Here is a 911,574-nt window from a genome sequence, read left to right on the forward strand (position 1 = left end):
GTGGCAGTATTATAGTAGTTATATTCTTGTACATAGGAGCAGTATTATAGTAGTTATATTCTTGTACATAGGGGACAGTATTATAGTAGTTATATTCTTGTACATGGGGGACAGGATTATAGTAGTTATATTCTTGTACATAGGGGCAGTATTATAGTAGTTATATTCTTGTACATAGGAGCAGTATTAAAGTAGTTATATTCTTGTACATAGGGGCAGTATTATAGTAGCTATATTCTTGTACATAGGGAGCAGTATTATAGTAGTTATATTCTTGCACATAGGGGGGCAGTATTATAGTAGTTGTATTCATGTACCAAGGGAGCGGTATTATAGTAGTTATATTCTTGTACATAGAGGCAGTATTATAGTAGCTATATTCTTGTACATAGGAGCAGTATTATAGTAGTTATATTCTTGCACAATAGGGGGCAGTATTATAGTAGTTGTATTCATGTACATAGGGGCAGTATTATAGTAGTTATATTCTTGTACATAGGGGCAGTATTATAGTAGTTGTATTCATGTACCTAGGGAGCGGTATTATAGTAGTTATATTCTTGTACATAGAGGCAGTATTATAGTAGCTATATTCTTGTACATAGGAGCAGTATTATAGTAGTTATATTCTTGCACATAGGGGAGCAGTATTATAGTAGTTGTATTCTTGTACATAGGAGCAGTATTATAGTAGTTATTTTCTTGTACATAGGGGACAGTATTATAGTAGTTATATTCTTGTACATGGGGGACAGTATTATAGTAGTTACATTCTTGTACATATGGGTAGTATTATAGTAGTTATATTCTTGTACATAGTGGCAGTATTATAGTAGTTATATTTTTGTACATAGTGGCAGTATTATAGTAGTTATATTTTTGTACATAGGGGCAGTATTATAGTAGTTATTCTTGTACATAGGAGCAGTATTGTAGTAGTTATATTGTTGTATATAGGAGGCAGTATTATAGTAGTTATATTCTTGTACATAGGGGGCAGTATTATAGTAGTTATATTCTTGTACATAGGAGCAGTATTATAGTAGTTATATTCTTGTACATAGGGGCAGTATTATAGTAGTTATATTCTTGTACATAGGGGCAGTATTATAGTAGTTATATTCTTCTACATAGGAGCAGTATTATAGTAGCTATATTCCTGTACATAGGGGCAGTATTATAGTAGCTATATTCTTGTACATAGGGAGCAGTATTATAGTAGTTATATTCATGTACATAGGGAGCAGTATTATAGTAGTTATATTCATGTACATAGGGAGCAGTATTATAGTAGTTATATTCTTGTACATAGGGGGCAGTATTATAGTAGTTATATTCATGTACATAGGGAGCAGTATTATAGTAGTTATATTCTTGTACATAGGGGCAGTATTATAGTAGTTATATTCTTGTACATAGGGGGCAGTATTATAGTAGTTATATTCATGTACATAGGGAGCAGTATTATAGTAGTTATATTCTTGTACATAGGAGCAGTATTATAGTAGTTATATTCTTGTACATAGGGGCAATTTTTATTATAAAACCCAAACATAAATACAATTATAATAAAACAAAAATCATCCAGTATTACAAAACACAAACCACTTAGGTAATATATACACAGCACTAATAATCAGATCATATTCATCAATAAATTAAAGTGTCCACACCTGGGGATGGAAAAAAAAAGTTAGAGGGAAAAAAAAAAACAAAAAAAAAAAACAAAAAAAAAACATTATCATATTTTCTAACTGAATTTTACGTTTCTCCATAACGTTATGTTTCTTGGACTCCTTCCAACTTCTAGTGATTTTATCCACCGGAGTTCTGACATAACCTGATTGGCGGCAGCGGTGTGATCGAACGGCTCATTGTGCAGTGACACCCGGGTTCTCATGTGCCAGTGATAGTATTTGATGACACTGATTATAATGTACATTGTCTCTCTGTTGATGTTACTAACAGTGGAGGGGACACCATAGATTATGTCAGGATACTTTAGAGTCCGCAGTCTGGGGATTTTTAGATTATCTGACACTTCCTCCCAGATCTTCTTCCCTCCCCAGCAATCACATATAAAGTGCTCCATAGTTTCCTCCTGCTGACAACCAAGGGGACAATTCCGATCAGAGACACACAGATGTTTCAGGTTCCCTCTGACAAAGAGCCGACTATGCAGTGAAAGCCAAGTGACATCAAACAGTTTAGGAGGAAGCCGTTTCCCGTTTAGGAACCTAAGGCTTTCCTGCAGGGTGGTGGTGACACAATCTCTCAGGGCCAGTGGAGAGTAGAAGAAAGTCCTACATACACGAGCATACAGGTCTCTTCTCGTACTGCTCTCAATGTAAGACCTCTCCAGTCCCCACCTCCTAACACACTTCAGACCATAGTCCAGATACTGGGGGAGGTGGTCACCTGTCCATCTCCTCCTCTTGAGACTGCCGCCTCGCACCCAAGATTCTGCAAAAGGCAATATCCAGTACCTGATACTATTTACCCACAGGGAGCTACTGTTTGAGTCCATGTTCCCAAAATTCACCTTTAGAAACAAGGAGTCAAAGAAAACCCTTGGATTCAACATATCCAGCCCACCCTCTCTCCGCCGTAGGTATGTTATTCCCCTCTTTATCAGGTTCATCCTATTCCCCCACAAGAGCTGGAAGAACAGGCTGAAGAGCCTCGCTGAGAAAGATTCTGGTAAAGGGAAAATGACAGAGACATACAAGAAAACGGGGACCAGGTAAGTCTTCAACATTGTGACCCTTTCTCTGTAGGTCAGCCTCCAGTTCTTCCATCGCTGAACCTTTGCATTTCCGGTTTCCAATTTCTCCTCCCAATTTAGCGTGGCATTATCATCCCTCCCAAATTTAACCCCTAGGATCTTAATATGGGTGGAGGCTTTGGAAAACTGCGGCAGATCAAAGCTGGGCTCAGTATCTAATGTCCACAGAGCTTGACTCTTTTCAAGGTTGACCAGAGACCCGGAGGCCTCTGAGTAGCTTCTGATGGACGCAGATAACATCTGCACCTCACGAGGATTGGAGATCACCAGCGTCACATCGTCCGCATAGGCAACAACATTCAGAGGCGGGCAGTGGGGGACCGGCACCCCCTGAAAATCGCACTCCTGCAGAGACCTCAGAAACGGGTCTAGGGCAAAAACATACAGGAGCGGACTCATTGGGCAACCCTGTCTCACCCCCGCCCCAACTCCAAAAGTGTCACCCTGCCAACCATTAATCAGAGGAAAGCTCACCGCCTCTCTGTACAACGTCTTCACCCAATCCACAAATTGTCCCGGAATACCGTACTTTGACAAAGTGGCCCACAGATAGTCATGATCAACCCTGTCAAAGGCTTTAGCCTGGTCCAGACTAACAACATATCTCCCACACCGCAGAGCTTTACATCTCTCAAACATCTCTCGTATCGAGATGACTGCTCCAGAGATGTTCCGCCCTTTTACTGTGCCAAACTGAGAGCCTGCCAACAGTGCCGGGGACAAACAGACTAATCTAGAAAATAGGATCTTTGCTAGAATCTTCCTGTCCACATTCAAGAGGGCAATCGGCCTCCAGTTCTTGATGTCACTCGGCTCTTTACCTTTAGACAGCAGAATTAACGAGGACACTCTCATGGATGGAGGCATCAGGTGATTTTCTAGACAATTTCTATACACATCCACGAGAATTGGAGCCAGGAGGTCTCTGAATTTCTTATAAAATTCTGCTGTTATACCATCTGGACCTGGTGCCTTCTTCAGATATAACTTATCAATAGCCTCCTTAACTTCTTCCACCGTTAATTCTGCTGTCAAAGGAGAAAAGTCCAGATCATTAGTATCAGGCGCTGGAGTTGCCTCCAAGAATTGAGCCATCTTATCTTTATCCAAAACTTTCCTCTGAAACAAGTCAGCATAGTAAGATCTCACCACCTCCAGGATACCCTCCCGTGAATCCTGCAATACACCCTGGGAGTCAATGAGACCCGTGACCATTTTTTTGGCCACCCTCTCCCTGCAATTCTCAAAGGGATCAGGGGCCCCTAAGGACCCATAATCCCGTTCAAGAACCAGGGAGGTATACCTGCTATACTGATACTGCTTTATCTCAGATTTCAGCCGGTCGATCTTCACTTTGTCATCCCCGCCCGCCGAATACAGTGACTCCAATTCTTTGCGCAGCTTTAGGTACTGGCTGTACTTATTCCTCCCTTTATTAACTGACAGTCTCTTTAAGAGGGATCTGATATCCTCCTTGACGTCCTCCCACCAGTCGGTCATGTTGTCATAGAAGTCAACCCTGTCTAGATGAAGCTGGATAAGGGAGTGAACACGGCTCTGAACATAGGCATCATCCAGGAGACTGGAATTAAGCTTCCACAACCCTCTACCAATGTCCGGACGGTTAGAGGAACCCAAAGAGAAGCACAAGGCGAGGTGATCAGAGTAAGGGACGACCTTCTCACTCAGGGCGCCGACAGCCTCAGTAGGACTGACAAAAGCAAAATCTATCCTACTGCTCCTGTTGGAACATGAATACGTGAATTTTGGCTGTCGCCCACCCTGTGTGAAAACGTCGGTCAGTCCTGCCTGCATTATAACGTTATGTAGGACCTTACCGTCCCTGGTCACTGCCCTGCCCGAGGAGCTGTCACCTGATGTCATTATGGCATTAAAGTCCCCCGCCATCACCACTGGAAGAGAAGTGAAGAGGTAAGGCTTGACGTCATTAAACAGCTGGATCCTGTCCGTCACTGTCTGTGGCCCATAGATGTTAATAAGCCGGAGTCGCCTCCCATGGACAGTGACTTCCAGGACCAGACATCTTCCCATGACCACCTCCGTCATCCTATGCACAGTCACATCATTGGTGTTAAACAGGACAGCGACCCCGGCGTAAGGCTCCACAGCCAGTGACCAGAAAGAAGGACCGGACCGCCATTCCCTCTCAGCCTCTCTCATAAGCCCCAGAGATGTCAGTCGTGTCTCCTGCAGGAAGATGACATCTGTGTCCAGATATTTGAGATGTTCATACACCGTGTGTCTAGTTCTCCTCAGCTTAATGCTATTCACATTGCTCGAGGTCACTGTCAATGAGAACCCCGCCATCACAACACAATATAGAAAGAGCAGAGTAATAGCCATCATCATGAGTCAGAGATGTTCTGTCCACCACTGGTGTCCATGTCAGACTCTACCTGAGGGTCTACAGATAAGGGCTTCCGCTTTGGTGGGGGATGGTCCTCTATGTCCCTGTCACACTCAGAATCAACTTTCCTCAACTCTTCCTCATAATCGTCACCATTGGAGTTAGATAAAACTCCATACTTGTTGGACACGACCATCACTCCTGCAGAATTCTGAACCTTCTTACTAGCACTCTGACCAGTGTCATATTCTGCCTCAGGTTTACGGGAGGATGTGTTCTTTTTCTTCCTTTTATTATTATTAATGTTCCAGTCATCAGATACAGACAGCGATGCTGAAGGGGGGGCTATCTGAGGCTGCTGGACCTGATGGACGACCTCCATGTTCCCCTCTGCACCCTGCTTCTCTGGTGCTGCCTGAGTGGACTCCTGGTGGGCATCTGAGCTGGTCAACATCTCTCCTGACATTAAACACTCCTCCTCATGTGTCCCTGCCACCACATCCTCATCCTCCTGAGCCTCTGCCCCTGCCATCACTAACTCATCAGTGAAGACTCTGCAGATGTTGTGCCAGGCGTCTGGACAGTCCCTGTGAGGGTGGCCCATCCTACCACAGAGGTTGCACCTGACGTCCCGGCAGTCTGCAGCGACATGGCCGATTGCCCCACACAGACTGCACTTCACCACAGTACAGGCGTTAGCCAGATGACCTTTCCCACCACATTTGAAGCACTTTCTGGGTTGCCCGGGATAATAACACCTTCCCTTCTCCCTCCCAATGAAGAAGGAGTTGGGTAAGTGGTCAGTGATGTTATTACATTGCCGCAATTTTACCAAGACCCGCCACCCCATTGTCCAGATACCATCCTCATCTCTGACCTTGGTGAGTCCAGAGACGAGGTCACAGTGTCTCCGGAGCCACACCTCGATGTCCTGTGGAGGAACGGCCTCATTCCAGAAGGTGATATTCACTGTGACAGTGTCCGGCCTGGAGATAGGAACCAAGACAAACTTATTCCAGCCCTCAGCATCTCTGAACTTGGGGTAATTGGCCCAGAATCTATCCAGGTCAGACATGAGCTTGAAGCTGACCTCGTAGCCCTGCCTGTCCTGAAGATTAGACACTGCCAGTATCTCATTTGCCACAAACCCCATCTGGCCGCAGAGCAGCTCTCTCACCACATACCTGCGTTGTGGCAGATCCTCCTTGGCACCTATGTATTTAAACCGCACCACATTAATGCGCTTGAATGTCTGGCCGGTATACCTGGCGCTGGAAGTGAAGGATGGGGCGCCGCGGCTCCAGGCATTCCTGGGGGGCACCTGCCGGGTCACACTGGGCTGACTGACAGGGAGAGGGCCTGCAGCAGGGGGGGCTGTCACACCTTGTGGACTAGATGGCAAAGGGGGATAATCACACATATCATGCACATTATCATGAGCAGCATCATTATCATCAGACAGTGCGACGTCCAATACAGAATATGAAACCCCTCCAACCCCCGACCCCATGGGCACAGCATCCCCAGCCACAGTCTGTGCTTCAGCCTCAGCCTCGGCCTCATCAGCACAAACAGTCTCACAAACACTGTCCTGCTCCTGTGTGGGGCATTCTGGGACCTGTGGTGCCTCTGCTGGAGTCTGCAGTGTGTGTTCCTGTTCACACTCGGCTGCCTCAGCCTCATCAGCACAAACAGTCTCACAAACACTGTCCTGCTCCTGTGTGGGGCATTCTGGGACCTGTGGTGCCTCTGCTGGAGTCTGAAGTGTATGCTCCTGTTCACACTGAGCTGCCTGCTGCTGCAGTTGTTTACCCTCCTGGAAGCAGAAGCGGGCAGCCTGTAACACTGGCCGTGTCCGCTGCTGGGGGGTCCCGTCCTGAACATCAGGGGTCCTGGCCTCTACAGCACAGTCCTGCTTATAGGAGGCGAACCGCTCGCGGTTCCTGTAGGTCTCTGCCAGGGGCCCCATGCTCTCCAGCACAGACTCAGTGTCCTGCACAACACTCGCCAGCTGTACTCCCAGTGTGTTCAGTCTCAGGTCATAGGCGTCATTACTGGCAGGATTAGTGGTCTTTAGACTATAGATGAAGTCTACCTCCATTTGCAGCGCTTTTTTTTGCTGCTGTAACTCACCCAGTTTTCGGACAAGTCCTGGTATCTCATCCGCTAGCTGCAGCTCGGGTGCACGCGCCGGCTCCACAGGCTTAGTCTTGACAACGGGTACAGGGGTTTTGAACACAGTCTTGTGCGGGTCCACCACGGATGGTTTTGTGGCCCCTTGGCTGGATGCAGGCTCCGCAGCAGGTTTATCGCTGCCACCTGACTGTGACCGTGTGCGTCCTGACCGCGCCATACTGCCATGTTGCTGTAGGTTCTCCTGCATTGTCTGCCTTTCCAAAGACGTCCGTCTCTGCCTGGAAGCAGCAGAGGTGATCTGCACAGCTGGGGCCGATCTCACCTGTGCACCTGGCAGGAGCTGCTTACTGACTGGGGAGCTACAAGGCTTCACATTCAGCTGGTTTCCATCACTCACCAACACTTTTCCTTCTGGCTTCTTTGCTGGAACTGGAGAAGGTTTTCCTCCCAAAACTTTACTCACAACTGTTTCCTTCTTCATAGAACTGCTGCAGCTTTGACTCGCTGCATTCACTGGACTCACAGCGGCTTTGGGATTAACATTCCCATTAGAAGCCTGGGAGGCTAGTCCCAGTGTAGGCCGGGAAGCCTGGGCCTTGCCAGGGGAGCTTCCCCGCCCAGGGTGGCCACTCCCTGGGCTTGCTCCAGACATCAGGAGAACCACTGACACACAACCTCACAGCTAGGAGGCAGTATTATAGTAGTTATATTCTTGTACATAGGGGCAGCATTATAGTACTTATATTCTTGTATACAGGGGCAGTATTATAGTACATATATTCTTGTACATAGGGGCAGTATTATAGTAGCTATATTCTTGTACATAGGGGGCAGTATTATAGTAGTTATATTCATGTACATAAGGAGCAGTATTATAGTAGTTATATTCTTGTACATAGGGGGCAGTATTATAGTAGTTATATTCATGTACATAGGGAGCAGTATTATAGTAGTTATATTCATGTACATAGGGGCAGTATTATAGTAGTTATATTCTTGTACATAGGAGCAGTATTATAGTAGTTATATTCTTTTACATAGGGGCAGTAATATAGTAGTTATATTCTTGTACATAGGAGCAGTATTATAGTAGTTATATTCTTGTACATAGGAGCAGTATTATAGTAGTTATATTCTTGTACATAGGGGCAGTATTATAGTAGTTATATTCTTGTACATAGGGGCAGTATTATAGTAGTTATATTCATGTACATAGGGAGCAGTATTATAGTAGTTATATTCTTGTACATAGGGGCAGTATTATAGTAGTTATATTCTTGTACATAGGAGCAGTACTATAGTAGTTACATTCTTGTACATAGGAGCAGTATTATAGTAGTTATATTCTTGTACATAGGAGCAGTATTATAGTAGTTATATTCTTGTACATAGGGGACAGTATTATAGTAGTAATATTCTTGTACATAGGGGGCAGTATTATAGTAGTTATAGTCATGTACATAGGGAGCAGTATTATAGTAGTTATATTCTTTTACATAGGAGCAGTATTATAGTAGCTATATTCTTGTACATAGGGGCAGTATTATAGTAGTTATATTCTTGTACATAGGAGCAGTATTATAGTAGTTATATTCTTGTACATAGGGGCAGTATTATAGTAGCTATATTCTTGTACATAGGGGGCAGTATTATAGTAGTTATATTCATGTAGATAAGGAGCAGTATTATAGTAGTTATATTCATGTACATAGGGCGCAGTATTATAGTAGTTATATTCTTGTACATAGGGGCAGTATTATAGTAGTTATATTCTTGTACATAGGGGCAGTATTATAGTAGTTATATTCATGTACATAGGGAGCAGTATTATAGTAGTTATATTCTTGTACATAGACAGCAGTATTATAGTAGTTATATTCTTGTACATAGGGGCAGTATTATAGTAGTTATATTCTTGTACATAGGGGCAGTATTATAGTAGTTATATTCTTGTACATAGGAGCAGTATTATAGTAGTTATATTCTTGTACATAGGGGCAGCATTATAGTAGTTATATTCTTGTACATAGGGGCAGTATTATAGTAGTTATATTCTTGTACATAGGAGCAGTATTATAGTAGTTATATTCTTGTACATAGGGGCAGTATTATAGTAGTTATATTCATGTACATAGGGAGCAGTATTATAGTAGTTATATTCTTGTACATAGGGGCAATTTTTATTATAAAACCCAAACATAAATACAATTATAATAAAACAAAAATCATCCAGTATTACAAAACACAAACCACTTAGGTAATATATACACAGCACTAATAATCAGATCATATTCATCAATAAATTAAAGTGTCCACACCTGGGGATGGAAAAAAAAAGTTAGAGGGAAAAAAAACAACAACAAAAAAACACAAAAAAAAAAAAAAAACATTATCATATTTTCTAACTGAATTTTACATTTCTCCATAACGTTATGTTTCTTGGACTCCTTCCAACTTCTAGTGATTTTATCCACCGGAGTTCTGACATAACCTGATTGGCGGCAGCGGTGTGATCGAACGGCTCATTGTGCAGTGACACCCGGGTTCTCATGTGCCAGTGATAGTATTTGATGACACTGATTATAATGTACATTGTCTCTCTGTTGATGTTACTAACAGTGGAGGGGACACCATAGATTATGTCAGGATACTTTAGAGTCCGCAGTCTGGGGATTTTTAGATTATCTGACACTTCCTCCCAGATCTTCCTCCCTCCCCAGCAATCACATATAAAGTGCTCCATAGTTTCCTCCTGCTGACAACCAAGGGGACAATTCCGATCAGAGACACACAGATGTTTCAGGTTCCCTCTGACAAAGAGCCGACTATGCAGTGAAAGCCAAGTGACATCAAACAGTTTAGGAGGAAGCCGTTTCCCGTTTAGGAACCTAAGGCTTTCCTGCAGGGTGGTGGTGACACAATCTCTCAGGGCCAATGGAGAGTAGAAGAAAGTTCTACATACACGAGCATACAGGTCTCTTCTCGTACTGCTCTCAATGTAAGACCTCTCCAGTCCCCACCTCCTAACACACTTCAGACCATAGTCCAGATACTGGGGGAGGTGGTCACCTGTCCATCTCCTCCTCTTGAGACTGCCGCCTCGCACCCAAGATTCTGCAAAAGGCAATATCCAGTACCTGATACTATTTACCCACAGGGAGCTACTGTTTGAGTCCATGTTCCCAAAATTCACCTTTAGAAACAAGGAGTCAAAGAAAACCCTTGGATTCAACATATCCAGCCCACCCTCTCTCCGCCGTAGGTATGTTATTCCCCTCTTTATCAGGTTCATCCTGTTCCCCCACAAGAGCTGGAAGAACAGGCTGAAGAGCCTCGCTGAGAAAGATTCTGGTAAAGGGAAAATGACAGAGACATACAAGAAAACGGGGACCAGGTAAGTCTTCAACATTGTGACCCTTTCTCTGTAGGTCAGCCTCCAGTTCTTCCATCGCTGAACCTTTGCATTTCCGGTTTCCAATTCCTCCTCCCAATTTAGCGTGGCATTATCATCCCTCCCAAATTTAACCCCTAGGATCTTAATATGGGTGGAGGCTTTGGAAAACTGCGGCAGATCAAAGCTGGGCTCAGTATCTAATGTCCACAGAGCTTGACTCTTTTCAAGGTTGACCAGAGACCCGGAGGCCTCTGAGTAGCTTCTGATGGACGCAGATAACATCTGCACCTCACGAGGATTGGAGATCACCAGCGTCACATCGTCCGCATAGGCAACAACATTCAGAGGCGGGCAGTGGGGGACCGGCACCCCCTGAAAATCGCACTCCTGCAGTGACCTCAGACACGGGTCTAGGGCAAAAACATACAGGAGCGGACTCATTGGGCAACCCTGTCTCACCCCCGCCCCAACTCCAAAAGTGTCACCCTGCCAACCATTAATCAGAGGAAAGCTCACCGCCTCTCTGTACAACGTCTTCACCCAATCCACAAATTGTCCCGGAATACCGTACTTTGACAAAGTGGCCCACAGATAGTCATGATCAACCCTGTCAAAGGCTTTAGCCTGGTCCAGACTATCAACATATCTCCCACACCGCAGAGCTTTACATCTCTCAAACATCTCTCGTATCGAGATGACTGCTCCAGAGATGTTCCGCCCTTTTACTGTGCCAAACTGAGAGCCTGCCAACAGTGCCGGGGACAAACAGACTAATCTAGAAAATAGGATCTTTGCTAGAATCTTCCTGTCCACATTCAAGAGGGCAATCGGCCTCCAGTTCTTGATGTCACTCGGCTCTTTACCTTTAGACAGCAGAATTAACGAGGACACTCTCATGGATGGAGGCATCAGGTGATTTTCTAGACAATTTCTATACACATCCACGAGAATTGGAGCCAGGAGGTCTCTGAATTTCTTATAAAATTCTGCTGTTATACCATCTGGACCTGGTGCCTTCTTCAGATATAACTTATCAATAGCCTCCTTAACTTCTTCCACCGTTAATTCTGCTGTCAAAGGAGAAAAGTCCAGATCATTAGTATCAGGCGCTGGAGTTGCCTCCAAGAATTGAGCCATCTTATCTTTATCCAAAACTTTCCTCTGAAACAAGTCAGCATAGTAAGATCTCACCACCTCCAGGATACCCTCCCGTGAATCCTGCAATACACCCTGGGAGTCAATGAGACCCGTGACCATTTTTTTGGCCACCCTCTCCCTGCAATTCTCAAAGGGATCAGGGGCCCCTAAGGACCCATAATCCCGTTCAAGAACCAGGGAGGTATACCTGCTATACTGATAATGCTTTATCTCAGATTTCAGCCGGTCGATCTTCACTTTGTCATCCCCGCCCGCCGAATACAGTGACTCCAATTCTTTGCGCAGCTTTAGGTACTGGCTGTACTTATTCCTCCATTTATTAACTGACAGTCTCTTTAAGAGGGATCTGATATCCTCCTTGACGTCCTCCCACCAGTCGGTCATGTTGTCATAGAAGTCAACCCTGTCTAGATGAAGCTGGATAAGGGAGTGAACACGGCTCTGAACATAGGCATCATCCAGGAGACTGGAATTAAGCTTCCACAACCCTCTACCAATGTCCGGACGGTTAGAGGAACCCAAAGAGAAGCACAAGGCGAGGTGATCAGAGTAAGGGACGACCTTCTCACTCAGGGCGCCGACAGCCTCAGTAGGACTGACAAAAGCAAAATCTATCCTACTGCTCCTGTTGGAACATGAATACGTGAATTTTGGCTGTCGCCCACCCTGTGTGAAAACGTCGGTCAGTCCTGCCTGCATTATAACGTTATGTAGGACCTTACCGTCCCTGGTCACTGCCCTGCCCGAGGAGCTGTCACCTGATGTCATTATGGCATTAAAGTCCCCCGCCATCACCACTGGAAGAGAAGTGAAGAGGTAAGGCTTGACGTCATTAAACAGCTGGATCCTGTCCGTCACTGTCTGTGGCCCATAGATGTTAATAAGCCGGAGTCGCCTCCCATGGACAGTGACTTCCAGGACCAGACATCTTCCCATGACCACCTCCGTCATCCTATGCACAGTCACATCATTGGTGTTAAACAGGACAGCGACCCCGGCGTAAGGCTCCACAGCCAGTGACCAGAAAGAAGGACCGGACCGCCATTCCCTCTCAGCCTCTCTCATAAGCCCCAGAGATGTCAGTCGTGTCTCCTGCAGGAAGATGACATCTGTGTCCAGATATTTGAGATGTTCATACACCGTGTGTCTAGTTCTCCTCAGCTTAATGCTATTCACATTGCTCGAGGTCACTGTCAATGAGAACCCCGCCATCACAACACAATATAGAAAGAGCAGAGTAATAGCCATCATCATGAGTCAGAGATGTTCTGTCCACCACTGGTGTCCATGTCAGACTCTACCTGAGGGTCTACAGATAAGGGCTTCCGCTTTGGTGGGGGATGGTCCTCTATGTCCCTGTCACACTCAGCATCAACTTTCCTCAACTCTTCCTCATAATCGTCACCATTGGAGTCAGATAAAACTCCATACTTGTTGGACACGACCATCACTCCTGCAGAATTCTGAACCTTCTTACTAGCACTCTGACCAGTGTCATATTCTGCCTCAGGTTTACGGGAGGATGTGTTCTTTTTCTTCCTTTTATTATTATTAATGTTCCAGTCATCAGATACAGACAGCGATGCTGAAGGGGGGGCTATCTGAGGCTGCTGGACCTGATGGACGACCTCCATGTTCCCCTCTGCACCCTGCTTCTCTGGTGCTGCCTGAGTGGACTCCTGGTGGGCATCTGAGCTGGTCAACATCTCTCCTGACATTAAACACTCCTCCTCATGTGTCCCTGCCACCACATCCTCATCCTCCTGAGCCTCTGCCCCTGCCATCACTAACTCATCAGGGAAGACTCTGCAGATGTTGTGCCAGGCGTCTGGACAGTCCCTGTGAGGGTGGCCCATCTTACCACAGAGGTTGCACCTGACGTCCCGGCAGTCTGCAGCGACATGGCCGATTGCCCCACACAGACTGCACTTCACCACAGTACAGGCGTTAGCCAGATGACCTTTCCCACCACATTTGAAGCACTTTCTGGGTTGCCCGGGATAATAACACCTTCCCTTCTCCCTCCCAATGAAGAAGGAGTTGGGTAAGTGGGCAGTGATGTTATTACATTGCCGCAATTTTACCAAGACCCGCCACCCCATTGTCCAGATACCATCCTCATCTCTGACCTTGGTGAGTCCAGAGACGAGGTCACAGTGTCTCCGGAGCCACACCTTGATGTCCTGTGGAGGAACGGCCTCATTCCAGAAGGTGATATTCACTGTGACAGTGTCTGGCCTGGAGATAGGAACCAACACAAACTTATTCCAGCCTTCAGCATCTCTGAACTTGGGGTAATTGGCCCAGAATCTATCCAGGTCAGACATGAGCTTGAAGCTGACCTCGTAGCCCTGCCTGTCCTGAAGATTAGACACTGCCAGTATCTCATTTGCCACAAACCCCATCTGGCCGCAGAGCAGCTCTCTCACCACATACCTGCGTTGTGGCAGATCCTCCTTGGCACCTATGTATTTAAACCGCACCACATTAATGCGCTTGAATGTCTGGCCGGTGTACCTGGCGCTGGAAGTGAAGGATGGGGCGCCGCGGCTCCAGGCATTCCTGGGGGGCACCTGCCGGGTCACACTGGGCTGACTGACAGGGAGAGGGCCTGCAGCAGGGGGGGCTGTCACACCTTGTGGACTAGATGGCAAAGGGGGATAATCACACATATCATGCACATTATCATAAGCAGCATCATTATTATCAGACAGTGTGACGTCCAATACAGAGTGTGAAACCCCTCCAACCCCCGACCCCATGGGCACAGCATCCCCAGCCACAGTCTGTGCTTCAGCCTCAGCCTCGGCCTCATCAGCACAAACCGTCTCACAAATACTGTCCTGCTCCTGTGTGGGGCATTCTGGGACCTGTGGTGCCTCTGCTGGAGTCTGCAGTGTGTGCTCCTGTTCACACTCGGCTGTCTCATCAGCACAAACAGTCTCACATATACTGTCCTGCTCCTGTGTGGGGCACTCTGGGACCTGTGGTGCCTCTGCTGCAGTCTGAAGTGCATGCTCCTGTTCACACTGAGCTGCCTGCTGCTGCAGCTGTTTTCCCTCCTGGAAGCAGAAGCGGGCAGCCTGTAACACTGGCCGTGTCCGCTGCTGGGGGGTCCCGTCCTGAACATCAGGGGTCCTGGCCTCTACAGCACAGTCCTGCTTATAGGAGGCGAACCGCTTGCGGTTCCTGTAGGTCTCTGCCAGGGGCCCCATGCTCTCCAGCACAGATTCAGTGTCCTGCACAACACTCGCCAGCTGTACACCCAGTGTGTTCAGTCTCAGGTCATAGGCGTCATTACTGGCAGGATTAGTGGTCTTTAGACTATAGATGAAGTCTACCTCCATTTGCAGCGCTTTTTTTTGCTGCTATAACTCACCCAGTTTTCGGACAAGTCCCGGTATCTCATCCGCTAGCTGCAGCTCGGGTGCACGCGCCGGCTCCACAGGCTTAGTCTTGACCAGGGGTACAGGGGTTTTGAATCCTGTCTTGTGCGGGTCCACCATAGATGGTTTTGTGGCCCCTTGGCTGGATGCAGGCTCCGCAGCAGGTTTATCGCTGCCACCTGACTGTGACCGTGTGCGTCCTGACCGCGCCATACTGCCATGCTGCTGTAGGTTCTCCTGCATTGTCTGCCTTTCCAAAGACGTCCGTCTCTGCCTGGAAGCTGAAGAGGTGATCTGCACAGCTGGGGCCGATCTCACCTGTGCACCTGGCAGGAGCTGCTTACTGACCGGGGAGCTACAAGGCTTCACATTCAGCTGGTTTCCATCACTCACCAACACTTTTCCTTCTGGCTTCTTTGCTGGAACTAGAGAAGGTTTTCCTCCCAAAACTTTACTCACAACTGTTTCTTTCTTCATAGAACTGCTGCAGCTTTGACTCGCTGCATTCACTGGACTCACAGCGGCTTTGGGATTAACATTCCCATTAGTAGAAGCCTGAGAGGCTAGTCCCAGTGTAGGCCGGGAAGCCTGGGCCTTGCCAGGGGAGCTTCCCCGCCCAGGGTGGCCCCTCCCTGGGCTTGCTCCAGACATCAGGAGAACCACTGACACACAACCTCACAGCTAGGAGGCAGTATTATAGTAGTTATATTCTTGTACATAGGAGCAGTATTATAGTAGTTATATTCTTGTACATAGGAGCAGTATTTTAGTAGTTATATTCTTGTACATAGGGGACAGTATTATAGTAGTTATATTCTTGTACATAGGGGGCAGTATTATAGTAGTTATATTCATGTACATAGGGGACAGTATTATAGTAGTTATATTCTTGTACATAGGGGGCAGTATTATAGTAGTTATATTCTTGTACATAGGGGCAGTATTATAGTAGTTATATTCTTGTACATAGGGGGCAGTATTATAGTAGTTATATTCTTGTACATAGGGGGCAGTATTATAGTAGTTATATTCTTGTACATAGGGGGCAGTATTATAGTAGTTATATTCTTGTACATAGGGGGCAGTATTATAGCAGTTATATTCTTGTACATAGGAGCAGTATTATAGTAGTTATATTCTTGTACATAGGAGGCGTATTATAGTAGTTATATTCTTGTACATAGGAGCAGTATTATAGTAGTTATATTCTTGTACATAGGAGCAGTATTATAGTAGTTATATTGTACATAGGGGCAGTATAATAGTAGTTATATTCTTGTACATAGGAGCAGTATTATAGTAGTTATATTCTTGTACATAGGGGCAGTATTATAGTAGTTATATTCTTGTACATAGGGGCAGTATTATAGTAGTTATATTCTTGTACATTGGGGCAGTATTATAGTAGTTATATTCTTGTACATAGGAGGCGTATTATAGTAGTTATATTCTTGTACATAGGGGCAGTATTATAGTAGTTATATTCTTGTACATAGGAGCAGTACAATAGTAGTTAAATTCTTGTACATAGGAGCAGTATTATAGTAGTTATATTCTTGTACATAGGGGCAGTATGATAGTAGTTATATTCCTGTACATAGGAGCAGTACTATAGTAGTTATATTCTTGTACATAGTGTGATAAAACACTCCGGGATCGCCTTTGCTGGGGTCAAAGGTCACGTGCGTTCCGCATGAAACTGAGGCGCAGAGCTGGGATTCGTGTATAACTGACCCTGGGTCAGGTTTATTAATAGAGAAAGCAATGCAAAAGGAAATAAAACATAAAACAAATCCTTGCCTGTCCGGCACTAACTAAACAATGGACAACCTAATTACCAACTGGCGGGCTTCTCCCGTCCAGCCAAACCACAGTTGCAGTGGGCACTGCTTCCACTCACGTGTGTCTCTCACACAGACAGGCTCTCTGTGTTCCCAGGCTGAGACACTCACACAACCACCTGGCATCCTTTTATATCCACCTCCCATTATTCATTAGTAAGCAGGTGCGATACTGACCAGACTAGGCCACATAGGAAAGGAATCTGGGCGAGATATACCTGCCCTCATCCATTATTCCCACATGATTCTCACATATCCCCCCCCTCTGCTCAGACCACTCCGGTCGAGCAATGACACCCGCCAAACAGTGCACTCGGGACAGGGCATCTGCGTTTCCCATCTGTACCCCTGGGCGGTGCTCCACCGTAAAAGTGTAGGCCTGCAGGGCAAGGAACCACCGGGTCACCCGGCTATTCCGTTCCTTGTGCAAGTGCATCCACTTGAGAGAGGCATGGTCAGTGATCAGCCTGAACTTTCGGCCCACCAGGTAATATTTGAGGGCCTCTAGAGCCCACTTAATGGCGAGGCACTCTTTTTCTACGACTGCATACCTTTGCTCGTGTTTATTCAGCTTCCTGCTGAGATAGAGGACTGGGTGTTCCACTCCGTCCCTCACTTGTGAGAGTACAGCCCCGATACCGGTATCAGAGGCATCCGTTTGTACCACAAACTCACTGCGGAAGTCCGGAGTCACCAGTACGGGCTGAGAGCAAAGTGCCCGTTTTAGGCTATGGAAGGCTTCTTCAGCCGCTAAACTCCATTTAATCATGACGGAGTCTTTCCCTTTTGTAAGATCCGTCAGGGGGGTAGCGATGGCTGCAAAATTGGGTATGAACCGGCGATAATAGCCGGCGATCCCCAGGAAGGCTTGCACCTGCTTCTTGTTGACAGGTTGTGGCCAGTCCTGAACCGCCTGAATCTTATCAACCTGGGGTTTAACAACACCCCTCCCAATTACATACCCCAAATACCGGGCTTCTTCTAGCCCGATGTGACATTTCTTGGGGTTCGCGGTTAGACCTGCCTCCCACAGGTCGTCAATCACAGCTTGTACTTTCTGGAGATGAGTCTCCCAGTCCAAGCTGTAAATGACAATGTCATCCAAATAGGCCGAAGCATACCGCCTATGTGGCCTCAAGACTCGATCCATCAGTCTCTGGAAGGTCGCCGGTGCTCCGTGCAGTCCAAACGGCATATACACATACTGAAATAAACCTTCCGGTGTAGCAAATGCTGTCTTTTCTCTGGCAGCCTCCACCAGAGGGATCTGCCAATACCCCTTTGTTAGGTCTAGGGTCGTAATATACCGGGCTTTTCCTAACCGATCTATTAACTCGTCGACCCGGGGCATGGGGTAGGCATCAAATTTTGAGACCGCATTCAGTTTCCTGAAGTCATTGCAGAACCGGATGGTGCCGTCCGGTTTAGGAATTAGCACAATCGGGCTGGACCACGCACTGTGCGATTCCTCAATGACTCCTAACTCTAACATTGCCTTCACTTCTCGGGAAACGGCTTCACGGCGCGCTTCCGGGATTCGGCAGGGCTTTACGTGAACTGTGACACCAGGTTCCGTTACGATGTCATGTTTCATTAGCATAGTCTGCCCGGGTTTTTCTGAGAAAAACTTTTGGTTGTGAAGTAGAAACTGCCTGACTTCCGTCTTTTGCCGCTCTGAGAGAGTCTCTGCAACCCGTACCTCCGGTACGGTATGCGAGCAGACAGGACGGGCCAGCTCCGCTGACAAGGCAGACCGATCCTTCCAGGGCTTTATCAGATTTACATGATAAATCTGTTCAGGTTTACGTTTACCTGCCTGGTATACTTTGTAGTTTACTTCACCAACTCTTTCCTTGATCTCAAAGGGGCCCTGCCACTTTGCCAGGAACTTACTGTCCACCGTGGGGACCAGGATAAACACCCTATCTCCGGGTGCAAACGTACGGATATTGGCGCCCCTATCATAGATTCTTTTTTGGGCTCCTTGAGCCTGTATCATGTGTTCTTTGACGATAGGCATAACAGCCGCAATACGGTCCTGCATTTGTGTGACGTGATCTATCACTGTTTTAAACGGAGTGACCTAACCCTCCCAGGTTTCTTTTGCAACGTCTAACAGTCCGCGAGGACGTCGGGCGTACAATAACTCGAAAGGCGAGAATCCCGTGGAAGACTGGGGTACTTCCCTGATGGCAAAAAGCAAATACGGAAGTAAATAGTCCCAGTTCTTCCCATCCTTGTCTATCACCTTTCTCAGCATCTGCTTCAGAGTTTTATTGAACCGTTCGACCAACCCGTCTGTTTGAGGGTGATACACGGATGTGCGTAACGGTTCAATTTGTAACAACCGGCAGAGCTCCTTCATTACCCTGGACATAAAGGGGGTCCCCTGGTCGGTGAGTATCTGTTTTGGTATACCGACCCGACTAAGCACATGCACCAGTTCCTTGGCAATCGTCTTGGTGGCAGTGTTACGCAAAGGGATGGCCTCCGGGTAACGAGTGGCATAATCCAAGATGACCAGGATATGTTGGTGTCCACGTGCAGACCGTGGAAGGGGCCCAACTAAATCCATCCCAATCCTCTCAAACGGGACTTCAATAATAGGTAGGGGTACCAAAGGGCTACAGAACCGGGGCTTAGGTGCAGAGGCTTGGCAGTCAGGACAAGACTCGCAATATACACGAATATCATGATGCATGCCTGGCCAAACAAAACAGTGTAATATCCTTTCGGTGGTTTTCTGGACTCCCAGGTGACCTCCCATCACATGTCCGTGGGCCAGGTCCAGCACCTGCCACCGGTAGGGTTTTGGCACGACTAATAGTTGCACCGTATCTTCCCCCTTTTTCTCTATCTGATAGAGTAAATCATTCTCCAGAACCATGTAAGGATATGCCAGCCTAGAGCCAGGTTCAACGGGTACCCCATTTATCACTTTTACATTTGTCCTAAGGGGGTTTTACACTAAGCGATATCGCTAGCAATATCGCTAAAACGTCACTGGTTTTGTGACGTTATAGCGATATTGCTAGCGATATCGCTATGTGTGATACTTACCAGCGACCGGCTCCCCTGCTGTCCATCGCTGATCGCGCGAGAATGTCCGGCTCCATTTCTCGTCGGGCGCTTCCTGCTGAGACTTCCTGCTGTGACGACGAGCGACGCGTGGACGCGGGCGGGAGGACACCAGGATCGCTGTGTGTGAAAGGTAAGTATCGTGCGCTGCGTCGCTGCTGAATCGCTGTGAGGTCTTTCTGTATGAAAGCTCACTAGCGATCATTTAGCGATGCACCAGCGATCCTGTCCGGGTGGGATCGCTGGTCGGATCGCTGGTGTATCGCTAAATGTAAAAGGGCCTCTAGCCTGAGAAAGGGTAGGATCCTTTATTTGCTCGCTTTGGAAGTCATCTTTCTGAACTTCCAAATCCGGCAAACGGGGAGGTGGACGGCTGTCGGCCTCCTCCTCTTCCCCGGTCTCCTCTGTATCACCCGCCATGACTGAAAACGGGAACTGTAGGTCATTTCCAGCAGACTCTTCCCCCGAGTCTTCCGGGGAGACCTCTTCCAGGGGTTCGGGACCCACACGCGCCCTGGGAGAAGAATCATGTACACTATTACCCGAGGGCATCAACTGATTCTCCCACAATTGCCAGAAGTGGGGAAAATCCCGGCCCAGGATAACATCATGCAATAACGCCGGGACGAGTCCCACTTTATGTTGCACAGACCCATAGGAAGTAGTAATGCATATGACCGCTGTGAGGTACGAACAGGTGTCTCCATGCACACACGTTACAGAAAATTTGTCTGATGGTCCAGTCGGGGCTGACACCAGACTGGCCTTCACCAGAGTCACCACACTTCCCGAGTCTAACAATGCCACCACATTTTTGCCATCAACAGTTAAATCACATAAGTGTTTTTCCACATCCTTTTGACCGGCATTCACACTCACTACCCGTGCAACCATAGACATGCGGTTTTTAGAGTCTGTGACGTCGCACTGCATGGGTTCAGTAGTGAGCGGACAGTTCGCAGCAATATGTCCCATCTCTTGGCAGCGGAAACACCTAACGGGCTCCTTGCTTAGACCATAGTTCGTTACTCTCGGCCTCGCAGTGCGGGCAGTCCCATTTTCCTCCCCCACTGTCTTAGGGATTTTTCCATCTCCCCTATTCCCTGGAACAGTCTTACCGGTTCCACGTGGAGATGATGAAGAACGAGGTGGGGTAGCGTCGTCTCGGAGTCCTTCCGCCACGGAGTAACGTTCAACCAGATCCACCAGTTGATCTGCTGTCGTAGGATTTCCATGGCTTACCCACTTCCTCAGGGCTGGCGGTAGAGCTCTCAGGTACTTGTCCATGACGACTCTCTGGATTATCTCTGGCGCTGTCAACACCTCGGGTTGTAGCCACTTCTTCGTCACGTGGATCAGGTCGAACATCTGTGACCGCGGTGGTTTATCCGGCTGATAAGTCCATTGATGCACTCTCTGTGCACGGACAGCGGTCGTCACTCCCAGCCGGGCCAAGATCTCGGCTTTCAATTTGTCAAAGTCCTGCGCGGCTTCAGGCTCTAAGTCATAATAAGCCTTTTGGGCCTCACCGGAAAGAAACGGGGCAATCAGGCCGGCCCATCGTGCCTTCGGCCATTTTTCTCGTACCGCTGTCCGTTCAAACGTGGTCAGGTTGTCACGTCCGCCATGTCTGTTTGTCTCAAGAACTCCTGGAGCGATGTGCATGCGCATGTTTTGTCTGCTGTCCTGCATGTTCGCTAGAGCTGTGTGCAGACTCACCTCATGTCTGAGCTGCAGGATCCCTGCGTTTCTGCTCTGCCTTCTGTGATCTTCTCGTCATGTCTGGAGTCCTTGATCATGTGATGTTTCTTAAGATCCTGCACTGTCTGGTTCTGCAATCATCTCGTCATGTCTAGAATCCCGGATCATGTGTTCTTCCTAGGATCCTGCACTGGTTGGTTCGGTGATCATCTCGTCATGTCTGAAACCCTGATCATGTGACGTTTCCTAAGATGCTGCACTGTCTGGTTCTGCTATCATCTCATCATGTCTAGAATCCCGGAAGTTCTCCTCTGGTCCTGACCTGGAGGAGGAGGTGCTATGCCCTATATCAGGCCGCCTCTTCCTATGCTCAGGGCCTGATTATTGTGTTGCTTCCCTGCAAGGCTCTGGGTCTGTGGGGTTGCTCCCTCTATTCTGTGCCCTTGGACTTTGCTCTGTAGTGCGTCTCTGCACACGCTCCGTGCTCGTATTCCGCCTCTTGTCTTGTGCCATGTCTTGTGTTGTCTCTCATGCCATGTTTGTCTTTGCCTTGTAGTCCTTCTGCTGTTCTTTGTCTTAGTCTGTTTTGCTATGTCTCGCCTTAGCTATGCTTTGACTTGTAGTCCTCCCTGTGTTCTCTGCCTTGCTATTCCTTGCTTTGTGTTCCTCCCTATGGTCTCAGTCTTTGCTTGCTCTGCCTCGCTCTCTCCTATGGTGCTCTGTAGTGCTCCCTGGCACACGCACCATTTCTCCTCTCCTTAGTGCTCGTTTCTATGTCTAGTCCCAAGGTTCTCCCTTGGCCTGGCTCTGGGCTTCGCCTACGCTCCGCTGCTAGACTCTTTCCTATTATGCTCTCTTGCACGTTTCTAGGCTAGTCCCAAGGTTCCCCCTTGGCCCGGCTCTGGGCTTCGGCCTACGCTCCGCTGCTAGCTCTGTTCTTGCTCTGATCTGCTTCCGTTCCTGGTTCTGTACTCTGCTTAAGCCCTGCCTTGTTTCTCGTCTTGTCTTCCCCTGGCTCTGTTTCTGCCTGTATTCTTTGCCTTGTTCCCTGCCTTGTCCTTGCATTGAACCCCGGCGTGGGTTCCCCTTGGCCGTCTCCTGTGCCGTGGTAAGTGCCACGTGTTTGTGTACAGCCGTGTGTACTGGCCAGTGTGGCGTGCCCCCTGCGTGGCTCCTAGCATGCAGCCCTTCCTTGTGCCCTGGCGTGGCTCCTAGCACGCACCCTGCCTTGAACCCTGGCGTGGCTACTAGCACGCACCCTGCCCTGAACCTGGCGTGGCTCCTAGCACGAAGGTTCCTTTGCCCCCTCCTGTGCCTTAGTCGTGCCTCGTGCTGGCGTTACAGCCGTGTGCATTGGCCAGTGAGGTGTGCGTCCCTGCGTGGCTCCTAGCACGCAGCCCTTCCTTGTGCCCTGGCGTGGCTCCTAGCACGCACCCTGCTCTGAACCCTGGCGTGTCTCTACACGCACTCTGTCTTGTGCCTTGGCGTGTCTCTACACGCACTCTGTCTTGTGCCTTGGCGTGTCTCTACACGCACTCTGTCTTGTGCCTTGGCGTGTCTCTACACGCACTCTGTCTTGTGCCTTGGCGTGTCTCTACACGCACTCTGTCTTGTGCCTTGGCGTGTCTCTACACGCACTCTGTCTTGTGCCTTGGCGTGTCTCTACACGCACTCTGTCTTGTGCCTTGGCGTGTCTCTACACGCACTCTGTCTTGTGCCTTGGCGTGTCTCTACATGCACTCTGTCTTGTGCCTTGGCATGTCTCTACACGCACTCTGTCTTGTGCCTTGGCGTGTCTCTACACGCACTCTGTCTTGTACCTTGGCGTGTCTCTACACGCACTCTGTCTTGTACCTTGGCGTGTCCCCTACACACGCACCTCGCTTTGAACCCTGGCGTGTCCCCTACACACGCACCTTGCCTTGCACCTAGTCTTGAACCCTGGTGTGTCCCCTACACACGCACCTAGCCTTGGACCCTGGCGTGTCCCCTACACACGCACCTAGCCTTGGACCTTGGCGTGTTCCCTAAACACGCACCCTGCTTGGATATCTGTCGTGCCTCCTTGCCTGAACCCTGGTTTGCCTGCCGGATGCCCGGAACCTGCCGACCGTTGCCAGAGGTCCGGAACCAGATGACTACGGCCTGATGTCCGGACCTGACGTCCGCAGCATGATCCCTGGACCCTGTCGGTTTGCCAGCAGTCCGGAGTCTGATGCCATCTTGCCATTACCTGTTCCTAGGCGTGCCATCTGGCACGTACCATGTTATGGACCTTGGCGTGCCCACGCGCGCACCTTGCACATTTTGCTTGTGTTCTCTGTATGTGATCTTGTGTTATTCTAATGAAGATACCTTGCACCTACGTCTAGTCTCGTCTTGCTTCCTGCTTGTCGTCAGACACTCGTCTAGTGTCCCCTGAGCCGGCCGTCTGGTCCCAGCAGTCGTGGTGGCTCACCCCCTTGGTCTTGCCCCTGACACTCCCTGTATAGGGGGTGGATTCTCACAAGGTCAGCTCGCCCTCGGTGGGTGGGTGCCACGACCCAGAGGGTCCACTCAAAAAATGGGCTCAGCAGGAGCTGAGTCCGTCACACAGGTATGCCTCGACGTCATCTTCGGTCGTCATCTTCTGCCAGTACCGACTCACGTGAATCACTCTCGACTCGGCTTCCAGGTTAACCTCATGTAGGCTTGCCAGGCGCTGCGCCACCTGCTGGAGAAGCGAACGATCGGTAGCTGTCATGTCCACCAACTCCTTCAGCTGGGCCATCATCACCCGATTAGCTTCTTGCTGGACGGCGGTGGACTGTACCAGCGCTTTCACCACGTCCTCCATGCTCATGCTTGCAACGTGATGCCCGCGTTCTCCACCACAATGTGATAAAACACTCCGGGATCGGCTTTGCTGGGGTCAAAGGTCACGTGCGTTCCGCATGAAAATCAGGCGCAGAGCTGGGATTCGGGTGTAACTGACCCTGGGTCAGGTTTATTAATAGAGAAAGCAATGCAAAAGGAAATAAAACATAAAACAAATCCTTGCCTGTCCGGCACTAACTAAACAATGGACAACCTAACTACCAACTGGCGGGCTTCTCCCGTCCAGCCAAACCACAGTTGCAGTGGGCACTGCTTCCACTCACGTGTGTCTCTCACACAGACAGGCTCTCTGTGTTCCCAGGCTGAGACACTCACACAACCACCTGGCATCCTTTTATATCCACCTCCCATTATCCATTAGTAAGCAGGTGCGATACTGACCAGACTAGGCCACATAGGAAAGGAATCTGGGTGAGATATACCTGCCCTCATCCACTATTCCCACATGATTCTCACAATAGGAGCAGTATTATAGTAGTTATATTCTTGTACATAGGGGCAGCATTATAGTAGTTATATTCTTGTACATAGTGGCAGTATTATAGTAGTTATATTCTTGTACATAGGGGCAGTATTATAGTAGTTATATTCTTGTACATAGGGAGCAGTATTATAGTAGTTATATTCTTGTACATAGGGGGCAGTATTATAGTAGTTATATTCTTGTACATAGGGGCAGTATAATAGCAGTTATATTCTTGTACATAGGAGCAGTAATATAGTAGTTGTATTCTTGTACATAGGGGCAGTATTATAGTAGTTATATTCTTGTACATAGGGGGCAGTATTATAGTAGTTATATTCTTGTACATAGGGGCAGTATTATAGTAGTTATATTCTTGTACATAGGGGCAGTATTATAGTAGTTATATTCTTGTACATAGGAGCAGTATTATAGTAGTTATATTATTGTACATAGGAGCAGTATTATAGTAGTTATATTCTTGTACATAGGAGCAGTATTATAGTAGTTATATTCTTGTACATAGGAGCAGTATTATAGTAGTTGTATATATGGGGTGGTTTTACAGTAGGAGGTGGCTTCCCCGGCTCGTAGGTTAATGGACACTGCATCTCACTGTGATTGTTATTCTATTCATGGAGTGACAAAACTTTTATGCAGTCTGGATGTGATGTTATAGAGAGTTTTTAGAGTAACCCACCTGCCCTGAACTACAACATAATTCATCGTTTTGCAACCACAACAAACACAGCAGCACATTCCTTTTGACTGTAACCGGTGACCTGAGGTGAAAGTTGTTTTTTTTTTTCTTATGGTAATTGGCAACATCAACCTTTAGTCTTTTTTCTTTACTGATTTCAATGCAATTTTGTGTGTAGATTAACTTTTTAAGAATATGTCAGCTGTTGGCAATTATGCTGATATGCTTGTCACGCAGATCTAGCAGAAATGAGGAGTATGTCCATTAAAATCTTTTTTTTTCAAAAAAAGTAGGCAATCACATTAAATACATGTAACAGACAAGATAATAAAAAAGACTCAAATAATAGGGGTGAGGAATCAACACTTACATGTAGAGACATGGAGAGCAGGTAAACAACAGATGCTATATAAACATGTATATCTACAGGAAGTGGGGGCGGGTCTTTGTGTATCTACAGGAAGTGGGGGCGGGTCTTTGTGTATCTGCAGGAAGTGGGGGCGGGTCTTTGTGTATCTACAGGAAGTGGGGGCGGGTCTTTGTGTATCTGCAGGAAGTGGGGGCGGGTCTTTGTATATCTGCAGGAAGTGGGGGCGGGTCTTTGTATATCTGCAGGAAGTGGGGGCGGGTCTTTGTGTATCTACAGGAAGTGGGGGCGGGTCTTTGTGTATCTGCAGGAAGTGGGGGCGGGTCTTTGTGTATCTACAGGAAGTGGGGGCGGGTCTTTGTGTATCTGCAGGAAGTGGGGGCGGGTCTTTGTATATCTGCAGGAAGTGGGGGCGGGTCTTTGTATATCTGCAGGAAGTGGGGGCGGGTCTTTGTATATCTGCAGGAAGTGGGGGCGGGTCTTTGTGTATCTGCAGGAAGTGGGGGCGGGTCTTTGTATATCTGCAGGAAGTGGGGGCGGGTCTTTGTGTATCTGCAGGAAGTGGGGGCGGGTCTTTGTGTATCTGCAGGAAGTGGGGGAGGGTCTTTGTGTATCTGCAGGAAGTGGGGGCGGGTCTTTGTATATCTGCAGGAAGTGGGGGCGGGTCTTTGTATATCTGCAGGAAGTGGGGGCGGGTCTTTGTGTATCTGCAGGAAGTGGGGGCGGGTCTTTGTATATCTGCAGGAAGTAGAAATGTGCTTCTGTCTCTCTGCTGCAAGTGGAGTGGGTCTTTTTCTTTATGTAGGAAGTGGTGATGGATCTGTGTCTTTCTTCAGGAAGTGGAAATGAATTTGTTTTTCTGTGTGAAGTGGGGCTGAGTCTGTCTATAGGAAGTGTGGGTGGGTCTGTATCTCTATAGGAAGTGAGGGCAGGTCTGTATATCTACATAGGAATAGCAGAGCTGGGTAAGCATGCTGGCACTTTGTTGCGTGAGTGCAGTGGCACATAGGAATAGCAGAGCTGGGTAAGCATTCTGGCACTTTGTTGCAGGAGTTCAGTGGCACATAGAAATAGTAGAGCTGGGTAAGCATTCTGGCACTTTGTTGCATGAGTGCAGTGGCACATAGGAATAGCAGAGCTGGGTAAGCATTCTGGCACTTTGTTGCAGGAGTTCAGTGGCACATAGGAATAGCAGAGCTGGGTAAGAATTCTGGCACTTTGTTGTAGGAGTACAGTGGCACATAGGAATAGTAGAGCTGTGTAAGCATTCTGGCACTTTGTTGCAGGAGTGCAGTGGCACATAGGAATAGCTGAGCTGGGTAAGCATTCTGGCACTTTGTTGCAGGAGTGCAGTGACACATAGAAATAGCTGAGCTGGGTAAGCATTCTGGCACCTTGTTGCAGGAGTTCAGTGGCACATAGGAATAGCTGAGGTGGGTAAGCATTCTGGCACTTTGTTGTAGGAGTGCAGTGGCACATAGGAATAGGAGAGCTGGGTAAGAATTCTGGCACTTTGTTGCATAAGAATTCTGGCACTTTGTTGCAGGCGTTCAGTGGCACATAGAAATAGCAGAGCTGGGTAAGCATTCTGGCACTTTGTTGTAGGAGTGCAGTGGCACATAGGAATAGCAGGGCTGGGTAAGCATTCTGGCACTTTGTTGTAGGAGTGCAGTGGCACATAGGAATAGCTGAGCTGGGTAAGCATTCTGGCACTTTGTTGCAGGAGTGCAGTGGCACATAGGAATAGCTGAGGTGGGTAAGCATTCTGGCACTTTGTTGCAGGAGTTCAGTGGCACATAGGAATAGCTGAGGTGGGTAAGCATTCTGGCACTTTGTTGCAGGAGTTCAGTGGCACATAGGAATAGTAGAGCTGTGTAAGCATTCTGGCACTTTGTTGTAGGAGTGCAGTGGCACATAGGAATAGTAGAGCTGTGTAAGCATTCTGGCACTTTGTTGTAGGAGTGCAGTGGCACATAGGAATAGCTGAGCTGGGTAAGCATTCTGGTACTTTGTTGCAGGAGTGTAGTGGCCCATAGGAATAGCTGAGGTGGGTAAGCATTCTGGCACTTTGTATGAGTGCAGTGGCACATAGGAATAGCAGAGCTGGGTAAGCATTCTGGCACTTTGTTGTATGAGTGCAGTGGCACATAGGAATAGCAGAGCTGGGTAAGCATTCTGGCACTTTGTTGTAGGAGTGCAGTGGCACATAGGAATAGCTGAGGTGGGTAAGCATTCTGGAACTTTGTTGCAGGAGTTCAGTGGCACATAGGAATAGCTGAGCTGGGTAAGCATTCTGGCACTTTGTTGTAGGAGTTCAGTGGCACATAGAAATAGCAGAGCTGGGTAAGCATTCTGGCACTTTGTTGTAGGAGTGCAGTGGCACATAGGAATAGCAGAGCTGGGTAAGCATTCTGGCACTTTGTTGTAGGAGTGCAGTGGCACATAGGAATAGCAGAGCTGGGTAAGCATTCTGGCACTTTGTTGTAGGAGTGCAGTGGCACATAGGAATAGCTGAGCTGGGTAAGCATTCTGGCACTTTGTTGCAGGAGTGCAGTGGCACATAGGAATAGCTGAGGTGGGTAAGCATTCTGGCACTTTGTTGCAGGAGTTCAGTGGCACATAGGAATAGCTGAGGTTGGTAAGCATTCTGGCACTTTGTTGCAGGAGTTCAGTGGCACATAGGAATAGTAGAGCTGTGTAAGCATTCTGGCACTTTGTTGTAGGAGTGCAGTGGCACATAGGAATAGTAGAGCTGCGTAAGCATTCTGGCACTTTGTTGCAGGAGTTCAGTGGCACATAGGAATAGTAGAGCTGTGTAAGCATTCTGGCACTTTGTTGCAGGAGTGCAGTGGCACATAGGAATAGCTGAGCTGGGTAAGCATTCCGGCACTTTGTTGCAGGAGTGCAGTGACACATAGGAATAGCTGAGCTGGGTAAGTATTCTGGCACCTTGTTGCAGGAGTTCAGTGGCACATAGGAATAGCTGAGCTGGGTAAGCATTCTGGCACTTTGCTGTAGGAGTGCAGTGGCACATAGGAATAGCAGAGCTGTGTAAGCATTCTGGCACTTTGTTGTAGGAGTGCAGGGGCACATAGGAATAGGAGAGCTGGGTAAGAATTCTGGCACTTTGTTGCATAAGAATTCTGGCACTTTGTTGCAGGCGTTCAGTGGCACATAGGAATAGCTGAGCTGGGTAAGCATTCTGGCACTTTGTTGCAGGAGTTCAGTGGCACATAGGAATAGCTGAGGTGGGTAAGCATTCTGGCACTTTTCTGCTGGAGTTCAGTGGCACATAGAAATAGCAGAGCTGGGTAAGCATTCTGGCACTTTGTTGCAGGAGTTCAGTGGCACATAGGAAAAGTAGAGCTGTGTAAGCATTCTGGCACTTTGTTGTAGGAGTGCAGTAGCACATAGGAATAGTAGAGCTGTGTAAGCATTCTGGCACTTTGTTGTAGGAGTGCAGTGGCACATAGGAATAGCTGAGCTGGGTAAGCATTCTGGTACTTTGTTGCAGGAGTGCAGTGGCACATAGGAATAGCTGAGGTGGGTAAGCATTCTGGCACTTTGTATGAGTGCAGTGGCACATAGGAATAGCAGAGCTGGGTAAGCATTCTGGCACTTTGTTGTATGAGTGCAGTGGCACATAGGAATAGCAGAGCTGGGTAAGCATTCTGGCACTTTGTTGTAGGAGTGCAGTGGCACATAGGAATAGCTGAGGTGGGTAAGCATTCTGGCACTTTGTTGCAGGAGTTCAGTGGCACATAGGAATAGCTGAGCTGGGTAAGCATTCTGGCACTTTGTTGTAGGAGTACAGTGGCACATAGGAATAGTAGAGCTGTGTAAGCATTCTGGCACTTTGTTGCAGGAGTGCAGTGGCACATAGGAATAGCTGAGCTGGGTAAGCATTCTGGCACTTTGTTGCAGGAGTGCAGTGACACATAGGAATAGCTGAGCTGGGTAAGCATTCTGGCACCTTGTTGCAGGAGTTCAGTGGCACATAGGAATAGCTGAGGTGGGTAAGCATTCTGGCACTTTGTTGTAGGAGTGCAGTGGCACATAGGAATAGGAGAGCTGGGTAAGAATTCTGGCACTTTGTTGCATAAGAATTCTGGCACTTTGTTGCAGGCGTTCAGTGGCACATAGAAATAGCAGAGCTGGGTAAGCATTCTGGCACTTTGTTGTAGGAGTGCAGTGGCACATAGGAATAGCAGGGCTGGGTAAGCATTCTGGCACTTTGTTGTAGGAGTGCAGTGGCACATAGGAATAGCTGAGCTGGGTAAGCATTCTGGCACTTTGTTGCAGGAGTTCAGTGGCACATAGGAATAGCTGAGGTGGGTAAGCATTCTGGCACTTTGTTGCAGGAGTTCAGTGGCACATAGGAATAGCTGAGGTGGGTAAGCATTCTGGCACTTTGTTGCAGGAGTTCAGTGGCACATAGGAATAGTAGAGCTGTGTAAGCATTCTGGCACTTTGTTGTAGGAGTGCAGTGGCACATAGGAATAGTAGAGCTGTGTAAGCATTCTGGCACTTTGTTGTAGGAGTGCAGTGGCACATAGGAATAGCTGAGCTGGGTAAGCATTCTGGTACTTTGTTGCAGGAGTGTAGTGGCACATAGGAATAGCTGAGGTGGGTAAGCATTCTGGCACTTTGTATGAGTGCAGTGGCACATAGGAATAGCAGAGCTGGGTAAGCATTCTGGCACTTTGTTGTATGAGTGCAGTGGCACATAGGAATAGCAGAGCTGGGTAAGCATTCTGGCACTTTGTTGTAGGAGTGCAGTGGCACATAGGAATAGCTGAGGTGGGTAAGCATTCTGGAACTTTGTTGCAGAAGTTCAGTGGCACATAGGAATAGCTGAGCTGGGTAAGCATTCTGGCACTTTGTTGTAGGAGTTCAGTGGCACATAGAAATAGCAGAGCTGGGTAAGCATTCTGGCACTTTGTTGTAGGAGTGCAGTGGCACATAGGAATAGCAGAGCTGGGTAAGCATTCTGGCACTTTGTTGTAGGAGTGCAGTGGCACATAGGAATAGCAGAGCTGGGTAAGCATTCTGGCACTTTGTTGTAGGAGTGCAGTGGCACATAGGAATAGCTGAGCTGGGTAAGCATTCTGGCACTTTGTTGCAGGAGTGCAGTGGCACATAGGAATAGCTGAGGTGGGTAAGCATTCTGGCACTTTGTTGCAGGAGTTCAGTGGCACATAGGAATAGCTGAGGTGGGTAAGCATTCTGGCACTTTGTTGCAGGAGTTCAGTGGCACATAGGAATAGTAGAGCTGTGTAAGCATTCTGGCACTTTGTTGTAGGAGTGCAGTGGCACATAGGAATAGTAGAGCTGCGTAAGCATTCTGGCACTTTGTTGCAGGAGTTCAGTGGCACATAGGAATAGTAGAGCTGTGTAAGCATTCTGGCACTTTGTTGCAGGAGTGCAGTGGCACATAGGAATAGCTGAGCTGGGTAAGCATTCCGGCACTTTGTTGCAGGAGTGCAGTGACACATAGGAATAGCTGAGCTGGGTAAGTATTCTGGCACCTTGTTGCAGGAGTTCAGTGGCACATAGGAATAGCTGAGCTGGGTAAGCATTCTGGCACTTTGTTGTAGGAGTGCAGTGGCACATAGGAATAGCAGAGCTGTGTAAGCATTCTGGCACTTTGTTGTAGGAGTGCAGGGGCACATAGGAATAGGAGAGCTGGGTAAGAATTCTGGCACTTTGTTGCATAAGAATTCTGGCACTTTGTTGCAGGCGTTCAGTGGCACATAGGAATAGCTGAGCTGGGTAAGCATTCTGGCACTTTGTTGCAGGAGTTCAGTGGCACATAGGAATAGCTGAGGTGGGTAAGCATTCTGGCACTTTTCTGCTGGAGTTCAGTGGCACATAGAAATAGCAGAGCTGGGTAAGCATTCTGGCACTTTGTTGCAGGAGTTCAGTGGCACATAGGAAAAGTAGAGCTGTGTAAGCATTCTGGCACTTTGTTGTAGGAGTGCAGTAGCACATAGGAATAGTAGAGCTGTGTAAGCATTCTGGCACTTTGTTGTAGGAGTGCAGTGGCACATAGGAATAGCTGAGCTGGGTAAGCATTCTGGTACTTTGTTGCAGGAGTGCAGTGGCACATAGGAATAGCTGAGGTGGGTAAGCATTCTGGCACTTTGTATGAGTGCAGTGGCACATAGGAATAGCAGAGCTGGGTAAGCATTCTGGCACTTTGTTGTATGAGTGCAGTGGCACATAGGAATAGCAGAGCTGGGTAAGCATTCTGGCACTTTGTTGTAGGAGTGCAGTGGCACATAGGAATAGCTGAGGTGGGTAAGCATTCTGGCACTTTGTTGCAGGAGTTCAGTGGCACATAGGAATAGCTGAGCTGGGTAAGCATTCTGGCACTTTGTTGTAGGAGTTCAGTGGCACATAGAAATAGCAGAGCTGGGTAAGCATTCTGGCACTTTGTTGTAGGAGTGCAGTGGCACATAGGAATAGCAGAGCTGGGTAAGCATTCTGGCACTTTGTTGTAGGAGTGCAGTGGCACATAGGAATAGCAGAGCTGGGTAAGCATTCTGGCACTTTGTTGTAGGAGTGCAGTGGCACATAGGAATAGCTGAGCTGGGTAAGCATTCTGGCACTTTGTTGCAGGAGTGCAGTGGCACATAGGAATAGCTGAGGTGGGTAAGCATTCTGGCACTTTGTTGCAGGAGTTCAGTGGCACATAGGAATAGCTGAGGTGGGTAAGCATTCTGGCACTTTGTTGCAGGAGTTCAGTGGCACATAGGAATAGTAGAGCTGTGTAAGCATTCTGGCACTTTGTTGTAGGAGTGCAGTGGCACATAGGAATAGTAGAGCTGCCTAAGCATTCTGGGCACTTTGTTGCAGGAGTTCAGTGGCACATAGAAATAGTAGAGCTGTGTAAGCATTCTGGCACTTTGTTGTAGGAGTACAGTGGCACATAGGAATAGTAGAGCTGTGTAAGCATTCTGGCACTTTGTTGCAGGAGTGCAGTGGCACATAGGAATAGCTGAGCTGGGTAAGCATTCTGGCACTTTGTTGCAGGAGTGCAGTGACACATAGGAATAGCTGAGCTGGGTAAGTATTCTGGCACCTTGTTGCAGGAGTTCAGTGGCACATAGGAATAGCTGAGGTGGGTAAGCATTCTGGCACTTTGTTGTAGGAGTGCAGTGGCACATAGGAATAGCAGAGCTGTGTAAACATTCTGGCACTTTGTTGTAGGAGTGCAGTGGCACATAGGAATAGGAGAGCTGGGTAAGAATTCTGGCACTTTGTTGCATAAGAATTCTGGCACTTTGTTTCAGGCGTTCAGTGGCACATAGGAATAGCTGAGCTGGGTAAGCATTCTGGCACTTTGTTGCAGGAGTTCAGTGGCACATAGGAATAGCTGAGGTTGGGTAAGCATTCTGGCACTTTGTTGCAGGAGTTCAGTGGCACATAGGAATAGTAGAGCTGTGTAAGCATTCTGGCACATTGTTGTAGGAGTGCAGTGGCACATAAGAATAGCAGAGCTGGGTAAGCATTCTGGCACTTTGTTGCAGGAGTGGCACACAGGAACAGTAGAATTGTGAGTGCAAACATCACCAGGATTGCAGAGATGCAGGGCCGGCGTTATGGGCAGGCAGACCAGGCAGCTGCCTAGGGCCCCTGCTCCTCCAAGGGCCCCCAGCCAGCAGCACATCACACAGCCGCTATGGGGCCCCTGTGAGGCAGGGGGTCCCCGCCTGCCCCCAGCGCCGACTCCCGCCGCCGCACTGAAGGAGGCAGTGATGGAGGAGAGAGCGTCAGCTGACGCTCCCTCTCCCATCATTCCCCGCTCTGCCTCTGACACAGCGGGGGCCCGATGACGTCATTGCGCTCTTACAATGTGCCACTATGTGCCAGACAGCATTCTGGGGGAGCTATATACCATGCTGGGCTGTATTATACCATTCTGGGGGGGAGGGGGCTATATACCATGCTGGGCTGTATTATACCATGTTGGGCTGTATTATACCATGCTGGGCTGTATTATACTGTGCTGGGCTGTATTATACTATTCTGGGGGGGCTATATACCATGCTGGGCTGTATTATACCGTGCTGTGCTGTATTATACCATTCGGGGGGGGCTATATACCATGCTGGGCTGTATTATACCGTGCTGGGCTGTATTATAGCATTCTGGGAGGCTATATACCATGCTGGGCTGTATTATATCGTGCTGTGCTGTATTATACCATTCTGGGGGGGCTATATACCATGCTGGGCTGTATTATACCATGCTGGCCTGTATTATACCATGGGGGGCTATATACCATGCTAGGCTGTATTATACCATTCTGGGGGGTATATACCATGCTGGGCTGTATTATACCATTCTGGGGGGGCTATATACCATGCTGGGCTTTATTATACCATGTTGGGCTGTATTATACCATGCTGGGCTGTATTATACCATACTGGGCTGTATTATTCCATTCTGGGGGGCTATATACCATGCTGGGCTGTATTATACCATGCTGGGATGTATTATACCATTCTGGGGGGGCTATATACCATGCTGGGCTGTATTATACCATTCTGGGGGGGCTATATACCATGCTGGGCTGTATTATACCATGCTGGACTGTATTATACCGTGCTGTGCTGTATTATCCCAATCGGGGGGGGGCTATATACCATGCTGGGCTGTATTATACCGTACTGGGCTGTATTATAGCATTCTGGGAGGCTATATACCATGCTGGGCTGTATTATATCGTGCTGTGCTGTATTATACCATTCTGGGGGGGCTATATATCATGCTGGGCTGTATTATACCATGCTGGCCTGTATTATACCATGGGGGGCTATATACCATGCTGGGCTGTATTATACCGTACTGGGCTGTATTATAGCATTCTGGGAGGCTATATACCATGCTGGGCTGTATTATATCGTGCTGTGCTGTATTATACCATTCTGGGGGGGCTATATATCATGCTGGGCTGTATTATACCATGCTGGCCTGTATTATACCATGGGGGGCTATATACCACGCTGGGCTGTATTATACCATTCTGGGTGGGCTATATACCATGCTGGGCTGTATTATACCGTGCTGGGCTGCATTATACCATTCTGGCGGGCTATATACTATAATGGGCTGTATTATACCGTGCTGGGCTGTATTATACCATGCTGGGCTGTATTATACCATTTTGGGGGGGCTATATACTATGCTGGGCTGTATTATACCCTGCTGTGCTGTATTATACCATTCTGGGGGGGGCTATATACCATGCTGGGCTGTATTATACCGTGCTGGGCTGTATTATACCATTCTGGGGGGGCTATATACCATGCTGAGCTGTATTATACCGTGCTGTGCTGTATTATTCCATTTTGGGGGGGCTATATACCATGCTGGGCTGTATTATACTATTCTGGGGGGGCTATATACCATGCTGGGCTGTATTATACCGTGCTGTGCTGTATTATACCATTCTGGGGGGCTATATACCATGTTGGGCTGTATTATACAATGCTCGGCTGTATTATACCATTCTGGGGGGGGCTATATACCATGCTGGACTGTATTATACCATGCTGGGCTGTATTATACCATTTTGGGGGGCTATATACCATGCTGGGCTGTATTATACCATTCTGGGGGGGCTATATACCATGCTGGGCTGTATTACACCATTCTGGGGGGGTGCTATATACCATGCTGGGCTTTATTATACCATGTTGGGCTGTATTATACCATGCTGGGCTGTATTATACCATACTGGGCTGTATTATTCCATTCTGGGGGGCTATATACCATGCTGGGCTGTATTATACCATGCTGGGATTTATTATACCATTCTGGGGGGGCTATATACCATGCTGGGCTGTATTATACCATTCTGGGGGGCTATATACCATGCTGGGCTGTATTATACCGAGCTGGGCTGTATTATACCATTTTGGGGGGCTATATACCGTGCTGGACTGTATTATACCATTCTGGGGGGGGCATACCATGCTGGGCTGTATTATACAGTACCATGCTGGCCTGTATTACACCATTCTGGGGGGCTATATACCATGCTGGGCTGTATTATACCATTCTGTGTTGTATTACACCATGCTGGGGGGCAATATACCATGCTGGGCTGTATTATACCGTGCTGGGCTGTATTATACCATTCTGGGGGGGCTATATACCATGCTGGGCTGTATTATACCGTGCTGGGCTGTATTATACCATTCTGGGGGGGGCTATATACCATGCTGGACTGTATTATACCATGCTGGGCTGTATTATACCATTTTGGGGGGGCTATATACCATGCTGGGCTGTATTATACCATTCTGGGGGGGCTATATACCATGCTGGACTGTATTACACCATTCTGGGGGGGGTGCTATATACCATGCTGGGCTTTATTATACCATGTTGGGCTGTATTATACCATGCTGGGCTGTATTATACCATACTGGTCTGTATTATTCCATTCTGGGGGGCTATATACCATGCTGGGCTGTATTATACCATGCTGGAATGTATTATACCATTCTGGAGGGGCTATATACCATGCTGGGCTGTATTATACTGAGCTGGGCTGTATTATACCATTTTGGGGGGCTATATACCATGCTGGACTGTATTATACCATTCTGGGGGGGGCATACCATGCTGGGCTGTATTATACAGTACCATGCTGGCCTGTATTACACCATTCTGGGGGGGCTATATACCATGTTGGGCTGTATTATACCATGCTGGGTTGTATTATACCATGCTGGGGGGCTATATACCATGCTGGGCTGTATTATACCATACTGGGCTGTATTATTCCATTCTGGGGTGCTATATACAATGCTGGGCTGTATTATACCATGCTGGGCTGTATTGGGCTGTATTATACCATTCTGGGGGGCTATATACAATGCTGGGCTGTATTATACCATGCTGGGCTGTATTATTCCATTCTGGGGGGCTATATACCATGCTGGGCTGTATTATACCATTCTGGGGGGCTATATACCATGCTGGGCTGTATTATACCATGCTGGGCTGTATTATTCCATTCTGGGGGGATATATACCATGCTGGGATGTATTATACCATTCTGGGGGGGCTATATACCATGCTGAGCTGTATTATACCATGGTGGGCTGTATACCATGCTGGGCTGCATTATACAGCCCACTATGGTATACAGCCCAGCATGGAATACAGCCTGTATACCATGGTGGGCTGTATTATACCATGGTGGGCTATATACCATGCTGTGCTGTATACCCTGGTGGGCTGGGCTGTATAACATGTGGTGCTGGGCTATATACCATGTGGTGCTGGGCTATATACTATGCGGCTGTGTTATATACCATGGGGGTACATTTTACATTATATTCTATAGGGAGAGGCTGTGTTATATAATATGGGGGGCTACATTATATTCTATGGGGAGGTGGGCTGTATTATATTCTATTTGGGGCTACATTATATTCTATGGGGGGTGTATTATATTTATTATATTCGATGGGGGCTGCATTATACTATATGAGGAGGGCTACATTGTATTCTATGGAGGGGCTGCATTATATCCTATGAGGGGGTTTGCATATATTCTATGGAGGGGCTGCATTATACTATATGGGGGGTGGGGCTGCATTATATTCTATGGGGTGTTACATTATATTCTGTGGAGTGGCTGAATTATACTCTTGGTTAGCTGCATTATTCTCTAAGGAGTGGCTGCATTATATTTTATGGGGGTTGCATTATATTGTATGGCGGGGCTGCATTATATTGTATGGCGGGGCTGCATTATACTCTGGGGTGGCTGCATTATGCTGTATTGGGTGGCTGCATTATACTATATGTGGGCTGCATTATACTGTATCGAGGACTATGGGGAATACATTATATGAAGAACTATGGGGTGCATTATGCTATGGGAAGTGAATTGTACTACATGGGTGACTATGGCGGTTCATTATACTATATGGAGAACTATGAGGAGTGTTTTATACTATATGGAGGACTATGGGGAGTGTATTATACTATATGGAGGACTGAGCAGTGTATTTTAATATATGGAGGGCTATGAGGAGTGTATTATACTATATGGAGGACTGAGGAGTGTATTATACTATATGGAGGACTATGGGGCAGATTATATTATATGGAGGACTATGGGGTGTAAACTGTAGATGTGCTGCTGATAACATGATACTGTATGGTGATCTGTTAGGGTGTGTGCACACGTTGCGGATTAGTCTGCGGCTTTTTCTGCAGAGAATCCATATCTCTTGGCAGAAACTGCAGGGTAAAGCACATGCATTTTTCCTGCAGATTCCTAGCATGTGTACATCGGATTTGATGCAGCTTCTAGTGCGGTTTGGCAGTGTGGATGAGAGATTGATTGATTTGTATGTCCCGGAATGTACACTGCAGCTGCGGTTCCGCAAAAAAGAAGTAACATGCTGCGGAAAATAAACCGCAGCAAATCTGTGCAGAATTTTCCGCAGCATGTGCATGGCGGATTTGGTTTTCCATAGGTTTACATGGTACTGTAAACCGCATGGAAACTGCTGCGGATCCGCAGGACCAAATCCGCTGCGGATCCACAGCAAAAACCGCAACGTGTGCACACACCCTTAGTGCCTAAGTGATCCATTAGTGATCGCTCTGTCCCCATCATTCTTTCTCAGATGGTGGAAAGAGGCCGGGAAACAAGTGTTGAACGACTTCTTCAATTTTGTCGATCATTTAGCGGCCTGAACTCAGCGCATGTAAATACAACCAAAATGCTTCTGTGTGATGTGCAATATGTGAGCATTTGGGGCCCCATTTTAAACTTTGCCTAGGGCCCCACTTTGCCTAAAACCGGCCCTGCAGAGATGAGATGAAAAGATAAGTAGCCACCTAGCACAGCCAAGTGAAAAGTAAAACATGACCTCAGGAAAGCACTGTGCACTACCCCCTGGATACTCAGGCAGCACACAGCCACCCGAGCCGGCGTTCAAAGGCCAAATGATATCAGAGGTGTATTACAATAGTAACCCAGCACAGACTAAGGAACACGGAGCTGGCTATAGGGGAAGGAAGCGGAGCCTGGACAGAAGAGAAACACTGGTGCTAGGAAGAGAAACATATTATATGGGATTAGCACGTGGGGCATCCCACAGTAGCCCGGATGGTGGTTGTTTTGGCTTCTGCCAGATGTGGATGTAACTTTGTATCTGTGCCCTGAAATACAAACACAAAAAACTTGTTACATATTTTTAGCCCAAGCTCCAGAACATGCAGGGGTGACTGACAACAGACGGCCGGGTGTGGATGTAAAGAACAGCTCCGGACTCTCATTAAATCACGCTCTGCAGATTTCCTGCTCTGAAGCTTCGTACAGAACTTACTCATTACACCGTCAATATAATACAGACACCCACACACCACTCCCCAGGGTGTCCTGGCTTCAGTGCATGGTTAAAAGGGAAAACTGCAAACATTAGAAACAAATATCATGTTATCATGTATCCGAGACCAGAGTCAGCGGAGGACACCATCACCCTGGCGCGCTTGTGGCACCCCCAATCATTTATGAATTTGTACTTTATGTGTCATGTAATAAAGAAATGGAATAAAAATATGTATCAGCTGTTTAATATAAAACCAGTCCACAAACACATACAGAAAGATGGACAGATAAGGAGCAACTAGGCCACCAGGGATAATATTATTAATACTGAGCACCAGATTACATTCTAGGCCTTCCTTTCTTAGGAAAGTGATATGAGATGGTAAGACTCAGTGTAATATAGCAGAGGATGAAGTTGCTGGTGTCTGCAGAGATAAAATGCCACTAGGCCACCAGGGAGAATATTATTAACATACTGAGCACCAGATATTTGCCAGTCCCTCTTCTGCTAAATTGAGGAGGGTGCAATGGGAAGAATCGGTATAGTGCAGCCATTGCATACTTAGAGGATGGTGTTCCACCTGCCTGAAGAGATAAGACACCACTAGGCCACCAGGGACAATATTAGTAACATGCTGAGCACCAGTTACATGCCAGGCCTTCCTTTCTTCTTTTCCAACAGTTTATTGGGTTTTTAAATTTAAAGTGTAGGGAGGGACGGAGAAGGAAGGGCAGGGAGGGGGGGAAGGAACGAGGAAAGAGGGAAGGAAAGGGGAAGGAGAACTCAAAACAGAACATACATAACAAAACATATAGTTAAAGGCTAGCAACATTTTAGCCTGAAAAACAAGGGAATCATCCCTTGACAAATAGCAGTATCATAAAGTCATAAAGATACACAGATCAGAAGAGACAGTGCAACGACATAACATTAGACTAGTGAGGGTGGAAAGGCCTGGTCCCACCTAGACCATTTCTGGTAAAACTTACCGAAACTATTATTAGATAAAGCAAATTTAAGTTCCAGTGCTCTGTGTTGAGAGAGTAATTTGATTATGAAACTAGAATTGGGTAAGGTGGGGCTTTTCCAATGAAAGGCAATACAGTTCTTAGCCACCATACAAATGTGTAGGACAATAGATTGCAGAGTTCTATCTAAGCATTTGGTATCCAGAGAAAGTAAGGCCAATTGAGGTGATAGAGTAAATGTAAAACCTGTGAGTTTAGAAATAATGGTAGAGGAAATCTCAGACCAGAAAGCCATCACTGTAGGACAGCTCCAGAAAACATGTAACAGGTCCCCCCTGAAACCGCATGTTCTCCAGCAAAGTGGAGAATTTGAAGAGTTCATATGAGCCAATCTAGATGGTGTGTAGTACCATCTGGAGCACACTTTGAAGTGCGACTCCAGAAGGGGCATAGAAATTGTAGCATTGTTGGAAAACGTAAAAGCATCTTCCCACTCCTCTGAGGAGACAGAAAGGCTGAGGGATTTCTCCCAAGCGTTCATATAAGAACTCTTAGTTACAGATGAATCTTTATTAAAGCAATTATAAATAAACTTATGTCCCCAAAAGATCCGGTGCATTGGGTTGGTCATAATCTTTAAGGACGCCTCTGAAAATCTCGGTTTCTTGTTAAGAAACGTCTTTGCGTATTCTTTTAATAACATGTATTCGTGGAAGGCGGAGGATGGTACTTTGAATACAGTTTTAGGCCTTCCTTTCTTAAGAAGTTGATATATGATGGTAAGACTCAGTGTAATATAGCAGAGGATGAAGTTCCCGATGTTTGCAGAGATAAAGTATCACTAGGCCACCAGGGAGAATATCAACATACTGAGCACCAGATATTTGCCAGTCCCTCTTCTGCTAAGTTGAGGAGGGTGAAATGGGAAGAATCAGTATAGCACGGCCTGTTGTGAATTCTCTTACTTCTGAGTCGGGGCTCCCTCTGGTGGTTACAGTGGGTAGTGGAGCTGGCCGGATTGACAGAGGTCTTCCACCTGATGATGATGATTGGAGATCTGGGGTCACTGACTGGGAGTATTTAAGTGAGCAGGCTTCCCTCAATTGTTGCTGGTGATTAGTTCTTCCTGTGCACTCCGAGGTCTGCTGTGTCCTGCCTGATCCTGCATTTTTCCGCTAAGTCGTTCCTTTGGGATCTACTCCGGGGCAGTTTAGATTTCACCTTTCTTGCTTTAGACCTAGTTAGTTCTCCGGCTCTATCGAGGCGTCTAGGGCATCGTAGGTATGCTCCACGGCTACTGTTAGTTGTGTTGTTATGATTAGGGGTCTGCAAGTGACCAACCTTTCTGGTTTCCTGGTGGCCTAGCCTATTCCTGCCATCCTCCTCGGTGACCTGTTCATAACAACGGCCATTGCACATTTGGAGGATGGGGTTCCTAATGCCTGCAGAGATACTGCACCACTAGGCCACCAGGGATAATATTAGTAAAATACTGAGCACCAGTTAGGTGACAGGCCTTCCTTTCCAAAGGTGAGATGTGATATTAAAGAGAAGCATAATATAGCAGAAGAACGAGTTCCTGGTGCAAAGATAAGGAGACACTAGGATGACATGGATAGTATTTTTAAAGAGCATCAGTTATTCGACTGGCCCTCCTTTGCTAAGATGGCGGGTTGCACTTGCAAGAATCAGTATAGCATACCAAGGGCACACTTTGGTAGAAGGGGTTTCTAATTGCCTGAATAGATAAGGGACCTCTAGACTACCAAGGATAATATTATTAACATAGTAAGGTCCAGATATGGGACAGGTCCTCATTTGCTAAGATGTTGGAGTCTGATGGAACGAATCAGTTCAATGTAGCAGTGGCCAACTCTGGGAAACACAATCCTAGTGCCTGATATGTACCAGGCCCTCATTTCTAATGAGCCACTAGGCCCCAGGAATAATATTATTTATTACCATACTGAGCAACAAAAACATTCTAGAGCTAGCATGAACCACAATAACATAGTATTGGCACATTGTGGAGAATGGGTTCATAGTGCCTGAACAGATAACGATCTAACGATCCACTAGGCCACCAGGAATGATATGATTAATATAGTGATCACAAATATGCAGCACCTTTTCTAAGATGGTGGAGCGTGATGGCATAAACCAATACAGCATACTAGAGGCAATCTTCATGGAAGGAGTAACTGGTATCCGGACAGACAGAGAGCTGATAGACCACCAGGGATAATACCATTAGCATTCTGAGCACAAGATATGTAGTATTATGTGCCAGGCCCTCCTTTCCAAAGATGGTGAGGTATGATGGCATAAACCAATACAGCAAAGGGAAGGAGATCCTAGTGTCTGGACAGACAGGGAGCTGATAGGCCACCAGGGATAATATTATTAACATACTGAGCACCAAATATGTGTCAGGCACTCGTTTCCTAAGATTATGGGTTGTAATTACATGAATCAATATAACATAGCAAGGGCTAACCTGAGGAAGGAGATTCCTAGGCCTGGACAGATAACGAACCACTAGGTTACCAGGGATAATATCAAAATATTGAGCAAAATATATGAACCAGACCCTCCTTTCCTAATTATATGGATTAGTATAACAAAGCAGGGGCACACTTTTGGGGAAGGAGACATTATGCCAACAAGGATCATATTAATAAACTGAGCACCAGAAAAAAATGCCAAGCATTCTTTTCCTAGTATGTTGTCTTGTACTGGCATACGTCCATATAATATCGCAGGGGCAAGCTTGGGGTAAGGGGTTCCTAGTACATAACTGAACAGATAAGGATCTACTAGCCCACCAGGGATAATATTATGTTTTAGAGCAACAGAAACATTCCAGGGCTTCTTTTCCTAAGATGATGGGATGTGACGGCATGAACCACTATATTTGCAAATTTTAGGGAAGGGGTTTGAAGCGCATGAACAGATAAGCAGCTACTAAGCCACCAGGGCTAATATTATAACTATTATTATAATCCTGAGCACCAGATATATGACAGTCTTTCCTTTGAAAGAACGGGGAGATGCGATGGCATTAACCAGTGCATCATTACAGGAGCACTCAGCTGCTGAGCGATCATTGAGCAGCGCTCTGCCACCACTAGGGGGAGCTCATTGTATATGGATTTATTATATTAAGCGCCCCCTAGTGGTGCACTGAAGGCAGATAGAATTTTAGAAATTTCACTCTATGGCTGTTATGATGGGAATCAGGAGATCTGGAGCTCTGTCGTCGCAAAACAGAACGCTGCTCAATTGCCTCCTCGTGAATATTTAGTGTTAACCCAGGTTACCAAACATCCATAAAATCCTGGAAAATTCATATAATGGGAATTCCAACGCTTTAGGATCCCCTTTAAGAACCCTATAAGGTATCTCCCTCTTATGTATGCATACATAGGTTGTAGCAGTTGCTATGTACTCTGGGCGCAGCAACCTGACGGCTTCTATAGCCCGAGGCCTATAGTAATACCGTACATGTGCGATCCGTCATAATACTCGTCAAGCTTTATTTGCTATTGAGGACGGGCAACGATGGGAAAGTAAATATCCCGAATAAAAGTCACAAATGTCGGACTTTCTGAGAACAGATTGGTGGTGCAGTGCTACCCTGTCCGCTCTTCACGTGGCCATCCTGCCAGCAGACAGGACCAAGGTAGCCGAGGACAGTGAACCCTCAGTGTTGTAATCAGATGATCTGAACGGCTCGTTTTTTATTCTTGTACTCCTCCCAGAGGCGATTGCTGTTGCAGAGAGTACGACCATGACCAGGGATGTGCGGGTGGGGGGCTCCATCGACGCCAGTGTCTACAGAGAATTTGTTTTTCAGCCGCCAGAACTGGATTTAGAGTTAAACTTCCGCCAAAGGCATTTCTTCCGGGCATGCGCAGTGTACAAATGCGGATCCGGCCACCAAAAAAATGTTTCATTGTCCGTCCTGTCCTGTCAGTGGATACCAAAATTTTGGCGGATCCGTAAAAAAACGGATGACCATCCGTCAAGATCCACCGATAATGCAAGTCAATGGGAAAAAAAACGTATCCGCCAAGAAAAATGGCGGATCCGTTTTTTTTTTTGCAAAACGGCGGATTTTGACTGATGGAGACAAACAGATGTGTGAAAGAGGCCTAAGGATGGACATCCAGCTGAAATGTATTGCAGCAGAGAGACCTGCCAGCTACCTGCTCTGCAATACATGCCGCCAGATGGAGGACATTATACCAGGAAGGGTCTCGGAATGAGGAACATTATTAGTGTAAGGGACTAGGATGAGGGTCATTATACCAGGAAGGGGCTCAGGATGGAGGACTGTCACGATCCATTTTTGGATCTGTCAGATTCTGGATTCTCTTTTATAAACGTTTTCTCTTTCAGGCCATCGGGGGTTAATGTAAGTTTTGCCCCCAAGTGGCCGCTGGTGTTACGACAACTGTAGTTGGTCGGCTGATGGGTTTTTCGCCCCGGTGGCTGCTGGTGTTACTGCATGGTGATTAATTATCTATGCACGTGGGTGATACTCCCTCTTCCATTTATAAGGCCACCTGGTGCTGCAGATCACTGTTGGTAATACTGGTCATTTGCTAACCAACCTTGGTGAAGACTGGACCTACCTGGTGCAGAGGGGGTTCAGCTTATCTGGTGCATGACTGCAGAGCAAGCTAAGTGTTGTTGTTTTTCCCTGTCTGTTAATTTCCCTGGTGTCTTATTAGTGCAGCGGTGGGACCAGTGTCTGCACTTGCCAGTTTCCTAGTAAGGGATAGGTGCAGGGTAAGTGAGGGACCTAGGTATCCTGGTCGGCGACAGGTTGAAAGAACCTGTATAGGGAACGTGAGGAGAGTTCAGGGCTCTTCCTTAGGAGAGTGCAGGAGGTGTCCACTTCCTCATTCCCTATTGAAGTGCCCACCATTGTAAGGCTACTTGCACACCTGCGTTATCAGTCGCAGCGCTCGGCCGCAGCTAAGCTCCGCCCCCGGCTGCGCCCCCTCCGGTCAGCTCCTCCTATGGTTGCATGATGCTGCATGCCATCAGCGTACCCTATATTTAGCGTTGGGTATGCTGGCCATGTGCTGGTATGGATTTGCATGCGCCCTTTTTGCGCTGCGCCGAGTGCACAAAAATACAACATGGTGCGGTTGGCGCACATCGGCGCAGCGCAAAAAGGGCGCATGCGCCGGCAAAACCATACCAGTGCACGGCCTGGTATGGTTTTGACCATACTGGTATGATTTTGACAAGCTGTGGTATACTGCGTCTGACACAGGCATGCTGACACACTGAAGCACTCGGACTACTAATCCGTGGGGTTTTGTGCAACAGTACCCCCAAGTCTACAAATTCACATTAACCGAGACGTGTCCTGCCTTAAATATTCAGGATTCCCATGAATCCACAACACTTTTAAACAGTCTGTAATTGACAAAGGCCGGATGTGGCCAAAACGCTTTATTTTGGACTGCATTAAATAAACACCAAAAGCATCTCTCTAAGTTGAGTGCCTAGTTTTTCATTATACATTTATACTATATGGTGTGGGATTCTACTACGGCACCCTCTTGGGTAGTGCACACAGTTTTTCTTACATCAACTGTGCAGTAAAAGGCAAAGTGAGCAGCAAAACTATGAGGCCGATTCATCTTTGGTTTTGCACCCTTTTTCTGGAGTAGGAGTCTAAACATCAGATACCTGTTGGCCATTTTTTCTCATTTTGGTCATTTTTTAATTTAGCTTTATTTAGTTTTATCCTTTTTTTTGCAACATCATGATTGTGGATTTAGTCATCCAGATGTTTTAAGCTAATTCATCAATTGCAAGTTTTTGAAATGTTGCAAAATTTTACATGTTGTGCCCAAGTAAATTCAAAATCTGTTTACACGTTGATTTTACTCTGCTGAGAACTAATGTGAGTGATTTTATCCTAAAATGGCACATAGCTGTAGAAAACGACATGGACCGCACATCCAAAAATTACCATACTCCAAAATGGCACAAAGCTATAGAAAACGACATGGAACGCACATCCAAAAATTACTCCAAAATGGCACAAAGCTTTAGAAAACGACATGGACCGCACATCCAAAAATTACTCCAAAATGGCACAAAGCTGTAGAAAACGACATGGACCGCACATCCAAATATTACTCCAAAATGGCACAAAGCTGTAGAAAAACACATGGACCGCACATCAAAAAATTACTCCAAAATGGCACAAAGCTGTAGAAAAACACATGGACCGCACATCCAAAAATTATTCCAAAATGGCACAAAGCTGTAGAAAAACACATGGACCGCACATCAAAAAATTACTCCAAAATGGCACAAAGCTGTAGAAAAACACATGGACCGCACATCCAAAAATTACTCCAAAATGGCACAAAGCTGTAGAAAAACACATGGACCGCACATCAAAAAATTACTCCAAAATGGCACAAAGCTGTAGAAAAACACATGGACCGCACATCCAAAAATTACTCCAAAATGGCACAAAGCTGTAGAAAAACACATGGACCGCACATCCAAAAATTATTCCAAAATAGCACAAAGCTGTAGAAAAACACATGGACCGCACATCCAAAAATTACTCCAAAATGGCACAAAGCTGTAGAAAACGACATGGACCGCACATCCAAAAATTACTACAAAATGGCACAAAGCTGTAGAAAACGACATGGACTGCACATCCAAAAATTACTCCAAAATGGCACAAAGCTGTAGAAAAACACATGGACCGCATATCCAAATATTACTCCAAAATGGCACAAAGCTGTAGAAAAACACATGGACCGCACATCCAAATATTACTCCAAAATGGCACAAAGCTGTAAAAAACGACATGGACCGCACATCCAAAAATTACTCCAAAATGGCACAAAGCTGTAGAAAATTACATGGACCGCACATCCAAATATTACTCCAAAATGGCACAAAGCTGTAGAAAAACACATGGACCGCACATCAAAAAAATTACTCCAAAATGGCACAAAGCTGTAGAAAAACACATGGACCGCACATCCAAAAATTACTCCAAAATGGCACAAAGCTGTAGAAAAACACATGGACCGCACATCCAAAAATTATTCCAAAATGGCACAAAGCTGTAGAAAAACACATGGACCGCACATCCAAAAATTACTCCAAAATGGCACAAAGCTGTAGAAAACGACATGGACTGCACATCCAAAAATTACTCCAAAATGGCACAAAGCTGTAGAAAAACACATGGACCGCATATCCAAATATTACTCCAAAATGGCACAAAGCTGTAGAAAAACACATGGACCGCACATCCAAATATTACTCCAAAATGGCACAGAGTTGTAGAAAACGACATGGACCGCACATCCAAAAATTACTCCAAAATGGCACAAAGCTGTAGAAAAACACATGGACCGCACATCCAAAAATTACTCCAAAATGGCACAAAGCTGTAGAAAACGACATGGACCGCACATCCAAATATTACTCCAAAATGGCACAAAGCTGTAGAAAAACACATGGACGGCACATCCAAAAATTACTCCAAAATGGCACAAAGCTGTAGAAAAACACATGGACCGCACATCCAAAAATTACTACAAAATGGCACAAAGCTGTAGAAAAACACATGGACCGCACATCCAAATATTACTCCAAAATGGCACAAAGTTGTAGAAAACGACATGGACCGCACATCCAAAAATTACTCCAAAATGGCACAAAGCTGTAGAAAAACACATGGACCGCACATCCAAAAATTACTCCAAAATGGCACAAAGCTGTAGAAAACGACATGGACCGCACATCCAAAAATTACTCCAAAATGGCGCAAAGCTGTAGAAAAACACATGGACCGCACATCCAAATATTACTCCAAAATGGCACAAAGCTGTAGAAAAACACATGGACCGCACATCCAAATATTACTCCAAAATGGCACAAAGCTGTAGAAAAACACATGGACCGTACATCCAAAAATTACTCCAAAATGGCGCAAAGTGAGCAGAAGAAAAACATCTCTGAATTTCTACAACTGTTGACAAACAGCGAGCGCCATTTTAGTCAATTTGGTGCCAATTGCCAAATTCACCACTCGAGAATAATTGAAAGATAAGACAAAAAAACTGAGACTTCAGTATAACCGCGAGTGATGAATCGACCTCTAAATCTTAAAGTAGTCAAGGAAGAGTTAATAAAAAAATTTACATTGAAATTAAAAGTAATTGCACTCTAGAATGATGATAAAGTTCATTATGCTTTTATAGTTTTTCATTTTTTGTTTTATTTTAGATTTCTTTTTTATTACACTTCGATGTATTGTTTGTATTTTATTAAATATATTCATTTAAATGTTATATTATATTCTGTTACATAAAAATATACTACTTTATATGCTATGTTATAGAGCATTAGATTATGTTACTTTTTTATTCTTACATGTTATTACATCTGATACATTTTTTTTGTTTTCACTTATGCCATTTGAAGAACATCCTTTTTTTCTCATGAATTACATCAATATTTCTTTTTTTTAATGTGTTACTAAATTAAAATCTGGAAGTTGTCCTGAACTTCTTAGACTGTTATTGATGTGTAGGAAACATTGAGCAGCTTCATTACAAGTCAATATCACAAATTAACACCGAGGCGAGAAGCGAACCGTCTGAGTCAATGTCTGAGGTTTCTTCTTGAAATTTTAAAAAAATACAATTCAGGTTTTGTTTTTTGGATTTAATTTTTATGGCATTTATAAAATGGCCCAGGAACACAATTGTCCAGGTCAAAACAATATATATTAGTGGTTAAAAAAAAGCTGAACTTGGGGGGAAAAAAAATGTATTGTTTTACCATTTACTGAGACCCATAAGGCTTGTTGTTTGCAACGTGAGCTGTTGAGTTTTCCTTTTATGGTATCTTTCATTTTTATGAAGATCTCGTAGAAGACTTGAACCTGTGATCATCTGATCACTTATAAGATCACTGTCTTCTATGAAGGAAGTATGCTCCAGAATCACCATCAGTACAGAAATACACCACCAGATTCAGTACATGAATATTATACCAATACCACCATCAGTTAACTTCACCAAAAGCACCATCAGTAAAGGAATATATCACCAGAACCACCATCAGTACATGAATACATAAACAGAACCATTAATAGTACAGAAATACATCACCAAAACCACTATCCGTACATGAATACAGCAACAGAACCACCATCAGTACAGGAATAAATAATCAGAACCACAATTAGTACAGAAATACTTCACCAAAAACACTGTCAGTACATGAACATGGCACCAGAACACCATCAGTACATAAATAAAGCACCCGAACCACCATCAGTGGAAGAATGCATCACCAGCACCAACATAAGAACATGAACATCACTATAACTACTGTTAGTACATGAATACATAACTATAATTACCATCAGTACATCAATATATCACCAGAAATACCATTGGTATATGACATTACCAGAACCACCATCACTACATGAATATATCACCAGAACCACCATCAGTACATGAATACATCACCAGAACCACCATCAGTACATGAGTACATCCCCATTCTTAGTACAGAGATCAATTGTAATGTCAGCTCAGCCCCGTAAATAATTGTATCGCATGAACCTATAATTCCCACTGTGTACTTAACAATGGTAAGAAGATACTAGGAGTTGTTGTTAACAGCCATCATCAAACTGAGGACCATACAGAAACTACAATTCTAATTATGTGTAGTCAATATCACAACTAAATATCCAGGTACCTCATAGATGACATCTCTGATTTGTTCTTCTTATTCAGATGCCATCATGACTTTTCACATCCACAGCTCGTTTCTATAGGTGGCTTCCATCTTCTACAGTCTCCGGCAGCACATCCTGATACGGCGCACATAAAAATAGGAGGGTCCTTATAATTGCCCCAGGTTAAAAATACTATGCCACTGAATATGCAATTGCCTTTCACTGTGCTCAGTGCAGAAAATACTTCTCCCTCCCACACTGTACCTGTTATTGTACATGGCTTCCACGCTGTCCTCTTCTATAAAATATTACCTCCACACTTTATGCTTTTCAAAAATGCCACACTTTATAAGCGTACTGTCCACCAATATGAACTACAACTGCTACACCATCCTTCCTCATAAACTACAACTGACACAGCATCCTCCCTTATAAACTATAACTGCCACAGCATCCTCCCTTATAAACTACAACTGACACTCCATCCTCCCTTATAAACTATAAATGACACACTATCCTTCCTTATAAACTACAACTGACACTCCACCCTCCCTTATAAACTATAACTGCCACAGCATCCTCCTTTATAAACTATAACTGACACACCATCTTCCCTTATAAACTATAACTGCCACAGCATCCTCCCTTATAAACTATAACTGCCACTCCATCCTCCCTTATAAACTATAACTGACACTCCATCCTTCCTTATAAATTATAACTGCCACAGTATCCTCCCTTATAAACTATAACTGCCACTCCATCCTCCCTTATAAACTATAAATGACACACTATCCTTCCTTATAAACTACAACTGACACTCCACCCTCCCTTATAAACTATAACTGACACACCATCCTTCCTTATAAATTATAACTGCCACAGCATCCTCCTTATAAACTATAACTGACACACCATCATTCCTTATAAACTATAACTGCCACAGCATCCTCCCTTATAAACTAAAACTGCCACTCCATCCTCCCTTATAAACTATAACTGACACTCCATCCTTCCTTATCAATTATAACTGCCACAGCATCCTCCCTTATAAACTATAACTGCCACTCCATCCTTCCTTATAAACTATAACTGCAACAACATCCTCCCTTATAAACTATAACTGCCACAACATCCTCCCTTATAAACTATAACTGCCACTCCATCCTCCCTTATAAACTATAACTGACACTCCATCCTTCCTTATAAACTATAACTGCCACTCCATCCTCCCTTATAAACTATAAATGACACACTATCCTTCCTTATAAACTACAACTGACACTCCACCCTCCCTTATAAACTATAACTGACACACCATCCTTCCTTATAAATTATAACTGCCACAGCATCCTCCTTATAAACTATAACTGACACACCATCATTCCTTATAAACTATAACTGCCACAGCATCCTCCCTTATAAACTATAACTGCCACAGCATCCTCCCTTATAAACTAAAACTGCCACTCCATCCTCCCTTATAAACTATAACTGACACTCCATCCTTCCTTATCAATTATAACTGCCACAGCATCCTCCCTTATAAACTATAACTGCCACTCCATCCTTCCTTATAAACTATAACTGCAACAACATCCTCCCTTATAAACTATAACTGCCACAGCATCCTCCCTTATAAACTATAACTGCCACTCCATCCTCCCTTATAAACTATAACTGACACTCCATCCTTCCTTATAAATTATAACTGCCACAGTATCCTCCCTTATAAACTATAACTGCCACACCATCTTCCCTTATAAACTATAACTGCCACACCATCCTCCCTTATAAACTATAACTGCCACACCATCCTTCCTTATAAACTATAACTGCCACAGCTTCCTCCCTTATAAACTATAACTGCCACAGCATCCTCCCTTATAAAGTATAACTGACACACCATCCTTCCTTATAAACTATAACTGAGACAACATCCTCCCTTATAAACTATAACTGCCACAGCATCCTCCCTTATAAACTATAACTGCCACAGCATTCTTCCTAATAAACTATAACTGCCACTCCATCCTCCCTTATAAACTATAACTGACACACCATCTTCCCTTATAAACTATAACTGCCACAGCATCCTCCCTTATAAACTATAACTGACAGACCATCCTTCCTTATAAACTATAACTGCAACAACATCCTCCCTTATAAACTATAACTGCCACAGTATCCTCCCTTATAAACTATAACTGCCACAGCATCCTCCCTTATAAGCTATAACTGACACAGCATCCTCCCTTATAAACTATAACTGCCACAGCATCCTCCCTTATAAACTATAACTGACAGACCATCCTTCCTTATAAATTATAACTGCAACAACATCCTCCCTTATAAACTATAACTGCCACAGCATCCTCCCTTATAAACTATAACTGCCACAGCATCCTCCCTTATAAACTATAACTGCCACAGCATTCTTCCTAATAAACTATAACTGCCACTCCATCCTCCCTTTTAAACTATAACTGCCACAGCATCCTCCCTTATAAACTATAACTGCCACAGCATTCTTCCTAATAAACTATAACTGCCACTCCATCCTCCCTTATAAACTATAACTGACACACCATCCTTCCTTATAAACTATAACTGCCACAGCATCCTCCCTTATAAACTATAACTGCTACACCATCTTCCCTTATAAACTATAACTGCCACAGCATCCTCCCTTATAAACTATAACTGCCACACCATCCTTCCTTATAAACTATAACTGCCACAGCATCCTCCCTTATGAACTGTAACTGACACTCCACCCTCCCTTATAAACTATAACTGCCACAGCATCCTCCCTTATCAACTATAACTGCCACAGCATCCTCCCTTATAAACTATAACTGCCACAGCATCCTCCCTTATAAACTATAACTGCCACACCATCCTTCCTTATAAACTATAACTGCCACACCATCCTTCCTTATAAACTATAACTGCCACAGCATCCTCCCTTATGAACTGTAACTGACACTCCACCCTCCCTTATAAACTATAACTGCCACAGCATCATTCTTTAAAAACTATAACTGACACAGCATCCTCCCTTATCAACTATAACTGGCACACTATTCTCCCTTAACTGGCACACTGTCCCCACTTTACTGTTCCCCTTCATGCTGTTTCCATATCCACAGTGCACCCTCTTCACACTGTCCCCTCACACTCTACCCCTTATATCACATTGCCTCTCAATACTGTGTCCCCCCAGATACTCCCCCCCCGCATATTGTTCCCATCATACTTTACCCACCCTATGAGATGCCACGCTCGTCTCACCTCATGGCAGAAGCGGCCCTTCATCTATCCATCAAGCTTGTGGTGACCTTGCATATAAACAAGAAAATGATAATAATTTTTTCTGTGTAAGCAACTTTGGGCTTTTATTATTTCTCCAAAGATAGACACTCAACCAGGATTCCGAAGAGTTGGAACCCGACCGATCAGACAGTGATTGCCTATCCTAGTGCGTCATTTTACACTAAATTCCACTCCATCTGTACAATGCCCAGTCTTGATCCTTCCCGGAAGGTATACAGCTTATCACAAATTAATGACAGCAATTCATCTGTAGGTAGAAAGTTTACTTTAACCTTGGAAAACTAATAATAATAATAATCTTTATTTTTATATAGCGCTAACATATTCCGCAGCGCTTTACAGTTTGCACATATTTTCATCACTGTCCCTGATGGGGCTCACAATCTAAATTCCCTATCAGTATGTTTTTGGAGTGTGGGAGGAGTGCCCGGAGAAAACCCACGCAAACACGGGGAGAACATACAAACTCCTTGCAGATGTCGTCCTTGGTGGGATTCGAACCCAGGACTCGAGCGCTGCAAGGCTGCAGCGCTAACCACTGAGCCACCGTGCTGCCCATAAAAACAAAGGTGAAGGAAGTTCTTTCATCTATTAATAAAGCGATAATGTTATTTGAGATTCTGGTCATTAAAATCTGCAGGGAGGACGCTATATTAGGCAGATAACTGCACTAGACACATTCACTTCCATTGTTTTTAATTAAAACGGAGTTAATGGATTTTTTTTTTTGCATAAATGGACCTCTTTACCATTCCTGATATCTGAAGTTGTAGGGCATTTTGAAATTTAAAGGCACAGTAGCATAAAAAAGAAAAAGTCTTGGGGAAAAAAACAGTGATTTAGGTTTTAGCATGTAAAATGCAGAAACAAATTAGATATTTATTCAGTTCTACTCAATGCTCTTCATCTTGTGGACTATACGGGGAGTTGAGATTATTTAATGGGGTTGGACTTATGATTATTTTTTTTTTTTCATTAAAGGGGAATCTAAACATATTTACATTGAAATCTGCTTGAAATAAGTGCTAACATTTCTGCCTGCGTCCTCCTCCTGGCAAATTGTCAACAACACGGCCACTTTGTGTCTTGAATTTACCACCTAGGCCACATGCTTCCACGGGCAAAAAAAATGCATAAAGAGTTAATCTCATTGGCAATAATGGGTATTATCTGATAGGGTTTGTAAATACAAGCAATTTATCCTGAGGACCCCCTCCCCCATCACTTGTATCACTCCTGAGGTTTCCCTCCTCCACAACCCATATCACTCCTGAGGTCCCCCTCCCCACAACCCATATCACTCCTGAGGTCTCCCTCCCCACAACCCATATCACTCCTGAGATCCCCCTCCCCACAACCCATATCACTCCTGAGGTCTCCCTCCCCACAACCCATATCACTCCTGAGGTCTCCCTCCCCACAACCCATATCACTCCTGAGATCCCCCTCCCCACAACCCATATCACTCCTGAGGTCCCCCTCCCCACAACCCATATCACTCCTGAGATCCCCCTCCCCACAACCCATATCACTCCTGAGGTCCCCCTCCCCACAACCCATATCACTCCTGAGGTCTCCCTCCCCACAACCCATATCACTCCTGAGGTCCCCCTCCCCACAACCCATATCACTCCTGTTGTCTCCCTCCCCACAACCCATATCACTCCTGAGATCCCCCTCCCCACAACCCATATCACTCCTGAGGTCTCCCTCCCCACAACCCATATCACTCCTGAGATCCCCCTCCCCACAACCCATATCACTCCTGAGGTCCCCCTCCCCACAACCCATATCACTCCTGAGGTCCCCCTCCCCACAACCCATATCACTCCTGAGGTCTCCCTCCCCACAACCCATATCACTCCTGAGGTCTCCCTCCCCACAACCCATATCACTCCTGAGATCCCCCTCCCCACAACCCATATCACTCCTGAGATTCCCCTCCTCCACAACCCATATCACTCCTGAGGTCCCCCTCCCCACAACCCATATCACTCCTGAGGTCCCCCTCCCCACAACCCATATCACTCCTGAGGTCCCCCTCCCCACAACCCATATCACTCCTGAGGTCTCCCTCCCCACAACCCATATCACTCCTGAGGTCTCCCTCCCCACAACCCATATCACTCCTGAGGCCCCCCTCCCCACAACCCATATCACTCCTGAGATTCTCCTCCCCACAACTCATATCACTCCAGAGATTCTCCTCCCCACAACTCATATCACTCCTGAGGTCTCCCTCCCCCACAACCCATATCACTCCAGAGATTCCCCTCCCCAAAACCCATATCACTCCTGAGGTCTCCCTCCCCCACAACCCATATCACTCCTGAGGTCTCCCTCCTCCACAACCCATATCACTCCTGAGGTTTACCTCCCCCACAACCCATATCACTCCTGAGGTTTACCTCCCCCACAACCCATATCACTCCTGAGGTTTACCTCCCCCACAACCCATATCACTCCTGAGGTCTCCCTCCCCCAAAACCATATCACTCCTGAGGTCACCCTCCCCCACAACCCATATCACTCCTGAGGTCTCCCTCCCCCAAAACCATATCACTCCTGAGGTCACCCTCCCCCACAACCCATATCACTCCTGAGGTCCCCCTCTCCACAACCCATATCACTCCTGAGGTCTCCCTCCCCCACAACCCATATCACTCCTGAGGTTTACCTCCCCCACAACCCATATCACTCCTGAGGTCTCCCTCCCCCAAAACCATATCACTCCTGAGGTCACCCTCCCCCACAACCCATATCACTCCTGAGGTCTCCCTCCCCCAAAACCATATCACTCCTGAGGTCACCCTCCCCCACAACCCATATCAGTCCTGAGGTCCCCCTCCCCACAACCCATATCAGTCCTGAGGTCCCCCTCCCCACAACCCATATCAGTCCTGAGATAGAGAAGTGCCAGAAGACTGGAGAAGAGCAAATGTTGTTCCTATCTTCAAAAAGGGGAAGAAGGTGGACCCAGGCAACTATAGGCCGGTGAGTCTGACTTCTATACCAGGAAAGATCTTTGAACAAATTATTAAACAACATGTATGTCAATACCTGGATAAGAATGAAGTGATTAAACAGAGTCAGCATGGGTTTGTAACTAATAAGTCATGTCAGACTAACTTAATTTCCTTCTATGACGGTATCACTGATTGGGTGGATCAAGGAAATGCTGTAGATATAGTATATCTTGACTTCAGCAAAGCATTTGACAAAGTCTCTCATACAATCCTTATTGAAAAAATGACTAAGTATGGAATGGACAAGGCAACTGTTAGGTGGATTCATAACTGGCTTAGTGATCGGACCCAAAGAGTGGTCGTAAATGGCTGCACATCCAGTTGGAAGAATGTCTCAAGTGGGGTACCACAGGGCTCTGTCCTGGGCCCTGTATTGTTCAACATCTTTATCAACGATTTAGATGAAGGAATTGAGGGTAAACTGATTAAATTTGCTGATGACACAAAGCTAGGAGGGATAGCTAATACTAGAGAAGAGAGAGAGAGGATTCAAAAAGATTTAAATAAACTGGAGAAGTGGGCAGCAACTAACAGAATGGTTTTTAACAGGGAGAAATGCAAAGTACTACATCTGGGCAATAAAAATGAAAAAAGCATATATAGAATGGGAGGAATAGGGCTAAGTGACAGCACATGTGAAAAAGACTTGGGTATACTAATAGATCACAGACTGAATATGAGTCAACAGTGTGATGCAGCAGCAAAAAAGGCAAATGCAATTCTAGGATGTATTAACAGAAGCATACAGTCTAGATCACGTGAAGTCATTATTTCCCTCTACTCCTCTTTGGTCAGACCTCATCTGGAATATTGTGTCCAGTTTTGGGCACCACATTTTAAAAAAGACATCAACAAACTGGAGCAAGTTCAGAAAAGAGCGACCAGAATGGTGACCGGTCTGCAAACCCTGTCTTATGAGGAAAGGTTGCAGGATTTGGGAATGTTTAGTTTGCAAAAGAGAAGACTGAGAGGAGACTTAATAGCTGTCTACAAATATCTAAAGGGCTGTCACATTGTAGAAGGATCAACTTTATTCTCATTTGCACAAGGAAAGACTAGAAGCAATGGGATGAAACTGAATGGGAAGAGACACAGATTAGATATTAGAAAAAACTTTTTGACAGTTAGAGTGATCAATGAGTGGAACAGGCTGCCACGAGAAGTGGTGAGTTCTCCTTCAATGGAAGTCTTCAAACAGAGGCTGGACAGACATCTGACTGGGATGATTTAGCGAATCCTGCTTTGAGCAGGGGGTTGGACCAGATGGCCCAGGAGGTCCCTTCCAACTCTACGATTCTATGATTCTATGATTCTATGATTCTATGATTCCCCTCCCCACAACCCATATCACTACTGAGATTCCCCTCCCTCACAGCCCATATCACTCCTGAGGTCCCCCTCCCTCACAACCCATATCAGTCCTGAGGTCCCCCTCCCCACAACCCATATCACTCCTGAGGTCCCCCCTCCCCACAATCCATATCACTCCTGAGGTCCCCCTCCTCCACAACCCATTTCACTCCCGAGATTCCAACCCCACAACCCATATCACTCCCGAAGTCCCCCTCCTCCACAACCCATATCACTCCTGAAATTCCCCTCCCAACAACCCATATCACTCCTGAGGTCCCCCTCCCCCACAAACCATATCACTCCTGAGGTCCCCCTCCCCACAACCCATATCACTCCTGAGGTCCCCCTCCTCCACAACCCATATCACTCCTGAGGTCCCGCTCCCTCACAACCCATATCACTCCTGAGGTCCCCCTCCTCCACAACCCATATCACTCCCGAGATTCCAACCCCAGAACCCATATCACTCCCGAGGTCCCCCTCCTTTACAGCCCATATCACTCCTGAGGTCCCCCTCCCTCACAACCCATATCAGTCCTGAGGTCCCCCTCCCCACAACCCTCATCACTCCTGAGGTCCCCCCTCCCCACAACCCATATCACTCCTGAGGTCCCGCTCCCTCACAACCCATATCAGTCCTGAGGTCCCGCTCCCTCACAACCCATATCAGTCCTGAGGTCCCCCTCCCTCACAACCCATATCAGTCCTGAGGTCCCGCTCCCTCACAACCCATAACAGTCCTGAGGTCCCCCTCTCTCACAACCCATATCAGTCCTGAGGTCCCCCTCCCCACAACCCATATCAGTCCTGAGGTCCCCCTCCCCACAACCCATATCAGTCCTGAGATCCCCCTCCCTCACAACCCATATCAGTCCTGAGGTCCCCCTCCCTCACAACCCATATCAGTCCTGAGGTCCCGCTCCCTCACAACCCATATCAGTCCTGAGGTCCCCCTCTCTCACAACCCATATCAGTCCTGAGGTCCCCCTCCCCACAACCCATGACACTCCTGAGATCCCGCTCCCTCACAACCCATATCACTCCTGAGGTCCCCCTCCCTCACAACCCATATCACTCCTGAGGTCCCCCTCCCCACAACCCATATCCATATCACTCCTGAGGTCCCCTTCCCCACAACCCATATCAGTCCTGAGGTGCCCCTCCCTCACAACCCATATCACTCCTGAGGTCCCCCTCCCCACAACCCATATCACTCCTGAGGTCCCCCTCCCCACAACCCATATCACTCCTGAGGTCCCCCTCCCCACAACCCATATCAGTCCTGAGGTCCCCCTCCCTACAACCCATATCACTCCTGAGGCCACCATCTCCTGTGACTGATTAGGGCCCCCTCCCCCAATATCCATATCACACCTTGTATCCTCTACCCCGGCACTCATATCCCCCCTAACAGGCTGATGGTCCACAAATATTGTATATACGATATGAGGATGGTGGTCCCTCAGTCACTTTCCACTGTGCTGTGAAAACTGTCAACATCCTCCTCACAATTTCTAACTTGTCAGCGGACATAAGCTTCTCCATGTGTGAGGAGAAGCTAAGGAAGGAGGTTCATCAGAGGACACAGGGAACTTTATTGAGCAAGCTCTAGGAGCACACACTGGAGAGAGTAATGCCTCCCTCAGATCCTGCAGGACGATGCATTCGACAGTTTTGCCACTGACTAGGGTCCACCGGAGAATTCTCCGGTCATCCGGTGGGCCAGTCTGACGCCGAAGCCAATGGTACTCTAAAATAATAGTACAATGTCTGTGCAACCTTAAACCGCGCAGATCCAATAAATATCACTGCCATATAGTGCCATAGAGTTTATTGAAAGACTTCTGTCCACCATCGGCCACCACTAGAGGGAGCACACTCCATACATACATATACATCTCCCATTAAAGTCAATAGGAGCAGCCGCTGACATCCTTTTCCTTTCTTGCCACAATGGTATAGCCCTTTAAATGAACATGATTTTATAATTCCGTCACCAAACAGACTTGCTAGACAAGCGATTTTTAATCCTTCGCCTGCGATCCGGTAACATGTAAGGAGCGCTGCTCTGGGAGACATTATACCGCACCCTTCATGCTAATGGATCCGCTCATTAAATTGATGTATTTTCTGAGCTGAAATTCAGACATAAATGCCGTCTATAGAGCTAAAGTGCCGTCTCTCGGGGAGGGGGATTGTTTATTTGCTAGCACCCCTGGCTCTGTAATTGGATTTCTATTTCAGTTCTCCATCACGAGTGTCACTTTAGAGACGACTCACTATATTTCCTGCGCTCCGTGTTCTGTTTTGATCGTTCTTAGGTGGAAGATTTATTTTTATACCGTATATAATGTGTAGTCGGAGAGCACAGAGCGCCTGGGTGTATATTACAGGATGAATGGAATAAGAGGTCACTTTATTGGAGAACAGCGCCATCTATTGGCCGCTTTCTTGGGAAAAATAAGCCACAGATTAAGCTTTTTTTTCTGTCCTAGTAAATGGTACCCCCAAAAAATAATTTTTCATTCCATGTTTATGCCTAAGCGGTGCTTGGCCGGAGATCAGTGGCACCCGTTTAGGAGTCCTGGACATAGGCTCTGCCAAATCCAATGCTAGTATCTATTTTTTTCTTTACACATTTTGCACCCATGGATCACCCGCCCTGTGCCTGTTTTTCTCTGCGCAGTGTTAAAGGATCTGTCTGCCGCTGGCTTAAAATACTACTGGAGGCGCTTTTCCATTTGTGTCTATGTCTATGGAAAGGAATAACTGACACAGTGGTGACAAGGGGTACTGCAAGTCACAGCAAATCCAATATACTCATGATTTGTCCAATTATATTATTTGGATCTAAAACGATAATAAACGGAATAATAAAATCATCTATGTTGACAATATTGAGCCTTCAAAAGTCTAATGTTGTCATTTTTTTATTGTCCCCCAAATAGAATGAAGGGACCCATATTTTTGTTGCTTAAAGGGAATGTGTCATCAGAAAGTGGCCTATTGTTTAAATCAAGTTTTTGTGTAATGTATTAAAAAATAGGTGTTTTTTTAGGTCACAATGTCTATTTAAAAAAAAAAAACGTTTGTAATTGTGCAATTTTCACACTGGCCAAGGGGGCTATTTCATACTCATACTTCCTGTAATTTCAGGCAGAGTTTACAGCAGTTTTATCATCAGAGACAGGATTAGAATGACTGAAAACATCTCTATACAAAGCTAATAAGGCAGAATCCACTAATCACAATATGCGATGTCACAGCTCACCTCCTCTTCCTGTAGAATCACTGATAACACCTCTATATACAGTAGATAAATCAGGATGCACCATTCACAATAGGTGATATCACAGTTCACCTCCTCCTCCTGTACAATTACTGACAACACCTCTATATACAATAGATAATACAGGAGCCACCATTCACAATAGATGATGTCACAGCTCACCTCCTCCTCCTGTACAATGACTGATAACACCTCTATATACAGTAGATAACACAGGATCCCCACTATTAACAATAGATGATGTCACAGCTCACCTCCTCCTCCTGTACAATGACTGATAACACCTCTATATACAGTAGATAAATCAGGATGCACCATTCACAATAGGTGATATCACAGCTCACCTCCTCCTCCTGTACAATGACTGACAACACCTCTAAATACAATAGATAATACAGGAGCCACCATTCACAATAGATGATGTCACAGCTCACCTCCTCCTCCTGTACAATGACTGATAACAGCTCTATATACAGCAGATAACACAGTATCCACCATTCACAATAGATGATGTCACAGCTCACCTTATCCCCCTCCATTCATAATGACTTTTTCACGTGCTCATTACATGCTTCAGTACAAAACATAAGATCAGAGTCTGTCCATTGTGGCTAATATACATGTGCATTTCCTGAAACGATGGTAAGTTAAAGTGGCCGATTGCGAGATTTCTATTTTTTAATGGTTGATAAATATTGCCATTAGTCATTTTCTGATGACTCACGTGACATAAGTCCGCACCTCCCAACATCGGAATCCCAGAACATAGTGAGCTCAGTAACGCCCCGACCAGCGGAGCAACTCTGGTTTTTATGCAAATCTGCCCAACTCCTCCATGGAGTAATCCCACTGGAAACAGTCATGCTGGGAGTTCTTGATGTCCACGTGGTTTCCAGAGTATACCATCCCCATACTGAATATCAATGGGAACCCCCATAAGTGATGAAACACTGCGAGAAAAAGGAAAAACGCGCGGCCCCCAAAATACCAGAACCATCAAGACAGAGACAAAAGCACGGATGGCAGAAGACTGCGGCCTCCCTGGTTTAGAGACGAAAACAGCTGAACTTATTGAATTTTGTGTTGCTGAAAATGAATCTGATGCTTAGATTTCTGAATTGTTAGTAGCTCGTCTATTAGATCATCTGTTTAGTTTATTGAGCTTTCAGTATTCCATCATCTTAGGGCGACCGATCATAAACCGCCAACTCCGCTCCGATGACATGATCCTAATTGCAGCTGCATCACCTTCTCTTATAAATGCTCTCCGTGTAAGGTATACAGTTTTTCGACTTTTTAGCTGAGTGTCTTAGCCCATAGATATGCTTCTATATGTTTTGTTTTTCAGATCTGCATCATTCTTGCATTAACAAAGCGGACAGTTTTTGCGACAGTCACTTTTGCGTCACATAGGCGAAACTTGACTATTGTGATATGGAAAGCCTACAACCCGTACTTTGGCTGCAGACTAGGAGTTCAGGACAGGAGTTGGGCTTCACACATATGTTGCAAAAGATGTGCAGCACATTTTACCCAGTGCTTGCATGGGAAGAGGTAATCTATACTTTTTAATGTCCTAATGATCGAGCACGAGCCAACCGATCGCACTACCAACTGCTATTCCTGCATGGTGCCCCCCAATTAGGAAAGGAGTTTCAAGGAAGAAGACGTGGACTCTACAGAAAACCTGATGGTTCCAAAAGAACCAGAAATATTTTCCTTCCAGTCAAGTGAGGAAGAAGAGGGTGCTTGGTGTCATGAACAGGGTTGGACTGGCCCACCAGAGAAGTGGAGAATCCTCCGGTGGACACTGGCTTCTTCTTCAGGAGAGTTCATAATGCAAACCTTTAGCAACAAAACCCAGTTGCATATTAATGCGAGGGAAAGGAACACCCAGTGATGTGCCTCCCTACAATGAGCTTCACCAACTCCAAAATACATGAGGAACCAGAGAAAAGGAGCAAGAGATGATAAAAAGTCATGAAAAAATAGAATAAATTTTAGTCAAAAATTCATTAAAACTTCACACAGTAACAAAGTATCAAAGAAAGTGCACCAAAATTAGTGCCAATAGGACGGGAAACAGGCCTACAGAAGTAGCACCACTACATATAAGGGAGTCAAGGTCAAGTGACCAGAGAGTAGAGTAAGCACCCTTCTAAGACAAAAGAGTCATTTTAGCTAAATAGCTCGGGGCTGTTACGTCCGTCTGATGCGAGTCTGGACTGCAATTGAGACAGCACCCAGAGCAACCCCGAGACCCTTTACTCCTATACAGGGATCTGGAATTACAGCAGAGCCCAGGAGGTAGCTGTCTGTATAAGAGCAGCGGACCAGAGCAGGACGGTCGCCTGAAATGGATAAATTAACGGAACTGAAGGAGTAGTCAGGAGTCCAAGTCGCTGCGCTGCGGGATATGTTGGCGCTATATAAATAAAGATTATAATTATTAGTCGAGGCGGGAGATAATTAGGGCATGCACAAGCATTTTGGTAGAGTGAGGGTTGAGGAAAGGACAGATTCAGATTTGTCCACATTGAGCGTGAGGAAACGAGAGGAGAAGAAGGAGGATATGGCTGATAGACACTCATGGATTCTGGACAGCTGAGAGGTGACATCTGGGCCAGAGAGGTAGGTCTGAGCGTCATCAGCATAAAGGTGGTACTGGAAGCCATGGGACTTTATGAGTTGTCCCAGGCCAAGGGTATAGATTGAGAAGAGAAGGGGCCCTAGGACAGAGCCTTGAGGGACACCAACAGAGAGAGGGCAAATCTTGGATTGTTAGTATTAGTTTCATACTGCCAGTTTCTGGAGTTTGAGGTGTTGGTTGTTTGAGGAGGCGTTTGGAGTGTTGTTCAGAAGACTGTTGCTTGTTGATTTGTCTGTGTGCATATCCTCATCCTCTCCAATTTGTTTTTTCCTTCTTTTACTTCCCAATGTTCTACTCTGTTGTTTGTGACTGCATATATATGCATGATTGGTATTTTCATTTATCCCTGTACATCTTCCATTGTTAGTCTGTGTGAAGGATGACACCAGAGAGATAACACAGAATTCCTCTGCTGCCACATGTGACAAACCCGTACCTCACCACCTCGCCTAACATCACTATTACGTCAGCGAGATCACGTCGGATGATCTCCTCACTTGCAACAACATGTCATTCCGCACCTCCTGGGGACACGTAAGGTCAGCTTGGCGCAATTTTACACACATTCCCATGTCCACACGGGTCCAAGGAGGCACAGGAAGTCAGAAAATGTGGCTTACATAGTCATTGACGTGGCACCACACTTGCTGACAACCATGACAGGCTGAGAGGTCCCTTTCACTAGCACCAGTGAAACAGAGCACTTCCAGCCCAGTAGGAGCGCCACCAGTTCCTTGTTAGATATAAGCCCAGTCCGTTAACTGGATTTTATATCGGGCCAGAAACCAGCCCGGTAGCATCAAAAGTTAAACCAAGAAAAGGAGAAGTGGATTTGTGGATCGAAATAAAAGAGCAGCCCAAATTTAAATTATATACAGTATTTAATTGCCTTAAAGGCACACTAGACAATACACTATATGCACGATGGCTGCAAATATACAGTGGTCATATATGCAAATACAAATAGTGGTATGGCAAAAGAAATAAGCAGAATATATATGTCAATTACCAGGTGATGTTAGATGACTGCTGCCCTGGGCCACAAGGGGGCATGGGCCGTCAGCTCACTCCTAGGTCCTCCACAGCATATTACTCGACTCAGCCCCCACTGTCGAAGTGGACCACATGCATAACAGAGAGTGAGACCACACGGACTTACACTAGCCTTTATCCCCTTTGAGTCACTCCCCTCCTGCCCTCTGGGCTTAACCTAAATACCCCCCCCCCTCTGCAGCTAAAAACTCCAAACCCTATGAAAGATCATAACTCCTTTCTGGACGGTCGAAGGGTGTCAATTCTGGTGCCATCGGATACAGCCAGGCCCTTGGTACGTGTGGGGAACAAACAAGCCTTTGCTACTTGGCTTCTACCACAGCTCTGGCAAAACTTAAGAGACCGCTGCAAAATTTTCCGGTTGTCTGATTTTTCTCTTTATATTTTTGAGTAAAGTGTAAATTGCTCTTTTATTCTATAAACTACTGACCACATGTCTCCGAATTTCCAAACACTAAATTTTGTATTTATTTTCAGAAAATGAGAAATGGTCAAAATAACAAAAAAAATGCAGACCTCAAATAATGCTAAGAAAACAAGTTCATAATCATTTCGAAACAACAATACTAATGTTTTAACTCAGGAAGAGTTCAGAAATCAATATTCTGTGGAATAACCATGATTGTTAATCCCAGCTTTCATGCGTCTTGGCTGCTTTCCACCGGTCTCTCTTACTGCTTTTGGGTGACCTTATGCCACTCCTGGTACACATATGTCAGCAGTTCTTCTTTGTTTGATGGCTTGTGACAATCCATCATCCTCCTGATTACATTCCAGAGGTTTTCAATGGGGTTCAGGTCTGGAGATTGGGCTGCCCATGACAGGGATTTGATGTGGTGGTCCTTCATCCACATATTGATTGACCTCGCTGTGTGGCATGGTGCATTGTCCTGCTGGAAAAACCAGTCATCAGAGTTGGGGAACATTGCCTGAGAAGAAGGAATCAGCTGTTTTTCCAGGATAACCTTGTATGCGGCTTGATTCATACGTCCTTCTCAAAGATTAACCTGCCCAATTCCAGCCTTGCTGAAGTGGGTCGCCCTCTCAGGGCTGTGCGGTACTCGGTACTGGGCCGGTGTCAGTGGGATGTGTCATAGCAGCGGTGACCCGGTCCGTGGCCCTGGGCGCCCAAGTAATGGGGGAATGTAGTTAATGGAATGGAATAGTTCGTGACGCCACCTGTGGTGCTCGGCAAGGGAGGTGTTAAGCCGACGCTGCATGTAGATCCGCTGGGACTGATGGTAGGGTGCAGCAAGGATGTAAAAGCTCCCAACAGGTGAAGCTATAGTCCCAGGGCAGTGTAGAGGTGGTTGGCACGGGGATGTAGCAGTGCCGTAAGGGTAGGAAGCAGACAAGACACAGCGGGGTGCAATTTCTGAACCTTTACTTGATAACTGCAGTCCAGGGTCCTGATTACAGATGGTATTGGAGCAGGCTAGCCTGGAAGCTGCTCAGGGATTCTCTCTCAGCAGACGGGCTGTGCAGTCTCCTTACTAGCGCCTATTTGAATGAAGTACTCCTAGTACCGAGCTACTCTGAAGATCCTCCTGTCAGATGTTCCCAAGAACCTTACTTGCACGGCAGACAGCTGTAGCCTATCTCGGGGGCTCCTTTCTCCTGAGTCCCGGCTCTCTATCCAAGCTGCTGTTGTGCCTCAAGTCTTAGATGGGAGTAGGGCATTTACAGCCTCCTACTCCTCTGGTATCTGTTGTAGGACCGTTAGTATCCGTACAACCGTGGAGACCAGGCTCCAGTTTATGTGCTCACTGTGAGGGAGCTCTCCTTTCCCAGCTCAACCTCCAGCTTCTTTCTACACGTCTGCACACTTCACCCTCCACAGACTAACTGACCACTCCTTCCTCTTGGCCCTCAGAGAGCACTCCTCCCCTTAATCCCGGTTCAGAGTTCCCCTGCTGGCCTGGAGTGGAACTGTGTTGCATGTATGGATTGACTGCGAGAGAGACCCATCATTGCCTCCAAGCCTGGCATTATCCTCCCCTGGAGGAAGGCAAAGCCACTGTGGCAACCATACTCCTGGGGGCGCCACAGAAGCATCCCCAGATCATCACCGATCCTCCACCAAATTTCACAGTGGGTGCAAGACACTGTGGCTTGTACGCCTCTCGGGGGCTCCGTCTAACCATTAGAAAACCAGGTGTTGGGCAAAGCTGAAAATTAGACTCATCAGAGAAGATTACCTTACTCCAGTCCTCTATGGTCCAATCCTTATGGTCTTTGGCAACCTTCAGCCTGGCTCTCCTTTGCTTCTCATTGATGAATGGCTTTTTTCTAACTTTACCTGACTTGAGCCCTGCCTCTAGGAGCCTGTTACAAACGGTTCTTGCCGTGCACATCACTACAGCTACCATTTGCCATTCCTTTTGTAGGTCACTTGATGTCATCCTGCAGTTGCTGAATGACATTCAAATAAGATGACGGTCATCCCGATCAGTGGAGAGTCTTTTTCGTCCTCTACAGGTCTGTAGCTTTGTTGTCCCCAATATCTGCTGCTTGACCTTGTTGTAATGGAGAGTTTTAAGGATGGAGGCAACATGACGCTTACTGTATCCCTCTGCTAGTAAAGCCAGAATTCAGCCCTTCTTTTCCTCACTCAAGACTTTTCTTTTCAACTCCTTTGGTATGGTGAAAAGTTATTTTTTCATTCCTACTACTTTTGGGATATTACTAGCATATGTTTTACCATCCAGCTTGTCCTATTGCTAGAGGATTGTGAACACCACAGCAGGGTTTTTTATACTGTTCCAGCCCTATTTCCATCAGTCATTGTTGTTCCAGCTCTTCTGTATTGGTCATCACCAGTGCTCTGTTTTGCTGCACCAGATCGAGGACTGCTGATTCGGACCAGGGTCTTTGAGGATTGACCCCACCAGATAGGACATAAAACTATCCTTATGCTGAGAATCGAGAAAGGTCAGCAAATGGAAGTTCAGTTCTCTCCTTGCACTGATCATAGATATCTAGTGAACTGATCACAACATTGCCGGGATGTGAGGATACAGAGGCAGCTGCTGGGTCTAACTAGGACTGATTTCGGATGACCCTTTCTCTCTATGGGGAAAAATACAGTGAAAATGAAAAATAAAAATAAATTAAGGTTGCCCAAGCCAGCCCACTGCAAGACAAGGTAGAAGAGGAGATGGAGGCAGTATTGTCATCACACTGTATGGGGGCATTTTTTAGGCATCATAATTTATGGAGACCATGGAAAGAGGTATCATAGCAGGTGAGGACACTAAGGGGCTTCAGTAGGGGCAGAATAACTTTATAAGTTCTGCAATAAATATCCCTCTCCATGTCTATAAAAGTTGGGAGGTGACAGCGCCTATGTGCGGTGATAGGATCTTACCAGGCAAAAGTCTCAGTGAGCCCCATTAACATACTGTCATGCCCGCCATGTCTGTTATGCCGCATGACTCCTGGAGCAGTGTGCATGTGCACTGAACTTTCATGTCTGTTAAGTCTTATGCTGCAAGATCCCTGGAAGCAGTGTGCACACGCACCTCGTGACTGTTGTGCTGCAAGATCCCTGGAGCAGTGTGCACGCGCGCCTCATCTCATGGCTGCCTGCCATTGCCAGTGCGCATGTGTGTTTTACCTCATGGCTATACGCCGTCTCTGCTCTGCCTGCAGCAATCCTCTCTGTGTTCCTGGAGCCCCTGATCATGTGACCTTTCCTATGTTCCAGCACTGATCCAGCAATCCTCCCTATGGTATTGGAGGACTCGCCAATGTGACCCTCTCTATGATCCTGGAGGATCTGAACCGGAATTCCTCTCCTGGTCGTGACCCGGAAGTGCAGGTGCTAATGCCCTATATCAGACTGCCCCTTCCTATGGTCAGGGCCTGAGTATCGTGTTGCTTCCCTGCATGGCTGCTTGGTCTGCTCGGTCGCTCTCTGTATTCTGTGCCCCTGCACTCTGCCCTGTAGTGCGTCTCTGCACACGAACTGTGCTTGTACTCTGTCTCTTGTCTCGTGCCTTGTCTTGTGTTGTCTCTCATGCCATGTTTTGTCCTTGTTATGCTTTGCCTTGTAGTACTTTCTATGTTCTCTGCCTTGCCTGTTTCGCCATGTCTGGTCTTTGCTATTCTGAGCCTTGAGGTACTTCTCATGTTCCCTGTCTTTGCCTGGTTTTCCTTACTCTGTCTTCTGGTGCTCTCACTGGCGTAACTTCCGGGGTAGCAGCCGAAGCGGTTGCTTTGGGGCCCGGCCTATATAGGGGCCCGGGGCCCCGGCTCCGATTGGCACTACCCGGGTAGTGCAATTAAGTACATACTCACCTCTCCTGCATGTGTCTTGCAGCCTCCCCCCCTGCTTATTCCATCTTCTCACCACTGTTAGTCCTGCTTTCAGTGGCCGCTCATTACATATGCGCATATGTAATGAGCGGCTCATTACATATGTAATGAGCGGCTCATTACATATGCGCATATGTAATGAGTGGCACCATGTGGACACTGAAAGCAGGAAGAACAGCGCTGAGATGGAATAAGCAGGGGGGGAGGCTGCAAGACACATGCTAGGAGAGGTGAGTATAACGGAGGGAGCCATATTCACCTGTCCCCCGTTCCACCGCTGCACGTTGCTCTGCTGTCTTGCTTTCTCTGGCAGTGACGTTCAGGTCAGAGGGCGCCATGACGTAGTTAGCAGGCGCCCTCTGCCTGAACAGTCACTGTGCAGGGCCGGCAATACTGAGGAGCAGCAGCTGCAGCAGCAAAGACAAGGTGAGTATATAGGTTTTTTTTTTTCTTTGAGACAGCAGCGGCAGCATTACAAGGGGCCACTAATCACTGCAGCATTACAAGGGGCCACTAATCACTGTGCAGCATTATAAGGGGCCACTAATCACTGTGCAGCATTACAAGGGGCCAATAATCACTGTGCAGCATTACAAGGGGCCACTAATCACTGTGCAGCATTACAAGGGGCCACTAATCACTGTGCTGCATTATAAGGGGCCACTAATCACTGTGCAGCATTACAAGGGGCCAATAATCACTGTGCAGCATTACAAGGGGCCACCAATCACTGTGCAGCATTACAAGGGGCCACTAATCACTGTGCAGCATTACAAGGGGCCACTAATCACTGTGCAGCATTACAAGGGGCCACTAATCTCTGTGCAGCATTACAAGGGGCCACTAATCACTGTGCAGCATTACAAGAGGCCAATAATCACTGTGCAGCATTACAACGGACCACTAATCACTGTGCAGCATTACAAGGGGCGACCAATCACTGCAGCATTACAAGGGGCCACTAATCACTGTGCAGCATTACAAGGGGCCACTAATCACTGTGCAGCATTACGAGGGGCCACTAATCACTGTGCAGCATTACAAGGGGCCACTAATCACTGTGCAGCATTATAAGGGACCACCAATCACTGCAGCATTACAAGGGGCCACTAATCACTGTGCAGCATTACAAGGGGCCACTAATCACTGTGCAGCATTACAAGGGGCCACTAATCACTGTGCAGCATTACAAGGGGCCACCAATCACTGCAGCATTACAAGGGGCCACTAATCACTGTGCAGCATTATAAGGGACCACCAATCACTGCAGCATTACAAGGGGCCACTAATCACTGTGCAGCATTACAAGGGGCCACTAATCACTGTGCAGCATTACAAGGGGCCACTAATCACTGTGCAGCATTACAAGGGGCCACCAATCACTGCAGCATTACAAGGGGCCACTAATCACTGCAGCATTATAAGGGGCCACTAATCACTGTGCAGCATTACAAAGGGCCACTAAATCACTGTGCAGCATTATAAGGGACCACCAATCACTGCAGCATTACAAGGGGCCACTAATCACTGTGCAGCATTACAAGGGGACAGTAATCACTGTGCAGCATTACAAGGGGCCACCAATCACTGCAGCATTACAAGGGGCCACTAATCACTGTGCAGCATTACAAGGGGACAGTAATCACTGTGCAGCATTACAAGGGGCCACCAATCACTGCAGCATTACAAGGGGCCACTAATCACTGTGCAGCATTACAAGGGGCCAATAATCACTGTGCAGTATTACAAGGGGTCACTAATCACTGTGCAGCATTATAAGGGGCCACTAATCACTGTGCAGCATTATAAGGGGCCACTAATCACTGTGCAGCATTATAAGGGGCCACTAATCACTGTTCAGCATTACAAGAGGCCAATAATCACTGTGCAGCATTACAAGGGGCCACTAATCACTGCAGCATTACAAGGGGCCAGTAATCACTGCAGCATTACAAGGGGCCACCAATCACTGCAGCATTACAAGGGGCCAATAATCACTGTGTTAGGGTCGGCGGAACGCACCAGATATAAATAATGGAAGGCGCGTTCGCCGCCCGGGGTCCACCGTGCGGTAGATGACAAGATCGCTGCTGGACAATGGCAGATACGCTAGAAGTGCGATACAGCGCTCGGGTTAACGTCACCCGAGAGCCTGAGGACGGACTCTGTTTAGTCACAGAGACGCCAAAGTATGAACTAGACGTAAAGGCTGAACCTGTTAGCTGCACAGGTCAGCCGGCGTGTGGCGTCGCAGCCGCGAACACCAAAAGCTGCTACTACTGCAGCGCGGCCGTAACTGAAGCCGCTAAGCGACGATGCCGGAGGAGCCGGGCACCGACGGACGCTAGTGTAGGTGAGGAAGGCTCAGTGGCGTGTAGCCTGCCACAATCTGGAGCTGACTAACCCAACATACGGTCACCATTCGTAATATCCGAGGGAAGGGGTTTCATAATAAGTCAGTCACCAGTCCATACATCCATCACCATACACACACAGCATAATATGCTACACTAGCACATGGCCGAGCCGCCATGCAGGCTTTTTATAGCCATGCGCTTCCGGGACCTTCCAGTACTATAGGAAGGACCAATCAGATCCGACATAGGACCTTCACATGTGACCCCTGCTCTCCACTGAGAGGACAAGTTGCGGGCATGCCCAGTCGCACGGCCCGAGGACTTAGCCTATAGAGCAGTTCCCTGCAAAGCAGGTTGTGTTATCATTGCTGCACCAGAGGTGGCAGCAACATCCAGGCTCACAGAACGAGTCTGCGGGGAATGCCTGGTTCGCCGAGATTGCTGAGCAGGAGTCCGAGCGGTCGGAGGAGAATGGGAGACCGCAGGATGTCTGGCTCTGGATTCCTGCTGTGCAGTGCCAGGAATCCGACGCCTAACATTGCCCCCGCCCCACTGCGCTCAAAGGCCACGATCGGTGCGTGAATATTTTCCACCAGGTCCGAGCCTCGAGCCCATGACCCTTCCAGTCCACCAAATAAAATTTTTTGCCACGGACAAACCTGCGCCCTACGATGGCGTTAACCTCAAACTCAGCAGACGATAAGTCTGATGACCCGGCAGATGACTCAGAAAACCGGACCATGTGAACTGGTTTGAGGAGGGACACATGGAACACGTCCGAAATGGCCAAATGTGGAGGAAGAGCCAGGCGGTAGACCACCGAGCTAAGTCGCCCGAGGACCTTGAATGGTCCAATGTATCGCAGTGCGAACTTGGGAGACTCAACCCGCAGTTTAATGTTTCGGGTGGAGAGCCATACCATGTCGCCAGGGGAGAAGCTTGGTGCGGGCCGCCGATGCGTGTCGGCGGACGCCCTCATCCTTTCTTTAGATGCCCGGATAGCATCCTGAGTGCGATCCCAAATGTCCCGGGCCTCCACTGCCCAGTCTGCCACCCTGGAGTCGGTGGAGGACACTGGCATCGGGACAGGGACACGTGGATGTTGGCCATAGTTTAGGAGAAAGGGCGTCTGACCAGTGGAATCAGCCACCGCATTGTTTAGGGCAAATTCTGCCCAAGGTAGCAAGGATGCCCAGTCATCCTGCCTGGCAGAGACAAAATGTCGTAAATAGGTGACCAAGGTCTGATTGGCTCTCTCGACCAAGCCATTCGTCTCGGGATGGTAAGCGGAGGATAGATTTAGCTCGATGCTGAGTAAACTGCAGAGCTCCCTCCAAAACGGAGACGCAAACTGGGGACCACGGTCACTCACGATTTTGTCCGGCATGCCATGTAGACGGAATACGTGTTTAATGAACAAGGTGGCCAGACCTCGAGCGGAAGGCAGGCGTGCGAGTGGCACCAGATGCACCATTTTGGAAAAATGGTCGGTGACCACCCAGATGACCGTACTGCCACCAGACTTGGGCAGGCCAACTATGAAGTCCATGCCAACCATCTCCCAAGGTCTATCCGCCACTGGCAGGGGAAACAACAGCCCCGCCGGCCTCTGTCTAGAGGGTCTGTTCCGAGCACACGAAACACATGCCTGCACGTACTCCTTGACATCTCGAGCCATATGTGGCCACCAATATGACCTTGCCAGGAGTTCGGCGGTCCGTTTTTTACCAAAATGGCCACCCACTCTGGAGGCATGTGCCCAGGCGAGGACCTCCGGCCGTAGCTGAGGAGGCACAAGGTCTTGCCCGGTGGTACCGACTCGAGCGCAACTGGAGCCACGGTCGTAAAACTCTCCGGCGGGAGAATTAACCAAGGCTCAGCTTCTCCTTCCTCCGCTGAGACCACTGAACGTGAGAGAGCATCCGCACGGACGTTCTTCTCTCCAGAGAGGTAGTGGAGGGTGAAGCGGAATCGTGAGAAGAAGAGCGACCACCTGGCCTGACGGGAATTCAGGCGTTGGGCCGTCTGTAGATAGACCAGGTTTTTATGGTCCGTATATTCCAGAAAGGGAAACCGGGCTCCCTCCAGGAGATGTCTCCATTCAGAAAAAGCCAACTTCATGGCTAGCAGCTCCCTGTCGCCGATGGAGTAATTTTTCTCCGCCGGTGAGAAGGTCTTGGAATAGAAGAAGCAGGGGTGCTTCCGACCTTGAGCATCCTTTTGATAAAGGACTGCTCCTGCACCGACGGAAGAAGAGTCTACCTCAAGGATAAACGGCTTATCCACATCGGGACGATGTAATATGGGAGCGCCAGCAAAATGTGATTTTATAGCCGAGAAGGCCTTGGAGACATGTTCTGACCAAGCATTGGGGTTAGCTCCTTTCTTGGTGAGAGCAACCAAAGGAGCCACCAGTGTGGAAAAGTGTGGTGTGAACTGGCGGTAGTAATTCACGAACCCCAAAGAGCGCTGCACCGCTTTGAGGGAATGGGGTTCCTGCCAGTCCATTACCGCTTGTAGTTTGGCCGGATCCATGGCCAGCCCCTGGGCCGAGATGATATAGCCCAGGAACGGCAAGGACTCCTGCTCAAACTGGCACTTCTCCAGCTTGGCAAATAACGAGTTCGCCCGCAGACGGTCAAAGACCCTGCAGACGTCTCTCCGGTGGGTGGTCAAATCTGGCAAAAAGATGAGTATGTCATCCAGATAGACCACCACCGAGGTAGAGAGCATGTCGCGGAAGACGTCGTTGACAAAATCTTGGAAGACAGCTGGGGCATTACAAAGGCCAAAGGGCATAACCAGGTATTCGTAATGGCCATCCCTGGTATTTAAAGCTGTCTTCCATTCGTCTCCTTCGCGAATGCGGATCAGGTTGTATGCACCCCGCAGATCTAGTTTAGTATAGATCCGGGCCCCCCGCAACCTGTCAAATAACTCCGAGATCAACGGTAGGGGGTATTTGTTTTTAACCGTGATAGCATTGAGACCTCGGTAGTCAATGCAGGGGCGTAGCTCTCCGTTCTTCTTCTGTACGAAGAAGAACCCGGCACCAGCCGGTGACACCGATTTTCTGATGAAACCCCTAGCCAGGTTCTCCCGGATATACTGGGACATAGCCTCCGTCTCAGGGAGTGATAGAGGGTAAACACAGCCTCGGGGAGGCTCTGTGCCTGGCAGGAGATCAATCGGGCAATCATAGGAACGGTGCGGTGGGAGCGTCTCCGCAGACTTCTTAGAGAAGACGTCCGCGTAATGGTGGTAGGGTTTAGGGAGCGCAGAGAGATCCGCAGGCACTTCTGTGGAAGCCACCTGAACGCTGCCCCTCAGGCACCTTCCCTCACAGTCCTTGCCCCAGCCCAGTATCCTCCCTGAAGCCCAGTCAATATGCGGGGAGTGGCAAAGAAGCCAGGGAACTCCGAGGAGCACCTGATCGATGCCATTGGGCATAATTAGCAGGGACAGAGTCTCCCGATGTGAGGGTGAAATAGAGAGTCCGAGTGGGGCTGTCTGATGGGTCACCTGAGACGGTAACGGTGCCCCATTTACCACCCTGATGGTCAGAAGTTGGGGGAGTATCACTAGAGGGATAGCGTGTCTCTGGGCAAAAGTTGAGGACATAAAGTTCCCCTCGGCCCCGGAATCCAGGGTGACCTCTGCCTCCCAGGAGGAGGACCCACTATCTAATGTACCCCGGAACACCGGTTTGGGTGAAAAGGGTCCCACCTTGGACTGACCACCACCTACGGCCACTGAACATGGTCGTCTTTTCGGCCGCTGAGGGCATGTGCCAGCTGAGTGGCCCAACTGTCGGCACTGATAACAGCGCACAGAGGTTCGCATCGGACGCAACTTAGTGCCGGTGCGAGACACCTCCATAGGCTCAGAGGAGGGGTGCTCCTGTGCGGGAAATTTCAGCGGCTTAGTAAAGGTGGGAGCCAAATTAACCCTACGTTTGGATTGCGCTCGTTCCAACCCGCGCTCCGTGTAGCGGAGATCAATGCGGGTGGAAACGGCGATCAACTCCTCCAGACTGGTGGGAATCTCCCTAGTAGCTAGAGCATCTTTTACGTGCTCAGCCAGGCCTCTCCAAAACACCGGGACCAACACTTTGTCCGGCCACTCTAACTCGGAAGCCAGTGTCCGAAACTGGACAGCATGATGGCTAACCGAAAGTGACCCTTGTGTTAAAGATAACAGTTGGAGAGCCGTATCGTGGGTGACCCGTGGTCCCAAGAAGACTTGCTTCAGAGCCTCGAGGAACTGAGCAGCCCCCTGTACCACGGGATCACCACGTTCCCACAATGGCGTGGCCCACTGTAATGCCCGGCCAGACAACAGAGAGACAATAAATCCCACCTTAGCCCGCTCCGTAGGGAACCGTGCAGCCAGCAACTCCAGCTGGATGGAGCACTGACTAACGAATCCCCTACAGGAGGCACTATCACCCGAAAACTTATCGGGGAGCGGGAGGCGAGACATTGTCGGCAGGGGCAAAAGTGTGGGCGCACGTGAGACAGCCTCAGCGACTGTATGAGCAGCAGCTAGCGCAGCATTCGCAGCTGAGTTGGTGCTCTCAATAGCCGCCAACCTGCTCTCCAGCTGCCGAATGTAGCGCTGCAGCTGCTGCACGTCTGCCATTGCCAGCCAGACCCTGGCGCTAGTGTAATGTTAGGGTCGGCGGAACGCACCAGATATAAATAATGGAAGGCGCGTTCGCCGCCCGGGGTCCACCGTGCGGTAGATGACAAGACCGCTGCTGGACAATGGCAGATACGCTAGAAGTGCGATACAGCGCTCGGGTTAACGTCACCCGAGAGCCTGAGGGCGGACTCTGTTTAGTCACAGAGACGCCAAAGTATGAACTAGACGTAAAGGCTGAACCTGTTAGCTGCACAGGTCAGCCGGCGTGTGGCGTCGCAGCCGCGAACACCAAAAGCTGCTACTACTGCAGCGCGGTCGTAACTGAAGCCGCTAAGCGACAATGCCGGAGGAGCCGGGCACCGACGGACGCTAGTGTAGGTGGGGAAGGCTCAGTGGCGTGTAGCCTGCCACAATCTGGAGCTGACTAACCCAACATACTGTCACCATTCGTAATATCCGAGGGAAGGGGTTTCATAATAAGTCAGTCACCAGTCCATGCATCCATCACCATACACACACAGCATAATATGCTACACTAGCGCATGGCCGAGCCGCCATGCAGGCTTTTTATAGCCATGCGCTTCCGGGACCTTCCAGTACTATAGGAAGGACCAATCAGATCCGACATAGGACCTTCACATGTGACCCCTGCTCTCCACTGAGAGGACAAGTTGCGGGCATGCCCAGTCGCATGGCCCGAGGACTTAGCCTCTAGAGCAGTTCCCTGCAAAGCAGGTTGTGTTATCATTGCTGCACCAGAGGTGGCAGCAACATCCAGGCTCACAGAACGAGTCTGCAGGGAATACCTGGTTTGCTGAGATTACTGAGCAGGAGTCCGAGCGGTCGGAGGAGAATGGGAGACCGCAGGATGTCTGGCTCTGGATTCCTGCTGTGCAGTGCCAGGAATCCAACGCCTAACACTGTGCAGCATTACAAGGGGCCACCAATCACTGTGCAGCATTACAAGGGGCCATTAATCACTGTGCAGCATTACAAGGGGCCACCAATCACTGTGCAGCATTACAAGGGGCTACTAATCACTGTGCAGCATTACAAGGGGCTATTAATCACTGTGCAGCATAACAAGGCGCCACCAATCACTGTGCAGCATTACAAGGGGCCACCAATCACTGTGCAGCATTATATGGGGCATATGTTATTATGGAGCATGTTATAGGGCCACCATTATTCTCTGTGCAGCATCATTAGGCATATTTTTGTATGGAGCATCTTATGAAACCCATCATGAACTTTATGGGGCCCATTTTATTTTTGAAATTTACCAGTAGCTTCGGCATTTTCCACCCTAGGCTGATACGCGAGCCAGTAAGTTTTCCCAGTTTTTTGTGACAAAATTAGGGGGGTCGGCTTATACACGGGTCGGCTTATACACGAGTATATACGGTACATTACTGCGGCGCTCCGGCGGGTGCTGTGGCCAACGCTGTCTTGGGGGCCCGCTGGCCCGATGTGTGTATTGTAGGGGATCCGGGGCCCCGGTGGAAAAAATATGTACACTATGATTTCGCAGCCTACGCTGCATTTCTGTGCCTTCTGTGCGGAGCGAAGCACATATTGGGCCCGCCTCCCTGCCTGCAGCCAGTGTATTGCTTCAGACTAGTTCAGTCCCGCCCCTTCCCTGAGCCCTCGCTGTCTATTAGCTCTTTGCAGAGCTGCCTGCCGCATGGACCTCTGGGAAATGTAGCTCCTGGAGGTCGGTTTGTGCGGAGGAAGGCAGGCAGCCCTCACTGTCTCAGCTTAATTAATGCCAGGCCAGCCACTCAGCCAACTCTAGTATGCATTATCGGTAAGAGGGTGCGTCTTGAAGGGGGTGCGTCTTGAAGGGGGTGTGTCTTGAAGGGGGGGTGTCTTGAGGGGGCCCCGTTTAAAAGTTTGCTATGGGGCCCAATCAGTTCTAGTTACGCCCCTGGGTGCTCTCTTGCACATTCCATGTCTAGTCTCAAGGTTCTGCCTTGAACCAGCTCTGGGCTTCAGCCTACGCTCCGCTGCTAGACTCTGTCCTATGGTGCTCTCTAGCATATTTCATGGCTAGTCTCAAGGTTCTCCCTTGACCCGGCTCTTGGCTTCGGCCTACGCTCCGCTGCTAGCCCTATACTCTCTCTGACCCAGCTCTGTGCTTCTGCCTACGTTCCGCTCCTTGTTCTGTACCTTGTCTAGCTTTGCCTTGTTTCTTGCCTTGCCTTGTTTCTTCATGTGCCCTTTGCATGTGCCTGGCCTTCCTAGCCTCCTGTCTGTGCCTAAAACGTGACCGCCCTAGCCGTGCCCGCCTGCTTGTGCCTCAGCCGTGCTCGTCGGCCAGTGACAGCTGTGTCGCCTGTTATGCCCCAGCCGGGTTCGCCGGAGTCTTGCCCGTCTGTCTGCCTCAGCCCGACCAGCTAGCCAGTGCCCCAGCCGTGCTCTCTGTGCTTCCTTGCACCCATGCTGTCTCTGCACTGTGCTTTGCGTGCTTCTCTAATAGCATGCGCAGGCCCTAGCCTGCTCCTTGGCATACCTCCCTGTGCTTCTGTAAAAGTACGCGCAGGTCTTGCCATGTACCCTGTCGTGCCCTCTTGCACACACAGGCCCTAGCCTATACCCTGTCGTGCTCTCTTGCACGCACAGGCCCTAGCCTGTACCCTGTCGTGCCCTCTTGCACGCACAGGCCCTTCCCTGACCCTGGCGTGTCCCCCGGCACACGCAGGACCTTGCCTTGAACCCTGACCCTGGCGTGTCCCTCGGCACGCGCAGGACCTTGCCTTGAACCCTGACCCTAGCATGTCCCTCAGCACGCGCAGGACCTTGCCTTGAACCCTGACCCTGGCGTGTCCCTCGGCATGCGCAGGACCTTGCCTTGGACCTTGAACCCTGGCGTGTCCCTACACATGCACCATGTCTTGTAGTTTGAACCTGGCATGTCCCCTTCACATGCACCTTGCCTTGCACCTTGCCCTGGACCCTGGTGTGCCTCTAGCACGCACCCTGCCTGGAACCTTGCCTTGGACCTTGGCGTGTTCCCTAAAACGCACCATGTCTGGAGATCTGTCGTGCCTCCTTGCCTGAACCCTGGCTTGCCTGATCGCTGCCAGAGATTGTAAGCCGGATGATTGCGGCCTGATGTCCGGAGCTGATGTCCGCAACCTGATGCCCTGATCCTGTCGATCGTTGCCAGTTGTCCGGAGTCCGATGCTATTGAGCCCTTGCCTGTACCCAGGCGTGCCACCTGGCACGTACCATGCCATGGACCTTGACGTGCCCACACACGCACCTTGCTGTGTTTTCCTGTTATCACGTCTTGCACCTTATGTAACCCTGAGTTTGCCTTAATGAAAATACCTTGAATTCACGTCTTGTCTTGTCTTGTTTCCTGCATGTCCTTTGTCGTCAGACACTCGCACTTAGTGTCTACCTGAGCCAGCCATCTGGTTCCAGCAGTCATGGTGGCTCACCCCCTTGGTCTTGCCCCTGACACTCCCTGTATAGGGGGTGGTTCCTCACAAGGTTAGCTCGCCCTAGGTGGGTGGGTGCCACGAACCAGAGGGTCCACTCTAAAGAAAACGACTCAGCGTAAGCTGACTCCGTCACACACATACCATGATTCATGATGCACGGATAAGAAATATAGGTGTAGTACAATGCCAAAGATTTCACTTACTTCTTACATTACATGAGTGATATCTATTGTAAATTCTAAAATAGGTGACTGCAGACTTATCAATTTAGACCTGATAGTATAGTCCTCCATACAGTATTATGGGTATCACATAGTCCTCCATATAGTATTATGGGTACCACATAGTCCTCCATAGAGTATAATGAGCCCCATATAATTATCCATGCAGTATAATAGCCTCATATAATGCTCCATACAGAATAGGCCCCATATAAAGCTCCATACAGAATAATGGGCGCCATTTAAAGCTCCATACAGTATAATTGGCCCCATATAATGCTCTATAGAGAATAATGGCCCCACATAATGCTCCATATAGAATAATGGACCCCACATAATGCTCCATACAGAGTAATGGGTCCCGTATAATTCTCCATACAGTATAATTATTATTATTTATTTATATAGCACCATTGATTCCATGGTGCTGTACATGAGAAAGGGTTACATGCAAATTACAGATATCACTTACAGTAAACAAACTAACAATCACAGACTGATATAGAGAGGAGAGGACCCTGCACTTGCGGACTTACATTCTACAGGATGGTGGGGAAGGAGACAGTAGGTTGGGGGGTTGCAGCAGCTCCAGTGATGGTGAGGCGGTAGCTCCAGTAGTGGTGAGGAGGCAGCGGGGATCATTGCAGGCTGTAGGTGGGTCGCCCTCACACCCAGGGCGGCGGGGTACTCGGTACCGGGCCCGCGGATCTCCACGAGTGGGGTTGTTGTCACGGCAGCTATGACCCGGTCCGTGGCCCCGGGCACCCAATGTAAATAGCAGGAATGTTCATTGAATGATTCGTGACTAGAGTTGAGCGAAACGGGTCGAAAAATTTCAAAAGTCTACGACTTTTGGCAAAGTCGGGTTTCATGAAACGAAACCCGACCCTAGGATGAGGTCGGCCACGAGGTCGGCGACTTACGCGCCAAAGTCGCGTTTCAAGTTTGTTTTGCGCTCTTTTTCAGCCAATCAGGATCCACGGACACTGTGGGCAACGTGATGACATAGGCAGGGGTCACCACCATCTTTCAGAAGGGCATGCAAGTGATTGGCTTGCTTTGGTGGGCGTCACAGGGGGTATAAAAGGTCGTGCACGCCGACCGCCATCTTACTTCTGCCGATCTTAGCATAGGGAGAGGTTGCTGCTGATTCTGTAGGGAGAGCGTTAGGCAGGGAAGAAGACAAAAAAACTGCTTCTGCTGCTAGCGATTTGGCCTGCACAACACACCAGTCACTGTGTGTGCAGTGCAAGGGGAGGCTATATAGTGGTGTATCAGTGGTGTTGGTTGTTGGGCTGCCTTCTAAGGCTTCCTGACAGGCTGGCATTGCTGTTTACCCACTGCTCCGCAAACTGCTTTTTTAAAAGCAATCCAATCTCCCTTATCCTCTAGTCACTTTGGTCACAGCTGTGCCATCGAGCCTGTCACATAGCGCTCAGATATTCATTGGGCCTCAAACTGCTTTTTTAAAAGCAATCCCAATTTTTTTTTTGTCCTGATGAGAAGAAAAAAAAACTGCTTCTGCTGCTGATAGCAATTTGGCCTGCACAACACACCAGTCACTGTGTGTGCAGTGCAAGGGGAGGCTATATTGTGGTGTATCAGTGGTGTTGGTTGTTGGGCTGCCTTTTAAGGCTTCCTGACAGGCTGGCATTGCTGTTTACCCACTGCTCCGCAAACTGCTTTTTTAAAAGCAATCCAATCTCCCTTATCCTCTAGTCACTTTGGTCACAGCTGTGCCATCGAGCCTGTCACATAGCGCTCAGATATTCATTGGGCCTCACACAATCCAAAAGTGTCCAGTGTCCAAAAGTGTGTGCAGAGATTCAAAATCTCCCTTATCCTCTAGTCACTTAGGTCACAGCTGTGCCATCGAGCCTGTCACATAGCGCTCAGATATCAGTGGGCCTCACACAATCCAAAAGTGTCCAGTGTCCAAAAGTGTGTGCAGAGATTCAAAATCTCCCTTATCCTCTAGTCACTTAGGTCACAGCTGTGCCATCGAGCCTGTCACATAGCGCTCAGATATTCATTGGGCCTCACACAATCCAAAAGTGTCCAGTGTCCAAAAGTGTGTGCAGAGATTCAAAATCTCCCTTATCCTCTAGTCACTTAGGTCACAGCTGTGCCATCGAGCCTGTCACATAGCGCTCAGATATTCATTGGGCCTCACACAATCCAAAAGTGTCCAGTGTCCAAAAGTGTGTGCAGAGATTCAAAATCTCCCTTATCCTCTAGTCACTTAGGTCACAGCTGTGCCACCGAGCCTGTCACATAGCGCTCAGATATTCATTGGGCCTCACACAATCCAAAAGTGTCCAGTGTCCAAAAGTGTGTGCAGAGATTCAAAATCTCCCTTATCCTCTAGTCACTTAGGTCACAGCTGTGCCACCGAGCCTGTCACATAGCGCTCAGATATTCATTGGGCCTCACACAATCCAAAAGTGTCCAGTGTCCAAAAGTGTGTGCAGAGATTCAAAATCTCCCTTATCCTCTAGTCACTTAGGTCACAGCTGTGCCATCGAGCCTGTCACATAGCGCTCAGATATTCATTGGGCCTCACACAATCCAAAAGTGTCCAGTGTCCAAAAGTGTGTGCAGAGATTCAAAATCTCCCTTATCCTCTAGTCACTTAGGTCACAGCTGTGCCATTGAGCCTGTCACATAGCGCTCAGATATCAGTGGGCCTCACACAATCCAAAAGTGTCCAGTGTCCAAAAGTGTGTGCAGAGAATCAAAATCTCCCTTATCCTCTAGTCACTTTTGTCACAGCTGTGCCATCGAGCCTGTCACATAGCGCTCAGATATTCATTGGGCCTCACACAATCCAAAAGTGTCCAGTGTCCAAAAGTGTGTGCAGAGATTCAAAATCTCCCTTATCCTCTAGTCACTTAGGTCACAGCTGTGCCATCGAGCCTGTCACATAGCGCTCAGATATTCATTGGGCCTCACACAATCCAAAAGTGTCCAGTGTCCAAAAGTGTGTGCAGAGATTCAAAATCTCCCTTAACCTCTAGTCACTTAGGTCACAGCTGTGCCATCGAGCCTGTCACATAGCGCTCAGATATTCATTGGGCCTCACACAATCCAAAAGTGTCCAGTGTCCAAAAGTGTGTGCAGAGATTCAAAATCTCCCTTATCCTCTAGTCACTTAGGTCACAGCTGTGCCACCGAGCCTGTCACATAGCGCTCAGATATTCATTGGGCCTCACACAATCCAAAAGTGTCCAGTGTCCAAAAGTGTGTGCAGAGATTCAAAATCTCCCTTATCCTCTAGTCACTTTTGTCACAGCTGTGCCATCGAGCCTGTCACATAGCGCTCAGATATTCATTGGGCCTCACACAATCCAAAAGTGTCCAGTGTCCAAAAGTGTGTGCAGAGATTCAAAATCTCCCTTATCCTCTAGTCACTTAGGTCACAGCTGTGCCATCGAGCCTGTCACACAGCGCTCAGATATCAGTGGGCCTCACACAATCCAAAAGTGTCCAGTGTCCAAAAGTGTGTGCAGAGATTCAAAATCTCCCTTATCCTCTAGTCACTTTTGTCACAGCTGTGCCATCGAGCCTGTCACATAGCGCTCAGATATTCATTGGGCCTCACACAATCCAAAAGTGTCCGGTGTCCAAAAGTGTGTGCAGAGATTCAAAATCTCCCTTATCCTCTAGTCACTTTTGTCACAGCTGTGCCATCGAGCCTGTCACATAGCGCTCAGATATTCATTGGGCCTCACACAATCCAAAAGTGTCCAGTGTCCAAAAATGTGTGCAGAGATTCAAAATCTCCCTTATCCTCTAGTCACTTAGGTCACAGCTGTGCCATCGAGCCTGTCACATAGCGCTCAGATATCAGTGGGCCTCACACAATCCAAAAGTGTCCAGTGTCCAAAAGTGTGTGCAGAGATTCAAAATCTCCCTTATCCTCTAGTCACTTAGGTCACAGCTGTGCCATCGAGCCTGTCACATAGCGCTCAGATATCAGTGGGCCTCACACAATCCAAAAGTGTCCAGTGTCCAAAAGTGTGTGGAGAGATTCAAAATCTCACTTATCCTCTAGTCACTTAGGTCACAGCTGTGCCATCGAGCCTGTCACATAGCGCTCAGATATTCATTGGGCCTCACACAATCCAAAAGTGTCCAGTGTCCAAAAGTGTGTGCAGAGATTCAAAATCTCCCTTATCCTCTAGTCACTTAGGTCACAGTTGTGCCATCGAGCCTGTCACATAGCGCTCAGATATCAGTGGGCCTCACACAATCCAAAAGTGTCCAGTGTCCAAAAGTGTGTGCAGAGATTCAAAATCTCCCTTATCCTCTAGTCACTTTTGTCACAGCTGTGCCATCGAGCCTGTCACATAGCGCTCAGATATTCATTGGGCCTCACACAATCCAAAAGTGTCCAGTGTCCAAAAGTGTGTGCAGAGATTCAAAATCTCCCTTATCGTCTAGTCACTTTTGTCACAGCTGTGCCATCGAGCCTGTCACATAGCGCTCAGATATTCATTGGGCCTCACACAATCCAAAAGTGTCCAGTGTCCAAAAGTGTGTGCAGAGATTCAAAATCTCCCTTATCCTCTAGTCACTTAGGTCACAGCTGTGCCATCGAGCCTGTCACATAGCGCTCAGATATCAGTGGGCCTCACACAATCCAAAAGTGTCCAGTGTCCAAAAGTGTGTGCAGAGATTCAAAATCTCCCTTATCCTCTAGTCACTTAGGTCACAGCTGTGCCATCGAGCCTGTCACATAGCGCTCAGATATCAGTGGGCCTCACACAATCCAAAAGTGTCCAGTGTCCAAAAGTGTGTGCAGAGATTCAAAATCTCCCTTATCCTCTAGTCACTTAGGTCACAGCTGTGCCATCGAGCCTGTCACATAGCGCTCAGATATCAGTGGGCCTCACACAATCCAAAAGTGTCCAGTGTCCAAAAGTGTGTGCAGAGATTCAAAATCTCCCTTATCCTCTAGTCACTTTTATCACAGCTGTGCCATCGAGCCTGTCACATAGCGCTCAGATATTCATTGGGCCTCACACAATCCAAAAGTGTCCAGTGTCCAAAAGTGTGTGCAGAGATTCAAAATCTCCCTTATCCTCTAGTCACTTAGGTCACAGCTGTGCCATCGAGCCTGTCACATAGCGCTCAGATATTCATTGGGCCTCACACAATCCAAAAGTGTCCAGTGTCCAAAAGTTTGTGCAGATTCAAAATCTCCCTTATCCTCTAGTCACTTAGGTCACAGCTGTGCCATCGAGCCTGTCACATAGCGCTCAGATATCAGTGGGCCTCACACAATCCAAAAGTGTCCAGTGTCCAAAAGTGTGTGCAGAGATTCAAAATCTCCCTTATCCTCTAGTCACTTTTGTCACAGCTGTGCCATCGAGCCTGTCACATAGCGCTCAGATATTCATTGGGCCTCACACAATCCAAAAGTGTCCAGTGTCCAAAAGTGTGTGCAGAGATTCAAAATCTCCCTTATCCTCTAGTCACTTAGGTCACAGCTGTGCCATCGAGCCTGTCACATAGCGCTCAGATATTCATTGGGCCTCACACAATCCAAAAGTGTCCAGTGTCCAAAAGTGTGTGCAGAGATTCAAAATCTCCCTTATCCTCTAGTCACTTAGGTCACAGCTGTGCCATCGAGCCTGTCACATAGCGCTCAGATATTCATTGGGCCTCACACAATCCAAAAGTGTCCAGTGTCCAAAAGTGTGTGCAGAGATTCAAAATCTCCCTTATCCTCTAGTCACTTAGGTCACAGCTGTGCCATCGAGCCTGTCACATAGCGCTCAGATATCAGTGGGCCTCACACAATCCAAAAGTGTCCAGTGTCCAAAAGTGTGTGCAGAGATTCAAAATCTCCCTTATCCTCTAGTCACTTTTGTCACAGCTGTGCCATCGAGCCTGTCACATAGCGCTCAGATATTCATTGGGCCTCACACAATCCAAAAGTGTCCAGTGTCCAAAAGTGTGTGCAGAGATTCAAAATCTCCCTTATCCTCTAGTCACTTTTGTCACAGCTGTGCCATCGAGCCTGTCACATAGCGCTCAGATATTCATTGGGCCTCACACAATCCAAAAGTGTCCAGTGTCCAAAAGTGTGTGCAGAGATTCAAAATCTCCCTTATCCTCTAGTCACTTAGGTCACAGCTGTGCCAACGAGCCTGTCACATAGCGCTCAGATATTCATTGGGCCTCACACAATCCAAAAGTGTCCAGTGTCCAAAAGTGTGTGCAGAAATTCAAAATCTCCCCTGTCCTATAGACACCTTGTACCTTGTTTTACATACTATATAGTTTGTTGGATTTTGTCTACATTTCTACCAAAAATGAGGAAGGCTGGTGGAAGAGGCCGTGGAATTGGGCGGGGGTTGGCAGCTGGTAATGATGGTGTTGGTGGTGGATCTGATGGTAGTGGCAAGAGCAAAATAGGACCGAATGCAGGAGGTGTTGAGCCTGCGTCATCGTCTGGCTACATAAGGCCTCGAACGCTTAGTTTTCTAGGAGTTGGCAAACCGCTTTTAAAGCCAGAGCATCAGGAAAAAGTTTTGTCTTACATTGCTGACTCAGCCTCCAGCTCTATCGCCTCCTCTTCTTCAGTTGTAAAAAGTAAAAGCACTGAGTCGTCATTGGAGGCTCATGTTCATGAACCACACCTTTCCTTGTGTCCTTCACCCCAACCAAGATTGAAGGATGACGCAGGCCATACTACTGATTACTCCATGGAGCTGTTTTCACATACCATGCCTGGATTATCAAGTCAAATGGTGAATTACCCAGGCCAAGATGAATCTGACATGGAGTGCACTGATGCACAGCCGCTGATGGATGATTCTGCTGGTACATTCACTCAGAGCACTACATTGTCCTCGCAGTGTACAGAGCCAGATTCTGACCCTGATGAGACTCAGGTGCCCCTTCCCGCACACTATACCACCATACACGGTGACACAGAGGAAGGTGCACATGACATAGAAGAGGAGGTGATGGATGACCCAGTTGTTGACCCAGATTGGCATCCATTGGGGGAAGAGGGTGCTGCCTCCAATAGCTCAGATGAGGAGCATCCACAGCAGACATCGACATCGCAACAGCTGTTATCTGGCAGGCCCGGAGCACTCCAAAGACAGGTTCCAAACTTCAAAAAAGTTGCTGGACAGCTTGTCCAGAGGGTCAAAAGATCACAGCGTGCTAGGCCGCAAAATGTCTGCCAAAGTAGGAAGAGTGCAGTGTGGCACTTTTTTGAACAAAATCCTCATGATCAGGCCAAGGTTATCTGTAAGAAGTGCGCAAAGACCTTTAGCCGAGGGAAAAATCTGAAAAATTTGAATACCAGTTGCATGCTTAGACATTTAACCAGCATGCACTTGCAAGCGTGGACACAACATCAAACCTCAAGTGCCACATGTGCAACTGATCACAACGAAGGTAGTCAGCAACCCTACATTGTTTCCCCCACTGTAAGCCCACCGGTTAGCACAGCAGCAAATGTTGAGGTGTCGTTGCAAGGCCACAGCAGTCAGGGAATCTCACTGTTATATCAACGAAAGACTGATTCTAGGCCATCAGAAAGAACACCAACTCCATCACCATCATCAACCCTCTCTCAGTCCGCCCTGACCACCGATACTTCCACCATATGCATCTCTCAAGTCCAGCTCACCCTCCCAGACACTATGAGTAGGTCAAGAAAGTACTCAGTCTCTCATCCGCGTACACTGGGTTTGAACGCCCACATTGCCAAACTAATCTCGTTTGAGATGATGCCCTTTCGGTTGGTGGAAAGCACAGCTTTCCGCGAACTCATGGCCTATGCAGTACCACGCTATGACCTACCCAGTCGCCACTTCTCTCGCAAAGCCATCCCAGCCCTCCACCATCATGTGAAAGACCCCATTGTCCATGCACTCAAGCAGTCAGTGAGCGGAAAGGTGCACCTCACAACTGATGCATGGTCCAGTCGGCATGGCCAGGGCCGTTACGTGTCCATCACTGCGCACTGGGTTAATGTGGATGCAGGGTCCACAGGGGACAGCGGTGGTGGGACAGTGCTGCCTAGCCCACGGTATAGGAAACAGTTGGCTGTAGGCGTTCCACCCTCCTCCTTCTCCTCCTCCTCCAGAAGCGAAAGCTCGTCCACAGAGCGCAGTCGTACGAGCACTCCATCTGCAGCTGCCACTGTTGCACACGATGTGTCCCCCTATCGAGCAGCTAGTGGAAAGCGTCAGCAGGCTGTGTTGCAGATGATGTGTTTGGGCGACAGACATACCGCCGAGGTGCTGGCCGAGTACTTTCAGTGACAAACTGAGTCATGGCTGGGCAGTGTACATCTTGAGGCAGGCAAGGTAGTTAGTGATAACGGCCGTAATTTTGTGGCAGCCATAGCCCTTTCAAAACTCAGCCACATACCTTGTTTGGCTCACACCTTGAACCTGGTGGTGCAGTGCTTCCTCAAAAATTATCCGGAGTTAACAGCCCTGCTCCAGAAGGTGCGAAGACTGTGCGCGCACATCCGCCGGTCGCCTGTACACTCCGTTCGTATGCAGAAGCTGCAGCGATTGCTCCACCTTCCCAACCACCGCCTCATTATCGACATTGCAACAAGGTGGAACTCCACCCTGCACATGGTGGAGCGGCTGTGCGAGCAGAGGCAGGCCATAATGCATTTGTGGGAGGATACACGGCCAGGCACTTTGAGAGCAGACATGGAGTTGACAGGTGTGCAGTGGTCGAAGCTGAAAGACCTCTGTAAAGTCCTTCAGTGTTTTGAGGAATGCACACGGCTGGTAAGCGCAGACGACGCCATCCTAAGCATGAGCATCCCACTTATGCGTCTGCTCATGCAAACTTTGACGCACCTTAAGGAGCAGGCGTCTGCAGCCAATGTTGATGAGGAGGAAGAGGAGGAGGGAATCCTTGATGACATTCAGCCATTGTCTGCTCAGGGACCTCTCCTGGACGAGGTGGAGGAAGAAGAGGAGGAGGAGGATGATGATGGGGATGATTACTTAGGGGAGGAGGATGCATCTCGTGGGGCAAGTGAAAATGTTGGCGTGGCAAGGTCTGGTACAGGGTTTGTGCGTGACTGGAGGGATGTGGATTTGCCAGAAAGTGCTCCTCCAACCAGCACTCGCAGTGCATCATTGACACCGGGAACATTGGCCCACATGTCAGATTATGCCTTGCGGATCCTAAAAAGGGACCCCCGCATTGCCAAAATGATGAACGATGACGACTACTGGTTGGCCAGCATCCTGGATCCACGCTATAAAGGCAAATTACAAAACATCATGCCACAGGAGAACCTTGACCTAATATTGGCTAATAAACAAGCAACTCTGGTAAATCGGTTGCTTGAGGCATTCCCAGCACACAGCAGCGGTGATGGTTCTCACACGAGCCGTACGGGCCGGGGGCAGCTTGGCAGAGGTGTTCATGGTGCACGCAGCAGAAGTGGCGTTGGAGACAGGGGTTTCATGACAATGTTGTGGACTGATTTTTCAAATACCGCTCACACAACTGGTAATACTGCATCGATGGAAAGTGACAGGAGACAGCAGTTGTCAACTATGGTTACAAACTACTTTTCCTCCCATATCGATGTTCTCCCACACAGGTCATTCCCCTTTGACTATTGGGCCGCTAAACTGGACACCTGGCCTGAATTGGCCCAATATGTCTTACAGGAGCTCGCTTGCCCAGCTGCAAGTGTGCTATCGGAAAGAGTCTTCAGTGCAGCTGGATCAATCCTGACAGAAAAAAGGACCCGTCTGTCAACCCAAAATGTGGATGATCTAACCTTCATTAAAATGAACCATGCATGGGTTTCCAAGGATTTTGTCCCACCTTCCCCTGATGACACATAGGGTGACAGAAAAATGGCTTGCTTTGGTCCACCTCTTCCTGGGACTTCACCTATTTCGCCTTTTGCATCAGCTGAATGTCCAACATCAACATATGCCACTTTCTAAAACTCCCTAACTGTGCTGCCTCCCCCCCCATGGCCGGGGTCACCACCTAGCGCACGACACCGTGCGAGTGCCGTTGCCCTGGACAGGTGGGTAGGCCGACTCTTGGGCGCGGGCACTGGCACAGGGTCCCTCATAGTGCAATCAAGTGTCTCTGATGGTGGTGGTGCACACCCGCCGTCAGACACACCGCTGTACTATGAGGGGCCCAGTGCCAGTACCGACGCCCACGAGTGGGCCCCCCTTGCTTGGGCAGGGCCCCAGCATTTGCAATGTTTACCTCTCCCTGCTCCTCCGCTGTGTAATCTGGGCCGTCAAATCCATACTGTGCCTGACACTGTCTGAGCCTGCCTCCTGAGACATATATTTTGAATGTGTTCGCTATCCATACATGTTATCTGGGGATACGGTACCCTTTCTAACCTTTGTGCAATCACGTGCAATCCATACTGGGCCTAACACCGTCTGAGCCTGCCTCCTGATGTATAGACATATATTTTGAATGTGTACGCTATCCATATATGTTATCTGGGGATAAGGTACCCTTTCTAACCTTTGTGCAATCACGTGCAATCCATACTGGGCCTAACACCGTCTGAGCCTGTCTCCTGATGTATAGACATATATTTTGAATGTGTACGCTATCCATACATGTTATCTGGGGATTCGGTACCCTTTCTAACCTTTGTGCAATCACGTGCAATCCATACTGGGCCTAACACCGTCTGAGCCTGCCTCCTGAGACATATATTTTGAATGTGTACGCTATCCATACATGTTATCTGGGTTTACGGTACCCTTTCTAACCTTTGTGCAATCCATACTGGGCCTAACACCGTCTGAGCCTGCCTCCTGAGACATATATTTTGAATGTGTACGCTATCCATACATGTTATCCGGGGATACAGTACCCTTTCTAACCTTTGTGCAATCACGTGCAATCCATACTGGGCCTAACACCGTCTGAGCCTGCCTCCTGAGACATATATTTTGAATGTGTACGCTATCCATACATGTTATCCGGGGATACGGTACCCTTTCTAACCTTTGTGCAATCACATGCAATCCATACTGGGCCTAACACCGTCTGAGCCTGCCTCCTGATGTATAGACATATATTTTGAATGTGTACGCTATCCATACATGTTATCCGGGGAAACGGTACCCTTTCTAACCTTTGTGCAATCACGTGCAATCCATACTGGGCCTAACACCGTCTGAGCCTGCCTCCTGAGACATATATTTTGAATGTGTACGCTATCCATACATGTTATCTGGGGCTACGGTACCCTTTCTCACCTTTGTGCAATCACGTGTAATCCATACTGGGCGTGAGAACGGCTGGCAAGCTGTTAAGCAAGCTACAGCACCTGTGGTTTGCACACGTAAGTTTTTCATTTTTTCAGGAATGACGGTTAGGCCTAATTCCGGAACTGCGGTTGACCTGCACTTACTGGGAAATCATTGTTCGCGGGTAATAATTGTAATCAGTGATCCCCATCACTAACGTTGTTCAGCGGGTTATCTGCACCTGTAAGCGACAAACGCTGGCCTTTTCAGTGTAGCGCACATGCAGCCACGGACATGTAAGGGCATGACACACCTATTATTGGCCAATCTCATGTGCCAGAGCCTCACGTGTCCCTCTAGTAAGCCGGACTCGGACCGCGGGGCATGACGGAGTCTCGTTCGTTAACGAAATTAAGCTTGCAATGTGTGCATCTGTTCTGTAGCTGGCATGTTTGAGGTTTCCCAGGTGGAGTCGAATTTAACCGTAGGCTCCACTCCTGGTGGTGCCCTTCTGGACATTCCTTTAAGGTTCAGCTTTGCAACCATACTGCCCACGTAAAACAAACACTTTGCCTTCATGAACGCTGTTTGGAGGGTCATGACTCGTGGGAATAACGCCGCCCAATCAGTTAACCTGCTAGAGAGATCGTTCGTTGCTCCCAAGCATGACATTACACTCCCTAGGAGGAAGGTAATGCCACTGTGGCGATCGTACTCCTGGGGGCGACACAAGTGCACTGATGCCCAGCCACTGCTCGATGAATCTGCTGGTACATTGACCCAGACCACTACATTCCCCTCGCACGCTACCCGGCCTGAATCTGACCCTGATGAAACTCAGGTTACCCTTCCCATACACAGTTCCATCTTACACGGTGACAAAGAGGAAGCTGTAGATGAAAGTGCAGGTTCGGCCCGCCCGCCGTCAGACACACCACCGTACTATCAGGGGCCCTGTGCCAGTGCTGTCGCCAACGAGTGGGCCCCCCCTGCTTGCTCAGGATCATAGCACTTGCAAGGTTGAAATACTGTGCAGTGAGATGGAAGATGGGGACGACGAGGAGTCCAGACTAGTACATGGATTCCATAGCGAGGAGACTTATTTCATTGTTTTCAATGTTGGGACAGCAATTTTTGGGGAGCACTATACTCTGGAGAATGATAGATGGGGCCCACCATACACTGGAACATTCCAAAGGTGGACATCAGATACTGGAGCAGCATTTACAGGGCCCATTATACACTAGAGCATTAGAAATGGGGCCCATTATGTTTGGAGCATTATTTGGGCCCATAACACAGTGGAGCTTCATCCATGGGGACCAACATATACTGTAGCATTATGTGGAGCTCATCACATACTGTTTCGAACATTATATGGGACCAATGATTCTGTATGGAGAAATAGATGGGCCTCGTCATGAGATGTAAAAAGTGAAGTATTTTTCATTGTACTATACCGCTATTTCTCTGCCGTATCGGAGCATGATGAGTTGTGGTATGTGTTAAAGGGGCGCTCTTTCGCCCAGGGCACATGAAAACCTGTAGCCAGCCCTCCCCCCCCACAACTATAGCCAAATAACCCCCATTTTTCAGTGCGTAACTTGTATTATGAAGTTAATTAAGGTTGACAAGCTTAAGTAAGAAGAATTGATGCTTTTGGCATTCAAATGGGCACTGTAGGTGTGTTTCCTGTCCTCCTCTCACTGCCGACTTTTATTCCCCATTGACTTACATTGGATTTCGTGTTTCGGGACGACCCCGACTTTTCCCTATAATCGGACGATCTTGCTCAACCCGACTTTTGGAAAAGTCTGGTTTCACGAAACGAAATGTGACCCTAAAAAACCAAAAGTCGCTCAACTCTATTCGTGACGCCACCTGTGGTGTTCGGCAAGAAAGGTGTTAAGCCGACGCTGCAGACAGATCCTCTGGGACAGATGGTGTGGTGCAGCAATGATGTTGTGGCCCTCCACAGGTAGGGCAGTAGTCCCAGGGCAGTGTAGGTGCAGAGAAAGGGGAGAGACGTAGATGGTGCAGTGTCAGGCACAGAGATGTATCAGTGCTGATGGTGTTGGCGCAGAAATAAGTGGAGGACACCAGGGCATGTAGTTCCAAAGTTTTACTCACAGTCTGTTGAACATACAGGTGCCACATCCGTGCCGTGTCCTACAGGTCAGGAGCTCAGCCAACCTCCAGGCAAGATGAAGTACTCCGTTCCAACACTCCGCCAACATATGTGCCTTTTCTGAACGTCTCCCTTTTGCGCCTATAGTGAAGTACTCTCAGTACTGAGTTACACTGGAGTTCCTCCTGTCAGATGTTCCTATGAACTCTACTTGTACAGCAGACAGCTGTATCCTGCTTCGGGGACTCCTTGCTACTAAGTCCTGGCTCACTCTCATTGCTGTTGTGCCTCCAAGTCTTGTGTGGGAATAAAGTGGTGACAACTTCTATTCCTCCGGTGTCTGCTGCAGGACCATTAGTATCCATACAACCTCGGGGAACGGACCCCGGCATTGCGCTGTGAACTTGGAAAGGGTTCTGCTCTAACTCTAATCCTCAGTCGTCCTTTTCTCCTTACCTTCCGTTCAAATCTATCTTATGAGGAGTCAGGCTTTCCATCAATGTCTCTTTCCTGTGCCAGCAGACCCAGGTCACTGAGGTCCGCTGCAGCACTTCCCTCGTCCATCCCTCTCCGGGCATCTTCCCTCACAGACTCTCCGAGTCCGACTGACTGACTGACTGAGTCAGACTGACCAAATCCTAAATTCTTCCCAATCTTTTGGTGCTGACTAAGCTCCACCCACCTCCCAGCACTCTTCGTGTTCCAAGCAGGGAGCCACCAAAGGGTGCTTTGCTACACTACTATGTTGTGTGGGATGCAGGTGTTGGAGTGTGGTTAGGTGTCTCCACCTTACCTGAATAGTGGGACACCACACCTCACGAGGAGGTGCCGTTCCTCTGTGGCGACTGAACCCTCAGGGGCGCCACATACCCCCCCGTTAAACACAGCATGTCCGCGGGCTACAAGTGAACAAAGTTAGGAACATACAAAAGTTTTTGAATGCTGATAAACAATTCTTATCTAAACTTCCCAATGTCGGAGGTACTCACTCTTGAACGTTGCAAACAACTTAACTAACTATGATTTATTGCATTACCTTATCTTAAAGTGCTATTCAATACCCTTTATCACATTTCACATTTTCACTTCTTCTTAACCATAAGTGACAACCGCTGGTACCTGGTTCGTCACCTGAATATTCTTTGTTTAAACTTTTCATCTTTATTAAAGTACTACCATTTAGTCAAAATATTCACTCCTAATCAGATACCTAGTCATTACTATCAGTTTAAACTTTATATAAAAGCTATTCGGTAACTATGAATACTCTCATAAGACACATTATATAACTCCACATTAAAACATCACAATTCTTGTAAGTGCTGGACACTGCTCCCAGCCGGGATTTCTTGCAGTGTCCTTAGATTGAAGCAATGCTCCAAGTTGAGGTAGTCTTCACTCTTAGAAAGCCTACGTAAAACCAAGAAAGGGCACCTAAAGAGGTGCAACTATATACAAGAAAGTTTGTGATTCACGCCAAGTTGATGATCACAGCAGTTCAATTTTTCATAATAAAGGCTGCCAACGCAACTAGGCAACTTGAAGAAAACTGGAACATAATTGTAAACAATGGGGAAAAATAACAAGGCAAACGTGCCAATACCCTCCTGGGTAACAGTTAGTTAGTTTTGGGCATGTTCTTTAATGTGGGTTCCCTCCTGGGGTGATGGAAGCTGGTTTCTTGAGCTTCTTCCAGGGGAGAACTTGTGGACTTCCTCTTCCTGCTTGTGGGTTAACATTCGATGAAGTGGCAACTGGGGTAACTGTTGCCGATGATTCTACAGGAACCATGGTAGGTACTAATGGCTGTTGCCTGTGGTGTAGCTCAGCAGCTTCAAGTGGTATCTCTGCTGCCTTGGTTTTTGGTCGGACCGCGGGTGAAACTTTTGCCTGTGGTCGCTTGTAGGGTGAAACGCAGGGATCATGAATCTCTGGTAGGGGGAACCCATGATGCATAGTAACACCTATCAGCTGTTCAGACTCCTCTGCTGAGATCAGAAGATGTCGAATGGGACGCGCTTGCTCCAGCCTCACTCTTTTCAACAGGGACTTCTTCCACTTCCCCATTGCAGTCAGCTTAGTGCTTCTAAATTGAGAACACAGCTCTTCCATTCGTCCCTTGCGGAGCTCAGGCATGCTGGTCACAGTAAGCGACAATTCAGGGGGCAACCCGATGACAGGGGCAACGGTCATACCTGGAGCCTCCTGGCATGGTGATATCGGCTCCGGTGAAGGCTCTGGACGGCTACCGGTGGCAGAGGTGGTGACGGAGGCTGCCCAGTCCAAGGTGGGAGATGGTGGTGGAGCACATGGCGGCTCCGGGTCCGCAGGGGTCTCCGGTGGGACCTGCGCAGCCGCGCCAGGTCCAGGCAGGAGCGTAGCTTCAGCTCCCAGGCCCTCCGATAACTCCTCCAGACAGGCAGCGCCCAGCGGCGGTGGCAGCGTGGAGGTGGTGACAGATGCGGCCGGCGATGTCTCAACAGCCGCGGGCTCCACAGGTGCTGCCAGACGAAGAACTGTAGCAGCGACGGTGGGTACCAGTGGTGGGGGGTACCGGAGATATAGGCCCCTCATGGGCGCGCTGCAGGTTCAGGGCCCAGAGAGCCTCTTGTCTCAGTCGCAGGCGGTGTGTCAGCTGGGCAATCTCTTCCTCCAGCTGCTGGCGGTCCATTTTGGAAGCAGGGTCGGAGCCTTCAGCTTCTGCACCGGGGAAGTTCTGCTCAACCTCCTCGCACTCTTTGGGCCTCCTTCCTTCTTCCATCGTGGCATCCTGGCGGTCTTCCTTCCCTGGCTTCTTTCCCGCCACAGGGCCTCGCTCCCCCTTCTGGGGGCGGCATCTGTTGGGAGTTCATTTTCCCCTTCACCATTGAGGTCTGATGAACTCCCTCTTCTGGTGAAGGAAGGTAGTGAGGCTGATTACCAAGCACCTGGATATGATGATGATGACTGGGTGACGGGAATTGCTGACTGGATATAAGGTATCCGACGCCCTTCTGCCTTGCTGGTGATCTCTCTGAGGGATTCTAGGAGACCAGTCTGATTCCTGCTCCTCAAAAGCTAAGTTTTCTGCACTGCTTTTTGCATTTGTGTTTTGTTTTGTTTTGCCTTGTTTTTCTGAATTTCTGCCATTCCCTGCTGGGGTGAGTTGAATTCCTTTTTGCTCTGTCTTCAGAAAATACCTGAGTGCTGATATAGTCTTTTTGAAGCCTAGCGTCTTCAGGGCCTTTTTTCCTATCAGCCTGTTGGCCCTTGTTTTGATAAGGGTTTTGGCGGATTGCAGACAGCAGCTTTCCTATCCTGTCCTATTTAGTTAGCTTGGGCCCCATCATTTGCTCAGCCTATCTTTCTATCTGTGTAAGTGTTTTTCATCTTGCTTCACCATCATTATATGTTGGGGGCTGCCTATTGCTTTGGGGTCTGCTCTGGGGCAGTTTAGTTTTTCCCTTTCTGTCTTTAGGCTATGTAGTTCTCCGGCTGTGATCGAGGGGTCTAGGGCGCCATAGGTACCCCCCACGGCTACTGCTAGTTGTTGTTGATAGGTTCAGGGGTCTGCAATCCGATAGCTGCCAACTTCTCTGGTTTTCTGGACTTAGCTAGTATTTCTGTTTTTGCCTCCTATGGTGACTCATTCATAACAGGCATCTTCTTCCTACTCCTCCATACCAAGCCAGTATACGAACCCCTCTGGGGGTGGGCCATGTTGCTGTCGCATAGAAGTTCAGGCAGGGGAGGCCCAGGACAGTTTGCGCTCTTCTCTTAGGGCCACCCATGTTGTCATGCCCTTCTTCACAGCTCCGGTGGCCATTTTGAGAGTCCATTTTACAGTCTATTAAATTGGTTATTTTGCACATTCTCAGCAATTAAGTCCAATAAATCTTCGGCACACAGAACCCGGTGGTACCGGGCTTCGTTATCCTGTTCGTGACGCCAAGAAATGGGTCGCCCTCTCACCCAGGGCGGCGGGGTACTCGGTACCGGGCCCACGGATCTCCACGAGTGGGGTTGTTGTCACGGCAGCTATGACCCAGTCCGTGGCCCTGGGCGCCCATTGTAAATAGCAGGAATGTTCATTGAATGATTTGTGACACCACCTGTGGTGTTCGGCAAGAAAGGTGTTAAGCCCACGCTGCAGACAGATCCTCTGGGACAGATGGTGTAGTGCAGCAATGATGTTGTGGCCCTCCACAGGTAGGGCAGTAGTCCCAGGGCAGTGTAGATGGAGAGATAGGGGAGAGACGTAGATGGTACAGTGTCAGGCACAGAGATGTATCAGTGCTGTGGGTGTTGGCACAGGAATAAGTGGAGGACACCAGGGCATGTAGTTCCAAAGCTTTACTCAGTCTGTTGAGCATACAGGTGCCGCATCCGTGCCGTGTCCTCCAGGTCAGGAGCTCAGCCAACCTCCAGGCAAGATGAAGTACTCCGTTCCAACACTCCGCCAACATATGTGCCTTTTCTGAATGTCTCCCTTTTGCGCCTATAGTGAAGTACTCTCAGTACTGAGTTACACTGCAGTTCCTCCTGTCAGATGTTCCTATGAACTCTACTTTTACGGCAGACAGCTGTAGCCTGCTTCAGGGACTCCTTGCTACTAAGTCCAGGCTCACTCTCGTTGCTGTTGTGCACCCAAGTTTTGTGTGGGAATAAAGTGGTGACAACTTCTATTCCTCCGGTGTCTGCTGCAGGACCATTAGTATCCATACAACCTCGGGGACCGGACCCCGGCCATGCGCTGTGAACTTGGGAAGGGTTCTGCTCTAACTCTAATCCTCAGTCGTCCTTTTCTCCTTACCTTCCGTTCAAATCTATCTTATGAGGAGTCAGGCTTTCCATCAATGTCTCTTTCCTGTGCCAGCAGACCCAGGTCACTGAGGTCCGCTGCAGCACTTCCCTCGTCCATCCATCTCCGGGGATCTTCCCTCACAGACTCTCCGAGTACTAAATCTTTCCTCCAGAGAGGGTAATATTAGTAATACAGACCCCAATCTGGGAAAGGGGGAAAGGGGATGGGAGCAGCACTATGGAGACAGCGGCGTGCACATTACGGTCACACCATCCCCTACTTTGAGAATAGGTGAGCAGGGAACCCCCATTATCTTATAAGTTTCTGCACCGGAGCTGCCAATTATCAGACTTTTTATAGCATATACTATTAAATATATTGTTGAAATTACTCTTAAAATGTTCAGTCTCTTCAGAAAACTTTAAATATGAAAGATCTTCATGAGAGGAGAAGAGGGCTAGTGCCGCCCATGGGAATTAGCACTCCTAAAAGTCAATATTCTCCTTTTAAAAAGCCTTGCCACATGACTTGACACTTCTCACAAGGAGGAATGTTCCCATTTAAGCCACCTGTCAAAGACCTCTCATCCAGCCAAATCAGACATCCTGCACTAATGAGTGACACAATTATGCTCATACCTGCTAGAGGTGATGTTGTTCAGAACATCAAAATTAATGGGTAACTCCCCATAAACATGGAAACCTTCATAGAAAATCGGAGTCAATGAACCCAACAATAACCACTTTTCAAAATCACATCAGTAAAACATTCATTTTTATTAGTGCACATTTCTTACAAAAATATAAATTTAAACAAAATGAGTCAGTATCAAAGTGGAGACATAATAGAGAGACAAATAAGGTACCAGGTGGAAACACCTATCAATATTGAACCCCTCAAACAAGAAGGGGAAAACATTGTAACACCCTAATTGGGACATAGGGGAGGGTGAAATGGGAGCAAAAAATTTTTCTTTATGTAAACATTTTTATATAAACCACCTTCACTGGTGTGGGAACAGCACATGCCATAGTCACCAATAAATTCAAAAAAATATATATATCAAGGCAAAATCATAGCCCAAGGTTGTTCACACACACAGAAAGGTGAAAAGAAGTAATAGTCTTATACCTATGCTCCCATTATGACAAACACCTCACCCACCATCCCTAGTCAGGGAACCGCTAAAGTGCTATTGATAGTGCAAAATGTACATCACCTTACCCATGAAGGGTCCTAGAGAGTCTCTCTACTGCCCGACGCGTTTCGCCCTGCTGGGCTTCCTCGGGGGGCTGTGTGCACTGCGCAGTGCAGTGTCCGATGTGATAGAATAATCTAAGTGCACAGAAGACATTACGGCGCATGCACCAGTCCAGCATATTCCGGAATGACAAAACTACTTCTTGAGCATGCGCTGAATGACCCACACGTGCATTCATGTGGATCATTATAATAGCGCTGCAAGAAGTACACGGAATGCCGACCATGTATGCGCACTGTCTTCAAAAATAACTAACTAATAAAAGAGCTACTCTATTATAATAGATAATGTCTTCTGTGCACTTAGATTATTCTATCACATCGGACACTGCACTGCGCACTCCCGGAAGTATGGGGTCACATGATAGGGATTCAGCTTATTGATTGGCCGTATATGGGTATAAAAGGAGATCCCTAATTAGGTTTGGGTACGCTCCCGGAAGAAGCTAGAGGGCGAAACGCGCGTCGGGGCACGGGGATTCCTGCACAGGACCATTTATCTCTGCATGATCGGTCTAAGGTAATTATTAGCCTGGTGATTTCTTTACTATGTTATCCTATTGGTGACAAGCTCTTTCCTGCCTATGCCATATTGGTGCTTTATCATTGTGGGGATTTATCCCTTCCCGATGGTTTTATATGGTACTGATACTGTGTCTCACGTCTGCAATTATACAAGGTGTTTGTACCTTAAATTCTAATACACAGAGTGAGACATATGATTATATATTATAAACGTCGGAGATGCCCTATAACGACAAGGCTAGATTGTTTTTTTGTTTGGGAGAGCTATAATATTGGATTTTTGTCATTTATTATGCAGGGATATTATGATTATTCATAGAAGAATGTCTGTATTTATGGCCTGTGCATTTTCCCCGTTGGGGTATGTTATTGGCTAAGTATTATGTAGTCTGCAATTTTTTATGAAAATTGGTGTATTTGATATTTAATAAAATAATATTTCTATTAATATGGTTAGCTGGTTCGCTTCTTTTTGGGATAATTAGTAAATTCTTCTTATCCCTATGTGTACTATTGTGTCTGAAGTGCCAAAATTAGTTGTAAGGACAGTTTAGTGTCTTGACCTATGTGCACACGTAGTTGAAAAATCCGCAGGTAAATCCGCAGGTCAAAATACCTGCGGTTTATCTGCGGATTAGCCTGCGATTTCACACCTCACAATGGTGAAGGTGTGAAACCGCAGCGGATTCCGCACAAAGAATTGACATGCTGCGGATTGTAACCCGCAGCAAATCCGCGCGGAAAAATCCGCAGCATGTGCACAGCGTTTTTGGTCTTATCTTTGCAAAGAATGGTACTGTACAACGCAGCAGAAACTGCTGCGGACCCGCAGGGCCAGAAACGCTGCGGATCCGCAGCAGAATCCGCAACGTGTGCACATAGCCTTAGGATTGTAATCATCGATAGGTGGCGCTAAAGTTCTAGTCTTCTTCCTTTCTGAAGAAGATTTTTGCATATTTAATTTCCCAAAGGCACATGGCATGGCCTATAAGTCTCCTTACGCTGGCCTAGCACTCTCCACAAAGAGAAATGGTCACTAAATCCACTATAAGAAACTTTGTAATGTATCTTATCTGAAAAATGTGCTTTCTCCACTAATGAGCCACTTCTTTTCCCCCCTCAGCTCATCAATATCTGTTAAAAATAGTTCAAATACATCTTGGGCAAAACAAGGGTAAGTGCATATAACATCTTGAAAAAGTGCTAAAAAATGGAAAAAAGATTCACGTGTTCCATCTTTTGTAACTTATATTATCCACAGTTGAAGTCTATGCAGAGGGGATAGGTGGTTATTGAGGTTCGGAAGTAGAAGTAGTGAGACAAACTTCTGCTAGGTGTTTCATCTCATCCGTATACTGGATTTACATCTTCACTGCTAAGAGTTACTGTACAATATCCTCCATTATTCTGATTTCTAGTAAATGTTTTATCTCACCAAAGTTCTGGATTCACAACTACACTACTCAGCACTACTGGATCATGCCCTCCATTATTCTGATTTCTAGTCAATGTTTTATCTCACCACCTTGCTGATCTCACAGATACACTGCTCAGAACTACTGTATTATGCCCTCCATGCTTCTGATTTTCTAGTAAATGTTTTATTTAACTGCAGTTCTGAATTCACAGCTACACTGCACAGCACTACTTTATAATGTCCTCCATGCTTCTGATTTCTAGTAAATGTGTTATCTCACCACAGTGCTGGTTTCACAGCTACACTGCATAGTGCCAATGTGCAATGTCCACTTTGTTTCTGATTTCTAGTAAGTATTTTATCTCACCACAGTCCTAGATTCACAGCTACACTATTGAGTGCTACTGTAGAATGTCCTGCATTATTATTTCTAGTAAGTGTTTATCTCACCATAGTACTGGATTCACATTTACACTGATCAGCACTACAGTATCATGTCCTCAATGCTTCTAATTTTTTCATATTTTTTTATTTCACAACAGTACTGGATTCACAGCTACACTTCTCAGCACTACTGTATAATGATTTCCATGATTCTGATGTCTAGTAAACGTTTTCTCTCACCACAGTGCTGGATTTGAAGATACGCTGCTCAGTGCTACTGTACAAAATCCTCCATGCTTCTGATTGCTAGTAAATGTTTTACCTCACCACATTTTATGTAAATGTTTAATCCGTGCTCCATTCACAGCTACACTGCCACGCCACTGCTCGGATCCTTCAAACGGAACCTGAAAACCCATCTCTTTGGGAAAGCTTACAGCCTGCAATAACCATTCTGCCGCCTCACCACCGCCCGAGCTGCCGCCTCATCACCACCAGAGCTGCTGCACCCTCGATCTTCTGTCCCCACTGTAAGTCCGCAAGGACAGGGTCCTCTCCCCTCTGTACCAGAATGTCATTGTAAATTTGTTTACTGTTAACGATATCTATAGCTTTGTATGTAACCCCTTCTCATGTACAGCACCATGGAATTAATGGCGCTATATAAATAAATAATAATAATAGTAACATTGTTCAGTGCTGATGTACAATGTCCTCAATGTTTCTGATTTCTTGTAAATGTTTTATTTCACCATAGTTCTGAATTCGCAGCTACACTGCTCAGTCAGCACTACTGTATAATGTCCTCCAAGCTGCTGCTGAACATGTGTTACATAGAGACAGAAAAGAAGGAATCCCTGATGTCTATGGGAGACCTCATAGCAGCTTGTCAGGAGCCAGAAGCTCAGCGACAATTAGGCTGTGTTCACACACAGCGTTTTTTTAGCGATATTTTTAGCGGTTTTGCCAATAAAACCGCTATAAAACCGCTAAAAATAAGCTTCCCATTTATTTCTATGCATTTTGCATTTTTTGTGCATATTGATGCGTTTTTTTACCACAAAAAAACGCATTGCGGTAAAAAACGCAGCACGCTCATTAATTTTGCTGATTTTTCTGCGTTTCTGGCTAGTTCTATGCTTTTTGAAAATGCGCCTGGAAAAAACGCATCAAAACCGCGCAAAAAAACGCGGCAAAAACGCGAAGACAAAAAAGGCGTGGTTTCTGGGAAGGGAGCCAGGTTTTTGAGCAGAAATTTTCTGCTACGTGTGCACTCAGCCTTAAGGACATAGCCTGCAGAGTGGGACATGTGAGGCTACAAGTCATATATATAATGGTCTGAAATCGTGTTATGCTTCATGTGCGCGCACAGGACAGCTTAGGCTGAGTTCACACGTAGCGGAAATTACCGCGAGAATTCCGGAATTCCATTGTGGAAAGTAAGCAGAACAATGCATTCCTATGGGTGCGGGATCGCCGCGATTCCACTAAATTAATGAGCATGCTGCGTATTTTACCACAAAGCAATTCCGCCGCGGTAAAAACCGCAGCATTAGCACAGCATTGCGGAATCCCATAGGAATGCATGGGATGCTTATTTTTTGCGTTTTCGTGGCAAAATCGCGCTGTAAAAAAACACCGCGAAAAAAACGCCACGTGTGAACTCAGCCTAAGTCTGAACAGTCACCAGAAATGACAGGCATGCCATAAGTTGTATGGAGTAAAAAAAAAAAAAAAAAAAAAAAGAGAGCTGGTGTACCCCTGTAACAGAGCATGCTGCCATGTCTTCACAGCCTTACATGAGCAGGGCTCTCTCTAGGGGGTGGCAAATAAACCCACCCAAAAAGGCGACCACCTGCCCTCCCCCACACTCAGACTTCTATTGAAACCTTTTCCTTCTTTGTGGAAGATTTCAAGCTGCAAGAAAGAAAAAAAAAATCAACTCTCTAAGAACACAAAAAAAAAAAAAGTTGCAAGGAAAGAATGAACAATCTGGGCTTGACTGGTGCTGCTCTGTGATAGGAGCAGCCTGGGAGCCGCCAGCCCACACACTGCTGCTGCTGCTCTCCCCGGCCCTGCTCTTGGCAGACGCTCCCTCACTCCACTAGTGTGTGCAGGAGAATGCAGGGCTGACTCCAGCCGAGGACAGGCAGCAGCACTCACACTCCGGGGAGGGAAGGAGCCTATAAATGAGCGCAACATCTGCAGAGTGGGAGCCCAGAGAGGATGACACAGGACTGCGCCCCCTGATCCCGAGGACCCTGCTTCCCCCTGGATCCAGCGCACAGCAGGTAAGAGGGGGGAGGGCTACAAGCTTCAGCAACTTCAGTGCATGGCTTCACTAACTTCAATGAAAGCTTCCTGGACCCTGGATTAACCCCTGCAGAGCTGGCCTGGCTTCTCTAACTTTCCTTATACCTCCTATACATAGTGTGTTAACCCCCCACATGCTTCTACTTCCCACACATTGTCCCCCCCCAGTACAGCAGGGAGAGAGGGGTCTCACATTTGCTTTCTCTGCACCCTGAATACCACTGCCTTATATTAACCCCTTCCACCCCGCACATGGCATCACAATAGATCTGCACCCTTCCCAAAATCTTCAACTTAATCCCTCCATGGTGGAGGGGGGGGGGGGGGGCGCTGAGGGTCACCCTTTAACCCTTTCCATACTGCAATGGAATCTTTCCTTTTTACATGTCCACAAAACTTCTGAAGATCAGACTTTATCCCCCATGTGGCATCAGTAACTTTTATCGCAAACTTTTGGATTCATTGTGTTAACCCCTTTATTGCCACACCTTGCTCTAATATCTTTATTGCAATACAGGCAGGCATGGGTTCACTAACATTGTATGCAAACTCCCCTTCTAACATACATTCACCCCACCCCAGGGGGCTTCATTAACATCACTGCCATTTTTTTTTTTTTTTTTGCATTCCAATTAACCCCTTAGCACTTCACCTAGCTCAGCTATGCCTATTACACTCCTATTACCTACACATTTAACCCCTGCCTCTACTGACTTCCATGTACAGAGCATTTCACACCATGCAGGGATCCTCTGCACAGAGGGCTAACTGGGACCCCCTCTTCCCATGCTGGACCCCCTCCCCCTGCTCACCAGATGTGACCTGTTTCCTGTTGTCTGGATTGTTAGTAAATATCACTTGTAGCTTTTGCTTGTTTAAGTTTTCGCTGATGAAAGGCTGGATGCACAGATGCACACCGCCCATGTTGCATAAAGGCTAAATATTTAGTTTTTATCATCTTTTGGGAACTCTGGGGATTTTTTTTTTCTTCTCCACAAGTCTCTGTATTTGTGTCTGGGGTTTCCTCCCAGCAAAAATCAGGACAAAAAAACTCTTTAAATTGAGACCGCCTCTATATCTTGTAGGAGGACTCTGAACCCATGTTATAATAACAACCCAGTGTCCCATAAATGATTAATGACTAATTGTTCAAGTACAGGGTCAGCAACTTCAACCTGTGTGGCAAAGGAGAGACAGGTAATGACACAAAAAAGTATATATTGTAATTTTTGGAAATAGAATGAATATATATATACACACACAAAGGTTTCAATAAGTCAGATTCCAACTTGAAGGACCCCAATTTTTTTTTTTTTTTTTTAGGAACATTCACCAACCCCCAAATATTGTAGAGTGATCCCATCCATAGTGAACTATCGTCTGGTGTATATATTGTAACTTTTTGAATCCAATTTACTTTTGGAAATATATGTGTTCCTAAAAAAAACAATTCAAAAATAAAAAAAAAAATTGGGGTCCTTCAAGTTGGAATCTGACTTATTGAAACCTTTGTTTCCACAAAACCTAAATGGTTCCCTGTTTGTGGCCACTAACCCCCCCCCCCCCCAGATTCTTTTAAATGTTGGTGACCACGTGGGGTGATATTTCCTCGTCCTTAGTGACCTTCTATGGACTTTGTTTTTCAATATTTTTATTCACTTTTTATCATTAAATTGAAAACGTGTATATATATATTATATCCATAGGGAAAATGAAGGGTAAGGGCAGGAAAGGACAGGTACATTGGTAAAGAACTCTGGTTGGTAAATAGTTCTGGGCATGGTAAAATTACAAAGATAACATAAAATTAATCCCAAATTATCAACAAAATCCCTAATTTGGGAAACTATATACAAACAAGGAGTACTAGAGTAGTGACGCAAAACAATCCATAAAGTGAGTATACGATGTATTTATATTTTTATGGAACCTATCTTTAAGAAGAACTTTATACTTGGAATCTGGTTTGTTCCTCGTCATCATGGTCCTTCCCAATAACAAGCTATGACCTAGGAATTTTTTTGAAAAATCGGCCCTTAAGGTAACAAGATAATTTTTCATTTTGGGTATATTGGGGGTTGGCAATGTGGTCAGATTTTAGGCAGTCATGAATATTACCCAGTGGGTGTTCTTTTGACAGTTGCCTTAGTTCACCTTAGGGGGATGTATAGGGAAGACCTATGTATGTGGTTTGGGATATATCCTAATTTTTCCCTTATTTCTTGAGTTGAAATTGCCACGGCTGCAAGTAATTTGATCAGCAGCTGCTGAACTGTTCCTCCTCCTCTGCCCAGTGACTGCAAACAGCTGCCCTATGGCAAAACTACAGGAGTCAAGTTGTACCAAAATTTTCTAAATTGGGGGAACAGGAGTTTTGGCAAAGCTGGACGCGCCCTTCTCTATAATGTATTGACCTAAATGCTCCAGATGTAGCAGAGCTGAAGTGGTTACTTTATTTTGCTCAGCCATTCAGTTTTGTCCTGGGTGGTGGTTTGGTTTCTTCACACATTGCGGCTGCTGTTGGCGTTATTTTGCTGCAGCCATAGCCAAAAAAGTACTTTTTTTTTTTTTTTTTTCTGAAAATCTTCCAATTATTGAAGGGGACATGGGGGGGAGTGGATGTAAATCCATCACAAAGTCTGAATGCAGCCTTATCTGCACGCTTCTAATAACTGGAGATCTGTTCCTTACTTTCAGCAAATTTGGATATAGTAACTGGTAAGATTTCCTGTAACTTTTTTGCAAAAATCACCGTAGTGTTTTTTTTAATTTTGCAAAAGAAGCTGGAAAAAAAAAGTATGGAGTTTTTGTTTTTTTGTTTGTTTTTTTTTCTCCCCCCCCCCCTACTGTCTATAAAAGCCATCACATCCCTTCCCCCCACCTCCATTAGTTAAAGCCCCTCTCATCCTCAGTGATGGACCTTTGATTCTCCCCCCCCCTGCATAAGTCGGTGCATTCCCCATCTTTATATTTTCCAGACTCCGTCGTTCTCTCCCCAGAGCATATTTCTAGAATTACAATATTCCCCAAAAATCTGCTTTTCATCCTTTCCAGGCAGCATTGGCCACAAAAAGGGGGAGGAAGGGAATGGGGGGGGGGATGGGACGGGACTACAGCTCTCACCATTTTCTCGACCAGTAAACTCTTCCCGCCACCATACATTCCCTTTTAGGCCGGGTCTTGGGTTTCTTAGACTTCCCTTATCTCCTTATTCTGCTCCCCATCTTGCAGCTCCTTGCCCCCCCAGGTAGGAGAGATCCTCCATCTTGTAGTAGCAGAGGTGACTGGTTGTATGCTCTGCAGATCTGACAGATATTGGATTGCACTGAGTCACTGATGTGGTGACAGATTGCAAAAGTGTTTTTTTTAGTCTTTGATTTGACCTTTTTGATAAAAAAAAAAAAAAAAAAAAAAAAAAGCTGTGTATCTGTGTCTTCATTTATTATGGGTGCAGTGTTTAGTCGCTAGGTGGGGTTGTGAGGTAGGTTTCTAGTAAATGATGGGAAAGTTGTCCATGTCCTCCCACAAACATGAGGTCAGTGTCCGCCCAGTGTTTAGTTGGCCATCAAGGCCAGATTTCCCATTAGGCCCTCATTCATTAAAGGAAGTCTGACCTTGTTGCCCATGGCAACCAACCGGAGCAGCTTCAGAAACTGCTGGTTGCTATGGGCAGCAAGGCCTCGCTTCCCATTAGGCCCTATATTATATATATTTTTTTTTTTTTATCACCTTGTTGTCCATAGCAACCTTTAGTTTGTTTTTTTTTTGGAACTGGACTGGAAAAAAAGGTTGCTATGGGCAACAAAGCCATATTTCTAATAATCATGTCCCTAAAATGTGGCCGGCATAGACTGTCCGATAACAATACATGTCTATGTAGTTTTTAGTAAGCGATGTTAAACTACAGGACCTTTTGTGGTTATTCAGGGGTTAAGAGGCTGCTCTCCACCAAAGAGCATACAATGGGGTGTGGTGAGACCCCACAATGGTGCCATTAGCATTTTCATTTAGGTCTTTATGTAAGACCCACGCAATTACTGATAAGGGATAAGCCAGATCTGTCTGGACTGATTAGATTACAACGAATCTTGTGACCGTTTTTTACGTGGTGACATTTTAAAGGCATAATGTCCTAAAGATCTGTCATCGCATTGTTTGGCCGGACCCATTTATCATAGCAGTGTCCAGTCATCCTTGCTGGAGGGAGGGCCGGGTGTCAGTCATGGTGAGATGTGATAATCTAATAATTTGTTGGCTGGGGTAGAACTGTGGGTGATGTCATTATGGTAAGGTGTGATGTCACTGATGGGTGTGATCAAGGACAGGCAGGGTCCTGCAGAGGCAGCTTTAAAGGCTTAAATTGCCGCAGTCTTTCTTTTATATTTGAGTCTTTTCAATGCAACAAACAAGGCTGTCTCTTCATAATTTACGTTATATTATTGTTGTGACCCCCAAGATGTGAAGACTGTGCACACAGCTGCATTTTTGGTGTCCTGTTGTGTGGAACCGTAATGGGGTACCCACCAGGCCATGTTCATATGTAGCACAAACATTGTATTTTTATTCTGTGTTGTGCAGAAAATCTACTCAAGCAAACTGGATATGCCTTCACGAAACTCATGCACAGACGCTATCCTGTGTGTTTTGTATCTTTGGGAGTTTTGTCTTTTCTTCCCTTTATAGGCTTTTACAGGGAGCCTGGGGGAAGGGGGAACTGCAACAATCAGAGCAGACTTCTATTCTGTGGCTTTGTAAGGGCGCCTGCAGAAAAGCACAGTGGGGAAAGGAAATAAGTGTCTTAACACTGGGAAGAAACATGGCTTACAGGTCCATTGTACCTTATTTTATCTCTATATGCCACCAAATAAGTGACCCACTAGGACCCGGAACACAATAATGAAAGTCTTACAAGCTCTGATGTATTAATCCCCTCCGCCCAAAAAAAAAAAAATCCCTCTCCCAACTACCTGCTGTGTATCAGGGCGCCACTGGACTATCTCCAATAGACGTCCGAGGAGAGAAGGATTGGGCAATTGGGATTTCAGTACATGTCACCTTGGAGTAGAGCCAGAACATAGGGAGTGCAGAAGGAGGCAATGTCCTTCCAGTACTCCAATTCTTCCTAGTGGAGGGGCGTTTTCAAGTCCATTTGTACCAGGGCCTGGGCATGACTGTAACTAACCTCTGCAACTGTATAGCCAGATCACTGGTGACCCACAGAACTTTGGGTAAAACCAATTAGGCATTTTCCTAATTTTATTGCTTAATTCTAAATAATTGATATTATACCTGAGTTCCAAAGTCTGGTAGGCTTACAAACAAAGGGATTCTCTTGGACAGATTTGTAGCATTGATTATTAAAACTACTGCAAGAAATAGGTAAATATTTGAAGAAGAAAAAATCCACATCAAAAGTGATTCATAAATTTTAAGTTTTCTTCCTAGGAACCATTTTCCGGACATTTTTCGACTCCTGTTGAATCTTGTCCCATTTTTGCACAGTCCTGAGCGTCTTGCAGCCTCCAGCCTTGGCTCGCAGTCCGTTCTTCTGCCGCTTGGAGAGTGTGGGCTGGAATACTAAGTGCCCCCTGCTGTTTATGGCCCCTGTTCAGCATGTAAGATCTTGTTTTATGGTGGGCGACAACTTGTAAAACTGTTGCCAGTGTTCAGTAGACTATGGCGGAATGGCGCTGAATACGTCTTGCGCATTGTGTACGTGAAACAACCTTCTTCGAGTGGCGAATTCTGATTAATGGACCCTCAGGCGCACGTTGTGTTTGTGCCCCATTCCAAAAATTTCCTGAATGTAACCGTTACATTACTACAAAACTGCACAAGTAACTCTGTTCTAAAATAATGTTTTCTCTTAATTCCTAAGTCGTTCTATCAATTTTTCGGAAAAATTGGTCGACAACCAATGTGACTGGTCTTATACGGGTTGTTGCCCAGTTCTTCCCAGTCAACTGGATAGCTTGTTGTGTTTGTTGTGTTTGTTGTGTTTGTTGTGTTTGTTGTGTTTGTTGTGTTTGTTGTGTTTGTTGTGTTTGTTGTGTTTGTTGTGTTTGTCCCCCACCCCTACTACATTGAGAAACCTGGGTACAAAACAGTCGGTTGTTTCCATACCCTCCTAAATTTGACAACATGAATGTCTTGTTTATAGCCACTATAAAGGGGTTGTCGGGAATCCATCAGTTAGCTTGCTTGTGGTACCTTTGCAAAAAGCATCTCACTTTTGAGGATTTTATGTGATTGTTTCATTTTGCGCCATGTAATGCTTCATTTTTCCTGCGGAGGCGCTGCAGCAAAATTGAACACTTTATACTAGGTTCTTTAAAAAGTGATCCCTGGAGCTCCGAGCAGTAGGATACGTACAGATCCGTTTATTAGAAGACCTTTCTGACAAAATTAAAAAAAAAAAAAAAATGGGACTGTGCAATATGGAGACCCCCTTTAAATTTCTGTAGTGGCGCAGTTGCATGACGTAAATATACGGTATATCTTCTCTCCCTTTCGTTTCCCAGTAATTTTACTGCTAGTCATAATATTGCCTGTCGCCCTGTACACCGCCCTGACAATTACACCCACTCATCCTTGTAAATCTTTGACTTCTCCTTTTCTAGTGTCAGTCTTGTAAACGCAATGTTTTATTAATTTTACTTTTTATAGATAGGATAGTCTCACTTTAGTAAAAAGTAGCCGCCCGCCTCGTAACATCAGACTTTGCTATGAAAAGTGGGAAAGGTCCTAAAATATATTGCCCACTTCTTACTTGTTAAAAAAAAAAAAAAAAAACTTTTTCTAATGTTGAGATGAGAAAATCAAAATATTTTAATGATCTGAACTTTTTACCATTGACCCAGCAATGATGGGAAATAATAATGGGAGTTGGATGTTGGCTTCTCGTGCTTTGCCCATTCATTACTATTAACGCTGCAGGATAGGTCTTGGTTGTGTGTATTACTTTTTTGCTGCTTTTCTGCTGCAGTAAGTGATGGCCGGATAGTAGATGGAAGAAGAGATGATTTGTATTCTGCTTGGAGTCAAGGAATTAGAGTCTTCACAACCCCCCCAGGCCTTTCAGTCCTGGTTTCACACAAGGAGCTTTTGTCTTTCTTGCCTCAGACCTAAGTGACTCCTTCCACTTTCACAAGTTTGTGTCACTTTGCCTTTTGTTCCTGATCTGTAAAACAACAGGGTCTTGTTATCTCCCAGGCACTGAGCGGACTCTGCTCCTCCATAGACACCATATGACCCAGTCACGTTTATCCGCATGGAAACAGATGGGGAAGAGCTGTAGTTTTACATGGGACTGCAGGTAAACTTCTCACATTCTCTTCACTAATGAATATTTTACATTTGGGCAACTTGCAGTATTTAAAGGAAATTCTCCATTAGAACTAATCATTAGTGATTTCTTTACGGGATCATCCTCATTAGACAATCCTCTTCTTATCTGCAAGCATTTCCTTATAATAAGCTGATCATAACACGTTTTCACTGTTCGGGGAAACCCCACCGATCATCTGATCGGTGCAGCAGCTGAACAGAAAGTATCCAATGTCTCTACAGTGCCACCCCAGGGAAAAGGAGGTATTGCATCGATCCGATCAAAATCCTTGAATTTCCTGTGTGAGATACTGACACCCCGGGTCGTCCAGAGTGACTATGGGCTATGCGGACATTAATCAATGGGGGTCCTAATGGTGCATTTGAAAAGGATTCATGGGAAAAGTGGACCCTTCTGTTCTATGAATTTTTGTGCTGGGTCTGTATGTATTTTCTAGAGCAGGAGTTCACCTAATTCTCCCCCTTTTGACAGGTTCCACTGCTGCGCATGCGCCGCTCTCTCCATTTGCAGTTGTTCCGCTCATGCGCTTGCTTGTACTCTGAGCTCCCATAGCGGTGCAAGGGCTGTAACCTCTCCGGTCACTGGCCGCCACACCAGTCAAAACAAGGGCTAGGAAGACCCTTCAATCTGGCAGTAAAAGCCTGTTATACATCTGGGACTTGCATTTTTGGCTATTTATGCCCTGTAGCCTCCTGTATAGGAATCACTTGGGTAAAATTATCAATTGCAAATTATTCCTAAATCTTCCCGTCTTAAACCCCCCTATTCCAGTGGATTTTCTATTTTTCTAAAATATGTGATGAGTGATCTCGCCTGGCTACAAGGTGGCCCCCGGAGGCTACCAGCCCATTGTCATCTAACGAGCTATTCCCAGTGCGGCGCAGTCGGGGTTTGTGCAGGGATTCGGCTGTCCTCACATCCCAGGGCCGCTGAAACCAGCAATTTGCCAGTAAAGGCGGCAGCCTGATATCAAACCTGCAGGAAACCCAGAGCATGTGCTTGTACTGCCGTGTCCCTGCATGTGTGCTCCCATATTATTATTATTTTTTTTTTTTTTTTTTTATCCCATGTTGACCTTGCGTTTAGGAACCCATCTCAAAAAGCTAGAGCTGCTGTGCTGGACCCGACTCATCCCATGTATTGAATGGTTGCCATGTAATCCTGCAAGACGGGGGTTGGAGAAACCAGAACCGCCTTTATAAGGGAGACGTATCCTCAGAAAATAAGCAAAACAAAATTGGCCCCTAGATCCAATAAGCTGTATAGCTTAACTTTGCTGTGTAGACTGGGATAAGATAAGCAGAGTAATCTCCATATCACTAGCAGGTGAGTGAGTTAATGCTGGAGACCTAGGGTGGTAATACTGAGCACACAGATAATAAATCTCTGTATGTGTTCGTTCGCTCTTTCGCTCTCTCTGTTCGTTCGCTCTTTCGCTCTCTCTGTTCGTTCGCTCTTTCGCGCTCTCTGTTCGTTCGCTCTTTCGCTCTCTCTGTTCGTTCGCTCTTTCGCTCTCTCTGTTCGTTCGCTCTTTCGCTCTCTCTGTTCGTTCGCTCTTTCGCTCTCTCTGTTCGTTCGCTCTTTCGCTCTCTGTTCGTTCGCTCTTTCGCTCTCTCTGTTCGTTCGCTCTTTCGCTCTCTCTGTTCGTTCGCTCTTTCGCTCTCTCTGTTCGTTCGCTCTTTCGCTCTCTGTTCGTTCGCTCTTTCGCTCTCTGTTCGTTCGCTCTTTCGCTCTCTGTTCGTTCGCTCTTTCGCTCTCTGTTCGTTCGCTCTTTCGCTCTCTGTTCGTTCGCTCTCTGTTCGTTCGCTCTTTCGCTCTCTCTGTTCGTTCGCTCTTTCGCTCTCTCTGTTCGTTCGCTCTTTCGCTCTCTCTGTTCGTTCGCTCTTTCGCTCTCTCTGTTCGTTCGCTCTTTCGCTCTCTCTGTTCGTTCGCTCTTTCGCTCTCTCTGTTCGTTCGCTCTCTCTGTTCGTTCGTTCGCTCTCTCTGTTCGTTCGCTCTTTCGCTCTCTCTGTTCGTTCGCTCTTTCGCTCTCTCTGTTCGTTCGCTCTTTCGCTCTCTCTGTTCGTTCGCTCTTTCGCTCTCTCTGTTCGTTCGCTCTTTCGCTCTCTCTGTTCGTTCGCTCTTTCGCTCTCTCTGTTCGTTCGCTCTTTCGCTCTCTCTGTTCGTTCGCTCTTTCGCTCTCTCTGTTCGTTCGCTCTTTCGCTCTCTCTGTTCGTTCGCTCTTTCGCTCTCTCTGTTCGTTCGCTCTTTCGCTCTCTCTGTTCGTTCGCTCTTTCGCTCTCTCTGTTCGTTCGCTCTTTCGCTCTCTCTGTTCGTTCGCTCTTTCGCTCTCTCTGTTCGTTCGCTCTTTCGCTCTCTCTGTTCGTTCGCTCTTTCGCTCTCTCTGTTCGTTCGCTCTTTCGCTCTCTCTGTTCGTTCGCTCTTTCGCTCTCTCTGTTCGTTCGCTCTTTCGCTCTCTGTTCGTTCGCTCTTTCGCTCTCTCTGTTCGTTCGCTCTTTCGCTCTCTCTGTTCGTTCGCTCTTTCGCTCTCTCTGTTCGTTCGCTCTTTCGCTCTCTCTGTTCGTTCGCTCTTTCGCTCTCTCTGTTCGTTCGCTCTTTCGCTCTCTGTTCGTTCGCTCTTTCGCTCTCTCTGTTCGTTCGCTCTTTCGCTCTCTGTTCGTTCGCTCTTTCGCTCTCTGTTCGTTCGCTCTTTCGCTCTCTCTGTTCGTTCGCTCTTTCGCTCTCTCTGTTCGTTCGCTCTTTCGCTCTCTCTGTTCGTTCGCTCTTTCGCTCTCTCTGTTCGTTCGCTCTTTCGCTCTCTCTGTTCGTTCGCTCTTTCGCTCTCTCTGTTCGTTCGCTCTTTCGCTCTCTCTGTTCGTTCGCTCTTTCGCTCTCTCTGTTCGTTCGCTCTTTCGCTCTCTGTTCGTTCGCTCTCTCTGTTCGTTCGCTCTTTCGCTCTCTCTGTTCGTTCGCTCTTTCGCTCTCTCTGTTCGTTCGCTCTTTCGCTCTCTCTGTTCGTTCGCTCTTTCGCTCTCTCTGTTCGTTCGCTCTTTCGCTCTCTCTGTTCGTTCGCTCTTTCGCTCTCTCTGTTCGTTCGCTCTTTCGCTCTCTCTGTTCGTTCGCTCTTTCGCTCTCTCTGTTCGTTCGCTCTTTCGCTCTCTCTGTTCGTTCGCTCTTTCGCTCTCTCTGTTCGTTCGCTCTTTCGCTCTCTCTGTTCGTTCGCTCTTTCGCTCTCTCTGTTCGTTCGCTCTTTCGCTCTCTCTGTTCGTTCGCTCTTTCGCTCTCTCTGTTCGTTCGCTCTTTCGCTCTCTCTGTTCGTTCGCTCTTTCGCGCTCTCTGTTCGTTCGCTCTTTCGCTCTCTGTTCGTTCGCTCTTTCGCTCTCTCTGTTCGTTCGCTCTTTCGCTCTCTCTGTTCGTTCGCTCTTTCGCGCTCTCTGTTCGTTCGCTCTTTCGCTCTCTCTGTTCGTTCGCTCTTTCGCTCTCTCTGTTCGTTCGCTCTTTCGCTCTCTCTGTTCGTTCGCTCTTTCGCTCTGTTCGTTCGCTCTTTCGCTCTCTGTTCTTTCGCTCTCTGTTCGTTCGCTCTTTCGCTCTCTCTGTTCGTTCGCTCTTTCGCTCTCTCTGTTCGTTCGCTCTTTCGCTCTCTCTGTTCGTTCGCTCTTTCGCTCTCTGTTCGTTCGCTCTTTCGCTCTCTCTGTTCGTTCGCTCTTTCGCGCTCTCTGTTCGTTCGCTCTTTCGCGCTCTCTGTTCGTTCGCTCTTTCGCTCTCTGTTCGTTCGCTCTTTCGCTCTCTGTTCGTTCGCTCTTTCGCTCTCTCTGTTCGTTCGCTCTTTCGCTCTCTGTTCTTTCGCTCTCTGTTCGTTCGCTCTTTCGCTCTCTCTGTTCGTTCGCTCTTTCGCTCTCTCTGTTCGTTCGCTCTTTCGCTCTCTCTGTTCGTTCGCTCTTTCGCTCTCTCTGTTCGTTCGCTCTTTCGCTCTCTCTGTTCGTTCGCTCTTTCGCGCTCTCTGTTCGTTCGCTCTTTCGCGCTCTCTGTTCGTTCGCTCTTTCGCTCTCTCTGTTCGTTCGCTCTTTCGCTCTCTGTTCGTTCGCTCTTTCGCTCTCTCTGTTCGTTCGCTCTTTCGCTCTCTCTGTTCGTTCGCTCTTTCGCTCTCTGTTCGTTCGCTCTTTCGCTCTCTGTTCGTTCGCTCTTTCGCTCTCTCTGTTCGTTCGCTCTTTCGCTCTCTCTGTTCGTTCGCTCTTTCGCTCTCTCTGTTCGTTCGCTCTTTCGCTCTCTGTTCGTTCGCTCTTTCGCTCTCTGTTCTTTCGCTCTCTGTTCGTTCGCTCTTTCGCTCTCTCTGTTCGTTCGCTCTTTCGCTCTCTCTGTTCGTTCGCTCTTTCGCTCTCTCTGTTCGTTCGCTCTTTCGCTCTCTCTGTTCGTTCGCTCTCTCTGTTCGTTCGCTCTTTCGCTCTCTCTGTTCGTTCGCTCTCTCTGTTCGTTCGCTCTTTCGCTCTCTCTGTTCGTTCGCTCTCTCTGTTCGTTCGCTCTTTCGCTCTCTCTGTTCGTTCGCTCTTTCGCTCTCTCTGTTCGTTCGCTCTTTCGCTCTCTCTGTTCGTTCGCTCTTTCGCTCTCTCTGTTCGTTCGCTCTTTCGCTCTCTCTGTTCGTTCGCTCTTTCGCTCTCTCTGTTCGTTCGCTCTTTCGCTCTCTGTTCGTTCGCTCTTTCGCTCTCTCTGTTCGTTCGCTCTTTCGCTCTCTCTGTTCGTTCGCTCTTTCGCTCTCTCTGTTCGTTCGCTCTTTCGCTCTCTCTGTTCTTTCGCTCTCTCTGTTCGTTCGCTCTTTCGCTCTCTCTGTTCGTTCGCTCTTTCGCTCTCTCTGTTCGTTCGCTCTTTCGCTCTCTCTGTTCGTTCGCTCTTTCGCTCTCTCTGTTCGTTCGCTCTTTCGCTCTCTCTGTTCGTTCGCTCTTTCGCTCTCTCTGTTCGTTCGCTCTTTCGCTCGCTCTGTTCGTTCGCTCTTTCGCTCGCTCTGTTCGTTCGCTCTTTCGCTCGCTCTTTCGCTCTCTGTTCGTTCGCTCTTTCGCTCTCTGTTCGTTCGCTCTTTCGCTCTCTCTGTTCGTTCGCTCTTTCGCTCTCTCTGTTCGTTCGCTCTTTCGCTCTCTCTGTTCGTTCGCTCTTTCGCTCTCTCTGTTCGTTCGCTCTTTCGCTCTCTGTTCGTTCGCTCTTTCGCTCGCTCTGTTCGTTCGCTCTTTCGCTCGCTCTGTTCGTTCGCTCTTTCGCTCGCTCTGTTCGTTCGCTCTTTCGCTCGCTCTGTTCGTTCGCTCTTTCGCTCGCTCTGTTCGTTCGCTCTTTCGCTCGCTCTGTTCGTTCGCTCTTTCGCTCGCTCTGTTCGTTCGCTCTTTCGCTCGCTCTGTTCGTTCGCTCTTTCGCTCGCTCTGTTCGTTCGCTCTTTCGCTCGCTCTGTTCGTTCGCTCTTTCGCTCGCTCTGTTCGTTCGCTCTTTCGCTCGCTCTGTTCGTTCGCTCTTTCGCTCGCTCTGTTCGTTCGCTCTTTCGCTCGCTCTGTTCGTTCGCTCTTTCGCTCGCTCTGTTCGTTCGCTCTTTCGCTCGCTCTGTTCGTTCGCTCTTTCGCTCGCTCTGTTCGTTCGCTCTTTCGCTCGCTCTGTTCGTTCGCTCTTTCGCTCGCTCTGTTCGTTCGCTCTTTCGCTCGCTCTGTTCGTTCGCTCTTTCGCTCGCTCTGTTCGTTCGCTCTTTCGCTCGCTCTGTTCGTTCGCTCTTTCGCTCGCTCTGTTCGTTCGCTCTTTCGCACGCTCTGTTCGTTCGCTCTTTCGCACGCTCTGTTCGCTCGCTCTTTCGCACGCTCTGTTCGCTCGCTCTTTCGCACGCTCTGTTCGCTCGCTCTTTCGCACGCTCTGTTCGCTCGCTCTTTCGCACGCTCTGTTCGCTCGCTCTTTCGCACGCTCTGTTCGCTCGCTCTTTCGCACGCTCTGTTCGCTCGCTCTTTCGCACGCTCTGTTCGCTCGCTCTTTCGCACGCTCTGTTCGCTCGCTCTTTCGCACGCTCTGTTCGCTCGCTCTTTCGCACGCTCTGTTCGCTCGCTCTTTCGCACGCTCTGTTCGCTCGCTCTTTCGCACGCTCTGTTTGCTCGCTCTTTCGCACGCTCTGTTTGCTCGCTCTTTCGCACGCTCTGTTTGCTCGCTCTTTCGCACGCTCTGTTTGCTCGCTCTTTCGCACGCTCTGTTTGCTCGCTCTTTCGCACGCTCTGTTTGCTCGCTCTTTCGCACGCTCTGTTTGCTCGCTCTTTCGCACGCTCTGTTTGCTCGCTCTTTCGCACGCTCTGTTTGCTCTTTCTTTCGCACGCTCTGTTTGCTCGCTCTTTCGCACGCTCTGTTTGCTCGCTCTTTCGCACGCTCTGTTTGCTCGCTCTTTCGCACGCTCTGTTTGCTCGCTCTTTCGCACGCTCTGTTTGCTCGCTCTTTCGCACGCTCTGTTCGATCTCGCTCTGTTCGATCTCGCTCTGTTCGATCTCGCTCTGTTCGATCTCGCTCTGTTCGATCTCGCTCTGTTCGATCTCGCTCTGTTCGATCTCGCTCTGTTCGATCTCGCTCTGTTCGATCTCGCTCTGTTCGATCTCGCTCTGTTCGATCTCGCTCTGTTCGATCTCGCTCTGTTCGATCTCGCTCTGTTCGATCTCGCTCTGTTCGATCTCGCTCTGTTCGATCTCGCTCTGTTCGATCTCGCTCTGTTCGATCTCGCTCTGTTCGATCTCGCTCTTTCGCATGCTCTCTGTTCGCTTTCTCTGTTCGTTCGCTCTGTTCGCTCGCGCGCTCTCTGTTCGCTCGCTCTTTCGCGCGCTCTGTTCGTTCGCTCTCGGTTCGTTCAGTCTCTCTTACCCCCCCCCCAGGGAGGAGCTGCCTGTGGGTGACCAAGTGACGGATATTAGCCCCATGAAAGCCAGTATGGCTGATTTCAACATCCATAGCTTGTTCCTGTCCCAGAAACTGCAGACAGGAGCAGCGACAGCTGGGAAGGACTGGGGGGGGGGGGGGGGACAGGAACATTTATTTTTAGGTGAAGTTCACTTTAAGATTAAGTGATTTTTAAAAAAAAAAAAAAAAAAAAAGGGTTTCTTTTACAGCAAAAGTTTGGCCTGCAGGAAGAGCGAGAAATGGGTTTATTGATTTTGCATGGTGCCATTTTATCAAACCTCCTCCGGTGTGACAGGCCCTGTATTTTCAGTAGCCGCTGAGGACCTAAGGAGAATATGTTCTATATTACGGACGGTTTTCTTAGACTTTTATTTCTGATGAAAATCGTTAAGGTATTATTTCTTATCTTTCTGAAAAGCTTTTTTTTTTTTTTTTTTTGTGTGTAATTAGCCATTGTACTTCCAGAGCTGTATTCATAATTCAGCTTGTTCCCTCTTACTCATCCCATTTACTTCTCACTATATGGTGTCTTATGCATTTTTTTTGGGAGAGTTGTGATCTCTTGCACCATTTACTTCTCTTACAATTACCGGCATGCTCACGCTATACATTTTCTGTTCCTCATAGGCAACTTCTCAGTTGCACGTTTTTCCCATGGAACAATCGCAATTGGACTCCATAACCCCTCTGCGCACCCTGGTATAACTATAAGGCTGGGCTCAGAAGCCGATCCTGCTCCATAATGGGCCAGTGCCGGCTGTGTTGTACAGCCAGCTTCTCCCTCTGTCAGCAGTGACTGGAGCTAGCTCTGATTGCTGCTGTTTAGCCATTTGCATGACGGGGGCATACAAATTTTGTTTGGTTGCCGGTGCCCACCGTTCAGACTTGCCAGACACACCTAACTTTATGTCCTTCCAAAATGGTACATAAATGGGCTACAGTTCTCTAGTTCCTGCTGACGGGAGGACACAATATATGGTCGGCAGCACTTGTGGGTTTTTTCTGATGCCCCCTATGAAGAAGACTTCTCACACCTTCATTCGCTACTGGAACTTCCAATATTCTATTTTTTGCCTCTGTAGCTAGAAGACTTGTAGTGCCACCTAGACGGAGTATTTCTTGAACCTAGTTCCTCTTGATGGTGCCGTAACCTAATTTTTCACCTTTTTAAATTCTGACCCTCTGAAAACATTCCTGGAGTAGTTGTCCCCTGGAATAGACCTGGTGTTAATTGGGCAGGATGTCTTCTGAAGTGGATGTGAATTCCTGCCTGGACCAGTTTCCGCATCAATTACCACCTTCTCCACGGTTCTTATCTCTCCCAAGGCGCTTTTGGTACAAGATTTCCCCGGTGGCCAGTGTCTCTTGTGAACAGAACGTGAGCGATAAATTTTACACGCTTCTTAATAACTAGACTCCTAGAAGGTGTTCAAATCTTGGAAGACGCAGCTCTGTAGAAGCTGCAATAAAGTCCAACTTAAGGGCTATTCTGGGTGGTCCCATATATGGTAGATTGCAGCAGAGCTGTGGTGTTGGTAAGCCAAACCTCTAACTCCGTCTCCTCATTTTTCATTCTTTTTTTATCCTCTTAATATATCGTAATCCTATTATGTCAAGGGTATGCAGCCGAGGGAGGTCACTCAGATCCCACCACTGCCACCAGTTTGTCAAGGGACTCAACTCCACTGCCTCCAATCGTCAGGAGATTTACGCAATTGGCTGAGTGGTGGACGAGGCTTCAGCTGCTTCCACTACTAGGCTGATTATTGCGGAATTCCAACACATGGAACACACATGCATGGCCCGGGACGGACACTGCCAAATTCACAGTAACAAAAGGCAACTACTAGCTGCCACCACCAATCGTTTATACAGGCTGATCGGACACCCATTACAGGTAGCGCATGGCTTCAGGGGTGCGGTTTACAGATCAAGAGGCACAAAGCTATTAAATTTTATATATTTAATCCATCAAGGAAAGTGATTTTTGTGGATGGTTTCCGCGCTGCTGACATATATACCGGTAGATGAGTTGAAAATGTAGTGGTTTATTATTCTAAGCATTCCAAAGTACAAAATTGCTTTACGCCCACATCTCCCCTTGGTGGGGGCTGGTTGTGGGATGTGCTGAGGATTTCAAAATTTTATGAGAGATCCTGTAAGTTGGGGGGGGGGGGGGGGGTGTATCTTGGCCCCTGGAGGTCCCAGGTGGTAGATACTATTATGTTTTTCTATTATAATTTTACAGAGCTAAAGCATGGCATCATCCATCAGACCCGTTAAGTTGGAAGGGTTAGAATGGCTTTACAGTGATGTGAGTGAATGCGTTATGTTCATTCCTTCGATGTCACAGCAAAATTGAATTTCTCATATATCTCATCAGTATGAACCCCCAATATTCATCACTGGCCTCTGGCTCCAACACATCTGCGATCAAAGGAAGCTCATGCCTGAGAAGCATACTTCCCTGACTTCGTGTCTGGCTTTAAGAGCCGATACTGTTGTAATTTCTGGTCACTGCAGGGGGTTCATACTCCAATGGAGGTTGAAGTGTCATCTCTCGCTTCCCCAGTTATAATTCTTTCCATATGTTCAATGTAAGGGTGATGTGTTCCCTTTCCGGAGACGTCTGCATGGATTTTTTTTTATATCCTCTACAACGTTGTACAACACCGTGTACTTTTGCCCTTGTACCCAGATGATTCTTCTTTGCTCTATGTAGAAACTGAATTTATTTTCCCTGCACGAGTCATAACCAACCCCCAAACTGAGACTTTGCAGTAATGTCTCATGGAGGCAAAATTGTCCATCTGTTACTACATAGGATTCAGCTAGCCAGTTTTCCATCTTATGTCGTCAACCTAAAGGAAAAGAGAAGAATTAGCTGAGGAGAAGGCAAAATGAGCAATTGTAAGTACACAGTGCTGTATAATATGATGATTGCAATATATTAAGAGGATAATTTTGATGGGAGGGGGAATACTGCTTCTTTTATCCACTCCTTCTTCATGGACAACAAACACCTTTTTTTAAAAAAAAAAAAAAACCTTCAATTGAAAGAACAAGTTTTCTCCTGTAGATTTACATGGCACAAAAAAGGGGATGGAACCTGGGCTACCTGAGATTGCTCCCTAAAGAGCATTTGCCCTAAAAATCTAAACCCTTTTAGGTTGAAAGGAGTAATAAGCATCATGGTTATCATCTTGGAAGCCCTTGGTGGCAACCCTTATGCCAGATTAGCGGTCACAAAGGATAACTGATGAGTTTCTAAGCTTCTGTCCAGATGTGGAACATCAATAATATTTGCTTTATAGATAAAGGAGCTTCATTCGTAAGAGTCCAGGAAACCTTTAATTTCTGCTTCTGGGGGTTTGCTGGAATATAAAGGCTGCCGTTTCTACAGATAATAGGGCTCCATCCTTTTGTGTTCCAGAAAATAATTGCTTAATATTTACACATGGTGCAGGAGATGTCCGTAAGAGACGGGTAATGTGGACGCATGCTGTGCCCGAGCTTGGTGCCGTAATAAAATGTGGCCACTTTCTAGGACGAGGTATTATCAGGGGACAGATTACCACAAACTGCTTAGGCTTCTGAAATGTTGTCAATTATGGAGGGTAAAAATTGGCTTTATCGACATGCTGCATGCTGTGCTCGCTCCATATATGACATCCGCTGTGAGGCTCGACGTGATCAGTGATGGGAAAGTGTATATAGCTCGTAAGATGGGTAATGTCTTATGGCGTGGCTTAGTGTCTGCTTATTATATCAACCTTCAGTAGAGTGGAAAGCGGCTCTTACTGCCACCCTAAGCCATACTGGTATAACCTGGGCTTCTCCTTTTATATAACTTTACTTGTAAAGTTGGTATAAGTTTGTACAAGTTTATGTGACCTATTTCTTTTTGGTAATTATTTTTGCTTTTTTCCTTCTAGGTATAACCATGGGGCTATCTCCCTGGTACAGCATACTGTTCCTCACCAGCCTCATTACTACAAGTAAGACTTGTTTCCCGGGATGTTCCTGTGAAGTTGAAACTTTTGGGCTGTTCGATAGCTTCAGCCTGACCAAAGTGGATTGTAGTGGTGTTGGTTCCCACATTGTTCCGGTTTCTCTCCCACTGGACACAATGTACCTGGATATTTCCTCAAACAAACTGGAACATGTCAATGAATCTGTGCTGTCTGGACCTGGGTACACAACTTTGATCAACCTAAATTTGAGTTACAACCAAATAGTAAAAATTACTTCTTCCACGTTCTCCAAATTAAGATACTTGGAGTCTTTGGATCTGAGCCACAACCGTCTTGAGGCTCTTCCGGAGCATAGCTTTTTTTACTCTCCTCTTGTAGAACTCGACTTAAGTTTTAACAAATTGGTGGAGATTAATATCGGTACATTCACCTCCCAAAATAATGGGAAAGCCATACAAATCGACCTTTCCAACAATTTGATTAGCACTCTATCGAAAGGATCGGATAATCCTCTTCCAAACATACGAAGCTTGAATTTGTCAGGAAATAAACTACGGTCTGTCCAAGGCCTTCAAGGAATTCCTTTACAGTCTCTTAATCTGGATAAAAACCCAATTTCCAAAATCGAGGGCCATAACTTTTTAGGACTTAAAAGTTTAACCCATTTGTCGTTGAGCAACATGCCAAATTTGAGCAAGATTGATCCACAAAGCTTCCGAGAATTAACGGCTCTCCAAGTTCTTGACCTCTCAAATAATCCTAACCTGCTATCTCTAACCGAGAAAGTCTTCTTTGGGTTGAGTTCTTTACATGAGTTGAACTTGTTGAATTCCGCTGTAGTGTCCTTGCCCAAGGATACTCTTCATCAGTTACCAGCTATGAAAAGCATTACCTGGGGAAAAAATATCCATTGTATAAAGACGATGAAAGAAGATCAATTCCATCTCCAAAACGGCCTGGTCCGGAGAGAAGTCCTGGTCTGTCGTAACGATCGCGGTGCTGTATCAGCACAAGATGTTTTGTAAAAGTTCCGAATTCTCATGTGCAGGTTGCCTTTTTGGGAGATTATGTGCCTTTTTGGTAAAAGTTGATTTATTTATAAATTTTTACAAGCGATTTTACTTGACTTCTTCTCGGAATAACGAATGCACATTTTTGTACGGATTTACAGTGTAACGAATTCATGCCAATCAACTTTCCATTTCTAATCAGTTCGAGTCTTTTGCTTTGTTTTTTTTTTACTTGCTATAGTTAAATAAAAGTTTACAATTCAGAGATGTGTCATGTTGGATTATCTGCTTGTTAAGGCTGCAATTTTAGAGGTGTGTAAAATTTGCTTTTTGGATCCGGATTTCCATCATATAGATTAATAATACTGCCATATAGTATGCAGATGGGCCCTTGAAATGTCCAGTAGTGAACATTTGCATCTGGAGGCTCCTGATGCTCTCCCTGACACATTATGTAGAAGCATTGGGCAAGTTGTCTTTCAGCCATTTATTCTTGGGGTGTGGGAGGGGGGATCACATCCAGAGAGGTATCTGACAGCAACCTTTTCCCCTCTCCCTTTTGAAAACGCATGCATGCTCAGCCCAGTGTGCCTATGCCTGGCTGCCCAGGGCATTCCTTTGGGAATACAGTGGCGCTCATCACTACACATGCATTGGTCCCCACTCCTTGTAAAGTTGCGGCCCATGAACCAGAAAGAGATTTTCACAACTAGATGAGAACAGATCCTAAAGCCTCGTGCACAAGGCCCTATAGGAGGTGCATGTTGTACAAGTCTGTAATACTTCACCCTTTGAATGCAGTAGGTCCAAGGTACCAATTCAATGTCTGCCCACATGAAGAGGATTCATCTGGAAGCCAAGGGAGAAAGTGTCCTCCTCCATTCTCATCGTATGTACCTCTGTCCATATACCCTTTAGGGATGACTTCTAGCACCTATAGCTGCATAGAGGTCCAGTTTGTTAGTTACGACAGGACATTGGGAAAGCCCTCCTCGGCATCGGAGTGTCATCAGTAAATTCCGAAACATAAAATACATTGCTCACATTATTTATGGCTGGTAATAAAATGACTATGTAAAGATTACGTACCACAGATGTAATACTAAGTATTGAACATGTCAGCAATTTTCTAAGTAAATATATTTAAAAAGGTGCTAATTGATATGAAGATTCTCGTCAGATGTTGGTAACAACCCATCCAATCCACACGGGCAAAGAAATCAAACCATAGAAGCTTCAAGATGCTTTCTGTATGGAGAAACTAGTCACAGGCATTTCTCAGGTGTGGGTTGTTTTTTTTTTTTTTTTTTTTTTTTTTTTTTTTTTTTTTTTTTATACCATTCTACCACACACACGCTCCTCTTCACATCCTGAAGCTTTCGTGTACACCATTTATGAACTCTGAGCTTTTAGTTCCTTCCATAAGTTTTCTGTTGGATTCAGGTCCGGTGATCGGCTCGGCCATTCTAGCAAATTTGTCTGTTTCTGAAACCAATGAATAGTTTCTTTTGGCTGTGTGTTTGGGATCATTGTCTTGCTGAAGTGTCTGCCTTCATTTTATCATCTTCATCCTGGTAGATGATGGCAGATTTTCATCATGAATGTCTTGGTAAATTTATTGATTCATCCTTCAATTATATGCAGTTTGTCAGTGCCATATGCTAAAAAAAAAAAAAAAATAAAAACCGTTTCAGACCATAGTGCTACCATCTCCCAAACTTCACTGTTGGTATGGTGTTTTTGGGGTGACGTGCAGCGCCTTTTAGCTTCCAAACATGGAGTGTATTATGGCATCCACAGAGTTCAATTTTGGTCTCATCTGAGCAGGCAGATTATGTTCTAGTATCTCAGCCTCATCTTAGGGCCCCGTCACACATAGCGACGCACCAGCGATCCCGACAACGATATAACCTTGTCAGGATCGCTGATGAGTCGCTACATGATCGCTGGTGAGCTGTCAAACAGGCAGCTTCACCAGCGATCAGCACCAGCGACACGCGGGTAACAAGCGACGCACGTTGCTTAGTTACCAGCGCGCTGGTGCAGGGAGCTGGTAACCAAGGTACTCATCGGGTTTCTAAGCGGCGCTTAGAAACCCGATGTGTACCTTAGTTACCAGCTCGCTGATCGCTGGTCTCCGGCCTGCAACGCGCAGCGATGCGTGCTGGCCAGCCGGAGACCAGCGATCAAAAAAATCCTGGCCATTCCAGGACGATCAGCGATATCCGGCAGGGGGGTCGGTCGCTGGTAAGTGTCTCACACAGCGATCTCGCTGGTGAGATCGCTGTTGCGGCACAAAACTTGTGACTCGGCAGCGATCTCGCTAGCGAGATCGATGTGTGTGACGGGGGCTTAAATGTTGAGTAAACTAAACGCACTTGAACATGCTTTTTGTTCAGCAATGGAGTCTTGCGTGGTGAGCGTGCATACAGGCCATGGACGTTGTGTGGTGAGCGTGCATACAGGCCATGGAGGTTGAGTGCATTGCTTAGTTTTCGTTGAGGGGGGAAAAAAATTGTACCTGCTGATTCCAGGTCTTTCTGTTCCTCTCCACAGGTGGTCCTTGGCTCTTCTTAACTAATTAACAACTCTTCTGAATTAGCTTTATTCCCCTGTCTGAAATTTTGCAGGGAGCATCTGGTCGTGGCCGGTTTATGGTGAATGGCCCCCAACAGTGCTCACTGGAACCTTCAATAGTTTAGACAATTCTTCGATCAATGTTTTGCAACAATAATGTTGCAAAGGTCTTGAGATGACTCACTGATCTTTACCCACCATGAGATGTTTATTGTGAGAAACCTATTTTTAATTGGCCATCTGGTGAACTAGTTGATAATGTTTTTTCACTAAGGGCCCCGTCACACATAGCGACGCACCAGCAATCCCGACAACGATATGACCTTGTCAGGATCGCTGGTGTGTCACTACATGATCGCTGGTGAGCTGCCAAACAGGCCGATCTCAGCAGCGATCAGGACAGCGACGACGCGGGTAACGAGTGCGCACGTCGCTTAGTTACCTGCTGTGTACCTTAGATACCAGTGTGTTGATGCAGGGAGCTGGTATCCAAGGTAAACAGCGGGTTTCTAAGCACCGCGTGGCGCTTAGAAACCCGCTGTTTACCTTAGATACCTGCTCCCAGCACCAGTGCGCTGGTATCTAAGGTACACAGCGGGTAACTAAGTGACATGCGCCCTTAGTTACCCACGGTTTACATTGGAAACCAGCGTCCAGCTTGCTGATCGCTGGTCTCCTGCCTGCCACATGCAGCGATACTTGCTGGCCAGCGGGAGACCAATGATCAAAAAAAATGTCCAGGGCTTCCGAGCACGATCAGCGATACCCGGCGGGGGGGGCGGTCGCTGATAAGTGTCACACACAGCGATCTCGCTGGTGAGATCGCTGTTGCGTCACAAAACTTGTGACTCAGCAGCAATCTCGCTGTGTGTGACGGGGGCTTAAGTGGCAGGATACTGAGATTTCATCTGGTGACAGGACGTCTCATTTTGCACCTCATTCTTTGTGTTTGTAGGGTCGGTGGGCCGGACTGGGGGGTGGTCCCTCTCTTACCGCGCAGAGACACAATGGAGGCAAGTGTCGGGTACAACAGGTCCAAGTTTATTCTCTTGCCGTCCGCCTGACGGCCTCCGAAGTACACCGCACTTCAATTCACTTATCGGCCCTCCGTTTCCAGGGCCGCTTCACGCACACCGTACTTTACACCGGGGACGTAGATCTACGCACAGTCCCCTCTTCACTCTTCGACGCCCCTGTCAGATCCGTCACTTTGGCCGCCTTAGGCCCCTAAACCAACAGTACTTTTACTGATCAGTCGTCTCTCTCAATACGGTATGCTTTACCTCAGTGCCTCGTCTATGCTGCGGTACTTTTGTGTCAGGGCCACCCCCCCGACTTTCTGAGTCCCCCTGGTTTAGTTTTCCTCACAGTGCATAAACTGTCGTAGTCCTGTCACTGGAGCTCCCCCTGGGGACTGGAACTTTCTGGAACCCTCCTGTCAAATTCATATCATTCCCGGTTCCCTGTAACTCCGCCCCCCATGACCAACGGTTTCCTAAGCTGATGTCAACTCCTTTGCTCACACTCCTCCCTGCCCTCTAATGGTCAACCCAAGGTACTGCATGTCCACTACACTTTCTCAGCTGTTTCCCCACTAGTAACTGACACCTGTCTAAACTGTGCAAACTTTCCTTTCGCTATTCTGACAAGTCTGTCCGTCCGTCAGGTCACCTTCCCTACTGTTGTGAGTTCATTTTCCCCTTCGTCACTGAGGTCTGGTGAACTCCCTATTCTGGTGAAGGAAGGTAATGAGCCTGATTATCAGGCACCTGAACCTGATGAGGATGACTGGCTGAGTGGAGTCACGGACTGGATATAAGGCTGCCGACGCCCTTCTGCCCTGCGGGTGATTTCTCTGTGGACTTCTAGGACACCAGTCTGATTCCTGCTCCTCTAAGCTAAGTTTTTATGCTTTGCCTGTTTGCATTAGTGTTTTGTTTTTGTTTTCCTTGCTTTTCTGGATTCTGCCATTCCCTGCTGGGGTGAGCTGAATCTCCTTTTGCCTGTAGCTCTGTCTTTAGAATATTCCTGAGTACTGACATAGCTTTTTTGAAGCCTAGCGTCTTCAGGGCCTTTTTGACTGTCAGTCTGTTGGCTCTTATTTTCATAGGGTTTTTCACGGATTGCAGACAGCAGCCTTCCTGTCCTTTTTCTATCCAGCTAGATTGGGCCCCGTCTTTGCTCAGTCTATCTTTCTGCCTGTGTTAGTGTTTTCATCTAGCTTCACCGTCATTATATGTTGGGGGCTGCCTATTGCTTTGGGGTCTGCTCTGGGGCAGTTTAGTTTTCCCCTTTCTTTCTTTAGGCCTAGCTATTTCTCCGGCTGTGATCGAGGGGTCTAGGGCATCGTAGGAACCCCCCACGGCTACTGCTAGTTGTGTCGATAGGTTCAGGGGTCTGCAATCCGATAGCCGCCAACTTCTCTGGTTTTCTGGACTTAGCTAGCATTTCTGTTTTTGCCTCCTACGGTGACTCAATCATAACACCCTACACTCTTCCTTTGTCTATTGTCGTCCTCCACAATCGTAATCCCTGCCTTCGTCATTCTGAAGCTTCACCTACACTCTGTTGTCGGACCAGTTGTTGGGCCAAACCCACTACCCGCGGGGGCCGAACCATACTGGGAGCACCATGCTCTGAGCAGCCTACTGCTACTCACCAGCGCGCACGCCACATGACAACGTCTTTCAAATTGGGCTAGGTACACCCATATTCTCTCTATGGCGTGTACCTTCACCTTCTGTCACCTTCCACTGTCCAGTACGCCATGATTGAGGCCTCACACCTACCAGATCATTGCCAGCGTCCATATTCCTCCTTCAGGGGTGTCCGTGGTGTCGGGGACCTGACCTAGGACGGCTGTCTTTCTCACGTCTTCCATCTATTTTACCTTTCTTTCAGTTACATGTCATGGTCGGCATCTCTGTCTCCCAGACCTTCTCCACACACAGACCCCTTTCGGATCTCACACTTCCCTTTGGTCCCTCAGACCTTCTCTTACCAGGACCTGTTGCATTTACTTGTGCATATTATACAACAATCAACTTTACAATATCACAAGTACCCCATTTTTTATATTTTTTTTTCATTTTCCTTTGCTTTTTAAAACCAACATATAACATAACATATTGCATATCTTCTTTTTCCACCCTCCCCTTCCTTGGACATGGACACTCCCTCTCTTCTTCGTATCACCGCTCCGTCAGGCAAACATATTTACGAATACTCTCCTGTTGTGAGTTCATTTTCCCCTTCACCATTGAGGTCTGATGAACTCCCTCTTCTGGTGAAGGAAGGTAGTGAGGCTGATTACCAAGCACCTGGGTATGATGATTATGACTGGGTGATGGGAATTGCTGACTGGATATAAGGCAGCCGACGCCCTTCTGCCCTGCTGGTGATCTCTCTGAGGGATTCTAGGAGACCAGTCTGATTCCTGCTCCTCAAAAGCTAAGTTTTCTGCACTGCTTCTTGCATTTGTTTTGCCTTGTTTTTCTGAATTTCTGCCATTCCCTGCTGGGGTGACTTGAATTCCTTTTTGCTCTGTCTTCAGAAAATACCTGAGTGCTGATATAGTCTTTTTGAAGCCTAGCGTCTTCAGGGCCTTTTTTCCTATCAGCCGGTTGGCCCTTGTTTTGATAGGGTTTTTGGCGGATTGCAGACAGCAGCTTTTCTGTCCTTTCCTATTTAGTTAGCTTGGGCCCCATCATTTGCTCAGCCTATCTTTCTATCTGTGTGAGTGTTTTTTCATCTTGCTTCACCGTCATATGTTTGGGGGCTGCCTATTGCTTTGGGGTCTGCTCTGGGGCAGTTTAGATTTCCCTTTCTGTCTTTAGGCTATGTAGTTCTCCGGCTGTGATCGAGGGGTCTAGGACACCGTAGGAACCCCCCCACGGCTACTGCTAGTTGTTGTTGATAGGTTCAGGGGTCTGCAATCCGATAGCTGCCAACTTCTCTGGTTTTCTGGACTTAGCTAGTATTTCTGTTTTTGCCTCCTACGGTGACTCATTCATAACACTCTCCTTTAAAAGGAACATAGACCAAAAGAAATCGAAACAACAGTTAAACCACAACAACAAAAACATTGTTTTTTAAACATAACTGTCCATATGACCTGCCCAACGGTGCATTGAACTCCTGACAGTCTAACCCACTTTTAGTGGTCAGAAGCAAGGGGCTCCACAGCCGTGGAGCTCCTGGGCTACCGAGGGTGTCCATACAAGTCCTCTTTACGGGGGTTCACATCCTTCGGGCTCTGCAAGTACGGCCACCGCATAATAACCGCGGGGGCAGTACTCTTTGTAGTACGACACTGTCTCCTTCTTTCAAAGCCTGACCGTGTCGAATGGAAGTCACATTTATATAAACTTTCTGGCCAGTCTCATCCAGAATAAAGCCGTATTCTTTGGCGATGTTGGTATACACCAGCCGCCCCATAGATATCTTAACGGCCATACCTGCCTCTCCCTTTTCATAGAGCAGGCTCCATATCTCCTGTTTCCGGGCCTTCTTTTTCTTAACCTCTGCGACCCAGATGGAGGGTACAGCGCAGGCTCTGGAGTCCGGTGGGCGGGGCTCCGCCGAAGAAGAGAGTCGGCCGATGTCAGCGGCCTAGCAGCCGGGTGGTGGATGGGAGCAGCCGTGTTCCTGGAAGATTGGGCCACAAGGCCTGTCAAACAGGCCGCAGCTGGTTCCAGTGCTGACACAGCAGCCGCAGGGTAGGCCGCACCTGAATTTTCAGCTGGGGCAGCGGCTGCCTTTGAAGATGCGGTCGCTAGCGGCAGAGAGGATGCAACAGTGTCTTCTACGGTCAGACTCCGCACCGGTGACACCGAGCGTGGTGGTTCGGGACCAGGAGCGGAGGCCCTGCTCAGTTCTGCATAGATGGTAGGGCCTTCCTTGGCCGGGCTCTCGGGGACATAGGGTGCTGCGGCTGAATGGTAGGAGCCGCTTGCGGAGCCACTGTCGGGGCCGGGGGGAACTCTCACCTTCCCCAGCCTTTGTCACGTCATCACGCGGCTCTTCCCGCAGTCTCCACTCTTCACCCTGCCATCCGGCAGGGCTAGCCTCCAGGCCCTGGGGCTCCGAAGGGAGGCTCTCCGCTGGTAACTTCGGCGGCCGTTCCCGCTGGTTCCGCACAGGCTCCGCTTCTCCAATCAACAACCAGCTGCCTGCCCGTGGCTCAGAGAGGGACGCTTTCTGGCGAAGCTTGACCTCCCGCCGCCATCGCCACTCCAGGCGCCCGATGCCTCGACACCCGCAGCGTCTCATACCGTTCGCTGGGCAGCAGTCGAATGGCGCCAAGCAGCCGCAGCCAAGCTTTTCCTCTGTGCCACTCCCTCTGCTGGGTGGGGCGATGGCAGACCTCTCCACCCATCTGCCAGGGTCCAGTATATGGGAGCGTCGGCCTCCGGGTACATACCGCTTCCCCCTGGGGTACGTTGGAGGGGGTCCCAGTCCATTCAGAACAACTGCAAACACCTGGACCTCTCCTCTGCGCGGAAGCAACACGGCCATAGTGCACTGCACCTGGTACCGCCCCGGATCCTCTGCTGGCAGCGCAGATCAGCCACAGCATTCCCAATTTGTACTCCACAGGTGTTTGTAATCCAAGCAGTGTAGTCCAAGTCTTTCTCCATTCTTTTGGGCAGGCCTGCCGCAGAAGATGACGTATTAGCGGCGGCGATCCTCCGACTACGCCAAGTGTAGGGTCGGTGGGCCGGACTGGGGGGTGGTCCCTCTCTTACCGTGCAGAGACGTAACAGAGACACGATGGAGGCAAGTGTCGGGTACAACAGGTCCAAGTTTATTCTCTTGCCGTCCGCCTGACGGCCTCCGAAGTACACCGCACTTCAGTTCACTTCACTTATCGGCCCTCCTTTTCCAGGGCCGCTTCACGCACACCGTACTTTACACCGGGGACGTACATCTACGCACCGTCCCCTCTTCACTCTTCGACACTCCTGCCGGATCCGTCACTGTGGCTGCCTTAGGCCCGTAAACCAACAGCACTTTTACTGATCAGTCGTCTCTCTCAATACGGTATACTTTACCTCGGTGCCTCGTCTATGCTGTGGTACTTTTGTGTCAGGACCACCCCCCTGACTTTCTCTCTCCTCAGTCCCCCTGGTTTGGATTTCCTCACAGTCCACAAACTGTCGTAGTCCTTCTGTCACTGGAGCTCCCCCTGGGGACTGGAACTTTCTGGAACCCTCCTGTCAAATTTATATCATTCCCGGTTTCCTGTAACTCCGCCCCCATGACCAACGGTTTCCTAAGCCCTAAGCTGATGTCAAGTCCTTTGCTCACACTCCTCCCTGCCCTCTAATGGTCAACCCAAGGTACTGCACATCCACTACACTTTCTCAGCTGTTTCCCCACTGTAGTAACTGACACCTGTCTAAACTGTGCAAACCTTCCTTTCTCTATTCTGACAAGTCTGTCCGTCCGTCAGGTCACCTTCCCTACATGTTCAGTACAGATTTTTTTTTTTTTTTCTCTCCTTGTCTTTTCTCTAGATCTCCACAATTATGTGTAATAAACAGTTTGACGACTTCTTTGCCTGTGTGGATTGGATGGGTTGTTACTCACATCTGGTGAGAATTTTCATGGCAATGACACCTTTTTTTTTTTTAGAAAGAAGCTTACTTTGAAAATTGGTGATGTGTCTATTAATTTTATTCACCACAGTCCCCATTGGGGCTCACTATCTAGATTTCCTAAGTGGATGTCTTTGGAGTGTGGAGGAAATCCACGCAAACACTGGGAGAACATACAAACTCCTTGCAGATGTCGTCCTTGGTGGGATTTGAACCCAGGACCCCAGCGCTGCAAAGCAACAGTGCTAACCACTGAGCCAGTTGTTTCTCAGCTGCTGTGTGTAGTAAAATAACAACAGGTGAAAATAAACCTCTGGCAAATGAAATATATATACAGTACAGACCAAAAGTTTGGACACACCTTCTCATTCAAAGAGTTTTCTTTATTTTCATGACTATGAAAATTGTAGTAGTAGAGACAAACAAGGCACTCAAATATTAATAAGTCCGTGAAGGTGCACAAGTAGGGTCTCCAGCCCGTAGAGTAATAGAAAAGAACTTGGCACTCAAAATTATGAAAAAAGTGATTCTTTGTTTATCGGCATCCAGATAAATATTAATTTACTAAACATTTTCGATCCAAACACTGGACCATCATCAGAGATTCTCAATTGTTTTGCTGAAAGAACACATATTAACGAGAACAGCAGTTAATCTCGATGTCATGGAGGTTTCATTCAACATTAAAGAGAATTCAATATCATATGATGCATAAGGAAAATCATAATTGAAAACCATCAATCTGTCGAATCAGAGAAAGCTCATCAAGAGAATGCCAAGAGTGTGCAAAGCAGTAATCAAAGCAAAAGGCGGCTACTTTGAAGAACCTAGAATATAAGACATATTTTCAGTTGTTTCACACTTTTTTGTTAATTATATAATTCCACATGTGTTAATTCATAGTTTTGATGCCTTCAGAGTGAATCTACAATTTTCATAGTCATGAAAATAAAGAAAACTCTTTGAATGAGAAGGTGTGTCCAAACTTTTGGTCTGTACTGTGTGCGTATATATATATTTTTTTTTATTTATTTCTTGGGCATCTGAACAAGTACATAGCAAAAAAAAAGTTTTATGGGCAGAGGACCCCCAGTACAACCAGCACGGCACAAGGCCCCCCCCCCCTATTGTCCATCCCTAGTTAATACTATAATGAAATACAGATATACAACCTGTGTGAACAATATGGCGATATTATAGCATATGAAGCTTTGACGTCCAGATTCTTTACATTTTGCTTAATACGGACCCTAAATTTCAGCCGTATGTCAGATACATTAGAAGTTTGTGTTTTTGCTTTACTATTTTTAAAGTGGAAACCAACATCCCCTGTAAAAAAAAAAAAATACACTGTTCTAACCATTCCAACACTGAACTCTGTAAGTGCACAATGCAGACAAGGCCTTTGTGTTCGGGTTGTTGACTCACGGATCCCTCATTGTATTCGGCCGTCTCAGTATGTAAAGGCTCGGTGAGGAAAGCGTGTGTTTTTGCGTTTTTATTTTGCAGAATAAATGCCCCTGGGACTCCGTTTGCAGATCCCACACATTCTAAACTTCATACACAAAGTCATTATCTCAGCTGGAGATTTGCAGTCAACATTTGCTCAAATAAAAGTTCAGCTGATAACTGTGTTTGTAAAAGATCAACACTAATTCCCCAGTCTGTTGTTCCTTACAGTAAAGTAACACTACAAGTTATGTCTCTCAGCACAGAGCCTAGGACTCGTAACGCTTTACTGGAATTTAGTTGATGTTGATGATGGCTCTAAATTATGAGTTCTGTCAAAGATTTTCACCTTCCTACTATAAAGGCCCCTTTACATTTAGCGATGCACCAGCGATCCCAACAACGATATGAGCCGGTCAGGATCGCTGGTGCATCGCTAAATCGTCGCTAGTGAGCTGCCACACAGGCAGATCTCACAGCGATGCAGCAGCGATACAGCGGACGATACTTACCTTTCAGACGCGGCGAACCTGACGTACTCCTGTCCGAGTGTTGCTCACAGGAAGCACCTGAAGAGAAATGGAAATGGACGATCTCGCGCATTCAGTGACAGACAGTGGGGAGCCGGTCGGAGGTAAGTATCACACATAGCGATATCGCAGCTGCGTCACAAAATCGGTGACGCTTTAGCGATATCGCTATGTGTAAAGGCCCCATAATTCTGCTCCTATGTACAAGAATATAACTACTATAATACTGCTCCTATGTACAAGAATATAACTACTATAATACTGCCCCCTATATACAAGAATATAACTACTATAATACTGCCCCTATGTACAAGAATATAACTACTATAATACTGCCCCTATGTACAGGAATATAACTACTATAATACTGCCCCTATGTACAAGAATATAACTACTATAATACTGCTCCTATGTACAAGAATATAACTACTATAATACTGCTCCTATGTACAAGACTATAACTACTATAATACTGCCCCTATGTACAAGAATATAACTACTATAATACTGCCCCCTATGTACAAGAATATAACTACTATAATACTGCTCCTATGTACAAGAATATAACTATTATAATGCTGCCCCCTATGTACAAGAATATAACTACTATAATACTGCCCCTATGTACAAGAATATAACTACTATAATGCTGCCCCCTATATACAAGAATATAACTACTATAATACTGCCCCTATGTACAAGAATATAACTACTATAATACTGCCTCCTATGTACAAGAATATACAGTAACTACTATAATACTGCCCCTATGTACAAGAATATAACTACTATAATACTGCCCCCTATGTACAAGAATATAACTACTATAATACTGCTCCTATGTACAAGAATATAACTACTATAATACTGCCCCCTATGTACAAGAATATAACTACTATAATACTGCCCCTATGTACAAGAATATAACTACTATAATGCTGCCCCCTATATACAAGAATATAACTACTATAATACTGCCCCTATGTACAAGAATATAACTACTATAATACTGCCTCCTATGTACAAGAATATACAGTAACTACTATAATACTGCCTCTATGTACAAGAATATAACTACTATAATACTGCCCCTATGTACAAGAATATAACTACTATAATTCTGCTCCTATGTACAAGAATATAACTACTATAATACTGCCCCCTATGTACAAGAATATAACTACTATAATACTGCCCCTATGTACAAGAATATAACTACTATAATTCTGCTCCTATGTACAAGAATATAACTACTATAATACTGCCCCCTATGTACAAGAATATAACTACTATAATACTGCCCCTATGTACAAGAATATAACTACTATAATTCTGCTCCTATGTACAAGAATATAACTACTATAATACTGCTCCCTATGTACAAGAATATAACTACTATAATACTGCCCCTATGTACAAGAATATAACTACTATAATACTGCTCCTATGTACAAGAATATAACTACTATAATTCTGCTCCTATGTACAAGAATATAACTACTATAATACTGCCCCTATGTACAAGAATATAACTACTATAATACTGTTCCCTATGTACAAGAATATAACTACTGTAATACTGCTCCTTTGTACAAGAATATAACTACTATAATACTGCCCCTATGTACAAGAATATAACTACTATAATACTGTCCCTATGTACAAGAATACAACTACTATAATACTGCCCCCTATGTACAAGAATATAACTACTATAATACTGCTCCTATGTACAAGAATATAACTACTATAATACTGCTCCCTATGTACAAGAATATAGCTACTATAATACTGCTCCTATGTACAAGAATATAACTACTATAATACTGCCCCCTATGTACAAGAATATAACTACTATAATACTGCCCCTATGTACAAGAATATAACTACTATAGTACTGCCCCCTATGTACAAGAATATAACTACTATAATACTGCCCCTATGTACAAGAATATAACTACTATAATACTGCCCCTATGTACAAGAATATAACTACTATAATTCTGCTCCTATGTACAAGAATATAACTACTATAATTCTGCTCCTATGTACAAGAATATAACTACTATAATACTGCTCCCTATGTACAAGAATATAACTACTATAATACTGCTCCCTATGTACAAGAATATAACTACTATAATTCTGCTCCTATGTACAAGAATATAACTACTATAATACTGCCCCTATGTACAAGAATACAACTACTATAATACTGCCCCATATGTACAAGAATTTAAGTGCTATAATACTTCCCCTATGTACAAGAATATAACTACTATAATACTGCCCCTATGTACAAGAATATAACTACTATAATACTGCTCCTATGTACAAGAATATAACTACTATAATACTGCCCCTATATACAAGAATTTAACTGCTATAATACTTCCCCATGTACAAGAATATAACTACTATAATACTGCTCATTTGTACAAGAATATAACTACTATAATACTGCCCCTATACACAAGAATATAACTACTATCATACTGTCCCTATGTACAAGAATACAACTATTATAATACTGCTCCTATGTACAAGAATATAGCTACTATAATACTGCTCCCAATGTACAAGAATATAGCTACTATAATACTGCTCCTATGTACAAGAATATAACTACTATAATACTGCCCCCTATGTACAAGAATATAGCTACTATAATACTGCTCCTATGTACAAGAATATAACTACTATAATACTGCTCCCTATGTACAAGAATATAGCTTCTATAATACTGCCCCTATGTACAAGAATATAACTACTATAATACTGCCCCTATGTACAAGAATATAACTACTATAATACTGCCTCCCATGTACAAGAATATAACTACTATAATACTGCTCCCTATGTACAAGAATATAGCTACTATAATACTGCCCTTATGTACAAGAATATAACTACTATAATACTGCCCCTATGTACAAGAATATAACTACTATAATACTGCCCCCTATGTACAAGAATATAGCTACTATAATACTGCCCTTATGTACAAGAATATAACTACTATAATACTGCCCCTATGTACAAGAATATAACTACTATAATACTGCCCCTATGAAGAAGAATATAACCACTATAATACTGCCCCCTATATACAAGAATATAACTACTATAATACTGCTCCTATGTACAAGAATATAACTACTATAATACTGCCCCCTATGTACAAGAATATAGCTGCTGTAATACCGCCCCTCTGTATAAGAATATGTGGCGCCCCTGAGGGTTCAGTCGCCACAGAGGTACTGCACCTCCTCCTGAGGTACAAGTAGAGTTCTAAGTAACATCAAGAAGGAGAAACTTGAGTTTAATACGCAACTACAAGTACTTCAGATTAGGCGCTAGTGTGGAGACGTTCAGAGAAGGCACATGTTGGAGGAGTGCTGGAACGTGTACTTTACCTTGCCGGGGAGTTGGCTGAGCCCCTGACCTGGAGGACACTGCACCGAAGCAGGCACCTGTATGTGTAACAGACTGAGTAAAGCTTTGGAACTAAATCCCTTGTGTCCTCCACTTATTCTTGTGCCTTACACCCGGTTCTGCTACATCTACTTCTTTACACCATCTCCCCACTTGCCAACCTCATCTACTCTGCCCTGGGACTACAGCTCCACCTGTGGGGAGCTTCAACATCATTGCTGCACCACAACATCTGTCCCAGAGAAGCAACCCTGCAGCGCTGGTCAAACTGACCAGAAGCCACAGGTGGCGTCACGAATCATCTCAGCAACTTTATCCCCATCACTCTACCCCTTTTACATTGACCGCCTGAGGCCACGGACCGGGTCACCGCCACTGTGACATCTCCCATTGTAATCAACGGGCCCGGCACCAAGTACCCCACAGCCTCTGGGGGCAAGTCAATTTTGGCGTCACGAACAGGATGACGAAGCCCAGTACCACCGGGTCCTGTGTGCTGAAGATTTATTGGACTTATAATTGCTGAAAATGTGCAAAACAACCAAAATGATAGACTGTAAAATGGACTCTCAAAATGGCCGCCAGCGCAGTGAAGAAGGGTGTGACAACATGGGTGGCCCTAAGAAAAGAGCACGAACTGTCCTGGGCCTCCCCTGCCTGAACTTCTATGCAACAGCAACATGGCCCACCCCCAGAGGGGTTCATATACTGGCCTGGTATGGAGGAAGAGGAAGAAGGCACTGCCCCAGGAAGGAGGAGCAAAGCCCTGTGGCGGGAAAGGAGCCCAGAGAGAAGCTAGAATGCCAGGATGCCGTGATGGAAGACGGACGGAGGCCTGAAGAGCGCGAGGAAGAGGATCTTGCCTTCCCCGGCGCAGTAGTCGAGGCTCCGGCCCTGCTTCTGTGATGGACCACCAGCAGCTGGAGGAAGAAATCACCATGCTGAACCGCAGTCTGCTGCTGAAGCAGGAAGCGCTGTGGACCTTGGACTGGCAGCGCACCCAGGAGGGGCCTGCACCACCGGTACCCTCCGCCGCTGCACCAGTTCTCCCTCAGGCAGCACCTGTGAAACCCGCGGCCGCTGCTATGCCATCGGCAGCGCCTGTCACCACCTCCCAGCTGCTGCCGCCGCTAGACACTGCCTGCCAGGAGGAGTTACCTGAAGACCCGGGAGCTGAATGTGAGGCAGAAACTGTGATCTTGCCTGGACCTGGTGGGGCCGCGCAGGTCCCACCGGAGGCCTCAGCAGACCCTGAACCAGCATCTGCTCCACTCCAGTCGCCGCCCGCTGACCAGGCAGCTCCAGCAACCACCGCTGCTACCGGCTGCCATCCAGCACCTGCACCGGAGCCGGAACACCGTCAGGAAGCATCAGGTATGACCGCCGCCCCTGCAGCTGGGGAGACCTCTGAGTTCCCGTCCGCTCCAACGACCGGGCAGGTTGTGTTGGACCTAGTCTGGGACCGGGATACTAGTCCCTGGGGGGAAACACCCGAACCCCTGGCAATGGTGCCCCTGTCCACTGTGGGCAGAGGCCGGCCCCAAGAGGTGGAGGAGGAAGAGCCTTACTAACAGCGGACTATCCGCCAGCTAGCAGCAGAGCAGTGGGAGCAACGGAGACTAGCAGTGCTGGGCCCTGACCTCGACAGGAAGCAAAAGGCCCGCGTCGGACACTATGGTCCCCGGGACTCAGCTGGATGGGGTCAGGTCCTGAACTTTAATTTGGAAAGGGGGTTTGGTTTCATCTCGGACCCCCAGAGAATCTCTGACTTGTTTGAAAGCCGGAGGGATGTAGAGTCTCACCTCCGGAGGGGACACCCCGCTCGTGATCTATACCCGGGAGATTACATCACCTTCACCCGTCACGAGGGGCTACGCGGCTGGTATGCTCTGAATTTGCGCTGCATCCCGGAGGAGTTCATAGCGGCATACAAAAAGGACAAGGCTTATGTTCCACCGGCAGAGGCAGTTCTCTCCGTGGTATTTGTACCCACCAAGGCCAAGCAGGCCACATCCAGTGAAGCACCCCTGGGTACAAGTTGCTATGCTGGCTGTGCCACAGGCAGCAGTTCCACCAGCTGTCAGACCAAAAACCAGGGCAGCAGAGATACCACCTGAAGCTGCTGTGCTACCCTCACAGGCAGCTACTGCTCCAAGACCAGCTGCCACCCCATCTGCACGGGCAGCCACTAATCTAACTCCTTGGGAGGAAGAGTACCTGCAATTCGTTAATCCGCCAGGAGGTGGACACCCAGACAGTCTTCCCTGGAAGCAGACAGGGCATCTACTCTGCCCTGGGACTACAGCTCCACCTGTGGGGAGCTTCAACATCATTGCTGCACCACAACATCTGTCCCAGAGAAGCAGCCCTGCAGCGCTGGTCAAACTGACCAGAAACCACAGGTGGCGTCACGAATCATCTCAATAACTTTATGCCCATCACTCTACCCCTTTTACATTGACCGCCCGAGGCCACGGACCGGGTCACCGCCACTGTGACATCTCCCATTGTAATCAATGGGCCCGGCACCGAGTAACCCACGGCCTCTGGGGGTGAGTCAAATACAATGCCTACAACGCTGCTCCCTATCTACTGGAATACAATGATTATAGCACTGCCTCCGCCACCTACTTACAGGAATACGACTATATCGTCCCCCCCCCTACGTACCTGAATACAACATCTGTAACGCTGTCCCCCTATGTACAGGAATATAACTACTATAATGCTGCCGTCTATATACAGGAACTTACTATATTAGAAACTTCAAAGGGAACACTTAAACAGTACAATGAAAGTCAATCACACGTCTGTGAAATCAACCTGGCCAGTTATGAAGCAACAACGATTGTGAATCATTTTCTCCTGCTGTTGTGCAAATGGAACAGACAAGAGGTAGAAATGATAGGCAATTAGCAAGGCAACCCTTAAAAAGCAGTGGTTCTGCAGGGATGACCACAGACCATTTCTCTGTTCTCATCCTTTTTGGCTGTCTTGGTCACTCTTGCATTTTGTCATTCCTCTCACCTCTAGAGGTACTGTATAGTAGCATGAGGCGGTGTCTACAACCCACAGAAGTTGCTCAGGTAGAGCAGCTCATCCAGGAAGGCACATCAATGAGAGCTGTGACATGCAGTGTCCAGAGCATGAAGCAGGTACCAGGAGACATGGAGGGGCCATAGGAGGGCAAAAACGGATCAGCAGGACCGCTACCTCCTCAAACTGTCAGAAATAGACTCCTTGAGGGCGGTATGAGGGCCTGAAGTCCACAAGTGAGCGCTGTGTTTACAGCCCAACACTGTGCAGGGCGATTGGTATTCTCCAGAGAACACAAGATTGGCAGATGCGACATTGGTGCCCTGTGCTCTTCACGGATAAGAGCAGGTTTACAATGAACACATGACAGACGTGAGTCTGGAGACGCCATGGAGAACATTCTGCTGCCTGCAACATCCTCCAGCATGATCGGTTTGGCAGTGGGATAATAATGGTGTGGGGAGGCATTTCTTTAGAGGGCCGCACAGCTAGAGGTACCCGACTGCCATTAGGTACCGTGACTAGATCCTCAGACCCATTGTGAGACCATATGCTGGTGCGGTTGGCCCTGGGTTCCTTCTGATACACGACAATGCTAGGCCTCATGTGGCTGAAGTGTGTCATCAGTTCCTGCATGATGAAGGCATTGATAATATGGACTGGCCTGCCATATCCTCAGACCTGAATTCATTCGAGCACATCTGGGACATCATGTCTTGCTCCATCCACCAAAGTCACGTTGCACCACAGACTGTCCAGGAGTTGACCGGTGATTAATCCAGGTCTGGGAAGAGATCCCTCAGGAGAACGTCCACTCATCAGGACCATGCCCAGTCATTGTAGAGAGGTCATACAGGCACGTGGAGGCCACACACACTACTGAGCATCATTTCCTTGTCTTGAGGTCTTTCCACTGAAGTTGGATCAGCCTGTAATTTGATTTTCCACTTTGATTTTGAGTATCCTTCCAAATTCAGACCTCCATGGGATATTCATTTTGATTTACTTTGATCATTTTTGTATTTTATTGTTCTCAACACATTTCACTATGTAATGAATAAAGATTTACAACTGGAATATTTAATTCAGTGATATCTAGGATGTGGGATCTTAAAGTTCCTAGAAATTTTTTTGAGCAGTGTATATTTTGAACCTTGTAAATACCCAGGTACCTTCACCTGCAGTAAAGGTTTTTCTACATTCTCCACCTGTAATAGATTTCCTGTCTGAACTGATAGTATTGCCCAACCTATAGGAAAGTGGTATTATTAGGTGGTGCAGCGCCACCTGATGGACTTGCCCAACTACAACTATCATGTGGGCACTTAAGTTTCCGAGCTGCACGGTTTATCATTTTTCTATACACTCGTGTATATACTGTTAGACGCCCCATTTCAGATTATGGGTGCGTGCCCAATTTCTTAGTTTCAGTTCTTTACTTTTGGCTAGACCTCTGCTTGCTGTCATTGAATTACAATCTTGTTCCATTCATATGCAGTAGCCATGTACACATTTATTCCTGCGCTCAGCTGACAAGTGTATTTAGTAGTAGATAATGCTCTGTGAGCTAAACAGCCCGTACTCTAGACTGATACATTGTAGCAAACTATCAGAAATGTGTGTAAATACAGCTGAGACGTGGATACAATTGTATCTAGTGTAGACAATGCTCTGTGAGATAAACTGCCTGGACCCAGACTGATACATTGCAGCAAGCTGTCAAAGAGTTGTATGCAGCAGCTTCTGGGCTGTTTTTCTCACAGAGCATTGTCTAGCCTAGATATTACTGTATCCACTTCTCAGCTGAGAGCAGGACCAGCTACATACAGACTTTGGAAACAAGTGCGCTCTCATTACCTGACGGCAAGCAGAGGGCTCAAACAAAATTCATCCATTAGTTTTGCCCATTATATAGGGAGGGGATCCCGATGACATACCTCCCCCCTCGCTACTTCCTTAGCGGGCCCTAACATGAGATGTCCGGTGTGATCCTGCCGCCATGAGCTTAGCAGTGACCCTGTATCATCATTGCCATTGATAAACGCCCTGGCTGTGTAAAGCGGAATTTACATAATGGACGTGTTCATTCCTATAGATAAAGGGGTGTGTTCATTTTCTGCCCTGGTGGATACCTGATCCAGATTAAGCTGCAGATACAACATCTCATCGGCCGCACTATAGAAAGTATCCTGCCCACGCTTCCTGTACCAAACGCAGGAAATGACACTGCTGCTAAGATTCCTGGCGGCAGAAAAGTGCCGGAATAAAGGCTGGAGCACATGGGATATACCAGGGCAAGGAGAGGTGGACGGCGTAAGGTTTATTGCAGAAACCTGGGTTTATACTAGCCAGACTAGAAGGAATGCCTCCGGAATAGTGTTGTAAATTCTTTGTGTAAAAGTGTCACAAAGTATCAAAATAATACTGTCATATGGTGATACAGAATACTGTATACATAGAATAGTGCCATAGTCCAGCCGAATAATACTGCCATATACAGTAGTCCTACGCATAACTATATGCATACAATAATGGGGTCCATCCAAATACAATATCAAATACCAAACACAAAATCGGTGACGCTTTAGCGATATTGCTAGTGATATCGTTATGTGTAAAGCCCACTTAATACTGCCATATAGTCATACAATTTGCTATATCTGTACAATGTTGCCATATGTAGTCATACAAATTGCAAAAGGTTGGAGATTTGTGCGCTCAGCTAACTTTGACCAAGGTTTCAGCCCTTAATTAGCCTGTTAGGGTTGCGGCTTGTTCACAATCAATGTTAGGTAAGGCCAGGTGATGCCAATTTCCCAGCTTTATAAACACCCAGCCTCCTCTATCCTTGTGCCAAAAACCAGCAGCCATGGGGTGTTCTAAGCAGCTGCCGAGCGCTGAGCATGGTGGAAGCCCACAAAGCAGGAAAAGGCTGTAAGACCATAGCCAAGCGTTTTCAAGTTGCCACTTCCTCAGTTCCAAATGGAATTAAGAAATGGCCGTTACCAGGAACAGGGGAGGTCTGTCCCATCTCAGGAATATTGGAGGGTCAATTGGCATCTGATACATGGACGGCTCTATTTTATTGCTCTACGTTCTGATGATGGCGTCCAAAAGGTTGCTGTCTATTCGACACATCAGTTGTGTCCTGAATGTATCTGGGTGTCTCCTTTACCAGTGGTTTAAGAACGCCCTCCACCCATCCAGAAACGGATGGATGCCTCAGAATGTCCGATTGTCTCTCACATTTTGAACCTTCAGACAACCTGAAAACTCATTTCTTCAGGAAAGTTTCCAGCCTGCAATGACTCTGCGGCCACCTCCCCACCATCACCGGAGCCGCTGAAACCCCCGACCTACTGTCTCCTTCTCCATCATCCTGTAGATTGTAAGCCCTCATGGCAGCGTCCTCTCCCCTCTGTACCGGTATATGTATGTAACCTTGTCACATGTAAAGCACTAGGGAATTAATACTGCTCTAAAAATAAATAATATAATAGTGCCATAGATTATCCAAATTCTATATAGTCATACTATATACACATAATAGTGCATCCAAATATTACTGCAATATAGCCATACAATTGCATTTAATAGTTCTGTAGTGCATACAAATAATACTGGTATACAGCTGTGTGAAAAACTCTTTGCCCTCTTCCTAATCTTCTATTCTTCTGCATGTTTGTCACACTTAAATGTTTCCGATCACCAAACAATTGTAAACATTAGACAAGTAATCACAAAATGTAGTTTATAAATGATGATCTTTATTATTAAGGGAAAAATAAATCCAAACCTACAGGGCCCTGAGTGAAAAAGTAATTGCCACCCTTAAAACATAAAGTAACTGGTTTATCACATCTTTGGGAAGCTGAGTTCAAATTGCCTAGCCACATGCAGGTCTGATTACTGCCACACCAGTTCTCAATCAAGAAATCACTTAAATAGAACCTGTTTGACAAAGTGAAGTAGACCAAAAGACCCTGAAATGCTAGACATCAAGCCACTATCCAAAGAAATTCTGGAACAAATGAGAAACAGTAATTGAGATCAGTTTGAGAAAGGTTAGAAAGCCATTTCTACAGCATTGGGAGTCCAGCAAATCACAGTGAGAGCCATTATCCACGAATGGTGAAAACATTACACAGTGGTGAACCTTACCAAGAGTGGCCGGCCGACCAAAATTACCCCAAGAGCGCAGTGACAACGCATCCAAGCGGTCACAAAGGACCCCATAACAACATCCAAAGAACTGCAGGCCTCACTTGCATCAGTTAAGGTCAGTGTTCATGACTCCACCATAAGAAAGAGATAGGGCAAAAATGGCCTGCATGGCAGAGATCCAGTTTTACCAGAAAACATCTTGATGTTCCCCAGGACTTTTGGGAGAATACTCTGCGGACTGACTAGACAAAAGTTGAACGTTTTGGAAGGTGTATGTCCCATTACATCTGGCGTACAAGTAACACAGCGTTTCAGAAAGGGAACATCATACCAACAGTAAAATATAGTGGTGGTAGTTTGATGGTCTGGGGCTGTTTTGCTGCTTTAGGACCTGGAAGAATTTCTGTGGTAAATGGAACCATGAATTCTGCTGTCTACCAAAAAATCCTGAAGAAGGATGTCCAGTCATCTGTTCGTTACCTCAAGCTGAAGTGCACCTGAGTTATGCAGCAGGACAATGATCCAAAACACACCATCAAGTCCACCTCTGAATGGCTTAAGAAAAACAAAATTAAAACTTTGGCGTGGTCTCGTCAAAGTCCTGACCTTAACACCTTAACGACCGCCGATACGCCATTTAACGGCGGCAGTTAAAGGGAATCTGTCACCCCATTTTCGGCCTATAAGCTGCCGGCACCGACATCAGGGGCTTATCTACAGCATTCTGTAATGCTGTAGATAAGCCCTCGATGTAACCTGAAAGAGAAGATAAACAAGTTAGATTATACTCACCGGGGGTGCGGTCTGGTGCAGTGGGTGTCCAGTCCGGCGCCTCCCATCTTCTAGAGATGCCATCCTCCTTCTTGCTTCTGCCGCGGTTCCTGCGCAGGTGTACTTTCTCTGCCCTGGTGAGGGCAGAGTTAAGTACTGCAGTGCGCGAGGAGCCGGGGAAGGTCAGAGAGGTCCGGCGCCTGCGCACTGCAGTACTTTACTCTGCCCTCAACAGGGCAGAGAAAGTACACCTGCGCAGGAGCCGCGGCAGAAGCAAGAAGGAGGACGGCATCGTATGAAGATGTGGGGCGCCGGACCGAACCAGACGGGATGCCCGGGTGAGTATAATCTAACTCTATTTCTTATCTTTCAAGTTACATCGGGGGCTTATCTGCAGCATTACAGAATGCTGTAGATAAGCCCCTGATGGCAGTGGCCGCAGCTTATAGGCCGAAAATGAGGTGACAGACTCCCTTTAAGGGTACTTAAACCACAGTTCCGCTTTTTAATGGCGCTGAGGTTTAAGGTTATAGCGCCCCAGCATTGGAATTTCTCTGGGATCTTCACCGCCGGGGGTAGCCAAGACACCAGAGAACATGATTTGGGTTGGCTTTTATCGACCTCGATGTTGCGATCGCCGTTATTAGCAGTATAACGGTAACAGCAAAGAAAAATCTGATGTTCCATTTAATTTCTCTCTCCTCTGATGTGATTGCACATCAGAGGAGAGAGAAATAGGGTCACCCCTCCTGATACCTTTAGTGTCCCTGCATGCCCCCTAACGTCTCCCGGGCCGCAGGCATCTTCTTCCAGGAGAAAATGGCGGGCGCAAGCGCAACAATAGGAGATTTTTCCTGTTGGTTCATTTTGATCACTGTGATAGTCCCTATCACAAGGCTCAAAATAAAAATAATAGTAAATCAAGCCCCCCTTTATCACTCTCTTAGTTAGGGAAAAATAATAAAATAAAAAAATGTATTTAATTCCATTTTCCCATTAGGGTTAGAGTTGGGCTAAAGTTAGGGTTAGGGTTGAGGCTAAAGTTAGGGTTAGGGTTGAGGCTAAAGTTAGGGTTAGAGTTGGGGCTAGGGTTAGGGTTAGGACTGGGATTAGGGTTAGGGGTGTGTTAGGTTTAGGTATGTGGTTAAGATTATGGTTAGGAATAGGGTTGTGGGTAGGGTTACGGTTAGGGTTGAGATTGGGGTTAGGGTTGGAGTTAGAATTGGGGGGGTTTCCACTGTTTGGGCACATCAGGGGCTCTCTAAACACGACATGGCGTCCGATCTCAATTCCAGCCAATTCTGCATTGAAAAAGTCAAACAGCGCTCTTTCCTTTCCGAGCTATGCCATACGCCCAAACAGTGGTTTACCACCACATTTGGAGTATCCGCGTACTTAAGACAAATTGCACAACAAAGAGAAAGAAAAATGTTGTGAAGAAGAAACGGAGAGTGGTGGTCATGGGGGATTCCCTGCTGAGAGGAACAGAGGCCGCTATCTGCAGACCGGATATAACTTCAAGAGAAATGTGCTGTCTTCCAGGTGCAAAAATTAAAGATGTGTCTGACAGGATATCAGGACTCTTCAGACCTACAGATGACTACCCATTCCTGCTACTACATGTGGGGACAAATGACACCGCAAGAAACGACCTGGAAACCATCTGCAGAGACTTTGAAGACTTAGGCAAGAAAGTGAAAGAACTGGGAGCGCAGGTGGTCTTCTCTACCATCCTCCCAGTGGATGGCCATGGAACAAGGAGGTGGAATAAGATTCTGCAGGTGAACAACTGGCTATGTCGATGGTGCCGTCAGCAACGATTTGGATTTCTGGATCACGGAGTGAACTACTTATACGATGGACTACTTGCTAGAGATGGGGTGCACCTTACGAAGACTGGAAAGCATGTATTTGGAAGTCGCCTTGCTACACTTGTAAGGAGAGCTTTAAACTGGAACAACATGGGAAGGGAAGCAAAAGACCAGAAAAAGCCATACACCTGACAAATGCTACTGAGAACTCTGCTATTAGAAGTGGAAAGGAAGAACAAAGACGAAAGAATCTAATTAATAAAAATATTGGAGAAAGAGAAACCAATCACAAACTAAAATGTTTCTATACTAATGCACAAAGCATGGGCAACAAACAAGGAGAATTGGAACTACTAACACAGGAAAAGAAATATGATGTCATTGGAATCACTGAAACTTGGTGGGACAATACACATGATTGGAATACAAGACTAGAAGGATACAACTTATTTGCAAGAAACAGACTTGATAAACGAGGAGGGGGTGTCGCATTGTATGTTAGAAACGCATATATCTGCACAGAGATTGAAGCTTCAGAGACTGGGAGTTCTGTGGAAACTGTTTGGGTAAGAATACAAGGACAGAACAATGGAAAGGACACCATTGTAGGCATTTACTACAGGCCGCCTGTGCAAGCCGAAGATATGGATGAACTCTTTATGCATCAGATGGCCAAGTTCTCCAAAAAATATGACATAGTTGTCATGGGAGATTTCAACTATCCAGACATTTGTTGGGAATCTCTCTCAGGCAAAACTAACAGGTCAAGGAAATTCTTATCCTCTCTTGCTGACAACTTTATCTTCCAAAAGGTAAGGGAGAAAACAAGGGGAACTGCTACCTTGGATCTAATCCTTATAAACAGGGAGGAAATGGTTGAGGAGGTAAAAGTGGCTGGGACCCTAGGAGGTAGCGACCATGCTATTTTAGAATTTTGGATAACTAGAGGCGGAAGACCTGTGAAGACTCAGACGTCAAGGTTAGATTTCAGAAAGGCAGATTTTAAGGGATTCAGAAAGAGAATTGGAGGGATCCAATGGCTGGATATCCTTAAAGACAAAAATGTCCAGGAAGGATGGGAAATCTTGAAAAATGAAATTCTCAAAGCACAGTTGTTAACAATTCCGAAAAGAGGGAAGAATAGGAAGCATTTAAGGAAACCAGGATGGATGAACACAGAACTTAAGCACATGCTAAAAAGGAAGAAAAAAATGTTTATAAAATGGAAAAAGGGAGGCATATCTAAAGAAGAATATAATGCTGTCTGCAGAACCTGCAGGGCACAAATCAGATTAGCTAAAGCTGAAAATGAATTGAGGCTTGCAAGAGATGTCAAAAGCAATAATAAAGGATTTTGGGGATATGTCAAAAGTAAAAGAAAAGTCAAAGATGCTATAGGATTTTTACAGGATGAAAATGATGAAATGGTAAGACAGGATGTTGAGAAGGCTGAACTTTTAAATTCCTATTTTGCATCTGTTTTCTCTCAGAAAGGAAATATAACATCAACTGTTATTCACTGTCCTATTAAGGGAATAGAAGAATCCAGGATATCTATAAACAGAAAGATAGTGAGGAAACACTTAGCTAACCTAAATGAATTCAAGTCTCCAGGTCCAGATGAATTACACCCCAGAGTACTGAAGGAGATAGCAGAAGAAATTTTTGAACCCCTCTCCATAATCTTTGAAAATTCTTGGAGAACAGGAGAAGTGCCAGAAGACTGGAGAAGAGCAAATGTTGTTCCTATCTTCAAAAAGGGGAAGAAGGTGGACCCAGGCAACTATAGGCCGGTGAGTCTGACTTCTATACCAGGAAAGATCTTTGAACAAATTATTAAACAACATGTATGTCAATACCTGGATAAGAATGAAGTGATTAAACAGAGTCAGCATGGGTTTGTAACTAATAAGTCATGTCAGACTAACTTAATTTCCTTCTATGACGGTATCACTGATTGGGTGGATCAAGGAAATGCTGTAGATATAGTATATCTTGACTTTAGCAAAGCATTTGACAAAGTCTCTCATACAATCCTTATTGAAAAAATGACTAAGTATGGAATGGACAAGGCAACTGTTAGGTGGATTCATAACTGGCTTAGTGATCGGACCCAAAGAGTGGTCGTAAATGGCTGCACATCCAGTTGGAAGAATGTCTCAAGTGGGGTACCACAGGGCTCTGTCCTGGGCCCTGTATTGTTCAACATCTTTATCAACAATTTAGATGAAGGAATTGAGGGTAAACTGATTAAATTTGCTGATGACACAAAGCTAGGAGGGATAGCTAATACTAGAGAAGAGAGAGAGAGGATTCAAAAAGATTTAAATAAACTGGAGAAGTGGGCAGCAACAAACAGAATGGTTTTTAACAGGGAGAAATGCAAAGTACTACATCTGGGCAATAAAAATGAAAAAAGCATATATAGAATGGGAGGAATAGGGCTAAGTGACAGCACATGTGAAAAAGACTTGGGTATACTAATAGATCACAGACTGAATATGAGTCAACAGTGTGATGCAGCAGCAAAAAAGGCAAATGCAATTCTAGGATGTATTAACAGAAGCATACAGTCTAGATCACGTGAAGTCATTATTTCCCTCTACTCCTCTTTGGTCAGACCTCATCTGGAATATTGTGTCCAGTTTTGGGCACCACATTTTAAAAAAGACATCAACAAACTGGAGCAAGTTCAGAAAAGAGCGACCAGAATGGTGACCGGTCTGCAAACCCTGTCTTATGAGGAAAGGTTGCAGGATTTGGGAATGTTTAGTTTGCAAAAGAGAAGACTGAGAGGAGACTTAATAGCTGTCTACAAATATCTAAAGGGCTGTCACATTGTAGAAGGATCAACTTTATTCTCATTTGCACAAGGAAAGACTAGAAGCAATGGGATGAAACTGAATGGGAAGAGACACAGATTAGATATTAGAAAAAACTTTTTGACAGTTAGAGTGATCAATGAGTGGAACAGGCTGCCACGAGAAGTGGTGAGTTCTCCTTCAATGGAAGTCTTCAAACAGAGGCTGGACAGACATCTGACTGGGATGATTTAGCGAATCCTGCTTTGAGCAGGGGGTTGGACCAGATGGCCCAGGAGGTCCCTTCCAACTCTACGATTCTATGATTCTATAACAACTTTGGGGGTCTAATTTCTCCTGTTACCCTTTAGAAAATAAAAATTTGGGGGTGAAAAGATAATTTTTGTGGAAAAAATATGATTTTTTATTTTCATGGCTCTACATTATAAACTTCTGTGAAGCACTTGGGGGTTCAAAGTGTTCACCACATATCTAGATAAGCTCCTTGGGGGTTTAGTTTCCAACATGGGGTCACTTGTGGGGGGTTTCCACTGTTTAGGTACATCAGGGGCTCTCCAAACATGATATGGCATCCGATCTAAATTCCAGCCAATTCTGTGTTGAAAAAGTCAAACGGCGCTCCTTCCCTTCTGAGCTCTGCCGTGTGCCCAAACAGTGGTTTACCCCCACATATGGGGTATCGGCGTATTCAGGAGAAATTGCACAACAAATTTTATTGTTCATTTTCTATTTTTACACTTGTGAAAATAAAAAAAAATTGGTCCTGAAGTAAAATCTTTGTGAAAAAAAGTTAAATGTTCATTTTTTCCTTCCACATTGCTTCAGTTCCTGTGAAGCATGTAAAGGGTTAATAAGCTTCTTGAATGTGGTTTTGAGCACCTAGAGGGGTCCAGTTTTTAGAATGGTGCCACTTTTGGGTATTTTCTGTCATGTACACCCCTCAAAGCGACTTAAAATGTGATGTGGGACTCATTGCTGGGTAGTAGGTTTAGGAAGCAATCACTTTTTCACACAGGACCCTGTAGGTTTGGATTTCTTTTTCCCTTAATAATAAAGATCTTCATTTATAAACTGCATTTTGTGATTACTTGTGTTATCTTTGTCTAATATTTACATTTGTTTGGTGAACTGAAACATTTAAGTGTGACAAACATGCAAAAGAATAGGAAATAGGGAAGGGATGAACACTTTTTCACACAACTGTATACTCTTATTAAACTCATATAACAGTGCAATAGTACATGCAAATAATACTGGTATATAGTAATAAAATATTTTCTTATAATAGTGCCATAACACATCCAAATAATACTGTGTATTGTCATACAATATACTAGATAAGTATGATAATGCCATAGTGAATCCAAACAATATCACCAAATAGTCATATTATTTACTCGTAATAGTGCCATTGTGCATCCAGATCATACTGTCATGTAGTCATATAATATACTATATACATGTCATAGTACATCCAAATATGGTGGTAATAATGGTGTAATACATTCTCCATATATTAGTGCCAGTCAGCACCCATGTAATATTATCCAGATTCCCTAAGCAGTAATTTCATACATTCTTTATCAAAGAGTAGATGGCTACTGGCTGCTATGATGTCTTCCATACACAGCACACACAGACATGAGAGATTCCTGGTATTCTGTCTTTATGAAAAACATTTTCAAAAGCAGCAGCACCTTGGAGGACATTAAACAGCATTATACTGAGCAGTGCAGCTGTGAATCCAGCTCCGAGGTGAAGTAAAACACTTGTTAGACAGCTCAGCACGATCTTGCTACTATGCCTCCCTCTGCTACTCACTCATCATCCTTCTTCTAATCTTCATAGAGTACAATAATCTGATATCTGACTGTTCTGGCTGTCAGTCTTGTCTTGACTGTCAGTGAATTTGAACAATTGGTGCGCGTGGCATAATGCGAATGGCCTGAAATGGCTGCTCTTAATTTACACATTGCAGAAGATTGAATCAGCCAGAGAGGGCTCAAGTGACCTTGGTCAAACTTTGCCATAATGCTTTAAAGGTATCACATCACATGAAAGAGCACAGCTAATAAGGAGTAACTGTCATAGCAGCCTGTATAAAAGCAGGGGAAGGGAATTCAGCAGCCAGTTTGCAGTGAATCTGGATAGTGAGAGGAAATCACAGCTCATCCATAGTGATAAGGAAGAGAAATCCATAAAAGCACTGAAGAAATTGTACAGATAGTGTGTGGCAGCACAGCAGTGAAGAAGATTAGTGTTTGAGGAAATGACAATTCTGTCACAAGCAGAGGCAGGGAACGCAGCAGCAAGTTGTGGTGAATCTGGATGGTAAGGGCACGTCACAATTCACAGCTGAGCCATAGGAATAGATAGAGAAAGCCATCAAACATCTAAAAAATTGTACAGATAGTGTGTGAAATCACAGCAGTGAAGAAGATTAGTGTGTGAGGAAAAGAGAATAGTGTCACAAGCAGAGTCAGAGTTAATTTGGATAGTGATACAACATCACATCTTACAGCTGACCTATAGAAATATCAATGAAGATTAGTGTGTGAGGAATAGAGAATAGCGTCATACACGTAATCAGGACAATTGGGGCCTTTGGATTCCCCAAAAATGAGTTATCACCATTATTATACGTTATTCTCATAATAGTGCCATAGAGTGCACAGGTAACGTCCTGAAATAGTAGTGTCACACCCTGCCGTCCAGCCAATGACTGGTCTCTTCATCATTGCTGCCATATACCTTTCGTGCATCTTTGTCACTGGCGCACACCATAGTGTCCATACAGCACGATACGTGCCAGATCCCAGCGACGTCCAGCATCATTTCATAAAGTTCTGCAAAAATGCAATTTACATTGTGAAACGATCCAGTGTCCACAACTGCAGCAGGTAGTAAGACGTCCCATAAGGCAGGAGGAGATTGCGCTTCTCTCACTTGTAATTGTTCAATTATTTCCATTGGCGCGCTGCCTAATTACAGACGGTATCTAGCGCATAATGACTTCTCTTCTGACTGTCCTGGAATGTCGGCCAAGCAGCGAGGAGCAGGAATACTAATGTATACAAGAGCCTACAACTCCGAGCCAGACACTGATCGCATCCTAAAAGGTTCATTAAGAGTCAGGAATGGTCACAGTTCTCTAAGGACCAAGGAAGGTTCTCTCACCTACATTTCAACTTTTTTTATGTCAATCTAACAGTTTTCCACAGATCCCCTTAACAGCGCAGCATCCATAGATCCCCCATAACAGGGCAGAATCCATAGATCCCCCATAACGGTGCAGCATCCACAGATCCCCATAACAGTACATCATCCACAGATTCCCCATAACAATGCGGCATCTGCAGATCCCCCATAACAGTGCAGCATCCACAGATCCCCCAAAACAGTGCAGCATTCAAACATCCCCCATAACATTGCAGCATCCACAGATCCCCCATAACAGTGCAGCATCCACAGATCCCCCATAACAGTGCAGCATCCACAGATCCCCATAACAGTGCAGCATCCACAGATCCCCATAACAGTGCAGCATCCGCAGATCCCCATAACAGTGTATCATCCACAGATCCCCCATAACAGTGCAGAATCCATAGATCCCCCATAACATGGCAGCATCCACAGATTACACATAACAGTGTATCATCCACAGATCCACCATAACAGTGCAGCATCTGCAGATCCCCATAACAGTGCATCATGCCCAGATCCCCATGACAGTGCAGCATCTACAGAACCTCCATAACAGTGCAACATCCACAGATCACCCATGAGAGTGCAGCATCCACAGATCCCAATAACAGTGCATCATCCAAACATGACTCATAGCACTGCATCATCTACATATCCCCATAGCAATTCTTCATTCACAGATCCCCCATAACAAGGCGTCAACCACAAATCCCCCTGTGAAGAATATGGGGGGATTTAATGGCAGCATAAAATCCTTCTTCAGCAAGTGGTTCAGCCACACCAGCTACAAGATTTCATAGATTTAAGGAGAATATGGAGTAAAGGGGGTTTTACACATAGCGATATCGCTATAGCTAACTGATTTTGTGACGTTATAGCGATATCGCTATGTGTGATACTTACCTCCGACCGGCTCCCCCGCTGATTATCGCTGATCGCGCGAGAATGTCTGGCTCCATTTCTCGTCGTCCGCTTCCTGCTGGGCTTCCTGCTGTTTGAGATGAGCAACGCTGGAGGCGGGCGGGAGGACGTCAGGATCGCTGTGTGTGAAAGGTGAGTATCGTGCGCTGCGTCGCTGCTGCATCGCTGTGAGATCTGTCTGTGTGGCAGCTCACTAGCGATCATTTAGCGATGCACCAGCGATCCTGACCGGGTCGTATCGCTGGTCAGATCGCTGGTGCATCGCTAAATGTAAAAGGGCCTTTATTGTACATCCTAGCCACAAACCGGTTACATTTTGTAGATCTCTGGAACGGGCCAATTGCCTTCCAAGATTTTGATCTGTTCTAGCACCCTAGGGTGTGGAGATGCACAGAATGACTAGTAGAAGCCAGGTAGCGAATCTGTATTGGGTCTCCAAGTGTAACAGGGGCCCGACCAGATATGAAGGCGCCAAAACTGTCCTATAACCTTCCATAGAGAAGTTATGATCCATCATACATTTTGCAGTTTCAGCTGCCAGAGCAAGCGAGAGAGAGTAGGGCCATCCCAGGTGTCACGCTCGCGCCTTGGCTGAATGGCGCCAGCCGGGGGGTTGTGGCCCCCACTGTGCCACAAACCAGACTACCCTGGAAGGGGCGTAACTACGGCAGCTACCTTGGTCTTCACTGGAGCCTCTGATGGTGAGGTCAGGCTTGTGCGGCAGGTAGCTGCCGGGTGCCACTCCAGGGTGGTGTCTGGCTGTGGCTGCTGATCCCACTCGGGAACAGGACACCTGGACAGGTGTGAGTGATAAGCAGGCTGAGACACAGGACAGGCGGGCACGGCTTGGAGACACAGGACAGGCGGGCACGGCTTGGAGACACAGGACAGGCGGGCACGGCTTGGAGACACAGGACAGGCGGGCACGGCTTGGAGACACAGGACAGGCGGGTGACGGCTTGAGACACAGGGCAAGCAGGAGTGGTATATGAGAGAACAGGTTTGGACCTGTCCACACAGGAGGTGCAGGTATGGATATAGGCAGGAAGGAGTGGAATATGAAGGAACAGGTTCACACAGGAGGTGCAGGTAGGCAGAGCCGCAGGAGTGCGGAGCAGGCAGAGCCGCAGGAGTGCGGAGCAGGCAGAGATGCTAGGGAGCCGAGCAGGCAGAGCTGCGAGGGTGCAGATGCACAGATAAAGCTGCGAGGGTGCAGATGCACAGATAAAGCTGCGAGGGTGCAGATGCACAGATAAAGCTGCGAGGGTGCAGATGCACAGATAAAGCTGCGAGGGTGCAGATGCACAGATAAAGCTGCGAGGGTGCAGATGCACAGACAAAGCTGCGAGGGTGCAGATGCACAGACAAAGCTGTGAGGGTGCAGATGCACAGATAAAGCTGCGAGGGTGCAGATGCACAGATAAAGCTGCGAGGGTGCAGATGCACAGACAAAGCTGCGAGGGTGCAGATGCACAGACAAAGCTGCGAGGGTGCAGTTGCACAGACAGGGAGGACACAAGGAAAGACACAGCAGAGAAGGAACCACAAACAAGGAGACTGACAGACAGAGGTAAGACTGAGTTCAGACAGAGGCACAGGGACAAAGACACAAGGACCAGGATATTCCGCCTCCTGGCAGGCGGACAGAGTACAGACGAGGTACTGGGAACAAGACTCAAGGGCCAGGATATTCTGCCTCCTGGCAGGTGGACAAGGTACAAAGCGAGACAGAGTATTCCTACAGAGAAGGAGATACACAGAACAGGGCCTGGCTTCCTCAGCAGCAAGATACTAACTGAGATTAGACATTGCACAGGCAAAGGTCAGTGGGTGTGGCAAAACTAAATAGTCAAGGGCTCTAGGTGATTGGTAAGGCCTGTTTCACACTTCCGTTTTTGTGTCCGCCAAACGGATCCGTTTCCGTTTTTTTGACGGAAACTGATGCAAACGGATCCGTTTTTTTAAAAACGGATCCGTTTTTTTGACGGATCCGCGGTAACCGTAATGGAAGTCTATGGGACAAAAAAACGGATCCTGCAAAAAATGGCGGATCCGTTTTTTTACGGAAAACAACGGATTTTGACGGATTTGAAAAAACGGAAGTGTGAAACAGGCCTAAGGGACAGATTACACAGGTGCACCCTGACTGCATAAGAACCAGAGAGTTCAGGCGCCGCCCCCCTATACACACAGTCTGGAAACATGGAGAGCAGAGGCACAGAGCTGGCAACAGACAGAATTCACAGCATGGCTTGAAGCAGAAAGTAAGTTGGTGTGCGGGGGATGGGAGGCCATGCAGTGATGCCAGCAGGGTTGTTACACCAGGGGCTGGGAAGGGAGTGATGACCAAGGGGTTAAGTGCACGTGCGACAATTTTGGTCTTTGTTCTCTGCCAAGGAAGTCGTGCTGTTCAGTGTGTTGGAAGGAACCAGAAATAGCTGGCCCCCACACCTCCCATGTGGTGGCCAGCATCCAACAGCCGAACATCAAGCCAGTAACTGACTTTTGTATCATCTGCTTATACTTTTGCATTACCACCTTTATTTGAATAAATGACCATTGTATATGTAACCATCGTGTATATAGTGTATTGCCTAGAGCAGGGGTCCCCAACCGCCGGTCCGCGGCCCAGCACCGGGCCGTTGCAGTGCCCTTGCCGGTCTGTGGACACAAGAGGAGCCGGGGGGCGGTACAGCAGCTGATACTCACCCTGCATCCTGCAGCGGCTTCATCCAGCGCTGAGCGGTCACGTGCTACCGCTCATTTAAGGTCATGAATATGGATGCCATAGGCGTGGCGTCCATATTCATGGACCTTAATGAGCGGTAGCACGTGACCGCTCCGCACAGGAAGAAGCTGAAGCGCCACGAGATGCAGGGACGTGCAGCAACAGGAAGGAAGTTCAGCGACAGCGACGTGAGGGTAAGTATGATGGGGAGGATGGGGGAGCCGAGCGGAGCCATAAATATAAGGGAGAGAGAGTGGGAGCGGAGCCATATACACAGGGGAGGGAGAATGGGAGCGGAGCCATATATACTAGGGAGGGAGAATGGGAGCGGAGCCATATACACAGGGGAGGGAGAATGGGAGCGGAGCCATATATACAGGGGAGGGAGAATGGGAGCGGAGCCATATACACAGGGGAGGGAGAGTGGGAGCGGAGCCATATACACAGGGGAGGGAGAGTGGGAGCGGAGCCATGCATACAAGGGAGGGAGAATGGGAGCGGAGCCATATATACAAGGGAGGGAGAGTGGGAGCGGAGCCATATATACAAGGGAGGGAGAGTGGGAGCGGAGCCATATATACAAGGGAGGGAGAGTGGGAGCGGAGCCATATATACAAGGGAGGGAGAGTGGGAGCGGAGCCATATATACAAGGGAGGGAGAGTGGGAGCGGAGCCATATATACAAGGGAGGGAGAGTGGGAGCAGAGCCATGTATACAAGGGAGGGAGAGTGGGAGCGGAGCCATATATACAAGGGAGGGAGAGTGGGAGCGGAGCCATATATACAAGGGAGGGAGAATGGGAGCGGAGCCATATATACAAGGGAGGGAGAGTGGGAGCGGAGCCATATATACAGGGGAGGGAGAGTGGGAGCGGAGCCATATATACAAGGGAGGGAGAGTGGGAGCGGAGCCATATATACAAGGGAGGGAGAGTGGGAGCAGAGCCATATATACAAGGGAGGGAGAGTGGGAGCAGAGCCATATATACAAGGGAGGGAGAGTGGGAGCAGAGCCATATATACAAGGGAGGGAGAATGGGAGCGGAGCCATATATACAAGGGAGGGAGAGTGGGAGCGGAGCCATATATACAAGGGAGGGAGAGTGGGAGCGGAGCCATATATACAAGGGAGGGAGAGTGGGAGCGGAGCCATATATACAAGGGAGGGAGAGTGGGAGCGGAGCCATATATACAAGGGAGGGAGAGTGGGAGCGGAGCCATATATACAAGGGAGGGAGAGTGGGAGCAGAGCCATGTATACAAGGGAGGGAGAGTGGGAGCGGAGCCATATATACAAGGGAGGGAGAGTGGGAGCGGAGCCATATATACAAGGGAGGGAGAATGGGAGCGGAGCCATATATACAAGGGAGGGAGAGTGGGAGCAGAGCCATATATACAGGGGAGGGAGAGTGGGAGCGGAGCCATATATACAAGGGAGGGAGAGTGGGAGCGGAGCCATATATACAAGGGAGGGAGAGTGGGAGCAGAGCCATATATACAAGGGAGGGAGAGTGGGAGCAGAGCCATGTATACAAGGGAGGGAGAGTGGGAGCGGAGGCATATATACAAGGGAGGGAGAGTGGGAGCAGAGCCATGTATACAAGGGAGGGAGAGTGGGAGCGGAGCCATATATACAAGGGAGGGAGAGTGGGAGCGGAGCCATATATACAAGGGAGGGAGAATGGGAGCGGAGCCATATATACAAGGGAGGGAGAGTGGGAGCGGAGCCATATATACAAGGGAGGGAGAGTGGGAGCGGAGCCATATATACAAGGGAGGGAGAGTGGGAGCAGAGCCATAAATACAAGGGATGAATCCAAAGGGAGTTTGTAGCTATATTCCGCGCTGCCGCTTTAGACAAATTCCAGGAGAATGCTATATGATTGCAGTGGTTTTATTCTACGCGTTTCAGGGGTCTCATGACCCCTTCATCAGGAAATACCACAAATACATACAGGTATCACAGACATAAATAGGTTTGAAAGGATGCTGGATTTCAAAAAAATCAGTGCCAGCAAGTCAGATGGTGCAGTGTCAAAGTTCAATGACACCACATGATTAACAGTTAACCTAAGATATATTACAAAAGAATACGTATTTTAAAAGATTTTTTGATTAAATTTTCATTCACAAAACAGATGATAAAGTCAAATTTACGATTTAAACAAAAAAAAAAAAAAAAAAAGGGAGGGGGGAGTTTATTCCTGTTTAGAGGTGGATACCTTACAAGTGGACTATCGTATGGAAACAGCAAACCGCTTTTTTTTCATTGAAAGCATTGCAATATTTATACAAAAAGGGGAAAAAAGTAAAAACATAATTTTAATTCTTTACCAATAAAAAATATATAATTTTAGTTAAATTCTAAAAAATTAAATATAAAATTATTTTTTAGTATAGAGGAAATGGGTTAAAAAATAATAAAGGATGCTAAAAGCAGCAACACACGAGAAGCTGCACAGCAGTCAGCGCTGCTCAGAATGAGAACGCAAACAGCATGGATTCATTACTTCACTGATACAAAGATCATGGGCAAATTTTAGATTTAACACGAAGCACATAAAAAAAGGGGGTTAATATCAGATGCAGCAACACACAGGACGCTGTGCAGGAGCCAACTACTGCTCAAAGAAAAAACGCAGGATAAAGTGGCAGAGTGAATGGGTGGCTTCATTAATAGATAAGATCGCAGGCAGTTTTTGTGTTCAACACGTGACACATAAGTCTTTACACTGTGAAGGAGTGGCAGTAACATTCTTACACTGTTCACTAATCTCTATGGCTAGGCAATATATGCATGGGAGCTGAGTTAAAGGAGAAATAAGATACTATTATCAGCCGGGGTCATTCTTTCATGTCAGACTAGTAGAATTAGTAGCGCTTACCCGGGCTTAATTAAAGAAGGAAAAAAAAAAACTCTTCAAAAAATTCTTCAAAAAATGCAACTAACAGAGATAATGTTTAAGACAGAGGTATGAAAGTGATTGCTCCCAAGGGCAAAAGGAGCTAAACCTGATAGGAGGCTATACAGGATTTTCATATATATAACACTCTTTTAGAGCTAAAGCACAAGCAATATTTAAGCAAATACATAAATATTTTTTTTTTTTTTTTTCATTAGACCAAGGAGGCACAGTATTGTAAAATTAATTATAAATATAAATATAAAATTGCAATTAGGTATTGCATTAAGTGCAAACAAATCTATAAAAAATATATAAAAAACCACAAGGCGGGGACTGCATAACTAGGTTGACATTATCAACAAGGGAAACTGACACAAATAGTGCAAATAAAATTTTAAATTTAAATAGAACAAAGAGAAATTATCGCAAAGAACTCAGAAGCCATCTATACACATGAGGGTTGTTTTTTTTTTTTGTTTTGTTTTTTTTTCCCCTTAAGGTTACAGAGCATGTGAATATGGGTGTAAACAAAAATTCCACTGTCTAGGTAAAAACCTCAGTTATTTCATTTAAACCCTGTGGTTTCAGACTCCCTAATTTGTAGATCCAATAGGCTTCCTTTCTATTTAGTTTCGTTGATCTGTTCGGTGCACATTTAGGTATATGATCGATAGGGCTAATTTTTATTAATTTCGAATTCTTATCATGTACCAAAGCGTAATGTCTGGACAGCCCATGAGTAAGCAGGCCTTTTTTAATATTATGCCGATGGGAGTTCAATCTGAGGTGTAGGGGTTGTGTGGTCCTCCCTACATATTGCTTACCACAGGGACATTCAATGACATAAATGACAAAGTCAGAGTTACAATTTAGAACAAAAGGGATCATAAATTTCTCTTTAGTAGAAAATGAAATTATATAATCAGCTTTATGATTTATATTAAAACAGCATAAGCAGTCTAGGTTTTTACCTAGACAGTGGAATTTTTGTTTACACCCATATTCACATGCTCTGTAACCTTAAGGGGAAAAAAAAAAAAAAAAAACAACCCTCATGTGTATAGATGGCTTCTGAGTTCTTTGCGATAATTTCTCTTTGTTCTATTTAAATTTAAAATTTTATTTGCACTATTTGTGTCAGTTTCCCTTGTTGATAATGTCAACCTAGTTATGCAGTCCCCGCCTTGTGGTTTTTTATATATTTTTTATAGATTTGTTTGCACTTAATGCAATACCTAATTGCAATTTTATATTTATATTTATAATTAATTTTACAATACTGTGCCTCCTTGGTCTAATGAAAAAAAAAAAAAAAAATATTTATGTATTTGCTTAAATATTGCTTGTGCTTTAGCTCTAAAAGAGTGTTATATATATGAAAATCCTGTATAGCCTCCTATCAGGTTTAGCTCCTTTTGCCCTTGGGAGCAATCACTTTCATACCTCTGTCTTAAACATTATCTCTGTTAGTTGCATTTTTTGAAGAATTTTTTGAAGAGTTTTTTTTTTTCCTTCTTTAATTAAGCCCGGGTAAGCGCTACTAATTCTACTAGTCTGACATGAAAGAATGACCCCGGCTGATAATAGTATCTTATTTCTCCTTTAACTCAGCTCCCATGCATATATTGCCTAGCCATAGAGATTAGTGAACAGTGTAAGAATGTTACTGCCACTCCTTCACAGTAAAAAGACTTATGTGTCACGTGTTGAACACAAAAACTGCCTGCGATCTTATCTATTAATGAAGCCACCCATTCACTCTGCCACTTTATCCTGCGTTTTTTCTTTGAGCAGTAGTTGGCTCCTGCACAGCGTCCTGTGTGTTGCTGCATCTGATATTAACCCCCTTTTTTTATGTGCTTCATGTTAAATCTAAAATTTGCCCATGATCTTTGTATCAGTGAAGTAATGAATCCATGCTGTTTGCGTTCTCATTCTGAGCAGCGCTGACTGCTGTGCAGCTTCTCGTGTGTTGCTGCTTTTAGCATCCTTTAATATTTTTTAACCCATTTCCTCTATACTAAAAAATAATTTTATATTTAATTTTTTAGAATTTAACTAAAATTATATATTTTTTATTGGTAAAGAATTAAAATTATGTTTTTACTTTTTTCCCCTTTTTGTATAAATATTGCAATGCTTTCAATGAAAAAAAAGCGGTTTGCTGTTTCCATACGATAGTCCACTTGTAAGGTATCCACCTCTAAACAGGAATAAACTCCCCCCTCCCTTTTTTTTTTTGTTTAAATCGTAAATTTGACTTTATCATCTGTTTTGTAAACGAAAATTTAATCAAAAAATCTTTTAAAATACGTATTCTTTTGTAATATATCTTAGGTTAACTGTTAATCATGTGGTGTCATTGAACTTTGACACTGCACCATCTGACTTGCTGGCACTGATTTTTTTGAAATCCAGCATCCTTTCAAACCTATTTATGTGTGTGATACCTGTATGTATTTGTGGTATTTCCTGATGAAGGGGGCATGAGACCCCTGAAACGCGTAGAATAAAACCACTGCAATCATATAGCGTTCTCCTGGAATTTGTCTAAAGCGGCAGCGCGGAATATAGCTACAAACTCCCTTTGGATTCATGATATCTTTGGTCGCTGAAGACCTGTGGATCTGCAGCAGCCGCTACCTACACGCTCTTATCTCATCCTAACCAGGTGAGCAGATTTCATGATATACTGTCTCTTGTAACGTGGATAAGACCCTATTGCGCTTTTTTGTCTCCCCCTTTTTTTGCAATAAATACAAGGGAGGGAGAGTGGGAGCGGAGCCATATATACAGGAGAGGGAGAATGGGAGCGGAGCCATATATACAAGGGAGGGAGAATGGGAGCGGAGCCATGTATACAAGGGAGGGAGAGTGGGAGCGGAGCCATATATACAGGGGAGGGAGAGTGGGAGCGGAGCCATATATACAAGGGAGGGAGAGTGGGAGCGGAGCCATATATACAAGGGAGGGAGAATGGGAGCGGAGCCATGTATACAAGGGAGGGAGGGTGGGAGCGGAGCCATATATACAAGGGAGGGAGGGTGGGAGCGGAGCCATATATACAAGGGAGGGAGAGTGGGAGCGGAGCCATGTATACAAGGGAGGGAGAGTGGGAGCAGAGCCATATATACAAGGGAGGGAGAGTGGGAGCAGAGCCATATATACAGGGGAGGGAGAATGGGAGCGGAGCCATATATACAAGGGAGGGAGAGTGGGAGAGGAGCCATGTATACAAGGGAGGGAGAGTGGGAGCGGAGCCATATATACAAGGGAGGGAGAGTGGGAGCGGAGCCATATATACAAGGGAGGGAGAGTGGGAGCAGAGCCATATATACAGGGGAGGGAGAGTGGGAGCGGAGCCATATATACAGGGGAGGGAGGGTGGGAGCGGAGCCATGTATACAAGGGAGGGAGGGAGGGTGGGAGCGGAGCCATATATACAAGGGATGGAGGGTGGGAGCGGAGCCATATATACAAGGGAGGGAGAGTGGGAGCGGAGCCATATATACAGGGGAGGGAGAGTGGGAGCGGAGCCATATATACAAGGGAGGGAGAGTGGGAGCAGAGCCATATATACAAGGGAGGGAGAGTGGGAGCGGAGCCATATATACAGGGGAGGGAGAGTGGGAGCGGAGCCATATATACAAGGGAGGGAGAGTGGGAGCGGAGCCATATATACAGGGGAGGGAGAGTGGGAGCGGAGCCATATATACAGTCGAGGGAGAGTGGGAGCGGAGCCATATATACAGGGGAGGGAGGGTGGGAGCGGAGCCATATATACAAGGGAGGGAGAGTGGGAGCGGAGCCATATATACAAGGGAGGGAGAGTGGGAGCAGAGCCATATATACAGGGGAGGGAGAGTGGGAGCGGAGCCATATATACAGGGGAGGGAGAGTGGGAGCGGAGCCATATATACAGGGGAGGGAGGGTGGGAGCGGAGCCATATATACAAGGGAGGGAGAGTGGGAGCGGAGCCATATATACAAGGGAGGGAGGGTGGGAGCGGAGCCATATATACAGGGGAGGGAGAGTGGGAGCGGAGCCATATATACAAGGGAGGGAGAGTGGGAGCGGAGCCATATATACAAGGGAGGGAGAGTGGGAGCGGAGCCATATATACAGGGGAGGGAGAATGGGAGCGGAGCCATATATACAGGGGAGGGAGGGTGGGAGCGGAGCCATGTATACAAGGGAGGGAGGGTGGGAGCGGAGCCATATATACAAGGGAGGGAGAGTGGGAGCAGAGCCATATATACAGGGGAGGGAGAATGGGAGCGGAGCCATATATACAAGGGAGGGAGAGTGGGAGCGGAGCCATATATACAAGGGAGGGAGAGTGGGAGCGGAGCCATATATACAAGGGAGGGAGGGTGGGAGCGGAGCCATATATACAAGGGATGGAGGGTGGGAGCGGAGCCATATATACAAGGGAGGGAGAGTGGGAGCAGAGCCATGTATACAAGGGAGGGAGAGTGGGAGCGGAGCCATATATACAGGGGAGGGAGAATGGGAGTGGAGCCATATATACAGGGGAGGGAGAATGGGAGCGGAGCCATATATACAAGGGAGGGAGAGTGGGAGCGGAGCCATATATACAAGGGATGGAGGGTGGGAGCGGAGCCATATATACAAGGGAGGGAGAGTGGGAGCGGAGCCATGTATACAAGGGAGGGAGAGTGGGAGCGGAGCCATATATACAGGGGAGGGAGAATGGGAGCGGAGCCATATATACAGGGGAGGGAGAATGGGAGCGGAGCCATATATACAAGGGAGGGAGAGTGGGAGCGGAGCCATATATACAAGGGAGGGAGAGTGGGAGCAGAGCCATATATACAAGGGAGGGAGAGTGGGAGCGGAGCCATATATACAAGGGAGGGAGAGTGGGAGCGGAGCCATATATACAAAGGAGGGAGAGTGGGAGCGGAGCCATATATACAAGGGAGGGAGAGTGGGAGCGGAGCCATATATACAGGGGAGGGAGAATGGGAGCGGAGCCATATATACAAAGGAGGGAGAGTGGGAGCGGAGCCATATATACAGGGGAGGGAGAATGGGAGCGGAGCCATATATACAGGGGAGGGAGAATGGGAGCGGAGCCATATATACAGGGGAGGGAGAATGGGAGCGGAGCCATATATACAAGGGAGGGAGAGTGGGAGCAGAGCCATATATACAAGGGAGGGAGAGTGGGAGCGGAGCCATATATACAAAGGAGGGAGAGTGGGTGCGGAGCCATATATACAAGGGAGGGAGAGTGGGAGCGGAGCCATTTATACAGGGGAGGGAGAATGGGAGTGGAGCCATATATACAGGGGAGGGAGAGTGGGAGCGGAGCCATATATACAAAGGAGGGAGAGTGGGAGCGGAGCCATATATACAGGGGAGGGAGAATGGGAGCGGAGCCATATATACAGGGGAGGGAGAATGGGAGCGGAGCCATATATACAGGAGAGGGAGAATGGGAGCGGAGCCATAAATACAGGGGAGGGAGAATGGGAGCGGAGCCATGTATACAGGGGAGGGAGAGTGGGAGCGGAGCCATGTTTACAGGGGAGGGAGAGTGGGAGCGGAGCCATATATACAAGGGAGGGAGAATGGGAGCGGAGCCATATATACAGGAGAGGGAGAATGGGAGCGGAGCCATATATACAGGGGAGGGAGAATGGGAGCGGAGCCATATATACAAGGGAGGGAGAGTGGGAGCGGAGCCATATATACAAAGGAGGGAGAGTGGGAGCGGAGCCATATATACAAGGGAGGGAGAGTGGGAGCGGAGCCATATATACAGGGGAGGGAGAGTGGGAGCGGAGCCATATATACAAAGGAGGGAGAGTGGGAGCGGAGCCATATATACAGGGGAGGGAGAATGGGAGCGGAGCCATATATACAGGGGAGGGAGAATGGGAGCGGAGCCATATATACAGGGGAGGGAGAATGGGAGCGGAGCCATATATACAAGGGAGGGAGAGTGGGAGCAGAGCCATATATACAAGGGAGGGAGAGTGGGAGCGGAGCCATATATACAAGGGAGGGAGAGTGGGAGCGGAGCCATATATACAAAGGAGGGAGAGTGGGAGCGGAGCCATATATACAAGGGAGGGAGAGTGGGAGCGGAGCCATATATACAGGGGAGGGAGAATGGGAGTGGAGCCATATATACAGGGGAGGGAGAGTGGGAGCGGAGCCATATATACAAAGGAGGGAGAGTGGGAGCGGAGCCATATATACAGGGGAGGGAGAATGGGAGCGGAGCCATATATACAGGGGAGGGAGAATGGGAGCGGAGCCATATATACAGGAGAGGGAGAATGGGAGCGGAGCCATATATACAGGAGAGGGAGAATGGGAGCGGAGCCATATATACAGGAGAGGGAGAATGGGAGCGGAGCCATGTATACAGGGGAGGGAGAATGGGAGCGGAGCCATATATACAGGGGAGGGAGAGTGGGAGCGGAGCCATATATACAGGGGAGGGAGAGTGGGAGCAGAGCCATATATACAAGGGAGGGAGAATGGGAGCGGAGCCATATATACAGGAGAGGGAGAATGGGAGCGGAGCCATATATACAGGGGAGGGAGAATGGGAGCGGAGCCATATATACAAGGGAGGGAGGGTGGGAGCGGAGCCATATATACAAGGGAGGGAGAGTGGGAGCGGAGCCATATATACAAAGGAGGGAGAGTGGGAGCGGAGCCATATATACAGGGGAGGGAGAATGGGAGCGGAGCCATATATACAGGAGAGGGAGAATGGGAGCGGAGCCATATATACAGGAGAGGGAGAATGGGAGCGGAGCCATATATACAGGGGAGGGAGAATGGGAGCGGAGCCATATATACAGGAGAGGGAGAATGGGAGCGGAGCCATATATACAGGAGAGTGGGAGCGGAGCCATATATACAAAGGAGGGAGAGTGGGAGCGGAGCCATATATACAGGGGAGGGAGAATGGGAGCGGAGCCATATATACAGGAGAGGGAGAATGGGAGCGGAGCCATATATACAGGAGAGGGAGAATGGGAGCGGAGCCATATATACAGGGGAGGGAGAATGGGAGCGGAGCCATATATACAGGGGAGGGAGAGTGGGAGCGGAGCCATATACACAGGGGAGGGAGAATGGGAGCGGAGCCATATATACAGGAGAGGGAGAATGGGAGCGGAGCCATATATACAGGGGAGGGAGAGTGGGAGCGGAGCCATATATACAGGGGAGGGAGAATGGGAGCGGAGCCATATATACAGGAGAGGGAGAATGGGAGCGGAGCCATATATACAGGAGAGGGAGAATGGGAGCGGAGCCATATATACAGGGGAGGGAGAATGGGAGCGGAGCCATATATACAGGGGAGGGAGAATGGGAGCGGAGCCATATATACAGGGGAGGGAGAATGGGAGCGGAGCCATATATACAGGAGAGGGAGAGTGGGAGCGGAGCCATATATACAAAGGAGGGAGAGTGGGAGCGGAGCCATAAATACAAGGGAGGGAGAGTGGGAGCGGAGCCATGCATACAAGGGAGGGAGAGTGGGAGCGGAGCCATATATACAGGGGAGGGAGAATGGGAGCAGAGCCATATATACAGGGGAGGGAGAATGGGAGCGGAGCCATATATACAGGGGAGGGAGAATGGGAGCGGAGCCATATATACAGGGGAGGGAGAATGGGAGCGGAGCCATATATACAGGGGAGGGAGAATGGGAGCGGAGCCATATATACAGGGGAGGGAGAATGGGAGCGGAGCCATATATACAGGAGAGGGAGAGTGGGAGCGGAGCCATATATACAAAGGAGGGAGAGTGGGAGCGGAGCCATATATACAAGGGAGGGAGGGTGGGAGCGGAGCCATATATACAGGAGAGGGAGAGTGGGAGCGGAGCCATGTATACAAGGGAGGGAGAGTGGGAGCGGAGCCATAAATACAAGGGAGGGAGAGTGGGAGCGGAGCCATAAATACAAGGGAGGGAGAGTGGGAGCGGAGCCATATATACAAAGGAGGGAGAGTGGAAGCAGAGCCATGTATACAGGATGGGAGCAGAGCCATGTATACAGGATGGGAGCAGAGCCATGTATACAGGATGGGACAGGGGAGCCATGCATACAACAGGGGGAGCCACACAGAGCTGGACAGGACTGGGGGAACCACACATACATTTTCTGATGATTAGAAAATAATCAGCATGTACAGTACTCCAGTACAATTTTTCTTAAGTGCTCAATGCTCCATTTCCTTGTAGGTTCCAATCATCATTAGCAGTGACGGTCATCAGTAGAAGTAGCCCACTGAAACAGAGAAACAAGCCAGGTGCTCCCACTCATTCAAAACCTATGGTGAGTTGAGTCACATTATAAATGTTATAATTAAATGATAAGTATGCACTGCTAAACTACAACCGCGTCCATAGCCCCGCCCCCTTATGACCAAAGCCCCGCCCCTGTCACACCTCCATCCCCGCCCTGCCGGGCCGTGGAAGAATGGTCTTGCTTGAAGCCGGTCCCTGGTGCAAAAAAGGTTGGGGACCACTGGCCTAGAGTACCCTTAAAGCGATTAAATGCATATTTTAACCTTGGGCTGCTATTTTATCACAGTGCATCATGAATCCACAAGTCCATGGTCTCGGTTAAACTTTCCATGCTACCGGGGAAGGTTTCAGGCCCAATATAATCCTGTTAATGGACTGGGCTTATATCTAACAAGGAACTGGTGGCTGTCCTACCGGGCTGGAAGTGCTAGTGAAAGGGGCCTCTTAGCCTGTCACGGTTGTGAGCGAGTGTGGTGCCATATCAGCGGCTGCGGGGGCCACCTTCTCTCACTCTCTGTGCCTCCCTAAGCCCATGCAGACAGGGGGTGTCTGTGTAAAACTGTGCTAAGCTGACCTTATGCGTCCCTACAGGGTGAGGAACGTCATGTTGGTGCAAGTGAGAAAATCATAACACATGATCCCTCTGATATGATAGTGATGTCAGGCGGGGTGGCGAGGTGCGTGTTCATTACACTTCCATAACAGTGCATCATCCATAGATCCCAATAATAGTGTGTCGTCCACAGATCCCCCATAACAAGGCGTTATGCACTATTCCTATTTCTCTTCTTTATTTATGGCACACATCTCTGACCTTATTTCTGTGTATGTCTTCATCACATAATTAAATTAGAATAAGTCAAATTTTGGAAAATGCATTTTGAATTGATGAATTGAGGTTTTCCTATTAAGGAGGCTTCTTTAAACCGGTGCCAAGTGGAAATCTTTGGGGCTTTACACCTTCTCAGCCATCACCTGGCATTGAGGATCGTGAGCTGAGATATCATTGATGCCCAGTCTCACATTAAAATCTTGAAATTGTTTTAACCCTGTTCTAAATTTAAACTAGAACAAAAAGTTAAAGAAAAAAAAAAGTGCAGAAGACGTGTCCGTACAATTCTATTAATTAGGAAACTCAACAGCATGAAACACATTCTAAGGGTCCTGCAGCGACCGCCTCCTTCTAGGAGGAAAGCCAGGTAATGATTGCACCTTGTACCTGTGATTCATCATCACCTCTCATCCCGACACTTTCATATCTTCCAGTCACAATCCACAAAAGATCAAGATGGAAAATATCATTAGAAGATCCCGACCTTTACCTGACACCGTGATATTCCCATCCAAGGAAAAAAAAAACTTCTATTGTATTTTAAACGCTTTGCTGAAACGTTCTGATGCCTGTGCTTCATACTTCGCTCCCAGCTTGTCCGGCCAAAAGGATCTATAAATGGTCAGAGTCGACCCAAATATACAGCACTGCACAAACTCATATATTACAGAGCCAGAAATAACTGACATGATTAAAATATGCAGTATACTAGTAATTATATTCCTGTGCATAGGAGCAGTATTATAGTAGTTATATTCTTGTACATAGGGGCAGTATTATAGTAGTTATATTCTTGTACATAGGGGCAGTATTATAGTAGTTATATTCTTGTACATAGGGGCAGTATTATAGTAGTTATATTCTTGTACATAGGGGGCAGTATTACAGTAGTTATATTCTTGTACATAGGGGCAGCATTATAGTAGTTATATTCTTGTACATAGGAGCAGTATTATAGTAGTTATATTCTTGTACATAGGAGCAGTATTATAGTAGTTATATTCTTATACATAGGAGCAGTATTATAGTAGTTATATTCTTGTACATAGGGGCAGTATTATAGTAGTTATATTCTTGTACATAGGGGGCAGTATTATAGTAGTTATATTCTTGTACATAGGGGCAGCATTATAGTAGTTATATTCTTGTACATAGGAGCAGTATTATAGTAGTTATATTCTTGTACATAGGAGCAGTATTATAGTAGTTATATTCTTATACATAGGAGCAGTATTATAGTAGTTATATTCTTGTACATAGGGGGCAGTATTATAGTAGTTATATTCTTGTACATAGGGGCAGCATTATAGTAGTTATATTCTTGTACATAGGAGCAGTATTATAGTAGTTATATTCTTGTACATAGGAGCAGTATTATAGTAGTTATATTCTTATACATAGGAGCAGTATTATAGTAGTTATATTCTTGTACATAGGGGCAGTATTATAGTAGTTATATTCTTGTACATAGGAGCAGTATTATAGTACTTATATTCTTGTACATAGGGAGCAGTATTATAGTAGTTATATTCTTGTACATAGGAGCAGTATTATAGTAGTTATATTCTTGTACATAGGGGCAGTATTATAGTAGTTATATTCTTGTACATAGGGGGCAGTATTATAGTAGTTATATTCTTGTACATAGGGGGCAGTATTATAGTAGTTATATTCTTGTACATAGGGGCAGCATTATAGTAGTTATATTCTTGTACATAGGGGCAGTATTATAGTAGTTATATTCTTGTACATAGGGGGCAGTATTACAGTAGTTATATTCTTGTACATAGGGGCAGCATTATAGTAGTTATATTCTTGTACATAGGAGCAGTATTATAGTAGTTATATTCTTGTACATAGGAGCAGTATTATAGTAGTTATATTCTTATACATAGGAGCAGTATTATAGTAGTTATATTCTTGTACATAGGGGCAGTATTATAGTAGTTATATTCTTGTACATAGGGGGCAGTATTATAGTAGTTATATTCTTGTACATAGGGGCAGCATTATAGTAGTTATATTCTTGTACATAGGAGCAGTATTATAGTAGTTATATTCTTGTACATAGGAGCAGTATTATAGTAGTTATATTCTTATACATAGGAGCAGTATTATAGTAGTTATATTCTTGTACATAGGGGGCAGTATTATAGTAGTTATATTCTTGTACATAGGGGCAGCATTATAGTAGTTATATTCTTGTACATAGGAGCAGTATTATAGTAGTTATATTCTTGTACATAGGAGCAGTATTATAGTAGTTATATTCTTATACATAGGAGCAGTATTATAGTAGTTATATTCTTGTACATAGGGGCAGTATTATAGTAGTTATATTCTTGTACATAGGAGCAGTATTATAGTACTTATATTCTTGTACATAGGGAGCAGTATTATAGTAGTTATATTCTTGTACATAGGAGCAGTATTATAGTAGTTATATTCTTGTACATAGGGGCAGTATTATAGTAGTTATATTCTTGTACATAGGGGGCAGTATTATAGTAGTTATATTCTTGTACATAGGGGGCAGTATTATAGTAGTTATATTCTTGTACATAGGGGCAGCATTATAGTAGTTATATTCTTGTACATAGGAGCAGTATTATAGTAGTTATATTCTTGTACATAGGAGCAGTATTATAGTAGTTATATTCTTATACATAGGAGCAGTATTATAGTAGTTATATTCTTGTACATAGGGGCAGTATTATAGTAGTTATATTCTTGTACATAGGAGCAGTATTATAGTAGTTATATTCTTGTACATAGGGAGCAGTATTATAGTAGTTATATTCTTGTACATAGGAGCAGTATTATAGTAGTTATATTCTTGTACATAAGAGCAGTATTATAGTAGTTATATTCTTGTACATAGGAGCAGTATTATAGCAGTTATATTCTTGTACATAAGAGCAGTATTATAGTAGTTATATTCTTGTACATAGGGGGCAGTATTCTAGTAGTTATATTCTTGTACATAGGAGCAGTATTATAGTAGTTATATTCTTGTACATAGGAGCAGTATTATAGTAGTTATATTCTTGTACATAGGAGCAGTATTATAGTAGTTATATTCCTGTACATAGGGGCAGTATTAAAGTAGTTATATTCTTGTACATAGGAGCAGTATTATAGTAGTTATATTCTTGTACATAGGGGCAGTATTACAGTAGTTATATTCCTGTACATAGGGGCAGTATTAAAGTAGCTATATTCTTGTATATACACTCACTGGCCACTTTATTAGGTACACCATGCTAGTAAGGGGTTGGACCCCCTTTTGCCTTCAGAACTGCCTCAATTCTTCGTGGCAGAGATTCAACAAGGTGCTGGAAGCATTCCTCAGAGATTTTGGACCATATTGACATGATGGCATCACACAGTTGGCGCAGATTTGTCGGCTGCACATCCCTGATGCGAATCTCCCGTTCCACCACATCCCAAAGATGCTCTATTGGATTGAGATCTGGTGACTGAGGAGGCCATTTGAGTACAGTGAACTCATTGTCATGTTTAAGAAACCAATCTGAGATGATTTGAGCTTTATGACATGGCGCATTATCCTGCTGAAAGTAGCCATCAGATGTTGGGTACATTGTGGTCATAAAGGGATGGACATGGTCAGCAACAATACTCAGGTAGGCTGTGGCGTTGCAACGATGCTCAATTGGTACCAAGGGGCCCAAAGAGTGCCCAGAAAAAATTCCCCACACCATGACACCACCACCACCAGCCTGAACCGTTGATACAAGGCAGGATGGATCCATGCTTTCATGTTGTTTACGCCAAATTCTGACCCTACCATCCGAATGTCGCAGCAGAAATCGAGACTCATCAGACCAGGCAACGTTTTTCCAATCTTCTACTGTCCAATTTCGATGAGCTTGTGCAAATTGTAGCCTCAGTTTCCTGTTCTTAGCTGAGAGGAGTGGTACCCAGTGTGGTCTTCTGCTGCTGTAGCCCATCTGCCTCAAAGTTCGACGCACTGTGCGTTCAGAGATGCTCTTCTGCCTACCTTGGTTGTAACGGGTGGCAATTTGAGTCACTGTTGCCTTTCTATCAGCTCGAACCAGTCTGCCCATTCTCCTCTGACCTCTGGCATCAACATGGCATTTCCGGCCACAGAACTGCCGCTCACTGGATTTTTTTTCTTTTTCGGACCATTCTCTGTAAACCCTAGAGATGGTTGTGCGTGAAAATCCCAGTAGATCAGCAGTTTCTGAAATTCTCAGACCAGCCCTTCTGGCACCAACAATCATGCCACGTTCAAAGGCACTCAAATCACCTTTCTTCCCCATACTGATGCTCAGTTTGAACTGCAGGAGATTGTCTTGACCATGTCTACATGCCTAAATGCACTGAGTTGCCGCCATGTGATTGGCTGATTAGAAATTAAGTCTTAACACACAGTTGGACAGGTGTACCTAATAAAGTGGCCAGTGAGTGTAGAGGGCAGTATTATAGTAGTTATATTCCTGTACATAGGGGCAGTATTATAGTAGTTATATTCTTGTACATAGGAGCAGTATTATAGTAGTTATATTCTTATACATAGGAGCAGTATCATAGTAGTTATATTCTTGTATGTAGGGGGCAGTATTATAGTAGTTATATTCTTGTACATAAGAGCAGTATCATAGTAGTTATATTCTTGTATATAGGGGGCAGTATTATAGTAGTTATATTCTTGTACATAGGGGCAGTATTATAGTAGTTATATTCTTGTACATAGGAGCAGTATTATAGTAGTTATATTCTTATACATAGGGGGCAGTATTATAGTAGTTATATTCTTGTACATAGGAGCAGTATTATAGAAGTTATATTCTTGTACATAAGAGCAGTATTATAGTAGTTATATTCTTGTATATAGGAGGCAGTATTAGAGTAGTTATATTCTTGTACATAGGGGGCAGTATTATAGTAGTTATATTCTTGTACATAGGAGCAGTATTATAGTAGTTATATTCTTGTACATAGGGAGCAGTATTATAGTAGTTATATTCCTGTACATAGGAGCAGTATTATAGTAGTTATATTCTTGTACAAAGGGGGCAGTATTATAGTAGTTATATTCTTGTACATAGGAGCAGTATTATAGTAGTTATATTCTTGTACATAGGAGCAGTATTATAGTAGTTATATTCTTATACATAGGAGCAGTATTATAGTAGTTATATTCTTGTACATAGGGGCAGTATTATAGTAGTAATATTCTTGTACATAGGAGCAGTATTATAGTAGTTATATTCTTGTACATAGGGGGCAGTATTATAGTAGTTATATTCTTGTACATAGGAGCAGTATTATAGTAGTTATATTCTTGTACATAGGGAGCAGTATTATAGTAGTTATATTCTTGTACATAGGAGCAGTATTATAGTAGTTATATTCCTGTACATAGGAGCAGAATTATAGTAGTTATATTCTTGTACATAGGGGGCAGTATTATAGTAGTTATATTCTTGTACATAGGAGCAGCATTATAGTAGTTATATTCTTGTACATAGGAGCAGTATTATAGTAGTTATATTCCTGTACATAGGGGCAGTATTAAAGTAGTTATATTCTTGTACATAGGAGCAGTATTATAGTAGTTATATTCTTGTACATAGGGGCAGTATTATAGTAGTTATATTCCTGTACATAGGGGCAGTATTAAAGTAGTTATATTCTTGTATATAGAGGGCAGTATTATAGTAGTTATATTCCTGTACATAGGGGCAGTATTATAGTAGTTATATTCTTGTACATAGGAGCAGTATTATAGTAGTTATATTCTTATACATAGGAGCAGTATCATAGTAGTTATATTCTTGTATATAGGGGGCAGTATTATAGTAGTTATATTCTTGTACATAAGAGCAGTATCATAGTAGTTATATTCTTGTATATAGGGGGCAGTATTATAGTAGTTATATTCTTGTACATAGGGGCAGTATTATAGTAGTTATATTCTTGTACATAGGAGCAGTATTATAGTAGTTATATTCTTATACATAGGGGGCAGTATTATAGTAGTTATATTCCTGTACATAGGGGGCAGTATTATAGTAGTTATATTCTTGTACATAGAAGCAGTATTATAGTAGTTATATTCTTGTACATAGGGAGCAGTATTATAGTAGTTATATTCTTGTACATAGGGGGCAGTATGATAGTAGTTATATTCTTGTACATAGGGGCAGTATTATAGTAGTTAAATTCTTGTACATAGGAGCAGAATTAGAGTAGTTATACTCTTGTACATAGGAGCAGTATTATAGTAGTTATATTCTTGTACATAGGGGCAGTATTATAGTAGTTATATTCCTGTACATAGGGGGCAGTATTATAGTAGTTATATTCTTGTACATAGAAGCAGTATTATAGTAGTTATATTCTTGTACATAGGGAGCAGTATTATAGTAGTTATATTCTTGTACATAGGGGGCAGTATGATAGTAGTTATATTCTTGTACATAGGGGCAGTATTATAGTAGTTAAATTCTTGTACATAGGAGCAGAATTAGAGTAGTTATACTCTTGTACATAGGAGCAGTATTATAGTAGTTATATTCTTGTACATAGGGGCAGTATTATAGTAGTTATATTCCTGTACATAGGGGCAGTATTATAGTAGTTATATTCTTGTACATAGGAGCAGTATTATAGTAGTTATATTCTTGTATATAGTGAGCAGTATTATAGTAGTTATATTCTTGTACATAAGAGCAGTATTATAGTAGTTATATTCTTGTACATAGGGGCAGTATTATAGTAGTTATATTCCTGTACATAGGGGCAGTATTATAGTAGTTATATTCTTGTACATAGGGAGCAGTATTATAGTAGTTATATTCTTATACATAGGAGCAGTATCATAGTAGTTATATTCTTGTATATAGGGAGCAGTATTATAGTAGTTATATTCTTGTACATAAGAGCAGTATTATAGTAGTTATATTCTTGTATATAGGGGGCAGTATTATAGTAGTTATATTCTTGTACATAGGGGCAGTATTATAGTAGTTATATTCTTGTACATAGGGGCAGTATTATAGTAGTTATATTCTTGTACATAGGAGCAGTATTATAGTAGTTATATTCTTGTACATAGGAACAGTATTATAGTAGTTATATTCTTGTACATAGGGGCAGTATTATAGTAGTTATATTCTTGTACGTAGGGACAGTATTATAATAGTTATATTCTTGTACATAGGGGCAGTATTATAGTAGCTATATTCTTGTACATAGTGGCAGTATTATAGTAGTTATATTCTTGTACATAGGGGGCAGTATTATAGTAGTTATATTCTTGTACATAGGAGCAGTATTATGGTAGTTATATTCTTGTATATAGGGGGCAGTATTATAGTAGTTATATTCCTACACATAGGGGCAGTATTATAGTAGTTATATTCTTGTACATAGGGGCAGTATTATAGTAGTTATATTCTTGTACATAGGAGCAGTATTATAGTAGTTATATTCTTGCACATAGGAGCAGTATTATAGTAGTTATATTCTTGTACATAGGGGCAGTAATATAGTAGTTATTTTCTTGTACGTAGGGGGCAGTATTATAGTAGTTATATTCTTGTACATAGGGGGCAGTATTATAGTAGTTGTATTCTTGTACATAGGGGCAGTATTATAGTAGTTATATTCTTGTACATAGGGGGCAGTATTATAGTAGTTGTATTCTTGTACATAGGGGGCAGTATTATAGTAGTTATATTCTTGTACGTAGGGGGCAGTATTATAGTAGTTATATTCTTGTACATAGGGGGCAGTATTATAGTAGTTGTATTCTTGTACATAGGGGGCAGTATTATAGTAGTTATATTCTTGTACATAGGGGGCAGTATTATAGTAGTTATATTCTTGTATATAGGGGCAGTATTATAGTAGTTATATTGTTGTACACAGGGGCAGTATTATAGTAGTTATATTCTTGTACATAGGAGCAGTATTATAGTAGTTATATTCTTGTACATAGGGGGCAGTATTATAGTAGTTATATTCTTGTACATAGGGGCAGTATTATAATAGTTATATTCTTGTAGATAGGGGGCAGTATTATAGTAGTTATATTCTTGTACATTGGAGCAGTATTGGATTGCACTTGTCCAATTTAAATGCAGAAGAGTATGAGCCCTTATGGGGATCAGATCACAAGAAAAGGGAATATTTGAAAGATGCTCACTCTTTGGACCGGTGAACGCTGCTCTACGCTTAGCAGTAGGAGCAGCATCCAGCGGAGGTTGCACATAAGCCCTGCAGCCAATCAGCAGCTGATAAACAGTTGGAGTCTGTTCGAGCCACTCCAAAAGATATGGAAGTGCTGCTGGGTTTCTACTGTTGCTGGTAACCTCTATTGCTGCCATCTTGGTAAAAGAAAACAATCTGTTATTAATTTCTGTAAAAGGACTAAAAAAATAATCTAAATTGCTCGTGAGGCATCAGTGTGTCTTTATTACTTTTGACTATGTGGTTAGTAATGTGGGTGTCTGATAGACACCTCTGTATTACTATCCCCTGGGCTTGATGTCAGTGAACAAAAAACAGCTGACATCAACCCCAAAAGAATTACCCCACTTGCCAACACACCAAGGCAAGTGGGAAGAGACACAGACATTTCTGGGGTAGCTGAGAACTGGTATTATTAGTCTGGGAGGGGGCCAATATCCATAGCCTCTTTCCAGCCTATTAATATCAGCCCGCAACTGTCTGTTTAGCCTTTTCTGTTTATTAAAAATAGTAGTGAGCCCATGTCAATTTTCTTTTTGAGCCCCCCCTTTTTAATAGCCAGTCATTGTTACAGCACAACGGACACTGTAGAAGTGAAACGTGAAAAAAAAATGGGGAATTACATTTTTTTTCACCTCGTTTGAATTTTTGTTTCTGTCTTTCAGTATATTGAATGGAACAGCGAATGGTGTCATCCAAAACTACAACTCGTCCAATAAAAAAGGCCTCATATGGCTATGGGGATGGAAAAATCAAAAAATAATGTCTCTTGAGAAAAGGGGAGGAAATAACATAAAAAAATGCAAAAATGAAAACTGGCAGTGGCGGGAAGTGCTTAAAAGGAATGTCCAAGATTAGGAAACAGGAAGAATTCTGCATGGACCAGACACAGGCTGACGAAGGACGGACCAGAACCCAGACTGGAATTCAGAACTTTATAGGAAAATTTACTTTATTCTATTACTTTAGTTATTGTCAATCCAGTGAGTAAAAGATTAAAAAAAAAATGAAAAATGAGTCATAGAAAAACGTCAAAAGTTTTCTCCTCTCCGGGGGATGAAAAAGAACCGAACAAAGTGAAAAAGAAAAAAAAAAGGGAATTTTTTTTTGTGATTTTTTTATGTTTTATTCCATAAATGAAAAAAAATTACGTATATAGTCGAAGCATAAAGAACGATTCACGCACCGTCGGTGCGCCGTGCCTTTAAGGATGGCGAGGACTATAAAGGAGTAGGTTGAAAGGAGTACGAGGAACTTTCTTTTCTTCCCCTTGAATAACACAGCCGGGCGCCCGATAGCGAAGCCTTGAGGGAGAACAACATGTGCAGATAATTAGGACAGAGCTACCAGCAGGCGCGCACCAAATGCTCCTGTTTTATTCGAAGTCTTCTACTTGGCAGAATGTTGTCAGCAAACTGCTAAAACCAGCATTTTATAAAGAAGAGTAGATGATCTGCTCTGAACATCGACGTGGGAAGGGAAGAAAGCCTACAGCATTAGCACAATCGTGTGCTGAAATACTCTGTGCTGCTGGGAACAGGTTCTTTCCACTATGTAGCTGTTTTTGGTCTCCATTTTGCTGCTCATATCATGACTCTGCCCCAGACACATGCAGCCCAGTCCTCATTAATATTATCATTCCAGTAGACAGGTCACTACCATCCCACCAGGTCAGCACATTACTCGTCTGAAATACTCTGTGCTGCCGAGGTGACGGATAGCAGCGGTGACCAGAGCCGGTGGGTCAGGGCTCGCCGACACCAGCTAAAACTTCAACTGGATGTGGGTTCTCGGACGCACGTCCCCAGTTGAAGTCTATTTCACGGCACAGAGCCATCCAGCCAATGTGCAGCAATGCACCAATCAGAGGCCAGCAGCTGCCGTCGGTGTGCACATAAACTGGTGGCGCATAGCAGTGACGTCAGGAGCTCCCATCGCACCCTGAAGTTTATGGATGGCTATGGGCTGTGCACTATACTTTATGGATGACTATGGGGTGCATTATACTTTATGGATGACTATGGGGTGCACTATACTTTATGGATGACTATGGGCTGTGCACTATACTTTATGGATGACTATGAGCTGTGCATTATACTTTATGGATGACTATGGGCTGTGCACTATACTTTATGGATGACTATGGGGTGCACTATACTTTATGGATGACTATGGGGTGCACTATACTTTATGGATGACTATGGGCTGTGCACTATACTTTATGGATGACTATGAGCTGTGCATTATACTTTATGGATGACTATGAGCTGTGCACTATACTTTATGGATGACTATGGGCTGTGCATTATACTTTATGGATGACTATGGGCTGTGCACTATACTTTATGGATGACTATGGGGTGCACTATACTTTATGGATGACTATGGGGTGCACTATACTTTATGGATGACTATGGGCTGTGCACTATACTTTATGGATGACTATGAGCTGTGCATTATACTTTATGGATGACTATGAGCTGTGCACTATACTTTATGGATGACTATGGGCTGTGCATTATACTTTATGGATGACTATGGGCTGTGCACTATACTTTATGGATGACTATGGGCTGTGCATTATACTTTATGGATGACTATGAGCTGTGCATTATACTTTATGGATGACTATGGGCTGTGCATTATACTTTATGGATGACTATGAGCTGTGCACTATACTTTATGGATGGCTATGGGCTGTGCACTATACTTTATGGATGACTATGGGCTGTGCATTATACTTTATGGATGACTATGGGCTGTGCATTATACTTTATGGATGACTATGAGCTGTGCACTATACTTTATGGATGACTATGGGGTGCACTATACTTTATGGATGACTATGGGGTGCACTATACTTTATGGATGACTATGGGCTGTGCATTATACTTTATGGATGACTATGGCTGTGCATTATACTTTATGGATGACTATGGGGTGCACTATACTTTATGGATGACTATGGGGTGCACTATACTTTATGGATGACTATGGGGTGCATTATACTTTATGGATGACTATGGGGTGCATTATACTTTATGGATGACTATGGGATGCACTATACTTTATGGATGACTATGGGCTGTGCATTATACTTTATGGATGACTATGGGGTGCATTATACTTTATGGATGACTATGAGCTGTGCACTATACTTTATGGATGACTATGAGCTGTGCACTATACTTTATGGATGACTATGGGGTGCATTATACTTTATGGATGACTATGGGGTGCATTATACTTTATGGATGACTATGGCTGTGCATTATACTTTATGGATGGCTATGGCTGTGCATTATACTTTATGGATGACTATGGGGTGCACTATACTTTATGGATGACTATGGGGTGCACTATACTTTATGGATGACTATGGGGTGCATTATACTTTATGGATGATAATGGCTGTGCATTATACTTTATGGATGACTATGGGGTGCACTATACTTTATGGATGACTATGGGGTGCATTATACTTTATGGATGACTATGGGATGCACTATACTTTATGGATGACTATGGGCTGTGCATTATACTTTATGGATGACTATGGGGTGCATTATACTTTATGGATGACTATGAGCTGTGCACTATACTTTATGGATGACTATGGGGTGCATTATACTTTATGGATGACTATGGGATGCACTATACTTTATGGATGACTATGGGCTGTGCATTATACTTTATGGATGACTTTGGCTGTGCACTATACTTTACGGATGACTATGGGCTGTGCACTATACTTTATGGATGACTATGAGCTGTGCACTATACTTTATGGATGACTATGGGGTGCATTATACTTTATGGATGACTATGGGGTGCATTATACTTTATGGATGACTATGGCTGTGCATTATACTTTATGGATGGCTATGGCTGTGCATTATACTTTATGGATGACTATGGGGTGCACTATACTTTATGGATGACTATGGGGTGCACTATACTTTATGGATGACTATGGGGTGCATTATACTTTATGGATGATAATGGCTGTGCATTATACTTTATGGATGACTATGGGGTGCACTATACTTTATGGATGACTATGGGGTGCATTATACTTTATGGATGACTATGGGGTGCATTATACTTTATGGATGACTATGGGCTGTGCACTATACTTTATGGATGGCTATGGGGTGCACTATACTTTATGGATGACTATGGCTGTGCACTATACTTTATGGATGACTATGAGCTGTGCATTATACTTTATGGATGACTATGGGGTGCACTATACTTTATGGATGACTATGGCTGTGCACTATACTTTATGGATGACTATGGCTGTGCACTATACTTTATGGATGACTATGGGGTGCACTATACTTTATGGATGACTATGTGCTGTGCACTATACTTTATGGATGACTATGAGCTGTGCACTATACTTTATGGATGACTATGAGCTGTGCACTATACTTTATGGATGACTATGGGGTGCACTATACTTTATGGATGACTATGAGCTGTGCACTATACTTTATAGATGACTATGAGCTGTGCACTATACTTTATGGATGACTATGAGCTGTGCACTATACTTTATGGATGACTATGGGCTGTGCACTATACTTTATGGATGACTATGGACTGTGCACTATACTTTATGGATGAATATGGGCTGTGCACTATACTTTATGGATGACTATGGCTGTGCACTATACTTTATGGATGACTATGGCTGTGCACTATACTTTATGGATGACTATGAGCTGTGCACTATACTTTATGGATGACTATGGCTGTGCACTATACTTTATGGATGACTATGGGGTGCACTATACTTTATGGATGACTATGAGCTGTGCACTATACCTTATGGATGACTATGAGCTGTGCACTATACTTTATGGATGACTATGAGCTGTGCACTATACTTTATGGATGACTATGGGGTGCACTATACTTTATGGATGACTATGAGCTGTGCACTATACTTTATGGATGACTATGAGCTGTGCACTATACTTTATGGATGACAATGAGCTGTGCACTATACTTTATGGATGACTATGAGCTGTGCACTATACTTTATGGATGACTATGGGCTGTGCACTATACTTTATGGATGACTATGGGCTGTGCACTATACTTTATGGATGACTATGGGCTGTGCACTATACTTTATGGATGACTATGAACTGTGCACTATACTTTATGGATGACTATGGGGTGCACTATACTTTATGGATGGCTATCAGCTGTGCACTATACTTTATGGATGACTATGGGGTGCACTATACTTTATGGATGACTATGGCTGTGCACTATACTTTATGGATGACTATGGGCTGTGCACTATACTTTATGGATGACTATGGGCTGTGCACTATACTTTATGGATGACTATGAGCTGTGCACTATACTTTATGGATGACTATGGTGTGCACTATACTTTATGGATGACTATCAGCTGTGCACTATACTTTATGGATGACTATGGGGTGCACTATACTTTATGGATGACTATGAGCTGTGCACTATACTTTATGGATGACTATGAGCTGTGCATTATACTTTATGGATGACTATGGGGTGCACTATACTTTAAGGATGACTATGGGGTGCACTATACTTTATGGATGACTATGGGGTGCACTATACTTTATGGATGACTATGAGCTGTGCACTATACTTTATGGATGGCTATGGGCTGTGCACTATACTTTATGGATGACTATGGGGTGCACTATACTTTATGGATGACTATGAGCTGCGCACTATACTTTATGGATGACTATGGGGTGCACTATACTTTATGGAGGACTATGGGGTGCACTATTCTTTATGGATGACTATGAGCTGTGCACTATACTTTATGGATGACTATGAGCTGTGCACTATACTTTATGGATGACTATGAGCTGTGCATTATACATTATGGATGACTATGGCTGTGCACTATACTTTATGGATGACTATGAGCTGTGCACTATACTTTATGGATGACTATGGGGTGCACTATACTTTATGGAGGACTATGGGGTGCACTATACTTTATGGATGACTATGAGCTGTGCACTATACTTTATGGATGACTATGGGGTGCACTATACTTTATGGAGGACTATGGGGTGCACTATAATTTATGGATGACTATGAGCTGTGCACTATACTTTATGGATGACTATGGCTGTGCACTATACTTTAAGGATGACTATGAGCTGTGCATTATACTTTATGGATGACTATGGCTGTGCACTATACTTTATGGATGACTATGAGCTGTGCACTATACTTTATGGATGACTATGGGGTGCACTATACTTTATGGAGGACTATGGGGTGCACTATACTTTATGGATGACTATGAGCTGTGCACTATACTTTATGGATGACTATGGCTGTGCACTATACTTTATGGATGACTATGGGGTGCACTATACTTTATGGATGACTATGAGTTGTGCACTATACTTTATGGATGACTATGGGGTGCACTATACTTTATGGATGACTATGGCTGTGCACTATACTTTATGGATGACTATGAGCTGTGCATTATACTTTATGGATGACTATGGGGTGCACTATACTTTATGGAGGACTATGGGGTGCACTATACTTTATGGATGACTATGAGCTGTGCACTATACTTTATGGATGACTATGGCTGTGCACTATACTTTATGGATGACTATGGGGTGCACTATACTTTATGGATGACTATGAGTTGTGCACTATACTTTATGGATGACTATGGGGTGCACTATACTTTATGGATGACTATGGGCTGTGCATTATACTTTATGGATGACTATGGGGTGCACTATACTTTATGGATGACTATGAGCTGTGCACTATACTTTATGGATGACTATGGGGTGCACTATACTTTATGGATGACTATCAGCTGTGCACTATACTTTATGGATGACTAAGGGGTGCACTATACTTTATGGATGACTATGAGCTGTGCACTATACTTTATGGAGGACTATGGGGTGCACTATACTTTATGGATGACTATGAGCTGTGCACTATACTTTATGGATGACTATGGCTGTGCACTATACTTTATGGATGACTATGGGGTGCACTATACTTTATGGATGACTATGAGCTGTGCACTATACTTTATGGATGACTATGGGGTGCACTATACTTTATGGATGACTATGGGCTGTGCATTATACTTTATGGATGACTATGGGCTGTGCACTATACTTTATGGATGACTATGGGCTGTGCATTATACTTTATGGATGACTATGGGGTGCACTATACTTTATGGATGACTATGGGCTGTGCATTATACTTTATGGATGACTATGAGCTGTGCACTATACTTTATGGATGACTATGAGCTGTGCACTATACTTTATGGATGACTATGGGGTGCACTATACTTTATGGATGACTATCAGCTGTGCACTATACTTTATGGATGACTATGGGGTGCACTATACTTTATGGATGACTATGAGCTGTGCACTATACTTTATGGATGGCTGTGGGCTGTGCACTATACTTTATGGATGACTATAGGGTGCACTATACTTTATGGATGACTATGAGCTGTGCACTATACTTTATGGATGACTATGAGCTGTGCACTATACTTTATGGATGACTATGAGCTGTGCACTATACTTTATGGATGACTATGGGGTGCACTATACTTTATGGATGACTATGAGCTGTGCACTATACTTTATGGATGACTATGAGCTGTGCACTATACTTTATGGATGACTATGGGCTGTGCATTATACTTTATGGATGACTATGAGCTGTGCATTATACTTTATGGATGACTATGAGCTGTGCACTATACTTTATGGATGAATATGAGCTGTGCACTATACTTTATGGATGACTATGGGCTGTGCATTATACTTTATGGATGACTATGAGCTGTGCATTATACTTTATGGATGACTATGAGCTGTGCATTATACTTTATGGATGACTATGGGGTGCACTATACTTTATGGATGACTATGGGGTGCACTATACTTTATGGATGACTATGAGCTGTGCACTATACTTTATGGATGACTATGGGGTGCACTATACTTTATGGATGACTATGAGCTGTGCACTATACTTTATGGATGACTATGGGCTGTGCATTATACTTTATGGATGACTATGAGCTGTGTATTATACTTTATGGATGACTATAGGGTGCACTATACTTTATGGATGACTATGGGCTGTGCATTATACTTTATGGATGACTATGAGCTGTGCACTATACTTTATGGATGACTATGAGCTGTGCACTATACTTTATGGATGACTATGAGCTGTGCATTATACTTTATGGATGACTATGGGGTGCACTATACTTTATGGATGACTATGGGGTGCACTATACTTTATGGATGACTATGAGCTGTGCACTATACTTTATGGATGACTATGGGGTGCACTATACTTTATGGATGACTATAAGCTGTGCACTATACTTTATGGATGACTATGAGCTGTGCACTATACTATATGGATGACTATGGGCTGTGCATTATACTTTATGGATGACTATGAGCTGTGTATTATACTTTATGGATGACTATGGCTGTGCACTATACTTTATGGATGACTATAGGGTGAACTATACTTTATGGATGACTATGAGCTGTGCACTATACTTTATGGATGACTATGAGCTGTGCATTATACTTTATGGATTACTATGGGGTGCACTATACTTTATGGATGACTATGAGCTGTGCACTATACTTTATGGATGACTATGAGCTGTGCACTATACTTTATGGATGACTATGAGCTGTGCATTATACTTTATGGATGACTATGGGCTGTGCACTATACTTTATGGATGACTATGAGCTGTGCACTATACTTTATGGATGACTATGAGCTGTGCACTATACTTTATGGATGACTATGGGCTGTGCACTATACTTTATGGATGACTATGGGCTGTGCACTATACTTTATGGATGACTATGGGCTGTGCACTATACTTTATGGATGACTATGGCTGTGCACTATACTTTATGGATGACTATGGCTGTGCACTATACTTTATGGATGACTATGAGCTGTGCACTATACTTTATGGATGACTATGGCTGTGCACTATACTTTATGGATGACTATGGGGTGCACTATACTTTATGGATGACTATGAGCTGTGCACTATACTTTATGGATGACTATGAGCTGTGCACTATACTTTATGGATGACTATGGGGTGCACTATACTTAATGGATGACTATGAGCTGTGCACTATACTTTATGGATGACTATGGGCTGTGTATTATACTTTATGGATGACTATGGCTGTGCACTATACTTTATGGATGACTATAGGGTGAACTATACTTTATGGATTACTATGGGGTGCACTATACGTTATGGATGACTATGAGCTGTGCACTATACTTTATGGATGACTATGAGCTGTGCATTATACATTATGGATGACTATGGGCTGTGCACTATACTTTATGGATGACTATGAGCTGTGCACTATACTTTATGGATGACTATGAGCTGTGCACTATACTTTATGGATGACTATGGGCTGTGCACTATACTTTATGGATGACTATGGGCTGTGCACTATACTTTATGGATGACTATGGGCTGTGCACTATACTTTATGGATGACTATGGCTGTGCACTATACTTTATGGATGACTATGGGGTGCACTATACTTTATGGATGACTATAAGCTGTGCACTATACTTTATGGATGACTATGAGCTGTGCACTATACTTTATGGATGACTATGGGCTGTGCATTATACTTTATGGATGACTATGAGCTGTGTATTATACTTTATGGATGACTATGGCTGTGCACTATACTTTATGGATGACTATAGGGTGAACTATACTTTATGGATTACTATGGGGTGCACTATACTTTGTGGATGACTATGAGCTGTGCACTATACTTTATGGATGACTATGAGCTGTGCATTATACTTTATGGATGACTATGGGCTGTGCACTATACTTTATGGATGACTATGAGCTGTGCACTATACTTTATGGATGACTATGAGCTGTGCACTATACTTTATGGATGACTATGGGCTGTGCACTATACTTTATGGATGACTATGGGCTGTGCACTATACTTTATGGATGACTATGGGCTGTGCACTATACTTTATGGATGACTATGGGCTGTGCACTATACTTTATGGATGACTATGGCTGTGCACTATACTTTATGGATGACTATGGCTGTGCACTATACTTTATGGATGACTATGAGCTGTGCACTATACTTTATGGATGACTATGAGCTGTGCACTATACTTTATGGATGACTATGAGCTGTGCACTATACTTTATGGATGGCTATGAGCTGTGCACTATACTTTATGGATGACTATGAGCTGTGCACTATACTTTATGGATGACTATGGGGTGCACTATACTTTATGGATGACTATGAGCTGTGCACTATACTTTATGGATGACTATGGGCTGTGTATTATACTTTATGGATGACTAAGGCTGTGCACTATACTTTATGGATGACTATAGGGTGAACTATACTTTATGGATTACTATGGGGTGCACTATACTTTATGGATGACTATGAGCTGTGCACTATACTTTATGGATGACTATGAGCTGTGCATTATACTTTATGGATGACTATGGGCTGTGCACTATACTTTATGGATGACTATGAGCTGTGCATTATACTTTATGGATGACTATGGGGTGCACTATACTTTATGGATGACTATGGGGTGCACTATACTTTATGGATGACTATGAGCTGTGCACTATACTTTATGGATGACTATGGGGTGCACTATACTTTATGGATGACTATAAGCTGTGCACTATACTTTATGGATGACTATGGGCTGTGCATTATACTTTATGGATGACTATGAGCTGTGTATTATACTTTATGGATGACTATGGCTGTGCACTATACTTTATGGATGACTATAGGGTGAACTATACTTTATGGATTACTATGGGGTGCACTATACTTTATGGATGACTATGAGCTGTGCACTATACTTTATGGATGACTATGAGCTGTGCATTATACTTTATGGATGACTATGGGCTGTGCACTATACTTTATGGATGACTATGAGCTGTGCACTATACTTTATGGATGACTATGAGCTGTGCACTATACTTTATGGATGACTATGGGCTGTGCACTATACTTTATGGATGACTATGGGCTGTGCACTATACTTTATGGATGACTATGGCTGTGCACTATACTTTATGGATGACTATGGCTGTGCACTATACTTTATGGATGACTATGAGCTGTGCACTATACTTTATGGATGACTATGGCTGTGCACTATACTTTATGGATGACTATGGGGTGCACTATACTTTATGGATGACTATGAGCTGTGCACTATACTTTATGGATGACTATGAGCTGTGCACTATACTTTATGGATGACTATGAGCTGTGCACTATACTTTATGGATGACTATGGGGTGCACTATACTTTATGGATGACTATGAGCTGTGCACTATACTTTATGGATGACTATGGGCTGTGTATTATACTTTATGGATGACTATGGCTGTGCACTATACTTTATGGATGACTATAGGGTGAACTATACTTTATGGATTACTATGGGGTGCACTATACTTTATGGATGACTATGAGCTGTGCACTATACTTTATGGATGACTATGAGCTGTGCATTATACTTTATGGATGACTATGGGCTGTGCACTATACTTTATGGATGACTATGAGCTGTGCACTATACTTTATGGATGACTATGAGCTGTGCACTATACTTTATGGATGACTATGGGCTGTGCACTATACTTTATGGATGACTATGGGCTGTGCACTATACTTTATGGATGACTATGGGCTGTGCACTATACTTTATGGATGACTATGGCTGTGCACTATACTTTATGGATGACTATGGCTGTGCACTATACTTTATGGATGACTATGAGCTGTGCACTATACTTTATGGATGACTATGGCTGTGCACTATACTTTATGGATGACTATGGGGTGCACTATACTTTATGGATGACTATGAGCTGTGCACTATACTTTATGGATGACTATGAGCTGTGCACTATACTTTATGGATGACTATGAGCTGTGCATTATACTTTATGGATGACTATGGGGTGCACTATACTTTATGGATGACTATGGGGTGCACTATACTTTATGGATGACTATGAGCTGTGCACTATACTTTATGGATGACTATGGGATGCACTATACTTTATGGATGACTATAAGCTGTGCACTATACTTTATGGATGACTATGAGCTGTGCACTATACTTTATGGATGACTATGGGCTGTGCATTATACTTTATGGATGACTATGAGCTGTGTATTATACTTTATGGATGACTATGGCTGTGCACTATACTTTATGGATGACTATAGGGTGAACTATACTTTATGGATTACTATGGGGTGCACTATACTTTATGGATGACTATGAGCTGTGCACTATACTTTATGGATGACTATGAGCTGTGCATTATACTTTATGGATGACTATGGGCTGTGCACTATACTTTATGGATGACTATGAGCTGTGCACTATACTTTATGGATGACTATGGGCTGTGCACTATACTTTATGGATGACTATGGGCTGTGCACTATACTTTATGGATGACTATGGGCTGTGCACTATACTTTATGGATGACTATGGCTGTGCACTATACTTTATGGATGACTATGGCTGTGCACTATACTTTATGGATGACTATGAGCTGTGCACTATACTTTATGGATGACTATGGCTGTGCACTATACTTTATGGATGACTATGGGGTGCACTATACTTTATGGATGACTATGAGCTGTGCACTATACTTTATGGATGACTATGAGCTGTGCACTATACTTTATGGATGACTATGAGCTGTGCACTATACTTTATGGATGACTATGGGGTGCACTATACTTTATGGATGACTATGAGCTGTGCACTATACTTTATGGATGACTATGGGGTGCACTATACTTTATGGATGACTATGAGCTGTGCACTATACTTTATGGATGACTATGAGCTGTGCACTATACTTTATGGATGACTATGAGCTGTGCACTATACTTTATGGATGACTATGAGCTGTGCACTTTTCTTTATGGATGACTATGGGCTGTGCACTATACTTTATGGATGACTATGGGCTGTGCACTATACTTTATGGATGACTATGGGCTGTGCACTATACTTTATGGATGACTATGAGCTGTGCACTATACTTTATGGATGACTATGGGGTGCACTATACTTTATGGATGACTATGAGCTGCGCACTATACTTTATGGATGACTATGGGGTGCACTATACTTTATGGAGGACTATGGGGTGCACTATTCTTTATGGATGACTATGAGCTGTGCACTATACTTTATGGATGACTATGAGCTGTGCACTATACTTTATGGATGACTATGAGCTGTGCATTATACATTATGGATGACTATGGCTGTGCACTATACTTTATGGATGACTATGAGCTGTGCACTATACTTTATGGATGACTATGGGGTGCACTATACTTTATGGAGGACTATGGGGTGCACTATACTTTATGGATGACTATGAGCTGTGCACTATACTTTATGGATGACTATGGGGTGCACTATACTTTATGGAGGACTATGGGGTGCACTATAATTTATGGATGACTATGAGCTGTGCACTATACTTTATGGATGACTATGGCTGTGCACTATACTTTAAGGATGACTATGAGCTGTGCATTATACTTTATGGATGACTATGGCTGTGCACTATACTTTATGGATGACTATGAGCTGTGCATTATACTTTATGGATGACTATGGGGTGCACTATACTTTATGGATGACTATGAGCTGTGCACTATACTTTATGGATGACTATGAGCTGTGCACTATACTTTATGGATGACTATGGGGTGCACTATACTTTATGGATGACTATCAGCTGTGCACTATACTTTATGGATGACTATGGGGTGCACTATACTTTATGGATGACTATGGGGTGCACTATACTTTATGGATGACTATGAGCTGTGCACTATACTTTAAGGATCACTATGGGGTGCACTATACTTTATGGATGACTATGGGCTGTGCACTATACTTTATGGATGACTATGGGCTGTGCACTATACTTTATGGATGACTATGAGCTGTGCACTATACTTTATGGATGACTATGGGGTGCACTATACTTTATGGATGACTATCAGCTGTGCACTATACTTTATGGATGACTATGGGGTGCACTATACTTTATGGATGACTATGGGGTGCACTATACTTTATGGATGACTATGGCTGTGCACTATACTTTATGGATGACTATGGGGTGCACTATACTTTATGGATGACTATGAGCTGTGCACTATACTTTATGGATGACTATGAGCTGTGCACTATACTTTATGGATGACTATGAGCTGTGCACTATACTTTATGGATGACTATGGGGTGCACTATACTTTATGGATGACTATGAGCTGTGCACTATACTTTATGGATGACTATGGGCTGTGTATTATACTTTATGGATGACTATGGCTGTGCACTATACTTTATGGATGACTATAGGGTGAACTATACTTTATGGATTACTATGGGGTGCACTATACTTTATGGATGACTATGAGCTGTGCACTATACTTTATGGATGACTATGAGCTGTGCATTATACTTTATGGATGACTATGGGCTGTGCACTATACTTTATGGATGACTATGAGCTGTGCACTATACTTTATGGATGACTATGAGCTGTGCACTATACTTTATGGATGACTATGGGCTGTGCACTATACTTTATGGATGACTATGGGCTGTGCACTATACTTTATGGATGACTATGGCTGTGCACTATACTTTATGGATGACTATGGGGTGCACTATACTTTATGGATGACTATGAGCTGTGCACTATACTTTATGGATGACTATGAGCTGTGCACTATACTTTATGGATGACTATGAGCTGTGCACTATACTTTATGGATGACTATGGCTGTGCACTATACTTTATGGATGACTATGGGGTGCACTATACTTTATGGATGACTATGAGCTGTGCACTATACTTTATGGATGACTATGAGCTGTGCACTATACTTTATGGATGACTATGAGCTGTGCACTATACTTTATGGATGACTATGGGGTGCACTATACTTTATGGATGACTATGAGCTGTGCACTATACTTTATGGATGACTATGGGCTGTGTATTATACTTTATGGATGACTATGGCTGTGCACTATACTTTATGGATGACTATAGGGTGAACTATACTTTATGGATTACTATGGGGTGCACTATACTTTATGGATGACTATGAGCTGTGCACTATACTTTATGGATGACTATGAGCTGTGCATTATACTTTATGGATGACTATGGGCTGTGCACTATACTTTATGGATGACTATGAGCTGTGCACTATACTTTATGGATGACTATGAGCTGTGCACTATACTTTATGGATGACTATGGGCTGTGCACTATACTTTATGGATGACTATGGGCTGTGCACTATACTTTATGGATGACTATGGGCTGTGCACTATACTTTATGGATGACTATGGCTGTGCACTATACTTTATGGATGACTATGGCTGTGCACTATACTTTATGGATGACTATGAGCTGTGCACTATACTTTATGGATGACTATGGCTGTGCACTATACTTTATGGATGACTATGGGGTGCACTATACTTTATGGATGACTATGAGCTGTGCACTATACTTTATGGATGACTATGAGCTGTGCACTATACTTTATGGATGACTATGAGCTGTGCATTATACTTTATGGATGACTATGGGGTGCACTATACTTTATGGATGACTATGGGGTGCACTATACTTTATGGATGACTATGAGCTGTGCACTATACTTTATGGATGACTATGGGATGCACTATACTTTATGGATGACTATAAGCTGTGCACTATACTTTATGGATGACTATGAGCTGTGCACTATACTTTATGGATGACTATGGGCTGTGCATTATACTTTATGGATGACTATGAGCTGTGTATTATACTTTATGGATGACTATGGCTGTGCACTATACTTTATGGATGACTATAGGGTGAACTATACTTTATGGATTACTATGGGGTGCACTATACTTTATGGATGACTATGAGCTGTGCACTATACTTTATGGATGACTATGAGCTGTGCATTATACTTTATGGATGACTATGGGCTGTGCACTATACTTTATGGATGACTATGAGCTGTGCACTATACTTTATGGATGACTATGGGCTGTGCACTATACTTTATGGATGACTATGGGCTGTGCACTATACTTTATGGATGACTATGGGCTGTGCACTATACTTTATGGATGACTATGGCTGTGCACTATACTTTATGGATGACTATGGCTGTGCACTATACTTTATGGATGACTATGGCTGTGCACTATACTTTATGGATGACTATGGGGTGCACTATACTTTATGGATGACTATGAGCTGTGCACTATACTTTATGGATGACTATGAGCTGTGCACTATACTTTATGGATGACTATGAGCTGTGCACTATACTTTATGGATGACTATGGGGTGCACTATACTTTATGGATGACTATGAGCTGTGCACTATACTTTATGGATGACTATGGGGTGCACTATACTTTATGGATGACTATGAGCTGTGCACTATACTTTATGGATGACTATGAGCTGTGCACTATACTTTATGGATGACTATGAGCTGTGCACTTTTCTTTATGGATGACTATGGGCTGTGCACTATACTTTATGGATGACTATGGGCTGTGCACTATACTTTATGGATGACTATGGGCTGTGCACTATACTTTATGGATGACTATGAGCTGTGCACTATACTTTATGGATGACTATGGGGTGCACTATACTTTATGGATGACTATGAGCTGCGCACTATACTTTATGGATGACTATGGGGTGCACTATACTTTATGGAGGACTATGGGGTGCACTATTCTTTATGGATGACTATGAGCTGTGCACTATACTTTATGGATGACTATGAGCTGTGCACTATACTTTATGGATGACTATGAGCTGTGCATTATACATTATGGATGACTATGGCTGTGCACTATACTTTATGGATGACTATGAGCTGTGCACTATACTTTATGGATGACTATGGGGTGCACTATACTTTATGGAGGACTATGGGGTGCACTATACTTTATGGATGACTATGAGCTGTGCACTATACTTTATGGATGACTATGGGGTGCACTATACTTTATGGAGGACTATGGGGTGCACTATAATTTATGGATGACTATGAGCTGTGCACTATACTTTATGGATGACTATGGCTGTGCACTATACTTTAAGGATGACTATGAGCTGTGCATTATACTTTATGGATGACTATGGCTGTGCACTATACTTTATGGATGACTATGAGCTGTGCATTATACTTTATGGATGACTATGGGGTGCACTATACTTTATGGATGACTATGAGCTGTGCACTATACTTTATGGATGACTATGAGCTGTGCACTATACTTTATGGATGACTATGGGGTGCACTATACTTTATGGATGACTATCAGCTGTGCACTATACTTTATGGATGACTATGGGGTGCACTATACTTTATGGATGACTATGGGGTGCACTATACTTTATGGATGACTATGAGCTGTGCACTATACTTTAAGGATCACTATGGGGTGCACTATACTTTATGGATGACTATGGGCTGTGCACTATACTTTATGGATGACTATGGGCTGTGCACTATACTTTATGGATGACTATGAGCTGTGCACTATACTTTATGGATGACTATGGGGTGCACTATACTTTATGGATGACTATCAGCTGTGCACTATACTTTATGGATGACTATGGGGTGCACTATACTTTATGGATGACTATGGGGTGCACTATACTTTATGGATGACTATGAGCTGTGCACTATACTTTAAGGATCACTATGGGGTGCACTATACTTTATGGATGGCTATGAGCTGTGCACTATACTTTATGGATGACTATGAGCTGTGCATTATACTTTATGGATGACTATGGGGTGCACTATACTTTATGGATGACTATGGGGTGCACTATACTTTATGGATGACTATGAGCTGTGCACTATACATTATGGATGACTATGAGCTGTGCACTATACATTATGGATGACTATGAGCTGTGCACTATACTTTATGGATGACTATGGGGTGCACTATACTTTATGGATGACTATGGGGTGCACTATACTTTATGGATGACTATGAGCTGTGCACTATACTTTATGGATGGCTATGGGCTGTGCACTATACTTTATGGATGACTATGGGGTGCACTATACTTTATGGATGACTATGAGCTGCGCACTATACTTTATGGATGACTATGGGGTGCACTATACTTTATGGAGGACTATGGGGTGCACTATTCTTTATGGATGACTATGAGCTGTGCACTATACTTTATGGATGACTATGAGCTGTGCACTATACTTTATGGATGACTATGAGCTGTGCATTATACATTATGGATGACTATGGCTGTGCACTATACTTTATGGATGACTATGAGCTGTGCACTATACTTTATGGATGACTATGGGGTGCACTATACTTTATGGAGGACTATGGGGTGCACTATACTTTATGGATGACTATGAGCTGTGCACTATACTTTATGGATGACTATGGGGTGCACTATACTTTATGGAGGACTATGGGGTGCACTATAATTTATGGATGACTATGAGCTGTGCACTATACTTTATGGATGACTATGGCTGTGCACTATACTTTAAGGATGACTATGAGCTGTGCATTATACTTTATGGATGACTATGGCTGTGCACTATACTTTATGGATGACTATGAGCTGTGCACTATACTTTATGGATGACTATGGGGTGCACTATACTTTATGGATGACTATGAGCTGTGCACTATACTTTATGGATGACTATGAGCTGTGCACTATACTTTATGGATGACTATGGGGTGCACTATACTTTATGGATGACTATGAGCTGTGCACTATACTTTATGGATGACTATGAGCTGTGCACTATACTTTATGGAGGACTATGGGGTGCACTATACTTTATGGATGACTATGAGCTGTGCACTATACTTTATGGATGACTATGGCTGTGCACTATACTTTATGGATGACTATGGGGTGTACTATACTTTATGGATGACTATGAGCTGTGCACTATACTTTATGGATGACTATGGGCTGTGCATTATACTTTATGGATGACTATGGGCTGTGCACTATACTTTATGGATGACTATGAGCTGTGCACTATACTTTATGGATGACTATGGGCTGTGCATTATACTTTATGGATGACTATGGGGTGCACTATACTTTATGGATGACTATGAGCTGTGCACTATACTTTATGGATGACTATGAGCTGTGCACTATACTTTATGGATGACTATGGGGTGCACTATACTTTATGGAGGACTATGGGGTGCACTATAATTTATGGATGACTATGAGCTGTGCACTATACTTTATGGATGACTATGGCTGTGCACTATACTTTAAGGATGACTATGAGCTGTGCATTATACTTTATGGATGACTATGGCTGTGCACTATACTTTATGGATGACTATGAGCTGTGCACTATACTTTATGGATGACTATGGGGTGCACTATACTTTATGGAGGACTATGGGGTGCACTATACTTTATGGATGACTATGAGCTGTGCACTATACTTTATGGATGACTATGGCTGTGCACTATACTTTATGGATGACTATGGGGTGCACTATACTTTATGGATGACTATGAGCTGTGCACTATACTTTATGGATGACTATGAGCTGTGCACTATACTTTATGGATGACTATGGGCTGTGCATTATACTTTATGGATGACTATGGGGTGCACTATACTTTATGGATGACTATGAGCTGTGCACTATACTTTATGGATGACTATGAGCTGTGCACTATACTTTATGGATGACTATGGGCTGTGCATTATACTTTATGGATGACTATGGGGTGCACTATACTTTATGGATGACTATGAGCTGTGCACTATACTTTATGGATGACTATGGGCTGTGCATTATACTTTATGGATGACTATGGGGTGCACTATACTTTATGGATGACTATCAGCTGTGCACTATACTTTATGGATGACTATGGGGTGCACTATACTTTATGGATGACTATGAGCTGTGCACTATACTTTATGGATGACTATGAGCTGTGCACTATACTTTATGGATGACTATGGGGTGCACTATACTTTATGGATGACTATGAGCTGTGCACTATACTTTATGGATGACTATGAGCTGTGCACTATACTTTATGGAGGACTATGGGGTGCACTATACTTTATGGATGACTATGAGCTGTGCACTATACTTTATGGATGACTATGGCTGTGCACTATACTTTATGGATGACTATGAGATGTGCACTATACTTTATGGATGACTATGAGCTGTGCACTATACTTTATGGATGACTATGAGCTGTGCACTATACTTTATGGATGACTATGAGCTGTGCACTATACTTTATGAATGACTATGGGCTGTGCATTATACTTTATGGATGACTATGGGCTGTGCACTATACTTTATGGATGACTATGAGCTGTGCACTATACTTTATGGATGACTATGGGCTGTGCATTATACTTTATGGATGACTATGGGGTGCACTATACTTTATGGATGACTATGGGCTGTGCATTATACTTTATGGATGACTATGAGCTGTGCACTATACTTTATGGATGACTATGAGCTGTGCACTATACTTTATGGATGACTATGGGGTGCACTATACTTTATGGATGACTATGAGCTGTGCACTATACTTTATGGATGGCTGTGGGCTGTGCACTATACTTTATGGATGACTATGGGGTGCACTATACTTTATGGATGACTATGAGCTGTGCACTATACTTTATGGATGAATATGAGCTGTGCACTATACTTTATGGATGACTATGGGGCGCACTATACTTTATGGATGACTATGGGGTGCACTATAATTTATGGATGACTATGAGCTGTGCACTATACTTTATGGATGACTATGAGCTGTGCACTATACTTTATGGATGACTATGAGCTGTGCATTATACTTTATGGATGACTATGAGCTGTGCATTATACTTTATGGATGACTATGAGCTGTGCACTATACTTTATGGATGACTATGAGCTGTGCACTATACTTTATGGATGACTATGGGCTGTGCATTATACTTTATGGATGACTATGAGCTGTGCATTATACTTTATGGATGACTATGAGCTGTGCATTATACTTTATGGATGACTATGGGGTGCACTCTACTTTATGGATGACTATGGGGTGCACTATACTTTATGGATGACTATGAGCTGTGCACTATACTTTATGGATGACTATGGGGTGCACTATACTTTATGGATGACTATGAGCTGTGCACTATACTTTATGGATGACTATGGGCTGTGCATTATACTTTATGGATGACTATGAGCTGTGTATTATACTTTATGGATGACTATAGGGTGCACTATACTTTATGGATGACTATGGGCTGTGCATTATACTTTATGGATGACTATGAGCTGTGCACTATACTTTATGGATGACTATGAGCTGTGCACTATACTTTATGGATGACTATGAGCTGTGCATTATACTTTATGGATGACTATGGGGTGCACTATACTTTATGGATGACTATGGGGTGCACTATACTTTATGGATGACTATGAGCTGTGCACTATACTTTATGGATGACTATGGGGTGCACTATACTTTATGGATGACTATGAGCTGTGCACTATACTTTATGGATGACTATGAGCTGTGCACTATACTTTATGGATGACTATGGGCTGTGCATTACACTTTATGGATGACTATGAGCTGTGTATTATACTTTATGGATGACTATGGCTGTGCACTATACTTTATGGATGACTATAGGGTGAACTATACTTTATGGATTACTATGGGGTGCATTATACTTTATGGATGACTATGGGCTGTGCATTATACTTTATGGATGACTATGGGGTGTGCATTATACTTTATGGATGACTATGGGCGGTGCATTATACTTTATGGATGACTATGGGGTGCACTATACTTTATGAATGACTATGGGGTGCACTATACTTTATGGATGACTATGAGCTGTGCACTATACTTTATGGATGACTATGGGGTGTGCATTATACTTTATGGATGACTATGGGCGGTGCATTATACTTTATGGATGACTATGAGCTGTGCACTATACTTTATGGATGACTATGGGGTGCACTATACTTTATGGATGACTATGAGCTGTGCACTATACTTTATGGATGACTATGAGCTGTGCATTATACTTTATGGATGACTATGGGCTGTGCACTATACTTTATGGATGACTATGGGCTGTGCACTATACTTTATGGATGACTATGAGCTGTGCACTATACTTTATGGATGACTATGAGCTGTGCACTATACTTTATGGATGACTATGGGCTGTGCATTATACTTTATGGATGACTATGGCTGTGCACTATACTTTATGGATGACTATGGGGTGCACTATACTTTATGGATGACTATGAGCTGTGCATTATACTTTATGGATGACTATGGGCTGTGCATTATACTCCATGGATGACTATGGGCTGTGCATTATACTTTATGGATGACTATGGTGGTGCATTATACTTTATGGATGACTATGGGTGTGCATTATACTTTATGGATGACTATGGCTGTGCACTATACTTTATGGATGACTATGGGCTGTGCATTATACTTTATGGATGACTATGAGCTGTGCACTATACTTTATGGATGACTATGGGGTGCACTATACTTTATGGATGACTATGAGCTGTGCACTATACTTTATGGATGACTATGGCTGTGCACTATACTTTATGGATGACTATGGGGTGCACTATACTTTATGGATGACTATGAGCTGTGCACTATACTTTATGGATGACTATGGGCTGTGCATTATACTTTATGGATGACTATGAGCTGTGCATTATACTTTATGGATGACTATGGCTGTGCACTATACTTTATGGATGACTATGGCTGTACACTATACTTTATGGATGGCTATGGACTGTGCATTATACTTTATGGATGACTATGAGCTGTGCCCTATACTTTATCGATGACTATGGCTGTGCACTATACTTTATGGATGACTATGGGCTGTGCACTATACTTTATGGATGACTTTGGCTGTGCACTATACTTTATGGATGACTATGGGCTGTGCACTATACTTTATGGATGACTATGGCTGTGCACTATACTTTATGAATGACTATGAGCTGTGCACTATACTTTATGGATGACTATGGGGTGCACTATACTTTATGGATGACTATGGGGTACACTATACTTTATGGATGACTATCAGCTGTGCACTATACTTTATGGATGGCTATGGGCTGTGCACTATACTTTATGGATGACTATGGGGTGCACTATACTTTATGGATGACTATGAGCTGTGCACTATACTTTATGGATGACTATGAGCTGTGCATTATACTTTATGGATGACTATGGGCTGTGCACTATACTTTATGGATGACTATGAGCTGTGCACTATACTTTATGGATGACTATGGGGTGCACTATACTTTATGGATGACTATGAGCTGTGCACTATACTTTATGGATGACTATGGGCTGTGCATTATACTTTATGGATGACTATGGCTGTGCACTATACTTTATGGATGACTATGGGGTGCACTATACTTTATGGATGACTATGGGCTGTGCATTATACTTTATGGATGACTATGAGCTGTGCATTATACTTTATGGAAGACTATGGGGTGTGCATTATACTTTATGGATGAGTATGAGCTGTGCATTATACTCCATGGATGACTATGGGCTGTGCATTATTCTTTATATATGACTATGGGCTGTGCATTATAATAATAATAATAATCTTTATTTTTATATAGCGCTAACATATTCCGCAGCGCTTCACAGTTTGCACACATTATCATCACTGTCCCCGATGAGGCTCACAATCTAAATTCCCTATCAGTATGTCTTTAAAGTGCATTATACTTTATGGATGACTATGGGTGTGCATTATACTTTATGGATGACTATGGCTGTGCATTATACTTTATGGATGACTATGGGGTGCACTATACTTTATGGATGACTATGAGCTGTGCACTATACTTTATGGATGACTATGGCTGTGCACTATATACTTTATGGATGACTATGGGGTGCACTATACTTTATGGATGACTATGAGCTGTGCACTATACTTTATGGATGACTATGGGCTGTGCATTATACTTTATGGATGACTATGGGCTGTGCATTATACTTTATGGATGACTATGGCTGTGCACTATACTTTATGGATGACTATGGCTGTGCACTATACTTTATGGATGACTATGGGCTGTGCACTATACTTTATGGATGACTATGAGCTGTGCACTATACTTTATGGATGACTATGGCTGTACACTATACTTTATGGATGACTATGGCTGTGCACTATACTTTATGGATGACTATGAGCTGTGCACTATACTTTATGGATGACTATGGGCTGTGCACTATACTTTATGGATGACTATAGCTGTGCACTATACTTTATGGATGACTATGGGCTGTGCAATATACTTTATGGATGGCTATGGGCTGTGCACTATACTTTATGGATGACTATGGCTGTGCACTATACTTTATGGATGACTATGGGCTGTGCATTATACTTTATGGATGACTATGAGCTGTGCACTATACTTTATGGATGACTATGGGGTGCACTATACTTTATGGATGACTATGGGGTGCACTATACTTTATGGATGACTATGGGTGTGCATTATACTTTATGGATGGCTATGGGCTGTGCACTATACTTTATGGATGGCTATGGGCTGTGCACTATACTTTATGGATGACTATGGGGTGCACTATACTTTATGGATGACTATGGCGGCACGGTGGCTCAGTGGTTAGCGCTGCAGCTTTGCGAAGCGCTGAGGTCCTGGGTTCGAATTCCACCAAGGACAACATCTGCAAGGAGTTTGTATGTTCTCCCCGTGTTTGCGTGGGTTTCCTCCGGGTACTCTGGTTTCCTCCCACATTCTAAAGACATACTGATAGGGATTTTAGATTGTGAGCCCCATCGGGGACAGTGATGATAATGTGTGCAAACTGTAAAGCGCTGCGGAATATGTTAGCGCTATATAAAAATAAAGATTATTATTATGAGCTGTGCACTATACTTTATGGATGACTATGGGGTGCATTATACTTTATGGATGACTATGGGGTGCACTATACTTTATGGATGACTATGAGCTGTGCATTATACTTTATGGATGACTATGGGGTGCACTATACTTTATGGATGACTATGAGCTGTGCATTATACTTTATGGATGACTATGGGGTGCACTATACTTTATGGTTGACTATGAGCTGTGCACTATACTTTATGGATGACTATGAGCTGTGCATTATACTTTATGGATGACTATGGGGTGCACTATACTTTATGGATGACTATGGGCTGTGCATTATACTTTATGGATGACTATGGCTGTGCACTATACTTTATGGATGACTATGGGTTGTGCACTATACTTTATGGATGACTATGGACTGTGCACTATACTTTATGGATGACTATTGGGTGCCCTATACTTTATGGATGACTATGGGGTGCCCTATACTTTATGGATGACTATAGGCTGTGCATTATACTTTATGGATGACTATGGGTTGTGCACTATACTTTATGGATGACTATGGACTGTGCACTATACTTTATGGATGACTATTGGGTGCCCTATACTTTATGGATGACTATGGGCTGTGCATTATACTATATGGATGGCTATGGGCTGTGTATTATTGTAATGTAAAATGTCTGTAAGGTAGAACTTTCTAGACTCCTCAATTCTTTCAATAAAATCGCCTTGTCACACAGCAGCATCCTCCCTCTCCTTATCAGCTGTGTGCCCGCACTGGTAATAGGACACTTCCTCTATAGCATTTGGCCCCTCTCCACAGAAGGGAATGCTAATTAGTTAAGGGAAAGCATTTCTTTTGTTCTCAGATCTGTGGCTGAATGAAACTATGGGTGATATTAAAGAGACTGTACCACAAAAGCCATACACCGTTGAGATATAATAATCATATCACTGTGTAGGCAATGAAGCCAGCTTTCTAAACCCCTAAGTTTTATGATTCTCGGGCTTCCAGAAACTGAGATATGGATTGCTCCCAAATGGAGGGTCTTAATTATGGCATGCTTGGTGTCTTCGGATTCTATTCGGTAAATCACAAACAATGATGCCCCATGTGTGTTGGTATGGGCTTTTCTCGTTTAGATATAGTTATTCTAAGTTTTGTAGCCAAATCATAACTTGGAGAGAGGGAGGTTGGACCTCTCCAGACCGCCCATTTCGTGAGGTCACAGACCCTAGGCTATAGGTATTCCCTACCATAATTCCAGTCAGTTGGAGCTACAGAGTCCGTGCTGACAAGACGTGCAGATGAGTGGAGACATGTGGCTCCGCCTTCTCCCTCCACATGGTCTGCCTGATACCGACTGAACACATGTGAGTGTTACTTTCTGTCTTTCAATCCCTTTGTTTTATATTTGTATTTGTACATATGTAATGTCTCAATTTATTACAACTTTTGTATTTGTAATCACTGCCCGACTTTGGGGAATAAATCGTAAAATTATCAGTTTGACTCGGACCCCCTTAATTAACTCTTTGATTAAGTAAAGCGTGGCTGGTGGCAGGGTGGTATGCACGGCTGGCTAGGCTAGCTGGCAGTACAGACGGGTCTTACATGCTGAATGAGGGGCTGCGGCCACAGCATTGATAATTCCCTTACTGCAGTAGTCTAGCGGCCCATGCACAACAAGCAGCTCGTCTGGCGACTAATTATCCTAGGTGCAGTTCCCTGACTGACCTGAGGGTAAGGGGGGTGCCGGAGAGCTGCGAATTCCAAAAAGGAACAGAGAAAGTGGGATATACATAAATCCCCGCAGTTCTTGGAAGGTTGTTAGCAGTGGTGGGGCATCCAAAATACCCCCCTGCAGTAAATTGTTAGAGCAAGATTAGCTTTCTGTATTTTTGTCACGTGGTGCCGGTGGTGGGATAACTAAGATAAGCCCCCACTGTGCCTGTGATAGCCGCGTGCCGGCAGTGCGTCACGTCCCTCCGTCCGCTGACAAACCCGTGTCGGTGGTGGGATCGTGACATATTGGTGGCACAGGGTCCGCTGTCCGTCGCAATTTGGCGACGGCGGTCCGCCGTTCGTCCCATATTGGTGGCAGCGGCCGGGCTGTTCCTCACATATTGGTGGCAGCGGTGGGATGTTCCTCACAATTATACTTTATGGATGGCTATGGGCTGTGCATTATACTTTATGGATGACTATGGCTGTGCATTATACTTTATGGATGACTATGGCTGTACACTATACTTTATGGATGGCTATGGGCTGTGCATTATACTTTATGGATGACTATGGCTGTGCATTATATTACATGGATGACTATGAGCTGTGCATTATACTTTATGGATGACTATGGCTGTGCATTATACTTTATGGATGACTATGGCTGTACACTATACTTTATGGATGGCTATGGGCTGTGCATTATACTTTATGGATGACTATGAGCTGTGCATTACACTTTATGGATGACTATGGGGTGCACTATACTTTATGGATGACTATGGCTGTACACTATACTTTATGGATGGCTATGGGCTGTGCATTATACTTTATGGATGACTATGAGCTGTGCATTATACTTTATGGATGACTATGAGCTGTGCATTACACTTTATGGATGACTATGAGCTGTGCATTACACTTTATGGATGACTATGGGGTGCACTATACTTTATGGAGGACTATGGGCTGTGCACTGTACTTTATGGATGACTATGGGCTGTGCATTATACTATATGGATGGCTATGGGCTGTGTATTATACTTTATGGATAACTATGGGTTGTGCATTATACTTTATGGGTGACTATATACTGTGCATTATGCTTTATGGATGACTATGGGCTGTGCATTATATTTTATGGATGATTATGGGCTGTGCATTATATTTCCTGGATTACTATGGGGTGTACATTATACTTTATGGGTGACTATGGGATGTGCATTATACTCTTCGGGTGGCTATGTGGTGCATTCTATTCTATGGATGTGTCATGATCCCAGTGCAGGCTTTGACCTGCACACCTGGGGTTAATTATTGTGGCCTCTCTTCGGTTCGGGGAGAGCTTCTTATAGCTCTGGGAAACTCCAATCTCCGTCAGTTATACTTTTGCCCTTGACTGAGTGTGTTGACCCCTGTGTGCCTGTGCCTTGTGCCTGTCTTCTAGCTTGCTTATATGGTTCTGACCTGGTTCTGTCCCCCGTTGTGAGTTTGTCTTTTGATTCTGTACTGTATATCTGTTTCTCTGGTTTCTGACTTCTTGGCTACGTCCTGACTATCCGTTCTGTCTAATCCTTAGGTACTGTCATGCTATCTCGTGCTTTGACCCCGGCCTGATCTGGTTTACGTCTCTGTCTATGCCCCTTGGTAACTTTGTCCCGTAGTTACCCTTCTAGGAGTTTTCCTTCAGCTCCTAGCTCTCTGGAGTTTAGGCCACGCCCCCAGCAGTCACGTGCTTCAGGTCCTGTTAGTCTGAAGCATGCATCATCACCACTGCTGCTGTCCCGCTCCACAGGTATCTTAGAGCACAGTTTGTCTTACTCAGGACACACGCATTGGCTCAGTGAGCAGGTGCAGTGCGGTGTTCCTGACATTATGACTATGAGGTGTATTATAGTAAAAATGAGGACCAGTCCTCCTGCTGAGCCACAACAAAGCACCTTAACATTTTTTCCAAAGATTGATTTGCCCTTTCTGTCTGACCATTGGTTTCAGGGTGGTAAGCAGAGGAAAATAGTAAGTCAATCCTCAGTTTCTTACAAAAAGCTCTCCAGAATTTGGAGACAAGTTGCACTTCCCTGTCAGACACAATGTTAACCCCTTACCTACATTGGATGTACTATTCCGTCCATGTGACCTGGGACCAAAGTCCCAAGGACGGAATAGTACGTCCAGCGCGATCAACGGCGCTCACGGGGGGAGCGCCGCTGATCGTGGCCGGATGTCAGCTGTTTATCACAGCTGACACCCGACACTATGTGTCAGGGGCGGTCACGGACCGCTCCCGGCACATTAATCCCTGGCACACTGCGATCAAACATGATCGCAGTGCACTGGGGCACAGGGAAGAGTCGCACAGGGAGGGGGCTCCCTGCGTGCTTCCCTAAGACGCCCGGAGCGACGCGATGTGCTGCGATGCTCCGAGGGTCCTCCTCCCTGCAGGCCCCTGGATCCAATATGGCCACGGGGGCTTGCAGGGAGGCGGCTTCTTCAGTGCCTGCAGAGAGCAGGCACGAGGAAGCCTGCAGCAGCGCCTGTCAGATCGCTGATCTGACACAGCGCTGTTCTAAGTGTCAGGTCAGCAATCTGACACAAGACAGTAATGTCCCCACCTAGGACAAAGTAATAAAGTAAACAAAAAAAAAAATCACTTGTAAAAATAGTTTTAAAAAAATTCCTAAATAAATTTTTTAAAAAATGATATAAATGAGGTATCGCTGTAACCATACTTACCCGAAGAATAAAACCACTTTATTAATTTTACCACACGTGGAACGGTGTAAACGCACCCCCCAAAGGAAATTCATGAATAGCTGATTTTTGTTCATTCTGCGTCCCAAAAATCGGAATAAAAAGCGATCAAAAATGTCACGTGCCCGAAAATGGTACCAATAAAAACGTCAACTTGTCCCGCAAAAAATAAGACCTCACATGACACGGTGGGTCAAAATATGGAAAAATTATAGGTCTCAAAATGTGGTGATGCAAAAACTATTTTTACAATAAAAAGCGTCTTTTAACGTATGACAGCTGCCAAACATAAAAACCGCCATAAATAGTAAATCAAACCCCCCGTTATCACCCCCTTATTTATTTCCATTTTCCCATTAGGGTTATGGTTGGGGTTAGGGCTAGGGTTAGGGCTAGGGTTAGGGCTGAGATTAGGGTTAGGGGTGTGTTGGGGTTAGGGTTGGAGTTAGAATTGGGGGTTTCCACTGTTTGGGCACATCAGGGGCTCTCCAAATGCAACATGGCATCTGATCTCAATTCCAGCGAATTCTGCGTTGAAAAAGTCAAATGGTGCTCCTTCCCTTCCAAGCTCTGCCATGTGCCCAAACAGTGGTTTACCCCCACATATGGGGTACCAGCATACTCAGGAAAAATTGGACAGCAACTTTTGAGGTCCAATTTCTCCTGTTACCCTTAGGAAAATAAAAAATTAGGGGCAAAAATATCATTTTTGTGGAAAAAAATATTTTTTGTATTTGTATGGCTCTACATTATAAAGTTCTGTGAAGCACTGGGGGGTTCAAAGTGCTCACCACACATCTAGATAAGTTCCTTGGGGGGTCTAGTTTCCAAAATGGGGTCACTTGTGTGGGATTTCCACTGTTTAGGTACATCAGGGACTCACCAAATGCGACATGACACCCGCAGACCATTCCATCAAAGTCTGCATTCCAAAACGTCACTACTTCCCTTCCGAGCCCCGACGTGTGCCCATACAGTAGTTTTCTCCCACATATGGGGTATCAGTGTACTCAGGACAAATTGGACAACAACTTTCTCCTGTTACCCTTGGGAAAATAAAAAAATTGGGGACTAAAAGATGATGTTTGTGGAAAAAATATGATTTTTTTATTTTCACGCCCAGGCGTTATAAACTTCTGTGAAGCACGTGGGGGTTCAAAGTGCTCACCACACATCTAGATAAGTTCCTTGGGGGGTGTACTTTCCAAAATGTGGTCACTTGTGGGGGGTTTCCACTGTTTTGGTACATCAGGGGATCTCCAAATGCAACATGGTGTCCGATCTCAATTCCAGCCAAAAAAGTCAAATGGCGCTGCTTCCCTTCCAAGCTCTGCCATGCACCCAAATAGTGGTTTACCCCACATGTGGGGTATCAGCGTACTTAGGGCAAATTGCACAATAACTTTTGGGGTCCTGTTTCCCTTAGGAAAATAAAAATTGGGGTGAAAAGATCATTTTTGTGGAAAAAATATGATTTTTTAATTGTACCGCTGTATGTTATAAACTTCTGTAAAGCCCTTGTGGGTTCAAAGTTCTCACAATACATCTAGATAAGTTCCTTGGGGGGGTCTAGTTTCCAAAATGGGGTCACTTGTGGGGGGGTTTCCACTGTTTAGGTACATCAGGGGATTTCCAAATGCAACATGGCATCCGATCTCAATTCCAGCCAATTTTGCGCTGAAAAAGTCAAACGGCGCTCCTTCCCTTCTGAGCTCTGCCATGCGCTGAAAGAGTGGTGTCCCCCCCCACATATCAGGTATCAGCGTACTCAGGACAAATTGCACAATAACTTTTGCAGTCCAATTTCTCCTGTTACCCTTGGTAAAATAAAAAAAATTGGACCTGAAGTAATTTTTTTTGTGAAAAAAAGTTAAATGTTCATTTTTTTAGACATTCAAAAAATTCCTGTGAAGCACCTGAAGGGTTAGTAAACTTCTTGAATGTGGTTTTGAGCACCTTGAGGGGTGCAGTTTTTAGAATGGTGTCACTTTTGGGTATTTTCTAGCATATAGACCCCTCAAAGTGACTTCAAATGTGATGTGGTCCCTAAAAATAAAATGGTGTTGCAAAAATGAGAAGTTGCTGGTCAACTTTTAACCCTTATAACTTCCTAACCAAAAAAAATTTTGGTTACAAAATTGTGCTGATGTAAAGTAAACATGTGGGAAATGTTACTTATCAAGTATTTTTTGTGCCGTATCTCTGTGATTTAAGGGCATAAAAATTCAAAGTTGGAAAATTGCGAAATTTTCTACATTTTTGCCAGATTTCCATTTTTTTCACAAATAAACGCAAGTTATATGAATGAAATTTTACTTCTAACATGAAGTACAATATGTCACGAGAAAACAATGTCAGAATCACTGGGATCCATGGAAGCGTTTCAGAGTTATTACGTCATAAAGGGACAGTGGTCAGAATTGTAAAAATTGGCCCGGGCATTAACATGCAAACCACCCTTGGGAGTAAAGGGGTTAAGAGGAATTCCATATAATCTCATAACATGCCAAGTAAATAACCTGGAGAGTGTCTCAGCATTAGGTAACTCTGATAAAGTAACAAAACGAGCCTGTTTACTGAATCCATCAACCACCACCCAAATAACAGTTATCCCCCCAGAGGCACATCCATGATGAAATATATGGATAGATAAGTCCACAATCTTTCTGGAATTGGCAGTGGAGCTAATTCTCTGGCTGGCTGGTCATGACAGACATTAGAGCGAGCACAGACTTCACAAACGGATACAAATTCTTTAATATCATTATGCATGGACGGCCATCAAAAAAGTCTAGGAATGGCTTTCCACGTATCTGTGACCTCAATGATGACCACTTCAGAATGAGTCATGAAACTCCTGCAACAGACGCAATCTTAGGTACACAGGTACAAATAATTTGGACCCTGGAGTAGCGGAAGGAGCCAATGACTGGACTTTATGGATCTCAGCCTCCAACTCCGAGGATACCACAGAAACCACAATGCCCTTAGAGAGAATGGTGTTACTGGAGGAGAAACTGAACTAAAACTATATAATAATACATCAGCTATCACAGTCTTGAAACCAGTCCTGAAAGTAATATAGAAATTGAATCTACAGACAAATAAGGACCACCTTGCCTGCATAGGAGTTAGCTGTTTAGCTTATTCAATATAAGCTAAATTGTTATGGTCGGTGACCACAGTGAGTTGGACTGCCCCCCTCCAAAAAATGCGTTCATTCCTCAAAAGCTAATTTAACAGGGAGTAACTTGTGATTCCGAACATCTTAATTTCTTTCAGCAGACGAAAATGTTGTTGAGAAAAAAGCACAAGGACGGAAATTGGTCAGAGTTTTGGAAACTGTGATACAGAAAAATTAAAATCCTTAAGACATATTCAGAAAGGGTACATACCTCCTCACATTGAACATATGGGAATAATTATAGCTGGGGAAGAGAAAAAATAATTATAACTGAGGAAATGGGAGGGAGCTGACACTTCAACCTCCATTTAAGTAGGGACCTCCTGTCATGGGCAGGTAATTACGGCATGATTTGCTCTAACAGCCAGACACTAAGACTGGGATCCATTTACGCAGAGGCGGGGAAGTACACTTCCCAGGAATAGAGCTTCCTCTGATCAATGCACTGTTCTGAGACATTTTGGATCCAGTGGTCTCTGCTGAATATTGGAGTTTACATCGATCCAATATTTATGGGAGATATATTTTCAGCCTGACAATGAAGGGACAAACATAACGCATTCACTCACATGACCATAAGGGTAGCAGAACCCCTCCAGCTTAATGTTGGTCCGATGGATGGTGATATCCATGCCATGTTTCCTCTCTATAGACAGGTAAAATTGCAATAAGATACATGACGACAATATCCATTGCCTCCAGGGACGAAGCCTCCAGGGCTGAAAAGACCTAGTACATCTCACAATCAAACCCCACATGAGCTCACCAAGGGGGAGGTATGTGAGCATAACCTTGATGAAATAAAAAGCAAAGTTTGGGTTTCTGCAATTTGTCAGTCCTGGCAGGTACAATTTGCTGTGGATTCTGTCTGTTTTCCTAAGGAGTGCCTCCCTCTGCTAAGCGCTGATCCATTTTTGTGACATCAGGTTTAGTAATTTTTATTTTGGTATCCCTTTTATGTTATGTTATTTTATATACCATATTGTTTTCTTCCCATTTTGTATCATCTTTGTATATTTTTTATAAACACTGTCTATCTTTCCCGAATAAATATATAAAATGTAATAGTTCAGTTCCTCTTGCTCTGTAAACCGTACCTCTGAAGCCATACGCTACCTTAATAATAATAATAATAATAATAAATGTTATTTCTATAGTGCCGACATATTCCGCAGCACTTTACATTTCAGAGGGGACTTGTACAGATGATAGACATTACAGCATAACAATAATCACATAGATCATAACAGATACCAAGAAGAATGAGGGCCCTGCTCGCAAGCTTACAATCTATGAGGGAAAAAGCGGAGACACAAAGGGTGGGTGGTAACAGTTGCCCTGATTGTTTGTACCAGCCATAGTGTTAAGTGTGTAACTGTACAGACACAGAGGACTAATGGATGCATAAAGCATGTGGGAACATGATGCGGGGAACCTGGTTATGGTAAAACTTTTGACTGTGCCACACAGGGATAGTTAGATTAATGTGTTGAGGCGGTAGTCCAGTATGAATAAATGAGTTTTCAGGGCACGCTTAAAATTGTAGGGATTGGGGACTACTCGTATTGACCTGGGAAGTGCATTCCAAAGAATTGGCGCAGCACGTGTATAGTCTTGGAGACGGGAGTAGGAGGTTCTGATTATCGAGGATGCTAACCTCAGGTCATCAGCAGAACGGAGGGCACGGGTAGGGTGGTAGACTGAAACAAGGGAGGAGATGTAGGGTGTTGCTGAGCCATGGAGTGCTTTGTGGGTGAGGGTAATAAGTTTGTACTGGATTCTGGAGTGGATGGGTAGCCAGTGTAAGGACTGGCACAAGGTAGAGGCATCGGTGTAACGATTGGTGAGGAATATGATCCTGGCTGCAGCAATCAAGACAGATTGGAGGGGGGAAAGTTTGGTAAGAGGGAGACCGATTAGAAGAGAGTTACAGTAGTCCAGACGAGAATGAATAAGAGAAACAGTAAGAATTTAAGTCAAAGGTAAGAAAAGGTCGAATTCTAGAAATGTTTTTGAGATGCAGATAACAAGAGCGAGCCAGTGATTGTATGTGGGGGGTGAATGAAAGCTCGGAGTCAAGTATGACCCCAAGACAGCGGGCATGTTGCTGGGGAGTAATAGTGGAACCACACACGGAAATGGCCGTGTCGGGTATAGGTGCATTAGTTGAGGGAGGAAACACAAGGAGTTCAGTCTTTGACAGGTTCAGTTTCAGATATAGTGAGGACATGATGTTAGACACAGCGTTTAGACAATCGCTGGTGTTTCTAGAAAGACTGGCGTGATGTCAGGAGAAGAAGCGTATAATTGGGTGTCATCAGCATAGAGATGGTACTGGAAACCAAATCTACTGATTGTTTGACCAATAGGGGCAGTGTACAAGGAGAAGAGGAGGAGGCCTAGAACCGATCCTTGAGGAACCCCAACAGTAAGGCGAAGGGGCAATTAGTTTTCCCCTTTTCTTGCTTTAGGCTTATTTAGTCCTCCGGCTGTGACGAGGCATCTAGATTCATCATAGGAACGCTCCAAGGCTGCTGCTAGTTGTGTGGTTAGGATCAGGGGTCTGCAATCTGCATAGTTACCAACCTCTCTGGTTTTCTGTGACTTAGCTTGTTTAGTTTTCCTCCTCGGTGACCCATTCATAACAGGAGAGTTTATTACACACTGAGCGAGAATTCCAAAGGGCACAATTAAGAGAGACAGATGGCATGCAGGGAATATTAATAAGATTAGAGGGGTTTCTGAGTGTAGCAGTTGGGGGGTTTGACTTTCTATAACATGGGGGACCAGGGTTGGGAGCAATGTCTCCTGCGACTAGGAGAAGGAGGATAGAAAGAGTGAGCACATGGTTGAGTGATTTGTGGGAGCGTCTCTTATGTTGAATGGTGGGACTGAATGGATCTGTGCAATTTAACAATGTGAAAAGAGTGTGAGTGCTATACATAGGAGAGGAAAGGAGTGAGGGGCCGATATGGATGGATTGTGGAGAGTTAATGCCAGGGCGGTGGATGTGTGTAAATGCAGCGGCCAGGATATAAATTACACAAATGCACATGGTATATATTTATTGTACACCAAATGTACAGGGAGTAGATGTATATAAATGTCTTACCTGTCTCCTGCCCTGTCTAACTGCCATGTTATAACTGCCAGAACTTTGGACAGAGCAGAATTATCTCTTCATGTTACAGAAAGAGAAGAAATTCGAAGTGCACCTGAAGAAACAGAGGAATGGAGACATGTGACCCAGAGAAGCAGGAGGATCAGGAGGCAGTCAGCACCCATACTGCTCAGAAACCAGTACCAGGCTCTCACGCAGGAAAACGATGAAGAAATACATCAGGATAAGACTTTGCCAACAAACAGCAACCTTGTACGCCTTCAGAGTCCTCCTGGATGGAGAAAGAAAAATGTTGTGAAGAAGAAACGGAGAGTGGTGGTCATGGGGGATTCCCTGTTGAGAGGAACAGAGGCCGCTATCTGCAGACCGGATATAACTTCAAGAGAAATGTGCTGTCTTCCATGTGCAAAAATTAAAGATGTGTCTGACAGGATATCAGGACTCTTCAGACCTACAGATGACTACCCATTCCTGCTACTACATGTGGGGACAAATGACACCGCAAGAAACGACCTGGAAACCATCTGCAGAGACTTTGAAGACTTAGGCAAGAAAGTGAAAGAACTGGGAGCGCAGGTGGTCTTCTCTTCCATCCTCCCAGTGGATGGCCATGGAACAAGGAGGTGGAATAAGATTCTGCAGGTGAACAACTGGCTACGTCGATGGTGCCGTCAGCAACGATTTGGATTTCTGGATCACGGAGTGAACTACTTATACGATGGACTAGTTGCTAGAGATGGGGTGCACCTTACGAAGACTGGAAAGCATGTATTTGGAAGTCGCCTTGCTACACTTGTAAGGAGAGCTTTAAACTAGAACAACATGGGAAGGGAAGCAAAAGACCAGAAAAAGCCATACACCTGACAAATGCTATTGAGAACTCTGCTATTAGAAGTGGAAAGGAAGAACAAAGACGAAAGAATCTAATTAATAAAAATATTGGAGAAAGAGAAACCAATCACAAACTAAAATGTTTCTATACTAATGCACAAAGCATGGGCAACAAACAAGGAGAATTGGAACTACTAACACAGGAAAAGAAATATGATGTCATTGGAATCACTGAAACTTGGTGGGACAATACAAATGATTGGAATACAAGACTAGAAGGATACAACTTATTTGCAAGAAACAGACTTGATAAACGAGGAGGGGGTGTCGCATTGTATGTTAGAAACGCGTATATCTGCACAGAGATTGAAGCTTCAGAGACTGGGAGTTCTGTGGAAACTGTTTGGGTAAGAATACAAGGACAGAACAATGGAAAGGACACCATTGTAGGCATTTACTACAGGCCGCCTGTGCAAGCTGAAGATATGGATGAACTCTTTATGCATCAAATGGCCAAGTTCTCCAAAAAATATGACATAGTTGTCATGGGAGATTTCAACTATCCAGACATTTGTTGGGAATCTCTCTCAGGCAAAACTAACAGGTCAAGGAAATTCTTATCCTCTCTTGCTGACAACTTTATCTTCCAAAAGGTAAGGGAGAAAACAAGGGGAACTGCTACCTTGGATCTAATCCTTATAAACAGGGAGGAAATGGTTGAGGAGGTAAAAGTGGCTGGGACCCTAGGAGGTAGCGACCATGCTATTTTAGAATTTTTGATAACTAGAGGCGGAAGACCTGTGAAGACTCAGACGTTAAGGTTAGATTTCAGAAAGGCAGATTTTAAGGGATTCAGAAAGAGAATTGGAGGGATCCAATGGCCGGATATCCTTAAAGACAAAAATGTCCAGGAAGGATGGGAAATCTTGAAAAATGAAATTCTCAAAGCACAGTTGTTAACAATTCTGAAAAGAGGGAAGAAAAGGAAGCATTTAAAGAAACCAGGATGGATGAACACAGAACTTAAGCACATGCTAAAAAGGAAGAAAAAAATGTTTATAAAATGGAAAGAGGGAGGCATATCTAAAGAAGAATATAATGCTGTCTGCAGAACCTGCAGGGCACAAATCAGATTAGCTAAAGCTGAAAATGAATTGAGGCTTGCAAGAGATGTCAAAAGCAATAATAAAGGATTTTGGGGATATGTCAAAAGTAAAAGAAAAGTCAAAGATGCTATAGGGTTTTTACAGGATGAAAATGATGAAATGGTAAGACAGGATGTTGAGAAGGCTGAACTTTTAAATTCCTTTTGCATCTGTTTTCTCTCAGAAAGGAAATGTAACATCAACTGTTATTCACTGTCCTATTAAGGGAATAGAAGAATCCAGGATATCTATAAACAGAAAGATAGTGAGGAAACACTTAGCTAACCTAAATGAATTCAAGTCTCCAGGTCCAGATGAATTACACCCCAGAGTACTGAAGGAGATAGCAGAAGAAATTTTTGAACCCCTCTCCATAATCTTTGAAAATTCTTGGAGAACAGGAGAAGTGCCAGAAGACTGGAGAAGAGCAAATGTTGTTCCTATCTTCAAAAAGGGGAAGAAGGTGGACCCAGGCAACTATAGGCCGGTGAGTCTGACTTCTATACCAGGAAAGATCTTTGAACAAATTATTAAACAACATGTATGTCAATACCTGGATAAGAATGAAGTGATTAAACAGAGTCAGCATGGGTTTGTAACTAATAAGTCATGTCAGACTAACTTAATTTCCTTCTATGACGGAATCACTGATTGGGTGGATCAAGGAAATGCTGTAGATATAGTATATCTTGACTTCAGCAAAGCATTTGACAAAGTCTCTCATACAATCCTTATTGAAAAAATGACTAAGTATGGAATGGACAAGGCAACTGTTAGGTGGATTCATAACTGGCTTAGTGATCGGACCCAAAGAGTGGTCGTAAATGGCTGCACATCCAGTTGGAAGAATGTCTCAAGTGGGGTACCACAGGGCTCTGTCCTGGGCCCTGTATTGTTCAACATCTTTATCAACGATTTAGATGAAGGCATTGAGGGTAAACTGATTAAATTTGCTGATGACAGAAAGCTAGGAGGGATAGCTAATACTAGAGAAGAGAGAGAGAGGATTCAAAAAGATTTAAATAAACTGGAGAAGTGGGCAGCAACTAACAGAATGGTTTTTAACAGGGAGAAATGCAAAGTACTACATCTGGGCAATAAAAATGAAAAAAGCATATATAGAATGGGAGGAATAGGGCTAAGTGACAGCACATGTGAAAAAGACTTGGGTATACTAATAGATCACAGACTGAATATGAGTCAACAGTGTGATGCAGCAGCAAAAAAGGCAAATGCAATTCTAGGATGTATTAACAGAAGCATACAGTCTAGATCACGTGAAGTCATTATTTCCCTCTACTCCTCTTTGGTCAGACCTCATCTGGAATATTGTGTCCAGTTTTGGGCAACACATTTTAAAAAAGACATCAACAAACTGGAGCAAGTTCAGAAAAGAGCGACCAGAATGGTGACCGGTCTGCAAACCCTGTCTTATGAGGAAAGGTTGCAGGATTTGGGAATGTTTAGTTTGCAAAAGAGAAGACTGAGAGGAGACTTAATAGCTGTCTACAAATATCTAAAGGGCTGTCACATTGTAGAAGGATCAACTTTATTCTCATTTGCACAAGGAAAGACTAGAAGCAATGGGATGAAACTGAATGGGAGGAGACACAGATTAGATATTAGAAAAAACTTTTTGACAGAGTGATCAATGAGTGGAACAGGCTGCCACGAGAAGTGGTGAGTTCTCCTTCAATGGAAGTCTTCAAACAGAGGCTGGACAGACATCTGACTGGGATGATTTAGCGAATCCTGCTTTGAGCAGGGGGTTGGACCAGATGGCCCAGGAGGTCCCTTCCAACTCTATGATTCTATGATTCTATGATTCTTGATAAACTGTACTTCAATAAAGTGTGCATAAATGCCCCCTGCCTTAACTGATCTCCAATCGGCCTGTATAAACAATTGGTGATGGCAGCTAGTAGTTAATTTTGTTATTGTGGAGCTGGCAGTGACCATACCGGGTTATATATATACATATATTTCATGCATCAAAATCGGCTGTGTATATACCTTATTCTCTCTGTGAATTCCCCAATAACCGGCCTAGTAGTAGAAGCAGCCATGGCCTCGTCCATCACTCATCAGTTAATTGTGTAATTGCCCTGACGACTGGAGGCAGTGGAGCTGCATCTACCTGACAAACTAGTGACAGGATCTTTGTGCTCTCATTAGAATGCTCTTGCACTTTGTGCTGGTCATTAGAATGCTCTTATTCTTTGTGCTAGCCATTAAAATGCTCTTGTACGGTACTTTACGCTTCTCATTAGAATGTTATTGTCACGAATCTGCTGTCTGGTGTCCCGAGACCAGGGGCCCCTTCCTTCTCCCTGACGCTAGGGGCACCCTAGTTTGCCCTGTTCCCCGGATTACTTTCTATGGTAAAGACTCCAGAACCACGTACCTTGCCTTAGTTCCTGAATCCGCCTGCAGTCTGTACCCTTCCCTCACCCATGGAAGAAGGGAGTAGTATTATACTGTAGTACACCGACCAGACTAACAAGGTAATATCAGAAAATGCCAATCATACAAATATACTCACACAAACAACAGAGGTAAACACCATGGAATGGAGGATGGGGAAAAACCAAAGTAGGAGAAGGAGGGGAATTAGCACACACCCAAAACCTAGCAACAGTCACAGATAAACCCACCAAATGCTTTCTCCAATAATAACCACCAACAACCTCCAGCCATGCAACATAAGCTACTCTGACAATGAGTGCTAGCCAGGGCCCAGATTATATAGCAGATGGGAGTGGCTAACATTGCACAGCAGTGAGCCTTAAGGCTCCAGGAACTGTCAACAGAGAAGATTAACCCCTGCAATACTAAAATAAACTTACACAGTTTAATATGAAGGTGGAGTGCTTCTAATCAGTGCAGGAGTTGGAGAAATCAGATGCTGCAGTCTTCTGGCTCCTCTCTGTTGCAATAAACCCATGACAGACATTGTACTTTGTGAGAGTCATTAGAATGCTGGCCATTAGATTTATCTTGTAGTTTGTGCGCATCAATAGAATAGTCTTGCACTTTGCATTCTCATTAGAATGCTCTTGTTCTTTGTGCTCAACATTAAAATGCCCTTGTAATTTACACTTGTCATTGGAATGCTCTAGTACTTTACGCTTGTCATAAGAATGCTCTTGTACTTTGTGCTGGTCATTAGAATACTCTTGTCCTTTGTACTGGTCATTAGAATGCTCTTGTTCTTTGTGCTCATCATTAAAATGCCCTTGTACTTTATGCTTGTCATTAGAATGCTCTTGTACTTTGTGCTGGTCGTTAGAATACTCTTGTACTTTGTGTTCTCATTAGAATGCTCTTTTTCTTTGTGGTCATTATTAGAATTTCCTTGCACTTTTTGCTTGTCATTAGAACGCTCTGGTACTTTGTGCTGGTAATTAGAACGCTCTTGTACTTTGTGCTGGTGATTAGAATGCTCTTGTACTTTACACTTGTCATTAGAATGCTCTTGTACTTTGTGCTGGTCGCTAGAATGCTCTTGTATTTTTACGCTTGTCATTAGAATGCTCTTGTACTTTGTGCTGGTCGTTAGAATACTCTTGTACTTTGTGTTCTCATTAGAATGCCCTTGTTCTTTGTGGTCATTATTAGAATTTCCTTGCACTTTTTGCTTGTCATTAGAATGCTCTTACAATTTGTGCTGGTAATTTAATATGCTCTTGTACTTTGTGCTGGTCTTTAGAATGCTCTTGTATTTTTACGCTTGTCATTAGAATGCTCTTGTACTTTGTGCTGGTCGTTAGAATACTCTTGCACTTTGTGTTCTCATTAGAATGCTCTTGTTCTTTGTGGTCATTATTAGAATTTCCTTGCACTTTTTGCTTGTCATTAGAATGCTCTTGTACTTTGTGCTGGTCGTTAGAATGCTCTTGTATTTTTACGCTTGTCATTAGAATGCTCTTGTACTTTGTGCTGGTCGTTAGAATACTCTTGTACTTTGTGTTCTCATTAGAATGCTCTTGTTCTTTGTGGTCATTATTAGAATTTCCTTGCACTTTTTGCTTGTCATTAGAATGCTCTTGTACTTTTTGCTGGTAATTAGAATTCTCTTGTACTTTGTGCTGGTCTTTAGCATGCTCTTATACTTTACCCTTGTCATTAGAACGCTCTTGTACATTGTGCTGATGATTAGAATGCTCATGTACTTTACCCTTGTCATTAGAACACTCTTGTACTTTGTGCTGGTGATTAGAATGCTCATGTACTTTACCCTTGTCATTAGAATGCTCTTGTACTTTGTGCTGTCATTAGAATGCTCTTGTACTTTTACGCTTGTCATTAGAATGCTCTTGTACTTTTTGCTGGTTGTCAGAGCATACTGGGAACTAAACCTTCTAGTGGAGGATCAAGCAGAGTCCCACAGCAATGGAGCAAGCTACAATATGGTCTATAAAGTGTTTCAGAAGACAACTGATTTAAAGTGGGCAGCATATTGGGTCTCTTGCCCCTAGATGAGGGGAGGGTAGAAATACAGTATAAGTGGTCAATGAAACTGAAATGGGACATGGACATTTTCTGTAGTGCATCTGTGAGGCCCTCAGAATATTTTCTTCTGTTGGGTTTATGAGATTTTTGTTTGACATTACTGATGGTGGGGGAGTGATAAAATAGGGTCTGCATGCCCCCAAAGTTTATAGACAATCACTCCATGCGGTTTTGTTTTGGAGCACTTGGGGCCATTCCTCGCCCAGCTGACTTGTGATGCAATTTTTTGGAAAGAACTCAGGACTGCCTGAGTGAAGAATGTGTTCTGCTTATCGAAACTTGAGCCGTAACTAATATCCTCAGATCTCACGTCCTCGGGCTGCAGATTTTTCCATTTTCCTAAAGTTTACAACAAGCTCAAACAGTTTCCTCTAGCTGATAAATCCAGATTTTGCCAGCAGCTCCCACACACTGCTCCCTGCGGTACACAGCTGGTACAGGCAAGGAGGGGAACAAATCTAACAATGCTCAGCAATAGTCATAGGCATGGCAACAGGCTCCTAAACCCCAAAGCAAAAGTTATCACACCCACCACAAATTATCAAACCAAATTTTCAGCGTCGCTCGTCTATTTTCCCATAGTAAAGACTGAACCCTAAAAAAATAAAGCGGAACAGTAAACATGTCCCCCGCTCCGACTGCACATCTGCTGGAAGAGTTATATTCCTCCGTAGAGTCTTATAATAGAGCTCTGTCTTCAGCGAGGCTCCGGTGCACGACATTAACAATCTGGGCTATGGTCGCGCTGAATCTGGCGTACTCACTCTAAACCTTCCCCATAAATGGGAGAAGACTGGAATACAAAACAATTTGGGAGGCAAAATCAGTTAAAAGGGAGTAGAAATGGGTTTTTTTTTCCAATAAATAAAACTATTCGGTCATGAAATCGGAAGTCGTCTGTACTATAAACCCTTGTATTATGTATCCTCTTTATATATCTGGATGCAGCCTGCAGTGTAAAGCATTACGCTTTTGTCGACGATATTGTCTATATCTATAAATTGCACTTTTTCCTCTTTATAAGAGGCATCATCGATTTCTCATAAAATAAAAGTGGTGCCTTATACTTTGGCTTCTTCGAAAACAAATTGTTTATCCATTGGTGACATCAAATATTGTGATTGTAGTACGAGTATGGCAACTCACAGGCTCCAATATAAAAACATCTTTAACTAGACCCCCACTTAATCGTCAAGGGCTTCTGTCCCATAGATTCTAGGCACCAGAGTAGAGTGTCAGCTCTTATGTGCAGGGTCTTATCTACTTTAGAGTGTCTGCTCTTATGTGCAGGGTCTTATCTCTTGTAGAGTGTCAGCTCTTATGTGCAGGGTCTTATCTTTTGTAGAGTGTCAGCTCTTATGTGCAGGGTCCTCTCTCCTGTAGAGTGTCAGCTCTTATGTGCAGGGTCCTCTCTCCTGTAGAGTGTCAGCTCTTATGTGCAGGGTCCTCTCTCCTGTAGAGTGTCAGCTCTTATGTGCAGGGTCCTCTCTCCTGTAGAGTGTCAGCTCTTATGTGCAGGGTCCTCTCTCCTGTAGAGTGTCAGCTCTTATGTGCAGGGTCCTCTCTCCTGTAGAGTGTCAGCTCTTATGTGCAGGGTCCTCTCTCCTGTAGAGTGTCAGCTCTTATGTGCAGGGTCCTCTCTGCTGTAGAGTGTCAGTTCTTATGGGCAGGGTCCTCTCTCTCTGTAGAGTGTCGCCTCTTATGTGCAGGGTCCTCTCTCCTGTAGAGTGTCAGCTCTTATGTGCAGGGTCCTCTCTCCTGTAGAGTGTCAGCTCTTATGTTCAGGGTCCTCTCTCCTGTAGAGTGTCAGCTCCTATGTGCAGGGTCCTCTCTCCTGTAGAGTGTCAGCTCTTATGTTCAGGGTCCTCTCTCCTGTAGAGTGTCAGCTCTTATGTGCAGGGTACTCTCTCCTGTAGAGTGTCAGCTCTTATGTTCAGGGTCCTCTCTCCTGTAGAGTGTCAGCTCTTATGTTCAGGGTCCTCTCTCCCTGTCGAGTGTCAGCTCTTATGTTCAGGGTCCTCTCTCCCTGTCGAGTGTCAGCTCTTATGTTCAGGGTCCTCTCTCCCTGTCGAGTGTCAGCTCTTATGTGCAGGGTCCTCTCTCCTGTAGAGTGTCAGCTCTTATGTGCAGGGTCCTCTCTCCTGTAGAGTGTCAGTTCTTATGGGCAGGGTCCTCTCTCTCTGTAGAGTGTCAGCTCTTATGTGCAGGGTCCTCTCTCCTGTAGAGTGTCAGTTCTTATGGGCAGGGTCCTCTCTCTCTGTAGAGTGTCGCCTCTTATGTGCAGGGTCCTCTCTCCTGTAGAGTGTCAGCTCTTATGTGCAGGGTCCTCTCTCCTGTAGAGTGTCAGCTCTTATGTGCAGGGTCCTCTCTCCTGTAGAGTGTCAGTTCTTATGGGCAGGGTCCTCTCTCTCTGTAGAGTGTCAGCTCTTATGTGCAGGGTCCTCTCTCCTGTAGAGTGTCAGCTCTTATGTGCAGGGTCCTCTCTCCTGTAGAGTGTCAGCTCTTATGTACAGGGTCCTCTCTCCTGTAGAGTGTCAGCTCTTATGTGCAGGGTCCTCTCTCCTGTAGAGTGTCAGTTCTTATGGGCAGGGTCCTCTCTCTCTGTAGAGTGTCAGCTCTTATGTGCAGGGTCCTCTCTCCTGTAGAGTGTCAGTTCTTATGGGCAGGGTCCTCTCTCTCTGTAGAGTGTCAGCTCTTATGTGCAGGGTCCTCTCTCCTGTAGAGTGTCAGTTCTTATGGGCAGGGTCCTCTCTCTCTGTAGAGTGTCGCCTCTTATGTGCAGGGTCCTCTCTGCTGTAGAGTGTCAGTTCTTATGGGCAGGGTCCTCTCTCTCTGTAGAGTGTCGCCTCTTATGTGCAGGGTCCTCTCTCCTGTAGAGTGTCAGCTCTTATGTGCAGGGTCCTCTCTCCTGTAGAGTGTCAGCTCTTATGTGCAGGGTCCTCTCTCCTGTAGAGTGTCAGCTCTTATGTGCAGGGTCCTCTCTCCTGTAGAGTGTCAGCTCTTATGTACAGGGTCCTCTCTCCTGTAGAGTGTCAGCTCTTATGTGCAGGGTCCTCTCTCCTGTAGAGTGTCAGTTCTTATGGGCAGGGTCCTCTCTCTCTGTAGAGTGTCAGCTCTTATGTGCAGGGTCCTCTCTCCTGTAGAGTGTCAGTTCTTATGGGCAGGGTCCTCTCTCTCTGTAGAGTGTCAGCTCTTATGTGCAGGGTCCTCTCTCCTGTAGAGTGTCAGTTCTTATGGGCAGGGTCCTCTCTCTCTGTAGAGTGTCGCCTCTTATGTGCAGGGTCCTCTCTGCTGTAGAGTGTCAGCTCTTATGTGCAGGGTCCTCTCTCCTGTAGAGTGTCAGCTCTTATGTGCAGGGTCCTCTCTCCTGTAGAGTGTCAGCTCTTATGTGCAGGGTCCTCTCTCCTGTAGAGTGTCAGTTCTTATGGGCAGGGTCCTCTCTCTCTGTAGAGTGTCAGCTCTTATGTGCAGGGTCCTCTCTCCTGTAGAGTGTCAGTTCTTATGGGCAGGGTCCTCTCTCTCTGTAGAGTGTCAGCTCTTATGGGCAGGGTCCTCTCTCCTGTAGAGTGTCAGCTCTTATGTGCAGGGTCCTCTCTCCTGTAGAGTGTCAGCTCTTATGTGCAGGGTCCTCTCTCCTGTAGAGTGTCAGCTCTTATGTGCAGGGTCCTCTCTCCTGTAGAGTGTCAGTTCTTATGGGCAGGGTCCTCTCTCTCTGTAGAGTGTCAGCTCTTATGTGCAGGGTCCTCTCTCCTGTAGAGTGTCAGTTCTTATGGGCAGGGTCCTCTCTCTCTGTAGAGTGTCGCCTCTTATGTGCAGGGTCCTCTCTCCTGTAGAGTGTCAGCTCTTATGTGCAGGGTCCTCTCTCCTGTAGAGTGTCAGCTCTTATGTGCAGGGTCCTCTCTCCTGTAGAGTGTCAGTTCTTATGGGCAGGGTCCTCTCTCTCTGTAGAGTGTCAGCTCTTATGTGCAGGGTCCTCTCTCCTGTAGAGTGTCAGCTCTTATGTGCAGGGTCCTCTCTCCTGTAGAGTGTCAGCTCTTATGTACAGGGTCCTCTCTCCTGTAGAGTGTCAGCTCTTATGTGCAGGGTCCTCTCTCCTGTAGAGTGTCAGTTCTTATGGGCAGGGTCCTCTCTCTCTGTAGAGTGTCAGCTCTTATGTGCAGGGTCCTCTCTCCTGTAGAGTGTCAGTTCTTATGGGCAGGGTCCTCTCTCTCTGTAGAGTGTCAGCTCTTATGTGCAGGGTCCTCTCTCCTGTAGAGTGTCAGTTCTTATGGGCAGGGTCCTCTCTCTCTGTAGAGTGTCGCCTCTTATGTGCAGGGTCCTCTCTGCTGTAGAGTGTCAGTTCTTATGGGCAGGGTCCTCTCTCTCTGTAGAGTGTCGCCTCTTATGTGCAGGGTCCTCTCTCCTGTAGAGTGTCAGCTCTTATGTGCAGGGTCCTCTCTCCTGTAGAGTGTCAGCTCTTATGTGCAGGGTCCTCTCTCCTGTAGAGTGTCAGTTCTTATGGGCAGGGTCCTCTCTCTCTGTAGAGTGTCAGCTCTTATGTGCAGGGTCCTCTCTCCTGTAGAGTGTCAGTTCTTATGTGCAGGGTCCTCTCTCCTGTAGAGTGTCAGCTCTTATGTACAGGGTCCTCTCTCCTGTAGAGTGTCAGCTCTTATGTGCAGGGTCCTCTCTCCTGTAGAGTGTCAGTTCTTATGGGCAGGGTCCTCTCTCTCTGTAGAGTGTCGCCTCTTATGTGCAGGGTCCTCTCTCCTGTAGAGTGTCAGCTCTTATGGGCAGGGTCCTCTCTCCTGTAGAGTGTCAGCTCTTATGGGCAGGAGCGAAGCCTTTTACTCTTGGATGAGTTTTTTCTCTATGACCTTCATCATGGAGATTTCTATGGAACATTTATGCTTTAAAAAGATCAAAGGGAAGAGTTCGGACCCCGCAGAGGGGATTTCTGTGTCATATGGAAGGTCACATAACATGATTTCCCTGGAGATCCTCCTCCTACATTCTGCATGGACTTCAATAACATTGTCTGCACATCACACATCTCTCATCCTCAGCCGCTCATTTCATTCCACAGATTTTTATTTTCTTCGCTCGGCAACTTTGATTTTTATTAACAATGTGTGATGAAAAACTTTTCAAAACTTTTTCTTTCTTCCCATACTCCACAGACCTTCTGTAGGATCGAAGACCATAATCTGAGACAGTGGTTTCCAACCTGTGGTTCTTTATCTGGGAAACAACTCCTAGCATCCCCTGTCACAGAGGTGTAACCATCATCTGGGAACCTACCATCAGATACTTCTTAAGTGATAGAGGGGCATTTAGGACCCTTCAGACACCAGGGCTTGGGTGCAACTACAATTTATGGTTCCACTATCCACCTATATCAGCCAGAGGCTTTTGCAAACCTGATGTGTAGATTTATTACATTTATGTGCAGTACTCCTTGTCAACAGTAGTGGCCGCTGCAGTGAAATTGAACAGCCGGTGACAACTCACCCCTATACTTTACACTGCAGCTCTGCTTGAACTGAATACTCTCACAGCAAAGAAAGGATGATTAGTAACTACAAGTACAAGAAACTAAACCATCAACTGGAAATGTCTGCAGCCCACAGACAATGGGGGAGGGGGCACAATAAAAGGGGCGCTGGGAGTTCTGCCTTAAGATCCTCTCCCCAGGGGGCTCTTTTAATGATACTCGATCTTGATGAATATGAGGATGATTGAGTCCCATTAACAGAGAATATTACAGCGTATCCCATCTATACGGAGATTCTAGTGCTCTTGATTGGTATAAGCGCCGCTGACTTTTAATAAGATCCATTTTGCATGTTAAGCAAGTTAATTACAGAAAAAAAACCCATCCCAGTCCATCTTGTAATGAGGAGTAACAAGCACGTAATCACCCGAGGCGACGAATTTATCCTAATTGGAGAGCAGTCATTTATTTTTGTAAAAGATGTGTCTCATTAGGCGCTGGCGATGGAGCGGGAAACGCTCTGCTCCGGCTCTGATGCTTCATCCATTGGCAGAAATGCCTTTTTGATGCATCATGGACGGTTCTACAAAAATCTATTGTACATCAGTAAATTTCTGATGTACAACAGGTACAGTATATTGTCATAGAACAGATATTATGAGAGTGATATTTTACTTGGAGGTGACAGGAAGCTGCAGAAACATCAAAATGGGTGCTGCAATAAGGTAAACATAACTAAGGTACCTATACAGTAACATAAATACTTCTGCCATACTACATATGTAACTAGTGTCACCACACAGTAACACTGTACTGTATAAATCACTAAAAGCACCATGCAACATAAATAATGCTGCCATACTATACACATAACTACTGTCACTATACAGTAACATAGATAATGCTGCCATACCGTACACATAACTACTGTCACTATACACTAACATAAATAATGCTGCCATACCGTACACATAAATACTATCACTATACAATAACAAATAATGCTGCCATACTGTACACATAACTACTATCACTATACAGTAACGTAAATAATGCTGCCATACTGTAGACATAAATACTATCACTATACAGTAACATAAATAATGCTGCCATACTGTACACATAACTACTATCACTATACAGTAACATAAATAATGCTGCCATACCGTACGCATAACTACTATCGCTATGCAGTAACATAAATAATGCTGCCATACTGTACACATAACTACTATCACTATACAGCAACATAAATAATGCTGCCATACTGTAGACATAAATACTATCACTATACAGTAACATAAATAATGCTGCCATACCGTACGCATAACTACTATCACTATACAGTAACATAAATAATGCTGCCATACCGCACACATAACTACTATCACTATGCAGTAACATAAATAATGCTGCCATACTGTACACATAACTACTATCACTATACAGTAACGTAAATAATGCTGCCATACTGTACACACATACTATCACTATACGGTAACATAAATAATGCTGACATACCGTACGCATAACTACTATCACTATACAGTAACATAAATCATGCTGCCATACCGCACACATAACTACTATCACTATGCAGTAACATAAATCATTCTGCCAAACCGCACACATAACTACTATCACTATACAGTAACATAAATCATGCTGCCATACCGCACACATAACTACTATCACTATGCAGTAACATAAATAATGCTGCCATACTGTACACAAATACTATCACTATACAGTAACATAAATAATGCTGCCATACCGCACACATAAATACTATCACTATGCAGTAACATAAATAATGCTGCCATACTGTACACAAATACTATCACTATACAGTAACGTAAATAATGCTGCCATACTGTACACAAATACTATCACTATACAGTAACGTAAATAATGCTGCCATACTGTACACAAATACTATCACTATACAGTAACGTAAATAATGCTGCCATACTGTACACAAATACTATCACTATACAGTAACGTAAATAATGCTGCCATACTGTACACAAATACTATCACTATACAGTAACGTAAATAATGCTGCCATACTGTACACAAATACTATCACTATACAGTAACGTAAATAATGCTGCCATACTGTACACATAACTACTATCACTATACAGTAACGTAAATAATGCTGCTATACTGTACACAAATACTATCACTATACAGTAACATAAATAATGCTGCCATACTGTACACATAACTACTATCACTATACAGTAACGTAAATAATGCTGCCATACTGTACACAAATACTATCACTATACAGTAACGTAAATAATGCTGCCATACTGTACACATAACTACTATCACTATACAGTAACGTAAATAATGCTGCCATACTGTACAAAAATACTATCACTATACAGTAACATAAATAATGCTGCCATACTGTACACATAACTACTATCACTATACAGTAACATAAATAATGCTGCCATACTGTACACAAATACTATCACTATACAGTAACGTAAATAATGCTGCCATACTGTACACATAACTACTATCACTATACAGTAACGTAAATAATGCTGCCATACTGTACACACATACTATCACTATACGGTAACATAAATAATGCTGCCATACCGTACGCATAACTACTATCACTATACAGTAACATAAATCATGCTGCCATACCGCACACATAACTACTATCACTATGCAGTAACATAAATCATGCTGCCAAACCGCACATATAACTACTATCACTATACAGTAACATAAATCATGCTGCCATACCGCACACATAACTACTATCACTATGCAGTAACATAAATAATGCTGCCATACTGTACACAAATACTATCACTATACAGTAACATAAATAATGCTGCCATACCGCACACATAACTACTATCACTATGCAGTAACATAAATAATGCTGCCATACTGTACACAAATACTATCACTATACAGTAACGTAAATGCTGCCATACTGTACACAAATACTATCACTATACAGTAACGTAAATAATGCTGCCATACTGTACACAAATACTATCACTATACAGTAACGCAAATAATGCTGCCATACTGTACACATAACTACTATCACTATACAGTAACGTAAATAATGCTGCCATACTGTACACAAATACTATCACTATACAGTAACATAAATAATGCTGCCATACTGTACACATAACTACTATCACTATACAGTAACGTAAATAATGCTGCCATACTGTACACAAATACTATCACTATACAGTAGCGTAAATAATGCTGCCATACTGTACACATAACTACTATCACTATACAGTAACGTAAATAATGCTGCCATACTGTACACAAATACTATCACTATACAGTAACATAAATAATGCTGCCATACTGTACACATAACTACTATCACTATACAGTAACATAAATAATGCTGCCATACTGTACACAGTCAGCACAGTCAGCACAGTCAGCACCCATACTGCTCAGGAACCAGTACCAGGCTCTCACGCAGGAAAATGATGAAGAAATACATCAGGATAAGACTTTGCCAACAAACAGCAACCTTGTACGCCTTCAGAGTCCTCCTGGATGGAGAAAGAAAAATGTTGTGAAGAAGAAACGGAGAGTGGTGGTCATGGGGGATTCCCTGTTGAGAGGAACAGAGGCCGCTATCTGCAGACCAGATATAACTTCAAGAGAAATGTGCTGTCTTCCAGGTGCAAAAATTAAAGATGTGTCTGACAGGATATCAGGACTCTTCAGACCTACAGATGACTACCCATTCCTGCTACTACATGTGGGGACAAATGACACTGCAAGAAACGACCTGGAAACCATCTGCAGAGACTTTGAAGACTTAGGCAAGAAAGTGAAAGAACTGGGAGCGCAGGTGGTCTTCTCTTCCATCCTCCCAGTGGATGGCCATGGAACAAGGAGGTGGAATAAGATTCTGCAGGTGAACAACTGGCTACGTCGATGGTGCCGTCAGCAACGATTTGGATTTCTGGATCACGGAGTGAACTACTTATACGATGGACTACTTGCTAGAGATGGGGTGCACCTTACAAAGACTGGAAAGCATGTATTTGGAAGTCGCCTTGCTACACTTGTAAGGAGAGCTTTAAACTAGAACAACATGGGAAGGGAAGCAAAAGACCAGAAAAAGCCAAACACCTGACAAATGCTACTGAGAACTCTGCTATTAGAAGTGGAAAGGAAGAACAAAGACGAAAGAATCTAATTAATAAAAATATTGGAGAAAGAGAAACCAATCACAAACTAAAATGTTTCTATACTAATGCACAAAGCATGGGCAACAAACAAGGAGAACTGGAACTACTAACACAGGAAAAGAAATATGATGTCATTGGAATCACTGAAACTTGGTGGGACGATACACATGATTGGAATACAAATACTATCACTATACAGTAACGTAAATAATGCTGCCATACTGTACACATAACTACTATCACTATACAGTAACGTAAATAATGCTGCCATACTGTACACAAATACTATCACTAAACAGTAACATAAATAATGCTGCCATACTGTACACATAACTACTATCACTATACAGTAACGTAAATAATGCTGCCATACCGCACACATAACTACTATCACTATGCAGTAACGTAAATAATGCTGCCATACTGTATGCATAACTACTATCACTATACAGTAACATAAATAATGCTGCCATACTGTACAAGTCACTGATATGACTGTACATAACACCTAAATAACAGTCAGACTGTAGAAATAAATAAAACTGCCATGCAGAGCACCAAACCTCAGTCAGAAACCACCCACGAATCGAAGATACAATAATCAGAATATCTTCTTTAGCAATGCTGGCGTAGCCAGTAGGGCGCGCCGTGTAAACATTGTCAGCCCCCTGGAGACAGCTGTGTAATCTGTGTGGAACGTCAGCAGGTTAGAGGGCACATCCCTGGTGGTCTAGGGCGGTGACCTGGTTAGTGCCACTATCATCTTTCACTCAGTTAAACAGTTACAAAGAAAAATGGTCTATAAGTTCCCATAACTGCCACTAGGGGGGGCCCACTGCATCTAAATACAGAGTGACACATGTGCTTTGCTCCCCCTGGTGGTGGCCACCTGCATAACACTGTAAAATAATTCAGGAAAAACAAAGTAGTAAAAGTTCCTGTGTGCCATTAACAGTAAATATCTTGGAAAGTGCACGGTTTTCAGATGTTTTCTGCGGTTTGCTGCAGCTCACAAAAAGTAAAGTCATTTCCATCTAGCATACAGCAATGGTACAGTACAAAAGCCTTATTACCGCAGTGCCACCTGCTGGACACCACTATAAATGCACATCACTGAGCAGCACATTGTGACAAGGGGACAGCGCAAACTTCTGAGCCACGTTATCTGCTCTGTGTGAACCTGTCCCAACGCTCCTCATATCAGGCACCAGCTATCCAGACATCTTCTTGCCGCATAGCAATTTCTTGGAGCACAGTTGGATCATTTAGCCACCGCTGGTATGCATCTTAAATATAGTACTGACACCTTCAGGGGCTTTTTTTTTTACTTATTTAAATGGATTTTTTTTTACTAAATCATTTTTTCAATTGGGTTTCATTAAATATTTTGGAGCGTTTGGTTTCTACAGCCTTTATGTATCACAGTACATAGCAGACTGCAGAATGAGCTACCTAGCCTCTATGTACAGTGATACATAGAGGCTGTAGAAATCAATATTTTGGGTCAAAATTATCAACTTTCTTATACACCTTTGTTCTAAAACTGTATCCACCTCCGTATGTTTCATCCATTTGGAGAACTTCACAAATGGGGTGTACCAAGTCTAGTGTTAAAGGGGTTGTCCTATAAACAACATTTCTTACATATCCAGAAAAAGATTATAAATGTAAGATCTTTGGGGATTGGACCGTGAGGGCTTGGGTCCTAACGTCTCCTGTGTGAATGGAGCGGTAATGAGCACGTGCGACCACTGACCCAGTCATGGTCTATAGAAGCAGTGGTCGCACATGCTCACTACAGCTCCATTTACACAAGGGAGTGTGTGACCCCCCCGTTCTCGTCATTGGTGGAGGCCACAGTGGTCTTTAGGGGGTTGTCCAGTCCACTCTTTGTGACTGCAGATTTATGAATCCCCCCAGCATACGCACTGTGCGCTGCGGAGGTTCACGGGTTTCTGAGCCGAGACCGTTGGGTATGTATGAGTTATGCATACTCCCGGTCAGAGCCTGTCCAGTGGGCGTGGCCTTTTTCCATACTGTTGTATGGAGTGAGGCCGTGACCCGACTAGAGATGCGGCTGGCCAATGGGCTTGACCGACTAGAGGGTGCGTCCTCACTCCATACAAGTTTATGGAGCGAGGCCACGCCCACTGGACAGGCTGTGGCCGGGAGTATGTATAACTCATACATACCCTCCGGAGAATCCCTGCAGCGCACCGTGCGCGCACTGGGGGGATTTATAAGTCTGCAATCACACAGACTTATTGATTCTGACTGGACAACCCCTTTCATTATAGCGCTTTGATTAAGAACCAGGGAGTTAAAGTTTCGAAATGCGTAAATTTTCCAATATGTTGTTTTCTACTTAACTTTTCACATCAATTACTATTTGTGTACAGGGCTGCTCTTCAGTCTGTGTCTTCCACTGGTCCCTGGTGTATAACATGTGGCATCATTACCCCCCGGTGTATAACATTCACCCCAACCCACCCATGGTGTATAACATCCGTCCCATCACCCCCCCTGTATAACCTCCAGCCCCATTACCCCCCGGTGTATAACCTCTGGCCCCATTACCCCCCAGTGTATAACCTCCGGCCCCATTGCCCCTAGTGTATAACCACCGGCCCCATTGCCCCTAGTGTATAACCTCCGGCCCCATTGCCCCTAGTGTATAACCTCCGGCCCCATTGCCCCTAGTGTATAACCTCCGGCCCCATTGCCCCTACTGTATAACCTCCGGCCCCATTGCCCCTAGTGTATAACCTCCGGCCCCATTGCCCCTAGTGTATAACCTCCGGCCCCATTGCCCCTAGTGTATAACCTCCGGCCCCATTGCCCCTAGTGTATAACCTCCGGCCCCATTGCCCCTAGTGTATAACCTCCGGCCCCATTGCCCCTAGTGTATAACCTCCGGCCCCATTGCCCCTAGTGTATAACCTCCGGCCCCATTACCCCCCAGTGTATAACCTCCGGCCCCATTGCCCCTAGAGTATAACCACCGGCCCCATTGCCCCTAGTGTATAACCTCCGGCCCCATTGCCCCTAGTGTATAACCTCCGGCCCCATTGCCCCTAGTGTATAACCTCCGGCCCCATTGCCCCTAGTGTATAACCTCCGGCCCCATTACCCCTAGTGTATAACCTCCGGCCCCATTGCCCCTAGTGTATAACCTCCGGCCCCATTGCCCCTAGTGTATAACCTCCGGCCCCATTGCCCCTAGTGTATAACCTCCGGCCCCATTGCCCCTAGTGTATAACCTCCGGCCCCATTGCCCCTAGTGTATAACCTCCGGCCCCATTGCCCCTAGTGTATAACCTCCGGCCCCATTGTCCCCAGTGTATAACCTCCGGCCCCATTGCCCCTAGTGTATAACCTCCGGCCCCATTGCCCCTAGTGTATAACCTCCAGCCCCATTGCCCCCAGTGTATAACCTCCGGCCCCATTGCCCCCAGTGTATAACCTCCGGCCCCATTGCCCCTAGTGTATAACCTCCGGCCCCATTGCCCCCCAGTGTATAACCTCCGGCCCCATTGCCCCCAGTGTATAACCTCCGGCCCCATTGTCCCTAGTGTATAACCTCCAGCCCCATTGCCCCCAGTGTATAACCTCCGGCCCCATTGCCCCCAGTGTATAACCTCCGGCCCCATTGCCCCTAGTGTATAACCTCCGGCCCCATTGCCCCCCAGTGTATATCCTCCAGCCCCATTGCCCCTAGTGTATAACCACCGGCCCCATTGCCCCTAGTTTATAACCTCCAGCCCCATTGCCCCCAGTGTATAACCTCCAGCCCCATTGCCCCTAGTGTATAACCACCGGCCCCATTGCCCCTAGTTTATAACCTCCAGCCCCATTGCCCCCAGTGTATAACCACCGGCCCCATTGCCCCCAGTGTATAACCTGCGACCCCATTGCCGCTAGTTTATGACTGCCAGCCCCATTGCCCCTAGTGTATAACCACCGGCCCCATTGTCCCTAGTGTATAACCACTGGCCCCATTGCCCCTAGTGTATAACCTCCAGCCCCATTGCCACTAGTGTATAACCACCGGCCCCATTACCCCTAATGTATAACCACCGACCCCATTGTCCCTAGTGTATAACCACCGGCCCCATTGTCCCTAGTGTATAACCACCGGCCCCATTATCCCTAGTGTATAACCACTGGCCCCATTGCCCCTAGTGTATAACCTCCGGCCCCATTGCCCCTACTTTATGACATCCGGCCCCATTGCCCCCAGTGTATAACCTCCGGCCCCATTGCCCCTAGTGTATAACCTCCGGCCCCATTGCCCCCAGTGTATAACCTCCGGCCCCATTGCCCCCAGTGTATAACCTCCGGCCCCATTGCCCCCAGTGTATAACCTCCGGCCCCATTGCCCCCAGTGTATAACCTCCGGCCCCATTGCCGCTAGTTTATAACCTCCAGCCCCATTGCCCCTAGTGTATAACCTCCAGCCCCATTGCCCCTAGTTTATGACTGCCAGCCCCATTGCCCCTAGTGTATAACCACCGGCCCCATTGTCCGTAGTGTATAACCTCCGGCCCCATTGTCCCTAGTTTATGACATCCGGCCCCATTGCCCCTAGTGTATAACCACTGGCCCCATTGCCCCTAGCGTATATCCTCCGGCACCATTGCCTCTAGTGTATAACCACCGGCCCCATTGCTCCTAGTGTATAACCTCCGGCCCCATTGCTCCTAGTGTATAACCTCCGGCCCCATTGCCCCTAGTTTATGACATCCGGCCCCATTGCCCCTAGTGTATAACCACCGGCCCCATTGCCCCTAGTTTATAACCTCCAGCCCCATTGCCCCCAGTGTATAACCTCCGGCCCCATTGCCCCTAGTGTATAACCTCCGGCCCCATTGTCCCTAGTTTATGACATCCGGCCCCATTGCCCCTAGTGTATAACCACTGGCCCCATTGCCCCTAGCGTATATCCTCCGGCACCATTGCCTCTAGTGTATAACCACCGGCCCCATTGCTCCTAGTGTATAACCTCCGGCCCCATTGCTCCTAGTGTATAACCTCCGGCCCCATTGCCCCTAGTTTATGACATCCGGCCCCATTGCCCCTAGTGTATAACCACCGGCCCCATTGCCCCTAGTTTATAACCTCCAGCCCCATTGCCCCCAGTGTATAACCTCCGGCCCCATTGCCCCCAGTGTATAACCTCCGGCCCCATTGTCCCTAGTGTATAACCACTGGCCCCATTGCCCCTAGTGTATAACCTCCAGCCCCATTGCCACTAGTGTATAACCACCGGCCCCATTACCCCTAATGTATAACCACCGACCCCATTGTCCCTAGTGTATAACCACCGGCCCCATTGTCCCTAGTGTATAACCACCGGCCCCATTATCCCTAGTGTATAACCACTGGCCCCATTGCCCCTAGTGTATAACCTCCGGCCCCATTGCCCCTACTTTATGACATCCGGCCCCATTGCCCCCAGTGTATAACCTCCGGCCCCATTGCCCCTAGTGTATAACCTCCGGCCCCATTGCCCCCAGTGTATAACCTCCGGCCCCATTGCCCCCAGTGTATAACCTCCGGCCCCATTGCCCCCAGTGTATAACCTCCGGCCCCATTGCCCCCAGTGTATAACCTCCGGCCCCATTGCCGCTAGTTTATAACCTCCAGCCCCATTGCCCCTAGTGTATAACCTCCAGCCCCATTGCCCCTAGTTTATGACTGCCAGCCCCATTGCCCCTAGTGTATAACCACCGGCCCCATTGTCCGTAGTGTATAACCTCCGGCCCCATTGTCCCTAGTTTATGACATCCGGCCCCATTGCCCCTAGTGTATAACCACTGGCCCCATTGCCCCTAGCGTATATCCTCCGGCACCATTGCCTCTAGTGTATAACCACCGGCCCCATTGCTCCTAGTGTATAACCTCTGGCCCCATTGCCCCCAGTGTATAACCACCGGCCCCATTGCCCCTAGTGTATAACCTCCGGCCCCATTGCACCTAGTGTATATCCTCCGGCCCCATTGCCTAGTGTATGACATCTGGCCCCTCACTCCCCTAGTGGTTAACAACTGGCTCTATTGCCCCCGGTTTACAACCTCCCACCCCCCACCAAGCCATCTGCCTTTATTAACATGTGACAGAGCGACTGGCCACCGAGGTAACAAGTCTGTTCTTGATATTTCTTCCTCCTAGATCTTCCCCAATCTCCTGTGAGTGATATTATGGAGAAGTAGAAGGAACAGCAGCAAAATGAGCGATGAAGTGGAGACCCTGTAACATTACAGAGCGAGGGACTGAGTGCTGAGGAGCAGAGGTCAGAAGTGTCACCACCGCTCTTCTGACCCCATAACTGCAGAGTCCAGACCTTCTGCGCCCCCGCCGGGAGCGTCATAGTTGAGCAGCTGCATGCAGCCGTACATCACCAAGCACAATGCTGAGCGTCGGATGTAGTGGTGTAAAGCCGCCACCAATGGACTCTGGAGGAAACGTGTTCTGTGCAGTGACAGATCGCACTTCTGTATCTGCGTCTGATGGAGGAGTCTGGGTTTGGTGATTCCAGGAGGACTTACCCCCCTGACTGCATTGTGCCCACTGTACAGTTTGGTAGAAATCCTTCCCAGAAGAGTGGAGCCAGTATATGTGCAGAGGAGCGACTCCATATGAATGTCTATGGATGTAGGATGGAATGTCAAAAAAGTTCCTGGCGAGAGACGTGGAGGGTGTACATACTTTCTTCCATGTAGTCCCAGTGATGAGCGGAGCAGTTTCCCCTCCCGGACATCAGATCATTCCTCATTCCTCCATCCAGGACTATTAGGCTATGTTCACACGTGGCGTTTTTTTCGCGTTTTCACGGCGGTTTTAACAGCGCGATTTTGCCGCAAAAACGCGAAAAATAAGCATCCCATGCATTCCTATGGGATTCTGCAATGCTGTGCTAATGCTGCAGTTTTTACCGCGGCGGAATCGCTTCGCGGTAAAAAACGCAGCATGCTCATTAATTTCGCGGAATCGCGGCGATCCCGCACCCATAGGAATGCATTGTTCTACTTACTTTCCGCATGTGGCTTGTGCACACCAGACGAAAAGTAAGCAAAACATTTGCGGATGGTACCCACGGTCCGGAGGAGAGGAGACTGTCCTCCGGGTACCATATCCCTGTAAAAAATAGAATTTAAAATAAAAGATATTGTTATTCTCACCTTCCGACGTCCCGCGCAGCCTTCCCGCCTCTCTCCACGTTCCCGGTCCCAGTAAGCCTTTGTGAGCGATGACGTCCGTTCTTGCGGGATCGCGAAGTCTCGTGGTCATTCTCGCAACGTCATCGCGAATGACCGCGAGACTTCGCGATCCCGCGAGAACGGACGTCATCGCGGTAATTCTCGCAAAGGATTACTGGGACCGGGAGCGTGGAGAGAGGCGGGAAGGCTGCGCGGGACGCTGGAAGGTAAGAATAACAATTTTTTTTTTTATTATTATTTTTTACATCCTATCTTTTACTACTGATGCCGCATAGGCAGCCTCAATAGTAAAAAGTTGGTCACACTCGTCAAACACTATGTTTGACGAGTGTGACCAACCTGTCAATCAGTTCTCCAAGCGATGCTACAGATCACTTGGAAAACGCTAGCAATTCTGCAAGCTAATTACGCTTGCAAAATGCTAGTTTTTCAGCGGGAAAATCGCGGGAATTTAAAATACTATTTTCCCGCAGAATGGAATTCGGAATTCTCGCAGTAATTTCCGCGAGAGTTCCGCTACATGTGAACGTAGCCTCACAATAAGCCATCATTTCAAGGCTTCAGTCATCTATGACTCATGTCAGGGTGCGGGCTCCATATCACCGGCGACATGTAGGCAAACACATCCTTTGTTTCCTTGTCTGTGGACATGACTCATGGGTAGAGGAAGCTTCCCATACACACCGGGCTCTTGACATATTTCGCTCAGTTTTTCATAAAGTAGCGGTCTGTATGACACATTATGGCGGTATGTGGTGGGTTCTACCAGGACTGTATACATTTAGTTTTAATTGCGAGTGCAAAGAGTTAGTTCAGAGTCAGTAGTATATTACTTGTCCATGACAGGTAAGGCAGTAATATGTACAGTGGGGAAATAAGTATTTGATACTCTGCCGATTTTGCAAGTTTTCCCACCTACAAAGAATGGAGAGGTCTGTAATTTTTATCGTAGGTACACTTCACCTGGGAGAGACAGAATCTAAAATGAACACCAGAGAATCACATTGTAGGATTTTCACCAAATTAATTTGCATTTTATTACATGAAATAAGTATTTGATCACCGACCAATCAGCAAGAATTCTGTCTCTCACAGACCTGTTAGTTTTTCTGTAAGAAGTCTCCTAATCTGCACTCGTTACCTGTATTAACTGCACCTGTTTGACCTCGTTACCTGTATAAAATACACCTGTCCACACAGTCAATCACACTCCAACCTCTGCACCATGGCCAAGACCAAAGAGCTGTCTAAGGACACCAGGGAAAAAATTGTAGACCTGCACAAGGCTGGGATGGGCTACAAGACAATAAGCAAGAAGCTTGGTGCGAAGGCAACAACTGTTGGCACAAATATTAGAAAATGGAAGAAACACAAGATGACTGTCAATCTTCCTCTGTCGGGGCTCCATGCAAGATCTCGTCTTGTGCGGTAAGGATGAGAAAGGTCAGGAATCAGCCCAGAGCTACACGGGAGGCCCTGGTCAATGACCTGAATAGAGCTGGAACCACAGTCTCAAACATTACTGTTAGTAACACACTACCCTGTCATGGATTAAAATCCTGCAGGGCACGCAAGGTCCCCCTGCTCAAGCCAGCTCATGTCCAGGCCCATTAGAAGTTCGCCAATGACCATCTGGATGATCCAGGGGAGGCATTGGAGAAGGTCATGTGGTCAGATGAGACCAAAATACAACTTTTTGGTATCAACTCCACTCGCCATGTTTGGAGGAAGGAGAAGGATGAGTACAACCCCAAGAACACCATCCCAACCCTGAAGCATGGTGGGGGAAACATCATAGTTTGGGGGTGATTTTCTGCAAAGGGGACAGGACAACTACACCGTATTGAAGGGAGGAGGGATGGGGTCATGTATCACAAGATTTTGTCCAACAAACTCCTTCCCTCAGTGAGAGCATTGAAGATGGGTCGTTGCTGGGTCTTCTAGCATGTTAATGACCCAAAACAAACAGGCAGGGCAACTAAGGAGTGGTTCTGTAAGAAGCATTTCAAGGTCCTGGAGTTGGCTAGCCAGTCTCCAGACCTGAAACCAATAAAAAGTCTTTGGAGGGAGCTGAAACTCAATGTTGCCCAGCGCCAGCCCCTAAACCTCAAAGATCTGGAGAAGATCTGTATGGAGGAGTGGGCCAAAATCTCTGCGACAGTGTGTGCAAACATGGTCAAGAACCACAGGAAATGTGGTTTCTATTTTCCTTTTGTATCAAATAGTTATTTCATGAAATAAAATACAGATTACTTTGAGGGACCTATATGACAGAAAATACCCAAAAGTGACACCATTTTAAAAACTGCACCCCTCAAAGTCCTCAAAACCACATTCAAAAGTGTATAAACCCTTCAGGTGTTTCATAGGAACTAATTCAATGTGGAAGTAAAAAAAAATGAACATTTTACTTTTTTCCACAAAAATGTGTTTTAGCCCCTAATTTTTTTATTTTCAAAAGGGTAACAGGAGAAAATGGACCCCAAAATTTGTTGTGCAATTTCTCTTGAGCCGATACCCAATATGTGGGGGAAAAACTACTGTTTGCGCGCATGGCAGGGCTCGGAAGGGAAGGCGCACCATTTGACTTTTTGAAAGCAAAAATGCCTGGAATCAAGAGCGGACACTGTCGGTTTGGAGAGCCCCTGATGTGCCTAAACAGTGGATATTCCCCCCAAGTGACCCAATTTTGGATACTAGACATCTCAAAGAATATATCTAGATGTGTGGTGAATATTTTGAACCACAAAGTCCTTCACAGAAGTTTATAAGGTAGAGCATTGAAAATATAAAAATCTTTTCTTTCTCATAAAAATGTTCTTTTATCCCCATTTTTTTTTATTTTCACAAGGGTAACAGGAGAAACTGCACTGTACAATTATTTGTGCAATTTTTCTTGGGTGCGCCAATACCCTATATGTGGTTGAAAACTCCTTTTGAGGCACAGTGCAAAACTCAGAAGGGAAGAAACTCCATATTGGAAAGGTTTGAAGGTGCCATGTCACATTGGCAAAGCCCCTGAGGTGCCAGAACAGCAGAACCCCCCCATAAGTGACCCCATTTTACAAGCTACACCTCAATGAATTCATCTAGGGGTGCAGTGATCATATTGATACCACGGGTGTGTCACAGAATTTTATACCATTGGTCATTAAAGAAAAAATAATTACATTTTTGCCACAATTTTGTTTTAGCCCCAGATTTTACATTTCCATACAAGTGGGTAAAAATGGCATCAAAATTTTCCCACAATTTCTACTGAAAGTGGCAATACCCCATATGTGGCTGTACAGTGCTACTTAGCCATACAGAGAGACTCGGGAGTAACGGAGCGCTATTTGCCTCCTGGAGCGCAGATTTTCCTAGAACAGTTTGCTGACTCCATATACAGAGCCCCTAATTGCTAGAAAGGCAGAATCCCCCCTCAAATGACCCCATTTTGGAAATTATACCCCTTCAAACATGTGGACCCTATATGTGGTTTAGGTACAGTTGGGGCTCAGAAGGGAGGAGGGCATTTGGATTTGGAAGCAGAGAATTTGCTGAATTTCTTTTGGGGAGTGAGGCGCCATTTCGCTTTTCCAGAGTCTTTGTGCTACCAGTAACGTAGAAGCTCCCTATATTTACATTAACAGATGACGGACCTGAGTGAGGACTTGCTTTTTTTGTGGATTGAGTTGAAGCTTTTATTAGGAACATTTTACAATACATTTATTTTCACATTATCCTGTGCTCTACGCTCTAATTTTGGGGTTTCCATCTGAATTTCTGAGTGAAATGACACAGATGAAACCCCCGAAGGATGCATTCACTATAATGCGGAAGCTGAGTTACTCTGGACTCCATCTGGCCTCTGTTCAGTGGTGTCCTTCTTTTCAGAAATGCACAAAACTGTGGCCGGCGGCACTATTATGCAATCATAAAAAGACGGACACCACCGGATCACATGTCAGACGTCATCCACATTGCCTCCAGCTGCCTCATTATAGGGAATCTTCTGCTAGAGGTTAGTCCTGAATCACTTGTTTTAGTGGTTTAAATGGAAACCCCGGTGCAAGCGCTCAGCGCAGAGCGCAGGATAAATGTACTCCGAGCCTTACCGTGATCTTTGAGAGGCAGAATGAAAAAAATCAAACAGGTGAAAACTTAGTTTTTTTTTTTAGTTTATTACATGCGGTATGTGATTAGGTGACTTTATTCTTCGGGTCGGTGCGATTACAGCGATACCAGATTTATATTGAGTTTTTATGCTTGACTGCTGTTTTTGCATCACATTTTGAGAGCTATAATTTATCCATATTTTGGCCCACAGAGTCATGTGATGGCTTGTTCTCTGCGGGGCCAGTTGACGTTTTTATTGGCACCCTTTTCGGGCACATGACATTTTTTGATCGCTTTTTATTCCCATTTTTGAGAGATAAAATGAATGAAAACCAGCAATTCTGGACTTTTTAATGCGTTTCCACTTGTGGTAAAATTGATATGGCAACTTTATTCTTCGGCTCTGTATCATTACTGTGAAACCTTATTTATGTCATTTTTTGTGTTTTTGGCGCTTTTACACAATAAAAACTTTTATAGAAAATGGAATTATTTTGTAGTGCTTTATTCTGCGAGCTATAACTTTTTAATTTTTTCGCTGATGGCGCTGTATGGCGGCTTGTTTTTTTGCGGGACAAGATGACGTTTTCAGCGGTACCATTTTTATTCTCATTCATCTATTTGATTGCGTTACGATTCCACTTTTTTTCAGCGGTGATATGGTCACGTGATATAAATAGGGTGTGGTCATACAGATGAGGGAGGAGCAAATCTGAAACAGTTGCAGTCACATGCCGGGAGCCTGGTGGATATGTGCGCGCGGGAGGTTTGTAGGTGACAGCAGGACCCTGCCGGTCTGTCGTGTCATGACCAGTGTGTGGGATCCAGTGAACAGTCAGCGGCAGAGCCGTCATCGTGGTCCTCCTCTGAAGGGACACCTTGATTTTCAATATATACTGCAATAAGTAGAAGTTATCACAGGTTCAAGTCCCCCTTAGGGACTCTAAGAAAATGTTATCCAAATTATATTAAAAAAAAAAAACAATGGTGGGATTGTATTGTTTCACCAACTCAGGACAGAAAAATAAAAAATAAGAAAAATTCCCTGGTCCTTAAAGGGTTAAGTTTTTTCTTTTTTCTTTTTAACCCTCAGATGCAGCAAACACTGATCATCCCCAGAGGTGGTTGTTGTGCAAAGCTTTTGGCGGCCTCTGCTGATGAAAAGGTGGTATTACATCAATGGTCGACACTATAATAGCCGTGCTGCGCTTTACGCTGTGTCCAACGCTGAGAGCGCTGCGCAGAGAACTCTGCACATAGGAAAGCTGTCACATCCCCACCCACATCAGCAGTGAAAACAAATTCAAAGAAGCTTTATTGGCAGGACTAAATACACATTAGTTTTGCCAAAGCAAGTGTACAAAAGGGAATAGGGATAGGTGTTGTGAGTTCATTTTCCCCTTCGTCACTGAGGTCTGGTGAACTCCCTATTCTGGTAAAGGAAGGTAATGAGCCTGATTATCAGGCACCTGATCCTGATGATGATGACTGGCTGAGTGGAGTCACGGACTGGATATAAGGCTGCCGACGCCCTTCTGCCCTGCGGGTGATTTCTCTGTGGACTTCTAGGAGACCAGTCTGATTCCTGCTCCTCTAAAGCTAAGTTTTCTGCTTTGCCTGTTAGCATTTGTGTTTTGTTTTTGTTTGCCTTGCTTTTCTGGATTCTGCCATTCCCTGCTGGGGTGAGCTGAATCTCCTTTTGCCGGTTGCTCTGTCTTCAGAATATTCCTGAGTACTGACATAGCTTTTTGAAGCCTAGCGTCTTCAGGGCCTTTTTCACTGTCAGTTTGTTGGCTCTTATTTTCATAGGGTTTTTCACGGATTGCAGACAGCAGCCTTCCTGTCCTTTCCTATCTAGTTAGCTTGGGCCCCGTCTTTGCTCAGTCTATCTTTCTGTCTGTGTTAGTGTCCTTTCTTCGTGCTTCACCGTCATTATATGTTGGGGGCTGCCTTTTGCTTTGGGGTCTGCTCTGGGGCAGTTTAGATTTCCCTTTCTGTCTTTAGGCTATATAGTTCTCCGGCTGTGATCGAGGGGTCTAGGGCATCTTAGGAACCTCCCACGGCTACTGCTAGTTGTGTTGATAGGTTCAGGGGTCTGCAATCCGATAGCTCCCAACTTCTCTGGTTTTCTGGACTTAGCTAGCATTTCTGTTTTTGCCTCCTACGGTGACTCATTCATAACAGAATCACCCGCCATACCGCAGATCCTAGGGTACTCAATAGCAGGAAAGAATTGTGTTTAAAAAAAAAAAAAGAGTGTGTATATTCTTTCCTCTATATCTCTGAGGCCGTAGGGGGAAATTTTTTTTCTCTCAATGGAGATAAAGCAATTGTCTGATTATGTGGAGCAGCTCGCTGCGGAAGTGCGGGGAATTTCCGCCTACCTTGCTCGTTCGCATGCTGTTGAACCAAAGATCCCTACACCTGATGTATTTTTTGGGGATCGATCTAAATTTTTGAGTTTCAAAAATAATTGTAAATTATTTTTTGCCTTGAAGCCTAACTCGTCAGGGAGCTCCGCGCAGCAGGTTAAAATTGTCATCTCTTTGCTGCATGGCGATCCCCAGGATTGGGCGTTTTCTTTGAAACCAGATGATCCTATTCTGACTAATGTGAATGCATTCTTTCAATCTTTGGGGTTGTTGTATGATGAACCTAATCCTATTGATCAGGCTGAAAAGACCCTGTTGGCATTGAACCAGGGTCGAGATTCTGCAGAGTTGTACTGTCAAAAGTTCCGAAAGTGGGCGGTCCTTACTACCTGGAATGATAATGCCTTGGCTGCTCTCTTTCGGAAGGGTTTGTCAGAAGCCGTAAAAGATACTATGGTGGGATTTCCTGTTCCCTCTGGTCTGGACGATTCTATGTCATTAGCCATTCAGGTTGATCGGCGTTTACGTGAATGCAGGATTGCACGAGAGGTGTTGCCACCGGTTGAACAGACGTCTGAACCTATGCAATGTGATAGAGTTTTGTCTAAGGCGCAACGTCAGGAGTTCAGAAGGCGTAACAAGCTGTGTTTTTTCTGTGGAGATGCCTCGCATATTATTTCTGTTTGTCCTAAACGAGAGAAACGCTTTGCACACACGTTTTCTGTTGGTGGTGTTCAACCTAAGTTTCTTCTGGCAATTACTCTGATCTGCTCCCTGTCCACATTTTCCGCCAAGGCTTTTGTGGATTCAGGAGCAGCGCTAAACCTAATGGACTTGGATTTTGCTAAACGTTGTGGATTTCCGATGACACCTCTGCAGACGCCTATCCCTTTGAGGGGGATTGATGCTACTCCTTTGGCGAAAAATAAACCTCAGTTTTGGACCCAGGTGGTCATGCGGGTCGCCCCAGACCATCAAGAAAATTGCAGATTTTTGGTGTTGCATGGTCTGTATGATGCCATTGTTCTGGGGTTTCCCTGGTTGCAAATTCATAATCCAGTTTTGGATTGGAAATCTGTGTCTGTGGTGAGTTGGGGTTGTCGGTGTGCCTTTAGTGAGGCTCCGGTTTTTTCCACCTCTCCTCAGTCGCATGATGTTCCTGACTATTTGGCGGACTTTTATGATGTATTTAGTGAGAATGAGTCTGCGTCTTTGCCTCCTCATAGGAGTTATGACTGTGCAAGTGAACTGAGCCCGGGGTGTAAATTTCCCAAGGGTCGGCTCTTCAATTTATCTGTACCCGAGCACGAGGCTATGCGATCCTATATTAAGGAGGCGCTGGAGAAGGGTCATATTAGACCATCCTCTTCACCCTTAGGTGCCGGGTTTTTTTTTGTGGCCAAAAAGGATGGTTCTTTAAGGCCTTGTATTGATTATCGTGCCCTCAACAAAATTACTATTAAATATCAGTATCCGTTACCCCTGATTTCGGATCTATTCTCTAGAGTTAGAGGTGCTTGCTGGTTTACCAAACTTGACCTCAGGGGGGGCGTATAATCTTATCCGCATTAAGCAGGGGGATGAATGGAAGACGGCGTTTAATACTCCGGAGGGACATTTTAAGTACCCGGTGATGCCTTTTGGGCTCACTAATGCCCCTTCTGTCTTCCAGTGCTTCATGAACGATATTTTCCGAGACTTTGTCGATAGATTTTTGATTATCTATCTGGATGATATTTTGGTCTTCTCCAAGGATTGGGATTCTCATGTGGAACATATTAGGACTGTGTTCCGGATCTTGAGGGAGAATTCCCTGTATGTCAAAGGATCGAAATGCCTTTTTGGAGTACAGAGGATTTCATTTTTGGGATTTATTTTGTCTCCGTCAACTATTGAAATGGACCCGGCCAAGGTACAGGCCATTTATGATTGGGTTCAGCCCACTTCTTTGAAGGCCCTCCAGAAGTTTTTGGGTTTTGCTAATTTTTATCGGAAATTTATAGCAAAATTTTCTAGTATTGCTAAGCCATTGACTGATCTGACTAAGAAGGGTGCTGATGTGTTGAATTGGTCTCCGGAGGCTGTTGCTTCCTTTCAGGAGCTGAAGCGAAGATTTACCTCCGCCCCGGTTTTGCGGCAACCTGATGTCTCACTCCCATTCCAGGTAGAGGTGGACGCTTCTGAGATTGGTGCAGGAGCTGTTTTGTCCCAAAAGGATCCTGTAACATCTAAAATGAATCCCTGTGCTTTCTTTTCCTGAAAGTTCTCTCCATCTGAACGTAACTATGATGTGGGGAATCGGGAACTGTTGGCCATGAAATGGGCATTTGAGGAGTGGAGACATTGGTTGGAGGGAGCTAAACATCAAGTTGTGGTCCTCACTGACCACAAGAATTTGATTTACCTAGAGTCGGCTAAACGCTTGAACCCTAGACAGGCTAGGTGGGCCTTGTTTTTTACACGTTTTGATTTTGTGGTCTCTTTTCTTCCTGGAACTAAGAATGTCAAGGCAGACGCCCTCTCTAGGAGCTTCTTTGCTGATTCTCCTGTGGTGACCAAGCCTGCTACCATCTTAGGCGAAGGGGTAGTTCTTTCTGCCATCTCGCCCGATTTGAGACTTGCTCTGCAAGAGTTCCAGGAGGACAAGCCTGAGCGTTGTCCCAGTGGGAAGTTGTATGTTCCTGACCAGTGGAAGAAGAGCGTGATGTCTGAAGTTCATTGCTCTGCATTGGCTGGTCATCCAGGTATTTTTGGTACTAGAGATCTGGTGAGTCGCTCTTTTTGGTGGCCCACCTTGTCTCAAGATGTCAGGAATTTTGTGCAGTCCTGTGGGACTTGCTCCCGGTCTAAATCTTGTTCTCTCTCTAGTGGGTTGTTGATGCCTTTGCCGGTCCCCAGGAGGCCATGGACCCATATTTCTATGGATTTCATCTCTGATATGCCAGTCTCTCAAAGAATGACTGTTATTTGGGTGATTTGTGATAGGTTCTCTAAGATGGTTCATCTTGTACCACTCCTTAAGTTGCCGTCTTCCTCTGAGTTGGTGCCCCTGTATGCAACAGGTGGTTCGCTTGCACGGGATTCCTGAGAACATTGTATCTGACAGAGGAGTTCAGTTTGTGTCTAGATTTTGGAGGACTTTCTGTTCCAAACTGGGAATTCAGTTGTCCTTCTCCTCTGCTTTTCACCCTCAGATCAATGGGCAGACAGAGAGAAGAAACCAGACCTTGGAGTCGTATTTGAGATGTTTTATTTCCGCTGATCAGGATGATTGGGTTTCATTTTTGCCCTTGGCTGAATTTGCTTTAAATAATAGAGCTAGTTCTGCCACTTTGATGTCACCTTTTTTTTGTAACTTTGGGTTTCATCCTCGATTTTCCTCAGGGCAGGTGGAGCCTTCTGCCTGCCCAGGTGTTGACACTGTGGTGGAGAGAATGCACCAGATCTGGGACCAAGTGGTGGATAAGTTATCTCTTTCCCAGGAAAAGGCCCAGCGGTCCCCAGTTTAAGATTGGTGATATGGTGTGGTTATCATCAAAAAATATTGCTATGAAGGTGGCTTCTCCTAAGTTTAAGCCTAAATTTATTGGACCTTACAAGATTTTGGAGATTATTAATCCGGTCTCTTTTCGTTTGGCTCTTCCTGTCACATTTAAAATCCATAATGTGTTCCATAAGTCCTTGTTGAAGAGGTTTGTTGAACCAGTTGTTCCTGGGGTGGCACCTCCAGACCCTGTATTGGTTGAAGGTAACATGGAATATGAGGTAGAGAAAATACTGGATTCCCGTCTGGCTAGACGGAGACTCCAGTATTTGGTTAAGTGGAAGGGTTATGGTCAGGAGGATAATTCCTGGGTCTCTGCCTCTGATATTCATGCCAAAAGATTGGTGCGTGCCTTTCATCGGGCTCACCCTGATCGCCCTGGTGGTGTGGTTGAGCGTTCGGTGACCCCTCCTCAAGGGGGAGGTACTGTTGTGAGTTCATTTTCGCCTTCGTCACTGAGGTCTGGTGAACTCCCTATTCTGGTAAAGGAAGGTAATGAGCCTGATTATCAGGCACCTGATCCTGATGATGATGACTGGCTGAGTGGAGTCACGGACTGGATATAAGGCTGCCGACGCCCTTCTGCCCTGCGGGTGATTTCTCTGTGGACTTCTAGGAGACCAGTCTGATTCCTGCTCCTCTAAAGCTAAGTTTTCTGCTTTGCCTGTTAGCATTTGTGTTTTGTTTTTGTTTGCCTTGCTTTTCTGGATTCTGCCATTCCCTGCTGGGGTGAGCTGAATCTCCTTTTGCCGGTTGCTCTGTCTTCCGAATATTCCTGAGTACTGATATAGCTTTTTGAAGCCTAGCGTCTTCAGGGCCTTTTTCACTGTCAGTTTGTTGGCTCTTATTTTCATAGGGTTTTTCACGGATTGCAGACAGCAGCCTTCCTGTCCTTTCCTATCTAGTTAGCTTGGGCCCCGTCTTTGCTCAGTCTATCTTTCTGTCTGTGTTAGTGTCCTTTCTTCTTGCTTCACCGTCATTATATGTCGGGGGTTGCCTTTTGCTTTGGGGTCTGCTCTGGGGCAGTTTAGATTTCCCTTTCTGTCTTTAGGCTATATAGTTCTCCGGCTGTAATTGAGGGGTCTAGGGCATCGTAGGAACCCCGCACGGCTACTGCTAGTTGTGTTGATAGGTTCAGGGGTCTGCAATCTTTTTGACGGTGCGCCGGCGCAACCAAACTGCAGCAGGTTGCGTTTGGCGCAGGTCGGCGCACCGTCAAATGGACGCATGCGCCGCCAAACGCATGCTGCGCACGGCCTGCGCCCCCAGTGATAAAGATAGGGGACGCAGGGCGCATGCAGCGTCATGCGCCTGTAGGCGGAGCTACCGGCGGAGGCGCGGCAGGGGGCGGGGCTTAGTGGCGGCCGTGTGCAGGCTGTCGCTGCGCTCAAAAACGCTAGTGTGAAACTAGCCTTAGCTAGCATTTCTGTTTTTGCCTCCTACGGTGACTCATTCATAACAGATAGGGACTGTAGAGATGTTGGGTAGGGGCTGTAGGAAAGGTGGATGGGGGCAGATCCAGGATGGGGCTATAGAAGTCCATGGCATAGGGAAGGGGGATGGGGGCAGATCCAGGATGAGGGCTGTAAGAGCAATGGATGGGGGCAGATCCAGGATGGGGCTATAGAGGTCCATGGCATATGGAAGGTGGATGGGGGCAGATTCAGGGTGGGGTGGGGAAAACTGACACATAATAACTAATACGGTTAGTGGTTTGTTGGTGTAATTCCCATTTCTGCCACAGTAGGGCAACAAAGGAGGGCAACAATGAGAATAAGAAAAACCTCAGAGTGAAAAATATATGAAATTGTTGTTGCCTCCTAAGCAAAAAAAATAAAATAATGAAAATGGTTTTCTAAAAAAAATACCATTACCTTATAACCAGCAATGGATCAGTGCATCATTGACGTTCATATGAAAAGTGACCGTACGTGCCCTTTAAATGACCTATGGGGGATCCTCTGGTGTATAGGGAATGACCTCTGCCATGTACAATGCCGCTATAACTACACCACGCGGGCAGACTGCCAGTCGGCATCTGGTGCTATTACTAATGGAGGAAGTGATGAGAAAGTGGTGTGATGGCGCAAGAGCGGGGACTCCATAGTCACGATCTTGTGGTCTCATCTCATTCTGGAGGTTTGATGCTATTGAGCAAGAAGGAAATGCATCAGTCAGATGCTCCGCCGCATGGATGAATCACGGGAGAAGTTATGGGACGGGTTGATGGCGGAATAATTAACGCCCTAAGGCGGGGGGGTTCATGTGTGAGAGAGGGACAGAGCGGTAGTCGTGGCTGATAGCATTTGCGTTAGCGCATCCTGACCTCTCATCACATGAACACTCTGTCCATAACTCTGCATACCTGTGGCTCCTTCACCAGCACCGTCAGGGTCCTCTGGAGGTTTTTTCGATCCGGTATTATGCAAAATAAGCCACAGTCTAACTAAACTTTCAAACAGGTAACTTTAATGATTCTGGTACGCAGCATATTCCTATTCTTTCCAGTATCAACATCAGGTTTCATAACGTGCAGCTCCTCCTCTGTCCCTGTCCTTCTCTTACTCACTAAGCTCGCTTCAGGGATGGACCGTACCTTTCGATCCCTCAGCGTCCTCTCTGTTCAGCATTACTCCGTTTGGGGACTCCCTCAGCCGTTTCGCCCCAGTTCTGAGGGCATTAGCCACGCAATAAGCTGCCACATGATGAGCGACCTGCCCGTAATGGTTAGTCTTCTCTAACAACTGCAGTCCCACTAATACTGCACTGCTTACACTGTTGTTCCTTCTGATGAGGTCCTGGCCACAGATATTATATGGCTGGGCCTTAGACTTATTCAACGTTGTGTGGCATGGTAGTGCCCAGTCAGCCCACGTGAGCTAATGGGCGCTCTGGCCCTGAACTGAACACTATCAGGAAGTTCTCACTGCCTTATCCACCGTGCCCTTCCTATATTTAACTATTTACTATGTGGATTCCTATCTAATGACTAAACTGCCCCCATCTAGTGGCCAAACTACGGAACTACATTGTACCTACTTAACAGTAGATGCACAAACCACATTTTAGTAAATACACAGCAGCAATACAAATATATGCAACATATTATACAAATAGTTATATACATATCAGAACGCACGGGACCGGAACGAGCAGGACATAATATACCCCCTTACACATGTATGTGTAGTTCTGATTATATATTCATAATGCAGCCAGCTGACAGGTCACTGATCCCTCACTGACCGCCCCTAGTTTGCATAATGTATACCATCACATACTGAAGAAAAAAAAATCTATTTGAAAATGGCGCCTGCGCAGTAGCAGCTAACGGTGTCTAGCTGTGATCCATAGCTGCTACTGCGCATGCGCCGGCAGTGCCATTTTACTGGAGATGGGGGGGAAGGATTTCCCCTCCAAGATTGCGCTGCCCTTGCCTGTGATCGGTCAATGTGACCGACTGACCACAGCATGATCGCGCAGGAGGTGCAGAAATATCAGCAGCTCCCACCCCATCACAGCAGGAGCTCGGCACTGCCAGTGGCTGAGCTCCTGCACCTACAGCCAGGAATGGTGCAAGCACCCCCTCCCCCAGCTATTTAACCCCTAAATGCTGCAGCCTCTTCCCTCAGATTAGTGCCCATGGGGGTACGATCATTGCCAGGGGTGTAACTACCACGGTTGCAGGAGTCGCCACTGCGACCGGGCCCGGGGGGAGTCAGGAGCCCGGCAGGCATATCTCCCAATCGTCCCAATTCTCGCGGGACAGTCTCATTTTTGACCCCCACCCACGTCCCGCACTGCACTCAGCCGCCACGCCCCAATGTACCCCATCCTCACCCTCCAGCAGAGACCCACCGCACTGACAGCAGCCCGTCACTAGGCTGTTCTCAACAATGTGTGCCCAGGACCTGTGATGAGGTCACAGGAGGGGCGGAGTCAGGGGTCACATGATCAGGGGCTTCAGTAGCTGCAGGACTCTGCTGTGCTGGTTGTCATGGTGCTGGATGAGGTGAAGTTTATGCGTGGGGTCAGGAGGGGTTTACAGGGTAGATGTAGCAGAGCTGTGTGTGTATGAGGTGAACAGAGCCGAGCCGTGTGTGTAGAAGGTGTACGAAGCAGAGATATGCATGTATGAGGTGTACAGAGGAGCGGAGCCGCGTGTGTATGGGGTGAACGGAGCCGTTTATGTACAAGATGTACGGAGCAGAGCCATGTGTGTATGGGGTGTACGGAGCGAAGCCGCATGTGTACAAGGTGTACGGAGCGAAGCTGCGTGTGTACAAGGTGTACGGAGCGGAACCATGTGTGTACGAAGTGTACAGAGCTGAGCTGTGTGTGTACGGAGCAGAGCAGAGCCATGTGTGTACAAGGTTTACGGAGTGGAGCCACGTTTGTACTGAGTGGAGTCGTGTGTGTGCAAAGTGTACGGAGGGGAGCCATGTGTGTACGAGGTTTACGGAGTGGAACCATGTGTGTACTGAGTGGAGCCGTGTGTGCACCAGGTGTACGGAGCGGAGCCGTGTGTGTACGAAGCATACAAAGCGGAACCGTGTGTGTATGAGGTGTGCGGAGCTGTGCATGTACAAGGTGTATGATGGGGAGCATTCATACCTCCCAACCGTCCCGGATCCAGCGGGACAGTCCAGATCCATCACCATGTCCTCTGACAGTGCGGACAGCAGGATCGCCTTGGAATCAGGGATGCCATGTGAGCAGATCATGATATGTCCTGCATCGGGAGGCTCAGGTGGGCATTACAATGCGAGCCGGGCTACTATAGTATCTTTATAAAATCTCTCTCTCTCTCTGTTTCTTTCTCTGTTCTTTCTCTCTCTCTGTTTCTATAGGGGATGGGGGGTGCTGCCTTATACTATAGTCTGCCCATAGGGGAAGGGGGAGGCTGCCTTATACTACAGTCTGCCTATAGGGTGGGGTTGCTGCCTTATACTACAGTCTGCCTATGGGGGAGTGCTGCTGTGATGTTCAACGTGTGACTGGACACACCGCCTCCAGCAGGGCGAATTACTCTGACACGTGACCCTGGATACACCGTCTCCAGTAGGGTGAATTTAAATAATATAACGTGTAGCCGGATACACTGCCTCCAGCAGGCGAATTTCAGTATTACACGTGTATCTGGATACACCGACTCCAGCATGGCAAATTTAAATAATAAAGGGAAACACCAGGGAAACCGATACAATGGAGGGCCCTGCGATAGGGAACGGGAACGTGGAGACCTCCTGCACTCCCCTGAGTCAGTGTCTCTGCACTCCTAACTGTCCCTATGCGCAGGTTCCGCACCTGGCGATGAGCAGGATACCTAAAAACCCTAGCTCGCCCTGCACCTAGCCCTTTCTAGTGAAATAGACGGTGCAGAAACTAATCCCACCACTGCACTGAAACACACAAAAGGAAAGGTACAAACAGGGATAACACCACTTAGCTTTGCTCTGTTGCTATTGCTCCAAGCAACAGAGTACGACACCAAAGTTCAGCTTCACCCCTGAAGCTCGACACCTGAATTCAGCTTCCACCTGAAGCTATAACACAAGAGCTCCCTTGAGCTGCCAGGAACTCCTCTCTGTAGTTCCTTCCTCCACCAGACTTGGTTGGAAATGAGCAATATCACCAACAGTGATTGCAACCACCTGACACTCTTTTATAGGTAAGAGCCAGCAATCACACCTGCTTTATAATCACAAGCACTAAGCTAAAGTAATCAGAGTGCAATGACCCTAATGGCCACCGGGGGCAAAACCAGAACAGAAACCACCACAGTGCAATGACCCTAATGGCCACCGGGGGCAAAACTAACCCCAAGCACACAGCTTAAGGAGAAAAAAAAAGGTTACTAGTGCTTTTATCTGTCAAAATCCAACCTGGATCATGACAGTACCCTCCCTCAATGAGGGGCCTCTGTACCATCAAGACCGCTCCTCATCAGGGAACCACCTACAGCGGGGACACCCAGGTCCAGAGTTCACCCCAGCAACCACCTGCACTTCAGGTTTATGACAAACGAGCACCGCTGGTATTGGCAATATATGTTCCGGAGGCACCACCCATCTCCAAAGCGCCGATCTGGGGAACGAGAGGTGTATGGGCAAGTATGTGGGTAACTCCAGCTGGTAAGTCTCCGAGCCCTGGATAGCCGACACCAGATACGGCCCGATCACCTGAGAATTCCAGACCCCACAACACACTTCCACTGGATGTTTTTGGTGGCCACCCATACATGCTCGTTCACACACAGGTCCGGACCTGAACGTTTATTGCCACACATTCGTTTGTCAAAATAGGGTGAACTCTTTCTGGAACTGACAACAGTCACCACACTCACACCCCCGCAATTCACCAAGGGAAACACCACCTTCCAACCCCTCCTACTACGAGTTCTGCGCCTCTCAGGGTTGGCTAATGGCAAGGGTTGAGCCTTGCCCCTACTCTCCTGCAGCACCTCAGCTGCTCTCACTGGAGAGGAAGGGGGCGATTGTAGAGAGACGTCAGAGACAGTAGCCCCTAGGCAGCAGCCCTCACACGACTGCTCCCAGCTGACTACTTCCCTAGTCCGCCAATCTAAAACCGGGTTGTGTTTTTTAGACCAAGGGGGGCCCAAAACGACAGATGCTGGCTTTCCCTCCAAGACGTAGTATGGCTGGGACACATCCTGATGTCCGTTATGCAGCACAATGTCTTCTATGACTTGTTTTAACCCCCCCTGGCTCGGTGGGACAGAGTTAATAGCCTGGACGCTTATGGGTTTGTCCAGCGTCTTACACCTCAGACTATGAGTCTGGACAACCTGAGCATCCACCAGACTGACTTCTGCTCCACTGTCCACAAGCACCGGTATGCCCTCAGGTACCTCGCCAACCATCACCTCTGCTGACATAGTACCTTCTGAGGGCGAGGAGGAAATATACACTCCCAGGTTGTCTTCTTCCACACGACCAAGGGGACATGGCTTCTCTGACAATACAGAAGTTTCGGCGTCAGTGCCAAGGACTAAATCATTAGTCTGCTCACTACAGGGATGTACCCCTTCACCTTGGGGAACACCAGGCAGCACCATGGGGACACCGACTCCACCCACCTGCCTGGGTACGTCCGCCTGCATAAGCAAGTCCTGCTCCCCAGCAGGGACTCCACGGCACATCCTCGCCAAAGCCGTATATGGACCCTCTAGTTGAGGCAGAGGATAGGCCTCAGACCCATAATTCCACTGCAGGTGCTGCTGAAACACATCATTCAGCTCCTCACTAACCTCAGTGAAGGCCAGCAGCAACTGCTCACCGGTCTGCACTTGGCCCATGGCTCACCAGAGAAAAAAAATGTTGGGGTTGGTGATAATGTGATGGTCAACGTGTGACTGGAGACACCGCCTCCAGCAGGGCGAATTACTCTGACACATGTGACCCTGGATACACCGCCTCCAGTAGGGTGAATTTAAATAATATAACGTGCAGCCGGATACACCACCTCCAGCAGGCGAATTTCAGTATTACACGTGTATCTGCATACACCGCCTCCAGCACGGCAAATTTAAATAATAAAGGGAAACACCAGGGAAGCCGATACAATGGAGGGCCCTGCGATAGGGAACGTGGATGTGGAGACCTCCTGCACTCCCCTGAGTCAGTGTCTCTGCACTCCTAACAGTCCCTATGCAGGTTCTGCACCTGGCGACGAGCAGGATACCTAAAAACCCTAGCTCGCCCTGCACCTAGCCCTTTCTAGTGAAATGGACGGTGCAGAAACTAATCACATCACTGCACTGAAACACACAAAAGGAAAGGTACAAACAGGGATAACACCACTTAGCTTTGCTCTGTTGCTATTGCTCCAAGCAACAGAGTACGACACCAAAGTTCAGCTTCACCCCTGAAGCTCGACACCTGAATTCAGCTTCCACCTGAAACTAAAACACCAGAGCTCCCCTGAGCTGCCAGGAACTCCTCTCTGTAGTTCCTTCCTCCACCAGACTTGGTTGGAAATGAGCAATATCATCAACAGTGATTGCAACCACCTGACACTCTTTTATAAGTAAGAGCCAGCAATCACACCTGCTTCATAATCACGTGCACTAAACTAAAGTAACCAGAGTGCAATGACCCTAATGGCCACCGGGGGCAAAACCAGAACTGAAACCACCACAGTGCATTAACCCTAATGGCCACCGGGGGCAAAACTATCCCCAAGCACACAGCTTAAGGAAAAAAAAAAGGTTACTAGTGCTTTTATCTGTCATAATCCAACCTGGATCATGACAGCTGCCTTATATTACAGTCTGCCTATAGGGGGGTGCTGCCTTACATTACAGTCTCCTTATGGGGGGCTGCAATATACTATTGAGTCTGTCTATGGGGGGGCTGCATTATACTGTAGAGTCTGCCTGTGGGGGCTGCATTATATTATATTGAGGACTATCTGGTGTATTATGCTATACGGAGGCTATGTAGGGGGCCATCATACAGTGTGGAGATTACAGTTAGGGGGCCATCATGCAGTGTTGGAGCCATCATTGGGGGATGCTAAGGGGTCAGTATGTATAGAGTGAGGGGGCATTATACTGTGTATAGGGGAGCTGTACGGGGGGAGATTCAGGACATTATTAAATGTAAAGTGCGCACTTATTGTTATAGGGGAACTCAGGTTACTGTGACTGTCAAATGGGGCACACAGAGGGCAATATTACATTCTAGGGGACAAAATGTGGGCACTGTTTTCTAGGGCACTTGTACCAGGCATTACTATATTATAGAGGGATGCATCAGAATTTAGAGGTTACACAGAACCACAGAATAGGTGCAGTAATAGGGACACATACGGCAGCAGCGGCTCAGCTTTGGGGTATCAGGTGCAGTAATAGGGACACATACGGCAGCAGCGGCTCAGTATTGGGGAATCAGGTGCAGTAATAGGGACACATACGGCAGCAGAGGCTCAGTATTGGGGAATCAGATGCAGTAATAGGGACACATACGGCAGCAGTGGCTCAGCATTGGGGTATCTGGGGCAGTAATAGGGACACATATGGCAGCAGCGGCTCAATATTGGGGTATCAGGTGCAGTAATAGGGACACATACGGCAGCAGCGGCTCAGTATTGGGGTATCAGGTGCAGTAATAGGGACATACGGCAGCAGCGGCTCAGCATTGGAGTATCAGGTGTAGTAATAGGGACACATACGGCAGCAGAGGCTTCAGTATTGGGGTATCAGGTGCAGTAATAAGGACACATACAGCAGCAGCGGCTCTGCATTGGGGTATCAGGTGCAGTAATAAGGACACATACGGCAGCGGCTCAGCATTGGGGTATCAGGTGCAGTAATAGGGACACATACGGCAGCAGAGGCTCAGCATTGGGGTGTCAGGTGCAGTAATAGGGACACATACTGCAGCAAAGGTTCAGTATTGGGGTATCAGGTACAGTAATAGGGACACATACGGCAGCAGTGGCTCAATATTGGGGTATCTAGTGCAGTAATAGGGACACATACGGCAGCAGAGGCTCAGTATTGGGGTATGAGGTGCAGTAATAGGGACACATACGGCAGCAGCGGCTCAGTATTGGGGTATCAGGTGCAGTAATAGGGACACATATGGCAGCAGCGGCTCAGTATTGGGGTATCAGGTGCAGTAATAGGGACACATACGGCAGCAGCGGCTCAGCATTGGGTTATCAGGTGTAGTAATAGGGACACATACGGCAGCAGTGGCTCAGCATTGGGGTATCAGGTGCAGTAATAGGGACACATACAGCAGGAGTATTGGGGTATCAGCAGGATGAGTGGTTTGTGCAGGTTGGAGATAGATGGTGATGGGGCTGGAATATGAGAAGTGAAACATGTCGTTGTTGTATTCTCTGTAGCCGAGTCCTGGCTGGAGGAGTTGTCATGTCGGTCTGGGCCAGATGGAAAAGACGTGAAAAGTGAACGATTCCATCAGAAAGAATGTCAGCGGTAAGTCATCATCTATAACTGTGCAGTAATCACTTGCATGTTTTGTAGGACTGGTATTACCACTGACCATATGGCAGTAATATCCATGTTGGTCTTTATATAGAGATTATTTTCAGTAACAGCGCAGTCGTCTCCTACATCCACTATTAGGGTACGTCACCGAGTTGTAATCAAAGTTACCTAGTTAGGGGCCCACTCAGAAGTTTTGCCCCCCTGAACCAAATCCCTAGCTACGCCTCTGAGCACAGCCGTGTGTGTACGAGGTGGATGGAGCGGAGCCATGTGTGTAGTAGGTGTACGGAGCGCAGCCGCGCGTGTAGTAGGTGTACGGAGCAGAGCCGCGCATGTAGTAGGTGTACGGAGCGCAGCCGCGCGTGTAGTAGGTGTACGGAGCAGAGCCGCGTGTGTAGTAGGTGTACGGAGCGGAGCCGCGCGTGTCGTAGGGTAGGTGTACAGAGCGGAGCCGCGCGTGTCGTAGGTGTAAAGAGCGGAGCCGCGCGTGTCGTAGGTGTACAGAGCGGAGCCGCGCGTGTCGGAGGTGTCCGGAGCGGAGCTGCACGTGTCAGAGGTGTCCAGAGCGGAGCCGCGTGTGTCGGAGGTGTCCGGAGCGGAGCCACGTGTGTTGGAGGTGTATGGATCGAAGCCGCGCGTGTACGAGGTGTACGGAGCGGAGCCGCGCGTGTATGAGGTGTGCGGAGCGGAGCCGCGCGTGTACGAGGTGTGCGGAGCGGAGCCGCACGTGTACGAGGTGTTCGGAGCCACGCGTGCGCGAGGTGTGCGGAGCCGTGCGTGCACGAGGTGTGCGGAGTGGAGCTGCGGTGCCGAGGTGAGCGGAGCCACGCGTGCACGAGGTGTGCAGAGCGGAGCCACGCGTGCACGAGGTGTGCGGAGCGGAGCCTCGCGTGCACGAGGTGTGTGGAGCCGCACATGCGCGAGGTGTGCGGAGCGGAGCCACACGTGTACGAGGTGGGCAGAGCGGAGCCGCACGTGTACGAGGTGTACGGAGCGGAGCCACGCATGTATTTTGGCATGGGGGGCCCATTTGAATGTTCGCACCGGGGCCCTTAACATTGTAGTTATGCCACTGATCGTTGCCATGGTGACCCATAGTCAGCTACACAAGGTATACGTGAGAAACCCCAGACAGGGGCTAAGTAAAATGTTTAAAAAATATATATAATTTTTTTCATTACGAAATAATAAAAAAATAAATATTACACCAATAAATACACAATTTAACCCCTTAGCGACAGAGCCAGTTTGCAGCTTAATGACCAGGCCAATTTTTACAATTCTGACCACTGTCCCTTTATGAGGTTATAACTCTGGAACGCTTTAATGGATCCCGCTGATTCTGAGATTGTTTTTTCGTGACATATTGTACTTCATGTTAGTGGTAAAATTTCTTCGATAAGTCTTGTGTTTATTTATGAAAAAAATGGAAATATGGCAAAAATTTTGCAATTTTAAAACGTTAAATTTTTATGCCCTTAAGGCTATGTGCACACGTAGCGTTTTAAAACGCTTACTAAAAACCGGACTCCTTCCGAGAAATCGCGGCAAAAACGCTTAAAAATCGCTACGTGTGCACACAGCCTCAATCAGAGAGATGTGTCACAAAAATTTCTTAATAAATAACATTTCCCACATGTCTACCTACATCACCACAATTTTGGAAGCAAAATTTTTTTTTTTGTTAGGAAGTTATAAGGGTTAAAAGTTGACCAGCGATTTCTCATTTTTACCAGGGCTGTGGAGTCGGTAAGCCAAACCTGCGACTCCGACTCCTCAATTTCCCTTCCTCCGACTCCCACATATATTGCTTATATTTAAGTGAAAAATTTATTGTAGTACAATGTGAACATCAGACATTAAATCATTTTTATGATACAATAATCAAAATATTGAGATAGAACATAATATTTATTGGAATACAACTTTAGAACACAAAAAACTAATAAATTGTAAATATGTAATACACTATGTAATATCGATTATATATATATAGTGTGTGTATATATGTATGTGTATATATATATATATATATATATATATATATATATAACACTATGTCATAAACTATGTAAGTGGCAAAAAACAGTTTTCAACAAAAATGTACTAACATTTGTGCAGTCTATGAATTTGTTCTAAGAAATAGAATTGCCTCCATCAGATCCTTCTTCATAGATGACCTCACATCTGACCTAATAATTTTAAGGCCAGAGAACAACCTCTCTACAGTAACTTGGGTTGGAGGCAAAGCCGTAACCACATGGGCAACATCTCTAACAATTTCCGGGTATAAAGGATTTGCCTCATGCACAGTCAGTTTTGATGAACGGTTGAATTTTTCTATTTCTTTGAGAGCAAGTGAAACATTTTGCTGAAATTTGTTTAATCTGCTGCTATAGGAGATTGAGTGAAATCTTTTTCCTTCTAGCAAAGCTTTGCCTGCTCCATGTCACCCAAATACTTGTCAAACTCCCCATCTGATGAGGATGAAGATATGGCAGCAGTAGCACTGTCAGGACCCGAGTCCTCTCGCGCCTGGCAGTCCTCCTGTAGGCCACTCTTCCTAACTGCTACCTCAGTCAGAGCTTCTTTTCCTTTAGTAAGCTGTTGATCATCAAGCAATATACGATGACTCGGGTCCACATAAACAGCTGCCAGAAAAATTTTATTTTCCAATAGCTGTGTCTCTCTCCGTTTCATTGAAGCAGAAATGCCATCTGCGATTAAACCTCTTCTTTGGGACAGGCAAAATAGCAAGTTCTTCCACTCCCTCATGAAAATACCAGGAGTTAAATCCTCAGCTTGTAATTTTTTAGTCACAGTAAATGGGTGATTAAGCAATTCCTTCAATTCAGCCACCTGTGTCCATTGACCTTCATTTAGGGTTACCTCAGGGTTCGCCATATCTATAAGAAATGGTTTTAGTTGATCGACAATTGCCCCTTTCCCAGCACGTCTCTTCAAGATGGAATCAATTTTAGGGGTTCTGGCGGCAATAACCAATTTCCTCACTTTCCAATCAGATTTCCAGCATGCCCCTCTTGCAGACTATCTCTTATTGCCAGCGGCAGCGTGTGCACAACACAGCGCATGTGATGAATAGGAAAGTGTTTTGAAGCAGCTTCAACAAGTTCATCTATTTCTACAGTATAATTTTGCTGTTCTTCTGTAGTAATATGTTTGTTCCTCAGTTACATGAACAGCGCTGTGGCCTTCCATCTCAAACATACTGAATCCTAAATGTTCCTCTAGCTGTTGTTCATTACTCTCATTCATCAGTGTAATTGTACTTATGTTTGAAGCATTGTCCGTTACAATAGCAAGAACCAGTTCTTTTTTGAGTTCGTAATCTTGCAGAACTTTTTCCACTAAGGCCTGGAGAAACTGGCTGCTGTGAGGAGCTTTAGGATCTTTTACTGCCAGCGTGATGGTAACAATTTTTGTTGTCACAAACATATCGAACATTGATGGCAAAATAGTTCACTCTGTGACGTGTGCAGGCATCCAGTGTAAGAAACATGAAGCGTCTTTTGAGAGTCTTTTTAAGATCTTCCTATTGTTTAAGGGCTTCTTCAATCACTAATTTTCTAATACTTTCTCTTTCCAGAGAAACAAAGTTTGCGGCCATTTCTCCATTAAGAGCTGTAAAAGCTGGTCGTGCAAATAGTGATAATGGTACACCGTCCTTCACAACAAGCTGTATGAGCTGTCTGTTAGACATATCTGCTGTCATTGTTACAGTAACTTTGTCACTCACAAAATATCTTGCTAATGATGTTTGAGACGCTCTTTCCTCCTCCTTTGCCTGGCAGGAAGTGTTAAGCCCCCGTTACACACTGCGATATCGCTCGCTAGCAATATCGCTGTAAAGTCACCGATTTTGTGACGTTGCAGCGATATTGCTAGCGATATCGCTGCATGTGATACTTACCTACGACCGGCTCCCCCGCTGATTATCGCTGATCGCACGAGAAGCTGCTGGACCATTTCTCGTCGTCAGCTTCCTGCGGCGCTTCCTGCTGTGACGACGAGCGACGCGTGGAGCCGGGCGGGAGGACGCAGGATCGCCGCGTCTGACAGGTAAGTAGCGACCCCCGTCCCCAGCGATGTCGCTGGTGAGATCTGCCTGAGTGGCAGCTCACTAGCGACCACCCAGCAATTCACCAGCGATCCTGACAGCGTCATATCGCTGGTCGGGATCGCTGGTGAGTCGCTAGGTGTAACGGTACCCTTAGTCTGTGTGCTACCCGGCTTTCATTCTTTTTGGTACAGATAAGATATGGAGACAGATATGGATAAATGGATAGATAGAGCTCAAAAACCTTTCAAGTGATGCGGTTTTTTTAAAAATCTGATCTGGTTTTGCAGCTGAAAACGTATCCACAAAAAATGCAGCAAAAATGCTGTGTGTGAATGTAGCCTTAGATCAGGAATAGAACAGTCATTTATAGGACATTTCATAGCTTTCCCAAATTCCTATGAAAAAATATTCAGCACATTCTGCATTGAACTACTGTACCCAATTTATTATATATTTTAGGAGTCGGAGTCGGTCCATTTTATACCGACTCCAACTCCGACTGACTCCACCAAAATGAGCACCGACTCCACAGCCCTGATTTTTACAACAAAATTTACAAAACCATTTTTTTTAGGGACCACATCATATTTAAAGTCATTTTGAGGGGTGTACATGACAGAAAATACCCAAAAGTGGCACCATTCTAAATACTAGACCCCTCAAGGTGCTCAAAACCATATTCAAGAAGTTTATTAACCCTTTAAGTGCTTCACAGGAACTAAAGCAATGTGGAAGGAAAAAATTAACATTTAACTTTTATTACAAAAAATATACTTCAGAACCAATTTTATTTTCACAAGTGTTAAAAGAGAAAATCAACCACAAAATTTGCTGTACAATTTCTCCTGAATACGCCGATACCCCATATGTGGGGGTAAACCACTTTTTCAGCACATGGCAGAGCTCACAAGGGATGGAGCGCGTTTGACTTTTTCAATGCAGAATTGGCTGGAATTGAGATCGGACGCCATGTTGTGTTCAGAGAGCCCTTAATGTGTCTAAACAGTGGAAACCTCCAACAAGTGACCCCATTTTGGAAATTAGACCCATTAAGGAACTTATCTAGATGTGTGGTGAGCATGTTGAACCTTCAAGTGCTTCAAAGAAGTTTATAACGTAGAGCCATGAAAATAAGAAATCCATTTTTTCCACAAAAATGATCTTTTCGCCCACAAATTTTTATTTTTACAAGGGTAACAGGAGAAATCATACCCCCGCAGTTATTGTGCGATTTGTCCTGATTACGCTGATACCCCTTATGTGGGGGGAACAACTGTTTGGGCGCATGGGAGAGCTTGGAAGGGAAGGAGTGCCATTTTGGAATGCAGACTTGGATGGAATGGTCTGCGGGCATTGTTGTGAGTTCATTTTCCCCTTCGTCACTGAGGTCTGGTGAACTCCCTATTCTGGTAAAGGAAGGTAATGAGCCTGATTATCAGGCACCTGAGCCTAATGAGGATGACTGGCTGAGTGGAGTCACGGACTGGATATAAGGCTGCCGACGCCCTTCTGCCCTGCGGGTGATTTCTCTGTGGACTTCTAGGACACCAGTCTATTCCTGCTCCTTTAAAGCTAAGTTTTCTGCTTTGCCTGTTCGCATTTGTGCTTTGTTTTTCTTGCTTTTCTGGATTCTGCCATTCCCTGCTGGGGTGAGCTGAATCTCCTTTTGCCAGTTGCTCTGTCTTCAGAATATTCCTGAGTACTGACATAGCTTTTTTGAAGCCTAGCGTCTTCAGGGCCTTTTTCACTGTCAGTCTGTTGACTCTTATTTTCATAGGGTTTTTCACGGATTGCAGACAGCAGCCTTCCTGTCCTTTCCTATCTAGTTAGCTTGGGCCCCGTCTTTGCTCAGTCTTTCTGTCTGTGTTAGTGTTTTCATCTTGCTTCACCGTCATTATTTGTTGGGGGCTGCCTATTGCTTTGGGGTCTGCTCTGGGGCAGTTTAGATTTCCCCTTTCTTTCTTTAGGCCTATTTAATTCTCCGGCTGTGATCGAGGGGTCTAGGGCATCGTAGGAACCCCCCACGGCTACTGCTAGTTGTGTTGATAGGTTCAGGGGTCTGCAATCCGATAGCTGCCAACCTCTCTGGTTTTCTGGACTTAGCTAGCATTTCTGTTTTTTCCTCCTACGGTGACTTTTTCATAACAGAATCACCCGCCATACCGTAGATCCTAGGGTACTCAATAGCAGGAAAGAATTGTGTTTAAAAAAAAAAAAAAAGTGTGTGTATATTCTTTCCTCTATATCTCTGAGGCCGTAGGGGGAATTTTTTTTTTCTCTCAATGGAGATAAAGCAATTGTCTGATCGTGTGGAGCAGCTCTCTGCGGAAGTGCGGGGAATTTCCGCCTACCTTGCTCGTTCGCATGCTGTTGAACCAAAGATCCCTACACCTGATGTATTTTTTGGGGATCGATCTAAATTTTTGAGTTTCAAAAATAATTGTAAATTATTTTTTGCCTTGAAGCCTAACTCGTCAGGGAGCTCCGCGCAGCAGGTTAAAATTGTCATCTCTTTGCTGCGTGGCGATCCCCAGGATTGGGCGTTTTCTTTGAAACTAGATGATCCTATTCTGACTAATGTGAACGCATTCTTTCAAGCTTTGGGATTGTTGTATGACGAACCTAATGCTATTGATCAGGCTGAAAAGACCCTGTTGGCATTGAACCAGGGTCGAGATTCTGCAGAGTTGTACTGTCAAAAGTTTCGAAAGTGGGCGGTCCTTACTACCTGGAATGATAATGCCTTGGCTGCTCTCTTTCGGAAGGGTTTGTCAGAAGCCGTAAAAGATACTATGGTGGGATTTCCTGTTCCCTCTGGTCTGGACGATTCTATGTCATTAGCCATTCAGGTTGATCGGCGTTTACGTGAACGCAGGATTGCACGAGAGGTGTTGCCACCGGTTGAACAGACGTCTGAACCTATGCAATGTGATAGAGTTTTGTCTAAGGCGCAACGTCAGGAGTTCAGAAGGCATAATAAGCTGTGTTTTTTCTGTGGAGATGCCTCGCATATTATTTCTGTTTGTCCTAAACGAGAGAAACGCTTTGCACACACGTTTTCTGTTGGTGGTGTTCAACCTAAGTTTCTTCTGGCAATTACTCTGATCTGCTCCCTGTCCACATTTTCCGCCAAGGCTTTTGTGGATTCGGGAGCAGCGCTAAACCTAATGGACTTGGATTTTTCTAAACGTTGTGGATTTCCGATGACACCTCTGCAGACGCCTATCCCTTTGAGGGGGATTGATGCTACTCCTTTGGCTAAAAATTAACCTCAGTTTTGGACCCAGGTGGTCATGCGGGTCGCCCCAGACCATCAAGAAAATTGCAGATTTTTGGTGTTGCATGGTCTGTATGATGCCATTGTTCTGGGGTTTCCCTGGTTGCAAATTCATAATCCAGTTTTGGATTGGAAATCTGTGTCTGTGGTGAGTTGGGGTTGTCGGTGTGCCTTTAGTGAGGCTCCGGTTTTTACCACCTCTCCTCAGTCGCATGATGTTCCTGACTATTTGGCGGACCTTTATGATGTATTTAGTGAGAATGAGTCTGCGTCCTTGCCTCCTCATAGGAGTTATGACTGTGCAATTGAACTAAGCCCGGGGTGTAAATTTCCCAAGGGTCGGCTCTTCAATTTATCTGTACCCGAGCACGAGGCTATGCGGTCCTATATTAAGGAGGCGTTGGAGAAGGGTCATATTAGACCATCCTCTTCACCCTTAGGTGCCGGGGTTTTTTTTGTGGCCAAAAAGGATGGTTCTTTAAGGCCTTGTATTGATTATCGTGCCCTCAATAAAATTACTATTAAATATCAGTATCCGTTACCCCTGATTTCGGATCTATTCTCTAGAGTTAGAGGTGCTTGCTGGTTTACCAAGCTTGACCTCAGGGGGGCGTATAATCTTATCCGCATTAAGCAGGGGGATGAATGGAAGACGGCGTTTAATACTCCGGAGGGACATTTTGAGTACCTGGTGATGCCTTTTGGGCTCACTAATGCCCCTTCTGTCTTCCAGTGCTTCATGAACGATATTTTCCGAGACTTTGTCGATAAATTTTTGATTATCTATCTGGATGATATTTTGATCTTCTCCAAGGATTGGGATTCTCATGTGGAACATTTTCGGACTGTGTTCCGGATCTTGAGGGACAATTCCCTGTATGTCAAAGGATCGAAATGCCTTTTTGGAGTACAGAGGATTTCATTTTTGGGATTTATTTTGTCTCCGTCAACTATTGAAATGGACCCGGCCAAGGTACAGGCCATTTATGATTGGGTTCAGCCCACTTCTTTGAAGGCCCTCCAGAAGTTTTTGGGTTTTGCTAATTTTTATCGGAAATTTATAGCAATATTTTCTAGTATTGCCAAGCCATTGACTGATCTGACTAAGAAGGGTGCTGATGTGTTGAATTGGTCTCCGGAGGCTGTTGCTTCCTTTCAGGAGCTGAAGCGAAGATTTACCTCCGCCCCAGTTTTGCGGCAACCTGATGTCTCACTCCCGTTCCAGGTAGAGGTGGATGCTTCTGAGATTGGTGCAGGAGCTGTTTTGTCCCAAAAGGATCCTGTAACATCTAAAATGAATCCCTGTGCTTTCTTTTCCCGAAAGTTCTCTCCATCTGAACGTAACTATGATGTGGGGAATCGGGAACTGTTGGCCATGAAATGGGCATTTGAGGAGTGGAGACATTGGTTGGAGGGAGCTAAACATCAAGTTGTGGTCCTCACTGACCACAAGAATTTGATTTACCTAGAGTCGGCTAAACGCTTGAACCCTAGACAGGCTAGGTGGACCTTGTTTTTTACACATTTTGATTTTGTGGTCTCTTTTCTTCCTGGAACTAAGAATGTCAAGGCAGACACCCTCTCTAGGAGTTTCTTTGCTGATTCTCCTGTGGTGACCAAGCCTGCTACCATCTTAGGCGAAGGGGTAGTTCTTTCTGCCATCTCGCCCGATTTGAGACTTGCTCTACAAGAGTTCCAGGAGGACAAACCTGAGTGCTGTCCCAGTGGAAAGTTGTATGTTCCTGACCAGTGGAAGAAGAGAGTGATGTCTGAAGTTCATTGCTCTGCATTGGCTGGTCATCCAGGTATTTTTGGTACTAGAGATCTGGTGAGTCGCTCTTTTTGGTGGCCCACCTTGTCTCATGATGTCAGGAATTTTGTGCAGTCCTGTGGGACTTGCTCCCGGTCTAAATCTTGTTCTCACTCTAGTGGGTTGTTGATGCCTTTGCCGGTCCCCAGGAGGCCATGGACCCATATTTCAATGGATTTCATCTCTGATATGCCGGTCTCTCAAAGAATGACTGTTATTTGGGTGATTTGTGATAGGTTCTCTAAGATGGTTCATCTTGTACCACTCCCTAAGTTGCCATCTTCCTCTGAGTTGGTGCCCCTGTTTTTGCAACAGGTGGTTCGCTTACACCGGATTCCTGAGAACATTGTATCTGACAGAGGAGTTCAGTTTGTGTCTAGATTTTGGAGGACTTTCTGTTCCAAGCTGGGAATTCAGTTGTCCTTCTCCTCTGCTTTTCACCCTCAGACCAATGGGCAGACAGAGAGAACAAACCAGACCTTGGAGTCGTATTTGAGATGTTTTATTTCCGCTGATCAGGATGATTGGGTTTCATTTTTGCCCTTGGCCGAATTTGCTTTAAATAATAGAGCTAGTTCTGCCACTTTGATGTCACCTTTTTTTTGTAACTTTGGGTTTCATCCTCGATTTTCTTCAGGGCAGGTGGAGCCTTCTGCCTGCCCAGGTGTTGACACTGTGGTGGAGAGAATGCACCAGATCTGGGACCAAGTGGTGGATAAGTTATCTCTCTCCCAGGAAAAGGCCCAGCGGTTTTCCAATCGACATAGGACCATTGGTTCCCAGTTTAAGATTGGTGATATGGTGTGGTTATCATCAAAAAATATTGCTATGAAGGTGGCTTCTCCTAAGTTTAAGCCTAAATTTATTGGACCTTACAAGATTTTGGAGATTATTAATCCGGTCTCTTTTCGTTTGGCTCTTCCTGTCACATTTAAAATCCATAATGTGTTCCATAAGTCCTTGTTGAAGAGGTTTGTTGAACCAGTTGTTCCTGGGGTGGCACCTCCAGACCCTGTATTGGTTGAAGGTAACATGGAATATGAGGTAGAGAAAATACTGGATTCCCGTCTGGCTAGACGGAGACTCAAGTATTTGGTTAAGTGGAAGGGTTATGGTCAGGAGGATAATTCCTGGGTCTCTGCCTCTGATATTCATGCCAAAAGATTGGTGCGTGCCTTTCATCGGGCTCACCCTGATCGCCCTGGTGGTGTGGTTGAGCGTTCGGTGACCCCTCCTCAAGGGGGAGGTACTGTTGTGAGTTCATTTTCCCCTTCGTCACTGAGGTCTGGTGAACTCCCTATTCTGGTAAAGGAAGGTAATGAGCCTGATTATCAGGCACCTGAGCCTAATGAGGATGACTGGCTGAGTGGAGTCACGGACTGGATATAAGGCTGCCGACGCCCTTCTGCCCTGCGGGTGATTTCTCTGTGGACTTCTAGGACACCAGTCTATTCCTGCTCCTCTAAAGCTAAGTTTTCTGCTTTGCCTGTTCGCATTTGTGTTTTGTTTTTGTTTTTCTTGCTTTTCTGGATTCTGCCATTCCCTGCTGGGGTGAGCTGAATCTCCTTTTGCCAGTTGCTCTGTCTTCAGAATATTCCTGAGTACTGACATAGCTTTTTTGAAGCCTAGCGTCTTCAGGGCCTTTTTCACTGTCAGTCTGTTGACTCTTATTTTCATAGGGTTTTTCACGGATTGCAGACAGCAGCCTTCCTGTCCTTTCCTATCTAGTTAGCTTGGGCCCCGTCTTTGCTCAGTCTTTCTGTCTGTGTTAGTGTTTTCATCTTGCTTCACCGTCATTATATGTTGGGGGCTGCCTAATGCTTTGGGGTCTGCTCTGGGGCAGTTTAGATTTCCCCTCTCTTTCTTTAGGCCTATTTAATTCTCCGGCTGTGATCGAGGGGTCTAGGGCATCGTAGGTACCCCCCACGGCTACTGCTAGTTGTGTTGATAGGTTCAGGGGTCTGCAATCCGATAGCTGCCAACCTCTCTGGTTTTCTGGACTTAGCTAGCATTTCTGTTTTTTTCCTCCTACGGTGACTTTTTCATAACAGGGCATCATGTTGCGTTTGCAGAGCCCCTGATGGGCCTAAACAGTGGAAACCTCCAACAAGTGATCCCATTTTGGAAACTAGACCCATTAAGGAACTTATCTAGATGTGTGGTCAGCACTTTGAACCTTCAAGTGCTTCACAGAAGTTTATAACGTAGAGCCGTGAAAATAAAAAATCCATTTTTTTTCCACAAAAATGATCTTTTCGCCCCCAAATTTTTATTTTTACAAGGGTAACAGGAGAAATCATACCCCCACAGTTGTGCGATTTGTCATGAGTACGCCGATACCCCATACGTGGGGGGGAACCACTGTTTGGGCGCATGGGAGAGCTCGGAAGGGAAGGTGTTGTGAGTTCATTCTCTGGTTCACCAGTTGTGAGTTCTCCTTCCAGACTCCCTCTGGTGGTAACAGGAGGTAGTGAGGCTGATTTGATCGGTGGAGATCTGCCACCTGAGAATGAGGATGACGATTGGACCTCAGGAGTCTCAGATTGGATTTAAGACAGCTGACTCCCTATTCAGTTGCTGGTGATTCCTTCTGTTTGTCAGGTCTTGGTTCTCAGCTCTGTTCCAGTCAGCTCAAGCTAAGTTCCTCTGCTAATGTTCACACTAGATTTTGTTGCTCTATTCAGTTTTTTGTGTGGTCAGCCAGCCCCGGCTTGGACTGTGCTGAATTTCCACTCTTATTTATCTGTATTTGCCAATTTGCTTTGTGTCCCTTATTAGATTGGCCTCTTTTTGCAGTCTCAGAATATTTCAGAGTGCTGATATAGTGGGAGAAGTCTAGTGACTTCAGGGTTAATTTTGCTATCAGAAGTGTTGGACATTATTTTTGTAGGGTTTTTGGCAGATTGCAGTGTCTTTCCTTACCTATCCTATCTAGTTAGTTTGGGCCCCATCGTTTGCTCAGCCTATTTTCCTACCTGTGTTTTCATCTTGTTTCACCGTCAATACATGTGCGGGGGCTGTCTATTCCTTTGGGGTCTGCTCTGGGGCAGTTAGTTTTCCCTTTTCTTGCTTTAGGCTTATTTAGTCCTCCGGCCGTGACGAGGCGTCTAGGTTCATCGTAGGCACGCTCCACAGCTACTGCTAGTTGTGTGGTTAGGATCAGCGATCTGCAATCTGCATAGTTACCAACCTCTGTGGTTTTTCTGTGCTTAGCATGTTTAGGTTTTTTCCTCCTCGGTGACCCATTCATAACAGTACAAAAAAGTAGGAAAAAGTTGTAAAAAAAAAAAAAGTGTCCGAATTTTTATATATATATATATATATATATATATATATTCCTCTTTTTCTCTGGGGCCGTAGGAGGATTTTTTTTTTCCCGTAATGGAGATTAAGCAATTGTCTGATCGTGTGGAGCAACTTGCTGCTGAAGTGCAGGGAATTTCCACCTACCTCATTCAGTCACATGCTGCTGAACCCAAGATCCCTGCTCCTGATGTGTTTTCTGGGGATCGGTCTAAATTTCTGAATTTTAAGAATAATTGTAAATTATTTCTGGCCTTGAAGTCATCGGGGAGCTCTGTGCAGCAGGTTAAAATTGTCATCTCTTTGCTGCACGGTGATCCCCAGGATTGGGCTTTTTCTCTGACACCTGGAGATCCTATTCTGACTAATGTGGATGCATTTTTTCAGGGCTTGGGGTTGTTGTATGATGAACCTAAAGCTGTTGATCAAGCTGAGAGAACCCTGTTGGCATTAAACCAGGGTCAGGATTCTGCAGAGTTATACTGTCAAAAATTCTGAAAGTGGGCGGTCCTTACTACATGCCCCAGACCACCAAGAAAATTGTAAATTTTTGGTGCTGCATAATTTGCATGGTAATGCGGGTCGCCCCAGACCATCAAGAAAATTGCAGATTTTTGGTGTTGCATGGTCTGCATGATGCCATTGTTCTGGGGTTTCCCTGGTTGCAAACTCATAATCCAGTTTTGGATTGGAAATCTGGGTCTGTGGTGAGCTGGGGTTGCCAGTGTGCTCTTAGGGATGCTCCTGTTTTCTCCACCTCTCCTCAGTCTCATGATCTTCCTGATTATCTGGCCGATTTTTTGATGTATTTAGTGAGAGTAAGTCTGCATCTTTGCCTCCTCATAGGAGTTATGACTGAGCAATTGAGTTGATGCCTGGGTGTAAATTTCCCAAGGGTCAGCTTTTCAACTTATCAGTACCCGAACATGATGCTATGCGATCCTATATTAAGGAGTCATTGGAGAAGGGTCATATTAGACCATCCTCGTCACCTTTAGGTGCAGGGGTTTTTTTTGTGGCCAAGAAAGATGGTTCATTAAGACCGTGTATTGATTATCGTTCCCTTAACAAGATGACGGTTAAATATCAATACCCGTTGCCTCTGATGTCTGATTTATTCTCCAGAGTTAAGAGTGCCTGCTGGTTTACTAAGCTTGACCTCAGGGGGGCGTATAATCTTATTCGCATCAAGCACGGGGATGAATGGAAGACGGCGTTTAATACTCCAAAGGGACATTTTGAGTACCTGGTGATGCCTTTTGGGCTCTCCAATGCCCCTTCTGTCTTCCAGTCCTTTATGAATGATATTTTCCGAGACTTTGTGGATAAGTTTTTGATCATCTATCTGGATGATATTTTGATCTTTTCTAGTGATTGGGATTCTCATGTGGAACACGTCCGGACTGTGTTCCGGATTTTGAGGGAGAATTCCCTGTTTGTTAAGGGATCGAAATGCCTCTTTGGTGTGCAGAGGATTTCATTTTTGGGATTATCTTGTCTCCATCGACTATTGAAATGGACCCGGCCAAGGTACAGGCCATTTATGATTGGGTTCAGCCTACTTCTTTGAAGGCCCTCCAGAAGTTTTTGGGTTTTGCTAATTTCTATCGTAAATTTATAGGTAATTTTTCTGGTATTGTCAAACCACTGACTGATCTGACCAAATAGGGCGCTGATGTGCTGAATTGGTCTCCTGAGGCTATCTCAGCATTTCAGGAGCTTAAGCAAAGATTTACTTCAGCTCCAGTTTTACGGCAACCTGATGTCTCACTTCCATTTCAGGTGGAGGTAGATGCTTCTGAGATTGGTGCAGGAGCTGTTTTGTCCCTGTGACTTCTAAGATGAATCTCTGTGCCTTCTTTTCTCGAATTTCTCCCCATCTGAACGCAACTATGACGTGGGGAATCGGGAATTGTTAGCCATGAAGTGGGCATTTGAGGAGTGGAGACATTGGTTGGAGGGAGCTAGACATCAAGTTGTGGTCCTCACCGATCACAAGAATTTGATTTATCTGGAGTCGGCCAAACGCTTGAATCCTAGACAGGCTAGATGGGCCTTGTTTTTCACGCGTTTTAATTTTGTGGTCTCTTTTCTTCCGGGCACTAAGAATGTTAAGGCAGACGCCCTTTCTAGGAGATTCTTTGATGATTCTCTTAGTGTGACCGAGTCTGCTACCATCCTAGGTGAGGGGGTAGCTCTTTCTGCCATTTCACCCGATTTGAGACGTGCCCTGGAGGAATTTCAGGAGGATAAACCTGAGCGTTGCCCTATGGGAAAATTGTATGTTCCTGACCAGTGGAGAAAGAGAGTGATGTCTGAAATTCATTGCTCCGCATTGGCTGGTCATCCAGGTATTTTTGGTACCAGAGATTTGGTGAGTTGGTCCTTTTGGTGGCCTGCCTTATCTCGTGACGTCAGGAATTTTGTACAGTCCTGTGGGACTTGTTCTCGGTCTAAACCCTGTTCTCGTTCTAGTGGGTTGCTGATGCCCTTGCCGGTGCCCAAGAGGCCATGCACCCATATCTAAATGGATTTTATTTATCTTCCTGTCTCTCAGAGAATGACTGTTATCTGGGTGATTTGTGATAGATTTTTGAAGATGGTCCATCTTGTACCACTCCCAAAGTTGCCATCTTCCGCTGAGTTGGTGCCTTTGTTTTTACAACAGGTGGTTCAGTTACATGGGATTCCTGAGAACATTGTGTCCGACAGAGGAGTCCAGTTTGTTTCCAGATTCTGGAAAGCCTTTTGTTCCAATCTGGGAATTCAGTTATCCTTCTCCTCCGCGTTTCATCCCCAGACCAATGGGCAGACTGAGAGAACAAACCAGACCTTGGAGTCTTGAGATGTTTTATATCTGCTGATCAGGATGATTGGGTCTCATTTTTGCCCTTGGCCGAATTCGCACTGAACAATAAAGCTAGTTCTGTCACTTTAATGTCACCCATTTTCTGTAATTTTGGGTTTCATCCTCGATTCTCTTCAGGGCAAGTGGAATCTTTGTCCTGCCCAGGTGTGGACACTGTGGTTGTGAGAATGCAGCAGATATGGGACCAAGTGGTGGATAAGTTGTCACTCTCTCAGGAAAAGGCCCAGCGATTTTCCAACTGGCATAGGACCATTGGTCCCCGGTTTAAAGTGGGTGATATGGTTTGGTTGTCGTCTAAGAATATTCCTATGAAGGTTGCATCTCCTAAATTTAAGCCAAGATTTATTGGTCCTTATAAGATTTTGGAGATTCTTAATCCTGTTTCGTTTCGATTGGCTCTTCCAGTTACGTTCAAGATCCATAACGTATTTCACAAATCTCTGTTGAAGAGGTTTGTTGAGCCAGTGGTTCCTATGGCAGCACCTCCTGACCCTGTGATGGTTGAAGGCAATGTGGAATGTGGTAGAGAAAAATAGGTATTAGACCTACCGGTAATGATGTTTCCAGGAGTCCATCCTGACAGCACCATGGAGGACGTCCTCCTCCTCCTTACAGGGACAGGAAAGCACACGAGAGGTTAAAAGGCCATGTCCCACCCCCTTTCCCTCAGTGATTTGACAAGTACCACAAGGTGGATGATGCTAGTAACGGTTTAATGAAACAATCATATTACAGCATATGACATAACATAATACAACATAGTATAACATAACAGGGAGGGAACTACCCGTGCTGTCAGGATGGACTCCTGGAAACATCATTACCGGTAGGTCTAATACCTATTTTCCAGGACGTCCACCTGACAGCACCATGGAGAGTACCAAAGCACCTCCTCAGGGTGGGATTACTGCCTGGAGAACTTTTCTCCCAAATGCGGTTTGTTGGCCAGCTAACACATCTAGTTTGTAGTGTTTGCAGAATGTATTAAGACTAGCCCAGGTTGCAGCTCGACAAATTTGATCAACTGACGCCCCCGCCCGCTCGGCCCATGAGGTCGATACCGCCCTCGTAGAGTGGGCTTTTAAGGAATCAGGCGGGCTGGCGCCTTCAGCCTGGTAGGCATCCGAGATTACTGAGGTAATCCAACGTGCGATGGACGCCTTAGAGGCCTTCTTCCCTTTATTCCTACCTCCAAAGAGAACGAACAGGTTCGGGTCGACACGCCCACTATTGGTGGCCTCTAGGTATTCTATAACTGCGCGCCTCACGTCTAGCGAGTGGAGCCGCCGCTCCTTCTCATTTCGGGGATTATCGCAGAAAGAGGGTAACACTACCTCCTGGTTCAGATTTCTTGTAGAGGCTACCTTCGGGGTAAATGCCGGGTCTAACCTTAGGATTATACTATCCTCTCTTATCTGGAGGTATGGATCCTTAGTGGATAGGGCCTGGATCTCCCCTATTCTTTTGGCCGTGGTAATGGCTACTAGAAAGGCCGTTTTACGAGTGAGAGCAGGGATGGCTATCTTCTCACTAAGGGCGAAAGTGTCCGAGCAGAGGAACCGAAGTACCAGGCCCAGGTCCCATGGCGGGCTGAGCTGCCTAATCGTGGGGCGCAGGCGCTGTGTGGCTTTTATAAACCTTATCACCCAGGGATGTGCAGCTAACTGATAATCGAAGAAGGCGCTCAAAGCTGAAACCTGGACTTTTAGAGTGCTGGGCTTGAGGCCTTTATTAAAACCTGCCTGCAGGAACCCTAGTATGTTAGGGAGATCAGGGGTGCCTGCCACGAGCTCGGACCTGCCACCCTCCAGACAGAATCTTTTCCATATCTTCCGATAAATTGCCGACGTCACCGGCTTCCTGCTGGCCTGTAGGGTGGATATGACCTGCTCCGACAATCCTTTTGCCTTCAGGATGTCCCTCTCAGGATCCAAGCCGATAAATGGAGTCTTGCTGGGTCCGGGTGGTGGATCGGGCCCTGGTGGATGATGTTCTCCCACAAGGGCAGCTCGACTGGATCTTCTACTGCCATGGCTCCCAGAAGGGAAAACCAGCTTCTCCTCGGCCAGTATGGCACTATCAATATCACTCTTGCGTGGTCCTCGCGTATCTTTCTGAGCACTGCCGGTATGAGGGCCAGTGGTGGGAACGCATAAGAGAGGGATTCTCCCCAAGTCTGACTCAGGGCGTCTACGCCTTCTGGATGGTCCATCGGATTTAGGGAGTAGAATCTGGGAACCTTCGAGTTCTTCCGGCTTGCGAAGAGATCTATACTGGGGTTCCCCCAGCGCTGACAAAGCTGGTCGAAGATCTCTACGTTCAATTCCCACTCTGTCGGGTGGATCTGTTGTCTGCTCAGGTAGTCTGCCACTTCGTTTTGGGAACCCTCTAGATGTACCGCGGTCACGGATCGAACTGTCCGTTCTGCCCACGTGAATATCTTTTCCGCCAGTGCCTGTAGTGGTTGATGTCTGGTTCCTCCTTGGTGTTTCAGGAATGCCACTGTCGTTGTATTGTCGGATAAAATGCGAACATGACGACTCTTTAGTACCGACCGGTTTCTCCGCAACGCTTCCCAGACCGCGAAGAGTTCCTTGAAATTGGAGGATCTGGCCTTGATGCTTGCTGGCCACTTCCCCTGGAAGATCTTCCCTTCTATGTGGGCTCCCCATCCCCACGCACTTGCGTCTGTGGTGACTACCACGTATGGAGAGGTTGTCCAATGCACGCCCACCTGAAGGTTCCTGGCCTGTAACCACCAGCGAAGGGACTCCTTTACTCGTCCTGAGAGCCTTAGGGGTTTGTCTAGCGACGCCTGACTCCTGTCCCACCTCGCGAGAATCTCTCTTTGTAACAACCGCGAGTGGAATTGGGCCCAACGGACACACTGGATGCAGGCCGTCATGAGGCCCAGGACCTCCATTGCTTCCCTTATGGAGCATTGACGCTTCAACAGGCCTCTGGTTCTGGCCTGAATGGACTTCTGCTTCTGCTCGGGTAGCCAGGATATTCTGTCGGCTGAGTCTAGGAGGACTCCCAGGAATACCTTTCTGGTGTCTGGTGTGAGGTCCGACTTCTCCCAGTTGATCACCCAGCCCAGGAACTCCATCACAGTAGTTGTTCGGATCCTGTCTCGGATGAGCGCTTCTTTGGATCTTGCCACCAGTAAGAAGTCGTCCAGGTACGGCACAATCACAATACCCTGATCTCTCAGGTAGGCCACCACCTCTACCACCAGCTTTGTAAAGATCCTGGGAGCTGAGGCCAGCCCGAATGGAAGACCCTGGAACTGGAAATGGCAGGTCCGGGCTGGTGAACTGATCGCGAACCTTAGTAGGCCTTGGGATGAGGGATGAATAGGAACCTGATAGTATGCCTTTTTTAGGTCTAGGGTGCACATAACTGCGTCCCTGTCTATCAGAGGAATTGCGGATCGGATTGATTCCATCCGGAACCTCCTGTATCTGACCCAAGCATTTAGTGGCTTCAGGTTTATGATGGTGTGGGCCTCGCCGGATTTCTTTGTGATTGCAAACAGGGAAGAGTAGTGCCCTTTCCCTCTTTCTGACGGTGAAACTGGTATTATGACCCCTGAGTCTAACATGTCCTGAAGATCCGACCACATTGCGGAGTCCTCCTGGATGACAGTGGGGGCAATATATCTGTCGGGGGGAGGAGAATAGAGCTCTATCCTGTAACCTTCCCTGATGGTTCTGAGGACCCACTGATTGTTGGTGACTCGTGACCAGTTTGCTGCAAAGTGGCGAAGTCTCCCCCCAATGCCTATGGCGTCATTGTCTCCTCGATCTAGATGTCGATGCAAATGGGGGACCTCTGTTCCTCCCACTTTGGCTGAAGGAGCCTTTGTAGGAGCTTCTATTAGACCTCGCCCGGCCCCTAAACTCTGACTGTCCTCTGAAGAAGGAGCCTCTCCGAAAGGACTGGGACCGCCTGGGCTTTTCTTCCAGGAATCCCTTATTCTTATCGGACACCAGCTCAAGGATATTATCCAGGGCTGGACCAAACACCCTCAGACCCGAGAAAGGGATGGCACATAACTTTGCTTTAGAAGGGTTATCCCCCGACCAGGATCTAAGCCAGACTGCTCTCCGGGCCGCATTAGAGAGGGAGCTGTTTCTGGCCGCAAACCTAACTGATTCCGCCGACGTATCCGACAGGAACGCCGTGGCTGATTTCAAGAGAGGAAGAGATGCTAGTATCTCTGACCTCCGGGTCTTGTTGGTTAGGTGTTCCTCCAACTGCCCCAACCACAGGAACATAGACCTAGCCACCGAGGTGGCTGCTATGTTGGCTCTAATCAGGGCCGCCGACGTCTCCCATGCTCTTTTTAACAAGACGTCCGCCTTTCTATCCATCGGGTCTCGAAGACCGGATGAGTCCTCGGCTGGGATAGCCGACTTCTTAGTAACCTTGGCGACTGGGACGTCGATCTTAGGGACTTCTTCCCACGCCCGAGTTTCCTCGGGATTGAAGGGCAGTCTATTTTTAAAGTCTCGGGAGAGTGTCAACCGACGCTCTGCTTCTTTCCACTCCTCCAGGATCATTGCTTTGATGTGCTCGCTTACAGGGAACACCACCTGTTTGCGGGACACCAGTCCTCCAAACATTAAGTCCTGTCTGGACTGTGGCTTAGGGACTTCTTCCATCTGCATGCTATTTCTGACCGTGTGTACCAGCTCGTCCGTATCCTCCAGTCTGAATAGGTACTTTCTGTTCTGCTCCTGACTATCCCCCAGGATCTCGCCTTCTTCCTCCTGATCTGAGTCCCGGAAATCGGATTCCTCGCTAGGGCTCGCTTCTGATACTGGGACTGGTTCCCACCTCGGACGCTTGCGACTTGGCCCAGGGCTGGGGGATCGACGCCGGGTTGTAGAGGCCTGAATCTCTTCCCTTATCAGCGACCTCATTTCGGAAAGTAGAGATGGCTGTTCCTCTCCTATGACCCTGGAGGTACAGGGACCGCATAGGGGCTTGCTATAGGTGTCTGGCAGCTTTACTCTGCACACCGGACATCTGACTGATTTGGAGGTGGCTTTCGCCGGGTCCTTCCCCGAGGGGGACTCTGCCGGGGTTCCCTTTTCCTGATAACATAAGGGGCACCTCATCAGATCTGGGCTGTGGGGACGGGTGGGGAGGGTGGTCTGCGCTATGCGCACTTACCCCTCCACCAGATGCAGTGTTGCCTTCCATCCCCTGGCGTCCGATGCAGTCACACAGCCTGGAACGACCTGTGACGACTCTGGAGAACGCTGTGGTCCAGGAGCGCGCGCGCCCTGGATTTGAAACCGGCGTCTGACGTCACCGGATGTGACGCTGGTAAGCCGCGCCTCCACTTCCTGCCGGGCATCTGAGCGCGACCGCGCTCGGCGCGTGCAGGGAGCCGCCTCCCCGCCTGCTATGGCGCTCCGGCCTCCAATGCCCAGCCGTCGGCGTCATCCTGCGGGTACTCGGCCCGCCGCGGCCGATTGCGCCCACTTCTGTCGGTGCCCGCACGGCCAGCCGCCTGCGGGGAGCCGACCCGTCCTGGAGCCGAGAGCCCCCCCACCGGGAGGAACGGCTCCCTCCAGGAGCGTCGTCCTGCTCCTGGCCTTTGGAGCCGAGGGACTCCCCACCGGGAAGTTTCGGCCCCGGGACCTCTTGACAGGGGAAGGATTGGACCGGCCGCACGATCCCCTGGGCCCCTCCGGTAAGCTCTCGCGTGTCCCTCCGTGCAGGGACAGGAAAAACACTGAGGGAAAGGGGGTGGGACATGGCCTTTTAACCTCTCGTGTGCTTTCCTGTCCCTGTAAGGAGGAGGACGTCCTCCATGGTGCTGTCAGGTGGACGTCCTGGAAATATTGGATTCTCGTTTGGTTAGACGGAGACTCCAGTATTTGGTCAAATGGAAGGGTTATGGTCAGGAGGATAATTCTTGGGTCTCTGCCTCCGATATTCATGCCAATAGATTGATTCTTGCTTTTCACCGGGCCCATCCTGATCGGCCTGGTGGAATGGATGAGGGTTCGGTGACCCCTCAAGGGGGGGTACTGTTGTGAGTTCATTCTCTGGTTCACCAGTTGTGAGTTCTTCCAGATTCCCTCGGGTGGTAACAGGAGGTAGTGAGGCTGATTTGATCGGTGGAGATCTGCCACCTGAGAATGACGATTGGACCTCAGGAGTCTCAGATTGGATTTAAGACAGCCGACGCCCTATTCAGTTGCTGGTGATTCCTTCTGCTTCTCAGGTCTTGGTTCACAGCTCTGTTCCAGTCAGTTCAAGCTAAGTTCCTCTGCTAATGTTCACACTTGATTTTGTTGTTCTATTCAGTTTTTTGTGTGGTCAGCCAACCCCGGCTTGGGCTGTGCTGAATTTCCACTCTTATTTATCTGTATTTGCCAATTTGCTTTTTGTCCCTTACTAGTTTGGTCTCTTTTTGCTCTGTCTCAGAATATTTCAGAGTGCTGATATAGTGGGAGAAGTCTAGTGACTTCAGGGTTAATTTTGCTATCAGAAGTGTTGGACATTATTTTTGTAGGGTTTTTGGCAGATTGCAGACAGTGTCTTTCCTTTCCTATCTAGTTAGTTTGGGCCCCATCGTTTGCTCAGCCTATTTTCCTACCTATGTTTGACCTGTGTTTGTGTTTTCATCTTGTTTCACCGTCAATACATGTGTGGGGGCTGTCTATTCCTTTGGGGTCTGCTCTGGGGCAGTTAGTTTTCCCTTTTCTTGCTTTAGGCTTATTTAGTCCTCTGGCCGTGACGAGGCGTCTAGGACCATCGTAGGTACACTCCACGGCTGCTGCTAGTTGTGTGGTAGGATCAGGGATCTGCATAGTTACCAACCACTCTGGTTTTTCTGGGCTTAGCATGTTTAGGTTTTTTCCTCCACGGTGACCCATTCATAACAGGAAGGAGCTCCATTTTGGAATGCAGACTTTGATGGAATGGTCTGTCGGCGTCATGTTGCGTTTGCAGAGCCCCTGATGGGCCTAAACAGTGGAAACCCCCCACAAGTGACCCCATTTTGGAAATTAGACCCCCTAAGGAACTTATCTAGATGTGTGGTGAGAACTTTGAACCCCCAAGCGCTTCACAGAAGTTTATAAGCGCAGAGCCGTGAAAATAAAGTCTTTTTTATTTCCACAAAAGTGATTTTTTTAGACCCCCAAAGTTGGTAAATAGTGGAAACCCCTCAATTCTTGCTCCAACCCTAACCTCAACACACCCCTAACCCTAGTTCGCCCTAACCCTAAGTGCACACGTAGCAGAAATTTTCTGCTGAAAAACAGGACTCCCTTCCCAGAAACCGCGCGGTTTTTTCTGCGCGTTTTTACGGTGATTTTTGCTCTTTTTTTCCGTGCGGTTTCTAGACACATGAGAAACGAGGAAAAAAAACTGCGAAATTAATGAGCATGCTGCGTTTTTTACCGCGATGCGTTTTTTTTGCGGTAAAAAATGCATCAATGTGCACAAAAAGTGCTAAATGCAGAGAAATGAATGGGAAGCTTCTTTTTCCTGCGGATTTTTTGGCAAATCCGCTGGAAAAACAGCGAAAAAAACGCTGTGTGTGAACACAGCCTAATTCTAACCCTAGCCCTAACCCGAGTCCAACCCTAACCTTAATGGAAAACTGAAAAAAAAAATATTTTCATTTCGTTATGTTGGCCTAAGGGAGTGATAAACTGGGGCGGGGTGTTATGTACTATTTTGATCACGATGATAGTTTATCATCGTGATCAAAATGAATGAATGGAATCTGCCAGCTGGAGCCTGCAGACTCCCGGCGGGCGCACTGCGCATGCGCCCGCCATTGTCTCCAGATCCAAGATGGCGGCGCCCACCCGAGGACGTCGGCGGGACGCAGGACCACCCGATTCATGTTCTCTGGGGTCTCGTCTACCCCCTGCAGCCGAGACCCCGGAGAAAACCAGACACTGGGGGGCGCTATTCACTTTCTCCACAGCGCCGGGAATTAGCGGCGCTGTGGTTTATGTACACTTAATTACCGCCGTTAAAAGGCGAATCTGCGGTCGCTAAGGGGTTAATATTGAGGCGTCCGAAGTGGCCCAGTCTATAAAGCTGTCACTGCAGGTAAGGAAGGGAAGAGTCCAGCTTCAGAAGCTTCCATCATGAGGAGGAGGAAACTCTACAGTCCCTTCATTCACTGGCTTCCGCGCACCGGGCACCACACCTCACACCGGCACCTGCAAACCTCCCGCGCGCCTCCGCCCGGCTCCCGGCACGTGACTGCAACAGCCAGCTCTGCTCCTCCCTCATTTATATCACGTGACTGGCGGTGCCTTACAGGGATAACGCCCCGCCCCACCGTCATTGCTGACAGGGGGCGTGGCCCGGTATAAGTCCCGCCTTCTCCTCCTTCCCGGCCGGCGGTGACTGGCAGTGGCAGCAGAGCGCAGCATGGCTCCGGCGCTGGACAGGCCCGGCTACTGGGGGCCGCCGACATCCACCCTGGACTGGTGCGAGGAGAACTACGCCGTGTCCTACTACATCGCCGAGTTCTGTGAGTGACCGGTGTGTGAGCAGCTGTGAGCATGGACATCTGGTGTATGTGCACCTGTCCACACAGTATATACTGCCCCGTGCACTGTCCACACAGTATATACTGCCCCGTGCACTGTCCACACAGTATATACTGCCCCGTGCACTGTCCACACAGTATATACTGCCCCGTGCACTGTCCACACAGTATATACTGCCCCGTGCACTGTCCACACAGTATATACTGCCCCGTGCACTGTCCACACAGTATATACTGCCCCGTGCACTGTCCACACAGTATATACTGCCCCGTGCACTGTCCACACAGTATATACTGCCCCGTGCACTGTCCACACAGTATATACTGCCCCGTGCACTGTCCACACAGTATATACTGCCCCGTGTACTGTCCACACAGTATATACTGCCCCGTGTACTGTCCACACAGTATATACTGCCCTGTGCACTGTCCACACAGTATATACTGCCCCGTGCACTGTCCACACAGTATATACTGCCCCGTGCACTGTCCACACAGTATATACTGCCCCGTGCACTGTCCACACAGTATATACTGCCCCGTGCACTGTCCACACAGTATATACTGCCCCGTGCACTGTCCACACAGTATATACTGCCCCGTGCACTGTCCACACAGTATATACTGCCCCGTGCACTGTCCACACAGTATATACTGCCCCGTGCACTGTCCACACAGTATATACTGCCCCGTGCACTGTCCACACAGTATATACTGCCCCGTGCACTGTCCACACAGTATATACTGCCCCGTGCACTGTCCACACAGTATATACTGCCCCGTGCACTGTCCACACAGTATATACTGCCCCGTGCACTGTCCACACAGTATATACTGCCCCGTGCACTGTCCACACAGTATATACTGCCCCGTGCACTGTCCACACAGTATATACTGCCCCGTGCACTGTCCACACAGTATATACTGCCCCGTGCACTGTCCACACAGTATATACTGCCCCGTGCACTGTCCACACAGTATATACTGCCCCGTGCACTGTCCACACAGTATATACTGCCCCGTGCACTGTCCACACAGTATATACTGCCCCGTGCACTGTCCACACAGTATATACTGCCCCGTGCACTGTCCACACAGTATATACTGCCCCGTGCACTGTCCACACAGTATATACTGCCCCGTGCACTGTCCACACAGTATATACTGCCCCGTGCACTGTCCGCACAGTATATACTGCCCCGTGCACTGTCCGCACAGTGTATGCTGCCCCGTGCACTGCCCGCACAGTGTATGCTGCCCCGTGCACTGCCCGCACAGTGTATGCTGCCCCGTGCACTGCCCGCACAGTGTATGCTGCCCCGTGGACTGTCCGCACAGTGTATGCTGCCCCGTGGGCTGCCCGCACAGTGTGTATGCTGCCCCGTGGGCTGCCCGCACAGTGTGTATGCTGCCCCGTGGGCTGCCCGCACAGTGTGTATGCTGCCCCGTGGGCTGCCCGCACAGTGTGTATGCTGCCCCGTGGGCTGCCCGCACAGTGTGTATGCTGCCCCGTGGGCTGCCCGCACAGTGTGTATGCTGCCCCGTGGGCTGCCCGCACAGTGTGTATGCTGCCCCGTGGGCTGCCCGCACAGTGTGTATGCTGCCCCGTGGGCTGCCCGCACAGTGTGTATGCTGCCCCGTGGGCTGCCCGCACAGTGTGTATGCTGCCCCGTGGGCTGCCCGCACAGTGTGTATGCTGCCCCGTGGGCTGCCCGCACAGTGTGTATGCTGCCCCGTGGGCTGCCCGCACAGTGTGTATGCTGCCCCGTGGGCTGCCCGCACAGTGTGTATGCTGCCCCGTGGGCTGCCCGCACAGTGTGTATGCTGCCCCGTGGGCTGCCCGCACAGTGTGTATGCTGCCCCGTGGGCTGCCCGCACAGTGTGTATGCTGCCCCGTGGGCTGCCCGCACAGTGTGTATGCTGCCCCGTGGGCTGCCCGCACAGTGTGTATGCTGCCCCGTGGGCTGCCCGCACAGTGTGTATGCTGCCCCGTGGGCTGCCCGCACAGTGTGTATGCTGCCCCGTGGGCTGCCCGCACAGTGTGTATGCTGCCCCGTGGGCTGCCCGCACAGTGTGTATGCTGCCCCGTGGGCTGCCCGCACAGTGTGTATGCTGCCCCGTGGGCTGCCCGCACAGTGTGTATGCTGCCCCGTGGGCTGCCCGCACAGTGTGTATGCTGCCCCGTGGGCTGCCCGCACAGTGTGTATGCTGCCCCGTGGGCTGCCCGCACAGTGTGTATGCTGCCCCGTGGGCTGCCCGCACAGTGTGTATGCTGCCCCGTGGGCTGCCCGCACAGTGTGTATGCTGCCCCGTGGGCTGCCCGCACAGTGTGTATGCTGCCCCGTGGGCTGCCCGCACAGTGTGTATGCTGCCCCGTGGGCTGCCCGCACAGTGTGTATGCTGCCCCGTGGGCTGCCCGCACAGTGTGTATGCTGCCCCGTGGGCTGCCCGCACAGTGTGTATGCTGCCCCGTGGGCTGCCCGCACAGTGTGTATGCTGCCCCGTGGGCTGCCCGCACAGTGTGTATGCTGCCCCGTGGGCTGCCCGCACAGTGTGTATGCTGCCCCGTGGGCTGCCCGCACAGTGTGTATGCTGCCCCGCGGGCGGTCCGTATACTGCCCTGTGTACTGTCCGTATAGTTTATACTGTCCATATAGCATATACTGTCCTACGTACTGTCCACATACTATATATGTACACAGGAAAGTATATACTATGTACTGGCCATATAGTGTATACAGCCCTGTGTACTGTCCATATAATATATACTGTCCATGTAGTATATGTTCTCCTGTGTGCTGTCCATATAGTATATACTGTATACACTGCCTGTGTTCTACCCATACAGTATGCCCATCTAATATTGCCCATATAGTATATACTGCCCTGTGGACTGTATATAGTATATACTGCCCTGTGGATTGTCCACATAGTATATACAGCCCTGTGTACTGTCCATATAGTACATACTGTCCTGTGTACTGTACATATAGTATACACTGTCCATATAGTATATACTGTCCTGTGTACGGTCCATATATAATTTACTGCTCATATAGTATATACTGTCCATATAGTGTTTACTTTCCGTATAGTGTATACTGTCCTATGTACTGTCCATATAGTATATACTGTATACACTGGCCATGTTCTGCCCATACAGTATGTCCATCTAATATTACCCATATAGTGTATACTGTACGTATAGTGTATACTGTCCTGTGTGCTGTACTTATAGTATATACTGTCTGTATACTATGTACTGTCTGTCCACATAGTATATACTGTCCTGTGTACAGTCCATATATAATATACTGCTCGTATAGTATATACTGCCCTGAATACTGTCCATATACTGTAGGTGTATACTGCCCTATATACTGTCCATAGTGTATATACTTTACATATATTATATACTGTCCGTATATTATATACTGCCCTGTATACTGTCCGTATACTATCCATATAGTATATACTGTCCTGTGTACTATCCATATAGTATATACTGTATACACTGCCCATGTTCTCCCCCATCCACCTTCCCTATGCCATGGAACTTCTTTAGCCCCATCCTGGATATGCCCCCACCCACCTTTCCTACAGCCCCTTCCCAACATCCCTACAGTCCCTATCCCTACTCCCTTTTGTACACTTGCTTTGGCAAAACTAATGTGTATTTAGTCCTGCCAATAAAGCTTCTTTGAATTTGAATTACAGTATGTTCATCTAATATTACCCATATAGTATATACTGTCCATATTGTATATACTGTCCTGCATACTGTCCATCTTGTATATACCATTCGTATAGTATGTACTGTCCATATAGTATATACTGTGCTGTGTACTGTCTATACAGTATATGCTGCCCCGGTATACTGCCCATGTAGCAGATGCTGTCCATATAGTACCGTTGTGGGCCAAGTTTTGAGACTGACACTAATTTTGGCTTACACAAATTTGCAGCTTTTGTGTTTTTAGGTAGTTTGGTTAGTTATTTCTATTGTGATCGCCAGTCTCCTCCATCATCAGTATCTGGTGACCGTCCATCGCCTCTTGTCACTTGTACACAGGTTATGGAGGATCTTGTCAGGAGGTTGTGCCAAACATCTTGGAGAACTGACCCCAGATCTTCTGTGTATGAGGCTTGTCTGGATCCTTCTGTCTTCATGTGATCCTAGACAGACCGGATGATGTGAGATCAGGACTCTGTGGGGCCGGATCATCACCCCCAGGACTCCTCTTTCTTAATTACATTGGCTGGATGTTGGGGGTCGTTGTCCGACTGCAGAATACATTTTTAGCTGTTCAGGCGCCTCCTGATGGCATTATCTTACATGTAATTTCCACTTGATGCCCCATGAAATTTTTACTGTCCCAAGAGAAGATGCAAGTAGTGATTGGGGTTGTACCTGGGTGTGTATAAAGCCAGGAGCACTGCACTAAAAAACAATCATGTGCTTGAGGAGTGGAATGTGGTTGTACCTGGGCACAGACATTGCCTACAGCCACCACTGTGCTACAATGTATCTATAGGAACCTTGTAGAACGCTTGTCGTCATGGTGACAATGAATCCAGAAGCTATGGCTACTGTCCTGGTGCTGGGGGCAGAGGTGGTCTGATGCTGCCTCCAGATTCGGTGATGATGCCATGCAGTAGATCTCAGCATAGACTGGGGCTTGCGACTGGCAGGGCATGCTGGGAGTTGTAGTTATGTAACCACTAATGAGCCAAACATGGGGAAATCGCTTGCTGCTGCTGATATCTCGGCTTTACACCTGCAGGGAGGTCTGTAGATCATTACAGCAAGCGGAAGAGCCTGCGCCTAGGATGCAGCTGCTGGTATTACCCCTGAGATAATGGGGCCCATCCCTGCGCTGGATTCAAGGGTCAGAAAAAAGTTTTTTAAAAATTGCCACGTCTGTAAAAGTTCAGTATTCCTATGCATACTGTAAACGTTGTTCGGGGGGAAAAAAAGAAAAAACTCCATAATTTATTATTTATTTTTTTTTTGTATAACTTTCATATTTGGAAAAGAGGGTATTTTAAATATTTACATTCTTGTAACTTTTTATTTTTCCTTTTTTTTTTTTTTTTTTTTTTTTTTTTGTTTGTTTGTTTGTCACCACATCCTCCCCCACAAAAAAAAAAAGTGATCAAAGTTTTGGACTTCAATATGTTACCAATAAATTTTTGCTCACCACAAACAAAAACCATTCCTCCCCACCCACCAAACACAGCCTCATTGATGGTATGAATTAAAGGGTTGTGTGACTTAGAAGATTTGACACCAATACATTTTTCTTTTTTAAGCAAAAATAGTAATGGTAATAAAGTTGTCCAGGCGTTTTTCCAGTATACTGTATAAATAAATGTCAAAGTTTTGTTTTTTGTTTCTTTTTCCACTATATTATACAATAAAATGAATGGTGTCATTCTAACTACGAGCTGATGTGCTAAAAAAACAAAAAAAAAACAAAACAAGCCCTCATACGGGAAATGGGGGTAAAGAACGGAATGTTAGGCATTTAAATGGACAGTCTCGGCTGACAATCCCCAGGAAATGAGTTTGGGGAAGTGGATCGTTCAGTTATCGCTGCTGATAACAGGCGAAATGTGGAATTGCATCGGCCCGTTCAGATGTTATAGTGGTCGCCCCCTCCCCATATTGCTCTGAGATGAGTCTTGTGAAGTGCTGCTCTGGAGCACCACTAGATTACATGTAGTTTGGTCTCGGTTTTCCCTCTTCTGTGTTTTTGGTGTTATTGATGGCTCTTCGCATAACTCAAGTGCTTTTGTCATATCTAGGATACTCACCAAGTGGTCTCGTGATCGGTGGCACTCGTTCTGTGGGTAAAGTTGCGCTTTTGCTTTAATTGCTTAAATGGGAATTTTGCCTTTTTATAGGGCATTTCCATATGGTGATGAGTCAGAAGTCGGTCTCACCCAGAGAATCTCTTCTTGCTTGAGAAGCCTTTTGTGGCCTGCTAATAGGATATCACTTTACAGGGTTCCCCAGGCTTGGTCCTCACCTTAAGGTTCAGCTCCTGTCCCCATAACTTGAGTCATTGCACTGTATATGGGGGGGCAGCCATGTTTCTCACCAGGTTGGGAGTCTTATTGCTACTCAGCACTTCAAAGGGAGCCGACCTGCAGCACCAGACAGAGTCTGTGGGTAGGTGTGGCGCTGTTTCTGTTTAGAATCTTAGACAGCTCCTTTATTTATGGGTAGAGAGGCGCTGTAAGAGAGACCTACTTTCCTGCCACAAGTCATACCTGTGAAGTTATTCTATGTCTGCTCAGGAGTTCCTCCCATATCTCCTTTCTTTCCTCCCATGTGAATTAATATCTTTATCTTTTTTCTCTCTGATCTTCTCTCTGTGGCCTCTTGCTTCACAATCTTTCATGCTCCACCTGTTTTCAGGATCTTGGCTGTATAGTTACCTTGCTGCTGCTCTCAGACTGTGAAGGGCACGTTATCGCCTCCATCTCCAATAATGTACACATTGTTGTATAGCGAAAGCCATCTGTCATATACTCATATAAAAGTGCAGTCACTACTGATCCTGAGTTACATCCTGTATTATACTCCAGTGCGGCACTCACTATTCTGCTGGTGCAGTCACTGTGTGCATACATTACTGATCCTGAGTTACATCCTGTATTATACCCAGAGCTTCACTCACTATTCTGCTGGTGCAGTCACTGTGTGCATACATAACATTACATTACTGATCCTGAGTTACATCCTGTATTATACCCCAGAGCTGCACTCACTATTCTGCTGGTGCAGTCACTGTGTGCATACATAACATTACATTACTGATCCTGAGTTACATCCTGTATTATACCCCAGAGCTGCACTCACTATTCTGCTGGTGCAGTCACTGTGTACATACATTACATTACTGATCCTGAGTTACATCCTGTATTATACCCAGAGCTTCACTCACTATTCTGCTGGTGCAGTCACTGTGTGCATACATTACATTACTGATCCTGAGCTACATCCTGTATTATACCCCAGAGCTGCACTCACTATTCTGCTGGTGCAGTCACTGTGTACATTCATTACATTACTGATCCCGAGTTACATCCTGTATCATACTCCGGAGCTGCATTCACTATTCTGGTGTGTCGCTGCGTACATTATGGTTTGTTCTGGGAGCCCCTTGCTGATGTGAGGTTTTCAGTGTGAGCAGGGTTGGTGCCGTTTACAGGACCACACAGCGATCGCCTGTGTACTGTGACCCCCTACGCTCGGCTTGGCTGGGGGGTGCGGTGTGACCCCCCCCTACACTCGGCTTGGCTGGGGGTGCTGTGTGACCCCCCCCCCCCCACGCTTGGCTGGGGGTGCTGTGACCCCCCCCCCCCCCTACGCTCGGCTTGGCTGGGGGTGCTGTGACCCCCCCCCCTACGCTCGGCTTGGCTGGGGGTGCTGTGTGACCCCCTACGCTCGGCTTGGCTGGGGGTGCTGTGTGACCCCCTACGCTCGGCTTGGCCGTGGGTGCTGTGTGACGACCCCCTACGCTCGGCTTGGCCGTGGGTGCTGTGTGACGACCCCCTACGCTCGGCTTGGCCGTGGGTGCTGTGTGACGACCCCCTACGCTCGGCTTGGCCGTGGGTGCTGTGTGACGACCCCCTACGCTCGGCTTGGCCGTGGGTGCTGTGTGACGACCCCCTACGCTCGGCTTGGCCGTGGGTGCTGTGTGACGACCCCCTACGCTCGGCTTGGCCGTGGGTGCTGTGTGACGACCCCCTACGCTCGGCTTGGCCGTGGGTGCTGTGTGACGACCCCCTACGCTCGGCTTGGCCGTGGGTGCTGTGCCCTGAGATTCCTCCATTGTGCTCTGTGCACACACATCAGGGTGGCGAGGTGCAGCAGCTCTTTCGGAGCGCGGTCGTTCCGGCCTCTTTACCTCGCTGACTGATGCAGGGGAAACTCTCATGTTGGGTAAACACTTTTTTTGATCCAGATCCAAAGTGATATGTTACCTTTTTTATTTGTGCAAATCCCTGCTAATCCTCTGGTTGTCTGCCCACGTGAACTTGCAGCATGCTGTCTAAAATTTTAAAAAATATATATATCCTACTGTTTTGTGTATGCAGCTCCTGTGCAGAACTATGTCCCTTTTTACTTCTCTTAGCATGCCCTTGACTTGTTTGATTGCGGTATATTTGTCCCGGGCTCCCCGTTCCCGGCTCATGATGCATGTACGATGCTGCGGTGCGTATGGGATTAATTGTGCGAGGTAATGGGTGACACGTGAGAAATGTGTAGATGGAAGCTCGCTCATGTGTGTAATGCCCGATGCCATTGCTCCTGCTGACCACACAGGGGGCCGCTGCTGGAGGGGTTTCGGCTTCTCTGGGGTAGGCAGCTTTCGCTACAGAGCAAGGACATACATAGATGAAAAGGGGGTCCGATACCCAGCACTATAAGGGGGGAGGGCTAACGCCAGCTAGGTCTGAGGTCTGTTTCTTGTTTGCCCACCTTGACCTTCATGTTGATTGCCTCCCCTCTAAGAATCTTGAACAAGCAGAACTGCAGTGTAAAGCAAGGCGGAAGGGGGTGTAGGTTGCACTGAGAAGCAGTCAGCCCTATTTCAGGTCACACCAAAAGTTTCTGTAGAGAATGCAACTTCTCTGTAGTCACTGTTCATGACTGGGCATTAATAGAGCAAAGCTGGAATATAAAGCATGGGGGTCAAGCCAGAAGCCCAGGCTTCTGATTGCCTATTTTAGACTATGCATGATTTCTATAGAGAGAGGACCTATACCAGTTTTAGTTTGAGGACACAGTTGCATTTACTATTAACATTGCCCTGGTGCCAGTCAGGGGGGTGACACATCGAGTATGTTCCTTCTCCAGATAGAAGTAACTGCTGTTTCCCCACTATTTTTGCACTTTCTGAGAATCCTGTTTTGCAGCAAGCAGTAAAATGAGCTGGTGTTCCACACTCTGCGGCGCTCCTTGTAACACTGACATCTAGTGGCCAATGTGATGACTGCAATATTCTGCCATCCCAGGTGCTAACAGAATGGCAGGTCTGCACTAAGGTAGCCCCCCACTTCTGAGACTACAGACCCTTTATCTCTGGTGATGCATTGTGGGGTTGTACAATTTCCTGCACGCCAAGCTAATAAAATCTCCGTAGGTAAATTCTGGGGACGGATATGGAAATGTGTCCCGGCCTCTTGGTATCGAGTGTCGGCTAAATCCAGGGATTGCACGTTTTCATATTGAACCAGTAGCCACATTTATGGTCCTGATTGTGTGCTGCGGGCGCTGAGGCGGGGGGCAGGGTTACAGGGCGGCGCAGCCTGAAACGCAGCAATACATTGTTGCTCAGGAGGCTGGGAAAGCTGGGTGACCTCATATGTGTGCCCTTTACACTTCAACTGGGAAGTCACCTGTCTTTCCAAGCCTGCTGAATGGTACATTGTGTTCAGTGATTAGCCGGCCCTGCTTGTTCAGTGACTGCGCAGAGCTCGTTACATTACACAGTATTTATGTGTCCCCCATTCTCTCCATGTAGGGAACACGGTGAGCAACCTGATCATGATCCTCCCTCCTATCTGCGGAGCTATACAGACGGTCAAGGACAAGCTGGAAACCAGATACCTGATGGCCTTCCTGGGTTTAGCCGGTGAGTAGCCCGGAATGCTGTAGGACTACAACTCCCAGCATATCCTTCAATTTTACACATGAGATCATATACAATCACTTCTTTTTATAATGCCTTGACTGCACCTTCCTACACCAAGAGTGGGGGACAAGAGGCCACCAGGCCCCGCTTATCTCAGGCCAATGTTTATGGAGCATGTACACCAGACTTATAATTGTCACTGTGCTCTGTGTGTTACAGCGGTTGGGATGGGATCCTGGTTCTTCCACATGACGCTGCAGTACGAGATGCAGGTAAGAAGGGAGCACTGTCCAAGATGTCCTCCCATAACACAGAGGCATGACGGAGATCAACCCCACCTGACATATCCCTTATACATGTTGGCAGTATTATAGTAGTTATATTCTTGTACATAGGAGCAGTATTATAGTAGTTATATTCTTGTACATAGGGGCAGTATTATAGTAGTTATATTCTTGTACATAGGAGCAGTATTATAGTAGTTATATTCTTGTACATAGGAGCAGTATTATAGTAGTTATATTCTTGTACATAGGAGCAGTATTATAGTAGTTATATTCTTGTACATAGGGAGCAGTATTATAGTAGTTATATTCTTGTACATAGGAGGCAGTATTATAGTAGTTATATTCTTGTACATAGGGGCAGTATTATAGTAGTTAGATTCTTGTACATAAGGGTAGTATTATAGTAGTTATATTCTTGTACATAGGGAGCAGTATTATAGTAGTTATATTCTTGTACATAGGGGCAGTATGATAGTAGTTATATTCTTGTACATAGGGGCAGTATTATAGTAGTTATATTCTTGTACATAGGGGCAGTATTATAGTAGGTATATTCTTGTACATAGGGGCAGTATTATAGTAGGTATATTCTTGTACATAGGGGCAGTATTATAGTAGTTAGATTCTTGTACATAGGGGAAGTATTATAGTAGTTATATTCTTGTACATAGGAGCAGTATTATAGTAGTTATATTCTTGTACATAGGAGGCAGTATTATAGTAGTTATATTCTTGTACATAGGGGCAGTATTATAGTAGTTAGATTCTTGTACATAAGGGTAGTATTATAGTAGTTATATTCTTGTACATAGGGGGTAGTATTATAGTAGTTATATTCTTGTACATAGGGAGCAGTATTATAGTAGTTATATTCTTGTACATAGGGGCAGTATGATAGTAGTTATATTCTTGTACATAGGGGCAGTATTATAGTAGTTATATTCTTGTACATAGGGGCAGTATTATAGTAGTTATATTCTTGTACATAGGGGCAGTATTATAGTAGGTATATTCTTGTACATAGGGGCAGTATTATAGTAGTTATATTCTTGTACATAGGGGCAGTATTATAGTAGTTAGATTCTTGTACATAGGGGCAGTATTATAGTGGGTATATTCTTGTACATAGGGGCAGTATTATAGTAGTTAGATTCTTGTACATAATGGTAGTATTATAGTAGTTAGATTCTTGTACATAGGGAGCAGTATTATAGTAGTTATATTCTTGTACATAGGGGCAGTATGATAGTAGTTAGATTCTTGTACATAAGGGTAGTATTATAGTAGGTATATTCTTGTACATAGGGAGCAGTATTATAGTAGTTATATTCTTGTACATAGGGGCAGTATTATAGTAGGTATATTCTTGTACATAGGGGCAGTATTATAGTAGTTATATTCTTGTACATAGGAGCAGTATTATAGTAGTTATATTCTTGTACATAGGGGGGCAGTATTATAGTAGTTATATTCTTGTACATAGGGGCAGTATGATAGTAGTTATATTCTTGTACATAGGGGGGCAGTATGATAGTAGTTATATTCTTGTACAGAGGAGCAGTATTATAGTAAGTAGTTATATTCTTGTACAGAGGAGCAGTATTATAGTAGCTATATTCTTGTATATAGGAGCAGTATTATAGTAGTTATATTCTTGTACAGAGGAGCAGTATTATAGTAGTTATATTCTTGTATATAGGGGCAGTATTATAGTAGTTATATTGTACATAGGGGGCAGTATTATAGTAGTTATATTCTTGTACATAGGGGCAGTATGATAGTAGTTATATTCTTGTACATAGGGGGGCAGTATTATAGTAGTTATATTCTTGTACAGAGGAGCAGTATTATAGTAGTTGTACATAGGAGCAGTATTATAGTAGTTATATTCTTGTACATAGGAGCAGTAGTATAGTAGTTATATTCTTGTACATAGGGGCAGTATTATAGTAGTTATATTCTTGTACATAGGGGCAGTATGATAGTAGTTAGATTCTTGTACATAGGGGGCAGTATTATAGCAGTTCTATTCCTGTACATAGGAGCAGTATTATAGTAGTTATATTCTTGTACATAGGAGCAGTATTATAGTAGTTATATTCTTGTACATAGGGACAGTATTATAGTAGTTATATTCTTGTACATAGGTGCAGTATTATAGTTGTTATATTCTTGTACATAGGGGCAGTATTATAGTAGTTATATTCTTGTACATAGGGGCAGTATTATAGTAGTTATATTCTTGTACATAGGGGCAGTATGATAGTAGTTAGATTCTTGTACATAGGGGGCAGTATTATAGCAGTTCTATTCCTGTACATAGGAGCAGTATTATAGTAGTTATATTCTTGTACATAGGAGCAGTATTATAGTAGTTATATTCTTGTACATAGGGGCAGTATGATAGTAGTTATATTCTTGTACATAGGGGGGCAGTATTATAGTAGTTATATTCTTGTACAGAGGAGCAGTATTATAGTAGCTATATTCTTGTATATAGGAGCAGTATTATAGTAGTTATATTCTTGTACAGAGGAGCAGTATTATAGTAGTTATATTCTTGTATATAGGGGCAGTATTATAGTAGTTATATTGTACATAGGGGGCAGTATTATAGTAGTTATATTCTTGTACATAGGGGCAGTATTATAGTAGTTATATTCTTGTACATAGGGGGGCAGTATTATAGTAGTTATATTCTTGTACAGAGGAGCAGTATTATAGTAGTTGTACATAGGAGCAGTATTATAGTAGTTATATTCTTGTACATAGGAGCAGTAGTATAGTAGTTATATTCTTGTACATAGGGGCAGTATTATAGTAGTTATATTCTTGTACATGGGGGGCAGTATTATAGTAGTTATATTCTTGTACATAGGGGGGCAGTATTATAGTAGTTATATTCTTGTACATAGGGGGGCAGTATTATAGTAGTTATATTCTTGTACATAGGAGCAGTATTATAGTAGTTATATTCTTGTACATAGGGACAGTATTATAGTAGTTATATTCTTGTACATAGGTGCAGTATTATAGTAGTTATATTCTTGTACATAGGAGCAGTATTATAGTAGTTATATTCTTGTACATAGGAGGCAGTATTATAGTAGTTATATTCTTGTACATAGGGGGCAGTATTATAGTAGTTATATTCTTGTACATAGGGGCAGTATTATAGTAGTTAGATTCTTGTACATAGGGGGCAGTATTATAGTAGTTAGATTCTTGTACATAGGGGCAGTATTATAGTAGTTAGATTCATAGGGGCAGTATTATAGTAGTTGTGTTCTTGTACATAGGGGGTCAGTACTATAGCAGTTATATTGTTGCACATTCTTGCGGCTTTTACATAAGATACAGGTAGCTTGACGTCCAACAAACACTCTGGATAAACCTCTCTAACAGCTGTATCGCTGCAGTTCTGCAGTTTTCTGCCAGTAGTTTGGTGTATTCACCCTTTCTGGCAGGGAATGGGCAGATGAGTATTGTGTCAGTCTTCTCACTGAAGTGGTATCTGGAAGCCGACTTTCGGGCGTCTTGAGCCCTGTAGCAGAGGACATTCCTGGTGTTTGGTGGATGGTCGTCCTCTATACATTGTCTGCTTACTTCTGTGAAGTTACTCGTATGAAGATGCTCTCTATGGAGAGGTTGTGATAGTGACACATTTACCCCTAGACCAGGCGGTGTTATTTGGAGCCCTGGTGTCCGGTGGGTCGTTACTTATTACCCCTGGTGTCTATATTGTTAATAATAATTGCTGTTTGCCAATGACAAGCAGAGGTTGTGAAAGTGAAGAATTAAAACCCAGCGTATATTCCATTATTTATGAGACTACAGGTATTGTCGGAGGCCTTAAATCTGTGTAGATATATACCACAATAGTTTTGTGGGGTCTTTTGAGGAGGAAGTGAACTTCCTATCATTACCAGTGGCAATTTTAACCCTTTCTCAGTTGTTTTTGTTGTGTTTTGTTTTTTTTCTTTGCAGCTCCTGGATGAGCTGCCCATGATCTACAGCTGCAGCGTCTTCGTCTACTGTCTGTAAGTTTCACATTGTGTACATTAGGGGTGTACTCCTGAAAAGCAGAACAGTGCTGGAGTAATTACACTTTAACCCCTGTAGATGCTGCAGTCTTCCCCAACCTCGGCATCTAAGCGATTAGACAGATCGAAATCCTAGATACGTTGCTGAAAGTTTTGTCAACAGGCGGCCTGCCAGACAAGACTTTAATAGCAGTTTAAGGTGACAATACAGAAGTGTATAGCGGGTGAAATGAGTATTGAAGACATCACCAATTTTCTAAGTAAATCTATTTCTGAAGGTGCTACTGACATGAAATTCTCCCCAAATGGTGCTAACAACCCGTCCAATCCACACAGGGAAAGAAATCACCATAGATCTCCATGAACTATGTGTAATAATGAGAAATGACAGTGAAAAAGTATTGATCACCTGAAGAAAGAGAAGTGCAAAAAGCCCTGAAAAGTCCTGACATCAGCTGAAATCTATCTGTAATTAGAAAACAATCCTGCCACTTAGTGATAAATAATATCAGCTGGTTCATCTGATGGCCAGTAAAAAGGTGTCATATTACCAAGGTGCCACCCAAATTTCTCATGATGGGTAATAGCAGTGAGCTGTCTCAAGACCTTCACAACCTTATTGTTGCCAAACATACTGATGGCATTGGTTATAGGAGGATTTCTTAGTTACGGGAGGTTCCAATAACCACCGTTGTAGCCATAATCCGTAGGTGGGAAGAACATAATTTCACCATAAAAAGGCCACAACCAGGTGCTTCCTGCAAGATTTCAGAGGAGTGAATAGAATTATCAGATGTGTTATCCAAGAGCCAAGGACCACCTGTGGAGAGCTACTGAAATCTGTGGAATCAGCAGGTGGTACAATTGTTTCAAAACAAGCTATAAGTAATGCACTCCACCTCCATTGCTTGTATGCGCACAACCTCGATTGCTGAACGAAAAGCATTTGAGGCTCACTTAACGTTTGCTAAACATTTAGGCAGGCCTGTGAAATACTGGGAGAATAAGACTGATCAGGTGAGACCAAAATTGAACTCTATGCATGCCATAATACAAACCATGTTTTGAGACCAAAAGGGCACTGCGTATCACTCCAAAAACACCATACCAACAGTGAAGTTTGGAGGTGGGAACATCATAGTGTGGGGCTGTTTTTCAGCACACGGCACTGGTAAACTTCATATGATTGAAGGAAGGATGAATTGACAAATGTACCCAGACATTCTTGATAAAAATCTGCTGCCAACTACCAGGATTACGCTGATTACAGCAGCACCATGATCCTAAACACACGGCCCAGGAAACTCTCAATTGATTTCAGAGAAAATAAAGCTGCTTGAACGACTGAGCAGCCGATTATCGGACCTGAATCAGATAGAAAATCTATGGAAGGAACTAAAGCTCAGAATTTACAGAAGGGACCCACAGAAGCTTCGGGATAGGAGAGTGTTTGTGATGAAGAATGGTCCAAAATCACACCTGAGCAATGCCTGCGACTAGTTTCTCCATACAGGAGGAGTCTTGAAACTTCGTCACTTAGAAAGACTTTTGTACTAAGTATTAAATTTCAGTAACAGTGATCTATACTTTTTCCCTGAATCATTTCTCGTTATTACACATAGTTATGGACAGCTATGGTTTGATCACTTTGTCTGTGTGGATTGGATGGGTTGTTACCGACATCTGGCGAGAATTTCATGTCAATATGATCTTTAGAAATATATTTACTTATAAAATTGATGATGTGTTCAATACTTATTTTACCCTTGAAGATTTGTGTGCTAAGATAACTTTGACCAATGTTTCAGATCTTAATCAGCCTGTTGGGGTTATGACTTCTTCACTTTTCTTTTCAATGATCTTTTTATTGATTAATCAAAAGGTAACACCACATAGAAATAACCAGTTTAAGGTAACATGGATTGTAATGGTGTAAAATATTTAGCAAATGCGAAATATTTTCATTTATGAAAGAGTAGAACCGACAATAGAGATGAGGGGGGAAGAGAGTCGTAAAGAAAATGGGGGGGGGGGGGGAGGAGAGAGAGAGAGAAGGAAAGAGAGGTGGGGGGGGAGTAGAAGAGAGAGGGAAAGAGAGCTGGGGGCGGGAGTAGAAAGAGAGAGGGTAAGTGTTCCAAAACGTCACAGACCAAGTTTCGAGTTAATCAAATATTCATACTTGTAGAGGCTTGAGGGTAGATCTATACTTAATCCTGGAGCACCAGTTCTCTTCAAAATGACTTGTTCACTATCCTCATTAGGAAAAGCCAGGTAATGCAAATTTCTCAGCTTTATAAAAACTCAGCCTCCTCCAAAATCAGCAGCCATGGGGTCTTCTAAGCAGCTGCCTAGCACTCTGAAAAAAGTAGAGGCCCACAAAGCAGGAGAAGACTATAAGAGGTTAACATGTTTTCAGGTTGCCCTTTCCTCAATTCCAAATGTAATTAAGAAATGACAGTTACCAGAAACAGTGGAGATCAAGATAAGGTCTGGAAGACCAAGAAAATTTCTGTAAGAGCTGCTTGTAGGATTGCTTAAGAGGCAAATCAGAACCCCCACCTGACTACAAAAAAACCTTCAGAACGATTTAGCAGACTGTGGAGTTGTGGTTCATTGTTTTACTGCTCAGAGAAACCTGCACAAATATGGCCTTCATGGAAGAGGCATCAGAAGAAAACCTCTCCTGCATCCTCACCATAATCCGCATCAGAAGTATGCAGAAGAACATCTAAACAAGCCTGATGCTTTTTGGAAGCAAGTCCTGTGGACCAATGAGGTTAAAATAGAACTCTTGTGACCACAACGATCAAAGGGATGTGTGGAGGGGAAAAAAGGCACAGAATTTCAGGAAAAGGACATCTAGCCAACCATGGGGGTGGGTCAATCATTCTCTGGGATTGTATTGCAGCCAATGGCACTGGAAACACTTCACGGTTAGAGGGAAGAATGGATTCAATGAAATTTCAACAAATTCTTGATGCAAACATTTCACCATCTGTAAAAAAGCTGAAGGTGAAAAGAGGAAGAGGATGGCTTCTAGAAATGGATAATGATCCTAAACACACGTCACAATCCACAACAGACGACCTCAAAAGGCGCAAGCTGAAGGTTTCACAATGGCCCTCACAGTCCCCCGATCTGAACATCATTGAAAATCTGTGTCTAGACCTCAAAATTGCAGAGAATGGAAGACGCCCCAGGAATCTCACCGAACTGGAGGAAATCCCTCAAACAAGAATTGAAGGCCTCTTGTCTGGCTGCAGAAAGCAGAAATGTGTCCTCTTTAACTTTTAGGCCTTTCAGAAAAACTTTAATTTTGACCAGGGGTGCCCAAACTATTACATATGTATGTTTCTTTCTGTTTGCTAATGTGTTTATATCTTAAACTGAGTAGTGCTATTAAATAATACAACTTATCCTATAAAAAAGTATTGTGGAGGGGGGGAAAGCAGAGGACATCAGTAATCCTGCTCCGTTTCTGACCCCATCCATTTCTGATGTGCTTTGCTGCCATCTACTGGTCAAATTATGTAAGTGTTCAAATGCAATGTCAAGTTTTTTTATCACGTCTCTACGCGGTCATCCGTGGTCCGTTGTGATGATCTGGACTCTTGCAGCACTACTTTTTATCATCAGGGGGGCAATATTTGCCTCTCCACTCTCTTCGGATCAGTCTGTATCTTGCACTCTGTGACTTTTCTGCTTTTTGTTTCTCGTTTTCAGATATGAATGTTTCAAGAATAGAAACTCGTATAATTATTTGCTGCTCGTCATCTTAATGCTTTTCAGTGTAATAGTGACTACAGTAAGTGTGGGGATTGTCGTTCAGCCATGGGGGGGGGGGGGGGGGGAAGGGGTCTGGATTGTTACAGACCATTTTATAGAAGGCCAAAGCATAGTTAGTAATTGCCTATTTTATGTTGGTGCTGTGTAGAGTAAGTTGCAACTCCGTATAATGCATCACTTATCTTGTCCTTGTGCACCATTCACATCAAGAGCTGCATTCCTGTTCTGCTTGCCCTGCAGTAACATACAGGTGAATGATGCAGTGTGTGCAGATGGCGCCCTCTTGTGCCACATTGAATGAACTGTACTGATTAAATCAGAGGTCGTCGGGATAAAATATTTCCATTGGGTCCCCATTTGGTCCTCATTCCGTTACATTAATATGCTGCTATGTGCAGCTGACTGAGCTCTGCTGCATGTGTGTAGTATAGTACTGGGATGACATCTAATGCCAGAGCCTTCATCAATAATGCCTATTTTTGTTTTCTTATGTCAGGTTTACTTACTATGGAAGGAGCCAGTGTTTCATCAGGTAGGATTTCTGATCATATCTGTAATAAAAATCAGCACTTCATGCAGTGGTGGACTTTGGCTGCCATAAATCGGCACATCAGAGCTGCAGTATAAAGCATGGCGGGGGAGACTGCAGTAGCCAGAGCCTCTGATGAGACTAGGTAGATTACAGACTATCCCTGATTTCACTTGCCATTACTCCTAAGATGCATGTTGTGATTGTGCCCTAATAGAGTAGAACTGTAGTGTAAAGCACGGTGGAGAGTGAGTAGTAGCCTGTGCCTCTGACAAGACAAGATATCAGTTTCCTAATACTGCAAACTTCAATAGACAATTCAACTAAGAGGCTGTCACTGTTCATGACTTAATGGAGAAGATCTGTAGTGTAAAGTATGGTGGAGAGACAGCCTCTGTTAATGTAGAGGGCAGATAAGGATTGCATTTGACTTTAGTAGACTGATAAGCTAAGAAGCTGTGACTGATCATGGCTTTGTCCTAATGGATCAGAGCTGTAGTGTAAAGCATTGTGGAGAGAAGTGAGTAGTCAGAGACTGGGGAGGTAGACGTCAGACAGGTATAAAATGCCAATTATGGGTGTGATATAATGAAATGGCGCTGTAGCGTAAAGCATGGTGGAGAGACCGAGCCTGAAGCTCAGATGGAGCCACTTATCATAGCTGTAGTGTAAAGCATGGTGGAGAGACCGAGCCTGAAGCTCAGATGGGGTTACTTATCATAGCTGTAGTGTAAAGCATGGTGGAGAGACCGAGCCTGAAGCTCAGATGGAGCCACTTATCATAGCTGTAGTGTAAAGCATGGTGGAGAGACCGAGCCTGAAGCTCAGATGGGGTTACTTATCATAGCTGTAGTGTAAAGCATGGTGGAGAGACTGAGCCTGAAGCTCAGATGGAGCCACTTATCATAGCTGTAGTGTAAAGCATGGTGGAGAGATCGAGCCTGAAGCTCAGATGGAGCCACTTATCATAGCTGTAGTGTAAAGCATGGTGGAGAGATCGAGCCGGAAGCTCAGATGGAGCCACTTATCATAGCTGTAGTGTAAAGCATGGCGGAGAGACAGAACCTCAACCTTCGATGGAGCCACTCATTTCTTTGCCTGATAAGAACAGCAAACGCTGGAGGAAATGACCGCCGGATATAGATTATCCAGCATTACAAAGACCTATACAAAAGAGGCTAAAACCCCCAGCGACCTCTTGGTTCTCACAGCTGAGTGTTTGCTGCAATGCATCCAACCCCCTCCCCCCCCCCTTGCAAATCATCTGTGAGCTAAACAGCTAAACTAGATTCTGCACAAATACCCCCACCTGCCCTGAGGGTTTGTTACAGTGTGTCAGCCTGAAGTCTTATGCTATGTTTAGCAATACCAGCATTGCCAATACTGCCATCAGCCGTGCAATCAGGACTTGGTTCTCATTCACTGACAGCAAGCAGACCTCCTGAAAATGGTAAGGAATCTTAAAAAGGAAATTAAAAAAAAAAACATTGACCAAAAACTCCTAATCAGACCTATCTCTGGCTGCAGCAGGAGCCTCCCCCCACTGCTCTGTCTGCTATAGAAGAACTGGTATGCCATGTCCACCCCTCCCTGTTATAATGACGTGAGTGTGATGTCGTAGGGTGACTTCCTTTTTGTCTTCTCCCTCCGCAGGTGATGTACGGAGTGCTGGTGGGCTTCCTTGTCCTCCGATCTGTGTATATAGTTACATGGTGAGGCCTGACCCCGATCTGCCACTTTACATGTTGTTGTGTTTGTTATTCTCTCTTTAACCATACTGTCCTGGAGACTCGAGTCACTAGGGCACTTCTGCCACATGTGTTACAATCGCTTTTCACCCGCGATTTTTATTTTTTTATTTATTTTTTTTTTAATATCAGTACATTATATAGTAAAAAGTGTTTGTTCAAAACTAGAACTCGTCCTGAACGAAAAATAAAAAAGAAGCCCTAGTACGGCGATGTCAGTGGGAAAAAAATTTGGAATTTTGAAAGTTTCAACTTTTGCAACAAGTGGAGGAAAAAATAAAATGTGCAAAAAAACATTAAAATTGATTATCGGGAAGGGCTTAATGGAGCGTCCCATTTGCAAAACCTGGCACTAATAAAGGACACCTGTTGGGGGGGGGGGGGGGTTGTAGTCCAACCCCATAATGACTGGCCATACATACTTCTTCTTTTCTCACATAAAGAACAGCCTAAAAACCTACTTTATTCCTAAGCTTCCCACGCAGCCGTAATAACCTAAAGAATTAACAGGTTATTCAGTGTTAAACGTGAAGGGTAAACAATAAAAGGTTCTACATTTGTGCAGCAGAGAAGAGTTCTATAAACTTCAGTGTAACTTCTATGGAACTCCAAAATAAATGCAGTATTTTTCGGTTTATAAGACACACTTTTATTTTCTCCCAAATTTGAGGGGAAAAAGGGGGTGCGTCTTAGAATGCGGATATACCTTACCGGTACTGTTGCTGCAGGCCACAGGCTGGGATGGGGGGGGTGTCTGGTGGTGCTGTGGGTGCCCGGCGGTGCTACGGGGGGTCCAGCGCTGCAGCGGGTGTCTCCAGTGCTGCGGCGGCTCTGCTGACATTTTGTGAAAGGCCAGAGCCCCCCACAAGTTGCATAGTTTACGTGGAGTTTGCATGGATTATAAGAAGCGCCACTATTTTATTTTTTTTTAAAAAAAAATTACTATTTTTCTCCTTTAAAATTTGGGGTGCTTCTTATAATCCGAAAAATACGGCATGTGTGTTGTGTGAAAGTGTTTCGCCCCCTTCCTGATTTCCTGTTCCTTTGCATGTTTGTCACACTTAACTGTTTCATATAAACAAACAAATGTAAATATTAGACAAGTAACACAAGTAATCACGAAATGCAGTTTTTAAATGAAGATCTTTATTATTAAGGGAAAAAGAAATCCAAACCTACAGGGTCCTGTGTGAAAAAGTGATTGCCACCCTTAATTTATGTTTTAACTGCGATTTATCACATCTTTGGGAATCTGAGTTCAAATTCTCTAGCCACTCCCAGGTCTGATTACTCCACATCTGTTCTCAATCAAGAAATCGCTTCACTTTGACAGGCAAGTCCTATTTAAGGAGATCAAAAGGTCTTCAAAAGTTAGACATCATGCCGCGATCCAAAGAAATTCTGGAACAAATGAGAAACAAAGTAATTGAGCTCTATCAGTCTGGAAAAGGTTATAAAGGCATTTGTAAATCTTTGGGATTCCAGCGAACCGCTGTGAGAGACATTATACACATGTAGCAAAAACACGGAACACTTGTGAACCTTCCCAGGAGTGGCCGGCCGACCAAAATTACCCCAAGAGAGCAGCGATGACTCCTCCAAGAGGTCACAAAAGACCCCACAGTAACATCCAAAGAACTGCAGGCTTCACTTGCCTCAGATAAGGTCAGTGTTCATGACTCCTCCATGAGGCTTCTTTTACACTTACTGTGTTTTTGCGGGCCGTTTTTGCGGCCCCAGTAGGTTTCTATGGGGCCGCAAAATCGGCCCGCAAGAATTCCACGGTGTGCCGTACGGCCATGAGGGCCATATTTGCGGCCATGAAAAAAGATCGAGCTTGCTCTATCTTTTTCACTGCGTACGGACACGGCCCCCATTGAAAATCAATGGGGCTGCAAAAACAAACGGAAGTTTGTTTTTGCAGTGCACCGTGACTTCCGGTTCTGCGGAACGCCTTTTTTTTTTTTTTTTTTTTTTTCCGCGTTTATTTGAAGTTCGTTATTGTGGCAGACTGCCATTTTTGCGGCGATACGGCCCACAAAAACAGGCCGCAAAAATCCCAGTAAATGTAAAAGTAGCCTTAGAAAGAGACTGGTAAAAATGGCCTGCATGACAGCGTTCCAAGATGAAAACCACTGCTGAGCAATAAGAACATAAAGACTCATCTCAGTTTTGCCAAAAAACATGATGATCTCCCAAGACTTTTGGGAGAATACTCTGCGGACTGACGAGACAAAAGTTGATCATTTTGTCAGGTATATGTCCCTTTACATCTTGCGTAGAAGTAACACAGCATTTCAGAAAAAGAACATCATACCAACAGTAAAATATGGTGGTGGTGGTCTGGGCCTGTTTTGCTGTTTCAGGACCTGGAAGACTTGCTGTGCTAAATGGAACCTTGAATTCTGCTGTCTACCAAAAAATCCTGAAGGAGAATATCTGACCATCGGTTCATGAACTCAAGCTGATGTACAATTGGATTATGCAACAGAACAATGATCCCACCAGCAAGTCCACCTCTGGCTTAAGAAAAAACAAATTAAGACTTTGGAGTGGCCTAGTCAAAGTCCCGACACTTTTTCACACAGGGCCCTGTAGGTTTGGATTTCTTTTTCCCTTAATAATTAAGATCTTCGTTCATAAACTGCATTTTGTGATTACTTGTGCTATCTTTATCCAATATTTACGTTTGGCTGGTGAAGTATATATTATATAATTTTTATTTTTTTGAAACTGGGTAAGGCACATATAGTCTTGGCAGTAATGGTTTAAAACGTGTTCTGCAAGAGGGGAGTGATTAAAAAACCCCAAATCCCGCAGGGCCACATTAGTAGTCTATGACCACTGAGCCAGTGTTCTGTGCACCACTTCCTACCTGCTGGCTCCTCTGCTGATTAGAAAGCACGTTGTGACATGTGCATGATGTCGTGCCAGGACTGTTCATTGGAAAGGGTGCTGACTGAGATGCCGGTAGTTAGGCGGAAGATCTGATCCGACGGCCCCTGGACAAGGGTCATGTGACTTTTTCCTCGCCTCTGCATTGCCTGTCATCCGGAACAAAGCTGTCTGTTCTCTCGCTCTCCCTTTTTTTTTTTTTTTTTTTTTTTTTTATTTTGTCTTTTGCTGACTGCCTCTTGTTTTGTTGCAGGGTGTACCCATGGCTGAGGGGCCTGGCTTACACCTCGCTAGGAGTGTTTTTAATTGGATTTTTGCTGTGGAACGTGGACAACGTTTTCTGCGATACCTGGAGGTAAGGATTGTGTAGGTGGCTGCAGAGGGTGATGCCTCGCATCGGTCACAAACATGTCTCTCTGCAAAGATTTTACTGAAAAGTAGTGTCTCCCTATCTTAGTGAAGTATTTAGACAGAGTACTGCTTCCTTGTCTCTACATGATACAGGCACAGATAGTACTGTTTCACTATTTCTAAGCAATCTGGATAATTCTGCCTCTTACTGTAGAGAGATAGGAGTAGTCGGTACCATCTGCGCATTCATCACTTACATTGGAAGCCAAGCAGGCAGTACTATGTCAATGATAGATGTACAGCTAGTGCTGTCTCCTAGTTTTCTGTAAAGTGTGTGGAGTTATTGTCTTTGTTTCCCCTTATAAGTTATGTAGGTACAGACAGTATTGCCTCCCTGTCTTCCTCTGTAAGTGTAGAGATGGCGCTTAGTACGGTGTCCATCATCTACGTAAATGGTATAGACAAAAATGTATTGCAGCATGGCTGACTCTATGTAAATGGGGGGGGGGGGGGGGGAAGTGCTATCTGTGCCTACATAATCTTCAGGAAGAGAAAAGGAGGCAGCATTATCTGTGCTTCCATTATTTTCTGAGTAAAGACTAGGAAACCTTCCTATCTGTGCCTACGTGATTTCTGGAAAGAGACAGGAAGGCAGTACTATCTGTGTGTGAATCTGCATCCCACTGCAGCTTCATTGTTATGATGGAGGCACAGATAGTGCTGCTTCCTAGCTTTCGTTTGGGAGTACATGTGTTCCTAGCTGTGAATGATTTAGCACCACATACCTCTGTCCTTCTGACAGTAGTGTAGGCACAGATAGTACTGCCTCTTTTCCTGATCTCTTTAGTCTCCGACGTCTGTGTAACTGCTGATCGCTCAGATATCGCACTGGCGGCAGCTGTTATAGGCGCCGCACTGATGTTTCATGCGTGTCTATTACAGGGATGTCAGACAGAAGATGCCTCCAGTCCTAGGGGCAGTGACGCAGTTTCATGCCTGGTGGCATATACTGACTGGACTGGGCTCCTACCTGCACATCTTGTTTAGGTAATTTATGACCTTTTTTTTTTTTTCTTTTTGTCTGTTGGTGTTTTTTGCCTTTTTTCTTATGTACCCTTTAAGTCTGTTTTATGTGTTTGATTTTTTTTTTTTTTTTTTTTTTTTTTAATTTTATTTCACCATAACCATATTTAAACTTCTTGCTTCAATATCTCCTGATATTTATTTGTGTGCACAGCAATTATGCGTCTCCTCGCTTTCACACGGCGGTATTTGGGCGCATTCACTCACTGATGAATTGATGCCGTTTTTTAGTTCCGTTTCTGCACAAGAAAATTAAAGAGCAATATATGTAGATGGCTTTTTTACCCTTTCCCACCACGGCCAATTTTTAACTTTTTATACTTTCATTTTTATTCTCCTCCCCTTCTTCCTAGAGTCGTAATTATTCATTTATTTTTTTATTTTTTTTTTCCTTCGTTTTCTAACCCGTTGACTTGATTTTTACGGCACAAGTTTGGTTTTGTTACACAATTTTTCATTATATAGTGTACTGAAAAATGGGGGAAAAAAAATTCCAAGTGCAGTGAAATTGTTTTAAAAAAATTTTGATTTTTTTTGAAGAAAACAAAATGGCGTTTATTTGTGGGTTTTTGTTTTTGCAATTTCACTGCATTTAGATTTTTTTTTTTTTTTTTTTTTTTTTTTCTTTTTTTCATTTTTAAGTACATTGTATAATGAAAAATTGATATTGAAAACTACCTACTTGTCCCATAAGAAAACAGATCCGTATACAACTATATTGAGGGGAGAAAAAAATTGAGTCTTGAAAGGAGAGGAAAAAAGGTAAGCTTAATAACTGAAAATTGGCCGCGGCAGAAATATATATAAATATTATACTGACTTTTTTTTTATATTACCATAATTAACATTTATTATAAAACATACATATAGTAAAATGTATGAAAATATTATTTTTTATTTATTTATATTATTTTCTTTGTTAAAGAGGGGGGGGAAATGTTTTTATTTTTCCATCGATGCTCTTGGTGTGTGTGTGTGTGTGTGTGTGTGTGTGTGTATTGTTTGCCAAGCTTTTATTGACACCATTTGGAGCTACATAGGGTATTTAAAAGTCCCATCATATGTCAGGAAGGGGTTAAAAATTGTTAATTTTGGGGGGAACTCTGCAAATTTTCTAATCTGGAGTCTGTAAATTTATCTTGAAAATCTCGCAACAAACAGAATTAATACAAGGTTGGAATTTTTTTTAAATGAAATCAGCCACATAATCTGCTGCGGATTTCTTGCAGGTTTCGCCGCAGATTTCTTGCACGATCCGCCGTGGATAAGTGTTTAGTTTTGGAATAGGATAAATGTATGTAATGCTCCAGGTGTGAGACTCAGATCTGCTCTAACTGGATTTTGCGTGGTCTCTTTTAGCTTGTATACACGGACTCTCTACCTTAAATATCGGCCCAAGGTGAAGGTAAGTACCAGTTCAGGACTGGCCTCTGATGAGAGTTGTAGTTCTGCTTTACGACACGCAGCTTTATCCAGGAGCAGCTGATTGGGTGTAAGACATGCCCGGCTTGATAAACTTCCACCTAATTATTAGCTAAAGATGCAGAATGTTTCTTAAAGGGGGATAGAATTTCTTACAAAGTGACTGCAGGTTTAGTTAAAGGGCTTGTACAAGATTAGAAATAAATGGCGGCTGCAGTACCACAAACGACCTGTTGGCAGGTGTGGCGCTGGTGATCTGGTAATTCAGTGCTATTGATTCCTGTTTCTGGTCTTCTCCTGAGCAGTTCCTGTACGGGATGTGGCCGGTGATTATGGTGGAATCTTCCAAGAGGCAATGACCGAACGATAGGAGACGGAAAGACCAAACATTCCAAGGACTCCCGGCAGTCTATGCAGCATCTCGGACTACAACTCTACTTATTTCTATATCCCAAGCACCTGCTGAGAGTTCCTGTGCGTGACGGCGCCCCCGATTTACAGAGCCGTGGCGTATACAGCCTCGCCGTGTTACTGCCGACGGAACATGGTTGTCACATCGCTCCGTCATTGGCGACTGAACGGGTGGAGCGACCAACACTCCCATCATCCTTCCTTTTAAATGTGACACTTGACTCCTTTTTACTCTATTATTGCCTTGCAGCCGCAGAGTATAAACCTTCCGGGATCAAGTATTACCGCCTCAGCCCCGACGTGGGAATATTCTTAGCGCACAATCTGTATTATTGGGTCATGGTGGGGTCCAAGCGAGAGCAAAAACGCCAGGGGTGTGTGGAGGGCCGTGCCATGGAAATGGCACAGGATATAATCTATAGGGGCGCACTTGTCATGAAAATAACAATGGAACACAAGCAGGAGGTGTAGACTACTGGAGATCCAACTGTTCTGGTGGATTCAGTTCCTCTAAAAAGTATTCACGCCCACGCAATCATCGAATCAGTGCTGAAAAATCCTATCTCAAATTAGTAAGTGGCCAGTTAATGCAAGAATAGTCCAGTGCATAAGTATTCACCCCCTTACAGCTTTTGTATGTTCAGATTGGCCTCCAACTGTCTTTACAGGGGTCGAAATTTAGAGTTTCTTTAAATTGCTGTTGACGGTCAATCCCTTGCGGACCGCAGCCAGGTTTTTTGACCCGGATTTCTCTAATTGGTGCATTACGGTTATCCATCTTTAGTATCCTCCCTGCGTCTGCTGCCTAGAACTGATGAAGCCATCACCTCCATTGCTGTTTTTGATAGCATTTCATTTATTTTATGCCAAACTTTAATTTTGCACTTTTTTTTTTCTTTCCTTTCCCAAAAAAAAGTTTCTCCATTCCTTAGTCGCTGCTGTGTGCATACTCTCATATCTGTCGGTAAACCCTCTCCTCCTGAGGTGTCGGACCTATTGTCTGCCTCTTGCTAGTTTCTGCCTTTTTTAAAAGAAAAAAAACAATAAGCATTTTGCCATTAAATGCACTGTGGTTTTTTTTTTTACATGTACAATACACTAAGTGGTTGGGGGCGCTAATACTTTTTATAGGCACATTATATGCAATGTATACCTAGAAACAGTGCCTAACTTATTTTCTTAATAAATTTTGTGCCTATCCTTTTGTGTGTTTCTTTGTTGTCTAAAGTTTTTTGGTTGTTCATGCTGCTGTATGGAGCAGTTATTACCACAAGAGGGCAGCATCACGTTTTCATCTATAAGTTTTTGCATGCTGCCTTTTAATGGGAGGTGTGTGTGTGTGTGTGTGTGTGTATATACATACACACACACACGCACGCACGCACGCACGCACGCACGCACGCACGCACGCACGCACGCACACGCACGCACGCGCTGAAGAGCCCAGCACTGCCCGAGCATAGTAACTAACTGTGGTTAGTTATAACAAATTATAATTATCCACGATCCCATAGTCCCATATACCCATCATACATATCCTCCATCCCATAGTCCCGTGCCCATATACCCATCACACATATCCTCCATCCCATAGTCCCGTGCCCATATACCCATCACACATATCCTCCATCCCATAGTCCCGTGCCCATATACCCATCATTCATATCCGCCATCCCATAGTCCCGTGCCCATATACCCATCACACATCCGATAGTCCCGTGCCCATATACCCGTCATAATGAGGGGCGGGGCTTGATACACACACACACACACACACACACTTTTTCCCCATTATGTAGATAGGGGCAAAATTGGTGAATTGGAACGCGCGGGGTTAAAATTTCGCCTCACAACATAGCCTATGATGCTCCCGGGGTCCAGACGTGTGACTGCCAAATTTTGTGACTAGCTGCGACGGTGCGGATGCCTATCCCGGACACACACACACACACAGAGCTTTATATATTAGACTAGCTGAAGAGCCTGGCGCTGCCCACGACTTCTCGCAGTGATGTAACCTTATGAATGCCTATGCGCTAAAAGTGTGGCAGGATGCAGGGATTAGTTTTTTGGCCAGAAACGCGTTGGATAAAGTTCCCTTTTCACCTCCCTACATGGACATGCTTCCAGAGCAGACCACCTAAATTAAGACCTCCAAACCAATGCATACCCCAGAGCGGAAATCCTAAACTCGTGGGCGGACATATCATTGGTGCAACGTGTAGCTGCAGAGGGGCCCATTTATACCTCCAAAGCAGGTGTAATTTTGCTTTTTTACAAGCTCTTGGGCTGCATAGGGCCTATGTATTGTTCTTGCACAGGGGTCCTTTTCTGTCTGTGTCCACCAATGCCTAAACTAATACTGACCATAGAACAGAATCTTAAATAAAATCAACCCTCCTAAGCATAAGTCTATATAAGCATGCAGGGCCTAGGAAGCGGAGTAAAATAATACCTTGATACCTGTGATGCGATGTCTTACTCCAGAGAAATCCACGTTTTTCTTAATATGTAAATGAGCTGTTAAGATCTCTGGGCCGGACATAGATCTTCCCGAGAATCTGCCTTCAGAAATTGTAAGTTATAGGGGGAGTTACCAGTGTGAGACATTTTAACTAAGGCTCAGGCATATTAAAATGCAACATGGCCAACCTTTCTGTCTATTGTTCACATGTCCAGTTTTCATCCGTCTGCAAAAAAAGATCCCTGTGGTACAATAACAGAGAGCCGTTGAGAATGAACAGGTACAAGCTGCGCTGACTGTATAATGTACAAAGAAAAGAAGACGGCCGCCTCTGTAATCACCAGGATTTGCGCAAACTACATGACATTCAGCCCGCGTTACTTCTATATAGAATATACTTGTAAGATGAAGGTACTCAGCGCACAAACTGGCGCCAATTCACGAGAGCCCCATCAGCCATGACAAGGCGTCCTCTCTGATGCTACCCTAAACCTAAAATTTATCAAACGCCTCTCCCTAAGATTATTTTTCATTAGTGCAGCATCCTACTAGCCCTAGAGACTGGTAAAAGGACAATTGTTTTGGGGTTTTTTTTTTTTTTCTCTTCATGACCGTTCCTTATTTCAAACATCCGAAACGTTCCACTTCTCAAACTAACAAGTAAGGCCGGGGTCAGACTTGTGAGAAACTCGGACGAGTCTCACACGTCAATACCCAGCACTCGGATCGGAGCGTTCAGCTGCATAGAAATACATGCAGGAAATACATGCAGCTGAACGCTCCGATCCGAGTGCCGGGTATTGACGTGTGAGACTCGTCCGAGTTTCTCGCAAGTCTGACCCCGGCCTAATAGAGCGAGCGTCGTTACTGAGAAGAAGAGACAAAAAAAATCTATTACGGAGGGAGGTTTTTTTTTGGATTCGTGCTCTCTGGACCACCTGAGCAGCACCCAAGGAGTTAAACAGTATGATATTGCGCCCATAACATGAAACCTCAAATTTAAAGGTAAATACAATTCGGAAATGTTTTACTCTACATCTCATAGAATTGACTGAAGCATTACAGCGTGAGGGCAGGGAATGTTCTCTAATTATTTATGGACAAAGACCTTATCCACGTGCACCACGGAAAATGGACAGCCAAAATTGTACTTTATTTTCAGGTTACTGTTAGGGCTAGGGTGAGAGTTTGGGTTAGAGTTAGGGCTAGGGTGAGAGTTTGGGTTAGAGTTAGGGCTATTGTTAGGCTGGGATCAGACATGCGCGGAATACGGCCGAGTCTCGCATGTTAATACCCGGCCCTGCCGCCAGCACTCAGGAGCGGAGCGTGCGGCTGCATGTATTGCTATGCGGCCGCACGCTCCGATCAGAGTGCTGGCTATTAACGTGCGAGACTCGGCCGCATTCCTCACGTGTGATCCCGGCCTTAGGGTTGGCATTTGGACTTAGAATTAAGAGTTTGGATCAGTATCACAGTTAGGGTTAGGGATAACATTAGGGCTTGGCGTTCGTGTTACAGTTAGCGTTAGGGTTTGGATTAGTGTTAGGTTTGGCATTAGGACTAAGATTAGAATGAATAGCTTGGGTTAGTGTTACAGTTAGGGATAGCATTAGGGCTTGGGATAGGATTTGAGTTAACGGTTAACATTAAGGTTTGGGTTAGTATTCGGGCTATGGTTAGAGTTTATTTTAGGGTTTTGGGTTAAAGTGAGGGCATGGGTTAGCATTAGGGCTTGAGTTAGTGTTACAGTTAGGGATAGCATTAGGGCTTGGGTTAGTGTTAGGGATAGCATTAGGGCTTGGGTTAGTGTTACAGTTAGGGATAGCATTAGGGCTTGGGTTAGTGTTACAGTTAGGGATAGCATTAGGGCTTGGGTTAGTGTTACAGTTAGGGATAGCATTAGGGCTTGGGTTAGTGTTACAGTTAGGGATAGCATTAGGGCTTGGGTTAGTGTTAGGGATAGCATTAGCGCTTGGGTTAGTGTTACAGTTAGGGATGGCATTAGCGATTGAGTTAGTGTTACAGTTAGGGATAGCATTAGGGCTTGGGTTAGTGTTACAGTTAGGGATAGCATTAGGGCTTGGGTTAGTGTTAGGGATAGCATTAGGGCTTGGGTTAGTGTTACAGTTAGGGATGGCATTAGGGCTTGGGTTAGTGTTACAGTTAGGGATGGCATTAGGGCTTGGGTTAGTGTTACAGTTAGGGATAGCATTAGGGCTTGGGTTAGTGTTACAGTTAGGGATGGCATTAGTGCTTGGGTTAGTGTTACAGTTAGGGATAGCATTAGGGCTTGGGTTAGTGTTACAGTTAGAGATAGCATTAGGGCTTGGGTTAGTGTTACAGTCAGGGATGGCATTAGGGCTTGGGTTAGGGTTAGGGATGGCATTAGTGCTTGGGATAGTGTTACAGTTAGGGATGGCATTAGGGCTTGGGTTAGTGTTACAGTTAGGGATGGCATTAGGGCTTGGGTTAGTGTTACAGTTAGGGATGGCATTAGGGCTTGGGTTAGTGTTACAGTTAGGGATAGCATTAGGGCTTGGGTTAGGGTTAGGGATGGCATTAGTGCTTGGGATAGTGTTACAGTTAGGGATGGCATTAGGGCTTGGGTTAGGGTTAGGGATGGCATTAGTGCTTGGGATAGTGTTACAGTTAGGGATGGCATTAGGGCTTGGGTTAGTGTTACAGTTAGGGATGGCATTAGGGCTTGGGTTAGTGTTACAGTTAGGGATAGCATTAGGGCTTGGGTTAGGGATGGCATTAGTGCTTGGGATAGTGTTACAGTTAGGGATGGCATTAGTGCTTGGGTTAGTGTTACAGTTAGGGATGGCATTAGGGCTTGGGTTAGTGTTACAGTTGGGGACAGCATTAGGGCTTGGGTTAGTGTTACAGTTAGGGATGGCATTAGGGCTTGGGTTAGTGTTACAGTTAGGGATGGCATTAGGGCTTGGGTTAGTGTTACAGTTAGGGATGGCATTAGGGCTTGGGTTAGTGTTACAGTTAGGGATAGCATTAGGGCTTGGGTTAGTGTTACAGTTAGGGATGGCATTAGGGCTTGGGTTAGTGTTACAGTTAGGGATAGCATTAGGGCTTGGGTTAGTGTTACAGTTAGGGATAGCATTAGCGCTTGGGTTAGTGTTAGGGTTAGGAATGGCATTAGGGCTTGGGTTAGTGTTACAGTTAGGGATAGCATTAGGGCTTGGGTTAGTGTTACAGTTAGGGACAGCATTAGGGCTTGGGTTAGTGTTACAGTTAGGGATAGCATTAGCGCTTGAGTTAGTGTTACAGTTAGGGATAGCATTAGCGCTTGAGTTAGTGTTACAGTTAGGGATGGCATTAGGGCTTGGGTTAGTGTTACAGTTAGGGATGGCAATAGGGCTTGGGTTAGTGTTACAGTTAGGGATAGCATTAGGGCTTGGGTTAGTGTTACAGTTAGGGATGGCATTAGGGCTTGGGTTAGTGTTACAGTTAGGGATAGCATTAGCGCTTGAGTTAGTGTTAGGGTTAGGAATGGCATTAGGGCTTGGGTTAGTGTTACGGTTAGGGACAGCATTAGGGCTTGGGTTAGTGTTACAGTTAGGGATAGCATTAGCGCTTGAGTTAGTGTTACAGTTAGGGATGGCATTAGGGCTTGGGTTAGTGTTACAGTTAGGGATGGCATTAGGGCTTGGGTTAGTGTTACAGTTAGGGATGGCAATAGGGCTTGGGTTAGTGTTACAGTTAGGGATAGCATTAGGGCTTGGGTTAGTGTTACAGTTAGGGATGGCATTAGGGCTTGGGTTAGTGTTACAGTTAGGGATGGCATTAGGGCTTGGGTTAGTGTTACAGTTAGGGATAGCATTAGGGCTTGGGTTAGTGTTACAGTTAGGGATGGCATTAGGGCTTGAGTTAGTGTTACAGTTAGGGATAGCATTAGGGCTTGGGTTAGTGTTACAGTTAGGGATGGCATTAGGGCTTGGGTTACTGTTACAGTTAGGGATGGCATTAGGGCTTGGGTTAGTGTTACAGTTAGGGATGGCATTAGGGCTTGGGTTAGTGTTACAGTTAGGGATAGCATTAGGGCTTGGGTTAGTGTTACAGTTAGGGATGGCATTAGCGCTTGAGTTAGTGTTACAGTTAGGGATAGCATTAGGGCTTGGGTTAGTGTTACAGTCAGGGATGGCATTAGGGCTTGGGTTAGGGTTAGGGATGGCATTAGTGCTTGGGATAGTGTTACAGTTAGGGATGGCATTAGGGCTTGGGTTAGTGTTACAGTTTGGGATGGCATTAGGGCTTGGGTTAGTGTTACAGTTAGGGATGGCATTAGGGCTTGGGTTAGTGTTACAGTTAGGGATGGCATTAGGGCTTGGGTTAGTGTTACAGTTAGGGATAGCATTAGGGCTTGGGTTAGTGTTACAGTCAGGGATAGCATTAGGGCTTGGGTTAGTGTTACAGTCAGGGATAGCATTAGGGCTTGGGTTAGTGTTACAGTCAGGGATAGCATTAGGGCTTGGGTTAGTGTTACAGTTAGGGATAGCATTAGGGCTTGGGTTAGTGTTACAGTCAGGGATAGCATTAGGGCTTGGGTTAGTGTTACAGTTAGGGATAGCATTAGGGCTTGGGTTAGTGTTACAGTTAGGGATAGCATTAGCGCTTGGGTTACTGTTAGGGTTAGGAATGGCATTAGGGCTTGGGTTAGTGATACAGTTAGGGATAGCATTAGGGCTTGGGTTAGTGTTAGGGTTAGGAATGGCATTAGGGCTTGGGTTAGTGTTACAGTTAGGGACAGCATTAGGGCTTGGGTTAGTGTTACAGTTAGGGATAGCATTAGCGCTTGAGTTAGTGTTACAGTTAGGGATGGCATTAGGGCTTGGGTTAGTGTTACAGTTAGGGATGGCATTAGCGCTTGAGTTAGTGTTACAGTTAGGGATGGCATTAGGGCTTGGGTTAGTGTTACAGTTAGGGATGGCATTAGGGCTTGGGTTAGTGTTACAGTTAGGGATAGCATTAGGGCTTGGGTTAGTGTTACAGTTAGGGATGGCATTAGGGCTTGGGTTAGTGTTACAGTTAGGGATAGCATTAGCGCTTGAGTTAGTGTTACAGTTAGGGATGGCATTAGGGCTTGGGTTAGTGTTACAGTTAGGGATGGCATTAGCGCTTGAGTTAGTGTTACAGTTAGGGATGGCATTAGGGCTTGGGTTAGTGTTACAGTTAGGGATGGCATTAGGGCTTGGGTTAGTGTTACAGTTAGGCACAGCATTAGGGCTTGGGTTAGTGTTACAGTTAGGGATGGCATTAGCGCTTGAGTTAGTGTTACAGTTAGGGGTGGCATTAGGGCTTGGGTTAGTGTTACAGTTAGGGATAGCGTTCAGGTTAGAGCTTTGGTTAGTGTTACATTAAGGCTTGGGTTAGCACTAGGATTAGTATGTGTTTGGGTTAGATTTCAGGTTAGGCCACGTTCACCCGTTCAGTATTTGGTCAGTATTTTACATCAGTATTTTTAAGCCAAAATCAGGAGAGGAACAGTATAATAGAAACCCGTCACCACTTCTGGTTTTGCCTGACAAATACTGATGTAAAATATTGACCAAATACTGACTGTGTGAACATGGTTTTAGTGTTAGTGTTAGTTAGGTTATGGCTTGCTTTAGAGTTACTAGTGTACAAGACCGTATTGTCAGTATCAGTGATTTCTGTGAAGAAAACAAAAAACACTCGGATGTGTGAACCTGCCCTTTGGGTTAGATTTAGGATTAGTCTAAGGCCGGGGTCATACTTGCGAGTGTGATGCGAGAAACTCGCGCCTCAATACCCGAATCTCTACGCAGCCGCACACTCTGGTTCCTGAGCGCCGGCGGCAGCCGCTGGGTATTGAGGTAAGAGAGTTTCTCGCATCACACTCGCAAGTGTGACCCCGGCCTAAGAGTTAGGCTAGGATTAGAGCTAAGATTAGAGTAATCGAATGGTGATATAAAAAAAAATGTATAGAACAATGTATAACTTTTTTTTTTTCACAAATGTTACACATAAATACCCTTTAGTCCTTTTACTCATCGCTTTACAAAAGTGCTTAAAAAAAAGTCACATGATCTGCGAAAAATTTAATAAGTACATAAAATCACTCTCCCCGGGGGCAGGAGGAGCTGGAAAGCAAAAACTCCTGCTACAATGTAGAGCGCCAAGCGAACGCCTAAAAAAATGGTCACAAAACCAAAAATGCTCGATAATCCAGATTCGTTATTATGCTCGCCCTTTTTTATATTTTTATTTTTTTTATTTTTGCAGTTTCTAGATTTTGTTTCTCAATTGCAACGTGAGAAAATGTCACAAAATTTTGGTACGAATGGGCTCCAGCCCCCTTTTCAAAACGATTATATCAGCTCGTGCTCACTTTTTTTTTCCCCACACATTTAGCCTATCCTTCTTTTTTTTTATTCATGGACCGTGTGCGCCATTTTGAAGAACGTGTCTTTTCGCGTACGGTCGGCAAAGACCACGATGACGGCCTACTATACGCAACAAAGTCACTATGTAATCCCTCCTGTCGCTCAGGTGGAAGAAGGAAAGAAAAAATGTTTTTATTTTAGGGAAATAACGTGCACCCCCCCCCCCCCCCACAAAAAAAAAGGTCTAATTTAAAAGTTACATGTGCAATAATATTCTACTTATTTTTTATTTAAAATCCACGTTTAGATTGCATTATTACATATTCATTTCACAAAAATTGTCCTTTAATGATCAGTCGCATATTTTCCTGTCAGAGATGTATCTCGCTTTCACCACAGACATGGCGACCGCTATGTTAAAAAAAAAATAAACTACATTCCCCGTGGTGCTTTGCGGTGGGCACGCCCTCCGTCCACTCCCTGCCCTCATGAAGCCCCGCCCCCCTAGTAGAGTTGCTCTCCGGCGCTGCAGTCGCTGCTGTGATTGGCGTCTCCCGGAGAGCAGGGACCCGGCAGCTGCGCCTCATCCCCCCCGGGACAGGTGAGGCTGGAGCGGCGGCACAGACCGCGGGGTGCACGGCTCCTGCTCCATTATACACTTATTACACACCAGGCGCTGTTAACCCCTTCCAGGTGGACCTGTGGCGCGGCAGATATGGGGGTGCTGCCGCCACTCTGCTGCCCCAGAGCCTGTCCTATCGTTATTACACACCAGACTATTAACTCTTCTGTGTCCAGAGCCCACCGTATGCAGAGTGGTCAGTGCTGGGGTCAGTTCCACTTTATTAGGACCCCCAGCACCTCTTGGCGTCAATTATAATGTTATTACACTTCTTGGATTAACCCCTTTATTTGAGAGTCAGAGTCCATTTTTGGGAAGCCAGGGTGGTCCTGCATAATGGCTACACCCCCCTCCCCATACTTCCCCAGTGCTCAGTGTCTATTATAATGTTATTACAGACCAGGCTTAATTTCACTCCTGTGTGTCCAGTAATAGTTATTACACTCCCTCTAGTGTAATACGGGCTTGGTGTGTCTATTATACAGTTAGTACAGCACAGGCATTCACTTTATGGATTAACCCTTTTAAAGGGGTAATGGGGACTGTACTATTGTCCCCCCCCCCCCTTCGGCTCATTGTCTATTATAATGTTATTACAGACCAGGCAATGGGTGGACGCTGAATTTACCCTTATAGGTCTGTGGAGCCCTGCAGGGTGATCGCTGGACTTGAGACATGCTGGGAAGGGCTTGCCTCCTCCTCACCTCTGTTATAATATGCCCGAGCTCTGTGTTTATTATAATGTTATTACGGACCAGGCGATGAGACTGGGATTTACTTTATGGATTGATCTGGGGTGATGGATAGTGATGGGCTGGTTTTTTGTTTTTTTTTTTGTGTCTGTTATTAAGCTGTTATGCTACACTAACTTTCAGACCACCCCTCCCCATAGTAAGATTAGGGGCTTCCCTTATTAGAAGACCCCAGAGCAGTCCATTATATGGTTATTACAGTTCACCTATATAAAGGGATTGACTTGCGGAGGCAAAGCCCAGTATAATGAGGTCTGCGCTGGGGTCAGATCATTATATTACATTACCTCTCATTATAAAATCCAGCGCCGGCCTGTTATATAGTTATTACAGTTCAGTATTTTAGTGTGGGTTAACCATTAAAGAGCCAGGGATCCTCTGTACTGACCCAGTACTCCAGTCACCCAGGCAGGGGAGCAGCTCTGTGTACGAGGCTCTGCATATTACAATATTTGGAGCTGGCTGTCCATTATATAGTTATTACAGTTTGTGTATAGAAACTAATATACTGCATGGATTTGGTCCTTAAAAAAAAAAAAAAAGTCCAGGTCCTGTATAATGATCACAGCAGCTGGGGTATTACAGATAGGAGCAACAGCTGTGTATTACAGTGCTCGCCCCCCCCCCCCCGCTGTATATTATATAGTTATTACAGTACAGTTATAGAAAACCAGCATCTCTTGAATCAATTAACCCTTTTTTTTTTTAAGTTAATCACTTTTTGTTTCAGCTGGTGATGGAGCGAAATCTACCCTGGTTATAATAGCCAGAGTTCTAGGTACTTTATCTGTGTATTATAGCACAGACACTAACTTTATAGATTAACCCTTAAGCAGCCGCTCGCTGATCCCCTATCTGGATTGCTCACTGTAGTAAAGTGTGGCCACTTTTTGGGTCGCCCCCTGGTGGTTCGTTTCATGCAAAGTGTGCATATGATTTCAATAATCCGAAAAATTGCATTTTACTGAAAACAAAGGAGTATGTTTAGCTGATTGGCCGAGTGTCGTCCCATATTTGGAGTTTACACTTGTCATTTTCTTTAAAAAATGAGCCATATATCTATATTAAGAGAACATAATATCCATCAACCAGAGGAAAAGCCCCCTTGTGTACACTAAAAAGGTGAAAACCGCTGTTTAATATCTTCTTTCTAGGCTGAGATACAATTATTTGAAGTTACAGGCCCAAAGCTCGAGGCTGCACTACTGCAGTATCTACTTTCCGCCTCGTTGGAATAATGACCGATGTGTGATTATCGATATATTAGTGATTTTTTTTTTTTAGTTTTTTAATTTTTTTTTTACTTGTACGTGATTTCCGTGACCTCACAGAAATCTGAAGGGGGTCTAGGATGAGTCTTTCTCAGTAGTGCAGCCTCAGGCTTCTGGCCTATAACTTCATGTCGTCATATCTCCGCCTAGGAGTGGCGCATTGACAAGCGACTTTCACATTTGTAATCTACAAGGATCTGCGGTGCTGTTAGTTCGGGTCATTTGCTGCTGAGCTTTCACTTAATGGATGTGATGTCCTGTCCATGGTAATGCAGGCACGTTCAGTATTTTGTTTTTTCCATTCTATCTCGCCGTCCTGTCTCGTTTAGTGAAGTGGAGCTGTCACTTCAAGGAAATGAAAAGCCACAGACCCCGGACGGAGGAGATGTCTGTGCATTGGGGGACGATCTTGTAATGTGGTGTATTATAGCGCGTGCTTATTACGTCGCAGCAGCCTCTACGTGACACTGCATTTCCTCATAGTAATCGACAATGACATCTGTGTAATATGTCATCCTGATACTCGCCGATACGGAGTGACAGACAGTCTTGCAAACCAATAGAACTTCCTAATGTACAACCAATAAGCCGGCTTTATTACAGGTCGGCACCCAGCTTTTCCAGACTCCTGAATAACAAACATGCTCAGTGTTAAGGTGCTACGTCCGCCTTTAAATTTGCCATTCAGAAGTGAAACCACCTGTTGTTTCTATAGTGTTGGCCATATTGACTGGTACAAAATACAAAGATGCAAATCTATAAAACACTAGGAAACGAACATTCTGCAACTTTGTTTTACTTTCTTCCCATCTTCCATACCTCTGTTTGCTGTCGGTGAATTGGAGCATTCTGCGCACAGCGAACGACCTGTACAGACAGACATACAGCTCACAACCCTGAACTTCAGAGTGATACAAAGTAATACAGCTCACAACCCTGAACTTCAGAGTGATACAAAGTAATACAGTTCACAACCCTGAACTTCAGAGTGATACAAAGTAATACAGTTCACAACCCTGAACTTCAGAGTGATACAATGTAATACAGCTCACAACCCTGAACTTCAGAGTGATACAAAGTAATACAGCTCACAACCCTGAACTTCAGAGTGATACAGAGTGATACAAAGTAATACAGCTCACAACCCTGAACTTCAGAGTGATACAATGTAATACAGCTCACAACCCTGAACTTCAGAGTGATACAAAGTAATACAGTTCACAACCCTGAACTTCAGAGTGATACAAAGTAATACAGTTCACAACCCTGAACTTCAGAGTGATACAATGTAATACAGCTCACAACCCTGAACTTCAGAGTGATACAAAGTAATAGAGCTCACAACCCTGAACTTCAGAGTGATACAGAGTGATACAAAGTAATACAGCTCACAACCCTGAACTTCAGAGTGATACAAAGTAATACAGCTCACAACCCTGAACTTCAGAGTGATACAAAGTAATACAGTTCACAACCCTGAACTTCAGAGTGATACAAAGTAATACAGTTCACAACCCTGAACTTCAGAGTGATACAATGTAATACAGCTCACAACCCTGAACTTCAGAGTGATACAAAGTAATACAGCTCACAACCCTGAACTTCAGAGTGATACAAAGTAATACAGCTCACAACCCTGAACTTCAGAGTGATACAAAGTAATACAGTTCACAACCCTGAACTTCAGAGTGATACAATGTAATACAGCTCACAACCCTGAACTTCAGAGTGATACAATGTAATACAGCTCACAACCCTGAACTTCAGAGTGATACAAAGTAATACAGCTCACAACCCTGAACTTCAGAGTGATACAGAGTGATACAAAGTAATACAGCTCACAACCCTGAACTTCAGAGTGATACAATGTAATACAGCTCACAACCCTGAACTTCAGAGTGATACAAAGTAATACAGCTCACAACCCTGAACTTCAGAGTGATACAAAGTAATACAGCTCACAACCCTGAACTTCAGAGTGATACAGAGTGATACAAAGTAATACAGCTCACAACCCTGAACTTCAGAGTGATACAAAGTAATACAGCTCACAACCCTGAACTTCAGAGTGATACAATGTAATACAGCTCACAACCCTGAACTTCAGTGATACAATGTAATACAGCTCATAACCCTGAACTTCAGAGTGATACAATGTAATACAGTTCACAACCCTGAACTTCAGAGTGATACAATGTAATACAGTTCACAACCCTGAACTTCAGAGTGATACAAAGTAATACAGCTCACAACCCTGAACTTCAGAGTGATACAGAGTGATACAAAGTAATACAGCTCACAACCCTGAACTTCAGAGTGATACAAAGTAATACAGCTCACAACCCTGAACTTCAGAGTGATACAATGTAATACAGCTCACAACCCTGAACTTCAGTGATACAATGTAATACAGCTCATAACCCTGAACTTCAGAGTGATACAGAGTGATACAAAGTAATACAGCTCACAACCCTGAACTTCAGAGTGATACAAAGTAATACAGCTCACAACCCTGAACTTCAGAGTGATACAATGTAATACAGCTCACAACCCTGAACTTCAGAGTGATACAATGTAATACAGCTCACAACCCTGAACTTCAGAGTGATACAAAGTAATACAGCTCACAACCCTGAACTTCAGAGTGATACAAAGTAATACAGCTCACAACCCTGAACTTCAGAGTGATACAAAGTAATACAGCTCACAACCCTGAACTTCAGATTGATACAATGTAATACAGCTCACAACCCTGAACTTCAGTGATACAATGTAATACAGCTCATAACCCTGAACTTCAGAGTGATACAGAGTGATACAAAGTAATACAGCTCACAACCCTGAACTTCAGAGTGATACAAAGTAATACAGCTCACAACCCTGAACTTCAGAGTGATACAATGTAATACAGCTCACAACCCTGAACTTCAGTGATACAATGTAATACAGCTCACAACCCTGAACTTCAGAGTGATACAAAGTAATACAGCTCACAACCCTGAACTTCAGAGTGATACAAAGTAATACAGCTCACAACCCTGAACTTCAGAGTGATACAGAGTGATACAAAGTAATACAGCTCACAACCCTGAACTTCAGAGTGATACAAAGTAATACAGCTCACAACCCTGAACTTCAGAGTGATACAATGTAATACAGTTCACAACCCTGAACTTCAGAGTGATACAATGTAATACAGCTCACAACCCTGAACTTCAGAGTGATACAAAGTAATACAGCTCACAACCCTGAACTTCAGAGTGATACAGAGTGATACAAAGTAATACAGCTCACAACCCTGAACTTCAGAGTGATACAAAGTAATACAGCTCACAACCCTGAACTTCAGAGTGATACAATGTAATACAGCTCACAACCCTGAACTTCAGTGATACAATGTAATACAGCTCATAACCCTGAACTTCAGAGTGATACAAAGTAATACAGCTCACAACCCTGAACTTCAGAGTGATACAATGTAATACAGCTCACAACCCTGAACTTCAGTGATACAATGTAATACAGCTCATAACCCTGAACTTCAGAGTGATACAATGTAATACAGTTCACAACCCTGAACTTCAGAGTGATACAATGTAATACAGCTCACAACCCTGAACTTCAGAGTGATACAAAGTAATACAGCTCACAACCCTGAACTTCAGAGTGATACAGAGTGATACAAAGTAATACAGCTCACAACCCTGAACTTCAGAGTGATACAAAGTAATACAGCTCACAACCCTGAACTTCAGAGTGATACAAAGTAATACAGCTCACAACACTGAACTTCAGAGTGATACAATGTAATACAGCTCACAACCCTGAACTTCAGTGATACAATGTAATACAGCTCATAACCCTGAACTTCAGAGTGATACAGAGTGATACAAAGTAATACAGCTCACAACCCTGAACTTCAGAGTGATACAAAGTAATACAGCTCACAACCCTGAACTTCAGAGTGATACAATGTAATACAGCTCACAACCCTGAACTTCAGAGTGATACAATGTAATACAGCTCACAACCCTGAACTTCAGAGTGATACAAAGTAATACAGCTCACAACCCTGAACTTCAGAGTGATACAAAGTAATACAGCTCACAACCCTGAACTTCAGAGTGATACAGAGTGATACAAAGTAATACAGCTCACAACCCTGAACTTCAGAGTGATACAAAGTAATACAGCTCACAACCCTGAACTTCAGAGTGATACAATGTAATACAGTTCACAACCCTGAACTTCAGAGTGATACAAAGTAATACAGCTCACAACCCTGAACTTCAGAGTGATACAAAGTAATACAGCTCACAACCCTGAACTTCAGAGTGATACAATGTAATACAGCTCACAACCCTGAACTTCAGAGTGATACAATGTAATACAGCTCACAACCCTGAACTTCAGAGTGATACAAAGTAATACAGCTCACAACCCTGAACTTCAGAGTGATACAATGTAAAGGCCCCGTCTCACTAAGCGATCTCGGTAGCGAGATCGCTGCTGAGTCTCAAGTTTTGTGACCTAACAGCGATCTCACCAGCGAGATTGCTGTGTGTGACAGCGATCAGCGAGCGGCCCCCCTGCCGGTATCGCTGGAAGAAACCTCTGGACATTTCTTTGGTCGCTGGTCTCCCGCTGGCCAGCACGCATCGCTGTGTGTGACAGGTGGGAGACCAGCGATCAGCTGTAAAAAATAATAAAAAAAAAATAAATATAGTTATTCTCACCTTCCGACGTCCTGTTCAGTCATCCGGCCTCTCTCCACGCTCCGGCCCCAGTGATCCTTTGCATGAATGACCGCGAGATGTCACGGTCTCAAGGGATAACAAAGTCTCGCGGTCATTCATGCAAAGGATCACTGGGACCGGAGCGTGGAGAGAGGCCGGATGACTGAACAAGAAGTCGGAAGGTGAGAATAACTTTATTTTTTATTTTTTACAGCGATGGCCAGCGATGCCGCACGCTCGGCATCGCTGTGCTGATCGCTGGTGAAGCTGTCTGTGTGACAGCTCACCAGCGATCACATAGCGACTTACCAGCGATCCTGACACCTTGATATCGGTGTCGGGATCGCTGGTAAGTCGCTTAGTGTGACGGGGCCTTAATACAACTCACAACCCTGAACTTCAGTGATACAAAGTAATACAGCTCACAACCCTAAACTTCGGAGTGATACAATGTAATACAGCTCACAACCCTGAACTTCAGTGATACAAAGTAATACAGCTCACAGCCCTGAACTTCAGAGTGATACAATGTAATACAGCTCACAACCCTGAACTTCAGTGATACAAAGTAATACAGCTCACAACCCTGAACTTCAGAGTGATACAATGTAATACAACTCACAACCCTGAACTTCAGTGATACAAAGTAATACAGCTCACAGCCCTGAACTTCAGAGTGATACAATGTAATACAGCTCACAGCCCTGAACTTCAGAGTGATACAATGTAATACAGCTCACAACCCTGAACTTGAGTGATACAATGTAATACAGCTCACAACCCTGAACTTCAGAGTGATAGTGTATCAGTGCAGGTAAAATATAACACATAATCAGGGCAGGAGGGGTTTGTGCTACTTTGTTTCTGTGGGTGGTCACTATTGTCATACATCTGGATCCATTCCCCCCTGGTATAAGCTGTGCACATGCCTGGGAAGGATAGACTGCAGCTTTATCTTTTTCTTTACTATACTCAGGATTATTCTTTTTCTTTTATGCAGAGACTCTGCCCTCAGTGCAAACATTGACTCCAAGGATTGCAGTGTGTGCTGTGTACTCAGTCCTGGGCCGGTCCCATCTGCTTTGTATTACTAATCCGCACATTGTTGGGGTGTTCTGCCTGTATAAGAACATTGTAACGCTCCTCCCTCTGTGTAAAGTCGCTTTAATTCCCATGCCGGGAGGTCTGTTTTCAGTTCTGTTCTGCAGCCAAACTCTAATGTTCAGGCACCTTGTAGATGGATTGACTTTTAGTGACTTGTAGGATGACTTCTCTGAAGACAAGTATTCAAAAACTGCGCTCCAGCTGTATGAGATGTCAGTCCTGGATCTACTCACACTGATTATCGGGAGGATTTCCTGATATATTTCTCTTTTATAAACCTACTTGTTGTCCCTAAAAAGTGTTTGTTTGTTTTTTCGATGCCTTTGTGTGGAATAGACTGAACACTACGTTCACACCACGTGTGAATTCAGCCTTGATGCTGCTTTGGATGTGATTGGAGTAGAAGACAAGGCTGTCTAACAATAAAGTTTCTCTGTTGTGTATGTAGATTCAATCCAGACTTGTCCTTACAATATTCACATCACCCATTCCTTTACTATTAAGTAGATAAGCTCCAGTTCATATTCTTTTTTTTTTTTTTTTCTTTTTTTTTTTTGTTAATAAGTGACATTTCTTTTTTTGGAATTGCTGTCTTTAAAAACAGGGTGGCACATGTTAAGGAGCTGAAACTCCTAAACCCTTCATCAAATTTTAATGTGGATACCCTCAAATGAAAGCTGAAAGTCTGAACTTCAACTGCATCTGAATTGTTTTGTTTAAAATTCAATGTGGTAATGTCTAGAACCAAAATTAGAAAAATGTTCTCTGTCCAAATATATATGGACCTAACTGTAGACGTTGCCTGGATGGAGCAGATGTTCTAACTACCTCTATATGACGCTCCACATTGATGGCGGCTTTTGTGTGCACTGATGCCCCCTTACACCAGAGATAATGTGCTGAACGGCCCCTCTCCTCGATGACGAACTGGATGCCTCTGTCCCTTATGAATGAGCTTTGACCCCTAGAAGACGGCGCATTTCTGGATTGATGATATTTGGCTCCTTTTTTTTTTTGCATGTTTTTGAATTGCACAGAGAACCGTGTTCAGTCAATGATTTCTGGAAACATTCTTGAGCCTATACCATGATAGCCACGACTGAATCAGCCCATTATTAATGCAGAGCCGTCTGAGGACCCAGAGATCAGGAGCCTCCAATATTGACCGTCTGCTTTGTCCCTTGTGAACATGGAGTTCTCCAGAATTTCTGAATCTTTTTGATATTATGTCCTGTAGAAGGTGGGATCATCAAAGTCTTTGCTATTTTGCATCCAGTAACATTTTTATGAAACTGTCCCACAATTTTTAGATGCAGTTGTTCACAGATTGGTGACCTCTGACCTTCTTTACTTCTGGGAGACTCTGCCTCTCTAACACACTTGGATATTGACCTTCCAGCTGTTTTTATTAGTATTACTTACTTTTTCGAGCCTTTCTTAACCCTGTCACAACTTTTTTGAGATGTGTCGCTGCCATAAATTTCATAAGTTACTTTTTTTTTAATGAAATAAAAAAAAAAAAAAGTCCAACATTCAACTTCTGTTCTGTAGTCTCTGTTCTGCTGTGAATACAATATGGTAATAAGAGATTTTCAAATCTTTGCATTCTTTTTTGGTTTTATATTTTACACAGCGCCCAACTTTTTTTTTTTTTTTTTTTTTTGGAATTGTGGTTGTACTAATATGGAAATGAAAAAGGGATTGAATACATTATGCTCAATGTTGTACAAGTCTTCACTTGGCAAAGCTATCCGTCCAGGAATGGGGCTCAGCAGACTGGCACCGGGGTGGGGGGTTATTACAGAGCCCTCATTGTGTTTTTGGTGGCCCTGCTTATCAGGGCTGTGGAGTCGGTAAGCCAAACCTGCGACTCCGACTCCGACTCCGACTCCTCAATTTCCCTTACACCGACTCCGACTCCACGACTCCGACTCCCACACATATTGCTTATATTTAAGTGAAAAATTTATTGTAGTACAATGTGAACCTCAGACATTTAATCATTTTATGATCCAATAATCAAGATATTTAGATAGAACAGAATATATATTGGTGTACTACCCGGTTTTCATTCTTTTTGGTACAGATACGATATGGATAGACAGATATGGATAAATGGATATATAGATAGAGCAGATTTCTAATCTGCTTTTGCTATTGAAAACATTATCTATGAGCTCAAAAACCTTTCAGGTGATGCAGTTTTTTAAAAAGATGATCAGCTTTTGCAGCTGAAAAACGTATCCTCAAAAAACACTGGAAAAACGCTGTGTATGAATGTAGCCTTAGATCATGAATAGAACAGTCATTTATAGGACATTTCATAACTTTCCCAAACTCCTATAAAAAAATATTCAGCACATCCTGCATTGAATTACTGTACCCAATTTATTATATATTTTAGGAGTCGGTCCATTTTATACCGACTCCAACTCCACCAAAATGAGCACCGACTCCAACTCCACGACTCCGACTCCACAGCCCTGCTGCTTATACAGCCCACCCTGTCCTTGTCGTGCCACATGACGTTGTCCCTCTTGCATCTTCTTGATGTCAGAAATTTTGCAATCTAGTAGGCAGAATAGGTCTCCCAAATGTAAACTCTTACTATGTTTCTCGAGGCAAAGTTATAAATCTCTTGATTGTTTTAAAAGGTCTTACCCCCCCCCAGGAACTGTACAGGGGGTCTTGAGTTCAAAAATGGGGGCAGTAAATGGAAAAAGTAGGTCAGGACCTTGTTACACAATGTTCTAGCCCCCGGCTGTCAGGATCAGGAATAGTCTCATTATGGTCACGACGCGGTCGGAGCAGCTTCCTCTTCTACGTCTCTATGTATGTTGAAGTAACGGCGCTTGTGCTCGGAACATAAGACTGTGCAAGACAATGCAAAAATATAAGTGCAATCCCAGCCCTCCACGAATAAGAAGAGTCCCTAGTAAATGCAAGTCCATGTGTATATATTCACTGTACATAGCAGATTTGCTGCAGAGTTTTTCGACGCTTATCTGTAGCAAAATCCTAAAGGTTTTGCAACAGATTTGTCACAGATGGAATCGGAGTCCACTGATAACTGATCATATGGAAGGACACACCAAATACTATTAATCCTACAAAGAACTGGAGTCAGTGTCCATGAGAATTCTAATTAAAAATGTATTTAATAAGGCATAATACATAGGACAAATTTATTTAAAAAAATATATAAAAGCACAGATACAGGCTCAGGCATGAAGGACATCAATACAACATGTGTATATCAGGGTAGGGAAGAACTGGGCAAAGAGATCACTACAACATCATGATTGAGGTTCACCTAAAGTGCTTGGTGCATGCAAACTGCAACACTTGTGCCAGATAATGAGGTTATATAAAGGCATCCAACCCATGTGTATGAGCCTAACATGAGCTAATGCCAAGAAAAAGTAACATCAATTGCTTAGTGACTGCTGTAAAATGCATGTAAAGCTCAGGGTATAGCACAGAATTAAGTTCAAAATTGGAGTGATCAGAATAAGGCCAGCTTAGTCATACTAGCGCCTGTTGCTATGTCCAGTGAAGCCCCGACGCGCGTTTCGCATGGACTTCCTCAAGGGGCTGTGGGGATTTGTCACAGATGTTTGGAATGATCCTGCTACATTATGTTAAAGCATTTGTCGCTTCTCAATTTCTGCACAGAAATTTTCCACAAAAGATAGTTTGTTGCTGCAAGTTTTACAAAGCAAGACCCGGAACGTATGGTCACTCTTCACAAAGTAGAAAATCTGAAATAAATCCATTTTGTAACTTGAATTTTGCTGGGGATTGATTGCACGATTAAAGAGTTCGTACCAAAAAATGTGAAGTGCACTGCTTGATCGCCACACTCTGCTTTTTCCATAGAGAATGAACGCAGCGGAGGGGCACATGCTTCACCTCTTCTCCACTCAGACTAGGATCTGAAGTGCCCCGTTGTCGCGATTGTTTGGGTTCCCATCAGACAGACCGCCTTTGATCATAATGTTATTGCATCCTATTTACTGGGTGATGATTCTTCTCGTTTGCGCCACTTTCCTGGCTCCGTTTTTGTCTAGTTTTTCATACTTCGCACCAAGTTATTTTTCTTATTTCTGGTGGGTTCATTATTTCTCTCCCCCCCCCCCCCCCCCCCCCAAAATATTGGCTTGTGCAAATGCTGAAGACAGACTTATGAAAAATTTGAACTGAAAGCGCAACTGTTTGTTACATGGTCGGAATGTTAAAGACCCACCAAAATCATGATCAAGCATGCAAAAGGTGCCATCCTGTAAGCCTAGACAGGAAAAATGACTAAATGCTCCTTAATTTGTAATTTTTCACTTTTTTTTTTTTCTAAACCTCTATTAGAATAGAAATATTCATCCCGAGGCTTAACATCTGTGCTTTGCACAGTGAAGGATCTTTCCATAAAGACCTTGCAAAACAATTGATACCAAAGAACCTTTTGGCTTTATAGGTCCGCTCCAACCCAAATATATAGGATCACTATTGCTTGGTGGTGGTCGGTGGTGCGCTCCCCCACTAGTGTCCCTTGTTCCCCGTTTTGTATGGTCGTGGTTAGATGTGGTCCCTTATTTCTCTTGTCTATGTACAGAATGGTGATATGTAAATTCGTCACAAACTGGTACATTGTAGAAACCATAGTGTGCACTGACTGCAGGGAGCGCACGGCCTCTGCACGGTGCAGACGAGGACACCTTCACGATTGGCCATGTCCTGCTAATGCCTTAGAATCAGTGCTCTGGCTCATCAATAGTTAATGAGGTTTCGGATGGGTGTAGCTTGCGACTTGAGGTTTTTAGCTGTAAATTAATGTGCACACTTACAGTACATTAGCTACTTAGAGGTCGGCATTGATCAATCTGAGGACGGATCGGTGCCCGCAGGCTGGAAGCGATTAATGTGGAAGGTTTCTGTTTGTTTCCTGTGAGAATGCAGCAGAGCTGAGGATGCGAACTAATCTGTATGCATTGCATGTCCTAGAAAAGTTAAAGGGATTGTCCAGAATCGGGGGAAAAAAACGTGTCTGCTTTCTTCTCCAAGCAGCATCACTGCTGTCCATGTTCAGTGTTTTCTGAATCGCAGCCCAGCCCTATTGAAGTGCAAGCTGCTGAGATGCAATACCTTACACAACCTGTGCACAAATGTGGCGCTGTTCTTAAAAGAAATTTGACTTTTTTTTTTTTTTTTTTTTTTTAATTATAATCCATCTGATCCTGCTCTTTCCCATTTCAACACTTCCCCAATCTTCTGCTGGTCACGATATTCTGGCCCCCCTCTACACACACAGGAAATAACTCTCAGCCAATCATAGGCCACATCAGCGACCGGCTTTAGCCAGTAATTGGTTATAGCTAGAAATGAGCGACTTTGCCTTTTTTAGGGTCGAGTCGGGTTTCATGAAACCCGACTTTCTCAAAAGTTGAGTTGAACGAAATCTGACGACTATAGGGAAAAGTCGTGAAACACGAAACCCAATGCAAGTCAATGGGGAGAAAAGTCGGCAGTGAGTGGAGGACTGTAAACACACCTGGCATGAATTTTAATCCCAGAGGCGGAAAATCTTTCTCCTTTCCCCTTTCCCTCTTCCACTCCAGCTACGCTCCTCTCATTGGCTGAAAAAAGTCACGTTGCAAGCATTCGGCGAAACCCGACTTTGACGCTTGGGTCGCCGACCGCATGGCCAATTTCACACTGTGGTCGGGTTTCGTTTCATGAAACCCGACTTTGGCGAAAGTCGGCGACTTTTGAATCTGACCGACCTGTTTCGCCCAACTCTAGTTATAGCTAGTCATTAGGATGTCGGTGTAATAGCTGAAAGGGACCACTGGAGGTAGACTGGGCAGAATCGGAATGGTAGTGGTGGAAGATCGGTGAATATCTGTAATAGTAGTTGTTTTTTTGTGTTTTTTTAATATCCTATTTGGATCATTAAAAATTTGACAAATTTAAGTCATGAAGAAAAATGCCGTTGAGTAGCCACAAATTATAATTATTTATTCGGTCTCCCATGACCTCCTAATGAGAGAGAAGATCCGCCCTTCAGGGACAGGAAACTTACAGACGTAAAAGGGTGGCACCTCTCCCACGCATCAGTTGGTTTCCTGTCCCTGACGGGGAACCTTATCAGTATGAAGATTCAAGAGGATTCCCATGGCCGGCCGGTTCAGGCAGTGGGAGTTCCCTGCCTCGGCCGGCGAGGGGTCCCTGGAAGCGCCACGGTGGGTCCAGGGTGAACCGCACAACAGTGAGCGGAGCAGGTGGAGCGGTGTTGCGGGAGGATTACCAGCTCCAGAAGGTCAGCGCCAGAAGACAGGTACGTATACCACTGGAGTAGCAGCATGGTCTCCGGCATGGCGCCCCGCCTTGAGCGTTCGGCTGGGGGTGTATCCTGGGGCTTGGTGACGCGACCGAGGCGGTGCGGGGGCCCGGCTGGTGATGCGTCCTGGGCGGGCCCTATGACTCTGCCGGCGGACCCTGGCGACGCGTCCTGGGACGCCATGGTTACACTTTGGGGCCTGGGGGGGCACGTCTCAGTAAGCCGGTTGTAACGAACCGGTGCAGCTGGATTGCGCATCCGTGGTGCGCCGTGGTCGTGCACCTGAAGCCGTCGGGCTTGCGCTGTTGTCTGGAGGGGGCACCTGCGTCCATCTGCGCGCCAGTGGCAGGAGGCGCAGTCATGAGCCTGCGAGAAGAGCAGGGCGCTTGGGCGGTCGAATGGTGGTGATCTTTGGGGGGAGCAAGATAGTGCCAGGAACCTCCTGACCCGGATATCCGGGGGGCTGGGGAGGCATGCCCAATGTTTGCAAAAAAAAAAGCACAAGCATAGTCCTCATTGCTTTTGGGCCTAATCCTTAATCAAGAGGATGGAGTCATGCGAGCAGCAGAAGCAGGTACACCCTGCATAGCAGCAACATCAGCAGCTCAGTCAGAAGCCCCATGCAGCCCGGCGAAAAATCCATGAGAATGCGGGAAGTTGCCGTGCAAGCGAAGGTCTGGATTCTGCAGAGAGGTCCTGCCACAGGAGCTCCTCCAGAGTGGAAGTGTCAGCAGCATTGGCGGAGATGGGGCCCCCCCCTTCGTAATCCAGTACCTATTCATTTGCCACACTGGTAAGTGATCTTTGTGAAAGTTCATTTGGTGATGTAGTCTTCCCCTTATTTTCTCCTGATCCTGCCAGGGAAAGAAGTGCCCAGGGAAGTCAAGACATAAGGAGTGTGCCCTTTGCATGTCTCCCTTGCCGGACTCCTATCCAAAAAGATTGTATCAGTCCTGTGTCCGGTAGAGGGTAGCTGAGGAGACGTCTAACTTAGCCACAAGCCTAAGAGAAATTATTAGGGCGCAGATGAGGGAGTCCATGATGTCCCTATCCCAGGAAGAGTGCCTGAAGGGGAAAAGACGGGAGACTAGGTTCCCGGAGTCAGACTCCTCTAATGACTTTATTGGGTATGAGGACTCTTCCAGATCATCTCCTTCAGCATCCTCTTTTTTGGAAGATGACTCTGGCCGCTTCTGCTACCCCATAGACCAAGTGGATAAGTTGGTGAAGGTGGTCAGAAGCATTATGGGGATAGTAGAGTAAAAGCCTGAGCGATTTGTTCAGGATGTCATGTTTGGGGGGGGGGGGGGGCTAGACCAGAGGAAACGGAGGTCCTTTTCTTTGAAGGATAAAAACCATTCTCTAGTGTGGCGGGAGTGGAAGAGACTGAATAAGGTTCCCTTACCCCAGCTTTTAAGAGAAGAATACCCTTTTGATGACCCAGTAGAAAGCACCTGGGATAAGGCCCCAAAATTTGATGCGGCGGTGGCAAAAACGTAAAAAAACAAATTCATTGCCCTTTGAGTACCTGGGGACCTTAATAAATCCCTCTGGATAAAATGGACACTTTCCTTAAGGGGGCATGGGAAATGTCGGCAGGAGCCCTGACTTCAGCAGTGGCGTGTACATGTATGGCCAGGTCAATGATGATCTGGCTAGATCAGCTAGAGACTCAAGGGAAGGAGCCTTGAGAGAATCCATTCTAAATGCATTACCAGTGATACAAGAGTTGCGGCTTTCTTGTCAGATTCCTCCACGGACTTAGGATGGCGGCTAAAGCAGCGGGTCTCTCAAACGCGTCTCAGAGAATGTTATAGCTGAAGTGCTGGCCCGGGTATATTCGGACCAGGTCTAGACTTTGTTCTGTTGCATGTGAGGGGGATTACCTCTATGGACAGGTCCTGGATGAGCTTCTGGAGAAGGCAGGAGATGATAAAAAGAAATTCTCAAGTCTGTCGGCTCCCTCCTACAGGCGTCCCTTTAGTAGGAGGAGGTTTACTCGTCGGAAGCCTTCCAGGGACCGAACCAAGTGGGATGAGAGAAAAGGTACGGGGTTCATGTTTGAGAGCTCCTCGCAAGAGCGTAAGAAACCACCCCAATGACTGCCGGCCCCAGTAGGGGGTAGGCTGTCGGCCTTCCACCCGGCCTGGTCATAAATAACTAATAGTGACTGGGTTCCTAACCTGATATTATCAGGGCTGAAATGAGTTTTCTTCGATCCCACTGGACAGGTTCTTGTCAGCCCCTTCCCGGTCATCTTCCTCGGAACAGGGAGCCCTGTAACTGTGATGTAAGGCAGTTCTGGTGGATTTTCCTGGGCCAGAAAGGGGTTTTACTCTCCCCTCTTTGATTCGGAAGCAGGATGGCTCCTTGAGGACAATTATTAATCTTAGAGCTCTAAATCGGTTCTTGGAAGTGTGCCACTTCAAAATGGAGTCAATTGGATCAGCAATAAAGCTACTCTTCAAAAACTGTTTTATGGCGGTATTGGATCTAAAAGATGCGTACTATCGCATGCCTATTCACGTAGATCATCAGCAGTTCCTAAGGGTGGCGGTAGTCATAGAGGGCACTATTAGGCATTTCCAATTTAGAGCTCTCTCCTTTTGGTCTTGCCGTGGCTCCTCGCATTTTTACAATGGTGGTAGCCATGGACATGGCTCACCTGCATGAAACTAATCTCTTGATTATTCCCTACCTGGACGATTTTCTTATTGAAGGCAGTTCAGCGGATCATTGCTGAGCACAAGTAAAGGGGATAATGGCTACTGAACATTAAAAAATCACGACTACAGCCCTTAAGGGTGCAGCAGTTTCTGGGGCTTATTCTGGACTCAGATGCAGGAGTGTCATCTGCCGCCTGTTAAACTAGTTAACCTTCGACACCAAGTAATGAAAGCCTCAAACAATCCCACTTTGTCCCTTAGGAAGGCTATGTCCCTGTTGGAGGTCACTAACCTCTTGCATCCCAGCGGTCCAGTGGGCTCCGTTTCATGCAAGAACCTTGCAGTGGGACTTTTTTTTTTTTTTTTTTAATCACAGACCGCTTAATGGGTACCTGCAGGGACTTATAATCTTGTCCCCTCCTTCTATACATTCTCAGAAGTGGTGATCAGACCGGGATAATCTGCCTAGGCGGGTTCCTTGGGAAAATCACATAACTCGGGTGGTCACCACGGACGCTAGCCCTACAAGATGGAGGGCAGCTATGGGGGAGTTTGTAGTCCAGGGGCTTTGGGGGCAGCAGTTAGTTCTTCTAACCTGAAGGAATTGATGGCAGTGTAGCTAGCTGTAAGAAGTCTCCTTATATCTCTACCGGGTCATCATGTCAGGATCCTCTCCAACAATCAGGTTGCGGCCAGTAGCCTACATCAACCACCAAGGGACAACTCGGTCCAGACCCCTAATGGAAGTGGAGGAGCGGTTATTTCAAGTAGCAGAGGAACATCTTCTGTCACTGACGGCTCTGCACATAAGAGGAAAGGATACATCAGAGCAGACTTAAAAGCCGCAACGTACTCGGGCAGGGAGAATGGACACTGAAAAGTTCCATCTTCGATCCAGATTGTGCGGATGTGGGGTCATCCAGACGTTTATTAGCAAGATTAATTCCACAGCGCTTTACAGACATTATTGGCACTGTCCCTGATGGGGCTCACAATCTAAATTCTCTATCAGTATGTCTTTGGAATGTGGGAGGAAACCAGAGTACCTGGAGGAAACCCACTCAAACTCCTTGCAGATATTGTCCTTTGAACTCAGGACCCCCAGCGCTGCAAGGCTGCAGTGCTAACTACTGAGACATAAACCTTTTTGCCACCAGGAGGAACAGAAAAGTGAGGCAGTTCTGTTAACCCCAGAGAAAAACTTCTGGTGGTAGATGCCCTCCTAATCAGGTAGGACTTCAACTCTGGTTATCCCTTCCCCCCCAATAGCCCTTTTACCTCTAGTGGCGAGGAAGATCAGGGAAGATGGGGCAAGAATTATCGTGATTGCCCCCTTTTGGCCCAGAAGGGCATGGTTTTTGTGGTAAGGACCATGTCGGTCATTGAGCCGTGGGTACTACCGGAACTCCCGGATCTCCTCTTCCAGGGGCCGGTCTACCATCCACAAGTGGAAGGGCTTAACCTGACGCCGTGGAATTTGAGAGGCCGTTACTGAGGGATAACAGATTTTCCCCTAATTTGATAGCTACTCTCCTAAAGAGTAGGAAGGTGGTCAAAATCTACGCCAGGACCTGGAAGAAGTTTTTAGCTATCTCAGATTTTAGAGTTAGGGGAGGAGGTCCCGATACTTCAGGTCCTGGAATTTCTTCACAAAGGGCTGTGCATGAGTCAACAAGTACCTTTAAGGTCCAGGTATCAGTCAGCCCTGGGGGGCCTTGTTTAGTTGTGATATCATGGGTAATTACTGGGTCGCCAGGTTTATTAAAGCATCAAGTAGATTTAGGTCCATTCTTAAGGAGAGAATTATGTTGTGGGACCTGAAGTTGGTTCTCTCTGCTATGACAGATCCCCCGTTTGAACCCATTGCGTCAGCCGCTATAAAGGTGCTCTCCCTTAAAGTGTCTCTCTTGGTCGCGTTAACATCGGCCTGGAGAGTGAGCGATATCCAGGCTCTTACTAGGCTCCCTCTATATATCCCGTTCCTGGAGGACCGAGTTATACTTAAGCCAGATCCCTCTTACTTTCCAAATCAGCCTAAAAATTCTTATATTATAGGAAATAGTTCTCCTTTCCTTCCTTCCCAATCCTAGAAACCAGAAAGAGATGAAGCTTCATACTCTAGATGTCAGGAGGTGCCTGTTAGGGTATTTATCTGTCACGGATCCTTGGAAGAAGTATTCCTTATTTGTGTCCTTTCAGGGGGCCAGGAAGGATCTTAGGTTGTCGAGAAGAACTTTAGCTAGATGCATTAGGGAGGATATTTCATTAGCATATACTGTACGTCAAGTGGCAAGACAACACCAGAGGGTCTGAGGGCTCATTCCACTCAAGTCACGGCAACCTCATGAGCGGAGAGGTTGGAGGTCTCAGTCGATCAGATATGTAAGGCAGCTACATGGTCGTCGTCTTCCACCTTTTATAAACATTATAGGTTAGGTATGGATGCCTCCTCCGATCTGACATTTGGTGTAAGGGTTCTGCAGGCTGTGGTCCCTCCCTAAGAAAAATTTTGACCTCTCTATAATTCTCTTGTGGTGCTGTCATGGGAGGCCGAATAAAGTCTTACTGGCTTACGCAGGGCTGTGGAGTCGGAGTCGGTGCTCATTTTGGTGGAGTCGGTATAATATGGACCGACTCCTAAAATATATAATAAATTGGGTACAGTAGTTCAATGCAGAATGTGCTGAATATTTTTTCATAGGAATTTGGGAAAGTTATGAAATGTCCTATAAATGGCTGTTCTATTCCTGATCTAAGGCTACATTCACACACAGCGTTTTTGCTTCATTTTTTGTGGATACGTTTTTCAGCTGCAAAAGCCGATCAGATTTTTTTAAAAACCGCATCACCTGAAAGGTTTTTGAGCTCATAGATAATGTTTTCAATAGCAAAAGCAGATTAGAAATCGGCTCTCTGTCCATTTATCCATATCTGTCTCCATATCGTATCTGTACCAAAAAGAATGAAAGCCGGGTAGCACACAGACTAACACTTCCTGCCAGGCAAAGGAGGAGGAAAGAGCGTCTCAAACATCATTAACAAGATATTTTGTAAGTGACAAAGTTACTGTAACAATGTCAGCAGATGTGTAAAGACAGCTCATACAGCTTGTTGTGAAGGACGGTGTACCATTAACATTATTTGCACGACCAGCTTTTACAGCTCTTAATGGAGAAATGGCCCCCAAACTTGGTGTTTCTCTGGAAAGAGAAAGTATTAGAAAATTAGTGATTGAAGAAGCCCTTAAACAAAAGGAAGATCTTAAAAAGACTCTCAAAAGACGCTTCATGTTTCTTACACTGGATGCCTGCACACGTCACAGAGTGAACTATTTTGCCATCAATGTTCGATATGTTTGTGACAACAAAAATTGTTACCAACACGCTGGCAGTAAAAGATACTAAAGCTCATCACAGCAGCCAGTTTCTCCAGGCCTTAGTGGAAAAAGTTCTGCAAGATTACGAACTCAAAAAAGAACAGGTTCTTGCTATTGTAACGGACAATGCTTCAAACATAAGTACAATTACACTGATGAATGAGAGTAATGAACAACAGCTAGAGGAACATTTAGGATTCAGTATGTTTGAGATGGAAGGCCACAGTGCTGTTCATGTAACTGAGGAACAAACAGATATTACTACAGAAGGACAGCAAAATTATACTGTAGAAATAGATGATCTTGATGAAGCTGCTTCAAAACACTTTCCTATTCATCACATGCGCTGTGTTGTGCACACGCTGCAGCTGGCAATAAGAAATAGTCTGCAAGAGGGACATGCTGGAAATCTGACTGGAAAAGTGAGGAATTTGGTTATTGTCGCCAGGACCCCTAAAATTGATTCCATCTTGAAGAGACGTGCTGGGAAAGGGCAATTGTTGATCAACTAAAACTGTTTCTTATAGATATGGAGAACCCTCAGGTAACCCTAAATGAAGGTCAATGGACACAGGTGGCTGAATTGAAGGAATTGCTTAATCACCCATTTACTGTGACTAAAAAATTACAAGCTGAGGATTTAACTCCTGGCATTTTCATGAGGGAGCGGAAGAACTTGCTATTTTGCTGTTTAATCACAGATGGAATTTCTGCTTCCATGAAATGGAGAGAGACACAGCTATTGGAAAATGAAATTTTTCTGGCAGCTGTTTATGTGGACCCAAGTCATCGTATATTGCTTGATGATCAACAGCTTACTAAAGGAAAAGAAGCTCTGACTGAGGTAGCAGTTAGGAAGAGTGGCCTCCAGGAGGACTTCCAGGCGCAAGAGGACTCGGGTCCTGACAGTGCTACTGCTGCCATATCTTCATCCTCATCAGATGAGGAGTTTGACTTTGACAAGTATTTGGATGACATGGAGCAGGCAAAGCGTTGCCGCAAGGAAAAAGATTTCACTCTGTCTCCTATAGCAGCAGATTGACCATATTTCTGCAAAATGTTTCACTTGTTCTCAAAGAAATAGAAAAATTCATCCGTTCATCAAAACTGACTGTGCACGAGGCAATTCCTTTATACCCGGAAATTGCTAGAAATGTTCCCATGTGGTTACGGCTTTGCCTCCAACCCAAGTTACTGTAGAGAGGTTGTTCTCTGGCCTTAAAATTATTAGGTCAGATGTGAGGTCATCTATAAAGGAGGATCTGATGGAGGCAATTCTATTTCTTAGGACAAATTCATAGACTGCACAAATGTTATTTAGTTTGTTTTTGTTGAAAACTGTTTTTTGCCACTTATAGTTTATTACATAGTGATATATATATATATATATATATATATATATATATATATATATATATATTCGATATTACATAGTGTATTACATATTTACAATGTAGTACAGTTTTTGTGTTCTAAAGTTGTATTCCAGTAAATATATTATGTTCTATCTAAATATCTTGATTATTGTATCATAACAATGATTAAATGTCTGATGTTCACATTGTACTAGGATAAATTTTTCTCTTAAATATAAGCAATATATGTGGGAGTCGGTGTAAGGGAAATTGAGGAGTCGGAGTCGCAGGTTTGGCTTACCGACTCCACAGCCCTGCTGACGACACCCTTATATTCCCTCCCTTCACGTGTGGGTGTGCACTTCTTCTACTTGTAAGTATTCATGAGTGTAGAATTATCGGGTGTTAGGTGTATCGTATATTTCTGCCATTAACCATAGGAGGTCTTCTCCTGCTCTGTAATCCAACCGATGCGCGGGAGAGGTGCCTCACTTCTATGTCTGGTTTCCTATACCTTCTCTCGTGGTGCTGTCATGGGCTCCGAAAAATATGGTCAAAGGTAAGTAAGATTTTATGGGCAGGGGCGGTGCTACTTATGTTGCAGGCATGGCAGCTACTCGGAGGGCCGGCCACTGGGAAAGCCCACCCCCACAGAGCCAGTGTCATCACGTCTAGTGAGCTAGGGAAGAAAGCAACTTTTGAGGCTGTTTCCTGGATACGACTTTGATTTCCACTACTGTTTTAGCTTAACGTGATTCATACCATAAGATCATGTGTTAGACATGTGCTCAAAATCATCAGAGAAGAAACTGGAGCCAGAGTGGGGATTATGGATCACATTATGTTTGTGCATGTTTCCAGGATGTGCATTACTTATGCATGCTTACATATCAGGTGTTGATAATAATCATCATCTATCATGTCTGATGTAAGGAGCCCGGTTCTGACATTGCTGTATAAGACCTGGGAGGTAGATGTCGGTTCTTGTAGTCTGCAGTGATTGTCTCTTTGTGACACAGGACATCCTGTAGCTAGCCTTGCATCGCTGCAGTACTGGGCACAGCCACACCTGTGTGTGTGGCGCTGTATGCAGAAAAAGCATAATGTAAAAAAAGGCCACGGCTCTCCAGTCTCGTTGTATTAACCGCTGCCCCTCCTCCCCCCCCAGGGTGGGCACTGCCGGGCGGAGGGCACCCCCCAAGAGTCAGCACTGTCGGAGTTCTTTCTCGTTGTGCTGTTGTCACTTAGTTTGGATGTGTATTTAAATATTGCTCCAAAATCCATTTCTTTGCACAGGTAAATCGCAGGCAGCGTGCATTCCTGGAGAAAAGCAAAAACTTTCTTACAAGTCGGTGCACAATGAAATGAGCTTTCTTTGACCTCATGGTCTAAAATGGTGTTCACCCCCCCCCCCCCCCCCGACCACAAGCCGATTATTACAACATGATCTAGCGCCCTCAGCCACATGCAGTGGGTTTAGCAGTAATTTAATATTAAATATTTAAGGGAAGCACCGTATTGTTCGGAGACTGATGCTCTGCCATGTATATTGGCTGTTAGTTATCGATTGGTCTCAACTAGAAGAACCACACCTAATATTCTGCGGTTATGTCATTAGTTGGACTTTCCTCCTCCACAGTCAGCTCCCCGTTTATATTAAATCATTATATATTAAATATTCCATTACAAGATTAAAGAGCGTGCCGGACTAGCAGATATTCTGTGTCATTGGACATTTTCAGCCTTAACCAATGTCATCATTACATCCCACAGTTATCTCCCCCTTGGACATATTTTGTAGGTAGTTCACCTAATAACCCCAGGATTATACTAGATAAGTGACCGTGGGATACATACATGCGCAAGAGAATGTTGTATTAGCAATTTGTTATCAGAATAATTTTCACATTGTATATATTTTACTAGAATTCTCACATTAAGGTATCCTCTGCTCTAGAATTCTCTCCTCATTGTGGCTTCGACAAACTTTCTCTGCACTAAATTGCCTCCGTTATAGTGCTCGCTGCAGCATGTGCCACCCAGCTATAGTGTTCGTTGCGGCGTGCTGTCCCATCCCACTAGAGTGCTCGCTGCGGCACTTGTGACCTCACACCCTCTCTAGAGTGCTTGTTGGGGCATGCCCCCTCCCAGAGTGCTCGCTGGGGTGTGCACCCCCCTCCACTGGTGAGTGCTCGCTGGGGCGTGTGGCCTCCCCCCCACCCTTCACTGGAGTGCGAGTTGGGGAGTGTGGACCCCCCCCTTCCACTGGAGTGCTAGTTTGGGCGTGTGGCCTCCCCCCCCCTCCCCTCTCCACTGGAGTGCTAGTTGGGGCATGTGGCCTTCCCCTCCCCTCTCCACTGGAGTGCTAGTTGGGGCGTGTGGCCTTCCCCTCCCCCCTCCACTGGAGTGCTAGTTGGGGCGTGTGGCCTTCCCCTCCCCCCTCCACTGGAGTGCTAGTTGGGGCGTGTGGCCTTCCCCTCCCCCCTCCACTGGAGTGCTAGTTGGGGCGTGTGGCCTTCCCCTCCCCCCTCCACTGGAGTGCTAGTTGGGGCGTGTGGCCTTCCCCTCCCCCCTCCACTGGAGTGCTAGTTGGGGCGTGTGGCCTTCCCCTCCCCCCTCCACTGGAGTGCTAGTTGGGGCGTGTGGCCTTCCCCTCCCCCCTCCACTGGAGTGCTAGTTGGGGCGTGTGGCCTTCCCCCCCCCCCCCCTCCACTGGAGTGCTAGCTGGGGCGTGTGGCCTTCCCCCCCCCCCCCCTCCACTGGAGTGCTAGTTGGGACGTGTGGCCTTCCCCCCCCCCCTCCACTGGAGTGCTAGTTGGGACGTGTGGCCTTCCTCCCCCTCCACTGGAGTGCTAGTTGGGGCGTGTGGCCTTCCCCCCCCCCCCTCCACTGGAGTGCTAGTTGGGGCGTGTGGCCTTCCCCCCCCCCCCCCCTCCACTGGAGTGCTAGTTGGGGCGTGTGGCCTCCCCCCCCCCCCCCCTCCACTGGAGTGCTAGTTGGGGCGTGTGGCCTCCCCCCCCCCCTCCACTGGAGTGCTAGTTGGGGCGTGTGGCCTCCCCCCCCCTCCCCCCCCTCCACTGGAGTGCTAGTTGGGGCGTGTGGCCTCCCCCCCCCCCCCTCCACTGGAGTGCTAGTTGGGGCGTGTGGCCTCCCCCCCCCCCCCCCCCTCCACTGGAGTGCTAGTTGGGGCGTGTGGCCTCCCCCCCTCCACTGGAGTGCTAGTTGGGGCGTGTGGCTTTCCCCCTCTTTTAACTATGCTACCTACGTTGTATATTGGCCATGGGACTGCTCTCGTATTCTCCGCTTGCTTCATATGTTCGCTGTTTATTTGATTTCACCTCCAAAATCTTTTTTTTTTTTTTTTTTTTTGACATGTAAATCCATCAGATTTCATCAGTGAGATTTTGTCAGAAGAGATGATTTCTGAGAAGCGTCCGGTGTCCGTCTCCAGATTAGCTGGCCGTCCATGCAGAAGTAAAATCATCTAAGTAGTATTGGTCTTCCTGCCTTTGGAGTGGAGAGATCCCAAAGAGTGGGGAAATGACTCATGATCACTGCAAATATCGGATTCTTTTCTCGCTCGGTGGTTTGTGCTGTTTCAGCAATATTCCATTTCTCTGTCCTTTGGCTAATGATGATCCTCTCCGGAGAACATTCTGCTAGGAAAGTGATCAAACGTCTTTACCCCTGTAGAATTTTCCAATACTCTGCTACTAATAAGGGAAGTAATTATCCGTTCCTGGCTCCTGGGATCCACCCTTGTTTAGGAAACAATCCTCCCAGTGGGATGGCCGCTATATTTTAGAAATAATGTCAAAGCCGCTGAAATATTCCTCTTCACAACCAGCTGTGTCTTGTAGCTTGGTAACGCTCATGGCAAGTGCCAAAGTTCAGTTCTGTACCTAAGCACTGATCTTGGTGGTTCCTGTGAATCATATGATGCCGATGCCGCCTGCTGTCTGGGTTGCCGTGGCTACTCGCGCGTCATCCTAGGCAGACGCGACGCAGACTGACACGGAGTGGGAGGGGCTTCACTGTCAAGTCCATGTCTGGTATTCTGGTTTCCGTGGCTACACGCGCGTCATGGGGGCGGATGCTACGTCGTTTATGACACATGTTGGGAGGGGTTTCTTGCTATGCCCCTGCCTGTTATTCTACTATCCCGGTTACCGTGGTGACGCGCACGCTATCGGGGGCTGACATGATGTGGTCAATGACACACAGAGGGAGGTGTTTTGTTGGCTGAGCCCTCGGCTTCATTTATTTGTGTACAACCGCATATAGCGGTGCCGGTTAGCATCGCATATCAAACATTTCCTCCCCCCTCCCTCCTCCTATGCTACATCGTGGTTGATTTCTATATCTGGCACATTATAAATTGGAGGGGTGTAATATACTTGGTATTTCCATGGCGACAGGCGACATTTTATGGGAGGGAAATTAGATATTTGTTACCATTGGCTTATTCGATCATGTGTGCAAGTCTCACAGCCTCATTGGTGGACTTTTTATTTTAAATACTCCTTGTTTCCTACTTCCTATCGCCCCTTGATAAAGGCCATCTCGCCGAAACGTGCGTCGGGGGGGGGGGGGGTACGCCAGGGTGGACCTCATTTACAGACCAGGAAAGGTATATCTAGTGAGTTTACTCCTTGCTATTGATACCTCGTTTGTATATTTTATGTGCAGTTGCATTATTTGCCATAGGATAATGCAACTCATGTTTGGATTTTGCATACCAATCCTGGTCATGCTATTCTGACTTTGGGACAATTTAAGATATTTTGGATAATTTTGTAAATTTATTATGATACTATTTGTATTCCCTTGGTCCTTTTACCCTTCGTGTGCCCCATTTTTTGCCCATGTGCTTTCTATGGACATTTGACTTTTATCCCACTATTTCCTCTATTGCTGATACTTTGTAATAAAATGATTTTTGTATTTTCATATTTATTTGTATTGGACTTTTTTTGATCGTCTCTTTTCTTTATATGTGATATAGTTTTTGCGATCGTCCTATGATGTCCATATATAGACCCATTTTTTTATAGTGACACATTTTGGTGCGCTTTGTTCATCTTTTACTAATTGTCTAATGGGTATTGCTTTCATGAAACTATTATGGTTTATGTTTGATTGGCTGCCACATCTAACTCCAGAATGGATGATCCTTTTTTTGGGATGCCGGAATACCCCTTAGGGCAGGGGTCAGACTTGCAAGAAACTCAGACGAGTCTCGCATGTCAGTACCTGACGCTCGGATCGGAGCGTTCAGCTGCATGTATTTCTATGCAGCCTCACCCTCTGCTCGGCAGTGCCGGGAATTAAGATGCAAGACTCGTCCAAGTTTCTCGCATGTGTGAACTTGGCCTTGTACACGTTCCCGGCATTCCCCGTACATATACAGCGGATAATGACTTTTCGTGTAAGAAATGAGCCAGCACCCTACTTGACGGATGCAGGCTGTGTTATATAGTCAGCACCTGCCTCTAGCTAGCTCCGATACTTGCTATTTAACCACTTACCGTATATACTCACGTATAAGCCGAGATTTTCAGCCCATTTTTGGGGGGGCTGGAAGTCCCCCTCTCGGTGTATACGCGAGTCATATACTCCAGGGGGTCGGCAGGGGAGGGGGAGCGGGGGTGTCAGATCATACGTTACCCCCGCGGCGCGTCTCCGCAGCCCCCCTGCTTCTCCCACGGTCTCAGGCATCTTCCTTCAGCAGTCACGTGGTACCGCTCATTAAAGTCATGAATATGCGCATATTCATGACTTTAATGAGCGGTACCCCGTGACCGCTGAAGGAAGAAATAGCTGCCGGAGACCGTGAGAGAAGCAGGGCTGCAGAGACTGTGCCAGGAGGGGGTCAGTATATGCAATATTCACCTGTCCCCATTCCACCGCTGCGTGTTGCTCTGTCCTCCGCGTCCTGTGATGTTCAGGTCAGAGGGTGCGATGACATGGTTAGTGAGCTGTCACTGACAGAGGGACCCGGAAGACAGAGCGGCGCCCTGCGATGGAACGGGGACAGGTGAATATCTCAGGTGCCGGGGCCCTGAGCCAGCGGTGACACCGGCGCCAGTGTCCCCACCAGCTCAGGACACCGGCACCTGGCCCCCAGCGACAAGAGGTATGTCATATTTTTTTTTTTTTTTTGCATCGGCAGCATATGGGGGCATAATATATGGGGCATAGTCTATGGAACATCTTATGGGGCCATAACCTATGGAGCATCTTATGGGGGCACTATTAACCTTTGTGCAGCATTATATGGGGTGTATTTTGTATGGAGCATTTATGGGGCCCATCATGAACTGTATGGAGCATTATATGGGGCTCCTGATTCAATATGGATATTCAAAAACATTTAACCTACTGATGTCTCAACTTTAGTTTTATTGGTATCTATTTTTATTTTTGAAATTTACCAGTAGCTGCTGCATTTTCCACCCTAGACTTATGCGCTAGTCAATAAGTTTTCCTATTTTTTTTGTGGCAAAATTAGGTGGATCGGCTTATACGCGAGTATATACGGTAAATCTTTTTACCTTTGTTCCTTAAACGCCAAGTAATGAGAAAAATTAAAATTTCTGTTTTTTGGCTTCCTTCCCCGCAAAAAGGTAATTAAACAATGACCTGTTTCCAATAAAGGCTACAGCTTGGCCAACAAAAAAAATAAAAATAAAACGCTTCCAAAGCACTTTTGAAGGAAAAATAAGGTTCTGCTGTCAAATAAAAAAGATGCAAACCATCGTGCATACGATAAAGATGATTTTCCTAAATTGCAACAACTTAAGAAAATCTCAGCAAACAAAACGCAAAGACTGAAAACCTGTCCTCCGCTTGGTATAAAACTGAGCCTTGTTCTAAACGTATTCAGCTGGAATGATTCCATTCACTGACATTCGGCAGAGCTTTTTTTTATTAGAAAAGTATAGTGGAACGCTTCTTGTATATCTGTTCTTTGACATTTTAAGTGGCTCATACACAAATCATTATGCTCCGTCCTTTATAAGACGCTGTTATCGCTCCGCCATAAACAAACAGGATCCCGTTTCTTCCATTGCGGGGTGAGCGGGAGGGCGAGCGGAGGTAGATTGTTTACAGGCTTTCGGCTGTGTACATTATTTCTGTGATGTGTATGGGGTGAGGATGAGGACAGCCAAGTATGAGGAGCTCATAATGGTGAAAATGCGTGCGTTAGAAGACATCTTGCGCTACGCTGAAGACAGATGTCCTCCCGCCTCGAATTCTGTGAGTATGGTATCCATCTAGGGCTGATAATTGGATAATGAGTTTTTTTTGTACTCGACCACCAGGCCACAAGTGAGCGAAAGGCTTGTTCATCGGGTGAGATGATTTTTTTTTGTATTTTTTAAAGCTAGCTTAAAGATCATAGTTATCGGCAGCACATTGTCTCGTATAAACAAGGCGTGTGCTGCCGAGAACAATGGCAGTCTATCCTCACTGAACGATCATATTGGCAGTCACTGTCTGCAAACCTACATGGGATGATGTGCTGCCGAGAACAATTAATAAAATCATCTCGCTCTAGTGAGTTGGATTTTTTTTGCGTGTTTGTCGGCTTGTCGCCATGGTGATTGTGAGTAAGCGGCGCATGCGCTGTGCACAGGTCCGTCCTTCAGTAATCTGAAGACACACGATGGTCATGTGACTCTGCCCCTTAAACAGAGCGATAGCATTGGCAGTGAGACGCCTCCTTTAATTGCATGGATACCATGCCAGTCATACACAACTCCCGGACTTGATACTGTGGTCCACTGTTCTTTAAATATGGCGTCTACCCCCTCCCCAACACACGCCTCCTGATGAAGTACTAAGATGAAACATGCGTCGGGGCGGTGGGGATGCTGTTACAAGCTAATTTCATGTAAGTAATGCTGTCAAGCTGTAATCCATTCGGCCAAACTGTGGGGGATGTGTTACCCCTTGTACTATTGCCTCTCTAGATTTATCTGTTATAAGCACTTTGCTATGCTTTATTTGCACTCTATAGCGTCCCCATTATTAACTGTCCAGTAGTGTTTGTTTCTAATTTATTTTGGTTTTAATGTTCCATTAAATAAAGAATATATTTTTAATGGATATATACTGTTTGGTTAGTCGTTTGTGCACTAAAACCGGTCAATGAAAGGCATTAGGTTTCCAGCCTTTAGATCAATGACTGCAAGCAGAGACTTGATTTTCAGAAAGTTTGTTAGAAACTTTCAGAACTTTTCTCGATGGCCCTGGAATGCCCCCCCCCCCCTTAATCTTCCTGTGACTTTTATGTCACTGCAGGCTCCCTGTATTGTTACGCAATATCCCCAGTAATGATTTTACTGTGTTCCACTGTGCGAGTTGTGGGATCTGGCACTGGGTAGTGATTTGTAGGGAGCGGTGCACTAGACACTCTGCGGGTGCCCAGATGAGTGCCATTTCTCTACCCACAAGGCCTGTCATTAGCCGCCCTCCTGACATTGTCGGTGACTCATTCTCCGGAGTTTCACTGCTTTTATCGTCTTGTTTCTGGCAATCAGATGATTTTTGTTTGTAGATTCCTCTGTACAATAGTGACAAGAAAAACCGGTTCTGCGTGGGAACGAGCGGTATCAGCAGCTGGTCGTGTGCAGACACATGAAGGTTCCAAGGAAAATCCCCTTCTGCGTGGGTCACGGGTGCAAACTCTCTTGGTAAAATGGCCACATTGTCTCATTAATAGTATATATGTGTCAGGTCGGAGTTTCCCCTCTAGGCGAAGTTCACACAAGGCTTTTTTTTTATTCGTTTTTTAATGATTTTCAGCTGCGTTTAACAGTACCAGCAAAGCTTATGAGATTTCGGAAATCTCATACACACATTGACAAAACGCTGCAAAAACGCAAGTATCAGGTTTTGCAGCGTTTTAATGGAAAAAAAAGTACAGCAGTATATGAAACCTGCTTTTTTTTTTTTTTTTTTTTTTCCCAGGTTTACCATCTTGTCTTGGTCACTGAAGGATGTCAGTTTGAATTAGTACATTTTAATTAAATTAGTAATGCATGCCAAGTAAACGTTGGCTGACAAAGGTGTGAGATTGAACAAAGAATGTGGTTTACCATGGTGTGAGATTGGACAATGCTTGAGCAACTCAATTGCTGTCCAAAGTGTGAAAATTAGTGTCCTATAAACTCAATGCACTGCCAGTGTCTTTAGATAAGTTATTCCAGACCAATGCACCTCCCTCCTTCTGTGCTGGAAGCAAAGATTAATTTTGGGATCCTAAAAAAACGCAGCAAAAAATGTAGCAAGAACCGCACCAAAACATGCGTTTTTGACGCTGCTTTTTTTCGACCAAGAGTGCAAGTTTTGCTGTAGAAAATAAACGCAGCAAAAACACCTAGTGTGAACTTAGCCTAAGTGTTCCCACCTGTCCGCAGAACAGGGACACAGTGAGTGTTACACAATGCCATGTTCTGGAATGCGGAGCGCGGCCTCCTGCTCTTCTCTTTGAGGTGCCACTTTTTCTTGATGGAGACAAGAACCACCAGTTATCACGACAGGACTACAGTTGCTTATGAAAGTATTCACCCTGTCGGCATTTTCCATGTTTGGCCTTTTTTTTTTTTTTGGGTTTGTATCAGTTCCTGTAAAGAACATGCCCCTACAATTGTGTGAATATTTTGTTCTTTTTTTTTTTTCGTGATGCAAACAACAAATAGGCCAAAATAACTATAAACTTCAGTGTACATAACTATTCACCACCTAAAGTGAGTACTTTGTAGAGCCTCCTTTTGTGGAAACTACAACTGCAAGTCACGTTGGATAAGTCTCTGAGATTTCCACATCTTGCCATTGAGATTTTTGCCCATTCCTCAAGGCAAAACTGCTCCAGCTTCTTTGTTAGATGGTTTCCTCTGGTGAACAGCGATCTTCAAGTCTGACCACAGATTCTCAATTGAATTACGGTCTGGGATTGGACTAGGCCACTTCCAAACATTTACATATTTCCCCTTAAACAAGTAGAGTGTTTCTTTAGCTGTGTGCTTTGGGTCATTGTCTTGTTGGAAGGTGAACCTCTGCCCCAGTCACTGATCACTGACTGACTGACGGGTTTTGCTGAAGTGTATTCCTGTGTTTTGAATATCCCTCTATTTTGCACCATCCATCTTTCCCTTGACTTGGACCATTCTCCCTGTCCTGTTGCCGAGAATAATCCCCACAGCATGCTGATGCCACCACCATGTTTAACTGTGGGGATGGTGTTCTTGGGGCGATGAGCCATGTTGGTTTGGTGCCAAACAAGGAGTTTACCTTGGTGGCCGAAAAGTTCAGTTTTGGTCTCATCTGACTACAGCACCCTTCCTCCATACATTTGGGGAGTCTCCCACATGTCTTTTAGCAAATTCCAAACAAGCCTTACAATTTGTAAGTAAAGGCTTTCTGCCTACTCGTCCATAAAGGCCATCTCTATGGAGTTTATGGCTTATTTTAGGGTAGAGCATGGACAGATTCTCCAGTCTTTGCTTGGGAACTCTGCAGCTCCTTCAGGGTTACCTTTTGGTTTCTGTGATGCCTCCCAGATTAATACCCATCTTGCCCGGGCTTAAGAGTTTTAGTGGGTGCCCTCTCTAGGCAGGTTTGCTATGGTACCATGTTCTTTCCATTTGATGGTGCTCCAGGGGATCATCAGAGATTGGGATAATTTTTTATAATCCAACCCTGACTTGTACTTCTCAACAACTTTGTCCCTGATTAGTTTGGAGACCTCCTTGGTCTTCATGGTGTAGTTTGGTTAGTGGTGCCTCTAGTTAATGGAGTTGCAGCCTCTGTTGGCTTTCAGAAAAGGTAAAGTGTAAATACTGACAGGCAAGTGTCACTTAGATTGCGCACAGGGTGTACTTCCTTTCTTTAAGCATGTGACAAGGGGTGAATACATATGCACATGACAGTTTTTGTTTTATCCCATAAATTAAATTTTTACCTATATTTTTCTCACTTCTCCTTACCAACTTAAAATTAAATAGAAAAAAATGAACTGTAGTATAGGTTGGTATACATGTAAAATAGGAGCATGTTCACACTGGCCCTTAAACAGATAAAACCTAAGAAACAAAATAAACATATACCCTACTCTGAGTAAATGAGTAAAAGCAATAGTGCATATAAATAACACTGGGTATTTAATAAACACAGCTAAAAAGAAATAAAAACCATAAGTCATCCCACCAGCGTCAAAGGGGTACCCAAATTTGGGATGGTCCTAACCTTTAGTATTAAAGCCATACCAATCATCATAGTGATGTCTGCGTGATTAAGGGCTGAGCAGGAACGGGTCCTGAACATGGACACACAGCAAATGGGAAGCTGTTAAAATGTAATGTCCAACTCAAAGGAAGAGAAGCGACATCCTTACCTGCACTAAATGTAGAAACCTAATACTAAACCAGAAAACATGCTCCATGTGAACATGCTCCTATTTTTCATTCATACCAACTTATACTCCAGTTCGTGGTTTTTTTTTTGTTTTTTTTTCTCCATTTTAGCTTATTCACACAGCTATGATGCATGGAAAGGTTTTAATACTAGAGGTCATATAGTGTACCCCATAACAGTGCCAGCCTTGCAGCGTACCCCATAACAGTGCCAGCCTTGCAGCGTACCCCATAACAGTGCCAGCCTTGCAGCGTACCCCATAACAGTGCCAGCCTTGCAGCGTACCCCATAACAGTGCCAGCCTTGCAGCGTACCCCATAACAGTGCCAGCCTTGCAGCGTACCCCATAACAGTGCCTGTCGTGCCCTGCTGCTCCACATAACAGTACCCTCAGCACGCTGCAGTATCGGAGGTTGTGCACAACACAACCTATATTGTGACCCCCAAATATTTAAAGTTCCAGCTCCGAATTTGGGATTTGATAACATAATAGGGTCTACAATAAAAAAAAAAATACCTAGCCAATAATAACTCAGTTTGGATTACCATATTTTACAACATTAACAATTATTTTCTGGCTCCTTCAGGTGATCTTATGAAGAATGTTTTCGTCTTTGACTGCATTCGGGAACCAGCAGTACTACGACCTGAAGAAGGAATGCCAGAGGAAGAAGGAGCTTTTTGAAGACCCCATCTTTCCTGCCAGCAATGACTCCTTGTTTTACAAAACTCAGCGGGTGCAAGGCGTGCAGTGGAAGCGGCCAAAAGTAAGTGAGCTGGAAAAAGAGCTGATTGTTCACGTTTTAGATAGTATTTTGCGACATAAAAAGTGGAGTAATATTTTATATAAACTTTACAGTACTGATCCTGAGTTACATCCTTTAATATACTCCAGAGCTGCACTCGCTATTCTGCTTGTGCAGTCACTGTGTACATACATTACATTACTGATCCTGAGTTACATCCTGTATTATACCCCAGAGCTGCACTCACTATTCTGCTGGTGCAGTCACTGTGTACATACATTACTGATCCTGTGCTGCATCCTGTATTATACTCCAGAGCTGCGCTCACTATTCTGCTGGTGCAGTCACTGTGTACATACATTACATTACTGATCCTGAGTTACATCCTGTATTATACCCCAGAGCTGCACTCACTATTCTGCTGGTGCAGTCACTGTGTACATACATTACATTACTGATCCTGAGTTACATCCTGTATTATACCCCAGAGCTGCACCCACTGTTCTGCTGGTGCAGTCACTGTGTACATACATTACTGAACTGATCCTGAGTTACATCCTGTATTATACCCCAGAGCTGCACTCACTATTCTGCTGGTGCAGTCACTGTGTACATACATTACATTACTGATCCTGAGTTACATCCTGTATTATACTCCAGAGCTGCACTCACTATTCTGCTGGTGCAGTCACTGTGTACATACATTACATTACTGATCCTGAGTTGCCTCCTGTATTATACTCCAGAGCTGCACTCCTCCTTCTATCCTATTCGTACTGTTTTATACCAAATTGAGTTGTCTGTGATTGACTAGGATATTGTAAATATTCACAGAGGCCTAAGAACGGGAAAGTGCAGAATATTTTCCTTTCCTTAATCACAGTAATATTTGTTACTTGAAGTTTAATTTATTCACATTCATTACTGATCAGTTATTCTTTAATAATAAGCCATTTCACTGTAGCTCAGGGTTGAAGGAATGCGCTGCTTCAGTTGCATAAATGGATTGATGGGGCAGGACACATTGAAATTAATAATAAAACTATCTTGATGGCAGTAAAATGTTATGAGATTGTGTACTATTTGTTTGTTTTACAGGTTTTCCAAGTTGTGAACTATTTGACTTTTAATTACTCCACTTCATAAATTAATGTCTTTAACGAATAACACAGTAAGAACAAAGTCTCATTTCCACTTACACATGTACAGTTGTGGCCAAAAGTATTGACACCCCTGCAATTTTGTCAGATAATACTCAGTTTCTTCCTGAAAATGATTGCAAACACAAATTCTTTGGTATTATCTTCATTTAATTTGTCTTAAATGAAAAAACACAAAAGAGAATGAAGCAAAAAGCAAAACATTGATCATTTCACACAAAACTCCAAAAATGGGCCAGACAAAAGTATTGGCACCCTCAGCCTAATACTTGGTTGCACAACCTTTAGCCAAAATAACTGCGACCAACCGCTTCCTGTAACCATCAATGAGTTTCTTACAATGCTCTGCTGGAATTTTAGACCATTCTTCTTTGGCAAACTGCTCCAGGTCCCTGATATTAGAAGGGTGCCTTCTCCAAACTGCCATTTTTAGATCTCTCCACAGGTGTTCTATGGGATTCAGGTCTGCACTCATTGCTGGCCACCTTAGCAGTCTCCAGTGCTTTCTCTCAAACCATTTTCTAGTGCTTTTTGAAGTGTGTTTTGGGTCATTGTCCTGCTGGAAGACCCATGACCTCTGAGGGAGATCCAGCTTTCTCACACTGGGCCCTACATTATGCTGCAAAATTTGTTGGTAGTCTTCAGACTTCATAATGCCATGCACACGGTCAAGCAGTCCAGTGCCAGAGGCAGCAAAGCAACCCCAAAACATCAGGGAACCTCTGCCATGTTTGACTGTAGGGACCGTGTTTTTTTTCTTTGAATGCCTTTTTTTTTTTTTTTTTTTCTCCTGTAAGCTCTGTTGATGCCTTTGCCCAAAAAGCTCTACTTTTGTCTCATCTGACCAGAGAACATTCTTCCAAAACGTTTTAGGCTTTTTCAGGTAAGTTTTGGCAAACTCCAGCCTGGCTTTTTTTATGTCTCGGGGTAAGAAGTGGGGTCTTCCTGGGTCTCCTACCATACTCATTCAGAGTATGAATGTCCCTTCTCATTCAGACGCTGATGGATAGTACGGGTTGAGACTGTTGTACCCTCGGACTGCAGGGCAGCTTGAACTTGTTTGGATGTTAGTCGAGGTTCTTTATCCAACATCCGCACAATCTTGCGTTGAAATCTCTCGTCAATTTTTCTTTTCCGTCCACATCTAGGGAGGTTAGCCACAGTGCCATGGGCTTTAAACTTCTTGATGACACTGCGCACGGTAGACACAGGAACATTCAGGTCTTTGGAGATGGACTTGTAGCCTTGAGATTGCTCATGCTTCCTCACAATTTGGTTTCTCAAGTCCTCAGACAGTTCTTTGGTCTTCTTTCTTTTCTCCATGCTCAATGTGGTACACACAAGGACACAGGACAGAGGTTGAGTCAACTTTAATCCATGTCAACTGGTTGCAAGTGTGATTTAGTTATTGCCAACACCTGTTAGGTGCCACAGGTAAGTTTCAGGTGCTGTTAATTACACAAATTAGAGAAGCATCACATGATTTTTTGAACAGTGCCAATACTTTTGTCCACCCTCTTTTTTATGTTTGGTGTGGAATTATATCCAATTTGGCTTTAGGACAATTATTTTTTCATTTAAGACAAATTAAATGAAGATAATACCAAAGAATTTGTGTTTGCAATCATTTTCAGGAAGAAACTGAGTATTATGTGATAAAATTGCAGGGGTGTCAATACTTTTGGCCACAACTGTAGATGTTCAGTACAGACGCCGAACTTTTACTGTTCGGGTTCGCCCATCTCTACTACTAATGAAGAGGAATGTATCTTGGTGAGCTGTACACAATTCTATATATTATACCGTGGCCATCATTCTGTTAAATTTGGCGCCACTTGAAACCTTTTTTCATACTCGCTAATAAATCTCCGCTGTTTCCTCAGTGTATTTCCTCTTTCCTTGAACTCATAAATTGCCTCTTGTATACAAACATAAATTATGCAGGAATTGGAGAAATGCAGCCGTTTACGTTTTTGGGCTCATGACGGTGTTCGATAATGGGTTTATCTAAAAACTGAAGGGAGAGAACATGTATCATCACTCGTTTAAAGACCAAAGAGAGCAAACTGTTCAAAAGATGTGTTGTGGGACACAATCCATTTTGGCTCTCATTGACAGTCTGCGGATGGTCAGGCGGCTGCCCAGGTCATTTGGCTGTCTGTCAGAGTACTACTTTACTAAAGCACAACGCTGAGTGTTATATGGATATCTGATGGAAAACCACACATAAAAATATCCAGGTTTTTATTTTTTCCACCACATTTAAAGGAGGATTTTTTAAAAAAAAATGTAATGTTGGCCATTAATATCCAATCGAGGCGCTCGATTTCTGATATTCCCGTCGATCAGCTGATTAATCACAGCACCGTGTGTTTAGTCGTGGCATTGCAGCATGCAACAGTTTAGTCCAATTAAAAGGAGTTATCAATTTATTTTTTTTTCCCCAAAAAAGAACCCTGGCATTTCTAAAGGTATCTAATAGTGTTGAGTGAACATACCCAGATAAGGTGTTGTCCGAGCATGCTCATGTGCTAAGTGTCTTCAGCATGCTCGAAAAATATGTTCACGTCCCGCAGCTGCAGTATATGCAGGGATTGCCTGTTTGTTTGGCAATCCCAGCGTGTGTTGTGGTTGTCGAACAGCCGCGAGACATTTAGGCGCTGGGATGAGAACGTTTTTCAAGCACGCCAAATACATTCGGTTAGCACCCGAGCATTCTCAGATAACACCTTATCCGAGCACGTTCGTTCATCACTAGTATCTAAGCATGTCTTCCAATACTCTCTGCTTCTGTTCTATTCCTTAATACAAGATCCACCATGATTGTATGTCTCTCAATGTGAATATGGCTGCTGTTTTGTATGTAGGAAACTACATTTTCCTACAAGAGGAGATGAGAGGCCAAATCATGGCGCTCAAGACTGTTTGTATCCGTTAGAAGTCCAGCATCTGAGAGCTGCATTAACGTGCTGCAAGCTGCGCTCCTCCAAGCTATCTGCACCATTAAAAAAAAATTAAAAAAAATACGGTAATATATTGGAGGTTGAGTAGGTGGTTGTTTAATCTCCAGACCGTGCGAGTGAGAATCTGCTTCATTGCTAACAGCTTGTGCAAAGTGCCCTCGTCCGCCCTGTGCAATGAGAGGAGCACTACTGTGCATGCACAATTTTAATTTTACAGAAATAAGATTTATATCCCCTACAACATAGCACTCGGCATGATAGCTCAGAGAAGTTATGGGTCCAAATTTCTTGCGCAAAGTGCCCTCTTTGTCTCTGTAAAGGAGGACAGCACTTGTGCATATGCACCAGCTGCAAAATAATCATCTGCACATGCTGGGACCGGGGGTGTGACATGGAATGGGATATGGCACTCGGGATGCTAAATTTCAAAAGTGTGTGGGGGGGGGGGGGATGAAGCGGCAGTATCTCTAGCACCAAAAGTGAACTATTACACTGCCCTGGACCTCTGGCCGCTGCAGCGGTCACCGGGCCAGTGGCAAGGTTAATGTTGATGCAGTTTGGTCCTGTGGTTGGGCAGAGAGCCACCATTTTTCGTTGGTGCTTTAGGTCTCTGACATATAAGATGTCCCTGCTTTGCCTCCCCTGGATCTTTGGGTAACCGGGTACAACATACTTAAATGCCGGACCCCCTGTGATCAGACCTTGATAGCCTATGCTGAAGAATACATCCTGGAGCAATGCAGGGGAAGATTTTTTTTTTTTTTTTTTTTTCTTGCCAGTTATTATGGGTGAGATCAGATTCTTTGCGCTGCCAGAACTTTCCCACTAATAACATCATCAAGTCGATGGGATGTATCCGCATTATCGTGTCAGCAGCGCTAATGGAGGAACTAGAATGACTTTTGGCGCCGTCTCAGTAGCTCTTCTCTGTACAGGAGTTAATCTGAGACTTCGCTGGGAATTGAGATTCTTCCCACTGCTTGGAGTCATCCAGGACCCAGTGTTATGTTGTAATGGTACCGATCACCGTTCACCACTCCCTGGCCAGTTGTCCGTATTTGGTGACTGATCTATTGGGTTGGAGATTTTAGAATTAGGAAATCGCCTAACTAGCAATCCCTTCCCTTATTATCGCTATGTCTCCCTTCAGTAGATGGAATTCAAGACAGAGTAAAATTGCGATTTATGACGGAGGCTGACGTTATTTGAGACACCTCCCCATGTGAGAAATCCATTTTCTAACAAAGGTTGCAGTGCATACAGGCTTTCAGCAACGCGGTAATGGAAATGTGTTTTCTTGGGTTAATTATTAGAGTACTCTCTTCTGAAAATTATATTAGATATTACCAGTTGTCTAATATAATCATTAGAGTGGATACAGATCAGAAAAGTCATCTTTTAATAACATGTTCTTCCGTTTTCTAATATACTATAGGCCTCAATTATCAGAACAGGCCTCATCACCCATGGCAACCAATCAGAGGTCACCTTTCATTGCATCAGCTGCTTTGAAAAAATGAAAGCTGCACTGTGATTGGTTGCGGTTAGACACAGCCTTATTTTTCTCGGTTTTCATAAATGAAGCCCATTGTTTCAATTCACCATTCTTTTCATCATCTCTGCAGTCAGTAAATGAGCCAAATCTTGTTTCCACTTGTGCATATGTAGTCCTGCGAGGTGTGAACAGAGCCAAAAAGCACAAATCGTGCTCTAGTTTTGGGAGTTTGCATTTGGAAAATGTTGAAGCCCACCCAACCCATCTCCCATCTCTGCCATTTTTTAGAATCATAGAATCGTAGAGTTGGAAGGGACCTCCTGGGCCATCTGGTCCAACCCCCTGCTCAAAGCAGGATTCGCTAAATCATCCCAGTCAGATGTCTGTCCAGCCTCTGTTTGAAGACTTCCATTGAAGGAGAACTCACCACTTCTCGTGGCAGCCTGTTCCACTCATTGATCACTCTAACTGTCAAAAAGTTTTTTCTAATATCTAATCTGTGTCTCCTCCCATTCAGTTTCATCCCATTGCTTCTAGTCTTTCCTTGTGCAAATGAGAATAAAGTTGATCCTTCTACAATGTGACAGCCCTTTAGATATTTGTAGACAGCTATTAAGTCTCCTTTCAGTCTTCTCTTTTGAAAACTAAACATTCCCAAATCCTGCAACCTTTCCTCATAAGACAGGGTTTGCAGACCGGTCACCATTCTGGTCGCTCTTTTCTGAACTTGCTCCAGTTTGTTGATGTCTTTTTTAAAATGTGGTGCCCAAAAATGGACACAATAGTCCAGATGAGGTCTGACCAAAGAGGAGTAGAGGAAAATAATGACTTCACGTGATCTAGACTGTATGCTTCTGTTAATACATCCTAGAATTGCATTTGCCTTTTTTGCTGCTGCATCACACTGTTGACTCATATTCAGTCTGTGATCTATTAGTATACCCAAGTCTTTTTCACATGTGCTGTCACTTAGCCCTATTCCTCCCATTCTGTATATGCTTTTTTCATTTTTATTGCCCTGATGTAGTACTTTGCATTTTTCCCTGTTAAAAACCATTCTGTTAGTTGCTGCCCACTGCTCCAGTTTATTTATATCTTTTTGAATCCTCTCTCTCTCTTCTCTAGTATTAGCTATCCCTCCTAGCTTTGTGTCATCAGCAAATTTAATCAGTTTACCCTCAATTCCTTCATCTAAATCGTTGATAAAGATGTTGAACAATACAGGGCCCAGGACAGAGCCCTGTGGTACCCCACTTGAGACATTCTTCCAACTGGATGTGCAGCCATTTACGACCACTCTTTGGGTCCGATCACTAAGCCAGTTATGAATCCACCTAACAGTTGCCTTGTCCATTCCATACTTAGTCATTTTTTCAATAAGGATTGTATGAGAGACTTTGTCAAATGCTTTGCTGAAGTCAAGATATACTATATCTACAGCATTTCCTTGATCCACCCAATCAGTGATTCCGTCATAGAAGGATATTAAGTTAGTCTGACATGACTTATTAGTTACAAACCCATGCTGACTCTGTTTAATCACTTCATTCTTATCCAGGTACTGACATACATGTTGTTTAATAATTTGTTCAAAGATCTTTCCTGGTATAGAAGTCAGACTCACCGGCCTATAGTTGCCTGGGTCCACCACCTTCCCCTTTTTGAAGATAGGAACAACATTTGCTCTTCTCCAGTCTTCTGGGACTTCTCCTGTTCTCCAAGAATTTTCAAAGATTATGGAGAGGGGTTCAAAAATTTCTTGTGCTATCTCCTTCAGTACTCTGGGGTGTAATTCATCTGGACCTGGAGACTTGAATTAATTTAGGTTAGCTAAGTGTTTCCTCACTATCTTTCTGTTTATAGATATCCTGGATTCTTCTATTCCCTTAATAGGACAGTGAAGAACAGTTGATGTTACATTTCCTTTCTGAGAGAAAATAGATGCAAAATAGGAATTTAAAAGTTCGGCCTTCTCAACATCCTGTCTTACCATTTCATCATTTTCATCCTGTAAAAATCCTATAGCATCTTTGACTTTTCTTTTACTTTTGACATATCCCCAAAATCCTGAAAATTATGGGGCCTTATTCATCACTTGTATTTCTGTTTTGTGTTTTGTCATTTTTTTCTTTTTTTTTTTTGTGTTGTGGTATTTTTATTTAATAATTTACTTGTTTGTTTTTTTCATCAAATTATTACGATTTGCACAAGTTTTTGTAAATTTTTGTACAAAACTTAAAAAATGCTGTATTTCGGTCTTTGATCTTTTTTTCAACTTTTTAATGTAAAACGTCAGAAAATTTGATGGAGATATTTCGGATGTGTATAGTCGCTCAAGAGCGAGTCTGGAATACAGGTGCACGAAAAGTTTGCGACTTTTTAAAAAGGCACTATCGATGAATCGGCCGACAAAATCTATGAATGTCAAACTTTGCCACAATGACTAACATAAAAAAGAAAACAAAAATACAGGTGAAGACCTATGCAAAATGAGAGCAAATTCAAAGAAGAATTGGGCGCCTATGTAAAAACAGAAGAAAAATGACCACGTGCAATAATGAACCAATGACTGTTTGCATTGGGTCACAAATTGAATCATCCGATATTTATTCCCTCCTCCCTCACTGCATGAACACTCATGAATGTCATCCGCTCAATGCCGACTTTTATTTCCCATTGACTTGCATTGGGGTCGGGTTTCGGACGAAACTCCGACTTTTTTTTGCCCTAGTTGGACCAGTTTCATCTGAAACAAATTTTGTTCCATGAAACCCGATCCGACCAAAGTCGCTCAACTCTAGTTGTCAGGATCGCTGGTGCGTCGCCAAGTGTGACGGTACCCTTAGTTTACCTTCTCTGCTAGAACCTCTTAGATGTTGGTTGGCCAAATTTCTCCAATGGTCGCCTTTAAAGCTTTTAAAGTGAAGGCATATCACTAGGACAGGGTTTCCCAACTCCAGTCCTCAAGGCACACCAACAGATCATGTTTTCAGGATTTCCTTAGTATTGCTCAGGTGATAATTGCTTCACCTGTGCAATACAAAGGAAATCCTGAAAACATGATCTGTTGGTGTGCCTTGAGGACTGGAGTTGGGAAACCCTGCACTAGGATATATAATGTTTGATTAGATCGGGGACCCTGACTGATGAATGGAGTAAGACCTTGGCTTCTGTAACAAACGGATATACCAGTATCTGACCCCTACAAGGTGAAGGTCCACTTCTCCATCCAGTATGATTGCACCTTGTCTCATTGACTTAGATGTTTCTATCGGTGGCTACAAATTCATTCATTCACAAAGGTAGGCTACTTTGTGGTTGTGACTTGTGGTGAAGAATCAGGCATGTTGTTTACTGCGTGTTTTCCATGTCTATGGCAGGTTGTATAAACCTCTTGTGTGTCACTTACATTTCGCATGGCAGGAGCAGTGAAAAACGCCCGTGTCACTCAGAGGGGACACATTATATACATTCCTTCCCTGGACTCTGTGTGGATTTCCTCCACAATTCATGGTCTGTTTACATGTTGATCCCTCTGGTTTGTCTGCTCTGCTGTGAGTAATAGGGGGATAATGAGACTACACAGACTGTCCTCCTGATGTGCACACTTGAGATGAACAGACCCATGATATTATCAGTGACTAACAGTAAAGAACTTATCAACAGTTCCCTCTCACATCTCCAGGAGTTTATATTTGTGTCTGCACAGCATGAAAAATGGGTCTACAAGTTGGTGAAGAATGAGGAGAGGACATCATAGCACACATTGTGTGCATCCATTTGTTCATATATATTTTCCAGCAGTGGAGTGTACATGAGACTTTGCTCTGACTACTGGGGGAAAGAGGGAAATCCTGCTCTATCTTCCTGTTGGGGTGAATAGCACTTTCTTGACTACAGGGTAGTTGGTGGAGTGATTCCCATGCTGTAATTTGTGGAGGAAAAAGGGTTCTGCTGTGACTAAATGGAGAAGTTGAAGAGCTGCAGTGACTACAAAGGGGAAGTTTCGGGAGGTGCAGTGACTGAGGCAGCTGTGAACACTGAGAGAGTGAAATGTTCATTAAGTGTGGGCTTAGATACCAAATTATTATTATTTTTTTTTTTTTTTTTTTTTTTTTTTAAGCAATCGTGAAATCATCTAATAAACCTTCCCATTATTATAGGGAATCCTGCACCTCGGACTCCGCAGTACAGATATTGACATCCTATGTTGAAAAATACGTTTTAACGTTAATCTGGAGATGATTTCATGGTGGTTACAGGTGTAAATCCCCACATCTTACCAGAGACGGCACTGCACTTTATAAATACCTGTCTAACAACATAATCCAATGTACTGATTAGTTAGAGCTCTGGCTGCAGTTCCTGAGCTGCTATTTAATCCTACAACTTCTCCATGTAAAGCTGAACATCGTATTCATCCAATTATCTTAGCAAAGGAACAGAAAATGTACAAAAAGACAGATGTAAGTATCAGTAATGTCAGGTAGAGGAAAATATTTGTAGAAGAATAAAAGTATCAAGTCACTGCCTTGTATGTACAAGAATATAACTACTATAATACTGCCCCTATGTACAAGAATATAACTACTATAATACTGCCCCTATGTACAAGAATATAACTACTATAATACTGCCCCTATGTACAAGAATATAACTACTATAATACTGCTCCTATGTACAAGAATATAACTACTATAATACTGCTCCTATGTACAAGAATATAACTACTATAATACTGCCCCTATGTACAAGAATATAGCTACTATAATACTGCTCCTATGTACAAGAATATAACTACTATAATACTGCCCCTATGTACAAGAATATAACTACTATAATACTGCTCCTATGTACAAGAATATAACTACTATAATACTGCTCCTATGTACAAGAATATAACTACTATAATACTGCTCCTATGTACAAGAATATAACTACTATAATACTGCCCCTATGTACAAGAATATAACTACTATAATACTGCTCCTATGTACAAGAATATAACTACTATAATACTGCCCCTATGTACAAGAATATAGCTACTATAATACTGCTCCTATGTACAAGAATATAACTACTATAATACTGCTCCTATGTACAAGAATATAACTACTATAATACTGCTCCTATGTACAAGAATATAACTACTATAATACTGCCCCTATGTACAAGAATATAACTACAATAATACTGCTCCTATGTACAAGAATATAACTACTATAATACTGCCCCCTATGTACAAGAATATAGCTACTATAATACTGCTCCTATGTACAAGAATATAACTACTATAATACTGCCCCTATGTACAAGAATATAACTACTATAATACTGCCCCTATGTACAGGAATTATAACTACTATAATACTGCCCCTATGTACAAGAATATAACTACTATAATACTGCCCCTATGTACAAGAATATAACTACTATAATACTGCTCCCTATGTACAAGAATATAACTACTCTAATACTGCCCCTATGTACAAGAATATAACTACTCTAATACTGCCCCTATGTACAAGAATATAACTACTATAATACTGCCCCTATGTACAAGAATATAACTACTATAATACTGCCTCCTATGTACAAGAATATAACTACTATAATACTGCCTCCTATGTACAAGAATATAACTACTATAATACTGCCCCTATGTACAAGAATATAACTACTATAATACTGCTCCTATGTACAAGAATATAACTACTATAATACTGCCCCTATGTACAAGAATATAACTACTATAATACTGCCCCTATGTACAAGAATATAACTACTATAATACTGCCCCTATGTACAAGAATATAACTACTATAATACTGCCCCTATGTACAAGAATATAACTACTATAATACTGCCCCAATGTACAAGAATATAACTACTATAATACTGCCCCTATATACAAGAATATGACTACTATAATACTACACCAATGTAAAATAACAGCCTGCATCATTTGGAGCATCTTCATTTTTTTTTTTTTTTTTTTATCTTTGTAGGAGTTGCATACACAATTGGCCTTGGAGTACTGATGAATAGCATTCTAGTACAATGACGTTGTTTGGCACGCTCAGCATTGTTTCTTGTTTCAGTTCTCTCGAACATGAATTCATGATGTATTGTATGCACGGCGGTCATGAATGTTACAACGTTCTCTTTATTGCTTGATGAACATTAGCTGTACAGTACACACTACAAATGTTGATGACCGATTGCTATGCTGCAGTACCCAGAACTGTTATGACTGCATCCACTGTTTACATACAGTGACCGTCGGAGCTGATTCTTAGAAATGAATAAAGTAATACTGATAAGCCAAACCCAAACTTCGTACAAGGCCACACATGGGTTGTATTTAATATTTGGAAACTATAGCACCACCTAGTGTTAATACAAACTCCAGCTAAACATATATAATATGGTGCTTTTCATTCCCTTTTCTCCTCCTTCTACAGGTAATTGTCAGGTTACACAGACCGTTATAGATTAACCATATTACTGAATGTCAGTCACCCTTACCAACCCTCAGAATAGTGAGTGCAGCTCTGGAGGATAATGTAGGATGTAACTTGAGATCAGTATAGGATCAGTAATGTATGCACACAGTGACTGCACCAGCAGAATAGTGAGTGCAGCTCTGGGGTATAATACAGGATGTAACTCAGGATCAGTAATGTAATGTATGTACACAGTAACTGCACCAGCAGAATAGTGAGTGCAGCTCTGGAGTATAATACAGGATGTAACTCAGGATCAGTAATGTATGTACACAGTAACTGCACCAGCAGAATAGTGAGTGCCGCTCTGGGGTATAATACAGGATGTAACTCAGGATCAGTAATGTAATGTATGTACACAGCGACTGCACCAGCAGAATAGTGAGTGCAGCTCTGGGGTATAATACAGAATGTAACTCAGGATCAGTAATGTAATGTATGTACACAGTGACTGCACCAGCAGAATAGTGAGTGCAGCTCTGGAGTATAATACAGAATGTAACTCAGGATCAGTAATGTAATGTATGTACACAGTGACTGCACCAGCAGAATAGTGAGTGCAGCTCTGGAGTATAATACAGGATGTAACTCAGGATCAGTAATGTAATGTATGTACACAGTGACTGCACCAGCAGAATAGTGAGTGCAGCTCTGGAGTATAATACAGGATGTAACTCAGGATCAGTAATGTAATGTATGTACACAGTGACTGCACCAGCAGAATAGTGAGTGCAGCTCTGGAGTATAATACAGAATGTAACTCAGGATCAGTAATGTAATGTATGTACACAGTGACTGCACCAGCAGAATAGTGAGTGCAGCTCTGGGTTATAATACAGGTGTTACTCAGGATCAGTAATCTAATGTATGTACACAGTAACTGCACCAGCAGAATAGTGAGTGCAGCTCTGGAGTATAATACAGGATGTAACTCAGGATCAGTAATGTAATGTATGTACACAGTGACTGCACCAGCAGAATAGTGAGTGCAGCTCTGGAGTATAATACAGAATGTAACTCAGGATCAGTAATGTAATGTATGTACACAGTGACTGCACCAGCAGAATAGTGAGTGCAGCTCTGGGGTATAATACAGGAGGTAACTCAGGATTAGTAATGTAATTTATGTACACAGAGACAGCACCAGCAGAATAGTGAGTGCAGCTCTGGGGTATAATACAGGAGGTAACTCAGGATTAGTAATGTAATTTATGTACACAGAGACAGCACCAGCAGAATAGTGAGTGCAGCTCTGGGTTATAATACAGGATGTAACTCAGGATCAGTAATGTATGTACAGAGTGACTGCACCAGCAGAATAGTGAGTGCAGCTCTGGAGTATAATACAGGAGGTAACTCAGGATCAGTAATGTAATGTATGTACACAGTGACTGCACCAGCAGAATAGTGAGTGCAGCTCTGGGGTATAATACAGGTGTAACTCAGGATCAGTACGCATAATGTAGTAAGTAATGTATGTTGACAATGACATCCCTTGTGCTCTGACCTCTTTGGAACTGTAGTGTCTGCTAGATAATCATGTTGATGAGTTTGTCATGTCCCTGTGATGTCAGCCATGTGACAAGCCATAAGGTCCCTTCATTTTAGTGTAGCATTCTAGAGCTGAGGTTTCCAGTAGGAGACATCTGTGGTCAGTGCCTCCGTGGTCTGATCTCTGCGTAGGATGACAGTATAGCACAGTCTCCCATTAATGACTGTCTTCTCCTCTCTACAGGAGTTCTGCTCCGACCCTCATCTGTTTGTGGATGGCATCAGTGCACATGACTTGCACCAGGGTCAGGTGGGAAACTGTTGGTTCGTGGCTGCCTGTTCCTCTCTCGCCTCCCGGGAGCCCCTATGGCAGAAGGTAAGGAGTGTAGTGCATGATTGCTGTGTTTATTAGTGCCGCGTGCCTTCAGCTCCGCTGCATCCATCTCTCTGTCCAGCATTATACAAGAGATCATTATCACAGTGACTGCTTGATGACTTGTTCTTCCCTGTGGAGCTGGTGTGCATGCTCGCTCGCTGTTGTTCTTGAATACATGTGCAGGCAGAGTGGAGTCTCGGTTCTTCAGGATGATATATTTATTTTTAAGCTGCGGTTTCTCGCCCCCGATGCTCACACTTATGGGTCACACGTGTCCCCGGAGAGCTCATTACACTGGTTTTCCTGCCCAGTTACCTGGTGTCCTCTGGAGACCGCTGTTTACTCCATGTAGTGACTCCTGGTGACTGCGTCCAAAATCCATATGGGAAAACTTTCAGCTTCTGTTTCCATTACATAAATGTGCACGCTTCCCAAACATGGAGTAGAGGGGTACGGCAGGGAAAACTGGTTGCCTATGGATAGCAGTGGTGGGAAACTGGTGGCCAGAGGACAGGATAAAACGTGAGACTGGTGTCCACCTTCATACACAGTGGTTATAAAGACCAACGCTCACTCTGGAGAGTCCAACACAGAATTGTGCCCGGCTCAGGAGCGAAATTCAGCCCGAAGTTTGCAGGACTCTCTACCGCTCTTCACTGTTCCTGCAGACTCTTCATTATAGTGCCACTTTTCAGCTCCTCTGAGAGCAAACTGCCTTCCTTTACAGCCTAATATTTCACATGTTAACTCCTCAATTCACAGCAACTGCTGCCATGTTTCTGCACCCTGATTGCTATGTTTTCGTGCGTAGTTGAGTCAATTTGCTTTACCATGTGGAAGGTAAGGTTTTGGGCCACAAGAGTTCCATGAAGACCACTTCTGACCATATTTCTCCAACCAGTAGATGGTTGTATCAGGGTCCGATTGGTATTAGTTCTGAGCTGATGACATTGGCTGCATCTTGCAAGGGTCACCCTGGAATCCTGGAAGTGTTGATGGGTTGGGTTTGTCCAATTTCAAAATCTGTTATCCTGAATGAGGTCCCCTTGGTGTTTAGCTTTGAGTGAAAAAACTTGGGTATGGAACTTGTGAATTCAAGAAACATGTTTTGAATTTCAAAAAGTTGATTGACTCTCTAGTAGGGAATGGGTGGAACTGTAGATGGTCGCGTTCGGCCAAACTTTATTAACGTTTAGTTCGGTTAACAGAATGGTACCTGAACTCTATCAAGGACCCCATTCAAATGAATGGGTGTCCTGAACATCTGACAGTTCCTACTCTGTCGTGTGTGACAACACCGGAAACATCAGCTCTGATCGGCGGTAAGCTTACGGATGTTGCCCTCACAGCGCTGTGGTTCCCATGCTGTCACATAAATGACAGCGCGTGAGCCAGCAGCTGTGACCGACGGGGAAAAGGTTACTGCCGGTTAGGCATAGGCTGAGGACTACTACACTCATCAGTGTACGCCCAGTCTTGCTGATGGCAGTGAGAGTCTGCGTACACTGACAAGAGTATTCAGCAGCCGGTGCCTGAGCATAGTGAGAAATATGTGAGTGAGAAGAGAATTAGTGCAGTGTGTGTGTAGCTTACTATACATGGATTTACCTAATAAAGGAATGAAAAAAATGGCGTCGGATCTCCTTTATTTTTACTAACCAGCTGAGGGAGAGCAGACAGTTGGGGGCTGGTGTTACTATTGTGAGAAGAAGTGAATAGCCATGACTCTTCCCAGGCTATCCAGGCTATTAATAGCTGCTCACAACTGCATAGCCTTTACTGGTTATTAAAATGGGGACTCCCCCCTCCCCCCAAAAAAAAAAAAATGATGTGGGGTCACCCTTATGTCTAATAACCAGCGAAGGCTAAACAGACCGCTGCAAGCTGATACTAATAGACTGGGAAGGGTACATGGATATTGGCCTCCTCCCAGACTAAGAACACCAGCCTTCTGCCACCACAAAAATGGCACATCCATTAGATTCTGGCGCTTAGCCTCGTGTCTTCCTACTTGCCCTAGTGGTATCATCCCCCCCTTTTTTTTTTCAGAACCTGCCAAGGTAAAGCAGACAGCTGAAGGCTTGTGTTCTCATAGTTATTTTGCCTTTCCCAGCCTAAAAGTAGCAGCCCACAGCGGCCCTAGAGAAGGCACATCTATTAGTTGCCCCAATTCTGGCGCTTTCCCCAGCACTTCACGCTTGGTTCGGGCTGTCTAACCCAAACAGCAACACTGACACATGGACACTAGGTGTCTGGTATGGACCCCAAAATAATGTTTTCAAATATTCTGAACCTTCAATTTTGGACAATTTATTTTGAAGTGTAACAAAAAAAAAATGTTGGTGATTTGTCTTGACTTCTTTAAGACAATGGGCACTCGACACTTTCCATGGCAGACTTGTACAGTTACACAGTGAAGGCATCCTATTTACAGAATCATTACTGTTTCCTTTCTCTCAGCATCATGTTTCTAAGGTAACATTCACGTAAAATGACTCCCTATAGATTTATTTACCTAAGCTATTACGTGGTGCTCAAGCTGCAAATTAGGCAAGAGAGCATCTTCGGGAATCCTCCAAGGATTTGTTGCCTGAATGAACTGGGGTTGCTTAGCACTGGTGAGCTGGAGCAAGGTGAAGAAAAACCTCTCTACAGTTCAGTTTTATGTTGACTGTCAAGACAGCAAGACTTGTCATAAAGTTTCATCCCTTGAAAATCTGAAGACTATGTCAACCGAGGCCTCAGAATTGGAGCTTGTCCTCACCGAAGACTCCCAACTCACAAAGTGCATGCGTATACGAGTCCTTAGCCTACAGCAGAAGAACGCCAGGCCCCAAGATGGTGAAAAGTTACTCAAACCTAACGAGTACATCTATCGGCTGGACTTCAGCCAACAGAAGATTAAGTTTCTATGGTGGAAAGTCCACCTTAAGAAGCCGGGAAAAGTCATCATCACCGGAACATCTCAACATTGGACTCCAGATCTCACCAACCTCATGAATCGACAGCTTCTGGATCCTTCGGCGATCTTCTGGAAACAGACTGACGATGACGAGGTTCAGTGCAATGAAGCTGATGCTCAAGAGTTTGGGGAGAGGTTGTGCGAGCTCGCCAAAATTCGGAAGGTTATGTTCTTTGTTATGACTTTTACCGATGGAGCTGAACCGGGGAATGTCGCTTGCTCTGTTGGATTTAAGGCGTGAGACGATTCTCCCATTCGGAGGAGCCACTCACATTGATAAATTAAGAAGCCTACTTTTTTTTTTTTTTTTTTTGCTGGAATGAGCCATATTGACTTTCTTACCATTTTATTCAAAACTTTATGTGTAGTCGTCTGTGTCCGTCAAGTTATCGCAATTTCAAATGTTTTATCTTATTTAGTTCTATAAAGTTAGGTGTCGGTGACTTAATTCTACATCATACGAATGCTGTGTTTTCCATTGTACTTTCTAAAGGGTGTGAAGACTTCTGCATCGTTTTTTCCTCTAGTGCATCCGTATAAAAAAGGCAGCTTTCTAATAATATGCGCTCATTAAAAATAATGCAAAAGTATGAATCCCTTTTTAAATTAACTTATTAAACCTCAAATTGTACGTCCAAAACACAAATGTTCTATTTTTTTTTTCTGTTTCAATTGTACATCATCCTGATGAGACTTAAGTTTTAAAGTGCTCGTTCCTCTGCAGAAATTTCCAATAAAACATCTCTTGGTCGACTTGAGAAAATAGTTGCATTTGTTTCAAATTTTAATATTTTTTTTTTTCTAATGTCTTTACATTTTTTTTATTCTGTTACCTATTTTTTTTTTGTTCTCAAACCTATTTCAGTATATTATAATTATCACAAGTTGCTTTATGAAATTGTTTTATACCTCATTTTGTGTTTGTATATTTTTTTTGTGTAATATATTTCAAATACAGAAAATGGCATAAATCTAAAATAAACTTTTCAGAAAACAAATGCATTGGATAAATGTGATAATGGTACTAAAGTTGCAGGAACCAGGTACAGCCTAGTCTCCACAGTGGCGATGTTTCTCAATTTTATTTATTTTTATTTTTTTCTAGACATCCTTTGTTAGGGCACTTAGATGTCATGGGGGGAGCTCTCCTGTTCCAGATCTCTTGCTATGGGGCCAAAATGTAATTCTGTCTTAAAGAAGCTCCCACTGTAGCTGATATCACCCGTTGATAAATAACCACCATTTCAATACTACATGGAAGTGATTGGTTTCTCTAAGCCAGTGTCTCCAACTCCAGTCCCCAAGAGCCACCGTTGTTCATCTTTTCAGGATTATCTTAGTATGGCCCAGGTGATAATTGCAGTACCTGCACAGGCACCTGGGCAATACTAATGAAATCCTGAAAACATGACCTGTTGGTGACTCTTGAGGACTGGAGTTGGGGAACACTGCTCTAAGCTAAACCAGCTGTTATTGGGATCTTTGGTGATCTGGTCACTTGGTCCACTATAGCATAAGAAGGGAGGGTTATCCGACACCCTCCTTTTTAAACGGAAAGTATTTGCATCATACAGGAGACAGCTAAGTCATTGGCATCTACCATTTCATCCTTCCAGACTTGACAATGTTATTTCTAATTCTGCAGAATTTTTTGCAGTTCCCAAAACTTTTAGGATTTTCTAAAACTATAGAAGTTATGGTTACTTCCCCTTTTCTTTTTTTTTCTTCCACTATGCTTGACTGGTAGACTGTATATGTAGAAGAGACGGAACTTTGTCTTTTTTGCAGACAGTAGTGGGGCAGAGCTCCAGTTGCCTAACAGACGAGACATTTTCAGTATTTTTCTCCTTTATTTTGAGTGTTTTTTTGTTTTTAATTGGTATCCCAGCCACAAGAATTTTATCACGGGCCCCGTGACCAATGCTAAATCTGTGCCGCTGATTTGACAGAATGCCAAACCCGGGTGCCCAATTACATTTTCCGAAAAACCACCGCTAGAAGTTTAAAATGAATTGGCGGTCGACCATTCCGCCTGAAATGATCACAGTTTATTTCTCCCATCCCCTGCCACCTCCACTATATAAGGATAGATGGCGTCTTCTTCACAGGTAATAGACCGAGCGCCGCCATAATAAATAAAACATCTGCTTCCTCGCTGGCAGCCATTTATCACATCGTAGTAAAATGCTTACTGCTGCAATTATTTTATTTTTTTCGTTTTGGCTTCTACGTGACGTTCGATGTCAGTCTTCCCACCACTCCATATAACATTCAGATTTTCTGCTAATCTCAGCGGAATTTGGCATAAACTCCTGATCAGCAGCGCGACCCTCATCTGTAAGCGTTATTACTGACCGTGGAGAAAGAGAGGCAAAACGTCAATCACTGACAAATGGGTCACAGCTGGCTTCAACAGGAGCTGATGGGTGCCAGATTATCAGATATACTGAGTTACCGGGTAGCCGCAAGCATTTCCTTGAATGCTGAAATAATGGCCCTCAGCCACGGCCGACTGAGCAGACCTCCAGTGAGGAGGACTGTAAGAAGTTGCATAGGTTGAAAAAAAGACATCGATCCATCAAGGTCAACCTTTCTCCACCAATCATAATTTCTCCTTCGTCTCATTGGGGGACACAGAGACTGTGGGTGTGTGCTACTGCCGTCTGGAGGCTGACACTAGGCTTACAAAAAACAAGTTAGCTCCTCCTCCACCGCATACACCCTCGCCCCGGTAGCGGGCGGAAACCAGTTTTTTGCTTAGTGTCTTTGGAGGCACACGCAGTCTGGTTTTCTCCAGACTAGGTTTTTTCGGTTCCCACTATGAAGAGAAGATAGGGGCGACGGATCCTATAGAAAGGGTCCGATCTCCCCAAACCAGCAATAGGCGAGCACGCGTTGAGCATCGCTCCGCGTATCCTTTCCTGCACCGAGGGACATCTCTGGGACTTTTCCCCAGACATCTATTTTTCGTGTTTATTATTTTATGAAGAAGAGACAGGGGCAACGGATCCTATAGAAAGGATCCGATTTCCCCAAACCAGCAACGGGCGACTACGTGTGAGAGTCCCTCCACGTCTCCTCTCCCGCGACGTTGGACACTATGCCAGACTTAGCCCTGTCCACCCCTAGGTATCGAAACCATGGGCTTGCACAGCGGCACAAGACTAGTCTGTGCGCCCCCACTGCTCCACCAACGCATGACGGCGGTGCTGCACGGCGGCGGACGGTCCCTCTCCTCGCCCCTACAGGGCAGACGGAGTCAGGGTGCCTGCACCGTCCAAAAATGGATTACCTCATAGCCCCTGCTGAGGGCAGGTATGGATGGCTGGGGAGAGCCCCTGGGACGTTTCAGGTTAGCGTGGCAGGTTCTTGGATTCCTCCTCCTCCTCCTCCTCCTCCTCCTCCTCCTCCTCTCCTCCCTCCCTATACCTACACGTGGGCCGCGGGAAGATTCCCCAGCGGTGGTGGAGGAGAGCGCTTCATGAGGGTGCCGGCGGGATCGCCGGGGATAGCGGGGCCGCCAGGGCGCCCCCCGCCTCCTGCGGTGGGGCATCGTTAATTTAGCCCGCGGCTCCAGCCTGGGGCCGCGGGCGGAAGTCCCGCCTTCAGCGCGACGTCGCGTCTGACGTAACTTTCGGCGCCGCCCCCTCCTGGCCGGGACGGGCGCCAGATAAGATGGAGGCCCCGCCGGTAGTCCGGGGTAGGCTGTAAGAAGCTTGCCGCAGAGCACCGTCGGCGCTAGCGGGAGTGCGGAGGGAGCGGGAAAGAGGACTGCAGGACCGGGTAAGTGTGACCCCGTCCTGAGGCCACGCTAGGCCATACAGGTGCCCCCCTCTCCTCCTCATTCACCCTCCTCAGAAGGTTAAAAAAAAAAAAAAAAAAGGGAGAGTCTGTTCCAGCAGTATGTCTGGAAAAGGAAAAGCGCACACATCCTTCTATGCCGCATGCGTTTCCTGTGGGGTTAGGTTCCCACGAGCGCAGACCAGTAAATTATGTGAAACCTGTGACAACGAACGCGCCCAGGAGCCCTCCCCTGCGACAGAGCCCAGAGGTCCGGAACCCCCTGAATGGGCGGTATCACTCTCGCGGTCTATGGTTTCACTAACTAAGGCAATTGAGACCCTTCAGGCCCCGGATAGTGGTAGAGATGACGGCTCCCCTGGTTGGGAGGGTTCTGCCTCCTCACATGAGCCGCCGGCCTGCAGGGGCCGCACTCTCTCTAGACAGGCACATAGGAAGAGAACCCATACTGTGTCGCCAGGCCCCTCCGGTGCTTCAGCATCTGCGAGTGTGGCATCACGCTCGCCGTCACCCTTTTCAGGGAGCGAGCAAGGTTCAGTAGAGGACGTGGAGGAGTCCTTGGACCTGGACACCCCGGGGTGTCGGGAGACGGTAGACAGTCTCATTGAAGCCGTAAACCAGACCCTGGGTATTGATGATGAGGTCACCCTAACCGCAGGCCATAAGGTGTCTTTTAAAAAGGCCCGGAAGCCGCGTAGAGTGTTCAGCACTCATCCGGAGTTCGAGGATATAGTGCAGCGGCACCGGGAACGGACAACGGACGCTAGAATCAAGATATCCATTTGCGCCAGAGCTCTGTAAAAAATGGGCAGAGTCTCCGGTGGTGGATCCCCCGGTATCCCGCCTGGCCTCAAGGTCCCTATTGTCAGTGCCTAGTGGTTCCGCCATCAAAGACCCCACGGATCGGCTCATAGAGGGATTAGCGCGCTCGGTGTATGAAGCATCGGGATCGGCGCTCTTCCCTTCCTTTGCGGCAACATGGGTAGCCAAAGCCATGATGTCCTGGTCAGATACTTTGAATGGGATCCTGCAGGATAGAGAGTTGCCAACAGAGGTGGCCGAGATAGCAAGTCAGATTGCGATGGCAGGTGACTATTTAACGCATCCTTGGATGCAGCTAATAGCACAGCACTTGCAGCAGCAAACGCAATCGCCATTAGAAGAGCCTTATGGTTAAGGCTATGGCGGGCTGATTCGGTTTCTAAAAAATCCCTGACTTCCCTACCCTTTCAGGGGAACCGACTATTTGGGGAAGAATTGGACAAACTTATTTCGGACGCAACAGGGGGAAAAAGCAGTTTTCTCCCACAACAGAAGACAAGGACGCCGTTTCGTCAACCTCAGGCGCGGTTTCGGGCATTTCGCGCCCCCGGGTGGACGGCAACAGCCAGTGCCTCCACGCCCGCGCGCTATAATCAGGACAAGGAGCGTCAGGTCACCTACAGGACCAACCCGCTGGGCAGGATGCGGGGACGCCCGCCCAGGGCAAGGGGGACCAGGTCCCAGAGGCCCTCTACAAAATGACTCGAGACATGCGGTACCCGAGGACAGCAGGATTGGCGGACGCCTGCGCTGGTTCTGTCGCATATGGGTCGCGGTGGCACGCGACGCATGGGTGACAGAGTTGATATCCTCCGGGTACAAGATAGTTTACAAAACTTCCGCAGACGCAATTTTTTCCTTCCCGGCTTCCCAAAACAAGGTCTCGGGCAGAGGCATTGCGGGGGGCCATCGAGGTACTGCAGCGCAAAGGGGTCATTGTCCCGGTACCGAAGGACGAAAGAACCCAAGGTTTTTATTCCAGCCTGTTCGCGGTACCCAAGAAGGATGGAGCAGTAAGGCCGGTTCTGGACCTAAAGCTCCTGAACAGGTTCGTCAGGGTCAGGCATTTCCGCATGGAATCCCTCCGGTCGGTTATATCCTCCATGGAGAGGGGAGAATACCTGGCCTCGATCGACGTTCAGGATGCATATTTACACATCCCTATTTTTCCCCCGCATCAGAGAAATCTACGGTTTGCGATCGAGGGGCGGCACTTCCAGTTTGTGGCCCTGCCTTTCGGTTTGGCCACGGCCCCCAGAGTATTCACGAAGGTGATGGCGGTCGTCATGGCCATTCTACATTCTCGGGGCATAGTGGTTTTACCATACTTGGACGACCTCCTGGTAAAGGGTCCGTCCCTTCCAGCGTGCAAGGAGAATGTCAGAATCACATTGGATACCCTGTCGCGCCTAGGATGGGTGGTCAACAGGAAGAAGTCATGCCTCACACCGGCTCAGAGGATTGTATTCCTAGGGATGATATTCGATACCTCCCAGGGATTGGTAATTCTCCCTCAAGACAAGGCTCGGGCACTCCGACAGGGAGCTCGAAGACTCCAACAGCCAGGCCCCCATACTATCCGATTCGGGATGAGGGTCCTGGGCAGGATGGTGGCAGCGATGGAAGCAATCCCGTTTGCTCAGTTTCATCTCCGTCCCCTGCAGCATGCCCTGTTAGCAGCTTGGGACAGGAGCCCATTCTCGCTCGATCACCCGTACAGGTTGTCCGCTCAGGTCCGACGGACTCTTCAATGGTGGACACGCGATCTATCGCTTCGGCAGGGGAAGCCCTTTCCTCCGGATCATTGGTTAGTGATCACGACCGATGCGAGTCTCTCCGGTTGGGGGGCAATCTTCCGTCACCACACGGCGCAGGGGCAGTGCTCGCCTCGGGAAGCTCGTCTCCCTATCAATCTGTTGGAGATTCGGGCAGTGCGGTTGGCCTTGCAGCAGTTTCAACACATGCTAGCGGGATACCCAATTCGGATTCAGTCGGACAACGCCACGGCAGTAGCGTACGTGAATCACCAGGGAGGCACACGCAGCAAGGCAACCATGCGCGAGATTGGACATGTGCTCCACTGGGCCGAGAGGAGCCACTCGATCTCAGCGGTTCACATTCCAGGCGTCGAGAATTGGGCAGCAGATTTCCTAAGCCGCCAGGACATCACGGCCGGAGAGTGGTCACTGCACCCCGAGGTGTTCCAGCAGATTTGCCAGCGCTGGGGAACACCAGACGTGGACCTGATGGCCTCCAGGAAGAACGCCAAGGTGGCAGGGTGGATTGATTTAAATCACGCCGATTTAAATCATGATTTAAATCACGATTTAAATCAAAAGATTTTTTTCTATTTAAATCGGATCGATTTAAATCATGATTTTAATCATGATTTAAATCACTGATTTAAATCAAAAGGTTTTTTTTTAATATAAATCACGATTAAAATGAGAAGTGAGAGCAGTGTGCATGTGCGCCCATAGTTACACGGACGAAACTAGGGGCAACAATCTAACGCCAGGGTGAGGGGGGGACCCCAAAGTAAGTAAAAATCTTTTTTGTTTTACTATATGGCAATAGGTAGGTGTTTAAAAGCAGCATGTCTTAATTGTATAAACTATTAATAGCCTCCACATTTTGTTCATACTGCCCCTTTAATTCCACACTTCTAGCTTGGTTTCAGTTTTGGTTTAGTTTCTTTTTCCCTGCATTCAGTTGACATGCCCAAACTTGTTGGATAGTCAGCAGTACTTGGCTCAGGCTGTAGTAACATCAGCAGTGCTTGGCTCAGGCTGTAGTAACAATCAAACTTCATAAGTGATCTGTGTGAGCCATGGCAGCAGGTCGTAAGAGAGACCCTATTTGGGTTCATTTTGTTGAGATGCCAGCAGCAGATCTTGGAAAGAAAGGTGCAAGAGCAAAGTGCAAATACTGTCAAAAGGATATCCAAGGACTTGTTTGCCGTTTGAAATCACATTATGAAAACTGCAACCAGAAGGGAAATGAAGATGTTGATAGTGATACAACTAATGTCAATGAACCCCCACAGCTTCTTATGCACCAGGAGCCTAGTACTAGTGGTAAGTCTGGCAATTAATTTACAACCTATTTTTTTAACAGACATTTTACTGGGATGGTTAAAGTCTATGAAAAGAAAAATGATTTAAATCAAAAAAATCTGATTTAAATCAAAAAAATCTGATTTTTTTGATTTTTTTAAAAAAATCAAGATTTTTATCCACCCTGCAAGGTGGGCGTATTCGTCTCCCGGTCTCAGGACCCGCGAGCAATCGCAGCGGATGCTTTGGTGCTACCCTGGAACCAATTTCAGCTCCCATACTTGTTTCCGCCGCTGCCACTTCTTCCGAGGGTCATCAGAAAGATCAAAACGGAGGGGGTTCCGGCAATTCTGCTGGCTCCGGACTGGCCCCGACGGGCATGGTACGCGGATCTGGTACAACTCATCGCAGACGTGCCATGGCGGCTACCGGAACGACCAGATTTACTGTCCCAAGGACCGATCTGCCACCCGAACTTAGGGGCCCTGCGTTTGACGGCATGGCCATTGAATCTTGGGTGCTGACCCAGGCGGGTTTTGGGCGCGAAGTAGTCGCGACAATGGTAAACGCTCGGAAGCCGGCCTCGGCAAGGATCTACCATAACACTTGGAAGGTTTTCTTCCAGTGGTGTCGGGAACACGGGGTTCCGCCATTGTCCTTCTCGGTGCCCAACATCCTGGCTTTCCTTCAGTCCGGACTAGATGCAGGTTTGGCGCCAAGTTCCCTTAGGAGACAGATATCGGCCCTGTCGGTCCTGTTTCAGCGAAAGATCGCTACCAATTTGCAGGTCAGAACGTTCCTGCAGGGGGTCGTTCATTTAGTGCCCCCCTTCAGAGCGCCATTAGAGGCCTGGGACCTTAATCTGGTCCTGACTGTCCTGCAGGAGGCCCCGTTTGAGCCATTACAGGAGATTTCATTGGCATATCTCTCCAGGAAGGTAGTGTTCCTGGTAGCCATAACGTCCATTAGGCGGGTATCAGAACTGGGAGCGTTATCTTGTAGAGCCCCTTTCCTGACCTTTTTTAAGGACAAGGTAGTCCTTAGACCTCCGCCGCCTTTTTTACCAAAGGTAGTATCCTCGTTCCATATTAATGAAGACATTGTGCTGCCTACTTTCTGTCCAGCGCCAGTGCACAGAGTGGAAAAAGCTCTCCACATGTTGGATCTGGTAAGAGCTCTCAGGAGGTACGTGTCGAGGACAGCACCGTTTCGCCAGACGGACTCGCTGTTTGTGATCCCCGAAGGGCGCAGGAGAGGCCTCGCAGCCTCACGGTCAACCATAGCCAGATGGATTCGCCTAACCATTCAGGAGGCTTACCGTATTAGAGGCACGCCAATTCCAGCAGGGATTGGAGCACACTCTACTCGGGCAGTGGGCGCCTCTTGGGCGCTTCGGCACCAGGCTTCGGCAGAACAGGTATGCAAGGCAGCAACCTGGTCCAGCCTGCACACTTTTTGTAAACATTACAGGGTGCATACTCAGGCTTCGTCAGATGCGAGCCTGGGCAGGAAAATTCTCCAAGCAGCAGTGGCACACCTTTAGACAGGAAAGCATGCGGCTTGGATTGGTGAGTGTTATCCCACCCAGGGACTGCTTTAGGACGTCCCACAGTCTGTGTCCCCCAATGAGACGAAGGAGAAACATGGATTTTTGTGAGTACTCACCGTAAAATCCTTTTCTCCGAGACGCTCATTGGGGGACACAGCACCCACCCTGATAGCCGGTTGGCTCATGTTTATTATTTAATATGATTTTTGTTTAACACAGGGTGATCCTTTTTCAGACATATGATTTGTGGCATTAAGGCTGTTTTTTGTATGTTCTCCTACTGCTTTTGCACTAAACTGGTTTCCGCCCGCTACCGGGGCGAGGGTGTATGCGGTGGAGGAGGAGCTAACTTGTTTTTTGTATGCCTAGTGTCAGCCTCCAGATGGCAGTAGCACACACCCACAGTCTCTGTGTCCCCCAATGAGCGTCTCGGAGAAAAGGATTTTACGGTGAGTACTCACAAAAATCCATGTTTCATCACCAATTTGTCTATAACCCACAATGTTGTGTATACTGTGGAAAACATCCAGCCCTTGTATAAAAGCTGTTATAGTGTCGGCCATTACTACCTCTTGTGGTCGGCATTCCACAGTCTGACTGCTCTAACTGTAAAGAACCCTTTCCTATGTAGTTGCCGGAATCGCCTTTCTTCCTATAATGAGTGCCCCCTGGCCCTTAGTGTGGTCCTTGGAAGGAATGTCATGTTTTCTTCCTTTGTACTCACCACACATATATATTAATACACCTCTTCTGAGACATCTATTTTCTAACCTAAACAAGCCCAGCTTTTCCAACCTCTCAAGATATGAGGCCTTCCATCTCTTGTATTAATCTATCGCCTTTGAACTGACTCTTAATTTCCAAATATCCTTTTTAAAATGTGGAGCCCAAAACTGGATCCCATTTTCTAGATGTGACCTCCTCGTTAATTTATAGAGGGGTAACAAGACGTTGAAATCGCAGGATTTTATCTTTTTCTTTACCCTAAAATCTTCTTTGCTTTTGTGGCTGCTGCCTGACATTGAGTGCTGCTGCTCAGCTTACTTGTAACCAGAATCCCCCCGTCCTTCTGTGGTCACAAGTATACTCCCATCTAATGTATATGCAGCTATAGGATTACTCCTTCCTCGGTGATTACTCTACATTTGCCAAGTGTTTGCCCATCAGACATCTTATCCAGATGGTTTTGCAATATTGTAATGTCACGGTCAGCCTTCAATATCCTACATAGTGTCGTCAGCAAAGACTGACACTTTACTCTCAATCCCAACCACAAGGTCATTAATAGAGGTTAAAAAGAATCGGTCTGAGCACAGATCCCTGTGTTCCCCACTGGTCTCGGTACACATCCCATGGGTCCCCACTGTTCCCGGTACACATCTCCAGGGCCCCTAGTTGTTCCCAGTACTGATCCCTGCGGTCCCCACTGCTGACTATATCCCATTTAGAGAATGTACCATTTACGACGACTGTTGCCTGTCATTTAACAAATTCCTTACCCATCTGCAGAAGTCCAGTTAAATCATATCAGCCACATTACCAGCATCCAGACTTGCACTCACCTTCTCATAGAAACCCAACATGTTAGTTAAACACGGCCTACAGGTGCTTCCCATTAAATTAACTTTTTGATGATATTCTATTTCAGTTCTTCAATACAAAAAGTGAATCTCCTCTATTCTATAGAGTCATTACACACAGAGTGATATATTTCATGTGTTTATTTCTGTTAATGTTGATGATTATGGCTTACAGCCAATGAAAACCCAAAAGTCATTGGGGCGACTGCAGCCAAGTCCAAACACGTCTGGTCTCGTATGATGGGTGTTCACACTGGGATGTATTGAGAGTGTGCTGGCCAGCTGAATAGTAGGGGTGTGACTAATAGGCTGTGAACCAGGCACTATGCAGTACCCTAATGTGAACAGCGCCCTATGCGGGCCTTTATTGTGCAATTTTATATAGGCAGTCACCCCCTCCAGGTATGGGTAGGTGGAGAGTGGCTGTTAATCTAGTATTTTGCACCTGTGTTGCCAACATCTTGCTATATGGGCTGGCTGCACCCTGCAGTGCATTTGTTCTAAGACCTGAGCAGGTAAGTGGTGCTGCCTTTTTTTTTCTGCTGTGTAATTTGAATTTTTAGCGGCTTTAGTCGTCTTTTGTGGCTTTGCTATTAGTTTAGTGTAGGGACTCGCAAGTGTGGGGATCCTTGACGTGGATTGCGAGCTTGCGTATTTTGGCCAAAATATCGACCAATACCTCACTATTTTCTTGTATTTTGTGCACTGTATTTTTCGGGGTGCAGCCAAGCCAAACACGTCTGGTCTCGTATGAAGGGTGTCTCTCATCTTCCTCTTGACAATACTCCATAGATTCTCTATAGGGTTAAGGTCAGGCGAGTTTGCTGCCAATCAAGCACAGCGATACTGTTGTGTGTACACCAGGTATTGGTACTTTTGGCAGTGTGGACAGCGGCCAAGTCCTGCTGGAGAATAACATTTCCATCTCCAAAAAGCTTGTCGGCAGAGGGAAGCATGAAGAGCTCTAAAATGTCCTGGTAGACGGCTGCGCTGACTATGGTCTTCATAAAACACAGTGGACCTACACCAGCAGATGACATGGCTCCCCAAACCATCACTGATGGTGGAGACTTCACACTAGACCTCCAGCAGCTCGGATTGTGGTCTCTCCACTCTTCCTCCAGACTCTGGCACCGCGATTTCCAAATGAAAAGGAAAATTTACTTTAATCTGAAAACAACACCTTGGACCACTGACCACAGTCCAGTTCTTTTTCTCCTTGGCCCAGGTAAGACGCTTCTGGTGTTGTCTATTGGTCATGAGTGGGTGACACAAGGAATGTGACACTTGTAGCCCATGTCCTGGATACGTCTGTGTGTGGTGTGAAGCAATGACTCCAGCAGCAGTCCACTCCTTGTCAATCTCCCCCACATTTCTGAATGGCTTTTTCTTAACAATCCTTTCCAGGCTGCGGTTATCCCGGTTGCTTGTGCACCTTTTTCTACCACTCTTTTTCCTTCCACTCCACTTTCCATTAATATGCTTGGATACACCACTCTGTGAACAGCCGGCTTTGTTAGCAATGACCTTCTGTGGCTTCCCCTCCTTGTGGAGTGTGTCAGTGACTGCCTTCTGGACATCTGTCAGGTCAGCAGTCTTCCCCATGATTGTGGAGCTACTGAAACAGACTAAGGGACCTTTAGAAACGCTCAGGAAGCCTTTACAGGTATTTTTGCTAATTATTCTAATTTACTGAGATAATGACTTTTGGGTTTTCATTGGCTGTAAGCCATAATCATCAACATTACCAGAAATAAACATATGAAATAGATCACTCTGTGTGTGATGACTCCATAGAATATAGGAGATTCACTTTTCGTATTGAAGAACTGAAATAAATTCACTTTCTGATGATATTCCAATTTTGTGAGAAGCACCTGTATATTTCATGAATCCAAGCTGGTTGTCAGCTATATTATTGTCTACAATATATCTCTGCAGGTCGTCTCTTACTCACTTCTAATGCCCTCATACATGATACACACAACTGATGTCAGACTAGGCATCCGGGGCCCGCTGTAGGGATCCGGGGCCCACATTATTTTTTTTTTTGTTTAGTAAAGGGCTGATTATTTTTTTCTTTAAGGGCGAGGGGCTCTTTTTTTTTTTTTTTTTTTTTTTTTTTTTTTATCTTCTCTTCAGTAAAGGGGGATGGGGACCTTCTTTGCTCATTAGATGTGCCGGGGCTTTTTTAAAAAATTTATTTTATTTATTTTTTTTTTTTTTCATTTTGAGGATGGTGATGGTCATACTGACAATCTCTTTTGGCATGACACACAATAGACTCCACACGTAGACTTCTCGTCTTTCCAATGCAGGTTATTCCCAACTGGAAGGAGCAGGAGTGGAATTCAGAAAAGCCGGAGAATTACACCGGGATCTTTCATTTCCACTTTTGGCGATTCGGGGAGTGGGTGGACGTGGTGATTGACGACCGGCTGCCGACTATTCATAACGAGCTGATTTACTGTCACTCCAACGATCGGAACGAGCTGTGGTGCGCCCTCGTGGAGAAGGCTTATGCCAAGTACGTCCCGTTGCTCCACCAATCCGCATTGTGTGATTTTTGACGAATCCCCTGAAAAGACAAAACCAGTTATGAGTGGGCGGTCGAGGTCTTTAATTGTGTTGGTTGTGGAATAAGTTAATATGGAATTTAAAGCAATGAGACCAATGCCATATGTAAAGTGGGCACTGACTTATACAGAATACACACCAATGATTAGTCAAAAACAACTTGCTGATGGTTTCCAGCTTGTAAAATATTTCCTCTTCTTTACAGATTAGTTGGGTGCTATGAGGCCCTTGATGGAGGAAACACTGCAGACGCCCTGGTGGATTTTACAGGCGGCGTATCGGAGCCCATCGAGCTATCAGAAGGAGATTACATCAATGATGCCAACAAAAGAAATGATCTTTTTGAGAGAGTCCTGAAGGTTCATAACCGAGGAGGACTAATCAGCTGCTCCATCAAGGTGCGTCCTCCGCTGCTACATGTAAAATGTCAGAGCCGCAGGAGGCGGTTAAAAGCCAAATCTCTCTGGCTCGTGATTACAAATGTAATTTGTAACCATGTCAAGTAGTTCACAGGCGGAAAAATGTCACAGCGAGATCCAAGCAGCTTATTACACTGCACCAGCGCCAAAATAAATTACCTGCAGCTAATAATGTACATGATTAACCCGAACACAACATCCAACATAGTCATAATATACATATATCACAACTACTGCACCCTGCATGCCCTCTCTTAGATTTTTACCTACAGGGGCAGTATTATAGTAGTTATATTCTTGTATATAGGGGCAGTATTATAGTAGTTATATTCTTGTATATAGGAGCAGTATTATAGTAGTTATATTCTTGTATATAGGAGCAGTATTATAGTAGTTATATTTTTGTATATAGGAGCAGTATTATAGTAGTTATATTCTTGTATATAGGGGCAGTATTATAGTAGTTATATTCTTGTATATAGGAGCAGTATTATAGTAGTTATATTCTTGTATATAGGGGCAGTATTATAGTAGTTATATTCTTGTATATAGGAGCAGTATTATAGTAGTTATATTCTTGTATATAGGGGCAGTATTATAGTAGTTATATTCTTGTATATAGGAGCAGTATTATAGTAGTTATATTCTTGTATATAGGGGCAGTATTATAGTAGTTATATTCTTATACATAGGGGGCAGTATTTTAGTAGTTATATTCTTGTACATAGGGGCAGTATTATAGTAGTTATATTGTATATAGGGGGCAGTATTATAGTAGTTATATTCTTGTACATAGGGGCGGTATTATAGTAGTTATATTCTTGTACATAGGGGGCAGTATTATAGTTATATTCTTGTACATAGGAGCAGTACTATAGTAGTTATATTCTTATACATAGGGGGAGTATTATAAATTCTTGTACATAGGAGCAGTATTATAGTAGTAATATTCTTGTACATAGGGGCAGTATTATAGTAGTTATATTCTTGTACATAGGGGGCAGTATTTTAGTAGTTATATTCTTGTACATAGGAGCAGTACTATAGTAGTTATATTCTTATACATAGGGGCAGTATTATAGTAGTTATATTCTTGTACATAGGAGCAGTATTATAGTAGTTATATTCTTATACATAGGGGGCAGTATTATAGTAGTTATATTCTTGTACATAGGGGCAGTATTATAGTAGTTATATTCTTGTACATAGGGGGCAGTATTATAGTAGTTATATTCTTGTATATAGGGGGCAGTATTATAGTAGTTATATTCTTGTATATAGGAGCAGTATTATAGTAGTTATATTCTTGTACATAGGAGCAGTATTATAGTAGTAATATTCTTGTACATAGGGGCAGTATTATAGTAGTTATATTCTTATACATAGGGGGCAGTATTTTAGTAGTTATATTCTTGTACATAGGGGCAGTATTATAGTAGTTATATTCTTGTACATAGGGGCGGTATTATAGTAGTTATATTCTTGTACATAGGGGGCAGTATTATAGTTATATTCTTGTACATAGGAGCAGTACTATAGTAGTTATATTCTTATACATAGGGGGAGTATTATAAATTCTTGTACACAGGAGCAGTATTATAGTAGTAATCTTGTACATAGGGGCAGTATTATAGTAGTTATATTCTTGTACATAGGGGGCAGTATTTTAGTAGTTATATTCTTGTACATAGGAGCAGTACTATAGTAGTTATATTCTTATACATAGGGGCAGTATTATAGTAGTTATATTCTTGTACATAGGAGCAGTATTATAGTGGTTATATTCTTATACATAGGGGCAGTATTATAGTAGTTATATTCTTATACATAGGGGGCAGTATTATAGTAGTTATATTCTTGTACATAGGAGCAGTACTATAGTAGTTATATTCTTGTACATAGGGGGCAGTATTATAGTAGTTATATTCTTGTACATAGGGGGAAGTAGTATAGTAGTTATATTCTTGTACATAGGAGCAGTATTATAGTAGTTACATTCTTGTACATAGGGGCAGTATTATAGTAGTTATATTCTTGTACATAGGAGCAGTATTATAGTAGTTATATTCTTGTACATAGGAGCAGTATTATAGTAGTTATATTCTTGTACATAGGGGCAGTATTATAGTAGTTATAGTCTTGTACATAGGAGCAGTATTATAATAGTTATAGTCTTGTACATAGGGACAGTATTATAGTAGTTATATTCTTGTACATAGGGGCAGTATTATAGTAGTTATATTCTTGTATATAGGGGGCAGTATTATAGTAGTTATATTCTTGTACATAGGAGCAGTATTATAGTAGGTATATTCTTGTACATAGGAGCAGTATTATAGTAGTTATATTCTTGTACATAGGAGCAGTATTATAGTAGTTATATTCTTGTACATAGGAGCAGTATTATAGTAGTTATATTCTTGTACATAGGAGCAGTATTATAGTAGTTATATTCTTGTACATTGGGAGCAGTATTATGTAGTTATATTCTTGTACATAGGGGGCAGTATTATAGTAGTTATAGTCTTATTCACTAGCTACATCAATAACAGTTAGTCCTCATATAGGCAACCACAGCGGATGACATGGAGGCTCGTTTGGCTTGTGGCCTAGTAAAGGGTCATGCCTATGCTGTCACAGATGTTCGGAAAGTGAGACTGGGTCATGGACTGCTCGCGTTCTTCAAGTCTGAGAAGCTGGATATGATCAGAATGCGAAATCCATGGGGGGAGAGGGAATGGAATGGACCCTGGAGTGACAGGTATGTGTATAAGCTTTAAAACAAAAACAATAATATTTAGAAAGGCCCTCATCATTGATACAACCCCATGTGTATGGGGATTAAGCAGTTTTATACTAGCAGTGTACACCTTACTGTTTTTTCAGTTCAGAGGAATGGCAGAAAGTAAGCAAAAGTGAGCGAGAAAAGCTCGGGATGACCGTGCAGGATGATGGGGAATTTTGGCAAGTAATTTTTCTTGGAGATCATACTTTCAGGAAAATCTTGAATTGTACTCTTCTGCAGTACTGATCATGGTGGGAATTTTTTGTTAGGCTACATCATTGCTGCCAATTCAATCTCATGATCTTTCTTCCTTTCTGTAGGATGACTTTTGAAGATTTTTGCAAGTATTTTACAGACATTATTATGTGCCGACTCATAAACACCTCTTACTTGAGCATTCACAAAACCTGGGAAGAGGCAGTGCTGCGGGGGGCATGGATAAAGCATGATGACCCTTTACAGAATCGGTCAGGGGGCTGCCTCAATAATAGGACCACTTATCTCCAAAACCCACAGGTGAGATCGGTCATAGACTACATGAATGAAGAAAAGCACAACATTATGGTCATGATTCCATGGAAGGCTGGTGTCACTGTGCTCATAAATTACAGATCCTGAGTTACATCCTGTATTATACCCCAGAGCTGCACTCACTATTCTGCTGGTGCAGTCACTGTGCACATACATTACATTACTGATCCTGAGTTACATCCTGCATTATACCCCAGAGCTGTACTCACTATTCTGCTGGTGCAGTCAGTGTGTTCATTCATACATTACTGATCCTGAGTTACATCCAGTATTATACCCCAGAGCTGCACTCACTATTTTGCTGGTGCAGTCACTGTGCACATACATTATATTATTGACCCTGTATTATACTTCAGAGCTGCACTCCATATGCTGCAATCATCTGTCAGCATTTTCGGCTTCTTTACTTCAGCGTGTTTGTGATGCCTGTGTCTGATTTCTTTCTCTGCTTTCTTCAGTTCTTGTTTGATGTGAAGAAGCCGGAAGATGAGATTCTGATTTGCCTTCAGCAGAAAACCAAAAGGACGACAAAGAAAGATGGGAAAGCAGAGAATCTGGCCATAGGGTTCGATGTTCACCGGGTGAGACGTGGTTACTAATAATCTGGGTTGGAAGGGGAGCCGTACTTCCGGAATGCTCCATTGATCCCCTCCGTCCTTCCTTGGTCCTGACTCTCCTCGCACTTGTCCTCTCCGCAGGTGGAGCTGAACCGTAATTATCGGATGCACACGGTGCAGCCCAAAGTGGCCAGTTCCATCTACATCAACTCTCGCTGCGTTTTTCTCAGGTCTGACATTAAAGAGGGCCGATACGTCATCATTCCAACCACCTTCGAGCCGGGTTTAACAGGAGATTTCCTCCTCCGAGTGTTCAGTGACGTGCCTTCAAACTGCTGGTAAGAAGCGCATCTCCCCCTCAGCGCAGCCAAGCTGCATTTTTTTCGCTTTTTTTTTTTTTTTTTTTCTTTGTTTTTTTTCCTTCCCCTTTTCCAAGAGCCATAACTTTATACTTTATATAATAAAATATTTTTGCAGAGGGTGTAGCAACCAAAACATGACCGACCGTTATTATTTTTTATTTTATTTATTTTTTTCTTTCAGTCAGCTGTATAACAAAAACAGAAAAATTCTGATTGACAACTATTCCCATGCTGAACAAAAAAAAAATTAAAACAAAAAACACATTTGATAGAAGACATATTTATGAAAGTTTGATCTCTAGAACAAAAAAATTATTTATCCTATTCAGTGAACACTAAAATAAAATTCTGTCAACATGCGATAGCCCTGGTGATGAAAAAATAACATCATGTTTCTTTATGGATAAGGCAATGGAAAGAAAAATGCAAACACCAAAAATAGGTTTGCTCCTCGAGGGGTTAAGTAACGTGGCAACCACATTACTTTTTAAAGCTGTGTTTGAGATTGTGAACATGAATATGTTTATATGGGGTGTTCACTATACCAGCCCCGTATCCTCCAGTTCCCCCCCCCCCGTCTACTGGAGCCTCGGACCACTGTAGAGGGAGAGCTGATAATGACTCCATCATCTAAGTGCACAATGGTTAATTAATTGCACATTGTTTCCTTTAAAATGAGCTTTTATTCCAGTTTGCTGCACGATTCCTGCTGACATAAAGCAAAACCCATCATTCATGTTATCAGAGGCTGTATTGTTCTCCCCATCGTGCCGGCCATCATGATGGTGACTGTAATGATGGCTTCTATCGGGAAAGGGTCAATTCTGAGTGATAGGCGGAGCAGAGAACAAGAGCATTGTGTGACTAACAGGAAAGAGACTCTATATTAATAAATATCAACTGTAGCCACAAATCGCCCAAAGAAGTTCTTATACATAGACTCTATGTACAAGAATATACTACTATAATACTGCCCCTATGTACAAGAATATAACTGCTATAATACTGCTCCTATGTACAAGAATATAACTACTATAATACTGCCCCCTATATACAAGAATATAACTGCTATAATACTGCCCCTATGTACAAGAATATAACTACTATAGTACTGCCCCCTATATACAAGAATATAACTGCTATAATACTGCTCCTATGTACAAGAATATAACTACTATAGTACTGCCCCCTATATACAAGAATATAACTGCTATAATACTGCTCCTATGTACAAGAATATAACTACTATAATACTGCCCCTATATACAAGAATATAACTACTATAATACTGCCCCTATGTACAAGAATATATCTACTATAATACTGCCCCAATGTACAAGAATATAATTACTATAATACTGCCCCCTATATACAAGAATATAACTACTATAATACTGCTCCTATGTACAAGAATATAACTACTATAATACTGCTCCCTATGTACAAGAATATAACTACTATAATACTGCCTCTATGTACAAGAATATAACTACTATAATACTGCTCCTATGTACAAGAATATAACTACTATAATACTGCCCCTATGTACAAGAATATAACTGCTATAATACTGCCCCATATACAAGAATATAACTACTATAATACTGCCCCCTTTGTACAAGAGTATAACTACTATAATACTGTGCCCTATGTACAAGAATATACTACTATAATACTGCCCCTATGTACAAGAATATACTACTATAACACTGCCCTTATGTACAAGAATATAACTACTATAATACTGCCCCTATGTACAAGAATATATCTACTATAATGCTGCCCCAATGTACAAGAATATAATTACTATAATACTGCCCCCTATATACAAGAATATAACTACTATAATACTGCTCCTATGTACAAGAATATAACTACTATAATACTGCTCCCTATGTACAAGAATATAACTACTATAATACTGCCCCTATGTACAAGAATATAACTACTATAATACTGCCCCTATGTACAAGAATATAACTACTATAATACTGCTCCTATGTACAAGAATATAACTACTATAATACTGCTCCTATGTACAAGAATATAACTACTATAATACTGCCCCTATGTACAAGAATATAACTGCTATAATACTGCCCCATATACAAGAATATAACTACTATAATACTGTGCCCTATGTACAAGAATATACTACTATAATACTGCTCCTATGTACAAGAATATAACTGCTATAATACTGCTCCTATGTACAAGAATATAACTACTATAATACTGCCCCTATGTACAAGAATATAACTGCTATAATACTGCCCCTATATACAAGAATATAACTACTATAATACTGCCCCTATGTACAAGAATATATCTACTATAATACTGCCCCTATGTACAAGAATATATCTACTATAATACTGCCCCAATGTACAAGAATATAATTACTATAATACTGCCCCCTATATACAAGAATATAACTACTATAATACTGCCCCTATGTACAAGAATATAACTACTATAATACTGCTCCCTATGTACAAGAATATAACTACTATAATACTGCCTCTATGTACAAGAATATAACTACTATAATACTGCTCCTATGTACAAGAATATAATTACTATAATACTGCCCCTATATACAAGAATATAACTACTATATTACTGCCTCTATATACAAGAATATAACTACTATAACACTGCTCCTATATACAAGAATATAACTACTATAATACTGCCCCCTATGTACAAGAATATAACTACTATAATACTGCCCCTATGTACAAGAATATAACTACTATAATACTGCCCCCTATGTACAAGAATATAACTACTATAATACTGCCCCTATGTACAAGAATATAACTACTATAATACTGCCCCCTATGTACAAGAATATAACTACTATAATACTGCTCCTATGGGCATGACATTGTGGTAACCACATTTGTGCGTACTTTTCAGTGAGCTGACTGTGGATGAGCCCAAGAAGACCTGCTGGTCAGGGATGTGTGGTTTCCCCCAGGTGGTGTCTCAGGTACATGTGGTCAGTGCTGCAGGACTTAAACATCAGGACTCTGAAGGAGGTAGGTGTCTCAGTCTGTTTTCTTTTTCCTGCCTATCTCGGTGATGGGAATACTGTAAATGTATTTTTCTGGATAATTATAACTGTTCTTGGAAGTTCGGTAACTTGTAAAATGTAATTATCTGATATTTCACTGCCACATTACTCGGATGCGTCTTTTTTTGCTCTCTGCCCTGTAATTCCTCAGTGAATGTGGCAATGATTGACAGCTCATGTGCAGTTTCTCAGATTCTCCGCCTGTTGTGGGAGTCTTCTACATGGGGAAATAGCTATAAAATATGAAATACTCTGTACTGCCACCTCCTCCTTTTTTTCACATTTGTGTTTTTTTTTTTTTTGCTACGGTCTTAAATATGCAGATATGTCACTGCCCCTACAAGTTCATCACAATTTTCCTGACATGCTCTGTACTGCTGAGGACTCTACTTCTCGCTCTGAGTTCCTCAGCTTGTCACTCCTCTCCCCCTCTATGTCTCTGTGATATACACATGCAGCTCTGGCAACAATTAAGAGACCGCTGCACAATGTTCAGGTTGTCTGATTTTTCTCTTTATATTTTTGAGTAAAGTGTAAATTGCTCTTTTATTTTATAAACTACTGACCACATGTCTCCGAATTTCCAAGCAATAAATTTTGTATTTATTTTCAGAAAATGAGAAATGGTCAAAATAACAAAAAATGCAGACCTCAAAGAATGCTAAGAAAACAAGTTCATAATCATTTAGAAACAACAATACTAATGTTTTACCTCAGGAAGAGTTCAGAAATCAATATTCTGTGGAATAACCATGATTGTTAATCCCAGCTTTCATGCGTCTTGGCTGCTTTCCACCAGTCTCTCACACGGCTTTTGGGTGACCTTATGCCACTCCTGGTACACATATGTAAGCAGTTCTTCTTTGTTTGATGGCTTGTGAATATCCATCTTCCTCTTGATTACATTCCAGAGGTTTTCAATGGGTTCAGGTCTGGAGATTGGGCTGGCCATGACAGGGATTTGATGTGGTGGTCCTTCATCCACACATTGATTGACCTCGCTGTGTGGCATGGTGCATTGTCCTGCTGGAAAATCCAGTCCTCAGAGTTGGGGAGCATTGCCTGAGCAGAAGGAATCGGCTGTTTTTCCAGGATAACCTTGTATGCGGCTTGATTCATACGTACTTCGCAAAGATTAACCTGCCCAATTCCAGCCTTGCTGAAGCATCCCCAGATCATCACCGATCCTCCACCAAATTTCACACTGGATGTAAGACACTGTGCCTTGTACGTCTCTCCAGGTCTCCGTCTAATCAATAGACAACCAGGTGTTGGGCAAAACTGAAAATTAGACTCATCAGAGAATAATACCTTACTCCAGCCCTCTATGGTCCAATCCTTATGGAATTTGGCAACCTTCAGCCTGGCTCTCCTTTGCTTCTCATTGATGAAAGGCTGTTTTCTACCTTTACATGACTTGAGCCCTGCCTCTGGGAGCCTCTGTTACGAACTCTTCTTGTAATGCACTTCACTCCAGTTGCCATTCCTTTTGTAGGTCACTTGATGTCATCCTGTGGTTCCTGAGTGACATTAGAATAAGATGACGGCTATCCTGGTCAGGGCAGAGTCGTTTTCCCCCTCTGCCGGTCTGTAGCTTTGTTGTCCCCAATGTCTGCTGCTTGACCTTGTTGTAATGTACTGCCGACTTAGAAATTTTAAGGATGGAGGTAACATGACGCTCACTGTATCCCATGGGCAGTAAATCCAGAATTGAGCCCTTCTTTTCCTCACTCAAGACTTTTTTCTTTTCAACTCCTTTGGCATGGCTAAAAGTTATTTTTTCATTCCTATTACTTTTGGGATATTACTAGCACTTGTTTTGCCATCCAGCTTGTCCTATTGCAAGAGGTTTGTGAACACCACAGCAGGGTTTATTATACTTTCCTTCGTTAAGTAAGATTTGGTTCAGGTGATCACCTAATCAGAAGCACATTAAGTAGAATGAGGTGGACTCTGGTTGGAATTCAACTGACACTGGAATAGAATGGCTCTGACATGGAGAGAAGCGGATTTTTATAAAACTGTGCAGCGGTCTCTTAATTTTTGCCAGAGCTGTATATCATCATATGAGCTGCTGAGATTTTCCATTTGCTTCCTAATGTAATGTAAAAATGACACCCTTTTTTTTTTTTTTTTTTTTTTTTTTTATTTTCTTTTTTTCCTCTTTTGGTCATCAGGCGCTGACCCGTATGTCATTATTAGCTGTGAAGGGAAAAAAGTCCAGTCGCCAGTGATAAAGGACACGCTGACTCCTCAATTCGATGTCAAGGGCTTGTTCTACCGAAAGAAGCCGAGTCAGCCAATCATCGTCCAGGTGGGTGTCTGCGCGAGCCTCTGCGACTACTTCGATCATTATGATCACATCAGGCCAGACGCTGGTCACCGGCACATTGTGGGCCTCAGGTTGGCTGATGTATTGGTAGGTGGTACATAGAGGCCCTCTAGTGTTAGAGCTGTGTAATCGCATAAAAGGGATTTACCGTATTTTGTGAATAAAGTTTAACTGTTACACCGTAAAAGAAAATTAGCTACCGTATGTGTATATATAATAATTATAATGTATCTAGTATATTATAATATGCATGTTTATATGTACACATATATAATATACAATCATGGTCGAAAGTGTTGGCACCTTGAAATTGTTCCTGAAAATAAAGTATTTCTCCCTGACAGTTTTCACAATTAATCATGATTTGTTATACACACGTTTACTTCCTTTTGTGTGTATTGAAACAACACAGAAAAAGAGAAGGCAAATTGGACGTTTCACGCCAACCCCCAAAAATGGGCAGACAAAATTATTGGCACCCACAACTTAATATTTAGTTCCACCCTTTGGAACAAATAACTGCAATTAATCGCTTCCTATAACCATCCACAAGCTTCTTACACCTTTCAGCTGAAATTTTGGAGCACTCTTCTTTTGTAAACTGCTCCAGGTCTCTTATATGTGAAGCCACCTTCTCCCAACTGTAATTTTAAGATCTCTCCACAGGTGTGATCAATGGGATTTAGATCCGGACTCATTGCTGCCACTTCTAAACTCTCCAGCGCTTTGTTTCCATCCATTTCTGGGGGCTTCTTGAAGTTTGTTTGGGGTTATTGTCCTGCTCGAAGACCCATGATCTAAGACACAAACCCAGCTTTCTGATAATTGGCACTACATTGCCACCCAAAATCCTTTGGTAATTTTCAGATTTCATGATGCCTTGCACACAGTCAAGGCACCCAGTGCCAGAGGCAGCAAAACATATTTGAACCTCCACCATATTTCACTGTTGGTACTGTGTTCTTTTTTTGTTTTGTTTTGTAGGCCTCATTCTGTTTTCGGTAAACTTTCGAATGATGTGCTTTACCAAAAAGTTCTAACTTGGTCTTATCTCTCTACAAGATGCTTTCCCAAAAGGATTTGTGCTTACTCACGTACATTTTGGCAACCTGCAGTCTAGCTTTTTATCTCTCAGCTGATGGGTCCTCCTGGGACTCCTGCCCTAGGGTTTCATTTTATTCAAATGTCGATGAATAGTTGTCGCTGACACTGATGCTCCCTGAGCCTGCAAGACGGTTGTAATTTTTTTGGAGCTTTATTCGGTCTGCTGATCCACCATCTGGACTATCCTGCGTTGCAATCTTTCATCAATTTTTCTCTGTCGTCCATGTCCAGGAAGATTAGCTACAGTGCCATGGGTTGTAAACTTCTTGATTATGTTGTGCATCGTGGACAAAAGGAGCATCCAGATGTCTGGAGATGGACTTGTAACCTTGAGTTTGTTGATATTTATTAACAATTTTAGTTATCAAGTCCTCAGACAGTTCTCTTCTCCTCTGTTCTCCATGCTTGGTGTGACACACACACAGACACACAATGTGGGTGATTCACACTTTTTTATATATTTTTTTTCTATTATAAGTTCCCCTAGGGAACCTACAATCAGGATTGCTGCATATAGCAAAAAAGTGTCCTATGAAGCTCCGCTACATACTGGGCTTCATGGAAGTACACAGATGGCAGTGATTGGGGGGGGGGGTTCATTTGGCAGCTGCAAAAATCCCTCTGCCACTATAGATTATGGAAGTTAAATTTAAGTTGAGTAAACCTCAGTTGTGTAACAGGGAAGTTTAAGGCTACCGAATACTACAATTTAACAATGCAGTTAAGAGTCCCCTGATCACTGCTGTACCTTAAATGGACCTCTCTGCAGAGCTCTGCTTGTTCAGTGTCTGCACATAGCGCACCGTGCACTGGATTGTGGAAGATGTAGTGTTCTCTTGTTTTTGTTTGGTTTTTTTGTTTTGTTTTTTTTTTTCAGTGGTGCATGAGGGTTGTAGTGTTCTCACCAGGTAGTGCAGAAGATTATATATATATATATATATATATATATATATATATATATATATATATATATATATATATATTTTATTAGACCCTAAGTGAGAAGTCTGGATGTGACTGTTGTACATTATAATTTTTTTTATTATATTTTTCTCAGGTTTGGAATCACAATGTGATTAAAGATGAATTTATGGGTCAAGTGGTCCTAACTGCCGAAGCGAACAACCAACAGTCCCAGCACAGCCTGCCCCTCCAAGACAAAAGTAACAAGAGTAATCCCCAGGTCGCCGGCTCCATCCAGCTGGTTCTATTCAGCAGCAATAGCCTGACCGGAATCTAAACGCCAAAACTGCCAGACGGCACCCACCGCGGCGGCCGTCTCCGAGCTGTCAGCTATTGTGGCCCGCATTTCATAGACCTATATTATCTGTATTCCTGCGCGGCATCGGAGCGTGCCGCACCTCGCCTCAGTGTCCTGTGTTTCATGTATCCGTATATATAATTATCTGCCACTAGGATAAGCGGCGCCATTCCAGGTCCTTTATATGCATCTGTTATTTCTTATACCCGGTAAAGGGGGCCGGATGTACCGCTGGGTGGGGGTGAGGGTCCTTTGCTGGTCTTGTGACTAACGGTCACAATCTGGACACAGGAGGGAATAATACCGCCATATGAAAAGGCAGAAGATTGGATCCATAGCACCTGGGTCTCTGCAGCCAAAGTGGTATTATGCGGATAAAGCCTTATCCAGTTCTCTGCTTGCTGTGCATGAATTGAAATATATATATATATATATATATATATATATATATATATATATATATATATATATATATATATATATATATATATATATATTTTAATCAAGAAGCCTGTGCAGACCAAGAACCCACGCAGCTGAGGGTTTGCTGCAATTGTACCCACTTTATACAATCCCCTTCAAATCTGATAATTTTTTTACCCGCACTGATACATTGTAACAAACCATCATGTCAGAAGATAGATTTATGCTGCTAATATTTTTCGGATTGTCTCCGCTGGATACTATCGTAATAGACCCTCAGCTTCGACAGTAATTAGGTCGGGACATGGTAGGTATGCAACAGTGTTCCCATTCACTGCCAGCAAGCAGAGACTTTGGGAAATGCGATGAATTTGGGCAAGAAATTTTATTTAGAAAGTTCCAGAACGTCATCGTCTTTGCGTCATAAGGCTTTATTTACATAAAATGAAGGATACCCTTTAAGAATTAGGGCAACCCCCATCGAGAGGCGTCTTTATCGCATGTCCTTTATTATGTGTGTATAGGTGTCAGTATATATACTACAGCGCATGCGTATCCCCTGGGAATGGACGGGCCGGGAAATGGATCAAATGTGCCAAAGGGCTCCAGGTTTGAGGCAATGGCCGCACAAGGGTTAATACCGCTCCTCCATCCTAAATTCTAGACCTCCCAAAGTCTGAGTTCCCATTTATAGGAGATTTTTAAGCACCATTGTGCTTCTAAATGCCCAGAAATACCCACTGGGAGGTATAATTACATGAACCACCTCTTAAAGGGAATGTTTAATAGAGAGGAAAAAAATGGGAATATTAGCGAGTTCTGGGTTTCTCTGCTTTTTACAGAGGCTCTGGCCCGAAAATAGGATGGAGCCGAGGCGAGTTTCCTCTCCTTATACCTCGTTCGAACAAACGGTGGCCATGTTGTTCCTATCGACCAATCGGAGCACGGCTTTCATTTTCTGTCTGCGATGATGACCAATCAGAGATTGGCTTTTTATCAGACAGAAGTGCAAGCTTGAATGCTGATTGGTTGCCATCGGTAACAGTTACTCCGAGGCTGTTTTTTGTCGTACATGAAGGCCTCAGTTACCCGAAAATCTGTTGCCATGGCGACTAAGCAAATGTCAGTTAGAACAGTATCTAGGTTACTCAGTGTGCCTCTCAAAGAACAAAGCCATAATTAGCCATGTCTGACACAGGGTCCAAATTGCCAAATAATTAGTTTTTTTTTTTTTTTTTACTACTTTTTTGTTCACACAAAAAACCGGAGCGAAAAAAAAGGATAAATGCCACTCGATCGGTTCCATTTTTGTTTTTATGCATGAGGGTCTTCCTCTGTGGTGTTATCATAGCAACAAATACTGTAACCGACCAATGGTTGCTACGGGCAACACCATAGATCTTCATTTATATAAGTTTTCGGAAATGTCGCCTCATGTCTTAAGAGTTTGCTCATCTGTGAAGATGTTCTTGGATTTAGTGTAACTTTTTTTTTTTTTTTTCTTGTTTTTCTACAACGTTCGTCTCTATCTTGACGGTGATTTTTGGGGGTTTACGTTTCGTCGCTGATTTCTCTTGACTTTCTATTTTTATGACTATTCGATTTTATTATCTTTTTTTGTACGTTTACAGGTTAGCACTTTATAATCCGTATAATGTGTACATGGGGAAGGTTTATATTATACGCCTCTGATTTACCGCGTCCGCGCAGTGAATCGCCTTACCAAGACAGCTGAAAAATACAATAAAAAATTTCAATAAAACCCGAATATGTAAATTGGTGTCCGTATATTCTACATTATTTATAAGATCGCACTAATTACAAGAGGCGCACATAAAGCCGGATTCCTAATTTGTATCTCTACATAGCGTATTCTCGGGTTGACCACTAGGCGGTGCCGCCAGCACTGACAAATTAATGGCGCAGGTTAACATTTTCCTGCCACTGCTAATTTTAGTCTTTCTGACTGATGTCTTTTATATAGTGCACTGATGAAACGGGAGAAAAAGTCAGAGAAATGGTAAAAAGGGGAAAAAAAAACCATTCCGTTTTGGCTTTTGTTTTTATGGCATTTATGGTGCTATAAAAATGACCCCGCGACATATATGTGTGTATGTGTGTGTGTGTGTGTGTGTGTGTGTGTGTGTGTGTGTGTATATATATATATATATATATATATATATATATATATATATATATATATATATATATATATATATATATATATATATATATATTTTTTTTTATATATAATATTTATTTACAGTATGTGTATATATTATATTTACACATTTGCAAAACGTTTCCAGAGATTTGGGTCTTATTCAATTTTATTCAGTGTGAACTGTTTTTTTTTTTTTTTTTTTTTTTATCCAGGGGTGTAGTTCACAGGATCCTCTGGGGCGTGTCTCTAGGCTGCATTGCGTTATTACCCTGTGAGCCACACCCCTTTGTAAAAAAAAAAATAAAAAAAAAAAAAAATCTTGAAATATAAAGGCCAAAATCTCTGGAAACCGTATGATGGATTTAAAAAAAATGTATATGGAATATTTGGGAGCAGCGGGAAAAAAACTGCCCACTTTTGATGTTCCAGATTCACTTCAAAGGGACATTCTAATCTGTTAATGTCATGGCACATTCACGGTATGCGCCATAATTGTCTGATAGTTTGGAGTCTTTCCTCTATCTCGAAAACGAGGCCCTGCCATGTTCTGCTGTCAACGGAGATGTGGACATTTGGTTCAATTGTCCCTTCTGTTCCTAGCGGTGAGACCCCCTGTTAAGATATTTATGGTCTATTCCCGGGAAGGGCAATTAATTTTCCCGAGTGGCCACTTGGGAGACCATGTTGTTGCGGCTGAACCACTGGGCTGAAATTAATTTTGCTCAATATTATTAACCTAATTAAAATTATTTTATATTGTCAGAGTGGCTCAGTGGTTAGCACTATAGGGTTGAGTCCTGGGTTCAAATCCCACCAAGGACAACATCTGCAAGGAGTTTGTTCTCCCTGTGTTTGTGTGGGTTTTTCCCGGGTATTCCGGTTTCCTCCCACATTCCTAAGACTGATGGGGAATTTAGATTGTTGGCCCCGATGGGGAACAGTGATAACTGTAAAGCGCTGCGGAAAAATATATCCTGCGCCCGTTCCCCCGATGCTTTGCTCCTGTCTCTGCTGGGTGCACACTGAGACTCTGCACACCAGACATGTAAATGTGCTGGGAATAGCCATATCATTTGTTATTTTGTTTATATAGGATTGTGCGGCCATAACATCTTGTCCTGTGTGGATGCATCGTTACGTGCAAAGGACGGCTGGCTGCTCATTTTAATAGCTATTCTCAGTCATTGTCAGCAATAATTATCGGATAAGTAAAACCATGGATGGTGCAACATGTGGAATGTTACAGACCGTATTCAGAAAATCTATTATTGGCCACTAGGTGTCAGGGTAGAGCATCATTTCTGTTGCTGTAAATGAGATGCAATGGTCTGTTATGGCCACATGGTGGCAGTATTTGCAGATCAGTATTAGTAATTGACGGAAACTGTCCTATATTGGACATGGGATGAGGGCAAATTCTTTAGAAAAGGAGATGTTGCTCGGAAAGGTCTGTAGGAAAAGTAGATGCAAGGCCCTATGGCTGAAAACCCAAAAAAATTGACACTGGATTGATCATCAAGCAAATGAACGAAGCTGTGGAAAACATGGCAGCAAAGTGAGACCCTGGCCAAGGGTCGGACGCGACTATGCGGTTATTCCTGGTTCCCATAATATTATCATAAGGTGCTGACTTGCTTCACCCTAATCCAGCTGAGTACATAGGCACTTGGCATACATTTCATGCTGTTTTTGTTATCATGCATTAATCCAGAAAGTCTGATAATCCAGCAAATATCTGATTTAGTTAATTCTGGATTAAAGGAATGTTTTATTTTTAGCTTCCCATCAGTCATTCTTTATCTTGTGACTCAGATGGAAATCGTGACGCCGCGTGGTGCAGTTCTCGTCGCCCATTGTGATTCATGTGGGCAGGCCGCGGCTGAAGTACAGGGGTGACGCTGCACCTTGGATCACAACTAGTTTATTAAGGGCCCTGAAAAGACATTTTGGATGAAGTAATCTAATATTTCTTCCCATTACAGGACACAGAGTGACACACTGCGCCCCTGCCTACACCCTACACTGCATGAGGCTTACAAGGTCCCACCCATCGTGAGGGGCCAAAAAGATCACAAATCTTATTTTTCAGCGCATATTTGAAAAAAAAAAAAAAAAAACCTCTGCCTTATTGTGACCAAGGAGCACCAAAATACCAATAGTACAATAGTATTCTCGTTAAAATTGTAGCAGTTAAAATTTTCCTTGCCCCATTGGCTGAGCGACCGCTCCATTAGATGTGGCAGCCTGTTGTGTCCTGTATCCCATCTGACATTGTTCCTCTAATGCTATAAACATTATATGCAGCAGCCGCAGTGCCTCCAATGTAATGTATATTCAGTAGTCTGTTTCCTATGAGATGTACAGTATATACAGCAGAGTCTTTCTCCTATGTGATGTATGCAGCAATTTCTCTATCCTATGCAATGTATATACAGCAGTCTGTCTCTCCTATGTGATGTATATACAGCAGTCTGTTTCCTATGTGATATATATGTGATATATATTTATATATACAGCAGCCTCATTGTCTATGTGATGTACAGTATACACAGACTTTTGGTTTCTATGTGATGTATACAGCAGTTTCTCGGTGTATCCTGTGCAATGTAAATACATCATTCTGTGTCTCTTAGGCAATGTGTATACAGCAGTCTTGGGGTTTCCTAAAGTGATGTATATACAGCAGCCTCAGTGTCTCCAATGTGATGTATATTCAGCAGTTTCAGTGTTTCCTATGTGATGTAAAGTATAAACTGCAGAGTCTCGGTTTCTCCTATGTGATGTATACAGCAGTTTCTCGGTGTATCCTATGCGATGCATATACAGCAGTCTTGGGGTTTCCTATGTGATGTATATACTGCAGCCTCAGTGTCTCCAATGTGATGTATTTTCAGCAGCAGTTTTTGTTTCCTATGTGATGTACAGTATATACAGCAGAGTCTTGGTTTCTATGTGATGTATACAGCAGTTTATCGATGTATCCGATTCAATGTACACACAGCAGTCTCTGTTTCTCCTATGTGACGTATAAAGCAGTTTCTCGGTGTATCCTCTGTAATGTGTAGGAGAACATACACAAAAACAAGAATGGTACAGGGGATGAAAGGAGTCCAAGAGCTGCCAGCATGATGTGATGGGTGATGACATCCTGTAATTCTCAGGCTGACTTCCTGTCTGCATATGACCGCGGCACTGGAGGGTGCTCAAACTTGGAGATCACATGACCCTGCTGCTTTTAATAATGATGGGAAATGTATAAGCTGGGATGAAATTACACAGGTGGAATATTGGAATAGTACTGGCGAGTTATCCTCTGACCCTCCTGTCCTGATACTCAAGTCTTTCTTTTTAGTTATACTCTGCTGTTGACGATATATATATATATTTTTTTTTTTTAATTGTAATTTTGAGTACAAAATCATAACACTCCTGTTCTAAAAATACTCTGTGCTGCTGGGAGTCCTGCTCCTTTCTCTATAATACCCTTAAGCCTTTGACTCCCCCATTTATTCATCCCCCCCCCCTTGCCATCCCTCCTCATGACACATTGCCCTACATAAGGCAAGCACGTTCCTTAAGTACTCTGTTCTGCTTTGACATGTCCGTGCATACCCCTCTCCGCCCCCACTTGTCTCCCTCCTCATGACACTGCCCCTGTCACAAGCAGCCTGCTTCTCCTTAGTTATTCGGATCACCGGTTGGGTGTAGATAATACTAATCGTGTTCTAGAAAGTTATTCTATAATCTACAGTCTTCTGGTTATCTGGATTGTTCACACCAACCACCATTGTACAGAAAAAGCTGGGATAATATGGACCCCCCTCCGGTGTCAGTCACCAGGACTTGTCAGCTGCAGACGATCCCATATGATGGCGACACGGGGTCCTCATGCGCTGCTGGGTGGTCCAAAGCGAGGGGCAGACATCAAAGTCCCCCAAAGATGCGATCTCAATGTGCAGACTGATAGTAAAAGTACAAAGTCCACTACCCCCACTCCCTCCAGGATTCACAGACCTGTTGGTTCAAGATGCCCAAGAACATATCTATGTACAGTCTTGGCCGAAAGTGTTGGCACCCTTGAAATTGTTTCAGAAAATGAAGTATTTCTCCCAGAAAATTATTGCAGTTACACATGTTTTGCTATACACAGGCTTATTTCCTTTGTGTGTATTGGAACAACACAAAAAAAATGAAAACAGGCAAATTATTTATAAAGCACCATTGGTTCCATGGTGCTGTACAGGAGAAGGGGTTACATACAAATTACAGATATCACTTACTTTGGACATAATTTCACACACAACCCCAAACATGGGCTGGACAAAATTGACACCTTTCCAAAATTTGTGAGTAAACAACTTTGTTTCAAGCATGTGATGCTCGTTCAGACTCACATGTGGCAAGTAACAGGCAAAATGAAAAACACACCTGAAACCAGGGGAGAAGGGGAGTCTGTGTGAGCCGTATGGAGAACAGAAAGCGAAGAAAACTCTGAGGACTTGAACTAAAAGTGTTGAAAAATATAAACAATCTCAAGGTTACAAGTCCACCTCAGAGATGTTGATTTTCCTTTGTCCACGGTGCCCAACATAATCAAGAAGTTTACAACTCATGGAACTGTAGCTAATCTCCCTGGACGTCAACGGCAGAGAAACATTGATGAAAGGTTATAACGCATGATAGTCTGGATGGTGGATAAGCAGCTCCTGTCAAGCTCCAAAGAAATTCAAGCTGTCCTGCAGGCTCAGGGTGCATCAGTGTAAGCGTGAACTATCCGTTGACATTTGAATGAAATGAAACGCTATGGCAGGAGACCCAGGAGGACCCCACTGCTGTCAGACACAAAGAAGCTAGACTACAGTTTGCAAAAACGTATGTGAATAAGCCAAAATTCTTGTAGACAGATGAGACCAAGATAGAGCTTTTTGTTAAAGAAGATCATTCTAATGTTAACCGAAAATGGAATGAGGCCTACAAAGAAGAGAACACAGTACCTACAGTCAAATATGGTGGAGCTTCAAAGATGTTTTGCTGCCTCTGGCACTAGGTGCCTTGACTGTGTACAATGCATCATGAAATTTGAAGATTACCAAAGGATTTGGGGTCTCAATGTCTTCCAGCAGGGCATACATACTTTTAAAAGCCCTCAGAAATGGATGGAAACAAAGCGCTGGAGAGTTCTGAAGTGGCAGCAATGAGTCCGGATCTAAATCCCATTGATCACCGGTGGAGAGATCTTATAATTGCACTTGGGAGAAGGCGCCTTCACATATGTGAGACCGGGAGCAGATTGTAAAAGAAAAGTGATCTCCATCTGAGAGGTGTAAGAAGCTTGCTGATGGTTATAAAAAGTGACTCATTGCAGTTATTTATTCCAAAGGCTGTGAACTAAATATTAAGCTGAGGGTGCCAATAATTTTGTCTGGACTATTTGTGGGGTTTTGTGTCCAATTTGCCTTCTCTTTTTTTGTGTTTCAATACACACAAAGGAAGTAAACGTGTGTATGTGTGTATATATATATATATATATATATATATATATATATATATATACACACATATACATATGCTGTAGTTCACAACTGTTGTCCTTCATTGCCATCATCCAGAGGTCAAGAGGAAGGTGTGATTAAATTAGTATTGTTTGAGTATTTAATGTACTTTTCGGATTATAAGATGCACTTTTTCCCCAAAATTTGGGGGGAAAATGGGAGTGCATCTTATAATGCGTATATATGTTATCGGTGCACCGCTGCAGGTGTCAGGTGCTGCTGCTGCCCTGTGTCCGATGCTGCCGCTGCCTTTTGTCCAGCGATGCTGCGGAGGGCTCTGCCGACATTTTGTGAAAGGCCAGAGGCCCCGGCAGTTCCATGGTTTCCTCCTGTGCGGTGGACTCCAGGAAAATGGCTGCCGGGGGGGGCGGCGCATGCGCAGATGGAGATCTCGGCGCTGAAATTTCATCTCGTGACATCTTGGTGCCGAGATCTCCATCTGCGCCTGCGTCGCCCCCGACAGCCATTTACCCAGAGTCCACCGCACAGGATGAAACCATGGAACCTCCGGGGGATCTGGCCTTCCACAAAATGTCAGCAGAGCCCCCCCCGCAACACTGCTGGACACAGGGCAGCTGCAGCATCGGACACCCGTGGTGTGGCGTGCCGCACATCGGAACACCCCCTCATCCCAGCCTGTGGACTGCAGCAATGCTCCACTCTTGCCTCCTCCAGAAGCAACCCTGGGACCCCGCTTCGCTGCAGCCACCACCCCCGGTAAGCAATGAGACGCGTGGATTATAAGAAGCACAACCATTTTATTTTAAAAAAAAATTCTATTTATCTACTCAAAATTTGTGGTGCGTCTTATAATCCAAAAAATACGGTAATCAGTTTGCATAGTTTGTCTTCTGTTTTGCAGGTCAACAAACTAACTGGCCTGGGCAAAGTGTAATCAACATATTAACAAACATCTATTGTTCAATGACCCTGCGCCCCTGTCTTAGAGAGGTGGGAGAATAAGCTGTAGGAGCTGATATAAGAGGCAAATAGCCATTCAAAAATCAACATTTAAGACTATAACAACGGTCTATGGGTCTTGACCAACTGAAAATAGTCTGGATAATTAAGATCAAATGCTGTCGTCACATACACATAGACTTTTTGTAGTGCACATTTGGAAGTGGTGATGGCCTCCATACTTGGCTAAGCCCCTTTTCACTGATAGAACACGTACCCATTATAGCCTATGGGAAGGTAGAGGCTGTTCACATGAATGCGATGTATTGTGGAACACGTGTCAGTCCACAAAAAAAAAAACTTAGACATGTCAGCTTTAGGTCTGGATCAAAGTGACCCATAAAAGTCTATTGGGCTATTAAAATCACTGACAGTGCATGAATACCATCCATTCAGTGGCATAACTAGAGTCCGATCTACCCTGGTGCAAAATTTGGACCTGGGTCCTCAACTTTATGTTGGTCAGATGTATGGGACCTTGTAGTGTTCTAGCTCATATACAGACATGCATGTTTGCCCCCTTTTAATAATATCCCCCACCCTGGCCCTTTCGAGTAATAATGTCTTCCATCCTGAGCCCCTTCTTGGTATAATGTCCCTCATCCACGGCTTGTTCTTGATATAATTTCCTCTCTCTTGGGCCTCTTCCTGGTATAATGTCCCCATCCGGGGCTCGTTCTTGGTATAATGTCCCCCCATCCATGGGCCCTTCCTGGTGTAATGTCCCCCTTCCTAGGGCTCTTCTTGGTATAATGTCCCCCCATCCAGGGCTCGTTCTTGATATAATGTCCCCCATCCTGGGGCGCTTCCTGGTATATTGTCCCCCAGCCTGGGCTCATTCTTGGTATAATGTCCCCCATCCTGGGGCCCTTCCTGGTATAATGTCCTCCATCCGGGGCTAGTTCTTGAGATAATGTCCCCCATGCTGGGCTCGTTCTTGGTATAATGTCTCCCATCCTGTGACCCTTCCTGGTATAATTTCCCTCATCCAGGACCCCTTCCTGGTATAATGTCCCCCATCCTGCACCTTTTCCGTTCTTCTGCAGCAAATTTAAGAAACAACCAAGCAACCTAACGACCCAAATGACCAGGAAAACCAAGCAAGATATAGTTAATGATATGTCTTTATTGATCAGGCAGCAAAATATATAGTCAAAATTAAAAACAATCTGCATGTAAAGAGACAACTTACATAATTGTAAGAAGATAAAAGTAGACCCAATTATATACAATTTATCCACATGTTCCTCAAATGAATAGTAAAAAGCATAAAAATGTATATATATAAAAATCGGTGCAAAAAAAGACATAATAATTAGTGTCCAATAAAGTGTGCATGTGTAAAAACAGCAAGGAAATATCTCAAATGATGCCTCCAGCAATGAAAAACAAGTGAACATTGAAACAGCAAATATTGCAATACAAAAATATAAAGTGCAGGGTGCAATAGGAGAGGAATATGGTTAAATGGATAATATACCTTTAAGGGTCACCACGTCCCTTTAACATGCACCTCGACGCGCGTTTCGGAGTACTTCGTCAGGGGGTCCGCAGTACTCTGAAACACGCATCGGGGTTGGATATTTCCTTGCTGCTTGATTCTTCTTACCTTCCACTGCTCCCATGATGTGCAGATTTCTCCCCTATAGCCAGAAACTGCCTACAGTGTGCTGGTGGTCGTGAGCAAGCTGACATCTGTCTGCTGCCGGCCTCCGAAAAGCCAGCTGCACGTATTGCTGTGAAGGGAGCCGGAAGGCATTGGTGTCACCAGGCTCCCCTCACACATGGGTCCGGAAGCAGTCACACCCTCTGTGGCCGTGATCGTTACGCCCCTGGTTCGATCCAATTTTAACGTAATTGGATAGAAGCGTTGTAATTTATTGTTTCATATGATGAGAACTTGAAAAATTCACTGACAATTGGATGAGGTTTCAGACTTTTTTTTTTTTTTTTACTTAGTGCTGGATCCTATCTGCCTTTTTAAATTTATAGTTTTCTCGAGTGACCTTCTACGACAGCCATATCGGAGGATGTCTCCCCGCCCTAATGGGGGACAGGAAGTGCATAAGAGGTTAAATAACCCTCCCCTTCCTGCTACCTCCAGTGTATTTCCTGTCCCCTATGGGGCACGAAGAGGTTTGATAGTGCTGCCGTGGCCGGCGACCGGATGCACTATATTGGTTACCTGAAGCCGGGCGGCCAACGGTCGGGGGCTCCGCTCTCCTCCGTGTGATGGCTGCTCCTGTCTCCGCTTCGGTGAGACTCGGGACCCCTGTCTGCCTCTCCTGCGCCCCTTTGCGCGGGGTAAAGCGAGGCGGTGATATGCGGCCGGGGTCCTCTATGAGCTCCCCTGCGTCGTCCTCCCCATGCGGCAGGCGCACGTGCGCACCGGAAGTGACGGAGGACCCGGCGCCGAACTTCCGGTTTGGCCTCCCTCCTGCGTTCCCAGATGGAACGCTTAGGCGGACGGTATTACCGGGCCACCGTTAGCGTCTTGGGCCCCCGTCAGTGGCTCTACTGACCCCCAGCGTCACACCAACCGGCCACTAAAGCAAGAGGCTGGACAAGGGGGCGGAGCCAGCAATCCCAGACGGGGTGGGGGAACGGGACAGCCGATGCAGAATCAGCTACGAAGAGGGGTGATTACAATGATCCCCACCTGTGGACCAGGGGAGGAGGAACACGCTGGTGGACCTCGGCTATTAAAACCCTGGTCTGGGTGCGTCCAGGTAAGGCCATTTCTGTACTGGTGACTGTGACAGACTAACCATGGACGGCGATAAGCCCTCACGATCTGCTTCTGCGGAGCCCAGCGTTCACCCTCCTACTGTAAGTAGCGGTTTGGGTCCCCCTTTATTCTGTCCAAGTGGTCTGAGGTGACTTAGTATGCCTTCTCTCTCTGTTTTAGGGAGACAAGGCCCCTGACCCTATAAAGAAACCGAGCCACAAGTGTTGTATGAAAGGAGAGATGGTTGGCACTCCCCTAGACGAGGATGGAAGAGGCCACACGGCCTTCACACAACACATGTACGGTTCAGAGAGTCTCTGTCAGGAACACCGCACTGCATTGCTCACTGAGCCAGTGCGCGTGTCCTGAGTACAAAAACAGTGCTCAAAGATACCTGTGGAGCGGGCAGCAGCGGTGAGGATGCATGCTCCAGGACCTAAAGCACGTGACTGCTGGGGGCGTGGCCTAAGCTCCACAGAACTAGGAGCTGCAGGGAAACTCCTAGAAAGGTAACTACAGGACAATGTTACCAAGGGGCATAGACAGAGACAGAAACCAGATCAAGCTGGGTCAAAGCATGAGATAGCAGGACAGTACCAAAGGGTTAGACAGAGCGGAGAGTCAGGACGTAGCAATAGATCAGAAAACCAGAACGGGCAATGGACGGTACAATAGGGGCAAACTGCAACGGAGTAACACTAGCCAAGCCAGGAGGTCAGAACCGGAAAAGACAATAGTATCAAAACGAGAGACAGAGTACAGAGTGATGGAACAGGCCGGGTCATACACGGGAATCAAACAAGCAATGCAGAATACACGCACACCAGGGGGGTCGGTCAAACACACAGCCAGAATAACAGTATAGCTGACAGAGAATGCTAGTCTGGAGTGAGGCTGCACCCAATCGGTAATGGCCTGAACCTTCCCTGGATCCATGCAGAATCCCTCCCCGGATACAATTACACCCAGAAAAGACAGTTATTGCATAAAAAATGAGCACTTCTCCAGCTTAGCATACAAATGGTTCTCCCGGAGTCTCATAAGAACCATACATAAATTATGTAAGTGTGACTGACTGTCCTCAGAGTATATCAAGATGTCATCCAAGTAGGTGACTACATAACGTCTAATCAAGTCAGAAAAAACAACATAAATGAAGTTCTGAAAAACAGCAGGAGCGTTAGTGAGGCCAAAGGGCATAACCAGGTTTTCAAACAGCCGCTCAGTTGTCAGGAAAGCTGTTTTCCATTCGTCCCCCTCCCGGATCCTTATAAGGTTATAAGCCCCTCGTGGCTCGAGCTTAGACAACCATTTGGCCACCGTGAGTTGGTTGCATAGATCAGGAATCAACGGGAGAGGGTACGTGATCTTAACAGTAATTTTGTTCAGTTCCCAAAAGTCGAGGCACGGTCGCAACCCACAATCTTTTTTCTTTACAAAAAAAAACCCCGCTGCCATGGGTGAGACCGAGGGCCAAATATGCCCCTTGCGAAGGCTTTCTTTGATGTACTCTTTCATAGCTTGGTGCTCAGGCCCGGACAAATTAAACAAACGAGCCTTGGGTAATTTGGCTCCAGGTACTAATTCAAGAGCACAATCAAATGGTCTATGTGGTGGGAGCGCCTCAGCATCGCTTTTGGAAAATACGTCTTTAAAGTCTCTCAGGTACTCCGGAATACCCTCCAGACCGACAGACGACACAGATGCAGATCTTATCGGATTGACAAAAGAAACAGGGTTACAACACAGACCATTATCATTACATTCCCATCGGATGATCTCCCCCTTCACCCAATCAATGAGAGGATTGTGGCATTGCAACCAGGGCATCCCCAATACCAGTCCTGCAGGCAGATTATTCATAATAAAACAACTTAACTTCACATGAGTGGAACCCATTTTCATAGAAAAAACTTCAGACATAAAGCAAATTCCATCCCGGGTAAGAGGGGATGAATCAACAGCCACAATTTTAACAGGGTCTTTTAACCTGACTGTCCCTATCTTATTAAGAGTCACAACTTGGGCATCAATCAGATTAATGGAGGAACCACAGTCAACAAAGGTGGTAGTCATAACAGGACCGCCAGCAAGTTCCAATTCAACCTGGAGCACCATCTTTGTACATGAGAAAAAATGTACCTGGGAGTCTGGACAACCTCCTCGATTGTTGCCCAGACTCTCTCGTTTCTCTGATGGTTTCTCTGAAGAAGGGCAGGAGGAGCAATTCCTTTTCCAATGTCCAGAGGCTCCACAGTAAAAGCATAGGAGATTGTCTCTACGGTGCCTTCTCTCTTTCTCCTTAACCGAGACTGACCCAACCTCCATGGGCTCAGATACAGGTGCAGTGTCACACAATTTGGGGTACAAGGGAGACTCTTGTAGCATCATTCCTCTAGCATGGAGTCTCCGGTCCATACGGACTGCCTGCATCATGGCATCCTCCAGGGTATCAGGGGGAGGATGTAATGCCAGAGCGTCCTGCAGATGGTCAGACAGGCCCCTGCGGAACAACCCCCTCAGGCCGGCGTCGTTCCAGGATACTTATGCGGTCTAACGTCTAAACTCTGAGCAGAACCATTCAGCAGAATGCCTCCCCTGTGTCACACTCATCACCATATCCTCTGCCAGACGCACTCTGTCAGGCTCATCATAAATGTGCCCCAGAGCCTCAAAGAACAAATTCACAGACATACGTTCAGGAGCAGAGGAAGAGAGAGTGAAAGCCCATACCTGTGGAGCCCCCCGAAGTAGGGAAACGACAACCCCAACCCTATGGAACTCATCCCCGGAGGAGCTGGGCCTCAGAGAAAAAAAAGCTTGCATCCTTCTCTGAATGACCTGAACTCCCTTTTAACCCCTGAGAAAGGGTCTGGCAATTTGACCGGAGATTCGGGGGATGCCAATGACACATCTCTATCCCCAGCACTAGAAGCCCCTGCAGTGACAGCCCCCTGCACAGTATCCACCAACTGTTGCTGGGTATGAGCCATCATGCGCTGTTCCACATTAAGCTTGTGGAACATTTGGGTCAGGTGCTTGACCTGATCAGCCAAAGCTTGTATGGGATCCATGAGGATGACACAATTTTTTTTTTTTTCTTCAGAGAAAAAAAAACTGAAATGGTCAGCTGTAATGTCAGGAACACCACACTGCACTTGCTCACTGAGCCAGTGCGCGTGTCCTGAGTACAAAAACAGTGCTCAAAGATACCTGTGGAGCGGGCAGCAGCGGTGATGATGCATGCTCCAGGACCTGAAGCACGTGACTGCTGGGTGCATGGCCTAAGCTCCACAGAGCTAGGAGCTGCAGGGAAACTCCTACAAAGGTAACTACAGGACAATGTTACCAAGGGGCATAGACAGAGACAGAAACCAGATCAAGCCGGGTCAGATAGCAGGACAGTACCAAAGGATTAGACAGAGCGAATAGTCAGGATGTAACAATTGATCAGAAAACCAGAACGGGCAATGGACGGTACAATAGGGACAAACTGCAACGGAGTAACAATAGCCAAGCCAGGAGGTCAGAACCGGAGAAGACAATAGTACCAAAACGAGAGACAGAGTACAGAGTGAGTGAACAGGCCGGGTCATACACGGGAATCAAACAATTAATGCAGAATACACGCACACCAGGGGGGTCGGTCAGACACACAGCCAGAATAACAGTATAGCTGACAGAGAATGCTAGTCTGGATTGAGTATAAATACCCCTCCCAGATCCAAAGAGAGGCCGGCAAAAGTTAACCCTGTGAGAACAGGACATTAACCATGTCCTAACCATGACAGTCTCCAAGTTCAGAGACCAGAGGGCACCAACCCTGAGAGACTCAATGTCCATCCTAGGTTCGCTTACAGCATATATCCAAGCCATCTCCTGGGCTCAAGCCCATACTCGGATACTTCAGTCCTATGTGCTCCGATGCCCAAAGAAATGTCGGAATACACTGACCAAGAGAACCCCTCTTCCAGGTCATGTGATGACGTCCCTCCTATGGTGGCTGAACTACCAGAATCTCCAGCGGGGTGTCAGCTGGGATCAGCTCCCCCTGAAAATCGTCACCACAGACTCCAGTCAGAGGCTGGGGTGCTAGAGTGGAGAAATCACACTTCCAGGGGATATGGCCCCCAGACGTCAGAGCCAGCTCCTCAAATGTGAGAGAACTGAAAGCTGTAGAAGAAGCGTTGAAGGCAGCGTTAATCCTTGTCCAAAACCATCATGTACGTGTCTACTCAGACAATGTGACTACAGTGTCCTACATCCGTCACCAAGGAGGCACGAAATTCTTCAACCTAAAATTGGTGGCTGCAAGAACTTTTTCTTGGGCAGAGAAACATCTGCTGTCCATATCAGCAGTACATCTAAGGGCATTGGACAATGTGGAGGCAGACTTCCTCAGCAGGAAGGATGTTCATCCTGGGGAATGGAGCCTAGACCAAACTTTTTTTTTTTGTCTCTGGTGTCAAGGTGGGGAAATCCCGATGTGGACCTTTTTGCCAGCGGTCAAAACGCGAAGGTGGAAACGTTTTTTTTTCCATCAGTCCCACCGATGGAGCGTGGGAAGTAGATGCCTTCTCCCATCCGTGGAAGTTCATTCTAGCTTACGCCTTCCCTCCGATTCCCATGATAGCAAGAGCACTGCAGAAGATACGGGCAGAGCAAGTCACTACAATCCTAGTAGCTCCCTTGTGGCCAGGGAGAAGTTGATACGGAGTCCTACGAAACCTGGCTCAGGATGGTCCAATACTTCTGCTCCAGAGGGCCAATCTCCTTCACCAGTGCCCTCTACTGCACTCAGACCCGCACAAAATGAACCTTGCGGCCTGGATACTGAAGCCGGAAATCTAAGAGCTAAAGGCCTATCCGAAAAAGTAATCCAAACTCTAGTAGGAAACCAGTGACTAACGCCATTTACAGGAAGGTTTGTAAGAAGTTCTCATCTTGGTGTTCCCCAAATGCTCCACATCCCTTCCATCCTAATATCACACAGATCTTAGAGTTTCTTCAAGACGGCCTAGATCTGGGGCTCACATCTAGTACTTTAAAGGTCCAGGTGTCAGCCCTTAGTTCATTCTACGACCAAGATCTGGCAAACCATCATTGGATCATGCGATTCATAACCTCAGCATCTAGGATCCGTCCCAGACTCTGTAGTCAGGTCCCCCCCCCCCTGGGACTTGAACCTAGTTCTCAGAGGCTTGACCAGGGAGCCCTTTGAACCACTCTCTGAACCACGACTCTGAAAAGCTTAGCGCTAAAAACTGTGTTCCTGGTGGTAATTACTACCGCAAGGTGCATAGGAGAATTGCAGGCCCTTTCAATACAGGAGCCATACTTAACCATCACGGAGGATAGCATCATCCTGAGGTTAGAGCCTTCCTTTATGCCTAAGGTAGTTTCGAACTTCCATAGGTTCCAAGACATTGTATTGCCTTCCTTCTGTGCAAACCCCTCCAACACGATAGAAGAAGCCTTTCACACCTGTGGTGTTGCAGGTACGCAGGGTGCAGTGACGAGTCGCGAGACAATTTGGTGCTTTCTATAATAACGTTTATAAGACTAGAGGGAACTTTCCTCAGTCCTGGCCTGAATACCAAAAAGGGGTAATACGGGTTGCCCTCGCAGGGGTTCTATTCAAGCATACACAAAACGGGTAGAACACGACTACTTCCGGCAACAGCCGGTCACTATAGGGCCGCGGTATGGCCGACTACGGGTCCTTAATTATAAAGTCAACTTAGCCGTCCAGACGTCCCTCGCCGTTCGGGTTGGTGGTCTTTTGGTGTAGTAGTTGCTGGGCCCAGTTACTGAGGCGATGACGAAGTCTTCGCGCACTCCGGCGCGCTGATGACACTGGTGCCCCACAGGTGCCAGTGGAGTCCTTGGACGGTTTGGCCGCAGCCCCTGGCCTGGGGCAAGCGGCAGCGATATATGGTGGCGAATGACAGGCCACCTGCGCAGCTAACGGCTGCGACGGGGAGTCCGCGGTCAGCGGAGGCCCGGCCCCTGCTGCGGACCGGAGCGGGACAGTGATGGCTGCCGACGGCACTGTACTTGCCTCGGCCACTGGTGGGAATAGGGTGGCTGCTGGTGGTGGGGAACAGGCCGCAGCCGCGGGCTGGAGCGAGACGGCAGCGGCCGCGGATTGAACTGGGGCCACAGTGGCCGTGGGCTGGAGCGGGGCAGCGAGTCCCAGATAATCGCCTCGGTAATGTCCTTCTGGAGTCCTCGGTGAGCGTCCTCCCTGACACTGGTGAGTCGCTCTCGCTTTCAGCTGCACCCACGGTGTTCTGCTGTCTCTGTCCCAGTCTGCTGACTCATCGTCCCGGGAATTCCCCGCCTCCTTTATACTGGTCCCTCCCCCAGCCCATCTGTCTGTTACAACAGTCCGTTCCTGAATTCTGCCCCCCAGGGACAGTTTCCCCCGGAACCCAGATGACGGCTCCCTTGGTTCCGGCCCGGACACTCGACGGGGGCCGTTCCTCCCACACTCCCCCGCCCTGTATGCTCGCCAGTCCTCGGGCAAGGGTTTTTGTAGATTCGGGTTAGTTTTTTGGGATGACAGTCCTTGTCGCCATACGAGCTGGTCCTGCTCGTAACGTTCAGGGGGTTTGCCAGCTGTTGACCGCTTGGAGGGTCGAAGCTCGGGTGTAGTGGAGTCTTCTGGGGTGGTGGAGGGTGGTCAAATAGTTGGTTCCGGTGGGATGCTCTGGTCTACTGTAGTGCCACTACTAGGGCAACCCGCAGATGCGATGGGGGAAGTCCTCTTCGTCATCCCGGTCCCAGACCGGAGGCAGGGGTCGGGGACCTGGAGGGTTGGTTCGAGACACGGGGGATCGGTAGACATACAAGGTCGTAACATGTTACGGTGAACAACCCGAGTGAGAGGTGCGTTGTTTCCTTCGGATTGTATTTCGTACATAGGCCCGTCGGGACTTATTTTACGCAACACTCAGTACGGGTTCACCTCCCACCGTGGTTCTAACTTGTTTTGAGGGCGTTGATCAAGTACGAGTACCCGATCCTCAGTCTGAAAGTCAATGGGTGGGGGCAGTGCTCCCCCCGGGTGTTCTAGATCCTGGACCTTTGTATGGACGATACTGTGGAGGGACTGCAGCAGGTGCCGGTGGTTTCGGACCCACGAGGATACTCCGGTCCAGGGTTGGGGTTCTTCCGGGTTCAATTCCACCTCCGTAATTCCTTTGCCTTTCCGTCCGAACAGCAATGAGTAGGGGGTGTAACCAGTCACTCGATGCACCCGATTGTTATATACCCGCACCAGCTCGGGGACATATTCAGGCCAGCGGGCCTTGCGGTCGCTCTCCAGGGTGCGCAGCATTTGGATTAGCGTACGATTGAATCATTCGCAGGCTCCGTTTCCCTGCGGGTGGTATGGTGTAGTCCGCGATTTATCGATACCGTAAAGATGGTGCAGCTCTTCCATGACTTTTCCTAGGAAGCACGCCCCTTGGTCCGAATGTATTCGTTGCGGACAGCCGTACACTTGGATAAAGTTTTTACAAATCACATAGGCGGCCGACTCCGCTGTCTGGTCTCGGGTGGGGGTGACCACGGCAAACTTGGTGAAGTGGTCCACCATAACGAGACAGTGTTCATACCCCTGATAGGCAGGGCCTATGGTCAGATAGTCCTCAGTAAGAAGCTCCAGGGGGGCTGATGTTACAATAGTTTGCACAGGGGCTCGTTGCGTGGGGGGTTTAACGAGCTCGCACGGGCGGCAGGTCCGACAAACTTCTTCTACAGGAGCGTGCAAGCGTGGGTGGTACACTATCTGCTGCAACCATTGTAAAGTCTTTTGAGCACCAAAATGAGCCCCTTTTTCATGGGCTTCCTGGGCCAGTTGGTCAAGATGGGCTCCGGGCACGATCACCTGCCATATCGTAGCTGACGTGGTTCGTGACATGGCTTTTCGGTATAAAAGTCCCTTTTTGATGGCTAGTTTTTCCCACTGGCGCAACATCAGCAACATATCTTGGGACAAAGTCTGTCTTTGTGTGCCCGTGGGCAATTTACTGGTGGCCACTCTTCGGCGCAGGAGTCCAATTTCTGTATCTTCTTGTTGCTGCTGGATCCAGTTGTCACGGGGCTGTTCCAGCATCCCTCCTAGGCGTCCCGGATGAGGCGCTTCTTGCGTGTGGACTGTAAGCGCGGCGGTGGTAAGGGCGAACGGCGTCTCGTCTGCCTCTAATTCGTCGTCTCGACTTCTCCCTGGAGTGGTGTGTCGGATTCTGGAGAGTGCGTCGGCTGCACGTTTTCAGCTCCCCGTTTGTAGATGGTCTTATAATTGAATTTGACCATTCGAGCCACCCACCGCTGCTCGAGGGCTCCCAGTTTGGCATTCTCCAAATGGGCTAACGGGTTGTTATCGGTCCGTACTACTACCTCGGAGCCTGCCAGGTACTCTGCGAACCGCTCCGTCATTGCCCACACTACCGCGAGGAGCTCGAGCTTAAAGGAGCTGTAATTGTCCGGGTTGCGTTCTGAGTCGTGCAGCGACCAATTACCATAGGCGGTCACTTTCTCCCGGCCGTCCTGCACCTGTGACAACACAGCTCCTAGTCCTTGGAGGCTCCCGTCGGTATGCAGGATGAACGGTTGCGAGAAATCTGCATATGCCAATACCGGGGCGTCCGAGAGAGCAGCCTTGAGATCTTGAAACGCATCCTCTTGCGGTTGCTGCCACTGGATCTTCCGTCCATTTGCCCCCCGGCGGGAGCCCCCTTCAGCAGGTCCTGCAGGTCTCGAGCTTGGCATGCAAAATTCTTCACGAACCGACGGTAATAGCCAGCCAACCCCAAGAAGGCCCGCACGTCCTTCACCGTCTCGGGGGTAGGCCTCTCATGGATGGCATCGACTTTTTCCAGGGATGGTCGGACGCCCTCCGCCGAGACGGTATGCCCCAGGTACTCGATTTGGGTGCAGAACAGGTGGCATTTCTGGGGCTTTACCTTTAACCTGTACTTCTGCAGCCGGCTGAGCACCTGCCCCAACCGCTTCAGGTGGTCCTCGAACGTGGCGGAATAGATGATAACATCGTCCAGGTATATCAACGTGGCTTTAAAGTTGAGGTCTCCCAAACACCGCTTCATCAACCGCTGGAAAGTTCCTGGGGCGTTGGCCAGCCCAAACGGCATCCGATTGAACTCAAACAGTCCCATGGGCAGGATGAATGCCGTCTTGGCCCTGTCTTCCTCCAACATCGGCACCTGCCAGTACCCACTGGCCAGGTCAAGGGTTGAAAAGTACGTCGTGTTCCCCAGGGCGGACAGAGACTCTTCTGTGGATACGAATCCTTGATGGTGCAGGCGTTCAACTTCCGATAATCCACGCAAAAACGCAGAGTGCCATCTTTTTTCCGAACCAGGACAATAGGGGCCGCCCAAGGGCTTTGGCTTTCTCGTATGACCCCCTTCCAGAGCATTTGGGCTAACAGAGTTTTCACTTTCTGGTATAGCTGCAGTGGTATTTGCCGATATCGCTCCCGGATGGGGACCACTCCTGCTGTAGGGATCCCATGCGTGATGGCCGTGGTACATCCGAAGTCTTCCTCGTGGCTGGTGATGACACTGTAAAATTGTCCAAGAAGTGTCTCTACTTGGAGAAGCTGGGCTGGCGCTAGGCCAGAAAGTTCAGCCCGCATTCTCTCCAGGATGACTCGACCTTTTTCTTGGGCCGAGGATGCGGCAGCCTGTTGGGTTCGTACCGTTACTGCCCAGGGATCTTCGGGTTGCACCCTCAACTGGACCACGGGGTCCGGCAGCATCTCCTCCAATGGCTTACTAGTTTGGCCACTTTGGCCTGGGGCTTCAGGGCGACATCCTGATATTCCAGGTTGACACAACGTACCAAGACGGTCCCTTCCCGCACTGTGGCCAGGGAGTGGGCCGCCAGGGAGCAGGCGCTCCGAGTAACATGGTTCCACCTGCACCTCCATGCCCTCCAGTGGTATCGGGGAGCGGATCAGCAGAGCCACCACCGTCTGCCCCGGAGGAAGCACGAGCGGAGGGGCCGCTGGTGCAATGAACTTGCCCAGCGCCTCACCCTCCTGACACTTCTGGAGCACTCGCGCCTCCCGCACCAACCGCTGGAAGACCTGCCCCTGGGCCGTGCGAGAACCCCACTGACTTAGGGTCTTCTACGTGGAATCGTTGAGGAGTAGATTGCCGAACTCCCGCAGTATGTTCATGCCCAAGATGATCGGATGACGGTCGTTAGTCTCTCCTTGGGTTAGGACCACTCCGCGGCGGCCGAGGGATTTACCACATAATGTCATCTGAAGCCACACCACTCCGGCGACAGGTACCGGCAGTTGGTTTGTGGCCACTAGTCGTATCATGGGCCCCCATTGGGGCCTTGCCGCTCCCAGAAAATGCTGCCGGAAGTACGTTGCCGGCATGGTCGTTACCTGCGACCCTGTATCCACTAGGCACCGTACAGCACGACCCTCGACTTCGACCCATACTATTAGGCATTTAGCGACCAGTTCTTTGGGACTTCCACCACCACTCGTTGTGGCTTCCGGCTCCGAGCGGCGTCCCCCATGCCCGGAGCCCTCTAGTTTAATGTCTGCCGGGGTGGGTATTTCCCACGCCACAGACACTCCTGTGCGAAGTGGCCCAGTTCTCCACACTCATAACACCGGGGCGGTGAGGCTCGGCCACCCCGGGTATTGCGAGGCCTCCAGGGCCCGGAATTGTAGCCAGGTCGGCCGGGCGCGGGCTCCGTTCTTTTCTTCACTTCAGCCAGCTCACCCCGGATACTCTTCAGTTCTTGTCTCATTTCCTCGATCCATCGAGGCTCTTCGACGCTTATGGAAGACTCCAGGCTCCGGGCCTTCCCCACAGGAGCCGTCATCCCCTGCTCTTGCTCTCGCACCCGGGCCTGACTGCCCACTTTGGAGGAGGCTAAACGTGGGTTCACTCGGACCTGTTCCCGCAATGTCTGCTTGATTAGCGGGTCCCGGAGTCCAGTCACTAGCAGGTCACGCAGGGTAATGTCGATGGGCCCTACCCCTATTCCGTCCCTCCTTTCTATGGCGGTGTGTAGCTCCTGGAGGGCGTTCATATACTGGGTGATGGTCTCCCCCTCCCCCTGCATCCGACTGAACAACCGGGTTCTCAACTCCCCCATGTCTGTTGGATCCCCGTGGGTCTCTTCCAGGATCTGTAATACCCTGGCGAAGGTGTTGCGACGCCCCGGGGGTCTCAACCTTACCGACTTCCGGGCTTCCCCATCTAGCTCCATAAGGGCCACCTCAGCCTCTAAATCGGGGATCATGGGGTGCATGCGGAAGAAACCCCGCATACGTTCGGTCCAGCTCCACAACAGCGTATCGGAGCCAGAAAACCGGGGCAAGTTACTTAGCATAGCCCCCAGGGAGATGCTGGTGCGGGGACCCCCATCATCAGCAGTGCCCGCAGCCCCATTCTGATCAGGCGCACCGCCGTCTGTGCTCGGAGACTGCATCCTGCCGACTACTCCAAATGTGGTGTTGCAGGAACACAGGATGCAGTGACGAGACAATTTGGTGCTTTCTATAACGTTTGTAAGACTAGAGGGAACTTTCCTCAGTCCCAGCCTGAATACCAAAAAGGGGTAACACGGGTTGCCCTCGCAGGTGTTCTATACAAGCACACAAAACGGGTAGAACACGACTACTTCCGGCAACAGCTGGTCACTATAGGGCCGCGGTATGGCCGACTAAGGGTCCTTAATTTTAAAGTCAACTTAGCCGTCCAGACATCCCTCGCCGTTCGGGTTGGTGCTCTTTCGGCGTAGTTGCTGGGCCCAGTTGCTGAGGCGATGACGAAGTCTTCGCGCATTCCGGCGCGCTGATGACACTGGAGCCCCACAGGTGCCAGCGGAGTCCTTGGACAGTTGGGCCGCAGCCCCTGGCCTGGGGTAAGCGGCAGCGAAGTATGGTGGCGAATGACAGGCCACCTGCGCAGCTAACGGCTGTGACGGGGAGTCCGCGGTCAGCGGAGGCCCGGCCTCTGCTGCGGACCGGAGCGGGACAGTGGTGGCCGCCGATGGCACTGTACTTGCAGCGGCCCCTGGTGGGAACAGGGCGGCTGTGGGTGGTGGGGAACTGCCCCCCGGGGACAGTTTCCCCTGGAACCCAGATGACGGCTCCCTTGGTTCCGACCCGGACACTCGACGGGGGCCGTTCCTCCCACACACCCTCGATGTCCGTAGAGTAGTTCTCTTCTACCTCCAGCAGACAGAGAGTTGGAGGATTGACCATAATTTATTCATTCAAATTTCCGGTCGGAATAAAGGCAAAAAAGCGGCAAAAAATACAATTGCGAATTGGATCAAGCAAGCTATCAGCCTCGCCCACTCGTCACAAAACATTCCCCCTCCTACATCTTTGAAAGCCCATTCTACTCGCTCAGTATCAACATCGTGGGCAGAAAGAGGGAACGCATCTTCTGAGCAGATATGCAGAGCCACCACCTGGTCGTCTGTCCATATATTCACCAGACATTATAGACTAAATTTCTGCAGGCTGTTGTCCCTCCCTAAGAAATTAGTTGTTGGTATTCCTCCAATATGGCTGTCGTGGTGACTAGAGAAAATAGAATTAGTCTTACCGGTAATTAGGTTTCTAGGAATCTTCCACGACAGCACTAATTTCCCTCCCTATCTGATGCTTACTGGATGATTCCTGCTCTTTGGTGGTAACTATACATGCTAGTGTGTACAGAAAAAACACTGGAGGTATCAGGAAGGGGAGGGTTATTTAACCTCTTGTGCATTTCCTGTCCCCCATTAGGGCGGGGAGACATCCTCCGATATGGCTGTCGTGGAAGGTTCCTAGAAACCGAATTACCGGTAAGACTAATTCTATTTTTGGTCCGGAAGAAAATGTCGCCTTGTCATGGCTGGTGGGCTCATATGCATTGCCACATTTGTGCCCTGAGCTCCTCAATGTTACAAGTACACTGCTCAAAAAAATAAAGGGAACACTTAAGCAACAGAATATAACTCCAAGTAAATCAAACTTCTGTGAAATCAAACTGTCCACTTAGGAAGCAACACTGACTGACAATCAATTTCACATGCTGTTGTGCAAATGGAATAGACAACAGATGGAAATTATTGGCAATTATCAAGACACTCAATAAAGGAGTGCAGTACGCTTGGCATTTGCCACAGAACACCTGGATTGGCAAATTCGCTACTGGCACCCTCTGCTCTACACAGATGAAAGCAGGTTCACACTGAGCACATGTGACAGATGTGACAGAGTATGGAGATGCCGTGGAGAGCAATCTGCTGCCTGCAACATCCTTCAGCATGACCGGTTTGGCAGTGGGTCAGTAATGGTGTGGGGTGGCATTTCTTTGGAGGGCCGGGCTGTGAGCACAACCCCCATCTGTGGGCGTCGGGCACTCAGACCATCCTCATGGAGTCAATTTCTAACAGTTTGTGCAGACACATGCACATTTGGGTCTGCTGGAGGTCATTTTGCAGGGCTCTGGCAGTGCTCCTCCTGTTCCTCCAAGCCCAAAGGCGGAGGTAGCGGTCCTGCTGCTTGGTTGTTGCCCTCCTATGGCCCCCTACACGTCTCCTAGAGTACTGGCCTGTCTCCTGGTAGCGCCTCCAGCCTCTGGACACTACGCTGACAGACACAGCAACCCTTCTTGCCACAGCTCGCATTGATGTGCCATCCTGGATGAGCTGCACTACCTGAGCCACTTGTGTGGGTTGTAGACTCCGTCTCATGCTACCACGAGTGTGAAAGCACAACCAACATTCAAAGGTGACCAAAACATCAGCCAGAAAGCATTGGTACTGAGATGTGGTCTGTGGTCCTCACCTGCAGAACCACTCCTTTGAGGGTGTCTTGATAATTGCCAATAATTTGCATCTGTTGTGTATTCCATTTGCACAACAGCATGTGAAATTGATTGTCAATCAGTGTTGCTTCCTAAGTGGACAGTTTGATTTCACAGAAGTTTGATTTACTTGGAGTTATATTCTGTTGTTTAAGTGTTCCCTTTATTTTTTTGAGCAGTGTATATTCTACATAGCAGAGATGCATTTCACATATTCAGTGTGTACACCTTAGAGCAAACAGTGTCTGCTGTATTTTTGGGTTTGTATGTTCTGCACTATGCACCTATTCATTTACTTTATTCTTTTTTTGCAGGATTGTGTGTGTGTGTGTGTATCATGAATTATAGCGAGTGAAAAGATTGGCTCTGCTACATGTGAGCAGGTTACCTTGTAGCAGGCAGGGTGCATTGTGCTGCTGCCTCTATTGTCCTCCCTTCTATCACAGCTATTGTCCCTCTTCATGCTCCCTGCCATCCAACAATACCAGGCCGCCCATGCCAGGGCACTATCACTTACCACACTCCACCCAGGGCTCTGATGTCAGCTGGAGACCAGACCTCTGCCCTGCAATCTCCTCCTCTCTGTAAGAAGGATCAGTGGACATGAATGGGCAGCCTGTTACAGGCAGGATCACACCAGGCGGCTTCATATAGGTAGCAGCCTGAGCCTGGTGCAAGGGAACAAGGGGGTTGCAGAAGTCTTGGATCCCCCTATTTACCTGGGTACCTGGAATTTTTGGGGTCCATGGGCGTTATATGGTAAGTACTGACTGTGAATTCCTCTTTTGCTGCTTTCCACAATTGCATTCTGCAAGGATTTGCTTAATCCCCTTAAGAATCAGACTGGGCCTCATCAGCACTGACACAAGGAATTCTTTCATTCTCAAGTGGCGGAACTTTCTGTAGAAGCCCCTTGCCCTAAACCCTCCTGTGTACAGTTATCCAATGTAGTTCTGGCATTCAGGAATCAGGAGGCTCAGGATGAGCAAGGGCTATGCTTTCTTTTTTCGGATGACCCTGTTGAATTTGTCGGTGATGGATCTTGATGGACGACTATTGTTCTAATGTGAGGGAGTGATAGAAGTGGATTATTAGAATGATTTCAGTTCTATAGTTATACAATGTAGTGAATTGTTGCGATATTATATATTTATTATTAATTGCTTTGATATTTTGTAAACAATCTCCAGTTTTATGATTCGACCATGGTATTTAAAGGGACTCTCTCTTTTTAATTATTTTGGAGTCAGGAGGTAAGAATCGCGGTCCTTGATTGGTGGGATCATTGGACCTCGTTAATTTGCACAATCTTGTGATCAGAGGTGTCCAAGATAAATGTCAAAGGGTCATCATACTCATTAAAGGAGGGGGGAGTGTCAGAGCTCCCGGACCCTCGAAGATGTAAACATGTGTCTATGACTATTGTATGGGTCAGGCCACAACTCATGTACTATGTAGCACTGAAGCCATTTAAACCCCCTTTTACACCTATGAGTCTTTCGGGGGCATGATGGGATTACCGTAAATGTTACATATTTTGAAACTACTGTTGGCATGCAACTGAAACAAAACCTCAGCTGTGAGAGATATGAGCTCTAAGGGTCCCAAAGCAAAATCTGCACTGAGCCCCACCTACCACGTGCCATCGGGTACTTTGCCTTTGATTAATATGGTTCCTGACAGCAGGAGAGCTGCATACCCCATTCATAGGTTAAATGCCTTTTAATCCCTGGTAATTGCATCTCTCCAGGGTCATTTAATAATGCTGCTGTAACCTGACTGCCCCTCGCCATGCTGTACCGTGTTACACAATGCCCTGCTGAACCCACAAAGCGTGACACACGCCGCCTCGTAAATCATTCACGGCATCCATGCGGCGTGTCCGGACAGTCTGGGAGGTGTTTGTATTGAATTGTCAATTATTATTGATTCTCTATTTTATCATCGGTGTGATCCCTTTAAATGAGTAAAGCTCCGCCCCCCATAGTCATAAATGGAGATAGAAATCTGGCTGCCTATAGCTGCCACTAGGGGGCGCTCACTGCATATATATATTTGCTCCAATATGAATGCATGAGTGCTGGGGGTCTGGCTGCGGAGACCCCCCCCCCAATGATCAAGTAGCCCAGATTCCGCTGTGTTAACCCCTTAAACGCCACCCCACCGGAGATATTTTCATTTTTGCATTTTTGTTTATCGCTCCCCATCTTCCCAGAACCATAATGTTTTTAATTTTTCCGTCCATATGGCCATGTGATAGCTTGTTTTTTGCGGGACGAGTTGTACTTTTGAACGACATAATTGGTTTTAACATATCATGCACTGGAAAACAGGAAAAAAATCCAAGTGCGGTGAAATTTAAAAAAAAAAAGTGCAATCCCACACTTGTTTTTTGTCTGGCTTTTTTACTAGATTCACTAAATGCTAAAACTGACCTACGATTATGATTCTCCAGGTCATTACGAGTTCATAGACACCAAACATGTGTAGGTTCATTTTTATCGAAGTGGTGAAAAAAAATTCCAAAATTTGTTTTAAAAAAATTGTCATTTTCCGAGACCCGTACTGTCTCCATTTTTTGTGATCTGGGGTTGGGTGAGGGCGTATTTTTTGCGCACTGAGCTGACGTTCTTAATGATACCATTTTGGTGTGGATACGATCTTTGATTGCCCGTTATTGCATTTTAATGCAATGTTGTGGCAACCAATAAAAGTAATTCTGACGTTTTGACTTTTTTCTCGTTACACCATTTAGCAATCAGGTTAATCCTTTTTTTTATTGATCGGGCGATTCTGAACACGGCGATACCAAATATGTGTATAAGATTTTTTTATTGTTTTATTTTGAATGGGGCGAAGGTGGGTGATTTGAACTTTTATATTTTTTATTTTTTATATATTTTTAAAAACTAGACTAGAAGCTGCCATAATCCGATTGGCTCTGCTACATAGAAGTGGTGATCAGATTGCCTCTATGTAGTAGAATTGTTCACTTGCTATGAGCGACGACCACTGGGCGGCATTCATATTAATCCGACAGTGTCAAGCATAGAGGTCTGCTGGACACCTCTGTTTGTCATGCCAACCCATTGGTGACCCGTGATCATGTGACACAGGTGCCAATGGGCAGGATTTCTGGCGCACTTGCCGGAAGCTCATGTTAAAGGGGTTGTCCGGGCTTTTCACATAATCTCAGTACATATCTGGGCTGCAGAATTATGACAATAAGTAATTTACTTTCTGTCACTAGTTTGCACGGTTTTCTAGATATTCTGAACAGAACGTCCAAGGGGGGGTGTTATGGCATTGAAATGAGAACTAGTCGTAACCTCCTACTCTACTCCAAACCTGCCCTCTATAGCAACAACCCCACCTTCCATAGCTACAGGCCCTCCCCATCCACATGAAGCAGCCCTTATCACACAGTAACAAATCCTCCCCCTCTAGCAGCCTGGAATGTGAAACCAGTGAGGAGGGAAAATCGTCCTGTATTCTGGGACAGGCTGCTCCCATCAGTATTTGTGTCATTAGAGACACAGTGCTCACACATACACTGCACCAAATCTGCTGCTGTGTGAAGACATCAGTGACACAGACCTGTCTCATTCACACAGCAGAGGCTTTGTCACACAACAGATTACATCAATGACGCAATCCCCTGTGCAGATTAGAAGCTGCAGACCCCGCATCACTGGCCATCACAGTCTGTTCTCACTGCTGCCAGCAGAGTGGGACAGTGAGAGAAGGAATTACTGATAATGAGTTATGTATTGTAATCATGGAGTGGCCCAGAATACAGGACAATTTTCGCTCCTCACTTTCCATAGATCACTGTTCAGTGTGTGTCTGGGGGAGGAGCAGTTGGGTGGTCTGCTCTCTGCACTGAGGCTGCTAGAGGGGGAGGATTGTTACTGTGTGATGAGGGCTTCTTCATGTGGACGGGGAGGGCCTGTAGCTATGGAGGGTGGGGTTGTTGCTATAGAGGGCATGTTTGGAGTAGAGTAGGAGGTTACGACTAGTTCTCATTTCAATGCCATAACACACCCCCTTGGACGTTCTGTTCAGACTATCTAGAAAACTGTGCAAACTAGTGACAGAAAGTAAATTACTTATTGTCATAATTCTGCAGCCCAGATATGTACTGAGATTATGTGAAAAGCCCGGACAACCCCTTTAAATGCTGCTGTCAGGGTTTGACAGCGGCATTTAACGGGTTAATAGCCATGGGTGGATTGCAATTCTAATCGCAGCTGTTAGAGGCACATGTCAGCTGTTTAAAACAGCTGACATGTGCCAGATATTATCTGGGCTCAGCGCCGGAGCCCACATCAAAGACAGGGAGTACTATTATGCCCGATGTTGGAAAGGGGTTAATGGAGCGATAGTGAGTATGTGCAGAGAATGAATGGTGCAGTGTCGCACATGCTTGCTATCACTCTATAGTTTCAAATGTTGTAAAGCTGTATAGGAAAAAGTGTTGGATTATCAGACTGTCTGGATTATTAGATGCCAGATTAAAGGAGTTTCCTTGCCCTTTCCAGAAAAAATTGTAAAGAATGAGTAGTAAAAAGGTTAACATTAGACTGTTGCTAAAGTTGGGCGGGGATAATATTGTCCCCTCCTGCAAAAACTTAAACATGAACAAACAAAAAAATACAAACGAAAAAGTGAAAATGAGCAATATGTTGGAAGCAGAACCAGGGTTTCTTGCTGTATCTTCAGCTGGGGAGAAGGTGAAACCTCCCACTACACTCCTCACCATCCACACTGCAACGCCGAAAAGGAAAAGTCATGCAGTTATGGAAATTGCAGGATGGAGACGTCACTGATCTGCAAATGATGAAAAAATGGAAATAATATTATAAAACATCTTGATTTATTGTCTGGAGTTTGAACCACGTGTAGAAATCTCAGCACGTCCAGCCTCAGCTGCTGTCACTGAGGTCATTAATGGTCATCTGAGGAAGGTTCTGCCACTGATTGCACTTGGGCAAATCATCAAGATCCTCTGCTGGCAGCTCCTATGTAATCACCGACCGGTGACTTCCCAGATGTGCACAAGTTCGGAGATGCTGCAACCATGGGAGACAAGTCCGGAGACTGCAGCCATGGGAGACAAGTCTGGAGACCCTGCAGCCATGAGAGACAAGTCCAGAGACTTTGCAGCCATGGGAGACAAGTCCGGAGACTGTGCAGCCATGGAAGCAGGTTTAGACCGACCCTCATAGTGACTTGAGCTTCATGTGGCAGCAGGGGATCTTGATGATTTGCCCTAGTGCATTCAGCAGCAGAACCTTCCTCAAACGACCATTAATGATCTCACTGATAGTAGCCAATGGTGGAGGTGTCGATATTTCTGAATGTGGCTCAGACTCCAGATGGAATAATCCAGACAGGTTCTGAAAATTTTGTTTACATTTTTTCATCATGTGCAAATCAGTAACCTCTCCATCCTGTGATAAGAGAGCAGCTTCACAGGGAACACCCACTGAGCCCTGAACCTGCAACTCCACAAGCAACAACTGGAAAGTATAAGAAGCAACGGAGAAAATAACCAAAAGAGATCAAGAATTCTAAACCTTTCCTGATACTCAGCTGTTTGCTGAGATCATGGTGAAACAAGCTCTCGAATAGGTTGGGTCTTTCCATTTCTCTGCAGTCACAGTCCACACCTCACCGTCTCTATGAGGTGTAAGCGTAGAAGTTACAGTATTTCACGTCTTCGCAGTAAAGAAAAGATTAAAAATAGAAGTAATTGTAAAGGCAAAAATAACTTAAGGTAGAGCGTAGACCAGAACGGCTCAGCCGGATATTGCTTTATCACCCTCCTACATAACTTATCATAAACATATATACTGTGCTTCAGGCCACGTTTCTTCTGCTTGTCTAAAACACACAAAAAAGTTTAAAAAAGAACACAAAATCCATTTGTAGCAACTGTTCTCTTCTCTATAGTGGATGCAAGAGGGTCTTAGCAGATCCAGATTAAAAACACAAAAAAATAATATAAAGTGTTAATTTTATACCAAAAAAGTGAAAATAAAATAAATAAAAAATGAACACGGATTACCCATGCCATCACCTAATATACATCAAATCGATGTAAATAAAAATAGGAAATAATTATCATACTATATTTCACTTTGAATTTACACATTTAAAAAATAAAGAACGATAGATAATATACAGTGGGGCAAAAAAGTATTTAGTCAGTCAGCAATAGTGCAAGTTCCACCACTTAAAAAGATGAGAGGCGTCTGTAATTTACATCATAGGTAGACCTCAACTATGGGAGACAAACTGAGAAAAAAAAATCCAGAAAATCACATTGTCTGTTTTTTTTTCATTTTATTTGCATATTATGGTGGAAAATAAGTATTTGGTCAGAAACAAGCAATCAAGATTTCTGGCTCTCACAGACCTGTAACTTCTTCTTTAAGAGTCTCCTCTTTCCTCCACTCATTACCTGTAGTAATGGCACCTGTTTAAACTTGTTATCAGTATAAAAAGACACCTGTGCACATCCTCAAACAGTCTGACTCCAAACTCCACTATGGTGAAGACCAAAGAGCTGTAAAAGGACACCAGAAACAAAATTGTAGCCCTGCACCAGGCTGGGAAGACTGAATCTGCAATAGCCAACCAGCTTGGAGTGAAGAAATCAACTGTGGGAGCAATAATTAGAAAATGGAAGACATACAAGACCACTGATAATCTCCCTCGATCTGGTGCTCCACGCAAAATCCCACCCCGTGGGGTCAGAATGATCACAAGAACGGTGAGCAAAAATCCCAGAACCACGCGGGGGGACCTAGTGAATGAACTGCAGAGAGCTGGGACCAATGTAACAAGGCCTACCATAAGTAACACACTACGCCACCATGGACTCAGATCCTGCAGTGCCAGACGTGTCCCACTGCTTAAGCCTGTACATGTCCGGGCCCGTCTGAAGTTTGCTAGAGAGCATTTGGATGATCCAGAGGAGTTTTGGGAGAATGTCCTATGGTCTGATGAAACCAAACTGGAACTGTTTGGTAGAAACACAACTTGTCGTGTTTGGAGGAAAAAGAATACTGAGTTGCATCCATCAAACACCATACCTACTGTAAAGCATGGTGGTGGAAACATCATGCTTTGGGGCTGTTTCTCTGCAAAGGGGCCAGGACAACTGATCCGGGTACATGAAAGAATGAATGGGGCCATGTATCGTGAGATTTTGAGTGCAAACCTCCTTCCATCAGCAAGGGCATTGAAGATGAAACGTGGCTGGGTCTTTAAACATGACAATGATCCAAAGCACACCACCAGGGCAACGAAGGAGTGGCTTCGTAAGAAGCATTTCAAGGTCCTGGAGTGGCCTAGCCAGTCTCCAGATCTCAACCCTATAGAAAACCTTTGGAGGGAGTTGAAAGTCCGTGTTGCCAAGCGAAGAGCCAAAAACATCACTGCTCTAGAGGAGATCTGCATGGAGGAATGGGCCAACATACCAACAACAGTGTGTGGCAACCTTGTGAAGACTTACAGAAAACGTTTGACCTCTGTCATTGCCAACAAAGTATATATCACAAAGTATTGAGATGATATTTTGTTTCTGACCAAATACTTATTTTCCACCATAATATGCAAATAAAATGAAAAAAAAACAGACAATGTGATTTTCTGGATTTTTTTTTCTCAGTTTGTCTCCCATAGTTGAGGTCTACCTATGATTTAAATTACAGATGCCTCTCATCTTTTTAAGTGGTGGAACTTGCACTCTTGCTGACTGACTAAATACTTTTTTTCCCCACTGTATATGTTTTTAATCTTTTATCCAAAAGGAAAGTGTGGGGAAATCTGAAATGCATATCACAGCTTGTGCAAACATTTATTATTAAAACTAATAACATTGCTAAATCATTTATGACTTTTCAGACTATTAAGGGGTTAAGGTTTGACCCCGGGATCACCCCATAAGCACAGCCTAGGAAAGACCATTTTGAGACATATTTGATTAAGTCCAAACTCCTTTGAGGTCTGTTTCTTGGGACAGTCACATGCAAATAAAAAAAATTCATCCATGTGGGTAGAGAAACTCTTAAAAGGTACACTCCAGGCCAAGCAAAAATACTATGTTATGGCTAGTGCAGTGCTAAATTGAGTTGTTAAGAGGAGTTTAAGACCACCAAACCAAATAATGTGGACAAACAAGCCACCATCGTACTGTAGTCCTGAAGAATTGCTATTTTCAGAATAAGGAACCGCAATGGGGGTAAACATCACCCAACATATGAAAATAATACTGTGGACAAGGGAATATATCTCTTTTACTATTTTGGTGCAACGCAAACCATTTGACTACACTGTTTCCATCAATATTATTTATTTGGAAAGTTGCAGCTCATATAATGATACCCATATGTCCAACTAAGACTAGAATGTCTTGGAGATATCTTTTATTTCTCTAATTTGGTATAGGGTCAGGGATGTACATTATAGAACACCATTTTTCACTGATATCCACTCTGTTTTTACAGTTAATGGTGGTACATTATAATGTTTATAGCAATGTAGTTTCCTAATTGTAAAGGTACTGTCACACTTAGCGATATCGATAGCAATATCGCTATAACTTGTGACGTTATAGCGATATTGCTAGCGATATCGCTATGTCTGATACTTACCTACTACCCGCTCCCTCGCTGGTCATCGCTGATCGCGTGAGAACATCCAGGACTGTTTCTCGTCGTCAGCTTCCTGCGGCGCTTCCTGTGGAGAGACGAGAGACGAGCGTGGAGCCGGGCGGGAGGACGTCAGGATCGCCTAGTGTGACAGGTAAGTAGCGACCCCCGACCCCAGCGATGTCGCTGGTGAGATCTGCCTGTGTGGCAGCTCACTAGCGACCACTTAGCGATGCACCAGCGATGCTGACCGAGTCATATCGCTGGTCGGGATCGCTGGTGCATCGCTAAGTGTGACAGTACCTTTACATAGGCCACCTGGGGCAACTGGATCTAAAAAAAACAACTTTTACTTTGATGTTTTCAGGTTTCATTTCAGTTCTATTTAGAAAAAGATTTTAGGGGCAAGCATTTTATTTAATTTCCCCTTCTCTTGGGCACTTTGTGAGTGTATCCCTGTAGAAATACGTTGGGTGTGAAACTGCCCTTTAAGAGTGAAGCTTCCAGTAAAATCATTTATATGACTGCAATTGTTGTAAACCTCTGTCCTTGATCTTTTTGTTGCCCTGTAAATGTTTAGGATTTTTTAGCAAAATAAATTGATAATTTACAAAACTAAGCATATAGAGCAAATATATACAGTATATATATAAAATATATTTTTATTTATATATATATATATATATACATACACACTCATGTAACGAAACACTTATGAAACAATGGGGAGGAGCCAAACACCCACATACAGAAGGTTTTACATAAATGACAGAAACATTTCTGGTAGTCTTGAACTTGCCAAAACAAGCTCTGTGCACTGAACAAGCAGCAAAAGCTTATTTTTAAGTCTGAAGCCTGCAGAATAGTGAGTGCAGCTCTGGAGTATAAAATAGGATGTAACTCAGGATCAGTAATGTAATGTATGTACACAGTGACTGCACCAGCAGAATAGTGAGTGCAGCTCTGGAGTATAATACAGGATCTAACTCAGGATCAGTAATGTATGTACACAGTGACTGCACCAGCAGAATAGTGAGTGCAGCTCTGGGATATAATACAGGATGTAACTCAGGATCAGTAATGTAATGTATGTACACAGTGACTCCACCAGCACAATAGTGAGTGCAACTCTGGGATATAATACAGGATATAACTCAGGATCAGTAATGTAATGTATGTACACAGTGACTCCACCAGCAGAATAGTGAGTGCAGCTCTGGAGTATAATGCAGGATGTAACTCAGGATCAGTAATGTAATGTATGTACACAGTGACTGCACCAGCAGAATAGTGAGTGCAGCTCTGGAATATAATACAGGCTGTAACTCAGGATCAGTAATGTATGTACACAGTGACTGCACCAGCAGAATAGTGAGTGCAGCTCTGGAGTATAACACAGGATGTAACTCAGGATCAGTTATGTAATGTATGTACACAGTGACTGCACCAGCAGAATAGTGAGTGTAGCTCTGGGGTATAATACAGGATGTAACTCAGGATCAGTAATGTAATGTATGTACACAGTGACTCCACCAGCAGAATAGTGAGTGCAGCTCTGGAGTATAATACAGGATGTAACTCAGGATCAGTAATGTATGTACACAGTGACTGCACCAGCAGAATAGTGAGTGCAGCTCTGGGATATAATACAGGATGTAACTCAGGATCAGTAATGTAATGTATATACACGGTGACTCCACCAGCAGAATAGTGAGTGCAGCTGTGGAGTATAATGCAGGATGTAACTCAGGATCAGTATAGGATAAGTAATGTAATGTATAGTTGTGAAAAAAGTGTTTTTCCCTATTGATTTCCTATTCTTTTGCATGTTTGTCACACTGAAATGTTTCAGATCACCAAACAAATGTAAATATTAGAGAAAGATAACACAAGTTATCCCAAAATGCAGTTTTAAAATTAAGATCTTTATTATTAAGGGAAAAAGAAATCCAAACCCACAGGGCCCTGTGTGAAAGTGATTCCTCCCACCTTAAACATAAATTAAATGTGAATAACCAACAGTAGAAGTGTGCGCATGGAATACTCATAAGGGAAAAAGGAATTGTTCCAGTGATCTATTAAAAGAGTATTGCTGCTAAAAATATTGTTGCAACCAGATCAACTGGTGTATGAGAAGTAGAATCTCAAATAACATAGGCGCATATTACCATATAGCTAAACACAATAATTACATTAGTAAAGGACGCTATTTGTAATACCATAATCAGTAGTCATCCAATAAAAACCGAAGCAGCACAAATAGGGATTCAAAGTATAAGATGACAAAACCTATACTGGTGGTGCATTAGGCAAGCTTTGTTCCAATAGCCGCTTTCAGTAAAAAAAAGAGGACCACTACACGCTGCGGCATGTGAGCAGCTCACCAAAATAGCAGCCGTGTAGAAAATGCAGAGCATGTCCGCAAACTATGAGCCCTAAACAGCAGGGGGCTATGAGGGGTAACAATAAAGTGGAAATATTAGATTATATCACATGCTCAACGGATGACTACTGATTATGGTATTACAAATAGCGTCCTTTACTAAGGTAATTATTGTGTTTAGCTATATGGTAATATGTGCCAACCTCAAGAGCACAGCGTTGACTCACCCAAGAGTTCACAAAAGACCCCACAACAACATCCAAAGAACTGCAGGCCTCGGTTGCCTCTTTTAGGGTATGTGCACACGTTGCGGATTTGTGTGCGGTTCCGCAGCGGATTTGGCCCTGCTGATCCGCTGCAAATTCTCATGCGGTGTACCATGTTAGTCTATGTAAATGAAAATATGCTGTGCACATGCTGCGGAAAATTCCGCGTGGAAACGCAGAGGTTTATTTTCCGCAGCATGTCAATTCTTTGTGTGGATTCCGCAGTGTTTTTACGCCCATTCCATTATAGGAATCCACAGGTGTAAAAACGCAGGGGAAATCCGCACAAAATCCGCAGGTAAAACACAGGTCATTTTACCTGCGGATTCTGCAGATTCCACTCAGAAAAATCTGCACACGAATCCACAACGTGTGCACATACCCTCAAGGTCAGTGTTCATGACTCCACCATAAGAAAGAGACTGGGCACAAAAATGGCATGTATGGCAGAGTTCCAAGACAAAAACCAATGCTGAACAATAAGAACATAAAGGCTAGTCTCAGTTTTGCCAGAAAACATCTTGATGATCCCCAGGACTTTTGGAAGAATATTCTGTGGACTGACGAGACAAAAGTTGAACTTTACGGAAGGTGTATGTCCCATTACATCTGGCTTAGAAGTAACATTTCAGAAAAGGAACATCATACCAACAGTAAAATATGGTGGTATTGTGATAGTCTGGAGCTATTTTGCTGCTTCAGGACTGGAAGACTTGCTGTGGTAAATGGAACCTTGAATTGTGCTGCCTACCAAAAAATCCTGAAGGAGAATGTCCGGTCATCTGTTCGTGACCTCAAGTTGAAGCGCACTTTGGTTATTCAGCAGGACAATGATCCCACCAGCAAGTCCACCTCTGAATGGCTTAAGAAAAAGAAAATTAAGACTTTGGAGGGGCCTAGTCAAAGTCTTCACCGTAATCCAATTGAGATGCTGTGGTATGACCTTACAAAGCTGGTTCATGCTCAGAAACCTCCAATGTGGCTGAATTGCAACAATTCTGCAAAGATGAGTGGCCAAAATCACTCCAGAGCAACGTAAAAGACTCATTGCCAGTTATCACAAACGCTTGCTTGCCGTTGTTGCTGCTATGGGCAGCCCAACCAGTTATCAGGTTTAGGGGACAATCTCTTTTGTGCACAGGACCCTGTAGGTTTGGATTTCTTTTTCCCTTAATAATAAAGACCTTCATTTATAAACTGCATTTTGTGATTACTTGTGTTATCTTTGTTCAATATTTACATGTATTTGGTGATCAGAAACTTTAAGTGTGACAAACATGCAAAAGAAATGGAAATCAGGAAGGGGGCAAACACTTTTTCACACAACTGTATGCACACAGTGACTGCACCAGCAGAATAGTGAGTGCAGCTCTGGAGTATAATACAGGAGGTAACTCAGGATCAGTAATGTATGTACACAGTGACTGCACCAGCAGAATAGTGAGTGCAGCTCTGGAGTATAATACAGGATGTAACTCAGGCGAAACATCTGGGGGCAAAACATCCGGGGGGCGAACTTCTGGGGGCGAAATGTGCGGGGGCGAAGCATCCTGGGGGCCAAATGTGCAGGGGTGTAATGTACCAGGGGGCGAACTGCTGGGGGCGAACTATCCAAATCCCTGTGCAGGCATAAGAAAGCATTCGGGGAATAGGAGGGAATTGTGTAAGTTTGGCACTCGGTGGAGGCTGTAAAACAGCGAGCGGAGCCTCCTACAGTGTCATAGTAGGGAGCTGTGCAGCCTCCATGTATTGCTGTAGAGGCTCCATGCACACGGCTCTCCCGAGTCCTTGGAAAGATCTCCTGGTAATAGGCTGATCACAGGGCATACTAATCCCTAAGCAATCTGCTGCAATCACTGGGCTAGAGATTCCTAGAAAGTGTTCCGCTTTCCTACACTGCCTCCACAGGTGAAATAAGTCAGTGCACAATCCTTATTGAAATTAATGGGTAGTTAGAACAATGCACTCCGTAGCTGACAGATGGTGGTGCTTAATAATGGATGCCTTACTATAAATCTCATCCCGCCCAGGCCAATTTTCATTTTTGCGCTTTCATTTATTCCGTCCCTTCTTCCAAGAGTCATACCTTTTTTATTTTTCTGCCCCTATAGCTGTTTGTGGGATGAGTTGCAGCTTTAATGACATTATTCATGTTACCATACAATCTAAAAAGAAAAAAAAGGAAAAAAATCTAAAATGCTGCTGTCAGAGATTTATTTAGGTTGTCTGCTTTTGGTGATATATATATATATTTTTTTTTACTTAAACATGTACTTTGGGTAATAATAATTTTTTCAATTGCGTTTCATTACCACCGTTTGCCTTTATTTGTTTTTTTCCAATGTGCTCTAAGCTGATTTATGACCACAGACCACATCAAATTTGAATGGGCAGGAAAACAAAGAGACTGTAAAAGTAAAACTGTGCAAATTTTTTAATGAAACTCAACAGCAAAAAAATATTTTTAGTTCCAAATGTATGCATTTAAATTAAAAAAAAAAAAAGTTGCCTACCCCGATTGGAGCGAGCTTCGATTGCTGCCGTTAAAGGCAGTGGCCGGGTGTCTAACACTGCTCTTCATCCCTCTCCATGATGTTATAGCAAGACATGGAGCAAGAAGGGGTTAATAATATCGTTATTAAAGGGTTAGCGTGTAATCTCCTATAATACAGCTGTAGATAGTTATTTGTTTTCCCAGTTTCCATCCACATAAATCCGTCCGTGTGACACGACCGCGTCCGTTGGACGGACAGAGACTATTCATACGCACGGACCAAGCAATGCCATAAAACCTTTATGAGGTGTCACATTCTTATAGAACAGCTCAAAACAACAGAGCGAAGTATATTGCAACTGTATCCGATAATAACGAGCCTACCACTGTATACAGAAGAAGAGACGCGGCAGCTGCTCCTGTATGGAAGCCATGAATAATGTAGTAATCAGCTCTGAAGAACCAGAACAGCGAATATACCTATACAGGAGAATAGTATGTCGCTATGTGGTGCGGCGGACGGTGGTGTGTGACGTCTGAGCGATGGACTGTGGTGTGTGTCGTCTACATGTGTGCCCAGGAGTCACAGCTGGCTGGCACTACATGTGTGCCCAGGAGTCACAGCTGGCACTACATGTGTGCCCAGGAGTCACAGCTGGCTGGCACTACATGTGTGCCCAGGAGTCACAGCTGGCACTACATGTGTGCCCAGGAGTCACAGCTAGCTGGCACTACATGTGTGCCCAGGAGTCACAGCTGGCTGGCACTACATGTGTGCCCAGGAGTCACAGCTAGCTGGCACTACATGTGTGCCCAGAAGTCACAGCTGGCTCTACATGTGCCCAGGAGTCACGGCTAGCTGGCACTACATGTGTGCCCAGGAGTCACGGCTGGCACTTCATGTGTGCCCAGGAGTCACATTGGCACTATATGTGTTCCAAGGAGTCACGGCTGGCACTACATGGGTGCCCAGGAGTCACAGCTGGCTGTCACTACATGTGTGCCCAGGAGTCACGGCTGGCACTACATGTGCGCACAGGAGTCACGGCTGGCACTACATGTGCGCCCAGGAGTCACAGCTGGCTGGCACTTCATGTGTGCCCAGGAGTCACGGCTGGCTGGCACTACATGTGTGCCCAGGATTCACGGCTGGCACTACATGTGTGCCCAGGAGTCACATTGGCACTACATGTGTGCCCAGGAGTCACATTGGCACTACATGTGTGCCCAGGAGTCACAGCTGGCTGGCACTACATGTGTGCCCAGGAGTCACGGCTGGCTGGCACTACATGTGTGCCCAGGAGTCACGGCTGGCACTTCATGTGTGCCCAGGAGTCACATTGGCACTACATGTGTTCCAAGGAGTCACGGCTGGCACTACATGGGTGCCCAGGAGTCACAGCTGGCTGTCACTACATGTGTGCCCAGGAGTCACGGCTGGCACTACATGTGCGCCCAGGAGTCACGGCTGGCACTACATGTGCGCCCAGGAGTCACAGCTGGCTGGCACTTCATGTGTGCCCAGGAGTCACAGCTGGCTGGCACTTCATGTGTGCCCAGGAGTCACGGCTGGCACTACATGTGTGCACAGGAGTCACGGCTGGCACTACATGTGTGCCCAGGAGTCACAGCTCGCTGGCACTACATGTGTGCCCAGGAGTCAATGCTGGCTGGCACTACATGTGTTCCCAGGAGTCACACTAGCACTACATGTGTGCCCAGGAGTAACAGCTGGCTCTACATGTGTGCCCAGGAGTCACAGCTGGCTCTACATGTGCCCAGGAGTCACAGCTGGCTCTACCTGTGCCCAGGAGTCACAGCTGGCTCTACCTGTGCCCAGGAGTCACATGTGTGCCCAGGAGTCACAACCGACTCTACATGTGTGCCCAGGAGTCAGAGCTGGCTCTACATGTGTGCCCAGGTATCAGAGCTGCCTCTACATGTTTGCCCTGGAGTCACAGCTGGCTCTACATGTGTGCCCAGGAGTCACAGCGGGCTCTACATGTGTGCCCAGATGTCAAAGCTGGCTCTACATGTGTGCCCAGGAGTCAGAGCTGGCTCTAAATGTGCCCAGGAGTCACAGCTAGCTCTACATGGGTGCCCAGGAGTCACAGCTGGCTCTACATGTGCCCAAGAGTCACAGCTGGCTGGCACTACATGCATGCCCAGGAGTCACAGCTGTCTCTACATGTGTGCCCAGGAGTCACAGCTGGCTGGCACTACATGTGTGCCCAGGAGTCACAGCTGGCTGGCACTACATGTGTGCCCAGGAGTCACAGTTGGCTGGCACTACATGTGTGCCCAGGAGTCACAGCTGGCGGCACTACATGTGTGCCCAGGAGTCACAGCTGGCTGGCACTACATGTGTGCCCAGGAGTCACAGCTGGCTCTATATGTGCCCAGGAGTCACAGCTGGCTCTACATGTGTGCCCAGGAGTCACAGCTGGCTCTACATGTGCCCAGGAGTCACAGCTGGCTCTACATGTGCCCAGGGGATATATGCCAAATCAGTTTTGTGTGGCACTTTGCTTTGCAGCTTTGGGGTCATCTGAGGGTGTCTGTGAATTTCTTCCCACATCAAAAGCCCTGATAAGTGGCTTCTTACTGAGAGGCTCCTGAGATCCAATGCCAAATCTTCACCAGGACCCCCACCTGCCATGTGCCATAAGACTGGTGAATGTGTTATGAATGAGTCACCGGAGGAGGAAAAAACAAAAACACAAGCTAAGTCCAGAAAACCGGAGAGGTTGGTAGCTAGCGGATTGCAGACCCCTGATCCTATTCACCACAACTAACAGTAGCCGTGGGGGGTTCCTATGGTGCCCTAGACCCCTCGTCACAGCCGGAGAGCTAAATAAGCCTAAAGAAAGAAAGGGGAAATCTAAACTGCCCCAGAGCAGACCCCAAAGCAATAGACAGCCCCAGCATGTATTGTCGGTGAAAAGCAGATGAAAACACAAACACAGACAGAAAGACAGGCTGAGCAAATGATGGGGCCCAACTAACTAGATAGGAAAGGACAGAAAAGATGCTGGCTGCAATCACGTAAAAAACCCTGCCAAAAATAATGTCCAACACGTCTGATAGAAAAGGCCCTGAAGTCACTAGACTTCAAAATCACTATATCAGCACTCAGGTATATTCTGAAGACAGAGCAAAGAGATCAATTGATCAGAGACAAAAATGGAGTTCAGCCTGTCCCAACCAGGGCAGGCTGAACACAAACACTAAGTAAACAGACAAAATCTCATGGAAAAATAGCACAGCAAAAACTTAGCTTTTAGTAGACAGGAACTAAACTGGATGCCAGAGCTCAGAGCAGAAAGGATCACCAGCGACCCTGCAGGGCGTCAGCTGCCTTATATCCACTCAGAAATTCCGGATGTACAATCACACTCCACCTGTTCAGATGACAGGTTCTTCCCATCCAGATCAATTGCACTACCTCCTTTCACCAGCAGAACGAGTTCATCAGACATCAGAGGTGAAGGAGAAAATGAACTTCTCAACCTCATATTCCACATTACCTTCAACCAATACAGGGTCAGGAGGTGCCACCACAGGAACTACTGGGCAGGCAGAAGACTCCACCTGCCCTGAAGAGAATCGAGGGTGAAACCCAAAGTTACAAAAAAAAGGTGACATCAAAGTGGCAGAACTAGCTCTATTATTTAAAGCAAATTTGGCCAAGGGCAAAAATGAAACCCAATCATCCTGATCAGCAGAAATAAAACATCTCAAATACGACTCCAAAGTCTGGTTTGTTCTCTCCGTCTGCCCATTGGTCTGAGGGTGAAACGCAGAGGAGAAGGACAACTGAATTCCTAGCTTGGAACAGAAAGTCCTCCAAAATCTAGAAACAAACTGAACTCCTCTGTCAGATACAATGTTCTCAGGAATCCCGTGCAAGCGAACCACCTGTTGCAAAAACAAGGGCACCAACTCTGAGGAAGATGGCAACTTAGGGAGTGGTACAAGATGGACCATCTTTGAGAATCTATCACAAATCACCCAAATAACAGTCATTCTCTGAGAGACAGGCATATCAGAGATAAAATCCATTGAAATATGGGTCCATGGCCTCCTGGGCACCGGCAAAGGCATCAACAACCCACTAGAGCGAGAACAAGGTTTAGACCGGGAGCAAGTCCCACAGGACTGCACAAAATTCCTGACATCACAAGACAAGGCGGGCCACCAAAAAGACCGACTCACCAAATCTCTAGTACCAAAGATACCTGGATGACCAGCCAATGCGGAGCAATGAACTTCTGACATTACTCTCTTCCTCCACTGGTCAGGAACATACAATTTTCCAATGGGACAATGCTCAGGTTTGTCCTCCTGAAACTCTTCCAGAGCACGTCTCAAATCGGGCGAGATGGCAGAAAGAACTACCCCCTCACCTAAGATGGTAGCAGGCTTGGTCACAATAGGAGAATCAGCAAAGAAACTCCTAGAGAGGGCGTCTGCCTTGACATTCTTAGTGCCCGGAAGAAAAGAGACCACAAAATCAAAACGTGTGAAAAACAAGGCCCACCTAGCCTGTCTAGGATTCAAGTGTTTGGCCGACTCCAGGTAAATCAAATTCTTGTGGTCAGTAAGGACCACGACTTGATGTTTAGCTCCCTCCAACCAATGTCTCCACTCCTCAAATGCCCATTTCATGGCTAACAGTTCCCGATTCCCCACATCATAGTTACGTTCGGATGGGGAGAACTTTCGGGAAAAGAAGGCACAGGGATTCATTTTAGATGTTACAGGATCTTTTTGGGACAAAACAGCTCCTGCACCAATCTCAGAAGCGTCCACCTCTACCTGAAACGGGAGTGAGACATCAGGTTGCCGCAAGACCGGAGCAGAAGTGAACCTTCGCTTCAGCTCCTGAAAGGAAGAAACAGCCTCCGGAGACCAATTCAGCACATCAACACCCTTCTTAGTCAAATCAGTCAATGGTTTGGCAATACCAGAAAAATTAGCTATAAATTTACGATAAAAATGAGCAAAACCCAAAAACTTCTGGAGGGCCTTCAAAGAAGTGGGCTGAACCCAATCATAAATGGCCTGTACCTTGGCCGGGTCCATTTCAATAGTTGACGGAGACAAAATAAATCCCAAAAATGAAATCCTCTGAACCCCAAAAAGGCATTTCGATCCCTTGACATACAGGGAATTCTCCCTCAAAATCCGGAACACAGTCCGAACATGTTCCACATGAGAGTCCCAATCCCTGGAAAAGATCAAAATATCATCCAGATAGATGATCAAAAATTTATCCACAAAGTCTCGGAAAATATCATTCATGAAGCACTGGAAGACAGAAGGGGCATTAGTGAGCCCAAAAGGCATCACCAGGTACTCAAAATGTCCCTCCGGAGTATTAAACGCTGTCTTCCATTCATCCCCATGCTTAATGCGAATAAGATTATACGTCCCCCTGAGGTCAAGTTGGTAAACCAGCAAGCACCTTTAACTCTGGAGAATAGATCAGAAATCAGGGGTAACGGATACTGATATTTAACAGTAATTTTGTTGAGGGCACGATAGTCAAATCAAGGCATTAATGAACCATCTTTCTTGGCCACGAAAAAAACCCCAGCACCTAAGGGTGAAGAGGATGCTCTAATATGACCCTTCTCCAGTGACTCCTTAATATAGGATCGCATAGCCTCGTGCTCGGGTACAGATAAATTGAAAAGTCGACCCTTGGGAAATTTACACCCAGGGCTCAGTTCAATTGCACAGTCATAACTCCTATGAGGAGGCAAAGACGCAGACTCATTCTCACTAAATACATCATAAAAATCAGCCAAATAGTCAGGAACATCATGCGACTGGGGAGAGGTGGAGAAAACAGGAGCGTCACTAAGGGCACACTGACAACCCCAACTCACCACAGACAAAGATTTCCAATCCAAAACTGGATTATGGATTTGCAACCAGGGAAACGCCAGAACAATGGTATCATGCAAATTATGCAACACCAAAAATCTGCAATTTTCTTGATGGTCTGGGGCGACCCGCATTACCACCTGGGTTCAAAACTGAGGTTTATTCTTCGCCAAAGGAGTAGCATCAATACCCCTCAAAGGGATAGGCGTCCGCATAGGTGTCATAGGAAACCCACAACGTTTAGCAAAATCCAAGTCCATCAGGTTCAGAGCTGCTCCAGAATCCACAAAAGCCTTAGCGGAAAATGTGAACAGGGAGCAGATCAGAGTAATTGCCAGAAGAAACTTAGGTTGAACACCACCCACAGCAAATGTGTGTGGAAAACGTTTCTCTCGTTTATGGCAGACAGAAATAATGAGAGGCATCTCCACGAAAAAAACACAGCTTATTACGCCTTCTGAACTCCTGACATTGCGCCCTAGACAAAACTCTATCACATTGCATAGGTTCAGACATTTGTTCAACAGGTGGCAACACCTCTCGTGCAGTTTTGCGTTCACGCAAACGCCGATCAACCTGAATGGCTAATGACATAGAATCGTCAAGATCAGAGGGAACAGGAAATCCCACCATAGTATCTTTTACGGTTTCTGACAAACCCTTCCGAAAGAGAGCTGCCAAGGTACCATCATTCCAGGTAGTAAGGACCGCCCACTTTCAGAATTTTTGACAGTACAACTCTGCAGAATCCTGACCCTGGCTCAATGCCAACAGGGTCTTTTCAGCCTGATAAATAACATTAGGTTCATCATACAACAACCCCAAGGCTTGAAAGAATGCGTTCACATTAGTTAGAATAGGATCATCAGGTTTTAAAGAAAACGCCCAATCCTGGGGATCGCCGCGCAGCAAAGAGATGACAATTTTAACCTGCTGCGCGGAGCTCCCCGATGAGTTAGGCTTCAAGGCAAAAAATAATTTACAATTATTCTTAAAATTCAAAAATTTAGACCGATCCCCAAAAAACACATCAGGAGTAGGGATCTTTGGTTCAGCAGCATGTGAATGAGCAAGATAGGCGGAAATTCCCCACACTTCAGCAGTGAGCTGCTCCACACGATCAGACAATTGCTCAATCTCCATTGAGAAAAAATTCCCCCTATGGCCTCAGAGAAATAGAGGAAAAAATATACACAAAAAAATAAATTCTGACACAGACAGAAAGACAGGCTGAGCAAATGATGGGGCCCAACTAACTAGATAGGAAAGGACAGAAAAGATGCTGGCTGCAGTCACACAAAAAACCCTGCCAAAAATAATGTCCAACACGTCTGATAGAAAAGGCTCTGAAGTCACTAGACCTCAAAATCACTATATCAGCACTCAGGTATATTCTGAAGACAGAGCAAAGAGATCAACTGATCAGAGACAAAAATGGAGTTCAGCCTGTCCCAACCAGGGCAGGCTGAACACAAACACTAAGTAAACAGACAAAATCTCATGGAAAAATAGCACAGCAAAAACTTAGCTTTTAGTAGACAGGAACTAAACTGGATGCCAGAGCTCAGAGCAGAAAGGATCACCAGCGACCCTGCAGGGCGTCAGCTGCCTTATATCCACTCAGAAATTCCGGATGTCCAATCACACTCCACCTGTTCAGATGACAGGTTCTTCCCATCCAGATCAATTTCACTACCTCCTTTCACCGGCAGAGGGAGTTCATCAGACATCAGAGGTGAAGGAGAATGAACTCATGACATGAATGTATTGATGAGAGGCCCCCAGAATCCAGTGTAATGAGGCTGAGCGTGCGAGTGATCGCAATGTGGGCAACTACTGGCTTCTCTTATGATGTTGTACTTTGGGAGTCTGGCTCCACTGCAGATGCATTGTGGTGAGGTTGGCCCTGTTATAGAAGCCCTGTGGGGGCTGGCTCTGTTATAAATGTCCTGTGGGGGATGCCTCTGTTATAGAGGCCCTGTGGGGGCTGGCTCTGTCATAGAGGCCTTGTGGGGGCTGGCTCTATTATACATGCTTTGTGGGTGCTGGCTCTGTTATAGATGCCCTATGGGATCAGGATCTGCTATAGATGGCTTGAGGGGGATGGCTCTTTTATAGATGCCCTATGGGGGCTGGCTCTGTTATAGATGGCCTGTGGGGGATGGCTCTGTTATAGACGTTCTGTGGGGGTTGGCTCTGTAATAGATGCCCTGTGGGTGCTGGCTCTGTTATAAACACCCTGTGGGGTCTGACTCTGATATAGATGCCCTGTGGGTGATGGCTCTGTTACAGACTTACTGTGGGTGCTGGCTCTGTTATAGATGCCCTGTGGGGACTGGTTCTGTTATAGATGCTGTTATGATTGAGTCACCATAGGAGGTAAAAATAGAATTGCTAGCTAAGTCCAGAAAACCAGAGAAGTTGGCAGCTATCGGATTGCAGACCCCTGAACCTATCAACACAACTAGCAGTAGCCGTGGGGGGCTCCTACGATGCCCTAGGCCCCTCGATCACAGCCGGAGGACTACATAGCCTAAAGACAGGGAAATCTAAACTGCCCCAGAGCAGACCCCAAAGCAAAAGGCAGCCCCCCACATATAATGACGGTGAAGCAAGAAGAAAGAACAAAACACAGACAGAAAGATAGACTGAGCAAAGATGGGGCCCACGCTAGCTTAGATAGGAAAGGACAGGAAGGCTGCTGTCTGCAATCCGTGAAAAAACCCTATGAAAATAAGAGCCAACAAACTGACAGTAAAAAAGGCCCTGAAGATGCTAGGCTTCAAAAAAGCTATGTCAGTACTCAGGAATATTCTGAAGACAGAGCAACAGGCAAAAGGAGATTCAGCTCACCCCAGCAGGGAATGGCAGAATCCAGAAAAGCAAGGAAAACAAAACACTAATGCAAAAAGGCAAAGCAGAAATCTTAGCTTTAGATGAGCAGGAATCAGACTGGTTTCCTAGAAGTCCACAGAGAAATCACCCGCAGGCCAGAAGGGCGTCGGCAGCCTTATATCCAGTCATTAACTCCACTCAGCCAGTCATCATCATCAGCCCCAGGTGTTTGACAATCAGGCTCACTACCTTTCTTCACCAGAAGAGGGAGTTCCTTGGGCCTCAGTAGTGAAGGGGAAAATGAACTCACAACAAGATGCCCTGTGGGTGCTGGCTCTGTCATAAACACCCTGTGGGGTCTGACTCTGATATAGATGCCCTGTGGGTGATGGCTCTGTTACAGACTTACTGTGGGTGCTGGCTCTGTAATAGATGCCCTGTGGGGGCTGGCTCTGTTATAGATGCCCTGTGGGGGTTGGCTCTGTTATAGATGCCCTGTGGGGCCTAGTTCTGTTATAGATGCCCTGTGAGGGCTGGCTCTGTTATAGACCCCGTGTGGGGGCTGGTTCTGTTAAAGATGCCCTGTGGGGGCTGGCTCTGTAATAGACCCCCTGTGGGGGCTGGCTCTGTAATAGATGCCCTGTGGGGGCTGGCTCTGTTATAGATGCCCTGTGGGGGTTGGCTCTGTTATAGATGCCCTGTGGGGCCTAGTTCTGTTATAGATGCCCTGTGGGGGCTGGCTCTGTTATAGACCCCCTGTGGGGGCTGGTTCTGTTATAGATGCCCTGTGGGGGGCTGGCTCTGTTATAGATGCCCTGTGGGGGCTGGCTCTGTTGTAGACGTCCTGTGGGGGCTGGCTCTGTTATAGATGCCCTGTGGGGGCTGGCTCTGTTATAGATTCCCTGTGGGGGCTGACTCTGTTATAGATGCCCTGTGGGGGACTGGCTCTGTTATAGATGCCCTGTGGGGGCTGGCTCTGTTATAGATGCCCTGTGGGGGCTGACTCTGTTATACATGCCCTGTGAGGGCTGACTCTGTTATAGATGCCCTGTGGGGGCTGGCTCTGTTGTAGACGTCCTGTGGGGGCTGGCTCTGTTATAGATGCCCTGTGGGGGCTGACTCTGTTATAGATTCCCTGTGGGGGCTGACTCTGTTATAGATGCCCTGTGGGGGACTGGCTCTGTTATAGATGCCCTGTGGGGGACTGGCTCTGTTATAGATGCCCTGTGGGGGCTGGCTCTGTTATAAATGCCCTGTGGGGGCTGACTCTGTTATAGATGCCCTGTGAGGGCTGGCTCTGTTATAGATGCCCTGTGGGGGCTGACTCTGTTATATATGCCCTGTGGGGGGCTGGCTCTGTTATAGATGTCATGTGGGGGCTGGCTCTGTAATAGACGCCATGTGGGGGCTGGTTGTGTTATAGAAGCCCTGTGGGGGCTGGCTCTGTTGTAGACGTCCTGTGGGGGCTGGCTCTGTTATAGATGCCCTGTGGGGGCTGGCTCTGTTATAGATTCCCTGTGGGGGCTGACTCTGTTATAGATGCCCTGTGGGGGACTGGCTCTGTTATAGATGCCCTGTGGGGGCTGGCTCTGTTATAGATGCCCTGTGGGGGCTGACTCTGTTATAGATGCCCTGTGAGGGCTGACTCTGTTATAGATGCCCTGTGGGGGCTGGCTCTGTTGTAGACGTCCTGTGGGGGCTGGCTCTGTTATAGATGCCCTGTGGGGGCTGACTCTGTTATAGATTCCCTGTGGGGGCTGACTCTGTTATAGATGCCCTGTGGGGGACTGGCTCTGTTATAGATGCCCTGTGGGGGCTGGCTCTGTTATAGATGCCCTGTGGGGGCTGACTCTGTTATAGATGCCCTGTGAGGGCTGGCTCTGTTATAGATGCCCTGTGGGGGCTGACTCTGTTATATATGCCCTGTGGGGGGCTGGCTCTGTTATAGATGTCATGTGGGGGCTGGCTCTGTAATAGACGCCATGTGGGGGCTGGTTGTGTTATAGAAGCCCTGTGGGGGCTGGTTCTGTTATAGATGCCCTGTGGGGGCTGGGTCTGTGAGAGATGCCCTGGGGGGCTGGTTCTGTTATAGATGGCCTGTGGGGGCTGACTCTGTTATAGACCCCTGTGGGGCCTGGTTCTGGTACACATGCCCTGTGGGGGCTGGCTCTGTAATAGATGCCCTGTGGGGGCTGGTTCTGTTATAGATTCCCTGTGGGGGCTGGCTCTGTTATAGACGCCCTGTGGGGGCTGGGTCTGTGAGAGATGCCCTGTGGGGGCTGGCTCTGTTATAGATGCCCTGTGGGGGGCTGGCTCTGGTATAGATGTCATGCGGAGGCTGGCTCTGTAATAGACGCCATGTGGGGGCTGGTTGTGTTATAGAAGCCCTGTGGGGGCTGGTTCTGTTATAGACGCCCTGTGGGGGCTGGGTCTGTGAGAGATGCCCTGGGGGGCTGGTTCTGTTATAGATGGCCTGTGGGGGCTGGCTCTGTTATAGACCCCTGTGGGGCCTGGTTCTGGTACACATGCCCTGTGGGGGCTGGCTCTGTAATAGATGCCCTGTGGGGGCTGGTTCTGTTATAGATTCCCTCTGGGGCCTGGTTCTGTTATCGACGCCCTGTGGGGGCTGACTGTTATAGATGCCCTGTGGGGTCTGGCTCTGTAATAAATGCCCTGTGGGGGCTGGCTCTGTTATAGATGGCCTGTGGGGGGCTGGCTCTGTTATAGATGTCATGTGGGGGCTGGCTCTGTAATAGACGCCATGTGGGGGCTGGTTGTGTTATAGAAGCCCTGTGGGGGCTGGTTCTGTTATAGACGCCCTGTGGGGGCTGGGTCTGTGAGAGATGCCCTGGGGGGCTGGTTCTGTTATAGATGGCCTGTGGGGGCTGGCTCTGTTATAGACCCGTGTGGGGCCTGGTTCTGGTACACATGCCCTGTGGGGGCTGGCTCTGTAATAGATGCCCTGTGGGGGCTGGTTCTGTTATAGATTCCCTCTGGGGGCTGGTTCTGTTATCGACGCCCTGTGGGGGCTGACTCTGTTATAGATGCCCTGTGGGGGCTGGCTCTGTAATAAATGCCCTGTGGGGGCTGGCTCTGTAATAAATGCCCTGTGGGGGCTGGTTCTGTTATAGATTCCCTCTGGGGGCTGGTTCTGTTATCGACGCCCTGTGGGGGCTGACTCTGTTATAGATGCCCTGTGGGGTCTGGCTCTGTAATAAATGCCCTGTGGGGGCTGGCTCTGTTATAGATGGCCTGTGGGGGGCTGGCTCTGTTATAGATGTCATGTGGGGGCTGGCTCTGTAATAGACGCCATGTGGGGGCTGGTTGTGTTATAGAAGCCCTGTGGGGGCTGGTTCTGTTATAGACGCCCTGTGGGGGATGGGTCTGTGAGAGATGCCCTGGGGGGCTGGTTCTGTTATAGATGGCCTGTGGGGGCTGGCTCTGTTATAGACCCGTGTGGGGCCTGGTTCTGGTACACATGCCCTGTGGGGGCTGGCTCTGTAATAGATGCCCTGTGGGGGCTGGTTCTGTTATAGATTCCCTCTGGGGGCTGGTTCTGTTATCGACGCCCTGTGGGGGCTGACTCTGTTATAGATGCCCTGTGGGGGCTGGCTCTGTAATAAATGCCCTGTGGGGGCTGGCTCTGTAATAAATGCCCTGTGGGGGCTGGCTCTGTTATAGATGCCCTGTGGGGGCTGGCTCTGTTATAGACGCCCTGTGGGGACTGACTCTGTTATAGATGCCCTGTGGGGGCTGACTCTGTTATAGATGCCCTGTGGGGGCTGGCTCTGTAATAAATGCCCTGTGGGGGCTGGCTCTGTAATAAATGCCCTGTGGGGGCTGGCTCTGTTATAGATGCCCTGTGGGGGCTGGCTCTGTTATAGACGCCCTGTGGGGACTGGTTCTGTTATAGATGCCCTCTGCTATACACTGTGCCAGCAGACGGCGACGTTGAGCTGAGTGAAGCTGGTTTGGCGAAAGATGGGAGATAATGAAATAAATAGGCAGATGATAAATAACAATCCATCCTGTCTGTGTTCCTAGACTGCAGTCTGTGAGTGAGGGTTGTCAGGCCGCATACTCGGCTGATGATGCGTGTACTGTATATAGGGGGCTTGAACCCTGCATGAGATCTCACAGATGATGGGAAATGCGTGGGAAGTCTAATATGTAACATTGATTGGAAAGGTGACAGTCATTAGCTGGGGATAAACAGGATTCTCTTCAATGGCGACAAGGCCTCTAATGTGAGCACAATCAGTGTGTGTCACCATAGAGAAAAACGCCAGCCTAGACAGCCATGGATAACAAAGAACTCAGTATAAAGCAACATTGGCGCAACTTTGTACTGGAAACAAGTAAGAAAGAATACATGTAATAAAAGCCGGAGTACACCCGCTACTAGGAGAGCTGCAACAAACAGTGTAAAAAATGCAATAATCACCATAAATTGTAACAAAGAAAACTATATATTAAACACGGCATATACAGACAATGTATTCTTATACATAGGAGCAGTATTATAGTAGTTATATTCTTGTACATAGGGGCAGTATTATAGTAGTTATATTCTTGTACATAGGGGCAGTATTATAGTAGTTATATTCTTGTACATAGGAGCAGTATTATAGTAGTTATATTCTTGTACATAGGGGGAAGTATTATAGTAGTTATATTCTTGTACATAGGAGCAGTACTATAGTAGTTATATTCTTGTACATACGGGCAGTATTATAGTAATTATATTCTTGTACATAGGGGCAGTATTATAGTAGTTATATTCTTGTACATAGGGGCAGTATTATAGTAGTTATATTCTTGTACATAGGAGCAGTATTATAGTAGTTATATTCTTGTACATAGGAGCAGTACTATAGTAGTTATATTCTTGTACATACGGGCAGTATTATAGTAGTTATATTCTTGTACATAGGGGCAGTATTATAGTAGTTATATTCTTGTACATAGGGGCAGTATTATAGTAGTTATATTCTTGTACATAGGAGCAGTATTATAGTAGTTATATTCTTGTACATAGGGGGAAGTATTATAGTAGTTATATTCTTGTACATAGGAGCAGTACTATAGTAGTTATATTCTTGTACATAGGAGCAGTATTATAGTAGTTATATTCTTGTACATAGGAGCAGTATTATAGTAGTTATATTCTTGTACATAGGAGCAGTACTATAGTAGTTATATTCTTGTACATACGGGCAGTATTATAGTAATTATATTCTTGTACATAGGGGGAAGTATTATAGTAGATATATTCTTGTACATGGGGGCAGTATTATAGTAGTTATATTTTTGTACATAGGAGCTGTATTATAGCAGTTATATTCTTGTACATAGGGGGCAGTATTATAGTAGTTATATTCTTGTACATAGGAGCATTATTATAGTAGTTATATTCTTGTACATAGGGGCAGTATTGTAGTAGTTATATTTGTAATGTAAAATGTCTGCAAGGTAGAACTTTCTAGAAATCTCCCACTTCACTCTGATTAGAAATTCAGCCTGTCAGGTCCTACAGCTTCCCCCCCTCCTTATCAGCTCTGTGCTTGCTGGTAACATGAAACCGTCCATTTCCTCTCGAAGCACAGCTAGGGGGAAAATATCTCTTTGTTCCGGCCGAGGCTGGATGCCAGTATATGGGAAGTATTAAAACAAGTCATATTGCAAAAACCATACAACTCAGAGATATAATAACCATATCACTGCGTAGGCAACAAAAGCAGCTTACCAATCTCTAATTTTCATAATCCTAATCCTTCCAGAAACTGAGATATGGATTGCTCCCAAACGGAGTGTCCTAAGTATGGCATGCTTGGTGTCTTCGGATTCTATTCGGTAAATCACAAACAATGATGCCCTATGTGTGTTGGTATGGGCTTTTCTCGTTTAGATATAGTTATTCTAAGTTTTGTAGCCAAATCCTAACTTGGAGAGAGGGATGTTGGACCTCTCCTGACCGCCCATTTCGTGAGGTCACAGACCCTAGACTATAGGTATTCCCTACCAAATTCCAGTCAGTTGTAGCTGGAGTCTTGATGCTGACAAGAACCCCAGATGAGCGAAGACATGTGGCTCCGCCTTCTTGCCTCACATGGCTTGCCTAAAGAATCATGAGCAACTATAAGTGTTACTTTCTGTCTTTTTAATGCCCTTTATGTTATATTTGTATTGTACATATTTGATGTTTTAACTTTATAGCAACTTTTATCTGTATAGTCACTGCCCCTTTCTGAATAAATGATAAAAATCTATTAGTTTGCCTCCATGCTGTAAGAAACGAACTATGCGCCTTTTTTAGATAATCGCTACTAATTTGGGGTTTGCCGCGGACCCTCTTAATTAACTCTTTGATTAAGTAAAGCGTGGCTGCTGGCAGCGTGGTGTGCACGGCTGGCTAGGCTAGCTGGCAGTACAGATGGGTATTACATACTGAATGATGGGCTGTGGCCACAGCATTGATAATTCCCTTACTGCAGTAGTCTAGTGGCCCGTGCACAACAAACAGCCCGTCCGGCGACTAATTATCCTAGGTGCAGTTCCCTGACTGACCTGAGGATAAGGAGGGCGCCGGAGAGCTGCGAGTTCCAAAGTGGAGCTGAGAAAGTGGGATATACATAAATCCCCGCAGTTCTTGGAAGGTTGTTGGCAGTGGTGGGGCATCCAAAATACCCCCCCTGCGGTAAATTGTTAGAGCAAGATTAGCTTGCTGTATTTTGTCACGTGGTGCCGGTGGTGGGATAACTCAGATAAGCCCCCACTGTGCCTGTGATAGCCGTGTGCCGGCAATGCGTCGCGTCCCTCCGTCCGCTGACAAACCCGTGTCGGTGGTGGGATCGTGACGTTTTGGTGGCAGAGTCCGCTGTGCGTCGCAATTTGGCGACAGCGGTCCGCCGTTCGTCACATATTGGTGGCAGCGGTGGGCTGTTAATCAAAATATTCTTGTACATAGGGGCAGTATTATAGTAGTTATATTCTTGTACATAGGGGCAGTATTATAGTAGTTATATTCTTGTACGTAGGAGCATTATTATAGTAGTTATATTCTTGTACATAGGAGCAGTATTATAGTAGTTATATTCTTGTACATAGGGGGCAGTATTATAGTAATTATATTCTTGTACATAGGAGCATTATTATAGTAGTTATATTCTTGTACATAGGGGCAGTATTATAGTAGTTATATTCTTGTACATAGGGGCAGTGTTATAGTAGTTATATTCTTGTACATAGGGGCAGTATTATAGTAGTTATATTAATGTACATAGGGGGCAGTATTATAGTAGTTATATTCTTGTACATAGGGGGCAGTATTATAGTATTATTGCTAAATGTCTCATTTTGAAATAAAGTTAGAAATTAATATGTGCATATGCACTTTATGTATTGCGTTCTGACCACAAGCAGCGATGGCTTCTCCCTTCTTTTACAGTATTATAGTAGTTATATTCTTGTACATAGGGGGCAGTATTATAGTCGTTATATTCTTGTACATAGGGGCAGTATTATAGTAGTTATATTCTTGTACATAGGGGCAGTATTATAGTAGTTATATTCTTGTACATAGGAGCTGTATTATAGTAGTTATATTCTTGTACATAGGGGCAGTGTTATAGTAGCTATATTCTTGTACATAGGGGCAGTATTATAGTAGTTATATTCTTGTACATAGGGGCAGTATTATAGCAGTTATTTTCTTGTACAAAGGGGCAGTATTATAGTAGTTATATTCTTGTACATAGGGGCAGTATTATAGTAGTTATATTCTTGTACATAGGGGCAGTATTATAGTAGTTATATTCTTGTACATAGGAGCTGTATTATAGTAGTTATATTCTTGTACATAGGGGCAGTGTTATAGTAGTTATATTCTTGTACATAGGGGCAGTATTATAGTAGTTATATTCTTGTACATAGGGGGCAGTATTATAGCAGTTATTTTCTTGTACAAAGGGGCAGTATTATAGTAGCTATATTCTTGTACATAGGGGCAGTATTATAGTAGTTATATTCTTGTACATAGGGGCAGTATTATAGTAGTTATATTCTTGTACATAGGGGCAGTGTTATAGTAGTTATATTCTTGTACATAGGGGCAGTATTATAGTAGTTATATTCTTGTACATAGGAGCATTATTATAGTAGTTCTATTCTTGTACATAGGGGTCAGTATTCTAGTAGTTATATTCTTGTACATAGGGGCAGTGTTATAGTAGTTATATTCTTGTACATAGGGGCAGTATTATAGTAGTTATATTAATGTACATAGGGGGCAGTATTATAGTAGTTATATTCTTGTACATAGGGCCAGTATTATAGTAGTTATATTCTTGTACATAGGGGCAGTATTATAGTAGTTATATTCTTGTACACAGGAGCTGTATTATAGTAGTTATATTCTTGTACATAGGGGCAGTGTTATAGTAGTTATATTCTTGTACATAGGGGCAGTATTATAGTAGTTATATTCTTGTACATAGGGGGCAGTATTATAGTAGTTATTTTCTTGTACAAAGGGGCAGTATTATAGTAGTTATATGCTTGTACATAGGGGCAGTATTATAGTAGTTATATTCTTGTACATAGGGGGCAGTATTATAGTAGTTATATTCTTGTACATAGGGAGCAGTATTATAGTAGTTATATTATTGTACATAGGAGCTGTATTATAGTAGTTATATTCTTGTACATAGGAGTAGTATTATAGTAGTTATATTCTTGTACATAGGGGGAGTATTATAGTAGTTATATTCTTGTACATAGGGAGCAGTATTATAGTAGTTATATTATTGTACATAGGAGCTGTATTATAGTAGTTATATTCTTGTACATAGGGGCAGTATTATAGTAGTTATATTCTTGTATATAGGGGCAGTATTATAGTAGTTATATTCTTGTACATAGGGGCAGTATTATAGTGGTTATATTCTTGTACATATGAGCTGTATTATAGTAGTTATATTCTTGTACATAGGGGCAGTGTTATAGTAGTTATATTCTTGTACATAGGGGCAGTATTATAATAGTTATATTCATGTACATAGGGGGCAGTATTATAGTAGTTATATTCTTGTACATAGGGGGCAGTATTATAGTAGTTATATTCTTGTACATAGGGAGCAATATTATAGTAGTTATATTCTTGTAGATATAGGAGCAGTATTATAGTAGTTATATTCTTGTACATAGGGGCAGTATTATAGTAGTTATATTCTTGTACATGGGGGTAGTATTATAGTAGTTATATTCTTGTACATAGGGGGCAGTATTATAGTAGTTATATTCTTGTACATAGGGTGCAGTATTATAGTAGTTATATTCTTGAACATAGGGGCAGTATTATAGTAGTTATATTCTTGTACATAGGGGTAGTATTATAGTAGTTATATTCTTGTACATAGGGAGCAGTATTATAGTAGTTGTATTCTTGTACATAGGGGCAGTATTACAGTAGTTATATTCTTGTATATAGGAGCAGTATTATAGTAGTTATATTCTTGTACATAGGGGCAGTATTATAGTAGTTATATTCTTGTACATAGGAGCAGTATTATAGTAGTTATATTCTTGTACATAGGAGCAGTATTATAGTAGTTATATTCTTGTACATAGGAGCAGTATTATAGTAGTTATATTCTTGTACATAGGGGCAGTATTATAGTAGTTATATTCTTGTACATAGGGGCAGTATTATAGTAGTTATATTCTTGTACATAGGGAGCAGTATTATAGTAGTTATATTCTTGTACATAGGAGCAGTATTATAGTAGTTATATTCTTGTATATAGGGGGCAGTATTATAGTAGTTATATTCTTGTATATAGGGGGCAGTATTATAGTAGTTATATTCTTGTACATAGGGGCAGTATTATAGTAGTTATATTCTTGTACATAGGGGCAGTATTATAGTAGTTATATTCTTGTACATAGGGGGCAGTATTATAGTAGTTATATTCTTGTACATAGGGGCAGTATTATAGTAGTTATATTCTTGTATATAGGGGGCAGTATTATAGTAGTTATATTCTTGTATATAGGGGGCAGTATTATAGTAGTTATAGTCTTGTACATAGGGGCAGTATTACAGTAGTTATTTTCTTGTACATTAGTTATGTCACACATTGCCCTCGTTCATTATTCTTCTCTTTATGATTGCTTGCTTTGTCATCTATGTGAAATGAATTCTCAGAGTAAACAGCCTTTCAGCCCTTTGTGTTTGTTGGTGGTTGCTTTTTCTTGTTACCTTCGGGAAGGGTGGTTCGTTTTTGGCTACAGTCACTTTGTTACCTTTGTGTCACATATCAGTGAAAAATAAAACAAAACAAACCTGAGGGCGATTCAGTTTCTCTGGGGACAGATTGAGGACATGATGTGACTTATCTAATTTATCAATGGGAATTTAGGTCTCTCTCTATTACCAGCTTATCATTGGTGGGGATGGCCCGAGTCTGGTAATTTCATTAGTGTCAGCGGCACATATGACCCTTGTTGATGTTTATTGTGTCATCCTGGCAGCTTTAATACATTCATTGCCTGTAATAATAGCGTTTTATGTTTATTCTTCCCCAGACAACTGCTGCTTGATGTCTCTGAAGAATCTGGCGAGATGGTCATTCTGCGGCAGGTACGTCGCGCTTCACAATTATATAGATGAAGAAATAAACTGATCTGAGGCATGAATATTTTTGTCTCTATGCATCAAATACTGGATTCTGTGTTTTTCATGTACAAGGGAAAGTTATTTCTGTTTCTGTGTAGATTAATATATACTATATATATATATATATATATATATATATATAGTATATATTTTTCTTGCCATAATTTAAATTCTAACAGTCTATTCAGTAGGACTATCAGCTGTGTATCCACCAGACTTCTGCACAACACAACAGATGGTCCCAACCCCATTTATAAGGCAAGAAATCCCACTTATTAAACCTGACAGGGCACACCTGTGAAGTGAAAACCATTTCCGGTGACTACCTCTTGAAGCTCATCAAGAGAATGCCAAGAGTGTGCAAAGCAGAAATCACAGCAAAAGGTGGCTACTTTGAAGAACCTACAATATAAGACATATTTTCAGTTGTTTCACACTTTTTTGTTAATTATATAATTCCACATGTGGTAATTCATAGTTTTGATGCCTTCAGAGTGAATCTACAATTTTCATAGTCATGAAAATAAAGAAAACTCTTTGAATGAGAAGGTGTGTCCAAACTTTTGGTCTGTACTATATATATACACACACTGCTCAAAAAAATAAATGAAACACTTAAACAACAGAATATAACTCCAAGTAAATCAAACTTCTGTGAAATCAAACTGTCCACTTAGGAAGCAACACTGACTGACAATCAATTTCACATGCTGGTGTGCAAATGGAATAGACAACAGATGGAAAATATTGGCAATTATCAAGACACCCTCAATAAAGGAGTGGTACTGCAGGTGGGGACCACAGACCACATCTCAGTACCAATGCTTTCTGGCTGATGTTTTGGTCACCTTTGAATGTTGGTTGTGCTTTCACACTCGTGGTAGCATGAGACGGACTCTACAACCCACACAAGTGGCTCAGGTAGTGCAGCTCATCCAGGATGGCACATCAATGCGAGCTATGGCAAGAAGGTTTGCTTTGTCTGTCAGCATAGTGTCCAGAGGCTGGAAGCGCTACCAGGAGACAGGCTATTACACCAGGAGATGTGGAGGGGGCTGTAGGAGGGCAACAACCCAGCAGCAGCCTGGTTATGCCCGCCATTCTATCTGTCTTTATTGTGATTGATCTAGGCTGCTGCACACACATACAGCAGCCCTACCCTCCACCAGGCTCTATTTGATTATGCACCTGTGTCTGGGCCTGTTTCACCCTTCATCTATGGTTGCTGTAAACGAATTCAAGTAGTATAAAAATATCAAAATCCTTTATTAAATGCGAGCACAGACAATATATATAAATAACCAGCAAAGTTGCAGATGACAAATAGACACCAATATTAAGAAGGCAGGTGGGGGTGAAAAAAAAACTGCACCTGTATATAACATTAGCCAGGATAGTTAGTAAAATATGCTGACACAAGGGCTGTTACAAATGCCAAATAATCGCCATATAGGCTGGACAAAATATCCTCAGGGCAACCAGCCGATGTGTAATCAGGCAATATGGCTAATGACGGCAAGCAGAATCCATAACATTCATCATAAGTTACATCATAAATCAGTCATATGGAAAAAGCTTACCAGGTGGTGCACAGTTCCCCCAGCCATGGAACAAACCTCCAACGTACGTTTCGCGCTCAGGAGGCGCTTTCTCAAGGAGATGAGGCTATAATGAACTGCAGGACCTTATGTAGTCCTAGTAACGGTCACATGCAGAGTCACGTGACCCGTATCCACCAATGAGAGCGACCATAGCGGCGTATGTGCCGAGCTGCCACCAGGTCCTCTACCACGAAACAGGCGTCCAGCGTCAGAGCGCACGCGCAGAGGATTAACCCCCGCGCGAGCGTCCAAGGCAAATGGACACCAGTCACATGAAGAGGGCAACTGGGGGGGCACGAACCGCATGCGCATGGCCGAAATCTAAGGGCACACCTCACACTTCTGACAAAAGCTATACAGGTGCATGTATGGCAACATAAATACATAAAGAAAAAAATTTTTTTTTTTAAAACATATAAACACGCACAATTATAATCACATAGCAGGTGTAACACTGAAACCACGTAATATGACAGATGGCACAGGCATATTCAGATAAGATTCAAAAACGGAGACAATGGATGTTAATAAGCATATCTTCAAAAATCCCCAATGAGTAGATGGTATATATGGAAATTGTCCATACACCTGCCTTCTTAATATTGGTGTCTATTTGTCATCTGCAAGTTTGCTGGTTATTTATACATTGTCTGTGCTCGCATTTAATAAAGGATTTTGATATTTTGATATTTTTATACTACTTGGATTCGTTTGCTCCCTTTTTTTCTCCTAAATTTGTATGTTTATGGAGCGGAACATAATATTATTATGGCGGCTTATTTCCATGGACTGCCGCATTGTGTTTTGTTGAAAGTATTGGGCTCATGTTTATTTCTATATCTATGGTTGCTGGTCTGGCATTGTGGAGATCCGATCTGAGATGTCCGTGTCCGGACCTGTTCGGCCTTTATCCGTGCTTCCTATGTACAAAAATATAACTACTATAATACTGCTCCTATGTACAAGAATATAACTACTATAATACTGCTCCTATGTACAAGAATATAGCTACTATAATACTGCCCCCTATGTACAAGAATATAACTACTATAATACTGCTCCTATGTACAAGAATATAGCTACTATAATACTGCTCCTTATGTACAAGAATATAGCTACTATAATACTGCTCCTTATGTACAAGAATATAACTGCTATAATACTGCCCCTCTGTACAAAAATATAACTACTATAATACTGCCCCCATGTACAAGAATATAACTACTATAATACTGCTCCTTATGTACAAGAATATAACTACTATAATACTGCCCCCTATGTACAGGAATATAACTACTATAATACTGCTCCTATGTACAAGAATATAACTACTATAATACTGCTCCTTATGTACAAGAATATAACTACTATAATACTGCCCCTATATACAAGAATATAACTACTATAATACTGCTCCTATGTACAAGAATATAACTACAATAATACTGCTCCTATGTACAAGAATATAACTGCTATAATTCTGCCCCTATATACAAGAATATAACTACTAGAATACTGCCCCTATGTACAAGAATATAACTACTATAATACTTCCCCCTATGTACAAGAATATAACTACTATAATACTGCTCCTATGTACAAGAATATAACTACTATAATACTGCCCCCTATGTACAAGAATATAACTACTATAATACTGCTCCTATGTACAAGAATATAACTACTATAATACTTCCCCCTATGTACAAGAATATAACTACTATAATACTGCCCCTATGTACAAGAATATAACTACTATAATACTGCCCCTATGTACAAGAATATAACTACTATAATACTGCTCCTATGTACAAGAATATAACTACTATAATACTGCTCCTATGTAGAAGAATATAACTACTATAATACTGCCCCTATGTACAAAAATATAGCTACTATAATACTGCCCCTATGTACAAGAATATAACTACTATAATACTGCTCCGATGTACAAGAATATAACTACTTTAATACTGCCCCCTGTGTACAAGAATATAACTACTATAATACTGCCCCCTATGTACAAGAATATAACTACTATAATACTGCTCCTATGTAGAAGAATATAACTACTATAATACTTCCCCCTATGTACAAGAATATAACTACTATAATACTTCCCCTATATACAAGAATATAAAACTATAATACTGCCCCCTATGTACAAGAATATAACTACTATAATACTGCTCCTATGTACAAGAATATAACTACTATAATACTGCCCCCTATATACAAGAATATAACTACTATAATACTGCCCCTATATACAAGAATATAACTACTATAATACTGCCCCCTATGTACAAGAATATAACTACTATAATACTGCCCCCTGTGTACAAGAATATAACTACTATAATACTGCCTCCTATATACAAGAATATAACTACTATCATACTGCCCCCTATATACAAGAATATAACTACTATAATACTGCCCCCTATATACAAGAATATAACTACTATAATACTGCCCCCTATGTACAAGAATATAACTACTATAATACTGCTCCTATGTACAAGAATATAACTACTATAATACTGCCCCCTGTGTACAAGAATATAACTACTATAATACTGCCCCCTATAAACAAGAATATAACTACTATAATACTGCTCCCTATGTACAAGAATATAACTACTATAATACTGCTCCTATGTACAAGAATATAACTACTATAATACTGCCCCCTGTGTACAAGAATATAACTACTATAATACTGCCCCCTATAAACAAGAATATAACTACTATAATACTGCCCCCTATGTACAAGAATATAACTACTATAATACTGCTCCTATGTACAAGAATATAACTACTATAATACTGCCCCCTGTGTACAAGAATATAACTACTATAATACTGCCCCCTATAAACAAGAATATAACTGCTATAATACTGCCCCCAATGTACAAGAATATAACTGATATAATACTACAGTAGTGTTATGATGCCTTCTATATAGAACACGTGGTGCAGATCCGGTGACGGTGTTCGTGTGCTCTGAGGTTGGTGCTGGCAGATTGCATTTCTGTGGTTTTGTGGATAAATAGTTACAAATCTCTTCATCCATTGAGGAGTAAACATTCCTCTACATTTTCATGGAACTAAACTTTCCACTCTCAGCCTTTAAACAGAAGAACATTATGAGAGCAGCAGGTTGTTCGGAGGGAACTCATCGCCCTATTTTGTAGATAAATTGGTCCTGGCGTCTCTTTGATGGTAGACAATGGGGTCTTCCTAGATGCTCCGTAGCGGGGGACTAATGAGCCTGTGAATCGTGGCGTTGGCTCCGGACTTGTTACGTGGACGGCCCTCCATTGTCCTGGAAGTTTGATGATTTAAAAAAAAAAAAGTTCAATATTTCGCATGGAGTGAATCGTAGTGAAGGAGATGAGTGGGGAAAGGGTGAAGAGGCGTCCGCACAGATAGCCGGCATTATGGCCGTGGCGTCACCTAGGAGTGTGGTTGAGCAGCCGGAGGGCCACTCCTGGAATGTTGGGTGGGGCGATCACCCACGCTCTCCGCGCAGACAGGTAATTGTTATCTCTTTACCACTAAAATAGAAAATTTTATGAAAAGGACGGAGCCATCACCCTGGGCGAGCAGCATGACGCTTGTATGGTGCCGACCTGATATAAGAGCGGCCCTATCACTTCAGGGACCCATTGCTATTCTGCCTCATAAAAAGAATCCAGCGTGAAATGATGCCATTGGGGAGAGGGGGCTGCTGCAGATTTGGTATTGCTGCTTAGGAGCTTTGTGTTTTCCTCCATATTCAGGAATCTCGTGGGTTGGTCCTATGAGTTCCTACTGATTTTATTGGCAGCGGATAAAGCTTAAAGTATCTTTTTAAGATATTCCATTTTCAGATACCCCCATTAGGGCATTATTTGGGGTCTCCTGCACTCCAACAGTGGCTTCAGTGCACATACGACTCAACAGCCAGACATATGCTTCTCATGCTTCTTTTTGACTGTGGGTGGCGCTGGAGGGGTATCGAACCCTTGCTGTCTGGTTTTCTTTGCAGCAATCCCCATGTTGTCATCCTCATGGGGGGGCATCCTTTTAATAAAAGGGGATAGTCCAATCCTTTAATTACAATATCATAACATTCTTCTTCCCTTTCGAGGATCTTTGCTTGCTGTCAGTGAATGGGGACATTTTTTTTGTGAACTTGTACAGGCTGTGTCCTGATCATGTGTAACATGATAACATATGTGCTGCACTCGGTCGGGTTGAGGATTGGGCGTAATAAAGATTTTTTTTCCCATTCAGGAAGCAAGCAGAGATCCTGAACACACTATTGAGCGCACTCTCGCCGGTGTTTCTTAAATGGTGCGACGTGTTAATCAGAAGGCACAAACCTCCCGCGTCGCTTTCTATGGCTGCACTCGCAACACATTGCAGGTGTGAATTCATGCAACAATGTGATGCAATTTCGCCTGGAAGTTTGTAATATGATGATATCACATAATATGCTGGATATTCTGTTCTAGGGTGTCTTGAAAAAGTGTTCATACCCCGTGAAGCTTTTCAAATTTTTTCCTTAAATGTAATAATTTATTGGGATTTTATGTGACACTAACGCAAAATATCAACTATTTGTGACATGTAAAGGAAATGATACGAAGTTTTCTAAATATTTAAAAAATATAAATCTGAATATTGTGATGTGAGTTTGTCTTCAGCCCAAGTCAGTACTTTGTAGGACCACCTCTCGCTGCAGTTTCTGCTGCAGACTTTTGCACATCTGAAGGTGACATTTTGCCCCTTCTTCTTTGCCCCCTCGCTCTCGCTCAGTGAGATTAGATGGAGACGTCTGTGATCAGTGATTTTCAAGTCATCCCACAGATCCTCAATAGGGTTTGGTTCTGGACGGTGACTGGGCCGGTCACACACATGAATATGCTCTGATCTAAACCATCCATTGTAGCTCTGGCAGGATGTTTAGGGTCGTTGTCCTGCTGGAAGGTGAACCTACTCCCCAGTCTCAAGTCTTTTGCACCCTCTAACAGGTTTTCCTCCAGGATTGCCCTGTATTTCACATCATCCATCTTCCCATCAACTCTGGCTAGCTTCTCTGGTCCTGCAGAAAAAAAGCTCCACAGCAGCATGATGCGGCCACCACCATGTTTGACCGTGGGGATGGTGTTTTCAGGGTGAAAGTGCAGTGTTAGCTTTCCGCCACACATAATGTTTTTCATATAGCCCTAAAAGTTCTACTTTGGTTTCATCTGACCAGAGCCCCTTCTTCCACATGCTCACTGTGTTGCCTACATGGCTCTATGGTAACTGCAAACATTACTGCTTATGGCTTGCTTTTCAAAAATGTCTTTCTTCTTCCCACTCTTCATAAAAAACAGACTTGTGGAGTATACAACTAATAGTTGTCCTGTGGACAGATTCTCCCACCTGAACTGTGGATGGATCTCTACAGTCCATCCACAGTGACCATGGACTTCTCGTTGCTTGGGATGTCAGGTTAGATGGACATCCATGTCTTCGTAGGTTTGTAGTTGGGCCATACTCCTTACATTTTACATTGGATTTAGCAGTGCTCCGAGAGATGTTCACAACTTGGACTAATTTTTATAATGTAACCATGCTATACTCTTCTTCACAACTTTATCCCTGACCTTTCTGGTGGGTTCTTTGGTTTTCATGATGCTGCTTGATCTCTAATGTTCTCACACAAACTTCTGAAGCCCTTCACAGAACATTGTAGTTATACTGAGAAGTAATTACACACCGGAGGATGCAGTGTACTAATAAGGCACCTACTGGAGGGAATTGGTCACTCAGGATTTTATTTTGGGGTATCGGACACGAGAGGGGCTGAATACAAATGCACCTGACAATTTTCAGATTTAGATTTTTTTAAAAATTCCTTTACACTTCACAAATACTTGTTATTTTGTGCTGATATCACATAAAATCACAATAAAATATATATAAGTTTGTGACCGTATCGTGAAAACATGTGGAAAAGTTTTCAATTACATATGATGATATCACATTGTATATTATGCAGAATATCCTGCTCTATCTATGATGGTTATCGTCAGCCGTATGGCCATGTCGCTGTGCACCTTCACAGGCCGTAGCCCTGACTAAATATTCTCTTTTGTGCATTCTGAACCCACAAAGGTGTCATAAATGTTGACCGGCGATGGCTTCCGCCATTAATTTAAGGGTTGGATTTGATCTTCTCAGGTATATTTTATGTTCTCTGGAAGTTCACATTAGCATGTAAATTACTCTATAAACCACCAGTATCATCCTTTAGGCTCGGTATTTTTGGAAGCGATGACATTTTAATGGTCTCTTTCCAATCACAAGAGGTCGAGACGATTTATTGAGACAATGAAGACGACGTAGCCTTGGCGGTGACATTTATGACCCAGATTGCACACGCTCCAAGAAGTCGCTTTATTATAATATCGCAATCTCAGACTTGATGTCGTCAGGGGAGAAATTACAAGATGTTTGTTCTTTTTATTCCTCTACCGGGAGGTGAGATGTCGTCTGTGGTCACTGACCGTCCCGATTACAGCTGGTTATAGGCATGTTAAATTTAATATTGATTTCATGGTGACACTTCGGTCCCCAATATTTCTGGCAATTCTGCTGTAGAATCATAGGTGAGGAAATTGTCAGTTGAGTCAAGGATGATGATGATGATGATGATGATAATTGTATGATGGACAAGACCTGCAAACCAGTTTGGAGGAGCCAAGGAGGTAATGTCATCAGAAGAATAGGATGGTAATATCTGCCATGAAGAGCTGAGTTGACGTCCAGCCAAAAGGTCTTCCGGGGACAAATCTGCTCCCACTCCGATCAGCTTGGGAGTTGTTGAAGCCTTTTGTGGAGAAAGGTCAACGGCACCAAAAGCTCTGGTGGTAGTTGAGGTGGTGCTATGACCTATGTGCGCCCGCTGCGCAAATTCTTTTGTCTCATTGCCGGAAGATCAGTCTATTTCAATGCCCAAATGTTGCTGTAGGAAAATAAGTCACGGATGTCCTCCTGGCATGCACTGACTATGAAGTATGTCTCTCCATCAGTCCATGAAGCAGCAGTTCCCCTGGCAGACATGGAAAGTATGTCAAAGAAAGTTCTACAAAGCTGGCGAATAGGAATTGAAAAAGATTCACACATCTGTAGATGTGACAAATTTATAGGGTTATGGTATTTTTTTCAGAGTTGTACTGTTGTATAGGGCTGTAGTATATTTCTGAGTTTAAGATATTTTTCTAGGTTTGTGACATATTTGTAGTGTTGTGGTATATTTCAAGGGTTGTGGTATTGTATAGGGTTCCTCTTAATTAAGGGCTGTGGTGTAATTTTAGGTATTTCTGGGGATGAGAAATTTTTCTCAGGTTGTGGCATCTCTTATTGTGTTATGGTTGTGGTATATTTCCAGGATTGTAGTCTATTTATAATGTTGTAGTATATTTATAGGCTTATAGTATATTTATAGACGTATACTATATGTATAGGTTGATGCCATATTTATAAGGTTGTGGTATACTTATAAGATTATAGTATACTTATAGGTTTATAGTATATTTATAGGGTTGTGGCATATTTATAGGGTTGTTGTATATTTTTATGCTTATAGTATATTTATAGGGTTGTGGTATATTTATAAGGTTGTGGCATATTTATAGGGTTATGGTGTATATATATATATATATATATATAGGCTTATAGTATATTTATAGACGCATACTATATGTATAGTTTGATTCCATATTTATAAGGTTGTGGCATATTTATAGGGTTATGGTATATATATATATATATATAGGCTTATAGTATATTTATAGACGTATACTATATGTATAGTTTGATGCCATATTTATAGGGTTGTTGTATATTTATAGGGTTATTGTATATATATATATATATATTTATATGCTTATAGTATATTTATAGGGTTGTGGCATATTTATAGGGTTATGGTATATTTATAGGCTTATAGCGTATTCATAGGGTTGTAGCATATTTATAGGGTTGTGGTGTATTGATATTTTTAGGGTAGTGATATTTATAAAGTTGTAGTATATTTCCAGGTTTCTTGATATATTTATAGTGTTGTAGTATATTTCCAAAGTTGTTGTGGTACTTTTCTAGGGTTGTGATGTGAGGTTTGTGTACTCACGTGAATACTTTATAGTGTCCGCTGTGACACATGAGGGTCACCCGCACTCAGTCATCCATGATGGTGTTCATAGCGATGATCGTCTGGGGATATGGCCGCAGGTTCCCGGCCTTACAGATGTCTGACCCTTCTATACAGTAATAAATGAGGAGCCATCAATTCCTCATAGCTTCAGAATAAAAAAGACAAAAGAGGTTTCGCTCTGGGGCGGAGAGGGGACGGTCGCTGACACCAGTATGAAGAAGAACTTAGAGTGCCATAAGGGGCTGATATACATGATTTGTCTGTACCCACAGACAACATGTACTATACAATTTTGTGACTTTTCGAAGTGTTTTCTGTCCGTTTTCTGTCGCAAAAGCTTTGATGAATCGGCCCCATTACCTACAATAAGTCTATCTGTACATCGTCCCGTAATCTCTGTTCAGTGCGTTACCTAAATTAATCCATGTAATGGTTTTTCTAAGTAGATATTGATTACTGGGATCCATGGACAGAAGTGAACACTCGCAGGGTCTGGACTGCTTAAGGAAGGTGACAGATCCATGAATTATTCAAGAAGTCGTTGCTATGGAAGTAGGTTATCTATGTAGATGCGGAGGAGCTGCAGGTGGGTCTTGGTTTTGGGTTCCCTTAGTGCTTTGCCTTAACTAGTGGTTGTTAAGGTATTAAGTTAATCAGAAACCATGTGTCACATACCACCGGGGCCATCTGCAGATTAATGAGTACCAGGACGGACTCTCCGAGGCTCCTTCTCTTTCTTAGAGCTCACCCCAGGCCTAGAGAAGTTGCCTCAGATCTACTGAAGCTCTAAATGTTTGTGAGACCTCAGCAATTGCTCCTCGGTGGTCCATACAGAGGACTGAAAGGTCGCTCGGAGATTCTTGGATGTTTTTAATTTTTTGGTCACATCTTCAAATAAAATGGAGGCTCTCCTTTGATCCGGTTCTTGTGGATTACTGGACTCCTAGAGTGGTGGTGAGCATGGTGGTGAGATCATCGTTGGTCCATCTGCATGGTGATTTTTTGATCTATTGACTGCAAGAAGTCGGGATGTACCAACGTAGAGGAGTGGAGGACATCTTGGAAAAGGACCAGGGCAAGTGGGCACTGCTACGTAACATTAACCAGGCTGTGAAACCCAGCACGCTACTACCGGTGAGCGAGGTCTACTGTTACCATATGACTGGGGTGCCCTAGGACTGGGAACATAGGCCTACAATCCTAACCATGGGTTTACAAAACTTTTAGGATAGACCATCAATATCAGATTGTGAGGGCCCACCATTCTATACCTGCACGTTCTTTACCTTCTGCCAGCTGAGCATGATGTAGGATAGACCATCAATATCAGATTGTGAGGGCCCACCATTCTATACCTGCACGTTCTTTACCTTCTGCCAGCTGAGCATGATGTAGGATAGACCATCAATATCAGATTGTGAGGGCCCACCATTCTATACCTGCACGTTCTTTACCTTCTGCCAGCTGAGCATGATGTAGGATAGACCATCAATATCAGATTGTGAGGGTCCACCATTCTATACCTGCACGTTCTTTACCTTCTGCCAGCTGAGCATGATGTAGGATAGACCATCAATATCAGATTGTGAGGGCCCACCATTCTATACCTGCACGTTCTTTACCTTCTGCCAGCTGAGCATGATGTAGGATAGACCATCAATATCAGATTGTGAGGGCCCACCATTCTATACCTGCACGTTCTTTACCTTCTGCCAGCTGAGCATGATGTAGGATAGACCATCAATATCAGACTGTGAGGGCCCACCATTCTATACCTGCACGTTCTTTACCTTCTGCCAGCTGAGCATGATGTAGGATAGACCATCAATATCAGATTGTGAGGGTCCACCATTCTATACCTGCACGTTCTTTACCTTCTGCCAGCTGAGCATGATGTAGGATAGACCATCAATATCAGATTGTGAGGGCCCACCATTCTATACCTGCACGTTCTTTACCTTCTGCCAGCTGAGCATGATGTAGGATAGACCATCAATATCAGATTGTGAGGGCCCACCATTCTATACCTGCACGTTCTTTACCTTCTGCCAGCTGAGCATGATGTAGGATAGACCATCAATATCAGATTGTGAGGGCCCACCATTCTATACCTGCACGTTCTTTACCTTCTGCCAGCTGAGCATGATGTAGGATAGACCATCAATATCAGATTGTGAGGGCCCACCATTCTATACCTGCACGTTCTTTACCTTCTGCCAGCTGAGCATGATGTAGGATAGACCATCAATATCAGATTGTGAGGGCCCACCATTCTATACCTGCACGTTCTTTACCTTCTGCCAGCTGAGCATGATGTAGGATAGACCATCAATATCAGACTGTGAGGGCCCACCATTCTATACCTGCACGTTCTTTACCTTCTGCCAGCTGAGCATGATGTAGGATAGACCATCAATATCAGATTGTGAGGGTCCACCATTCTATACCTGCACGTTCTTTACCTTCTGCCAGCTGAGCATGATGTAAGATAGGCCATCAATATCAGACTGTGAGGGCCCACCATTCTATACCTGCACGTTCTTTACCTTCTGCCAGCTGAGCATGATGTTGTTGTGTTGTCCCATAGTAGTAAACAGGACAAGGCTGCAATAGACAGCACAGCCTAAGCATAGGCCATCAATATTGTGATCTCAGAAAACCCTTTAACGCAGGGTACTGTGATGTAGGCATTGTATGGCACTGTTGTATATACTGTATGTTATAATGAAAGCACGGTATGGCACTGTTATGTATTTGTTATAATGCTCTTTATGGCATTGTTATGTGGTTATCATGAAGCACCATAATGTAGGCACTATATGGCACTGTTATGTAGTATGTATTACTATAATATAGGCCCGGTATGGCACTATTGCTTTATTGCCACTACATGTCTTTGGTATGGAGTAAATGTAGGTCAGTAATACATAAGTGCTGTATGGTGATATTATGTAGGCGCTAATGTTGGATAATTTTATGTATGTGCTCTGTATGGTACATTATGCATTTAATGTGAGACATTATTATTCTAGGACTGTGCTGTTATGTATTTCATATTGGGCGGTATTATTTAGTCACTACTTTGAGCTGTTATACTGTATATTTAATGTGAGTCACTAACCTGTAGATACTGTATGGCATTGTTATGCTTTTATTGTGGGCAGGGCCGTATTTGGCATTCATGCTGCTCTAGGCACTTTAAGTGCTACGCCCCCTACTGATCAGTGAGAGTAAGGGCATGTGCACACAGCTTCTTTTTCAGGCTGATCCGCTCTGTATCCCGCCTGAAAAAAGGGCTAAGTATATGCTAAAAACAATGAACTCACGCACTGCAAGACATCTCACTGTTCATATGTTCAGTCCTTTGAGGTTTTTTTTTTTTTTTAACCATTTCAGGTTTCCTAAGACATGAAGTGGCTAAAAGAAGTGACCAGTCCATTATATGGGGCGTCTTCTGTTTGGAAGCCACTTACTAGTTTATTAAAAAAAGAAAAAAAAAAAAAACACAAAAAAAGTCGAGTGTACATATCCTGACAGTGCCCATACCCTTCAGATACTAGTTAAGACCCCCATAAATATTAGACTAAATTTGGCCAAACCCCCTGATACCAACAGGTTCCACTGACAGTCCATTGGGTATGGGGGCTCTGACTGACGATGATCCGGGGAGATAAGAATCCAGCATGTACGATTTGGGACTGTAGATCCTTTTGTTCTCTAAGTGATAAGCTGCAGCCAGAGATGGTACCGTCACACTCAGCGATGCTACAACCATCCCGACAATGATACGACCTGGTAGGGATCGTTGCTGCGTCGCTATGTGGTCACTGGTGAGATGCCAAACGGTCAGATCTTCCCAACGATATGGCGACCTGTAGCGACCTCTGTAACGATGTCGGCGGTCCACGCCTAGAGTGTCTCGGTTCTGAGTCGCTAACGAGGTCGTTGGTAGGGCGTCAAACATACCGATGCATGCTACCCAGCGGGACCTCAACGATCAAAAAAGGTCCAGGCCATTCCGACACGACCAGCGATCTCACAGCAGGGGCCTGGTCGCTGCTACCTGTAAAACGTAGCGAGATCGCTGCTGAGGTCGCTGTTGCACTTTTCGCTTTATGGATATTTAATCGAACTATTAGCTCGTTAGTGGACCCATATCTCTGCTATTTTGCGTGTATTTTATATGCTTTATATATGTACATCTTTTCATTTGATTAAATTCCATTCATAGTGTGCTCAGATATTGTTGTATTTGGTGCGCCTTATTTGTATTTTGTATGCATGGATGGGTATCTGGCGTGCAATAGGTAGGCATTTCTTCCAAAAGCGCCATTATCATTGAATTATACTCTGCGCTTCTGAGTGTGATGTCATGCTGTCGCTGTCAATGCCTATTATGTTTTGGGCATGTGAGAGGTGGACACTTTATCTAAAGGGTTGTAACTGCTATAGAATGTTTAACACTTGCGCAACCGATTGTCATTCTAAAACCGCGCCCAGTATATGAGCGCACTTAGTGTGCTCAGATATCATTATATCTGATGCGCATTTGAACTTTGCATATATGGATAGGCATTTAGCATGCAGCAGGGAGATATCTCCTCTAAAAAGCGTCGTTATCACTGAACTATACATTGCGCTTGCGCATTTGTTTGTGACGTTATGTTGTTGTTGCTAACGCCCACTATGTCTTGGGCACGCGAGAGGTGGACCCTTTATCTAAGGTTTCATAACTGTTAGATTGTGTTAGGCGCCTGCGCATCGGATTGTGATTGCAAATAACGTTCAGTATGTGTCCGATGTACGGCGCATGCGCAATATGTCGGCTTTCTCAATTTTATTATGTAAATTCCATTAGTTTTGCTATCGCATTTTTTGGACATATATCAGGTGGATGTCTCTCAAAAAAAAAAAAAGCGCCGACTTTGTCACATAAAATCTGGCGCCTGTGCAGTTGAATGTCACTGCATGTTATGTGGATTTGTGCTCGCTTGACGTTGGTATTGTCAAGTGTTTACCTCGTGGGGAGATCAAGCGTCTTGACTTTCCCCCGATACCCCTGCGTGACCATGAAAAAAAAACCCCACCACCACCCCGGCGCCAACTAATACACAGACACGAGTATTTTCTTTGGAATTTTTATGGCCACAGCAGCCTTTTATTATATCAACAAAACAAAGAGTAAACACTGTATCATAAATAACATAAGTACAAAGGCTTTAACACTGGAAGGAGAAGTCCTTGAAGCCACAAGATCATGGTGAAGTAGTCCAAAATATTGTGAACAAACCCCGTCCATTTGCTCCCAGCCGTTACCCCACAGGCTCGGGAGCACCAGCACACCAATAGATATTGTCCACAAACTACTTGGAGATCCGCCCTCTTTCGACGGAAAAACTCCGCATCCACCTTTCACCAAATCACGACAAGCATACCTTTTAATGAAGGAGACCCTACACACCGAGTCTCCAAAACCAATTTCCACCGACTTTAAGGACTCCTCCCTCCCCCAAAACCGCCATGACCCAAAAGTAGAATCGCAACCCACTGCCCAAAAAGAAGGGAGGGAGGGTGGGACTGTTCTGGAGCCGGGGAAGCAGGAACAGAGGGCGGGAACCCCCCAGCCCCTGGCTTAAATACCCCCCAGCTCCCCCTCCCCATTAACCCTTCCTTCCACTAAACCTTCCAACCCCCCGTCATGATGGCCTCTGCCCATGCCTCCTACAGGGGGCCGGGAGGCTCACTCCGGCCATTTCTGTGTCTCTGACATTCCTGCATATGTACAGTACACTTACCCTTTTTTTTTTTATCTAACTTTATTTGTCCCCGTTCCTGCGTGAGCATCACAAGATGGACGCATCCATACATCTCCATTTGGTTTTCAAATTGCACAGGTGAATGACATATTCTGATTATATGGGTATATATCGCTTGCAAATGCAAAGCAGCACATGCTCTTCCTTCCCTGAGGAAGCCACAATCTGTGGCGATACGCGTGGGAATTTATCCCCCACCTCTCCCCCCTGCCAGGGCCCTGGCTCGCATCTTTGGCTCCACATGTAACTGATGTGTGATTTTTTTTTTTGCCTTGGGAATAGGTTTATCTATCTCTTGTATTGCAGTTTGCCAGTCTTATTATTTCCTGGCGATTGTTTAAAAAGTCTGGATTGAGTGTGGCTATTATTGCCTTCTCGCCTTGATATTTGGATGCTTGCTTTATTGGACCCATATGGCACTAGTTATAGGCTTCAGCTACATGCACTCTAAAATTATTGTGTATACTGTCTAGTTCTTCTGGGGTAATTTTTGGTATCCATTCTAAGTCCCTTGCTGGGACTTTTATATTTTTAATCTACTTTTCATATCTGGGTCTGTATGACAGCAATTATTTGTAACTGTATTAGTTATAAATTCATGCAACATTGATGTGACATAGCAGCTGTTTTTTTGATCTCTCCCAGAATTGTCTAATTAGTATCCCAGTGGTGAATGTTGGACCACCTGTAGCGGTTCCTATATATATATACACATATATATCTTTTGTGCTGTTCAGGGGGAGATTTTCAGGTGTGGGGTTGTCATTGCCTTTATTATAGGGCATGATTTTGAACAGGATGTCTCTGTTTTTTAAATGTGTTTTTTTTGCTGTTGCATTATAGCTGTTTAATAAAGTGTCATGTTTTTTATACATGTTTGAGGTGCTCCTTGATTATGAGCGTGATCTCTGATCTCTTTCTTGTTCTTGGATTCCAACTTTTTGCTTTAGGTTTACCTTGTGCTGGACAAAGACTGTATTTGAGTTTCTTGTGATGTGGTTTATGAGAATGGAAATAAACCAGCTGGACTTTTAAATAGAAACAGTTCCTGAGATACCTCACATCGCTCCCAAGTGAGTAGCATTGCTACATTTGGTGGAGAAAGCAGACAGCATAAGGGGATCTGATTAAACACCTGATGCAAGCCCAGCAGCAGTCGGCTGATGATTTTTCTATGTGGAAGGTGGTGAGGAGAGCGTTGCAGAAAATGATCCTGGGAGACGACATAGAGGCCTTTATAACCGTTTTTTAAAGGGTCGCCAAAAAAAACAACCTCCCACCAGAGTAGTGGTCAGAAGACCTGGTGCCATACTTATTGGGTGAGCCACAAAAGGCTTACTATGATTTAGCATTACAGGATGTCAAAGAATACACAAAGTTGAAAGTGAAAATTTTGGAGTGCTTGGGGTGACAATGTCTGTCAGGGCACAATGGGTCCACCACTGGGCATACCACCATGACAAACCCCCTCTCTCCCAAATGTTTGATCTGCTGCACCTTGCTCAAAAGTGATTGCAGCTGGAGTCCTCTACCTCAGCGCAGATGGTAGAGCAAGTTGTAATGGACCAGTTTGTGCACTCCCTTACAAGCCCGATGCAGGTTTAGGTTGTCCAAGAAGATCCCCGGAATGACGATGACATAGTTGTACTATTCAAAAATTATCAGGGGGTCAACGATTCCTCGGGGAGGCAATCCACTCCATAATGGAAGTCCCATCAGGGGGTGAAGGCTATAAAAGGGGTAGGGCAGGCATCCAAAGATGAAGGGGGGAGGAGGTCATGCCGAGGGTCTCATCGGGAGATGTAATTTGCTGGAGATGTCACAGCCCAGGTCATATAGCTGCCCGTTGTCCCCTGACCGCTGGGCAAATGGACTGTAGAATGGGACGCCGATGTTCATTCTACGCCTATCCGGCCTGCAGTGTGGTCTGTCCACCCAGCAAGGAGCCCCAAATTTGTCCGGTAAATGTGAATGTTCTGCAAATGACTGGACTACCAGACTCGGAGTTTGATGACCCTCCGTCTCCAATTGATCCCTGGTAGGATCGTCCGCTGCATTCACGGGGATGCTATAGACTATCCGGTGGTCAGATTGGTCATTGCGATGGCCCGAGCTACTGAGTAACATGAGGTCGGCATGGTCCAGGATTTATTACACCCAATTATCACAGGCCGAGAATTTATAACATATAAACACACACATCTACATGCCCACATGTATGCATACACACATGCATATATTACCTATATACTTACATACAGACATATATATACTCGCACGCCTATATACTTACCTGCTTATGCACATACCTATACACTGACATACAGTACATATACACACCAACGCATGTATACACATAAGGCCTCTTTCACACATCAGTTTTTTTTACAATCAGTTGCAATCCGTCAAAGTTTGAAAAAACGGATCCTGCGCAGATTGTGAAAAACTGATGCGACAGATCCGTTTTAGAGAGAGAGAGACTCCAAGACCCTGCCTCTATGTTTGGGTACTAATTTCCAGCCATATTGTCTCTGGGAAGGTGACAAACTTGCTGCTACTTTAACATGCAGAGTGCTAGCTTCTTACTGTGCTAACAAGCAAGGGGTTTCTAGGGGGTCCCTATTCTTCCAAGGTTTTAGCAGGTTGTCATAATATATGGGAAAGGCCTTCCTTTTCCCTGGTCGGTGTACTTTATAGTTTACCTCTCCCACTTTTTCCACCACCCTATAGGGCCTCTGCCATTGGGTAACAAACTTGGTCTCTCCTGTGGGCACTAACACAAGTAGCCGATCACTAGGCTTAAATTATCTCATTCGAGCCGACCAATTATACCCCCTGGATTTCTCCTCTTGGACCTTTAGGAGGCTCTCTTTTACCTATTCCTGCACTTTGGTCCCATGACCAATTGATCAATATGCCTTTCCCCTTGCGGAAACTGATTGTCTCCTGTCTCCTGGGGAACCCCATTTAACAAGCTTACATTTTCCAGAGTACCTTTAGGCCGGCTGTCCAAGATCCGGAACTAACAGCGCTTTGGAAGCTACGTATGTTCGCTGCATCCAAAGCGCTGCCTTCTATTGAATGCATGTAAATCTGCATGTGTTCACTGAACGGTGCGGATTTACCGCATTCAACACATTCTATTGATGTAATTTCTCCACAAGAGAAATTGACATGCTGTGGTCTTGAAAGATGCGCCGCATGTCAGTGTCCACGGGTGAGCGGCAGGCGACTATGCACACATGGTGGACATGGGATTTCTAGAAATCCCATCCACTATGCTGTCACAGCTGGCCGCTGTGGATTTGACGCTGCATAAATACGCAGCGTCAGCAGTTCCTGATTGTTGGCACATACCCTTACGGTTATGTCCCTGAGCTGGGCAACCCCATAGTTGTCCTGGGACTCTTCCAGGTTAGGGATATTGTCTTCATTCTCCTCATCCTCCTTTCAAGCCAGTACAGTGAATGGAAATTTACATTATGTGCTTTTGTGACCATAGCCACTTCCTGGCGACATATTGAACTATAGAGTGCGTTAGTATCAGCTCGTAAATCCCAGACCAAAGGAAAATCTCGACCAATAACAATAGCATGCAACAAGTCCTTGAGTACTTCCAATTTGTGGGACACAGCACCACAATCTTTGCGTATGTCGACCTGGACCACAGGAAAGTTTTTGATGTCTCTTTGGATACACCTAACATCCACCACTTTCCTGTGGACTTGCACATGTGGGATTGTGGCCAATATCAGGCTCACCAAACAGTCAAAGTCCAGGAGACCAGTCGCTTGCACACTGTTAATTGTTACCTGACACACTGGGGGCCCCTCGCCAGGATGAGGAATAGCCCTACAGGCAAGGTAGGCAAAGTAGGAACAGTGCCTGCCTATGCCACAGTCCACTGGCTATGAGGTCAGGAGACAGTTGGCTAATTATATATGCCTCCAGGGCATGACACCTCCAACAAATAATATTATGAAATGTACCCCTTGATCCTGGCTCTGACCCCTCCTGGGACCTAGTGAGCCTCTCAGATGTTATATTGGGTCCCTTCTTTTGGGTATCCCCGACGGGTGAACTCAGACTCCCTTGACAACTTAAGGAGCTCTTCACAGCCGACTATCTCTATCAGGCCCACCAGGTCTTCTGCATTCTGTGGATATCCCTGGGCAACCCAGCTTTGCACCGACTTCATGAATAAATGGATAAACCGATCCATCAATACCCTCTCCACCATTTGGGCTGGGAAACATGTTACGGACTGCAGACATTTTGCATCAGGTGTAACAGGCCAAACATCTGGGACCAGAGAGTCTTGTCCCTTTAGTAGTGCCAGAAGTGCACCTCTTGTGCTCAAACTGCCAGGGCGATGCCCAAAAGTGCCATAATCTCTACCTTCAGCTTGTCATAATCCTTGGCATCCTGTAGGTCGTAGTATGCTTTCTGCTGTTCACCAGTAAGATATGGAGATAGGACATCTGCCCATTGCCCTGGGGGGCAGTTTCTCTCTGTCTGACGCCCTTTCACATACAGTCAGGAAAGCCTTGACGTCTTCCTCTAGAGTCATCTTCTGTAAGGCCTCCCGTAATGTTTGCTTCTCGGGTTAACTTGGCTTTGGCTGGCGGATGATGCTATATCCTTGACCCAGACAGTTTCTGCCCAGACAGCAATCTACTGTTGAACCTACTCTAACTGCTGCTGAACCCACTGTAACTTCTACTGATGCTTCTGGTGCTCTTGTAACTGCTGTCACAACTCCTGCTGCTGTTGAAACTTCTGGACCAGGAGTTTGTTAGTCTTCTGTTGGGTCAGCTTCTGGAGTAATTGCCTACCAAGCTTCTCCATGCTTTCAGACTATGTTCTCAATGCTGTAGCTGCCATTACCCAGGACATTACATTTTTACACTGCAATCACTTGTGCTCTCTGGACCTTCATGCCCGCATTCTCCACCAATTGTAGGCATTCGCTCTCTCTGGTAGGCATTAGGCATCAGGCCCTAGGTAGCATTTCCGCAGGCAACGCAGTTTTGGTCCAAACAGTTGCAGGTTTTTTTTGCTTTCCACATGTTGCACAGCACCAAAACAAACTCATAAATATAAATAGATATTCTTGTGCAGGCGCTAACCTAACAGCAAAGACCCTGTCTACGTCAGACACCGCTGAGCTAGCCTTGCAGTTTGGTGTACACGGCCTGAGCAGACTCTTCTCACAGAAATTCTCGCTTGTTTCTCTGTTCATATTCAAGCTTCCCTTAGCTGACTGCCTTAGATTAACACCTAGCCTACTTATATGCAGAGCTAGCCAGGTGTACTTGTCAAAGCCTGCAGAGCTAGGATTTAACCCTAGACTACCTGGCATTGCTATAATATACACACACTTATATATCGATACATATACATCTACATGCACATGTGTACATATACACACATGTATACTTATACACAGACATACATATATACACACACACACACATACTGTTTATTATTATTATTTATTTATAAAGCACCATTGTGCTGTACATGAGAAGGGGTTACATACAAATTACAGATATCACTTACAGTAAAATAACTAACAATCACAGACTGATACAGAGGGGAGAGGACCCTGCCCTTTCAGGCTTACATGCTACAGGATGGTGGGGAAGGAGACAGTAGGTTGGGGGGTTGCAGCAGCTCCAGTGATGGTGAGGCAGTAGCTCCAGTAGTGGTGGGGAGGCAACGGGGATCATTGTAGGCTGTAAGCTTTCCTGAAGAGATGGGTTTTCAGGTTCCGTCTGAAGGATCTGAGTGTGGTTGATAGTTGGATGTGTTTGGGCAAAGAATTCCAGAGGATTGGGGATATTCGGGAGAAGTCTTGGAGGCGGTTGGGTGAGGAGCGAATAAGTGTGGAGGAGAGAAGGAGGTCTTGGGAGGACCGGAGATTACGTGAGGGAAGATAAAGGGAGGTAGTTCAGAGACATATGGGGGAGACAGGTTATAGATGGCCTTGTAGGTCAGTATTAGTAATTTGAACTGGATACTCTGAGGGAGTGGGAGCTAGTGAAGAGATTTGCAGAGGGGAGAAGCGGAGGAGTAGCGAGGAGAGGGATGAATTAGTCGGGCAGCAGAGTTAAGGATGGACTGGAGAGGTGCGAGGGTGTTAGCAGGGAGGCCACAGAAAAGGATGTTGCAGTAGTCGAGGTGGGAGATGATGAGGGCATGCATAAGCATTTTAGTGCTTTGAGGGTGGAGGAAGGGACGGATTCTGGAAATATTTTTGAGCTGGAGGCCACAGGAGGTGGAGAGAGCCTGGATGTGTGGTTTGAAGGACAGGGCAGAGTAAAGGGTTACTCCGAGGCAGCGGACCTCTGCTATAGAGATAGGTCAGGTAAGGAAGATCTGTGAGATGGGGGAAAGATGATCAGTTCGGATTTGTCCACATTGAGTTTGAAGAAGCGAGAGGAGAAGGAGGATATGGCTGATAGACACTCCGGGATTCTGGATACTGTTTATATACACACTTGCCTTCATACACATGGACATACCATATTCAGTATATACATACACACACCTATGTATACACTTACACACAGACATCCATATACACATACACATATACACACACCCCTACATGCATTTTTCCCAATGGCCCACAGGCTTTTATCTCGCCTAACTCTGCCTATGGCCGGCATTACAGCGTATGTATCCCGTGTGAAGACAGTGTGTGTATAGTGGGTTGTGGCGATCAGACCACATTTCTGAGAAAGAAGTAGAATGTTTCTTATTGATATTGACCTGTGGTCAGATGACGTCTTGGGCTATGCTCAGCGTATATTCTAGACCGTGCCATGCATAGTTCTTAGGCATCAATGGGCTTTTTTTTTGCCAAGTGGGTGCTTACATTTTATACAATCACAGCTGGCTGGCAGTAATAATCTGCTGCCACCGCCCATGCCAAGCAATAATACAAACCAACACCCTGGTTTCTCACTGGCATCCTGCCTAGATCTTAGTGATCTGATATCATGTGTAACAGCCACAGGGCAATGTTCGGTCCAAGATAATTTAACAGTATCCTGCCCTTTTTACCCCAATTTATTTATGCATCCCGGCACCAATGATCAACAGTACAAATTAAATAGCTTGTCCCTTGTAACCCTGTTGTTTAACCCCCTTAAGGGAACATTATGGATGTAGGTTCGAGAGGGCTCAAGGTCTGTGTTACACAGCCAGCATCTGCCACGAACAGCGCACTGATTGCTCCTATCAATCCCTTAAATTCCGCTGTCAATCACTGGTCCAGGCATCGGTTCTGGGCATCTAATGATCGCCCCATAACATGATCGCAGTGTGCTGATGGTTTGCCACAGTAGTTAGGGGTCTGCCAAAGGCTCCCCGTCACTGCAATGTTGGTACTCTCGTGAAGTCCAGTCCGTGGCTAGCCGTTACAGAAGACCGTGATTTAGACTATATACTGCAATACTAAACTAAGATTAAAACATAAGGTAAAAAGTGAAAAAATAAAATAAAAATTTTAATATCATTTTTTTAAAAAAGCATAAAAATTCAAATCACACTCTTTTCCCCAGTTCAAAATAAAGAAGAATGTCGTCGGATCTGAACTATCAAAATATGAAATCTTGTTGCACGTCATTTTTATTGCACAATGGACACCGTAAAACCGTAACAGATAATACAATGATATGATGGAAAGTGGAAGAAAAAAATGTCTGGTTGAGAAAGCGTTTTGGATGCTCCTGATTCATTAAGAAGCACACACCCGTGAATGAATCGGAAGCGTCTGCCAAGTTGCCTGCACCTCAATGGGCCTCGCCACAAATCTTACTCCAGTCAATGAATGGAGTCAAATTTCTAGAGTAAGGAAAGCTCCAGCCTGTCATGATTTAGACCAGCAGTGGTGTCACTACCCCGTCCTCCCCCAGCTCCATCTATTTTGGTAAAGCTGGGATATCCAAGAAGTATTGTTTCTCCTTGCGGATATTGACATGCTAAGCATGCCGAGATGAGGAGACTTAAAGGGGTTGTCCGGGCTTTTCACATAATCTCAGTACATATCTGGGCTGCAGAATTATGACAATAAGTAATTTACTTTCTGTCACTAGTTTGCACGGTTTTCTAGATATTCTGAACAGAACGTCCAAAGGGGTGTGTTATGGCATTGAAATGAGAACTAGTCGTAACCTCCTACTCTACTCCAAACATGCCCTCTATAGCAACAACCCCACCCTCCGTAGCTACAGGCCCTCCCCGTCCATATGAACAAGCCCTCCTCACACAGTAATGAATTCTTCCCATCCAGCAGCCTCCGTGCAGAGAGCAGAGAGCTGCTCCTCCCCCAGACACACACTGAACAGTGATCTATGGAAAGTGAATCTAGTGAGGAGGGAAAATCGTCCTGTATTCTGGGCCTCTCCGTGATTACAATACATAACTCATTATCAGTAATTCCTTCCCTCACTGTTCCAGGCTGCTGGCAGCAGTGAGAACAGACTGTGTGATGGCCAGTGATGGGGGTCTGCAGCTTCTAATCTGCACAGGGGATGGCAGTCACTGAGTAATCTGTTGTGTGACAAAGCCTCTGCTGTGTGAGTGAGACAGCTCTGTGTCACTGATGTCTTCACACAGCAGCAGACAGTGGGACAGTGAGGGAAGGAATCACTGATAATGAGTTATGTATTGTAATCATGGAGTGGCCCAGAATACAGGACGATTTTCCCTCCTCACTAGATTCACTTTCCATAGATAACTGTTCAGCATGTGTCTGGGGGAGGAGCAGCTGCTCTAAGTGGTGAGGCTGCTAGAGGGGAAGAATTCCTTACTGTGTGATGAGGGCTGCTTCATGTGGACGGGGAGGGCCTGTAGCTACGGAGGGTGGGGTTGTTGCTATAGAGGGCATGTTTGGAGTAGAGTAGGAGATTACGACTAGTTCTCATTTCAATGCCATAACACCCCCCCTTGGACGTTCTGTTCAGAATATCTAGAAAACCGTGCAAACTAGTGACAGAAAGTAAATTACTTATTGTCATAATTCTGCAGCCCAGATATGTACTGAGATTATGTGAAAAGCCCGGACAACCCCTTTAAAGCAAATATGCAAATTGTCTCATCAGAGAGGAAGATGACTACAACTCTAGTGCCACCTATTGGAAGTAGCAATCCTAAAAGTCAATATCGACCCTTTAACGAGCCTTGTCACATGACCTAGGATAAAAGCCAAACCAGAATCTCAATTTGCAAACACTGTGTTTTGGGGTACAGCCCCTCGTCAGTGCAAAGTGTGAGATCTGGCTTGGCTTGTGTGGTAAAGCTGGGAGAAACTGGTGCAAAAAAAACCCCAAAATGTAGCAACATTTTTGCACAATTCCTTGCTGCGCGCAAAATGTTTGCAATTTTTCAAAATGATTTTGCAGAGTTTCTTGGGTAATCGCATTGATGATTGGGGCTACAGGTTTCCTTTCCTTGGCGATCCAGTGATTTAGCTGCACCACAGTAATTTAGAATTATTTCCCTAGTGGTCTGATGTTCGGTGTGTTGTCTATAAACCGTGGCCATAATTCCTATACTCCCCTGTTTATATGTCAGGTTTTTGTCATGTAAAAAAAATACTACCGAAAAGAAATATTTCAGAACTTTTTCAACCTTAAATGTCGCCCATAATCTGTACAGATCCATTAAAAAAATAAACTAAATCTTTTCAGATGGAAAATAAAAGAACTGTAATAATTTGATTGCATAAATATACACACCTTTACACTAAGGTGCACCCCTTTCTGAGGAAGACATCGAAACGCGCGTCAAGGTGTTAGACTGGGACCTCCAGCTTCCTGGGTATTTGCCTTTATTCTTTACCTTGACCCATGGTGTGCCATTCTCTTTTGTCTCTGTCTTCCTTTATGAGGTTTTTATTTACTGCATTCTATTTACCATACACCCTTTATATGCCACACTAGGGGTTGTCAGAGACAGAACTTTATGCCCAGAGCTGTTTATGCACTGATATATGTGTATCCTACTGAGGCACCCCTACTCTTTGTAATCTGCACTTTATTTCTAGAAGACTACTTATGATTGGAATTTGCGGTGCAGATACTGTATATAAAAATTGTGTATCTTGATGGATTCAATTTAACTTTTGGATACCACTCATTCCTACTTTTTGGTTCCAGTGTTTTGTTTGTTCTTTTCTGTATGGTCATTTTACATCTCCCGACATCTATTTTTTTTGTATTTTCAATAAACTTATTTTTTATGTCATTTTTGTTTGGGGGGCTTTGTTCACGCTTTGTATAGGTGTTTTTCTTCTCTAAAAGAGTTAGTGAATGTTTGATAATAAGTGATATGTAAAATGGTGCCACTGACAACTACAACTCATCCCGCAAAAAAAAAAAAAAAACAAGCCCAACGTGGAAAGAAAAATACCATCATATCAGGGCTCCTGGAATATGACAGTGAAAAAAAAACAAAAAAAGTTATTAAGTGGTTAAATAGTCTGAAAATGGAGAGAAGCAGATGAGAATCCATTTGCTGCGTGACCGCAAATGTGCAAATCTTATATCTGAGGCCATTTGACCATTCACTCATGCCAGGAATGTGTGGTATTCATGATGGTGTCTTATCTTGTTTATCCATTGGTTTAGTGACTTGTCCCTGGTAATCTAGTGGTTTTGTGTCCTGTCCCCATTGACCTAGTGATTTAGTGTCCTGTCCCTAAGGATCTAGTGGTTCAGTCCTGTCTTTTATGATCTAGTCGCTCAGTCTCCTGTCCCTGGTAATCTAGTGGTTCAATGTTTTGTTTGTGGCCAACTAGTAGTTTAATTTCCTGTCCGTGTTGTCCTGGTGGTTTAGCATCCTGACCTTGGTGATGTAGTGGTTGTGTCTTGACACCGGCAATTTAATGGTTTGATGTTGTGTCCTGACCCTGGCGATCTAGTGGTTCAGTGTCCCATCCATGGTGGTCCTAGTGGTTTAACATCCTGACCTTGATGAATAGTGGTTGTGTCTTGACCATGGTGATTTAGTTTTCTAATGTTTTGTCCCTGGCCCCCTAATAGTTGTGTCCTGGCTCTGGCGATCTAGTGGTTCTGTCCCACCCTGAAAATGTTATAGTTTATTGTCCTGTCCCAGGTGATCCACTAATTTAGTATTCTCCCACCTGTTCCTTGCAGCAGTTTAGTGCCATTTTCTTGATAATATAGTGACTTTCAACCTAAATTTCAATTATTGATTACAGTTTTGTAATGTCCTGGTGAACCAGTGATTTAATGTCTATGTGTGACTAGATCGTCATCAGATTCTGGACTACAAAATGCCAGATTAAAGTAATGTGTTTTTTTTCTTTGCATGGTTTTCTCTGATGATACTACAGTCTTTAAAGAAATAAAAACAAATCACATATGGGCGATCATATATTTATCTCCAATTCTGTGGATTGATGATATACATGTTTATAATTTATGGGACAACCCCTTCTAGCAGACTGTAAAATTAATTAACCTGTTCTGTAAAATACCATAATGAGAATAAAAAAATCTAGACTTCAAAATTAGTTTTCTCCTTCGCCTCATTGGGGGACACAGATACTGTGGGTGTATGCTTCTGCCGCTAGGAGGCTGACACTAAGTGAAAAAAAGAGGTTAGCTCCTCCTCCGTCGTATACCACCCTCGCCCCTATTGTGGGCGGAACTCAGTTTTTTGCTTAGTGTCCATGGAGGCACACACGTCTGGTTTTGCTCCAGACTTTATCTTTTTTTTTTTTTCCATGAAGATGAGACAGGGGTGACGGACCCTATTGAAAGGGTCTGATCTCCCCAAACCATCAACGGGCGAGCACGTGTTGAGTATCGTCTCCACGTATCCTCTCCCGCACCGTGGGACATATCTGGGCCATTTTCCCCAGACCATTTTTTATATTATTTTTACCATCTATGAAGATGAGACAGGGGCAACGGATCCTATTGAAAGGGTCCGATTTCCCCAAACCATCAACGGGCGAGCACGTGCGATTGTCCCTCCACGTATCCTCTCCCTCGACGTGGGACACAATGCCGGACTTAGCCCTGACCACCCCTAGGTATTGAAGCCATGGGCTGTACAGAGGCACAAGACTAGTCCGTGCGGCTCCACCAATGCTTAGACTGCGGTGCTGCAAGGCGGCGTACGGTACCTCTCCTCACCCCCTGAAGGGGTTAGATGGAGCTAGGGTGCCTGCACCATCCTATTTTGTCAAGGCCCACTCACATACCTGAGCTGGGAAGCTGAAGAGGATCGTCAGTGAGGAGAGCGCCTGGGAGGGCTCCTGCGGCGAAGATCCGGGGCTGGAGCCCTTAGCTGTCAGATGCCACCGGCCAGTGGCTGCAGAGCGGTGCGGAGAAGCCCGCGCCAGTAAGTAGCACGATCTTTTTGTGGCGCCATGGAGTCGTCCCCCCCCGTTCCTCCCCGTCGCAGGCAGGGGGTAAATTGAGGCTGCGGCTTTAGCCGAAGCTAGGCCGTGACCGAAAGTTCCGCCTCCGGGCCGCGCGTCACTTCCGGCGGCCCGACCCCCAGGCATGGGCGGCGGGGGATAAATTTAGTCCCCGTCTTCGGAGCGCGGCTAGGCCGCAGACCCGGAAATACTGCCCCTGGGCCGGTCTATATGCTGGCGGTTCGCCCCACGGCTGGTGGCGAGCGATTTTTGTGCGGAGGCGTCCAGGGACGGGGGGGCACAGGACTAGAGTAAGAGCTGCCCGGGAGACCGGAGGGAAAACGAGGTGCTACCTCCTTCCCCCTATCCCCGGCAGCGGACAGATACAGCATGTCTGAAGAAGCAGAATGCATCTCTTGTCGGGCTGCGTTTCCGCGGGCGCAGAGCAAGCGATTATGCAAAGCCGGCGACTCCAAACGCGCTCAGGAGCCCTCCCCTGCGACCAAACCCACAATACTGGTGTGGGCAGACCACAGAGGACAAGGCTCAGGATTCCCGCTGTACAGTGCCCGCAACCCGACGCCTAACAGAACCTCAGTGTCCGTCCTCCCCTGCGACCGCGACCAGTGTGCCAAGCCCCCCAGAGTGGGTCCTATCACTGTCACAGTTCATGCAATTGAGTCCCTTCAGGTCTCAGATGGGGGCAGGGACAGTGGCTCGCCGGCCTTAGAGGGGACCTCCACCTCACAAGAGCCCCTCGCCTGCAGGGGCCGCTCTCACTCCAGGCAGACCCAAGGGAAACTAATCCACATGATGTCGCCCAGTTCATCCGGTGCCTTGGCATCCGTAAGTTCTGCTTCTCGCTCCCCATCACCAGTGGTTGAAAGCGAGCAGACCTCAGAATGCGACTCAGATGAGCCCCTTGACCTGGATACTCCAGCGTCACGCAGCGGCTACAGGGCATGAAATGGCATTTAGGCAAGTGAAGCGCCCGCACAGAATTTTTTCCTCTCACCCGGAGTTTGAGGACATAGTGCAGCGGCACAGAGAACGTCCAGACAGGCGTTTCTCGGGTCAAAACGCACTCGAAACAAGGTATCCGTTTGCTCCGGACCTCCGTAAAAAATGGATGGAATCCTCGTTGGGGATCCTCCGGTTTTGCGCCTAGCCACTAAGACCCTGCTATCCGTCCCTAGTGTTTCCTCAATTAAGGATCCCACGGATCGCCTTATAGAGAGCTTAGCTCACTCAGTATATGAGGCGTCAGGGTCAGCGCTCGCTCCCTCATTTGCAGCAACTTGGGTAGCCAAGGCTATGATATCATGGTCAGAAACATTAAACAAGGTCACGCAGGAGCAGGATCTACCTGCAGAGATTTCGGAGGTCGCAGGTCAGATGGCGAAGGCCGGAGACTATGTAATCAATGCACTTGCTGCTGCTAATGCAATTTCTATCAGAAGAGCCCTTTGTTTAAGGTCATGGCGAGCCAATTCTACTTCTAAGAAGTCCTTCCCTGCCTTATCAGTGCGGCCACCTATTTGGGGAGAAGTTGGATCAACTTACTGTATCTCCGACTCCACAGGATGAAAGAGCGAGTTTCTCCCTCAACAAAAGGACAAAATGCTTTTTCGTCACCCGTTTTTAGGCACGTTTTCGGGCCTTTTGCAACCCCGGGAGGACTACAACGGCCAATTCCGCTGCCTCAGGCTGCCCCAACCAGGATAGGGAATGGCAGGTCTCATATAGAACCAACCCATTGGGGAGAATGCATGCTCAGCAGCCCAGATGGAGAGGATCCAGATCACAAAGATCATCAGCCAAATGACTCGAGGCCTTTACCAGACGACACCGGCAAGGTGGGCGGCCGCCTACTCTGGTTTCACTACGTCTGGGTCAATGTCGCTCACGAAGCATGGGGAAAGGAATTGGTGGCCTCGGGTTACAGAATAGAATTTGTCAGATATCCTCCAAGACGGTTTTTTCTTCCCGACTTCCCAGGGTGGATACTCAGGCAAGGGCTCTGTTGGGAGCCATCAAATCGCTCCAGCACAACGGAGTCATTGTTCCCGTGCAAGAAAGAGCTCAGGGGTTCTATTCCAACCTTTTTGCGGTTCCCGAAAAGGACGGCTCTGTCAGGCCAGTTTTGGACCTGAAGCTTCTGAACAAATTCATCAGGATCAGACATTTCCAGATGGAGTCTCTCTGTTCAGTCATATCGGCCATGGAGCAGTGAGAATACTTGGCCTCAATAAACATCCAGGACGCATATCTATATATTCCCATTTTTCCTCCTCATCAGAGGTTTCTACGCTTCACCATCGGCGATCAACATTTTCAGTTCGTAGCGCTACCGTTTGGGTTAGCCACGGCTCCCAGAGTGTTCACAAAGGTTATGGCAGTTGTCATGGCCACACTGCATTCTCGAGGCATAGTCGTCTTGCCTTATCTGGACGACCTCTTGGTCAAGGGCCTGTCAATATGAGCATGCGAGGAAAAGGTCAACTTCATGCTAGATACTCTTGCCCGCTTAGGATGGTTGGCAATGCAAAGAAGTCATCCCTTGTGCCAGCTCAGAGGATCTCCTTCCTAGGAATTATCTTCGACACTTGCCGAGGGTTGGTAATTCTCCCTCAGGAAAAGGCGCTAGCTTTCCGGCAGGGAGTCCGGACACTTCGCCAACCAGTCCATCATACCATCTGATCCGGGATGAGGATTCTAGGGAAAATGGTGGCAGCAATGGAAGCGATACCTGTCGCCCAGTTCCACCTTCGCCCCCTGCAGCACTCCCTCTTGTCAGCCTGGGACAAGAATCCTTTCACGCTCGATCGGCGGTGCCAACTGTCCTCCCAAGTCAGGCAGTCGCTCGGATGGTGAATAACCAGTTCCTCTCTGGCCCAGGGGAAACCTTTCCCCCCAGATCATTGGCTGGTAATGACAACCGACGCCAGTCTCCTCGGTGGGGGAGCGGTGTTTCGCCACCACACAGTCCAGGAACGGTGGTCGCCACAGGAGGCACGCCTCCCGATCAACTTATTGGAGATACGAGCAATTCGGCTGGCTCTGCAGAAGTTTCTTCACTTTCTAGCAGGCCGCCCCGTCTGGATTCAATTGGATAACGCCACGGCGGTGGCTTACATAAATCATCAAGGGGGCACCCACAGCAGAGCAACCATGCGCGAGGTGGAGCTCGTTCTTCAGTGGGCCGAAGCAAACCACTTGGTGATTTCGGCTGTCCACATTCCGGGGCATGGAAGATTGGGCAGCAGAAATTCTCAGCCGGCAGGGTCTAGCATCCGGAGAGTGGTCTCTACATCCCGAAGATTTTCAGCAGATTTGTCAACTGTGGGAATCTCCAGATGTGGACCTGATGGCTTCCAGAGTGAATGCCAAGGTGCCCACATATGTTGCTCAGGCCAGGGACCCACAGGCATTCGCGGTGGACGCGTGGGTTCTGCCATGGAACCAGTTTCGCCTCCCATATCTATTTCCCCCACTGCCACTACTTCCGAGAGTCATCAAAAAGATCCAAGACGGAAGGGGTGCCGGCGATCCTGCTGGCCCCAGTCTGGCCCCGTCGAGCGTGGGACGCAGATCTAATGCAGCTGCTCGTCGACGTTCCTTGGCACCTGCCAGAGCGCCCAGATCTACTGTCTCAAGGGCCGATTTGCCACCCGAACTCAGGGACCCTGTGTTTGACGGCATGGCCGTTGAATCTTGGATTCTAACCCGGGCAGGGTTCGGGAGCGAGGTGGTCGCTACAATGCGCCCATAAGCCTGCTTCAGCACAAATTTACCACCACACCTGGAAGGTGTTCTTTGCTTGGTGTTTCCCCGCTAGGATTCTCGATCCCCAACATTTTGGCTTTTCTCCAGTCGGGCTTAGAGAGCCCGGATAGCTCAGTCGGTAGAGCATTAGACTCGGGCTTTGCCCCAGGTTCCCTCAGGAGACAAATATCAGCCTTATCCATCCTGTTCCAGCACAGAATTGCTATCAATTTGCAGGTGAAGACTTTTCATTCAGGGAGTCTCCCACTTGGTACCTCCCTATAAGGCGCCTATGGACGCCTGGGACCTTAACATGGTCCTAAGTGTTCTGCAGGAAGCTCCATTTGAACCGCTTCAGGATATCTCTTTGAGGTACCTTTCCTGGAAAGTGGTGTTCCTAGTGGCCATCACTTCCATCAGGCGGGCTTCAGAGCTGGCGGCCCTATCCTGCCGAGCTCCGTTCCTCACTTTCCATAAGGATAAGGTGGTCCTCAGACCAGCCCCTCCTTTTCTGCCGAAAGTCGTATCCTCTTTTCACATTAATGAAGATGTTGTTTTGCCTTCATTTTGTCCAGCACCGGTGCGCCATGTGGAAAAGGCTCTTCACACGTTAGACCTGGTAAGAGCCCTCCGGAGGTACGTGTCGTGGACGGCACCCTTTCGTGAGACGGACACGCTGTTCGTTCTCCCCGAAGGGCGCAGGAAGGGACTCGCTGCCTCAAAATCGACCATAGCCAGATGGATTCGTTGGACGATTCAGGAGTCCTACCGCATTAGAGGCACACCGATTCCAGCAGGGATTGGAGCGCATTCTACCCGGGCAGTGGGCGCCTTTTGGGCGCTTCGGCACCAGGCTTCGACGGAACAGGTTTGCAAGGCAGCAACCTGGTCCAGCCTGCAAACATTTGCCAAACATTATAATATCCATGCTTAGGCCTCGGTGGATGCGAGTCTGGGTAGAAGGATTCTCCAAGCAGCGGTGGCGTACCTTTTAAACAAGAGGTGCATGTAGCTTGGATCGGTGAGTCAATCTCCCACCCAGGGACTGCTTTAGGACGTCCCACAGTATCTGTGTCCCCCAATGAGGCGAAGGAGAAACATGGATTTTTGTGATAACTCACCGTAAAATCCTTTTCTCCGAGACGATCATTGGGGGACACAGCACCCACCCTATTAGCCAGTTGGCTCTGTTTCTGTTTAGTTAATACACATTTATTTATGTGATATAAGGGTGGTCCTTTTCTGGACATGTTGTACCTGTATTAAGCTTGATTTTGTTGTCCTCCTACTGCTTTGGCACCAAACTGAGTTCCGCCCGCAATAGGGGCGAGGGTGTATATGACGGAGGAGGAGCTAACCTCTTTTTTTCACTTAGTGTCTGCCTCCTAGCGGCAGAAGCATACACCCACAGTATCTGTGTCCCCCAATGAGCGTCTCGGAGAAAAGGATTTTACGGTGAGTTATCACAAAAAATCCATGTTTTTGGGCAAAAAAAGCAGTCATATTTATCCCAATATATTACCAGTAAAAACTTCAGCTCCCCAGACAAAAAACAAAGCCCTCACCCAGCTCCATCCACGGAAAAATAAAAATGTTACGGTTCTCAAAAAATTAATATTGAAACCAAATTTTTTTTATCTCTTACGTTAATTTAAAAAAATTTGGTATTGCCGTAATCATACTGACCTGAAAAGTTACATTTCATGGTCATTTTTTAATGCCCAATTAACACCATAAAAGCAAAACCAAAAACTCTGCCGCGGTTATATTTTTTCGCCATTTCATCCCACTTGGAATTTTTTTCCCCCGTTTTTCCATACATATTCGTAGTATAATAAAATTAATAGTGTCATTCAGAATGCCAACTCGTTCTGCAAAAAAAAAAAAAAACAATTCAAAGGAAAAATAAAAAAAAAAAGTTCTGGCTCTTGGAAGAAGGAGAGGAAAAAACAAAACCGTAAAAATTGCCAGGGTGTTAAAACAGAAAACAGTCCAGCAATTCAATTTTCTAGGACAGTCCTAAATATGTAGGACTCCATAAACCCAGACATACAATTTTTGGTGGAAAACCCTTTTATCTGCCAGGTCAAGTACATTTTTGAGGTTGATCCTAAGATTGGCTGATTGAGAAGTCACCAAGAATTGCCTATACATCCCATGTCAAGTAAGAAGAAAGGGGTCATCACCTTGTTATTCGGTGGTCTTACTAAAGTCTTGTTGACCAGATTGCACCAGGATGGATGATACACCTGGGCCAAGGTCCACCTAAATTCTGATTGGGTTCCTCATGTGTTCATCTTTATGGTGGATAATTAGAGGGTTTTATTCCCATCGAAGAACGGAGTGTAATCGTATTAGTTCTGTCTTTCAGGGCGATTATGTCTGGCTGGACCTCAAGACGGGTCGAGAGTTTGATGTTCCGGTTGGAGCCGTGGTTAAGCTGTGTGACTCCGGTCAGATCCAGGTCTTGGATGATGAAGGAAATGTAAGTGGTGACCACAGTTAACCTTGACTTTCCTCCATAATTACCGTTTCCAGGAAGCTGAGATTTAAAGAGTTGTTTGCAAGGGCTTCCCACCGTAGAGCTGTCCCAATGCTTGAGGGTACACTCAGGTCAGGACTATCTCTAGGGTTTGTCGGTAATTAAGCTTAAGAAATGAGCATCGAACCCTACCCTAGACTGCCAGGAATATGGATAATAAATCCTTCCCTAGACTACCAGAAAAGCAGGGATTCTCCACTCCAAGACCCTAGGCTACCGGAAAAGTAACTGATTCATTCTACTATCCTAGACCACTAGGAAAGTAAGCATGAATAACCTTAGTCTACCAGAATATCTCTTCACTCCCCTGGATCACAAGAATCTCCACTACCCCTGATACCTGGTGAAGCAGACAGGAGACAAAAAGGACAGTAGTTAACGAATCTCATCACTATTCGAGTTCACTAGGAAAGATGGTCGAAAATATCTCCACTGCCCTATACTACCAGGAAAGCAAGCATTCAACCTTCCTTGACCTTAGGCTACTAGGCTACCAGGTATGGATGCTTTTGTACACTAAACCACTAGAGAAGTAGCCTAAACCTACTACCCTACATCATAGGGAAAAAGAGAGAAAAATGTCTACACTATCCTAGACAGCCAGGGAAACAGGCATGAGTCCTTTCACTTTTTTAGAACACAAGGGCAGCAAACATGAATCTCTCCACTACTGTAGACCACCAGGGAAGCAAACCTAATCCTTCTACTTTCATAGACCACATGGAAAGGTGTGAGTCCTTCCTCTTCCCTAGACCACCTGGGAAGCAAGCTTGAGTTATTCTACCTACCTTGACCATAAGGGAAGCAGGCATGAGGCCCTTAGTTTCCTTAGACTACCAGGGAAGCAAGCATGAGTCCTTCCACTTCCCAAAACCACAAAGATGTCAGTCATGAATCTCTCTGCTATCCTAGACCACCAGGGACGTAGGCGTCAATCCCTCCTCTACACTTGACTACCACGGAAGACATCATCGGTTCTTCCATTTCCGTACACCAAAAGAGAAGCAGACATGGGTTTCTTCACTACCCTAGATTACCAAGGAAGCAAGCATGAATCCCTCCACTACCCTAAACTATCAGATATCAGTAGGTATGAATCTTTTCACTACCTTGGACCACAAGAGAAGCAGGCATAAAACTTACTGAATACAACCGCGGAAGCAAACATGAATCCCTTATCCATAGACAACCAGAAAAGCAGGCATAAATATTTCCACTACCCAAGACCAACATAAAAGACCACCAGGTAGGCAGGCATGAATCTTTCTATTACCCTAGACCACCATGGAAGCAATTATGAATCCCTTCAGATCTCTAGACCACCAGGTAGGCAGACCTAAATCTTTCTACTACTCTAGATGACCAGGTAGGCAGGCATGAATCTTTCAACTACTCTAGACCATCAGATTGGCAGGCATGAACCTTTCTACTACTCTAGACCATCAGGGAAGCAATTATGGATCCCTTCAGATCTCTAGACCACCAGGTAGGCAGGCATGAATCTTTCTACTACCCTAGACCATCATGGAAGCAATTATGAATCCCTTCAGATCTCTAGACCACCAGGTAGGCAGATATGAATCTTTCTACTACAATAGATCATCATGGAAGCAATTATGAATCCCTTCAGATCTTTAGACCACCAGGTAGGCAGGCATGTATCTTGCTACTACCCTAGACCATCAGGGAAGAAATTATGGATCCCTTAAGATCTCTAGACCACCAGGTAGGCAGGCATGTATCTTGCTACTACCCTAGACCATCAGGGAAGCAATTATGGATCCCTTCAGATCTCTAGACCACCAGGTAGGCAGGCATGAATCTTTCTACTACCCTAGACCATCATGGAAGCAATTATGAATCCCTTCAGATCTCTAGACCACCAGGTAGGCAGATATGAATCTTTCTACTACAATAGATCATCATGTAAGCAATTATGGATCCCTTCAGATCTCTAGACCACCAGGCAGGCAGGCATGAATCTTTCTACTACTCTAGACCACCCGGTAAGCAGGCATGAATCTTTCTACTGCCCTAGACAAACAAGGAAGCAAATATGAATCTATCCACTACTTTAGACCACCAGGGAAGAAGGCAGAAATACTTCCCAACCTAGACCACCAGGGAAACAGGCATTTTAATCTCTATATGTAAACGGTCTATTTTTATAGAATTATACATGGGGAGGAGGACTTTTTTGCCGTGTTAGTGAAATTCTCTAGACAATGTTCCAACTTGACAAGGATTTTTCTTCCATGACTAACAGAATAGTGGCTATACTGAGTGAAGTAGTGTGAAATGGACCTTGTCTTCAGGGCTGCCATTTTGTTAGTAACCATAGTGTGCCTTGCATGACATAGACAGCACAGGAATGATCGTCAAGTCCTTTGGTTCGTATGAAGAATGGCCCTTTAAAAGACCTTATTATCAAGGAATGTCTATTATATTGATCCGTTTCACTTACAGGAACACTGGATATCTCCACAAAATGCAACAAACATTAAACCGATGCACCCAACATCCATCCATGGAGTGGAGGACATGATCCGCCTGGGGGATCTCAATGAGGCCGGGATCCTGCGTAATCTACTCATTCGATACCGGGAGCACCTCATATATGTGAGTCGTCTGCATGATGTATTGTTGCCGCTCATTTTTTACGATTTGGAGGAAGCTGTGATGGAGCAGTTGAGAAGATGACAAAACATTAGTGATTGGTCCGCCCCAAATCCTGTGTTGCAATAGATCCCTTGTCTAGGAGAAGGGAAAGGGTGAAAGAAACATGTAGCTTGCAGTCACCTTTGTGTAATAGTTACAGACCAGAACCTGAAAATGAAAACCCACCAAAACTCCAGCCATCCAAGCTCGATTGTACCGATACAAAGCTCCAAACCCTCTGCAGTAGTTAGATGATAACATTCTGATTGACTGAAGCCACCACTAGGGGAGCAGTAGAGCTTACTAAATACAATTTATGCATTAAGCCCAATAGTAAAACTGTATGTAGTCAGCTCCCCTTAGTGTTGTCTGCAGGATGCAACATTTTATCATGGACGGATTTTTATGCAGGGGATTTGGAGCTCTGTATCAGAAAACTGGAGCTTCATATCCTAAAAACGTCATGTGATCATATCCCAGCCTGGAAGTGAAAACTATATATGCTGCTCAAAAAAATAAAGGGAACACTTAAACAACAGAATATAACTCCAAGTAAATCAAACTTCTGTGAAATCAAACTGTCCACTTAGGAAGCAACACTGATTGTCAATCAATTTCACATGCTGTTGTGCAAATGGTATACACAACAGATGGAAGTTATTGGCAAATATCAAGACACCCTCAATAAAGGAGTGGTTCTGCAGGTGGGGACCACAGACCACATCTCAGTACCAATGCTTTCTGGCTGATGTTTTGGTCACTTTTGAATGTTGGTTGTGCTTTCACACTCGTGGTAGCATGAGATGGACTCTACAACCCACACAAGTGGCTCAGGTAGTGCAGCTCATCCAGGATGGCACATCAATGCGAGCTGTGGCAAGAAGGGTTCCGGTGTCTGTCAGCATAGTGTCCAGAGGCTGGAGGCGCTACCAGGAGACAGGCCAGTACACCAGGAGATGTGGAGGGGGCAGTAGTGGGGCAACAACCCAGCAGCAGGACCGCTACCTCAGCCTTTGTGCAAGGAGTAGCAGGAGGAGCGCTGCCAGAGCCGTGCAAAATGACCTCCAGCAGGCCACAAATGTGCATGTGTCTGCACAAACTGTTAGATACCGACTCCATGAGGATGGTCTGAGTGCTCGACGTCCACAGATGGGGGTTGTGCTCACAGCACAACACCGTGCAGGACTCTTGGCATTTGCCGCTGGCACCCTGTGTGCTCTTCACATATGAAAGCAGGTTCACACTGAGCACATGTGACAGAGTCTGGAGACGCCGTGGAGAGCGATCTGATGCCTGCAACATTCTTCAGCATGATCGATTTGGCAGTGGGTCAGTAAGGGTGTGGGGTGGCATTTCTTTGGAGGGCCGCACAGCCCTCCATGTGCTCGCCAGAGGTAGCCTGACTGCCATTAGGTACCTAGAAGAGATCCTCAGACCTTTTGTGAGACCATATGCTGGTGCGGTTGGCCCTGGGTGCCTCCTAATGCAGGACAATGCCAAACCTCATGTGGCTGGAGTGTGTCAGCAGCTCCTGCAAGATGAAGGCATTGAAGCTATGGACTGACCCGCCCGTTCCCCAGACCTGAATCTGATTGAGCACATCTGAGACATCATGTCTCGCTCCATCCACCAACGTCACGTTGCACCACAGACTGTCCAGGAGTTGGCGGATGCTTTAGTCCAGATCTGGGAGGAGATCCCTCAGGAGACCATCCGCCGCTTCATCAGGAGCATGCCCAGGCGTTGTAGGGAGGTCATACAGGCACGTGGAGGCCACACACACTACTGAGCATCATATCCTTGTCTTGAGGCATTTCCACTGAAGTTGGGTCAGCCTGTAATTTGATTTTCCACTCTTATTTTGAGTACCATTCCAAATCCAGACTTCCATAGGATATTAATTTTGATTTACATTGATCATTTTTGTTTTCTTGTTCTCAACACATTCCACTATGTAATGAATAAAGATTTGCAGCTGCGATATTTCAATTCAGTGATATCTACGATGTGTTATCTTAGTGTTCCCTTTATTTTTTTGAGCAGTGTGTATATATATAGATATATATATATAGATAATGTGACATTGTACATAAGGTTTTTTAATTACCTACTAAGTGATGACTAATACTCCACTCATTCCCAGAACTGCTTCTAGAATGTTGCTGTTTTCCTAATGGCTTTTCTGCACAGCGCCTGTCACCTCACTTCTGCCCCCTGCTGGTTTATATTACTAACAGTCCATTATTGGAGATCACTTGCTGTATATTCTTTTGGCTTGGATGTTATATTTCATTTGGCAGGCAGCACTTTTTTTTTTTTTAAATGCAGCTTTAGATGTGACTGGAGTACGAGACGTGATATAAAGTATCTGCAAAGTCGCTAAACTTTTGAAGTAATGTGACAATCTGGCAACAGTATCCGCTCGCAGCTCATCCGTGTCACAAAGATACGGGGCTGAGATGTGAGACAGATAATTATGGTCGATCGTAGGTCTCCTCTCTACAAGATCTGCATTAAGATTTAATGTGCGTTGCGGCTGCCATTGTTTGAGCAAAATTAACCCTATCACCACCCTGAATAATTGATGATAAGAATCGGAGATGTGTTCACCTGGGAGACTCTGGTGTGTGACCTTGCATTAATAATGCTGACATGCAGCAACTCTGGGGTTACAGGGGCCGCAGCACTCTTGTGCTTTGCGGGTCTTTCTGGGGTCATTTATTTTATCTTTGTAATTGATGATTATCGATCAATACTTTGTTTATTGGAAGCGTTCCTTGAGCAGATTTTTTATTAGTTGGAGTTCCCATTTACGGTAAGTAAGACATTACTGTTTCGACTGAAGAGTTCGCCCTTTGCAGGACCCCCACCAATCAGAAGAACTGAGGTCTGATGTCTCCCGTTTGACTGAAGTATTGGGTAATCATTAGAGTTGAGCGAAACGGGTCGAAAAAATTCAAAAGTCGCTGACTTTTGGCAAAGTCGGGTTTCATGAAACGAAACCCGACCCTAGGATGAGGCCGGCCACGAGGTCGGCGACTTACGCGCCAAAGTCGCGTTTCAAAAGTTTGTTTTGCGCTCTTTTTCAGCCAATCAGGATCCACGGACACTGTGGGCAACGTGATGACATAGGCACGGGTCACCACCATCTTTCAGAAGGGCATGCAAGTGATTGGCTTGCTTTGGTGGGCGTCACAGGGGGTATAAAAGGGCGTGCACGCCGACCGCCATCTTACTTCTGCCGATCTTAGTATAGGGAGAGGTTGCTGCTGATTCTGTAGGGAGAGCGTTAGGCAGGGAAGAAGACAAAAAAACTGCTTCTGCTGCTAGCGATTTAGCCTGCACAACACACCAGTCACTGTGTGTGCAGTGCAAGGGGAGGCTATATAGTGGTGTATCAGTGGTGTTGGTTGTTGGGCTGCCTTTTAAGGCTTCCTGACAGGCTGGCATTGCTGTTTACCCACTGCTCCGCAAACTGCTTTTTTAAAAGCAATCCCAATTTTTTTTTTTTGTCCTGCTGAGAAGAAAAAAAAACTGCTTCTGCTGCTAGCAATTTGGCCTGCACAACACACCAGTCACTGTGTGTGCAGTGCAAGGGGAGGCTATATAGTGGTGTATCAGTGGTGTTGGTTGTTGGGCTGCCTTCTAAGGCTTCCTGACAGGCTGGCATTGCTGTTTACCCACTGCTCCGCAAACTGCTTTTTTTAAAAGCAATCCAATCTCCCTTATCCTCTAGTCACTTTTGTCACAGCTGTGCCATCGAGCCTGTCACATAGCGCTCAGATATTCATTGGGCCTCACACAATCCAAAAGTGTCCAGTGTCAAAAAGTGTGTGCAGAGATTCAAAATCTCCCTTATCCTCTAGTCACTTTTGTCACAGCAGTGCCATCGAGCCTGTCACATAGCGCTCAGATATCAGTGGGCCTCACACAATCCAAAAGTGTCCAGTGTCCACAAGTGTGTGCAGAAATTCAAAATCTCCCTTATCCTCTAGTCACTTTTGTCACAGCAGTGCCATCGAGCCTGTCACATAGCGCTCAGATATCAGTGGGCCTCACACAATCCAAAAGTGTCCAGTGTCCAAAAGTGTGTGCAGATATTCAAAATCTCCCTTATCCTCTAGTCACTTTTGTCACAGCAGTGCCATCGAGCCTGTCACATAGCGCTCAGATATCAGTGGGCCTCACACAATCCAAAAGTGTCCAGTGTCCACAAGTGTGTGCAGAAATTCAAAATCTCCCTTATCCTCTAGTCACTTTTGTCACAGCAGTGCCATCGAGCCTGTCACATAGCGCTCAGATATCAGTGGGCCTCACACAATCCAAAAGTGTCCAGTGTCCACAAGTGTGTGCAGATATTCAAAATCTCCCTTATCCTCTAGTCACTTTTGTCACAGCAGTGCCATCGAGCCTGTCACATAGCGCTCAGATATCAGTGGGCCTCACACAATCCAAAAGTGTCCAGTGTCCAAAAGTGTGTGCAGATATTCAAAATCTCCCTTATCCTCTAGTCACTTTTGTCACAGCAGTGCCATCGAGCCTGTCACATAGCGCTCAGATATCAGTGGGCCTCACACAATCCAAAAGTGTCCAGTGTCCAAAAGTGTGTGCAGATATTCAAAATCTCCCTTATCCTCTAGTCACTTTTGTCACAGCTGTGCCATCGAGCCTGTCACATAGCGCTCAGATATCAGTGGGCCTCACACAATCCAAAAGTGTCCACTGTCCACAAGTGTGTGCAGAAATTCAAAATCTCCCTTATCCTCTAGTCACTTTTGTCACAGCTGTGCCATCGAGCCTGTCACATAGCGCTCAGATATCAGTGGGCCTCACACAATCCAAAAGTGTCCAGTGTCCAAAAGTGTGTGCAGATATTCAAACTCTCCCTTATCCTCTAGTCACTTTTGTCACAGCAGTGCCATCGAGCCTGTCACATAGCGCTCAGATATCAGTGGGCCTCACACAATCCAAAAGTGTCCAGTGTCCAAAAGTGTGTGCAGATATTCAAAATCTCCCTTATCCTCTAGTCACTTTTGTCACAGCAGTGCCATCGAGCCTGTCACATAGCGCTCAGATATCAGTGGGCCTCACACAATCCAAAAGTGTCCAGTGTCCAAAAGTGTGTGCAGATATTCAAAATCTCCCTTATCCTCTAGTCACTTTTGTCACAGCAGTGCCATCGAGCCTGTCACATAGCGCTCAGATATCAGTGGGCCTCACACAATCCAAAAGTGTCCACTGTCCACAAGTGTATGCAGAAATTCAAAATCTCCCCTGCCCTATAGACACCTTGTACCTTGTTTTACATTACTATATAGTTTGTTGGATTTTGTCTACATTTCTACCAAAAATGAGGAAGGCTGGTGGAAGAGGCCGTGGAATTGGGCGGGGGTTGACAGCTGGTAATGATGGTGTTGGTGGTGGATCTGATGGTAGTGGCAAGAGCAAAATAGGACCGAATGCAGGAGGTGCTGACCCTGCGTCATCGTCTGGCTACATAAGGCCTCGAACGCTTAGTTTTCTAGGAGTTGGCAAACCGCTTTTAAAGCCAGAGCATCAGGAAAAAGTTTTGTCTTACATTGCTGACTCAGCCTCCAGCTCTATCGCCTCCTCTTCTTCAGTTGTAAAAAGTAAAAGCACTGAGTCATCATTGGAGGCTCATGTTCATGAACCACACCTTTCCTTGTGTCCTTCACCCCAACCAAGATTGAAGGATGACGCAGGCCATACTACTGATTACTCCATGGAGCTGTTTTCACATACCATGCCTGGATTATCAAGTCAAATGGTGAATTACCCAGGCCAAGATGAATCTGACATGGAGTGCACTGATGCACAGCCGCTGATGGATGATTCTGCTGGTACATTCACTCAGAGCACTACATTGTCCTCGCAGTGTACAGAGCCAGATTCTGACCCTGATGAGACTCAGGTGCCCCTTCCCGCACACTATACCACCATACACGGTGACACAGAGGAAGGTGCACATGACATAGAAGAGGAGGTGATGGATGACCCAGTTGTTGACCCAGATTGGCATCCATTGGGGGAAGAGGGTGCTGCTTCCAATAGCTCAGATGAGGAGCATCAACAGCAGACATCGACATCGCAAAAGCTGTTATCTGGCAGGCCCGGAGCACTCCAAAGACAGGTTCCAAACATCAAAAGAGTTGCTGGACAGCTTGTCCAGAGGGTCAAAAGATCACAGCGTGCTAGGCCGCAAAATGTCTGCCAAAGTAGGAAGAGTGCAGTGTGGCACTTTTTTGAACAAAATCCTCATGATCAGGCCAAGGTTATCTGTAAGAAGTGCACAAAGACCTTTAGCCGAGGGAAAAATCGGAAAAATTTGAATACCAGTTGCATGCTTAGACATTTAACCAGCATGCACTTGCAAGCGTGGACACAACACCAAACCTCAAGTGCCACATGTGCAACTGATCACAACGAAGGTAGTCAGCAACGCTACATTGTTTCCCCCACTGTAAGCCCACCGGTTAGCACAGCAGCAAATGTTGAGGTGTCGTTGCAAGGCCACAGCAGTCAGGGAATCCCACTGTTATATCAACGAAATACTGATTCTAGGCCATCAGAAAGAACACCAACTCCATCACCATCATCAACCCTCTCTCAGTCCACCCTGTCCACCGCTACTTCCACCATATGCAGCTCTCAAGTCCAGCTCACCCTCCCAGACACTATGAGTAGGTCAAGAAAGTACTCAGTCTCTCATCCGCGTACACTGGGTTTGAACGCCCACATTGCCAAACTAATCTCGTTTGAGATGATGCCCTTTCGGTTGGTGGAAAGCACAGCTTTCCGCGAACTCATGGCCTATGCAGTACCACGCTATGACCTACCCAGTCGCCACTTCTCTCGCAAAGCCATCCCAGCCCTCCATCATCATGTGAAAGACCGCATTGTCCATGCACTCAAGCAGTCAGTGAGCGGAAAGGTGCACCTCACAACTGATGCATGGTCCAGTCGGCATGGCCAGGGCCGTTACGTGTCCATCACTGCGCACTGGGTTAATGTGGTGGATGCAGGGTCCACAGGGGACAGCGGTGGTGGGACAGTGCTGCCTAGCCCACGGTATAGGAAACAGTTGGCTGTAGGCGTTCGACCCTCCTCCTCCTCCACCTCCTCCAGAAGCGAAAGCTCGTCCACAGAGCGCAGTCGTACGAGCACTCCATCTGCAGCTGCCACTGTTGCACACGATGTGTCCCCCTATCGAGCAGCTAGTGGAAAGCGTCAGCAGGCTGTGTTGCAGATGATGTGTTTGGGCGACAGACACACCGCCGAGGTGCTGGCCGAGTACTTGAAGCGACAAACTGAGTCATGGCTGGGCAGTGTACATCTTGAGGCAGGCAAGGTAGTTAGTGATAACGGCAGTAATTTTGTGGCAGCCATAGCCCTTTCAAAACTCAGCCACATACCTTGCTTGGCTCACACCTTGAACCTGGTGGTGCAGTGCTTCCTCAAAAATTATCCGGAGTTAACAGCCCTGCTCCAGAAGGTGCGAAGACTGTGCGCGCACATCCGCCGGTCGCCTGTACACTCCGTTCGTATGCAGAAGCTGCAGCGATTGCTCCACCTTCCCAACCACCGCCTCATTATCGACATTGCAACAAGGTGGAACTCCACCCTGCACATGGTGGAGCGGCTGTGCGAGCAGAGGCAGGCCATAATGCATTTGTGGGAGGATACACGGCCAGGCACTTTGAGAGCAGACATGGAGTTGACAGGTGTGCAGTGGTCGAAGCTGAAAGACCTTTGTAAAGTCCTTCAGTGTTTTGAGGAATGCACATGGCTGGTAAGCGCAGACGACGCCATCCTAAGCATGAGCATCCCACTTATGCGTCTGCTCATGCAAACTTTGACGCACCTTAAGGAGCAGGCGTCTGCAGCCAATGTTGAAGAGGAGGAGGGAATCCTTGATGACATTCAGCCATTGTCTGCTCAGGGACCTCTCCTGGACAAGGTGGAGGAAGAAGAGGAGGAGGAGGAGGATGATGGGGATGATTACTTAGGGGAGGAGGATGCATCTCGTGGGGCAAGTGAAAATGTTGGCGTGGCAAGGTCTGGTACAGGGTTTGTGCGTGACTGGAGGGTTGTGGATTTGCCAGAAAGTGCTCCTCCACCCAGCACTCGCAGTGCATCATTGACACCGGGAACATTGGCCCACATGTCAGATTATGCCTTGCGGATCCTAAAAAGGGACCCCCGCATTGCCAAAATGATGAACGATGACGACTACTGGTTGGCCAGCATCCTGGATCCACGCTATAAAGGCAAATTACAAAACATCATGCCACAGGAGAACCTTGACCTAATATTGGCTAATAAACAAGCAACTCTGGTAAATCGGTTGCTTGAGGCATTCCCAGCACACAGCAGCGGTGATGGTTCTCACACGAGCCGTACGGGCCGGGGGCAGCTTGGCAGAGGTGTTCGTGGTGCACACAGCAGAAGTGGCGTTGGAGACAGGGGTTTCATGACAATGTTGTGGACTGATTTTTCAAATACCGCTCACACAACTGGTAATACTGCATCGATGGAAAGTGACAGGAGACAGCAGTTGTCAACTATGATAACAAACTACTTTTCCTCCCATATCGATGTTCTCCCACACAGGTCATTCCCCTTTGACTATTGGGCCGCTAAACTGGACACCTGGCCTGAATTGGCCCAATATGCCTTACAGGAGCTCGCTTGCCCAGCTGCAAGTGTGCTATCGGAAAGAGTCTTCAGTGCAGCTGGATCAATCCTGACAGAAAAAAGGACCCGTCTGTCAACCCAAAATGTGGATGATCTAACCTTCATTAAAATGAACCACGCATGGGTTTCCAAGGATTTTGTCCCACCTTCCCCTGATGACACATAGGGTGACAGAAAAATGGCTTGCTTTGGTCCACCTCTTCCTGGTACTTCACCTATTTCGCCTTTTGCATCAGCTGAATGTCCAACATCAACATATGCCACTTTCTAAAACTCCCTAACTGTGCTGCCTCCCCCCCCCATGGCCGGGGTCACCAGCTACCGCACGACACCGTGCGAGTGCCGTTGCCCTGGACAGGTGGGTAGGCCGACTCTTGGGCGCGGGCACTGGCACAGGGTCCCTCATAGTGCAATCAAGTGTCTCTGACGGTGGTGGTGTACACCCGCCGTCAGACACACCGCTGTACTATGAGGGGCCCAGTGCCAGTACCGACGCCCACGAGTGGGCCCCCCTTGCTTGGGCAGGGCCCCAGCATTTGCAATCTTTACCTCTCCCTGCTCCTCCGCTGTGTAATCTGGGCCGTCAAATCCATACTGTGCCTGACACCGTCTGAGCCTGCCTCCTGAGACATATATTTTGAATGTGTACGCTATCCATACATGTTATCCAGGGATACGGTACCCTTTCTAACCTTTGTGCAATCACGTGCAATCCATACTGGGCCTAACACCGTCTGAGCCTGCCTCCTGAGACATATATTTTGAATGTGTACGCTATCCATACATGTTATCCAGGGATACGGTACCCTTTCTAACCTTTGTGCAATCACGTGCAATCCATACTGGGCCTAACACCGTCTGAGCCTGCCTCATGCTGTATAGACATACACTCACTGGCCACTTTATTAGGTACACCATGCTAGTAAGGGGTTGGACCCCCTTTTGCCTTCAGAACTGCCTCAATTCTTCGTGGCAGAGATTCAACAAGGTGCTGGAAGCATTCCTCAGAGATTTTGGACCATATTGACATGATGGCATCACACAGTTGGCGCAGATTTGTCGGCTGCACATCCCTGATGCGAATCTCCCGTTCCACCACATCCCAAAGATGCTCTATTGGATTGAGATCTGGTGACTGAGGAGGCCATTTGAGTACAGTAAACTCATTGTCATGTTCAAGAAACCAATCTGAGATGATTCGAGCTTTATGACATGGCGCATTATCCTGCTGAAAGTAGCCATCAGATGTTGGGTACATTGTGGTCATAAAGGGATGGACATGGTCAGCAACAATACTCAGGTAGGCTGTGGCGTTGCAACAATGCTCAATTGGTACCAAGGGGCCCAAAGAGTGCCCAGAAAAAATTCCCCACACCATGACAACACCACCACCAGCCTGAACCGTTGATACAAGGCAGGATGGATCCATGCTTTCATGTTGTTTACGCCAAATTCTGACCCTACCATCCGAATGTCGCAGCAGAAATCGTGACTCATCAGACCAGGCAACGTTTTTCCAATCTTCTACTGTCCAATTTCGATGAGCTTGTGCAAATTTTAGCCTCAGTTTCCTGTTCTTAGCTGAGAGGAGTGGTACCCATTGTGGTCTTCTGCTGCTGTAGCCCATCTGCCTCAAAGTTCGACGCACTGTGCGTTCAGAGATGCTCTTCTGCCTACCTTGGTTGTAACGGGTGGCAATTTGAGTCACTGTTGCCTTTCTATCAGCTCGAACCAGTCTGCCCATTCTCCTCTGACCTCTGGCATCAACATGGCATTTCCGGCCACAGAACTGCCGCTCACTGGATTTTTTTTCTTTTTCGGACCATTCTCTGTAAACCCTAGAGATGGTTGTGCGTGAAAATCCCAGTAGATCAGCAGTTTCTGAAATTCTCAGACCAGCCCTTCTGGCACCAACAATCATGCCACGTTCAAAGGCACTCAAATCACCTTTCTTCCCCATACTGATGCTCGGTTTGAACTGCAGGAGATTGTCTTGACCATGTCTACATGCCTAAATGCACTGAGTTGCCGCCATGTGATTGGCTGATTAGAAATTAAGTCTTAACACACAGTTGGACAGGTGTACCTAATAAAGTGGCCAGTGAGTGTATATTTTGAATGTGTACGCTATCCATACATGTTATCCGGGGATACGGTACCCTTTCTAACCTTTGTGCAATCACGTGCAATCCATACTGGGCCTAACACCGTCTGAGCCTGCCTCCTGAGACATATATTTTGAATGTGTACGCTATCCATACATGTTATCCAGGGATACGGTACCCTTTCTAACCTTTGTGCAATCAGGTGCAATCCATACTGGGCCTAACACCGTCTGAGCCTGCCTCATGCTGTATAGACATATATTTTGAATGTGTACGCTATCCATACATGTTATCCGGGGATACGGTACCCTTTCTAACCTTTGTGCAATCACGTGCAATCCATACTGGGCCTAACACCGTCTGAGCCTGCCTCCTGAGACATATATTTTGAATGTGTACGCTATCCATACATGTTATCCAGGGATACGGTACCCTTTCTAACCTTTGTGCAATCACGTGCAATCCATACTGGGCCTAACACCGTCTGAGCCTGCCTCCTGAGACATATATTTTGAATGTGTACGCTATCCATACATGTTATCCAGGGATACGGTACCCTTTCTAACCTTTGTGCAATCACGTGCAATCCATACTGGGCCTAACACCGTCTGAGCCTGCCTCATGCTGTATAGACATATATTTTGAATGTGTACGCTATCCATACATGTTATCCGGGGATACGGTACCCTTTCTAACCTTTGTGCAATCACGTGCAATCCATGCTGGGCCTAACACCGTCTGAGCCTGCCTCATGCTGTATAGACATATATTTTGAATGTGTACGCTATCCATACATGTTATCCGGGGATACGGTACCCTTTCTAACCTTTGTGCAATCACATGCAATCCATACTGGGCCTAACACCGTCTGAGCTTGCCTCCTGAGACATATATTTTGAATGTGTACGCTATCCATACATGTTATCCAGGGATACGGTACCCTTTCTAACCTTTGTGCAATCACGTGCAATCCATACTGGGCCTAACACCGTCTGAGCCTGCCTCCTGAGACATATATTTTGAATGTGTACGCTATCCATACATGTTATCCAGGGATACGGTACCCTTTCTAACCTTTTTGCAATCACGTGCAATCCATACTGGTCCTAACACCGTCTGAGCCTGCCTCATGCTGTATAGACATATATTTTGAATGTGTACGCTATCCATACATGTTATCCGGGGATACGGTACCCTTTCTAACCTTTGTGCAATCACGTGCAATCCATGCTGGGCCTAACACCGTCTGAGCCTGCCTCATGCTGTATAGACATATATTTTGAATGTGTACGCTATCCATACATGTTATCCGGGGATACGGTACCCTTTCTAACCTTTGTGCAATCACGTGCAATCCATACTGGGCCTAACACCGTCTGAGCCTGCCTCCTGAGACATATATTTTGAATGTGTACGCTATCCATACATGTTATCCAGGGATACGGTACCCTTTCTCACCTTTGTGCAATCACGTGTAATCCATACTGGGCGTGAGAACGGCTGGCGAGCTGTTAAGCAAGCTACAGCACCTGTCCAGACAAGTACAGGGATTCCCTGGCGAGGAGACTTATTTGATTGTTTTCAATGTTGGGACAGCAATTTTTGGGGAGCACTATACTCTGGAGAATGATAGATGGGGCCCACCATACACTGGAACATTCCAAAGGTGGACAGCAGACACTGGAGCAGCATTTACAGGGCCCATTATACACTAGAGCATTAGAAATGGGGCCCATTATGTTTGGAGCATTATTTGGGCCCATAAGACAGTGGAGCTTCATCCATGGGGACCAACATATACTGTAGCATTATGTGGAGCTCATCATATACTGTTTCAAACATTATATGGGACCAATGATTCTGTATGGAGAAATAGATGGGCCTTGTCATGAGATGTAAAAAGTGAAGTATTTTTCATTGTACTATACCGCTATTTCTCTGCCGTATCGGAGCATGATGAGTTGTGGTATGTGTTAAAGGGGCGCTCTTTCGCCCAGGGCACATGAAAACCTGGAGCCAGCCCTCCCCCCCCACAGTTTGTAGCCAAATAACCCCCATTTTTCAGTGAGTAACTTGTATTATGAAGTTAATTAAGGTTGACAAGCTTAAGTAAGAAGAATTGATGCTTTTGGCATTCAAATGGGCACTGTAGGTGTGTTTCCTGTCCTCCTCTCACTGCCGACTTTTATTCCCCATTGACTTACATTGGGTTTCGTGTTTCGGGACGACCCCGACTTTTCCCTATAATCGGACGATCTTGCTCGACCCGACTTTTGGAAAAGTCGGGTTTCACGAAACGAAACGCGACCCTAAAAAACCAAAAGTCGCTCAACTCTAGTAATCATCCATGCTGCTGCTTCATCCAAGAGGACTGATGAGTCCCAAAAATGGAGCAATCAGCCCCTAAACCCGGCTGACAGTCATTCAAACGGGGAACATGGGACCCCATATCTCCTGAACAGTGGCAATTCCAAAGATGGGATCATTCTCCAGCGATCTGACATTTGGGTAAAATCTGTATATATTGCGTGATCAATAATTAATATAATCCATTCTTCTTTCCTAAGACTAACTGTGGAGGGAGGGTAAGTAGCCATCCCCCCATCAAGGCTTCATTTCACCAGTATGCCTAATGCCACCAGCTCATCCATCATTCTGCTTGTCATGTATGTCATGTAAACCAGTCATCATTGCTTTCAGTATATGGGATTTGGCAATGGCAGGCATGCAGTGAATATAAAAAGTCTGCACACCCCTGTTAATATGCCAGGTTTTTGTCATGTAAAAAAAAAATCCCACCAAGAAGAATAATTTCAGATCTTTTTTCCTCCTTCCATAATCTGTTCAAATCCATCAAGAAACAAACTAAAATAAATTTGAGGGGGATTATATAACAAAATTTAAAATAGTATGGTTGCATAAGTGTGAACACCCTCTTTTAATTGGGGATGCGGTTGTGTTCACAATTAGCCAGTCACATATACACTCATGTTACATAGTAGTCAGTGCATGGCCGCCATAAACAGCTGGCAACACAGCAAAGGGATCTCATTGTTGAAAGTTATCAGTCAGTAGAAGGGGATAAAAAAAAAACAGGCATTCACGTGAAGCACTGTGAAGTGGCTTAAATTTGTCATGAAGAAGAAAATTGGCCCGGGAGGCTGCCTGAAGGCCTACAACAATAAAGGAGCTGCAGGAATTTTTGGCAAGTACTGATTGTGTCCTGTATGTGACAACAATCTACCGTATTCTTCATATGTTCGGCCTGTGGGGTAGGGTCGCAAGATGGAAGCCTTTTCTTACAAAGAAAAACGTCCAAGCCCAGCAGGGTTTTGCCAAACCCTACATCAAGTGTGCTAAAGCCATGTGGAAAAAAGGTGTTATGGTCTGATGAGAACAGGGTTGAACTTTTTTCTATAATTCTAAATGGTATGCGCATCACCAAAAGAACACCATATCCACAGTGAGGCATGGTGGTGGCAGCATTATGCTTTGGGGTTGATTTTTTTTTACATGACAAAAACCTGGCATTTAAAAGGAGTGCATAGACTTTTTATATCCACTGTACATAGAAGGGACAAGAGGTGGATGCTACCTTTTCACCAAATTCCTTATCTACCTATGGAAAAATATAAAGTGGTCAAAACAAAGACAACAAAGAACCCATTTAATGTGATCCCAGACATAGACTCAGTCCTGGACTATGATTGGTTAAGAACACATTATAATACACTTTTCACCTGTATTGTCTGTGGTATTGTGGTTACTGGTGATAGCCTGTGCTGGGAATTTACAAGGTTCATTATTGCTAAGCCCTGAGGAGGCATCTCACCAGCTTGTGAGCCACCATGGTATGTTCTCTGGTCACCGTCATGTCACCTGCTGCATATTCACTTCTCATTATTACATAATCCATGTAAACCACTCATGTGCATGTTATATTATCCTGTTTTACATGATTTATAATAACAAATGTGACAGATCTTTGTGTCTTGGATGACATTTGTGTTGTTTAATCAACAATTTGGGATATACTCAGCTTATAACTGTAGTAGAGTAACTTGTGTCCCCTTAAAACAAATAATTCCTCCTGAGTGCCCCCCTTTAGAAACTATTAATGTCCACTTAGTACAAAATGTAATGATGCCCTCTGAGTGTCTCCTCCAAAAGTCCTCTTCTCTCGTGGACACAGCGAGCCAACAATGCAACGAAATAACATAATGGTGCCATCTGCACTGGGACGATGACGACATCATATAGGCCAGCAAAATCAAAATCATCTGTTTTCTGTGGGTGCCGACCGAGCATATAATGAGACAACCCTAGTACTTACTGTATGGGGGTGTCAGCTGTGCAGGAGGAGCTCAACGCTTTCCGCTGTCACCTCCTGGCGGCAGTGACCTACACTCTCGGTTTATAATTTTTTGGCATATTGCTAAGATGTCATAAATTAAAGGACAGAGGTCCCATTAGCAGGTCTCCTGCACAGCACTACTACCAGGCATCCCATTGTGCAGAGAGAAGGTTGTAGTTCCCTACACAACTGATGCGGGATTAGAGGTGGTACTGTCAATTAAGACCCCCACCAATTAGTAATTGATGGCGTATCCTAACCATATTATAGCCACCACCTGTCCCGGATCCAATGGGATTGTCCCGATTTTGAGGGAGCAGTCCTGCTGTCCCGAAAGGTCAGTGCTGTGTCCCGACTTCCACTATCTCTGTGCAATGTCTTCTCTCCAGCCACTCTATCCCCTGAGGAAGCCACATTTTGTGGCGTGACGTCTCAGATCCTCTCCCTCTTTTATTGTTGATATGGGTTGCGTATCTGATGGGTCATATGTACATCTATGATCTGATCCTGCTTTGTGGTACCATATTTTTCGGGCTATAAGACGCACCAGACCATAAGATGCACCCTAAATTTTCATAAGGAAAATAGGGAAAAAAAAATTAATGTGTCAAATGGGGGTCTGTCTTACAGTCCAAATTCAGCTTACCAGGGGGGTATCAGCATTGCTGATGGAGCGTGGTCACAGGAGATGTTTGGTGGTCCGGCGTCACGATATAACTCCCATCCCAAGCTGGTGCGGCAGGTGTGATGGCCTCCGGGAAATCCCAGCCCAGGCTGGTGCTGGAGGTTCGGCGGTGGTGCTCGGGGCTGCACCGGCATCTTGTGAAAGCCCGGAGGCCCTGCATATCAATTGCTGCGATGCGGTGGCCTCCATGAAATCCCATCTCAGGCTGGTGCGGCAGGTTCAGCGGTGGTGCGGGTGGCTCCGCCGGCATCTTGTGAAGGCCTGGAGGCCCCGCATATCCATTGCTGCGATTTAGTGGCCTCCGGGAAAATGGCCGCCGGGGGCGGCGCATGCTCAGATTGAGATCTCGGCAACGAGATCTCGTCCTGAGATCTCAGGAGACGAGGATCTTGGGACAAGATCTTGTTGCTGAGATCTCAATCTGAGCATGCGCTACCTAGATCTCAATCTGAGCATGCGTTTCCCCCGGCAGCCATTTTCCCGAAGGCCACCGCTTCGCAGCGGATTGAGATCTCAGCAACGAGATCTCAATCTGAACATGCACCACCCCTGGCGGCCATTTTCCCGGAGGCCACCGCTTCGCAGCGGCAACGAGATCTCAATCTGAACATGCACCACTCCAAGCGGCCATTTTCCCGGAGGCCACCGCATCGCAGCAATGGATGTGCGGGGCTTCCGGGTTTTCACAAAATGCTAGCGGAGCACCCCCCGCACCACCACCGAACCTGCTGCACCAGCCTCACCAGCCTGGGAAGGGACTGTGATCATTGCCCGTTAGCGTCGGACCAGGACCGCAGCAGAATCGCTCCACTCCTGCTGCCTCCACAGTATTTGTAAGTATATTCTGACTATAAGACTCACCCCCATTTTCACCCAAAAATTTTTTGGGAAAAAGTGCATCTTGTAGTAGGAAAAATACAGTATATTTCTTCTATTTATTTTGACACCTTTTCTATTTATACCTTACCAGGTTGATTCATTTATTGCATTTTGTCCTATGCATTTTTGTACATTGTATTTTTGTTATTCTGACTGTATTGATTTGCACCTTTATATATGCATAGGTAGTATTTGTTTTTTTATCTATGTGGGTTTTTTTTGTGCTTTATTTTGCATTTGACTAGTACGGAGATTGCATGTGTCTTCTTTTCTATTCGGTCTCGGAGACTGTTTTCTTTATAAAAAAACATATTCGCCTTACTTTTTGTTTTTATATATTTTTTAAATTATCTTGTGTTTTTTGAGTGCATCAATAAAGATTCTCCTAATTTTTTGTAAAATTGCAAGCATAATCTTAGTCTCTTAATATATGGGTTTTTTTTCTTTCCACATCTTCTCTTCAGCAGTCTTCATTATTCCGTAGCTCCTTGAGGGACGGGGACAGCATCTCTCTGCTCTAAACACATTTATATTTATTAAATAAATTATTATTTTCTTGAGATCTCGTTTCACCGGGATTCCAACCTACAATCTGCCTCATTGTAGGCAGTAGCAGATGCCGTGAGTCAAAGTCTACCCTAACTAGAGCTGGAGAATGTTCTATACTTAAATGTGCAGCATATGCTCTGAAATCACAGGCAGATTGTACTGGCCATAGAGATGCATCTGTATATAGCAGCGCATTTCTATGTCCCTGTATTCTAGAGGGAAAATATTAGTAAGATTTTTTTTTCTTCCTACAAAATTACTAAAAATGAATGAAAAACAATTAAAATAATGTCATTTTTAATGCACTATTAAAAAAATAATAATCGCAAATCATCAAATAACAAACTTGTTTGGTGTATTTGTAATCATATCAACCCGCACAATGCAGTGATCAGATTATTTACAATGATTGGTAAATGGCGTTAAAAAAATTATTTTTTTCCCCCTCTCCAATAATCCCATAAGGGAATGTGCTAAAAATATAATCTTCTCTGATTATTGCATTTTTACTGTGGTTTTTTTTTAATTTATTCACTTTTTTAATGCTTTTTAATATTTTTAATACTACAGAAAAGATTTGATTTTCCACTTACAAATGCAACTGAGTTTTTTTTACATGCGTTTTATTCAGGCTTCATATATAAGCATATAGAGAAAAAATGCACCAAAACCGCACAGTACAATAGCGTCTTCAGACGCCCCGAGGGCAGGGGTTTTCATGACATTATATCCACTTTGCTTGGACATTTAGGCCGTGTTCATGTAAGGGGTCACAGAAAATGTTTATTAATGCCCTGAACACGTCCCAGTTCTGAATGTCTTACTTTGTAAATAATGTTATGTACGTAATGCTGCTATATGTATATTATTGTTCAGGGAAAGCGTAGTAATTTAGTTAGCCCTCTAGAGGGGGGGCATTTTAGCAAACTTATATTAGGACAGGTAACAGTTAACTTAGGAGGGGCCAACTGTGGGTAAGCCAGCGAGTTCACGGCATTTTAGGCAGTAGGGCCAGGGAGCCCAGACAGTCCTGTAGGGCCTTAGAGCCCGGGCAATGCCGCTGACCACGTAACGTTCATGCTAAGAGCCCAGTCAACCAGGGCTTGGGAAGCAAAGGTCACAGCAGCAGAGGAATGCAGGGCATTACCAAGATGTGGCAGCTGACTACGTGGGCAGATGCCCTTATGTCTGGGGCAAAATAAACAGGGGAACTCCTGAAGGTAATTAAGCTGGGCAGAAGGTACCGGACGAGTCGGTATAATCCGGGAGTATTCTAGAAGAAGTGAAGGAAAGCACAGGAATAGACAAGGATGTATACTGTGATGCTCCCTGTGATGTTGCTGTACGTGCTGAGAATGGATTCAAGTAAAGTTGTTTGTCACAAGTTGGAACTGGACTCTGTCTCTTTGTATGAAACCCTCAGCAGTGAACTCACAGCAGATCAGAGAGGGCCCTGATGGTTCAAAAGGCGTTAAGGAAGGTACACTGCAAAGGGGACATTGTATACATGTGGCAGGAGATCAGGTCGTGATTGAGCAATCTATATCAGCCATGACTACGGCCCTGACCCCCTCACACTCACACATAGCGTAAATGCTGCGCTGTTTCTGCTGCTTTTTTTTTGCTCATAAATTCTGCTATGCTTAAACTGTCAAACCAAAGTGGATGTGATTTTGTTAATATTCCCCCCACTGTGCGTCTAAAGACGATGCTGAACTATGCGGTTTTGGTGCTTTTTTTTTTTCACTCTAGAGTTTTCTATGGGGAGCTTAAAAAAACACATGTAAAAAAACTGCATTTACTTTTTTGTGTGTTTAATATCAAAGCTTGTCTGTACTGTAAAAACACCTTAGGCCGGTTTCACATTTACGCTTTATGGCGCAGCGACGGCCTGTGCACGGCCGCCGCTAAGCCCCGCCCCCTGCTGGCTCCCTGCCCGCCCCTTCCGGTCATCGCCGCCTACTAGCGCACATGGACGCTTGCGATCTGCGCAACCTATCTTTAGCATTGGGTGCGCAGATCGTGCGCTGGCCGTGCGCTAGCAGGATTTTGCCGTGCGCAGTGCACTTTTGAAGGTGCGCCCGTGTGCGCCGAACGCAGTATGTTGCATTTCGGCGCGCACGGCGCACCTTCAAAAGTGCGCAGCGCACGGCAAAATCCTGCTAGCGCACGGCCAGCGCACGATCTGCGCACCCAATGCTAAAGATAGGGTGCGCAGATCGCAAGCGTCCATGTGCGCTAGTAGGCGGCGATGACCGGAAGGGGCGGGCAGGGAGCCAGCAGGGGGCGGGGCTTAGCGGCGGCCGTGCACAGGCCATCGCTGCGCCATGAAGCGCAAATATGAAACCGGCCTTAGAAACACTGCTTCAAGTCTGCACCAAAAATGCATCAAATAATATTGAAAAATCATAAAATGCAACAAAAATACATTAATTAGAGAAGATCATTATTGCATAGATTGGTGAAGACACTTGCAAAAAAATAATAAAATTCTTCCGCAGCGTTTGAACCCGTCCTTACATAGACAAAAATTCCTGATGTCATATAGTGAAGCTTATGAAAGCATTAGAACGTTATGGCTGCTACAACTATGGATGAACAAAAAATAAATCTACAGGTCCCAACTAGAGATTCGCGGAAGTTTTGGTCCAGCATCCAGGTCAGTGTTATACGACGGTTAGACGAGAGGCTCGCAAGACTTTTACCCTGCATCGGCATTGGATTTGTCAGGGCAGGTGCAATGACGTCGGTGCAACATAGCCCTCTTTCGGTTCTTTAAAACTTCTGTAAAAGTTTATCAGCCTGGAAAAATAACAACTCATCATAGAGCCTTACATCCAAAACACTTGGGTTCTCATTAATAGGGCATTTTTATATGTATTTTAGAAGTGGTGTTTCTTTTACTCAGACATCATTTTATTTTTTTCCTACATTTTTATGCTCCTTTATTGAAGCTTATCAGAATACCAGACAAACCTAGAAGTGAATAAGAGTCACAAAAAAATGCGTTCCCAGCAGCTAACATTTTTCTGTGAGAAACGCTATGTTTCAAACCATCTGAGGCCTCAAAAACGTCACAAAAAAAATATTTTTCCACTTTTTTTTCATGGCATTATTTTTTTTACAAGCGTTTTTTGGTTGAATTTTTCTTTTTATTTTGCAACATGACTTTTTTTCCACTCCTATTGTGAAGCCTGTAGGGAAAAAAATGCCATAAAACGATACAGTAAAAACTCCACAAACCACAAAAACGCTGTGTATGAAGAGTGTTCAATAATTTATTGTAGACTTTACTAAACTTTACTACGGATGTTACCAAAATATCTGGCCACAGCAACACCAACAAAAAGGTAATAAAAACGCCCACAAAATGTGCAGCAAAACACTGTGTGTGATTCCAGCCTCAACATGTTGTTTTAGGCTTGTCAACATGACTAGGCCTCATTAGTCAGAAGTGCCTGACAGTGAAAGAGGGACTGTTTCCCATAGCAACCAATCACAGTGCAGCTTTTATTTTACCAGAGCGGTTTCAGAAATGAAAGCTGAGCTTTGATTGGTTGCTATGGACAGAGACATTTTTTTCACTATTATTATTCATATATAAGGCCTACTAAGTGTATTCTCTGAGATTATTTCCTGGCTATAACCCTAAAGCCAGTTTCACACCGTGTGAAAGCATTACCGGGATATAGACTAAAGGCAACTGTGTGGTACTAGAATATATCCAAATTAAATGAGCATTATGCTTTCAGATTTTAGGAGTCTACTAAGGGACATTCACATTCGGAACAGAATGTTTTATGCGTGTACTGTACTAAGATTTGTCGCAACAGGACCCCCACAGAGTTAAGAGACTCTTTTTTTTCACGGTTCTTTGGGCGTATTTTCTTTAACATTTTCATACTCTCTTTTTTATGTTTTTGCAAATATTGGACTAAATCAGTGGAAAAATAAAATAAATCTTTTTCTTTGTGTCACCCATAAGCTCATTTTAAGAATGTACTGTACTTTTCTTTTGTAATTGATTGACCCAGTTACAGGGGAAATCCAGCATTCTGCCTGCATACAAGGATTGTCTTTAGCTTCTTTTCTATTCATTTATTTATTCCTGATTTTATTTATTCATTGATATATTTTTCATTTCCTTTATTGTACACGTTGTGTGACCCATACGCTCATTTCCGCCTTTTTTTTTTTTTTTTTTTAAATATCTGATTGACCCAGTTACAGGGGAAATCCAGTCTTCTGCCTGCATGCAAGGATTGTCTTTAGCTTCTTTTTTATTCATGAATTTTTTTCCTGATTTTATCTATTCATTGATTTATTTTTCATTTATTGTACACGTTGTGTCACCCCTAAGGTCATTTCAACATTTTACTTTTTTTAAAATATCATATTGACCCAGTTACAGGGTAAATTCAGTGTTCTGCCTGCATATCAGAGCTGGGTCTTCTATGATCCAGCAACCCCTGCTCCCACCCTACACCCAGCGATCACAGAACTCCTGGGTGTGGAGATGGAAGTGCTGTCAGCCCCTGCTATATACTGTGTACACATCACTTGTTCTGTACTGTGTATACAGTGATAGGGCAGAAACCATAATAAACCATCTCTGCCTTCTCTATGGGGATGAGCCTACCAAAACAAGTATGGAGAGAACCACAAGTCATAGAAGACTGTTACATCTTTATTGATTATATAAATAAAAATTAATAACACAGATAAAAAAAAAATTACTCTGCACTGTCCAGGGAACTGGGCAACAAAGTGGGCATGATTGATGGTAATGTAGATAAAAAAGGGGGTTTTCTTCATTCTTCACTCTCCCAGGTTAGGCAGTGGTGGGGTTTAAAATGTTCTGAAAATGTCGGATGTAAATTTTGGTAAGTTGTGTTCCGTCTGCCCCGTCAACTAGTCTGTATAGAGAACAGGTCTGTATATGACAGCATAGTACTGGGTGATATATTGTTGTATAGCACATGGCGGATACATATAATGGTACCATACGGTAGAACACTGGGCATAATGGTAAAGGGTGCACGGCCCACTCACATGACTATTCCACTCTCACCATTACATAAATAACTCTCATTTTCCTCTTGCAGACGTACACTGGATCCATATTAGTTGCCGTAAACCCCTACCAGCTGCTCCCCATCTACACTCCGGATCAGATACGCCTGTATACCAACAAAAAGATTGGAGAAATGCCGCCCCACATCTTTGCCATAGCCGACAACTGTTACTTCAACATGCAACGAAACAGTAAGGACCAGTGTTGTATCATTAGGTGAGAAAAACACCCCAATATCAGGCTTATGGGTCACAGGAACACTAAAAACGCCATTGTGGCTAATTTGTTAACCCCTTAAGGAAGCAGCCATTTTTCATGTTTGATTTTTTTTTTTTTTCTTTTTTTTTATTTCCTCCACTTCCTCCAAGATCCTTTTTTTTTTTTTTTTTAATTTTGTAGGACAAGTTCTGGTTTTTAATGACATCATTCGCTTTACCACATATTGTACTGAAAAACAGGAAAAAAATCTAAATGGGTTGAAAACCTCCCCCAAAATTCCGATATTTTTTTGAGTTTTGTTTACCGTAGTTTTTACTCTGCTTTTAAAATGACCTGGAAACATTATTTCTCCCGCTCAATACGATTACCATGATACCAAATGTAAAACTTTTAAACTTTTTTTAAGTTTTTTTTTTTTTTTTGGCGGGGGCTCCATTTTCTTAGCTTCATGATTTATTTTTTCATTGATGAAATTGTGTGGGGACTTATTTTTGTGCAACAAGCTGTTGTTTTTATTGGTACCGTTTTAGGGTGCGTAAGATACTTTGATCACTTTCTATTGTGTTCTTTTGAGGAAATGCTTTGAAAACAGCAATTCTGGCGTTTCAATTCCTTTTTTCTGCGTTTACCATATGGGTTAATTTTATATTTTGATTAATCTGACCTTTACACATGTGCAAATATCAAATATCCCTTTTTTAATTTATTTTCAGATTAGGAAAATGGGGTGATTTTTTTATCTTAGTTTCTTAATATATTTTGTACTGTTTGTAATTACTTTTTCATTTTTTTTTTTAGTTTTACTGTGGGACTTGAACATGTGATCATCTGATTGCGTGTACTGCATACTAAAATGCTGTAGTATAGGCTCCCACCTGCAATTGTAACCCATCATCACCCCTCAACTGCATCATCACGGGTCTGACAAGGAACTTCCAAATGTATGCCGCACTATTTCAAACCATTTAAATGATGTTGTCAGATGTGGACAGCAGCATATTAAGGGTTAAACAGCATTTGTTGCTGGTGTTAGAGATAGGTTTATTACACAGTCGGCACCTGCTCTGTATAAAGTTCACACCCTGAGTTTGCTCCATACCCCAACATCCAACCAGTAACATTACAGGTTGCTTTATAGGGGGGGGGGGTCAAAGTTATTTTTTCCTGATATAGAGCGCCAAATCTGTGTAGTCATAAAGTTTCATTGTAAAATTCTAGCTGTTTACTTTTGCCACTAGGGGGATCTCACTGCAAACTGTCCCCATTTCAAGATGACCCTGCTATAAAAGAAAAAAAAGTTAAAAATCTGTGTTCCCCGGATTCTGCCGTTCTTTTCCATTTTTTGTTGCGCCGCTCCATTGCAGAGATATTCATATTTGTTGCTTTTGTAGCACAATATGTGAAATCTTTGCTTACATTGTAACTCAGTGTTTCTTCAGAGTCTTCTCTGAGGGAGGATGCGCACGTTCACTCCTAGATGCTGCCAATTACATATGATTGGCAGCATATAGGAGGGAAGAGTCAAAGTTCACACCACCATAGAAAACTCTGAAGAAATACCCAGTTGCGTTGCAATCAGAGATTTCACATATTGCACTCTAAAAGCAAAAAATGTAAATATCTCTGCAATGGAGCGACACAGAGCAAAAGTAGCCGCAGAATCAGGGGAGCTCATGGATTTTTACAAGGTGTTTGGCCAATTTTGTTTGAGCAGGTCCCCTTTAATTCTGTAAAAACAGTAAGCTCTTATGCGCCCTCTAATGGTGACTGCTGCAGACAGAATTTTAAAACTATATTTAAAATACAGAATAGACTATGTTAGAATTAAATGTAGAAGTTTGTTCCTATCACTGAGATGTAATTTCTAATATTTAATGTTGTTCTTACTTTTACTGCTGCTACTATCTATTGATAATTGAGTCTGTCTTATTGACATGTGATATCATGTATTGCAGTGGTGAATCCGGCGCCGGTAAAACCGAGAGCACTAAACTGATCCTGCAGTTCCTGGCAGCTATCAGCGGTCAGCACTCATGGATAGAGCAACAAGTCCTGGAAGCCAATCCCATCCTAGAGGGTCAGTAGGAATTAACTCAAGCCTGTTACTATACAAAGGATCATGCATATCTCCCAATTTTTTAAGAACATAAAGAGGGACAAATTATGCAGCGCACTAGGCACGCCGGGGCACATTTTGGCCACTCCCCTAACCTTACCCCATGCCCATTTATCATGTCTTTCTCCCCTAGCGGGAGGAGATGTCAGACGGGCGCTGGAAGTGAGAGAAGTTCAGCAGACGCCCAAGACTGCAGGGTGTAAACCCAAATCTGGGACTGTCTGCTGTGTCCAGGGGACTCCAGTCCAGCGTCCAGGTCCTTGCTACCTGGCGGCTAAATGTGAGGCCGCAAAATTCTTACCGTAAAGTGTCCCCGATGCGGCTTGTGATTAGTCCGGGCAGCATGACGTCATCTGTGCGTCCTGCTCATCTCTAGTTGGGACCTGTGGATTATTTTTTGTTTATTCATAGAAGGAGCCACCAGAACTTTCTCCTCTATCTGTAGCTTCACTATACGACATCTGACTTTTTTGTGTTCACACGTTGCAGAAATACTGTGATTTTTGTTTTCTGCAGTATCCGCACCAAACTACACAATTACATTCTTCTCCCCTTTATTTGATGCATTTTTCGTGGAGATGTGAAGCCACATTTTGATGTGTTTTTTTTATAGTACCGAAAAGTTTTGATTTTGCACTTAAAAATTCGCCTTATAAGACGCACTTTTTTCCCCCAAAATTTACGGGTAAAATGGGGGTGCGTCTTACAAAGCGTACATGCCTTACCGATACTCTGGGTGTAGGCTGCTGCCTGGGATGAGGGGGTGTACAGGTGCCGGCAGCTGCTGGCCGGTTCTGCGTGGGTATCCAGCGCTGCCCGGGGCTCTGCCGTCATTTTGCGACAGGCCAAAGCCTTGGCACTTCCACGGTTCCCCGTGCGGTGGTCTCAGGGAATATGGCCGCCGCCTGGGGCGGCGCATGCGCAGATGGTGATCTCGGGACCAAGATCACGAGAGATGAGATTTCAGCGCTACATAAATTGTACACAGCAGTGTATTTCTATCAGTATAATCTGCTTGTAGTCAGAGCCAGGAATACAGATCAAGTACACAGAATTCTCCCCTTCACATCGTCAGAGTTTGTGGCTCAGTAGCTTAAGTGTCTGCCTGTAATGTTAAAGGGATTGTCAACTACTAGGACAACCCCTTCTTGAACTAAATGTTTGACCCCGATAAAATAAAAAAAACTATACTCGCCTCCTGTGACGGCGCCGTTCCTGCAGTGTCGGCACTCACTCTCCCCGGGGCTCTCGTGTGGTGCTGTGACACATGATCCCAGCACCCAATAAGCACTGGCATCACTGTCCCCACCTACGTACGGATTGAACATGAAGAGGAAGTCCGGGCTGCAGCTGATCCCTGGCTTTCTTTTCATGTTAAATTCATGACGCCAGCGCTGATTGGTCACCGGGGTGTCACGCTGTGACAGTCTTCATTAAGGAAAGGGGGCCTCAAACTGTCGATGGAACTGGGTTGCTTACTCTCCCTGTCCCGAGGGTACTTTTAAGGTAGAGAGGCCCGAGTCTCTGACCTTACTGTGCTCCAGTTAATGTCCTAAGCTATCCCCTTCCCCCAGGAGGCCTGGGACAGATCTCTAGGTGTATATACACATAAGTCAAACAGGGATAACAAAAAGTAAGTTGCATACAAAAACATTCACCAAGAGTAGAGAGGAATAAAGGGAAGGATAGGAAGGTACAAACCAAATTAGAATAGGATAATGGAGAAAGAAAACATCCAAAACCATGAAACAACAATCTCCAGCAGCAACTACGGTCTCCAACTTCAGCACACCAACTCCAGCAAGCCAGGAAGCAAAACTTTTGCAGACAGGGATTAGAAGGTCTTGCCAGGTTTTATAGAGAGAGAAAACAAGCAGATCAGAAGCAGCTTTGAGATGAGGCTGCATGTCTCTAACCAGCGTACAAAGAGTTGTTAACCTCTTCAGTGAAATCCATTTAATAGGAGGAACAAAACACACAGGCTAAATGGAAGATCTGCAATTCACAGTACGTAAAGATTGCCTAACCCAAGATTTCCCAAGATGACGTGACACATTCGTAACGGTACCCCCCCCCTCCACGAGGGGCTTCAGGACCCTTGGGGCCGGGTTTATCCGGATGGGCTAAATGAAAGGACCGTGTCAACCTACCGGCATTAACCTCAGATGCCGGCACCCACATTCTCTCCTCAGTATCATACCCCTTCCACTGTACCAGGTACAGTACAGAGCAGTGAACCTTATGTGAATCAACAATTCTCGCTACCTGAAATTCTAAATTGCCATCAATAACAACCGGTGGCCGTGGCTCCTAGGTAGAGCTGCAGCCTGCAAACAGGAGATGCAAGTTTGACACCTGGGGAGAGCTGATCACTGAAGGGAGAAAAAAATTAACAATACAATTTAATTTATGCAGAGAGCAGACCCGTCTCCCAGGAGGAGGAGCTACAAAGCGATGAAGACAACGGAGAGAAGAGAGGTGAGTATAGAAGCCAGGACAAAAGCTGTGAGGTCAACGGGAGGCGGAACTGAGCACTCACATTGGGACAGTTCAGCTGAATCCGGGACAGATGGGAGCTATGGATCAAGTGCCAATTGTCATGCAGAAAAAACTATAGTATCTGATACTCCTAAAGATAGGTCATTAAAATCGTAAACCTGGAAACCCGCTTTAAGCCTTTGAGAATCTGAAACCACATGTGAGATTTAGTGAACATCCTGATATTGGCGCTGTTATTGATGCCTTTACAGCGTTTGGCAACGCCAAGACAATTCGAAATGACAATTCCAGCCGGTTTGGGAAATACATTGACATTCACTTCAATAAGAAAGGAGCCATTGAGGGTGCCAAGATCGAGCAATATCTCCTGGAAAAGTCTCGTGTCTGCAGACAGGTAAAGAAATACTGTACCAATGCGATAATCCATAAAGTTTTAAGAAGTGATAAGGATGGTAATTCACACTCTCTAGACAAGTGAATGAATAGTGAGCACAGCTCTGGAGTATAATACAGAATGTGACTCCGATCTGGGGATTTATTCTGACAGACTATAGGCTGAACTGGATGGACTTTTTTCGGCCTTGCTAACTATGTAACTATCAGTACAGGATCAGTAATGTAATATATGTAACATAATGACTGCACCAGCAGAATAGTGAGTGCAGCTCTGGGGTATAATACAGGAGGTAACTCAGGATCAGTAATGTAATATATGTAACATAATGACTGCACCAGCAGAATAGTGAGTGCAGCTCTGGGGTATAATACAGGAGGTAACTCAGGATCAGTAATGTAATATATGTAACATAATGACTGCACCAGCAGAATATTGAGTGCAGCTCTGGGGTATAATACAGGATGTAACTCAGGATCAGTAATGTAATGTATGTACACAGTGACTGCACCAGCAGAATAGTGAGTGCAGCTCTGGGGTATAATACAGGATGTAACTCAGGATTAGTAATGTAATGTATGTACACAGTGACTGCACCAGCAGAATAGTGAATGCAGCTCTGGAGTATAATACAGGATGTAACCCAGGATCAGTAATGTAATGTATGTATACAGTGACTGCACCAGCAGAATAGTCAATGCAGCTCTGGAGTATAATACAGGATGTAACTCAGGATCAGTAATGTAATATATGTACACAGTGACTGCACCAGCAGAATAGTGAGTGCAGCTCTGGGGTATAATACAGGATGTAACTCAGGATCAGTAATGTAATGTATGTACACAGTGACTATACCAGCAGAATAGTGAGTGCAGCTCTGGAGGATAATACAGGATGTAACTCAGGATCAGTAATGTAATATATGTAACATAATGACTGCACCAGCAGAATAGTGAGTGCAGCTCTGGGGTATAATACAGGATGTAACTCAGGATCAGTAATGTAATGTATGTACACAGCGACTGAACCAGCAGAATAGTGGGTGCAGCTCTGTGGTATAATACAGGATGTAACTCAGGATCAGTAATGTAGTGTATGTACACAGTGACTGCACCAGCAGAATAGTGAGTGCAGCTCTGGAGTATAATACAGGATGTAACTCAGGATCAGTAATGTAATGTATGTACACAGTGACTGCACCAGCAGAATAGTGAGTGCAGCTCTGGGGTATAATAAAGGATGTAACTCAGGATCAGTAATGTAATGTATGCACACAGTGACTGCACCAGCAGAATAGTGAGTGCAGCTCTGGAGTATAGTACAGGATGTAACTCAGGATCAGTAATGTAATGTATGTACACAGTGACTGCACCAGCAGAATAGTGAGTGCAGCTCTGGGGTATAATACAGGATGTAACTCAGGATCAGTAATGTAATGTATGTACACAGTGATTGAACCAGCAGAATAGTGAGTGCAGCTCTGGAGTATAATAGAGGATGTAACTCAGGATCAGTAATGTATGTACACAGTGACTGCACCAGCAGAATAGTGAGTGCAGCTCTGGGGTATAATACAGGATGTAACTCAGGATCAGTAATGTAATGTATGTACACAGTGATTGAACCAGCAGAATAGTGAGTGCAGCTCTGGAGTATAATACAGGATGTAACTCAGGATCAGTAATGTATGTACACAGTGACTGCACCAGCAGAATAGTGAGTGCAGCTCTGGAGTATAATACAGGATGTAACTCAGGATCAGTACAGAAAAGCTAGTGTAATGTATTCATATAAGCGCTGCCCTTTTATGTAGATTAGTCCTATGAACTGTAATATAGGGTTCAGAAATGGATCTGCAGCTTTGTTTGTAGGTTTTGTTCCCATCTAAGGGTGTAACCAGCTTTGTTCCTCTTGGAGGAGAGCATATTTGCATGCTTTTTTTATAGGAGAAGTCTTGTGATTTTTCTCCCAGGCTCCAGATGAGCGGAACTACCATGTGTTTTACTGTATGTTGAAAGGGATGCCTCCAGATCAGAAGAAGAAACTAGGCCTTGGCAAAGCGACAGATTATAACTACCTCTGTATGGTGAGCGGACAATTTTTCTGAGAGTTTATTATCTTCAGAAGTTTTTCCACATGTGAAAAGGGGTAAATGGAAGCTTCTTTAATAAGGACCATATTTCCATTTCTCGTGGTGTCTTTGCGTGTGTTAGGGAGGTATGCAGCTTTTAATAAATTTGGTGCCATTTCCTCCAGCGCAGAACAGTGTCACACTGGCATTAGACGGTTTAGCCTAGACTAATTTGGATTGCCAAGCGTCCCCAAGCCCAGTGAACCCCAACATTTTCCCTGGTTTGAATGCTCCCTTTATGATAACCTATGATTTTCCTTACAGGGGCACTGCACCACGTGTGATGGCAGAGATGACATCAAAGAATATGCCAACATTCGTTCTGCCATGAAAGTCTTGATGTTCACCGATACTGAAAACTGGGAGATTTCCCGGCTCCTGGCTGCCATATTGCACTTGGGAAACCTACGTTATGAAGGTAATGACCCCAATATTTCTGTAGGCCCCTGTATTGTGACTGAGGGTAGGCGGTATAATGCCATTGCTGAAATAGCGGTCCCGTTGGAATTGGGAATTTGGTCCTTAATGAGAAATACCCATCATGTAATACAATAAGGGAGACATCTGGTTGGCTCCAAATTTATTCTGCAGCAGAATAACGACCCCAAACACACAGGCAATGTCATTAAGAATGAGCGTCAGCGTAAATAAGAACAAGGTGTCCTGTAAGTGATGATCCAGCCCCCACAAAACCCTGATCTCACATCATCCAGACTGTCTGGGATCACATGGAAACAGAAGGATCCGCACAAGCCTCATACACAGGAGACCTGGGGTCAGTCCTCCAAGATGTTTGGAGCAACCTCCTGCTGAGATCCTTCAAAACCTGTTTGCAAGTGACGAGAAGGAGCGATGAAGGCGGGATGTACTAACAGACGGCGCAGCTACTGTACAGCTGATCATCACCTCTGTAGTTTACAGTTTATGGATATTTATGGGTCTTATCGAACATATGCCATATGATAAAGTTACAGAAAGAAATCCTTTGTCCACTAAATGATATTATCTCCTTGCAAACTAATATGTTTTTTGATAAAGTGTTAGACAGTTATTAGAAAATGATGGAATACATTGTATACAACGCTTGATGAAATATACATATGTGAATAAAGAAATGTTATTTGTGCAGCCCGTATGTACGATAATTTGGACGCCTGTGAAGTGATTTATTCCACCTCACTAACGACAGCAGCCAATCTATTGGAGGTGAGTTATTTCTAGACTTGAAAGATAATATTATAAAAGTTATATATCATAGCTGGGGAAAAGGGACGTGATACACACATCCAAAACTTATTTATTGACTTATTGCGGCTGAGCAAAAATTTACAAAACTGAACATGAGGTTTTTAGTTTAACATTGTGATCAGACTGTATGAAGCCAAATGCCACGTCACCGCGAACCTCTCAGTGGGTCCCTGACCTGAAAGGTGCGGCGCCATGCAATTGGATCGCCCGCCAGGGCAGTGGAGTTACTCGATACCGGGCCGGTGTCTCAGAGGGACGTGTCACAGTGGCGGTGATCCGGTCTGTGGTCCATTCAAAAGGGGTGAAACGCAGCTGAATAAGGTTTATAGGTGGATGATGCGTGACGCCACCTGTGGTGCTCGGCAAGGGAGGGGTTAAGCCGACGCTGCAGTGCAGATCCTCTAGGACAGATGGTATAAGGCAGCAAAGATGTGATAGCTCCCCACAGGTAGAGCTGTAGTCCCAGGGCAGTAGTAATAGGTGTTGAGGAAGAGGGTGCAGTGTTAGGCACAGAGATGTAGCAGTGCTGAAGGGGTTGCAGGAAGAAGGCAATGACACAACAGGGTGCAGTTTCCTTTACCGTCTTTACTTTGCTTTGTAAGTGCAGTCCAGGATCCAGATTACAGATGGAACAGGAGTTGATCAGCCTGGGAGCAACTTAGGAATCTCTCTATGCAGATGGGTTGTGTAGTCTCCTTTCTAGCGCTTATATGAGGCGCTTGCAGTACTGAGTTACACTGAAGTTCCCCTTGCTTGCTCTCTTTAGAACTCCCCTCGCATGGCAGACAGCCGTAGCCTCCTATTTCTGGCTCACACAAGTCGCTGCTGTGCCTCCGAGTCTTAGCTGGGAACAGAGCATTTACAGCCTCTTGTTCCTCCAGTTTCTGCTGCAGGATCATCAGCATCCATACAACCTCGGATACCGGACTCCGGACCATGGGCTACAGCTAGAAGTGAGCCTGAATTCTGCTCAGTCCTCCAGCTCCTCTCTCCACATCTGCACTCTTTTCCCTCTTCACACGAACTCTACTAACTTCCCTTTCCTGGCCACAGAGAGTAGCTCCTCCCCCAGTTTGGTTCAGAGCTCCCTCTGCTGGCCTGGAGAGGGAACTGTGCTGTGTGCTGGATTTACCTGATAGAGAGATCCTTCATTGCTTCCAAGCATGACATCACACTCCCTTGGAGGAAGGTAATGCCACTGTGGCGACCATACTCCTGGGGGCGCCATATTCCCCCCTAGTGCAATTCAGTACTCCCGGACTGAGAAAACATGCGAACATATTAAGCAAATGAACAATTGTAACTATTACAAGATTTCAAAAATGAAAAATTACAAAAACCAAAGCTCAAAAATGGTTCTTGTGACGATTAGTCCATTACGTCAATGTCCATGGTCCAATTCCTGAGCAAGTTGGTAACTATATACAAGAATTGTTTTGGCCACACATAGTCCTGTGGCCCATTTGTCCATCAAAACAAAGTAAGATATTCAAAAAGGTTCTTACAGAGTCTCTGTAGGCGCATAAGCTTGCAAAGTTGCATATTTACAGGTACAGTTTACATTTTCTATTTGCACTTTAATCTCTATATCTAACTGGGATCTCACCTTTTGTACTTTGGGTAGATCTGCGCAGCATGGGTACTTCTAATGGCCTATTTAGGTTTAGTGGGCCTGTTACTGCTGTTGGTAAACTGGGTAGTAGCCGTCTGCGAACTCTTAGACTGTGGGCATGACAAATTCACCACTGGCAGGGCGAGGATCCTCTTGCTCCACTGCTGGTGTGGCATCAACTGCCTGAACTTCCTGACCTTCAGAGTTGTCTTGAGTCTCTGCTACTTCAATTGCAGTAGGCTGGGTTAAGATTAGGACAGGAACTACGATGGCTTGATCCACTCTTGTCCAGTTTGCAGGAAATTCTCCAAGTACAGTGTTGACCTTTTCTTCCTCTTCTTCCTCTATGGGCTGAAGGTTGCTTTGCTCTCCCATCTTTTCCTTTAGTTGGTCAGGGCCCAGTTTCAGATGATCCCTCGATACTGCTGATGAGGTTTCTCCTCCATCCTTACTGATAAGGCACACTTTGGTGTTGTCAAAGTTTAATGGTAGGACGGTGTAGGGTTCAGCTTCCCATTGGTCATCCAATTTATGCATCCTCCTTTTCCTCTTTAGGACCTGTTCTTCTGGTGACAAGGGAACTGCAGGTGCATATTGATTGTAGTTCTTTTCCTGCTTTTGTCTTGCCTGAGCTAGACTCTTTTCTACGCACGCTTGTACTCTTCGGTATTGCCAATGGCGGATCTTAATAGGGGCGGATGGGGCGGTCGCCCCGGGCCCAAGGTTTTTAGGGGGCCCAGGGCAGGGGCCAATCGGTCGGTCGGCATCGCATATGATCTGTCAGTCTGTCACTGTGTGAGCCGCTCAGCCGCCCGCCGCCGCCCAGTGGCGTAGGAACTTGGAAGGGGGGCGGCGGGCAGTCCCAGGCAGCACGTGTGTGGGGGCGGCGCAGCACGGCAGGAGGCAGAGCAGAAGTTCCTCCTCTCTCTGTGTGCTGTGGGCGGCCCGGCCGGGACAGAGAAGCGTGGAGGCGGCGGCGCCGACTGGCAGTGCACAGTGAGGAGGACTCGCTCAGCCCAGGAGATTTTGGCAGCGGCTAGCGCAGGGCAGGTGGGTCACTGACACACTCACCGTCGGCGTCACCATTTGGGAGGACTGGAGGATGCTCTGCCTCTCCCCAGCCTCCCTCCCTGGCTGCTCCCTCCGCTCCAATCCAATGCATTATGCAATTTATGCGGCTGCCTCCAAATTGGAGGGAGCAGCCAGGGAGGCTGGGGAGAGGCAGAGCATGGAGGCAGCCACATAATGCATTGGAGGGAGGCTGGGGAGAGAGGCAGAGCATGGAGGCAGCCACATAATGCATTGGAGGGAGGCTGGGGAGAGAGGCAGAGCATGGAGGCAGCCACATAATGCATTGGAGGGAGGCTGGGGAGAGAGGCAGAGCATGGAGGCAGCCACATAATGCATTGGAGGGAGGCTGGGGAGAGAGGCAGAGCATGGAGGCAGCCACATAATGCATTGGAGGGAGGCTGGGGAGAGAGGCAGAGCATGGAGGCAGCCACATAATGCATTGGAGGGAGGCTGGGGAGAGAGGCAGAGCATGGAGGCAGCCACATAATGCATTGGAGGGAGGCTGGGGAGAAGCAGAGCATGGAGGCAGCCGCATAATGCATTGGAGGGAGGCTGGGGAGAGAGGCAGAGCATGGAGGCAGCCACATAATGCATTGGAGGGAGGCTGGGGAGAGAGGCAGAGCATGGAGGCAGCCACATAATGCATTGGAGGGAGGCTGGGGAGAAGCAGAGCATGGAGGCAGCCGCATAATGCATTGGAGGGAGGCTGGGGAGAGAGGCAGAGCATGGAGGCAGCCACATAATGCATTGGAGGGAGGCTGGGGAGAGAGGCAGAGCATGGAGGCAGCCGCATAATGCATTGGAGGGAGCAGCCAGGGAGGCTGGGGAGAGGCAGAGCATGGAGGCAGCCGCATAATGCATTGGAGGGAGCAGCCAGGGAGGCTGGGGAGAGGCAGACCTGGCAGAGCATGGAGGCAGGTGACTGTGTGATTAATCATTAACATCCCTAACCAGTAGCCGGCCAGGCCGGCGGTACCCCCTCCCAAGCGCGGCCATTTTATTCCTTTCCAGACCCCGCATCCGAGCAGGCCATTCACCGCCCCTAAATATCAGCATATGCAGTGTTTTTGTGAGAAGAGCCACAAAATGTGGACAGAAAATGTTTTCCTGGGAGGGGGGGTACAGGGGCCCAGGTTTTATGAACAGCCCCGGGCCCATAGGCCACTTAATCCGCCACTGGGTATTGCTGCTGCCGTTCTGTATCCCAGTCAGCATCTGGTGATGTCACCTTAGGTGTAAGGACTCCCATATTCAAATCAATAGGCAACTTGCCAGGCCTCGCTCTCATTAAGTAGGCTGGTGTGCAGTTGGTGGAATTCACAGGAATGTGATTGTAGAGGTCTACCAGATCTGGCAACTTCTCTGGCCACAGATTCCTCTCTTCCAAAGGCAAAGTCTTCAGTAGATCGATCACCACTTGCTTCATCTTTTCACACATGTCATTGGTCTGTGGATGGTACAGTATTGTCCTGATCTTCTTTCAACCATACAAGTTACAGAATTCCTGGAACACTTCTGCCTCAAAGGCTGGACCGTGATCTGTAAGCACTCGCTCGGGATATCCGTGTGGTCGACAAAAGTGCTGTTGGAATGCTCTGGCTGCTGTCCTGGCTGTTTGATCCTTGACAGGCACGACTACCAGGACAACGATGGTAAGAGCATAAACGTAGCCTGAACGGCTTGGGTCCAGCTTCACATGGTCCAGTGCAACCAACTCCAGTGGCTGTTTGGTTATTATTGGCTGCAAAGGAGCTCGCTGGCTGTTACGGTCCTTTCTGCGCAAGTTGCATTGTCCACTCTCCCGACACCAATTTTCAATGGCCTTCCTCATACCAGCCCAGTAGAATCTCTCCCGGAGCAAGACCTCCAACTTCTTCCATCCAAAGTGTCCTGCTCCATTGTGGTACGCTTCCAAGACCATCGATGCCTCCCTCTTTGGGACTACCACCTGCCAGACCAGCTCATGAGTGCGGCATTGATACTCCTCCGATACAGTTTTCCCTCATAGATGAACAGCCTGCCTCTTTCCTTTCACAACTGCTGGATTTCTCCAGGAGCATCTGGACCTGCGCGTGAGTCAGCTTGTGACAGTAGCTCTTTTACCAGGTGGACTGCGGGGTTGCTATCCTGCGTTTCTGCCCAGTCAGGATGAGGCAATGGATTTAGGGTGGTCTCTTTCACGATAGATTGTCTGTTTCTCACTCCTTGGGCACGTTGGGCCGCAATTGGCCGGTGGAAGGCAGGTAACTCTATTTCTTCGAGTGCCTCAGGGTCTTCTCCCCCATCAGGCAGATTGGGCATCCTGGACAGCGCATCAGCATTGGCATTCTTGTGGCCCACTTGGTACTTGATGGTAAATTCATAGTTAGACAGCCGGGCCATCCATCGCCGCTCCAGTGCACCTAGTTTTGCAGTTTCCAAGTGAGTCAGCGAGTTGTTGTCCGTGAAGATGGTAAACTTGACTGAAGCTAGGTAATGCTTGAATCGTTCAGTCGGAGCCCAGACTATGGCGAGGAACTCCAGTTTGAAGGAACTGTAGTTGTCAGGGTTCCTTTCAATGGGACACAGCTTCCTGCTGGCATAGGAGATCACTCTTTCTTTGCCATTCTGTACCTGTAACAGTACTGCTCCCAGTCCCATGTTGCTGGCATCAGTATACAGAACAAATGGTTGGTCATAATCTGGGTAGGCCAGAACTTCATCTCCTGTGAGAGCCATTTTCAGTCGAGTGAAGGACCTCTCCAGTTCCTCATTCCATTCAAATGTAGGACTCTTCTTCCTGGCCTTCTTGGCTGGCCCACCAGAAGATTTTGCATAGGTGTGGCTATCTCAGTGAATCCTTTGATGAACCTTCGGTAGTAGCCTACCAACCCGAGGAATTGACATACCTCATGGAGGTTGCTGGGCTTCTGCCAGTCCCGGATGACAGTAAATTTGTCAGGATCCGGTGCCACACCTTCTGCACGCACTACATGACCGAGGTACTGTACCTTGGGCTTCAGGAGGTGGCATTTGGAAGGCTTCACTTTCAGGCCAAAGTTGGACAAGGCTTCAAACAACTCAGCCAGGTGCTCCAGATGGTCTTCATAAGTCTTGGAGAAAACAATGACATCATGAAGGTGCAACAGAACCGTCTCGAAGTTCTTGTGTCCAAGACAGCACTCCATTAGCCGTTGAAATGTCCCTGGGGCGGTGCAGAGCCCGAACGGCATGTAATTGAACTCGCAGAGACCCATTGGGGTGGTAAATGCTGTTTTCTTCTTGTCTGCCTCTGCCACAGGAACCTGCCAATACCCACTAGTGAGATCTAAGGTAGAAAAATAGTTATCAGTTTTAAGTGCAGCTAATGACTCTTCAATTCTGGGTAATGGGTAGGCATCCTTATGTGTAATGCTGTTAATTTTTCTCTAATCAACACACATTCTCATGGTACCATCTTTCTTTTTCACAAAGACTATTGGGGCTGCACAGGGGCTACAACTGTTTCTGATCACCCCAGCCTCCTTCATTTCCCGCAATATACTTTTGGCACATTGGTATTGTGTTGGGGGTATAGGCCGGTACCTTTCTTTAATGGGTGGATGATCTCCAGTGGGGATATGATGTTGAACCCCTTTTGCCTTCCCAAAGTCTAGAGGGTGTTTGCTGAATACCCGCTACTACTCCTGAGCCACTCGGTAAACCCCACTCTTTTGGTATGAAGGGGTGGAGTCAGTTCCCACCTGCAGCTGCTGACACCACTCCTCCAGCTGCTTTACAGAGCCATTGTCCCCTGCCTGGTCGGACGAGACCAAGGGCTCTGCTGCCTGTATTGCGTTGTTACTGACGGTAAGCAGCTTAGCAACTGTGGCATACCGAGGTATTGTGGCCTCCTCTTCCCCACAATTCAAGAGGCGTACAGGTACTCTCCCTTTGCGGACATCAACTACCCCTCTGGCTGTCAGGATAGTGGGCCGGCTCTCAGAGTACACTGGCTCTACCCATGCTTGGTAATCTTTTCCTCTGAGACCTATGGCTGCCCAACACCAAATTAACATTTCAGATCTGGGGGGTATCGCAATGGGGAAAGGATCACTCACTCTGACGCTGCCAATTTCTCCGCCAGAGAGTTCTACCTGCTGTCTTTGCATCAGGGCCTTGTTCTCCTTCTGCAGGACTCGTTGTTCACTGGAACCAGCAGTCTCGGCTACCTGTTGTAACAAAACAATAACCTCGGCAAGACAATTTGCAATCACATTAGTACCTAAGGTCATCACTGGGTTACATTCTCGTCGATCATTGTGTACAACTATCAGACCTTGAGATTTTAACTCCACTCGCCCCACCTTAATGGTAATCTCTTTACATCTTACTTGCGGCAAAGACTGACCATTGCTGGCAATTACTGTCAGTTCATCACTTGGGCCGCGAGTAAGTTCAGAGTCAGCCCAATACCGTTTGTAAAGGATATATGGCATAGTTGTCACCTGAGAGCCAGTGTCCAGCAAAGCATTCATGGGGATGTCGTCAATCACCACTGGGAGGACCGGTCGCCCTCCAACATACTTGGCTCACCAGTTCTCTGGGCCTTGTGGTCCTACTCCTGGGGGTTGGCCCTCTGCCCCAGGGGTTGCTCGTTTAATTAACAGAATCTTACGATGTGGCCTGCCTTGCGGCAGTGACGACAGATGGGACGTCCGCTCTGGGCAAAGCGTTCGTTGTCTCTCCTTCGGAGTGGCGGGATCCTCTTCTTCCGTAGCCACGGGACATCCTCTGGACTGGAGGCCAGCTGGATCTTATCCTTTGGGGACATCTGCATGGACTGCACAGTTTTGGTAAGTGCAGCCATATTTTTGGTCAGCTCTTGGACCTGAAGGCGCAGTTCTGTAGATGGATCATTATCCAGAGTCTGTGCGCCAGCCTCCACAGGGCTCTGAGGGAAAGATGCTGCTTCTTGGTGTTATGTAATCTCTGGATGCCTAGGGGGCGCTGGGCGGCTGACATTTGGTTAATGCAGCACCCGGATAGCCCTGTCTTTTAAAGTCAGCAAAGTCTAGATCAGGGTTCTGTAGAGCTATGATGCGCAGCTGTGCTCTGTGGGTAGTGAATAGGAGTCCCTCAATAAATTGCTCCTTTAACAGTCTGTCTCCATCTTTCACACTGTCTGGGTCAATCTGCGTTATGGCTCGCAGCGCCTCCTGCAGGTTAAGAGCATAGTCCCGTATAGTGTCCTGCACTCTTTGCTTACACCCAAAGAATCTCATCTTTATTTCAGCTGCAGTTCGGGTGTCAAAGGTGCTTCTTAGCTTAGCCAGAATCTTTTTAACAGTCTCTTTATCAGTATCCCTCCAAGACTTTACTTCTCTTTGCGCTGCACCAGTTTAGCTGCTTTCACACATCCGTCTTTTTGAATCTGGCACGATGCGGCGAAAAGTGTGAAAACCGGATCTGGAATTGGATCCAGTTTTGTCACATAGAAAGTAATGATCGCCGCATCGTGCCGGATGTACATGCGGCGCCACCGGTGTTTGCCGGATATGGCAAACATGCGCCGTCCGATGTCTGCAAAAAACGTTCCCTGCAACGTTTTTTTGCAGTGCCGGAACGGCTTTTTAAAGTGCGCATGCCCGGACACTGTGAGATTTAACCCCACAAGTGCCCGGCAAGCGCAAGTTCGTTCGTTCTCTCTCTCTCTCTCTTCCATACCTTTCTTTGGCTGCCTCGCTCGTCCCCCACTCTCTCCAGCTGGCTCTCATCCCCCGGTGCTGCGGCTCCGCTCTCTCCAGCTGGCTCTCGTCCCCCGGTGCTGCGGCTCCGCTCTCTCCAGCTGGCTCTCGTCCCCCGATGCTGCGGCTCCGCTCTCTCCAGCTGGCTCTCGTCCCCCGGTGCTGCGGCTCCGCTCTCTCCAGCTGGCTCTCGTCCCCCGGTGCTGCGGCTCCTTTAAATGTTATCCAAGCCGCATCAGGCGCCGCATCTACATCCGGTGTCACCGCTACAGGCCGGATCCGGCTTTTCGCCGCGCGCCGCCGGAACCCTGACACCGGATGTGTGAAAGTAGCCTTAGCTGCCCAATAAGGATGTTCACTTTTTGGCTTTCAGACAGAGGATACACCTCAAACAAACTGCACAGTCTCTCTTTGAATTCATTCTGGGTATGTGACTCCCCTGAGTTCTGCGGTAACCAGGCTGCTCCCGGTATATAGGGCATGGACAGCGGCATTATGGGGACTGCTGCGGTGGGCGCTTGTTCTTGCTGCGCTCTGGAGGCGGTGCTGGCCGCTGGATTCTGCGGTGTCATTGGGGCCGCAGCTGCGCTCGCCCCTGCATCTTGCGGCGCTGAGGGGGGTGCGGTGGCGTACACCGCTGCATCTTCTCTTGCCTCAGACATTCTCTCCCCCCCCAGTTAATGTTAGCCAGGCCCCGTGTTTTACTGGCTTACCAGGTCGCAGCTCCGCAGGCTGGATGATCGGGGCACACGGGGACTGCAGGCCTCAGCTTCTCACTTCCCGTCCGCTGATCTCTTCGTGCGCAGCACTTCACTTTTTGCGCTCTCTGGGAGGCTCCGCCCACGACGGCACGCCCCTTCGGCTTCCTGCGTGTGCCAAGTGGCGGGGTAATGGTGACAATTGCACAATAAGTCTATGGCACACAATACAGTCTCTGGCACACAGGACCCGGGGGCACCGGGCTTCGCAAATCCTGTTTGTGACGCCAAAATGGATCGCCCGCCAGGGCAGTGGGGTTACTCGGTACCGGGCCGGTGTCTCAGAGGAACGTGTCACGGTGTCGGTGACCCGGTCCGTGGCCCTGGGCGTCCATGCAAAAGGGGTGAAACGTAGCTGAATAAGGTTTATAGGTGGATGATACGTGACGCCACCTGTGGTGCTCGGCAAGGAAGGGGTTAAGCCGACGCTGCAGTGCAGATCCTCTGGGATAGATGGTGTAAGGCAACAAAGATGTGATAGCTCCCCACAGGTAGAGCTGTAGTCCCAGGGCAGTAGTAATAGGTGTTGAGGAAGAGGGTGCAGTGTTAGACACAGAGATGTAGCAGTCCTGAAGGGGTTGCAGGAAGAAGGCAATGACACAACAGGGTGCAGTTTCCTTTACCGTCTTTACTTTGCTTTGTCAGTGCAGTCCAGGATCCAGATCACAGACGGAACAGGAGTCAATCAGCCTGGGAGCAACTCAGGAATCTCTCTATGCAGATGGGTTGTGTAGTCTCCTTTCTAGCGCTTATCTGAGGCACTTGCAGTATTGAGTTACACTGTAGTTCACCTTGCTTGCTCTCTTTAGAACTCCCCTCATATGGCAGACAGCCGTAGCCTCCTATTTCTGGCTCACACAAGTTGCTGCTGTGCCTCCGAGTCTTAGCTGGGAACAGAGCATTTGCAGCCTCTTGTTCCTCCGGTTTCTGCTGCAGGACCATCAGCATCCATACAACCTCGGATACCGGACTCCGGAACTTGCGCTACAGCTAGAAGTGAGCCTGAATTCTGCTCAGTCCTCCAGCTCCTCTCTCCACGTCTGCACTCTTTTCCTTCTTCACACAAACTCTACTAACTTCCCTTTCCTGGCCACAGAGAATAGCTCCTCCCCCAGTTTGGTTCAGAGCTCCCTCTGCTGGCCTGGAGTGGGAACTGTACTGTATGCAGGATTTACCTGATAGAGAGATCCTTCATTGCTTCCAAGCATGACATCACACTCCCTAGGAGGAAGGTAATGCCACTGTGGCGACCGTACTCCGGGGGCGCCACACACTGACTACAGCACAGGTAGTCTTGGGCCAGCGCTGTACCCACTTGCTCTGGCACTCTACAGACAATACGTGTCTCCCTCCCGGTGTGCCACTGTGTGGAGGGTGCAACACACTTACTTCTGACCTCCAGACCTCTATTGTCTCAAGGTTTTCCTCTCCTGGAACCTTGGCAGTGATCAATCCAGGAGACACAGGTTTGTAACAACAATCACACTTTTACTGGTCTGTGGGCAGTCTTTACAATCAGGCATATAGGATAAGGCCCAACAGGTTGTTGTCTTTACCTATACCGAGAAACAGGGCTGAAGTTGTGTCCGGTACCTGTGGGAGAGTGTCCCCCTTGCTATGTTCTCTAGTACTAGGAATTCTTCTTCACCATTAGCAGTGCACCCGGATTGCAATACCTTTCCCCCCATGTAGTCTGAGTCCATCTTTCCTTGTAGCTTCACAGGCTGAGTGCGCCCAAAAACCCCGACGTCCACCGCTAGGTTCCCCAGGCTGGTAGACGGAATCACACGGCAGGATGTTTTTGGCAATTCACTACCCCAAGTATTAGGCCCACATCCCTAGTAGCCCAATGCATGAGACTGCTGCTGCCACTTCTCACTATCCCTCAACTGTCTGACACTTCCTGAACCTAAGGGCCTCGTCACACATAGCGACTCACCAGGGATCCCAACAACGATATGAACTTGTCAGGATCGCTGGTGAGTCGCTACATGATCGCTGGCGAGCTGTCAAACAGGCAGCTTCACCAGCGATCAGCACTAGCGAGGACGAGGGCGCGCGTCGCTGTGTACCTTAGATACCAGCGCGTTGGTGCAGGGAGCTGGTAACCAAGGTAAACAGTGGGTTTCTGAGCGCCGTGCGGCACTTAGAAACCCACTGTTTACCTTGATTACAAGCTCCAACTCGCTGATTGCTGGTCTCCCGCCTGCCACACGCAGCGATGCGTGCTGGCCAGCAGGAGACCAACGATCAAAAAAATGTCCAGGGCTTTCCACATCGATCAGCGATACCCGGCAGGGGGGCTGGTCGCTGATAGGTGTCATACACAGCGATGTCGCTGGTGAGATCGCTGTGTGTGACGGGGGCTTAACACTAACGCACAGTTTCCCCCCAGCTCGGCTGGCCATTACAGTTAACCCTGCCTAGGCTAGTCAGCAGCTCCAGTGAGTGTTACCCTTTTATAACATGCATGATATAAAATACAATTAACTCTATCAGCTCCACCACTCCTACACCCCATAGTACACATGCTTCAAGACTGAGCCCCCATGACTCCAGGTCACAACACCCCACAAACACAAAACCACAGCAACAATGGTTGCCACGCAGCAGCAACACCAAGTGAAAGGAACAAAGAGACTAAATCAAAAAGACAGATTAAAAGCAAAAATAGGGGGAATTAAGAACTAAGAAGAATAAAACTATGAACCTCGTATTCTTTTTTGTAAATATTTGCTTAGCTGCAACAGATAAATATTAGTAATGAGCGGACCCCTGGAGGTTTGGGTTCTGATCGTCGTCCAGAACTTTAGTCCAAACTTCGGTTCGGGTACTAGAACTGTACCCGAACTAGAACTAGAAGCTGAATTTCATTTAAAACAATGGAGACCAGAACTTTAGATCTGGGTAAAAAAACTCACTCTATTTCTCTTTCTTCCCCCAGAGCTCCGAACACTGCAATGGACTTCCGAGCTAAGTCAGTGTTCTTCGTTTAGCACCAGACACTAACTGTCCGATATTAACACCAAACTTTCAAGTTCGGGTTCACTCATCTCTAATCAATATATACGTTTCAGATGTGCGGTCCACGTCATTTTTACAGATATGCATATTAGATTCTTGAACTGCAGTATAGTAGTTACGTATATTCTTGTACATAGGAGCAGTATTATAGTAGTTATTTTCTTGTATATAGGGGGCAGTATTATAGTAGTTATATTCTTGTACATAGGAGCAGTATTATAGTAGTTATATTGTTGTACATAGGGAGCAGTATTATAGTAGTTATATTCTTTTACATAGGGGAACTATTATAGTATATATATTGCACATAGGGAGCAGTATTATAGTAGTTATATTCTTGTACATAGGAGCAGTATTATAGTAGTTATATTCTTGTACATAGAGGCAGTATTATAGTAGCTATATTCTTGTACATAGGAGCAGTATTATAGTAGTTATATTCTTGTACATAGGAGCAGTATTATAGCATTTATATTCTTGTACATAGGGGACAGTATTATAGTAGTTATATTCTTGTACATAGGGAGCAGTATTATAGTAGTTATATTCTTCTACATAGGGGGCAGTATTATAGTAGTTATATTCTTGTACATAAGAGCAGTATTATAGTTGTTATATTCTTGTACATAGGGGGCAGTATTATAGTAGTTATATTGTTGTACATAGGGGCAGTATTATAGTAGTTATATTCTTGTACATAGGGAGCAGTATTATAGTAGTTATATTCTTGTATATAGGGGCAGTATTATAGTAGTTATATTCTTGTACATAGGGGGCAGTATTATAGTAGTTATATTCTTGTACATAGGGAGCAGTATTATAGTAGTTATATTCTTGTATATAGGGGCAGTATTATAGTAGTTATATTCTTGTACATAGGGAGCAGTATTATAGTAGTTATATTCTTGTATATAGGGGCAGTATTATAGTAGTTATATTCTTGTACATAGGGAACAGTATTATAGTAGTTATATTCTTGTATATAGGAGCAGTATTATAGTAGTTATATTGTTGTACATAGGGGCAGTATTATAGTAGTTATATTCTTGTACATAGGGAGCAGTATTATAGTAGTTATATTCTTGTACATAGGGGGCAGTATTATAGTAGTTATATTCTTGTACATAAGAGCAGTATTATAGTAGTTATATTCTTGTACATAGAGGCAGTATTATAGTAGTTATATTCTTGTACATAGGGGGCAGTATTATAGTAGTTATATTCTTGTACATAGAGGCAGTATTATAGTAGTTATTTTCTTGTATATAGGGGGCAGTATTATAGTAGTTATATTCTTTTACATAGGGGAACTATTATAGTATATATATTGCACATAGGGAGCAGTATTATAGTAGTTATATTCTTGTACATAGGAGCAGTATTATAGTAGTTATATTCTTGTACATAGAGGCAGTATTATAGTAGCTATATTCTTGTACATAGGAGCAGTATTATAGTAGTTATATTCTTGTACATAGGGAGCAGTATTATAGTAGTTATATTCTTGAACATAGGGGGCAGTATTATAGTAGTTATATTCTTGTACATAAGAGCAGTATTATAGTAGTTATATTCTTGTACATAGAGGCAGTATTATAGTAGTTATATTCTTGTACATAGGGGGCAGTATTATAGTAGTTATATTCTTGTACATAGAGGCAGTATTATAGTAGTTATATTCTTGTACATTTGGGGCAGTATTATAGTACTTATATTCTTGCACATAGGGGCAGTATTATAGTAGTTATATTCTTGTACATAGGGGAACTATTATAGTAATTATATTCTACATAGGAGCAGTATTATAGTAATTATATTGCACATAGGGAGCAGTATTATAGTAGTTATATTCTTGTACATAGGAGCACTATTATAGTTGCTATATTCTTGTACATAGGGGGCAGTATTATAGTAGTTATATTCTTGTACATAGGAGCAGTATTATAGTAGTTATATTCTTGTACATAGGGGCAGTATTATAGTAGTTATATTCTTGTACATAGGGAGCAGTATTATAGTAGTTATATTCTTGTACATAGAGGCAGTATTATAGTAGTTATATTCTTGTACATAGAGGCAGTATTATAGTAGTTAAATTCTTGTACATTTGGGGCAGTATTATAGTAGTTATATTCTACATAGGGGGCAGTATTATAGTAGTTATAGTCTTTTACATAGGGGAACTATTATAGTAATTATATTCTACATAGGAGCAGTATTATAGTAATTATATTGCACATAGGGAGCAGTATTATAGTAGTTATATTCTTGTACATAGGAGCAGTATTATAGCAGTTATATTCTTGTACATAGGAGCAGTATTATAGTAGTTATATTCTTGTACATAGGAGCAGTAATATAGTAGTTATATTCTTGTACATAGGAGGCAGTATTATAGTAGTTATATTCTTGTACTTGGGGCAGTATTATAGTAGTTATATTCTTGTACATAGGAGCAGTATTATAGTAGTTATATTCTTGTACATAGGAGGCAGTATTATAGTAGTTATATTCTTGTACTTGGGGCAGTATTATAGTAGTTATATTCTTGTACATAGGAGCAGTATTATAGTAGTTATATTCTTGTACATAGGGGGCAGTATTATAGTAGTTATATTCTTGCACATAGGGGCAGTATTATAGTAGTTATATTCTTGTACATAGGGGGCAGCATTATAGTAGTTATATTCTTGTACGTCTGTTGGATCATTTCTACTGTGCTCTACTTTGTAATAATTCCTTTTTACTTATAAACAGGTTGAACCTCAAGACCTAATGAATTGCCTCACCAGCCGAACTATTATCACCAGAGGAGAAACTGTTTCCACCCCCTTAAGCATGGAGCAAGCATTAGACGTCAGAGATGCCTTTGTTAAGGTTCATAACATGGTTGTCTGGTTTCTGTTAGCCATTTTCAAATTTTCTAATAGAAATATCTAAATCAATTTATATATAACCCTTTTGAGGATTGTAGAATATCATACAGGCACGTGGAGGCTACACACACTACTGAGCATCATTTCCTAGCTTTGAGGCATTTCCACTGAAGTTGCATTAGCCTGTTATTTGATTTTCCACTTTGATGCTATCCTTCCAAATCCAGACCTCCATTGGATATTAATTTTGATTTACATTGATCATTTTTATGTTTTATTGATCTCAACGCACTCCACTATGTACTGAATAAAGCTTTGCAACTGAAATATTACATTCAGTGCTATCTAGGATGTGGGAGTTTAGTGTTCCCTTTATTTTTTTGGAACAGTGTGCTAGCATTCAGCAATGAAAAAACAATGTGCACATAAATATACATCAGGCAGTAGTGAATAAGCCACATACATAATCGCAGTAAACATTGCAGTAATCATGCGTTATATTCACCTCCAAATTGTAATCGATAAGGCAAAGCACTCAAGTTTGAGCAAAATTATGTATAAGCTGGTCTAAAAATCATCGTTCTCGGCAGCACATCGTCCATTGTAAACAGGATATGTGCTGTTGAGAACTATGACAGTCTATGTGCCATTAAGTGTCTGCCTTTCGATAAACATGCAGCCAAGTGACAGTCATAATGCCTCACATCATCTAGTGTAGACCTGCATTATCCCCATTCTGGCCCACATACAATAATAATGTGTCCAATTATGGCCCCATTATAGTAATAATGTCCCCATTCTGGCCTCACTGCAGTAATAATGTCCCCCAATCTGGTAGCCATACTGTGTAATGTCCCCCATTCTTTCCCCTATGCAGTACAGTGTCCCCCATTCTGGCCCATATGTAGCATCAGCATAATGTCCCCAATTTTGGTTCCTATATAGTAATAATGTCCTCATTCTGGCTCCCACACAATCGTTCTTGCCTCCATATAGCAAAAGTATCCACAATTCTGGCCCCGTTTATTATATTCTCTTGCATTCTGGACCCCCTTATAATTAATCTGGCTGCCATATAGTGATAATGTCTCCAATTCTGGCCTCCATACAGTATAACGTCCTCTATTTGATTTGCCGGGGACTGCTGACCAATGCACAGCATCTCTGTCTGACAGGGAAGAGGTAGCACTTTGCAATCCGCTATCAGACAGCCCAGACCACCACCTGAGGAGAGATGCCCATCTTGCCTCATGGCATAAATGACGTTTTCTGTTTTTTGAGTCTCCCTGGGACTTGAACCCACAACCTCTATAATTACAGGCAGGAGCTAAAATTTGAGCAACAGACTAAAAAAAATAAATGAAAATGACATTTTATTACTTGAGTCTGTGGCTCAAAGCTTTAGCTCCTGCCTGCAATTGTAGAAGTTGTGGGTTCAAGTCCTGGTGAGACTCTCAAAAAAGAGAAAATGGCTTGAGTGACCCTGCAAAGACCACCCCACCCCCACTAAGAATAAAGGAATATTCCAGAATAGACAGCCCATTTAAGTCAGCTGTGAAATGGCATAAGGAATAGAAACACGCCTAGTGAGTTTGTCCCTATATACAGTACTACGCCATATGCTCCATTTCTATAAGTTTGGTGCAGATTCTTACGCGGCTTCTACTAATTATGGTTTTTTTTTTATCAAACAGGGAATATATGGACGACTGTTTGTATGGATTGTGGAGAAAATCAATGCCGCTATTTACAGACCACTTTCCAGCGAACCAAAAGTGATCAGGAGATCCATCGGTCTGCTGGATATATTTGGGTTTGAAAACTTCACTGTAAACAGGTAATGATAGAGGAACCTCCGGTAGCTGTCTCTTGTCTTTTTAGCGACATATTCTACATGTTCTCTATTTTTTCTCAATAGCAGCACAGAATAAAATGATATCTGTTTTTTCTTTTTTTGGTTTAGCTTTGAGCAGCTTTGCATTAATTTTGCCAACGAGAACCTGCAGCAGTTCTTCGTCCGTCACGTCTTTAAGCTGGAGCAGGAGGAATACAACTTGGAGAACATTAACTGGCAGCACATCGAGTTCACGGACAACCAGGATGCCCTGGACATGATCGCTATCAAGCCCATGAACATCATCTCACTTATCGATGAAGAGAGCAAATTCCCAAAGGTAGAGGAAGGCTCGGATATGGTTTAGGCTGAGGCCAATGATTCAGAACAGAAGAAGATAATATTAATGTATATGTCCTCCAAGGGTGATTCCCATCTATAGAAGTTATCAGCTTTTCATAGGATAACTGATTCAAACCAAATTTATCCACTTCATCTGAATGGAGTGGTGGCCTGACATGTGTACCACCGCGCCATTCATTTTACATGGGACTGATGGAAAACTCCGAGCTGGAAGAAACTGTTTTTTCTTTCCATCTTGGTCAAACAAAATGTGAATGTTGTAGCGGAAAAGACACAGCGCCGATTACGGAGAAGTGACGCCCCCTATGGTAGTCCCCACTGGTCTTTGCTTTAGGTCTCATACAGACATCAGTTTTTCTCACGTACGAGAACAACGGACTGATTATTTTGTCATCAGTTTCTCTCGTACATGGAGAGAAAAAGCCTGACCCTTGGATCAAAATCAGACATGTTTCCGCAATTTTCCACAGACCACTTGGTCCACGAAGTATCACAGACATGTGACTGGCCCCACAGACTTTAGGTACATGTGTTATCCAAAGGTCTGAATGAGGCCTTATTCCCTGCAGTGATCGTGTGCTGTACATCAGCCACAAGATCGCTGCAACCAATCACTGACTCAGCGGTGATGATGTAATGGAGACAAAGTTCATGGGATGCAGTGAGTAGCCGAAGACAGAGAAAGGGTTAACAAGGATTTACTGAACAATCAATAACAATACTCCACGTCGGAAGGTAAAGACAATGGCAAAAGAATTTACAAAATAAAAGGGACACTTATCGGTTGCAGTTCTGGCAAGGGGAAGGCTGGAAAATCTCCTGGCGGCGTCTCCAATGATGCACAAAGTCTCTGGCTCTACTATGGAGAAACGAGTAACACTGCCGCCCAACAGTGCCGATGGTTTCAGTCCTGCTTGTCTTGGGTACGCTGGAACGTGGAAACAGTCCTTTATATTGGACCCAGGCACGGGTCGTGAGCACGTATACAAGCCGCAACAGCCTGCGGTCTTTTGGAGTAGTCTCTAAGCAGTTGATCCGGTATCTCAGGTAAGACAGGGGTATCCAACGGTGTGGGTACAGACGGTAACTTAATAGTGTCAGGAGAAGTCTCAAGGTCAGCACACAGAAGTCTGGAAAAAGTGGGGTTGTCAGTATAAGCAGCGGAGAGGGAGTCAACCGTCTCCTGTCGCCTTCCCGCCAAGTCTGCCCCATTCCGGCGCTCAGGTCTCCTTTTATACCCCGTGCCCCCTGAATGTCTGACAGAAAGGTCTCTCCCTTTTAGAGGGAATCTCCCCCGCCAACAGTGGTGACAGCCACAATAGTTCTGGCCTTAAATGGCACCGCACACCGCAGACTCCATCTTGACTCATCTTCTTACACCCCCCTCTTTTCACTCGCCATTCCACGGGCGAGGCATCTGGGGCACAACTGGAGAGTTTATTTACAGGTTCAGCTGTTTGCCGCCGAATGAACTGATCCTGATTGTACCGAATGGCGGGGCTGTCCAGCCGTTGTTCGTTCGGAGCGACGTAGATTGGAAGGAATAGCGGAGGAGGCAACGCTGAATCTGCATCCGCCGTAGTGCTTGCTTCAGGAGTCTCAGAACCCTGATCTGTAGTTGTATCTCCAGATGTTTGCTCATGAACTTCCTCTTCTTCATCCTCCACAGCCGCAGGAGGCACTTCCTCAAGAACTTTGGGAGTCTCTTCCCTCTGTATGGGATCTTCCGGGAGGCATGGCCGAAGCATATTCCTATGAACCACCCTAGTGGACGCATTCTCTTCTCCTTCTGGAATAATCTCATGTACAGGTCCTCCTATACCAACCCGACATTTCACTGCATCGCCTACTCTCCCACCAATTTTCCAGTTTGTCACGGGGACGTTTTTCCAGCACCAACACTCGATCACCCACTCGAAGATCTGTTCCTCTGAGAGGAAGCTTTTCAACGTGCTCCAGCTCCCAGAGCCATGTCAGCACCAGACGATACAAGGTCTGTAGATGATGACGATGTTCTCGGGCTCAGGTAGACACCCCCGTCCGTGGGTAGTCCTCCCCTGGACCCAGTTCTATCTCCGTGACTTTTTCCCTGTTCGGCCGAACAACAAGGAGTAAGGCGTGTGACTGTTGGTTTGATGGACTCAATTGTTTTAAATCCACATAAGTTCAGAGACGTATTCTGGCCACCTAGCCTTTCTATCATCTTCAAGAGATCTTAGCATCTGAATCAATGTGCGGTTAAACCGTTGACAGGCCCCATTTCCCTGAGGATGATATGGTGTGGTGTGTGATCTGTCGAATTGGTAGATCCGCTGCAACTCATCCATCACCTAAGAAACAAGCTCCTTGATCCGAATGGATCTGCTGTGGGCATCCATACACCTGAATGAAGTGTTTCCAGATAGCATACGCAGCAGTTTCAGCCGGGTGGGCGTCACCACCGCAAATTTCGTGAAATGATCTACCATCACTAGAGGCATTGGTCATATCCTTGATGAGCTGGCCCGATTGTTAAATAGTCGATGGTCAGTAGTTCCAGGGGGGCGGAGGTTACTATCGTCTGCACAGGAGCTCTTTGTTCCAGAGACTTGGCCAACTCACAGGCCCGACTTAGAGTCTACAAGCTTCCTCGACCGCCGCTCTCAGCTGAGGCTGGTAAACTAACCGTTGGAGCCACTGAAACGTTTTTTCAAGGCCGAAGTGAGCCCCTTTTTCATGATCTTCGGAGGCCAGAGTAGACAGTACTGTCTCTGGTATCACCACCAGAGACAGGAAGGCCCCAGTTCTCCCCGAAGTTGAACCTTCCGGTATAACAATCCGTTTCTCATCTGCAGGCGCTCCCACTGCCGGAGGATCTTCAATGCTTCCGGAGTCAGAGTACGCCACTGCTCTGGACATGGCAGCTTCTCCACGGTCACCCAGTGTCTGAACAGAGCGAGTTCAGAGTCCTCCTGCTGAAATTGGACCCATTCATCCTGAGATCTTCCCAATACTTCTTCATGACGGGGGGTCTGTATTTGGTCCAGCGTGGCCGCCACTGTCCCAGTGGTGCTTCGGAATTGGGGAACCTCTTCTCCTTCTAGCAATTCATCTCTACTCCCCCGGTGGTGCATGTCTTGCTCTAGACAGGGCGTCAGCGTGCATGTTCTCTGCCCCCCTCCTGTAGGCAATTCGGTATCAGAACTTTGCCCTCCGGGCCACCCAGCGCTGTTCCAAGGCCCCTAGCTTGGCATTCTCCAGGTGTGCCAAGTGGTTATTGTCGGTACGTACTAGCACCTCCGAGCCAGACAGGTATTCTGCAAATCTCTCCGTCATAGCTCACACCAACACCAGCAACTCCAGCTTGAAAGCACTGTAATTGTCTGGGTTGCGTTCGGAATCGTGAAGGGACTGACTAGCATAGGCGATCACCCTCTCTCTTCCGTCCTCCACCTGTGACAATACAGCTCCAAGTCCGTGCAAGCTCCCGTCAGTGTGAAGAATGAACGTTATCGAGAAGTCTGCATAAGCCAATACCGGGGCCTCAGTCATCGCTCTTTTTAGCTCACAGAACGCCTTCTCCTGCCTTTCCTCCCAGTGGATGGATCGACCCTTGGCATTCGGTGGTACTCCCTTCAGGAGTTCGAGCAACGGTTACACCACCCGAGTAAAGTTCTTCGCGAAGCGACGGTAGTATCCTGTTAATCCCAGGAATACACGTACATCCTTCACGATCTCTTGGGTCAGCCAGTCTCTGATCTCAGCAATCTTTTCCTGTGATGGCCTCACTCCCTCGGCGGAAATGATAGGACCCAGGTACTGGATCTGAGTCCGGAACAAGTGACATTTTTGAGGTTTCACTTTCAGCCCATAATTCTGTAGATGGCTAAGCACTTGCTCTAATCTCCGTAGATGGTCTTCAAAGGAGGCAGCGTACATGATCATGTCATCCAGGTAGATAAGGGTGGCCTCAAAGTTTAAGTCGCCTAGACACCTCTCCGTCAGCCGTTGGAACGTACCGGGGGCATTGGCCAAGCCGAACGGCATTCTGTTGAATTCAAAGAGGCCCATGGGGAGTATAAAGTCCGTCTTTGTCCGATCCTTTTCTCACATGGGCACTTGCCAGTAGCCACTGGCGAGATCCAGCATTGAGAAGTACTTAGCTTTCCCAAACGCAGACAGAGACTCCTCAATCCGAGGCAGAGGGTATGAATCACGTACAGTACAGGCGTTAAGCATACCGTAGTCCACGCAGAACCTCAGGGTCCCGTTCTTCTTCCGCACCAGTACAATAGGGGCCGCCCACAGACTCAGGCTCTCCCTATTGACACCCACCTGCAGCATTTGACCGAGCTTTTCTCTCACGTCTTGATATAACTGAGGTGGAATCTGCTGGTAGTGCTCTCGAATGGTTGCTGTATCCCCCGTGGGAATTTCATGATTAATGGCCGTGGTGCAGCCAAAGTCGTCTTCGTGATTTGAAAAAACGGATTGGTATCGCCCCAGTAACGCCTCCACTTGATGCACTTGGCTGGGGGTGAGCTCAGACAGTTCAGTGTCCATCTGTTCTGAGATGCTCCGACCCTCTTGGATGTATTGAGGTTCGGCTGTCGGAGAGGTGGTTAACCTTCACCGACCATGGGTCCTCTGAACTCACCGCTAGCTGTATGTCCTGGGACAATATAACTTCTTCAGGCATGCCCACTACCCAAGCTATTTTGCATCTGCGTGGGACGACAATCTCCTGATCAGTGAGGTTCACGCAGCGTACCAGTACCGTTCCCTCTCGTACCATGGCCAGTGTCAGGGCCACCCACAGTCCCGCAGGCAGTTGTTGTACTACCAGGGGTTCCAATTGGACTTCCACCCCCTCCAGTTGACCAGACGACGGCACCATAATTTTCCCTAGCGTTTCCCCTTGATCGGAGGCTTCCTGCATCTGACATATACGAATCAACTGTTGAAACACCTGCCGCTGGGGAGTGTGCGAACTCCACTGATTTAAAGACAAGTGCGATGGTTCATCACTCAGCAGCTTTCCAAACTCAGGATATTCATCCCTAATGTCGCAGTGTGACCGTGGCCAGCCTCTCCTTGGGTCAATACGATACTCCTTCGCCCAAGATCCTTCTCACACAGGGAGACCAGCATCCATACCACCCCTGCGACCAGGATGGGCAGGTGATTCACCGCCGTCAACTTTACTCCCGGGCCCCACTCGGGCCTGAGGATCTCTGGGAAGTGTCAGTGGAAATACGTTTCTGGCATCGTGGTTACTTGCGATCCGGTATCCACCAGGCAACGCACGGGGCCCGAACATCGAATTCAGCCCATACCAGCGGACATGTAGAGACCAGATTCGTGGGACTTTCACTGCTCCTTCCTTTCCATTCTGGCTCCAAGCGACATCCCCCAAGCTCCGAGCCCTCTAGTTTAACGGGCGGCGAGGACGAGGCCCAGCCCGTCGTGGACACTCCCTAGCCAAATGTCCTATTTCTCCACAGTTATAGCATGCGAAAGACCTCTGCCGGCAAAACCTTCGGCCCTCGGTACAGGCATTTGTCTCGTCTTGATTTACGGCAGTATACGGGCCGGTCTCGACTTTCTCTTTCATTTGGGCCAGTTCCCCTTGTATATTCACCAGTTCTCTTCGCATCTCCTCAACCCATTGGGGTTCAACTGTTGATTGCACTGGTACTTCACCACTCTGGACCTTCCCTACCGGGACTGTCACCCCCAGCTCCTGTTCACATGAGCGGGCCTTTCTCCCTATGTCAGTAAAAGTGATAAGAGGGTCTACCCATACCTGCTCTCTCAGGGTCTGTTTGGTCAGGGCGTCCAGTAGACCGGTCACTAACAAGTCACGCAGCACGATATCTGTAGGCCCTATCCCCAACCCATCTTTTCTGACTATGGCGGTGTGTAATTCTTGTAGGGCATTCATGTATTGCGTAACCGTCTCCCCCTCTCTTAGCATACGGCTAAACAGGCATGCCCTAAGTTCCCCTACCTCAGTGGGATCCTCATGAGTCGCCTCTAAGATCTGGAGTACTTTAGCAAACGTGTCTCGGTCCTGGGGAGTACGCAACATCACAGGGTCTCAAGCCTCTCCGTCCAAAGCCATAATGGCCACCTCAGCCTTGAGTGTGGGGGTCATCGTATGCATTCTAATCATACCCCTCATACGCTCCATCCAACTCCACAACATGGTATTAGACCCCGTAAACTTCGGCAAGTTGCTCAGCATGGCCCCCCAGAGAGATACTGGTTCTGGGCCCAACTACCTGTTCTGCTGTCTCCGCCGCTACCAGACTGCATCCTGCCGACTACACCAAAATGTAATTGAGAAACAGTTCATGGGATGCAGTGAGTAGCCAAAGACAGAGAAAGGGTTAACAAGGATTTACTGAACAATCAATAACAAGTAATACTCTACGCAGGGAGGTAAAGACAATGGCAAAAGAATTTACAAAATAAACACTTATCGGTTGCAGTTCTGGCAAGGGGAAGGCTGGAAAATCTCCTGGCGGTGTCTCCAATGATGCACAAAGTCTCTGGCTCTGCTACGGAGAAACGAGTAACACTGCCGCCCGACAGTGCCGATGGTTTCAGTCCTGATTGTCGTGGGTACGCTGGAACATGGAAAAAGTCCTTTATATGGATGCCTCAGAATTGTACCCGGGCACGGGTCGTGAGCACATGTACAAGCCGCAACAGCCCGCGGCCTTTCGGAGTAATCTCTAAGCAGTTGATCCAGTATCTTGGGTAAGACAGGGGTATCCAACGGTGCGCGTACACTTAATAGCGTCAGGAGAAGTCTCAAGGTCAGCACACGGAAGTCTGGAAAAATTGGAGTTGTCAGTATAAGCAGCGGAGAAGAAGTCAACCATCTCCTGTCACCTTCCCGCCAAGTCTGCCCCGTTCCCGCGCTCAGGTCTCCTTTTATACCCCGCGCCCCCTGCTGTCTGACAGAAAGGTCTCTCCCTTTCAGAGGGAATCTCCCCCGCCAACAGTGGTGACAGCGCCGATAGTTCCTGCCTTAAAGTGCACCGCACACCGCAGACTCCGTCTTGACTCCTCTTCTTACACCGGCAGCATTTATGCCATATCATGTGACGTCTGAGGACAGTGATTGGCTGCATCAGTCATGTAATTGATTGTCAGCATGTAATCTTGGAGATGAAGTAGACATAGACAGGTGGGGACCACCAAAGGGGAAGAGAATAGAAGAGAAAACCTCTTTAATGTGAGGATCCCTGTTGAAAGGCAATGAAGTGGGTGCAGGGAGGTGAGAAAAATACATTAAAACCGCTACTCACATATAGGCGCTGCTCCTCCATACTCTGTGAAAGAAACACTGTACAGTGGATCAGGCCTCTCTGTATTTCCAGAGCAATCTGCTCGATCATTAAGGGTAGAGGTCGGCCTTCCCTGAGCGGAGGATGCCCTGCTTGTACCAATGTTATGGTGATTCTTCTTCTCAGGGTACAGACACCACAATGCTGAACAAACTCAACTCTCAGCACAAGCTGAACACCTTCTACATCCCGCCGAAAAACAGCTACGAGACGCAATTTGGGATCAATCACTTTGCCGGGATCGTTTACTATGAAACAAGAGGTGAGTAAATCTGCCATCACCACGTGCGCTGCAGGTTTATGTGTATTTTTATGGTCTGTCTATTTATCTGTCTGTCCATCAAATATCTAAAATCCCAAAGCAGCACGCACTTTGATATAATTACGGTGAAAAGCTGAAACTGAGCCTTTCTACTATCTATCTATTATCTAATTATCTATCAAAATCAACTCCTATTAGTTGAATAATGTTATGTTGCCTTGCAGTATGCTGTATTATGCCACCTCATATAGCGCTATGCTGTACTATGCCACGTCCTATAGCGTTATGCTGTATATTTTCCATTGTGTTATTAATTCCACAGCGCTTTACAGACATTATCATTGCTGTCCCCATCGGGGCTCACAATCTACATTCCCTATCAGTATGTCTTTGGAGTGTGAGAGGAAACCGGAGAACCAGGAGGAAACCCACGCAAACACGGGGAGAACATACAAACTCCTCACAGATGTTGTCCTTGGTGGGATTTGAACCCAAGACCCCAGTGCTGCAAGGATGCAGTGCTATCCACTGAGCCACCATGGTGCCCCCAATACAATATAATACTCGTCAAGTTTTCACAGAACATAATAAAAAAACAACAACCTACAATATAAGATAATACAACATATACAATCCAACAATACAGTGTAACACCGCAGACCATAACATGCAACATAATACAGCATAGCGCTATAGGACGTGGTATAATACAGCATAGCGCTATAGGACGTGGTATAATACAGCATAGCGCTATAGGACGTGGTATAATACAGCATAGCGCTATAGGATGTGGTATAATACAGCATAGCGCTATAGGACGTGGTATAATACAGCATAGCGCTATAGGGCGTGGCATCATACAGCATAGGCATAGCGCTATAGGGCGTGGTATAATACAGCATAGCGCTATAGGACGTGTCATAATACAGCATAGCGCTATAGGACATGGCATAATACAGCATAGCGCTATAGGGCGTGGCATAATACAGCATAGCGCTATAGGACGTGGTATAATACAGCATAGCGCTATAGGGCGTGGCATAATACAGCATAGCGCTATAGGACGTGGTATAATACAGCATAGCGCTATAGGGCGTGGCATCATACAGCATAGCGCTATAGGACATGGCATAATACAGCATAGCGCTATAGGACATGGCATAATACAGCATAGCGCTATAGGACGTGGTATAATACAGCATAGCGCTATAGGGCGTGGCATAATACAGCATAGCGCTATAGGACGTGGTATAATACAGCATAGCGCTATAGGGCGTGGCATCATACAGCATAGGCATAGCGCTATAGGGCGTGGTATAATACAGCATAGCGCTATAGGACGTGGCATAATACAGCATAGCGCTATAGGACATGGCATAATACAGCATAGCGCTATAGGACGTGGTATAATACAGCATAGCGCTATAGGACGTGGCATAATACAGCATAGCGCTATAGGGCGTGGTATAATACAGCATAGCGCTATAGGGCGTGGCATCATACAGCATAGCGCTATAGGACGTGGCATAATACAGCATAGCGCTATAGGACGTGGTATAATACAGCATAGCGCTATAGGGCGTGGTATAATACAGCATAGCGCTAGAGGACGTGGCATAATACAGCATAGCGCTATAGGGTGTGGTATAATACAGCATAGCGCTAGAGGACGTGACATCATACAGCATAGCGCTATAGGACGTGGCATAATACAGCATAGCGCTATAGGACGTGGTATAATACAGCATAGCGCTATAGGGCGTGGTATAATACAGCATAGCGCTATAGGGCGTGGTATAATACAGCATAGCGCTATAGGGCGTGGTATAATACAGCATAGCGCTAGAGGACGTGACATCATACAGCATAGCGCTAGAGGACGTGGCATAATACAGCATAGCGCTATAGGGCGTGGTATAATACAGCATAGCGCTATAGGACGTGGCATCATACAGCATAGCGCTATAGGACGTGGTATAATACAGCATAGCACTATAGGACGTGGCATCATACAGCATAGGCATATCGCTATAGGGCGTGGTATAATACAGCATAGCGCTATAGGACGTGGTATAATACAGCATAGCGCTATAGAACGTGGTATAATACAGCATAGCACTATAGGACGTGGCATCATACAGCATAGGCATAGCGCTATAGGGCGTGGTATAATACAGCATAGCGCTATAGGACGTGGTATAATACAGCATAGCGCTATAGGACGTGGTATAATACAGCATAGCACTATAGGACGTGGCATCATACAGCATAGGCATAGCGCTATAGGGCGTGGTATAATACAGCATAGCCCTATAGGACGTGGTATAATACAGCATAGCGCTATAGGACGTGACATCATACAGCATAGCGCTATAGGACGTGGTATAATACAGCATAGCGCTATAGGACGTGGTATAATACAGCATAGCGCTATAGGACGTGGTATAATACAGCATAGCGCTATAGGGCGTGGTATAATACAGCATAGCGCTATAGGGCGTGGTATAATACAGCATAGCGCTATAGGACGTGGTATAATACAGCATAGCGCTATAGGACGTGGCATAATACAGCATAGCGCTATAGGGCGTGGTATAATACAGCATAGCGCTATAGGACGTGGCATAATACAGCATAGCGCTAGAGGACGTGGTATAATACAGCATAGCGCTATAGGACGTGGTATAATACAGCATAGCGCTATAGGACGTGGCATAATACAGCATAGCGCTAGAGGACGTGGCATAATACATAGTGCTGCACACTGCAATCTTGTGGTACATTGTAATAAAATATCTTGGTCACATTTCAGGATTCCTGGAGAAGAATCGGGACACTCTTCATGGAGATATCATACAGCTGGTCCACTCATCGAAGAATAAATTCATCAAACAGATATTTCAGGCTGATGTGGCGATGGTAAATATCCCTATGTAGAATGTGATCACAGCTGTATATGCACCGTGCCGGACAAGATGCCTGTACTACACATGGGGTATACCTGTATATAAGGGCACATAAGGTACAGGATATTGACACTGACACTCGGGGTACAGGACAATGACGCTGACACTCGGGGTACAGGATATTGACACTGACACTCGGGGTACAGGATAATGACGCTGACACTCGGGGTACAGGATATTGACACTGACACTCGGGGTACAGGATAATGACACTGACACTCGGGGTACAGGATAATGACACTGACACTTGGGGTACAGGATAATGACACCGACACTCAGGGTACAGGATAATGACACTGACACTCGGGGTACAGGACAATGACACTGACACTCGGGGTACAGGATAATGACACTGACACTCGGGGTACAGGATAATGACACTGACACTCGGGGTACAGGACAATGACACTGACACTCGGGGTACAGGATAATGACACTGACACTCGGGGTACAGGATAATGACACTGACACTCGGGGTACAGGATAATGACACTGACACTCGGGGTACAGGATAATGACACTGACACTCGGGGTACAGGAAAATGAGACTGACACTCGGGGTACAGGATAATGACACTGACACTCGGGGTACAGGATAATGGCGCTGACACTCGGGGTACAGGATAATGACGCTGACACTCGGGGTACAGGATAATAACACTGACACTCGGGGTACAGGACAATGACACTGACACTCGGGGTACAGGATAATGACACTGACACTTGGGGTACAGGATAATGACACTGACACTCGGGGTACAGGATAATGACACTGACACTCGGGGTACAGGATAATGACACTGACACTCGGGGTACAGGATAATGACACTGACACTTGGGGTGTAGGATAATGACACTTGGGGTACAGGACAATGACACTGACACTCGGGGTACAGGATAATGACACTGACACTTGGGGTACAGGACAATGAGACTGACACTCGGGGTACAAGATAATGACACTGACACTCGGGGTACAGGATAATGGCACTGACACTCGGGGTACAGGATAATGACGCTGACACTCGGGGTACAGGATAATAACACTGACACTCAGGGTACAGGAAAATGACACTGACACTTGGGGTACAGGATAATGACACTGACACTTGGGGTACAGGATAATGACACTGACACTTGGGGTACAGGACAATGACGCTGACACTCGGGGTACAGGATAATGACACTGACACTTGGGGTACAGGATAATGACACTGACACTCGGGGTACAGGATAATGACACTGACACTCGGGGTACAGGACAATGACGCTGACACTCGGGGTACAGGATAATGACACTGACACTTGGGGTACAGGATAATGACACTGACACTCGGGGTACAGGATAATGACACTGACACTTGGGGTGTAGGATAATGACACTTGGGGTACAGGATAATGACACTGACACTCGGGGTACAGGATAATGACACTGACACTTGGGGTGTAGGATAATGACACTTGGGGTACAGGATAATGACACTGACACTTGGGGTACAGGATGACACTGACACTCGGAGTACAGCATAATAACACTGAGGGTACAGGATAATGACACTGACACTTGGGGTGTAGGATAATGACACTGACACTTGGGGTACAGGATGACACTGACACTCGGGGTACAGCATAATAACACTGAGGGTACAGGATAATGACACTGACACTTGGGGTACAGGATAATGACACTGACACTTGGGGTGCAGGATGACACTGACACTCGGGGTACAGGATAATGACACTGACACTCGGGGTACAGGATAATGACACTGACACTCGGGGTACAGGATAATGACACTGACACTCGGGGTACAGGATAATGACACTGACACTTGGGGTGTAGGATAATGACACTTGGGGTACAGGACAATGACACTGACACTCGGGGTACAGGACAATGACACTGACACTCGGGGTACAGGATAATGACACTGACACTCGGGGTACAGGATAATGACACTGACACTCGGGGTACAGGATAATGACACTGACACTCGGGGTAAAGGACAATGAGACTGACACTCGGGGTACAGGATAATGACACTGACACTCGGGGTACAGGATAATGGCACTGACACTCGGGGTACAGGATAATGACGCTGACACTCGGGGTACAGGATAATAACACTGACCCTCAGGGTACAGGAAAATGACACTGACACTTGGGGTACAGGATAATGACACTGACACTCGGGGTACAGGATAATGACACTGACACTCGGGGTACAGGATAATGACACTGACACTTGGGGTGTAGGATAATGACACTTGGGGTACACGATAATGACACTGACACTTGGGGTACAGGATAATGACCCTGACACTCGGGGTACAGGATAATGACACTGACACTCGGGGTACAGGACAATGACGCTGACACTCGGGGTACAGGATAATGACACTGACACTTGGGGTACAGGATAATGACACTGACACTTGGGGTGCAGGATGACACTGACACTCGGGGTACAGCATAATAACACTGAGGGTACAGGATAATGACACTGACACTCGGGGTACAGGATAATGGCACTGACACTTGGGGTACAGGATAATGACACTGACACTTGGGGTGTAGGATAATGACACTTGGGGTACAGGATAATGACACTGACACTTGGGGTGCAGGATGACACTGACACTCGGGGTACAGCATAATAACACTGAGGGTACAGGATAATGACACTGACACTCGGGGTACAGGATAATGGCACTGACACTTGGGGTACAGGATAATGACACTGACACTTGGGGTGTAGGATAATGACACTTGGGGTACAGGATAATGACACTGACACTTGGGGTACAGGATGACACTGACACTCGGGGTACAGCATAATAACACTGAGGGTACAGGATAATGACACTGACACTTGGGGTACAGGATAATGACACTGACACTTGGGGTACAGGATAATGACACTGACACTTGGGGTGTAGGATAATGACACTTGGGGTACAGGATAATGACACTGACACTTGAGGTACAGGATAATTACACTGACACTTGGGGTACAGGATAGTGACACTGACACTTGGGGTGTAGAATAATGACACTTGGGGTACAGGATAATGACGCTGACACTCGGGGTACAGGATAATGACACTGACACTCGGGGTACAGGACAATGACGCTGACACTCGAGGTACAGGGTAATGACACTGACACTTGGGGTACAGGATAATGACACTGACACTTGGGGTACAGGATAATGACACTGACACTTGGGGCGTAGGATAATGACACTTGGGGTACAGGATAATGACACTGACACTTGAGGTACAGGATAATGACACTGACACTCGGGGTACAGGATAATGGCACTGACACTTGGGGTGTAGGATAATGACACTTGGGGTACAGGATAATGACACTGACACTTGGGGTACAGGATAATGACACTGACACTCGGGGTACAGGATAATAACACTGAGGGTACAGGATAATGACACTGACACTTGGGGTACAGGATAATGACACTGACACTTGGGGTGTAGAATAATGACACTTGGGGTACAGGATAATGACACTGACACTTGGGGTGTAGAATAATGACACTTGGGGTACAGGATAATGACACTGACACTTGGGGTGTAGAATAATGACACTTGGGGTACAGGACACTGACGCTGACACTCGAGGTACAGGGTAATAACACTGACACTCGGGGTACAGGATAATGACACTGACACTTGGGGTACAGGATAATGACACTGACACTCGGGGTACAGGATAATGGCACTGACACTTGGGGTGTAGGATAATGACACTTGGGGTACAGGATAATGACACTGACACTCGGGGTACAGGATAATGACCCTGACACTCGGGGTACAGGATAATGACACTGACACTCGGGGTACAGGATAATGACACTGACACTCGGGGTACAGGATAATAACACTGAGGGTACAGGATAATGACACTGACACTTGGGGTGTAGAATAATGACACTTGGGGTACAGGATAATGACACTGACACTTGAGGTACAGGATAATGACACTGACACTTGGGGTACAGGATAATGACACTGACACTTGGGGTGTAGAATAATGACATTTGGGGTACAGGATAATGACACTGACACTCGGGGTACAGGACAATGACGCTGACACTCGAGGTACAGGATAATGACACTGACACTTGGGGTACAGGATAATGACACTGACACTTGGGGTGTAGAATAATGACATTTGGGGTACAGGATAATGACACTGACACTCGGGGTACAGGATAATGACACTGACACTTGGGGTGTAGGATAATGACACTTGGGGTACAGGATAATGACACTGACACTTGAGGTACAGGATAGTGACACTGACACTTGGGGTACAGGATAATGACACTGACACTTGGTGTGTAGGATAATGACACTGACACTTGGGGTACAGGATAATGACACTGACACTTGGGGTACAGGATAATGACACTGACACTCGGGGTGCAGGATAATGACACTGACACTCGGGGTACAGGATAATGACACTGACACTTGGGGTACAGGATAATGACACTGACACTTGGTGTGTAGGATAATGACACTAACACTTGGGGTACAGGATAATGACACTGACACTTGGGGTACAGGATAATGACACTGACACTCGGGGTGCAGGATAATGACACTGACACTCGGGGTACAGGATAATGACACTGACACTTGGGGTACAGGATAATGACACTGACACTCGGGGTACAGGATAATGGCACTTACACTCGGGGTACAGGATAATGACACTGACACTTGAGGTACAGGATAATGACACTGACACTTGGGGTACAGGATAATGACACTGACACTTGGGGTACAGGATAATGACACTGACACTTGGTGTGTAGGATAATGACACTGACACTTGGGGTACAGGATAATGACACTGACACTTGGTGTACAGGATAATGACACTGACACTCGGGGTGCAGGATAATGACACTGACACTCGGGGTACAGGATAATGACACTGACACTTGGGGTACAGGATAATGACACTGACACTCGGGGTACAGGATAATGGCACTGACACTCGGGGTACAGGATAATGGCACTGACACTTGGGGTACAGGATAATGACCCTGACACTCGGGGTACAGGATAATGACACTGACACTCGGGGTACAGGATAATGACACTGACACTCGGGGTACAGGATAATGGCACTGACACTCGGGGTGCAGGATAATGACACTGACACTCGGGGTACAGGATAAAGTCACTGACACTCGGGGTACAGGATAATGGCACTGACACTCGGGGTACAGGATAATGACACTGACACTCGGGGTACAGGATAATGGCACTGACACTCGGGGTACAGGATAATGGCACTGACACTTGGGGTGCAGGACATTGACACTGACACTCGGGGTACAGGATAATGGCATTGACACTCGGGGTGCAGGATGACACTGACACTCGGGGTATAGGATAATGGCACTGACACTCGGGTGCAGGACATTGACACTGACACTCGGGGTACAGGATAAAGTCACTGACACTCGGGGTACAGGATAATGACGCTGACACTTGGGGTACAGGATAATGACACTGACACTCGGGTACAGGATAATGGCATTGACACTTGGGGAACAGGATAATGACCCTGACACTCGGGGTACAGGATAATGGCACTGACACTCGGGGTGCAGGATAATGACACTGACACTCGGGGTACAGGATAAAGTCACTGACACTCGGGGTACAGGATAATGACGCTGACACTTGGGGTACAGGATAATGACACTGACACTCGGGGTACAGGATAATGGCACTGACACTCGGGGTACAGGATAATGACCCTGACACTCGGGGTACAGGATAATGACACTGACACTCGGGGTACAGGATAATGACACTGACACTCGGGGTACAGGATAATGACACTGACACTCGGGGTACAGGATAATGACGCTGACACTCGGGGTACAGGATAATGACGCTGACACTCGGGGTACAGGATAATGACCCTGACACTCGGGGTACAGGATAATGACGCTGACACTCGGGGTACAGGATAATGACGCTGACACTCGGGGTACAGGATAATGACGCTGACACTCGGGGTACAGGATAATGACGCTGACACTCGGGGTACAGGATAATGACGCTGACACTCGGGGTACAGGATAATGACCCTGACACTCGGGGTACAGGATAATGATACTGACACTCGGGGTACAGGATAATGACACTGACACTCGGGGTACAGGATAATGACGCTGACACTCGGGGTACAGGATAATGACGCTGACACTCGGGGTACAGGATAATGACACTGACACTCGGGGTACAGGACAATGACGCTGACACTCGAGGTACAGGGTAATGACACTGACACTTGGGGCACAGGATAATGACACTGACACTTGGGGTACAGGATAATGACACTGACACTTGGGGCGTAGGATAATGACACTCGGGGTACAGGATAATGGCACTGACACTTGGGGTGTAGGATAATGACACTTGGGGTACAGGATAATGACACTGACACTTGGGGTACAGGATAATGACACTGACACTCGGGGTACAGGATAATAACACTGAGGGTACAGGATAATGACACTGACACTTGGGGTACAGGATAATGACACTGACACTTGGGGTGTAGAATAATGACACTTGGGGTACAGGATAATGACACTGACACTTGGGGTGTAGAATAATGACACTTGGGGTACAGGATAATGACACTGACACTTGGGGTGTAGAATAATGACACTTGGGGTACAGGATAATGACACTGACACTTGGGGTGTAGAATAATGACACTTGGGGTACAGGACAATGACGCTGACACTCGAGGTACAGGGTAATAACACTGACACTCGGGGTACAGGATAATGACACTGACACTTGGGGTACAGGATAATGACACTGACACTCGGGGTACAGGATAATGGCACTGACACTTGGGGTGTAGGATAATGACACTTGGGGTACAGGATAATGACACTGACACTCGGGGTACAGGATAATGACCCTGACACTCGGGGTACAGGATAATGACACTGACACTCGGGGTACAGGATAATGACACTGACACTCGGGGTACAGGATAATAACACTGAGGGTACAGGATAATGACACTGACACTTGGGGTGTAGAATAATAACACTTGGGGTACAGGATAATGACACTGACACTTGAGGTACAGGATAATGACACTGACACTTGGGGTGTAGAATAATGACACTTGGGGTACAGGATAATGACACTGACACTCGGGGTACAGGACAATGACGCTGACACTCGAGGTACAGGATAATGACACTGACACTTGGGGTACAGGATAATGACACTGACACTTGGGGTGTAGAATAATGACATTTGGGGTGTAGGATAATGACACTTGAGGTACAGGATAGTGACACTGACACTTGGGGTACAGGATAATGACACTGACACTTGGTGTGTAGGATAATGACACTGACACTTGGGGTACAGGATAATGACACTGACACTTGGGGTACAGGATAATGACACTGACACTCGGGGTGCAGGATAATGACACTGACACCCGGGGTACAGGATAATGACACTGACACTTGGGGTACAGGATAATGACACTGACACTTGGGGTACAGGATAATGACACTGACACTTGGTGTGTAGGATAATGACACTAACACTTGGGGTACAGGATAATGACACTGACACTTGGGGTACAGGATAATGACACTGACACTCGGGGTGCAGGATAATGACACTGACACTCGGGGTACAGGATAATGACACTGACACTTGGGGTACAGGATAATGACACTGACACTCGGGGTACAGGATAATGGCACTTACACTCGGGGTACAGGATAATGACACTGACACTTGAGGTACAGGATAATGACACTGACACTTGGGGTACAGGATAATGACACTGACACTTGGGGTACAGGATAATGACACTGACACTCGGGGTGCAGGATAATGACACTGACACTCGGGGTACAGGATAATGACACTGACACTTGGGGTACAGGATAACGACCCTGACACTCGGGGTACAGGATAATGACACTGACACTCGGGGTACAGGATAATGACACTGACACTCGGGGTACAGGATAATGGCACTGACACTCGGGATGCAGGATAATGACACTGACACTCGGGGTACAGGATAAAGTCACTGACACTCGGGGTACAGGATAATGGCACTGACACTCGGGGTACAGGATAATGACACTGACACTCGGGGTACAGGATAATGGCACTGACACTCGGGGTACAGGATAATGGCACTGACACTTGGGGTGCAGGACATTGACACTGACACTCGGGGTACAGGATAATGGCATTGACACTCGGGGTGCAGGATAATGACACTGACACTCGGGGTACAGGATAATGGCACTGACACTCGGGTGCAGGACATTGACACTGACACTCGGGGTACAGGATAAAGTCACTGACACTCGGGGTACAGGATAATGACGCTGACACTTGGGGTACAGGATAATGACACTGACACTCGGGTACAGGATAATGGCATTGACACTTGGGGAACAAGATAATGACCCTGACACTCGGGGTACAGGATAATGACACTGACACTCGGGGTGCAGGATAATGACACTGACACTCGGGGTACAGGATAATGACACTGACACTCGGGGTACAGGATAATGGCACTGACACTCGGGGTGCAGGACATTGACACTGACACTCGGGGTACAGGATAAAGTCACTGACACTCGGGGTACAGGATAATGACGCTGACACTTGGGGTACAGGATAATGACACTGACACTCGGGGTACAGGATAATGACACTGACACTCGGGGTACAGGATAATGGCACTGACACTCGGGGTGCAGGATAATGGCACTGACACTCGGGGTACAGGATAATGACACTGACACTCGGGGTACAGGATAATGACACTGACACTCGGGGTACAGGATAATGACGCTGACACTCGGGGTACAGGATAATGACGCTGACACTCGGGGTACAGGATAATGACGCTGACACTCGGGGTACAGGATAATGATACTGACACTCTGGGTACAGGATAATGACACTGACACTCGGGGTACAGGATAATGACACTGACACTCGGGGTACAGGATAATGACACTGACTCTCGGGGTACAGGATAATGACACTGACTCTCGGGGTACAGGATAATGACACTGACACTCGGGGTACAGGATAATGACACTGACACTCGGGGTACAGGATAATGACACTGACACTCGGGGTACAGGATAATGACGCTGACACTCGGGGTACAGGATAATGACGCTGACACTCGGGGTACAGGATAATGACGCTGACACTCGGGGTACAGGATAATGGCACTGACACTCGGGGTACAGGATAATGACGCTGACACTCGGGGTACAGGATAATGACGCTGACACTCGGGGTACAGGATAATGACGCTGACACTCGGGGTACAGGATAATGACACTGTCACTCGGGGTACAGGATAATGACACTGACACTCGGGGTACAGGATAATGACACTGACACTCGGGGTACAGGATAATGACGCTGACACTCGGGGTACAGGATAATGACGCTGACACTCGGGGTACAGGATAATGACACTGACACTCGGGGTACAGGATAATGACACTGACACTCGGGGTACAGGATAATGACGCTGCCACTCGGGGTACAGGATAATGACACTGACACTCGGGGTACAGGATAATGACACTGACACTCGGGGTACAGGGTAATGACAGTGACACTCGGGGTACAGGATAATGACGCTGACACTCGGGGTACAGGATAATGACGCTGACACTCGGGGTACAGGATAATGACACTGACACTCGGGGTACAGGATAATGACACTGACACTCGGGGTACAGGATAATGACACTGCCACTCGGGGTACAGGATAATGACACTGCCACTCGGGGTACAGGATAATGACGCTGCCACTCGGGGTACAGGATAATGACACTGACACTCGGGGTACAGGATAATGACACTGACACTCGGGGTACAGGGTAATGACAGTGACACTCGGGGTACAGGATAATGACGCTGACACTCGGGGTACAGGATAATGACGCTGACACTCGGGGTACAGGATAATGACACTGACACTCGGGGTACAGGATAATGACACTGACACTCGGGGTACAGGATAATGACACTGCCACTCGGGGCACAGGGTAATGACAGTGACACTCGGGGTACAGGATAATGACACTGACACTCGGGGTACAGGATAATGACGCTGACACTCGGGGTACAGGATAATGACACTGACACTCGGGGTACAGGATAATGACACTGACACTCGGGGTACAGGGTAATGACAGTGACACTCGGGGTACAGGATAATGACGCTGACACTCGGGGTGCAGGATAATGACGCTGACACTCGGGGTACAGGATAATGACGCTGACACTCGGGGTACAGGATAATGACACTGACACTCGGGGTACAGGATAATGACACTGACACTCGGGGTACAGGGTAATGACAGTGACACTCGGGGTACAGGATAATGACACTGACACTCGGGGTACAGGATAATGACGCTGACACTCGGGGTACAGGATAATGACACTGACACTCGGGGTACAGGATAATGACAGTCACAGCTGCTTGTTGTTCTGGATATTTCCGATTTCGGGTGTTTCTTGTTGCTGTGCACACAGGGACATTGTGTAGCAATAATCCGCTGATTAGATAACTTGTCCTCAGTCACTCCACGTCGCCCTCTGGGTGACACTTATGTCTTCACAACTGCTAATCGCCTTATACTGACCAGTCTTCTGTCTGTTTCTCTGTCTTCTCCGCTTTGCCCCTGGCCGGTAGTTTCTCTGTGGCTATTTCAGCAGTGCTTTTGGCCAATCATCTACCCTTCCTGCAAAGGTAAAGAAAGGTCTCTGCTCCTCTCTCCCCCGGTCACTTGTACTGTGAAGCATTCGTTCCTCTGTATCTGTATTATTATGTCATTTGTAGTGACCCTCTTTGAGCGATGACATTGAAATGACCTGTCACATGGCAACATAATACAGGAAAATATAATGTAACACTACATCATACAGCACAATATAATACAGCAGTATATAATATGGCACCACATAATATTGAAGAGCTGAGGCTAAGGGCCAGAATTGGCACATTTAATGGATGTGCCATTTTGGGGCAGCTGAGGGATGGTCTTATTAGGCTGAGAAGGGACCAACATCCATAGACCTTCTCAGCCTATAGCTGTCTGCTATGCTTTATCTGCTTATTAAAAATAGGAGGGACCCCTTGTCATTTGTTGGGGGTCCCCCATTTTTAATAACCAGCAAAGGCAAAAAGACAGCTGGGGGCTTCTATTAATAAGCTGGTAAGCTCCATAGATATTGGCCCTATCACAGCATAATAAGACCAGCTCACAGCTGGCTGCTCTCCCTTGGCTGGTTATTAAAAAATAGGGAGAACCCCGTGTCATTTTTAATTTATTTATTAACAAGTACCGTAAACTACACATGTAAGGCACTTGTCCACTCCTCCATTTAGACCTCCGACTCCTCTCTCAAGATTATTTTTATATTTTATTCTTTGTTATTTTGAATAATTTCCCTATCCACATTTGTTTCCAGGGCAATTATCCTGCTTTTACTTCCATTTTGCTTACCTTTGCAGCCCCCTAGACTTTACCATGTCCATTTTACAGCCATTTTACTGCATCAAAGTTTGGGTCCCCTTTAACTTAGAGTGGTAGTGTTTGCCACTTTCTGATTTCCTATTTTTTTGTATGTTTATCGCACTTAAATGTTTCAGATCACCAAACAAATGTAAATATTACAGAAAGATAACCCAAGTAAACACAAAATATAGTTTTGAAATGAAGGTCTTTAGGCTATGTGCACACATTGCGGAATTCCCGCGGAGATTTCCTGCGAGATTCCTGCGGGAATTCCGGAATTCCATTCCGCTGGAAATATGCGAGCAAATCTCATATTAATTTCCGCCTATTTCCCACGGAAAAACTAGCGATTTGCAAGCGTAATTAGCTTGCAGAATGCTAGCGTTTTCCAAGCGATCTGTAGCATCGCTTGGAATCTGATAGACAGGTTGGTCACACTCGTCAAACATAGTGTTTGACGAGTGTGACCAACGTTTTACAATTGAGGCCGCCTATGCAGCATCAATAGTAAAAAGATCTAATGTTAAAAATAACAAAAAAAATAAAAATCGTGTTTTTCTCACCTTCCGTTGTCCCGCGCAGCATTCCCGATCATCGTGATGCTCCCGGCAGGTCCCGTTCCCAGTGATGCATTGCAAAATGACCTTTGATGACGTTGCGGTGTCGCGAGACCGCGACATCATCAAAGGTCATTTCGCAAGGCATCACTGGGAATGGGACCAGCCGGAGCATCGCTGAGACCTGGGGATGCTGCACGGGACGTCGGAAGGTGAGAATATGACGATTTTTTTATTTTATTTCTATTTTTTACAGGGATATGGTACCCAGAGCCTGGAGGAGAATCTCCTTTCCTCCACCCCCTGGGTACCATCCGCAAATGTTATGCTTACCTTTCGCATGGTGGGCACAGCCACATGTGGAAAGTAAGCAGAACAATGCATTCCTATGTGTGCAGAATCGCCGCGATTCCACCAAATTAATGAGCATGCTGCGTATTTTTCCGCGATGCGATACCGCCACAGAAAAATCCACAGCATTAGCACAGCATTGCGGAATCCCATAGGATTGCATGGGATGCCTTTTTTTGTGTTTTCACGGCAAAATCTCGCCTTTAAAAACGCAGCGAAGAAACGCTACGTGTGAACGCAGCCTTATTATTAAGGGAAAAAGAAATCCAAACCTACAGGATCCTGTGTGAAAAATGTATTGCCCCCTAAACCTAATAACTGGTTGAGCCGCCCTTAGCAGCAACAACTGCAATCAAGCGTTTGAGATAATTGGCAATGAGTCGTTTGCAATTCTCTGGAGGGTTTTTTGGCCACTCATCTTTGCATAGTTGTTGTAATTCAGCCACATTGGATGGTTTCCAAGCATGAACCGCCTTTTTAAGGTCATGGCACAGCATCTCAAACTGATTGGGTCATGACTTTGACTAGGCCACTTTAAAACCTTAGTTTTGTCTTTCAAGTAAATCAGATGTACATGCTGGTGTGTTTTGGATCATTGTCCTGCTGCACAAAAGTGCGCTACAGCTTGAGGTCACGAACAGATGGCCGGACAGTCTCCTTCTGGAATTTTTGGTAGACAGCAGAAATTATGTCTCCATTTACCACAGCATGTCTTCCAGGTGCTGAAGAAGCAAAACAGCCCCAGAACATCACACTACCACCACCATATTTTACTGTGGGTATGATCTTCCTTTTCTGAAATGCTGTGTTACTTCTACTCCAGATGCAATGGGACATACACCTTCCAAAAGTTCAACTTTTGTTTTATCAATCCACAGAGTATTCTCCCAAAAGACTTGGGGATCATCAAGATGTTTTCTGGCAAAACTGAGATGAGCCTTTATGTTCTTATTGCTCAGCAGTAGTTTTCATCTTGGAACTCTGCCATACAGGCTATTTTTGCCCAGTCTATTTCTTATGGTGGAGTCACGAACACTGACCTTAACTGGGACAAGTGAGACCTGCAGTTGTTTGGTTGTTGTTGTGGGGTCTTTTGTGACCTCTTGGATGAGTTGTTGCTGCCCTCTTGGGGTAATTTTGGTCAGCCAGCCACTCAACAGAAGGTTCACCACTGTTCCATGACTTCGCCATTTGTGGATAATGGCTCTCACTGTGGTTCGCTGGACTCCAAAAGCTTTAAAATAGCTTTATAACATTTTTGTCAAGTGTCCACCCTTCAGTGTGTCTGGACAGCTCGGCCATTCAATCTGGTACAAGGGCATGCTGAAGCTGTCAGTACTTTGATTGACAGCTTGGCCATTCAGTCTGGTTCAGGGGCATGCTGAGTTGTCAGTGTGTTGATTGACACCTCAACTATCCAATCTGAGACTGAGAAGCGTCGTCTTCTCCAGATGTTCATTATCCCAGGTGATTGCCATGTTACTTAACTGAGCTGTTTCTCCCAGACCACTGTCAGATGTACATTCAGCAAGTGAGGTTTGTGTTCCCCGTGCCTTGAGTTCTGTACGCTTGAGCTTTTGTTGCCTGACCTTTCACTTCGTTCTGACCATACGGCTGTTTAACCCCTTCTGCTCTGATCCGTTATCCTCCTGGTATTCTGACCTTGGAACATTACCCGACCACGCTTTTGTTTCTTCTTTCTGTTTATGATGTAACCTCCTGGCTTCTGACCTTGGCCTCCTTGACTCTTCTGATTCACAGCTTGGCCGTGAGAAGTGACTAGCGTCACGCTTTTCCAGACTGATAGATCTCAATTACTTTGTTTCTCATTTGTTCTAGAACTTCTTGGATCGTGGCATGATGTCTAGCTTTTGAGGGTCTTTTGGTCTAATTCATTTTGTCAGGCAGGTCCGATTTAAGTGATTTCTTGATTGAGAACAGGTGTGGCAGTAATCAGGCCAGGGTGTGGCTTAGGAATTTTAACTGAGCTTCCCAAATATGTGATAAACCACAGTTAATTTATGTTTTAAGGTGGGGTCAATAAGTTTTTCACACAGGGCCCTGAAGGTTTAGATTTCTTTTTCCCTTAATAATAAAGACCTTCATTTAAATTCATTCATTTATCTTTGCCTAATATTTAAATTTGTTTGGTGATCTGAAACATTAAAATATGACAAACACATAGAGATCACCAACTGTTGATGCCGCAGATAGAACTCCCTCACTAGGCAATCGGCACGTACCGTATTTTGCGGTTTATAAGATGCACCCCAAATTCTGAGGTGAAAAAAAAAACTTTTTTTTTTTTTAATAAAATGGTGGCACTTCTTACAATCCATGTGTCTTATTGCTTACCAGGGGTGTTGGATGCAGCGAAGTGGGGTCCCAGGGTCACTGTTGGCGGAGGCTGGAGTGGGGAGATGCTGCGGACCCCAGACAATACAACATTACATAATACAGCACTATACAATACAGCACAACACAACACTACACGATACAGCACTACAGAATACGGCATATTAAACTTTGTCTTCTGATGTCTTCTCCATCCCATTAATTGCGAGAATGAAATATGTGCTCCTCGTTCTCCCACTTCTTCCCCATTCTCGAGAATGTGTCCAGAGGAAGTGACTGCAGCGCCAGGTGTTGGAGGTGCCCTGTGTCTCCACTGAAGATTGCCCAATGTAATACATGATAATATCCCCAAAAATTATATTATGCAGTGTTTAAAGTGATCCTCTATAAACAGTAACAGGTCCCACCGTACTGTATCATGTCATGCAGAACCTGACTACCACAATTCTCATGTTGTGGTCTGTATTGTACCGATGTAGCAGCCACCAACATGACCATTGCCCCCCGCTACGATAACATCACAGCATGACTCGGTGCTCCGCACCGGCTCAGGAATTCACGTTCACTTTGCAAATAATGTATGATCCCTCTAGAATCAAGTTGGCAGCTGCTACATCTGCACCGATGATTGTGATAAACCTGGGCGGTCACCATGAGCGTAAACCGACTGCCAACAGGTAAGGCAGCGATAAGGAAGAACCAGTGCTCCGCATACAAGAATGACTATTTCTGTAGGCCTCATTCATTACTGAGTGAATGTGGCGGACTGGTCCCAGCTGTCCTCAGTGCCCGTGTTTTTTCCTGTTTTCCTTTTCCGGAATTCAATTTTATCGCATCTCTGTGATAATAATTCTTTTATCAGTGCTTTTGAAGACACAACATTTGGCCTTAAAAGGGGTTGTCCAGGACTTACATATTGTTCACATGTCCTTAAGATAGGACAGCAGAACTATTTTGGTGGGAGTTCAACACCCAGCCGTGTGCCGCATGATTGGGAGCAAACTCCACAGCTCCGTACACCTTGGGGCCACTCCACCATAGTGACAATACACGCTCAAGGCAGAGTGGCTTGTTAGTGCCTTCTTGGCACATTTTTTAGTTATTTTGCTTGCTTATATCATATTCCACAGCCCTTACGGATATTTTTATTGGGGGCTCACTCTATGGAGTGTGGGAGGACACCTGACATTGACGTAAACACAAGGAGAACATGAAGGCTCTTTGCAGATGTGGCCTTTGGTTGGAATTGAGCCAAAGCAACAATGTTAATCTCTGAACCACATACCCATCTAGTGTGATGCAGAAAATAGGAAACTGCGAGTAGGGGGAGGAGGGAGATGCAGCTGCGCTGAGTGTGTGATGGCTGCATGCTGGGATAGGGCGATATTCTAAAATTATGTAGAAGTAACCTTTAGCATTTTGATTTTCGCTGCAGTGGTTTACTCCGGGGTGGTAGATTCGCCCCTCTGCCCCCTCTGGCAGAGTTTCCCATGGTCCCGGCAGTGCAGGAGTTACTCCGGGGTGGTAGATTCGCTCCTCTGCCCCCTCTGGCAGCAGTGTTTCCTGTGGTCTCAGCAGTGCAGGAGTTACTCCGGGGTGGTAGATTCGCCCCTCTGCCCCCTCTGGCAGTGTTTACCGTGGACCAGGCAGTGCAGGGGTTACTCCAGGGTGGTATTCACCCCTCTGCCCCTCTGCCAGTGTTTCCTCTGGTCCCAGCAGTGCAGGGGTTACTCCGGGATGATAGATTTGCCCCTCTGCCCCCTCTGGCAGTGTTTCCCATGGTCCCGGAAGTGCAGGAGTTACTCCAGGGTGGTAGATTCACCCCTCTGCCCCCTCTGGCAGTGTTTCCCGTGGTCCCAGCAGTGCAGTGGTTACTCCGGGGTGGTAGATTCACCCCTCTGGCAGTGTTTCCCATGGTCCAGGCAGTGCAGGGGTTACTCCGGGGTGGTAGATTCGCCCCTTTGCCCTCGCTGGCAGTGTTTCATCTGGTCCCGGCAGTGCAGTGGTTACTCCGGGGTGATAGATTCGCCCCTCTGACAGTGTTTCCTCTGGTCCCGGCAGTGCAGTGGTTACTCCGGGGTGATAGATTCGCCCCTCTGGCAGTGTTTCCTCTGGTCCCGGCAGTGCAGTGGTTACTCCGGGGTGGTAGATTCACCCCTCTGCCCCCTCTGGCAGTGTTTCCCGTGGACCATGCAGTGCAGGGGTTACTCCGGGGTGGTAGATTCGTCCCTCTGCCCCCTCTGGCAGTGTTTCCCGTGGACCATGCAGTGCAGGGGTTACTCTGGGGTGGTAGATTCGTCCCTCTGCCCCCTCTGGCAGTGTTTCCTCTTGTCCCGGCAGTGCAGTGGTTACTCTGGGGTGGTAGATTTGCCTCTCTGCCCCCTCTAGCAGTGTTTCCCGTGGACCAGGCAGTGCAGGGGTTATTCCGTGGTGGTATATTCACCCCTCTGCCCCCTCTGGCAGTGTTTACCGTGGACCAGGCAGTGCAGGGGTTACTCCAGGGTGGTAGATTCGCCCCTCTGCCCCCTCTGACAGTGTTTCCCATGGACCAGGCAGTGCAGTGGTTACTCCGGGGTGGTAGATTCTCCCCTCTGCCTCCTCTGGCAGTGTTTACCGAGGACCATGCAGTGCAGGGGTTACTCTGGGGTGGTAGATTCTCCCCTCTGCCCCCTCTGGCAGTGTTTCCTCTGGTCCCGGCAGTGCAGGGGTTACTCCGGGGTGGTAGATTCTCCCCTCTGCCTCCTCTGGCAGTGTTTCCTCTGGTCCCGGCAGTGCAGTGGTTACTCCGGCTGGTAGATTCTCCCCTCTGCCCCCTCTGGCAGTGTTTCCTCTGGTCCCGGCAGTGCAGGGGTTATTCCGGAGTGGTAGATTCTCCCCTCTGCCTCCTCTGGCAGTGTTTCCTCTGGTCCCGGCAGTGCAGTGGTTACTCCGGCTGGTAGATTCTCCCCTCAGCCCCCTCTGGCAGTGTTTCCTCTGGTCCCGGCAGTGCAGCAGTTATTCCGGGGTGGTAGATTCTCCCCTCTGCCCCCTCTGGCAGTGTTTCCTCTGGTCCCGGCAGTGCAGGGGTTACTCCGGGGTGGTAGATTCTCCCCTCTGCCCCCTCTGGCAGTGTTTCCTCTGGTCCCGGCAGTTCAGGGGTTACTCCGGGGTGGTAGATTCTCCCCTCTGCCCCTTCTGGCAGTGTTTCCTCTGGTCCCGGCAGTGCAGGGGTTACTCCGGGATGGTAGATTCTCCCCTCTGCCCCCTCTGGCAGTGTTTCCTCTTGTCCCGGCAGTGCAGGGGTTATTCCGGGGTGGTAGATTCTCCCCTCTGCCCCCTCTGGCAGTGTTTCCTCTTGTCCCGGCAGTGCAGGGGTTATTCCGGGGTGGTAGATTCTCCCCTCTGCCCCCTCTGGCAGTGTTTCCTCTGGTCCGGCAGTGCAGGAGTTACTCCGAGGTGGTAGATTCTCCCCTCTGCCCCTTCTGGCAGTGTTTCCTCTGGTCCCGGCAGTGCAGGGGTTACTCCGGGGTGGTAGATTCTCCCCTCTGCCCCTTCTGGCAGTGTTTCCTCTGATCCCGGCAGTGCAGGGGTTACTCCGGGGTGGTAGATTCTCCCCTCTGCCCCCTCTGGCAGTGTTTCCTCTGGTCCCGGCAGTGCAGGTGTTACTCCGGGGTGGTAGATTCTCCCCTCTGCCCCCTCTGGCAGTGATTTCTCTGGTCCCGGCAGTGCAGTGGTTACTCCGGGTGGTAGATTTGCACCTCTGCCCCTTCTGGCAGTGATTTCTCTGGTCCCGGCAGTGCAGTGGTTACTCCGGGTGGTAGATTTGCACCTCTGCCCCTTCTGGCAGCGTTTTTCTCCGTGTGACCCCAGAGAGGAAGATTTCCTTATCATCCTTCCATTTCCTGACACAGATTTGTTTGCTTCTAATTCCGATGTATTTTCTGCTCTTTTTTTTCCTTCTAGGGGGCAGAGACCAGGAAACGCTCGCCCACCCTGAGCAGTCAGTTCAAGCGCTCGCTGGAGCTGCTGATGAGGACGCTGAGCGTGTGTCAGCCCTTCTTCGTCCGCTGCATCAAGCCCAATGAATACAAGAAGCCTATGGTAAGTACTGGGGGGCCACTAACTCATAACCCATCCATATTACCTACATCAGCCGTGAGCCATACACGCAGGCCAGCCTGGAAAGGGTTAATTTGGCTAAAGGACCCGGCCCTGGTGGACTACAGATCACAGCATGCCCGAGCAGCAGGATCCCCACAGTGTCCGTCCTCTATGTGGAGCCGTCTCCCGAAATAACATAAAAACAGGACGTTTCCCTTTCCTTATGATGACATGTGACTGACGGATGTGTCCGTCCCCCGGGAGCAGAATGAGCTGGGACCCCCATGTTATGGGGTCAGTCACCTTATGAGTATGGACATCAGGGCACCCCCCGTCCGTGGCTCGTGACTAGCATTACCAAACATATCAGGTGGAAAGAAGTGGCTGCGACCCCCCCCCACAGAGATATAGTGTGTGCAATGGTATGTGGTCAGGGAATGTCAGTGTCCGACAGCCACAGTGGCCCCATAACAGTGACATCCACAGTGCACCCATAAAAGCAACAGCCTCAGTGCCCCATAACAGCAACAGCCTTAATGCCCCCATAACAGTGACAGCCTCAGTGCCCCATAACAGCGACAGCCGCAGTGCCCCATAACAGCAAAAGCCTTAATGCCCCCTTAACAGTGACAGCTTCGGTTCCCCATAACAGTGACAGCCGCAGTGCCCCCATAACAGTTACATCCACAGTGCCCTTATAATAACGGTGATATCCACAGTGCCCCCATAATTCGGTCGAAGCACACATTTCCTATGATTTCCCACCCCAAGTCGAGTCTCTGTGCGTAGGGGGCATAGTCAGGACCATTGCACTGTTGGCGGACCTTATGTATCCTTAAATTGTCTCTGCCGAGCAGAAGTAGGATTTCAGCACCTGTGACCATAGGTGGGATAACACTGACTGGGTGCCTTAGGTGTGGTTGGTGGAACGCAGCTTCCAGGGTAGGGATCTCATCCCTTTAGTCGGGTATTTGATCGCATTCGATTAGCATAGGTAGGGGTATTTCTACGTCTCCGCTCACAGGAGAAGCAATGAAACCTTGTGCCCTCCTGCCGCTAGTCTCTATGCTGCCTGAGCAAGTGTTCAGAGTATAGGGCGTTGCTGGTCCCTTGATTCCAAAGGCTTCAAAGAATTTAGGTCCAGCTAGGGATCGATTGCTCTGATCGTCAATGATGGCATACATTTTAACTGCCTTCTCTGGTTGCCCTTCTGGATAAACTCTGATTAGGCATATCCTGGCACAGCAGTTATCACTTTGGCTCTCCCCACATACCTCTGAGCATGAGCAGGAGACTGCCGTGGTAGACTTGGTGTTATTCTGTGGCTCCCCGCCATGGCTTGTAGCAGGGCTAGAGGTAACTGCGACTGCTGGATCGCTGGTGGCTAAGGTTGGATGCAAAGCTGATGGGTGTTTGTCACTATGACACTCTTCACACTTAATGGCAGATTTACAGTCCTTGGCCATGTGTTCTAATGAGGCGCAGCACTTGAAACACGCCCCAAGTTCGCTGAGGATTTTCTTGCTCTCCTGCATGGTTTTGGACCTGAAGCCTCTACATTTATTCAGTGAGTGTGGTTTTTTGTGAATGGGACACTCACGATCGAAAGACTTATCTCTCGATGGAACAGTGTACTGTTTATCGGCAGTTACTGCAGGTGGTGGCAGGTTAGTCTTTCTGACACTAACACTGCTCCTCAAGTCCTTGTGTCTATGTGTGACGCTTTCATACCTTGCTGATGTTGTTGCTGGAGCTGTAGTGTTAGACTCCAGGAAGTCTAGGCTAGGGATGTTTCTCATTTGGGCCTGTTCGTCGATGAACTTGCAGAACTGATTGAACGGAGGAAAGGTGACATCATATGACCTTTTGTACCTGGAAACGCATACTGCCCACTTCTCTTGCAGACTATGCGGCAGCTTTGAGACGATTGGGTTTACCCCATGGGCAGTGTCCAGGTAGCACAATCCAGACAGACGAGGGTCTCTTTTTGCAAGTTCCAGCTCCATAAGCAAGTCGCTTAAGTCCAGAAGCTTGTGGGCTTCCTTAAGGTTGATCCTTGGAACGCTCTGCAGTCTCTTGAATAGGGACTTTTCTATGGCTTCAGCGCTGCCGTAGGTTCTTTCGAGTCTCAGCCAGGCAGCAGCGAGACCTGCTTCGGCTTGCCCCACGTAGACGGTCTGAAGACTCTTGATACGGCTTGTGGAGTCAGGACCCAACCATTTAACCATGAGGTCGAGCTCCTGTTCCACGGATAGGTTGAGGTCAGCAATGGCGGCCTTGAAGGTTGCTTTCCAGGCTCTGTAGTTCTCTGCACAGTCGTCATATTTTGAGAGGCTGGTGCTGATTAGATCTTTGCTCACCATAAACCTGGCAAACTTGGACATGTCCGATCCTTCACTCCTTTTTTACCATGTTAGCTTGTGGTGCCCCTCGGGCGTATAAGCTGCGTGGCGTGGAGGGGTGAATTGTTCCCGGGTAGAATGATGTTGCTGCAGGGTTGAGCTGTGGTGGTTTAATCTCTGGAGATTCTGATGACTGCTGCTTGAACTGTGGAGGTGGGCTGGAGTGCGCCTTGTGGTCGTCTTGCAGTGATGACTCCTCCTGAGGGGACGCATCATGGCGTTAGTCTTGGGTCTCTGCGGAGGCTGTGGGTGCCACTAAGTTGGGCCGGCTTGAATGTTTCTGCAATGTTGAGTTCAACGTCGCTGGAGGTGTGCTCTGCAGATATCTGTTTCTGCACGTAGTCGCTGGTACGAACAGCTGGGTCGTCTTCTTCCAGTGGTAGTAAACAAATCGGTTCGAGGGTTTGCTTCAATGCTTGTTCAAGTATTTTTACTTCAGCTGACGTGATTACTTCCTCCATTTGTGTTTGAAGAATCTTTGCTTGAGCCTCTGCTTCAGCTTTCTTGGCTTCCGCCTGTGCTTCAGCTTTCTTGGCTTCTGCCTGTGCTTCAGCTTTCTTGGCTTCTGCCTGTGCTTCAGCTTTCTTGGGTTCCGCCTGTGCTTCAGCTTTCTTGGCTTCTGCCTCTGCTTTCTTTTCTGTGTAGGCACGTCTTAGCTTGGATCGCTCTGCATTTAAACGGGCCTCTAGAATTCTGTCGCTGAGGGCTGAAGTTCTTGAGCAGGATGATTTGTATGACCGAGAAGAGTGTCTGGATGAGCCTGACCTGTGGGATCTTGATTCTTGCAGATGAGCAATACGGAGCTCCGCTTTGTCTTTGGCGTCTTGCACGGCGGCGTCCCTTTCTCTGTCTGTGGAATCTACTTTGCTTAACACTGATGAGGCTTCATCGATATTAGTCTTTTAGGAAGGCAGCGTACCTTGCGGACAGTCTCTTGTATCTTCCGTGGGCCATGTCTAGCCGCTTTATAGTGACCTGTAGACTCGCTGCATCATGCTTGTGGCGTTGGATCCTTGACATGAGGGTCGTCCATGTTGTCATTGAACTCGTCCTTTGTGGAACGGTAGTTTTCGAGGACCTTTAACATTGGCTTAAGGGAGCGTACTGGTCATGAGTCTTGGCCTGTCTCTGGAGCTGGCTCTGTTTCCCGTTCTTCATAATGGGCAGCATCGGGTTGTATTTGCTCTGTTTCGACACTGATGAACAGTGCAGGGTCTTTTTCGGCCATTTTGATTTAAGGTGCGCTGTCTCTTTAAGAAACTGAACTTTTGAATTGGAGGCTGGAAATCACAGTGCAGCAGTTAAGACGTCCTGATAAGATTCCCAAGGTGTATTTGGAGAATTGCGGAGTTTTGCAGTCCGACAATCTGCAGCAATGTTGTGTAATTTACAGAGAGTCTCTATGCACAATGCGGTCTGGGGTGACGCTGCAGAGTTTCTTAGCAGAGTTTCGGCTGCAGTATGTGAGCAGGCAGAGCGCAGGCATGTGGATAGGGATATAAGGGTAATTCTGGCCGGGCTACAAGGCAGTTTTTGACTGTTCTGTCCCCACATGAGGCGAATGGAGGTGTAGTTGATTGAGGTTGGGAGAGATTCCTACCTTCCGTTTCCTCAATGCAGAGCAGACAGGACCATTGTTGCTGTTTTGCTGTTCATGCGTCCGGAGAGATGATACACACCAGGGATTGTACAGTCCAGACTTGTTTATTTGGAAGTCCGGACATACAGCATATGATTGGTAATACAGTACTTCTCCAGAAATTCAGGTGTAACAATCAAAGTGGTACAGCAAAGTGGTCAAAAACTGATGCCTTTCACAGCTCGGTACAAGCATGTCTCTCCCAGGGTATGTGAAACTAACAATGGCTGCTAGAAGGAAGAGAAGAGCTGAACTTTGACCGGAAGTGGAAGGCATGCCATGAGGATTAATTAACTGCAGGCTGCTATATAGAAAAAAGACCAGCAGATGGCAGCAGAGCACATGCGAGACTAGATTATACATAGCATGAAAATAATACAATATACAGAAACCATAGAAGCATAACTTACACGGAACAGCACACTGACACTCGGGGTACAGGATAATGACACTGACACTCGGGGTACAGGATAATGACACTGACACTCGGGGTACAGGATAATGACACTGACACTCGGGGTACAGGATAATGACACCGACATTCAGGGTACAGGATAATGACACTGACAGTCGGGGTACAGGATAATGACACTGAGACTTGGGGTACAGGATAATGACGCTGACACTTGGGGTACAGGATAATGATGCTGACACTTGGGGTACAGGATAATGATGCTGACACTTGGGGTACAGGATAATGACGAGAACACATGGGGTACAGGATAATGATGCTGACACTCGGGGTACAGGATAATGACACTGACTCTTGGGGTACAGGATAATGACACTGACAGTCGGGGTACAGGATAATGACACTGAGACTTGGGGTACAGGATAATGACGCTGACACTTGGGGTACAGGATAATGATGCTGACACTTGGGGTACAGGATAATGATGCTGACACTTGGGGTACAGGATAATGACGAGAACACATGGGGTACAGGATAATGATGCTGACACTCGGGGTACAGGATAATGACACTGACTCTTGGGGTACAGGATAATGACACTGACACTCGGGGTACAGGATAATGACACCGACATTCAGGGTACAGGATAATGACACTGACAGTCGGGGTACAGGATAATGACGCTGACACTTGGGGTACAGGATAATGACACTGACTCTTGGGGTACAGGATAATGGCACTGACACTTGGGGTGCAGGATAATGACACTGACACTCAGAGTACTCGGAGTACAGGATAATGACACTGACACTCGGGGTACAGGACAATGACACTGACAGTCGGGGTACAGGCTAATGACGCTGATACTTGGGGTGCAGGATATGGACACTGACAGTTGGGCTACAGGATAATGACACTGACACTCGGGGTACAGGATAATGACACTGACACTCGGAGTACAGGATAATGACACTGACAGTCGGGGTACAGGATAATGACACTGACAGTCGGGGTACAGGATAATGACACTGTCACTGACAGTCGGGGTACAGGATAATGACACTGGCGCTCGGAGTACAGGATAATGACACTGACAGTCGGGGTACAGGACAATGACACTGACACTCGGGGTACAGGACAATGACACTGACACTCGGGGTACATGACAATGACACTGACACTCGGGGTACAGGACAATGACACTGACACTCGGGGTACAGGACAATGACACTGACAGTCGGGGTACAGGATAATGACACTGACACTCGGGGTACAGGACAATGACACTGACACTCGGGGTACAGGACAATGACACTGACACTCGGGGTACAGGACAATGACACTGACACTCGGGGTACAGGCTAATGACACTGATACTTGGGGTGCAGAATATGGACACTGACAGTTGGGCTACAGGATAATGACACTGACACTCGGGGTACAGGATAATGACGCTGACACTTGGGATACAGGATAATGACACTGACACTCGGGGTACAGGATAATGACGCTGACACTCGGGATACAGGATAATGACACTGGCGCTCGGAGTACAGGATAATGACACTGACACTCGGGGTACAGGATAATGACGCTGACACTCGGGGTACAGGATAATGACGCTGACACTCGGGGTACAGGATAATGACACTGACACTCGGGATACAGGATAATGACACTGATACTTGGGGTGCAGGATATTAACACTGACACTTGGGGTACAGGAGAAAGCTCTGCTTCATCGGTACATATTGGTGAGATCGGCGCCTCCTGCAGGATGTATGCAGTAGTGGGCGGATGCCGCCATTAGTCCCTGGTTGTTGCATGTAGTTTCCTAGCAGTGTAATGATAGCGGGGGCGCCCTCCTCTCTGCTAAGCTTGAGTATTCATCCCAAAACAAAAGCAAGCCTCCAATAAATATTTTTTTTCACTCTGTTCATGGAAAAGCTGTGTGGCCTTCATTACGAGACAGGTCGCACCATCTTTTCCGGTATCTGTGATGATGATGTGCTGTAAATATTCCGGATCCTGGAAAGTTGGGTGACAGCACATTTGGGAGCTGTAGTATCAGGCGTATTGACTTCCTCTGTTTCCTGGTCGGCAGTTGTTTGACAGAGAGCTGTGCATCCGTCAGCTGAGATACTCCGGAATGATGGAGACCATCCGGATCCGCAGGGCTGGATACCCCATACGTTACACCTTTGTGGAGTTTGTGGACCGGTACCGAGTGTTAATGCCGGGGGTGAAGCCTGCGTACAAACAGGTAACATATATATATTCCTGGCTGACATATATGGATATTTTGCAGATGGGAGAAGTCTATCTTATCCTGCACCTCCTTAAAACCCACGTTGTCCCCACTTTCAGCAAATCCAAAAAGGTGACTCAATAAAAAAAAAAATCATAAAAACATTTTTTATTTTTATTGTAGGGGGATCTGCGAGGGACCTGTCAGCGCATAGCCGAGTGTGTGCTGGGCAAGGATGATGACTGGCAAATTGGGAAAACCAAGATTTTCCTAAAGGTATCATGCACACTGTTCAGTGATGGGTTTAGGATAAAGTTTAGTATAAAACTTCAGATTCCGATTCCTTATTTTCTTCTAATTTTTGGTGTTTTTCGCCTCTTTTTCATTTACGTCTTATTTTTCTTTTAAGCTTTGCATTTTTATATGTTTTCTCCTGTTTTGTTTTGATTTAGCGCAAAATTTATGAACCATTCTTAAAAAAACTGCACATCCATCAGCGAATGATGCAACACAAAAAAAAGGAAAAGAGACTTAAGAAAAAGATAAAAATGATGAATCGAGACCCTCATATCTGTCCCCAGCTGTAGCATAGAGGTCATAGGGCTACGTCTCTCACCAAATGTATGCTGGAGAAGTTTAGACTGGCACCAGGGGGACACTATGTCTGCCACCATCTGGAACAGAAAAATCTATATCTGGTGCTGCTTTGACACGCCAAGTCATGTGCAATGGAGAACTAGATGTGGATCCAGGTCTGTCGCCACTTGTAACAGATCTGTATCTCGTGCCACTATGACATACTGAGCCAAGACTGGTTCCCTTCGTAAAATGGACAAGGTCGTCAGGTTTATTGTGGCGCACCATGTGTGTCACCATCTGTAACAAGAAGATCAATATTTGTGTAGTACCGTGTGACGACTGGGGGGTGGTCCCTTTTTCGCCGCAAACAGACTGGAGACAGAAACCGATGTGCGTTCAACAGGTCCTCTTTATTGGCCGTCCTCCTGACGACCACAGCAGCACAACAGCAGCACGACAGCTTCTATGCACAGGCCCGGGTACCTTTCACCTTCTTCTCTTTCCTTTACAGTGACGTCCCTCGCTGCTCTTTCGCTGTGGCTGCCTTAGGCCCACCACCACAGCGCTTCACCTGTCCGAGCCCGTCCGTCCGGTACCCCCGGGCTTCCTCTGTCCTGCGGCTCTCCTGCCAGGGCCACCCCCCTGACCGTCTCTCCTTCCAGTCCCCTCTGGAGCTCTTCTTCTTTCTGTCTTTATTCCTTTAGTCTCTTCCTCTGCTCAGCTCCTCCCCCTGGACTGGCTTCCTTCTGGAATTCTCTCTCTCTTTTTTTATTCCCCTCCCTGGGAATTTCCCTCTCCAGTTCTCGTAACTCCGCCCACCATGACTATGCGGTTTCCTAGCCTTAAGCTGCTGTTAAGCCCTTTCCTCACTGCTCTAAGCCCTTTCCTCACTGCTCTCTGTCTCCATCTTGTGGCCAAATCTTAGTACTGCACCATCTCCTTTTCCTGCTGTTCTTTGTCTCCCTCTAGTGGCCAAAACCCAGTACTTCACCATCTGTCACTATTTCTAGCTGGCTCCCCACGTGTACATACAAATTCACGTCAAGTATGTTTACTGCACATTTTACATTCACTGTTCCTCTTCAGACAGGTCCATAGGTCAGTCCACTTCCCTACATTTGCTGCAAGTATGACATGCCAAGGCTAATCTGGTGCCAAATCTAAAATGGAGACATAGATACGTCACCAGATTTAAATGTGGCTCCATTTCTGTCACTGTCTGTAGCGTGGAGATCTATATCTGTTGGTAGTAAGACACCCAGAGCCATGTCTGGTGCTAAGTGTAAAATACAGGCATAAATCTGACACCAGATCCAAGTCTGTCACCCTTTCTAACATAGAGATCTGGTAATACCTTGACTTGGAGAACAACATCCGGTGCCAAGTGGAAAAAGAAGAAGATCTGAGGTGAAACGTCATATCGGTCACCATTTCTATCAGATTCCTGGTGCCACCATGACATGTAGAGCCAAGTCTGGTGCCAAGTGTAAAATTGGGAAGTAGATTGGCATCAGATCTATGGGGGTGCGCCATGTCTATCACTGTTCCCTATACTGAGGTCTATAGCTGGTACAGAGTCTGGTTCCAAATCTAAGGCCACATTCAAGCAGCCATCTTTTCAGTGTTCTGCTTGGGTAACACTGACCAATATGAGTCTATATACAGATTGTATATCACTTGTGACCAGACAAGCGCATGCAATAGCAGGTAGCTCACGCGCCCATCTATCCCAATCATATCCAAAAATTGGCAAAAATACAGAAGTCGATCTGGGGCCATCTTTTTTAGGGGACACCACCTGTAACATAAAGAACTATATCTGGCCCTGCTATGAAGTGCAGAGCCAAGAATGGAGACAAATGTGATAAAGAAGTAGAGGTGGGACCAGATTTTGTAAGGGAACATCATGTCTGTTGCCATCTGTAACATCAGAATCTATATCTGCTGCCTCCATGACACTCAGAATCAAGTCTGGTACCGGGCGTAATGGAGGACGTCTAGTACCAACTAGGTTTACATAGTGCACCATGTCCTTCACCATCTATATCTTTCAGCTCTTCATCAGGTAGAACACTGACATACGGAGCCAAGTCTGGTGCCAAGTCCAGAAAACGCGATGTAGATTGCATGGCGCTGGGCTGGATTTTTTTTACATCTGAGGCAATGGGAAAAAAACAGAATTAAATGATTAAGACGTGTGGCCCAATAAATATATTCACATGGTGTATACCTGGGGCTACTATGACGTGAAGAGCCAAGTCTGGGGCCAGATGTGAACTGGAGAATTAACATTTGCAAGCATATAAACCAAGGTGTCCAGGGCCGATGGGTGGCCACTGACCAGATCCTGGTGGACCATATAGGAGCATCATTCCAGGGCTTAGAACAAGGCATTTATGACACTGTGGGGGGGCACCTGTTTCATGACATCCATTAATCAGACTTAATTACGGAAGAGGACTTTAGGGTTCCTTTCCTAGAAAGTCCTTGTTTCTTTCCCGTATTCTCGCTGTTCGACCTCGCACAATTCATTGAGAACATTTTATGACATCCCATCCAGTTCAGAATCCCCTCTTATGGCTTTATCGGGACTCTGCAGAAGTCAGTCCTGGAGGAAATGCATGGAGGAAATGGAGGTTTCCCCACCAGGAAATGGAGAGAACAGCTGGGCAGACTATCCATAACATCAACATGTGCAAAAAAAAAACCGCGAGGAGCCGCCATGGCTGGGTCAGGCCAAGAGCTTGACACATGTTTCTATGGAAGAACGTTCTGTATTTATACACAGAGAATTTTTTTTGGGTCTTTGCTGAAGTCTATTGCTAGTCATCAGGAAGCTGTGTAATAGCTTTTATTTATTGCAGGACCACCACGATATGTTACTGGAAATCGAAAGAGACAAAGCCATTACAGACAAGGTCATCCTCATCCAGAAGGTGGTGCGGGGCTTCAAGGACAGGTGAGCTTACCGGAGCATAATGCCATGAAATCTGTCCGAAAACTGTAACAGACCCTCTTCATAACTTGTGCTATGTATACTACTTTGGTGTGGAGGACAAGTTAGGCTCCTAAGTTATTGGGACAAATCGAACCGGAAGGAAAAGTCTACTTTTGTGTGGGTCTTGGCTTAACCCCTTCACCAACTTATAATTTTCCATTTTTGCGATTTCGTTTTTTGCTCCACTTCTTCCCAGAACCATAACTTTTTTTATCTTTTTTGTCAATATTGCCGTATAAGGGCTTATTTTTTTGGGGGGGACAAGTTGTACTTTTGAACGACATCATTGATTTGACCAAAAAGTAAACTGGAAAAAGGTAAAAACAAAAAACTCCAAGTGCGGTGAAATTGCAAAAAAATGCAATTCCACAATTGTTTTGTTTTTTTTTAGGCTGGTTTCACATTTGCGTTTCAGGGCGCAGCGACGGTCTGCGCACGGCCGCCGCTAAGCCCCGCCCCCTGCCGCGCCTCTGCCGGTAGCTCCGCCTCTGGGCGCATGACCAGCGCCAAACACAACCTGTTGCAATTTGGTTGCGCTCGGCGCACCGTCAAAAGGACGCAGGCGCCGCCAAAGGCATACTGCGCACGGCCTGCGTCCTCAGTGATAAAGGTAGGGGACGCATGACGCATGCAGTGTCATGCGCCCGGAGGCGGAGCTACCGGCGGAGGCGCGGCAGGGGGCGGGGCTGTGAAACCGGCCTTATTTGCCATGTTCACTAAATGCTAAAACTGGCCTGGCAATATGATTACACAGGTCTGTATGAGTACGCAGATACCAAACATGTATAGGTTCTTTTTTATTTATGTGGGGAAAAAAAAAATCGGAAATTTTGTTAGAAAATAAAAATCTATTTATCTCGTCATTATCCGTAGCATCTCCATTTTTCACGATCTGGAGCTGTGTGAAGGCTTATTTATTTGTGCCCTGAGCTGATGACTTTCTTGATACCATTTTGGGGTAGATACGATGTCTTGATCACATTTTTTTTTTTTTTTTTTAATGACTGAATATTTATTGATTTTTCAGTAGAAATTTAACCCCTTAGTGACAGAGCCATTTTGCAGCTTAATGACCAGGCCAATTTTTACAATTCTGACCACTGTCACTTTATGAGGTTATAACTCTGGAACGCTTTAACGGATCCCACTGATTCTGAGAGTGTTTTTTCGTGACATATTTTACTTCATGATAGTGGTAAAATTTCTTCGATATGACTTCCGTTTATTTATGGAAAAAGCGGAAATATGGCGAACATTTTGAAAATTTTGCCATTTTCAAACTTAGAGTTTTTATGCGCTTAAAACAGAGAAATATGTCACACAAAATAGTTAATAAATAACATTTCCCACATGTCTACTTTACATCAGGACAATTTTGGAAACAATTTTTTTTTTAGGAAGTTATAAGGGTTAAAAAAAAGTTGACCAGCGATTTTTAATTTTTTACACCAAAATTTAAAAAAACATTTTTTTTAGGGACCAATTCACATTTGAAGTCACTTCGAGGGGTAGAAAATACCCAAAAGTGGCACCATTCTAACAACTGCACCCCTCAAGCTGATCAAAACCACATTCAAGAAGTTTATTAACACTTCAGGTGTTTCACAGAAGCAGAAGCAACGTGGAAGAAAGAAATGAACATTTAACTTTTTAGTCACAAAAATGATATTTTAGCAACTATTTTTTTTATTTTCACAAGGGTAAAAGGAGAAAATGGACAGATAAAGTTGTTGTCCAATTTGTCCTGAGTACACTGATACCCCATATGTGGGGGGGGAACCACTGTTTGGGCGCACGGCAGGGCTCAAAAGGGAAGGAGCCCTGTTTGACTTTTTCAAACTAAAATTGGCTAAAATTGAGAGCGGATGCCATGAAGTGTTTGGAAAGCCCTTGATGTGCGTAAACAGTAGAAACACCCCACAAGTGACCCCATTTTGGAAACTAAAACCCCTAAGGAACTTATCTAGATGTGTGGTGAGCACTTTGAACCCCCAAGTATTTCACTAAAGTTTAGAACGCCCAGGCGTGGAAATAAAAAATCATATTTTTTCCCACAAACGTAATAGTTTAGTCCCCAATTTTTTATTTTTCCAAGGGTAACAGTAGAAATTGAACCCCAAAAGTCGTTGTCCAATTTGTCCTGAGTACGTTGGTACCCCATATGTGGGAGGAAACTACTGTTTGGGCGCATGGCAGAGCTCAGAAGGGAAGTAGTGACATTTTGGAATGTAGACTTTGATGGAACGGTCTGCGTGCACCATGTTCCATTTGCAGAGCCCCTGATGTGCCTAAACAGTAAAAAAAAAAAACACAAGTGACATTATTTTGGAAACTAGACCCCCAAGGACTTATCTATATGTGCCCCCTTTTTGGAACTAATCTACTGTTTCCTGTAAATCTAGCTAAATTAGTAGTGCATGGAGGTGTGGTACAATCTGAAGCAATCTTTCATACATAGGCCAGGTTTTTCGGGGCAGGTGTCGCATTAATAAATGGTGTCCTTGCGTATTCCCCTTTTGTAACACTCTTGGCACCTTTTTTGCGACTTACCTCTTTTTCCAGTTTGCGGGACCTCCCTGAAAATGCTGCCCTGGTACGATATGAGCATGAGCACCTTCAGTTCCGGAAGTACTGGGGCTTGCTCCTTCCTGAGTGCCAAATATCAGGGCTTTAATCACTACCTCCTGGAACTGAAGGTATGATGTATCGGTGTGACGTGCACATCGTGACAGCAGGAAAGCGTTGAGCATTGCCATTTGTACGATGTGCACGGCCAGCTTTTTGTACCACACACTGGCCTTTGTCAAAGCACTGTATGGTTGGAGGAGATGATCGGAGAGATCAACGCCCCTCATGATTTTGTTGTACCCCAGTACACAGTCCGGTTTGCAGACCTGTGTAGAGGTACCCTGTACAGTGCTGAGGGAGCTGCCATCACCGTGCATGGTGGTCAAGAGAAGGACATCCCTCTTGTTCTTTTACTTGACCACCAGCAGGTGGTCGCTACATTGGGCTCTGCTGTCACCCCTTCTGAGCATCTGCCCAAGTAGCGTTTTCGGGAGGCCTCTCTGATTTTTGTGGACAGTAGGTACCGCAGGCTGCGGTACCTCACGTAGAGAGGGATTTGTAGAGTGGGACACTGGTATAAGGGTGTGTGCACACACTGCGGATTCTGCTGTGGATCCGCAGCGGTTTTGGTCCTACAGTACCATAATATCCTATGGGAAATGGAAACCACAGTGCAGACGGTGCGGATTTTTCCGCACGGATTTGCTGCGGTTTCTAATCCGCAGAAAGAATTGACATGTCAATTCTTTCTGCGGATTCCGCTGCGGTTTACCATCTCCTCCATTGTAGAGGTGATAAACCGCAGGGCAAAACCCCAGGCTAATCCGCAGATAAACCGCAGGTCTTTTGACCTGCGGATTTACCTGCGGATTTTGCTAAATCCGCGCGGATCAATGCGCAGCAGAATCCGCAGCGTGTGTACCTACCCTAAAAGTTATTGGTGTAGAGGTGATAACCTTTATGCAGCAGTGGGTGCACCAAATCCCACACAATCTTCCCACTCACTCCCAGGACAGGAGGACTATCAGGGGGTTCAATCCTGGTGTCCTTTCCTTCGTAAACTCTAAACCTGTGAGTGTACCCTGAGATACTCTCACACAGTTTGTAGAGTTTGATTCCGTGCCTGGCCCTATTTTAACTTTGTAGGACATGCGCCTGCAAGTTACCTTGGCCTATAGCAGAAGCCACCGTTCCCTAATAATGCCTTCCCACCAAAGGCCACCAATGGACACACCTCTAACCCAGACCTATTTCCAAACCCACCCCGCTGCTGCGACGGAAAATAATTTCTTTTTTTTTTTTTTTTGATTGACAAAAGAAAAGAAAGAAAGAGTGTGGGTGGGGAACTGGAATAAGGAAGCAAGAGACAGTAACAATGATCTCCTTCCCATTACATGCCCCCCCCATAATCCTGCACCCAATTCCTCCCTTCCCCCCATCCTCCAATCAGATTCCAACAAGGTACACCACAAAAATCATGTTAATCAAGTTAACCCCTTAACCCCCAGCCTCTAAATAGTCATGAGGCCTGTCCACTGTCTTGTTGGCTCCCCGGCCTTTCTTTACTTGGAAAAATAGCATCATAGGGGGTATGGGTTTGCTTATTGACCTACTGACTTTACATTCCCTTTAAGTATGTGGCTGTAACATCAATAATACCCCAGACTTTATACGTTTTGTGACTTTTTATATTTTATGTTTTTAGGTCCAATTTTGTAAAAGTTAGAAAATCAGTACTTCTGATCCAGAGATATTGGAGAGGATACAACTGCAGAAGAAACTACACAGTGGTAAGGTCACCAGCAGATTAGCAATCATGGTCAAACCATGCAAAAAAAAAAATCACATTTACAGTTCATGCAACATTAATGACTCTTCTTGTTGACTGTGAATGAGACCATTCTTATTGAACGATGCCCTGTTCAAAGGATAGAGAAGTATGGCTCGTTACACGGCATCGTGTAGGAAATAGTATAGATTTTCAGTCTCTCAGGAGGATGCTGGTTAATTTGAGAAGAAAGTGTCAGAATAAAAATATAATCCCTGAATTCAATAATGAATTGTGCCTTGATTGCATAGTGTCATCTCTTTGTATCAGATGAAAATAGGATTTCTGAGGCTGCAGGCGCTCTACCGCTCCAGGAGGCTCCACCAGCAGTACCATATTGTTCGCAAGCGGGTTAGCCATTTCCAGGCAAGATGCCGAGGGTACCTGGTACGGAGGGCTTTCCGTCACCGACTTTGGGCAGTTTATACCATTCAGGCCTATTCAAGGGGAATGATCGCCCGAAGACTTTACAAGCGTCTTAAAGGGGAGGTATGAAATAGTCTGTACTGGTGTAAAGGAATATGTAATAAAGCAAGAGGTGGAAGATAAAAGGACCTCCAAGGACTGTCTTTAATACTGTCCTTTTTTTTTTCCCTTACTAGTATCAACGCCGACTGGAAGCAGAGAAGCTGCGTCTCGCAGAAGAAGAGCGTTTCAAGAAGGAGATGAGTGCGAAGAAGGCAAAACAGGAAGCAGAAAAGAAACATCAAGTAAAGAGTCACAAGGATTGTCTATGTAACATAAGTGTGAATGTACTGCTATAATACTGCCCCATGTACAAGAATGTAACTACTATAATACTGCCCCATTTAGAAGAATATAACTACTATAATACTGCTCCTATGTACAAGAATGTAACTACTATAATACTGCTCCCTATGTACAAGAATATAACTACCATAATACTGCCCCTATGTACAGGAATATAACTACTATAATACTGCCCTCTATGTACAAGAATATAATTACTATAATACTGCCCCTATGTACAAGAATATAACTATCATATTACTGTCCCTATGTACAAGAATATAACTACTATAATACTGCCCCTATGTACAAGAATATACTGTAACTAGAATAATACTGCCCCTATGTACAATAATATAACTACTATAATACTGCCCCTATGTACAAGAATATAACTACTATAATACTGCCTCCTATGTACAAGAATATAACTACTATAATACTGCCCCTATGTACAAGAATATAACTACTATAATACTGCCCCCTATGTACAAGAATATAACTACTATAATACTGCCCCTATGTACAAGAATATAACTACTATAATACTGCCCCCTATGTACAAGAATATAACTACTATAATACTGCTCCTATGAACAAGAATATAACTACTATAATACTGCCTCTATGTACAAGAATATAACTGCTATAATACTGCTCCTATGTACAAGAATATAACTACTATAATACTGCCCCTATGTACAAGAATATAACTACTATAATACTGCTCCTATGAACAAGAATATAACTACTATAATACTGCTCCTATGTACAAGAATATAACTACTATAATACTGCCCCTATGTACAAGAATATAACTACTATAATACTGCCCCTATGTACAAGAATATAACTACTATAATACTGCCTCCTATGTACAAGAATATAACTACTATAATACTGCCCCTATGTACAAGAATATAACTACTATAATACTGCCCCCTATGTACAAGAATATAACTACTATAATACTGCCCCTATGTACAAGAATATAACTACTATAATACTGCCCCCTATGTACAAGAATATAACTACTATAATACTGCCCCTATGTACAAGAATATAACTACTATAATACTGCCTCTATGTACAAGAATATAACTGCTATAATACTGCTCCTATGTACAAGAATATAACTACTATAATACTGCCCCTATGTACAAGAATATAACTACTATAATACTGCTCCTATGAACAAGAATATAACTACTATAATACTGCTCCTATGTACAAGAATATAACTACTATAATACTGCCCCTATATACAAGAATATAACTACTATAATACTGCTCCCTATATACAAGAATATAACTACTATAATTTTGCTCCTATGTACAAGAATATAACTACTATAATACTGCTCCCTTTATACAAGAATATAACTTCTATAATACTGCCCCTATGTACAAGAATATAACTACTATAATACTGCCCCTTATGTACAGGAATATAACTACTATAATACTGCCCCTATGTGCAAGAATATAACTACTATAATACTGCTCCTATGTACAAGAATATAACTACCATAATACTGCCCCTATGTACAAGAATATAACTACTATAATACTGCCCCTATGTACAAGAATATAACTACTATAATACTGCCCCTATATATAAGAATATAACTACTATAATACTGCTCCTATGTTCAAGAATATAACTACTATAATACTGCCCCCTATGTACAAGAATATAACTACTATAATACTGCCCCCTATGTACAAGAATATAACTACTATAATACTGCCCCTATGTACAAGAATATAACTACTATAATACTGCCCCTATGTACAAGAATATAACTACTATAATACTGCCCCTATATACAGGAATATAACTACTATAATACTGCCCCTATGTACAAGAATATAACTACTATAATACTGCTCCCTATATACAAGAATATAACTACTATAATACTGCTCCTATGTACAAGAATATAACTACCATAATACTGCCCCTATGTACAAGAATATAACTACTATAATACTGCTCCTATGAACAAGAATATAACTACTATAATACTGCCCCTATGTACAAGAATATAACTACTATAATACTGCTCCTATGTACAAGAATATAACTACTATAATACTGCTCCTATGTACAAGAATATAACTACTATAATACTGCCCCCTATGTACAAGAATATATCTACTATAATACTGCTCCTATGTACAAGAATATAACTACTATAATACTGCCCCCTATGTACAAGAATATAACTACTATAATACTGCCCCTATGTACAAGAATATAACTACTATAATACTGCCCCTATGTACAAGAATATAACTACTATAATACTGCCCCTATATACAGGAATATAACTACTATAATACTGCCCCTATGTACAAGAATATAACTACTATAATACTGCCCCCTATGTACAAGAATATAACTACTATAATACTGCCCCTATGTACAAGAATATAACTACTATAATACTGCCTCTATGTACAAGAATATAACTGCTATAATACTGCTCCTATGTACAAGAATATAACTACTATAATACTGCCCCTATGTACAAGAATATAACTACTATAATACTGCTCCTATGAACAAGAATATAACTACTATAATACTGCTCCTATGTACAAGAATATAACTACTATAATACTGCCCCTATATACAAGAATATAACTACTATAATACTGCTCCCTATATACAAGAATATAACTACTATAATTTTGCTCCTATGTACAAGAATATAACTACTATAATACTGCTCCCTTTATACAAGAATATAACTACTATAATACTGCCCCTATGTACAAGAATATAACTACTATAATACTGCCCCTTATGTACAGGAATATAACTACTATAATACTGCCCCTATGTGCAAGAATATAACTACTATAATACTGCTCCTATGTACAAGAATATAACTACCATAATACTGCCCCTATGTACAAGAATATAACTACTATAATACTGCCCCTATGTACAAGAATATAACTACTATAATACTGCCCCTATATATAAGAATATAACTACTATAATACTGCTCCTATGTTCAAGAATATAACTACTATAATACTGCCCCCTATGTACAAGAATATAACTACTATAATACTGCCCCCTATGTACAAGAATATAACTACTATAATACTGCCCCTATGTACAAGAATATAACTACTATAATACTGCCCCTATGTACAAGAATATAACTACTATAATACTGCCCCTATATACAGGAATATAACTACTATAATACTGCCCCTATGTACAAGAATATAACTACTATAATACTGCTCCCTATATACAAGAATATAACTACTATAATACTGCTCCTATGTACAAGAATATAACTACCATAATACTGCCCCTATGTACAAGAATATAACTACTATAATACTGCTCCTATGAACAAGAATATAACTACTATAATACTGCCCCTATGTACAAGAATATAACTACTATAATACTGCTCCTATGTACAAGAATATAACTACTATAATACTGCTCCTATGTACAAGAATATAACTACTATAATACTGCCCCCTATGTACAAGAATATATCTACTATAATACTGCTCCTATGTACAAGAATATAACTACTATAATACTGCCCCCTATGTACAAGAATATAACTACTATAATACTGCCCCTATGTACAAGAATATAACTACTATAATACTGCCCCTATGTACAAGAATATAACTACTATAATACTGCCCCTATATACAGGAATATAACTACTATAATACTGCCCCTATGTACAAGAATATAACTACTATAATACTGCCCCCTATGTACAAGAATATAACTACTATAATACTGCCCCTATGTACAAGAATATAACTACTATAATACTGCCTCTATGTACAAGAATATAACTGCTATAATACTGCTCCTATGTACAAGAATATAACTACTATAATACTGCCCCTATGTACAAGAATATAACTACTATAATACTGCTCCTATGAACAAGAATATAACTACTATAATACTGCTCCTATGTACAAGAATATAACTACTATAATACTGCCCCTATATACAAGAATATAACTACTATAATACTGCTCCCTATATACAAGAATATAACTACTATAATTTTGCTCCTATGTACAAGAATATAACTACTATAATACTGCTCCCTTTATACAAGAATATAACTACTATAATACTGCCCCTATGTACAAGAATATAACTACTATAATACTGCCCCTTATGTACAGGAATATAACTACTATAATACTGCCCCTATGTGCAAGAATATAACTACTATAATACTGCTCCTATGTACAAGAATATAACTACCATAATACTGCCCCTATGTACAAGAATATAACTACTATAATACTGCCCCTATGTACAAGAATATAACTACTATAATACTGCCCCTATATATAAGAATATAACTACTATAATACTGCTCCTATGTTCAAGAATATAACTACTATAATACTGCCCCCTATGTACAAGAATATAACTACTATAATACTGCCCCCTATGTACAAGAATATAACTACTATAATACTGCCCCTATGTACAAGAATATAACTACTATAATACTGCCCCTATGTACAAGAATATAACTACTATAATACTGCCCCTATATACAGGAATATAACTACTATAATACTGCCCCTATGTACAAGAATATAACTACTATAATACTGCTCCCTATATACAAGAATATAACTACTATAATACTGCTCCTATGTACAAGAATATAACTACCATAATACTGCCCCTATGTACAAGAATATAACTACTATAATACTGCTCCTATGAACAAGAATATAACTACTATAATACTGCCCCTATGTACAAGAATATAACTACTATAATACTGCTCCTATGTACAAGAATATAACTACTATAATACTGCTCCTATGTACAAGAATATAACTACTATAATACTGCCCCCTATGTACAAGAATATATCTACTATAATACTGCTCCTATGTACAAGAATATAACTACTATAATACTGCCCCCTATGTACAAGAATATAACTACTATAATACTGCCCCTATGTACAAGAATATAACTACTATAATACTGCCCCTATGTACAAGAATATAACTACTATAATACTGCCCCTATATACAGGAATATAACTACTATAATACTGCCCCTATGTACAAGAATATAACTACTATAATACTGCTCCTATGTACAAGAATATAACTACTATAATACTGCTCCTATGTACAAGAATATAACTACTATAATACTGCCCCCTATGTACAAGAATATATCTACTATAATACTGCTCCTATGTACAAGAATATAACTACTATAATACTGCTCCCTTTATACAAGAATATAACTACTATAATACTGCTCCTATGTACAAGAATATAAATACTATAATGCTGCTCCTATGAACAAGAATATAACTACTATAATACTGCCCCTATGTACAAGAATATAACTACTATAATACTGCTCCTATGTACAAGAATATAACTACTATAATACTGCTCCTATGTACAAGAATATAACTACTATAATACTGCCCCTATGTACAAGAATATAACTACTATAATACTGCTCCTATGTACAAGAATATAACTACTATAATACTGCTCCTATATACAAGAATATAACTACTATAATACTGCCCCCTATGTACAAGAATATAACTACTATAATACTGCTCCTATGTACAAGAATATAACTACTATAATACTGCCCCCTATGTACAAGAATATAACTATTATAATACTTCCCCCTATGTACAAGAATATAACTACTATAATACTGCCCCCTATGTACAAGAATATAACTACTATAATACTGCCTCAAAGGTACATGAATAACACCACTAACACTTACAGAATATCCTTTTTTTCTGTATCACTAGGAGCGTTTGGCCCAGTTGGCCCGTGAAGATGCGGAGCGGGAGGTGAGGGAGAAAGAGGAAGCTCGAAGGAAGAAGGAACTTCTGGATAAGATGGAGAAGGCCAGAAACGAACCAGTCAATGACTCTGACATGGTGGACAAAATGTTTGGCTTCCTTGGTACCACATCGTCGCTGCCCGGGCAGGAGGGGCAGGCACCCACTGGTTTTGAGGTACTGAATAATGTTTTCCCCAATGTTGTGGATTTTGAGAGACCTTCACATCATCATTTGGGTAGAGGCTGAGAACGTAATGAAGTGTGAGGTGGTCTGCGCCCTATCAGTATAGGAGAAATACAGTAGATGGCGGCACACTTTTTTGCTTCTAAGAACATCAAAAACGCGTTGGCTTTCACTGATTTCTGCTCCTATCTCATCTGTTCCCCCCTCGCAGGATCTAGAACGAGTGCAAGGAGAAATGGTGGTGGAGGATTTAGACGAGGCTCTACCTCTCCCAGACGAGGAGGAAGAAGACCTCTCAGAGTATAAGTTTGCAAAGTTTGCAGCGACTTACTTCCAGGGGACCACCACTAACACCTATATCCGAAGACCCTTAAAACAGCCCCTGCTGTATCACGAGGATGAAGGCGACCAACTGGTATGTAATATTCACCCCTTTTTATTTATTGACAATGGACCCGACACATTATTGCGTTTGCGCCTGTTTTTTTGGTGTTTTTCACCTGTTTTACATTTGTCCCTTATTCTTTTTTAAAAATTTTTTCTCCCTATTTAAATTCTCCTTTACACATTTTTTTTTATTTGCCGTTGTGAACGAGATGTTTGTTTTCCGGACGTTTGCAGTCAATTCATAAATTGCTTTTTTTTTTTTTTTTTTTTTAAAGATGCCGAATTTTCACGCAAATATTCTTCAGTTTCCCCCTTTTAGTAATGTTTACATAATTTTTTTTTTGCACACATTTTGCAACCTTTTAGAGGGACATGCAACTTTTTGTAATAAAAAGTAGCAACAAAAAAAGGTAGAAAGACAAAAAGAAAGAGCATTTGTGATTTTGCACAAAAAATTCTGGAACTCCGTGGCAGTGCTTTTCAGAATTTTGGCGCAAAAAATGTCAACGAATACCAAAAGATAAAAAAAAGTGACTTAAAAGAACAGATATGAAGAATTGGGTAACATTATGTTATATGGTTGCGGGGGATGAATGACGCTTGTGTTACATAGCCGGCTCCTGCTTGTAATAGCAGCAGCCAGAGCAGGCTCTGATCGCTGGTGTTTAACCGTTTAAATGCTGAAGCAAAATGTAAATGCCTAAGTTGCCGGTGCGCAAAGGCTTAGGTTTCAGTCATCTAATGGGAACAAGAAACACATTAAAAATAAAAAATAAAAAAAATAAATAAATAAAAAGATAAAAAATAAATAAATAAAAATGAAATCAACACCTTTTAAAATGAAAGAAATTAAGAATAGACGTAAAAGAAATTTATTTGGTATTTTCGAGTCTGTAAAAGTCTCATCTATCAAGGGAAGAGGGAAAAAAATGGAACATTTCCCGGTCTTGAAAAGGTTAAGGGGTGATTTAATATAAGAGGTTAGCAAAAGTGAGATGAAAAGGAAGACAGTTGGGTGAAATCTTCAAACCTTTGGGCTGAAGGAAAGCCTACGCCTTGGTCCTCCTAACCTTTCCCGTCATGGACATTTTTCTTTTATGTGCTTTATTTTGTTTTCCTACCTTTTCTTTTCTGTGTCAGCATTTTTTTTTTTGCAGGACAAGTTGGAATAACTCCATAAATTATGCTGTATAATATACTGAAAAATCAGAAAAAAAAATTCTAAGTGTAAAAAAAAAAAAAAAAATAAAACATCAAAAAAATTTTAGGTTTAGTTTTTGTGGCATATGGGTAAAAAAAGAAATTACATGATACCATGATTCAGTAGAATTATGGTGACTTATACATTTTTTTTTTTATATTTCACTGATGTAAAAAAAATTCAGAATGTTAGAATTGTATCATCATTTTCTGACACCTGTAACTTTGTTTTTATATATTCTTCCATTGATGGAGCTGTTTGTCATTTTTTTTTTTTTTTTTTTGCTGTAGTTTTCATTGGTGCCATCTTTATTACATTTTTTAGGGGAGGCGAGGTGATGGGAAAATGGCAATTCTGTTTTCTTTTCTATTCTACAGTGTTTAGCTAGTGGGTTAAATAGTAGCTTTATATTTTTAAAATACCCAATATGCTTTTTATTATTTTATTGTTTTATTATTATATTTTTATTTTTTATTTATTATATATTTATAATATATTTTTATATACTTTTACTATGTAAAATTTTCTTTGTTCTACATATTTTACAAGTCCTCCTGGATAAATTGAACCTCCAATCCCTGGATCCCTTGTAATAAAATAAATACTTTTAAGGCTTCTGTATCAATATACATTTAAAAAAAAGAAAATAAATTAAAAAAAAATTATATATATATATATATATATATATATATACACTAAAATTTGTGACTTCATTTCCTAGGCTGCTCTCGCTGTGTGGATTACTATTCTCCGATTCATGGGTGACCTGCCGGAACCAAAATATCACACCGCCATGAGCGACGGGAGCGAGAAGATCCCGGTTATGACAAAGATCTACGAAACCCTGGGGAAAAAAACATATAAGAGAGAGCTACAGGCTCTGCAGGGGGAGGGGGAGGTAAGACACGGTCGCCCAAAATGTAAGCAGCATAATTAAAGAGTATTCCCATTTCCAAGATCCTATCACAATCTGTAGTAGGTGTCATAATAATATTATTAGCAAATATCTCCAATTAGGAATGTAGTATAGTTCTTCTGATTCTCTCTGTTGCTTACCCCATGTGCAGGGCATTGCAGTAACTTAGATATCCATGGTTACAACCACTCATGTAGTGACAGTTAATTACTTAGTTGTTAGTGGTTGTAGCCATGGATACCTAAGCTACTGCAGTGCCCTGCAGATGGGGTAAGTGACATAGCTTATCAGAAGAACTATGCTACATTTCTAATTAGAGCTGTCTGGTAATATTATTATAGCTACACCTACTTCATATTGGGATAGGATCCTGCAGATGGGAATACCCCTGTAATAATAAGAGATAGTATATGGGATTGTTCCAGAATTAATATATATATTTTTAATTTTGTTTATTTTTTAGATAGGTGTGCCAATTCTTTTTTTAACTCCTTTAAACAGCGCCTCCCCGAGGTCTCTTTTTTATCACTCTGATACTTATAACTTATTTTGCTGCTTTCAGTCTGTGGCAGGATGCAGAGGCAGCGTACGGTATAGCGACTACCAAAACTAGAAGTTATGTGGTTGATAAGACCCTTTTAAAGGAGTATTTTCATTTCAAGAACTGGGTTTGTTTCCATAACTTCCTAAAGCGATGGCAGTAACCCTTTAAATCCAGCACCTTTATAGGGGGCATGCTAACATTACTTCTTCATATCTCTTTTCCTCCCGGTAGAGTGGTCAAATCGATGGCCTGAAGAAGAACAGCGTCCGACACAAGCTGGTTTCACTGACCTTGAAGAAAAAGTCTAAGTTAACAGAGGAGGTACAATACATGTCTGTAATGGGTCCATGGGCTCTCCGCAGCGCCGTCCAAGGAGGACATGGACATAATATACTGTTTAGGCTCGCCTCAATGAGCCCCTAACAAGCAGAGGTGTCCGATGTATGGTATAAGAAGCTACTGCTCCCGGTATATTGGCTTTTAAAGATGGCAGTGATCTGGGGAATGTTCACTGTAGGGTTAGTGTTAGGGCCAGGGGCCAACATTATATGGGATCTCTTGTAGGGTAAGCGGCGCCCCATACTCTTTCATCACTCCTTTTCATTGACATGGGACAGGTAACGAAAAGACTTCACGACGGGGAATCCACGCTGCAGGGTAACAGCATGCTGGAAGATCGTCCCACCTCGAACCTGGAGAAACTCCACTTCATCATCGGGAACGGCATCCTGAGGCCGGCACTACGGTCAGACCCTCCTGCCCTCTCCCTCCCCCCATCAGCAACATTACTTTCTTCTACTCCAATCACATCTAAAGCTGCGGCAAAATAAAATAAAAAAATATCTGACGATTGGATCCCAACTGCCTGCCCCGTGGTCTCAGATTTTAGTGCTTTGGATGTGACTAGAGGACAAGGCATGATTAAACTTTTTTTTTTTTTCACGATCCCCCATCCGCAGAGGTGACGGGTTCACAACGCCCCCCCCCATAAAGGGGTCATTAATTTACAATATCCCTAACAGTTAATAATGGATTAGCGTTGGCGCCTTCAGCAGCTGTTGTGCGCACCTACCACCTGTGTGATTATAGTATCACTGTCAGCGCAGCGACATTAATAAATGATGGACACGGAAGCCTTTACACGCAGCTTACTGACGCTTTATTTTTTACTTTGTTTCCATGGACGGTAATAAAAAGGAATCTAACAAGGTTTAAAGTGCTGATTCATTCTCACTCATCACACACACAAAATATTAACCGCAAGTCACTCTCTTTATATCTCACCCCTTGATTGTGTCTTAAAGGATAGGGACACCTCTGAGACAGGTTTATTATTATTATTATTATTATTATTATTATTATTAATAAAATGGGTCTAAAAATAATTTTTGCACTTGGGTTTCATTAAAAAAAAAAATGTTGCCCCTATAGACTTTGCATTGCTCTGCCCATTGCTGGCTGCAGAATGAGTTAACTGAGAATCAATCAGTGAGCTCGTTACGATGAGGAGTACGTCAATCTTTTACTCAACAGATTTATGATCGGATGAAAGTTCAACCCAACTTTGATGTGGTCCATGGTTATAAAACAAGCTGAGAGGAGCTCAGTAATATAGAAAAAAAGTTACCAACTCTCCTGTCAGAACAAGCTCGCTGATGGACTCTTGGTTAACTCATTTGGCAGCGCACAATGTCCAGGGCAAAGCTGTTTGTTTAGCTGGTAAAAGCCAAATGGGGCTATTATTTTTACTGAAACCCAATTGCAAAAAAATATATATATTTTTTTATATTTTTTGCCCAAAATGCAAAGTGTCCATATTTCTGTAGCTGAACATACACATGTAATAGCTGTCGGCTGGCAGCGTGTGTTTAGAAAGTGGTCGGCAATCGAAAACATTTAAAAAAAAGTTCCCTGTTCTGCCTATTGTAGGGGGTCCCAGCAGTCGGACCCCCACTGATCAACAAGTGATCACTTATTCTGTGGAAACAGAGAGAATGTGTCCGCAGCGTATGTGCAGTTGCCATTCTTGGTTTCTGCAGCTCAGCTCCTTTTGAAGTGAATCTGATCTGAGTTGCAGTACCTGAGAATGACCACTACACAGTGTACAGTGCTGTGCTGTTCTGGCTTCATACACTGTGTGCATCCCGCCCCCGAGGGAGCTACAAAGAGCTGATTGCTAGGGTGCTGGGATTTAGACCTCCACCAAACTGATATAAATGACCTAGACTCATTATTAAAGTTCTGCTTTAACTCGTTATGATGGTTCTGATCCTTATATTAGATGACCTTTAATCTTTCTTTTTTTTTCTGACCCTGCAGGGATGAAATCTATTGCCAAATCTCCAAGCAGCTTACCCAGAATCCCTCCAAAAGCAGCCATGCCCGTGGCTGGATCCTCATGTCTCTGTGTGTGGGATGCTTCGCTCCCTCTGAGAAGTTTGTCAAGGTCAGGATGCAAGAAATTCCATTTTGTTCGCCATCAACTTCTGCGTAATGCCAGAGTGGGGGGTCTTTGATTTAGATGGTTCTTACTTCTTGGAAGGGTCCCTTGATGATAAGCTGCCTGTCTTGCTAGGAGGCCCAACGATCAGCCGCAATCCATGGGGAAATGTTACAGTAAATGTTTCTCTACAGCACTCCCACAGGAGAAATGAAGTATTACACAAATTAGGTCCTCCAGACAGAGAAACTCTCTTTATAAAAGATCTCTTCTCTGGCCAACATTAATCAAAACTCCGCCTCTCCATAATTCTAATACGTCACACCTTAAATTTAATTTATGGGGCAAATTAGTTGTGAACTGCAACCCCGTTTTTCGTCATTTTTTCACATTAGGTTTAAGGAATAAAAAATGGTGTCAAATCTTATGGCGTAAAAGGAAAAAAAATGTAAATTGCACAAAATTTTGAGTAAAATTGCTAAGATCAGTTTGTTTAGTAATTCCATGTTATTTTTTTTCAGTACCTCAGAAACTTTATTAATGGAGGACCCCCAGGATACGCTCCGTATTGTGAAGAGCGACTGAGAAGGACGTTTGCAAACGGCACCAGGACGCAGCCCCCCAGTTGGCTGGAGCTTCAGGTGGGTTTTCACAGAAATAACTGCGTGTTGGACACAGACACCAAATATCCTTGTCTTTTTAAAAAAAAAAAAAATTCTTAAATTTTTTCATTTTTTGTATTGGGAAAAGTGAGGCGATTCACACTTTTATCTATTTTTAATTTTTTAATATTTTTTAAAACTTTTATTTATTTTTTAATTTTTGCTTTATTTTTTTTTTTTATTCTCACTTTAGTCGTTTGGTAGCCTTCACTATGCAATATGTAGTAAAATTAATTAGATAAAATCCTGCGATGGGAGTACAAAGATGGCGGCAATGGCAGACTTCAGTAGACCCCCCCCAAACTGCGATAGCAACCCATCAGTACCCCATGATTACATGTAGACTGATTGCAATTATTGAAATACCACGGTCAAAAATGGTTGAGTGGTTAAACAGTAGCAATTGGAGTGCGCTCTGATCGCTGCTGATAGCGGAAGGTGCTGGCTGTATAACCCAGCTGGTACCCACCAGGTATGGAGGAGACTTGGGTTGTGAGCTCACTCCATACCCCCATTTATACATATGTCACCGGTCTTTAAAGGATTAAAAAAATTCACCCCGTCAGGTGCCATTTATGCAAAAGGATTTGATTTTTCATCCGTGAAGAACAAGTAGATCAGCCTGGACTTTCAGGTGCTATCCATTGTTTTTTCCTCACCTCCATAGCTGTGAATGGTCAATCGGCAAAAATGGGCTGTAATACGTCCTGTGATGAATTTTTCTCAAAAAAAAACCAAACAATGTGTGAATAGGCCCCGATGACATGATTGATACGTTACAGGGACTTCCTGCCTTATCTGTGATGCTTCCTGTTCTTCTCACCAGGCCACCAAATCCAAAAAGCCGATCATGCTCCCTGTGACGTTTATGGATGGAACGACTAAGACCCTCCTCACGGACTCGGCCACCACAGCTAAGGAACTCTGCAACTCGCTGGCCGACAAAGTCAACCTGAAGGATCGATTCGGGTTCTCCTTGTACATAGCCCTGTTTGATAAGGTACTTGGGATCAACGCTGCGGCCACCGTGATACTAAATACCACCATACAGTGTCGGGTCACCGCAGAGCGGGGATAGGGGCTAACTTTGCCTTATTCTATGTTTTCACTTTTGAATATTTTACAATCTTTTTCCTAAATCCTACATTCTGTCCTGGAAGGGGGCCTCACGTGTGTTTTCTTCCGTGTCCTCCAGGTGTCCTCGCTGGGCAGCGGGAACGACCACGTGATGGACGCCGTATCGCAATGCGAGCAATACGCCAAGGAGCAGGGGGCGCAGGAGAGGAACGCCCCCTGGAGGCTGTTTTTCAGGAAGGAAATTTTCACCCCTTGGCACAATCCTACAGAAGACAATGTGGCAACCAATCTTATTTATCAGCAGATTGTGAGGGGGGTGAAATTTGGTGAATACCGATGTGACAAGGTGAGCGAGCCCCCCCGAGTACACATCTTACATTAATTTAGTGAATTGTTAAGTGATAACACTGCCTGTCCTGTATTACGGAGTTTGTAGAGATCCTGAAATTTTGCTAAAAATGGCAAGATATTAATGATTTCAGCGATTTTACCCCCATCTGGGTCCTGCACCAGGAAGACGGGGGTAGTAGTGTCCAGGTAGAGAAGGGATAGACCAAGCATCCTGGTTAATATTGTCATCCTTGGATCATGCTGTGATACCCACATTGGATCTGACATTATCCACATAAGATCATGTGATTCCTCCTGCCCCCGCTGTTAGGAGGAAGATCTGGCGGAGCTGGCGTCTGAGCAGTACTATGTGGACTACGGGTCAGAGCTGATAATGGAAAGACTTTTAAATCTAATACCATCTTACATCCCAGACCGCGAGATCACGCCATCCAAAAACGTGGAGAAGTGGGCCCAGTACATAATCGCAGCACACAAAAAGGTGAGCCGGCCCCAGCTGAGATATGTAAATGTATGCAAATGTAAATCTCCAAACTCCCACCCCCTAGGAATCCGCAATCAAAAGTGATTCTTCGCATCTTATAAAGTGATGACAGTAAATGACTTTCTCCCCTTGTAGGGTATTTATGCCCAGAGGAGATCTGACGCACAGAAGGTTAAGGAGAATGTGGTGGATTTTGCTCGGTTTAAGTGGCCTTTACTGTTTTCTAGATTCTATGAGGCCTTTAAGTTTTCCGGTAAGTAACCAGATATGCTTCATGTTACCCCGAACATACACTATTTAACACTGTATAGTTTTTTTATCTAAAATGGTGCAATTTTATAGGCCACTTTTATGACATTAAAAAAGCGTTAATTTTGACGTGCATCATTTTTGCTCGCAAATTTTACCTATCTTGCTTACTGTTCAAAGTTTAGCAGAAGGGGGCACCATAATTTGTGCCAGAACTTTGGTATAAAGCCCAAGATTAATTCCTTTATAGATTTTTAATTCTGACGCAAGTACAGTCAAAGTTGCACCAAATGTATTAAGGGGTGTACGTCTCTTAGGAAATCTGGCACATCACATTCCTCCATACTTAACGCCAGTCGAAGTAAATCTCCACCATAATTTTAAATGTTAATGTTCCTGCAGCCACCACTAGGGGGAGCTTCCAGCTCCCCCTAGTGGTGGCTTCAGGAACTTTAATATTTTATTTCAGTGTTTTGTGCAATCAATCTTCACTTTGTGTTTCTGTTCTTCACCATTTTCACGATCTTCGCTTTTAATCTCTGTTATCAATAGATTGAAAAAGCTTTACTTTTTATCCTGAGGCTGAAAACCCTCAGATGTAGCCTAATACTACTCACAGCTGAGGCTTTGTTACAATTTTATCCAGTCTAAACATTCTAGGAATGTACAGTAACTACTTGAATTACATATACATGGAGGTGATGATTTGGTGACCCTGCTACATATTATGTATTATCTTCCTGTTTTTAGGACCCAGCCTTCCTAAGAATGACGTGATCGTGGCCGTTAACTGGACTGGGGTCTACTTTGTAGATGAGCAGGAGCAGGTTCTCCTTGAGTTGTCCTTCCCTGAGATCACAGCCGTGTCCAGCAGCAGGTACATGCAAAAATATTGTTATTAAAATATTATTATCCCCATCAAAATCAATGGATACTGAAAAAATATATGGTGCCTCTGGATTTAAGGAGTTTGTTCACTACTACAGGACACACAGGCCAGTAAACAGCTCTCATTGGTTTTCTCTGAGTGGGCAGAGGAGTCAGTACTCACAGACTTTCTCTGAGTGGGCAGGAGGCGCTGGAATCACAGACTTTCTCTATGGGTCGTCAGAGGAAGCAGGACTCAAAGGCTTTTTCTTGAGTGGGCGGGGGAAGAAGGACTCACAGAATTTCTCTATGAGAGGGCTGTGGAAGCAGCACTCACCAGCTTTCTACGTGAGTGGCAGGGGTAGCAGGACTCATCCATTTTCTCTATGAGTGGGCAGTGCTAGAAAGACTCAAATTCTTTCTCTATGGGTGGGCAGAGGAAGAAGGACTCACAGCCTTTCTCTGAGTGGGTGGGAGAACCAGTACTCACAAGCTTTCTCTGAGTGGGCAGGGGATGCAGGACTCACATGCTTTCTCTGAGTGGGCGGGGGATGCAGGACTCACAGGCTTTCTCTGAGTGGGCGGGGGATGCAGGACTCACAGGCTTTCTCTGAGTTGGCAGGGGAAGCAGGACTCACCAGCTTTCTCTGAGTGGGCGGGGGAAGCCGGACTCACAAGCTTTCTCTATGAGTGGGCAGGGGAAGCAGGACTCACAGGCTTTCTATGAGTGGGCAGTGGAAGCAGCACTCACAGGCTTTCTATGAGTGGGCAGGGGAAGCAGGACTCACAGGCTTTCTATGAGTGGGCAGGGGAAGCAGGACTCACAGGCTTTCTATGAGTGGGCAGGGGAAGCAGGACTCACAGGCTTTCTATGAGTGGGCAGGGGAAGCAGGAATCACAGGCTTTCTTTGAGTGGGCGGGGGAAGCAGGACTTACCGACTTTTTCTTTTTCTATGATTAAGCGGGGGAGGCAGGACTCACATGCTTTTTATGAGTGGGCAGGGGAAGCAGGACTCACAGGCTTTCTTTGAGTGGGCAGAGGAAGCAGGACTCACTGACTTTCTCTATGAGTAAGCGGGGGAAGCAGGACTCACAAGCTTTCTATGAGTGGGCAGGGGAAGTAGGACTCACAGGCTTTCTTTGAGTGGGTGGGGGAAGCAGGTCTCATCGAGTTTCTCTATGACTAAGCAGGGGAAGCAGGACTCACAAGCTTTCTCTATGAGTGGATGGAGGAAGCAGAACTTACAGGCTTTCTATGAGTGGGCAGGGGAAGCAGGACTCACAAGCTTTCTCTATGAGTGGACGGAGGAAGCAGAACTCACAGGCTTTCTATGAGTGGGCAGGGGAAGCAGGACTCACAGGCTTTCTATGAGTGGGCAGGGGAAGCAGGACTCACCAGCTTTCTATGAGTGGACAGGGGAAGCAGGACTCACAGGCTTTCTATGTGTGGGCGGGGGAAGCAGGACTCACAGGATTTCTATGTGTAGGCGGGGGAAGCAGGACTTACCGGCTTTCTCTATGATTGCGTGGGGGAAGCAGGACTCACCAGCTTTATCTATGAGTGGGCAGGGGAAACACCACTCATCATTTTTCTCTATGGGTGAGTGAAGAATGCAAGACTCGCAGGCTTTATCTTTGAGTGTATGTGAAAGGCAGTCTTTTTTTCTATGGATCCTGTCAGCAGATAAACTGTTTTGTACCTGAAGGGTCTAAATCAAATAATAGAAAACGATACATCCCTGTACTCAGCCACTCTACCGCTATACACTATGACACCTTCAGATAGAGACCTTACTCCACTATATTAAAGGAATGTGTCATGTCCTTAAACACTATTAACCTGCAGATATAGGATCAATCTGCAGGCTCATGGCGTTCTAATGATGCCCAACCTCCTTACTGAAAGTGCAGCTGCAGGGAGAAGATGGACTAATATCCTCCCAGGCTTTTAGTCATGGGGGCGATACAGGGAGTGGTTGCAGTCATTGCTCACAGCATTGTGAGTGTCAGCTATAAACACACCTCAATACTTTGATTGACAGCTCGCTCTGGACAATTGTGCTGCAAAGCGAAATGACACTCAGAGTGAGGGATGTGCTTAGTCTTTTCTCACAATTCTATTAGTGATGACTGTAACCACTCCCTACACCAGCCCCTTGACTGAAAGTCGGCGGCTTCCAGGAGGAAGAAAGTTCATTTTCTCCCACTAGCCATACTTTCAGTATGGCTGCCATACAGCATTGTAACGTTACTAGCCTGCAAATTAAACACATACGTTTTTAATGACAAGATGAAGCTGCATCTGAATATGTTCTCCGATTACCCCCTTTCATTGCACTGTCCTGTAGGGGAGGTAAACTGCAGGGGCAGAGCTTCACCTTGGCCACTATTAAAAGTGATGAGTACACCTTCACCTCCAACAATGCTGAAGATATCCGAGATCTAGTGGTGACCTTCCTCGAAGGGCTGAGAAAACGATCCAAGTATGTGGTGGCTCTTCAGGACAATCCAAACCCTGGTAAGACGGGTTCATACGTTCTGCTAATTCATATAGAGTCTATGGTACTACACAGCCCTGGACTATCTTCGTCAGAGTCTAACTTACATGTAGCTGCTGGGCGCCAGTGCAACCTGATGCACCTTTCAACGCCTCTTGGCAGCAGTCTGATGCTAGGAGAGAATGGCGCTGGTTATATGGGGTTTATATTGATTGCAAAATGCATTTTCAGCAATCAACTTAAGGGGATAGACAGTTAGGAAATTCAATTGCTTTGGGACATCAGGATTAATAAGAAGACCAAGGCGAAGGTGCCCATTATAATTTTCAAGTTCCCCAGTAAGGGTCTGTTTAATGAACACATTTTATCTGAGACACAAATACACAAATAATATTCTGTACTCATTCACTAAATTCTTTTGCCTATCTGGTCTGATATTATATTTCTGGTTTATTTTTGGCATTTATAGCTGGAGAAGATTCCGGATTCCTTAGTTTTCAGAAGGGCGACCTGATCATCCTGGACCAGGACACCGGGGAGTCCATCATGAATGCTGGCTGGGCCCATGGCTATAATGAGAGGACAAAGCACAAAGGAGACTTTCCAACAGAGATTGTGTATGTCATGCCAAGCGTCACTAAACCCCCCTCGGAGATTGTGGTAAGTTCTTACCATAGTCTTCAATTTATCTGGGGTTCTTTGGTCGATGCTCATTTTTTCCAGGGTAGTTTAATAAAATTATGCTATTTATTTTCTGCACAGACATATTAAAACAAAAATAAAAAAAATTTATAGTCATTTTTAATTACTGTTGGCCATTTGGAATATGTTACGTGCCCATTGCGGTCCTCTTAAGAGTCCATTAATTCCCTATGAAAAAAATCTTATAGAAAATGCGCCTTCAGAAAATGACATATTTTAAGCATATTTTTTTCATTTAAGGTGTTTTGTGTATATTTTTTGTTACTATTCACATAAAAATCATGAAATATTGTACTTTTTCCACTAGAGGGAGGCACAGTAGGTTGACACTTTCTGTTTTTATGCAACACACTTGTCAGCTTTGCCCTACAGGCTGGGACAATATAAACAGAGAGATTTCATATGACATACGGCACCCCCAAAGACTATCTTCCCTAAAACGAGTGTAGTCGCTGCCACAGGCTGATTGGATAAGGTGCCTGTAGGTGGTATATATCACATGTATATAATATATTGGGAATGTGAATAGTCACTGGTCTTAAAACCATTTTCCGTTGTCCAGACACTGGTGACAATGACCCCAGACCAGAAGCAGGATGTGGTGCGGACGGTGCAGATGACCACCCTGGAGCAGGAGGAGAAGGTGAAGCCGTACACTCTGGAGGAATTCTCCTATGATTACTTCAGGTTAGGAAGTCGCACTGCGCCAACCATACCTCCGTAACATTGCAGGCTTTGTATCCGGCCCCAATAACAATTCCAGACACCATGCCCTCATTACATTCAGCCAAAAAAAATCCTCAAAATAGTGCGCCCTGTACTCCCCATAGAGTTGTACGTCCCACTGACTGCCTCCTATAACCCTGCCAGTGATAATACACCCACTGCAGTGGCAGTACCAGAAAAAAAAGGGTAAAAAATATTAATGGGGTCCATTGGGCTTCCAGCATTTCTCGGGTTGTGTGCTTGTATCTCTCCCCTGAGTGTGCATAATAAAACTGCCTTCCTGCAGCCACCACTAGGGGGAGCTCAGTACATAGGAAAATATACAGTTATCATTGTAAAAACCGCATTGCCCTGATCTCCTCCTAGTGGTGACTGTAGGAAAACACTAAAGAAGCAGGAAGAGTTTAGAGCAGGAAGCCCTCTGGCAGAGGTTTAGGCTGCCCCTATGGATGGTGCATACCCCAGTCTAGGACATCAGGTACCAGAAATGCAGAACTATCTCACAGAAATAATTTCAGATCATTGCGGTCATTAAACATTTCTCTGATTTTGTCCTCAGGCCACCACCAAAGCACACCCTAAGCCGCGTGATGATCACCAAGAACCGAGGGAAGGACAAACTCTGGTGTTACACCCGGGAGCCCATCAAACAGGCGCTCCTGAGGAAGGTGCTAATGAGCGACGAGCTCTCACAGGAAGCCTGCATGTGCTTCATCGATATCCTTTCCTAACTCAAAAGACTTAAAAAAAAATTCTTAAAGGGTGGTCTCACCTTCCAGCCCGTCCCTCATCCCACCTGGAAACTCCCACTTGAGGGAGGAATAAGTGTAAGCCCCATTCCTTTTCAGCTTAGGTCACCGCCAAAATTGCTCAGACCATTTCCGAAAATTCGGGATGATCCTGGCAAATTCCGAGACAGTTAGCGAGTTTGGTTCTCACCTAAACTTAGTGCCCCTCAGAATTAAAGAAGGTGTCTAAAATTGGACATGTCCTTTAAAGGGGGAGCTAAAGCGCACATGCTGTATAACATAAAGACAGACCACCTGGCTGCCGTCGGGCCCTCTTTTGTGTCAGCCATGGGAAACATTACCCCATATACTCAAACTGTGCATAAGGACATGGGTTCTCCTAACTTTGTGCCGCTACTGAGCCCAATATTCCTTGACTTGACCCCCGCACCCATGCTGAAGTATATGGGCGACTACCCATCCAAGCGCATGCGCTCAGTCAACGAGCTGACAGATCAGATCTTCGAAGGTGCCTTAAAAGCCGAACCCCTGAAGGACGAGATCTACTGTCAGATCCTCAAGCAGCTGACGGAGAACCACATCAAGTGAGTCTCTACAGCCGGGACGTCACCAGGGACTGAGGATTTGGATAGTTTTAACCTTAAATCCAAATTGTTGGAAGGGGGCTAAAACAAGTTAGCTGATCGCAGCATTTTCCACTCCTTTAATCACTAGCGATCAGTGGAGGAACCTGGGAGCAAGTGCTCGATTACCCTGCACTGCCCCCACAGGAGAAATTAAGTATTACAGGGTAGTCATTGAAATCATTATAATGGACATGTGTGCCGGGTCCTCCTGAGCTATAACTGGGGGCTTACTGCTCTGAAGTTCCCGATTTGCACGGATCGATGACCTGGTGCCACTTCATTCATCGTCTACGGAACTGATGGAGATAGGCAGAGGCAGTTAGGACAACCCCTGTAAATGACGGCATTCTTTCTGCTGCCACTAGGGGGATTCTTTTTAATGCTGAGCTTGTCGTTTTAGGTACAGCGAGGAGAAGGGCTGGGAGCTGCTATGGTTGGCCACGGGCCTCTTTCCACCCAGCAATATCCTACTGCCTCATGTACAGAGGTTTATACAGTCCCGGAAACAGCATGTGTTGGCAGCAGACTGCATGCACCGACTGCAGAGAGCACTTCGGTAAGAGCTACCCATGGAAACTACTGTGCAGATACGAAACTGGACTAAGGTGGCCGAATGTTCCCTTCTATTGGCAGCACTGGAAAGTTTCCTTAATGGGGTTTTCGGCCTCTTTCTTTAACTTTACATATGGCTCCAGTGTTGTAAAGAAATAAGAAGCAGCATTGATTTACCTTCTGATTTCTGTCCACTTCTCCCGCCACGTTCGCTGCGTTTCTTCTCTTTCGTCCTGGTTTGCATGTGACTGCTGCAGCCAGTCAGTAAGCACAAAGACTGACTGCAGCTCTCAAGTGCCGACCAAAGCGGAAGAAAAGAAGAGACCGGTGGGAAACACGGGCAGCAGGGGACAATGGGAAGGTGAGTGCACTTTTTCTTTCCCCCACACGATAAAGTTAAAGAATGAGGCGGAATATCCCTTTAAAAGACATTTTCTTATTTGTATTTTGTGGATTATAAAACATATACAGTATATATATATATATATATATATATATATATATATATATATATAGTCTGTTTATATCCGACTCCTGATATTTCTGCCTTTTCCAGGAATGGCTCCAGAAAGTATCCACCGCATTTAGTGGAAGTGGAGGCCATTCAGCATAAAACGACGCAAATATTTCACAAAGTGTACTTCCCTGATGACACAGATGAGGTAAGGAGCATCTAGTAGGATCTGCAGATACCGGCTGCCGTACGCCACGTTCACACGATCAGTGTTTGGTCAGGATTTTACATCAGGATTTGTAATCCAAAACCAGGAGCGGGTGAGAAATACAGAAAGAGTGACGTGTTTCTATTATACTTTTCCTCTGATTTTTCCCCTCCTGATTTTGACTACAAATACCGATGGAAAATACCGAACATGTGAACGTGGCCTTTCACTTCAGAGCTGCACTCACGCATATTACATACATTCAATAATAAATTCTGATATATCCAGGATGTAACTAAGGATTCGTAATGTAATGTATGTACACAGTGACTACACCAGCAGAATAGTGAGCGCAGCTCTGGGGTATAATACAGGATGTAACTCAGGATCAGTAATGTATGTACACAGTGACTGCACCAGCAGAATAGTGAGTGCAGCTCTGGGGTATAATACAGGATGTAACTCAGGATCAGTAATGTAATGTATGTACAGAGTGACTGCACCAGCAGAATAGCGAGTGCAGCTCTGGGGTATAATACAGGATGTAACTCAGGATTAGTAATGTAATGTATGTACACAGTGACTGCACCAGCAGAATAGTGAGTGCAGCTCTGGGGTATAATACAGGATGTAACTCAGGATCAGTAATGTATGTACACAGTGACTGTACCAGCAGAATAGTGAGTGCAGCTCTGGAGTATAATACAGGATGTAACTCAGGATCAGTAATGTAATGTATGTACACAGTGACTGCACCAGCAGAATAGTGAGTGCAGCTCTATAGTATAATGCAGGATGTAACTCAGGATCAGTAATGTAATGTATGTACAGAGTGACTGCACCAGCAGAATAGTGAGCGCAGCTCTGGGGTATAATACAGGATGTAACTCAGGATCAGTAATGTATGTACACAGTGACTGCACCAGCAGAATAGTGAGTGCAGCTCTGGGGTATAATACAGGATGTAACTCAGGATCAGTAATGTATGTACACAGTGACTGCACCAGCAGAATAGTGAGTGCAGCTCTGGGGTATAATACAGGATGTAACTCAGGATCAGTAATGTATGTACACAGTGACTGCACTAGCAGAATAGTGAGTGCAGCTCTGGGGTATAATACAGGATGTAACTCAGGATCAGTAATGTAATGTATGTACAGAGTGACTGCACCAGCAGAATAGCGAGTGCAGCTCTGGGGTATAATACAGGATGTAACTCAGGATTAGTAATGTAATGTATGTACACAGTGACTGCACCAGCAGAATAGTGAGTGCAGCTCTGGGGTATAATACAGGATGTAACTCAGGATCAGTAATGTAATGTATGTACAGAGTGACTGCACCAGCAGAATAGCGAGTGCAGCTCTGGGGTATAATACAGGATGTAACTCAGGATTAGTAATGTAATGTATGTACACAGTGACTGCACCAGCAGAATAGTGAGTGCAGCTCTGGGGTATAATACAGGATGTAACTCAGGATCAGTAATGTATGTACACAGTGACTGTACCAGCAGAATAGTGAGTGCAGCTCTGGAGTATAATACAGGATGTAACTCAGGATCAGTAATGTAATGTATGTACACAGTGACTGCATCGGCAGAATAGTGAGTGCAGCTCTATAGTATAATGCAGGATGTAACTCAGGATCAGTAATGTAATGTATGTACAGAGTGACTGCACCAGCAGAATAGCGAGTGCAGCTCTGGGGTATAATACAGGATGTAACTCAGGATCAGTAATGTATGTACACAGTGACTGCACCAGCAGAATAGTGAGTGCAGCTCTATAGTATAATGCAGGATGTAACTCAGGATCAGTAATGTAATGTATGTACAGAGTGACTGCACCAGCAGAATAGCGAGTGCAGCTCTATAGTATAATGCAGGATGTAACGCAGGATCAGTAATGTAATGTGTTATGATTGAGTCACTGTAGGAGGCAGACACAAAAATAGAAGCTACGTCCAGAAAACCAGAGAAGTTGGCAACTATCAGATTGCAGACCCCTGAACCTATCAACACAACTAGCAGTAGCCGTGGGGGGTTCCTACGATGCCCTAGACCCATCGATCACAGCCGGAGCGCTAAATAGCCTAAAGACAGAAAAGGAAATCTAAACTGCCCCAGAGCAGACCCCAAAGTAAAAGGCAGCCCCCAACATATAATGACGGTGAAGCAAGATGAAAATACACTCACACAGATAGAAAGATAGGCTGAGCAAACGATGGGGCCCAAGCTAGCTAAACAGAACAGGAAAGGAAGGTTGCTGTCTGCAATCTGCCAAAACCCTATCAAAGACATAAGCCAACAAGCTGATATGAAAAAGACCCTGAAGCAGCTAGGCTTCAAAAACTAAATCAGCACTCAGGTATTTTCAGAAGACAGAGCTAAAGGAATTCAGCACAGCCCAGCAGGGAATGGCAGAAATCCAGAAAAACAAAGCAAAACAAAGTCTAAGCACAAATGCAAAAGGCCAAGAAGAAAACTTAGCTTTAGAGGAGCAGGAATTCAGACTGGTCTCCAAGGATCCCACAGAGAAATCACCCGCAGGGCAGAAGGGCGTCGGCAGCCTTATATCCAGTCAGTAACTCCACTCAGCCAGTCATCATCATCAGACTCAGGTGTTTGATAATCAGGCTCACTACCTTTCTTTACCAGAAGAGGGAGTTCCTCGGGCCTCAGTAGTGAAGGGGAAAATGAACTCACAACAGTAATGTATGTACACAGTGACTGCACCAGCAGAATAGTGAGTGCAGCTCTGGAGCATAATACAGGATGTAACTCAGGATCAGTAATGTAATGTATGTACACAGTGACTGCACCAGCAGAATAGTGAGTGCAGCTCTGGGGTGTAATACAGGATGTAACTCAGGATCAGTAATGTAATGTATGTACACAGTGACTGCACCAGCAGAATAGTGAGTGCAGCTCTGGAGTATAATACAGGATGTAACTCAGGATCAGTAATGTAATGTATGTACACAGTGACTGCACCAGCAGAATAGTGAGTACAGCTCTGGAGTATAATATAGGATGGGATGTAACTCAGGATCAGTAATGTAATGTATGTACACAGTGACTGCACCAGCAGAATAGTGAGTGCAGCTCTGGGGTGTAATACAGGATGTAACTCAGGATCAGTAATGTAATGTATGTACACAGTGACTGCACCAGCAGAATAGTGAGTGCAGCTCTGGAGTATAATACAGGATGTAACTCAGGATCAGTAATGTAATGTATGTACACAGTGACTGCACCAGCAGAATAGTGAGTGCAGCTATGGGGTATAATATAGGATGGGATGTAACTCAGGATCAGTAATGTAATGTATGTACACAGTGACTGCACCAGCAGAATAGTGAGTGCAGCTCTGGGGTATAATACAGGAGGTAACTCAGGATCAGGTGTAACCTGTATTACAGTGTTGGGTATTGGCGTTAGGTCGGTCAGTCTCATAAACGTGAAGGTTGCACATTTTCAATCAGACAATCCTTCTAATCTTTTGCTGACAGAAGTGGTTTATGTACAGGTATTTATCATCAATATCACTGATGTTTTCATTCTCAACAACAGCAAGAAAATATTGGTGTGAAACGTGTCAGTACGTGAAATGAATCTGATCCGTGAGACTGTAGCTTTGTCTGTCGGTCATGTTCCTGGACCGATCGGCAGCATCTTCCTCGGGCTACAATGCTCCTCTGTTCTGTGATGCTGGCGATGGTGTCGTCCTGGATTTCTTTCCCGTCTTTGTTCTCATAAGATATTACCTGATAGAATATTATCCCACATTGTCACCGTGGCGTTCACACCGCTTCTTCTCTTACAGGCGTTTGAAGTAGAGTCAAGCACCAAAGCCAAGGATTTCTGCCAAGATATTGCTAACCGGCTGCTTCTGAAATCCCCCGAAGGCTTCAGTCTGTTTGTGAAGATCTCCGATAAGGTAAGAATTGAGCGAGGGGCCGGGGTCATCCATGAAATGAGGTTATGTGACTGGCAGTGTTAGCTCTTCAGCTGAGAGTCTCACGATATTGAGGACCTAAGTAAAAAAGAGTTAATCGTGGAAGAGCGCTGTTCATCAGGGCATTACTATAGCAAAACTAGCGGAGCCACTACAAGTCTCAGCAGTTAAACTAAGTGTGTAGAAAGCGGATGTGACCCCTAACATTTAACATTAATTGTTTTTGGTTTGCCGGAGGGTTCCCACCTCTAATGTCTGCAGATCATTTCCCCCCGCAACATACATACATGAATGAAATGGACAAAGGAAATGTAAATAGCGTTTAGGTTATTGGGGGACATTGCAGTGTCTAAAAAGACAGTACAAGTCTTTATCAGGGATTCCTATTTATATTTTGCAGGTAATAAGTGTCCCAGAAGGAGACTTTTTCTTTGATTTTGTTCGGCATCTGACAGACTGGATAAAGAAAGCCCGACCATCCAAGGATGGTAAGAAGTTACCAAAGACCAGTTACTGTAAAGATAGAAGATTCGGAATGTAGTAGCAAATATAATGCCTCAAATGGACAAAGGTGGTGCCATACTGCCCCTAAGTACAAGAATATAACTACTATAATACTGCCCCCTATGTACAAGAATATAACTACTATAATACTGCTCCTATGTACAAGAATATAACTACTATAATACTGCCCTCTATATACAAGAATATAACTACTATAATACTGCCCCTATGTACAAGAACATAACTACTATAATACTGCCCCTATGTACAAGAATATAACTACTATAATACTGCCCCTATGTACAAGAATATAACTACTATAATACTGCCCCTATGTACAAGAATATAACTACTATAATACTGCTCCCTATGTACAAGAATAAACTACTATAATACTGCTCCTATGTACAAGGATATAACTACTATAATTCTGCTCCCTATGTACAAGAATATAACTACTATAATACTGCCTCCTATGTACAAGAATATAACTACTATAATACTGGTCCTATGTACAAGAATATAACTACTATAATACTACCCCCTATGTACAAGAATATAACTACTATAATACTGCTTCCTATGTACAAGAATATAACTACTATAATACTGCTCCTATGTACAAGAATATAACTACTATAATACTGCTCCTATGTACAAGAATATAACTACTATAATACTGCCCCTATGTACAAGAATATAACTACTATAATACTGCTCCCTATGTACAAGAATATAACTACTATAATACTGCTCCTATGTACAAGAATATAACTACTATAATACTGCTCCTATATACAAGAATATAACTACTATAATACTACCCCCATGTACAAGAATATAACTACTATAATACTGCCCCTATGTACAAGAAAATAACTACTATAATACTGCCCCATGTACAAGAAAAAACTACTATAATACTGCCCCTATGTACAAGAATATAACTACTATAATACTGCCCCTATGTATAAGAATATAACTACTATAATACTGCTCCTATGTACAAGAATATAACTACTATAATACTGCCCCTATGTACAAGAATATAACTACTATAATACTGCCCCTATGTACAAGAATATAACTACTATAATACTGCCCCTATGTACAAGAATATAACTACTATAATACTGCTCCTATGTACAAGAATATAACTACTATAATACTGCTCCTATGTACAAGAATATAACTACTATAATACTGCCCCTATGTACAAGAATATAACTACTATAATACTGCCCCTATGTACAAGAATATAACCACTATAATACTGCCCCTATGTACAAGAATATAACTACTATAATACTGCTCCTATGTACAAGAATATAACTACTATAATACTGCTCCAATGTACAAGAATATAACTACTATAATACTGCTCCTATGTACAAGAATATAACTACTATAATACTGCTCCCTATGTACAAGAATATAACTACTATAATACTGCTCCCATGTACAAGAATATAACTACTATAATACTGCCCCTATGTACAAGAATATAACTACTATAATACTGCCCCTATGTACAAGAATATAACTACTATAATACTGCTCCCTATGTACAAGAATATAACTACTATAATACTGCTCCCATGTACAAGAATATAACTACTATAATACTGCTCCTATATACAAGAATATAACTACTGTAATACTGCCCCTATGTACAAGAATATAACTACTATAATACTGCTCCCTATGTACAAGAATATAACTACTATAATACTACCCCTATGTACAAGAATATAACTACTATAATACTGCCCCTATGTTCAAGAATATAACTACTATAATACTGCCCCCTATGTACAAGAATATAACTACTATAATACTGCCCCCTATGTACAAGAATATAACTACTATAATACTACCCCCATGTACAAGAATATAACTACTATAATACTGCCCCTATGTACAAGAATATAACTACTATAATACTGCCCCTATGTACAAGAAAATAACTACTATAATACTGCCCCATGTACAAGAAAAAAATACTATAATACTGCCCCTATGTACAAGAATATAACTACTATAATACTGCCCCTATGTATAAGAATATAACTACTATAATACTGCTCCTATGTACAAGAATATAACTACTATAATACTGCCCCTATGTACAAGAATATAACTACTATAATACTGCCCCTATGTACAAGAATATAACTACTATAATACTGCCCCTATGTACAAGAATATAACTACTATAATACTGCCTCCTATGTACAAGAATATATCTACTATAATACTGCCCCCTATGTACAAGAATATAACTACTATAATACTGCCCCCTATGTATGAGTAAATTATGCTCTCCATATATCCGGCTGTCTGTACATTTAGTGACTCCATCTTGTATTGCAGGTATTGTGCCTTCTCTCACCTATCAAGTGTTCTTTATGAAGAAATTGTGGACTAATACAGTTCCAGGAAAGGACTCGATGGCTGACTCCATTTTCCACTACTACCAGGTTTGAGGGTCTTCCTGTAGTCCTAGTTGTCCTGGCTTATACAATGTGGTCACTTGTTAATTTGCAGCAGGTGTAACATTGAGCTGGGGAGGCGGTGAGTGTGATGGACGATGTTCCTCCTTGGTACCAGTCTTTACTGATCCTTCTTGTTACAGGAGCTTCCGAAGTATCTGCGTGGTTACCACAAGTGCACCCGGGAGGACATCCTGCAGCTGGCTGCTCTCATCTACAGGGTCAAGTATGAAGATGACAAATCCTACTTCCCAAACATTCCCAAGATGCTAAAAGAACTGGTTCCCCAAGACTTAATTCGACAATTAAATCCAGACGACTGGAAGAGAGTGAGTATTCTGGACTAAACCTTGCTGATGCAAACATTGACTGTCAAATTACACTTCTGATAAATGCAGGCACCACTAGAGGGAGCCAACTGCAGTGATCTAACTAGCACTTTCTTGAATCTGGATAAAGGTTACCCCCCCAGTGGTGGCTGTATGATCTGTATGTAGTGAACTTCCCCTAGTGGTGGCTGTATAATCTGTATGTAGTGAACTCCCTCTAGTGGTGACTGTATAATCTGTATGTAGTGAACTCCCCCTAGTGGTGACTTTATACATCTGTATGTAGTGAGCTCCCCTTAGTGGTGGTTGTATAATCTGTATGTAATGAGCTCCCCCTAGTGGCGGCTTTATAATCTGTATGTAGTGAACTCCCCCTAGTGGTGACTTTATAAATTTGTATGTAGTGAGCTCCCCTTAGTGGTGGCTGTATAATCTGTATGTAATGAGCTCCCCCTAGTGGCGGCTGTATAATCTGCATGTAGTGAACTCCCCCTAGTGGTGGCTGTATAGATCTGTATGTAGTGAGTTTCCGCTATTGGTGGCTGTATAGATCTATATGTAATGAGCTCCCCCTAGTGGTGGCTGTATATATCTGTACATAGTGATCTCGCCCTAGTGATGGCTGTATAGATCTATATGTCGTGAGCTCCCCCTAGTGGGGATGTATAGATCTGTGTATAATGAGCTCCCTCTAGTGGTGACTGTATAGATCTATATATGTAATGAGCTCCCCCTATTGGTAGCTGTATAGACCTATATGTAATGGGCTCCTCCTATTGGTGCTGTATAGATCTGTATGTAGTGAGCTCCCCCTATTGGTGCTGTATAGATCAGAATGTAATAAGCTCCCCCTAGTGGTGGCTATATAAATCTTTATGTCGTGAACTCCTGAGCTTTGCCTATTGGTGCTGTATAGATCTTTATGTAGTGAGCCCCCCCCTTAGTGGTGATGTATCTGTATGCGGTGAGCTGGATGTTCTAAAGGATAAAAATATCCAACAAGGATTTGAGATTTTGCTAAATAAAATTCTCACTGCATCAGTAACAATTTCGAAAAGAAGGAAGAATTGGAAGCATTTAAAGAGACCAGAATGATGAGTATGGAACTTAAACATTTGTCACTGGAATACAGAGAGGGCCCAGAATATTCCAGCTTCCGGTTACACAAACTCCTGCACTGATTAGAACTACTTCACCATCCTATTGAACAAATTATTAAACAACATGTATGTCAATACCTGGATAAGAATGAAGTGATTAAACAGAGTCAGCATGGGTTTGTAACTAATAAGTCATGTGAGACTAACTTAATTTCCTTCTATGACAGAATCACTGATTGGGTGGATCAAGGAAATGCTGTAGATATATAGTATATCTTGACTTCAGCAAAGCATTTGACAAAGTATCTCATACAATCCTTATTGAAAAAATGACTAAGTATGGAATGGACAAGGCAACTGTTAGGTGGATTCATAACTGGCTTAGTGATCGGACCCAAAGAATGGTCGTAAATGGCTGCACATCCAGTTGGAAGAATGTCTCAAGTGGGGTACCACAGGGCTCTATCCTGGGCCCTGTATTGTTCAACATCTTTATCAACGATTTAGATGAAGGAATTGAGGGTAAACTGATTAAATTTGCTGATAACACAAAGCTAGGAGGGATAGCTAATACTAGAGAAGAGAGAGAGAGGATTCAAAAAGATTTAAATAAACTGGAGCAGTGGGCAGCAACTAACAGAATGGTTTTTAACAGGGAGAAATGCAAAGTACTACATCAGGGCAATAAAAATGAAAAAAGCATATACAGAATGGGAGGAATAGGGCTAAGCAACAGCACATGTGAAAAAGACTTGGGTATACTAATAGATCACAGACTGAATATGAGCCAACAGTGTGATGCAGCAGCAAAAAAGACAAATGCAATTCTAGGATGTATTAACAGAAGCATACAGTCTAGATCACGTGATGTCATTATTTCCCTCTACTCCTCTTTGGTCAGACCTCATCTGGAATATTGTGTCCAGTTTTGGGCACCACATTTTAAAAAAGACATCAACAAACTGGAGCAAGTTCAGAAAAGAGCGACCAGAATGCTGACCGGTCTGCAAACCCTGTCTTATGAGGAAAGGTTGCAGGATTTGGGAATGTTTAGTTTGCAAAAGAGAAGACTGAGAGGAGACTTAATAGCTGTCTACAAATATCTAAAGGGCTGTCACATTGTAGAAGGATCAACTTTATTCTCATTTGCACAAGGAAAGACTAGAAGCAATGGGATGAAACTGAATGGGAGGAGACACAGATTAGATATTAGAAAAAACTTTTTGACAGTTAGAGTGATCAATGAGTGGAACAAGCTGCCACGAGAAGTGGTGAGTTCTCCTTCAATGGAAGTCTTCAAACAGAGGCTGGACAGCCATCTGACTGGGATGATTTAGCGAATCCTGCTTTAAGCAGGGGGTTGGACCAGATGGCCCAGGAGGTCCCTTCCAACTCTACGATTCTATGATTCTATGATTTTATTAAACAGTACAGGTTTCCCATGCTCTGTCCTTGTAAGGGTTAATTGGTTCAGTTAATCTCCTGGAGCTCTCCATCTTGAATTTTCTCAGCTGTTCTGTGTTGGCCATTACCCTCTGGTATATATGCTTGGGAATTGCCAGTAATAGTTCTTACTTCCTGGTTTGGTGGTGAAGGAGAATTCTGAATTGGTAGTAGTCGGTTGGTGTAGTTTACAGGAGACATCTGCGTGGATTTGGTATTGTGTGTTTATCCTCTCCTATTTGGTTTACCCCTCCTATTGTTTCCTTTATTTCCACTCTGTTGATTTGTCAGTGTATTTGTATGATTGTATTTTCTTTTATCCCTGTCTGTTTACCACAGTGTTTTCCAATACACTTTGGCCTCACACATACAGTGCCTTGTGAAAGTATTCGGCCCCCTGGAACTTTTCAACTTTTTCCCACATATCATGCTTCAAACATAATGATACCAAATGTAAATTTTTGGTGAAGAATCAACAACAAGTGGGACACAATTGTGAAGTTGGACGAAATTTATTGCTTATTTTAAATTTTTGTGGAAATTCAAAAACTGAAAAGTGGGGCGTGCAATTTTATTCGGCCCCTTTCCTTTCAGTGCAGTAAACTCACTCCAGAAGTTCATTGTGGATCTCTGAATGATCCAATGTTGTCCTAAATGACTAATGACGATAAATATAATCCACCTGTGTGTAATCGAGTCTCCGTATAAATGCACCTGCTCTGTGATAGTCTCGGGGTTCTGTTTGATGCACAGAGAGCATCATGAAGACCAAGGAACACAACAGGCAGGTTCGTGATACTGTTGTGGAGAATTTTAAAGCCAGATTTGGATACAAAATGATTTCCAAAGCTTTAAACATCCCAAGGAGCAATGTGCAAGCGATCATATTGAAATGGAAGGAGTATCATACCACTGCAAATCTACCAAGACCCGGCCATCCCTCTAAACTTTCATCTCAAACAAGGAGAAGACTGATCAGAGATGTAGCCAAGAGGCCCATGATCACTCTGGATGAACTGCAGAGATCTACAGCTGAGGTGGGACAGTCTGTCCATAGGACAACAATCAGTCCTACACTGCACAAATCTGGCCCTTATGGAAGAGTGGCAAGAAGAAAGCTATTTCTCAAAGATATCCATAAAAAGTGTCATTTAAAGTTTGCAACAAGCCACCTGGGAGACACACCAAACATATGGAAGAAGGTGCTCTAGTCAGATGAAGCCAAAGTTGAACTTTTTGGTAACAATGCCAAGCGATATGTTTGACGTAAAGGCAACACAGCTCATCACCCTGAACACACCATCCCCACTGTCAAACATGGTGGTGGCAGCATCATGGTTTGGGCCTGCTTTTCCTCAGCAGGGACAGGAAAGATGGTTAAAATTGATGGGAAGATGGATGTAGCCAAATGCAGGACCATTCTTGAGGAAAACTGTAGGAGTCTGCCAAAGACCTGAGCCTGGGACGGAGATTTGTCTTCCAACAAGACAATGATCCTAAACATAAAGCAAAATCTACAATGGAATGGTTCACAAATAAACGTATCCAGGTGTTAGAATGGCCAAGTCAAAGTCCAGACCTGAATCCAATCGAGAATCTGTGGAAAGAGCTGAAAACTGCTGTTCACAAACGATCTCCATCCAACCTCACTGAGCTCGAGCTGTTTGCCAAGGAAAAATGGGCAAGAATTTCAGTCTCTCCATGTACAAAACTGGTAGAGTCATACCCCAAGCGACTTGCAGCTGTAATCACAGCAAAAGGTGGCGCAACAAAGTATTACATAAGTTAAAGGGGCCGAATAATATTGCACGCCCCACTTTTCAATTTTTGAATTTCCCCAAAAATTTAAAATAACCAATAAATTTCGTTCAACTTCACAATTATGTCCCACTTGTTGTTGATTCTTCACCAAAAATTTACATTTGGTATCTTTAGGTTTGAAGCATGATATGTGGGAAAAGGTTGAAAAGTTCCAGGGAGCCGAATACTTTCGCCAGGCACTGTACCTGGGTGGGGGAGGGAACAGATAAGGGTTAAGGTAGGAGCATAGCAAAGTGCAAGACCTCAGCGTCTCCACCATCGAGGGTAATCCGGGTGACTAGGGTAACCTACGGTGCCCCTAATTTGAGGGATAGGAGCCCGCAGTCCCTTGTCACTATGTGCAGGGCTGCCACTAGGAATTTCGGGGCCCCATACTGGCAACATTTTCGGGGCCCCTTTGAGACTCCGCCCAGGCTCCACCCAGCCCTGCCTCCTCCCTTCAAACTGTCCACAGTCCCACCGCTCTCTCTTAGAAAAACTCCACTTCTCACCTATCACACATTAACAGTTCCCATCACCAGATCTCACATATAGCCGGCAGCTTTTGCTTTGGACAAAATATTTTTTTAAGCCGCCACCATAACACGGTAGACACTTTTGGCCGGGCTCTACTCTACTGTAACCTATTAAATATTTGTTAAAATATGCAATACACTTTAGGTATATTTTTATTTATTTTTCAATTTTTAAAATGACTAATAATATCACATACAAGGAACAAATACCGCTACACCATGTCCAGACCACATATTACCACCATATAGCATAGTTACCTATAATACCACATGCAAGGAACAAATACCGCCACACCATGACCAGACCACATATTACTACCATAGTGACCGAATAATATCACATACAAGGAACAAATACCACCACACCATGACCAGACCACATATTACCACCACAAAGTGACCAAATAATAGCACATACAAGGGACAAATACCACCGCACCATGCCCAGACCACATATTACCACCACATGGTGACTGAATACTACAATACTGATCAGTAATAAAAAAACATAATGCTATCACCATAAGTGGCATTATACACAGGAGATCTGTATTTAGTATGCACTGTCTGTGTACAGGTAATATATTGATCAATGACATTATACACAGGAGCTCTGTATATAATGTACAGGTAACACAGTGATCACTGGTGACATTATACACAGGACCTCTGTATATAGTAGACAGTGTATAGTGTCAGTGTACAGGTAACACACTAACTCACCAGTGATGTCTCTAGGTGAAGTCCTTCATCCTTGCTAGATCGCCATCACGTCTTCCAGCCAGGACTCGTCTCTGCAGGAAATAACACGGTTATCTAGAGCCCCAGGTTCAGCATTCTGCCCCAGTCCAGCATTCTGCCCCATGTTCAGCATTCTGCCCCATGTTCAGCATTCTGCCCCAGTCCAGCATTCTGCCCCAGTCCAGCATTCTGCCCCAGTCCAGCATTCTGCCCCATGTTCAGCATTCTACCCCATGTTCAGCATTCTGCCCCATTCCATCATTCTGCCCCCGGGCCCCCTGGATCGCCGCTGTAAAAAACAAACAATTTCTTCTTACCTGGCCTCGCTCCAGCGGCCAGCGAAGCTTCGTCCCTCCACGCTGCAGCGCGCTCTAGCCGGCGAATGACACTGACGTCAGGCGCCGGCGAGGTGCGCACTGCGGCTGACGTCAGCTGCCAGCCTCCGATTGGCTGGCGGCTGTTAACTATTGACGTGCGGACCGCCGGGCCCGCATGTCAATAACGTTTAGCTGCCGCCCGCAGCGCCGCGCTAAAGGCCTGGTTTTCCTGCCGGTAGGGGCCCAGTGAGCAGAGGAGACTGGGCCCGATGCGAGCCCCCTCTGCCCACCGGGCCCCATACGCCAGTCAGGGCAGTAATGCCCTGATGACGGCCCTGACTTTGTGACAACTTGCTAAAAAAGGAAAAAAGCTAGGTATATCAAAGAGGAGGGCATATCTAAAGAAGAATGTAATGCTGTCTGCAGGGAATGCAGTGCAAGAATTAGAAGAGCTAAAACCAGTAATGAAGTGCGGCTTGCAAGAGAGACCAAAAGCAGTAAATAAGGATTTTCTGGGTATGTCAAAAGCAAACGAAAAGTCAAAGATGCTAAAGGATTTTCACAGGATGAAAAGGGTGAAGTGGTAAAAAAAATAATGTTGAGAAGGCCGAATTCCTATTTTGCATATGTGTTCTCTAAGAATGCAAATGTAACATCGACTGATCTTCACGGTGCCATCGAAGGAATAAAAGAAATCCACTCTATCCATAAACAGAGAGGTGGTGAGGGAACACTTGGCTAATTTACATGAATTTACATCTACTGTTCCAGATGAATTACATCCTAGGGTACTGAAAGAAATAGCAGAGGAAACTGCAGAAAATGTTGTCCCTATCTTATATATATATATAAAAAAAAAAAAAGATGAAGCCAGAAACTTACAGGCCAGTGAGCCTTACTTCTATACCAGGAAAGATATTTGACAATAGGTTTTTAGCAAAAAAGTAATTCCAGACTTATCTAATTTCCTTCTAATGGAATCAGTGATTGGGTGGAACAGGGAATCATAGAATGTTAGAGTTGGAGGTGACCTCAAGTGTCATTGTGTCCAATCCCCTGCTTCATTTAATGCAGTGAAGGGATGTCATGGTGTAGAGGGATCATCATTATTCTCATTTGCACATAGAAACACGAGAAGCAATGGAATGAAACTGAAAGTGAGAAGATACAGATAAGATATTAGTAAAAACATTTTGACATTGAGAGTGATCAATGAATCGAATAGGTTGCCACAAGAGGTGGTGAATTCTCCTTCAATGGAAGTCTTCAAACAGAGGCTGGACAGACATCTGTCTGAGATGGTTTAGTGAATCCTGCATTGAGCAGGTGGTTGGACATGATGACCCTGGAGGCTTCTAGCTCTCTCTAGTGGTGGTTGTATATATCTCAATGTAGTGAACTCCCCTTAGTGGTGGCTGTATATATCTATATGTAGTAAGCTCCCCCTAATGGTGATGTATAAATCTGCATGTAGTGATCTCCCCTAGTGATGACTTTATAAATCTGTATGTAGTGATCTCCCCCCTAGTGATGACTATAGAAATCTGTATGCAGTGAGCTCCTCCTAGTGGGGACTGTATAATTCTTTATACAGCATGCTTCCCCTGATGATGGCTGTACAAATCTGTATGTAGCGAGCTTCCCATTGTGGTGGCTGTATAGATCTTTTTGTAGTGAGCTCCCCCTGTGTTACGGCTGTATAGATCTTTATATGCTCAGCTCCTCCCTGTGGTGACTGACTAAATCTGTATGTAGTGAGCTCCCCCTATTGATGGCTGCATAAATTTGTGTGTAGTGAACTCCCTTTAGTGGTGGCTGAATAAATCTGTATGTAGTGAGCTCCCCCTAGTGGTGGCTGAATAAATCTGTATGTAGCGAGCTCCCCCTAGTGGTGGCTGTATAAATCTGAATGTAGTGAGCTCCCCCTAGTGGTGGCTATATAAATCTGTATGTAGTGAGCTCCTTCTAGTGGTGGGTGTATAAATCTGTATGTAATGAGCTCCCCCTAGTGGTGGCTGTATAAGTCTATATGAGGTGAGCTCCCCCTACTGGTGGCTGTATATATCTGTGTGTAGTGAGCCTGCCCCCTAGTGGTGGCTATATAAATCTGAATGTAGTGAGCTCTCCCTAGTGGTGGCTGTATAAATCTGAATGTAGTGAGCTCCCTCTAGTGGTGACTGTATAAATCAATGTGTAGTAAGTTCCCCCTAGTGGTGACTATAAATCTGTATGTAGTGAGCTCCCCCTAGTGTTGGCTGTGGAAATCTGTATGTAGTGAGCTCCCCCTTGTGGTGGCTGTATAAATCTGTATGTAGTGAGCTCCCTCTAGTGGTGGTTGTATAAATCTGTATGTAGTGAGCTTCCCCTAGTGGTGGCTGTATAAATCTATATGTAGTGAACTCCCCCTTGTGGTGGCTGTATAAATATGTATGTAGTGAGCTCTCCCTAGTTGGACTGTATAAATCAGTGTGTAGTCAGCTCCCCCTAATGGTGGATGTATAAATCTGAGTGTAGTGAGCTCCCCCTAGTGGTGGATGTATAAATCTGTGTGTAGTGAGTTCCCCCAAGTGGTGACTATATAAATCTGCATGTAGTGATCTCCCCCTAGTGGTGGCTGTATAAATCTATATGTAGTGAGCTCCCCCTTGTGGTGGCTGTATAAATCTGTATGTAGTGAGCTCTCCCTAGTGGTGGCTATATAAATCTATATGTAGTGAGCCCCCCCTTGTGGTGTCTGTATAAATCTGTATGTAGTGAGCTCCCTCTAGTGGTGGCTGTATAAATCTGAATGTAGTGAGCTCCCTCTAGTGGTGGCTGTATAAATCTGTATGTAGTGAGTTCCCCCTAGTGGTGACTGTATAAATCTGCATGTAGTGAGCTCCCCCTAGTGGTGGCTGTATATATCTATATGTAGTGAACTCCCCCTTGTGGTGGCTGTATAAATCTGTATGTAGTGAGCTCTCCCTAGTGGTGGCTGTATAAATCTGTATGTAGTGAGCTCCCTCTAGTGGTGGTTGTATAAATCTGTATGTAATGAGCTCCCTCTAGTGTTGGCTGTATAAATCTGTATGTAGTGAGCTCTCCCTAGTGGTGGCTGTATAAATCTGTATGTAGTGAGCTTCCCCTAGTGGTGGCTGTATAAATCTGTATGTAGTGAGCTCCCTCTAGTGGTGGTTGTATAAATCTGTATGTAATGAGCTCCCTCTAGTGTTGGCTGTATAAATCTGTATGTAATGAGCGCCCTCTAGTGTTGGCTGTAGAAATCTGTATGTAGTGAGCTCCCCCTAGTGGTGGCTATATAAATCTATATGTAGTGAGCTCCCCCTTGTGGTGGCTGTATAAATCTGTATGTAGTGAGCTCTCCCTAGTGGTGACTGTATAAATGTGTGTAGTCAGCTCCCCCTAGTGGTGGATGTATAAATCTGATTGTAGTGAGCTCCCCTTAGTGGTGGATGTATAAATCTGTGTGTAGTGAGTTCCCCCAAGTGGTGACTGTAGGTACCTCCTTCAGCAATGTCACTGCAGGCAGAGGTAATAGCAGTGCCGATCTTTTTATTTCCACCCTGCAGTCCATTATTGCCTACTTCAACAAACACGCCGGCAAGACGCGAGAAGAATCCAAGGTTGCCTTTCTGAAGATTATCTTTAAGTGGCCAACGTTTGGTTCAGCTTTCTTTGAGGTTAAGGTGAGGTATGATAGCCATGATTGGGCACATCAGTTATACAGTGAGATTTATTTTTAATTTTACATTTAAATTTTTTTTTTTCATCAGCAAACCACCGAGCCGCACTTTCCTGAAATCCTCTTGATAGCGATAAACAAGCATGGCGTCAGCCTGATAGACCCCAAGACAAAGGTGCGATGTTCCTCATAGTGATGTCTGTGTGTTCTTTCTGCCAAACCCCAAAAACGCGCCCTGGCTGTAGGGTGAGCCCCTCGGAGACAGGGAGATTATTACTGGGTCTCGCTCCTCTAACCTTGGCGTCTCTTGCAGGACATCTTGGCCACACATCCTTTCACGAAGATCTCAAACTGGAGCAGTGGGAACACGTACTTCCACATAACCATCGGGAACCTGGTGAGAGGCAGCAAACTGCTGTGCGAGACCTCGCTGGTATGTGCCCTGACATCCGTGCCCCTAGCTGGGCCTTGAAATTTCACTTGCTTTATACTGTTTTTCCTTAACGTCTGTCGAGAGAGCGTTGGGTTGCCCCGTACACATAACATAGCCCATCAATCCCACGAAAATCGACTTGTAGGGTTGACTTCTATCTAATAGGATGGGAGCCATTCCGACACCACTGCCTTCGCGATGTCGGTGCATGTACAGATGTCATTCATTAGAATAGGACTCGCGCACGTTACCTCCTGATTGTGCCCACTTCCCGGCTGGCATCAGGCTGTAAGGGAGTGACAGGGACTGTCATGTGCCTTCCCTCCTGAAAGACGATTACAAAAAGGTTCTGACATTCGATTTTACCGTATTTTTATGACTGTTGTAATATGTGAAAAAAATGCATAGAACTTTATAAGAACTAATTGATGCAGTTATCGTGATGTAATGTAATGATTGTACAGGTTTAGGTCATGAGGTATAGTATAGGGCTTAGAGGTTAGGATTAAAACGGGAAATATGCAGTGGTGGGCATATTAATTATAGGGAGTAATGCACAGGTGTCTATACGGTTAATATGTTCAGGAATAGTCCATATTTTGGGAAGGGATAGAGTAGACAAAAAGGGGAAAGACACTCCCTGGATAAAGTGTCTAAGACAGTGAGGATTGGAGGTACGTGGGAAGATCTGTTCAAGCAGCAGTGGCTTAGAGGCACGAAAAGTACATATTGTTCAGGAATAATGATGTTTCACCAGAAGTCTTGCGAAAATCCTCATGAGGTCCGGGGCCTGTGGCCCGGAGTGGGCACTGGAATGTGTGTCTTATTCTCTTCCATGCCAAAGAGGCCGGACGGAGAGATGTGAGAGGTAACGGTAGGGTATCCCAGAAAAGCTGTGTTACTGGGTGGAGAGTCCCTAGGGCCGACAGAAGTTGTTGAGGTAGGGACAGTCCGAGTAGAATGGAGGCAAAGTCTTGTAATCTACTGTGTAACTGGAACAACAACTGAAGGGTGCTGTGCCCGATGCCGCATGTAGCAGACTGTTGTATATGAACTGTCCAGTAAAGTTGAACTTGTTGAAATGAACTGGGTGTCCCCTGATGAGTGTGTGGCTGACCCTGGCCCCATGCTGTATTTAGAGGGCTATGTGGGGGCTCATACTATACACAGGGGACTATGTGATGGCTCATACTATATATAGAGAGGCTAGGTGTGTGCCCAACTGTATTTAGAGGGCTATGTGAAGTCTCATACAATATCTATGGGGCTATGTGAGGGCTGTATATAAGGGGGCTATGGGGGGGCTGATATTGTATATAGAGAGGCTATGATGGGGCTCATACTGTAGATAGGGGGCTATGTGGTGTCTCAAACAGTATTTATGGGGCGATATGGGGATCATACTGTACATAAGGGGGATATGTGGAGGCTGATATTGTATATAGAGAGGATAGGAGGGAGCTCATACTGTATCTAGGGGGCTATATGGGGGCACATACTGTATTTTTATGTAGGTGCTTATACTGTATATAAGGGGGCTATGTGGGAGCTCGTATTGTATATAGAGAAGCTATGTGAGGGCTCATATTTTATACAGGGAGGCTATGTGTGGGCTCATACTTTCTACAGTTGGATGTGTGGGGGCTCTCACTGTGTTCAGGGAGCTCCCACTGTATAAAGGGTGCCATATTAGGGCTCACATTGTATATGAGGAGATATATGGTGGATCACAGTGTATACAGGGGTCTACAGTATATATACTGTATGTAGAAGGGCTATGTGAGGGCTCATACTGTATATAGGAGGCAATGTGGGGGCTCACACTATGTAGGGGGTTGTGTGTGAAATCTCACAGTATATAGGGGTCTGAATGTGGACTCATATTGAATATAGTGGGACGTCAACATACTTAATTCTGCTCAATATTAAGTCATAGTATTAATATTAATCTATATATATATAAAATTGAGTGTGTGTGTGTCTGTGTGTATCACCAACCAATCATTAAGCATCTTTCATTTCACCAGAGCTGTTTAAAAGAAGCTGAGCTGTGATTGGTTTCTATGAGCAACAGTTTCCTCACTCCACGACAACACCTCAGCAGACAGTGACCGGATGGGAGAAATCTAGCATCCCCGGGAACATAAGCTCCCAGCTATTGTCTGCCCCCCAGAAAGGAGCAGAGAGCACATGACAGAAATGAATCCCCCCTCCCGTGCCCATATACCCATCACACATCCTCCATCCCATAGTCCCATGCCAATATACCCATCATACATATCCTCCATCCCATAGGCACATCTTCCCTCTTAAAGGGATCTACGGTATGGAAGTTAGGGCAAATCCCTCAGCCGCTCTGATTCTGACCCCAGGCCTCTATTAGAGGGATCATTGGTATGGAAGTCAGGGCAAATCCATCCAGTGCTTTTCTTTGACCCCAGGCCTCTCTTAAAGGGATCCCCGGTACGGAAGTGAGGGCAAATCCACTCTGCGCTCTGATTCTGACCCCAGGCACCCTCTTAAAGGGATCCCCGGTATGGAATTAGGACCGTTCCACTCAGCGCTGTGGTTCTGACCCCAGGGTCTCTTAAAGGGATCATTGGTATGGAAGTTAGGGCAATTCAACTAAGCGCTGTGGTTCTGACGCCAGGCCTCTCTTAAAGGGATCTCCGGTATGGAAGTTAGGGCAAATCCCTCAGCGCTATGATTTTGACCCCAGGCCTCTCTAAAGGGATCATTGCTATGGAAGTCAGGGCAAATCCATTCAGCGCTTTGGTTCTGATGCCAGGCCTCTCTTAAAGGGATCCCCGGTATGGAAGTTAGGACTGTTCCACTCAGCGCTGTGGTTCTGACCCCAGGGCCTCTTAAAAGGATCATTGGTATGGAGGTTAGGGCAAATTCACTCTGCGCTCTGGTTCTGACTGACCCCAGGCTGACGGGATGATGTGGGATATTAGGGGTAGTAGTCCGGTGGCTCTGGCTGACGGGATGATGTGGGATATTAGGGGTAGTAGTCCGGTGGCTCTGGCTGATGGGATGATGTGGGATATTAGGGGTAGTAGTCCAGTGGCTCTGGCTGACGGGATGATGTGGGATATTAGGGGTAGTAGTCCGGTGGCTCTGGCTGACGGGATGATGTGGGATATTAGGGGTAGTAGTCCGGTAGCTCTGGCTGACGGGATGATGTGGGATATTAGGGGTAGTAGTCCGGTGGCTCTGGCTGACGGGATGATGTGGGATATTAGGGGTTGTAGTCCGGTGGCTCTGGCTGATGGGATGATGTGGGATATTAGGGGTAGTAGTCCGGTAGCTCTGGCTGACGGGATGATGTGGGATATTAGGGGTAGTAGTCCGGTAGCTCTGGCTGACGGGATGATGTGGGATATTAGGGGTAGTAGTCCGGTGGCTCTGGCCGACGGGATGATGTGGGATATTAGGGGTAGTAGTCCGGTGGCTCTGGCCGACGGGATGATGTGGGATATTAGGGGTAGTAGTCCGGTGGCTCTGGCCGACGGGATGATGTGGGATATTAGGGGTAGTAGTCCGGTGGCTCTGGCCGACGGGATGATGTGGGATGTTAGGGGTAGTAGTCCGGTGGCTCTGGCCGACGGGATGATGTGGGATATTAGGGGTAGTAGTCCGGTGGCTCTGGCCGACGGGATGATGTGGGATATTAGGGGTAGTACGCTCTGGCTGACGGGATGATGTGGGATATTAGGGGTAGTAGTCCGGTGGCTCTGTCTGACGGGATGATGTGGGATATTAGGGGTAGTAATCCGATGGCTCTGGCTGACGGGATGATGTGGGATATTAGGGGTAGTAGTCCGGTGGTTCTGGCTGACGGGATGATGTGGGATATTAGTGGTAGTAGTCCAGTGGCTCTGTCTGACGGGATGATGTGGGATATTAGGGGTAGTAGTCTGGTGGCTCTGGCTGACGGGATGATGTGTGATATTAGGGGTAGTAGTCCGGTGGCTCTGGCTGATGGGATGATGTGGGATATTAGGGGTAGTAGTCTGGTGGCTCTGGCTGACGGGATGATGTGTGATATTAGGGGTAGTAGTCCGGTGGCTCTGGCTGACGGGATGATGTGGGATATTAGGGGTAGTAGTCCGGTGGCTCTGTCTGACGGGATGATGTGGGATATTAGGGGTAGTAATCCGATGGCTCTGGCTGACGGGATGATGTGGGATATTAGGGGTAGTAGTCCGGTGGCTCTGGCTGACGGGATGATGTGTGATATTAGGGGTAGTAATCCGATGGCTCTGGCTGACGGGATGATGTGGGATATTAGGGGTAGTAGTCCGGTGGCTCTGGCCGACGGGATGATGTGGGATATTAGGGGTAGTACGCTCTGGCTGACGGGATGATGTGGGATATTAGGAGTAGTTGTCCGGTGGCTCTGACAGGGCGATGTGAGATATTAGGGGTAGTAGTCCGGTGGCTCTGTCTGACGGGATGATGTGGGATATTAGGGGTAGTAATCCGATGGCTCTGGCTGACGGGATGATGTGGGATATTAGGGGTAGTAGTCCGGTGGCTCTGGCTGACGGGATGATGTGGGATATTAGTGGTAGTAGTCCAGTGGCTCTGTCTGACGGGATGATGTGGGATATTAGGGGTAGTAGTCTGGTGGCTCTGGCTGACGGGATGATGTGTGATATTAGGGGTAGTAGTCCGGTGGCTCTGGCTGACGGGATGATGTGGGATATTAGGGGTAGTAGTCTGGTGGCTCTGGCTGATTGGATGATGTGGGATATTAGGGGTAGTAGTCCGGTGGCTCTGGCTGACGGGATGATGTGGGATATTAGGGGTAGTAGTCCGGTGGCTCTGGCTGATTGGATGATGTGGGATATTAGGGGTAGTAGTCCGGTGGCTCTGGCTGATGGGATGATGTGGGATATTAGGGGTAGTAGTCTGGTGGCTCTGGCTGACGGGATGATGTGTGATATTAGGGGTAGTAGTCCGGTGGCTCTGGCTGACGGGATGATGTGGGATATTAGGGGTAGTAGTCTGGTGGCTCTGGCTGATTGGATGATGTGGGATATTAGGGGTAGTAGTCCGGTGGCTCTGGCTGACGGGATGATGTGGGATATTAGGGGTAGTAGTCCGGTGGCTCTGGCTGATTGGATGATGTGGGATATTAGGGGTAGTAGTCCGGTGGCTCTGGCTGACGGGATGATGTGGGATATTAGGGGTAGTAGTCTGGTGGCTCTGGCTGATTGGATGATGTGGGATATTAGGGGTAGTAGTCTGGTGGCTCTGGCTGACGGGATGATGTGTGATATTAGGGGTAGTAGTCCGGTGGCTCTGGCTGATGGGATGATGTGGGATATTAGGGGTTGTAGTCCGGTGGCTCTGGCTGATGGGATGATGTGGGATATTAGGGGTAGTAGTCCGGTGACTCTGGCTGACGGGATGATGTGGGATATTAGGGGTAGTAGTCTGGTGGCTCTGGTTGATTGGATGATGTGGGATATTAGGGGTAGTAGTCCGGTGGCTCTGGCTGACGGGATGATGTGGGATATTAGGGGTAGTAGTCCGGTGGCTCTGGCTGATGGGATGATGTGGGATATTAGGGGTAGTAGTCCGGTGACTCTGGCTGACGGGATGATGTGGGATATTAGGGGTAGTAGTCTGGTGGCTCTGGCTGATTGGATGATGTGGGATATTAGGGGTAGTAGTCCGGTGGCTCTGGCTGACGGGATGATGTGGGATATTAGGGGTAGTAGTCCGGTGACTCTGGCTGACGGGATGATGTGGGATATTAGGGGTAGTAGTCTGGTGGCTCTGGCTGATTGGATGATGTGGGATATTAGGGGTAGTAGTCCGGTGGCTCTGGCTGACGGGATGATGTGGGATATTAGGGGTAGTAGTCCGGTGGCTCTGGCTGACGGGATGATGTGGGATATTAGGGGTAGTAGTCCGGTGGCTCTGGCTGATGGGATGATGTGGGATATTAGGGGTAGTAGTCCGGTGGCTCTGGCTGACGGGATGATGTGGGATATTAGGGGCAGTAGTCCGGTGGCTCTGGCTGACGGGATGATGTGGGATATTAGGGGTAGTAGTCCGGTGGCTCTGGCTGACGGGATGATGTGGGATATTAGGGGTAGTAGTCCGGTGGCTCTGGCTGACGGGATGATGTGGGATATTAGGGGTAGTAGTCCGGTGGCTCTGGCTGATGGGATGATGTGGGATATTAGGGGTAGTAGTCCGGTGGCTCTGACTGACGGGATGATGTGGGATATTAGGGGTAGTAGTCCGGTGGCTCTGACTGACGGGATGATGTGGGATATTAGGGGTAGTAGTCCGGTGGCTCTGGCTGACGGGATGATGTGGGATATTAGGGGTAGTAGTCCGGTGGCTCTGGCTGACGGGATGATGTGGGATATTATAGTGAATGTGGCTATGCAGAGTGGGCGGGGCTCTACACTCAGCTATATATATATAGATATAATCATTATAATTTGTTATAACTAACCGTAGTTGGTTACTATGCCCGGGCAGCGCCGGGCTCTTCAGCTAGTATAAAATAATTATAATTAATATGTTCATATTGATATTGAGCAGAGTTTATCTCAGACTATTGGTTTGGCCTCCATATAAGTCACAGTCTCTCATGTGGCCCCTTGGGAAAATGAATTGCCCACTCCTGGTCTAGGGCATATTGGTCTCTTAATTTTGTGATTTCCTTTTTTTCCAGGGCTACAAGATGGACGACCTGCTGACCTCCTACATCAGCCAGATGCTGACGTCCATGAGCAAGCAACGAGGGGCTAAAGGCAGCAAGTGAACTGAGAGGGAGCGCTGGCACCTTGTGCTAGACCTGATCCGCTGCCTGAAGTCTGTGGGGTATCCGTGTAGCTGGGGTAAGACGTTCTCCCCCCAAGTGTGGAACATGAGCAGGGCTGAATCCCAAACCTCATCCGATTCAGAGACTGAAGGATCAAACACCTCATCCAGCGAGGATGACTACCTGTGAGGGCGCAGTCACAGCCGCCGCACTATGGGGGGCGCTGTATTTGGATGGACCCTTTGATACTTTGCAGAAGAACACTTTCCGTGGTGGCAGAGGCCCATGTCCTGCACATGTTCAGTGTCTAGAAGATGGTCGGAGCCACCGAACAACAACACGTGGGAGACGAGGCCGCACGACTCCGAGAGCACACGACATTTTATATAAATTCTATGCAGCAGATTATAATATATTCCTAATCCCAGAGTCCTAGAGGAGCCGCAGCCGGGACCCAAGAGAAAATTCTACTTTATTTATTTAACTTAAATGACGACGTCCCAAATTGTTCTGAAATTTTGAATTTGAAAAAAATATATAATTGAGAAAAATTCTGAAGTTCGAATCTTGTGTTTATATTAATAAAGTAAGGGGGTCTTCCAGGAGCATTGGGGTTAGTATAGTGAGCGCAGCTCTGGAGCATAATACAGGATGTAACTCAGGATCAGTAATGTAATGTATGTACACAGTAACTGCACCAGCAGAATAGTGAGTGCAGCTATGGAGTATAATACAGGATGTAACTCAGGATCAGTAATGTAATGTATGTACACAGTGACTGCACCAGCAGAATAGTGAGTGCAGCTCTGGAGTATAATACAGGATGTAACTCAGGATCAGTAATGTAATGTATGTACACAGTAACTGCACCAGCAGAATAGTGAGTGCAGCTATGGAGTATAATACAGGATGTAACTCAGGATCAGTAATGTAATGTATGTACACAGTGACTGCACCAGCAGAATAGTGAGTGCAGCTCTGGAGTATAATACAGGATGTAACTCAGGATCAGTAATGTAATGTATGTACACAGTAACTGCACCAGCAGAATAGTGAGTGCAGCTCTGGGGTATAATACAGGATGTAACTCAGGATCAGTAATGTAATGTATGTACACAGTGACTGCACCAGCAGAATAGTGAGTGCAGCTCTGGAGTATAATACAGGAAAAGTAATGTGTGTACACAGTGACTGCACCAGAAGAATAGTGAGTGCAACTCTGGGGTATAATACAGGATGTAACTCAGGATCAGTAATGTAATGTATGTACACAGTAACTGCACCAGCAGAATAGTGAGTGCAGCTCTGGAGTATAATACAGGAGGTAACTCAGGATCAGTAATGTAATGTATGTACACAGTAACTGCACCAGCAGAATAGTGAGTGTAGCTCTGGGGTATAATACAGGATATAACTCAGCATCAGTAATGTAATGTATGTACACAGTCACTGCACCAGTAGAATAGTGAGTGCAGCTCTGGAGTATAATAAAGGAAAAACAAACATTTTAGTGAGGAGAAATTGTGTGAACAGAACATTATGATATTTTTATTTCCATATTGATGATACAGATACAGTACAACTTTTATATAAAAATCCTTTTTTTTAATAAGCAGCAAACATGTCTGATATCACCAGTCGGGCAGTGCCGCCTTCACATCAGACGAGTCTTTACAAGAAAATGCATTATTGCTCTAAGCAGCAGCTTCTTCACTTCAGATCTGACAGTAAAACCTCAAACATACTGTAATCATTTTCTAAATTGATGAAAAAGAAAATATTATAGAATTTATTAAAAAAAAATTGTGCCTGACACTAGAAATGTCCTTCTTTGCAATAATACAAATGCCAAGATAACCATACAAAAAACAAGTCGTAATCTACATAAAAATAGAATAGAAAACCTTGCCCAATATCGGCTTAGCTTGTGCGACCCACACCTCGCCAGCTCCCAGTATATTCAGAGGTCAGTCTTTGGTGCTATATACAGTACACATACAAGAGGCAGCAAAATAGCAGAACATATGATAGGATTAGTGGGGAATGATGTGACGGGACTCGGGGGCTCTCTTGCAGTTATCGAGCCCCCTTGTTTGTTGTCACTTGTCCGAGGACCCCTGCTTATAGTCGTCTGATCTCAGGGCTCTAGGGGCCCTAACTGGTTCTAGTTTACTAGTCAATAGATGCTTCCTAATAATCGATCGTGAGAATGAAAAATGTGGAAAATGACTCCTCCTTTCCTGCAGGGGCAGCACTGAGAAGTAGCCATCAGTGATGGAGACCTCTTGTTACACAGCCCCCTCTAGTGACAGCAGTCAGCACCAGAAGAGGATGTCAGCAACCACTGATGAGCAACTTATGTGTCACTTCTTAAGTTGCTGAGAACAAAGCTAGATCGGGTTTGTGCGTTTACTATGACGCTAGCACTGTGAGCACCAAAGAGTTTGACAATGTAGGACTATTATGACGCTGGCACTGTGGAAACCACAATGAGTCTGACAATGCATGACTATAATCAAGTTGGCACTGTGGGCACTGCTATGGGTGCCAAAATAAGTCTGACAATGCAGGACTATGATTAGGTTGTCACTGTGGGCACCGCTATGGGTGCCACAATGAGTCTGACAATACAGAACTATGATCATGTTGGCACTGCTATGGATGCCACAATGAATCTGACACTGCAGGACTATTATGACACTGGCACTGATGCCACAACAATGAGTCTGACACAACAGGACTGTTACTACGCGGGCACGACAGAGTCTGACTGCTGGACCATGATAAGGCTGCCACTGATGGCACCACAATAAGTCTGACATAACAGGACTGTTACTACATGGGCACGACAATGAGGCTGACTTTGCAGGACTATGAGGATGCTGGCACTGAGGGCACCACAATGAGTCTGACACTGCAGGACTATCAAGAGGCTGGCACTGTGGGTACCACTATGGGTGCCATAATGAGTCTGACACTGCAGGACTATCATGAGGCTGGCACTGTGGGTACTGCTATGGGTGCCAGAATGAGTTTGATACTGCAGAACTATTATGACTCTGGCACTGAGGGCACCACAATGAATCTGACACAGCAGGACTATAATGAGGCAGGCACTATGGGCACCGCTATGGGTGCCTATAGTTTTGCCCGGAGGGCTTTTGTATGTGGGATCAGAGTATTTAATTGTCATGATGATACTATACCCATCCCTCTTTACTGACACCAGTATTGGAAAGTCGGGCACCAGTTCATTGTCAGTCTGTCCCAGAACTTGCTTTAGTCTAGTTCAAGGGTGGTAATCTCACAGAGGGGGTACAACTTCTATATGGACCTGGGCATGGTTGGTCTTTGCTGTCACTGGCATCATTGGCGGTTCTGGTCTTTCTTTGTCACTCTATCAGGCAATCTCGCCAGAAACCCTGTGTTCATCATTGGGTCTGGCACTTGGGGTGGTCGGGAGACTTCTGACGTAGCTGTCCTCCGATATCGACATATCTATCTCTGTGGGGATATAAAGGCAAGAGAGACAGGTGATAAAGCTGATGACCAGTAGTTCTTATCCGTGGGCTACCGCCACTCTTAATATGTTGGCTCAATAGTTGTTGCTTTCATTACCATAGCTCACCACTAGATGGCAATGTAACAATGCACTCTTACAATAGTTAATCATCTACATTTAAAGGGGCAGTGCCGATTCACTATTGCATTTGCGCCTGTTTTGGTCATTTTGCACCAACTTCTTATCATTTGTGCCTTTTTCCAAGTCTATTTGGCGCTAAAATTGTCAATCAATAACACAACAAAAATATACTAAACCCCCCATAAATGTTAATTGGTCTCATAGATCTATTCTAAATGATAATTCTACCTACCTGCAGCCACCACTAGAGGGGGCTCAATAGCTTACTGCATAGTGTTTAGCAAAATCCTAAATAACAGAGTTTAGCTAGCTCCTAAGCGCCCCTTAGTGGTGATTGCAGGCAGATAACATTTTATCATGTAACTCAATGGCTCGGTTCACTATTGGATTCGTGCGTTTTTTTGTCTACTTTTTGGTGTTGTCAACTGTTTATAATTTGCACCTTTTTTAATGTCTATTTTACGTGTTCATCATTGTGGGTAGAGATTGGGATTTCTAGATGTTTTAGGCTTTTTATAAAAGTTGAAAAAAATTTGACGCAACGATACTCGAGACCTCCCCTGGAGTGATTTTATGTGTGTCAGATATGTTTACACACATTTTTAAGTGATAAAAAGTCACAAAACAGTTGAAAAACAAAAATAAAAAAAAAACATTTTTGACTTTGCGTGAAATTCTAGAACCCCTGCGCACCATGTTGAAAAGTTTAGTACAAAAAATGGTAAAGATAAAAACATAAGACATGACAAAAATGAAAACGGTGACTTAAAAAAAAAAAACTTTGCAAAATTATGAATCAGGGGTCCCATGTCTTGTTATAACTCTGGATCAAAGGAGGAGCGGCAGCCCTTATTAAGATATATTAAAGGAATTGGGTCAGGTGTCACAAGGCCTCCGACCTGCCACCATATTGGCCTATTACTGTGTTGTATCTGTGATATAACAAAGCCCCTGATGCCCCATACAATAGTTTCATATTTTTTAAAGAACATCTCATCTAATGTTAATTTGCCGGGACTAGTCCTGGAGTGTGATAAAGTTCTCAGCAGTCAGGGAGAGGGCGTTACTTCCCCCAGAATAGTCACCCCTCTGGATATGATGGATATCCTTCCCTTCTGAACTCCTTATTCCATCACTGCACATGCACCAAACGTTTGCTCTAAGCATCCCTTCCCGAGCATGTGCAGTAAAGCCGGGAGGATTCCACCGCTTCATCTTCACGGTGTGCATGCTTAAGACGTTGTACTGACATAGTGACAATCTTCCTTGCTGTGCACGTAATTCCAGCACCGCGTCCCCTTCGCCTTCCTGGGCATGTGCAGGGAAGAGATGAAGTTCATCAGAGTCCACACGACTTCACTGCACATGCTCAGGAAGGGATGCTTAGAGCAAACGACATGCACATGTGCCCTGCGGGAATTAAGAGTAAAAAGGTGAAGAATGCCAGTCACCTCCAGAGGGGTGTGACATCAGGAACTAAGGCCAGACTAGTCTGGGGGAAGGAAGGCTTCACTCACTCGTTCTGGCTAATTAACATAAGACAATCTGCCGTTTTAAAGGGGTTTTTTGTTTACAAATAAGAAAAATTTTTGTGCAGTAATAGGGGAGTGCAGCTTTCTGGTGGCGGTTTGGGATCCTTGGACCTAACAATTTGCCTTTGGTCCTGAAGTCGACATGCAGTTAAAAGGTAGCGTCTCGCTTTAAGAATGGAGTGGTTTTTTCCATGTTCTGATGAACTCTCGGAGCTGTTGTGCAAAAGAGTGACAGCTCTGTGATTACAGCAGAACACGACGTACCGATCCTTTCCGCCTCTCAGCGTCAATCTCCAAATCCGAGCAGACAAGGGAGTGTTGCCGCGTCGCTAATGGATCCGTAGATAATAACCTGCTGCGGCCGCTCGCTCTTTCAAGTGCAAATATCAACACTACATGTCCTCTAGAGGCTCTTAAAGGGAACACAAGAGGCTTCTAAAGTCTGATAAAGGCTTAAAGTTTTAAATAAAAAAATAAAAATCAGTGTCACCGCACCCCTATTTGAGTGCTTGACTCTGACTCGCCAAGATCTCAGGGGGTCAGGCCGCATATCCCCCCTGTCAACTAGCGGGAGATCGGGGTGATGTTTGTAATTACATAACTGCCCCTTTTCAACTAGCACCGCCACGTCCACGTCCCTCTCCCTCCTTCAGAATGTGCCTCTAAACACCAGGGCAATGAAAATCTTGGAGAAGCGGGCAGGCGCTACTTTCTACGCAGTGATTCCAGGAAAGATGGCACGTAGGAAGCAGCCGTATCCTCCATGGTCGTGCTACACCGGCTCTGTCTATATCACAGGAATAGCCCCCGGGGTAGTTGTCCTGTGTAGCACACCAATGGATGAACCATGTGCTGGAAGACTTGTGGGAAGATCGTGCCTAATGCAGCAAGGAAAATTCCATTTTCAAAAATCCCCAACTTTTCTTATTTCGAAGGGCCAAATCCAAAACCAGGTCAGTGGGAATCAGACTGCGCTGCAAGGTTGTGCTATGTAATGTCTCCGAGATTACCTCCCTTTTCTATTCTATTAGTCACTGTACATAACGAGCCACAAGCCCAGACCTGGAGAAAGTGCGGCCATGGAGAGTCAAAAGGCTGCAAACAGTGGCATGTCACCACAGCACATGGCCGCTCACCCCACCCAGCGGTAACATGATTTCAACAATATCTGCATTTTCAGGACACATCCAATTGCATACAATGGTGGAAGGTCTGTCGGCCCCCTCTACCATCATCCAGCCCGAGTGTCTGACTCTCCATAACACTAGATCCAGGACCTCAGTCTGCTGTACAGGCCGGAGCAGCGTGCCGGGAGAACGTGGGTGAGGGGAGTATTTTTTTTTTCTATTGTCAGTCACTACTTGTGTCAGGGGAGTGTAGGGGCATCATAAGGTGTGGTGTTATTTGTGGGGGCATCATGCTGCATATGGGGGGCTGTGGGTACATTATACTGTGTGGGGGGGCTGTAGGGGCATAGCATAGTACTGTGTGTGGGGCGGTTGTGGGGGCATTATACTGTGTGGGGGGGCTGTAGGAGCATAGCATTGTACTGTGTGTGGGGCGGTTGTGGGGGCATTATACTGTGTGGGGGGGCTGTAGGAGCATAGCATTGTACTGTGTGTGGGGCGGTTGTGGGGGAATTATACTGTGTGTTGGGATATTATACTGTGGTCTGAAGGGGTCTGAGCTATTCATCATACATTGCATTGTGGTCATTATACTCTGTAGGGGAAGTTGAGGGTGTGTGTGTGTGTGTGTGTGTGTGTGTGTGTGTGTGTGTGTGTGTGAGGATCACACTGTGTGAGGGGGCATCATACTGTATGTGGGGATATCATACCGTGTGTGATGACATCATACTGTGCAGTGAAGAGGTCTGTGCCATTCATGTATGGGTAGCTTTGGGAGCACAATACTCTGGTGGGTCTGTAAATGCTTTATACAGTGTGTGTGTGTGTGGGGGGGGGTTGTGTGAGCATCATACTATATTTGGGAGGCCACGGAGGTCATCATACTGTGTGAGGGACATGATACTATGTGCAAGAGGCTGTGCTATCCATAATACTGTGTGGGGGGGGTTGTGGAGACATCATACTGTCTGTGGGGGGTTGTGGAGACATCATACTGTCTGTGGGGGGTTGTGGAGACATCATACTGTGTGGGAACATTATATATGAAGGGGCTGTGCCCATTCATTTGCATTTTGGAGCGGAACCCTGCTGAAAAAAAAACAAAACAGATTTTTTGCAGGTGGGAACATGAGCTAATAAGAATAAGGCTAGAGTAAGTGATGATCAGCACCATCAGTAACTGCCAGCCTGCTTGTTGATGGTTTCCATAGAATTGAGGGAGGCACACTAAGGGGCCACGCATCTCCATCAGGAGGAGGAGGCAGAAGAAATCTGAGCATATATAGCACAGAACTAGATAGAACAAAACTGACATGCTACATGACCTTGCAGCCTCCATGTCTTCTTTGAGGCCCTGTTCAGACACCGAGCTCCGGGTCACTTACCTGTTTTGAATGTGTTGTAGAATCCACTGTCGGGAACTTCATTACTTTCTGGACAACATGAGAAGCCCCTTTCTCTCCACCTAAAACCATGAAAAATACAAAGAGCCTCATGATCAACCAGTATTAACCACCTAATATAGAAGACGGCCAGGGAAACCAATGTGGCGCCCCCAGGAGTACGGTCGCCACAGTGGCATTACCCTCCTCCTAGGGAGTGTGATGTCATGCTTGGAAGCAATGAAGGGTCTCTCTGTCAGTTAATCACAACACACAACACAGTTCTCATTCCAGGCCAGCAGAGGGAGCTCTGAAGCCAAAACTGGGGGGGAAGAGCTGCTCTCTGGGGGCCAGGAATGGGAAATTAGTGAGTTCCTGTGAGGAGGGCAACGTGTGTGGACGTGTGGAGAAGAGCTGGGAGATTGAACAGAGAGTTCAGGCTCATTCCCAGCTACAGCGCATGATCTGGAGCCCGGTCTCCAAGGCTGTACGGACACTGATGGTCCTGCATCAGAAACCGGAGGAATAGGAAGCTGTAAATGCTCTATTCCCACATAAGACTCGGAGGCACAACAGCGACGGGTGAGCCAGAAGAGGAAGGCTACAGCTGTCTGCCATACGAGGGAGTTCTAAAGAGAATAAGCAATTGGAACTTCAGTGTAACACAGTACTGCAAGTACCTAAAACTAAGCGCTAGGAAGGAGACTACACAACCCATCTGCATAGAGAGATTCCGGAGTTGCTTCCAGGCTAATCAGCTCCTGTGCCATCTGTAACCAGGACCCTGGACTGCATTTGCAAAGTAAAGGTAAAGAAACTGCACCCTATTGTGTCCTTGCCTTCTTCCTGCAACCCCGTCAGCACTGCATCATCCCTGTGCCAGGCACTGCACCCTCTTCCTCACCACCTATCCTCACTGTCCTGGGACTACAGCCCTGCCTGTGGAGGGCTACACCATCATTGCTCCACCACACCTTCTGTCCCAGGGGATCTGTCCGCAGCGTCGACTTAACATCTTCATTGCCGAACACCACAGGTGGCGTCACGAATCATTCACTCAAACTTTATTCCATCACTTAACCCCTTTTACATGGGCGCCCAGGGCCACGAACCGGGTCACCGCTGCTGTGACACTGCCCTCTGAGATACCGGCCTGGTACAGAGTACCCCACTGCCCTGGCGGGCGACCCACCAGTATTACTCTTCCACCATTATAGACCACCAACTAAAACCAACATTACCCCTTCACTACCCTAGAACCCCAAGGGAACCAGTATCATCCCTCCACTACCTTAGACCACACAGGGAAACAAATATTACCTTTCCACTACCCTAGGCCACCAGGGAAAGTATTATTATCCCTCCATTACGCTAGACATACAAGAAAACTGGTATTACCCCTTCCACAACCTTAAATCACCCGAAAACATCTATTACCTGTTTCCTTCACTAGACCTCCATGGAAAACATTATGACATTACTACTGCTACCCGAGACCCTCAGTAAAACAAATATTATCTTTCCCCTACTCTAGACTAAAAGGGAAACCAATATTACCCCTCTACTATCCTAGACCACCAGGGAAACTAGCATTAACCCTCGAATACCCTAGGAGGCATACAATGGGGGTCAATGTCATGTCATCAACAGGTATAGACCAGCAGGGAAGAGAACAATAATCCTTTCACTGTCCTAGACCACCAATGATATCTGCAATTACCCGTTTCCAGACGTAGACCACCAGGGCATAGTACCATGAATTCCTAATTGCTGTTTGGCTAATCCTTGCACCATTCAACAATATATATCTAATGGGTTAATTTGGGGGGGTCACTAACTGCCCCTATGTATCGGAGCAGAGGTTTCTAGATGATATTTTAATTAAGAGCACGAAAACAAGTATCAGAAAAGAAGGACTCACCAGTGCAGCACAAAGATGAGCGATATCAGCAAGGCAGAAACGACATCAGTGAGAATCCACATCAGATTGTACTGACCCGGGGTCTGGGAGACAGGAGGAGATGACGGGGGCCGGTGAGTCCGAGAGCCGCAGACATACAGGAAGCAAAAACAGAACTGTCTATATAATAACAGAAAGTACAAAATACCAAGAGAAACATCGGCTCCTGCATCTTCTTCAGCGCCTGCACAGAATTAGTGGTGACAGAATACGCTCCAGAGCACCAAGCCAAGGAGAACAGCCACGGCTCGCTGATCACATACAGGTTAGTGGTAATATTGGCAGCGGCGTACTCACTACAATACAAAAGAAATACAAGAGTCAATATTGTTTTATTCATATTGATCATTATTATAGGAGCAGTATTATAGTAGTTATATTCTTGTACATAGGGAGCAGTATTATAGTAGTTATATTCTTGTACATAGGAGCAGTATTATAGTATTTATATTCTTGTACATAGGGAGCAGTATTATAGTAGTTATATTCTTGTACATAGGGGCAGTATTATAGTATTTATATTCTTGTACATAGGAACAGTATTATAGTAGTTATATTCTTGTACATAGGAGCAGTATTATAGTAGTTATATTCTTGTACATAGGGAGCAGTATTATAGTAGTTATATTCTTGTATATAGGGGCAGTATTATAGTATTTATATTCTTGTACATAGGAACAGTAGTATAGTAGTTATATTCTTGTACATAGGGGCAGTATTATAGTAGTTATATTCTTGTATATAGGGGCAGTATTATAGTATTTATATTCTTGTACATAGGAACAGTATTATAGTAGTTATATTCTTGTACATAGGAGCAGTATTATAGTAGTTATATTCTTGTACATAGGGAGCAGTATTATAGTAGTTATATTCTTGTATATAGGGGCAGTATTATAGTATTTATATTCTTGTATATAGGGGCAGTATTATAGTATTTATATTCTTGTACATAGGAACAGTATTATAGTAGTTATATTCTTGTACATAGGAGCAGTATTATAGTAGTTATATTCTTGTATATAGGGACAGTATTATAGTAGTTATATTCTTGTATATAGGAGCAGTATTATAGTAGTTATATTCTTGTACATAGGAGCAGTATTATAGTAGTTATATTCTTGTATATAGGGACAGTATTATAGTAGTTATATTCTTGTACATAGGGGCAGTATTATAGTAGTTATATTCTTGTACATAGGGAGCAGTATTATAGTAGTTATATTCTTGTACATAGGAGCAGTATTATAGTAGTTATATTCTTGTATATAGGGGCAGTATTATAGTAGTTATATTCTTGTACATAGGAACAGTATTATAGTAGTTATATTCTTGTACATAGGAGCAGTATTATAGTAGTTATATTCTTGTACATAGGAGCAGTATTATAGTAGTTATATTCTTGTATATAGGGACAGTATTATAGTAGTTATATTCTTGTACATAGGGGGCAGTATTATAGTACTTATATTCTTGTACATAGGAACAGTATTATAGTAGTTATATTCTTGTACATAGGAGCAGTATTATAGTAGTTATATTCTTGTACATAGGAGCAGTATTATAGTAGTTATATTCTTGTATATAGGGACAGTATTATAGTAGTTATATTCTTGTACATAGGAGCAGTATTATAGTAGTTATATTCTTGTACATAGGGAGCAGTATTATAGTAGTTATATTCTTGTACATAGGAGCAGTATTATAGTAGTTATATTCTTGTATATAGGGGCAGTATTATAGTAGTTATATTCTTATACATAGGGGGCAGTATTATAGTAGTTATATTCTTGTACATAGGAGCAGTATTATAGTAGTTATATTCTTGTATATAGGAGCAGTATTATAGTAGTTATATTCTTGTACATAGGAGCAGTATTATAGTAGTTATACTCTTGTACATAGGAGCAGTATTATAGTAGTTATATTCTTGTATATAGGAGCAGTATTATAGTAGTTATATTCTTGTATATAGGAGCAGTATTATAGTAGTTATATTCTTGTATATAGGGGCAGTATTATAGTAGTTATATTCTTGTACATAGGGGCAGTAATATAGTAGTTATATTCTTGTACATAGGAGCAGTATTATAGTAGTTATATTCTTGTACATAGGAGCAGTATTATAGTAGTTATATTCTTGTACATAGGGACAGTATTATAGTAGTTATATTCTTCTACATAGGGGCACTATTATAGTAGTTATATTCTACTACATAGGGAGCAGTATTATAGTAGTTATATTCTTGTACATAGGGGGCAGTAGTATAGTAGTTATATTCATGTACATAGGGGGCAGTATTATAGTAGTTATATTCTTGTACATAGGGGGCAGTATTATAGTAGTTATATTCTTGTACATTGGGGCAGTATTATAGTAGTTATATTCTTGTACATAGGGGCAGTATTATAGTAGTTATATTCTTGTACATAGGAGCAGTATTATAGTAGTTATATTCTTGTACATAGGAGCAGTATTATAGTAGTTATATTCTTGTACATAGGGACAGTATTATAGTAGTTATATTCTTCTACATAGGGGCACTATTATAGTAGTTATATTCTACTACATAGGGAGCAGTATTATAGTAGTTATATTCTTGTACATAGGGGGCAGTAGTATAGTAGTTATATTCATGTACATAGGGGCAGTATTATAGTAGTTATATTCTTGTACATAGGGGGCAGTATTATAGTAGTTATATTCTTGTACATTGGGGCAGTATTATAGTAGTTATATTCTTGTACATAGGGGCAGTATTATAGTAGTTATATTCTTGTACATAGGAGCAGTATTATAGTAGTTATATTCTTGTACATAGGAGCAGTATTATAGTAGTTATATTCTTGTACATAGGAGCAGTATTATAGTAGTTATATTCTTGTATATAGGGGCAGTATTATAGTAGTTATATTCTTGTACATAGGGGCAGTATTATAGTAGTTATATTCTTGTACATAGGAGCAGTATTATAGTAGTTATATTCTTGTACATAGGAGCAGTATTATAGTAGTTATATTCTTGTACATAGGGGCAGTATTATAGTAGTTATATTCTTCTACATAGGGAGCAGTATTATAGTAGTTATATTCTTGTACATAGGGGGGCAGTAGTATAGTAGTTATATTCATGTACATAGGAGCAGTATTATAGCAGATATATTCTTGTACATAGGGAGCAGTATTATAGTAGTTATATTCTTGTATATAGGGGCAGTATTATAGTAGCTATATTCTTGTATATAGGAGTAGAATTATAGTAGTTATATTCTTGTACATAGGGGGCAGTATTATAGTAGTTATATTCTTGTACATTAGGGCAGTATTATAGCAGATATATTCTTGTACATAGGGAGCAGTATTATAGAAGTTATATTCTTGTATATAGGGGCAGTATTATAGTAGCTATATTCTTGTATATAGGGGCAGTATTATAGTAGTTATATTCTTGTACATAGGAGCAGTATTATAGTAGTTATATTCTTGTACATAGGAGCAGTATTATAGTAGTTATATTCTTGTACATAGGGGCAGTATTATAGTAGTTATATTCTTCTACATAGGGGCAGTATTATAGTAGTTATATTCTTCTACATAGGGAGCAGTATTATAGTAGTTATATTCTTGTACATAGGGGCAGTATTATAGTAGTTATATTCTTGTACATAGGAGCAGTATTATAGTAGTTACCGTATATTCTTGTACATAGGAGCAGTATTATAGTAGTTATATTCTTGTACATAGGGGCAGTATTATAGTAGTTATATTCTTCTACATAGGGGCAGTATTATAGTAGTTATATTCTTCTACATAGGGAGCAGTATTATAGTAGTTATATTCTTGTACATAGGGGGGCAGTAGTATAGTAGTTATATTCATGTACATAGGGGCAGTATTATAGTAGTTATATTCTTGTACATAGGAGCAGTATTATAGCAGATATATTCTTGTACATAGGGAGCAGTATTATAGTAGTTATATTCTTGTATATAGGGGCAGTATTATAGTAGCTATATTCTTGTATATAGGAGTAGAATTATAGTAGTTATATTCTTGTACATAGGGGGCAGTATTATAGTAGTTATATTCTTGTACATTAGGGCAGTATTATAGCAGATATATTCTTGTACATAGGGAGCAGTATTATAGAAGTTATATTCTTGTATATAGGGGCAGTATTATAGTAGCTATATTCTTGTATATAGGGGCAGTATTATAGTAGTTATATTCTTGTACATAGGAGCAGTATTATAGTAGTTATATTCTTGTACATAGGAGCAGTATTATAGTAGTTATATTCTTGTACATAGGGGCAGTATTATAATAGTTATATTCTTCTACATAGGGGCAGTATTATAGTAGTTATATTCTTCTACATAGGGAGCAGTATTATAGTAGTTATATTCTTGTACATAGGGGGGCAGTAGTATAGTAGTTATATTCATGTACATAGGGGCAGTATTATAGTAGTTATATTCTTGTACATAGGGGGCAGTATTATAGTAGTTATATTCTTGTACATTGGGGCAGTATTATAGTAGTTATATTCTTGTACATAGGAGCAGTATTATAGCAGATATATTCTTGTACATAGGGAGCAGTATTATAGTAGTTATATTCTTGTATATAGGGGCAGTATTATAGTAGCTATATTCTTGTATATAGGAGTAGAATCATAGTAGTTATATTCTTGTACATTAGGGCAGTATTATAGCAGATATATTCTTGTACATAGGGAGCAGTATTATAGTAGTTATATTCTTGTATGTAGGGGCAGTATTATAGTAGCTATATTCTTGTATATAGGGGCAGTATTATAGCAGATATATTCTTGTACATAGGGAGCAGTATTATAGTAGTTATATTCTTGTATATAGGGGCAGTATTATAGTAGTTATATTCTTGTACATAGGAGCAGTATTATAGTAGTTATATTCTTGTACATAGGGGGCAGTATTATAGTAGTTATATTCTTGTACATAGGGGCAGTATTATAGTAGCTATATTCTTGTACATAGGGGGCAGTATTATAGTAGTTATATTCTTGTACATAGGAGCAGTATTATAGTAGTTATATTCTTGTACATTAGGGCAGTATTATAGCAGATATATTCTTGTACATAGGGAGCAGTATTATAGTAGTTATATTCTTGTATATAGGGGCAGTATTATAGTAGTTATATTCTTGTACATTGGGGGCAGTATTATAGTAGTTATATTCTTGTACATAGGAGCAGTATTATAGTAGTTATATTCTTGTACATAGGAGCAGTATTATAGTAGTTATATTCTTGTACATTAGGGCAGTATTATAGTAGTTATATTCTTGTACATTAGGGCAGTATTATAGTAGTTATACTCTTGTACATTGGGGCAGTATTATAGTAGTTATATTCTTGTACATAGGAGCAGTATTATAGTAGTTTTATTCTTGTATATAGGGGCAGTATTACAGTAGTTATATTCTTGTACATAGGAGCAGTATTATAGTAGTTATATTCTTGTACATTAGGGCAGTATTATAGCAGATATATTCTTGTACATAGGGAGCAGTATTATAGTAGTTACAGTGGGGAAAAAAAGTATTTAGTCAGTCAGCAATAGTGCAAGTTCCACCACTTAAAAAGATGAGAGGCGTCTGTAATTTACATCATAGGTAGACCTCAACTATGGGAGACAAACTGAGAAAAAAAAATCCAGAAAATCACATTGTCTGTTTTTTTTTTCATTTTATTTGCATATTATGGTGGAAAATAAGTATTTGGACAGAAACAAAATTTCATCTCAATACTTTGTGATATATCCTTTGTTGGCAATGACAGAGGTCAAACGTTTTCTGTAAGTCTTCACAAGGTTGCCACACACTGTTGTTGGTATGTTGGCCCATTCCTCCATGCAGATCTCCTCTAGAGCAGTGATGTTTTTGGCTTTTCGCTTGGCAACACGGACTTTCAACTCCCTCCAAAGGTTTTCTATAGGGTTGAGATCTGGAGACTGGCTAGGCCACTCCAGGACCTTGAAATGCTTCTTACGAAGCCACTCCTTCGTTGCCCTGGCGGTGTGCTTTGGATCATTGTCATGTTGAAAGACCCAGCCACGTTTCATCTTCAATGCCCTTGCTGATGGAAGGAGGTTTGCACTCAAAATCTCACGATACATGGCCCCAGTCATTCTTTCATGTACCCGGATCAGTCGTCCTGGCCCCTTTGCAGAGAAACAGCCCCAAAGCATGATGTTTCCACCACCATGCTTTACAGTAGGTATGGTGTTTGATGGATGCAACTCAGTATTCTTTTTTCTCCAAACACGACAAGTTGTGTTTCTACCAAACAGTTCCAGTTTGGTTTCATCAGACCATAGGACATTCTCCCAAAACTCCTCTGGATCATCCAAAAGCTCTCTAGCAAACTTCAGACGGGCCCGGACATGTACAGGCTTAAGCAGTGGGACACGTCTGGCACTGCAGGATCTGAGTCCATGGTGGCGTAGTGTGTTACTTATGGTAGGCCTTGTTACATTGGTCCCAGCTCTCTGCAGTTCATTCACTAGGTCCCCCCGCGTGGTTCTGGGATTTTTGCTCACCGTTCTTGTGATCATTCTGACCCCACGGGGTGGGATTTTGCGTGGAGCACCAGATTGAGGGAGATTATCAGTGGTCTTGTATGTCTTCCATTTTCTAATTATTGATCCCACAGTTGATTTCTTCACTCCAAGCTGGTTGGCTATTGCAGATTCAGTCTTCCCGGCCTGGTGCAGGGCTACAATTTTGTTTCTGGTGTCCTTTGACAGCTCTTTGGTCTTCACCATAGTGGAGTTTGGAGTCAGACTGTTTGAGGGTGTGCACAGGTGTCTTTTTATACTGATAACAAGTTTAAACAGGTGCCATTACTACAGGTAATGAGTGGAGGAAAGAGGAGACTCTTAAAGAAGTAGTTACAGGTCTGTGAGAGCCAGAAATCTTGATTGCTTGTTTCTGACCAAATACTTATTTTCCACCATAATATGCAAATAAAATGAAAAAAAAAAACAGACAATGTGATTTTCTGGATTTTTTTCTCAGTTTGTCTCCCATAGTTGAGGTCTACCTATGATGTAAATTACAGATGCCTCTCATCTTTTTAAGTGGTGGAACTTGCACTATTGCTGACTGACTAAATACTTTTTTTCCCCACTGTATATTCTTGTATATAGGGGCAGTATTATAGTAGTTATATTCTTGTACATTGGGGGCAGTATTATAGTAGTTATATTCCTGTACATAGGAGCAGTATTATAGTAGTTTTATTCTTGTACATAGGGGCAGTATTATAGTAGTTATATTCTTGTACATAGGGGGCAGTATTATAGTAGTTATATTCTTGTACATAGGGAGCAGTATTATAGTAGTTATATTCTTGTACATAGGAGCAGTATTATAGTAGTTATATTCTTGTATATAGGAGCAGTATTATAGTAGTTACATTCTTATACATAGGGGCAGTATTATAGTAGTTATATTCTTGTACATATGAGCAGTATTATAGTAGTTATATTCTTGTACATATGAGCAGTATTATACTAGTTATATTCTTGTACATAGGGAGCAGTATTATAGTAGTTATATTCTTGTACATAGGGGCAGTATTATAGTAGTTATATTCTTGTATATAGGAGCAGTATTATAGTAGTTACATTCTTATACATAGGGGCAGTATTATAGTAGTTATATTCTTGTACATATGAGCAGTATTATAGTAGTTATATTCTTGTACATAGGGGCAGTATTATAGTAGTTATATTCTTGTACATAGGGGCAGTATTATAGTAGTTATATTCTTGTATATAGGAGCAGTATTATAGTAGTTACATTCTTATACATAGGGGCAGTATTATAGTAGTTATATTCTTGTACATATGAGCAGTATTATACTAGTTATATTCTTGTACATAGGGAGCAGTATTATAGTAGTTATATTCTTGTACATAGGGGCAGTATTATAGTAGTTATATTCTTGTATATAGGAGCAGTATTATAGTAGTTACATTCTTATACATAGGGGCAGTATTATAGTAGTTATATTCTTGTACATATGAGCAGTATTATAGTAGTTATATTCTTGTACATAGGGGCAGTATTATAGTAGTTATATTCTTGTGCATAGGAGCAGTATTATAGTAGTTTTATTCTTGTACATAGGGGCAGTATTATAGTAGTTTTATTCTTGTACATAGGGGCAGTATTATAGCAGTTACATTTTTACATTCTTCATATACTTTTGTACACATGGATCCTGTCATTACCTATTATATTACAGTACATGTTTGCTATAAGAATGTTCCCTGTGAAGCTGATGTCGCTCCATATTGTGGCTGGTGTGACTTTTTCATTGCAGGGTGATGTGACAGTAACTTACCATATTGGGGTTATCAGTGTTGACTTTCTCTGCTCGTGTAATTGGACGTCTCGGGAGCCAGGTGCACGTGGGCGACTATTACTGTCAAGGGGCCGTTACACACAGCGAGGGGCCGTGCACTGGGGTTGTATGGCCGTGTGGATAATCAGCATTATCATTGTGTCGCTGCCAGCAAACAAACCGGACGAAAATAGATTTCTGCATAAACACGGCTGGCGTTATATAATCCTGGGTTAATGTCAGACTTGTGTTCTGCACGTCCGAGCGTCGTGTCAACACCGCGGCGCTGTTACTACATTATAACATGCAATGTATTTACCGGTGATTATATATTAAAGGGACGGGGTCAGGGAGGTCAGAGAAGCTCATTCATTATACACAGATTCCGGTTGCTAGGTTACTGTGACAACCTTATATGCAAGCCTATGGTTGTTAGGCAATGTTCCCCTAGCAACCAAACTGTGAGATCGCGGTAGCTCTATCGGATTTGTGAAGGGAGCGCCATCGCTGCCGGAGCCAGGGTTGTCAAGAGGAGAACATTGAGGATGTGAAATAAGCAGGAAAATAGTCAAAAAAAGGGGCAGAACTGGGTGATAATCAACAGGTATCTGACCATAAGGAATCAAAGTATCAGGCAAGACCTGGTGGCAGGACGCGTCCCCATTAAGTAGGCCCCTAGGCCCAACATCAAGCCTAGGTGCTGGTTCTCTTAGCAACCTGATGCCACCCTGGATCCAAACCAGGTGGGCCGCAGTCACAGCAAAGGAGGCGAAGCATCCGGTTGCCTAGCAACCTGACAATGTTTTTGGCAGGAGCCCCTTGATGTAACTTAGGAAGTTCCCATTGAAGGACAGCTTCGGCCTTATGTAGAGCGTTTTGGCGACAAAGTCCCAGTGGGTCCCACTTCACTTTCGATTTTTCCTCCACATTTTCCAAAAACGACATTTTTTTGGGTCAGTGTATGAAGACTTGTTGTTTGGGGTACGAGCAGTAGATTTTATTGGTACCCTTATTCTATCCACATGAAACAGCAATTCTGCCATGTTGGATTTTTTTTCTTTTATCAATTATAATATTATATTAATTTGACATGAATTCCAAATACAGTGCTCAAAAAAAATAAAGGGAAGACTTTAACTTGGAATTATATTCTGTTTATCAAGCTTCTGTGAAATCAAACGGTCCACCAAGGAAGCAACACTGATTGACAATCAATTTCACATGCTGTTGTGCAAATGGAATAGACAACAGATGGAAATTATTGGCAATTATCAAGACACCCTCAATAAAGGAGTGGTTCTGCAGGTGGGGACCACAGACCACATCTCAGTACCAATGCTTTCTGACTGATGTTTTGGTCACCTTTGAATGTTGGTTGTGCTTTCACACTCGTGGTAGAATGAGATGGACTCTACAGCAGAACGCTTGGCATTTGCCACAGAACACCAGGATTGGCAGATTCACCACTGGCGCCCTGTGCTCTTCACAGATGAAAGCAGGTTCACACTGAGCACATGTGACAGACGTGACAGAGTCTGGAGACGCCGTGGAGAGCGATCTGCTGCCTGCAACATCCTTCAGCATGACCGGTTTGGCAGTGGGTCAGTAATGGTGTGGGATGGCATTTCTTTGGAGGGCCTGCACGGTGTTGGGCTGTGAGCACAACCCCCATCTGTGGACGTCGAGCACTCAGACCATCCTCATGGAGTCGGTATCTAACAGTTTGTGCAGACACATGCACATTTGTGGCCTGCTGGAGGTCATTTTGCAGGGCTCTGGCAGTGCTCCTCCTGTTCCTCCTTGCACAAAGGCGGAGGTACTAGTCCTGCTGCTGGGTTGTTGCCCTCCTACGGCACCCTCCACGTCTCCTGGTGTACTGGCCTGTCTCCTGGTAGCGCCTCCTGCCTCTGGACACTACGCTGACAGACACAGTAGACCTTCTTGCCACAGCTCGCATTGACGTGCCATCCTGGATGAGCTGAGCCACTTGTGTGGGTTGTAGAGTCCGTCTCATGCTACCACCAGCGTGAAAGCACAACCAACATTCAAAAGTGATCAAAACATCAGCCAGAAAGCATTGGTACTGAGATGTGGTCTGTGGTCCCCACCTGCAGAACCACTCCTTTATTGAGGGTGTCTTGACAATTGCCAATAATTTCCATCTGTTGTCTATTCCATGTGCACAACAGCATGTGAAATTGATTGTCAATCAGTGTTGCTTCCTAAGTGGACAGTTTGATGTCACAGAAGTTTGATTTACTTGGAGTTATATTCTGTTGTTCCCTTTGTTTTTTTGAGCAGTATATATATATATATATATATATATATATATATATGTATATATATATGTAATTTTTTTTATTATATTCTGGGAAAAAAGGGTGATGTAAACTTTTCTAGTTTTTAAATATATATATTTTTTTATAGTTTTCTAGGGGATTTTAATCTGTAAACTTGATTGCGAGTAAAATACACTACAACATTGTAATATTGTGGTGATGAGTAAATTTATGATATCCTAGGAAATCCAGCTACAATCTGGGATTTATAAGTGCAAAGACATGGGGGCCTTCAGACGGCTGCCGGCCACCATGACAATGCCATCAGCAATCATGTTCAGGGGGCCAATAAGCATCAGAAGGGGCATCGTCCCCTATTTCTATCCTCTTAAATATTTTTTTTTTACAAATTGACAACTGCATCTAAAGGGCTAAATTTGGGCGCTGTATCTGCAAGCACCGCGGGCCTCGGCACTTGCCTGCCCAATTCCCATTCACTGACGTCAAGCAGACACTATGAGAACTGTCCAGAATTAATGGCCCCTTTTCTGCGCTCAACCTTGTTGTAAAGACTTAGGCCAGATTGTTTGCTAGGGATGTGCTGCCTGACAACCTCATATAAAAGCCTGGTTGTAGGTAGTATAGTATAGAATACAGTATGTTAGTAATAAGGCAGAAGTTATAATGAGCGGTCTGTAGCCACCACCTGATGTCTCGCTGGGACATCTCGCTGTACGGCAGGTTCAACTTCACGATGTGATGGCTGACAAGGTCTTCAATATTTGCTTTGAAGCCCAATGTCTGCTGAAAACCAGGGTGCACTGACTGTACAAAGTGTCTCATGTCATTCGGCAGCCATAAGACCTAAAAAAAACATGATAATCAGGACATAAGACAGGTCAGAGGTGATGCGGGCACTTAAGACAAACATCAAGGGGGTGCACACGTACAAAACTGTCTACAATAGGGTCAGGCTGTGGGGGCCAGATGGTGGCCACTGATGATGCCGTCCTGGTTTTGGACTCTGGTGTTAGGCCCTTCCCATTGTATCCGCCTGCTTACGTCTGTCACAATAAAGTCATGGCAAAAGTGTTGGCACCCTCGAAATTGTTCCACAAAATTAAGTGTTTCTCCCAGAAAATTACTGCACTTACACATGTTTTATTTCCTTTGTGTGTATTGGAACACCACCAACAACAACAAAAAAAAAAAAACTGGACATCATTTTACGCAAAACCCTAAAAATGGTCCAGACAAAATTGTTGGCTACTTTCCAAAATTATGGTTAAACAACTTTGTTTCAAGCATGTGATGCTCATTCAAAACTCACCTGTGGCAAGTAACAGGTGTGGGCAATATGAAAATCACACCTGAAACCAGATAAAATAGGGAGAAGTTGACGCAATATTTGCATTGTGTGTCTGCGTGTGTGTCACACTAAGCATGAAGAACAGAAAAAGGAGAAGAGAACTGTCTGGGGACCTGAAAAACAAAATTGTTGAAGAATATCAACAATCTCAAGGTTAAGAAGCTTGTGGATGGTTATAGGAAGCGACTGATTGCAATTATTTATTCCAAAGGGTGCAACCAAATATTCACCTGAGAGTGCCAACAATTGCATCTGGGCCATTTTTGGGGTTTTATGTGAAATTATATCCAATTTGCATTTTTTTATTTGTTTTTTTTTTGTGTGGTTCCAAACACACAAATGAAATATTCATGTGCATAACAAAACCAGCAACTGCAATAATTTTCATTTTTTAGAACAATTTCAAGGTTGCCAACACTTTTGGCCATGACTGTAGCTAAGAAAATAGACACATGGAGAGCTTGTCATAAACCCCACACATGAATATTCTGATATTAGAAACCACCAACAAGTATTAAAATGTGACACCCAGTGTGCCACAACAAAAGGGCTGGGTTAAAATCAACAAAAAATAGACTTGAAAAAAATTAACAAATTATTAAATAAAAATAAACACCTCCTCCTGCAGTACCACTTTTCACCACCATTAACTACTAGTACTTTACATTGACTCCAATACAACAGCGCCCTCGTACTTTAAAGGTAAAAATCGAGTATAACTTTAGAAAAGTAATCCCAAATAAACAGCAGGGACATCATTTTATTTATTGAGAAAAGCTCTGCAACATTTCTGGGATGATTTAGCGAATCCTGCTTTGAGCAGGGGGTTGGACCAGATGGCCCAGGAGGTCCCTTCCAACTCTACGATTCTATGATTCTATGATTCTATTTTAGAGCATAATTGCTACTATCCCTTTAAGATCATATACTAGTACCCTATCATACAGTATAGAATCATTTTTTACGACTATTTACCAGTTTTGGATCAATAGCAGCTTCATTGATGACTTCCAATGTCCGGTTAATCCAAGTTTCTCGATAGGGATGATCCTGCGGAGGGCGATAGAGGTCAAAGATAACCGTCTTATTGGCGCGGTCGGCGAGTTTTAGGAAATCTACCAGTTTGTAAATGGTCTGGTTCATGGCCGTCTGCTGGTCTTCATTAGAAAAGGATCCCATATAGGAAAATGGTGGTTTCTGGGGATTAAGAAGGTGTGAATTAAAGGAAACTCACTTCTTCAAGGCAAATAAAACATTACTGTATTGCAATAAAGTACCATCATATTCCAGAGTGCTTAAAAGTAAAAAGAGAAAATCGCCACTATGAGCTCCTGATATGTCACCATAATGGGTCAGGATAAAAAAAACAGTAGCATTCCCCTTTAAATTACAATCACTGTAATGTTCATAGAAGTTAATGTAGAAAGCCGAGCATGCTCAGCCACCTCCCCACTCACTGCGGCGTGCGACAGAGCTCTGTTCTCAACATTACATCCGTAAACTTATATCCTTCTGATAACACAGAAAAGTCCGAGATGCAAATTCCCTTCTACATTTCCCACCCTCTAAAGCTTATGAGATGACTCCGCTCATTCTGTCCAAGTCTATACAACAAAGCTGAAAAGTGAGTTGCAGGAAACAAGAAATAACGGAATAATTTTTGCCAACAGCTTGAATCATAATTTACCATATTAGCCTTTAAATGAGCCTGGCACAGCCGTATATACACGGGACATTGTCATTACCTGTATGAACCACTTCCCAGCATTTAGATTCTCCAGCATATCCCAAGGTAAGTAGGCAGCATTGATTTTAGTCAGGTTGGGAAACACAACCTCCACATTTGTTGTTCTCTTTAAAGTGCTGTCGTGCATTAGAAAAGGAACGCCGTCGGAACTGGAAGGTAAGAACGTTACACTGCTTAACAGTAAATATGGGATTATTCGCCGACCATATGCACTGAGCACTGGACAAAAGCTACGAGTGCAGCACCGACCAATTATACATTGACAATGACGGACTTGTTAGGGATAAGGAATGTGGCGTAAATCAGCTCAGTGCCAAAATCTACACCAAGAATAGTGTTACTGAATAAAAACCATGAACTGTGGAACCAAAACACAAGCACCAGAAACAGTCTGACGATAATTAGCTGATATTATCTAACAAAGAACAAGCATTGAATAATAACAGCTATCCTGACCTAAGCAATGACAGATTCCTGCAATAATACTGCCCCTATGTACAAGAATATAACTACTATAATACTGCTCCTATGTACAAGAATATAACTACTATAATACTGCCCCCTATGTACAAGAATATAACTACTATAATACTGCCCCCTATGTACAAGAATATAACTACTATAATACTGCCCCTATATACAAGAATATAACTACTATAACACTGCCCCTATGTACAAGAATATAACTATTATAATACTGCTCCTATGTAGAAGAATATAACTACCATAATACTGCCCCCTATGTACAAGAATATAACTACCATAATACTGCCCCCTATGTACAAGAATATAACTACTATAATACTGCTCCCTATGTACAAGAATATAACTACTATAATGCTGCCCCTATGTACAAGAATATAACTACTATAATACTGCCCCCTATGTACAAGGATATAACTACTATAATACTGCCCCCTATGTACAAGGATATAACTACTATAATACTGCTCCTATGTACAAGAATATAACTACTATAATACTGCTCCCTATGTACAAGAATATAACTACTATAATGCTGCCCCTATGTACAAGAATATAACTACTATAATACTGCCCCCTATGTACAAGGATATAACTACTATAATACTGCCCCTATGTACAAGGATATAACTACTATAATACTGCCCCCTATGTACAAGAATATAACTACTATAATACTGCTCCTATGTACAAGAATATAACTACTATCATACTGCCCCTATGTACAAGAATATAACTACTATAATACTGCTCCCTATGTACAAGAATATAACTACTATAATACTGCTCCTATGTACAAGAATAGAACTACTATAATACTGCTCCCTATGTACAAGAATATAACTACTATAATACTGTCCCCTATGTACAAGAATATATCTACTATAATACTGCCCCTATGTACAAGAATATAACTACTATAATACTGCCCCTATGTACAAGAATATAACTACTATAATACTGCTCCTATGTACAAGAATAGAACTACTATAATACTGCCCCCTACATACAAGAATATAACTACTATAATACTGCCCGCTACGTACAAGAATATAACTACTATAATACTGCCCCTATGTACAAGAATATAACTACTATAATACTGCCCCCTATGTACAAGAATATAACTACTATAATACTGCCCCCTACGTACAAGAATATAACTGGAGCAAGTTCAGAAAAGAGCGACCAGAATGGTGACCGGTCTGCAAACCCTGTCTTATGAGGAAAGGTTGCAGGATTTGGGAATGTTTAGTTTGCAAAAGAGAAGACTGAGAGGAGACTTAATAGCTGTCTACAAATATCTAAAGGGCTGTCACATTGTAGAAGGATCAACTTTATTCTCATTTGCACAAGGAAAGACTAGAAGCAATGGGATGAAACTGAATGGGAGGAGACAGATTAGATATTAGAAAAAACTTTTTGACAGTTAGAGTGATCAATGAATGGAACAAGCTGCCACGAGAAGTGGTGAGTTCTCCTTCAATGGAAGTGTTCAAACAGAGGCTGGACAGACATCTGACTGGGATGATTTAGCGAATCCTGCTTTGAGCAGGGGGTTGGACCAGATGGCCCAGGAGGTCCCTTCCAACTCTGCGATTCTATGATTCTATGAACTACTATAATACTGCCCCCTATGTACAAGAATATAACTACTATAATACTGCCCCCTACGTACAAGAATATAACTACTATAATACTGCCCCTATGTACAAAAATATAACTACTATAATACTGCCCCCTATGTAAAAGAATATAACTATTATAATACTGCCCCCTATGTACAAGAATATAACTACTATAATACTGCCCCTATGTACAAGAATATAACTACTATAATACTGCCCCCTATGTACAAGAATATAACTACTATAATACTGCCCCTATGTACAAGAATATAACTACTATAATACTGTCCCTATGTAAAAGAATATAACTATTATAATACTGCCCCCTATGTACAAGAATATAACTACTATAATACTGCCCCTATGTACAAGAATATAACTACTATAATACTGCTCCTATTACAAGAATATAACTACTATAATACTGCCCCTATATACAAGAATATAACTACTATAATACTGCTCCTATTACAAGAATATAACTACTATAATACTGCCCCTATGTACAAGAATATAACTACTATAATACTGCCCCTATATACAAGAATATAACTACTATAATACTGCTCCTATGTACAAGAATATAACTACTATAATACTGCCCCTATGTACAAGAATATAACTACTATAATACTGCTCCTATTACAAGAATATAACTATTATAATACTGCCCCCTATGTACAAGAATATAACTACTATAATACTGCCTCCTATATACAAGAATATAACTACTATAATACTGCTCCTATGTACAAGAATATAACTACTATAATACTGCCCCCTATGTACAAGAATATAACTACTATAATACTGCTCCCTATGTACAAGAATATAACTACTATAATGCTGCCCCTATGTACAAGAATATAACTACTATAATACTGTCCCTATGTACTAGAATATAACTACTATAATACTGCTCCTATGTACAAGAATATAACTACTATAATACTGCTCCTTATGTACAAGAATATAACTACTATAATGCTGCCCCTATGTACAAGAATATAACTACTATAATACTGTCCCTATGTACAAGAATATAACTACTATAATACTGCTCCTATGTACAAGAATATAACTACTATAATACTGCCCCTATATACAAGAATATAACTACTATAATACTGCTCCTATGTACAAGAATATAACTACTATAATACTGCCCCTATGTACAAGAATATAACTACTATAATACTGCTCCTATTACAAGAATATAACTATTATAATACTGCCTCCTATATACAAGAATATAACTACTATAATACTGCCCCCTATGTACAAGAATATAACTACTATAATACTGCCCCTGTGTACAAGAATATAACTGCTATAATACTGCCTCCTATATACAAGAATATAACTACTATAATACTGCTCCTATGTACAAGAATATAACTACTATAATACTGCTCCTATATACAAGAATATAACTACTATAATACTGCCCCTATGTACAAGAATATAACTACTATAATACTGCCCCCTATGTACAAGAATATAACTACTATAATACTGCTCCTATGTACAGGAATATAACTACTATAATACCGCCCCCTATGTACAAGAATATAACTACTATAATACCACCCCTATGTACAAGAATATAACTACTATAATACTGCTCCTATGTACAGGAATATAACTACTATAATACTGCCCCCTATGTACAAGAATATAACTACTATAATACTGCTCCCTATGTACAAGAATATAACTACTATAATACTGCTCCTATGTACAGGAATATAACTACTATAATACTGCCCCCTATGTACAAGAATATAACTACTATAATACTGCTCCTATGTACAGGAATATAACTACTATAATACTGCCCCCTATGTACAAGAATATAACTACTATAATACTGCTCCTATTACAAGAATATAACTATTATAATACTGCCCCCTATGTACAAGAATATAACTACTATAATACTGCTCCCTATGTACAAGAATATAACTACTATAATACTGCTCCCTATGTACAAGAATATAACTACTATAATGCTGCCCCTATGTACAAGAATATAACTACTATAATACTGCTCCTATGTACAAGAATATAACTACTATAATACTGCCCCTATGTACAAGAATATAACTACTATAATACTGCTCCTATTACAAGAATATAACTATTATAATACTGCCCCCTATGTACAAGAATATAACTACTATAATACTGCTCCCTATGTACAAGAATATAACTACTATAATGCTGCCCCTATGTACAAGAATATAACTACTATAATACTGCTCCTATGTACAAGAATATAACTACTATAATACTGCTCCTATGTACAAGAATATAACTACTATAATGCTGCCCCTATGTACAAGAATATAACTACTATAATACTGCCCCTATGTATAAGAATATAACTACTATAATACTGCTCCTATGTACAAGAATATAACTACTATAAGGCTGTGTGCCCACGTAGCGATTTTTAAGCTTTTTTGCCGCGATTTTCGGCACGAAAACGCTTAAAAATCGTGTACAGAACGCCCCCATGCATTCCTATGGTATTCCGCACATGCTGTGCTAATGCTGCGCTTTTTTCCGCAGCGGAATCGCATCGCGGAAAAAATCGCAGCATGCCCATTCTTTTGTGCGGAATCGCAAAGAATTGCCGCGATTGCGCACCCATAGGAATGCATGAGAATCGCTGACTTCCCGCATGTGGCTATGCCCACCATGCGGGAAGTTAAGCGTCTCATGTGCGGTTGGTGCCCACGGTGTGGAGGAGAGGAGACTGTCCTCCAGGCCCTGGGTACCATACCTTGTAAAAAAAAAAGAATAAAAAATAAAAAATCGGGGTATATTTACCTTCCGGTGTCACGCGCTGCCATCCTGGGCCACAGCGTTCCCAGTAATGCCTTGCGGCAAGGTCCTGTAATGACGAGGTCTCGTGAGATCGCTATAGTAACGCGAGACTACGTCATCACAGGTCTCGCAAGGCATCGCTGGGAATGGGAGCTCCGCTGAGATTGTAAAAACCGCTCCATCATTTTTATTACCTGCATGATTTGATCTATATTTGTGACATTTTTCCTGTCTCTTTCAGCATCTCTGCTCTTTGTTACTGATTACGTCCTCAGCCCTATCTAGCATCCACTTGGAGTAACCCCTTCCTGTCAGTCTGACACGCGTCTCATCTTTCACTTTTTCAAAAGTTTCATGTAAAGATGAATTCCTCTTGAACCTATACAGCTCTCCAAGGGGGACGTTCTTAATGACATTCTTTTGGTGACAGGACTGTGCCAATAGGGTGGAGTTTGTGGCTGGACTTTTACGGTAGGGGGACACTAGGATTCTATTTGTGGAATCCAAACTGAGCGTCACATCCAGAAAATGAATGGAGCTGGTTCCAATGGAATGGGTAAATCTCAGATTCATTCCATTATCACTACAATGTTGAATAAATTCTGACGCGGATTCCACCGTCCCGTCCCACACCAGGAGGAGGTCATCCATATAACGACCCATCCACCTGATGTGAGCGGAAAGGGGATCCGCGCCAGAAAAAACTAAATCCTGCTCCCAGGCTGCCAAATAGAACTTTGCCAGCGATGGCGAGAACCCTGCACCCATCGGTGTTCCACGGAACCTGCAAATAAAAATTTTTGTTGAATGAAAAATAATTGTACTTAAGTAGGAACTCTACCCCCATCACTATAAACTCCTGAATTGATTTTTTATAGTTACTAAATTTATTCAAGTGATTGGATAGAATCCTTAAAGACAGGTCGTGGAGCAGCGAAGGACACAGGGCCTCAACATCGCAAGCAATAAACATACAATTTTCAGACAGTTTGAAACCATCAAGCGATGAAATAAGATGTCTACAATCGCTCTATTTTCTGCACAGATTCTTCCTCCAGATATAGATATGTGTATCATAGATAATCCGTACAGGGGGGGGCGGGGGTCACTGAGACCATTTTGCTCTCAAGTTGTCGCTGCTCATTCTTCTCCTTTTTCACATGGAGATTGTGGCGCTGTAGAGGGGGGCACGGCGTCTCCTCTATCAGGCCGGGGAATTACTCACTGGACCATTTCCCATTAGTTCATTTACAGATAAATCCTACCCCGCAAGTAATCGGGTCCACAGATCTGTAGACACCACTGTGCAAAGCTTTTATCTCCCCAGACATCTAATGTAACAATCTCTCTGTTGATTCCATTCATCATAATACCGCCATCTCATTCTTCCAAACCCCTGGAAGGCACAGGACAGGATTGCAACTGTGCTAGTGATATGAGATGGGCAATTGCAACAATCAGGCATTATTAGCATATTCTGTTGATATGATGTAAATGTTTACGATGGGTACAACCCTTTACCCGTTTAATACATGGGCACTGTATGGCGGTGTTATTTCGACACTGAAGTGAAAGTTTCTATTGCCGGTATTTTGTGGGAAATATTTGGCGGTGCTACATGGTAGTTTACATGGTGGCATCATATGTATGCTATATGGAGGTTTTATTTGGAGTTCTATGGCAGTATGGTATAGGCATTGTATGGAGGTTTTATTTGGCATTGTATGGCAGCATTTGGGTATAAAGATTTTAATAAATTGTGGGTCTATATTAGTTTAAGGGATCTGGTCTGTATTATTTTAGGGGGTCTGGTCTGTGGTCTGTATTATTGTAGAGGTCCATCCTGAGTCTGTTTTAGTATTAGGGCTCTCTTCTGGGGTCTGTATTAGTATAGGGGTCTGGTCTCGGGTCTGTATTAGTATGGGGGTCTGGTCTGGGGTCTGTATTAGTATGGGGGTCTGGTCTGGGATTCTATTAGTTTACACGGTCTGATCTGGAGTCTGTATTTGTTCAGGGGGTATTGTCTGAGTTTTGTATTTATTTTGGGGTCTGCATCAGTCTAGGGGGTCGCGTGTGAATTCCTTATTAATTTAAAGGGCTTCGTCTGGGAGTTTTCTATTAGTTTAGGTCATATTAACAAATTACCCTCAGGGTAAATAGACCCAATGTACGGGATATTGTGATTAAAACTTGACTTTTATTGATATGCATTTAATAAACGTGGTCTAACTTAATATTAAAAAGAACACTAAAGTGGTATTACTATATAATAGCTTCTATTAGATTATTATATTAGGTATAACTATCCTATCCTCCTATCTAGATTAATGCCTGCAGTCCATTAGCTAGTGTAGCCTTCTGAGAATAAGTGTAGGAAATATTGAGTACAGAACCACTAAAGCTAATTAAGATTAACTCACAGGCTCCCGACGTGTTTCCTCTAGCCTCAGCCCCCTGATGAAGCCTGTCTAGGCGAAACATGGCGGGGGAGGCTATGAGTTAATCTTATTTAGCTTTAATAGTTCTGTACTCAAAATTTACTATATTTATCCTCAGGAGGCTATACTAGCTAATGGACTGCAGCCATTAATCAGGGTAGGAGGATTAGACTCTCATTATCTCATTATTAGTTTAGGGGCTCTGGTCTGGGGTCTGTATTTGTTTAGGGGGTCTGCCCTGGAATTCTATTAGTTTTGGCGCTCTGCTCTGAGATCTGTATTTGTTTAGGTGGTCTGGGGTCTGTATTAGTCTAGGCTAAGGAATCTGGTGTGAGGGTCTTTAATAATAATCTTTATTTTTATATAGCGCTAACATATTCCGCAGCGCTTTACAGTTTGCACACATTATCATCACTGTCCCCCATGGGGCTCACAATCTAAATAAGGGTCACCATTTATGGCGTCTGGGGTCTGCATTTGTTTAGAGGGCGTGGTCTGTATTATTTTGGGGTCTGGTTTAGTCTAGGGGGGTCTGGTTTGAGAAGTTGTATTTTTTAGAGTTTATGATCCAGAGTTGTATATTAGTTTAAAGGGGCTAAGTTTGTATTTATTTTAGGGGGTTCATAGTTTAGGGGGTTTGCAGCATGGGGGACTTATCCCACTGGCATTTGTGACAAACTCCTTAGGTGTCCTTGTCTTATTGACTGAGGCATCTAAGGTGTTACATGGTGAAAGGTTTTAGCCATTTTTTTTTTTTTTGCAAAAATGTAAAAAAGAAAATTACCATAAATAGTTGTTTTTTTTGTGATAGGAGACTCTCACCCGCTTCATTGCTGACCTTCAAAGTTTTTGCCGAAATTTGTACGGGGTGTGAGGTTTCTACTAACAACACAAGGATCTAAGTAGGATGACACGGAACAGACATTACCTGATGGTGACGTCGCTCTCCAGACCGTCGCCTTCATATTCTATCGTTTTTTCAAATGACATTTTGGTATTTTCCGGTGCAAACTGCGGGAAGTAAAAACACAATTTAATTAATTCTGTCGTTAATAAATATAATGGAAAACTTCACCAATTTTAGTAGTTACGAAAAAAGACAAAAAATATGTAAAAAAAAAATTAACCTGACAAGACAAAACCTTATCATAGATTTTGCTGCATTACTGTTAGCTCTCGAGTTCAGATCCTGCTGTTACACCTCGGCGGTTCAGCGCCTGTGCTCACCCCCCATTTACAAATTCACTTTTTCTTTCTTTTTAATTCTCATTTAGAAATTAGAGAACAGATTTAAAACAGTACAGTAGCTCGCCAAAACTTTATCACCCGAAACATCAGCAAGGTAAAATAACCGCAGCGGTTCTGCCGGCAAGGTGCTGAGAGACTGAAACTGATTTGAATGCAGCTCCGGATGTGACTAAAGAGATAATTATCTGTGATCAAGTCCTTATATATGAGGATGTAAAGTGACGGAAGCAAAGCTGACCCCATGCTGGGTACTTACCGTCGGTGATCCCCTGTGCCCTATCAGCAAGGGTTTCGCCCCAAGCGACCCTTTCTCCCTTATGCAGGGGGAATACATCCCCAGTGGTAATAAATACAGGAGTAGCAGCACAGCGATGTACGGACTGATGATCATCAGCTGAGACACTGGGAAAAACAAGAAAAAAAAGTAAAAGTAAAAAAAAAAAAAAAAAAGAATTTCTTTTTCAAAGATAAGGGAGAAACGCTACAAAACCCCCCGATATCGGTGTGTGTATTTGTTTAGGGATCTGTTCTTGAGGTGTGCATTATTTAAGTGGTCGAATCTGGTATGTATAAGTTTATGGGGTTTGGTTTGGGGTCCGTATTAGTTTAGGGGGTTTGGTTTCGGGTCTTGTCTTGTTTGCAATCTGTATTATTTTAGGTATCTGTCCTGGGTTTTGTTTAGGGGTCTTATCTGGGGTCTGTATTTGTTGAGGGGGATCTAGTGTGGAGTTTGCATTAGTTGGTGAATACGGTCTGGGGTCTGTATTTGTTTAGGGGTCTTTGGTCTATATTAGCCTAGGAGGTCGGGTCTGAGCGTCTGTATATTTTTGATGTAAGGTTTTGTATTAGTGTAAAGGGGCCGAGTTTGTATTTAGGGGGTCTGATTTCAGGTCTCTGTACGGGGGCTTTTCTTTTGGGGTCTGTTTATATAGGGAATCTGGTCTCGTGTCTAGTTATTTTGGGGTGTTCCAGCCTCATGGACGAGGGTCTGCTCTCTATAGACGGGCAGGAGTGTGAGCCGCACGCTTTATATTACACACGTGGAACGCACATATACAGGGGCCCGCACAGCCTGATGGAGCCGGAGGTTTGCTCTTAGCATAAATTATCCAAATAATTATTTAAACAATAAAAAAAAACACAAAATGACGTGTTCCTCCCTAATGTGAGATGTCGGCGTTCTGGAGCGGGAGCAGAACAGACTGTGGAATATTTTAGCATTTTAATAAATCTAATAGAATTTTACATGTTTTGTTTTTTAATTTGGATGAAAAATGCAAAACCCGATGATGATTAATCTGGTGACCAAATCTAGTGGAGCTCAGATAAAGACTAAACTGGTCGCCTGAGAAGTATACAATGTGATATATAAAGCTCAAATGTGTGTATGTCCGGGATAGGCATTCGCACCGCCGCAGCTACAGCCACAAAATTTGGCACAGTCCAACGTCTGGACCCCGAGCGCGTCCTAAGCTATGTTGTGAGGCGAAATTTTAACCCCGCGCGTTCCAATTCACCAAACAATTTTGCCCCTATCTACATAATGGGGAAAAAGTGTGTGTGTATCAAGCTCCGCCCCTCATTATGATGTCATAATGGTTGACTATGGGATGGCGGATATGTGTGATGGGTATATGGGCACGGGACTATGGGATGGAGGATATGTATGATGGGTATATGGGCACGGGACTATGGGATGGAGGATATGTATGATGGGTATATGGGCACGGGACTATGGGATGGAGGATATGTATGATGGGTATATGGGCACGGGACTATGGGATGGAGGATATGTATGATGGGTATATGGACACGGGACTATGGGATGGAGGATATGTATGATGGGTATATGGGCACGGGACTATGGGATGGAGGATATGTATGATGGGTATATGGGCACGGGACTATGGGATGGAGGATATGTATGATGGGTATATGGGCACGGGACTATGGGATGGAGGATATGTGTGATGGGTATATGGGCACGGGACTATGGGATGGAGGATATGTATGATGGGTATATGGGCACGGGACTATGGGATGGAGGATGTGTGATGGGTATATGGGCACGGGACTATGGGATGGAGGATATGTATGATGGGTATATGGGCACGGGACTATGGGATGGAGGATATGTATGATGGGTATATGGGCACGGGACTATGGGATGAAGGATGTGTGATGGGTATATGGGCACGGGCCTATGGGATCGTGGATATGTATGATGGGTATATGGGCACGGGACTATGGGATGGAGGATAATTATAATTTGTTATAACTAACCACAGTTAGTTACTATGCCCGGGCAGCGCCGGGCTCTTCAGCTAGTATTATATATAAAGCCGAAAGGTAAATGCACATAGTACACATATAATAGGTCACATACAGACCCGAGACCAGATCCTCCTTATATACAGAAGCAGAACAAGCACCAGATTCCCGGTGTACAGGCCCTAGACCTAGATCTCCTGTATACAGACCTAAGACTAGATCCCACTATATATACAGACTCGATTTCCTATATACAGACATAAGACCAGATCACACTATATATATATACACCCTGGGCCATATCCTCCTTATATACAGAAGCAGAAAAAACACCCGATCCCCTGTGTACAAATCCTAGACCAGATCCCCTGTATACAGACCATAGACAACATAATAAATAATCTTTATTTTTATATAGCGCTAACATATTCCGCAGCGCTTTACAGTTTGCACACATTTTCATCTCTGTCCTCAATGGGGCTCACAATCTAAAATCCCTATCAGTATGTCTTTAGAATGTGGGAGGAAACCGGAGAACCCCGAGGAAACCCACGCAAACACGGGGAGAACATACAAACTCCTTGTACCACTGAGCCACCGTGCTGCCCAAGATCCAACTTTGCACATAGACTTGCCTCTGCACCTAGCATTCACATGGTATGCCTTTCAGCTAACCCCAGCTTACCCCAGAGTTATTTATGACCTTGTTTACTCTGGCTTGATCATATGCATCTGGTCCACTCTTAATGGTGCGACCAAGATGAGCAGAGACCACTCCTCTCTGCTTCACACCTGACTGCACTTAGTTGTACATATATTGCATAGCTCAAGTCTGCATAGACTTCAGTCTGCATTGTGATTCCTATAAGTGTGTTCTAGAAGTGTGAAGATAAATATTAGAATTAAAACCAGAATTGGAACTGAAGGTAACTGTACAAAGTCACTGTAAACAATGTTCCTGTTTGTTTTCACTTTCACCCCAATAATCCTTCACTTTCTGCTAATTCCCCTAATCCCTACTCCTAGTAAGGAACTGTTCATCTCTTCTTCCATCCTCCCCATCCACCTCGCCTCCTCCTCAAAAATGTTCCTTAACATACAATCCTCTGTCTCCAAACACAGACAGCACCCTCATGCCCTCTCCTGCTCCCACCTGCTAACACTTTCTCTGCTCCTTCTCACTGCTGGTGATATCTCTCCAAATCCTGGTCCTCCTCACCACATTCCCACAGTCATTTCTACCTCCCATCCACGCTCTATCACAACCTTCCGTAACCTCTCCAACCTTATATCCATTCACCCAGCCCCCGCTTCCCCAGTCCCACTAACAGGAGCTCTGTGGAATGCTCGCTCTGTCTGCAACAAGCTTTCCTACATCCATGATCTTTTTGTTACTACCAATCTTTCCTTCCTCGCCATCACCGAAACCTGGCTCACCCCTTCTGACACAGCCTCTCCTGCTGCACTTTCATATGGTGGCTTCCACCTTTCTCACCCCCCCCACCCCACCAGCAAACATGGCGGAGGAGTTGGTTTTCTCCTGTCAGATACCTGCTCCTTCACCCCAATCCCACTGCCACCCTCTGTTACCCTCCCTTCCTTTGAGGTGCACTCTGTGCGCATCTACTCCCCCTCCAACCTCCAACTGGCTGTCATCTACCGGCCCCCAGGGCCTGCCACCACCTTCTTTGACCACTTCACCACCAGGCTACTTAATTTCCTTTCCGCGGACATCCCTACTATCATCATGGGCGACTTCAACATCTCCATTGACACTTCCCTCTCAGCTTCCACTAAACTTCTATCTCTCACTTCCTCCTTCGGCCTCACTCAATGGTCTTCTACAGCCACCCACAAAGATGGCCACACACTGGACCTCATCTTCACCCGCCTCTGCTCCCTATCTAACCTCTCTAACTCACCTCTTCCTCTCTCTGACTACAACCTTCTCACATTCCCTTCCCTCTCCACTCCATGTCTACAATCCCCACCCCACAAACTTTCACACCCTCGCAGAAATCTTAAACACCTTGACCTACACTCATTCTCTGAATCCCTCCTCCCTCTCACAGATATAAGTTCCTTACACAATGCGGATGACGCTGCTGCTCTATATATCACCACATTAGCTGTAGCTTTGGAATCTGCTGCCCCACTTACACATACCAAAGCTCGCAAAATCAACAGACAGCCCTGGCACACCAGCCTGACCAAAGAACTGAGGCGAGCTTCCAGGGCTGCTGACCGCAGATGGAAAAGATCCCACTCCAACGAGCACTTCATCGCATTCAAACAGTCTCTCACTACTTTCAAGACCACACTCGCCACAGCTAAACAAACCTACTTCTCATCGCTCATATCCGCCCTGTCTCACAACCCTAAACAGTTATTCAACACCTTCAATTCTCTCCTCCGTCCCCCAGCACATCCTCCCTCCCCACTCATCTCAGCTGAAGACTTTGCCTCATTTTTCAAGCAGAAGATTGATAACATCAGAGACAGTTTTGGTCAACAACCCCCAGAGCCCCTCCTCCCGACTTCCCAGCCCTCCACCTCCAAAACCAACTTCTCCACCATTACAGAAGATCGACTCTCCACTCTACTCTCAAGATCACGTCTCACCACTTGTGCACTTGACCCGATCCCTTCCCACTTCATCCCAAATCTCACCACAGTCTTCATCCCAACCCTAACCCATCTCTTCAACCTATCACTAACAACTGGTGTTTTCCCCTCAAGCTTTAAACATGCCTCAATCACACCTATCCTCAAAAAGCCCTCTCTTGACCCATCCTCTGTATCTAGCTATCGCCCTATATCACTTCTCCCCTATGCCTCCAAGCTACTGGAACAACAAGTCTACCTTGAACTGTCATCCCATCTCTCTTCTTGCTCCCTCTTCGACCGCTTACAATCTGGCTTCCGGTCACACCACTCCACCGAAACTGCCCTTACTAAGGTCACCAATGACCTCTTAACCGCCAAGAGCAAGCGACACTACTCTGTCCTCCTCCTCCTGGACCTGTCGGCTGCCTTTGACACAGTGGACCATTCCCTACTATTACAGACCCTCTCATCCCTTGGCATCACAGACTTGGCCTTGTCCTGGATCTCATCATACCTAACAGACCGGACATTCAGCGTCTCCCACTCACACACCACCTCCTCACCTCGCCCCCTATCTGTCGGAGTCCCACAAGGTTCAGTCCTAGGACCCCTGCTCTTCTCCATTTACACCTTTGGCCTGGGACAGCTCATAGAATCTCATGGCTTTCAGTATCATCTCTATGCTGATGACACACAGATCTACATCTCTGGACCAGATATCACCTCCCTGCTAACCAGAATCCCTCAATGTCTGTCCACTATTTCATCCTTCTTCTCTACCAGATTTCTGAAACTTAACATGGACAAAACATAATTAATCATCTTTCCCCCATCTCACGTGACCCCCCCAACGAACCTATCCATTACAGTAAATGGCTGCCCACTCTCCCCAGTCCCACAAGCTCGCTGCCTCGGGGTAATCCTTGATGCTGATCTCTCCTTCAAACCACATATCCAAGCCTTTTCCACTTCCTGCCGACTTCAACTCAATAATATTTCACGAATCCGTTCATTCCTCAACCAAGAATCTGCAAAAACCCTAGTCCATGCCCTCATTATCTCTCGCCTTGACTACTGCAACCTCCTGCTCAGTGGTCTCCCCTCGAACACTCTCGCACCCCTCCAATCTATTCTAAACTCCACTGCCCGACTAATACACCTGTCTCCCCGCTATTCCCCAGCTTCACCCCTCCGTCAATCCCTTCACTGGCTCCCCATTGCCCAGAGACTCCAGTACAAAACCCTAACCATAACATACAAAGCCATCCACAACCTGTCTCATCCATACATCTGTGACATCGTCTCCCGGTACTTACGTGCACGCAACCTCCGATCCTCACAAGATCTCCTTCTCTACTCCCCTCTTATCTCCTCTTCCCACAATCGCATACAAGATTTCTCCCGTGCTTCCCCCCTACTCTGGAACTCTCTACCACAACATATCAGACTCTCACCTACCATCGAAACCTTCAAAAAGAGCCTGAAGACCGACCTCTTCCGACAAGCCTACAACCTGCAGTAACCACCGATCCACCAAACCGCTGCACGACCAGCTCTGCCCTCGCCTACTGTATTCTCACCCATCCCTTGTAGATTGTGAGCCCTCGCGGGCAGGGTCCTCTCTCCTCCTGTACCAGTTATGACTTGTATTGTTTAACATTATTGTACTTGTTTTTATGTATACCCCCCTCCTTACATGTAAAGCGCCATGGAATAAATGGCGCTAAAACAATTAATAATAATAATAATAATAATAATAATAACTATATACAGACCCTAGACCAGATGCCCTTTAGACAGACCTTAGACCAGATGCCACTATATGGAGACCCTAGACTAGATCCCCTTCATACAAACACTAAACCAGATCCCCCAGTATACAGACACTAGACCAGTTCCCCCTCAATGTGGACCCTAGACTTGATACCCCCCTATATACAGACCCTAGACCAGATCTCCAGATCCCCCCCTATAAACAGACCCTAGACCAGATCCCCCTTGTATACAGACCATATACCAGATACTACTCTCTATACAGACCCTACACCAGATCCTCCTATAAACAGACCCTAAACCAGATTCCCCTGTGTACAGATCCTAGACCAGATCCACCTTTATACAAACACTAGACCAGATCCCCCTCTATACAGACCCTAGACCAGAACCCCTATATACAGACTCTAGACCTGATCCCCACTGAATACAAACACTAGACCAGATCACCCGTGTTCAGACCATAGACTAGATCATCCTATATACAGACCCTACACCAGATCCTTCTGTATACAAACGATAGAGCAGATTTGCCTGTATACAGACCATACAAACAAAAAAGGAAGCACACTGTAGCGCCATAACATGCAAACATGAAATATGAAAAATGAATTGCATTATTGCATTGGAAGTATGAAAAATTGAGAAAGTTTAACGCATAAAATGGCCAATTTTATGTGTACCTGGAAGCCACGGTAAGGCATTTCTTGTTTTCCAGGACCTCATCTATGCCAATCCTTGCTTAGACTGAAGTCCTCATCTGAATGGGAACCTATACAAATCCTCTCCTTAGACTGAAGTCTATATCTCTGTGGAGGGGTAGTGGCCCTGCTTTAATTAAAAACGCCTGCAGCTAACAGGTGGAGTGCTCAGTCAGAAGGTTAATGAATACAGATTTCAAAACTGACCGTCACATCCGCTTGGATGTGACGGTCAGTTTTTGAAATCTGTATACAGACCATAGACCAGGTCCCACTGTATACAGACAATATACCAGATCCCCCCCGTATACAGACGATAGACCAGATCTCCATGAAGAGACCATAGACCAGATCCTCCTTTATACAGACCCGATCCTCCCTGCATACACATTCTAAACCAAGCTCCTCTAAATACACAAAGAAGACTATCCCCCTAAATACATATACCCCTAAATACAGATCCCCCTGCAAACAGATCCAACAACATATGGATCTCCCTGTATATAGAGCTACTTACATACAGATCCCCCTGCATACAGATCCTGATGTATACAGATCCCCCTACACCAGATCCCCAATTCTCATCATACAGACCCCAAACCCCCAGAGTAAACACTAAGTCCAATCCCTCTTATATACAGATCCACTGTAAACTCTGGGGCATCGAGGAAAGTCTGAGAGGTCTCTGGTTTTTCCTGACATCTGACCATTCGGGAATGGTTGGCGGTACGGACGAGTGCAGCTCTTCACCCCATTGGGTGCAGCAATAACCTTCTCATCCTGGAACCTACTGGGGCCACGAATACAAAGTCACACAGAGGACATTTTCCACCAACAAGTAATACTTACCTCTTGTGTTCATCCTGACAAAATAAAGTGCTACTGGCCAAGACAGCAGGGTCATTACCGCCAGTGAGCCAATATGGAGGTACGGAGCCGTCACCTGGATCAGAAACATAATACTGAGGATTCATCTGCTTGTGATAACAGGAGGACACAGAGCAGCAAAACCGTCAACTTTCATACAATATGGATGCACTTTTTTTTAACAATGGATTGTCCATCTTTGCATAATATACTACAGATTATCTATAGACAAAAAACAACGATTTATAAATGTAAAAAAGTGCATAAATTATCCTGTGTGCATCCTGGGTCTGTATTATACTCCAGAGCTGCACTCACTATTCTGCTGGGGCAGTCACTGTGTACATACATTACATTACTGATCCTGAGTTACCTCCTGTATTATACCCCAGAGCTGCACTCACTATTCTGCTGGTGCAGTCACTGTGTACATACATTACATTACTGATCCTGAGTTACCTCCTGTATTATACTCCAGAGCTGCACTCACTATTCTGCTGGTGCAGTCACTGTGTACATACATTACATTACTGATCCTGAGTTACCTCCTGTATTATACCCCAGAGCTGCACTCACTATTCTGCTGGGGCAGTCACTGTGTACATACATTACATTACTGATCCTGAGTTACCTCCTGTATTATACTCCAGAGCTGCACTCACTATTCTGCTGGTGCAGTCACTGTGTACATACATTACATTACTGATCCTGAGTTACCTCCTGTATTATACTCCAGAGCTGCACTCACTATTCTGCTGGTGCAGTCACTGTGTACATACATTACATTACTGATCCTGAGTTACATCCTGTATTATACCCCAGAGCTGTACTCACTATTCTGCTGGTACAGTCACTGTGTACATACATTACATTACTGATCCTGAGTTACATCCTGTATTATACTCCAGAGCTGCACTCACTATTCTGCTGGTGCAGTCACTGTGTACATACATTACATTACTGAACCTGAGTTACCTCCTGTATTATACCCCAGAGCTGCACTCACTATTCTGCTGGTGCAGTCACTGTGTACATACATTACATTACTGATCCTGAGTTACATCCTGTATTATACCCCAGAGCTGTACTCACTATTCTGCTGGTACAGTCACTGTGTACATACATTACATTACTGATCCTGAGTTACATCCTGTATTATACTCCAGAGCTGCACTCACTATTCTGCTGGTGCAGTCACTGTGTACATACATTACTGATCCTGAGTTACATCCTGTATTATACCCCAGAGCTGCACTCACTATTCTGCTGGTGCAGTCACTGTGTACATACATTACTGATCCTGAGTTACAGCCTGTATTATACCCCAGAGCTGCACTCACTATTCTGCTGGTGCAGTCACTGTGTACATACATTACATTACTGATCCTGAGTTACATCCTGTATTATACTCCGGAGCTGCACTCACTATTCTGCTGGTGGTAGTGTCATTCTGTCAACAATTTTTCATGTAACTTTTCATTCTCAAAAATGGCAGAATTTTTTATGTAGCCCTTTGTGAAGCAACAATTACCTGGAACGAGAGGCGAATAGCTGCCCATTCCTCTCCCCATAAATTAGACAAAACAGCAAGGGCAGCAATAAAGAAAATAAAGACAAACAGCATCCCGCCCTGGCAAAGGGAAAGCACATTGATCATAAACAAAGAAAATACAAAAAATGTTATTGGGACAGATAAGAATCATCTTGTTGCTTTATGTCCATAACCCCGTGCAGATTTATTTAATTTACTTTTATATGTCCCCTTTATAGATAGAATTACTGTATATGAGAATATTGTGTCTGCCGGCAGCCACCACTAGGGGGAGCTCATGAACACACTACATATACACACAGCTATACATCAGTATGCGGTAAGTTCCTGAGCTCCCCCTAGTGGTGGATATTAGTACATAGAATATTATCATGTAACTATGCCGGTGAAGTGGATTTGGCGCTTTGTGTCAGTAAAGGGAGCTGTGACCACTATAACGAACATTCTAATCAGGGCAGAAGATTACTGTCACTATTTACCTTGTGGCTCCAGTGCAGGTAAAGCTGCTGACCTTCTGAGAGCAGACATACTGCCAAAACCTTAAAAAAAAAAAAAAAAATTTTTATTAATCTAGTGCCAACGTATGCCGGAGATAAAAAGATGTATCGGAATCAAATGTGAGTAGTCACCCAGCTTTCCCACAGTCCTGAATTTTGCCATTCAGAAGTTTGGAGAAGTAGTGACAACCCCCTGTAACATATGTAATGGCAGGGATGTTAGTGGTCAGTCAGCTGCCGTGGCTTTCATGGCGGAGCGGACTGTGGGTCACATCTTGGCCGCTCCGGGGTCCTCTACCTTCAAGATGTCTTTACTTCGAACTCACTTTTTGAAACTTTTAGGGTTCACTACAACTTTCTAATACACTTTTAGGTTCCCAACAAGATTGTTGTCAGTGAATGGAAAGTCAAAACCAGAATATGCCAAATACAGTGGGGAAATAAGTATTTGATCACCGACCAACCAGCAAGAATTCTGTCTCTCGCAGACCTGTTAGTTTTTCTGTAAGAAGCCTCCTACTCATTACCTGTATTAACTGCACCTGTTTGACCTCGTTACCTGTATAAAAGACACCTGTCCACACACTCAATCACACTCCAACCTCTCCACCATGGCCAAGACCAAAGAGCTGTGTAAGGACACCAGGGACAAAATTGTAGACCTGCACAAGGCTTGGATGGGTTACAGAGCAAGCAGCTTGGTGCAATGGCAATAGATGTTGGCACAATTATTTGAAAATGGAAAAAACACAAGATGACGGTCAATCTTCCTCGGTCTGGGGCTCCATGCGGGGTCTCACCTTGTGGGGTAGGAATGATTCTGAGAAAGGCCAGGAATCAGCCCAGAACTACATTGGAGTGCCTGGTCAATGACCTGCAGAGAGCTGGTACCACAGTCTCAAACATTACCGTTAGTAACACACTATCCTGGCATGGATTAAAATCCTGCAGGGCACGCAAGGTCCCCCTGCTCACGCCAGCACATGTCCAGGCCCATTTGAAGTTCACCAATGACTATCTGGATGATCCAGAGGAGGCATGGGAGAAGGTCATGTGGTCAGATGAGACTAAAATATAACTTTTTGGTATCAACGCCACTTGCCGTGTTTAGAAGAAGAATGATGAGTACCACCCCAAGAACACCATCCCAACCGTGAAACATGCTGGGGGAAACATCATACTTTGGGGGTGCTTTTCTGCAAAGGGGACTGGACAACTGCACAGTAGTGAAGGGAAGATGATTTCAGTCATGTATTGCGAGACTTTGGCCAACATCCTCTTTCCCTCAGTAAGAGAATTGAAGATGGGTCGTGGCTGGGTCTTCCAGGATGACAATGACCTGAAAGACACAGCCAGGGCAACTAAGGAGTGGCTCCGTAAGAAGCATTTCAGGGTCCTGCAGTGGCCTAGCCAGTCTCCAGACCTCAACTCAATAGAAAATCTTTGGAGGGAGCTGAAACTCAATTTTCCCCAGCGCCAGCTCCAAAACCTGAAAGATCTGGAGAAGTTCAGTATGGAGGAGGGGGCCAAAATCCCTGCTGCAGTGTGAGCAAACCTGGTCAAGAACTACAGGAAACGTCCGACCTCTGTAATTACAAACAAAGGTTTCTGGACCAAATATTAAGCTCTGTTTTTCCCATGTGTCAAATACTTATTTCATGCAATAAAATGCAAATTAATTATGTAAAAATCCTACAATGTGATTTTCTGTTTTTTATTTTTAGATTCTGTCTCTCACAGGTGAAGTGTGCCTACGATAAAAATTACCGACCTCTCCATTATTTGTAGGTGGGAAAACTTTCAAAATTGTCAGCGTATCAAACACTTATCTTCCCCACTGTTCATATCACAGCTGAGGGTTTGCTACAATTGCTATTTATCAGCAGCTTGGCTTCCAGACTGACGCACTTTTCCCTGTTGATACATTTCAGGATAGAAGATGTGAACACTGCAGGAGAACGTCCCCGATCCCGTAGGAGAACTACGCAGCGTATCGTGAGCCATCACAGCACGGGAAGATGAGCAGAAGCCGATAGATTCTTATTCTCATCATAAATGTTATAAAAATATCTGCCCCTGCGTCTGTCACATGACAAGGCAGTAATTCAGAACTTTTTATAACTTTTATGGTGAGAAAAAAATACCAACAAGCTCAAAATAGATTTTATGTGGCATTGTAGAATCATTATTGTGTAACACAGAAAGAAAATCCCCTCTAACCAGTGTCCCCCAACATCACAGGAAGCCCAAGGACGACCCAAACTATCACAAGAGAGCAAAACACATTACATATAGAAAGAAAGCACAAGGAAAGTCACTTTGTAAATATACTACATTACAGTTACATCCTATATTATACTCCAGAGCTGCACTCATTATTCTGCTGGTGCAGTCACTGTGTACATACATTACATTACTGATCCTGAGTTACATCCTGTATTATACCCCAGAGCTGCGCTCACTATTCTGCTGGTGCAGTCACTGTGTACATACATTACATTACTGATCCTGAGTTACATCCTGTATTATACCCCAGAGCTGCACTCACTATTCTGCTGGTGCAGTCACTGTGTACATACATTACATTACTGATCCTGAGTTACATCCTGTATTATACCCCAGAGCTGCACTCACTATTCTGCTGGTGTAGTCATTGTGTACATACATTACATTACTGATCCTGAGTTACATCCTGTATTATACCCCAGAGCTGCACTCACTATTCTGCTGGTGCAGTCACTGTGTACATACATTACATTACTGATCCTGAGTTACATCCTGTATTATACTCCAGAGCTGCACTCACTATTATTCGCTTTAAATCTATTTTTGCAGCCTGCTTGTTGGCAGTTTTCAAAATAATCATAAATCAGAGTCTATAACCTGAGCGCCACTTACAGACTCACCACTAATATCGCTATATAGGTGAACAGCACGGCCACCACCACCAGGATCAGCAAGGACCACAAGAACCAGTATCCCAGCCCCTTGTATGAAAACCTGGAGGGGAGAACAGAGAAACATGGCGTTTTTTTGTGCACTATACAATTATATGCATCATCCCCAATATCTAACATTAATGCCGAAATGTATCCAAATGTCAGACAAGTCAAAAGACCGTGTTCTCTACTGTATATAGAGGTGTTATCAGTCATTGTACAGCAGGAGGAGGTGAGCTGTGACATCACCTATTGTGAATGGTGGATCCTGTGTTATCTACTGTATATAGAGGTGTTATCAGTCACTGTACAGGAGGAGGAGGTGAGCTGTGATATCTATTGTGAATGGTGGATCCTGTGTTATCTACTGTATATAGAGGTGTTATCAGTCATTGTACAGGAGGAGGATGAGGTGAGCTGTAACATCATCTATTGTGAATGGTGGATCCTGTGTTATCTACTGTATATAGAGGTGTTATCAGTCATTGTACAGGAGGAGGAGGTGAGCTGTAACATCATCTATTGTGAATGGTGGAATGGTGGATCCTGTGTTATCTACTGTATATAGAGGTGTTTCCAGTCATTGTACAGGAGGAGGAGGAGGTGAGCTGTGACATCACCTATTGTGAATGGTGGATCCTTTATCTACTGTATATAGAGGTGTTATCAGTCACTGTACAGGAGGAGGAGGAGGAGGTGAGCTGTGACATCATCTATTGTTATCTGCTGTATATAGAGGTGTTATCAGTCATTACATCACTGTAAGGTCTCAGTGTCGCTGCGGCTCCATTCTCCTTGTGCTCCCGCTATGCCTTTGTGCCTATTCTCAGCTCACAGTAGTATTTTCAGGCACATTCAGTATCTGTCGGAGACACTTACCAATCAAAGTCATTGTAGTCGTTCTTTGCTTCCCCCCAGAAATACAAGAAAACTAAAGCCAGACAAAAAGCCGCAACCAGGAGGAGGAAGAACACCGACTCCCTCTACAAACAGAAATACACAACATTACCCCCTAAGGAAGGGGACCTGAGGACCTCTAAAAGGACAATTATTACACCCAGGACCCTGACAGCCCACCCCTTATATGTGGCGGTATTATTTAGCTGGTATATAGCAGTATTAATGGGCACTCCATAGTTCTGCCATTTTGGGATTCTGTGGCACTGTTATGTTTTCATTGTGGTGTATATATATTTACAGAATAGCCCTATTATATCAGCACTATATGGGGGCATTGTGGGGGCACATAATGACACTCCTAATTATATACTAGTACTAGTTTGGCACTGTATAGTATAGGTACCGTATGGCACTCTTCAACAGGCACTATGAAAATGATGGTACTGTTGCTAAACACTTTGCGGAGATATTATTTGTGCACTATATGGCACTATTATTGGGGCCATATTATTCACTTTGGCCTTTGTGCCAAAAATTAGCAGAGTGCCGCATTATTTTTGCATGAGGACCTCCGCAGGCAGTACACAGTGATCTGGCAGTCGCTTGTATGAATGCAGCTCTGGATGTGACTAGAGCAGAAGTCAACATTTGAAGGGTGACACGCCCCAATGGCAGGCGGCGGTGTCCTGGACATGTCTTACCCCTTTGCAGCAGCACTGTCCCGGCTCCGTCTTCTGGCGCTGGTACCGCTTCCATCGGCAGCTGTAGAGACCGGCGAGGAGCGAGATGAACGGCTGGTGCTCGTAATGCTGCAGGAGGCGTCTGCGCACAATCTTCAGCTTCCCCAGCCTCAGCCTCCGGAGCGTGGTGGAGGAGCCCCCCATTGGCGATCCCTCACATCATCCTCACGTCTGCAACAGATGAACGGAACGGAAGATAGGGTTTCTAAGAGAGCAGGAATATATTGGGGGACTTATGCACAATTGTGGGGGGGCCTAACCTCAACAATCTGGGGTACAGCAGGGCCTGTAGTGGATAAGTGGTGGTCCTACGCAGTACCTGACAGTGCATACGGAGACGGCTGTCAGTCACTAAGTAGCTCCGCCCACCGGACTCATAGCAGGGATTTAAATGAACAAAACATAGGATATTCTGTAGATGATCCCTTACATCCGTCTTCTCAGCTCCTCCTAGGCTATAATGATCTGCTCTTATATGTTCCCTGTAAAGTTACAGGATATCTTTATTTAAAGGGACATTATCAGATGAACCCTGGTAATGGTGGAATTCCTGCTGGAAATCTCTTATTTAAAGCAATTCACAAAAGTTGGTAACTAGGACTAACCGTAATAATACTAACCGTGGAATTCTCCATGGGATAAAGTGCGGCTGCAACTAACTAGCAAAAACTAATCTTAAATCATAGAAAGGGGAAACGCTATAGTGCCCCCTATTGGCGGTAACTATCCTAGAACTCAATGTCTTACCCTTTAACACTGGGAATACTTGTTCCCTCTAGAGCTGCATCCAAGGCATCTGATCCAGAAAACCAATCCCCTGCCGGGGTGAGAGCTCCGAAATAATTGTCTGGAGATTGTTTTCTGCTTGGCTAATATCTATGATCACATTGGAAGATTTGTTAAAGGGATCAAGCCTATAGCTTCCTCCAGTTGGTGGCACTAAAGATCTGCCCTTCCACTTTAGACTTTTAGTGATGCACAGACTTGCTGCACCCCCGTTCCCCACAATGAGATAAAGCATAAGTGCACATATCAGCATAATAATTCCAGGAACTGTCCCAATTCTCATGCTCTGTAACTTTAACACTACTATGCTTCCAATAGAGAGATAAAAGACCCCCACCCACTTCATTCAGTGATACAGTCCCCCACCCACTTCATGCAGTGATACAGTCCCCCACCCACTTCATGCAGTGATACAGTCCCCCACCCACTTCCTGTAGAGAGATAAAGACACACCTCCACTACAAGGACAGAACAATGGTAAGGACACCATTGTAGGCATCTACTACAGGCCGCCTGTGCAAGCTGAAGATATGGATGAACTCTTTATGCATCAAATGGCCAAGTTCTCCAAAAAATATGACATAGTTGATCATGGGAGATTTCAACTATCCAGACATTTGTTGGGAATCTCTCTCAGGCAAAACTAACAGGTCAAGGAAATTCTTATCCTCTCTTGCTGACAACTTTATCTTCCAAAAGGTAAGGGAGAAAACAAGGGGAACTGCTACCTTGGATCTAATCCTTATAAACAGGGAGGAAATGGTTGAGGAGGTAAAAGTGGCTGGGACCCTAGGAGGTAGCGACCATGCTATTTTAGAATTTTGGATAACTAGAGGAGGAAGACCTGTGAAGACTCAGACGTCAAGGTTAGATTTCAGAAAGGCAGATTTTAAGGGATTCAGAAAGATAATTGGAGGGATCCAATGGCTGGATATCCTTAAAGACAAAAATGTCCAGGAAGGATGGGAAATCTTGAAAAATTAGATTCTCAAAGCACAATCGTTAACAATTCCAAAAAGAGGGAAGAATAGGAAGCATATAAGGAAACCAGGATATATGAACACAGAACTTAAGCATATGCTAAAAAGGAAGAAAGAAATGTTTATCAACTGGAAAGAGGGAGACATATCTAAAGAAGAATATAATGCTGTCTGCAGAACCTGCAGGGCATGAATCAGATTATCTAAAGCTGACAATGCATTGAGGCCTGCAAGAGACGTCAAAAGCAATAATAAAGGATTTTGGGGATATGTCAAAAGTAAAAGATTTTTGCAGGATGAAAATAATGAAATGGTAAGAAAGGATGTTGAGAAGGCTGAACTTTTAAATTCTATTTTGCATTTGTTACCGCTCAGAAAGGAAATATAACATCAACTGATCTTCACTGTCCTATTAAGGGAATAGAAGAATCCAGGATATCTATAAACAGAAAGCTAGTGAGGAAACACTTAGCTAACCTAAATTAATTCAAGTCTCCATGTCCAGATGAATTACACCCCAGAGTACTGGAGGAGATAGTAGAAGAAATTTTTGAACCTCTCCATAATCATTGAAAATTCTTGGAGAACAGGAAAAGTCCCAGAAGACTGGAGAAGAGCAAATGTTATTCCTGTCTTCAAAAAGGGGAAGAAGGTGGACCCAGGCAACTATAGGCCGGTGAGTCTAACTTCTATACCAGGAAAGATCTTTGAACAAATTATTTAACAACATGTATGTAAGTACCTGGATAAGAATGAAGTGATTAACCAGAGTCAGCATGGGTTTGTAACTAATAAGTCATGTCAGACTAACTTAATTTCCTTCTATGACAGAATCACTGACTGGGTGGATCAGGGAAATGCTGTAGATATGGTATATCTTGACTTCAGCAAAGCATTTGACAAAGTATCTCACAGCATCCTTATTGAAAAATGGCTAAGTATGGAATGGACAAGGAAACTGTTAGGTAGATTCATAACTTGCTTAGTGATTGGACCCAAAGAGTGGTCGTAAATGGCAGCACATCCAGTTGGAAGCATGTCTCAAGTGGGGTACCACAGGGTTCTATCCTGGGACCTGTATTGTTCAACATCTTTATCAATGATTTAGATGAAGGAATTGAGGGTAAACTAATTAAATTTGCTAATGACACAAAGCTAGGAGGGATAGCTAATACTAGAGAAGAGAGAGAGAGGATTCAAAAAGATATAAATAAACTGGAGAAGTGGGCAGCAACTAACAGAATGGTTTTTAACAGGGAAAAATGCAAAGTACTACATCTGGGCAATAAAAATGAAAAAAGCATATACAGAATGGGAGGAATAGGGCTAAGCAATAGCACATGTGAAAAAGACTTGGGTATACTAATAGATCACAGACTGAACATGAGTCAACAGTGTGATGCAGCATCAAAACAAGACAAGATGACCAAGGAGGTCCCTTCCAACTCTACCATTCTATGATTCCTGTAGAGAGGTAAAGAGGCTTTTTGCCATCTGATGCAACAGGTGGATTACACTTGACAATAGACAGTAAATAGAAAGTTTGAAAGAAGGAAAAGAACTGGCGGCGGTTTTTAGAGTAAATATTTTTTAATTATTATTATTATTTTATATAGCGCCATTAATTCCATGGTGCTGTACATGAGAAGGGGGGTTACATACAAAGTTATAGATATCGATAACAGTAAACAAATTTACAATGACAGACTGGTGCAGAGGGGAGAGGACCCTGTCCTTGCGGACTTACATTCTGCGGAATAATGGGGAAGAGACAGAAGGTCGGGGGTGCAGCAGCTCGGGCGGTGGTGAGGTGGCAGAATAGTTATTGCAGGATGTAAGCTTTCTTGAACAGATGGGTTTTCAGGTTCCGTTTGAAGGTTCCGAGCGTGGTGGATAATCGGACGTGATGAGGCATGGAATTCCAGAGGATAGGGGATATTCGGGAGAAATCTTGGAGGCGGTTGTGTGAGGAATGAATAAGTGTGGAGGAGAGTAGGAGGTCTTGGGAGGATCGAAGATTACGTGAGGGAAGATATTGGGAGATTAGTTCAGAGATATAGGGAGGGGGCAGGTTGTGGATGGCTTTGTAGGTCAGTGTTAGTAGTTTGAATTGGATTGGTTGGGGAATTGGGAGCCAGTGTAGGGATTTGCAGAGGGGGAGACAGGGGAGTAGCGTGGAGAGAGGTGGATTAGTGGGGCTGCAGAGTTGAGGTCAGACTGGAGTGGTGCAAGAGGGTTAGCAGGGAGGCCACAGAGGAGAGTGTTGCAGTAATCAAGGCGGGAGATGATTAGGACATGTTCAAGAGTTTTAGTAGATTGAGGGCTGAGGAAGGGACGGATTCTGGAAATATTTTTGAGTTGGAGGCGACAGGAGGTAGCAAGAGTTTGGACATGTGGTTTGAAGGACAGGGCAGAGTCGAGAGTTACTCCGAGGCAGCGGATTTCAGGTGCGGGAGAGAGCATGATGCCATTTACCATATAGATAGATCGGGTAGGGAAGATACGTGAGATGGAGGAAAGATAATGAGTTCAGTTTTTTCTACATTGAGTTTTAGGAAGCAAGAGGTGAAAAAGGAGGATATGGCTGATAGACACTCCGGGATTCTGGACAGCAGAGAGGTGACATCTGGGCCAGAGAGGTAGGTCTGAGTGTCTTCCGCATACAGGTTCTGATTCCTGATTCTGCACTGAAGCATTACAATGAAACACTTCAAACTGCCCTGGATGATTTTGCACCTCCTATACATAGAACAACACGACAAAGACAGCGACAACCCTGGCACACCCTGCAAACACGTTTCCTGCAGCGGTGCTCCAGGTGCGCCGAACGTCTATGGAGAAAATCCAATCTACACGAAGATTTCATCCATTATAAGTTTATGCTTAGAACATACAACACTGCCCTTCACCTCTCCAAACAAACCGATTTCAACACCCTCATCACCTCACTGTCCAATAACCCGAAACGTCTCTTTGACACTTTTCATTCCCTGCTCAACCCAAGAGTGCAGGCCCCAACCACGGAGCTCCGAGCTGACGATCTGGCGAATTACTTCAAAGAAAAAATTGATGATATCCGACAGGAAATTATCTCCCAATCACCTCATACCATGCACGGTCCTCCCTCCCCCACTGCATCTAGCTCACTCTCTGAGTTTGAACCAGTCACAGAAGAAGAAGTAAGCAGGCTCCTTGCATCTTCTCGCCCAACCACTTGCACCAGTGACCCATTTCCGTCACATTTCCTCCAGCCCCTTTCCCCTGCTGTAACCCCTCACCTAACTAACCTCTCTCTCTCTTCTGGTATCTTTCCCTCCTCATTTAAGCATGCCATCATACATCTTTTACTTAAAAAACCATCCCTCGACCAAAACTGTGCCGCTAACGATAGACCTGTCTCTAATCTTCCCTTCATCTCTAAACTCCTGGAACGCCTGGTCCACTCCCGTCTGATCCGCTATCTCTCTGATAACTCTCTTCTCAACCCTCTATAATCCGGTTTCCGCTCTTTACACTCTACTGAAACTGCCCTCACTAATGTCTCTAATGATCTTCTAACAGCTAAATCTAACGGTCACTACTCCATGCTAATTCTCTTGGATCTCTCTGCAGCATTCGACACTGTGGATCATCAGCTCCTCCTCACTATGCTCCGCTCCATTGGCATCAAGGACACCGTTCTCTCCTGGTTCTCCTCCTATCTCTCTGACCGCTCCTTTACTGTATCTTTTGCCGGTTCCTCCTCCTCTCATCTTCCCCTTACTGTTGGGGTTCCTCAAGGATCGGTTCTAGGCCCCCTCCTCTTCTCCTTGTACACTGCCCTTATTGGTCAAACAATCAGTAGATTTGGTTTCCAGTACCATCTCTATGCTGATGACACCCAATTATACGCTTCTTCTCCTGACATCACGCCAGCCTTTCTAGAAAACACCGGCAATTGTCTAAGCGCTGTGTCTAAAGGGCCTGTCACACTAAGCGATATCGCTAGCAATATCGCTATAACTTGTGACGTTATAGCGATATTGCTAGCGACATCACTGTGTCTGATACTTACCTCCGACCGCTCCCCCGCTGGTTATCGCTGATTGCGCGAGAATGTCCAGGACTGTTTCTCATCGTCAGCTTCCTGCTGCGCTTCCTGTGGAGAAACGAGCGTGGATGCGGGCGGGAGGACGTCAGGATCGCCTGGTGTGACAGGTAAGTAGCGACCCCCGTCCCCAGCGATGTCGCTAGTGAGATCTGCCTGTGTGGCAGCTCACTAGCGACCACTTATCGATGCACCAGCGATCCTGACCGCGTTATATCGCTGGTCGGGATCGCTGGTGCATCGCTAAGTGTGACAGTACCTTTACATCATGTCCTCACTATATCTGAAACTGAACCTGTCAAAGACTGAACTCCTTGTGTTTCCTCCCTCTACTAATGTACCTATACCCGACATTGCCATTTCCGTGTGTGGTTCCACTATTACTCCCAGCAACATGCCCGCTGTCTTGGGGTCATACTTGACTCCGAGCTTTCCTTTGTCCCCCACATTCGATCACTGGCTCGCTCTTGTTATCTGCACCTCAAAAACATTTCTAGAATTCGACCTTTTCTTACCTTTGACTCTGCAAAAACTCTTACTGCTTCTCTTATTCATTCTCGTCTGGACTATTGTAACTCTCTTCTAATCGGTCTCCCTCTTACCAAACTCTCCCCTCTCCAATCTGTCTTGAATGCTGCAGCCAGGATCATATTCCTCACCAATCGTTACACCAATGCCTCTACCTTGTGCCAGTCCTTACACTGGCTACCCATCCACTCCAGAATCCAGTACAAACTTATTACCCTCACCCACAAAGCACTCCATGGCTCAGCACCACCCTACATCTCCTCCATTGTTTCAGTCTACCACCCTACCCGCGCCCTCCGTTCTGCTGATGACCTGAAGTTAGCATCCTCGATAATCAGAATCTCCCACTCCCGTCTCCAAGACTATACACGTGCTGCGCCAATTCTTTGGACTGCACTTCCCAGGTCAATACGAGTAGTCCCCAATCCCTACAATTTTAAGCGTGCCCTGAAAACGCATTTATTCAGACTGGCCTACCGCCTCAACACATTAACCTAATCTATCCCTGTGTGGCACAGCCAAAAGTTTTACCATAACCAGGTTCCCCACATCATGTTCCCACATGCTTTATGCATCCATTAGCCCTCTGTGTCTGTACTGTTACACACTTAACATTATGGCTGGTCCATACAATCAGGGCAACTGTTACCACCCACCTTTCGTGTCTCCCTCTTTCCTCATAGACTGTAAGCTTGCGAGCAGGGCCCTCACTCCTCTTGGTATTTGTTATAATCTATGTGATTATTGTTATGCTGTAATGTCTATTGTCTGTACAAATCTCCTCTAAAATGTAAAGTGCTGCGGAATATGTCGGCGCTATAGAAATAAAATGTATTATTATTATTATTACAGGTGGTACTGGAAGCCATGGGACTTTATGGGTTGTCCTAGGCCAAGGGTATAGATGGAAAAAAGTAGGGGCCCCAGGACAGAGCCTTGGGGGACTCCCAACAGAGAGGGGGCGGGATGAGGAGGTAGTGTGGGAGTGGGAAACGCTAAATGTGTGGTCAGAAAGGTATGAGGAAATCCAGGACAGGGTGAGGTCTATGATGCCAAGGGAAGAAAGAATCTGTAGCAGTAGGCAGTGGTCAACTGTGTCAAAGGCAGAGGACAGGTCGAGAAGGAGGAGGATGGAGAACTGTCTGTTAGCTTTGGCTGTAAGTCATTAGTAATTTTGGTCAGGGCAGTTTCAGTGGAGTGGTGGGGCGGAAGCCAGATTGGAGGATGTCAAGGAGGGAGTTAGATGAGAGGTGGAAGGAAAGTTGAACATGGACATGCTGCTCAAGGAGTTTGGAAGCAAACGGGAGCAGTGATATGGGGCGATAGCTGGGCAGAGCAGTTGGGTCAAGGTTTGATTTTTTGAGGATGGGTGTGATGGTGGCATGTTTGAAGGCAGAGGGAAAAGTACCAGAAGATAGTGATAGGTTGAAGAGGTGGGTTAGGGCTGGAATGAGCGTGTCAGTGAGGTCGGGGAGCAGGTGGGAAGGGATGGGGTCAAGTGCACAGGTGGTGAGGTGTGATTTGGAAAGGAGATGAGTAAGCTCTCCTTCAGTGATGTTGGAGAGGGAGGTCAATGAGGAAGTATCGAAGTATATTGGCAGCCAAATGTCTAATAACCTGGAAGCAGACAGAACTGATGCGCAATCTGAATTAAACACTAGCTATTTCTGTGATATTTTCGAGCTTCTGTCAGTCAGATTTGGGTTGGATCAGTGAGGACGGTGACGGGTGGTGACCAGATATTAGAATGTGCTGCTCATTCTGTCCATGATGTTGATGAGGTAATTGCATAAATCTCTAATTGTGGCCGTTCTCATCTTTCAGCTCATGGCGAGCTCGCTGAGTGTTTTACCATGTGGAAATTAAATGAGGGGCAATTATTTTTGTGTTTTATGCTCCATTCACATTCAAAGCTGCATTCAAGGTTCAGACACCCTGACAGCTTGTGCCCATGGAAGCTCCACACTCATAATAATGACTTGACAGATTATGTGACTCCTGAATCAATCAGATCCCATCCTACGTGCAACATGGGTGCTGGGATCAGCTTCTCACATCAACATTTGCTCATAACTAATGAATAAATGACAGGGAACAATAGCTGCACAGCAAATAAAGAGGGACAGGCCGGATTACTGTCTCTTTAATTAATCATGCTATGTAGCTAACCTGACCTGTAAAGATTTACAGATAGGGCATTTATCCAAAGTCAGACACTTAAGGCCCTTTTACATTTAGCGATGCACCAGCGATCCAACCAGCGATCCGACCCGGTCAGGATCGCTGGTGCATCGCTAAATGATCGCTAGTGAGCTTTCATACAGAAAGATCTCACAGCGATGCAGCAGCGACGCAGCGCACGATACTTACCATTCACACACAGCGATCCTGCGTCCTCCCGCCCGCGTCCAGCGTCGCTCGTCGTCACAGCAGGAAGTCTCAGCAGGAAGCGGCCGACGAGAAATGGAGCCGGACATTCTCGCGCGATCAGCGATGGACAGCGGGGGAGCCGGTCGCTGGTAAGTATCACACATAGCGATATCGCTAGCAATATCGCTATAACGTCACAAAACCAGTGACGTTTTAGCGATATTGCTAGCGATATCGCTTAGTGTAAAACCCCCTTTAATATTGCACCTTTAATCCTTATTTCCATTCATAGCACTGCCACTGTATTAACATACTAATTGTGTTCAGGCTAGCTTGTAAACACTAAGAAAATGCAGTCTGTTCTGCAAGACAAAAATGAGAAATACAAATAGCATGAAAAAAACATATACTGTACAAGAATATAACTACTATAATACTGCCCCTATGTACAAGAATATAACTACTATAATACTGCTCCTATGTACAAGAATATAACTACTATAATACTGCCTCCTATGTACAAGAATATAACTACTATAATACTGCTCCTATGTACAAGAATATAACTACTATAATACTGCCTCCTATGTACAAGAATATAACTACTATAATACTGCTCCCTATATACAAGAATATAACTACTATAATACTGCCTCCTATGTACAAGAATATAACTACTATAATACTGCCCCTATGTACAAGAATATAACTACTATAATACTGCCCCTATGTACAAGAATATAACTACTATAATACTGCTCCCTATGTACAAGAATATAACTACTATAATACTGCCCCTATGTACAAGAATATAACTACTATAATACTGCCCCTATGTACAAGAATATAACTACTATAATACTGCTCCCTATGTACAAGAATATAACTACTATAATACTGCCCCTATGTACAAGAATATAACTACTATAATACTGCCCCCTATGTACAAGAATATAACTACTATAATACTGCACCCTATGTACAAGAATATAACTACTATAATACTGCCCATATATACAAGAATATAACTACTATAATACTGCTCCTATGTACAAGAATATAACTACTATAATACTGCCCCTATGTACAAGAATATAACTACTATAATACTGCCCCCTATGTACAAGAATATAACTACTATAATACTGCCCCCTATGTACAAGAATATAACTACTATAATACTGCTCCCTATGTACAAGAATATAACTACTATAATACTGCCCCTATGTACAAGAATATAACTACTATAATACTGCCCCCTATGTACAAGAATATAACTACTATAATACTGCACCCTATGTACAAGAATATAACTACTATAATACTGCCCATATATACAAGAATATAACTACTATAATACTGCTCCTATGTACAAGAATATAACTACTATAATACTGCCCCTATGTACAAGAATATAACTACTATAATACTGCCCCCTATGTACAAGAATATAACTACTATAATACTGCTCCTATGTACAAGAATATAACTACTATAATACTGCTCCTATGTACAAGAATATAACTACTATAATACTGCTCCTATGTACAAGAATATAACTACTATAATACTGCTCCTATGTACAAGAATATAACTACTATAATACTAAGCTGATGAATATATCTTTTCCTTGATATTTATTTAGGTGACACTGCTAAGAGCAGAAAATTGAATTGTTATGAAAGGTCAGATACAAAGTTGCCAATATGTCTGACACTCTCACTATCCTGTGGTTCTTTACATTTTAAATGTCATACCATACAGTAGATGCGGCTAAACCTGTTTTGCTGAATTCCACAACGTTCTCTATCTCTCGGGGTGAACATGAAAGCATCGCTCCCATTCTTTGTTACATAAAGGTAGGAGCACCCAGCTTCCCATATGCACAACTATGGGCCCCAAAGCAAAATGCGTAATAGGGCCGTTTATCAGAGCTAGCCTTACCCTGCATGGTGGTGTGTGCAGGATTTTCTGTAGGTGTCCTCCTTCTATTCGTTGTACCGTCATATAGTGCAACTATACCATAAAGTGCAGTAAGCTCCATTTAGTAAAGTGCTCAAATTAAAGTTCCAGACATTGGCCCATTAATTGTAAAATGCTATGCAGAGTATTCACTGTGATATAGTACCAAAATACCTTCTGTACAAAGACGTGCAAAGCAGTACTGCCACACTGCACAGTGACCAAATAGTACTGCTACACTGTGACTATAATGTAAACTAATGAACTAAAATACTGCAATACCATTAGTATCAATGTCTGCTTCTTGGACAGTCGTATAGTCCAGGACAGGGGTGTAGAGTCGGAATTTACCCCCTGGATCTAGGGATTCAAAAACCCCTCTTGTCCCTGACTGCTACCTCTGTACCCCCCATCGCCCCATGACCTTTGGTTGCATTTGCTATTTTTTATGCCATTGGCAGGTTTGGAAGAGGAAAGGGACAATTTTATGTCCGTCTCAAGTCACCACTGACACTTCAGGAGGAACTATACTTCAAGAACATGACTTTTCGGCATCCAGTTTGAAGATACAATGTCAGGAACAATCCTTGGGTTAGTTATGATAATTACATGATGGAAGGGTCACTGATTGCTAACTTAAAGGGACGGCTTCGGAGACAGCTCAGAATGGAGATCTGTTCCCTGGAAACAACTACTCCTCCGGGATTTTATCTGGAAACCTCACCGCGTCAGGAGACTCATTGGAAAGTCCTCATTATGGTCACGATTAGAAAGCAAATAATTCACCAAATACACAAACAGATGAAGAGTTCTTGTATTGTACCCCTATAAAGAACAGGCGATCCCAGGGCGTGACATCTGGGACGCTAAACGCTAACGAGCCAACGTAAACACAACCGAAAGAAATGAACGAGACCGAAAGAAAAGAGAGTGTTGACTTATTGGTTAATATATTATCAAAAAGATTAATATTTTATTCACCAATGCCCTTAATGTTCCCTCATGATCTAATACTTCATTTATAGATGGTCTACCAGATTCCTGGATTGACTGACTACCTATGGTCCCCGCCAAAAAAGGTCCTATCCAGTTCTCTAAGGGCTCTCAATGCCATCCTAGACCAATACGACCCAAAGCTATCTCATACTGATCATCTTATTGTTTAGTCTGTATGAATGTCTGTAAGAAGCCTCCTACTCTGCACTCATTACCTGAATTAATGGCACCTGTCCATACACTCAACCACTCTCCAACCTCTCCACCATGGCCAAGATCAAAGAGCTGTTTAAAGACACCAGGGACAAAATTGTAGACCTGCACAAGGCTGGGATGGGCTACAGAATAATAGGCAAGTAGCTTGGTGAGAAGGCAACAACTGTTGGCACAATTATTGGAAAGTGGAAGAAACACAAGATGGCTGTCAATCTTTCTTGGTCTAGGGCTCCATGCAAGATGTCGCCTCAGGGGGTAAGGATGGTTCTGAGAAAGGTCAGAAATCAGCCCAGAACTACACAGGAGGACATGGTCAATGACCTGAAGAAAGCTGGGACCACAGTCTCAAACATTACCGTTAAGTAAGACACACACTACGCCATCATGAATTAAAATCCTGCATGTCATGCAAGGTCCCCCTGCTCACGCCACCACGTGTCCAGGACCGTTTGAAGTTCACCAATGACCATCTGGATGATCCAGAGGAGACATAGGAGGAGGTCATGTGGTCATATGACCACATGAGACCAAAATAGAAATTTTTGGTATTAACTCCAATTGCTGTATTTAGAGGAAGAAAGATGAGTACAACCCTAAGAACACTGTTCCAACCGTGAAGCATGGTGGGGGAAATATCATACTTTGGGGATGCTTTTCTGTAAAGGGGACAGGACGACTGCACCGTATTGAAGGGAGGATGGATTTGGTCATGTATTGTGAGATTTTGGCCAACAAACTTCTTCCCTCAGTGACAGCATTGAAGATGGGTCGTGGCTGAGTCTTCCAGTATGACAATGACCCAAAACACACAGCCAGGGCAGCTGAGGAGCGGCTCCGTAAGAATCATTTCCAGTGGCCTAGCCAGTCTCCAGACCTAAACCAATAAAATATCTTTGGAGGGAGCTGAAACTCAATGTTCCCCAGCGACAGCCCCAAAAACCTGAAATATCTGGAGAAGATCAGTATGGAGGAGGGGGCCAAAATCCCTGCTGCCATGTGTGCAAACCTGGTCAAGAACCACAGGAAACGTCTGACCTCTGTAACTGGAAACAAAGGTTTCTGGACCAAATATTAAGCTCTGTTTTTCCCATGTTTCAAATACTTATTTCGTGCAATAAATGCAAATTAATTATGTAACAATCCTACAATGTGAATTTCTGGATTTTATTTCTAGATTCTGTCTCTCACAGGTGAAGTGTACCAACAATAAAAATTACACACCCCTGCATTATTTGTAGGTGGGAAAACATGGTGCATAATCGGCAACGTATCATATACTTTCCTCACTGTATGTGTAACGGCTCCTCGAGAGTATTAGACCTGGAGACTTTCTGGAGGCTTCAACAGTGGAGAACTCCATCTAAAAGTCTCTTAAAATGGCCATTGGACATTTTACTGGTTTAGTTTTGGTAATATAGAATTCATTATTAATTTCAGATGTTGGAATTGTGTTGTTGATGTGATGCTGGAGGTCTGTTTTATTTGGTACGAAACCTGAGGACACAACTAAGGATCCCGTTTCGATGAGGTCAACCATGTGCATCTCTATACTCGTCTATAGTTTCTAGAATGTGTCCTGACTGATCTAGATCAGATCCACCTTCTTCCAGGTTTTAGTGCATTTATCAAAACATAAATTGGCTCAGAAGTAAAGGTGCCCATTCATTCTTCTGACAGTTTTTCGGTGTGGACAAAGTAGAGGGCTGCTTCCTGATCATTTTGGCAGACAGGAAGTGGAGGCGTGTCTTTATTTCTTTACAGGAAGTGGAGGCGTGTCTTTCCCCTTACAGGAAGTAGAGGAGTGTTTCTCAGCAGGAATTGGAGAGTCTTTATCTCTCTACAAGAATTGAAGGCAGGTCTTTATCTCTACAGGAAGTGTGGGCGGGTATTATCTCTCTACAGGAAGTGGGGGCGGGTCTTTATCTCTCTACAGGAAGTGGACGCATGTCTTTGTCTCTCTACAGGGTGTGGAGGCGGGTCTGTTGTGAGTTCATTTTCCCCTTCGTCACTGAGGTCTGGTGAACTCCCTATTCTGGTGAAGGAAGGTAATGAGCCTGATTATCAGGCACCTGAACCTGATGAGGATGACTGGCTGAGTGGAGTCACGGACTGGATATAAGGCTGCCGACGCCCTTCTGCCCTGCGGGTGATTTCTCTGTGGACTTCTAGGACACCAGTCTGATTCCTGCTCCTCTAAGCTAAGTTTTTATGCTTTGCCTGTTTGCATTAGTGTTTTGTTTTTGTTTTCCTTGCTTTTCTGGATTCTGCCATTCCCTGCTGGGGTGAGCTGAATCTCCTTTTGCCTGTAGCTCTGTCTTTAGAATATTCCTGAGTACTGACATAGCTTTTTTGAAGCCTAGCGTCTTCAGGGCCTTTTTCACTGTCAGTCTGTTGGCTCTTATTTTCATAGGGTTTTTCACGGATTGCAGACAGCAGCCTTCCTGTCCTTTTCTATCCAGCTAGATTGGGCCCCGTCTTTGCTCAGTCTATCTTTCTGCCTGTGTTAGTGTTTTCATCTAGCTTCACCGTCATTATATGTTGGGGGCTGCCTATTGCTTTGGGGTCTGCTCTGGGGCAGTTTAGTTTTCCCCTTTCTTTCTTTAGGCCTAGCTATTTCTCCGGCTGTGATCGAGGGGTCTAGGGCTTCGTAGGAACCCCCCACGGCTACTGCTAGTTGTGTTGATAGGTTCAGGGGTCTGCAATCCGATAGCTGCCAACTTCTCTGGTTTTCTGGACTTAGCTAGCATTTCTGTTTTTGCCTCCTACGGTGACTCAATCATAACACGGGTCTTTATCTCCCTACAAGAATTGAAGGCAGGTCTTTATCTCTACAAGAAGTGGGGGCGGGTATTATCTCTCTACAGGAAGTGGGGGCGGATCTTTATCTCTCTACAGGAAGTGGAGGTCGGTCTTTATCTCTCTACAGGAAGTGGAGGCCGGTCTTTATCTCTCTACAGGAAGTGGGGGCTGGTCTTTATCTCTCTACAGGAAGTGGGGGCCGGTCCTTATCTCTCTACAGGAAGTGGGGGCCGGTCCTTATCTCTCTACAGGAAGTGGGGGCGGGTCTTTACATCTCTACAGGACGTGGAGGAGGGTCTTTATCTCTCTACAGGAAGTGGACACATGTCTTTGTGTCTCTACAGGGTGTGGAGGTGGGTCTTTCTCTCCCTACAAGAATTGAAGGCAGGTTTTTATCTCTACAGGAAGTGTGGACTGGTGTTTATATCACTGTAGAAAGTGGAGGTGTGTCTTTATATCTCTGCAGGAAGTGAAGGCGTGACTTCATATCTCTACAGGAAGTGGAGGCGTGTCTTCATATCTCTGCAGGAAGTGGAGGCGTGACTTCATATCTCTACAGGAAGTGGAGGCGTGTCTTCATATCTCTACAGGTAGTGGAGGCGGGTCTTTATATCTCTGCAGGAAGTGAAGGCGTGACTTCATATCTCTACAGGAAGTGGAGGCGGGTCTTTATATCTCTGCAGGAAGTGGAGGCGTGACTTCATATCTCTACAGGAAGTGGAGGCGTGTCTTCATATCTCTACAGGAAGTGGAGGCGTGTCTTCATATCTCTACAGGAAGTGGAGGCGTGTCTTCATAGCTCTACAGGAAGTGGAGGTGGGACTATATCGCTCTAGTCAGGAAATGGAGCGCGTCTATCTCTTTATTTAGCACTCCAAATATAGACTGATAGGGAAAGCAGATTGTGAGCCCCAATGGGGTCAGCGATGCTGATGTCTGTAAAGCGCTGTGGACATTAACGCAGTTACATAAGTGAGTAAACTAGCTATAAATGGCAGCATTATTCGAGCATGATTATGCACTTGTTTTGTTGCAATGGTATTTTTGTGCGTTGTATAGCGGTATTTAGCTATTTATATGGCGATGTTATTTGTTGACCTTGTGTGATATTTTTGAGCATACCATGGGGCAATTTAGCATCTTATGGCAGTATCTTCTTACCGCTATATCCCCTGTGACATTATACGTATGGCGCTGCATTGCGGTATTCAGTATTTTACAGTGGGATTATGTTAGCATTATATGGGACTGTTTTTAAGACATTAAACGATCATTATTATTTTAGTCTGATTATATGACCCATGTGTGGCGGTATAATTTCGGCATTGTACGGTTATGGGTCTTATATGAACAGTAGGCCTCCCCAGGCCTCACCAGGCGACACCAGGCGACACGAGGTGACTCCACGCCTCACCAGGCGACACCAGGCCTTTACCAGGCGACACCAGGCCTTTACCAGGGGACACCAGGGGACACCAGGCCTTTACCAGGGGACACCAGGCCTTTACCAGGGGACACCAGGCCTTCACCAGGCCTTTACCAGGCGACAACAGGGGACACCAGGCGACACCAGGCCTTTACCAGGGGACACCAGGTGACACCAGGCCTTTACCAGGGGACACCAGGTGACACCAGGCCTTTACCAGGGGACACCAGGCGACACCAGGCGACAGCAGGCCTTTACCAGGGGACACCAGGCGACACCAGGGGGACACCAGGCGACACCAGGGGGACACCAGGCCTTTACCAGGCGACACCAGGCCTTTACCAGGCGACACCAGGCCTCACCAAGCAACACCAGGCCTTTACCAGGGGACACCAGGCGACACCAGGCCTTTACCAGGCGACACCAGGCCTTTACCAGGGGACACCAGGCCTTTACCAGGGGACACCAGGCCACACCAGGCGACACCAGGGGACACCAGGCGACACCGGGGGACACCAGGCGACACCGGGGGACACCAGGCGACACCAGGCCTTTACCAGGGGACACCAGGCGACACCAGGGGGACACCAGGCGACACCAGGCCTTTACCAGGGGACATCAGGCCTTTACCAGGGGACACCAGGCGACACCAGGCCTCACCAAGCAACACCAGGCGACACCAGGCGACACCAGGCCTTTACCAGGGGACACCAGGCCTTTACCAGGGGACAGCAGGTGACACCAGGCCTTTACTAGGGGACACCAGGCGACACCAGGCGACAGCAGGCCTTTACCAGGGGACACCAGGCGACACCAGGGGGACACCAGGCGACACCAGGCCTTTACCAGGCGACACCAGGCCTCACCAAGCAACACCAGGCCTTTACCAGGGGACACCAGGCGACACCAGGCCTTTACCAGGCGACACCAGGCGACACCAGGCCTTTACCAGGCGACACCAGGGGACACCAGGCGACACCAGGCGACACCAGGCCTTTACCAGGGGACACCAGGCGACACCAGGGGGACACCAGGCGACACCAGGCCTTTACCAGGGGACACCAGGCCTTTACCAGGGGACACCAGGCGACACCAGGCCTCACCAAGCAACACCAGGCCTTTACCAGGGGACCCCAGGCGACACCAGGCCTTTACCAGGCGACACCAGGCCTTTACCAGGGGACACCAGGCGACACCAGGGGACACCAGGCCTTTACCAGGGGACACCAGGCAACACCAGGCCTTTACCAGGGGACACCAGGCCTTTACCAGGGGACACCAGGGGACACCAGCCGACACCAGGGGACACCAGGCAACACCAGGCCTTTACCAGGCCTTTACCAGGCGACACCAGGCCTTTACCAGGCGACACCAGGCGACACCAGGGGACACCAGGCCTTTACCAGGGGACACCAGGCCTTTACCAGGGGACACCAGGCCTTTACCAGGGGACACCAGGCGACACCAGGCCTTTACCAGGGGACACCAGGCGACACCAGGCCTTTACCAGGGGACACCAGGCCTTTACCAGGGGACACCAGGCCTTTACCAGGGGACACCAGGCCTTTACCAGGGGACACCAGGCCTTTACCAGGCGACACCAGGCCTTTACCAGGCGACACCAGGCCTTTACCAGGGGACACCAGGCCTTTACCAGGCGACACCAGGCCTTTACCAGGGGACACCAGGCCTTTACCAGGGGACACCAGGCCTTTACCAGGGGACACCAGGCCTTTACCAGGGGACACCAGGCCTTTACCAGGGGACACCAGGCCTTTACCAGGGGACACCAGGCTACTTCCACCACCAGGGCTAAGATAAAGAGTGGTGAAAACTATTTACAAGACACAAACATTTGGACAAAATGGGGATGTGCCAGTGATAGCGATTGCTATTTTTCTCCCATTGAAAGTAGGTCAGAAAATTGGTGTAATTACAGCGACACGTTGCCTATGGGTCCATGACATCTCAGAGCCGAGGGCAGCAGCCGCCTCAATGGTCCAGAAAGCAAAAACTTCCTCCGCATTCTGTGTTTCAGGGCAAACTGAAGCTTCGTGAATCATTGGGCCTCCATCAGCCTCCCACTTGTTCCAAAGTGAATGTGTCCGCAGAAAATAAGCTCCTGTTTATATCAGGCTTTTAAATTTAGACGTATTTTTTTTATTCCTGATGCTTTTTTCTATATCACAATTTTCACTCTGGCCACTAAGAATAAGGCCGGGGTCAAACTTGCAACTGCAACTCGAGATACTCGCGCCTCAATACTCAGCACTCCTTCCTGCACTCGGGACCGGAGAGTGCAGTTGCATGCATTTCTATGCAGCTGAGCGATCTGATCCCAAGTGCTGGCGGCAGTGCAGGGACTCGCATGAGTTGCTCACATCACACTCGCAAGTGTGACCCTGGCCTAATACTTTGACTCACATTTCCTGTTCTGTGCAAATAGCTTTTCAGCAGTCTCATTATCATCACAGACATGATTATAACAGGTAACGTCTCCATATACAGGATCCACCATTCACAATAGGTGATGTCACAGCTCACCTCCTCCTCCTGTACAATGACTGATAACCCCTCTATATACAGTAGATAACACAGGATCCACCATTCACAATAGATGATATCACAGCTCACCTCCTCCTCCTGTACAATGACTGACACCTCTATATACAGTAGATAACACACGACCCACCATTCACAATTGGTGATGTCACAGCTCACCTCCTCCTCCTGTACAATGACTGATAACACCTCTACATACAGTAGATAACACAGGATCCACCATTCACAAAACGTGATGTCACAGCTCACCTCCTCCTCCTGTACAATGACTGATAACACCTCTATATACAGTAGATAACACAGGATCCACCATTCATAATAGGTGATGTCACAGCTCACCTCCTCCTGTACAATGACTGATAACACAGGATCCACCATTCACAATAGGTGATGTCACAGCTCACCTCCTCCTGTACAATGACTGATAACACCTCTATATACAGAAGAGAACACACGACCCACCATTCACAATAGGTGATGTCACAGCTCCCCTCCCCCTCCTGTACAATGACTGATAACACCTCTATATACATTGTATAACACTGGATCCACCATTCACAATAGGTGATGTCACAGCTCACCTCCTCCTGTACAATGACTGATAACACCTCTATATACAGAAGAGAACACACGACCCACCATTCACAATAGGTGATGTCACAGCTCCCCTCCCCCTCCTGTACAATGACTGATAACACCTCTATATACATTGTATAACACTGGATCCACCATTCACAATAGGTGATGTTACAGCTCACCTCCTCCTCCTCCTGTACAATGATCGTCTCCCAGATTAGAGCATGCTCAGATGCTGCTTGTACACAAGCAAATAGGGTGCGAGTCCGGCTATCGGTGCTCATCTCTATGTGAAAAACAGGAAGTAGGAATAACATATTCGGCCGAGTGGCCGGAGGGAACGATGCAAGATTTTGTTTTATATAGAAAATAATATATATATAGTAAAAAAAAAAAATACATTCAACATAACAAATGATAAACAATAAATTCTGATGACCTAGAGGTGAGTAATGTGCGATCACTGGGATCCCAATGCCCACTAGCACGAGGAATATGGGGGACCTTTATGTCAGGGGCTAAGGGGAAGCAGGGGAGGTCTGTGGAGGAGATTTAGGAGATGCTGATGGTGCTCTCTCTGAGTCACGGTTGCCCCTCAATGGAGAAAGATCCCCCAGCCATAATCTGATCAAGTGATGATCCACTGATGAGAGGATGGGAATCAGGCAACAAGTGTGCGATCCCCCTGCAGCGCCCCCGCAGGGGAAATACAGCATTGCAAGGTTACCATAAAAACCACTGAGCTGTGCATGTAATGCTGCTCTCCAGTAAATGGGGAGGGGGATGACTATTTCCATGCTGCACATCCCTACAGGCCCCATTAACAATCCTACAAGATACCTTAGAAGGATGAAGGAGCAGGTAATGTCATCCACCCAAGGACTGGCATCTGGTGCCACAGTCACAGCCTGTGCTTACAGGGCACCACCACGCGGGGGCGTCGGGCTTCCCAAACTGCAGCGCTTACCCCATGGATTGCTTTTTTTTTGGTAAGTGCAATCTATAGGAAGATGGGCCAATAAGGGGTTAACGGTGAAAGGTGCAACAACAAAGGCAGCTCCAGAACAGAGCGGGGTCTGCCGTCATTGTGAGCCCCCCAGCAGTGAGACCACCCTGCTGCTCCTGACCTGCGCCGCCGGCCGTCCTCTGTCTGCTGGAGCCGGAGAGTCAGTGCCTGAGGAGCAGAGAGCTGGTCCGGCCCAGGGAGGAGGCGCCGAGTAGTGCCAGCCTCCCAAGAGGTCTGATGTCAGGAAAGGTGGACGTCACGGCTGCTGCGGAACATCTTTCAGGGTGTGTGCACACGTTGCGGATTTGGCTGCGGATCTGCAGCAGTTTTCCATGCGGTGTACAGCACCATGTAATTCTATGGAAAACCAAAGCCGCTGTGCACATGATGCGGAAAATTCCACGCAGAAACGCAGCGGTTTATTTCCCGCAGCGTGTCACTTCTGTGTGCGGAATCTGCAGCGTTCTACACCTCTTCCATTATAGGAATCCGCACTAAATCCGCAGGTAAAAACACAGGTCACTAAATCCTCAATGTGCGCACGTCGCCTACAAGATCCGTCTACCACCATCTCTATAGCGATCGTTCTTCCCCTACGACAAATACCCGAAAATCATTTCCATGATTTAAATCCCCCCAGAGAGGAAAAGAACCATTTTTAAAATTTTTCCTCCTTGCATTCCGGGGTCGGAACTTGCATTTTTCCCCCTCCCCTTCTCCAGGTGCGGACAGTCTCCTGTTTATATTATTGGGAGAATCGATTCTAAACAAATCCATTTTCCTACGGACTTCTTCCCACGTCATTTACATTCTGACAAATTTGAAATTTTTTCAGATTCGGTTTGAATGTAGCAAAATAAACTGATGGACAGGTGGGCGGATGGACAGAGGGACAGACAGATGGAAGGACGAAGAGATGGAAGGACAGACAGACGGAAGGACGGACAAACAGACGGAAGGACGAAGAGATGGAAGGACGGACAGATGGAAGTACGGACAAATAGATGGAAGGATGGACAGACAAGAACAGACAGACAAACAGACGGAAGGATGGACAGACAGATAGAAGGATATACCAACAGAAGGACGAACAAACAAACAGAAGGAAGGACACACGGAAGGACTGAAATACGGAAGGATGGACAGACGGAAGGACGGACAAACAGACGGAAGGACGAAGAGATGGAAGGACGGACAGATGGAAGTACGGACAAATAGATGGAAGGATGGACAGACAAGAACAGACAGACAAACAGACGGAAGGATGGACAGACAGATAGAAGGATATACCAACAGAAGGACGAACAAACAAACAAAAGGAAGGACACACGGAAGGACTGAAATACGGAAGGATGGACAGACGGAAGGATATACAGAAGGAAGGATGGACACACGGAAGGACGGACAGACAGAAGGACGGAAGGACAGACAGAAGGACGGAAGGACGGACAAACGGTGAAGGATGGGCAAACAGACAGAAGGACGGACAGACAAACAGAATGATGAAGAGATGGAAGGACAGACAAGCAGGGTGAAGGACGGACAGATGGAAGTACGGACAAATAGACGGAAGGATGGACAGACAGGAAGGACGGACAGACAAACAGAATGATGAAGAGATGGAAGGACAGACAAGCAGGGTGAAGGACGGACAGATGGAAGTACGGACAAATAGACGGAAGGATGGACAGACAGGAAGGACGGACAGACAGGAAGGACAGACGGTAGGACGGAAAAACAGACGAAAGGACAGACAAACGGAAGGACGGACAGACAGACAAACAGAATGATGAAGAGATGGAAGGACAGACAAGCAGGGTGAAGGACGGACAGATGGAAGTACGGACAAATAGATGGAAGGATGGACAGACAGGAAGGACGGACAGACAGGAAGGACAGACGGTAGGACGGAAAAACAGACGAAAGGACAGACAAACGGAAGGACGGACAGACAGAAATACAGAAAAACAGACGGAAGGACGGATACACAGAAGGACACACAGAAGGATGGACAGACAAGGACAGACAGACAAACAGACGGAAGGACGGGCAAACAGACGGACAGACAGAAGGATGGACAGACAAGGACAGACAGATGGAAGGATATACCAACAGAAGGACGGACACACGGAAGGACGTACAGACGGAAGGATGGACAGATGGAAGGACGGACACATGGAAGGACGGACATACGGAATGACGGACAAACACATGGAAGGATGGGCAGACAGAAGGTCAGACGGAAGGACGGACAGACCTTGTGCTGGATTCTTCTGAGCCGGGAAAGTGTTAGAATTAAAACAAGAAATCTCTCCCCTTTCTTGACCTGATCTGCCTCCGCCCGGCTCTCTGCGACTGTTTTTCCCCCATTCCGACACATGACGTCAATCAGAGGCTACGATGTTTCGAATTCTTTTTTTTTTTTTTTTAGGGCGGTACAAAGACCAAAAAAACTCGGGTTTTGAATTTTTTTTCTCTTATTAGCATTTACCAAAGGGTTTGATTAATCTGATGTTTTCAAAGAACGGACTTTTACGAATGCAGAAAGGCCAAATCGATATTCTTTTTTTTTTTTCCTTTTTTTTTATCTTTATCGTTGATACTGGAACAGAGGGGAGATTTTAACTTTTATATTTTTCACACTTTTTATATTTTTTTTTTTTTTTTTTTTAGTTTCCTCTTGGCGACTTGAACAGTGCAATACAACAATATTGCAGTATATAGTAAAATTGCCGATGTCAAGGACAAGGATGGTGATGATATTGGCCTCCATGCAGCGGGGTAGACGCTTTGGACGCCAGAACTAATGCACCATGCAATTTTGTACTTTAAATGCCGCTGTCAGAAGCCAGCAACTGACATAAGACTTACTAGTACTTCTTATGTCTAAGTAAAGAGAGCTGATATGCAGTACTACTTTCAACCTGTTGGACGGGTGTGGCGCTGTGTTGGGAAGAAATCATCCATGTACTGCCCCTTTAAGTTACATAATTCCTTTGATATGTCAGTAGCTGTGACTAATGGATCCTTCCAAAATCATTCACATCAGATCATTATAAGGATGGACACGCTGTCATCTGCCGCAAGCAGAAGAAAAACAATTGTAAAAATAGTCCTGGCTCAAATTCTTATATTATACAACCTGCACAACGAGGAAGCGCAATGCCCCGAGGACACGGATCAGAATACGCATGAAATGACCTTTATACATAAGCAGAATACCAGAGGACACTCCCATTCTGTAGAACAGCTCAGACCTCTGCTTTCCAGGAAATTTAAAGGGGCTTTCTATTTTGGACTGTATCTTTTGGAAAGGTTCTCTAATGATAAGCCGATCCCATTCAGTCCCACTGCTAAGATTAATGGAATTCTGGACAAAAAATAAACTGGTTTCAAATGACTATTCTCATTTAAAGGGGTCCGGTCACTTGCCATAAATATGGAATTTTCTTACCTGGTGTAATTGCCGCCGTTCTCCTGAATCCAGCGTTGTTTTCCTTTTGTTCCTGCGCCTCTCCGTTCCCGAGATATCGTCCTTCCTTCCCTGTATGTAATTTTAAAAATTTTTTTTTTACAACCGGATGTAGTCACCGAGAAGGATTTTTTTGTGGGTCACACCTACTTGGCTAAAAAAAAAAGACTAAGGGAAGAGAGGGCCATATCTCAGGAACAAAAGGAAAACATCGCCGGATTCAGGAGAACAGTGACGTTTACACCAGGTAAAAATAAATGACATATTTAGGCCCTTAAATTAATGGGTCCTCCAGATTATAAGGCACATTTAGCATCCGCTCTGAGGGTCTGGCCAGGAGACCCCCGTATAATAACTAAGAAGTCCCTAATAAAGTACTAGTTGTTACAATGTGGATGTAGAGACGCCACTTAAAGGGAATTTCCGCCTAGAGTAGAAGTAGTGACGAAAAAATAAAATAAGACTTTTATTCTTTCTATAAAGTTTTTAGAAACTTTCTTGGTTGGTATAACTTCTGTCTTTTTCAAAGTTTTAGAACAGGAAGTGACATGGGTAATATGACGGATGCAACGATCCTTGCTGGCTGTTCTCTAGCTCATAAGGGTGTAAACTTGCTGCAGCGCCACCACTGGCGAATTAAAGCATTGCACATATTTTCAATTAAAGGAAAAAAAGCAACAGAGGTATTGAACCCCCCAGAGTGGAAGACCCACTTTGTAGTCGCTTTTTGCTTTAAGTTGAGGGTACTGTACAGGGGACCCCCCCTTCCCCCCTCCTCTAATACTGATAGTCACTGACAGGTAGTTGTTTTTTTTTTGGTTTTTAGGTGAGGCTACCAATTGGGGGGCTCAAACTTGGCGGCAGTGTCGGTTGGAGTCTGTAGCAGTCTGATATTGGCATCTTGACTCAAATCATCCAGCTGTTGCTCTATCCCTACCCTCATGCTTTACACTGCAGCTTACTTAGATTGACACTGCTGCCGAATTAGCATAAGCTCGGCAAGAAATCCGCAAACATAGAAATGATTTATCACAAAACTCAAGATAAAAAGCGGACGGCACCGCTGTTACCATGTGACTTCAAATGATGAGCGGCATGCAGAAGCCCAGCAGCTGGGAATCTCGGGTGCCAGACCTGGAAACAGTCAATCCTGGGAATCCATGCAAAGAGAAGAGGTCGCACTCATCGAGATTGAAGTTTCACTGATTTATTGACAGATCAAAAACATGTCAATTCGGGGGAGTGACATAAGGAGTGCAAAGTAGGCTGACAACGGCCGTTTCGCACTGGACCCGTTGAAGCGCTCGAGCAGCGCGAAACGGCCGTTGTCAGCCTACTTTGCACTCCTTATGTCACTCCCCCGAATTGACATGTTTTTGATCTGTCAATAAATCAGTGAAACTTCAATCTCGATGAGTGCGACCTCTTCTCTTTGCATGGATTCATAGAAATGATTTATATTTAAAGAAGACTGGATTAATATAAAAAAAAAATTCACGTATGAAGACCATCAGATGAAAAACAATTATCCAGGACCTGCTGCAAGTAGTCAAAGGGGAGGGGCCACTGTAGGGGGGAGGAGTCTGGAGTTAACACTTGCACTTTGCACGATAGGACACCTCCTTACTTAATCGTCCTCTGGGTCTCGGCGGAGGCCAAGATTTTATTGCATCCTGATAGAAATTCCATATAGAGGTCACAGGGCCGTGACAATGGCTTCTCCCTGGGATTTGTAACACTAGTGACGCGTTCCAGTAACCTCCTGATATCATCTCCCAAAATCAAGTTCCCTGATCTTCTAGAATATTAAGTTAAAAAAAAAAAATATGTTTAACCCCTTCTCGCCACGACCAATTTTCGCTTTCGCTCTTTATGTTGTTTTTCCTTCCCTTCTTTATTTATCATTTTAGTGGTGAAAACAAATTTATAAAAAAAAAAAAAAAAAAATTCTCTGACCGGTAATGTATTCATTTTTTTTGGTCAATGGAGCCGTTTGAGGTCTTGTTTTTGGCAGAGAGGGATGACGTTTTTGTTGATACATTTTTATAATTTTTTAATCTCTTCCAATTTAATTATTTATTTGCGGCGATCCCCACAAACAAAAACGGAATTTTGTTTGTTTTTTTTCATTCTTTTCTGTTTACATATTGGGTTAGTTGATATTTTCTAATAAATCGGACTTTTACAGACGCCGTGATACCAAATGCGGGAACTTTTTAATTTTTTAAATACTTTTATTTTTAATTGGGGGAAAAGTAAGGTGATTCAATTTGTGATTTTTTTTTTTTTTATTCTATTCTTTTTAGTTTTTCTAGATAAAATAAAGACCCTTTTAATAGTAGGAGGCTGAAGCAACATGGGACATAAATTTATAGAAATGGGATTTTTAGGCTTTTGCCTGCAGACTTTAACTGGCTCCATGCACTGCGCTCTGATACGGCCCAAACATCACAGTTTTGCGGCATCGTCTTCAGACGGGGCGAGAACTATACAAAAATGAGAGGAAAATATGGGAAGTAATGGACTCTGGTGAACGCGTCCAGTCCATAGTGCAGAAATCCTAACAACCGCTCCTCTAGATAACGACCAGCGAAGGATCAACAGCCGGCGCCTTCTACTTGGAGAATAGCTGAGAAAGCTCAAGATGATCAGTAATGTAATGTATGTACACAGTGACTGCACCAGCAGAATAGTGAGTGCAGCTCTGGAGTATAATACAGGAGGTAACTCAGGATCAGTAATGTAATGTATGTACACAGTGACTGCACCAGCAGAATAGTGAGTGCAGCTCTGGGTTATAATACAGGATGTAACTCAGGATCAGTAATGTAATGTATGTACACAGTGACTGCACCAGCAGAATAGTGAGTGCAGCTCTGGAGTATAATACAGGATCTAACTCAGGATCAGTAATGTAATGTATGTACACAGTGACTGCACCAGCAGAATAGTGAGTGCAGCTCTGGAGTATAATACAGGATCTAACTCAGGATCAGTAATGTAATGTATGTACACAGTGACTGCACCAGCAGAATAGTGAGTGCAGCTCTGGAGTATAATACAGGATGTAACTCAGGATCAGTAATGTAATGTATGTACACAGCGACTGCACCAGCAGAATAGTGAGTGCAGCTCTGGAGTATAATACAGGATCTAACTCAGGATCAGTAATGTAATGTATGTACACAGTGACTGCACCAGCAGAATAGTGAGTGCAGCTCTGGGTTATAATACAGGATGTAACTCAGGATCAGTAATGTAATGTATGTACACAGTGACTGCACCAGCAGAATAGTGAGTGCAGCTCTGGGTTATAATACAGGATGTAACTCAGGATCAGTAATGTAATGTATGTACACAGTGACTGCACCAGCAGAATAGTGAGTGCAGCTCTGGAGTATAATACAGGATCTAACTCAGGATCAGTAATGTAATGTATGTACACAGTGACTGCACCAGCAGAATAGTGAGTGCAGCTCTGGAGTATAATACAGGATCTAACTCAGGATCAGTAATGTAATGTATGTACACAGTGACTGCACCAGCAGAATAGTGAGTGCAGCTCTGGAGTATAATACAGGATGTAACTCAGGATCAGTAATGTAATGTATGTACACAGCGACTGCACCAGCAGAATAGTGAGTGCAGCTCTGGAGTATAATACAGGATCTAACTCAGGATCAGTAATGTAATGTATGTACACAGTGACTGCACCAGCAGAATAGTGAGTGCAGCTCTGGGTTATAATACAGGATGTAACTCAGGATCAGTAATGTAATGTATGTACACAGTGACTGCACCAGCAGAATAGTGAGTGCAGCTCTGGAGTATAATACAGGATGTAACTCAGGATCAGTAATGTAATGTATGTACACAGTGACTGCACCAGCAGAATAGTGAGTGCAGCTCTGGAGTATAATACAGGATGTAACTCAGGATCAGTAATGTAATGTATGTACACAGTGACTGCACCAGCAGAATAGTGAGTGCAGCTCTGGAGTATAATACAGGATGTAACTCAGGATCAGTAATGTAATGTATGTACACAGTGACTGCACCAGCAGAATAGTGAGTGCAGCTCTGGAGTATAATACAGGATGTAACTCAGGATCAGTAATGTAATGTATGTACACAGTGACTGCACCAGCAGAATAGTGAGTGCAGCTCTGGAGTATAATACAGGATGTAACTCAGGATCAGTAATGTAATGTATGTACACAGTGACTGCACCAGCAGAATAGTGAGTGCAGCTCTGGAGTATAATACAGGATGTAACTCAGGATCAGTAATGTAATGTATGTACACAGTGACTGCACCAGCAGAATAGTGAGTGCAGCTCTGGAGTATAATACAGGATGTAACTCATGATCAGTAATGTAATGTATGTACACAGTGACTGCACCAGCAGAATAGTGAGTGCAGCTCTGGAGTATAATACAGGATGTAACTCAGGATCAGTACAGGAGCAGTAATGTATATACAGTGGGTATGGAAAGTATTCAGGCCCCTTTACATTTTTCATTCTTTGTTTCATTGCAGCCATTTGGTAAACTCAAAAAAGTTCATTTTTTTTTCTCATTAATGTGCGCTCTGCACCCCATCTTGACTGAAAAAAACAGAAATGTAGAAATTTTTGCAAATTTATTAAAGAAAAACTGAAATCTCCCATGGTCATAAGTATTCAGCCCCTTTGCTCAGTGTTGAGGAGAAGCACCTTTTCAGCTAGTACAGCCATGAGTCTTCTTGGGGATGATGCAACAAGTTTTTCACCCCTGGATTTGGGGATCCTCTGCCATTCTTCCTTGCAGATCCTCTCCCTTTCCGTCAGGTTGGATTGTGAACGTTGGTGGACAGCCATTTTCAGGTCTCTCCAGAGATGTTCAGTTGGGCTTAGGTCAGGGCTCTGGCTGGGCCAGTCAGGAATGATCACAGAGTTGTTCTGAAGCCACTCCTTTGTTATTTTAGCTGTGTGCTTAGGGTCATTGTCTTGTTGGACGTTGAACCTTCGGCCATGTCTGAGGTCCAGAGCACTCTGGAAGAGGTTTTCATCCAGGATATCTCTGTACTTGGTCGCATTCATGTTTCCTTCAATGGCAACCTGTCGTCCTGTCCCTGCAGCTGAAAAAACACCCCATAGCATGATGCTGCCACCACCATGCTTCACTGTTGGGATTGTATTGGGCAGGTGATGAGCAGTGCCTGGTTTTCTCCACACATACCGCTTAGAATTATCACCAAAAAGTTCTATCTTCGTCTCATCACACCAGAGACTCTTATTTCTCATAGTCTGGGAGTCCTTCATGTGTTTTTTAACAAACTCTATGCAGCTTTTGTATGTCTGGCACTGAGGAGAAGATTCCGTCAGGCCACTCTGCCATAAAGGCCCGACTGGTGGAGGGATGCAGTGATAGTTGACTTTGTGGAACTTTCTCCCATCTCCCTATTGCATCTGTGGATCTCGGCCACAGTGATCTTGGGGTTCTTCTTTACCTCTCTCACCAAGGCTCTTCTCCCACGATTGCTCAGTTTGGCTGGACGGCCAGGTCTAGGAAGACTTCTGGTGGTCCCAAACTTCTTCCATTTAAGGATTATGGAGGCCACTGTGCTCTTAGGAACCTTGAGTACTGCAGAAATTCTGTTGTAACCTTGGCCAGATCTGTGCCTTGCCACAATTCTGTCTCTGAGCTCCTTGGCCAGTTCCTTTGACCTCATGATTCTCATTTGGTGTGACATGCACTGTGGGCTGTGAGGTCTTATATAGACAGGTGTGCGCCTTTACAAATCAAGTCCTATCAGTTTAATTACACACAGCTGGACACCAATGAAGGAGTAGAACCATCTCAAGGAGGAGCACAAGGAAATGGACAGCATGTAACTTAAATATGAGTGTCTGAGCAAAGTGTCTGAATACTTATGGCCATGTGATATTTCAGTTTTTCTTTTTTAATAAATTTGCACAAATTTCTACATTTCTGTTTTTTTTTTCAGTCAAGATGGGGTGCAGAGTGTACATTAATGATAAAAAATGAACTTTTTTGAATTTACCAAATGGCTGCAATGAAACAAAGAGTGAAAAATGTAAAGGGGTCTGAATACTTTCTGTACCCCCTGTATATAGCGACTGTTCCTATAAATATTTCGGTCTGCATTTGGTTCCCATTCCCCCGGGGAGGTTCTGCTTTTCCTCCCGTTCTTCGTACAGAGGATGATTCCCCAGAACATGCACGTAGAGGAGTCCAGCGCCGTTCCGGATATTGTAGTGTTTGGGGCCCCGGTCTCTTCTGCGGTCTCCATTTTTCCTGGTGATACAATTAGATCGTCCCTTACAGAGCAGATTTCGGGCTTACCAATGTGACGCAGCGACCTGTAGAAGCCGAGAGACGTCCTGAGCTCGGGGAAGGAGACTTCCAGACAGTGAGACCTAGGTAAAAACAGCATAAAAGGCAGAAGAGGACGGAGAGACGCCGGACCCGACCCCGGAGTTATATTTATCCGGCGGGTGATCCGGTGCGAGCTCCGCAGCTGTCAGGCGGGATCACGTGATGTCATCAGAGCGATGGATCCGCTATCAGGTGGCGATCAGATCCTCGTTCCCAGGTCTCCTTGTGCGACCTCTGATCCTGGGAGAGTCATCGCCATCATCATTAGTGTTAATCGTTAACATCAGGTCCATGTAAACACATCATCCTGTATTATCAGATCCCGATGAACCCTGGTATCAGGCGGACGCTGTAAATCACTTACACTTTACACTTTAATTGTGTCACGTCTTCCGCAGATTTGTCACCTGACAACCAGGAATAGAAAGAAGCGGCGTCTGAGGAGTCAGATAAACACTTTTAAAATCCATGCAGTACCCCTCTCAGACTGCAGGGGCAGCATTTTAGCACGTGGTGGGTTTAGAACACCTCCGCAGAGCGGCTGCTCTGTGCAATACAAGCTAATTATTATTATTATTATTATTTATTGTTATAGCGCCATTTATTCCATGGCGCTTTACATGTGAGGAGGGGTATACATAAAAACAAGTACAATAATCTTAAACAATACAAGTCATAACTGGTACAGGAGGAGACAGGACCCTGCCCGCGAGGGCTCACAATCTTCAAGGGATGGGTGATAATACAGTAGGTGAGGGTAGAGCTGGTCGTGCAGCGGTTTGGTGGATCGGTGGTTACTGCAGGTTATAGGCTTGTCGGAAGAGGTGGGTCTTCAGGCTCTTTTTGAAGGTTTCGATGGTAGGTGAGAGTCTGATATGTTGTGGTAGAGAGTTCCAGAGTAGGGGTGATGCGCGAGAGAAATCTTGTATGCGATTGTGGGAAGAGGAGATAAGAGGGGAGTAGAGGAGATCTTGTGAGGATCGGAGGTTGCGTGCAGGAAAGTACCGGGAGACGAGGTCACAGATGCATGGATGAGACAGGTTGTGGATGGCTTTATATGTCATGGTTAGGGTTTTGTAATGGAGTCTCTGGGCAATTGGGAGCCAGTGAAGGGATTGACAGAGGGGAGAAGCTGGGGAATAGCGGGGGGACAGGTGGATTAGTCGGGCAGCAGAGTTTAGAATAGATTGGAGGGGTGCGAGAGTGTTTGAGGGGAGGCCGCAGAGCATGAGGTTGCAGTAGTCAAGGCGAGAGATGATGAGGGCATGGACTAGGGTTTTTGCAGATTCTTGGGTGAGGAATGAACGGATGCGTGAAATATTTTTGAGTTGAAGTCGGCAGGAAGTGGATAGGGTTTGGATATGTGGTTTGAAGGAGAGATCAGCGTCAAGGATTACTCCGAGGCAGCGAGCTTGTGGGACTGGGGAGAGTGGGCAGTCATTTACTGTAATTGATAGGTTCGTAGGGGGGGTCACGTGAGATGGGGGAAAGATGATGAATTCTGTTTTGTCCATGTTGAGTTTCAGATATCTAGTGGAGAAGAAGGATGAAATAGTGGACAGACATTGAGGGATTCTGGTTAGTAGGGAGGTGATATCTGGTCCAGAGATGTAGATCTGTGTGTCATCAGCATAAAGATGATACTGAAAGCCATGAGATTCTATAAGCTGTCCCAGGCCAAAGGTGTAAATAGAGAACAGCAGGGGCCCAAGGACTGAACCTTGTGGGACTCCGACAGATAGGGGGCGAGGTGAGGAGGTGGTGTGTGAGTGGGAGACGCTGAATGTCCGGTCTGTTAGGTATGATGAGATCCAGGAGAGGGCCAAGTCTGTGATGCCGAGGGATGAGAGGGTCTGTAATAATAGGGAATGGTCCACTGTGTCAAAGGCAGCCGACAGGTCCAGGAGGAGGACAGAGTAGTGTCGCTTGCTCTTGGCGGTTAAGAGGTCATTGGTGACCTTAGTAAGGGCTGTTTCAGTGGAGTGGTGTGACCGGAAGCCAGATTGTAAGCGGTCGAAGAGGGAGCAAGAAGAGAGATGGGAGGACAGTTCAAGGTAGACGTGTTGTTCCAGTAGCTTGGAGGCGTATGGGAGAAGTGATATAGGGCGATAGCTAGATACAGAGGATGGGTCAAGAGAGGGCTTTTTGAGGATAGGTGTGATGGAGGCATGTTTAAAGCTTGAGGGGAAAACACCAGTTGTTAGTGATAGGTTGAAGAGATGGGTTAGGGTTGGGATGAAGACTGTGGTGAGGTTTGGGATGAAGTGGGATGGGATCGGGTCGAGTGCACAGGTGGTGAGATGTGATCTTGAGAGTAGAGTGGAGAGTCGATCTTCTGTAATGGTGGAGAAGTTGGTTTTGAAGGTGGAGGGCTGGGAAGTCGGGAGGAAGGGCTCTGGGGGTTGTTGACCAAAACTGTCCCTGATGTTATCAATTTTCTGCTTGAAAAATGAGGCAAAGTCTTCAGCTGAGATGAGTGGGGAGGGAGGAGGTGCTGGGGGGCGGAGGAGAGAATTGAAGGTGTTGAATAACTGTTTAGGGTTGTGAGACAGGGAGGATATGAGAGATGAGAAGTAGGTTTGTTTAGCTGTGGCGAGTGTGGTCTTGAAAGTAGTGAGGGACTGTTTGAATGCGATGAAATGCTCGTTGGAGTGGGATCTTTTCCATCTGCGCTCAGCAGCCCTGGAAGCTCGCCTCAGCTCTTTGGTCAGGCTGGTGTGCCAGGGCTGTCTGTTGATTTTGCGAGTTTTGGTATGTGTAAGTGGGGCAGCGGATTCCAAAGCTACAGCTATTGTGGTGTTATATAGAGCGGCAGCGTCATCCGCATTGTGTAAGGAACTTATATCTGTAAGAGGGAGGAGGGATTCGGAGAATGAGTGTAGGTCAAGGTGTTTAAGATTCCTGCGAGGGTGTGAAAGTTTGTGGGGTGGGGATTGTAGACATGGAGTGAAGAGGGAAGAGAATGTGAGCAGGTTGTGGTCAGAGAGAGGAAGAGGTGAGTTAGAGAGGTTAGATAGGGAGCAGAGGCGGGTGAAGATGAGGTCCAGTGTGTGGCCATCTTTGTGGGTGGCTGTAGAAGACCATTGAGTGAGGCCGAAGGAGGAAGTGAGAGATAGAAGTTTAGTGGCAGCTGAGAGGGAAGTGTCAATGGGGATGTTGAAGTCGCCCATGATGATAGTAGGGATGTCCGCGGAAAGGAAATGAAGTAACCAGGTGGTGAAGTGGTCAAAGAAGGTGGTGGCTGGCCCTGGGGGGCGGTAGATGACAGCCAGTTGGAGGTTGGAGGGGGAGTAGATGCGCACAGAGTGCACCTCAAAGGAAGGGAGGGTAACAGAGGGTGGCAGTGGGATTGGGGTGAAGGAGCAGGTATCTGACAGGAGAAAACCAACTCCTCCACCATGTTTGCTGCTGGGGCGGGGGGTGTGAGAAAGGTGGAAGCCGCCATACGAAAGTGCAGCAGGAGAGGCTGTGTCAGAAGGGGTGAGCCAGGTTTCGGTGATGGCGAGGAAGGAGTTTGGTAGTAACAAAAAGATCATGGATGTAGGAAAGCTTGTTGCAGACAGAGCGAGCGTTCCACAGAGCTCCTGTTAGTGGGACTGGGGAAGCGGGGGGGCTGGGTGAATGGGTATAAGGTTGGAGAGGTTACGGAAGGTTGTGATAGAGTGTGGATGGGAGGTAGAAATGACTGTGGGAATGTGGTGAGGAGGACCAGGATTTGGAGAGATATCACCAGCAGTGAGAAGGAGCAGAGAAAGTGTTAGCAGGTGGGAGCAGGAGAGGGCATGAGGGTGCTGTCTGTGTTTGGAGACAGAGGATTGTATGTTAAGGAACATTTTTGAGGAGGAGGCGAGGTGGATGGGGAGGATTGAAGAAGAGATGAACAGTTCCTTACTAGGAGTAGGGATTAGGGGAATTAGCAGAAAGTGAAGGATTATTGGGGTGAAAGTGAAAACAAACAGGAACATTGTTTACAGTGACTGTGTCCAGTTACCTTCAGTTCCCTTCTGGTTCAATTCTGGTTTTAATTCTTAAATTAATCTTCACACTTCTAGCACACACTTATAGCAATCACAATGCAGACAGCTAATGAAGTCCTCCTGTCACCACTAGAGGGAGCTCCTGCATGTGGATTTATTATTGAGCTCAGTGGAAGTCGCGTGAATCCCCATGCAGAGTGCTCCCTCTAGTGGTGGATGAGGGCAGGAAGAATGTTATCATTTGATGGACTGTTGAGCAGAGGATCTGGAGCTTTGTATCAGGAAGCTCCAAACTTTATTCTGGATCCATATGCAATAAATAGAGTTAGACCATTAGTATAATCTGAGATGAAGGGGGAAGAGAGGACCTCCGCTCTCTTGTCACGGGCACCACTGCTCCGGGAAAACAGGACTCCAAAGTTCCTAAACATCATGTCTTAAGTTGTGGCATTCTGTTCATGAACCAGGAGGATCAGGATGAACAATCCCTGAGTGATCTCGTCTTTCTGCCCATGTCTGGTCGCCCAGTGACAAATGGTGGCGCTGGTTAGAATCATAGAATCGTAGAGTTGGAAGGGACCTCCTGGGCCATCTGGTCCAACCCCCTGCTCAAAGCAGGATTCGCTAAATCATCCCAGTCAGATGTCTGTCCAGCCTCTGTTTGAAGACTTCCATTGAAGGAGAACTCACCACTTCTCATGGCAGCCTGTTCCACTCATTGATCACTCTAACTGTCAAAAAGTTTTTTCTAATATCTAATCTGTGTCTCCTCCCATTCAGTTTCATCCCATTGCTTCTAGTCTTTCCTTGTGCAAATGAGAATAAAGTTGATCCTTCTACAATGTGACAGCCCTTGAGATATTTGTAGACAGCTATTAAGTCTCCTCTCAGTCTTCTCTTTTGCAAACTAAACATTCCCAAATCCTGCAACCTTTCCTCATATAGCTGTGTGGGCAGCAATAGAGACACGGATGTGATTTATGGGAACTGTCAGGGGAGCGGACATCAGAGGGGGGGGGGGGGTTCCCAAACTGTTGCTATGAAGTGTTACACCTGACTACACATCCGCCGCCATACCTGGGGGTCACCGGAGCCGCGTGGCTGGACCATCACCAATATCTGGGGGTCTATGGGGGGCAGAAGCAGCATCACATCCAAGACCTTGGGGACGGTTTATGTATTACACTTATTATGGGGGCGGTCTCTTCTGACATGGATTATGGGGATGGTCCCGACACTGATTATGGGGGCACTCTTTTTAATACTGTTTCTGTCTGGCATAGATTTTAGGAACAATCTTTTTGTTCCACTGATTATGGGGGAGTTTCTGTCAAACATGGGTAATGAATAGAGTCTTTGATATAGTTTATGTCTGACACTGATTATGGGGAAGTCTGATTTTTTTGGGGGTAAGTGTCTGATGTTTATTATAAGGCAAGTCTCTATCTCACAGTATCTGTCTTTCATGGATTTTTTGGACAGTCCTGACACTGATTACGGGGGCAGTGACAGATATTGATTATGAGGGCAGTATCTGTCCGACATGGATTTTGGGTACAGTCTGGCACTAATTATGGGGTCTTCTCTGACACTGATTATGGGGATATCTGTCTGACCCTGATTGTGGTGGCAATCACTGTCTGAAACTGATCATGGGAACAGTCTTTTCCTAATATTGTCTAATACTGATTATGGGGACAGTATCTGGCATGGATTATGGGGACAGTCTCTCCCTGACCCTATGGAGGGGAGAGTCACTGACACTAATTATTATGGCACGTTTATGAGGGCTCACTGGTTAGGATTGTTAATGTCCTGCACTGTATATAGGGGTCCTATAGTTTTTGTTATGGAGATGTGACCACTAGGTAAGGCCGATGAGCTTATAATCAAGTAATGTTGTATGGCGCTGTTCACACCTCACATCTTGAGGGCTCACTGTGAGCTCTATCCGCACTGCTCCCCCCTATCCTGGGGTCGGTTACAGGTATTCATGTTCTCTGCACAATTTTACTTCTCATAGCAGCAGCTTGTGCTTCAGAGCTGCTCTTCCTACTGAGGACAGGAAAGTGCAGAAAGAAGGACTTGAAGATAACAGCCAGAAGTGATTATAGGGGGTAAGGAAGTCTGAGATGATATTTTAAAAAATTCAGATCCCCAGTACCAGTTCTATCCCAGCAGTGATTGCCACTGGTCTTTCTTTCTTCTTAGCAAACATCTCCCTCTGGTGGTGAAGAGGAGTAGTGACCAAATCTGAAATACAGCTGAAATTCTTTACAATTTTCAAGATCTCTGCTTCAGGTCACTGAATGGGGAGAAAAAAAATTCTGCTGAGACCCAAAGGCTGTGACCCTGTCTCACAAGTGCAAATTGCTGCAATTCTCCATTAGATTGCTACAGATACATTTCCCAGATCTCCTTTGCTACAATGTATCCGTGTGGGATTCCTACATGTGATGTAATATTATCCATCTTATTGAGGAGCCGCTTCTGTAACAGACACTTGTGTTCTCTGGAGCGCTGCCTACCACAAACGGGAAATTGTGCTACTGCGCCTTTAACAGCGGTGGCGACATCTTGGGATGTCCTTTATTCAGTAAATAGCGGAATGTTTGGGATTCTTGGGCTCAAACTGTGAATTGTCCACAACTAGAGAACAATCCGAGATTTCCAAATGTTTTCTAGTTCTCATTTAGCCCTCCATATAGAAGCATCTGATGCAGCAGGGGGCGCACTCATTTCTTCTTCACTACATTTATTTGCCAAATGTGTATGCACGCTCACTCTGTACATGGGGCACACATGCTGCACGCACGCTCGCTCCGTACATGGGGCACACACTGTATGCACGCTCGCTCCGTACATGGGGCTCACACTGTATGCACGCTCGCTCCGTACATGGGGCACACACTGTATGCACGCTCGCTCCGTACATGGGGCACACACTGTATGCACGCTCGCTCCGTACATGGGGCACACACTGTATGCACGCACGCTCGCTCCGTACATGGGGCACACACGCTGCACGCACGCTCGCTCCGTACATGGGGCACACACGCTGCACGCACGCTCGCTCCGTACATGGGGCACACACGCTGCACGCTCTCTCGCTCCGTACATGGGGCACACACTGTATGCACTCTCTCTCGCTCCGTACATGGGGCACACACTGTATGCACTCTCGCTCCGTACATGGGGCACACACTGTATGCATGCACGCTCGCTCCGTACATGGGGCACACATGCTGCACGCACGCTCCGTACATAGGGCACAAATACTGTATGCACGCTCGCTCCATGCATCGGCCACAAATACTGTATGCACACTCACTCCGTACATGGGCCACAAATACTGTATGCACACTCCCTCCATATCAAGGGTACACATACTAAATGCACACTCACTCCATATCGGGGGGCACACACTGTATGCATGCTCACTCCATGGGTGAACTGAATACACACTATATGCACACTCACATACTGTATGCACGTTCATGTCACATATGGAGCACACATACTATATGCTTGATCACTCCATATTGGGGGCACACACACTATGCACACTCACTTCATATAGAGGAGCACACATACTATATGCACACTCATTCCATATATGGGGGCAGCAGAGGCGTAGCTAGGGCTTTTGGCTCGGAGAAGCAAAACTTCTGAGTGGCCCCTAACCAGGTAACCCTGATTACAACTATGGTGGCGCCCCCTAATGTTGGATGTGAGAACCTCAGCAGATGACCGTGCTGTTACTAAAATAAATCTCTATACAAAGACCAACAGTGATATTACCACCATATAGTGGTAGATACCAGTCCTACAGAACATATAAGAGATCACAGTAGTTACAGATGATGACTTACAGCTGACGTTCTTTCTGATGGAATCATTTACTTTTCCCGTCTTTTCCATCTGGCCCAGACCGACATGACGACTTCTCCAGCCAGGACTCGGCTGCAGAGAATACAACATAGACACATCTGACTTCTCACATCTCCTGCACCTTCCCCATCTATCCACAACCTGCACAAACCCTTCATCCTGCCGATACCCCAATGCTGCTGCCGTATGTGTCCCTATTACTGTACCTGCTGTGTGGTTCTGTGTGAATTCTAGATGATAAAGCAACCCTCTATAATATAGTAATACCGGGTGCAAGTGCCCTAGAACACAGTGCCTACATTTGCCCCCTAGAAAGTAATAATGCCCCTGGTGCTATTTTGACAGTCACCATAACCTGAGTTTCCCTATAACAATAAGTGCCCACTTTACATTTAATAATGTCCCTAGCCTCCCCCTGTATACCTCCCCTACACACAGTATGATGCTCTCTTATACACAGTATAATGCCCCCTCACTGTATAGTACCACCCACACAGTATACTGAACCCTTAGTAGCCCCCAAACTGTTTGTACAATGTGGTGGCCCTCAAAGACTTCACATTAGTTCCAACACTGTATGATGGCCCATTCACGGTAATCTCCACACTGTATGATGGCCTCCTAAATATCCTCCATATAGTATACTGCACTCCCCATAGTCCTCCTTATAGTATACTGCACTCCTCATAGGTCTCTATGTAGTATAATTCATTCCCTATCAGCCTCCATATAGTATAATGCACTCCTCATAGACCTCTGTATAGTATAATGCACTCCCCATAGCCCTCCATATAATATAATGCACTCCCCATAGGCCTTCACATACTATAATGCACTCCCCATAGGCTTCCACATAGTATATGGCACTCCTCATAGGGCTCCATATAGTATAATACAAACAGGAAAACACCTTTGTATTTCCTTCCCAGAAGACAACTTTCAATTAGTTTTATTTCAAGTGACAAAAAAACGCATGCAATGAAAAAACGCATCATAGAATCATAGAGTTGGAAGGGACCTCCAGGGCCATCTGGTCCAACCCCCTGCTCAAAGCAGGATTCACTAAATCATCCCAGACAGATGTCTGTCCAGCCAAAAACACAAATGACCTGCCAGTGACCTCAGATGCAGATTTCACCTGCGTGAAATCCTGAGCAAATACTGAGCCATTCCAGAGTGTGCATATAGTCCTCTATACAGTATAATGCACTCCCTGTAGTCCTCCATATAGTATAATGCACTCCCCATAGTCGTTCATATAGTATAATGCACTCCCCATAGTCCTCCATATAGTATAATGCACTCTTATGATTAGGTAACCGAGGAGGATAGCAGGGAATAGGCGAGACAACCAGATAACCAGAGAGGTTGGTAACTTAGCAGATTGCAGATTCCTAAACTGACAACAAAACTAGAATTAGCTGTGGGATGTATCTACGATGCCCTAGACGCCTTGGCACAGCCAAAGAATTAACTAAGCCTAAAGCGAGAAAGGGGAAACTCAACTGCCCCGAAGTTGAACTCCAAAGGAATAGATAGCCCCCGAACATATATTGCCGGTGAGACAAGATGAGGCACAAAACACAGGCAGAAAATAGAGTAAGCAAATGATGGGGCCCAAACTGTCTAGGTATAACAGGACAGGAAAGGATACTGTCTGCAATCACGCAAAAAACCCTAAGAAAAAATCCAACACTTCTGATATGCAAAATTACTGAGGCCACACGACCTTTCCCCCACTAAATCAGAACTCGGGTGTGAACTGGATGCAAAACAAAAGATACTGATATAACAGGGGATTAGAAATACTGAAAAGACTGACATGAGCTGTGGCATATGGAACAGAGTCCAGCACAGGTCCCAGCAGGGAACAAGGCTGAACTCGCACCAGCAAAGCAGAAATCAGAGAAAGGCAAAAAATGGATCAAATGCAAAAAGATTCAAGCAGACAAATAACTTATCTGAAAGATGCAGGACCAAGCAGGAGGCAAGCAGACTTCCAAAATGCTCAGGAAGAAAACCAAATCACCGGCAACTGAGGGAAGGTTGATCACTTAAATCTCTCCAGTCTGTAACACCTGACCTCCAATCATCCTCCTCAGGTGATTGACTTCTGTCAGCCAGACCAGCTCCATTACCAGCAGTGGGAGCCCAAACTCAGAAGCCTGGTCAAAAGTGTTCACAACAGCACTCCTCATAGTCCTCCATATAGTATAATGCACTCCCCATAGTCCTCCATATAGTATAATGCACCCCCATAGTCCTCCATATAGTATAATGCACTGCCCATAGTCCTCCACATAGTATAATGCACCCCCCATAGTCATAGAATCATAGAGTTGAAAGGGACCTCCTGGGCCATCTGGTCCAACCCCCTGCTCAAAGCAGGATTCGCTAAATCATCCCAGTCAGATGTCTGTCCAGCCTCTGTTTGAAGACTTCCATTGAAGGAGAACTCACCACTTCTCGTGGCAGCCTGTTCCACTCATTGATCACTCTGTCAAAAAGTTTTTTTCTAATATCTAATCTGTGTCTCCTCCCATTCAGTTTCATCCCATTGCTTCTAGTCTTTCCTTGTGCAAATGAGAATAAAATTGATCCTTCTACAATGTGACAGCCCTTTAGATATTTGTAGACAGCTATTAAGTCTCCTCTCAGTCTTCTCTTTTGCAAACTAAACATTCCCAAATCCTGCAACCTTTCCTCATAAGACAGGGTTTGCAGAACGGTCACCATTCTGGTCGCTCTTTTCTGAACTTGCTCCAGTTTGTTGATGTCTTTTTTAAAATGTGGTGCCCAAAACTGGACACAGTATTCCAGATGAGGTCTGACCAAAGAGGAGTAGAGGGAAATAATGACTTCACGTGATCTAGACTGTATGCTTCTGTTAATACATCCTAGAATTGCATTTGCCTTTTTTGCTGCTGCATCACACTGTTGACTCATATTCAGTCTGTGATCTATTAGTATACCCAAGTCTTTTTCACATGTGCTGTCACTTAGCCCTATTCCTCCCATTCTATATATGCTTTTTTCATTTTTATTGCCCAGATGTAGTACTTTGCATTTCTCCGTTAAAAACCATTCTGTTAGTTGCTGCCCACTTCTCCAGTTTATTTATATCTTTTTGAATCCTCTCTCTCTCTTCTCTAGTATTAGCTATCCCTCCTAGCTTTGTGTCATTAGCAAATTTAATCAGTTTACCCTCAATTCCTTCATCTAAATCGTTGATAAAGATGTTGAACAATACAGGGCCCAGGACAGAGCCCTGTGGTAACCCACTTGAGACATTCTTCCAACTGGATGTGCAGCCATTTACGACCACTCTTTGGGTCCGATCACTAAGCCAGTTATGAATCCACCTAACAGTTGCCTTGTCCATTCCATACTTAGTCATTTTTTCAATAAGGATTGTATGAGAGACTTTGTCAAATGCTTTGCTGAAGTCAAGATATACTATATCTACAGCATTTCCTTGATCCACCCAATCAGTGATTCTATTATAGAAGGAAATTAAGTTAATCTGACGTGACTTATTAGTTACAAACCCATGCTGACTCTGTTTAATCACTTCATTCTTATCCAGGTACTGACATACATGTTGTTTAATAATTTGTTCAAAGATCTTTCCTGGTATAGAAGGAAAGTCCTCCATATAGTATAATGCATAGCCCATAGTCCTCCATAGTATTTGTAGCAGAGGTACACATACTATATGCACACTCACTCCAAGTTGTGGACACATACTACATGCACGCTCACTCCATTTATGGGGGCACACATATTAGGCCATACCCGCTCTCACTACATGTTCATTTATGGGGGCACATATATGCTTGCTCACTACGTGTGAGTATACACTATATTTCTAGGTGCATCTACTCTGGCGAACTCCTCCCATACATGCCTTGGCGATGCTGCCATTTCCTTTTTACCATACTTGCTGTACACAGCGTCTATAAGACAAAGACCCAGGACGGGTCAGAATGACCCTATTTGTCCAGTCTCTTTATGTCCTGACATGTCACACGTGACTGCGCTCTACTGTACTTGTTCCTTAATAAAATCCTGCAATCCAACCGATGCGTTAAGTGTGCAGTGAATACATCCTTCATGATATATGGAGATAATTCCCCACCTTACCAGCACCTCCTATCCTATTTGATTGTAAACCAATTATCTCTGCAAAATTCATGTTCACACTTCAACTAAACCTTTTTTTTTCTATCACGTCCAGCATGGAAAATAATAAAAGTCTGTAATTGAGAAGATTTGGCTTCTTTCCTGTTCTAAAATATGATCAATTAAAATCACTTTCCATGTAGCTCCTAGTGTTAGAACCACAAAGCCCAGCAGGGAGCAGATACTGATGCAATGCACAGTTCCTTCCACTAGGTGGTGCTCTGGGCCAGCAGTAAATCCCTCCTTGCGCTTCATTACTTCTAGGGCTCACAATAGCGTATAATACGGAGGAGTGCAATGCAAGAAAGCATCGCATTCTGACCAATGTTATTACGTGAGTCAGTGCTCATCTGTGAGTATTGTCTCAGCTCGGATCGGATAGAAAAAAAAATGCCACATGCGAGAATCGGATCACACTCGCCAATGCAAGTCAATGGGTGAAAGAAAAAAAATTGCACAGCACACGGACCATGCGTGTACCGTCAGATTTTTGTGCATACATCTTAAAGGAAACCCGACATTTCATCAGCCAAGTACAGTAAAATCACAGCGTGAACCATCAGGATACATACACTAGATAGATGAAATGTTGCATTTTAATGTCATAAGCCCCTTTTCATGTGACACTAAAGGGTTTTCAGCCTTACTTCACCTATTAAATAATAATCTTTATAAAATAGTAAAAAAACATGTTTCACCCTTCTAACATTTAAATAACCAGCAAAGGCTAAGCAGACAGCTGCAACCTGATGTTAATAGGCTGGGAAGGTCTATGGGTATTGGCCCCCTCCCAGACTAAGAAGAAAACAGCCCTCAGCTGCCCAGGAATTGGCACATACATTAGATGTGCCAATTTAGGCGCTTTGCCTTGGCTCTTCTTGATTGCCCTGGTGTGTTGGCAATCATAGTAATGGGATTGCGGGGTTGATGCCAGCAGCTGTCGCTGACATCAAACCCTGGGGTTAGTAATCAGTGTGACTGACAGATGCATCTCCATTACTAACCCGTGGCCTTGATGTTAGTGACAGCTGCTGACATCAAGCCCCACAATCCCATTACCGATTGCCACTGCACCAGAGCAATCAGGAGGAGCCGGGCAAAGAGCCAGAATCAGCGCATCTAATGAATGCACCATTTTTGGGGCGGCTGAGGGCTGGTTTTATTAGGCTGGGAGGGGGCCACATAACCATGGACCTTCCCAGCCTATCAATATCAGCCCCCAGCTGTCTGGTTAGCCTTTACTGGTTATTAAGTGGGGACCCTAAAAAAAATTATGAGGGGTCTCTCTTTAATAACCAGTAAAAGCTAAGCAGACAGCTAGAGGCCTATATTAAGCTGGGAAGTTTCATGGATATTGGGCCGTTCCCAGACTATTCAGACCAGTCTCCAGCTGTCTGCTTTCCTTTAGCTGGCTATTAAAATGAAGCGGTACTGGGCAGCATTTTTTAAATGAATTTATATATTTATTAACTAAATGCATGTACATTAAACTAGCTTTAAATTACAGTATGTAAAAGATGATGTTAAAACCGCATGTCTTACAGATGTTAGTTGTGAAAAATCGCATGACACATCCTACTTTTCTGGACCCAGGATCCACATCAGACTGATTTTTTTACGCTGTCTTCTTGAGGACCATGTCCAACAAAAGACTACATTCAAAGTAGTGATTTCCTCACCTCAAAACAATTTATTGAAACAAAAGGCAACAACCGTGATGGGTGTTCCTCAACAAAAGCATCACTATCTCCAATACTTGTCATGTGGCCTTGAGCATCAATGTGTTGGCGGTGCAGAGGCACAATGACCGGAATCATGATGTTATTCCACTGGTAGGGGCTTGTCACAAAGTGTAGGGCAGTTCTATATTGACCAGACCCACCTGCCCACACTAACACCACCATCAAAGGCTCATCTGCTGACAACAGTGGTTGATGCAGAGCGCTCTCCTTGACTACTCCAGCATTGATGGCGGCCATTATTTCTGATCAGCGTGAATCGACTTTCATCAGTGAACAGTATTAAGGCCCACTGGACCCTCGTCCAGTGAAGATGCTCCCTGGCCTGGTGGTGAGGTCAGGTACCTTGCAGGTTGTCTAGCACGCAGATCACACTGATGAAAATGGTTTCCAAAGATCTGACATTACGGTTGGGCGCCTCTCACCTCCCTTACCTGTGCCGGGAGTTGTGTGGCATTCATCATCAACTGGTTCTGAAGGGCACTGTGTCACGCAAAGGATAGGAAAGACTAAGTGCAACATGAAGGGATGAGGGGAAGGGAGCCCAACACTACAGAAGGGGGGGGGGTTGACACCCCTAGGCAGATCTAAAGTCAACATGTCTGCCCTAAACGTCCCTAGATAGGATCTGCACCTATCGCAGTGCAGGTGTTATGATTGAGTCACCGTAGGAGGCAAAAACAGAAATGCTAGCTAAGTCCAGAAAACCAGAGAAGTTGGCAGCTATCGGATTGCAGACCCCTGAACCTATCAATACAACTAGCAGTAGCCGTGAGGGGTTCCTACGATGCCCTAGACCCCTCGATCACAGCCGGAGAATTAAATAGGCCTAAAGAAAGAAAGGGGAAATCTAAACTGCTCCAGAGCAGACCCCAAAGCAATAGGCAGCCCCCAACATATAATGACGGTGAAGCAAGATGAAAACACTAACACAGACAGAAAGATAGACTGAGCAAAGATGGGGCCCAAGCTAACTAGATAGAAAAGGACAGGAAGGCTGCTGTCTGCAATCCGTGAAAAACCCTATGAAAATAAGAGCCAACAGACCGACAGTGAAAAAGGCCCTGAAGACGCTAGGCTTCAAAAAAGCTGTGTCAGTACTCAGGAATATTCTGAAGACAGAGCAACAGGCAAATGGAGATTCAGCTCACCCCAGCAGGGAATGGCAAAATCCAGAAAAGCAAGGAAAAACAAAAACAAAACACAAATGCTAACAGGCAAAGCAAAAAACTTAGCTTTAGAGGAGCAGGAATCAGACTGGTGTCCTAGAAGTCCACAGAGAAATCACCCGCAGGGCAGAAGGGCGTCGGCAGCCTTATATCCAGTCCGTGACTCCACTCAGCCAGTCATCCTCATTAGGCTCAGGTGCCTGATAATCAGGCTCATTACCTTCCTTTACCAGAATAGGGAGTTCACCAGACCTCAGTGACGAAGGGGAAAATGAACTCACAACAGCAGGAACTTAATCCCTGCCGGACCCTGGTGACAAGCCCTGCTTAGGGAAGGAAGGGGTAGGCACAAATCGATCCCCACTACCACTAAAGATAGCTGGGATAGACAAACTTATCTTGAGTAGACTCAGGGATGTAACATAGACATCCTCCAGCAACACCAAAGAGGAAGATAACCGACTGCTATAGCTCCAAGCCTCAACAGGAGAAAATGGAAATATCACAGGCAATTCCCAGCTGCAGGCTGGGAGTCTATAAACACCCAGGTCCAGGTGTGTCAATTAGAGCTGGAGAAAGGTTGTTACTGGGTCAGAGTCAGAAGGGTTAAGGAGGTATCTGCAAAGCCAAATGCAGAGACCTTGTGCAGATAGATGCAGTGCGACTGTCTTCTGACATACCCGTGACACATGTTCATCAGTGTGGGATGTGGCAGAGGATGTCCAATTCTCTGCCTTTCTGTGACTCTTCCAGTCTCTGTATCTATGCTGATGACTCTGTAACTCTCTAAGATCAGTGGTCACTTCCATCAGACAACATCCTCCCTGAAGCCTTACTATGGCCCCAATACCAAGTGTGGTTTCGGATCAATAATGCACAGAAATAAATCTGGAAAATTTAATTTTAAGGGGCAGAGAGAAGCTTTTAATAACCCTGTTGTACGAATAAGTATATTCTGTTTGCTTCTGAAAAATCCCAGAAAATCCCTTTAAGGGTGTGTGCACACGCTGCGGATTCTGCTGTGGATTTGGTCCTGCGGATCTGCAGCAGTTTCTGCTGCGGTGTACAGTACCATTATAATCAATGGAAAATGAAATCCACAATGCACACGGTGCGGAATTTTCCGCTTGGATTTGCTGAGGTTTCAAATCCGCAGCATGTCAATTCTTTGTGCGGATTCTGCTGCGGTTTGGTACCTGCTCCATGGCAGGCGTCAAACCGCAGGGGAAACCCGCAGGCTAAACCGCAGAAAATCTGTAAATAAACCGCAGGTTTACACAAATCCGCGCGGAAAATTCAGCAGCGTGTGCACACTAGGGTGCCGTGTGCCGAGGACCTGCAGATACATCGACATCCATAAGTGAAAACGGAAATCAGCCGCTCCTCTTGTAAACACCCGATAAGACGACCATGGGTGTAACTTCCCTTTAAAGTCTCCGCGACACTCAGTATACCTGACATTTATGGCAGAAAAGGCGCACGACGACTCGTTTAAAGAACGAGAGAACAAGAGGTTTCATTTAATCACATTAATAAAATCGTCAGAACCTCAAATTATAAAAAAAAAAAAAAAAAAAAAAACTTCTATAAACTTGTTCTGATCGTCACATATAAACGTCGCTCACAGTTCAGTCTGTTACAGTCCAGGGATCGGCCGCAGGTTCTGCGCTCGCGGCTCCGGACGAGAAAGCGCTGAAAAGTCGTCTGGTCACTACATCCCCCGCCGGGGAGGTCACAAATCAACGCGTCCCGCTACTTAGTGGTTCTTCTTGGCCGCCTCTTTACTTGCGATGATGAGGTGCGTGAGGCTGGAGAGGGGTTCGGCGGTCTTCAGGAACGAGTGCTGTCCGAGAGAGAACGACGGACATTAAAAATGGACAGGACGGATATAGCCACAGAACATCACCCTACGCTCCATTACCAACCAAAGCTGCACCAATAAATCCGGAGGTGTACGACTAAACGATGTCAGGTGCGTAACGGCAGAGCATGCGCTACGGTACTACATGGTGATGAATGCAATGAATAAACCAGAAAATGGGGGGCCCAATAACATTTCAGCTTAGGGTTTGGGCCCCCACTGTGTCTGCCTGTCCTACTCCTCTGCCCCCTATACCTGCGCTTCAGTCACTGCAATTGCAGGTTGTGGATCAGCACCGTGTGGAGTGTGCAGGGTTCTGTATCTCTACTATGGAGGCTCTATTTATACTTGATGAGCTCAGCGCCCCCCGTCAGGCACCAGAACACAAGCCACCTGCTCAATGCAAGATGGTCAGAGGAAGGAAAGCCAAGCATCCTGCACCACACAGAGATCTCACCCAACCTCCCCCGCTGCAAATCTGCACAAAGCCTCATCTATAGCGCAGGCGATCGTACAAGGCGGCAAACCCCTGTAATATATTCTATATTATCGACAGTACGTGGGATACAAAGGCTCACCTGCAGGAGATCTCCGGCTGACCCTCTCTGTTCTACATCCATCTCCAGGCATTTATTCAGAAAGTCCTTGAAAGTATCAGACAACTTCTCTGGTTCCTGGAGTTCTGGCGTCCCATTAGTAGCAATAAGGTAAAGTGCCTGTGTGCAAAGTTACAGGTCAAGAAATAATCACAATCTGCCACCAGGTGTCCTAACATATACCACCCCTATGAACAAGAATATAACTACTATAATACTGCCCCTATGTACAAGAATATAACTACTATAATACTGCCCCCTATGTACAAGAATAAAACTACTATAATACTGCCCCCTATGTACAAGAATAAAACTACTATAATACTGCCCCCTATGTACAAGAATAAAACTACTATAATACTGCCCCCTATGTACAAGAATAAAACTACTATAATACTGCCCCCTATGTACAAGAATAAAACTACTATAATACTGCCCCCTATGTACAAGAATAAAACTACTATAATACTGCCCCCTATGTACAAGAATAAAACTACTATAATACTGCCCCCTATGTACAAGAATAAAACTACTATAATACTGCCCCCTATGTACAAGAATAAAACTACTATAATACTGCCCCCTATGTACAAGAATAAAACTACTATAATACTGCCCCCTATGTACAAGAATAAAACTACTATAATACTGCCCCCTATGTACAAGAATAAAACTACTATAATACTGCTCCCTATGTACAAGAATATAACTACTATAATACTGCTCCCTATGTACAAGAATATAACTACTATAATACTGCTCCTATGTACAAGAATATAACTACTATAATACTGCTCCTATGTACAAGAATATAACTACTATAATACTGCCCCTATGTACAAGAATATAGCTACTATAATACTGCCCCTATGTACAAGAATATAACTACTATAATACTGCCCCTATGTACAAGAATATAGCTACTATAATACTGCCCCTATGTACAATAATATAACTACTATAATACTGCCCCTATGTACAAGAATATAACTACTATAATACTGCCCCTATGTGCAAGAATATAACTACTATAATACTGCTCCCTATGCACAAGAATATAACTACTATAATACTGCCCCTATATACAAGAATATAGCTACTATAATACTGCCCCTATGTACAAGAATATAACTACTATAATACTGTTCCCTATGTACAAGAATATAACTACTATAATACTGCCCCTATATACAAGAATAAAACTACTATAATACTGCCCCTATGTACAAAAATATAACTACTATAATACTGCCCCTATGTACAAGAATATAACTACTATAATACTGCCCCTATGTACAAGAATATAACTACTATAATACTGCCCCTATGTACAAGAATATAACTACTATAATACTGCCCCTATGTACAAAAATATAACTACTATAATACTGCCCCTATGTACAAAAATATAACTACTATAATACTGCCCCTATATACAAGAATATAACTACTATAATACTGCCCCTATGTACAAAAATATAACTACTATAATACTTCCCCTATGTACAAGAATATAACTACTATAATACTGCCCCTATGTACAAGAATATAACTACTATAATACTGCCCCTATGTACAAGAATATAACTACTATAATACTGCCCCTATGTACAAGAATATAACTACTATAATACTGCCCCTATGTACAAAAATATAACTACTATAATACTGCCCCTATGTACAAAAATATAACTACTATAATACTGCCCCTATATACAAGAATATAACTACTATAATACTGCCCCTATGTACAAAAATATAACTACTATAATACTGCCCCTATGTACAAGAATATAACTACTATAATACTGCTCCTATATACAAGAATATAGCTACTATAATACTGCCCCTATGTACAAGAATATAACTACTATAATACTGCCCCTATGTACAAGAATATAACTACTATAATACTGCCCCTATGTACAAGAATATAACTACTATAATACTGCCCCTATGTACAAGAATATAACTACTATAATACTGCCCCTATATACAAGAATATAGCTACTATAATACTGCCCCTATATACAAGAATATAACTACTATAATACTGCCCCCTATGTACAAGAATATAGCTACTATAATACTGCCCCTATGTACAAGAATATAGCTACTATAATACTGCCCCTATATACAAGAATATAACTACTATAATACTGCCCCCTATGTACAAGAATATAGCTACTATAATACTGCCCCTATGTACAAGAATATAGCTACTATAATACTGCCCCTATGTACAAGAACATAGCTACTATAATACTGCCCCCTATGTACAAGAATATAGCTACTATAATACTGCCCCTATGTACAAGAATATAACTACTATAATACTGCCCCTATGTACAAGAATATAACTACTATAATACTGCCCCTATATACAAGAATATAACTACTATAATACTGCCCCTATGTACAAGAATATAACTACTATAATACTGCTCCTATGTACAAGAATATAACTACTATAACACTGCCTCCTAGCTGTGAGGTTGTGTGTCAGTGGTTCTCCTGATGTCTGGAGCAAGCCCAGGGAGGGGCCACCCTGGGCGGGGAAGCTCCCCTGGCAAGGCCCAGGCTTCCCGGCCTACACTGGGACTAGCCTCCCAGGCTTCTAATGGGAATGTTAATCCCAAAGCCACTGTGAGACCAGTGAATGCAGCGAGTCAAAGCTGCAGCAGTTCTATGAAGAAGGAAACAGTTGTGAGTAAAGTTTTGGGAGGAAAACCTTCTCCAGTTCCAGCAAAGAAACAAGAAGGCAATGTGTCAGTAAGTGATGGAATCCAGCTGAATGTGAAGCCTTGTAGCTCCCCAGTCAGTAAGCAGCTCCTGCCAGGTGCACAGGTGAGATCGGCCCCAGCTGTGCAGATCACCTCTCCTGCTTCCAGGCAGAGACGGACGTCTTTGGAAAGGCAGACAATGCAGGAGAACCTACAGCAGCATGGCAGTATGGCGCGGTCAGGACGCACACGGTCACAATCAGGTGGCAGCGATAAACTTGCTGCAGAGCCTGCATCCAGCCAAGGGGCCACAAAACCATCCGTGGTGGACCCGCACAAGACTGTCTTCAAAACCCCTGTACCCGTGGTCAAGACTAAGCCTGTGGGGCCGGCGCGTGCACCCGAGCTGCAGCTAGCGGATGAGATACCGGGACTGGTCCGAAAACTGGGTGAGTTACAGCAGCAAAAAAAAGCGCTGCAAATGGAGGTAGACGTCATCTACAGTCTAAAGACCGCTAATCCTGCCAGTAATGACGCCTATGACCTGAGACTGAACACACTGGGTGTACAGCTGGCGAGTGTTGTGCAGGACACTGAGTCTGTGCTGGAGAGCATGGGGCCCCTGGCAGAGACCTACAGGAACCGGGAGCGGTTCACCTCCTATAAGCAGGACTGTGCTGTAGAGGCCAGGACCCCTGATGTTCAGGACGGGACCCCCCAGCAGCGGACACGGCCAGTGTTACAGGCTGCCCGCTTCTGCTTCCAGGAGGGAAAACAGCTGCAGCAGCAGCAGGCAGCTCAGTGTGAACAGGAGCATACACTTCAGACTCCAGCAGAGGCACCACAGGTCCCAGAATGCCCCACACAGGAGCAGGACAGTGTATGTGAGACTGTTTGTGCTGATGAGACAGCCGAGTGTGAACAGGAGCATACACTGCAGACTGCAGCAGAGGCACCACAGGTCCCAGAATGCCCCACACAGGAGCAGGACAGTATATGTGAGACTATTTGTGTTGATGAGGCAGCCGAGTGTGAACAGGAGCACACACTGCAGACTCCAGCAGAGGCACCACAGGTCCCAGAATGCCCCACACAGGAGCAGGACAGTATTTCTGAGACTGTTTGTGCTGATGAGGCCGAGGCTGAGGCTGAAGCACAGACTGTGGCTGGTGATGCTGTGCCCATGGGGTCGGGGGTTGGAGGGGTTTCACATTCTGTAATGGACGTCGCACTGTCTGATAATGATGCTGCTTATGATAATGTGCATGATATGTGTGATTATCCCCCTTTGCCATCCAGTCCACAAGGTGTGACAGCCCCCCTGCTGCAGGCCCTCTCCCTGTCAGTCAGCCCAGTGTGACCCGGCAGGTGCCCCCCAGGAATGCCTGGAGCCGCGGCGCCCCATCCTTCACTTCCAGCGCCAGGTATACCGGCCAGACATTCAAACGCATTAATGTGGTGCAGTTTAAATACATAGGTGCCAAGGAGGATCCGCCACAACGCAGGTATGTGGTGAGAGAGCTGCTCTGCGGCCAGATGGGGTTTGTAGCAAAGGAAATACTGGCAGTGTCTAATCTTCAGGACAGGCAGGGCTACGAGGTCAGCTTCAAGCTCATGTCTGACCTGGACAGATTCTCGGCCAATTACCCCAAGGTCAGAGATGCTGAGGGCTGGAATAAGTTTGTGTTGGTTCCTATCTCCAGGCCGGACACTGTCACAGTGAATATCACCTTCTGGAATGAGGCCGTTCCTCCACAGGACATCGAGGTGCGGCTCCGGAGACACTGTGACCTCGTCTCTGGACTCACCAAGGTCAGAGATGAGGATGGTATCTGGACAATGGGGTGGCGGGTCTTGGTAAAATTGCGGCAATGTGATAACATCACTGACCACTTACCCAACTCCTTCTTCATTGGGAGGGAGAAGGGAAGATGTTATTATCCCGGGCAACCCAGAAAGTGCTTCAAATGTGGTGGGAAAGGTCATCTGGCTAACGCCTGTACTGTGGTGAAGTGCAGACTGTGTGGGGCAATCAGCCATGTCGCTGCAGACTGCCGGGACGTCAGGTGCAACCTCTGTGGTAAGATGGGCCACCCTCACAGGGACTGTCCAGACGCCTGGCACAACATCTGCAGAGTCTTCCCTGATGAGTTAGTGATGGCAGGGGCAGAGGCTCAGGAGGATGAGGATGTGGTGGCAGGGACACGTGAGGAGGAGTGTTTAATGTCAGGAGAGATGTTGACCAGCTCAGATGCCCACCAGGAGTCCACTCAGGCAGCACCAGAGAAGCAGGGTGCAGAGGGGAACATGGAGGTCGTCCATCAGGTCCAGCAGCCTCAGATAGCCCCCCCTTCAGCATCGCTGTCTGTATCTGATGACTGGAGCATTAATAATAATAAAAGGAAGAAAAAGAACACATCCTCCCGTAAACCTGAGGCAGAATATGACACTGGTCAGAGTGCTAGTAAGAAGGTTCAGAATTCTGCAGGAGTGATGGTCGTGTCCAACAAGTATGGAGTTTTATCTGAGTCCAATGGTGACAATTATGAGGAAGAGTTGAGGAAAGTTGATGCTGAGTGTGACATGGACATAGAGGACCACCCCCCGCCAAAGCGGAAGCCCTTATCTGTGGACCCTCAGGTAGAGTCTGACATGGACACCAGTGGTGGACAGAACATCTCTGACTCATGATGATGGCTGTTACTCTGCTCCTTCTATATTGTGTTGTGATGGCGGGGTTCTCATTGACAGTGACCTCGAGCAATGTGAATAGCATTAAGCTGAGGAGAACTAGACACGTGGTGTACGAACATCTCAAATATCTGGACACAGATATTATCTTCCTGCAGGAGACACGACTGACATCTCTGGGGCTTATGAGAGAGGCTGAGTGGGAATGGCGGTCCGGTCCTTCTTTCTGGTCACTGGCTGTGGAGCCTTACGCCGGGGTCGCTGTCCTGTTTAACACCAATGATGTGACTGTGCATAGAATGACGGAGGTGGTCATGGGAAGATGTCTGGTCCTGGAAGTCACTGTCCATGGGAGGCGACTCCGGCTTATTAACATCTATGGGCCACAGACAGTGACGGACAGGATCCAGCTGTTTAATGACGTCAAGCCTTACCTCTTCACTTCTCTTCCAGTGATGATGGCGGGGGACTTTAATGCCATAATGACATCAGGTGACAGCTCCTCGGGCAGGGCAGTGACCATGGACGGTAAGGTCCTACATAACGTCATAATGCAGGCAGGATTGACCGACGTTTTCACACAGGGTGGGCGACAGCCCAAATTCACGTATTCATGTTCCAACAGGAGCAGTAGGATAGATTTTGCTTTTGTCAGTCCTACTGAGGCTGTAGGCACCCTGAGTGAGAAGGTCGTCCCTTACTCTGATCACTTTGCCTTGTGCTTCTCTTTGGGTTCCTCTAACCGTCCGGACATTGGTAGAGGGTTGTGGAAGCTTAATTCCAGTCTCCTGGATGATGCCTATGTTCAGAGCCGTGTTCACTCCCTTATCCAGCTTCATCTAGACAGGGTTGACTTCTATGACAATATGACCGACTGGTGGGAGGACGTCAAGGAGGATATCAGATCCCTCTTAAAGAGACTGTCAGTTAATAAAGGGAGGAATAAGTACAGCCAGTACCTAAAGCTGCGCAAAGAATTGGAGTCACTGTATTCAGCGGGCGGGGATGACAAAGTGAAGATCGACCGGCTGAAATCTGAGATAAGGCAGTATCAGTATAGCAGGTATACCTCCCTGGTTCTTGAACGGGATTATGGGTCCTTAGGGGCCCCTAATCCCTTTGAGAATTGCAGGGAGAGGGTGGCCAAAAAAATGGTCACGGGTCTCATTGACTCCCAGGGTGTATTGCAGGATTCACGGGAGGGTATCCTGGAGGTGGTGAGATCTTACTATGCTGACTTGTTTCAGAGGAAAGATTTGGATAAAGATAAGACGACTCAATTCTTGGAGGCAACTCCAGTGCCTGATACTAATGATCTGGACTTTTCTCCTTTGACAGCAGAATTAACGGTGGAAGAAGTTAAGGAGGCTATTGATAAGTTATATCTGAAGAAGGCACCAGGTCCAGATGGTATAACGGCAGAATTTTATAAGAAATTCAGAGACCTCCTGGCTCCAATTCTCGTGGATGTGTATAGAAATTGTCTAGAAAAATCACCTGATGCCTCCATCCATGAGAGTGTCCTCGTTAATTCTGCTGTCTAAAGGTAAAGAGCCGAGCGACATCAGGAAATGGAGGCCGATTGCCCTCTTGAATGTGGACAGGAAGATTCTAGCAAAGATCCTATTTTCTAGATTAGTCTGTTTGTCCCCGGCACTGTTGGCAGGCTCTCAGTTTGGCACAGTAAAATGGCGGAACATCTCTGGAGCGGTCATCTCGATACGAGAGATGTTTGAGAGATGTAAAGCTCTGCGGTGTGGGAGATATGTTGTTAGTCTGGACCAGGCTAAAGCCTTTGACAGGGTTGATCATGACTATCTGTGGGCCACTTTGTCAAAGTACGGTATTCCGGGACAATTTGTGGATTGGTTGAAGACGTTGTACAGAGAGGCGGTGAGCTTTCCTCTGATTAATGGTTGGCAGGGTGACACTTTTGGAGTTGGGGCGGGGGTGAGACAGGGCTGCCCAATGAGTCCGCTCCTGTATGTTTTTGCCCTAGACCCGTTTCTGAGGTCACTGCAGGAGTGCGATTTTCAGGGGGTGCCGGTCCCCCACTGCCCGCCTCTGAATGTTGTTGCCTATGCGGACGATTTGACACTGGTGATCTCCAATCCTTGTGAGGTGCAGATGTTATCTGCGTCCATCAGAAGCTACTCAGAGGCCTCCGGGTCTCTGGTCAACCTTGAAAAGAGTCAAGCTCTGTGGACATTAGATACTGAGCCCAGCTTTGATCTGCCGCAGTTTTCCAAAGCCTCCACCCATATTAAGATCCTAGGGGTTAAATTTGGGAGGGATGATAATGCCACGCTAAATTGGGAGGAGAAATTGGAAACCGGAAATGCAAAGGTTCAGCGATGGAAGAACTGGAGGCTGACCTACAGAGAAAGGGTCACAATGTTGAAGACTTACCTGGTCCCCGTTTTCTTGTATGTCTCGGTCATTTTCCCTTTGCCAGAATCTTTCTCAGCGAGGCTCTTCAGCCTGTTCTTCCAGCTCTTGTGGGGGAATAGGATGAACCTGATAAAGAGGGGAATAACATACCTACGGCGGAGAGAGGGTGGGCTGGATATGTTGAATCCAAGGGTTTTCTTTGACTCCTTGTTTCTAAAGGTGAATTTTGGGAACATGGACTCAAACAGTAGCTCCCTGTGGGTAAATAGCATCAGGTACTGGATATTGCCTTTTGCAGAATCTTGGGTGCGGGGCGGCAGTCTCAAGAGGAGGAGATGGACAGGTGACCACCTCCCCCAGTATCTGGACTATGGTCTGAAGTGTGTTAGGAGGTGGGGACTGGAGAAGTCTTACATTGAGAGCAGTACGAGAAGAGACCTGTATGCTCGTGTATGTAGGACTTTCTTCTACTCTCCACTGGCCCTGAGAGATTGTGTCACCACCACCCTGCAGGAAAGCCTTAGGTTCCTAAACGGGAAACGGCTTCCTCCTAAACTGTTTGATGTCACTTGGCTTTCACTGCATAGTCGGCTCTTTGTCAAAGGGAACCTGAAACATCTGTGTGTCTCTGATCGGACGTGTCCCCTTGGTTGTCAGCAGGAGGAAACTATGGAGCACTTTATATGTGATTGCTGGGGAGGGAGGAAGATCTGGGAGGAGGTGTCAGATAATCTAAAAATCCCCAGACTGCAGACCCTAAAGTATCCTGACATAATCTATGGTGTCCCCTCCACTGTTAGTAACATCAACAGAGAGACGATGTACATTATAATCAGTGTCATCAAATACTATCACTGGCACATGAGAACCCGGGTGTCACTGCACAATGAGCCGTTCGAGCACACTGCTGCCGCCAATCAGGTTATGTCAGAACTCCGGTGGATAAAATCACTAGAAGTTGGAAGGAGTCCAAGAAACATAACGTTATGGAGAAACGTAAAGTTCAGTTAGAAAATATGATAATGTTTTTTTTTCCCTCTAACTTTCTTTTTCCATCCCCAGGTGTGGACACTTTAATTTATTTATGAATATGATCTGATCATTAGTGCTGCGTATATATTACCTAAGTAGTTTGTGTTTTGTAATACTGGATGATTTTTGTTTTATTATAATTGTATTTATGTTTGGGTTTTTATAATAAAAATTGCCCCTATATACAAGAATATAACTACTATAATACTGCCCCCTATGTACAAGAATATAACTGCTATAATACTGTCCCCTATGTATAAGAATATAACTACTATAATACTGCCCCCTATGTACAAGAATATAACTGCTATAACACTGATCCTATGTACAAGAATATAACTACTATAATACTGCCCCCTATGTACAGGAATATAACTACTATAATACTGCCCCTATGTACAAGAATATAACTACTATAATACTGCCCCTATGTACAAGAATATAACTACTATAATACTGCCCCTATGTACAAGAATATAACTACTATAATACTGTCCCCTATGTATAAGAATATAACTACTATAATACTGTCCCCTATGTACAAGAATATAACTGCTATAATACTGTCCCCTATGTATAAGAATATAACTACTATAATACTGCCCCCTATGTACAAGAATATAACTGCTATAACACTGATCCTATGTACAAGAATATAACTACTATAATACTGCCCCCTATGTACAGGAATATAACTACTATAATACTGCCCCTATGTACAAGAATATAACTACTATAATACTGCCCCTATGTACAAGAATATAACTACTATAATACTGCCCCTATGTACAAGAATATAACTACTATAATACTGTCCCCTATGTATAAGAATATAACTACTATAATACTGTCCCCTATGTATAAGAATATAACTACTATAATACTGCCCCCTATGTACAGGAATATAACTACTATAATACTGCCTCCTATGTAAAAGAATATAACTACTATAATACTGCTCCCTATATACAAGAATATAACTACTATAATACTGCTCCTATGTACAAGAATATAACTACTATAATACTGCCCCCTATATACAAGAATATAACTACTATAATACTGCTCCTATGTACAGGAATATAACTACTATAATACTGCCCCTATGTACAAGAATATACCTACTATAATACTGCCCCCTATATACAAGAATATAACTACTATAATACTGCTCCTATGTACAAGAATATAACTACTATAATACTGCCCCCATGTACAAGAATATAACTGCTATAATACTGCTCCTATGTATAAGAATATAACTACTATAATACTGCCCCCATGTACAAGAATATAACTGCTATAATACTGCTCCTATGTATAAGAATATAACTGCTATAATACTGCTCCTATGTATAAGAATATAACTACTATAATACTGCCCCCATGTACAAGAATATAACTGCTATAATACTGCTCCTATGTATAAGAATATAACTACTATTATACTGCCCCCATGTACAAGAATATAACTGCTATAATACTGCTCCTATGTATAAGAATATAACTGCTATAATACTGCTCCTATGTATAAGAATATAACTACTATAATACTGCCCCCATGTACAAGAATATAACTGCTATAATACTGCTCCTATGTATAAGAATATAACTGCTATAATACTGCTCCTATGTATAAGAATATAACTGCTATAATACTGCCCCCATGTACAAGAATATAACTGCTATAATACTGCTCCTATGTATAAGAATATAACTACTATTATACTGCCCCCATGTACAAGAATATAACTGCTATAATACTGCTCCTATGTATAAGAATATAACTGCTATAATACTGCTCCTATGTATAAGAATATAACTACTATAATACTGCCCCCATGTACAAGAATATAACTGCTATAATACTGCTCCTATGTATAAGAATATAACTACTATAATACTGCCCCCATGTACAAGAATATAACTGCTATAATACTGCTCCTATGTATAAGAATATAACTGCTATAATACTGCTCCTATGTATAAGAATATAACTACTATAATACTGCCCCCATGTACAAGAATATAACTGCTATAATACTGCTCCTATGTATAAGAATATAACTACTATTATACTGCCCCCATGTACAAGAATATAACTGCTATAATACTGCTCCTATGTATAAGAATATAACTGCTATAATACTGCTCCTATGTATAAGAATATAACTACTATAATACTGCCCCCATGTACAAGAATATAACTGCTATAATACTGCTCCTATGTATAAGAATATAACTGCTATAATACTGCTCCTATGTATAAGAATATAACTGCCATAATACATTTCATCACTTACTCTGAGAGGATTCTCATTTAGGTATGGCGGCTCCCCTTCCACCATTTCTATGGCCATGATCCCCAGAGACCAGATATCCACTTTCGGGCCGTAAGCTTTGCGCGTTACCACTTCAGGCGCCATCCAGTAAGGAGTGCCGACCATTGTGCTGCGCTTACTTTGTTCCGGGGTGATCTGGGCACAAAACCCAAAGTCCGCTAGAATAAGACGACACAGTTGTAATATAATAATGCCGCCCGTTTGATCGCGGCTCCTGTGGTTACACACTGTAATAATAGCTCCAGACTTCCTATTGCTTTGTACTTATGGCTGCAGCTAAAATGTGTTTGTGATGGGAACATTTGGCTATTAGCTCCTAGGGTTAGGGGGTGTCCCTCTCCTAACACTATGGGGGCAGCCTGCAGGCACATACTTAACTTCACGGACCCGTCCATGCCCAGCAGGATGTTGTCGCTCTTTATATCCCGGTGGATGACTTGGTTCGAGTGCAGGAATTCTAAAGCCTGAAGACACTGCCGAAAACAGAGGACAGTTCACACTGTGCAGCCGAGACAGACATACAGCACATTACATATGGACACTCGATAACCCGCAAAAGCCCCCGGTAATCCCATCTGTAGTCCATAGATGGCGACATACACTGTGGAGAGAACTCCTTGGGGGGATTGTGGTGAAATCAGGACACATAATTTAAGGGAATCTGACATCAGAAAATGACCATTGTTTAAATCATTTTTTTATTTAACATATAACCTAAGATTTTCAAATCATTGTACAGAAGGAGGAGGAGGTGAGCTGTGAATAGTGGATCCTGTGTTATCTACTGTATATAGAGGTGTATAGTCATTGTTCAGGAGGAGGTGGTGAGCTGTGACATCTATTGTGAATGGTGGATCCTGTGTTATCTACTGTAAACAGAGGTGTTATCAGTCATTATACAGGAGGAGGCGAGCTGTGATATCACCTATTGGGAATGGTGGATCCTGTGTTATCTACTGTAAACAGAGGTGTTATCAGTCATTATACAGGAGGAGGCGAGCTGTGATATCACCTATTGGGAATGGTGGGTCCTGTGTTCTCTACTGTATATAGAAGTGTTATCAGTCATTGTACAGGAGGAGGAGGAGGAGGAGGAGGAGGTGAGCTGTGACACCACCTATTGTAAATGGTGGATCCTGTGTTACTATTCTGATAATAAGACTGCAGAGAAACACATGTCAGGCTGTTGTGATGCTCAGTTGTCAGAGTGAAAACTGCAGTATCATATATAATAAACATTTTTCTCATATAGACGGGGTCATGGACTATTTTAATTGAAAAAAAAAAATTCCCTTTAAATCAGACTCCCTGACCAGGTGTTATCAGTCATTGTAATATGCCTGTAATGATAATGAGACTGCTGAAAAGTCTTCTGTGCAAGAAGTTTAAGTCTAGTATTTAAGGGAATCTGTCCCCCCTGGGACGTATTTGACCTATTAATATGGGCATACAGGTAATAGAAATGTTACACTAGTCCTACCTGTCTGCCTTTTTTTAATGGTCACATAGATGCAGATACGGTTGAAAGCAATAATGGAGGAGACAGCGCTAGATGACGCTCCCTTTACCATCATTCCACTCTGCCTCTGACACTGCGGGTGCGCTATGATGTCACTTCATCACGTACCTGCTGTGTGCCGGGCAAACGACAGTGCAGCTGCCTAGACCGGAGCAGAGCTGGGATCAGTGGGGGAACGACGAGGAGAGGTGAGAATTGTGTTTTTGTTTGTTTTTTTTTCCACATATCGGTGAGAGAGTTCTAGTGGCCATAATACTGTAGGACGGCAGGGCTGCATTTTACCCTATGAGGGATCTACATTATATCCTAAGGGGAGGGCTGCATTATACCCTATGAGGGATCTACATTATATCCTAAGGGGAGGGCTGCATTATACCCTATGAGGGGGCAGCGTTATGCTCTATGGGACTATGAGCAGTGCATTCTGCTATATGTAATATATGGGACCTGCATTATACTGTATCGAGGACTATAGGGAGTGCATTATACTATATGGAGGACTACAGTCATGGCCAAAAGTATTGACACCCCTGCAGTTCTGTCAGATAATACTCAGTTTCTTCCTGAAAATGATTGCAAACACAAATTCTTTGTTATTATTATCTTCATTTAATTTGTCTTAAATGAAAAAACACAAAAAGAATTGTCCTAAAGCCAAATTGGATATAATTCCACAACAAAAATAAAAAGAAGGTGGACAAAAGTATTGGCACTGTTCGAAAAATCATGTGATGCTTCTCTAATTTGTGTAATTAACAGCACCTGTAACTTACCTGTGGCACCTAACAGGTGTTGGCAATAACTAAATCACACTTGCAGCCAGTTGACATGGATTAAAGTTGACTCACCCTCTGTCCTGTGTCCTTGTGTGTACCACATTGAGCATGGAGACAAGAAAGAAGACCAAAGAACTGTCTGAGGACTTGAGAAACCAAATTGTGAGGAAGCATGAGCAATCTCAAGGCTACAAGTCCATCTCCAAAGACCTGAATGTTCCTGTGTCTACCGTGCACAGTGTCATCAAGAAGTATAAAGCCCATGGCACTGTGGCTAACCTCCCTAGATGTGGACGGAAAAGAAAAATTGACAAGAGATTTCAACGCAAGATTGTGCGGATGTTGGATAAAGAACCTCGACTAACATCCAAACAAGTTCAAGCTGCCCTGCAGTCCGAGGGTACAACAGTGTCAACCCGTACTATCCGTCGGCATCTGAATGAAAAGGGACTGTATGGTAGGAGACCCAGGAAGAGCCCACTTCTTACCCCGAGACATAAAAAAGCCAGTCTGGAGTTTGCCAAAACTTACCTGAAAAAGCCTAAAACATTTTGGAAGAATGTTCTCTGGTCAGATGAGACAAAAGTAGAGCTTTTAGGGCAAAAGCATCAACATAGAGTTTACAGGAGAAAAAAGAGGCATTCAAAGAAAAGTACACGGTCCCTACAGTCAAACATGGCGGAGGTTCCCTGATGTTTTGGGGTTGCTTTGCTGCCTCTGGCACTGGACTGCTTGACCGTGTGCATGGCATTATGAAGTCAGAAGACTACCAACAAATTTCGCAGCATAATTTAGAGCCCAGTGTGAGAAAGCTGGGTCTCCCTCAGTGGTCATGGGTCTTCCAGCAGGACAATAACCCAAAACACACTTCAAAAAGCACTAGAAAATGGTTTGAGAGAAAGCACTGGAGACATCTAAGGTGGCCAGCAATGAGTCCAGACCTGAATCCCATAGAACACCTGTGGAGAGATCTAAAAATGGCAGTTTGGAGAAGGCACCCTTCAAATATCAGGGACCTGGAGCAGTTTGCCAAGGAAGAATGGTCTAAAATTCCAGCAGAGCATTGTAAGAAACTCATTGATGGTTACCGGAAGCGGTTGGTCGCAGTTATTTTGGCTAAAGGTTGTGCAATCAAGTATTAGGCTGAGGGTGCCAATACTTTTGTCCGGACCATTTTTGGAGTTTTGTGTGAAATGATCAATGTTTTTCTTTTTGCTTCATTCTCTTTTGTGTTTTTTCATTGAAGACAAATTAAATGAAGATAATAATACCAAAGAATTTGTGTTTGCAATCATTTTCAGGAAGAAACTGAATATTATCTGACAGAATTGCAGGGGTGTCAATACTTTTGGCCATGACTGTATGTGGAGTGTATTATACTATATATGGAGCACTATGGGGCATATAATATTATATGGAGGACTGTGGGGTACATTAAGCTATGTGGAGGACTATGGGGTGAATTATACGATGTGGAGGACTAAAGGGCACATTATGCTAAGCGGAGGACTGTGGTGCACATTATAATATATGGAGGACTATGAGGTGTATTATACTAAACAAGCAAAATGCTGCATATTCATCGAGTGATTGGATTGTTTTTGCTGGAACAAAGATCATTGTTCTCGGCAGCACATCGCCGGTGTAAACTGTAGATGTGCTGCTGATAACATGATACTGTACGGGGACAGATTGATCTACTAGTCATTGTTCTGTCCCCATCACTCTTCCTCGGCCAGTGTAAAGAGGCCGGGAAACAACAACTTCAATATTGGCGCATGTAAACACAACCGAAATGTTTCTGTGTGATGGAGCAATATGTCAGCATTTTGGCCCCCACTTTGCTTAAAACCGGACCTGCTCAGCAGTACCAAGATGGCAGCTATTGGGACCTTCATTAGACCCCAGGGCTGCCATGATGATCCACCCACCGACACTCCCCGATCAGCAGCAGCGGTCACTGCTGCATTTACAGACGCAGCAGTATAACACAGGCGGCATTTTCTCGGCTCCTGAACCTCCTTCCATACTTGCAGTTATCTAAGTTTGCGCTAAGGAGTTAAAGAAAAGGACATTTTCTGATGACCCACTACCATTTCTTTACGGCACGTATATTTAACAAGGTAAAGTATGTGCCCCCCTAATTGCTCAGATCATAAACCAATTGGCGAGATATAGTTATGCTAAGATCTCGTATCATCATGGAGAACAGAGAGGTTAGATACATTAACTAGATACATAAATAAATATTGATTATAAAGAATGGGTCACCTCTCTGCACACCGCTGCTATCTGTCCTTCCGCCATGCAGGTTTCGGTGACGACGTCCGTGAGTGACCCTCCCGCCAGGTACTCCATCACCACCCACAGCTCCTCCCCGACCAGGTAACTGCAATCACAGCAACAGTGGTGAGTGCGGCCGTTCACACTGCGCAGATATCAACAATGTAGATTATTGTAATAATCAGCCGATCACGGAGGGTCCGCCCTTTCTTGCTTCAATTTTTGGTTTTTACCCCTTTCAGAAAATCTTGGCTCCCCCTTTTCTTATTGTTCCTGGGTCCAGCACCCAGTCTTTCACATCGGTCCCGGTTTCTAGTAATGTCTACAGCATGGAGGCCAATCAGTGAGCTCAGCAGCTCTAAGAGGGGCGCTCCGTCTACGCTGACAGAGTCGCTGACTGTCGACAGAGAGGCGGCCCATACCAGACACCGTGAGCAGCGAAGGACACTCCACAGTGGACCCAGGGACAGGAAGAAAAGAGCAGTTTGGGATTTTTGTACACCAAACTATACCCAGAGACCAAGACTGTATGGAAGGGGACAACCCATTTAAGTTTCCTCTAAATGAAACCCATCACTTCACATCTTTCATTTAATTATTTCAATAAAACCAAATGATAAATGATTTTCATTTTTCATAAACGATCACTGTACAGAAGGAGGAGGAAGTGAGCTGTGACATCACCTATTGTGAATGGTGGATCCTGTGATATCTCCTGTGTATACAGGTGTTATCAGTCATTGTACCGGAGGTGGTGAGTTGTGACATCACCTATTGTGAATGTTGGATCCCGTGTTATCTACTGTATATAGGGGTGTTATCAGTCATTGTTCAGGAGGAGGAGAAGGTGAGCTGTGACATCACCTATTGTGAATGGTGGATCTTGTGATATCTACTGTATATAGAGGTGTTATCAGACATTGTACAGGGGGAGGAGGAGGTGAGCTGTGACATCACCTATTGTGAATGGTGGATCCCGTGTTATCTACTGTATATAGGGGTGTTATCAGTCATTGTTCAGGAGGAGGAGAAGTTGAGCTGTGACATCACCTATTGTGAATGGTGGATCCTGTGCTATCTACTGTATATAGAGGTGTTATCAGTCACTGTATAGGAGGAGGACTATTCTGATGAGACTGCAGAGAAACAATCTCTACATTACAAGACTCGTCAGTCTGCTGTGATGCTCAGTTGGCAGAGTAAAAACTGGAATATCATATATAATAAATGCCATCGATACTTTCCTCTCTCTTTTATTACATTAAATACAAGTCACCCCCAAATCTGACACTTCCTCCTTCCCCCAATATAACCGCACCTGTCAAGATAGTTGACAATGTTTGGATTCTTGTTTTCCCTCATTACCAGGATCTCGTTAATAATTAACTCTTTCTTTGGCTGTTGTTGTAAATTCATCTGCTTAATTGCCACCTGTACGAGGAAAACAAAAAAAATCATTTTAAGGACTTCAATAAGTAAATAGGGGCACGGATCAGGACCTTGTGGATAAGAGGAGGCCTTGGTGTGGGGTTATTTCCAGCCCCATCAGGGTTCTGAACCTCAAAACAAATAGTGGGACCTCACAAGTGACTAGACTGACAAATCAGCAGTGGGAGATGGGGGTGGTACAGGTTTGGGGGTTTAGAGGGGACACATAAAAGCCACATTCCACCCCCAATTACACCCCATAGGAGCGAGATGGATTCTTTACCTCTTGTCCCGTTGCCACATCCAATGCAATGTAAACCGTTCCTGATGCCCTGCACGGAGCAAGAGACTAAAGGTCAAATACCAAGTGTTTAAAGGACATGTCTACCAGGAATCAAAAAGTTCTGATAACTTTAAATCATAGAGAAGACGACCTCGACTCGTCCTTATTCCTTCTTTTCAGTCAATTCTTTGTCATAGAAGTTCGTTCTAGTATTTCCAACAGGACACACTGCCGTCAGTAGATCTCAGTAGTGCAGCCTCAGGCATTGATCACATTTCAGCTTAGAAGCGGTCAGTCTCCTTTAGCTACCTGCCCGCCCAGGACGAAAAAGCAGAGTTTGCCGCACTGGGACAAACATCAGGTGTGCAGCGCTAATGGACCTGTGCAATCACCTGCTGCCCCTCTTATGTCTCTGATCTCTGCTTGTTTAACCCTTTGAATTAAGTAGAGAGGGGAATCCATTTCCCCTTTGATCAAAAATCACTGTAAAGTGAATGTGGCCCAACAGCTTGGAGTCGATTGAAGGACGTCTACACAGGTAACTATGGAATACTAGTATGTAGTTATCAGCCTGTACATTGTAGATAAAAACGAAAACATGTCCCATTGGAAAAGAAAAAGCGGCAGCAGAAAAGAAGCTGAAAAAGCAGCAGAAAACCCCCCCAGAAAACGCAGATAAAAAAAAAAGTAGAAAAAGAAGCCGAAAAGCAGCAGCAGAAAAATAGCTGAAACAGCAGCAGAAAACAGAAAAAGCAGAAAAAAATCAGCAGAAAAAGCGGAAAAAAAAAATCAGAAAAACGCAGAAAAAAAAAAATCAGCAGAAAAAAAACAAACAAACAGAAAAAGAAGCAGCAGCAAAATAAACAGCAGCAGAAAAAGTACAAAAAGAAGCAGCAGAAAACAGCAGGAAAAGAAGCAGCAGTAAAATAAATGCATTACAAATAATAACAGTCAACACAAAATTGTTTTTTTCTTAATGCACAATGCAATGAATGGGGCCCTTTATTTTTTGGTATTTCTCTCCTCTTTTTAAAGCCTATATTTGTATTACATGTCTTCTGCTGCTTCCTTTTCCTCTGCATTATTTAATTTATGAATTAAAAAAAATATATAAAAATAATAAATGTGTTTTTATTTATATTTCTTTTTTTTAGAATTCCTTTTTATTTATCTTTTTACTTTGTAAGCCATCCTAGGCATGACTTGGGATTTCTAAAATGACTTTGGGTATTTCACCCGGAGCAACCGTCCTCCCGTCACTCAGCGCACCTCCCGCCTTATGACGTTATGCACGTTTGCTATTTGGCAACATTTTTTTTTCTGTACAAAAAAGGCACAAAAAAAAAAAAAGCTTAAGAACAAAAACAAAGAGCGTTTTCATTTGTCCTCAAAAGACTAAACTGCCCCGGTCTCCCTTTATCACACAGGAACCGATCATCCAGCTTTCCCGTAGTCCTGCACGGCACCTTATTGCACAGGGAGGATGTACTGGGGGCAGATTTGGTGGCCCACGCATTTCTCGAGTTGGATTCTTGTAGATTTCCCGTTTTCACATCCCATGACCCAGTTGTGTCAGAGGGCACAGATAGTGCTGCGTGCTGCCATGCGGACGGTTTCGCCTCTCCTGCCAGCTTTCACCGGGCCGACAGGAACACAAAGAGAACATTCATATGGATAATCTCACGCAGGGCATTCCCCGACTGTGAGCAAATGCAGAATGCCCACTGGCCCGCGGCCAGCGCATACACAGGCGTCATTAGCCGTGCTGGCAGCGGGCCGCTCACCGGCTCCCTGCGTGCAGGAATGTTATACTATTGCCACCATCTGCCAGGACAACTGCTAAATGCACCACGCTGCATAGTCAGACATCACACACCGGTACCACGAGTGACGAGATACGGCGGCGGTCCACCAATATATCCTTCAAGGGTCAAATACCTCCTCAAAACTCACATTCTGCCCCCTCCCCCATCCCACCAGGAATAGTCAATGCCCTCAATATTCATAATGACTAAATATCTGGGAAAGCTGGGTGGAAGCCAAAGTGGGCATAATTTCTGCTCCCACTCATCTTTCCCAGAGTAGTGAAAGGCAAGTGAGATGTCATTCAGGGGAAAAAAAAAGCCAAATGGCTGCCCTGTCACCGCAGTTCCTATCCAGCTTTTCCAAAGCCCTGAAAGGCAAAACGGCTTTGATATGCAGAGTTAATGCATGTAAGGGTAAAGGCTGCACAAATAGGCAGTATCGAGTGGTCTGAGAAAGTTCAGTGCAACTAAAGTAGTTCCCATTTCAACTTTCCTAGAGGCCCGAATGGCAAACCCTGCTCGTGAGACAGCAATTGTGTAATAGGAGGGCAAAGCCTGCACAAGTAGGGGGTAGTGGGGGCTTAGAAAGAGGCCCCATTTTAGTCATTCTCCAGCTTTCCCAGAGTCCTGCAAGGCAAGCCTACCTTGTTACATAGCAATATTGTAATCAGAGGAACAAGGATGGTCATTCAGGGGTCTGAGAAAGCCAAATGACCATTAAAAATAGTCATCATTGTGGAATCTACACAACTGTCCTAGAGGCCAGAAAGGCAAAAGTAATTGGTTATGCAGCAAAATGTAATTAAAAAAAAGGTAAAGGCTTTCTGAGAAAGCTGTGAGACAACCAAATAGTCACTAATTCAGCAGATACTCAGCTTTTTTGGAGTCCTTACCTGTAAACATACCTAGTTATAAAGCAATATTAGCAGTACTGCAGGGGTTGTAATCAGGGAGGGAGGGTGACAAAATTGAAAGACCAATTGGTTGTGGTTACTGCTCATACCCAGCTTTCCAAGAGTCCTGAAGGGCAAACCACTCTCATTATGGAGTGGCTTGAGTGGATAAATCTGCCACTCTGGGGTTTGAGAAAATTGTGTGATAACTAAACAGTCCCCATGTTAGCAAGCTTTCCAGAGGTCCTGAAGGGCTAACCTACCTAGTTTTAAAATAGAGAATGCAATCAGGGGTAGGGCAAGGGCAGGGGGGGGGGTTCTGAAAAAGTTGAATCACATAAGTTGCAATTACAGCTTCTACCCAGCTTTAATAGAGTTCTGAAAGGCAAACCTAGCTCATTATGCCACAAAAATTAAATTTATGGGGGAAGTACGCAAAAGCAAGCAAATTTGCCACTCCGGGGGTCTGAAAAAGCCATGTGATAACTAATCATTCCTTAAGTTAATTACCCAGCTTTTCTGGAGTCCTGAATGTTAAACCTACCTAGTTATAAAGCAATATTGTAATCAGGCTTCAGGGGTTGTAAACGGGGGGGAATGACGGTGACAAAGTTGAATGACAAAGTAGTTGTGATTGCCGTGTCTAACCAGCTTTCCTAAAGTCCTGAAATGCAAACCTATCTCATTATGCAGTGAAATTTAAAATTGAAGCGTAAAGTGTACATAAGCAGGTACATTTGCCACTCGGGGATCTGAGAAAGTTGTGTGATAATTAACATAGGCAAAACATTTAGTTATTACTCAGCTTTACTGGAACCCTGAAAGGCAAAATTGACCCCCCATCATATAGAAATATTGTAGTCAGAGCTGTCATTCACAGGACTGAGAAAGCTCCATGACGCTCAAAATAGTCTCTATCCCGGATCATACCCAGCTTTCCTAGAGCCCTGAAAGGCAAAACTGGTGGGTAAGAGCTGCACGAGGCAGCAGCGATGGATGGATACCACATTGTGGGAACGTCACTACGCTAGGCGGCTGTTTATGCCACTCTCCCCAATATTAGTATCAGGAGGCTTCTGTAAAGCCGGGGGCCCCCTGGTAATTATAGGTGCCGTTGGGAATGAGGGGTCGCCTATGTCCCCCGACATACGATCTTCCTGCGTAATCCGTCAGGTTGATTAAACGGGACGCCTTCAGCCGCCACAGTAGAGCTGCACAAAGCTTCACCAGGGTCCCGATACCTGGAGGAGGGCACCTGGAGGACACGGGTACCCCTCTCCTGATGTACTCACCCCTGCCCAATCTTCTCGAACCTGGTGTACTTTTTCTTGGGGTCCCCGACGCTGACGATGCCTCCTGTAGAAACAGCAGAAGATACTGACGTACCTCCGAGTATTAACCCCTTCTTCTATCACTCCTATCTCATTGATTAGCCTCAGTCATCCGACCCCCCGCTCCCCCCCCCCCACATTACGGATCACTTATTATGACATACTTCCCACTTAAAATGCCATATATGTGCCGATCGGTCACAATAATCTGTGTTCTAGAGGATTAAAGGGATCCCGCATTAATTACAAGAACTAATAGCATCCGAGGCCCCTGAAAAACCCCTTTAACCCTTAATAATCAACCTCAGCCTCCAGACAGAACACAATGGGATATTTCTTACTGATATTCATTCTCTTCCTCCCATATCGCTGCCCCCTTCCACAGAATCGGTAAAGTTACTTCCTAAAATACTCTGTGCTGCTGCTGGCGGACCGTCCCTCCCCCCCACTTGTTAGCACACCCCTCCTCAGATCACGCCGTCGCCCCATTACATGTTCCCTCTCTAACAATTCACATGAAAAGGCATCTTCTGAAATCCTCTGTGCTGCTGTAGGACCATGCTCCCTCTCGCCTCCAGTTCGCCTCCTGACATCATAACATCGCCCCTTTAACAAGTCTGCCCTCTTAACAATACACATGAAACGGTATCTCCTGAAATCCTCTGTGCTGCCTGGCAGAATCCGCTTCTTCGAAAACCCAATTGTGACCTTACATGAAAGGACAATTCCTCAAATCCTCTGTGCTGCTGAATTATATTAAAACCATTATTAATCGGATCTTATAGGTGACAGAATATCAGACGTTGTGGATTACTGGGGGATTAAAAACATTTCCCTGTAATTCTGTTCTGGGGAGGTAACAGCCTGTAATAACCACCACACACATACTTAATTTCTCCAGGATTTCTTCATCGGACATCTTGGGCTTTTTCTTGCTTTTGTCTGTTGCTTTTGCGGAGGAGGCATCTGCCGGCGGCTCGCTGTTTTCCTGGGGTCCGGAGGGTGGTGGAGGCGCCTCGACTGGGGGTGGTACAGGCAGAATGACAGAGCGAGTGTGTACCTGAAGTACAAGAGCAGGGTCAGACTTTATATCACAGGCGAGAGCTCAATGTCTAGAGGCAGCAGGTAAAGCCTTACATTTATATCGTCATCTGATCACTATAAACAGACTATTCGTATGATGAGCATTTTCAGGAAAGCCACCAGCACTATCAGACAAACCCTGTGCATCTTAGGCTCGACCTCCGTAGCATAAACTACTGAAAAAGGGAATGAAGCCAGGGGTGATAGCTATCCAACAGAATCATTGTGGACCCTCCTACGTAATTTACAGCACACGAACATGTGTGCATTCAAGTTACTGCAGGGTAATGTGAATGGAGAATCTTTACATGCAACAGGAGAAGGGATCAGAGGTTCTTTAATGATTCATCCTGTCCAACTACTTCAGCTAGAGAAACCCAAAACCCATCATCAGCCCTACATGAAACTCATTTCCCAGTATTATCCTAATTACAGCAAGGTTCACAGTCTGCAAGTTACATAGCGGAGACGTAAAGTGCTTAATTGTTACTGCTCCCCATCTACAAGAATACAACTGATATACTGTAATACTGTACACGAATATAACTACTATAATACTGCTCCTATGTACAAGAATATAAGTACTATAATACTGCCCCCTATATACAAGAATATAACTACTATAATACTGCCCCTATGTACAAGAATATAACTACTATAATACTGCCACCTATATACAAGAATATAACTACTATAATACTGCCCCCTATGTACAAGAATATAACTACTATAATACTGCCCCCTATGTACAAGAATATAACTACTATAATACTGCTCCTATGTACAAGAATATAAGTACTATAATACTGCCCCCTATATACAAGAATATAACTACTATAATACTGCCCCTATGTACAAGAATATAACTACTATAATACTGCCACCTATATACAAGAATATAACTACTATAATACTGCCCCTATGTACAAGAATATAACTACTATAATACTGCCCCCTATGTACAAGAATATAACTACTATAATACTGCCCCCTATGTACAAGAATATAACTACTATAATACTGCCTCTATGTACAAGAATATAACTACTATAATACTGCTCCTATGTACAAGAATATAACTACTATAATACTGCTCCTATGTACAAGAATATAACTACTATAATACTGCTCCTATGTACAAGAATATAACTACTATAATACTGCCCCCTATGTACAAGAATATAACTACTATAATACTGCCCCTATGTACAAGAATATAACTACTATAATACTGCTCCTATGTACATGAATATAACTACTATAATACTGCACCTATGTACAAGAATATAACTACTATAATACTGCCTCCTATGTACAAGAATATAACTACTATAATACTGCCCCTATGTACAAGAATATAACTACTATAATACTGCCTCCTATGTACAAGAATATAACTACTATAATACTGCCCCCTATGTACAAGAATATAACTACTATAATACTGCCTCCTATGTACAAGAATATAACTACTATAATACTGCCTCCTATGTACAAGAATATAACTACTATAATACTGCCTCCTATGTACAAGAATATAACTACTATAATACTGCCCCTATGTACAAGAATATAACTACTATAATACTGCCTCCTATGTACAAGAATATAACTACTATAATACTGCTCCCTATGTACAAGAATATAACTACTATAATACTGCTCCTATGTACAAGAATATAACTACTATAATACTGCCTCCTATGTACAAGAATATAACTACTATAATACTGCCTCCTATGTACAAGAATATAACTACTATAATACTGCTCCTATGTACAAGAATATAACTACTATAATACTGCCTCCTATGTACAAGAATATAACTACTATAATACTGCCCCTATGTACAAGAATATAACTACTATAATACTGCCTCCTATGTACAAGAATATAACTACTATAATACTGCTCCTATGTACAAGAATATAACTACTATAATACTGCCTCCTATGTACAAGAATATAACTACTATAATACTGCTCCCTATGCACAAGAATATAACTACAACAATAGTTATATAGAATAGAATATATGTTATTGTTACACCCACCGACATTGTATATACAGGACGTGGTGCGACAGCTGGAGGGGCAGTGGACTCTTCTTCCTCATCGTCATCTTCACAAACTGGAGGTACATCAGGGACTTCAGAGACGGCTCTTGAATTCTGCAGATACATTTACACTGATATTATTACACCTACAGTGGGTACAGAAAGTATTCAGACCCCTTTAAATTTTTCACTCTGTTTCATCGCAGCCATTTAGTAAATTCAAAAAAGTTCATTTTTTTTCTCATTAATGTACACTCTGCACCCCATCCTGACTGGAAACCCCCCCAGAAATGTAGAAATATTTGCAAATTTATTGATAAAGGAAAACTGAAATCTCAGTCATGGTCATAAGTATTCAGACCCTTTGCTCAGTGTTGAGGAGAAGCACCTTTTGAGCTAGTACAGCCATGAGTCTTCTTGGGAAGGATGCAACAAGTTTTTCACCCCTGGATTTGGGGATCCTCTGCCATTCTTCCTTGCAGATCCTCTCCAGTTCCGTCAGGTTGGATGGTGAACGTTGGTGGACAGCCATTTTCAGGTCTCTCCAGAGATGCTCAATTGGGTTTAGGTCAGGGCTATGGCTGGGCCAGTCAGGAATGGTCACAGAGTTGTTCTGAAGCCGCTACTTTGTTATTTTAGCTGTGTCCTTAGGGTCATTGTCTTGTTGGAAGGTGAACCTTTGGCCATGTCTGAGGTCCAGAGCACTCTGGAAGAGGTTTTCATCCAGGATATCTCTATACTTGGCCGCATTCATGTTTCCTTCAATTACAACCAGTCGTCCTGTCCCTGCAGCTGAAAAACACCCCCATAGCATGATGCTGCCACCAGCATGTTTCACTGTTGGGATTGTATTGGGCAGGTGATGAGCAGTGCCTGGTTTTCTCCACACATACCGCTTAGAATTATCACCAAAAAGCTCTATCTTCCCTTCATCAGACCAGAGAATCTTATTTCTCATAGTCTGGGAGTCCTTCATGTGTTTTTTAGCAAACTCTATGCGGGTTTTCATATGTCTTGCACTGAGGAGAGGATTCCTTCGGGCCACTCTGCCATAAAGGCCCGACTGGTGGAGGGCTGCAGTGATAGTTGACTTTGTGGAACTTTCTCCCATCTCCCTACTGCATCTGTGGATCTCGGCCACAGTGATCTTGGGGTTCTTCTTTACCTCTCTCACCAAGGCTCTTCTCCCACGATTGCTCAGTTTGGTTGGACGGCCAGGTCTAGGAAGACTTCTGGTGGTCCCAAACTTCTTCCATTTAAGGATTATGGAGGCCACTGAGCTCTTAGGAACCTTGAGTACTGCAGAAATTCTTTTGTAACCTTGACCAGATCTGTGCCTGGCCACAATTCTGTCTCTGAGCTCCTTGGCCAGTTCCTTTGACCTCATGATTCTCATTTGTTCTGACATGCACTGTGAGCTGTGAGGTCTTATATAGACAGGTGTGCGCCTTCACAAATCAAGTCCTATCAGTTTAATTACACACAGCTGGACTCCAGTAAAGGAGTGGAACCACCATGTCAAGGAGGATCACAAGGAAATGGACAGCATGTGACTGAAATAGGAGCGTGTGAGCAAAGGATGTGAATACTTATGACCATGTGATATTTCAGTGAAGATGGGGTGCAGAGTGTACATGAATGAGAAAAAAATGAACTGTTTTGAATTTAACAAATGGCTGCAATGAAACAAAGAGTGAAAAATTTAAAGGGGCCTGAATACTTTCCGTACTCACTGTAGATGTAAGTATTAGAACTGATCTGCTTTTAAAACTCAAGTTGGAGAAATTACCTCTTTGGATATTAATTTGACCAGTGAACTAGCATTTTTGGTCATGGATATCAGATTATGGTTCACAATCACATTACAGATTGGGTCACTCATATCCTGAATGAGAAGAATCAACTTTGCAGGGTTCCCAGTAGGCATCACATCGCAGTGTTATCGCTCCCAACATTACTATACCAGTGCAGAGTTCCCTAACACAGTCACTACACTATCGGAACAGCACATCAGCCTCCAGGAGCTCTTCTGACCTTTGTGGCCGAGTTGCTGCGGCTCCTTCTACTTCTCAATAATATGACCGATAGGTGATGGGGGAAAATCCAGGAGGAAGAAATGTCATGGACGGACTTGTTACATCAGCTCCGGTGGCTTCTATTTCAGGACCACTCTGGTATCCGTGAGCTCTGCACCACCAGCCTGTCACGTGGTATTTAAGGCAGACAGCATGGCGGGGAACCGGAGATTATACACCGAGGCCAATGGAGAGAGATGTTATACACTAAGGGTAATGGGGCCAGAGGTTATACACTAGGGGCAATGGGGCCGGAGGTTATACACTGGGGGCAATGGGGCCAGAGGTTATACACTAAGGGTAATGGGGCCGGTGGTTATAAACTAGGGGCAATGGGGCCAGAGGTTATACACTAAGAGTAATGGGGCCAGAGGTTATACACTGGGGGCAATGGGGCCAGAGGTTATACACTGGGGGCAATGGGGCCAGAGGTTATACACTGGGGGCAATGGAGACAGAGGTTATACACTAGGGACAATGGGGCCAGAGGTTATACACTGGGGGCAATGGAGACAGAGGTTATACACTGGGGGCAATGGGGCCAGAGGTTATACACTAGGGGCAATGGGGCCAGAGGTTATACACTAAGGGTAATGGGGCCAGAGGTTATACACTAAGGGTAATGGGGCCGGTGGTTATAAACTAGGGGCAATGGGGCCAGTGGTTATAAACTAGGGGCAATGGGGCCAGAGGTTATACACTAGGGGCAATGGGGCCAGAGGTTATACACTAGGGGCAATGGGGCCAGAGGTTATACACTAGGGGCAATGGGGCCAGAGGTTATAAACTAGGGGCAATGGGGCCAGAGGTTATACACTAGGGGCAATGGGGCCAGAGGTTATACACTAGGGGCAATGGGGCCAGAGGTTATACACTAGGGGCAATGGGGCCAGAGGTTATACACTAGGGACAATGGGGCCAGAGGTTATACACCGGGGGCAATGGGGCCGGAGGTTATACACTAGGGACAATGGGGCCAGAGGTTATACACTAGGGACAATGGGGCCAGAGGTTATACACTAGGGACAATGGGGCCAGTGGTTATACACTAGGGGTAATGGGCTGGTGGATGTTATACACCGGGGGCAATGGGGCCAGATGTTAGACACAGGGGTCAATGACATCCCACTATGGATCCTCCTCCCACCTAATCAAAAGCAGAGCTTAAACCCCAAACTTCTCATTCTAAAAGATTCCACTAGAAATACTTCATGAAAATGGAAATCCCCAAAGACAAAAGATTAAAACCACCCGAGGCGATGGGGCTGCCAAGATGCTGTGGCTTTGGCAGGATTAACACTTGGATAATCCTCCCCCAGGTTCCTACATAGAATGGGTTATCTTAAGAGGGTGGTCAAGAATAGACACTTATAGTCATGGGAAGAACTTTAAAAAAAAAAAAAAAAACATAAAAAAACTCATTGCAGTCTATGGCTTTATGTAACTGGACAACACAAAAAGCATTTGACCATTAGGCTGTGTTCACACACAGCGTTTTTTTAGCGGTTTTTACAGCGGTTTTCACTATAAAACCGCTAAAAATAAGCTCCCCAGTCATTTCTATGCATTTTGCACTTTTTGTGCACATTGATGCGTTTTTTACCACGAAAAAAACGCATCGCGGTAAAAACCGCAGCATGCTAATTAATTTTGCGGATTTCTCTTCTCTCTCTCGCGCTCTCTCTCTCTCTCTCTCGAGAGAGAGAGAGAGAGAGAGAGAGAGAGAGCGCGAGAGAGAGAGCGCGAGAGAGAGAGCGCGAGAGAGAGAGAGCGCGAGAGAGAGAGAGCGCGAGAGAGAGAGAGCGCGAGAGAGAGAGAGCGCGAGAGAGAGAGAGCGCGAGAGAGAGAGAGCGCGAGAGAGAGAGAGCGCGAGAGAGAGAGAGCGCGAGAGAGAGAGAGCGCGAGAGAGAGAGCGCGAGAGAGAGAGAGCGCGAGAGAGAGAGAGCGCGAGAGAGAGAGAGCGCGAGAGAGAGAGAGCGCGAGAGAGAGAGAGCGCGAGAGAGAGAGAGCGCGAGAGAGAGCGCGAGAGAGAGCGCGAGAGAGAGCGCGAGAGAGAGAGCGCGAGAGAGAGCGCGAGAGAGAGCGCGAGAGAGAGCGCGAGAGAGAGCGCGAGAGAGAGCGAGCGCGAGAGAGCGAGCGCGAGAGAGCGAGCGCGAGAGAGAGAGCGCGAGAGAGAGAGAGCGCGAGAGAGAGAGAGCGCGAGAGAGAGAGCGCGAGAGAGAGAAAGCGCGAGAGAGAGAAAGCGCGAGAGAGAGAAAGCGCGAGAGAGAGAAAGCGCGAGAGAGAGAAAGCGCGAGAGAGAGAGAAAGCGCGCGAGAGAGAGAAAGCGCGAGAGAGAGAGAAAGCGCGAGAGAGAGAGAAAGCGCGAGAGAGAGAGAAAGCGCGAGAGAGAGAAAGCGCGCGCGAGAGAAAGCGCGAGAGAAAGCGCGCGCGAGAGAAAGCGCGCGCGAGAGAAAGCGCGAGAGAGAGAGAAAGCGCGAGAGAGAGAGAGAGCGCGAGAGAGAGAGAGAGCGCGAGAGAGAGAGAGAGCGCGAGAGAGAGAGAGAGCGCGAGAGAGAGAGAGAGCGCGAGAGAGAGAGCGCGAGAGAGAGAGAGAGCGCGAGAGAGAGAGAGAGCGCGAGAGAGAGAGAGCGCGAGAGAGAGAGAGCGCGAGAGAGCGCGAGAGAGAGAGAGCGCGAGAGAGAGAGAGCGCGAGAGAGAGAGAGCGCGAGAGAGAGAGAGCGCGAGAGAGAGCGCGAGAGAGAGCGCGAGAGAGAGAGAGCGCGAGAGAGAGAGAGCGCGAGAGAGATGCGGATCCGCAGAGCAAAAAAATGTTACAGGTTCCGCTTGGTGATCTCAGCGAACGCCAAAATTTTGGCGGATCCGCACAAATCAGGGCTGTGGAGTCGGAGTCGGTAGAAATGTACCGACTCCAGCTTTAAAAAAAATGTATTAATATTTCATAATTGAACTTTCATATGAATTTTATAAATGTTACTCAAATATATATGTTCTATCAAACTATGAACAACAGTGATAAGCAGTTCTGCTGGAGATAGAGACATTTCTTACTTCTTGTGTGTCACTGTTCTCCACTTCCCTTATCTAATCTTATACTTGGTTAACCTCATGCTGCCCCAACCCCCCTACTTACAATGTATGAAACTGAAAGTGAAAATGTGTTGCAAATTCTTAGTAGTAAAGCTCCTCCTCTAGACTAGATCATACTAGGTGTGCGTCTTCCAAGCATCTCACAGCTGCCTGCTACTCAGAAGAGGAAGACTGTAACAAGTATTATCCTTTCAACAAACTTTGCATCAGTTAACTGTGAGTACATGAGGAATAATAACAGTATTACTGACCACTATATCAGTTGTACGACCTGGCAATAATTTTGTACAATTGTTTTTAGGAAAAAATCTAAAGAGACATTTACAGCGCTTTCATCCAGAAGTACTGAAAGCAGTGGATGAGAGACTGCATCCAAACCAATGAACCAGTGCCCAGCTCTTCCAGCCAAACAAAGGAGCAGAGAACTTTGCAGCCATCAGTTGCAAGATATTTTGTCAGTGACAAAGTTACTGTGACAATGACAGTAGATACATTTAAAAAAACAGATCATAGAGCTTGTTGTAAAGGATAGTGTGCCTATTTCATTATTTTCACGACCAGCTTTTATGTGTCTGAATGGGGAAATGGCCCGCAAGCTTGGTGTTTCTCTGGAGAGAGAGAGTATTAGAAAATTAGTAATCGAAGAAGCTTTTAAACAAAAGGAAGAACTTAAAAAAACTCTCAAGGGACGCTTTCTGTTTCTTAAAATGGATGCCTGCACACGTCACAGAGTGAACTATTTTGCCATCAATGTCCGATTTGTTTGTGACAAAAATGAAATAGTTACCAAGACATTGGCAGTAAAAGACACCAAAGCTCATCACACCAGTGAGTTTCTCCAGGTCTTGGTGGAAAAGGTTCTGCAAGACTATGAACTTAAAGAGCAAGTTCTTTCTGTCGTAACTGACAATGCTTCAAATATGATAAGTACTATTAAGCTAATGAATGAGAGTAATGATGGTGACCAGCAGCTAGAAGAACATTCTGGGTCCACAGACACAGAAATGTTTGAAATAGAGGAACACAGTATTGTAACTGAGGAGCAAACTGAAGTTGCTTCAGATGAACAGCAACATGATAGTTTAGATGATCTTGTTGAAACTGTGTCAATATGCTCTTTCATCACATGCGCTGTGTTGTGCATACGCTACAGCTGGCTATAAGAGACAGTCTGCAAGAAGGACATGATGCTGCACTGATTGGCAAGGTGAGAAAATTGGCTACTGTTGCCAGAACCCCTAAAGTTGACTCAATTTTGAAGAGACGTGCTGGAAAAGGGGCAATTATTGATCAAGCCACACGATGGGGCAGTACTTACTTAATGATTCAGCGCTTGGTTGAACTGAAAACCTTTCTTGTAGACATGGCTAACCCTCAACTGACGCTAAATGAAAGTCAGTGGAATCAGGTGACTGAGCTGGAAAAATTGCTAGAGCACCCATTTACAGTGACTAAAAAATTACAAGCAGAGGACTTAACTCCAGGTATTTTCTTAAAGGAGTGGAAGAACCTGATGTTTCGCCTGTCCCAAAGAGGAGGGTTAATTGCAAGTGGCATTGCTACATCAATGAAACGGAGAGAGGAGCTACTATTACAAAATAACATTCTTTTGGCAGCTGTTTATGTAGACCCAATGCATCGGATTCTTCTAGATGATCAACAGCTAAGGAAAAGAAGCTCTGTTTGAAATAGCAGTAAGGATGAAAGGGTTGCAGAACAGTCAGGAGGAACAAGAAGAATTTGGTCGTCCTGCCACATCTTCACCCTCATCATCAACTGATGAAGAATTTAATTTCGAAAAATATTTGGATCACAAGGACCGTGCAAAGCGTTCCCGCATAGAAGAAGAGTCATCCCCATCAAGGAACACACCCAGTACATTTCAGCAGAATTTTTCATGTGCACTAAAAGAAATTGAGAAATTTGACCGTTCATCAAAAATAACAGTGCAACAAGCGATTCCTCTGTATCCTGACATTGTCAGAGATGTTGCCCGAGTGGTTACTGCTTTGCCACCAACACAAGTTAGTGTAGAGAGGTTGTTCTCTGCTCTCAAAATAATTAGATCAGATTTGAGGGCATCCATGAAGGAGGATCTGACAGAGGCAATACTTTTTCTGAGGACAAATTTATAGATTTCTTCTTATTAACTGCATAAAAGTGTTTATTGCATATTTACTTACAGTTTAGAAAAGTTTATAAAAAGTTATTTGCTATATTCTAATTGTATTCTAATAAATGTAGTTTTTGCTCTAAGTGGTCTGATTACTTATATGATGGTGAGAAACTGAATAAGCACGATGTTTAATATTTTACAACAGTAAATTTGTTGTTATGAATTGGCCATTTATGAAGGAGTCGGAGTCGGAGCCTGATAAAATCCAGGAGTCGGAGTCGCAACTGTGGCTTACCGACTCCACAGCCCTGGCACAAATACGGACGCAACAGACCATCATCAGTCAAAATCCGCCGACAATGCAAGTCAATAGGTAAGAAAAACGGATCCGTCAAGAAAAATGGCGGATCCGTTTTTTTAGCAAAACGGCGGATTTTGACTGATGGTGACAAACGGAAGTGTGAAACAGCCAGGTTCATACATCCGTACATGGAACGGCCGCAGGTCTCCTGACCGGAACTCAGCCCCTTACTTGCATATGAAAATATTACTCACTTGTCAGGACTCTTGGCTCCCTCCCCTAGGGCTAGCTCCCTTAGTTTAAGTCCGCACCATGTTCCTGCTGTGATCCGGAAACTTGCTTTGACATCACCCAGTGCCCTTTTTAAACCAAACTCAGACAGCTATATGCTGTCTGAGGATTCAGTGAGCTTTGCACTCAGTTCCATGTGTTCTTCTGGAGTTTGCCTTGCCAACTATCTCTCTTATCTAGCGAATTGTCACTTCGGCTTGTTTATCATCTAGCTGCATTTACTTCCTGGCTCAGACCTGCAGTTAAACATTTGTTTGCTGCAACTAAAGCAAAAAACTCTTCTTTGCTATACTGGTGTTGTTCACAATACAATACTGCTGCAAGTGAGTGCAATTTTTTCTGCAAGCTATTATCCAGTTTGCTTGTTCATCACTGCTGCTTGCGGTTATTCATTTGTTGTATACATTGCTACAATTAATCGTCTGTCTACTGGTAGCATGCAACTGCCATTTGGTTACTGCTGCCCTGACTATACGCCTACAGTTCCTATCTATATCCAACCCTCCTGGGTGCACACAAAGCAAATCACGCCTGCACCGCCGGTGACCGGGCCGCCGGGGATAGAAATTCTGGCACACAGCAAAGGCAGAGGCGAGCCACAGACGAGCCCAGCGCAGGCTCAGGTCAGCTCACACTGACTGGGCAGCGGCGCACCGTGACTCCTCCAGCGAGCTCCAGTTACCCGCCAATGCCGCACTGAGCCGCAGGAATCAGTGCGCGGGGGCCACCGGGGTGTGCTGTGCTCTGTCCCAGTAGTCAGACAGAGGCTAGAACGTATCAGTGCGCGGTATCCGGCAGGCGGGGCTAGGAAGCAGAGCAAGAGTCCTCCTCTGCTCCTGCTCCTTGCCTGCAGCAACATCAAAGTACTGGATCGTGGCTCTGGATCTCCCCGGTTCGGAGAACCGGCTGCTTTTTTAACAACCGGTTCCACCGAATCGGGGAGAACCGGCTGAATCCCACCCCTGGTGAAAACCAACCTCGTCCCATCAGCACGATGGTAAATTAGTGATGATTTGGGCTCGGTTTTCAGCCATAGGACAAGGAAAGTGTTCTGGAGTCGTCAAAAAGTGAAGCCGTCGATCCAAAAAAACCCAAAAGCTAGAGAAGAGTGGGACAAAATTCCTCTAGAACGATGTGAGAGACTGATAAAAGTCATACGGGAAACCATTAACTATTGAAAGTGGTTTTACAAGTTATGGAGTCATGGGGTGTACTTACTTTTTCTCCCACAGTTTCTGCATTTTTAGCCTAATTTTTGGTACATTAATAATGATACGGAGTAATATGTCATCTGTTGTTCATCTGAGGTTGTAAAAAGCGGATACACACAAACATAGAATTCAAAGAGGGTGTACTTAGTTTTCAGATCAGAAATTTGTAGATTTCTTTGCTTGAAAACTTACCGTACTGACAGAATCCTTGTACACCTCAAGTTCGTTATCTGCGGGGAAAGAAGACAACCCGCCATTACAAAGTATCAAGATGCCAGCGCCGCACGTCTAAATGCAAAGTAAATGATGAGAATCTAAAAAGCCACTGATACATTTTTTAACTTTGCTCTTTCAAACTGTTTTTACCCCCAGAGTTTACACCTCCCCTCCCCCATTGCCCAAACACATTTTGCAGAGAATAGAGAAGATCTTTGGGTCAGACTTCACTAATACAATGCAATGTAAAAATCTTGTTTCCATCTTCTACGACTGTGGTCTGCATGACTGGATGGCATCATTCTGCAAACATGACCCTTCGGAGCCATCCCGGTAGCAGCATCAGCTGCGGGAAAGCTTGCCAACACAAATAATGTGGACACGTCTGAGGCCGGCCAGAGAGCGAGGAAGACGAGGAGGGGGGAGCGCTCATGACTCATATCGGAAACAATCACAATCTATTACTCGACTTGTAAAAATCCCAGTGCAAAGAAAAACACAAGGCAGCTTATCAGAACTGTCAGACTGTACATCAAATGTGCTGACAGCGCGAAGGTAATGTGCAGAATATAAAGTAAAGTATAAATAGATCTCTAGTAACAATTCTAGAGCCAACATCCTATGTCAGGTGTAAAATAATACAACTACTACAATACTGCCCCCTATGTACAAGAATATAACTACTATAATACTGCCCCCTATGTACAAGAATATAACTACTATAATACTGCCCCCTATGTACAAGAATATAACTACTATAATACTGCCCCCTATGTACAAGAATATAACTACTATAATACTGCTCCTATGTAGAAGAATATAACTACTATAATACTGCTCCTATGTAGAAGAATATAACTACTATAATACTGCCCCTATGTACAAGAATATAACTACTATAATACTGCCCCTATGTACAAGAATATAACTACTATAATACTGCCCCCTATGTACAAGAATATAACTACTATAATTCTGCTCCTATGTACAAGAATATAACTACTATAATACTGCCCCCTATGTACAAGAATATAACTACTATAATACTGCCCCCTATGTACAAGAATATAACTACTATAATACTGCCCCTATGTACAAGAATATAACTACTATAATACTGCCCCTATGTACAAGAATATAACTACTATAATACTGCCCCTATGTACAAGAATATAACTACTATAATACTGCCCCCTATGTACAAGAATATAACTACTATAATTCTGCTCCTATGTACAAGAATATAACTACTATAATACTGCCCCCTATGTACAAGAATATAACTACTATAATACTGCCCCCTATGTACAAGAATATAACTACTATAATACTGCCCCCTATGTACAAGAATATAACTACTATAATACTGCCCCCTATGTACAAGAATATAACTACTATAATACTGCTCCTATGTACAAGAATATGCCTACTATAATACTGCCCCTATATACAAGAATATAACTACTATAATACTGTCCCTATGTACAAGAATACAACTACTATAATACTGATCCTATATACAAGAATATAACTACTATAATACTGCCCCTATGTACAAGAATATAACTACTATAATACTGCCCCTATGTACAAGAATATAACTACTATAATACTGCCCCTATGTACAAGAATATAACTACTATAATACTGCCCCCTATGTACAAGAATATAACTACTATAATACTGCTCCTATGTACAAGAATATGTCTACTATAATACTGCCCCTATGTACAAGAATATAACTACTATAATACTGCCCCTATATACAAGAATATAACTACTATAATACTGTCCCTATGTACAAGAATACAACTACTATAATACTGATCCTATATACAAGAATATAACTACTATAATACTGCTCCTATGTACAATAATATACCTACTATAATACTGCCCCTATGTACAAGAATATAACTAATATAATACTGCCCCTATATACAAGAATATAACTACTATAATACTGCCTCTATGTACAAGAATACAACTACTATAATACTGATCCTATATACAAGAATATAACTACTATAATACTGCTCCTATGTACAATAATATAACTTCTATAATACTGCTCCTACGTACAGGAATATAACTACTATAATACTGCTCCTACGTACAGGAATATAACTACTATAATACTGCTCCTATGTACAAGAATATAACTACTATAATACTGCTCCTACGTACAGGAATATAACTACTATAATACTGCTCCTATGTACAAGAATATAACTACTATAATACTGCTCCTATGTACAAGAATATAACTACTATAATACTGCCCCCTATGTACAAGAATATAACTACTATAATACTGCCCCCTATGTACAAGAATATAACTACTATAACACTGCCCCTATGTACAAGAATATAACTACTATAATACTGCCCCTATGTACAAGAATATAACTACTATAATACTGCTCCTATGTACAAGAATATAACTACTATAACACTGCCCCATGTACAAGAATATAACTACTATAACACTGCCCCATGTACAAGAATATAACTACTATAATACTGCCCCCTATGTACAAGAATATAACTATAATACTGCTCCTATGTACACGAATATAACTACTATAATACTGTCCCCTATGTACAAGAATATAACTACTATAATACTGTCCCCTATGTACAAGAATATAACTACTATAATACTGCTCCCTATGTACAAGAATATAACTACTATAATACTGTCCCCTATGTACAAGAATATAACTACTATAATACTGCCCCTATGTACAAGAATATAACTACTATAATACTGCTCCTATGTACACGAATATAACTACTATAATACTGTCCCCTATGTACAAGAATATAACTACTATAATACTGCTCCTATGTACAAGAATATGCCTACTATAATACTGCCCCTATGTACAAGAATATAACTACTATAATACTGCCCCTATATACAAGAATATAACTACTATAATACTGTCCCTATGTACAAGAATACAACTACTATAATACTGATCCTATATACAAGAATATAACTACTATAATACTGCCCCTATGTACAAGAATATAACTACTATAATACTGCCCCTATGTACAAGAATATAACTACTATAATACTGCCCCTATGTACAAGAATATAACTACTATAATACTGCCCCCTATGTACAAGAATATAACTACTATAATACTGCCCCCTATGTACAAGAATATAACTACTATAATACTGCTCCTATGTACAAGAATATGCCTACTATAATACTGCCCCTATGTACAAGAATATAACTACTATAATACTGCCCCTATATACAAGAATATAACTACTATAATACTGTCCCTATGTACAAGAATACAACTACTATAATACTGATCCTATATACAAGAATATAACTACTATAATACTGCTCCTATGTACAATAATATACCTACTATAATACTGCCCCTATGTACAAGAATATAACTAATATAATACTGCCCCTATATACAAGAATATAACTACTATAATACTGCCTCTATGTACAAGAATACAACTACTATAATACTGATCCTATATACAAGAATATAACTACTATAATACTGCTCCTATGTACAATAATATAACTTCTATAATACTGCTCCTACGTACAGGAATATAACTACTATAATACTGCTCCTACGTACAGGAATATAACTACTATAATACTGCTCCTATGTACAAGAATATAACTACTATAATACTGCTCCTATGTACAAGAATATAACTACTATAATACTGCCCCCTATGTACAAGAATATAACTACTATAACACTGCCCCTATGTACAAGAATATAACTACTATAACACTGCCCCTATGTACAAGAATATAACTACTATAATACTGCCCCTATGTACAAGAATATAACTACTATAATACTGCTCCTATGTACAAGAATATAACTACTATAACACTGCCCCATGTACAAGAATATAACTACTATAATACTGCCCCCTATGTACAAGAATATAACTACTATAATACTGCCCCCATGTACAAGAATATAACTACTATAATACTGCCCCATGTACAAGAATATAACTACTATAATACTGTCCCCTATGTACAAGAATATAACTACTATAATACTGCCCCCATGTACAAGAATATAACTACTATAATACTGCTCCTATGTACAAGAATATAACTACTAACACTGCCCCATGTACAAGAATATAACTACTATAATACTGCCCCCTATGTACAAGAATATAACTATAATACTGCTCCTATGTACAAGAATATAACTACTATAATACTGCTCCTATGTACACGAATATAACTACTATAATACTGTCCCCTATGTACAAGAATATAACTACTATAATACTGTCCCCTATGTACAAGAATATAACTACTATAATACTGCTCCCTATGTACAAGAATATAACTACTATAATACTGTCCCCTATGTACAAGAATATAACTACTATAATACTGCTCCTATGTACAAGAATATAACTACTATAATACTGCTCCTATGTACACGAATATAACTACTATAATACTGTCCCCTATGTACAAGAATATGACTACTATACTACTGCCCCTATGTACAAGAATATACAGTGCCTACAAGTAGTATTCAACCCCCTGCAGATTTAGCAGGTTTACACATTCGGAATTAACTTGGCATTGTGACATTTGGACTGTAGATCAGCCTGGAAGTGTGAAATGCACTGCAGCAAAAAAGAATGTTATTTCTTTGTTTAATTTTTTTTTTTAAATGTGAAAAGTTTATTCAGAGGGTCATTTATTATTCAACCCCTCAAACCACCAGAATTCTGTTTGGTTCCCCTAAAGTATTAAGAAGTATTTCAGGCACAAAGAACAATGAGCTTCACATGTTTGGATTAATTATCTCTTTTTCCAGCCTTTTCTGACTATTTAAGACCCTCCCCAAACTTGTGAACAGCACTCATACATGCATTAAATCCCTAAAACGATACTTTATTATTTAAAAACCACAAATGTGGTACACACCAGAAAAAATGTGACAGAAGTTGAAAATTAGTGTTCAAACATAGCCCACACTAAGGTAACCCCTACGAGTCCCTAATTCGATACTAAGCTGTACCCTGCCTGGCTGCGGAGGTTGGCACCCTAAGGGGGGAACGTTGTGGCGCCCCCGCTCACGATGGCTATCCCTGGGGGCCCTAACGAACCCTACAGCCACTAGTGGTCCCTTCTACCCGATACAAGGGAACCCCTAATTCTAAACAGAGATCAAACCTACTCTATAGAGGACCCTGTGTCCCAAGAAAAGAGGTTAAAATAAATTTAGAACACACATGGCATTAGGTGGTCATATTAAAGTCCCACAAAACAGCAGACAGCCATAAAGCAACTCAGTGGGATAACTCAGTTCAAATAATGCCTAAATCTTGTACAAAAGATTCATAACCAAGAGAGGCATCTTTTACATTGACTCAATAATAAGCCATAGCCCACAAAGATGATTGAAAAATGACTGTAAAGGCCATCAACAGTCTCCCACTGTTAGAAATATATAGGGAACGCAGAGCTGCAACAGCGGTACTTATCTGCGTTTGTCGCCACCTGCCATCAAATAGTTAATGCCTTTGAGGCATTAACTATTTGATGGCAGGTGGCGACAAACGCAGATAAGTACCGGCTGTTGCAGCTCTGCGTTCCCTATATATTTCTAACAGTGGGAGACTGTTGATGGCCTTTACAGTCATTTTTCAATCATCTTTGTGGGCTATGGCTTATTATTGAGTCAATGTAAAAGATGCCTCTCTTGGTTATGAATCTTTTGTACAAGATTTAGGCATTATTTGAACTGAGTTATCCCACCGAGTTGCTTTATGGCTGTCTGCTGTTTTGTGGGACTTTAATATGACCACCTAATGCCATGTGTGTTCTAAATTTATTTTAACCTCTTTTCTTGGGACACAGGGTCCTCTATAGAGTAGGTTTGATCTCTGTTTAGAATTAGGGGTTCCCTTGTATCGGGTAGAAGGGACCACTAGTGGCTGTAGGGTTCGTTAGGGCCCCCAGGGATAGCCATCGTGAGCGGGGGCGCCACAACGTTCCCCCCTTAGGGTGCCAACCTCCGCAGCCAGGCAGGGTACAGCTTAGTATCGAATTAGGGACTCGTAGGGGTTACCTTAGTGTGGGCTATGTTTGAACACTAATTTTCAACTTCTGTCACATTTTTTCTGGTGTGTACCACATTTGTGGTTTTTAAATAATAAAGTATCGTTTTAGGGATTTAATATATGAGTTTATTTGAGAACCCTTGAAGGATTATATTTCAGATTGCAGCACTCATACATGGTCAACATGGGAAAGACAAAGGAGCATTCCAAGGCCATCAGAGACAAGATCGTGAAGGGTCACAAGGCTGGCAAAGGGTACAAAACCGTTTCCAAGGAGTTGGGCCTACCTGTCTCCACTGTTGGGAGCATCATCTGGAAGTGGAAGGCTTATGGAACTACTGTTAGCCTTCCACGGCCTGGACAGCCTTTGAAAGTTTCCTCCCGTGCCGAGGCCAGGCTTGTCCGAAGAGTCAAGGCTAACCCAAGGACAACAAGGAAGGAGCTCCGGGAAGATCTCATGGCAGTGGGGACATTGGTTTCAGTCAATACCATAAGTAACGTACTCCACCGCAATGGTCTCCGTTCCAGACGAGCCCGTAAGGTACCTTTACTTTCAAAGTGTCATGTCAAGGCTCGTCTACAGTTTGCTCATGATCACTTGGAGGACTCAGACAGACTGGTTCAAGGTTCTCTGGTCTGATGAGACCAAGATCGAGATCTTTGGTGCCAACCACACACGTGACGTTTGGAGACTGGATGGCACTGCATACGACCCCAAGAATACCATCCCTACAGTCAAGCATGGTGGTGGCAGCATCATGCTGTGGGGCTGTTTCTCAGCCAAGGGGCCTGGCCATCTGGTCCGCATCCATGGGAAGATGGATAGCACGACCTACCTGGAGATTTTGGCCAAGAACCTCCGCTCCTCCATCAAGGATCTTAAGATGGGTCGTCATTTCATCTTCCAACAAGACAACGACCCAAAGCACACAGCCAAGAAAACCAAGGCCTGGTTCAAGAGGCAAAAAATCAAGGTGTTGGAGTGGCCTAGTCAGTCTCCTGACCTTAACCCAATTGAAAACATGTGGAAGGAGCTCAAGATTAAAGTCCACATGAGACACCCAAAGAACCTAGATAACTTGGAGAAGATCTGCATGGAGGAGTGGGCCAAGATAACTCCAGAGACCTGTGCCAGCCTGATCAGGTCTTATAAAAGACGATTATTAGCTGTAATTGCAAACAAGGGGTTATTCCACAAAATATTAAACCTAGGGGTTGCATAATAATTGACCCACACTTGTATGTTTAAAATTTATTAAAATTTAACTGAGCAACATAACTTTTTGGTTTGTAAGATTTATGCATCTGTTAATAAATCCTGCTCTTGTGTGAAGTTTGAAGGCTCTGACTTAGGCTAGTTTCACACTAGCGTTTATGAGCGCAGCGACGGCCTGCGCACGGCCGCCGCTAAGCCCCGCCCCCTGCCGCGCCCCGCCGGTAGCTCCGCCCACCGGCACATGACGTTGCATGCGCCCTGCGTCCCCTATCTTTATCACAGGGGGCGCAGGCCGTGCGCAGTATGCGTTTGGCAGCGCATGCGTCCTCTTGACGGTGCGCCGACCTGCGCCAAACGCAACCTGCTGCAGTTTGGTTGCGTCGGCGCACCGTCAAAAAGGCGCATGCGCCGCCAAACACATACTGCGCACGGCCTGCGCCCCCTGTGATAAAGATAGGGGACGCAGGGCGCATGCAGCGTCATGCGCCGGTGGGCGGAGCTACCGGTGGGCGCGGCAGGGGGCGGGGCTTAGCGGCGGCCGTGCGCAGGCCGTCGCTGCGCTCATAAACGCTATTGTGAAACTAGCCTTATTTGCATCTTATCAAACCTGCTAAATCTGCAGGGGGTTGAATACTACTTGTAGGCACTGTAACTACTATAATACTGCTCCTATGTACAAGAATATAACTACTATAATACTGCCCCCTATGTACAGGAATATAGCTACTAAAATACTGCCCCTATGTACAAGAATATAATTACTATAATACTGCCCCTATGTACGAGAATATAACTACTATAATACTGCCCCTATGTACAAGAATATAACTACTATAATACTGCTCCTACGTACAGGATATATCTACTATAATACTGCTCCTATGTATAGAAATGTAACTAGAGCAGCTACCTCTGTAGTAAGTAACTTCTTGTCCATGTTACCTGTGAAGCTCATGTACTTCTGGCTGTTGGTGGTTTTCTTGGAGTCATAAAACTTCAGCACGTCCAGCACAGCTTGAGGATTCTTCTTCTGTTCTTCTTCTGAAATTTTGGAGGTCTGCAGCAGGCATGCCCACTGTTCCGGCATTCCCTGCACCATTATAAGATTCAATGGATTACAAACACATCCTTAACATAATATAGGCTCTAACCCAAATTCCCCATGTAAGCATACAGAATTATTGTCAGTTGCCACCTAAAAATCCATCCATATTACTACAATAAATAGCAGAGCCTGGAGGAGTGGGAGGAGGGAGATGTAGCTGCAGTTTCTCTTTTATCATTTCAGTTGAACAGTTTGTAACATTTCTATAATCTGTATAATTTATAATCCTCTCCCAAAGTAAAAGAAACTAAGGATTCATCCTAATCTGCAGTTGCACCTAGTCCCTGGTATCCAAAAGGGCTCCAGAAAAACGTGTCATAATTATAAACCAGTACTGGTGTTTTTCTTATTGGTCACTTTAGTAATAAGAAGGAGAAGCTTTAAACAGTCATAAAGTATTAAACATAAGCACTGAGACATTGAAAAGACAAGAGGAGCTGATAGACAGAGTTTCTTATCCGCCCATGATGCAACAATGCTACACCCACATGTCCTTTCTAGCCGGATGCTAGGTGCAACAATGCTACACCAACATGTCCTTTCCAGCCAGATGCTAGGTGCAACAATGCTACACCAACATGTCCTTTCCAGCCAGATGCTAGGTGCAACAATGCCACACCCACATGTCCTTTCCAGCCGGACGCTAGGTGCAATAATGCTACACCCACATGTCCTTTCCAGCCGGATGCTAGGTGCAATAATGCTACACTCACATGTCCTTTCCAGCCGGACGCTAGGTGCAATAATGCTATACTCACATGTTCTTTCCAGCCAGATGCTAGATGTAATAATGCTACACCCACATGTTCTTTCCAGCCGAACACTAGGGGTAATATTCAGCAACCTGAAGTCCGATTTAAGGCAGATTTAAGGCAAGATTTGTATATTTCAACATTTAGTGTATGTAAAAAGTGTGGCAGTCAAGTGACTTAACCATGTGACAACTTTCAAGTCTCAGTCCTCTTGTATGCAAGTGCTGTTTTTTTACATGTGCATGTGGTAATGCTCCGCCCACTTGTCCTTTCCAGCAGGATGCTATGTGCAAAACTGCTCTGCCAGTCCTTACAATGAACTTAATTTTGAAAGCCGCTTTAGATGTGAATGGAGTATAAAAAAAAAAATCATTTTGTTACAACATATGTAAAATTACTAAACTTTATGCAGATTCATGTTGATGTTAATCGTTAAAAGTTGAATTATTTACTTCTTCTCTCGACTTACAGTGAATTTCCCTGTCACGGGATCGAAGCCGACATGAAGGGTGTGTTCAAAGTCCGATGGCAGGGAGATTTCTGGCCTGTCCTTCTCTCTCTCTTTATCCTTTTTTTTGCTAGCTGGAACAAAAACAACAAAAAACCACACGACTTGTTTAAGAAAACAAATATTTGTAATTGACAAAGCAAACAATAAAGATTCCAATATTCCAGGGCGGTTAAGAAACAGCAGTGATCTGATTGGCCGCCTTCTCTCAGATGATACTTTTTTTTTTTGTTCCTGTTCTTTTTCTTTTCAGTCTATATGACCGCTTCTACTTAAAGTGCAAATAATGAGTGCCGCCCTGTACCTTTACACGAACGCTCAATCGGGTTCATTTTTCATGTACGGATGTCATTGTGTCAATGAATCAAATAACCGTTCTGGGCTCATTCCTTTAAATCCTCCCATAAAGGCTTCACGTGGCTTGTAAAGGGTTAAAATAGTGAAGTACCGTAGTTTTTAGTTTGTTTTTCTAGAAATAAGACCAATCTGGGTAAATCAAAGTTCAAGAGCCCCAATTAATGAATGGTCAATCATAAATTATACATTTATTCACATAGGGGGCGCTCTACAATTGTCACATATTCTATAGGTTTGGAGAAATACTGTACTTTTATCTCCGGTCCTTGGTAACATGTTCAGAAGCCGGTCCGCCTTTTTCTTCTTTTCTGGGTTAGGGGGGAGAGGCCTCAAGCCATGGTTTATATTGTCCTTCGCATTGGCTCCAATGAATGTACTGGTGTTCCTCAGGGGCGGGGCTGGAGGTTTATCATTGACCTCTATACCATTGTCAGACATATTTTCTGAGATCTCAGAGCGGCTCCTGTGTCAAATGAAAGATTAGATGAGAAAATTCAACCACTATAGTAATCAATATCAGTCTAGCATAATATATTTAAAGCTTTAAAAGGAGTTGACCAGCTATGGACAACCCCTTACTAATGGGCACAATGAAAAAAAAAAAAAAAAAAAAAATTATATATATATATATATATATAATTGATTGATAGAGATATATATATATATATATATATATATATATATATATATATATATATCCATCCAACAATGTAGACCAGCTCACTCCTGTGAACCACCTGGAACCTCAGCTGACCTGGTTAACTCGGTTGTGCCCGGATCTGGATGTAGGAGTCCATCCATACAAATGTGAACAATGACAAAGCAAAGTCTAGCAATAACGTGAGCAATCCAGGATGCTGTTAAAAAATTTTTTCTTTTTATTCATAAATCCATTAAAATGCAATGGTCCAAGCAGTTCAAAACAGCAATAACACAGGAAAGTCGTGCAGATAGGACTACGCGTTTCAGCGGTAGAACCCGCCTTCTTCACGGTCCAGAATCTAATCTGCTTTCCAAACATGGAACCTTATATACATCCCACTCCCATCAGGGTAATTATAAACATATGTGAGAGACTTAAAAACATGTGCTATAAAAGCAGATCAAACATATAAACTATCCACATATTGATCAGTATACAACATGCATAAAGATTATAAGGAAAGAATTCAACATATTGGAGAAAAATACATTAGGAATGTCCGATAACCTGACCATAAGATTAAGGCCCTGTGCACACAGTGCAGACTCCGTGCAGTTCCGCAGCAGATTTGGCCCTGCAGAACCGCAGCAGAAAAGCAACAGAACAGCACGTGATGCACAGTACCATTTAAGGCTATGTAAAACAAAAAAGGCTGTGCATATGCTGCAGATTTTTCTGCGCAGATCTGGTGCAGAATAAAAGAAACAGCATATCGCTTCTCCTGTGCGGCTCTGCTGCAGCTCTCCACCTGCTCCATTCTAGAAATCTGCAGGCGGAAACTGCAGGGGAAATCCGCACAAAAACTGCACCAAATCTGCGACAAATCTGCAGGCAAAACGCAGATCATCTTACCTAAAGATTTAGCAAAATCTACGCGGAAAATTCCACAGCAGAATCCGCACTGTGTGCACATAGCCCCAGTGGTACAAAAACATAGAATAATAATATTAACCAGCATTATATAATACAAATATATCAATAGTGCATAATGATATCCAGGCGGTTATTAAAGCCCTGTGGCATGCAAGTCCCAAATTCAAATATCCACCTACTTTCTCTTGCAAGCACTTTTTTGTGAAAATCTCCCTCTCTCAATGGTTTTTTTACATGCTCTATGCCCATAAAGGAGAAACCGCGTAAATCCCCATTATGTTTTTTTGAAAAATGTCGGGATACTACTGATGCACCAACCATAGGCAGATTACTAGCGTCTGATAGGTGTTTGCGGATTCTAGTTTTAAGGGGATTCATCGTACAACCTACATATTGCATACGCATATATTGCAATTAATTAGATACACTACATTCTCCGTATTACAGTTTATACAAGAACAAACATTAAACTGTTTTTTATTGGAGATAGATGTAAATGTTTTAGATTTATTAGCAAAACCGCAGCACTTACAGATATTGGCACCGCATTTAAAAAATCCTGTTGTTTTTAACCAATTGCTAGGGGAAATTTTATCCGGATCTTTGAACATGCTGGGTGATAATAGTGTAGCTAAAGTCGGGGCTCTTCTTGCCACAAAGGCAATATCATTATTTTCCACAATATTTTTCAAAATATCATTCTGAGACAACAAGGGAAGATATTTTTTGATGATTTTAACAATAGAATTAAGCTGAGGACTATAGTTGGTACTGAAAACCACCCTAGATTTTTTAGAGTCAAACTGTCTTTTTTTCTCAGTAGATTCCAACAGCTTAACCCTATCCATGCCTGCTACCATTTTCCTGGCTCTGTCCAAGGACCAATTAGGATATCCCCTTTTTTTTTTTTAATTATTACAGGTCATTTCAATTCCTTCCTCCAATTTGTCACTAGATGTAGTATTCCTTTTTAGTCTAATAAGCTCCCCCACAGGAATATTCTGAATGACATGTTTGGGGTGATTAGAGGAAGCCATTAAAATACTATTGCATGCAATGGATTTTTTCATAGGGAGATATCAGAACCCCATCATTGTCCAGATCTGCGGTCAGTTTCAAATCCAAGAAGTTAATTGATACCTCATGACCACTACTAGTAAATTTTAGATTGAAATCATTCAAATCCAAATAAGAAAATAAACTTTTTGCAGACGAGAGACTACCCCTCCAGACAAATATCAGATCATCAATAAATCTCCCCAGCCTAACAATATTATCCTTGTATGGGTTATCAATATTAAAGATATAATTTTCTTCCCACACAGACATAACCAGGTTAGCTAGGGAAGGTGAAAACTTGGCGCCCATGCTCACACCCTGTGTCTGGAGGAAATATCTCTCAAACACAAAATAGTTGTGGCTTAAAAGAAATTGAATTGAGGAGACAATAAACCTCTGAATGGAATCCTCATAATTACTGTATCTGGACAAATAATATGTGATGCATCGTAACGCGACGTGATGGGGGATAGAAGGATATAACCCCACCACATCGCAAGATAACCACACATAATCAAGATTGCCAGTGAAATTTTTCCATAATCTGTATTATACTTTTGGAATCTTTAAGATGACTTGGTGTTAATGGCACTAAAGGTTGAAGATAAAAATCCACCCACTCCCCTAGTTTCTCACTAAATGATCCGATCTCAGACACGATAGGTCTGAGAGGGGGAGGAAAAACCTCTTTATGAACTTTAGGGAGTGAGTGGTATATTGGGACAATCGGTGTTTCACAAAAAATAAATTTAATTCTGTCTGAAATAGCACCCATACTGATTCCCACCTGTAATAGAAGTAATAATTCAGAGTTAAATGAATTAGTTGGATTAGATGGCAATTCAATATAGGTGCTACTGTTTTCTAAATCCAGCAAGTTCATTTTCTTATATAAACCAGCATTGAGAGCCACAATAGCGCCCCCCTTGTCTGCCTGGACAACAAGGAGATCGCCATTAGCCCTCAATTCATCAATTGCCCTATGTTCAGAAATACTCAGATTAAATTTAACCTCTTGATGTTCTACTTGATTATAAAGAGACACAAGCGCACTTTCAATTGTTTCCTGAAAAAAAATCAAGGAAAGGAGGTCTCGATTTTACTGGGTAGAACATGGGATTACGAGTCTGAAACCTGTCATTTAGATTAACCCTATCCTCCAACTCTGTCTCCCCCTCTAGTTGTCTTAGAGACAGCTACCTGTTCACTAAAATGAATATTATCAGATGATATACTGACAGATGATAAATTATACACATGAGTATTGTCCTCATTATAATGAACTTTGAGGGTCAAATTACGTGCAAATCTATTGATATCAACAATAGTGTCAAATAAACTGAATTTTTTTAACTGGAGAAACATGGATTTTTGTGAGTACTCACCGTAAAATCCTTTTCTCCGAGACGCTCATTGGGGGACACAGAGACTGTGGGTGTGTGCTTCTGCTGTCTGGAGGCTGACACTAAGTATACAAAAAAAGAGTTAGCTCCTCCTCCGCCGCATACACCCTCGCCCCCAGACCGGGCGTAACTCAGTTTAGTGCATAAGCAGTAGGAGAACGCGCCTTAAACTCAGGCAAGAAATCATACTTCTGGAAAAGGGACCACCCTGATCCTTACATAAGGATTTTTATAACTTAAAATAAGCAAAAGCCAACTGTCTAGTAGGGTGGGTGCTGTGTCCCCCAATGAGCGTCTCGGAGAAAAGGATTTTACGGTGAGTACTCACAAAAATCCATGTTTCTCCTTCGTCTCATTGGGGGACACAGAGACTGTGGGACGTTCTAAAGCAGTCCCTGGGCGGGATCTTAGCTCACCCAATCCATGCTATTTTGCGCCCCTGATTAGAGGTGCGCAACTGCTGCCTGGAGAATCTTTCTTCCCAGGCTTGCATCCGAGGATGCCTGGGTATGTACGTTATAATGTTTGACAAACGTATGCAAACTGGACCAGGTAGCTGCTTTGCACACCTGTTCCGCTGAAGCTTGGTGTCGCAGTGCCCATGAGGCACCCACTGCTCGAGCCGAGTGTGCCTTGATCCCTGCCGGAACCGGCGTGCCACTGATTTCATAAGATTCTTGAATCGTCAGGCGAACCCATCTGGCCAAAGTCGCTTTGGACGCAGCAAGCCCCTTCCGCCGCCCTTCTGGGATCACGAATAGAGAGTCTGTCCGGCGGAAAGATGCTGTCCTTGTCACATACCTCCTAAGAGCTCTTACCAGATCCAGTGTGTGCAAAGCCTTTTCTACCCTGCGCACCGGTGCCGGGCAAAACGAGGGTAAGACAATGTCTTCGTTGATATGGAATGCAGAGACAACCTTCGGCAAGAAGGGAGGAGCTGGCCTTAAAACTACCTTATCCTTATAAAAAGTCAAGAACGGCGGTTTACAAGATAAAGCCGCCAATTCCGAAACCCGCCTAATAGACGTAATAGCTACCAGAAAAACGACCTTCCTGGACAGGTAAGGTAAGGAGACTTCTTGTAAGGGTTCGAAGGGGGGCTCCTGAAGGGCCCTGAGCACCAAGTTCAGGTCCCATGATTCCGTCAGCGCCTTATAGGGGGGTACTAAACGTGCGACCCCCTGCATAAACGTCTTAACCTGCCAGACCGAAGCGACCTTTCGTTGAAAAAGGACCGACAGGGCCGAGATTTGCGTCCTGAGCGAACTCGGAGCCAATCCTGCGTCCAGCCCTGCCTGCAAAAAAGCCAGTACGTTGGGGATTGAAAAAACCAGAGGAGCCACTCCGCGATCCCTACACCAACGGAAAAAAACTTCCCAAGTCCGATGATATACCTTCGCCGAGGAAGGCTTTCGGGCACTCACCATCGTGGCCACCACATCGCGCCTGAATCCTGCCTGTGTTAACAGCCAAGATTCAATGGCCACGCCGTCAAACACAGGGCCCCTAAGTTCGGATGGTAGATCGGCCCCTGGGACAGCAAGTCCGGCCGATCTGGTAGACGCCAGGGTACGTCCACCACTAGCTGAACCAGATCTGCATACCAGGCCCTCCGAGGCCAGTCTGGAGCTAGCAGAATTGCTGGAACCTTCTCTCTCCTTAACTTTCTGATGACCCTTGGAAGCAGAGGTAGCGGGGGGAACAAGTACGGGAGACGAAACTGGCTCCATGGAAGCACCAGAGCGTCTGCTGCGATCGCCTGCGGGTCGAGGGATCGAGCGACGAACCTTTGTACTTTGGCGTTCTCTCTGGATGCCATAAGGTCCACGTCTGGTGTCCCCCACCGTTGGCAGATCTGTTGAAAAACCTCGGGGTGCAGGGACCATTCCCCTGCCGCGACCCCCTGTCGGCTGAGAAAATCTGCCGCCCAGTTTTCGACTCCCGGAATGTGCACCGCTGAAATTACCACGTGGTTCTTTTCGGCCCAACGCAGTACCAGCCCAACCTCGCGCATGGCTGCTTGGCTGCGCGTGCCCCCCTGATGGTTGACATATGCTACTGCTGTAGCATTGTCCGACTGAATGCGCACCGGCCGGTGTCTAAGGAAACACTGAAAATGTCGCAGGGCCAATCGTATTGCCCGTATCTCCAGAATGTTGATCGGGAGAATTATCTCCTGAATGGACCACCGCCCCTGGGCTGTGTGACTCTGGAAAACTGCTCCCCAACCTTGCAGGCTTGCATCGGTCGTCACCACCAACCACTGTTCCGGGGGAAAGGGTTTCCCCTGGACCAGAGACGAGTCGCGAGTCCACCATCGGAGTGATCGTCGGACCAGCGGAGACAAATTGCACCGATAACTGAGGGATAGCAGCCTTCTGTCCCATGCTGACAAGAGCGCATGCTGAAGCGGACGGAGATGGAACTGGGCAAACGGGATTGCCTCCATCGCCGCCACCATTCTGCCCAACACACTCATGCCGTACCGGATGGATCTGGAGCCTGGCTGTAGAAGGTTCCGTACCCCGTTTGATCTTTCGCGCCTTGTCCTGAGGGAGGATCACCAGCCCCCGGGAGGTGTTGAAAACCATGCCTAGGAATACGATTCTCTGGGCTGGAACCAAAGACGACTTGTTCCGATTGATCAACCAGCCTAGACGCGCCAGGGTATCCAGCGTGATACTGACATTCTCCTGGCACGCCTGAAACGACGGCCCCTTTACCAAAAGGTCGTCCAGGTAAGGTAGTACCGTTATGCCCCGAGCATGCAGGATGGCCATAACCACCGCCATTATCTTCGTAAAGACTCTGGGAGCAGTGGCCAGACCGAAGGGCAGAGCAACAAATTGAAAATGTCGCCCTCCGATCGCAAAACGCAGGAACCTCTGGTGTGGAGGAAAAATCGGAATGTGCAGATATGCATCCTGCACGTCGATCGAGGCCAGGAACTCCCCTGGATCCATGGCTGCAATGACCGAACGGAGGGATTCCATCCGGAACCGCCTGACTGATGAATTTGTTCAGGATTTTTAGATCTAATACTGGCCTTACTGTCCCGTCCTTTTTGGGGACCGAAAACAGGTTGGAGTAAAAACCTTGTGTCTCTTCGCTTTTCGGCACTGGGACAATGACCCCGTTGCGCTGTAGCGTCATTATGGCCTGTAACAAACCCTCCGCCTGCGATTCTGTTCCGGAAAGCCGGGAACGGAAGAATCGCCGTGGCGGGAGTGCGAGAAACTCTATCTTGTACCCGGACGATATCAATTCTGCCACCCAAGCGTCGCGTGCCACTGCGACCCAAACGTGGCTGAACCTTAGTAGGCGTCCGCCCACTCTGTCGTCCGTAGGTACGAAGCGCCTCGAGTCATTTTTGCTGGAGGCTTTTGGGATCTGGCCCCCCTTGTTCTGGGCAAACGGCCTCGGCCTCTACCCAGCGGATTGGCTCTGTAAGAGGTTTGCCTTTCCCTAATCTGACCATCATTTGCGGAGGTGGATGCTCTGGCCGAAGTCCCCCTCCAGGGGTTACGAAAGGGCCGAAAACGCCTCTGTGTCTGCCTGAATGCTGGCCAAGTCCTCTGCTGCGGGAGGAAACTACTCCTCCCCCCTGTGGCTTCTGAGATAAGCTTATCAAGCTTCTCACCGAACAACCGATTGCCCTGAAAAGGCAATGAGGTCAAGGACTTTTTGGAGATAGAATCCGCTTTCCACAATCTCAGCCATAATGCTCGCCTAACGGCGATCGCATTTGCTGCTGCCACCGCAGAACACTCGGCCGCGTCCAGAGAGGCGCTGACGAGAAAATCACTTGCCCCTAAGATCTGATTTGTCACCTCCAAGACCTCCGCAGGCAGATCTCTGTTTTGGAGGGCATTCTGCAGAGCGTCCGCCCATGAAACCATGGCCTTAGCCACCCAAGTAGCCGCAAAGGAGGGGGCTAGGGCCGACCCCGCTGCCTCATACACCGAGCGGGCAAGCCCCTCTATAAGGCGATCAGTTGGGTCCTTGATAGAAGAACCGCTGGGTATCGACAATAGCGATCTGGACGCTAAACGTGATACCGGTGGGTCCACTACTGGCGACTCCACCCATCCCTTATGGAGTTCAGGAGGAAACGGATACTTAGCTTGCAGCGCTTTTTGCATTGCAAAACGCTTATCCGGGTGTTCCCTATGTTTCTGAACTAGCTCCTCGAACTCCGGATGCGTGGCAAACCTTCTATGCGGTCGCCTGGTCTTTTTGAAGGAGACCTTGTGACCTGAGGCCGTGGACACATCGTCCTCGATCTCTAATGTCTGGTTGACTGCCTCAATGAGGCTGTCCACCGAGTCTTGGTATCCCAGGCTTTCTGGATTCCAGGCCTCCTCCTCCTCCTCGCCCTCATCCTGCTCGCTTCCTGAGCTCGGCGACGGGGAACGAGATACCCTAATACCTGCCGCCGAAGCCCCAGAGGGTCCGGCCGACGGGGAACGAGCTCTCTTGCTATGAGCTTGTCTGGTGCTGGAGCGGCCTCTAACGGTCGGAGGGTCCTGAGACGTGGACGAGCTGTCTTCCGCTGGCAGACCTCCATCCTTGTCCCTGCCTGGGCCTTGGAGAGACTCAATTGCCCTTGTAAGGGACATCATAGAGTGTGATAAAGACACCGCCCATTCTGAAGGGTCCTGACCTCTGGGCTCTGCAACAATGGGGGGCTCCTGGGCTCGCTCCGACTCGCAGGCTTCACAAAATTTACCCGGCTGCGCTTTAGGCAGCCTGACCCCACAGGAAACGCAAACAGCGTATAGGAAAGAGTGAGCTTTCCCTTTGCCAGACATATTGCAAGGTAGGGTAGGAGGAGGAGGATAACCCCTTCCTTGACTACTAGTGCGGCACTCGCAACGGGGTTGCACTTACCCACCGGTAATGTCCCACCTTGCGTCTCTTCCACGGGGCGTGCGGCGTTACTCGCCGGGGCACTCGCACTCCGGGAGATAGGGGGCGGCTTCCGGCCCCACTTCGGCGAGGAAATGCAAGGAGGGGGGCGGGAGGTCCCCGGTAACTGTGCGCGCCCGCCGCTCTCCGCCCCCGGAAGTTAGTGGGCGGGGCTTCTGCTACCCCCGGAAGTCGGCGGGCGGGCGCGCGGAACTCCGGACCTCCCCATACAGCGGGGACCGTGGCCGCCCGCGGGGCTCTGGCCGCACTCCACGTGCGGCGTTCGAGGGAGGGGGCGGGAGCTCCCCGGTCACTGTGCGCGCCCGCCGCTCTCCGCCCCCGGAAGTTAGTGGGCGGGGCTTCCGGCTACCCCCGGAAGTCGGCGGGCGGGCGCGCGCTCACGGATCTCCCCATACAGCGGGGGCCGCGGCCGCCCGCGGGGCTCCGGCCGCACTCCGCGTGCGGCGTTACCCGCCGGGGGCAGCGCCGGGTGAGAGGCGGACTACCTGGTCCCGGCCTATTAACAAAAGGTGAGCCGGGCCGCCGAGGGGGCTCTCTTGAGGTGCTTCTCAACCCCATCCCTGGGCAGGGAGGGGGAGGCTACTGTACCGCTCTCCGCTTCAATCCCTTGCTTACCTGCGCCTCCAACTCCACCCCTGGACTCACTACCTAGGGGTGGTAGGGGCATTTCCACGTTGCAGGAGAGAACAACGTGGAGGATCACTCACACGTGCTCGCCCGTTGGGGACGATGGGGAAACCGCAATCCTCTTATCAGGATGCGTTGCCGCCTCTTTACAAAATAAAAAATAAAAATGGTTGTCTGGGGAAAAGTCCCAGATGTGTCCCTCGGTGCGGGAGAGAAACACGTGGAGGGTTACTCACACGTGGTCGCCCGTTGATGATTTGGGGAGATCGGACCCTCTCTATAGGATCCGTCGCCCCTGTCTTATCTTCATAGAAAAAAAAAAAAAAAAAAAATCTAGTCTGGAGCTCCAGACTGCGTGTGCCTCCATCAGACACTAAGCAAAAAACTGAGTTACGCCCGGTCTGGGGGCGAGGGTGTATGCGGCGGAGGAGGAGCTAACTCTTTTTTTGTATACTTAGTGTCAGCCTCCAGACGGCAGAAGCACACACCCACAGTCTCTGTGTCCCCCAATGAGACGAAGGAGAAAAACCTAGTCCTTTAGACAAGAGTCCAATCTGTGAGTCTGTCAAAATGTAACTGGAAAGATTGAATACAGGAATCTCCATTAACGGCGCTTGCGAAACGTCATATGAAAACCTTTTGGACTTGTGTTTCCTTCCTCCCCTCTTGCATATTCGTTTTTTGGCAAGGCACCTTCTTGTTGAAAGTTCCTTTTTTGGTGTTTTTTGCCACCAGTCTGAATACTGGCTACTGAAGCAACTGAGGAGTCTGTTAATTCATCCGATGTTTCCCCAAAAGAGGTATCATAATTGGCCGTAGAATTAAAAGATACTTTAGGTTTCTTATAACAGGACTTATGTTTTCTCAGAATAGAGGGAGGATTACTCGCCCAATTATATATTTTGTCATTCTTGTAATCATCAAGATCTCTCTGAAATTTTCTTTTCTTTATAGCTATAATAGAATGCTCCCTTCTTTTTAAATTATTATACATGCGGTCCTGGAATTTAGTGATGGTATCTGAAGTCTCCAGATTTTTAACAGAATTTTTGATAAGCTCAATTTCGTTATTAATTTTAACAAGTTCCTTATCCTCCTCCTCCATAATCAGTTTAATCAGTTTAAGTGAACACTCACTCAGAATAATGTCCCAGTTTTTTTGAAAGTCTGCTCCATAAGCAGTGGTGGATTGTTTTTTCAGTCTGAGACCACGCGGTATCATTTTCCTCTCCAAATAACAGTTAAGAGAGTTGTGGTCCCACCAAAGCTTTTGCTCCTTACGTAAGGATTGCTCCAATTTATTCAATATGGAGTTAGTACTTTCAACAACAGGACAATTTTCATTCAAATCTTCCTGAAAAATGCTGGCAAGCTTATTGAGACGTACCGTATAGTCCTGTGTATCTCTCGTGGAATCCTTAGAAGGTAACCTGTTGTATTCAAATGACCAATAAAAATAAATCCTGCTGCAGTGAAAAGCTGTTCCTTATGGGGAGAAGCACGGCCAAAGCTCCCAATAGTCTATAAATCCAACAATGTAGACCAGCTCACTCCTGTGAACCACCTGGAACCTCAGCTGACCTGGTTAACTCCGTTGTGCCCGGATCTGGATGTAGGAGTCCATCCATACAAATGTGAACAACGACAAAGCAAAGTCTAGCAATAACGTGAGCAATCCAGGATGCTGTTAAAAAAATTTTTCTTTTTATTCATAAATCCATTAAAATGCAATGGTCCAAGCAGTTCAAAACAGCAATAACGCAGGAAAGTCGTGCAGATAGGACTACGCGTTTCAGCGGTAGAACCCGCCTTCTTCACGGTCCAGAATCTAATCTGCTTTCCAAACATGGAACCTTATATACATCCCACTCCCATCAGGGTAATTATAAACATATGTGAGAGACTTAAAAACATGTGCTATAAAAGCAGATTATTGCAATATATGCCGTATGCAATATGTAGGTTGCACGATGAATCCCCTTAAAACTAGAATCCGCAAACACCTATCAGACGCCAGTAATCTGCCTATGGTTGGTGCATCAGTAGTATCCCGACATTTTTCAAAAAAACATAATGGGGATTTACGCGGTTTCTCCTTTATGGGCATAGAGCATGTAAAAAAACCATTGAGAGAGGGAGATTTTCATAAAAAAGTGCTTGCAAGAGAAAGTAGGTGGATATTTGAGTTGGGGACTCGCATGCCACAGGGCTTTAATAACCGCCTGGATATCATTATGCACTATTGATATATTTGTATTATATAATGCTGGTTAATATTATTGTTCTATGTTTTTGTACCACTGGGGCTATGTGCACACAGTGCGGATTCTGCTGTGGAATTTTCCGCGTAGATTTTGCTAAATCTTTAGGCAAGATGATCTGCGTTTTGCCTGCAGATTTGTCGCAGATTTGGTGCAGTTTTTCTGCGGATTTCCCCTGCAGTTTCCGCCTGCAGATTTCTATAATGGAGCAGGTGGAGAGCTGCAGCAGAGCCGCACAGGAGAAGCGATATGCTGTTTCTTTTATTCTGCACCAGATCTGCGCAGAAAAATCTGCAGCATGTGCACAGCCTTTTTTGTTTTACATAGCCTTAAATGGTACTGTGCATCACGTGCTGTTCTGTTGCTTTTCTGCTGCGGTTCTGCAGGGCCAAATCTGCTGCGGAACTGCACGGAGTCTGCACTGTGTGCACAGGGCCTTAAATCTTATGGTCAGGTTATCGGACATTCCTAATGTATTTTTCTCCAATATGTTGAATTCTTTCCTTATAATCTTTATGCATGTTGTATACTGATCAATATGTGGATAGTTTATATGTTTGATCTGCTTTTATAGCACATGTTTTTAAGTCTCTCACATATGTTTATAATTACCCTGATGGGAGTGGGATGTATATAAGGTTCCATGTTTGGAAACCAGATTAGATTCTGGACCGTGAAGAAGGCGGGTTCTACCGCTAAAACGCGTAGTCCTATCTGCACGACTTTCCTGCGTTATTTGCTGTTTTGAACTGCTTGGACCATTGCATTTTAATGGATTTATGAATAAAAAGAAAACATTTTTTAACAGCATCCTGGATTGCTCACGTTATTGCTGGACTTTGCTTTGTCATTGTTCACATTTGTATGGATAATAATAAATTTTATTTCTATAGCGCCGACATATTCCGCAGCACTTTACATTTCAGAGGGGATTTGTACAGACAATAGACATTACAGCATAACAATAATCACATAGATTATAACAGATACCAAGAGGAGTGAGGGCCCTGCTCGCAAGCTTACAGTCTATGAGGAAAGAGGGGAGACACGAAAGGTGGGTGGTAACAGTTGCCCTGATTGTATGGACCAGCCATAATGTTAAGTGTGTGACAGTACAGACACAGAGGGCTAATGGATGCATAAAGCATGTGGGAACATGATGCGGGAAATCTGGTTATGGTAAAACTTTTGGCTGTGCCACACAGAGATAGATTAGGTTAATGTGTTGAGGCAATAGGCCAGTCTGAATAAATGTGTTTTCAGGGCACGCTTAAAATTGTGGGGATTGGGGACTAATCGTATTGACCTGGGAAGTGCATTCCAAAGAATAGGCGCGGCACGTGTAAAGTCTCGGAGACGGGAGTGGGAGGTTCTGACTAATGAGGATACTAACCTCAGGTCACCAGCAGAACGGAGGGCGCGGGTAGGGTGGTATACTGAAACAAGGGAGGAGATGTAGGGTGGTGCTGAGCCATGGAGAGCTTTGTGGGTGAGGGTAATAAGTTTATACTGAATTCTGGAGTGGATGGGTAGCCAGTGTAATGACTGGCACAAGGTAGAGGCATCGGTGTAACGATTGGTGAGGAATATGATCCTGGCTGCAGCATTCAAGACAGATTGGAGAGGGGAGAGTTTGGTAAGAGGGAGACCGATTAGAAGAGAGTTACAATAGTCGAGACGAGAATGAATAAGAGAAACAGTAAGAGTTTTTGCAGAGTCAAAAGTAAGAAAAGGTCGAATTCTAGAAATGTTTTTGAGGTGCAGATGACAAGAGCGAGCCAGTGATCGAATGTGGGGGGCAAAGGAAAGCTCGGAATCAAGTATGACCCCAAGACAGCGGGCCTGTTGCTGGGGAGTAATAGTGGAACCACACACAGAAATAGCAATGTCGGGTATAGGTACATTAGTAGAGGGAGGAAACACCAGGAGTTCAGTTTTTGACAGGTTCAGTTTCAGATATAGTGAGGACATGATATTAGACACAGCGTTTAGACAATCGCCGGTGTTTTCTAGAAAGGCTGGCGTGATGTCAGGAGAAGAAGCGTATAATTGGGTGTCATCAGCATAGAGATGGTACTGGAACCCAAATCTACTGATTGTTTGACCAATAGGGGCAGTGTACAAGGAGAGGAGGGGGCCTAGAACCGATCCTTGGGGGACCCCAACAGTAAGGGGAAGGTGAGAGGAGGAGGAACCGGCAAAAGATACAGTGAAGGAGCGGTCAGAGAGATAGGAGGAGAACCAGGAGAGAACGGTGTCCTTGAGCCCAATGGAACGGAGCATAGTGAGGAGGAGCTGATGATCCACAGTGTCGAATGCTGCAGAGAGATCCAAGAGAATTAGCATGGAGTAATGACCATTTGATTTAGCTGTTAGTAGATCATTAGAGACTTTAGTGAGGGCAGTTTCAGTGGAGTGTAAAGAGCGGAAACCGGATTGGAGAGGGTCGAGAACAGAGTTTTCTGAGAGATAGCGGATAAGACGGGAGTGGACCAGGCGTTCCAGGAGTTTAGAGATGAAGGGAAGATTAGGGACAGGTCTATAGTTAGCGGCACAGTTTTGGTCGAGGGATGGTTTTTTAAGTAGTGGATGTATGATGGCATGCTTAAATGAGGAGGGAAAAATACCAGAAGAGAGAGAGAGAGGTTAAATATTTTAGTTAGGTGAGGGGTGACAGCAGGGGAAAGGGACTGGAGGAGATGTGACGGAAATGGGTCACTGGTGCAAGTGGTTGGGCGAGAAGATGCAAGGAGCCTGCTTACTACTTCTTCTGTGACTGGTTCAAAATCAGAGAGTGAGCTAGATGCAGTGGGGGAGGGACGACAGTGCATGGTATGAGGTGATTGGGAGATAACTTCCTGTCGAATCTGGTCAATTTTTTCTTTGAAGTAATTGGCCAGATCGTCAGCTCGGAGCTCCGTGGTTGGGGCCTGCACTCTTGGATTGAGTAGAGAATGAAAAGTGTCAAAGAGACGTTTCGGGTTATTGGACAGTGAGGTGATGAGGGTGTTGAAATAGGTTTGTTTGGAGAGGTGAAGGGCAGTGTTGTATGTTCTAAGCATAAACTTAAAATGGATGAAATCTTCGTGTAGATTGGATTTTCTCCACAGACGTTCGGCGCACCTGGAGCACCGCTGCAGGAAACATGTTTGCAGGGTGTGCCAGGGTTGTCGCCGTCTGCGTTGTGGTGTTCTATTTATAGGGGGTGCAAATTCATCCAGGGCACTTTGAAGTGTTTCATTGTAATGCTTCAATGCAGAATCAGAACATGAGAGGGAGGAGATAGGGGCCAATGAAGACTGCAAGTTCTTCATAAGTTTCTGGGTGTTAATGGCCTGTATGTTTCTATAAGTCTGGACAGTGGGGGTGACCTGAGCAGCCTGGCAGTTCTTTATAGAGAATGAAAGAAGATTGTGGTTAGAGAGCGGGAGAGCGGAGTTTGCAAAATCATCCACTGCACAAAGCCGAGAGAAGACCAAGTCGAGGGAGTTTCCGTCTTCATGCGTTGGAGAATTAGTAAGCAGCGAAAGGCCAAACGAGGAGGTTAGAGATAAAAGGTGAGTAGCAGATGGTGAGAGGGGAAGAGCAATGGGGATGTTGAAATCTCCCATGATGAGGGTAGGGATGTCACAGGAGAGAAAATGTGGAAGCCAAGTGGCAAAATGATCCAGGAACTGATGGGAGGGGCCGGGAGGACGATACACCACCGCCACTCGCATGGAGAGGGGGGTGTAGAGTCTGACGGCATGGACCTCAAAAGAAGGGAAGACAAGTGAGGGAACTTGAGGGATAACCTGAAAGGTACATTTTGATGATAGGAGCAGACCAACGCCTCCACCTGCTCTATTGTCTGATCTTGGGGTATGAGAGAAGTGTAGCCCCCCATATGAAAGAGCAGCAGCAGCGGTAGTGTCTGACTGCTGGATCCAGGTTTCAGTAAGAGCCAGGAGGTTAAGAGAATTAGAAAGGAAAAAGTCATGAATGAAGGAGAGTTTGTTACACACTGAGCGAGAATTCCAAAGTGCACAATTAAGAGAGACAGAAGGCATGCAGGGAATATTAATAAGATTAGAGGGGTTTCTGAGTGTAGCAGTTGGGGGGTTTGACTTTCTATAACATGGGGGACCAGGGTTGGGAGCAATGTCTCCTGTGACTAGGAGAAGGCGGATAGAAAGAGTGAGCAGATGGTTAAGTGATTGTGAGAGCGTCTCTGATGTTGAATGGTTGGACTGAATGGATCTGTGCAATTTAACAACGTGAAAAGAGCGTGAGTGCTATACATAGGAGAGGAAAGGAGCGAAGGGCCAATATGGATGGAGTGTAGAGAGTTAATGCCAAGGCAGTGGATGTGTGTGAATGCAGCGGGCAGAATAAAAATTACACAAATGCATATGGTATATATTTGTTGTATTCCAAATGTACAGGGGGTAGATGTATATAAATGTCTTACCTGTCTCCTGCCCTGTCTAACTGCCATGTTATAACTGCCAGTAGTACTTTGATACATGTGCATAAATGCCACCCCTGCATAAATGCTCCCCCTAGCTAGGGCTAAATATATAGGAGGTTAAGGCTAAGTTTTTTTTTGTTTTTTTGGCTCTCTCCTCGTTAATCAATCACACTAAATTGAGACACCAGGACCCAATAAAATGTTGTGGTCAAATAAACACATGTCCAGCACTACATGGATCATAAAGCACTTTGAAAAGTTTCTTGACCTCACAACATAAGGGGACAAGCAGAGTAAGTAGAAAAAACTATGAAACAGATATAAGCTTGCAGAGTTGAAAACACAGAGATAGCATTCAGGATTAACTGCTTGCTGACATTGAATGGATGGACTCCTACATCCAGATCCGGGCACAACGGAGTTAACCAGGTCAGCTGAGGTTCCAGGTGGTTCACAGGAGTGAGCTGGTCTACATTGTTGGAGATTATAAAAATATATTTTATATATATATATATATATATATATATATATATATATATATATATACACACATATACATACATACACGCTACCGACAGTCGGCACTCGTCTCAACATCTCAGACGATACATGAATATTGGCTGCAGTGCTCACGTGACGCCCCAGCTGCATGTTGCTCCCACCAGACCATGCAGTTCTGAGTTTGCATCTAGGATGTAAGGAGATGGAAATGCTGGCCACGTTCCAAATGAAGAGAGGTGTACTCATGTTGAAAAAGTTAGGGTTAGTATTTGGGACTAGCCCAGAGTGGGAAAGGTCAAAGTGAAGAGGCAGAGACAGTTTCCTGTCAGAACGTCAGATAGGGCTCAGCCTACTGTGAAAGCAGACCTATGGTGTTACTACTTCGCAGAGCCACGTGACGTGGGTGTCCCTGACCTGGGTGGAGACCAAGATCCGGAGTAGAGAAAGAAAAAGTGACAGAAGGACAGAGTGATGCACAAGAGACAAGTCCTGGAACAGTACGCCTAGCAGTATGGCCCCAAATTCACAACTCAGAGTTAATGGAACAGGTCGAAACAGGGAATGTGAGACAAAGAGGGTGCCCTGTTCGGGAGGTCCAAGGAGTCAGCAAGCAAAGAAGTTATGTAACGGCCATAGTGGCAAAGTAGCTCGCTTAAGGGGAAAAGGACGAGGAACCGTGGCTTGAAGTACAGGACTCTCACATACTGGACTGTAGTACCGTAACTGGGGAACGGAGAGACTCCTGATGTACTGTGCTGGGGGGGTGAAGTTAGAGATGCTAGCTGAGGCAAGGAAGCCTAGAGGAGGAAAGCAGAAAGTGTTTGTGAAGGTCCTCCATGTTCTAAAAGAAACATGGATTTTTGTGAGTACTCACCGTAAAATCCTTTTCTCCGAGACGCTCATTGGGGGACACAGAGACTGTGGGTGTGTGCTACTGCCGTCTGGAGGCTGACACTAGGCATACAAAAAACAAGTTAGCTCCTCCCCGCATACACCCTCGCCCCGATAGCGGGCGGAAACCAGTTTAGTGCAAAAGCAGTAGGAGATCATCCATAAATTAGCCTTAACGCAGAAAATCATATGTCTGAAAAAGGACCACCCTACATTAAATAAAGAATTATACTAATTAAATAAACAAGAGCCAACTGGCTATCAGGGTGGGTGCTGTGTCCCCCAATGAGCGTCTTGGAGAAAAGGATTTTACGGTGAGTACTCACAAAAATCCATGTTTCTCCTTCGTCTCATTGGGGGACACAGAGACTGTGGGACGTCCTAAAGCAGTCCCTGGGTGGGAGGACAACTCACCGATCCAAGCCGCATGCCCTCCCGTCTAAAGGTGTGCCACTGCTGCTTGGAGAATTTTCCTACCCAGGCTCGCATCCGACGAGGCCTGAGTATGCACATTGTAATGCTTACAAAAAGTGTGCAGGCTGGACCAGGTTGCTGCTTTGCATACCTGCTCTGCTGAAGCCTGGTGCCGAAGTGCCCAAGAGGCGCCCACTGCCCGAGTAGAGTGCACCCCTATCCCTGTTGGAATCGGTGCGCCTCTAATACGGTAAGACTCCTGAATAGTTAGGCGAATCCATCTGGCTATGGTTGATCGTGAGGCTGCGAGACCCTTCCTGCGCCCTTCCGGAATCACAAACAACGAGTCCGTCTGGCGAAAAGGTGCTGTCCTTGACACGTACCTCCTGAGAGCTCTTACCAGATCTGTGTACTGGCGCTGGACAAAACGAAGGCAGAACAATGTCCTCATTAATATGGAAAGAGGACACGACCTTCGGCAGAAAAGGCGGCTGTGGTCTAAGGACTACTTTATCTTTAAAAAAAAGTCAGAAAAGGAGCTCTGCAAGATAATGCTCCTAACTCCGAGACCCGCCTAATGGAAGTTATGGCTACCAAGAATACAACCTTCCTGGAGAGATATGACAATGAAATTTCCGGTAATGGTTCAAACGGGGCTTCCTGTAGGACACCCAGGACCAGGTTAAGGTCCCAGGCGTCTATGGGTGCTCTATAGGGGGGCACCAAATGAGAGACCCCCTGAATGAACATCCTGACCTGCATATTGGTAGCGATCTTTCGCTGAAAAAGGCCCGACAAGGCCGAAATCTGACTCCTAAGGGAACTTGGCGCCAACCCTGCATCCAGGCCGGACTGCAGAAAAGCCAGGATGTTGGGGACCGAAAAGGATAATGGCACAACCCCGTGTTCTCGACACCAATGAAAGAAAACCTTCCAACTGTTATGATAAATTTTCGCCGAGGCCGGCTTCTGGCGCTAACCATTGTCGCAACCACTTCACGCCCAAATCCCGCCTGGGTCAGAATCCAAGATTCAACGGCCATGCCGTCAAACGCAGGGCCCCTAAGTTCGGGTGGCAGATCGGCCCCTGAGACAGTAAGTTTGGCCGTTCCGGTAGACGCCAATGCACGTCTGCGAGGAGCTGCACTAGATCCGCGTACCATACTCGACGGGGCCAGCAGAATTGCCAGGACCCCCTCTGTCTTGATCTTTCTGATGACCCTTGGGAGAAGCGGCAGTGGGGGAAACAGGTATGGGAGCCGAAACTGGCTCCACGGTAGGACCAACGCATCCACCGCGATCGCTCGCGGGTCCTGAGACCGAGCGACAAACATGCTCACCTTGGCGTTCTCCCTGGAGGCCATCAGATCCACGTCTGGAGTCCCCCACCATTGGCAAATCTGCTGGAAGACCTCGGGGTGAAGGGACCATTCCCCGGCCGCGACTCCCTGTCGGCTAAGGAAATCTGCTGCCCAATTTTCCACACCTGGTATGTGAACTGCTGAGATTACCGAGTGGTGCCTCTCGGCCCAACGGAGCACATGCTCTATCTCGCGCATGGTTGCCCTGCTGCGCGTGCCTCCCTGGTGATTCACGTACGCCACTGCCGTGGCGTTGTCTGACTGAACTCGGGCTGGGCGTCCTGCTAGCAAGTGCTGAAAACGCTGCAGCGCCAACCGCACCGCTCGAATCTCCAACAGGTTGATCGGAAGACGAGTGTCATGATCTGACAGTTTTAAATTGCACTGGGTAAACTTTTTTTACTTTGGAAAGTTCCAAGGTGTCTTGACTGTCCCCAGTGGTGGTTAGTGGTATTGCACTTTAGGTTTTTGTGCACTTAATTATGGATCAGGTGTTACACCCTATAAAGGTGTGCTAGGGGTGTGCAATCATTGCCTGTGATATTGTGAGATTGTGTTCACTCTGAGTTGGAGAGCCTGGTGGAAGGATGGAGCTGGAGAGGAGTCCTGCGCAGCTTAGCCAGGGGGGAAGAGTGTCAGCGATGGTGTCTGGACGAAGGGCTGACAGGCGTGGTGGGGTCGCAGTGATGGTGTCAGCGGGAAGTGTCTGCATGGTCTGGTGGAGTGGCTACTATGGAGAGTGGCACTCACCATGTGGGACTTGGCTGCTGAGCTGGACTCAAGCATGCTTGACTTCGTGGCAGAAGCTGAACTCATCCTTGGGACTCTGTTACTAAGCAGCTGCAACTGGTGGTGGACTCTGCTCCAAGGCTGCACTAAGGTGAAGGATCCTGTTACGGTGATGGATCCACGTGGAGGAGAAGATGCACGCAGGTGGAGGGCTCTGTTGCTAGGAGCATAAGCAACAGAGCAAAGCTAAGTGGTGTTTCCCCTGTATTGTCTCTTTCCTCATGTGTGTTATTAGTGCAGTGGTGGGATTAGTCTCCGCACCGACCTATTCCCTAGTGAGGGTTTAGGTTCAGGGCGAGCAAGGGGTTAAGGTTCGCGTGCGGCGACAGGTTCGGAGCCTGTATAGGGAACGTAAGGAGTGCAGGGCCACTGGCTCAGGGGAGCTTAGGAGGTCTCCACGTCCCCCATTCCCTATTGCAGGGCCCACCATTGTAATTGTTTCCCAGGTCCCCCTTATTATTTAAATTCGCCATACTGGAGGCAGGGTTTCCAGATTGTATGTATAACGTGTAATACCCAAATTCGCCAGGTGGAGGCGGCGTATCCACCTGCACGTTTTATTATTTAAATGCGCCCCACTGGAGGCGGTGTATCCAGGGTCACGTGTGTCACATGGGTTCGCCTTGCGGAAACATCTGCGTCCAGACACACGTGATCATGACAACGAGCCTCCTGAGGCGACCATTGCCCCTGGGCCGTGTGATGCCGGAAGATTGCCCCCCAGCCGAAAAGACTTGCATCGGTCGTGATCACCAACCAATGATCTGGGGGAAAAGGCTTCCCCTGACGAAGAGAGGAGTCGTGTGTCCACCATTGAAGCGCCCGTCGAACCTGAGAGGGCAACCTGCACTGATGATCGAGGGAGAACGGACTCCCGTCCCAAGCCGCTAAGAGAGCATGCTGCAGGGGACGGAGATGAAATTGAGCAAACGGAATTGCTTCCATCGCCGCCACCATCCTTCCTAGAACCCTCATCCCGAACCGGATAGTGTGAGGGCCCGGTTGTTGAAGACTTCGGACTCCCTGCCGGAGCGCCCGAGCCTTGTCCTGAGGGAGAATTACCAACCCTCGGGAAGTGTCGAAAATTATCCCCAGGAATAAAATCCTCTGAGCTGGGGTAAGGGAAGATTTCTTCCCGTTGATCAACCATCCTAGGCGAGATAGGATATCCAGTGTGATGCTCACATTCTCCTCGCATGCACGAAAGGACGGCCCCTTTACTAAGAGGTCGTCTAAGTAACCACTATGCCCCAAGAATGTAGAACGGCCATGACGACCGCCATCACTTTCGTTAATATCCTGGGGGCCGTGGCCAACCCGAAAGGTAGGGCCACAAACTGAAAATGCCGGCCCTCGATTGCAAACCGAAGGAACCTTTGATGCGGGGGAAAAATAGGGATGTGCAGGTAGGCATCCTGGACATCGATCGAGGCCAAATAGTCTCCGTGCTCCATGGACGATATGACCGACCGGAGAGATTCCATGCGAAAACGCCTGACCCTGATGAACCTGTCCAGGAGCTTTAAGTCCAGAACCGGCCTTACTGTTCCGTCCTTCTTGGGGACTGCGAACAGATTGGAATAAAATCCTTGGGTCTTCTCGCACTCTGGTACAGGGACAATGACCCCGTTGCGCCGCAACACCTCGATGGCCCCTAGCAATGCCTCTGCCTGGGATTCCGTTTTGGGAAGCCGGGAAATAAAAAATCGTCTTGGTGGATCTTTGACAAACTCTATTTTGTACCCGGAACACACATTCTGCCACCCATGCGTCGCGCGCCACCGCGACCCAGACGCGGCAGAACCTGCGCAGACGTCCGCCTACTCTGCTGTCCTCGGATACTGGATGCCTCGCGTCATTTCGCTGAGGGCTTCTGGGACCTGGCCCCCCTTGTTCTGGGCGGGCGGCCCCGCATCCTACCCAGCGGGTTGGTTCTATACGTGACCTGATGCTCCTTGTCTTGGTTATAGCGAGCTGGGGTGGAGGTACTGGCTGCTGCCATCCACCCGGGGGTGCGAAATGCTCGAAAGCGCGCCTGAGGTTGACGAAAAAGCGGCCTAATCTTTTGCTGTGGAAGGAAGCTGCTTTTTCCCCCTGTAGCATCTGAAATGAGCTTGTCTAATTTCTCCCCAAATAGCCGATTACCCTGAAAAGGCAGGGAAGTCAAAGACTTCTTAGAAATAGAATCAGCCCGCCATAACCTTAACCACAAGGCTCTCCTAATGGCGATTGCATCTGCTGCTGCTACAGCCGCGCCATTAGCCGCATCCAAGGATGCATTAAATAGTCACCCGCCATCGCGATCTGACTTGCTATCTCCGCCACTTCCATCGGCAAATCTCTATCCTGTAGGACCTTGTTTAAAGAATCTGACCATGACATCATGGCTTTGGCTACCCATGTTGCCGAAAAAGGAAAGAGCGCTGATCCCGATGCTTCATACACCGAGCGAGCTAAGACTTCTATGAGTCGATCCGTGGGGTCCTTAATGGAAGAACCGGTAGGTACTGACAACAAGGACCTTGAAGCTAGGCGTGACACTGGGGGATCCACTACCGGAGATTCCGCCCATTTTTTACAAAGTTCCGATGCGAACGGATATCTCGTTTCCAGCGTTTTTTGTCCTGAAAAACGTTTGTCTGGACGTTCCCTATGCCGCTGCACTATATCCTCGAACTCAGGATGAGTGCTAAATACTCTATGTGGTCTCCTGGTCTTCTTAAAGGATACCTTATGACCTGCGGTTAGGGAGACATCATCGTCAATACCCAGAGTCTGATTGACTGCTTCAATAAGTCCAAAGACTCTCCCCAGTCATCACCTGAACTCTGCTCGCTCCCAGAAAATGGTGACGGTGAGCAAGATGCCGCACTCACGGATGCTGAGGCACCGGAGGGGCCAGGAGACGCAGTACGGGCTCTTTTCCTGTGCGTCTGCCTAGAGAGTGTGCGGCCCCTGCAGGCCGGAGGCTCTTGTGAGGTGGATGACCCCTCCCAAACAGGCGAGCCGTCATCTCTACCCCTATCCGGGGCCTGAAGGGTCTCAATCGCCTTCGTGAGCGAAACCATGGACCGAGAGAGTGATAACGCCCATTCTGGGGGATCCAGACCCCTGGGCTCTGTCGCAGGGGAGGACTCCTGGGCGCGTTCGGAGTCGCAGGCTTCACATAACTTAATAGTTTGCGCTCGTGGGAACATCACCCCACAGGAAACGCATGCAGCATAATGGAACGTGTGCGTTTTTCCTTTCCCAGACATACTGCTGGCGTCGGCCCACACACAAAAAATCCCTTAAAGGTTTAGGGGATGGGGGGGGTAGGCGGAGGGGGAGGAGGGTACTGTGTAGTGCCCTAGTGTGGCTCCGGGACGGGGTCGCACTTACCCGCTCCTGCGCGTCTCTCCCAGTGCTTCAGTTCGCGCCTCACTCCTGGTAGACTGCGATTCCTCTGTGATCGCGGCCTACCCTGCCTTGCCGCCAGGGCCTCAATTTAATCCGGCGCCCGTCCTGGAGATGGGGGGCGGTGCCGGAAATGACGTCACACGCAGGGCGGCGCTTCCACCCGCGGCCCAGGCCGAAGCCGCGGGCTAACTTTAGAAGCGGTCCGCCTGACCGCTACCCCGGCCACCCGCCTCCCCATGCCCGGCGCCGGAAATGACATGCGCCCAGTGCGGCGCTTCCGCCCGCGGCCCAGGCCGAAGCGTCCGCCCGCCTGGCACGCCGGCAGACCGCTACCTCGGCCATCCGGCTGCAGCTCCCCACAGTCTCCCGGACCGCGCCAATACCCGGAAGGAGGCGAACCAGGTTAGAGGAGCGGAGGGAAAGGTGGGTGGGGGGAGGGGGAGGGGAAAGTGTGCCTTTCCGAAAACGCTGCCCAGGGCCCTCCACTCGCTCCAGCACATACCTGAGGTACTCTGTTTAAGACGGTGCAGGCGAGGAGAGGGACTGTCTGCCGCCATGCAGCACCGCCGTCATGCGTTGGTGGAGTCACGGGGGCCGCACAGACTAGTCTTGTGCCTCTGTGCAAGCCCATGGTTTCAATACCTAGGGGTGGACAGGGCTAAGTCTGGCCTAATGTCCCACGTCGCGGGAGAGGAAACGTGGAGGGACACTCGCACGTGCTCGCCCGTTGCTGGTTTGGGGAAATCGGATCCTTTCAATAGGATGCGTTGCCCCTGTCTTATCTTCATAAAACAAAAAACAAAGAAAAAAATAGATGTCTGGGGAAAAGTCTCAGATATGTCCCTCGGTGCGGGAAAGGATACGCGGAGGCGATACTCAACGCGTGCTCGCCCGTTGTTGGTTTGGGGAGATCGGACCCTTTCTATAGGATCCGTCGCCCCTGTCTCATCTTCATGGTAAACTAGAAAAAAATAGTCTGGAGAGATCCAGACTGCGTGTGCCTCCATAAGACACTAAGCAAAAACTGGTTTCCGCCCGCTATCGGGGCGAGGGTGTATGCGGCGGAGGAGGAGCTAACTTGTTTTTTGTATGCCTAGTGTCAGCCTCCAGACGGCAGTAGCACACACCCACATTCTCTGTGTCCCCCAATGAGACGAAGGAGAAACGTTTGTGAAGTTAGGTACCCACTATCTATTGGACATAGTTCCTTCCTGTTGGCTGGTGGTCTTCCGCATTGAATCTTTTAACACCTGTTCCTGACCAGCCGAAATCACCGGCATCATGAGGCCTGCAAGAGCGTAGCGCCCCATAGATGAAGCCCACACACCCAGCCAGGACCCTTATCTTCAAGAAGTGTGTCGGGGCGTGAAAGACGAGTATCTCGCCGACGGCTACCTTGCATCATGTTACATGTACACTTTATAATTTACATATATTATAACCTCACTAAAAAGCTTCGGAAAGTGTCCGGGGTTGCGGAGTGGTGCTGGAAGAAAACACTCGCAAGAAGACGTCAAATCAGCAACTTTCACATTCAAATTGGCCCTCACCACTGCTAAACAGGTCTATTTCACAACCTTTGCATTTTCTTTACCCCACCACCTCAGTTATTCCACATTTTCAGCTCCCTCCTCCACTGCTCCCTCCTCTCTGTAGAAGACTTCGCCACACATTTCAAAAATAAGGTCGACCAAACAAGGCAAGTCTTCATTGCCCATCCACCACAACCCCTACCTATAACAGACCACTGCCCCTCCCCCATAACCTTCCTCCCCACCATCACTGAAGGAGAGCTCACTCATCTCCTCTCCAAATCACATCTCACCACTTGTGCACTTGACCCTATCCCACCTCCTCCTCCAACCTCATCATCACAATTATACCGGCACTAACCCATCTCTTCAACCTATCGCTAACCTCTGGTACCTTTCCTTCTGCTTTCAAACATGGCACGATCACTCCTTTCCTGAAGAAGCCATCCCTCAACCTCTACGTCCCATATCGATGCTCCAGTTCATCTCCAAACTCCTTGTGCAGCGCTGTCCATGCTGAACTTTCCTCCCACTGCTCAGCTAACTCATTCCTTGACAACCTACAGTCCAGCTTTCATCCCCACCACTTCACCAAAAATGTCCTATCCAAAATTACTAACAATTTACTGCCAAAGCCAACAGACAGTTCTCTGTACTCCTCCTTCGAGACCGGTCCTCTGCCTTCGACAAAGTCAATCACTCCATTCTACTCCAAATCATCTCTTCCCTTGGCATCAGAGACCTTGCCCTTTCCCTGGAACTCCTCATACCTCGCAAACTGCACACTTCGTATCTCCCACTCCATCTGCTTATCCCACCCTCCCTTTGTTGAAGTCCTTCAAGGCTCAGTCCTAGGATCCCTACTCTTCTCCATCTATACCTTTGGCCTAGGTCAACTTAAAAAGTCCAATGTCTTCCATTACCAACTATATGGGGAGTAGTCTCGGATCTCCCTCTCTGCTGACCAGAATCCCTGAGTGTCTATCAGCCATATCATATCCTCCTCTCGCTTTCTAAAGCTCAACGTGGACAAAACTGAAATCATCTTTCCTCCATCTTACCTAATCCCCTGCCTGATCTATCACAAAAAAATGACGTTTTCCCCCTGTACCTCAAGTCCACTGCCTTCGTAGTAATCCTCGACTCTGCCCTGTCGTTCAAACCGTTTATCCAAGCATTTACCACCTCCTGCCGCCTCCAACTTAAAAGCATTTCAAGAATCTGTTATTTCCTCAACCTTGAATCCACTAAACTATTAGTGCCCTCATCATCTCCTGCCTCGACTACTGCAATATCCTTCAATGCTAACACTTATGCATCTCTCGAGTCCGCCCTTAACTCTGCTGCACGACTAATCCACCTCTCTCCTGCTTTGCAAATCTCTTTATTGATTTCTAATTCCTCAATGTATCCGGTTCAGACTAACATCTGTCTCCTACATATAGTGGCATGTAAAAGTTTAGGCACCCCTGTTCAAAATTACTGTCATTGTGAACAGTTTAGCAAGTTGAAGATGAGATTATCTCTAAAAGGCCTAAAGTTAAAGATGACATTTTCCTCCATTCTTCCTTGGAGAATTCCTCCAGTTCTGTGAGATTCCTGGGCCGTCTTCCATCCTCTGCTATTTTGAGGTCTAGACACAGATTTTCAATGATGTTCAGATCAGGGGACTGTGAGGGTCATTGTAAAACCTTCAGCTTGCGCTTTTTCAGGTCGTCTATTGTGGATTGTGATGTGTGTTTAGGATTATTATCCTTTTGTAGAAGCCATCCTCTTAATCTTTTCACCTTCAGCTTTTTATAGATGGTGTTATGTTTGCATCAGGAATTGGTTGAAATGTCTTTGAATCCATTCTTCCCTCTACCGGTGAAATGTTCCCCGTGCCATTGGCTACAGCAAAACCCCAGAGCATGATTGATCCACCCCCAGTGGATAGTTACAGGACCACACCCACTTGCCAAAAAAAAAAAAAAAAAAAAGATTCATATACAGATATGAGAGGACCATCTCTCAGGAACGGAGCGGCGCAGGTACAAAAAACAAACGGCGTCGGATTCAGGGGAACGGCGGCATTTACACTGGGTTTACACACAGATATCAGCCGCATGTAAATTAACAAATCAGCAACTCGTCAATTCTTTTTTGCAGGATTCCGCACAGGGTGAAATCTGCTTTGTTTCTGTAACACCTGCGGATTTTGCCGCAGATTTACGTCCACCATATAGCCGGTGTAGTAGTTCTGCCTGGAGCGCTCTTTTAACCCCTTCACTCCATTTAATGGACAGGTCGCTGTGACTAAAGCTCACACCAGGCTGTGCCCGGGCGCCACACAATATTCGGGACAAGTCTAATAACCCAGGCCTGGGATGATTTACAGCTTATAAAACATTTAGCACTAAATGCCCGTACAGATGAAGGGCCCCCGGGGACCCCAGAAGGACTCGTCGCCTGCAGGTCTGCGTATTGTGCTGCTGCCCAAGAGACACCAGATGGCACATGGAGGGTGGGGGGAGAAGCCACAGAAGACACCAATTTGCATCTAAAAAGGTGACCAAGCGGCAGAGAAATCACCTGCTCCCTAATCCCAGAGGACAGAGCATCGGCTGTCTGCAGAGCATTGCACCCCCAGAACATTGGCAGCCTGCGCAGAGCATTACTCCACCAGAGCATCGTCAGCCTGCAGAGCTTTACTCCATCAGGCCATCGGCAGCCTGCACAGAGCATTACACCCCCAGAGCATTGGCAGCCTGCGCAGAGCATTACACCCCCAGAGCATTGGCAGCCTGCGCAGAGCATTACACCCCCAGAGCATTGGCAGCCTGCGCAGAGCATTACACCCCCAGAGCATTGGCAGCCTGCGCAGAGCATTACACCCCCAGAGCATTGGCAGCCTGCGCAGAGCATTACACCACCAGAGCATTGGCAGCCTGCGCAGAGCATTACACCACCAGAGCATTGGCAGCCTGCAGAGCATTACACCACCAGAGCATTGGCAGCCTGCAGAGCATTACACCACCAGAGCATTGGCAGCCTGCAGAGCATTACACCACCAGAGCATTGGCAGCCTGCAGAGCATTACACCACCAGAGCATTGGCAGCCTGCGCAGAGCATTACTCCACCAGAGCATTGGCAGCCTGCGCAGAGCATTACTCCACCAGAGCATTGGCAGCCTGCGCAGAGCATTACTCCACCAGAGCATTGGCAGCCTGCGCAGAGCATTACTCCAGAGCATCGGCAGTCTGCAGTGCATTACACCACCACAGCATCGGCAGCCTGCGCAGAGCATTACTCCACCAGATATGGCGGCTTCCATTCACTGACAAAAGGCAGAAAAATTGGAAAAATAAAAGTTGCAGACCATATATATGTATTATATACTAATGTATAGAAACCTCCTATATGGGGGAAACTGAAATCTGTCAGATAGGCAATTTAGTGTTGTCTGATAGCAGCCATCACGGGCCAACCGCTGCAATTACTGAAAGTCCAGGAAAGTCCCAGTTCTTCCACCTGATGTCCAGATGAGACAAAGTGCAGATTTACATGTAGATGATGCAGAGCATTCGGCAAAGTGCAAGACATGTGGTTTTCCTACAAAAAAAACAGGTAAAAAAAATTCCAAAACAGATCAGTTGCAAATTCAGCTCTGCTACACATCAGCGGCTCCTCGTATGACGAGCATAGTAGGATTACCGGCCCTGTAAGACATAAGCGTGTAGAAGCTAATGGAAGTAATAGGATATGTGGGCTTAGCCGTAGTCACGTGTAACAATGCAAGTTATATACTGTGTAAGGAGAGGCGCAAATTACAAACTCAGCTCTGCAACATAGCTATAATAAATCAAAACATGTGGTCCCTGCACTGATTATAAGGGGGGGGGGGACAACTATGTCCCAGCCATATCCATATGATGTCACAGGACAGCCATACAGATGAGACATACATGAAACTAGAAGTCAAACTTTACATTTATTTAATATTGGGAAAAATCTATTATTTAAATATTTGCATTTTTAATCATTTCCCTGTTCCAGCACATTGGAATATTTTACACAGCAGACATGGTGGCCTCCAGCAGGCCCTCGGCTGCCGCGACAGCTCCACTGCTGCCCTATTTCCAACCTCCTGAATTCCACTGTCACAAAGTAAGTGTGAACAGGTTTCCATTAACTGACAGCAAACAGAGGCCAGAAGCTGAGAAAACAACATTTTGCTTTGTCTTGTCACCTGGGATATAAGTAGGCGACAGGTCGGCGTTTGATAGGAACAAACAAGAGTGCAGGTCGCAGGTGATCGATAGTCAGGAGGAGCGTCACACGTGAGCGACAAGTACGCCACTTCCCGGCTGTCCGTTCACAGTTAGAGGGCGCCATAAATGTCACGTTTGATGTACAAAGAAAATATACGTATATCGGGGGTCCCACCAGATTTTGATCAAAAGGCGAAAATTGGAGCATAGCCCATAGCAACCAGATTCCATATAAAATAAGCAGCATTCCGTTTGGTTGCCACGGGCAACGGCTCCATCTTTACTGGTCTTAATGCGGAAAACTGGACCATGTTGCCCATAGCAACCAGCAAGTACAGGGGTTATTCATTCAGAACATGGCCGTCACAGAAAAACATTTTGTTCCCCCTCACAACAAGCCGTCGCGCTAAATATATCAGCTGCTGAGCTGATTATAGAAAAGGTGTCGGAGCCGGCGTCAAACAGCAACCTCCAGGTATCTACATGCCAGCGCACAGGAATAAGCCTACCTTACAGCGTCCCTCCCATCAGAGATACTGCTCATAAGAGCGGCCGTCGTCCTACTGCACCCCAATATGGACTGACAGGGATACTAGGGTTTTGTTTGCGGAAATGTTTAGAAACCAGGAAGATTTAGGCTATGTGCACACGTAGGAAAAGTGGTGCAGAATTTTCTGCACAAAAACTGCATCTCCTGGCAGAATCCGCAACTGCGGTTTTGCCGCTGTTTTTATGCAGATTTTGTGCGGATTTGCCGCGGAATTGATGCAGATTTTCAGCAGTTTTTGCCACTGCGCATTTCTATCATGGAGGGGTCCAGAAACGCTGCAGATCCGCACAAAAGAAGTGACATGCACTTCTTTTAAATCTGCAGCAATTCCGCACTGATTTTTCTGCACCATCTTCGCAGCTTTTTTTTTTTTTTCCATTGATTTACATTGTACTGTAAATCACAGGGCGGATCTGCAGCGTTTCTGTGCGGAAAAATCCACTGCGGATCCGCAGCAAATCTGCATCGTGTGCACATAGCCTTAAGTTCTCTCCACAGGTGATCAATGGGATTTACCGTAGATCTGGACTCATTGCTGTCACTCCAGAATTCTCCAGCGCTTTTGTTTCCATCCATTTCTGGGGGCTTTGTGAAGTATGTTTGGGGTCATTGTCCTGCTGGAAGACCCATGACCTAGGATGTAAACCCACCATTCTACTGAGCACTACATTGCCACCCAAAATCCTCTGGTAATGATGCCTTGCACACAGTCAAGCACCCAGTGCCAGAGGGAGCAAAACAACCCCAAACATATTTCAACCTCCACCATATTTGACTGTAGGTACTTTGTTCTTTTCTTTATAGGCCTCATTATTCCATTTTCAATAAACCATAGAATGATGTGCTTTACCAAAAAGCTCTATCTTGGTCTCCTCTGTACACAAGACGCTTTCCCAGAAGAAATTTGCCTTGCGTACATTTTGGCAAACTGCAAACTAGCTTTTTTTTTTTTAGGTCTAGGTGTCAATAGTGGGGTCCTCCTGAATCTCCTGCCCTAGCGTTTCATTTCATTCACATGTGGATGGATAATTTGCACTGATGCACTCCGAGCCTGCAGGACAGCTTGAATTTCTTTGAAGTTTGAGTGGGGCTGCTTATCCACCATCCGGACTATTGCAAACTTTTATCAATATTTCTCTGCCGTCAGCGTCCAAGGAGTTTAGGTACAGTGCCATGGGTTGTAAGCTTCTTGATTATGTTGCGCACCGTGATCAAAGGAACATCGAGATCTCTGGAGATGGACTTGCAACTTTGAGATGGTTGTTATTTTTCAACGATTTTGGTTCTCAAGTCCTCAGACAGTACTCTTTTCTTTCTGTTCTTCATGCTTAGTGTGGCACAAACAGACACGCAATGCAAAGATTGAGTCAACGTCTCCCCTTTTTATCTGGTTTCAGGTGTGATTTTCATATTTCTCACACCTGTTACTTGCCACAGGTGAGTTTGTACGAGCATCACATGTTTGAAACAAAGTTGTTCACCCACAATTTTGGAAAGTAGCCAACAATTTTGTCCGCCCTATTTTTGGACTTTTATGTAAAGTTTTGTCCAATTTTCCTTTTTTTATTTTTTTGTGTGTGGCTTCAAAACACACCAAGGAAATCAACAAAAACACGGGTAATGGCAATAATTTTCTGGGAGAAATATGTTATTTTCTTGAACAATTTCAAGGTTGCCAACACTTTTGGCCATGACACTACATACCATAATGCTTTCCATATTGAAAAAGCATGTGAGCCTTTTAAGGATCATGTCTGCAGAATCCCTTTAAAGGCTCACACTTATCAAGAGCAGAGTTCTGGTGAAGGAAAGCACAGGGTGATAACCACTTAGGGTGAAGCGTGGCCATTTTTTATGGTCTTGGGGACTTAAGTGGCCTTGAAAGCTCTCAGTCTGCCATTACTCCGCTAATAAACAGGTCATTTTTACTCCACTGCCTGAACAGTTTCCTCATTTACGTCATTAATTATTGATCGACTCGTTTAGGATTAGAAAAGCCAGAAAAAGCACATCAGGGAAATAACCATTATGACTCGCTGGGGGTGAAGTTAACACCCAGAATTGGGTTATATGAAAACTTTCCACTGTTGGCCTTCTATGACCTCACATAATGCACTATTACTGGCTGCATAATGAGTTCAAAAAGAATCTGTCAGTGAGCTTCTTCTGACGGCCAAAGGGGAAAGTTCATAACTCTTATCTGTCCATTTCCGACCTGCCTCTAGCGGATTTATAACCAAAGACCACATCAACATCGAATGTGCGGGGAAACAAAGAGCCTGTAAAAGCCAATCAATACAACATTTTTAATTGCTTTTACCCCAAATACAAGCATTGATGAAAAAAATAAATAAAAAAAAAATGCCACAGAAGTGGACGGCTCCTCTCAGAAAGCATAATAGGTTTAACTGGCACCGGATCAATGCTCCATGCTCATAAAGCAGAAATTCTGGGAAAAAAAAATTAAGTTTTCCATATTATAGATCCCAGACTCCTGTGTTTATTAGTTACATTATGTCAAATATATATATATATATTTTATGTCATTATATAGCGCATGGAGACTTGTTTTCTTCTGATACAGAGCCCGAAATCCTCTGCAGAGATAAAGGTGAAGGATAAAACGTCTGCCTGTCTGTGCCTGCCTCAATACAGAGTAGATATATCTAGAGATAGAAATAGAGATATATCTATAGATAGATATCTAGATAGATATAGATGTATAAGAAATAATGAGCTGCAAAGATTTATTAAGAAAAGGAGAAGCTGGACTTTGGACCTGCAAACAATATAATGATAAAAATGATCACAGAGATTCCCTTAAAGGGACGGATTGTGTTGGCGGCTCCACGTTGTGTAATAGTTATCAGTCAATGGTCTGGTATATCAGTGCAGGATCAATGGAGGTGAGAACTTCGCTCAGACGACTGCTCTGTTTAATAACTAGAAATCTGACGTCAGCGGGACGGGAAGCGATCACTTATCAATACAGAGAATGGGGAAGACAGGTGGCCGCCAGGTAAGCGATCAGTCATATGTCTGGGGGTGATAGGTGGCGGTATAAGGAAGGTCAGTGCTTCAGGCCACAAGTACAGGAAAGCTTGCAGCAGAGGGGTCATGAGGTTCCTCTTTTCCATAACATCCTGGGGGTAAATATCTCCAAGCAGTTTGCATATATGGTTAAAGGGATGGTCTATAAATTGGAAAGCCCCTTGAATACCGCACACGTACACACAGATGCTGTTTCAATCAACAGGACCCTAGGCAAAGTTTAAAATGGGGCCCCGAATGCTGACATATTGCACATCACACAGAAGCATTTCGGTTGTAGTTACATGCGCTGAGTTCAGGCCGCTAAATGAGTGTGAGCGACAATATTGACGTTCTACAACACTTGTTTATCGGCCTCTTTCCACCGTCTGAGAAAGAATGATGGGGACAGAGCACGAAAGATATATATCTTTGTACCGTGATTGTACAGAACAATCACTAATGGATCAATCTGTTCCCATACAGTATCATGTTATCAGCAGCACATCTACAGTTTACACCCCATAGTCCTCCAAATAGTATAATACACTCCTCATAGTGCTCCATATAGTATAATACACTCCTCATAGTGCTCCATATAGTATAATGCACTCCTCATAGTGCTCCATATAGTATAATGCACTCCTCATAGTGCTCCATATAGTATAATACACTCCTCATAGTCCTCCATATAGTATAATACACTCCTCATAGTCCTCCAAATAGTATAATACACTCCTCATAGTGCTCCATATAGTATAATGCACTCCTCATAGTGCTCCATATAGTATAATGCACTCCTCATAGTGCTCCATATAGTATAATGCACTCCTCATAGTGCTCCATATAGTATAATACACTCCTCATAGTGCTCCATATAGTATAATACACTCCTCATAGTGCTCCATATAGTATAATGCACTCCTCATAGTGCTCCATATAGTATAATACACTCCTCATAGTGCTCCATATAGTATAATACACTCCTCATAGTGCTCCATATAGTATAATACACTCCTCATAGTGCTCCATATAGTATAATGCACCCCTCATAGTGCTCCATATAGTATAATACACTCCTCATAGTGCTCCATATAGTATAATGCACTCCTCATAGTGCTCCATATAGTATAATACACTCCTCATAGTGCTCCATATAGTATAATACACTCCTCATAGTCCTCCATATAGTATAATACACTCCTCATAGTGCTCCATATAGTATAATACACTCCTCATAGTGCTCCATATAGTATAATGCACTCCTCATAGTGCTCCATATAGTATAATGCACTCCTCATAGTGCTCCATATAGTATAATACACTCCTCATAGTCCTCCATATAGTATAATACACTCCTCATAGTCCTCCAAATAGTATAATACACTCCTCATAGTGCTCCATATAGTATAATGCACTCCTCATAGTGCTCCATATAGTATAATGCACTCCTCATAGTGCTCCATATAGTATAATGCACTCCTCATAGTGCTCCATATAGTATAATACACTCCTCATAGTGCTCCATATAGTATAATACACTCCTCATAGTGCTCCATATAGTATAATGCACTCCTCATAGTGCTCCATATAGTATAATACACTCCTCATAGTGCTCCATATAGTATAATACACTCCTCATAGTGCTCCATATAGTATAATACACTCCTCATAGTGCTCCATATAGTATAATACACTCCTCATAGTGCTCCATATAGTATAATGCACCCCTCATAGTGCTCCATATAGTATAATACACTCCTCATAGTGCTCCATATAGTATAATGCACTCCTCATAGTGCTCCATATAGTATAATACACTCCTCATAGTGCTCCATATAGTATAATACACTCCTCATAGTCCTCCATATAGTATAATACACTCCTCATAGTGCTCCATATAGTATAATACACTCCTCATAGTGCTCCATATAGTATAATACACTCCTCATAGTGCTCCATATAGTATAATACACTCCTCATAGTGCTCCATATAGTATAATACACTCCTCATAGTGCTCCATATAGTATAATACACTCCTCATAGTGCTCCATATAGTATAATACACTCCTCATAGTGCTCCATATAGTATAATACACTCCTCATAGTGCTCCATATAGTATAATGCACCGTCATAGTCATCCATGTAGTACAATTCACTTCCCATAGCATAATGCACCCCATAGTTCTTCATATAATGTATTTCCCATAGTCCTCGATACTGTATAATGCAGGCCACATATAGTATAATGCAGCCACCCCACAGAGTAATGCAGCCCCACCATAGAATATAATGTAACCCCCCACAGAATATAATGCAGCCCCCCCTCTTACAGTATAATGCAGCCACCCCACAGAATATAATGCAGCCCCCCATGATGTCGGCTCCAGGTCTCCCAGCGATCGTCGGAGGTTGATGTGTCGTGACCGCTGCAGCTAATCAGCAGCCGTAGCCTTTACTATTTTATTAGAGCCAGGCTTGGCTTCGCCCTCAAGGGAGCAGGCGATTCTCCGATGGCCCCGCCGCCCTATACAGACAGACGCCACATCATTCATGTAACAAACAGAAGAACGCTGCATCTATGAACGGGGGCAACACGATAAACGCGTGTAGCGGGGCCAATGTTCCTGGGGGGCACTTGGGACCCCAGGACGACACCGGTCAGAGCGGCCGACCATTCTGACGGAATATTGATGATCAGCAGCCGATGATTGGCTGCAGTGGTCACATGACATAATAAAGTCATCAGAATACCAGAATCACTGGGACAGCGCCAATGTCTGAAGTGAGGCACTAACTCCGGGTAAACCCCGGCCAGGGGTGTGAGGAATGGCTGTATATACAGTATAGGCGGCTCATCCATACAGCATGTCCACTATGCGGTATACACAGCAAGCGGTATATGGAGCCTGTACACCGTATATAGAGAACAGGAAGGAAACCATCATTGCTCCATAAACCACCAGTGACCATATACAGCCGCCTCCCCACAGCCCGTATACAGGGCCACCACTCGCTGCAGAACCCTGCACTGTCCCCGGATACAGCGCTCCAGCCGGAGCTCCCAGAGACACAACGTAACAGCTCTGGAGGTCACGTGACTTCACCTGTCCAGGTGTCCGGCTCCTCCGCCCCGGAGTACCGCTCTAATCCCGACACACAGCCCCGGGAACAGCGCCGTCCACACCGACTGTCTCCATACAGCGCCGCCGCCGGTCCGCACCGCTCACCCTGACTGCTCACTGTCCACAGCCGCTCCACACCCACCGCGCGCGGCAGCCAATCCGCAGCCTCTTCACCGCCACATACAAGGGATCACTCCGCCTACCGAACCAGCAACCCACAGAGCAAAGCTCCACAGTGGAAATCCACGGAGGCTTTATCACTCACTAACGGTAGCACCACTGTGATCAACATCAACCAGATACCTGGCCACACATGGTATACTAAATGGTAATAATACAGCTAATGTAAGGTAACTACTATAATACTGCCCCCTGTGTACAAGAATATAACTACTATAATACTGCCCCTATGTACAAGAATATAACTACTATAATACTGCCCCTATGTACAAGAATATAACTACTATAATACTGCTCCTATGTACAAGAATATAACTACTATAATACTGCCCCTATGTACAAGAATATAACTACTATAATACTGCTCCTATGTACAAGAATATAACTACTATAATACTGCTCCTATGTACAAGAATATAACTACTATAATACTGCCCCTATGTACAAGAATATAACTACTATAATACTGCCCCTATGTACAAGAATATAACTACTATAATACTGCTCCTATGTACAAGAATATAACTACTATAATACTGCCCCTATGTACAAGAATATAACTACTATAATACTGCTCCTATGTACAAGAATATAACTACTATAATACTGCTCCTATGTACAAGAATATAACTACTATAATACTGCCCCTATGTACAAGAATATAACTACTATAATACTGCTCCTATGTGCAAGAATATAACTACTATAATACTGCTCCTATGTACAAGAATATAACTACTATAATACTGCTCCTATGTACAAGAATATAACTACTATAATACTGCCCCTATGTACAAGAATATAACTACTATAATACTGCTCCTATGTACAAGAATATAACTACTATAATACTGCTCCTATGTACAAGAATATAACTACTATAATACTGCCCCTATGTACAAGAATATAACTACTATAATACTGCTCCTATGTACAAGAATATAACTACTATAATACTGCCCCTATGTACAAGAATATAACTACTATAATACTGCTCCTATGTACAAGAATATAACTACTATAATACTGCCCCTATGTACAAGAATATAACTACTATAATACTGCTCCTATGTACAAGAATATAACTACTATAATACTGCTCCTATGTACAAGAATATAACTACTATAATACTGCCCCTATGTACAAGAATATAACTACTATAATACTGCTCCTATGTACAAGAATATAACTACTATAATACTGCCCCTATGTACAAGAATATAACTACTATAATACTGCTCCTATGTACAAGAATATAACTACTATAATACTGCCCCTATGTACAAGAATATAACTACTATAATACTGCTCCTATGTACAAGAATATAACTACTATAATACTGCTCCTATGTACAAGAATATAACTACTATAATACTGCCCCCTGTGTACAAGAATATAACTACTATAATACTGCCCCTATGTACAAGAATATAACTACTATAATACTGCCCCTATGTACAAGAATATAACTACTATAACACTGAACCCTATGTACAAGAATATAACTACTATAATACTGCTCCTATGTACAAGAATATAACTACTATAATACTGCTCCTATGTACAAGAATATAACTACTATAATACTGCCCCTATGTACAAGAATATAACTACTATAATACTGCTCCTATGTACAAGAATATAACTACTATAATACTGCCCCTATGTACAAGAATATAACTACTATAATACTGCTCCTATGTACAAGAATATAACTACTATAATACTGCTCCTATGTACAAGAATATAACTACTATAATACTGCTCCTATGTACAAGAATATAACTACTATAATACTGCCCCTATGTACAAGAATATAACTACTATAATACTGAACCCTATGTACAAGAATATAACTACTATAATACTGCCCCTATGTACAAGAATATAACTACTATAATACTGCTCCTATGTACAAGAATATAACTACTATAATACTGCCCCTATGTACAAGAATATAACTACTATAATACTGCTCCTATGTACAAGAATATAACTACTATAATACTGCTCCCCATGTACAAGAATATAACTACTATAATACTGCTCCCCATGTACAAGAATATAACTACTATAATACTGGCCCCTATGTACAAGAATATAACTACTATAATACTGCTCCCCATGTACAAGAATATAACTACTATAATACTGTCCCCTATGTACAAGAATATAACTACTATAATACTGCTCCTATGTACAAGAATATAACTACTATAATACTGCTCCTATGTACAAGAATATAACTACTATAATACTGCCCCTATGTACAAGAATATAACTACTATAATACTGCTCCTATGTACAAGAATATAACTACTATAATACTGCTCCTATGTACAAGAATATAACTACTATAATACTGCCCCTATGTACAAGAATATAACTACTATAATACTGCTCCTATGTACAAGAATATAACTACTATAATACTGCCCCTATGTACAAGAATATAACTACTATAATACTGCCCCCTATGTACAAGAATATAACTACTATAATACTGCTCCCCATGTACAAGAATATAACTGCTATAATACTGCCCCCTATGTACAAGAATATAACTACTATAATACTGCCCTTATGTACAAGAATATAACTACTATAATACTGCCCCCTATGTACAAGAATATAACTACTATAATACTGCCCCTATGTACAAGAATATAACTACTATAATACTGCCCCTATGTACAAGAATATAACTACTATAATACTGCCCCCTATGTACAAGAATATAACTACTATAATACTGCCCCCTATGTACAAGAATATAACTACTATAATACTGTCCCTATATACAAGAATATAACTACTATAATACTGCCCCTATGTACAAGAATATAACTACTATAATACTGCCCCTATGTACAAGAATATAACTACTATAATACTGCCCCTATGTACAAGAATATAACTACTATAATACTGCCCCCTATGTACAAGAATATAACTACCATAATACTGTCCCTATATACAAGAATATAACTACTATAATACTGCCCCTATGTACAAGAATATAACTACTATAATACTGCTCCTATGTACAAGAATATAACTACTATAATACTGCCCCCTATGTACAATAATATAACTACTATAATACTGCCCCTATGTACAAGAATATAACTACTATAATACTGCTCCTATGTACAAGAATATAACTACTATAATACTGCCCCTATGTACAAGAATATAACTACTATAATACTGCTCCTATGTACAAGAATATAACTACTATAATACTGCTCCTATGTACAAGAATATAACTACTATAATACTGCTCCTATGTACAAGAATATAACTACTATAATACTGCTCCTATGTACAAGAATATAACTTCTATAATACTGCTCCTATGTACAAGAATATAACTACTATAATACTGCTCCTATGTACAAGAATATAACTACTATAATACTGCCCCTATGTACAAGAATATAACTACTATAATACTGCTCCTATGTACAAGAATATAACTACTATAATACTGCCCCTATGTACAAGAATATAACTACTATAATACTGCCCCTATGTACAAGAATATAACTACTATAATACTGCCCCTATATACAAGAATATAACTACTATAATACTGCCCCTATGTACAAGAATATAACTACTATAATACTGCTCCTATGTACAAGAATATAACTACTATAATACTGCCCCTATGTACAAGAATATAACTACTATAATACTGCCCCTATGTACAAGAATATAACTACTATAATACTGCTCCTAAGCACAAGAATATAACTACTATAATACTGCCCCTATGTACAAGAATATAGCTACTATAATACTGTCCCTATGTACAATATAACTACTATAATACTGCTCCTCTATACAAGAATATAACTACTATAATACTGCTCCTATGTACAAGAATATAACTACTATAATACTGCCCCTATGTACAAGAATATAACTACTATAATACTGCTCCTATGTACAAGAATATAACTACTATAATACTGCCCCTATGTACAAGAATATAACTACTATAATACTGCCCCCTATGTACAAGAATATAACTACTATAATACTGCTCCCCATGTACAAGAATATAACTGCTATAATACTGCCCCCTATGTACAAGAATATAACTACTATAATACTGCCCTTATGTACAAGAATATAACTACTATAATACTGCCCCCTATGTACAAGAATATAACTACTATAATACTGCCCCTATGTACAAGAATATAACTACTATAATACTGCCCCTATGTACAAGAATATAACTACTATAATACTGCCCCCTATGTACAAGAATATAACTACTATAATACTGCCCCCTATGTACAAGAATATAACTACTATAATACTGTCCCTATATACAAGAATATAACTACTATAATACTGCCCCTATGTACAAGAATATAACTACTATAATACTGCCCCTATGTACAAGAATATAACTACTATAATACTGCCCCTATGTACAAGAATATAACTACTATAATACTGCCCCCTATGTACAAGAATATAACTACCATAATACTGTCCCTATATACAAGAATATAACTACTATAATACTGCCCCTATGTACAAGAATATAACTACTATAATACTGCTCCTATGTACAAGAATATAACTACTATAATACTGCCCCCTATGTACAATAATATAACTACTATAATACTGCCCCTATGTACAAGAATATAACTACTATAATACTGCTCCTATGTACAAGAATATAACTACTATAATACTGCCCCTATGTACAAGAATATAACTACTATAATACTGCTCCTATGTACAAGAATATAACTACTATAATACTGCTCCTATGTACAAGAATATAACTACTATAATACTGCTCCTATGTACAAGAATATAACTACTATAATACTGCTCCTATGTACAAGAATATAACTTCTATAATACTGCTCCTATGTACAAGAATATAACTACTATAATACTGCTCCTATGTACAAGAATATAACTACTATAATACTGCCCCTATGTACAAGAATATAACTACTATAATACTGCTCCTATGTACAAGAATATAACTACTATAATACTGCCCCTATGTACAAGAATATAACTACTATAATACTGCCCCTATGTACAAGAATATAACTACTATAATACTGCCCCTATATACAAGAATATAACTACTATAATACTGCCCCTATGTACAAGAATATAACTACTATAATACTGCTCCTATGTACAAGAATATAACTACTATAATACTGCCCCTATGTACAAGAATATAACTACTATAATACTGCCCCTATGTACAAGAATATAACTACTATAATACTGCTCCTAAGCACAAGAATATAACTACTATAATACTGCCCCTATGTACAAGAATATAGCTACTATAATACTGTCCCTATGTACAATATAACTACTATAATACTGCTCCTCTATACAAGAATATAACTACTATAATACTGCTCCTATGTACAAGAATATAACTACTATAATACTGCCCCTATGTACAAGAATATAACTACTATAATACTGCTCCTATGTACAAGAATATAACTACTATAATACTGGCCCCTATGTACAAGAATATAACTACTATAATACTGCTCCCCATGTACAAGAATATAACTACTATAATACTGTCCCCTATGTACAAGAATATAACTACTATAATACTGCTCCTATGTACAAGAATATAACTACTATAATACTGTCCCCTATGTACAAGAATATAACTACTATAATACTGCTCCTATGTACAAGAATATAACTACTATAATACTGCTCCTCTATACAAGAATATAACTACTATAATACTGCCCCTATGTACAAGAATATAACTACTATAATACTGCTCCTATGTACAAGAATATAACTACTATAATACTGCTCCTCTATACAAGAATATAACTACTATAATACTGCTCCTATGTACAAGAATATATCTACTATAATATTGCCTCCTATATACAAGAATATAACTACTATAATACTGCCCCTATGTACAAGAATATAGCTACTATAATACTGCTCCTCTATACAAGAATATAACTACTATAATACTGCTCCTATGTACAAGAATATAACTACTATAATACTGCTCCTATGTACAAGAATATATCTACTATAATATTGCCTCCTATATACAAGAATATAACTACTATAATACTGCCTCCTAGCTGTGAGGTTGTGTGTCAGTGGTTCTCCTCATGTCTGGAGCAAGCCCAGGGAGGGGCCACCCTGAGCGGGGAAGCACCCCAAGCAAGGCCCTGGCTTCCAGGCCTACACTGGGAGGAAACTCCCAACCTTCTCATGTGGATGGAAATCCCAGAGTTGCCTCTGGGGAGAATAAACCTCAGAATGGAAGTCCCAACAGCATGGAGAAAGATCCTGTGTTGAAGCTCAGTACGGGAAAGAAACAGGAGAAAGCTTTGTCTGTGTGCAAGGATGTTTCTGTTAAATAGTCGGCCAGTCAAGGCAAACAGTGTCCAGAGCCTGGAAGGAAATCCCAGAAGGCATCTTCTGCTGAGACCCTGAGTGCTGGAGGGCAGGTGGCTGCAGAGTCCATCACCAGCTTCAGGTGTGCAGCTCACTCCAGGCAGACAGAGACGGACATCTCTGGAGAAGCAAACACTCCAGGAGAACCTTCAGCTGGGACATGTGGTGACCAGCATGGCGAGCTCTGGACGCACGAGATTGCAGGCTGGTGGCAGCGGTAAAAGTGTTGCGGAGGCTGGAGTCACAAAACCAGCGACATTAAAAACTAATGTGTCAACCCCTAAAGCAAGACCCCAGAAGGAGCCGACGCGTGCCCCGGAGCTAAAGCTGGCAGAGGAGATACCAGGACTGGTCAGGAGGATGGGTGAGTTGCAGCAGCAGAGGAATCTTCTGCAAATAGAAATTGACTGTATTTACAAGGTGAAGGCTGCTAATCCTGGGGATCACTCTGTATATGACCAGAGACTGAATGCACTGGGGGTAGAGCTGGCGACTGTGGTGCGGGACATAGACTGTGTGCTGGCGAGGATGGGGCCCCTGGCAGAGACATATAGGAACCAGGAGCGGTTTAGGTCCTGCACGCAGGACTGTGCTGGTTCCCGCACAGACATTGTCCCAGGGGGGACCCGGCAGCAGGTACGGCCGGTGCTGCAGCCCGCTAGCTTCTGTTTTAAGGAGGGTCAGATACTACACCAGCAGCTGCAACTACCTGCGGCAGACCCCAAGCAGGAGCAAGAGGCTCAGATCCCAGCGGTACCACAAGTCCCAGCATGCCCAGCACAACAGCAAGACAGTGGACGTGAGACTGCATCTACTGTTGGTGTCCAGGAGAGCACTAACTCTAGGGATATTGATACTGTTCATGTGGGGTTGGGGGCTGAAGGGGGTACAGAGACTGTGGTGGACATTGCGCATCCTGATGACGCTATTGAGATTGATGATGATGATGTTGATATTAATGTGCAAAATGTTTGTGATTTCCCCCCTTTGGTTTCCAGCACACAAGGTGCAACAGGCCCCTCCGCTGCAGACCCTCGCCCTGTCAGTCAGCCCAGTGTGGCCCCACAGGTCCCTCCCAGTAATGTTTGGAGCCGCGGCGCTCCGTCCTTTACCTCCGGCGCCAATTACACCGGGCAGGCTTTCAAAAGGAGGAATGTGGTGCGGTTCAGGCACAGAGGTGCCAAGGAGGACCTGCCGGACAGGAGGCTGGTAGTCAGGGAGCTTCTGTGCCGCCGGATGGGGTTTGCGCCGGTTAATATCTTGGCGGTCATAAATCTGCCAGACAGACAGGGCTATGATATCAGCTTTAAGCTCATGTCTGATCTGGACAGATTCTGGGCCAATTTCCCCAAGTTCAGGGACGCTGATGGCTGGAATAAGTTCAGCTTCATTCCAATATCTAAGCTGGATACCGCCACGGTTAACATCATCTTTTGGAATGAGGCTGTTCCCCCGCAGGACATTGTGGTGTGGCTCCGGAGGCATTGTGAGCTTGTCTCCGACCTCACCAAAAACAGGGATGAGGACGGTATATGGACCGGTGGATGGAAGGTGCTGGTGAAACTGCGCCAGCACAACAATATCACGGCTCACTTACCCAACTCCTTCTTTATCGGGAGGGAGAAGGGGGTTTGCTTCTACCCTGGGCAGCCACGAAAGTGTTTTAAGTGTGGTAAAGTGGGTCACCTGGCAAACACCTGTACCGTGGTAAAGTGCAGCCTGTGCGGGGAAGTCGGCCACTTAGCGGCAGATTGCCAGAACATCAAGTGCAACCTCTGTGGGGAGGTCGGCCACCCTCACAGGGACTGTCCTGATGCCTGGCACAATATATGCAAGCTCCTTCCTGATGAGGAGTTAGTGACAGGGACAGAGGCTCAGGAGGAGGAGGCTTTAATGTCAGGGACAATACTGACCAGGTCAGAGGTCCACCAGGGGTCCGCTCAGGTAACATCAGAGCAGCTTTGCACAGCGGGTACAGAGGGGAGCATGGAGGTCGTCCCTCAGGTCCAGCAGCCACATGTAGCCACCACTTCAGTATCACCATCTCTAGCTGAAGAAAGTGGCTGTAATCAGGTAAAAAGGAAAAAAAAGGACAAGGCCTCCCGTAACCCTGAGGAGGAGTATGTCACTAGCCAGGGTGGCAGGAAAAAAGTCCAGAGTTCGGCAGGTGTGATGGTCATGTCCAATAAGTTTGATGTTTTGTCTGAGTCTGATGGGGACTTGGAGGAAGAGATAAAAAGAATAGAAACTGAGTATGACAGGGACGTAGCGGACCATCCCCCTACAAAACGGAAGCCCGTACTTGCTGACACTGAGATACAGTCTGACATGGAGACCGGAGGTAGTCAGAACATCTGTGATTCAGACTTATGATGGCGGCTTTTACATCTCTGCTCCTCTGTTGTGGCATTGTGATGGCAGACTTCTCATTAAAAGTAACATCCAGTAATGTGAACAGCATTAAGGTGAGGAGGACGAGGCACGCTGTCTATGACCATCTCCGATACCTGGACGCAGATGTCATCTTTCTGCAGGAGACGCGGCTGACAACTCAGGGGCTCATGAGGGAGGCTGAGAGGGAATGGCGGTCTGGTCCCTCTTTTTGGTCACTGGCTGTGGAGCTGTACGCCGGGGTCGCCATTCTGTTTAACACCAGGGATGTGACAGTACATAGGATGACGGAGGTGGTTATGGGAAGGTGTCTGGTCCTGGAAGTCACTGTCCATGGGAGGCGACTCCGGCTTATTAACATCTATGGGCCACAGACGGTGACTGACAGGATACAGTTATTTAATGATGTCAAGCCTTACCTCTTCACTTCTCTTCCAGTGATAATGGCGGGGGACTTTAATGCCATACTGACATCTGGTGACAGCTCCTCAGGTAGAACCGTGACGAGGGATGGTAGGATCTTGAATAACATAGTCCTGCAGGCCGGATTAGGTGACGTCTTTAAACGGGGAGGACGAAAGCCAAAATTAACCTATTCCTGCTCCAATAGAGGCCGTAGAATAGATCTGGCTTTTGTAAGTCCCATGGAAGTCATTGGTGCCATGAGTGAGAGAGTCGTCCCATACTCAGACCATCTTGCCCTATATTTCTGCCTGGGGGCCACTAAGCGAGCTGATGTTGGTAGGGGGTTATGGAGACTCAATTCCAGCCGCCTCCATGATGTCTCTGTCCAGAGTTGTGTCCACTCCCTTTTGCAGGGTCATCTACAGAGAGTGGACTTCTATGACAACATGGCCGACTGGTGGGAGGACGTCAAGGATGATATCAGATACCTCTTGAAGAGACTGTCAGTTAAGAAAGGCAGGAGTAAGTATAGCCAGTACCTAAGGCTGCGCAAAGAATTGGAGTCACTCTATTCGGAGGGCGGGGGTAACAAAGAGAAGATCGACCGGTTGAAATCTGAGATAAGGCAGTATCAGTACAGCAGGTATACCTCCTTGGTTCTTGAACGGGATTATGGGGTCTTAGGGGCACCTGATCCCTTTGAGAATTGCCGGGAGCGGGTGGCCAATAAATTGGTCACAGGTCTCATTGACTCCCAGGGTGTATTGCAGGAATCTCGGGAGGGTATCCTGGGGGTTGTGAAATCTTATTATACTGACTTGTTTCAGAGGAAGGCTTTGGATAAACATAAAATGACTCAGTTCTTGGAGGCAACTCCAGCACCTGATACTAATGATCTGGACTTTTCTCCTTTGACAGCAGAATTAACGTTGGAGGAGGTTAAGGAGGCCATTGATAAGTTACATCTGAAGAAGGCACCAGGTCCGGATGGTATAACAGCAGAATTTTATAAGAAATTCAGAGACCTCCTGGCTCAAATTCTTGTGAATGTTTACAAAAATTGTCTAGAAAATCACCTGATGCCTCCATCCATGAGAGTGTCCTCATTAATTCTGCTGTCTAAAGGTAAGGAGCCAAGCGACATCAAGAACTGGAGGCCAATTGCCCTCTTGAATGTTGACAGGAAGATTCTGGCAAAGATCCTGTTTTCTAGGTTAGTCTGTTTGTCCTCGGCACTGTTGGTAGGCTCTCAGTTTGGCACGGCAAAAGGGCGGAACATCTCTGGAGCGGTCATCTCGATACGGGAGATGTTTGAGAGATGTAAAGCTCTGCGGTGTGGGAGATATGTTGTCAGTCTGGACCAGGCTAAAGCCTTTGACAGAGTTGATCATGATTATCTGTGGGCCACTTTGTCAAAGTATGGTATTCCAGGACAATTTGTGGATTGGCTGAAGACTTTGTACAGAGAGGCGGTGAGCTTTCCTCTGATTAATGGTTGGCAGGGTGGCACTTTTGGAGTTGAGGCGGGGGTGAGACAGGGCTGCCCGCTGAGTCCACTCCTGTATGTTTTTGCCATAGACCCGTTTTTGAGGTCACTGCAGGAGTGTAACTTTTGGGGGGTGCCGGTCCCCCACTGCTTGCCTCTGAAGGTGGTTGCCTACGCGGATGATGTGACGCTGGTGATATCTAATCCTCATGAGGTGCAGATGTTGTCTGCGGCCATCAGAAGTTACTCAGAGGCCTCCGGGTCTCTGGTCAACCTTGAGAAGAGTCAAGCTCTGTGGACATTGCAATCTGACCCAGACTTTGATCTGCCGCAGTTTGTTAAGGCCTCCACCCATATTAAGATCTTAGGGGTTAAATTTGGGAGGGAAGATAATGCCAGCCTAAATTGGGAGGAAAAATGGAGACCGGAAATGCAAAGGTTCAGCGATGGAAGAACTGGAGGCTGACCTACAGAGAAAGGGTTGCTATGTTGAAGACTTACCTAGTCCCCGTCTTCTTGTATGTCTCTGTCGTTTTTCCTTTGCCAGAATCCTTCTCGGCGAGGCTCCTCAGCCTGTTCTTCCAGCTCTTGTGGGGGAACAGGATGAACCTGATAAAGAGGGGTATAACGTACCTACAGCGGAGTGAGGGCGGGCTGGATATGTTGAATCCAAGGGTTTTCTTTGACTCCTTGTTTCTGAAAGTAAATTTTGGGAGCATGGATTCAAACAGTAGCTCCCTGTGGGCGAATAGTATCAGGTATTGGATATTGCCTTTTGCGGAATCTTGGGTGCGAGGCGGCAGTCTCATGAGGAGGAGATGGACAGGTGACCACCTCCCCCAGTATCTGGAATATGGTCTGAAGTGTGTCAGGAAGTGGGGACTGGAGAAGTCCTACATTGAGAGTAATACGAGGAAAGATGTGTGTGCTCATATATGTAGGACTTTCTTCCACTCTCCACTGGCCCTAAGGGATTGTGCCACCAAGACTTTTCAGGACAGTCTCCGATTCCTCAATGGGAGGCGACTTCCAGCAAAGTTTTTTGACATTGTTTGGCTGTCGCTACATGGGAAGCTCTTTGTGAGGGGGAACTTAAAATATTTAAGTGTTTCGGATCGGAACTGTCCCCTTGGTTGTCAGCAGGAGGAAACCATGGAGCATTTTATTTGTGATTGCTGGGGAGGTAGGGAAATATGGACGGAAGTATCGACCAAGCTGAAAATCCCCAGACTGCTGTCCCTGAATTACCCTGACATTATCTATGGAGTCCCATCCACTGACGGTAACATCGACGGGGGACAATGTACCTGATCATTACCACCATTAAGTATTACCACTGGCACATGAGAACCCGAGTGTCCCTCCACAGCGAGCCCTTCCATCCCGTCACCGCAGCCACAAAGATACTGTCCGAGCTCAGATGGATAAGAGCGATAGAGATAAAGAAAAGTCAGAGTAATGAGAAACTATGGAGGAATGTGTCTGTGGGATAATAACATGATCGTGTTACTAAAAGTGTTTATTTAATATTCTTCCTTCCACAGGAGTGAACTCTAAGTTACCTTTATTCCTAATGTATTAATTTAGTTCTGTAATTATTGTCTGATGCATTCATGAGAATCTATGTTTTGTATTAAGGAAGAATTCTGTTTATTTTAATTGTATTTGTGGGTTTTATACAATAAAAATTGCCCCCTATGTACAAGAATATAACTACTATAATACTGCCCCTATGTACAAGAATATAACTAGGATAATACTGCCCCTATGTACAAGAATATAACTACTATAATACTGCCCTTATGTGCAAGAATATAACTACTATAATACTGCCCCTATGTACAAGAATATAACTACTATAATACTGCCCATATGTACAAGAATATAACTACTATAACACTGCTCCTATGTACAAGAATATAACTACTATAATACTGCCCCTATGTACAAGAATATAACTACTATAATACTGCCCCTATGTATAAGAATATAACTACTATAATACTGCTCCCTATGTACAAGAATATAACTACTATAATACTGCTCCTATGTACAAGAATATAACTACTATAATACTGCCCATATGTACAAGAATATAACTACTATAATACTGCTCCCTATGTACAAGAATATAACTACTATAATACTGCCTCCTATGTACAAGAATATAACTACTATAATACTGCTCCTATGTACAAGAATATAACTACTATAATACTGCTCCTATGTACAGGAATATAACTGCTATAATACTGCCCCCTATGTACAAGAATATAACTACTATAATAGCTTAATAGTTTCACAGTTCTTGAGGTTGATGGTAGTTCAACCTATAGCCTAACACATTAATCCAGGAGAAGATAAAGCCCCTTTGAGATAACGCTAATAAATCCATATTAGGGGAAACAGTACTTCCCGTCTCCATACAGTAGTCAGACTAGCTCCCTGGATACACATCTCACCACAGAATCTAGTACTCTTAAACTGTAATATTATATTTTTCATGACCGTGATCCAGGTCTTCCCTTTTGTAGTGAATCGACCATTATAACATGATGTGGCAGAGAGTTCCATAGTCTCACTGCTCTTACTGTAAAGAATCCGCGTCTGTGATTATGATTAATCCTTCTTTCTTCCAGATGTGGATGACGCCCCCTTGTCCCTATTGCAGGCCTAAGTGTGAGAAGCTCATTATACAGATCTCTTTGCTGTCCTCTGATTTATCGGTACATTGTAATAAGTTCGCCCGTAGTTTGAGAGCGTGTCGTCTGCAGTTCACCCATTTTCTTAATAACCATGGACGCCCTTCTCTGCATCCGCTCTAGCTCATCTATGTCCTTCTTATATACCGGAGCCCAAAATTGTACCCAGTATTCTAAATTTCACCTTACTGGTATACAGTGGCCTTACTGGTATGCAGGCAAAACTGTGTTCTTTCCAATGCACCCCCTGATTTTCTTTGGCTTGGCAGCAGCCTCCTGGCACTGTGGTCACTAAAGTCAATTCTTCCCCACTTTCCGTCCACGCTCGTTCCGTGACCCCTCGGTTCACTGGTGGTCTAAGATGCATCATCCTCATCTTCACATCGCTCTACTTGCGATTTACTCCATATTTCTCAGAGGAGAGTGGTGATAAATCCAAGGTAAATTTAGCTGCAGGGAACAGACTGGTGGATATCTGTGTGAGGAGCGTCCTCCGCACAGCTGTCCTCCGGGCCGGTACACCTCACAAATATACATCTATAAACTTTAAAGGGCCATTGCCCCAAAAGTAAGCAGTGTTTTATTAGAAGATTTTGGATGGCAGGGAGTTTTCGGCACCTCCTCTGAAATGGCTGATAAAAGGGAGCAGTAGAATAATCCCATCTGCTAGCAGTGCGCCCCTATTCATCCCCAGGCTTCCTCACCAGCAGTGCTATGCACATCCTCTTTAGAAGGGAGTGCTGTAAATAAAGGGGAAGGGTCCTGTCTCACAGTGGGCCCCATGGGCCATGGTCGTCCACTATGCGCGTTATTGTATGGAGCAGCCCCATACTCACTGTGTCCCTCCTATAAAAGTTGTGAGGGTGCGAAGAGACGAGGTATTAGGGTCCCTGTTCTGGTAGCTGATGAAAGGCACCTGTAGGGTCCCAGCAGTGGATGTAACGATTGACCTCAGAGGGTGCGACAGCAACCGGGCCAGTGCGGGAAGGTGCATCGGCGGTAGAGGAGGATGCCACATGTCGTGGGACCGGGAAAAGGTAAGAATAATCCAGAGAAAAACGAAAGGGGCCTAGGATGGGACGCATTTAACCAAGATTGGGGACATCGTACCAGGAAAGGGCCTAGGATCGGGGACATTATAACAGGAAGGGGATTAGGATGGGGAGACATTATACCAGGAAAAGGCCTAGGATGAGGGACATTATAACAGGAAGGGGATTAGGATGGGGGACATTATACCAGGAAGAAGTCCAGGATGGGGGACATTATACCAGGAATGGCCCCAGGATGGGGGACATTATACCAGGAAGCAGTCCAGGATGGGGGACATAATACCAGGAAGGAGTCCAGGATGGGGGACATTATACCAGGAAGGAGTCCAGGATGGGGGACATTATACCAGGAAGCAGTCCAGGATGGGGGACATTATACCAGGAAGCAGTCCAGGATGGGGGACATGATTCCAGGAAGGAGTCCAGGATGGGGGACATTATACCAGAAAGGAACCTGGATGGGGGGACATTATACCAGAAAGGAGCCTGGATGGGGGGACATTATAGCAGGAAGGAGTCCAGGATGGGGGACATTATACCAGAAAGGGGCCTAGATGGGGAGACATTATAGCAGAAAGGGGCCTAGGATGGGGAGACATTATACTAGGAAGAGGCCCAGGATGGGGGACATTATACTAGGAAGAGGCTCAGGATGGGGGGACATTATACTAGGAAGGGGCCCAGGATTGGAGAACATTATATCAGGAAGGGGCCCAGGATGGGGGGATATTATACCAGGAAGGGGCCCAGGATGGGGGGACAGTATACCAGGAAGGATCCCAGGATGGGAGACATTAAAGCAGGAAGAGGCCCAGGATGGGAGAACATTATACCACGAAGGGACCCAGGATGGGGGGGACATTATATCAGAAAGAGGCTTAGGATGGGGGACATTATACCAGGAAGGGGCCCCTGATGGGGGGACATTATAGCAGGAAGGAGCCTAGAATGGGGGACATTATACCAAGAAGGGGCCTAGGTTGGAGGACGTTATCATAGGAAGAGGCCCAGGATGGAGGGACATTATACTAGGAAGGGACCTGGGATGGGGGGATATTATAGCAGGAAGGAGCCTAGAATGGGGGACATTATACCAAGAAAGGGCCTAGGATGGAGGACATTATTATAGGAAGGGGCCCAGGATGGGGAACATTGTTGTAGCATGCGGTCCAGAATGGGGATATTATTACAGGAAGACACCAAAATGGGTGACAGTATTACGAACATGCATGTCTTTATAGGATCTAGAATGCTACAAGGGCCCACACATCTGAACATGCAGGTGGGGTCCCAGGCCCAAATTTTGCACTGGGGCCCATCTGACTTTAGTTACTCCACTAGCCCTATTTTATGCAACAATGCAATAAACTTAGATGTTCCAGATTCTGGAAGGTGTTTCTCTTTAGCATCAGCAGAATCTTCTATTTCAGCACTGCACGTCCTCAGCGGAATGTTTAATTTGACAGGGGATCACAAACTTTTGCACATGACTGTGAAGGAAAACTCTCCTAGGGTGGGGCCACAAGGTATTTTGGGATCCGGTGAAGTGTTTGCCAGTTTCTGTGACAGATACTACCAGTAGCCCTGCAGCTGATACATCTCTTATGTACGACCCAAGGGAAGCCGGCTGACAACCCATGGGAGCTGTAACCTTGGCCATATTGGTTGTCACTCAGCTTTTTACAGGAAGAAACGTATCCAAGAAATGGTACAAAAACCCACAAGAGGACGAGCTAGGCTAAGTGCACACGCTGCAGATTGCCCTGCGGTTTATCACCTCTAAAATGGAGGAGATGGGAAACCGCAGCAGAATCCGCAGAAAAGAAGTGACGTCATTTCTTTCTGCGGTTTCAAAACCACAGCTTTTCCACAGTTAAAAATCTGCAGCATGTGCACAGAAAATTGTAAATCCCATAGACTTACATTGTACTGTACACTGTCTGCAGAACCGCAGCGGATCCGCAGCAAAAACCGCGTGTGCACATAGCCTTACAGATTTCCTCGTGTCTGGTTCCTGGTCTAGAGACGATCAGAACTTCGCTGACCAACGAAATTCAGATTAGACAGAAATGTTCAGAAAGAGAATAAATTATCATAGAAAGAGAAGGACGACCTTCATGTGATACACGGCGAGCGAAGAGGAGACACATCATCTGAGGAAGCATATAGGGCAGACTGCTGAGCTGTGTATCTAATCCTATCCTGTGTGATACTGACTGCTGAGCTGTGTATCTAATCCTATCCTGTGTGATACTGACTGCTGAGCCGTGTATCTAATCCTATCCTGTGTGATACTGACTGCTGAGCCGCGTATCTAATCTTATCCTGTGTGATACTGACTGCTGAGCTGTGTATCCAATCCTATCCTGTGTGACACTGACCGCTGAGCCGTGTATCTAATCCTATCCTGTGTGATACTGACTGCTGAGCCGTGTATCTAATCCTATCCTGTGTGATACTGACTGCTGAGCCGTGTATCTAATCCTCTCCTGTGTGATACTGTCTGCTGAGCCGTGTATCTAATCCTATCCTGTGTGATACTGACTGCTGAGCTGTGTATCTAATCCTCTCCTGTTTGATACTGACTGCTGAGCCGTGTATCCAATCCTATCCTGTGTGATACTGACTGCTGAGCTGTGTATCTAATCCTCTCCTGTGTGATACTGTTTGCTGAGCCGTGTATCTAATCCTCTCCTGTGTGATACTGTCTGCTGAGCCGTGTATCTAATCCTATCCTGTGTGGTACTGTCTGCTGAGCCGTGTATCTAATCCTGTCCTGTGTGATACTGTCTGCTGAGCCGTGTATCTAATCCTATCCTGTGTGGTACTGACCGCTGAGCCGTGTATCTAATCCTATCCTGATACTAACCGCTGAGCCGTGTATCTAATCCTCTCCTGTGTGGTACTGTCTGCTGGGCCATGTATTTAATCCTATCTTGTGTGATACTGACTGCTGAGCCGTGTATCTAATCCTCTCCTGTGTGATACTGTCTGCTGAGCCGTGTATCTAATCCTATCCTGTGTGGTACTGTCTGCTGAGCCGTGTATCTAATCCTGTCCTGTGTGATACTGTCTGCTGAGCCGTGTATCTAATCCTATCCTGTGTGGTACTGACCTCTGAGCCGTGTATCTAATCCTATCCTGATACTAACCGCTGAGCCGTGTATCTAATCCTCTCCTGTGTGGTACTGTCTGCTGAGCCATGTATTTAATCCTATCCTGTGTGATACTGACCGCTGAGCCGTGTATCTAATCCTATCCTGAGTGATACGAACCGCTGAGCCGTGGACCGAATCCTCTCCTGTGTGATACTGACTGTCGAGCCGTGTATCTCATCCTTTCCTGTGTGATAGTGTCTGCTGAGCCGTGTATCTAATCCTTTCCTGTGTGATACTGACTGCTGAGCCGTATATCTAATCCTATCCTGTGTGATACTGACTGCTGAGCCGTGTATCTAATCCTCTCCTGTGTGATACTGACTGCAGAGCCGTGTTTCTAATCCTCTCCTGTGGGATACTGTCTGCTGAGCTGTGTACCTAATCCTATCCTGTGTGATACTGACTGCTGAGCTGTGTATCTAATAATATCCTGTGTGATACTGACTGCTGAGCCGTGTATCTAATCCTATCTTGTGTGATACGGTCTGCTGAGCCATGTTTCTAATCCTCTCCTGTGTGAAACTGACTGCTGAGCTGTGTATCTAATAATATCCTGTGTGATACTGACTGCTGAGCCGTGTATCCAATCCTATCCTGTGTGATACTGACTGCTGAGCTGTGTATCTAATCCTATCCTGTGTGGTACTGTCTGCTGAGCCGTGTATCTAATCCTATCTTGTGCGATACTGTCTGCTGAGCCGTGTATCTAATCCTATCCTGTGTGATACTGACTGCTGAGCCGTGTATCTAATCCTATCCTGTGTGATACTGACTGCTGAGCTGTGTATCTAATCCTCTCCTGTGTGATACTGTCTGCTGAGCCGTGTATCTAATCCTCTCCTGTGTGATACTGTCTGCTGAGCCGTGTATCTAATCCTATCCTGTGTGGTACTGTCTGCTGAGCCGTGTATCTAATCCTGTCCTGTGTGATACTGTCTGCTGAGCCGTGTATCTAATCCTATCCTGTGTGGTACTGACTGCTGAGCTGTATATCTAATCCTATCCTGCGTGATACTGACTGCTGAGCCGTGTATCTAATCCTCTCCTGTGTGATACTGACTGCAGAGCCGTGTATCTAATCCTCTCCTGTGTGATACTGTCTGCTGAGCTGTGTACCTAATCCTATCCTGTGTGATACTGACTGCTGAGCTGTGTATCTAATAATATCCTGTGTGATACTGACTGCTGAGCCGTGTATCTAATCCTATCCTGTGTGGTACTGTCTGCTGAGCCGTGTATCTAATCCTATCTTGTGTGATACTGTCTGCTGAGCCGTGTATCCAATCCTATCCTGTGTGATACTAACCTCTGAGCCGTGTATCTAATCCTATCCTGTGTGATACTGCTGAGCCGTGTATCCAATCATATCCTGTGTGATACTGACTGCTGAGCCGTGTATCTAATCCTATCTTGTGTGATACTGACTGCTGAGCTGTGTATCTAATCCTCTCCTGTGTGATACTGTCTGCTGAGCCGTGTATCTAATCCTCTTCTGTGCGATACTGTCTGCTGAGCCGTGTATCTAATCCTTTCCTGTGCGATACTGTCTGCTGAGCCGTGTATCTAATCCTTTCCTGTGTGATACTGTCTGCTGAGCCTTGTTTCTAAGTCATTAATAAACCTACATAATTCACAGGTCTCCAGGGTCCATTTTTCATCAGAACACAGATAAATACAAACAATGGAGCAGCTGGCAAATTATTGTGTTAAGAAGCCCCACAGTGTGGAATGGAGACGGCGATGATGAATTTTGGGGACCCTGGATACATAAAGATTTATAGAGGACAGCTGGACTGAGAGTCACAAATGAGATAAAGAAAATTGAAGATGAGAAGAAGCATCAGCAATCATGTGATCAATACAGCAAACCTCAGAATAACAAAACTACACTACACACGGGGAAATTGTAGCTTTCTACATAGGAGCAGTATTATAGTAGTTATATTCTTGTACATAGGGGGCAGTATTATAGTATCTATATTCTTGTACATAGGAGCAGTATTATAGTAGTTATATTCTTGTACATAGGAGCAGTATTATAGTAGTAATATTCTTGTACATAGGAGCAGTATTATAGTAGTTATATTCTTGTACATAGGGGGCAGTATTATAAAATCTATATTCTTATACATAGGAGCAGTATTATAGTAGTTACATTCTTGTACATAGGGGGCAGTATTATAGTAGGTATATTCTTGTACATAGATGGCAGTATTATAGTAGTTATATTCTTGTGCATAGGGGGCAGTATTATAGTAGTTTAAATCTTCTACATAGGGACAGTATTATAGTAGTTATATTCTTGTACATAGGAGCAGTATTATAGTAGTTATTTTCTAGTACATAGGAGGCAGTATTATAGTAGTTATTTTCTTGTACATAGGGGGCAGTATTATAGTAGTTATATTCCTGCACATAGGAGCAGTATTATAGTAGTTATATTCTTGTACATAGGAGCAGTATTATAGTAGCTATATTCTTGTACATAGGGGAAGTATTACAGTAGTTATATTCTTGTACATAGGGACAGTATTATAGTAGTTATATTCTTGTACATAGGGGCAGTAATATAGTAGTTATATTCTTGTACATAGGAGCAGTATTATAGTAGCTATATTCTTGTATAGAGGAGCAGTATTATAGTAGTTATATTCTTGTACATAGGGGGCAGTATTATAGTAGTTATATTCTTGTGCATAGGGGGCAGTATTATAGTATCTATATTCTTGTACATAGGAGCAGTATTATAGTAGTTATATTCTTGTACATAGGAGCAGTATTATAGTAGTTATATTCTTGTACATAGGAGCAGTATTATAGTAGTTATATTCTTGTACATAGGGGGCAGTATTATAAAATCTATATTCTTATACATAGGAGCAGTATTATAGTAGTTACATTCTTGTACATAGGGGGCAGTATTATAGTAGGTATATTCTTGTACATAGATGGCAGTATTATAGTAGTTATATTCTTGTGCATAGGGGGCAGTATTATAGTAGTTTAAATCTTCTACATAGGGACAGTATTATAGTAGTTATATTCTTGTACATAGGAGCAGTATTATAGTAGTTATTTTCTAGTACATAGGAGGCAGTATTATAGTAGTTATTTTCTTGTACATAGGGGGCAGTATTATAGTAGTTATATTCCTGCACATAGGAGCAGTATTATAGTAGTTATATTCTTGTACATAGGAGCAGTATTATAGTAGCTATATTCTTGTACATAGGGGAAGTATTACAGTAGTTATATTCTTGTACATAGGGACAGTATTATAGTAGTTATATTCTTGTACATAGGGGCAGTAATATAGTAGTTATATTCTTGTACATAGGAGCAGTATTATAGTAGCTATATTCTTGTACATAGGGGCAGTATTACAGTAGTTATATTCTTGTACATAGGGGCAGTATTATAGTAGTTATATTCTTGTATATAGGGGCAGTATTATAATAGTTATATTCTTGTACATAGGGGCAGTATTACAGTAGTTATATTCTTGTACATAGGAGCAGTATTATAGTAGTTATATTCTTGTATATAGGGGCAGTATTATAGTAGTTATATTCTTGTACATATGGGCAGTATTATAGTGGGGGGTTTTTTGTACATACGGGCAGTATTATAGTAGTTATATTCTTGTACATAGGAGCAGTATTATAGTAGCTATATTCTTGTACATAGGGGCAGTATTATAGTAGTTATATTCTTGTACATAGGAGCAGTATTATAGTAGTTATATTCTTGTACATAGGAGCAGTATTATAGTAGTTATATGTTATATTCTTGTACATAGGGGCAGTATTATAGTAGTTATATTCTTGTACATAGGGGCAGTATTATAGTAGTTATATTCTTGTACATAGGAGCAGTATTATAGTAGTTATATTCTTGTACATAGGAGCAGTATTATAGTAGTTATATGTTATATTCTTGTACATAGGGGCAGTATTATAGTAGTTATATTCCTGTACAAAGGGGCAGTATTATAGTAGTTATATTCTTGTACATAGGGGCAGTAATATAGTAGTTATATTCTTGTACATAGGAGCAGTATTATAGTAGTTATATTCCTGTACAAAGGGGCAGTACTATAGTAGTTATATTCTTGTACATAGGGGCAGTATTATAGTAGTTATATTCTTGTTCATAGGGGGCAGTATTATAGTAGTTATATTCTTGTACATAGGGGGCAGTATTATAGTAGTTATATTCTTGTACATAGGGGCAGTATTATAGTAGTTATATTCTTGTGCATAGTAGCAGTATTATAGTAGTTATATTCTTGTACATAGGAGCAGTATTATAGTAGTTATATTCTTGTACATAGGGGGCAGTATTATAGTAGTTATATTCTTGTGCATAGGGGGCAGTATTATAGTATCTATATTCTTGTACATAGGAGCAGTATTATAGTAGTTATATTCTTGTACATAGAAGCAGTATTATAGTAGTTATATTCTTGTACATAGGGGGAAGTATTATAAAATCTATATTCTTGTACATAGGAGCAGTATTATAGTAGTTATATTCTTGTACATAGGAGCAGTATTATAGTAGTTACATTCTTGTACATAGGGGGCAGTATTATAGTAGTTATATTCTTGTACATAGATGGCAGTATTATAGTAGTTATATTCTTGTGCATAGGGGCAGTATTATAGTAGTTTAATTCTTCTACATAGGGACAGTATTATAGTAGTTATATTCTTGTACATAGGAGCAGTATTATAGTAGTTATTTTCTTGTACATAGGAGGCAGTATTATAGTAGTTATTTTCTTGTACATAGGGGGCAGTATTATAGTAGTTATATTCTTGTACATAGGAGCAGTATTATAGTAGCTATATTCTTGTACATAGGGGAAGTATTACAGTAGTTATATTCTTGTACATAGGGACAGTATTATAGTAGTTATATTCTTGTACATAGGGGCAGTATTATAGTCGTTATATTCTTGTGCATAGTGGCAGTATTATAGTAGTTATATTCTTGTACATAGGGGCAGTATTACAGTAGTTATATTCTTGTACATAGGGGCAGTATTATAGTAGTTATATTCTTGTATATAGGGGCAGTATTATAATAGTTATATTCTTGTACATAGGGGCAGTATTATAGTAGCTATATTCTTGTACATAGGGGAAGTATTACAGTAGTTATATTCTTGTACATAGGGACAGTATTATAGTAGTTATATTCTTGTACATAGGGGCAGTATTATAGTCGTTATATTCTTGTGCATAGTAGCAGTATTATAGTAGTTATATTCTTGTACATAGGGGCAGTATTACAGTAGTTATATTCTTGTACATAGGGGCAGTATTATAGTAGTTATATTCTTGTATATAGGGGCAGTATTATAATAGTTATATTCTTGTACATAGGGGCAGTATTACAGTAGTTATATTCTTGTACATAGGGGCAGTATTATGGTAGTTATATTCTTGTATATAGGGGCAGTATTATAGTAGTTATATTCTTGTACATAGGGGCAGTATTATAGTGGGGTTTTTTTTGTACATACGGGCAGTATTATAGTAGTTATATTCTTGTACATAGGAGCAGTATTATAGTAGCTATATTCTTGTACATAGAGGCAGTATTATAGTAGTTATATTCTTGTACATAGGAGCAGTATTATAGTAGTTATATGTTATATTCTTGTACATAGGGGCAGTATTATAGTAGTTATATTCTTGTACATAGGGGCAGTATTATAGTAGTTATATTCTTGTACATAGGAGCAGTATTATAGTAGTTATATTCTTGTACATAGGAGCAGTATTATAGTAGTTATATGTTATATTCTTGTACATAGGGGCAGTATTATAGTAGTTATATTCCTGTACAAAGGGGCAGTATTATAGTAGTTATATTCTTGTACATAGGGGCAGTAATATAGTAGTTATATTCTTGTACATAGGAGCAGTATTATAGTAGTTATATTCCTGTACAAAGGGGCAGTACTATAGTAGTTATATTCTTGTACATAGGGGCAGTATTATAGTAGTTATATTCTTGTTCATAGGGGGCAGTATTATAGTAGTTATATTCTTGTACATAGGGGGCAGTATTATAGTAGTTATATTCTTGTACATAGGGGCAGTATTATAGTAGTTATATTCTTGTACATAGGGGGCAGTATTATAGTAGTTATATTCTTGTACATAGGGGGCAGTATTATAGTAGTTATATTCTTGTACATAGGGTCAGTATTATAGTAGTTATATTCTTGTACATAGGGGGCAGTATTATAGTAGTTATATTCTTGTACATAGGAGCAGTATTATAGTAGTTATATTCTTGTACATAGGAGCAGTATTATAGTAGTTATATTCTTGTACATAGGGGGCAGTATTATAGTAGTTATATTCTTGTACATAGGGGCAGTATTATAGTAGTTATATTCTTGTACATAGGGTGTAAAGACATTTTTTGCACAGTTCCTCTTAGCTCTAGCAGTTGTTCTATGTTAGTCTGAAATAACAGGAGGTTAGTTAAAAAGTATTATCACTTAGCGTTAAACATTCTGGAGTCCTCATCACTGACATTACACACAGTTCACATACATCGAGAGATGGCATCTGTGGGTGGGAAACATTATTACTTATGAGTGGATTGTACTTGGGCTTTTTCTTCCGTCATTTTCTGCAGGCTTTCAGTGAGTAAGGATTACATCAACCAGTGGAAGATGACAAAACTGATGGATTTCTGCTTGGTTATTAAATATTCTCCTACTTAGAGAGCTTGATTAGGACAGGTTTACAGTGTCTGCAACTAAAGAGTAATATAGATAGTGAGCTCAATGTTAGAAAGTTGTGGAAATGTTCATTCTTTCCTGTAACACACATTAATTATACTCAATGTCAGGAGGCTGCTTTAAAGCCCTGCATATATTATAGTCTGGCTGGTACATGATTCAGGCCTCCCAGGTCTTTTGGGCTCCTATGAACGTCCTTGTGAGACCACGTGGCACATTCCGTCTGCCTGGCACTGCCACGCTGCTGCCAGGTTCTCACGGCTTGCGGCACGCTGGGTGTTTGTTGTCATCTAGGCTTGACGTTGGCGGTTGGTGGTGAGCAGAGCCGGAGCGTATTTATACAGCAGGGATTTAGGATGTGCACACGGAAGTGAGAAAATGCAATGTGACAGGCCGCAAAGACTAGGAGAAGCCAGGGCATGGCGAGGCGGGGGGCACTCTCTAATGAAAGCTGACGTAGATGTCTGGCTGATGCGTTCGCTGTGTCTGATCGCAGGCGTTCACACTGAAGAGCTATAGCAATGAACTGCGGCTCTCCAGCTGCTGCAAAACTACAACTTCCAGAATGCTCTGACAGCGGGAAATACATGGGGGCAGTAAGGTTTTCCAATATCATAAGTCTGTACAGTGCTGGGTACTAACACCAACACTTCCCAGAATATAAATCACCAGAACAAGCACTGTACAGACACTGAATAAGCAGGCAGTTGTGGGAGATTATAGCTTTAGGGCCTGCAGAATTGTGAATGCAGCTCTGGGGTATAGTACAAAGTGACCATACCTCCCGACTCTGCAGGACAGGAAAGAGGGATATCCTCTGTAGCACGTGCTGTGCACAGTGGCAAGTCGTTTTGATAGCCAAACCATACCCCAGATCCCATAAGTCCTTTTTGTACACCCACACAAAATGAGTGCCCCTAATGAAGTGCCTTAGTATTTCTACATCGTTTACTACCCTTTTTACGGCTTCCAATCCGTGTAATGCCCCTCACACACATTGTTGGCCCCTACATTGCCCCCTTACACAGGATGCACCCAATTGCCCTTCTCACAGTAAGATGATCTCATATGCAATATGATGCCCCCACACTGATACCCCAATTCTCCCTACACAGTATGATCCCCCATAGTCCCCCACACAGTATGATGCACCCATTCATTATGATTCCCCCATAGTCCCCCACACAGTATGATGCCCCCATAGTCCCCCACACAGTATGATGCCTCCACACAGTATGAGTCCCCCATAGTCCCCCACACAGTATGATGCCTACATACATTATGATTCCCCCATAGTGTGGCGCCCCTGAGGCTCAGTCGCCACAGAGGTACTCACCTTCTCCTAAGGTGCGGTGCCCCACCATCCAGGTAAGTTGGAGGCTCCTGACCACGCTCCAACACTCGCACCCCACACAATAGAGTAGTTCAGCAAAACCACATTGCGGCTCCTTGCTTAGAGAGTAGCAGAGCACCTTTGGTGGTTCCTTGCTTGGAACACTAGACGTGCTGGGAGGTGGGTGGAGTTTAGAATACATATAAAAGAGCGGGACGGTTCCAGGATTGAGGTTCAGTTGAGTTCAGAGGTTGAGTAGGAGAGAGGAAGCCACTCGGGAGGAGTGGGGATCCCTGGAAGAGGGATGGAGGAAGGAGTGCTGCAGCTGCCTCAGTGATCTGAGCCAGCTGGCACAGGAAAGGAAAGAAGGAGAAGGACATTGAACCGAAGCCTGAGCTTCCATAGAAGGGAAAAGACAAGTAAGGAACGTAGGAGTAAAAGGGAACACATAGGACGTGGGTTAGAGGAAGAACCCTGCCTAGAAGTTCTAATCGCAAGGCCGGGGCCCAGTCCCCGAGGTTGTATGGACACTAATGGTTCTGCAGCAGACACCGGTGGAGTAATGGGCTGTAAATCCACTACTCCCATCTAAGACTTGAGGGCACAACAGCAATACGGATAGAGAGCCGGGACTCAGGAGTAGAGTGTCCCCGAAGCAGGCGACAGCTGTCTGCCGTGCAAGTAGAGTTCTTGGGAACATCTGTCAGGAGGAACTCCAGTGTAACTCAGTACTAGGAGATCTTCACACTTAAAGGCGCTATAGAGGAGACGTTCAGGAAAGGCACATAAGTTGGCGGAGTGTGGAAGGGAGCATTCCATCTTGCCTGGAGGTTGACTGAGTCCCTGACCCGGAGGACACGGCACAGAGGCGGGCACTACAGACTGTGAGTAAAGCTTTGGAACTACATGCCCTGGTGTCCTCCATTCTTTCCTGCGTCCGTCCGCCTGGCACTGCTACATCCCCTGCGCCAGACACTATACCATCTAAGTGTCTCCACATCTACACTGCCCTGGGACAACAGCCCTGCCTGTGGAGGGCTATAACATCATTGCTGCGCAACACCATCTGTCCCGGAGGATCTGTCTGCAGCGTCGGCTTAACACCTCCCTTGCCGAACAACACAGGTGGCGTCATGAACTATTCAACTAACTACATTCCACCATTCAACATCTTCCTATTACTTGGGCGCCCAGGGCCACGGTCCGGGTCACCGCCGCTGTGACACGTCCCACTGATACCGGCCTGGTACCGAGTACCCCACAGCCCTGGGTGGGCGACCCAACTTGGCGTCACGAACAGGATGACGAGACCCGATGCCATCGGGTTCTGTGCGCCTGAGATTTGTTGGACTTAAACCTTTTGAGAACGTGCAGAAGACCCAATTTAATAGACTGTAAAATGAACCTCAAATATGGCCGTTGGCATGGAGAAGAAGGGCGTGGCGAGATGGGAGGTCCTAGGAAAAGACCGCGAACAGTCTTGGGCCTCCCCTGCCTGAATTACTATGTGACAGCGACATGGCCCACCCCCCGAGGGGTTCGTATACTGGCTTGGTATGGAGGCGCTGGAAGAAGACGCCGCCCCAAGAAGGAGGGGCAGAAGCCAGTGGCGGGAAAGGGGCCGAGAGAGGAGGGAGAAAAACGCCAGAACGCCATGATGGAAAGAGAAAAGAAGACAAGAACGGGGGGAGGAGAAGCCACTCGCCCCCAGGCCGCCCCTGCGGAGGCTACGACCGCTGATACACCCTTCGCAGTGGCCGCCACCACCTCACAACCGATATTGCCATTGGATGAGTCCCGTCCGGAGGAGATATATGAGGGCTCTGGAGCGGAACGGAGGGCCGGGACTGCGTCCCTGTCTGGACCGGACGCGGTTGTACCGGCCTCCACCGACGACCCCGGCTGAAACCGGCCTTGCCTGAATCCAGCTGCGGTCCACTCCATCAACAACTCCGGGAGTTGCGGCTGCCGCTTTCCACTACCAGGTGCCGGGACTGAAACCTCGCCTGGAGGCACAAGGTATGACCACCGCCCCCGACCTGACCCTAGTCTTGGGAATGGAACCCACAAATAGAAATGGCCCAATTGACCTCCGCTGGCAGCCTCAGGCTGCAGTGCTGCCAGCCGAGTTCCCGATGGAAACTGAAGAATCGGATTCCGAAGAACCAGCGACAGAGCCGGCTGAGTCACCAACGTCAGCAGAAGTGCCATCGGAGGTAGCGGATATGCCGTCCCCGCAGGCAGTAGACGTTTCTATGGCCCTTTCGATTACCCCGACCAGTCCCTATCTCTCCCTGTGGGAGGCAGAGTACATGTGATTAGCAAGCAACCAGCAACAGGATGAAGACACCCAAAGTATCACATCTGGTAGCAGTCCCCCATCAGCAGCTTCCAGAACCCCAGGAGGGGACCAGCACTAGTAACCTACAATATAACTCCCGTTACCCAGGAGGGTTTATTTGCACCCTTGTGCCTTTTGTTCTATTTTTGACCATCATGGTTTAGTTTTGTTTTTCCAGTGTTGCCCTGTTTTGTTGGCAGCCTTTATATTTGAACTGTGCGATCATGAACCTGGAGTGGCCCAAAAACTTTTGTTTGTAAATAGTTGCACCTCTTTAGGTGCCCTCTCTTGGTTTTACATAGGACACTTTGCGAAGATAATGTCTACCTCATTTGGAGCATGACTCCAATCAAAGGACACTGCAAGATATCCTGGCTGGGAGCGGTGTCCAGCACTTACAAGAATTATTGAAAAGTTTTAATGTGAAGTATTTGATGATGATGTGTCTTATGAGAGTAAATGGCTTTTATATAGCATTAGGAATGTTTTGATACAGAGATGAGAGATTTGAATAAAGAATTGAAAATGTATATGATGAACCAGGCATCACGGTTGTCGCTCAGATTTGAAAGAAAGTAGAAAATGTGCACTAGAGATGGAAAGATGAAGAATACTGAAGTGGTAGTGAGTAACAGACAATAGCACTGTGAATTAAGTATTGTATGGAAAATTGCACTTTGACTTAGGATTTTAGATAGCTAATTAAGAATTGTTTGCAACGTTCAAGAATGAGTGCCTCTCACATTGGGAAGTTTAGTATAAGAAATGTTTATTCAGCATAACAAAAATTTGTAAGTTCCTGTATTGTCAACTTTGTTTACCTTGCAGCCCGCAGACGTGCTGTGTTTAACGGGGGGGTATGTGGCGCCCCTGAGGCTCAGTCGCCACAGAGGCACAGCACCTTCTCCTAAGGTGCGGTGCCCCACCATCCAGGTAAGTTGGAGGCTCCTGACCACGCTCCAACGCTCGCACCCCACACAATAGAGTAGTTCAGCAAAACCACATTGCGGCTCCTTGCTTAGAGAGAGGCAGAGCACCTTTGGTGGTTTCCTGCTTGGAACACTAGATGTGCTGGGAGGTGGGTGGAGTTTAGAATACATATAAAAGAGCGGGACGGTTCCAGGATTGAGGTTCAGTTGAGTTCAGAGGTTGAGTAGGAGAGAGGAAGCCACTCGGGAGGAGTGGGGATCCCTGGAAGAGGGATGGAGGAAGGAGTGCTGCAGCTGCCTCAGTGATCTGAGCCAGCTGGCACAGGAAAGGAAAGAAGGAGAAGGACATTGAACCGAAGCCTGAGCTTCCATAGAAGGGAAAAGACAAGTACGGAACGTAGGAGTAAAAGTGAACACAGAGAACGTGGGTTAGAGGAAGAACCCTGCCTAGAAGTTCTAAGCGCAAGGCCGGGGCCCAGTCCCCGAGGTTGTATGGACACTAATGGTTCTGCAGCAGACACCGGTGGAGTAATGGGCTGTAAATGCACTACTTCCATCTAAGACTTGAGGGCACAACAGCAACCCGGATATAGAGCCGGGACTCAGGAGTAGAGCGTCCCCGAAGTAGGCGACAGCTGTCTGCCGTGCAAGTAGAGTTCTTGGGAACATCTGTCAGGAGGAACTCCAGTGTAACTCAGTACTAGGAGATCTTCACACTTAAAGGCGCTATAGAGGAGACGTTCAGGAAAGGCACATAAGTTGGCGGAGTGTGGAAGGTAGCATTCCATCTTGCCTGGAGGTTGACTGAGTCCCTGACCCGGAGGACACGGCACAGAGGCGGGCACTACATACTGTGAGTAAAGCTTTGGAACTACATGCCCTGGTGTCCTCCATTCCTTCCTGCGTCCGTCCGCCTGGCACTGCTACATCCCCTGCGCCGGACACTGCACCATCTAAGTGTCTCCACATCTACACTGCCCTGGGACAACAGCCCTGCCTGTGGAGGGCTATAACATCATTGCTGCACCACACCATCTGTCCCGGAGGATCTGTCTGCAGCGTCGGCTTAACACCTCCCTTGCCGAACACCACAGGTGGCGTCACAAACTATTCAATTAACTACATTCCACCATTCAACATCTTCCTATTACTTGGGCACCCAGTTCCAAGGTCCGGGTCACCACCGCTGTGACACGTCCCACTGATACCGGCCCGGTACCGAGTACCCCACAGCCCTGGGTGGGCAACCCAATAGTCCCCCACACAGTATGATGCCCTCATACGTTATGATTCCCCCATAGTCCTTCACACAGTATGATGCCCCCATACATTATGATTCCCCTATAGTCCCCCACACAGTATGATGCCCCCATACGTTATGATTCCCCAATAGTCCTTCACACAGTATGATGCCCCCATACATTATGATTCCCCCATAGTCCCTCACACAGTATGATGCCCCCATACGTTATGATTCCCCCATAGTCCCCCACACAGTATGATGCCCCCATACGTTATGATTCTCCTATAGTCACCCACACAGTGTGATGCCTCCATACGTTATGATTCCCCCATAGTCCCCCACACAGTATGATGCTTCCACACAGTATGAGTCCCCCATAGTCCCCCACACAGTATGATGCCCCCATACGTTATGATTCCCCCATCATCCCCCCACACAGTATGATGCTTCCATACTTTATGATTCCCCTATAGTCCCCCACACAGTATGATGCCTCCATATGTTATGATTCCCCCATAGTCCCCCCACACAGTATGATGCCCCCATACGTTATGATTCTCCCAAAGTCCCCCACACAGTATGACGCACCCATGGTACCCTCACACTGTATGATGACCCCATAGTCCCCCCCACACACACATAGTGTTATGCCTCTCAACAAGCCAAGCCTCTCACAGTTTGGTTCCCCCATACACAATATGATGTCCCCTCAATTTCCCTCCAAACAACAATGCCCCAATTCTCAACACACAGTATGATGCCTCTCAGCACATCAGCCCTATCACAGTATAGTGTCCCCATACATAATATGATGCCTCTGTTCCCCCCTACATAGTGTGATGCCCCGAAGTTGCCCCCACATAGTATAATACCCCCTTAGTCCCTCACTCACATAGTATGATAGTATAGTGTCTCTATACGCAATATGATGCCCCCACAGTTACTCCCACACACTAGGATGCCCCATGGTGCCCCTACACAGTGTGATGCCCCCATAGTCCCAACAACATACATAGTATGATGCCTCCATTGCACCCCACCCGCCCACAGTATGATGCCCCAGTTCCCCTGCACCACACACAATATGATGCCCTAACATTGTCCCATTGTCCCCCACACAGTATGATGCTTCCTCAGCATCCTCCACACAGTATGATGCCCCCACAGTGCCCTCACACAGTATGATGCCCCCGCAGTGCCCTCACACAGTATGATGCCCCCGCAGTGCCCTCACACAGTATGATGCCCCCACAGTGCCCTCACAGTATGATGCTCCCGCAGTGCCCTCACACAGTATGATGCCCCCGCAGTGCCCTCACACAGTATGATGCCCCCACAGTGCCCTCACACAGTATGATGCTCCCGCAGTGCCCTCACACAGTATGATGCCCCCGCAGTGACCTCACACAGTATGATGCCCCTGCAGTGCCCTCACACAGTATAATGCCCCCGCAGTGCCCTCACACAGTATGATGCCCCCACAGTACCCTCACACAGTATGATACCACCATAGTACCTTCCTGCCCTTCCCAAAGTATGATCCCCCCACTCAAGAGTGGTGTCCCTCCACTCCACCGAGAGATAGTTAAAAAAAATAGTAAATACCGACTAAAGCCCCCTTCACACATAGCGAGATCGCTAAAGCGTCACCAATTTTGTGACACTTACCTCAGACCCGGCTCCCCGCTGAATTTCGCTAATTGCGCGAGATCGGCCTGGTCCTTTTCTCGTCGCTGGCTTCCTGCTGGCGCCGACGAGCGAGCCATGGACGTGGGCGGAAGACGTCACCCTCGGCGCGTCTGACAGGTGAGTAACGACCGCCGACCTCTGCTACATCGCTGTGAGATCTGCCGGTTTGGCAGCTCACTAGCAACCATTTAGCGATGCACCAGCGATCCTGACCGGGTCGTATCGTAGTCAGGATCGCTGGTGCATCGCTAAATGTAACGGGACCTTTAGTCCCTTTCTCACAGCTCTCGGCACAGGTGAATGGTGGAGCAGGGAGCGGACGACTTTCTGCTCCACCATTGTATTCAACTCTATCTGCTTCCAACAGACACAGATACAAATGAAAACAGCCTACACCGCTGACCTCAGGGACAGCAGGACAACCCCCCAAACCCCGCAGCTATAAGAAGTATCACATCTGTACTTTTTTTTTTTTTTTGCTTCTGGATATAAAGAAGTATTTTCACATTTTCCCATTCACTTCCGGAAAGCAGAGATCTTGAAATTAAGAAGGGAGTGAGAAAAAGGTAAAGAAAATTGATTGATTAAGCTCTATTTACGAAGAACCAGAAAAACCCCTTTAAGTTAGAGCGCAGGGTTCCTAGCCCCCCTCGCCAGTGAGTAACTGAATGCCGCTCCCTCTGCACAGACATAAGGATATTGCAGTCCTCAGAAGGCTGTAAATGACTGAGTCACCCGCGGATAATTGGTGCTTCAGCCCCAGCCATAACAGACTGCATGATCCTACATCATCGCGACTGAGTCACCGACTGAGCGGCCGAGAATCTGCTCCGCCTGAGTCACTCGGAACGTTTATCACATCTGATTGCAGATTAAGCACTTGCTATTTATTGAGTTTCTTCATAGTTTTCTCCTTATCCAGTCCGCCTTCCTTTATGGTCCAGAAAAAAGGTTCTTAAAGATGAACACTCATTTCGCAGTCAGTTATCGCTCCCACCCCCCCTCACTACACATCAATGCTCTACTTTTTCCACTTTTAATGTCACCCGTAATATGTACAAATTCATTGATACGGTCATATGTTAAAGTTTGGGCACCCCTATTAATGTTAACCTTTTTTCTTTATAACAATTTTGGTTTTTGCAACAGCTATTTCAGTTTCTTATATCTAATAACTGATGGACTCAGTTATATTTCTGGATTCAAATGAGGTTTATTGTACTAACAGAAAATGTGCAATCTGCATTTAAACAAAACTTGACCGGTGCAAAAGTATGGGCACCTCAACATAAAAGTGACATTAATATTTCGTAGATCCTCCTTTTGCAAAAATAACAGCCTCTAGTCGCTTCCTGTAGCTATTAATGAGTTCCTGGATCCTGTATGAAGGTATTTGTGACCATTCCTGTTTACAAAACAATTCCAGTTCAGTTAAGTTTGATGGTCGCCGAGCATGGACAGCCCGCTTCAAATCATCCCACAGATGCTCAATGATATTCAGGTCTGGGGACTGGGATGGCCATTCCAGAACATTGTAATTGTTCCACTGCATGAATGCCTGAGAAGATTTGGAGCGGTGTTTTGGATCATTGTCTTGCTGAAATATCCATCCCCTGCGTAACTTCAACTTTGTCACTGATTCTTGCACATTATTGTCAAGAATCTGCTGATACTGAGTTGAATCCATGCGACCCTCATCTTTAACAAGATTCCCGGTGCTGGCATTGGCCACACAGCCCCAAAGCATGATGGAACCTCCACCAAATTTTACTGTGGGTAGCAAGTGTTTTTCTTGGAATGCTGTGTTTTTTAACCTCCATGCATAACGCCTTTTTGTATGACCAAACAACTCAATCTTTGTTTCATCAGTCCACAGGACCTTCTTCCTAAATATAACTGGCTTGTCCAAATGTGCTTTTGCATACCTCAGGCGACTCTGTTTGTGGCGTGCTTGCAGAAACGGCTTCTTTCGCATCACTCTCCCATACAGCTTCTCCTTGTGCAAAATGCGCTGTATTGTTGACCGACGCACAGTGACACCATCTGCAGCAAGATGATGCTGCAGGTCTTTGGAGGTGGTCTGTGGATTGTCCTTGACTGTTCTCACCATTCTTCTTCTCTGCCTTTCTGATATTTTTCTTGGCCTGCCACTTCTGGGCTTAACAAGAACTGTACCTGTGTTCTTCCATTTCCTTACTATGTTCCTCACAGTGGAAACTGACAGGTTAAATCTCTGAGACAACTTTTTGTATCCTTCCCCTGAAAAGCTATGTTGAATAATCTTTGTTTTCAGATCATTTGAGAGTTGTTTTGAGGAGCCCATGATGCCACTCTTCATAGGAGAATCAAATAGGAGAACTACTTGCAAGTGGCCACCTTAAATACCTTTTCTCATGATTTGATACACCTGGCTATGAAGTTCAAAGCTCAATGAGGTTACAAAACCAATTTAGTGCTTCAGGAAGTCAGTAAAAAGTAGTTAGGAGTGTTCAAATCAAGAAAATGATAAGGGTGCCCATACTTTTGCACCAGTCAAATGTTGTTTAAATGCAGATTGCACATTTTCTGTTAGTACAATAAACCTCATTTGAATCCAGAAATATAACTGAGTCCATCAGTTATTAGATATATGAAACTGAAATAGCTGTTGCAAAAACCAAAATTGTTATAAAGAAAAAAGGTTAACATTAATAGGGGTGCCCAAACTTTTACATATGACTGTAAATAAACTGAAATCTTTTCGGATGGAAAAAGAAAATAAAGAACTGAAATAATGTGGTTGCATAATACGGCACACCCTCAAATTAATACTTTGTTGAAGTCCCCGTTGAATTTTTTGAGTAGTAGTCTATCAGAATGGCACATTTAGAATTGACATCTTTGCTGCTCTTCCTTGTAGTAGCTCCACATCTGTCAGATTGCAGGGGGGGGGGGGCATGTCCTGTATACAGCGACCTCTTCAGGTCACAGATTGTCACTTGGATTTAGGTCTGGGCTCTGCCAGAGCCATTTCAAAACTCTGATCTTCATCTGGCAAACCCGTTGTTTTGATGATTTGAAGGTCACTTAGGGTAGATGTCGTCCACAAAGGCGTCAGCTGAAGGCTGAAGATTTTGTTGCAAAATTTGACGAGTATTTGTAACTATCCATAAATCCCTCCACATTGACTAAAGCCCCAGTTCCAGCTACCAAAAAAATAACAAAACCAAACGTATAATGCTGCTTTCACCATGCTTCACTGTGGGTATAGTGTTCTTTTGATGGTGTGCAGTGTTGGCTTGGCACCTTCTTTTGAAATTATGGCCAAAAAGTTCCCCCTTGGTCTCGTCATACAAGAACACATTTTCCACATGCTTTTGGCAGACAATGTAGGTTTTGGCAAAACATAGCTCTATTATATAGCTATATACTGCTGGTGTGACGAAGGTGTGGAAGCCATCTATGACAAGGGAAAACCTAAGTAGCTTGGAATGGGGATGCATAGGCTTTCATTGGGATGAAATAGAGAAGTGATGTAAGGCCGGATTGGTGGACCACAAGCCAATTTAGGAAGTGATCCTAGACCGAAGGAGACATTTTGGTTGGCGTTCCCCCTCTTCGCAATGCTGCTACCTTCTGACCTTTTGCTCTTTTCTGCCAATCACTTTGATTATGAAGGGGGTTAGTACCTCCTGTAGGTAGAGTCAAACCAGTCCACCTCAGAAGTTCATCTTTTGACTTACAAGTTTTGGTTTCCTTTTCAATAAGTTCCTTTTCCCTTGGTTTTCTCTTTTTCAGGACCTGCTGAATGAGCTTCGCCTGTGACATGTAACTCAGCAGGACATAGCTGCCGAAGAGATCCTTGCGGCCCTGAGGTCCATACATGCCCAAAGTAGTTGAAAGCTTCATCGTTGGCCTGCAGATTTGGCTCAGTGCTCCCGTCCCAGCTCCACGTCTTCGGCAGTGCAGGTTGGTGTTGGTGGCTGGCGGTCAGCACTGTGCTCCAACCTACCACAGAGGCGCAAGGGGCATTTGCACTGCAAGATAATCATGAATGATGTTTGTTAAAAATGAATCTTTCACAATTACCTTGCAATATAAACAGGATGCCGATCACCCGAAGAACGAGGAAAGCGCTTGTTCTTTGGGTGAAATTATCTTTTGTGCGGCAAAAAAACTCATCGTTTTTGTCAGTGGATCGTCCTGTATAACAAGACTCGCGATGCTGAGAACAATGGCAGCCTGTGTGCACTGCGCGATCCAGTATAATGATCTCATGGTGCCGTCAGTCGGTTCATGTAAATCAGAGGTGCCAAACTTAAGATTTGTGGGATGCCACGCCATTTTATGTGGCCCGCGAGGTCAGGACACAGAAGTGACGGCTCCTCATTTTAACTGGTCGGAGCAGTGTGTAGTGTGTGCTGGAGTTCAAAGTTTAGGATGGCACGTGCTCCCTGTGCTGGCGCCATCCCCTTTGAAATTGAGTGAATGCAGTCAGCTAGCGCTTCTGATCTTTGAATCAGAACAGACGCAGTCAGCACTTAGCATAGAGACCATCTTGGACGCTGAGGTCTGGCACCTTCCTATTACCCCGGGACAGCTCTCTTAGCCCTCCTACCCAGGGACTGGTCTATTAGCCCTACTACCCAGGGACAGCTCTCTTATAGCCCTACTGGCCAAGGACAGGTCTATTAGCCCTACTACCCAGGGACTGGTCTATTAGCCCTACTACCCAGGGACAGCTCTCTTATAGCCCTACTGGCCAAGGACAGGTCTATTAGCCCTACTACCCAGGGACTGGTCTATTAGCCCTACTACCCAGGGACAGCTCTCTTATAGCCCTACTGGCCAAGGACAGGTCTATTAGCCCTACTACCTAGGGACAGCTGTCTTATAACCCTACTACCCAGGGACAGCTCTCTTATAGCCCTACTGGCCAAGGACAGGTCTATTAGCCCTCCTACCCAGGGACAGCTGTCTTATAGCTCTACTACCCAGAGACAGCTCTCTTAGCCCTCCTACCCAGGGACAGCTCTCTTATAGCCCTACTGGCCAAGGACAGGTCTATTAGCCCTACTACCTAGGGACAGCTGTCTTATAACCCTACTACCCAGGGACAGCTCTCTTATAGCCCTACTGGCCAAGGACAGGTCTATTAGCCCTACTACCTAGGGACAGCTGTCTTATAACCCTACTACCCAGGGACAGCTCTCTTATAGCCCTACTGGCCAAGGACAGGTCTATTAGCCCTCCTACCCAGGGACAGCTGTCTTATAGCTCTACTACCCAGAGACAGCTCTCTTAGCCCTCCTACCCAGGGACAGCTCTCTTATAGCCCTACTGGCCAATGACAGGTCTATTAGCCCTACTGCCCAGAGACAGCTCTCTTAGCCTTACTATCCAGGGACAGCTCTTTTAGCCTACTACTCTCTTATAGCCCTGCTACCAAGGGACATCTTTCTTATAGGCCTACTATCCGGGGACAGCTCTTTTATAGCCCCTGACCAGTGCGTGCATTTCAGTCCATGCTCGCACTGTGTTGCATGGACGTCTGCATGAGCCTTTACAATTACATGGCAACTATAATGCAGATGTGGCCTTCGGTGAAAAAGAGTTTGACAACCCTGATTATAAACGTACCTTTAGTTCCATTACCCCATCTTCCACCACTAGGCAGCTTGACCGCTCTTTGTATGGCAGGAAAGTGTCATCGCAGCCTTTTCCTGAGCTCTCCTCAGCATATTTAGCTCCGTACCATCCTCTCTCAGCACCATTTTATGTGTGCGGAGCTCTCCTTAGACCTCAGTGCGGTCCCATCACTGTTTAGACCTGAAGGGGTAGGAAATCAGCCTAGTATCTCTTCTGTGGAAGAACCTTTCATCCCTCCAGCCACACAGGGAGAGGAGGCCATGACAGTGAAACCATATTTTTTAATCCGCTGAGCTTCCCCCTCCTGTCAGTATTGTCCAGGCTGTCACAGTCTTGTTCCCTGGGCTTAGACACCCATCTTAAATATCTAGGAGTAGCAGACAATCATGCTGTTCCAGATCTTCTCACTGGCATTCTCCATTAGCCTTAGATGCTGTTTCCCGCAGATCTTTGGTTTGAGCAGGTCTAGACATCATAGTAAGAATCAGGAACCTTCTCAGTCAACCAGGTGGTCGTGCCAAGGGGTAAGCCAATCCTGCATGGCTCCAGATAGTGCACCAGGAGCAGCACAGGTTCCATCCTCAGGAGAGGAGTTCAATTTTACTTAGACTTGGGAATTAGGGGAAATGATTGTAGGCTTGTTATCAGCCCTCAAGGCCTTGACTTCCTTGCTGAACCCAGTCCAAGCCTCATTGCCACAGCATGGGCAGAGATTCATAAGGAAGCATTTTTTCAAGAGATTAGCCCACTGGGTGCATGCCTAGATGAAGAGACAAAAAGGAGATTTGGGCCAATCAATACTTCGATATCTGGGCTGTAGTTTCCGTAGACCAGGATACTTTGGACAAGGAGCGCAGGTCACCTTCAAAGGAGATGACAGTAGACTAAAGGTGGCCAGAATTATGGGTAATCTGATCCAGGCATTCACAGTGCTGGGATGTGTTATGGGCAATCAGCACCCTGAATGTTGTTCAGAGTTATTCATCTATATGGACTTAGTTAATAATGCTTACAAATCCCACGGGGGTAGTGTCTGGTGGAGATACGAGGAGGAGTTATGTCATCACCTGGCACTGGAGCCCAATATTGGGTGGGGGGTTAAGGCCACAGACGTTTGGCTTTGGTTAATGATGGCACAGAGAACTCCTCCCTTTAAGTTGCTACCTTCTCCATGTATGTCCATCGGGCAATAGCTGCACGAAGACCTGGAGATTTTTCGGCTTAGGTATAAATAAGGACAAATGCTTTGGCTGTGGTGGTCCACACCCTGCAGATAGCTGCAATAAGCCAGGAAAACCAGTCAAAAGGCCAGAGGGGGGCAACTGAATGGAAAGACTCAAGTGAATGTAGCCGAGATGTGCCTTAGCTTGACCAGTATTCAAATGAAGTAGTAGCCCAGCTCCATTTTGCATTGATATCTGATTACTTTATCCCTTATAACTACTCTAGTGAGCTTTCCTTGTCAGAGAACCTGTATTCTTGCTGAGTGGGGGTTGGTGCTCAATGTAGGTGTAGCACGGCACGAGGCGGCAGCTGCTGGCGAAGCACTCGTCTCTTTTTACGCCCTGGCTATTGGATGTAGTGACCCTAGGTTGTGCGGCGTCGTGACGAGGTGACGCACCCACTGGTACCTCCTCCGGCTGCGACCTCATCCGTGAGGCCACAATGGCAAACCAGTCCCTAGATCCATCTTCTTAGAGAAACTGAAACCATTCCTCATCATGTAGGCTTGGTCCAAAAGGGAGACAGCATTTATGTAGACTTTGTGTCCGGTCACCTCCTCCATGACAAAACCAAAAACTTGTCCACAGTCGTAATGTTTCACTAGACTTTGGGTCATCTGTTGGGCCAGTTCTCCATCAGGACCATACAAATCCACTGCTTCCTCACTTTCTTGACCCGGACCACCCCCGCAATCCACTTCTCTTGCGGTGTGAGGAGCATGTTCCCAGGGTCAAGTATAACCGCTGGGCGTGGGGAAGGCTCCTCCGGTGTTGGAGGGGAAGCCTTAGACTCCTCGGGCACTGGGCTAACAAGGCTCTGAGGCATTCAGGCCGTTCGCGGGCCAGAGGCTGAGCAGGCACATAGGCCTCAGCCTGTGATTTGGAACCAAACAGATCAGGCAATCTTCTTCACTAAGCCACCCAGCCTCACCTCCTTACTCCCTATCTCCATGAGCTGGTGCAACCATCCTCAGCCACCTCTCTCCTTGGTTGCATCGCTCTGCGCCAGCATGATTTGACACTCAGCCATTATCTCACGTTGTTCTCTTGATGACTTACAAGCTACGAATGGTGTCCACACGTTTCTCCAATGTTCCTACCCATTTTCTCGGCCACACCTTATTGGATGGATCTTCACCTTCCACCTCACTCTGAGACGATGGTCACTCCCCTCTATCACACCCACAATGGGTGGGCCCATCCCATTTCACACCACACACTGCCATCTTCCATTCATTGCTTGGCATCATCTTAGACCGCTCAACCATCTCTACATTACCCATCACTCGAGTCTTCTTCACACTGCATTGCTCTTTCAGATGCAAGACTCAATCCTGATGCCAAGTGAAGTGCGGTGTGGTAGCCGCTGGCGATGCACTGGTCTCCTGTTACGTCTCGACGTTCCATGAAAGCGTGGGTCATAGTAACATAGTTTTGAAGGCTGAAGGAAGACCTTATGTCCATCTAGTTCAGCCTGGGTCCTGGCTGGGTGTGTGGACTTGTGCTGTCAGGGTATCACGCCCGTGCAGGCTGCATGTAGCCGGTGGTGCAGGCTTTCCAGGATCATGGGTTCCACAGTGGAATGAAGCAGACCGTCGTTCAAACATAGAGTCTTTACTGAGAGCGATAACTTGGCAAAGGGTATACGCACAGGATAGCGGGCACAAAGTCTTTTAATCGTTTCCAGTATGGCATAAAGCATTTTCCCCTCACACCGTATCTTTCCTCTGTAATTCTACTCCAGGGCTTTTCAGACACTCTGTTTCGTCGAACGTCACCACAACCCAGTCTGAATGCCACAGTCCTGATCAGCAAGTCGCTCTACTTGCTCAACTGTTCTGCGTCCTATTTTTTCCACTACTCGCGCCTGATCTACCATTTGGGACCCCCACTAGTCCCACATATTCAGTCCTTTATAGGCCCATTACCTTCAGCATTGCTAGCTCAGGGATTTGTGAATCTGCGTCCTATCCATGGATACCTCTTCTGGAAGGCCACTGTGACTAATCAGTCACCTCTTCGTTAGGATCTTGCTATCCCTGTCCTCAAGTCTCCTCTTACTTCGTATCCAGGAAGCAGTCAGTTACCCTAAGACTAAATCACTCCCCACAGTGGGCTAGTCCCAGACATTAACTCTACCTTACCCTAATGCCATTACCTGAATTTCAGTCAACTATCTATTCCTATACTACCTACCTTCCACACTATATACCCTACTGTACATTACTTATCACGCTCCATATCACAATACATTACAATTCTCATGACCCAACATATACAAAGACGCAGGACATAGTACACCACGCAGTTGGTGTCTTCAGGGATTGGGACGCGACAGTCTAGTCCCCCACCATTACATAAGTATACACAAACCCGTCTGTTGCGGTAAATTATCTGTATGGAGGGTTAGTCAAGCTGAAGACGGACTGGCCCACTGGGAGTCCGGTGGTCCATGAAGTTTCGGATGTTCACAAGTTTTCATAATTAGGTTATAGCTATATGAAAGATAAAAGATAATAAAGCTGTGGACCTGTGACCGACCGTGTCCAAAAGGCAGGAGATTTTCCATATTTCGGAGGTTCTCACGGTCTCCTCAGGTTTGAGGATGTGTCTTGGTGAGGGTGCAGGGCCTTCCTTCCTTATTCTGAGGCTTGGCTTCTCCTTACTAGGTGCTGAAAAGATAAAGCATCATTATCAGCAGATCTGTTATCAGGCAGATTTCTGAAGAAGCGGCTCCTTGCGGCTTTGATCATCTCATATTTGCCTCCATTGATCTCCTTGAAGGACCCTGCCCAACACTTTAAGGATTAAGCAGACATGGCCATTAAGTGTCTTTGTGGTATCTGAAGCTGCGTATACCCCCGCGGGGCGAGAACTGAGACTACATAGAAGATGGCGTATTTTACATAATCCACCGACATGCTGAGCTAGTTCTTATACCCCTCAGCCGGGTCTAGGATGCCCCGAAACATGAGGGTCTCAGAAAGCTCAAAGACAGGATTATCATCACTGGGAGAAGAGCGCACTGCTGCTAATAATGGCGGCACGTGGGAAATTAGAGGAAACGCCTCATTGTGTCACTTTTGGACTGGAGGGGAAATATCAGCCGCTCATCGGGGAGCTTGCAAAACATCTCAGGAGAACATCTAAAGAACAGCAGGTCCTCCAGCCTCAGTGCCCTGGACTCGACAAGACGCTGGGCAGATATGGGAGTCATGAGGGAGTATCCATAGGCAACGGGACCAGTAACTGAGGACAGGTCTAGTGGATGAGGACGGGCCTAGTGGCTGAGGCAAGCCTAGTGGCTGAGGACGGGCCTAGTGGCCAAGGACGGGCCTAGTAACTGAGGACGGGCCTAGTGGCTGAGGCAGGCCTAGTGGCCGAGGACGGGCCTAGTGGCTGAGGCAGGCCTAGTGGCCGAGGACGGGCCTAGTGGCCGAGGACGGGCCTAGTGGCTGAGGACGGGCCTAGTGGCCGAGGACGGCCCTAGTAACTGAGGACGGGCCTAGTGGCTGAGGCAGGCCTAGTGGCCGAGGACGGGCCTAGTGGCTGAGGCAGGCCTAGTGGCCGAGGACGGGCCTAGTGGCCGAGGACGGGCCTAGTGGCTGAGGACGGGCCTAGTGGCTGAGGACGGGCCTAGTGGCTGAGGACGGGCCTAGTGGCCGAGGACGGGCCTAGTAACTGAGGACGCCCACCACCCATGACCAGATTTAGGAGGCAAATGTCCAGGTCCTCTGTTACCTCCGGGCCCCCAAAGGACAGGAACTCTTGGGGCAAACTAAATCCTCCAAGTATTATTTAGTGCTGTGTTATTTGATGAATTCTTGTACTATGTGGGAACTATATGGCGCCATCATGAGGGCTCTTTGGGAGATAATTATTTGGATGCCACATATTATTTTTGGTTAGATGGCGGTATTATGTGGGCTATATGTGGCAATATTATCTTGGCTCTGTATGTAGTGTGCCGTGTTTGGCAGTATACTTTTTGCAGCATATGGGCTGGGTTATGGAAATGTTGTCTTGGTACTTACTAATGGAAATATTAATTAGGCACTCTATGGCGGTGTTATGTGGGTTGTGTATGGAAAAATCTTAGCAGTATTTGGGGGTATTATTGTATGCTGGTTGTGTAATGAAATATTATCTAGTCACTATATGGCAGTATTATGTGGGATTTATAATGCATACCTCTTAACTATGAAAAATAAGGACCGGAGACACATGCCATGGTGCCCTATGCAGTATTTTTTGTTTATGGTAAGCCATTTCCCTCACCTCACGCAGTTTGGAATTATTGCCCAAACAGAAATATTCTCCTAGTGAAGCCCATTAGTGTTACCACACAGTATGCTGGACCTTTTATGGCCCATATAGTGACCCCCCCCACACACATAGTATGATCACCCCAAAGTTCCCCCATACACAATATGATGTCCACACAGTGTTCACACGTGCACACACGGCTGTGCTGCACCAACGCACCCACGGCTCTACTACACCAATGCACCCAGAGCTCTGCTGCACCAACGCACCCACGGCTCTGCTGCACCAACGCACCCATGGATCTGCTGCACCAACGCACCCATGGCTCTACTGCACCAATGCACCCAGAGCTCTGCTGCACCAACGCACCCACGGCTCTGCTGCACCAACGCACCCACGGCTCTGCTGCACCAACGCACCCACGGCTCTGCTGCACCAATGCACCCAGAGCTCTGCTGCACCAATGCACCCAGAGCTCTGCTGCACCAACGCACCCACGGCTCTGCTGCACCAACGCACCCACGGCTCTGCTGCACCAACGCACCCACGGCTCTGCTCCACCAACGCACCCACGGATCTGCTGCACCAACGCACCCATGGCTCTACTGCACCAATGCACCCAGAGCTCTGCTGCACCAACGCACCCACGGCTCTGCTGCACCAACGCACCCACGGCTCTGCTGCACCAACGCACCCACGGCTCTACTGCACCAACGCACCCATGGCTCTACTGCACCAATGCACCCACGGCTCTACTGCACCAACGCACCCAGAGCTCTGCTGCACCAACGCACCCACGGCTCTGCTGCACCAACGCACCCACGGCTCTACTGCACCAACGCACCCATGGCTCTACTGCACCAATGCACCCAGAGCTCTGCTGCACCAACGCACCCAGGGCTGTGCTGCACCAACGCACCCACAGCTGTGCTGCACCAACGCACCCACGGCTGTGCTGCACCAACGCACCCACGGCTCTGCTCCACCAACGCACCCACGGCTCTACTGCACCAACGCACCCATGGCTCTACTGCACCAATGCACCCAGAGCTCTGCTGCACCAACGCACCCACGGCTGTGCTGCACCAACGCACCCACAGCTGTGCTGCACCAATGCACCCACGGCTCTGCTGCACCAACGCACCCACGGCTCTACTGCACCAACGCACCCACGGCTCTACTGCACCAATGCACCCAGAGCTCTGCTGCACCAACGCACCCACGGCTCTGCTGCACCAACGCACACACGGCTGTGCTGCACCAAAGCACCCACGGCTCTACTGCACCAATGCACCCAGAGCTCTGCTGCACCAACGCACACACGGCTGTGCTGCACCAACGCACTCACGGCTCTGCTGCACCAACGCACCCATGGCTCTGCTGCACCAACGCACCCACGTCTCTACTGCACCAATGCAACCACAGCTCAGCTGCACCAACGCACACACAGCTCTGCTGCACCAACGCACACACAGCTCTGCTGCACCAGCGCACACACAGCCCTGCTGCACCAACACACACAGCTCTGGTACAGCAACGCACATTCAGCACTGCTGCGCCACAGCACACACAGCTCCACTGCAGCAACGCACCCACAGCTCAGCTGCACCAACACACACACACAGCTCTGCTGCACCAACACACACACAGCCCTGCTGCACCAACGCACACATATCACTGCTACAGCAACACACAGCACTGCTGCACCACTGCACACACAGCTCTGCTACAGCAACGCACATACAGCACTGCTGCGCCACCGCACACACAGCCCTGCTGCGCCACAGCACACAGCTCCGCTGCACCAACGCACACACAGCTCCGCTGCACCAACGCACACACAGCTCCGCTGCACCAACGCACACACAGCTCTGCTGCACCAACGCACACACAGCTCTGCTGCACCAACGCACACACAGCTCCGCTGCACCAACGCACACACAGCTCCGCTGCACCAACGCACACACAGCTCTACTGTACCAACGCACACACCTTGCCTGTGAGTCCTGCTTGTCTTCTCTTCTGAGAGTTACCTAAAGGTCCTGGCACATACTACAGTCTTTACACGGACTGAACAGTGTCATAATCAACTGTATCTGAGTACATCAGATACAAATACAGCTGAAGTCTGGAGTAACACCTCCTGGGATAGCTCCCCAAAATTCAGGACAGTCCTACTGCACCCGGGATGGTTGGGAGGAATGTATATATGGGCATTATTTTGGCACTGTATGGGGATATGTGGTCTGTATGTGGCATTATTATCTTAGCACTATATGGCATCATTATGTGAAATTAAGAGAAAAACTCCCTACAAATGGCAAGAACGGCTTTTATTTTGCTTGTCGCCCAGGACCCCAGTTAGAATCCTGCTACTTCCACCCAGAAAGCTGGTGATTGCTGCAGATGATGGTTGTCAACTACAGTTCCGTAGAAAATTAATGGCAGATTATTGGAAAATTGAAGAAATAAGGGAAACTTACAGGGAGCAGACAGGATGGAGTAGAGCACCTCTCTGTGTTTTGCTATGGGCCTTTTTGGGCCACACAAGTCCCATTATGTCTGGGGTTTAGAGGGGGGGTAAAGGCAGCAGTCCAACCTTGAAATAGGCCCAAAGCCCCATCCATAAGGAGAGACAAGGTAGGTAGTGGAACCTTTATAGATTTTGCTTTTGGGGACCAAGAGCCCTATGATCCATCTACAACAGTCATACATGATGGTGGTGGTAGTGCGGTGCTGCAAAGATGCATTTCAGCTTTATAGGGGCCTCATCAACACCCGGACCCCATAGGACAGGGATAGAAGAAATTTCCCTTCACTGGTATGATAGAAAAGATGATGTGTGAAGAAAAAGCGCCCTCTTGTGGTGAATCAATATTACTTCAGTCACACTGCTAGTTAGGCGATGAATATAGTAAGACAAAAAGACTGTTCTAAATCCTGAAGATACATTTATCATCTTTACAAGGAAGAAACACGATACAAATGTACACATAAATTAATGCTTAAAGGGGTTGTCTCATCATTTGAAATGGGTAAAATTGGAAAGTTCCTGTAAAATTAAGAAACTTTTTAATTGACTTTGAATTTTAAATTTATAATTTACTGCCCGCGTTCTAAGATCTTTGTTATAGAGTTTGCAAGTGCTGTTCTGCATGGGATCCACAGAGTTGGCTAGTTTCAGTGCTCCTCTGCCAGAGGAAATCTAGGAGTGGAAGGCTGGGCACATGCCCCAGGCGTGGCCGGCAGGGGGGTGCCATCAAACCGCCTGATGCAGCAGTCCATGATGTCTCCCTGGTAGCTGTATTTGCCACCCCCTGGACTGGCAGTCAGCCGGTCTCTGTCAGACATGAGAACAAATGAAGCTCTGACTGCCGGGTCAGGGCGACATCAGCAGCATGCTCAGGTCATGTGATGACACTGCTGATATTGCTCGCCGACACTACAAAGGTGCGAAGAACATTGGTGGTAAGTACTCCAGACCGTGGAGCTGAAGACACCAAAGATTCATTGTGTGTATGGGGGGGGATAATTTGAAGATTTCAAGACACAGTTTAGAGAGCAAGGATGGGACAGGGCAGGACACAGTATGGGGTGCCAGGGAGCAGATGGGGGCATGTATGAGGAAACAGCATGGGGGATGGTGAGTGTGGGGATTGGTGCGGACACTGAATGGGGAGGATGGGTATTGACACAGTATGGGGAGCGAGGGAGGGGATGGGTGCAGACTCAGTATGGTGAATATGGGGGATGGGTATGAACACAGTATGAAGAGCAAGGGGAAGAATGTTTGCAGACACTGTATGGGGAGAGAGGGTGATGGGATGGGTAAGGACACAGTATGGGGAGTTGGCTGGATGAGTGAGAAGGCAGTATGGGGAACGAGGGATTAAGCATATGAGGATACAGTATGATTAGCAGGGGGATGTGAGGAGACAGTATGCCATCATCGCAAGTTCAACTGCATCAGCATACAGTTGAAAGCAATGATCAGAGAGGGAGCGTTAGCAGATGTTCCCTCTCCCATTATTCCCCCTCGGCATCAGACATCTCAGCAAAGCGGGTGTGATGACGTCACTACATGGAGCCCGCTGTGCTGAGATGTGCGGGCACTCAGAGCGCTCACTGAAGAGACGGGAGCCGAGGAGAGGTGAGTATTGTATTTTTTTATTATGGGCGGTGCATTATACTATATGGAGGATTATGGGGAGTGCATTATACTGTATGGAGGACTATGGGCTGTTTAATATACTGTATGGATGACTGTAGGGAGTGCATTATATCATACGGAGTACTATGGGGAGTGCATTATACTATATGGAGGACTATGGGAAGTGCATTATACTATAAGGAGGACTATAGGAAGCACATTATACTATATGGAGGCTTTTTAGGGGGCCGTCATTCAGTGTGGGCAGTGTAGGGATTACAGTAAGGGGGCCATTAACCAGTGTGGGGATTACAGTAAGGAGGCATCATACATTGAGGGGCCATCATACAGTGTGGTGATTACAGAGAGGGGGCCATCATAAACTAAGGGAACCATCATACAGTGTGAGGATTACAGTGAGGAGGCCATCATACATTGAGGAGGCCATCATACAGTGTGGAAGCTCATGTGGGGTCTTTGTACAATGTGGGAGGCATCATACAGTGTTAGGGCAATCAAACACTTTGATAGCTACTAAGGGGTCAGTATACTATGTGGGGGTACAATACAGTGTTGGGGACTGTGCATAAGAGAGCACTATACAGTGTGGGGGCATTATATTGTGTATAGAGCATCATTGTCAGCTGTCAAGTGACCTCCTTCCCTGTGTTTTACACTAGGGGTGCACCCTAGCTCGCCCTAATCCCTGGGATACTTCTGAGGGTGAAGATGCCGATGCTGCCACCCTTGCCCTATCTCCTGAATCAGCCCTCAGTCTGCTCCCAAATTATTAAACAACATGTTGTATGTAAGTACCTGGATAAGACTACAGTAATTAACCAGAGCCGGCATGGGGCTGTAGCAAACAAGTCATGCAAGACTAATCTAATTTCCTTCTATGATGGAATCACTGACTGGGTGGATCAGGGAAATGCGGTAGATATAGTATATATCGTCTTCAGCAAAGCATTTGGTAAAGTATCTCATACTATCCTTATTGAAAAAATGAACAAGTATGGGATTGACAGTTCTAAGGTTAGGTGGATTCATAACTATCTCAGTGATCTTACTCAAAGAGTGATAATAAATGTTGCACATCCAATTGGAAAAGTGTTTCAAGTGGGGTACCACGAGGCTCTGTCCTGTCCCCAGTGTTAACATTTTTATAAATGATCTAGATAAGGGAACTGAATGTAAACTAATCAAATTTTCAGACCATGCAAAGCTAGGAGGGATAGCGAACACTAGAGAAGACAGAGAAAGGATTCAGAAGGATCTAGATAAACTTGAACAATGGGCAGCGACTAATAGAATGGTATTTAACAGGGAGAAATGCAAGATTTTACATTTGGACAAAAAAAACAAAAATTACATTTACAAAATGGGAGGAATAGAACTAAGCAACAGCACATGTAAAAAAGACTTGGGTATACTAATAGATCATAGACTGCACATGAGTCAACAGTGTGATGCAGCAGCAAAAAAAGGCAAACACAGTTCTAGGATGAATTAAGAGAAGCATAGTCTAGATCACAGGAAGTAATTATCCCCCTCTACTCCTCCTTGGTCAGGCCGCATCTGGAATACAGTGTCCAGTTCTGGGCACCACTTTATAAAATGACATTGAAAAACTGGAGCAAGTTCAGAGAAGAGCTACCAGGATGGTGAGCAGACTGCAAACTATGTCCTATGAGGAACAGTTAAAGGATCTGGGAATGTTCAGCTGCAAAAAAGAAGAGTAAGAGGAGACTTAATAGCGGTCTACAAATATCTGAAGGGATGTCACAGTGTAGAGGGATCATCCTGACATGGTATGGCCAATTCACACCAAAAACAGGCTCCTCCCTATTACAACCATTTTCCCATACCATTAACTCCCCCATCCCCTTAACGACCGCCGATACGCCTTTTAATGGCGGCAGTTAAGGGTACTTATTTTTCAGTGCCTCTTTTTAACAGCTCTGAGAAATAAGTGTATGATGCCCCCCAGCATCGGAATTTCTCCAGGGTCTCGGCTACTGGGGGCAGCTGAGACGCCAGCGAACATGATTCAGGTCGGTTTTTACTGACCCCAGTGTTGCAATCGCTGTTATTAACGGAATAACGGTGACCGCAAAAAAAAGTAAAATTTCCCATTTAATTTCTCTCTTCTCTAATGTGATTGCACATCAGAGGAGAGAGAAATGGGGTCCCCTGTTTCCCCCCCAGTACCTTCGGTGTCCCTGGACCCTCCTGCATCCCCCCGTTATGTCTCCCGGCTGGCAGCAACTTCTTCTGGGAAGAAAATGGTGGGCGCATGGTTCATTTTCGTCACTGTGATAGACCCTATCACAGTGATCAAAATAAAAAAAATAGTAAATCAAACCCCCCTTTATCACCCCCTTAGTTAGGTAAAAATAATAAAATTAAAAAAAATATATATATTTCCATTTTTCCATTAGCGTTGGGATTACGGTTAGGGTTGGGATTAAGGTTAGGGGTGTGATTAGGGTTGTGGGTGTGATTAGGGTTGGGGTTGTGATTAGGGTTAGGGTTGGGATTAGGGGTGTGTTGGAGTTAGAATTGCGGGGGTTCAGTGCCGGACTGGGACTAAAATTCAGCCCTGGCATTTGAAGTTACACAGGCCCACTAGTCACATGGTGACTATATAATATCTTTGTACACTTGTAGGTTACAAGAAGTGAGAGGAGATTAACACGACTATATAACATGTAGTCACTGCTGTGCCCAGTATTTCAGCTCAGTCCTATTTATTGCTTTTAGGTACAGCACTCCTCCCAAAGCTCTGTCCCCTTTTGTACGCACGGTGACAGAATTCCTGGCAGAACTGCTATCCATTGGGCAACCAGACCCCCTGGTCACAGCTGCCCCTATCATACCTCCAAAGTTTTGAAGAAGGGAAAGAGTGAGAAAGTTGCAAATTTTAGGCCACGCCCCGGCCACATCCATTTTGCAACTAGTCACACCCATGTCCACGCCCAACCGCACCCATTTAGCACTGCTGATCACACTGACTGGTACTGAGGGCACAGTGGCTGGCATTATGGGCACACTGACTGGCACTAAGGAAGAGAGAAAACAGAGAGAGAGAAAAAAGAAAACAGAGAAAGAAAGGAGAGCAAGAGAGAAAGAAAGAACAGAGAGAGAAAGAAAGAGGGGAAAGAAAGAAAGAACAGAGTGAGATAGAGAAAGAAAGAAGTAAAGAAAGGAAAGAACAGAGATAAAGAGAGGAAAGAGGGGAAAGAAAGAACAGAGAGAGAAAGAAAAAAGAAAGATTAGAGAGAGAAAGAAAGAACAGAGAGAGAAAGAAAATGAGGGAAAGACAGAACAGAGAATGAGAAAGAAAGAACAGAGAAAGAAAGAAAAAGAGAGAAAGAAATATAGAAAGATTCTATAAAGATACTATAGCAGCCCGGCTCCCATTGTAGTGCCCACCTGAGCTTCCCGATGCAGGACATATCATGATCCGCTCACATGGCCGGCATCCGCGATTCCAAGGCGATCCTGCTGTCTGCGCTGTCGGAGGAGGACATGGTGATGGAACTAAAGCATTCCTAGTTCCGTCACAATCTCCTCATGAAATTATCTCATTTCCCGTCAGCTACCAGCATATCACTTCCGGTGGAACGTCATGTGTGAGTTTTAAAATGCTCCTCGGGGCTCCGCCGTGTACTCCTTTGTCCGTGGGAAAAGCCCGCTTTGTATGCTTCGTACACACTTGGCTCCGCACCGTACATCCCGTACACATATGGCTCCACTCCGTACACACACGGCTCCGCTCCGTATAACTCATACACACACGGCTCAGCTTCGTACACACACGGCTCCGCTCCGTATACCCCATACACATGCGGCTCCGCTCCGTACACCAAGTACACACACGGCTCCGGTCCGTACATCTCGTACACGTGCGGCTCCTCTCTGTACACCCCATACACACACGGTTCCGCTCCATACACCTCGTACACACGCGGCTCCTCTCTGTACATCTCGTACACACGCGGCTCCTCTCTGTACATCTCGTACACACGCGGCTCCTCTCTGTTCACCTCGTACACACGCGGCTCCTCTCTGTTCACCTCGTACACACGCGGCTCCTCTCTGTTCACCTCGTACACACGCGGCTCCTCTCTGTTCACCTCGTACACACGCGGCTCCTCTCTGTACACCTCGTACACACGCGGCTCCTCTCCGTACACCTCGTACACACGCGGCTCCTCTCCGTACACCTCGTACACACGCGGCTCCTCTCCGTACACCTCGTACACACGCGGCTCCTCTCCGTACACCTCGTACACACGCGGCTCCTCTCCGTACACCTCGTACACACGCGGCTCCTCTCCGTACACCTCGTACACACGCGGCTCCTCTCCGTACACCTCGTACACACGCGGCTCCTCTCCGTACACCTCGTACACATGCGGCTCTTCTCCGTACACCTCGTACACACGTGGCTCCTCGCCGTACACCTTGTACACGCGGCTCCGTTCTGTACACCTCGTACACACACGGCTCCTCTCCGTACACCTCGTACACATCCAGCTCCGCTCCGCACACCTTGTACACACGCGGCTCCGCTCCGTACACATGCGGCTCCGCTCCGTACACTTCGTACACATGCGGCTCCGCTCCGTACACCTCATACACACGCGGCTCCGCTCCGTACACCTCTGCTCTGCTACATCTACCCTGTAAACCACTCCTGACTGTTATGAATGAGTCACCGTAGGAGGCAAAAACAGAAATACTAGCTAAGTCCAGAAAACCAGAGAAGTTGGCAGCTATCGGATTGCAGACCCCTGAACCTATTAACAACAACTAGCAGTAGCCGTGGGGGGTTCCTACGGTGCCCTAAACCCCTCGATCACAGCCGGAGAACTACATAGCCTAAAGACAGAAAGGGTAATCTAAACTGCCCCAGAGCAGACCCCAAAGCAATAGGCAGCCCCCAACATATAATGACGGTGAAGCAAGATGAAAAAACACTCACACAGATAGAAAGATAGGCTGAGCAAATGATGGGGCCCAAGCTAACTAGATAGGACAGGATAGAAAAGCTGCTGTCTGTAATCCGCCAAAACCTATAAAAAACAAGAGCCAACAGCTGATAGGGAAAAAAGCCCTGAAGACGCTAGGCTTCAAAAAGACTATATCAGTACTCAGGTATTTTCTGAAGACAGAGCAAAAAGGAATTCAGCTGACCCCAGCAGGGAATGGCAGAAATCAAGGAAAATAATGCAAAACAAAACCAAAACACAAATGCAAACGTAGAACAGAAAACTTAGCTTTTGAGGAGCAGGAATCAGACTGGTCTCCTAGAATCCCTCAGAAAGATCACCAGCAAGGCAGAAGGGCATCGGCTGCCTTATATCCAGTCAGTAATTCCCGTCACCCAGTCATCATCATCCTGCCCAGCTGCTTGGTAATCAGCCTCACTACCTTCCTTCACCAGAAGAGTGAGTTCATCAGACCTCAATGATGAAGGGGAAAATAAACTCACAACAGTACCTCCCCCTTGAGGAGGGGTCACCGAACCCTCATCCACGCCACCAGGGCGATCAGGGTGAGCCCGATGAAAGGCACGCACCAATCTTTTGGCATGAATATCAGAGGCAGAGACCCAGGAATTATCCTCCTGACCATAACCCTTCCACTTAACCAAATAATGGAGTCTCCGTCTAGCCAGACGGGAATTCAGTATCTTCTCTACCTCATATTCCATGTTACCTTCAACCAATACAGGGTCCGGAGGTGCCACCCCAGGAACTACTGGTTCAACAAACCTCTTCAACAAGGACTTATGAAACATATTATGGATTTTAAATGTGACAGGAAGAGCCAAACGAAAAGAGACCGGATTAATAATCTCCAAAATCTTGTAAGGTCCAATAAATCTAGGCTTAAACTTAGGAGAAGCCACCTTCATAGCGATATTTTTTGATGATAACCAAACCATATCACCAACCTTAAACTGGGGACCAATGGTCCTATGTCGGTTGAAAAACCGCTGGGCCTTTTCCTGGGAGAGAGATAACTTATCGACCACTTGGTCCCAGATCTGGTGCATTCTCTCCACCACAGTGTCAACACCTGGGCAGGCAGAAGACTCCACCTGCCCTGAAGAAAATCGAGGATGAAACCCAAAGTTACAAAAAAAAGGTGACATCAAAGTGGCAGAACTAGCTCTATTATTTAAAGCAAATTCGGCCAAGGGCAAAAATGAAACCCAATCATCCTGATCAGCGGAAATAAAACATCTCAAAGACGACTCCAAGGTCTGGTTTGTTCTCTCCGTATGCCCATTGGTCTGAGGGTGAAAAGCAGAGGAGAAGGACAACTGAATTCCCAGCTTGGAACAGAAAGTCCTCCAAAATCTAGACACAAACTGAACTCCTCTGTCAGATACAATGTTCTCAGGAATCCCGTGCAAGCGAACCACCTGTTGCAAAAACAGGGGCACCAAATCAGAGGAAGATGGCAACTTAGGGAGTGGTACAAGATGAACCATCTTAGAGAACCTATCACAAATCACCCAAGTAACAGTCATCCTCTGAGAGACAGGCATATCAGCGATGAAATCCATTGAAATATGGGTCCATGGCCTCCTGGGAACCGGCAAAGGCATCAACAACCCACTAGACCGAGAACAAGGTTTAGACCGGGAGCAAGTCCCACAGGACTGCCCAAAATTCCTGACATCACGAGACAAGGCGGGCCACCAAAAAGACCGACTCACCAGATCTCTAGTACCAAAAATACCTGGATGACCAGCCAATGCAGAGCAATGAACTTCAGACATCACTCTCTTCTTCCACTGGTCAGGAACATACAACTTTCCACTGGGACAACGCTCAGGTTTGTCCTCCTGGAACTCTTCCAGAGCACGTCTCAAATCGGGCGAGATGGCAGAAAGAACTACCCCTTCGCCTAAGATGGTAGCAGGCTTGGTCACCACAGGAGAATCAGCAAAGAAGCTCCTAGAGAGAGCGTATGCCTTGACATTCTTAGTGCCAGGAAGAAAAGAGACCACAAAATCAAAACGTGTAAAAAACAAGGCCCACCTAGCCTGTCTAGGGTTCAAGCGTTTGGCTGACTCCAGGTAAATCAAATTCTTGTGGTCAGTGAGGACCACGACTTGATGTTTAGCTCCCTCCAACCAATGTCTCCACTCCTCAAATGCCCATTTCATGGCTAACAGTTCCCGATTCCCCACATCATAGTTACGTTCAGATGGAGAGAACTTTCGGGAAAAGAAAGCACAGGGATTCATTTTAGATGTTGCAGGATCCTTTTGGGACAAAACAGCTCCTGCACCAATCTCAGAAGCATCCACCTCTACCTGGAACGGGAGTGAGACGTCAGGTTGCCGCAAAACCGGGGCAGAAGTGAATCTTCGCTTCAGCTCCTGAAAGGAAGAAACAGCCTCTGGAGACCAATTCAACACATCAGCACCCTTCTTAGTCAGATCAGTCAATGGCTTGGCAATACTAGAAAATTTTGCTATAAATTTCCGATAAAAATTAGCAAAACCCAAAAACTTCTGGAGGGCCTTCAAAGAAGTGGGCTGAACCCAATCATAAATGGCCTGTACCTTGGCCGGGTCCATTTCAATAGTTGACGGAGACAAAATAAATCCCAAAAAAGAAATCCTCTGTACCCCAAAAAGGCATTTCGATCCTTTGACATATAGGGAATTCTCCCTCAAGATCCGGAACACAGTCCGAACATGTTCCACATGAGCATCCCAATCCTTGGAGACGATCAAAATATCATCCAGATAGATAATAAAAATGTATCGACAAAGTCTCGGAAAATATCGTTCATGAAGCACTGGAAGACAGAAGGGGCATTAGTGAGCCCAAAAGGCATCACCAGGTACTCAAAATGTCCCTCCGGAGTATTAAACGCCGTCTTCCATTCATCCCCATGCTTAATGCGGATAAGATTATACGCCCCCCTGAGGTCAAGCTTGGTAAACCAGCAAGCACCTTTAACTCTGGAGAATAGATCCGAAATCAGGGGTAACGGATACTGATATTTAATAGTAATTTTGTTGAGGGCACGATAATCAATACAAGGCCTTAATGAACCATCCTTTTTGGCCACGAAAAAAACCCCAGCACCTAAGGGTGAAGAGGATGGTCTAATATGACCCTTCTCCAACGCCTCCTTAATATAGGATCGCATAGCCTCGTGCTCGGGTACAGATAAATTGAAGAGCCGACCCTTGGGAAATTTACACCCCGGGCTCAGTTCAATTGCACAGTCATAACTCCTATGAGGAGGCAAAGACGCAGACTCATTCTCACTAAATACATCATAAAAATCCGCCAAATAGTTAGGAACATCATGTGACTGAGGAGAGGTGGAAAAAACCGGAGCCTCACTAAGGGCACACCGACAACCCCAACTCACCACAGACACAGATTTCCAATCCAAAACTGGATTATGAATTTGCAACCAGGGAAACCTCAGAACAATGGTATCATGCAAATTATGCAACACCAAAAATCTGCAATTTTCTTGATGGTCTGGGGCGACCCGCATTACCACCTGGGTCCAAAACTGAGGTTTATTTTTCGCCAAAGGAGAAGCATCAATCTCCCTCAAAGGGATAGGCGTCTGCAGAGGTGTCATATGAAATCCACAACGTTTAGCAAAATCCAAGTCCATTAGGTTCAGGGCTGCTCCCGAATCCACAAAAGCCTTGGTGGAAAATGTGGACAGGGAGCAGATCAGAGTAATTGCCAGAAGAAACTTAGGTTGAACACCACCCACAGAAAACGTGTGTGCAAAACGTTTCTCTCGTTTAGGACAAACAGAAATAATATGCGAGGCATCGCCACAAAAAAAACACAGCTTATTACGCCTTCTGAACTCCTGACGTTGCTCCCTGGACAAAACTCTATCACATTGCATAGGTTCAGACATTTGTTCAACAGGTGGCAACACCTCTCGTGCAGTCCTGCGTTCACGTAAACGCCGATCAACCTGAATGGCTAATGACATAGAATCGTCAAGACCAGAGGGAACAGGAAATCCCACCATAGTATCTTTTACGGCTTCTGACAAACCCTTCTGAAAGAGAGCTGCCAAGGCATTATCATTCCAGGTAGTAAGGACCGCCCACTTTCGGAATTTTTGACAGTACAACTCTGCAGAATCTCGACCCTGGCTCAATGCCAACAGGGTCTTTTCAGCCTGATCAATAGCATTAGGTTCATCATACAACAACCCCAAGGCTTGAAAAAATGCGTTCACATTAGTCAGAATAGGATCATCTGGTTTCAAAGAAAACGTCCAATCGTGGGGATCGCCACGCAGCAAAGAGATGACAATTTTAACCTGCTGCACGGAGCTCCCCGACGAGTTAGGCTTCAAGGCAAAAAATAATTTACAATTATTTTTGAAATTCAAAAATTTAGACCGATCCCCAAGAAACACATCAGGAGTAGGGATCTTTGGTTCAGCAGCATGTGAATGAGCAAGGTAGGCGGAAATTCCCCGCACTTCCGCAGCGAGCTGCTCCACACGATCAGACAATTGCTTTATCTTCATTGAGAGAAAAAAAAAAAATTCCCCCTACGGCCTCAGAGATATAGAGGAAAAAATATACACACTTTTTTTTTTTTTTTTACAATTCTTTCCTGCTATTGAGTACCCTAGGATCTGCGGTATGGCTGGTGATTCTGTTATGAATGAGTCACCGTAGGAGGCAAAAACAGAAATACTAGCTAAGTCCAGAAAACCAGAGAAGTTGGCAGCTATCGGATTGCAGACCCCTGAACCTATCAACAACAACTAGCAGTAGTCGTGGGGGGTTCCTACGGTGCCCTAGACCCCTCGATCACAGCCGGAGAACTACATAGCCTAAAGACAGAAAGGGAAATCTAAACTGCCCCAGAGCAGACCCCAAAGCAATAGGCAGCCCCCAACATATAATGACGGTGAAGCACGATGAAAAAACACTCACACAAATAGAAAGATAGGCTGAGCAAATGATGGGGCCCAAGCTAACTAGATAGGACAGGATAGAAAAGCTGCTGTCTGTAATCCGCCAAAACCCTATCAAAAACAAGAGCCAACAGCTGATAGGGAAAAAGCCCTGAAGATGCTAGGCTTCAAAAAGACTATATCAGTACTCAGGTATTTTCTGAAGACAGAGCAAAAAGGAATTCAGCTGACCCCAGCAGGGAATGGCAGAAATCAAGGAAAACAATGCAAAACAAAACCAAAACACAAATGCAAAAGTAGAACAGAAAACTTAGTTTTTGAGGAGCAGGAATCAGACTGGTCTCCTAGAATCCATCAGAAAGATCACCAGCAAGGCATAAGGGCGTCGGCTGCCTTATATCCAGTCAGTAATTCCCGTCACCCAGTCATCATCATCCTGCCCAGCTGCTTGGTAATCAGCCTCACTACCTTCCTTCACCAGAAGAGGGAGTTCATCAGACCTCAATGGTGAAGGGGAAAATGAACTCACAACACCTGACCCCACATATACTTACCTCATCCAGCACCATGACAACCAGCACAGCAGAGTCCAGCAGACACGAAGAGGCAGGGCTGTGCGCACAGGACCTGTGATGAGGTCACAGGAGGGGCGGAATCGGGGTCACATGATCAGGGGTCTGGACAAAGGCTCCTGATCATGTGACCCCTGACTCCTCCCCTCCTGTGACTTCATCACAGGTCCTGTGTACAGAGAAGAGAGCAGGCAAGCGACACTATGAGTGGCTGCGGGGGGGGTCTCAAGCTAGGGCGAGGATGGGGTGCGTGGTGGCTTATCTCCCTGCAGTGCGTGCAGAGGGCCTGCGGCATGAACAGCCAGGCCAGTGGCCACATCAGCTGGCAAGCGGCCCACATGACAGCGGCCCAGCGGTAAAATGCCCGGTTGGGCCTATTACCACTTCGGGCCTATGGGAGTTCCATTGTTTAGGTACATCATGGGGTCTCCAAACGCGACATGGCGCCACCATCGATTCCAGCCAATTTTGAGTTCAAAAAGTCAAACAGTGCTCCCACCCTTCTAAGCCCTGCCATGCGCCCAAACAGTGGCTTTCCCCCACATATCGGGTATTGGTGTACTCAGGAGAAATTGCACAACAAATTTGGGGGGCCATTTTCTCCTGATACCCTTGTGACTAGAGTTGAGCGACTTTGGTCGGATCGGATTTCATGAAACAAAATTTGGCAAAAAAGGGCAAAAAAAGTCGGCGTTTCGTCCGAAACCCGACCCCAATGCAAGTCAATGGGGAATAAAAGTCGGCATTGAGCATACAAAACCTACAAAAGACAAAATGAAAAAAACCCTGCTATAATTAAATAAGTAAAAAGCAAAAGTGCATTTAAATCATGCAGAGTTCTTAGTAATACTGTATTTGATCAAACATAGCATAAAAGCCGTCCCACTGTCGACAAGGTGACTCTGCGGTCGGGGCGGTCCTACACTGTCTGGTATTAGTAACCTTATCATGTTTCAAAGTTGACGTCTGTGTGAATAAGGGCAGACAAGGACCGGGTCCCAACCACTGGACACCAGTCAGGGGAAGCCTTTAAATACAATTTCCAGCTCAGGAGAGGGAGACCACACCCCAGCTTGCACAGAATGCAAAAATGCAAAGAAAAAAAAACAAAAATTGAGCCTGGTTTGAGTTGGTACACATGCAGCATATAAAAGTTTGAAAGTTGCAAAATTTTCAACATTTTTGTCAAAATTTCCGTTTTTTTTCTCATAAATAAATGCAAGTTCAAGTTATATCAAATAAATTTTACCACTAACATGAAGTACAATATGTCGTAAAACATTCTCAGAATCAGTCGGATCCATTGAAGTGTTCCAGAGCTATAACCTCATACAGTGACAGTGGTCAGAATTGTAATAATTGGCCCGGTCATTAAGTACCAAATTGGCTCCGTCACTACAGGGTTAAAACATACACGGGAGACACATTTTTGGGGTTAAATTGACCACAGTAGCCATTTATTTATCAAACAATACAATAACAATAGCCATTGTTAATTACCAAAAAAAGAGGAAGGTCCTTGGAGCTACCAAAAATCTGACACACCTTCACCAGTAATTCAAATTAGAACTATCTTTACCCTCAGCTGTGATACCCAAGATCGAGGGCACCACACCGTGGTCAGTGGTAAACTAATGACAACTACCGACTCCCAGCGTCCCGTCCAGAGCCTCACTAAAGCACCGGATCAGCCATTATTAACTCCATCCTGAAGGAAACCTTCCATCTGATTCCGTCCCCAAAAAAAGTTTACAATAACTCCAAGGACCCTCCCAAACCACCTCCACCTCCACCACTGCGATCCATCATGTACAGTATATACCAGAGCTGGGCAAAGTGTGGATCCGGCCCTCTGGGACTCAGTCCTGCCCGCGGACCAAGACAGCCGTGGGGCTGGAAAGCAAAGGTCCGCGGGCCACACCGTGCCCGCCCGCTGGCTCGCTCGCTGTCTCCCGCAGTCAGCATTGGTGGAGGAGGGGTCTCCGGCCACTTCTTCCACTAATCAGCGTGGGAAACAGCTGACGCGATGACGTAATTTCATCGCATCAGCTGTGTACTGCCGGAGAGTCAGAGGAATGGAGGCAGAGACAATAGCAGAGCGCCAGGAAACAGGACCGACGTGAGTATGTGGTGGTCTTTTTTTTCATGTGTATGAACATGGGGATTCTATGGGGGGGTGACAGCACATGAGGATTCTATGGGGGTGACAGCACATGGGGATTCTATGGGGGTGACAGCACATGGGGATTCTATGGGGGTGACAGCACATGGGGATTCTATGGGGGGTGACAGCACATGAGGATTCTATGGGGGGTGACAGCACATGAGGATTCTATGGGGGTGACAGCACATGGGGATTCTATGGGGGTGACAGCACATGGGGATTCTATGGGGGGTGACAGCACATGGGGATTCTATGGGGGTGACAGCACATGGGGATTCTATGGGGGTGACAGCACATGGGGATTCTATGGGGGGTGACAGCACATGAGGATTCTATGGGGGTGACAGCACATGGGGAATCTATGGGGGTGACAGCACATGGGGAATCTATGGGGGTGACAGCACATGGGGATTCTATGGGGGTGACAGCACATGGGGATTCTATGGGGGTGACAGCACATGGGGATTCTATGGGGTGACAGCACATGGGGATTCTATGGGGGGTGACAGCACATGAGGATTCTATGGGGGGTGACAGCACATGAGGATTCTATGGGGGTGACAGCACATGGGGAATCTATGGGGGTGACAGCACATGGGGATTCTATGGGGGTGACAGCACATGGGGATTCTATGGGGGTGACAGCACATGGGGATTCTATGGAGTGACAGCACATGGGGATTCTATGGGGGGTGACAGCACATGAGGATTCTATGGGGGGTGACAGCACATGAGGATTCTATGGGGGGTGACAGCACATGAGGATTCTATGGGGGGTGACAGCACATGAGGATTCTATGGGGGGTGACAGCACATGAGGATTCTATGGGGGGTGACAGCACATGAGGATTCTATGGGGGTGACAGCACATGGGGAATCTATGGGGTGACAGCACATGGGGATTCTATGGGGGGTGACAGCACATGAGGATTCTATGGGGGGTGACAGCACATGAGGATTCTATGGGGGGGTGACAGCACATGAGGAATCTATGGGGGTGACAGCACATGAGGATTCTATGGGGGTGACAGCACATGAGGATTCTATGGGGGGTGACAGCACATGGGGATTCTATGGGGGGTGACAGCACATGAGGATTCTATGGGGGTGACAGCACATGAGGATTCTATGGGGGTGACAGCACATGGGGAATCTATGGGGTGACAGCACATGGGGATTCTATGGGGGGTGACAGCACATGAGGATTCTATGGGGGGTGACAGCACATGAGGATTCTATGGGGGTGACAGCACATGGGGATTCTATGGGGGGTGACAGCACATGAGGATTCTATGGGGGTGACAGCACATGGGGATTCTATGGGGTGACAGCACATGGGGATTCTATGGGGGGTGACAGCACATGAGGATTCTATGGGGGGTGACAGCACATGAGGATTCTATGGGGGGTGACAGCACATGAGGAATCTATGGGGGTGACAGACAGCACATGGGGATTCTATGGGGTGACAGCACATGGGGAATCTATGGGGGTGACAGCACATGGGGATTCTATGGGGGTGACAGCACATGGGGATTCTATGGGGGTGACAGCACATGGGGATTCTATGGGGGTGACAGCACATGAGGAATCTATGGGGGTGACAGACAGCACATGGGGATTCTATGGGGTGACAGCACATGGGGATTCTATGGGGGTGACAGCACATGGGGATTCTATGGGGGGTGACAGCACATGAGGATTCTATGGGGGTGACAGCACATGGGGAATCTATGGGGGTGACAGCACATGAGGATTCTATGGGGGGTGACAGCACATGAGGATTCTATGGGGGTGACAGCACATGGGGATTCTATGGGGGGTGACAGCACATGAGGATTCTATGGGGGTGACAGCACATGGGGAATCTATGGGGGTGACAGCACATGGGGATTCTATGGGGTGACAGCACATGGGGATTCTATGGGGGGTGACAGCACATGAGGATTCTATGGGGGGTGACAGCACATGAGGATTCTATGGGGGGTGACAGCACATGAGGAATCTATGGGGGTGACAGACAGCACATGGGGATTCTATGGGGTGACAGCACATGGGGAATCTATGGGGGGTGACAGCACATGGGGATTCTATGGGGGTGACAGCACATGGGGATTCTATGGGGGTGACAGCACATGGGGATTCTATGGGGGGTGACAGCACATGAGGATTCTATGGGGGGTGACAGCACATGAGGAATCTATGGGGGTGACAGACAGCACATGGGGATTCTATGGGGTGACAGCACATGGGGAATCTATGGGGGTGACAGCACATGGGGATTCTATGGGGTGACAGCACATGGGGATTCTATGGGGGGTGACAGCACATGAGGATTCTATGGGGGGTGACAGCACATGAGGATTCTATGGGGGTGACAGCACATGGGGATTCTATGGGGGTGACAGCACATGGGGATTCTATGGGGTGACAGCACATGGGGATTCTATGGGGGGTGACAGCACATGAGGATTCTATGGGGGGTGACAGCACATGAGGATTCTATGGGGGTGACAGCACATGGGGATTCTATGGGGGGTGACAGCACATGAGGATTCTATGGGGGTGACAGCACATGGGGAATCTATGGGGGTGACAGCACATGGGGATTCTATGGGGTGACAGCACATGGGGATTCTATGGGGGGTGACAGCACATGAGGATTCTATGGGGGGTGACAGCACATGAGGATTCTATGGGGGTGACAGCACATGGGGATTCTATGGGGGTGACAGCACATGGGGATTCTATGGGGTGACAGCACATGGGGATTCTATGGGGGGTGACAGCACATGGGGATTCTATGGGGGGTGACAGCACATGAGGATTCTATGGGGGGTGACAGCACATGAGGATTCTATGGGGGTGACAGACAGCACATGGGGATTCTATGGGGGTGACAGCACATGGGGATTCTATGGGGGGTGACAGCACATGAGGATTCTATGGGGGGTGACAGCACATGAGGATTCTATGGGGGGTGACAGCACATGAGGATTCTATGGGGGATGACAGCACATGGGGATTCTATGGGGGGTGACAGCACATGAGGATTCTATGGGGGGTGACAGCACATGAGGATTCTATGGGGGTGACAGACAGCACATGGGGATTCTATGGGGGTGACAGCACATGGGGAATCTATGGGGGTGACAGCACATGGGGATTCTATGGGGGGTGACAGCACATGGGGATTCTATGGGGGGTGACAGCACATGGGGATTCTATGGGGGGTGACAGCACATGAGGAATCTATGGGGGTGACAGACAGCACATGGGGATTCTATGGGGTGACAGCACATGGGGATTCTATGGGGTGACAGCACATGGGGATTCTATGGGGGTGACAGCACATGGGGATTCTATGGGGGGTGACAGCACATGAGGATTCTATGGGGGGTGACAGCACATGAGGATTCTATGGGGGGTGACAGCACATGAGGATTCTATGGGGGGTGACAGCACATGGGGATTCTATGGGGGGTGACAGCACATGGGGATTCTATGGGGGGTGACATGCTGCACATGGGGATTCTATGGGGGGTGACATGCTGCACATGGGGATTCTATGGGGGGGTGACATACAGCACATGGGGATTCTATGGGGGTCACAGCACATGGGGATTCTAGGGGGGTGACAGCACATGGGGATTCTAGGGGGGTGACAGCACATGGGGATTCTATGGGGGTGACAGACAGCACATGGGGATTCTATGGGGGTGACAGACAGCACATGGGGATTCTATGGGGGGGTGACATGCTGCACATGGGGATTCTATGGGGGTGACATACAGCACATGGGGATTCTATGGGGGTGACAGCACATGGGGATTCTAGGGGGGTGACAGCACATGGGGATTCTATGGGGGTGACAGACAGCACATGAGGATTCTATGGGGGGTGACAGCACATGTGGATTCTATGGGGGGTGACAGCACATGGGGATTCTATGGGGGGTGACATGCTGCACATGGGGATTCTATGGGGGTGATATACAGCACATGGGGATTCTATGGGGGTGATATACAGCACATGGGGATTCTATGGGGGTGACAGCACATGGGGATTCTATGGGGGTGACATACAGCACATGGGGATTCTATGGGGGGTGACAGCACATGAGGATTCTATGGGGGGTGACAGCACATGGGGATTCTATGGGGGGTGACATGCTGCACATGGGGATTCTATGGGGGGTGACATGCTGCACATGGGGATTCTATGGGGGTGACATACAGCACATGGGGATTCTATGGGGGTGACAGACAGCACATGGGGATTCTATGGGGGTGACAGCACATGGGGATTCTATGGGGGGTGACAGCACATGAGGATTCTATGGGGGGTGACAGCACATGAGGATTCTATGGGGGGTGACAGCACATGGGGATTCTATGGGAGGTGACAGCACATGGGGATTATTTTGGGGGGTGACATGCTGCACATGGGGATTCTATGGGGGGTGACATGCTGCACATGGGGATTCTATGGGGGTGACATACAGCACATGGGGATTCTATGGGGGTGACAGCACATGGGGATTCTAGGGGGGTGACAGCCAGCACATGGGGATTCTATGGGGGTGACAGACAGCACATGGGGATCCTATGGGGGTGACAGACAGCACATGGGGATTCTATGGGGGTGACAGCACATGGGGATTCTATGGGGGTGACATACAGCACATGGGGATTCTAGGGGGGTGACAGCACATGGGGATTCTATGGGGGGTGACATGCTGCACATGGGGATTCTATGGGGGGTGACATGCTGCACATGGGGATTCTATGGGGGTGACAGCACATGGGGATTCTATGGGGGTGACATACAGCACATGGGGATTCTATGAGAGTGACAGCACATGGGGATTCTATGGGGGTGACAGACAGCACATGGGGATTCTATGGGGGTGACAGCACATGAGGATTCTATGGGGGTGACAGACAGCACATGGGGATTCTATGGGGGTGACAGACAGCACATGGGGATTCTATGAGAGTGACATGCAGCACATGGGGATTCTATGGGGGTGACAGCACATGGGGATTCTATGGGGGTGACATGCTGCACATGGGGATTCTATGGGGGTGACAGACAGCACATGGGGATTCTATGAGGGTGACATGCTGCACATGGGGATTCTATGGAGGTGACATGCTGCACATGGGGCTTCTATGGGGGTGACAGCACATGGGGATTCTATGGGGGTGACAGCACATGAGGATTCTATGGGGGGTTACAGACAGCACATGGGGATTCTATGGGGGTGACAGACAGCACATGGGGATTCTATGGGGGTGACAGACAGCACATGGGGATTCTATGGGGGTGACAGACAGCACATGGGGATTCTATGGGGGTGACAGCACATGGGGATTCTATGGGGGTGACATACAGCACATGGGGATTCTATGGGGGTGACAGCACATGGGGATTCTATGGGGGTCAGCACATGGGGATTCTATGATGTTGACAGACAGCACATGGGGATTCTATGAGGGTGACAGACAGCACATGGGGATCCTATGGGGGTGACAGACAGCACATGGGGATTCTATGGGGGTGACAGCACATGGAGATTCTATGGGGGTGACATACAGCACATGGGGATTCTAGGGGGGTGACAGCACATGGGGATTCTATGGGGGGTGACATGCTGCACATGGGGATTCTATGGGGGGTGACATGCTGCACATGGGGATTCTATGGGGGTGACAGCACATGGGGATTCTATGGGGGGTGACATGCTGCACATGGGGATTCTATGGGGGTGACATACAGCACATGGGGATTCTATGAGAGTAACAGCACATGGGGATTCTATGGGGGTGACAGACAGCACATGGGGATTCTATGGGGGTGACAGCACATGAGGATTCTATGGGGGTGACAGCACATGGGGATTCTATGGGGGTGACAGCACATGGGGAATCTATGGGGGTGACAGCACATGGGGATTCTATGGGGGGTGACAGCACATGGGGATTCTATGGGGGGTGACAGCACATGAGGATTCTATGGGGGGTGACAGCACATGAGGAATCTATGGGGGTGACAGACAGCACATGGGGATCCTATGGGGGTGACAGCACATGGGGATTCTATGGGGGTGACAGCACATGGAGATTCTATGGGGGTGACATACAGCACATGGGGATTCTAGGGGGGTGACAGCACATGGGGATTCTATGGGGGGTGACATGCTGCACATGGGGATTCTATGGGGGGTGACATGCTGCACATGGGGATTCTATGGGGGTGACAGCACATGGGGATTCTATGGGGGGTGACATGCTGCACATGGGGATTCTATGGGGGTGACATACAGCACATGGGGATTCTATGAGAGTGACAGCACATGGGGATTCTATGGGGGTGACAGACAGCACATGGGGATTCTATGGGGGTGACAGCACATGAGGATTCTATGGGGGTGACAGACAGCACATGGGGATTCTATGGGGGTGACAGACAGCACATGGGGATTCTATGAGAGTGACATGCAGCACATGGGGATTCTATGGGGGTGACAGCACATGGGGATTCTATGGGGGTGACATGCTGCACATGGGGATTCTATGGGGGTGACAGACAGCACATGGGGATTCTATGAGGGTGACATGCTGCACATGGGGATTCTATGGGGGTGACATGCTGCACATGGGGCTTCTATGGGGGTGACAGCACATGGGGATTCTATGGGGGTGACAGCACATGAGGATTCTATGGGGGGTGACAGACAGCACATGGGGATTCTATGGGGGTGACAGCACATGGGGATTCTATGGGGGTGACAGACAGCACATGGGGATTCTATGGGGGTGACAGACAGCACATGGGGATTCTATGGGGGTGACAGACAGCACATGGGGATTCTATGGGGGTGACAGCACATGGGGATTCTATGGGGGTGACATACAGCACATGGGGATTCTATGGGGGTGACAGCACATGGGGATTCTATGGGGGTCAGCACATGGGGATTCTATGATGTTGACAGACAGCACATGGGGATTCTATGAGGGTGACAGACAGCACATGGGGATCCTATGGGGGTGACAGCACATGGGGATTCTATGGGGGTGACAGCACATGGAGATTCTATGGGGGTGACATACAGCACATGGGGATTCTAGGGGGGTGACAGCACATGGGGATTCTATGGGGGGTGACATGCTGCACATGGGGATTCTATGGGGGGTGACATGCTGCACATGGGGATTCTATGGGGGTGACAGCACATGGGGATTCTATGGGGGGTGACATGCTGCACATGGGGATTCTATGGGGGTGACATACAGCACATGGGGATTCTATGAGAGTGACAGCACATGGGGATTCTATGGGGGTGACAGACAGCACATGGGGATTCTATGGGGGTGACAGCACATGAGGATTCTATGGGGGTGACAGCACATGGGGATTCTATGGGGGTGACAGCACATGGGGAATCTATGGGGGTGACAGCACATGGGGATTCTATGGGGGTGACAGCACATGGGGATTCTATGGTGGGTGACAGCACATGGGGATCCTATGGGGGGTGACAGCACATGAGGATTCTATGGGGGGTGACAGCACATGAGGATTCTATGGGGGTGACAGCACATGGGGATTCTATGGGGGTGACAGCACATGGGGAATCTATGGGGGTGACAGCACATGGGGAATCTATGGGGGTGACAGCACATGGGGATTCTATGGGGTGACAGCACATGGGGATTCTATGGGGGGTGACAGCACATGGGGATTCTATGGGGGGTGACAGCACATGAGGATTCTATGGGGGGTGACAGCACATGAGGAATCTATGGGGGTGACAGACAGCACATGGGGATTCTATGGGGGGTGACAGCACATGGGGATTCTATGGGGGGTGACAGCACATGAGGATTCTATGGGGGGTGACAGCACATGAGGATTCTATGGGGGGTGACAGCACATGAGGATTCTATGGGGGGTGACAGCACATGAGGATTCTATGGGGGGTGACAGCACATGAGGATTCTATGGGGGGTGACAGCACATGAGGATTCTATGGGGGGTGACAGCACATGAGGATTCTATGGGGGTGACAGACAGCACATGGGGATTCTATGGGGGTGACAGCACATGGGGAATCTATGGGGGTGACAGCACATGGGGATTCTATGGGGTGACAGCACATGGGGATTCTATGGGGGGTGACAGCACATGGGGATTCTATGGGGGGTGACAGCACATGAGGATTCTATGGGGGGTGACAGCACATGAGGAATCTATGGGGGTGACAGACAGCACATGGGGATTCTATGGGGTGACAGCACATGGGGATTCTATGGGGTGACAGCACATGGGGATTCTATGGGGGTGACAGCACATGGGGATTCTATGGGGGGTGACAGCACATGAGGATTCTATGGGGGGTGACAGCACATGAGGATTCTATGGGGGGTGACAGCACATGGGGATTCTATGGGGGGTGACAGCACATGGGGATTCTATGGGGGGTGGCAGCACATGGGGATTCTATGGGGGGTGACATGCTGCACATGGGGATTCTATGGGGGGGTGACATGCTGCACATGGGGATTCTATGGGGGGTGACATACAGCACATGGGGATTCTATGGGGGTGACAGCACATGGGGATTCTAGGGGGGTGACAGCACATGGGGATTCTAGGGGGGTGACAGCACATGGGGATTCTATGGGGGTGACAGACAGCACATGGGGATTCTATGGGGGTGACAGACAGCACATGGGGATTCTATGGGGGGGTGACATGCTGCACATGGGGATTCTATGGGGGTGACATACAGCACATGGGGATTCTATGGGGGTGACAGCACATGGGGATTCTAGGGGGGTGACAGCACATGGGGATTCTATGGGGGTGACAGACAGCACATGAGGATTCTATGGGGGGTGACAGCACATGGGGATTCTATGGGGGGTGACAGCACATGGGGATTCTATGGGGGGTGACATGCTTCACATGGGGATTCTATGGGGGTGACATACAGCACATGGGGATTCTATGGGGGTGACATACAGCACATGGGGATTCTATGGGGGTGACAGCACATGGGGATTCTATGGGGGTGACAGCACATGGGGATTCTATGGGAGTGACATACAGCACATGGGGATTCTATGGGGGGTGACAGCACATGAGGATTCTATGGGGGGTGACAGCACATGGGGATTCTATGGGGGGTGACATGCTGCACATGGGGATTCTATGGGGGGTGACATGCTGCACATGGGGATTCTATGGGGGTGACAGCACATGGGGATTCTATGGGGGGTGACAGCACATTGGGATTCTATGGGGGGTGACAGCACATGAGGATTCTATGGGGGGTGACAGCACATGGGGATTCTATGGGGGGTGACAGCACATGGGGATTCTATGGGGGGTGACATGCTGCACATGGGGATTCTATGGGGGTGACAGCACATGGGGATTCTATGGGGGGTGACATGCTGCACATGGGGATTCTATGGGGGTGACATACAGCACATGGGGATTCTAGGGGGGTGACAGCCAGCACATGGGGATTCTAGGGGGGTGACAGACAGCACATGGGGATTCTATGGGGGTGACAGACAGCACATGGGGATTCTATGAGAGTGACATGCAGCACATGGGGATTCTATGGGGGTGACAGCACATGGGGATTCTATGGGGGTGACATGCTGCACATGGGGATTCTATGGGGGTGACATACAGCACATGGGGATTCTAGGGGGGTGACAGCCAGCACATGGGGATTCTAGGGGGGTGACAGACAGCACATGGGGATTCTATGGGGGTGACAGACAGCACATGGGGATTCTATGAGAGTGACATGCAGCACATGGGGATTCTATGGGGGTGACAGCACATGGGGATTCTATGGGGGTGACATGCTGCACATGGGGATTCTATGGGGGTGACAGCACATGGGGATTCTATGGGGGTGACATGCTGCACATGGGGATTCTATGAGGGTGACAGACAGCACATGGGGATTCTATGAGGGTGACATGCTGCACATGGGGATTCTATGAGGGTGACATGCTGCACATGGGGTTTCTATGGGGGTGACAGCACATGGGGATTCTATGGGGGTGACAGCACATGAGGATTCTATGGGGGGTGACAGACAGCACATGGGGATTCTATGGGGGTGACAGCACATGGGGATTCTATGGGGGTGACAGACAGCACATGGGGATTCTATGGGGGTGACAGACAGCACATGGGGATTCTATGGGGGTGACAGACAGCACATGGGGATTCTATGGGGGTGACAGCACATGGGGATTCTATGGGGGTGACATACAGCACATGGGGATTCTATGGGGGTGACAGCACATGGGGATTCTATGGGGGTGACAGCACATGGGGATTCTATGATGTTGACAGACAGCACATGGGGATTCTATGAGGGTGACAGACAGCACATGGGGATCCTATGGGGGTGACAGCACATGGGGATTCTATGGGGGTGACAGCACATGGAGATTCTATGGGGGTGACATACAGCACATGGGGATTCTAGGGGGGTGACAGCACATGGGGATTCTATGGGGGGTGACATGCTGCACATGGGGATTCTATGGGGGGTGACATGCTGCACATGGGGATTCTATGGGGGTGACAGCACATGGGGATTCTATGGGGGGTGACATGCTGCACATGGGGATTCTATGGGGGTGACATACAGCACATGGGGATTCTATGAGAGTGACAGCACATGGGGATTCTATGGGGGTGACAGACAGCACATGGGGATTCTATGGGGGTGACAGCACATGAGGATTCTATGGGGGTGACAGACAGCACATGGGGATTCTATGGGGGTGACAGACAGCACATGGGGATTCTATGGGGGTGACAGCACATGGGGATTCTATAAGAGTGACATGCAGCACATGGGGATTCTATGGGGGTGACAGCACATGGGGATTCTATGGGGGTGACAGCACATGGGGATTCTATAAGAGTGACATGCAGCACATGGGGATTCTATGGGGGTGACAGCACATGGGGATTCTATAAGAGTGACATGCAGCACATGGGGATTCTATGGGGGTGACAGCACATGGGGATTCTATGGGGGTGACAGACAGCACATGGGGATTCTATGGGGGTGACAGACAGCACATGGGGATTCTATGGGGTTGACAGACAGCACATGGGGATTCTATGGGGGTGACAGACAGCACATGGGGATTCTATGGGGGTGACAGCACATAGGGATTCTATGGGGGGTGACATGCTGCACATGGGGATTCTATGGGGGTGACATACAGCACATGGGGATTCTAGGGGGGTGACAGCCAGCACATGGGGATTCTAGGGGGGTGACAGACAGCACATGGGGATTCTATGGGGGTGACAGACAGCACATGGGGATTCTATGAGAGTGACATGCAGCACATGGGGATTCTATGGGGGTGACAGCACATGGGGATTCTATGGGGGTGACATGCTGCACATGGGGATTCTATGGGGGTGACAGACAGCACATGGGGATTCTATGGGGGTGACAGCACATGGGGATTCTATGGGGGTGACATGCTGCACATGGGGATTCTATGAGGGTGACAGACAGCACATGGGGATTCTATGAGGGTGACATGCTGCACATGGGGATTCTATGAGGGTGACATGCTGCACATGGGGTTTCTATGGGGGTGACAGCACATGGGGATTCTATGGGGGTGACAGCACATGAGGATTCTATGGGGGGTGACAGACAGCACATGGGGATTCTATGGGGGTGACAGCACATGGGGATTCTATGGGGGTGACAGACAGCACATGGGGATTCTATGGGGGTGACAGACAGCACATGGGGATTCTATGGGGGTGACAGACAGCACATGGGGATTCTATGGGGGTGACAGCACATGGGGATTCTATGGGGGTGACATACAGCACATGGGGATTCTATGGGGGTGACAGCACATGGGGATTCTATGGGGGTCAGCACATGGGGATTCTATGATGTTGACAGACAGCACATGGGGATTCTATGAGGGTGACAGACAGCACATGGGGATCCTATGGGGGTGACAGCACATGGGGATTCTATGGGGGTGACAGCACATGGAGATTCTATGGGGGTGACATACAGCACATGGGGATTCTAGGGGGGTGACAGCACATGGGGATTCTATGGGGGGTGACATGCTGCACATGGGGATTCTATGGGGGGTGACATGCTGCACATGGGGATTCTATGGGGGTGACAGCACATGGGGATTCTATGGGGGGTGACATGCTGCACATGGGGATTCTATGGGGGTGACATACAGCACATGGGGATTCTATGAGAGTGACAGCACATGGGGATTCTATGGGGGTGACAGACAGCACATGGGGATTCTATGGGGGTGACAGCACATGAGGATTCTATGGGGGTGACAGACAGCACATGGGGATTCTATGGGGGTGACAGACAGCACATGGGGATTCTATGGGGGTGACAGCACATGGGGATTCTATAAGAGTGACATGCAGCACATGGGGATTCTATGGGGGTGACAGCACATGGGGATTCTATGGGGGTGACAGCACATGGGGATTCTATAAGAGTGACATGCAGCACATGGGGATTCTATGGGGGTGACAGCACATGGGGATTCTATGGGGGTGACAGCACATGGGGATTCTATAAGAGTGACATGCAGCACATGGGGATTCTATGGGGGTGACAGCACATGGGGATTCTATGGGGGTGACAGACAGCACATGGGGATTCTATGGGGGTGACAGACAGCACATGGGGATTCTATGGGGTTGACAGACAGCACATGGGGATTCTATGGGGGTGACAGCACATAGGGATTCTATGGGGGGTGACATGCTGCACATGGGGATTCTATGGGGGGTGACATACAGCACATGCAGATTCTATGGGGGTGACAGAGCACATAGGGATTCTATGGGAGTGACATATGTGGCGCCCCTGAGGCTCAGTCGCCACAAAGGTACTGCACCTTCTCCTAAGGTGTAGTGCCCCACCATCCAGGTCAGGTGGGAAATCCTTTCCACACTCCAACACGCGCACCCCACACAACAGGGTAGTTCTGCACAACCACATTGCGGCTCAGTGCTTAGAGAGTAGCAGAGCACCTCTGGTGGTTCCCTGCATGGAACATTGGATGTGCTGGGAGGTGGGTGGAGTTGAGATATATAAAAGAGTGGGAAAGTGTAGGATTACAGGTTCAGTCTGGCAGGTGGTCAGTGAGGAAGGAAGCCACTCGGGAGGAGTGGGGATCCCTGGAAGAAGGGATGGAGGAAGGAGTGCTGCAGCTGACTCAGTGATCTGAGCCAGCTGGCACGGAAAAGGAACAGAAGGAGAAAGACGTAGAATTGCAACCTAAGCTTCCATAAGAGAGAGGAGGATCAGTACGGAACGAAGGAGTAGGAGAACAGAGAGGAGACGTGGGTTGGAAGAGGAACCCTGCCTAAAGGTTCTCAGTGAAAGGCCGGGGCCCAGTCCCCGAGGTTGTATGGACACTTATGGTTCTGCAGCAGACACCGGTGGAGTAGTTGGCTGTAAATGTACTGCTCCCATCCAAGACTTGGGGCACAACAGCAATTGAATAGAGAGCCAGGACTCCGGAGAAAGGGTTCCCCGAGAGAGGCTACAGCTGTCTGCCATACGAGTAGAATTGTTAGGAACATCTGACAGGAGGAACTCCAGAGTACCCTGGTACTGGAGATCTTCACACTTTAAGGCGCAATATAGGAGTCGTTCAGGAAAGGTACATGTTGGCGGAGTGTTGGAGAGGAGCTTCCCATCGGGCCTGGAGGTTGGCTGCGTCTCTGACCCGGAGGACACGACCCGGAGGCAGGCACCCTTGTGTACCGCAGACTATGAGTAAAGCTTTGGAACTGCAAGCCTCGGTGTCCTCTATTCATTCTCGCGCCAACCCATTCAGCACCGCTACATCTGGGTACCATCTTTTACACTGCTTGCGCCTTTCCACAACCATTACAACTACACTGCCCTGGGACATCAGCCCTGCCTGTGGAGGGCTATACCATCACTGCTGCATCCTACCATCTGTCCCAGAGGATCTGTCTGCAGCGTCGGCTTAACACCTCCCTTGCCGAGCACCACAGGTGGCGTCACAAACTATTCCATTCCATTAACTACATATACATTCCGCCATTGACTTGGGCGCCCAGGGCCACGGACCGGGTCATCACTGCTGTGACACATCCCACTGACACCGGCCCGGTACCGAGTACCCCACAGCCCTGGGAGGGCGACCCAATTTTGGCGTCACGAACAGGATGACGAGATCCGATGCCATCGAGTTCTGTGTGCCTGAGATTTGTTGGACTTTATACGTTTGAAAATGTGCAGAAGACCTGATTTGATGGACTGTAAAATGGACATTAGAAATGGCTGCTGGCACGGAGAAGAAGGGCATGAAGAGATAGGAGGTCCTAGGAAAAGACCGCGAAGAGTCTTGGGCCTCCCCTGGCTGAATTACTATGTGACAGCGATATGGCCCACCCCCGAGAGGTTTGTATACTGGCTTGGTATGGAGGCGCTGGAAGAAGACGCCGCCCCCGGAAGGAGGGGCAGAAGAAGCCAGTGGTGGGAAAGGGGCCGAGGCAGGAAGAAGAGCGCCAGAACGCCATTTTGGAGAGTGAGGGAAGGAGGCCTGGAGAGCACGCGGAGGTTGGATTGGATCTCCCCGGCGCCATGGCTGAAGACTCCGACCCCGTCTCAGAGATGAACCGCCAGCAACTGGAGGACGAAATTGCCCAGCTGACGCGCCGCCTGCAACTGAGGCAGGAAGCATTATGGACATTGAATCTGCAGCGCGCCCAGGAGGGGCCTACACCTGCGGTACCCGCGACACCGGTACCCGCCGCTGCTGCATCGGACCTTTTCCCGGCAGACCCTGTGGCGCCTGGCGCCGCTGCCATGCCACCGGCAGCGTACTCTGTCCCCTCTTTGCCGCTACCACCAGAGGAGTTGTACACAGCCCAGGGAGCTGAAGCGGAGGAAGAGAAGCCCCTGCCCGGACCTGACGCGACTGCGCAGGTCCCACCAGCGACCCCTGCGGAGCCGGAGCTGCCATTGGCTCCACCGCCATCCCCGGTGTCTCACCGGGCAGCGCCCATTGCCATCATGCCTGCGCCGGAGCAGAGGCCACACCGCCAGGAGGCGCCAGGTATTTACCTCGGCCCTCCTAATGGGCTGACCTCCGAACTCACGTTGTCTGAGGCGGGTTTGCGGCAACTCGAAATGGGGCAGTTGGAAGAGTCCGCTAGGGGCACTAGTCAGTCAGAGATGGGGCGGTGGAAGAGGTCCTTACTGAGAAGGGTACGGCTGGAACAGGCGCGCACGATTCGACATCTTCGGGGAATAGATGAGTCTTAGTCGCTTTGGGATAGTGACCTCAGGATCCCTTGGCGGCCGAACCCTCGTATAGATGCTTATCAACGCCGACACGCTGCGGAATCTCTCGGTGCTAGGCCTCGTACCAGAGCAGCAGAATCACCTATTGAGGAGGAGCAGTTGACGGGCATTGAGATGCTTCATGGGTTCCCTTTACCAAAACTTCAGTGCCCTTTAGCCGGAAACCAGAATCAAGATGAAGATACCACATCTGGTAGCGGTACCCAAACTTCCAGAACCCCAGGAGGGGACCAGCATTAGTAATTTACAGTAACTCTAGTGACCCAGGAGGGTTTATTTGTACCAGTTGTGCATTTTTGTGTGCATATCATGGTTTTGTTTTTCCCAAGGTTGCCCTGTTTTGATTGGCAGCGTTTTCTGCATTTGGAACTGAGGAGATCATGAACGCTGTATGATCCAAAACTTTTACTGTAAATAGTTGCACCTCTTTAGGTGCCCTCTCTTGGTTTTACATATGGACACTTTGCGAAGATGGTGTCAAGGTTTAACATAAGGACACTTTTCGAAGATGATGTCTACCTCAAAGGACACTGCAAGAGATCCCGGCTGGGAGCAGTGTCCAGCACTTACAAGAATAATTGTTGAAAGTTTTAATTCGAAGTATTTTTGATAATGATGTATCTTATGAGAATGTTAGTAACTAGGATCCATACATGCAACACAGTTCCACTCCAGGCCAGCAGGGGGAGCTCTGAACCGGAATTTAGGGGAAGAGTGCTCTCTGAGGTCCAAGAGGAAGGAGTGGGCAGTTAGTAAATGGCTTTTAGATAGAGTGAGAAATGTTTTGATAGAGAATTAAGAATAAAGAATTGAACATGACAGGTGACGGACAAGGTACTTGCAGTCAGCGGCTTGCGTCTAGAAGAGAGAAAAATGATAAAGGAAAGCTGAATAATACTGAAGTGATAGCGAGTCACAGATAATGGCACTTAGAATGAAAAATTGCACTTTTTGACTTGAAATTTAGATAGTTAAATAAGAATTGTTTGTAACGTTCAAAAATAAGTACCTCCTATACTAGGAAGTTTAGTATAAGAATTGTTTATGCAGCATTATAAAATTTTGTATGTTCCTGTGCTGTCAACTTTGTTGTCTTGCAGCCTGCGGACGTGCTGTGTTTAACGGGGGGGTATGTGGCACCCCTGAGGCTCAGTCGCCACAGAGGTACTGCACCTTCTCCTAAGGTGTAGTGCCCCACCATCCAGGTAAGGTGGGAACTCCTTTCCACACTCCAACACTCGCACCACACACAACAAGGTAGTTCTGCACAACCACATTGCGTCTCAGTGCTTAGAGAGTAGCAGAGCACCTCTGGTGGTTCCCTGCATGGAACACTGGATGTGCTGGGAGGTGGGTGGAGTTGAGATATATAAAAGAGTGGGAAAGTGTAGGATTACGGGTTCAGTCTGACAGAAGGTCAGTGAGGAAGGAAGCCACTCGGGAGTGGGGATCCCTGGAAGAAGGGATGGAGGAAGGAGTGCTGCAGCTGCCTCAGTGATCTGAGCCAGCTGGCACGGGAAAGGAACAGAAGGAGAAAGATGTAGAACTGCAACCTAAGCTTCCATAAGAGAGAGAAGGATCAGTACGGAATGAAGGAGTAGGAGAACAGAGAGGAGACGTGGGTTGGAAGAGGAACCCTGCCTATAGGTTCTCAGCGCAAGGCCGGGGCCCGGTCCCCGAGGTTGTATGGACACTTATGGTTCTGCAGCAGACAACGGTGGAGTAGTTGGCTGTAAATGCACTACTCCCAACTAAGACTTGGGGCACAACAGCAATTGAATAGAGAGCCAGGACTCCGGAGAAAGGGTTCCCCGAGAGAGGCTACAGCTGTCTGCCATACGAGTAGAATTGTTAGGAACATCTGACAGGAGGAACTCCAGACTACCACGGTACTGGAGATCTTCACACTTTAAGGCACAATATAGGAGTCGTTCAGGAAAGGTACATGTTGGTGGAGTGTTGGAGAGGAGCTTTCCATCGGGCCTGGAGGTTGGCTGAGTCTCTGACCCGGAGGACACGGCCCGGAGGCAGGCACCCTTGTGTACCGCAGACTGTGAGTAAAGCTTTGGAACTGCAAGCCTCGGTGTCCTCCATTCATTCTCGCGCCAACCCATTCAGCACCGCTACATCTGGGTACCATCTTTTACACTGCCTGCGACTTTCCACAACCATTACAACTACACTGCCCTGGGACATCAGCCCTGCCTGTAGAGGGCTATACCATCACTGCTGCATCCTACCATCTGTCCCAGAGGATCTGTCTGCAGCGTCGGCTTAACACCTCCCTTGCCGAGCACCACAGGTGGCGTCACGAACTATTCCATTCCATTAACTGCATATACATTCCGCCACTGACTTGGGCGCCCAGGGCCACGGACCGGCTCATCACTGCTGTGACACATCCCACTGACACCGGCCCAGTACTGAGTACCCCACAGCCCTGGGAGGGTGACCCACATACAGCACATAGGGATTCTATGGGGGTGACTTACAGCACATGAGCATTCTATGGGAGTTTTATGCAGCACATGGGGATTCTATGGGGGTGACATGCAGCACATGGGGATTCTATGGGGGTGACATGCTGCACATTGGTAGGCTATTGGGGTGACATGCAACACATGGGGAGGCTATGGTGGTAACATGCTGCACATGGGGAGGCTATCGGAGTGACATGCAGCACATTGGGAGCAGTGCCGTAACTGTAAACTTCAGGGGCCCCGGGGCAGAACTTCATAGTGGGGCCCCTCAACATTTCAATTACTAGAGGTTGTGCAGAACGTGGTGAAGCCTGCTACGCATTGTTGTATACAACACACAGGCTTCACCACGTTCCGCAAGACCTTTATTAATATATTTTGTTTATGATGCAAGTTTTAGATTCAGCCGCTCTCTCCAGGAGGAGAGAGACTGGAGCTTACATTTCTGCCTCCCCCAGCAGGTGCCAGACATCAAATACTACAACCCCCGACTACAGGTACAGCAGTCACTATTGCTCCCTCCTGGTTGTGAGGAGAGACTGAGTGGGGGTTGTACACAACTCTGATTATTGAAAACAAGAGGCAGATGACTCACTGAGAAGATAGATACTGCATGACACGGAGTCAGGAGGAATGTGTGATTATGGAGACTTCCTCCTGACCTCCTCCCCTCCCCCTCGCAGCAGTATAGACCTGCAGACTGGAGAGGGGCAGGGCTTCTCACAGTTTGTCACAGAGATATTTGTGTCTGCTGAGACTGTCTCCTCTCCATGCTGAGAGTTTGTTACAGTGTGCACTGTGCCTGCCTTACCAACTCTCTGTGATCTCCAGACTAACATATTGTTACAAATCTTGTGCTATGAGACTCTCCAGGCCACTGCAGGTTTCCATTCATTGACAGCTGGCAGAGCTTCTGAAAATTATTGAAATGAGAGTCTCCTGTCCTCCGGGTGACATTGTCTGACAGGAAAGTTTGCCCCTGTACTCCCCCAACAACCCCCACATCTTGACACAGGCACAAACCCCTCTCCATGTCACCTACCCCCTCATGGTGCTGGCACATCCCAATCCCCGTATTCCACCCCCCTCCACATGATGCTGGCACATCATTCCTCTCCATGTTTTTAGTATGTGGAGGACTATGGGGGTGCAGTATGCTATATGGAGCACTATGATGGTGCATTATAATGGGTGACTATGGATGATGTGGGGCTCCCCTGAGGCTCAGTCGCAACAGAGGTACTGCACCTTCCTCTCTCCTAAGGTGTGGTGCCCCACCATCCAGGTAAGTTGGAGGCTCCTGACCACACTCCAGCACTCGCACCCCACACAATAGAGTTGTTCAGCATAGCCACATTGCGGCTCAGTGCTTAGAGAGCAGAGCACCTTTGGTGGTTCCCTGCTTGGAACACTAGACGTGCTGGGAGGTGGGTGGAGTTCAGAATATATATATGAGTGGGATGGTTTAGGATGAGAGGTCAGTCTGACAGGAGGTCAGTGAGGAAGGAAGCCACTCGGGAGGAGTGGGGATCCCTGGAAGAAGGGATGGAGGAAGGAGTGCTGCAACTGCCTCAGTGACCTGAGCCAGCTGGCACGGGAAAGGAAAGGAAAGAAGGAGAAGGAAATTGACCTGAAGCCTGAGCTTCCATAGAAGGGAAAGGACAAGTACGGAACGTAGGACTAAAAGGGAACACAAAGGACGTGGGTTAGAGGAAGAACCCTGCCTAGAAGTTCTAAGCGCAAGGCCGGGGCCCAGTCCCCGAGGTTGTATGAACACTAATGGTTCTGCAGCAGACACCGGTAGTGGGCTGTAAATGCACTACTCCCATCTAAGACTTGAGGGCACAACAGCAATACGGATAGAGAGCCGGGACTTAGGAGTAGAGAGTCCCCGAAGCAAGCTACAGCTGTCTGCCGTGCAAGTGGAGTTCTTGGGAACATCTGTCAGGAGGAACTTCAGAGTACCACGGTACTGGAGATCTTCACACTTAAAGGCGCTATAGAGGAGACGTTCAGGAAAGGCACATAAGTTGGCGGAGTGTGGAAGGGAGCTTTCCATCTTGCCTGGAGGTTGACTGAGTCCCTTACCCGGAGGACACGGCACAGAAGCGGGCACTACAGACTGTGAGTAAAGCTTTGGAACTACATGCCCTGGTGTCCTCCATTCCTTTCTGCGTCCGCCTGCCTGACACTGCTACATCCCCTGCGCCAGACACTAAATCACCTAAGTGTCTCCACATCTACACTGCCCTGGGACAACAGCCCTGCCTGTGGAGGGCTATACCATCATTGCTGCACCACACCATCTGTCCCGGAGGATCTGCATGCAGCGTTGGCTTAACACCTCCCTTGCCGAACACCACAGGTGGCGTCACGAACTATTACATTTAACATCCACATCTTCCTATTACTTGGGCGCCCAGGGCCACGGTCCGGGTCACCGCTGCTGTGACACGTCCCCTTGATACCGCCCCGGAACCGAGTACCACACAGCCCTGGGAGGGCAACCCAATTTTGGCGCCACAAACAGGATGACGAGACCCGATGCCATCGGGTTCTGTGTGCCTGAGATTTGTTGGACTTAAAACTTGTGAGAATGTGCAGAAGACCCAGTTTGGTGGACTGTGAAATGAACATTAATAATGGCCGTTGGCGTGGAGAAGAAGGGCGTGAAGAGAAGGGGGGTCCTAGGAAAAGACCGCGAAGAGTCTTGAGCCTCCCCTGCCTGAATTACTATGTAACAGCAACATGGCCCACCCCCCGAGGGGTTCGTATACTGGCTTGGTATGGAGGCGCTGGAAGAAAACGCTGCCCCCGGAAGGAGGGGCAGAAGCCAGTGGCCGGAAAGGGGCCGAGAGAGGAGGGAGAACGCCAGAACGCCATCTTGGAGAGAGAGGGAAGGAGGCCTGCGGAGTGCGGGGAAGCGGATCTCCCCGGCACCATGGCTGAAGGCTCCAACCCCGTAGCAGAGATGAACCATCAGCAGCTGGAGGACAAAATCGCCCGGCTGACCCAATGTTTGCGGCTGAGGCAGGAGGCCTTGTGGAGGCTGAACTGGCAGCGCACCCAGGAGGGGCCTACATCTGCGGTGACCGCCGCCGCTGCATCGGAGTTTCCCCAGGCAGATTCAGTGGAGCCTGCCGCTGCATCACCTGCAGCATCCAAAGCCCCTTTGCTGCCGCCACAAGAAGACTTATATGAAGCCCCGGGAGCTGAGACAGAAGAGAAGCTCCCGCCTGGACCTGACGCGCCTGCGCAGGTCCCACCAGAGGCCCCCGCGGACCCGGAGTCACCACCCGCTGCCACCGGCCTGCTTCCACCGACACCGGAGCAGAGACCACGCCGCCAGGAGGCCCCAGGTACGTCCGATGCCCCGACACCTGGGGAAGCCCTGGGGTGCACCACGGTCACAGCGGCTGGCCAGGTCATGCTAGATCTGGTCTGGGACCGGGATACCAGTCCCCAGGGGGGGAACTCTGGAACCCCTGGAAGTGGCGCCGCAGTACCAGACTAGCCTGGATCGGTCCCGGGAGGAGCAGGAGTTTGATGAACACTGGGCTAGTTGTCAAGCCACCATCCGGCAGCTGAACACCGGGAGAGGGAGCAGCGCCGGCAAGCGCTACTAGGCCCAGATTTGGACTGGAAGGAGCGGGTCCGTGCCGGTCATTTTGGTCCCAAAATGTGGCAGGTTGGGGCCACGTCCTAAACGTGAATCATGAGAGGGGGTTCAGCTTTATTCATGACCCTAGCCGAATCTCAGATCTATTTTTCAACCGGAGGGATGTGGAGCCTCACTTGAGGAAGGGACACCCTGCCAGGAACCTGAGCTCGGGAGACAAGGTGTCCATTACCAGACATGAAGGTCTCAGAGGCTGGTACGCCATGAATATCAGGCGAGTCCCAGAGGATCTCCTCCAGACCTGCAGGCAGAGACCACCTACTGCCCCTTTGTGTCAAGATGTGCCCAAGGTACAGAAAGCCACAGGTTTCACCCCGCTGGAAGAGGAGTACTTGAGGACTGCTCATGCATTCCTTTCATCTGGTAGCAGTACCCCAGCAACAGCTTGCAGAACCCCAGGAGGGGACCAGCACTAAAAATTTGCACTAAATTGCAGCGTCGGCTTAACACCTCCCTTGCCGAACACCACAGGTGGCGTCACGAACTATTACATTTAACATCCACATCTTCCTATTACTTGGGCGCCCAGGGCCACGGTCCGGGTCACCGCTGCTGTGACACATCCCACTGATACCGGCCCGGTACCGCGTACCCCACAGCCCTGGGAGGGGCGACCCAGATGCACTATAATATACGGAGCCAATTATACTATGTGGAAGCCATTATAATACTGGGAGGGCTCTGTGGGGGGCATGATAATACTTGAAGGACTATGAGGAAGCCTTTTTACTTTATGGAGGGCGATTTAAAGGGACACTGTCACCAGTGTCACTTACTGGGCTACTCAGTGTAGTTTTCATAAAATCACTGTTCAATCAGTTTGAGATTAACATTGTAGGACTAATCAAATAGTCCAGCACATTTATTTACTGCTAAATATGAAGCAGCGAAAACAGTAATTATATTAAAATTACAGCAAGCAGCTCAGTAAGTGACACATCGCAGGAATCCGTGTCTGTAATCTCTACATTATGCTGCTATCAGATGGGATGGCAAAATCCTGGTGAGTGACAGTGTCCCTTTAAGGCTGTGTGGGGGCCATAATACAGTGGGAAGAGATGTAGGGGCCATTATACTGTATGAAGGGCTGTGTGGGGTTCACAATGGGAATCATACCGTAGAAGAGGGGTAGACTTATACGGTGAGTATATTCCAAACTCTATATTTTAACTGGAAAAGTTGGGGGTCGTCTTATACGCCCAGTCATCTTATACGCCGGAAAATACGGTAATACCAAATACTATCTACCTACACACGCATTACAACTACTATGTGCGACACAGACTGCACGGACGATCCGACACTGGCCGCTGACCGATGAGCAATGGCCAATGAGCAGTTCAGCAGTTGGGGTAAACAAGGCCTCAGGGTCAGTGCACGTCGCGGCCGCTGCCTGAACTATTGGCTGAGTCACCGCCTGGCGCGACACCACACGATCCGCTGACAGTCTACTGTCTGCCATAGCGCTCCCGTTACTAATCGAAATAGCGTTTCCCCGTTTAAAGTATAAACGAACAAAAAACATTTACGCTTGCACTTTCATGGATCTTTTCGTTATTTTTATTAACTTTAAACTCGAATAATATAGGAGCTGGGTATTTTATGAGAAATTAAAGTATTAAAATACAATTTTTTACCATCAGTTTGGGGCCCCTTGGGTGGCTGGGGCCTCGGGGCAGTGCCCGGCTGCCCCGGTTATAGCTACGGCTCTGATTGGGAGGCTATGGGGGCCTCATGCAATATATATAGGGAGGCTGTGTGGGGCTCATGCAGTAACATAGTAACATAGTTTTGAAGGCTGAAGGAAGACCTTATGTCCATCTAGTTCAGCCTATTGTTAGTGCAGCTGTTCTGCATTGTTGATCCTGGGGAAGGCAAAAAACCCACAGAGTAGAAGCCAATTTTATCCATAGGGAAAAAAAAATTCCTTCCCCTAAGCTGCGTCAACCATCTACCTATAATATTCTGTTATTCGTAACCTTCTATACTGTTACTCACAAGAAAAGCATCCATTCCTTTCTTACAGTCATTCAGTGAGTTGGCCATCACCACTTCCTCAGGAAGAGAATTCCAGAGCCTCACTGCTCTTACCGTGAAGAACCCTCTTCTATGCTGGGGCAGAAATTGTCTTTCCTCCAAACGAAGAGAATGCCCCCTTGTTCTTGTCACAGTCCTTGGTACAAACAGTTCATTGGAGAGATCTCTGTATTGCCCTCTGATATACTTGTACATATATATTAGGTCTCCCCTAAGTCTTCTCTTTTCTAGAGTAAATAGACCTAATTTTGATAACCTTTCTGGGTATTGTAGTGAACCACCTCCATTTATCATTTTAGTAGCCCGCCTTTGAACCCTTTCTAGTTCAGTAATGTCTTTCTTTAGCACTGGCATCCAAAATTGCACACAATACTCCAAGTGTGGTCTGACGGGTGATTTGTACAGAGGGAGAATTATGTTTTCATCTCGTGTCCCCAGACCTCTTCTAATGCATCCCATGACCCTATTGGCTTTGGTGGCAGCTGCCTGACACTGGGCACTCCAATTTAGCTTCTTATTGACTAAGATGCCTGTCTTTTTCCATGTCTGATTTCCCCAGCAGTTTCCCATTTAGTAATTGTAGCCTCTGTTTCTCCTTCCCATGTGCATAAGCTTACACTTATCTGTGTTAAACCTCATTTGCCATTTTTCAGCCCAATTCTCCAATTTACTCAAATCTGTCTGTAGTTGCAAACTGTCCTCCTTTGTGTTAACCACCTTACATAGTTTTGTATCATCTGCAAATACTGATATTTTACTGTGTAAGCCATCCACTAGATCATTAATAAATATATTAAATAGTAGAGGGCCCAATACAGAACCCTGTGGTCCCCCACTAGTAACCCTGGCCCAATCTGAGTATGCCCCATTAATAACCACTCTTTGCTTTCTATCACTAAGCCAGCTACCTACCCATCTACACACATTTTCCCCTAGCCCAAGCTTTCTCATCTTACCAATCTTTTATGTGGGACAGTGTCACATGCTTTAGAGAAGTCGAGATAAATGACATCCAATGATTCTCCTTGGTCCATTTGAGATCTTACATCCTCATAGAAGCTGATCAGGTTAGTGTGACAGGAGCGATCCTTCATAAATCCATGTTGATATGGAGTTAAACATTTATTAACAGTGAGATATTCCATAATGGTATCACTTAGAAACCCTTCAAAAATTTTACCCACAACAGATGTTAAGCTTACCGGCCTATAGTCTCCAGGTTCCCTTTTACACCCCTTTTTGAATATTGGTACCACATTTGCTTTCCGCCAATCAAAAGGAACAGACCCTGTTTCTATAGAGTCTTTAAATATAAGGAATAGAGGCCTGTCTATCACATGACTTAACTCCCTTAATACCCGAGGGTGAATGCCATCAGGGCCTGGTGATTTGTCAATTTTAATCTTACTGAGGCGGTCCTGCACTTCTTCCTGGGTTAGGCAGGTAATACTAAATGGGGAGTTTACATTATCACTCTGCATTTCCCCTGGCAAATCCTTTTCCTGTGTGAACACTGTTGAGAAAAAAGTATTTAAAACATTTGCTTTTCCCACATCGCTCTGTATGATTTCACCCTCATTGTTCTTTAAAGGGCCGACACCATCAATTTTAATCATTTTACTGTTTATATCATTAAAGAATAGTTTGGGGTTTGTTTTACTTTCCTTAGCAATGAGTCTCTCAGTTTCCACTTTTGCTAAATGTTTTTGTTTTTTTCACATTTTATTTTTTTCTCTATAACTTTTTAATGCTTCTTCATTGCCTTCTTGTTTTAGCTTCTTAAATGCCTTGTTCTTGTTATTTATTGCCCTTTTTACATCCTTATTTATCCACATTGGTGTTCTCCTGTTCCTAGCCCTTTTATTTCTGTACGGTATGGCTAGCTCGCAGTGGGGGTGTAAAACTGATTTTAATATTTCCCATTTATTTTCTGTGCTCCTATTTTTGAGGACATTGTCCCAATCCATTCGGCGAAGGTCCTCTCTAAGCTGATCAAACTTTGCTTTCCTGAAATTCAGCGTTTTCGTTACCCCCTTCCAGGGCACCTTACTGAAGGACAAGTGGAATTGTATTACATTGTGGTCACTGTTCCCTAGGTGCCATCGACTCGGACTTCTGTTATTCTATCTGGCCTGTGGCTTAACATTAAGTCCAGAAGCGCTGTCCCTCTAGTTGGGCCCGGCACAAGTGGTGACAGATAATTATCCTTGGTCACTGACAGACATTGGTTTCCTTTCTGAGATCCGCAGGTTTCGGTTTCCAGTCTATGTCGGGGTAGTTGAAGTCCCCCATAATAATCACCTCATTGGGATTTGCTGCTTTGTCTATTTGTTTCAATAATACATTCTCAGTGGCTTCTGTTATATTTGGTGGCTTATAACAAACCCCTATGAGGATTTTATTACTTTTCCCTCCTTGTATCTCCACCCATAGTGACTCCACCTCTTCATTTCCCTCTTGTATATCTTCTCTTAGTGTGGGCTTTAAAGTGGACTTTATATATAGACAGACTCCACCCCCTTTCCTTTTTTTACGATCCCTCCTAAACAAATCATATCCTTGCAAGTGAGCAGCCCAGTCATAGCTGTCGTCTAACCATGTCTCAGTTATTACTACTATGTCGTATTTTTCCTCATACATTACCAACTCCAGATCTTCCATCTTATTGGTCAGGCTTCTTGCGTTGGTCAGCATGCAGGAAGGAAGTTTTGCTTCCTTTTTCTTAGCTTCCTTCTGAGTACCCTGTCTTGGGTCCTCTTTACCACATCTAGTAGCCTTGATTAGTTTGTCCTGCTGCTGCATGTTCTTGTCTGCTGTTTTTCCTCCCATCCCCTCTTCAGTATATAGGGAGGCTCTGTGGGGCTCATGCTGTACATGGGGAGGCTGTGTGGGGCTCATGCAGTATATGGAGAGGCTGTGTGGGGTTCATGCAGTGTATATAGGGAGGCTGTGTGGGGCTCATGTTGTATATGGGGAGGCTGTGTGGGGCTCATGCAGTGTATATAGGGAGGCTGTGTGGGGCTCATGTTGTATATGGGGAGGCTGTGTGGAGCTCATGCAATTTATGGGGAGGCTCTGGGGCTCATATTGTATATGGGGAGGCTGTGTGGGGTTCATGCAGTGTATATAGGGAGGCTGTGTGGGCTCATGTTGTATATGGGGAGGCTGTGTGGAGCTCATGCAATTTATGGGGAGGCTCTGGGGCTCATATTGTATATGGGGAGGCTGTGTGAGGCACATTATGTATATAAGGGGCTGTATTTGGGTTCAAAGATATGTAGGGGGGTGTCAGCATACTTAATTCTGCTCAATATTAAGTGATACAATTATTAATTATTAATAAATTAATTAATATTGAGTAGAATTAATTTCAAGCTATTGGTTCGGCCCTCCGCAACAGTTGTAAGGGGGTTGACGAGATAGCAGGTACCTGCGTGCCGGGTCCGGAACTTGAGAGGCTGTATCCGCTGTTCCCGGGGGGAAGCTTGAGTGAGAGGGACTTTCCCCTGCTGCCTGGGAGAAGCCCTAGTGAGCCGGACCTTCCTCCTGACCAAGGGGGGTGGGGAGAGCCAGAAAGGCGCGCGCAGTAGCGGAGGAATAAGAGGGAAAAAGCGCACAAAGCAGGTCAGTTTGGCGCCAGGTCAGAGCAGTGCAGAGTCAGGTGAGTGGTTCACTCCGCTCCCCAGCCCGACAGAGTACCGGCGCTGCGACAGGCAGTGCTGCAGTCAACCAGAAGGGCAAGGACTGCTGTGCTGAGGGAAGCAGTATACCCAGCAGTAATCCAGAGCTGTGCGGAGCAGAGCCAGAGAGAGCAGAGCCATGCAGAGCAGAGACAGCCGAGACGTGCAGAGGAGAGCCGTGCGCACAGAGCTGAGCCTGGTATTGCAGCAGCCACAGAGAGAAGTGCTGAAGCCGAGAGCACCAATATCACGCAGACCAGAGTCCGCCGTCGCCAGCCAACAGCAGGGAACAGGGAGAGCAGGACGTGCAGTGTGTGTCCAGTGACTGCCAGAGAAGCGGGTGCTGCTGTACACTACGTGACTTTGAGTACTGACACTTGCGCCCTGATGTTGTCAGCACATAGTTGCCCTGACACTTGCGCCTTGACGTTGTCAGCAGATAGTTGCTCTGACACTTGCGCCCTGATGTTGTCAGCAGATAGTTGCCCTGACACTTGCGCCCTGATGTTGTCAGCAGATAGTTGCCCTGAAACTTGCGCCCTGACGTTGTCAGCACATAGTTGCCCTGACACTTGCGCCCTGACGTTGTCAGCACATAGTTGCCCTGACACTTGCGCCCTGATGTTGTCAGCACATAGTTGCCCTGACACTTGCGCCCTGATGTTGTCAGCAGATAGTTGCCCTGAAACTTGCGCCCTGACGTTGTCAGCACATAATTGCCCTGACACTTGCACCCTGACGTTGTCAGCAGATAGTTGCCCTGACACTTGCGCCCTGACATTGTCAGCACATAGTTGCCCTGACACTTGCGCCCTGACGTTGTCAGCACATAGTTGCCCTGACACTTGCGCCCTGACGTTGTCAGCACATAGTTGCCCTGACACTTGCGCCCTGATGTTGTCAGCAGATAGTTGCCCTGAAACTTGCGCCCTGACATTGTCAGCACATAGTTGCCCTGACACTTGTGCCCTGACATTGTCAGCACATAGTTGCCCTGACACTTGCGCCCTGACGTTGTCAGCACATAGTTGCCCTGACACTTGCGCCCTGACGTTGTCAGCACATAGTTGCCCTGACACTTGCGCCCTGACGTTGTCAGCACATAGTTGCCCTGACACTTGCGCCCTGACATTGTCAGCACATAGTTGCCCTGACACTTGCGCCCTGACGTTGTCAGCACATAGTTGCCCTGACACTTGCGCCCTGACGTTGTCAGCACATAGTTGCCCTGACACTTGCGCCCTAACATTGTCAGCACATAGTTGCCCTGACACTTGCGCCCTGACGTTGTCAGCACATAGTTGCCCTGACACTTGCGCCCTAACATTGTCAGCACATAGTTGCCCTGACACTTGCGCCCTGACGTTGTCAGCTCATAGTTGCCCTGACACTTGCGCCCTGACGTTGTCAGCAGATAGTTGCCCTGACACTTGCGCCCTAACATTGTCAGCACATAGTTGCCCTGACACTTGCGCCCTCACATTGTCAGCACATAGTTGTCCTGACACTTGCGCCGACGTTGTCAGCAGATAGTTGCCCTGACACTTGCGCCCTGACGTTGTCAGCAGATAGTTACCCTGACACTTGCGCCCTGACGTTGTCAGCAGATAGTTGCTCTGACACTTGTGACCTGACGTTGTCAGCAGATAGTTGCCCTGACACTTGCGCCCTGACGTTGTCAGCAGATAGTTGCTCTGACACTTGTGACCTGACGTTGTCAGCAGATAGTTGCCCTGACACTTATGCCCTGACGTTGTCAGCACATAGTTGCCCTGACACTTGCGCCCTCACATTGTCAGCACATAGTTGCCCTGACACTTGCGCCTTGACATTGTCAGCAGATAGTTGCCCTGACACTTGCGCCCTGACGTTGTCAGCAGATAGTTGCCCTGACACTTGCGCCCTGACATTGTCAGCAGATAGTTGCCCTGACACTTGCGCCCTGACGTTGTCAGCAGATAGTTGCCCTGACACTTGCGCCCTGACGTTGTCAGCAGATAGTTACCCTGACACTTGCGCCCTGACGTTGTCAGCAGATAGTTGCTCTGACACTTGTGACCTGACGTTGTCAGCAGATAGTTGCCCTGACACTTGCGCCCTGACGTTGTCAGCAGATAGTTGCTCTGACACTTGTGACCTGACGTTGTCAGCAGATAGTTGCCCTGACACTTATGCCCTGACGTTGTCAGCACATAGTTGCCCTGACACTTGCGCCCTCACATTGTCAGCACATAGTTGCCCTGACACTTGCGCCCTGACATTGTCAGCAGATAGTTGCCCTGACACTTGCGCCCTGACGTTGTCAGCAGATAGTTGCCCTGACACTTGCGCCCTGACGTTGTCAGCAGATAGTTGCCCTGACACTTGCGCCCTGACGTTGTCAGCAGATAGTTGCCCTGACACTTGCGCCCTGACGTTGTCAGCACATAGTTGCCCTGACACTTGCGCCCTCACATTGTCAGCACATAGTTGCCCTGACACTTGCGCCCTGACATTGTCAGCAGATAGTTGCCCTGACACTTGCGCCCTGACGTTGTCAGCAGATAGTTACCCTGACACTTGCGCCCTGACGTTGTCAGCAGATAGTTGCTCTGACACTTGTGACCTGACGTTGTCAGCAGATAGTTGCCCTGACACTTGCGCCCTGACGTTGTCAGCACATAGTTGCCCTGACACTTGCGCCCTGACGTTGTCAGCAGATAGTTGCCCTGACACCTGCGCCCTGACGTTGTCAGCAGATAGTTGCCCTGACACTTGCGCCCTGACATTGTCAGCACATAGTTGCCCTGACACTTGCGCCCTAACATTGTCAGCACATAGTTGCCCTGACACTTGCGCCCTGACGTTGTCAGCACATAGTTGCCCTGACACTTGCGCCCTAACATTGTCAGCACATAGTTGCCCTGACACTTGCGCCCTGACGTTGTCAGCTCATAGTTGCCCTGACACTTGCGCCCTGACGTTGTCAGCAGATAGTTGCCCTGACACTTGCGCCCTAACATTGTCAGCACATAGTTGCCCTGACACTTGCGCCCTCACATTGTCAGCACATAGTTGTCCTGACACTTGCGCCCTGACATTGTCAGCAGATAGTTGCCCTGACACTTGCGCCCTGACGTTGTCAGCAGATAGTTGCCCTGACACTTGCGCCCTAACATTGTCAGCACATAGTTGCCCTGACACTTGCGCCCTCACATTGTCAGCACATAGTTGCCCTGACACTTGCGCCCTGACATTGTCAGCAGATAGTTGCCCTGACACTTGCGCCCTGACGTTGTCAGCAGATAGTTGCCCTGACACTTGCGCCCTGACGTTGTCAGCAGATAGTTGCCCTGACACTTGCGCCCTGACGTTGTCAGCAGATAGTTGCCCTGACACTTGCGCCCTGACGTTGTCAGCAGATAGTTGCCCTGACACTTGCGCCCTCACATTGTCAGCACATAGTTGCCCTGACACTTGCGCCCTGACATTGTCAGCAGATAGTTGCCCTGACACTTGCGCCCTGACGTTGTCAGCAGATAGTTACCCTGACACTTGCGCCCTGACGTTGTCAGCAGATAGTTGCTCTGACACTTGTGACCTGACGTTGTCAGCAGATAGTTGCCCTGACACTTGCGCCCTGACGTTGTCAGCACATAGTTGCCCTGACACTTGCGCCCTGACGTTGTCAGCAGATAGTTGCCCTGACACTTGCGCCCTGACGTTGTCAGCAGATAGTTGCTCTGACACTTGTGACCTGACGTTGTCAGCAGATAGTTGCCCTGACACTTGCGCCCTGACGTTGTCAGCACATAGTTGCCCTGACACTTGCGCCCTGACGTTGTCAGCAGATAGTTGCCCTGACACCTGCGCCCTGACGTTGTCAGCAGATAGTTGCCCTGACACTTGCGCCCTGACATTGTCAGCACATAGTTGCCCTGACACTTGCGCCCTAACATTGTCAGCACATAGTTGCCCTGACACTTGCGCCCTGACGTTGTCAGCACATAGTTGCCCTGACACTTGCGCCCTAACATTGTCAGCACATAGTTGCCCTGACACTTGCGCCCTGACGTTGTCAGCTCATAGTTGCCCTGACACTTGCGCCCTGACGTTGTCAGCAGATAGTTGCCCTGACACTTGCGCCCTAACATTGTCAGCACATAGTTGCCCTGACACTTGCGCCCTCACATTGTCAGCACATAGTTGTCCTGACACTTGCGCCCTGACATTGTCAGCAGATAGTTGCCCTGACACTTGCGCCCTGACGTTGTCAGCAGATAGTTGCCCTGACACTTGCGCCCTAACATTGTCAGCACATAGTTGCCCTGACACTTGCGCCCTCACATTGTCAGCACATAGTTGCCCTGACACTTGCGCCCTGACATTGTCAGCAGATAGTTGCCCTGACACTTGCGCCCTGACGTTGTCAGCAGATAGTTGCCCTGACACTTGCGCCCTGACGTTGTCAGCAGATAGTTGCCCTGACACTTGCGCCCTGACGTTGTCAGCAGATAGTTGCCCTGACACTTGCGCCCTGACGTTGTCAGCAGATAGTTGCCCTGACACTTGCGCCCTCACATTGTCAGCACATAGTTGCCCTGACACTTGCGCCCTGACATTGTCAGCAGATAGTTGCCCTGACACTTGCGCCCTGACGTTGTCAGCAGATAGTTACCCTGACACTTGCGCCCTGACGTTGTCAGCAGATAGTTGCTCTGACACTTGTGACCTGACTTTGTCAGCAGATAGTTGCCCTGACACTTGCGCCCTGACGTTGTCAGCACATAGTTGCCCTGACACTTGCGCCCTGACGTTGTCAGCAGATAGTTGCCCTGACACTTGCGCCCTGACGTTGTCAGCACATAGTTGCCCTGACACTTGCGCCCTGACGTTGTCAGCACATAGTTGCCCTGACACTTGCGCCCTGACGTTGTCAGCACATAGTTGCCCTGACACCTGCGCCCTGACGTTGTCAGCAGATAGTTGCCCTGACACTTGCGCCCTGACATTGTCAGCACATAGTTGCCCTGACACTTGCGCCCTGACGTTGTCAGCAGATAGTTGCCCTGACACTTGTGACCTGACTTCTCCAGTGAAGATCGTTTAGGAGCCACACTGGGCTCGTACAGGACTGTGGCCCGTGTCTTTGTTAACCACTGCAGTATATGGACTAGGGCCAGTGGAAAGTACCGGAGACCGACCACTACCGCCAGAAGACAGACCATCGACTACAGCATCATTCAGGAAAAGACACTGCGCCCACCATTGCCGGCTCTATTGAGTTCGCAGCAGGAGCTGCAGTTTAAGGACTTCCTGACGCCTGTGCTAACGAACTGCCGTTGTCTGTAACGTTGTTTTTTCCACTTCACCATACCCTTTGCCTTTAAACTGTGAATTTCTTGTTTAACCCTCTACCTCAATGCGTGGAGTATTCCCCTGTAAATAAACCGGTTTACCCTTGCTCTGCCTCCCGTCCGTCAATGCATCCTGCGTTCCTACGATTTCCACACAGTCATAGTCTCTCATGTGGCCCCATGGGAAAATCATTTGCCCACCCCTGGTATATACCAATTCCAACGAAATCTTCTCCACTGAAAGGGAGAAGATACAGATTAAAATATTAGGAAAAACATTTTGACAGTGAGGGTGATCAATGAGTGGAGCAGGCTGCCACAAGAGGTGGCGTGGCGAGGTCTCCTTCAATGGAAGTCTTCAAACAGAGGCTGGACAGACATCTGTCCGAGATGGTTTAGTGACTCCTGCATGGAGCCGGGGGTTGGACATGATGACCCTGGAGGTCTCTATCAACTCTAACATTCTAGGATATGATGGGGTGAAAATTAACCTTTTGCTCAAGGTTGAATTATGTTAGCATGCCCCTTTAAAGGGGTTGTCCCCTTATTAATTGCTTAAAGGGCCCACATAAAATAAAAAAGTTATATAATTACCTCCCGGACTGCTGCTTCAGCAGTGTCGGATCTGTGATTCCAAGCATGGCTGACTTCTCTGGCATGGCACACACCTTTACTCTCAGGAGTCAGTGAAGAGGGTCCTCTTCAGTGGGTATTCCTTCCCCACTACTTGGGTGGCTAATATCTCCCCTATCTGGCAGATATTCTCTTTACATGCAGATATAAGCCTCTCTGCTCCCCTGTGACATAGCTTTCCCATATAATGGTGGTGGTGCTCTCATATAGGTGGGCTGATCCCCTACAACCAGGACAAATATAAAGCCAGGTGACTCGTCCTGAAGCTTCTTTCTTGCTCCTTTGTGGCCCTTTCTAAGCTGAGACGCTGAGAAGTGACCTTACAAACAAGTGCTTGCTCACCCCAAATTACTAATCCCACAATGTCTGTCCGCTATTTCATCCTTCTCTGCTAGATTTCTAAAACGCAACATGGATAAAACAGAATTCCTCTTTCCTCCATCTCACTCAACCCTTCCAACCAGGGGTGAACCTAGCCTCTCTGCTGCCTGAGGCGAACAGCAAAATGACGCCCCCCCCCCACACAAAGTAAATTCTCATATCTATCCTGTAAAACTGAGTACACAGTGGACATTTTGATTTAGATAAATAAAAAAAAGGTGTCCAAACACAAGGATGTCAGCGCCATCACACGCACATAGAAGAACAACACAGAAGTATCCAGAATGAGGGTCAATAATGGCAATGATAGGCCTGGCACAGGGCCGGACTGGGACAAAAATGCAGCCCTGCCACACAAATCCCACCAGCCCACAAACTATAGCACTCATCACCCCGATCAGTGAATTTTTGCTATACTTTGTCGTCCCCTCATCACTCTCTTTAAGGAGTTATTTGAAGAGCCACAGGTGAATGGCACCACAGTGCGTATGACTGACCACAGCTCCATTTACATGGTGCTCTTCAAAGCTACATTTCCCAGGATCATGGGGGTCCCAGCGGTCTGATCCACAACAAACAGAAAGTCATCCCCTATCCCCACAAAATGCTCCATACAGTATTATGTGCCCCATATATTACTTCGTACAGTATAATGGGCCCCATATAATGCTCCATACAGTATAATGGGCCCCATATATTACTTCGTACAGTATAATGGGCCCCATATAATGCTCCATACAGTATAATGGGCCCCATATATTACTTCGTACAGTATAATGGGCACCATATATTACTTGATACAGTATAATGGGCCCCATATATTACTTCATACAGTATAATGGGCCCCATATAATGCTCCATACAGTAAAATGGGCCCCATATATTACTTCGTACAGTATAATGGGCCCCATATAATGCTCCATACAGTATAATGGGCCCCATATATTACTTCGTACAGTATAATGGGCACCATATATTACTTGATACAGTATAATGGGCCCCATATATTACTTCGTACAGTATAATGGGCCCCATATAATGCTCCATACAGTAAAATGGGCCCCATATATTACTTCGTACAGTATAATGGGCACCATATATTACTTGATACAGTATAATGGGCCCCATATATTACTTCATACAGTATAATGGGCCCCATATATTACTTCGTACAGTATAATGGGCCCCATATAATGCTCCATACAGTATAATGGGCCCCATATATTACTTCGTACAGTATAATGGGCACCATATATTACTTGATACAGTATAATGGGCCCCATATATTACTTCATACAGTATAATGGGCCCCATATAATGCTCCATACAGTATAATGGGCCCCATATATTACTTCGTACAGTATAATGGGCCCCATATAATGCTCCATACAGTATAATGGGCCCCATATATTACTTCGTACAGTATAATGGGCACCATATATTACTTGATACAGTATAATGGGCCCCATATATTACTTCGTACAGTATAATGGGCCCCATATAATGCTCCATACAGTAAAATGGGCCCCATATATTACTTCGTACAGTATAATGGGCCCCATATATTACTTGATACAGTATAATGGGCCCCATATATTACTTCATACAGTATAATGGGCACCATATATTACTTCATACAGTATAATGGGCCCCATATATTACTTCATACAGTATAATGTGCACCATATATTACTTCATACAGTATAATGGGCCCCATATATTACTTCATACAGTATAATGGGCCCCATATATTACTTCATACAGTATAATGGGCCCCATATATTACTTCATACAGTATAATGGGCCCCATATATTACTTCATACAGTATAATGGGCACCATATATTACTTCATACAGTATAATGGGCACCATATATTACTTCATACAGTATAATGGGCCCCATATATTACTTCATACAGCATAATGGGCCCCATATATTACTTCATACAGTATAATGGGCCCCATATATTACTTCATACAGTATAATGGGCCCCATATATTACTTCATACAGTATAATGGGCCCCATATATTACTTCATACAGCATCATGGCCACCATACATTACTGCATACAGCATAATGGCCACCATATATTACTTCATACAGTATAATGGGCCCCATATAATTCTTCTCCCCAAACCCCACTGCTCTGGTCTCCTCAGTGTATTCTGATCCTCCGCAGTGCTTGGCACAGGGACATCATTAACTTTACATACTGTATATAATTGTCCACTTCGACTGTTAGTAATAGTGATTTGTTTGTACTCTGTTGTCAGGGGCTGGCCCACTTTATGGGGGTGCGCAGGGCATATGATTATAAACCAGTAAAAAGTATGAGAGGCTCAATATGACCAGTGCCACCTAGTTTCCTACCCCTCTTATTCTACTGGTACTGTGGGCACACTGACTTGTACTGAGGAAAAGAAAGAAAGAACAGAGAGAAAAAAAACAGAGAAAGAAAGAAAGAACAAAGAGAGAAAGAAAGAAGGGAAAGAAAGAAAGACGTGAGAGAGATAGAAAGAAAGAAAGAGGGGAAAGAAGGAAAGAAAGAAAGAAAGAAAGAAAGAAAGAAAGAAAGAAAGAAAGAAGGAAAGAAGGAAAGAAACAGAGAGAGAAAGAAAGAGTCAAGAGAGAGAGAAAAAAAAGAAAGATTAGAGAGATAAAGAAACAGAGAGAGAAAGATTCTATAAAGATACTAGGACAGGACAGGACATATCATGATCCGCTTACATGGCCGGCAACCCCGAGTCCAAGGCGATCCTGCTGTCCGCGCTGTTGGAGGAGGACACAGTGATGGATCTGAAACATTCCCTGAAGTGCCTCCATGGTTCCGTCACAATCTCCTCCTGAAATTACCTAATTTCCGTTCAGCTTCTAGCACATCACTTCCGGTAGAACGTCACGTGCGAATTTTAAAGTACTCCGCGGGGGTCCACCATGTACTCCTGTGTCCACGGGAAAAGTAAGCTCCCAGCCGGGGCAGTGGGACAGAATCTCTCTCAAAATCGGGACTGTCCCGATGGGAGGTATGAATGCTCCCCACCATACACCTTGTACACGTATGGCTCTGCACACATCATAAACACACGGTTCCGCTTTTTATGCCTCAAGCACACACAGCTCTGCTCTGTACACCTCGCACACACGGCTCCACTCAGTACACACATGGCTCCACTCTGTAAACCTCGTACACATGCGGCTCTGCTCCATACACCTTGTACACACGTGGCCACACTCTGTAAACCTTGTACACATGCGGCGTTGCTCCATACACCTTGTACACTCGCAGTTCCGCTCCGTGCACCTCGTACACACGCACGGCTCCGCTCCGTGCACCTCGTACACACGCACGGCTCCTCTCCGTACACCTCGTACACACGCACGGCTCCGCTCCGTGCACCTCGTACACACGCACGGCTCCGCTCCGTACACTTCGTACACACGCACGGCTCCGCTCCGTGCACCTCGTACACACGCACGGCTCTGCTCCGTACACCTCGTACACGCACGGCTCCGCTCCGTGCACCTCGTACACACGCACGGCTCCGCTCCGTACACCTCGTACACACGCACGGCTCCGCTCCGTGCACCTCGTACACACGCACGGCTCCGCTCCGTACACCTCGTACACATGCACGGCTCCGCTCCGTACACCTCGTACACACGCACGGCTCCGCTCCGTGCACCTCGTACACACGCACGGCTCCGCTCCGTACACCTCGTACACACGCACGGCTCCGCTCCGTGCACCTCGTACACATGCACGGCTCCGCTCCGTACACCTCGTACACATGCACGGCTCCGCTCCGTACACCTCGTACACACGCACGGCTCCGCACACCTCGTACACATGCGGCTCTGCTCCTTACACCTCGCACACACATGGCTCCGCTCTGTACACCTCGTACACACGCGGCTCTGCTCCTTACACAGGGCCGGGCTGAGACCAAAAAGCAGCCCTGACACAAAAAAAATTTCACCAGCCCACATACAATGAATGTCCTCACCCAAATCGTAGAACACTGGCAGATTGTGCCAACTTTTGCTTTAGCTCACACACACGTACCACACAGCTCACACAAGTAGCTCACACACAGCTCACACGTATCACACACAGCTCACACGTCACACACACACAGCTCACATGTATCACACACACACACAGCTCACACGTCACACACACACAGCTCACACGTATCACACACACACACAGCTCACACGTCACACACACACAGCTCACACGTATCACACACACACACAGCTCACACGTCACACACACACAGCTCACACGTATCACACACAGCTCACACGTCACACACACACAGCTCACACGTCACACACACACAGCTCACACGTCACACACACAGCTCACACGTATCACACACAGCTCACACGTATCACACACAGCTCACACGTATCACACACAGCTCACACGTCACACACACACAGCTCACACGTATCACACACAGCTCACACGTATCACACACAGCTCACACGTCACACACACACAGCTCACACGTATCACACACAGCTCACACGTCACACACACACAGCTCACACGTATCGCGCACACACACAGCTCACACGTATCGCGCACACACAGCTCACACGTATCGCGCACACACAGCTCACACGTATCGCGCACACACACAGCTCACACGTATCGCACACACACAAGTAGCTCACACAGCTCACGCTCACACAAGTAAATTACACACACGTATCACAAAACTCACACACTCTGTATCACAGCTCACACACACAAGTAGCTCACTCACGATGACACAGAAGTCCTGCATAAACCAAGGAATGATGCGCACAGGAACTGAGATGAGGTCACAGGAGGGGAGGAGTCATGGGTCACATGATCAGGGGGCCCTGTGACCGCATCAATTACAGCCTCTTGCACGACCGCAGCATCAGCGTGCAGAGGCTAAATTGTAGGTGCTGCGGGTAGAGGAGCGCATAATGCCGCCCCCTGCTGCCTGCCGCTTGAGCAGCTGGTGCAAGTCGCCTCATTATAGGTGCGGCCCTGCTTCCAACAGACCTATCCATGTGTGCAGCAGAGCACTCACTTCAGTTGCTGGAGTCCCCTCAGTCTCTGTCAATCCAGCTTCAGGTTTCCAGGTTCCATTAAACACTGCAGAGTCACAGTATTTTCTAATGGGTTCTTCACACTAAGGGAGATCGCTGAAGCGTCACAGCTTGCAATTATCTACTGCATGCGACCTGCCCTTGGGCAGGCTGCCAGGGCTTCTGCTCCAATCAGGAAGTGCCTTTCCTATATCTTCCTGCTCTATGCTCTGAGCCCCTCCCATCTACTTAACCCCTATGCTGCCTATAATTTACTAGCTCTTACATCTATTCTATCTAGAATCATAGAATCGTAGAGTTGGACGGGACCTCCTGGGTCATCTGGTCCAATCCTCTGCTCAAAGCAGGATTCGCTAAATCATCCCAGTCAGATGTCTGTCCAGCCTCTGTTTGAAGACTTCTATTGAAGGAGAACTCGCCACTTCTCGTGTCAGCCTGTTCCACTCATTGATCACTCTAACTGTCAAAAAGTTTTTTCTCCAGATTTCGGAATAAATTCTTGGACTTTAGTGCGCTGCCAGATAAAAGTCACTAATCCAGTTTAAGAGAAGGTTTAATCCATTTTATTTCCCAACGCGTTTCGAAATGTGTACCATTTCTTCCTCAGGGAATGACATATATCAGATATATGTCATCCCCTGAGGAAGAAATGGTACACATTTCGAAACGCGTTGGGAAATAAAATGGATTAAACCTTCTCTTAAACTGGATTAGTGACTTTTATCTGGCAGCGCACTAAAGTCCAAGAATTTATTCCGAAATCTGGTGTTTCAAGTGGTCACAGAGCTGACCTTTGGACGTGCAGCAAGCAGATTACTGATTCCGCATGCCTGAATCTCTCCTAAAAAGGGTGAGTAAATTCTAATCTATTGCTCCAGAAATAACCCAGATAAGACCCTATTGCGCTTTTTTGTTCCTTTAGTTTTGAATACAAAAAGTTTTTTCTAATATCTAATCTGTGTCTCCTCCCATTCAGTTTCATCCCATTGCTTCTAGTCTTTCCTTCTGCAAATGAGAATAAAGTTGATCCTTCTGCAATGTGACAGCCCTTGAGATATTTGTAGACAGCTATTAAGTCTCCTCTCAGTCTTCTGTTTTGCAAACTAAACATTCCCAAATCCTGCAACCTTTCCTCATAAGACACGGTTTGCAGACCGGTCACCATTCTGGTTGCTCTTTTCTGAACTTGCTCCAGTTTGTTGATGTCTTTTTAAAATGTGGTGCCCAAAACTGGACACAATATTCCAGATGAGGTCTGACCAAAGAGGAGTAGAGGGAAATAATGACTTCACGTGATCTAGACTGTATGCTTCTGTTAATACATCCTAGAATTGCATTTGCCTTTTTTTGCTGCTGCATCACACTGTTGACTCATATTCAGTCTGTGATCTATTAGTATACCCAAGTCTTTTTCATATGAGCTGTTGCTTAGCCCTATTCCTCCCATTTTGTATGTTTTTTTTTCAGTTTTATTGCCCAGATATAGAACTTTGCATTTTTTCCCTGTTAAAAACCATTCTGTTAGTTGCTGCCCACTGCTCCAGTTTATTTATATCTTTGGTGTCCCTTTGTACTCTAATCCCCTATACTATATCCTAATCTATCCCTGAGCTGAAAGCACAATACATTACATTACAGTACATGACAATAACATTAAGAAATGACACATTAGCAATGAGTTGCCACATGTAACCGTGTGTGAACAGTGTCCAGGAGAGGGAAGTCACACAAGGGTCCCCGCAATTTGTTTCATTGCAGCCATTTGATAAATTCAAAAAAGTTCAATTTTTTTCTCATTCATGTACACTCTGCACCCCATCTTGACTGAAAAAAAATACTGAAATGAAGAAATTTTTGCAAATTTATTAAAAAAGAAAAACTGAGCAATGGGTCTGAATACTTATGACCTTGTGATATTTCAGACACACATATTTACGTCACATGCTGTCCATTTCCTTGTGATCCTCCTTGAGATTTTTCTACTCCTTCATTGGAGTCCAGCTGTTTTTAATTAAACTGATAGGACTTGATTTGTAAAGGCACACACCTGTCTATATAAGACCTCACAGTGCATGTCAGACCAAATGAGAATCATGAGGTCAAAGGAACTGGCCAAGGAGCTCAGAGACAGAATTGTGGCAAGCCACAGATCTGGCCAAGGTTACAGAAGAATTTCTGCAGTACTCAATTTTTCTAAGAGCTCAGTGGCCTCCATAATCCTTAAATGGAAGAAGTTTGGGACCACCAGAAGTCTTCCTAGACCTGGCCGTCTAACCAAACTGATCAGTCGTGGAGAAGAGCCTTGGTGAGAGAGGTAAAGAAGAACCTCAAAATCACTGTGGCTGAGCTCCACAGATGCATTTGGGAGATGGGAGAAAGTTCCACAAAGTCAACTATCACTGCAGCCCTCCACCAGGCGGGCCTTTATGGCAGAGTGGCCTGACGGAAGCCTCTCCTCAGTGCCAGACATACAAAAGCTGCATAAAGTTTGTTAAAAAACACATGAAGGACTCCCAGACTATGAGAAATAAAATTCTCTGGTCTGATGAGACAAAGATAGAACTTTTTGGTGATAATTCTAAGCGGTATGTGTGGAGAAAACCAGGCACTGCTCATCACCTGCGCAATACAATCCCAACAGTGAAACATGGTGGTGGCAGCATCAAGCTATGGGGGTGTTTTTCAGCTGCAGGGACAGGAAGACTGGCTGTAATTGTAGGAACCATGAATGCGGCCAAGTACAGAGATATCCTGGATGAAAACCTCTTCCAGAGTGCTCTGGACCTCAGACTTGGCTGAAGGTTCACCTTCCAACAAAACAATGACCCTAAGCACACAGCTAAAATAACAAAGGAGTGGCTTCAGAACCACACTGTGACCATTCTTGACTGGCCCAGCCAGAGCCCTGACCTAAACCCAAATGAGCATCTCTGGAGAGACCTGAAAATGGCTGTCCACCAATGTTCACCATCAACCTGACAGAACTGGAGAGGATCTGCAAGGAAGAATGGCAGAGGATCCCCAAATCCAGGGGTGAAAAACTTGTGGCATCATTCCCAAGAAGACTCATGGCTGTACTAGCTCAAAAGGTGCTTCTACTAAATACTGAGCAAAGGGGCTGAATACTTATGACCATGTGAGATTTCATTTTTTTTGTTTTTTAATAAATGTGCAAAAATTTCGACATTTGTTTTTTTTCAGTCAAGATGAGGTGCAGAGTGTACATTAATGAGAAAAAAGGAACTTTTTTGAATTTACCAAATGGCTGAAATGAAACAGAGTGAAAAATGTAAAGGGGTCTGAATACTTTTGAATACTGAATACACGCATCACAGAAGCAAAGCGTCACGAAGATAAGCGTCGGGATACAGCAGTTATTACATGGCACAGAACTAAAATCCATCTTCTCTCTTCATACAGGTAAAAATTCCCTCTGCTTGCTGTCTTCTACAACATATTCAAATGGTACAACTTCCCACCTCTGATTGCTCTCTCATCTGCTGCAATAGACTCTAATGGTAAAAATTCCCTCTGCTTGCTGTCTGCTGTGTCATCTGCTGCTTTAGCATCTAGAAACATATTTTAATGTGTCTGCTAATTCATTGTTATAAATCATTTGGTGCATTGTACTTAAAACTCACTGTTGCATTTCCATGACTGGGATCAGTGTAGATCTTATCTGGTGGAGGTGTTAAAATAGATGTTGCCAGGCTGAATGTCTTTGATCATCCCAAAAAAAAAAAAACAACCCTGGTGTGCTGAGCCCAGCTGCCAAATTATCCTCAACCAGTTCCCACAATCCATCTCTTCTGACCCAGCAGTCTGGACTATAAATGTAGAACCATTCTTAGGGGTGCACGCATCACAGAAGCAAAGCGTCACGAAGATAAGCGTCGGGATACAGCAGTTATTACATGGCAGTTAGTCAGGGCAGGAGTCAGGTAACCCACACTCTGCTGTCCCTTTTATCCATGTGCTTTATTCCTATCCTCCTATGTTCTCTTGCAATCCACTTTCACCGACCAATCCCCCCTCCATCACGACTCATATACATCAGCTCCTCTCTCTTTCCTTCTCCCATGTACAGCTCCCATGCACTTCTCACCTTCTTAAAAAACCTCAGCCCATCTTGCCCAAACACACTGCACAAAAAATCTTCATACAATTCCAAAAACTACTTGCTCTTTATCTTCCTGCTCCTACTGATTTCAGGGGACATCTCCCCCAACCCCGGTCCACCATCCCCCAACCTCAACCCCTACCCTACCTCACATCGAAACCTTAATAATCTTACTAATATTATTTGCACTCCTTCATCTCCTTCTTTCAATTGTGCCCTTTGGAATCCACGGTCTGTATGCAACAAGCTTCCTTTCCTACACAATTACTTTCTGAAAAACTCTCTGAATCTGTTGGCCCTCACGGAAACCTGGATTCAGGATTCTGACACTGTCTCTCCTGCTGCCATTTCCCATGGTGGCTTACAATTCTCCCATTCCCCGAGACCGACAAACAGACCTGGTGGTGGAGTCGGCATACTCCTGTCCCCACAATGCACTTTCCAGGTCATCCCCCCAGTTCCATCACTCTCATTCCCTTCTTTTGAGGTCCACACCATCAGGCTCTTCCGTCCCCTCTCCCTCAGAGTAGCAGTCATATACCGGCCCCCAGGCTCACCCACCCACTTCCTGGACCATTTCTCTGCCTGGCTGCCGCACTTCATGTCCTCAGAACTACCAACCCTTATCCTGGGAGACTTCAACATCCCCATTAACAGCCCCACTTCCACATCTGCATCCCAGCTTCTATCACTAACCACTTCTCTAGGCCTCTCTCAGCTCTCAACCTCTGAAACACACAAAGACGGTAACACCCTGGACCTGGTTTTTGCCCGGCTCTGCTCAGTCTCCTACCTAGATAACTCACCGCTTCCCCTCTCTGACCACAACATTCTCTCCTTTACACTCACAAATCCTCGCTCACCCCAGCACCCTCCTACCTACCATTCAGTCAGAAATCTACAAGCCATTAACCCTCATACACTTTCAGACTCCCTACACTCATCACTGTCCCCAATCTCTTCTTTGTCCTGTCCTGATCTGGCTGTACATCACTTCAATGACACTCTTAGAAGCACCCTTGACCAAGTAGCTCCCCTCACCCTCAGAACCTCCAAACACAGAGTGAAACAGCCCTGGCTCACATCGCAAACCCGATTTCTCCAGCGATGCTCTAGGTGTGCTGAACGCTTATGGAGGAAAACACGCACACCAGAAGACTTCATACACTTCAAATTTATGTTAAGGACATATAACTCTGCCCTTCACCTCGCCAAACAGACCTACTTCACCACCCTGATCTCCTCACTATCCAACAACCCCAAGAAACTTTTTGACACCTTTCACTCCCTCCTCAGGCCAAAAGCACAAGCCCCTATCACAGACATTTGCGCTGATGACCTGGCCTCCCACTTTATAGAGAAAATAGACAATATCCGTCAGGAAATCCGCTCCCAATCACCAAGTTCAGTGACTCCCATCCCTCCCTGCATTTCCCCTGGCTCACTCTCCACATTTGCTCCCATCACAGAAGAAGAAGTCTCCAGGCTCCTCTCCTCTTCTCGTCCGACTACATGCACAACCGACCCCATTCCCTCACATCTCCTCCAGTCTCTCTCCCCAGTCGTCACAACTCACCTAACTACAATCTTTAATCTCTCCCTCTCCTCTGGCATTTTCCCCTCCTCCTTCAAACACTCTATCATTACTCCATTACTAAAGAAACCCACCCTCGACCCATCCTGCACAAACAACTATAGACCAGTCTCCAATCTCCCCTTCATCTCTAAACTCTTGGAGCGCCTGATATACTCACGCCTTACCCATTACCTCTCCACTCACTCCCTCCTAGACCCTTCACAGTCCGGTTTCCACCCCCTACATTCGACAGAAACTGCACTCATCAAAGTGACCAGTGACCTTCTGACTGCAAAACGTAATGGTGACCACTCTCTGCTCATTCTTCTCGACCTTTCTGCAGCTTTCGACACCGTTGACCATCCTCTCCTACTCTCTAGGCTCCAGTCACTAGGCATTAAGGACACTGCTCTTTCCTGGTTCTCCTCCTATCTTTCCGACCGCTCCTTCATTGTTCTGTTTTCTGGCTCCACTTCATCTCCTCTTCCTCTCACTGTTGGGGTACCTCAGGGCTCAGTCCTTGGCCCCCTTCTCTTCTCTCTCTATATGGCCCCAATTGGACAGACCATCAGCAGATTTGGCTTTCAGTACCATCTTTATGCTGATGACACACAACTGTACACATCATCCCCTGACCTTACCTCCGCTGTACTACAGAACGCCACTGACTGTCTGTCTGCAGTCTCCAACATCATGTCTGCTCTCTATCTGAAACTCAACCTCTCCAAAACTGAACTTCTTCTGCTCCCACCATCTACTAACCTCCCTAAATCTGACATTTCCCTCTCTGTAGGTGGCACCATAATAACACCCCGACAGCAGGCGCGCTGTCTGGGTGTTATGTTCGACTCCGATCTCTCCTTCACCTCCCATATACAATCTCTTGCCCGCTCGTGCCGCTTACACCTAAAGAACATCTCTAGAATCCGCCCTTTTCTCACCATGGAAACAACAAAAACTCTCACTGTCGCCCTGATCCACTCCCGCCTGGACTACTGTAATGCTCTATTAATTGGCCTCCCTCTCACTTGACTCTCCCCTCTCCAGTCTATCCTTAAAGCAGCAGCCAGGGTTGTCCATCTGGCTAATCGTTACTCAGACGCGTCCGCTCTTCGCCAGTCGTTACACTGGCTGCCAATTCATTACAGGGTACAATTCAAAGTACTTGTTCTCACCCACAAAGCTCTCCACAGTGCGGCACCCCCTTACATCTCCTCCCTCATTTCTGTCTATCGGCCTAACCGACCGCTGCGCTCTGCAAATGACTTTCGACTAACCTCTGCCCTAATCCGTACCTCCCACTCCCGACTCCAAGACTTCTCCCGTGCTGCGCCAATCCTCTGGAATGCTCTACCCCAAGATATTAGGACCATCCACAATTTGCATAGTTTTAGGCGCTCGCTCAAAACACATTTGTTCAGAGCGGCCTATCACATTCAGTAATCAAAGTCATGTTATGTTTGTGTGTGTGTAGCCCATTCACTATCTCCATCTAACCCCCACCCCCTGAAGATGGCTGGACCGTCATTGTAAATACATCATTGTAAATACAAACCTGTGCTTTGTATCTCCCCCACCTCATTGTAGATTGTAAGCTCCACAAGCAGGGTCGTCTTATTTCGCTTTAATTATTGTATTGTTAACGTTGTTACTTATGACTGTTGTGTTTGAAACTGTTCAACTGTAAAGCGCTGCGGAATATGTTGGCGCTATATAAATAATGATTATTATTATTATTACTTTCCGTACCCACTGTGTGTGTGTATGTATGTATATATATACAGGGGTTGGACAAAATAATGGAAACACCTAACGTTTTGGCATCATAATCTTCGAACATGTTATAAACATGCAAACCGTGACATATGGTAATGTTTTGTAGTTGATTATTTGTGTTATGTGATATGTGTATGTAAGTTAACTGTTCGTTTTGCAGAATTGTAAGAACATTGATGAGAACCTGATACCAATGGCAGACCTCTCGGATTTTCAGAGGCCAAATTGTTGGTGCTGGTATGGCAGGCGCTAGTGTAACAGAAAGTGCCCGAATGCTTGGCGTGTCAAGAGGTGCTGTCTCCAAAGTAATGACTGCGTTTGAAAGAGAAGGAAAAACATCCGCAGCAAAGCACAGGTCCGACCGAAAGTCGAAGTTGACTGCGACCGTCGGCCTCTAAAGCGAATTGTGAGAGAGGATCGCAAGACCACGGCTCCGAAAATCTCTGCTGAGCTCAATGAACACCTACAGAACCCAGTTTCCACGAAAACTGTTCGTCGGGAGCTTCACAAATCTGGATTCCACGGAAGAGCTGCAATTAGAAAACCGCTGCTCTCAATGACAAATGTTTCCAAGCGTTTAGAGAGGTGTAGAAACCTCCAGAATTGGTCCCTCGAGCAGTGTAAACATGTGATATTCTCAGACCATTCATCGTTTACCCTATTTCCGACCTACGGCCGAGTGTACGTTTGGACAAAAAATATGAACCTAGCACTCAACTTAAAGGTATTTGTAAGGCGGTTTATTGCAGTACACGAAAAAAGACGTTTCAGTCAATGTGACCTTCTTCAGGTACTACAAGGGTAAATATAATTACAAAGCAAAACGTCATATAAAACAGAAAAAATAACAAAGGAAAAAAAAGGAAAACAGAAGTATATACAACCATATGACCATTTTGACTATTGTATGTATATACTTCTGTTTTCCTTTGTTTTTTCCTTTTTTGTTTTTCCTTTGTTATTTTTTCTGTTTTATATGACGTTTTGCTTTGTAATTATATTTACCCTTGTAGTACCTGAAGAAGGTCACATTGACCGAAATGTCTTTTTTCGTGTACTACAATAAACCGCCTTACAAATACCTTTAAGTTGAGTGCTAGGTTCATATTTGTTGCTTTAACGGTTTGAGAACCTAACCTTAGCACCATCTTGAGTTGTGCTCACGGTGTTCTTTCTATGAATGTACGTTTGGAGATAGCTGAAAGAAGCAACTGGTGGCCAAATTTGTTCAAGGTCATCCCGATTTGGAAGCTCTCAGGTATGAGTGTAAGCTTATCTGTGAACCGAAAACACCCCTAGGCAGAAGTATGAGAGGTGGGAGTGGGGGGATACACTGCTGGGTAATGATATATTCAGCTGGGGGACAACTAATACAAAGGCTACAACTCCCACTGAGAGTAATGGGGAACGACAGTTTTCTGTGTCAGTAACCATTTAAACGGAAACGATCATCAGAAAATTAATTTTAAAAGTAGGTTTTTGTATTAAATGTTTTTTGTTTTTTCTTTACTTTGGCAAGGTTTTTATATATATATATATATATATATATATATATATATATATATATATATATTTTGCTCTTTATTGTAAAAAAAGAAGAAAGAGAAATCTTAACATTTTTAGACTAGGCACTTAGGCACTGGGGATATTTTAGTCACTACTTTCCAGTCCTTTCAAGAAGGCTTTTCAGCAGACTCCTTAATAGCAGAGGCAGGATTACAATAGATGGTAACACATATATTACACAGCTGATAACACAGGCGATCACAATAGATGATATCAAAGCTCACCTCCTCCTGTACAATGACTGATAACACCACTATATACAATAGATAACACAGGGTTCACTATAGGCAATGTCACAGCTCACCTGCTCCTCCTTTCTTCGCAATGATCTTTGCACACACTCATTAGAAGCTTCAGTACAAAAGATAGTGTCAGAGTCTGGACATTGTGGCTAATGTACAGGCTCGGACTGGCCCATAGGGTAGCAGGGGAATCCCCCCGGTGGGCCCCTGTGCAGATCTGGACCCCCACCCCACTGTAATGGCAGTACTTGGCATAATTCGCGTTTTCCTCTGTACAGAAAAATAGCATCTCATCATTCATTAACCAAACTACCTAGTTTATTATTACGATATATAGAGATATAGGTAAATTTTTGACCGAGGGTAGTGTAATATTTGTATGCAGGTGAAAAGTGGCCCCCAGAATCAATGTTACTGGTGGGCCCTTGGCACCCCATTCCGACACTGCTAATATGCAAGTGGATTTCCTGAAACGATAGGAAGTTAACGTGTAAAACTGAATAAATGCAAATATTGTGGTTGAAAACCACAGCGAGCTCACTAACTAAACCCGCAGGTGCTCGGAACTCCGTCTTGATGGGGCGAGGTGCATGCAATAATGAATGAAGAGAACGTCCCAGCTCCTTTAAAAATCTTCAAACTTTATTTATCCTTATCAGGAAAATTATTGCGGTAAAAAAACCTCCAATACTAGTGTGAATAAGAGGGGTTAAAGCGACGTGTTTCGATCTGCAACCGGATCTTTATCAAAGCTTTGATAGGATTTTTAAAGGAACTGGAACATTCACTTCATCCAGAGTGTAAAAATGCCTGAGCGTCCGGTGTGAAAATTACATGACTTTGCA

General features: G+C 45.3%; 7 protein-coding genes, 1 long non-coding RNA gene and 1 other non-coding gene across 19 annotated transcripts; 6 read left to right on the plus strand and 3 right to left on the minus strand.

Annotated features, from left to right (window-relative positions):
* The first annotated feature begins 103,770 nt into the window (after positions 1–103,770).
* TSKU (tsukushi, small leucine rich proteoglycan) lies at positions 103,771–123,574 on the plus strand. Of its 3 annotated transcripts, none has more exons than XM_073548617.1 (2): positions 103,771–104,084; positions 122,263–123,574. In XM_073548617.1, exon 2 carries the CDS (start codon positions 122,271–122,273, stop codon positions 123,324–123,326), a length of 1,056 nt encoding a protein of 351 aa, XP_073404718.1. In that variant the 5' UTR covers positions 103,771–104,084; positions 122,263–122,270; the 3' UTR covers positions 123,327–123,574. The 3 variants fall into 3 exon arrangements, with proteins under 3 accessions (XP_073404718.1, XP_073404719.1, XP_073404720.1); XM_073548618.1 differs by lacking the exon at positions 103,771–104,084 and adding an exon at positions 105,104–105,303; XM_073548619.1 differs by lacking the exon at positions 103,771–104,084 and adding an exon at positions 112,759–112,780.
* Positions 123,575–280,734: 157,160 nt separating this feature from the next.
* On the plus strand, positions 280,735–308,343 carry ACER3 (alkaline ceramidase 3). Of its 2 annotated transcripts, XM_073548620.1 has the most exons (11): positions 280,745–280,920; positions 290,478–290,588; positions 290,808–290,860; positions 294,863–294,915; positions 298,642–298,723; positions 299,201–299,236; positions 300,887–300,945; positions 304,130–304,231; positions 305,170–305,274; positions 306,670–306,715; positions 307,038–308,343. In XM_073548620.1, the coding sequence occupies exons 1-11, from the start codon at positions 280,818–280,820 to the stop codon at positions 307,089–307,091; spliced, it is 804 nt and encodes a 267-aa protein (XP_073404721.1). In that variant the 5' UTR covers positions 280,745–280,817; the 3' UTR covers positions 307,092–308,343. The 2 variants fall into 2 exon arrangements, with proteins under 2 accessions (XP_073404722.1, XP_073404721.1); XM_073548621.1 differs by lacking the exons at positions 306,670–306,715; positions 307,038–308,343 and adding an exon at positions 306,005–306,652 and having other exon boundaries at positions 280,735–280,920.
* An 8,092-nt stretch (positions 308,344–316,435) lies between these two features.
* On the plus strand, positions 316,436–395,319 carry CAPN5 (calpain 5). Its single transcript, XM_073548625.1, has 13 exons — positions 316,436–316,570; positions 350,194–350,373; positions 364,212–364,343; positions 380,432–380,640; positions 380,896–381,088; positions 383,677–383,870; positions 383,996–384,073; positions 384,215–384,410; positions 384,884–385,006; positions 385,124–385,320; positions 388,267–388,388; positions 390,601–390,737; positions 392,917–395,319. The coding sequence occupies exons 2-13, from the start codon at positions 350,209–350,211 to the stop codon at positions 393,097–393,099; spliced, it is 1,929 nt and encodes a 642-aa protein (XP_073404726.1). The 5' UTR covers positions 316,436–316,570; positions 350,194–350,208; the 3' UTR covers positions 393,100–395,319.
* Positions 364,474–369,981, plus strand: OMP (olfactory marker protein). The gene has a single exon (XM_073548629.1). It carries the CDS (start codon positions 366,938–366,940, stop codon positions 367,544–367,546), a length of 609 nt encoding a protein of 202 aa, XP_073404730.1. The 5' UTR covers positions 364,474–366,937; the 3' UTR covers positions 367,547–369,981.
* LOC141051613 (uncharacterized) lies at positions 380,556–514,983 on the minus strand. The gene is made up of 3 exons (XR_012220660.1): positions 514,888–514,983; positions 513,994–514,075; positions 380,556–380,691 (listed from the first exon to the last, which is right to left on the minus strand). It is a non-coding gene; the product is annotated as an uncharacterized lncRNA (long non-coding RNA).
* LOC141051634 (U6atac minor spliceosomal RNA) lies at positions 405,169–405,290 on the plus strand. The gene has a single exon (XR_012220663.1). It is a non-coding gene; the product is annotated as a U6atac minor spliceosomal RNA (small nuclear RNA).
* On the plus strand, positions 488,811–628,584 carry MYO7A (myosin VIIA). 3 transcript variants are annotated; one of them, XM_073548622.1, is made up of 47 exons: positions 488,811–488,957; positions 502,384–502,401; positions 511,389–511,573; positions 513,532–513,653; positions 516,443–516,585; positions 518,558–518,671; positions 518,981–519,134; positions 519,846–519,922; positions 534,892–535,011; positions 536,705–536,847; positions 536,974–537,184; positions 544,671–544,806; positions 547,619–547,725; positions 566,593–566,730; positions 573,288–573,446; positions 573,615–573,707; positions 576,875–576,969; positions 581,282–581,366; positions 581,675–581,893; positions 582,007–582,114; positions 587,986–588,195; positions 588,416–588,619; positions 590,514–590,690; positions 591,484–591,573; positions 591,870–591,997; positions 593,572–593,698; positions 594,214–594,333; positions 595,181–595,354; positions 595,550–595,777; positions 596,093–596,263; positions 596,402–596,519; positions 597,266–597,392; positions 599,731–599,900; positions 600,350–600,540; positions 601,145–601,269; positions 601,868–602,025; positions 602,488–602,641; positions 603,084–603,239; positions 603,792–603,897; positions 607,725–607,838; positions 608,257–608,344; positions 610,734–610,840; positions 610,996–611,181; positions 620,688–620,804; positions 620,892–620,975; positions 621,114–621,233; positions 627,937–628,584. In XM_073548622.1, the coding sequence occupies exons 1-47, from the start codon at positions 488,847–488,849 to the stop codon at positions 628,024–628,026; spliced, it is 6,378 nt and encodes a 2,125-aa protein (XP_073404723.1). In that variant the 5' UTR covers positions 488,811–488,846; the 3' UTR covers positions 628,027–628,584. The 3 variants fall into 3 exon arrangements, with proteins under 3 accessions (XP_073404723.1, XP_073404725.1, XP_073404724.1); XM_073548624.1 differs by having other exon boundaries at positions 621,114–621,197; XM_073548623.1 differs by lacking the exon at positions 502,384–502,401.
* Positions 628,585–629,547: 963 nt separating this feature from the next.
* GDPD4 (glycerophosphodiester phosphodiesterase domain containing 4) lies at positions 629,548–705,070 on the minus strand. 3 transcript variants are annotated; one of them, XM_073548628.1, is made up of 16 exons: positions 705,048–705,070; positions 674,896–675,105; positions 674,174–674,277; positions 673,262–673,355; positions 670,338–670,397; positions 669,838–669,936; positions 668,289–668,382; positions 660,344–660,489; positions 659,768–659,850; positions 651,457–651,607; positions 650,687–650,908; positions 649,049–649,206; positions 637,819–637,966; positions 637,632–637,714; positions 635,714–635,793; positions 629,548–631,530 (listed from the first exon to the last, which is right to left on the minus strand). In XM_073548628.1, the coding sequence occupies exons 2-16, from the start codon at positions 675,076–675,078 to the stop codon at positions 631,427–631,429; spliced, it is 1,809 nt and encodes a 602-aa protein (XP_073404729.1). In that variant the 5' UTR covers positions 675,079–675,105; positions 705,048–705,070; the 3' UTR covers positions 629,548–631,426. The 3 variants fall into 3 exon arrangements, with proteins under 3 accessions (XP_073404729.1, XP_073404727.1, XP_073404728.1); XM_073548626.1 differs by lacking the exon at positions 705,048–705,070 and adding an exon at positions 695,350–695,480; XM_073548627.1 differs by lacking the exon at positions 705,048–705,070 and adding an exon at positions 695,063–695,264.
* Positions 705,071–721,528: 16,458 nt separating this feature from the next.
* Positions 721,529–809,136, minus strand: PAK1 (p21 (RAC1) activated kinase 1). 4 transcript variants are annotated; one of them, XM_073548633.1, is made up of 15 exons: positions 809,114–809,136; positions 766,724–766,935; positions 766,077–766,189; positions 764,693–764,840; positions 756,408–756,445; positions 747,129–747,245; positions 744,881–745,052; positions 743,954–744,017; positions 739,964–740,012; positions 739,571–739,683; positions 738,241–738,358; positions 734,048–734,147; positions 733,636–733,832; positions 722,478–722,615; positions 721,529–721,881 (listed from the first exon to the last, which is right to left on the minus strand). In XM_073548633.1, the coding sequence occupies exons 2-15, from the start codon at positions 766,908–766,910 to the stop codon at positions 721,795–721,797; spliced, it is 1,641 nt and encodes a 546-aa protein (XP_073404734.1). In that variant the 5' UTR covers positions 766,911–766,935; positions 809,114–809,136; the 3' UTR covers positions 721,529–721,794. The 4 variants fall into 4 exon arrangements, with proteins under 4 accessions (XP_073404734.1, XP_073404732.1, XP_073404731.1 ...); XM_073548631.1 differs by lacking the exon at positions 809,114–809,136 and adding an exon at positions 802,728–802,864; XM_073548630.1 differs by lacking the exon at positions 809,114–809,136 and adding an exon at positions 802,605–802,843.
* Between the last annotated feature and the right edge of the window lie 102,438 nt (positions 809,137–911,574).

Source organism: Dendrobates tinctorius, unplaced genomic scaffold (genome assembly GCF_039654945.1).
Source record: "Dendrobates tinctorius isolate UK_male_01 unplaced genomic scaffold, ASM3965494v1 ptg000157l, whole genome shotgun sequence".
Classification (NCBI taxonomy): domain Eukaryota; kingdom Metazoa; phylum Chordata; class Amphibia; order Anura; family Dendrobatidae; genus Dendrobates; species Dendrobates tinctorius.

Excerpts from the sequence above, each read along its gene's own strand:
- PAK1 (XM_073548633.1), bottom strand. The coding sequence starts at position 766,910 with ATGTCTGACAATGGTATAGAGGTCAATGATAAACCTCCAGCCCCGCCC. Across the intron at positions 744,018-744,880 it reads AGAAATCCTGGAGAAATTAA|GAGGCATCGTCAGCGTCGGG; the intron begins GTATGTGTGTGG and ends CTGTTTCTACAG. Across the intron at positions 734,148-738,240 it reads TAGCAGCGGTGTGCAGAGAG|TGTCTTCAGGCTTTAGAATT; the intron begins GTGACCCATTCT and ends TGTTTTCGGCAG.
- OMP (XM_073548629.1), top strand. The coding sequence starts at position 366,938 with ATGAACTGGGGTTGCTTAGCACTGGTGAGCTGGAGCAAGGTGAAGAAA.
- GDPD4 (XM_073548628.1), bottom strand. The coding sequence starts at position 675,078 with ATGGGGGGCTCCTCCACCACGCTCCGGAGGCTGAGGCTGGGGAAGCTG. Across the intron at positions 670,398-673,261 it reads CCTATATAGCGATATTAGTG|GTTTTGGCAGTATGTCTGCT; the intron begins GTGAGTCTGTAA and ends TTTTTTTTTAAG. Across the intron at positions 637,715-637,818 it reads AGGAGCCGATGTTTCTCTTG|ACCCCGGGTCAGTACAATCT; the intron begins GTATTTTGTACT and ends CCTGTCTCCCAG.
- TSKU (XM_073548617.1), top strand. The coding sequence starts at position 122,271 with ATGGGGCTATCTCCCTGGTACAGCATACTGTTCCTCACCAGCCTCATT.
- ACER3 (XM_073548620.1), top strand. The coding sequence starts at position 280,818 with ATGGCTCCGGCGCTGGACAGGCCCGGCTACTGGGGGCCGCCGACATCC. Across the intron at positions 290,589-290,807 it reads GGCCTTCCTGGGTTTAGCCG|CGGTTGGGATGGGATCCTGG; the intron begins GTGAGTAGCCCG and ends TGTGTGTTACAG. Across the intron at positions 299,237-300,886 it reads AGGAGCCAGTGTTTCATCAG|GTGATGTACGGAGTGCTGGT; the intron begins GTAGGATTTCTG and ends CTCCCTCCGCAG.
- MYO7A (XM_073548622.1), top strand. The coding sequence starts at position 488,847 with ATGCACCCAACATCCATCCATGGAGTGGAGGACATGATCCGCCTGGGG. Across the intron at positions 603,240-603,791 it reads CGACTGCAGAGAGCACTTCG|GAATGGCTCCAGAAAGTATC; the intron begins GTAAGAGCTACC and ends TGCCTTTTCCAG. Across the intron at positions 621,234-627,936 it reads TGCTGTGCGAGACCTCGCTG|GGCTACAAGATGGACGACCT; the intron begins GTATGTGCCCTG and ends CTTTTTTTCCAG.
- CAPN5 (XM_073548625.1), top strand. The coding sequence starts at position 350,209 with ATGTTTTCGTCTTTGACTGCATTCGGGAACCAGCAGTACTACGACCTG. Across the intron at positions 383,871-383,995 it reads AATGGACCCTGGAGTGACAG|TTCAGAGGAATGGCAGAAAG; the intron begins GTATGTGTATAA and ends CTGTTTTTTCAG. Across the intron at positions 388,389-390,600 it reads ACATCAGGACTCTGAAGGAG|GCGCTGACCCGTATGTCATT; the intron begins GTAGGTGTCTCA and ends TTTGGTCATCAG.